Source organism: Talpa europaea (assembly GCF_964194135.1).
Source record: "Talpa europaea genome assembly, chromosome: 3".
In the NCBI taxonomy this organism is placed as follows: domain Eukaryota; kingdom Metazoa; phylum Chordata; class Mammalia; order Eulipotyphla; family Talpidae; genus Talpa; species Talpa europaea.
In genome coordinates, this window is record NC_140069.1 from 82,617,357 (window position 1) to 83,770,789 (window position 1,153,433).

Genomic DNA, 1,153,433 nt, shown 5'->3' on the forward strand with positions numbered 1-1,153,433 from the left:
CGTTGTGCCCCTTTTAGAGACTGTTCCATGGAATAGAAATAGATCTTCTTTTATTGATTGTTATATCTAACTGTCTGATGGAATTGTAGTATCATGTGTAATAGAGATACCCCCTCCCATCACACTGAAGACAGAGTGGTGTAACCTTGTTATAAAGAGTGTCACTGTTCACAGATTACCTGAGAATCCAACCCTGTCTTCTGTCTGCACGATGATTTACAGTGCATGCTCTAATGGGAGATGGTAATACAGCAATCAGAGAACAGAGTTCCCACTTGCATTTCAGAATAGGCCATACATAATTCTGTACACAGGATTACCATCTTTCCTTAGCAGTCTGAATAATGTGGTAGCAGAACAGCAAAAAAAGTAATTTGGAAAATAAAATCATCAACCTATTATTAATTGATGCATAACCCTGATAGCTCCCAAACTAGTCTTTGTTCTCATTGCATTTTTTATGAGAGAAATTAACAACAGTAATGCCTTATGTGTGTAGGCGAGATTGCATGTAAATAATTTTTATGAAATATATTTTAATCCACAGAGTATCTTGATAAAGTAGGAAGGACATAGTTTCATTTAAATTTTATAAAAAGAGATTAGATTTTCAAAAATTGGATTAAATGCTTGCTGAAGATTATATGCCTCATTAATAGCAATTGTCACTCATATTCAGGTCTTTGATTCAGTATTTTGGTTTTTATTTTTCCTCAACAAACATGCCATAACAGTTTATAAAACACTGCAAACATCCTAGATGGCCATTAACTGTACATCAGAAAGTTCTTCCAGTTTGAAATTGGAAAGATTTAGTTTTTCCATGATGGTACAAGAAATTCATACAATCCTGGGAAAAATAAAAAGAAAATAACTACAGTATCACACAGCAATAAACACACCATCCTATCAAAAGACAAGATTCCTGAACTTGTAGTTGAATATGTATTAGTTCATTAGTTAAAGTATCGAAGTTGTAATCATCAGTTATTGTTTAATTATTCCTGTTCTGTAGGTGGTACAAATGTACTCATGTATTTTAAAAGGGAGAGTTGTAGAAGATTTGCACTGAGGCCAAAGTACATTTTTTTGCTTCCCTAGTGATAAAAATCGTCAGCCATAAGGAGAACTCTATCACCTAAGTAGCCAATTCAGCAAAGGAAGGCAGATTTTGCTTTCCATTTCAGTCTTTATTACAGGTTCTATGAAAGCAATCTGGTAGTATCCCACTCATATTTATCTCTGAACTCTGCCCTTTGTTACAGACAGGGGCAAGAGAAGTTGTGTTTCATGCTTATGTAACATAAAGCAGTTCTAACAGTAGGGACAAGGCAGAGGATTGCTTTCAAAATTTGTAAAGAGAAGTTTATGTAGAAAGGGTATGTTATACATCAAGATACAATGTGCTTACTTTCACATTATGTTCACTCACACAGTATTAAGTATAAGTAAGATAGAGATTTGGCAATTATCTAGCTAATGTGATCAATTGTTAATGGACAATCTGGTTAATTTGGCTTTTAAAAGTAGATTTTTAACAACAAGAAGTGAAATACCAAGAGAGCTCTTAAATGAATTTCTTTAATTTTTAAGTTAAATTGCAGTTTCTGACTTTATTTTCCAATTACCAGATGATGTTTCAATAGCACTGTTGCAATAACAACACTTCGTTCTTTAAGAGTCCCTTGCATTCAATTAGTTCGAAGTATGTATTTGGGGTATATGTAGATTATCAATTTTCATCCAGCCTTATGAAAGGAATTTGAATTGCAAAATTTGGTTACTGCTATTTTCACTCTCCTTAGTCTCTTTTTTTATTGCTGGAATACATTGCTTAGTTTTGTCAAAATGTCCATTCCTTTAGTAATTTTTAGACACATTCTGATGCAAAGCACTGAACCAGGTTTTTTGTTGACTCATGAAACTGCCATCATGCAATCATTTTTCACTTATGAAAACTTCAATTTCATAGATTCAGTCTGATATATAAGAGATGTTTTGAGTATTAGGAAGAAAAATGTAAGGTGAAAGATTTTTTTGGAGATTGTCACATTTAGAGTTTAACCTAGCATGATTAGACTTCAAGAGTGATACAGTAAGGAGTCTATTCTAGAACACATATGGAATGTACAAGATTACGGAAGTAGAAAAATATATGATGTGTCAGAGGTTTGTAAGTTGTTGACTCTGCCTGATGTCAATGCAGAATAGAATAAAAGCCTGAAAAGGGTCTAGAGGAAGATCATATAAGGTTTTGTAACAACTGTTTAAGTAGTCTGGGTTTTTCTTGTTGAGAAAAATGAGGTCATGGAAGGTTTCTTAAAAAAGGCCATTCAATAATGAAAATAATAGGTTCCATGGGCAAGGTTGCAGAAAAAGGGGGTCCTGACAAAAGGTAACTATGGCTCAGACAGGCCTTGACTACACTGGAAGGCATTAGCCCTGGAGGAGAACCTCCAGAGACTGGATGAAGAATCAATTGTGGGCCCCCCTGGTGGTGCAGGGGTTAAAGTCTCAGTACTCCCAAGCTATTGCCAGCCACTGCAGCATGAGTTCGACCCCCTGCCAGGGAGCTAACCCACATGGTGCAGCAGACCTCTCCTTTCTTGCCCATGGCCCGCCCACCTCCAGCAGTGCATTTTCGTACATATTCCTGTTCCCCACTCTGTCTCTGGTGAACACACACACACACACACACACACATACACACACACACATACACCCCTGCATCTCTGGCCTACACCCTAGTTCTTGTATGCATAAATAAATAAAAATAAATCTTTTAAAAGAAGAAGAATTAGTTGTGACTTTACATATTGAGAACAATGCCTAGGAAAACAGTGCTGCTTCAAAGATGAATATGACAGGAGGAACCTGTTCATTAGAAAAGATTTAGAAGTTTAGGGGATATAGAACACATGAGGGAGACACCATTTCTGGCTCAAGGGCCAATCAATTTGATGGTAACAATCCCTCACTGAATATCATCTGTCAAAACTTCCCACAGCTAAAATTTCTGGATCAAATAATATTTGAAAAATCTTAAAGACATCAAAGAGCTGATATTTGAAAAATCTTAAAGACATCAAAGAGAGGAATATGAGACTTAGAAAGAAAATGAGGGCCCAGAGATTCAGTGCTATTGCCCTGAGGGCTTTTGCCAATTTCTGCAAACTTTATCTTGATTTTGACAATCAAGCCCCAGGACTTGCTCGAAGGGAAGAGTCACACAAAATCCCTCCCCACTTTAAGCTAAAATTTGAAAGAGCCAAATCGTTGTGTAAGGACACAAGAAGTAAACTCATCCCCATCCCCATCGATAATATCCCCAGATGTCTGTATTATTGTTGGTAGAACAGAGGGGACCTGAAAGTTTCCCTTAGTAGCTAAGCTTGCGACATTTGCAGTCCACAAGCACCTCCTTAAAGTAGTTCAAAAAATTTGAAGCCATGAATTTAGTTGAAGTTCATGTAAATTGGTCTTAGACTATTAATGCCTCTAGCTTCCTGACAGAAATATAAACCAGAATGCTTTCTGGGGGAAAAAAAAAAGGTACCTGCCTGCAAGTCCTCAAAGATTCTCCAAATCCAGTGTTTCAAGGCCAATATGCAGCCAATAGTCTAAAATCACAAAACATGAGAAAACAAGTTTTTCTGAGAGAGAAAAATGTAGGAAAACAGTAAAAACAGGATCATAAGATAATCAGTAAGAATTATCAGAAAGTATTTTACAGTAATTATAGTCCATATGTATAAATAAATGAAGACTATTTTTGAAAGATTCAAGTATAACTTTCAGAATTAGAAATTATAAATAGAACAACTTGTTGCAATTAAATGGACAAATTCTTAAAAATTTGACACAAAACAACACAACGTAATTAAAAAGTGGGCAGATCTGAGCAGAAATCTTATCAAAGAAAATATGCAGGTGGTAAGTAAAGAGTTGAAAAGAGGCTCACCGCTGTATGTTATTTGGGAAATTATTCATACCACACAATCCAGAAGTTGCATTCCTAAGTATTTATCTAAATGAGTTGAAAGCCTATGTTCACACAAACCTGTATAAAAATGTTTACAGCAAATTTATTGGAGGCAAACAAGATGTCCTTCAGTAGACAAACAGAGAGTGTAAACCATCTTAGTGTGGTATGTTTGTTATGATTGATGAGTTAACAAGTATACATTATTATTATTAACTAAAGTCCATAGTTCATATTAGGATAGACTGTGTTTTGAAGTTCTATGAGTTCTGACAAATGACACAATGTCATATATCCACCATTACAACATACAGAATAGTTTCACTGCCCGAACAATCCCTGTACCCCACTTAGTCATCACCCCACTTGTCCCCCCACCAATACCTGAGCTCCTGGCAATCACTGATCTTTTCAGTGCCTCTATCATTTTGCCTTTCCCAAAATACTGGGACTTGCTTTTTTCCCCTTAGCAATATGCATTTAAGATGCCTCCATGTCTTTCTATGACTTGATAGCTCATTTGTTTTTAATGCGGAATAATGTTCCATTGTACACAAGTGCCACAGTTTATCTGCTCACCCACTGAAGGACATTTCGGTTGCTGCATGCTTTAGCTTTTAATGTTATTAATGTCTTGGATTTTAGTCATTCCAATAGCTGTGTAGTATTATCTCATTGTTTTAATTTCCCTAATGATATTTGACCTGAAACCCTTTTTCATATGCTTATTTTTCATCTTTATATCTTCTTTGATGAGGTTTCCGCTCAGGTCTCTGTTCATTTTGTAATCAGTTTGTTTGTTTTCTTAAAATTGAGATTTTAGAGTTTGTATATTACCGATAACAGTCCTTTATCAAATATGTGCTTTGCGAATATTTCCTTTTAGTCTGTGACTTGCCTTTTACTTTCTTGATGGTGTCTTACACAGAACAGAAGCTTTGAATGTTAATAATGGCACTTTTACCAATTCCTGCTGTCATGGTTTATACCTTTGCCATTTTATCTAAAAAGTTATTGCTATACCCAACGTCATCTATGTTTTCCCCTGTGTTACCATGTAGACATTTCTAACATACTTTGTGTTAGAGTTTCATTGAGATGTGAGAGAGAACCAAGTAGAGGCAATGTTTGGGAAAATGGCCAAGAATTTTTAAAACATGAATGTGGGAGGAAAAGGGGAACAGAACCACTGGTTAAACATGTACTATAGATCGCTTCTGTGCAAGAATTGGGGTAGGAAAATGAGGAACTAAGTGCTAGGGACTGTTTATCCTTATTATTCTTTGGGAATGAAGTAGTTTCTATAGCTAATCTGGGACCCATTCACTTGTTTTGAGAGTGTTCTGAGAAACTATTCCTGGGAGCTGAAGGGGAAAAAGACAGGTTAAAACAGTCTAATCTCTTTGTCAGTTGGTAAACCAGGTATGCAGACTAATAATATTTACTAGAAGGAAGAGTTCTTATCTATAGAATGACTCAATAAGAAGTCCAGGCTAACAATTACTTTTTTCATAAACCCAGAATCTGTAAATCTCTGACGCATAGCTTCCTGAAGAATACCACTTAAGTTACATAATTATATGGCAACTAAAATGAAACATTTTTCATAAGTGAAATTCTCCTCCCGTTATTGACATAAACTGGCAAAACCTTATCTGAGACCTCATGTGTTATTCTGGCTCAATGAGTACGTGTCTGACGTGGAGAGAGGACACATAGAACTCTCGCTGCTTTGTCCTTGGGTGTTCACTGCCAATATCCTGAGCTTACTAGTAAATGTTGTTGGAGTAAGCACTCTTCAAGTGGTCTGACTTGACAATATATTATTAGCCCACTTGTATATTAGCCCAGTCATGAAATAAGTAAAAAGGAGCTTTAAAATTAAATGTTTGGTACTATATTTTATTCTATTAAATCATGTGGGTAGACTAAGGTGAATTAAAATAGGCAGCAACTTGTTAGCCTTAAGAAATTATCCTGCTCAATCTGAGATCTGTGAATAGCTGTGTTCAACTCTGCTATAAAATTTACATGTACATATAAAAATATATGACATGAAAACTTAAGAAAATATCTTAGAAAAATGCTGTGAGAACATATGCCAAAATATTAGCAGTAGTTTTCTGTGGGTAGTGACATATGGGATGATACTCACTTTTCTCTTTATCTATTTTCCCAAATTATAAATGCATGCATATTTCCTTTTATAAATCATAAGAGATAAACTTTAAATACCATAATCACTCTTGTGTGATACACATTTATTATGACTATGTTAAAAAGATACCAGCAAGAAGGCATTTAAAGAATTTTTTATTTTTAAATGTTTCTAAAATTTCTGTAGTGAACATGAATTATCTTGTAATGAAAAAAGCTAATTTTTAATGGGAGAGTCTGCACTGTGACATTTGAACGGGGCATTTCTCCCTCTGTCAGCCCCCTTTCAACTTATTGTTATAAGTTAATGTTTAATTGGCATAGAAAAAGTACAGAGTTTATAGATTTAAGCATTAACAATTAATGAACTCAGGCCCTCCCCGGTGGTGCAGGGGTTAAAGTCTCAGCGCTATGAAGCTATCGACAGCCACTGCAGCACAAGTTCAATCCCCAGCCAAGGAGCTATCCACATGGTGCAGCAGACCTTGCCTGTCTCGGCCTCTGATCCCTTCAGCAGTATTTTTCAGTAGATCCACCTGTTCTGGTCTCCACTCTGTCTCTGGTGAATCCTCTCAGCCCCTAATCTTGGCCTATACCCCAGTTCTTGTAGGCATAAATAAATAAAAATAAATCTTAAAAAATATTTTAAAAAAAAAAGAATACCCACAAAGCCACTAGTGCCTTTTGTTTCTTTCAGAGTCTCCAAAAATGCCTATATATCTATATAGTATATATATCCATATAGTATATATATCCATATAGTATATATATCCATATAACCTATATACACTTATTTAAAACTACTTGTGCCTGTTTTAGCTGTTTGCAGTGATGAAGTCCGTAACCAGGGGATTTTAAAAATGTTTTCATTATCATCCTATGAGTACTTTTATACACTTTTTTTAGTCATTATGGTTGGTATTGAAGAAATGTACCTTTTCTGGTTCACAGCTCAAAAAATGTAAGACAGTCTCCCCTCTCTCTTCTTGCATCATGCTGTCAGTACTATGGCAACTTCCTAAGGATAGTTAGTTCTACTGCTTATTTTTTTTCTTAAAAAGCAGTTTTGGGAGAGGGCTCAGAAAACTAAACACCCAGTTTAGTGCCAGAGCTGGGAGCGTAGATATGCCCACGTGATCAAATGGCCTGTGCAGTTCCAAGGGATATATTCATTCTAACCTTAGCTGACATCTGCTTGAACTACATAAATCTATCACTATTCATTTATTCTTTCAAAAATCCCTAGCAACAAATGTGGGATGGGAGGACTCAGGAATGTTTAGTGGTGAGCAAGACCAGCACACTCCATGATGTTACTGAATCTTACATTTTAGTAAAAGAAGGTGACAGAAAGAAATAATCACAAAATTAGGTATATATTTATGACTTCTGATAATGGCTACAAAGAGTCCTGTGGAAAACAACATAGGGGTACTTGATTTAGGTTAGAGATTCAGTAACACCTTTTAGGTACTACACAAAATAAAGACTGGACGTCTGAGTAGGAGCTGAAAGAATGTTCTGGAGGGAGGAATGTGGGAGAAAGCTCTGAGCAAGGAAATGATGTAAAATGTTGAAGGAACTTAGGAGGTTCAAGTTACTGAACCAGAATAAGTGGAAGAGCCTGGAAGGGAGGGAAGTCCAGTGATCAGAACTCATAGACTTTGAAATTTTTTTCAAGGGCAAAGAAAATTCATTCAAATATCTTGAGGAGCGGACTAAGCCTTCCAGAAACATAAATGAAAATGAAGGTTATATTCATGTTCCAAGTAGCCTCAGGCCAGGGTTAATGCATCTCTTTGAGGCTATAACTATATGGGGTCTTGCAAAGATCAGACATGAAGTTTGCATCTATGGAATAAAGTACTTCTTACAGCACAGTGGTTAAAACTTCAGGCTTTGAAATCAGACTGTCCTACATCTGCAACTTCCCTTTAGGGAAGCTTTTAAGTAAGTACAATGGGAACAATAATTTGTTGTGATGAAAACTAGATGAATAATGCGTATGAAAGGTGAACATGGTGTCTGGTCTCTAGCAGATTAAAAAAGAATAGCTATTATTTCCTGACTCACTGCTATAGGAAAAGATTAAATTCATCACACAGTGGGCCTTTATGTTCCTTACATAAGCTAATGCTGGATGCATTTTCAGTCAACTAAATTGTACTCAGTGTTTTCAGAGTAATGAGCCAAATACATTAACTATTCTGGAAACAGATGAAGCCTGACTATTTTGACTAAATATAGAGATAATTAGAGTCTAGACTCTATCTGTTGATAGGGCTTAGGGAAACATAATGAGAATCATCATGCCATAATAGAATAATATGCAGAGCTAAAACAAATCAGAAAATTCACAACACAGATGAAAAACAACTCATTTTATTGATGTCAGAAATACATTATTAGCTGAGTCTTCTTATGATCCTATGATGTTTGTTTCATGTTATAACAGCGACCTAATAGTGTAATCAATTATGCCTTTCTATTTTGTTACTGAAGTCTTTTCTTTTCTCTACCCATAGTTAGGTAAGATTATCAACTCTGAGATAAAGCCCTTTTCTTGTAGTTTTATGATATGCATTAGTAGCACTCATTCTTTGATGTAGTTGGGTATAGAGATGAAAGATCCTCACAGGTGCATTTTATTCAAAACCTGAGAACTTTTTTCTATAGGAAAGGTATTGACTATTTTGCCAGGTAGCAAAGTTCACTACATATTTGTATTGTTCGGGTACCAGGACAACAGTATTATTAAATAATGCAGATGTAATTTAATGTACAATGCCAGGGTGTTACATGAAAAGGGGTAAGGATAGGCTGTAAACTAGTGGACTTGTCCAGCATCAGGACAGAAATATACATGCAAATGTTAGAACTGTAGAGTTTCTGTTACCTCCAGTGGTGGGGGATGAAGTAATAATTCATACTTTTATAGTCAAGGTGTAGTATGGGGTCTGAAACACTACAACACACTGTGGTGCAAATGAGTCAAGTGGTTTAGGTGAGCTTTAATAGGGCTAAGCTTAGAGACTGACAAGTGTATGGAGTACAGTGAGGTTTGCAAATACAACTGATCACCTCTCTCCATACCTGATTTTTCTCTAGCCCTTGGTAAAATGAAAAAGGTTAAAGACAAGAGAGTGAATTCCTCATAGGAAAAATGCTTTAGGAAATTTAATTCCAAATTATGTCCTTTTGTCCTTTGTCACATAGAATAATGGAGGCCAGAAGCTTATTTTTAATTAATGTTCTGTACTAAGCTAGATAAAAATCTGATAAAGTTATGTCAAACTGAAATATTTCAACACTGATCTGTTAATATAGTTAATCCATGAAATTTAAAACTGCAGCACATATGGGTATTGAAAACATGTGTCGATGCTAGTTTGGAAGATCGGGAGTCAAAATGGGCCTTTAAGCCAGAGACTGAAACCCTCATAAAATCAGATTGTTAAAATGCATTCTCTGGGAACACTAAAGGTTGGAACCTGCAGGTTCAGGCTAGAACGGCTAAAAAACACTTAGCTGTATTGCACCATTTACCAAAACAAGGTCTGACTCTAGCATTGGGGTAGGTTTCTGAAACTGTGCCAGGAGTTAATCTTTATTGTGGAAAGATGTGGGTTAGAGGGTGCAGGGAAACTAAAAAGGACTGAGTGACCAGGGCACTGTAGGACACGTAGGAAAGCTACTTCTTAGCGAAAAGTCTTTCCATATTTTAGCAAATGGTGCGGCCTTATAGTTAGCTGAGTATCATCCCTAGGTAGTTAGGATGGAGACAAATCCCTTACACACCAGCCGGGAGAATATCTTAGGACTTTAATAAACTGGCCCTATATTTGGTTTCAGGTCCTTTTCCAGGCTGAGTTTTGTGAATTAATCTTTAATTTCAAGGCTCACCTGTTTCTAAAAGGACATCTGACTTGAGTTTGAACTAATTCCTGTTCTGGGGGATACCATGAATGCCAGTTTGTTCTGTGATTTTTTGCCCTGTTCTTTGAAAGATTAACCTTACTGCAGACTCTGCCCTTTGTAAATTATGAAGAAGGCAAGTTCCGTTTCTCCGTTCCCCACCTTCTTCAGGCACTGAGCACATGAGGTTTCACCTCAGAATTAATAGCAGATAATCTTTTCAACAAATCTTGTTTTCTGAGGGTAAGGGGTGGGTTTGGAGGAAAAACAGAGGGCACTGCAACAGTATTATCTGTCCCAGAGCCATTGGGATTTAGCAATAAAGAAATTCCTGAACCCCCAATTCCCAATGTTTGGACTGCCTACAACCAGGAGTATTTCTATATTTAACTCATTTCTACTTTTCTCAGAACTGTTCACTATGTAGGATGCATCTTTAAAATTAACCTCTATGATTATTTGATTCATGTCCTAAGAAAAATGCCCTTCTTAACACCAATAGTATAACATTCTAGAAATTGTGCTTATAATCTTTTAAAAGTGAGTCAGTAATACTTAATTTAAAATCAAATCTCAAATGGTGTTTTAGTGTTCTGTGGTTGCTGGCTTGGAAACATTCATGATCTCTTCAAGGAATTATAATGTAGTTATAATATACTTTAATATCCTCAGATAAAATTTTTGTATCAATGCATTATAATTAAAATGCATTATTAGAGAATCTCTATTTGCTTTTGCTATATTTAACATTTTTAATTTGCAACATATTGCTATCTCTAATTGCTCTTTCTCAGAATTACTACATGAGATGAATGAAAATTATACTTGTGTACATCATCCTTTTTTAATAGGAAAGGAAGACAAATTCAGAACGTGTGTTTAGATCACACAATTGAGAGATAAAAGAAGAGTGGGAGAGGGGTCTGGTTCTTACAATAGGCTAGCACTAGAAAACTTGAAAAACCCTAAATATGCTGGATAATTGATTCAAAGAAAGCCATTAAAGTCCCTAGTTTCCAGAAATGTAGTCAGAACAGAAGACTCCAGCACTAAGGGTGTGAGCCGGTACAGCAACAGGGTCTGGAGTAAGAATGTGAGTCTTGCTCTTGATAAACTAGAAGACTGACATTTAGGTCCATAAAGGAACAAGAGGCAAAGGGTTGGGGCTCTTATGGACTGAATGTTTGTGTAACTCTAAAATTTATATGTCACAACCCTGACTCCTAACATGATGGTATTTGGAGATGAGGCTTTTGGAGGTATTTCTGGTTAGATGATATCATGAGGTCTTGGTCTGAAGGAATTAGTGCCTTTATAAAGGTACCAGGATACTAGCATGCCCCCCCCCTCTTTCTCCATGGTCCCCCCCTCTCTCCCAGAAGAAGACACAGACACATTGAGAAGTCAGCTATTTACAAGCCATGAAGGGAAAACTCACCAGAACGTGGCCATGCTGGCATCCTTATCTCAGACTTTCAGCCTCCCCAACTGTGAGAAAATGAATTTATGTTGTTAAATCACTCAGTCGATGGTATTTTGTCATGGCAGCCAAGTAAACTAATACAGGACAAGATGGAGAAAGAAAAGTTAGAACTGTTTCTCAGATAAAACTGAAACCCTAAAAAGACAGCATTTTCACTGAAATGGTAGGCTAGGAAATAACGTTTTTCCCTAGAAAAGAGAGATAGTATGTATTTATATGTGTATGCCTGCATTCTGGGTTGAGATATCAAAACAAGAGTTATAACTGATAATTTAATACCACAATCTGTACCTAAATAGATGTAGGATTTGCACATAGCCTTACCCAATTGGGTTAAATCCTTAACTCCAGGTTGAAGAATTAATATAAAAGTTCACGTTAGGCCAAAATTACACTGAACTTCTGCCAACAACAAAGCATTCTGGAGAAAAGAACATACTCTGCAGAACATAAAGAATTCTCAAGGGAAAACATAATCTTACTAAACAAGAGAACTCATGATAAAAATTTACAAACCACAGAAGAAAGGCATTCAGTATGCATGATAGTGCATAAAAACAGAAGAATTATAACATAAAAATAGAATTAAAACATGAAATAATAGAATGACAATCTGAAACAATGTAAAGTATGCTTAAAATATGTAAGACATAAAAGAATTGAATGAAACCCTAGGAAGGAATTAAAAAACTATGGGAAAAGAAATAGGCACATTAGAAAAAAATGGTCTCACTCATAGCAGGAATCTAGAAAACTTAAATAAGGGACCAGGAAAATGAATAACTATAAGAAAGTGAAAATCAAAATCAACAAAAAACTATGAATCAGAGACACTCTATGGTGGGTGGGGGGCGGGCAGGGGAGGGATTGGGGTCAAAATAAGGGGATTGCAATTGTATGGGGAATATAAAAATAAAATTTATTTTAAAAAAAAGAGAATAAAAAGGAAAATATAGTGGAAACTTTTTTAAAAAAATTGATTAATAAACAATAGATTTATTGAATAATTGGTAAAATAGAAACTCTGAGGTATAAACTCTGAGATAAAAAGTAGCACTGAGAAATGAGATGGGAAAAGGAAGCAGATTAAGATTTAAGAAACATGAAAGGTTGAGTTACAAGTTTCCCATGCTTCTAATAGGATTTCTAGAAAAATAGAGGTGTTCTCGAAAGGCAGTGAGAATATTGCAGAAATGATGAAATACATGAATCCAGAGGATCAAAAGCCACATGATTGTCAAGGGGGATAAATAAAAAGAAATTTATATCTAAATGTATCACAGTGCATCTACAGACCCGAACATCTTAAAAGGAACAACAAGCAAAGGACACTTATGCACAACCAGGTACAGACAAAACTTGTCAAAGGCAAAAATAAAAACCAAGAGACAATGAAATATTGCATTCAAAATGTAAACAAAATGTACCAACCTAGATTTGTATACACAGCTAAATTGTTATTTGAGAATCTCTTTCAAGCAAAAACTAGAAACATTTACCTAAGACCCAGACCAAAAAGAACCACTAAATCTTTTGTATCATAAATAAGCAATAGAAAACAGCAATGATGTCAGTCACATTCATAAACACGTTGACATATCTAAACACTAGCAATGACAATTTTGACAAATTTGCACACATGAAAATAAAGCAAGATAAAAACTAGAAAATAGTATAATGTAAAAAGTTTGAACTTGGAGCTAAACATTTTTAAGATCCTTCTACTTTTCAAGAAGAAAGTAAATATTAATTGAGTTTAAATGTTACATCAAGAATTCTTGCTAAAATATTTAAATATATAATGAAATGAAGTGAAATAGAATGTGATGGATAAACTATTAATGAAGTAGAATTCTGAAAAGGAGAAGCAAAGGATATAGTGTATTAAACAGAATGTACAAGGTGTCAGAAATTAATCCATATCCACAATCATAATAAATAGAAATAAACTAAATTCATCAGTTAAAAGATAGGAAGAATTAGAAGGGATTTTTTAAAAAATCTGGTCTACTGCCTTTAGCAGTATACTTAAAACATGACAAAGAAAATATAAAATTAAGCAGATAAAAAAATTATGTCGGGAAAATGCTAACCAAAAGGAAGTTGGTATAGCTATAACATATCTAACAATGTGAAATTTAAAATCAATATATAATAGGAAAAAAGCACACTATGTACAGAAAAGAAATGCAATCACCGAGAAGATATAAAAATTCTAAACTTAAAATAATAAACCTAAAATAATAAAGGCAACTGACAAAATTACAATGAAAAATTGAGAAGTCCCTATTCATAAGACTTTAATACAATTCTTTCTCTAACGCATGAATCAAGAAAATAAAAAAAATTGTGTTTAAAGTATGTTCTGGGAAAATGAAAAAAATTTTTATAATGTAGTTATATAGAATTATTTAACCAACAGTTAATAAACACACATTCTTTTAAAACACATAAATAACTAAACTACTTATGCATCATTTACAAAAACTGACCACATAATGGTTCCAATACAAATCTTTTTTTTACATTTTATCTAAATTTTATTTTTTATATTCCCCATACAATTCAAACCCCCAAAAAACAGTGAAAGTAGATTCTATATCATGCAGGTGACAATTTCAAATCACAATGTAATAAAATGAAAAGATGGATAGTCATCCTCTGTTTAGAACTTAAAAACACACCTCTTAGCAGTATGTGGGACAATGAAGAGATTGTTATATCAAAACTTGTGGGTTGGAACTAACATGTTTGCATTAATTATATATGCTGGGGGAGGAACAATTGAAAATTAAGAATTTGTGTAATTTTTAAAGTTAGGGAAGAGCATACTTATAAGTTAGTAGGCAACAGAGGAAATATGAACTTGCCATAGTTTGTAAATTTGTGGCTGTAACTTAACCATAACTGAAACTACACTGCTTAGTGGGTAAGCACCCAAATCAGACTGCCCTCAAGCTCTGTTTCTGTCAGTTATGAACCCACTGGCCCTGGGCACATTGATTGCTTTCCCTGGGCCTTGGTTTTCTCATCTATAAAGTACATCCAAGTATTTAATATCCAAGCTTTTCTAAGGAAATAAGACTTCTCATAATATGAAAGTATTGACTGATACAAATTGACCTGTACAAATGACCTCCCAACTCAGGCATCTCGGCCCTGCCTATCAATATCTGTTTTGGTCAGATGCTCACTGACCAGGGCATTTTCAGATAATGATAATGACCATTATCTGTCACTATATATGACATATATATAATGCAAATGATCATAAAGTACAAATCGTGCAAATGATGGAAGGTGTCATGAAGTCAATAAAAGTAGAAAGTTATTTGAATTACACACAAAGTCATGGACAAATATTTAAGGGTTAAACAGACATGCTAACATGCAATGAAAAAAATTAGCTAGAACAATGATATGATAGACATTTCAAAGGAGAACAGTTTTGATATCACAGTTCTGATAAAATTCATGAAGAGGTCAGATAATTTTGCAAAATCAGTCCTATTTATAGTCATTATGTTAAAAATATAAAGTGAAAGGGAAGGATATTACATTATACAATCATGTAATTTTCTTCGAAAAAATATGCTCTCCCAACCCAAGAAAAAAATCCCATCTGCATTATACTTTGTTAGTTTTAACAATTTGTCAAAGTTGCAATTAAAATATGTGTGTTAATTGAAGATAAAATATATGTCATAATACTAGGCATTTTTATGGGCCTCCCCGGTGGCGCAGCGGTTGAGCGCTCTGTTGCGAAGCTGCCCGCAGCCTCTGCAGCGCTGATTCGATTCCCGACTGCTCCCTGGCCACCGGAGGAGGGTCCCACATGGTGCGCAGACCTCTCCTGCTGCCCGCTGCTCCCCTCAGCAGTGTACTTCGGTCCTTCTGCCTGCTCTGCAACCCGCTCTGGCTCTGGTGAATTCTCTCACCCTCCTGTGCTTCTGACTGTACCCAGTGCTTGTATAAATAAATAAATAAATCTTTAAAAATAAATAAATAAATAAAAATAAAGATAATATTCTGATTAACCATTGCCTCCCTCCCCAATAATTTACCATGTGATCATGGAGTCCATTTCAAATTGTATCTTTCAAATGCTAAGTCCATTATATTTTGATAAGAAGGATTTGATGACCCTATATCTGGGATGAGTATTGTGTATCTTAGTTGAAATAATTTACGTAAATACAATGTACCTGACCCATAGCAAGCATTCAATAAACATTAGCAGTTAACCATCCTCTGCTAAGTTATAGATATAAAATGCCCAAAAAGATCATGCATGCAAACTCTCAATGTACTTTTCTAACATTGCTGCCCAGTACTGCCCTTCATAAAGTGTAGATCATTTTCCAATCAGGTTCCTCCCCATCTTTTGCACATCTCCAACACAATCTGCTTCATTTTCTTTCTTTGCCCCAAATATATTTTCCTGAGATCTGCACATTGGGTTCTTCAAGGTTTCATTTAAAAAACAACTGATCAAAAGAGGGGAGGGAAGAGCACAAGGGACTATGGTGATGGTGCAGGGGTGAACTGGTGGTGGGAATTTCACAGGGACTACACCTGAGAGGAGAAAGCATGCACTATACAAAAATGAAAAATGATGTAAAATATATATAAAATTTTAAAAATAAAAATGAAAACAACTGCAAAAGTCCTTCTCTAGCATTCCAATTGGAAATAAGCCCTTCTTTTCTAGTTCTCTCTATTCTCAACATGCATCCCCTAACTTTGTTCGGGTATTTACTACATTTTTCAGAGAAATGATTAAGTATATATTATTTTTCTTAGTAGATTGGAATGTCTCTTAAGCGCAGGCCCCATGTTTGAATCATCTTACTATCCTCGTAGCACCTTGTACTGTGACTGGCACATCATGTCCTTTCACCCACCCATTCATTCACTAAATGGAATGCCCAAAATAGTTTTTAATTAGTGTATTCATTGAGAGAATGAAATCAAGTAGAGCAGTTTATTAAGTGAGCATAATAGAAAGTTTTGTTGCTTGTTGCTTGCCTGCAACATCTCTTCCCGATTTTTTTCTAAACTCTAGAACATATAGGATGCCGGGTGTGTGCTGTTGCAGAGATGCGCTTGAGGGAGAAGCATGTGTTATTCATTACATCACATATAACCTTTTCAAGTTTACAATCAATCTTGCTTGGAAGGCTGGTGTCATTTAAAAAGTACAGCAGTGTGCTGGAAGGAGAGAGGATCTGAGCTGACTACAGTCTGTGAATCCAAATACCCTATTTAAAATCCAAACGTGAAGAAGGAGGGTGTACTAAACACATCATTTTCCTTCCAAGTGATTGAAAAGGGATGGTACATTGAAGCTTTGTTGGGTTTCAATGCATTGATTTTCTTGCTACCTATTTTTCTCAGGTTTGTCAGGTACTTAAGAGTCTATTTCAAGTTGCCTGCAGACTCCTTTTCTCATGTTTCTTAAAACTATTTGTGATTAAATCACCCACATTGTCTTCCAGCTCCTAATGATTCTCTTCCTGCTAAAACTGGTGTTTTTTTTTTTTCCTTTGCTTTATTCATTTCTCACATCTTTATTTTCCAATACACTGCTTGCATTTTGTATTCCCATCAATTTTTCTGTTTCCTGATTCTTGGGACATTCTCATATTTGTTCACCTATCTATTTGTTCATTCGGTATACACCTTCCAGTGGCAAACACTGCTGTGGTCAGAGACAGGACCCCTGCACTTAGGGATAATGCAGTTTAAAGTGGGGATGGGTGGCTGGGGGACATAAATAATGTCATGTGTCCTGATAAGCAAGCCAGTATACCCGTGTGTATAAATATCTATCAAAATACTGAAGAAGTACGTTAATTATGGGATAACATTGAAAAGTAAAGATTCTTGGGAGAAGTTAGTATTCCACTGGGAGTTTAAGTCAATAATGGGTGAAAGCAGGAATTCTGCTGTACCAGGTACAACAGCAAAGGCAGCAGATATTAGTTGCCAAGATGCCTGATTGAGGGCAATATTTCTCAGGGCTATCTGTGCCCCAGCTTCATCAGGAGCATCTAGAATATTTTTAAAGTCACAGATATGTGGACTTCACCCCCAAATCTATTGGGCTGAAATTTCTAGAAATGGGTAAAAATCTGTCTTTAACAAGTCCTTCAGATTATTTGTAGACATGGCAAAGACTGAAAATATTACATAGGGATAAGGGAGCATGTGTGGTGGAGGAGAGCAAGAATCTGCCTCCCCCAAACAAGTCTTTTGGGGAGAGATCCTTCCAGAGAGAAGTTTACATACATATCAAAAGCTACTTTCACCCTTGCTATGAAGCAGAGCTCTTGCCCCTCCCTCCCACAAAAGAAACACATTTTAGAGTGTGTTATCTTGACTGAATGAAGATGGGAAGGAAGCAAGTAAAAGGGTAGTTAGGAATGTACCCAAGCATTATTATTACTATTTCACAGCTTACATGATTTCCATTTGAGAATTGAATACTAAAATTTTGGTGGACTAGTAGGTGCCATAGGATCTCTCCATATGAAATCAACTTTATTTCTAAAAATAATTAATCTGTCTTCTTTGTTTCTGCATCAGAGCTACTGAATACTCTTGAGGAAACCTAACAACCATGCAGGTTAGTTGCAGGCACCACTAGTAAGTGGTCTTTGCCCTCATTGAAGCCTTCAATGTTGCCCATTTGTCATTCTTTCCCACAATTGTTACAAACTTTCTCACTTCCCCTCAAACTTCTAATACTACCTATACTAATACTACCTCTGTCCAAACTACCTCTGTCCTAATTTTTTGTAGATAAACTCAAATCCTATTTCGCTGAGAGAAGGACCCCTTAAGCTAATACCCCTCAAATTCTTTCTCTTCTTTCTATTCAGTCTCATTACCCACCCATTCTACTGCTTAGAGTCATCCTTTCAAACAGCTAGGAGAGTAGTAGTAGCAGCAGCAGCATCACCTAAGAAATTATTAGAAATGGAGACCCTATCCAGACTCACTCAGTCAGAATTTGTATTTTAACAAAGTGATTAAAATTTGAGAAAGTTCATCTCATAAAAGGAAGCCATTATTCCAAACTCTTCAGGTGCCTGGCCTCATCAGATTTCCCTCTGTCTTCTTCAACTGCAAACCCTCTGCGTCTCTTGGGCCTTCTTGACAACCCTTAAGCATAGTTTCCTCTCTCCCATTCTAATTCAACAAACATTTAAACCATTGTTAATACTGCAGTGTGGCTTCCTGTCCACAAGTGGTGACTGCCTTGTGTGCTGCTCTGCTGCTAAGTCCCAGATCTTCAGTCTTTCTTATAGTCTCTTTCTATTTTGGTCCTGTTCACATTTCAACCCACTTTTAAAAGTTGCTATTAATTTTCTCCCACACTCCAGTATCTCCATTTTCCATGGTGATAATGCCCCAGTGTTTAGCCGGGTGCTTGACTGTCTAAAGATAATATTTCCCAGTTATCCTTGCAATTCTGTGTGCCCAGGTCTCTAGGTGACTGATGAGGTGCAATAAAAGTCATATGCGTGACTTTGGAGAAATTATCTTAAGTGGAGAGGATGTTCCCTTCTTTTTATCTTCTTCCTTATGGTAGACTGTGGATGAAATGGTTGAAACTCTGGCAGTCAACTTGGACCATGCGGTGAATCTGAGAAAGGAAACTACATATGGCATGGGAATAGATAGAAGGCAACAGGAAATTGAAATAGTGGAATGCTGTTTCAGACTGAACTGTCTCCAGATGCCTTGAACTTGAATGAGAAATAAACTGTGTCTTATTTAAGCTAGTGCTAGTGGAGGTTTCTAGCATCAGAATCCTAACTGATTCTCAGCAACAATCTGCCAGTCTTCCATCTCTCCTCACTGTGCAAGTTCTCAATGACATTCCTTGGTATTCCTCCAGGCATATAGCTCTGAGGATCACGTTTCTTCTTTTGAATCCTCTCTCCTTTTACCTCTCTGACACCTTATCCTGTGGGTTTTTATGCAACTATTCCTCTGTCTCTACTTATTCCTTAAGTCAGTTCTCAACCTTGCCTGTATATTACAATCACCTGGGAAGCATTGAAAAATGCTCGTGCCTGGGGGCCTCCCTGGTGGTGCAAGAGTTGAGACGTAACCTGTGGGGCTGTCAGCAGCCACTGCAGCATAAGTTCGATTCCTGGCCAGCCAAGGAGCAACACACATGGCGCAGCAGACCTCTCCTGACTCACCTGCTGCTCCCCTCAGCAGTGTACTTCAGTCAATCTGCCTGTTCTGTTCCCCACTCTGTCTCTGGTGAACCCTCTCACCATCCCCCCAAATACATTCCTCTGGCCTGTACCCCAGCTCTTGTATGCATGAATGAATGAGTCTTTTTCAAAAGACAAAAAAAAGAAAATGCTCATGCTTGGGCCCGAGCTCCAGAGATGTGGATTTCATCCTGGGGTGGGGTCCTGCCATTATTATTCTTTATTAGCACCCAATGTCTCTATCTTGTAGCCACAGTTTGCAGGTGCAGCAGGAAGGACCGCTGGTCTATGACCATTGTAGGCTCTGGGTTCTTAGTTTCTGCTCTGTATATTCACTCTGACCAGTCCATCTGCTCTGAGTTGCAGTAGCATCTGTATGCTAATAACTCCCAAAGTGGCACCTTAGATCTTTTTCTTTCAAACTTTAGGCCAGTTGGACTGCTCCAAGGACATGCCATTTACTTCTCATGGTTTCCTTGTGCAATTTTTTTTCATTTATCTTCCCACCACCCTTAAAAATTCGTATTCCTTTTCCTACATGTATTATCTTTGTGAAATCACCACTATTCATATAGACATAAGGGCTTTAAGAGCATAAGAGTTTCCTTCCCAATTTCCCTCATTCTCTCATGTCCCTGTCTAATAAATCATTATGCTTAGCTTCTCCATCTTATTATCAATCACATTCATTCCTCTCCATCTTCTTTGCCATTTCCTGCTTGAGGCTACCTTTATATCTTGCCTGTAATGGTTTTTCTACAAGGGCTTACACCCTTTCGATCATTTCTTTGCACAATACCTGGAGTGAACATTTAAAAATAAATGTGCAGCAGACATCTCTTGTCTCACCCACTGCTTCTCTTAGTGGGGATTTCAATAATTCTGCTTTATCTGTTCTCCACTCTGTCTCTGATGAATTCTTTTACCCCTGTTCTTCTGACCCACACCCTCCCTGAAAAAACTTAAGTAAGTAAGTAAATAAATAAAAGCACATCCGATCATAAGTCTTCTCTGTTTAGAACCTTTCCAAGGCTGCCTTTAACTTTGGGATGGAAACCAAATGCCTTTGTGGGACCCACCAGACCCTTCAGGATATACCCTCACCTTGCTTTTCTAAACTCATGACTTACCATTCCTCTTCAGCCTGCACCCACCCCTTGCTATACTAAAATGTTCTGCTTTCTTATACAGATGACTAAACAGTATTTAATCTTTCCTGAGTACAAGAAACTGTGTCTTGACCACCATTTGTACATGCAGAATTTTATACAATGTCTGGGGTATAATCCCCTCTACAATAAGTATCACTGACCACCTACTGTGTTCCAAATGTCATGAAACTTACATTATGGTAGACTCAATATTTATTTAATAAAGACTGTCTTTATTTTATATATGGATTCAGAGAGTCTTAACAACTTTCAAGCATCACAGAAAAAATATGTGACTAGGCTGTGTTTGATTTAGATTTAGTTAGCTCCAGACTCATGTTTTTTTTTACACTTATGTGTACAGTGTTTACACAAAGACACTTTGGGAAGATCTTGACTATAATAAACATGGTATTTAAAGATGACTTCACTAATAATTTCAAAGGTTTTCTAGGTTATCATAGATGTCCTGGCTTTTCTAATTAGTCTGTAGCTTATCAAACAGCAATCTAACTAAGGTTATGTTCATCTAAAAGAAAAACAGTTGGTCAATTAAACTAATTTAGTAAAAAATTAAGTAAACACTTGAATTTCTTGGAGGGACACTGGTTTTCTTGTTAAATAGTTAGTTTGGCATCTTGTGGGTACAGTTTTACACTCCAGAATACTTTTCCTCTTTTTATTTGGAATTAGAATTTGAAATATGTTTTTTTTCCTGTCCTTTATGTCTTCATATTGTACAAAAGATTAATGATAGGTCACAAGGACAGGTTTCTAGAGGAGGCAGATAAGTAAAGCAAATGAGTGGATCTTGTTCTGTACAGTTAATGCAATAGCATTCACATGTTGAGAAATGTATGTTGTGGAAATTTTGAAAAGAAATACAAAACTATGGCTGTGGAAGAAAGAAATAAAGACCAGATTCTGGGGAAGAGAGCACAGGGTATAAAAATTTTTCCAGGGGAGACGCCACTTCTCCTGGGTTCAAGGTAAGGTAAAAACCCACCTGGCTAGCAAGGAGACTCTGGCAACCATCTTGACTGTGGTCTGGGACTGAGTACATTAACACTGTGAGGACCTTCTACAGATTTCTGAGAACATTGGGCAGGAAAACACATTCCTAAGTGGAGGGATTCATGTAAATCTCTCATTCCCACACTTCCATACAAGCCCATTTCCCCAAAGTTGCAATGGTAACCAGCCAACAATTGGGGGGAAAAACAAAAGTCCCAAGACCAGAAGACACTGCTGTCCCTCAGCAGACAGGGTCCCAGGTAGACACAACCTAGATCCTCCCAGACATTTCTTTTACATAGAAACAAGGCTCCAGAAAACTGAGAGATGAATGAAATATCTACCTTGCCTTATATAAAAAAAAAAAAAAGTTTTTTTTCCTTTGGTTTTCTGAGGCTTGCAGTTGAAAAACCTTAGCTTTTTCATTTATCTGAAATTTATAGAGTCAGTCAATCTTATTCAGAACAAGAGAAACAAATTAAAATGGAAAACAATACTACTTTACCTATCAGATTAAAAGTTCTCAGTAACAACACGTTATATTAGACAAGCTGGGAGGAAGTAGGTAGGCACCCTCATACATTGCTGATGAAATAAATTTAGCTGCCATGTTTATGAAGTACAATGTGAGGATATTTATTAAAATAAAAATTGAGTGGGCTTTTACCCTAGCAAATCTACTTCTAGAAATTTATTCTGCAAACATACTTCCACATGTGAAAAATGACATATGTATGAGGTTATTCATTACAGTATTGTTTGTAACATTTGGGGATGTAAATCAACCTAAATGCTCATTAAGAGGTTAAATAAAATATAGTACATCCATAGGGTGGAAACTGGAAAGTTGTTTTTTGAACAATTCCAGGATTTGAATTTTAATATTTAACATTTCTAAGATATGTTGTTATGTGAACTGATTTATTTTATGCTATCACTTGTATTAAAGTAGAAGGACATGCAAGAAACTAAAGTGTCATTACAATTTTGGAAAACAGGCGTGAGAACTTAGCAGATAGGAAGAAGATTGAAAGAGAGTTTTTTCTAACTGAATATTCCCTTTTTTAAATTATGGAGCCATATTAGTGCATTACGTACCCAAAATTTCAATAAATTCATTTTAAATAAAGTAATAGAGCCCTAATGAATTCATTAGAACTAAGCACGTATGTAGAAGCCTGGCACTGAGACCCTGCCAATTTCTTCCACCTTCTAGAATTTCTGGTCTATTGTAGTTCTGAAAGATCAGGACTGCAGGGTTCAAAAGCGATGTTCTGATTAAGGTGGCCCCTTTAGGACAAATTGAGGATTGTCTGCTACATTGTCCTCCCTTTAAAGGCAAGAGTTTGGGCTATATGGTTGGGGATTGTGACTGTAATTTTCCCTTTGCTGTTGCTAGAAATAAAAGCTTTGATGATTACTGATATAACACTGCAAACATAGTGGTTTTTTAGAGAGCAGATTGGAATGGCCATGTATTCAATTCTGACACTGTCCCTGTCACTCATACCTTTTGTGACTTTAGGCAAAGGGACCTAACTTCTTCTTCTTCTTTACCCACTTGTAAAGTGTAGATACTATTATCATCCTTGTAAAAAGTGTTTCTTACAGAACTTTTCTTTTTGAAACTCAGAGGTACAATAGGTCAGTGATTTTTATCCCCTAAAGCAATCCCAGATACCACAAATCACTCCCGCAGGAAGTGAGTTGCTAAAATGCATAGCCTGACAAAAGATCATGTCAAACAAAGAAAAGCTTTCGTATGACCATGTCACATCACTGAGGAACACTAAGGCACGGGAGATATTCTAGTTGCCGCTGTTGTGTTTTCTACATTTCCAGTGTAGTTCTTACTACAGTTATATTGTCCTTTCTCTGTTAGTGAATGTTTTGTGTGTTGATTGGACGATTAATTTTATGATGTACCAAAAATTGCTATAATATTTTCTTTACAGTAAGTATAACATTAGCTAAAATGCTTATGGCGAATATATTTGCTATAAATGACTGTAATATTTTCTTTACAGTAAATATAATATTAGCTAAAATATTTTACTTATGGCAAATATATTTGCTATAAATTGCTATAATTCCTATAATTATTAGGCGCTAAACCAAGAACTGACCGAGAACGCATGTCACCTAGGCTTTCCAGATTTTGAAAACTAGGTTGCATCCCTCCAGAAACGGATGAGTGATTTTTAAATTTTTCTGTAGACATGAGCATTTCTTAAAATGTTTATTTGGAAAAATATTAAGTTAACTGCTAGATACACATTTTGGTACTTAATGAATTTCTTTTATGTTGTTTTCCTCAAAAAAATTTCCTAACCCTCATCCCCAAATCTTTTTTTTTTAAGAATTTATTTATTTATTCATATAAGCACTGGGTGCAGTCAGAAGTGTGGAAGGGTGAGAGAATTCACCAGAGCCAGAGTGGGAAACAGAACAGGCAGACTGACGAAATACACTGCTGAGGGGAGCAGCGGGCAAGGCAGGAGAGGTCTGCATGCCATGTGGAACCCTCGCCGGTGGCCAGGGATCAAACCAGCGCTGCAGAGGCTGCGGGCAGCTTCACAGCTCAGCGCTCAACCGCTGAGCCACCAGAGGAGGCCCTCATCTCCAAATCTTAAACCCAACCTTTAATTCATATTGTGGATTGACTGTACGTCTGACACAGGTAAAAAGGTCTGACTCAGACCTGGCCTATCAGAGCAGGATAATCATTATACCCAATAATATGAGTAAGAGGATGGAGTCCAGAACATTTTGCTAAATTGGAGCTGTGAGATTTTAAGTCTGGAATTTCCAGGGGTCATCATATAAAGAAGTTTGTTACTTTACTTTTTTGCATAGAGGAACTGGGGTATAGGCCAGAGGTGCCAGGGGTGAGAGGGTTCACCAGAGACAGAGTGGGGAGCAGAATAGGCAGATCTACTGAAATGCACTGTTGAGGGGAGCAGCAGGCAAGACAGGAGAGGTCTGCTGCAAAATATGTGGGTTAGCTCCCTGGCAGGGGATCAAACTCAGATCAAAATCAGGTGTTAGAAGTCATAGTGCTGAGATTTAACCCCTAGGCCACTAGGTAGGCCCTAAAGAAGTTTTTTTTTAAGATAGAAGAAAGCTTGAGTATCAGGGAATGGAAGCAGGGAAGGAGGCTCAATCTTGAAATAGAGGATTATTCATATTTGGTGAATAATGAATTTCTACTTTTTGCTTCAGTCACTTCAGTGTTCAAACACTCGTAATTGAAAAAAAAAATCTTAGCTAAAACCACTGGTTCTTCAATTAATTGAAAGTGTTACCTCACTTAAAATAAAACAAAAATGAAACTATGCTGACATACCAATCTTCAGCTATCAATTTGTAAATGTCCACTGTCTTGGTAACTCATAATAGTGTTCAAATTAAGGTGATATAAGAACTAAATCCTTTGCTGGTGGGAATGTTAAGATGATACAATCCGTGTGGTAACTTGATAATATTAACTTGAAAATGTTACCAGATAATTGAAAATGCTACCAGAGTTGCAAATGCATTTTACCTTTTAGCACAACAAGTTCATGCAAGGACTTATTCCCACATTGGTATTTACAGGTAAAATGAAAACACGTTTATTCATCAAAGCATTGTTCTAAATGTCTATCAATACTGATTAAGACAAGCTAATTATAGTGCATCCATATAGGGGAATATGTGAAGCTGTAAAAAAACAATGAGTGTTTTCCTTTTGAGCTAATGTGGGCATATTTTCAAGATATGCTGTTAAGAGAAAAAGGTTAAAGTGCAGATGTTTGTTAAAAATATATGTGTAAAATAGGGGGGAGAAAGGAAATACCTTTTTATATTTGCTTGTATGTATAGGACTGTTTCAGGGAAGACAGAAAAGAAACTGAAGAGTTATTCATGGATGAACTGGTGAAACAGGAATTAGGGAATAAGACTGAGTGGGAGATTTTTCACTATGTACCTTTTATTGTATTTAAATTTTTTTGAAACTACCTAACTCTTGACAAATATTTTAATCTATATATTTTTAAAGAAAGACATAATGACAACAGAGTGGGGTTCTGGAACTCTAAGTTTTATGTAAAGTGTCAACACTGAAATGTCAGATGCATGAATAAATCAGCAGGCTTTCTTCCATCTTCTAGAATTTCAGGTCTGAAGAGCTCTGTGCAGCGCCACAGAAGAGCTATTTCGTGGCAATTGTGACACCTACAGGACACAGTGAGAATACTGTTTCTTTTTTTACTAATTTGTTTCTTTTTCTTTCTTTCTTTCTTTCTTTTTTTTTTTTTTTTTTTGAGAGTTGCACAGGGCATGGATAGGGTGTTGATTGTTTTTCTCTTGAGGTTCCTGAGCAAAAGTATTTTGCAAATAATAGTGGATGTACTGTCAGATAACCTGCATGCAAATATTGTTTCTATTGTTTACTGTCTATGTAGCTTTTAACAAAGGCACTAAATCTTTTAAAAGCCAGTTTCTAAAAAAATAAACAAAAGCCAGAGTTTCTTCACTTGTAAAATAGGGACAATAATATGTACCTCATTATATTGTAGCCTACTGCATTTTGCATAAATTACCTAAGGCATGACAATACCGACTCCCTCAAAATGGTCCTTGATGGCTCCATGCCTAAGACAGCCCAGAACCTTCATCAGTAGGAACTAAATAAATGAGATGCTAAATAAATGCAGCCCACAGAGGAGGCTGCAAGGATGTAGTCCTGGACTTAGCCTCATCAGCAAGTGTTAGAGAGGCATGGAGAGAAAGATATGGTAAGAGAGCAAAGAAAGCAGAACTTGGTAGTATTGTTTAAGTCCTTGTATCCAGGCATACTGGAGCGTCTGTATTTAGCCCTGCCTTTTCAGTTGTAAAGAGAGCAAAGCCCTTTTTCTAAGGTCAGATTGATGAGAGACCTCTAACGTTTTCTAATGTTAGGTGTTAAAAGTTGTTCCACCTCACTCATACTAAAAGTATGAATTTAAAATGCACTAGCATTTCCTATCTATTATATGAATAAAATATAAAATTAAAATTGATCAGGCATTATTTGATGAAAATAAGGGGAAATGTTTGCCTTTGCTGGTTATAGTGTCAGTTTAACAACCCCTAAAAATAGCAAATTACACATATTTTTAAATGGCAAATACATGTATCCTTTGACCTAGCAATTATGCTTTTATGTAATTTCTCTCCTGGATTATATCTGTATTTCCAACTGTGCAAAATGAGGCATGTGTGAGGTTACTCAGTGCAGCCTTGTTTGGAAGAGCAAACAATAAGAATCGACCTAAATAGTCATTACTGGACATAAAGCTGTATAGAAAAAAGAAATAGGAACAGAGGGATGTGGCCAGCTGGCTATCACTGGCATTTTAAAATCTATGTTCATATTTAGTTGTGTATGCATTAAAATATCTGGAAGAGTGGACAAAAAATGAATTACCATGGTAAATGCTACATAGAGAAAATTAGTAGAAGTGGAAGGAGATTTTCAGATTTATTTGTACATTTAAATTTTTGAACCCTATACTGTGTGACTTATTAAAAATGATAGAAATGAAATTTCAGGACAAAAGAGTCCTACATTATATGTAGGAGCTCTGCAATGCTAAACTCCACATTTGGGGGTCTTTAGAATGAATTGCAGGCAGACTGGACTCTAGCTTCTAGAATTTCTGATCCTGGAGCCATCAGGTTGCCGAGTTGGAAATAAATATCCTGTGGTTACAGTGGCACCTACAGGACAAACAGAATATTTCAGTTTGTTTTTTTTTTGTTTTTTGTTTTTTTTGTTTTTTTGTGCGTGTTTGTGTGTGCGCACGCGCACTTTTGGGAGGAGAGAGGTGAGAGGAACCCTCAGAGGAGTTGACCAGGGATTTTTTTCCCCATTGGAATTGCTAGTTATTACAAATATAATTTTTCCTATAAGCATTTGGAAATTTAGACCTTCTAGATAAACACCCCTGGTTGCAAATAATAAATTTATTATTCTGTTACTTTCCAGCTGTGTGGCTTAAGGTAAAGTCACTTAACATTTCTGAACCATCATGTTTACACTTGTAAAATGTACTATCTGTATTGCATGTTAGCTCACCACAGAGTTTTTTTTTCAATTTTTATTTTTATGTATTATTTTTTTAAATTTTTTACATCATTGTTCATTTTTAAACAATATTTGCTTCCCCCCACCCCCTCAGGTGTAGTCCCCATAGAGTTTCCTTCACCAATGCACCCGTGCACCGTCACCTCAGTCCCCTGTGCTCCTCCCTCCCTCCCTCTGATCCCTCTCCCGGTTCCATATAAATTTCATCAGTATTTGTTCTATTTCTTTGAAGAATGTCATTGAGATTTTTATTGGAATAGCGTTGAATCTGTATATTGCTTTTGATAGGATGGCCATTTTAATAATGTTAATTCTTCCAATCCATGAGCAGGAGAGGTCTTTCCATTTCTTTGTGTCTACTTCTATTCCCTTTAACAGTGTTTTATAATTTTCTTTGTATAGGTCTTTCACCTCTTTCATTAGGTTTATTCTCAAATATTTGATTTTTTTGTTTCATTTATAAAAGTGATGGTTTTCTTGATTTCTTCTTCTTTCAATTAATTGTTTGTGTATAGGAAGGCTACTGATTTTTGTGTGTTGATTTTGTGTCCTGCTACTTTATGGAACTGGTTGATTATTTTGAGTAGTTTTTCTGTCATCACAGTGTTTTTAAGTGACTGATTTTGCCAGAGAAACCCCAACTCTGACAAATGACAGATTATAATTATTCAACCCTGAAACCCTAAATTCACTCTAACAGGGAGAAAACTGCTAATGCCATGTGACCCACAGAAGGGTCCTCCTTTATAATTGCCAGTTTATAAGGAAGATACAGGACAAACTCAATCCTTCTAGAGAATAGAACAAAGGTGCCAGCTTAGCTAAGGAGTTCATATCACATCCAGGTCAGAGACAACTTGCTCTTTTTGTCCTGTGTGTTTTGGGAAGTACTATGGACCAAAACCCACTTTATGCTGTTTCTCAATGACCCTCTTGCCAAAGGTAGGTTTTGCTGTAATTATCCTGTTCTCTGTCCCCCCCCACATGTGTGTTATAGTTAAATGGAATCACTGGTTGCTGGACCAGGAGGAAGACAAGAGGTGTGATGGGGGGAGGGTCTAGTTGACATTTAAACATTTGGATTAAGGCCCCTTGAAAATTCTATTTACCTCCAGATTTTGCAGTCATGAAAAATCTGTCTTTTTAGGCCATGGAATTGGGCTTTCTGTTACTTGCAAGGAAAAGGATTCTAAGTCAAATGGCTCTTAAACCAAAAGATGCTCAAATTCATCTATAATAGCAGGTTAAAAAAATAAAAGTGAGGTGCCATTTTTTTTAGAATGGTTGTCAAAAATCCACACACTGTATTGATCAAGCTATGGGAAAATTAACTAATTCATTCGTGACTGGCAGGAGCATAACCTGGTGTAAATCCTGTGCAGGGCAATTTGGAAATGCCCATGAACATTGTGAAGGCTATGCATCCTCAGATACTTTCAGACATATTCATCCACAGACAGAATGAACTATATATAAAGCTACTCATTTCAGCATTGTGCTTATGGCAAGAAATCAACTTATATTTCATCAATAGAGAACTGAGTCCATGAATTTATGTGCATTCTCTTAGTGGGGATACTCTGAAGTTATAAAAAAGAGAGAAAAGTTCCCCTAAATCATATAGAGTATTATAAACCTTAATTAAAAAAAGAGAAATTTTTTTAAAGATTTATTTATTCATTTCACACAAGAACCAGGGTACAGGCCAGATTGAGAAGGGTGAGAGGATTCACCAGAGACAGAGCAGGGAGCAGAACAGGCAGACTGACGAAATACACTGCTGAGGGGAGCAGCAGGCAAGACAGGAGAGGTCTGCCCCGCCATGTGCGACCCTCACGGGCTGGCCAGCCAGGATCGGACCAGCAGTGCAGAGGCTGCAGACAGCTTCACAGCGTGGCGCTCAACTGCCTGCGCCACCAGGGGAGGCCCTGAAAAAGAGTAACTTTTATACAAATGTACAGACATTTTCAAGATATGTGAAGAATAATCAAGATAGAGAAAATATATAAAAAACAAGGTAGTTTTAAAAAAGATTTTCTGATACATGAATAAAACATGTTCAAAGTACAAAAAATAATAGCATTGATAACTTTTGTTGTGGACTTTGTAAGAGGAAAAAATTTTACTATATTCTTTTTGTATTTTTAATTTCTTTTGTATCATATAAATATATTACCTATTTAAAAATTGAATGAATTTTAAAAATTACATTTCCTAACTAGTACCCAGGACCTGTATAACAATAAAAACAGATCATGGATCCTGGCACTGAACTTCATGAATTAGATGAGCCAGCTTCTTCCACATTCTAGAATGCCTGGCTGATTGCAATTGCAGCCCTGAGGGATCCACACTGCCCAGACAGAAATCATTGTTCTATGCTGAGGGTGGCACCTGCAGGACACAGTGAGAATTCTCTATTTTATTTTTCAATTATTTGGTTTCTGTTTCACAGAGAAATTTAGTAGAATATGGATGAGGGACAGTGAGCATGAATTTCCCACTAGAGTTACTAGATGTGAAAGTCTTGCTAATAATAATAGAGCTATTACAATGAGGTTCTTTTTATCCAAGGTACACAAGGAAGCAATGTGGAACAGAGGAATAAAAGTCGACTTCTCTAGATACAGATTTTGGATTTGTCACTCTCAGCTATAGGCCTTTTAGCAAGGCCACTTAACATATTTGAGCTGTTGAATCTACATTTATGACATGAGAGTAATAATGTGTACCTTATAGAGTTGTGGCCTCCTAATGTCTTAAGGGAGAGTCACAGTCAGAGAATCCCTAAACCCAACACAGTAGCCTCCGATTGCTCTATCTCTGAGGTAATTCCAGGCCTCCAACCTACTCTTTTAGGAAATGGGATGCTAAAAAGATGTGGCCCGTGGAAGGGGGCCACAATAGAGGATAGTGAGCAAGAGCTAACCTTTTAGGGCGTCTATACTGTATGACTAATAAGCTCATTTCTCATTAGTGTCCCAGGTCTTGGTAAGTGTTTGAGGTCAGGGACCACTATGGGCTGTCCCTGTTCTCTTCTTTTTTTAAATGGAAGGTTTTGTTTCAGTTGTCATACTCTGTCTCTATAGGTTTATAATGTAAGTTATGGTTTTCATTTAATCTTAGTTTGCTGGGCTATGAGAAGTCACATGGGATCTGACCTAGAAGAATACCTGCTATCTAGAGACTCTGGACTTAAAGCAATAACTGATTTATTTATGAGCTCGGGTTGTTTATTTCATCACCTTCTGGAATGTGGATAAGCATAGTTTTTATTGCAAGTATAGTTGTGCTATATTGATACGAATGCCTTTGAAGATACATGCTTGATTTGATACATGAAGAAATGAATATGTAAATAAACCAATGCTCAGAGAGACTTTGGTTCATTTACTTAAAGTGACAAAGAGAAAATGTTAAGCTAGGTAAGTGGTTGCCAACTATCAATGTTATTTCACCATACTGCACTTCCTACTCAGTGTGACCTATAAATATTTTACGTTTTCATTTATCATTATTAAAACCCTTTGCTTATCTGCTTCACTGGGGATGAATATGCAGTATTGAGACACAGGCCTGGATCAATGAGCAGCACACGTGCCTGCCCCTAGTGATGCTCCAAGGACAGGCAAGGGTACATCTGAAGTCAGTGACAGTCAGAGCTAGGTCTTTGTTCTGGACTGGGAGCTGGTGGACAAAAGCCTCAGGCCACTGTGGAAGGGAGACTGAGAGTAGAGTCAAGCTCAGTGGAAACACAGAGTCAGAGACACAACAGAGATATAGTCAGAGAAAAAAAGAAACAGAGAGAAAGAGATGGGGAGCATGGCCCAGTTTGCTGACATCCCTTAAGGCCTAAGATCAAGGCCTGTTTTCAGATAAATCCATTGACTTTTCTTTTAGGTAAACCATATTTCTCATCTCTTGCTTAAACAAGATTGAGTTGTTTTCTGCTACTTGTAAATGAAGGCATTCTTATGTGAAAAGATGGTATGCCCTCTCAAAAAAAAAAAGAAAAAGAAAAATGAAAAATACAACTGCGGGGAAATAATATTTTTATCTATCATGTTGACAAAAACCGAAATGCTGAAAAGCACACGATTGGATAAACTATAGAGCAGAAGACATTCACATACTGGAAGGAATATAGATTGCCACAATCCCTAAGGGAAAATTTTGTAATTTCTCTAAAAATTGCCAATGTATTACCGTTTTACCCACTTGTATAAATGCAGTGCACATGTATACTTGCACAAGGGACAAAACTACATGCTGCTTATTCTCTATTTGCTTCTCCACCCCATATCCATTCTGAGTCCTTTCCTGCCATGCTTTTTGGTCCATAGGTCTGGTCTCTACCAAGTGTATCACAGAGGCTCCTTTGCACTTCTTAGGTAAATGGAGGGGCAGGCCATCAGCAGGAGACTGGGAGGAGGAGGAAGAATGAGTTCAAAATATTTATTCTAATGACTGCTTCCTAGATAAGATGAATTCTGGGAGATATTTTGTTTTTCTGTCACCAGTTAATGTCATATGGTCCCTTCCATGGCCATAGGCCTCACCAGACTCTTATGACACCACTTCTTTCACATTTCCCTGCAGACCAAATGCCAGTAACAGATTGCTGATTCAACTAATTCCTAGATATTCAGATCCCCAAATACTACTCTTCTATGATGGTTAATCTTATGTGTCAGCTTGACCTGACCAGAGAGTGCCCGGATATTTGGTCAAACATTACACTATTATTATGAGTATTTCTGAGAAGATATTTTTGGATGAGATTAACATTTAATTAGTAGACTGTATAAAGCAAATTGCCCTCCCTAATGTGAATGAGCTTCATCCCACAAGCCAAAGGCCTGAATAGAACAAAAGGCTGACCCTCTATCCCAAATAAGAGAGAGATTTCCCACCAAAAGTCTTCATCCTGGAACATCAGTTCTTCATGGTCATAAAGCAACTTCTGACCTTTGGACTCAAAGTGGAACATTGGGTGTGCAGAGTTTGGATCTGCCAGCTTCTGTAATCATGCAAGCCAATATCTTATATAAATCCCTTGCTATATATATATATAGTAATAGTTCTGTTTCACTGGAGAACCATAATTAAAGCATCATCCCTCTTAAAATATTTCCTCCATTAAATTCCCTTCAGTTAAACCACTTGAGGGTGCCATTTGTTTTTTGTAGGGGTCTTGACTGATAGAATAATTGCTATCAAAAATGACCCCAGGAAGCAGATCCTTAAAATTATATTCTCTTGCCCATAAACTTGATAAGCTCACAGATACCCTGTGCCAGAGGAAAATAGGACACTAGTAATCCATGGAATGTAGCAATATCATAATTATTCAATTTATCTTTGGGGTAGGCTCAGTATAGGGAATGAAAATGTAGGCTCAAATGACTGTGGCTCTTAATTGCTCTGGCACAACAGCAATGAAGTTTGTGGCCTAGCTTTTGTTGAATGACTTGGAGAGCTTATGAAAAGGAACAAATTTAAGCCTAGAGATCTGAAGTTTTGGCTCAAGGAACTAGAAGAGAATCAAAAAGCTTCAATGATGGCCTTTAAAAAAATATTATGTAGAGGGCTGACATAACTGAAAATAGGTCCAAAGACTAATTGTAATTGTGACCAAGAAATAATACTAGTGAAATGTTCAACCTCTCCAGGATTCATATGCTAGTTAAGGCACTCCTTATTAATTCTAAGACTTGGAATAGGAATATGTGGGTAGCTACACATGAGGTGGAGAATTGTGAACACTGAAATGCCCCATAATCTTCCTTGCCTCAGCAAAAAGCCCATCCCTTCTTCCTTTTTTTCTGAAGGGACCTTCACTTCCTCTTCATAAATTCCTTTTGTTGACTTAACTTAGAGCAGTCACTTCACAAAGGAAGCCAGTTCTCCCCCACCCAGTTTCACCATCTCTTATTTGCCTTCAGACCTCTAATGACAGTTAAATACCAGCATAACTCAACAGGAGAGATTTTCTAGGAGTCAAAGGTCTGCCCAATACCTGTGTAAATAACCACTTTATTAGAGTCTCTCCAGTTAAACTCTTTTGAACATAGCCTCTGTCTCCTACAGGATTCTAGCTGGTACAGTGATTCATAGAAAGGATTGTACTTTGCAGCTTCATGTGCACAAGGCATATGCACAAGTGCCCAGGAGCTAAGGTTTGGAGGTAGAGTGTCTGCATTTGAATCCCGGCTCCACCACTCACCAATTTTATGAACTCAGGCAAGTTATTTATCTTTTCTGTGCCTTAGCTGACTCCTCTATAAATTGGAAATACAACTGAATGTAATGGGTCTTAGGATTTTGTTAGCTAATAAAGAATTTAGAAAAATACTATAGGTGCAAGATGGGTGATGGTGTGGAGAGCAGAATATCTAAAAGATAGAGACTGACTGTGATCCAATCATAACAACTTAAAAACAAAAAGCTTTCTCTTGCTGATGGCAGAAAGGAAAGTCAAAAAGTTTCTAAGTGTGAGAAGGACTTGAGGGGGAACCTTCATGCATGGAAGACGAAGGGACTATATGAGAGGAATGAAGCTGCTGCAGGGTCAGAGTGTAGCTCTGGACTGAAAGCCAGAAAGCAAAGAAAGGGGAAACTCAGTCCCACAACTCCTACAACTGAATTCTGACAACAATTCCAATCCAAGTGAGGCTGGAAGCAGAGGATCCATATAAGAGTCCAGTTGGGTTGACTACTTAATAACTTCATCCTTTTTCCATCTAGAGCAGAGAACCCAGTCAAACTCACCTGGACTTCTGATCTTTAAAACTGTGAAATATTGCAGCACTATTTACAACAGGTAAGCTATGGAAACAACCCGAATGCCCCCAAATGGATGACTGGATCAAGAAGATTTGGTACATATACACTGTGGACTATTACTCAGCAATCAAAAAAGATAAACTCATGCCATTTGCAGCAACATGAATGGAGCTGGAAGGGATCACGCTCAATGAAATAAGCCAGAAAGAAAAAGAAAAATATAAGATGGTTTCACTTATAGGAGGAATGTAGAGGATCCAAATAAGGAATCGGGGAAAAAAGTAATAATAAAGTAAAAATCAAAATCAACAGGCAACTATAAATCAGAGACATTCTGCAGGAGGGGAGAAGGGAGTAGGATCAAAACAGAGTGGAAAGAACCCAAGGGACTATGGTGATGGTGCACGGGTGAATGGGTGGTGGGAATTTCACGGGAACTATAACTGAGATGAAAATGCATACATTGTACAAAAATGAAAAGTGATGTAAAAATATATAAATAAAATAATTTTAAAAACTGAAATAATGGGGTTGTTTACACTACTAACTTTGTGGTAGCTTGACATGGCAGCAATTAGAAAACTGATACAGATTGCTATTATTATTATTATTATTATTATTATTATTATTAACAAGTAATAATAAAATGGAAATCAACCTAAATATCCATTAATAAATAATTGTACTTTTGCCAAATAGAATACTATGAAGTCATTAAAAAGGTAACCTCTTTATGCATTTCTACAGAATGCATGTTTACATGAAATAAGCAAATTACAGAATCATTTATATAACATGCTGCCATAGTAAAAGGAATTATGTATTTATATATATACTTTAAACTTTCTGGAATAGTACAGGAAACTAATAACTGTGTTACCTGTTTGAGGTGTCATGAATAAGAAGTGGGCAGACAGGGACAGTAGATATTCTCTATTCAAAAAATTAGAATTGCTTTTTTAAAAAGGAAAAATATAATCCTAACATCCCTATACATTGGCATTGCAGAGCTCTAAACACATGCATCTGTTTACCCATATGAATCATCAGTTCAATTAATTGGCTTTTTCCGTATTGTAGGATTTCTGGCCTATTTAGTCAGAGAGTCAGAACTGAAGCATAAGGAAGACATAGTCTATGGTTATGGTGACATCTGCAGGATAAACTGAGAATTTGTGTTTGTTGATTTAAGTTTTTTCCCAGAAGCATGCATTGGAAGAAGTGAATGTTCACCCTCAGTGAAATAAATTATCAAAAAGTTTTAATAATAATGAATGAAAATGTACCAAAGACATATTTGCGTAGGCCACGCTGAGTAGGAAGTGCAGTGTGGTGATATAGCATAGTTGGCAACCACTTACCTAACATTTTCTCTGTGTCACTTGAAATGAACAGACGCCTCTCTGAGCATTGGTCTCTTTACATACTCTTTTCTTCCCATGAACAGGCTTGCCCCATTTGTAGAATTGGTGTGTTGTAGACACTGATTGCAGTGAGCTGAATTCAGGGCCTGGTTTGCAGTCAGTTTTCAGTTGCCAGTAATCAGTATATTCTCGTACTTTCTGTATCCTTTATTATTGCTGCACTTGCAGACTGATAGCCCTTTGGCTTCATTCTATTTTGTCCTACACTGACCTTGGTGCATATGCTGCTTTTCTCAACTTCCCACAAGTAAACTCATCATACCAACACAATTTCGCTTTCTTGAATATCTTAACAGCCAACCAGCCCAGCTCTCTTCCCCCTCCTCATTGCACTAGTGATTTGGAGCCTTTTTTGAGAAACTCTTGGTGTGTCTTTTTCATTTTTCGGAAAAAAATCGCAAATTACATTTATACATTATTTGACCTAGCTGACACTAACACATGTTTATCCACATAATGACATGACATTTCTCCTCTGGGACCATAATTAAGCTTGAGCTTGACCTTTCTTCACCTTCAGAACATAAAGGTTGTTCTGAGTCTCTGTTGGCCTTATGTATATATGCATATCTTCACATTTTTAGAGTGATATGTTCCTGTCTGCGTGTAAGTTTAAAGCAACAGATTTGAGATCAGGAGATGAAAGAAATTCATTATTGATTTTAAGCCATGAATAAATTTAAAAGGTTTTGTTTTAACTCAGTTAAAGGAATATTCACTCGGTTAACAACTAGACAGGTGGAACTTTTCAAAGTAGCCCAATGAACATAAATGTAGGATTATATTTAAACCTAAGATAGTTGGAAGGTTGATTCCCTGATTCCATGATGTTTAAATCAACTAGAAAAGACTAGACAGTAGAAGGATGTGATGATTATGATTCAAAGTAATGCAGCTTCTAGACAGAAGCAGGGGAAAAGACAGTGGAGAACCCTGGATTTTCAAGCAGATGGTGCTGCATATCATAAATACTATGATGAAGATAATGACCCCAGGGGTTTCTGGGCTAGTCAAGTGACATTTTAATGGGGTATTTCAACAACCCAGATGACAGGCATTATAAAGAGTGACTAGTCATGATTATTAAGGATAAATCTATGCTGTAGTGGACATAAGATAGACTGAACTACCGAATAATGAGTCCACAATATGGCAAATATAATGGCAATATTTAATACTGAAAAGACAAAATATTGTTAAAGAATTCAAACATCAAGTTGAATCATTAGAAACCTCATGGCAGCATATGGATATATGGTTATCACGTTCCTTGATTCTACTAAAGTTAAAAACAAAGAGAAGGTTAAAATTTGGACAACATAATGTCATAGGCCAGAGACAGTCATTATGGAAATGGATATTTGTAGGATGGAAAATTAAATGGTCAACCCCAGACAACAGCTTATCATGGAACAATGACAGAAAAGCAAACAATACTGATGGAAGTAAGAGAGAAAGTGAGAGCATAGTGCATACATACTAGACACTTTTTTGTTCAGACAGCTGTAGATGAAATGAAGATTAGGATATTTATAAGGCATGATCTTCCCAGGAAAGAATTACAATTATGGGAACAGCTAAAAACAGGGGGGATGTAATGATGTCCCAGTTGAGAAAAACACAATTAGGGCACAGTTTGACTACTGAAAGGTAAGGAGACAATTGTATGTCAGAGAGAACTTGAGAGAAATAGAAAAACATATATATCAAGAAATCTATTAGAAAATAAAAGAAAAGGAAAGCCTCCAGTTTATTATGGACATGAAAAGAAATAGGTCATGCCCATCTGAGGGAAGGCAACCTCCAAGAGACAAAAAAATGGACCACATAAGGACCAATGACATTCATGCAGACATCGACTATTCCAGTAAAGAGAGGAAAGGAATGGAATGCCATAATCAAGAAGAACAGGGAAAAGCTCAGACCAGGGATAAAGACAAAACCTCCATCTGCAAACTGAAAATTTGGCATTCTTTTGTCTTCCAGATTAGGTTTCTCTATATTAAAATGTCTATTAAAATGTAATTGAATTTTTAAATGTTAGAGTTACTAGATACAGGACCACAAATGTCATTAGTTTCAGGAAAAATGCCCAAGTATGCATAAAGAAAATGGAGTGGTAAGATTTAAAAGGCTGGGAAGAACCACATCAGCAAGAGTCAGGTAAAATGAGAACAAAGATGAGCTAATTGTCTTTCCAGATACTACCAGGTATCCTTAATACCAAGTTCTGAACAAATACTTGGAACAGAGATAATAAAAAAATTACATATTTGAGAGAGCACAATCAGTTTAGCAGTATATGTTTGTATTAGAGAGGCAAATTTGGCCCCAGTGATATTATTCACATTGGGTTGTGAATCTTTATCCCCTTAAATGAAGTTTATTCTTGGAAGTTTTATAAAATTTATTTGATACTTTGATTGTGGAAAAAATATTTTAACTTTGATTAATTTATTTAGTGTGTATAGATAATTTATTTTTCTTCTCGAATCAGTTGTAGTAGTATTTTCTCGAAATTTTCCCATTTCATTTAGGTTTTCAATTTCATTGCCATAAAATTGTTACTGAGGTGGTTGTAACCATGACAGCTCAGTGGTTTCCCTCTCACAAGATTTGAAATAATTACAGGTCCACAAGAAGTTGCAAAAATAGAACAGAAAGGTCCTGTGTATTCTTCACTCACCTTTCCCCAATACTAACATCTTATATGTATTAATATGAAAACCCAGAAATTTGTATTGGCATAATGCTATTGACTAGCTACATCTCTTACTTGGATTCTACCTGTCTTTTTGTGCACTGACTTTCTTGGGTGTCTATCACTCTGTGAAATTTTGTCACTTGCATAGATGCACGTGGCTGCCATTACAATCAAGATAGGTAACTCTTACGTCGTCACAAAGGTTCTCATTGTACGACACTTTCGTAATCATACCCCGACATCCATGTGCCTTCCTACTCCTGACAACTACGGATCTGCTCTCCATCTCTATAGTTTTGTTATTTCAAAATTATATAAATGGAATCATATGGCACATAAGACTTCCGTATCTGTTTTCTTCAGCCAGCATGGTAAATGTTACTGAAAATCTCTTTTGTGCTTATTTGCAAATCACGTTTGCTTTTAGGTTCTCTTACAGTCATTTGCCCTTTTTCTAAATGGGTTGTTTGTGTTTTTACAGTCACACTGAACGTGTCCTCTGGATCATTTGGATATTGACTTGCTCTCTCAATCTATGGCTTGCCTTTTTAACCTCAATAATTTTCAAGAGCAAAAGTTTTTAATTTTGATGAAGTCCAATTTATCAGTGTTTCTTTCATGGATTGTGTTTCTGTTGTCACATCTAAGAACTCTTTGTTTACCCTTAAGTAAAAAAAAGAATTTTTTTTTCCAATTTTACTCTGAAAGTATTGTATTTTCACATTTGCTTCTATACTTATATTCTATTTTGAGTTAATTTTTGTATTAGGTGTGAAGTTTAGAGCAAAGTTCATTTTTATTACTGTGAATGTCCAGTTGTTCCAGAAACATGTGTTGCAAATACTATCCTCCTTTTATTGAGTGGCTTGTGATCCATTATCAAAAAATATGTTGGTCATGCACGTGGGGGTCTCTTTCTGTGCTCTCTTTTCTGTTCCCTTGATCTCTATGTCAATTACCCCTATAAACCTGTCTTGAATACATAGTAATTCATAAACCAGTCTGATTTCTCCAACTTCATTGTATTCAAAAAGCATTTTCATCTGACTGGTTTATTTGCCATTCCAAATACATTTTATATGGTGTGTGTGTATACGTATGTATATCTATATTTATATACATTATATCTATGTATCTATTATATATCTATAATGTATAACTATGTTTTTATATATTAAATATATATTTATATATATACATAATATCTAAAAGGGTAGGTTTATTATATTAAAAAGGAAAGAAAAGAATGCTTGCACAGACACAAGTGGGCAGAAAGAGCTGCAAAAGGAAAAGGTTTGGGAAAGGAAATGCCAGTGTAGTTAAAGGTGGGCAGGGGAACTGCATTTTTTAAAAAGGAGTAAGAAAGAGACATCCCCATAGACACAGGTGGGCATTCTGAGGAGGAGAGCTGCCTATTCCAAATACATTTTATATTAAATGGATTTTATTTACCAAGAAATATTTAAGAAAAATTGATATTTTTATCCATTTGTGAGCATAGTGGGTCTCTCCATTTTATTGGCGCCTCTTATTTATTTCATCAGTGTTTTGTACTCAGCAACATTCAGTTTACACTTGGTTAGACTTGAGCCTAGTTTTTCACTTGAGAGGTTTAATTGGTTTTACCTTTTTAATTTTTCATCTTTAATTTTTTAATAAGATTGAGTTTTGGTTGTTGACTTTGTATTTTTTGATCCTATTAAATTTACTTATTAGTTCTAAAGGGTGTTTTTTACTTGTTTCTTGTTTGTTTTGATGCATTCGGGACTCTGTAGACTGGAGCTCTGCAAACTTTGAGCTTTGTGACAGATTCAGTTCATTGTTTTTGTAAATAACTTTACAAGAATGCACTAATTTGTTTTGCCTATGGTTGCTTTCATGCCACAATAACAGAGTTAGGAGTCATGACAGAGACCACATTGCCTACAAGCTGAATTTTCACTATGTAGGCCCTAACAGAAAAAAAGTAAAAAATAAAAAGGATTCAAATTTCTGACTTCTGTTGTAGACAATTGTGTCATAGACAAATAAGGACAATTTCATTTTTTCCTTTACTCTCTATACCTTTGATATCTTTTCTTGCCTTATTGCACTGCCTAGAACTTCCAGCACTATGTTGAGTAAGAGTTGTACATTCTCTCCTTGTTCTCAGTTTTAGAGCAGAAATATTTAGTCTTTCACCATTAAATATGTTGTCAGTAGTAAGTTTTTGTAGTTGTTCTCTATGAGATTGAAGAATTTCCCCTTTATTCCTAATTTTGAGTTTTTTCATGAATGGGTGTTGAATAATTTCTAATGCTCTTTTGTGTTGATTCTTATAGTCATGTATTTTTTCCCTTTACCCAGTATTTTTTCCCGTTACCTGTAACCATTGAATTACAATGATTTTCAAATATTTAACTACCTTTTATTTTAGGAAAGAATCTCTCTTGGTTGTGACAACTTAATTCTTATACATAATAGCATCATACATATATGTTATATAAACACCTTATGTATATAACACATAAAATTATTTACGTGTTACTGGATATAATTTGCTAATATTTTAAAAAAATTTTTGTGTTTGTAGTTTTCTTATTTTGTACTATCTAGTATTGGTATGAGGATAATAGTAACTTCATAAGATGAATTGGAAGAGGTTTCTTCCTCTTTTACTATCTGAAAAAAAGATTGTACAGAATTAGTATTAATCGTTGTTTAAACATGTGGTAGAAATGTCCAGTGAAACCATCTTGGCTTGCAGGTTTACTTTTCTGGAGCCCTTTAATTTCTTTTTTTTTTTTTAAAGATTTATTTTATTATTATTTTTTAAAGATTTATTTATTTATTTATACAAGCACTGGGTACAGTCAGAAGCGCAGGAGGGTGAGAGAATTCACCAGAGCGGGGAAAAGTACAGGCAGACTGATGAAATACACTGCTGAGGGGAGCAGCGGGAGAGTCAGGAGAGATCTGCTCGCCCTGTGGGTTGCTCCGAGGCCTGCGGGGATAGAACCGGCACTGCAGAGGCTGCAGACACCTTCACAGCACGGTGCTCTACCACCTGCACCATCAGGGAGGTCCAGGAGCCCTTTAATTTCTAAATGAATTTATTTGGTAATTATGAGGCTATTTATGTTATCTTAACATCTTTGGTAGTTTTAATAGGTTGTGGCTTTCTAGAAATTGATTCATTTCATGTAAATGGTCCGATTTATGTATGTATAGGTGATGGTATTATCCTCTTAAGATTCTTTTGATTTCAGGATTTGCAGTGATAGATATGGGTATTCTCTCTTTTTTTCTGTCAGTTTAGTTAAAATTTTATCAATTCCAATTTTTCCCCCTGAGGAAACAGTTTTTGATCAGATTGATTTTTTTCACTACTATTTTTATGTTTTCATTTCATTGATTTCTATTGTCTTAATTATTTCCTTCCCGATGCTTCATTAATTTTGTTCTTTCTTTCCAGTTTCCTGATGTGGAAGCTAAAATTATTAATTTGAGGGTTTTTGTCTTTTCCAAGATTAGCATTTGTTCCTAAAGATTTCCTTCTAAGGGCCTCCCCGGTGGCGCAGCGGTTGAGCACTGGGTTGCGAAGCTGCCCGCAGCCTCTTCAGCGCCAGTTCGATGCCCGGCTGCTCCCCGGCCACAGGAGGAGGGTCCCACATGGCAAGCAGACCTCTCCTGCCGCCCGCTGCTCCCCTCAGCAGTGTACTTCGGTCCTTCTGCCTCCTCTGCTTCCCACTCTGGCTCTGGTGAATTCTCTCACCCTCCCGTGTTTCTAACTGCACCCAGTGCTTGTATGTATAAATAAATAAATAAATCTTAAAAAAAAAGTTAAAAAAAAAAAGATTTCCTTCTAAGCACTCTTTAGCTGCAATCCACATATTCATTTTGCTATATTTCTTTCACTTTTATTTAGTTCAATGTAAGTTTTTATTTCCCTTGAGAGTTCTTTGATCCATGGTTTACTGAAAAGTATGTAGTTAAATTTACAAGTGCTTAAATATATTTCTGTTTTCTAATAGATTTCTAGTTTTATTCCATTATTGTCAGAAAACACGTTTTATATAATTTCAATTCTTTTTAATTTGTTGAGATTTGTTTGTTGAGGCAATGTATGATTGCAGGAATTTGTATTCTGCTATTGTTGGGTGGAGTTTTCAATAAATATCCATTAGAACTCGTTATGGTTTACTCAGTATTTTGAATATGTAGTTTATTTCTTGCACTAGTCTTGGGAAGTTTTCCCCCAATTTTTCTTTTAAAAGTTGCTGATTTCTCAGCCCAGCATACTTTTCCTTCTTCTTCTGGGATTCTGAAGACATAAGTATAATATATCTTATGTCAGTGACCTATATGTCCCTAAAATTCTGTTTATTTTTCTTTTAATTGCTTTTTCACTTGTGGTTCAGATTGCACAAATCCTATTGCTCTATCTCAAGTTTCCTGAAATTTCTTACATATGTGCTTATAAAAGATATTGATCTGTAGTCTTTCTTTCTTATGATGTTCTTGTCTGGTTTTGGTATACGGAAACATTGGCCTTAAAAATGAATTAAAAAGCATTCCCTCTGCTTTTATCTTCTAAATGAAATTGTAAAGTTAGTGTAATTTCTTCCTTTCATTTTTAACAGCATTAGCCAGTGAATCCACTTTATTTATTGGAAAGCAATCAATTATTGATTCCTATTTTAAAAGTGGAGATAGGCCTATTCAGATTGGCTGTTTTTTCTTGCATGAATTTTGGCAGATTGTAGTTTTCAAATAACTCACCATTTCATCTAAGTTATCATATTTGTGGATATTGAGTTTTTCATAGCTTTCCTTTTTTATCCTTTTAATGTTAGTGCAATCCACAGTGATGTCCCCTCTTTCACTTTCTTATATAAGTTATTTAAGTCCTTTCTTTTTTTCTTCTTAGTAAAGTTCATTAGAGACCCAGATTTTATTGAAAAGAGCAAGCTATTGGATTAATCAGTTTTTCTATTGATTTTATGTTTTAAATTTCACTTATTTCTGCCCTAATTTCAATTATACTTTCAGCTAATTATATAATTTTAATTATATTCAGCAGTTAATTACTATCTGATTTTTTCCCTAAATATGCAGCAAGGCTTAGAGAGCATTCTGTGACATGATCATTTGTTAATCACTTAACTATAATAAAGAATTAAAGAAAAATAATTTAATACTATAATTTTTGGGCATATACTCAGTGCAAAAAGCTGTACCTTATGACATCAAAAACATAAAATGGAAGGGGCAAATAGGTAGATTTTTGTATGCAATCAAAGTTGAGTTGCTATCAGAATAAAATGGACTGTTAATTTATTAGATATTTGTGTGTTATGGTGACCACAAAGCAAAAGTCTGTAGCAAATTCACAAAAGATAAAGGAAAGGAAATCAGAGTGTACCATTACAGAAGTTGACCAGTTCACAAAGGCGGGCAGCAAGGGAGGAAAAAAGGAAAAAAAACTATGAACGACCAGAATACAATTAATAACATGGCATTAGTAAGTCCTCATGAGGCCTCCCTGATGGTGCAAGGGGTTAGCACAGCACTGTGAAGCTATCCGTAGCCTCTGTAGCAAGAGTTCAATCCCCGGCCAGGGAGATACCCATATGGTTCAACAGACATCTCCTGTCTCTCCCACTGCTTCCTTCAGCAGTGTATTTCTGTCAGCCTGCCTGGTCTGTTCCCCGCTGTGTCTCTGGTGAATCCTTTCACCCCCCTGCACCTCTGGCTTATACCCCAGTTCTTGTATGCATAAATAAATCTTTTTTTAAAAAAGTCCTTCTGTATCAAAAATTAAATGTAAATGGATCGAGTTGTCTAATTAAAAGGCACAATATGGTTGGCTAGATTCTAAAACATGATCAACTATATATTTCCTATAAGAGACTCACTTTAGCTTTAAGGATGCAGCTAGGCTCAAAATCAAGGAATGGAAAAAGATAATACATGCAACTGGAAAACAAAAGAAAGTGGCGATGTCTATACTTCTATTAGACAAAATAATGTATAAGTCAAAAGTGGTAAGAAGAGATAAAAGTAATTGTATAATGATAAGGGGGTAAACTCAAGAAAATATAGCAATCATAGAGACACTCAACATCAGATTCTCGAAATATATTAAGCAAATGTGAATAGATCTAAAGGGGAAAATATACAAAAATGCAATAATAATAAAAACAATAAAATTATAAGGGATCGGTACCCCACTTTCAACAATAAATAGGTCATCCAGGCAGAAAATCAATTTAAAAAAAGCTAGACTTGCACTGTAGTTTAGCCCAAATAGACCAACTAAACATATACAGAACATTCCACCCAACAGCAATAGAATATATATTCTTCTTAAGTGCATATTGAAAGATTCTCCAGATAGGTTATATAATAAGTCACAAAACAAGTCTTAGCAAACTTAAGAAAATTGAAATACTAAGTATATTTTCTGTCCACAGTGGTATAAAACAAGAAATCAATAATAGGAGGGAAACAAAAATTAATAAATATGTAAACATTAAACAAGAGCAAGCAATGGGTCAAAGAAAAAATTGAAAAGTAAATAAACTTGAAATAAAATTGAAAAATAAACAAAATGGAAACAAAACATACCAAATACTTGTAGGATATAGTAAAAACAGTAGTAAAAGGGAAGTTTATAGTAATGTATACCTCTTTAAGAAAAAAGAAAAATCTCAACCTAACTGTACACTTCAATGAACTAGAAAAAGAATAGCAAATTAAGACCAAATTAACAAAAGGAAGGAAATAAAAAAGATTCAAAAGAGAAATAAACAACAGATAAACCAGAAAAACAACAGAAAGATCTTCCAAAATAAGAGTTGGCTTTTGAAAGGATAAACCAAATTACTTACATTTTTCTTAAATAATGAAAAAATAGGGAGAGCTCAAATAAATAAAAAAATGGAAGAGGAGGACATTCTAGTTGATACAACAGAAATATGAAGTATCATTTAAAAAAACTACTATGAATAATTATATGCCCACAGATTAAATTATCTAAAGACAGATAACATAAGAAAACTATAGACTAATTTTTTTTAAAGATTTATTTATTTGCTCCAATGCATAGTCTTTGCTCCTTTGTCAAAGATTAGTTGACCATAAATCTGTGGGTTTATTTCTGGATTTTCTATTCGATTCCATTGGTCTGTATGTCTGTTCTTGTTCCAATACCATGCAGTTTTGATGATTATGGCTTTGTAGTATAGTTTGAAGTCTGGGAGTGTGATGCCTCCATTTCCTTCTTTTTTTTTCAGTAGAACTTTGGCTATTTGGGGTTTTTGGTGATTCCATATGAATTTCATCAATAATTGTTCTATTTCTTTGAAGAATGCCATTGAGATTTTGATTGGAATAGCATTGAATCTGTATATTGCTTTTGGTAGGATGGCCATTTTAATAATGTTTATTCTTCCAATCCATGAGCAGGGGATGTCTTTCCATTTCTTTGTGTCTTCTTCTATTTCTTTTACCAGTGTTTTATAGTTTTCTTTGTTTAGGTCCTTTACCTCTTTTGTTAGATTTATTCCCAAATACTTGATTTTTTTTGTTTTGATAATAAAAGGGATGTTTTTTTTCATTTCTTCTTCTTCAGATTTATTGTTTGTGTATAGGAAGGCTACTGACGTTTGCGTGTTGATTTTGTATCCTGCCACTTTACTGAATTGATTGATGACTTGAATTAGTTTTTCTGTGGAGATTTTGGGGTTCTCTATGTATATTATCATATCATCTGCAAATAGTGATAGTTTGACTTCTTCTTTTCCTATTTGGATTCCTTGGATGTCTTTCTCTTGTCTTATTGCTCTGGCTAGGACTTCCACTATTATATTGAAAAGCAGTGGTGAGAGTGGACATCCTTGTCTTGTTCCAGATCTTAATGGAATTTCTTTCAGCTTTTCACCATTGAGAATGATACTGGCTGTTGGCTTGTCATAGATGGCCTTTATGATGTTGAGGAGAAAGTTTGTTCAATAAATGGTGCTGGGAAAACTGGGTCGCTACATGCAAAAGAATGAAGCTTGACCACTACCTCACACCATACACAAAAATCAACTCAAAATGGATTAAAGAACTAGACATAAGACCTGAAACCATAAAATACATAGAAGGAAATATAGGCGAAACACTACGGGATTTGCACATCAAAGACATCTTTACAGACACATCACCCAAAGCAGTGATAGTGAAGACAAAGATAAACAGCTGGGACTACATCAAATTAAAGAGCTTCTCTCTCCTGAAAAAAAAAGAAGGGAATGGAGGCATCAGACTCCCAGACTTCAAACTATACTACAAAGCCATAATCATCAAAACTGCATGGTATTGGAACAAGAACAGACATACAGACCAATGGAATCGAATAGAAAATCCAGAAATAAACCCACAGATTTATGGTCAACTAATCTTTGACAAAGGAGCAAAGACTATGCATTGGAGCAAAGAAAGTTTGTTCAATAAATGGTGCTGGGAAAACTGGGTCGCTACATGCAAAAGAATGAAGCTTGACCACCACCTCACACCATACACAAAAATCAACTCAAAATGGATTAAAGAACTAGACATAAGACCTGAAACCATAAAATATATAGAAGGAAATATAGGCGAAACACTACGTGATTTGCACATCAAAGACATCTTTACAGACACATCACCCAAAGCAGTGATAGTGAAGGCAAAGATAAACAGCTGGGACTATATCAAATTAAAGAGCTTTTGCACAGCAAAAGAGACAATAACAAAAACAAAGAGAAACCCCACCAACTGGGAGAACATTTTTGCACCCAACACTAATGATAAAGGACTGATCACAAAAATCTGCAAAGAGCTGATGAGACTCAACAACAACAAAGAAAATAATCCAGTCAAAAAATGGGCAGAAGAGCTTAAAAGAAACTTCTCTGAAGAGGAAATGCAAATGGCCAACAGGCATACGAAAAAATGTTCAACATCACTTGTCATCAGGGAAATGCAAATCAAAACTACCATGAGATACCATCTTACACCAGTGAGAATGGCACATATTAAAAAAACTAGCAACAACAAATGTTGGCGAGGGTGTGGAGAAAAAGGAACTCTTCTGCACTGTTGGTGGGAGTGCAAACTGGTCCAACCACTGTGGAAAGCTGTGTGGAGATTTCTGGACCTACTAAACATAGAGCTTCCATATGACCCAGCAATTCCACTCCTAGGTATTTACCCAAAGGACACAGAAACATCAATTCCAAAGAACACCTGCACCCCTATGTTTATAGCAGCACTGTTTACAATAGCTAAGCTTTGGAAACAACCCAAATGCCCAAAAATAGATGACTGGATCAAGAAGATGTGGTACATATATACCATGGAATATTACTCAGCATTCAAAAAAGATAAACACATGCAATTTACTGCAACATGGATGGCGCTGGAAGGGATCATGCTCAGCGAAATAAGCCAAAAAGAAAAAGAAAAATACCGGATGGTCTCACTCATAGCAGGAATCTAGAAAACTTAAATAAGGGACCAGGAAAAAGAGTAACTATAAGAAAGTGAAAATCAAAATCAACAAAAAACTATGAACCAGAGACACTTTTAGGGGGGCGGGGGTGGGAGGGGAGGGATTGGGGTCAGAATGGGGGGCTGCAATTGTATGGGGAATATAACAATAAAATTTATTAAAAAAAAATAAAATAAAATAAAATGTAAAACCACAAAAAAAAAAAAATTAAAGAGCTTCTGCACAGCAAAAGAGACAATAACAAAAACAAAGAGAAACCCCACCAACTGGGAGAACATTTTTGCACCCAACACTTATGATAAAGGACTGATCACAAAAATCTGCAAAGAGCTGATGAGACTCAGCAACAACAAAGAAAATAATCCAGTCAAAAAATGGGCAGAAGAGCTAAAAAGAAACTTCTCTGAAGAGGAAATGCAAATGGCCAACAGACATATGAAAAAATGTTCAACATCACTTGTAATCAGGGAAATGCAAATCAAAACTACCATGAGATACCATCTCACACCAGTGAGAATGGCACATATTAAAAAAACTAGCAACAACAAATGTTGGCGAGGGTGTGGAGAAAAAGGAACTCTTCTGCACTGTTGGTGGGAGTGCAAACTGGTCCAACCACTATGGAGAGCTGTGTGGAGATTTCTGGACCTACTAAACATAGAGCTTCCATATGATCCAGCAATTCCACTCCTAGGTATTTAACCAAAGGACACAGAAACATCAACTCCAAAGAGCACCTGCACCCCTATGTTTATAGCAGCACTGTTTACAATAGCTAAGCTTTGGAAACAACCCAAATGCCCAAAAATAGATGACTGGATCAAGAAGATGTGGTACATATATACCATGGAATATTACTCAGCATTCAAAAAAGATAAACACATGCAATTTGCAGCAACATGGATGGCGCTGGAAGGGATCATGCTCAGCGAAATAAGCCAAAAAGAAAAATAAAAATACCGAATGGTCTCACTCATAGCAGGAATCTAGAGAACTTAAATAAGGGACCAGGAAAATGAATATAAGAAAGTGAAAATCAAAATCAACAGAAAACTATGAACCAGAGACACTTTTTGGGGGGTGGGGGGCGGGAGGGGAAGGATTGGGGTCAGAATGGGGCGTTTGCAATTGTATGGGGGAATATAAAAATAAAATGTATTATTTAAAAAAAAAAGATTTATTTATTTATGCATACAAGAACTGGGGTACAGGTCAGAGGTGCAGGGGGGTGAGAGGATTCACCAGAGACAGAGCAGGGAACAGAACAGGCAGAAGGACCGAAGTACACTGCTGAGGGGAGCAGCGGGTGAGACAGGAGAGGTCTGCTGCACCATGTGGGTAGCTCCCTGGCCAGCCAGGGGTGGAACTCGTGCTACAGTGGCTGCAGGTAACTTCATAGTGCTGTGCTTAACCCTTTATGCCACTAGGGAGGCCCTAGATATAAAACATTTTAACAAAATACTAGGAAATTGAATTCAGTAGCACATGGGAAGGACCATACATCATAAACAAATAGAATTTACCCCTGGCTTGCAAAAGTGGTTCAATATACACAATCAGTGAGTGTGATACACTATGTCAATAGAATAAAAAATAAAATAAAATAACCTCATTTCAGTAGATGCAGAAAAAAAGTATCAAAATACAACATTCTTTCATGATAGACATTCTCAACAAACTGGATATATTACCAAAATATACCTCACCATAATGTAGGCCATAAAATGACAAGCTCATAACATCCTACTCAATAGTGAAAGGCAGGAAGCCTTTCCTCTAAGTCTGCAGCCTCTGCAGCAAGGGTTCGATTCCCAGTGGGCCAGGGAGAGAACTACATGACGTGGCAGACCCCTCCTAGTCTCGCCCACTGCTCCCCTCAGCAGTGCTCTCAGTCCAGCTGCCTGTTTTGCTCCCTGCTCTGTCTGGTGAATCCTCTTACCCTCCCGTGCCTCTGGCCTCTACCCCAGCTCTTGTATAAATAAATAAATCTTTAAAAAAAAAAAAAAAAGAACTCTACTAGCTTACCCACTCTCACCATTTTAATTTAATATGGTAGTGGATGTCTTGGCTAGAACAGTTAGGCAAGTGAGTAATATAAAAGACATCCAAACCAGAAAGGAAGAAGTGAAAATGTCATTATTTGCAGATGAAATGATCTTATATAGAGAAAATCCTAAGCACTATACCAAAAGCCAGGACTATGTTCACAAAAAATGAACTCAAAAATTCTTAATACAGAATACCTGAAACTGTGAAACTCTTAGAAAAAAGCATAAGCATAAGGAAAAAACTCCTTGACATTGGTTTTAGCAATGACTTTTTATGGGGAGGATAGGACAACAGAACTATAAGCAACAAGAGCAAAAATCTACAAATGTGAATACATCAAACTAGAAAACTTAACACAGCAAAACAAACAACATGAAAAGGCAACCTAAGGAATAGGTGAAAATATTTGAAAATCATATATCTGATAAGGGGTCAATAGTCAAAAGAATTCATATAATTCGATAACAAAACAAGCACAACAAAGAATCCAATTAAAAGTGGGCAGTGGAATTGAATAGACAATTTCTCTTCAAAGAAAACATCCAAATGACCAACAGGTACATGATAAGATACTCAATATCACTAATCATCAGGAATAGACCCACAGGAAGATCTCCCTTCACACCTATCAGAATGGCTATCATGAAGAAGGCAGAGATAACAAGTGTTGGTAAGGAGGGAGAGAAAAGGGAACCCTTGTGTACTATTGGTGAGACTGCAAGTTGGTTCATCTACTATGGAAAACACTATGAAGTTTCCTCAAAAAGCATGAAAATGGACAACCTTATGATTCAGCAATCCCATTTCATGGCATAAATTGAAACAAAAAGCAATCAGGATCTCAAAGGTATCTGTACTCCAAATCCATTGTAGCATTATTTATAATAGCCAAGATATAAAGCAATTGTGCCAGTCAGCAGGTGAATGAATAAAGCTGTGGTAGATGTATGCCATGAAATATTACTCAATCATGAAAAAGAAGGAAATCTTGCCATTTGTGACAACATGGACATTAAGGGCATTACACTAAGTGAGATAAGTCAGACAAAGACAAATACTGTATGACATTATTCATATATGGAATCTTAGAAAATGCAAACTTAGAGAAACTAGAATGTGGGTACTAGGTCCTATTGGTTGGGGAATTATGAAGATATTGGTCAGATATAGCTTAGAAGATTGGTAAGTTCTAGAAGTCTAACGTACAACATTGTGATTATAGTCAACAATACTGTATTAAATACTTCAAAGTTGCTAAGAAAATAGATCTTAAATCTATCACATCACAAAATGAAATGATAATTATGTAATGTGATGAGATATTAGCTAATGATGATAGTCCTATTGTATTATATAAATGTTTCAAAGCAACACACTATTGCATTCCTTAACCTTAATGTTGATTATATCACAATTTAAAAAACGACATAGAAGAAAAGAAGTACACCCAGGCTTTTATTTTCACTGATGACTTTTGGACAAAAATTCTAAGGCAGTCAATGGAGAAAGCATTATCTTTTCAATATAATATGATGAACCAATTGAACATTATTTACAGAGAGGGAAAAGAAATGGACTCATACCTTAAACCATATGTAAAAAATAAACTCGAAATGGTTTGTAGGTCTAATGTAGAACCTTAAGCTATAAAATATATAGAAAAAAAGATGAACTAAATTCTTTGTATTCTTAAGTTAGGCAGTCTTTTTATATGCTACACTCAAAGCACCATCTTTAAGATGAAAATTTGATTAACTAAAATGAACTTCATCAAAATGTAAAACTTCTGCTGTTTGAAAGAGTTAATGTTATTTTATTTCAAGAATTTTTTAAAAAGGTCCTCCCTGGAGGTGCAGGGTTAAGATGTAACCTATGAAGCTATTTGCAGCCACTGCAGCACGAGTTCAATCCTCAGCCAGGGAGCTACCCACATGGTGCAGCAGACCTCTCCTGTCTCACCTGCTGATCCCCTCAGCAGTGAATTTCAGTCAGTCTGCCTGTTCTGCTCCCCACTCTGTCTTTGGTGAACCCTCGCACCTCCCACACCTCTGGCCTGTACCCCAATTCTTGAATGCATAAATAAATCTTTTTTAAAAAGAATTATTAAAAAGCTGCAGTAATCAATATCACGGTCTGCTTGTGTAAGTGTAGACAGATCAATGGGACAGTATAAAGCAAGAGTTTGTACGCCTTTGTTAAATGTAAGCATACAGTAAATATGTTAAGCTTAGTGACGAAGAAGCAAAATTGAAGCTCTTGTTTAGACATTTACGTAACATTTGAGATGTAGCCATTTAGAAAGGTAAAAGAGTTTAACTAACAGACAATAATTTAGAAGGAGAAAGACACATGCCAAATTTCACTCATGTGGAATACAGAGAAATCAAACAAAGGATCAGATAAAATGAAACCAAAACAAGCCTGAGAAATCTGATCATAGAACTGAGGCTGTTAGAGAGGAAGAGTAGAAGGTGAACAACAAAGGAAGGAAGGGACCCAGTGATTATAGTAGAGGACTGTGAGTTCTTTGGTGGCAAGTGTGGTGTAATAACACCCCTAAAGAGGTATGAATCACAATGTTGTAAACCAACAACAACACAATAAAAAATTGTTTTAACTAAAAATGGAGGTATAATGTGTTTAAAAAAATTGTTGTTGTGATTGTTTTGCCTCAGGCTGGCCCTGGACTTATGTCCATCGTAGATTTAATCCATATGTGGCCTCCCTGGGGGTGCAAGGGGTTAAGCACAGCACTGTGAAGCTATCTGTAGCTTCTGCAGCATGAGTTCAATCCCCAGCCAGCCAGGGAGCTACCCACATGGCACAGCAGACCTCTCCTGTCTCACCCGCTGCTGCTCCCCTCAGCAGTGTATTTCAGTCAGTCTGCCTGTTCTATTCCCCACTGTGTCTCTGGTGAATCCTCTCACCACCCCCTTCCCTAGCACCTCTGGCCTGTACCCCATTTCTTATATGCATTAATAAATAAATCTTTTAAAAAAAGATTTAATCTATACGGGCATTAAATCCATAGATTCAGCATTTTGCTGAAATGTGAATAATTGCTGAACCACAACAAAGCAGAATACCATCTACTAAAATATTCTATTCACAGAATTGTACAGATAGCATGACTAAATGTAGGCATGAATAAATTAGAAAATACTGAAATCTAGATATATATTAATAAATGGAAATATGGAAAGGCAATTACTATTTTTGCCAGTGCCTCTCCGAGTTGCGCATGGCAATGAACTTTTTCAGATTAAACATTAAATAAGCTAATGATGTAGAACATGGAGGCACATAGTTGCTTACTCTTACCTCTCAGGTTCAATGTGCCTCAGGGTTGCTATAATTTCTGGTGCCCTTGGGCCACATCTGGGGATAAAACAGTGAAATAAATGTAGGTGGCATTCAGATTGCCCAGAAATAAACCCACAAATATATGGACAGCTAGTTTATTCTTTTTATTTTTACTGAGAACTAAGGTAATACAGTGAAGATAGGGTAGCCTTTTTATTTTTTAATACTTTTTTTTTATTCAGGTAACATTGGTTTACATTTTTATTTGTATTTTGGAAGTATGGGATACACCTCTCCTCTTTCAGTGTTATTACCATAGTGTTCCCACCACCAAATCACCCAGAGTCCACCACCATGGTACATTGTGCTCTCCTTCCTCGTACCACCACTTTGTGCCAGCCTCTCTCTCTCAGAATATCTCAATTCTATAGTCAGCTTTCAAGGCTACTTTTTTAGTTTAGCTTTTTTTTTTAAAGATTTATTTTATTTATCAAGAGCTGGGATACAGGCCAGAGGTGCGGGAGGGTGAGAGGATTCACCACACACAGAGCAGATAGCAGAACCGGCAGACAGACCAAAAGCACTGCTGAGGGGAGCAGCGGGTGAGGCAGGAGAGGTCTGCCACACCATGTGGGTATCTCCCTGGCTGGCTGGGAATTGAACTGCACTGCAGAGGCTGCGGACAGTTTCACAGTCCTGTGTTCAACTTGCTGTGCCACCAGGGAGGCCCTTTTAGTTTAGTTTTATCTGACTCTTTGCCTGGTTTCCCTATTTTCTACATGGAAGTGATACCATATGGTATTTGTCTTTCCTTCTGACTTATTTTACTTAGCATAATCCTTTTTACCTCTGTTTATGTCACTGTGAATGGCATGAGTTTATCTTTTTAATTGCTGAGTAGTATTCCATTGTGTATGTGTGTGTGTGTATATATATATATATATATATCTCACATCTTCTTGATCCAGTCATTTGTTCATTGCAGCATTATTTACAATAAACTATGGAAAAATTCTATCTGCCCAAAGGATATCTTTTTTAACAAACAATGCTAAAAGAATTGACTATTCATATAAAAAATCATGAACTTGAATCCATCCCTTACACATATACAAAAATTAATTCAAAATAGATCACAGGGCTAAAGCAAAAACTTAAAAGTATAAAGCTATACAAAGAAAACATAGAAGAAAACTTTGCAACCTTGGATCAGGCAAAATTGTTTCAAATAAGATAAGACATCAAAAGCACAATCCATTAAATAATATAGTAATAGGGGCTTCCCTGTGGCAATCTTCAGCCTCTGCAGCATGAGTTGATCCCCGGGCAGCCAGGGAGCAACCCACATGGCAAGGCAGACCTCTCCTGTGTCTACTCTGCTGCTCCCCTCAGCTGTGTGTTTCAGTCAGTCTGCCTGTTCTGTTCCCCAATCTGTCTCTGGTGAATCCTCTTACCCCCTGCTTCTCTGGCCTCTACCCTAGCTCTTGTATGCATAAATAAATAAATATTTTTAAAAAAATAATATAGTAATAAATTGGACTCCATTCAAACCTAAAAACTGCTTGCTAGAAAATAATTATGGCAATGAAAACATAATGTCAGGAGTAAGAGAAAATATTTGTAAAACATGTATCTGATGATGGACTTATATCCAGGACATATAAATAATTCTCAGGACTTGACAATAAGAAAAAATAAACCCAATAGAAATGGGCAAATTATTTTAATACAAACCTCACCAAAAGCAATGCCTGGTAGTACAGAGGTTAAAGTCTCAATGCTATCAGGCTATTGCCACTGTGGCATGAGTTTGATCCCAGCCAGGGAGCTACCCATGTGGCACAGCATAACTCTCCTGTGTTACCTGCTACTCCCTTCAACAGTGTATTTCAGTAGATTGGCCTGTTCTGCTCCCCACTCTATCTCTGGTGAATCCTCTCATCCTGCCCCCAACCTCTGGTCTATACCCCAGTTCTTGTATGCATAAATAAATAAAAAATAAATCTTTTTTAAAAAGTGATATATTGATGGTAAATAATCAGTATCATTAGTCATTGGAAAAATACAAATTAAAATCATAATTAGATGCCACAACACACCTCTTAGAATGACAAAAAAGAAGACTGTCCAAACAAGTGCTATCGATTAAGTGGAGGAACTAAAACTCTCACATGGTGCTGGTGGGAATTTTGAAAAAGAGTTCAACAGTGTCTTAACATCTTAAATATTCAGGACTCATGTGATCTAGCCATTCCACAATTAGTTATTTACCTAATAGAAAATGAAATGTTTATGCAAAGACATATGCAAATGTTGATAGCAGCTTTAATTGTAATAACTAAAACTGGAAACGAAACTTAATGTCCATCAAGAGGTAAATGAACAAATAATGTGTATGATGAGTTACTGCTCAGCAATAAAGTGCACAGAAAAATATGCAACATCATGAGTGGATAGGGAAGTATAGATTAAAAGTACAGTGAGATACCACTACACATACAGAATGGCTGACATTTGAAAAATGATAATACCAAGTGCTGACAAGGAGATAGAGCAACTGAACTTTCATTATTGCTAGTGAGAATGCAAATTGTTGCATTCTCATAATTTTCTATAAGGTTAAATAACCTTATCTCATAGCCCAACAATCCTACCCCCCATGTTTGCATAGAATGTTTATAAAAGTTATCACAGAAACCTGGAAACAACCCAAATACCTTTCAGTTTGTGTCCGGCTAATCAAATGATTATCATCAAATGTAATCATCTATACAATGAGATACTACACAGCAATAAAATGGAACAAACTTCTGATACACAACAATAATGTGGATATATCTTAAAGTCACTAAACTCTTAATCGGACTGTGAAACTGAGGCAACCAGAGGGGAAATGTGGCAGAGTGGGGTAGGGGCAGGGAAGGGGTCCAAGGGATCATGGTGGAGGAATGTTGGGGCACTTGTGGTAGGCGGGGTATGAAAATGTACATTTGTAGAGGTTTGAACTTATAACCCCTGGATCAGATGCAAAGATGTAGACCTACTTTACCTCAATAAACATAACATGGAGAGAACAAAATTAAAAATAAGCACATACACATAGTTCCCATGAGAGGTATTCCTCCCTTCCCCCATTTCAGCATGAAGTTTGAGAAAGATTTTTCTCACTATTCCCATCTATACAAGAGTGATTTTTTAAATTTTCCTTTCAAGGATTAACTCTGTTGGAACCCAGCTTCATGAAGTGGAATCCATGGTTAGACTTTCCACCTTGTGGAGGCTTGAAGGTGTGTTTTCTGTTCTAATGTCTTGTGAGACCACCAGAAAGAAAGTTCTAGGACATCATCATTCTGAGATGCCCTTTGTGCAGTCTGTAGCCTCCAAATTCCTCACCAAACTAAGTTACTCTGTTCACCCCCTCTTTTTTTTAAAGATTTATTTGTTCATGTATACAAGAACTGGGGTACAGGCCAGAGGTGCGGGGAGTGAGAGGATTCACCAGAGACAGAAGAGGGAGACGAACAGGCAGACTAATTGAAATACACTGCTGAGGGGAGCAGCAGGTGAGACAGGAGAGGTCTGCTGTGCCCTGTGGGTTAGCTCCCTGGTTGGGGATCAAGCTAGTGCTGCAGTAGTTGTGGATTGCTTCATAGTGCTGATGCTTAACCCCTTGCACCACCAGGAAGGCCCCTGTTCACCCCTTTCTGTCCTATGAAATTTTTTTGATATTTTCCTGCCTTAACTTAAAAAATTTCTACTTTCAATTTCAGGAAAGTAACTGTCATGAACTTAAAAAGATGTGTTTTTAATTATTTTATCTAGAGTTTTAGAGCTCTTTTTTTTTTTTTAATACAAGAACAGGGGTACAGGCCAGATGCGCGGGAGGGCGAGAAGATTCACCAGAGACAGAGCCGGGAACAGAACAGGCAGGCTGACAAAATACACTGCTGAGGGGAGCAGCAGGTGAGACAGGAGAGGTCTGCTGCAACATGTGGGATTCTCTCTGGCTGGCCGGGATCAAACCCCCGCAGAAGAGGCTGCGGACAGCTTCACAGTGCGGTGCTCAAACGCCTGCGCCACCAGGGAGGCCTTAGAGTTGTTTTTTTAAAATAAGAAATCTTTTTCCTTCTTCCTCCCTAGCTTCCTTCCTTCCTTTCTTTTCTTTCTCTCTCTCTTAACAATTTTGCTATATTGCTACAAATGAGTCCTTCCATATTTTTAAGTAGAATGTCTTTAGTTTCATGCAGTTTAATTGAAAGAGCTGGAGGTTGAAAGCCCTGAGACAGGATGCTGGCATTGCTCTGCTCTTTATTAACTATGTGATCCCAGACAATTTGCTCTCCATTCTCTTCCTCCTTTTTCAAATTTAGAAGTGAAGAGAATGGACTAAATGGCCTCTAAGTCCTCACTTAAGAAATGTGCTACTTTGATACAGTAGTAGATTTGAACAACTGCTAGCCTGGAAATCTGAAATCGTGAAATTCATATTTAACTAGGCTGCTATCTAATTTTCTGCATTTAGTCAATTCTTAGTTTCTTCATCTTCAAAGTGAAAGTGACAATATCTATCTCATAGGATTGTAGTAAAAATTAAATCCTAAAGTTATCATATGAGGTGACTAATAAGCCTTAGGCAGATCCAAGTACAGAATTAATGATCTGTAAGTTCCTTTACCCTTCCGGAGAATCTATGGCAACCAGTTCTTAAAATAAAAAACAAAAAAAGTTTTGCTGCAATTCTAGCATGATCTCACTAGAGGTCACCATTACTAAACAAATCAGCATATGCTTTATTGTCCTGGTTTGGAACTGGAATCATTCAAAGCCTGCATTCTCCAAAGAGAGTTTTTTGGGGAGTTATGGAGGGGGTATCTTCAGAATACATCATTTGCTTTTCTGATCACATTAATATTTTCTTACTCAGTTACTGAAAGTTTCTTCTAATGCTCATTAGATCTTTGTACTGGGAATCGATAAGACACTATAAGCAAATTTTCTTTTTCTCTCTCATTGCCTCTATTAAATAAAACAGTAGCTTCAACTATTACCATCTTTTCCAGAATTAGGCTATCTGTCAAAATAAACACACACACACACACACAAATGGAAGGATGTAAGAGAGAAGAAAACAGAGAAAACATCCCACGGCAGTGTTTTTATTAAGAACTGTAACCCACAGTAAGGTATATATTTCCAGCTGTGTCCACAGCACACACATGTATTTAACAAAAACAAATGTTTCACAAAGCAATAGCTATCCTTACAGAGGGAGAAGTACTTTTAAAGTTTCTATTATATTTGATTCTGTTCCATTCTATCCTGTTTCTTTTAATGGTGCGTTTGACAGGAATTCCACAAACTACTAAGGAATGATTCCAGGGGCTTGAAAAACATTGATTTTAAATGAGATACAAAAATCTGAAGAGAAATAGTTTGGCTTAGAGTGTAGTGTGTACTGACTGGCCTGGAAAGACTTTGTGAAGTAACAAGTAAAGTGGTGAAGCATTATGCAAGCTGTGATTCCAGTTTTACAAATAATGTGGAGATACATGTGTGCTTTTTTATTTAAAGAGGTTAGGTGGGACACATTATTGGATTTATGCCTTCTGCTCCAAGTTAAAGTGGAACTTGTATACTATGTGCAAGCTTTTGCTTACAGAAGCTTACCTTGGTCAGATATGGTGAGGAAAGGCAGGTTCATCGTATCTCTGCTCTTTCTGATCTTTGGTCCTGATGTCTAATAGTAGCCCTGAGCTGACCATGAGGTTCTTGACTGTGGATTCATGGGGAGGAAGTTAGGCAGAGGGCATGGCTCCCAGAGAGACTCCAGGAGAACCGGCTCCAGGAGCCCTGCCTGGTGTTGGGCACACTACAGGACTTGTCTTGCCCACGCCCCTGCTCCCAGCATGCTGATCTCTGACTCCCTGTCCAGCTCTCACTTCTTCACCTCCCATGTGTCTCTATAAGGCCTATTCCCTATAACAAATATCTTCTCTCCATAATTTCCATCATAGTCTGCTTCTTTGACTGGACCCTGAACGATACAGATGAATAGAACTCAGGGGACAGTAGCGACATTCGAAGAAGGGAATAAAAGCAATGGGCTATAGGGGTGCATGTAGACTTTTCTTTGTAGATGTGGAAATCATGTGAAGTTTTACAGTAAGAATGTATTCATGTGTTACTTTACATAGTCACAAGAAAGAAAAAAAAAGGATTCTTTTAAGACACCAAAGCACACTCTGAGGGAGAAAAACAGAAAGTAGAAAATAAAATCACTTCTCAAACTTTGTTGATTGAATGTAAGCAACTTTTGTATTTAGAAGAGTGACTTTAAAAGTGGTAGTGGGGTCTCCCTGGTGGCACAAGGGATTAAACACCGTACTATGAAGCGGTCCGCAGCCTCTGCAGCAAGAGTTCAATCCCCAGCAAGCCAGGGAGCAACCCACATGGCGCAGCAGACCTCTCCTGTCTCACCTGCTGCTCCACTCAGCAGTGTATTTCAGTAGATCTGCCTGTTCTGTTCCCCACTCTGTCTCTGGTGATCCTCTTACCACCACCACCCCCCCCGCATCTCTGGCCTGTACACCAGCTCTTGTATGCATAAATAAATAAATCTTTTAAAAAAAAAAAGGTAGTGAAAAAAATCAGTTCTAGACCTCAAAAAAATTCAGTGTCATGGAGGAAAAATTAGAGGCACGGTGCTGGACAATGCTTCTCAATCCTGAAGGTGTTCGACTCACCTGAGCTTCTGGTTCAAAAATTAAGTCTGACTCTGTGGGTTGGGGGTGTAGTGGGTAAGGGGTGTAAGACCTGATAGTCTGTATTTCAAACTGATTTCCAGGTGATGGTGGAAATTTGATTTCAGAAAAAGGAAACTAAAAATCAGGAAAACTAAAATGCCATAAAATCCAACTGTAGTATATGACTCTAGAGTGGATATTGGTTTTTTTTTTTTTTTAAATTCCTACCATAAGCAACCAAGTATCTTTTGTGCAACTTTACCCAAATTCTTTTTTTTTTTTTAAAGATTTATTTATTTATTTATGCAAGCACTGGGTACAGTCAGAAGCGCGGGAGGGTGAGAGAATTCACCAGAGTGAGAGCTGGGAGCAGAACAGGCAGAAGGACCGAAGTACACTGCTGAGGGGAGCAGCGGGCGGCAGGAGAGGTCTGCGCGCCATGTGGGACCCTCCTTCAGTGGCCGGGGAGCTGCCGGGGATCGAACCGGCGCTGTAGAGGCTTCGGGCAGCTTCGCAACCCAGCGCTCAACCGCTGCGCCACCGTGGAGGCCCGAGTGGATATTGTTTTAAAAGGTGAAGAAAAACAATAATAGCCATTTATAGGACAATTGCGAAAATGAGAATGTGGACTGAGCTATTGAACTAGTATTCCAGGAGTTGAACAAAGAACTTGTGGTACCTTATTTCAAATCCATACAACTTATTCTCCATATTTTACACCTGAAGGAACCATATGGCTGGGGTTTTTTAATGCCTTTACTGAAAGACATAAATTAAAAAATGCTTTCCCTGGATGTCCAATTGAAAAATGCCTGTTTGCAGTGCTTTTGCAAAGTTTTTTTGCCTACAACTTCTCAGTTTGTCCTGCAGGTGCCACCCTTGCCTTGCCATGAGATGGGCATTTTGAACTCTCCCTTCTCAGAATTGCTATTGATCAGAAATTCTCAAAAAATAAAAAAAAAGAAGAAGAAGAAGAGGGAGAGTGAACTAAGCAGCCTAGATTTCAATGTTGTAATGTTCACACATGAATTCAGAGTTCCCTGGTGCCAAAAAAATTAGTTAGGAGTCTTCCTCTCTTTTATATTTTGGTTTTAATGGCATTTCTGTACTTTGGAACAGATAATACATTTACAAGTTTCTTAAACTGGAAAGTATAAAAATATGCAGTGAAATCTCTCTTCCACCACTAGCCCCCATATGCCAAATTTTTAATGCCCCAAATAGAAAAATACTATTTTTAGCCTCTTGTGTATCTTCCCTGAGCGATTTAATGCATTTGAAAGCAAATATCAGTATATATTACTGTGCTATGTTGTTTTATACAGATATTATACAAGCTCTCTATGTTTCTGCATTAATATATATTATGCCCTCGTTTTTAAACAACTGCATGATGTTGAATCTTTTGCCATTTAATCATCATCATCATTTGAGCAAGCACTTACTCTGGGCCTAGCTCTGCTCCTGACACTTTTTTAACCCATTTAAGCCAGTCCCTATATAGTACGTATTTTTTTTTTTTATCACCACTTTAAATTTGAAGAAACAAAAGCAAGGGAAGATCAGTGAAATGACCCGAGAACACTCAGCAAGTAAATGGTGGATCTAGGGTAGTAAATAAGCAAAGACAATGGAGATTGGCGATACTTGGGAGTCAGAGTACAGTGCGACTTCAGAGAGGACACAACTGGGGAGTAGAAGCATTGGGGAGCCTCTCACCACCCTGATACCATAATTTCAGGTCTTCAGGCCTAGTCTCCCAGCCAGGAACGGATTCCAAGCTGCAGGGGCAGCACTGAGTCCAGCCAGTAGACCACTACCGGTTGGTGTCTCACGAAGCCGCAGCAGGAACTTTGCTGATGCTCAGGCCAGCAAGTGAAAAGAGGCAGGTTTGTTTAGAGAAAGAAAAAGTTTGTTGAGGAGGAAAGGAACAGAAATAAAGTGGGACTCGCAGGCCGGTGGAACCAGGCCAGGGAGAGGCAAGAGAGCCCAAGTGAAGCCATGCCTCAGGGAGTATAGACCTTCTTTCCCTGATCATTCTAAAGCTCCACCAGTCTCTGTTGTTGGTTAGTTCCTGGTGGTCTCACTCTGCTACTGTGCTTGGAATCTTTCTGCTTCACAGACCTTATCAGAGAATTCCCCCTTTTTATTGTCTCTGAACAGGAGCATCCACTGTCCCTCATCCTGGGGTGTTTGATTAAACCCCTTTGGAATTTGTTGCCTTTATTTCTGGAGCCTCCCTTATTCCTTTTGTTGCCCTTATTTCAGGAGCTTCTTTAACTCACCGAAAGTCCCTGCCTGCTCTGTCTCTGAAGCTGCCTAATTAGCCCTAACTTGCCCTAGGACTCACCACCACACGGGAGACAGCAACCCACCTTCCAAACATGACGTTCCTATAGGCTGGGGGTTTCCCCTGTCGGCTTCAGTCCATTGTCTGAAGAAAAGGACCAAGTAATAACCTCTCCATAAGGGATGAAAAGTAAATAAAATGAGATAAAATACTTCAGAGACCCCACTTCCAAGTCCTCCATAACTAGATATGGTTGCTGGTAGATCTGTGTGCCAGATCCTGGCAGCTACATCCATGAAGGATGCCACTTTCCTACCATTCTCCTACCTCCCTGCCCTGCTCCAGGGCCTAAAAGGTGACACATTTTGGTTTATTCTTCTTAGCCTTGTCCTGCTTTCAACCTCAATTGCTCTGGTATCTGTTTTGATGACTGCCTTACTCTGTTGGAACTGCTGCAACAAAAATACTATAGTTGGGGTGGTATAAACAACAAAGATTTATTTCTTACAGTTCTGGAGGCTGCGAAGTCCCATATCTGGGTGCCCAAAAAGTGTCTAGTGAGAGCCAGCTGGCCAGCTCACCACCTTCTTTTGCCTCATCCTCACATGGTGGAAGGAGCAGGAGAGCTTTCGGGAGTCTCTTTTCAAGGGCACTAATCCACTCGTGACCCCAATTCACAAAACCATCACATTGGGGGTAGAATTTCAACATGTGAATTTTGGAGGGACTCAAACTTTCAATCATAGCAACCATGTACTCTGGCCTCTTTACTCACTGACCTCCTCACCTCAGCAGGGCTGCTGCCAGCTCATCTGGTGTCTTTATGCAAATTAGAAAAAAATCATACATTATAGATCTGTGCTCCAGAAAAAGATAAGAAAGCTGTTCTGTCTCTCTGCCTTCGTCTTATTTTTATGGAATGACTGCACTCTGACCGCTGATCTGGGCAGCCTGGCAGCACCTTTCTTCCTGTCTTTACCTCACACCTAAATTACTTCTCCTGCCCCAGGGCAAATACATATATATACACACACACACACACACACATACACACACACATACATATATACACACACACATATATATATCTTTATATATTTTTTTTCTTTATATATATATATATAAATTTCTTTTTAACGAAGGCTATATTATGGGAAGGCAGTGGGAAACCACTGGGCACTCATACATGCATCACTCAGGAATGGGAGGCAGTTCTCATCCTGTGGATTAACCTTTACTGATGTGAGCTGGGAGTCTGTGGACAAATGATTCTTTCCCTCAGCCTACAATCCAGAATTGCACTTTCGGCAGCAAACTGTATTCATTTTCTATTGCTGTTACAACAAATTGTCATGAACTAAGTGACTTCCAATGCCACAAATTCATTAAGTTCTATAGGTTTAAAGTTGGCTTGCAGGTTTCTAGCTATGGTTTCACAAGATCAAAAGCAAGGTGTTTGTTGGTTGAGACTTCCCAGGAAGCTCTGGAGGGCGTCTAACTCCAGGTTCATTTAGGTAGTTGGAAGAATATGGTTCATTGACTTAGTGGAACAGAGGTTGCTATTTCCTTGCTGGTTTTCGGCAGGAGGATGCCCTTAATTGTGAAGGGCCCCTCTCCAGTCCTTGATATGGGCCCCTGTATCTCAGAGACAGAGCTGCATTGGACCTTCTCACACTTGGAATCTTTCTGACTTGCCCTTTTTATTGCATCTCTTAATTCTTCTCTCCTCTCTCTAGCCAGGGAAATTTCTCTGCTTCTAAAGGGCACATGTGATTAGTTGAGTTGACCTACATTACCCAGAATAATCTCCTTTGAGATCAACAGATCAGTTACCTTAATTATACCTGCAAAGTCGTTTCTCAGTACCTAGATCTAGTACTTAGATTGAATAACCAGAGGATAAGCGTCTTGGAGAACATCTTTCAAATTCTGACTAAAACATAACTAGTCATCCACAGTGGTAACTTGACGACCCATCTTTGCATTAGTTCTGTATCTTCAGATACTTTGCTCCCATTATCCCCCAACTTTGCTTCCCAAGTCACACTCCCCAATAAAGTACAGCTGGTCTTGAAAAACATCCTTTTGTTCAATGTTTATTGTTGTAATGTTCATAAGGAAAAAAAGTGATTCCTGGCCTGGGCCAGAGTCTGTGGAATCTTCACATTTTCCCCATGTCTGCATGGGTTTCCCCCAGTTTCCTGCCATATTCCAGAGATGTGCATGTGAGATTCATAGGTGTGCCTAAATTGTCCTAATGTGAGAAGGTGTGCGCACCCTAAAATGGAAGTGTCCTGTCCAGGGTTTGTTCTCATCTTGTACCTGGAGCTTCTGGATTAGGCTCTGCCACCCCTGACCCTGAATCAGAATAAGTGGAAAAAATGAAGAGAAATTATTTTCTCTGGAACTGTTTTGAGTCTTTATTTAGAAGCTTGGTTATGGCCTCCCTGTGGCATAGGGGTTAAAGACAGCACTATCAACCTATGGCCAGCCACTGTCTCATTAGCTCAATCCCCAGCTGGCTAGGAAGCTACCCACATGATATAGCAGACCTCTCCTATTCACCTGCTGCTCCCCTCAGCAGTGTGTTTCAGTAGATCTGCCTGTTCTTCTCCCCACTCTGTCTCTGGTGAATCCTCTCACCCCAACCCCTACACCCCACCTCTGGCTTTCATCCCAGTTCTTGTATGCATAAATAAATCTTTTTTAAAAATAGAAGCTTGGTTATATTATTATGACCAGAAATAGGCTAGCAACTTAACTGATGTCATCCATTATTTTGCTTAAAGTCATAGTTTGATCAACTATATTGGCATTTCAGCAGCATCTCAGTGATGGCCCTTGGAAGGAGACCTTCAGTATGGGATTCTGGAACTGGTTTGCTCACAAGTCAGATGGCAATAAGGAACTCACTTCTGGAGTTGTGTGGTATGGTGTTAAGGTTCTATTCATGGTTTAATGGCGAGAGATACACATAGAAAATGCAATTTGTGCTTATACTTTGGTTTTAATGCTTGAAGATAGTGGAATTATGATAATTATGTGACTTATAGAGAAAGATCTCTCTTTTCATTTACTTCATTTGGGCTTTTATATTTTTGAGACCATTGTAGATTGGCTTGAAGTTGTAAGAAATACAGAAGGGGGCCTCCCTGGTGGTGCAAGGGGTTAAGTCTCAGCACTATGAAGCTATCCCAAACCACTACAGTACGAGTTCGATCCCCGGTCAGGCAGCTAACCCACATGGCGCAGCAGACCTCTCCTGTCTTGCCCGCTGCTCCCCTCAGCAGTGTATTTTGGTCAAATAAATCCACCTATTCTGTTCCCCACTCTGTCTCTGGTGAATCCTCTCACCCCCCACACCTCTAACCTACACCCCAGATCTTGCATGCATGCATAAATAAAATAAATCTTTAAAAAAAAAAAGAAATACAGAGTGGTCCCATGCATAGTTTATGTTTACATGGTAGTATATTATAAAATAACCAGAATGTTGGCGTTGATACAGTTAATTACAGCACATTTTCCACACTACAAGACCTCATGTTGTTCTTACGATCACATTCATTTCCTTCCCTCATCAGTCTCCTTTTCTTTTAGCAACTACTAATCTGTTCTTCATTTCTACAATTTTGTCATTTCAAGAATGTCATATAAATGGAAACAAACAGTGTGTAATATTTGGGATTTTTTTTATAGCATAATTTCCAAAGGTTCATCCAAGTTGTCATGTGTAACATAAGTTTGTGTCTTTTCTTTTTTTCTTTTTTTTTTAAACAAGTAGTAATTTTTTTTTAAAGATTTATTTATTTTTATACAAGAACCAGGGTACAAGCCAGAGGCGTGGGAGGGTGAGAGGATTCACCAGAGACAAAGCGGAGAACAGAACAGGCAGACTGACAAAATACACTGCTGAGGGGAGCAGCGGGTGAGACAGGAAAGGTCTGCCGCACCATGTGGGATTCTTGCCGGCTGGCCGGGATCGAACCCATGCTGCAGAGGCTGCGGACAGCTTCACAGTGCAGCGCTCAACTGCCTGCGCCACCATGGAGGCCCAAGTTTGTGCCTTTTCCTTGTTAAGTAGTAGTCCATGGTATGGATAGTAGTTTATTGAACCATTCACACATTGAAGAATATCCAAGGTTTGTCCAATTCTTGTTAATGCTTCTTAATTTAGAACTGTGCTCAAAGAACATGTTCTCTAATGATCTAATATTTCATTTTAATTAAAATAAATTTAATAGGGCCTCCCCTGGTGGCGCAGCGGTTGAGTGGTGGGCTGCGAGGCTGCCCGCAGCCTCTGCAGCGCCGGTTCATTCCCCGGCCGCCAGCGAGGTTCCCACAAATAAATAAAATAAAATAAAATAAAGTTTAAAAAATAATAAAGTAAATTTAATGCATCAGGTGATCCCATGGGATTGACTAACCTGTCACATATATGTAGCCAATTCAACAACGCATCTTTTTTTTCTGTTTTTCCCTGTTTTACTACCATTACCTCTCATTCTTGCCTACTGGGTCACTCCAAAAAGGGTATTATCACAGAAGTCTTTATCTCAGGTTCTGCAAATATAGGTGTTACAGAGCGTAGGGCCTCATCTATAAGCTTGTCGGGATCTTGATGGCAGCAGACAAGAAAACAGGTCATGAATATGTGGGGCTTGGAACGAGTCTGTGTTACAGCAACAAAGAGACGCAGGTAGCAACAGCATTACCTGTCCTGCTGGCCTTGCAGGAACAGCCCTGCCCAGTGGCTCAGGGGGTGGCAGCCCCTTCTTGGCCCCAGTCATGGCAGGCACCATGCCTTGGGCTTTCTTGGCCCCCTGTACTCCCCCTGGGCCCCAACAGTAGCAGCAGCAACAAAGGAAGTATTGGTAGCAGCAGTGGCTACAGCAACAGCAGCAGTAGCAACAGTGGCAGCGTCTAGCGACGGGCAGCCCCCCTGGACTCTGCTCAAAGCAGTGGCCCCAGCCTATCAGTGGGTTGCCCCCTCCAAGGAGTCCTAATAGCTTTTATATGATTTATAGACAAAGTTGGCACAGGACCAAGTTTAAGCTGCATGTGTGAACTATACATCAAGGTTACCTATTTACTGCTCTCAGCACATGCAGACTACATCTCAAGGTTACATGTTATCTACTAGGCCACCTGTGCTGGAAGGTCATAGTGAAAAACAGTCTGTGAAATTCTGAGAAAACTGTTTTTTAATGTGCCCTACACCAAGTGTTACTTAGCTTTTTCTGGTTGTTAGCCTAATCTCAATGTTTTCTATGTTCTAGTGCAGATTGTCCTGTAGGAGGGGAATCTAGAATGGAGATTGCAGAGGCCCTTAGACATGAAATTTAAATGACTTTGTCCTTGGTAATTCTTCAGTATCTGAAGACTACAGGAATTATTAAAGGAAAACCTATAATCTAGGAGAAAATGTACATGAATTTACAGAACAGGGTAAACAATGGGGAATATGTTTTAGAAAACTCATCTTTGGATGATTGATTTAAGTGATCATGTTTTAAAATCTTAAAGACAGAAAATTCATATCTTGGAAGCCTTAGGTGGAGTAAATCATCGTGGTATGCATCCACTCTGGAGAAATTAGCATTTTGTAGGTATTGTAAATTGCACTAAGGTTTACCCAATAAGTTGTACTTTAAATTCAGAATACTATAAAGTAAATAATCTGCAGTTTTGCATCAGAGGCCTCTCCATAAAAGGGGGCGGTATCGTGTCACCCTTCCCCCCCCATTTACATGTAGCCTCCTTGGACTAGCTCCTGGGAACTAGGGGCAGGAGCCGAGCAGCCAGGGGAGGCTCTGTAACCCCGAAGGTAGGTGGGCTCAAAGAGACACACACGGAGAGATCGCTTGCTCCTCGGCATTGGATTTGCACCAGGGACTGGGAGGACTTGTTGGAGACACATGGAGGAGAGACATGTAGAGACACTTGAAAGCAACACAAGGGTGCGAGACACTTGGGGAGGCTGACAATGGCAACCTTTATGTTCATTTGTACTTTGATTTTGCTCTTTTTGAAAATGGCAATTACCAGCGAGTACTTGGTTCCCCCAGACCGCAGAAGGGATGGGGAGCTAGTGGCCGTGTTGAAAGCAGGAGAAAAGACAGTGGAGTATGCACAGCAAAAGTTTATTTGGGGCAAGGCAAAGCAAAATCTTTATTTGAAGTGAAAGCAGCAAAGCAGCACAGCTCCTGTTGCCAGGAGGGACTCGAATGAATTGGCATCGGTGGGATTCAGGAGGCTGTTTTTATCTGTTTGGGTTTTGTGTTAGTCATTGTTCTCTCTTTTGCAGGGGTTGGTTTGTTAGAGGGAAGTTTCACATTTTTGTTTCTTTGCAGATACTGTCCATTGGCCTTGGCCTGTTGCTGCCTGGACATGGGTGCCACCATCTCCCCTCCACCCTGCTTCCCTATCTCCCTACAGCTGTCTCCTGACCTTGGTCATTTCTTGCCTGGCCTCTTTCTCTTGCCTGGCCTCTTTCTCTCCCTTCCTGTAGTTCCCCACCAGCAGTGCCTTAGACTTGTGGCAAGCTCTTGTGCCTCAGTAGCCCTGCTTTCAGCCAGCTGTCTTTGGGCATTTACATTTGAGGAGATGTGTTAACTTTGGGTGTTTGATTGGGTAATTCCTCTCTCAATCTCTCTCTCTCTCTCTCTCTCTCTCTCTCTCTCTCTCTCTCCCCCCTCCCCTCCCCCACTCTAATCCCATTAAAGTTTGTTTTTACTAAGTATGCTTTGTCTTTGTGCACAAGTATGTTTGAACCTCTTTAGAGTGTGCAAGGGGTACTCCTTGGTTGCTCACTAACAGATTTTTATGTGTTGATTGTCAGGTGCACATGAATGCAAAGGATAATGACAGGAGAGGTATCACGTCAGAATTTTTTCAGTCTTAAGAGGAGTCACGGTATTTCCCAGGCCCAGAAACCCTTCAACAGCAGAAAGGGACATGAAATATTTGAAAGTCCTGATGTTCTCAGAAAAAGGCTGGAGGAGCGTGAGTACATAAACTACTGAAGGAGACAGGGTTAGGGCTGACCTTGGAAAAGGTGGCACTGCTGCTGCTTTGTGACCTATGTGTAACACATTGTTGCTCAACAGGGGATGAGCCCTGAGCCAAGAAACACTTCTATCTAATTTAGAGTATGAGGGAATCTGCATCCATCAAAGAGGCTTGAAGAAGCCTGGGAGTAGCTATGCTGAACAATTGTGTTGTATATTATATATTTTTGACCCTAATAGTTAGTACATCATATAAATGCCTACTTGAAGGTTTGAAGTGACCTAACAGGACTACTTGCAAGTAAAGAAATCTTGAGAACGAGCTAGGTTAACTCAGTAATAATTGACAATTAGGTTGACAATTAGTTCTCATAAATTAAATTAAAATTCTTAGAGTGAGGGCGAATATGTTGATTAAATTTTAAGATGTATATGAACTGCAATGTCTCTATTTGTAGATTTATATCAGAACACTGCTAAAAAAGAAAAGCATAAACTGGCAGCACTGGATAGCAGCTCTAAAAACTCTGCTCTTTGCTTTTATGATTGGTCAGGGATGAGAAACAAAAATATAGAAGCTTCATTATATTACCAGGTTCAAATCTCTGATACTGTCTCTATTGAGGGAGTTCTTGCCATTTGGGATGGAAAAGACTTGCATCCTGAAGACCATGCTATCTTTCAGCAGTCATGAATTAAGTAACCTAAAACTTTCACAGTCATCCCAAATAGAGTAGAAGTCTGGCAAACAGCTCAGTGGAAAGATTCAATGTGACAGAAAGTCATCCTTTAATAGGGAAGGCCAGAACCTTCCTCTGGAACTGGCAGAAACTAACGAACCTTAATGTGGATTTCTAGAAAGCAGTATAATGCCTCATAAGTGGGCTGTGGAAAGCCTAGGACATTTTCAGCAGTATCACTTAGAATGCTAAGGAAATGAATGATGATTGTATTTCTGAACACTGGCTAAACTAAACAGAAGAGGAACTCATTATACAACTATTTTGTAGCACACAGATTTGATAAGAAAGTAAAAGATCTTGACTCAAAAAGTGGGCAGTATTCCAAGGGATATGGAAAGCAGGCAGTGTATCTACAGTTGTGCTGCAAGGTCAGTCTGTTAGGATCCCAATGAGCGCCTGGCCATGGACTCACTCCCCCGCTGTGAATTATCTCTAACTTTCTCTACGTCTTTGAATTTCTTCCTTCATACTCAAAATCCCAGGTAAGGAAGGAAATCTCTGGTATTCTTTACTTTTTGTAATGCAATAAAGATCGTCTCTTTGAAAGAATCATGTATTGTAAGGTTTTTAAAAAAAATTCAAATGGGATTTATTTGTGGGGCAGTCAAACATCACTGACAAATATTTATTCTCTTCCATCTTCATTGGTTGCTAAATATTCCTTATGCATTCTTTATCCCACAGTGCACTTTTTGGGAAAAGTTTGTGAAGTCTTAGAATTCCTGATTTTTTTAAAGATTTATTTATTTATTTGTTTGTTTGTTTGTTTATTTATTTATTTATTTATACAAGAACTTGGGTACAGGCCAGATGCGCAGGAGGGTGAGAGGATTCGCCAGAGGCAGAGCAGGGAACAGAACAGGCAGACTGACAAAATACACTGCTGAAGGGAGCAGCGGGCGAGACAGGAGAGGTCTGCTGTGCCATGTGGGACCCTCGCCAGCCGGCCAGGATGGAACCGGTGCTGCAGAGGCTGCAGACAACTTCACAGTGCTGCCCTCAACCACCTGTGCTACCAGAGAAGGCCCGTTCTCAATCTCTTTTTTATTAATGCAATATTGATTTTTAACATTATACAAGTCTCAGGTTAATGGCATTATGATTTAATATCTGTATGCACCACATCACGATCATCACCTAAAGTCTGATTTCTGTCCAGCACCATACACTTGAGTCCCTTTTTCATTTCACCCCCAACACTCTTCCTTTCTGGTGACCACCAGAAAGGAGTTGGTTTTTGGGCCTCCCTGGTGGAGCAGGGGTTAAAGTCTCAGCACTATCAAGGTATAGCCACTATAGCATGAGTTTGATACCCGGCCAGGAAATTAACCCACATGGCGGCACAGCAGACCTCTCCTGTCTCACCCACTTCTCCCGTCAGCAGCGTATTTCAGTAGCTCTGCCTGTTCTGCTCCCTGCTCTGTCTCTGGTGAGTCTACTTTCCCCCACCCCCACCCTGCACCTATGGCCTGTACCCCAGTTATTGTATGCATAAATAAATTAAAAATAAATTTTAAAAAATTGGTTTGGTTTGCTCATTTACTTTGTTTATTTATATCCCATATATGAGTGATATCACACTGTATTTTTTTTTTCCCATCTGACTTGCTCATCCTGCAAGGTTTGAGCAAAATTTCATCTTTTTTAAAATAGTTGAGTAATATTTAATTGTGTGTACATACCTCCTCTTTATTCATTCACTTGTGAATGAGCATTTATATTGTTTCCTATTTTAACCAGTATAAATAGTGTTGCCATGAACATAGGGGGGAGCATATATCTTTCTGATTTGGTGTTTTCACATTCTGTGTATAAATGACCAGAAACAGAATAACTGGTATTTCTATTCTGGTATTTCTATTCATAAGATTTGGGAATCAGGTCTCCCTGGTGGCACAAAGAGTTAAGACGCAACCTGTGAAGCTGTCCACAGCCACTGCAGCACAAGTTCGATCCCTAGCCAGGGAGCTACCGACATGCTGCAGCAGACCTCTCCTAACTCACCCACTGCTCCTCTCAGCAGTGTATTTCAGTCAATCCGCCTGTTCTGCTCCCCACTCTGTCTCTGGTGAATCCTCTCACCACCACCACCACCCCCACACCTCTGGTCTGTAACCCAGCTCTTGTATGCATAAATAAATAAATCTTAAAAAAAAAAAAAGATTTGGGAATCTCCACACTGTTTTCCATAGAGGCAGAGCCAATTTACATTCCCTTTTCTCCCTATCATCACCAGCATTTGTTGATAAGATCATGTAATTTATTTTTGATGAATTACATGGATTGATTTGCATATGTTGAACCATGCTTGCCTCACTGGAATGGATCTCATTTGGTCAGGGTATGAGACACTCTTAATATGTTACTGGATTCTATTTCCCAAGATTTTGTTGAGGATTTTTGCACGTATGTTTACCAGGTATTGGTCTATAGTTTTCTTTTTGTGTGCTATTCTCATCAGGATTTGGGATCAGGAAAATGTTTGCTCTATAAAATATGCTTGGGAATATACCCTGTTTTCAATATTTTTAAAGAGTTTGAGAAAGATAGGTATTAGATCTCTGTAAGTTTGTTTAGAATTCACTAGTAAAGCCATCTTTTCCTGGATTTTTGTTTTTAGGGTGACTTTTGACTGCTATTTTGACTTCTGGGCTTGTGATTTTTCAAGCTATCTATTTTGTCCTGATTCAGTCTTAAAAGGTTTTATGATTCTAAAAATGTGTCCATTTCTTCCAAGTTGTCCAATTTGTTTTGCATATAGATGTTCATAGTATTTTCTTTTATTCCTTTGCATTTTTGAGGTATCGTTGTAACTTTGCCTCTTTTATTTCTGCTTCTTTTTATAAGGATTTTCTCTCTTTTATTCTTTGTAAGCCAAGCAACGGGTTTGTTGATTTTGTTTAGCCATCAAAGAAATAACTCTTGATTTCATTGATCTTTTGTACCATCTTTTTGGTTTCTATTTCATTTATTTCTGCTATAATCTTTATTATTTTCCTTCCTTCTACTGTCATTTGGCTTTGTCCTCCTTTTTCTATTTCCTTCAGATGTAAGGTTAGATTATCTGAGACTTCTTGTTTATTGATGTGGACCTGTATTGGATGAGCTCCCTTCTTAATATAGATTTTACCACATCCCATAGAATCTGATAGCTCATCTCCTCATTTTCATTGGTCTCCAGATAATATTTTATTTCTCTTTTGATTTCTTCATTGACATGAGTTATTCAAAAGCATGTTGTGTAGTCTCGACATGTTTGGGTTTTTTTTTCTTCCAGCTTTCTTTTTGTGATTGATTCTGGCTTCATGTCATTGTGAGGGTTCTACCAGAGACTACATTTTCCAGTTTCTTTTAGCAAGGCATGGTTAGGTGATCGAGTTCTTCCTAGTGAAGCGTATATAGAAACAACATCTGCTGCTTCAGTATCTTGGCCACAAGACAGTGAGTTTATGTGTTTCTTTCCCATTTCCTGCTTCAAGTGAGAACCAGGCTTCTGCCATGCAGGTAAAGACCTGGCTCTGACAAAACAGAGTGGAAGGAACCTGAGTCTCTGAGTGAGTAACTTGAACAGAGCTATCTCTTCCCAACAGCCTGGACCATTCACCTCAGGTATATCATGTAAGAGTATTTTTCTTCCATTGTTTCTAAGCCACAGTATTTTGAAATGTTTGGTTATACTGCCTCAGCCTCTGACCAGCTCATGAAGCAAATTTTAGTAAAACAGTAGAGTGATTTGGCAGGTAGGAATTTTACTATTCTCTGATTTTTCATTTAGTAAATCAATAACCTAATGATTAACTTTATTTTTTCAAAGGCATTATAATTTTTTCATAGTTCAAAACTGAATGCAGTTGCTTAGCACCTCTGTTAACCACGACATCAGTTCTTATAAATCACAGAGCACCTAATTATATAACCCTCAGCTGGAAATGATAAACAGACGTTTAGTGTCTGCCTTCAGTGAGAAAGTGAGCTGACCACAGTCTGAAAAATTTCCTAAAAAATATGTATTACAAGTGTCATTCTCTTCTTACCCACCCCCACCAGTTGCATGCATTTGCAGACACACACACATATACCCCATCATAGGAAGGAAAGGCCCCCAATTTAGGGATCTTAGAAGGAAAGGTCAAAACATTGTATAGAATAAAGGTCAAAGTTCACACTAAGTGAAAAGAATGAAAATTGAAAAAATAAATGTGGACCAAAGTTAAAGGAAGCCATATTTTTTTAAGGACACCATATTCTAAGAGATAATTTTTAATGGGCTTAGTTTCTACTGACAATAGAAAATCAACAAATTCTCCATTGCTTTTGTAATGGCTAATCGGTTATAACCACTCTCATGCAATTTGCTGCTAGAATTGATGTTTTTCTTCCTTACTATCCACTGCTACAAAAGACTCAGTAAAAATTGTAAGGTTGACCACGTTTAGGATTTAGTTAATTCGCCATGATTTTGAACATCACCAATGGAAGGAATAACACCCTTCAGCATTGGTGTTTAATTAAAACCTTAAAGAGCCAGTGTGTTGCTAAGGCTGGAGTTAGAGAGGATGAGGATGGAGGTGGAGGGTTTGGCAGCTGTACAAGGCACAGAAAAGTGGTAGTGGCATTGCAGAAACCACACCCCTGAACATGGCTGCCTCAGAGACAGGAGCAGGTGGCATGGAGGAAGCTGCAGCAATGAGTGCAGGGGAGGCCTCTGATGATGTGATTGTATTATTATATCCTGCTCATTTTACCCTTCGTTTTTATTGTCTTGGCTTTAATGTGCTGGTTTATACCATCAACTCCCCAACTTCTACAGTCATGATTATCAGGACGGGGGTGTGTGCGAGTGTGTGTATGTGTGGCTAGGTTAGCTTTCCTAAACTCTCCGTCTGACATAAATGCTGGTGTTTTTTTTTTCCTTTCTTTAATTTGGTATCTCGTGAAATAATTGTTTTTCCACCGCCTTTTTGTGTGGCTTTTTTCTTTTAACACTAACAGCTGAACAGCTGCTACTATTTTGTCTCACTCCCCATTCTCCAGCATCAGAAGCCGAGAATTAAGCCAATACAAAAATCAAATATCCCTGGTGAACTGAAAATCTATATGAACATAATTCTAAATAATAAATAGTTCACAAGATTTAATAATAGTGCTTGCTATGTATGTGACATTTTTCTAATGCTTCCTATGTGCTAACTCATTTAATTTTCAGGGCAAGCTGGTGAGGTAGGACCTGTTAATATTCTCACATGACAAATGAAGAATCTGAGGCATAGGGAAGTTAAGTATCTTGCCCAGGGTCAAATAAATATTATTTGAGTAGACATTCAGGACTAAATTTTATTTTTTTTTTATTTTTATTTTTTTTTTTTTATAAATTTTATTGTTATATTCCCCATACAATTGCAGCCCCCCATTCTGACCCCAATCCCTCCCCTCCCGCCCCCGCCCCCCTAAAAGTGTCTCTGGTTCATAGTTTTTTGTTGATTTTGATTTTCACTTTCTTATAGTTATTCATTTTCCTGGTCCCTTATTTAAGTTTTCTAGATTCCTGCTATGAGTGAGACCATCCGGTATTTTTCTTTTTCTTTTTGGCTTATTTCGCTGAGCATGATCCCTTCCAGCGCCATCCATGTTGCAGCAAATTGCATGTGTTTATCTTTTTTGAATGCTGAGTAATATTCCATGGTATATATGTACCACATCTTCTTGATCCAGTCATCTATTTTTGGGCATTTGGGTTGTTTCCAAAGCTTAGCTATTGTAAACAGTGCTGCTATAAACATAGGGGTGCAGGTGTTCTTTGGAATTGATGTTTCTGTGTCCTTTGGGTAAATACCTAGGAGTGGAATTGCTGGGTCATATGGAAGCTCTATGTTTAGTAGGTCCAGAAATCTCCACACAGCTTTCCACAGTGGTTGGACCAGTTTGCACTCCCACCAACAGTGCAGAAGAGTTCCTTTTTCTCCACACCCTCGCCAACATTTGTTGTTGCTAGTTTTTTTAATATGTGCCATTCTCACTGGTGTAAGATGGTATCTCATGGTAGTTTTGATTTGCATTTCCCTGATGACAAGTGATGTTGAACATTTTTTCATATGCCTGTTGGCCATTTGCATTTCCTCTTCAGAGAAGTTTCTTTTAAGCTCTTCTGCCCATTTTTTGACTGGATTATTTTCTTTGTTGTTGTTGAGTCTCATCAGCTCTTTGCAGATTTTTGTGATCAGTCCTTTATCATTAGTGTTGGGTGCAAAAATGTTCTCCCAGTTGGTGGGGTTTCTCTTTGTTTTTGTTATTGTCTCTTTCGCTGTGCAAAAGCTCTTTAATTTGATATAGTCCCAGCTGTTTATCTTTGCCTTCACTATCACTGCTTTGGGTGATGTGTCTGTAAAGATGTCTTTGATGTGCAAATCACGTAGTGTTTCGCCTATATTTCCTTCTATATATTTTATGGTTTCAGGTCTTATATCTAGTTCTTTAATCCATTTTGAGTTGATTTTTGTGTATGGTGTGAGGTGGTGGTCAAGCTTCATTCTTTTGCATGTAGCGACCCAGTTTTCCCAGCACCATTTATTGAACAAACTTTCTTTGCTCCAATGCATAGTCTTTGCTCCTTTGTCAAAGATTAGTTGACCATAAATCTGTGGGTTTATTTCTGGATTTTCTATTCGATTCCATTGGTCTGTATGTCTGTTCTTGTTCCAATACCATGCAGTTTTGATGATTATGGCTTTGTAGTATAGTTTGAAGTCTGGGAGTCTGATGCCTCCATTCCCTTCTTTTTTTTTCAGGAGAGCTTTGGCTATTCGGGGTTTTTTGTGATTCCATATGAATTTCATCAATAATTGTTCTAATTCTTTGAAGAATGACATTGAAATTTTGATTGGAATAGCATTGAATCTGTATATTGCTTTTGGTGGGATGGCCATTTTAATAATGTTTATTCTTCCAATCCATGAGCAGGGGATGTCTCTCCATTTCTTTGTGTCTTCTTCTATTTCTTTTAACAGTGTTTTATAGTTTTCTTTGTATAGGTCCTTTACCTCTTTTGTTAGATTTATTCCCAAATATTTGATTTTTTTTGTTTCAATAACAAAAGGGATGGTCTTTTTGATTTCTTCTTCTTCAGATTTATTGTTTGTGTATAGGAAGGCTACTGACTTTTGCGTGTTGATTTTGTATCCTGCCACTTTACTGAACTGATTGATGAGTTGAATTAGCTTTTCTGTGGAGTTTTTGGGGTTCTCTATGTATAATATCATATCGTCTGCAAATAGTGATAGTTTGACTTCTTCTTTTCCTATTTGGATTCCTTGGATGTCTTTCTCTTGTCTTATTGCCCTGGCTAGGACTTCCAGTATTATATTGAAAAGCAATGGTGATAGTGGACATCCTTGTCTTGTTCCAGATCTTAATGGAATTGCTTTCAGCTTTTCACCATTGAGAATGATACTGGCTGTTGGCTTGTCATAGATGGCCTTTATGATGTTGAGGTATGTTCCTTGTATCCCAAGAATTTCAAGGGCTTTTATCATGAATGGGTGTTGCACTTTGTCGAAAGCTTTCTCAGCATCTATTGATATTATCATATGGTTTTTATATTTCTTTTTGTTGATGTGTTGGATAACGTTGATTGATTTTCGGATGTTAAACCATCCTTGTGCCCCTGGAATGAATCCAACTTGGTCGTGGTGAATTATCTTATGGATACATTGTTGGATTCTGATAGCTAAAATTTTATTGAGGACTAAATTTTAATTCAGAGAAGTCCATATGCACAATCCTGTTATAGCAGATCTAACTCGAAAATTCCAAAGTAAAATACATGGTGGGTTTGAGTAAGTGCAGCACTTGGGTTCCTGCATCTAGCACCCCATTTAGGGTCCTGGCTTTGCTCTTTACAAAAGAGCTTGAGGGAGTTACTTATCTCTCAGAGCCTGAGCTTTGCTATAGCACATAGTAGGAAGCTGCATAAGGATGCAATGCATATAACTAGTATGTAATAAGCATAAGAAAAATATTTGTTAAATGTCAGTTTTTATAGTAAATCAGCACCAATTGGCTAGTGTAGCAAACTGTCATACTGAAGCAGGAAGTTGCTAAGTCTGTTGCTTGGAGTCTGCTGCTTGCTGGAGTGGAAAGTTCCTGCAGTGTGAGGCTTGCCCACAGCATAGCTATGGCTACCTTGATCCCCTTCCCAAACAAAAGAAAGTCTATGATGGATGGGGTGACAAGTTCCTGCTTACAAACTGTGTAAAACCTTACCATTCCTGCAATTCAGGGCTCAGACTTCTTGAGCACAAACCCACTGAGCCCTCCGGTATGACAATTAAACCTCTCTCTCCACGTCTCTGAGTGCCTTCTGATTTCTCTGGGAAATTGCTGTAACAATACTCCAAGCCTGATGGCCTTTTTGTTCTTTTGAAACTTTCATTTATCCAACACTTGAGGTATATAACCTGTGGATGGATCATATCCATAAAGTATAAAGAACATTGATAGTGCTTTGATAATGATGTTATAACCAATAACCTTGCTCTTTTCTGTCACCCTGACATGCTCATTTATGGAATGCCCAAAGGTTAAAGAATAGTTGACAATTTATGAATGATGGTTACAATTTTGATTTCCCTAATGTTTTCCTGTCTTAAATAATGCTCATTCATAAATTATGCGTAATAAAATGTTTGTAGAACAAATGACTCAAAACAGATTCTGAGTTTAGGCACTGACAAACTGACTGATTTCACACAGAAATGAGTAACAAAGCAATTGAAATTGCTGTGAAATACTAAGGACCACTGAGGCTGTATATCTAATAAATTCAAGAATGGGGCACTATTGAAATTTGGGTGTCTCAACTCTAAGTTATTCCTTTAGGCATGGATGAAATTACTGGGATTCCTTTGGAAATGCTTCCCAAAGGAGAACAGGACATTTTAAAAGTGTTAATAAGTCAATTAGTATTGGTCAAGATTCAAGATTGTTAGAAATGGGGGGTTGAGTGAGGCGCTGTGAAAATGTCTGCAGCCTCTGCCGTGTGAGTTTGATCCCTGGGCCAGGAGCCACCCACATGGTGCAGCAGACCTTTCCTGACTCACCCACTATTCCCCTCAGCAATGTACTTCAGTCTATCTGCCTGTTTATTCCCTGCTCTGTCTCTGGTGAATCCTCTCACCTCCCACACATCTGGCCTTTACCCCAGTTCTTGTAATCATAAATAAATAAATCTTTTTTAAAAAGATTGTTTGAAATAATAATATACATTTTAATATTAGTAATTAATATTAATGTTATAAATAAAGTAGAGGAGTATTTTATTTGATACTATAGTTAACCTGAGAGTTGGTTTCACTGTTTCAGTTTTTGCTTTTGTTTTCTTAATTTCTGTTTCTTTGGAAATTTTTCCAAATTTGAAACTTTGGATCTCTCTCCCAACCCTCTGCAATCCACCATAGAAATAAGCACTCATGAAATATATTTATTTTTATGTTTGACTTTGTTGAACAAAACTGGAATTTTTTTAATTTGTTAACCTGAAATATTTCAAAAGGGTTTTTAATCAAAATGCATACATTTATTTGTGTTTGTGGTTTCTTTTACTACATAGAAAATGTTTCCAGACTCTCAGTGGTGGTTAATCATCCTATTAAATGTGATTTTGTATGATCTTATTCCTATTTGACAAGTTAGAATGTTGAGAAACGGAACAGTTCAACCGTTTATCTCCATCAACCGGAGGGGAAAAGTTTGACTTAATGACCATGTAAAATAAAAAAATGTCAAAGTAATGAAAGAAACACAATAGTTTTAAGCAGCTTATGGTATTTTATCTTTTATTACTTTTAGTTCAGATGGTAAGAAAACCTTAATACAGAAAAGCATATTAAAAAGACACTGTTGGGGGCCTCCCCAGTGGCGCAGTGGTTGAGCGGTTGAGCGCTGGGTTGCGAAGCTGTCCTCAGCTTCTGCAGCACTGGCTCCATCCCCGGCTGCTCCCTGGCCCCTGGAGGAGAGTCCCACATGGCGCGCAGACCTCTCCTGCCACCCGCTGCTCCCCTCAGCAGTGTACTTCGGTCCTTCTGCCTGCTCTGCTCCCTGCTCTGGCTCTGGTGAATTCTCTCACCCTCCCGCGCTTCTGACTGTACCCAGTGCTTGTATAAATAAATAAATAAATCTTAAAAAAAAAAAAAAAGACACTGTTGGGCCTCACTGGTGGTGCGTGATTAAAGTCTCATCACTATCAAGCTATCTCCAGCCACTAAGGCAGGAGTTTAATCCCTGGCCAGGGAGATAGCCCACATGGCACAGAACACCTCTCCTGTCTTGCCCGCTTCTCCCCTCAGCAATGTATTTCAGTCAGTCTGCCTGTTCTGCTCCCCACTCTGTCTCTGGTGAATCCTCTCACCCCCCTGCACCTCTGGCCTACACCCCAGTTCTTGTATGCATAAATAAAATGAAAATAAATCTTTAATAAATAATAAAATGTATGTTACAACCACCACCAAGAGATAAGTTTAATGTTTGTTTCTTCCAAAGGAAGGAATTTTTGTTTTTAAGTGATTTTATGCTGTTATTGGAATAGTCCTGAAATAACTGGCTTGTTGGAACACCATCATAGAGCAATTAGGAAAAAAAAGAAATACTCAAAGGAAAAAGAATACATGATTTAATCACCCCAAATAGAAACCATTAATATTTTCATGACTTTTTTCTATGCACATCCACATAATTATAACAATATCTAACATTATTTTTGTGTTCGTGCCACTCATTAGATTAAGGTCTTTATAAGCATTATCTCATTTAATCCTTATTATGTGCTCATGAGATGCACTGTTGTGCCCATTTTACAGGTGAAGACAGTGACAATTATAGGGATTAGTGGTTTGCACAGACTTGCACAGCTAGTAAAGCTTAGGGACTAGTTTTAATGTAGGATATGCCTGGACTCACAAGCCTGTGTTCTGACCTCAATGTAATATTTCTGATCTATACATTCCTTTAATACTGGAAATTGGTGATATTTTATAGTTTTATAATTCCTCTTAAAAATAACTTTACAATGAAACACAGAAGGAAGAGAAGTGAGGAGAATGTAATATATAAAATTTGTATTCTAAATATTTAGATTTTACTTCTTAAATAGTCAAACAGTATTAGAATTTAGTACATGAGAAACATAAAATAATGAAGCACCATAAAGAAAAGTGCTCAGTTTCATATGATCCAGCAATTCCACTCCTAGGTATTTATCCAAAGGACACAGAAACATTAATTCCAAAGAGCACCTGCACCCCTATGTTTATAGCAGCACTGTTTACAATAGCTAAGCTTTGGAAACAACCCAAATGCCCAAAAATAGATGACTGGATCAAGAAGATGTGGTACATATACACCATGGAATATTACTCGGCAATCAAAAAAGATAAACACATGCAATTTGCAGCAACATGGATGGCGCTGGAAGGGATCATGCTCAGTGAAATAAGCCAGAAAGAAAAAGAAAAATATCGGATGGTCTCACTCATAGCAGGAATCTAGAAAACCCAAATAAGGGACCAGGAAAATGAATAACTATAAGAAAGAAAAAAATCAAAATCAACAAACAACTATGAACCAGAGTCACACTATGGGGGTGGGCGGCGGGGAAAGGAGAGATTTGGGTCAAAATAAGGGGGTTGCAATTGTATGGGGAATATAAAAATAAAATTAAAAAATAAAAATAAAAATAAATGCTTTAAAGAAACAAAAAAAGAAAAAGAAAAAGTGCTGAGGCTTGGCGATTAAAGGCACACATACAATACCAATGTCTATATGTATGTATCTCATTATTGACAAATAAATGTGATGACTTTTTAAAAGTATTAGAGAGCTGCAGCAGATAGAGTTATTAGGATCAATATTTCCAAGGAGGACTTACAACAACCGTAAGATACGTTTCTAGGAAATAATCTAGAGAATTTACCAAAAGTGTGATTTTCTTTTGGCCAGGTAGATTTATGAGATTCCTAGAAATAGTAGATTTTGAATAATAAGTAATGAGGCAGGACACGAAGGAGGATGTAGGCACTGATTGCACAGCTGATGAAAGTAAATGTTTATATTTAGACAAGGATGGAGAATGAATTTAAAGAAACATAAATAATTTATGTTTAATAATCTTAGATTTCTCCCCACAAATTAAGTGCTTAAAATGATTTTTCAGAGGTCCAAAGATTTTTATTTTTGCTATATAAATATTTACATGGTTGCATTTTATTATTGATTTTGACTACGCACCATCCTTGAAAGAAAGATTAATGGAAGGAAATGTAAAGAGATAAGAGAGATGAAGACACAAGAAGGCAAACATGGAGAGAGTATAACTATCAGTGGTTATAATACAATTATATGATCAATATAGATAATTAGAGGCTAATTGGAGGGAATTTATGAGTTACCCTAAAAGCATTTAGAAATTTTACACAGAGTTGTTCTCAAGCTGCTGCGCCACCGGGGAGGCCATTTAGAAATTTCTAAAGCCATAACACAGACATCTCTGAATTCCTTCTTCTAAAACTAAAGGCAGATTTTACACGTGTGTGTTTTTTTGAATTGACCTATTGCAGATTCTATGTACTTAATATATTAAAACATAGGGCCTCCTCGGTGGCACAGCAGTTGCGCTTTGGGTTACGAGGAAGCTGCCTGCAGCCTCTGCAGTGCCGGTTCGATCCCCGGCTGCTCCCCGGCCACTGGAGGAGGGTCCCACATGGCGTGCAGACCTCTCCTGCCACCCACTGCTCGCCTCAGCAGTGTACTTCGGTCCTTCTGCCTGCTCTGCTCCCTGCTCTGGCTCTGGTGAATTCTCTCACCCTCCCGCACTTCTGACTGTACCCAGTGCTTGTATAAATAAATAAATAAATAAATAAAAATATATACATATATAAACATAGGCAACTCCCTTTAATGAAAGTGTCTAGCAGACAAAAGCAAGAGTTGCTTTAGATATTGCAATCATTGATTTCCCTGTAAGTCACTCTTGGATTGCTAGTAAACCATCAAATACTAATAATATGCCTGTTTCTGGACATCTATTATTGTTTTGATTTGGCACAGACAGATCAACTTCAGCGATATAATACAAAAATAACTAAAATATATCCCATTTGAAATATATCCCACACAATACTTTATATGCCATTAAGCAGTGATTTAAATTAATTTTCTCACAGTTTTTATCCTGAACTTTATATAAAACTCATGACATCCTAACTAGACAATATTTTCTAGCATTTTTGTTAGTAGCTTTGGACATGTTACATTTTCAATAACTGAGTAAGATGGTTCACTCTTCTTGTTTGTGGTTTTAGAATTTTGTACTACTGAAGTAAATTTTCAGTCTTTTTTTTGTTTTTCAACTTTTGTAAGATAGAGCATACTAAAGAATAACATCCAGAGGAAACTCTCAGGCAGATGTGATGGGATCTGATGTATAAAAGTTTTGTGGTTACACAATGGAATACTACTCAACTATAGAAAAGAAAAGAAATCCTGCCATTTGCAACAACATGGAAAGGACATACAAAATATTATGTTAGTGCAACCAGTCACATGGAGAAACACTACATGATTTTTGCCCATGTAGTACATAAACAAATTAGTGAACTAAATAAAACAAAAATAAACTTTTAGGCTGTAAGACCAGATTAGTGGCTATCAAAAGGAAAGGGCAAGAGGGAAGGATCAATCAGGTGAAAGGGGTTAATTGGGTTAATTGTATGGTGAATAGAATTAGGTTTTTTTTAGTTTGTTTGTTTGTTTTGCGTAGAAGAACTGAGGCATAGGCCAGAGGTCGGGGTGGGGGTGTGTGTGAGAGGATTCACCAGAGACAGAGTGGGGAACAGAACATGCAGATCTACTGAAATGCACTGCTGAGGGGAGCATCAGGAGAGACAGGGGAGGTCTGCTGCACTATATATGGTTAGCTTCCTGGCCGAGGGTCAAACTCAGGCTGTAGAGGTGATAGCGCGGAGACTTAACCCTGAGGCCATCAGGGAGGCTCCTAGAATTGGACTTTTAATGGGCAACCTAAGTTATTATATACAGATGTTTATGATGGTGGACACTTGAATCTTATATAATGTTATAATGCACTTTTAAGAAAACTTTATAATAAAATAAAAAAAGAGTTTTGTTGGAACCTGTGTAGTGGGGTTTTAGGAAAGTAAGTCCAACAAGGGAGCTAGCGGTGAAGCCATGATTATCAGGAACCAGCACTGAAGAATACTAGGAGCAGAGAGAAAGAAGAATAGCAGAGTTGACTGCTGTTAGTGACTCCAAGGTCTGATTAGTTCCTGAGTTTGGTGATATCATAGATTCAACCCTGAACTGAGAGAGTACAAAGCTCTACCTTTTGGCCTTTCCACACAGACTGGGTTCATGATAGGGAGCTATAGCTAACAGTTATTAAATGTTTCTAATTATATGCTAGGAGTTTTGTCAAGGGCTTCACAGGAATTTCTCTGAAATATCACAGGAGACAAGTATCATTATTGCATTCTTTTAACTTCTAGGAAACTTGTGTCTCAGAGGAGTCCAGTAACATGTATAAATATACAAAACCAGTAAGTGGTAGACTTAAGTTCACACTCAGATTGTCTGATTCCAGAGTAGGTGAATTTAGCCACATCACTGTTCTCTAGAAGCCTCTGAAGCAGACTCTTAGTGACCAGTGAGTTTGTCTGACATGTCTCATAGGAGCCATTTAACCCCTTCCTGGAGTCCTTCTCCCAGACTTTAGAGCACTAACTAGGTTAACAGGTGGAACAGATACATTTGCAGTGAGCAGTTTACAATTTGCGGGTTGTTCTTAATGTTTCTTTTATTAAAAATCATTGACAATTTTTTGCTTTTTTATTTTAACATCTGGTACTTTCTGTCTATAAGTTAGCCTTGATCTTGAATGATGGTACCTAGCATTTCAGAGTTGGCCTGCTTTCTTGCAGGAGTAAGGGTTTGTTGTTGGACTTGAGAAATGTTATTTCATATGAAAGGCTTCCTCTCTTCTTCATTCCAATGTCCCCATACACTGCATGAAAATGTCCTTTCTAGAGGGGGAAATTTAGTACTTCAAAAATCTAACACAGGGGCCTCCCTGGTGGCACAAGGGGTTAAGACGGAACCTATGAAGCTATTTGCAGCCTCTGCAGCACAAGTTAGATCCCCTGCCAGGGAGCTACCCACATGGTGCAGCAGACCTCTCCTGTCTCGCCTGCTGCTCCCCTCAGCAGTGTATTTTAATCAATCTGCTTTTCTGCTCCCCATTCTGTCTCTGGTGATCCACTCACCCCCCCACACACACACACACACATACCTCTGGCCTGTACCCCAGTTCTTGTGTGCATAAATAAATCCTGAAAAATAATCTAACATAGAAGTTCATGGGTAATATTTAAATAAACAAGGATTTATCACAAAACTAAATTATCAGCATTGTAATTTATATCAGCAAAATGTGATTTGATTTTACTTCTCAGATTGTTAGTATTAACTCACAATACTAGCCCATGACCTCCTTCTTGACATGTGAAAGGTGTGCAATCGTAAACAATGAATTTTGCCACCACCATATCATAACGCCTTTGCGATCTCTCAATTTCTCCATTTTAAAATCAAATAAAATGAAAAATACATGCTTTGGATATGATGACATCCACATTTTAAAAAAGGAATCTAGGGTTAAGCCTTTATGCCATTCACAAATATTTAAATTTTTTTCTTTTTATTTATTTATTTATTTATTTTTAAATAATAAATTTTATTTTTATATTCCCCATACAATTGCAACCCCCCCATTCTGACCCCAATCCCTCACCTCCCATCCTCCACCCCCTAAAAAGTGTCTCTGTTTCAGAGTTTTTTGTTGATTTTGATTTTCACTTTCTTATAGTTATTCATTTTCCTGGTCCCTTATTTAAGTTTTCTAGATTCCTGCTATGAGTGAGACCATCCGGTATTTTTCTTTTTCTTTTTGGCTTATTTCACTGAGCATGATCCCTTCCAGCGCCATCCATGTTGCTGCAAATTGCATGTGTTTATCTTTTTTGAATGCTGAGTAATATTCCATGGTCAAAAAATGGGCAGAAGAGCTAAAAAGAAACTTCTCTGAAGAGGAAATGCAAAGGGCCAACAGGCATATGAAAAAATGTTCAACATCACTTGTAATCAGGGAAATGCAAATCAAAACTACCATGAGATACCATCTTACACCAGTGAGAATGGCACATATTAAAAAAACTAGCAACAACAAATGTTGGCGAGGGTGTGGAGAAAAAGGAACTCTTCTGCACTGTTGGTGGGAGTGCAAACTGGTCCAGCCACTATGGAGAGCTGTGTGGAGATTTCTGGACCTACTAAACATAGAGCTTCCATATGACCCAGCAATTCCACTCCTAGGTATTTACCCAAAGGACACAGAAACATCAATTCCAAATATTTAAATTTTTTTTTCTTTTTTCTTTTTTTTTTTTAATAGAGGCATGTTTTATTTATTTATTTGTTTGTTTGTTTGTTTTGTTTATACATGCACTGGGTACAGTCAGAAGCGCGGGAGGGTGAGAATTCACCAGAGCCAGAGCGGGGAGCAGAGCAGGAGGAAGGACCGAAGTACACTGCTGAGGGGAGCAGCGGGCGGCAGGAGAGGTCTGCGCGCCATGTGGGACCCTCCTCTGGTGGCTGGGGAGCAGCCGGGGATCAAACCGGCGCCGCGGAGGCCGCGGGCAGCTTCACAACCCAGCACTCAACCGCTGTGCCACCGGGGAAGCCCCCAAATATTTAAATTTAATAGACATAAATATGGGCCTCCCTGGTGGTGCAGCGGTTGAGCGCTGGGTTGCAAAGCTGCCGGCGGCCTCTGCAGCCCTGGTTCAATCCCCGGCCACCGGGTGAGGGTCCCACATGGTGCGCAGACCTCTCCTGCCGCCCGCTGCTCCCCTCAGCAGTGTATTTTGTCAGTCTGCCTGTTCTGCTCTCCGCTCTGTCTCTGGTGAATTCTCTTACCCTCCCGTGCTTCTGACTGTACCCAGTGTTTGTATAAATAAATAAATAAATCTTTAAAAAATATATACATAAATTTAAAATGCAGAACTACTAGGAAAAAATAGAAGGTGATTATGGGTTTGGTGATACTTTTTAGACAGAACACCGAACCATGCTCCATGATAGAAAAATTGACTTCTCCTGAGCAAAGGATACTGTTAAAAGATTGAGAAGATAAGCCACAGACTGGCAGGAAATATTTACGAAGCACATAAAAAAAACCAAAAACCAAAACCAAAACAAAACAAAGCAAAAAAGAAGACCCTAAAATATACTGAGAACACTTACAGCTCAAAGAAAAGAAAAACAACCCAATATAAAAATGGACCAAAGAGCTGAACAGATACCTTGCCAGAGAAGATACACATATGGCAAGTAAGCATATGAAAAGATGCTCCACGATATATGTCATGAGAGAATTGCAAATTAAAACAGCAATGAAGGGGCCTCCCTGGTGGTGCAAGGTGTTAAGCCTCAGCACTATGAAGCTATCACCAGACACTGCAGCACCAGTTCCATCCCTAGCCAGGGAGCTACCCACATGGCACAGCAGACCTCTCCTGTCTCACCTGCTGCTCCACTCAGCAGTGTATTTCAGTCAGTCTGCCTGTCCTGTTCCCCACTCTGTCTCTGGTGAATCCCCTCACCACCCCTGTACCTCTGGCCTACATCCCACTCTTGTATGCATAAATAAATCTTTAAAGAAAAAAAACAGCAACAAAATACCACTACACATCCATTAGAATGGCTAAAATCCCAAACACCGAAAATCCCAAATACTGGTGAGAATGTGGAGTAACAGGAACTCTCATTCATTGGTGGGGATATATTATAGCACAGCTCCTTTCAAAGACAATTTGGAAGTTTCTTATAAAGGTGAACATAAAGCTTACCATATGACTGAGTAATTGCACTTCTAGCTATCTACCCAAATGAGTTGAAAACTGAAGTCCACACAAAAACCTGTGCATGAGAATCCTCCCTGGTGGCATAGGGGTTAATCTCAGTGTAGCGTTCTCCTGCTGTCACCACTGTGGCATATGGTGCAGCAGACCTCTCCTGTCCTGCCCGCTGCTCCCTTTACCAGTGTATTTCAGTGGATCCACCTCTTCTGCTCCCCACTCTGTCTCTGCTGAATCCTCTCACCCCACCCCCCGCACCCCTGGCCTATGCCTCAGTTCTTCTATACATACATACATACATACATACATACATACATACATAAATTCAAAAAAACACCTGTGCATGAATTTTTATAAGCAGCTTTATTCATAATGACCCTAAACTAGAAGCATCCAAAATCCCTTTTAATATATTAATGGATAAACAAACTGCTACATTCAAACAATGGAAAATCATTCAGGGCAAAGAAGAAATGAGCTAAGAAGCATAAAAACACAGGGAAGAATCTTAAGTACACATCACTAGGAGAAAGAAAATGGTCTGAAAAATGATACTGTTTAACCACAAGTACATGATATTCTGCAAAAGACAAACACATAGTGACAGTCAAAAGATCAGTGATTGTTCGGGAGCTGGGTATATAGGGAGAGTTATTTTTTTAAAGATATATTTTGGGGCCTCCCTGGTGATAAAGGGGTTAAGCATCAGCACTATGAAGCAATCTGTAGCTGCTAGAGCATTGAGTTCAATCCCTGGTCAGGGAGGTGACCCACATGGTGCAGCAGACCTCTCCTGTCTTGCCTGCTGCTCTCCTCAGCAGTATATTTCAGTAGATCTGCCTGTTCTGCTCCCCACTCTATATCTAGTGAATCCTCTCACCCCCTACACCTCTGGCCTACACCCCAGCTCTTGCATGCATGCATGCATGAATAAATAAATAAATCTAAAAAAAGCAGAAGAAGCAGATCTACTGATAAATACACTGCTGAGGGGAGCAGCGGGCAAGACAGGAGAGGTCTGCTGGGCCATGTGGCCAGGGGATTGAACTAGTGCTTCATAGTGCTGAGAGTTAACCCTTGCACCACCAGGGAGGCTGGGAAGGGAGAGTTATTCATATGGATCACAGAACATTTGTGGGGCAGGGATGTTGCTCTGGGCAACATGATGCATGATGTCATGCATTTGTCAAAACCCATAGAACTGCACAAAACCGAGAGAAGCTTTATGTAAACTACAGAGCTTAGTTAATATTGAGATGTCAATATTGGTTCATCAACTGTAGTAGACATGCCACACAAATGCAAGATATGAATAACAGGGAAAACTGCGAGGGGTGGGAAGAGAGAGATATATGAGAACTCTGTACTCTGTGCAATTTCACTGTAAACCTAGAATGCTCTAAAAACATAAGATCTGTCAGTAAACAAAAGGTCTATGACTCTCCCCACCTGCTCTCTGACCTCATTCTCAAACATATCATTATCCATTGAAATTTGTGTCTAGCTAGATACACACAGAGAACCTCTTCAACAAGGCCTTCCAGATCATAAGGATTCCCAGTCAGAATATATTTCCCCTCTTCTATGTCTCATGGCAAATGTCTTTGATTATTCTACTTTTCTTGGGCAGCGTATTATTAAAGCCAGATGTTTTTTCATTAGATTTTGGGTATATGGGAGATGGAGAACATTCATTTCTTACTCTTTTCTACTCCCATACCCAATATCCATACTATGCCTGCAATTTTGATAATGAAAATAATTATTACTACCTTTTATTAATGGCTTAATTTGGGCCTGCTAAATTATTTAGATGAATAACAACATGACAAATGCAGGCCTTCTTAATCCTGGCTGGAATTTATATACAGAGCTTTGAACTGGTTGGAATTTTTAGCTATTGTTCCAATTTCCTGCCTATAGATACCCCCAGATGTCTTTGCCAAGTGTCATTTCCTGCTCTAAGGTCTGTAATGTGGGGCCTCCCCGGTGGCGCAGCGGTTGCGTGCTGGGTTGCGAAGCTGCCCGCAGCCTCTGCAGCGCCGGTTCGATCCCCAGCTGCCCCCCCCAGCTGCTCCCCGGCCACCCAAGGAGGGTCCCACATGGCGCGCAGACCTCTCCTGCCACCTGCCGCTCCCCTCAGCAGTGTACTTCAGTCCCTCTGCCTGCTCTGCTGCCTGCTCTGGCTCTGGTGAATTCTCTCACCCTCCTGCGCTTCTGACTATACCCAGTGCTTGCATAAATAAATAAATCTTAAAAAAAAAAAGAAGAAGAAGAACAAGGATTCTGTGTCTTCTACAAAACCAAACAAAAAAATTAAAAAAAAAAAAAGTCTGTAATGTGGTACTCCACATTCTGCTTCTCAGCCTCCCCTCAAGCCCTCGTTTGCTCCCCCATGAATCTGTTATATTTCCCCAAGCTGGCCCACTTGCCATTTGCTGAGCATTCTTTTTATTTCTACTATTAAATACCCTCTCTCTCCATTTTCTTTTTTTTTTAAGATTTATTTATTTAAGCATACAAGAACTGGGGTACAGGGCAGAGGTGCGGGGGTGAGAAGATTCACCAGAGACAGAGTGGGGAACAGAACAGGCAGACTGACTGAAATACACTGCTGAGGGGAGCAGCGGGAGAGTCAGGAGAGGTCTGCTGCACCATATGGATATCTCCCTGGAGGGGGATCGAACTTGTGCTGCAGAGGCTGCTGATAGCTTCATAGGTTGTGCCTTAACCCCTTGCACCACTAGGGAGGCCCCTCTCTCCATTTTCAATATTATCCCTATTCATAATTCTAGTTTCTCCCTATTAACCCCCAACCCCAATCAGATGGGCTCTTATTAATGAGTTTTCTTAACATGTTCTGCTTTGACTATTTCCTCATTTTTTGTCTTTAATTATATGTTGTCTACACCCCTCCTTCCACCTTCAATTGGATTTTAACCTCTTTGATTGAAGAAAATTTATTCCCCTCAGTTTTGAACAATTGGGAGCTCCTAGCACAAAACTTTGCAGGTAGGAACACACAACAAGGCCCATTTGGGAAAGACCCTAATAGCAGGTGGTGAGGTCTGAGCTGTGTGTGGGTGGGAATTCAGATCTCACGTTGCTCAGTAGCTGGGGAAGTCAGGCAAAGCTGTGAGACTAAGATTCCTTTTCTGAGGGTATGACATTGTATTTGCTACATAGTATAATTGAAAAAAAATTAAGAAAAATGTATGTAGAGCTTGTCATACTAAGTATCCATTGCATGCAGTGGCTAGTACTTCTTACATCTAAGTTTTCCCCTAGAATGTCTTGAATTCCTTCCAACATTTCACCTCTCTCTTCTAGCCATACTTAGTCACAATAGACCTGCCAGAAAGTTAAAATTAGGACAAGAATGGCCATCTTATAGATGGGTATGATATTGTGTTATACTCAGATCTATATTTATTTTGAAGTTACTGTAGTACTTGTTGATGAACAAATTCATAAATATTTATGGAAACTGTTGGAGGTATTGGGAACACAGGAATGAGTAAGATACAGTCCTCACCCTCTACTAACTTTCTCATTGGTGTGTAAAATGACCCCATAGATATTCAAGGAACATACTGAAAAGCTTATATACAAATTGGTGCCAAACCTGGGATGGTTAGAATCCCAATTTAATGCCCATTTCTGGGGCTTAAAATGTAGTGGTTACGGCCAACTTTGGGGGAGTCCAAGAATGTTTAACCAGATTTTTAAAAGCCAAGACTCTAAAAAGCAATGTTATAGGGAATAGATGAGATCTATAAATCATCAGATATAGCAGATGAATCTGCGTGTTCTGTTCCTATTCAAAGGACCTTAAAGTAAAGGTCAACGTTGGCACGTTCACATAAGCTCCCCAAACACTGAAGCTTTTCTATCTGCAGCAACTTAGGTGTGCGCCCTACCGGCGGCGAAGGGATAGCCGAATTGCCCCAGGGCCCCAGCTGTCCACCGGCCTCTCGGCGCGCGCCACCCCCTCTTTGCGAGCCGGTGCGCTGGAGCGCCGGAGCCTAGGGCCCTCCCGCGGGAGGGGCGCGGGGCGTGGAGGGCGTGGGCCGGGGGCGGGGCGAGTCCCGCAGACTGGGTGCTCCGGGGGAGCTGTCAGTGTCAGGCTCGGGGAGCGGGAGGAAGCGATCGCTCCCGCAGGAGCGCGAGCCGAGGGCCGGCGCAGCGTGAGACAGCACATCCTGCCGGCGCCCGGCCCGCCGCCCCCGGGAGCCCCGCGCGCTCCAGCAGACGAGCTCCGCGGTCGCCCAGCGCATCCAGGTAAACAGGAGGGGGTGTCGCGCTCTCGGGGCTACCGCCTCCGCGCCCCTGCACCACCCTCGGCGCCCGGGTGCCGTCCGAGCCGGGGGCTCCGTAGCAGTGCGGCCGCTGCAGCCGCAGCCGCGCGGGTGCTGCGCCCCCTTCCCCAGGTTCTCGCGTGCTCCGCTGCGCCCTAAGGCAGCCAGAGCCCCACAGCGGCAGCCCCCTGCTGCAGCTGGGCGGGCAGAACCCAGAGGCGAGGGCAGCGGAGGAAGGGTCGCAGTGTCAGCACCTGGTCGCCCACCTCGCGGGCTGGGAGGAGCGTTCTCAGCGCGCCCCGCCCGGGGCTTCCAGGGAGCAGTAGGCGAGGGGCAGTGAAATCCGCACCCCTCTGGGCCACCAGCTGACGGCCCCTGGGGGAGGGTGAACTGCAGAATGAGGGGGAAGGATGCTGTTTGATTACGTTTTCCGGCTGTCTGCAAAGCTCTTAGATGCGGTTGCTCTCCTCCAAGTCGGTGAGAGCGAATGCACTTCCAGCAGGGTATTAATTAAACGCTCAGGAAAGAAGATGCCAGCTTCTCTCTCTGCTGCTGCAAAAAAGTGTGGTTGGGGATGTGTTTCATAAACACCTTCCCGGCCGCGTGGTTCTGCTCCCCCGACTCCCACTCCGGAATTGCTCTGGCCTGTAAATCTGTGCGTCGTCATCATCAGGACAGTGATCCCCGCAGCAGTGTGAAGGACTCTCGTGACCTGTGCCTTGGCTGGTGAGGTCACACCGAAACCCAGGCTCAGGGCAGGAAATTACTTCACAAGTCAGAGACTCAGCCAAATGCAGAAGGTGGAATCTATTCCTTTTGCTGGCCTCTCCCACATGTAGGTGAGGGGCAGGAACTGCTAGCCAGCCATTTTCTTGCCTGGAATGCCTTTCTGATGGGCATGTAGACTTGGTGTAGTTCAAGGTTGGGAAACATTGCTTTGAAATCTTCCAGAAGAGCAGAAATTGTAGCTAACATTATGGCATAGTTAACTGCAGGAGACACCCTATAGGTAATGTTAGTGCAAATATGGGTGACTATGGATATATTTTCACTGTGCAAAGTACCAAGAAAAGATGTTGATCAGTGTTAGTAGATTTGAAATGGGTACTCTCACCAAAAGTTGCATTCTGAGGGAATTAGTGGCACTGTAATATTTCCTCCGATGACCTAAAATGCCAAGTTTTCTTCGAAAGGGTTGGTGTGGAAAAAAGGGCCCAAACTCTGTTCTTCTGACTATTTCTCAATAAAATAAAATCAGCCACTCCTACTACCAAGTCACCAAACAGTCTCTTTATAGGAACCAACTTTCCAGTATTTCTCGAGGCCTGAGGTTCTAGTGATCGAAGAGTTTTTTTTCTCAAAATCTTCCTGTGCCATCATGGAGATGTTTGGACGATATGGAGGAGGCCCAGTGCAGGCTTTTCCCGCCTGTTTAGCTCTGGGCCCAGTGTTTAGCCCAGAGTATCTCCTACATGTCTCTTCTTTTCTTTTCTTTTCTTTTATCACAAGAGGTGCAGCATCCCTCTGCTGTCCAGTGCCCTTTTGGACAAGGGATGGCTCCGTCCTTCCCCATATCCAGCCTTGCCCTCTTTCCTACCGCAAACATGTTCAGAAGCTCTTTGGGCATTAAAATTCTACACCATTAGGTGTAATTGCCACTGGGGATGTGGGCAGAGAAAATAAACTCAGACCATTGGAAAATGGGGCATAGTTATTATAGTGGTGTTCCTTGGTCCCTAGTTTTGATGAACTTCTGCGATGGTAATAGATCACCCAGCTTTGCTGTCATCATGTTTTATGTCTAAGAGGGAGCTCTATGAATTTTCTCCTCTTCCCTTCCCTAAGTACTCTTCTTGAAGCTGTATTTAATGAATGAGTATATCTTTCGACTCCAGTGCTGAGTCAAGTAAAGTAAATCTTACGGATCCAGCCTGGGTGATGTTCTGTCCATACTGGTAACAGTTGTGCAGACCAGTCTTATAAAATAAATGCTAGTTCTTTAAACCCAGCCACATTTCTTAGCTCCGACAGTGCAACAGACTTCCAATTAATCACTTCTGTGTGTAGTGCATTCTCCCCAATCACCTTGCTTGTCACTTAACCTGGCGTCAAATGAAAAGGTCATGCACATTCATTGTAAACATAAATATATTCCTCATCAATTGGTTCTCATTATACTTTGACCCATTTAATAAAACAAAGGTTGAAAATAATTTATTAGTCACTTTACCGGTGCTAAGTACATTTACTAAAGGTATGTATGACATTACCAACACATTCACTAAAATGTATTGAGCACTGGACCAGGCACTACATTTTCTGCAACTTTCCTATATATTCCAATAAACTTAGCTTAGGAGGTAGATATTATTTGTAATCCTGTTTGATACAAGGGGGGAAACTAAGACACAAACATGTCAAGTAACTTTCTGAAAATTGCTCAACTAATAAGTTGTAGAGCTAAGATTTAAACCCAGGTAGTAGATTCTACTCTTCTACACTACAGAAAAATTATAAGTCAAATTCTGCATATTAACTATCAGGCTCTTATATTATCTCATTTTAATTCTTATATCAGTCTTATGAAGTAGGCATTCTTTTCTAAACTTTATACACATGATGGCACTGAGTTAAGTGACATACTCAAGGCCGTATTAATAAATGACGGTCACAGTGGGATGCCAGTCAGGTCTGTGTGAGATCTCTAAAACCAGATCGTGTCCATGTCAGCTAGTGTCCTTTGTGAGAAACAAAAAGGGCTGAGCATGTCTTTTTTTTTTTCAGGTTTGCTACCCAGTTTCTCTGTGAACCTTTGTTACTTCCTTGAAGCTTCAAGAGTGGGCCCACTTTTTTTTTTTAAACATTAAGATGAAATATTTATTTATTTATTTATTTTTTAAAGATTTATTTTATTTATTTATTTATACAAGCACTGGGTACAGTCAGAAGTGCGGGAGGGTGAGAGAATTCACCAGAGCCAGAGCAGGGAGCAGAACAGGCAGAAGGACTGAAGCACACTGCTGAGGGGAGCAGCGGGCGGCAGGAGAGGTCTGCGCGCCATGTGGGACCCTCCTCCAGTGGCTGGGGAGCAGCCGGGGATCAAACCGGCACTGCAGAGGCTGTGGGCAGCTTCGCAACCCAGCGCTCAACCGCTGCGCCACCAGGGAGGCCCATTTATTTATTTTTAAAGATTTATTTATACAAGAACTGGGGTCCAGGCCAGAAGCATGGGAGGGTGAGAGAATTCACCAGAGACAGAGCCGGGAACAGAACAGGCAGACTGACTGACATACACTGCCGAGGGAGCAGTGGGCGAGTCAGGAGGAGGTCTGCTGTGCCATGTGGGTAACCTCACTGGCCAGGGTTCGAACTCGTGCTGCAGTGGCTGTGGATGGCTTCATAGGTTGCGTCTTAACCCCTTGTGCCACCAGGGAGGCCCTAGGGCTGACTTCTTTTGAGTGTTAACTCTAGTTAATTCGTTAATCAAATAAAAATTATTTGATGTTCCAATGGGAAGTTTTCATCAGTATCCTGGACTAGTTTCATGCTTTCCTTTCCATAAGAACCTTGGCCTGTAGAAAGTTAAATTTGCATTATAACAAAGACACTGCAGCCCAGGTGTGAGCTCTAAGAAGCCTGTAAGTTCCTAAAGCATCTCCTGATTCTTTCCTTAGAGATTTCATTAACAGGAGTCTGTAGGTAGACATGTGACAGCTTGGAAATGGTCATTGAACCTGATAAAGCTGATGCAAAATTTAATGCATGTCTGCATAAAATCAATTTTACAGGGGAAATACAAAGTATTTGTAACATAAAAAGAGATTTTGAAGACTCGCTGGTTCATGTGCCCTGTTTAAAAAAGGAGATAGGAACAGAAATCAGTTCTCTGAAATGTCTTGCAACAAGAAAAAACTATTGTTCCACAACCAGCCAAGAAAAAATGTTCTGGCTTTCAGGACATTGCTGGTATTTCACTACCAAGGCATGCTAAGTGTGCCCAGGTGCAGGTACAACATGCATTAATGCATGCTGCTACCAAGTGAAGACTCTAGAAGCAGCAGGCAGCCCCAGCACTATTTGCTATTCATTGGGCACTTACCCTGCTTATATTCAGGGTTCATATTCAGATCTTAGTCAGGATCACATGAGGCCAGTGTAGGGTCAGGAAGACCACAGTGCAGGTTTTCTATGATCCGGCAGCCCGGGTAAAGGAGGAGTCAGAGTCCTCAGTGGTTTTTGCAGGTCTTTTATTGGGATTTACCCGGTACACAGCAGGCAGGGGTGCTGGGGGGCTGGGAGGCTGGCAGTCCTCCCAGCCCCCAGCAAGTCTTCACTCTATCCGGGCTATCTGGCTTTCTCTGCTTCTCTCCTGGCTTCTGTTCATTCTGGGCTTCTGCTGGCGTCCCTGTGACGCTGCCCTTAAAAGCCCAGTCGAATCCCGTCTACCTATGCCCACACCCTACTCCAGGTACCCGCCATCAGGCATGCATTCAGGACCACAGGGATCCATCATCTATCCTGATGACGGGAGGGCAGAAAAGCCTGATACCTTTTACCTACCCTACACCAGTTAGTAGAATGGTTGGATTTCAAATACAGGTTGGCCAGATTCCAAAGTTTTTCTTCTCTTCCCATCACATCTCATTGTTTCTCCATGTGGTGTGCCAAAAAGTACTATTTAGTGTAGCTTTTTATTGTGGCAGGACAGAGAGTCCTTCAAGAATATGCTCACATGCTGACAGGAACAAATATAAGTGTGTTATCAAAAGGGAACCAGAAAAGTATAGGCATCCCACAGCATGGCAGCAGATAAGCAATTCCTGCTTTCACTTGAGGTTGCTGAAACCCCACTCATTTGAGTCTCAAAAATCACTGGGTATCTTGCTGAGTACCGAAGGCATAGCAGTCTGCAGTGAGGACAATCCCGAAGTTGATTTTGCAGGAATAGCTGCAAGTCAGATTTAATTCATTGCAAAGACGAATATACTTCAGAGCTTCTCAGCGTTCTGGGCTTTGCCTGATATAGCTGCTGCGTTGTGATCCAGAAGGCTAACTTGGATTTAAATCCTGGCAACCCCGTTTACCAGATGACTTGTGTGCCCTTTAGTTTTCACTTCATATCAGTCCTGAGGTCCTCGCAAGCAGCTGCTCTTGCTTCCCAAATATTACTTAATTCCTAACATATTTATGCTCACCCATATTCTTATTATAAGCTTATAGGATGATCCAATGTGTCAAGACTAGTCAATGGGTAAAGACTAGTCAGTGTCATCAGTGTGGCTTTAGTGGTAGAATGGGACAGAGCAGGATCTCTATGATCGAGCAGACAGGTGAAGGAGGAGTCCTGGAGCCCTCAGTAGCTTTTTTCAGGGTTTTATTGGGCGTTTACCAGGTACGCAACAGGCAGGGGTGCTGGGAAGCCTCCCAGACAGGCCTCCCAGCCCCCAGCAATTCTTCACTCTTTCTGGGCTGTCTGGCATTCTCTTGTGGCCTCTGTTTCTCTGTTCTCTTCTGGTAGTTCTCTTTCGCTCTATTGTTCCATTCCTCTGCTCTGCTCTGGTTTCTGCTCTGCTGGCATCCCCGAGGCCACCCTTACAATCCCAGGCTTAGCCCAGGTGTACCCACTTACGCATGCCCACACCCTACTCCAGGTGCCCGCCATCAGGCATGCATTCAGGACCGCAGGATCCATCATCGATCCTGATGGCGGGAGGGCAGAAAAGCCTGATACTTTTTTACCTTACCCTATAGTGGCAAATGCACAAAGCAGAAGTTTATACTAGCCTTGCCTCATTCTTTGTAATAAAGGTTAATTGTCCCAGCTGCTGTCGAGGGTGATTGCACTCGGTCAGCAGACCTGCCTGGGAGCAGACACTAGTGTGTTTCTTTATGCTTCACATTTTTCCTGTAACCCCTAAAGGTTTTTTTTTTAATTCTGTGCTCCCTCAGCCCCCCCTCCCCTGCCCACATTTGAAGTTAACGAACAGTTTTCATTGTAAATTTAAAGTCACAGTGAATGTGACTTCCAGAACATTGTAAACACTGACATCATGCTTTGAGCCCAGCTAAATCTAAGTACACCAATGACTATTTTAAAAGTACCTGAAGAAGCTCCTTAACAAAGGGGTATTTTTATAACTTGTGGTCAAGCATCCCTTTTCCTCTTGATTTTTTTTTTTAGAGATTTATTTATTTATACAAGAACTGGGGTACAGGCCTGATGTGCAGGAGGGTGAGAGGATTCACCAGAGACAGAGTGGGGAGCAGAACAGGCAGACCGATGAAATACACTGCTGAGGGGAGCAGCGGGCGAGGCAGGAGAGGTCTGCTCGCCATGTGGGTTGCTCTGAGGCTGGCGGGGATTGAACTGGCGCTGCAGAGGCTGCGGACAGCTTCACAGCGCTGCGTTCAATCGCCTGCACCACCACGGGAGGCCCCCTCTTTATTTTGAGGGGACAGTGAGAAATGGGAAAGAGGGCCTTGCAAACATGGAGGTGGCAAAGGGGGTGCTGAGTGATCTTACACGGATACGACTATCTTTGGCTCTGGAAGCTGATGCCATTAACTCACCCCGTGGCAGCACGCTCTTCAAAAAAGGTTTCATGGATGCCAGGGGCCTGAGATTGCTGACTGAATAGTACATGTTTATTGAACACAGGTGCTGGAGTTTCCATGCGGGTGAGGGTTGTCAGGAAATGATCCCAGGTGGGCGAGGTGGAAGCAACCGTAGAGCCCCTGGGCCTGTCTCCCATCTTCAGATGGTGACTGAGCTATTGATCTTGTATCCTGGGATTTTGCTCAAAGAAAGTGGCCCATGACAGGGTTTTTAGATCAGTGGTTCTCAATTAGGAGTAGGTGTGCCAAAGGGGACACTTGGCAATGTGTGGAGACATTTTTGGTTATCACATTTGAGGAGAGAAGGCAGCTGCAGGCATCAAGCAAGTAGAGGTCAGGGCTGCTCCTGAACATCCCGTGGTCATGGGCCATCTCCCTCCACAAGGACATTTCCAGCCCACAATGTCAGTCATGCCAAGGCTAAGAAATCCTGCTTTTAGATGTTCTGGTTTCCTCATTAAAATCTGTCCTGCTGTAAGTTAAGTCTTTATTTTTCGGTTTGGTGCTTTACAAGGTAATAAGAGTACAACATCTAAGAGGCAGCATAAGACAGCAAATGGAAAGAAGCCAGATACATCTCCTATTGCCCATGTAAGCCTCAGTCTCTTCATCTGTAAAATGGGGATACCAATACCTGGCTAGCACAGTTCTTGTAAAGATTGAAGACAGTCACAGCACCAGGTTGATACAAGACACATACTCACGTGTGGAAGACGCCCGTTTTATCCAACAGCACTTATATCACTCTCTAGCCTCTTTTTTGGGATGTGTATGTTCTTTCCTCCCTTAGATTTGAGGCACATTTAATTTTTTTAAAGATTTATCTATGCATACAAGAACTGGGGTACAAGCCAGAGGTGCTGGGGGCAGGGGTTGAGAGGATTCACCAGAGAGAGAGTGGGGAGGAGAATAGGTGGATCCGCTGAAATACACTGCTGAGGGGAACAGCATGTCGTATAGGAGAGGTCTGCTGCGCCATCTCCCCGGCTGGGGATGGAACTCATATTGCAGAGGCTGCGGATAACTTCATGGTGTTGCTTCTTAACCCCTTGTGCCACCAGGGAGGCCCACACTTAATTTTTTTTTTTATCTTGAACTACCCTTACTGTGTACATGCCTCCCTCCCCTTCTAGACTGTAGGTCTTCTGAGATATTCTTATACCTTCCTACAGAGGGTCTTACACTTGGAAGATATTCAACAAACTTTTGTTGACCTGAAACAGCCAGAATAAATCTCACTTAATTTTCCCTTTATTGTAAGATTTAATCCTTTCCCTTGGATCATTTTAATGAGTTTAGTAAAAACATTTCACTTCCTTATAAACCAGAGACACACTAGGGGTGAGGGAAGGGCAGGAGCGGGGGATGGATTAGAGTCAAAATAGGGGGGGTTGGAATTATATGGGGACTATAACCAAGATTAAAATGCATACATTGTGCAAAAATGAAAAATGATGTAAAAAATATAAAATAAAACATTAAAAAAATTCACTTCCTGAAATGCAGCCTCCATTGCATGCCTAGTTCAATGTGAATGTGGGCTCGATGATTCCTAGAATTCTGGAAGCTGCCTTCCTGAATCAGGATCATGTTGGGCATTTCTGCAGGGGGAGGAAAGTCTTGGGGTGGACAACCTTTCATTCTCAAAATGACAGGGGATGGTTGAAGTCTTGTATTTTCCTTTATGAGCCCCTTGGGCTAATACTTCTGAACTGGCTTTCATTTGACCCTCTCTGCTGAGCACTGGAGTACTTTGGTTCCTCTCTAGTGGGAGGAGAACATTTTTGATTCACTGATCAGGTTTCTACTCTATTTTAATGTCTAGAGTGAAGCCAAGAATAATGTATATATTTCATTTTATTTTTAAAGATTTATTTATTTATCCATACAAGCACTGGGTACAGTCAGAAGTCTGGCTCTCCAGAGCCAGAGCAGGGAGCAGAACAGGCAGACTGACGAAGTATACTGCTGAGGGGAGCAGCGGGTGGCAGGAGAGGTCTGCTCCATGTGGGGCCCTTGCCGGGCGGCCAGGGATGGAACCTGAGCTGCAGAAGCTGCGGGCAGCTTCACAACCCAGCGCTCAACCGCTGCGTCACCGGGGAGGCCCATAATGTATATATTTTAAATAGTGCTGATGAATAAATGATGGCATAACATTTTTTGTCCTTTGCCTTCTGACAATTTCCCTTAGAATGTACATTTGTTTGACGGTCTACCCTGAACTGAAAGAGTACCTATTTCATTGTTTCACAAGCTGAAGATTTTAGTGAGCAAAATAGAATGAAGTTCTCTCCTTTTGAACGTGGTTTAGCACACATGTGAAAGTCTTCCAGAGTTTATCAGGTAGTTGAGGGACCCATGTGTAGGGGAGGAGCAGGGGCTTCTGTCAGAGTCAGCTGTGGTATTTCAGGACTTGGTTTGGAGGCCTGAAGGAGAGCAGTCCTGCAGTGAATGTGTTTTGACTGTGTCCCCTTTTGAACTGAAGGTGTGTCTCCTGTTTCACCATCCACCCCATTAGTGTGGGGTTGTGGGAATTGGTGTGTATTTTGTGGAAGAATAACAAAAACACTACTCTGCCTGTTTCCTTAAAAAGTGTGACTGTTCACTTTCAAAAGGTATAGGTTACTGCTGATTTGGAAAGAGGATCTCTCCTCTTTGAATGCTTTCAGACTAAAGGAAAGTGAGAATCTATTTACATAAGTTAAAATGCCAAACTAAATCTCTCCATGCAAATATGGACCACCCAGGGGCATTGTAAAGGCCAGGTTTGGGGTTTTGAATGCAGATTTTCTTGCTTCCTCTTTTAAGCTTTCTAATATTTTTCAAATGCTGCAGAGAAATAATTGGCATATCAAGCAAGAATGAAATCCAGTCTTATGGCATAGACTTTAAAGAGGGGAACTGTGTGCATTTCCCTAGAGTGCTGCTGTTTCTTAAAAATAAATATGAGTTACTATAAATTCAAGGTCAACAAGTTGTGGATTTTAGCTTAAAGTAGATGGGAAAGTTGGGTTACGAAACAATTGTACGGTCGGAGATACTGGCTTTAAATGTTTCCTTTCCCTGGTACATTCTGCCCAGGGACAGTTCCTCCACGTGTAAAGATGGGTCAGTCAGGGTATTGGAAATTTCACATGGACAGAGTGTTAAAAGATAAGGCATATTAGTTTTTAGTTTTTTGCATGCCAACATGAATTTGAAAGGAAAGGACCAGGTAAAATTTTGGCCTCCTTTCTCAACTGAGCACTAGAAGTAGAGATTTGGGAGAACTGGCTTTGGTAAGAATTCTTACCTTTACTGGCTTCTGCCAGTTTCCCCAGGATGCCATCTGCAGGCTCTGGAAAGAATGGGGTGTCTCAGGAGAACACCAGAAATTGTGGAGGAGCAATAATAATTTTCCCTCTACTCTTTCTGGTGAGTGCTTGCTGAGACCCTTTTTTCTTTTTTTTTTTATGAAAGAAAATGAATCATTTATTGATAATACTGTTATATTATCACATTATATGATATGCATGTATAATCACATTTTTATTATATATAGAATCATGTTATTGCACAAAAAATTACTGAACAACATCCAACATCCATTTCCAGTAATATCCTCAGCAAGGTAGGAATGGAAAGCACCATCCTCATCTTGATAAAGATAACTCATTAAAACCTATAATTACCATATTTAATGTTAGAGTGAATGCTAACTCTAATTTTTGAAAAAGGCAAAAAATATTTACTTTACAACTTACATTTAACAATGCAAAGGAGTTATCATAAAATCAACAAGCAACTATGAACCAGAGACACTCTATGGGAGGTGGGGGATGGAGAAAGGAGAGATTGGGGTCAAAATAAGGGGGTTGTAATTGTATGGGGAATATAAAAATAAAATTGAAATTAAAAAAACAAACAAACTCCTGAGACCCTTTTTTCTCTTAGGCACTTTGTAAATGGGTAAACTTATCCAAGTTGAAAGTTCTGCACTGTGGCTATTGTAATTCAAGATTATCTCTGGTAAGGCTAACCAGCTCGGTCAGCCTGAAAACAAAATTTCATTCACCTGAGGCCTCACTTGCCCCAGCTTAAATAGGACCCAGTCAACCCCTCCACGTAGTCTGATCCCAGAACCAGTGCTGCTCTGATCAGGTCCAGGCCCGGTCCAGACAAAAAGATGCTCAAATACAGTCTGAAAGCAGAACTAGGACCTGAGAGAGGCTCCCCCCACCTTCAGAGACGGTGAGAAGCAGCCAGTTCAAGGAGCTCAACAGGTACTTACCTGGTTGCTCGGTCCTGCTGGGGCCTGTCGGGGGTATCCTTTGGAGTTCTCTTCTGACGCCAGAATGGTTTAAAGATAAACAGAGGCATAATGAAAATGTTGAATGCTTTTGTGCGAAATAATTTGAGTCAATAGCGTCCAACCTGGCAGAGAGAAAGGAGCTCTGAGAAGCTGTGCACAGTGAAAGAGTCAATTGTCACAGAAGGAAGAGCAACGAGGAAGGCAGGTTGGATATTACTGAGTTGCTTTCCTTTAGGGGATGTCTGGGGTCGGTGGGGGCAGATTCCATGACTAGTGCTAATCAGGTGACTCCCGGTCGATTGGTTTAGGATCCGATTTCTGGGAAAATTGAAAGAATAAGTCTCGGTTTGGTGATATCAGGCTGAGCATTTGGGGTCTGTTGTCGCTTTTAACAATTGTTTTCTAAACTGGGGAAATACAGAATGAAATTTGTTTTAATTAGGGCAGTTTTGGTAACTCTGGTTAAGAATCACGCCTTGTATGTTCTGAATATTTAAACCTGATAAAGAATAAGTTATTCATCAGTTAAAGAAACAGTAAAGCCGTCTTTATTCAGGGGCACACCTATCATGATGGGTATAGAGATTCCTACAGTGGGGTTCAGCAGCGGGGAGAGAGTATGTGCAGCACTAAATATAGTTAGGAAAGTGGAAACTTATAGCCAAGGAGCAGGTGGGGGTCATGACTGGAAAATTACCAAGAGGAAACATCAGGGGAGGGGTGTGGGGATTCAGGCTAAATTGACCTGAGAGGATTGTTGCTGAAGGCAGGCCAGGACCATCAGATATCACCTGGGGGTAATGGGGGTGAGGAACCCTATCGGATATTGATTAGATACCAGTGATCTGAGTGTGGGGAATTTTGGCTAAATCAACTGAGCAGGACTCATGCTAAAATTTGCCTCTTGAGGACATGCCCGAAGACAGAGCTCAGAGGAGGCTGACTAGAGTTTGGTCAAGGAGAGAAGCTTTGTCTCACCCTCCTCAGTGGGCACCTCAGAGCTTAGGGTGGGTACTTACAGTAGCCAACAATAAATCAAGAAAAGTGAAGAGTAACCAGAATGCTGGCTCACTGGAGTGGATTTGAGCCACAGGATTGAGCCACACATAATTCAGCTTAGACTGAATTATGATGCAGTAATAAGCAACCATTAGATCTCAGAGGAGAAACATAAGATTTTTCTGCTCATGTTCTATGTCTAGTAGAGGCCAGCCAGGGCCTCTGTTCACCATATATACTCAGAGACCCATGTTGAGAGAAGTTTCTCGATGTATACTGCCTCTAGCCCTCTGTCTCACTGGGCCAATGCACATCACCTGGCCCTCCTGGCCATGAAGGTGTTATTAGCTATGTCCTAGGAAGGGGAACAGCAGTTTTGTGATGAACCCAAATGACTGTGGAAGGGAGGGGCTCACCTGAGCCCTTAGAGCATCACTTTGGCCTGGATTCTGATCTTGAAATTCATTTCTGCCTGTTCCTATTGCTGTCCAGTCTCAGAGGTGTCCCCTGGGAGCAACCTGGGTTACACCAAGTGTTGTGTCAATATCCACCTTCAGTAGCTCCTGAAAGATGACTGTTTATAATATAAAATGCACTATTTTAGCATTATGAGTAATAATCCCAGGATCCTGGAATGAGTGGGTTTAAAAATCCAGGTGGTCGTTATGGTGGGATCTGAAGAGGTCTAAACCTGTTCCCCTAATCATATACAGTATTCCAAAAGTATGATACCTCAATAACGATAAATTTTTAAAAATCTAGATTTTACTAATTCTGAATACAAGAAACAAGTGCAGGAGTAAAAATGATGTTCCTTCAAGTAGTTTTTTGATTCTAACCAAGAACACTTTAGTTCTCATGGAGTGCCAACTCTGAGAAAAGCTGAGTGCTTTGTAGGTATGTGAAGATGAACAAGATACACATCTGAAAGACTGGTATCTAACCAGGGAAAAGTCAAAGTTTAATTTTCAGTACAGATGGTTATGTTACCATATCACAAAATGCGATACCTAGTACAGATAAAGTACCATGGGGGTTCAGAGAAGGAAAATGATTAATAAATAAGTGAATTATCATTTTGTTGAATTTGCAGGGTAACGAGACCTCGTATTAATCAGTCAAAACCATTGTGTTTATGTTTCTCTTCATCTTACACTTGCATTCTTAGGCCTGATTTGATCCTGGGACAAATTATGACAGTGATTGAGAGGTGTTACAAACCTGTTGCAGGGGGAGGATGTTGTAGTGGCAGAAATGGGCACAGTGCAGGTTTTCTATGACTCAAGCAGATGGAGTAAAGGAGTCCTGGAGCTCTCAGTGGCTTTTGCAGGCTTTTATTGGGATTTTACTGGGTACACAGCAGGCAGGGTTGCCAGGGGGCTGGGAGGCTGGCAGGCCTCCCAGCCCCCAGCAAGTCTTCACTCTTTCTGGCTCTCCAGCGTTCTCTGGTGGTCTCTGCTTCTCTTTCGCTCTCATTCTCTGCTTCTTTACTCCTACTGGTGTCTCTGTGATGCCACCCTTATAAGCCCAGTCTTAGCTCACGTGCATCCACTTACGCATGCCCACACCCTACCCCAGGTGCCCGCCATCAGGCATGCATTTCAGACCACAAGGATCCATCATCAGTCCTAATGGCGGGAGGGAAGAAAATCTGGTACTTTTTTACCTTTCCCTACGGATGTCCTGAACAAGGTCCACAAACACAGATTTTATGAACCCCACCCTCACCCCAGACCAAAGAGATCCAAGATACCAAGGACTATAAATCCCATAATGTCATCACCACCGAAGGGAGGACTGCTGGGAATTGAGGGTGGAGTTAAGCAGCCAGACATGTGGACCTTGGGGGTCTTTGGTTTTCTGCCAGCTTTCTGCATGCTGTTGGGGTTCCAGATCAGCAGAACTGGTAGTGTTACAGGGCAGGGAGAGGGGCAGCCCAGACCCCGCAAACCTGCCTGCGCGAAATAGGTTCTGCCATCCGCCACATCAATGCAAAACATATGAGACTTTAATGGGAAGGAACTTTAATACAATTAGGAAACAATACAGGAAAGGCAAAGAATATAGTTTCTAAATCAAGCACCCAAAGTTACCCGTCCCCTTGTGGGTAAAAGTCCACCCAGGCAGGACTGGCCCAGAGAAAGGCCCGAAAGCCTGTCACAAGTCTAAAGTATCTTCCAGTGGACACCCACAGAAAAGCATCAGAAACCACCAGACAAGTCTGGAGGGAAAAGAGCAAAATCAAAATCAAGACAAAAACTGCCTTGGTCACCTCCCCACGAGTCTCTCACCCACATCTGTGTCACCCAGTCCACGAACAAAAGGCAAGTGTGGTTTCTTCACGTGTCTCTCAGCTCCATGTGCCTCCTCCAGGTCTCCTCCTGCCTCTCCATCCTGCTTCCTTCCTTCCTCAGTCTCCTCTACAGCTTCTTCTTGTTCTGCTCAGCTCCACCCTCCTTTTGGGTGGGGCAGGGAACCTGGAACCTCCCCCTTTCCTGGGGACTCAACCTGTTACAGTAGAACACATTCACCAATTTATCCCTCTTTCTCTGAGTTATTTGTTTCATTTCCCCTTTTTGTAAATAAATCCTTTATTAACCTTTTTATACATGCCTGCAGTTGAGTTTCATTTTAAGTCTCTAAGCACAGGTGAGGACCCACACACAGTTGGGCAACCCATTTCACATTGGGGTTGCCCTATAACAAACCAATGTTACCTCAGCAAAAATGAAAAGTATGTGATATTGTCTATTAAGAAAACATTCATTTAGCCTAGTAGAATCTTGTTAAATAGCAATGTTTTGAAGCATTTGAAAAATAACCTGGGAAAAATAGCTATCCGGTGGAATTTTGAATAGCAGTTAAAACGAATATGCTAGATTTATGTATGTCTATAAGGATAGAAATCAGAAATTTTTCATGAAGATATCATGTTTAAGTGTTGCAAATGGTTAACATTTTACTGAATTAAGGAAGACTTTCTCACACACACACACACACACACACACAGACACACACACACACAAAGAGGTAATATGAAAGCATGACCTTTGGAGCTAGGGTTCAAATCCCAGTATCACCACTAGCTATGTGACCTTGACTAATTACTTTTTCTCCCTGTATATCATTTTCTTTGTATAAAAAAGGACGGATAATGATAGTATCCTCTTACTAATGTATAAGGTTTGAAAGGATAAATCCCACTTAATAGTCCATTTCTTACAGGATTAAGTCTTTCCCCTTGGATCATTTTGATGTGTGTAGTACAAACATTGACTTCCTGAAATGTGTCACCTGCTGGGTGTCTGCGCCCAAAAGGAAGTGGGTTTGGTAATTCCTTGGATTCTGGAAGCCTTGCTTTTCTCAGTAAAGATCATGTTGAGTAGTTGTCTGTGCCCAGTAGTGCCTGGCCCAGATAAGTACATTGTAAGGACAAGATGACCACTCAGCATTTTCCCTGCCTTGTGAGGCAGGAGTATCTGGAGACTCCACCACATCATGTTGGCCTTGATTCTGATCTTGGAATTGATGTCTGCGGAGAACACATTGCCTAGCTCCTCTTCAGCACCCAGCACTCCAAACTCCCTTTAAGGTTTAATGTGGCTCGAATCCATTGTGCTAAATCAGGGAGGCATTCTGTTATGTGCTTCCAGAAAGTAAAGGTCCTATCGTACTCATCTTGGCAGATGCACACCCTCTCTCTTCTGTCTTTTGTTGGGTTTTCCTTTTCCCCCACATTCCTTGAATACAAAGTGGATGAACTTTAGGTGATGCTCTAGAAAACTTGTGGCCTGTCAGAAGGTGAAGGGGTGAGCACGAAGGCTCAATCTTTGTCAAATAGGTATGAGGATGAAATCGTTTTTGGAGTGGCTGGGTTCAGAGAGTGGGGTCCTTGAGTTCACTACAGGGAAAGTTCACCACAGCTCCCCTTTTAGCGGCACTGGTGAATTTCCCAGGTGAGTTTCTCCTCGACTTTACTTATAGCCAAAAGGGCGGGTTTACTATAAAAGGGAGAGAATAGGGCCTCCCTAGTGGCACAGGGGTTAAGACGCACGCAACCTATGAGGCAATCTGCAGCCACTGCAGCTCAAGTTCGATTCCCGGCAGGCCAGGGAGATACCCACATGGAGGGACAGGCCTCTTCTGTCTCGTCCACTGCACCCTTCAGCAGTATACTTTGGTCCGTCTGCCTGTTCTGTTCCCTGCTATGTCGCTGGTGAATCCGCTCACCCCCTGCCCCTCTGGCCTGTACCCCAATTCTTGTATAAAAATAAATATTAAAAAAAAAGAGAGAATAAAGGACACTTGCATAGACACAAGCGGGCAGAAAGGGCTGCCCCAAAGAGACAGGTTTGCTGAGAGAGGCCTGCATGGTTGTGGGTGGGTGGCCTTGAGGAGAGCGGCCTCTGCTGAGGGAGGGCAGTGAAGAGAAGCCCTGGCATGGTCACAAGTCACAGCCAGCCGGGAGGCTGCTGCCCTGCCGAGGGAAAAGGTTGACGAAAAGAAGCCCCTGCATAGTTACAGGTGGGCAGAAAGACTGTGCCCCGTGCCAGTGCAGAGATTGCACTGATAGTCTTCTTTATGGGAGGGGCTTGTTCCTTTGTGAAGTGGTTTGTTTGCTGTTGACTTTGAATAATTAGAATTGAAAGGGACCTGAGATTCTACAATGCCCCTCAATCTCCATATCTTTACCTCTGGTTTGTGCCCTGTGACACTAACTGCAACCTGACTCTTTGCTTGGGTCTGTGCCTTTACTTCTAAGGATTTTTAGTTCCTATAGCTGATTTAACAGCTATTTTAATCACTTCAACCCTCACCTCCAGCTCCCAGCATAATGAGCCAGGTTTCTGGTCTTGTGGCGCCTCCTTTCCAATTTTTCTATTCTTGTCCTCCATCAAGGACACGTATCTATTGTGGTCCAAACTTCAAGTATAAAAGATAGTTCATGTAGATTTAATGGAACACATTTATTTGAATCCAGTGGTTCAAAAAATGAACTGCATGCCACCAGCAACAGAGGATTATCTGTGAAGGGATTATTGTACCAGTGGGAAGTTACAGGGCAGAATGAGGGGCACTCCTGGACTCCCAAGCCTGCCATCCCCCATATAAAGATACTCTTAGTGCCTAATTCCTTCAATGGAAAAGAACTTTAATACAATTAATGTGCAACAGAATAGTTAAAATTGTTTCTCAAGAAACAACCCAAGTTACCCATCCCATGGGTAAATGCCCAGCCAAACAGGGTTGGCCCAAAGCAGGGCCACTAAGGCCTGAAGCATGCCACAAGTCTAAGGCACCTTCTGCTGGGGACCCATAGGATAGGGGAAGAAGAGGCCAGGAAAGTCTGGAAGGAAAGAGCAAAACCAAAATAAAAATCAGTTTCCCCCACTGGTCTCTTACCCACATCTCCTTCTCTTTCAAGTGTCTCCTTCCATGTCCCCCAAGTCACTGGTACAATTCAAGGCCGAGAAGCAAGTGCAGCTTCTTCACATGTCTGTTGCATGTGCCTCCTTCCTTCTCTTTTCTTCCCAAGTCCTTTTTCCAGTACTTTGCTAGCTTCCCCTGTTGCTCAGCCTTGTCCTTCCTTAGGCGGGCAGGGGAACTGCAGCCTCCCCTTTATGTGGTAATCACACAGTTACAAGACCAGCATTTGGTAATCTCGGTGTTATTTTTTCTACAAATTTAAGAATCTCTGATTGTGTTTCCTGGGGAAACTTGTATCCCTTTCCCCTCTGGCCACGCTCTGCTTGAGGCCAGCAGGTATGGGTGGCAAAGTGGAAAAATAAATATGACAATCTGTCTACTTTCCCATGTAAATATTCAAGTTGTAACATTTGCTCATTCATTCAACAAATATTCCCTCAGCTCCTGTCAGACAATGGGGATGCTAGAGTGTCAGGCCTACTTGAAAGAAATGCAACAGCTTGTAACTACCATTAAAAACAAACAAACAATGTTTGCCTCTAACTTCACTCCCATCTAGCCACAGCATTTGGTGGCTGAGGGCCCATTCTTACTTGTTCATTTCTTTCAGTGATCCTTTTTTAAAATTTATTTATTTAAAAGATTGTTGGGCCTCCCTGGTGGCACAAAGGGTTAAGACGCAACCTATGAAGCTATTTATAGCCACTGCAGCATGAGTTCAATCCCCAGGCCAGGGAGCTACCCACGTGGCGCAGCAGACCTCTCCTGACTTGCCCGCTGCTCCCCTCAGCAGTGTATTTCAGTCAATCTGCCTGTTCTGCTCCCCACTCTGTCTTTGGTGAGTCCTCTCACATCACCACCCCCACACACCTCTGGCCTGCACCTCAGTTCTTGATTGCATAAATAAATAAATCTTAAATTATTTTATGCATGGAAGAACTGGGATGATTAGGCCAGAGGTGCGGGGACTGAGCACTCACCAGAGACAGAGTGGGGAGCAGACCATGCAGATTTACTGAAATACACTGTTGAGGGGAATAGCGTGCGAGACAGGAGAGGTCTGCTGTGCCATGTGGGTAGCTCCCTGGCTGGGGATTGAACTCAGACAGTAGTGGTGATAATGATACCATAATGTCAGGTTTTCAGGCCTAGTCTCCAGCCAGGAATGGATCCCAGGCTGCAGTGGCAGCGCTGAGTCCCAGCCACTAGACCACCATGGGTTGTGCTTCATGAAGTCACAAAGGGAACTTCGCTGATGCTCAAGCAAGCAAGTGAAAAAGGCACATTTGTTGAGAGAAGAAAAAGTTTACTAGGGAAAAAAGGAACAGAAATAAAGTGGGACTCCCAGGCCAGTGGAACCAGGCCAGGGACGGGCAAGGAAGCCTAAGTAGACTTGTGCTTCAGGGAATAGACACCTTCTTTCCCTAATTATTCTAAACCTCCGCTAGTTTCTTTGTCCTAAAGTCTCTGTGCCCAGAACTAAGTCTCTGTGACCCAGTCCTTATCTCAGAGTCCTTTTTCTTTATCCTCCTTGTCCAAGAATGTCCTGTTGCCCCTAGTTTTGGGGTGTTTGATTAGTCCCCTTTGAAATTTGCTGCCCTAATCTCTGGAGCCTTCCTTATTCCTCTGAGGCTTTTCCTATTTTGTTCTGACCCTAAGGGCTCTCTGCTTGCCCCATGCCTCAGTAGCACTGAGCCCCCACCCCTAGACCACCAGGGAGGCCCTCAGTGATCTCTTAGTGAATCCTAATGTTCAAAGTCTGATCCATCCTGCCAACAGCAGAGGCTAGACAGATGTGTCATGTCAAAGGAGATGCCAGAAACCCCCACCTTCTGTTTTCCTTTATAGTGTGAGGAACAGAAAACTAAAAGTTCTGTTGGGGGATAGAGTTTCTACCTTACGAATGTTTATCTTATGCAAAAGATATATTACAAATGCTAAGGTTCCTATTTTGAGTACTTAATTTCTCACTTTCTTTTTGATATACAGCAAAGGTGTGATATATAAGGCAAGTGTTAATTCTAGTTGTTTGCTTGCTTAACACATTTGAATAGAGTAGACTGATTTAACATGGAATTGCTTAAATTTTACCAGGATTCTGACATGTTTTAAAAATAAATAACTTTATTCTGAAGTGAGGGAGTGTTTTGTGCCAGTCTCGGTCTATTGATAACAAGGGTTACAGCCAGCCCTGCCCTGCAGTTCTTTTTTTTTTTTTTTTTTTTTTTTTTTTAGACATTTATTTTTTTTTATAATAAATTTTATTGTTATATTCCCCATACAATTGCAGCCCCCCATTCTGACCCCAATCCCTCCCCTCCCGCCCCCGCCCCCCTAAAAGTGTCTCTGGTTCATAGTTTTTTGTTGATTTTGATTTTCACTTTCTTATAGTTATTCATTTTCCTGGTCCCTTATTTAAGTTTTCTAGATTCCTGCTATGAGTGAGACCATCCGGTATTTTTCTTTTTCTTTTTGGCTTATTTCGCTGAGCATGATTCCTTCCAGCGCCATCCATGTTGCTGCAAATTGCATGTGTTTATCTTTTTTGAATGCTGAGTAATATTCCATGGTGTATATGTACCACATCTTCTTGATCCAGTCATCTATTTTTGCCTGCCCTGCAGTTCTTACTGTGATTATGAAGTTGGTTTTGGAGGTGCTATGTTCAGAGAGTGGGGTCCTTGCAGTAACTCTGGAAAAAGTTTCATCAGAGCTCCCCTTTCAGTGGCACTGGTGAGTTTCCCAAGTGAGTTTTTCCATGAGGCAGAGGCATTAGTTATATCCAAAAGGGCAGGCTTATTATAAAAGGGAGAGAAGAATAAAGCACACTTGCATAGACACAGAAAGGGCTGCTCCGAAAGGGACAGGTTTGCTAAGAGACAGGATTGCATGGCTGCAGGCTGGCCTTCGGGGGAAGGGCGGCCTCTGCTGCTCTGCAAAAGGAAAAGGTCAGTGAAAAGCAGTGGCATGGATGCAGGTGGGCAGGAGGCTGCTGCCCTGCAAAGGGGGGTATGTTGGTGAAAAGGAGCACCTGTATAGGCACAGGTTGGCAGAAGGGCTGTTGCACCTGGCCTGTGCAGAAATTGCTCTGATACAGTCTTCTTTGCTTTGGGAGGGGCTCATTCCTTTGTGGAGCTAACTTTTGTTAAGTTAATTACTGCTAGGGTGTGACTAGGTTGCTCTGTAAGGACCAGTGATTCTCTACAATGTTGCTCAGTCTCCATAAACCCACCTCTGGCCTGCTCCTGGTGATACTTTTATAGCAGTCAGATACTTGCTATAGCAGTTGGTACCTAAGGATTTTTTTTTCTGTCTCTAGCTGGTTGTGTTATATGGCACAAAGGAAACTTGGACACCAGGGCTCACAAGAAGCAGATTTAATGCACCATTGCTGACTCAGAGGATTCGCATCCAGAGGCTGAACCCTGTTTGTAGGAAGTCAAGGGCTTATATACATTTTCAGTTTCTACAAAGTTCCGGGTGGGTTTGCACTGGCAGCTGTACATGGTCAGATATGACGTGGCTATGTTAGGGGGAAAGGATGTCCTGAGCAAACTCCACACAGGTTTTGTGGACTCCACTCCCACTCCAGACCAAAGCCATCAAGACTCCTGGGAACTACAAATCCCATCATCACTGAAGGGGGTGTTTCTGGGACCTAAGAGTAGAGTTAGGCAGCCTGGTTTAGTATGAAACCAGACATGTGGGCTTTGGGGGCCATCTTGGCTTGTCTCTTGGCTTTTTGCTGGCTTTCAGCATGTCATTGGGATTCCAGATCAGCAGAACTGGTAGGACGCATTCACCAATTTATCTCCCTCTCTTTCTCCCTGAGTTATGCATTTCTTCATTTCCCCTTCTTTTATAAATAAGCCCTTTATTAACCTTTTTGTGTGTGCCTGCAGTTGAGTCTTATATAAGTCCCTTTAGGCACACGGTGAGGACCAACAGTCAGGCAACCCATTTCATATCAGGGTTGCCCTGTAACAGCTACATACCAAGAGGTGAGTTGTACAGTTGCCTAACAAGGAGTGAGTGAAGGGTCAGTAGTCATGGTCCATTCTGCCTCATGGCGGTACATGGTCTAACATGAAGCAAGATTCATACCAGGAACCAAGTTACATACCCGGAACTGTGCAAAAGTTTGTTACTAAGACCTCCAGGCTGCTTATCTCAGGTCACTGTGCTTCTTTGTAAGGACTGTGTTAATCAGTTAACCCCCACATCCATCTTTTGGCCTTGTGTGAGCCAGGTTTCTGATCCTGTGGTGCCTCCTTTCCAAATTTCCTACTCTTACCTTCCGTCACTACTACAAGATGCTCTTCAGCAATTGCCACCAGGAACACATGAGAAAACAGGTTTATTACTTACAAGACTTGCAAATTATACAGCCCTCCTAGGCCACCATGTAGCTGACTGGTAGAGAGAGAATATAGGCCTGGAGTTCTGCTTTTCCTGGGACTGAAAAGGGAATTTCTGAGAGCTCATTCTTTACGGATGAATTTAAAACCTAAAAGCAGGAATGTAAGATCAGGAAGAGAGAGAAAGTAAAGGGAAAAAAATGCATTAAAAAGTGGCCATAAATGGTCATTGAAATTAACTAAGGTCTGTAAAACACAGTCCTCAGTGGGAGAGGTGGCCTGATTCATTATTGAGTCCTGTGACTGAAGTGTTTATTTGGGATTGAAGTGGATGCCTCAGCATCAGAACTTAAGTCAGGCACTTGCATTAGAAAAAGAAAAGCCATGGCCTCCCCTGGTGGTGCAACAGTTGAGCACCAGGCTGCGAGCTGCCCACAGCCTCTTCAGTGCAGGTTCGATCCCCAGCCACCGGGCGAGGGTCCCACATGGGGAAGCAGACCTCTCCTGTCGTGCCCACTGCTCCCCTCAGCAGTGTATTTCGTCTATCTGCCTGTTCTGTTCCCTGCTCTGGTGAATTCTCTCACCCTCCTGAGCTTCTGACTATACCCAGTGCTTGTATAAATAAATAAATAAATCTTTAAAAAATAAAAAAAGAAAAAAGAAAAGCCAAGGACCAGGATTTAAGCTACAGGCAGGACCCAAGACAGAAACAGTGGACCTGAGTCAGTTATGATTTCAGAGCACAGCACCCAATACATACCTGTTCAACTCATCTCCCACTGGGCACCCTTAAGCCCATTTCACTGTATGTTACAGCCCCGCTGGATTGTTTGTCAGTCCCCAAGCCCAAGCCATTGCTGCCTCCCCCTGTCATTTTGTTACAAGCAACTGGAATGTGGAATGGGTTGGCCTGAGTTTGGATCCTCACCTGCGCGTTCAGGACCTCATTCACCCCACCCCCGCCCAACACTTTCACTCCCTCGATTTCACAGAAATGCTGCCCAGCTGGCATTCTACCCACATTTCCTGGTCTGACTTCATCAGGACTCCACCTCATGCTCCAGTTCTGCACACTCCTTGCTTGAACCCTTTATCAGGGACTTATTTCATCTTCCCTTGCAATGGAGCTGGTGTTTTCAGACTGTACCATATTATAAGCTTTTTGAGACGGGCTTTTTTTAGTATCTTTAATTTCTTTATATTTATTTCCTTGTATCATTGTTAATTTTTGGACAGTATTTGATCTTTCCCTTCAGGTGTTGTCCCTGTGTTTCTCCCACCGCCATGGCACCCGTGATCCCTCTTCTGTGTTGACCGCTCTCCCTTCCCTCCACTGCTGTATGCTTCAGATCTTCAGTCAGCTTGCAAGTTGTCTTTTTCTTGACTTTTTGTTCGGTTTCCCTATATTCCACATATAGGTGAATCTGTTACAGGGCAGGGAGAGGGGCACCCCAGAACCCCCAACCCTCACCATTTTAAATAGGTTCTGCCATCTGCTGCATCAAGACAAAACATACTGTAGTGTGTAAGGCCTTCACTGGAAAAGAACTTTAATACAATTAGTGTGCAATAAAGAGAAGAAAAGAGAAAGACAAAGAATATAGTTTCCAAATCAAGCACCCCAAGTTTCCCACCCCCTTATGGGTAAATGCCCAGCCAAATGGGTTTGGCCCAAAGCAGGGCCACTGAGGCCTGAAAGCCTGCCTCAAGTCCAGGACACTTCCTCGTGGGGATCTATAACAAAGGGACCAAAGGGGACATGTCTGGAAGGAAAAGAACAAAATCAAAATGAAGATAAGTGCTGCCATTAATAACCTCCCCACAGGTCTCTCACCCACGTGTGCTTCAAGTGTCCTCTTCTATGTCTCCCAAGTCCCTGGTACAAGTCCAAGACCAAGAAGCAAGCACAGCTTCTTCACATGATCTGCTCCACGTGCCGCTTCCAGGTCTTCTTGCTCTCTACCCTTCTTCTCTCCTTCTCCCAGTCCCCTCCAGCTTCTCCTCCTCCCTGCTCATCTCTGCCTTTCTCTGGGGGAGCAGGGACCCTGGGTTCCTTTCCCTGGGGACCATCCTGTTACAAGTCCTCAAAAATGTTTCTGAAGTTTTTGTCATGGAGTGTTTTGCCTATGTTTTCTTCTATGTACTTTACATAGACCTTAATCATTTGTGTAAACTCTATAGCACTTGGAACAGCACTTAACACGGTGTAGGCTCCGTAGGTGCTCATTCATATAAAGATAGAATTAGCATCATGGGTTCAACAACTTGGGTTCCTGGCTCTTAGCAAATTAGTACAATTTGTTCATTAACGTGCTCTCCCTCCTTTACAAATATATAGGGGACCTTGTTTAGATGCCCAAGATATTCCCATGTGTCATTCATTCCATTAGATGAAACATCCTGCCCTTCTGTTTCCACTCCTACCTGTGAAGGGTCACTGTACAGCGGGGACTGGAGCGGTAGGAGACGCATTCCGATCTATCAAATGAAGTTGGGGTGAGATGACTTCTGTGTGTATGTGTGTGGGTGCATGCCCACAAGTGAGAACATGAGCTGGTATCACTAAAAGGCATCGACATTCTTATCTGTAGTCATGTGTCTTACTACAGATGTGACAGATGTGACCAGGCACAACCAGGCAGTCAGCTGTACAGATAGGCAGAACTGAGGTCCAGATCTTCAGTACTAGATTGTTCTTATGTAGCCAAAATTGTTTAGAAATTTAGTCAAGTCATATAACCCAAGGCAAATATGTTATATATTAGATCACAAAGAATGCCAACTTACTGACATGCCAGGAGAAACCTAACTTCCTATGAGATCACAGTGACCTTTCTTATAAATGAATATTCTTAATTTTTCTGTCAACTTGTGCTCTTAGGCTCATGATCTTAGAGGTCTGAGCTGGACATGGTTGGGACAGTACCAGCCCAAGGGCATTAAAGGTGCTTTGGGATGGTGGCCTAGTGCTGTTGGCCTTTGTGGATGTTGCTACAGATGCACTGGAAAGATGACATGTCAGGGCATCCTTTTCTTTAGACACCCTAGAGAAACACCCCTCCCCTGCCCCACAAACTGATACTCCCCTGTCATTTCCTTTAAGACTCTGTTCTCCTTTAATTGTAATAGTTTTTACAGTTCACAAATCCTGTGGTAGCTTTCCATTACATTTGGTCAATCCTAGATGTGATGTTTTGGTAACATCTGTCATAGTTTTGACTTGGGAGAGATACCCTTTCTTTTCAAACAAGGTCTAGTTTAACATTTAGAAAGTGATTCTGCTATATTACCATAATTTCCAAAATTTTAGAAAACACCTGCTATGGGGCCCTCCCTTGTGGCACAGGGGTTAAAGACAGTGCTACCACACTTTCACCAGCCACTGCAGCATGAGTTCGATCCCTGGCCAGGGAGCTAACCCACATGGTGCAGCAGACCTCTCCTGACTCGCCCGCTGCTCCCCTCAGCAGTGTACTTTGGTCAATCTGCCTGTCCTGTTCCCCATTCTGTCTCTGGTGAATCCTCTCACCCCTGCACCTCTGGCTTACACCCCAGTTCGTGTATGCATAAATAAATCTTTAAAAAAAGAAAATACCTGCTATCATCTCCCACTACTTCTACCTCTGATGCTGTTACTCAAATTGGGGAGATCACTTGTATGTCTCCACTCTGTTCCTTCCCAAGGCTGTGATCCAGTGACAGTGGTAGAATCTCAGAGATGTTGTCATGGAATGGCCAGGAATGGGGGCAGCCTAATAGAGAAAAAAGGAGATAACTATGTTTACATATCTCACTACTGTCTTTGGATAATTTGTTCCTCCTCAACTTGTTCTTGAGGATTGATTTAATTCTTCTTCCACTTTAATTCTTTCTGCCAAAATTGGTTTTCTTCAAAAGCTAATATATACAAGACTACATCCTATTTTCACTCAAAGAGACAGATGGTTGAAACTGACTAGCTAAATTAAAAAAAAAAAAAAGACTTGAATTTAGACATACAAATGAGTTAAAAGGATTTAAGCCTTTCAAAATGGTTGAGAAATCTGTTCTGAACACTGCCTCCTGCCACTGAGTTACCCATTCACGCACAGAAGGCAGTGTGCTGGCCAGCTAGGGACTCTGCAGCCAAGCTTTTTGAATGGGCATTTGCTTTCTAAAAGAAATAGAAAGGTTGTGCTGATGGGACAAATAGCAAATGCCTAAATCCTAGGATGGCACTGAGCATTTGTGCTGATATGGTCTGTAGGAATATGCCACAGCTCTACGTTGCTGGCAGTACTGATTTCCTGCACACTTAGGGGCATGCAGCAGTAACTAGAAAAGGGGCTAATCTTATAAGTACATTCTTGATGCATTTCTGCTGTGGATTGTTCAAGGATTTATTTTGTTGTTGCTGTTTTTTGTTTTGTTTTGTTTGTTTTTTACTTTCATTCTTCTCTGGTTGATTTAAACAGGTAGAGCAGAGCTGACTTTAGTGATTCTGTGCGAGCACTTTCCCATCCTTGCCTTGCAAATGGGTTACAGATGAACCTAATATCATTGTCTTGGTCAGACACCAAGTCAGTCTTCCCTGGCAGGAACAGTGCTCTCTGCACCGCAGGGTCCTGTGCAAGTGCTGATGTTGGTAGGCATCATGTCATAGAAAATGTTAACTGAGAAAGGACAAAGGGAGAGATCAATTAAGAATTGAAACTTTATATATTTACAAATTGAGGTAGCCCAGTGTATCTCAGACTTTTAACTAACAATAAATATGTGTATATAACACACAAATGTGCGTTTGTGTTTGCAAAACAAGGTCCATGAAACAGTAGCTTCCTTTATTCTGTGCAGTGGATTCTCATAACTATAATCTGTTCATCACACACATTGCTGCCTTGACTACAAACTACCCTGATTTTCGTAACTCATGCTTAAAAAGGCTGGTGCCATGTCTATTACATGCTAGTAATAAATGATCTGTTCTGTTCTCTTGAATTCTTCTATTTCCCTGCTGCCCACAGAGAAATTCAACTCCCTTTAAAACATGGCATCAGATTTTGGCTGTGGGGTAACTAACTGGTTCAGGATTGCCTGGGACTTCGCTGTTTTTTGCACTGAGAGTCCTGCATCCAGTGAACCCTCTCAATTCTGCAGATTGGGTGGTGGGTCACTCAGCCCTGGGAATCGATCACTGACTGCATTTCGCATTCAGTGTTCCATTCCTGTTGCTACCGAATGCCGGCCTCAGTTTCCCTCAGCCAAGAAAATGAAACAGAGTTTGAGGAGAAGGAAAGTAGTTTGTTGGCAAACTGAGGAGGGCAGTAGACTCATCTCTGAAAGACCACCATCCTGCTTTTTGGCACCAGGCAGGGTTACTTATATAAAGTAGTAAAACAAAAGAGAGTAGGCGAGGGTCCTTTTGATGCAGGCAAACGGAGATTTCGGGTGGGCGCCACCTTGCTTTGTTCACACCTGATGTTTAATTTCCTTAGACTTTTAACTTCCTTATTACCCTCTTAGGGGTATCCTTCCTTTTTCTTAAACTGCAAGAAGACAACTTGTTAAATGCAACAATAGGAGTGCTTATTGGACGGGGCAGGAAGAGAGGCCTGTCCTGTTTCACTGCACCACCATCAGCGTGTGCTGCACAGACGGGCCGTTCACTTTCCTACCTCCCCGCCTCTGTCCTGGCTTCCTTCTGCCTGGCCTCACCTGCTGCTGCTCTCAGGTCTTCCTTGGTGATGCTGTGTTTAGTCACCTATGCAGGCGACCCTTCTCACTGAAACAAGGCAAGATGAGAAAAGCACAGAACCACAGGCTCCTGCAGTGGTCAGGTGTGGCCTCGCAGGCCGGCAGTGTTGGAAGGGGCACGGGATGAGGGAACGATCACTCAGAGTCCTTGTGGAGCAATGAGAAGCCTTGCGGGGCTACAGAGGAAGTAACGTGCAGCCCCTTGCCAAGGGCAGTCTCATATTTATTAATGTCTAAGTACCAAGGTGGGGCAAGGAAGTAGGGAGTGTGCAGGCATATGGGGAAGCGGTTATTGGGGATGCAAGCCAGGGTGGTGTGACCAGGGGCTCTTGCCTGGGGGGGGCTCCATTGTTCCCATTAGTTAAAGCATATTATCTCTGTTCTAATATCTGCCGGCTGTTTTCAGTAGATACTGGTTTCCCAGTGTGTTTCCTCATGCCAGGACTTTTGCCCTTGGTGCCCCTGTATGACCTTACACCTAGCTGACAAGCAGGACTCTGTGCACCAAGACAACATCCCTGAGAACAAGGAGGGCTGGGGATCCCACAGTTAAGATCATGGGTTCTGGAGACTAGGTTTGAATCTTAGTTTTTCATATGTCACAGTTTGCTTTGGGTGTGAGAGCAGGCAAACCCCTACCATTCTTCTCTGTATGTGTCTCGGTTTATCATAACTTCAGCAGGGCTCAGTGTTCTTGAAAATTAGGTAGATATGTATTAGAGGTATGTATTAATTAGAGATATGTATTTTACAGTTAATTTTGGCAAGCAGTGAATTAAGTGGTTTTACAAGGTAGTGATAACTTAGCATGTTTTTAGAAAAGTAAAGAACTGGACTTTGTAAACATTTATATTGCTGATTTATATTGAGAAAACCTATTTACTTCAGCGTTAAAGCATTAAATTGTTTCCATTTATGTACTTACTGATGACTTGATTTTTATTGCCTTTAGTATGATCGTTTCAATTTGTTTTCATTTGCCAGCATCAAGAACCTCTAGGTGGCTGCCTTTTGCCTGCATCTTTCTATCAGTGTGGAGTGTCAATGTTAGGCCTCCTGACCAGTGCTGCCTGCACTGACTTTACTGCACAGGAAATCGGGCCCTTTATCAGGAGAGCATGCCAAGAACTCAGTCAAAGCTAAAGCTAGTCATATTTGAAGATTTGCTTGTTATAGTCATTTTAAAATCAGCCCCATAGGTTACCTGAGAGTAGTTTATTTTTAGACATGTTCATTTATCATCTTAGCAACTCAGAGACAACAGCTTCAAATGCAATAGACGGCTCTGCTCTCAAGCACAGATATTTCACTTTTAAAGAAAAAGCCCAGCCATCAGCATGATGATTTGTCTTCTAGGTGTCTTGCATAATAGATTCTCCATTGTGGTATTTGTTGGTTGAGAAAAGCAATACAGGCTGTTGATTATAAATTGAAGGGCTTTTGCTAAATAATCCTTTTACAGTCAGAAAACAAAATAAAAATGTGAACTAGGCAGGAAAGAAATTGTACTGATGGGATTGTAATGGAGGTGATTTAGAAAAAGAGAGTTCAAGATAAGGCAATGCTTGGATTGTGTTTTTATTGTGCATTTGTGAATGAGTGAAAAATCAATCCCCACGCCTCCTCCCTTGGGAATAAAAATGCTTAAGAAGGAAGAACTTCTGAGTTTGCTCATTTAAAAATTTAGCACAATGACCCAACTTATTGATGATTCAAAAATTCGCTATAACAAAATTATAGAAGATTTTATATTTCCATTGAACGGTTGCTTGGCAGTTCAAGAAATATTTACTGAAGACTCAGTGCTAGGCTTGGCTCACTATAAAAAGAGATCATGCATGGCTTATTCCCCTGGAGGAGCTTCTGGTGTAACAGGAGGAGAGACTCACAGAAACACAACAGAGCTATGCATTGTGGTATATGTATTAGGACCACTGGGAGGGGTGTTTGGTCCAGGCTTAATGCCCTAAGAGGCCTTTCTGGAATGTGATTGAGCTGAGACAAAATGATGGCTCGGAGTCATCAGAAAATGAGTGGTGAAAAGAGAATTCCTGGGATTTGCGAAGGAAGAAAATGTGTGCCAGTGAAACGTGAAATAGGGGGTGGAGGAATGTAGGGATGGAGACATGGGTAAGAAAAGCATATTAGGTGCCCTGCTAAGGAGTTAAGACACATTTTATGACTAAAAAAGAGCCTCTGATGTATTTTAGGCAGGGGAGTACACTCATCAGATTTGGACAGAAAGATCAATGTGGAGGATCGGTAGGGAAGAAGGTTAGCATGGAGACAGGGAGATCTGTTAGAGGAATTTTGTAACTGTCAGATGAGCAAAAATGAAAATTGGCAGTGACCAATGTGAATGGTCATGGATGGGGATAGGACAGGCTTGGAAATATTAGGTGGTAATGTTAGGATTGGTGAGCATTGGCTGTGCGGGTATGGTGAGTTTGAGATTTCTGCCTCTGATCAAGGAGAAAGCAGGACTGTGAGATGGCAGCATCTCACAACAAGTAAGGCCTGGGGTTTCATGAGGTGGGGAGTCCCTCATAGCAAGAGGGCCTTCCAGAGACAGCAGCCTGGGGCCATCACCCACCAAAGAATGAGAGAGTCAGAGAGGGGGACCACGAGCATTGGTGCTACTGCTCAACAGCAACATGATGGGTCTCAAGGTAAGAGAGCTCTGAGGAGCAGCAGGGATTAAGGTCTCTTACAACCCTTATCTGTGGTTAGCAGTTATTGGATGTAGCTTTGTAGGAAGGATGTAAATGGCTAAAAATATGCTTATCTGAGCTATATTTAAAGCAGACAGATGCGGAAGAATATTTGTTTGGTTTCTGTGGGCTTTGAACTAATGGTCATAACCTGATAGCATCACTTAAACACTTTGGAGCAATACACATCTTCAACCCTTTGAAGGTTAACCCTTTAAAGCTAAAAGGATTAAACACTGTAACCCTTTGTCCTGTTTTTAATGTCAAGCAAGTGTTTGAATGCTTACTGTGCATCCAACATGAAGCTGAGGAACCACTCTGCCAATGACAAGGAAAGTTTACCTTGTGGTCTATGACAGGAACACCCCTTTCCAAGCTATTCCTGAGAGGTCCATTTAGATAGAGAAGTTCCTTTCTGTTTGCTCTGAAGTACTTTAGAACTGCTAGGAGCCCAGTCACATATTATCATGTTATATGAAGTGTTGTGGTGGTAGCTTTCTTTATTTGGCTTCTTGACATGATACCTGGTGAAGACATGATACCATGATACAGCTTTCCCATCTATATGAACCAAGGTTAGCATTTACTACAAAGTTTTTTGTGTAAGGGCTCACTTTTCTTCACCCTAGCTTTGTGTTACTCTCCAGAGGACTTCTATCTCCCTTCTCCTGATTCTATTTTCTGGCTTCTTTTCTGCCCTAATTCTTAGCTTAACCAAGTTCCAAAATACTGCCCTCTAGTTGTCCAAACTGCTCCATCTTTAGTTTCATAGTCTTTCAATGATACTAGAAACAATCATTTCCTAAGGACTCTTGATAGCATCTGAGTGTTTCCTGAGGGAAGCTACTCTAAGATATGAATGATTGATTCTCTTAATTGATGAACAATTCCTTTTCCAAAGAGAAGTTGTCGAGTCTCTAAATTGGTGGAATACACCATAGGGGTCAGAAATAATGCAACAGTTTCCAGAACTTTTTGGCGAAGATCGTAATGGCTTTTGAGTCCTTTAAGTTTTAAGAGCTCTCATCTCTACCCTGTTAAGTAGATGAGAGGGCAGATACCCTATGGATTGATTTTTCTCTCTAGCATAATGGGCCTCTGTATCAAGTGCTTGAGAATATCTCCTGTTCGATGTGCTGATGTGCTGCAATTGCCAATGCTTGAGTTATTGAGTTAACAGCATAGGCAGGACAATTTGGGTAACTCAGAATCATAAAGTGGTGAAGTAGGATTAGAGAAAATGTGCAGATACAATCTTTAGCATGGATCATAAGTCGAAGAACAGATATTGTAAAGGCTTAATTTAGAAATATTGCCTGATTTCCTGGCCAAGAAATTACCTAATATGAATAAAATTGTGAAAAGCCTAGAAACATCAGTGTAGATGTTTAACTGTGAATAGGTATTTTGAGATATTTTTTTCCTCCAACGTAGTAATTCTTGGCATAGTATAGTATGCCAATAGTAGTATTGCCATGATAGATACTTCATTTGTAGATGAAAGTTTTACAGTACTTTGGAGAACCTCTGGTGGTGTGCTTGGGGATTTCAGAGACAAAAACCTTTTCTCCTGGTGTCAGTTCTCTCATGCAATTTATATTTGTGGCCACCAGGCAGTGATAGAGAGTGATCACAAGATTGGAATGGCCGTACATTGATTAGCATCTACATAAAGGCCTTTTTGTTTAGGAGTTTGCTTTTGACTAAAATGAGCAAAATATTGAGTAAGAAAACACTGAAAGGGAGATATTACTTAGTACAATTATTTAATAAGAGATCGAGTGTTTCCAGTTCTAACTCTTATCACTCAATGGTTGTGAACTTGGATAATTGCATCTCATTATTTCTACTTATAGGTAAAATACTGGTACTAGATTGTATAATTATTGAAGTTCTTGTTCTTATAATAAAGAACAAAGGAATAAAAGCTTTTCAAATGTTAGCTTTTTATGACCTATTTTAAAAACATATATATTATACGTTGATATTATACATATTTACAATTTATAAACAGTGGCATTAATTCACTGTGTAGTAAGGCTAAGGCCGATTAGAGTGTGTGTGTGTGTGTGTGTTTCAGGGAGTGGGGGTGAAACATTTGTAAGGTGAAACATTTTCATAACACTAAAATGTGATTTTTTTTTTTTGATTTTACCGTATTAACACTTGCAATGATGGTATAAAAGCCATAGTGGATAAAACTGCATGCACTTTAGCATGAATTAAGACAATAGCACCAGGGCCTCCCCGTTGGTGCAGTGGTTGAGCTCTGGGCTGCGAGGCTGCCCACATCCTCTGCAGCGCCAGTTCGATCCCTGGCCAATGGGTGAGGATCCCGCATGGTGCGCAGACCTCTCCTGCTGCCCGCTGCTCCCCTCAGCAGTGTACTTTGGTCCTTCTGCCTGTTCTGTTCACTGCTCTGGCTCTGGTGGATTCTTTCACCCTCCCTCGCTTCTGACTGTACCCACTGCTTGTATAAATAAATAAATAAATCTTTAAAAAAAAAAAAGACAATAGCACCAAATTATTCTAGTTGTAGCACCAAACATCACTACTATATATTTGTAGTTAAAAGAAAAAAAATCCAAGCTCACTTTCATGTGGTAGAAAAACATGATAATGAAACAATGAAAGTTAACATTATAATTTGGGTTTCCAAACAAAAGTAGAATTTTTGACCATATATCTGCCACTAAGAGCTTGAAAACTTATAATACCTAAAAACATGTGAAGATCCATAGTGATATTACCTATCTTTGATTTTTAGATATTGTGCAATGAATGGATGGCAACATTTGGAAGGTCTGTATAATTCAGTATTTTCCAGATTACCAATGCATGATGTTATAAAATCATGTGGGTAGAAGATTTATTCAAAGTTTAAAATAGACTCCTGGAGTGTTAATATAATCTAATACAAAAATTAATCGTTGGATGTGCTTTCATGTTCACATTGGCACTGACCTTAAGGAAACTATCATTTGTTGACTTGATGGACTATTGAAGACTATCCATAATTAAAGAAGCTATTAGAAAAACCACTTTTTTTGGCTACAAAGCTATGTGAAGTCAGATTTTGTTCACCAGTAAGATAGCTTAACATAGTTGACTACAGAAGCAACTATAAGCAGTAGATTCTATTAAGTCAGATATTAAGGACACATATGAAGATACAAAAGAATCACATTCTTCATACCATTCTTTTTTGTCTTGGAAAGTATGGCTTTTTTTTCTTTTTTGTCCATTGCTCAAAAACTTTTTATTCCAGGGTGATTTTAGTATGGCAATTTATTCATTAAAAAATATGTTAACAAGTAACTTTTAAATTATTAAGTAAATAGTTTTCAACATGATTAATATGAATAGATGCAATCCACATAAACAAAAGCTCTTTGGGGTCCCTGATAATTTTTTTAAAGATTATTTATTTATGCATAAAAGAACTGGGTAACTGGCCAGAGTTGTGGGGGTGAGAGGACTCACCAGAGACAGAGTGGGGAGCAGAATAGGCAGATTGACTGAAATACACTGCTGAGGGGAGCAGCGGGAGAGTCAGGAGAGGTTTGCTGCACCATGTGGGTCACCTCCCTAGCCAGTGATCAAACTCGTGCTGCAGTGGCTGCAGGTAGCTTCATAGTGCTGTCTTAGCCCCTTGCACCACCAGGGAGGCCCCACCTGATACTTTTTTAAGGGACCAAGGGGTGATGAGACGAAAAGTTTTAACATTATCTGCAGTACCCCAGGCCTCAATACTCTTACTATGTGATAGACTTTATTAAAATTTTTGCTTCCATAATGTACTATAAAAGATTTAGCAAATCATCCTACATCTTTCACCAGTCAACTCCCTTCTGAGATTTCTATTGCAGTTTTTATTGATGGTAAGATACCGCTATAAATATGGACTAATGACTGTGGTCTGATTCATCTCTTAGCCTCCCTTCCCTATGGAAAGAGGCAGCTGTATTTTATGAGAAGACAGGCAGGTGAAAAGAGTTTGTGAAAGATCAAATTTCTTACATGTACCCACTGGCAGATGAAAAGTTCAATAGCTGAGAGTGAAGAACTGACAATTTGAACTGACAAGAGCAATTGTTTTCAGGCAGGAAAAAAGGACTTGTTTCTAGGTGTTTTTTTTTTTTTTCTTCAATGAATCTGGCAACAGCTGGGCAATGATTTAAACCACCTAGGATTCTGACTTTAAGCTGAAAAATACATTTGCATATGCCAGCACTAGAAATGGAATCTCAAACTGTTGCCAACATAGACAACCAAAAGGAAATAGAGATCAATATTGTTCAGAAGCTAAGCCACAGGAGATTTTGTTACTCGGCAGCTGTGTAAACAGAACTAAACCCTTTACTTCTCCTCTGTTAGACATTTGGTCCTAACAGGGACCACTGTACTATGACAATATGTGCAGAAATGAAAATGAAAGTGACCCCTCTCAGTGTTGGTGTCAAGAAGAGCTGAAAATTTTCCTTTATGGCTGCGTGTGGATATAAGAACCGGAAGGAGGTATAAGGCTCAGAGGAAAGGCCTAGGGAGGTCAGTCATGACTGCTGTCTTTTATTTCCTTGCTTGTGTAGTTGTGTTGTTTTGGTTTTTAAAGATTTATTTTTATCCATACAAGAACTGGGGTGTGGGGGTGAGAGGATTCACCAGAGACAGAGGAGCAGAACAGGCAGACTGACTGAAATACACTGCTGAGAGGAGCAGCGGGCAAGTCAGGAGAGGACTGCTGGCTGTGTGGGTCACCTCCCTGGCTGGAGATCGAATTCGTGCTGCAGTGGTTGACAATAGCTTAATAGCACTGAGAATTTAAACTCTGTGCTGCTAGGTGGCCTCCTCTGTCATGTTTTTGTCTTTCCTCCAGGGACACTTGGCACTAGGGGCCATTCTGTGAGGGAACAGCAGCAGTGCCCCTTCCTGCAGCTAACTTCTTGACTACAGAAGAAACCCATTCTCCTTGCTCTTCCCTATCTTCTGGGGGAAGTGGGTAAGATGGGGAGATGCCCATATGGGATAGCTTCATGTTTAATTCCTATGTTCCACAGAAAAATAAAGGAGAATTTTACTACTATTAAATGACTACACTTAATTTTTTTGTATTTTTTTTCTTTGAGTTACACCTCTGTGACCATATCCCTTCTAACTTATAATCCATTTAGAGTGAGAACCTCCTGTTATCCATCTGAATTGGACCTCTAGGAGCACAGATTGTGTTTTCTTGCTCTGATTATATTGCTATTTAATCAGTAACATGCTATACGTTTACTGTATTTCTCACTGTAACATTTTTTAAATGTTTGTAGTGAACTTGGCATGGTGACTTTGAATTCATGTGGAATTAGCCATGGAGGAAAGAATTGGCAAGATAAGAAAAATACTAATAATCATAATACAAAAAAGGGGAAGTAGAAGAAGGAAGTAGAAAAGGAGCAGGCAGAGGGGAATCAGCTATTCTTGAGTATTTAATCTGGCATAATTTTAAGCTCTTTACTTACATTCATTCATTTACTTGCATCAAAGAATGGCAATTTACTGGGATTAGAAAAGGACTGAAGCAAAAGTTCTGAGAACTCCTTGACGTTTGGGAAGATGGGTGTGGATGAGTTTTAGTAAAGCAAGTTGTTAATGGGTGAGAGAACAGGTGGAAATCATAGTAGGGAGTTCATACTTGAAAAAGAAAAAAAAGTTGTGGGAATTGGGCATTGGTGTACAGAGTCCAGAAAAGATAGAGTAGCTTATTTGGGTTTTGTCATATCTGTTGTGGACTGGAGGTAATTTGGGAGACAAAAGGAGCAGAAGGGCAAAATGATAGTCACGTTGGTGATAGTAAAGCTGGAGCATTTGTAGAGGAGGACAAGCTAACATTTGAAAGTGAGAGGATGGTGGAAGCATGAATTGGGCAAAAAAAAAAGAGGGTTACAAAAGACTGCGGGCAAGGAGAATGCCAGTAGTGGAAAGCAAGCTCGGAATATTGGAGTCTGCTGTGAGGAGAGCTGATAACCACGCAAATGTGCATCAGCTGACCCTGGAATGGATGGAGCTGGGGTGAGATTCAGAGGTAATTGTTCTTAAGTCAGGGTAGGGTTAAACCTCAGTTGACTAGTGGAAGTAGAGTAGGTTGATGATTGGTCAGGGAGAAGACTAAGCCCAGAGATGGGTCTATCTCCTTGACCCTTTTCTCTTGGTGTAAATGAAAGAGAAGAGCTGTGTGTGTGTGTGTGTGTGTGTGTGTGTGTGTGAAGTGAGGGAGCAATAATCAGCAGCAGGTAACTCTTATTCTTCTTAAACTGAGAGCTTCAGCATTGTCTTTGCAGTGACCTACATTAGTCACAGAAAGTTCTAGAACTCCTATCCCCCATGCTCTGCTCCTCAATCTGCTTAGTTTGATGTGCAAAGAGATTTAGTGGGTCAGACAGGGAAGCCCCCCAGGAAAGCCTGTACAGTTCAGTGCTGACACTGCATTTAATGTCACTATTTAAGCCATTCCACTATGTGTAAAGGCCCCATTCATTTACTCTAATGTGTTCTTTCCAAACCCTTTATGAGGCGTTCTCTTGAGATTTCTTATTTTCCAGGGGTTGATGCAAAGTGTCTATTTTGGAATAGATCCAAAAAATCAAGAAGTGGAAGGGACTCTATAGCTGTCTCTAACACTGTGGCCCTACTACCTTTAACAAGTGAAGTGTTATATGCAACATCACTACTTAATGAAAATTTTTACAAGTTCCCTTGGTGTTTTTGTTGTTTATTTTTAAAATATTGGCTCTGTGACTGGTCACACCAACTTAAATGACCAGCATTGTCAGACGTATTTATCAGTTTCAAGAAGACATTTGCCCTTTGCAGAAATATGTTGAGAATACACCTCACTTCCCACTGGTGAATAAAGTCTTTCACGAGAAAATCACAACATATGTAGGGTGTTCTTACTATATGGTTTGCTCTTTAGTGATTTTTAAAAAAGATTTATTTATTTATGCATACAAGAACTGGGGTGTAGACCAGAGGTACAGGGAGGTGAAAGGATCCACCAGAGACAGAGTGGGGAGCAGAACAGGCAGACTGACTGAAATATACTACTGAGGGGAACAGTAGGCACCACCAGGGAGGCCCCACCTTAGTGATTTTAATATACAGCTGAAGTTTTTCCAGACACTTTTGATGGATTGGGAAAAGGTAGATAAAACTAAGAAATGTGAAGGAGAGAATGAGTTGTCTAAGAAGTTTCTGCTGACTGGTTTTAGAATGATGCAACTATTTTTCTGATCACATGTTTCATTTTTGATGGAGGAAAACATCAAAACTATAAATTAGATTGGCCCCCATTGAAGAAGAGTATATGCAGCTTCTCAGATGACTTCTGGAATTGGCTTCTAATTTTCTTTGCCAAGACTTTTGCCCATTTGTCAGTTCTGTATCTTCTCTTGAAAAAATAAATCAGAAGATCATCTAAGAGCTCAGCTCTATGTTCTTCCATGTCAGCCATCATTTGGAGCTGAGTGGGACTGCCTTCTTTATGCTGAACATCTACTTTCTGGCTGGCCCCCATCCCTGCTGTCTTCCCTCATGTTATGTGCCTGGCTCTGGTAGGACTCTGAATTTGTGACTCAGATTTAAACAGTACTTTGTAGGTGGATTACTCCAAACTCTGTTCCACATGGAGGCCCATTCAGCTTGTCATCTTATCTATAGTATTGGGTCTGTGCATTCTTGTCGCCCCAAGTTCCACTGACATCCAAATTATGACATGCTGAAAGTTTTTCATTTCTTTCTTTGCCTTCTCTTCCCAATTTCATAGCCATCCTGTCTCTTTCAAAGTTGAATTTTATTTCCACAAAAAGCTACTTCTTTCTTCTTGTTTGTGTTCTCTCTCTTTGTTCCTTGCCTTCCCTCTCTACACTCATTCACCAATCTACTGCAGGTGCAGTGATCCCGATATATGCTGTCACAAGCTTCCACGATGCTTGCTTTATTTCTGGCTTTTACTCTGTTTTGCTTATACAAATGCCATTTTTCATTTTGTCACTTTTCCTTTCAGGAAACTGCTATGATTCCCCACTCCACCAAATGAAACTCGCTTTTCTGTTTTCCTAAAGCTTCATCAGTTGTCTCTACATATCCATTCTTGCCCACTAAAGTTTGTATTTCTTGGTTTGGGTTCATCCACATCTCTCGTATTCAACCTGCTCATTCTCTCTTCCACACCTTTGCATGTCTGTTTCTTCCCTTCTTCTGACCTTCCTGACCTTACATGATAAACAGTTCAAACACCACCATTACTCAGAACTCATCCTGGTCCTCTCTGCCAGATCCTGACTATTCTTTTGCTGTGAGGTTTGTCTGCATGTGTCCATTGGGAATCAGAAGAGTATAGTAGCCTTGAATATGAACATGTTTGAATTTAGGTCTTGTTATGCATAAACTATGCAGTCTTAGGACTTGCTGAAATTCCTTTATCTGAATTGCAAAGAATACATTAATAAAAATGCTGGTCTTACTGGATTGTTGTGATGAATGGAAAGTGCCTGAAGCTCAGTCATCTATAAGCCAATATCTCAGAACATCTTCAACCATACCACATGCCCACAGAGTTGTTATGTCTCCTTGGAGAAACTCATTCTGCTCATCTTTATATTCTGATACCTTATAGAATGCCTGGATTAAATATTTAATATTTGTTGAAAAATGAAGAAAATAATCATGAATGGCAGAGATTGATGACTGATTATTGTTGCTATTGGCTTACAAATATTTGCCACAGATATTTATCATGAGCAGGAATGTGTACAGTGGGAACATAGTATACTTTCTGACTGTGTTCATCTGAAAGTGTCTAAGATTGACTGCAAGTTTTTTTTATACCTTTGAGATTTTTTCATTGCTACGAATTCTTTGGTTCTTGTTTTCTTTCACTCTATCCTCTACTTCAGGATATAGTATACATTCATCAGAGTTGCATGCAAATGATATGCAAATGAATACTCATGATGTATAATGATAATTGCTTTTTCCCCCCTTTCATTTAGACATTTGGATTAGATGGGATTCTTTTTTTCCTTCAAATTATTTTTTTAAGATTTATTTATGAATACGAGAGCTGGGGTGTAGGCCAGAGGTGTGTGTGTGGGGGTGGGGTGCAAGGATTCACCAGAGACAGGGTGGGGAACAGAACAGGCAGATTGACTGAAGTACACTGCTGAGGGTATTAGCTGCCCTGTAAAAGGGGAGCAGCGGGTGAGTTAGAAGAGGTCTGCTGCACCATGTGGGCAGTTCCCTGGCCGGCCAGGGACCAAACTTGTGCTGTAGTGGCTGCATATAGCTTCATAGATTGCGTCTTAACCCCTTGCATGACCAGGGAGGCCTAGATGGGATTCCTAATTTCTCAATGTTTGCATTTTTTGCTAGTGTCCAGTTGGGAGTTCAAAAGAGGCAATCATAGTCATTGGTGATCAGTGAGCGTATTCTCCAAATTCATTTTATTTGAAATTATTTCTGACACCATCTCCATGAATGTTACAATTAAATCTCATCAGACAGATTTTCCCAAGAACTTTCAATGGTGTTACCTCCCAATTCATAGGTCCACAACTTTTGCCTTGAAAAGGGAATGTGCCAGGATAAGCAATATTGCATTTAGTATGCAAATGAATGTTTTATAGAAATAGGGTTGTACTAGAGATGAAATTAATTGTGACAGTTCAGGAGGAGTTTTCCAGAGAAAGAATATTAACATGTTACGTCTTCAGTGGCTGTCTTCCCTGATGTATATAATATTAGGCAAATAAAATCTCTGTATCCACCTCAGTGGAGGAATGTTTGTCGAGTCCATTGAAATTTGAACAGAGCATGTCTCTAAGGGTTTGTGACAGCCTGTTTTCTCAGTGTGGGAAGAATCGGTCTATTATTGTCTAAATTGGAAGTCATGATGCTGGTGCTTTTATTTATTTTCATTTGTTAAGACACTTGTACAGAAAATGTGTTGCTTTTTCTGAAGTAAGTTATTATTCTTCAGACCAGAAAAGACTATAATGTTGTTTATCTTCAAATATTTGTGTATACATAAAAGATTTTATATAGAAAGAAACCAGCTCTAACTTAATTTTTTTATTACATAGGTTGAGTAACACTGCCTACTATTGCCAAAAAGCCACATTTTCAAGCTGGATTTCCTTTTGAATGAGTTTTACAATGATAATGGAAAAAGATTATTTTTATATATTCATTTTTTTTTCTTTTTCTCCAAGGAAACCAACATGTCTGACAAAAGTGACTTAAAGGCTGAGCTAGAGCGCAAAAAACAGCGTTTAGCACAGATAAGAGAAGAGAAGAAACGGAAGGAAGAAGAGAGGAAAAAGAAAGAGGTAAATATTAGGCGCTGGGTTGTTGGAGTGGGGGAGGAAAAATCACTTGGTTCTGAGAGACTGGGCAAAAAGAATACTTTCAAGCTTTCATGCTGCTGGAATAAAATGAGTACATACCTGTAAACTAGGTAATAAAGTGAATTCCCTCTGCTGAGTGCTGCCCCGGGACCACCTAATGGGGGAATATAGCATTTGATAGTGAGGACCCCAAACTCTAGATTCACCCTAGATTTGAATAGCACCCTCAGAGTGGCTGTGATTCCTCTTTTGTTAGAAATTCCTTAGCTTTCCTGTCTGTTTCCCATCCTTACTGTGGGAATGGTCATATTTTTATTTTGTGGGGCTCTTAGCGTATCTTGGATACAGTTAGTAAGTGTTAGTTTTAAGGAAAAGTTTTTTAAAAGCTACCACCCAGAGACATTTTATAAGAAAAATAGAAAATAATGTAAATGGATTTCCTAAGTATATGCGTTTTTCAGGGAATAAGAATCAAAGATCTGGTCAAGCTGTATTTCCCTGCACTGGGGTGAAGGTGCGTAGTACAGTAGATTCTACTCCACAGACATAGAAATATGAAATGTTAAAACTAGAATAAATTTTGGAGACCTTCCATTGAGACCCCTCTTTATGCCAGCAAAGCAGCAGATACCCAGAAGTGAAATACAGCTTTTCCATCTGCCAGACTCTTCCCAACTCAGAGCCTTGCTGTCATATCATGTTTTCTTCTACGATCTGAAGCCAACAAATAATTTATTTGTAATTCTCTAATTTGTTTTGGCAGTATAAAAATATCTCATATCTTGTACAAAAACCAGATGCCAAAGATAGTTTTGAATAATCTAGAATGAAAATTTTGTATTGTGTGACACCCTTGTGTGTCTGGAAGCCAGAGCAGCTTCCCTGCTCAGAATTTTTCTTTAAGGAAAAGGAGAAGGTATTTTGATGCCTTGCAAACCAAATAAATGTTGTTTCAGATTATAAGGTTCAGAGTCAAGGTAACACACTTATAACAATTATTTTCCAACAAAGTAAAACATAATTGAAGTTCCATTATAGTCTTGGCATCTCTGGCTCTCTGTATCATTACACTTTGATTGATGCCATAGTTTATTTGTCCTTGACAGTGTGCATAATGCTTTCCTCTTGGAGATCTTTGCTGTTATATATGTAGTCTTTGCTTGAAGTAGAGGTGAGAATTGACAAGAAATGGCCATTCATTTCCATGCAAAGCCAAGAAAAGCATTAAGTTATTATGCTTTCTTTCCTTCAAATGTCAACACTTACTGTAGTTTTAAAGCACCTGTTATCCTTTACTAATAACCCGTTTCCTCTCAAACTGACATTCTAATATCCAACTTGAATGTCATAGAATTACTGCAAAATGTGATGTGATATGGGAAATCTGGTTCCAAATTATGCTGTCTGCTTCATCTTTGTCATTTTACACGTGGGGTGGGGGGCGGAAATTACAGGCAAACAAGACTGGTCAAAATGGCCACCCTTTAAACAAAAAGAAACAGCTATACCAAGCCACTTTGCTGATGGAGGTGTGACTCGTTACGCTGCAGACAGAGCCCCGGGAGATTGGGGATGGCAGGTGGTGGGGAGTGTGTAGCACCTGGACTCTAGTTACTCCAGGACTACTGCCTAGTTCTGCAATTAAAGTCCCACAGTCTTCATTTTCTTATTTCTAAGCTGACCTTGTGGTCTAAACTGTGATATCAAGACCTGCTCCATGGGCTCCTGTGGCAATACAGAGTCCTATTTTTTTTATTTTATATATTTTTACATCCTTTTTCATTTTTGCACAATGTATGCATTTTCATCTTGGTTATAGTCCCCATACAATTCCCACCACCCTTGTTTTGATCCTACTCCCTTGTTCCCCCTGTAGTGTGTCTCTGGTTTGTAGTTGCCTGTTGATTTTGATTTTTACTTTTTTATAATTAGTCTTTTTCCTGATCCCTTATTTGGGTTTTCTAAATTCCTGCTATGAGTGAGACCATTTGGTATTTTTCTTTTTTATTCTGGAGTATTTCACTGAGCATGATCCCTGTCAGCTCCATCCATGTTGCTGCAAATTGCATGAGTTTATCTTTTTTGATTGCTGAGCAATATTCCATTGTGTATATGTACCATATCTTCTATTTTACCTTCTCAAAGTTTCTAATTCAGAAGACCAAATACGGCCTGGTTGGGGGATCCACTGAACTACATCATCTTTATATCCTGACCTTCTGCGAACCCATCTACCCATCTCCCCCATTGGTTCAGTCTCAGCACTATTTGTGGACTGGGATAACTTGATTTGTTCTGAGCAACTGGTGCTGTAAAGCAGAAGACCTTGAACTCAGTGGTTATGTACAAAGGCTTTAGACTTGACTGTCACTGGCAATGACCTTAAGTGAATGTGACGTTTTTGAGCCTGTTTCCCTTCTGTAAAGTGGAACAAAGAGTTGTGCCTTCGCAGGGAGTTCTGTGAGGATCCAGGAGGACACCATGGAAGAGTGAAAAGACATAGAGCTGCTCAGTAAGAAACATGTTGTTCTGCTCCTGAGATGGGCTACCAGAGTAAGAGAATGGGACCCCAGAGATTAACTGCTGAGATTTGTCAGAATCACTGCTGATGAAGCCAATTTCCAAAAATACCCCATTTTCAGAAGGGCCTTATAATTCAAGTTCCATAATTTCCTATTGCATTCTGTTGCTAAAAGCAAGCAAACAAACAAAACCCTGGAAGTAATTTATCCTGATACCTCTTTTTTGAGATGAGGAGGTCCCATACCTCTTTTTTGAGATGAGGCCCCGGGTCTGAGCTTGAGAGCTCCCTCCCTTTATCTCCAGTCTCAAGAAGAGCCCCACTCTGGCAGCCAGTTTTCCAAATTAGAAATCTGGGGTTATTCTTTCACCATCTCCTTCCCCAACTTGCAATGATCACTAGGTCCTGCACAGACATTACAGCTTTCTCTTTTCTCCCCATTTCTTTTCTCCCTAAAATCCACATTCCAGCCTGACTCAGCTACTTACTTTAGTCTTTTTCCTGATCACCTATGGACTACACTCTCTCTTGATAGGGAGTTTGTAAATGTTCTCTTCTTGTTTTTCATCTTTACCTACTTCACCAAATTTCCCTTTACCTATCTGATAACTATGTCTTACAGTTCTCTCAAATGTCACTTCCTCCAAGAAGTCCTCTGTGATATCTTTCTCTTCCTGTGACTAGGTTAGCCTTGTACCCTCTCCTTGACCTTATTGATGCATTTAGCACAGATTATTCTATTTGCTTCTTCACTTGTTTTTCTTTCCTAATAGAGTGTTAGCTTTGAAAGACAGGGCTATATTTTTTTTATCAATGTCTAGCACAGATCACATAGCAGGACTTTAATCCTGGATTATAGAATGAATAAGAGGACATGTGAAATAGTCAGGGAAGGTATGTGATGCTGATCACAGCCTTTCTAGGCCTCTGGAAATCTTTTCTACAAATTCCTTAGAAGCGTCAGATGCTGAGTCTGTGGGATACTGGCCACTGTTATTAATGCCTGAGTTTAAGAATTTTTTCTATCTTTTTTTTTTTTTTTGTAGAAAGTTAGAACTCAGCTTCAATTTATAGGTTTGATTTTTGTTAACTTTATTTAGGCTTAGATTTCAAATAAAACAAATAATTTTAGAATGAAAAAGGAACTAATATTCTAAATGCTGATCTGAGTGACTATTTTTGCCATGACAGAAACTGGTGTGAATTAGGACCACCCAGTTTGATTGTCTCTACAGAATCCAGAAAACTCTGTACGTGTATAAAATTACCACTCTCAGCTCCTTTGGATATAATTGCTTTCTTGGTTGTGGTATTTTGAATGAAACCTAATTTTAAAATAAATATCGTGGCTACCATTTAAGACGCAGACCCGGTTTCATGAAAAATTGGCCTTAATGCAGTGAGTTGTGCTGAATGGAGGCCACCGTGAAGTTTCGTCTGTCCTTGGCCTTCTGCCGAATTGCTGCAAGGTGGGGTAGCCAGGGGTTTCCTGGCCTGTCTTCACCAGTTTCTCTAATAACCATGGAACTGTCTTTGGGAAAGTGACTGACAATTCTCAACTGACAAATTTTATTTTTCTGATTATCCTCTTTGAGTCTCAGATTTGATTACTCTTCAGAAATATCACTTGCTGGGAAAGACACCTAGCATGTTTTTCCTTACTAGTACTGTGAAATTAGTCCTTTTTGAGTCATTAAATTATAATAGAATTCTATAGTATTTACATGGGGAAAGTCAAGTTTCCTGATGGGGCACTTTATATAGCTGTCTTGGGTAAAAGCACTTTGTTCAGTTTAAGGTGTTAATTATAACAGATTATTTAAAAAAATAGGAACTCTCTGTTTCCAATAAGCCTCAGCTATCTCATTTTGCATTTTTCATAGTCAACTTTAAGTGTTTTCCTAAGCTCCCACTACAACTAGGTGGACATTTTCCTTATTGATAGGTGATTATATTGCTTATTTCATTAAGAATCTAGAAGATAGAAGGTAGTTAATGATTTGTAGAGACAACTTGTAGTGTGAGAGTGAAGGCTGGATCTACCACAGGTGCACAGTGCATGGGTATCTCTGTGGACCTGTGATTTACCCTCTAGTATGTTTCTTGAATGTTTAACGATTAAAGTGCGAATAAGTCTGAAGATAAGATTCTGTGCCTTTCTGCACGGGACATATGTGACAAAAAGTTTCTGGGTAATAGGTCCTAAGATTACTTATAAAGAAATGATCAGGAAGATCTTTTTTCTGTTCATTCTTTATATAAGCTCCACTGGAACTCAAGTTTCATTACCACTGCATTTTGTTGTCCTTCAAATTTTTTTGTTGAAAGAGTGAAGGAAGGTAAAGATTTGTTGTTGCTAGAACATAGATATGACTTTATTGTGAGAACTGGGTCACTGGAAATCTAGATGATTCATCCTAACAGTGCTGTTGTAAAAAAACTTTCTGAATGGGGTACAACTGGTAGAAATTGGCATGAATGATGTATAATCCCAAGATTCATATTGAATTCCTAAGATGAACTTTGTTTCTCAAAGTATTTTAATTTGTATTTCAGTAGCTGCTTTGGTGACCCCTTTTTCTTCTATTCCCCTCATTCCCTTCTATCCTGTTTTTTTTTTTTTTTATTGAGGTGATACGGGTTTATGACACTGTACATGATTTAGAGGTATAGGATTGCCCCCTTCAGGTTCTGCTACCACACCACACCCACCCACGTCAGTCCTCCTTTTAACTTTGATAAAAGTGAATATTGACAGAGAAATTCACTCTGCAACATCTCTTTTCTCATCTTAGTTCTGTATTTACTTCTGTTGTATGTATAACTTTGAAACTTGCTCCTATAGTTCAGATGTTAAAACTGGAAAATAGTGTGAAATTTGACATCTTCACTGATAGAGATTGTACTACATTTCAGAACTTGAAGTATGTGAGGCTATCTGAAATCCACAGGCATTCTCAGCAGCCCTTACCAGCCCTGTAATGGCAGTTTTCTCTCTAATAATGTATAGACTTCAAAAATGTGAGTGCATTTCTGGTGAATAACCAGAAGTGTTGAGCTGAGCTTTGTGTGCCAAAATGCATTTAGCTTAAAAAAAACTATCCAATTATCAGTTATTTCAGTGTGTAGGTTGCCATCTGGGGGTAAGTCAAAAGTTGCACAAACTTTTTTTTTTTTAAGATTTATTTATGCATACAAGAGCTGGGGTGTAGGCCAGAGGCACAGGGGGTGAGAGGATGCATCAGAGAGAGAGAGCAGGGAGCAAACAGGCAGATCTACTGAAATATACTGCTGGGGAGCAGCAAGAGAAAGAGGAGAGGTCTGCTGCGCCATGTGGATTAGCTCCCTGGCTGGGGATCAAACTCGTGCTGCAGTGGCTGAGGATAGCTTCATAGTGCTGAGACTTAATGCCTTGTGCCACCAGGGAGGCCCACACAAATTCTGTCTGCAATAGAGTCTATGGTGCCAGTGATGCTTCAGGGCTTTGAATGGCCTCTACAGTCCTTTAAGGGGATGATGCCCTGTTATGCCCCATTATTATTGCCCTGGGGAGGAAGGTGGATCTGATAATTGGATAGTTTTTTTTTGACAAACTGTAAAACAGTTCATTTCCATAAATTTGCAAAGCTTTATTATGAATTAACTGCACATCAGAGGATTTGTCATGTTTCAGATGTGGGCAAATGCCTCAAGTAGTTACTGTGTGGTGAATAAAGAGCCCTGAATGTTCACATTCCACTGAATGACTTTAACCTGTATTGTCATTGGTCACTACCTATAACAACAAATTATAAATGATTTTTTTTAATTGATTAAAAATTATTTCTAACATCATTCATTTTTGTACAATATTTGATTTCTCCCCTGAGATGTAATCACCATAAATCTCCCACCACCACATCACCCATCAACAGTCACCATAGTCTCTTGAAATTGCACATAGATTCTGACTGTCAGAAGCTCAGATACAATTTGTGAAAGGAACTTGTCCTAAATGACTTTTTATTCAGTATGCTTCTACACAATTTTCTCCTTCAAGTCAACATATATAATGGAAGTCTATGAAAATCAGAATCAAGTAATAGGTCTTTCATCATTACTGTTTACATACTTCAATAAACATTTTAGCCTGATATATTTTAAGCCATGGTAAACTTAAGTTTACTGATACAAATAGTGTATGCATTTTACAGTTAGATTTTTATAAATAAATCTCTTTTAGGCAGATGGCAATAATTATTTGCCTAATCCCTACCATGTGACATGCATATTGCAAACATATACTCATCAAAAATTGATAGTATGTCTTCCAGAAGGGACAAGGAGGTAAAAAAAAAATAGACTTGAAACAAATTCATGTCCCAGTCAGAAATACTTCGCCTTGGTGAATTCTTCAAGCACCAGGTGAGAGAAACTTTCAGGTCATGTGATAAAGGCAGTAAAAAGCTAAAGTACTGAAAGAGAAAGTACTGATCGGTCATTATTAAATGGAGCAGTTACAGTATTTTTTCATCCTTATAACATGATTATATTTACTTAGGGCTCATGCCTGGCATTCCCTGCCAGGCATTTACCATTTTCAGCTTGAGCCAGGAAAAGCATATATTTAGTTCTATCGCTGACTTTTCTTACCGACCTCTCCTTTTCTTAGGCTGATATGCAGCAGAAGAAGGAACCTGTTCAGGATGACTCCGATCTGGATCGCAAACGCCGAGAGACGGAGGCCCTGCTGCAAAGCATCGGTATATCGCCGGAGCCCCCTCTAGGTACCTGGCTTGCTCTGCATCATTGCTTGCTTAATTTGACTTGTGTGGGGTGTACCATGTCCAGCGCTTACTATTCTTTCAAGTCCTTTTTTTTTTTTTTTTTGGTTTAAGAAATTCTCTGGCTTACTTATATTTATTTTTGGAGTTGAGGTGGCTGGAAGGGGATGGGAGGACAGGTCATGGAGTTGTTAGCAGGTTGCTGCTTGTTGACTGATTGTATGGTCAGTCTTTCCTGCTGTGTTACTATTAGAGTATTTTATACTTAATTAAATCAGTTGCCATATGGCGAAAATAAGAAATCTTGGAGTTTTTTCTGAAAATGTTCTTCATTTCCATTGCTGAATCCAGCCTCTCTTTGCCAACCTAAATACTGTGAATCTGGTTATGAATTTTATAATCACTACAGGCACAGAGCTCTTCCATAATGAAAATGGAATGTTTGATGAGAAATTGCAAAGAAACTTAAATGGTGATCAGCATTTAGTAAATCTACTTGACTTGTGTATCTTGGTTGTATTATTAATTGGCATTTTCACTGTGACACCCCTCCTCTAACTCATTCATTCCTAGTTAATTGCTCATGAACTCATTTATCCCTAGGGTTTGAATATCGGGCTATTTGTTTTGTTTGTGTTAAAGGTAATTTGTACATAATGTGTTTGTTCAGTCACTTAAAGATATATCTCTCATGTGAAGTTATTTTATTTTTCTTTATCCGTTTGCTGTCCATATACTTCGGAGTAACCCTAGGGTGTCTATAAAACTACGTGATTGCAGAGAGAGAGAGAGAGAGAGAGAGAGAGAGAGAAACTTTTTAAAATAATACATATAAATAGGCACAATATGAGTTCTTCCAAAAATGGTTTGTCTTTCAATTTGAACACTGGATTTTATATTAGAATAAATTTTCCATTATTCTCTACAGCTCCTTAAATTAAGGCTAAAAATAACTTCATGTATGACAAAATGACAAGGGTTTGTAGCAATACAAATAAGAAAAAGAGCAATGTGAGTCTGCAAATTTAATATTGATAAATGTAATTTAACCCAGACACACAAAATTTAAATACTGTGAAAAACATTTTATCCTCAACTTCAATTTATGTAGGTGAAGTCATGTCTAATAATATAATAAACCCTGATAAGATGTTGGTTATTTTATTTCGCTTCTTTATGGTATGGAATATGTAACCTATGGCATCTTTGACTGATGGACCTTCTTTGAGGTGCTGACACACTTTTTTGTACTTAATTGATCTGTGGTATAAATTAGACACTTTGAAATCCATTATAGTTTTGCCTCAAAAAGACCTTTGAAGTTCTGTTGCAATGTGAACACTGGTTAAATGCAACAGTAGTACGTCCTAATCTCCCCTTTCTACATAAAGCCAGCAATTAAACCTTAAGATCAAAATAGTTAAATATCCCTAAACCATAACTAAATTCTAAACCATCCTTGCCAAGGGGCCCTGGCTAAGGTGGACCCCATTTTCAGTTTTCATCCATTTCTCTCACATACCTTCTGACTTATGGCCGAGGTAATCAGTGAATGAATAGTGAGATCACACAGAAAGTCCTAGTTTCTTGACAGATCTGCCATTGTGTTATAGGATTTAGACAAAACAGTTAAACTCTTTACCCTATTAAATAAATAAAGGGAAATTGCACTTGATTGAAACCAAATGGGATTCTACAGTACGCACTGACGTTTCTCTCTGCCCATCTGGCTTCTCTGGCGTGTGTGATACTGAGAACCCGTTGAATTAGTCTGGCCTGGGGCCATGTTGGCCATCTGAAGCAGCTTCTATCTGAAGGACATTTGGCTTGTATCTGCAGGATAGGAAAAAAATACATTTGCATTTCCTTTAGCTTTGTTATTACTCACGTGCCCCAATTTTCAGCTTTCGCTGACCTCAATTTTTGAACTTGTTTCTCCTGTCTTCAGAATGGAATTTACTTACATGCACACAGCAGTGCCTTCCAGTGCTGCTGGAGGCAACAAATAAATAAATAAATAAATCCCAAACACAGTAAATAGTACAATGGGATGAAACTATTAATTAAATGTAAAAATAAAGCAGCCTGGCATTTCCCTTTGTTTGGAAAGAGATTTTTAAATTACCAGGTTCAACATTTACCCTTTCTCTATCTGTCAGAGTCTCTCAGAGCAAATACAGTTTATCCTCCACTGACAATAGCTTTCCCACCAAATGCAGACATACAACAGACTTGATTGACACTCCTTGACCACTTAAAATCACTCAGAATACATTTATTTCAAGATCTTTGAAAGTTTTAAAGACACCTCATCTTTCCTTTCAATAGGTCACATCGATACTAACAAATAAACTGGAGAAACTGGATAATAACAAATTTATCACTCGATAACTAACTACAGGAGAGATATTTGACTTAAATTATTGAATAACAATTTTGATTCTCCATTTTTTTTGTTAAAGTCAACGTGACCTTAGAATTCCCAAATTAATTCTGTCTAACTTCATTTGAAATTTTCATTTCCAAAATATAAAAAATTCACTGGACTTTCTTCCTTTTTCTTTCCTTTTTTTTTTTTTTTTCTTGTATCCCATCTCAATCTCTCCTGGCCACACAACCACTTTAATTTGGGCCCATTTGTTTTGATTTATCTGACACTGCTCTTCCCCAGTGCAGCCGCTGCATTTTTTAACATGGGATACCTGTTATTTTCATTATTTAGTCCCAACCCCTATGTCTCCCTCTTCGAAATCAGTGAGCACTCCCAGTGAAGCTGGAAGCCAAGACTCGGGTGACCTGGGACCATTAACAAGGTAAGAATTGTCCCTTTACAAAGGCAATGCTGGAATGTTAATAATACAAAACCCCCAACTTAATAGACCTACCATTCCATTGTCAAATATGCATGTATCTGCACACAATCATCAGGTTTCAGGTTATGGTGTCTATCTTTTGTGGTATAGCAGTGATTTTTTTTTTTGAAGATTTATTTATGCATAAAAGAGCTGAGGAACAGGCAAGAAGTGCGGAGGGTGACACTAAAATTCATTTATTTTTTAAGATTTCTTTGTACAAGAACCAGGGTACAGGCCAGATGTATGGGAGGGTGAGAGGATTCACCAGAGACAGAGCGGGGAACAGAACAGGCAGACTAACCAGAAATACACTGCTGAGGGGAGCAGCGGGTGAGATAGGAGTGATCTGCCATGCCACATGGGTATCTCCCCAGCCTGCCGGGATCGAACCCACACTGCAGAGACTGTGGACAGCCCCACAGTGCTGCGCTCAACAGCCTGCACCATCAGAGAGGCCAAAATTTAAATGCTAAAAGTAGTGTGGCTAGATTGGGCCTCTGGCTGGCGATTTGTGACTTCTGCCACTGATTTAATTTTTAAAAAAAAAAATTAAAATATTTTAATAAAATTCCAAACCAAGGCTAAGTCATCCACAGTGCTGCCATTCAAACAGTAGCCTTTGGCTTCTCTATGTATCTTTTACTTCTTGTCTCCTTGTTTACCTTTGTACATTTCTTGCCAGCGTATGTTACTGCAGAATAGGTATAGAATTTGCATTTTTCTTTTTTTCACTTATACATTGTCATAAGCATTTTCTACTGAAAGAGCATTGTCTCCATATAGTTGTAGGCAATTTTGATAGCAAAATATATGGAAATAAGAATCATCTAGTATTAGCCCGAGTGTTCTTTTTTTTTGCCTTCTCAAACCAACACGTAAGACTGGAATTATCTCATCCATATCTGCCCGTTGGTCTGTTTCACACTCAAGTATTTTGTTTCCATAGGACCTTTTGAAAACAGTGGACACTGCTTTCAATTTGAGAAAAATGAAAGTAGAGGTTTTTTATCTGCATCAGGCTGTTTTATTTTAGCAAATCACCTTTGTGATTTGGGGCAACACACGTCTGCTCTCATCTTTTGCTTTGAACACTTCAAAAGGTCTTTGAGGGGAGAAGTAATAATAACACAGTTATTGTAAGATCTAAAAGAGCTGGAACCATATACTGGCATTGCTTAGGGGTCCATTGGGCTATCATTAAGATAATATAGTGGTCCATTTCTATACAATAGTGGCGTTGTGTCATTGATGCTTAGCTTCAAGGGTCCAGTTGGCAGCATTAATTCTATTACTGACTTCACAGTTGATGACCCCTTTTGAAGACTTTGTAGAGAAGGCTGCCTGCCCTGCTAGCACTCTGGAGACAGCAGCAATTATTCCTTCTCAAGGAACATCATTCTTCATTTCTTCTCCCTTATGTGATTTTTTCTAAACTTACTGAATCACTCTGGAGGAGGTGCTGTCCACTCCCACCCCACACATCCTTGGTTCTCTATGGGAATGTTCTGGCAAGGAAGTAACAAGAAGTCAATGAGTAAATCCCTTGTTAAGTGCCGATTTCAGAGGAACGAAAGAAAATCGGCGTTGAGGAAATGATTTTCAGGAAAACTGAGGAAATGATTTTCAGGAAAACTGAGCACAAAGTTTGCTTTTGGAAACTTTGAACTTTTGGAATTTTAGCTAGCTTAGTGAATCTTGTCTTCATTTTGAACTTAGAAAAATTCTGTGCAATTCATGTTGCGCTTCAATAAAATGGATACGAGAGTTAAGTTGCAGAGACTGTTGTATATTTAGTTTTCAAAATCCCACTTGAATATCATTTTTGTAGAAGAAACATTTTTAAAAACAATTACTGTTAACCTTGTAAATTCTAAGAATATAACCCTATAGTTATAAATTTTGCCTATTTGTGTAGAATTTATAGTCTTCAAATATGCAAAATCTTTCTGATAATAATTTAAGAATCAAATTAACACATCTCATCATACATTAAATTTTCTCATTCATTTGCCAAAATTTAAACCAAAGCTAACACATCTTTAAAGAGTCACAATAGGCAAACATTTCTTATGTAACTCTTGTAAATTTGCAAATAGATATATTTAATATATCTGATTACAAATTAAATGTTAAACAGTGCTTTTAAAAAATCAAGGATAAGAATTCCTTTTATTGATATTTAGCACAATTGTGTAAACTTTTAAAATGAGTGAATAGAAAGCAGAAATGTATAATCAATTTTCAATTATTCTAGTATGAGCTAACTTTTAAACCTCTTTAAACTTAGAATCCCAGTTTGTTTGCAGTTTCTGCTTTTGTTGTTATAGCCTGTTTCTCATTTACCGTTTACATTCGTGACATTTTTCTCTTTTCTTGATAGTTTCGATAGAACCAATTAATCATTCCTCAGTTAATCATATTAGGCCAAGAACAATCTCCTGTACTCCAAAAACAATCAATCATATTAACAAGTCATTTAAAAGACTAATTTGACTTATACACAGATTGAAAAAATTCTGATTTTTCTCTATGCAATTTGAATCCACACAGTTTAAGAGGATTCTGTTCTGTTCTATGATAATTTGGATTGATCCAGAGACTCAACGATATTTTCAAATAGGAAAATGTGTTAACAATTTAGCATATATAAGAAGGTTAAAAAGGGAAAAGTAATATCTGTAATATATACTTAAGTGGTACTTGACAAATTTAAACATCTATTCCTATTTTAAAACTTAGTAGACTAGAAATAAAAATATTTTTTCTTAATTTTTGAGATTAATCTCAAGCCGATAGCCTTCATCTTTTACATGTGAGTATGTGTGTGAAGCCCCTAGACAAAGAATAGCTTATACAGAGTTGAATACATGTCTTTACTCTTAGGAAGTGGCCAGGTATATGAAGTTGTGTCCCTATAGTAGGTATTTGATAACAGTTGAATGAGTAACTATTTTTTTTTTTTTTACAGATAAGGACACTGAGGAACAGAGTAATTTTTTTAAGTTCACAGAGGACATATCTATAGTGTTAGGTTGTAACCTAGGCAGATTGATTCAAATTTCTGTGACTTATATCTCTACCCCACACTATTTCTAACAACAGTTGATACAAGTGAGACATAAGCTACCCATAAATTTATTGCTGGATTAAACAAATTAATATCTGTAAAGCACCTGGAAAGGAGTCTCACCTATAAGTTCTTTTTTTTTTTTTGTGTGTGTGTGTGTGTGTGTGTGTGTAAGATATTTATCAGATAGGTGAAATTGGCTAGCTGTTAACATTAAGGGTAGGTGTTTGAGCTGTTCTGTTTTCATTCTTTGAACTATTTTTCCAATGGGAAAAGCTCTTTTTATATTTTCATAAAATATGTTGGTATCTTTTTCAAATTTGATAAGCATGACTATAGCTTCATCTAGGTACTTACGTAAAACATGTTGGACATGACACAGCCAAGGACAAATACCCATGTCCATAGAGACTACTTTCTGGGTTGCCTTTTCACTAACCTCCAGATATTCAACCGGAAATTACTCTAAGTGACACTCTTCTCATCTCCCTGGATGGCTCACAAAGGACTCTGTTCTAGGCCTTATCCTATTTTTAGCTGACATTCCTTAGGTTTTCCAGTGACAAAGCTAAATTAGAGACTGTAATAACCTGCAGAAACCTAGGAAATTGTATTGACCTCAGAAAGTTCACCTGGACACAGGCAAAGACTACACCCTGTCCCACACGTGATTTAAGGAAGAAACTTTCAAAATGATTTCAAAGAAAAAGTATGTTCCAGTATGATAACATTTTGTACAATCTCTTGTTATGACAATACCTGTTCTATAACATCCTGAGTAAAATAGTCAGAAGGGGAGATTTCTGATGTTTGTCTGTGGTGAGAAGGGGTGAGGATGGTGGTAGTGTTTTTTACCATCTATGGTCTTAACACAATCATTAAGTTTTATTTTCCTGGGCCTCCCCTGGTGATGCAGGCAGTTGAGCACCTTGCTGTGAAGCTGTCTACAGCCTCTGCAGCACCGGTTCGATCCTGGCTGGCCAGTGAGAATCCCACAGGGTGCGGCAGACACCTCCTGTCACACCCGCTGCTCCCCTCAGCAGTGTATTTTGTCAGTCTGCCTGTTCTGTTCCCTGCTCTCTCTGGTGAATCCTCTCACCCTCCCATGCATCTGGCCTGTACCCCGGTTCTTGTATAAATAAATAAATCTTTAGGGGAAAAAAAGTTTTATTTTCCTATTAAGTAGGACATTCACGCCACCTCCCCCTCCCTTACTTTATTTTTAATACTGTCAGTGAGTTTAGACAATTAGAAAATATAGATAAGCAAATATTAGAAAAGCTCATATTCCTATTATAGAGATTAGCACTTTTTTATGTTTTTTAAAATATTTTATATAATTTTTACAACATTTTTCATTTTTGCACAATGTATGCATTTTCATTGTGGTTATATTCCCCATACAATTGCACCCCCCTTAGAGATTAGCACTCTTAACACCTTAGTGTGTATCCTTTGACATAGTATATATGTTATTAAACATATGACAAATGATGTACAGTACAAACTATTGAACTTGCTTTTCTAACCAAGGATGTCTATTTTCCCATTTTAATACCTTCTCATTATATCTGATATCTACACTATCTTTAATTTCCATAGGTTCCCCAACATATTTCCATTGTATTTAAAATCTGTGCCAAGCCTTTCAGCTAAGAGCAACCAGAACAGGTAACATAGATTTTTCTTTAGGGAAGCGAGCCCCTCCCAAGGGACTTCAGTGCAGCCGAAAGAAGACATGTCTTGGGCAGCTCTTTAACAGAACAGGGGTAGAAAGGGGATGGAATAGAGGTTATCAGGCTTTTGGCTTTATGTCTACTCCAGCTTAAAATTCTGAATGAAGAGTCAGGTGTGTGCGATAACTCTGTTGTTCCGTTTACACACTTGGCTTCCATGTAGTTGATACTAAACTTCAGGTTGATTGAATCCTTTGGTCCAATTTAGATATTTGTTAAACCCAGGCTTTCCTGGATCTTTTGCCTGCTGAACTCTCATAAGAAATGAGAATATTTTATTCGTGATTGACTTGTGCTGTCTATAGCTGGCCACCAGTTTCTTTTCTCAGAGATGTCAGGAAAGGAAAATGTGTTGAGGGCTTAATGTGGGCTGAATGGCCAACAGAAAATCCTCAGGACTTTGATCTTTAGCCACAGTTGGATTCCATAAGATCCAATGGCACTGGGGCCTCCCTGGTGGCACAGCGTGTTGGGCACAGTGCTGTGAAGCTGTCCGCAGCTTCTGCAGCGCGGGTTTGATTCCTAGCCAGCCAGGGAGATTCCCACATGGTGCGGCCAACCGTTCCTGTTATGTCCGCTGCTCCCCTCAGCAGTGCTTTCAGTCTGTCTGCCTGTCTCTGGTGAATCTTCTCACCCTCCAGTGCCTCTGGCCTGTACCCCAGCAATTGTATAAAATAAAAAAATCTTTAAAAAAAAAAAATCCACTGGCACTACATAAATCTCAAAGGATTTTTGACCCTTTTTTGCTAAAAACATTGCCATCTTCTAAGGACCACTGATGAATTAGAAACTGGAAAGAAGACGTTAAGGAGGTTGTGGTAATAAAAGAATGCAAAACCTTGTAGGAAATCTAGTAAGTCTGCTAAAATTTTATATATATGAAATTCTTTATATTATCATTAAGTGAAGAGAGGGAGACCAAAATTATTGATGTAAGAGTGGTTAGAAGTCTCTCTAAAAATGAAAATAAAATATGCACTATAGTGTTTTCGATTCTGTATCACATGAACTGATCAGTTAAAATTTTTTGATATTTTGTCACTCTGTATTCAGACATGTGCCCATATGCTTATAATAACATAATAAGCATCTGTTTCAGTGAGGGGCTGCTGAGCTTTCCTCTACAAACAGCATGGCCTCTGTGTAAGATTTGGGGAGAGCATGCCCTTGCTCCATGATGGGAGGGAGAGCTTACATTTCTATTTGAATCCAGCTCAAATGACCTTCTGGTATGGTTTCATGTGACCTGTACTGTGCTCCACATTTGAGCTTTAATCTTAGCCAACAGAGAGAAGTTTCTCATGCAGTAAATTAAGAAACATTCTTTGTAATAAGCATCCAATATAAACATATGTTACACCATTTCACTTCTATTCCTGATATCAGAAAAAATTTTTATCATCATTGCCAGTCCCAAGTAAGAAAATAGTGGTGACTGGGAAGTAAAGCATTAACTTATTTAAATGCCACCCTTAATTAATTGACATCATGTTAATGACTGTGACAGACTGAGTGAGATGATCGATCTTACAACATCCTTATTATTCAGCATACTACTTTGGAAAATGGCACTTAGAGATATTTGGGGATGACATTGACTGGAGGTTTTCTGCTTGGCACTATGCTCACATTGACCCAAATGGTTTTCTTTATCTGATTAGTGATTCGTTATTTGTTTGACAGAGAAGACATGTGAAACGAGGCCAGAAAAGCTATGGCACTCAGGGGAGCTTGGTATTATGGCCCTGAGCTGTCTCTCCATCTTAGAGAAGGAAGAATATGAACAGTTGAAGTCTAATACCATTGCTTCCAGAACTAGCTAATGTTACTGAATTAACTTGGTAGAAAAGATAGAAACCAGCACTGTGGTCAGTGTGGGGTTTTTTAAAAGACTTTTATTTTTATTTTATGCATACAAGAACTGGAGTGTAGGCCAGAGGTGCGGGGTTGGGGGGGGGGTGAGAGGATTCACCAGAGATAGAGTGGGGAGCAGAACAGACGGATCTACCGAAATACACTGCTGAGGGGAGCAGTGGGCAAGACAGGAGAGGTCTGCTGAGCCAGGTGGGTAGCTCCCTGGCCAGGGATTGAACTCAGGAACTGAGGCCACAGTGGCTGGTGATAGCTTGATAGTGCTGAGACTTTAACCCATGCACCACCAGGGAGGCCCTATGGTCAGCATTTTTAGGTAGGCTTTCCTTCTTCAAAGAGGGAGTGACTCTGCAAACGCTGTGTGATGGCATCGTGCTGCACAGACTGAGTTCTTGTAAGTGCCTTGAGAGATTCAGGGTGTCAGACACACATGCCCTGATTTATTCTTTCATTTTTTTTGGATAAAAGTTAAAAGTATTTCTTTGGAAATCAACTATTCCTGACAATTCACACCCATCTGCAGGTAAAGACCATTCATTGATTCATCTATCCATTCAATAAGTACTTGAGAATTTATTGTGTGTAAGACACAACAATAAATACTGGAACTGCAAGGAATATAAAGATAATTTTTTCTTCTAAAGAGCGTGCTTCTTAGTATTTTGACAGATTTAATCTGAAGCCATCTCAAGAAGTGTTGCTTATGTAGTTAGAGCTCTTAAATATTTGTACACCTGAACAATGTCATAAACCATTATTCTCAAATCATCTGTACTTATAGTGTATTTATGTGAGACCAGTGATTTTGTTTATTACTATGCCACACAGTCTTGACGCAGGTACTTGGTAGATATTTTTTAACTTTGTGTGTTTGTATGTGTATATACACACATATGTACAGCTTGAAAAACCTAGATGGGATGAGAATAGGGTGAATGAGGGTGAAGACACATGTGAAAACAAAAGTTCAAGGTTGCTGAGAAAATTGCCATAAAGTGGACTTTTGTTAAGAAGTCCTTGCAGTGGTTATGTAAGTGAGGTATAGGATTTTAGTTAAGGGATAGGCTCTGTTGGTTATTCCAAGAATAAGGGAAAGTGGAGACTCTGGCAGCAATAATGGGGTTATGTCTGGCTTGCTGAAAGATGAGGACGTGGTGGGGGCAAGAAGGGTGGGTGCAGGGAGGAGCTGCAGTATTTAAACATTTAGCGTCACTTGTTCAAATTCCAAAGTCACTGCTGGTCCTCTGACTTCCCAGAAATGTAGTCTTCAAGGACAGAAGATGTTTTCAGTCTTGTATAACTGCTCTGCCTGACAATTACTGTTCATGAACAATAATAAATTGGTAAATTGGCATCTAAAATACAAAGATCTGTTTTGACCTACTGCCTCCCTCAGCCACCTAAGTCCATTAAGCTAGGCACTGATGAAAATGAATTGTTTATGGCCAAATCTTATCTTACCTTTCAAAAGCCATCCCCTCCTCTGGCTTCTGAAATATAATGGAAGTAGTTTGATGCCTCCTGGCTGACTAGCACAGAATAAATACTCATTGGAAGGAAATGATTATCTTCATTATTAATCTTTCTTATGAAATCTCATTTATTTTTTTCAGATAATTTTTATTGAAATTTTAAACCATGCCAAGTTCTGGGCATATAAAGAAAACTACTTTCTCCCTGTCATGTTATCAGTATAACTTTGGGTATAAATATCCATTTCTTTTACTAAAATGAAACATTCTTAACTATAAGTCCCATGTTCCACAGCACTCCTGGGATGTTGTTCTTTGGAATATTTGATTTTGTACCTTGTTTACTAAACTGTGATATGTTTTATTTCTTCATAAGAACTGTGGGTTTCTTGAAAACTGTTTTTATCCTCTTTTGCCATAATTTTCATATTAAGCTCTTAATAGATGATTATCAAGTAAGTGAATGCTGTTATCAAAAATAATTTCTCTTTTCATGCATTTGATTGGTTGATTCCAGAAAAGACTGAGCCATAGAACTAGTTACTATATAGTAAACAGGTTGACTTCTATATGAAAGTATTTTGTGGTAGTGTATATATGTTCACATATATTTACTTTTACTTCTCACTACTTATTTTTAAAAATAAACTACCTGGCAAAATTTCAAATTGCACAGGAAACGGGGACAGCCATCATTTTATTTTTATGACATAGTGGATAAGATGTTTGAAAAGTAAATTAAAAATGATGTCATTTGGCTAGATTGAAAGTATTCCAATAAGAGAAGAGAAAAGGGAAAGTCAATATCATTATCATTCGATGTTTTAAACATCAGGCAGAAGAGAACCTTGGAGGCCTTCTAAGGCTGCATCCTCAAGTTACTGAGCAGGACTAATGCTGTATGGAGGTGCACCCAGCACCCAGCCTCCTACCCAAGGCTTAGACTTGGCCCTTTACAAGGTGCTGCCATCTGCTAGAAGCTTCCCTGTAATTATACATTTCTAGGCTACCCCTAGAAGTACAAACAACCTTTGCCCACTTAATGCATTAGAGTTAAGTTCCTTTTTGAAGAAAAATTATGTTCCCTGCAATTCACCACCGCACAGATTTTAACGACAAAAAACTGGAACACTTGATTCCACCCTTATCCCACTGCTCCTTATTGATAATAGCTATAATTTCTTTACTGAGTGATACATGTGTGTGTGGGAAGGGGCATTGCCTGGACAGGACTGTTGTGTGGTAGTTAGGAAGACCACCTTTGTTTCTCTGGTTAAGTGCAAACCAGACTGCTTGTCTGTGGACTTCTAGAGTGATTTGGATAGAATCATCATCTTTCTTAAGAGAGCGGTAGTTCAAGTGAGTTTTCAAATAAGGAACAGAGGCAGCCAGACCATCTGGGAGCTGTGGCATTCTTCACCTGCTTTGAGAAGCAAAGGTCAATGGAGGTGTCTCATCTGCAACCTTCAGGCAAATTGAAAGCAAAGTAGAGGATCCCACCCCTTACAAGGAATTGCTTTTTACAGTCAGCGCCTAAGGCTGCTCTTCTGTCTGTGAAAGAAACATCCTTAAAGATAAAAAGTTTGATCCCCAAAGATATGTAAACAGGCAATGTGATGGCTTCCATTAGTTCCACCACTTGAAGCGAAGGAATCAGCACTCAGAACCAGGAGGGGCTACTTTCTTTGAGTAGAGTGAGTGTCCAGCAGTGATTCTTATCCCTGGCTGCACATTAGAATTGCCTGGAAACTTTCCAAAAATATGCCTGTTGGCCCCTCCCTAGGCATTCTGATTTAATTGATCTAAAAGTGGCCCGGACCTCAGGCCAGACTTGAGTTAATCACATGTTTAGACAATTTCAATTTGAGGATTAGTGAGCTTACTACCTGCTGACTAATGCAAGCAATAGTCTTGCCTACTCACTCTGTCATGGTGGTCCCAGAGTAGGCCCTGGGCTTTACCTGGGAACTTGTTAGAATTTAAATTCTCAGGTTCCACACCAGACCTACTGAGTCAAGTTCTGGGCTTGACATTAATATTCCTTCTTTTAATAAACCCACAAGATGATTTTGATCCATGTTAGAGTTTGAAAACCACTGGTCTAAATTAATACCTTGTTCTCCAAGTATGGTCCACAGAACAGCACCATCTGCATCCACTGGAGCCTATTAGAAATGCAGACTCTCAGGCCACTTGAGTCCTACTTAAAAAGAATGAATTTTAACAATATTCCCAGGTATGATGCTATGGTTTGTAAAAAGAAATATATATTTGGTCTTCATCCCTGTTTCTGGCAGAGTTTCTAAAACCCTTGAGGTTTCCTAAGTAATGGGGGTAACAGAAATGTCTTTCGTTATATTAATAAGGTGACATTTTTAATGACCCAAGGATGGGTCCACCTCCTGACCTCCAGGGAGGTGAGAAACGTCAGAGATGGAGTTCAATCACCAATGGCCAGTGAGTTCATCAATGATGCTTATGTAGTAAAGCCCACATAAAAACCCAAAAGGACTGGGGTTAGAGAACATATGTGTTGGTGAACATGTAGGAATTTGGAAGGAATGGTATTCCTGGAGAGGGCCATGCCCTTCCCCTGTGCATCTTTGCCATCTGATTGTTGCTGAGCTATATCCTTTAACTGGTAATTGGGTATTGAAATGTTTCTCTGAGTTCTGTGTGAAGATCTAGCAAACTGATGGAACTCGAGGAGGGGGTCCTGGGAAGTCTGATTTATAGTCAATTAATTGTTCAGAAGTACAGGTAACAACTTAGATGTGCAACTGTCATCTGAAGTACTAGGAGGGGCTGTCTGGGAGCCAAGTTAAATGAAACAAAAACAAAATTAATAACCTGGACTTCTGATTGGTGGCTGAAGTGGGGGAGGAATCGTGGGTATGCAGTCTTATGAGACTGAGCTTTCAATCTGTGGAATCTTTAGATCTCATGTTTCAGAGTGTTCAGGTAAGAGGATAAAGCATAGCTAGATAGAATCAGGGAAGCTATGAATCTGCATTCAGATACCTCTGCAGGAGGAGCTTACATGGGCTTTTTCACTTAGGTAGGTCAGTGATTCAAAATAACATTTATAGTAGCTATAGTAGATGTGGTAGTGGAAAGAACAGCTACTGCTTTTCAAAGACTTTGCGTTTTATAATTGCATAGTCTATAGAAAGCCAGAGACCATCCATCCATCCAATATGTGTGATATAATGTGCGCCACTCATGGCTCCAGACTTCCCCTGTAATTTAGGGATATAGGTGCCCCTGGTATTACAAGGCTTAAGTTTAAAGAGTCAAACAGAAAACAGTAACAAATAAACTGATGTATAATAAAATCATTGGCAAAGGTAAGTGCTATGAAAAGAGTAAAGCAGGATAAGGGGGATAAAGAGAAATAGGAAGTGCCATTTGAGACAGTGGTGAGAAACAAAAGCCTCCCTGAGCAGGTCACATTTAAGCCCAGACACGAGCTTAGCAAAGGCATGAGCCACACACAGCATTTGGAGTGGGGGGAAGCAACTATTGTTTGAAAACGATCAATGAATGTAAAAGATTTTTTAAAAATTAAATTAAAAAAAAAATCCAGAAGGACAAGGAACACAAAGTGAGGAAGGGGACAGAGGCTCGAGATACATTTGGAAAACAGCGGCCGGCCCAGTCATAAATTATCTCCTGAGCTGTGATAAGTTTTCCTAGATAAGAAAATTGAGCATGGCTCTTCGGAGGTTAAGGTGCCCACGAATCACCTAGGGCCTGACTAAATGGTAGTGTGGAGTCATTTTTCGTGGAGTGAAACCCAAGTCCCTGCATTTCCCACAGAGGTGTTGATGCTACCAAGTCTGTGGATGACACTTAGAATATGCAAAAGTGCACTGGGCTTGAGAATGTTAGCAATGTGCCCCACATTGCACAGCTGGTAAGTTGGCAAAGGCAAGCTTAGTGTCTCAGCTGCCCGACTTCCATCAGTTGCCCACCAGGTAGCCCAGACCTGATTTACCTGTAACTACTTGCTCGGGAAATGGAAAGGACCTGGGGAGAAAGGTCGTTGTGCCCACTGTACTGATAAAAGAGCTATTTATCCTCTCTTAATTTGAACATGGGAAATTGAATGCCTTGGTAACTATTGCTACTTTGTGCTGTCTCATGTGAAATATTTAAAAGATGTAAGATATCCCTGGCATCTTAGAGAAAAACCATATTGTTGGTGACCATCCTGGTGTATACATCAAAAACATGAAAATACCGTGAATCTCAAAATCGGCTGCATTGTATTTGCAGTGACTGACCAAGGAAGCCAGTTACTTCTCAGGCCCTGCTGTCAAGCTCCTCCCTGACTTCCACAGAGGGTCTTTCTCTGGCCCACCTGCACCCTCGCTTTGGATTCTCTTCACAGCATGAGAGATGCTTGGTCTTCCAGATGTGCATGGGTTCTGGGATGTCAGAGATACACAGAGCTGTTTTCTTGCTCAAATCAACCAGGATTTAGCACCAAACTGATCAAAAGGATGGGTGAGCTTAGGGAGTTTGACTGTTCACCTCTGGGCTTCCTTCCAGGAAAGCGACCATATCTTGCAATTCCCCATAGCTATTAGGGGAAAAGATGGCGCCTAGCTTTTTTCTTGTTTGATATTCATGGATCTTCCTGGCACCTGGGGTGGAGGGGGTCAAGAGGAGGGGAGATGTTCTGTGTATGTATTGTATATTGCCATTGCCTTGATGAATGACAGAGTTTGGTTTGGTTTGTTTCCCTCCCCTTTTGTTAATTCTCTGTGTTCTTTTTCCTTTGTGCTGCACGATTAGGACCCTGCAGTGGGACACAGACCCCTCAGTGCTCCAGCTGCAGTCAGACTCAGAACTTGGGTATATGTCTGCTCTTTTGTTACTCCTTTTATTTCTTTGCTACACTTGTGTTGAAATGCTGGCGCTGCCGCTCTTGTTTTTTTCCCCCTTTTGTTGGACTTCGAGTTTAATAAGTTATTTCCTTCCAATTTTCCTTACAAAGTTAAGCTTTGAAGAAAGTCTCTTTGTGGAAAACACCACAAAAAGGTGGCTTTTGATCTGCTCTTAATTCCTATTAAGCAAATTTGCATTCCCTCCCTTCCCTGCCAAAAATACACATTTAAGTTCATTCCCTACTTTAAGGTCAGTGTACAAGTTCTGCAGCAGGAGATGTGTTTATCCTAACTATCCTCACCCTTTACTAACAAGTTGCCTTAGGTTAATTTTTGTCTAAAATCAGTATTAAAATGTATTGTCTTGTTTGTTTCCTTTCCTCTTTTCTTTTTTGGGGACTCACAGTAAGCACTTAATTTGAGTTATGTTTGAACATCTGAAGATTTCTGTTAAAGAAAAAGCACATTTGTTGAATTCCTCAATGTTGAAATATTTAAATATTTGATGGCAGATAATGTTTTCTAAATGCTTACGAGCTTTTTCCCCCTCCAATTAGAAGTGTATTGTCACAGGTTTAAAGACCACTTCAGAAGTAAAAATTCATCCAGAAAGAACAGAACAGGAAGACATATCCTAGAAACTTCGTTTACCTCTCTTTTAGGATTAGAGTTGGCTGTAATTACACCCTAGATATTTCCAGTGGCGTGTTTGTACCGGCTAGTGTCCAGGCTTAGGAGAGCTGACTGTGTTTCTCTTCCCATCATTCATTGAAATTGGCCATGGTGGGAATATTTACACCACCAAAACTGGCTAGTGCTTCCAAGCCAGTTTTTAAACATTTACTAACATACCACTGGATCCCTCAGTATTTAAATAACACAACTCATTGCAGTAATTTCTAAGCTATTATTTTTTTTCTTTCTAATTATAACCCAGTGAATTCCAAAGAGGGCATTTTACATTTTGTGTTGAATTCCTGAAATTCCTGGGCATGCATCTCTGGATTTCTATCAATTTCAGTGCCTACTGTAGATATCCAAGTAGATTGCAAGGTTATCTGCGTATAGGTTAAATGCTAGCAACCCATCTCCCTTTGTATATCTAGACTGACAAAATAATGCTAAACCAAGGAAATAGCCTTACACTTCAGGTAACTAACTAATAGGGACTTTTGGGTACTTTTTGCAAAACTAATTTCTCAACTATAGAGTTATATAGTTCATTGCATGTTAGGTTTCAATTTGTACTATTCAAATAACCAAGAAATATGTCTTAAATCATGCAGAGAACAAAGAATGTGTAGTATGTTCTACTGCAGGGGGAATTTCAGAGTGCAGTTCTTCAGCATTTTGTTGTGCTTAAAAAGGAGGATGAAACTCTGCCCTATGCACTTAAATTGACAGATTTTGAGACAGATGGAGACCGGGCTAAATTATACTTGCTGATGTGCAGCAGTTAGGAATGTTCTCATTGATAACTGAATTTTTCCTTGGAAAAAAGATGACTGTGGATTAAAACCTGTGACCTATTCTAGGAACATGGCATTTCTGTGATTTCCACCATGGCCACATTTTACTTCAGTGGGCCAATAAGTCAGGAGATAAAAGATGAGGCTTTCTGTTCACTTAGTGAATTCCCTTGGAGAATTTGGGAGGAACATTTAGAGAATATTTGAAAGAAGAGATTGTCTTAGCTATGTTACTATCTCAAGTACTGCTTTAACAAAAATTTCCCTTGTGTGATAGTCCTTATGTGTAGGGCAGTACTTCTCTCATACATAATTTTATGAAAGTTTCTTCCTGCACAAAGATTTTCCTAGAGGCAACTTTATTTCTTCTTGGTGCTTGGCATGGGATTGATCTTAGCCCATACCTTGCTCTGTCACTTGATTTTTCCTTAAATCACTTTATTGAAGTTCAATTCACATTGAACAAATGCACACATTTAAAATATTCACATTGGTATTTTTAACATGTACACACATTCATGAAAACATCATCACAATGATGAACATATTCTTCACTCTCCCAGCAAAGTTTTTTAGTGCCCCTTTATAATCTCCACTCCTTCTGTCCATCCCTCCCAAGCATCTGATATGCTTTTTGTCACTATACATTTCCTAAAATATCATATAAATGAAAGTATGAAGTGGGTACTCTTTTGACTGACAGAATAAATATTTTGAGTTCTGGTCATGTTAGGTTGTATCAATAGTTCATTCCTTTTTATTGCTGAGTAGTATTCCCTTGTATGGCTATAACATAGTTAAACCAGTTATTTTTTGATGAATGTTTGGGTTGTTTCCAGCTATTGTCCAATAAAAATAAGTCTGTGATGAACAGTCACATACAAATCTTTTTATGGGCATATGCTTTTATTTCTCTTGGGTAAATATCACCAAGTAGCATGACTAAATCATATAGTTGGTGCACATTTAATTGAAATTGTCAAACTTTTACAAGTTGTTTTAACATTATATATTCTCTTCAACAGTAAATGAGACCCTCAGTTCTTCCACATTCTTAACATTTGGTTTGAACTTTAAAAAAAAAAAATCTTCATCATTACTAAAGAAGTATAGGGAAATCTCATTGTGGTTTTAGGTTTTTACCTTGCCTTTCCCCAGTTACTAAAGATGTTAAGTATCTTATATTGTCATTTACCATTTGAATATCTTCTCTGCTAAAATGTGTAGATTATTTTCTCTTATTGTTTTTGAATTGTTTGTTTTCTCATTATTATTGAAGTTTTGAGAGTACTTGATATATTTGAGATACAATCCTGTATCTGATATATAATTGTAAATATTTTTTCCATCTGATTTTTCTTTGTCATTTACTTGTAATTGTTGAGAATGCAAAACCTTTAATAATGTTGATAAATTACTATTTGCAAATACTTTCTTTTATGGACCATGGTTTTGGTGATATGATTTTAATTTTCAATGTTTCCATAATTATTTATAGAATAAAATTCACCCATGAAACCATCTCGAATTTTATGGTGGGGAAGGTTTAAAAATACAAATTTAATAACTTTCATAGTAATGGAACTATTGACGTTATTTTTTCTGAGAGCTTTGACAGTTATCTTTTAAACAGTGTCCTTTTTAATTGTTGCAAATTTATTGGTCTAAAATTTATTTTATAATACCTTTTAAATATCTGCAGATCTGTAGAAGTAATACCTTTCTCATTCTTTACATGGTAAATTTTGTCCTCTTTATTTTCTCCAGTTAAATATAGCTAATATGTTCATCAATTTCATTGTTATTCTCAAAGAACCAACACTTGGTTTTGTTGATATTTTTCTTTATTTTATCCATTTCTACTCTGATTTAATAATTTACTTTGCTTGTTTGCTTTGTGTTTAACCTTTTCTAGTTTCTCAAAGTAGTAACTTGAGAGGTTTTTTGTTTTTTTTTTTTTCCTAGTGTAGGTCTATATTGCTTTACAGTCCCCTGAATTACTACTTAGGGCATTCTAAAAATTTTGATTTTCTTTTTTGACATTTTCATTCAGTTCAAAATAATTTCTAATTTCCCTTTTTATTTGATGAGTTATTTGGAAGTTTGGTAGTTAGTTTCCAAATAATTGGGAATTTTTCAGAGCTCTTTCAGTTACTGATTTTGAATTAAAATATATTGTGGCTGAAGAACATATTTATGTTATTTGAATTTTAAAAAATTTGTTGAAACTTATAATCCATAGTAAATGTCCTATGTGCCCTAAAAAAGGATGATATTTTGCTGTCATTGGGTGAAATGCCCTATATATTCAATTACGTCAAGTTGATTATGTTGTTCAAATAGTCTGTATCTTTTACAACTTTCTTATGGCTCTACCAGTTATTAGGAGAGATGTTGAAGTTTCTTACCAGAATTTTAATTTTTATATTTCTCCTTGCAATACTATCAGTTTTTGTTTCATGCATTTTGAAATTTTGTTAATAGGTACATAAATATTTAGGTTTCTTATGACTCTCTTGATGAACTTATTCCTTTATGATTATGAAATGACTTTCCATATCCATGGTCATGAATTTTGCTCTGCTAAAAGGTCCTGTGGGAGAACAGGATTCTATGAAATTTCTATTTCTAATATTTTCAGGAATCTCCATGTTGCTTTCTGTAACAGACGTACCAATTTACATTACCAGCAGTAGTGGACAAGGGTTGTCTTCCTTTCACATCCTCTCTAATACTTGTTGTTTCCTGTCTTTTATATAATAGCCACTCTCATGTGTGAGGTTATCTATCATCGTTTTGGTTTGTATCTCCCCAGTAATGAGATGATGAACATCTTTTCCTAGGCCTTTGGCTATCTGTATGTCATCTTTGGAGAAGTATCTATTCATATCCTCTGCCCATTTTTCAATCAGGTTATTTTTTAATTTGTTGTAGTTATGTGTACTTTATATATTTTGGATATTAACCAATGGCTGTATATATGATTTGCAAATATCTTTTCCCATTCAATAGGATGTCTTTTTGTTTTGATGATTATTTCTATTGGCTGTGCATAATCTTTTCAGTTAGATAGAGTGCCATTTCAGCTTTTTTTTCCCTTTGTCTTTGTTTCCCTTTTAATTGGAGTGAAGTCCCTGAAAATATCTCTAAGGTAAATGTATCACTTATATTTTCTTCTCTGTACTATATGGTTTTAATACTTGCTTTACAACCAAGTCTTTAATCAATTATGAATAAATTTTTGTGTTTGGTGTGAGATAGTGATCTTATTTCATTCTTTTTCATGTGACTTTCCATTTTTCCCAGCAGAGACTTTCCTTGCTTAATTGTATGTATTTGGCTTCTTTAATGTAAATTAATTGTCCATATATGTGTGAGTTTGTTTCTTGGCTCTCAATTGTGTTCTGTTTAGCTGTGTGTCTGTTTTGATCCCAATACCATGCTTTCTTGTTTACTGTCACATTGTGTCATAGTTTGACGTCGAGGAGTGTAATACCTCCATTTTTTAATTTTTTTTTTCCAGGATCATTTTTAGGATTTAGGGTCTTTTATAGTGACAAATGTCTGTGAAGAATATGATTGGATTTTGAAAAGGTTGTGTTGAATCTGTCTATTACTTTCAGTACTATAAACCATTTGAATGATGTAACTTCTTGCAATCTATGAATACAGAGTATCTTCTTGTTTCTTTGTCTTTTTGTGTCATGAAGGGAACATGAGTGCAAATGCCCCCATGAGATCACCAGTCTCTAGAGCGATGTGCTGAGTCAGCATAAGTGTCTTGGGACTAGGAGGAAGAAGAAGATTCTCAAAGATGGGCAGACATCACTGAGCACTGAAGGACCCTTGAGACACCTTACTCCAAACTGTCAGATCCAATAACATAGGGATGTTAAGTGGTCTCTGACTTCATTGAAGCCTCATAATTAGATTTCCTCCAGACATTAGTATACTAAAGTTTTCACAGGGTTTTTGAAATACTTGAAGCAAAGTGAGGAGGAGGAAAAAACAATCTGTTCACAAAGATGTGGCCGGCCCTTCCCTAAGCAGGAAATTAGAGTTTCTTTCTCTTCTTGGGAGACACTGCTAGTAGTATTGACCTCTTCTTTGCCTTGTCTTCTATTCATTGCTGATGGAAAGTGAGTATCCTAAACTATATAGTGAAATAGATCACACAATCAAAAATAAAAATAAAACCAACTCAAGGACACCAGCTAAGCACATATTCTTCAGGATGGTGGTAGTTGTCCAAGGGAATTTAGCCAGGCAGTTCTAGGATGTTTCATGTTTTGATGTTACTTTTGTCTGCCTAATAGAACAGTAATAACTTCATAACCTTTGATGAAATAGCTGTTGTTTTTTTTTTTTACTTACTCCTCTTGTTGATGTTCCTATGTGTTATGTTTAAATCTCTGATGATCTGAATTTATGATTAAGGTCTCCCGTGTAACAATGCCTGGTATTTTCTTGAGAATGAGGTATATTGTGTTCTTGAGAAAACTGACAATCTGACTCTTCAGTGACACTTAGCCATGCTTTCTACAGAAATTAAAATATGGAATAGCACCTAGTAGTGTGTGTGTGTGTGTGTGTGTGTGTGAGAGAGAGAGAGAGGAGAGAGAGAGAGAGACAGAAAGGCAGAGAGAGACAGAAGGTAGTATTAAAATGCGTTACATATCCCATAAATGAATGCTGACCCATGAAAAATTTGAACAAACAGGATTTAACAGATTCAGTCAAACTTTCGTCAAAAGGAGAAAGTGTTTTGTTCATCTCTTATAATACTCACCTACTCAGTCCCAAACATTTCATGAGATGCTTCTATCTGCTAGTCTTCATTCTTTGCCCTTAAGAACCTTAAGTGACATTATGGGATATTATCTATTTTGTACTAGCAACTGGATTTTCACAATAATATTTCTTTTTGATCTCATTCATGAAAATGAAGATGGTCAGTTGATAAGAAAACATTGGTACTCATTGACTTAAAGTATTCTGTAACTTTATAGGCTTATGTTAAATTCTCTAGAAGGCTGTTCAGAAATATCAAGTCAATAAAAGGCTACTTCTATAGTGTATTTATATCATGAGTTGTATGTAATGTTGGAAAAAATATACTCTGTATCTTCTGCCCTTATTATCTTGTACTTTCAATTTCCTTTGTAAAGGGGGCACTTGAGAGCGACGTCTCCACAAATATTACCCAGCTTTGTTATAACTGACTATTTTGACTCCTTTCTCATCACAGAAATTTGTAAAATTGACTCGTGTTATGAAATTCAAGGCAAACCCTTTGGATGCCCCTGTTGACTGAGCCAGACTTGACATTTGCTTCTGTTAAGAAAAAATACTTTAGCTGCCAAACTAATATCTGTGCACAATAAGAAGCAAATATCATGGGAAGGAAACAAATACTTCCTCAAATGATTATTTTAAATGTGAACACAGAAAATGGAAACTCATCCTTCTTGAGGTACTCAGAAAAGGTCAGCTGTCAAGCTGCTCCTCAGTCCTTGGTGGGAAATGCCAATCTGAACACAGATGATACATGGCGTGAGAGGAGGGGCTGCAGCAACAGGCTCACTTCCTCAGCGCAGTGCCTTGTCCTCTCCTCCACCTGCGTGGCATCTCCATCCTGACTCTAGACTTCCGCTCTTGAGGTGTCATACTTTGACACCTACTTGCACTAGAGGACAGAGTTTGGAAAACAACTGATTTTGTAATTTTTAAAAATCTCTTTCAGGTTACAGGAGCATCTGTAGTCTTGGTGTTCTGTTTTGAAACAAATGCAGCACTTTCTCTTAGGTCTCTCAGTGGGTGGCACGAGGGCCAAATTTCCTCTTTTCTTTTCTAAGCCTTGCTCTTAAAATTGGAAAGTCCCTCATCCAAATGTATCCACTAAGTAAGGTGCACAGTTTTATCCCAAGCTCTGCCTATGTCTTCCAGTTACATTATTCACTCTTTTTCTCATAAGGTGTGAATTGTTGAAATAATCTCTATTCCTTTCCCTTCACCCTCCTTCACCAGTGAACTGCTCCTGTCTACCCTTAATTCTTTTCTAGTCACTGAACAACAGCTTTTCCTTCCCATTCTCAGCACCATTACCACTGAGGTCTTCCAAGCCCCCTGGACCGAGTCTCCATGCTTGTTAGACCGAAGGCTACATGTCTTACTCTGCCTGCCACCTTTGGGTGAAGGCTTTGCCTGGATTCTGTTTGGTTAGTGAGCACCTGCTTTTGCTTGTAGATTGTTTCTCAATTCTCCTTTAGCTCCACACAGTGCTTTGAAAGCCCACTCATAATCTCTAGTTGTTCATTAGTCAAAGGATTTAGACCCTATCCTTCACATAGTTATGCTACACTAATGTGCTTTATTTAAAAAAAAAAAGATTTCTTTATGTATGTATACAAGAACTGGGGTACATGCCAGAGGAATGGAGGGTGAGCAGATTCACCAGAGATAGAGTGGGGAACAGAACAGGCAGATTGACTGAAGTACACTGCCGAGGGGAGCAGCGGGTGCGTCAGGAGAGGTCTCCTGTGCCATGTGGGTGGCTTCCTGGTGGGGGATCGAACTCGTGCTGCAGTGGCTGTGGACAGCTTCATAGGTTGCGTCTTAACCCCTTGCATCACCAGGGAGGCCCACTAATATGCTTTAAATGCCTCTGCAACTGTCAGCTTCTTTTTTTACTTTCAGTAATTCCTCCTGTCTATAGTTTGAAGTCCAAGTTCTTTAGCTTGAGTTTTAAAGTCATCTAATCATCCATTCTCAGTGTACCTCTATATTTATGTCCTATTGTTCCTCTCTGAAAAACTGGTCTCTGCAGCATAAAATGTGAATTTGGTCTCCAGATATTGGCATATAGAACACCTTCCTTGTTCTTTTCTACTTGACTGAGTCCTGCCTGTACTTCCAGACTCGTATCAGGCTTCTATTCTCAGTGAAATTTCCTTCCCTCCCCCAAACACACAGTAATCTGCCCATTAGATGCTCCTGTCTCTCTTGCTATCAGTCACTCATGTTAGTTAGCTCTTCACTACTCTTTCATTCTTAATTGCCATTTAGTGTGTCTGTTTGATATCCTCATGCTCTGTCTATTGTGAGGTTCTGGAATAATGCCACAGAAGTTGCTGTGACTGATAATTATGTTGGCCAAAGTATTTCAGTAGTTCCTTTGCAGGTTGTCTAGGATACTGTACATACCCCTCTGAGACTTTTGGATAAGGAAGAAAATGGCAGTGTTACCACTTCTGCTGTCTTAGAAGCTCTTCTTTGAGAAACCTAAAGGAATTTTAGAAGCAGCACTAAGAAGGATCTGTGGCAGCACCATTAGTGTGTCTTGGGGATGAAATACCACATGTGAGTCAGCAGGAATAAAGCCCTCAGGACTGAGCCTGGCCCGAGGAAGGCATTCTTGTATTCATGGCCCTTGACTTACTTTGGAATCTGGCTAAACAACTCTGGTCTTTGAGAACATCTATTCTTGGGTTTATCTACTCGACCTCCAGCTTCCTTTCTTGCTCCAGAAACTGCACATCATTGTAATCACCCCTTTTTGATTTCCTGGCTTCTGGGTGTCACAAGCTGGCTTTGTCCCAAGATCCTGGCTGGGTCACCTTATCTTCCCCTCATGCTTTCCTGCCATCAGGTCTAACCAACACAGCCCCAGCATATGCTTTCCAGGTACTGAGCTCTCTGAGGCTGCTATGTAAAGACCATTATTAGAGTTCCCGTGGCCGTGCACATGTTTCTCATGCTGTGATGATAAAAACAGAATCCTTTTATTTGGGAGTAAGTCTGTGTGATGCTAACTTCCTTCCGCTCTGGTATATATTATGGACCATACTTAAGTCATTTTGGGCTTCATCTTCTTTGGCTAATGAAACTTTGCAAGTAGCTAGCAAAGCCAGGCTAACTTTATTGTGGGTGGTACACAAAGGCATTTCAGTTGAACCAGAAACAGAAAGGGGACAGAGACAGTGATCCATGTGAGGGGGTACTTTTCTTCTTTGATTCACAAGGATAGTTCCACGGAAACTGGGCAGATTGGACTGTGCTCATTGTGAACTGGCAGTCTTTATTCTCCAAACACCAGCAAATAACCTCTCCTATTGAAATACCTTCCATCTTTTTTCCCCAAGGCCTAATTTTTCTTTGCAGAAGAAACATTTCAACTTGGATGCAAATATGGCTTTGTTCAGCCAACTTGCTCAGTCAAGTTGACAGCAGCAGGTAAAGGGGAAGATTCCAGGACTTTCAGTGGGGAGTCCAGTCGTAGCCCTGGGAAGATGTGGCCCCAATGTCACTTTAGGACCTTGCCAAGTCAGCTTGCGAGGGGTCCGTATGCCCAGTGCCATCATCTCTGACATCCCTTGCCTGATTTTCAGGTTTAGGACGAGGATCAACTTTCCTGTCTCCAATGACAGAAGACACTGAGTCTTTTTTGTCTAACATCCTCTTGCCCTTTCACTCACCTTTGTTTATCTTTGCACCGTGTCCATTTAATAGAACTTTATATGCTCCCTCTGCAATGGGACTAAGGCTTCATCTTCTAGATTTGACTGTGAGATAGGGCACCCAGAGTTAGGCAGTAAAGTCTCTATCTCTGTGTTCTCATATTTCTAAGTAGACCATACTTGGCTTTTAGTAAGCATCAGATCACTGGGAGGCAGTGGAGGACCAGAGGGCCTTACACCCTGGGTTTCTTGTTCCATCAGTTTGGACTGTGGACCATGAATTGGCATTTTTTTTAATATTATGATTTTTTTTATTTTTTTATATGTTTCTTACATCACTTTTCATTTTTGCACAATGTTTGCCATTTCATCTTGGTTACATGGTTACATTACCCATAAAATTGCACCTCCCTTATTTTGATCCCAATCCCTCCTCTCCCCCAAGCCCTCGTAGTGTATCTCTGGTTTATAGTTGCTTGTTGATTTGGATTTTTTCTTTATTGTAGTTATTCTTTTTCCTGGTTCCTTATTTAGGTTTTCTATATTCCTGCTACGAGTGAGACCATCCGGTATTCTTCTTTTTCTTTCTGGCTTATTTCACTGAGCATGATCCCTTCTAGCTCCATCCATGTTGCTGCAAATGGCATGAGTTTATCTTTTTTGATTGCTGAGTAATATTCATGAATTGGCATTTTAACCTGTTCCCATATAGTCCTACTGATGATGAACAGGGACCATTTTTGGGAGCTCTGTTCTGGGACTTATCCCATTTGGGTTTTCTCTTGTAAATGTGGTGATGGTCACAATGAATACAAATATGAGGCCTTATTGTATTTCCTGGGTGATTTTGCACTTTTTTTTAATAGTTAATTAAAACATGATATATGTTTAATTCAGTGTATTTAAAATTTTGTTAAATAAAACATTAGTTTAGAATAGTTGTAGTATGATTCAGTAATAGTGGCATGCCCATCATGGCATAGGTAACTAAAGTCTCAATTTACATTAAAAATTCTTTTATTTTAATTTTGGGGGTTACATATTCTTCCATATGCACACATTCCACTCACCATCCACCAAACCACCTATGCCTGTCCCCATGTAGTTTTTATCTTCCTTTTTTGTTGATCTGCCTCCCTCTGTGATCCACTCACTCCCCACTGTTCCCTCTGGTGACCATTATATTCTTACCTGAGTTCAAGATTTATTGCTGTTATACTTTGTGTGATTTTTGTTTATTTGTATTCCACCAAAGAATAAAACCATCTGGTATCTTTCATGTTTTGATTTATTTCACTTAAAATAATTATAACTTCAAGCTCCTCCATTTTGTTCCAAATGCCACTATTTCATCTTTTTTCAAGGCCATGTAATACTTCAGTGAGTATATAGTCCACAGTTTCTTTACCCATTCATCTATTGAAGGGCACTTGGGTTAGTTCCATGACTTGGCAATTGTGGACAGTGCAGCTATGTCTATAGGTGTAGATCATTTTCTTCATATTAGAGTTTTCATATTATTTGGAAATACCTAATAGAAGGATTGCTAGATCATGCAGCATTTCCTTTATTTTCCTAAGAAATATCAATACCATTTTCCAACTTGCAGTCCCACCAAAAGTGGACAAGACTTCCTTTTTACTGCGGCCTCACCAACATTTGTTGATTTCATTCCTTTTCATATCTGTCATTCTCATGGGGGTGAGGTGGTCTCTCGATGTAGTTTTGATTTGCTTTTCCCTATAATTAGTGATGGTGAACAGGTTTTCACATGTCTGTAGTTAGGCCATCTGAGTATCTTGTTTAAAAAAGTGCCTGTTTAGGTCCTTTGTCCATTTTTTTGATTGCCTTGTGTCTTTGTTGTTGGATTGTATAAGAACTTCATAAATTTTGGTGATTAGTCCTTGGTGAGATGTGGGATGTGAAAATATTTTTTCCCATTCTGTAGGTTTCCTTTTTGTTTTTGTGATGGTTTCTTTTGAGGAAAAAATGCTTTTAAATTTGATGTAGTCCCACTTGTTTATTTCTGCTTTTGTTTCCCTTGCTGTTGGGGTTGAGGCCCCAAACACATCTTTGTGTTAGATGTCCTATAGTGTGTCCTCTGTTTTCTTTCAAGTACTTTATGGTTTCTTATAACTAGATCTTTAATCTATTTTAAATTAATTCTTGTTTATGGAGTTCCATTGTTTCAGCATGTGGCTATCCACACTTCCAATTTTCTCCATTGTGTGTCAATAACTCCTTTATCAAAGATTAACAGCCCATATTTGTGTAGATTTATTTCTGGGTTTTTAATTCTATTCCATTGGCCTCAGTTTCTGTTTTTGTTCCAGTACCATACTGGTACTTTTTGATGACTATTTCTTTGTAGAATAGTTTGAAGCCTGGAAGTGTGATTCCTTCATTTTTCTTCTTTTCTCTCAGAATTTTTTTTAGTTATTTAGGGCATTTTGTGTTTCCATATAAATTTATTAATTTATTTATTAATTTATTTCCTTGAAACAAGTCATTGGTGTTTTGACAGGTATTGAATTGAATCTGTAAATTGCTTTGGGTAATACGGCCATTTTAATGATGTTAATTCTTCTGATACACGAGCATGTGATAACTTTCCATTTCTTTATTTTTTTATTTCCTTTAACAAAGTTTCATAGTTTTCAACATACAGATTCTTTACCTCCTTCCTTAAGTTTACTCCCAGGTATTTCATTCTTTTTGGTGAGATTTTAAATGCAATTGTATTCCTTATTTTCCTTTCTTCTGATTCACTATTTGCATATAGAAATGCCACTGATTTTTATGTACTGATTTATATCCTGCCACTTTACTGTATTCATTTATTATTTCCCTAGAAGTTTTTTGATTTCTAGAGTCATTTGATTTCTCTAGGTATATTAACATGTCACCTGCAAATATTGACAGTTTTGCTGCTTCTTTACCAATACGGTTTCCATTTATCTTTTTCTTGCCTAATTTTGTTGACTAGGACTTCTGACACTCTGTTGAATAATAGTAGTGAAAGTAGACATCCCTGTCTCGTTCTCCATCTTAGCAGCAATGCTCTTCGTGCTTTTTACTATCGAGTATCACATTGGTTGTGGGTTTCTCATATTTGGCTTTCCATATTTAGTTAAGTTCCATTTATCCCCATTTTTGAGTGTTTTTATCATAAATGGATTTTGGATCTTGTTGAATGGTTTTTGGCATCTTGAGATGATCATGCAGTTTTTATCTCCCTTTTTTTGTCGATATGGTGAATGACACTGATTGATTTGCATATGTTGAATCAGCTTTGCATCCCTGGGATGAAGCCTACTTGATGATAATGGACGATTTTCTTGATATATTGCAGTATATTCCATTGTGTTCTGTTTGCTAGGACTTTGTTGAGGATTTCTGCATCTATATTCATTAGAGATACTAGTCTATAATTTTCTTTTTTTTGCTGTCTATTTGGTTTGGGGACCAGGGTTATGATGACCTCATAGAATGTGTTGGAGTTTTCCTCCCTCTGATTTTTTTTTTGAAGAGTTTGACCAGGATAGGTGTTAGATCCTTGAAGGTTTAGTAGAATTCACTAGAGAAGCCATCTGGTCTTAGGCTTTTGTTCTTAGGGAGACTTTATTACTCTTTAAATTCAGCACTGTGATTGGACTGTTTAAATGGTCTATTTCATCCTTGTTTACTCTTGGGAGGTTGTATGAATCTAAAAATTTATCCATTTCTTCTAGGTTTATCCTGTGTATTTGCATGGAAACTTTTGTAATGGATTCTTATGATTCTACATTCATCTGCTGTATCTGTTGTAATTTTGCCTCTTTTATTTCTGATTCTGTTGGGTTATATCTTCTTTCTTCATAAGCTTAACTAATGGCTTGTCAATTGTGTTTACTTTTTCAATGGAGCATCTTTTGGTTTTACTGATCTTTTGTACTATCTTTTTTGTTTTTCTATTTCATGTATTTCTGCTTTAGCTTTTATTCTTTCCTTTTACTGGTTTTCATATGCTTTGGTTCTTCTTTTTCTGGTTCCTTCAGCTGCAGAGTTAGATTGTTAATTTGAGATTTTTTAAATGTGGGGCTGTATTGCTATAAACTTCCACGTAGTACTGCTGTTAGAGCTTCTCATAGGGACTGGTAGCTTGTCTCTCCATTTCCACTAGTTTTAGAGCTCTTCTTGGGTTTCTTCATTGACCCAGGTGTTGTTCAGAGCAGTTTGATTAATTTCCATGTGCTTTTGGTTTGTTTCATGATTCTTTTTTTGGCTAATTTCTAGTTTCATAGCATTGAATCTGTGAAGATGCTTGATATAATTTCAGTTTCCATATATTTTCTGAGACATGTTTTATGTCCTAGAATATGATCTATTTTTGAGAATGCCCCATGTGCAGTGAAGAAAGTATATTCATTTCTTTAGGGATGGAAGGCTCTATAAATGTCCAATAAATCCATCTTTTCTAACCTTCACTTAAGGCCTTATTTCTCTGTTAATTTTCTGTCTGGATGATCTTTCCCTCATGTCAGTGGTATGTTGAGGTCTCGATAATGCTTGTGTTTTTGTTGATATGGTATTATAGATTTGCTAATAGTTGCTTTATGTAACTAGGTGCTCCTATACTAGGTGAATACATATTACTAAGAGTTATATCTTCTTGGTGAATTTTTCCCTTGATCATTAATAAACATAGTGTCCATCTTTGTCCCTAAGTGCCTTTTTTAGTTGAAAGTCTAGTTTATATAAGAATAGAAGTTTTTGCTTTACTATTTGAATTATTTGTATGTACGAATTACTCCAAATTATTATTTTTAGTTTGTTTTTGTCTGTTTAAAGTCTGTTTAAAATGAGTTTCTTGTAAACAAAGTATCAATGTCTGAAACTTCTTCACCCACATTGTTAGCCTATGTCTTTTTATCACACTTAGGGCTATTTATTATCAGTCCTTTTGTTTTTGATTTTTGATTGTTCTTTTTTTCTGTTGTTTTTCCATTTGTTTGTCTCTGCTCTTTTTGGGCAACTTTCCTTAGTGTTTCTGTCAATTTTTTGTTTCTTCATCTATGAGTCTCGATTCTGGATTTTTCGTTAGTGACTACCAAGGGGTAGTGACTACCAAGGGGTAGTGACTACCAAGGGGTAGTGACTACCAAGGGGTAGTGACTACCAAGGGGTAGTGACTACCAAGGGGTAGTGACTACCAAGGGGTAGTCACTATTGCTGTGTCTTTCATCCTTTATTTGCTGGTGTCTGTTCTGATATCTAACTCTACAGATTCTGTCCATTTCTTCCTCCCTCTTAGTGTTTTGTTGGTGACTCATAGTATTCTTGCTCATGCTTCTGATGTTGTGTTGCTATTATCAGTTTACTCAGGAATTTGTGCTTCATTTTTTTTCTTTTCTTGTAGAATGCCTTTCAACATTTTTTTATTGTATTTTTTATTCTATATGGAAATATAACATTTCTTGAAGTATTGGTCTGGTGGTGATAAACTATATTAACTTCTGCTTGTCTGGGAAAACTTTTATTTCCCCTTCATCCTTGAATGATACTTTTGCAAGCTAGAGCATTCCTGGCTGGCAATTCCTGTCTTTTAGAATTGTGAACACTTCTTTCCACCCTCTTCTTGTCTTAGGAGTGTTTAGGCTACAGTTTGGGGAAATGCTAATTTGGGAGACTTTCTAAGTTATTTTTTCCTTCCTTCCTGCAAAGTTTTTTCTTTATTTTTGATTTTTGATACACAATGATGTGTAGCAGTACATTTGACACACAATGATGTGTCTTGGTGTCAGACTTTTTGAATTGAAAATTTGGGGTGTTCTCTCTGCCTCCTAGGTCTCCATATTTAATTCATTCTTTAGGTTTGGGAAATTCTCAGCCATTATGTTTTAAATAGAGTTTCTGCTCCCATTGCCTTCCATTCACCTTCTGGTATCCCAGTTATTCTCATGTTTTCTCTTCTACTTGAGTCTGATATTTCTTGTAAAGCTTCCTCATTTTTCCTTTGTCTTGATTCCCTCTTCTAAATGATGATTTGCTCATTTGAGTCTTCTCCATCTGACATTCTTTCTTCTGCCAGCTTAATTCTATTTAAAGTGTTTTCTAACGTCCTACATTTAAGAGTCTTTTTTATCTTTTAATATATTGATATCTTTGTTCCTGGATCTTCTTTCTAAGATCTGGCACCTCCCTATCTGCCTTTGACTGACCTTCTAGTAGCTCATTTAACATTTTCAATATTGTTGTTTTGAAACCTTTGTCTGATAATTTCTCTATTTCTGTCTCCTTTACATTTGTGCCGAGACTTCTGTTCTTCTGATTTGGATTTTCTATCTTTTGTTCAAACTTCCTTACTTTCTAGGCATGTGTGTTGCCTTATTGCTCTTTGTGTGTGTTGCCTTACTGCTCGCTCGCTCTCTCTCTCTCTCTCTCTCTCTCTCTCTCTCTCTCTCTCTCTCTCTGCTTTCTCAGTTTGCCTTGGCATGAGATGGGGTCAGGAGGGAGTCTGAGTCTTTAATACCATATCTCAGTTTAAGAAGTGAAACTGGTCACCTCCACCTCCTCTTTTGTTCCACAGCAATCCAATGATAGGTACCCCTTACAGATAAGAAACATGAGGCTTAACAGGGGTCTGCTGATTTTCAAGCAGAGCTAGGAACCCAGATTTCTCTGAATGTGTGGCTTAGTCATTATGTATACTGTCTTACCAATTGGCTATGATTTGCTCTGATGCATCATCAAATTAAAGATCAGCCTTCTATTACTCAGGGCCTGCTACTGTCCCTCCACAAGAGAGTCCTATAGCTTTATGTCCCATTAGGCAGGGTGCCCTGGAATCACTGCCTGCAGTTGTAGGTGCCTCTTAATGGGAGTGTGAAGTGCTCTGGGCCTCACACAGATGCCTTTAGAAGTCTATGGTCCAGGTCAGGGGTGCATCCAATTTGAAGCAGTGTGGGTGCATTAGTGGTCCATGTTTCTTTTCCATCTCCTTGGTTGTGATGAAGAGTGACCTCTTGGGGCCTGAAAAAGATATTCTGGACTCTTAAACAGCAAGAGGGCCTTTCCCTCAATTTGTCCAGGGATGTCTGTTTTGGTTTTCTTCTTCATTTGTTTCAAGACACACCCTTTTCAGGAAGGAAAAAATCCTTCTTGTTACTTTGAAAGTAATTTTATCTCTAGTACCTTTTATCTGTTTCCCCCCAATTCTATGTGGAAATCTGGAGGCCCAACCTCACCATCATCTGCATTCTTGTGGTCGAGACTTGGAATGAATAAGGCCTATACGGCCCAGGCCTGGTAGAGCTTGAGCTACAGTTGTGCTTATTGGGACTGCAGAGATAGCCAGCCAAGTTTATCCTCTGAGACACACTGTCTGCATCTTCATTGTGACATCCTAGATTGTTTTAGGTAATTTATAGAAAAGATGATGTTTTTGTTTTCCTAGAATGCTTGGGAAATTGTCCATGAAAATTCCTAGCTATGGTATGCATTTTCCTTCATCTTAGTAGTAATGAGAGAAAAAAATTTAGTGTTATGCCATCTGCTAGTAATAACTAAAAACAGTATGAATAAGATATTTCTATATTGATCCTTGAGAGCTACAGAATGTAGGATCTCGGCTCAGTGGTCATTTCACCTTTTTCTCTCTCTCAGACATACTCCTATACCTGGACAATTTTAAGAAAAATAGGATATGTCCAATGCTGTTATTAAATCTACACACTGGAAATGTTTCAGAAACTTTTATAAGATGTATGCCTTTTAAGTTTATACACATATATGCATCATATATATGTGATATATGCATTATATGTATGTGGTACATATATATTACCCTTAACAGACCTAATGTAAGTACCAGTAATTCTTCATTTAACAGATGAAGGAATTGAAGCACAGAGAGGTTAGGTTATTTATTCAAGTTCACACACAGCTGATAGTGCTGGAGCTTGAGATGGGCTTAACCACTAGACTGCATTTTGCTGCTGTGATTGGGTGGTTCCTGGGTGATTCAAAAGGCACTTCAGATTTTTCTGGTAACTCAGAAATCACCATTAAGAACCTTAGGTAGAGTTTGACTTAGTAGACAAAGCAATGGACCAGGACTCAGGCCTGTGGTGTTTTAGCCTGGATTCTACCATACAGGAACTGTATATTCTTGGGCAGGTTCTCTTCTACTGAATCTTCCTTTGCTCATCTATAGTGGAGATGATGATAACATCTTCACATAAACTTCACAGATGTGTTGTAAAGGTAGGAGACACAACGGAGGCAAAATATATTGGAAAACACTTGAAGTGCTGCAGACATTCAGAAATGATTTCTTTACATGCTTATACTAGGTTCAAGCTGAGAATTCTAAAACTACCATCCTTAGCCCAGTGCTCTCTTCACTCCTCTGTGCTACTCAGTATGTCTCTAAATAAATTTACATGCTGACTGGTTATAGTTCCTTTTCTGGAGAAATGAGAAGGATCATACGCCCCTTGGAATATGGTCTTCTCATTGCCCTCATGTTATACCATTAGATAACATCACTCTTTTCTTCAGATATTGGGAAGCATTACTTTCCTTTAGTCCCTTTTGCGTAAGAGAATAGAATCCTATATTGAAAATGACAATTCCCCATATACATTTTAATCAAGCAAAATCAAAGATGCTCATAGTGGAAAGTGGTCTCATCGGATCTGGACTAAGACCTTGTTTTCCAGATAGGTCCCTCTGTCTGACGTCACCCAGCAAGTTAGGACCAGAGTGAGCCAAGACCCTGAATGCTGACTTCCACCCCAGGGCAGGTTCAAGTCCATGATCCTGACCCTGTACTGAGAAGCTAAGAGTGTTTCATTGGAGTTTGTTTGAATCCTTTGTGTTATTATTGAAACCTCTTCTGTCAACATGTCTTTCCTCTCTAAGCACTTATCCTTTTTTTTATAGACGAAGACTGCACAAACTGGGTGTGTCGAAGGTTACCCAAGTGGATTTCCTGCCCAGGGAAGTAGTGTCCTACTCCAAGGAGACCCAGACTCCTCTGGCCACACATCAGTCTGAAGGTGAACTATTTCTTTTGCTTACATTCCATATTTTCTCTGTAGAAATTACCAGAGAGTTCTTGATTTTGTTTTATCATAACATATATTTGAAAGATGCAAACCTAATGACACACTGAAAGACTAAGACTCCAGCTCTGGTTTTGAACCTCTGGAGAGGAAACCCAGCAGTGCTCTTTCACACTTTGTCCAAATTGTGTGAGGAGGCTGGGGGGTGGGGAGAAGCAAAGGATGGTGTATGGTAGATTCAAGCACATGCAGGAGTCTACAAACTGCAGCCCACCGCATTCCTCAAAACAAAACCACACCTATTCTTGGAGGTGGGTATGACAGCTTTCTTGCTACAGTGGAAGTAGGGTTGACTAGTTGTGACAGAGATTGATGGCTCACATAGCTTCAGATCTTTACAATAATCTGGCATTTCCCTGACCCCTGATTCATTTTCCCAATTGAGATGACAATACCCTACATTTTCTTACCACAATATGAACAGATTTTCTGTGCAAGCTCCTCATGGATGAATGGGAATTGATCAACCTGTCTCCTTTCATGCCTACCAGAAAATAGCAAATGGAAAACTTGCATGCAAATCCTAAAATAAGAGAAGTTGAAGCTGATAAATCAGAATACTTTCCAGAAATCAGGAGAGGGGGATGTACTATACTTGGAGTAAGTGAAGGTTGCATTGTTAGATGATAGCGCTGTTGTATAGCTAAGCAAATTCTCTCTTGACTTTGTTGTTTTACTTTTTGATGTGGTGAACGGGATGTTGGAATTCTGGCTTCATTTTTGTGCAGTAAATACTGAACAGAAGCTGTGAGATTGAAAAAGGACTCACGTTCCTGGCTTGGTGGATGGCAAATGTACAAACCAGTGCAGTTTGGTTTGTGCAAACCAGAGATTTCAATTTTACCTTTAAATACATAATGTCAGAAGCATAGTGAAGTCTGATTTCTTTGACGTAGAGTATTGCCTGTGGGCCTTCAGAAAGCTTTCCTGGGTAAGACGGGCTGATAGGGGATGAGTCTTTGGGTAATTGGATCTCTATTTCTGCAGTCTGATAAACTGAAATGCATTTTAGACGCAAACCCGTAGCACCCTCTGGTGGTGAAATTTTCAACCAACCCTCTAACAAATGAGAACTGTGTTTTAATGTGCAGAAAATGAAAAGTTAGAAAAGCCTTTGGGAGTTTACCTAGGCCTCTAGGCAGATCAGGAAGATCGTTAAAAAACAGCCTTACCACCCAACGAAAACATTTGTTTGAGTTAATTTGCTGCCAGAGGTATTTGCAGAGCTGTAGCCTGAAGTATGTTTATTTAGCCCAAAAGTTGACCCATAACATAAAGTTATACAACTCAAATAGGAGAAGGAGGGAATTACTTTTTTGAAAATGCGTATACTTCAGATACTGGAAACGGTATAGAAATATTTACAAGGGAAGATAAATTAAGGATGAAAAGGCATCAGCCCTAAACTTTTAAACTGGAACACATCAAAAGGAAAAGTCTGTGCTTTCCGTTTTATTGCTGCAAAGAGAGCTTGGGCGCCTCATTATGCTGTGGTCCAAGCAGGAAAGAAGGAATTTATTTCTCAGCATTGGCAGGCTTGCTTTCTGTTTTGTTAACGAGACTCACAGAGCTGTTCAGTGGTGATGGGTGTCTCCATGGTTCACATTCCACAATACAGGTTTGAATTCAAAGCTGACTACTGTAGCTGCAGACATGAAGCTGCCCCAAAGGGTTTAGACAGGAACAGCCTTTATATTTGGGTTCAGTAAATTATACTCTCACCACAGACAGTTTGTGACCTCTGGCTGCCCCAGGTGCCCAGCCGCCTGGCTGTCCAGGGTGCCATTGTTGCTGTCACCTGCAGGGTGGAGGGAGCTGGCAGGTGAGGTGGGTGACAGCAGTGGCCATCCCAGCCAGCCAGAGGCAGCATCCAGCGAATGACTGAATTGTATGCCACAGTAAAGCTCTTGGATGGATACTATTTAAAGCTGTGGTGTAATGTAAAATCCACTAGCTTATTTATTGCTCATGGTGCATGGAAGAACATGGACTGTTTTCTTTTTGCTAGATGGACATGTTTGGTTTCTTTATTGAGGTTACGTTGGTTTACAATGTTGTATGTGTTTTACAAGAATAGGGTCCCCCTTCAGATGAAAGGTACCACGCTGCACCCCCACCCAAACCCCTAACTCCACCACCATAGTCCAATGTGTTCCCTCCCTCCCTCCTCCGTAGCCTCAGTCCTACTGTCAGATTCACTGACCTTCAATTCTTTTTTTTTCCTGTTTTTTTTTTATTTTTAATTTTATTTTCTTGTATCATTTTTCATTTTTTTTTGTACAGTATATGATTTATTCCCTCATGTGTAGTCCCTATAATTTCCCCACCACCACAGCACCCATGAACCATCAGTGTAGTCCCTTGTGCTCTTCCCTCCCTGGCTTGGCCTCTGTCCTGCCCCCCACTCCTGCTGTGTGCCTCAGATCTATGGTCAGTTGCTAGTTTTGTCTTTTTCTGACCTTTTGTTCAGTTTCCCTATATTCCCCTGTAAGGAAACCATCTGATTCTTTTTTCCTTCTGACTTATTTTGCTTAGCATAATCCCTCCCTGCTCCATCAATGTTGCTGCAAATGGCATGAGTTTATCTTTTTTGATTGTTGAGTAGTATATCACTGTGTAGACATACCACATCTTGATCCAGTCATCTGCTTTTAGGCATTTAGGCTGTTTCCATAGCTTGGCTATGTAAAGAGCGCTGCAGTGAACACAGGAGTGCAGGGTTCCTTTCAAATTAGTGTTTTCATGTCCTTTGGGGTAGATTCCTAGGCGTGGAATTGCTGGGTCATATAATAGATCATTTTTAGATTTTTGAGGGTCCTCCACACAGCTTACTGTAGCATTTTTTTTTTTATTTTTTATTTAACTGAGGTGAAGTCACAGGCTTACACCAATGTTTGTATTAAGGGAGTAGAGGGCCCCGCCGCATGTGTTATTACCATAGCGCACCCGCCACCAAAGCAATATCGTCCTCCACCATCGTCTATTGTGCTTCCTCCCTGTTTTTTTCTCAACCCCTCAACCCTCCCCCAACTCTAGATTCCTTAGTCCTAGGGAGATCATTTGCTTGGTGGTTAGTAGAAAGCTTTTGTGAGAATATAACATGCTAGGGAGAGTGATTATTATAAACAGAGTAATTTCCAATGTTTGGAGTATACTTCAGAGCCATCATCCCCAAGACCCAAACCATTTAAAATCAAATGTCAAAAAGACCCTATCACTGGAGTAACTTTCTTAAACTAAGTCACTTGCTTAGTAAACTGAATTTGCCTTAGAAGAGTTAATCCAGGTGAGCAGCATATTCTGCACTACTTTTAAAAAGTGAAGAATATACATTACTTTCAGGATACTACAACAGAATGATTTGACATTTCTATGCAGTGCAAAATGATCATTTTAATGTCTATATCCCATCTATGCTTAGCAGTTTTTCAAATTTGCAATAGAATATTATTGACTATGGACACATGCTGTATACTACATCCCTGTGGACTTATTTTTATTACTGGAAATTTGTACCTCTGAATTCCCTTGATCCATTTAGCTTATTCCCATCCCCCCTCTGGTAACACTAATTTGTTCTCTCAAGGAGTTTTGTTTTGCTTTAGATTCCACGTATGTGAAATAGGGACGTTTTCTCTTTCACTTAGCACAATACACTTAAGATCCACCCATGTTTTCATAAATGGCAAGAGTTCGTTTTCATTTTTACGGCTGCATAGTATTCCATTGTGTATATGTGTTTGTATACCATATCCATGTCTGTGTGCCTGCCTGTATAAGTGGGGCTGTGTGTATGTAAGAGATTCCTCCCATTGTTGGTTGCCATGCCAGGGGTGGGGTTCATGGCAAGACCATGCCTCTGCTCTCCTGCCTGTCTTGATATAGACCCTTAGTATTAGTTGTGAGGATCTCTTGAGCTAGTATGTTTTGGAGGGAATTCTTCTATATGTTGGTGTATATTTGCGGTGTCTATGGGAGGAGGTCAGTCAGGGTCTTTCTGCACTTCCATCTTGCTTCCTGGTTCTCTTCAGTGTTTTCAAAAGTTAAAATTTCCTGGTAATAGTTTCATTGCACTTTTAGCATGAGGAGCAGTGATCTACCAAAGGGAACAATCTTTGAATCATGAAAATGTCCGTGTAATTCCTATTTGGGTCTGGCTCAGGAGGAAGGTGACAGCGACAGAGATCAGTAAAATATAAGGGTTGTAGGTACTTTTGTCTTGGGTGTTTTTCTTTGTACAGAATTTCTGGGCACAAGGATTTTGGGATTGAAGCTGTTAACCAGAGACAGTGAAACAGACCCCCAGGTTCAGAGAATCTGACTCTTGAGAGGTGGCTGAGTTGCTTCTAGAGAAACAGAGGCATTGGAAATCAGGAAGACGTTTATGGTGGACAGAATATAGGATTTACAAGTTTGTGGTAAATCCAGCAGTCTCTGACACGGCTGCCATTAGTAATGGCTGGGACATAGGATGATGGCTTTGTAAGAAAAGGTTTCATGTTTTGAAGTAAGAAGGTGATGGCCTGACACCTTGGGTAGAAGCAGTCTCCAATGATGTCTTCTTCGCCAATGTGATTGGAGGTCTCCCTGGTTGTACTGGCTCAGATGTCAAGTGGAGATTTCTTTTACAGTAAGATGTAAACCTGAGGTTCAAACCTGGGAAATTTGGCTGCTACCTGGGTAGTGTAAAGGACATGGTCTGGTCCCTTCCAAAGAGAATCAGGTTTTGTTCCCAGTTTTTCCAAATCAGAAGGATGACAGGTAATTGAAAACACCAGAGAGCTGTGGCAGATATTTGAGGAAATTAGCAAAATGCAGGGTATCATCTACATGTCTATACTCAAAATAGTTTCTGAATTGTGATCAGATAAAGAGAAAAAGGTAATGTGTCATTATTGTTTACAAAGGCATACTTCAGATTGCTGTAAGTCATAGATAACTAAAGAGATAAGGTTTAAGGAACTAGCCCTAACAAAATTAAAATTCTCCTCAGTTTCCTCCCTCCTATGCAGTTAATAGTTGCTGGGCCAGAATCTTTACATGATTTGTTATCAAGAGACCAACCGAAAGTCCAAGTAGACTGTTTACAATTTAAGAAAACTTGTCTTAATAGCTTGAAATAAGTACACTACAGCAGTTTTATCAGTTTATTTAAAGCAGTATGGGAAAAAAATTATTCTCTTCTTCAACTTGACCTCATATAAGATCCCTTACCACGATTTCATTTTTCCAAACCTTCTGCAACTCTCCAGCCTCCCCAAACATCTTTTTTTTTTTTTTCTGATGAGAATTACCTACTTGATGTTTGCATTTCAAAGAGATAGTCCAGATAAGGGTTCCATAAAGGTGAGTAGAATATTTACATTTTAAGGCTTAGGGAAATAATGCAAATTCCTCCAAGAAATACTTTTGGTTCCTAAATCCAGAAGGTTTTGGAATTGGTTTTAAAGAGAGAGAGAGAGAGCGAGCTGGGCTTGGAACTGTTTCTAGAGTTAGAGTCCCCTTATAAAAAGATTCAAGTTTGTTAGGTAAGGACAGTTTTTAATTCCTCATAGAACTGGGCTGCGACTTGAATGACAACCTAGGTTTTTAATTTGCTTCATTAGATCAGGGAGCTCTTCAACATGGAAATCAATAGATTCTTATGTTCTAGATTTTAGAGTTGTATGTCCTTGGAATGCTTTGCTGTACGTCAGGGTATACAGTTCCTTTATAGCTGAGGGGAGAAGACCTGAAAATGTTTTTGTCAGACTCTGAATAGATTCTGAATATCAGCTTCTGATTAGACCAATTTCTGACCTTAGAGGTTACTTTAAAAAAATTATTTCATATCTTTTCAGGTTTCAGCTGGGACCACAGTAAATATTCCTAGCGGTACTAGGCAACTCCGTGGACCCAAAAGGCTTCCCTAAGTGTTACAGGACAGGGAGAGGGGCACCCCAGACCCCGCAAACCTGCCTGCTCTAAATGGGTTCTGCCATCCGCCGCATCAACACAAAACATATGAGACTTTAATGGGAAGGAACTTTAATAAAACTAGGAAACAATACAGGAAAGGCAAAGAATCTAGTTTCTAAATGAAGCACCCAAAGTTACCCGTCCCCTTGTGGGTAAACGTCCATCCATATGGGATGGCCCAGAGCAAGGCCCCAAAGCCTGCCACAAGTCTAAAGCATCTTCCAGTGGGGACCCTCAGAAAAGGGTCAGAAACAACCAGACAAGCCCGGAAGGAAAAGAGCAAAATCAAAATCAAGATAAAAACTGCCATGGTCACCTCCCCACGGGTCTCACCCACATCTGTGTCACCCAGTCCACGACCAAAAGGCAAGCGCAGTTTCTTCACGCGTCTCTAGGCTCCATGCACCTCCTCCAGGTCTCCTCCTGGCTCTCCATCCTGCTTCCTTCCTTCCTCAGTCTCCTCTGCAGCTTCTTCTCTCCCTGCTCCGCTCTATCCTCCCTTGGGTGGGGCAGGGAACCTCCCCCTTTCCTGGGGACCACCCTGTTACATAAGGACAGTACTAAAACTGTTACCCTCCCAAGATCCAGAGCCACTGCCAAAGATCACCTGAGCAGATTTAGACACTTCCTCTGAGGACTGACATCCGTAGGTGGGACCCCAGCCACCAAGAGGTACAACCCACATTTCTATTTTGGGGGGCCCAGCCTAATGGTTGCCAAACTACATTCTCAGGACCTTACACAAGACAAACTGAAACTCACTAGTGTTCCCTGGGAGAAAAAGGATCAATAACCAATGGGTCTAGATTGGGAAAGGAAGAGAAAATGTGAAATTTTATTTTCCTCTCTTGACTAGGCACTACAGACAGACTCAGGAGCGCTGACTCTGGTAAGAATTCTCACTCTTCTCTGGTTTCTGCCAATTTTTCCAGTACTCTGTCTGCAGGTACTGGAGTGAGTGGGTTTAGACAACATAGCTCCAGTGTCTATCAGCAGTTGGAAAGGCTCTGTACTGGTAGCTTCTGCCTTTGGCATTGTTGTTTTCCTATTTTTAAAAATGATTGTTCTGTAAACCGAGGTTACATTGGCTGTTCCCTTTGAATGCCTATCAGTTATTTTCTTAAATGCCAAAGGATCATTCCACTCCTTAGGGATAATCCTTTTATACCCACAAAATGCTGGGGTCGGGCTGCCTGTCGCTGTTGGAAACCAACTGAACAGACAGGAACTGAGTCTCTAGCACACACTTTATTGTCAGAAAGCCGATGATCTGAGAGAACAGGGTTATTTTACCTCAAAACACCTCTGACATCTTTCACCCTAGCTTTTTTTCCTAGTGAACCAAGCAAAGACAGTTAACCATAAGCGAACCTCCCACCACAGCAGCATATCACAGGTGGCGCCCTGATCTTTGTCATGTCCCCAGAGTGTTAGCACCTCCTTGGTAATCTTGACCCAGGTCTATCCTGTTTTCCTGGGCTGGGAAAAACATCTTTGTTCTCCTGATGGTGTCAATGTCCAATGCCTCTTCGGGCGTCACCAGGCCAGAGCTGTCAGATCAAAACAAGAGTTTCAGTTCAAAGAAAAGAGATTATTAATCACACAGTGTTTGCATGGAGCCCATGCTGTGGGTTCGAGCAGATTCCTACACTAGGGTAAGGTGTCCTTTCCTTCCTCCCTAGCCCTGATCACTTTGGCATTTAAGGGAGTAACTGATAGGAGTTAAAAGGAATCCCTCAAATTCTAGTCAGTCCTCGAAGTAGCATATATGGACTTCTGTTTATAATCTTGATTCTTCAGAGTGGAAAGACAATTCAGAAAGGATTAGTAAAATTGCATATTCAGGAAAAGAATAAATGAAGTCATTGGGAGACATGTCAGTTTTAGAGTCTGTTTTAGTTATCTCTGTCTTTAGTTTTTCATTTGCCTTTGCAATGATGCTTTTAATGAGGTTTTTTGAAATGTGAACACTTTTGGTGGCTTTTATATCTCGTTGGACTTAGGAACCCTTGCTTTCAGTACATTTCTCAAATGAACAATCTTGTGGAATTAGAATGTTCCTGAAAATAGCCATTGTGAGTCCATGCTGTCGTCAATAACATTGGGTGCATTTACTTAAAAATGTGATGAGGAGAATCTGTAACCTTTTAACATAGAACTGGCCAGAGCACTTCAAGGTGGTCTACCCTTAAGAGCAAAGAAAAAAAAAAGCCAGCTAGCTCAAGCATATGCTTAGAGTTGTGACATGAATTTTGTTAATGTGCCTTTCGTGAGCTAGTCCCTTTTCCTGGTCAATGACCAGATACCTGGTTGCACTGAATTTTCTGGCAGGTGGCAAGTGACCTATTGTGAAACTTGTTTAACTGGAACCACTTTATCCTTCCCCTGGAATCTTGTGCTGAGGAGATGGCTGGCTCACAGGGCAGTAAGCCTGCTTACACCTTAGGTGCTGGACCCTTGCCCAGTGATTTCAGTTTTCGTTTTTCTCTCAGAAAAATCTGAGTTTAATTCTTAAGCATATTCTAAATCAGAAGCAAAAGAATACTTACCAGGACAGTCTGTCCTTATCCAAATGCTGAAAAATGTCTGAGAACTCAACCTAAAGGAGCTGAAATCGAAGAGGAGACACACTGCATCAGAAGCAGGAGGTGACTCACGGAGCACAAGAGCTCAGTGCAGGTACCTTACTTGATTCTGATGGCGGTTGTGCCTGCAGGGTTGTCTCCTTCAGATTCCACTTCTGACAACATTTAATCTCAACCTAAACAAAGAGGTAAACCAAGGTAAGCTCGAATTACCCATCACTGTGTTTGTTCTGGAATAACAGGAGTTGCACTTCAGGAAACTCATGCTGTAGCAAGTCACAGGTGAGTCCCTGGAAGGTTTTGGGCATTCTAGTTATGGCCAAGGAGTGCAGGAGGGAATGTTCCATGCAGGGTCCAAGCAATGAGTTCAGTGGCTTGAGCATGGGAGAGAGACCTGGAAGATCGTCATTGTTCAGGAGATAAGTTTCCATGTATGTAGTCAGGTAATTATGCAACTGTCTGTCCCTTACTCCTGACGGCGTGTCATGAGATGTTCCATTTTTGTACCAAAAGTTAACTTTATTTTCTAAAATCACCTACCTAAAGAAACTCCTGTAGATGGTACAGTCAAATCCTAGTGAAACGCATTTATCAAAAATACTCTTTCCAATGCAGAACAAAAGAGTAGTGAATGACAACTAAAAAGAAATATAACAAAAACATTACAGAGCGAGACTTGGTACCAGTGGACACTACTTCCTGCACCTCTATATCTGTGGTTCTAGAAGGGGTGGGGGGTGTTGAAAAGAATGACTGTGGAGTGTTATATGAACTTAAGCCTCAAAATAAGATGCGATCTTGGGAACAGTACTGTACTAGAAAATGAACTGATAGATCTTGGGAAGATAATCTGGGAATTTTCTGTTTGACCATGAGTTAATTAAATAATATATCACATTCTTGAGGTCAGGGGTTAACAATGTGGGTTATAAATTTGTGGAGTATGGACGTAAAAGATTTTGCATGAAATATACATACATATGTAAGTATATACACACTTTGAGTCCACCAAGCATGTGCTTGTACTGGCATTATAGAACATACCAGCCCTTTTCATCCGATTGTTATTTTACTTTATTATTATGAAAAGGTTTTTGATGGTGCGTAACTTTTGTCTGTACATATTCTGTTACTCGATCTGTTTTGAAAGGTGCTCTCATATGTCTTTTCTAAATCTTTTGCCATTTGCATGCTCTAAAATTGTACTCTTCCAGCCAACATACTCAGCATTGCTCATGAACTGTTAGACCTTTTCACCCCTAGTTTATTCTTCCAAATGAAATGGGTAATGAAATAACCTAATCCAAGCTCTTCTTCCAAATGGAATTCTAATGATTTTTCTTCACTGTACTTCAGACCTACATATGATTGTAGGTCTGCAGTCCGCTGCTGGCATGTGCTAACATATCACCTAGAATTTACATATTACTCAGCTATAAATATTTTTTTTCTTTTTTTAACATTTATCAATTTTTTTTTACATTTTTTAGACAATATTTGCTCCCCTCCACCCCCTCAGATTGAGTCCCCATAGAATCTCCTTCCCCAGTGCACCAGCACCACAGTCCCCTGTGCTCCTCCCTCCCTCCCTCTGATTTCTCTCCCTCCTCCTCCTCTGCAGGATGTCTCTGGTTTATAATTGTCTGTTTCTGCTTTGTTGTGTTTTGTACTGTTATTTTTTTTTACACTGATGTCCTACTTGGTTCCCCTATATTCCTGCTATAAGTGAAACCATCTGATATTTTTCTTTTTCCTTCTGGCTTATTTCACTGAGCATAATTCCTTCTAGCTCCATCCACGTTGCTGCAAATGGCATGAGTTTATCTTTTTTTGAGTGCTTATTCAGCCATAAATATTGAGGAGATCCTGTCATTCGCAACAAGATGGTTGGACTTGAAGACATGCTATGTGAAATAAGTTAGACAGGTAAATCGATTATGTGATACAAAAAATACCACCCAAATCACAGTAAATGAGGCCAGATTTTCGGCAGGCAATGGTGGAAGGGGACCTGGGATGAGCAGATGCCGAGTACCACGGCTGATACTGTTATATGGCATAGAGGATGGTCGTTGAGAAGATCCTAGGCATTCTCAGCACAAAAAGATTTTGTTGTTGTTTTCATTATAACGATGAGCTGTGGGATGTTAACTAAACTTCTTGGTGAAAATCATTTCATAACACATGTAAATCAAACCGTCATGCTGGACACCTTCAACTTACACAGTGATGTTTGCCAATTGTCTCTTTAAAATTGGAAAAAGAAAATCAACAAAAACAATCTCCCAGAATCCAGGCTCTGGGAGTTTTTCTAAGAAAACCTCAAAAGTTTTTCTTAGTCACAGAGCATTTCTCATCCAGCTGAGAGAGCAGTGCCTGCAGCAGAGCACGGAGGAGTGTGGACAGAGGGCTCCTGGAGATTGTTTGCCACAGTTCAGTGGACACTCCTGTCCACGCCGACGCGGGGGATCCGCCTGGCTTTCTGGCCAGATTAGAAAACACTCATTCCTAATGCGTGGTTTTTCATCGTCACCGGTGTGTCTCATGGTTAAGATTGAATCTCCTAGAGCCCAGAAGCAAACCAGTACCTCTCGCTCCACAGGGTAGAAACAAAATAAAGCAGCTACACTCTTAAAATTTAAGTACCTTTTCTGTGATTCCCTTTTAGAGCTGTTTGGCGATGATTTCCCACAGGCACTGTGCGTATCCTTGGGTCAGATGAACCATCATTTCTAGGGGTGTGGCCACCTCAGAGTAGAAGTCTTTTGAGTCACGTGGTAAATGAGTTAATAAGTACATGTGATTACTGGGTCTGATCCCTGCGAAAGCATGTTGGCCTACTCGGCATGATGATTTCGTGTTACGGTGTGATTGTGACATACTTTGGAGTGCATGAAACCACTGTACCCAGAGAAACTTGACTCAAGGAGCAGGCCCCCAATCTTCTCAAAGATTTTTCTGCCATTCTCTAGTCTCCATATGTCTTCACAATGTACTGAAGGTGCCAACACAGCTTGCTCTCCAGGGCCTCTGGCGTCACGGGCTGAGTGCAAGGTAAGCTGCTCAGTGTCTCTAGGCAGCCTGAGAGGATGACCGACCCTGACGTAAGGTGATGAAGATGCGAAATGAGGTGTCATCTTTAGCTGCCAAGTAAGGCTTAGTGGAGAATCTGTCACACTCTCGTCTCTGTCACTATTGCCCCCTCTACCCATCTCTGCCTCATCTCTCTCCCTCGCTGGCTGTCTCCCCTCCATCTGAGACTGTGTGGCAGTCTGTCTGAGTCACCGTCTTCCTCCCTTTGTACGTCTCCCTTTCCCAGTCTCTCCCTGTCACACTCCATGTCTGTCTCTCATGCTGTCTTGCTCTGTCTCATGCCATCTCTTTCTCTGTGCCCCTCTGTCGCTTGCCTGTTTCCCTGACTGACTCTAAACCTGTCTTTGTCCCTGTCGCTCACTGGCTCTGTATCTTTCTCCCCTTTGTCTCTCGTGCTGTTTCTCCCTGTCTACCTCCTGCTGTCTCTCTGGTGCCTACTCTGCATCTCTCCCTCACTCTGGCATTGTCTCTCTGTCTCCCTGATTCTTTCCTCGTCTCTGCCTCCATCTCCCTCCCTGTCTCTTGTGCTCTGCCTCACACTCTCCTATGTCTCTTGCTCTGTCTCTCACTGTGTGTGTCTCTCTCTCTCTGTCTCCCTCCCTCTCAGCTTTTCTGTCAGCCTGTCTCTAGCCTTATCTCTGCCTCTCCTTGTCCCTGTCTCATGCTGTTTCTCACACTGTCAGTCACTTTCTCCTGTGCCTCTCTCCACATCTGTCTCTGTCTCCCTCCGTCTCTCCCTTGTCTTTGATTCTCTCTTCTCCTTTGCTTTCCCTCCATCTCTTCCCCTCCCTGTGTCTCTCTCCCCATCTCTGTCTCTCTGTCTTTCACTGTCTCTCCCGGGCTATTTCTCTAGCTCTCTCCTTTCCCTTTCTGTGTCTCTGCCTCATTTCTCCCTGTTTCTTGTGCTCTCTCATGCTTTCTCTGTCTCTCTCTCCCTGTCTGTGCTTCTCCCTCCCTATTTCATGCGTTCTCTGACTGTCTCTGAGCTATTACCATCTCTCCTGTCTGGCTGGCTGTGTCCAGTCTCTCTCACACTGCCTGTCTCTTTCCCTGTGTCTTTCTGTCTCCCTCTGTCTCTCATGCTAATTCAGTCTCTTTCTCCCGTCTCTCCCTATCTCTGTCTCCACCCCATCTCTCCCGTGCTGTCTCTCTCCCACTCTCTCAGCCTTGCTGTGTCTCATGCTCTGTTCCTCTTCCATGTCTGTCTCCTTTCTCTGCCTGTCTGTATGTTTCTCGTTGACTACCTGTCTCTCACATTCTTTATCTGTCTCTGTTCTCGCTCACTGTCTCTTCCTGTTTCTTATCTCTCTCCTCATCTCTCTCTTCTAACAGTCTCTCTTGTCTCTCTCTGTTTTCTATCTCTGTGTGTCTCTTTCTGTCACGTCTCTCTGTATCTCTTCTCTTCCTGTCTCTGTTCTCTTGCTGTGCCTGTTTCTCTCCACCACACTGTCAGTATCACTCATCTCTTGCACTTGCCCTGTCCCTGCCGTCCTGTCTCTCTCATGTTCTCTATACCTATCTCCCTTGGTCATTCATGTACTACCTGTCTCTTTCCCTCACCTGTGCTGTCTCTCCCTGGCTCCTAGGCCCTCTGTCTCGCTCAACTGCTCTAGCTCTCAGGCTGTCTCTGTGCTTCCTCACTATATCTCTTCTCCATCTCTCCATCTGCGTCTCTGTCTCAGGCTGTCTCTACTCTGTCTGGACTCTCCCTGTCTCCCGTCTCTCTTCTCACTAGCACGGTCTCTCCCGCCCTGGCTCACGTGGTCTGTCCCAGTTTCTATGCCTGTCATTCTCTCTCCTCCCTGCTCTGCCTTATGCTGTCTCGCGCTAGCTCTCGAGCTCTCTCTTTCTCTGGATGTCTCTCCTGTTCCATTTCTCTGTGTCTCTGTCTCCTCATGTTGTCTCATGGCTCCCTCTTTGTCCCTCAATGCTGTCCCTGTCGCTATCTCTCAGGCTGTCTCCGTCTCTGCGTCCCCAGCCCAGCTCGCTCCCTCTCTGATCTCATGTTCTCCATCATCTGTGTCTCTCCCGTCACATGTCCCAGTCCCCGCTGTCTCTCATGTTCTCCATCTCTGTGTGTTCCCTTCCTGTCTCTCTCTGCTCTGGCTGTCCCTCCTACTGTGTTTCTGTCCTTCTCTTCATCTGTCTCCATCTCTGTGTCTCTTGTCTCTTCCAGCTGTTGTCTCTGCCTCTCTCCCACCACCCTCTGTCTCCCTGTCCCGCTCCAGCTTGCCTTTGTCTGACACTCTCTTCAGCCCGTCTCTCGATGGTCTCGGCCTCGCTTTCTCCCTGTCTCCGTGTGCCGTCTCATGCTCTGTCTCTCTCCCCATCCTCTGTCTTGCCTTTCTCTTTCCCCCACTGCCTCTCCCTGTCTCTCAATCCCCCACCTCTCCCTGCCTTACCTTGCCTTGCGTTTTCCATCATCTCTGTCTCTCATTGTCTCTCACTGTCCCTGCTCTCTTCCTCTGGCTGTCTCTTCTCTCCCTGTCAGCCTCACACTATGCCTTTGTCCCTCTCTCTCCATCTCTCCCTATCTCTGTCTCACTGTCTCTCTGGGCCACTCCTGTGCTATTTCTCTCTCTCCTCTCTTGCGCTCGCCCTGTCTCTGCCTCTTTTTGATTGTGTCGCTCGCCCTGTCTCTCTCTCGCTGTGTCTTAGGCTGTCTCTTCACCAGTGTCTCTCCCTCCTGCCTGTCTCTCCATGCACCTCTCCCCGCATCGCTTTCTCCCTGTCTGGGCCTCTGGCTCCCTGTTTCCCTTATGCGCTGCCTCTCTCCCTCTCTGGCTCCCTCTCTGCTTTTGCCACATGTCTCTGTCCCGCTCTCACTCCTCTCGTCTCTGGCTCTGCGGGGCTGTTGCTGTCTCTGCACGTCTTCTCTCTGCTGCCTCAGGCTCGGGCCTCCCTGTCTCTGCCCTGATCTCGTTCTCTGTTTCACTGTCTCTCACGCTAACTCTCATCACTCCCTTGTCCCTCAGTGCATCGCTATCTCTGTGCCTCCCTCACTCTCTTGTCTCTCGGTCTCTTTCTGTCTCTGCCTCCCGACCCCGTCCCCCTGGAACCTCCTGCTCCCCATCACGTCGCCTGCCTCAGTCTCCCGCTATCTCTGTGGCTCTGCCTCTCCATCTTTGTCTGATTCTCTCTCCACCCCGTCTCTCTATTGTCTCTGTCTCTCCTGTGCTGTGTCTCGGCCTCACTTTCTCCCGGTCTCTGTGCTGTCTCATGCTCTCTCTCCCCATCCTCCATCTTGCTGCTTTCTCCCACTGTCTCTCCCTTCTCATCTTTCTCCCCATTTCATACTATCTCTCCTGTCTGTATACCTCCATGTCTGCCTCTCACTTCCCTTCTCTTGCTCTGTATCTCTGGCTGTCTCTGTGACTCCTTCCTTCTTCGTCTCTTGTCTCTCACACTCTAGCCGTATCTCTCGTGTTATCTCTGTGTGTGTCTCTGTCCTGTCTCTCTGTATCTTCTCTCCCTGGGTCTGATTCTCTCCATTCGTCTCTCAGCCTCTCACTATCCCTTTGTCTGTCTCTCCCGGCCCCTCCTGTGCTATGCCTGTCTCTTTGTCACGTGCTCTCCCTGTCTCTCTCTCTCCATCTGTCTCAGACTCTCTTCACCAGTGTCTCTCCCTCCTGCCTGTCTCTCCATCGCTTTCTCCCTGCCGTGCTCAGTCTGTTTCCCTGGCTCTCTCAGTCCCGATCTTTCTCCATTTCCCTGTCTCTCACACACTAACTCTCATCACTCCTCTGCCCCTCGGTGTCTCTGTTGCTATCTCTGTGCCTCCGATTCTATGTAAGGCTGTTCCTGTCTCCCTCCCTACCCCATCGTCTCTGTGTCTCTCCCTTTCTGTGTCTCCTTTACCTGTCTCGGTCTCCCCTCAGCGCCCCTCCCTGACGCTCACACTGTCTCTGTCTTTTCCAGATTTTGTGTCTCTGCCTCTCCCCCACACCTTCTCTCCTCGCCACTCTCCAGCTTTCCTTTGTCTGACACTCCCCACCCCATCTCTGCCTCACTTTCTCGCTGTCTCTCTCCCTAGTTCATGCTATCTCTCATCTCTCACGCTCTGTCTCCCTACTCTTTCTCCCATCCCTCCTTGTCTCTCCTATGCCAAGTCTGTCTCTATCTCCCTCCCACTCTCTCCTGGTCTCACTGTCCTGCACTCTCTCTGTCTCCCTCCTTCTCTGCCTGTCTCTCACACTATCTGTATCTCTCGTGTCTTTCATGTTATATTTGTCTCTTCCAGTCTCTGTCCCATGCTCTCACATCTGTCTCTTTTCTCTCCCTGCATCTCACTCTCTCCTGCCTGTCCCAGTCTCTATCTCCCATCTCTTACGCCTGGCCTGTCTCTCTCTCTCTCTCTCCCCATGCCTGTCTATCTTTCACTGTGTCTCAGGCTGTCTCTGACATGGTCTCTGTCCATCTCTCCCTACCATGAAGTCTCGTTCCCCTGTGCTGTCTCTCCCATCTGCCTCAGACTCTCTTCACCAGTGTCTCTGTCTCCCTGTCTCTCCATGCACCTCTCCCCGTCTAGGCCGGTCTCTGCCTCTATTGTCTCCCTGTTTCTCTTGTGCTCGCTCGCTCTCTCCATCTCTGGCTCACTCTCTGCATTTGCCCTGTGTCTCCCTCCCTCTCCCTGCCTGTCCGGCTGTCACTGCTTCTCTTGCTGTCACTCCTCTCCACTCTGGCTCCCTGGGGCTCTCACTCTGTCTCCAGGTCTTCTCCCTGCTGCCTCAGGCTCCGTGACTCCCTCTCTTTCTCTATGTCACTGAGCTCTCATGCTATGTCTCCTGCCCCATCCTCCCTCTCTCTCCCTCCCCTTCTTTCTCACTTGCGCAATGTATCTCTTCCCCTACCTCTCCTGTCTCATGTTATAACTGTCTCTTCCCTGCTTCTCACGCTGTCTCTCCTCCTCCCATCTCTTTGTCTCCTTGTCTCGCTGTCTCTCATTGTCTCTCCTGTGTGATTTCTGTCTCTCCCTCCCTCCCACTCCATGTCTGCCTCTCACTGTCGCTTCTCCATATCTCTGGCTGACTCCTTCTCTGCATCTTTCCTGTCTTTCATGTTATCTATCTCTGTGTGTCTCTGTCCCGTCTCTCGGTATCTTCTCTCCCTAGGTCTGATTCTCTCCAATTGTCTCTCCGTCTCTCACTATCCCTTTGTCTCTCTGTCTCTCCGGCCACTCCTGTGCTATGTCTCTCCCTCACAGTAGCTCTCATCTCTTGCACTTGCCCTGTCCCTGCCACTGTGTCTCTCTCCATCTCTCCCATCTGCCTCAGACTCTCTTCACCAGTGTCTCTCCCTCCTGCCTCTCTCTGCACCTCTCTCCCCATCTCTTTCTCCCTGTCTAGGCCTGTCTCTCTCTTTCCCTGTCTCTCTGCTTTTGCCCTATCTGTCTCGTTCTTTCTCTATTTCACTGTCTCTCACACACTAACTGTCCACTTCTTTCTGTCCCTCAGTGCGATCCGTATCCTGTTGCTATCTCTGTCTCCCTGACTACCAGGCTGGCTCTTGTCTCTCACGGTGTGTCTCTGCCTCCCTACCCCATCTCGCTCCTTGTCTGTGAGCTCATGCTCTCCGTCATCTGCGTCTCCCCGGCTCTCTCTCTCCTGGTCACTCCTGTGCTCTCATGTTCCCTTCCTATCTCTTGCTCTGGCTGGCCCCGTCTCTCCCATTATCTCTTGCTGTGACTCTGTATCTCTCAGTCGCCTCCAGATTTTCTGTCTCTGCCTCTGTCTCATTTCCCTGTCTCCATGTCGCTTTCCATCTTCCCTTTGTCTGACACTCTCTCCACACCCGTGTCCCGGTCGTGGCTGACTCTCCCTGCACTGTGTGTGTCCCTCCCTATTTCCTGCTGGCGCTCTCTCAGGCTGTCTCGCCCATGCTGTCTCTTCCGACCTCATGCTACATCTCTGTGTGCCTCATACCATCTCTCCCTCAGTCCCTGCTCCAGATCCTGGCTGTCTGTGTCTCCTTCCTTCTCCGCCTGTCCCTCTCTCACCCTATCTGCATCTCTCGTGTCTTCCATGGCATCTGTGTCTCTTCCTGTCTCTGTCCCATGCTCTGTCATGTCTCTCCGTATTTCTGTCTGATTCTCCCCATTCCTGTCCCAGCTTCTCACTCTCTTTGTCCCTCTCTCCTGGCCACTCCTGTGCTGTTTCCGTCTCTCCATCACCCTGTCTGTAGCTCTCACCTCTTGCACTTGCCCTGTCTCTGCCTGCCTCTCTAGGCCCTGCAGGTGCTGTCTGGCTCTCCCACCACCTTTCCCTCTGAGTCTCAGGCCGCATCTGATACTGTCTCTTTCCATCTGTCCCTACATTACGTTGTCTCTCCCTCCCGAGCCTGTGCTGTCTCTGCCTCTAGCTCCCTGTTTTTCTTGTGCGCTGTCTCTATTTCTCTGGTGTCCCCATCTCTCTCTCCCCGACTGCCTCCCTCTCTCACACACAAATTTCGGTCCCTCCCTCTTGCCCTCCCTCAGTGCCCTCCGTGTCTCTGTTCCCATCTAGAGCTCTGGCTCTGGGTCCTGTGGCTCCTGGCCTGCTCGCCTGCGCGCTGTCATGCCTCCCACCCCCCGCCTTTCCTGGCCCTCCTGTCCCTTCCTCCTCCTCTCGGGCTCTCCCCTTTCGGTCTCTCACACTGCCTCCATCACTGTCTGTCTCTCTACCCCTGCCCCTCTCTCTCCGTCTCTCTACCGCTCTTTCTTCTCTCACTTTTCTGTCCCCGCCTTGGGCTTGTCCACCTTCCTCACTCTGTGTTGCTCCCTCCCCACCTTTCTCCCTTTTCATGCTGTTTCCTCTTATCGCCATGTCTCTGTCTCCGTGCTGGCCTCTCCAGTGCTGGCCTCTGTGTCTCCCTCACGCTCTCAGGCAGGTTTACTGTCTCCCCTGCTGGTTTTGTCTCTGCCTGGCCCTGTGTCTCCCTTGCTCGCTCTCTATCTTCCTCCTGGTCCGCCATGGCTATGTCACCTCTTTCTGGCTTTGTCTCCCCCACTAGATCAGGGTGGCCGTCTCTCACTGGCCCCTCTCTCTCCTGTGCTCTCTCTCCGGCTGTCTGTCTCCCCATCTCTCACATGCTTCACCTGTGTCTCTTCTCTCCCGCCTGCCTTCCATCTTCACGGTTTCTACTGTGTCTCCCTTTCTGTCTCTCCTGGTCTCTCTCTCTCTCTCTCTGCATCTCTGCTCTCCCTGGGTTTTGGGTTTTTCTCTTCTGTGTCGTCCCCCACCCCTTCCTCCCCTTCTGGGCCTCGCTCTGTCTCTTTCCTCCTAGCTCTTCTGTCTCTGGTCTCTCCCTCTTTCCCTTCCTCTGTCTCCCCATCACTGTCTCTCTCCATTTCTCCCTGATCTGTCACTCTCTCCCTCTGACTCTTCCTTTCACTCTCCTCCTCATGCTGTCTCGCCCTCATGCCTCTCAATGGCGTGTCTCCCCCCCCCGCAGCTGAGTCCACACTGTGCTAGTTCAGTCTGTTTCTCTCTCTCCACCCCCATCTCTCTACTCTCCTTGTCACCCTTGTTGCCCACACCCTGTCGTCTGTCTCTACATCGCTGCCTTGGTCTCCCTCTTCCTTCCTGACTCTCCCTTCTCTGACTCTTTATCACTTTCCATCTCTTGCCCCTTCTCTGACTCTCTCATGCTCTGGGTCCCTCTTGGTCTCTCCCTGTCTCTCCTGCCATCTTGCTGTGCCTCCCTCCGTCTCTTTTTCTCCCCGCTCTGCCTCTTCCTCTCCCCTTCTCTCCTGTGCTATTTGTCTCTCCCACTTCTACTCTCCTGCTGTCTAGATCTCTCTTTTGAGCGTCTTTCTCCTGCTCGGTCTTAACTCTCTCCCTTCCTTCCTTTCTCCTGCTGCCCCTCCCTCTTCTCCCCCCCTCTCTCTCATGGTCCCTGTGTCTGTTTCTGCCTTGCTCCCTCCCTGTCACTTCCCCTCTGGTCTGCCTGCACCCTGAAAGGCCACGCGAGGACACAGTGTGACGGCATCTGCAGGCCCGAGGGAGAGCCCTCATCAGGAGGAACCTTCCCAGTCCCCAGAAAGGAGAAAATAAATGTCTGTTTAAGTTACTCAGTCTCTACTATTTTGCTATGACAGCCTGAGCAGACCCGGGTAACACAGCAAGGGCCTTCCAGTGACCTGTGCAGCCTTGTCAGAAAAACAGACCCCCCGGACACTCATGACTTAAACTCGAGTCACTGCTGCCTTAAAGCCCTCTACCTCTCCCTGCTTTGAACAGTGTGCCCTCTGACATGGAAACAGTACTGCTGAAGCCAACTATCTAGGCCTAGGTTACAAGTCCCTGTTGGGGGGAAGAGGCAGACTAAGTGAGGGGACTCTGGGACCCCCAAGTTTGTACACTCTAAAGGCGTTCTGCCACATGGAGACCACACACACTCCTAGTAAGATCTTTAATAGAATGAGTGTGCAGAGAGAAGACAGGAGAAAGGATAATAGTTTCCCAGTTAAACACCCCAAGTTACCCATCCTCTCGTGGGCAAATGCCCAGCCACACAAGAGTTGGCCCGAAGCAGGGCTGCTGAGGCCAGATAGCTGGCCACGAGTCTAGGGCACCTTCTGGCAGGGAACCACAGGGGCAAAATCAAAGGACAAATCAAGATCAAGGCTGCGTTGTCCACCTCCCCACAGGCCCCTCACCCACACGTCTCCCAGGGTGCCACAGCTGCTCAGCACCCCCCCCTTAAGTGTGGCAGGGAATGCAGGGCTGGTGCCCCCCACCTTTTTTTATAGAGAAGCCTGTGACATCCCACTAGCTGTGAGGGGGCAGGCCCTGGTTCATCCCCGTTGTCTTGGGAAGCCATGACCTGTGCTGGCTCACTCCCCTCCAAAGTGCTTGCATGCTTATGACCAAAATAGATATTTTTACAAATGTCTATTCTAATAAGAATAAAGGAAGGAAACATTTAAGTGTCTGGCATATTCCCATACATTGCAGTTCCTGTAGCATCTGTGCAGGATTTATTCACTTTATAAATCAGAAGTGCACAGAGAATACAACTATTTTGCCCACAGTTGTCTACACAACTCATGGCTGCCGGCGGGGCAGGTAGGGAAATACCCAAAATAAACAAACTTCTTAGTTCCAAATAAACCTCATAAGTCTAATCTCTCATTTTAAACAGTGTCAGCTGGTCTGTTCAGATAAAATGGAAGGGAAATACATTCTCCTAGAAGAACCTCCCTCTCCCTAAGATCCTGGCTGAGTTGGAGAGGGGGCAGTGGCTCCGGGCTGTGCCAGATCCGGCAGTGCGCCCGCTGAAGCAGCCTCTGTCCGCCTGGGCCCTGGCACCCAGCACGACAGCATGCAGCTGGCTGGCTTGGCCTTGTTCCCAGGGGGGTGGGGGCCATTTTCCTCCTGATGACTTGGTCTCCACTCAGATTTCATTGCCTCCAGCCCCAGGTCTAGAGCCCACCCTGCCATGTAGTGACGTGACCGACGGAGCAGACCCCCACAGCAGAAAGGCTCCCAATTCAGTGTCTGTGACTCTTAGGACCTGAGGGGGACTAGGCGCACTCACTCCCACACCTGCCAGTCAGCCCACAGATGACGCTGAGTCACCCGCCGAAAATGACACTTAGCGCGTAATGTTCTCCTAGATTTTCAAACCAAGAGTGTGCATTTCTCTGATTTTACATTCACCCCTCCCAGTGTGTCCTCCCAGGAGGAGGAAATCCAGGTAGTTCTAAAAATGTCTTCTTTCCTCTAAATACTCCCCCCTCCCCCAATCTGGAAACAAACAACTGTGTTTAACTTCTCCTTCTGGAGGGATCGTTATGATTTTTGATACTCCAAATAGTAAAAAATAGGAATTAGGACTGTCCTTCTAACTGTTGAGATTCAAAATCTAGGTTTTTTTGAGACAGACCAGAATCTTACCTTAGACACCTGTTGTCATTCATTTGTAATGAATTCGAAACTGTACTAGTAAACGAATGCCCTGGGCCAAGTAGATTGAAGACCATATTCAGGAAGACAGGCAGATGGGCACATTGGTATTTTCCTAATCCCCACTGCATGGCACAGGAGGAGGATGCTATTTCTGTTCATCACTTGGACCAGTGAGTTTAAATACCAGGACTAATGAACACTACAGGGTGCAACAAACCTTTTGTTCCCTGGACAAGAGTTGATGTGTTGACCAAGGAGTATATACTCCACTTCCAATGTGGCGACACAGAAAGCTATGTAGATGCACTTCCCGATAAAACTAAGAAAAATTATTTCTAAAACCTCATTTTCAGTTTCTGTAGATGCCCCCAAGGGCTTATAGCGAATGAAAAATAACACTCATTCAAGAGAATTTTGGAGGCGGGTTCAAGATGATAACATAGAGGAACCTGTCCTCACCTCCTCCCAGCAAATCTACAATTAGCTATGGATTAATCTACCTAGAAGCAGACCTGATACCAGATGAATAAAGATTCCAGAAGATCAAAGGGGAGTACCCAGACAGACAGGAGATAGAGATTGAGATAGAAGAAGGAAACCCCACCTGGAAGAAGAGTTCTCTGAGGTGCAGAGCCTGGAAAGATGGTGCCCGACCCTTGAATCCAGCATGGTGAAGGGGACCCCCTAGAGCCCCTGAATTGAGGACCCACAGGAAGTAGGCACAGGAACACTGAAGAAAAGCAGAGACTAAGAACTAGCCCCTAAAAGGCCTGTATGTAGATTCACCCTGGGGTCAGTGTGGTATAGGACAGCCCCGATACTTTTCCCCCTAACAAGTGCCGCAACACCAGTCTGAATAGTATCCACTGCATAAGGGAAAGAATCTCAGTGTCTGCTTCTTGGATGAATATTATAAAGACAGTTGGAAAAGATTTTAGGTACTACCCCCAGGTTAGAAACACTGGCACACATTATCATAGTAACTTCTGGAAGCCTAATTCAGCCCTGGTGAACATCATCTTAGAACTTCCCCTTCATATTACTAACCTCTGAAGGCAAAGCCCAGTGAGTTCCACCTATCCCTGTGAAGTAACTGCTTTAACTGAGAACCAAGTGACAGCAAGGGAGAGACTCTACCCCACCAAAGAAGCAGGCCAGCCCCTCCCGGTCCCCACCCATCTGCTAAGTAGACAATTCACCTATGGCCAGCCAGCTAGCCTGTGTGCTCCCAGCTGCCTAGCCTGTGAGCAAGCAGACTGTGCCTCTACAGCTGAGCCAGTCTGTAGCCCAGTAGCCACTGGCAGCCCAGTGGGTCTTATACCCGTCATGGGCTCAGGTAGTCTTCAGCAGCCTACACAACTGGCAAGCCACCTATAGCTTAGCTGTTCCAGTGCATCTCCTGCAGGTGAGCTGGCCTCAGGCCACCACTGGTGCCTCTCCCTTGCTGGCCTGTGTGTCACGCAAAGGCAGCCTAGCCAGCTAGCAACCAGGCCATCCCTCCCAGCCACCAAGCAAGCCCTGCCTGCCTCTAGCAAGCTTAACCCACCCACCAACAATGAGTGTGCCACATGAGCACGTCAGCAGCTCTGCTCACCTGCCACACACCATTACTGGGCCTGGCTGGCAGCCCCATATATCAAACTCACGCAGAGAAGTGCCAAGGCTGTGTCCACAGTACAGTCCACTCAGTCAATCCTAGTTGAGAGCCATAGTCAAGACCTGCCAACATGCCACGGTCTGGCAAAGCAAAAACCCTACTACTGCACTGCCCTCTGCACCAGGCAGGTGGGTACAGCCCCTTGAGTGCCTAACTCAGGAAGCCAGGAGAGCTGTGCTCGGGATCTCCACATGACATCACCTGCATAAAGCCAAACCTTGGACAATAAGTAGTAGTTACATAAAACACAGCAGTATGACCTAAATGAAAGATGACAAAACTTCAGGGGGGAAAAATAAAAACCTAAAGAGATGAAGCTAAGCAAACTACCTGAGGAAGATTTCAAAGTAATGGTAATAAAAATGCTAGTTGATCTTGGAATAATAGGCAAAGTAGAAAATTTAAGGAAAAACTCAAACAGATGTCACTGAGCTAAAGAACAGTTAAAAGTGAACAAGTGAAGGATTTACTAGGAGGCTGGATAGAGCAGAGATGTGAATAAGTGAGTTGGAAGGCAACGCAATAGAACTCACCATGACAGAGCAGCAAAACCGAATTAAAAAAAATGTGGAAACCCTAAGTGACCTCTGGGACAATCCAAGAAGCTTACTATTCCCAGTAGAGGGTCCCAGAAAGAGAGAGGGAGAGAGAGAGAAAAAAAATTATTTGACGGTATAAGCACTAAAAACTGGTTGCATGTTGAAACAAAAACATTGTTAAACATAAAGGGCAGCCTGCTGAATTGGAGAACATATTTACAAGCCATATATCAGACACGGGGTTGATAACCAGACAATTTCACAAGAAACTACAACCTGATCAAAAGATGGGCAGAGGTCGAAACAGGCATTTCACCAGTCGACATACAAAGCATCAACAGACACATTATGGAAATGCAAGTCAAAAACACAATGAGTGAGATTTTACATTCAACAGTGTGGCTAGCATCAAATGTGAAGAAACAGTAAGGGTTGGTGAGGTTATGTAGAAAAAGGACCCTTATGCACTGTTGATGAGAATGTAATTTGGTGCAGCCACTAAAGAAAACAGTGTATGGTTTTGTTACAGGGCAACCCCAATGTGAAATAGTTGGCCTGATGTCCAGGCAAATCAACGTAGTACCGGGGGGGAGGAAGCAGGAGCTAGGTAGGACAGGGGTACGCAAGGAGTAGAGACAAAGCCAGGATCATTGCTAGTCTCGTTTATTCAGGATGTGTACAGTGTTATATAGATACAGAAGAGAGGGTCTCTTGTCATCTCTGATAAGGAGAGACAACCGATACAAAGGAGCCACAACGAGCAGGCAGGGGGCAGGGTTTAATCGTCATAATAGGAAACTTGAAACTTAACTCGGGCTAGCATTCAGTATCTGCTTCAGGCAAGAACCCGGATGTTCAGGTCCGAGCCTCTACAGCCTGACTGTGGGTCCTCACCTGCACGCTTAAAAGGGACTTATAATGGACTCAATTGCAGGCACACACAAAAGGGTTAAAAGGGCTTATTTACAAAAAGGGGAAATGAAAAAAGGAATAACTCAGGGAGTAATAGAGAGAAAAATTGGTGAATGCTTCCTACCAGTTCCACTGATCTGGAACCCCAATAACACACTGAAAGCCTGCGAAAAATCCAAGGACCCCCCCAAGGCCCACATGTCTGGTTATATACCAAGCCTGGCTGCTTAACTCCACCCTCAGTTCCCAGCAGTCTGCCCTTTGGTGGTGATGACATTATGGGATTTGTAGTCCTTGGTGTCTTGGATCTCTTTGGTCTGGGGGGTGGGGGGTGAGGTCCATAAAACCTATTTGTGGATTTTTGTTCAGGACATCCTTCCCTCCAACAATTTCCTCAAAAATTTGCTCATGTAGAATATAAAGAAACAAAGCAAATGAACAAATAAAATGAAAACAACTCTTAGACCCTGACAACAGAAGGTGGTTACCTGTTGGTTGGTGGTGCATGGCAACTAGAATCTGGCTGTGGGCTTGGCATTGCATATGCAGTTGTCAGTGTGTGGAGCTGTACACAGTATTCTAGACCATTATTTTAATTAAAAAAAATTCTACAACTTGGTAGAAACAAGAGTCTGTGACATTTGAACCAGACCCATTCTCAACCCATCCTCTTCCTAGTTCCATTCCACCTCAAGTGGAACCAGCAAAGCACAAAAAGCTACCTCTCTCTGCAGCTTGCGGTCTGAGGACTCTCCTCCTGGGAGGGGCAGTGCCTTAACATTCCCATTTTTTCACCTTGTTATCTGTTGTAAAACCTGCATTCCAAACAAGTTTGACTAAAAGGTAGATACTGTTTTCTTTAGTCCAATCCTGGTTTGAGGAATGGAAGCTTTATTTTGGGTTCAGCATCCTGAAAATACTGGGCCCTCAATCACCCATACTCCAGTCCATGTGTAGAATAGAGGTTACATTCAGGGGGAGACAAGCCAAATAGGCTTGTCAGCAACACCCTCCTCTTCCAAGCACCCATCTCACAGCGGAGGTGTCTCACAGACAGAAGTGTGTCACTGTGCCCTGCCCCACCTCCAGAGCCTTGATTCAAGAGATTCTGACCTGGTGGATGTCAAAACAGTTCAGAATCTCTTTCCAAGGGATTGGCTTCATTTGCATAAGAATGTGGGGATTCTCAAGCCTTTGGGTGTTCTTAAAACAATGGAGATAGTGGTGTAAGGAAATTAAGAGGAGGTTGGATGATGCATTTGTGTTACATACTAAGCCACAGGCTAGCTATTAGTAGTTTACCGCACTGAACCAGGAAAATAGCTAGAAGAAGACATCTAGGATAAGACAAATCTCAAAGACTGAGCTCAAAAATTTTTCATATAAAAAGGAGCTGATTGTAATTGGATCAATCTGCATAGAAATGTGTGCTCCCAGGCATTGTTGAAAACTATAGAGCTATTAACTAGCAATTAGTAGAACTTAACATTTGGGTATGGTTAAAGACACAATTAAAGGGACTACAAAAAATTGTAATCCCAGATTTACTGTATACATTCCCCCAAAGCTATTCCCTCCAAGAAGCAATATCAGACAGAGGCTTTACATAATGGAGGGGAGGAAAAAGAAATGATACACAATAATTCAGTCACTAATCAAACAAGTAAATAACTAACCAATTCCCAGGGAAGAGGGAGGGGGTCAAACAATACCCATCCTCGCTCTATTATTTAAAATAATATATGGTCTAAAATAGCCAGTTTCTAGCAAAAAAATCATGAGGCATACAAAGAAACTGTCAAGTCTGACAGGGAACTAAACAGACAAAAGAAACTGCCTGTGAGAGTAACCAGATGTTGGCTATAAAATATGTGCATACATGTCGAGAGGGGGGATGTAAGTGGGAAAAAAGGAGAGAGACCTATAGATATCCAGATGTAGATTCTTCTCAAAATTAAAGGAAGCAATGCTTTTACAAGTAAATGAAGGCATGACTACAATTTCATCAAAAGAGAGTGTCAATAAAGAGGTAAAAGTTATTAAAGCAAGAAACTATAGACTATGGATTTGAAAAGTACAAAAGCTGAAAAAAATTATTAAAGGCCACAATAGTAAACTGAATTGGCAGAATAGCAAAGCTGAAAATTGAGAGAATATTCAAAAGAATGAGGAAAAATGAAGAGCTCAGAGAAATGCATGCTATCATTAAGTGAATTAGCATACCCGTAATGGAATGCCAGAAAGACAGAACGAAAGGCACAGAAAAAGTTTCAAAGAAATAATGGCTGAAAACTACATCAATTTGGTGAAAAACTTTTAATGTACAAACCCAAGAGGATCAACCAATTTCAAGTAGGATATATGTGAAAAGTTCCACTAAAAGACATCATAGTATAAATGCTGGAATAAGGAGAGAAAGTAAAATTTCACTTCCATAGGAACCTAATCATGTTAAGGAGAGACTTTTTCATCAAAAATAATGGTGATCAGAAGGTAGTGGGCTAAATACTCAAAGAAAAATATGTCAGCCAAGAAATGTCAACTTGGCATAGCTTTCTTTCCCAAATGAAGATGAAATAAAGACATTATTAGATAAACAAATACTAGAGAATGCGTTGCTAACAGACCCACTTGGTGAGAAATCCTAAAGGAAATTCTTCATGTTGGAAGCAAACAACCCCAAACAGTAATCAAATCCTCAGGGAAAAAAGTACAAGTAAATTGTCCGTTTTTGCTTTGTCGTGTTTTGTACTGTTATTACTTTTTTTTTACACTGATGTCTTATTTGGTTACCCTATATTCCTGTTATAAGTGAAACCATCCAATGTTTTTCTTTTTCCTTCTGGCTTATTTCACTGAGCATAATTCCTTCTAGCTCCATCCACATTGCTGAGAATGGCAGGGGACTGAGGTGATGTTGCACGGGGGCCTTGGGGAAGGAAATTCTATGGGGACTCAATTTGAGGGGGTGGGAGGAAGCAAATATTGTTTAAAAAAATTTTGAAAAGAAAAAAAAGATATTTATATGACTATAAAAGACAATGGTACTGGGCAAACTGTATCTGAAGGGTGCTCAGAGACCCCTAACTATTATGGTTAAAAGCCATGTTGCCCATTCTAAGGGTTTGCACCCACTGTGTGCATAAAAGCAAAGTAATCAAATTCTAATGTGTCCAAAGATTTTTTTATTCAGTGAGAGGTTCAAAGGGAAACTGAGAATGAGAGTAGCAGAGCGATTTCAAAATATGTACTCGCGCCCAATCAACCTCCGAAAATCAACCATTCCCTCACAGGCAAACGTTCAGCTAAACAAGCAGGACCTAAAGTGAAAAAGCAGGAGCCCAAAAACAGAGCTGCCTGGAGAACCAATCCAGGGAAACCTCCCAACAGGAAACACAAGCTAGAGGTTGCCCAGGGCCCAAAGGGCAGGGCAAAGAGGGACAACCAAAGCTCAAAATGTACCACCTAGGCTGAGCCCACCAGCAGATTAAGATGGCGGCCACCATAATCTCTCAAGAGAACAGGATACCGCCACCCACCAAAGCACTGAAGCTGGACACAGAGCCACAGGTAGAGGGGCACATATGGGGCCTGAGCAGAAGCAGAGCCCACCCCTTACCCCAGGGTCTGCCCAGCCAAAGCAGGACAGAAGTGGGAGCCCCCTCTCCCACTTCTTGTCCAGGGGCTCTGCCCTGCTTCTTAGTTCCAGCTGTTCCCATTCAAGAAGTCACGGGAAGGAGTGCCCAGACTCAGCTCTCACCACTCTTACAATCCTCCCAGCTGTGTTTATTCAGAAGTCACAGGGGTGAGTTGAAGCCGCTAGACTCTGCTCTCTTACAGTTATAAACTTTTTTTATTCCTTCTAATTGATTTACACAGTAGTTCTATTAAAGTGTATGCATATAATTATATTGCTGGGTCTATAGTATATAGAAATGTGATCTGTTTGCTGGTAACACAAGGTGAGTGGGGCAAAACTGCATTTGGCTTTTCTACAGCAACATTAGCATTTGCTAAAATGTTAAGGGGACAACTCCAAATGGTAATTTGAATTCCCAGGAACAAATGATAACCAAATACAAAAGCTAAATGATAAATGCTGTAAGTATATAATTGTGTTCCTTCTCTCAATTTCCTTTTTTTTTTTTTTAAGATTTATTTATTTAGGGCTTCCCCTATGGTGCAGCGATTGAGCGCTGGGTTGCGAAGCTGCCCGCAGCCTCTGCAGCTCTGGGTTCGATCCCCGGCCGCTGGTGAGGGTCCCACATGGCGCGCAGACCTCTTCTGCCGCCCGCTGCTCCCCTCAGCAGTGTACTTCGTCAGTCTGCCTGCTCTGCTCCCCGCTCTGACTCTGGTGAATTCTCTCACCCTCCCGCACTTCTGACTGTACCCAGTGCTTGTATAAATAAATAAATTCTTTAAAAAAAAAAAAAAGAGTTCACAATCTATTAAAAAAAAAAGATTTATTTATTTATTTATACAAGCACTGGGTACAGTCAGAAGCACGGGAGGGTGAAATAATTCACCAGAGCCAGAGCAGGGAACATAACAGGCAGAGTGATGAAATATACTGCTGAGGGGAGCAGCGGGCACAGCAGGAGAGGTCTGCCACACCATGTGGGACCCTCGCTGGAGGCCGGGATCTAACAGGCGCTGCAGAGGCTGCAGGCAGCTTCGCAGCCCAGCACTGGACTGCTGTGCCACCAGGGGAGGTCCCCTTCTCTCCATTTCTTTAGAATACATAAAATTACATGAATTATAACAAAGCATTGTTGGATTTATAACATATATAGATATGTATATCAACAAGTGTAAAAAAGTGTAAGGGAAATAGTTATATAGGTTTCTGTATTTCATTGGAATTAAGTTAGTATAAATCTGAAGCAGACCCTGTTAAGCTACACATAAGCTATAAAGCAAGCATCAAGGAAGGAAGTCCAAACATTTTTTAAAGTTATTTAAAAATTAAGCTGCTATATTAACTAAAAAGGCCAGAAACAACAAATGTTGGTGAGGATGTGGAGAAAAAGAAACTCATATACTTTTGGTGGGAATGTAGAATATTTCCGTCCCTATGGAAATATTTTGAGGTTTCAAAATATTAAAAATAGATCTACCATATAGTCCAGCAATTCCACTCATAGGTATCTACCTGAAGAATGCAAAAACACTAATGTGGAGGGATCTGTGCACACCTGTGTTCACTGCGGCACTATTTATAATAGCAAAATAAATGCCCAAAGGCAGATGAATGGATTCAGAAGATGTGGTACACACACACACACACACACACACAGGAACACTAGTCAGCTATAAAAAACAAACAGATGAACTCTTGCCATTTGTGACAACATGGATAGAACTTAAGAGGGTGATGTTAAATGAAATGAGGAGAAAGAAATAACAGATGGTTTCACTTACATATAGAATATACAGAAACAAAACAAAGGTTCGGAGAAAACCAAACTAAACAAAATCGAGAATTCTGACCATGGAATTGAAGCTACTGGGGATTGGAGGGGACAAAAAAGCAGATTGGTGGGGGTCCAACAGCCTGTGATGGAGGACTATGGGTGCTTTGTGGCAACATACATCTGAAGAGGTGTGACCCTGTACCCCTAAATCATATACAGTGTTGTAAATCATTACTTCAATACAAAAAATTAAGATGTCATATTAGAAGACATTCACTCATGTTAAATAAAGGAACAGAAGCATAGAACCTAAAAAGACATGAGATAGCAGAACAAAAATAAAATGGCAGCTATAAAATTCCACTGTAGTCTATTCGTCATTGTTGGGATGAGAATGGGAATGGACACCATGATGAGACCAGGCCTGCCAGTGAGGAGTCCATAGGGTCCTACTTGTAGGACACATAAATATTGGGCAAGTGTGTGTGATAGGGGAATATAAGAGCATTACACGCAAACAAGTGGTAACCAAGAAAGATAATGCAGTGACCTACAAAGAGATGTCCAGATGTGGACTGGCATTCGAAAATAAGGTGTTTTGAACAGGAAAAGATGTTGACAAAATCGTGGAAAAAAAAAAAAAGAAACAGGCAATATCCTAAGGTGGCAATATATGACATGTGAAGTTAGCATGATGTCAAAAATCTTATGGTATGTGACAAGTGACAAGTTTTTTTTTAAATGACATGAAGTTATCCAGATAGAAATGTGTTCTATTTTAAGTGTCAATCCTTAGATATTGTAGTGACTATCTACACTGCTATATTGAGGATTCTGAGACTCTGTTCTACCTCATCTCCAAGATGTTGTCCATGGACATAAAATGGGAAGAAAACATAACTTTTTAGAAAGTACAATGTTATTGATTTACCATTGGTTGGCAAAACTAAATTTCTGTATTATAGCTTCACACCTCAATATGTGATATGTCTCTCATCACAATGACCACCAAAGGCCTAGTGTCATTCCCGCATCAAATTGACCCTATTGTCAGGAAAAAGACAAAACTTGCAAGCAGGCCGTAGATCTGAGGCATACAGCAGGGGAGAGAGAAGGGAGAGCACAAGAGACTGTGGTGATGGGTCATGGGTGCTGTGGTAGTGGGAGAACTGTGGAGTCTATGCCTTGGGGGAGGAACTAAATATTGTACAAAAATGAACAATGATGTAAGAAATAAAACTGAATTCAAAGCTAACAACAACAAAAAAGCCAAAAATCAAATTGACCCTATCTAGCCTCTTTTCTCACTTCCCCTTCCCCTCTGTTAGCACTTATTTTTTAGAGTCTAGGAGTTATTTCTGTTGTGTTTTGTTAGTTCGTTTGCTTTGGTTATTTATATTCTATATAAAGCATGACTTTCATTAGCAAACATCGGTTTAAAGTATCTCTCAGTAAAGTCAGGATTTGAGCAATGAGAATCTCAGAGTTGTTATAGCTTACACACACACACACATACACACACACATATATACACACACAGTGGAATAACTTCTGTGTACTTTGTTATTTAAGGAAATTCTCTAAAGTCCATTATTTTTCTTTGCTGATTTTTATAAAGTCTGTAGTACCTAGCAATAAAACCCTCAAATGAAAAGGAGAGAAACTGGGAAGATAATAAGGAAGAACAAGCAATTTTAGGAAAGATGAACTCTACAGCATGGACAGAATAATGGTAACCAAATAGTAGAAAAGGAGGCATCCTTACCTCTTGTAGCATAATAGCAAGAAATGAAATATGTAGTCAAACACATGGAAATGGGGGCAAGAGAGCTGCATGTGGTTGCCACACATTTTAGAAAATCAAGGAGTTTAAATCAACATCCAGTTGAAGGCACTGGAAATTCAACCATTGGACCTGGGCTTCATGAGGCCTGGGGAGTATAGAATGAGACAGAGGTCTACCCTTTTTCCTCTTCTGGGTGAAAGGAAGAAAGATTCCTTTAAAAGTCCTTATTATTATGCCTTTCTTTTATGTTCAGGTAGAATTGTGATAAGGCTGGTGGACAGTAATTATTGGCCATCATTTCTTGATTAGATATACCATAAATTATCACTGGTCCTAAACATGGGCTATTTGGTGTCACCCCCCCAAGCCAGTAGAGGGCGTGATAGCAGTAAGAGTGTTTGCTCTGCCATATGTGAGCTGTCTCAGAGTCCAGAATCTGGGGAAAGGTACAGTGAGGCCAGTTTTGTTTTCAGTTACAATTGCCAACTGCTCCTTTATCAGTAATCATGATCACAGTTTGGCATTTGTTTTATTCCTGACCTTGTTTTTCAATTCAGAGCTTGGATAGAGCAGTGCTATTAATTGAACTCTTCAAAACCCCACTATCTTGGTACATAGCCTCACAATGTAACCCAGGATTCCTGCTGGGGAAGAGCAAGTTCCATCAACTGGATGTAAGTCCTGTCCTCAGATGATGTCTCCTTCAATATCAAACTAAGTATAGTGCTCCTGGTCTCTTTGCACCCCTCTGCTCACACCACCCTACTTCCTAGGCTCCTCCCAAGGATGTATAATGACTTATATGATTAGAAGATTTGAAAAATAAGCTGTCAGTCCCAGGCCAGTTCCACTCTTTACTTGGGAGAGCAAGCACACCTGTAGCACATCATGACCTGCTCCCCTGTGCCATAGTCACACTCGAGCCACACTCACAAGGAGGCCTGTCAAGTCTGGTCTTACCAGTAAGTGGGTTAAAGTTGCCTAATTCAAGAAATCAATGAGTGTGTTCATTGCATTTCCTCAGTAAGTGATATTCTTGTTCAGTATCTCATTCCATTTTTATCATTGTTTTCAGTCTCATTTGGATGCTATGATTTGTTCATCTAAGACTCTCAACAAGCATAAGGAAAATCACAGTGAGGTATCAGTTCTGGAGATACCTGAAAATAATGACTCTAGGAAAATAGCCCAAAAAAGAAAAGGAAAAGAAAAGAAAAAAGGAACTGAGGTTCAAGGGAAAGGTATACATGTTAGGAAATAACTCATTTATAGATGTGAATCTCAAGGTCAGAATGGAACTGGCAATAAACTTAATATTGTACCCTCAACCTCCTTGGTCTCCATAAATGTGTGTCAACACTAGACCTGCATGCAAATGAGACCAATTAGCTGGTCTTGTGGTAGGAAACATGCAAGTTAGAAAGTGGTTTGTGAAGGCAGTGATCCAGGGAATTTGTTATTCTTATGGCTATAAAATTGTCAGCATATGATTACAATTTTGATAATAATCCTAATGATTTTGTTGCAGGAAAACATATCAGATGGGGCAGTTTTCCTTTTTATAAAGTCATTTTTTTCACTGTGAGAGAGTGTTCATCTAACAGTCCAAAACTTGTAGTGTGATGTTTGTTTCCTTATGGCCAACAGCAGACATGAAGCAAGTGGTCATTTTCACTATGAGTGTGGCAGAATGAAGGCTTAGGCTGTTGCTAACATGTCTTTCTGCTACTGGGAATTAAGATTGAGCTTATGGCTCAAAGAAAGTGAGTAATTCCCTCTACTTGATTATTCTCTAGTGTCATTTGACTGGCCCTGGCAAACTATACACATTTCCTGGTTGAGTGAAAAGTTGGAGTCAAGTATATGGTCATGGACTGGTACTCTGGATAATACCACTTCCAAGGCAAGAAGCAAAATATGTAGAAGTTTATATGAATGTGATGAAATACGCATGAGTGCAATGCAGTAACTGTTCACAGAAGATGGGATTTGACTAATCTCATAGTTCTTGGTGGGTCCATACATACTCTGAGAACACCTACATTCATGTTTTCCTAGCTTAGTGCTACCATTTAAAATTTCCTTTCATTCCTATTTTCTCCTCTGGAGCCTCTACTCATAAAACAATTATCCTTCTGATCAACATTTGTTCTGTTTAGATATCATGACAGTCAGATATATATCCTTTGACAAGAGGATCTTGTGAAGATAAAACAAGAAACACACTGGAAAATGCCTTTCTTTCATTTCCTTAATGACGGATTTATTTTGCTACTGAAGACAGAGGAAATATACATGTAATACTAATTTCCTCTAATAAAATGGATCAGGACAGTGTTCTTGTCAGAACTGGGTGTTTCTCAGTCATGAGTTTGGCATGTGTCTACTTTCCCAAGGGCAAGAGGACAGAGAGATCAACACCATATTTCTCATAGTACCTGAATAGAGAGTTTGAGCAGCTGTTTCCTTCTCTCCATAGTTCATGCACACAGGCAACCTCATCAGAGTCACCAAGAAGACAAAAATAGTGTCCCCCTCATCTTGAGTGAACAAGCAGTGAATTTGGAGTGGGCTGGTGGTGGTACATCTCCCAGTAACTGTGACTAAAGTATCAGTCTAGTTAAATCCAATTTCATTTAGTCATTTTATCTTATTTTAAGACAACTCAGATCTTGAGATCCAAATGTTGTGTTGGGCACAGTGAAATTTGAAGAGGAGGGAGAAATTTTTCCTCACCATGCTTTCAGAGACAACACTCTGAGGAAATAGGACTTTCCTCCTCCCTCTCTATTTTGGTAATCCTTGGCGTGGCATATTTGGGTAAGAAAATGAAAGGTTTGCCTACATAGTTGAAATCTCTCGTCACATTATATCATCTGAAGCCTATTTGTACATTGGGCTCATTTTATTTGGTTTTGGTTAAACATTAAAGTGTTCTGCGGTCTCCTCTTTTTTCGAGGCCTCCTGGCTTTTGGAAAATTGAGTGATTTCATCCCTGTCCAGGTTTCCTAGTGAAATCTTGTATTTTTACTCAAATTACTTGATCAATTAATTATGTCAGCTGCCCAAAATGTACCTTTATATTAATAGCACCTTTTATCAACTCATTGGAGTTAGACATTGCAACCATGGTCTGAGGCTGGTAACATCTTGCAATAATTTATTAATATTACTTTACAAAACAGCACAATTGCTGATTCATGAAGTTTTTGGATGTGTCCCTGTGTGAGAACTTACGTTTATACTATTATTAGTTCTGACAAACTGGATTAGGTCTTGGCTATTGTTAAGTGGTTCTATCTGCCCTCAAATCTACTGAGAGACACAGCATTTTTAATGAATTTAATTAAAACTGCATGTGGTTTATAGCATTGCCCCTAGTCAGTATGCCATTCTTCTTGCCTGAATGGAGTTTTGGCTAATATGTAACAATGTTTTAAATGAGAGATGTTCGAAACCCTTGCATAGTAGCCCCAAGGTAATTTCCATGGAATGACATGGTGATGAAATATTAAAAACTTTAAAATCCCTCTCTACTTACGTGAGTCATGTTTACACGAACTAATGTATGCATAAATGTGTTAAATGTTTGCTGAAGCTGTGAGAGACATGGGCTGTATTTCAACACCAGAAATATGTTGGCAGTGAAAGAGTTTTAAGAAATTCAAATCTGGCAACACTTTGGAAGATCTGCTATATGTATTTTTTTAAGCATTAAAAAATAAGCCATTTATGAAATTTCCTCTTAAATTTTAGTTTATTTGATCAAACTAGCTTCAGTGATTCTCCCCTAACAAATAAGAATTATATAGAATGGAAGTTTTCAGCATCAATTTTAATTGATATCTTAGGAGAGAGCATTGAAAGAACTTAATGTCATTTTAGAAATAAACATCTGCATTTTCTTAATGTATTTAAAGAATGAATTGTCTTTATAAAACTTTATGGAGGAGATCAATTAAATGAAACTCAATTCTGATTCTGGAAATTGATCTTTGATGTTCCTAATTACAACAGGGAAGTAACAGCCTTAACTTGACCTAGTTCTCCTTTAGTTAGTCTTTCCATACAGTACTGAGAAAGGCACTCTTTTCTGTCATCTCCATCAAATACATAAAATGCCTAACAATTTTGTAGACCCCAGAACGGCTACAATTCAGGGACTTTGCAAAATTGTAGATGAGGATGCTTGATATGTGGCAAAATGGGGAAGAAGTCCCTGGAAATGGATGGTGACAGATAAGCAATCCAGATAGCAAGAAGGGGAACTATGAACTTTCCTTGGGAAAAGAGTTGAAATAAAGATCTTAGGAATCTAGGACTGTGATTTCGTGAAAAGTCAATGAAATGGAAAACAGGCATGAACAATGAAGTTTACAGGGATAATGGAGGCCAACACAGATTATAGACTGCATACACAGCAATGTTCTCTTCTCTGAATCTCAGTTTTTTCATTTGCATCCAGAGTTGTAGTGAACATCAAATGTAGTCCACATTAAAATAAATCCAAGTAAAATGATTAGTACAATATTCATATATAAAAATTTTATGTGTATTTTAAAATTGCCATTTGCACATACTCTAACATTTCCATAAAATAATCCATGTATTAATTAAAAACCACCAAATATCCTCTCATTTATAAAATCCCTGCTTTTCAGGAAATAACTCAAATAAATAATCTTATCTCTCACCTCAAGGAACTAGAAAGACAAAAACCAAAATCAAAAGCCAGTAGAAGGAAATAAAAATTAGACCAGAAGTAAATAAAACAGAAAACAAAAATACATTCCAAAAGATTAATGAAAACATAATCTGGTTCTTGAAAAAATAAACAAGATAGCAAACCTCTAGTTAGGTTCCCAAAGTAAAAAATGGGAGACAACTCAAAGTAAATAGGATCAGAAACAAAAGAGAAGTTACAATATTACAGAAAGTGACAGGATAATAAGAGTCTTACTAACACTGCCACACTCATAAGTTTAATAACCTGGAAGAGAGAAACAGTTTCTTACAATTATACAACCATCCAGAGTGAATAGGGGAGAAAGAGAAAACCAGAATTGATTAGTCACAAATAAGGAAATTGACACAGTAATTAAAAATCTTCAAAAAAAAAAAAAACAAAAAAACAAAAAACAAACCACAAAATCCCAGGACCAGGCAGCTTCTTCAAAGATGAACTAATGACAATCAAGAAAGGGAATATGTCCAGATGTATTTTATGAGGCCAACATTATGCTAATATGAAAACCAAAGAAAAATGAAAAGAAGAACTACAGACCAATTCCCCTAATGAACAGAGATCAGAAATTCTCAATAAAATCTAAGCAAACCCAATCCAACAATGCATTAAAAGGATTACTCACTATGACCAAGTGGGATTTATACCAGGGACTCAAGGATGGCTCAACATCCAAAAATTAATGTAATCTATCATGTCAATGAAAGGAAAGATAACAACCATATGTTCATGTCAATAGGTCAAGAAAGCATTTGCTAAGATTCAACATCCATTTATGATGAAAACCATCAAAAAACTGAGGATGAATGGAATGTATCTTAACATGATAAAGGCCATATATGGCAAACCCATAGCTAAAATTCTCAGTGGTGAAAAAAGAATGCTTTTCCACTAAGATGGGGTACAAGACAAGGATGTCTACTTTCACCATTACTATTTAACATAGTCTTGGAAGTCCTAGCTAGAGAAATTAGGCAAGAGAAGGACATAAAAGGAATCCAAATTGGGAAAGAAATAATGCCATCATTATTTGCAGACATGATATTATACACAGAAAACCCTGAAGACTCCACTGAAAAATCAAACTGAAACAATAAATCAGTTCAGCAAAGTGTCAACTTACAAAATCAACACACATACACACACAAAATCAGTTGTTTTCCTATGTGCAAACAATGAGCTAGATAGGAAAGAAATTAAAAAAAAACATTTACAATTAGCAAAAACATTTAAATACATAGACATAAACTATAGGAGGTAAGACCTGCACAAAGAAAATTGTGAGACATTGTTAAATAAACTATAAGTGATAAAGAAATGGAAAAATATTCCCTGCTCATGAATTGGAAGAGTTAACATTGTTAAAATGGCCACCCTACCCAAAGCAATGTGCAGATTCAAGTCAATCCCTATAGAACCTTCAATGGCATCTTCAAAGAAATAGAACAAACGATACTGGAATTCATATGGAACCACAAAAGACCCTGAATAGCCAAAGCAATCCTGACAAAAAAAGAGAAAGAAAAGGGGCATCACACTTCTAAACTATAATAAAACAGTGTGGTAGTCCACCCAAAGCATATACACACACCAATGAAAGGGAATTGAGAGCACAGAAATAAACATGCATATATGGACAGTTAATCTATAACAGAGGAGCCAAGAGTTTACACTGGAGCAAGGAAAGTCTTTTCAATAAGTAGTGTTGGGAAAATTGGATAGCCACATGCAAAAAAATGAAACTAGACCACTACCCCACACCTTACACAAAAATCAACTGAAAATGGATAAAAGACTTGGATGTAAGACCAGAAACCATAAAATACATAGAAGAAAGCATAGCCAAAACACTCTATCACACAGGCTTCAGCTAAGTCTTTGTGGATTTATCTCCAATATAGAAGAAAAATAAGAGATTATAATTGGGACTACATCAAAATAAAAAGCTTTTGCACAGTGAAAGAAACCATCACTAAAACAAAAAGACACCCCACTGAAATGGGAGAAAATATTCGCACACCATACACCTGACAGAGGGTAATATCCAAGATCAAAAAGAACTCACACAGCTCAGCAAGAAAACAACCTAATCAAATAATGGGCAGAAAAGCTAAATAAGCATTTCTCCAAAGACATACAGATAGATAGCTAACGGGCACATGAAAAAAATATTCGACATCACCTATAACAGGGAAATGCTAATCAAAACCACAATGAAATACCACCTCACACTGTGAGAATGACACATATGAAAAAGACCAAAAACAACAAGTTCTGGTGAGAATGTGGAGAAAAAGGAACCCTCATACTGTTAGTGAGAATGTGGACTGCTCAGCCCTGTGGAAAAACAGGATGGGGGGGTCCTCAAGATTAAAAATAGATCTGTTATGACCCCAAAATTCCACTCCTAAGAATCTACCCAAAGAATACAAAAACATGAATTCAAAGGGAAACATGCACTCCCATGTGCAACACTATTTACAATAGCCATATATGGAACCAAATAAATTGAGTAGATCAAGAAGTTGTGGTATATATATATGAAATGGAATACCACTCAGCTATCAACAAGATAAACATTTGTGACAACATGAATGGAGCTGTAGGGGATTATGCTAAGGAAAATAAGTCAGGAAGGACAAATACAAGATGATGTCACTTATATGTGGAATATAGAGAAAACAAAGGGTCAGATAAAGCCAAATTAAGAACTAACCCTAGAAAGTTAACTATAAAACTGAGGCTACCAGAGGGGGAGGGCAGAGAGCAGGGTGAGGAGTGGGCACAATGGACTATGAAGGTGGACTATGGGTGTCTTGGTGGTAGGTGTGGTATGGCAACAACACCTGAGGGGGGAGATCCTATGCCTCTGAAACACAATTATGTAAACCAATGTTAGCTCAATTAAAAAATAAAAACACATGATTTTCCCCCAGGTCCAAATGGTATATTACATTAAAATTTTTATTAGCTGATATACTACTGGTCTTACTAGCTTCTTATAACTTAAACGGTTTTCAGTAGCAGCCTCTCTTTCAAAAATGTCACTGAGTAAAAAGGAGACATATAAATTTTTATTCCTTGCATGTCATTTTGCACCTAATGTTGAGAGAAGAAAAAGTAAGCTATCAAAGGATCCTACTTTCAAGACTTGGGTGGTGACAGAACAGATGGCCCTTGGGGGCATTATGCTAACTGAGATGTCAGAGAAAGACTATTACTGGATGAGATCACTTACATGGGAACCCGGGGGAGGGAACTGGGGAGATGTAGCTCAAAGGTTACAGACTTGCAGTTAAAAGATGAATAATTTTTGGAGATTTAATGTATAAGATTATAGTCAACAATACCATATTACATACTTTCAAGTTGCTAAGAGACTGGAGCTGAAGTGTTCTCACCATAAAAAAGGAAATGATAATTACATGATGGAGGTGTTAGCTAACACTAGGATAGTAATCACATTGTACTATGTAAATGTATTAAGTCAGCACATGTACATCTCAAACTTACACAATGTTATGTCAATGATCTGTGCGTAAAAACTTTCAAACTAACAAAGTTTTTAATATAAACATTTCATTAACACTAAGTATAATAGCAGCTACTCTTCATTGAGATACTATTGCTTATCCTCTGTGATATGCTATCCTTATATTTCCTCTATAATACTCTTTCACCAGCCAAAATGCATTATTCTACTAAGATTTACAGACCTCAATTCGCTGAAAGATAGGCAAGGCAAGGCTCACACTCTGTGCTGCAAAATATTCTGTGCCTCAAACTGGATGGCCTCTTTGCTTTACAGCATTTTTTTTTTCAAAGCATTATCAGGGTCTTCTTATTTTGATAGTAGCGAATTGACCATGCTACTTGACTCACCATGCAAACCCTTGCCAAGGAGGCAAAGTGAAAAAACATGGAGAAAATTCCGGAAAATTGAGACACAATAAGCAGAAAGATACCTCAGTTTCATTTGAGGAACATATGAAAGAAAGCGTCAATAATCACAAAGAAGGAGTTGGAAACATGCCCTTCATGAGTGATGTGTATATAGCTACCATGGAAACAGGACACCAAAAGAATCAACGCCCCATTTCTACTTTATCTGTATGTCCAATGTAAATGACAAGGCAACTTTCAACACAAAATACTTTAAAAAGATAACCTGGATCATGTCACTCCCTTGTCTAAGAATTTTCTTGTGACTTCCGGAAGAGTGCAGAATGTCTTTTTTGGAGTACAGGAACCCTGCCAGTGTATGACACTAACCTACTTAGTCTCTTCTCCCACCCTGCACAGCTCTCTATGCTTTGGTCCAGTGGTTCCTAACCTTGGCTGTATATTAGAATTATGTAAGGAGCTCTAAAAACATACAGATGTCTGAGTTTCACCCTCAGGAATTCTGATTTAATTGGTCTGGGGTGGGATATTAAAATCTGTCCAGATAATTAGAATAAACAGCCAGGAGTAAGGAGCACTGCTCTAATCAAAGGAACTTCTGAATCTATTTTCATCTCCTGACTCTGCTTTTTACTGAGAATCTTCCTTTCTCTTGAAATACCTTTTCTTGTTCTTTACCATCCACCTCACCTATCAGCATCTAAATTCTTCCTATGTTGTAAGGCCCTCCTTTAATGCCTTGAAAGTTTCCTTACTATACTCTTCTTCCTTTAGGGTGTTGTCATCTCATTTAAATGCCTACAAAATGTCTTTATGCCACGATCAGAGCATCTATGTTTCCTGTCATAACCTCCTCCCCTTGAGTTTCTTCCTCACAAGCATAACTGGGTTTTAACTGATTTCTTTATAGCCTAAAGTCTCAAAAATTAAATGCACATTTCAAATGCTGCAAAAAATCTTTACATAGATCCTTGGAGAAAAGAGTTAATATCCTCCATTTTGGATGTTGTTTGGATTGATTCCAAGACTGGACTCAAGGGTCCGACCTCCCTGACATTGTGCTTAGAATGGTGGAAAGGCCTGGGTATGTTATTCTCAGGAGAAGTTTTGGGGATTTAATCAGAGTCTCCAAGGTACTTAACTGACTCATTGACTAGTTAAATCCTACAAAATGGAGAATAAATCTTTGTGACTCAGCATGGGAGAATGACAGTGACCCTACTCATTGGTCAGTGATGTTCTATTTAGTTTTAGCACACTCCATTTAGGTTAAGCACCTTCATTAAAATATTGTTAGTCTTAAGACTAATCAAACACAGTATCGATCATTTGGATGATTAAATATCTTTAGATAGAATTTCCAACTTGATGATAAAAGCACAGTGACCCCTGTCAGTGTCCTCCGATAACTTACAAGAAAAATTGCTCATGTGGATGTGTGTGTGACTAGGTGTTTTACTAAAATATAATTTTTCTTAAACAAAAAATTGCCAGAGATCTGGTCATCTGCAAAAAGGATAAAATCCAATTCTGCAGGCCACCTCTGAGTTTCTTATGTTTCATTATTTGCTGCTGAAATATTTAGGAGTAAAAGAACAATAATCAAAACATGACTTAGTAGCTGTTAGATGTAATTTTTCTATTCCTGGGCACAAAATAGTTAGAAAAGCATCTGTCTCCTCAGTTGAACTGATTTGTAATTCTAGAACGTAAGGGGAAAAAACTGGAAGGCCTTCCACTTAAATCTGTAATTTTGGTAATTCTGAAGTAATGTGACGTAAGGAATTTTGATCAGTGTTCACCTCAGCACAGGAGATCGCCTTTCAAGGGCTAAGAAATGCTTGTGAGAAGTGGTTGGCGTGAACTGCTATTGGGGTTTGATCTGAATAAATTGCAACAATATTTAGGAGACAGTAACTAGTGAAACTAGTAGAAATTAACATGCTAAAGCCATGCATCAGTGTGTATATATATATATATATATATATACACACATACACTGTATATATGCATATATACTTCAAAATAATTGCCAAGAATCGACATCACACTTAACCGGGTAAAATACTGATTAGCCTTCCCATGAAAACAGGCTAGAATTAAATTCAGAATCTCCAAAATGCAAAAACTTAAAGGTGGTTCTTCATATTTTAAAAAGGCCTCTTTGCTTTATAACAGAATCTACCTCAGTGCTCTATACAAAATACCTCTCACTGTGTGAAAATTGACATTTGGCTAATTCTAGTGGTTCTCGAACTTTAGCATGCATCAAATTAATGATGGTTATGGCAAAATACAGTTGGTCATCCCCTAACTCCTTCAGGATTTGACACAGACGCTTTGACTTGTATCACCCAAATCTACACTTCTAACAAGTTCTCTAGTGAAGGATGTGCTAGGCACCAGAATTATATAATTGATATAATAGAAGGCACACCTGCAAAGGGTATTTTAGTGTGTGTTACAGGGTGAATTATGTGAATCCCCCGCCCCGGAAAATCTTATGTTGAAGCCCTAACCCCCAGTAGCTCCGAATGCAACTGCATTTAAAGACAGTGCCTTTGAAAAGATAATTAAAATATGGTCATCAGGGTGATCCTAATCCATTGTGACTGGTGTAGTATAAGAGGAAATTTGAACACAGATACATACACAAAGGGAAGACCATGTGAAATAGGGAGGAAAGGTCATTTAAGCCAAGAAAAAAGTTGGAACTTACCAAGCCACATCTTGGATTTCTAGTCTACAGAGCTATGGGGAAATAAATTGCTGTTGTTTAAAACACCCAGTCTGTGGGACTCTGACATGGTAGCTATAGCAAACTAATACAGATCATGGGCTTCCAAAGAAAATAGATATTTAGAAAATTTGCTTTTGGTCTCAGTAAAAGTCAAAACCAGTAGTAAGAGAAGCAAACAGAAATACAGTTTTACCTTTTTTTAGTTTCTTTTTTTTCTTTATTCATAAGTATATATATTTTGGCACAGTGCGTTTTGAAAAGGAGGTTTGAAAAAACAACTTCCTGGTTTTGAATGAAACACAAGCATATTTTGGAACTCTCTCATAGCAGCCCTTCATCCTGAAGGGCTGCGATACTGAGAAGTCCAAGGAAAGTCACCTATTATATGAAAATAATTTGAGAAACATAAATAAGGCAGTGTGTTAATTAGCACTCGCATTCTGGACTTGTGATTCAAGAAGGCCTTGCTCATATATTTCTTGATCTTTTCCCCTGGGTTTTTAGAATCAGAGAAGGGAAAGAAAGGAAAGTGAGGTTTACCTAGCAGAAATATCAGTGATATTATATAAATGGGCCCTTTGGGTGTCGTTCGTTTTGGTTTGTAAATGTCCAGTCCATTTAAGAATTTAAAAATGGCAAATATGAAACATTACTCCCCATAACTCTCTTAAAGTTCAACATAACAAGAAATGTAGCCCGGATTTTATGGTCTCATGTGGACTTTATGGTTAGCTAGAACAAGAGTCTTACTCCTTTTCCTTTCCAGATTCCAACACATTGCTGGCACTCCATGAATGTCAACTACCAAGAATACAAACTTAGGTGTCAAAGATTGCTGATGGTGCAAAATCCAGAAATCTAGGAAACAGCAAAGAATAGCACAGCCAGACTCAAAGGATTAGTTTCTTTTAGCTGCCAAAGCTAGTAATGTCAAGAAAATATAGTTAATATAGACAGATGTCAAACAAAGCCAAGTGGCAAGAACAGGAAACAAAAATATTAAATCAAACAGCAGTGTGCAGACTGGGTTGGGACTTGGAAAACCGAGTTTGGGATCTTTGCAAGCCATCTGCTCCGCAAAGGGTTGAAATACAGATTTTGAGGTAAACTGAACATTTACGTCATCCTTCAGTGAATAGCCATTTTCCAAGTAATACAGAAAGTCTGATGAAGCCTTGGGTTTTGTCCTCTGTTACTGCATATAAAGAAAATGGCTATTTAATATGTTGGAATTATATTACTATCCTGATATTTTAACACCACCCCCTCCTTGGTCTCTCCAAACCCAGCATTCTTGGAGATCCAAAATTATTCATACTACAAACATAGCGTGCTAGGGGTTGGATCTTTGCAACCTAGTAGTTCTTTTCTTCATAGATCCTTTAAGTAACAGTAATCAAAACCTACCTTACGCCAGTTATAACCTGAGGGATTTGTAATGAAAGCAGGGATGGCTGGCTCTGAAGAAGCACCCAGGGTTCAGGTCCTTTCGAGAGGAAAGCTGAAAGCCATTTTCTCCACTTTCCCCCTCCTAGGGTAGTTTTTTGAGAGAAGAGCCAGCAGAAGGCACTAAGCCTCCACAATTTATGAAGTCTTGGCTGCCAGGTTAATTATAGCAGAAGCTGGGCTGCCATAGAGAAGCCAGGCTTGGCAACAGTTTGCTTACTGCAGAGAGCCGCTTTCTCGGGTGATTCCAGACACAGCACATGCGGGCTTTCTATGGGACTAGAACTGCAAGACCATCTGCTAAGACTTGTCCAGTGGAGACCCCTGCACCCCTGCGTACTGTCAGTTTAGCTAAAAGGAAGGTCTTTGTGGAGAAACATACCAAGTTTGAGAGAGTCAGAAACGGCATGGCAAAATGTAAGGCAGAAAGGAAAACTGGAGGGTTATGATTCTTAATACTAAGCATGCTATCACGTCTAAGCACACACTTATGTCAAGTTGTATACTAGGTACTTTAAATTCAATGTTTCATTTAATCCCCTCAGCAACTTGATGAGTTAAATACTATTATTCCCACTTTCAGATGAGATAGCTGAAGAAGAGAATAAGAAATTTGCATAAAGTCACACAGCAACTAAACATTTGGAACTGGTTCACATGCAGCTCAGGGTAAATCAGAATCTCATTCTCTTTCAAGTAAACCATTAAATTCACTAAATCACTAATTTCCACTAAATCCTACAGCCTGAACACAAACACAGGAAAGGCTATGAGAAATCAGAAGGCAAGTTGCTTATTATTTCATTGTGTTGTGGGGGCTACAACGGCTGTAAATTATTATCTCTCCCCTCAGGGGCCTAGAATATCAACCCATGATCTTTCTCATCAATGTTTTATCCTCAATTGCTAAAATTCTATCTACATACAAGCTAAAAAGTAAAATTTACCTTGTTTGTATTCATCTGCAGTGCATATTTATGAATTTCTATAACCCAACATATATCGAATACTAGGAAATATTGATAGACTTTCTATGTTGGCATAACAGACTGAGAATAACGAAAATTACCTACAAATTGAATTTTTAAATACTTGTTCAGTGCTCTTGCCTTTAACTTGTAAGACCAAAATGGACAATTGTCCCCAGTTTATCAATGGAGAATGATAAACCAGGATTTTATCAGTTGAAATGGTAGGAATATGCCAGCGTCCATGGAATTTTAAGAAAAAGGGAAGCCTTTAATTGGGTGAGGAAAAGTAGAATTTGAGTTATAACCACTTCCATGGGCCGTTTATGAGCACACGGTCATTAACATCTATCCCCAGGTTTCTGAGCAGGAAGCAGGAAAGACAACAAACTAGAGAAAGTTCTGAGCCCCTTTGAACTTTATAGAAAGGCACTTTATAAATCTTAGGAAAATGAATTTATGTTATAATTTGTCTAGAATGACTGAGTTAAAACTCTTTTGAAGGTAGGGTCTGCTCAGTACACCCTGTAGAAAATCACCTCTCTCCCTCCCCCTCACAGGGTAAACCATTCATTCTGTGCTGACTGGTTCTCTGTCGCCCATGATTTCTTTTTGACGTCCTTTCTTTTGGACCTAGATTAAAAGTATTATGCAATAGTCTATAAAGGGAAAGAGATGATTCATCAGGAGTCCTAAAGGGCAGGAAAGAAGAATCTAGCCCATTGCCATGAAGTGGAAAGAGTTCTCATCCCCGATTGTTGATTAAATAAGTTTAGTTAGCTGTGGACAGCCAGTACTTAATTGGCAGGCAGATCTGCCTGCTGTGCAGAGGAATATATTTGTATATGTTCACTTTTTTTTTTTAATGCATTCCAAACCCTTACAGTTGATTTTTTTTTTTTTTGTAATAATGATATGCTTTCAGTAGTGTGTCATTTTCTTTACCCTTGTAGAGAGATAACATGCAATTAGGGAGTGATGTCAGCCTATAACATTTTGGTGTAAAATTTTGGTCACACCGAAATACCGGGCTCCTTAACAAAGCTGGCAGACACATCTTTTGGCAGCAGCTGCTCGCCATGTGATTTAAAACTTCCTGTCACTATAATTGATGTGTTTTTATTCTTTCCATTTCCTGAAGCCTGATCAGAATTAAAATTGCTGTTGGAATTTCCTGTCAAAGCAACTCACTTATGTGTTGAGCTCTGCACTGGGATTGGACATTGCCTTCAGCAACAGTCAGGTGGAGATTGCTGGGAATTATCCTCTCCACGCAGGTTTGATAACCACATACACAACATCTGCAAATGTACACAGATTGTCCATCAAGTGGCGCACTGGTCCTAATGAAAACTCAACGTGCAAAATGGTAATGATCTGAATATCAAATCTGACCACCTGCCGGGGGCTCTGGGTCATGTGTTCATTAAGGACGTCCCATAGAGTTTTCAACTGATTGTCTCTGTTGAATCTGGATTCTTGTTCCAAGACTCTGTGTTTCTGATCTGTCCTTGATTGAAATAACATGAGCAAAACTTGGATTTTCCTCGACCCACTTTACCATCTTTTCTCTGCCTCAGATGCAATTTTCATATAACATTTTGGGGTGATTAAGTATGAAGGCTGAGTGGTTAAAACAGACAGCATAAAGATCTACATTCTGCTTTGTTGTTTGTGTTTAATCCATAAAATTGTTGCTTTTTGCAAAGAAATGAATTACCGCCTTTCATGAATCAGATTGTACAGAGATATGGATTTATTTCTAGATTGCAAGTTTGTCATCGTATTAATATTATTATTTTCAGATTAAGGCTAGTAAAGAAGAGAAACACTTTTTGTATTTGGAGAAGAGATTAATGCAATGCCCCAAACAAGGAGAACGGTTTTTGCCAATTCCAGTGATGAGACCCTGGATTTCTTCTTGTAAATGGGAATCTTTTAAAAAAATTTAAAAACCAGAACTGTCCTTTAAAAAATCACAACACAAAGACATTTAAAACAATTATTTATCAAAAAACTTAATCTATTAATATGCACTTTTATCCTCAGTAAAGGTAGGCTTTAAACTTGAGATTCTCTAAGTACTTTAAAATATTCTATCTTCCAAGAATGAAAACTCTGAATTGTTTTGTTCATCGCGTATCTCTATCACCATCCTAGGTGCCTGACAAGTTATGGACAGTTGACATTTCACTGCGTAAATGAACACACTTTAGACTTCTGTATCCATGCTGTGGAGAGAACACATTGTTCCATCTGGAGGCACAAAGTCCCCAAGCACAATGACCTTTCTCTAAATAGTGATTATAACCCTGCCTGTGCATTAGAATCACCAAGGGAACTTTACAAATAAAATGATGCTCAATCCTTCCCTGGAATATTAAGCCAGAATCTTCTGCTGGTTACTGTTAAGCTGAAGTGATGTGAAGGTGAGGGGTCAGCCTCTCCACACACCCGGCACTCTTGAGATTGAATCCCAGGCTCATTCCACTTCAGAATACTAGGCCCGATCTTTGTGTCCCACCAAACCAGAAATCATCTAGGACACATTTACTTTCTTAATGTAAGTCTGTCAATATTTGAAAAGTGGAGAAGGAACAACTATTGATGGAGAGAGCAAAACTGCTCCCCAAGCACACTGAAATTAAACTATGAATCAATTGAAAATCCCAGGTAAGGACATTCCTGCCTGCAGTGGTTTTGAAACCACCACTTTCATTCAAGGTCTTCAGCATGTTAGGATTGTCAGAACTGGGGAGGAAAGGAGGGTGAGGGAGGGTGTTGGGGAGAGAATCACCTCACTAGATTGTTTTCTTTTCTTACAGTAACTTCTGAATATTTTTCTATACAGAAATTTCCCCAGAAATTTCTAACTGCTTACTATTATCTGACCTCTCTTCCACCTCTGTATCTCTCTCACCTTATTATTCCCCAAAGCTCCTGACTTTAGAGCAGCTGGCAGGAGGCACAGGTAAATAATATACTTATTATTATGTAGGGCTTCACCTGCACTATTCACACCAGGATAGGTCTGTTCCTTGGAGCACATGATTTTGCCCTGAGGATAATCTGGAAAGAGTTTGCCTATGTATTTACCTTGCCTTCTCTGACCACAAACTTGGGGAATTCATCTATAGAGGGCGCCCGAGGCTACATGGAGTGGGAGCCCCCTCTTACAGGATGTCTAGGCGTGCTCGGAAGCCTATGTTCATACCCCTGGAAAGAAATCATAGTTTGTGTTTTTCTTCAAATTTCCCTTCCCTTCTAATGCTTGTTTCCTTCTTATGACATTCTGGTATTCTTTGCCACAAACCATTGCAAAACAGCCCATACAAGAATTTTGCCTCCTTCTTGGCTAGGGTAGAAGGCTGCTTGGAAACCACAAAGCCACATCTCCAGAGAACAGTAGCTTTATTAATATAATAATCACCATCATCATGGACGAGTTACAATACACACATTGCTTTAGAAAGCAAAATAAGGACAACCTGGGGTTTGCTGGAGATGCTGCATTTGAGGTTGGATGTATGCAGTTAAATTTGGAGTCAAACTGAGGTCATTGCTAAGGAGATTTGGAATTGGAAATCTGTGTGGAAAATGGCTGCCCTATGGAAGCTATCCACTAACTATGAAAACTCATTTTGAATGGTATCAGAGCAAGAAAATGCAAGGCTTTGATCCCCGAACAGACAAAGTCTTGGTTTATTTGGAAAGGAGGTTCTATGGTATTTAGTCTTTGTCATCCTCCATTTCTTATAATAAAATCTAGGAAAAGTATGAATGAAAAGTTCAATTAGGAAAATAAATACCATGTATATTCCATGGGATTTGCATTGAAAATAACATACAGTGAATGAGCTGTACATTGTTAAAAGAACAAGCAATTTATACTTTGCTCTTGGTCCCTGCAAAGAAGTTGAATGTATTTAGTGAAACATTTTACCTATTTTAAGTGGGCAAAAAAATATAAATATTAAAGCAGTCTTTAATTTCTTCGTTGGTTGTTTCTTGGACATAGAGGAAGAAGAAAACTAAAGTATGACAAACAAACTTGGCATCCTTTCTTTTTTTAAGCAACCACGTCAGCTTGGATGCAAATGACTAGTGACAAAAGAACCAAAGTAAGTAAGCGTGCTGTGCTGGACACTCCAGGAAAGACAGACTGCTGACAGGGCAGCAACTCTCTTTCCAGCTGATTTTAGGGCTAGATAACTATCCCTTTCAGCTTAAATGATGCTCTGCAGTAATTGACCAGTGCCCAGTTGGGTTGGAGTGGAGTTCTTTTGGAAGCTGTTCAGACCAACTTTGACTGCCTATGAGTGCTAGGCCAAGATCAGGCTGGGTTCCTGGAGCCTGAGGTCTAATCCAGGCTGTTGTCAAAGTGACAGAGTTCTCAGTGTTCAATGTATCATTGCATCTGTTTGCTACATTTACCATATTAAGAAATAACAACCAAGGAATGAGAACAATATCATAATCTGAGGCTGAAGCAGGATGTACACTAAAACCTCACTTCTCATAGTCTATAAATTCAATAGCTCATTTGTTTTAGAATTGTTTTACTCCGGCCACCCCACCCCCTCTCCAAGCAGTTGTTCTTGAAATGTTTTCAATATGTTGCCATTTTATGTACCCTAAATCCTCCCTTTAGCATGAAGCTAACTTTAATTGACAAAAGATAGCATTTTCAAGATGTTCAATTCTCTCACCAAGAGAGGCTGTGGGACCAAAGGACATGGAAGAATGCAGCCTCTGCATGCTTAGCTGAGGGCTGTCATCTGCTTACAGGTTGGCCAAACATCTGGGTAATTTGAACTGAAAGACCGGTTAGGTCTTTACTGTGAATTTACACCAGAACTCACTTCTTTATAATGCCCTCAATAGATTACCCATAATCAACAAGAACTGATTTCCCGGTGAGTGTTCTGGAGAGTAGATTAGAGTCCAGCTGAGCCCCAGGCTCTAGTGGACCAAGCATAGAAAATGGCCAGGTTCCCTGAATTGACCCTGTCAGGTGGTTTGTGTGGAATAAACAGCACAACGTTTTGTTTCTTTAGCTGCTGCCTGCAAATATTGATACCTAAAAGTGGCCCTGATGTGACCAAAGAAAGCTGGTGAAATTCAGGTGGCTGCCTTTTACTTTTCTCTTCAAATAATTGTATTAGAATAAGTCTGCAAGATAATTACATGTTGGCTTCTTGTTCCTGAAGCAAAATGGTTAGCATGTAGAAAAGTACATGGAATATTAAACTAAAATATGTCTGTCTAGGGATCCATTTAGTTCCCCCCAAATAACTCTTTTCTTTGTGAATGCCAGTATGTTTATATATATTTAAATGCCCCATTTGCTACACTGGTTTTAGCTTCTTGCTAGCATCACCTCTTATTAGCATGATGTTCTGCAGCACAAGGCAGCTGGAGAAATGAAACATGTGTTGAAGAATTTATGCAGTGTCCTTAGTTTCTTTCATTAAGAGAACCAAAAATAATAGCTGCATATTATAAGTTTAGTGTGTTAAGCAATATGTTATGGCTACGCTTGACAGACATCTTGTTTACGTTCAGTTTATATATTGGGGAAGCCGTAGCACTTTAAGAAACATGGCGTTTTTAAAGTAATATTTATACTGTGCTTCCATGCAAGGAAAACTTAGTCGTCTAAACACATGATATGTTTTAAATCCACTTGTCTCCTCCTGAGGAAATATCCCAAGTGTTTTCTCCCCAAATTGGGGAGTTCAACATGTTCTTTATTCAGGCCATTAAAATTACTGCCAAGGAAAAACCCAGCTGCATGCCCTCTGTTTATTAAAACAATGGACCATCTTTTTTCATTTCGGTTCAATTCACATGTGAAAACCTTACACAGCTCCATGGAGAAGAGTATGAAAACTATCTAGTTGTGTCAATGTTTTTCTTAAGAAAGCACTGGCTGTTTCTAGGCTACCTTGAGGACCCTCATTTATGTCGTGTGCATGGTGGTCTTGTAACTGGGCATGAAGGATCCTGGTAATGCCCCATCTGCAGAGCACAGTATTAAAGTACTCTGCAGACATCACTCGGTAGCAAGAATTTTTTGCTATCTTCATCTCCACTGACCAGAAACTTGAAGTATGGGGTAATGCTATATAGGGTTTTGGTAGAAAATACATTAAATATGGAAAATTTATAGGAGGTAAGCAGGTAAGATTTTTAGGTTATATATCTTTAACTAAAAAATGTCTTTTCAGGGATTTAGGATTTCAAGAAAAGGATTTTCCAAGAATCCAAAAGATCATATTCCATTCTTCTGGGTACAAAAAGTATATTCCCATTTTTCAAGCTAATTTCAAGCTCCACTTCCCCAAAATACTTTGCCCTATTTTACTCAGATGCTTCAAACCTGTACGGAAATGTGTTCATTTTGATGTGTGGCTCCTCATATTTTCTCACAAGCATTCTTATCTCTATCGCCAGCATAGTGGCAAGGTTAGCCAGACCTAGTTCCAGCTGGGTAGTAACCCATGCCAAGAATGCGAATCTAGATGAAGTAAAGGAGAAGAAAAGGTAAAAAACTGCAGTAATGAAAGGTGGAGTCACATACCAGGAGGCACACTAGAAGGGAGACTTAAAATCTGAAGTGTTATACTCTATGGAAAACTGACTTTCAGGTGATTATTCTGTCAGAACAGAAATGCTGTATTATAATTTGATTACCTTTGCAATTCAGTCTGTTGAATTTTATTGAATTTGAATTCTAATTGTTTGACTCCAAAGAAGAGAATGTGCATCATTAGCAAGGTGAGTTTAGTTGGATACCAGGATGCTGGGAATTAGTGGCTGTTCCTGTAAAAGAACTTGACTTATGGCAGAAATCAACTAGCAAAGACAGCCTAGCAACAAGAGTCAGCAGGGCATCAGTAGTGTCCTGAGAATATGTTGACAATTTGGCAACATTGTGGCTAGAACAAAAGATTTCAAATTCACTTTTCTTGCTATAATAGAGGTATAGGTAATATTCAGATGAAAACTGGGCTTAGTTAGTCCTTTATCCTTTAGACGTGCCCCAATAAAGCAGCTACCTTATAGTACAAGGTCATCAGTATCACAAAATCTATGCTATCACTTCCAGAATCCTGTGAACAGGACCTGAATTACTGCCAGACCTCAGGTCCTCAACTCCAATTCCTCTTTCCCTGCCCATCTATGGAAGGTGGAAACAACAGGGTTTCAGAGCAACTGCTAGAATACCCAGTCAGGAGGAAACTATTTCAAGAACACACAATTTAAGAATAAATGATGTGCTTTGCCTGGGGAAATCTTTCAAAATAATAGTGACATCTAATCAGAATTGACAAAGTGGTCAGATTATAATAAAAGTGGCAAGAGACTGAAAAGTAAAAATAGGCATAGAGGTCAATGATAGGCACAGAACTCAGCAAAAAGATCTTTTTTGGGGGGGGATTTACAGGTTGATTAAATCCAACTAGATTTAGATTCAGGAATATACTTTCTGTACACAGAAGAATGGAATATGATCTTTTGAATTCTTGGAAAATCCTTTCTTTGAAATTCTAAATCCCTGAAAAGACATTTTTTAGTTAAAGATATATAACCTAAAAATCTTATCTGCTTACCACTTGATTTTTCCCCTCTCTAATCTATTGAAATAATTCTACACTGATTTTCCAGTCTTTGTCACATCAAGTGTCATATTCAGTAACTTTGAGAACTTTGAAATAATCTATTGCCTAACATCAAAATTTTTTGTCATGGAAAGACTTCACTTGCTAGTTTTTCAACCTACATTTCAAGCTCCATTTCTACAATTTCCACATAGAAGCATTGAGTTTAAATAACTGGGTTATTTTATTGCTTCTGATCTTTGTTTAAAACATTATTTTCACTTATAATGCCCCATTATTTTCTTTACCTAGTGGAATGCCAACTGGAGAATAAAATTGGTGACCAAGAATTATAAGCTGAAGCAGGCAACAAAGAAAATGTAAATTGTGTTGGAAAGTAACAGAGTCATAAATAAGTTAGTATGAGAGTGGTGAAGTAAAGAGGTTCATGTGTTACATGTATGGAAATACCAGGACAGGTCTTTGTCTACTGGGTCAGAGACCATAATGGAATCAGTCAGTACCTTGGATAGCTCCCAGGAATTACAAAAATAAAAAAAAAAATGAATACTGACAAGGCTCTACACTTTTGAGTTGTACACCTACTCAGCTGCCCATGTGCTCTGGGCTCTTTAACAATAGATTCAGAGGTTCATTCTAAGATGGTCCTCCCTGTGGTCTGACTTATGCCTCAATCACGCCCATGGGGTTCCTAGTCATGCTGATGGATTTATCTTCTACTCAATTGCCTGAGTCATTCTGAGTGCCTTGTCTCTCTTGAGAGTAGACACAGGGACTGGGTTCCTAATAACACTCCACTGCATTCAGGCTTCCCCTTCTACCCCCCATAGATGGCACTTCAGTATCCTGCCAATATTATGAGCACGTTAAAATTGTGCCCATCCTCCAGGGCTTGTCACAATTTCACCTTGCTTTGACATCTTCACTGACCAGCCCGATGTAAAGGAACTCTCAATATGAACTAGATCACTTTGTACCACTCAATTCAAAGATATTTATAAGTTGTCTTCTAATTTGCCTGTCTTAATCTGCCTGTATCTAGGCTCTTCTATAAGACGCGAATGCTTTCCTAGGGGTGGTGGCATGCTTTATCAACAGGCTTCTCACTGAGGATATCTTTCAGATTATTAGATAAAATATTTTTTCTAGAAAGAACAGTTTTTTAGTTTTCTAACAGACATGTTCTATCAGAAGTCCTTTTCAATTGTGTTGAAGTTTCTATTATTTCCAGAAGACTCCTCTTTGATGTAGTGCAATGAATACTGCACAGCTGTTGTGAGCCAGAGACATGAGTTTCTTTTTCTTCTACTTAGAACTGTAACCTTGAGCATGTTACTTAAGCTCCACATTTGTAAATCGGGAAATGGTATGTGATAGTCATGACAATTAGATGAGATATAGGTAAAGGGTCTTGGTCACTTGATACGGAGTGAATAGCTCAATTCTACTGGTGACTTTTTTCTTATCACATAGATATAGGTCTCTTTTAATCCAACTTTTCTGACAATTTTTGAAAAACTGCCTTTAAAGTTTTTCCACCATGTGCTCACAATGGGTCTCTGATCATGGTGAAGATTTATCTTCTATTCCCTCTTGTTCCTAAGACGGGCTTCCTCTCCTTAGTACAACATTGAGATTTAGGGTTGCAATATTCAACACATAAGACAAAGACCTTTAAGCTTAATGTTTATATTTTGGGGGGAACAGGTCAATGTTGGTGTGGAAGTCTGGGTAAAGTCAATTTGCTTTTCTTTTCCTTATAGAAAGTCACATCATCCAGCAGCCTGAAAGGAACACAGTCCCCTAAATGTCCAAGAAACTAAAGATGCATGTGCCAAGCACAGCCCTCAACATATACAGTGGGCAGCACAGTCTTTTGCTTGCTAGGGGCTGATTCTCAGAGACTGCTAAGGAGGGTAAAAAGTTTCAGCAGAATAAACCTGAATATTTACGAAAGAAAACCAAAGCATTTTAATTGGGCTTCCATCCCTTTAAACAATACCAGTCACAGAAATGTGGTTTCATAGTCATTTAAAATACAGTTTACAGAGGAATTAAGCTAAATCACTTAAGCTCTCCATGCAGCTGCATTTTCCCAGCTTCCTTGCTGAAGATCAGCTTTCAGAACATCTCCTTTGAAATCTGCAGCCCAGTCAGAGACAGGAGTTGATCTCTGAGCTGCTGCTTGCTTTTTCTTGTTGCATACTTCTCAGGTAATGCGAAAACAGTGGAAATATTTGGGTGTAAGCACATATGCTTGTCCCGTGTTTTAAGGGACATGATTTTCATGAGTTTATGTTGAGAATCTGAAGATGACCTAAGGTCATACACTGCCTGCTTTTGTAAGCCATCCTGTAATTCCCAGAATGACTCTGCATTTTGAAGAGAAATGTCAGGACTTCTTTCTTCCAGGAGACTAAGTTGGCATTCAAAGTTTTCCAGTTTGCCTGCCTAGATTCCTCCCCCCACCCATGAGCCCTAGGCTCCAGCTAGTCTGGCTTCCACTCTTTACTAAAACCAACACACCTCCCTGTCTCTGCGTTCTTGCTCTTCCCTCCTCTACAAATACTGTTCCCCATGCTGTTTCATCATCCCAACCCTTCCTGTTCCTTGCTTCAAAGCCTAAGACCTATCCGTCACAAAGATTCCCTTCCCATTTCCAATCCAAGTTCCTGTTCAATGCTGACTTTCATCATGACTATCCGTTTGGTTCCTGTTCTGTGAAATTTTTTTTTTTAAAGATTTATTTATACAAGCACTGGGTATAGTCAGAAGCACGGAAGGTGAAAGAATTCACCAGAGCAGGGGGCAGAACAGGCAGAAGGATCGAAGTACACTGCTGAGGGGAGCAGTGGGCAGCAGGAGAGGTCTGTGCACCATGTGGGACCCTCGCAGGCAGCCGGGGATCGAACTGGTGCTGCAGAGGCTGTGGGCAGCTTCGCAACCCAGAGATTAACCCAGCACAACCCAACCGCTGTGCCACCAGGGAGTTCTTAACCAGAACTCAATTTACTTGAGTGAAAGAAAATAGGTCTTATTCAACTTTTTGTTGAATGTCCAAAAGTTTCATATAGTCACATTCAGTAAATATTATTTGATACCATTATCAATAGAAAATAAGGAAAGCATAGGAAATGGAGTTCATTTTTTTAAGGTGTAAGAATGAAAGGGAAACATGCAAGAAAAAAATCAATTGTGATAAATGGAAAATTGATAATGGCTGAATTTTGTACTTTTTATAATTTTTACTTCAATAAAAAACCAAAATGGTGTTCAGCATGTGACTATCTTTAAGGGAGAAAACATGAAATGTTCTATTTTACCTTGTTAAAGCAAATGTGCTGATATTTCTGACCTCGCTTCTGAAGTCTGATGTAAGTAGACATACCTATGTGTATTTCATAGAAGCAACTGTTTATGTAACTATGTCTTGGGGAACTATAGTTAAGCAAGTTATTTTTCACATTACCATCTAAAGGCAAGCACTTAGCACCTGAAAGTGATCTATAAATAGATTTAGCTGTTATATCCTTAAATATCTAATATTTTTAAAGCATTGGTAGGCAGTACTGAGAAAATCATTCGTTTTGGGTGAAATAATGCAGCCTTGTATGTCAAAAGTAGTAAAAAATGATATATGCTGTTCCTTCAAAAGGAAGTAGTATATCAAATGGCTGAATAGTACTGGTCGAACAACTCTCCAGCTCTCTGATGTTCCTAGCAATTTGCTACCTAACCTGTAGCGTTTGGCCTATTTCAGAAAACGAAAGGATTTTTTCCAGAACCCAAAAGCAGGAGGTCATCCACAGCCCACTTGAGGGTTCATAAGCAGCTCAGGGGATCTAGGATTCTGGGATATGATTCTTCTTGGCATCTGACTTAGAGAGTTTGCCAGGCTTAAATACACAGTGAGCAGATCTTTCCACAGGGCACTCCCAGTGGGGCAGTACTAGAAAGCTAGCATTCTGCACTATCAAGAGCCCGTAGTAAAAGGTACCTTGTTAAATGTGATCTCAACCTTTAAAGAAACAAAAGACTACTTTTAACCAGACATAAACTGCATTACAAGACAGGGAGTAGAGTTGAGGATAGGTCTGTGGGACTGCAAAGGGAAAAATTAAAGAGTTGGGAACAACTTTCCAGACCGTGTCTGGACCAGGTCTGTCACTGGAACAGAAAGAAAAGGGAGGATGTGAAGAATGATGAAATACCAGAAGGACTTGGGATCAAAACAACCCTAAATGAAAGGGAAAGATCGCAGGACAAAAGTTCATGGGGAGGAAAAAAATGAATTCAGCAATAAACCAACTTAGAGGAGTTCAGCTGAAAACTCTGGAAGGACTTTGGAAAAAATGAAAATACAACTTGAAAGCTTTTAGAGATCTAGTAGGATGAAGTGGATTTCTTCCCATATTCGTGGCTGTAAGGACCTTGTTATTGCAGGTTACAAGTGAGATAAAGGTGTGTCCAGATTCGACATTCCACTTAATCATTTAATAAGTGATTGTTGAGCATATTCTACGTGCCTGCCTTGTGCTGGAGCTGGGTCACAGGGCAGACACCACCAATGCACTCGCACTCCCTGCTTTCCCAGAGTGAAAGGAAATTGAATCTTAAACCATGAACACAGAGTGGGAGGAGAGAGACCAATAACTGGTAAAAGAAGAGGAGACACTGGAATGATTTTTTATAAGCTATAAATCAGATTACTCCTTTGCTTAAAATATTTTCATACTTCTAGCTGTCCCTGAGTTGAAATCTGAACTCACCATGTCCTTCAAGAATTGCATTAGCAGGTCTGAGCCTCGCTGTCCATCCTTATTTCACATCTTACTCACGCTTGCTCACCATTATCCACCTTCTCTTCTATTCCTGCACTTGATCTTAGCCAAAAGGCCGAGAAGCGATACACCTTCTCTTCTATTCCTGAACACACGCATCCCTTCCTGTCTCAGCTTCTGCCCAGCATCACAACAATCAAGGGTCCACTCATTTCCATCCTTAATATGTACCCTCCTTAGTCACGTCTTCTCGACCCAACATTGGAACCACCTGTCTACATCCCCCAACGACCAAACAACTTAGTTACATCACCCTACTTGATTTTTCGTAACATTTATAACCTACAGGGCTGGCACTTGTTTGGTAATTCACCAGTCAGCCCCACGAACGCAGGTCGTCTTTCTTGCAGCACCTGGCACTTTGCTTACCATCCTGCAGGTTTTCAGTTAAGTAGTTGGATAAACAATACATATTTGCCCACACTCTACCTTCTCTCCTTTTCTAGTGAGATAGATTGTGACTTATCCAAAATGGAGGCTGTCTCACAGCCTCTCTGAACCTCTCTGCAGCTTTTTTCTTGGCTCAGCCAATGAAACCCTGGATCCTGGACAGTACTTTAGAAAGTTCCCTTTTCCTGAGGCACCGCAATGGCTCATGTTATGCAAACGCTTATGTTTTCATGCCCTCTTAGCCTTGCCACATCCCTCGGCTTGTGTTAGCCTCATTATCATAATTCTGAAACACAGCTCATTTTCCAGATATATTAATTTATGCATTTGTTAGTTCAGCAATTATCTGAAAACCTCACAGGTAATTCAGGTAGTCGCCTTCACTCCCAGCCAAATGAGAGCCCCTTCACCACTGCAGTTCCTGCTCGGTGCCCACGATGGCTACGCCGAGCCGTCATGGAACAGCTCCTGCTCTCTGGTGCTGGGCCCCCCAGCTGAGCAGCATCAGCCTGGCCTATGCCATGGCGGCCAGGTTTGATTGCTTACCCTGGCACTAGTTAAAAAACAAAAAGAAAAACCTATGGCAGCTTTGGAGACATGAGAATAAGGTTTGAACATAACCTGCGCCAGTCACACAGCAGAGCTGGCCTGGCGCTAGACAGTGCAGGGCAGGTTGGACGCGCCACTGGGGTTTGGGTTTTGAGAATGGACCAGGTCCGCCCTCCGACTGACACCCATTATGTTCAAGCTCCCACAAACTGTGAGCTATCCCCCAAGCTTTGCTGTTTCGATCAGGCTCTGTAGCACGAGGAACACAAGATACGCTGTGAGATGAGCTCCAGGTGCCATCTTCTGCTCCTCCAGGGCTTCTGGTCCTGCGGGACCCTGGAGCCCCTGGAGCCCCGCCCAGCCTGCTTTGTCAATCACCTGCCTTCCAGACGCGCGCCTTGCGTTTCACAGCCAAGGACTACGACTGCGGAACAGATTCTGCCTGGATTTCTTAGTTTCCAGGCCCTTGACTTGTCCAAATCTTGAGTCTCCTTTTACCTGCCGGTCCCTCTGACCACCCCCAGCCAGTCAGCACCCGCATCCCCCACCGTCATGTTCACAAGGGCGCTCTCCCCGCACCCTGACCGGCTCACCTATGACATGCACCTCGGTGGCTTATAATCATGTTTTTATCATGGGTTTATTAGCTTAGTACCTCCCCTCCTTCCCCACCCAGGAGATTACTAGTTCCATGAGGAACTATTATGGTTTTTTATTGCCGCCGTAACAAGTCACCACAAACATATCTCAGAACAGCACAAATGAAGCATCTTACCTTTTGGGAGGGCAGAAACTCAGGAATTCTCATTAGGTCAAATTCAAGGTGTCGGCAGAAACGCATTTCTCTCTGCTGGCTCTAGAAAAATCACTCAGTTTTTGGTCTCCCCAGCCTCTGGACGCCACATCTTTGTAGCTCTTCCATCTTCAAAGTCAGGACCAAACAGTCTTCACACTGTCTCGTCAGTATTTAAACGCTCCCCCCCAGCCCCGCCCCACCTCCTGATCGCATTGAGCCCACCTGGATAATCCAGACTATGCTCTTTATCTTCAATCAGCTACTCCGCAACCTGAATTTCATCTAGAGCCTCATTTCGCCATGTAACGTGACATACTGACCCCAGGGATGAAAACATGGACATCTCTGGAGTGCTGTCCTATCTGCCCCAGGAGCCCTCGTGGTTTTGTTCACCAATGTTCACCCTACACCTGCACAGTACAGAGCTTGGCACAGAGGAATGATACATAAATGATATAGGCAAGAAAGTGTATGTGGGCCAGGGGGAGATTAGTATTACTACATGGTTGTGACGAACAGCATCATATTTTTTCTTTGAAGTAGTTCATAAGTCATATCTAAATGTTGCATCTAACAAATGGAAAGTTGTGGGGTGCCCTGTGTCAAGGGCACTCTAGAAGGGGAACCTAGGTTGGGAGACTGGACACGGGGTGTTTTAACTGTGTTGTTTGGTGTCGGGGCCAGGAACGGCCACTGAGCAGGTTTTCTAGGATCCAGCAGACCAGGGAAAGGAGGAGTCAGAGTCCTCAGTGGTTTTTGCAGGTCTTTTATTGGGATTTACCCGGTACGGAGCAGGCAGGGGTGCTGGGGGCCGGGAGGCTGGCAGGCCTCCCGGCCCCCAGCAAGTATCCACTCTATCTGGGCTCTCTGGCCTTCTCTGCTTCTCTCTCAGCTTCTGCTCATTCTTTCTCGGCTTCTCTTTCAGCTTCTATTGGCATCCCCATGACGCCGCCCTTAAAAGCCCAGTCTCAGCCCAGGTGAATCCCATCTACCTATGCCCACACCCTACTCCAGGTGCCCGCCATCAGACATGCATTCAGGACTGCAAGCATCCATCATCTATCCTGATGGCGGGAGGGCAGAAAAGCCTGACATTTTTCCTTACCCTAGATTTGGTCTTTGGCTGCTTTTCCTTGCCTTGCCCCTACCTTGTGTTCCCAGTAGGGCTGCTGTAAGGATGAAGGTCTTGTTCCTTGCTTTGTGTGGCTTATCAAAAAGGAGAACTAAGAATACTTCTCCCACCTTCCATTTCTATCTGACCCTGAATCCATCCCAAGGCCTATGAATTCTGTCTTTGTATTTTTTGGTTCCTATCTCCTTCTTGTGACTCCCAGAGCTAAAAATCCTACCTCCAGCCATTATGCATCACACTGGTGGTAGTACACGACGCCTTAAATTGACTCCTGAACTCCCACCACACTGTCCCTGCCTCCCACCCAGGTTAACTAGCCTTTAGGACTTGTGTCCAGGTGCAACATATATACACACACAATGTATACATATGGTACCATACAAACGACAGTGCAAACCAACATTATTATTATTAATATTATTGTTGTTGTTGTTTCTATTCTAGGATCTGTCAGTCCTAGCCTTCAGTCATACATGTGATAACCACATAAAGTAGGCCCTTATCTGTGGAAGTGGTAAAACTTGGGCTGGGCTCTAAGGGGTGGATCAAGACTTAGAGAACATCACTCACGGGAAGGGCAGGGCCTTCCAGTCTATTATTAGCAAGGATTTGGAGGCAGGCATGTGGGATAAGTGGAACAGTATGTCTCCATAAAATAGCAGGAAATCAGGTGGTGTTGGGCTTTGTCTGCTTTGTAGAGGCTTCTGGAAGTTTAGCATCAATATTTGGAAAATGGACATTTAGGGGCTAGAAGCCTTCAAGCACTATCTCTACCACTCACCAACCACACTTACATTTCCCAGCTGCAAAACAGAGGTAATAGTAGCACCTTTTCACAGGGTTGTTTTGAAAATGAAAATGACGCATTAACTCTCAAGAGTATACATGGCCAGTATGTTCTGTAGAGTGGCCATCATAATAATGGCCTCACCATCTTCATCATCCCTGTGCTGTGATCGTTTTTTTCCTCTGGCACTGGCAAGTACTAAAGATTTGTGATCTTTTAAAATGGGAGGTGAGCCGGGCTAACGTGATGGAAGTCAGGCTTTGAGGCCGTGTCTCTGAGGAGCTCAGCTTGTAAGAGTTCAGGTGAGGCAATCTCGCCCAAGTTTGTGGGTATAGGAGGGACTCAGCCAAGAGCTAAAATCACAAGTGCCAGACAGTATGAAAAGCAGGTAAACAAGGCCGGATAATCCCACAGTGATCAAATATTAGGGCAAGGCAGGGGTCTGGGAGCCAGGGAAACCTCACAAGTTTGGAGGCTTGAACTTGGCAGTAACCAAGCAAAGGGATGTGAAGCCAGAAGTAAGTCATGATGGCAAGGAGAAACAAGGTCAGGGGGAGGCCAGGGTCTTGGCCTGAAAATAAGGTGGAGGCATGGTGGGGGGTCAGTGCGGGGTCTTCAGAGAGGGGGTGCTGAGGCTCTGCTGTGCAGGCCTAGATGCTTCCTTCAAATATCAAGGCTGGCTGACTGCAAGTGAGAAGAGGGAAAGCAAGCCTGGGAGGAAGAAAACAGCACTGCTCCCCAGAACTGGCTGTCTGAATGGAAATGGCTCGGGAATGGAGAAGAGGTCCAGTTTAGATTCAGAAAACATCATGAAGCAGCAAGGGAAACAGGGAAGAATATGTGGAGCTGAGGTTCTCAAATCTGAGTGGGCATCAGAATCACCAGGAGGCCACGTGAAACCTTTAACATTCCTTTGGTCGGTCGGGTGTGAGGCCTAAGAACTTGCACAGGTAGTAACACTTCCCAGATGGTGCCCATGCTGGGCAAGGGCCTCAGCTTGAGAACCTGTTCCAAAGAGGGCAATAATACTATCATCCAGAGACTGGACCTCTTGGTATATAGACACAATGGAATATTATTCAGCAATCAAAAGAGATAAACTCATGCCATTCGCAGCAACATGGATGGAGCTAGAAGGAATTATGCTCAGTGAAATCAGTCAGAAGGAATAAGAAAAATATCGGATGGCTTCACTTCTAGCAGGAATATAGGGGAACCAAATAAGACATCAGTGTAAAAAAATAATAACAGTATGAAACACAACAAAGCAAAAACAGACAATTATAAATCAGAGACATCCTGGGCCTCCCAGTGGCGCAGCGGTTGAGCGCTGGGTTGCGAAGCTGCCCGCAGCCTCTGCAGCGCCGGTTCCATCCCCGGCTGCTCCCTGGCCACCAGAGGAGGGTCCCACATGGCGCGCAGACCTCTCCTGCTGACCGCTGCTCCCCTCAGCAGTGTACTTCGGTCCTTCTGCCTGCTCTGCTCCCCGCTCTGGCTCTGGTGAATTCTTCACCCTCCCGCTCTTCTGACTGTACCCAGTGCATGTATAAACAAAAAACAAACAAATAAATAAAACATGCCTCTTAAAAAAAAAATGGAGACATCCTGCAGGGGAAGAGGCAGGAGAGGGATCAGAGGGAGGGAGGGAGGGAGGAGCACAGGGGTCTGAGGTGATGGTGCACGGGTGCATTGGTGAAGGAAACTCTATGGGGACAACACCTGAGGGGGTGGGGGAAGCAAATATTGTTTACAAATGAACAATGATGTAAAAAATACTAAAAAAAAATACTACCATCCAGTGACATAAGGAAAAAACCACATCAAATGTTTCCAGGCAACTGCAACTAATTACAAATGACCCGTAAGAAAACTTCAGGGAGTCTAAAAGACACCCCTCTTCTCGGATGAACCCCCAAACTCTCAAGTCCAATCTTTTTCAAAGGCTTTTAATTGAACACTAATCATCTGAAAATCTTGCTGCTGAGAATTTTGGATGGGTCCCTTTCCTCTGATCTTCTCCACAGTGTGAGGACATTTTACCGCCTATGACCCTGAGTCTCTCTCGTTCAGGGTGAGCTGTGCACGTGGCCCAGGTTGGCCAGCTAGTATTGCCTGCCCCTTAATTTGCAATGATGTAAAGAGCACCTGCAGTTAGTGGTGATTAGGGAACTGGAAACTGTGACTTTAAGCAAAAAGACTTAATGAAACCAATTTCCCAACAGGCAGGTGATACAAACAAGAGTTCAGTTCTTACTGCATATTTCAGGGCCTAAAAAACACCAAACTTTAAATAAAGACCCCAAAACACTTCTAATATTAAACATTCATTTTCCAACCCCCTTATTCCAACTCCGGGTGGCAGGTGGTTGGAGCCTGTTCTGGCAGCACAGGGCTCGTGATAGGAAGAGACCCTGGACACCTCATCCTTCCTTTGTAAGCACTCACGTAAACGCCACACTTGTTGGGGCAAATCGGACACAGTGAAAGTAGCAGGTACACCTTTGGGATATGGGGAGAACCTGGGGCTCCCAGAGAGATAACCCACACAGACATGGGGAGAATGTGCAAACCTCACACAGACAATGACCCCACATGGCAACTGATTTTTTTCCTCATCAATATTATAACAAAATGACATTCAACTGAATGATAGTCAACTAAACAACTATGTATGTATATTTACACAATGACCTGCTGTAATAACTAATCAAAGTAATCCTTTTCTGATCATGTGAAGATTATCTGACCGGAAGGATTTCTATGCAGGCAGCTCCTGAGCAGTAGAAAGGGAAGCATCCTGACCAGGCACACAGTCTCTTTGGAGCAATGTGAGGCAAGGTGCCAGCCAGCCTGGGAGAAGGAGCAGGAGAGGCAGCCTGCGTCTGTGCAGAGTCACTTCATTAGCACCAGCCCTGATCGGGGGCTGACATCCCACAGTTGATGTCCTTCCTCTGCCTTTGTATCAGTTTCCAAATGGTGGGAGGATGGCCTAAGGGCAGGAGATCTGTGGGACGCAGGCTAAGGTGGACTTCCTGTGTGTTAGTACTGTGGCGGTGGTCGGTTTCATGCATCCTTGCGAAGAGCTACTCCTTCATGCTCCTGAAATGCGAGGGCGTTTTTTGCAAGCTGAGCAGAAAGAAAACTAATTAAATTCCCTTCTTGTACCCCCATTGGCAGAGAGAGTCTACTGCTATTTATATGTAGACCTTTTCCTTTGGTTTGTATGCTTAAGGCGAGTGAGCATGTCTTTCATGATGTGCCTCTCTATTCCTAAATAGAGGCCTGTTTGTGGCTTTGTCCTGGCTGGGAGAAACAGATGTCAATATGGCTGTGACTTCAGGCTCATAGATATTGTGTGTGAGTTCTGAAATGAAGTTCAACGTTGACCCTTTTCCCATAAATGCCCCCTTTGTCTCCAAGTAAGGGGGTCATGATGTGAAAACTGGAAAGGGAGAGAATTCAACTAAGAAAAAGGGCTTCATGGGGGTGGTAAGCAAGGACAGCACATAGAATTCAGGAAACAATGTTGTCAGCCTGTTGGGTCATGAATGTGAGTTTCCATTAGTTCATTAATATGGCTGTGCTTTATGAGTTCAGTTGTCTAGAGCCACACATCCCGCTAATTTTCTCACATCAAAATCACAATATTGCATGGCACTCTGGGTGGGGAGGAGGTACTCCCGTCCTTCGCGAAGCTGAGACCAGTAGCTCACGACACAGTAGTAACTCATCCGTCCACACCAATCGAGGCGCTCTGATCTCATGCAGAGTCACACATTTGATCCAATTGCCAGCCTTCTAGTTTTGACCGATTTCATGGCTAAAACTACATCAGCCCAGACAGGCATTGGGCTGACAGCTTACGGGAAATGCCCGGCAAGACCTGCATGGAGTAGCTGACCAACGCCTCCTGGGAAACTAGTCACAGCACATTTCATCTTAAGGGCACCCTGAATCCCATTAAGCCTCGAGGAGGTTCTGAGCCCCTTCCAGCAGCAAGAGAGGAGGGGGTGGTTGTGCAAGTCCATGGCTTAATTACTTCCTTTGATCAAAACTGTCCAAGCTATTTATTTTATCCTTTTGGATTTTGGCTCTTTTTATACTTCTTGGAATCCCTTTTGTAGGTTGTGGATTAAGGAGGGAGCAAATAACAGACAAAGAAAATGCAAAACACACGTGCTACTAATATTGGGTCAGCCATGTCATCTTTGTATGCAGACAGAATATTTTCACCATTTAATACACTAGCAACAGAATATGATATTTGTCATAATATGAAATAATGTTCCTTTTAAAATGTGATGATCATCCTGCTTTATTTCCCCATCTGCAAAATGAGAATGGTAATTATCCCGCTGAAAATATCATATGGTCAAATTAGTTGATGTTGGGCAGGCATTTCAAAATGAAGATACCTAATAATTTATTAGTGGCTCCACTGGCATGAAATTTGAGAATGAAGTTTGTCTGTGAGAAATTGGTGTTTGTATTAATTCATGTTCTCCTCACATTTCTTACAGCGCTAGTCTGTGTCCTTTCCTCTGGGTGTCACATGGCTTGTAGCCTTTGCTGACGACAGTCTTGTTGAAGCACTCAGAGTTCGCCATCATGTCCCGAGAGGAAAAATGGCAAATCACATTCTTATGCCCTTTTTAAAAACTGACTCACTTCTTTTCCTTTTGATCAAAATGAGCTTTTTGGCTCCATGTGAAATCTTGTTTTATTTTCTTTTCTATGTCCTTCAGGATACATTGTTTGATCTTGAAATGAATGATGTGTTACATTGAAATAAGACACATGATCGAGCTGTTTTCTGTGCTATCATTTCCTTCCCTGATAGTTATATAGTAAGCTCTTCCTAATTCAGAGAGCGAGAGAGCCAAGAAGGACACACACATAATAATAAATATGGCCATTGTTATCAGTCATTGGACACATACATGCCAGGAACTTAGTATTTGTTATCTCCAACACAGCAACTCTGAAAAGTTTTTACAGATCAGGCATGGAGGATCAGAAAGGTTTAACTAACACACAGCACAAAGTCAGAGTTATCAAGAGACATAAAGCTTGAATTTGAACATAGATCTATTTCCAAAGCTTTCACTTTTCTATTTATTGTATTTTATGATTCCAAATCATTACATGAGTATGTTTTTTTTTTCTTATATATTTCTGTAAAAGTTATTTTTGGAAACAATTTATTGGCCATGAAGTGGAGCCACATCCAGATGGATGGGCTTCTCCTGTTCCCTTTCAACAGTAAAACTACACAAAAGGAGATATGTGAGGAATTTTCAAAATATTCAATGTATTATCCTGAGTGCTTACTGTTTACAGGATTTGTGGCAAATTGTCATCAAATGATCTCTATGAATTCATAGAAGATAGCTCTTCTTTGCCAATGAAATAAAATTAGAAAATTTCACTTTAAAGGGCTATAAATTCATAAAGTACAGCATTAATAAAGTCAGAATAACATGTCTGCTTTTTGGTTATATTGGAATATTTCTTCTGCTTAAGTTAGAATGTGTCAGTGAGAAGGGTTCTCATTCCAATTCACAGGTAGAGAAACTAAAACTGCATCTATCTGTTCATTAGTGTCCAGTTGACAACAACAGAAGAAAATGAACTCACCAAAATGAAAGATTGATTTACCTTAGAATAAATAACCAGTTATCTTGACTCTAGGAATCTGTGGGCTTGTGAAGCTGTAAGAATTGATTCGTGTGTGGGACCACAGGCTCAGTATTCCAACATTGTGTCTGAACCAAGAAAAAACATTTAGAAGTCATACTGGTCCCCTTTCAAAAAATATTTATTTAAAAGAAACTAGTCACAGATGGGAATGTTTCTAGCTAAAAATTATCTTTCTCAAGTATAAAAACATTTCTCAAAATCAAATATTTCCCATATAAAGTCAATTAGCTGCAAGCTTTGAGACTTTATTTTCCACTGCCAATAAAAGCCTTAGATTGGCGAGCTTTTCTTTGCCTTAAATTGGAAACTGAAGTATGTAAGCAGAGCTTGAGGATGAGTGGAAAAACTGGCTTAAATTATGTGAATTTCAGAAGTATCACTGGGTTTATTTGTACAGTTTTCTTTAAAGGGGAAAATTCTGCTAAATATTTGGTTATGTTTATTGATAAAAATGATAGAATAATTAGCAGACATTTGTATTCTGCTAGAAGTATACTACACTCCATTTTCTTTTTGTATTTTTCAATTATAAGGGCATAATATTCAAAGGTCTTATAGTACTTACCTGAACAATGAGAAAGAGCTATGATTTCACAGTTAACCCGGCTATGTCAATGTCAATAATTTTTGGCGACACAAATTTTCCCTTACATGGTTTTTCCTAAAGTCTCTAAAATCCAGCGTCCTGCTTTGCCAGTTTAGATCCTGCAAATAGAGAAAACAGCCAGTAGAGGGCGCTGTTGGCTTACTTTTTTAAGAAAACGACTCATTCCCAGACTTCACCAACTTTAAAAAACATAGATAGAAATTATTTTTATTCAGTCAAATATTTTTCTCATCAGAACGCGAACACCTAAATTTATCAAAATTATTTCTTCCTTTCTTTTGTCATCTCACCTTCTCTATGGTATCGATAAAACTGACCAATTCATTTTGCTTCACACTTCTGCAGAGCCCTTAGCTGACCCACCTAAGGATGAGTTCAGGGCAGCCAGTTGTGATTATCTAATTTTTCCATCAGCTTGAGGTTCTTCTGTGAACGTTCCATTCATGGAGAGCCAAAAGAAGGGGAAAATAAACCTGTTTACACTATCCCTTTCCAACTAAACTTGCCAGTTATCCCCTGACCCGGTACAATGATGAGAAACTGAGCAAACTTGGCCACCTGGGGCAAGCACCGGGAGTGGGGCGGGCGGGGGTACGGACAGTGTCCGAGGCCTTGGTAGGGACAAGTTGGTGGGAGGTGGGCATGATCTATTAGACTCAAAAGCATTCTCTCTTCTCATGCAGGCATTTCCCTTTCACACAGTGGCAATGCTAAGAAGTGATCTGAGGAGGACTTTCCATCTCTACCAGACTTCCATTCTTTGAGATGAACTACTGACAGTCTCAGTATTTTATAAACTGCTATGCAAACACAGTTTCAAGTCAAAATTTCTAGCCAACTCTCTCCCTAGTCTCCTTCCAAAGAAAATGCTCTAGCTAAGCCCTTCCGACAAAGATGTTCTAGAACCTCCACCACTTAGAAGGTATCTTCGACAAAACGCTCCCACCCCTCCTGTCTGTCACCCAGGAACTTTCACAAGTTGTTTTAGATGTTGTGATAAAACAGAAAATCTCAAAATAACATGGGAATTGCATCGGTGATTCACGTTTGTGGGGGTGTCAACAAGTGCCAAAAACATCTCGATAAAGTCCTTGGTGAACCTGAACTTTGCCTAGTGTGGTTTTTCTTTGCCAGGTGGGCACCGGGCACTTGCTGTCCTTCATAGCTGGTAGGTGCCACTTTTGGCTGGTCCTGAAGCTGGCTGCAGTCATCTGTCCTTCCACAAGATGAAAAATGTCTTCCATTAGCTAATGGCTGTGTTCTCTGTGAAACATTCTGCCCCTTGGCCAGGGGCTGCAGGACAGCATCAATCAAGTCTCAGATGAGGCCTCAGAGGACCAGGGGAAATTTGTATAATACTGAACTGTAAACATGGGGACCAGTGGTTGAGGTTTGGATTTGCACAACATTTTTAAATGTCTATTTGAGTATCTAAAGTAAACCTTTATTTTAAAGAGAAGCTGAGGCCCCAGAGGCTCTCTGGGTGGCCTTCAGGAGGTCAACTGACCTTTCTGCCTCTGTTTCCCTTTCTTCAAATTGGAAAAAAGGGAAAAACATCTGACTTTTCTGTTTCACAGAAGAATCAATTTCCTTTGAGTTCTACTGAGAGGTCATCCAACTAATTTAATTTTCACCAGCCAGGTCTCCTGTTTGCCTCCACCTATAGAGCCCATGTGATTGCCTTCTGCCCCTGGGTGTCAGTGAGCACTACTGGTCACTGCCTGGTAGTATTTTTTTGGCTATGGGTTTGTAGTTTTCCTTTTGGTGACTTTCTTTCTCTGTAATGTCTTCTCTCACCTACCAAGCAAGAAAAAATGGCTGAGGACCTCCCCCGTCTTCCAGGTGGTGGCAAAGCAGCTTCTGACTGGTGCTGGGAAATGATGAAGGTGTGGCTAGAGAAAGGCAGGAGCTGGGTGTGTGAATGTGTCTTTAGCAGTTGACTTTTGTCTTGGTTTGTTGCTGTTTGGCTCCCTGAAAAGAAGGCAGGCTGAAGAAATTCCTTAGGAAAGAGAATGAACTAACTTCCTTGAGGCGAATGGAAGGTTGCTGAGACCTTGGGGCATATTTACTTTCTTTATGCTCCTTTGTTTTGCTTATTTTAAATTCTTTATTAAATTTTTTGTTTGTTTGTTTACCACCTCACCATTCTCCCATTTTTTTCTCTAAATAAATATAAATATTTTCATTTGGGGGACAGCCTGGAATTCCTTGAATTCATGCCTTTTTCACTTTAATAGGCAATAGAGCCCACCTGAAATCTTGTGAGAGCCTCTGAAAAAGTACTGTTCAACAGTTTGGGGAACTCTTTTCATTTTCACCTTTAAAGACTAGATGGCAGGGAAAATGGAGAAGCTGTTATTTCACAAGCGTGGGGAATCCAGAAATATTCATGAAATGTAAACTTAATTATACCAGGCTGATATTTTTTTCTCAATAGTAAATATAATTTTGCTATGCATTCTTTCATAGTTATATGACTATGCATTCTTATAAATTAGCCATTAATTCTACTGAAATGTCCAAATAATGTTTTCTACAAGTTATACTATCCCAAAGAACTGAAATAAAATCTAAACATGGTATTTTGTTACAGCCCCATGTCACTAGCTAGAGGTTTATTTGGGGAGGTGAGGGAGGGACTAGTTCTGGCTGGTTCGGTTAGAAATACGCCATGCTAATTTCTGCTCCTATATTATGTGCTCCCTATTCTATTTTCACAAATATAGCTTAATTTCACAAGCGTAGGGTTAATTAGGTTTGATGTCTGGTTTCATATTTGTAAACATTTAAAAATCAGCTCTTTTCACAGCCAACACTTCAGAGGAAAATATGTAAAGCATAGTAAAAGAGAAAAAAATTACAGTCCATCGTCTTTATTCTGAGGAACAGTTGGGCCCCAGACAGAATAGTCTACCAACTAAAGAAAGAACTCGACCCGGGGTCCTCTCTACGTGAATCATCATGTGAAAAATCTAAGAATCTGGGTTTGACATTTAAAACAGTACAAAATCACTTTGACATTTGGCATGTTCTTCTCATACATCAAGGGAAAACAGGAAATATATTATCTTTTTAAAAAAATAATCTTTAGGCACAAACTGAAAGAGCTCCTAATGGCCTAAGCTGGAACATTGTGAGCAATGAAATAACCTAGTATTGGGTAAAGGACATATCCCTGAATTCACGATGATGTCAGTAAGTGATGAAATAATTACATACTTCAGGGAGAAGGGACAAATGCCCCCTACAAAATAATTCGTGATCATTTATATAGATCTGCAAAAGGTGGATCCTAACTCCGCCTTCATTAAGTGTATATGTGTTTATGTGTATAAGTGTATATACTTCCTTCCAAAAAGTATAGAAAGGGAGGGGAGAGTAATTTTATGGTGGAGAAACTGTACAGACACTACACCTGGCCAGGTAATGCGTGTTTACATCCATAGTGATCAATCATGTTGATATGATGGGAAAAGTGTGTTACTTGTGTGGGCTTCCTCTCCAAAACCCAAATGCCCAGTCTAATCATCAGAAATGCATCTGAGAAGTTCCACTAGACGGTCATTATATGAAACAATCGACCAATCCTCAAAACTTTCAAAATGATCAAAAACAAGGAAAGTCTGAGAAACCATCACAGTCTAGTGGAGTATAAAGAGACATGATGACTAAGTGTAATGAGATGCTTTGGATGAGATTTTGGGACTGGAAAAGGACATCAAGTAAAAACCAAGGCTATCAGAATATGGGATGGAATGTAGGTAACAATATTGTATCAAGATTAGTTTACAGGCATGGTTTGTATTGTCTACTAAAGAGGAAACAAACTATTTGGTATTAAAAAAAAAAAGGTTAGTTCATTAGTTGTGGCAAGTAACACAGTCATGGAAGATCTTACTAATCTTTATTATCATCTATTACTCCTACTTCTCAGTGTAATAATTTTTCTAACTGTTGGTCGATCTTTAAGAGATGGCTTAAGTTTCTTCAAGCATTGCTACTTTATATATTATTCTTAAGGGTGCCATTTGCAGAGCTACGACTATCTCGATTGCTTTGCTTAATTGTAAGTCGATTAAATATTCTGTTTTATGGAAAGTGTTTATCAGAGAACCAAAGTATGAGAAGGTTTGCTCCTCAATTTTAGTTCTGCCATGGCCACCACCGAGGAGGAAACCCTGGATAACTTAGTAGTGAGTGGCACTTTAGCACTCAGTCAAGAATGATAATATTCTCCAATTGATGGCTTAGACATAATCATCATCCAAAGGTCTCTCTCCATCTCTGTGCAGATCCTTGCTAATATGAGAGCTATCTTCATGAAAGCAAGCTCATTATATATTTTTTAAAATGACATTGTATTTTCTTGCATTAATAAGTATAGTGTTTTTAAAAGAAAGTAAAACATATTCCCTTTGAGGTCGTGAAGTTTTCATCCAAAAATTACAACTGTTCATAAGAGACATAAAATGTATAGATATTGACAAAGCTGTCAAAATTTTTGATGCTTTATTATTTTTTTAACTCTAAATACTTTGCTATCATGGCTATGAAAGTTAAAAGGAATCATAAATCTCAAAACATGCACATCTAAAGGACAAAGAAACATTTTCTGGAAGGGCCCTTTGGTGTGGTCCAAGGCTCCTATTCACATCCATTATTTCCTCTGAATTCATTTCAGACCAAGCCAATTCCTTTCACTTTTCCCATTTTAGTGTTCAGCTACAATCTGGGAAAGATTTTTCCGCCTGCAGTAAGAAACACATGGTCTGGGCTTCATCATCAAAAATCTTTGTATAACCTGGGGGTCTTTGAGGAGCCAGCGGGTGCCTAGTTGTTTTCTTGTCTGCAGACACCCCATCCTCTCCCCAGATGAAACCCTGCTTGCTGAGTGAGCACCATATTTATGAGTGTGTTGACTGACCAGTGACTCGTGAGATGATCACACAACTGATGATGAATATGTCATTTCCTTCTCGAAAGTGACTTCTGTCACAATATGGTTCTGAGCAGTGTGGTCCTACACTTTGCTTTCCCCTAACCCAGTAAATACTTGCTGTCTCGTTCTTTGAAGGAATATTTTAGTCACTTTGAAAGAACTGAAAGTGAGCAAGTGCTGTGTGCAATTACCACTATTGTATCTAGCCTTGAGATAAAATAATGTCCCAGTAGATTTTACTTCATCTTTTAAACACACACAATAATTTAAATTCTTAACTAGAACACACTTGAATTTTCCCATGTTTAATCATTAAAAAGGCAAAACTTAATTTCATCAAGTGCAATCAAAGAATTTTTCATAGTAGCAATTAAAATACATGAAACTGGAATTTCAATGACATGAAATTGAACAGCTGGTATGTTATATTTTTAATCTTCATTCAAATCAAATTTTTCTTCAGGATTTTTTTTTCTTTTCTTTTGCAATACCAGTAGTGGAAAGGTGGTTTTCAGTAATTCAAAAATCTTCTCAAGCATGCACGGGAGTATTTTGAAATGTATTTTAAATGTTAATCCAAAGCGAGTAACCTTTATATTTCTGTAACAGAAGGCAAAACTCTTTTGAGAGGGCTTGCTAGCTTGCTTTGGCATGAGGGGACTTCCAACAACAGCCAGCGATTTTAACTGAGGAAACCAAAACCTATTTTGCTCGGCTTGAAGTTCTGACTTACTCCATGTGTGGCCTTTACAATAAGAAAAAGTGAAAGCACTCACGAAGTTCAGGTCCCTCTCGTCCCTTCCTATCTGCACGCTGGGGTGAATGGCCATTTTAGTGATTACCAGACTTCCCCGCACTGTCCTGTGTAACACAGCGCCTGGGATGCATGAAGCACAGAGGATATTTAAGGAATGGTATATTTTTCATTCCATGCACAAACATGTTTCTTCTGATTTTCCTCCTTGAAACCAGGAAAAGCAGCACCCAGTGAAAACAGGACTCCAGTTTCTGAAAGATGTTTAAGTATTTTTAAAAGTGGAGCTATCCAGTGAATGATTTTATAACTTCAAAAGCCTTCTTAGTTTCCCCGTGTTTCTTTTTTCTCCTGAAAATGGACATTGAGTGATCTGGTTTTGAACCCTGTCATTTCTCAAGTCTTCTGCTTTGTCATTATTTCTTCTCGTCAAACCAGGCTCCTGAATATTCTCGTAGCAAAGTTTCCTAAAATCTAAAGTCAGTTCTTTTGTCCTGAGAGTTTTAATTTCTTCAGAGACCTTTTAGCATTCATATCTTTTTTCTTGGAGTGTGGTAGGGGGCAGATGAGGGGCAGTAGGGAAGCTGGTTTAGGGGTGTAGGTTTTCCAACAGCAGGCAACACTATAGTAACGTGACTTAAATGTTAACAGTCTTTGGGTCAAGACTTTAGCCCACTGTTTTTGAAAATCAGAATTAACTGAATAGTAAGGGAATACTTTGGCTACTAGAATTTATTCGACCAGCACTGAACAGGACAGGAACTTTTGACATATTCTGTGAAAACCAACTGACCATTGCAACACAGTTTGTCAAGCAACCAGAGAGACTTGTTGATAGTCATTTTTAAAAATTATAAAGATGCCCTAGATAGACTTTGTAAATAGTCAGTGCGCCTGAGGGAAGTATATGCTGGAAGATGGTCAGTGTATTTTGTTTATTTTGCCATCTATGCCTTGTAAAGTTTCTTGTGAATTTAATGAGGCAGTATAGACGACACTTTGTAAACAGGACAGGGCTATCCACATGTAAAGTGTTATTATTATTACTAAATCATTGGTTGTGTTATGTGGAGGAAGACTGTCCTCAAATGATCATTTTTGTGGGATAGCAACATTTTATAGCTTACATGCGAAACTTCTCTACACAGTTCAAATAATGGTATGTCATTATGGGGGAGAATTTAAAATCTCTCATAATATCTGTTTTGGGCAAGATACATTGGGAAATCACTTAACTTCATTGTACAAATGCATTTGAGTAAAGGGGAAGATAACAATAAAGTATTACTAACACATTCTTTAAAATGAGGCCCCATATTATAGTTATTTACAGAAACTCACTGTTGGCGTGATACCACCAGGAACTGGCACAGGAACAATTACACACGTTCTTCACATTGGGCATCTCTTTCTGCTCTGCTGTTTGCCAGGGGAAAACAAGAGGGCCTCATAGCTTTGCAATGGGGGCTATTCCCGAGAATAGTTTTCCTCAATGTTGTGCAATGTCAGCAAGCTTGCCGAAAGCAAAGGTGGACATGAAATGGAACATTTAAAGAGCATCTCCTGGGGTCTCCCTGGTGGTGCAAGGGGTTAAGCACTGCACTATGAAGTGATCCACAGCCTCTGCAGCATGAGTTCAATCCCCGGCCAGCCAGGGGGCAACTCACATGGCGAGGCAGACCTCTCTGGACTCTCCTGCTGCTCCCCTCAGCAGTGTATTTCAGTCAGTCTGCCTGTTCTGTTCCCCACTCTGTCTCTGGTGAATCCTCTCACCCCCCCACCCCCACATCTCTGGCCTGTATCCCAGCTCATGTATGCCTAAATAAATAAATCTTAAAAAAAATTTTTTTGAAAAAAAAAAATAAAGAGCATCTCCCCAAGCTTCCTTGCTTTGCTGGGTTTGTGGAGTATAATGGTCATGAGGCACATACAGTCTTTGTTCTGCAGCTTGAATTATCCTGATATGGCGCTGGTCATCCTGATTCACATTTTAATCTCTAAATGAGTGTTCTGTGCAGGTCTAGGGCCTTTAAGCTACTGAGTCCTTGAAATGGTGCTACGCCATATTGAGGCACACTGTTGAGTATAAAGTCCACATTGGACTTTGAAGACTTAGTGTAAAAACATGAAAACTATTTCAATAATTGTATATCAGTGCTATGTTGAAATTATAATACATTGAATGTACAAAGAGTAAACAGAATTATTCAAATTAATTTCATTATTTAAAAAATAAATGACTGCTAAACTTTTAAAATTGCATATGTGGCTCAAAGTATATTTTCTTCTTTAAATATTTATTTATTTATTTATTTATAGAAGCACTGGGTACAGTCAGAAGTGCAGGAGGGTGAGAGAATTCACCAGAGCCAGAGGGGGGAGCAGAGCAGGCAGAAGGACCGAAGTACACTGCTGAGGGGAGCAGCGGGCGGCAGGAGAGGTCTGCGCGCCATGTGGGACCCTCGCCCAGTGGCCGGGGAGCAGCTGGGGAACGAACCAGCGCTGCAGAGGCTGCGGGCAGCTTCGCAACCCAGCGCTCAACCACTGCGCCACCGGGGAGGCCCTGCTCACAGTGTATTTTCAATGGACAGTGCTGGGCTAGATAGCAGGAAGAACTTTTCTGCCTTTGACGAGAATGAGAAATTAAGAAACACATTCGGTCAAGCATTAGAAAAAATTTCAGTGTTCATTGAATTTTAGCTACTTTGGAAAGGAGGCTTAGATTCTGATTAAGATCTGTTTGTTCACAGAAAAAGCTCAGAGCTAGCTGTAGAAAGCTAGTATGGCACAGTGGTTAAGCTTGCAGTGGCTGGCGCCAGAGTATCTGGCCTGTCCTGACTTGTGGTGGAAGTAACCCTAGATCACAAGGGCAGGGATGGAGCCTAAGTCTTTGACCTTTTTAAAGTGGCTCTCCCACACAGCCCCCCAGTTGCTCTGATGTGGCCTTCGCCGGACCTGTATAACCACTGCAGATCTTATACACTGTCAAAGAACAACCCTCTGATCTCACAACGAAAATGCAATTCAGCATAGATTCTGGCAACTGAAAATCCAAACCTATTCCTTTGGAGACTTAAGGTTTCTGTTGGTATTCACAAAAATGCCCTCTGCTTGTCAAATGCAGATTGCAATATTTTCTTTAGAATCTGCTCTCTCCGAATGTGTTCATTACCATTAGGGTATTCTGGGTGGCTGGTATGTTTCACGTAAGTGGGGACAAGAACTTGCCAATATGTTATCAATGTCGTGAGCTTAAAAATACATGTTTGGATTTTCACCGGCGTGAAAATTTGTGTCTAATCACCCCCTTTCCACCTCCCTTTTGATGAAAATCATCAAAATGTGAGATGAAAGGATCTAATGGGTTGTCTGAATGTTTTTCCCAGCCCTGTTGGAAATGATTGAGGCATTGGCTCTTCAACATTTCCTCTGAGAAAGCAATTCCAAAGGTTGGTGTCAACTTACAGCTTAGTAATGGACTAATACACATTATCCTGTATGCAACTCTAAATTATAGCCTGCCAGCTGTGATTCTGGAAGTTTGGAATAAGTTCCTTCCCAAGATTCTAAGCAGAAATGGCTTTGAATGTTGCGGGCATGAGTCTGTCTAACCCTTCTAAAGGCGGCATGAATGCTGTAACATTTCTATTGATTTTTAACATTCAGCTCTCTAGAAAATAGAAAAGAGCCAAAATTTGACAAGCACTTTACAAAATGATCTGATCCTACATAGATGCAGAGTAAGGGCGATGTTCACAAGTCACATTTGTGCTGCAACTTGGAACAAACCTTCCTTGTTTCCTTTTCTGCCTGTTTTTATGATGTGGAACTACATTTTGCTGGAGTTAAAATAATGCTTTAACTATTATTTCATCTTCTTTCATTTTTCTTGCTATCATTTAAATATGTACGGGACCAAACTCCTAAAAGGGGAACAGAAATTTCCACTAAAGATATGTAATGTGTAACCTGACATATAAGGCAGAGAATTTCACATTTAAACAAGGAGCCTTGCTCCACATACTTAATTATCAGAAATAATGCCCAGTGCTGGCAGAGGTGTGGTGAGGAGGCTCTCGCTGGCGGTGCTGCAGGAGTAAAAGCTGTCACAATATTGCCGACAGGCAGCCTGACAATATGTATCATCATAAGCTTTAAAACAATGCACATGCTGAGCAATTTCATTCTAGGAATTATTCCTGTGGGAAGCAATAAAGAACGAGAGAAAAGATTTAACTAACCTACAAGAATTGTCATCCCAGCCAGCATTGTTCAAAATATTAACAGGAGATGAATCTAGGTAAAGGGCATATGGATGTTCTTTGTACTGTTTTTATTTTTTGCAACTTGTCTTCTCATTGGAAGTCATTTCTCAATAAAAAGTTTAGACGCCAACCCTCAGATAAGAGGCAACAGAGGATAGCTGCCCTTATTTACTGCCTTCTGAAGACCAAAACCAATGCCGGCTGCTTTTTTATTTCCCAAAATGTGGTTCATTCTAGTTATTTGTTGACTTCACCAAACCACCACATAATTTCACACAACCCAGGACGGAGGGCAGCGGCGTCTGTGTTACAGAACCCGAGGCCTGAAATAGCAGGCGGGCTGTGTTGTGGGGTGAGCGGAAGCCCCGCCCTGCCAGCCACACTTGGCTGGCTTTGAGCACTTGGCTATCAGATGCCCCATTGTGGAGTAAACAGCCCGGACAAATAAAATGGAGGGTCTGACATAGAAAGCAAAGCTTTCTGCCTTCCTTGGGCGAGTACACATTTCTCTAAAGACATTTCCCAGACGGCACTCCAGTGACTTCCTTGTTGTCATTTTCAAATGGGAGCTTCCACCAAAGGTTGCCGGGCCTCACTTCCAGACTCCAGACAACCTCCTCTAGGTCCCTGCTCAGTAGAGCTCCGACTGGAGTGGTTTCATGCCTCTCCTTTAGAAACTATCTGGATTCAAGGAACACATTTTCCAGGGTGCTACAAGTTGTAAAGCTCCCTCAGCAGTGTGAGAAAGAGGAGGGTGATGAATACACCTGCATGGGGATCCAGCCCCCTTCTTAACTCGAGGAGACATAGGTGCTGCAACCAGAAAGAGGGGAAGATGCTCCCCATCTTTTGCCCTCTCCAAGCTACCAACTCCAGGAAGCTGAACCAAAGACAATGAAGTTGGTTCTCCCCTTCAGGCTGGAAAGGGTGGAAATAGAGGATGTGGAGGGAGAAATCGTCCACAGCAATCTTAGAATCTCAGGGCTGGTCTCTTGGTCACTGGACACAAGCCACAGGGCTAGAGAGGCCGCAGGGCCAACTTGAGTGAGCTCCTAATGCTCTCGAGCCTGCTCGCCACATGCTGCACGGGAGGACGCACACCCCAGAGCTGCTCGCTCGAGGGTGGCGCCTGGTGTGCTGACACCCCTCCCAGTTAGAGCCACCAGCTTCCAGCAGTGGCTCCCCTGCTTACTGGCCTTACGGTCCAAGCCAGTCAGCAAGCCTTAATTAACCCTCGCTTTTGACATCCACCAAACGGAGGCAATGACCCCTAGATGTGTTGAAGACTGAAAGCATCAGCCAGCGCACATCAGGAAGAAGCATGGGCCTCCCTTGCTGTGTTTCCATGGCCAACATTTGTTGTCTGGCCTCAGTCTTCTCTCCTGCCTTCCTCACACTTATTGCCATGGATAGTTAATTCAACTGTATTTCGAGATTCTTCTCCTTGGAAGATGACAGCCTTACAGTTGGATATGAGTAATACGCTCTTTGAGTACCTGTGAAGTACTCAACAAATAGATACAGAGGAACACATTTTAATTGTCTAGGCCCACCCCCAGGTGGGTGATTTGCGTGTTAAGAATGTACCCTGCTCGGGTCTCCCTGGTGGCACAAGGGGTTAAGACACAACCTCTGAAGCTATTTGCAGCCACTGCAGCACAAGTTCGATCCCCAGCCAGGGAGCAGCAGACCTCTGCATATGGTGCAGCAGACCTCTTCTGCCTCTCCCGCTGCTCCCCTCAGCAGTGTATTTCAGTAGATCTGTCTGTTTTGCTCCCCATTTTCTCTGGTGAATCCTCTCATCCCCCACACCTCTGGCCTGTACCCCAGTTCTCGTATGCATAAATAAATAAATCTTTTTAAAAAATGTACCCTGCTCTTCCCTTCTGCGAGGCCCTGTGCTCACGTGGTGCCTGCACCAAGAGGCCTATCCCTTCACCCCGTTAGGCACTCTGTCACCTTCTGTGGATCCCCCTCACAGTGAAGACAGTAGAAATGGCATCTTTAACTAACTCCCAGGGCGTCTTTACCTAACTCTTCGAAAGCTTATATCATATAAAATAATGTGCTTTTGTTTTTTAAAGGTATCTCCCCTACTAGACTATCAGTTTCTGGTGAATAATTCCATTTTCCTAGTTCCAGCATGGAGTCTGGGACATGTTGCCCAATAATGGTTGTACTGGGTGGTTTGTTGGGTTGTCTTTAAGTTCTTTGAAAGTATAATAATCGTAAAAGTAGTCAAACCAGTAGTATACAGCTTGACATTTTTACAAAGTGAGTATCCATGCACCCAGCCTCCAGATCAAGTATTAGGAGAAACATTAGGAGACTATTAGGAGAAACCCAGAAGTCTAACTTTAGTCTCTCCTTCCTCTGAGGATAACGTCTGTCTTGCTTTCTAACTTCCTAGCTTAATTTTGCCTGTTAGTGAACTTTCTATATATATAAAATCATGCAGTATGGTCTTTTTCATGACAGACATCTTTCACTGAACATTATATTATGTGTAGTTGTAGTTCATTTACATTCATGGTGATATGGTAGCCTCCGGCGTGAATATACTATTTATCCATTCTACAGATTCATCTATTCATTCAGCAGATGCTAAAGGGGAGAATAACTATTTTGTGAACTAAAATTGAACACTAACAACTGGCTCTTAAGAAATACTTCCCAAGGAAAGGGTAACAAGATAGAGGCTAAATTCATGAGTGCTACAAAGGCAGCCCTGATTTTTCACCTTTGAAAAGAGCAGTGACTGGGCCTCCCCTGGTGGTGCATCGGTTGAGCGCTGGGCTGCGAAGCTGCCTGCAGCCTCTGTAGCGCCGGTTCGATCCCCGGCCGCCGGCGAGGGTCCCACATGGCACGACAGACCTCTCCTGCCGTGGCCGCTGCTCCCCTCAGCAGTGTATTTCTTCTTCAGTCTGCCTTATCTGTTCCCTACTCTGGCTCTGATGAATTCTCTCACCCTCTCGCGCTTCTGACTGTACCCAGTGCTTGTATAAATAAATAAATAAATACATCTTTAAAAAAGAAAAAGAAAAGAGCAGTGACTAAGGGCTTTGGATATCCAGTCAATAAAGTCTTTAAGAATCAGGACAACTTGGGTCCCCAGCCCATGAATTCTTTATTCTGCTCCAGCCTGACGGGTTGCTAAATTGGTACAAATCAGATAGAGAGCTTCTGGGTGGTGTTCCTAGTGTTCTGTTTTGCTATTAAATATTGGCACACAAATATATAGCTAAACGTGTTTACTAATGATTGTGGTGGAATTAATTGTAATTACTTGTCAATCTAATTTGCTGCTGGTGTCTTAATTTCCAACATGTCTGAAAAGGTTTTGAAAGGATTTCACTCACAGTCTTGTAAGCCATTTGTCAATAAACGATGAAAAGGTTTGGCTGTTTATATTTCGATGTTATCATTTTAATGGACAACTCTCTGCATGCCACCCACCACAGAAATGCTTGCTCCTCTATTTTTTTTTTTTTTTTGAGAAGGTGTCTAAGGTGTAGGGAGGTCTGGTTGCTATGGATATCTGAAATTTCATGTTTACATTTTAAGAGGTAAGCTGAAACCCTCACTATTTGGTCTCCACCTGAGTGGCATTCACATTTAGAAATTACAAGATTGTTATTGGCTATCTCATGCTGGAGGATGTGGCTGAGTCCTGGCAGTTAATTAAAACTAGTCTGGCTTTCAATATCAGAATTATGCAGCCTGTTTTTGTAGGATGCCCCTGAAGTCTTCACTGCCCTGCAATGTGTTTTTGATGTAAAAAAAAATATTTAAAAAGGAAACATAACACAGGGCAGCTTGTCCTCATTTACTGCAGAGGTGGGTTGCTCCGTGAGCTCTGCAGAGTGGGATTTTGCCCCAGTGATCTTTGTCCTTTAGCTCCGCTGGCTTAGGGCTTCTCTACTGTGATGTGCCCAGGAGAACTGATAGGAAAACGGAAGCCATGGCATTTTCCTGGCAGGAAGATTGCTTCATGCAACGCACAGTAGAAGGATCTTAGAAAGGTTTATCAAATCAGAGTATTGCTGCCTTAAGTGGCAGGCAAAATGTTTTTTTTAAACTATTATTATCATTATCTTAATGTTTTTAGTTTTACAAGTAATTCTGTAATACATTCTCAATGCAAATGCAGACTCCAACAATAGAGAAAAATCCCCTTGACTATTCCTCGTCAGTTCTGGAATCCTCCAGGTAGATGACCCTTCCATCAGGTTACTATGTATTCCAGGATTAGCAAACTAGGCCCAAGACCTCATAGAGTTCCTCACTTGACTTTTGTAAATAGTTTCACTAGAAAAGAGTTGTGCCTGTTTTTTGAACCTATTGTTTCTGACTGCTTTCACATTATCACAGCTGAGTTGTAAAGCTGCAACAAGGACCGTGTGGCTCACAAAGCACAAAAATATTCACTGACTAACCCTTCACAGAAAGTTCGCTAACCTCTGTACCAGATACTTTTTCCAATTTTTCCAATATATTTAATGTGATATGTATATTTGTTTTTATATACACAATTTTATTTTCATATAAATGGTATCATATTGTATCATTCTGTCTATACCTTGCCTTTTTTATTTAATAATATGCCTTCAAGATCTTGTCATTATCAAGATTGGTTGCTCTACTTCATTAAGTTTATTAAGCTGTGACATATTGTCCATAGTAGGACCAAGTTAGACTTTATCTTACTTTATTGGTGAGCACATAGCTTATTTTCTCCTTTTACTGTTAAAAAGAATGCACAACATAAGGTGTCAAAAAACTCTTTCACTCCAGTATTGGAAAACACACACACACACACACACACACACACACACACACAATGGTGACACAGTTCACAGTAGAAAAGCTGCATGATAATCAATATTAAAGAAAGAGGAGCTAATTACATTACTCAGGACAGTCACTGCATGCTTCTGGTTGCTAGGCGCTGCCTACTCTGAGAAAAGACCTGAGTGGAAGTGAAATCTATTTACCTCAAGGACACCAGAGGGAACTAAAAGGACCTTGGATAGGTTAGGTGGTAAGTTTGTCTTCACTTGAACTGAAGCCAGAGAAAATGTCAGGATTACAGTGTATATGTTAGAAACATGAAACCATTCACTGTCAAGCTTCTAGGAACTTCCACAATGATCAAGTTGAGCCCCTTCAATGTTTAGTTGAGGATAGCTGGCCTCACAAAGGTTAAGTGATTTATAAAGATTATATTAGTAGGTTTTGATCATGACAGCCTGTCAACTGACTCCAACTCCAATGGCCAGAATTGGAATACCTGACTTCCATAGCTCAAGAATAATATGTCTCACTATAGTAGCACATCTCTTACAGGTTTTATATGTGTCAGGGTATTTGTATTTGTAGACTTTGAAGATGTGTGATTTAAGTATGAAAATTCATGTTAGAGTAGGTTCATTGCTGTTAAAACATTAGGTGTGTTGGGCCTCCCTAGTGGTAGGCATTAAGTCTCAGGACTATCACCTCTACAACCTGAGATTGATCCCGGCCACATACTGCACAGCAGACCGCTCCTGTTCTGTTCCTCACTCTGTCTCTGGTGAATCCTCTCACCCCCTGTACTCTGGCCTCTGGCCTACACCCCAGTACTTCTATGCAAAAAAATAAATAAAATAAAAAAAAATATGTTAGGTGTCACTCTTTCAGCAACCACAACAAAGAAAGATCCAAAGAGATCAATGACCTGAGTTATTTGGAAGTTCTTGTTCCTGACATGTCAGACTACTTGTTCATGTACATTAAAGGATCATTGGAAAAGAAATCTACAACCTCAGCTGGGCTCATATTATCACACTGACGTGACTCGGAGGGTTAAATATAAAACATTTTTTTCCTAGAATTGTAAGGAAATCATTTTGCTTCCTATGAAGCAAAAATAATATTTTATGTTATTGTGCATTAACATTTTGGCAGCTTAGTGATGGTGCCGATTGGCAAAACCCACAAAGAAATGCCTCTTAAATATGTAACAATCTTTGTCTGTGATAAACACATCATTTGAATCCAAAAGGTGTCTTGCAGAAACAACATGAAACTTTTCTAAAGACAGTGACATGTGTTTTCTAAATTGCACATGAAATCATTTAAACAGCTAATGTTAATGAGATTTTCGCCTGTAAGTTCCTCTTACTCTGGTTTCTATAGCCTTTTTTCCTTCACTGTTCCTAGCTAGATTATTTTGAGCCTGGTGGTGGTAAAAGAAGTAACACAAAATGAAACCAATACTTATAACTTCCTAGTCCTTAATTCAAAAGTTCAGTCTAGGGTCACTATGGTGCCAATGAATGAGTTGCCTAGAGGACAATCCCAGCCCACATTCTTTACAGCAAAACAGAAGATATTTTTACCACTGATATTTGTCTTTATCAAGAGCCAATAATGATTGCCTGGTGGTCTTGGAACAGAGGAAAAGGGGAAAATAACTAGAGCAAACTTTGCTATTCAATTTCTTGGTCTAAAAAGCCATGGAGAGACACAGAAAACAACCAAATATGACAAGTCTAAATGACTGGAAGATATAAAACAATGTTGGAAATTTTGCCAAATTAATAGATGGTCACTTTGTATGTCTAGAGTTTCTGTAAGGTACATTATTAGGTATTAGGGGGTTACATATTAAATTACAGACAAGAGCTTTGTTTCCCAAATTATAGCCCTTACTAGGAAAAGCAAGGCAAACAAACCATAATCAACATCCAAGTACAAATTTCTTCTCTGTAGGTCTAGGAGCAAGACTCCTAAGGCTTCCATTATTTAAAACTGTGGCTGAACATATAAAATCATGAAACAGCTCATTGAAAGCAAATCAGTTATATACCCACAAATAAAATGGTTTGATAAATAGTTCTTTCTTGCTAACACAATTATGTTGTTGTTTTGGCTTCATGTAGACAGAGAATGAAGGCAGCCATTCATAGAATAAAACCAAAGTTATCAAATAAAACACTGAAGTCATAGATTAAAGAACCCCCAGAACTGGAAGGGACTTTAAGGTCACCTAGTCAAATGCCAATATCATCAAAAATATTACCCACCTGGTGGATTTTACTTATAAATTTTTAAAATCCCAGTCTGCCTTTCCCCTGCCTCTCTTGGAATTTTCAAGTTGCCACCTCACACCATCACTTGAGAATGCAACCCCCTTTAATATAAGAAAAATATACAAAATTATATGCATGAAACTGCAATTTAAAAAGCTACACACAGCACTTCAAAGTAAAAAAAATACTGAAGCATCATGTTTGCTTGCTTTAAAAAATAATCTTAATTGAAGTATTCAATAGCACAGGTAATCTATTCCCTCCTTTCCATTAGAAGAGTTAATAAAATGTAAACTGTGACTACATATAGGTCAAATTTGCCAGGTAGTGAAAAAACAAGCAACTATTAAAGTCAAGAATCATTTATGTACAATAAGAATAGTTGTTGCAGGAAAATAGTTATTGAGAAATAAATGAAATATGTGTGATTGCCATATAAATAGGGCACCTAAAAGCATGCAGATATATATAGAGAAGGAAAGAGAAGTGATTAGGGAACCTATTGCTAAAATGTTAAAATGTTAGCTAAGTGGTTAGCAATAAATTATTTCCCTGGACTTTCATCAATGAACATTCACATACTCTGGGTAGTTGACGTTAATTTAACATCCAGATTTAGAAAGACAATTACAGATGGATGGGTTTTCATTTGTAGCTGATTTTTATTTTTTTTAAAGATTTTTTTATTTATTTATACAAGAACTGAGATACAGGTCAGAGGCATGGGAGGGTGAGAGAATTCACCAGATACAGAGTGGGGAGCAGAACAGGTAGACGGACCAAAGACACTGTTGAGGGGAGCAGTGGGCGAGGCAGGAGAGGTTTGCCACGCCGGGTTTCTCCCTGGCGGGCCGGGAATCGAACCCGCGTTGCAGAGGCTGCGAACAGCTTCACAGGGTGGCGCTCAACCTGCTGTGCAACCGGGGAGTCCCTGTAGCTGATTTTTAGGTGAAACAAGGTGCATCTAAAAAGCATATATCCACAGCATAGACAAAAACAAACAGAAAAAAATGTCTGGAGGGAAAAAATAATGTAAAGAATGGGAAAAAATTAACAAAGAATGTTAAAATAAGTATATTTTAGGAAATAAGAGATGATCTTGCACTTATAAAATAAGAACAAAATGGTATGGAAAAAAGTATGAACAAGAAAAAAATCAGAGATTAAAAAAAATTGAGTTCCATGAGGAAATAATCAGACAAAGGAAGAATATGAAACATTCTACAAGAATGTGAATGTTTACTCGATATGTATGTAGTTTAAAAAGTAAAGTGAAGTATGGGAGGGGCAGGGAGAAGCTTGAGGCTAGTGCTCTTATTAGGTTAAGAACCTAAAGAGACAGAACCAAAGTCTGTGTGTGGAACTTTATTGTATCTTGGTTCCCAAAGAAAGTGTCTATAAAAGACACTTGGGGCCTCCCCTGGTGGCGCAGCGGTTGAGCGCTGGGATGTGAAGCTACCTGCAGCCTCTGCAGCATCAGTCCGATGCCCGGCCACCAGCGAGGGTCCCACATGGCGCGACAGACCTCTCCTGCCATGCCCACTGCTCCCCTCAGCAGTGTACTTCATCAGTCTGCCTATTCTGTTCCCTGGTCTGCCTCTGGTGAATTCTCTCACCCTCCTGTGCTTCTGACTGTACCCAGTGCTTGTATAAATAAATAAATAAATCTTTTTAAAAAATTAAAAAAATAAAAGACACTTGAAGGATAACTCAAGAAATGTGCAGTTATTAGACAGTAGTAGGATATTATTACTTTGGTGTGAAAATGGCACTACAGCTAGTAGGAATATGTGTTTGTTTTATGAGGTGCTTGCTGAATTAGGAATAAAACCTTCTAAAACATCCCAAATGGTTCAGCAAAAAAATAGAACAAAAAATATGCATTACATTTTGTTTTTTCTATGATGACTGCACTTGATTTTCAATGTAAAAATAGCCAGAAAATACAGAAAGACAAAAAAGAATGTTTACAAGCAACCATAAATTTAACTCGTCTCAACACTGTTAACACCTTGGTGTTATGTGAATGCATGGGAATAGTATTTATAGTATATGCTAATATGCCATATACTAATATATGATATTCACATACATACATAACATATATAATGCACATTTTCTTTTGATAATATACATATAATATCTTTTCATATTATAAATGTTAATCAAATAATGTCATTTTAATGGGGCAATACCTGGTTGCATTGTATGCATGAACCCTAATTTTTTTTACCCTGTTTTCTCCAGTGAAAGGAGTTTAACTGGTTATTACTCAGACCCAGCTCTTCCTTCTTGTGCCTGAGGCTTTCCTTAACTGTGCAGAACCTGGAATGCTTCTGAATTCCCCCTCAGTGAGACCTTAGTAGTTTGTTATGCTCTCTTATCATCCATTCTGTCAATGACATTTCTCTCTCATTTACATTAGCCCAGCAGGGCAAAGAGCATTTTTATCTAGATGGGTAAATCTTACACATAACAAATTGGATGCATATCTTTGCTCAATGATACTTTATTTAGCAGGCTAATCTGATAAACTACCTATTTCTCGAGTTATAATAACATTCATGGTGGTGGTGAACTTGATAAAGTTTCTGAATCTCTAAAAGACAGAAGCCGACTGCTTGCGGCTACATTGCATTTTAGCTAATGCAATAAAGGATCACTTTTCATAATGAAAAGATAAAAACTAGTGTGAGGGGGATGGTTAGCCTGTTAGGGAAAATGCAGAATAACCATATATTTCAATGTATTGCTTAGGAAGGCAGAATCTTTTTATTGCAATATCTTCATTTTGAGTAAGGCTACTTGGCTTCAAATAGACCCAGCTTCCCACAGCAACTCTCCTATTTTTTAACCATAGCCACTCTACTGTTTCTGTCTGCCCAGTGTTTTCATCTATAAAATGAATTGTGAGGTTTGTATGAAAGTTCATAGATCTGTTACAAGGATCGAATGAGGTCATATACTGAAAGATTTTGTGGATGATAAAGGGCTAGTGGCTGGGGGAATGTGAGTGGTGATGGTAATAGAGGTGGTGGTAGTAAGAATCAGTAGCAACAGCAATAGAAATAGGAAAAAGAGTGGTAAAGGGTAGCCCTAGTTATATTTTAAGATGAGTTTCTTGTGGAAAAAGACTGATCTTAATCAGCTACACTTATGATAATGTCTCCGAAGATCACTGTAAAACAAATAATTTGTATGTATTTGGAAGAAGAAGAAGTATTGCTTGCCCATAAAATTTTATAATGAAAATTAATGGTTATTCTGTATTTCATTATCTCTGGAAAGGGATAATTTTATTGTCAATTATAATAGCAATTCAATAATAAAGTCTTCTAAGTATATCTACTAAATTTGTGTCTTCTATCTCTGCTCAAGAGTCCTAATTTTGCATAAGTATTCCTTCAACTTAAATTCATATTTGTGTCATTCTTGAGTCTTGATTGTAAAGGAGAAATCTACTAATTTATTAAGTGGTGTAAAAGTCATACATAACATTAGTTATCTCATATAATAAATTCACTTCAGAATACCCTCGCTTTTCCTTTATTTTAAACATCACTCTTGGGAAATAGACAAGCTCCTGAAGCAGTAAGTTAGCACCATTCATTTTCTTAACCTTAAACCTCAAGTGTCTTATGACCCAAAACACATATAATACAAAAGAAATGAACACAAGTCTCTTTATAGTGGAGATTAATGGGGTTAGATGCTTGCTTTGTTGTTTTTAGTGGGCGGGGGGGGGGGTAATGGAATAAGTGTTTAAGAAAGCATGAGTGCATCAACATTTAGAATGATATTTTAGGCAAAGAATGATATTCTTTTTCCCAATTTGGATTGTTTCTTAAATTAGAGTGTTTAGAAAAGCACATAAGCATGATGGTATGAGGTGCTGAAATAAACATATAAATAAATATAACTAAGCACTTAAAATCCCACCTCCTTCACAAAATGTCCATTAGCACCCTAGAAAAAGGTGTGATTCTTGTCACTTGCAATCCACTACATATTTAAGCATGTAAGCAATATACACCTAAGCACTATGCTTTATTCATGAAGTATAAGAAAATAAATTGAAATGGAGCAGAGTTGTGACCTATGCCATTACAGTTCATTCAGTCATTCATTCCACAAATATTTAATAAGTGTCTACTTGAGTCAGGTGCTGGTGCTTATTAAGTTCTAAGATCACTACAGTGAATAAGGTAGGTACAGTCCCTTCCCTCATGGGACTTACATCTTGGTTGGGCACTAGGAGGATAAATAAATAAACTGAGTAAGTAGATACAGAGTATGTCAGATATGCTGGTGTGTGCTACAGAAAAGAGTAAAGGAACTAAAAGAAAGTCAGGTGTAGGGAGGCTTTTGTAAGGGATGGACAGGAAACCCTTTTATACAAAAAGGATTGCAAAGCCTCACTGATCTTCTGATGTTATAACAGAGGCAGTAAGAAAGTCACAAAGACAGCCCTGGATTACTGGAAGGAATGATTCCAAGCAGAGGTGATGCAAAGGCCCTGGTGTAGGTAGCAATCTTAATGTCTTTGAATGGACAACCCTCATTAACTAACTTGTCTGAGTTGCAGTTTCCTCTGTGATCAAAACTGAATTAACAGGAGCACAGTTAAGGATAGTTTAAGAGGATGAAATAAAATGTGAGCAAAATGCCTAGCACACAGTGAATGTTCTAAAAATGTTTGCTGCATTACTTCTGTAAATACCTGTTCATGCTGGTATTTGTGCTTGTCTACATAATTATGGTCTCTCTTCTTTGATGGTGATGTGACTTTTAAATACTAAGGCCAAAGTCATTACCAAACAGTGTTACAGAAAATGTTACAGAAACTGACTTTTATAGAGTTTAAAGAAGTCCTTGAACCAAGTCCTTGAAGTTCATGAGAAAAGCCTATCTTTCAGCTCCACTTATCTTTCTCAGATCCTGCCACTGCACGTACCTTACAGTCTCTTGCTGCTGAGGTATTTTATAAATGGCAGGATTTGGGGTGAGATATGCCCAAGATAGCTGCAGACCAACTCCTTAATCCATGCCTGGTAGAGTCATGCCCCATAAAGTAGGTAAGGCAGATTCCCTATTGGCCACTCCTCTGAACCCCAACATTTTCCTACATTTTATTCTTTACCAGCTAAGGCAGGCACAGGAGTTAAGATACCTGAAATGACCTGCTTAAAATAATGGGGGGAAAATAAAAGAGATGCAGATTAAAATTACAATGAGATACCACCTCACATGAGTGAGAATGACATATATTCAAAAAACCCCAACAACAAGTGCTGGAGAGGATGTGGAGAAAAGGAACCCTATTACACTGTTGGTAGGAATGTGCACTGGTGAAACCATTAGAAAAAACAATCTGAATTTATCCTCAAAAATGAAAAATGGAAATATCCTATAATCCAGCAATCCCACTCTTTGGCAAATAGGCACAGAATATGAAACCATCAACACAAAGACCCTGCATATTCCACAATATTCACAGCAGCATTATTCACAATAATAGCTAATGGAAGCAACCTAAATCTCCTTTACCAGACAAATGAATCAGGAAGATGAGGGACATACACATGATGGAATATTCCATTGCCATAAGAAAGGAAGAAATGCAGTCATTTTCAACAAAATGGAGGCAAGTTGAGAGAATTATGTACAGCAAAATAAATCAGAACACTAAAAACAAATATTGGGCATTCACATAGCAGACAATTCAACAACATAAAAACACTTTCAAAACCTACTGGACCTAAATAAAGATTTTGAGGGCTCCTAGGTTAAGAGTGAGAGGGGTGTGGAAGAGACAAGGGAATGCAGTGGATGGGGGTAATGGTGAGGGAAAAAAAGGGCATACTGTAATAAAAAGAAAAAACAGAACAAAAAGAATGGGATAAAATTCAAAGTAGGGTAGGGTCTTCCCCTGAGAGAGGAGAAAAGTACTTCTCAAGCATCATGGCAGAATGGCTGAGAAGTTATTGAGAATATAAAAGACTAATAAGTTATTCTAAGAGGTGGGTATTGCTGCATTGTAAATTCTTCCCATCTCTTCAAATCTTTGATAAAGTCTCCAAAAAACAGGTATTTGTAAGTGAATTTTTTTCAGGTAACAATCCAGGAAAAGGAGTGAGTTCCACATTGGGGTCAACATCAAGGCCGAAATGAACGAAAAGCCTGTGGCCAAGAGTGAGGAAGGCAGAATGCATGAGGCAGGAAGCAGGAGCTGGAAATGACTGTTCCACCCATAGCGGGGGGATTCTCTGAAGTGTCTCAAGAGCATTAGGTGTTTCAAGCCAGCAGTATACTGATCCTCTCAGCGGACGAAGTCAGCTGAAATGAGAATATGCATGACACTTGAGGTAGCTTATGAAGCAAAGACTCTGCACTCTCTAGAATGGTAATATGCAAGTTAGGCTGCAGCTCAAGAGTTGGGAAAGCCTCTGGCTGCCAGGAAATGCATTTAGCAGCCAGGAGACTGACATTTATGAATGTCTTTGAATGGACTTGTGCACCTATCATTCAATGTCTTCTCAGGCTGCACAGTAGGGATCCTAAGACCATATTCAGAAGTGGCATCATGGGAATGGCTCTGGTAACCTCAACAGTTCACTAGTTTGAGTCTGAGTCAACACCTTTGACTCCTTAGGACAGAAATGGAGTAACTTTGGGGTGGCCGTCTTGGATTGCATGTATCCACAACTGTACATAAGGCAGCCACAACACTAAAGCTAACAATTATTGATACCTGGTGTGGGGAAAGCATGTGTCAGGCTTTTATATGCATTTACTCATCTAGTTCTCATAACAACTCTTTGAGATAAGTACTATTATTGTTGTTTTTATTATTGCTAAAGGCGGCATAATTTGGATCAACTATAGGTTTTGGAAAACTGGAGTGTGTAGACTAAGTATGAGTGCTGGGGGAGAATTTTGTGAGACGTTTCAGTGGCAACTGATTCAGCAATTCTTCCAAAACAGATGGGTAGTTAAGTTTACACAGATGCCTGTGTCTTTGCCAGGGTTATAGGATGATAATGTTATTTCATTTACATTTTTCTGATGTTCCCTTTTAGACCATGGAGTCTCTCAAGTCAGATCTGAGGACCTAGGTCCTTCTATGTTCCTGCAAGCCCTCTCTCCATGGGAGGGCAGGTAGCCCTTTGCAGGCAAAGGAAGACGAAGAAGATGATGTTGATGATGAAAGTCAGAAAAAAAAAATGGGCTTTGTGGAGAAATAAACATGGTCTGAGTTTAAGCAAAGATCAAATTGAGGTGAACAAAAAGTATAATGTGATCAAGTAAAAAAGAAAAGTTGTTGTTAAAGGCAGGTGTTTTTGTGCTCAGTCAGAAAATGTAGCTCTGGAGACTCATCTTAGGATCTGGTCTTATAACGTTCATCTGTCTTTCTTGAAACTTGTAATTCACTCATGCATTTGCCCCGATCTTTAGGACATCTAGCTACCCATGGGTGCCCTTGCGCTGCCAGTGAGGGGTAGGGGAGAGGGGTGCACCCACCTTTTGGAAATCCCAACTTTGAGGAAATCTAATCTACTGTACATTTGAATGTTTGCTCATTAACTTAAGCCTAACTCACCAGAGAAGCTGGCTTTAAGAGGAATTGCTTCCCTGCAAGAAAATTCTTAAGATTGTTGGAAAAGAAAAAAGTACGTGGTAGGAGATTGTTAGAACTGGTAGATGAGGCCTGTTCATTAGCCCAGTGGATTTCCTCTAAATGCTAAGATGAAAGTCAATCAGTGTGGAGCTCTCACCAATGAGGATTTAGAAAATTTTTGTTCTTGTTCTATACTACTGCCAGGAACTATAATTAACAGGTAAAAGATGGAGATGTACTTTTTTCAGCTTATTTAAATACCCTCCTTCTTTAAAGACTTACCTCCATCATGACCAAAGTGGACCTAAACAGTGGAAGTAAAATAAGCAGATGTCATCTACAAATCCACAATAGTGTATACATGTTAGTTTTTCTTTTTGGCCTGAGGATTAATAATGGGCCTTGTACTACTTTGCCATTAATCTCTCATTTTTCCTTTTTCAGCCATCTTATCTATAAAATGTTTTAACTGGTATATTAGAAATCTTTGATTTTTACATGTGCTGACTTTCAATTATTTCCTTTTTTCCTACTTGGTCAAAGTTTATCACACTCTTAGGCAACTTGATATTTCTTGCAGAGAGAGAAGTGCCCATAAAGAAAATGGGAAAAATGATTGCTTAGAAAATAGAGACCCCTGTGAGACTTATATATTTCTAAAAGTACTCCTATTGAAAAAACACTAGGGACATTTAATCATAATCACTTGCCAACCCTCTAATGTAAAGATGTCATTACTCACCATTCTTCAGGCACATTTTAAAAGTTTTGTTTTTCTTGTTTTTTTTTTTGGGGGGGTGATTTTGTTTGTTTGCTTACTTGTCTTTTTTTCATGAACACAAATGGGTTTGCATTGACTGATCTACATTTACTTCTTCTTTCCCTTTTGACCCAAAATATACTTCAGTGTGGGAGAATCAATGAAAAAGCTTATTGATGTTTCTGTTCAATATGTGCTGTTAAGTCTTATCCCTTTATAAATGAGTGGCTTATACTGTCAGTAAGGCATGATGAACCATGAGTCTCCTTTATTATTCTTCTGTTTCGCCATCTGTGACTCTCACAGCAGAGAGTCGGCCAAACTGAATTGAGTGGCATGACTAGAGCCTGGATAAGGTCAGGTTCAGTCCAAGAGACAAAGGGAAGGACTGAGGAGCAGTTGAGAAGTTGGGAAAAGTGTGATTACAAACTTAAAACACAGAGGTGAAAGTCAGAAGCCAGATCAGCCTAGAAACCCCAACAAGAGTATACTGATTCGCTATCGGCCATCAAGATCATAAAAATTAACCTCACATAGAACAATCACCACACAATGAAGTCTTAAATCACCTCTAGTGTGGGGTATGTGAGAATTCATGGCCTGTTGCAAAACATCACTGTTTTCTTTACACTTTCTTTCCCTGTGACTAGTCTTATAACTCTTCAAACTGAATTGGTCTGTTGAGCTAAGAATGAACAGGGCTGAATAAAATAGAACAGTGTATTTTGGTGGCAATGATTATACCTTTTAAAGTTTTCATAAATAGCTCTTTACTATTATCATTATTTTCTGCTCAGTAGACAGCACCAGTTCCAGAAGTTTTGTGATATAATTGAAATTGATTTTTTTCCTAAGCAGCATAGTTGCTATTTCTTCAGTGAGTCTCCAGCTCTCCTCCCCATGCCCACCCCCAAATCTGTGGTGAAGAAAACATGACTTCATTCCTTCTTATCCTTAATATAGCCTTTGCCTTCCTCTTCACGAAACCCTTGAGGCTGTTAAGGTCATGTGCAGTATTTACAGGGCTGAGTTGTGCTGAGGGGGAGGCCTTGGTGTTCATGTCTTCACAGTCAATACAATGGCATGGTCCAACAGAGGATCCATTTTAGGTCATCTTCCCTGGGTTTGGCTTTTGAAAGTTTGCTTGGGACTTGAGATGCTTTTTGTTTTTCTTTCCTTCAAGGCCAATACTAGTCTGTTTAACAGTTTTAAACAACACAACCTTTTCATTTGAGGTGAAATCGAAAGTATCTTTTCTTACCACACAATCCTAACTAACCTCAAGCTTTCCCCAGTTTTCAAATGCCTCCCGCTCACAAAATGAGAAAGAAAATCTTTCTGCCACACAACAGTATCACCCTCTTTTTTCAAGTGGGAGGACTGCACGCCTACACAGCAGAGTCCTCTGTGGGGTGGTACTTCTGCGCAAAGAGCTGTGCTTGGGCAGCCGTCTTGTGAGTGCTTCCATGCTGCTCGCCTGGGAGACAGCACCGGACTCTTAGCCAAATAGAGGTCAGGAAGGACCCGCCCTGATGCTGCTTTTCTGGATACGTGTCTCTGTGGTTCCCCACAGCCTTCTGGAATGTATTCCTTCCAAGCTCTCTCAGAATCATTTATGTTTCATTATTTGCACATGGAAGAAAAAAAGCAAACTGACAAACAGGGAAGGATCTTTTTATTTAATAAGACTTTGGTTGTACACTTGATTCTGAAATGTGTGCCCTGGGCTCCAACTGAATGAGTGTGATAATAAAGTCCAAGACACTGTCTTACTTCGTTCCCTGTGTTTCCCCATCGCCCGTTCCCTTTCTTCTTTCCGAATCCTTTTGTCTCCTACCTGTTTTAAGGCCAGTTTCTCCCCAGCTGCCCAATTATGTCCTTTTCCTCAGGGATCTTTTCATCCTTCTGATTCTCAGGTTTGTTCCAAATCACTGTTAATGCATTTACCCCTTCTGACATAAGGTGGTAGATTTTTTTAGCTTATATTTTCCTCCCCTTTGCAACTCCCTTCCTTCACTAATGGCGGAGAATGACAACTAGTGATTACAGGAATCTTGAAAATGCCACTGGGAACTCAGCAACAAGAGATGCCTCATCAAGAAGACGACGACATGCATTCAAGCCTGGGTCCCCAGAAGTCCCCCCACCACTTTTCTCCCCACTTTACTAGCAAAAACTGAAGTAATCCCTTTTTACTTCCTGACCTGGAGTCTCGCTGAAAACCTCAACACGCCTGAGGGTACCACAGCCGCGCTCAGGGCTCTTACGCTCCCCTCCCACACACAGTCTATTTTGAAATGAACGCTATGTTATTTCTGTACCAGGCAGAAAACCTTTTTTTGTGTGTAAATGAAGATACGAGATTTGTAGGTGCTACATAATAAGCTTACAGAAAAAACAAATGGTGCGATGTTTTTCCACACTACGATCCTGTTTCCTTTCACATCCTTCCTCCTTCCTTCTTTTGACTTACCCTTGCCCTTTGTCTCTTCCCTTGTCTGCTGAATTCAGAGTGGAGCTCAGGGAATGACTGATCACATCAGTCCTTCAGGGTGCGGAGCTCAGCTTAAAATAAAGCCAGACCACAAAACTCTGCTGGTCTCCTCCGAACAGTGTGACCCGGCTCATAGCAGCTAATGGCCTTCATTAGCACAGTTATGAATTACAACAGTAGGTCCACATCTTAACAAGTTCTTGCATTCATTCGGCAAATATTTGTTTTGCATTTGCCACGTGTCTGGCTGTTCTAGCTCTGAGGACACTCCAGAGAGCAGAGCAGGCAAGTGTCCTTTCTCACTTACCCTCACACGCTAGGATCTATTTTCATGATCTCATAGGCAACAGCAGTTTTTGCAAGTACTCTCATGTCTTTTAGACATAAAATGCTGAAAGTTTTAATGTCTGTAAACACCTTGTTCGGTTTTATACCTTTTTTAAGAAGCAGTTACTATAAAACTAAAGTGAAATATTTTTGTCTCTTCGAACAGCCTTTGGCAGGACGTGCTTAACTTCTCTTCCCCCACTCCCTTGCCCTTATTAAAAAAAAAAAGAGAGAGAGAAGAAAAAAGAAACATGTTTGGATTTTCACCACCTGGTTATGGTTAGTTCTTTATTTTAAAATCGCTTTCAAAACAGATCAGACATTACACTGTTAAAAACAATTTTCACTGTAGGTATTGAATATCATACTGCGCTTGTAGTAATAACTGATAGATATCTAGAATAATCTTCAATAGGACTGAGACTATAAAGAACTGTCAATCACTGAGTTTAAGTTTAAACACAGATGATTTGAATTCATGTTAGCAGCGTGAGGAAGCCAAGAAGATGGAATAGTGCTGGTTGGAGAAAAGATGATAGGGTTACCTCTGCAGTTTGCCTTTCTTGCTGGTTGTTTGAGTCACTAAATCAAGGCAAAGTTTATGAAAAGCCTGTGACTGGGGTCTCCAACTCTTCATTCCTGCTGAGATTTTCCTATTATAAATCTGCTGTCAGAAATAAGTGCTTTACTTGTGACTTAATTCTATGCAGGCACAAACACCTTGGTTCAACACTTTGGCCAGGCGGCCTTGACTGTCTTGAGAGCTGCACAGATCTCATTAACCTGAGCTATTACAAAGAGCTCTCTGGTCATCATTCACTGCCCTGGCAACAGCCCTGTGGAGGCTGAAAGAAAACATGAACTCCGAGGCAGTAATAGGGCCAGAACACTGAAGGCTGGAGTGTGCCGTAGTTAGGGAGGAGGGAATTGTAGCATTTGTGGGTTCAAAAGTGTTATCCTTCTCCAAAGAGGCGATTCCACTTTAAAAATATTTTCCATGCTGCCTCTTTAAAAAAAAATGATTATTTAAAAACATTTCTGCTGCAGTCATTATTAGCTAGACATGTGCTATCTATCAGGCTATTTAAATTTAAAGTAATTAAAATCAGGTAAGATTTCAAATCCACTTCCTCAGTTTGCACTAATCTTATTTCAAGCGCCCAGTGGCAACGTGTCTTAGGCCTACTCTACAGGACAGTCCTGACAGGACATTTCCATTGTGATAGAAAGTTCCATTGGACAGTACGGTGTAGACTATGTTTCTATACTATCTCTTGGTTTTTGGTTACCTGACATCTTTACAATGACTGGGCATTTAAAAGATAGAGGGAGTAAGAGCTGAATGCTAAAAGTTAAGCATATTTCCATTTTGAATATTCTGACATTGTATTAGTTGTATTTCTGTTAATCACGTGGAAGATCACTTTCTTTGCTACATCTTTTAAATGTCTGAATAGCATAGATGTCAGTGCTATGCGACCTGTCCACAAATTGTTATCAAACTATAATGAAGTAAGTAAAGAAACTAAGAGTAAACATTTAGACATTTTTATAGGGATTTAGCATTGCTGTGACTTCTAGTCATTCAGTGGATTATATTTAACAAAAAGTACAGTCTATGACAAAATAGAACTTTTTTAAAAAGAAAAAAAATTGATCCTTCATCACAGAGTTTTAAGAAGCAAAGATGCATGAAATCTTTCACCTTTGGCAACACATTAATCAGCTCACCTCAAATTTCCAGACAGGACCAAATGATGTGAAAGAAACAAAAGCTTAATTCAGAGTAAAAAATTAGTAAACTTGTAATTATTTGGCATGACCAGTAACATAATATACAGTACTTTCCTCACTCTTCAGTGTATGTTAAGGATGTACCTAGCTCTGTAAATATGTCTAATTTTATATAACAATCTCTATCTCGGGGATCTTTGCCCAATGTAAAGGGACTGGATACCAATTATTGAGAGTAATGTGGTACTTGTTTATTATTCTTGGCCAACTTGGGGAAATTTGTGCCTTCGCTAATAAAAGTAGCTATGATTTCAAAAGCACTTACAGTATTTGAATTGAAAAATGATAGGCATTACTGTATCTCAGCACAAAGGAGATGTTTCCCTGTGATGTCAAGTGATACTTGATAACAGGAGTATCCTTAGCCTTGTTCCAGTTCCTTCCCTGGGTCTTGGCCATATGTCAATGCAAACAAGCACAAGAGCCAGAAACTACATGGAACACGCATGGTGAGTTACTAGATAAATAATATGTACTATTAAGAACTTATTTCTAACTTCTCTGACTAAACTCTGAGTTTCTGAGGGAAGGAGCTGTATCAAGCAACCTGAATCTTCCTGAACGTGCAGAGTGGATGCGCAATTAGACTCCTTCTTTAATAGACTATTGAAACTACAAGATGCCGTTAAAACAAACATATTTAAGGGTCAAGTCAGTCATTCAGTTGTTTCACTACAATACCAAATCACTGTTTTGACATTTGCTTCCTCAGGATGTTCTGTAGTCCTCAGTATGTTGAATCTAAACTCCAGCTACATCAATGACTCGTTTCATAGCCAGACAGTCCTATTCTGAGTTATTGCTAGTCCTTAGTCTAAAATGTTAACAATGGTTTGTGCTAGGCTCAATATAATTTACAAATGATTTGGAAATACTTTAACTATGAATTAGAACATTCACTACATGGAATATTACTACCAGAAATTAGCCAGTATGCATTGGAAATTCTATAAAACTTCTGAGTGTCGACGAAGTTGGGAGTTGTTGCTTATAATTGCTGAATCAGCAGCATCTTTATAAAACCTGGCAACTGAAAGTGAGTATCAGGGCAGTCTGCTTTCCCTGTTCCCCTACCCTTCATTTCTTTGCATCATATAACTGCCCCTAAAGCCAATACTCTCCCTCAAATAAATAATTTGTTCAAGTTGTTTACTGTCTGCTGCTGCTTCCTTGTCAACTCAGTATTATTCGTTCTCCATAAACTCCTATTCTCTGGGCTTTTTCTAGGAGTTCTTGAGATAGGGGTCCTATCTCTTTGAGGAAGAAGGAAGTCAACACCCTGGAGACGTGTGGGTGTTCTCTTGATCCACTATTTCACATGAGATGCAGGTGTCAGGACCAGGGAAGGGCTCCTGCAGCCTAAAGCCTGCATCTGGAGGGAGCATCCAGGGACTAAAGAGGTTTTCTGGAGCAGCAAAATGCTTTGCTGATCATGGGATTTACAGGATACCCACCAGAGTAGGTTCTGAAAGGAGCAAAACTGCCCATTCTCAAGGCCACAGAGCTCATCCATCTGGTACCACATTCTCACTTAGAGGAAACGTTGCTGCTCCTAAGAGCATCCACTGGGAGAAAGACTGTAGCCCTAGCGTTATCTAGTTCATCACAACTGTGTATGTTTATCTTCAGAATGAATGGCTCTGATATAAATAGGGTTACCTTGGCGCTACTGACATTTCAGATTAGTTCAGTCTTTGCTGTGGGGGGGTCTGTCCTGTGCACTGTAAGATCAGTAGCATCAACTCTGGCCTCTATCCACCAGACTTCAGTAGCAACCACCCCCCAGATGTGACAACCCAAAACAACTCCAGACACTGCCAAATGTCCCTGGAAAGGCAGAATCGCCCTCAACTAAGGACCACTACCATATGGAAATGTATATGATTCCAGATGTGCTCTTTTCTCAGAAAGACCCAGTAACTTTCTGCTAGGAATCTTTAGGAAAGTTATCAAAGAATGTAGACTCCATGCCATAGCCATAAAGTAGCATACAAGCATCTACTTGAATGATACACTCAACTCAGTTCTAAATAGAGCAATTAGGGCCTCCCCGATGGTGCAGCAGGTTGAGTGCAGTGCTGTGAAGATCTCCGTAGCCTCTGCAGTGCGGGTTTGATTCCTGGCCAGCCAGGGAGATACCCACATGGCGCGGCAGACCTCTCCTGTCTCGTCCACTGCTCCCCTCAGCAGTGCTTTTATCCATCTGCCTGTTCTGCTCCCTGTTCTGTCTCTGGTGAATTCTGTTACCCTCCCATACCTCCCTCTAGACTGTATCCCCGTTCTTGTATAAATAAATCTTTTAAAAAATCAATAAATAGAGCAATCAAAATTTTTTTCTTTAGACATAATATTTTTAAGCCAATGAAAAGTCAATTCTTGCCATGAAGAGAATCTAAACCTAAATTATACTCAAACTGCAGCAACAGGAATTGATATTATCTCTGCCCTAAAATATACCTTAAAGACATGCAAGAGATATTTACTGAGCACCTACTATGTGCCAAGTATTTGACCAAACATGGAAGTAAGGAACAAATAAAACATGATTGCTGCCCTTTAGAAGTTTAGAGCATAGTGGCGACAATCATCAATTACAAATGATAAACAGCTTATGAGCGTTCCACATGGAAGACTCTGCTAAATGATACAAGGATCAGGAAAAGTGGTGCAGCAGAGATGAGAGTGAAGCTGTTTGAAGGGTGAACAGGCGATTACTAGATGAAGAAGGACGCTTCAGGCAGAGGGAGCAATGTGTATGAAGACTCAGAAGAATGAAGGCACACAACAGTGAGAGCTAGGAGTATGTCTAAATGCCCAGGCATATGGGATCCTATGGAGTGAGGAATTAGAGCCAGATCTTTTTTTTTTTTTTTAGATTTATTCATTTATGCATACAAAAGCTGGGGCACAGGCCAGAGATGCGGGAGTGAGAGGATCCACTAAAGACAGAGTGGGGAGCAGAACAGACAGATTGACTGAAATACACTGCTAAGGGGAGCAACGGGCGAGACAGGAGAAATCTGCCTCACCATGTGGGTCTCTCCCTGGCCAGCGGGGGATCAAACTCATGCTGCAGTGGCCGCAGACTGCCTCATAGTAGGGGGTGTTCAACCTCTTGCGCCACTAGGGAGGCCCTAGAGCCAGATCTTGCAGGGTTTTGGGTGATGAGCCTGAAGAATGGCGGAGACACACTGGCTGAATTTTAGCAGGGCAGGACAAACCTTTTAGCAGCTCCTTCCAGCCACAATGTAGGGGACAGGTGGCAGGGCTCTGACGCGTCATAGGGAGTAATTCACGTAGAAACCTATATGGATCCAACTCGAGGACGTGACAGTGGATGATGGAGAAGCAGGGAACACAAGTCTTTCAGACATGAAGATGATCAAATCTATCAGTGAATTGTTTATGAAGGGCATTTCTGATGGATCCCAGGCTGCTGGTTTAGGTGACTTGGTGGCTCACAATCCCACAGATAAGAAGATCCAGAAAGTAGATCAGTTTGGGAGAGCAAACATGGAGACAACATGACAGAGTGGTTAAAAGTAAATTTGACCTGGGCTTATATTCCTGTTCTGTTATTTACCAACTGCGGGATCTTGCTTTTACTCTCACCAGCTCTTTTTCCCTTGTCATGGAACTCTAAACCTTGGTTTTCTCTCTTGTTAAATGAGATTAATAGTAGTATTTACTTGTTACAATTTATTGTAAGGATTAAATGGATGATCATTAGGAAGAACTCTGCCTAGCACTTAGTATATGCTCAATAAATGTTAGTCACATAGTGAAGAGTGTCTCTCTGGAGTCAGGCAATGCGAGCAGGCCGATTAAATGGGTGGGACATAGATTGCAGTAGGAGGAGTGGTATGACATAAGGATAACAAACTAAAGAAGGGTTAGATTATAGATTTTACATACTAGCCTTGGACATTTGGCCTTTATCTGAGTGAGGAATGAAGAAACATTGGGATTTGTAACAAGTAGAGGACAGATCCCAGTTTTCATTAGAAAACAGTCACTTTGGTGGCAGTGTGGAACGGTTGGACTAACGCCATGAGAAGGTGTGAAATGCCATTGACCTTCCTTTCCCGTGTTTCCTAAGTGTTAAGAAAATTGGTTGCCAAATAGGTTTGCTTGCTTCCAGTGAAAGGGAAAGTAAAACAGTGATAGAAGCTTGAGGTGTTCCAAGTATATCAGCATGAAATATCCCCTCTCTCAGTTGGTCCCTACAGCTGCAGATAATGTGAAGCCAGAAGGTTTCACTTTGCCTCAGAAAGGTCAACAGTCAACTCTGGAAAGCAGGGAGGGAAGTACCTCTGCAGATGGATAGGAACAGCCAAGCCAGGGGGACCACGGTGGGCTCTGATCCAGATACTAAACCCTGTTTAGCATCGTCTAGACCTGTTTGAGTGATTTGGTCCAATTAGCCTGTCCAAAAGAATCTTCAAGTTTTAATGGTGCATAGTTGAACTTGCAAACTTCCCTCTGCCAAGCATGGGCTCTAGAAGTGAGGGTTTGATGGCCTGCAATGGCTTGGCTGGAAGCCATGCGGTGCTTTAATGACGTTGTACAATTTAATGACTTCATTCAGAAAGAAAAAATTGGATTAGAGAAAGGGAATAAATAAATGAGGTCGTACCCATCTTGACAGGTGAAGCTTGCTGAGAGTGTGTCAGGTAATCCTCTGCTGAGACACATTTTCCCTTCATATCTGATTGGCATTGGTGCCTTTCTCTGTCTCTGAGTATGGAGAGAACTTTGGAGACAAAGTCTGGCAGATATGAGTGCCCCTCCAGGTCCTGCTAACTCTGTCTGGATGGACTAGGGGCCGGTCTTCAAATGCATGGAGGATCATAACTCAGCCATTACACAAAAGACTAATAAGGTCGTTAGGAAGCAAGAGAAAGAGGAGGGGGAGAAGGAAGAGGAGGAAAAGAATAACAATTTGTACTTACCTAGTTTTTATTCTAATTTTCTCAGCACCAGGATAAATACTTTAAACACTTCATTATTGAATTCCACAAATCTCTCTGAATCTTTATAATTGTACATTTTGATAATGCACTTAGGTGAAAGTTTCAAAAACAGTATGGAGCAGCAGCAGATGAAGATAAAAACTTCCTACATTGGAGTTGATGTTTTAAAACCTCGAGGCTTCTTCAAAAGTGGGCAGGGTCAGCAGTGGGAACTGGCACATATAGTAGAAAAAAATTTATTTCACTAGAGCACATAGCAAATCATGACTGTTGTGGTCTTGGTTCTTTCTCCTCTGTTGTTGTGGCTGGGCTGAAGCTGTAGCTTATTAAGTGCATGGTGACCAGATAATACTTGCTTCAAATCTACTTGTTCCCTGCTCTCACTGCTTCATCAAAATTCAAGGCCATAAGGCCTCCCTGGTGGCACAAGGGGTTAAGACACAACCTATGAAGCTGTCCACAGCCACTGCAGCATGAGTTCGATCCCCGGGCAGGGAGCTACCCACATGGTGCAGCAGACCTCTCCTGACTCACTTGCTGCTCCCCTCAGCAGTGTATTTCAGTCAGTCTGCCTGTTCTGTTCCCCACTCTGTCTCTGGTGAATCCTCTCACCCCCCACACCTCTGGCCTGTACCCCAGTTCTCGTATGCATAAATAAATAAATCTTAAAAAAAACAAAACTCAGGGCCGTAGTCTAGCTTCCAAGCTATTCAGTACGTCACTTCCTGCCTTACTACGATTCCTGTCCCTTGCTCTCTTTCACAGCTCTTTCTCCCTTGTCATGGAACATGTGTGTGTACTCATTCTCTTCTGACTTCCCATCTTGCTTCATCAGGTACCCATTTTAACTCAACAGAAGTACAGAGTCCCTTTAAGGACCAGGCATCGGGTTGAGAACTGGGGCTACTGAGAGACATCTGTGCTTAATTTAATGTCCCAGGTACATGTGCTTTTCTTTTTTAATATTTTATTTTATATAATTCTTACATCATTTTTCATTTTTGCACAATGTATGCATTTTCATTTGGTTATATTCCTCATACAATTGCACCCCCTTTATTTTGACCCTAATCCTTTCTCTCCCTGGCCCTCCCTGGCCCTGGTTTATAGTTGCTTGTTGATTTTGATTTTTTCTTTATTATAGTTAGTCTTTTTCCTGGTCCCTTATTTAGGTTTTCTAAATTCCTGCTATGAGTGAGACCATCCGGTATTTTTCTTTTTCTTTCTGGCTTATTTTGCTGAGCATGATCCCTTCCAGCTCCATCCATGTTGCTGGTGGGAGTGCAAAATGGTCCAACCACTAAGGACAGCTGTGTGGAGATTCCTCAACCTACTAAAGATAGAGTTTCCACATGATCCAGCAATTCTACTCCTAGGTATTTACCCAGGAACATGTGCTTTTAAAGAGGCAAGTGTGAGAGGTCTGAGGGAATGGGAACATCTCACCTAGGGGCTATAGATGCTAACACTTGTTCTTCTACCCATCATACTCTTACCTGTGCTTTAAAGTCAAGCTCAGGCCTGTAGTAAGCCCTGGCTTTCCCTGAATGCCCATCTAATGACCCATAGTTTACACACGCTGTAGTCCCAACAGGGACTTAAGAGTCTGCCTCCCACGACATGAACTCTTATGTTGTATTCTAGTACAATTTGAACTGTACTAGACAGTTTATACTCCTTGTCCCTAAATGCTACATCAACAGCTGTTTCTATGGAGTTTTCTAATCCTTTGTTTCTATGATGAGTCCTGAGTGGAACACCTCTCCTCTCTTCTATTGCATAACCTTTTCCTACCTTGCACATATTTGTGGTTGGGTGAGCCACTGGACAACAAGAAGCTCTAATTATTATTATTACAATTACAATACCTTAATAACTAATACCTTATAGCCTTTTACCACAGAGCGAGCATCTCTATATCCGTTATCTCATTGTTTTACACAACTTTGTTGTAAGTAGCATAGATATTGGCATTCCTGATTACAAAAATAAATCTTTAAAAAGCTCAAAAATATGCCTTTTACATATCCTATAATAAGGCTCATAAGTAAGACCATGTTTTCCCTGTGTTACCTGTGGTGGAAAAAACTGTAGATCAGTTTTTTCTGATGGGAAAACTGTCAAGACACTGCTAAGTACCTAGGGACTCTAAAAACCCTCCTTTGACATCAGTGCACGCAATGTGCATTTACAAAAATGCCTCTCAACAGTGCTACGTGGATCAAATGACACATGTTGATGGCCCTTTTTACTCTAGCAATTACTCTGATATTTAAGGCCCTCCATTCTTTCCTCTACTGAACAGCCTGAATTAGGCATACCTCTTTCTATTAGGCATTCATACGTGCTCTTCTTAAAATGATCCTCTGCATTTCCATCTCTACAGCTTTGCTGTAGGCCCCACTATTCCTCAATATCCAATTCAAATTAAACTCCATTTTAAAATCTGCTTCCCGGGCCTCCCTGGTAGTGCAGGGGTTAAATACAGTGCTATAAAGCTATCACCAGCCACTGCAACACTGAATTCCATCCTGGCTGGCCAGGGAGAAACCCACATGGTGTAGCAGACCTCTCCTGCCTCTTCCGCTGCTCCCCTCAGCAGTGTATTTCAGTAGATCTGTCTGTTCTGTTCACTTTCTCTGGTGAACCCTCCTACCCCCCACATCTCTGGCTTACACCCCAGCTCTTATATTCATAAATAAATAAATCTTTTTTTAAAAAATCTGCTTCCTTGCTTCGCTCTACCTTTATTCCTTGCCAGAAGTTAACTTCACCCCTACTGAATCCCCATAGCTCAAATTCAAGCATTATCCTGTCTAATGTAGCTATTTTCACGGGGTTGTCATTTTCCTGCCCTGATGCCAAACTCTTTGAGTTCAAGAATATTTCATAGTTCATTTCTGTGGTCCCCACACAAGATGTAGCCTGTGCCGTAAACATAGCAGAGTGTCAAGAGCATGTGTCCAATTACAATCAATGCAAGAATTATTAAAGGGGGCAATTTAGGCTGGGTGAGGACACCCAGCACGAAACTGAAATAGCTGAGAATAGGCAAAAATGTCAAGACTGCATGTTCTAACTACTAGATTATTTCCCCATTCTGAACAGAACAACACTGGTCATTATTTTTGTTGTCACAGTTTCATTCTCACACTGACACTGAGTCTTTGAAGTGAAATCTCTCCTAGCTGTACTGTGGTTGTTCTGTTTGGAGGGATAGTCAACGGAAAGTTATGAAGTCTCTGGTGAAGTGCTGCTTACTTATTTGCTAGAGATTCAGAATTTTTTTGACCAACTTAGTATTTCAATAGTTTGAAAAATGAAGGAAAGAACTATGTCTGTCTAGACTGACCAGAAAGTAAAAACAAGGGGCACTTTGAAATCTGTGAATCTGACCACAACTGAGAGTTGTACTTAGTCCAAGCAACTGGAAAATCAGTTTCTTGGATTAGACAAATGCTCCCCTTAAGACTCTCAAACTGCTAGCTTTCTTCTTTCATAATTAATAGAAAATTATTACAGTGACAGACAAGGGACTCCATATTTAAGCCAATGGAAAAACTTGATGTTGAAACCAGAAGAAATAATTCAGCCCCAAATAGAGCTGCTAATGCCAGGATGAAAAGCAAACAAAAGTGCTAATGATCTTCCCTGAGAATTGGACTGTGATGAATTTTGATGTATTTCCAAAAAGGAAAATATATCTGTTCTCTCAAGGTTGGGGACTGGACACCAAAATGAGAAAATTCCAAGATGGAGGTCAGCAAAAATTATTCATTGCTATTTTCTAGAGAATATGAATGCTAAAGAGTTAGATAATTCCCATTGCAAGGAACTGGATCTGTAGGACTGTAAGCATCCATGACAAATATCTTGATTTTCTTAACAGGGACGCCATCACTCTGTTGGCTGATGATGGTGTGTGGGTGTTGATTTCAAGGTGCAGCACTGCCTTGCTGTTTCATTCTGCATCAGTCATCTGATTATCCAACAAATATATATATATATTATATATATTATATATAAATAAATATATATATATATATATTGCCACCTACTACATACCCCGATATTTTCTAAGTGCTTCAGATGTAGCAAAGGTGAGACAAATCACTGATATTGTAGAATTCCCACCCGAGCAGTTGGAGACAGACAATAAATACATAAACTTATGTGTGAAATCAGATAGTTATCAGTGAGATGAAATAAAAACCAGGTGGTAGAGGGGGATAAATGCAGTGTGTCAGGACAGAATGGGGTGAGCACACTGCTGCATGATACAAGTTGTATAAGCAAGATCTCACAAATCACACGAACATTTAAACAAAGACCATATGAAAGTCATGTGAAAGACACATGAATATTTAGCTAAAGAATGTTCTGGGCAGAAGGAATGGCAAGTGCAAAAGCTATAAGGTGTAAGATTTCTTTCAAGAGAAAGAAAAGGCTAGAACAGTGAAACAAGGTCAGTAAAGCCAAGGCATAAGCCATGCAGTAAGAGATGGAGCAGGACACACACTACAGGTGCCATCTTGTACTAGAGAAGACGAGACTGTCCAAGTTGACTTCTCTCCATAGATGGGAAAAGTTCTGAATCTACACATGGGTCATGAAACAGCCAACTCATGATACTGAAACTCTACTGAAACTTGAATAGGCAAGGAAAGAGAGATGGGATCTTTTTGATAAAATATGGGTGGCCGCTCTGTTTTCCACTGTGATTCAATGTGGCTTTATCATTTCCATGAGCATTCCTCCCCACTAATCATGCTTATTCTTGTATCTGATCCCACTGACACATCACCATCCTTCACTGCCTAGTTCAAGTAAATGGGAGACAGTATGGACATAGTTGAAACAGAATGGGATTTGAAGCTTCCAAAACTTGAGTTCAAAAAACTGCCATTTTGGGGGGAAGTTGACTACTCATTATTTGTGATTAAAAATATGCCTTTATAGTTTAGTAGATGTCTGATTTTCAGCCATTTATTTATCCTCTTGATATGTCAATGTCCCCATCAATAGTACAAGAAACTTCCTTAGGTACATTAAAAAATTAAAGAATCACCATTATCCATGCAGGAGAATTCTGTAATCAATAGCCAAAGGGGTTAAGTAGTTTAAGTTTCTACTAAATGGTTGAACCGAGATTTGAATCTGAGCAGCATGGCAATGGAGTCACACATTTAACTCTATGCTATCTGCAGGATAGTGTGCATACTAGAAAAGATTAATAGAGAAAATACAGTGCCCAAATAGGTACTCAATAATTATTAGTTCTTGACCATGTATACACTTTTGGTTCCAAGTATCTGAGAAACCAACCCAAAATTACTTAAGTTAAAAGAAAGTTTATTGGATGGTAATTACAAATAGGAATCTAGGCCCTATATTCCAGGGCATGCTGGCTTCAGCCACTACTTAATTTTGGTTTCAGACTGCAGCAACTATCCATCTCTTGACCCCGCTTTTATCTATTGATTCCTTTTCAAGCTCCATTTGAAAGCCAGATAGCTTCTGTTCCATGTTAGTGTTAACACCCAATCCAATGGAAAAGAGGAATCTGCTTCACCAATGGTTAGGGAAATCATGTGTCCTGGTTTAGCCAGAACAGTCACCCAATTCAGTACAAAAAAGGAGTTCCTTCCTTATGGTAGAAGGTGACTACACACCCTGATTTGTCCAGACAGTCTTCTTTCACACCTGCCAGCCTCAATTAAATATTAATTACACCTCCATTCCCTCTCAGAAGAATCCCAATTTGGGCAGTAGATTATAAGGTCACTCTACTGACTGACCACAGGAAAATACTTAGATCTGGCCATTACCTCAGATACAAAGTTTTCCCCTAAATATTAAGAAGGATTTACTTAGTTGAGGGTGGGTAGAAATGGGGCCTCCCCAACCCCCCAAGTAGCGCAACTGTTATTCCAAGAAGTGGAACAGCAAATTCTAGATGATCAAAGCCACAAATGTCCACTATAGATTCCTTTTAATATGATTTAACAGTAAAGTGAGGGAGTGTGGGAGCATGGGTTTGAATCTTGCCTCTACTGCTTCTGCTAACTCTGTGACCTTAGAACATCTTCCTTCCTAACTCCCAAGTTCCTTTTATGTGGAGAACTAATTGTGTCTACCTCACAGTGAATAGTTATAAGGATTAAATAGGCTAGAGGACATAACACATTTACCACAAAGTTTTACATGTATGACTCAACAAATACGTAATTATTTTTCCCATGGTTCCTAAAATAGCTGAGCACACATTAGGCAGAGAGCAAGTATCTAGTGACCAGTGACCAGAGGAGGAAACAAAATAAAGGGCCAGGAACCTCCCAGTGGGTGTAAGAAGTATCTGGGTAAGTTTAGACAAGAGCTGCTATCAAGGATGACAAGACTAGTGATCAAAGAAAGTAAACTTAAAATTTGAAATTGATGCAGCCTAAAACATTGGGGAAAGCAATGAGAAAATGTACTTTCTAAAAATCTCAGGGAAACAAAATTATTAACGGTTAAGAAAGTTAGAAATATTTAACATTCAGGGCCTCCCCTGGTGGCGCAGGCAGTTGAGCGCCGCACTGTGAAGCTGTCTGCAGCCTCTGCAGTGCTGGTTCATTCCTGGCCAGCCAGCGAGGGTTCCACATGGCGCCGCAGACCTCTCCTGTCGCGCCCGCTGCTCCCCTCAGCAGTGTATTCTGTCATTCTGCCTGTTCTGTTCCCCACTCTGTCTCTGGTGAGTCCTCTCACCCTCCCACGCATCTGGCCTGTACCCTGGCTCTCGTATAAATAAATAAATAAATAAATAAATAAATAAATAAATAAATAAATCTTTAACCAAAAAAAAAAAAAATTTAACATTCATATTAAGGCAGATTAATGTGAATAATCACATTCTGGATGGGTTGCTTCCAGGAACACAGACAAGAGGGCAGATCTGAGGGGTGGGTCTGCTCTTTTAAATCTGCCTCCCTTGAGGTTTTACAAGAACTGCATTTTGCCATAGAGATGAGTTTATTTGGGTTACCATTCTCGAAACCATCAGATGAATTAGTTCATCCAACTGATCTTTTGCGGCTGAGGGGTCCATGACTTTCTGAGAAAGTATGGAAGAGAGAGGGCTAAAAAATATAAAAGCCCCAAGGGAGGGAGAACTGGGGATAGGGAGAGTCACAGTTGGCCTATTTCATAGACAGCTGAATAGATGGCTGTTCTGCTCTGAGCCATATAGGAAAATTAAAACGGGGTCAAGTGGTGAGAGGCCTTAAATGCTGAGCTAATCTAGGATGTAGGGAGCTGTTAAATGCTTTTAAGAAAGAAAATTTATAGAAATATAGATCAAGCAAGTCTTCCTAGCCCCAAATATCAAATACTAAAGTTACTTCCAGCCTGCTGCCTGGACAGCTCTGAGGAGAGTATTATTCCCTCCTGGTGTCTGTCCTTCCATACAGGCTGACAAAGCCACAGTAACTCAATTCAACACATATAGCAGCCCAGCTACAAGTTCAGAAACAGCTGTTCAAAAGCATACTATTCTCTGGCTTCCTCTCTCATATTGAATATTTTCTTTCATTTCCTCTCATTTGCAATGCCTTGGGTGAGATTCCATCAGGAAGTAAACTTTCCAAGTACTGTCATGTTAGAGCCTTAGGAGAGAACTGATGTGGCCTAGAGTGTTAACAGGAACGCTCTGTACGATGAGAAATGTATGTTTTCTTTACTCTGGCCAGATTTTTCTAGACCAGAAAGTGAAGGTTTTTTAAATATTAGCATGTAGTATATTTAACAAAGTGCTTACTGAAAATCCCACAAAATATGTCTTTCCTGCATATTTTTAAAGCACAGAGGCGCTCACCTTGGTTTGTGTAAGCATTCAGCGGTGCATGTTATACTTTATTTTGGCTGCCGTGATACATATCGGGAGGGTAGCTGTCTTTGCACTCCTAGCAAAGTTGGCAAAGTAGACACAAAGTTGGTCCAAGGACAGGGTGACTTGAGTGAGTTCTGTACAAGAGCCCTCGCCATCTGCTGTACAAACACATGTCTGAATTCACAGTTCAATTCATCAAGCCCACTGGCAAATGAACCATCTCAGGTCAAGCTCTTATCTGCTGCTTAGAACGTGACTATAACTTATCTTCCAGCTATTTCCCTCATTTCAGGCTGTCTCTCTCCCCTCCCATCTCCATACTGCTTCCATTTCCTTAAGCAAAATCAGAACACATCTCTTGTTTTTTCAAAACCCTTTGGTTTCTCTGCAGGGGTGGTAGGCAGCAATAAGTTTAGTCAAGAGTCAGGCGGCCTCTTTGATACATCAACATCTACATAAGGTGCTGGTTGAAAAGGAGAGAAGTGAGGTTTCAAAAGCCATCTTTGGCTGCACCAGAATTTTGACATTTTAAATAATATATATAGACTAAATGAGATTTTTGTTTTTTAGAAAGGGAATACTGATCTCCAGAATTTCAAATTCATCTGTCATTCAAGGTCCCATGTGGTGCGGAAATTATCTTTCCAGAACAATCATCAGTCATGATATTACTGCTCTCAGTACTTGACACTGATTATAGTAACAAGAGTAAGACTTTGAGTGACTTTTCATCTGGCTGCAGAGGTAGATGCATACACCTAATTTAAAGTGGTCAGAGATGAGTTATCATAGAACTACATACAAGGAGTGATGGTCGAACAAGGCACAGAGATCAACAAATCTGTTTGGGAGGGAGTGTTAAAGGTCCTGGAGCTGCTTCTGGAGGGACTAGTAATAATTACCTCCTGCACATTTGCAGGTAAAATGAACAGGCTGAAAAAAGAATGTGCTGCTCCTTGGAGACAGTGGCTCCCGGGCATGGGGTGCCTCTGCATTGTCTAGAATGGAGGGTGACTCAGAAGAGACAAGAAGCAACTATGAATTTTTACACTGAAATTCGCAGGGAGCCATAGGACATTTTTTAGTGGAGAAGGAATACACAAAAGTGATTTTTAAATTAAAAAAAATGAATGAAACGATGAGAAATATAGACAAAAGTGGTAGGGGCAGGAAGGCTCCTAGTAGTCTATTTTAATAATAATCAAAAAGCTATTGTAATACTCCAGATAAGAAATGGTTTTAGTCAGGACTATGGCAGTGGAAGTAAAATCATGGCTGGCTTTGAGATAAATTTTAAAGGAGAAACTGAAAGTACTTAGAGATACCCCGTTCTCCATTATAGCCACAATGGAAATGAGGAATTGAAGGCGGTAGTCCTGTGTGCCACTGTGAACCCAGGTGACTGGTGACACTGTTAGGCAGGAAGGAGCCAGAAGGATACCTAAGCTGAAGACATTAATTTGTATATGATGGTGGAAGATATAGGGAAAATATCATCCAGGGTGGTATCTGAAAGGAGAAAAGATGAGAATTACAAAGAATTACCTTCATTTCCCTGAAATATTTTAAGATCTAAAATAAAATGAAAGCGATTAACTCTGTTTCTTCTGGAAAGTTTCAAAAATGAAGACATTAACCATCTGAAATATCCCCACATTTTATTGTACATTCGTACAAATAAAAGTGGCCAGGCATTTGCTCTTGAGAAGAAAGCATTATATCCAAAACACAAAAACGTTCCTTTGTATCTCGCCAAGTCTATTCAGCAACTGTAGCCCAGTAGTAAACTTGATTTAGAATTCTTGGTGTTCTTGCCATTGCTTTTATATTTTCAAGGCTAGCTTCTATTAATTTCCAGTCATAAATTATTGTATCGATTCCAACATTCACATTCATAAGTTTTCACATTAGACTGATGATGTCTTATAGCTAATTGTCTTTCTTAGTGGTACATCTTACAGTCACTGGCCTGTTTGACCAGATTTCATATGATAATAGCTTTGCTCCCCCCATTTTGGCAGCAGCTAGATACCCTTTGGAGTCAAGAAGGATGGACAGAACTGGCCTGCTCTGCTCCTAGCCGCCCTCCTCCACTTGATCAGACTTAGGGTTTTCTGTGAGCAAGCAGATGGAGGGGCCAGAGCGCCCTCATGAAAAGCCAGGAGCAGAGCAGCAGAGGGTCTGACAAGGCACTTAGACCTTCTTATCCTGGGGTTTTGAAGCCTTGAGAGAGCTGAGAAAAGTGAGAATCCAGTAACCTCATAAAACACAGGCCTTCCCTTCACAGAGGACTGCCCTGTGTCGCTCCGGGCTCTAGTTGTAAGCAGCAGACATCAAGTCCAGTGGGATTTATTGGAAGGAAATCTGGTGCTGACATCACTTCTAGTGGGATTTACTGGAAGGAAATCTGGTGCTCACAGAATCAATGGGAGGCAGAATAAATAGGCTTGTAAAAGGTCAGGAGCCAAGGCAACTCAGACCCTGGATCTCTGGAACAATCTGGTCAGAATGCTGGGCACCACTGCTACTGCAGCATCTTACTCAAAATCAATCATAAGTATATCCTTGGCTTTGCCTCCCATGGCCCAAAGGTAAAATCCTGGTTAGCAGCATCTGGTCTCACTGCCCTGATCCTGCCCATGCCCTGGTCACCAAAAGATGAAAAACAGCAAAACGACTCCCCTTTGGCTTCAGGAGAAGTAGGCTTCAGCACTGTCACCAGTACAGAGAGGATATCTCTCCAGCAGGAAGGGTTTGATATTGTATTGCTAAACAGTGACAAAAGATCCACCACACTCCCTTTTCATTAGCTCCAATTTGTAAGGCCATCAGAGCAAGTCAACAATCAGATGACTCTGGCATATTCAAATTGACTGTCTTGGCTTCATTCTGAACCACAGACTGGTAAAGGAAACTAACCCTTCTGAGCTCATACAAAGGATCAGGCCTGATGCTGAGTGTGTAAGTGTGATTGCTATGAACATGCAATTAAGTATTCATTCTTAGACTGTTAGAAAATCTTACGGAATGAGGACACTGGTTACCAAAGATTTTTTCAACTAAAGGGAATGAAGGTAGGAACTGCAGAAGGTAGAACTGAGGTGTGAAATAAAATAACGTGTTTAAAAGATGCCATTGTTTGAAATTAGCCTTGGACTGACAAGTAATTAACTTCTGCCACTCGTTTAATTTCTTGTGTGGACCTGGTACAGGAAACCATGTATGGGTGGTAATTTTTTTCCCTCTCCAATCTCAGAGGAAATGTAACCGGGTATGAACTGGTGGCACAACTCATATATCAGTAGTCTGTAGTGGGTCTACATAAATCCTTTTCTTTAAAGTTATTTAACTGTTTTGAAAATGGTTTCAACAGAAGAAATTCCATTGCACCATAAAGGAAACCAGAGTCTTAAAGAAAAATACACTGTCTTTGCTGAGCAAGGCAAACATATCAGTATGCAGAGAAACAAACCAGTCTCTTGTGTTTTATTTCTTTAACAAATCCACTGAAACACTTACTTTATGTCTTTGAAAGGCTGATAGACAAAGAATTCTGTGACCAATAAAAATTAATGCCTACACCTGGCTTGTAACCACTTTGAAAGTGAGGGTACACCTTTTTAAATTTGCTCTTCTGTTATTCATGTATCGCATGATGGGACTTTGCACATATTATAAACACAATAAATATTTGCAGAGTTTTCTTTAACTCATCAAAAAGATATTCTCTGAGGAATGACTTTTCTATTTAAAGGATTAGATAACCTATTCTTCCACATACTTCATACATAGACTCTCACACTGCTACCACAAGCTAAGCCCTTTTTATGGGTATGCCATTGTAGAATAATATTTTTCTGATAAGCTCTAAGTGGCACTTTCTGTCACTTACTTTCTGACTGTTCCAGGAATTACTGTTTAAAGTAAAAACCCTTATATCTGCGAAAGGTGAGATACTATTTAAAGCTGACTAATTCAGTCATATGGTGAAACTGACTTCATTTTGAGAACCAAAAGATGTGAATGTACAAACTAGATGCTCTGAGAAAATCACAATTGTTTTCTGAAATCAATGGAACTGATAACTGATAAATTTAGATCTTGGCCCATTCCACCATGGGTCCAGAGAATCAGAGGTAAGAATCTGTTTTTATTAGTCTTCCTTCCCCAAGATCCTTAAAAAGCATGCCCCCTTAACATTTTGAAGTTTTTGCTCAAAATGTCAAGCAGTATGATCTTTCTTGATCACTCTTTCTATTTCAACCTGACAATCCTTGACAGCATGCCCAGTCATTCTTTCTATTTCCCCATAGTTCTTACCTGCACAGTACACACACACACACACACACACACACATATATGTATGTATTTTTACTGTTTTCTCCCCTCACTCAAATGGAAGTTCCATGAGCATGAAGATTTTTGTTTGTTTGCTTCTCTTGTCCCCGTCTCATCCCCAGCACCTAGCACTTAATAAGTGCTCAATAAATACAAGCTAAGGCAAAGTTTGTTTGACAGTTTCTATATATAGGTATTCTCACCTTTCCTACTGACTTTAAAAGCAATTTCACATCAATTATTTTATTTGGTTATTCTTATTGTGTTCTATAATAGGATTGTTATTCCAGTTCAAATGAGAAAATAGAGCCTCAGAAAGTTTCTATGAATTGTATGAAATCAAGGCACTAGCAAATGATAGACTCCACTGTCAAAAATCAGTTCAATTACAGGTTTTCCTAATATTTGAAAGTATTCATACGAAACCTTTCATAAGCCAAAATGGTATAAAGAAGCAATTGCAATTAATTCATATGGAAAATTTTTTAGCATAATCAGATCCAAAAAGTAACCTACTAATTCATACCAAATGACACCTGAAACCTAAAATAACACTAACATGTAGTAAAAAGGAATGACAAGCATACAGTCTGTGTGAAATAGAAATAATGTACATACAGTGCAGTTTCAGTGCAATGAGGTTTTTTGTTGTTGTTTTGTGTTGTTTAAAGATTTATTTATTTATTTATACAAGAACCGGGGTACAAGCCAGATGCACGGGAGGGTGAGAGGAATCACCAGAGACAGAGTGGGGAACAGAACAGGCAGACTGACGAAATACACTGCTGAGGGGAGCAGCGGGCACAACAGGAGAGGTCTGCGCACCATGTGGGACCCTTGCCAGCGGGATCAAACCCACGCTGCAGAGGCTGCAAACGGCTGCACAGCGTGGCGCTCAACTGCCTGCACCACCAGGGGAGGCCCAGTACAGTGCAGTTTTACATACCAGAATTTGAAAAACAATGAGCACACTGGGAAAGTGAAAGGTGGTGATGATGGTGCGTGAGGAGGTAGGGGAGGCAGGAGGTACAGGAGAATGGGGTATAGGAGATAGAGGAAGAGGGTCATGTATTAGCATCTCATTGTGGACTGAATCCAGTAGAGCACACAGTTCCCTGACAGCTCCACCTTCTTCTATGCCTGTCTGTTTCAATGTTGAAGGTCAAGGCTCCTTGTGTGCAATGGCTGATGTGGAAGACTTGAAATATAACAGTAATCTTGATTGCCTAGCCACAGGAATGCATTTGGCTATCATAAAGCGCCTTCATTGATACTCAAAACATCCTACAAATCTATCCCAATCTCTCTGCCTTTCCGAAATTAAAGTCATCCTTTTCTGCGATCATCTCAGCACTGTCAATGGCAATGAAACTCTCATGCAAGGGCTTCGTCTTAAAATCACTGTCATCTAATTATATCCAGTTACTAAGTTTAACACTCTTATGTACTCTTAGGCTTCTCTAATACCTTAGGACATATCTTGATAATGGACACACAAAATTAATTGAGATAAAGCACAGATGCTCATAGACACAGTTCAAAGCTATTGCAGCTTAATGCTAAGATGCTGAGTGTGGTTCCTGGGGAAGGAGTTTGACCATGCCATTCTCTCTGCTTGGGGTAAGCACTCCCTCTCTAATGGCTGCTACAGAATACACACCAATGCTGTTTTTGCTTTTGTTGTAAAAAAGGAAGTAGCGTAAAGCAAATTTCGGAAGTGAGAGGGGTCTATGCTTCCTTGAAGTGCCACTTTCCCTCTAGATGTGAGTCTGTGAATGCGTTCTATTATGCATTTCTGGTAAGGTTTCCGGATAGTGGACTCAAAATGTAAATAATAACAGAATTTGGAGGCAGCATAACCATTCTTGATACGATCCATTAAGTATAGCTCTTGAGGATGTGAAACTCAATACACCTCAGCTGAACCTCACCTGCAGTTCAACCCATAACACAGACCTTATCATCTTTGCTGCATTTGCTTGTATTTATTAAGTGGCAAGGCATGGCTGCTGAATCCATTAGGTTTTTTAAAAATGTCTTTAGAAGGTTCAGAAATGGAGCCACTTCTCAGAAGATTAGAGGCCTCTCGAAAATGGCCCTTCCATCAAACGTTTATCAGAAGAGAAAACATCACTCCAGCTTGTGCCTTATTGGGCTTTTCGTGTCAGGTATTTGGATCAGGAAGATACATCACATCAAGGAGAGTATTGTGTTCAAAATTTCCAAGCAGGTTTTTAATGGGTAGATAATGGTAATATCTTTATAAATGGGTAAGGACATAGATGTGTCATTTATAACTTAACATTTTAAAGGTTCATATGTCTAAAAATCTGGGCAACTTAGTGCTCTTTTTCAAAATTTAAGAGCAGTTTTTATTTCATGTGTTAATATTAATGTGTGAATATGTTAATTTGTTGATAACACATCACAATTCTCCTTTTACATTCTTTCTGATGTGTTTACAGTGTGGTTATACATACATGTAAATAAGTTGTTTTGGTTCCACAATCAATGCATAGGCATATAGAGTAGTGAATTTCAGTGAAAATTCACATTTAAAAATTTTTTATATCTAAGTTGTAATGCTATGCTTACACAACTTTATATTTTAAACATATTCTTCCATAAATCAGTTGCTTAATTTAGTTAAAATTTTTGGAATTGCTTTTCAGTTGGTACTTTTTTTTCTCATTTAAGTGTACATTTATAATGTACAATTTATAATCAAGTAAATTTATAATGCATTCTATAAGAGGTTGGTGCTGAAATTTTGAGTTGATGTGAATCTCGAGATAGTGTGATGAAAATGGGACTATCCATAGAGCTGGAGATCCTATAGAAGGTCTATAAATGTTTGTTGAATGAATGAATATGAATGAAGTATGGAGGAAGGGAGAAGTAAAGTCATTTCATTTAAACTCCATTTGAATCATGAAATCAATAACCAACCATGAATATGATACTTAAGAGCAAAGATAATATATTTATAAACTGTGAAAGCAAGTTTTGATATTTTACATCATTTTATTGCTACACGTGGGGTTTTCTTGTGACACTTTAACTCTTCTCTACATCATCTACATAGTGACTGATGATTTCAAGTGTTCTACAATAAAAGGGGCCTCTAAGAAAGGCAGGTTGAGAGCAGGGTGAGCACGCATTTGCATAGGGCAGGAAGGGCACTCAAACATCTGGCAGTGGAAGCCCACTGGGTCCATTTGTTAGTGAGCTTTAAGTTCACATTAATGCATGGGCTGCTCTGAATGTGTAAATGCCATTTCGGGTTGGTTGTTTTCTCCCAGGCCATGGCAATGACTTTTGGGGCCCTACCCCTGCTTATTTACTTGCCAGTGGCATTTGACCTGGGGTCAGACCTGTATTTAACCCTTTCCTGTGGGTCAAAACCAAATTAATTTGGTGAGAATTAAATTGGAAACGAGTCGTCTGTACAGCAGGTGTCCCCTGTGGAAAATGTGCTCCAGGTGGAAACATTTTAAGATCTGTTCTTGGGCCATCTCTGAAGAAGCTTCAGAGGTCAGAGAGGCAATTCCAAAACGTCCCATGTGCTGAGGGCCTGGAGAAGGATGTAGCAGGTGCTGACTTGGGGCGGTTTTCTCAGCAGTTCAGGGGGGATTTCAAAGAGGTCCCTTTCGGAGATAATTTATTCATATATTCGCGAACATATATCTGGGACATTCACTGTGGACAGATTTACTCAGAAGTTGCCCTAAAAAAACTGGAACTTTACCCTTTGCCCCTACCTCCCACCATCAACCAAAGACTTTGATTTGAAGGAAAGAAAATAACACATTTTTCTCTTACTTTTTTCTAGAGGATGAGGAAGATGATGAAATGGTGGAGCCTAAAGTTGGCCATGATTCAGAACTGGAAAATCAAGACAAAAAACAGGAGTTGAAGGAAGGTATGGTGAGGGAGAGAAGTAAAGTCATCATTTTATTGAGGGGTTTCTTTTTTCTACCAATGTAAGGGACTACAGGGGTAAGTAAAATTTAAATATATACCCTTTCCACGGAAGGTTTTCTATGAATATTCAGTATATTACATTTAGCAATATCTATTGTTATCTCTAAAGTAAGAGTCATTGATTTTTGACTGACAGAAGCAAATAAAAATACAAACCATCACAATTCCAGTCATAAATCCAGCCATGATTCCAGTAAAATTATTACAAAGTAGTGATAAAATATTTGTTACCAACTGTCATTTTATCTACTTCACTCCATCATATATTTCTAATGTAACAGTAAAGGAACAAGTAAAATTATTTTCTCAATAAATTCTGGGTTAGTCATTGATCTAAACATTAGTAGTGATCTTCACTAGTAACTATACTACTAAAAGTTCTCCCACAACTGCCCAACACGTTTCAGCCATAACAATGACTAACATTTATTACAGGTTTATTACATAAATGACTCTCTTCTATGCATTTTTTAGATATTACCTATTCCTCAAAACATCCTTTGAAGCAAATACTATTGTTACTCCTATTTTACAGATAAAGAATAAGGAAAAGAGAGGTTTAAAAATTTATCCAAAAATACATACTAAATGTGTATTAACCAGGATGAGTAGCTGACTCCAAAGCTTGTACATTTTCCTGTGCTGTCCTTTTCCTGTGATAGCACTGAGTCTCAAAAGCAAGACAGAAGGGAGAAAGAAGAAAGGAATTACTACAGATGTATCTCTAGATCTAATATTTTGCTATTTTGAGACTTTTCATCCTTTGAAGACCAAACAAAATGTTATTCTTTTTGACAATATAGCCTATCACTGAAAATGGAGTATAGATTAAGGAGGTCCTTTCATATGTCATACTGTGTCACAAATATAAATCAACATAATTCTAATTAGTCACTCATTTGATTTGTACATTTAAAAGATGCCTGGTATAGTTCATGGAACACCACTGTCACTGGGAACTTCTATAGCACATACTGGTACATACTGGTCACACATATTCACTTAAACCCACTCAGATTATTTACTCTCAAGTTTTGGAGCACAGCTGAGGGCTGGGAGAAAAATATAACAACTTTATTTTTTAATGCTTTTTTTAATTTAAATTTTATTTTTATATTCCCCATACAATTACAACCCCCTTATTTAACAACTTTAACAGTGGCATATGCAGAGGGCAAAAGAGTTACTTTTCCTGAGCAATTCTAGATGGATTTGAAGAGATTTCACACCTAAACTTCTATTATAAATGCTTGTTTACTCTAAAAAGTCAGTGAATAGAATGTCAGTAACACAGGCATAGCAAGGGACAAAATAAATCAGGATTTATTAAAAGGATCTCTTTTTCCATTTGCAAAATATCCTTAAGATATACTGGGTGACAAAGAGCAAGGATATATTTTGTGTGTTTTGGCATGTCTCCCCACCCCCAACCCCAATCACCAAATCATCTTCTCTGGCAAAGCAGTGCAATCTCCTTAAGTTCTAAGCAAACACACCCTTCAGTTTTAACTATTACTCCTGCTTCATGGAATTGATTAAAGTCCTGTTAAAAGTCAAAAAGAAGTTTGAAAGTACATTTCCTATTACTGCAGCACTGTGTGCCTTATTCTCTATTAACGGCTTTTCTGCAAATTAGCACATAATGGGTTAAAGCATGTTTATGTTGGCATCAAACTCTAGCTTTTTTTTTCAAGCAAGACAGTATTTTGCAAACTTTTTCAAGAATCTCTCGTAGATATAATCGTGGCGCCATTCACACGGCTACATAGTAGTTAGGGCTGTGTCAGCACTTCCATTATGAACCCTGAGTTTCAGGGATTTATTACTCAGCCATAAAAATTTGCTCTGGGCTGAAACTTGACATACACAGTTTCAAACCAGGGAACACATTTCTGAGAAATCTGGCTCTTTTATTTTTTTTTTTTGAGTTAAATGTGGGGAGGGGGAAGACTGGGGGGAAAAAAATCAGTGTTCACTAACTTTTGACATTTTTGTCCATGTGACAGCAAAATGCATTAATCAGTAAAGAAATATGGGTTTGATTTATTACTGTTTTCACTCTTTTCCACCACAAAGTAGAAAAAAACAGCAGGTACATTTTAGCTTTTAATCAAAACTTACAAATTTTATATGTATGACTGTGCTAGTATCTTCATGTTTAGAGACTTAAAATAACAGAATTGGAAGTCTGACTCTTGTAGATCCACATTAACTCATAACCTCACAGTAACTTCAAGAATATCCTGACTATAACAGTTTGACTTGGTTTGCTTGCTCTTGTTTATGATTTCACTGTCAAATTCTCCTAAAAGTCACTGTCCCTATTTAACCTGATTTAGTATTTAAGTTATGTGGGTTTACTTATTTATTTTTAGATATATTCTTGAAAAATATTTAAATGATGTCATTTTTATACTGAAATTTAAAACTAGTCATTGAAACAAGGCAAGATGTTTTTGAAGAGGTTATTTTTGAAATAACTTTTAACCTAAACATGAGGTTGTAAAGCACTTGACATAAATTGTGAATTCCATTATGAATTTTATACTTTTACAGATAACATATCCCAAGAAGCTTTAAAGCCCAAAGATAGAGTATATAATAAATTAAAAAGAAACAAAAAAATTATACAGTAAGGTCAATAAGAAAACTCAAGAAAGCACAGCAAATAGGAGAGAACATCATGAAGACACATAAAGTATTTTGAACATTATATTTACAGATAATAAAAAGAGTAAAAAGTAAACCCTACAATGAAATTTCTTCTAGATTTTAATTTTGCAGACCATAAATTCATAAAATTAAGCAGTCTTCTAAACTTTTTCATGACTCTAGTACATTGTTTCTACACTTATTATTGAAGTTAAATATAACTATTCATATCCATGTGTTCTACTTTCCATACAGAATCTTAATTTTTTTTTTAAAAAAGAGGTCACCCTAATCGCATAAGGGGCTGTTAGCGCTTGGCAGAAATAGTTCATGTTTCGTGTTGCAAAAACAAATAGCGAACCTACTTTATATAATTTTCTGCTTAACTTGTTAAGAAAAATCAAATATTTTCAATGCCAATGTCGTGCTCTTGTATGTCTTTGTATTAAATTAATTCTACTTTTTATGTACTAAACATTTTAAAAAGAATTCATTAAGTTCCAGGGAAAGGAAAAAGCTGCAGAGACTTTTCGGGGAGAATTTGGGGTCTATCCTGGAGTAACATAATTCTAATTCTAATGATTTCTGCTTCTATTTTGAATCTTGTGGATTCCATTAATCAATCAATTTTCTTTCATGAAGTATGATGTCTGGGGAGGTTTATCTCTGAATACAGCTTTTGGTTGTGGTTCCTAGATACTTTATTATGTTTTCTTTACATTATAACGACATGTACCAATTTAAAGATTTTAAAATAAGGGAAGTTTTGGTTTTTTATCAAAAATAACTATAGCCCTATTGAACTCCTAAGTTGAATATTGTTTATGACTTTTTTTAAAAAAGTACTTGTCTGCACATGCATCTTATTATTTTGTGCTAACAAATCATGTCATTTGATCCCTGTGAGACATCAAAGCTTAATATAAAATATATCCTTTGTTTTGCTTCAGTAGCAATTTAATTTCAAGCAAAATATTGTATTGTCAAATATAATATCTGGAGAGGCTACTGCTTCCCCTACCTGAACTTGGCCTCTGCAAATACTCTTTGATCAGCCATTTATGTTTCTCTTAGAGAAGAAGTTATATGTCTTGAAAGCTGAGATCAAAGTGACAATAAGCTACAAGGAAGAAAAATTACAGAAAATTACAGATACTATTTTTTATTTAAAGTAATGGACCTGTAGCGAAAGATACAGGTGAAACAGAAGTAGCCCACAGAGATAAACAGAGAATAGAAAATTTTTTATGTCATAAAAAAAAGGAATAAAGGAAAGCTATTCATATTTCTCTGCTTAATTTCAAGTGTGTCTCAAGTTTTCCTTCAATAGTCACCAAGGCAAAATAAGGCTTTTAACATAAAACACTCTTCTTGGCCCTATAGTATCCTTGTTTATTTATATAACATACTAACCAAAACAAATGGAACCTAACATTTTGTAGGTTTTTTTTTTTTCTTTTGCCTAGTTACATTTAGTAGTTGTATTGTTTTCTTGATTTTATATACGTACAAAAAATTTCAAATGCCTCATTTGTGGAAGTTTTAGCAAATAGACTCACCAATAATTACTACATGCTTAACTCTTTGCCCAGTATATTTATCTTTAACCTTTAAAGTAGATTTAGAGTTTACCTGTCATTGCCCCCTATTATAGGTAAAACTGCTTCTGAAAGAGTTTCGACTGATAAAAGAATCAAAACTAACAGACAGAAAAAAATGTTTGATTGCAGGATGGTTTCATGGGGTTCTTGTTACTTACGGTCCACATATTGCCCATCTCACCATTTCTCAAACTAGGGTGTGGGTAACACTGCTCAGCAGAAGTTGAAAGGGATTCTCAGAGAGTTGCAATACACACAGATGTATTTAAGGCTCTGCTAACAGGTGTTTCTAATGATGTTTAGAACTGCTAGAATAATGGGGTGGATGTTTTTGGATAAGGCCTTCACTGTACTGGATGAACTTTTTTTTTTTTTTTTGTCAATAATATCTGGAGAGCATTTCTCAAGATGTGAACCAACTACATCACAGTCATTCTAGGTTTCATGTACAAATACAGATTCTAGGGTCCCTCCACACCTCCTGCATCATGGTCTGTGGCAGGGAAGGAAAATTCAGAAGGGAAAAATATCATGAATATTAAAAGCTTAAGGTTTACTGCCATGACTGCAGAAGGGCTTCTTGGTAGTTCATCTTTCTCAGAACCATGGCTTCATGATACTAATACTCAAATCAGTATCACCTCCATAAAACATTATGCCTTGGTTGACTGTACCTAGACAGCACCTTTGACCAGTTGGCCAGTAGAAATCAGCTCTGGAGAGGAAATGTTTGGGAAAGTCTATGGGTGAGTAACTCCTCCATGGATCCACCCTGTCCTTCATGCACCATCCTCCTCCTGTAGCTTAAACTTTGGGGCAATTTGATCCCCCTGAACGCATAATCAAGCAAGCCTTTATTGAAGACTCTCTGCCAGAGAGTTGAACTGGAATTCCTGAAGAACCACAAAACTTCAGTGACAGTTTCTGCCCTCAAAGTTTTCTCATTCTGGGGGAGTTCCTAATCCTTTCTCTATAGCTTTATGTAAACTCTGCTACTGAAGGAACAGTTTATGTAACCTAATCGTGACTCTGAGGTGATCTGACTTCCAGATACTATGACATACTGCTAGTTATTTCATCTCTCTTTGCCTCATTTTGTATCTTCAAATTTAGTTTGATAAGATTAATCATGCTAGAAAAGTGAGGCATAAAAACAATTGTGAATTTTACAGAAGCATTTATTTGTTCATGTGTTTATTTAAAAACTCAAGATATTTCAGGTGAGAGCAGTTTTAGAAGGGATATGTTTCAGTTTTTGAGTGAAATTGATATAATAATCAGTCAGCCTTACCACCAAACCACTTAAAATAAAATGAATTTACCCAGTAGAAACAGGAAAGGCACTATCTGGATCACGTTATAGTTCTTTTTAAGTATTTAATATATGCAGCTTTATAATAGTATCTAATATTCACAGTTTTATAGATTCCTCTATTATGTACTATTTGAGCTGCTTTTCAATTACAGTTTAAAAAAACTGCTAAAAAACACCAATCTATTTTCATTTGTAATCTTTTCCAACTCTTCAAAACAGTAATTAGGCCAGCTATGAAATCTTTTTGTAAAATTGGCGGTGGAGACATCTGCAAAAGCCTTTGGTGTGAACTTAGGAATAATTTAGAATCAATACTAACAATGGTTCCTCTCACTGTGTCTTATTACTTCTTTGATAAGCAGTCCCTTTCAAAGTTGGGTTTCTGCTGAAATGTTTTAATTCTCCTTTTTTTTTTTTTTCCTTTTCTACCAATCTCTTTTACATAAAATAAAAAGCCCCTCCAAGGGAGCTGACAGAAGAAGAAAAGCAGCAGATCCTTCACTCAGAGGAATTTCTCATCTTTTTTGACCGGACAATACGGGTCATTGAAAGAGCACTGGCAGAAGACTCTGACATCTTCTTTGACTATAGTGGTCGAGAGTTAGAGGAAAAAGATGGGTTAGTTTCTTGTGTGCATTTTTCTAAAACTACCTAAATAAGTTATTTGTTGATTCTGACTTCATTTATGTATTGAGTAGGCAAATCCGAAACCTGACAAATCAGACAAGGATGAAATTCCAGGACTGATCTTGCTCAGCAGCTCTATGGGCTTTGGTTATAACTTGGGGCTTAGTTTCCCTGTAATTACCATGTGCTTCTGTGAAATGCTTTTGAACTTGATATCTGGAGAGCAATCCAGGTGATAGAGAACGGCAGAGTCATGTACACTGTCCTCTGAGAAAACATTCTTATAAGCAGCAAAAGATTTGTGTTATATCCAGTGGATCTATTTTTGATGTCTAAGCAAACAGGAAGCTGAAGAAAACAAACATAAGATGTGAGAGACCATAACTGATGTGGCTGGCAATGATCAGACTGGAAACTTTGGCCTCTTTTGGCTACTGTCAGACTATGTGTATACGTCTTAGGAAATGTGCAGGTATAGATTTACAGATGAAAAAAAACTAATCAATAAAAGCAAGTGGTCCCAAATGACTTCTCTATGAGTGTAACATATACTGGAAAAAGCAGTGGCTGTCAACCATTATCATGGGGATAAGAGGAGATGCTTTGTGAGTTTTGTAAAAAATAGATACAGCTGGTTTTTAGACACATATTTCTTCTGGCAGTGAACAATTTGAGAAGGTGAGATCATCTGCCTTTTTAACCAGATCTGACTTTTTACTATTTCTAAAATTCAGATACATTCTCAAAGGACAGCATATCATCATTGAGGGCTCTCAAAGGACAGTTAACTCTGAAAACAGTTTCAAAAGGGGGTTGTTAAAATGTTCTCAACAGTTGGCAGCATCTTTAGACTACTTTTAGGAGACAAAAATATTTTGAACACACATGTTCTATTTGTTTCTTTTAGAAAACATTCATTCTATGGCCCACTTGACTTTCTGGATTCTATTTTCCTTGGGGTGCCTGGCCCACTGTATTCCTGGGTTCCTGGCAGTCACTTGATTGATTACATGTACCTCTTGTCTGAGTTTGCAATGATGAAACTGAGGAGAATTAGCAGGGGGAAAAAGTCACAGTAAGTCAGCTGAATAGAACCCAAGTAAATAGTCTGAAACCAAGTAACCCAGTCTGAACAAGAGCTACATAAGACAAGGGATGCAGAGTGCTAGCCAATGGAATAAAGTGAATGAGCAGAGAAAAGATGAGTGTGGAGGCATTCCTGAACTGAAGCCCGGGCAATTTAAGCAGCTTTTTGTGCAGACCCAATAGTTATTGGCACAGAAGACACATTACTCAATTTGCACACTGAATCTTGTGGAGCACAGGCATGACCAAATGCCAAGTTCCCGCAAGTGGGTTTGTGGCCAGTTGAAACATCAGCCAAAATGTAATCCTCCTAAACTCAGGTGCAATTTTGGTCTATGTTGAGTGTCTAATGCATTTGGTGACTCCTGCACCATGCTTGTCTCATGGTAGAACTTACCTTAGAACTTGCGATTAAGCAAGGAGGCAACCACTACAGTCAATCAAAAATTTCAGGTAATAGAAACAGGTATAGCATTTCTGATTTAAGGCCAAATAATGTGGTAATGATATCAAAGAACCTCCAATTGTGCTGTGCTCCCTGGACAGTAAACTCTGCCACAAGATAGAAATTATTAGGAGAAGCAGAATGTTTCAGGATAGATCAAGATGGATACTGAAATAAATATATCAGACTTAGAACAACATGTGGAAAACTTATCCGTGCCAGGTTAGAAAGAGCTTTTCATAGACCATCAGCGCTTGGCATCTAAATTGATGCTTTGGCTTCAAAGAGTTTTGTGTGCCATGCTTTTGTCATTTTATTCTTTCATAGGAAAAAGACTAATTATAATAAAGTAAAAAATCAAAATCAACAAGCAACTATAAACCAGAGACACACCACAGGGTGGGGGGAGGGGAGTAGGATCAAAACAAGGGTGGTGGGAATTGTACGGGGACTATAACCAAGATGAAAATGCATACATTGTTTAAAAATTTTAAAAAAATGATGTAAAAAATGCATAAAATAAAAAATAAATAAAAGTACCATTTTGAACATCACCTCTGTCTTTGATGTTTAAACCCTCCTAGGGATGTCCAGGCTGGAGCCAACCTTTCTTTTAATCGTCAGTTCTATGATGAGCATTGGTCCAAGCATCGAGTAGTCACTTGTATGGACTGGTCTCTCCAGGTAAGAATTAATACTGGGGTGGGACAAACTGAACTTATGTTCTCATGACATTTGTATTAAAAAATGAGAGAACTGTTCCACCACTTTGGATATGTTCACTAAGCTACAATTTTCTTCTGTGCCTATTGGTTTTCCTTCTCATTTTACAGAGAATTCAGTTTAATTTTTGCACTCCATTATTCACATTCATTAATTACCTACTATGCACTAGGTAGCAGGCATGGAGCCTGACCATTCTGTCCATGAAACTGCTCTCATTAAGGGTGCCAATGATTTTCTACTTGCTGAATCCTTGTGGATATTTCCATCCTTCATCTGCTGTGCCCTCTGTCATCCTTTTTTTGTGTTCCAGAACTCTACTCTCTTCTACTTCTCCACATTCTCTTGGGCTTTTTGCTCTTTTATACTTGGGGTCCCTCTGGTCATGCCCTCAACCTCTATTCTTCTTCCTGACATGCTCTCCATGGAAGATCTCTTCCAATCATATGGATTTAATCACTGTCTGTTCACAGTGCTTACTCAATCTCCTTCCTGAATTTTACTCTTCACATCAGGCAGATCCACTCAGGTGTCCCTCAGAATCTCAAATGAATCACTAACTCATGATTTCTACATCTCTGAAATTCTTTTTTTTTTTTTGCCTCCTACATTCTCTTCCTGTTAAAGCTGTCACTACATACCCAAGGACCTAAGGCAGAACTTTCACCATTAACATTAGCTACTTCCCACCCACACCCCCCCATGTCTCCCAGAATTTGTTTCTTATATGCCATGCACTGTACCAACTGCTCTGAAGATATTCTCTTATTTCATCCTCATAACAATCATACCAGGCAGTCACTATTATGGTTTCCATTTTAAGTTGAAGAAACTGAGGCTCAGAGAAGACAACTAACTTGTTAAAATAACTCAGCTAGGACATGGGAGTGGAGGGATTTGAACTCGTCTTTTAGCAATTCAAGGCATATGCTGTTTACCACTGTTTCCCACAAAGGGCTTATGAACTTGGAACCAAGAGAGGTTATAAATGCTGAATGATATAGGGCAGACAAGTGCTCTCAAGAGTTCAGTGAGGTTGGAATCTGTGACTGCTCGGAGAGGGCTTGTCAGAATTTAGACAAATGGAGGGGAGAAGAGTGTGTTCAAGTCAGAGCAGTAAAACATGATATGAAGAAACCCATTTAATCCTACTAGAGAACAGGAACACTGAAGAGGAGTGTAATCCCCCACACCCAAACTGTCATCAGCCAAGTGGGTGAGTGTTCTCTCCTCTTGAATCTCCTTTTACATCCAAACAACAGAGCACACAGTGCATGATCCTACAGAGTCTAATACAAGCAGGGTTTGCTCAGCCACTTCCCGCCTGTATGTGGGTGGTCTGTGAGCACACTCGGTGTATGCAGAAATCAGATCCAAGCTTGAGGAAACACTTAGCTCTGCTTGTTCACTTGTTCGGAGTCTGGAAATTACACAGGAACCTTATCTGACACATTCCTCAAAGGCAACTTTTACTGTGTTCCTGGGTCAACTGATAATGTCCCCTGAGAAGACAGCAAGGTTAGCCTGAGCAGAGCTGGTTCCTGTCTGACCTCAGCGTGTGATGGCTATATTGCCCACGGATGGATTTGTTTCCACACAGCATCCCGTGTGATGTTTTGTTGCGGGAAGTGAAATTGTAAAGGGCAGAAATGGAAAGACCACATTTGTTTTTCCCATTTTTGTGTAACCTGCCCATCTACACTGTGGGGAAAAGGTTTGCAATTCTGGAAAAAAAAAACCTATTTTCTATGAAGCGTGAGGAAAAAGAACTAGAATCCTCAGGTCCTACATCACTTTTGTGGGACTCAAAGGTTTTCTTGCTTATGAGATGAAGAAACTTTCTGAATAAATCTAAATTTAATACAATCATATTAAGAAAGAGGAAAAGAATAGACCCACAGCCTGGGAGTACAGTAGTGACATGTATGCCTAAGATGATTACCTGAGTTAAATAGAATGGAACCGAGGGGAGAAAAGGGAAGAAAAAGTATATGGTTTCTGCATAATTTTCCTTTGATCTCCCAGGCTTCTTAATTGAAAACACTACAACTTTGTAATATTTGTAAAATATTCACCAAACATTATTCCCTGGAAAAAATTAGGGCATGTGGGAAATTATGTCAACTTTGTCATTCATTGAACATTGCTTAGCGTACTGGGTCAATAATATTATCCACATCCCGCATGACAGATTTTCCAGAATCTTGATATTACTCCCACAATATAAACTCCTCTCACATATGAAATGCATCTTCTGATCCTTCAGTCTTCCAAGGTACAAACCCAAGTAATTTTGATAGCTCATTTAGTTGCCAAATATAATCAAACTTAAAGTTGCAAAGACTCCAACTTATACCAATTCAAATCTATTAACATGTGAATTTGACACCTATTTTGTCAAGCCCTCTATTTTGCTTATATTAGAAAATATCTTCCCAATGTGTCTCTGCCTCATATCCCCACACTCTTGAGTCATTATAAGTGATTTTTCCAGAATAAAACTGTAAATACTATTTTTATGCTCCCAATATCAGCTTGTGCAAATTACCTGGCTTTTCATCATTCATAAAATGATAATAATACTTAGCTCACAAGTTCATTCTGAGTTTTAAATGAATTAGTGTACTGAAAACACTTTGATTTTAAAAAGTGTCTACCACTTTAAAAGTATTCATTAAATGATACATAGTAGTGAGAGTAGCAGCAGCAATATTAATAGTTGCAGTATACATCTTACTGTACCCAGAGTAAAGAGGTGACATACACCTGAAGAGTGTGATCCTATGCCTCTAAATCATATACACTATTGTAAACCAATGTTACCTGAATTAAAAAATCAATAATAAAGCTTTGATTGAATATTCAGTAGACAAATACAAGCATTAGCCTATACCCAGTGACTTCTGTGGGGATGCTCTAACACATTTCCAGCTCTATCTTCTTTATATCTCTATATATAACCTGCCTCCCATTCAAATGTTACCATCTGATGTCTCTTGGGCATGTTCTTCACAATATTAGTTAAGAAAACTTGGGCCTCCCTGGTGGCCTAGGGGTTAAGACTCAGCACTATCACTGCTAAGGCATGAGTTCAATCCCCAGCCAGGGAGCTAACCCACATGGCACAGCAAACCTCTGCTCCCCACTCTGTCTCTGGTGAATCCTCTCACCCCCCACATCTTTGGCCTACACCCCAGTTCTTGTATGCACAAATAAAAATAAATCTTTTTAAAAAAGAAAAGAAAACTTGACCTCTGACTAGCCTAAGCAAAAGGGGAATTTATTGGTGAGCCACTAGAGTACTTAGAGAATCCATGGAGAAATGAAGAACTGGAACTTGGGAAAAGTAGACATCTGGGTGGCTTGAGGCACCTCACAAATCGGAGGCTATAAAAATGACATGTTTGCCAGGTTCTGTCTTTCAATTCAAGTTTAATAATAGTCAAGTTAGAGGATGTGATTAGCCCAACTCAATCAAATACCCATCCTACAATGAACTACTTATCCCTAAGAATTTAGACACCTGTGTGTTGAGATCATCTCCAAAATTGGGAAAATCACTGTGAACCAGTCAGATAAAGAGAAATCTCCCACAGCCATATTTGTGTCCTTGTCCATAGTCTCCTCTTTCTGTTCTCCTTTTAATGTACCCAACTCTCAAGGCCCAAGTCAAGTTTCATAAGTCCTTTTCAGTTACTCTCCCTCCATACCCCAGCCCAACCCAAATGGTTATTGTCTCTTCTACGCTTGCATAGAACCTGGTTTATACCTCCAGCTTAGCACATATCCTGTTCTGCTTTTATGCTTATTGTACTTATTTATACATGTGTTTTACTTCCCTCTACTTAATGGTGGGTTCCTGTAGAGCAAAGCATATTTTTGTTGACATTCTTGTCCCACATTTCACCTGGCACAGTGCCTTGTATATGCATAGGGGTACTTGACACATGCCAAGTAGACTGGAAGGGATATGACCTTTAAATCTGAATAGATTTCAAACAGGATTTTCACTTCATTATTTATTAACAACATAATTTGGACTAAGTTACTTACTTAGGAACCCTGGCTTTCCTTGTCTAGAGAAATAGGAAAACCACTATCTACTTTAGAGGAATTCAAGGACCAAATTAATCAAATATATCATCCAACTCAGTGTCTGAAACGTAATGGGCACTGAGAACATTGTTTTATTTTTCTCTGATAAATGTCAGATTTTTATTTTTCTATAAAAACAAACAGTTGAGAGCAGGTCTGTTCCTTTCTGGGTAAAGTTCTCTTAGGTTATTACTAGATAATTCAGACCTATGAATAATCACAAAGTTCATAATTAGTCATATTTTCTTTATAGTCATAATTTTAACATTTAAGGTTTATGTGACTATTCAGAAGATTTATTTCTTATTGAGTAAAAAAAAATGATTATAAATGTCCAAACAATAGAAAAATACACACCAGAGGAGATTTAAGATCATTAAAAACTTGCATATTTTAGGACCTATGACCCTAGCTATCTATATTACACCAAAGGCATTTCACTGATATATTACTAAAAGTTTCCTTGTTTTCTAGGCGAGTTTTAAAGTCAAATAACTTAAAATATCTTTTTAATGGAGGAAAAAAAAGCTCCAAGTGGAGCCAACGATGAGACCCAGATGTCAAGATGTGGGAGATTATTCCAGACACATCTGGCTGCTCATGGCCACTATGGTGTTTATAGAGTTGCTTTTTCACATGTGACATAGTTAAACTTCAGATGGACAGTCTGGAGACTTCTGTGTTTATCTGGATGTTAGCTTCTTTGAATGGGCTTTGAATCAAAGGCCTTTCTTTAATAGGCCTTTGATTCATCTGCTGAGGAGTATTTTCTAATAAAGAATGATTACTTCCCCTGGTGACCACATACATGTGTTATCATTGTAGGCTTTTATTTTCTCTGTACCAACCAGCAAGTTGTAACTCTTTGCAGCTTTCTTAAATTGAGGAAGCAGAAAGAATAAAGTCACATAGAAGACTTAGGTGTGATTATTTTTGGTAGAAAAAGAAAAGGCGATGTTCAAGTTTAAAAAGACAACCTTCTGTTACATATATATGTAAAAATAGTGAAAAAGGAAAAAACTAAATTATCTGAGAAAAGAGTGACATGATCTTCTATAATGATACTATTTTTAATGAGGCTGCCTTAGGGGAATTCCAAAGAGGAATAGCATTTTTGTGAAATGTATTCTAACTCATAAATACCTCCCTAAATATTCATTCTTAGTTGCTTAATCACACTGAGCAGAGTTCAAGTAGGGTGACAGGTATTTCAGAGTTTTTGTTATTTTACTGGTTGTATTGCTTCTACCTATGACTCTAATTATTGACATTACTTGACAACAAAGGATTAAATGTAAGATCTTTCCATGGAGTATGGAAGTACTATGGCATGGAGTACTAAACTAAAAAATAGCATTCATAATTGCAACAAATTTTAACATGTGCTTACCACGTGCTAGAAATTAATAGACCCTACATTCAGGGATCATTAAAAAACAGTCCCTAAGTCAAAGAGCTTATAGTCTAGTAAGAGAAGTAGGTGAAAGAAAATCATTATACAATTTGCCAAGCACTTTAATGGGGAACACTAAAAAGGTAAGTGAATAAATAGAAAAGAAGGTAGGATTATGTAGAGGAATTGATATCTGCATTGAATCTTAAAGAACGAATTAATGATGTAAACACATGAGAAAATTCATTCTAAAGAATATATAAGACTCATAGGTATAAAAGGTTGTACCTATGAACCTCAGGACTAGCCCAGTAAGACTAGAGCTTAGAGGAAGGATGTAGGGTAAGATGAAGAAGAGGAAGGTGTATGAGATTAAGCAAGGAAGGTAGAAAGTGACAGATTGTGAAGGATCAAGTATGACCTGGATTTTTGCCTTGAAAGTAATGCTGGATTATTAGAGTATTTTAAGCAAAAGAGTGACTTAGCTAAAAGTATGCTTTGTAAAGTCATATTGACAAAGGATGGAGAGTGCAATAGGTAGGACTTGGCTAACCCAGAAGCAGGAAGTCATTCAGGAAGCTGCTGCCTTCATGAAGTCAAGATATTAGTTTAGTATAATAAAGGATGGAAACTTAATTTTTGGTGACAATGTAATATGTACAGATAGAGATTTATAATGTTGTAGAATTGAAAGCTATATAATGTTATAAACCAATGTTGCCTTAATAAAAAATTTTTAAAAGTAAAAATAAAAATTCAAGCTAGGCAGATCTAAAAAATTAGTGTAGCAGGTTCTAATCTCTTAACATTTGAAAGGTACTGAGGAAGTGGCAAACAGCACACGGGAGTGACAAAGATGGAGTAAAAATGATTGTGAAATGTCTGCACTATTGGACAGCTAGGTGGATGTTAGTGCTAGACACCAAAATAGGGAACAATGGAAGAGCAATGGGTTTTATAGCACATAAGACAACGAACTCATTTTTCTGTGCATTGTATCAGATGTGTCTATGGACAGCTCTGAGATAGATGTGAACATTGTTAGCATATTAATTCTGAATGCTTACTAAAGTCATTGGAGTAGATGAGATCACTTGGGGAGAATGTGTAAAAAGAGACAAAAACAAGAACAGAAAACAGCCCCTTTTTGAAATATGGGTAATAGAAGACCCTGTAGGGACTAAAAACAGTGATCAGAAAGAAAATCAGGAGAGAAAGATGCAATGGAGGTCAATAGAGGAGAAAGGAAAGAGGAGCCCAAATGTCAGCTAAACCTAGCGACCTGGCAAAGAATGCAGTTGGGTAGTTATTAGTGACTATGGCAAGTGCCCATAAAATACAGGAGGCAGAAACCAGATCGCAATAGACTGAAGCAGTAGGTGGGTATTAACTATGCCACAACTTAAAAAGCAATTGCAATTTAAAGTATGTAAAATAGCATGCATCTACAGGAATAAAGAATTTTTCTTTATGTTGACATCTCCGCATAATCCATCCTGTGACCTCTTCCATTCAGTACCCTGAGCTGATGGTCGCGTCTTACAACAACAATGAAGATGCCCCCCATGAACCAGATGGCGTGGCCTTGGTTTGGAACATGAAGTTTAAGAAAACCACACCAGAATACGTCTTCCACTGTCAGGTAGGAGTCATCATAGTAAAAATAACTTACATCTCCTACTAGACCAAATATAGCTCATGCTGCCTTGCATCTGTCTTATGTGGAGAAGAAGAATCAAGTTTAAAAATGGAATTGTTGACAGTTTTGGAAAATTCCCCCACAGTAACCTAATGTTTTAGGAAAGTGGCAACCCTCTCCAAACAGTTAGGAAGCCTAGTTGGGGACTGTGTGTCATTTTCTTTCTATTTAAAACAACCCCCAAGAGGATGAGTTTATAAGACCTCACACTTATGAAGAAATCCTGGTGTACCACTTCCTCTGCTGTGCAGCAACATATGCTTGCCCACCCACGTGGACATCCTCAGAGTACTACCATTTCAACTTCCCTCCTCTCTCTGTAATGCAGTTCAGTGGGATTTGGCCAATTTTAAGATTATAGACACCATCTTGTTCGACACATAATAATACTTTTGCAGCCCGTTTAGGGGAAGACTTACCACCAATCTTTCTTGAATTGTTGAGAAACACAGATGCGCTTTCTAGTTACCAAGCGCAGAGATCACTTCGATAGTTTTGGGGGTCTAAAACTCCTTGTGTCTGTGGACACATATGTCTTCTTTTCCACTCAACACTATACAGGCTGAAATTTTGTTACACTTGCAAACGTTCTGCTTTGCTCTGTTGCCATGACTTTGCGGAAATAATAGGCCTCCGAGTGGCCAATACAGCAACCCTTTTATTAATGCGCCTAACCTGTGATTATGCACAGAAAAAATGCAAAACAAACACTCCAGCTCAAAGTTTCAGTTCCTCAAGTATTACCATTCAGAGGTACTGAAGGGCAGATCAATCTGAAAACAAATACATCAGTTGAAGGGGGTGGCTAACACTGTGGATATTTGGAAACTTAGTGCCATTTTATATCTAAGAGCTGAGTATCTTTTTGAACTAAAATATGTTTAGACTTTAGAACATTATCATATATAATTTGGGCAACAGGAGCTGCTGGAGTAAAAGTCCCAGCTTCAACCTGATTGAGTAACCTCTAACTCTGCCCATGTTTTTCTAATTTACTATCTTAAAAACAACAAGAAGTCTAGATCTACATAGTAAATAACCTTTATTTTTCGAACCTTTGAAATAAGAAGTTTTTTCTTATTTTTTTTTAGATTATCAAATTTGTCAGTCTGATATGCTTTCTCTGTAAACATAGAAGTACAAAATCCTAATTTTGTTCAGTTTTAAGAGGTTTGATGAATTACCAGGAAAATACTAAAAGGATTATGGGATAAGCAGAAGCACATTTCTGGAAAAGAGTGTCATTTAAACTATTTTGATACTACATAAAGCATATATGGGATTCTGAGAAACCTAAGGCTGCATTATATTGGTTTTATCAATTTCTATGAGTTTATCATAATTTAAATTTTTATATTAAACTGATACTAGTTAGCCTGTGGCAATAAAAATTTGAACATGTGCTCATTATTCACAGTATTATATAGTAAACAGGTCAGCAGGAACATAATAACACTGAGTGAAGAAGTAAAATCCAGAGGACTTTGCAATTAAATGGAATATTTAAATAACCTATTTTACCACACAATAGTTAATACCAGTATTGACTGAGGAGAACATCCTTTCTTTCATCTCCTGTTATCTATGGGATAATTTATAATAGATTTCACCCACATATATTTAATTACAATTTTATTTCTCCCATAAATTATATATATTATATTTATATATAAATATATAAATATATGAGTACATAGAGAGAACATATGTCCTATGCTCTGGATTTTTAAAAATAGTTGGAAATATTCTAAACATCCTTCCAAGAGATGTTGATTAAAATATCTCTGTATGAGAGGGGCGGAGCAACATGGCGGCGAGGAGACGCTGTGAGTAAGATCTCCCATTAAAAAAAGCTAATAGGGAGGAAAACCGGCAGGTCCCAGTGAGAACTGGGACATGGAAGATAAACGGACGACTCCAGCAAACTGCCCGAAGAAGAAAGTTGCCATAAAAGAGGACCAGAAGGGAGGAAAGCGCAGAACCCTGCTCCCCTCCCCCGCCACAAAGTCGGCACTCTCCCACCAGCAGAGAGGAGGGAAAAAACAAACCAAAACGGCCAACAAGAACAAAGGACGCAGCAAGCGGGACTGTGAGTGGAAAGGAACTATTTCAGCCACCACACCCCGTGAACAGGAGCGGTGGAGAACCCTGCAGGATCTGCAGCGGAGGTGAGCTCCAGGCGCCATTAAAGAGAGACCCCGCCCCCCAGGAGGAGGCCAGCACCAGCACACAGCCCCGCGCTGGAAAAGCAGACACGGATTGGGATCGGGATTGCGTGGAAAAGCAGTGTGGTTGAAAAGCAAACGCGGATCCGGATCGGATCGCAGCTGCCCAGGTCCCCGCGCCTGCGACCTAGGCTTGCGGGGAGACTGCGGAGGCCCTCCCTGAGTGAGCAGGAACCAGGCACCCAGGCACAGGAGCGGGATTCAAAAGGCGCCATTCCCGCGCCACTGATCTGGGCTACAGCCCGCGTCCTGGAACTGAGGGCTTTGGAACTGAGACCCAGGGCACGAAATTAGGGGTGTGGGTTCCCCACGACGGTGGGGCTAAAGGCAGACACAGCACCCCAAAGCCGTTGAGGTGTACCCTACCATCCCCGCTCTGTTCCCTGTCCCACGGGGTGGAAAATCAGCTCCCCAAGGGCTCTAGGAGAGATCTCTGGCGCCGCCTAGCGACTTGAAGCCAGCAGAGGTTCCTGGAGGAGCCAGTGGCCAGCTGGGGAGTTAGCCCACGCCGGGCCCCTTCCGACCAGTAGTCTGAGCCCACAGGGAGAGCGAGCACCCACAGCCGGGGCAGACCAGGCGCGCAGAAGAGTGTGCCTGAGACCAGACACGCAGGGAGTGTGTCCCACATCACCATTTTAGAACAGGGACATTTCTTCAGTAAAGACTACCTGCAGAAGGCTTCCTCAGGAGCCAGAGGTGAGCGGGGGAAGTTCGCCCACGCCAGACCCCCTCTGGCCTGCAGTCCAAGCCCACAGGGGGAGCAGGAACCCACCGCCGGGTCAGACCAGGCGCACAGGGGAGTGTGTCCCCACATCGGCATTTTAGAACAGGGACCTTTCTCCAGTAAAGACTGCTTGAAACTGACAGATGACTCCTGGAGGAACCAGAGGGGAGCAGAGAAGCCAACCCAAGATGCCGGCCAGTCCCAACAACACAGTGTCCCAACGCATACGGCAAATTAGAAAACATACAGTAGGGAGGAGAAGAACCACATGCAACCTAGCAACTCTCCAGAGAAAAAGCACACCACAAAAAGAAAACCAGCCCCCAGATTGCAACGACAATAACTTGGAAGAACTTCTGAGCCTCCCAGAAAGAGAATTTAAAATTGCCGTGATTAAAAAACTGACAGAAGTCATAAAGGAAAACAATGATAAGGGAAAAATAATCAACGATCAGAAGAATGCAATTGAGTCCCTACAGAGGGAAAACAATGGTCAGAAGAAAGAAATTGAGTCCCTAAAGAGGGAAGTAAAAGGAATGCAGGAGATCAAAGAATTAATGGAAGAACTAAAGAATTCTGGGAAAAGCAATGAAAGCAGAATAGATGAAATGGAAGAATGAATAAGTACTCTTGAAGACACAGAAATAAAAAGAACCAAAACAGAAAAGGAAAGAGAAGTACGAAGGAAAAAGAACGAAGAAAGACTTCGGGAACTATCTGACTCCATGAGGAAAGGAAATATAAGAGTTATAGGAATACCAGAAGGAGAGGAGAGAGATGTAGGAACAGAGAAAATATTCAAAGAGATAATTGAAGAGAACTTCCCAAATGTGAAGGAGGAGCTGAAAACTGATATACAAGAAGCAAGAAGAACACCAAACTTCCACGACGAAAGGAAAAATACAGCAAGACACATAATAGTAAAGCTCCCAAGAATCCAGGACAAGGAAAAAATAATGAAGCTGGCAAGAGTGAAGAAACAGATAACATTCAAAGGAAAGCCAATCAGGCTGACATCAGACTTCTCCGAAGAAACACTACGGGCAAGGAGAGAGTGGAGGGACATAGTCAACAGACTCCAAGAAAACAGATGCCAACCAAGAATACTCTATCCCGCAAAGCTCTCCTTCCTCTTTGAAGAAAGAATATGGACCTTCCCAGACAAACAGAAACTCCGGAATTTCATTACAACTAAACCCCCACTCCAAAAAATACTACAAGGAGTCCTAAAGCCAGAACCTCAGAGGGACGAATAACAATGAAAGAAGGCCAAAAAAAAAAAGTTATTAAAAGAATAAATAAATAAAATCAAAGGAAAAACAATCACAATGGCAAATACAGATGCTAACATATCAATATTAACTCTAAATGTAAATGGACTAAACTCTTCAATAAAAAGACACAGAGTTGCAGCCTGGATTAAGAAACAAAACCCAACCTTTTGCTGTCTCCAGGAAACACATTTAGCTACAAAAGATAAAAATAGGCTCAAAGTTAAAGGATGGAAAACAATCCTACAAGCAAATGGACCAAAAAAGAATGCAGGAACAGCTATACTTATATCAGATAAAACAGATTTCAAACTCAAAAAGATAAAAAGAGACCCCAATGGTCACTACATTATGATCAAGGGGACAATACTTCAAGAAGAAATAACACTCATTAACATATACTCACCAAACGAAGGAGCACCAAAATATATCAGACAACTGTTGTCCTCTCTGAAAACAGACATCAGAGAAAACACATACGTAGTGGGAGATTTCAACACACCACTATCAACAACGGATAGATCAACAAGACAAAAAATAAGTAAAGAAACCAAATCTCTAAATAAGGACCTAGAGCAATTGGGCTTAACAGACATCTATAGAACACTAAACCCCAAAAAAACGGAGTACACATTTTTCTCAAGCGCACACGGATCATTCTCCAGGATCAATCACATACTGGGGCACAAGACAAACATCAACAGATACACCAAGATTGAAATCATATCAACCATCTTTTCTGACCATGAAGGCATCAAACTAGAAATAAACCATAAAAAGAAGGCAAGGAACTTTCCTACCTCATGGAGATTAAAAACCACACTATTGGAAGACCACTGGACTAATGAGGAGATCAAAGAAGAAATTAAAAAATTTTTTGAATTGAATGACATGGAGGACACCAATATCCTAAATGTATGGGATACAGCAAAAGCAATAATAAGAGGAAAATATATAGCAATAGAAGCTCACATCAAGAAACAAGAAAGAACTCAAAGAAACAACCTAATCTCGAAGCTCAAAGATCTAGAAAAAGAACAACAAAAAAACCCCAAAACCAGTAGAAGAAAAGAAATAATAAAAACCAAAGCAGAAATAAATGAAATTGAAACTAAAAAAACAATCCAAAAGATCAATGAAACCAAGAGCTGGTTCTTTGAAAAAATCAATAAAATAGACAAACCCCTAGCCAGGCTCACAAAGGAAAAAAGGGAGAAAGCACAAATAAACAGGATCATCAATGAAAGAGGAGAAATCACAACGGACACAGCAGAAATCAAAAGAATAATCAGTAACTACTATGAACAGTTATATGGAAACAAGTTTAACAATCTAGAGGAGATGGACAAATTCCTACAACTCTACCATCACCCAAAGCTAGATAAAGAAGAAATAGAACACCTAAACAGACCAATTACAATTAGCGAAATTGAAATGGTAATCAAAAACCTCCCCAAAAACAAAAGCCCAGGACCTGATGGATTTACAAATGAATTCTACCAAACATTCAGAGACGAATTAGTGCCTATCCTTCACAAACTCTTCCAAAAAATTGAGAAGGAAGGGACAATACCAAACACATTCTATGAAGCCAACATTACACTAATACCAAAACCGAACAAGGACAACACAAAAAAGGAAAACTACAGGCCAATCTCCCTAATGAACACTGATGCAAAAATCCTCAATAAAATTTTAGCTATCAGAATCCAACAATGTATCCATAAGATAATTCACCACGACCAAGTAGGATTCATTCCAGGGACACAAGGTTGGTTTAACATCCGAAAATCAATCAACGTTATCCAACACATCAACAAAAAGAAATATAAAAACCATATGATAATATCAATAGATGCTGAGAAAGCTTTCGACAAAGTGCAACACCCATTCATGATAAAAGCCCTTGAAATTCTTGGGATACAAGGAACATACCTCAACATCATAAAGGCCATCTATGACAAGCCAACAGCCAGTATCATTCTCAATGGTGAAAAGCTGAAAGCAATTCCATTAAGATCTGGAACAAGACAAGGATGTCCACTCTCACCACTGCTTTTCAATATAATACTGGAAGTCCTAGCCAGGGCAATAAGACAAGAGAAAGACATCCAAGGAATCCAAATAGGAAAAGAAGAAGTCAAACTATCACTATTTGCAGACGATATGATATTATAGATAGAGAACCCCAAAAACTCCACAGAAAAACTAATTCAACTCATCAATCAGTTCAGTAAAGTGGCAGGATACAAAATCAACACGCAAAAGTCAGTAGCCTTCCTATACACAAACAATAAATCTGAAGAAGAAGAAATCAAAAAAACCATCCCTTTTTTTATTGAAACAAAAAAAATCAAATATTTGGGAATAAATCTAACAAAAGAGGTAAAGGACCTATACAAAGAAAACTATAAAACACTGTTAAAAGAAATAGAAGAAGACACAAAGAAATGGAAAAACATCCCCTGCTCATGGATTGGAAGAATAAACATTATTAAAATGGCCATCCTTCCAAAAGCAATATACCGATTCAATGCTATTCCCATCAAAATTTCAATGTCATTCTTCAAAGAAATAGAACAATTATTGATGAAATTCATATGGAATCACAAAAAATCCCGAATAGCCAAAGCTCTCCTGAAAAAAAGAGAAGGGAATGGAGGCATCACACTCCCAGACTTCAAACTCTACTACAAAGCCATAATCATCAAAACTGCATGGTATTGGAACAAGAACAGACATACAGACCAATGGAATCGAATAGAAAATCCAGAAATAAACCCACAGATTTATGGTCAACTAATCTTTGACAAAGGAGCAAAGAATATGCATTGGAGCAAAGAAAGTTTGTTCAATAAATGGTGCTGGGAAAACTGGGTCGCTACATGCAAAAGAATGAAGCTTGACCACTACCTCACACCATACACAAAAATCAACTCAAAATGGATTAAAGAACTAGACATAAGACCTGAAACCATAAAATATATAGAAGGAAATATAGGCGAAACACTACGTGATTTGCACATCAAAGACATCTTTACAGACACATCACCCAAAGCAGTGATAGTGAAGGCAAAGATAAACAGCTGGGACTACATCAAATTAAAGAGCTTCTGCACAGCAAAAGAGACAATAACAAAAACAAAGAGAAACCCCACCGACTGGGAGAACATTTTTGCACCCAACACTAATGATAAAGGACTGATCACAAAAATCTGCAAAGAGCTGATGAGACTCAACAACAACAAAGAAAATAATCCAGTCAAAAAATGGGCAGAAGAGCTAAAAAGAAACTTCTCTGAAGAGGAAATGCAAATGGCCAACAGGCATATGAAAAAATGTTCAACATCACTTATCATCAGGGAAATGCAAATCAAAACTACCATGAGATACCATCTTACACCAGTGAGAATGGCACATATTAAAAAAACTAGCAACAACAAATGTTGGCGAGGGTGTGGAGAAAAAGGAACTCTCCTGCACTGTTGGTGGGAGTTCAAACTGGTCCAACCACTGTGGAGAGCTGTGTGGAGATTTCTGGACCTACTAAACATAGAGCTTCCATATGATCCAGCAATTCCACTCCTAGGTATTTACCCAAAGGACACAGAAACATCAATTCCAAAGAACACCTGCACCCCTATGTTTATAGCAGCACTGTTTACAATAGCTAAGCTTTGGAAACAACCCAAATGCCCAAAAATAGATGACTGGATCAAGAAGATGTGGTACATATATACCATGGAATATTACTCAGCATTCAAAAAAGATAAACACATGCAATTTGCAGCAACATGGATGGCGCTGGAAGGGATCATGCTCAGCGAAATAAGCCAAAAAGAAAAAGAAAAATACCGGATGGTCTCACTTATAGCAGGAATCTAGAAAACTTAAATAAGGGACCAGGAAAATGAATAACTATAAGAAAGTGAAAATCAAAATCAACAAAAAACTATGAACCAGAGACACTTTTGGGGGGTGGGGGCGGGAGGGGAAGGATTGGGGTCAGAATGGGGGGGCTGCAATTTATGGGGAATATAACAATAAAATTTATTATCTAAAAAAATAAAATAAAATAAAAAAAATAAAAAAAAAATAAAAAAAATAAATTATCTCTGTATGCTTCAAATTCCTACTACTCTCTTCACTTCATTTGTTGACCAGAAGCAGATGTGGGTTCTAAACCTGATGTAGTATTTTCACTGAGAAAAGTGAGAATTCTAATACTTTTAAACTTTAGAGTTGATTAAATGTGGAAAAGACCATGAACACTCCAAGACTCTAGGTATCAAATCAAAGCTACTTACTCACACACAAGTGAAAAGATACTAAGAGAAAATCATGATTGGGCGACTCAGAGATAGATGATAAGTAGTTCAGATAGATGACCCTTAAAAATCATAAAGGACACAATTAGAAAATCTAATGAAACCTAAATTGTTGCATATCACTATAGTAACTAACTTCTGTGATTAAGTTAATTCTCTTAAACTGATCTTACTGTAGAATGTATGACCAGTTTTAGGCAGGTGAAAAAGAGAAAGAGCTTTGATGCCTCACAAGATGGGAGGAAGAGGAAGAAGTGGGCACAGCAAAAGTATTATGAAGCTCTTCTAAGGATCCCTGGTTATTTAACCAAGGTTCTTCAGAGAAACAGAACCAATGTTGTATGTGTGTGTGTGTATCTATTTATATATGTATGTGTATATATATGTCTATACAATTATATGCATCTATGTTTATATATAGAATATTAGTCTCATTTGGATGGAAACTGTATATATGTATATATATGTTTATATACATATACACACATAAAGAGGGATGGACTTAGACTTGATAGTATATTGGTATGTATTGATATTGAGAGAGAGAGATTTAGAATTGGTACTTCTTCAGTTGGTAGGCTTTGCTCTTACAGCCTTCAACTGACTGGATGAGGCCTACCCACATTATGGATACTAAATCTACTTTACTAAAAGTCTACTGATTTAAATGTCAATCACCTCTAAAAAATACCTTTCTACCAAATTTGTACTTGACCAAAAAATTAGAATCCACAGTCCAATCAAGTTGACAAATAAAATTAATCATGACTAGATTTCACCTCAAATCAAGCTACTGAACCATTACCTTTCCCAATTCCTGAAGTCCTACCAAGAACAGATCACTGTGGGCTAACAGCTAAATATACAGCTAAATATAAAATGATCAATTTTGAAAGTACTAGACATCAAGTGAATGGGAGCTTTCCTAAAAGATGAGAAAAGAACAGAATTTGAAAACATGTTTAGGTTTCTGTGCCACTGAATCTATCAAGAACAATGATATAAATGTACTACAAATCTACTCTTTATAAGCTTCTGTCATAAGCTTCTACTACCAGTGCCCCCCCCCACCCCATGACTCAGAGAAGTCATGAAAGTAGGGCAGGTGTCCCGGCAAGGCCTGGACTGAAATCAGCTCATTTTTACACCCAAGCCCATCTACTGCCTCATGCTGTGTGAATAGGTGATAGAATGCAGGTGTGTGTCATGGGAAAGGATGAATAGGAAGCAAATGATATAGAATTGCTTTTTCCACCTTAGCGATAGCTGCATTCACCTGGACAAGTTTAAGAACTACCTATCCTGCCATTCCATCCACAGAGATTCCAATTGATTCTGGGATGCAGCTTGGGCATTTTAAGAGCTACCAAAAAGAACATCCTTTTTTAAGGTTTTAAAGTTTTCTATTTGAAAGGATGGTGTCTTATAATACATATAAAAGTATAGACGATCCTTAATCTAAGATGGTATAAGTTACATTGTTTATACTTCATAATGATGAAAAAGCAGTTAGTTTTTTTGCTGTTGTATTTTGTGCTTTTGTAACCTGTCATATCTGTTTTCCATTTTCAGTAAAGTGTTAAATAAACCACATGTTGAAGTGAAAAATAAAACTGGTCTTTTAGTAGTGAAATTAATGTGGTATATACAGATGTTGATTTATAATGATGCACACCTGAAACCTGTATGTACGTTACAATGTAACGTTAGTTCCATAAAATGTTTTTAATAAATTACATAAGATATTCAATACTATTATAAAATAGGTTTTATGTTAGATTATTTTGCCCAACTATATGTGTTCTGAGCATGTTTTAGGTAAGCTAAGCTATGATGTTCAGCAGGTTAGATGTATTATATATATTTTCAAATTATCATTTTCATCTACAATGGTTTATAAACCTTTAAACCAAGTCCAGGAAGACATGTACATTTATCATAAGTCCAGGAAGACAGAAAACATATATGACTTCATATACAAAGCACTGAATCAATAGATTACAAGAAGAATTACACTGTTATGGATTTTAATATACTGAGCATGCATTCACGAGACTTAAAAAATATTAAGAAATGTACTGGGGAAAGAAACAGTGTTAAAAGAAGACAACTCAAATAGTTAAATAAAAATTACAAAGGTCCTGAGCCAACTGATGAATAGTAGCAATGTCATTCAAAAATGCCTTTAGGTTTCCGTGAAATCCACTGCTTATTTCTGCATGCCTAGTCCATGATGAATCTAAAGTTGTGGGATAAATGATGGTCAGAATTTATCATGTCAGGTTTATTTAATATCTCAATAATACAACTTTGCCATACTTAATGGTATCTCATCACTGAATGTACAATGAGCTGCTCCTGGGGGGCGGGGGGAGAATACCAGTCAACTAACAAAGATGGCATGAGATAGGATATGTGATAATCTCACCATTCATAATATTGACTTTCAGTATCCCAGCTGTATTTTGATTCATAATAAAGATGCATTCTGTAGGTCTCTACAGAAGGCAAAATATAAAGAATTTATGTCATCCAACTCTTATGTAATCCTTGAACTAATCCTCCCTGATAACTGCATATTCAAATACACAGTTTGTATCTGAGTGTTACTTGAATATGTTAAAAAAAAATCAGAATATTTAGGAAAGATAAAGAAAGGGGATGATAAGGTGACAAAACTAGTTAGCTTTATTTGGAACTGTGTGACTTTTCTTATCCCATAATCCCCTTTTCTTCTTTGGCCCAAACTGGGATGGCATTTCTTCCTCTATTACTCTGAGGAAATAAAGGTGGATCTCCTACGTGACCCTATTTGAGAAACTTCCTAATCAACTCCTTCCACTTCTCCCCAGCTTTCCCTCTACACATACTCATGCTCTCTAGCTCACTCTGGACTGTGTCCTGCTCTTTTGGTGGGTGGTAGGACAACCCAAGTTGTTTCTCCAGGGATGTGCTCAGGACCACAGTGAACATGACAACATACATTGGAGAGTATCATTTCTTTTGGCACAGTGACAAATCTTGCTACAATTGATATCCATGAAGCTAGTCTAGAAGTCAGGCAAATGTCAAAGGCTGCCAAAAGAAAACAAAAGTACTGTAAGACTGAGTAAGACTAGGCTGATGGGAGGTCAAACCAGGTAAACTTGGGCAGCCAATGAAGTCATAGATGAATGAATGAATGGATGTGGATGGAGGTCAGATGGAAGGGGAAGAAATGATAGTTTGGTTACTGTGGGCTAACTCTAATATACATTTGTCTGTAGTTTACATTTTCCTAGCATTTCTGCCTATGATCTCATTGATCCTTACAACAGGGAAACAGAAAATGTATTATAATCTTGCTTTCCATTTGAGGGATTTTACACCTGAAGGGTCCTCCAGCTGGTGAGCAGTAGAACTCATTCTACCATTTATATCACGCCATCTTCTAGGAATGGGGCAACATGGGCTTGATGAGCAACAACTGTAGCATTCATTCAAGGTGTATTTTTTTTTTCCAGCCTGCCACTTATGAGACATTGATTAGACATGGTCCAAGAGATGGCTATTCTTACCATCTTCTAAATCCAAATGGGAATTTGAAGATCTTACAGAACTAAAATACATATGAGGAAAACCCCCACTCATGGACCTGTCACTCTTCTACATCTTTTCTGATTTTTGGTAAAGCTAATTATTTCTAACTGGTCCTTTCTAGACACCATCTTACTGAAATCAGGTAGTTTGAATGTACTTCCAAGTTCTCCAATAATTTGGAACTTAGACCATTTTCTTAGTAAGGGGAAAGGGAGAAGCACTGGGTATCTTATGATGACTGCACTTTTATCATTTTGGAATAAATGTATTAGATATCCAATTCTTGCTGATCTCTGCTAACTCTACATTTTTCAGTGTATAACTGCAAACAAATCCAATGGCTCAGAAAAGCATCATTTCAGACACTAGAAAGCAAATGCATAAGAAACAGATACCAGGTCAGTATTCCTTTGCAAAGACAGGCTTTCAGCCTAATGAGAAAAAGATTGCAGTATGAAGGCTCATTTCTCTCTATTGAGACTAGCAAGACCAAATACCTTCCACTTCCATCAACAGTTTCTTGTATTTACTAAACTAAATTTTAGTGTGGGCTCTGACCTGCATTTTTAATTTTCATTTCTATAAGAGCTGTCCATACTTGGAAAACATCGGTGAACTGTGCACAGAAATCAGCCATCCAGTCCCACCACACAATCTGGCAGCACTCTGGCTGTCTTCTGTAGTGGCTTCCACACACTGTCATTAGATTATGCGTCTGACCACCCTGCATTGCTTACCCTGGTGTGGTCTTTCTCTTTTAAATGGAATGAGTACAATCAGAAATATATATCTTAGAATTATCTGCATTGAGGTAAATGCAAAAGTTATATTTAGAGGCTTGGCTTGATCAGAGGTTTTTATTTTTACTTATTTTTTCCTGATTTGGTTTCTTTGTTCTTGGCGTTCTCTTTTTAAGAATTATCTGACAGTGACCTGAAACTGACAACGTCCTAAAACCCTCACTATTTTCAGAAAGCAGAATGTGCCATTGGTGATGGCAAACTACCACATTTATGCCAGTGTTTAAAATCCTTCGTTGACTTTTTCCCCATGTATGGCTTTGCTTTTCATTAAGATTCTATAAAAGTCGGGCCTCCCTGGTGGCACAAGGGGTTAAGATGCAGCACTATGTAGCTATCCGCAGTCACTGCAGTACCAGTTTGGTCCCTGGCCAGGGAGGTGACCCACATGGCACAGCAGACCTCTCCTGACTCGCCCGCTGCTCCTCTCAGCAGTGTATTTCAGTCAATATTCCTCTTCTGTTCCCCACTCTGTCTCTGGTGAATCCTCTCACTGCCCACACCTCCGTCCTATACCCTAGGTCTTGCATGCATAAATAAATAAATCTTTTTTAAAAATTCTATAAAAGTTACAGGTAAGATTGCAACTCAAGACCTTAGCCATCCTGCATGAAGTTGCCATTGACTTTGAAGACAACTAGTTCTTCCCTGAGCACTATGGTAACACAGGAGGGAATGTGGGCTGGCGGTTGGGAGCAGATGGAAGGTTAGAATTTGCAGTTCCACTTCTAGCTAACCGCTCTGTTGAGTGACCCTGGGCAGCTGTCAAGATACTGTTGTCCTGTCTTGGGAAAATTTTCTCCATCTCTGGGGAACTGTGAGGTTTGCTGCAATAAACTAGATTTCTTCTCTCATTAATTTTTGACCCTACCCCACTCCAGATTGTTACCCATAATCCAGTTGACAAAAAGCTCTGGGCACGAAGATATTAATTTCATTTTCCAAGATATATTATGACCAAGAGAAGTGTAAGAATTTGCCTTTAAGTCTTTGTTTGTTGTTGTTTTTTAATTAAAAGAAAGGTAACTTTCTTAAGGCCAGGATGAAAGTGTATTTCCTAACTTTTTTCTTTTGGATGTGACAAGTAGTATATACTCAGCAGAGATAAGAAAGAGAAGGGAATGAATGAAAATTCTTTGGACAAAGAAAAATCGTTGGACAACAATGTCTACATATTCTTCGAGGTCCTAGAGTGACAAAATGAAGGCACATAGAGGTGTTTAGTAATTGGAGAACAAAATCCTTAGGTAAGGATATGTTAACTAACACAAGTTAGATCCAGTTTTCAAATGTGATGCTGTATATACTGTAAGAAGGAAAAACCCAGAAGAAACTTCAATCATTGTTGGATAGACTGTGATATCCCTTTCAAAGTACATAATAATTGAAAATTAGAGAATACGTAGAACATAAAAGTAAACTTAATTCTTAGATTAAAAAAAATACAAATTTGATGATCAGACAAGAGGGACAATGGCTCAGCAGTGCTATATTGTGCCTTTAGGAAAAGGCATAAGGGAGTTTAAATGTACATACTGAAATGAAACACAGACATTCGGAAACATTTCTTTTATGCCAATTGAGTATGACTAGTTCGATGATCGAGGCTTGAGTTAGATGCTGATTCTTATTAAATTAAACAGTAGGAACTTCTTTTTCTATTTTGGCCCAGGGAGTGGGAAGCAGAGAAACTGCATTACCAGCTTTCATTCTTTATTTGCCCTCTTTCTGGAATCTTCTTCCAAAAGTAACAAAATAAGAAGCAGAATTGGTCATTAGGACTTATCTAGGGAAGTCAGAATCATCATTGGAATAATAGCAAGCAGACTGAATCACAGACAATTCCTTATCTGAGCACAGCAATGAAGGATCTGAACACCTTACAGGTGATCAGTAAGGATGCAGAGGATGCCATAGAGCACACACTTTTAAACAAGTTGTTTTAAAATTGTTGCCTTTGTCTTACCATGTCACATTGAAAATGATCAAGATACAGTTTAATACTATTACAAAACTATCTAAAGGTACTGGCTTTGGTTCTGCCCCATTAATGTGCATATATATTGGAGGCAGAGAAGCCCTGCACTGAAGCTTTATTCAGTTGCCTGACTGCCTTTCTCTCGTCTTCCAATGCTCTGTGCTGAAATTGTCTGAACTGGGCTTTTCCGGCTACATTTTATCAGGAACTGTACCCAGGAAGTACTGATGGTGAACAATGAGAGCCAGATGGAAACATGAGCTCATTTTCTGGCCTGCCAGTCCCCTAATCCTCACCATCCTCCCACCCAGCATTCACTGAGGTCGGAAAAACCTTGATTTAAGAGAAATGGGTATTCACAGGGGTCTCATGTAAACACTGATGAGGTTCTTCCTATCTCTTAGGATTATTTTGTGGATAAAATACAACTGTATTAGTCTGCTCGGGCTGCTATAATAAAATATCATAGACTTGGTGGCTTAAACAGGAAATAATCCTCATAGTTTGGGAGATTGGTAAGTTCAAGATTGAGGTGCCAGTTGATTTGGTTTCTTGAGAATTCTTCCCCTGGCTTTCAGACAACTGCCCTCTAGAAATGTCCTCATGTAACAAAGGCAGCAAGAAAACTGATGCTTCTACTTAGAAGGGCACTAATCCCATCATGGGGGTCCACCCTTGTGACCCTATCTAAATCTAATTACCTAATTCCCAAATGTTCTATCTCCAAACACCATCACGCTGATGTCTGAGGTTTCAATATCTGAATTGGGAGAGATAAAATTCAGTCCAGGGCCTCCCGGGTGGCGCAGTGGGTTGAGCGAAGTGCTGTGAGGCTGTCCACAGCCTCTGCAGCATGAGTTCGATTCCCAGTCAGCCAGGGAGATACCCATATGGCGCAGCAGGCCTCTCCTGTCTAGCCCGCTGCTCCCCTCAGCAGTGTTTTTGGTCCGTCTGCCTGTTCTGCTCCCTGCTCTGTCTCTGGTGAATCTTCTCACCCTCCCGCACCTCTGGCCTATACCTCAGTTCTTATATACATAAATAAATCTTTAAGAAAAAAAATTCAGTCCATAGCAATAGATTAGCATTCTTTGAAAAGATAAAAGTATTCTCCTCCGGTAATTTCACTATTATTACATAACAGTCACATGGGAGGTGGCTTAAACAATGGCATTCTTATTTTTCTTTTCTTTTCTTTTTTAAAGATTTATGTATTTATACATGCAAGAACTGGGATATAAGCCAGAGGTGGGGGTCGGGGGGTGGTGAGAGGATTCACCAGAGAGAGTGGGGAGCAGAACAGGCAGACTGATTGAAATACACTGCTGAGGGGAGCAGTGGGTGAGACAGGAGAGGTCTGCTGCACCATGTGGGTTGGTCCCTGGCCTTCCGGGGATCGAACTCATGCTGCAGTGGCTGGCAGTAACCTGATAACACTGTCTTTAATCCCTGCTCCACCAGGGAGACCCCCATTCTTATTTTTCTTGATTGACTATACTCGTGAAAAAATTTTGCCTAACTTAGATTCATTCATTGCTCATTTCTTATTCATTTCTTCAACAACCCACCATGGCCAGGTCTTCAGAGCAACACATGGCTGACACTAAGAAGAGGCTTCTTAGCTTTCCACAAGAACTCTTTAGTTTCCTCTCATCCCTTCCATGCCCTGTTTTCCATCACCTGGCCAGCTTTTCTTGCTTTCGTCAGAACCCTGTGTGTTTTCTATACAAATGCTGAGTGAAGAGGGAACTTGGAATGATTCCAAATTTCCCTCATCCAATCATTTAAACATTTGTTTCATAACTGAATAGTCATGCATTATATTCTGAATCCTGGGAGTCAATTAAGCACATAGTGGTTAAGAGTGGGCTATAGGTCATAAAGTCTGGAATTACAATTCAGATTCCATCAATTAGAAGCTCTGTGGCTTTGGGCAAGTCAAACACAAGAGTAAATAAATGAATACAAATAAAGCACTGAGTGTCAGGCACAGAGTAAACAACCCAAAAAATGTTATTGATAACTGTTACCTAACAGAGGAATGAAATTCAAAATATGGAACAATATATATGATGCTGTCCAAACAGCACCCTTAATTGCATCCTTACTGAACGCGGGAGGACATGACTGAGGGGCTTGGGAGGGCAGGAGTAGGATGGCTGGGCAGCAGAGAATTACTGGTGGGATGTGAGAAAAAAGCATCTTCCCAATGTGTACAAAATAATCTCAATATTTTAAAAACTGATAAGATACTGGTGCATACAGCTTGAGTACCATCTCCTGTACTCTGTGTCTGCCATGTGCTAAGTACAGATGCATTTACTTCTGTGCATAGCTCATATGGCTGCACTGAAGTCTATACAGATTAACGGGCCATTTGCAACTCTGAACCCATTCTGTAGATATGGGGCATGTCTGCCAAACCTGGGTTTGACAAATATCCTATTTTTATCTAATACCATGTTAGTATCTCTCTTAAGAACTGTCTCCCTAAAGACAAGTATGATCCAGAGCCATTTGGATTATCAGATTGTGCTTCTCCTTTGTCCTACATTTTATTATTTTTAAAAAGTGTACTATTTTTATTGTGGCAACAATGGTTTATGACATTGTATATGATTTTGGGGAAAGGTTCATACCTCTTCAGATTAGGTTACAGCATTCCACCTACCACCTACCTTTTGACATTGGCAGAAGCAGGTTTAAAATAATACCAGGGAGTCTAAAATAATACCAGGGGGTCTAAAAGGAAAGAAGGGCAACACTCTCCCTAGGGGTGTGAGGATAAAGGACCTCATTCAGGAAAGGACGTATTAAGCAGCAGAGGGTGGGCTGTGGTCTTGCCTCAGGCCATAGCAGCACCCACCGGAGAACGTCCAAGGCTGCTCTCACCTCTGAGAGATGCCCAGGCATTGCTTTGGCATGTTTATCTAGATTTCAAGCCATTTCTGAAAAATAGACCTTTTTATGTCCCCTGAACAAACTTGACCCAAACCTTCTGATTTGTGTATGCCTTTAAGTTGCCTAATATTGTTGGATGAAAGGGACTGTTTATTTTTTTTTTATTATTATTTTTTTTTAATAGAGGCATGCTTTATTTGTTTGCTGGTTTGTTTTGTTTGTTTTGTTTATACATGCACTGGGTACAGTCAGAAGCGCGGGAGGGTGAGAGAATTCACCAGAGCCAGAGCAGGGAGCAGAGCAGGCAGAAGGACCGAAGTACACTGCTGAGGGGAGCAGCGGGCGGCAGGAGAGGTCTGCGCGCCATGTGGGACCCTCCTCCGGTGGCCGGGGAGCAGCCGGGGATGGAACTGGCGCCGCAGAGGCCGCGGGCAGCTTCGCAACCCAGCGCTCAACCGCTGCGCCACCGGGGAGGCCCCGAAAGGGACTGTTTAAACACACCGTGGTGCCACTAAATAGAGAGACTTTCATAGGCACATTATTATTTTAATTCATTTCACTTACTCCGAGTAAAAAGCTATTCTTTCCATTTTGTGATTAATTTCTGAAATTATTTGAAAGCAAAGTGTTGAAGAGAATCTGTAAAAACAAACATTATCTTTACTTCTGGGGAAAGTTCCTTTCACCTTTGTAGGAACAGGTAGTTTACACTTTGTTTTTACCATGTTTGTATTTGATTTCTAGTTTTTAAATGGTATAGTCATTAGCAGGCAAAGGATTAAACAAAATGGTACCTTTCATAGGCAAAAGATTTAGCTGAGTCGATCTTTAATTGTGATATCATAAATGTATCTTTATATCTTACATGTTACAAATCATTGTTGCCGTAATTATTTTATATCTACACTTTTTTGTTATTCTCTAAAGCTGATATGATTTTTTCTTTTGACTTACTTAAAAAGTACTTCCACACCTATTTACAATCTGGTATGTTATTTAACAATGCTTTCTTTGCTTCTCTGATAACTTGGCCTGGCATCATGTTGAGTAGTTGAAAGTAAATTTGTTCTCTACATACAACAAAAGCCTTTATTTAAAAAAAAAAAAAAAGCTTGTTATAAATGTGGTCTTCTGAAAAGAGAAAGGAACAGGAGCAAAAATTGTACATAAGTGCCCACACTCATATAAATGCACACACACACCCAAGACTTTAAAATCCTAGTCAAAAGCTATATTTCATAAAAGAGAATTATAGTAATGTTGATGGCTTGCCAAAACCTCAAGCAGTGACAAAATCCACAGAGTGTCCTGAAAGGGATGCCTTTGCATAACCATGCCTCCCCAGATGGTTTCGATTAGAGATGTTTAAAAACACATGGCAGCATTAGTTTGGTTTAGAATTCATAGTTAATTCAGTAGATAAAATAATGCAAATTTGAAACCCTAGCCGGTGTATCAGAAAAATCATCAAATCTTATGATTGCTCTTAGGGGAGGTTGGTATGTGATGTGTTGATTTTTAAATGATCTAATTGAAATAATAAAATTAAGCAAGAGGGGTACAAAAAGATTGAAAATACAAGTGTATAAGTAAAAACTTTCTTCACTGCAGAGTATTTATTCCTTTAAGCTGTCATATCCAATCAATTTGTATGGGATTCGACAGCCAATTGTCATTTCCTGAGATAAACTATGTAAAGAGGTTGTGTTACAGGACAGCATGAAAAAATGGAAAAAATAATTCTACAGCATGATGCTGAGAGAAGCCAAAATGTCCTCAAAGCCCACAAAGCGCTGCCAGGATCCCCTCACCTTGCTAAGAATATCAGATAAGCAGCTTATACAGAAGTTTTCCCTTTGGCTCATTCAGCTTTTCCCCCTGCACGTCCTTATTCTAAAAGAAAGTGCTCTTGCTCTGCATTTTAGTAAATTATTTTGCTTTCTATGTGGTTTTTAATCTTGGTGGGGGCACTGTGTGAGCGCTGATTTGGCACACTGTGTTCTCTGGCACAAGATGTATAACAGCTACCCCAGGCCCCTGCAAGGCCCCATCACTAAAAGCCCAGCTCCCACTGTCCCCTTCCTTGTGTCTAAAATCAAAAGTATCCCACCCTCCGATCCCACAGCTGGACAGCCAGCAAACAACTCCTGGAAAAGAACTTCTGTATGGGAGCAGTATTAATTTAATGATGTATATTATTGTGTGTGCTACCTGCAGCACAAATAAAAGCATTCAGCTAAGTTAAAATTGCCACTAGAAGAATGTTCATCCAAGGGCTCCAAGCCTTTCAGAAAATATGGGACAAAGCATCTACAAAAATAGAATCAGAAGGTTTCAAACAACAGTTGATGGGCTTTGAAGGGCTTGACTCTCAAAAGTAGCACAGTATTTAGTATTTAGTCCTCCCAGCCCCAAAAGGAACACATTTTGTGCATTTTATAAGTATAAAAACTAGAACTGTAGCTTTTAATGGCTGGAAGCAGCTCCACAATAAAGCAAATGTTCTTCATTAGCAGCAAAGTGCACACACGCGTGCATACACACACACACAGAGACAGAGAGAGGGTAGAGGCAGGAGGGAGGCAAGAAGGGCAGATTCTGCCCAGAATTCATGTGCATGGAGATTTCCATTATAAATTTATTGTATTAACCAATCTCAACTACTGATCCATAGTTCTGCATCCATACCCACTTAATATTTGTAACCAGAGATTATATTTTTATTTTGTTTTCTAGCCCTTTTTTAAATAAATGGATATATATTCCCCAGTTAAGTCAAATTACCATTTTAAGATAGTTTAACCATGTTCTACTATATGAGGAGGAGGAGTGAGGGAGAGAGATTATTTTTTCCTATTTATTTTGTTTTTCATGTGTTTTTCTCATATGAATTAATACTTTTTTCCGAGACCAGTTAACATGTAAAATTGTAGAATCTCAGAATTTGAAGGACCCTTCATGGTTTTTCTGGACCAACTGCCTGAAGTCTCTCAACTGATTTCATCTTCCCCTGCCAAGTCATCATCTTGCCTTGTTTTAACATCACTCATGCTCCTGTCCTAGGGCAAAACTTCCTATATCTAGTCCTAAACAGTTTCCTACTGTATACCAGAATGGCATTCCATCCTACAGGACAGCTCCTCATGGACAGAGTCACCATGGGATGTCAGGGGAGCAAGACCAGGAGCAGGGCAGCTGACTTTGGGTTACTGAGGAGTGGGAACGAGCATATAAATACAACACCACCAGTCCTCCCCGGCATCTTCCTTGCATATCTGACCATCTCTGTCCATACCTGACTTCCATTAACATCACTTCATCAAAGGCATGACAACACTGTGTCAACCTTATTGTCATTAAAGATTGCCAAAAGAGTTTACTTTGTGGTGAGGGGCTCAAGGATAGGAAAAATTCTACCTGTGATCTACCTATCGCTCCTTCCTGCTCCCAAGACACACTTCTGATCATGCCCTGAAAATGCCCTCTGGGATATGTTCTTTAAAAATCTTGGTCAAATTGTGAAGACTTGCTAAATTTCAGAACTGAACTTCCCTGGCTTTTCCCTTCTATATAGTTTATTTTTAAAAAAGATTTATTTATTTATACAAGAGCTAGGGTACAGGTCAGAGGCATGGGAGGTGAGAGGATTCACGGTCCCTCAAAACACTAAAAATGGATCTGCCATATGACCCAGCAATTCCACTCCTGGAATCTACCCAAAGGTCACAAAAACACTATTTCAAAAGGAAACTGCACTCCTATGTTTATTGCAGTATTATTTAAATAGGCAAGATAAGCAAACAACCCAAATGTCCCCAAACAGATGAATGGATAAAGATGTATTATATACACACAATGAAATGGTACTCAATGATAAAGAATGATAATCGCATGACATTTGTAACAACATGGATAGAGCAGGGCAGGATTATACTAATTGAAATAAGTCAGAAGGAGAAAAATAAACATCGGATGATTTCACTTATATGTGGAATATAGAGAGACCAAACAAAGGGTCAGACAAAAACAAACCTTGAAAGGTGACCATAGATCAGAGGCATGCAGGAGGGGAGTGAGGAGAGGAGGAAGAATGGGGTGAGTGAAAAGAGAGGTGAGGGGAAGCACAAGGGACTATGGTGATATACTCTGGGTGCTCCGTTGGTGGGAGAACTATTGTGACCCTAACTGAGGGGAGAAATCCTAGATTGTCAAAAATTAACAAGGATGTTAAAAAAGGGGGGGATTTATTAAAAAATAATACAAATAAATAAATGGGATGGGAACGCTTTGAGCTTCTCAGGCCTATATTATTTCAAAACCAAATTAAAATAATTCCCTCAAAAACTTTATGAATTGTTTGATGTTATCCATATCATAGATACTTATCTTCAGGGATCCAAGACTACTAAATCTTGCCTATCAACTCATAAATATATTACGTTACTGCTCTTAACCCCAAATTGTTCTAAAGCAAGGAAGGCTACAAATGAGCAAATAAATAATATATATAGCTACTTCCCACTAAAAACCTTTAATGAGTATAGCTATGATTCATTCACACCAAAAATAATGGGGTGCACAATTTTGGGATAGCAAAGAACTACAAGAAATGATACGCTGGGAAGAATGAAAGAAATACGTTGGGCATGACTTTTCATTTTCACCTAGAGAAGACCATTAGCTTAACAGTAGTCAGCTGACAGAAAAACCCTCTAAGCTTCCACAGCATGTTTTTAAAAGGGCCAATGGATTTTCACTGCCTAATTCACAAGTATCAAGGCAAAAACGATGATGCCTTGGAAAACCAGCATCATCAGTTAAAACAAAGCATGGTATAAATGCCAAGACCGATATTAGAATTTAAAAATGGCTGAAGCCTGATTACTGGAGTCTGAATTCTATTCTCTCTGGCTCTGAGCCTGAGGGGCATGATCCATTTCACTAGTTCAGCTAGTTCAGCCACCACCTGTGTTCCAACAGTGAAGTAGACCAAGAGGAAAGGAAGCGCGCAGGGCAGCTCAGATCCATATCCACTCAAGGCCTCTATTTATTATTCCATCAGGGAACGCTCTGCCCTTGAAGGCTGATCCGATGAGTGTGGGATCGCAGGCAGCAGGTATGCCATGAACAACAAACCCATATTCTTAACATATGTTTAATTTGAGTAACTCTCCTCCTTTAAAATACCTCTTGATTTTAAATCCACATCCTGATTTGCCCACTCTTGTTACCATTTTCTGCTGCCTGTTCTGAATTAATCCTTTGAGGTGGTCATTCCCCGGAAAGAAAAAAAGGAAAATGAGAAGAGAGATGCAAAGTTGGGAATGTGAATGAAAGAGAATAGGAGAAAGCAGAGAGAAGGGGATCATTAAGTACAGTCTGTTTTCACGAGCTAGGTTTTCTTTGAGCTGTGTAAGACAGGAGAGGTAGAGGAAGAAGAGATCTACAAGGGAAAGGCACTCAAAAGGTTATCCATTAATAGTCCTACTGAAGAATGAAAATCAAATTTTTGCAATGGAGCTCAATTTACAAAGATTATTTTGATTCTCTGTCGTACTTCATCTCAAAAAATTGATATAATCTAAAAAGTGGTTAAAATTATTAAAATAGTTTCCATAGTAGAAAAGTAAATGATTTTACTGTCAAAGTCAGTGTTTAAACTGAGATAATTTGAATTATATTTTATATAGTGATCATGTCACTGGGATGTCTAAACATTCTTTGTAAAAGTAATAATCCCCTTTTCTGATTTTTTTATCAACAGAAAACTGACTAAAGGTTAGAAATATTAGCCACCAATTGCTGTTATTTGTAAAATCTACAGAGAAAGGAGGAATTCTGAATTTAAATACATTCTCTAGCTTGGGAATATTAACCCTTAGAAGACCTTCTACATTTTTCTTAGCTGTATTTCCAGCTCAGAGAATCATGAATTGCATCAAATACTCAATTTGGAATCTATTTTAAAGTGAAATAGCTTTTAATATTTTATGCTGTCAAACAGAAAAAATATTGTGCTGCTTGATGTCATCAACTTCATTTCCCCTACATCACTGACTGGTTTGCAATGAGGGCATTTCAGTGTAAGCTGCATTTCTATAGGTCTCACCACATCTGCAATTTAGGCTTTCTGGGATCTTTAAATTCTTTTTTTCTGGGAACTCTAGAGGAGGTTGTAAGTGTGTTCATAAATACAGTCCAAAGACTGCCTGTGACATTAAAAGTAGCTTACTGAAAACACCAGTGCCCAGACTTCACTGCCTTCCCCGATGCCCAGCCCCCCAAGTACCCCAGACTGGCGACCTCCAGAATGAGCCTCATAACCATGTGCTACTTTCCATTGCTACAGAGCACTGATGCTGATCATGTGGCAGAACCTTAAACAGCCCAGTGACTTCTAGAACTGAAGTCAACCAGGTCAGAGTATAGTCCATAAAGATTACATGAACTTCTCCCCCAAATATGTATTATTTGCCTCAAGGAAGCCGAATAATGCATCTGGTACTTTACTTCTTCCAAAGGTCATTATTCATCAAGTGTTTATAATTTACCAATAGGACCCTACTGTAAATAGAGTTCCGGCGATCTGCTCCACTAGTTTGCTGTTTATGACGATCCAAACTAGGAATACTGCCTAGGGTCAAACCTCACAACCTGTTTAGTTTTACTTGATTTGAACTGTGGTGATCTTTACATCAATACCAGGACAGACTGTATTTTATCTAGAACAATTCAACATCCTTTTACTGTGCCTCGCTAGCTGTACCGTATTAGGTGTCAAGGCAACAATGAAGACTATGGTCTCTGTCTATCAGGAACTTATCCCTTTTCTCCTAGGCCAAGAGTAAAAATGAGTGATCTCAGGTAGATTGCAAGCTATAAAACTGCAACAATTATTGCATATTTTACCCATTTCTGTGTCACCTGATTTAAGAAGTATGAAAAGTTGAAAATGGAGTGGAGCTAGGGATGGTTAGGTTAGTTTGTGGAAAAGGCCATTGGAGGAAATCTGTGCTAGCTGTGCTAGGAGGGAGGCGACCTCACATGAAGAATACCTACCTCCTACCTCAAGACCCTGCAAATGGTTTGGGGATGGTTGGTGAACCACAGGTATTCCTAAAGCTGGTTCCTATTAGGCAGGGAAAACTAGAAGCTTTGCTTTTCCTCATCCTTGCTGTGGAATGAAACCAATAAAGTCAGTTACTATTTAGACAAGTGAGTGAGTGCTGTTCATTTGGGAGAAAATGTTCCTGGGGAGGCACTGACCAATAGAGGCCTCTGACGGGTGTTTTGGGCTGGGGGGAAAGCCCAGCTAGAGGGTCATCAAGTAATGCAAGAATCAATGGCAACTCTGTTAACATCATTAAGTAAAATCCACCTACATGAAAATCATAAGAAAAACCTAAACTTTGCACATAAATATTTTTTGTCATTCTACAAATAACACATGTAGTTCCATGTTTGACACAATGACTATCTACACAAGACTGAATTCTATAGAAGAAAAATACCTAAGAGAAGTTTGTATTGCCAGATGCTTGGCATCATGTAGTAAAAACAGTTTGAATATGTTTTAAAATGGTCTTCCAGATGTGTGACAACTTGTAGCTAGCTACAGTCTTTGCCACAGAGGGGAGGTAAAAAATAAAGATGGTTATTCAAAATTTTATTCCTTTCCTGGTTTGACTGCATTGGGGAAAAAAGTACTTTAATTTTTATTTTGCCTTTTGATTAATTACTTTAACTCTGAATCTGACTCAACAATACAGACAGATAAAAACTTTTCACAGTACCTCCTATTTACCAAAATGAAAAATATTATTACCACCAAGTTCTGACATTTTTTGGCTCAGAAGTATTTATTTATTTATCTATCTATTTATTGTGGGACCCTCGCCGGCAGCCGGGGAACGAACCAGTGCTGCAGAGGCTGCGGGCAGCCTCGCAGCCCAGCGCTCAACTGCTGCGCCACCAGGGGAGGCCCCAGAAGTAATTATTTAGAGATTCAATTTCATCTTATGTTTATTTGCCATGCAATCCTTAATATTAAATATTATTAATTACATATACATCAATTTACCCAGTTTCTTTTCTTTTTAAGGCTCATGTTCAAGAATATGGAATTAAATAAAGAAAAAAATCAGGTAATAGAGATGTTTACCTTCATACTAGATTTTCCCATAGAAATCACATTCTTCACTGAGAGTTATGGGCTGTGTTAAAATCATCTCAGGAGGTTCATCTGTGCAAACAGTAGGTGCTAAATACTTAACAGCCTACTAGAACAGCAGGAAAAATGGCTCATGAAAATTTACATCTTGCGAATCTTGCAAATTACTTCTTCTAGACTCCAGAGAGATATTCTGTCTGAACTTAAAATAATCAGTAACTAAAGCCATGGGCTTTGTTCTTGACATTATAGGGTATTATCGCCAGTTTTAAAAGAAGAAAATATCTAGGGTACCAAATTCTGAAGTGTTGCTGCGTGTCAGTCTAGTTCTCAATACGTATCTCTTTGTGTCAGGATATTTAAGTGCAGTATTCAATTAATTCCCAAGTATTCCCAATTTCTCTTTGACACTAGTTATAGATGCTATATTGACAGAACTGGCATGGATAGAACTGGCACGTCTATTCATAATATCCCTTTCTGAAAGTTACAATTAAAGATAAGCCAGGGTTCTAGTAATTATTTTGACTAAAAACTGGTAGAGCTTTGCCAAAGTGACACAGACTATCAAGCATAATATTTCAATTGTTTCAAAATAATTGAAAAAATTCTAAATGAAAATATGTAATTATCTATTATTAAGGTTCTTGTTTACTGCCTATGAAAACCACACCAAAATATTACCTGCATTGGTGGGAAAAGGGTTGGGGGCAGTTGGAGATAGTTATTGTATTTTTTTAAGTAAATAACAAATTGGATTTAATAATCAGAGTAAATACTGCGAGGGATTATTATACCGTTTTATAATCAAAATACTAAAATTCCAGTAGAAAATGGTCAAGAATACACCCAATTTACAGAAGAAAAAATGGCTAGCAAGCATATTTTAAGTGTTCTGTATTTTTATTGCCATGGAGACAAATTCCAAAGTTTTGACAGAAGGTGTATGGATTTTTGATTGTCATGATGGTTAGTAGTGCCTCCAGAGGGAGCGTGTTTCAGTGATTGTAACTTAGATTCGAAAGATTTGTTTTGGAGGGAGAAGGTATGTGACTCAGAGGTTGTTAATAATGGCAGAATTTGAGTTTTTGCTGGTAGAATTCCAATATGCTCTGTGCATCTTTATTACTACTTGAAGAGTACCACTCCCTCTGTTTTGTTTGTTAATCTGTTTGAAAAATGGTAATTGGAGAAAGGAGAATTAGTATGAAATGGGATGCAAGGGAAGTGGAAAGGAGTCTCTATTCTGGCTAAATCTCTGTCTCTAATTTGGTTAGGAAAATTTATCACAACAGATTATATTCTCTCTACGTGGCCAAAGAGAGTAGACTAAAACCAGAGTGCATTCTTTAAGCCAAAACAGGATCAGATGAATATGACCTAGAATGAATATGAAGGCTGTATGTCTGGGAGGGATCAGGAGTATACATCACATAGACACACAGGACCATGACTTTGTCTAGCGGTAGAACATGGGAATTCGTTAAACTTACAAGTAATTCAATGGGTTTAGCCTCCTGTTTCCTCAAAATATTTACAAGTTGATCAAAAATTTACTGAACACTGTAGACAGAATAATGACCACCCAAAGATGTCTGGTTCCCAATATCAGGACCTTGTGAATATGTCAAATTACATGGGGGGGGGGGAAGGATTTCTCAACTGTGATTAAGGATCTTGAGAAGATTATCCTGGGGGGGTCCTTATATGAGAAAGGGAGAACCACGTAGAAGGAAATGTGACAATGGAAGCAGAATCAGAATGATGTGACATGAGCAAGACTCAACCAGCCACCGCTGCTTTGAAGTTGAAAGGCAGCTATAAGCCAAGAAATGATGCTGGTCTCAGGAAGCTGAAGAGAAGACCAGGAAAAGAGAAAAAAGAAGTACCACTTTTGTCCTTGTGATGTTTACAAGTGCAACATACCCATTTTATTTTGCATGATTTTCACAAAAAAATTAATCAGTCTGGAGCACCATCTTACAGATCTTTATATGACAACATCTAGATTTTATGAAAGGAGTGGGGCGGGATCCCTGCCCCTACTACACAAATGTTGTGTGTTACCCTAGAGACTGCTATCCTCTGACAAGCACAGGAAATCACCTAATACCAACCCAAGAGTCTATAGAATATAGTCCTACTTTTGTACTCTGAAGAGCTGGAGCTACCTAAAGCCATTAAATGAAAGGAAGGTGGCCTTTTCTCTAGGGCAGTGTTTCTTTTATATATATATATATATATATATATATATATATATATATATATATATATATAATTTATTTATTTGTTTGTTTATTTATATTTTCAGCATTGTTCATTTTTGTACAATGTTTGCTTTCTCCTCTCAGGTGTAGTACCCATAGAATTCCCACCACCAATTCACCTGTGCGCTATCATCATAGTCCCTTGTGTTTTTCCCTCCCCTGTTTTGATCCCTCTCCTTCCTCCTCTCCTGCAGAATGTCTCTGATTAACTTGTCTATTATTTTTTTTAATTTATTGTTATTATTTTCTCCTGATTCCATATTTGGTTCCCCTATATTTCTCCTATAAATGAAACCATCTGATATTTTTCTTTTTCCTTCTGACATTTCACTGAGCATAATCTCTTCTAGCTCCATCCATGTTGCTGTGAACGGCATGAGCTTATCTTTTTGACTGCTGAGTAATATTCCACTGTGTATATGTACCACATTTCTTGATCCAGTCATCTTTTTTGGGCATTTGTGTTGTTTCCATATCTTACCTATTATAAATAGTGTTGCAATAAACACAGGGGTGCAGGTATCCTTTTGAATTAATGTTTTTGTGTCCTTTGGGTAGGTAGATTCCTAGGAGTGGAACTGCTGCATCATATGGTAGCTACATTTTTAGTAGTTTCAGGAACCTCCAGATAGCTTTCCATAGTGGCTGTACCAGTGTGCATTCCCACCAGCAGTGCAGAAGAGTTTCTTTTTCTCCACATCCTCACCAACGTTTGTTGTAGCTAGTTTTTTTAATATGTGTCATTCTCATTGGTGTAAGGTGGTGTCTCATCATGGTTTTGATTTGCATTTCCCCGATTACAAGGGATGTTGGAACATTTTTTCATATACCTTCTGACCATTTGCATTTCCTTTTTGGAGAAGTCTTTTTTAAAAAGCACAGCGTTTCGTAATACAAATGCAGAAACTGCATCCTACCAGAGTTATGTCATATGATCGAAGTCACAGAACTACAGTAACAGTCCCCTGCTAAAACTTGAGTTTTCTGACTCCATTTTCATTTTCTATTCATTTTTCCTACAGACACTAGGGTGGTTGAATCCATATGCTTTTTCAGAATCTGAAATAGGAATCATGTTCATTTCACTAACCTACTTCCCAGCACACCAAACCAAGTACATTACAAGAGGAAATGAACACGTAAAGAAACCCTTTGAAAACTACAGGAGCCATGTTAGTTCTCTTGCCCTATTACTTGGCTGGTCTCACTGTTGGTGTCACTTTCAAGTGTGGGGCTTGATTTACTAGGACAGCCAACAACTGTGGATCTAATCAAATGGGTCTTGAAGCACATACCTTTCTGTGTGGGAGAGCTAGCTATAAGAAATATTTTTAAGTTTTGGAATGATCTGACAGGAATAAGGCAAAAATATTCAAAGGGAGTGGAAAAATCAAATGTTGGGTTCTTGTTTTACAGGTCTGTTATAGTCACTTTGTGAGTATTGCAGACAATTCATTATAATTTATCACACTGATACTCTAGATTGGATAAAGCCCAAACACAACTGAGTTAGATGCAGATTAGATTACTTCTTACTTATAAGAGGAGGGTGGTCTCACCAGAGGAGGATGGAGTTCATTAGCAGGCTGAGAAATTTTTCTTAACTCTTCATTATCTGGTTTCATATTGTTCCTGCTGCCCCAGTAACACTGGGTATCTTTCCTTTTTCAACTCTTGGAGAAGTAAGTACAGTGGAGACTCTCGTGAATCTCAATAGCCATCAGTTCCAAAGACAAAATGCTCATCATCAGAAGTCTATAAACAAAACTCAAAATACTGTGAAAACTCTTACTTTTTACATAAAAGCATTTTTCCCCCCTAGGAAAAAGGAGAAATAAATTTTCCTGTGTATTTTTATTTAGATCTACACAAGGAAAAATATTCCATACCTGTGTGATAACTGACACACATGTTGGCTATATATTAACATAGGCGTTTAGGAATTTATGGTCACATTTCTTCTAATCGACCAGCTCATATCATTTAATGAAGGGCGATGTGGTTTAGGACAGGATTCTATAGACAGATGGTTTTTAACATGCCTCCAGATTCTTTATCCAGAACCAGGAGCTTCAAACTTCATGTAAATGGCCTTAAATTTGTGCATGCTAAGTCTAATGAGATAGGGTTTTCCCCTGGGGGACAAAGGGACAGAGCAAAATCACTCAAGTGCTATAAATTTAATCATTTGATCCCAAAGGAATTTTTAGTCTTACATTTTTATTTGTCTCTGAGGTGTTTATTATTTTGTCCTTTTAAAAAGTAACTCAGGTTGAACACTGGAGAATTTGATACCCATTTATCCATTGCTCTTCTAAGTAGACATAAATGTTATGTTAACAGGGGATTTATCTCAGCTTAGAAATGAACCACCACGGTGTATTTCTATCTCTGGTCCCCAGAAAAGGGGGAGGTTCCCTGTTACATTTCCACACTCTGTCTTTGGGTCTCTTGTTAAACATCAAAGAATCTTCAGTGGAAAGAGCAATGGTGTAGGAACTGGGGAATGAGTGGGACTTGGGGTTGGGTGACAATCACAAAAATCAGTTTACCCTTGTCTCTTGCTTCAATCTTGTAGCAAGCACTTAAAACCAATTTCTTCTAGTCTCTTTCAGTACTTCAAAGTAGCAGTTTATCAATAGAACCACCAAGTAGACACAGTCTTCAGAGGTCATCTGGTTCATCTCTGTGCCTTAGGCATTAGCATATCTAAGTAATTCCAGACAGATAAAAAGAGACAAAGATAGTGTGTGCCTTTGGCCCTCATTACTAGTTGCTTTATTGGCTGTAGGACCTCACCTTCCATTTGCTTCACTGAGATCTCTATTCAGCAGTTTTAATGTGAGGGAGGACCCTTGCCGAATTTATTTTCTTGCTAAATGTAGGATAACTCAACTGGTTCCAGGCACTGTCACAGCTGGCAAAACCACCATATAACTAAAAAAGAAAAAAGAAACCAAAAACACACACACACACAAAAACCCCACCATATGAAGAACCTATACATCTACACATAGTGGAACACTTCAGGGTTGTTGTTTTTTTTTTAATGGTCCCCCTATAATTTCTGACCTAACCTAAATGGTTTGGTAATGATCTAATGTGGGATATTATATGATTCTTTGGGTGGATCCTACAAATGTAGATTTTTTTATCAGTAGGAGGTTGTTGAGTGAAAGAGAGAGAATGCATTCCCTTTCACCTTTTTCTACCACCTCAAACACAAAATTGAATCCTACAAATTCAGAAAGAAATTGATCATAAAGCAAGACATAGATTGTTGGTACAATTATTTTTAGTTATTCTTGCTAATACAACAGTTCAGAATTGGATTAGCCTATTTATTATTGTGTTTGCAAAAAAGTGCTTTATAACTAAATTCTTTTACTGGAATCTATATCTGAAAGTCATTATTGTCTTTTTTGCACATAGACTAAGAAAGCTGGCTCTTTCTTTACAAAGCTTACTTCAACAAAGGTGGGGGGCAGGCAAGCAGGGGAAAAGGATTTTATTTGTAAATGCTCTGTCCCCTTTGCAAGGAGTTTTAAAAGTAATTTTTAAAAAATAAATTTAATTTTAAAAGTACTTTAAAAAAATAAATTTAATTTGTGGCTACACTTCAAGTAAGATGGCTTGATGGTAAAAGTGGAGCAATCCCAGTACTGGATTTAGAGAAGTCGTGTGGCTGGATCCTTTAGCATCACTTTCATGTGGTTGTGTGAGCCATTCTCAGAAACCCCAAGCATTTTTGAAGATACAAAACTGGAGACAAACATAATTTTTCCCTCCCTTTTGCTATTAATCCTTCATGTTTTAACAGGCACTAAAGTTAATGCTGCCTACACTCTTTCCTGTTAAATTGGAACTTTTTCTTCTCGCTTGAATAAAGTAATCTGTTCTTTCTAGTTGATACTCCCAGAAATCTAAGGGGAGGATGTCAACACATGCCATATCCAAATATCAACTTCCTTTTTTTGATTAAGCAAGATTTAGACATTTGATTTAAAGAAAGTTGGTGCTTTTTAACATGTAAAACAATCCATATATTTATATATGCATGTATACATACATATGTAGGGAGGGGGATATATATACACATGCTTATATACCTGTGTGTATGCACTCACAGACATGTCAAAATATTTTGTAAAACCTAAAATGATCTTTGTCTAGACCTAATCATCAAGAAAAAATATCTAACTCAAATTGAGGAACATTTCACGAATACCTGTCTAGTACTCTTCAAGACAGTTAAGGGGCATAAGAAACTGTCACAGCCTAGAGAAATCCTAATGAGACATGATGACTGATGGAACATGGTGTCTCAGATGGGATTCTGGAGCAGGAAAAGGACATTGGGTAAAAACTAAGAATCTCTGAAAAGAGTTTGAGTTCAACAATCCTATATCAACACTGGTTCATTAGTTATAACAGATGTACTATACAAATGTAACCTTAGGGAAGCAGTTAGAAATAGGGAAAATAGGGTGTGAAGTGTATGGGAACTGTATTGTCTTTATAACTTTTCTGTAAGTCTAAAACCAGTATTAAAAGTTAATCAAAATTTATCAAAAATAAATTTTCTACCATTTCTTTACAGAACTCTTGCAAGATGTTGATGATTGAAATAGGGGAGCACTTTTCCTTTCATAAGCAGTTTCTAATGGAAACAAACTTTCCTACACAAGGAAAGAGGCTGCTTTGCAATGTAGTAGACAGTTGGTCACATCTTGTCTGACACCAGGCACAAGAAAGGTTTCCAGCAAGCAGAGTGGTTGATGGTCTGTGCAGTTACTTTCGAAGGATGGCTCTGCATTTGTAAGAACTTGCTACCAAGATTCCCCATCTTGCTGATGGGTAGTCGTGTGAAGGGGTCATTTCAAACATATATATACATATATACAGTTTCCATCCAAATGAGACTAATATTCTATATATAAACATAGATGCATATAATTGTATAGACATATATATACACATACATATATAAATAGATACACACACACACATACAACATTGGTTCTGTTTCTCTGAAGAACCTTGGTTAAATAACCAGGGATCCTTAGAAGAGCTTCATAATACTTTTGCTGTGCCCACTTCTTCCTCTTCCTCCCATCTTGTGAGGCATCAAAGCTCTTTCTCTTTTTCACCTGCCTAAAACTGGTCATACATTCTACAGTAAGATCAGTTTAAGAGAATTAACTTAATCACAGAAGTTAGTTACTATAGTGATATGCAACAATTTAGGTTTCATTAGATTTTCTAATTGTGTCCTTTATGATTTTTAAGGGTCATCTATCTGAACTACTTATCATCTATCTCTGAGTCGCCCAATCATGATTTTCTCTTAGTATCTTTTCACTTGTGTGTGAGTAAGTAGCTTTGATTTGATACCTAGAGTCTTGGAGTGTTCATGGTCTTTTCCACATTTAATCAACTCTAAAGATTAAAAGTATTAGAATTCTCACTTTTCTCAGTGAAAATACTACATCAGGTTTAGAACCCACATCTGCTTCTGGTCAACAAATGAAGTGAAGAGAGTAGTAGGAATTTGAAGCATACAGAGATATTTTATTTTTTTGATTTTTTTTTTATTTTTTTTATTTTATTTTATTTTATTTTTTTAGATAATAAATTTTATTGTTATATTCCCCATAAATTGCAGCCCCCCCATTCTGACCCCAATCCCTCCCCTCCCGCCCCCGCCCCCCAAAAGTGTCTATGGTTCATAGTTTTTTGTTGATTTTGATTTTCACTTTCTTATAGTTATTCATTTTCCTGGTCCCTTATTTAAGTTTTCTAGATTCCTGCTATGAGTGAGACCATCCGGTATTTTTCTTTTTCTTTTTGGCTTATTTCGCTGAGCATGATCCCTTCCAGCGCCATCCATGTTGCTGCAAATTGCATGTGTTTATCTTTTTTGAATGCTGAGTAATATTCCATGGTATATATGTACCACATCTTCTTGATCCAGTCATCTATTTTTGGGCATTTGGGTTGTTTCCAAAGCTTAGCTATTGTAAACAGTGCTGCTATAAACATAGGGGTGCAGGTGTTCTTTGGAATTGAAGTTTCTGTGTCCTTTGGGTAAATACCTAGGAGTGGAATTGCTGGATCATATGGAAGCTCTATGTTTAGTAGGTCCAGAAATCTCCACACAGCTCTCCACAGTGGTTGGACCAGTTTGCACTCCCACCAACAGTGCAGGAGAGTTCCTTTTTCTCCACACCCTCGCCAACATTTGTTGTTGCTAGTTTTTTTAATATGTGCCATTCTCACTGGTGTAAGATGGTATCTCATGGTAGTTTTGATTTGCATTTCCCTGATGATAAGTGATGTTGAACATTTTTTCATATGCCTGTTGGCCATTTGCATTTCCTCTTCAGAGAAGTTTCTTTTTAGCTCTTCTGCCCATTTTTTGACTGGATTATTTTCTTTGTTGTTGTTGAGTCTCATCAGCTCTTTGCAGATTTTTGTGATCAGTCCTTTATCATTAGTGTTGGGTGCAAAAATGTTCTCCCAGTTGGTGGGCTTTCTCTTTGTTTTTGTTATTGTCTCTTTTGCTGTGCAGAAGCTCTTTAATTTGATGTAGTCCCAGCTGTTTATCTTTGCCTTCACTATCACTGCTTTGGGTGATGTGTCTGTAAAGATGTCTTTGATGTGCAAATCACGTAGTGTTTCGCCTATATTTCCTTCTATATATTTTATGGTTTCAGATCTTATGTCTAGTTCTTTAATCCATTTTGAGTTGATTTTTGTGTATGGTGTGAGGTAGTGGTCAAGCTTCATTCTTTTGCATGTAGCGACCCAGTTTTCCCAGCACCATTTATTGAACAAACTTTCTTTGCTCCAATGCATAGTCTTTGCTCCTTTGTCAAAGATTAGTTGACCATAAATCTGTGGGTTTATTTCTGGATTTTCTATTCAATTCCATTGGTCTGTATGTCTGTTCTTGTTCCAATACCATGCAGTTTTGATGATTATGGCTTTGTAGTATAGTTTGAAGTCTGGGAGTGTGATGCCTCCATTCCCTTCTTTTTTTTTTTCAGGAGAGCTTTGGCTATTCGGGGTTTTTTGTGATTCCATATGAATTTCATCAATAATTGTTCTATTTCTTTGAAGAATGACATTGAAATTTTGATTGGAATAGCATTGAATCTGTATATTGCTTTTGGAAGGATGGCCATTTTAATAATGTTTATTCTTCCAATCCATGAGCAGGGGATGTCTCTCCATTTCTTTGTGTCTTCTTCTATTTCTTTTAACAGTGTTTTATAGTTTTCTTTGTATAGGTCCTTTACCTCTTTTGTTAGATTTATTCCCAAATATTTGATTTTTTTTGTTTCAATAACAAAAGGAATGGTTTTTTTGATTTCTTCTTCAGATTTATTGTTTGTGTATAGGAAGGCTACTGACTTTTGCGTGTTGATTTTGTATCCTGCCACTTTACTGAACAGATTGATGAGTTGAATTAGCTTTTCTGTGGAGTTTTTGGGGTTCTCTATGTATAATATCATATTGTCTGCAAATAGTGATAGTTTGACTTCTTCTTTTCCTATTTGGATTCCTTGGATGTCTTTCTCTTGTCTTATTGCCCTGGCTAGGACTTCCAGTATTATATTGAAAAGCAGTGGTGAGAGTGGATATCCTTGTCTTGTTCCAGATCTTAATGGAATTGCTTTCAGCTTTTCACCATTGAGAATGATACTGGCTGTTGGCTTGTCATAGATGGCCTTTATGATGTTGAGGTATGTTCCTTGTATCCCAAGAATTTCTAGGGCTTTTATCATGAATGGGTGTTGCACTTTGTCGAAAGCTTTCTCAGCATCTATTGATATTATCATATGGTTTTTATATTTCTTTTTGTTGATGTGTTGGATAACGTTAATTGATTTTCGGATGTTAAACCATTCTTGTGTCCCTGGAATGAATCCTACTTGGTCGTGGTGAATTATCTTATGGATACATTGTTGGATTCTGATAGCTAAAATTTTATTGAGGATTTTTGCATCAGTGTTCATTAAGGAGATTGGCCTGTAGTTTTCCTTTTTTGTGTTGTCCTTGTTCGGTTTTGGTATTAGTGTAATGTTGGCTTCATAAAACGTGTTTGGTATTGTCCCTTCCTTCTCAATTTTTTGGAAGAGTTTGTGAAGGATAGGCACTAATTCGTCTCTGAATGTTTGGTAGAATTCATTTGTAAATCCATCAGGTCCTGGGCTTTTGTTTTTGGGGAGGTTTTTGATTACCATTTCAATTTCGCTAATTGTAATTGGTCTGTTTAGGTGTTCTATTTCTTCTTTATCTAGCTTTGGGTGATTGTAGAGTTGTAGGAATTTGTCCATCTCCTCTAGATTGTTAAACTTGTTTCCATATAACTGTTCATAGTATTTACTGATTATTCTTTTGATTTCTGCTGTGTCCGTTGTGATTTCTCCTCTTTCATTGATGATCCTGTTTATTTGTGCTTTCTCCCTTTTTTCCTTTGTGAGCCTGGCTAGGGGTTTGTCTATTTTATTGATTTTTTCAAAGAACCAGCTCTTGGTTTCATGATCTTTTGGATTGTTTTGTTAGTTTCAATTTCATTTATTTCTGCTTTGGTTTTTATTATTTCTTTTCTTCTACTGGTTTTGGGGTTTTTTTGTTGTTCTTTTTCTAGATCTTTGAGCTTCGAGATTAGGTTGTTTCTTTGCGTTCTTTCTTGTTTCTTGATGTGAGCTTCTATTGCTATATATTTTCCTCTTATTACTGCTTTTGCTGCATCCCATACATTTAGGATATTGGTGTCCTCCTTGTCGTTCAATTCAAAAAATTTTTTAATTTATTCTTTGATCTCCTCATTAGTCCAATGGTCTTCCAGTAGTGTGGTTTTTAATCTCCATGAGGTAGGAAAGTTCCTTGCCTTCTTTTTATGGTTTATTTCTAGTTTGATGCCTTCATGGTCAGAAAAGATGGTTGATCTGATTTCAATCTTGGTGTATCTGTTGATGTTTGTCTTGTGCCCCAGTATGTGATCGATCCTGGAGAATGATCCGTGTGCGCTTGAGAAAAATGTGTACTCTGTTTTTTTGGGGTTTAGTGTTCTATAGATGTCTGTTAAGCCCAATTGCTCTAGGTCCTTATTTAGAGCTTTGGTTTCTTTACTTATTTTTTGTCTTGTTGATCTATCCATTGTTGATAGTGGTGTGTTGAAGTCTCCCACTACGTATGTGTTTTCTCTGATGTCTGTTTTCAGAGAGGACAACAGTTGTCTGATATATTTTGGTGCTCCTTCGTTTGGTGAGTATATGTTAATGAGTTTTATTTGTTCTTGAAGTATTGTCCCCTTGATCATAATGTAGTGACCATTGGGGTCTCTTTTTATCTTTTTGAGTTTGAAATCTGTTTTATCTGATATAAGTATAGCTGTTCCTGCTTTCTTTTTTGGTCCATTTGCTTGTAGGATTGTTTTCCATCCTTTAACTTTGAGCCTATTTTTATCTTTTGTAGCTAAATGTGTTTCCTGGAGACAGCAAAAGGTTGGGTTTTGTTTCTTAATCCAGGCTGCAACTCTGTGTCTTTTTATTGAAGAGTTTAGTCCATGTACATTTAGAGTTAATATTGATATGTTAACATCTGTATTTGCCATTGTGTTTGTCTTTCCTTTGATTTTATTTATTTATTCTTTTAATAACTTTTTTTTTTTTTGGCCTTCTTTCATTGTTATTCGTCCCTCTGAGGTTCTGGCTTTAGGACTCCTTGTAGTATTTTTTGGAGTGGGGGTTTAGTTGCAATGAAATTCCGGAGTTTCTGTTTGTCTGGGAAGGTCCATATTCTTTCTTCAAAGAGGAAGGAGAGCTTTGCGGGATAGAGTATTCTTGGTTGGCATCTGTTTTCTTGGAGTCTGTTGACTATGTCCCTCCACTCTCTCCTTGCCCGTAGTGTTTCTTCGGAGAAGTCTGATGTCAGCCTGATTGGTTTTCCTTTGAATGTTATCTGTTTCTTCCTTCTTGCCAGCTTCATTATTTTTTCCTTGTCCTGGATTCTTGGGAGCTTTACTATTATGTGTCTTGCTGTATTTTTCCTTTCGTCGTGGAAGTTTGGTGTTCTTCTTGCTTCTTGTATATCAATTTTCAGCTCCTTCTTCACATTTGGGAAGTTCTCTTCAATTATCTCTTTGAATATTTTCTCTGTTCCTACATCTCTCTCCTCTCCTTCTGGTATTCCTATAACTCTTATATTTCCTTTCCTCATGGAGTCAGATAGTTCCCGAAGTCTTTCCTCGTTCTTTTTCCTTCGTACTTCTCTTTCCTTTTCTGTTTTGGTTCTTTTTATTTCTGTGTCTTCAAGATTACTTATTCGTTCTTCCATTTCATCTATTCTGCTTTCATTGCTTTTCCCAGAATTCTTTAGTTCTTCCATTAATTCTTTGATCTCCTGCATTTCTTTTACTTCCCTCTTTAGGGACTCAATTTCTTTCTTCTGACCATTGTTTTCCCTCTCTAGGGACTCAATTGCATTCTTCTGATCGTTGATGATTTTTCCTGAAGGGGTCATTTTTACCATAAATTGTTGGTATGTGTCGTGCATTTTAAGGCTCTATAGGCTCTCAGGTAAAAGGTAGGATGGGATGGACCTCAAAATATTCATTTTTGGTTACTTTTGAACTTTTTCCTAAACATAGGCCTTGCTTTTGTTTAACTTCTCAGTGTGACCATACAGCCCAAGATGATGGTATCACCTATGAATCTCCTATTTCTTAAGTATGCATGTTATTTCCTATTTCTTGAACTCTGAAGAATACTCCCCAGGTACTGTGTCTGTGTCGCTAAGTAGGAAGTCTCATTTGTTTGTTAAAGCACACAGGGGCACTCTTGTCTTTTCACAATAATTAACAGCAATTCACATAATTATTGGTGGGAGGGTAAACATTCATTTGAGAAGAATTTGTATTGAAATGACATTATTGGTATGGCTACATAGTGACGAGATGAAAACAGGGCATTTTCTCCCAAAGCAATGACAATAAACACAGAGCTTGTAAGTAGTGACCCAATTGGTTTCCAGCTGCTAACTGCGTGGTAGACTCCCATGAAGTGATTAATTGGTCTCAATCAGTTCTCAGTAGGAAGTTACCTACCTCATTGTAAATATCACCACAATTGTTATTAATTAGCTTGGTTGTCACCAGTAGCAACTGGTAGGCTAGGGGCTGAGTCAGGTGAGTGATCCCTACAACAGAAGTCCACTGGAGAGGGGACAATGCCATGGTCATTGTAGCAGACAGGAAGCTCCAGAGCCTTCTCTGCCATATGGAGATGCATGAGGTTTGCTCCATGATTACCACTCCCATGGCATGAAGTCAAAAGGGTGGTGCTCAGAGAGAGAGATTGTGCATCTCAAAGAGAAAATCTACCTGCATTCCACTGATGCAGGGTTTCAGGATATATTGGTTTAGAAGTTAGCCAGGCCATAGTTTAAATCTGCACTTTGCTACTCACTAGTAATTTGATCTTAAGCCAGTGGCTGTTAGCCTTGGCTTCCTAACCTGAAAAAAATGGAAGCAAAATTATCCAATAATGGGACTGATATAGCAATGTATATGACAGGTTTTGCATTTTGTAGGCACTCAAAACTCTGGAACACCCCTCTGAATGAATAACCATGAGCCCTGGTATGACAGTGATAATGTCATTAGTCCTCTTAATAATAAACAAGAAATCTCTCAGGTGTTCAGCTTCAGCATGGAGACCAATGTTAAAGAGAAGCTGGGACCTAAACCTTCATGACCATTGTCAATTTATTATTTTCTAAGAACCTAGTTATTTAAGAGAGGGGAAACAGGAACAGATGTAAAAACTGGCCAATAAAATTAAAGGAAATTAAGCAAAGGAATCTAGAAGAGGAACATATATTGTATCACGTGTGTCTCGGTTGGTCAGGTTGTGAAAATGGTGTGCAACCCCATGAGGGAAACAACTCAGATATGGCCTACAATGATGCAAAGGGAAACTCATACCACAGTGAATTCAGGCCATCCTCTACTCATTGTTTTAGAACTGGGTTTTCCAGATTTCTCAAATGTAGGGAGTAACTGGTTGCTTGCCAAATACAGACCACCATGCCTCTTCAAATCCTGATTGAGTAGATTCAGGCTAGGACCCAGAAACCTGTGTTTTTAATAAACTTTCCAAGTGCTTCTTATATTCAGGTAAGTTTGAGAACCACTGATTTAAAACAGTGTTTTTCATTTGACTGCACACTGGAATTTCCTGTGGAATTTTTTAACAATATTAATGGCTGGATTCTAACCCCCCCCCAAATTCTGATTTAATTGGTGTGTGATGTGACTTAAGCATCAAGGAACTTTTTAAAAGCTTCTCAGATAGTACTCATGTACAGGCAAATTTGGAGTAACATTGATTTAAAAAATAGCCAGAGAGGTTCAGGCACCAAATAATGATAAGTACTAATTAGATGTGAAGTAACATCACAGACAAGTAGGTGGCAGTTTTGATTCAAAGTGTGAAATAGGGTTTAAAAAAAAAAAAAGAAAAAGAAAGAATTTCACTTCAGAAAACTTCCTGAGATCATTATGCAAATTTTCCAAAAGCCCTAGACTTTTGCTGTATTCTAAAGTACTTCACTGAAAATACTACCAATGATAACTTAGAGTCTGAAGTCACCTAGACTGGCAGTGCTTGCAGTAGTATACATGTGAATAATAACAGGGCATGAATCTAATGTTGGCTTTCACTGCATAATTAGCTCAGATACTAACACTGCACAATTTCCTCTTCTTCCTCTACCTCATTACCCAAAGTCAGTAAGTTCCAGGACTTGGAATTCCCATCAAGAACAGAAACTACAACCAAGCTGCAATTCTGTGAAGCCAGATGTGACAATGTCCCAGATAGGAGGGGAAGGTGGTCAAATCTAAGGACTCAAATGAGTTCTGCTGTGGAAAAGATGCATTAACACTTCAAGGGGAGTTTCTCAATCTACATCATCAAGGCGGGACCAAGTACTACTAGTGGCATTGTTTAGGAAAGATTTGTTGATCAAAATTAGGAGCCTCTGGACCTTCATTGTCTCTGAGATGTTTCTTCAAATCACAAAGTAGTCATTTTTAATTTTATATGGGGGCATACTGTTTATCAGTCTTTAAATGGAATTACTTAATTCAAATCCTCCAATAACTGCAGGGAACAGAGACACCTTTATGCATTGCTAGAATGTAAAAGTCATGCAGTTATAAATAATATGCCACTTGATCAAAAAAATTAAAATAGAATATGATTTAGCAATGCCACTTATGGTATACATCCCAAAGAGTTGAAAACAGGGTGTTGAAGAGATATTTGAACCCTCATACTCATACGCAACTATTCACAATGGACAAAAGGTGGAAGCATCCCCAAGTATCCACTGACAGATGAATGATAAATGATAAGTGGCATATACAAACAATGGATTATTTGGTATTTAAAAAGGAAGAAAATTCTAATATATACTACAACATAGATGAACCTCTTTGACATTGTGCTACGTGAAATAGGTGGGTCACAAAAGGACAAATACTATAATTCCATTTAGATGATATGCCTAGTGTAATCAAATTCAGAGACAGAATGGAAAGTGGTGGATGTCAAGAGCTTACAAAGGATGGTCATAGGGCACTGGTGTTTAAGGACTATGGAATTTCAGTTGCGAAAGATGACAGTATTCTGGAGATGGATGATGGTGATAGCTGAAAATATGAATGTGCTTCATGCCACTGACCTCTATTGAGGTACATCTGACAAGCCAACTTTTATTTTAATTATAGCCACTGTAGTGGGTATGAAGTGGTATCTCATTGTGGTTTGCACACTAACTTTTATAGTCTCCGCAAGCAGCCCAAGACTAGGCAGATGACAGAGTCTCAGTACTGGTGGGCATGAAAATTCCAAGGAATTCTAAGAAAGGTCATCAGAATGAGTAGTTTCTAAGCTTTGGGAAATCAAATTTTAGAATCAGCTGCTTTTAATTTTCAATATAAATTGAGTCAAGTTGCAGGCAAGTGATTCAGTCTTTGCTCATGAACACCCCATTACTAATGGGGTGATTACTTTCAGTACATGGTCACTCCTCTTGGAATTTAGAAGAATGCCATGTGCACTCTGGGACAAGGACTTCCTCAAAGGAAAAAGAGAGATCTGAAGGAAAAAAGACCAGTTCCCTTCATCTCAATTAAAATTAAGTGCCCAACTTATGACTCATGTCTTGGCTTTCCCGCCTTCCCACCTTCCACATTGTCAGCTGCCTAGTGCTACATGATTGCCTATAAGAGGGGTTTTCGACAGCAATGTTCTCCAATTACACTTGTTTCCATTAACAAAAGAAATATATTTGTGGGTTTTTTAGGTACTTGCAGAAATATATACTAGCTCGCTAGTAGCCAGACACATCTGATCTGTCTGCCTTACAGCCCTCTGACAGTTAAGCATTTACTTTTAGGCAAATAAAATGTCAGCCACCATTAAACAGCATATGGCAACAATATGGCCATTCCCTCTGGGGATGAATCTCTTCCCAGAAGAGCTGGTACTTGAAATAGGAGATGCTTTTAAATGCACGACCTGTATCCCTCCCACCCAGGCTGGGAAGTGGGCACAGTGCCACACACAGAAGGACATGGGCAACCAGATCAAATGTGGACATAGGGGGTGAGTTGCCCAGCCAGCAATGACCAAAGGCTGTTGGCCCTAGGCATCTGGGTCTGTGGTTAAGGGGAAGTACCATCCCTAAGCTGGCCTGGATTAGCTCTACAAAATAAAAAACAGTCCCCCACAGCCTCTTACAGAGGGGTTGGGGCCATCCTGAGTGCAGTGGTGTGCAGTTGGCAAAGAGAGACATTCAAAGTGTTGTCTCCACCCCACCAGTCCCTGTGGAATTCCCATGATGAATGAGATAAAATAAATCACCTTGTCTCAAAATGGACAATGAGGGTGAGGGGCCCTGTGTAGTGGGCCAGCTTATGTACAAGTGGATGTGTGGCAGTGCGGCTGTGGAAAGACTACTTTTTCAGAAATGACCAGTAACCAGGCCAGTAGCCAAATTTTCTCAAGAGTTTCTGCACTTTTGAGCCTGTGGAAGACACCAGAAATTGTCAATGATGATGGCCTGATCCTCAAAACACAGTCTCTAAACATTGCTTGTCCTGATTTGGGGATGTTCCTGAATATGGGATGTTCATCCTATTGGAAAAGGTGATTACTCACGGAATGCCTACTGTTACTTGTGTTGAAACATAGCCACACTTACCAGTTTTACATCAAGCCTTTGACATGAGCTTACTACATTTCTAGACCCCTGGATGTTTTTGTTTTTGTTTTTGAATATGGCCATGTCAATGAAATCACTAGCCTTGTTAAAATAAATTTCAACAGCAATATCAAGAAAGCTTACTTTCATTAAAGTTAACATTGTTCAAAAATTCTGGCCAACCTTATTATTTTCCCCACTGTGTAAACTACTTAATTTGAATGGTTGAAGGCCATTTATTAGTTCTCAAAACAATTCTGAGGTGCTTAATGGTTTAAAAAAAAAAATACGTAAAAAGTTAAAGCTACAAAACTATCTATGCAGACATGTATTCTAGAGCCAAGAATAACCAGGTAGGGAAACTTCCTTTTTCCAATTAAGTTTGTCCAAATTGTATTAATCATATAATTTATCAATGATTTATAATGACACTGAATAGCTGAATAAATACAAACCATTAGATGCCTAGAGAAGCGATGATATTTTTAAACATCATTACTATTATTAATAGTATTTTCCATAAAATTTGTCTTCAGAAAATGTACTGTTGAAAATAAGCAACAATGCAAATCATATATTTTAATAGTGTCAATTTTTCAGAATGCTTTTTTACTCTTTACCAAATAAATGTAACTGACAGGATAGTAGATAAAATCCTTTGTTCTTGTTACTAACGGTCAGTAAATCCCATGATAACAGGCAACAACAACTAAATCAGTAGCTGTATGAAGGGCAGGAGCTTGCTGGGGTTTTTCTAAGATTGGGTGCTCTGAGAGGATTGATAAAAATTCCTCAAATTAGAATAGAAACTTTCATTGTCAGGGTTGGAGTTGGGAGACTGTTCCCACATGTCTAACGGTAGCTAAACATTTGGATGAAAATGAATTCAGTCGCTCACCCAAATGTTTGCCACCATTACATCAAACACTACACTACTTAAAAACATCTCAAGAAATGAATAACTTCTAAACTTTGTATCTAGATGATTGAGTTCATTCTGCTTTGGTATTTCCATATGAATGATAGTATGTCAGGTGCTAGTATGTCAGGTAAGGCATACCCTAGAGATATGCTTCAAACCCTTCTATATATTCTATTATACATAGAATAATTACTATAATTAATGTATTGAGCTTCAAAAAGTAAGCAAATCAATGAATCCTATAACTACTTCTCCATTTCTAATCTTCCAAATCTAAGAAAAAAATAAGTATGTCTACTCTTTCTCCTCATGGAAATACTGTAAAGATTGATTTGCAGCAAAACAAAGTAGACTTTGGTGGCAGAAATCTTGTGCTCCAAGATGTTATTCTTTTTTTGCACTAATTTGATGTTTTATCTAATGGAAATAGAATTCTGACTTCAAGATGGGGGCTTTGTGACATTTTAACTTTTTTTTAATGATTTAGTACTTTTTGGCACTGTGTGTTTGATGAATGAAGAGTGAAAAAACATATGAATGAAAAAAATCCACCGTGTAAGGTTGGATTCTAGTTGATTGCCAGATACATGTTTCAGTTTTGTAGAAATAACTCTGTTTATTTTTCTCTAGTAAGAAAAGCTTGGAGTAGTATTTGCTGGGATTTAACAGAAATACGGAAGCAATCAAGTGGTTGCATTCTGGATTTTTCAAAGTTAATGGCATTCCTTTATCCATATTGATTGGAGCTTTGGCTCAATTCAGTTGTCAATACCACCTGGATAATTTTAAGTCTTTCTGAAGCTTAAAAAAAAGTCTTCCAACATAGCTCAAGCAACATAAGAATTTCATCAATTGAAAACTAAGAAATGTTTCTGTGGGATGTGTAAAACAAGAAGCTGACCAGCATTATTTTCTTTTTCCTTAATTCAGTATCATTATTGAAAGTTATTCTTGAACTTTATGAAAACCATATTGGGGCACAAGCATGTTCACCATTGAATCATGTTCAAGGAATTGAAACTGAAAATGATTCCAACTAGGAAAACATGACATTGAAAAACAGTCTACATTCTTTATTCTACCTTAGAGTATATGAGACTGTTTCTGAGTAGACTGACAGTGGATCAGATTTTTTTTTAATAAATGCATGTTTAATTCATTGGGCATAAAGAAGTCATAATTTCTTTTCAATCACTTGTTTACTTTGTTGGATTATCAATGACAACTTTTGATCTCACTTTTTTTTTTTTTGCTCAGAAAGCATTATTTTCTCACCATTACCCACAGGAAAAAATCCAAGGCTCCATTCAAGGCTTTTGCTTTTCTGGCACAGTCTACCTTTTCAGTTACATTTTTAAATCTGTCTCTTCCATGCAAGCTCCTTCTCAGTCAAACCAGACTAGGCTGTTGACCAGCCTGCTTTGCTGCCTCCAAATCTTTCTTCACGTTATCCCATCTCTCAAGATTACCTGTTCCTTTTCCTCTCCACTGCTTTAAGTTTCACACATCCTTCAAGGAGCAATACATCCCTTTGATGAAGTCTTCATCCCACCCTTTCCAGCTGCCTCTTTTCTCCCCTCCCCTGCTTAAAACAAATCTTCCCACCATTCCTGTTGCCCCTCCCCTCTACACACATACACACACACAAATACACACATGCTCCTAGGATTTGGCCATGGCAGATATCACATTCAAGGCTGTCACTTGGGTGTACAATGTGTGCCCTGCCAAGAAGGTCTATCTCAAGGGACAATAGGGACAAACATCCATCTTATTCTCCACTTGCCAAGGCCTGCACCTGCCCACGTGACTGTGATAAAGCCCCTTTTTCTACTTCCTACAAAAGCACTGTACAGACCACCAGCCGTTCTGCTCACATATCCTTTGTATCCATGTGTTCATCCATGTGCATGGATTTTAGTTTCCTTTACCAGAGCACCAGTTTGTTGAGGGCAATGGTTACCTCTGTATACTCACTGTGCCTAATACAATGCCTTGCTTCTACCTAACAGCACTTATTGAATTTCATTGAAGGGAGGAAATGTATTTCTTAAAAACAATTGTTTTGCACATGAAGGTGAACATAGAAAGCACTACAGGAATCAAAATGGAGGTTTTTGTGGATGTAAGACGGCTGAGTTGTCTGATTTTAAGTATTTCATGGTTCTATCTCAGCTAAGCAGTTTCCTATAAAATGTAGTGCCCAGTAGTCTTTTATGGAACTTCAGAAACCACATTCATGATGCTATGACAGACCATGGCAGAGCTGGACTGAAATCCATTTCTGACTGTTTGTTAAAATAGGCAAAGAATAACATTAAGGATTGTCTGAAGTGGGCAGGATCAAGGTCAGTGAGGCAAGGGAATTTGGGGAGGAACCAGTTGGATCGGTCTGAGGTCAGTGCACTTCCTAGAAGTCTCCATTAAGCCAAAAACAAAAACAAAAGAAACACTCCATCTCAAAAGTTCTCAAAGCCTTGCCAACACTATACACATCATAACTTGATGTGGCCATGCCCTCAGAGTGAGGAGCTGCTTTGTAAAGACATCATGGTGAATTCATATAGTTCTGATGCAATTTTATCGATAAATGGAAATGTCCATAAACTAAGCTTTACAGACCACAAAACCATGATGTACATAGATAGGTTTTATGCCTATTTGATGACATATCCAAGACTTCAAATTTCAAATTTCAGGGGGTAACCACCAGCCAACCTCTCAAGGAAAAGTCCTGTATCTGTGCATAAAATTTCCAACTATCTTTGCACTTAACCATCCAGCTTTAAACTGCGTTTTGTTTTTCAGGATGTACTGAGTTTATGTGATGAACTGTTTTCTCTTCAGGGAAAAAACAAGCCTTCTCCAACTATTTCACAATACGTCTCTCTTCCCTTTACCCTCACAGTCCTCTGTGATGTCAGTCTGCTTTGCTCGTTTCCATCCCAACTTGGTGGTTGGTGGGACCTACTCGGGCCAGATCGTCCTGTGGGACAATCGCAGTCATCGAAGGACACCAGTGCAGCGGACACCCTTGTCGGCAGCTGCACACACAGTGAGTCAAGCTTTTGTCCCATCTCTGTTAAGTCACTTGAGCCCTGGAAGAGGGGTTAACTCAACTGAAAAAAGTACAGATGTCAGTAACTCTAGTTAGAAATATCTACTTTATAGTGATTGTTAACTTGACTGTGATTAAAAAAAAACTGGGAGACAAGCAGGTGAAAAAGCACTGAATTTAGAGAAATCTCTTAATAATCTGCAAGTTGTAAGTGCATAGAAAGGATCTTTTTGAATTTCCCAGAGGCCACCTTTGAGGATTGATTAAAACTTAAAAAGCACACAGAGAGATACTCTGGAAAAGGCATCTGTGAAGTTGTTTTTCTAAAGAAATCCTTTACATTTACATTTTAAGGTGGAAACTTCTATTTTCAAATAGACCACAAAGAGCAAGCATTTCATGTCTAAGGCTGGTAGATGGGACTATCGCTAACAGGCATTTTTGATTTGTGATGGGGGTTGCTGCTATGACTTTAAATTCTGGAATGTGTGGTATTAGTCTCAATAGTGAAGTCTGCAGTGACAATATAATCCCTAGGGTTAAAAGTCAACATCTCAAAGCCATTACCCATAATTTAGCAGAAGAGGTTCAGTATAGTCTTCGTAAGACAACTACGCTGTCATTTCCTTTAAGAGAATGACAGGTGTGTTTAGCAATTGTTTCGAGGAATGAGAAGATAGGCATGTCTCCATCAATCCTCGCTACCTTGACATTCAGGATAACTGATGTTCTTTCTCTGAAATGCCCAAATTATGCCCAATGATACAGCTCTACTATTGTTTCAATTTCCTTAATGTGGTTGCCTCATTTATTTCATCTGCTGGCTTCAAAACCATTCTGGCTTGAAAAATGGACTGCTTGGTGCTTTAGCTAAGACCATGAAGAGGAAAATTCTTCTGCTCTCGTAAGATTGACAATGGGAATTGACAAATACCAAGTCAGCCTTAATTCTGATTGACTTGGACCAAAGACATACACAGGTGAAACTAGTTCTTGGGAATCTTGGAAAATTGCTCTTGCTTCACCCCATTTCCCCAAACTAATAACAGAAAATTGTGACCCCAGAAGAAGATGGGCTTGATGCAGGTGTTTGCTCAAGTGGAATGAAACCACTCCTTGGCTCTATGTGAATATCTGGTGTGTTTGTGAGCACACCTTCTGAAATTTCAAAAAATAGTAAGTCCGAAAGGTAGAACAATGCACAATAAGCTTTTGGGGGAGAATCTAAATCCAGGAGCTCTTCTAAGGAGCTAAAGTTTCTTTGTCAAGTAACTTGGATATGACCATGATAACTGAAATACTCTTAAGATCAGACAGAGTAACCTTTTGTTAGAAAATAAAACAAAAAACTTTTTTTTTCATGTTAGGCTGTGTTTAGTTGAATTCATAACTGAAAGTGCGCAGTTATTTTTTGTGACTGTCTTTCAACATTCACTTATGCCCGGCTGATTGGGACCAGGATCAAACAGGAGAAAGAGACCACCACAGATTACTAACTAATTTCCTTTCACACCCACCACACATATGCATTTGAGACAACAGGAAATCCTAATTAAAACAAAATCCTTCTGCCACACAGTAAGTTTATTCCTAAAGTAAATAAAACAATCTGGCATCTATACTGGAAAAATGAGCTCTACCATTTCTTTTTTGTTCCCATTAAGTAGAGGGTGTGTGTGTGTGTGTGTGTGTGTGTGTGGGCATGCCCACATGTCCGCTGCTGTTCTGGTTTCTTCATATCTCTCTCTTTTCAACTGAATTTTATTACTCATGAAAGCGCAGGCCAGTAGTACTCATTAAAGCCAGGGAGGAACTACCACACACAGGTCTTCTGCAGGTGTTTGGCTATATACATTCTTCTAGATGCCTTCTTTCCCTACTTCACTCTAAGGAATCCAATACACTGGGTTAAGGTGGTTTATGCTGATGTTCAGAGGAATCCCAAGGATTCTTGTGGAAAAATACTAAGTAGATTTCAGGTGCATAACAATGTTTAGACCTTGCTTTCCCATTCCTCCATTCTAGAAAATGTGCTGGTTTAGATGATAATTCACCTGTTCTTCCACTTGATTTTAAGGCAGAGTTTGGCCGCTGTGTGATTGCGCATTGCCATAGGTTCCACATACACCAGAGACTTAGAGCATTGTGTATAGTCCTACAACTGGTCGGTACTCTTGATAATCAGAGACCCGGGTAACATTTAGTGTCAGTTCTCTGCGGTAATTGCCACTGACCAGATCCACTAAGACCTATTCATTTGAAAATTTCTGTAGGAACGTGGTGTGAAAACACACAGGGACTGAGTTGACTATCGGTTAGCAAGAGTAAATAGGTGATGCAATTGCCAAAAGAAGGTAATCTTAGGATAAATTAATACAGGCATATTTTTATCACGAGAAGTGACAATTCAGCAGTCTCTGGATCTCTATATTCTGCTCGTTAGAATATAAGGTAGACAGTTGTGTTTCATTCTCAGAACTTCAATGCAAGAGGAATTCAGACAAAATATATTAAAAAAAAAAAAAAGTGACCAGGATGGGGAAGGTACTCAAGAAACAGCTGAAGGAATTGATGATGATAAGTCTGGGTAAGACAAGACTGGGGGGGAGTGTAGGAAAGGTTAATGTAACAATACTCTTTATTCAAAAAGATGAATTTTTTTTTTACTTGATCTATGATCTCAGCGGGCACTGCACTAAAAGTACCTCTGTGAACTTTCTTTTTTCCCATTGGTGGAAGGAGGGAATTAATACTGAAACTGGCTACCCTTTAAGAAAGGTGTTCAAGCGGAGTCTGGATAATCACTGTACAGGCAGATGAGCAGCCGCACTAGATGATTATTATGGTTCCTTCTGGCCAGGAGTTTATATGATAATAATAGTTTGGGAAGCATCCTTTATATAATATCAACATTCCAATATTAAAGATTATTTCATTGTAGTTGTGGCTAGGTATTATGGACAGTAACTCATCAAGAGTAAGACTCAGACTGTCAGCTATTTGCACAGAGAAGCATCAAGTACGCTGTGGTTTGGCCATTGATGGCTAAGCTGCCTTAAATCTAACCCAAATTACTGCTACGTTCTACTTATACTAACCTTCCATTTAGTGTTTAATGTGCAGCTGCAAATGATTTTTAGCCTACCATTTAGGATTCTACAGAGTGGGATAATCTACTAGAGTCATGACAGAACGTTAGAGTATCTTGCTTACAATTCCCAGGATGTAGAAATGACCTTTCTCAAGACCTTGGCCAAACCTAAGCCTCCATACTACCCCAACTGATATTTTGAAAAACAAATCTATCATTATCCTAGATTTTGCAGTAACATAAAAGAACCTAATTTTATCTCACTAGGTGCGCTGTGCCAGTAATTTCTACCACCAATGTCTCTCCCTCAAATTAAAGAAGCTGATGAATATTAGCCACTTTTTTTTATAAAGAACATTAAATGTTTGGCACTGTGACTATAATGCATTAAATTCCAGATTTAGTAACACTCGTTCCTTCCAAAAGTCAATAGTTGTACCCTTTTAAAGACTGTCTTTTTCCATCATTCATGGGGAGCTTAGAAGCCAAGCTATGAAGAATCACTCGAGCAATCCAAAATCACTTCCCTGTGCTGCTCTGGCCCCATCAATCCTCATTTGCTCTCGCTTCCTTCAGCTCTGTTACACTGCCTCTGACTGAGCAAGGTGAAGCTTTGTAAGTATTTCCACTATTATGTGTTGCTGCCAGAGCTTTTAGAAAGAATCAGGTTCAAATCAAAAGTGGCAAATGACCTGAGGCTTGTATTACTGTAGGATTATGTCACTCTTTAATCCTTGTTTTAGAGTAATGTGTTTGACACTCAACTGTAAGCATTTCCTTTTGGATCAAAGTTTGATCCTCCATGTTTATGTTTTTGCAGCATCCCGTGTACTGTGTAAATGTTGTTGGGACCCAAAATGCTCATAACCTCATCACTGTCTCCACGGATGGAAAAATGTGTTCCTGGAGCTTGGACATGCTCTCATCTCCGCAGGTGGGTTTGTTTTCCCCTACACATAGGAGCATCCTGGTTAAAAGAGGTATCTGCCTAATGGAACATAGTTCCTAAAAGCCAAACCCTCACATCCTATAGGAGCTAAAAAGAATGGATGCACTTGAAAGAGTGGGGTCTGCTATCAGTAGTCTCTTGAAGCCAAAACCCATTTCCTTTACCACAGATCATGTAATTATTGTAATACATTAATCCTTAGGTCAGTTTAAAGTGAAAAAGAAATAATCCATTTCAAAGTAATTATGGAAGTTGCCTGTGGTAGGAATTGTATTTACCCTACAGCATAGTTAAACAAATGCAAAATGAGGTTAGAGTTTAGCATAGCAATCCCAGACAGGTACTTGTCTTGGAGAAAAGGTAGCCCAGCCAACAGAAACCCAAGTCCTTGCTTGTATCCATAGCCTAGACAACCACTGATATGTATAAAGAATTTATCAAACCATCTGTTTTCTCCCCTGAAATGTTTGCTAGCACGATTCCTGCCATTCCTTGCTCAATAAATAAATGAGAAGTGGAAAATGAAAAAGTTTCAAAGTTTCTAAACCACTACTGACTACACTATTGGGAACCAAAGGTGCAAACGTGGAACAGAGCTTTGGGAGGAGGCATCTATTGCAGTTTTCAGACCTTATGTATGTAAACATAGATACAAGAGAACACGTACACACACACACATAAACATACACACACACTCTCTCCACAGTGGTTGGTGGGGGAAAAAAAAGTACTTCACTACCCTCCAACTGAAAAACAGAGAAGAGTACACAGCTAAAGCCCTTGACAAAAATGTGAGGGTACATCATAAAAATTATAAAAGATACCTAGTTGATAATTCTCAATTTTAATATTCCCATTCCTTTCCCTGAAATAATCACCTTAGAATGTCTCTCACACAATTCTAGAAGACACTGAAGTTTCAACTTACATAAAATGTGAAAACTGTAGGGCATCCTTTATGGAGATAAATACAGATGTAGAGAATACTATTAAAGACTCAATACATTCTCTGTATGGGGGCGGTAATGGGTGGAGAGAGAGAAAGCGCTAACAAACTCCTTACAATTTAACTTCCTCTATTTTGCTGATCTTTAACATTATATAAGTCAGAAGTTGTGGGTATTTTATGGTTTTCTCTTAAAATTTTCATCAGGGACTTGTTTTCTTTTAAAAGCATGGAGATTACAAACATACATAAGAGCAAACCCGCTATTTGGGAATTTTTAATTGCCCATTTTGCTGATTAAACACGTATTTGTTTAGGTTAAAACCAGTCATATATGGGCTACAAGCCCATTTTATTAGTTTCAGCATGCCTGTAGACTCCTGTCTCTTTACAGAGATTGGAAGTTTCATGGCAGACTTCCCTGGACAGCAAGGATAGAGGGGAACATCCAACAGTTGCCTGGGTTTCTCTCTCTCCCAAGTGGGCAGCCAAGAAACAATACCTTCCCTGATGCTCCATTTTAGCAGTGCAGCAGAACATTCTCTGCATTAAATTGTTATAGCATTGCCTCATGGAGGCTCACGATGTGTGCATATCAGGTACGGTGGTGGGCATATCACATGACCCCATGGTCTGCGTACCCAGACTGTTAGCACGCACTTCCAGTTTATGGACTCCTTGACTGAGATGACCTGCTTTACTTGTTTGCACAAGATGACTGAATTCTCAAGCAACTACAATGACATGATTTTTAAAAATCATTTTGGGGGCCTCCCCTGGTGGCGCAGCGATTGAGCGCTGAGCTGCGAGGCTGCCCGCAGCCTCTGCAGTGCTGGTTCGTTCCCCGGCCGCTGGCGAGGGTCCCTCAAAAAAAAAAAAAATCATTTTGGGTACTGAGTGGCTATTTGATATAGATAGCCAGATTACTCATGAATGTTCGTGATACTTAATTCCTCTTCACTGTCAATAAACTTAATTCAGCAGAATTCTCTTAAAATACCCTTTAATACTGAATTTTAATAACCAGTTCAGATAAAATAAAAACTCTCTTTACTATCTTAATCATTTAAACACCATTCTTTGAGGCTTCTCGCCTACATCCCCAACAGTGGCCCTTCATGGAATCTAGTCCCTGTTGAAATCTGGTTTTGATGACCCGAGTGACAACTTTCTGGTTTTATTCCATGGAGGACACACACTCCTCCTTTGACAAATGTGCTTAGTCCATCTGATATTAATACATGTGTATTGTCACGAACAATTGATTTTGAAAATGTTTGTAAATACAAGGGTATTGTGTGTTTTATTAAAGCCTGGGGCTGACAAGTGTAACCATTACAGTATTATCTTTAGTTTCTGCACCATTAGTTTCAAAATTCTCACCTGTCATCTCTGCCTGACTTAAGAAGCAGCAGCACACGCTGATGAAATCCAGCCGGCCTGAAACCAGAGATACACAGAAGCAGGAATGTCAGGGGCAGTAAAGCGTGGTTTCTGGCACAGCTGGGGTCTTTTGTAACACTGTGAAAAGCAAACAGATGATTTAGCCAAATGATTTTTCCGTGCTATCTTTGGCACGGCAAGGAGTTGACAGAGGGAATGTAACCACTCTGTGTTTTGGTAGGAGAGCATGGAGCTGGTGTACAATAAGTCCAAGCCTGTGGCTGTTACCGGAATGGCTTTCCCGACAGGAGACGTCAATAACTTTGTGGTTGGCAGTGAGGAGGGTACAGTCTACACAGCCTGTCGTCATGGAAGGTGATTTTCCGTTTTCTTACAGATGACGCGTTCCTCATTTCCCAAAGTCTGTTATCACATTCTGGGTTGTAACCACCTTGCATTTATGAGAACAACATTACTGAAAAAATGCCCAAGTATAATCTCAAGTTTTCATTATCTTGTAGCAGCCGTCTGCTGTGGTCATTAGCCTTTTTAAGTCTATTATGGTTTACATTGCCTTGAGGGAAAAAAGTTCAAGCTTCTTAGCATATAGTATGAGTCCTTGACTACCTTCCTCTTCCCAGCCTTAGCATGCTCCAGTTACACGTACATCAGGAATAACAATTCCCAAATACTGCTTATCCCACCAGACCATTAGTCTGTACTTTCAATTTCTTCTGTTGGGTCTGACATTTCTTGCTATTGGCCTGGTTAAGTCCTCTTGATCCTTCAAGAGCCAGCATAGAGGCCATGACATGCAGAAGCCTCTCCTGACTCTACTGCGCAAGGAAGCCATCCTTCCCTTATGAGTCTATGGCATGTTTATTCCTTTGATTTGTTCATTCTTTCACAAGAATTTCCTAAGAAGTCATCATGTGCTAGGCACCATCACATCATAAGGATGCAGTAAGACACAGGCCTGGGGTGCCTATTCTGGCTAAGGGGCAAAGACAATAAGCTAATAAATAATAAATGTTTTAAGAATAATTTCTATGAAGAAAGTCAGAGTAGAGAAGGGAGCTAGGACCACAGGTACAGAATAGGTATGCTATTTTATATGTTTTTATGTATTCTTCTACAATAGCATTGATCACATTTTATTTTAATTACCATTTTGCCATTTTCCCTTACTAAATAATTTCCATTTCATCACTGATTCCTTGTCTGGTGTCAAGCACGCAGGAATTAAATAGCTAAAAATCCACATGAGAAATAAAGAAATGACAATATCTAAATAATATAGAGAAGTGCCTTAGGCCCCTTTCTTCCAGTCAGCAAGAGTAGAACAGTATGACATATACAAGCCACTGTAGAGTTTTCAAGTGATAAGAACTCTGCCTTGATGGACACGACTGGCAAATGCCCCTGGGAAACAGATCCGTCAGGATGAAGTGAAATCCAATAATCTGGACCAGGTGATAAAATCACATGCAAAACTGAGATGAGAGGCCTCATCCCTCTTGAAAGGTTCAATTCTGTTCACTTGTGGTACTTAATTTCTCTTTCACTTTAGTAGTTGTAATTCAACTGATCTTTCATCATTTACATTTATCCCAGGCTCTTTATATTTAATAAGGAACCACAGATTGTGCAAAGTTCAAACTCCTGAGTTTTTGTGATTGGTAGAATTAGCAAGCATCGATGACCCAGCCATGTGATTTTTCCATTCACCCAATACGAGCTATGACGTTCCTATATTCTGCACCGAGAAACAAACAGCACTGGCACCACTCACAAGATTTAAAGATGACTAGAAAGCCATGCCTTATAATTCTATGCCCAGTGTTCCTCTTTCATAAGCATTGGCTAGGGACGTTCATTAAAGTCTTATTAAAGCATAAAAAGATTTGATCAAGTTGTTCATTCATGCAAATAGTTGCCGCACAGATAGATAGGCATCATTTAATCCAGGTTCCTACCTTCAAGAATGGTGGGAATGCAAATGCACAAATATCTGCAATACAACTAGAATGTCATGTGGCAGGAAAGAGACACAGAATGCAGTGGTCCAAACGTGGAGTCGCAACTTTGCCTACACATCTATTGGAATCAACATGTCATAAGTTCAATTGACTCAATTCTCCAACTTAATGATTTATGAAGGATACAGAACATGACTATAGATAACTCAGGTTTTTTTTTTCTCTAATCTGAATAACCTCTTACATGAGTATTTTTGTTCTGTGGTTATTGTCCTTTTCAAGCACAACCAAAATATGGACTGTGGTTCAAAGGAAGAGTCCCCAAGGTACACGACACCGATCTTTTTACAAGCTTGATTCTGCTTTTCACAAAGGTCCATCCATCTGAAATATATAATACAGACCCTAGTAAAGTTGCAAAGTAGCCAGCATTTGGCTGTGTAGCAATAATTTCAAATGGGTCATACTTAGGGACCCAGAGGCAGGGATTTCTATTTTCCACCTAACATAGAGAAGGTGCAAATCCACTTCCATAAATTAAACAAGGTCCTCATTTTGCACCCTATAAACCCTTTCAGGATGCTGTTAAGAGCAAGTGGAGTCTCACCAGGGGCCACTTCAAAGATCAGTTCCACGTGTTCATTAGAACAAATTTAAATGATCACGTGTGTGAAAGGGCTGTTAGCAGTTTCACTGGGCATAATTTTTGAGTGCCTGTTACATGGAACACACACTGCAGCACTTTGCTCATGATGTCAAATTTTGCTCAGCACACTGACATTTATTGGTGCTCCAGAAGTCAAAATGTTTTAATAACTTAACTCATTTTTACTCTGGTGACACAATATTTAGATTCCACAATTCCTATGTATTTGTCATATGTGTAACCTCATGCACATCAGATTTTACAATATTGCACTTTAGTATATTTTCTAGTTGGTTATGATTGCATACAGGCTATTATGTGGTAATGGGGGTGGGGGGAAGTGGCAATAATCCCAGCTTAAGCAAAGTATGTCTGTTGATAACTTCAAAATGTATATCACTATTTCTCAAAAGTTGTTTTGTTGAAAAAAAGGGCATACATTTGTCCCTTTACCTTTGTTATTTCTTTCAACAAATATTTGTCAAGCACTTACTATATACAAAACATTTGGTAACAAGAAAGGCAAAGCACCAGACCTTATGGAATTTATATTTAGTGGACTTGCAAATCTCTCTTCTGCTTTTAGTGAAGAAATCATTTTCTCCATATTACATTTAAATTATGTGTATTATTTTCTGGTGACAAGAGTTTTGATGAATATTACATTTTAGGTATGTCAGCCTAAGAAATTTCCTTGAAAAGATAAATGTAGGTATATGAGGATGTGTGGAATTTTACAGCCACTAGGCTCCCCAAAGGGAGTTAAAAAGGAACGGGTGCCAAATGTCATAACAAGAATACACTTATTAAAAATATGAAAGCTTCTGAGTCTAAGTATGTATGTTTACAATTATAGTAGCTGCATCAACAATGGTAGAATTTGAGGAACACCTATAATAGAATATTTCTATTACAAAAATAGTCTAGCACGTTTGCAAACAATTTCTCTCAAGGTAACTGTGAAAGTGATTTCATCGTTGATGATGCATGGTTCTTCTAAATTATGGTGATGTAATCACACAGACAAAAGTTTTGTTTGTTTTTAAGCATGCACTGGTTTTAAAAGGTCACTGAAATTCTGTTCATGTGTGGTCTTCGTGCAGCAAAGCAGGTATCGGTGAGGTCTTTGAAGGTCACCAAGGGCCAGTGACAGGAATTAACTGCCACATGGCAGTGGGTCCAATCGACTTTTCACACCTGTTTGTCACATCATCATTTGACTGGACTGTCAAACTGTGGACTACAAAGGTAAGAATACCTTGATTGAAATTTCTCAGAATAATACACAGGCAGAGGACAATGTTTTGTTCCCCGTGGGGAGTTATAGAGAATGTGAAGTCTCTTCCATATTACCTGGCACTCTGGGAATTTGGACAACCTGCTGGGGAGCCTGAAATGCCTCAGAGCTAATTAACATTCATTTTCCAGCCCCATTTTATTTATTTTTCAATATTTCATTATCACTTGAAAATATTCTAATTGTAAAATGTTCAAATAGTGATGAAACCTCAACACTAACCCTGCCCACAAATTTCCCTTCATTGTCCTCTCCCTGGAAATAACCTTGGTTACCAGCTTAGTGTTAATCTTACAGAGCTTTGCATCACTCACATGCATACAAATGTTCCTACATAAATATAATGCTTGGATTGGGGAAAGGGTTGTTTTGAGCCTTTGGAGGTTTTTAAGCTAGCAAATGATACCATATTATTTGTATCTGAAAAGATCATTCTGACCATGTAGGAGAGCAAGAAAAGGAAAGCCCACCTAGAAGGAAGGTACAGTAATTTAGGGAAGAAATGACAGTGGTTTAGACCAGTAGTTTGGGATGGAGAGTACCAGAGGAATTGGTGAGCCATTTAAGAGATAAAAGCCACAGAATTGGTGATTGATTTGACACCAAGGTGAGACTAGGATCATCAGAAAAAAATCCCAGGTTTGTGATGGAAGCTACTACTGATTTGTGGGAACTTTCACTGCACTGGAAAATGCCAGAGGAAGGGCATGTCGGAGAAGAACTTTGCACAAATTGAATCTCATGCTCCTGGCAGAGTAAAGTCACAATGTCCACTAGGCAGTTTGATATGGAACACAGAAGCAGAGGAAGAATGCTGGACTGCAAGTATACACTTAGTAGTAGTCAGATTTGCAAGAAGGGATTTTAAAATAAATGCTAAGGCACAATCCAGAGTAAAAGGGATATAAGGAAATAAGCAGGAGAAATGGAACCAGACAAGGAGATTAAAACAGATAAGGTAGCCCAAGAAATAGGAGAAAACTTCAAATTTGTCTGTGTGTGTGTGTGTGTGTGTGTGTGTGTGGCTTCATGGGTATTAATGGAGAAAACTGTGCCAAGATGACAGAGTTAGCTCCTAACTGTATGAAAAACAATGTCACTTATAAGAGAAATTCAAGCTAGAACCAATTTCAGAAACTGACTTTCAACTATCAGATTGCCAAGAACCCAAAATTTTGATAATATACTCTGTAAGGAAATGAAAGAAAACAGTTTTTCCTCACACATTGAAATTGTAAATCCAAAAATGATAAAACACCATGGAGGAGAATTCAGCAACTTCTGAAAATAATATATGCAAATTAGCTCATTGACAGAACAATTCCCACTCTAGGAATTTGTGCGAAAGATGTACTAGCAAAATAAGACAAAAGCTTCTGCAGAGGGATTTCATAATCACAAAATGCTGGAAACAACCCAAAAGTCCATCAATAGATCACTGGATGATCAAAAATATGGTACATCCACATGAAAGAAAACTGTTCAGGTATAGTAAGAAATGAAGACTTTCACATTCTATTCAGGAATGATTTCTGGCGTATATATTTATTTATTTGAAAACAAAATTTATTTTCTCATTTGTAAAATTTCCAGTTTCTCTGATTCTTTTTTTGTTTGTTTGTTTGTTTTTAATTGTATTTTTTTATTCAGATAGCACTGGTTTACAACACTGTATATGATTTAGAGGCATAAGTTCACCATCACTTATCCTCAGAGAAATGCAAATCAAACCACAATGTGATACCACCTCATATCCGAGAGAATAGCCCATAGCAAATGTCAGAAACAAGAAGCATTGGTGAGGATGTGGAGAAGAAAGAACCTCCTACACTGTTGGTGGGAATGTAAACTGGTCCAGCCCCTTTGGAAAACAGTGTAAGGTATATTTTTAAATGAGAAAGCCAAGGTGGTGGAAAGTACAAATAGGATATTGTCATTGTTTAGTGTTATATTTATATATATCATATATTTTTAAATATTGGAAAGATAAACCACATACACACAGATATTATTTATAGAAGGTAGGAAGCTGAAAGAAACTAATAGCCATGCTTCACTGACTATGCCTTATTTGTACATTTGGTTTGGAAGCCATATGAATATTTTGCACAATTACAAGACAAAATAAAATAACGAAGCTGCCCGCAGCCTCTGCAGCGCTGGTTTGATCCCCGGCCACAGGGAAGGGTCCCACATGGCGTGCAGACCTCTCCTATCACGCCCGCTGCTCCCCTCAGCAGTGTATTTCGTCAGTCAGCCTGTTCTGTTCCCCACTCTGGCTCTGGTGAATTCTCTCACCCTCCCACTCTTCTGACTGTACCCAGTGCTTATATAATAAATAAATCCTTTAAAAAAAATTCAACTTTAGTGTGGTTCAAGGTGGAGGGAAAACCTTACAGTAAGGAATGATTGTAAGTGACTTTAAAGTCCTATATTTGTTTTTTTTTTAATTTTATTTTTATATTCCCCATATAATTACAACCCCCTTATTTCGACCCCAATCTCTCCTTTCCCTGCCCCCCACCCCCAAAGAGGGTCTCTGGTTCATAGTTGCTTGTTGATTTTGATATTGTCTTTCTTATAGTTATTTTTTTTCCTATATTTGCACTCTACATTTCTAAAGGAGTATATTTTAAGAATCAAAAGTACCTAAAAATTTTTACTTCCAGTAGTCATATTGTCACTCTTATTCTGACATTGTTGCATTTATATAATGAGATAAATTGAATATGTTGATGTGATTGAGGATTGATCCGCTGGGTTGAAAGGAAATATAAATACAAGAAGTTAAGTAAAAACCCTGTAGTAATCCTGAATTTGAGCTGGACATAGCTATGAAGACTCAAGATGAAAAAAATCTGTAGAGACTCTTTTAAATCTAAAAGAATACATACTCACAGCTCTACCTATCAGACACATCTATTTTGTCATAATGGAAATCAAACACTACAAATGTCTTGTCAAAGGACTTGGAAGTCAAGTTGAATAAGTGCCCATTGGTCAAATAATATCAATAAGGATAACAGATTCATCAGTTCACAATGATACTGAAAAAAGGAGGGAAAAACTCATTGGTTATCTTTGGAGGATACTAAGGGAACCAACACATTATTTTGGAGACTGATGAGTAAAGGAATGAATGAATTATTAATTCAGGAAGAAGCAAACATTTATTCTGTCTTTTCTACATAATTTGTACTTCAGGGTTACTAGGTGTAAGTACTGTAATAAAGGAAAGTTTTTCTTTATAGAGATATTCTGCTAATATTAGGAAGAAGAAATGATAGGATTTGAATATGATCAAATCATGATCTAGGCAGTTACTGTTGTTAATATCATAAAAATAGAAACAATTTTCATTATTTTGGAAGCATACAATACCATCTTTGAAGTAGGTTTGGTCACCAAATCAAATCTGAATCTTATCAATCCACCAGATCTCTGAGTTTCCATGCATTAGGAGATACAGATGCAAAATGTTAAATAATACCAGGTATGCAATCAGCCAAACCCACACTGTGGTGAAATGTATGGATTAACTGATTTCATTGCTCCAAAAAAAGTTTTGAGGGGATAAAATATATACAGAGGTGGAAAGTATGTATCAAAACAAAATAAAACAAAATAGAACAATAGAACCAAAATAGAACCAATCTCAAAATATGGGTCCTATATTGATCTTGATTCAAACAAACCCCATTAAAAAAAATAGAAGGCTATTAGGGAAATATGAGTGTTATCTGATATTTGTTGATATTATTATTGGGTTTGATAATGATGTTGTGATCATTTTAAAAGGTTTCCTTTTAGAGATGTGTACTGAAATATTTAAAGGAGCTCTCTTATGTCAGAAATTTGCTTCAAAATACACAGATGTAGATGAATAAATAGATATCTATGTATGATTTTATATATATAAACATCCTTATGGATATCTAGATGAATATAGATGAATAAGATTTGCCATTTACTGATATTGAAGTTAGATATTATTCCATTTCTGAATGTTTGAAATTTTTATGTCCCCCCAAAAAAGAGAAAGGAGCAACCAATAGTAACAAATATTTCAAAGAAGTAACATCAAAACTGAAATATGTCCTTGTATTTAGCAACTTGGAAACCTCTAGTGCCAATGACAAGTCTAGTCTCAGGGAAGCATGGTTAGGGTGGAACTCAAATGACCTAACGGGCTAAGGAATGAATGGAAAAGCAAGGAAGCACTGAAGAAAAAGTTAAGTTTGGCTGTGAGTAGAGGAAGATAAATGGTAGAAAAGCATTTTTTCCTACTCTTTCCTTTCCTTTCCTTTTTAAGATTATGGGGAGTTTTGAGGATGATGACGTTATTGTAGGAGAGTAAAGAAAAAGATCAGAAAATCTTTAAGGACAAGGCACAGAAAGCATACTGGTCATGCTGGAGTGAATGAGATGCACAGCACAGGCAGTGGCATTTGTTTTGTTGTAGTAACAGGAAGGTATGAGGGCTCTTTCTTTGCCAACCTCCCCAGCACTTGTTGTTTTTGGTATTCTCACAAGCATAAGGTGGTATCTCATTGTGGTTCTGATTTACATTTCCCTAATAATAAACAAAGATAATTTTTTTTTTCTTGTGTATATTGACCATCTGTATGTCTTTTTTGGAGAAGAGTCTGTTAAGATCTTTTGCCCATTTTTGATTGCATTATTGATTTGTTGTTACTGAGTTATATGAGTTCTTTATCCACCTTAGCTACTGACCCCTTGTTGAATGTATGGTGTGCACATATTTTCTCCCATCCATTAGGATATCTTTTGAGTGATAGTTTATTTCATCATGCAGAAGTTTTTAGTTTGGTGTAGTTTTATTTGTTTACTTTTGTTTTGGTTTCCCTTGCCACTGGAGTTGAGTGCCCCGAGACATCTCTGAGGTCATTGTTATAGAGCGCAGCACCTATGTTTTCACCTATGTATTTTATGGTTTCAGATCTTACATCCATGTCTTTAATCCATTTTGAATTACTCTTTGTATAAAGTGTGAGGGTGGTGCAGTTTTACTGGTTTACATGTGGCTGTCCAGTTTACCATACTATTTGTTGAAAAGGCTTTTCTTTTCCAGTGAATGCTCTTGGGTCCTTTGTCATAAATTAACTGTCCAATAAGTGTGGGTTTATTTTCCAGCTCTCAATTCTATCCCATTGAGGTAAGTTGAAATATTCTAAGTGAGGAGTAGAGGTACTGAAGAGAACAGGTTTCAACTGGTTACAGAAGAGAACAAGAAGATCCAGTTAGGGGAACAAAGATAGACTCTGTACAGTGTCGAGAACCCATCTGGGATGGACACCAGACAGTTTCAGTGGCATCAATCTTCAGGACATGCTTCTTCCAATAGAGCTTAGCAGTGCCAATAGGAGCATGGATAAGAGGAATGGTTAGATGGATCCTGGGTTGGCACTTCTTCTTAAGGATACAGCAAGGGAGATGGTAAGCTTATAAGAGAAGTAGGATAACACTGAGACAGGTCAAAGAGGGAGTTTTGCATGAGAAAGATGAAGATGAAGGCAAATGAGTTTAACATGGAATGAGAAATACAGGGTATGGTGGAAACATCTGTAGGGGAGGAGAGCAATGAGGGGTTGGTTCAGATGAAATAAGCACTAATAGATTTTCTAGAAAATTCTATGAGATCACCAAGAATGAGGAGAGGAGAGGCAAAAAGTGGCTTGGAATTCTGAACAGGAGGCTAATTTTTAACTCTCAAATTCTAGCGAGGACAGCATGAAGGAAGAGAGGATTAAAACATTACATTGTCTTCTTTCTGCACCTCTACCTACCATGCCAAGTTTCATCCTTTAAACCACAGTCAGGGAAGGTTTCACACTAAAGCAGAAACTTTATTGGAATAGTTTACCTGGCAAATAGAGGACCAGGCTGCTTTCCAGGCAGCTGAACCAACAATTTAATGAGCAGCCATTTAAACCTAAATCCAGTTAGGGAATGTCATGCCATGAGGCTGGAAAGACTGCTCCATATTTGTGTATGTCTATAATTGCACAGGTTTATTTGTTTTATAAATGATGACAAGTCATGTTAGGAGTGCATCAGAATTTAATTTGGGGGAGTATTCATGGGAACTGAATTCCAGAGATGGGGGATGGGAGATAGGACCAACATTTGCTGAGGCCATACTATGCACCAAACATTGTGCTAAATGTGTTATATACATTAATCCACTAAATCCTTAGAATGCACTTAGGAGTAAATAGTATTATCACATTTTATAGAAGAAAAAACAGGCATAAAAGAGTTTAAATAACTTGCCTGATATGCTCAGTGAAAAAGGGGGAAACTTGATTCAAACTCAGATGTGCATTCTTTTCCACACACACAGTCTAAGCCTAGAGACAGGGACTTTTGTCAGTGGTAGAGGTCTTCAGTTTGTGGGGAAGACAAATCTCAGAGAGAAAATCAACCAGATACAGTGATTGAGAATGGAGTCAATGATGTATCTGATATGCCTGCCTGGTCAAAGAATCGTGGTACCAGTGACTGCGACAGGAAACAAGAGGAGGAAGAGGAGCAAGTTTGGGATGGGAGTAGAAAACTGGCAGTCGGGGACATGCTCCAACAAAGATATCTGGAAATTCCTAAAAAGTATTTGAAGATATTGTGTCCTTTGGGTAGATTCCTAGGAGTGGAATTGCTGGGTCATATGGTAGCTCCATTTTCAGTAGTTTGAGGAACCACAACACAGCTTTCTACAGTGGTTGGATCAGTTTGCATTCCCACCAGCAGTATAAGAGAGTTCCTTTTTCTCCACATCCTCGCCAACATTTGTTGTTGCCTGTTTTTTAATGTGTGTTATTTTCACTGGTGTAATACCACAATGGTGGTATCTCATTGTGGTTCTGATTTGCATTTTCCTGATTATGAGGGATGATGGGGCCTCCCCAGTGGCGCAGCAGGTTGAGCGCAGCATTGTGAAGCAGTTGCCTGTTTTATAATGTGTGTTATTCTCACTGGAGTAATACCACAATGATGGTATCTCATTGTGGTTTTGATTTGCATTTTCCTGATTATAAGGGATGATGTGGCCTTCCTGGTGGCACAGCGGGTTAGGCAGAGTGCTGTGAAGCTGTCCCAGCCTCTGCAGCATGGGTCAATTCCCAGCCGGCCAGGGAAAAACCCACATGGTGCAGCAGACCTCTCCTGTCTTGCCCTTGCTCTCCTCAGCAGTGTATTTCAGTCAGTCTGCCTGTTCTCTTCCCTGCTCTGTCTCTGGTGAATCCTTTCACACACACAGACACACACACACACACACACACACACACACCCATGTGCCTCTGGTCTGTACCCCAGCTCTTGTATAAATAAACAAAATCTTAAAAAAAAAAGTGATGATGAACCTCTTTTCATATACCTGTTGGTCATTTGTATTTCCTCTTTGGAGAAGTGTCCTTTTAGCTCTTCTGCCCATTTTTTGATTGGATTGTTTACTTTGTTTTTGTTGAGTCATGCGAGCTCTTTGTAGATTTTTATGATTAGTTGTATTGTGTGCCAACATTTTCTCCCAGTCAGTAGCATGTCTCTTTGTTTTGGTTAGTGTCTCTTTTGCTATACAGAAGCTTTTTAAGCTTTTTAAGCTTTGATGTAATCCCAGTTGTTTCTTTTCCTTCACTTTCTTTGCTTTGGAGGGTGTGTCTTTAAAGATGTCATTGAGATGTATGTCATGTAGTGTTTTATATATTTTCTTCTATATATTTTATAGTTTCAGGTATTACATTAAGGTCTTTTATCCATTTTGAGTTGTTTTTGTGCATGGTGTGAAGTAGTAGTCTAGCTTCATTCTTTTGCAAGTAGCAGTCCAGTTTCATCAGTACCATTTATTGAACAAACTGCCCTTGTTTCACCGGATATTCTTTGCTCCTTTGTCAAAAATTAGTTGTCCATAAATATGTGGGTTTATTTCTGGGTTTTCCATTCAATATGATTGGTGTGTTTGTCTGTTTTTGTTCCATTACCATACTGTTTTAATTATTATGGCTTTGTGTATAATTTGAAATTAGGGAGTGTGATCCCTCATTCTCCTTCTTTTTAGTCAGGAGAGCTTTGGCTCTTTGAGGTTTTTTGTGGTTCCATATGAATTTCATCAATATTTGTTCTACTCATTCATTTCTTCTTAATCTGAATGTATGCATAAAATTCAAGGGAAATAGCAATACCTTTTAAAATTACTAATCATTTTTACAAGACTATGCCTGAAAATGGTTAAGTTAGTAATATTTATTTTAAACTCATTTGGTAAATGAGTCATTTGATGATTTAAACAAATGTGAGACAAGTAAGAATGGCTATAATCAAAAAGAAAAGATGGCAAGGATGCGGATAAAAGGGAACCCTTATGCACTGCTGGTGGGAATGTAAATTAGTGCAATCATTAGGGAAAACCATATGAAGTTTCCTCAAAATATTAAAAATAACACCATATGATCCAGTAATTCCACTTACAGCATTTATCCAAAGAAAATGAAAACACTAACTCAAAATTAGATATCTGCACCCCAGTTGACTGTAACATTATTTACAATATCTAAGACATGGAAATAACCTAAGTGCCCATTGATAAGTGAGTGGATAAAGAAAATGTGACAGATAGACAGACCAACATAAACAAAAAGATAATCTTGTCATTTGTGACAATATGGATGGTTTTGAGGGCATTATGCTAAAGTGAAGGAAGTCAGAGAAAGACAAAGTATCATATGATCTCATAGGTGGGATCTAAAAAAAAATTATATTAATAGATATAGAAAACAGACTGGTGGTTGCTAGAGCTGGGGTGAGGGTGGGTGAAATTATTCCCATTACCTATATACATAGTTTGATTTAAATTTTCCATGAAGGTGGATGGCACTGGAAGGGATCATGCTCAGCGAAATAAGCCAGAAAGAAAAAGAAAAATACCGGATGGTCTCACTCATAGCAGGATTCTAGAAAACTTAAATAAGGGACCAGAAAAAAAAAATAACTATAAGAAAGTAAAAATCAAAATCAACAAACAACTATGAACCAGAGACACTCTATGGGGGGTGGGAGGCAGGGAGGGGAGGGATTGGGGTCAAAATAAGGGGGTTGCAATTGTATGGGGAATATAAAAATAAAATATATTAAAAAAAAAAAAGAAGGGAGATGACACAATTTCAGATCAAAATAAATAAATAAATAAATAAAAATAAATTTTCCATGAAGGGAGTCTCTCTGGTGGTGCAGGGGTTAAAGTCTCAGTACTATCAAGCTATGCCAGCCACTTCAGCATGAGTCAGATACCAGGCCAGGGAGCTAAACCACATGGCATGGTAGACCTCTCCTGTTTCACCCACTGTTCCCCTCAGCAGTGTATTTCAGTAAATCTGCCTTTTCTGCTCCCCACTCTGTCTCTGGTGAGTCCTCTCACACCCTGTACCTCTGGCCTAGACCCCAGTTCTTGTATGCATAAATAAATAAAATAAATCTTTAAAATAAATAAATAAATATCCCATGAAGATTGGATAGGTCAGAATTTTGAACTGGGAAAGGCTAATGATAACATTGAAAATGAGGGGGAAGAGGGAATTCTAAACAGTCCTCCAAAGAGTAGTTTAGTTCATGAGCACCAAAAACTCACATTGATTAAAGATGGAAAATTAATAGTATTAATAGTATTACAGTATTATTTTTTTTAAATGAGTCTCACTTCATTAGTTTATTTGACTAGTGACAAATTTTTTTGTTAGAAAATTAAGGCAATAAAATCAAGGGCATACTTTTATTTTAAACATAGAGATACAAACATTTTTGATAGTGCAAAGAGAAGAGATTTATTCATTGTCTGAATTCTCAACATTTATTTTTTAACTTCATGCAAGGACAATAACAGAAATAGACTATGTAGTCCTTGCATTAATGGCTAAAAGATAAAAATATAACCATTCATAGAAAATAGTATTGTTAGGTGTGGTTACCATATAGGCAATATGCAGGGGAGTGCAGATGAAGATTAGAGTGAACAATCAGATGGGTAAGGCAATGTGGGGGAGGGCGTGGATGATAGAGTATGTGGGCGTCAACATAGCTACTAATATATGAAGGCTTTTCCTGTAAAAGCACCTCATGTGAATTCCTACATTAGCATCGTTTGTCTCTCTTATCTCTATACATGACTATCCTTTGTTTTGTTTTGCTTTGTTTTATTTTGTTTTGAAAACAAGGTATCAACACCACCCATGACCTTGCGGTCTCTTTTCCATCCTATGTATTTTCTGTTTTTTTTTCTCCCCCAGCAATGTGCAGTTTTACTCTCTACAGTTTTACTCACTACAGTTTATCTTTATTTCTATGATCCCCACTAAATCTGTTCCTTCAAAAATTGCCTCACCAACTTCTTGCCTGTTTCAAGGTCATTTTGTCATTTGCATTTCCTTTCATGACTTTGCTATTTAATAATGTTGATTAGTTCCCTTGGATCATACTTCTTTAAATACATCAATGAAGCTGTTTTAAAGAGAACAATGAAGAGCTGCATATCTAAAAGTCCAAGATGATATAAAAAAATGCACTGCCTGAATAAAGTCATCCATCAAGAAATGCTAGAGTTGATGCTTAGAAATAAAGTATGAACTCTTGGCTAGATTAAAACATTCATTATTCCACTCAGCTTTTCTGTTTGCTGAGGTTTTGGATAACTTTTTTCCTGTACTGTAGTTTAGCTTTGTGGCTAGACAGGTTATGAATCTTTGGATTTTTTATCATTACAACCAGTTTGGAAAGTTTTAGTGGAGTCCAATTAAACATTAGGTTAATATTTATTTTGGTCCTGGTACAGCTTCACAAGATTTTAGGTTCTTGAGACAGCTCATGTATTTGCTAGCTCAGTCCCTTCCTTTAGACATCTAAGGGCCCAAGCTGCTTCTGCTTGTATAGATAATATCTTCTAAATCCTTTCTGTACAAGACTTTAGAACTCTAAAGATACATTCTTTTATGTTGACCTGTCAGGTGTATGGCCTAACTTAACCCATATGCTGGTATTTGATGCAGACCCCAGGTAGCACCCTGGGGTGCCATCATTATGACCCTTTTACCTCATGCATTTGATTGATGGAAATCACTGACTTCCTCAAATGCATCTTGACATTGTATAATCTGTCCTAGCAGCTAATGTATATCTTAGGCCTCTAATTTTTTAACAAAACAGTGACTCTGATAAAAAAAATTTTCTAAGTGACTAAAGGGTGATGACTTTGCACTAACCAGAAAGATAATCTTCAATTTTCAAGTAGAAGCTGTGAAGTCAATAAATAATAAGTATTATCTATTTCAGTTTTACTTCTTCTGTCAGGATTAATATATAAAATGACTTCTTTCCCTTTGAATTACTATCAATAAAAAGGAATAATTTTAATGTTTCATGAATAAATTGGAAGTTTAGTTTCTAAGGAAAAACATTATTACCTTTTACATGTATCATTAAAAACTTATGTATTAAGTGTTAAATATGGTCATATCATAGCTAATTAAATAATTAAAATAGTTTTGTCTTGCCCACTGAATAACATTTGGAATGTATAGAATTTCTACCTGTTTGGGCCTCCCCAGTGGCACAGCAGTTGAGCACTGGGCTGCGAAGCTGCCCACAGCCTCTGCAGCGCCAGTTCGATCCCCGGCCACCGGGCAAGGGTCCCACATGGCACACACACCTCTCCTGCCGCGCCCGCTGCTCCCCTCAGCAGTGTATTTCGTCAGTCAGCCTGTTCTGTTCCCCGCTCTGGCTCTGGTGAATTCTCTCACCCTCCCATGCTTCTGACTGTACCCAGTGCTTGTATAAATAAATAAATAAACAAATCTTTAAAAAAAAAAAAAAAAACTTTAAAAAAAAATTTCTACCTGTTCCCTCCAAGACTTGAGCTCCTTGAGAGCAGGCCATTTTTATTTTGTCTTTATCCCCAGTACCTGGCATAGTGTTTGGCACCTGGTAAGCACTGAATAAAACATTGAATTAATACAGTAATGAATAATCCGGGGGCTTTTTGAAGATGTATGTTTAAAGACATATTGTAGCAAATATTTAGTGAGCAGTGGTTTTGAGCAGTAAAATTCATAGCCATAATTTAGAACTATAATAATTAGAAAACTGAGGTTAACTTTTAAAAAATCCTATTAGGAAATATTTAAGAAACTATAACTGGAGATGGGGGGTGGATTATCGAAGGCAACCATCCAGTAGAGAGGCCTCCTAAATATTTTTCTTAGAAAGTAGATGAATAGAATTCTAATTAGTTTGTGAAAATGATCTGAAGAGCTAGGGAACAAGACTATGTGTCCTTAACCACCAATGCCACCCAAAAGGGTATCAGTCAAAGTGAATGAGGGAAGCAGTTCCCCCAAGGGCCTAAAAATCCCCTTCAGTGCACTGCAGAAATACTCCTTCTAAAGATACCCTTGGGAAAATGTCTTTCATGGGATTCGGTTCCCGCCAGAAGAAAGGGGCTCAATTCTTCTCTGCATCACAGTGTATAACGATAAATTTCCAACTCAAAAGCAATGGAGCAGGTTGAGAGGAAAATGTTCTAAGGAAGCATCTTAAAGTAGGTGACATCCCAGAAGAGGTTTTAAGGAGTTAACTAGGTATAGGAAGAAAGGGGAGAGTATACCATAAAAGGGACAGGGATTTCAAAAACAAACACATGAGCTAGGTGACACTCTAGCTGTGTGACTTTAGGAAAGTTACTTAACCTCTCTGTGCTGCAGTTTATTCAGTTTTTTATACCTATTTCCTAGGGTGCAAGAAGATTAAGAGTTAATATATGTAAAACTCTTAGAAAAGTGTCAATACAGAGCACATACTATGAAAGGAGCAGCCATGCTATAATTACTTTTCAATATTATTATTGGTGCTGTTGCTCTTATTTGAATGCTAAAGTGGTTTGGTTTGGACTGAAGCAGTGGGAACAAAGTGACCAGAAGGGAATAATGAAAGGATTATCTCTGTAGGCAAAAAAGGGACCAGAAAATGACAGTCTGTGATGTTGTTCAATGAGGCAGACTTCCATGTGAAGATGACAGAGGAGATAGCATATCATAAAGTGACCCTCACCACCTCTTACTTAATATCAAGCACAGTGAGACTGGGCACTAATGATACCTCACCTTCCCCTCAGGATTCTGAACCACAATGTTAACATAATGGTCTACAGAGGGTGATATTCCATCAGGTCCCCAAAACTTACCTTCTATATAGCCCTCTCCATTCCCAGGATCCCTCCCATCTCAATATTAGTTGATTGAATTTTAAATGCACACTCTTACAATTCTACCACGTTCCATAGTAGCATCTTGACTGATCAGAATATTTCCTTTTGCAACTCTTCAGGAGACGTCCCTCCTAATTTATTACTATACTTAATTTTCAGATGAAGCCCAGTCATGATGATAAAGGCAATGATAATAGTTGCATAATCATGGAAGCTGCATTCAAGCTTATACTTCCTTTGATTGACACTGCTAATGATGTCACATAATACTAAGTAGATTTTAGTGAATTTATTTTTACAGACCTCATCTTGAATGGATCGTTGCAGAATTGTCTCATTTGACCTGCTAGTTTTATGTTTACTTTAACCTCCTGTATCAACTGGACTTTTCTTTCCACCAACTTTTAATTGTCTTTAAGTTTTTGAGTCAAACAGATATTCTCATCCTTATCCTTCTTAGTTCCAACAAATCCCTGTCAATCTTACTTCTAATCCTCACTCAACACACCACTAGTCATTTCATACCTGTGCCCCCACCTAAGTCCTGACTTCTCAAAAGGATTTACATATAGCAAGATAAGAAGACAGATACTCCCATTTGTCTTAGAGATCTAAGAAAGCACATGTAAGGTTTTTTTTTCCCTCTAATATCAATAACTTTCTAATTTATACATATTTCTTTAACTTGTTTGACTAATGTATTTTTATATACTTTTATTCAGAGTAGGATATTAATTTGTTCATCTTTATCCCTATCTAATACATGTTAGTTTGCCAATATTATCAACAATATAGCATGAGGTAAATTAGACCATTAGGGCAAATTACTACTTTATCAACTTGGAACAACAGAAATTGGGAGATTGTTTTCATTCTTCTAGTACTTTGTAAAGAATAAATAAGAGCTTTATAGAGGAAAAATAAATATAATTAATCTTGGAAAACTCTCATTTTTCCTTCCAAAGTAGAGTAACAGGCCCTCCCATAAATTCTGAGGAAACAGACCTCAGTGTTTACTACTGGATACTCACCAGCTCTGTGGAAGTTTCTGGAGAGGAATGTTGTGGAATTGGCATGAGAGTGAAATAGTTTGCTCTCCTATCCCCTGGTCCATTGGGCTGAAGTAGCCCAAGTCAAAAGTAAGACGAAGTTTCTTATAAATTGTCAGTTTCCTTCTCACTTAGGACTATTCTTAATGATTTAAAACTTAACTTTTACACCAGATTTCCCCTTTACCATCCTGCCAGTCCTGGCTGCATGAAGAGTTGAAACGGGTCACCAATGAGAGGGGTTATGCTGGTGACTCTTGGCTTCTACCCACCCATGAAACTTAATTTATGCCTAATTGGTTTGATTATTCTCTCCCTTAATTGCCTTCCTACAGCAAAGTTTAGTAAATCAGACAAGTTTTGCTATTAAGTTTATTCCCTTAAAATAGCAATCCCTAGACTGTCAAAATGCTGTGTGTGTCTTTAAGTGTATGAGTGTGTGTGATCTTGTTTCTTCTCTTTATAGTATTCCCTGTTAATCTAGATCTGTAATAAATCAGAAGAGTCACACTCTTTTCTAAGAATGCTCTTCTCCATTCTCCAAAAATAGTCAATCCACTGTGAAAAATAGTTCCTTGAAAGTAGTCATCTTAAAAATACAAAAAAAAAAAAAAAAAAGAAAGTAGTCATCTTTATCAAGTTTGTGACAATATTATCACCAATTTTTCTGAGGTTAATTTCTCCTCATGCTTATTCTTCCTACACAGTCCTCTTAGATAATCTTCCTAAACTATACCTTTCACTATGTTATTTTCTTATACAAGAACATATTGCAGTGTTTGTATTCTGTGGAATCTTAACAGGCATTGTTAAAGGTAGAAGCTTCATGACTAGAAAACTACACAGAAAGCTAAACAAAACAAATGTCTTCAGCAAAAAGGCCTTTTAACTTACTCTTCAGAAATGGACTGGATGTCTGACATGCACAGATCCCCAAACTACTCTGGATATGGGACTCACCTCCCCAAGCACACTGAGAGAATAGTATTCTTTGAAACATACCTGTGGAAACTCTGACATGGCTCTCCTTACTTTTCTAATATTTCAAACACCTCAACCTGCACTTAATGACCTTCCACCCTTTTGGGCACACAACTAACCATTAGTCCCACAAGGTCTACATACAATTTTTCTGGTTTGCATTTCCAGTAATGATGTCAAATAAGTAAATGAAAAAGAATCAGTAAGGATAGAGATGATAACAAACCTAAATATATCTAGAGAGGAGAAATAGAGTGAGAGATTGAAAGAAAGGAAGAATTAAATGTCCTGGAATACTACTGATATTTAGAGATGACAAGGCATGTCAGGGCCCTTAAAACTATGGGAGGAGCTTTCCATGAAACAGCTACACCACCAGCACCTCCTGAGATAGTGATTATTTGTTTTATAAGTAGCCTTTATGTCCTTATAGAATCAAAGTTGATGTGTGGGAAACGAGAGAAGGGCAATAAGAAAATCTGACTTAGGTCACAGACACCAGGCCTGAGGAGTACTATTTAATTCCTTAATGATACATAAAAGAAAACCAGTGTGCAGAGAAGAGTGATTTAGATATCCTTTTAGTCCCAGGCTTTTCTTGCCTTGATTATAATTGGGTCAGTTAGAAATCAGTGTGTCAAAAAAGAGTTTAATATACATTGAACTATGTACTTTTGTCATTTAGTAGTAGATACTTGAATAACTTCTTTTATCTGGTTTAATAATGCATCAATTTATAGTCGTAAAATTATTCTAAAATATATTCAAAAACTGAGCCCTTGAATTCAATGTGTATATATCTTTAATGTATTTATTTGTTCATTGTTTTCCACTTTTCCACCGAGGTATGAGCTTCTTGAGATTGGTGGCCATATTTCACATCTATTCAATATTCCCCTTAGCTTTCGGTCAGAGTGGTACATGGTTGCTATATATGTTAATGATCTTACTAACCAGTTATATTCAAACCAAATAAACCCATTAGTAATTATATTGTTGATTAATAATCAGATAAACTCTGAAGTCCTATATTTATTGCAAATTTATTTCAGTCCTCATTCAGGCACCCCAATGACTGAATCACAACTGCACACAACAGATCTGCCAAAACACCTCTGTCTATTCTTTATTGATTTTTCTAACTCCATTCTCGATTCATTGCCTTTTTTCTACTCCACAGACCTGCCCCCTTCTGCCCAACCAATTGTCCACACATAAGAACACATGACTGTTTATACATCAACCTATATGTTATCACTGGAAAACATGCAAGTTTATGTCTATAGTAACAGTGCAATTTTTTTATAATCTCCCAAAGTCCAGAGGTTATATTAAGGCTTACTTTTTATGTTGTGTGGTGTATGGGTTTGGACAAACATACAATGACATATATAATCATTATACCATATAGAGTATTTTCACTGCCCTAAAAATACTCTGTGTTCCGACTACTTATCTTTTCCCTTCTCCAGCCCCTGACAATTACTGATCATTTGCTATTGCCATAGTTTTGACTTTTCCAGAATGTTGCATAGCTGGAATCATACAATACAGAGACTTTTCAAATTGTTTTTTTTTTAACTTAGTATGATAGATGTAAGATTCTTCTATATCATTTCATGGCTTAATAGTTCATTTATTCTTTTATCACTGAACAATATTCCATTGTCTGAATGTACTACAGTTTGCTTATAAATTTACCTAGAGAAAGACATCTCGGTTGCTTCCAAGTTTTGGCAGTTATGAATGAAGCTGTTATAAAGATCCATGTGCAGACTTTTATGTGGACATGATTTTTTTGACTCCTTTGGGTAAAACCACTGAGTATGATTGCTGGATTGTATAGTAAAAGTGTGTTTAGTTTTGTAAGAAACTGCCAAATTGTCTTCCAAAGTGTCTGTACCACTTTGCATTCCCACCAAGAAAGGATGAGAACTGCGAGGATCCCCTTCCCCCCGACTCCTCCGGGATTATTTGAAAAACCTGGCTCTAAAAGAGGATTTTTTTTTTTTTTTAGGGCACTGAAAGTACTGTATTTGACACTACAGTATTGTATGGATACAAATCTTTATGTATTTGTCACAATCCACAGAATATGCAACAGCAAGAGTGAAATGTAATAAAAACAATATAGACTTTAGGTGAGGTAGGTTTATTGATTCTTCAACAAATGTGCCAATCTATAGGAGATGCTGATGATGGGGAGGGATCTAGGTAAGTGGGGCCAGAAGTATATGAAAACTCTCTGTACCTTCCACACAATTTTGTAGTGAACCTATAACTGCTCTAAAAAATAAAGTTTACATACACACACACACACACAAATATAACCTTGTTCTACATGGAAAACTAAACACTTCAGGAATGAAGTAACAGTATGTTTAAGTATAACTGCACAAGATATACTCCAAGTCAGACCCAGGGGAGCACCATAAAAGAATTTAGGAAACAATGGTTGAGGCCTGGGGGAAGGAGACATCCCTGTGTGTGAGTGGGTGTTTGAGAGGGGACTGTGGGGCTAGGAAGGGCTTGATCTGGATCATAGGATTAGATGGTCTGCAAGGAGAGTATGCTCTGCAAGGGTAGAAAGGAGCATGAACAAAGGCCTGAGGGCCAGAAGGCATTCAGTGTGCCGAGGGAATAATGAACACAGCCAACTGGCTGAAGCAGAGGGTTTTGATTAGGCGAGGGGGGGTGGAAACACATTTGGAACGCCTGGTCCTGCTATTTAAGCAGTGATCTGCCCCAGTGGGATCAGATGGTGGTATTCATAGCCTCGGACTGTCTTGTTAGAGCTCTGGCCGTGGGATCTGTGGCATGGAGATACTTTCTCAATGTAGCTATTTGTACTGAGCCTGTCACTAGCTCAGCAGGAGGTAAAAATTACTTGACAGTCTCTCCTGGCTCTCACCCATCCAAAGCGTGAGAGAGAGAGGGAGTGTCAGAGTGGGTGGGCATTGGGGAGAGTGAGTCCTTAAGAACTGAAGCTTTTGGTAAAGGAAAGTGAAGGACATTGAGAGGCTTACCCAAATCGAGATGCCCGTGCCAGACAAGCCCCCACAAAGGAGTCCCTGTATCCTCCCACCATCCTGCCTGTAGTTAGCTTTTAACTCTCAAAGTGTTCGGTTCTGTGTGGAAATCTGTCTCTCTCTCATTCTCCAGCGTGTGCACACACACACAAACACATACTTGTGTTTTTTTATTATCAAAAATCACTTTGGAATTTAAATTCTCAGTTAAGAATCCTTCCCTTAAACAAAAATCTACGTTTTAATAGAGTACCATATGCTGTACTACAATCATTTAAGCTTATTTGACTTCTTAAAGCAAGGGTGATAACATTTTGGATTTCATTTCTGTTTGTCCTATAAGAGTCTTGAGTTTTGGCCAAACACCCAGGCCCTGGATGAATGTGCTTTAGACCTCACTTTTTGTCACAGGGCCAAGTGGACTTGGGAGAGAGAGGGTGGAGCTGTCTGTTCAGACATGATTTTTAGTTTTGCCCTTTGCCTCTGGAGCCAGGGCCCTGGCCCACATCCAGCCGCACGAAGAGAAGATTATGGTATTTTCTAGGTAATTTTAAGGAGCACAAACCCAAAGTAAAGTCAGGTGGTTTCAAGTCTGCACTGAATTTTTCATGTTAAGGATTTGTCATGATTTGGGTTTTCAGCAGTGCTGTATTTTAAATGATGAAGGGGGTTGTATTCTTCTGGAGACAGACATGTTTTGGTTGTTTGCTAATGACCTCTGGTTTTGCTTATGGGGAGTTTTGTTAACAAATGGAAATGTAGCAAAATAAAACACTCTTTCTTTCGTCCTTTCTTTTTTTTTTCTCTTCTTTTTTTTTATTTTTTAACAATGGAAACCCTTGCTATAAACTGTCAAAACCAGGCTAGAGTTATTGGTTATTGTAGCATCATTAATACTGTGTAAAAATAAATTAGTCACTTTGGCACTCAAGCACATTCTTCTCATCTCCTGTCGGTGCTTTTAAACAGAGCCTCCCCTAGCTGTTTGATAGATCCTATTGTTAGGAGAAGCGAACTGTAGAGATGTATTCAAAAATTCTTTGAAATTTTTCCAACCTCAGGAAACCCATTCAGCAGTAATTAGCCTTTAAGGCAGCTGATAAGGAGAGCTTGGCAGAGGCCTGCCTGCTCTTGAGTTTAAAAGTGAACTCAAGCCCGTGGATGAGAGGGTTCAACTCTGGGACCCATGGGTGTGAGGCTCTGTCTTTTCTGCTGGTTTGCCTGCTTCCCCTGCCTCTCACATCCAGCATCTGACCCTCTGACTACCTTTTTCTATAATAAAAGGGAACTCAAGACCAAGCCTGGTGAAGGTGATAAAATTAAACCCAAATAAACTCTAATCTCAAAAGCAGAGACTTCTGTTTCAGTGGAAAACAGCTGTGTCTTCAGGCAAAAGTGAGTGGTTGAATTGAACAGAATTGTAATTCTGGTTCAACTTTAGTTATATCCCCTGGGATGGTTTGATCTATTAGTATTGTATAGCATTGAGGTTCACATAGCTTTCCACTGTCCATCCTCAGTTGTTCTAGCTGTCTTGGTAACATTACATAACTATAAGCATGAGTTAAAGCAGAGTCGAAAATTAAAAAAGAGGCTCTCCTGTCTTCAGAGAGGGACATTTTTACAGTCACTATAGGCCCCTTTCAGTGAAAGACACAGTAAAGCACAAGGTAGAGCCACCATCACTGATTGCAAACAGTGTCTTCAGGCAGGGGAGAAGTAGCTGTTCAGACAAAATTTTTCCTTGCACTCCAGGGGCATTCTGGCAGAATCATAGGGGAGATGCGCATTAGAGACCAAGAAAAAAGAGAACCCTCCTCTTTTCATTTGAGTACTGTATTAGTTTGCTAGGACTGGCATAATAAAGTGACCTAAACAATGGAACTGTATTTCCGCAAAGTGTAGTAGCTAGAAGGCCAAGATCAAGGTCTTGGAAGGGTTAGTTTTATTCTCTTGGCTTATTCTTTAGGCCTCTTGGCTTACAGATGGCAATCTTCTCTGATGTCTTCACATAGTTTTCCTTCAGTATGTGACTATGTCTTTATCTCTTTTTTTTTTTTTATATATAAGCACTGGGTATAGTCAGAAGTGCGGGAGGGTGAGCGAATTCACCAGAGCCAGAGCAGGGAACAGAATAGGGAATAGAACAGGCAGACTGACGAAATACACTGCTGAGGGGAGCAGCAGGTGCGGCAGGAGAGGTCTGTCACACCATGTTCGACTCTCGCTGGCAGCTGGGGATTGAACAGGCACTGCAGAGGCTGCAGGCAGCTTCGCAGCCCAGTGCTCAACCGCTGTGCAACCAGGGGAGGCCCTTTATCTCCTCTTCTTATAAGGATGTTGGTCACACTGGATTAGGGCTCACCCATGTGACTTCAGTTAACCTTAATTGCCTCTTTAAAACCCCCAATCCAAACACAGTCACATTCTGAGGTAGTGGGGGTAGAACTTCAATATATGGTTTTGAAAGTCAAACTCAATTCAGTCCATAATAAAAGCTAAGGATATTTTATTATCACAGTTGACTCTTGGGTGTAGACAAAAAAAAAAAAAAAAAGTCATTAACAATAATGAATTTTCCACAAGGTTCTTTCACACATACCTCCCACACCTAGTGCCTGAAGGACTCCAATCCCTTCCAGGCTGACTCTCAGGGGCAGCAGAACCCCGAAGAACCCACAAATGTTGAGGGAAAGTAGCAAGAACGGTTGATGTAATATGGTTATGTGAGAATCTTTGTTGCTGCTGAATCCAAAGACCCAACTTGTCATTATCAAAAATGGTCAGAATACATTTACCAACTCATACAGGATGCCTTATCACTGTGTGGTGCTGATTTGGATACAGTCTTTCTTAGAATCAGTCTATCATTTTCTTGTTTCCAAGCATCACTGTTCTTCTCCAGAGAAATAAGGCTATGAGAATATTTCCATTCCCAAAATTTGGGTGAGCCTGCCAAACCACCTGATGAGCCAAAATGTACCCACACTGATGACTGCCATAATTTCCCAAATGTTCCCTATCCAATCTCTAATTAGTTTTTTGTCACTACTCTTTCCAGTGATATATGTGAACCCTTAATTTTTTTTTAAAGAGTTATTTATTTATTTATTTATTTATTTATTTATTTATTTATTTATTTATACAAGCACTGGGTACAGTCAGAAGCGCGGGAGGGTGAGAATTCACCAGAGCCAGAGCGGGGAGCAGAGCAGGCAGAAGGACCGAAGTACACTGCTGAGGGGAGCAGCGGGCGGCAGGAGAGGTCTGCGTGCCATGTGGGACCCTCGCTGGCGGCCGGGGATCGAACTGGCACTGCAGAGGCTGCGGGCAGCTTCACAGCCCAGCACTCAACCGGTGCGCCGCCAGGGGTGGCCCACCCTTAATTATTAAATGCAATGACTTCTTTTATTATTCATTGTAGGGTAAAGAAAATATCAGGCTTTTCTGCCCTTCCGCCATCAGGATAGATGATGGATCCTTGTCCTGAATGCATGCCTGATGGCGGGCACCTGGAATAGGGTGTGGGCATAGGTAGATGGGATTCAGCTGAGCTAAGATTGTGCTTTTAAGGGCGGCGTCACGGGGACGCCAGCAGCAGCAGCAGCAGCAGCAATAGAAGCCGAAGCAGAAGCCGAAAGAGAAGCCGAGAAGCAGCAGAATGAACGCTAGAAAGCCCAGATAGAGTGAAGACTTGCTGGGGGCTGGGAGGCCTGCCAGCCCCCCAGCCAGCACCCCTGCCTGCCATATGCCTGGTGAACCCCAAATAAAAAACCTGCAAAACTACTGAGGACTCTGACTCCTCCTTTACCCGGTCTGCATGGGATCAGAGAACCTGCACTGTGGTCAGTCCTGGCCTTTACATTCATCTTATATCACAGTGTCTACCTTTCATGCTTGATCAGCTCTTTCTCCTGGCCCCATTATCTCAAAATTTCTATCACATGTCTTCTTTTTCCTTCCTCTCCACTCTTTTCTTTTCCCTTAGCCTTTCTTGTGAATGATTCCCTGGCATGGAATTCAAGCCAACCCTGGCTTTCAGTTTTACACCTGTATTTCCACAATCAGTCTAACCTCAGTATCATCTACAGAGACTCAAATACACCATGTTTAAAGTACAAATCAAATCTTCCTTCCTTCCTCTTCCTTTTTCTACTCAATTAATGGTAATCATTCAGTTAGCTATCCACATTAGAAAAGCTGAAAAAACTTGTATGAATGTTAGACATCTCTAAACCCATTCAGCATATCGCACAATGCCATGCACAATTATCAATACATGTTTAATAAATTAGAAATTTACTACATAAAAAAAATCGTTTTCTTATAGTCCAGAGGTTTTTTTTTTTTTATTTTTCTTTCACAACTATCATGCCATGAATTCCTAGGGACTGGGTTCCAGCAGCTCAGGCTCCCTTTCATTGCTTCTCACAAAGTGTGCTTCTCTGTGTGGTACTTCAGCTGAACCAAAGTGCTTTTCTCTTTGACTTCCTTTTTTCTGATCATCTTCTTTCACATACTTTAGCAAGCTATCTTGGTTCTTAGAGTGGTGAATGTGCTCAATACAAACATTAATTCTCTTGGCAAGAATCTTGCCCTCTACTTGTTTGTTTACAATTCCAAGTGCATGCTGGGTAACACAGACTTTTCCAGTTTTACCACAGTTACATTTGTAGGGCATTTCTTCTTGAACAGTGCCCATTCCCTTGATGTCTACAATATCAGCTTCCTTGTAGATTTGCATTTATGTGACCAAAGGAAGAACTCCATGTTTTCTAAAAGGCCTAGAGAACACACAACGGGTGCATCTCCTCTTTCCTTTTGTGTTGGTCAGTTTGGTGACATACTGAAAGATGGCAGTTCCAGCCAAAAGGTGCCTCAAAAAACCTTAACTCTAAACTCAAGATAATTCATAAACTGTCCCACCAACCCCCTCCCCACCCAAGCCAAAATTATCTCCTTTATTTCCTAGTACAAATCTTCCTAGTTCACCGAAGGGGGGTGGGAGGGTGGTGTTCCCACTTCTCACCTTCACAACCATCTGGGAATTCCTTACTGATTTACATGGCCAGGTCTTTGCATGTTTTGCTTTCCTCTCTTTTACTGGCTTCCTTATCATCTATCAAAGTCATTCAAGGCAGGCCCCATCACCTGTCCTAGATAATACCTTCCCTGACCACATCAGACCATGGTAATCACCAACATGCCAACCCCAACACCAATCTCTGAATTCCTCTGGCACCTAACATCTGTACCACAGAATTTAGCACCTGGCTACATACTTGTTCTCTTTCTTTGGCATAAACAAGACATAAAGTCAGTCTCTTTTCCCAGGAATTCACAGACATGGTAAACTCCTCCTTGAGTTTTTCCAAGGAATACATCTTTCAGATGGAATTTATATTCTTCTTTCTTCAGATGGTGAAATCTGTATCTCCTTGTGATCTGATGTGCTTTCCCTATTGTCTTAGTAATCAGGAAATTTAGAGTGGTTTTAGTACCAGATTGTAATAATCAGCTTATCTCAGGATCTTGGTAATAGCTATCTATTCTACCTGCCTTCTTAGAACTCTCTGTTGTGTGTTTGTTCTTAATTTTGCAGTATATTTAACTTGTAAGACACCATAAATCCTTTTGGAACAAAGTGAGAAAATAGATCCCAAATAAACAATATATTATTTCATAATTTTCATTTTCCCGCACGGATTATTAGTCCTTGAGAAAAATCATCTTATATTTCTATTGATTTCCCAAAGTAGGATGCATATGGTAAGTTCTTAATAAATCACTGTTGAGGAATTAATACTTTTGGATATATTAAGCTAAATATATGTTTTGTTAAAAAAGGTTAAAGTATTTTAAACTAACATAGAAACATCACCTAAAAACTACATAATTCTAACAAAAGGCCCTAAGATATTTCCAGCATTTTGCTACATGTATAAAATATTGAAGAACACAACAAAAATCAAAAGTTATGTTTTAGCTATTTACAGTATCTAAGTATAATACTTAAAACCGGTAAGAAGATTAACAAACTCAATAGTTAACTGCTAGTAACACGTACCGGATGAAAGTGAATTTTTTCCTACCACCCAAAGCCCTGCTGGCTGCCTTTCTGATAAACATGACATTCAGGTGGTGTCTGACTTATTTTTTTTCTTTCCTTACCCTCATTTTCACCTCCCTCCCTTCCTAACATAAGGTAGCAAACATTAAAATTGGCTTTCAATAAAACTACCTGTACCAGTCATCAAGTCCTTTTCTCTCTTCCCTTTTCTCTTGGTGTAGGAGGGGGAGGGGGACCCTTTTTTAAGCTCACCCAGGGAGAATTCTTTAACTTTGAAAGAAACCACAAGAATGTAATCATCAAGTTACAGCCAGACTTAGCCTGTGTTCATACTTCCTGTCCTTTTACCCCACCTCTACTCTTCTACCCCCAACATTCACCCACCACACAAACCCGTAGCTGCTAAATATTTACACAGGCATGTGTGAATAATCCACATTAATACAAACACTTTTGAGACTTAAAATTCACCTAGTTGACCGGGTCTTACCCTTATGCAAGAAGTAAGAATCCTTTCTTTTGCTCTTTAAACCAGACTGAAACATTTGCCTTTTCATTTCAATGATAGGCTATATGAATTGCCTTTCCAACTTCCTCCTTCTAAGCAACAGTGTTTGAAGAGAGCAAATGAGTATAACAAGACAGGACTGTCTATATAAGTACGAACTTCAGATGTCTTCACCCTACCTTCTTATCTAACCTTCATTTTATGCCAGATATTGAAAAATAAATTAAAATGGAAATTCCCCACAAAGTAGCTATTTGGGGACCAAATCAATGTGGGGACATCTTGGCTCATGTAACCTCTTACTCTTGCAAATAGTTCGGGGTTCATAATCAATACTAGGTTTTTTGTCCCAAGGCCACTTCCAATGTCCCGAACCACTTTGCCTCACATTTAATTTACATTTGCTTTCTGAACAGAAATTAATTTCAATTTGTCTTAGGTGAAACAGAATAAGATAAGCAAATCTGTTGCAAAGTAGCACATATATCAAATATACCCTACATTTGGAAAAAAATATTTTGAACTTCTTTGTGAGATTCCCCATGCTGCTTCTCTTGGCCATCAAAATAAATATTAGCATCAGCTATCCTAACATTAGATGTAAAAGGTACAAATATGGATATTTTGACATAAGAATTCTTAAAATGAAAATGAAATTTGTCAAATGTTATATTTATTCAATGTAGTAAGAGCATGAATGTCAGATTAGTGCTGGGAGCTGGCAAATGTTTACCTGGGCAATTTAGAAATAAATATGAAGGGGACCTCCCCGATGGCACAGCGGTTGAGCGCTGGGTTGCGAAGCTGCCCTCCTGCAGCCTCTGCAGCGCCGGTTCCATCCCCGGCTGCTCCCCGGCCACCAGAGGAGGGTCCCACATGGCGCGCAGACCTCTCCTGCCCGCTGCTCCCCTCAGCAGTGTACTTCTGTCCTTCTGCCTGCTCTGCAACCCTCTCCGGCTCAGTGAATTCTCTCACCCTCCCAAGCTTCTGACTGTACCCAGTGATTGTATAAATAAATAAATAAATCTTTAAAAAAAAGAAAGAAATACAAAGGTGGGATCAAGGTATAACCCATAGATCAAAGTTTATAATTTTGACAACTTCTTAAATTTTTCTTTAAGAAATATATATATATAAAACTGTGTGTATGTATAAATATATATATATATATATGTATTTACTTATATTGGTGGAAGAGTTTGTAAATCAGATGCTAGAATGGAGGCTGACAGTTAAGGACCAGAGTGGAAACATTCTGCCACTTAATCTATCCACTAGTGAAATGAAATTGTACACTTTGACATTATATAAGTAAGAAATAAATAAACAAAACTATAAATACCACTTTACTTGCTCATCCTTTTAACTTTATAAGGCTGCAAGGCACAGATACAACCATACTTCAGGCTTCTTCCAGCTCCATTATCTAGGCCCATTACCATCCTTCTACATCCTCTGATCCTTATATCAACCGCTACCCCTTCCCTCCCACCACCTAGTACCATCTCCAGTTAACCTGGCGATCATGTATTTATTGAGTACTTCTTTCTCTAAAGAATATCATGTTGGACAGGCATATGAAAAAATGTTCAACATCCCTTATCATCAGGGAAATGCAAATCAAAACCACACTGAGATACCACCTTACACCAGTAAGAATGGCACATATCAAAAAAAAAAAAGCAACAACAAATGTTGGTGAGGATGTGGTGAAAAAGGAACTCTCCTACATTGCTGGTGGGAGTGCAAAATGGTCCAACCACTGTGGAAAGCTGTCTGGAGGTTCCTCAATCTACTAAAAATGGAGCTACCATACTATCCAGCAATTCCACTACTAGAGAGCTACCCAAAGGACACAAAAACAGTGATTCTAAAAAGCACCTATACACCTATGTTTATCGCAGCACTAATTACAATAGGTAAAACCTGGAAACAACATAAATGCCCAAAAATAGATGACTTGACCAAGAAGATGTGGCATATATACACAATGGAATATTATTCAGCAATCAAAAAAGATAACTCATGCCATTTGCAGCAACGTGGATGGAGTTAGAAGGAACTACGCTCAGTGAAATAAGCCAGAAGGAAAAAGAAAAATATCGGATGGTTTCACTTATAACAGGAATATAGGGGAACCAAATAGGACATCAGTATAAAATAATAACAGTACAAACCACAACAAAGCAGAAACAGACAATTGTAAACCAGAGACATCCTGCAGGGGAGGAAGAGGGAGAGAGGTGAGAGGGAGGGAGTGAGGAGCACAGGGGACTGTGGTGATGGTGCATGGGTGCCTTGGGGAAGGAAATTCTATGGGGACTCAATCTGAGCGGGTGGGGGGAAGCAAATATTGCCTAAAAAATGTAAAAAAATGATAACTGTTAAAATAAAAAAAAATTTAAAAAAAAGAATATCATGTTGGATAGGAAACTAGTCAGCCATGGTAGAAAAAGAACTGGTACAGCAGCAACCAAAGAGGCAACTAAGTATCAGCTCAGACAGGGAATATCAGCCCAGAGAACAGCCAACTCAGTAGTAGGAATGAGCCAACTCAGAGGTCCTGGTTCTGGTGATAATGTCCTCCCTCTCTGCTTGACCTCAACTCCAACAAACAAGGAGGCAAATCCACCAAAAACCCCTGAGCAGCTGAGATGAATGCAAACAACAGTCAGAAGAGCATCCCTTCCTGTTATTGTTTTCACAATGACTCTGTACAGATGTGTGCTACAAAAGTGCCTGTTTTAAAAATGAACCTTTAGGTGGAGCTGATATTCATAAAAATCATGCCAGTGAGGGAAATGCTTCTTTTATGAATTAGGCAAAGCTTATAGTTTTTTCCATGGCTTTAAAGACTCAAATACTAGTCAAAACCTGTGAATATGTATACATTCTTTTATATGGATAATTATCCTCTTTATTGGTGGCGCCTCCTGGATTAGGAGGATTCTTCCATGCAAATAAGCAGAAGAGGAAGGTAGTGCAACAAAGAACACCTTTTATGTGGCTTCAGTACTTATTTAACAGAACTTCCACATTTTATAAAGAGGCAAACACTAAATTTCTGGATTTCTATAAACTTCTTTCAAATTATTTTAAATTAACTAATTCAAATTAAAATCCTTACATGTTTTTGGTTAATGCGCACAAACTACAGACCCAAATATATCTTCCTTTAAGAATAGCTCACCCAAAGTCTCTGGGTTTAAATTTGAATTTCTGATCGTGGTAGGAATAGGAAAATCTAACATTTAGGTGTCACATATTGTTTTCCTATTAGCCACAGAAAGGAAGACAAATACAGGATACACTGTTCTTTACAAAGATCCCAAATTAAGTTGCAAATAAAATTTCCCAGTGATAGCAGCAAATATGCAGGATCTCATGGGCCACGAGAGCTGGTTTCTTGGTTTGGTGTGTGAGTTTTGGTTTGTTTGTTTGTTTGTTTAAGCACTTTCTTTTTATGGTAGAAGCATCCATTTTTGTGTGTGCCTGAAGTTTTGGGGTCCTTTGGTGGTTTTTTAAAAGTGTTACTGTGGTCTCACATTTTAATGTTTCCTGGAAGAACTGGCTCGCTATTTATTTTAATTACTTCACAGGAACCCACATGATAATTTTTGAAGGACATTTTCTTATTACTCATTGTTTAGTATTTTGGTCATCATTTTTTCCCCAACAGGATATAGTTTTCAAGGTAAGATTATATTTTTTTCCCTTTTATTTCTGAATAAAAGTTTGGGAATTCTGCTATCAGTTTTCTGCCCTCCTCTGCCCCTACCCATGTAAGTACCCTCACCTCACTTTTCCTCCCCTGCAGAAAAAATGTTCATGTTTGGGTAAACCTGTCTACTAAGTCTGCTTTGACAGCTAATCATTTCCATCCACGCAATCTCAAGAACCACAGTGCATGGGGTTGTTAGGTGGCATTTTAACACAAATCTTCCTATTCACCACCCTTCAAAATACCAAAGCCTGTTTACTGGGATGCCTAGAAGTGCCTGATAAGAGCAAAAAATATAGAGGAAAATAAAACAAACATTACATTCTCTAGATGTGACTTTGGTGCATTTCTAACATCAAAAATAGAAACTCATCTCTCATGAAATCATCTTATAGTTAACTGATTGGAAAAACATGCAGCTCTACTCATTGCCAGACATATACTTGTAAAACCGAAGCTTAGATCCAGAGATCCAGTCTTTATTGTAAAATGTTGATGGACGATGACGTAAAGTTTCATTTTTGAACTCTGTACCTGCCTTTCGTAGATAAATTTAATATGCTTTCTCCCGTCCCCAGTAGGTCACATAGAAGATCTACTGTTAACTTTCATAATTTCAAGTTTTTCACTATAAACACTCTGGTACATTTTTATAGGTATAATTTGATAAAATACAAAGAAAAAAGAAATCACTGTAAAATGGATTCCACAGAACATCAAGGAAGATGGCTTTAATTATAATGGTTAGGTCTGAATAACTCTTTGTAAAAACTTTCACATACTTTATTCTATTCAATCCATACTGCAAAATAGAGACACAGAGTCACAAAACCAGCAGAAACCCTGGTAGTCAGCTGTTCCAGCCCTTCATATTATGGATGAGAAACAACCAAAGATGTCAGTTAAATTTCCCAAAAGGTCTAAAATTTTCCTACTTCCTCCTGTTGCCTTTTCTGACCATGCTCCCCGTGTTACCCCACCTTTCAGACAATATAATTTTAGTACCTCACCCAAAGTTGTGTAGACATTCAGTGAACTGGATTCTAGATCTCGGCGTCTTATTAATCCCTTGCATGGCCTGCTATTAATCTCTGCTGGCTAAAAGGCAATCCCCATCTTATTTCCTAATTTTCAGGAGAAAAGATGTTTGTAGTGACACTAGGTGTTAAAGATGCCTGGAATTGTATGGGTAACATCTTCAGGAGTAATGGTAACAGATTCAGGAAAGTAAATAAACATTTGGACTGGGATATTTTTAAACTCTTTTTACAGGATGCACAGTGTGTGCTTAGTAAATACTGCTTGAATTGAATGGGACAGCAAAGAACAGAGGTAACAGAGGTCACTATTTTTTTCTCTTTGAAGACTGGAGACCACTAATATGTTTTATAGAGAATCACATCGTTCCAGCATGCTCAACAGCTAGAAAAACTAGAGAACCGCATCCAACTCCACCGTTCATAACCTGCGTGGCCTTGGGAAAGTTACTAACTTTCCTGAACTGTAATTTTCTGTTCTGTAAATACCGTCTACCTTACAGAGATTTTATGCGGATTAAATTAGACAATGTGTGTATCGAGTTAGGCACACAGCAAACATTAGGCACACAGCAAACACCCAACAATTTACACTTCCCTGCCCTTCATGTCTGCCTGGGAGGTGAGTGGTAGCCTGCTTCTCTGCTCTGTTTGAGAGTCAGGGCATTAAAACCAAGCTGATCTATGTCGGGTTATTCTAGCATTTTTGGCATAGCCCTGGAAACTTGTCTAAAACGCAGGGTGTCACGGCTTTATTTCATTGGCATGTGTCACACGTGCAGCTGGTTGTGTAACAGTGCAGTTTTCCTTTTCTTTCTTCTTTACCGGTTCACTGATCCTAAACATGGCATTAGAAGGGAAACACAAGGGTGAAGGAGTTTTTGTCTAATGAAATCTGATTGTCTTAAAAATGCTTTCTACCATAACGTCCCCTGGAATAATATTTAATTTTCTAAATGGCCTTGAATATTTTGCAGACTAAGTATTTCAAATCACAACACTTCTGTAGCTTGAAGAGTTACAAATAATATCACGGGGTCTTCCTCAAAATCTTTGATCAAATTTATCCCCCAAACTCTCTACTTTCAAAACTTATATTGTAAAATCAATGATAATGCAAGAGCAAGTCATGACAACCTTATGAATCCAAACATTTATGTTTTAAAATTCAAAAACAAAATCTTTAAACCCTGCTGCTTCTGGCTTATTTATAATAATGTTAATTTAATATATATGTATTTACTATAATTTTTTTATATTAAGCTTTTGAGGCAAATTTTTATTCAGATTTTCAGATTATACTTTGAGTCCCAAATAAGACAAAATAAGTTTTCTTTATTGAAAAATGCACAATTAATATTCAAAATAGCACTGCTTACTACTGTAAGCCTATGTCTATAGAATATTGCATGCTATGCTCAGAAACTAGTGGTGCATAGCTGTCAGGTCACTGATAATGGGGTCAATGCTGACGATGACTGTGCCAACCTATGAATTTAAGCTTGAAACAAAATCTTAGAAAATATAAACCCTTTTCCGTTCCCCAAACGAGCACACACTATAGCCTCGAATTACTGACTTTTATAATGGAAGGTTCAGTCTGGGGGGGTGGGGATGATAAGGAAGTTGGAGAAAACCTAGGGAATAATAGTTTTTCAAAACAATGCTATTACACATGAGAAAACTGGTTTGAGGTAGCAAGAACAATAGAAGTTTATTTATAGATGTTTAAACAGCAAAGTCTCCAGGGTATACTTCAATTTTAACTAAGTTTCTCAAAGAAGAATCTACAAAAAGAAACAAGGTTAAAAAAAATACTAGCCATTAATGGGATAATTTATAAAGAGAATTAACATACAAATAATATCAGTTCCTGGAAAAATGTTTAAAGCTGGATGGTCTTCTAAGTGATGAGCACAAGAGATATAGATATGTTATATACCGGATGTCTGTATGTCTATATCTATTTCTAGACATTTATATACTCATAGTTATGCATCACTTGAATTACTGGAAGAGGATGCTGAGCACTGACTTTTTAATGCATGTTTAAGTCTTTCCCATATTTTAAGAACAATGTGTTCTTTAATAAATAGTGACTGGTTAGCTATAAAATCAAGAATTTGCTGTGGGCCTCCCTGGTGGCCTAGGGGTTAAGACTCAGGGCTATCATGCTAGCAGCTACTGCTGTGGCCTGAGTTCAATCCCTGCCAGGGAGCTAATCCACATATGGCGCAGCAGACCTCTCCTGTCTCTCCCACTGCTCCCCTTAGCAGCGTATTTCAGTAAATCCACATGTTTTGCTCCCTGCTCTGTTTCTGGTGAATCCTCTCACCCTCCCCGCCCCCCCCCCCCCCGGCCCACACACACCTCTGGCCTACCCCTCAGTTCTTCTACAAAAATAAAATAAAGAATTTGTTGTGACAATAAACTTTTACTAAGAGTTAGAATTTAATATTCACAAGTGGTCAGTGAAGGGCCAACTACTCCATACTACCTTTTATAATAAGGTAAAAAGGCTATACCATTCCACTTTATCACTAGATATTCTGATTTTTCTGGAGAAGGTATCAATAGTTTGAATAACCTGCTTTAAAATATGAAAGGAAGAATGAAGCTACATTTACATACACTGGCAAATAAATTTTGTTCCAAATCACAGTGCAAACATGATCTATAATAAACAATTTGGCACAAAGGAGTTATTGAATATGATAATGGTAATATCCCTTTAATTGTTTTTCGAGATCTCAAAGTCACATGTTCTTTTTCAAATTAATACACCATAAAATAATTTTATATTTAAAAAAAAGACACATCCCACACATATGCTACCCACCCTCATACATACAATGGCCCATGGAAAATCTTCTGTAATAGTATTACAATTGTGTTCACTTCTAAGCAATGCCAAAGCAATATAATTCTCGGAAAGAGAAATTCCTTGTAGTTACTGCCTTAATAAATTTTTGCATTAGCTTTAGGTTATAGAAGTTGTATTGTCTTCTCACAGGATTTTTCTTACTTTGATTTCAGCAAATGCATTTTACATTCACTTTGGGAGTTTGCTCTAATATTTGGAGCTGATTCCCTACAGATACATTCTTTGAACAGTCTATGAAGAAAGAATTTGATTGTTCATATTGTATGTTATTATTATTATTTTTTTTATCTTAGAATTCTGGCCTGTACAGGCATTCAGTGGAATCTATGAAGAGAGTATAGACAGCTGACTGGATGAAGAAGACATTGGGGAAAAAACTCCCATTGTTTAGATTTCTGTCAGAGGATATAAGAATATTTAATTTCTTTTATCTCTAGGGCTTTCATTATCATTTAAATTTCATTTTACATTAATTGATCAGGGATTAGTAAAGCCATTATGCAGAAATTAGAATAAGACAAGCCAGATGGAATGAATAATTCATGAAGTCCAATTACGTTTTATTTCTGGTGTACTTTCAAACTTGCCTCTGACTTCTGTGCTATTTTGATGTGACAATATTCACTGGAATCAAGAGTGCCATTTTAATTTATTGTATCCCTCCAGAGTGGAAGCATTTGTATGCACTGGGAGTGTGCTAATGCATTTCCCCACAAAACACCAATTTCAAGACTTTTGGAAATACTGGGTGATCCAGAAATGTGGTTCCTCATCTATGAAGGTTAAGGAGTAAATTCACCGAGTGACACCAGTCCACCTGACTTGGGTGAACCAACCCTCGGTAGAGAAGTGAGGGTCTCAGAAGGGGAGATTTTTCACCTCTCAGAAGAGCTACAAATCCCTTTTAAATTGCCCCGTTCCCAGTCTCAGCTGAACCATTAAAGTATGAATTTGACCCAGAGTTACACTGGAAGCAGCAGCAGTCACTGCAGCAGTAGACTAAGACCACGAGGTGGCAGGCGTTGCCTTCGATGCAAAGGGTTCGGGGCTGCAGAGACCGCCAAGGCTACTAGAGCATCCTGGAGGGTCTGATCCCTGCGGTCTACGTTTGGGTTCGGGCTCAGAACGACTCGCAAAGGGGCGAGAATTCCGAGCTAATGGGCAGTCCCGTCCACCTGTCTGGAATGTCTCGTCCAACTGTGTCTGAAACCGCCTTTCTCCGCCCGTCCCAGCCCCCAGCCTCTTGAGCCCCCCACCCCCACCCCCGGTATTTATTTATGCCACTGGACAGTTCTAGTCACATTAAAGCTGCGGTTCACCTTTTCGAGGACTTTCATCTCGGGAAGTTTTATGACACTTTGTGAATGTGCAAAGTTTTTAATTAGGCTCACTAGACAGCCCGAGGCAGCAGCAGCGCCACAAAGTCTTCACGGTCTCTCTACTTTACAGCACAACAAGCCGCTCTACTCCTTTGAAGACAATGCAGACTATGTGTACGATGTCATGTGGTCCCCTGTGCATCCCGCGCTCTTTGCCTGCGTGGACGGGATGGGGCGCTTGGACCTCTGGAACCTCAACAATGACACCGAGGTGAGCGGCAGCGCAGGCGCCAGGACCTGGGAGGGTTGGGGGGGGGGGCACAGTCGGCCTCTCTCCGTCTCCCCCGCTCTCCAAATCGGCCTCTTTTTGGACAGACCCTCCAGTTGCAGCTGAGCTGCTGACCCCTCATTGTTGACTGCTCTGAAGGGAATTGACAGATGCATAGGCCAAAAATCATTTCATCTCACTTCATCCTTAAACAGTGGCAGATCCTGGACAATTGACGACTCTTTTTTTGCAAAAAGCAAAACTGTAGGTGTTCATCCCTTTCCCCACTTGGGCATATTTCAGAGCAGTGTTGAAGTAACTCTTTGGGCAAACACTTGGAAAAGCACGCTTTTGTGGACGCTGACTTTAGATTGGGCTTTTTAAAAGGGCTATTTGTCAGTGTTCGCTATTTGCACGATTTCTATTTTGAATTATAAAAGATGATTCTGTTGACTGTTTATTTCATGTTTAGATCTATCCTCCATTTCATTTTTACAAGGTATTTAATCCTGTCTAAGATAGGGAGCTCACAGGCAGATGTCTACAATAGTTTCTAACTCTGAACATGTATATTAACCTCAGCATTTTTTTAATTTGGAAAATAACATGTCACATTTACAGTATATGAAAAATTCCCCTTTTTTAAAAATAAAAGCAATTGACCATAAGTATTCTTTTTAAAAATTATTCTACATAGATTTAGCTTTTTTAAAATTATGCCATAGGCATTTTTCCTTTCTTCCACTCCCTCAAATTTATTAATTTATTGGCATGCTAATTCAGTTATTCAGGTTTGGGTTTTTTTTTTTTAAAGAAAACATGAACATTCAGTTCTCTATAAATGAGAATGGACAGGTAAGAGGAACAAGTGTTGCAAACTATATGTCAAGTGGAGAACAAGAGAAAGGTCTTTTGAAGTGCTCTGAGCAGGAAACAGCTCAGCCTTTTTAATTAGGAAGCCTACAGCTGGAGGATATGAGGAGGAGCAGAGTCCCCTAGTATATTTTGCAGAAGGGGGCAGGGAAATATCCTTCAGGTGTTATTATTGAGTCATTGTATCTTGCAATATTAAATACACCTATGACCACTGCCAAACATTTTTTTAAATCTTTCAGTGTATGTCTATTTTTCCTGTTGCCTACAAGAACTACATGACAAGGATGAGTTACGTAATGAAGCATCTCTGAAAATAATCAAAAGGCACTGAGTACATGCAATGCCCATCACTTCAGATATTAGAATGTTTATAAAATTATTACTTTAAAAATACTTTTAATAGAGAGATCTTATTACTCTACATTGTAATGATTTCCTAAACTCTTTTATCACTGTTGACTAAAATCGTACTGCTTTTACATGCTAAAAATAAGTTCATACACTTCAAGCAACCAAAAAATACACATCTTCCAGATTGACTTTGGAGAACCCCTATATCAGAAATTATATAGAGAAATCAGAGGTGATGTTGAGGTGATACCCAACTACCATGCAATGATGTGAATGTTCTATAAACTCCTTAATAATTCCCAAATAACTGGGTTTTTTAAATCAGCATTTTAGGTAAAAGAAAATTAACATTGCAATACTACCAAGCATAATTTTCCCCTCCTCTTTCTTTAGCTCTCAGGACACAACTACAAGCTAAACATTTTTAAAAACTTAAAAAATATCACTACTGGGCATGCAAAACATTTAGTTTTGTGGTAAACATAATTCTGCTTTCTCAGTAATAGTAGTTTATATTGAATCTAATTCAAATCTAGTAATGAGCTGAATGCTTTTTAATACCCTCAAATCTTTTTTTTTTCTTTATAACAAGTTGAACAAGATTTTTCAAATATTTGACAGATTAGGAATTAGATTTGTATAAGGAAAAACCCCGAATTCCCAGTGTGTTCTGTTCAAATTACTGTGCTTTCAGACCACCTCATCTTAGTTGTTCCAATGCAAGTGTAGTTCCTCGCCCCAACCTCAGTATTACTGACCTTTGCACAATGTCATAATTTATACTGTATGTTACCTGTCTTTGCAATTAAAATGAATGACCCAAAAAAGTGAAAATGAAGTATAAATAAAAATCAGAAACAGTGTATGAATTATTTTCATTATAAATTCATCAATTTTTGAAAGATCATTATTGGATAAAACAATAAAAATCTATTTTGTTATTTCCACCAATTATTTGATACGTTTTTGGGACCACATATTAAGGCTGTGATAGGTCTTTTTTTTTTTTAGCATTTAGAATATCTAGAAAGCTATTTTTAAATGGTTAAAATATTAATTGTTCGCTTGTTGCATTGTTTTACAAAATTCTTTAAAATGTACTCAATATAATTTGAAATGTATCAAAAAATCAGGGTTTTTTGAGTGATTACATTTTTTCATATTCAGATTAAACATTTTTACTCAGTTTTGAGATCATTCATAAAATCTGATATTGAGAAGAGTATAGAAAGTACAGAGAATGAAGTTGTGTATGGTCCCTCTAAATTATAGAGTTAAAAATTAACCCTGAAAACTCTATAGCTGAATCTCGGATTTGTTTTGTGAGTAGCACACTAATAATAAAGTGTATTGACAGAATTATGGCCCATCTAAATTCACATTGTTTTGGCCTTTGAAAGGTTTAGTTAAAAATTCAGGCTCCAGCCTGCACAGCAGGTACCTTTATTGTAGAAATTGTGTATTTTTTTTTTAAAGTAAATGAGCTGGACTTTTGTTATACATTTTTGCTCACAATTGGCATGCAGTGACTTAAGCAGGTAAAAGAATTTTTATTGATTTCAAGATTAAGTTTAAACATAGATTCTTACATGTGATGGAGTTTTTATTGCTATTTTAAAGATAGGTATTGGGTCAATAATCTCATATAAACAGATGGTTCCAATTCTCAGAATAACAGAATGCCGGGAGTAGTACGGCACAGTACACATCGTGTTTCCATCCTAATATGACATGTTTATTAGATGCAGGTCTTAAACAGTGGCATGAAGTGATCTTGGTGGCCCTCTTTTCACTATATACTTTTTCTGTCTGCTTTAACATTTACCTTTTTATTTTTTAATGATATGTTGAATATTTCCTATTCAACATTCTTGCAGAACTTTGGAGATTGGATCTTTATATGTTATAAACTTCCAACGATGAAGTCAAGAGCTTGACACAACTGGACCCACTACAATTCTTTTTCTAAATGCTAAGGGTCTTGTAATAAATACTCTAGGTTCCATCTCAGCACCTCCAGTTCACCTTACTACTAATTATTATTGTAATTACAAAGGTTTTGGGATTTCAGGTGTTTATTAAGTAGATGTAAGATATTTTCTAGAAAGTAGGTGGCTACATTCTATCAGAATATCACTCTGGGGACAGTTCCAACTTTGAGGATTGCTTCCAGTACCCTGGTACTGCCAGAGGGAGGAGGAAAGAAAGGAGAATCTGACGTTCTAAAGTTTTTCATTTGTACAGTTTCTTTTCTTTTTCTCATCGTCACCTCCCAATGAAGTTTTGAGGGATCAATACCTTTGTTTCCTCTAGCTGTGAGGTCATATTAATATGACTCTTTTTTTTTTTTTTTCACCATACAAGCCCTTTCTGCCTTTTACGGTATCCTTAATCTTGGTAAGTCCTGAAATCTCTCTCTCCATCGATCTATAAGCATAACCTGATCGTAAGTATTACATTTAGCTGCTATGTTTGGATATTGGATGTACACCCTGCATAATCTGAAGAAATATTTATGTCACTCACTGGCCACTGACTGTGGAAAAAGACTCTCCCGCTTTCCCTTTTTTGTTGAAGTGTCTCTTCTGTCTACTCCTTAATTCAGTGGAGCATATGATTTAAGAACAATGAATCCTTTTTACCCCTGCACAAGGGATGTATATTACTTCATGCACATGAAGGCAGCGGTGACTCATCCAGTTAAACATATCATTGAAAATTCGTATATTTAAATTCATATTCAGAGATTCTTTATTTCTGTTGTAACCCCTGTGGCAGGTTCCGACAGCAAGCGTGGCCATTGAGGGGGCGTCTGCCCTAAACCGTGTTCGATGGGCTCAAGCCGGTAAAGAAGTTGCCGTTGGGGACTCAGAAGGCCGTATTTGGATCTATGATGTCGGAGAGGTACATATTTTTTAGTTTGGGGGTTTTGCTTTTTCTATAGACTTGGGTATCTAAAGACCTGGTGAAATTATTGGCAAGACCTTGTGGGCTACAAGCCCTCTCAAGTGTTTTTGCAAATTTCTACTGACTTCAGTGGGAGTTTGGCAAGACTTCCTCAGGGCCTAATTTGGCCTTCTGTCTCACACACAGGACACTTTAATGATCCAGGTTCCTTTCAGAGTGCTGTAGAATTCCCAGCTATGCTGACACGAACCATGGCACCTCCCACTAATGTCACAAGGGTGAAAAATTTGCCAAATTCATCATACTAACACTAAATGTGGTTCACTGTTTACTTTGAAAAGTCAAATTTTAGTTGTATGCTCAACTAAAATGTATACTCTTCCTTTTTAATTACAGGGTAGACAATTAAAAACTAAGGTGAATCATAATTTTGAGCCATTTTCATGGTAGTCAAAGTTATTACATGTGACACATACTTCTCTGATGTAACTTGTTACATGATAAAGTATTCCCCAATATCATAGCACACGAAAAATGAAAGAAAAAAAAAACCCTATATCTTCTTTCAGACAGAGCTCCTTAAACTTTTATACAATCTTTATTTAATATTACATTATCAATCAATATTTTTACTAAATGACAAAATGTTGACTTTTGTTTTTGACGCGATTGAAGGATATTTTTCCTTAAAGACGAGGAAAATATTGCGCTTTCAAGCAAAACAAAATAAGAGTATTGTGTAATGCTATTGGAGAGCAATATGAATCTAACTTTTCCATTTTGGGGTGGAAATAGCCCACATTTATATGCATAATGTCATAGACCTCGAAGTGCCTGATGGATGAGCTGAGCTGATCACACCGAGAAGGATTCTTTATAGCTTCATCAGAAGACATGCTATAAATTGGCAATCCTACATGGTTTGTTTTACAGTTTAGCTTCTGATGCTATATTATGTATACTATAGTGTAAAGATGATTATGTTGAAACAAACTAGACGGGTTTTGTTTGTTTGATTTTTAATTCAGTCAGAGGCAAAAACTGAATGATTTTAGAGAGAAGAGCTTTCTATTTTGGGATGTACACCTCTAAGTAAAACAACTAGAAGGATCTCTCCGTTTCACTGCATGTTATCTATTCCAGTGAGATACCCCCTAATGCCACAAGCTGAGTCACTCTTAGGGCAACAAAGATTCTGTTAATATTTATTCTTTGTAATGCAGATGCAGATGGTCCGGTGAGTTCTAACATAGTTTGGAATCTTTGGGAAAGAGAATACCCTCTGAATCTAAAATATTGCCAGTAAAATATTGCCAATGATTTTACAGCAATATTTTCTTCAGGGAGTATTATTTATAGCCAATGCTTCTTTTTCATGATATTCATCAAAACAAAACCAAACAACCACAAAAGCAAATACTCTTTATTGGTTCTTTTCCTAAACCTTAAAGAAGCTAGCAAAGAAGAATATAAAAGACAAGGTTTCTTTTATTCTCTTTCTCTCCTAATTGTGGGAGAGAAATAAATTTGGGGACAGGCTCAAAAGCATATAAAATTCAGAAACACTTTCTCTACCTCTAGTTTACTCTGTCCTTTAACTGTCTTAAGATTGTATGCAACATTAATTATTTTAACCAAATAGACTAAAAAGTAGAATGGTTCACAATCTGGTTTATTTAAAGAAAAGTCTTATGAAAAGTTTGTATGTTAACTATAAATATTATATATAATGCACACACAATACATCTCTATGCAATAAACAAAGACAACCTAAAATATATACAGAGTTTTAGCAATAAAGTGATTTTATAGCCTGTGGACAGATTTACTTGAATATGACTTGTTTGTGGAGTATATATGATTTTGCAAAAGTTGCTTCTGGCTGATATGTAGCTGCTAAAACTTCTTTTAGGTTACTATCATTTCTAAATTGTAAAGCGTTGTTATACTCATATTTCTACTGTCGTACTGGCAGGTCAGGCTGGTTTTCATTTTTGTATTATTGCCCTTACTTTTCTAAGTGATATTACAGACTACAGAAATGTCTGCAACTATAGGCCAGTCTAGCCTATTGTCTGGAGTCTAGACAGACTATAGAAAAATCTCTGTGACATATAATAGGCCAAACAATTTGTAGGGTTGTTTATCTCTATAAATTCACTACCAGGAAAAAAAAAAAAAACACACACACACTCACGCACATAATCTTCTAGTCCTTCCATGAATGACCAAAAATCAGAATCGGGCTTATACATTTGAAAGGTTCTTTTTGTAGTGTTTGATTATACACAACACAATCTATAGCTCGGAAAATCTCAAACGAAACAAGATAATTCTGTCTTAATTACTTTTTGCCCTAGTTATTTTTGTCAGATATTTACAAAAATACCTTATATTTATTTATAAAGGAAGAAGGATTTCTGTTTCATTTGCTCACCACTATACCCTATTCTAAATTTCTGAAGACCAACTCTGTAGAGGCTCCATGTACTAAAAGGAATGATGACTTGCCTATATCTGAGTTCAACTGAAGTCCATTCTGAGAGTGGTAGATCACTTCATGGGCAAATGCTGGCATTATTGTAATTACTACTGTCTCATTGTCCACAGAGCTGACAGAGCATAACTGTTCTTAGGAGAGAAGAGCACCTCTAAATAGTGCCAGTTCCAAATCACCTAAACTGTAGAAGGCCAGACAGAGTACCTTCACAAACTGGCCCATTTAGAATTTTAGATCAAATCTAAGGCCGGTGCATGCTGATGAGAGGGAAGAGTTTTGAGCAGGAGGTGATTCTAAAAGTTAAAAATATGAAGGAAGAGAAAAAATATGGCACTAAGGATCAAATTGCCAGTAGACTGCTACCATTCTCTTTATTCACAGTTAGTCCTCTGTGTCCATTAAAACTGAACCTCTTGCCAAGGTTATGCTAGACTTTGGATGGAAAGCTTTGCTTTGTGGAACTCTCTAGGAAAGAAGATTAAATACTTTCAAATAAGCCTCATAATATGATCTGTAAAAGAAAGTAAATGGTAGTTTTTAGAGAACATTCTGTTGATCCATTTTCTCCTTGGGACCTTGGTACATGGAGTAGGTGTCAGTCAGAAGAAGTAGGTGTCATGGAGTAGGTGTCATTCTCCATGGTTTGACTGAGACTTCTATAAGGCTGCAGATGATAGAAGGGGCGGCAGGCTATCTTTTGCCAAGGTTCCATTCCAATAGTCAGAGTGGCCTCATGGTTGTGCATCCTATGCAATCTCAGTGTCTTCTATTTAAAAGAGTAGCCTAACTTGGTTTTAAAGCTCTGCAAACATTTTTCAGCCAGGTACCTCACATTTTCATTTTGTACGGGGCCCCCCTGCAAATTTTATAGCCAACCCTATTCACAAGTTCATTGCTCTCAATGCCACTCACAACGCAAATCAGAAATGAAAAATTTGGGCTTAACCTAGGCTATTAGGAAGAACTCTTTAAAAATGTGGTTAAATGTAGTACACATCAAGTGATCTTAGTGTTTCCGAAAACTATTTAAAAATGTTGAATAACATTGACTTTCCATTATAAAGAACATGAGATCCATAAAAATAGAGCCAAAGGCTTACTGGATATTCTGATTCTTCTCCCCACCACCCTGTTTTGATCACACTGTAATTTTAACTGACAGTGTAGCAGAGTTTGGGGCAAGTTACCTATGATGCTTACTACAGTTGGAGTAGAGAGGGACCACCTCTCTGTGCACCCTGTTGTCAAGAACCCTCTGATACGAGACGTCTGTGACTGGCCAATGGAGACATAGCCATTTAAGTCCAGGTAGACCTGGCTTCCTGTGAGACTTAACATTCAACAAGGGGCACTGCAGAAAGGGACTCTGGTGTCACCACTCGTTAACAATCGTCTGCCTCATCTCCTGTCCCAGCTGAGGCTGCAGCTGCTGCAGGGAGTCCCAGCACAGTGCCCCCCTGATCATGCCCTCCTCTATTATGTACAATTATCCTCCATGACTTTTTTAAGATGATGGCAGAGTAGTGGCTTGAATCCAGATTTACTGATGCAATTTATTATGAACTTCTGAAGGGGTAAACAGAGGATTGTGTGTGATCTCACTGAACTGAAATTACCAGATTGAGTTTGTCCATCTCTTTTTGCTCCTTTTTGTTATGTTTACATGGCAAAGACATGAGTAATATCTCAGGACCTATGACTAAAAAGGCAAAATATTAAATAGCAATGTTTTCAGATAGACCACATTATGCTTTGTTTATATAGCACGCATATTTGGTTGTTTGATTTCAATACTGTATCTGGAAAATATACTGTACACATTTATTTTCACAGATAGGGGTCTATTTTCTTTGCCAAGCAGGTGCTTAACTCCCATTAGCATAAATGGAAGTTACGTGAACTCTATGAAAAACAGAGAAGATCCCTTTTATTATTTGGCTATAATTTTTATTCTATTCATGTACCTTAAAAGTTACTTAAATAGATAGCTGCTGTGTGCACAATTTACATTTTCTAAGATCCAAAATTAAAAATGAGCTTAAGTTCATTTTTTCCCTCCAAACCATGGGATGCAATCTATTTGTTTTGTAGCTGTATGATCCCATTCAATTAATTGAAATATGGGCAAGATAACAAGTCATAAATTAACTACAAATATAACCTGAAAATGTTGAGTGTATTTTGCTACTAAATACACTCATAGAGAGTTGTTAATCATTGTTGGATTTTTTTTAAATGATGTGTGAACACATATATTCTAAAGAATTAAAAATAACAATTACTCACTGCTGTGGCTCCTCTGCTAAACAGCAAGCATATTTTATATATATATATATATATATATATATGGAGCTGATTTTAACAGCAGATGGGCCAGTGAGTATAGAATTATTCACGTGTCCTGATGATTGATAGTCAGCCTATCTACCTGTCTTTTTTGCAGATGTGTTTTATAGAAAGCCCGATGCCATTGTTAATGCTTCCGTGCTGTCGCAGATACAGCGATCATAAATATCCCCTAACAACTATGTTTGCTGCTTATCTGAATTAGTTAGAATGCTGTTTGCAGCTCCAGTTTGGAAAGAAGCAGTTTATCTTCCACCTTCTATTATTTCTTTTTCCATTAACCTCTTCCAGGGAAGATTTTGTTTTCAGTTGTGATAAATACACATAAGTTACAAATCCCTGATTATATTTCTACGGTAGTCAAATGATGAAATTCCAAAATCATTTTCAGCTTAAAGTAGAACTGGAAAAATAAAATGGCAACTTAAAAGCTGTAATTTGGGAGATGAATAAGTCTTATGGCCCTAGCTCAAGTAATTCACTAATTACCAAAAGAAAAAAATGCATTAACTTTAAGTTTTAACCCTTAACTTTGGCAACATTTCAAACAGCTTGTTTGATATTATTTAGGGGCCAAAAGGAGTTATTATAAATTTTAATAAATATAATAAATTTTACATTCATTAATATACTAAAAGGGCCTTGAAATATTCTGGACAGAAAAAGTGCAGGTGTCAATGAGAGATCAAATGTAGCTGCTAAAAATGTAAAGCAGATTTTAAATGTTCATTTAGATATATTTTAAAGCTGAAGTGAAAAATCAGAATGAAAAGTTTATTTGGAATCCCAAAAGGGACATGACCTGTGTAATGTACTTTATAATGATGGTCAAGGTGTTACCTATAAGGACTATTAAAAAGCACCTCAAATAGTTTTCATAGCCAGCTAGAATATGAACAAAAGGAAAGTGATTCGATGAGCCATTTCTCTCACACTTTAAATAGCAGTTCAATATAGGAGCATCTGACAAAGTGCAAGTACTGGGAGTTAAAAAGGATTTGAGTGTCACAAAATAAATATGTTTATGGTTTTTAAATGGATTATACTTAGGCAATAATTGTTTGCTTAGTGGAATTACTTTATGTTTTCCAGTCAGACAGGGCCTACATTAATTTTCCACAAGAAGTTTGCACTCAGAATATAAATAACCCCCTTCCACAAGGAAGGGGCAATGCAGAACACAAAATATGAATTTAATCTAAGATTTGGGGTTCCTTAATGAAAAAGAACTGTATTTGAAATCAGTCAATTTAATTATTGTGTTTTATGAAGGCCATTATCCCCTGCTGATGACGAACCTGATAGCATGGTTAAGCCTTGGCAGCCCCTAGAAGAGCTGGGCTCAGCTTACCAAAGTCCAGTTATAATCACCCCAAACACTTGTGTTTCTCATTAAGTGAGTGTGGCAATAGTTGCTAGATTCTTGAAGGTCTCTACAAATACCAGCCTCTTCTTCAATGGATAAACATATTATTTTCTTTAGTTGCTACTAAATACTACTTTTGGTTTTCTCAAAAAAAAAAAAAAAAGACTTAGGCATAAATTTTGCCATGGTGCCAAACATACAAATAAAAATTGAAAATCCAAATACTTGATTTACATATTTAATGACATTAAAAAATTGTTATTTTCATCTGGACTTTTCAGTTTTACCTGATTTTTAATTGTGACAGGCACAGAACTGTACGATTAAGTCCAAAGCAGAAAGGCACATCTGAATGGGCAAATTTGGAGTGCTAATAAATATAATTACCTAAAATAAGCTACTTTGAAATAATATATTAATTAATTTCCTTGTCATAATAAATTATATGTATTTGAAACAAAATAATTTCATTAAAATATATGATTGTAATTTTAGCATTAACTTGATTTCTTCTAGGAAAAATGCTTAATTTTGAAAAAGAAAAAAGAAAGTGCTCTTAATTCCAATTAACGTTATAATTACTCATAGTAAAGTAGTAGCAGTAGCATTCATTTTGATAATTATATATGTAAAAAACCATGATTAAACTAATTATTATATAAATAGTGTACTTGTTCAGGTAGCATTAGTTTATAAAAACGGATTTACTAGATTAATGTCTTTTGAGATCACTTTTTTCTGAATAGATAAGAAAATACTTATGACTTTTATATATTATGTAGTAGTTGACTAAATGAGGAGTAAACCCTGATATCTAATTTTATGAAAACCAAATTAATGTGTGTGTGGTAATTTGCAATATTCAAAGAAATTCATATAGTCCCACTTTGGTAATAAATAGTCTATGAATGTAAACCTTCTGAAACAAGTGCTAGTTTGTATAATTAATCATCTTTATGATTCTTCTGTGGTTTCAAACTGTCATCTTCAATAGCAGTTTGGATACTGAAGCAGTCATTAATTACAGTGTTAATTTTTTAATGGCTGACAAAAATTGTTGAGTTTTAGAATTTCAAAACTGCTAAATTTTATCGTGAAAAATGACTACTTAGAAGTGTCACCTCGAATCACAGCTTAGACTAGCCGAGCATGAAGCTGCTCCAATCATCTGTGAGTCTAGATTAACACTGGCCTGTATAGAAGCAAAGAGTTATTTCCTATGTGTGCTACTAGTGGTATGGCTAAAATATAATATGAGATCAAATATCCGCTTATGTATGTTTATGTATAAATATTTATATGCTACATAGGTTGGACTTGCAAAGTGGGGAAGTGAATGAATCACTATATTCTCCTTTCAAGGAAAGTTTGCATGAATTTGTGAAATGTCAGCTATCAGAAGATCTTTTACATTTTAAAACATGAATTATTTATCATTTAGGGAATATCAAAGCCTGACACTATAGAAAAAATTTTGTTCTCTCTTTAGGTTAGTAGTTAAACTGATCAGTGGTTCATTTGCTAGGGTTTTTCTCCTCGTGGTCAGTCTACTGACTCAATATTTAAGGGAAATCTTACTTGTCATAGCATGAAGGATCTTTAGGTAAAAAGTGAAAACCTTTTAGTATCCTAAAGACTAGCCACCTTTTCAACTTAGAAAAATTTTTTGGCAGTCCTATTTTGGTTAAGCACATTCCTCAGTAGTTTTTCTAAACTTTAGAGTGCCACCAGCACAGAAACATATACAAAGCAGATATTTGTCACTTGTCTATTTGTACAGAATAACCTGGTCTAGCACAACGCCTGACACTAAATATTTGGGTGAATGAATTTTTTGCATGGGAAAGGTTAACTGTGTGAAGCCTCCAAGCTGACTATAGATTGACGGACAGGAAAAAATAATGCATTTAACTATATTTGCATGGAAAAGGACACACTGAAACTATATAGAAAGGAGTGCTTTTTCTTCCACCCCAATCTCTATCCTGGTCCCTCTCCCTTTCTGTGCTTTTAAAAGTAAGAAATTGGCCACTAGTGTAATGAAAGCCTAACAGTTGATTCAAATAGTTGTCAAACCACTGGAAAAAATGCTTCCTTTTCATTGTGCTTTTTTTGGACAGTATAGATATGGTAAATCATGAACTACATTATAAAAATACCTCTTTTATGCCCAAACATTCAGTAGGAGGGAATGACATTTCTTTTATTACTCTGGTAAATGTTTTTAAAGGTGTTTAGCAATAGTAAGCCTTCTTTTTGTCAAAACTGCTTAGATGCAATGGTTGCTAGGAATTTACTAGAAAACCTATAGTTAATAATATCAGGAAGAGAAGGGATATGCATTTATTCAGCTAATATGACAAAGTAGCACATGCTTTTTTGTTTTCCTGTCATTTTCTTGATCTTTTGTGTTACAGAAAGAGTGGCAATTGAAGTTGAAAAGTTTATTTTTGATTACTGCCCATCAGTCAATGTTTTCAGCATTTTTTCCCTTCTTTTAGGCAGAGAAATAGATTGTTACAAATAATAGGAAAAATAATCCTTAACAGATTTCTGAAGAAAGGAGGATGATAGGATTTTAATACAAATGTGAACAAAGTCATCTTTAGGACTTACTGAATTAACTCTTCCATACTTGTCTGATTTAATTTTCCTCCAGAAGCAAAAACTTCAGAATTATTTTGTTCTTCCTCTAATGCTAAATTTTAACATGAAGAATATTTTTAAATATTAGTTTTTAAGAATAGTGTTTTTTCCCAGGACTTGCTCACTTACTAAAATTGATATAAATCCCATATTTGTTACTATTTAGTTTTGACTTTTATGTCCTACCTATATTTCTTTTCCTAATTGGGTGGTAATGGATTTTTTTAAAAGTGTTGTTCTAATAAACATGCTGTAAAAGTCAACCATGCATTTAAAGATGGGAGAACTTCGGCAGAGATATCTCAAGCTTCATGTGTAGACAGGAGTTCTTTCTTAGGTGGGATTTTCAGATAACAGAAATTCTTCCTTAACCAAAAATAGATAGCATGATACTAAATTTCACAGAAATTTTACCCTAGTTGACTGTAGTAGCAGATGCTCAGAATGGAAACTAATGTAACTTCTACTTTTTGGACTTAGCTCCAACACTGCTGTAAATACTAAGTTACTACACAGTATTTCTTGCTGTGGCAACACTGTAGTACATTTATGCCCTCTGTATACTGCATTCTGGCCTGGAATTTCGTCTGTGGTTTCATCCATTGTTACCAGTGATGGTAGACTCTCCAGAGAGTTAAATACAGTGGAGCTGTATTTATGTGAAGCGAGTACGCTTGGTCGTTCCAGCGGCTGTTTCATTGCTTATTACCTCCCACTTTGCTTCCATCTGTGTGTGTGGCAAAGGGAATTGTCCTAAAAAATATAGGCTTCCCCTGAACACAAACGTGTATTTGTATACCAGTAAGTCCACAATCTTCTGAATTGGGGTGCCATTAATAATTGTACTTTTAAAAAAGCTTTTAGAGCTTAGAGGGGTTTAGCAGTCATTCTGTGGAAACCAACATGCACTTCTACGGTTTCTGTAAATGCATTAACAACAACAACAACAAAAAAATCAATGTGTATTTAAGTGAAAAGGTAATTTGTAAGATATCTTTTTAACAGAAAACTTTAATTTTTAAGTTAATACCAGAGATGAATTGTTGTGTATCTGCTCATAATCAATGGTTAATGTAATCGTCCCAGACTTTTTTTTAATGACTCCATTTAATTGAAAGATTACAAAGAAGCTGATGAGCCACACATCCATGGAATATTTATCCTGAAACCTAGAATCCTACTCATTTTAATTTGTTTGCCATGCTTAATGTATCTGAGAAACCAAGCTGAAATTATGGAATACTTTTCTACTCTCTTAATTGTCCAAGATTTTTTTTTTTGAAGTCTTACTTTTATACTAAACAGTGCCTAATACAGATATCTTTACCATTAAAAACTACAGCACTGAACTGGCAAGAGTCACTGCAGATAATGCAGCTATTTAGAATCAGTTGCTAGGTACTATAAACCCTTTAAAATTACTAACAAATGAGGGAGACTTGACTGAGGACTGTTCAACATGGTTAGTCCTGTGCTTATAAAAAGGGACACGTGAATGATATTTGTGTGCTTAACCCTGGTTATAAAAAGTCATTTGATTTTTATAACAGCATGTTCAGCAGTTACAAAGCCTTACGACTTGAGCTAAAAATGTAGACTCTTGCTATAGAAAGAGCCATAACAAAATCGCTAGATACAGCTGTACTGGTCATATTGAACAATAATAAATATGTATGTATATATATCTGTGTATATTTACAAGGAACAATTATACTTTATTTTTTAAATGAACAATGAAAGGCACGCTGAGTTTTTCCTGTGATCTGAAAGAACCCTTTTACCAAACCTAGTTCATGCAAGTTAGCTATTAAAATTGGAGAAATTACTTGTGTGGGTTTTTAAGAAATGAAATATAAAGTATATGTCTTTCAAAGTGTTGCTCTACCTAAGTGAAAGAATAAAATGGAAGAAAGAAAAGGAAGCAACAAAGAAAAATTGGAGGAAGAAGGAATATGCATTAACAGAAGAAAAACAAGGAAAACAACATCATTTATTCAGGGTTTATAATATGACAAGTATTGTGCTACTTATGTATTTTTTTGTCTTATTTGATATCTATAATAGTCCTAGGAGGTGGGTTTCAAAATTCTTTTCTCACAAATGAGGAAGTACAGATCAGAGGTGTTAAAACAAAATTTTTCTATGGACACCCAACAAGTAAGTGGCTAAACTGGGAAAGAAACTATGATCTGGCTAATATCTGAGGTAGAAGAAAGTCAACCCTGGCTCCATTCTCAAAATCTAGTTATTCCATAAAATATGCCTCCCTTTAAGTGCATAAGAAGCCCAGGCAAAACACTCAGTGGTTAGATGATTACTTATTTGGGAGTGTGGTGAGTCAGGGTCCAGAGGCACCCTACAATCTATTCAGGCAGAGGGAGGGGGCAGATCCATGACAGGGTTGCGGGAGTAGTGAGGGTGGGTGGGTGGGGAGTATGACTACAATAACCAATTTTCATGAATTTTCCCACAACTTTTACACTTAAACTTTTTACTTTTGACCTTCTGTCTCCCAATAATCTTAGATGATTAAAAACAATCTTCAGAATCATTTCACAAGTGATTCAAAAACACGTTACCTGCCTGCAATTCTGCCATGATATGCTAGCATTTCTTAAAGGGGTGAGGCTGCTGATTGCCCCGTACTAACTTGTAGAACTTATGTGGTCTTCAGGAAATCATTTAGCTACCTGTAACTTTTGTTTCCTCCCTGTTAAAGGTGGTCAATACTCTTTTCCTAATGCCTTCACAGCTATCATCAGAATGAATTTTTAAAGAAAACAAAATCACAAAAATGCTATAGAATTGATATGTATGCCACTTATGTACTATTTTTAGGAATGTGTTCAATGTAAGTGACGGTTTAAAGGAAAAGAATGCATGACTATTCCATGATGATCTCACAGTACTTTCTTCACTTAGATAACCTTTCTCATCCTTTCCACATCTCTGTTGATAAATGGGAAAGATACCATCATCCCCATTTTACAATTGAGGCAATAAGAGGTTAAGTGCCTGACCACTGCCAGTAACCAAGATGAGAGCAGGACTTAAGTCTCCTGTCCGAATCTGAGGATCATTTCACCTCCTCCTTATGGCCAAATTGCTACCTCAGAAACTACCTTTGGCCTTAGTCCCCTCAGCTGTAAAAATAGGGTCGTATCATATCTAGAAAAGGCGGTCACTCTTACAGCTAAGATTTTATTACCTCAGGAACCAGAGCCCTCTGTGCTTTGGCATAAAAATGCTTTATAGAGTTAGCAAAAAATTACAAAAGTCATCTAACAAGAAGCAAACAGGCTATAGGTGAACTCTATACAGGAAGCAGTAAGACCTAATCATTCCTGATCTAAGATGTAGACTTTGGTGGATAAATCTAATGTTTCCAGATTCACTTTGATTCACTACAATGCTAGGCAAATTACAAGTCCTTCTTTAAGGTGTTCCGTTGGTATAAGTAGGGGCTATCTGCTTCACAGTGCTTCGCATATATTTTAGCTGATTGAAATTACTCATCATTAGAAACTTGCGAATATTTTTCCTATTACAAATGTAAATTGTTTGAAATTTATTCCAAACTTTTATTTTCAGGGGTAGTAAATTCACAGTGGTGCTCTAGATTTAGCATTTAATGCCTTGATAAAAAATTGAAGCAATTGTGAAGCCATGTCATTAACATGACATTTGCCTTGCCACTTGCATGACATACAACACAAACCAGGAAATGTTGCAGTTGTCACCGTAAGAAGGTACATTTTAGACTTTCATTCTTTTAACATAAAGTTAAAAAATCTGTTAGTAATTACACATTTGATCTAAGAAAACATCATTTTCATCTGGCATAGCCATCACATGCCAAAATGATTCACTTGCTGCTATCTTTAATCCCTAACCTTGTGGCTGGTTTACAGTTAGCACTCCGTCCATGCTGAATGAATGAGTATTGAATAAATCTGTATGCTTGTTAGAGAGTAGTCTTACTCTTTAACTAAGAAATGTGAACAAATATTTTTTGCATGATTCTGGTATTACTGGATTAAAAGTCTCAGATACACTGGTGCTCATGAGCCTCCTTTCTAGCCTTTCCTAATCATGAGTACCAGGTGAGAGAAGTCAGGAACTGCCAAGGGGAAGGAGGACAGTTTTGTCCAAACAGATCCTGTTTACAGCCATAGATGTAAAATGAAAAGAGTGGTCTTCTTGTTTGTTAGGACACCTGTTTGGTCTTATCTACAAGTAATTCAAATGCCAAAAATTATTACTTTGGGTGTGGAAACAGCCTGTGAATACACATTCACACATTCAAGCTAAGATTATACTTAAAGTGCTTCCTGATAGTGATATTTAATTCTATAAATGGGGAAGTCTGCAGTTCACCTTCTAAATCTATCATTACAATCATCTTGGGTTATTTTTACAGTCGACTAGATGGAAAAGTGTAATAGGATGAGGAAGCTAAATTTAAGTTTCTAGAAGCAATTGTTTTCATTAAGTTCTACATGAGAATGTTTTCTTTTGAGAACCAAAGTAAACTAACAATTTTTTTGTGAAATTTACGATATCCTAAAAAGGAAAATACTTGACAAGTTTTTTTTTTTAAAACAAACTTCTAATATTTTTCCAACCTAAACGAAACTTTAACATCTAAAAGAGGAAAAGATATGTTGGAATACCATGAAATCTTTTTAAGGATGAATCTTTTTAAAATATTTTATTTTATATAATTCTTACATCATTTTTCATTTTTGCACATGTATGCATTTTCATTTTGATTATATTCCCCGTACAATTGCATCCCCCTTATTTTGACCCTAGTCCTTCCTTTCCCCACCTCTCCTCCTTACCCCCGTAGTGTGTCTCTGGTTTATAGTTGCTTGTTGATTTTGATTTTTACTTTGTACTAATTAATTTTTTCCTGGTCCCTTATTTATGTTTTCTAAATTCCTGCTATGAGTGAGACCAAGGGATGAATCTGTATTTTTAGGCCTAGCATTGGTAGCATAGTACTTTAATTCCCAGCCCCATGAAAAAGTTCAAATATAGTTCCACTGTAGGGTATTTTTGTTTTTCAGAGTATTTAAATCCAGTAAAATTTATTTTTTAAAAACTAGATATACAACTTTATATATCATAAATGATACTCAGTTCTGTCCAAACTGTATCTGGCACACTGCCAAACCTTAATGTCTTACAATCTTTATTAGGGTTTTTTAAAAAAAGATTTATTTTTTATTTATACAATGGCTGTGGTAAAGGCCAGAGGTGCGGGAGGGTGAGAGGATTCATAAGAGACAGAGTGGGGAGCAGAAAAGGCAGACAGACCGAAAGCACTGCTGAGGGGAGCAGCAGGCATGACAGGAGAGGTCTGCTGCGCCATGTGGGAATCTCCCTGGCCAGCTGGGAATCGAACCGGTGCTCCAGAGGCTATGGACAGCTTCAAAGCACTGTGCTCAACCAGCTGTGCCACTGAGGAGGCCTCTATTAGGGTTTTTTTTTTTTTTTAACAAACTTGCCATTACTACTACATGAAACTATCCAGATATTTAATATATTTTCTCGTTTTAGTATATAGTTCCTATATATTGCTATTACATATGATATTCTATATTAACTTCTGTGTCACTGTAACCAATAAAATATAGTTTAGGCAAAGAACCAAACTCCTCGAGTATATTATGAGCAAGTATATGTATTATCAGTAAGACTTGCTTTTTTTCAATATTTAAAGTTATAGAAAGTTATGATGTGATTTAGCTTGATTCTTACATTATATGAGATAAAGTTCTAAATGTCTATGATATCTTGGGATTTTATTTTGTGGTTCTGGTTGGAAATATTTGGAGGTCAGGAACTGGAGGAGAGGAAAGAAATAATGGATCTATTTTTTCACATAAGTATCAAGGCAACCCTTTACTACTTACGATTTTTATTATGCTTTTGTTCATTTGAGACCCTCATTTCCCTGGTTTAGTATTCTCTTTAAGTGAAGAGGAAAATAAAGAATAGTACATAAGAAAAGATCTGAAAGTAGGGAAAGTGGATTGAGCAAAGAAATAACCATGTCATTCAATGATACTGTGATCTTGTATTGTTGCCTAAAAGGAAACATGGATTCAAAAAATTCATTCATATGACATGAGAATTATACTGGCACTACATTTATGACTAAATGACTAAATGAGAATTATACCAGCACTACATTTATCAAAATAAGTAGAACTTACCACCTAGATATCATTTCCAGAATTATAGTCTTGAAATGTTGAACTCTTATAGTAGAACATTAATTTAAGAACATAATTTACAGAATAACAATGCCACTTCCCAATAGTTAGTTGCCTTTGACAAATAGTATCTGAGAATGTTATTCCCTATAATAAAAAAATTTTAAGTTCTAATTGTTTGGCTCTGTATAGTGGGCAATTTTTCAGCTGTAGAAGTGCTCTTGAAGCTTCAACTTACTTCCTATTTTTTTTTGTTTCAAATAATGTGTGCTGACTGGGACCAGTGTGTTATTATTTATAAAATATGTGGATAAAATGTGTAGCACTAATACCTATTGATGAATTACATCATTTTATAGGGTAATTCTCTGAGAAAATGACTGCATAGTCTAAATAAATTTTATTCTATATGAAAACCATTCAGATTTCTACTTAAGTCCGCTTGCTGTCTTCAAATAAGTATCTTTCTATTCCAAACAACTGCATGATATCTATAAGCAATTCATTCTTGGATGCTTTGTAGAGAAATCATTATCCTTTAAATAAGCTAACAAAAATTCATACATACAATTTGTTTTGGGTAGGGTTAATTTTTTCCTACTGAATAGTGCACAGAGATATTTGGGAATTCTTATATATCCTCCTTTTGGGGTCAAATCAGTATAGCATACTGGGTAAGAACATAGATGGCGAAACAAGATGACACTCTCACTAATATCTGATAGCTATGCAAACTTTGTAAAATTATTTAGTCTTCCCATGCCTCGATTTCTTCTCCCACAATAGCCATATTACCCTACATTGGATTGTTGTGAGGACTGAAATAATACATGGAAAGTACCCCACAGAACTCTCAGTAAAATGTTAGCTGCTATTATTATTCAGAGGCATCATCACCTAAGATCCCACTGGAAAAAGTGATGGTGGTGGGGAGGGCATTATTCATAGATTTCTTTGTATATGTAAGTTAACTTTTGTTATGTATACGGACATATTAGCAACACCTTAAAAATAAGAATCAATAGCATTGACTTGGAAAGAAAATACCAGAGATTTTTCAAAATTCTAGTCAATAATGCAGTTTTTATTTGCTGTGCTCACTTTAAGTCAGGTCGTATGATGAATTTTCATTACTGAAAGTACTTTAATGGGCTGCTGTAATTGTAGAGTTTACATAACTTTTTAAAGTTTGATAAATTCCATGAGTGATTTTGCTTTCGAGTGACACTATTCTCTTAAATTGTCAGTTTAAGAGCAACACTTCAGGGCTCTAGCTGATTAAAAGAAGACGACTATCTGGTTTCCTTTACATTCCAAGGGAAATGTCTGCTTTAGAAGGAACAGTCAGCGGGCCTGAGGCTTTCAGATGTGAAAGATATCTTGTTCACCATTTTCCATTAATTTGCTTTGCAGCTTGCAGTTCCCCACAATGATGAATGGACCCGGTTTGCTAGAACCCTTGTGGAGATCCGTGCTAACAGAGCTGATAGTGAAGAAGAAGGCACTGTGGAGTTATCTACCTAATGGAAATGAGTTGTGCCCACCCAGCCCCACCTTCACTGTCTTTCAGCATTTGCAGTCAAGCCACTTGTATTCAGCACCCATTCAGTATCAGTATTGCCATGAGTTTTTAGGTGCCAGCTTTGTTCCAAGTATTCCAAATGTACCCCACCCTGCTCTCTGCTGATCTGAAATTCACCAGAGCATTTCTATCTTTATATTTCTGTCTCAAAAATGTGTGTGGAAGTGGGGGGGGGGGACCTTTACGGATTTAGTTGTTGCCTTTTAACTACTTAGTAGCTGTATTTAATAGCTAGAAACCTCTGGTTAAATTTGTGCTTACATGCACTTCTGGCATAGTCCTATTAAATCCATATGAAGCCAGATATGATTAGGTGCAGATGTGGTGTGCTTCATGATATGGTACAGGGCCAAAGACTTGAGATGTGGTGTTTTACATGGTGACTCACATTATGAATGGATTTACTAGAAGAACATTGCTGCTCCTTATTTATTGTGGTGTGCTGCATGGAACATATTTATTTGAAAGCATTAAAATAAACGATCCTAGAGCATGTGTATAATGAGAGGACTGTATTGTCTCTCTGCTGCTGTTGAGGTTACATTAAGTTCCAAATAACAATTACAGTATGCTCGTACCACTGAGGACATGAAATCTTTAGAGGTTTGCTGCAGTGAACGGAATGAATTTTAATGCCTATTATTTCTAGGTACTTTAATAATATTTCAAACATAGTTGACCATGGATACTTGTCATTCAAGCTAATACAGTCCGACAAAAATCTGTGGTTCCTAAATATGACACCAGTATTGCCAATAAAATGTTCCAAACCAGGTTTGCTAGCAGCGTGGTTAATTCCTTTGCTTGGGAAAGTCTGATTAGAATTCTTATATGACAACGGGATGGGGAAGATACATAGGGTGATGTTAATGATTGATAATTTTATTTTTAAGAGGGAACGTATATGGGTTTTGGAAAGCTCTTCCTTCTCTTCTTCACCAAAGCCACTCTTGCACAAAGACTATCTCATATTTTAGAATAAGGAAAACAGGTTAAGATAACAAATACCAAATGTTCTACACATTTCTTTTTTTATTTACAACAGAAAATTATGTTTATTACTATTGGAATAGGAAATATGTCTATAAACAACTTTAATAGAATTTTTTTTTTTTCAAGAAGTCATTTCAGGCCTAGAGAGAATTAAAATAAACAGTGACTTAGACACACACACACACACACAAAACCATTTAAAGACAGGCTTTCAGCTTTTTAGGAAGAGAATTTCCATCTCCTTCAACTGGGAGATTTATTTTATTTTTTGTAATGGTACACTTTTTCCCTAAGTATTCTATAGCATATAGATATTAAAATTCATTATAAACAGAACTTTAATCTTTAAACATAAAATATGAGTATCTAAAATAGCTTTAAAACCAATTAATAGTAGGGAAAAAGCTTTTCAAGCATGCACTAAAGGACCATGAGTTGCTATTACAGACTAAAATGTAAATGAATCCATGAGCGAAGACTGATAGTTGCCAAGACCAGTGTATAAGCACATGAAGAATTACAAACTTATATGCATACATATCCCACATGGTAGCAGATCTCCAAAACAGTCTCCCATTTTTGTATAGAGTTATGCCAGTTGAATCTGGGCTGACCTTGAGTGATGGAGTCTGAGGGAAGTGATGCTATGTGAGGTCAGGAAGTTATAAGAAGACTTGGAATTTTCCTTCTAGATTGCTTGACACACACAACTTGGTCCCCAAGCTACTGTGTAAGAAGCAAAACTACCCTCAGGCCTGAAGGCTATACAGTGGCCCAAGTTGACCATGGAGGGGCCCTGTAGATAAACAGGTAAATATCCAGTTATCAAGTCATGCTTGCTGATGTGTCAGGTAAAATGACATCTGCCTCAGATCTTCTATTGCAGAGAGCATAACTGGCAGAGTTCTAGCTGCTTTGCTTTGAGATCTATTACCATGTTTAACCAAGTCATGCTTCCCACAGTCTGCTCCAAGCCAAGACTGAGCATGGCAGAGATACTAAAGTGGAGGTAACTGGCTCAAGGACTCCTATAGCATTGTGAAGACTTTCTTAGAACTGCACTATAATCTAAAACTTACTGACCTTCCTTCTTTCCCATCCTCCCTTTTTTCTCTTTCTTCTTTTCTCCTCTTTCCCTCTTTTCACCCAGGGTCAGACGAATATCACTGAGTGACAGTTCTCTGAGAATAACCTAGCTGGGGATATACTGGGCCAAATAAAGGAGTAAAGTATACACCAGAAGAGCTGCAAGAAATACCATGTGCTATTAGGAACTAAGGGAGTAGCACCGGGAATAAATTTGGAGGGGTGGTACGTTTGATATGAGTAATATGTGATATCCTATAGATTGAAAAGGACAGAAATATTATGGACTTATGTGGGGAGGAACAACAACATTAATTTACTGTTTTGCCTCAGGCTATGTTAACTTCATCCTGTCATACTGCAAACAGGTCTAGAATGCCTGAATATCCACAAAGCATTACACTAATCCATCACATTAATGACTCCAGTTGGGGGGGCAAGGAAGAGTTAACTAATACACCAGAAGTCTTAATAAGATACATGTATTCCAGAGGGTAGAACGTAAATGCAAGGACGACTGGGCCTTCTAGTTCACTGGAGATTTTAGTACTCTAAAGGTTAGAAGCATGCTAAGATATATCCTTCAAATAGACAAATTGCTAACCTTGACTCCCAAGACAAAGATGAAAGTACAACACCTGGTAGGCTTCTTTGGATTCTTTTTTTGTTTTTTTTAAAGATTTATTTATTTATTACTTATACAAGCACTGGGTACAGTCAGAAGCGCGGGAGGGTGAGAGAATTCACCAGAGCCAGAGCGGGGAGCAGAGCAGGCAGAAGGACTGAAGTACACTGCTGGGGGGAGCAGCGGGCAGCAGGAGAGGTCTGCGCACCATGTGGGACCCTCCTCCGGTGGCCGGGAGCTGGGGATCCAACTGGCGCTGCAGAGGCTGCGGGCAGCTTCACAACCCAGCGCTCAACCGCTGCGCCACTGGGGAGGCCGGCTTCTTTGGATTCTGAAGGTAACACATTCCATATTCTTTTTTTTTTTTTTAAATAGGCAAGCTTTTTTTTTTTTAAGATTTATTTATTTATTTATTTATAAATACAAGCACTGGGTAGAGTAAGAAGCACGGGAGGGTGAGAGAATTCACCAGAGCCAGAGCAGGGAGCAGAACAGGCAGACTGACGAAGTGCACTGCTGAGGGGAGCAGCGGGCGGCAGGAGAGGTCTGCGCGCCATGTGGGACCCTTGCCTGGCGGCCGGGGATCGAACTGGCGCTGCAGAGCCTGCGGGCAGCTTCGCAACCCAGTGTTCAACCGCTGCGCCACCAGAGAGGCCCACATATACCATATGCTAAGAATACTGTTTTGACCCTTATACTAGATAGAATGCAATGTTTTGGTGGAGGGCAGGGGGAGGGCAGTTTCAAATGGGAAAAAACTTTGCAACAATTCCAAACCACAATGCAAGGAGCTCTACTTCTTGGGCCATGGAACCAGTAGACGTCATGATATTGGAAATGTCAATGGTGGGGAAAGATGCAATATGGGACTTACAGTAAGCCCCCGTAAGAAATTACAACAGTGACTCATGCGACTCTGGAGGAAGGAAAGAATTGTGTGACTTTTGAGAAATAACTCCTGGCGTGTTACTGGGTCCTGAATAAAACAGAGCTCTTACTATGGGATGTAAAGATACCAGATATCCAAACACTCCCCATTATTAGATAAATCTTATCAGCCACACTAAGTCATAAAGTTAACAGACCTAGCAGAAACCCCTTTATAAAACAGAAACTGCATTTAGAAGTTAGCATCTGAGTAGGTCCACAGGGCATGAGTAAGCTGCAAGAGCCCAATGTCACCTAATAGGATTTTACCAACACCCCTTCCCATACTTGCCTGTGTGGAATATGTACAGAGTGTGGTTCTGTACGACCAGCTGAAAAAGGGGACCAGAGGTTAGCGTACATATGGATTGACACAAGCTAGGAGTGAAAATGGAAAATGGATGACAACTACATCATAGCCATATTCAAGGGTGCCCATGAAAGACATTTAAAAGGGAAAATCCAATAGAACTAATAAAAGTTGTACACCAAGTCATCTACTTTGTGTGAAAAGAAAAGTGCCAGAGTAAGTACATAAACATACTACCATCCTCGTCCAAGTCAACATCATCTTTCTCATGAACTCTTTCAATAATTTCCTAGCTGATCTCCCTACATCAACCTTTGACCTTTCAGCATTTTTTCAACATAGCTGTTTGAGCGAAGCGGTTACAACACTGAACTCCTTAGCTCAAAATACACCAATGTCTTTCACAACATTTGGAGTAAAAGTAAAAATTATTACAGTGGCCCACAGGTCCTACACGATTTGATTTTAACTTCCTGTCTGATCTTATATTCTAGTACTGGAATCTTTACTAATTCACTCCATCTACACCAAGCATGTGTAATCACAGGACCTTTCTATTAATTACTTCTTTTGTCCAGAATGCTGACAACATGGAGCTGACAAACCTTCATGCACATATTTTAAAACTTTACTCTTTAATATAATTAACATCATTCCTCTGATTGATTTTTTCTAACATTTCATCTGTGAAAATGACAGGTTCACTTAAGGCACAATGTTAATGACAATATGAAGAAGCCACAGTTAAAAGAGTAACAACAGAAGTGGAGCTTAAAAGCATCTGATGTTCCCCATTAGAAAAGGCACTGAGAATGAGGCATTAGACATTATAAATTAATTAAAATAAGAAAAAGTATATGTTTCTGTATTCTTATTAAGGTATAATTTACATACAATAATACTGTGTTTGATACAGTGTTTGATTCAACTAGTTTTAACAATTATGTACATTCATGTAACAACAGATAAAACAAGACAAAGAACATTTTCAGCACAGAAAATTTTCTAATAGTTCATTCTAGCAATCATTGTTTTGATTTCTACCTACATAGATTTATTTTGCCTGCTCCATGATATCCCAGAGTAGATCTTATTTTCATGTCTGGATTATTTTGGTCAACATAACTTTTAACATTCATCCACCTATTATTTCACTAATATTTTACTTTTTATTGCCAACTAATATACCATCCTATTCTTATGCTGCCAGCAATTCATTTATTCATTCGCCATATGATAAGCAGTAGTGCTATATCAGTTTTAGACCACTGTATAATGTTGCTATGCATAATCTTGTCCATTTCTTTCTGTAGCCATATGTTTTCTTAGATAAATACTATGAGTAGAATTTGGGTTTTATGGTCAAACTTCAATAAGAAATTTATAAAGTGGTTGTACCATTTCAAATTCTTTTTTAAAAAGATTTATTTATGCATACAAGAACTGGGGTACAGGTCAGAAGTGCAGGAAGTGAAAGGATTCACCAGAGATAGAGTGGGGAACAGAACAGGCAGACTGACTGAAATACACTGCTGAGGGGAGCAGTGGGTGAATCAGGAGAGGTCTGCTGCACCATGTGGGACACCCCCCTAGGTGGGCACCGAACTCGTGCTCCAGTGGTTGTGGACTGCTTCATAGTGCTGAGACTTAACACCTTGTGCCACCAGGGAGACCTCCATTTTAAATTTTAACAACACATCACAGTTATAGTAGCTCTACAGCTTGTCCACTATCTGGTACTGTTGGTCTTTTTAATTTTAATAATTTTGGTGAATATGAAACAATATCTAGCTGTGGTTTTAGTTTTGCATATACTTGATGACTAATGATTTTGAGCTGCAGGTGTTTTTGGCCACTCTTGTATGTTTTATTATATCTTCTGTGTAAAAGCTACTCAAATATTTTGACAATTTTAAAAACTTGGACTGCTTTCTTCATTTATGCTCTAGACATTAGTCCTATTTTTCCAGTCTATGGCATGGAACTTCATTCCTTTAACAGAATATTTTGATATCCAGAAATTCAAAATTTTGTTGAAGTCCAATTTACCTATTTTTATCTTTTATGATAGCATTTTATGGTTCTTTCTAACAAATCTTTGCCTGTCACAGGTCACAAAGATACTACATTATGTTTTTTACTGGATATTGTATCGTTTTGAGCTTTTACATTTAGGTCTATACTGTATCTTAAATTAATTTTTATATATGGAAAGAAGAAAAGCTGATTTTTTTAACCTATGGATAGTCAATAGTTCTGTCAGTATTTGCCAAAAAGATTACTTTCTTCTTGACCATTAAAATAAAATTAGCAGGCCTCCCTGTTGGCTCAAGGGGTTAAGTACAGTACTGTGAAGGTATCTGCAGCCTCTGCAGCATGAGTTCGATCTCTGGCCACCCAGGGAGCTACCCACATGGTGCAATAGACGTCTACCACATGGTGCAATAGACGTCTCCTGTCTCACCTGCTGCTCTCCTCAGCAGTGTATTTCAGTCAGTCTGCCTGTTCTGTTCCCTACTCTGTCTCTGGTCAATCCTCTCACCCCCCCACCTCTAGCCTGTACCCCAGTTCTTGTATGCATAAATAAATCTTTAAAAAAATAAAATTAGCAACCTTAGTTTAAAAAAAAGTAAATTGATGATACATACATAAGTATAGTTATGGACCCACTATTTCATTTAATTAAGCAATTTGTTTATTCTTATACAATGACGTATAGTCTTGTTTTCAATCTTTGCCAAGGAGCTCACGCGTGTGTTGAGACACACCTTCAGCACTCAGGCAGCTTACAACTTATCATTAGTCTTCACTTCCTGTTGCTATTTCTTTTCTGAAGAATGTCAAGCAAGGACCTTTTCAGGTCTTTCCTGAGCATGTGTACAGTTTTGAGTAAGTGTGCATTCTTCCAAATTCCAAGGAATCTGGGCTATTAAAAGCCCTTACAGACTACTCATTTCCCAGTCTGTCTCTCCAAGTTTTTGGTTATTCTGTTGTTTTCCCTGTTACTTATGACTTAAGTCAGCAATACAAAGATATTAGTCTCTGAATATTTCCTACAAATGCCCCCTAAGAATCAGCGTTAGCACTGTGCCAGTTCTAAGTGAGGTGAAATAAAGACAAGCATTTTGTGATAGTCTTCCAGGTAGGCATCAGACAGGTCAGAACAAATAATCAGAATTCCTTCTGAGTGAGGTACTTTCTGCTTCCTATAGTACCATAAATGCAAGCTGTTATTTTCAAGGGTTTCTGCTAAACTAGGTAGTAGGGGATGGGACTAAGTTAAAATGCCACAAAGTTCACTATCCTTGCTAAGAATCAGCATTTTTTCTTAGTGAATGCTACTTATTTGCTACAAATCTTTGGTTTCTTTCCAGGGTTCAAGAACAAAAGTTGATTTTGACACTTTTAGCCTGTTTTTTTTTTTTTTGTTGTTGTTGTTGTTGCTTTTATGGAGAGACAGAATTTGGGGTGCCTTACTTTGCCATTTTAGAGATCATTCCCATCCTTTTACTTTTAATCTATCTGTGTTTCTTTACTTAGTGTTTTATAAACAGTTTAAAGTTTGGTCCTTTTAAAATGCAATTTAATAATCTCTGCCTTTAATTAGACAATTTAGTCCATGTATAATTACTGTAATTTTCAGCATAGGTGAATTTTTTTTGTATTGTTATTTGCTTTTTATTGATTCCATTCATTTTTTATTCTTATGTTCTTTCTCCCCAACCATGTTTTTGAAGGATCAAGTAATTTTCAGTATTATATTTCATTTCAACTTCTATTATTTTTAGTGATTTCATGAGAATATTCACGCTTAACTTAGCTCAGACTACCTTCGGATGATGTTATACTCTACACATCCAAAAAAACTAACAAAATAATCCCATTTATCCTTTATCTGTCCGTTGTTCCCTGTTTGTAATGCATCTTCTATATTTCCTATAAATCCCATAATAATTATTTTTGCTTCAATGAAGTCTTTTAAGGATTCAAAGAATTTGTAAAGATATTTTTTAAATAAACTTACCCTAATATTTTCCTTTACTGGTCCTCTTCATTTCTTTCTGAAGCTCTGACCTTTCATCTCTCTTTGGCCTGATGAAATTCTCTTGGCATATCTAGTAATGAAATTCCATAAGAGAATAATTTTTTCAGGTTTTCTATACCTGAATATTCTTTATTTCACCGTCATTTATGAAGCATGTTTTTTGGTGGGATATACATATAATTTCTTACTTGAGATTTTCTACTTCTTTAAGCATGTATTCTAAAATCATGTCTTATCTAATCCAACCAGGCTGTTACCTAATCTAAGGTCGCCAAAGTTTCCTCTTATGTATTCTTATGGAATAGTTATAGTATTAACTTTTAATATGTATACGATCCATTTTTGGGTTAATTTTGTACATTATGGAGTTGTGGACTAACTTTAGCATTTATACATATAAAATATTCCAGCATTATTTATAGGAAAAAATTGTTTTCCTCTTGAAATACCATAAAATCTCTAACAAAAATCACTTGATTACATATATGTAAGCCTATCTCTGGACTTTATTCTGTTCCATTTTGTCATGAATAATAATTTTATATTTTTAATTGAGGCAATACTGGTTTATAATACCTAATATGATTCAAAGTTATAGGTTTACACCTCTTCAGATCTATGTTACAACATAACACCTACCACCAAAGTACCCATAATCTTCCACCATAATCCATTGGGCTCCCTTGTCCTCAGGTAGCCTTAATTTGACAGTCATATTTCTAGCATCTATTATTGGTGTGGTTTTGTCTGACCCTTCATTTTGTCTTTATTCCACATATAAGTGAAACCACAAGGTTTCTGTCTTAATCCTCTGACTTATTTCCCTTAGCATTACCCCTCCAGTTCCATCCCCTATAGAAAACAATATGGAGATTTCTCAAAATATCAAAAATAGATCTACTTATGATGCAGCAGTTCCACTCCTCAGTAACTATCCAAAGAATTCAAAATCATTAATTTGAGGGAATATATGCACTGCCATGTTCACTGCAGCATTCTTCATAACAGCCAAGTTATGGAAATAATTTTATTTTTTAATGTTATTGTAGTGGAAATTATTTAAATTTTATCTTTAGATATTGTTAGTAGTATAAAGAAGTATAGTAGGTTTTTATATAATGACTTTCTAACCTATGGTGTTGCAAAATCCATTCCTTACTTCCAGCAATTATTTTTTAGAATTCTTAGAATTACCTTCTACACAATTAGAAGGTACCTTCTATACCTTTCTTAATAATTACCTTCTATACAATTAGAGACTTTTTTGCTTCTTTTCAACAACCTTTATGCTTTTTTTTTCCCTTCATTTTATTGCATTGGCTATGACATCACGTCTTTCACATAAAGTGGTTTATTAGCTAGAAGACTTTTAATAGATACTCCTTATCACATTAAATTTTATTTCAGGTTTAGAAGACTTTTTTTAAAATGGCTGTTGAATTTTGTCAAATGCCTTTTCTGAATCTAATTTAAAGAATCATGAATTGGTATTGCAACAAGAACAGACACACAGACCAATGGAACTGAATAGAAAATCCAGAAATAAACCACATATTGATGAACAACTAATCTTTGACAAAGAAGCAAAGAATATGCAATGGAGCAAAGAAAGTTTGTTCAATAAATGGTGCTGGGAAAACTGAGTTGCTACATGAAAAAGAACGAAGCTTGACTACTACCTCACACCATGCATAAAATCCAACTCAAAATGGATTAAAGAACTAGACATGAGACCTGAAACCATAAAATATATAGAAGGAAATATAGGTGAAACACTACATGACATACACCTCAGCAACATCTTTAATGACTCATTACCCAAAGCAGTGATAGCGAAGGCAAAGATAAACAGCTGGCACTACATCAAATTTTAAAGAGCTTCTGTATAGCAAAAGAGACAGTAACCAAAACAAAGAGACACCCCACCAACTGGGAGAAAATTTTTCCACACAACACTAATGATAAAGGACTGATCACAAAAATCTACAAAGAGCTGACGAGACTCAACAAAAACAAAGTAAATAATCCAGTCAAAAAATGGGCAGAAGAGCTAAAAAGAAACTTCTCCAAAGAGGAAATGCAAATGGCCAACAGGCATATGAAAAAATGTTCAACATCACTTGTAATCAGGGAAATGCAAATCAAAACTACAATGAGATACCATCTTTCACCAGTGAGAATGGCACATATTAAAAAAACTATTAACAACAAATATTGGCGAGAATGTGGAGAAAACGGAATTCTCCTGCATTGCTGGTGGGAGTGCAAACTGGTCCAACTACTATGGAAAGCTGTGTGGAGATTCCTCAATCTGATAAAGATGGAGCTTCCATATGATCCAACAATTTCACAACTAGGTATTTACCCAGTAGACACAGAATCATTAATTCAAAAGGGTACCTGCACCCCGATATTCATAGCAGCACTATTTACAATAGCTAAGCTATAGAAACAATCCAAATGTCCAAAAATAGATGACTGGATCATGAAGATGTGGTACATATACACCATGGAATATTACTCAGCAATCAAAAAAGATAAACTCATGCAATTTGCAGCAACATGGATGGAGCTGGAAGGGATCATGCTCAGCGAAATAAGCCAGAAAGAAAAAGAAAAATACTGGATGGTCTCACTCATAGCAGGAATTTAGAAAACCTAAATAAGGGACCAGGAAAAAGACTAATTATAATAAAGTAAAAAATCAAAATCAACAAGCAGCTATAAATCAGAGACATACTACACTACGGGTGATGGGGGGAAGGGAAGGAGGAATTAGGATCAAAATAAGGGGGGTGGGAATTGTATGGGGAATATAACCAAGATGAAACTGCACACATTGTGCAAAAATGAAAAATGATGTAAAAAATATATTAAAAAATAAAAAAAGACTCATGATTTTTCTTTTTAACCTTTATACTGCTTTAATCAATTTTTAGTTTAACTTACATTCTTGTAATGAAACACATTTGGTCAGAATAAATTCTCCCTTTAATGTTATTTTCCTTTTATTTTTTTTATTCATTTATAAATTTTCTTACATTGTTAATTTTTGGACAGTATTTGATTTCTCCCCTCAGATGTAGTACACATAGTTCTCCCACCACTACAGCACACATGATCCATCACCAGTTTAATTTTTTGTTTAAAAAAAGGATGTTTGTGCCTTTGTTCACAAAGAAATTTAGACTGTTTTATTATGTTATCTTCAAAAAATGAGTTGAGAAGTGATCCTTCCCCTTTTACGTTTGCTAAGATTTAAAAAAAAAGTCATTTCTTCCTTAACTACCAAAAATATTTAGGAAATGATAGAAATCAACAGAAAATGCATGTAGACTTGGATTTTTCTTTGGAACAAGATTTGTTTTAACTGAGAATTGTATTAGTTACAATTAACTTCAAGTTTTCAAGCTATCTTTTTTTCTTCAGTGAATGTGCTAGTGTCTATCTTTCCAGGAATTCATTTAATTTATAAAGTTTAACTTATCAGTATAAATTTGTTTGTAGCATTCCCCTGTTATCACTATAATGTCTATAGAAAATGTAATGGTGCTTCTGCCTTAAATTTCAGTATCAATGATTGTTTACTCTTTCATTATAATCAGTCCAACTGATGGTCTTCAATTTTATTGATCTTTTTAAAGTACCAGATTTTGGTTTCATTGTTTTTCACTAATATTTTCCTGCTTCTAGTTCACTGATTTCTGCTTTTTTTCCCTATCTTTTGTATATTTGGGTTTTTTTCTTTTTTCCCCTAGTTTAAGATGGATGGCTTCATAATTGATTTGAGATGTTTCATCTTTTCTAACATAAATATTTAACGATATATAGTTATCCTTATAATTTCTTCTTTGACAACTTGGTTGTTTGATATATATTGTTTATTCTTTAACTATACAGAGAATTTCCAAATATCTTTAGTTTTGATTTCTAGTTTGGTTCTGTTGTGGCCAAAGAAAATATGTTTGATTTTGATCCTCTTAAATTTACTGAGACTTATTTTACAGTTAGCCTTTGTAAAATCTATTTCATACTAAAGAATGTATATTTTTTAGTTGTTGAATAGACTTATTTGATTATTTGATTATTTGATCGATTATTTGATCAACTTGTTTGAGTCTTCTATATAACTACTGATTGTCTACCTACCTGTTATATCAAGAGCAATGTGTTGAAATCTAGGAGCATAATTGTGGATTTCTCTTTTTATCCTTCAGTTAGTTTTTGCTTCATACTTGAAAATCTTTTATCAGGCACATACACATTTATGACTTTAAGTCTCTGCTAAATTGACCCCTTTATCATTATGAAATGTTTCTCTTTAACAACAGTTTGCTTTCCAAACTCTACATTGGTTAATATAGTCAACTCCACCTTTTCTAAAATTTGTGACTGAATATCTTTCTCCATCAACATACTTTCCATCTGCGTTTTTATATTTAAGGTGAGTTTCATTAGATAGCAAAAGTTGCACTTTGCTCTTTTAAAAAAGTCTGATCTGACAAGTTCTGCCTTTTATTCAGGTATTTCAGCCATCTGCATTTAATGTGATTATCAACCCATCTACCATCTTGATCTTTACATTTTATTTGCCTCCATCTGTTTGCTTATTTTTTTCCCCTTCTTTCTCTTCTTTTGGAATATTTTTCTTTCTTCAATTTCCACTAATGTTTTATTAGTTAAATCTGCTTTTTATTTTTGCATCTGCTTTATGGGTTTACAACACATATCCTTTATTTATTATACTTTATGTTTGGGTAGTAATATACTATTTCATGTATAGCATAAAAACATTTTGACAATATATTTCCATTTCCCCATTCTTTTGTGCTAGTATTGTTATATATTTTACTGCTACATATGCTATAAATGTTAAAATACATCTACATTGATTTTGCTTTAAAGAGTCAATTATCTTTGAAAGAAATTTTAAAAATAGAAGTTTTTAAAAATGTATCATTTGTTTCTAATTCTTGAACTCTTCATTTCTCTGTATAGATTTAAATTTCCATCTGGCATCGTTTTCCTTTTGCACCTATCTTTAATGTTTCTTTTAGTGCAATTCCAGCAACAACATGAATTCTCTTGTCTGTCTTAATTTGCCTTTGACTATATATATATATTTTTTTAAAGATTTATTTATTTATTTATACAAGCACTGGGTACAGTCAGTAGCGCGGGAGGGTGAGAGAATTCACCAGAGCCAGAGCGGGGAGCAGAACAGACAGACCGATGAAATACACTGCTGTGGGGAGCAGCGGGCGGCAGGAGAGGTCTGCGCACCATGTGGGACCCTTGCCCGGTGGCCGGGGATCTAACCGGTGCTGCACAGGCTGGGGGCAGCTTCACAGCCCAGTGCTCAACCACTGCGCCACCAGGGAGGCCCTGGCTATATATTTTTAATGGGAATATATAGTTCCTGGTTGACAGTGTTTTTTCAACACATAAAAGATGTCACTCTGTTGTTTCCTGCCTTAAATAGTTCCACCTAGAAATTGGCTCATCTTTTTCTGTAGATTATGGGGGCTTTTCCTGTGACTTCTTTTTTTATTTTCTGATTATTACTGGCTTTCATCATTTTCATTATGATACACCTTGGTGTGATTTTCTTTATGTTTGTTTTGCATGGGCTGCAAGGAATTTCATGAATTTGTGAGTATAAAGGTTTTCTTAAACTACATATATTTTCTTAAAATATTGGAACTATTCCAGCTATTATTTCTTTACACACATTTTTTGGCTCTCTTTTCCTGGAACGTCAATACATACTTAATACCGTTCACAATTATTTAAAAATTTCTTTTGTCTTTCTGCCTCACTTCAGAGATTTATCTTTGCTGTGCTTTCAAGATCACAGATATTCACTTCTGCACAATTTAATACGTTTTCAGTTTATTTTTCATTTCAGATACTACAATTTTTTTGTATCTTTCATTTCTCTACATATTGTATATATGTTTCCCCCTACTTTATTGATATTATGGAGTATTTATAATAGCTATCTTAAAAACTTTGTTGCTGGAGCCATCATTTATAATTTCTAGTTCTATTTTTAGTGGATTGATTTCGATTTTTGATTTTTTGATTTTTGAGTTTTCAGTTTAAGATTTAGATTTTCCTTCTTCATATAACTGGCAATTTTTATTAGATTTTTAATGTGTATTTTATGCTGTGGGTTGTGGAATTTTGTTACATTATTTTAAATAATATTGAAATGTGTCCTGACAGTTAACTTACTTGGAATCATCTCCCTATGAGGTCTACTATTAAAGTTTGTTAAGGTCAAAACAAACTACGCTGTAGGACTAATTTTTGCTCTAACATAATTTTTTTTAAAGATTTATTTTATTTATTTATGCATACAAGAACTGGGGACTAGGCCAGAGGTACAAGGGATTCTAGGCCAAAGGTGAGAGGATGCACCAGAGACAGTGTAGGGAGCAGAACAGGAGGATCCACCGAAATATACTGCTGAGGGAGGCAGTGGGCAAGACAGGAGAGGTCTGCTGCATCATGTGGGTCAGCTTCCTGGTCAGGGATCGAACTCATGCCACAGTGGCTGGTTTGGCTGGTTTGATAGCGCTGAGACTTTAACCCCTGTGCCACCAGGGAGGCCCTCAACATAATTCTTTAGATTCTACTGAATGGGGCATCCCCTAGTTGCGCAGGCAGTTAAGCACCACGCTGTGAAGCTGTCCCCAGCCTCAGCCTCTGCAGTGCCGGTTCGATCCCAGCCAGCCAGTGAGGGTCCCACATGGCGCAGCAGACCTCTCCTGTCTTGCCCGCTGCTCCCCTCAGCAGTGTATTTCGTCAGTCTGCCTGTTCTATTCCCCGCTCTGTCTCTGGTGAATCCTCTCACCCTCCCGCGCATTTGGCCTGTACCCTGGTTCTTGTATAAATAAATAAATAAATCTTAAAAAAAAAAAAAGGCTTAAAAAAAAAAAGATTCTACTGAATGTCCTTTGTATAGTGGAGGACTTTGCCTCTAGCGGTTTAGAATACAAACCATTTCTCCAATGTGAGCTCCAGATTTTTTCTTTACACTATTCCAGTGGTTCTTAGTTATAACCACTATTCCAGTGGTTCTTAGATCTATTTGAGATCTAAGTCTTACATAGATCAGTATGCAGCCACCGTCTTAGCAATTCTCTGCAAAACTCCAAAGTTGCCTCTCAGAGCAACTCCCTGTTGTTGGCACTCTGTCTTACAAATTATAGCTACCTTCACATCCCTGATTTCTGATCATCACCTCTTTAATTTGGGGAGACTGCTGGGCCCTGTTTGAGTTCCCCTTCCCCTGAGCCCTTGCTGGAAACTGCCTCTAGGCAGTAAACTGTGCAAGGTAGGGCTAACTTTGTTTCTTTTTTCACAGAGTTCAGAGTTCTACTTTGCCTTCTATTCAATGCTTCATGTCCACTGTGTCATGTATTTTGCCTAGTTTTTTCTTGTTTTCTCTACCATTCCATCACTATCATGTGCAGAAATTGCCCAAGGGTATAATCTTTAACTGGGGCAAAAGTAAACTGAAGTGTCTAGTAAGGCCAAAGCATTTATTTTTTATTTTCGGGATTTGATGAAACATTGTTATGGTTATTTTGATATTTATTTTTAAACAGCTTTGCTAAAAGACATCTAACTTAGGCCAAATGCAATTATGATTCTAATAACAGATATGAGTGATATTAGAAGGCTTAATTAGCTAACCAAATCAAAACACTTTCTAAATTAACTAAAAGAAAGGAATGCCATGCTTAACTTCAGGTATCAAAAAAGAGAACAGATGGTTTCATAACATTCACTCTTATACAGATGAACTATTTCAAAAAAGAAAGAAATCACTTACTTTACAAGTAGTCATCACAGGTAACTTGATGTTCCAGGTCAATGTGAACTGCTTCTCCAATTAGAAAGAAGGAGGAGCACGGTGAGAAAGGACAAAGGCTGCAACTGAAAGTGTGAAGAAATCTCTACTTTCCACAGGAGCAAAATTGCATAAACATCACAATAATTTCACTTCTGTCTGAAGATAAAAAAGAGGCCTGCTTCAATTTTCTTCATTGCCATTTTTCATTTCTCTGATTTTACTATAACAGCATATAAGCGTTCTGTAATAGGAGTTGGCCCAAATAAAAAGGTTACCATAAAAAGTAATCTCTTACATAAAGTGGTTAGTTGTCATAAGATACAAATTCTCAAATTGATAAATTATACCTCTATACTTAGAACTTGTGCAGGTAAATTCTACTTCATGATAGAAACTGACACTATGAAATACATGACTATTGAAAAGGGAATGAGAATATCACACACACACATAAATATTTCCCTTTTGCTCAGGAAGAAAATGCTATAAATTTTTGGTGTTGATCAGCCAGCAATCTGCTTTTATTTATACGAGAATGGGGGAAAGGGTAGCAAAATATAGTGGTAGGTATCCTCTCCTTTAACTTTAGAAGTAGCAGGAAACTTGTCGGTAATAGAGTCAGACTTTTCCACCATTAGTGGTGACGGAGATTTTTATGTCCAAAAGTAATTCCAAACCCCACATTCTGTAAACTGTCTCCATTCCATCCAGACACACTTTGAGACCAAGGACTCATAGATATTTACTTTTAACTTGGTTTTCCATTATTTCCAACTTTTGTTAAAGAATGGCATTTTCTAATTATAGTAGAGATTTTTAAGATGGCCCAATTCAGCTTGCATCATATCATGTTACACTATAGCAGTTTGTAAATCTACCTCTGCTTTTTCCATATTATCTGCCAATTTTTAACCCGTGGGGCAAATGCTTCAAGTTTACCTTAATCCTCTCTTTACCTACATTAATAGGTTGTAAAACAGTTTAAGATGAACCTCAAAAAGCTCATCTGGATCCACCCCATCCTCAGGCTTTACAATTCTATAAGACAGCAAATGTTCTTACTGTGGTTAACAAGCAAAGGTCACCCTTCCTCTCTCGCTATACTGGGAATGACGCATCCGATACTGAGAACTGGGACAATTAGGAATTCTGGGGGGAAACTACCCTAAGAACGTTCTGTATTGAGCTTTGTTAACACATCGTCATAGGGAAAGTACAGGGCTGGGCCGCCATCAGACTCTGGATTCAAATCCCAGTTCCACATTTGCTAACTGAGAGACCAGGAGACCGCTCTAAGACTGGCTTTCCTAATCTGTAGCTCAGGGGAAAGAAAAATACCTGCTTTAAGGGCTGTGGGAGAGATGAAATGAGGTTATGCCTGGCATGTAATACCAAATGTTAAGTGAGTCTGTGGTGGGGGGGAGCGAGGGAGAGAGAGAAAGAGAAATTGGGGGGGGGGGGGGAATGTGTGTGTGTGTTGACATGTCCCTGACTCACTTGACAGCACTCACGAGACAGGGCGAGAGCTGGGCTAAGTGGCAGAGGATGGTGGCAGGGAGTTCTTTAATCAGTCATTATTTTCATTAGGCTGTTTTCCCATCTCGGCCTTGTAGGGCGGACTGTAGTGTGTCTTGCATAAGTCTGCTCTAGGAGCTTGAGAGCTGGAGTCTATTCCACAATTACCTGAGCCCCGTGAAACCGCGGCAGAGCCATGGCCTCCTCCTGGCGCAAAGTGAACTTCCTCAGGGCTGCCGCGGGTGGAGGTAGTCGGGACCTGGGCGTGGCTGGGGGTGCTGAGGCCGACTCCGTGCTACAGGGTGTGGTCAGCGCGGTGACAAGAGTCTTCGTGTGCACGGGAACTTGAAGACTACAGAGGAACGCGCGGGCGCCCACGGCGCCGAAGCAGAACTGGGAACATGGCCGAAGCTCCCAGCATGCACCGCGTCTGTAATTAGGCGCCCGGGGGGCCCCACTTGAGCGCAGTTGAGCCACCAGCATTGGTGAAGCTTTAGAAACGGTGGCTGCTTTGGCCAAAAGGAGTTGAAAGGAAGGGTTTGCTGCTGTCCTGATGGAGGGAAAGGAGCCCGAAGGCATACTTTGCAGAGCTGTGCATTTCCATGGAGAGGGACAGGCACACCGCCTGCCTTTGAGCAGTGTGTCTTACAGAAAGGCATTTCCTCCCTGATGATCATAACTGAAATAGGAGCCAAAAAATAGTCAACATTGTGTACGTTTGATTTGCATTTGTGTTTATTTACATCTCGGTGTACATGCATGAGAGACAGGGCCTCTTCCCTCACATCTCACATGGAATGTGCAAATAAAGCTTGTGCGGTGATCAAACACAAAGAAAGTTACCTTAAAACTGCTCCACTGCAAAATCAGGCCTCCTCCAAAGGGGCGGGAGTCCTGCCCAACAGAATCAAAGCAGCGGTGGGCACTGGGAGCCCCGATGACCAGACCTGTGTGCTGGGGTGGCTATGAGCTGGGAGCAGCAAGCCTCACACAGGCACAATTAGTGTGTCTTCTTAACTTTCCTTCTAAAGTTATTCGAGGGGACTGTGGTTTTGCCCTGAGCAAAACCCCCTTAACAGCAGGGAATCTAAAAACAAACAACATTATTTTATTAGGTTACCCCAGCAGATGAAAGCAGAGTGTTCCATTTGGACTCTTTTTCGAGTAAATTAATGCATTAGCTAAAAACAAACCCCTCTGAAAGAGAGTAACCGTTGTCCTCTGTAGCTTCTAAAGGAAAACTTACACTGTGCTTCTAAGGACACATAAATGTTAAATGGTGAGAAGAACAGAGAAAATGAGTTGTAAGTAATTAATATCCATTGACAAGAAAAACTATTTTAATGATATATTGCAGCTCCAATGCATCACTAATACTAAAAGACATGATTTTTTAAAAAGTATTATTTTTAACATGACCAGGAAATCAAAATATCTCAGTTTATGTGACATTTCCTGACTCAAACTAAGCAACCAATTAAAACCCATTTATATAGTTGCATTAATAAAATATATATTTACTTATGAATTCTCCATACATAAGACTGTGATTGTTTTCAGCTACGGTTTTAACTCCAGAAGTAGAAAAAGCCTGTAAAGTAAGAACCTAATAAATTGCTTATTGGAAAAAAATATGTTCCTCAAAAGTCCATCTGTTCCATCAGTCCGTCCATCCATCCATCCAATCATCTATCTGTCCAATCATCTATCTGCCCATCCGTGTGTCCATCCATCCATCCATCCAAATAATAACCAAAAGCCCACTAAATTCCTTGCATGTGGAACATGATTATACACAGATCTACTCATGTAGCCCAATCTGCTTTCTAACTGAAGATTATCAATATGTTCAAAGAGAAAAGTGTCTTTAGCTGCCTCAGCTGTTAAAATGAAGCAGCAAGCCTCCTGTGATCTTCATGGAAAGTAGAACTCTGGTAAGGTTGAGTTATTCCCCAAAGGTAAAGCACACAGCACACCCCTTTTGTGCACAGTACCATTTGTGGAAAGAACATTTCACTGCTCTTAGCAGGGAACGAGTCTTTTAAAAATCTTTGGAAAAATCCACATTCTGAAAGCATTTGATTACCCAGAATTTAAAATGGGATTTTGCTCAGTGGCAAGGCTACAAATTCATCCCTACAAGTATGGCTTCTGCGGTAAAGGACACATGATGATGACATTTAGAGATGCTTTATCTAGAAAGGTTGATAAATGGGGTCACAACATGGGATTCATCAAATTCCATTTGGAATATTGAAGACTTTCCTCCTTCTACCTGAAGTATTCCAATGTGACTTGCTGAATACCTAGCCAGAGGAGGTTACAGTTTCAGGCACAATTTGTTCCTGTTTTTATTCCCTGCTCACTGAGTTATGTGCTGTTAAACATTTCCAGAAGACTGTCAAAATGTAAGCATCCTGAGGTTTACATAGGCCACACCATTAAATAACATATAAGCACAATATTTTAAACATTGTTTTCCAGCAATGGTAAATATTTTAGCTAAGTAAAAACTGAAGCTTGAAATGCAATAAGCATTTAAATGACTCCTATCTGTGCCAGAATTCTTATTTTCCCCCGTGCAACGCTGGCTGCTGGGATTAAGGCGACCCCAGGGAGCTCAGCAAATGGTTGTGGGTTATGAGGTGTAGCATGAGTTTGGCGACAGCGTGCCACCCAGCCTCAAGAAACCCAGCCACGATTGGAACCCAAGAATCAGTGTGTTCACTTTGTGGTCGGGTTCACATTTTTTTCCCTCCTTGGAAAAAAAAAAAAAAAAAAACCCTGCTACATAAGTCAGGCCTCTCCCCCAACCCCCAAGCAATCACTACATGGACCAAGGGCAGAGCTGAAAGACGCCGGGGCTGGCAGAGCAGGGGGAGGCTGGCCCCTTTGGGTGGGTGGGCATGCATGCAGGAGTTACACGTTTTTCAGTTTCTCAGTACTAGGGAGGCAAACGGCCAACTGCATGAACAGCAGCCACAGCACTGGCAGCCTATTGTGCTGTCACTTCAGGAAGAAGAAAAACCCAGAACAAATTTGACGTGGTTTTGACCACACTGTGATTGCAGCCCTATTCAAGGATGTCACAGTCACACCACCCACTGAGCAGAACTCAGATGAAATGAGGCCTCCTTCAAAGTGTCTCAAGTCTCTGCTTATCCCCTAACAGAATAAGCCAAGGATTTTAAAGAAATACAGCCTTTTGACCATATCTTCCTTGATGTCCTGATACCTATTGCATCTCATTTACTAAAGAGAAATGCCCTCAGCTACAGGTTAAGTCCCACCAAACACCAACAGCGCCTACAGAAGATAGGGTGATGCACCATTATTGAGATTTGGGTCAGTGTTTCTATCATGAAAATTTGATCTTCAATAAAATTTTAAGCAAGCGAAGAGAAGGAAAGCAAGAGGTATACACTCAGGGACTTTTCTCCATATTCAAAGGAATAAAGCTTTAGTGCTTATTGTACCACCAGCCAAATGTCTAAGATACCTTTTGAGTTGTGTGACTGGTCTTTGAGATTAAAATATATTTGTTATTTATCACATTGCACAGGGATTGGGGGTGACAATGGGTAGAGTGAGGGGTTTTCTCTTTGGCTTTGTCATACCAAAACTGTAAAGGGAGCCAAGTGTACATTTTCCCTTTCTCTGGTGAGGATATAACAGAGCTTCTGTTTACTTAAAAAAAAAAAAATAATTCAGACATGGATGGTGCTGACATTCTGATTTTGAACAGTAACTTCTGAATGTCAACCTGCTGACCTACAGCAAGATAGAGACTGAAAAATGGTTCTCTTACAGAGGGAAATTTTGGAGACTCAGAATGTGTAAAATGACTACTGAAAGATTACAACCAGTAGCCTGTTGGAGAGCATGCTTACACGAGAACCCTAAATTTTGTTCAAGACTTAGCTCTTTTCCCAAATCATTATGGTGTGGCCAAATACTACCAAATGTGAGATACAGTGGCAGGTTTTGGGAATGATAGACAAGATTAAAAAATACAATTGCCACTATTTTATATCAATTCTGATGCCCAACTATTAGTAAAATAATTCTCAAGAGGCTGACAAAGGCACTGAGATGACTAGCACGAAATGTCAGCTTGCCAGGTTCCTTGTCTTCCTCTATTGAATGCAATTTCTCTCATTCTGAACATGGCACACTTGGAAGCAAGGAATGCACTACCTTGAAAGAACAGGAGGATATAGCCATGTCAACAGGTGCAAAATTTCCCTCAAAGTAAAACACAGAGTCCAAGAATGACAATTATCATAGTCATCAACCACATGACATACACAAGCACAAACAATTCCATAGCTTTAAAAATAGTTTATTTTCTTCCTCACAAACACACAAGCCTTCTGGCCATTATACAAGGTACCACAAATTAAAAGCTATTAAAGTGTGTTTGTCTTACATGATTCAAGATAAAATGGATTTTAAAAGTAAATGGGCGCCAATAACAGGGGGTGGTGTGGGGATACAGGTAGGTCCCAGTCACAGGGGCATGCATTTTTCTACATTGTTTATTGATATAGAAGAATCACCATTTGTGCATGATATGAGCAGTTACCACACTAGCACTTCCAGGAGAGAAGGGGCATCTCATAGTTTCTCTATTAATATAATAAAATGCCAAGAGCACTTCCATAAAGTACAAAGACTTCTCCCAAGTAGTCTTGGCACCAGTAACAGAATATGATTATTAAACATCTTCAATGTGGTTTTCGTTACAAAAAAAACATGTTTCACATAAGAGCTTCATAATATAATACAGAGACAGAATTAGTGCATATTTAAAATCTGAAACCAGGCTGGCTATTTCTGACAATATTTTCATTGCTTCCAGTGTTTTTTATTGCTATAAATATGCACCTAGTTTCCTACCAAGTCAAACACATGCATGAAACACTTTGCTCTGAGCACCATGATTGCCTTTTAGTAACATTCTTGGGACTGAAATCCTAGTCTAAGGAGAACAGCTCTCATTTCTATTCAGCTTCAGTTCTCCTAAATCATGTTAGTGCTGACCAAATCCCAGCCAATGTGAGATGCAAACAAAGGTTTGTGAGCAGAGGCCCAAATAATAATTACAAATAATTTCACAATGATCTGGTTATGAGAATACAAAGAAAACGAATGATTTCACTTCATAAAAAGCCTCAAATTGAATTGTAACTAGAGATGGAGATGAAAGGAATGAAATATTGCTTCATTCTGAGATGTGCATTCTTTAGCAACAGCTACAGCAATCTCCCAGCGCCAGCCCTGCTATGGGCCTCCACTGGGCACTTTTGAGGTAGATGTTGATGGCTTGAAGAGAGGTAGGTAAAGTCCAAATTTGTTTTCAATCCCTGCAAATGTTGCGACTGCCAGTTTATAGCCTCCAACATGATCAGGATTGGGAGCAGGCAGTGTGAGCCTGGATTTAGAAACCGGCTCTGATCTCACGGCTTTTCTGTAAGAAGAGAAAATAGAGTGTGAATCTGAGTTTTGTTTTATTATTTCTTTTCACATGGTAAAGACAACATTCAAAACCTTGAAATCTACATCGTAGAGGAGATGAGGAATTCTAGCAGGTCATATGCTCTCCTTTGACATGAGTTTGTAACATATTTAAGTGTTTTTCTACATTTTCTATTTTTCCACATTTTTATTTCCACTAGACTGATGCACCTTCCTCAATGGCGATTGAGTATGAGAAGCAACTGACATTTAGCTGCAGAGTTAGCAGGATACTTACACTCCTCCAAAATCAATGTTGAACCATCGCTGTAGCAATTCATATGTCAGCAAAGTGACACCAAACTGGGGTGAGGATCGAAACACACGAGCTTTGACAAAAATGGAGAAATAACAGACATAATTAGATTTTTTAAAAATTTACCTGATACCAAGGGTTTAGTTAAGAACAAATTATTTCCATACCACCAGCTCCTTTCCACAAAGCCTTTGGGCCTTCTTGCCGCAGTATCTTCCTGAAGCAGTCTATCACTCCATTGTAAGTGGTTTGGCCAGCCCGGGCAGCCACCTGTAATCGAGTCTTGATAACATCAGCAGGGGTCACTAAAGATGCCGCAGGCATACCTGCAGGAAAGACAACACAGCGGAGGCCAGTCACATTCTCACTATATAAAAATAACTGCTATGAAATGCCGGCCATGGAAAGAAAGTAAAGAAGCTGATGAAATCAAATGCCTATTTCACTATCCTCTCTGAGAAGCACAGTGGTTGACTATCTTGTCAGCGTGATGGAGACCCCTCGACACCTACAGACACCCCTCATTTTCCCTGCCCCAAAGCACCCATTCCTTACCTTTCTAGTCTTACATAATTTTAAGGAATGATTTTGCAGTAGCACCGCTCCAACTAGTTGAGAGCAAGTGGAAAGTTGTTTTCCTTTTCTTTTTTCTTTGCCTTTCTATTGAAATCTGATCAGAAACTAGCAAAGTTATTAAGTCCGATTTTTCAGAGGTGAAGCTTGTTTGCGTTTCCTTCTCATGCTTTTCTGTGGCTGCCAGCAGTCCTGGGAGGTGCTTCTCCACACATGCAGCCACCAGCTAGCCTCCAAACCCTAAGCTCTCCAGTTACACCAGAAAAAAACTTTACTGATAGCTACATACTGTTTGTGTGTGGGGAGGGGGTGAAAGGGGAGGTAGGGGGGGTGATCATAGATAGCACGTTAGGATTTCTTTTTCCTAACAGTGACATCTCTAGAAAAAATATTTGACAGAAAGCTTAAAATTTATACTGGCTGTTAATCAATGAAAAAGAAACAACAACAACAACAACAAACCCTCCCCAAATTACCAATGGGAAATTTTTCTACAGTCATTTTATCCAAAATGGGGCAGTCCATGTTTAGATTTTTAAAAGCGAGACTGTACTCAGAAGACACTGTCTCTTATGGTTTTATTACTTTTCCATTATGAACCTATTCCAAACCAAATTGGTCAAATGCAGATGCATAAATCTCCTTTGCTTTTTTTAAGGCTTAATAATTCTGTAAGAATTTCTGTCCAAACCAACGTGGTCTGGCTTACAACTACATCTCATCCTTCTAACAGACAGCTTTAAAGTTACAGTGTGTGCATGTGTGTCTGGGGAAATCTGCATGCTACACGTTTGCATTTATATGACTATATCTCTTCCTCGTCCATCTTTACTCGGTTGCCCAAACATTCATCTGAAGTAAGAGTTTTCATAAAATGCATCACGTTTTTGCATGTGAAAAAGCTCATTTTATATTCAGTGTTTTGCTGGATAAGTCAAACTGAATTTCCTATTAGCTTGGAGGAATTATTTTAACTTTGAGCCAAGAATTTATCCTCCAACATAATGGAAGGAAACAGAAAAATGCTTAGAAACCCACTGTGTTCACACCACTGATTTTGTTTTACTTCCTGGTTTAGAAAGAGTTTAGCAAGGCTGTCTTGCTTTAGAAAATGCAATAAAACCCTCCTTACAACAGTGAGCAGGCATGTCAGAATGTGAAAGACATACAAGCAATAAAATGGGTAAAAAATGCCATTCAGGTAGGATAGTTTTTATAATAGTTTCATGGTATAAAAGAGAGAAGTGTAGGGATAGGGGTGGGGTGAGAAAGAAAGATAATGATGAGTGGAATTAAAAATGTCCAAAAACCCCCCCCATTAAAATACTTAGTAAATTGTCTGGCAAAACTGACTGGTGTCGTGAGGGTGCTAAAAACAGACAGCCTGCACAGAACCCTTTCTGGCTCCCATCTCTCCAGGGCAGAGAGCTGCGAAGACCAAGGTGGGGACTTGTGGCCTGTGGACAGGGGATTTCTGGTGTGGAGATTTGCTAAATTAACCTGGGGAACAGCACCAAGCTGTTGATATTTAGGGCTGGGGTTGACAAAGATTACAAGTTAATTTGCTTGGTGTTCCAAAGGCTAAGACAATGTTGATCATGTTTTCAAGTTTTCTCTATTTCTATAGAAGGGGGAGCAAGAAGAGGATAGGACACAGGGAGGCTTTTTGGGTGTCTCAACACAGAGGAGACCAGTAGCCTGTTGACTCTTCAGTGGTGAGACAAATGTAGAGCCCATAGGGCCACCCACTACCTGAGTGACAGGAATATTCTGGGATGTAAGAAAATTTTAACTCTTTAAGTTTTCTCAGACTTCAAATGATTAGATTTTTTTTAAAGAGACCTCTTCTAAAAGTGTGTTTTTACCAGGATCGTTGATTTCATTCACATTTATTATAGATTTTGTCTGCTAGCCCAGGTTTTTATTTTCTCTGCTTCTAGTTTTTTTCTTTTGATCTCTACCCTTTCCTGCTTAAACATATATATTGAGATACTATATTCATTTATTACCTAGGTGTAATATTCACAATGTGTGCAATTAATTAGCATTTACTTCTTCTAGGTGAGGTGAGGATGAGGTGAGGACTTCAGTGCACTTTTACTTTTGTTCTTCCTTCCCTATAATTCTGCCTCCGAAACAACCACTCTTGTATTAATCCTTACATCGAAGTTAGCAACTCTTTAGAATGATTCTCAGGTCTGACTTTTATTTGCTGTGTATCATATAGACCACATTTTACTCTTTCTTAAACTCTCCATTTTGCTTCTGAGAAGATCTGTTGGAGGAGTATTTGAGTTTGTATGTGGAAGAAAGTGACTTGAGGTTTTGCCCTCCCTCCTAAATGCTAGTATGCCTGGGAATGTAATCGAGGTTCAAAACATTATCTTCTTGGCATTTTTAAGGTATTCAGGATTGTGGATGAGAAGTCAATCTTCCATTATTGATATGTTTTCTATCTCCCTTTCCTTATTTCTTTTGCAAAGGGAACTTCTGTTAAATAGATATTAGTTCCCCTGCCATTATTCCTACATGTCTCTCAATTTTTTTTCTGATCTTTCATCTCAATACTTCTATTCCATATTCTAGAGGTTCTTTTAATCCATGACTTTATTTTCCAGATGCTTAATTTGGTCTTTGGGCATATCTACACTATTATCCAGGCTACCCATGGATTTTAAATTTTGGTAATCTTATTATTAATTTTCAAGAAAGCTTTCTTATTGATTGCTTCTTTCAGATGCCTCAAAAGGCCCTAATTACAGTTCTTAAAAGTTTTCTTCTGTTCCAAGAATTGCCTGTTTTCTCTGTAATTTCCCCTATTTACTTAGCTTGATACTCCTTTTTGTCTGAGGACCTCTGGCTGTTTATTGATCTTCAAGTTCAAAGGACAGGTTGGTTAGTGTTGAGGATGGTTCCTACCACACCCTCATCAATCTCACCCCCAGGAGCTTCCCTGAATGGACAGGTGCAATGGCTCCATGAGGGGGAGAGACCTGTTAATTGGGCACAGAAGCTAAGGTAGGCTGCCAGGATGGGGACTTGCCAAATCACTGAAATGTAGGGAGCTTCACTTTGGAAGCAAAAGGAATTATTTTCTCCCCCTCTTAGGAAGAGTGGACATCAGTTTATTATTTTCTCTGTGGTCAAGGCTGAGAATTACTGGAAGACTTGCCCTGTTTTCTCTTCAGTTCCTTTCATGTGTCCTCTTGCTTAAGAATACAGTACTGGGATTTTAACCAGGCTTCAAGGCAGCCTGAAGCTCCAGATAAAAAGGAGAGGATACGGAAAAAAAAAAAGAAGAAGAAGAAGAAGAAGAAGAAGTGGATAGGACCAAGCTAACCTCACTACAGTGAATGCGTTCTTCAACTCTTGTTAATGATTTGCCCTAAAACCTCCACCCCTCACTCCAGGCATTCTATTGTTCATTTAGAGGCTAACATTCTCTGCTTCTGCGTTTATATTAAGAGTAGTTTTTCCTGCTCAGATTTTGGGTTGTGGCATATTTCAGTCCAACTTTAGAGTCGATATGGTTCTGTCTCCTGTCTTCTGAGGGCTGGTGCTAACCTTTTTATGCCAATAAGAAGTTTTGAAAAAATGTATTTTCTAACATTTTAAGGTATTTGGGAATAGAGAAGTGGTGGATGAATATGCTCAGTCTGTTACCTTCCTCTAAACTCTCTATTACTCTTTTTAAGGATCTAAGAATTTCTTTTAAATTATTTTGAGCTTCAGGGGCCTCCCTGGTGGCACAAGGAGTTAAATTGCAGCACTATGAAGCTATCCACAGCCACTGCAGCATGAGTTCCTTCCCTGGCCAGGGAGGTGACCCACATGGCACAGCAGACCTCTCCTGACTCACCTCCTGTTCCCCTCAGCAGTATATTTCAGTCAATCCGCATGTTCTGTTCCCCACTCTGTCTGTGGTGATTCCTCTTACCCCCCACACCTCTGGCCTGTACCCTAGTTCTTGTATGAATAAATAAATCTTTAAAAAAATAAATTATCTTAAGCTTCATATTCATATAATCAACACATTTGTGCCAACAGTATTTCTCTCTTAATACACATTTGTGATAGCATCATGATCAGTCACACATACACAAGACTTCATCTCAGCATATTCCATTACTTTTAAAGATATTCCTGAATTACAACTGAAGTCTAAGCAAGTAATTCAAAGAAAAGGTCATTGCTACAGTTCGACTTGTTCCTGTATCTCATCACTCTCACAATTAAAATCATGGAGTAGATCACTCCCCTCTATAAAGTTTGAGGAGTATTAGATAACCTTTATTTGATATTTTACATAAAACAAATTCACTGCCCTTCATTAATCCAAAAACAAGTTGACTGGAGGAAATTGGAATTTGGTTTTTTAATTTCAGGTTCCTGCTTCAATCCTCACCTTCTGACATAGTGAGACACTTTGGCCATTGAACATAAGTTCAAATATTGGTTATCCTGTGAAATAATGGTGTAGATGTTACCAATATTTAATGATTCCCAGCTTATAACTAGATAGTAAATCTAAAAAAAATTCTCTCGGTTTTGACATACCAACAACTACCTCTGTTATATAATCTGTTAACTCTCTGCGTAGTTACACAAAATCAACAACCTAATTTCAAGTGAATCCAATGTTTGAAAAAAGATCATACATGAGTAACAGAAATTACTATCAGAATACACAAAGTACAATGTTATTCATTTTATACCAGTTCCATCTTATTTATAACAGGTTCAACCAAAAAATGTATATATCTATGTAAGAGATAAACTCAAAAATAAAATACAAAATTTCTTCTTTCCTTTTACTCTCACTGGCATCCATAAAGAATGTGGGAATCTGATAAAACCTCCACTCAACAGTCCCTACAAGCATGGTGCATTTTTGTACTTGTTGCTACTTCTGAACTAATGTCTTCTTGCCTTTCTGCATGGAGAATTCAGCAATCCAGCTGAGCATGCCAGCAGGTCCTATACTTGGCAGCTGGTTGCCCAGCTCTCTCCCATGATATCAGTTAACTGCTTATCACTGGATATAGATTTCCACGTTCATTATAATAAAATCCAATACTAATTTTTCTTATTCCTTGTAATACATCATTAGGCATTTTAATGTGGATTTCAGGTACACAACCATTTGCAAATGAGGACAGCTTCATTTTTTTTTTCCTAATATAATGCCTCTACTTCTTTTTCTTATTTTACCACATTGACTGGGACCTCCAAAATATGATTGAAAACTGAAATGATAGTACAGCTTTGCCTTATCCCTAACTTTTACAAGAATGGCAATTATAACATTTGACATTGGTTTCTGATATCTGTTATTAACAAAGTAGGTTAGTTCTCTTAGTTTTACATAGATTTGTGAAATATGCAACCATATACTTTGTAGTTGATCTGTTTTTTGGGAAAAAAAAAAAAAAAACCACCGATGGGACAAATTGTCTTATATTTTTCCTATCTTATAGGGAAGGGAAGATGAGGGGAAGATGGACAATAAAATGTAAATAAATGTATAGTAAGTATGCAGCTAGCTCTGTAAATAGCCTGCAATGATCTTTATATTCTGGTATTTGCACCTCTGCCTCTGTGTCCTCTCTATGCATAACCAACAGGACCTTGTGGAAATGAAGGAGTGTGACTTTTAAGGTTAGGCCATAAAAGACATTACAGCTTCTGTTTTGCTGTCTCTCTCTCCATCCTTCTTCCCTCTTCTGCTTCCCCACCCTGACTCTGATCTTGCTCTGACCCAGCTGCCCTATGGTGAGGACATCCAAAGTAACCTATGGAGTTCCATGTGGCAAGTAACTGAGGCCTCTTGCCAATGGCCATGTGATTCAGCTGTCTGGAAAGTGAGTCCTCCCATTCAGAGAACGTGACTGTCGTCTCAGGTCAGACCTTGAGCCCGAGGCACCAGGATAAGCTCCTGAGCCACAAAAACTATGAAATGATAGTTTGTTGTTTTAACCTGGTAAGTTTTGTGGTAATTTGTAATGCCACAATAGATAACTAATTCAAATGGTATCTGGAAAAGAACTCTGAAAGACAAAAGGACTCAGATAATAGCAGCATGAGGATCTTAAATATTTCAAACCTTCAAGAATAATGTGGCAGTGCCTTGAATGCAATCATATTTTTTTCCCCAGCAAACTGATTTTAGAGAATATATTTCTCTAAAGAAAATGATCCAAAATAGTGAAAATGCCTTTCAGCATAAAGATTTTTAAAAGTAACACCACACATTTAAACTTTTCTGAGAAAAATTTAAGTATCTAAAATGGTATGCAGAATTTAAAGGCCATGTTTACAAAGTTTTAAATGACATATAACATTAATATTATTATTGAATATTTAAAAATATTTACTATTAGCCGAAAAACAAGCAGAGAGGGATTAAATAATTTGTGTAGGTAACACGGTTCTTTTTTTTAAATTTTTTAAACAATATTTGCTTCCCCTCACACCCTCTGATTGAGTCCCCACAGAATTTCATTCCCCAAGGCACCCATGCACCATCACCACAGTCCTCTGTGCTCCTCCCTCCCTCCTTCCCTCCCTCTGATTCCTCTCCCTCCTCCTCCCCTACAGTAATATAGGGAACCAAATAAGACATCAGTGTAAAAAAAAATAATAATAGTACAAAACACAACAAAGCAAAAACAGACAATTAGGTAACATAGTTATAAGTGGGAAACTGGGATTTGAACCTGGATAATCCGATGAGCAGCACCTGCCACTAAACACTTTTGCTGTGATGGTTAACAATGCTTCAGACATAATATTAAGTGAAAACCATGTATACATAGTGTGATCACAACTCTGCTAAAAACCATTCATTCAAAGGGAGGGTAATTGGCAAATTTTCTTAGAGTCATGGAGTAATAAAATTTTATTTAGCCCTTCTGATATTTTCTAAACACTCAACAATGAGCAATATTATTTTCAGAATCATTTAAAAAAAGAAAGAATAAATAAGAAAAGAGAAAAAAATTAAAAGAGAAATAAATTCTACTAGTAGTTTCTACTGCTCTGGTAGCATGCATCATGCAGGTATTTCCTACCTAGAGCTGAAATCGCTTTTGGGTAGAAGTGAAAGGCAGTATTTTTGTGTTGTGAAGAAAATAATGCTTGTAGAGGGTTCTAGACTCTGACCTGAGCATTTACTATCTGCTGGGACCTGTGCTAGGTCCTTCACGTGGGTGTCTCACTTGAGCCTCACAACCACACTCTGAAGACAAAACAATGATCATCTCCATTTACAGCCAAGGAAACGAGGACTTAGAAGAGGTTAAGTAACTTGTACACAATCACATATTATTAATCATTATGTTAGTTTTCCCCATTTGGTCTTTCCTAATTTCAACTAAATAATGTGAGACAAAATGTATTACTATAAACTTTTGGTTCAAAAGCTATCATTTATGCAATGTCGAAATGGCATATAAAGGACACAGTGAATCAATGGACAGGCTGGGGATCAAAATTGAGAATTTTATATTCTAGTCTTCAAATCATGATATCTTCATGTAAGAATGGTCTCACAGCTATTTAATACAAGTAGAGTCTCTGAGCATCCAGAAAAGGACAGCCCTACTTTATATACGAATATCACTGCTTTTGAAAAAAAGAGATCAAGTATGAATTAAAGAACTGCCTCCAGGGGTTCCCAGGGCTACAGGCAGGATAGAGGTCCATACAGAGCAAACAACTTCTCAAAGCAGGGGGTTCTCAAGAGACTCAGCCTACAAATCTATGAAAACAACACCTGTATCAAAACTGTTTGGCCAAGCATCCCATGACTGCCTTAGGGTCTGTTTACTCATTAAATGTTTGTCACCACCTGGAGAGTTAATCCAGATTGCTCCAGTCTTTCTAGTCTCTGGACAAGGAAAGGCATAAAAGAGCGAACAGATTCCTGCTGTGGGAACAATCAAAATTTCTCTAGGGATTTACATTAGGATGTAGAAGCCAGCTTCAGTATCTATTTTTTCCTATTGATATTTTCACTGTATCACTGAATAAAAGACAGTTCTCTCTATATTCAATTAACAAACACACCCTATCCCTATAACCTTACACATATAAGAAGACTCAGAATGGAACAGGCCTAAGTCAGTTCTGATTCTACCACATTTATTTAAATGATAACCACTGCTTAAATTTAGGACAAGCTTTTATACTACCCTATTTTTCTTAGACACCTTTAAGGAACAAGATTTTTAATTTTAAAAAATTTTCAACTGAACTATGCTATAAAATGCAACTATAAAATGATCTGGAACTTGATTTGAAATCCAGTAATACCACAAAATGCACCAATTTTCCATGAGTCTTTTTCGGAGTAAGAGTTGCTTGAAAATCTAATCTGCCATAAGTAAGATTAATTTCTTTTTTTTCAGTAGCCATTCAAAGCAATCTATTGCCATCTCATAAGTACCCCGTCAAGACTACAAGCAAGGGGCCTCCCCGGTGGCGCAGCGGTTGAGCGCTGGGTTGCGAAGCTGCGCGCGGCGTCTGCGGCGCCAGTTCGATCCCCCGGCTGCTCCCCGGCCACCAGAGGAGGGTCCCACATGGCGTGCAGACCTCTCCTGCCGCCCGCTGCTCCCCTCAGCAGTGTACTTCGGTCCTTCTGCCTGCTCTGCTCCCTGCTCTGGCTCTGGTGAATTCTCTCACCCTCCCGCGCTTCTGACTGTACCCAGTGCATGTATAAACCAACCAACCAAATAAATAAATAAATAAGACATGCCTCTAGAAAATTAAAATAAATAAATAAATAAATAAATAAAGACTACAAGCAAGTATTCCAGCACAGGAGGAGGGCAGGTAGTACAGACCTCTGGAAGAGACACTCACCAGCTATGGCACCAGCCAGGAGCAGGCTTCCAGGGCTGACTTGCCCTTCTTCATTCGCGAAGGAAGCCTTCACATGAGCATAGCATGGGAAGTAGATGGCCGAGAAAGGAATGTCCCGCAGAAAGCATGCTTTGGCACCCTTCAAGTTTGAAAAGGAAGAAAAACCACATGAAACACATATCCCATTGAGGAGATCAGCTTCTTTGGAACTTACCTCAGAACAAAATATTCCTGGAGAAGACCAAATTTGAATTCCCAAGTTGAAAGGGAACAGAAAAAAAACAACAACACCCAAGTTATGCAAGTAATAAATCTAACTTTTGTTTTTAAAAATCAATTATTTTACCAAGTTTGCATGAGCTAGACGGATAGCTTAATTTTTCTAATGGTAACGTTTGGATGAAAATATTTTTGGAGCTGCCTGTGACATCCTTTTATGTTCTTACTGATGGCATTTCAAGGAGGATCTGTTCTGGGATGATGGGCAGTAAACAAATATGTTAGCTGTCGAGAGACGTGGTTTTGTTTTTCATACTATATGAGAATCTGGTGACAGTACTGGACAGTACTGGACACTGGACACTCAAAAATCACACATATATAAAAAACTATATACCTTTTCATGAGGTTCAGGGATCTAATTTATTCACAGGCACACCCCTAACCCCCCCCGGGCTTATAAAACATTGACACAAGTTTATTCTAAAGTCTTAAATATTTGCAATAATTCCTCCACATTTAAGAGCTGTGAGTACAACAATCAACAACTATAGCAAATTTTTCACCAAATTATTTCTGGTGCCAAAGTAATGCCACATAGAAGCCTTGAGAATTGATGCATGTCCAAAAACAAACATTGTTAAAAAAAAATAGACATACATTGTGCTTAAAGTATATTAAATGGGAAGGAAGTAACCCCTTTTCAACACTTAATAATTTAATACTATTTCTTTCAGTTATCTAATACCTAAAAATTTCCACCAAATTTAGAGATTCTTCAGAGAAAGTAATGACTCCATCTAGACACAACAGCTCCAGCCAAGCCCTGTGACATTTACTGAGGTTTAGGGATGTTAGATCTTACAATCTGTCAAAGTTCCTTTTCCACTCACTACATATCTGTTACTTTAGTCTTTGCTTTTCTGACACCAGTATTATACTCTTGATTCAAACTGAGCTTGTGGGTAATAAATCCCTTAGTCTTTTTCATATGAACCACTACTAACCTGGGTCTACTGTAACTTATTAGTTGCTTTAAACAAGTAACATAAGCAGGACTTTATGTTTAATCCTATTAAACTTCATCCTATTTTGGCCCATCCTTCCAACCAGAACAAATGCTTGGAATCTGGATTCTGTCATGTTGGCTATTCCTCAGTCAACTCACCCACGGATGTGTTAAGATGCCTCTGTTCACTCTGAATGCAGTAAATGACCCACATCATTTACTACGGCCAATGAGCCCACACTTCTGTATCTTGTCTACTCCCAGACTGTTAGATGCCTAAATGAAATAAGAACCACAGTCCACCACACCCAAATCCTCATTTTACACATATGCAAATGGTTGCCTAGCACAGTTAATCAATTGCATGGGTAAGCGCCATGATGTTGGCTTTCAGGGGGCAAACTTGGAGGTAGTGGCAAAGATGGTTCCAAAACTCAGAACTCCTGAGTTTTCCCACCTCCCCCAGTTTTTTCAAGGGAGAGAGTACAGGATATCACCAATATGCAAATATAGTATACACTCCTATCTTATGATTATATTAAGTTATACAAACAAGGTAGTTACTATGTAAGGGCAACATTAGCACCCATTTGTCTATTTTCTCTTCCTCGCCTATATCCTGCCTCCAAACCTTCCTGTACAGACAATTCTGTTAGCTATTTGCAGGCCTGATTCAGGAGATATTTCATATTAGACACCAAATAACCAACTCAGATCAAGTTCAGTTAATCCGTCCACTCTCTCAATATAATAAAAATCATTGCCATATTACTGACTTTCTAAGCAAATCACTTTGGAGTAATTTTTCTGGCATAACTCCTCCTCCCACAAATTCTGCTTTTTAACTAAATCCATTAGTTTCCACTTTTAACCACATCTCCAAAATCTTTGCATCTTAGAGTTGAACTAACTTCTAAATGTTTAAAAAAAAAAATCAGGACTATTTGCCCCGATTATAAAATACTGAATGGTTATTATAAACAATATAGATGAGTATAATATTTTAAATGGCTCTTAATTTGCTCCAGCCTGAGATAATTGCTGCAGCTATTATACATGTTCTGGAGCACTTTTTTCAATAGTAATACCAACAACTATTTCCATAGTTGGAATCATGCTCATGGTGGTTCTGAGTTCTATCTTTTCTTTTCCTTAAATTCACTGTGTATTTTTGGAGGTGGGGGGAGGAGTATCGTTCAATATCTCCTTCATTCCTCAGCCATGATGTTAAATTTCCTTTTCCTTTCTATTTTTGTTCCAGAAACTACTGCCATCTTTTTCTTGGCTGTCCTATGGCACAGGTCTTCTCGAAGCTTTGTAATGATTTCACTTCCTATTTTCCTCTCCTTAGTCAACATGATTCCACTCAGGTAAAGCTACTCAATGCTCCATTCATCTGGCACATCAAGGTATACCCATCACTCTGCATCTTCTTTGATGATGCCTAAGCTGGGAACATCAGCCTTTTAAGCACCACCCCTTCATTCATTTAAAGCCCAAATACTACCCCTTCCACTGAGGATCTTTTAACTAGGAGATAGGGAGTGGCTTCCTCATGGCTCCACATTGTCTACACTGTCTCACTGCTATTCTGAGTTCTCTTCATGTTCTTCTATCTACGTCAACATAGATTCTTTCACAGTGTAAGCAAACAAGAGTCAGGAACTACAGTCTGATTAAATTTAGAAAACACTTAACAAAATCTTCAGCTGTCCGTTAAAGCCTAAGGCTTCCTGGTGATAGAGACTTGGTTTTGCAAATTCCCGTAAACATAAATCACAACTAAAAAGAGAAATGATAGGCTTTGGGATATGTTGTCAATTTTCTATAAGGAAAACTCACTGATTTCTTGAAAAAGTATATTAGAAACCCAAACCAAACTTTTAGTTTTTCAAGCAAGGATATGTTATTTGTTGTCAGTATAACAGAGGTTAAAGACAAAGTAATTGGTAAATCTGCAGTGGAATATTAAAGATAGAAAAAAAGAAGAGACAGAGATTAGCTCCTCTTATGCTATGTGGCTTCCACATGCCCAGAAGGCCATGGGAAGACATGATCTGAAATTACAGACATCCTTGCAAGAAAGAACTCTCCTTCCTTTTCTGAAATCATAACAAATCATGTACCATCGTGAGGACTGCTTAGCAAGGGGTGTCATGTGCTTTAAGAGGTCTGAAAACAGCTCCAGATGACTAAGAAAGATGAAGTGATCAAAACAAACAAACAAACAAGGGCAAATCTAAAAGAACGTGGAGTACACTGAGAGCGATAAAAGAAAAATGGTTAGGAGTATGTTTTATTTTTCTTACCCGGGATCGGACCACTGTGGTCGAAGAAATGCAAACTAGGGTAAATATCAGACAGGTCTAGGGTTTCTGATTATTTGAGAAAAGGGAAGAAAAGGAAGTCAAGAAAGAAAAAGTTGCGGAAGAGCCACCACTCCCATTCCACAGAGGCAGGCCAGCTTTGCCAGAAAGTTAAAACATTTAAAAACTTACATGTCACAGAACGAGGTGTGAAGAACAGCTGGGACAGCAACTGTATAGCCACGTGATGAGCTGGGGAGAACTTGGTTCTGATCCCTCCTCCCACATTAAAAATACCTTTTTTGACCACTCGCATCAGGGGTTTAGATCGTCAGGAGTTTGGGCATGAATGAGGTAAAATCTGTGTAAGCCCTGTGTGAAGTTGCAACTGCAGTACAAACAGAAGGGGCAGTGCAGAGGAGGTCCTTGCCTCCCAGCCTCCCTGGCACCTGCCTGGTCCCACAGCCCGGCACCTGCCCAGGCTCTCCCCACAGCAAATCACTCTCACACCTTGGCATCAAAGCCCAATTCCCAAAGAGAGCTAACTTTGCAAAGGGTTAGAAAAAAAGGCAGAGACTTATTAAATTCCCCTAGCCTCCTTTCCCCACCACTCCCTCAGGTCTAAGGCACAAAGGCAGGTGCCAATTTGTAAGGCTGCCTCAGGCAATACCTGACCTGTGGCTCCAGTGCAATGAAAAGAGAGGCAGGATGTGAAAAAGGCTTTTAAAGTTCCAAAGGTGAAAATGCTTCTCTCCCAGATTCCTTGATAAATCCTTCACTTTGTGGTGAACACCCATTCTCCAGTCCTACATCAAAACATAAACCTGTTTGACTTGAATGCTACTTGCCCCTGCTTACAATTTTGACTAAGTGAATAGCCATTCCTCACAGCAACTTTATAATAAAGGGAAACATTCTGTGCTGCCCAAAAGCTTACGTCAGCAACACAAAAATAATTACTTTGGTTATTAAAAAATTAATAAATTATTAAGTGTGTGCCACCTTAAATAAATCTGTAAATGTTCTTAACCCATAAGAAAATCCACACATTTTCCAGCCTTCAGTCTTTTCTCTAAGCAGTGCTGCCTCCAGAAATCTCTAGCTGGCCCTAAATTTTCTTTGTAAACAGAGTAAGATCACCTGGGAAAATTAATAAATAGAAAATGCAATCACCAAATCTCTTGCTATTCATGCAAGCACTCCCTCTCTAAAGTGGGGAAAGTGGGGTTTCTTTGTTTAATAAAAGGCCTACTAATAACAGATAACTACAATAAAAGGCACATCAGGGAAGATCTGTATGTAAAAAAACTTGGAATCCAAACTGAGATGTAGTTTAATTATGGACTCTGGCTTGATTCCAATTCTGTATCATTTGGAAGTCTCTCCATCATCCTACTATATAAGGTCTGGGATAGGTTCTCTGAGGGTAGACCTCACTTAATTTCAAATCAGTAGTCCACAGCAGACACAGGCCAATTAGACAGGCTTAGAAGAGCTGGCCACAGTGTCACCACAGCAAAGGAATTATTTAGTTTGCCTTTTTGATGTGGACATTGTGTTGAAAGCCCAAGGAAACTTTAATCAAGTCTCAAGTTGCTGGAATCATTCATTCAAATTTACTCTGGCAACTCTGTCTGGCAGGAACTTGTCAAAAGGTATAACAGGATTTGTATTTTACACACACACACACACACACACACTCTCACACACACACTCCACTGCTATGTCTTTTTTTCTTCTTTTAAAGCTCTTCATCTCGGATGGTATCACACCTGCCCAATCATCCTTCAAAACATAGTTCTGAAGGATGGTTGCTGATAAAGAAGTCAGGGACAGGGCAGGTCTTTTCGCATGCTAATTCCTGCTTATCCTAGCTGTACCTGCAAATACAGCTCTAAACAGACTACTTCTAATACAGGGAAAGGTAATTACATTCACAAAGGCACCTCTGTGTCGGGCCAGGCACCAGGAGCCAGCAGGTCTGGGAGACGGAGGCTTAACAGAGACTCCTGCAGTGAATGCACATTGTCTGGCATGGGGGAAAATGCCAGACTGGGGGACCCTGCAGCATTCAAGACAACAGTGGTGCACCTTGTCTGAGAAGGTTATTTAATGCTGCTGGCACCTGTAGTCAGAGCCACCCCTCTTTTCCTACCTTACAGGTTTAGAATTTATTTGGCATGTATAATTGTATATTTTGATCCTGGAGCTACAAACAATGGGCAGCATGTCATGTCTTGATCCCTTAACATTCCTCTTGGTTTTTCCCAAGCGAGTTAACCCTTGTATACACAGCCTGGCAGCACCTCTCCTGCCCAGTTAAGGGATAGTTAGGCCCCACGTGCCTGGGATTTGAACAGGGTGAGTTTCAATTTCTTGCTGAGAAATATTACGGGTGCCAAGACCTGTTATGTGATTGTGTCATTGGTGTTAAAACCAAATAAACCAGCCAACAATGGAAGAATCAATTTCAGTGGAATTGAAATGACTTCAACTTGAATATAAAATATCAATGCCTATTATTTGGTTTCTTTTGCCCAGGGATGTTTAGGATATTGGTTTTTCTCCTTACTTTTATTGCAATTCTAACAAAACTTGCCAACTCAAGATTCTTTTGAAGGAAATGCTACTCTTATGTCGGTGCTAGTTCCCCATCATTTTCCTATTGTACACTGCTTTATCATCAATGATGTTTAGCTGGGTTGGAAATGCAGTTAATGGTCCAGACACTTATTGTATGGAAATTCAGTCTCTAAGCATGCAGTCATGTCACCTTCACAAACCTAATCTGTAAAACACGTACCATCTTTTGAATTTTTCTTCCATTTCTTGCCTTCTTTCCCCTATCTCTCCTCTGTTTGGAAGTGGTGCAGTCTATTTCTAGTCTAAGAGTTTAACCTAGAAATTTTAATATGCACACTTAATCTACAGTTTTTGCTATCTTTACTTTGCTCCTTTACATTGCATGCAATTTAGACTACTTTAAATTATAATTAACCCCACCTTATCATTGTTATATATTAAAAAACCAGCATTATAATTGTCATTATTATTCAGGCAGTGCTATTTAAACTAAGCATTTACCATTTCCTTTGTTCTTCATTCCTCATTGCATCTCAAACCTACCATCTGTGGTCACTTTCCTTATACCCGAAGTACTATTGAGAATTTCTTCTAGTAAGGGTCTACTACTGTCTCAGTTAGTATAAAATTTCTTTATTTTACCCTTGTTTCTGGAAGATATTTTAAAGGTTATAGAGTTCTAGATTGAAAGGCTTTTTCCTTCACACACCGAAGACAACATTCAAATGTCTTCTGCCATCTACTATTCTTGTTTGTAATTTAGCTGTGATTTCTCCTTTTTTTTAAAGATTTATTTATGCATACAAGAACTGGGGTACAGGCCAGAGGTGTGTTGGGGGGGGTGAGAGGATTCACCAGAGACAGAGTGGGGAACAGAACAGGCAGACTGACTGAAATACACTGCTGAGGGAAGCAGCGGGAGAGTCAGGAGAGGTCTGTTGCTCCATGTGGGGAGCTCCCTGGCTAGGGATCAAACTCGCACTGCAGTGCCTGCGGATAGCTTCATAGTGCTGTGTCTTAACCCCTTATGTCACCCGGGAGGCCCTTAGCTGTGATTTCAATGGTACTCTATTGAAGGAACTCTACTTTTCTCTCTGACCACTTAAGAGCTTCTCTTAGTTTTGGTGTTCAGCAGCTTCACACTAATGTGTCTGGTATGGGTTATTATTATTTATTCTGTTGGGATTTGTTGTATTCCATGAATCTGTGAGTTGACAGTTCTGGAGAGATTTTAGCCATCCACTCTTCTTTCTTCCTGCTCTTCATTTTACTATTAGACTAACACATTTTATCCTCTGTCTCAATCTCTCTATTTTGAGCAATTCTCCTATCTTCCAGCTCACCAATTCTCTCTTCAGTTGTGTTTAATCTGCTATTCAATTGATAATTTTAATATTATAGATATATCCACCCTTAATTTTACAAAGCAAAGGCATTCATTTTATATTTCTAATAATTTTACAATTTTAAATCTTTGTAGGTTTAAAACACTGCCTAATGTTTTTGTTACCTCTCTTCAAAGTGTCTTGTTTCTTTCTGTAGGTTCAGCTTTTTATTGTGAATTGCTCATTTCCCTTGGAACATTATTTATGAAAAGTCTTTTGAATCTGGGTTTAAGGTAGTTTCCTTTTTTTTTAAAAGATTTATTTATTTATTTATACAAGAACTGGGGTACAGTCAGAGGTGTGGGAGGGTGAGAGGATTCACCAAAGACAGAGTGGGGAGCAGAACAGGCAGACAGACCAAAAACACTGCTGAGGGGAGCAGCGGGTGAGGCAGGAGAGGTCTGCTGCGCCATGTGGGTTTCTCCCTGGCCGGCCAGGAATCGAAACCGGCATTGCAGAAATTGCAGACAGCTTCATAGCATGGCACCACTGGGGAGGCCCAGGGTAGTCTCCTCTTGAGAGGATTTGTTTTACTTTTGTTAGTACTGGGTACACTACCAATTTAAAACTATTTAGGTTTCTTCCCTTTAATCCAACCTTTAAGTAGAATCATTGCATGATTTTTAATATTATTCAAAATTTCACACCATTAAATTAGATACCAACCCTTTGAGGCACATGCTAACTCTCCTTAATTTCTAAAATTCTGCTTTATAGTAAGTAAAATAAGATAAAATGACTGAAATATTAATTTTATGCCAAGATATACTTTTATGGCAAGTTATCAAGAACACACAAAATGATTTTTCAATGCACACAAATAGAAACCACGTAGAACAACAACATGGCTCCAGCTGTCACATGACTCTCTGTTTACCAGATGTGATTTGTACTGTTACTCTGGTTAATGAAACAGTTAAGAAAATAAAAGGGCCCTCTTGCCTCACAATGGATAAAATAATTTTAATTTCTATAAAGAGTTGATATAAGATCTAAGGTAACATGTTTGTATTCTAAAAGACAGAATGGCAAAAAACTAAGTTCTCCTGTAATCCCTGACATTTGAAAAATAGCATTGGGTACTAAAATCAATTAAAAAAAAACAATCTTATAACTTGGTCAAAGCTATCATGTGTTTGATGATGCTTAATTGCCCTTTAAATTCTTTTTATTTCCATTTCCCTTGCACATTTACTGTCAACAAGGACACAAAACCTGCCAACCCTTCAATATCTATATTTAGCAGGTAGCCTTGATTCTGAACTTCCCTCAGTCGTCAGGCATATATTCATTCCTATCTTGTCCAGCAAATCTTTATGTCACAGTTCAAATTTTAAAAAGAGATTAGTTTGATTTTGAAACCCAGTGCCCTACTTACAAGATACCGAAACCAACCAAGGTTTCCTACACTCTGTTTGAACTTAGAGTTTAAAAAAAAAATCAATCAATCAATAAAGTATCTTCCTCACAGGCTGCAGTAAAGATAAAGTGATATAAAGCATATATAACTTTAAACATAGGTGTGCACAGAGTAAGCACTCAATAAACATTAGCTCTAATGAGATCACACATACTTTTAGGCTTGGATCCTAGCTCTATTTTCTGTGTCCCTTCTGTCCCATATTCAACCTTTCTTCTTCAGAGGCTTCAAAGCCTTCCACCTTGGTGATTCCTCTCTGTGAGCAGACAGGAATGGTTCTCCCAAACAAAATTAAAACGAATCTCTCAACCTCCTCTTCTTACCTCTTCTTTTTAATCTTTCTTCCAGTTGCTGTATTCTTTCCCCTTAGAACCTTTATGCTTGGTGGTTTGTAAGGTTTCCCCATCCCTCTTCAGGGGTCAAGTCCTACACTCAACATGGGAACCTATGAAAAACCTGAAGAGGTAATCAGGAGACAATCTCAGTAGGGGCTATTAAGTCACCTCACCAAGTCTTGTAAGATTTCTGGGCTTCTATTCCTCAATTAGAAAGGTAACATCAGAACAAGGTATTTTTAGGTTTCGGCTGGTTCTCAAATACTATAAAATTCTAAAACTTACAGTATCACCATCCATCTAAGTCTCAAGTCAGAATACTAGGAATCTCCTTTTAATCTTTACTTTTTTCTTTTCATCACATTCTAAGACTTTGTGAGATCACATCTGAATATTCTCCAAGTATATATCCTTTCTGTCTCCACCCTCATGGCACTACAGTTGAGGTGAACATCATTCCTCCTCTCAGCCAACCAGTTATTCCTCTTCAAAACTGGTTGTCCGAGCATTGGTCTTACTCTCCCACATGGCATTCTCCACTCTGAAGTTGAATTACACTTTCTTAAACAGAAACTTGATCATGCCATTTATCTTACTTCTATCTAGTTAACTACAACTCATCTTCTGGGACCACATCTCCTCAGAAAGCCTTCTGGGACTTTTTGCTATGAGTCAGTTCCACCTCCCCTACAACCTTGTGCACACCCCTCTGATAGCCCTTCTCCACTGTACAAATGTGGTATTCCAAGGACCTGTTTATTTTTCTGATGGCCTCACAAGATGGTTAAACTCCTTGTAAAATCATGCCTTATTGATTTATTTTCATAACCCCAGTACATAGGGCAGAACTTGCTGGGTAAATGAATGGATGCCTCTAAAACTGAGAAAGCAATCTCTCATATAATTAGCTACTTTCTTTACATTCAACTTCCCCAGTATCATGTTCTTTTTTGGTCATTACTTTCTAATTCACTCATGTTCTGTGCTCTAGTATCCTTGTTTAAACTTAGAAACACCTGCCTTTTTTTTTTTTTTTTAATGAAACATGTATTGAACAAATATTTATCAAATGTCTGCTATGTGCCAACAAATGTTACAAGATAGGTGTCTGGTATCAAAGTACACTCTAGATAAAGGAGACACACACACATGCTAAAAATGTCAGATGGTGATGGGTGCTACACAGAATCCTAGAATGGGGGACAGGATAGGAAATGACCTGGTTGTCTTTTTGAGAAGGTATCTATCTGTTGGGTTAAAATATGAGATTCTAGGAAGACTAAAAAGCAAATGCGAATGAGCTTGCAGAATCAGAAAGCATCTTATCTGAGAGGCCTTCCCTGACTACCCTATTTAAAACATTGCCCTTCTGGATTATGCTCAGCAAAATAAGCCAGAAAGAAAAAGAAAAATACCGGATGGTCTCACTCATAGCAGGAATCTAGGAAACTTAAATAAGGGACCAGGAAAAAGAATAACTATAAGAAAGTGAAAATCAAAATCAACAAACAACTATGAACCAGAGACACTGTATGGGAGGTGGGGGGTGGGGAGGGGAGGGATTGGGGTCAAAATAAGGGGGTTGCAATTGTATGGGGAATATAAAAATAAAAAAAATTATATTAAAAAAAACAAAAAGCATTGCCCTTCTGATGGAGTAACACAGCATATGTCACTCTCTGTCCCACCAGACAAGCTCTCTCATTTTCTTCTTTTCCCTCTAGGCTTAATAAACCCTACTTTTTTTACATTCTGTGGGAGAACAGCTTTGCTACAAAGATAACATCAGAGTTGCTGATCACCAGATGATGGCAAAAGCAAGCTGGCATCAAACAGAATCACCAAAGGCTTCTGTTTGAAAGATGGACATGCTGACCCTTGCCCACTCCCACTTCTACTCCCTTGTAACTCTGGATAACTGCCCTGCCCTCTGCCAAAGGGCAGGGCAGTGGTTGTGGTACTTCAGACACAAGTCTGCTGCCCTCCTCAATTTGTCAACAAATTATAAGAAACTACTTTCCTTCACCTTATACAATGTTTCCTTTTATTGGCCCAGGAAACTGAGACCTGCCAGCATTTGGGAATTACCTACTCCCAATTCCATCATGCCTTTGCCCTCATCCAGCCTCTCACCCTGCCTTCTTTCAGGTTCTTAGCACCGACTGATGTCATACATTTTTCCTTTTTTTTTTAAATTTACTTTTTTATTTTAACATTTATCATTTTTAAAATTTTTTAGACAATATTTGCTTCCCCCCACCCCCTCAGATTGAGTCCCCATAAAATTTCCTTCCCCAAGGCACCCATGCACCATCACCACAGTCCCCTGTGCTCCTCCCTCCCTCCCTCTGATCCCTCTCCCTCCTCCTCCCCTGCAGTATATCTCTGGTTCATACTTGTCTGTTTTTGCTTTGCTGTGTTTTGTACTGTTATTAAAGAATGGCACATATCAAAAAAACAAGCAGCAACAAATGTTGGCGAGGATGCACTGAAAAAGGAACCTGCAGCACTATTTACAATAGGTAAAACCTGGAAACAACCCAAATGCCCAAAAATAGATGACTGGATCAAGAAGATGTGGTGTATATACACAGTGGAATATTATTCAGCAATCAAAAAAGATAAACTCATGCCATTCGCAGCAATGTGAATGGAGCTAGAAGGAATTATGCTCAGTGAAATAAGCCAGAAGGAAAAAGGAAAATATTGGAGGGTTTCACTTATAACAGGAATATTGGGGAACCAAATAAGACATCTGTTTTTGTTTTCTTAATGGCAGACTTTTTCCACCAAACTTTTCCACCACCAAACTGTGACAGCAACTTGGTTTTTCAGAGTAACATCCTAAATGTTTAGAATAGTGCTCAGCACAGAGATAGTCTCACCAGGAGTATGTTGAGTGAATAAATTCATCTGATTTACATTTTTAATGGCTCACTCTGGCTGTGGTGGGGACAATGGATTTGGGGCAATCTACAATCAAGAAACAGAAACCCATGAGGAGGTTTTCACTGAAAGACTTTTCACTGAAGTCCAGATGAAAGGGTGACAATGGCAGCTATGGTGGTAATAAAATCATGGAAGTTTCCGTGATGTTAGAAAATTAGCATGGCATTTTGTCTTCAAAATAATGAGTAAGCATTACTTTCACTGTTTACCTTGTGTGGGTAAACATAAGCTCTCAGAAAGAGATATATTTAAAAGCTGCTAAAAAATTACTCTTATGTACTTGTATATTACCAAGATAAAATTGATAAACTGAGGCAATTGGACAAAATCTCCGTCACTAAAAATTGCGTACATTCCTTGATCTAACAATTTCATTGCTAGGAATGTATCATTTGTATGTACTTACAAAAATATCTCAAAATATATGTAGGGATATTAACCCTGTCACTGCTTGTAATATCCACAAACTGAAAAACCAAAAAACAAAAAAAACACAAACCATCAATAGGATACCACTTTAAAAAACTTTAAAAAATTATACAGCTATTAAATAAGATGTGGAAAGAGTTTTAAGACATATTGTGTTTGGAAAGATTCTATTGTATTAAAACACACACAACACATTGATATTTTCAAGGGTTTAATTTGTGATGTACAGAAGGCTTTTTATTCTTAAGTATATCAAATAAATAAAAGCAGTGGTTATTCTTTGAAGAGCATGGTTATTCTTTGAATAAACCTTTTAAGGTTTATTTATTTATGCATACAAGAAATGGGCTACAGGCCAGAGTTGTTAGGGTGAGAGGACTCACCAGAGACAGAGTGGGGAATAGAACAGGCAGATTGGCTGAAACATATTGCTGAGAGGAGCAGCGGGTGAGGCAGGAGAGGTCTGCTGCGCCATGTGGGCAGCTCCCTGGCCGGGGATCGAACTCGTGCTACAGTGGCTTAGGACAGCTTCGTAGGCTGCGTCTTAACCCCTTGTGCCACCAGGGAGGCCTGAGAATTTTACTTTCTTTCACATACCTGAGTTACTTGATTTTTTGGAAACACAAACTTGTATTTTATTTCTAAAAAACAAACAACATCCCTTTGAGAAAACTAACAAAATAAACAAGAATGAATGAAATATCATTACTTGCTTTCTGATTTTATGGACAGTAGCTCTAACCATTCAGTTACATACACACTATGAATGAATACATATACAGGACATGTAGGTATGTGGACAAAAGATTGTATTTGAATACTCTGTCAACTACAGTGAGGCAAAACACACGGCTTTGATTGGAACACAGTAGAGACAGTAGAGATAATCCTAAGTATCTCTCCATGGAGAGCCAGTGCTTAATTTGTCATGTTATAATCTGGCACCGGTGTTCAACAATGCTTGATAGACCCTCCTTGTCACTGCTTCACTGATCAGATTCTGCCCTCAAAGAGACACACAATACTCTATTGCTTCTTAATGAAGCATCTTTTAGTTACATTAGCTGTACTTCCACTTAATGTTAACTGATAAGTTTATTCTATCCCTAAGGTTATAAGCCATCCTTTCATTAAAGCTCTGTTGGTTCCTACGGAAAAAAGTAGATATTTCTCTTACAGAATTTATTTTACTTATGTTCCACAGGCTTATGCAAGGAAACTAAAGTTACTTAGTCAAAGGGAAATAAATTTTCATACATTCTTAAGAAAAGTAGTACAAACTGCAGATGAAAACAACAACATCCAAAGAGTTCTTTCAAAGACAATTAATTATCCTGCCTTTACTTCAATAACCTATTTACTCTGAGCTATAACTAAATCTCTCTAAATGTTACCAAAAGAGAAGGGCTTTGTTTACATAGTCCACTGTATCTGCTCCATACTATTTCTAACCCCAGGAATGTGAAATGTTTACACCATCCACTTTTTTTTTTTCAGTTGTAAATGTATTTCTAAAGAAAAAATTCTAATTGCCATTTACTGGGAAATCACAGCATAGTAGGATATTTTGCAAGTCAATTCAGGGGAAAAATAGAGAGCCCAGTTAGCCCAATTTAGGTAAGGTTAAGCACCGCAGGCCTAAACACACATACAGAGCCAACCACTCACACCTCCTGGGGCCTGCATTGTAATGTTAACAACAGCAAACAGAGGGCCCCAGTAGAGGAGAATGAAGATTACCTGTCTGTCGTAACTAACTCTAAGACAGAAGTTCTCCTTTTTAAAGACCTACAGCTTTTGAAGTATTAGGTCACTCCAGGTCATCTGCCTTTGCCTACCCAACTAAGACTAGAAACAGAACAGCCTGACTACTAAAGAGCCCTCCTGAAGCAAAAACACATCAAACTGCAGCAATACTAAAGCCAAGATGCTCCTACAAGGATGGCTCTTGAATTGCTGAAGTGATTGCTGACCTGGAAGGGTAAGGCAGGCGAGCCTGGAGAAGAAAGGTCCACAAGAAACAAAGCCTGAGGCTGGAGGCTGGGATACCATAAACGATAACCAGAGGTGGTAATGCCAGAGCCGATCTGACTGAATTGAGAGGTGAACGCAGATGAATGAGGTCCAGGCTGACAGGTCTCAGTGAATGTAACTGATGATACCAATGGCTAGCAGAAAGGAGACTGCCAGGTCAAGCTCTCACAATGAAATCAAGTTTCCAGCAGCTCAAAGTGTAAGGACTTCACTTGGTAATTACCAATACACCAAAAGCAGCATTTTGTAAGGAAGCACCAAGCCCTGTGGAATGCCTCTGAACTAGATTAAACCACCAGACTAGTAATTAAACTAACTTTATATGGGAGAGGTCTCTTGCTCAAACTTGAGCAATCCTGCTCATTTCAGGAAAGCAATTTTAGCACAAAAGTGGAAACAAGAAACTTCTGAGCCTTAATTTCAGCTCAGATACCATCGTTGGCAGCCTCTGTTCTCCTAACTACAAAATCAGGAGACCAGCTACTTCCAAGAGGTGTTAAAAAGGATTAAGATTATGAAATACTGTGAAGATGAAAAGGACTAAGTCTCAGTCTTGTATCATTTGCAGGTAGTTTAACAGTCTCTGTTTCTGTGTCAGCAAACAAGTTTTTACCATTTTATCCATCCAGACATTTCGATAGCAGTCACTGCCACAGAACCTAAGTGCTTTTTACCAGACAGCCCGTTGAAAGACTGCTTGGCATCTTGTCAAAATGACATGCTGCTACATCGTGTTATAGTCTGCAAGAGTCTAAAAATTTAGAAAAGGAGATAATTTTTCCTCAAATTGATCAATGCTATGCCTCACGACAAAGCTGTTTATTTCTTGCTGCTGGATAATGATTTGGTACGTGAAGTAAGTGTATTACTGTGTTCTGCCACACAATCAGATTGTGCATTTTACTGCCACTTAAAAAGAAATCAGCATGTTTATTCCTAGACATTACATATACATAATATATAAAGCAAGCCCCCCCCCCAAAAAAAAAACACTAACCCCAGAAAAGAAAGCATCATACTCTATTTGAGCCTTACAAAGGCCCAGCAGCATGTTCTTCTAATCGCTTGACCTGAGAGGTACGACGAACTGGTTGGGAAAGGAAAATTTGCCTGAAACAACCTCAGTTATTGTTAACAGTGGATGTTTGCCAAGGTTACCTACAAAACTTGAGTTGAAAAGAAAAGGGTAGGGTCTCCCTGGTGGCACAAGGTGTTAAGCACCACATTATGAAGCAATCCGCAGCCTTTGCAGCACAAGTTTGATTCCTGGCCGGCCAGGGAACAACCCACATGGTGCAGCAGACCTCTCCTGTCTCGCCCGCTGCTCCCCTCAGCAGTGTATTTCAGTCAGTCTGCCTGTTCTGCTCCCCACTCTGTCTCTGGTGAATCCTCTCACCCCCCGCAACTCTGACCTGTACCCCAGCTCTTGTATGCATAAATAAATAAATCTTAAAAAAAAAAAAGAAAAGGTAAAAAAGTATTCCTGGGGATAGGAACTCGAAAATGCTGTGCTGAATGTTAAGGTTCACTTTAAAAAATTAGCAGTGTGGTAAGCTGGGGCCAGTTCTATTCATGCGGGATGAAGTGGGAATAGAAAAAAAGAAAACAACTGTCCCAATGTTATGTGACAAAGTTTCCAGGGACAATATACTGCGCATGAAAAATGCTGTCTTGGGATAAAAAAGATGATGTACTCTGCAAGACTGTGCAAGCAACTGATGAAAAAAGTGGATTAGGAGGTGATCCATGCACTGATTTAAAATTCATCTGAAGAGTTTCAATAAACTATTTCTTGATATATGTGCTGAAAAGCAGTATTAATTTTATATAGCAGGATTTTATCTATTTATGTGTAAATAAATTAAAAACTATTTTAAGTAGACATTTGACTCCCCCGTCCCTCCCCATCCCTAAAGGCTTACTTAATGAAGCTGGCTCTGAAAAATTATTTTTGAATCTTGTCAGTGAAAAATGGTGAACACAGTATGTTTGACAGAGGCTTAGAGCCATGCAAAGATGAGGCTCATTCTAGTATATCCCATGACTGTTTTGGTACGAAGTATGAATGATGAATTTCACGAATTTTCTTAAAGTTATGTTTTGCAATTATTCTGAAACACTATTTTCTAAATGATATATGGTTAAGATTCAAGATAACTACAACAAGGCACACATATTGATAATGGCTGTAATGTACAGAATTAGAAAATAAATCTACCATCTGGGATGGCCATCTCTTGAAACTGAGCTCACCAAATCTTCTGAAAAAAGATGTCCCTGGGATCCTTGTCTCTGTTATTCATGAGAAGCATTAAGAATTAGGTTTCCTTATCAACAGCAAATCCAAATAAAGCTCCTGCCAGTGTTGCTGCAAAGAGCTGTGTAGTGAAACATTCAGTGGGCATGATTCACATCATAGTCATCCTTGATTTGCCTATTTCTTAATTTTTTGGCAGATGCCAGGAAGAGCACCTCCTTCTAACTGGCAGGAAGGTGTCCAATGGGTTCCAGGAGAACAGCTTCTCTAGGCATAGAAATATGAGGAACCTATTTCACGTTGATGAGCAGTTTCCAGTTTAGGAGATGAGCACATCAGCACAAAGCAACTAAAAGGAAAATTACCTTGTAGATTCCAAAGAACCCCAGGTCCTTTAAGACAGACAGGGCACTGACTCGGGGACCAGTAGTTATTTCTCCAGCCACTTGCAAACGAATCTTGACTATTTCCAAAGGATTTGTGAAAATCACCTGGGAACCTCCTGCCTAAAAAAAGAGAAAAAGAAAACATTAGGATCAAAGTAGGGTTAATGGTAAAGCAGATCAGGAAGAAATGAAAGATTATACTAAACTGTGCTCAGAATATTCTGTCTTCAAGAGACTGTAGTTTCAGTCCTTGTCCCATCAATTAAAACATAGCGATTATGCATTTGAATCAAAACAGTTACTGCTTAGGAGGTCTTGAGTAAAAAAACTCCTTTTCCCTTCAGCAGAGGTTGAAAGAAGGCAAAAACCAGTTCTTCTACTGGCCTCACCAAAGTCCTTACACTAAAATGACAGATTCCTTCATATACAAACAACCGTCTCCACTGGGTTCAGAGTCAAGGGCACAAAGCCAGCAATAAAATGACATAGTATCCGATATGGTACCCAAATAAAGAGACACAGATCTGCCTAACAAAACAGGAGAGGGCAGGGTAGGCAAAGATTCTCCCATGATGGACTTTATAATTCTGGCAGTGAATAAAAAATTGCCAGAGAACATATAAACATAGATGAGAGCTGATTTTTCTTCTAGAAACTCAGGTCAATCATCAAACACCTTTTCATGGAGTTACAAATTCTTACAATTTTACTTGTATGTTACCTGTACCTAGAATTGTTCTTTTCATAATAGATAAACATTAAAGTAGTAAAAATATGCATTAAATCAATTATGGTCCAGACTTTGAACAATGTGTGTTATTTCATTCCAGCAGTGGCTGGGTGCCACACCTCCGAGATCATCAGTGGAAATCTTTAAAGAGCACTATAAGGGAAATTTTAAGCTGGTTATTTTGAAGCTAAGCCTATATTTATTATAAGCAATTATATTCTTTCCTGCTGTACTCCAACTTGTTATTCCTTGTCACAAATACATTAAATTTTTATGTCATCCAAAGTAAACATACAGTATAATTCAGAATCTTTATTATACAGTGATGTCACCAAACCAAATTGCAGATATGATACTGACATTTTACAGCTTAGTAGATACTATCTGGGGAACAGGCACAATTTGGGTCAATATCATACAAAACTATTTCTTGCTAGATTCTCTGATTCTCTTAACCAATATAGGCATCCTCACAAAACAACCTGTTAACTAATCAAACAATTTCAAGGATGATCTTTGAAGGACTGCTTATAATACATGGAAATAAAAATAATAAACAGTATAAACAGCCAGAGATAAGGGATAGATTAAATGAATTTGAGTTGGACTGTCCAATGAGATAGTGTGCTGCCAATAAAATTAATGTGGAAAATCTTCTACATCTACTGTCAGATTAAAGCTCTCATACATTTACATGATGTACACCTTTCCCCCTTACCAGCCCTCACCATCAAGTAGAAAACACCAATATGATACTTGGGAGGTGTTGCATTTTTAATTTCTTCTACATAAAACATGGGTTACAGCTATAAAGAAAAAGTAATACTTCTGCATAATTTAGCTAATAAAAATAGCAACATTAACCAAAAAAAAAGAAAGAAAGAAAATTGTTCATCCATTAACTTGCTAAATCAAATTGTTTCCCATTTTTACCCACCTGATACATTTTTCAAGACACACTTTTCTTAAAACAGATGAAGACTTTCCCTCCCTCCACATGTTAGAACTGTGCAGAGGGCAGACATGTTCTCCCCTACACAGGCTGCCACACAGAGGCCTCTCCTAGCTCTACTATGTGTTATCCAACACCTTCTGGTCTCCTATGTGACCTAAAGACTGGCCCCAGAATGTTTTAAGAAAGATCCTTCTAAAGTGGAAGTAGAGTATGAGGTGACCCCTGCAGCCGCTGGAGTGTTCTGTCCACATGAGGACATTGTGCTCCCACTGTTCCTCAGAACAGCTAGCTATGTTCTGCTCCTGTGCTGTTGTGACCTGCAGGTAGAGACAGAGAGACCCAACACCGTCCCCCACTCCCAGCCCCACCCCATGTGCAGTCCTTGAGTGTCTTGTGGGTTTGCACCTGTGTCTTTCCAAAGACACTGAAGGAGATGTTCAGGGTTGGCAGAATGAAGAGATGAATGGACGTGGCCTATTAACAGTGCTAAAGGGCACTGTAAGGGTTATGTCTGTACTTCTGGACCAGAGCTAAGTTGCAAAAATGAAGGAAAATTAAAAATTAAAAAATTGTTTGATGGGGACAGAATTGCTGAGAAAGATTTGCTGAGTTGAAATTAGCCTGAAGGCCATTATTCAGAAGTTCACAAGTGGGTAAGACCACCTCTTCCAAGGGTAGGATGTCAAGCAGAGAGCACAGGAACAGAACAGAAACACAACGTATACACACCATGCACTGCCAATGGTGGGTAAGGAGGCAGCTGAGTGTCACACACGAAGACCGAGGCTCAGTCAGTTTGTAGAAGTATGGAACTTACTATGTGCAGACCAGAGACAGTGCGTGCACTGCAGCCAGTTCAGTACTCAGACACAGCAGTTACTCCAACATATTGCTTTCTTTTCCTCTATCCCCTACATTGATGATTCCCTTTCCTGACTGCATGTTACAATCACTTAATAAGCTTTTAAAAAGTAATGACTTTAGACCCCACTCACTGAATGAGTGTATCTGCCCCTAAAGCAAAACAAACAAACAAACAAAAAGCCTTTCCTATGTGACTAAAATATGAGATGAAAGTTGACGATCACTTTATTTCAGTTAGATCCTTTTCAATTCTGAGCGGCTGCTCATACACTTATTTAAACTGAGATCTCTAGTGCCAGTTTCCACATTGTCTCAGAAAGTAGATTTAATGTTTTACATCTGATCCCTTGAAAATGTATACATGTCCAAGTGGTACCATTATTAAAGGGTATGATTTTTAGGTACAGAATTTCTGTCTTATTATCTTAAATTGTTACTAACACCTGTAAGAGCTGTTAATGTCATATACAATCAAAGAAGAACTTATCCTCAATTCCCTGACCCCCAAACCAATCATTGGATACCAATATTTTTTAGCCTAATAAAGTGAATTCTAATTAACAAGCGTGGTGCAAAAGTCAAATCCACTCCAGCAAAGTGCAGGAAACTAAAGCAACAAGAAGAAAGAGTGTAGTGATACCAGGAAAAAATAATGACACATCCATTATTTGTGGTGGACGCAGAAAGAAAGAACCTATAGATTCAAAATGGCACATTGTAGAGGTGCCAGAGATGAATCGGTCCTTTGGAGTCAAGCTGGAAGGAAATGACAGACTCCAAGGCACCATGAGAAGATGCTTATCATCAGATGCACAGTCTGGGCATCACCACGCCTGGATCACTGAGCAGCACACTGCCTGTGGCTCTTCTGATTCCTGGACTATTGTCCATTCACAGTACCTTGCCCGTGTCTTGCCTTCGCAGAGATCAAAGACAGCCGAAACGCAGACAGGGGACAGGGACACCTATTGTGCCAGTGTCTTTGTGTCCCTCATCGCTTGAGAGCTCTGGCTGTGTGAAGATTCTGGTTTTTTGTGTGTGCAATTTTGTCACAAATCATTTTCTATGACTTTCTGAAATCTGTAGCTGGGAGGACAGAGGAAGATTTTCCATACTAGAACTGACTCCAGGTAGCATACCATACTTACAACAGAGACACTAATTTCTCCACTGGTTTCTTGGATAGTTTTTGTTACAAACACCTCAGATATTCCCCAATATCTGGATCCATCTGAAGAGAAACACATACACCCTACCGCAGACTCACATCTGTTAGTTGATCATTCATTCACATTATTTCACCAAATATATGTAAGTAATTGTGTTTAAAGTTTGTCCTCGGAACTGTACACAATATGAGAAAACACTCCTGTTCTCAAGGAGCTGAAAATAGGAGAAGAGGTAAAAGTCATTAAGCATTCATTAGATACTATTAATGTATTGCTTTGCATCTATTACTTGTCTTGGTCCATACAAGGAGAATTTATTTCCAATTTTATGTAAGAAGAAATACTGAGGCATAAAAAAAAAAAAATCCAAGGAACAGTTCTGTGTTGAACTGTATTCCACCAAATAGCATACGTTAAATTTTAATCCTCAGTACTTTAGAATGTGACTGTATTTGGTGATGGGGCCTTTAAAGAGGTAATTAAGGAAAAATAAGGTCATATGGGTAGGTCCTAATTCAATGTGATTGTTGTCCTTATAAGAAATGAGATACAGACGCATGTTTGTACAAAGAAAAGATCATGTGAGGACTCAGCGAGAAGGTGGCTATCTGTAATTGGAGTGAGGTCTCAGAAGAAATCAACTATGCCAAAACCCAACCTCTACAAAGGCGAGAAAATAAACTTCTGTTGTTTAAGTCATGTAGTCTATGGTATTTTTTATGGCAACACTAGCAAACTACCATAGCCACTTACCTAGGACTTCACAGTCAGCAAGCATAAGATTCTCTACTGAGTTTGATAAACATATCTTACAAAGAGAAAATGTGGCACACAAAAAAATATAATTTTAAAACATAGTAAGAGTTAAGTTCCAGACAACTGGCCATGGCATTTCAAAGGAGGGCAAGGTTTCTGCTGGATGGGATAATCTGGGGGAGGTGGCAAGGCCTATAAAAAGCACATCAGCTGGTAACTGAAGTTATAATGAGCATTTAGGTAATCCAGGCAAATACAGGCACAAAGGCACAGTGATTTATATTTGCCACATTTATAGGGTAACAGACCCAGCACCATATCTGTCCTGTGAAATTTTAATAAGAATAATTATGAGATCAAGCTTATCATTCACTAGCATTTACTGAGTGCTTATGTACCAGGCATTGTGCTAAGAGCTTTTAAGAATTTTCTCTTTTGTCCTCATAGCACTGTAAAGTAGGTAACAATATCATCCCAGCTTTATAAGTGAGCAAATCTACCCTAAAAAGGGTTATGTAACTAGCTTGAGGTCACACAGCTAGAATGGAGGAAAGTGGATTCAAAGGTGGACCTGCTGGGCACCAGACCTGAGCACTTGCGCTGCTTACTGTGACAGCAGGGAAAAATGAACTGTTCACTAAAGAAGTCATGGGTGGAGTATGAGCAAGGAGAGCTGAAAGTAAGACTACTATTGCCAAACTACGGAAGGCAGAGAATGTCACTGTGAAGAATAGGGTTGCATACTGGAGATGGGGTGTGTGTGTGCATGTGTGTGCGTGTGTGTGTGTGTAGGGGGCAGTTGGAGGGGAGCTGGTAAATAAAGTTTAGATATTGGAGAGTGTGTTGCTTAGTACCTATGCCCCGGGGAGATGACAGGGCTGAGGAAGAGGAAGAATTTATTAGGGAGAGAGACCTGAGGTGTGAATAACAATTAGGGTTTTAGGAGATGAGTTGAGAGATAGAAAAAGCCAGAATTAGAACAATTACATCAGTAATGAGGTGGGGGTAGGTGGGTGAGTAATGGATGCACTAGAAATCAGCGGGGCTTGGTTGCAGGATAAGGTACAGAAAGAGTGGGTAGGGTCAAAGAAGAATCCAGGTTTTGCATTTGTGTAGGGGGAACAAAAGGACATAAAGAGAAATATGACACATCCAGCAGGCAATGAAAGGGACTGACACAGAGAAGAGGGTGTCATCCCAATACATGCTAACTCAAAGCAGGAGCTTATATGGGGTGGAAGGAAGCTGAGAAACTAAGAGCAGCAACCTAAGAGGTGATGAGACACTTCAGCTCTACTCTGCAGTGTGTAGCAACCTAGGCAGAAAGTCAGGAAAGGGGCTTCTGAAAGGAAGAGGGGCAACAATGAAATAGTTAGTCCAGGGAAGCAACTCCAGCACATGGGGTGGGATGTGATGGGGCTCCCTGGGAAATGCATAGCAAGGAATAAGAGAGAGCTTGTGTGATTTATACTTTCAAGGGAAGAGAAAAAGGATAGAATGATAGTCATTTATGGAGGCCAACAAAAGAGAATGCAATCTATTTAGGGTAATAAAGAAGAAAAGAGCTAGGGAGAGTGAAAAGATAAAACAGAGCTGGGACAATTATGTTATGCTTGAGCAAAACAGCACAAGTTTTGAGTAGAGGAGGAGGAGAGGAAGGCAGAGCAGGAATGTGCTCTAATGACACACACTGAGTTGTGGGATAATTTTTTTTCGGAACAGAAACTGACGATTGTCCTTGCTATTTATGCTTCAATGATTCAGTAAAATAGAATCAAATGGATGCGACTTTGGCACAAGGACACATCACTGAAGTTCTGAAGTATAAAATCCCATTCAACTACAATGACAAAAGACCCTTCAGAATCAGCAGGAAAATAATATTGTGGATCTCCAGAAGGATTATGGTGATCTGCCATGCAGACGAGAAGACGGAGGGGCTAATGTCCTCAAAAGATGAATCAGTACTACTGCTCATGCATTCTATCCCTGTTATATGAAACGAACAGACTGGAAGACACCACCACGGGTGAGGGTTTGTTTAAACACCAGGACTGTAGATCTGCACCTGACCCAAGGGGTCCAGAGTCAAAGCAAATTTTCTACAAACTGCCTACCACGTGCACAGAACATAGGCAAGGGATGATTGTTCACACTATCATTGTTCACACATGATTGTTCACACTATCAGACTCTACCAGTCTGTGAGAATGTCTTATTGCCACAGCCCTAGTATTGCAAATCAGCATCACTGTACCTTCAACTTTCATTGGGGCTTTTTTTTTTTTTTTAAAGGAACTTAAACATTACATCTTCTAAAGAGAAATATGGAACTGTTCAGCAAAAACATCTTACACACAACTTGTTTTATTTTTACCAGTGGGGTTAACAGGAATTTCCTAACAAGAAATCTATAGAACTAAAATGAAGGAAAATGAAAAATTTTTTAAGGGACATAAAGGGCTTGTTCTGAGCCCTTACACTTACAAAGTATTGTTCTCAGACTGGGAGACTCGATGTTATAAAGATGTCAATTTGTCTACAGTGATTTGTCTTGATTGTCTGTAATCAATTTGTTTAAAGTGGTTTAAGATGCAAATGTAGAAAATGTCAATTTTCCTATAAATGAATATGAGTCCCAAATATTTTAAATGTGGCAATTTCCCCCCATAATTTTAAAATTCAAAGCAATCCTTCTAAATAAAATTTCAACAAATTGCTCTGAGGAAGCTTGAAGACAGGAATATGCTGGACAAACAAAATATCAAAGGGAGAATTGTGTGTCAATACACATGAATACATATTTCATGGTAATTTTTACAGTTTAGTTCAGGAATAAATAAACAAAAAGACCCAGATATGCAGTCACTGGGAGCCTTGGAAAGGAACAGAAGTGCTGTGTAGTGGCACAATCAGTGGTAAACAGACCCTCTTCTATCTGTAACTCCTGCTACCTCTTTGCCAAATCACTTATCTGCCATTGTGGTTCCTAATCATTTTTTCTTTAAAAGATGATGAAGGATGCTTTTGATCTACTTTCATATTCACCGCATCAACTGTGAAGTGGACATCAGTCTTTCTGGGAGAGTGTCTATTGGTCTCAGTTTCCCAGAGTTCTTGTCTTTTTATTTTTTGTTGAGTATGTAATTTACTAAGAGGTCTCATAGGCTAGAAGAACTTGAGACTGAAGTAGACGACTACAGGGATGTCAGGATCTTGTAGTGTAACATTCAATGGCTGGTATGAGAATTCTCTCTGACCAGTTTTGTACATTTTTTTTAGTCTTTATTTTGAAGCCATTGTTCACAATCTATCCTAGTATTGGACTCCATTGTTTCTTTCCACTTGGGTGCTTCCCCCCAGCTTTCCTTTCTCATATCTTTGCATCCTATTCTTCTGACCTTTATGGGATGTCCAATCTGGATACAGCCTTTTCCTCTTGTCTGTGGCTCTCACCTATGGGTACCATTTCCACAGAGCTCTCCAATATTGCATTTAACATACATCTATCTTCCAGATTCTTTTCTGGAAGGATGTGGTTTCCCAAGTACTGGATGGGGGTAGTCATCTTGAGAGTCACTTCTCAAGAAATGACTGCCCCATGAGTATGACCAGAAAGAAGATACAGTTCTTTGAGCGACTAAAGCCCTGCAAATCCTTTCTCCTCTTATCCTGGGGAAATGAGAGCCATTTATTGAGTACCTCTGAGAGAGTAGGCACTGTGCTAAACCATTCACAAACATTATCTCCTTCATGCTGATACAGGTTATAGATCTCATTCTGCACAGAATTCTTTCCAAGAGAGAGGCAGATTTTGAGCCAGGCTGGTCTGATTCTGAACCCATCTTCAGACTATTACTTTCATTTGCCAATTGCTAAAAGGCGGTGCTTAAAAAAATACAAGATTCATTTTCAGTTTTTCTTATTTAAATAGAGTATCTGCCTGTGTTTTTGGCTAGATTTTAGAGAACCTCTGTCTAGAAGAAATAAAGGATTCAGAAACACTAAAGTACATCAAAAAATATAGCAGAGAGTTATTTTTCCAAGAATCATATAATCGATATTCATCAGATGCATCAAAATTTTCTTTGTAGATTTGTCAATAAATCATAAGAAAACCAGCACTAAAATCCCTGATTAATGCTAAAACTATATCCATAAGGAATACTTTAGTCTCAGAAATATCTAACCAGTAAACTATTTTTGATTTTATTCAAATAGACTTATCAAGTAATTATATTGGTAGAGGTTTTACCTAAATATAGCAGAGTAGTTCAGGATAGTAGTAACTGAATCAGATAGATATGTATTTTAATTCAGGCTTTATCCTTTCCTTATATGTCCTTTCCTTATATGCCCAGTTCTTCAAACTATCCGGCTTAGATTTCTCACTCATAACTTAAAGATGACATCACTTCACAGACTCACAGAAAGGACTAAATAAGTGTCTAATTGGGTAAATTGGGGGGCACTGCTGGGCATCAGTATAGCACTCTGGGTGACAGTCTAAGCATTAGCAAACTTCTTAGTCTAGTCACTCCATACTTTTTCCATCTATAAAACGGGCATATTGAAGGTAATGCTCTGCATGATTTCAACACGTATCCACTGTGTGCCAACTCTACAGCAGGATTCCCACCCTCCCAGGACTAAGGGAAAATGTGTACGTGAAGCAGCTATCCCAGTGCCCAGCACACCCCAGTGCTCAATCAATGGGAATGACTACCTAACAAATAGATGACAGAACTCAGCTTAGGTGAATTCAGTCTACCAAATTCCTTCAAAGTCAGTACAAACAAATTCTCAAATTTTTCTTTCCCTAGAAACCTTTAAATCAAACTTTCTTATTGAGGAAAGCACAGTTATACTAAGGACTGACAGGAAGTAGTTGCATCAGCTAAAAAATAAAAAAATGAAAAGGACTCACCTCAGTGAGTGATGGGTGAGATAGCAGAGCTCAAGAGAACTAGATGGTTTTAATGTAAACTCATTTGATTTTACTTAAATTCAAGCTGACATTCAGTGAAATGTATTTTTAATTTGGAGAACCTTTTGTTATAGAGAAATGGTGTCCTACTGTAAGAGCTGGTACAGATGACAGTGGCCAGATAATGACTATAGAGCTTAGTTCACTGTGCTCAGGCACGGTCTCTGGTGTTCCATTCAGGTCAAACTGCCTCCGACACTGGCAAATCTCTGTGGAAATGCGCAGCACTGGTCACAGAAGGACTGAGAGGGAGATCGGCTGGGTTGTAGCTGATCTCCTGCTGCTAAAAATGAAGCACAGTCCATAGTCCATGTCCTCCTGACTAGGTAAGAAGACTGGGGAGTGAAAGGCAACACAAATGTCCTTAATGTTTAAGATAAACATCTGATGTTTTGGACCTTTAAAACAGTCCCAAGTGAACGCTGGATGCCTCATGTTGCTACCAATAAAAATGAAAATTCGCATTGCTGTATGAGTTTTAGCTGTTGTGATGGCTGTCTAAAGCCCATGATCTTCATAAACCCACCTTTGCATCCAGGAGGGCTGGGACTAATAGCAAGGGAAATGGTCCTGTGGAAGCTGAAGTATGTCAGAATGCAGCCCAAGCACCAAGTTTCTCAAAGAACAGGGTTCTAGAAATACAGAGCATCATTATTTCCAAATGCTCTAATTTTTCACACAACACAGTCCTTATGGCTCAAAGGAAAATAAAGGTTTTTTTCCCTTCTAATAGCCTCTCTCTCTGAAATGGGCTACGTCTGAAATGTGGAACCTGAAATGTGTCTGTGTCACAACTTTTGCTCACTGCCCAGAAGCTATTCTGTGCTTGCTTTTCTTTCGCACAAATTACCACTGAAATTATAATGAATGATTTCCTTCATTATTAACACTTCTGATTCTGCATAGGTAACTTTAATGGAGGAAGTGATATATCTGTTTCTTTTTTAAATCAGAATTTCATGAAATCAAGTATTTAGAAAGGCAACATAATCCAGACTCAGACTGTACTACCTAATTTCTCTAAGCACTACAAATAAAATGACACTCGCTAAAATGACTTTAACATACTTTAGGTCTAATAATCACGAACAAGTAGGTTTTAAAGTTCCATGTGCCTTAAAAGTGACCTGCCAAGGCTGTTGGGTCATTGCTGTAACTATAGGAACTATCAGCACCTAAATACATTTATCTACAGGACCAACTCGGGAGCTCCAGTTCATATTTCCCCATAATCATTTTCTTTCTCCTATTGTAAACTAAACTAACCTTTCTCCAATATTTCTCTACTAACCAAGATAATATCCCTGAACATACTTTTTTCAGGATCTGGGGAAGCAAGTCAAAAGATTTCAAAAGAAGAGAAAGCAACTGTCTGGGCAACAGTTTTGAGAATAGTCAGAAAATATTAACAGTCTTGCATTAAAAAAAAAATTAGTTCTGTCATCAATCTGTTGTCCAAACGAAAACAGCAGTGTATTTTTTTTTTAACATAGTGTAATTCCTGCTATATTTTATACTGAAAGCATTAAATATAACTGTAATTTAACCATCTCCTTTTAATTTGAATTCACATGGTAGATACTTATAGCTACTTAAAAAATTAAGTGGCAAAATGTATATGAAGAATATGTGTCTTGATATTTTAATTATGCTCAATTGAATGTATTCAGATTTAAAGTGCTTTTCACAAATGACATGTGCTAAGAATATCTAATTGCACACTGACATTCTAAAATGTGTGCTTACATGTCAAAAATAGATTAATGTGAAGTTATGGAATATGACTTTTTTAAACTAAACCCAAATATATTATTTTGATTATTCGGCTACAAATAAAATTGTAACCTAAAAACTGTCTACACTAGTAAATGTCTACAGATTTACGTTACATATAACTTGAATATTCAACTGATAATCATATTTGATTTTTGAATGAATTGGAAAATAAAGATTTCTTAGGAAATCTAGCATCAACTATGGTCCATTCACTTTCTTACTAACTCAATGCTAAATGGAGAAACGAAAATAATCCAACACACATAAAGTATTATCAACATTAACATAAAGATCATAGGTACAAAAGCAGTAATTAGCAAAGATTTAGAAATTCAACAAACTCTCAGAGAATCCGGCTAACATTAGACCAGGAGGCCACTCATTTTTGAAGAGAAAATGTCAGATCCATTGCTGCAATAAGGAAACTGAGTGTTTACTCCAAATTAAGAAAAGAACTTTTATCTTAACCTTTAGCATTAAGGGCTGAATTGTGTCCCTCCAAAATCCATATGGTATACTCCTAATCCTGTACTTCAAGACGTGAGCGATTTTGGAGACAGTGCCTTGCAAGACGTAATTAAGGTAAAATGAGGTTATCTGGCTGTGCCTTCATATGACTGAGTCCTCCTCCATAAGAGGAGGAAATCAGGAAACAGACAACACATAGACTATGGGGCAACCATATGAGGATGAAGCAAGAAGACAGCCATCTGCAAGCAAGAGAGAGAGGTTTTAGATGAACACCAAACCTGCTGACCTCTTGATTTTGGACTTCAAGCATCCAAAATTGTAAAAAAATAAATTTCTGTTGTTCAAGCCATGTGGTCTGTAATATTTTGTTATGGCAACCCTGGCAAAATAATATACTTAATTAAACTGACTAAATGCACAGCTTTAAACATGAAGCAATATAGGACTTTCCACCTTTGAGTTCATGTATAAATTAAGCTCTTAAATGAAAGAAAAAAATCTGTAACAAGATTATTAAGAACTTGGAAAAGAAAACAGATTTTACCATTTAATTATTTTGGAGTATATATTGAAATTCCCTATTTTTAATTTCTTTTTTTTTTTCATATTTATGCATACAAGAACTGAGGTACAGGCTCGAGGTATGGGTGGTGAGAGGATTCACCAGAGACAGTGTGGGGAACAGAACAGGCAGACTGACTGAAACACACTGCTGAGGGGAGCAGCGGGCAAGACAGGAGAGGTCTGCTGTGCCATGTGGGCTGCAGAGGCTGTGGATAGCTTCACAGTGCTGTGCTTAACCCTTGCACCACCAGGAAGGCCCTATTCTGAATTTCTTAACTACATGGTAAGACAGAAAAGGCTACTCTGCTTACATATTTTACAAATATTATTTTATATCTTCAACTTCAGAGATCTTAAATAGGCCTACAAAACTCTGGCCAAGAAACCAAGGCAGAATCTGTTTGACTGACATTAAAAAGCAATTAAGTTACAGACCTGTCAAATATGTTCACATTTGGGTTCTGCCTGTTATACATGTCTATTTTGACTACTATGACCAAAATCATTTAATGATTTACAGACTTTCAATGTCTAATGTACCTTAACTATATGAAAGCTGTGACCCAATCTTTCTTCATATTTCATATCATAACAAACCCCTCCCTTATTTATTAGAAAACCAGAAGGATGGCCCAACATTTGGACTATGTTGAGTCCAAACAACTCTGAGACATTTCTGAAAAAGGAAAAGAGAAGAACAGAGAAAAGAAACATATGGCTGGCTCAGTGTCTATTGTGACTCAGACTTTCCCTAATAAGATGACATTTCTGAGCCTCCAAAGGCAGTCCTCAGCCAGGTAGAGCATCAGACATATGAACCCGTAGTGCCATGAAATATTTCTTTCATTTTGTACCCAAATTCAAGCAGAAGTTTGGAGAAAGAACTTTCCATAGAATCAGGCATGTCGCAAGATTCCCATTGCAGTCCAGGACCTTAGTCCCATTCCCTAGAAGACTTGCTGTGCAAGCAGTGATGGAGCATCTCAGAAACCTCCAAAATTAGATACTGCAAGTTGACACTTTTTGCTCTTGTTAGGCTCTTTTTCTTTTTTCACTTTATTTTTTTAGAGTAGTTTTAGATTCATAAGAAAATTGAGAGAGAAGTACAGAGATTTCCCATAAATCTCCTGTTCCACACATGTATAAATTCCCCCTTAATCGACAACTTCCCCCACACAGGACACAAATGATGAACAGATTCATCACAATTGATGAATCTATGGGATGTAGGATGAACCTAAATCATCATCATCCAAAGTTCACAGTTTACAGTAGGATTCAGCATCAGTGTTGCACATTCCATGAGTTTGAATAAATACATAGATATGTATCTACCATGATAATACCATGCCAAGTTGTCTCACTACTGTAAAGAGTCTCTGTGCTCTACCTATCCATCCCTCCCTCACCATAAACCATGAAAATCTTTTATTGTTTCCATCACTTTACCTTTTCTAGAATGGCCCATTGTTGGAATCAAAGTTTGTAGCCTTTTCAGATTGGCTTCTTTCACTATGTACTATACATTTTAAGTTCTTTCTAAGTCTCCATAAGGCTTGATAGCTTATTTTTTTAAGGACTGAGTAATAGTCCATTATCCAGATGTACCACAGGTGATATGTCTAATTACTGAAGGACACTTTATTTGCTTCCAACTTTTGGCAATTACAAATAAAGCTGGTTTAAACATCCTGATACCGCTTTTGGTTAAAACTGTGTGTTTTTTAACTTTTGGGGCAAATATCAAGAAGTGCAATTACTGGATCATATGGTAAGAGCATGTTCAGTTTTTAAAAAACTTCCAATATCTTCTGAGGTTGCTCTACCATACTGTATTCTTCACCAGTAATATAAGGGAGTTCTTACTGTACCGCATCATCAACAGCATTTGCTGTTTTCAGTGTCTCAAATTTTAGTTATTCTAATAGGTATGTAACAGTATCTCATTGCTACTTGCTCCTTTTTGCTAAGTCTTTCTTTTGTATCTCTTCATGATTCTCACATAATTTCATATCAATCATTCAATATCTTTTCTACTAAAATTATAAGCAATAATAAATAAACCATAACAAAAGCTCAAGTTTTTTTTTACCTTTACCCTGTTCTTAAGGTTCTGAATATATTTGGTGGTTGTTGCCGTTCTTAGAAACAAAGAAAAATAAAATAGTAGCTTCCTAAAGGCTGGTTCTACTACTGAGAGATCATGGAAGATTTTTCTTGTGAACTGTTTTCAATATGTAGCTATATAGGCAAGCTTAACGCTACTCCATCAATTCATTCACCTACCTCTATTTTTTTTTAAAGATTTATTTACTTATGCATATAATAACTGGGGTACAGGCCAGAGGTGTGGGAGTGAGAGGATTCATCAGAGACAGAGTAGGGAGCAGAACAGGCAGATTGACTGAAATATACTGCTGAGACGAGGAGTGGGTGAGTCAGGCGAGGTCTGTTACGCCATGTGGGTCACGAGTGAGGCATCTTGGACATTCACTGCAATGCACTGCAATCAAACCTTCAGATGACTCCAGTCCCAGTCACTATCTGCCTAAAACCATATGGAGACCCAAATGAGAAATGCCTCGCTGAGCCCAGTCAACCCACAGAACCATGAGAGATACAACAAGAAATTGCTGTTTGAAGCCATTATATTTTAGGAGGACTTACTGTACAGCAATTGGTAATAGTAACACCCTTCTTCCTCAATGGAGAAGCACTAAAACTGTTTCCATAGGTAGGAGGGGACAAGGCTGAAGTACAGCAGACGGGAACCATGTGTGTTAGCAGTGAGGAGGGTTACCGTTTTAGATTTGCTCTGTTTTGGAATGAGTTTAAATTATGACTGAAAAAAATGATTATAGTTTAGGGAAGAAATCCCAAGTTACCAAAATCATGGTTTAATACACTATTCCAAAATATCTATATAAAATCCTTTAAATCCACAAATCCAAACATGCTCACTCATACCACATTACAACATCTGAAAATAGTACTCCCATTTACTATTCTTTTCTGACAAACAAAGCACTAAGTTTTACTAATAGGAAAAAGCAAAGGCATCAATCTGGAAATTACACAGGTTGTTTCTACTCTATTGGGTGAGAATGAGGCATCCAATAGCAAACACTGCTATTGCTAAGGATACACTCAGATGCAATAAAAAGGATGAAAACAAGCACCAGTAGGGTTATCTCCTGTGAGGCAAGGGCAGGAAAGCAAGGATAGGTACTCAAGATTTAAGTTTGACATCTTAAGCTAATTGGTAGGCACATGGTTGCCATTATCTTTTTGATTTTTAGAATAATACATATTAACTACAATGAACATGACGTTAAAAAAAAGTTACCTCTAATAAAAAGTTACTGGATACACAGGTGAACAAACAGGCATAAAAATATCACACATATGGGAATCACCATAATAATTCAGGGTCACACTTACTTGCAAGGAAGAGCAATTAAAGATTGCTCTTGATTCCATGATTTTCCCAATGGTGATATTCTCACCAATCCCTTTTAGAATCAGTGACTTGAGCATATCAATTATTTTTCCCATTTAAAATAAATATAAACTCCCAAAGCATTAGCTGTATTTACACATGCACACACACAAATGTAGGCATGTATGTATTTGTGTGTGCATCTCAATGACAAAATATTGAGGGCTCATTATCAAAGGACTATTGTTCAAAAGCATATTCACTTGTCAAAACTCCTACAACTACTAGCTTCATTTAGAAAGTAAAAGAGCAACTTTTGGAGAAAATACAAACCCCACAAAGAACTTTTCAAACTCAGGTTTTGTAAACTGCAGTCTCGCAATCTAGCTTGGTTTTAGACTGCACTGAACATAACATTATTATTGTGTGAACCAATAAAAATGCTCAGAAAACTAAACTCAAAATTTTAACAGTTTTCTAAACTAAAATTAATCTCAGTGCCAAAAACAAGTTTGAAAATAAAGCTGAATCATCCTTTTATATACAGCAATGAAACAAAATATTTTTGTAATCTCTTCAGTTACAGATATTATTATATCAACAATAAATTAAGAATGGGGTTAATATTACTTTTTCAGCGCTAATTATTTTTTTCTCCAAGTTTATTATCACTTCTGTTGTTTTCCTGTAATAATATATAATAAAAACAGACTATTAAGTTGAGCTAGTTGCTATGAAGGTAATGAGACAAAGACTTCACTGCGTATTTTTCCTTTTTGCAGAAAACATAAAAAGTCTTCTTCAAAGAAATGAGCAGCTTTGGTTACAAGTGCAAAAGTCAGCCATGTGTATTAATTCTCAGCAATAATGAATAAGGTGAGCTCCCCAGGGACTTAAAAGTCAATGCCTCGCAATGCTTGGGTGAGCTAAGACATGGAACGCTCACGTGACACACAACCATTCAAAACTCTTTGTATTTCCAATCAGATGGACAAGGCTGTGGAACTCACAGTGACTTTCCTAGGTGTGCAAATGGATCCAAAGTCTACAAACAGAAATGCTGCTACTACTTAAAAAATCCACATTTCAAAAAAGCATTCAACCCTCTACTCACAGACGGAAAGGAGCCTGGATTGATTGCTGCCTACAGAATTGCCTACCTGAAAAATAAATTCTTACTTCTTATAGGAATGACTGGAAAAAAAAAGGGGGGGGGCACAAAACAGGAGACCTGAAACACTGAGGACCACTGTCTACCCACCTTGGAGATGAAGGATGGCAAACCTCATTTCACAGATATTTTAAGTAGCTGTAAAGCCAAGTGGCTCCAATTTTAAGCCTGTGTTTAGATCAGGTTTGAAAAAGGACTACATCTCTTTACAATAACTTCTGATGCCAATCTGTGCTTTGTGTTTGAAATGGGCGACCACATGTGAGAAAACAAGACCACCTACGGCAGACAATACACGCCACAACCCATCTCCTTGGCACCCAGATCCGTGTGCAGGCAAAATGCTTTCATTAAAAAGAAAGTAAATCTCAAGACTATTGCCAAAATCTTGAGTAGTATCACACAATTAATTTCACACTTCAAATTCTTCTTACAGAGATATATAATCATGTCTTTTCAGCAGGTCTAAAACCTAACTTGAAAAAAAAACAAAAAACACAAATCCATCTGACCTACTGAAATGCCCAGCTATTTCAGACCCCCTCACCAGTCTGAAAGACTGTCTGGACAGAGCCTATGGTGTGCCTACTTAAAATCTAGCTACTCAAAAAGAAATTATAATTGCTTTAAATAAAGAGTATGTACTAGCAAGAGCAGTTTCTGCTAATATTCTTTTTGACAATTATTGTGTGCCCTTTTTATTTAGGACATTAAAGGCTCCCTTTTTTCGCCCTGAATGCTCCTAAAGTTACAGAACAAGGGGACTCTACCTGGCCTTCTCTGACAGGTCAGTGATCAAACAGAAAGGGAGTCAGGCAAGAGCCCAATTCCTCCCATCTCCTAAGAATTACCAGGAGCTGGATCTTCCTACCGCCGGCTACATTCAAGGAACAGTGATTCAGAGTTAGGCAGGACAATAAACCCTTTCCAAACAAGTGTTTCATATTCTCGAGTGTATCCCCAACTTCTAAGCTCAGTGATTTTCAAGAAAAAAATATCTTATGAGTATCATTTCCAGCACAGAGGAGGCTAATTTTTAAAAGATATGGTCATCTTACTTATAAGAAACCAAGTTTAGATAAAAAATATACCAATACTATATACAAATACCATATTGTCCTAGTGATCAAAGCCCATTTATTTAACTAACCTTATCTTTAAATAGCACCAGTCTTTGTATACATGTTTAATTTACTTAAAGTATTTACATTCACACGAATAAACCTGTATGAGAAAGAAAACAAGGCATAATGTTTTGCTCAGCTTAAGAACAAGATGCAGATTGTCCATTCATGTAAAGACATATTCATTCCAAGCACTTTTGACAATGCAAAGCACACTCAGCCAGTTATTCCCCAAAGGCCTTTTTCCAGAAGCACTGGGAAGCTTGAAGAGCTGCCGGCACTTGAAAAATAAAGCAAAGCAGAGAGCTATGGCTGCTGACTTCGAACTACACATTTTAGTGCCTGACCCAGCAGAGGGTGCCATGAGGAAAGAATGTATAAAAATTAACTTTAGAAAAGGTTAGCAAAGATTTTTCAAAGGCCAAACACTTCTGCTGCCAGTGACTTCCATTGCATTACCAACCGCAAGCAATGACGAGTCCAACAGGCATGACTTATCAGGCAATTAGATCAGGAACATTTACCCTTCCACCTCAGGAACGGTTCGCCTGTCTAGGAAAGCCGAGTTGCCCTAGTAGACGCTGCCCTTGTACAGGATCTGTGGTTAAACAGAAGCCTTAGTCCACACTTGTTTATCACGGTTGTGATCCGCATGTGAAACAAGTCTCTTTGATGGGGAGATGTGCAAATGGTACTTACACAGCCTCCAGCCAGAATTTCTGCTGCAAGTGGAAGTGAACCATCTTTGTTCGTACATTTATCCCTCACAAAATCATTCACCTTGAAGAAAAATATTTATAGAAGCTGATGAAAAATATAAAGAAAGCCATTAAACAAATATAAATATATATGAAAATGTTATTTTTGTCAGTCTATTGGAGTAGTCACAAACTGAATAAATTAACAGATTTTAAATGTTGAGAAATGGCTCTTAATGGCATAGGTGCAATTTTTAAAAGGTCGATGCATATATTCCCAATATTTCAGGAGAAAAATAAAAAGATAGAAGGCTTATAAGGCAAAAATTCAAATATGTCCTTCAATTACAATTGCATGAGATATGTAACAAGAGACAAAATAAAACCACATGTTTATAGTTCAAAAACTACTTTGTAAGGTTTGATTAAAAGTCACTTCAAGTTTTCTAATAAGATTTAATCTAAAATAGCACTTATCATTGAGATAAATTTAAGGTTTTTCAGCTTAGTAGAAATTTCATATCTAAAAAACTCTCAAGGGTTCTCAAAGAACATCAATAGCATTAATTAATTAAGTATAACATTCTCAAATGGTACACACTACAAGCAATTTTAAAAATCAATCATGTTTTTGGAAGACACAAGCCAGAGAGGCTCAGCTGTCCTAAAGTCACATAACATGAAGATAGAAGAATGTCAGGCAGCAAGGCTACACAGCCCAATCTAAGACTTGTGTTTAACTGTCTGGGGCTTCATGACCATGGTGGCATAAATGCAGTATCTACCCACTCTATACACACTGATTTACCACCTACCATCTCTCAGCTGAGACCAGGCACTGGAGGAACAAACTTCTGGAGGATGAACTTCAACTAGAGTTCACATCACTCAACATGTGGTTTAGCAAATACTTTGAGAATATATTCTAAGCATGAATTCTATAAACAACATGTGTAAGTGAATGAACACACGCTTTAGAGTCAGAAAAATCTGATTTTGAATTCTGTTTTTCCACTCACGAATCGTGTGAACACAGGTAAATACTTAAACCATTTGGACTTTCCATATTTGTAAACTATGGGTCATACTTTGCTGGAGATTCAAAAGTAGACTTGAATATTCATAAACAGTAGGGAGTGAAGGAAATTTAGGTGCTACTGCTGCCACTATGAAAATGTTGATGGTGGTGGTGAAGGTAACCATCAAAAATTTTCTTTAAATATATCATCATATTTTTGGATGTTCAGTGTTAAATGGGAAGTAATAAAAAGCTGTGTGCTGAGTTCCCTATATTCAAGTTAGCTGGCACCTCTGAGAAACACAAGTCTGATGTTTCACGTAAGACTATCTGACAGATTCTTAAGTGCAAACCCCTTTAATAAGAAGTATCAACTCAAAAGACTTACTGTAAGTTTTATGGCCTTCTCTGGGGCTACACCCAGTAACTGTGGCAACAGACCTAAAAACAACAAAAAGTAGAAGTATATTAAATAAATTAGCATTAACTAAATAAATCAGCAGCTCTAAAGAGGGGATCACCATCTAAACACTGGGGCAATCTTTGCTGCAATTTTCTGCTATTACCTTTAATGAGAATACTTGAAATGGAATGTGTAAGTACTAATGTCTAACAGCCACATCAGGACCAAATAAATTCCCTTCCACATTCTGGATCATTTGCACTTTTGGTGAATCAACAGTATTAGTGATATAGGAAATCTCATTATTGCACAACTTTGCTCTATTCCTTCCAGCCTCATAAATAAATGGATTTTAGTGAACATACATTTTTTTCCTCTAATACTCTTCTCATTCCCTCACCTCTATATCCCCACATTTTATTCATTCATTCATTTAGCAACTCTGACTTTGTGATAAGCACCACACAACCAAGGTACTTGCTCTGAATGGTCCTGGGTACAGGAAGAGGTGAGGCCTTTCTGAAGGGGCAGCTTGGTAAAAATACTGATTAGGAACAAGTCTGGCATGTTAAAAAATGAAGCAGGCACAGAAGACGGAGGAGAAGCTATAGCCACATGATAGGCCAACATGAGCTTGATTTATTCTATGTTAGATGAGAATTAGAGACTTTTAATCAGGAGGAGAGTGATGTGCCAATTCATATTTTTAAAAATTGCTGTGTAGAAAACATTCTGATCATAAAAGGGTCACTTTCTAGAAAGACGGTTGTAACAGTAATGGAGCTACAGATCTGAACCAAAAAGTGCTGTTATTTTCATTTGCTGTTTTCAAGAAAATAAAATCAAAGACAAATGACTTTCCTTGGAGATTCACACTAAGTTAATCCCAAGGATCAGGATGTGTCCTTCCCCGTGTCATATCACTCTCCTTGAAAAGGGTCTCATGGTATTATCCATCATCAGTTAGCACAATTTTCTAGTTCATATATTCTAGAAGGTCTACTTGCAGCCTCTTCTGAGTGAACAGTCCTGCACGGTGTCTTCTTCAAGATGCAGCCTACAGCCAAAGTCATTCAGTTGACTAATCAAGGTTGTAAGTCTCCAGACTGTGGGTGTGTTTTACTGAGTAGCAGAGTTTCAAACACAATTTGAGTTTATTGTAAAGACAAACAGATCAACTGAGCAATCTGACAGCCTGGGCTTCTTTCTGACATCACAGCAAATTGCTCCAATAGGGTGCACCTCACCCTCTGGGCAGGATCCATGTGCATCAGTTCACCTCTGTTCCCACCAGCCCTTACTGACATGCAACAAGGACATAGTCCTGGGGCCACTCATTTTTCTTGCTCTGTTGATATCCTCCCCAAGAGAGAAATGTTTCTCTGTGCCCAGAATTCTATGAACAGGTAGAAACTAAATGATCAAGAAAGTTCCATGTGTTAGGAAAAATGGGATAAATCTCATTTCATTGTGAAACTGCATGATGAATAGGATCTGATACAAATAAAATTTTTCTTACAAACAAAACAAAACAACCGAATCTGGTGACCTAAGGGTTAAGTCTGCACTATCATCCCTGTGGCCTGATGTGATTTCTGGCTAGAGAGCTAATCTACATATGGCACAGGAGACCTCTCCAGTCTCAGCCTCTGTTCCCCTCAGCAGTGTATTTCAGTAAATCTCCCTGTTCTGTTCCCCACTCTGTCTCCGGTGAATCCTCTCACCCACTGCACCTCTGGCCTGTACCCCAGTTCTTGTATGCATAAATAATAAATCTTAAAAAAAAAAAAAACCACTCTCTCCTCCTAAACTATACTGACTTATATTATCTATGCCATGAGATAATACATATAATATTAGAAGAATAGCTTTATTATTACTTTATTAAACTATAATTTCTATAAATAAAATGCTGGGATAAGCCGTTTAAACTACACCTTAACATTTATAATTTTCATTTTACTCTCTGCATTCAGGTCAAGTACCAAAATGTTTAGTTAAATATTTACTTGCTAGATGTTATTTTTCTCATCATTAAATTGTAGACCAAAACCATGGATCGGCTGAAAGCACTGTGATTTAAATGATGATCTCTTGTCTCTATAACTACCCTGTGACACTCTTTTTAAATGACTAATAAAAAACAGCTCACAGAGCCAAATGACTACAGTGTTAGATATGATCACTGCAGTCTGCCTTTTAAGCTATCGAGATTTGTCTTTCTCGTTATAAATTTGGTAATGCACTGTGAACAGAAAAAAAAAAAAAAGAAAAAAGAAAACCCTGTATTTAAGGCTAACTAGAGGGAAACAAATATTTATTTGTTCAGCAAACATTTACCAAATGCCTTCTGTGTGCTTGGTACTGAAAGCAATTGGAATAAATAAGCAAATCTCTGGAGAAATTCTGTTTAGAGAAAAAAAGGAACTCTAGGTGTCTGTGAGTGCCAGAAAGGGGACAAACCATCTACCAAACAGAGTGGTGAGCAAAGTACTATGGGAACACAGTGAAGAAAACTAGTTATTCTGCCTGCAGGGAGGAGAAAAGCATCAAAAGAGGAGCTACTTGACCTGAGTCTTTAAGGATAAGCAGAAGTTCACTGGAAAAAAGAAGCATGAGCAGAAGAGAAAGCAAGGTGGTACAGCCAGAGGGAAGAGTATGTGCAAAGGCACCAAAACTTCAAGATCATGGCATATTCAGGATTGAGGTAAGATCACAGACCTTGTAACAAATAAAGGTAATGATAATGACAACAACCAATATTTAGGGGCTATTACTACATGCTAGGTACTATTCTATGTGCTTTATATAAATTAACACATTTAATCCATACAAAAGTAAGTCAATAATAACTCAGTGCATGTTATTTTCATCCCCACTAACAGGTGAAGAAACTGAGGCAGACTTTGTGGGTGGGCTTAAGTCCTCTCAGCTATTAAGTGCGTGAGTGAGATTCAATCGAGGCAGTCTGGCTCTGGGTGCTACCTGGTACACTGCACTGCTGCTCTGCAGCCACACTAAGGAGCTTGGTCCAAATTCTGTAGCTGCTCAGGGTTCTAGAGGTGCAGGCCAAAAGGCAAAGGCAGAGATCGGAGACAAAGGACAGTATTTAAAGTAACATAACCAGAAGGCCTGAGTTTCACTGAATATAGTTTAAATGAAAAACTTCAAGTCAGAATAAATCCCAAGTACAAATCTTATGACTGGGCCAGAAAGTACAACTCTTGTGGTGAGTACCTTGGCTAAATAGGGAAACAATGGTGGCTGTGTATGACAATCTGAGAGCCACTACAGACTACAGACGTTGGCCTTGGCACCATTGTCCTGGGGAAACGTCCTTCAGGAGGGATTATGATCTGTGGGGCACTGAAAAGTCACACATCTGGGAATTTCAATAAGCTTCCTAGTACCTTGATCTCAGAGGAAGAAGGGAAGGGGATATGGGGTTTGGTAATGTCGAAAACAGTCAGTCTTGTGAAGGCACTTCAATATGATCGCGCTGAAGTTTAAAGTACATATATGTTTGACATCTGGATAACTCAGCAGAAAAATTAGGTTTCTAACATAAGATGTTTCTGTTGGATTCTGGAAATTCATTTTAACCATTAAAAACAGAGAATGGATGTGTGTGTTGTTTTTAACTTGTCAAAACAGCAGTCTATTTTCCAACAGCCCCAAATGAAATTTATTAGTGTGGTTAGTTTTCTAATCTTCTCTTTTTAGTTCAGCTCCATCAGCACATATGGCAATGCTTCCTTGGCAAACTTTACCAGAAGGCTGCTAATGCGAGAAAAGATTTACAAGGTACAACATTAATGTTGTATTTTGTCTTCAAATTTCATGGGATTGAGATATAAATCACACTATCCCCTCTGATTCCAGTCCCCTGTGCAATTCAGTGAGAACTGGGGCTAGAGGTGTGGGAACTGAGCATCAGGAACTTCCAACTTAAACCAACTTCAGCTTTATACCATACCCCTACAGGCAGTTCCCATGGGGAATGCACAGCTACTCTGTACTTATGAACTTTTTAGAAATGAAATTCTGAGATCTCAGAGTTGGAAGGGACTTTGAAAGAAACTCATGAATAATTAAAGCTATTTATTTCCAAAGGCTTGGCCAAAAAATGAATGGCCTGGAGCATGGGCTTTGGAGGTAGAAAGACTTGGAAGGTTGGTATCCTAGATCTGCATCTCTCCCATGCTGAGCGATCTCAGGGTCATTATTCTTTGAACTCTAGGTCTGACATTGGTACAACGTGGATGCTAATTGTGATCATTGGTTTATTATGGTAATTATGAGTGAATATGTACAAAGATGCCATTCACAACCCTCATTTTGTATTCCAAAACTGTGTTGTTACTTGCTACCTACCTGTTCAAGGGATATTTTCTTTTAAAAGATTTTATTTATTTTTGCATAGAAGAACTGGGGTGCAGGCCAGAGGTGCGAGGAGGTGAGAAGATTCACCAGAGACAAAGCGGGGAGCAGAACAGGCAGGTACACTAAAATACACTGCTAAGGGGAGCCACAGGCCAGACAAGAGAGGTCTGCTGTGCCATGTGCGTCCCTGGCAAGGGATTGAACTCAGGCCTTCACATTTGCAGCGCTGAGACTTAACCCCTAGGCCAGCAGGGAATCACTTTCCAGGGTACCTTTGATTCCCTTCTTCAATACAAAAGGAAATTCAACCTATATAGGCTTCCTAGTCCAGCATCAGGTAAGGACTATAATGCTGTCCCCATGGTATCATGCTCAGCTTAGAACTGTCCCTAAGCAGTGAGGATAGATCTGGTCTGATAGTATCTAGTGGCCCTGCTAACTTATTAAGGCAAAGTAAAACAGACATAACAACACACCTTCAACTACATTTTTAAGTGAAAGTAAAATATTTTAGCTAAGAACTTATACATCTTTATCCTCTAATGATATGCAACTTTTTATAATGTGATTTCTCTTGAGTGGCAGAAGGGCCAGGTGATTAAAAGCATGGCGTCTGGAGTCAGGCTGCTGGATGCAAATTCTGAGTCTGCTTTTTATTAGCTGTGTAACTGTGGGCATGTTTCCCAATCTCCTTGGGCCTCAGCTTCCACATCTGTGAAATGGAGATAAACATGGTTCCATCTTTACAGGGCAGTTCTGAAGAGGAAATGAGTTAATATATACAACGTCTCAGAACAATACCACGCACATAGTATATAAATACTACAGAAGAGGTGTTTTTAGTTGTGTTTTCTGTTTATGAAGCTCAATATCACCATCATCATCATCACTATCCTCCTCCCTCTCAATGGAATCTAGAGGCTAACACCCTGTCCCAAGTCACTACTCAGTGACTATGCAGTGGCATCAGAGCTAAATTCAGGCCTACCCTACTCTCAAACAGAGCTCTCCATGCCTATTGTTCGGCTCTCCTCTGCTCTGTGGAGTGGACTTAGTGCTCCAGCTTTCTTCTCAGCTCTAGAAAGGCATTCCTTCCAGCCAGACTGTTCTGCAACTATTCCCTGGACCCTGGTTCATGCTGAGCCAATATCCTGAACTGACTGTTCCTTTCACATGAATGGTGGTACACTTCCTCCTCTTTGCAGATCTTGCATATTAGGCTTTTTAAGGCACTGAATACCAAATCCGAGATGATGGACCAAATCCGAGTTGATGGGGGAACAAGTGAGTCAGGGGGCAGAGCAGGAAGAGGGTGAGGGAAAGCAGTGGGGTGGGTCCGAGTGGCTGGTCCATAGACAAAGCAGCAGGAGTCCCAGAAGACCATGCTGGACAAGTCGAGTAGGAGCACAGATAGAGATGGGCCACAACAGAAGAAACTTGATAACCAAGATAGCATTTCTGTCTTAAGTCAGACTCACATGTTCAAGAGTGGTCAGTCAGCTCTGAGAACCATAACTTACAACACATAAAGTTGGGTAGAAAGCACTGAGGGTAGACACAAGCAATAGAGTTTGGGAGGGGGAGTTAACACACGAGACACACCTATTCTGTAGCAAGAGCCACATTCAGCACTTTTTTGTGTTATCTAGTTTCAACCCGGAGGCAAGCCCTCTGACGTTTAAATTCTTACCCTCCTGACCTCATCATTGAGGCCACAACACGGGGCCCCCTCTTCCCAGAGAGCCCTTCTGCTTTCAACATCAGATTAACCTTCATTCGGGAGCTATCAGCACTCTGAAGGCCCTCCCTCACAGCTTTTATTCCTGCTCCTATTTCCATGGCCTTTTCTCTTCACTTGGTCAAGCATTCTTTCCTCCCTGCTCCTCCTCCCATTTGTCTGTACGCTTTTGACTCAAATTGCCCTTAGGCATGAGGCCGCTCTACCTGCCCGACTACACTATCCCCTTTCACAACCTCATGATCCAGTTCTCCACCCTAAGGGAACTGTACAGAGAAGCTGGGGAAGTGGGGGGTAGGAGGCAAAGGCATAACTTAGCATCTAACTGCTTATTTATCTGGGTTAAATGTTTTATTCAAAATATCAAGAACCATCAATTACCTCAGCTATGGCTCAGGATGCCTTTGGGAGACTGAGTGGGAAAGCATAAATGAATGATACTGATTATGATCTAGAAAAAAAAATAGTTCCTTTGACCCCTCCTCTATTTGGGGGCTCTCCAGAAGTAAAGATCACTGGGAAGAAGGAGCATATCCTCACATTCAGTTTCTCATCTAAACATCTCAAGCCTCTGACAACACCCCTACACACCTTAGTTTGACTTTGCTGCCTGAGTCTCGTTATTATAATGGCCTTCACTCATTGGAGAGTTCTGAAGATTTGATTATCTAGCTCATGAACTTTCTGAGTCTTTTGTTCATTTTTGCTGGGTTTCCTATTACCAAATATCTGCATTTTGACCAAAAACTGCACCTTAATATCCTAAAGAAAATGTGCAGAAGTTGGTTGAGAAAACAAGATTCAGACCATTTCACTTTGGTCTCCTTAAAAGCTCTGGTGGACAAGATGAACACCCACGACTCAGTGCAGTTCACAGATAACTGTGGCTTGTTCCAGGACACATGTGTTCAATCATTTTGAAACTTCATTTTATTTTGATGTATGAATATTTACCTTTGATTTTATCTGCAGGAATTATGCAAGTAGAAGCTGACTGCAGGTTCATAGAGTTTGAACACTCCCTTCTACAGAACCTTAACTACAAGAAGAGACCTAAAGCTTAACCCAGCTATCTGACAAAAAAGTCCCTTCTAGAATGCAAAGGTATCAATAACTTCCTGAGATATCACTGTTATATCCTCTAGATGTCACCTTGAGAACATTCCAGGATGCAAAAGGACTGTTTTTGAACCACACAGACAACTTAAAATTGACACTTTTAAAACTTTGCATGTCTGGATCAATGGGCTGATTAAAAAAATTTTTTTTTGCCAATTATCTTAAAGATTAAGTAGTGTTCCTTATTAAGTTTAATTCATAAAATGATCTAATTTCTCTTTGACAGGTTTTCTTTAGGGCTTCTCCCACCAAGAGAAACACAAAAACCCTCTCTTAAGAAGTAGTTCCTATGGACCTAATTTCTCTTGAATACAACATTCTTCCCTGAAGAGCCTCCTGAAAACATTTTCCAGTTTCTAAAGCTGTTCATCTTCATTACCTGAAGCATTTGAGGGAGGAGAGTGTAGAAAAGTTTCAAGGTAGAAATTAGTTATTCCTGGAACCTTAAGAGCTTTTAATTATGGATGGTTGCCCAATCAATTGTTTCTCTTTAATATGCCAAGACTATAACAGGCCAATAACCCACTCATTTGGTCATTCAGTTCATTCAATCCGAATGAGCTGTCAGGTAATTCATTAAGGATTTTAAGCAGCTGAGTGCATTAAATCAATCTGGAGACTGGGGAGGATAGAGAAAAACTTTTACAAGTGATTTAAGGGAAACTTGGAATTCCGGGTGTTATTTCTCTTAATAAAAGATTTAGTTTGGGGTCTGATTTTCAAAATTTTCAGAAAAACCTGGGGCAATCATTTTCTTGTTAAGAAAGTGTTCTGCAATACAGAAAAAGTTTGCAGAGCCAGACTGATAGGATGCCCGAGACAATCTTTTTTAACAACTTAACCTTACTTTCTAAAAATAGGAGACTCCTAGAGACAAAGAACAGACAGGAAGCCCATGAAGGAACCAACTCACAAAAGTGCAATTACTGTGGCTCCCTGAGGCATGGCACTAGGTGCTAAGAAGACAAGCTCTACCTATCCCCACAACTGTGTGAGAGGTCTCTTCTGTCCTATGGGGCAGTGACTCAAACGTGCTCCCTGATCACCCCTGGATCACTTCCAGGACTGTGCGCAGATCCTGGCAAGCGCCGGAGAAAGGAAAAAGAAAGACAACTTTTGGTGAAATGTGGAAGAAGAACCTTCACTTAAGCAGTTCCACAAGGAACTACTTCTAAATACAAAAACAGTTTCCTATTAGAGATGTGTATCTTATTATAAGAAGGGAAAAAAGAGAGATGCTTAGTAACCTTACAATAAGGACACGTACTGGAAGCATCTTCTTTCAGGGTCAATTGCCACTATTTCTCCAAAATAAAGATACGGGTAATTTTAGAATGGGAGAGAGGCCTGATATGTGACCTTTATGTAAACTTTCCAAATTATACTATTCAGGAAATATTAGCAATTATATATCACTTGATGCAGAAAAATTACATGTTAAACAAAACTCCGTAACTGGGAAATAAGCTCAGTATTTCGAAACGTGTTTATAAATCAGAGCTGTACTCTGACTCAGATGTTGCCAGGTGAAGTATTATCAGTAGCAATTGTAAATTCTCAAAATTAACGGCCTTCTTCTGGACTAATAAAATTTTAAAGCAATACAATTCATTTAATGAGAAATGTGCAAAGAACCACACATCAAGCATTTTATATTTTGACTTTGTGCTTAAGAGTTAGAACACTGATTCCCAGAAATAGTTCAGTGAATTGGGCTGCAATCAATTCAGAGTAGGAATAAATCATTTAGGAAGCAAGACTGTAAATCATTTTTTAAAACCTGATCTGTTGATCGTCTTTTTGCTCTCAAGACCCAGACTAGAGAATAGAACTAAACTAAGTTTTTACAAAACAGTGTTTTATGGGAAATCTTTTGTTTTAAAATCATCTACTGGAAAAGATAAGAAATCAAGGAGAAATGAAAGTAGGTGATTCTCAGAACTCTACTCATCATCCTCTAACAGAGGAACCCTTAGGTTCAGGCACCCTAAGATATAGTGTCAGAAAAAAGGTGAGACGCTGTCTCTGGTGTTCAAACGAGACTTGGTATCTATCCCACTCTTTACCTGAAGAGTCAAAACCAGTAACTTGCACCTCGCAAATGTCTCTTGAAACACTAGGAGGTTTATGGGATGACTTATATTAATTCAACATTCAGTACTCAGTACTTTTTAAGCTTTCTGTCTACAGGGTCAACAGGACAGGTTGAATAGGGAAAGCCAGATGAAACCAAGAATCAAGAATCAAGGTCCAAGAAGAAAGAGAAGGGACTCAGCATTAAAAGCAAAACAGTTGAACACAAGCATATAAGAGAAGACACCAGCAGGACAAAGAGCATTTCTCACAATTCCGAAGGCACCCTCGACACCTAAACCGACACCAAGGAAAGCCCATAAAAGCAGTTTGTAGAGCAATGCCAACACTTTGCTTGTCCAACTGAGGTCGGGGCTCTCGCTGCAGAAAGCAACTCCTGGTGAATGGGTAAGGTGGTCACTTCTGCCCAAATCACTGCAAAGCAGGAACAGTGACATTAACCTTGTGCTACTTGGGAGACGTTTCAATTGTGAGGTTTGTTGTCACCAGGAGGGAAAAGTATTTCAACTGGAAGGCAGTGACCCTGTAAGGGTCATCATCAATCACCTAGGGTCAAAGACCTTCCCAATTGTAAGAAGAGGCAGGGGGTAAGGGGAAGAGGGCAGAGAGAAGATCAAAAGCCCTTTGATGGGGTTATCTACCTACACAATAGAACCTGAAAAATGGAACTCTCTGGAGTTTGAAACCTCCCAGATTCTAAGGTGAGAGATTTCAAGAGGGATTTAAAAAAAAAAAACAAAAACAAACTTGGATTCTTAAGATGAAGACTGAAGTCAGCAGATGGCAGAAGAGGCCTAGAGGCACAGGTGTTAATATGGCTGCCAGTTTCAAGGTTTGTAACAGCAGAGAACCTAATATTATTTTCTTCTTCTACAGTATTAGTGGTATAAAGGAAGAAACCCTGCTACCTTTGTAGTTGCCAAATGGCAAAGTAGCCCCACTTGAACTGCCAGTGGTACTAGATTTTAGCTGCTGCAAATACACTTATTTGTCTTCTCTTTGTACAATGCAATCACAAAGAGGGAGGCTGGGAAGTAGTCTTCGCTCTTCAGTACAACCACTGGAAAAGCAGTCAGGGTCTGCAGGACCCTTTCTATTAGTGATGACACATTCTTTGCTACTGTTATGTTGCTTGATGAACCTTAGAAGATTAAAGGCAATGCTGGATACAGAGGACTCTCCTGGTTAGAGGGGTGTGGATCAACTTCATTGGGTATAGACTCAGAGGAAGAAAAGGGGCAAATTTAACTCAGAAAGAAGCTCCACTGAATTCCTGGTTACTCACTTGATGCACTTTTTTGTAGTATTTTCAAAAAGAATCATTAATACCGAGTAGAACCTATTCTATCCCCGGGATGCCTTTCCCTATTAGCTGGTGAGTGGAGTTATTTCAGGAACACAAACAATACGAGCCTTTTAAAAACTCACTGAAGATGTTTATAAAAATAATTATTTTAAGAAGTAAAACATACTACAGAGCAATATAAATGGCTTTCAGATTATGAGCTGTTTTGATTAGCCATGCCCTAGATGCCTGCAGCCTACTCCCATTAGCATGGATAATTGAGAATCTGCTGTATTTCCATTTTAACGCAGTCTCTCTAATACATTTCAGGCATTCAGATGGAAAACCAAACCTCTGATTATTATTTCACCTTACATGAATTTAGCACAAGGCACTAACCTCTATATAGTCCAAAGAAGCCTTCATAGCGTAGCACTTTCTTAAAACAGTCAAAGCTGTTTTTATACATTAGTTCTCCCACAAAAGAGCCAGTTGATCTTTGGTTCTGCATTCGAGTTTTTACAAGATCAATAGGATACACAGCAGTGGCTCCAACAGCTAAAATCAAATGATATCAATATTTCAGAAGGATTAAGGTTAATCAGGAGGAAAGAGGGAGGTGGTTTAAAGTCAAAGAGAAGACCAATAAAAGAATGAAATTTTGCATGTACAGATTATAAATCTTTACTAACTTTTGATACCTTAATTAACAATTGTGGATTTTCAAGTGTCTCCTAATAAAAGGATGTCACAGACAGTTAAAAAGCCCATCACTAGAGCCTAACCCCATTATTAACCTGACTTTAGAAAGCCTATCTACAGATACACAAGAGCAAAAGTCACTCCCATGACCCTGATCATGCACAGGCATGGGAAAAATGTGCCTTTTGCTCTTGTCCCATCTCATGAACACAGACTGGTAACTGGTTTGGGGAAAGACTAGACACATCTTGTCTTTTAACATTTCAAGGTAAAAATAAGAAAAAGAATAGAAGAATGAAAATAAAACATTTTTCACTTATTCATGACTAACCTCCAGCAATAGAACCCAGACCAAACCTATAGGCCGACTCTGCAACTTGTAGAAGAACTGGTCGAGATGAATCGACTGAGGACTTCTTTGCATGCACAGGAATTGGAGAACAGCAATGCAGGGGACAGAAAAGAGGACAGAGCAAAATTGAGCACATGTTATTTGAAAAATCACCCAATGGGCTCTAAATTCATGATGTAACTTAAAATGTCAAAGAGGAAAGTAGGGTTAGATACTCTAAGTGCTTATTAATGAAAGGTTATTACTGCTATTACTATTTAAAATCTAATCGAACATAATGAAAGCCATTATGTACCCCTCAAAAAACACTATAAACCTATCTTCAAATGCTTGGTTCTCAGTAGTGAGCAAGGAGATACAAATTTAAAAACATTAATGAGACATCATTCTTAATCAAAGTGGTAGAATTTTGCATATTATATATATATATATATATATATATACATATACAGCAATTCCCAACTTGGCAAGAGTTGATAAAAATGGTGCTTCTCAAACCTGCTATTTAATCAAATATAAAATAAAGGGGAACTTGGTAATAACGGTCAAACTCTTAAATGTATATAATCTCTGATCCTGCAATTCTACTAAGACAAGGAGACAAAGTTAGATAAAAAATAAATCATGTATGAAAAACCAGGATCAAGCAATGTGAAAAGCAGTACTGTTTTAAGAGCAAAAACTCTGAGAATAACCTAATTGTCCAATAATTGAGGATTATTGCAAATAGCATAGCCTTTAAATTAAATAATATGTCATTAAATATGACATTGATAAATAATACATGATGAGAAGTAAAATACTCATCCGGTATTATAAGTGAAAACAGATTAAAAAAAGAATATGGCAGATAGATAAGGAATTCATGACATGATTCTCTTTACCTTTCAATATTTGAAATATTTCTTGATCATCTTTAACAAATGTTAAGGACTATGTGCAACATGTTCTGTTTTTTTAAAATTAGCTATTGGTGTAAATTGATAAAATACATGATACAAACACATATATACAACTAACATTATGGCTATTCCACCATCCAGAGGTATTTAGAATATTTGCAGTGGCTACAACAAGAGGGGGTTGTATTATAGGAGATTGTGACTATCTCATTTAGTCCATCTTTTCTAAATTCATACTTTTGGTTAGTCTGTTATTTTGTTGTTTTTTAATCTATTATCTTTACAGTATCTTTTATGACAGCAATTTCTCTGTCTACATAAATAAAGTAGTAATTTTATTATGTCACACAGAATTATCAAATGAGGGTGGCATACAGTTAGTGCTTAATAAATTAACTGCTGAGTGAATAAATACATTCAATAACATTTGTTTTTCCAAAAGTCATGATAATTAAAATTGGTGAACAATGAAAATAATTGCCATCCCCAGCTATCAACCCACTGAATTTTAGTGGCTGTCAATGTAACACAATTCTTATATGAGATCATTTGGAATTTCCTTCAAAGTCATTTAACTGAAAATAATCTTACACAGAAAAACGCATTTTTAAGAATGTAAAAGACTTCCACAAATTCCATGGGGTGTTTCCAACTCTACCCTAGCACAGAAAGAAGCAATAGTAACTCCATGTTGACAGATACACCCATAAGAATGACCCTGTTTTATTTACATGAATATAAATATGCAGTACTAGGGAAGTTCTGGCATCAAAAGATAAGTGAAAATACTTTGGAAATAATAAGGCGGGGGGTGGGGAAGTGGAAGGGAGAAACCACTTTGACAAATTCCTTATTTCAAAGATAAAGTAAATGACATCCCAGAAGTTTAAAAACTTTTTTGGAGCTAGAAACACAGTCTGCTCATGAGATGAGACCAGAGAGGCTACAATTCCTTTGCTCCGGTATGGAGCCAGGGTGTCAGGCAGCCTACAGGGCGATGACCTCCCTCGCTGGGGCCTGTCAGTGTTGCCCAGTCCCTGGGGATTGCAGGGTAAAGCATATTCCAGATAAATACGCTGTGAATCACTCTAAACTTCTAAGCAGCAGCCAATCACTTCCTGTTTTAAATCTCATCAATCCATTCTAACCCTTTCATCGCTGTATCAATGAGCACCCATCAGAAACTCTCAAAAGCTGCAGACGGTGGAAGGGAAAAAACATGGGCTATCACTGCCAGCTAGAAAATAAGCAGAATCTAAGAAAAACAAAAATGAAGGAAAAAAACCTGTCTGCTTTTTCTTAATTCCCAAATTTCTACTGCAGTTAATAGCACAGAGCCAGAGACTCTCTAGCAAGCAGTGTTTAAAAATCAAAGGGAAGGGAGAGCAAGGTTGCCTCCACCTCTGCCTGGGACTATACAGTTCTCTCCCCGGCTGGCTTCCTCTTTTAACAACAGCTGCTGGTTTTCCAGAGGTGCCTAGTTTGGATTTACTGAGTACACACCCACTACTTTGAGTTATACACTGCACACAAAATTCAGCCACTGCATTCGGGTGGGAAAGAACTGGAAGGAGGGGGTCCTGGCTCAAGGCCTGCCAGTCCTAAAAATGTAGCCCGCATCAACCCATTGTGGTCACACTGGCGTCTCCGTGCAGACCCAGAGCTCTGAGCCAAAAACTGCTAAGTCTCTCGGGATTCAGAGATGGCTTCGCCTTAAAGGAGGTATTTTTCTAAAACGACGACGCTCGTCTGTGAGTGGATTTATTTTACAAACATCATGTAAGCACAACACACACTCTGAAGGCTTTTATTCTCTAATCCTGATCTATAGAAAGTCAGGCAAGAGTTAAATGAGGAGGTCCCATGTCTTAAGTTTCTGACTCCCACAACTTCAAGAGATCGGTTTCTGTTAACCATAAAATAAAATTTAGCATTCCTCAAATTGTTTCCACATAACTTATGAATCCTTTCACAGAGAAAATAGGTCTAAAAGCCTTCAAACTATGACTCCAGACTAAACAAAATTATCTCATTTTGATATTCAGAGAAACGGAAGGCATGGCAGTTAGACAATGTGCGGACCGAGTGCCTTTCTGCCGAGCAGATGCAGCTTTCATTTAGGAGTGCGCCGCAGGGCCGGGGACAGCGACAACAAAACAGGACTATGCTCCTCTCAAGAACAGATTTAGGGAAAATGAAAAGATCTGCCTATTTTTGGAGTGTTAGACTTCCAATGCAGTTGGGAAATCAGCCCATCTCTGAAAGAAACAAGCAAATGCCAATTATCTGTTAATCAGAACATTCCCAGGTAATTTCTCTTTTCAGCCTTTTGTGATTGTCTTGATTTTTGGGTGCAAAATGGAAAGACAGCAGGTCAGCTACCAATGCCAAAAAGGTAATCACAAATGAGAAGTGTTGGTGTATTCTACTAAGAGCCACGGAAAATATGGTTTTTTCCTTCTTGCCCACCTGCCTCTGGGTCTCAGCCAAGTTGAAAGGTAGAGTTCCCTCTTCCAGAGGAGCAATTCGTTCAATGTCTGCTAAGGTCATACGTCTGGAGGGGAAAAACAAACAAAAGAGCAACAAAATACCAATTTATTAAAATTCACAATATGGAATTTTAAAACATTCCCTTTTTTATTTCAGAGTTGTCTTATTTTCTCAAAGATTGCTGAACTCCCCTGCTAACCTTCTTTTATTAAGCTAATTAAAAAAAGAAAAGAAAAAAAAATGAGAGGCCAACTTACCCCCGTGGTTCATATAAATCTGCTAACTGAAACAAGATGTCAACTTCCATGGGTGTAACCTGACCAAATTTCTGAGCTGCCAGAACAAACTCCTCTGTATGGAAAAAGAGTTAAAAGGGAAAGATTCAAGAAGGAATAGCCACTAAGTCTTGCACTAACTCAAGGCACTGGAATGAGTGACTATCACAGAACTTTATTATAATTATCGGTCCTAGAATTCTACTCCATCCAATTAGGGCAACATTTTTGCGGTGCTTTTATTCATTAGAAAGAGTATGCATCATGTGTTCGCTGATGTTGGCTTTGAAATACTAGTGTCATCAGAAGCCTTAACTAAATGACACAGGAGAAGGTCATTCAAACTTCAGGTCAGGGAAAAAAATGAGAAAGCAGAAATGAAATTTTGTTTGTATGGCTCTCAAAAGGTTAATGAAGCTGTGGAATTCCTAAGGGAATTCTCTATTTTAAAAATTCCCATTGAAATGCTGATAATAACTTGCTCCAAGATTGTAGGTCAACTCATATCGTCACCAACACAAGTTTATGGAATTCTTCATGTGTTTCTGAAGGCCACTTTTGAGGTTGTCAATTTAGCTCAGATTTTAGTAGAATTTGAAAATATTTAAGAAATTCCACATGGTTCCCTAATTCAATGGCTGTCTTCAATTTATTTAAAACTGACTAAAGACTGTTTTGTTTGCTTTGGTTTGAGCAAGGGATGGAGAACACATATGTACCATATAGTTAATATATGTCAATGGGATAGAAAATCTCTCCATAAAATCTTGGTTGTCTTCTTCCCCTAATAATAATACACCAAGATATTTGTAGGCAAGAATTCAGATTTATTCTCACTCACCCTTAGTCACCTCTACATCTTTCCTGCTGCCAGCCAGAGTACTGTAGATCTTTCTAATGAGTTCCATGTTGTTAAGGAGCGAGTTAAATCCATTAAAATAGGAGAAACTAACTTGATGGGACGTGGTACCACCAGCAGCCTTGAGTAAGTTAAAAATAAGACAGGAGAAGAAAAATAAACAAAGGGATTTATAGGATGAAGAAGATTCAGAAGTACATATATCAAATGTTACTTTTGGAAGTAATCAAGAACACTTGGATAAGAAGAAATGGCCATAAGTATTTTTCTTTCACATTAAAAAAAAAGCTATAAATGATTTTTAGAAGTAACTGCAACTAATCATGACCAGAACTTGTCCTCTACACACACAACTCCTAGAAAACTAAATAAATACATGTGTAGGATTATAACAGGACCAGTAGTAATTTACAGAGTTCAAATTTCAATAGAAAATGTTTTATAAGCTTGCTTATTTCATCTAATGAGCAATTCTTAAAGGCTCATATATGCAAAATTATACACATGTACACATGTGGGTGCTTAGATATACAGAAGTATATTATACCAACACAAATATACTATACAAAGTGAACAATCTAACATTAATATCACAACTTGTCATGTTATTATAACTAGTAATAAATAATCATTTAAGTGCAGACTTTACATTAGTAGGATTTCCAGCAAACAAGCGCATTATGGTGAAATTATGAGATGTCATATGCTTTGATGGGGGTTAAGACTGAATTCTGATAATCAGAATTTGCAAGAAACCGTATTTCCTCACAAGGAACAAGGGAGGCAGACAGCATGTCCATTCTGAATGGAACTTCAGTTTGGGGTTTCAAATTCAATCCTTCCCTAACAAGGCAAAATAGTTTTATTAGGAAAGCACTTCTTTATAAGGTAACTACATAAATCTTCACTTAGTAATCATTTAAAATAGCTGACATGAGCGTTTAGAATGGAGTTAAGGGAGGGGGGCCAAGAAAAGGAACTAGATTAACAACACAGTGCCAGAATGGAAAAGGCCTTGTGAGAATGCCATGTCTCCAGAAAGTGGCACCAGGAAAAAAGGAAAAATGAAAAGCTATCCTGAATTCCTGCCTAAGGTGAGCATTGTAAAAAACTCAGATATGATGAAAACACTGAAAAAGAAATCTGAATGACCTGCAGGATCATCTAGGAAACTTTAGAAATTAGATTTTAGGACCTCACCATCCACACTTAGTAATTGAGCAGGCTTGGAAAAGATCACAGGATGTGCATTTTTAATAGTTTTCCCAGTGATTCTTATGCACTTTGACCAAGGTTTGGGAACCACCACCATAGAATGCTCCAGGACACCCTGTATCCATGGTTAGGACAGTGGCTGGAAATCCACTAGGACAGATGCTCCCGGACACAGGACAGCAAGGGTCCTACCTCTCACATGTGCCACTATCATCTCAACATGTGCATGTTGAATGAAAAAAAAAAAAAAGCATAGGCTTTAGTGTTTCTGTTCTACTGATGACTCAAACAGACCTACCTGTACGCTTTCATTTTTTTTTAAATTTATTTTTATTTTTATATAAGAACCGGGGTACAGGCCAGATGCGCGGGAGGGTGAGGGGATTCACCAGAGATAGAGCAGGGAACAGAACAGGCAGACTGAAGAAATACTGAGGGGAGCAGTGGGCAAAACAGGAGAGGTCTGCTGCTCCATGTGGGATTCTCGCAGGCTGGTGGGGATCGAACCCGCACTGCAGAGGCTGCAGACAGCTTCACAGTGCAGTGCCCAACAGCCTGCACCACCAGGGAGGCCCCTACTTTTTAAATTTTTTGCCTTGCAGAATAGATGAAAGCGAAGACTAGCATTTAACATACCTCAAAATATATAGCAAAGCTAAAATGAGGCCATACATTTGTTTTTCCTTTTTTTAAAATCAGTTTGGTTTCTTTAATATAGTCCATATTATCCAGATAACAAATTACCCTGCTCACTAAAATTAGCCAAAACATACTCTTTGTAGACTTGGGAAATGTATATGACCACAATGTTAGTGTTTTAAACAGTAAAAAAACCCGCTACTTTATTTATAGGAATTGTTCTATAATTCCTTATGAAGGCAGGTAGAATAAACTACTTTATCAGGGCAAGGTACAACTTACAGCTACGAGGCATTCTTCCACAAAGGGTGTCAGCACATGGGGGCGGATGGTGACCATGATGTCTCGAAAGTCAATGGCTGTGACTCTTCCCGTCTTGGCACTGTCCCTTTGCACAAAGGCCTGCTTTGCATGCTCCAGTTGTATTTCCTGCAAATAAAGATGAAATCCTTAACTTATAGTTCTCACTTAATTACTATAAATGACAGCTCCATTTCAAGCCAGGGTGAAGAAATCTAGTTGACATCTTGATTTAACAAGCCCCAGCCCTGTCTCCAAACTACTGTCTCCTTCCAAAGAGAGAACTTGGTTCAGATCAGTGAACATGTCTTGAGGAGGTGCACTCCACCTTAAATCTCTTACCCAAGGAAGCCAAATCATTTCCATGCTCTGCTAGAGTCCAAGCACACAAAGAAAATAAAGACTGGAATGAAGTTTGGTAGGCTCAACAATCTGGCCAAATCCAGCTTAAGTGATGCAGGTGATCAAATTTAAAAAAAAAAAAAAAAAAAAACACCTACAAGGACATTAACTTCTGTCCAAAGAAGAGAGAAAAAAATCTTAAAGGTATAATAACCTGGTACACAAAAGGTGATATAACACAAGGATGAAAAGGGCAGTTCTCTAGAAATTCTGTTCCTCTCACACCACCTTAATTCTACCAATATTTGGGTCAGGTGAAACCTGGGGGTGCTGTCTGGTCCCCACCCTCTCTCATCCTATTTGATGAGGGTGGCCCCTTCTACCCAAGGCCATGACAATCAAAAATATCTCCAGACAGAGCCATATGTCCCTACTGAAGACCACTGCTCTAGAATTAGGAGTTGGCCGGTATGCGGGTCAGAAGGGACACAATTGGGGCAGTACTATTGGATGAGTGTTTTCATCCATATGATCTCAAGACAGAAGGCCCAATCTTAGGTTTCAAGTATTAATCCCAGGGGTATCCACAAAATAAAACAGCCTTGCATCAAAACCTATCCTCCATGGAGAGGCATCCCTTTTGCAAAAGAGCATCTATCATTTTCCTCATGACACACTGCCCTATTCCCAAATATGCGAGTGTGAGAGCAAATCTCTGCAGTTAAAATACATCACTGATGTGGCTCTCACAAACTTCAAATTATTTAAATGAAAAGAAGTTTTATTAGATTATATGATATTGAAGAATTAATTGTTTAAACTTTGGTGAAATAATGATATAGCTGTATAAAAACTAATTGCCCTTGTGAAGTAGACCAAAATTAAGTATGAGAGACTTACATGAGTCTGAGAATGTTTCTAACTCCCTTTTCTTCCCTGAAAAAGGTGGGGAGATGAAGGAAAACAGATTACTCATAATAATTGAAACTGGATAATGGGAACATGCTGGGTCAGTGTACTTTTCTCTATATTTTTGTGTACTGCAAAAGTGTCTATGATAAAAACTTAAAAAAGACAATATAAAGTTAAGAAGCAGAGTTCTTAATCTATTCACAAGCCTCATCTCAGTTAAAGCATTTGCCAGTTTGGGGCTAGCTTGCCACTACTAAAACTCTCTTTGAGACCCTAATCTTTCAGTGCCTCCTCCACTCACTCCTTACCTGAGAAGCAAGTATCAGCCCTCCTCACTGTACCTTCCCAGGTAAAGGCCTCCCTTCCCAATAGCTTAAAGATTTCTTGCAAGGCTGGACTCCCAGGTCCCATCCCTCACTCTCATCTGCTAGACTGAACACATTCAGGTAGGTGTCTTATAAAGGCAACAAAACTCCATGCCACTAAATCCACTATTAAATGCTGTTCCACCTGCCCTCAAGTCTGGTCCCTTTCCTATGTTCAAAGCTTAATTACTGCCATGTTGTTTTTCTGATCATTTACCCAAGAAATACGTCATCTTCAGTTTTTCAAAATCCCTTTCCCCAGGGTAAAAAAGCAGTTACCTAAGTTAACCAACTAAGTCACTTGGACTTTGAAAGTTCACTCAAACGATCTCTAACTTCTCACCCCTGATGTCACTGGTTCCGGCCATCCACAGACCTCCCCTGAAGTACCACCATGGGCTCAACTGTCAGAGTGGCACTTCTCTGACTTCTGCAGGCCACTTTGTACACATCAATAGCTGCCTTTTAGAATCTCAGCTCTGACCTCAACCCTCCTCCACAGAAGCCTTCAACCGTCTTTCATCATAAAGATTCATCCCAGAAGCATAGCACTCAAGATCTAGAGGGAGCAACTCTCAGCCTCATCTCCAGTACCTCAGGTCAGCCCTGCCAGACCCTCCCCACAGCTGGGTCTTTGTACACACTCCTCCGTCTACCTGGCACAGCCGTGCCTCTTCCTCCAGCTCCTCCAGGTTTAGCTCAAATGTCAGCACATATGTAAATATAACTAGGCTTCTGAACTGAAAATAACTGATCAGAGTTCACGTGACACCCCCCCCAACCCTAAACCTTAATTGTAAGACTTGTCTTATTTCATCTTACATGAAAACCAGTTGTTTACATTCCTAACTCTTTCCTACCTTGCCAGGGGAGAGACTACGTTGTGTTCACCCCAGGTATGGCGTGAATGCTTTAGATCTAGTAGACACTCAATAAACAGAAGACATACTCATCAGTGTCAGGAACTCTATCCAACAAACCGAATGAACAAATCATGACCTATTGAACAAAAAGGGGTTCTCTTTACAAGTGCCTCCAATTTAAGAGGAAGGAAAAAATGGATTGCTAAACATCCTGTAGTGAAAAATGACCACAGTATGTTTTCAACTGAAAGTAAATGAACAGTCTCCTTCGAATTGCCAGACCCACTGCTAAAGCCATCATGAGTGACGATTACTCTCAACAATGGTGGAAGGTATGTTCAGTTGAGAGTAGAAGGTATGTTTAGTTATTTACCATTTCCCCTAGTTTAAAACTCAAATTGGGTCTTGGGGCCCCTCAAAATGTCATTAAAAAAACAACATCATTTTCACTGTCCACCCCATCTCCACAGAAAGGAGGAAGCTGGAACATATCTGAAACACCAAATTGGAAAATGAACACCAAAGTGGGGCCCATGCTTACTCCGCAAACCAGGAGTTGTGTCTGTAATGGTGTCAGCACACATTCCTGTCCCTGCACTTCCACAATGAAACCTTCCCTAGCAGGGATCCCTCGATCATGAAACAAGAAATACTCCCAACCTCAAAGATGAACAACTGGACACCATCTTTTCAACAGTGCTTCAAGATTAGGCACATTGTGGATCTATATAGTTCTCTAAATAGTAGGATATATGAAAACATTTAGTTAGGTATTTCCCCAACTTTAGAAGCAGCTGGCTGTAGTTCACCTACTAAGAAGTACCTGTTTATGTCATTTCTTCTTCTGAGTGAAGAAATGAAACTATTAACCATCACAACTGCCACAACAGTGACATCTAGTGAGCATGGATTAGGAGCCAGACACCACTCTGATGTACATCATAAGGATCACCCACCTAATGCTCACAGCAACACTGTGCGCTGGTCCTATTGTTAACCTCCTGGCAGCAGCTGAAGAAACTGAGGTCTCACAGACAGAGAGCAGCAAAGCAGGAATTCAGACCCAGACAGTGCCACCCCACTTATATGCCGCTAACACTTCACTGTACTGCATGGGGGTGCCTGAGTAATTTCTACTACTGCCAGGAATTTGATTACAAAATAGATTTGACACTTAAGAATCTTAATAGCTATGAAAAGAGAAAAATTCAATTTGCTTTTAAATTATTCTTAGTGCTCTAGATTTTTCTGTCATCTATTTTCATGAGAAAACAATTCCTAAAAGTTTCTCATAAAGGCAGCCGTCTTCTGTGCCCTCAGCACACCAAGAAAGTTCTAGCAACAATAGAGAGACCATGGAGGAGAGAGAACAAATCTAAAAGGCAGCCTTCTGCCCTTACTATATGTCTTCTTCTGACTCTGAGAGACCAAGAAGACAGGTAAAGAAGAATACTTAATTCAAAAATGAATGACCTTTGAAATTAACTACCAGGTTTACTATTTAAAAAATCAAAGTTCTGGGCCTCCCTGGTGGTGCAGCAGTTGAGTGCTGGGTTGCAAAGCTGCCCGTGGCCTCTGCAGCACCGGTTCGATCCCCGGCTGCTCCCCGGCCTCTGGAGGAGGGTCCCACATGGCGCGCAGACCTCTCCTGCCGCCCGCTGCTCCCCTCAGCAGTGTACTTCGGTCCTTCTGCCTGCTCTGCTCCCCGCTCTGGCTCTGGTGAATCCTCTCACCCTCCTGCGCTTCTGACTGTACCGAGCGCTTGTATGTATGTATGTATAAATCAATCAATCAATCAATAAATTTAATAAATAAATAAATAAAAAATCAAAGTTCTGTACTGGTACCTGTAAAGCTATTTAAGGAAAATTGAGGGTTACTGAGACAGGAATGGTTCCTACATCTGAACTCAGAAGGACAAAACTGGGGCAGAGCGTTTCAGAATGCATGAAATATGGTGTATATAACATTATGATCATTACAGTCCAAAATGAAAATCATTACATACATGCAAGAGAGGGAGCAGTGGGAGAAGCAACAAGTACAAATTGCATTTAAACTTAATGTATAATTGCAACAGGTTAAAAAAGAAAAGACTGGTGCTCTGAAGTTCTTTAAAAAAAACAATCAGTGGAGAGAAAACAGAGGGATCAGATCTTAGCATAAAACACAGAAGAATTTCACCTCAGAGCCACACAGCAGTGAAATGGGCTACCTTGCAAAGTAACAGATTTCCTGTTACTGAAAATATTTGTTCAACTCCAGGCTGAGAACATATGTGAAGTAGTTTGTTTTATTTATTTCAATAGAAGGTGTTATGAAAGCAGTATGTTGCACAATTTGACAAAAATCTGAGTATTAGAACAGGATTGGGCAGAGCCCAAATAATCAGTCATGACACTGTCAGCCGGGTAGGTTTAGGGGGAATGTGCGTGCATCTGAGAGCATTACATTCTCTCCTCCACAAACAAGGCCCAGAAACACCTACTGTGTTGGGTTGTAAAAACTAATCTTTGACAAAGGAGCAAAGACTATGCATTGGAGCAAAGAAAGTTTGTTCAATAAATGGTGCTGGGAAAACTGGGTCGCTACATGCAAAAGAATGAAGCTTGACCACTACCTCACACCATACACAAAAATCAACTCAAAATGGATTAAAGAACTAGACATAAGACCTGAAACCATAAAATATATAGAAGGAAACATAGGCGAAACACTACGTGATTTGCACATCAAAGACATCTTTACAGACACATCACCCAAAGCAGTGATAGTGAAGGCAAAGATAAACAGCTGGGACTACATCAAATTAAAGAGCTTCTGCACAGCAAAAGAGACAATAACAAAAACAAAGAGAAACCCCACCAACTGGGAGAACATTTTTGCACACAACACTAATGATAAAGGACTGATCACAAAAATCTGCAAAGAGCTGATGAAACTCAGCAACAACAAAGAAAATAACCCAGTCAAAAAATGGGCAGAGGAGCTAAAAAGAAACTTCTCTGAAGAGGAAATGCAAATGGCCAATAGACATATGAAAAAATGTTCAACATCACTTATCATCAGGGAAATGCAAATCAAAACTACCATGAAATACCATCTTACACCAGTGAGAATGGCACATATTAAAAAAACTAGCAACAACAAATGTTGGCGAGGGTGTGGAGAAAAAGGAACTCTTCTGCACTGCTGGTGGGAGTGCAAACTGGTCCAACCACTATGGAGAGCTGTGTGGAGATTTCTGGACCTACTAAACATAGAGCTTCCATATGATCCAGCAATTCCACTCCTAGGTATTTACCCAAAGGACACAGAAACATCCATTCCAAAGAACACCTGCACCCCTATGTTTATAGCAGCACTATTTACAATAGCTAAGCTTTGGAAACAGCCCAAATGCCCAAAAATAGATGACTGGATCAAGAAGATGTGGTACATATATACCATGGAATATTACTCAGCATTCAAAAAAGATAAACACATGCAATTTGCAGCAACATGGATGGCGCTGGAAGGGATCATGCTCAGCGAAATAAGCCAAAAAGAAAAAGAAAAATACCGGATGGTCTCACTCATAGCAGGAATCTAGAAAACTTAAATAAGGGACCAGGAAAATGAATAACTATAAGAAAGTAAAAATCAAAATCAACAAAAAACTATGAACCAGAGACACTTTTTGGGGGGTGAGGGGCGGGAGGAGAGGGATTGGGTCAGAATGGGGGGGGCTGCAATTGTATGGGGAATATAAAAATAAAATTTATTATTTAAAAAAATAAAAAATAAAATGATTCTAATGACAAAAAAATAAATAAATAAAATATGAAAAAAAAAAAAACATTTAACAGTAAAGAAATGAGGTGGCCAACCAAAATGAGAAGTGTGGAGTGAGAAGAGTTTAAGTTATAAATCTTATATATAAATCTTATAGATAACAGGTAGAAGTACAAATGTAGGAAATGTTGGTAATAGGATGTTAGGGAGAAACCCAAAGGCTAAGTGTTATTAGGTGCGTGCCATCCTCCAGAGACTGCTGTGTTTTGAATTCATGGATTTGAATCATCCCAATAACTGTATCAGGTAGGGCTGATCATCACCTCCATCTTACAGATGAAAAAGTGATGTAAAGAGTAGATGAGGGTCACATGACATTAAGGATGAAACTGGGTATGCACCGGGTCGCAATCTGAACCTACAAGGACTGCCTGTTCTTTTAGAGGGAGGCATACCCCAAACCACAAGAAAATAACAGTTGTGAAAATAGATTAAATCAGCCCGCAGAACATACAATGAGCAAGCAGACAACAGAAATAGAACTGATACCTAAGTGTAGACAGAACATAAAATTGAGGATCTGAGTGAGGCCTTGTCAAAATCCCAAAAGATGGCACACCTCTGAGCATGCCCAAATGAAAAGGCCTGTTAACTGCTGCAGTGTCGGAGACCAAAGAGAAAGGGCCCCTCCTTCACCTGAGGCCAGAAGGTCCCGGAGCATGGAGCTGTGCAGCCCTCTCGGGCAGTTCTGCGCAAACACATGAAAGGAGGCCCAATTTCTCTTTAATATTTGCCAGTGAACTGTTTTCTGTTCCCTCTATTCTGGTGCATGATGATTAATGGAATAGGCTTTTATTGCAGCAGTTTCCAACGACTTCAACACACCTATTCAGATTGCTGTCGGGGGAAAAAAAAGCCAAACTCTTCAAAATTGCTAGCTGTACAGAAATAAACGTATATAGGGGTTAGACCACTTTAGGCCCAATGTTCATGCTTCTAATAGCTGCAGGCCTATCATTTCCTTAATAATCTCCAATTGTCAAGTGGGTATTTTTGAATGCAAAAATTCTCTCCACCTTTATTCAGACATGTAAGTTTGTGCTTCAGCCTGAGAACAATTTATCAGGAACCAAAAGAAGAAAAAAAAAAATAGACCAATAGACCCTCATAACAAGCAGCAGATCCAGATGATTTGTATTATAAACACCAAAAGGGACCCCTGGGTAGTTTGCATTTTTGTGCTTTGTACCATTTTGAAATTTTAAAAATTGAAAACTTCAATAAAAGCATGGAGCCACCAGTAAGGAAATGATACAAAAGAACTTCCATTTAGGAATGACGGTAAAAAATATTCTAGGGAAAATGCAGGTAACTTACGAAAACTAGGAACAAAATATAATACTTTCTTTAAGAAAATATGCTATCACATGTAGTCCAATTTCAAATATACTCTGTATTACTTCAAGTATCAGTACTCATATGGCTTATTTGATATGTGTATTTTATAATCTTATGCTAATTTAGAGGGAAAATTATAATTAAAATAAAGAACGACGTATTTTTCAACAGAGAAAATATGGAAATTAGCAATGAAATAATAAGTAGAGAGATGAGTAGTTTCCATTCTAAACATTTTTTGTGCTACACATTTCAGTCCATGTAGTCAGATGCTCAGGGTTCAGGGTGAGATTTCATTGCCAGCTCACTGGGTGACGCTTTAATTCAAAGCGTCTTTAGAAGCGGCATGTGGGACAGCATGCACAGCAACACCTTGACAGAAACCGAGTACAGAGCTTTTCCATTTCAGTTTCCCCGTTCTTGTGATTTAACAGTAAACTTCACAGTGGTTACCAGCCAGGGAAATATGGAGTGTTCATTTTTACCAGGATATTACTACAAGAGCCTGCACAACAGGCTGCTGAACTAAACAGCAAGCCAGCTAACAGCACGGACACAACAGCAAGCATGCATTCTGATTCCTTGCCCAGAGCAGTGCAAATAAAACACGTCCTGCATCGAAAGCTTCAATGACCAGTATATTACCACACTTCTGGTCACCCGTTGTCAAACTCGCAATGACTTCCGTTTGGACACAAAACACAATCAAATCTATTGGAGGAGCTGACAGTAATCCAGATTAGCCATTTTTATTAATTATTTCACTTTGGAATATCAAGTGGTGCTGTGCATTATGAAGTAGTAGCAAAGCTGTACTGCAGACCGCATCTGGTCCAACTTAAAATCAACATAAAAAGCACTCACATGTTAAAAATGCAAATATAATCATGGTCTCTGGCTACTAAAGATCCATGGTCTAGATACTTTTAACTAATACAGATGGCAAGTTGGGGGACAAAGGGGAGGCACAAATGGCTCAGGTTACTCAAGGCTAAGCAGGAAACTTGTTAGCTGTTCACTATTATATTTTAGGAAGTTTTATAGCAAATAACTTTTTTGACTAACACCTAAAATGTTTTTTATCAGTTCTAAACCTTATAAATTTTATGTTGCCCTGTTTTCTTTTGTTTGGTGATGGTTGGTGATAGGGAACAATTTCTTTTTTTTAACACATAGAGCATTTTATGTTGAAATTTTTGCCTTGTATCAGGATGCCACAAAAAAATATAGTAGCAAGTCTTTTTTTTTTTTTTTTAAAGATTTATTTATTTATTTATACAAGCATTGGGTACAGTCAGAAGTGCGGGAGGGTGAGAGAATTCACCAGAGCCAGAGCGGGGAATAGAACAGGCAGACTGATGAAATACACTGCTGAGGGGAGCAGCAGGTCTGCGTGCCATGTGGGACCCTCGCCAGTGGCCAGGGATCGAACCGGCACTGCAGAGGCTACAGGCAGCTTCGTAGCTCAGCACTCAACCACTGCGCCACCAGGGGAGGCCCAGTAGCAAGTCTTAAGTGATGGTGACTTACAGAGTAGAGCTAACTGGAAGCTTGAACCTCTGGCTCTAGGGGGATGGCAACCCTGCATCAGAGGACAGAGGTTGCCAGAGTCTTACCTTCTAGGGCTCAGATCCTGAATAACTAACATGTCTGTTTTATACAGACAAGAGGTGAACTTGTACTTGAGGCAAACCATAAGTCAAAATTAAAAACAAAACAGGTCAATTTGATTTAACACAAAGAACCAAAATCAGTCAGTTGCATTACTATATGCTTTGGCATTCAACAAGGTTGTCATGGGGTTCACGTGCCTCACCAATATGCACCGCCAGCCCACTAGACACAGCCCTGGTTCCCAGGCTCTAGTCCCAGCTCTGTCAACTATGATTCACCTTTCTGAATTTCATCATCTTTTTCTGACAAAGGGAGTACCTGAATAAAGTATGGTAAAACACTCACACTTTGTAATTAGGGATCTCTTACGGTAAAACAATAAATCTTACTTTGTGATTATGGTCCAGTTACTTCATTCTTAAACTCTATTTGATGAGACGACACTAGAGAGGATTTTTTACCTCCACTAGCTTCCAAGTCAGCTATCCTTTCCTTGGCTAACTAATGGAACTCCAACTTGAAACTCTGGCCTCTCCACCAATTTTTTTAATGTATTTATTTTTTTAAAAGTACCCTTTTTAAAAGATTTATTTATTTATGCATAGAATAACTGGGGGGTAGGCCAGTGTTGCAGGGTGGGGGATAGGCTGGGGGGTGAAAGGATTCACCAGAGACAGAGTGGGGAACAGAATAGGCAGATCTACTGAAATACTCTGCTACAGGGAGCAGTGGGCAACACAGGAGAGGTCTGCTGTGCCATGTGGGTTAGCTCCCTGGCCGAGGATCAAACTCAGGTGGTAGTGGTGATAGCACTGAGACAACCCCTCCACCACCAGGGAGGCCTCTCTCCACCAATTTAGAGTGTTACTCACTTCTGGGTAATTCCTCCTCTGAGAGCAGTATGAGGAAGGCCTTCAGAAACAGAAGAAATGGACTGCCTTCATTAAATGGGGAAGAGAATTCCTCGGAAATGCCCTATGGGCCAGAATTCTGGGAGGTTCCAGTAGTATCATATTAATTCTAAGGAACTAAAAAAGGAAGAAATAACCCAACAACACATATGTGAACAGTGACATGTCAAGTACCACTCTGTAGCCGCTAATAAAAACTCTCTTTCCCTGTGCTCCTCATTTGAGTAAAACAACACTATTCTCCCCATTTGCAAAAGCCTAAAACCCAGGAGTCAGTCATGAATCCTGCACCTCCCTAACTGTCTCCATGATAGTCGATCACCAAGTCTTTTCAGAACTGTCCCTTTAACTTCTCTTGAACCATCTACTTATGCTCATTACCATGGCCCTACAACCCTGGCATTGTTTCTCTCTTAGAGAGTAACCAATTAGACTCTCTCCCCTCAGCCTTTTCTCACATACCAGGCAGACAGCTCCTTTTAAAACACAAATCTGCTCAAGTTTGTCTCTCCAAGCTTCCTATCATTCTTACAGTGAAGACCTGAAGACTGGATTCCACGCTTTTAACAGTCAGGGTCATGCGGTCCACATTTCCCAGTGTGTGGTCCCTAACCCATCCGGAGTATCACAATTCAGGATGCTTGTTGGAAAGAGCATTTCTTAGGCCCTATCCAGAACGACTGAATCATACTCCTAGGGAGAAGGAGGCCCAGGACTCTAAACGTCTAAGTAATCATCTCAGAAAAATTTTACACTAAAATTTGAAAAAATAAACTGCTTGAGATCTAGGAAAATTAAAATCAATTTCAATTCCACTTTTCTGATGTTGAACAAATCCATAAAATTTCTCCAAGCTTCTGTGTGTTCATCTTTCATAGAGAACTGATAGCAATTACTTAACACATAGGGTGATTAGAAGGATAAACACAAGTAAAAGCACCTTCTAAGATGGAAAATGCTACATGTGGAGGAGTTAATAGCAACTGTTCTCTAGTTAACAAGCATATTGCTCTTGAGAACAAGCCTAGACTTTTCAATGCTGTGATTGGGGCATTTGAAAATGCATATGTATAGATTATTTTAAAAGTGTAACCATAAGCTGTGAAATATATACCCATAATTATAAAATATTATCAAAAAGTAATTGGAAATGACACTAACATGCACACCTACTAAGGGCTTTCTTATTATCATATCTGGCAATTAGTGGACTTAGAGACAATGCAACATAGAGATAATAGCATCATATTTTTCAATCCCTCACACATCTGTGATCCCATGGAAGAAGCTTAGTTCTAGAGCAGTGCTCTCTATTCTTCTGAGAACCGAATAAAAGTATTTTCCCTGGAAAATTGCCTTTAAGTGCAAATTCTTACCTTAAAGTCTGCTTATTTTTTTGCAAATAGCAGAGGAAAATGATAATTATTTCTCAGGGTATTAAGGGGACACTATTATCGAAATATTTAAAAGCACTTTGTAAATTATAAAGATTACTTGCTTCTATTATTATTTCTTTTTTTGAGAGTGACTCTTAGTGTTGACTTTACAGAATAATTTGGCTCAAAAGTTGAAGAGGCCTTTCACAGTTGCTTAAAATGCCAACCCAGTAAGAAATGGGTAATGCATCTGAAAAGACTTTTCTCCAAAGAAGATACACAAGAGGCCAACAAGCACATGAAAAGATGCTTGACATCATTAGTCATTAAGGAAACACAAATCAAAACCATAAATGAGATACCACTACGGGCCACTGAAGTGAAAGGCCTCGTGTAAAATAGGACAGTTAAATAGTCAACCTTATGCTGATAACTGCCTATTTACATTTATATTTTGGATGACTTCTCTAACCAATCTTTGAATGCTGTTTTCAGCTTACATCTGCCACAAGGATTTATGCTCCAGATTTATTTAAGGGAGGGTTTTTGCTACAAAAGAGTAACCTCGCAGGGCAAACATTTTATACCTGCTTGCAGTTGTTCTTTTGAGCTATCAAGCAAATAAATACAAGAACCCTTAGACTTGTACACTCTAAATGTCTCAAAATTGCTATCTCTGTACCTCTTGGCCCTTTGCACAAGGTCTTTCTATAAACCCTGCACACTGAGCAAACACTGCTCAGTTGGGTGGTTTGCCCCACTGGAGTAATAATCACAGCATACACATACACACAAAACTTGCAAATAGGGTACAGAGTTTTATTTTAATGTCATTTATGAACAGATCCATCACCTATAATATGGGAAAATTTCTCCAAATTGTTTTCTAAGTCATTCAGCATATTAAAATCCTTTTTTCAACTAGCAACCATAAAAATCAGAGCTTTGCTCTAGGAACTGTGAGACGTTATATGGAAAGGTTCATAGACTATTACAAAACATACATATCCACATACCGATCCATATATAAACTGCTATCACATTCATACACATATGTTATCATGCACAAAGTTCAGTGAGGCATGAGGACTGTGGCACCACTTCCTTCTGAAATCCTTCCCCAAGTAGGAAGAAGTCTTTGTAATATTGCTACTTGCTTCAACACTATCATTTGGACACAGAAAACAAAGAAAGAGAGTTAGCTCAAAGACTATCCAATGGATTCACTACTTTATGACTTTTATTTTTTATTTTATTTATTTTTTTAAAATATTTATTTATTTATACAAGAACCAGGGTATAGGCCAGATGTGTAGGAGGGTGAGAGGATTCACCAGAGACAGAGCAAGGAACATAACAGGTCGATGAGCCGAAGTACACTGCTGAGGGGAGCAGCGGGCGAGACAGGAGAGGTCTGCCGCGCCATGTGGGTATCTCCCTGGGCAGCCGGGAATCAAACCTGCGCTGCTGAGGATGTGAACAGCTTCACAGTGCAGCGCTCAACCATCTGCACCACCAGGGAGGCCCACTACTTTATGATTTTTATAACCAAAGCACAAAAATGGCAAACTAGCATTCCAACTGTCTCTATGACCAGCACCACCTCAGGCAGTGGGCAGCCCATCCAGCCCACACACCAACGAACATGTGAACACACAAACCATAGTCACATATGACTTATAAACAAACTCACACTTAAATAGAGAAGACACAACACCTATAAATGAAGAAAAAAGAAATATGATCTTGCAGAGAATGGCACTGCCCACCAATCACAAATACATCTACATTCCTTAAACATGGGTTTGACACACAAGTGTGAGGCTGCCACTGGCTGGGACCAACCTGAACTACCTTCTAGGATCATCACTGGGACAAGCACTGTTTTCTCAATTTTGTTTTTAATCTCGGCAACACTGGTTTACAATATTGTAAGTATAGGAAGTGTAGGGTCCCTCTCTTTAGGCATACCCACCACAGTGCACCCACCACCAAATCACCCATAGTCTCTTGACACCACACAGGCCCCCTGAAACTACAAGCTCCTCTTCTCAGTTGTCCCCACAGCTGCTCCTCTTCCTCAGGGGACAGGCAGCAGCATGCACAATGCCAGACCTTTCAGGTCTCAAGCAGCCACACATCTGCTTTCACAATCTTGGCGCCAGCCTGGGAGCTGGTGCCTGTTTCTGAGCCCTGCCCTAGAGCAGAAAGGCGGGCACATGCTTGACAAAGCAAGGGCCTGAAATGTAGGAGATTAAGTTCTCTTATATCTTTAGGAAGTTCCCTGTATCCAGAAAAGAGCCCAAAGGAAGCAAACAAAGCATTTGAAGTAGAGGTCTGAAGCTCTACCTGCATTAAGAGTTCAAAGGCAGCAAAGGAGATATTTGAATGTAGAGGGGGGCTAGGGGTTAGAGAGAGAAGCAAGGATAGACAGACATCAAGACTGACATTTCATTGGCATTCATATAAAGTCTATCGTGTTACAACCATTCATTCCTTTACATCTGGGCCTGGAGTGAGACACAAAAGCAAGGCCCTAATCTAGATAATTATCTACCATACCCATTTTAATCTAGTAAACGTTTAGCACTTGCATTCTGGCTACAAAGTCAAAATCATCCCATGGAGGACACTGTGGAATTAAAGAATGGAGTCAAATACAAGTGAATGCCCTACAAGTTGCAGCTGGAAACAAACAGCAGTCCCTGAGTCATCTAATCTTTGACTCTGGCTTCTCCACATCTCTAGAAAGGCCTAGAAGCCGCTGTGAGTGGTTTACAGACTACTCAATTCAGCATAATTGATACTTGCTTAAAGGGAAATGCGATCATCCTTACTATCGCTAACATCCCATTAAGACTAAAAGTTAATTAGGCTGTGTTCCATAAAGTCAATTTGAAGCATTTGTCTCAATAGCATTATTGTAATTATTCCTCATCAAAATGACTATCACCTCCTACTGCGTGCCAGTGTCTTATGTAAACAACAGCAAAAATCCAACAACTCACATTCCATTCTCCACCTGAGTTATTTAAGTTATTTAAGTTTATGTTTACATAGAATTGAAAATAGGGAATCACAGACATTAACATGCATTAAAAAATGCAAAGGCAAGTTGAGGACATCTTGTTTTAAGTTTCCCAAGACCAAGAAAATATGAGCAAGCTAAATAACCTGGCTACACTTCTGTATTATAACAATTCCAGTAAAAGTCCAAAAGAAAAGCACCTACTAAAGTCAACCTATTACATAAAAGTGGGCCTCACAAGATGCTGACAGAGGAGCAAGGGACACAGTGCACATGACTGCACCCTGGGACCTTCCACTACTACCCGTAACAATTTCCAACCACTCCGTAGAAGGTTCTGGATAGGGGTTGGGGACATGAAAGCAGCAGAGCCACCAGGAAATGCACTGACAAATGCCCTGGCAACTTTTCCCACAGATCCAGAATTTAAACATAATAAACCAATGTCCTTAAATGAGTCTTTTAAAACATTACATTTAATAACAAAATTTAAATTTATTTTGTTAGGAAACAAAATAAATTCATAAATCCAGAAGAAGTGAGTCGTTTGTCCTATAAAACTACAAATCGTAGAGTTATTGACCTCTCATGACTTAATACTAACACTGGAATTAAAACATTAAAAAAGTATGCTTCATAATGAAGAGGGAACAGTAATCATATTTTGTTACTACTTCCATCAGCATCATTGGTGGCCCAATTATATGATTATAATTAGGGAGGGAAAGAAAGGTAGGAGGGACTGGGCCAGAGAAAATGCACCCAGGAATTAGATACTCCCACAGTTCAACCCTGGATATAGACAGCAAGCGCCTCTCAAACATGGCTGCAGAGCAGAAGCACCTGGGAAGCTTTAAACATCCCACAGCGCAGGAGTCTAACCTCTCTACCCCCTCCATCAAATAAAATCTCTAAAAAGGAGACTTAAGCAACAATAGTTTTTAATTTACCTCCCCAGGTAATTCCAGACCCTGTGCCTTGTCTGTTAAAGAACTCAGGTGAAATGATTCTATGCTTCGATGCTGATGGTGAGCTCTCCATTTCTCAGGGGAAAACAAAATATTGGTCAGCAGTAGTGGAACCAAATATAAGAGTTCCCCTTCTAATTCTGGCCTTCCTGACTTCTGAGCAAATCACTTGATTTCCTGGGACCTCAATTTGCATTTCTGTTAAACTCAAAGGGTTTCTAAGTCACAGAGTTCACTTAATCCTATGGTTTCTACATTCTAATAAAGAAATATTTTCAAATGGGATAGTTTGGGCAGGGTTAGCAAGTCTGAGTTAAGTCAGGATCCCAATTTTACTAATTTACTCTATATAATTTTAAATATTAGACCCACCAGTAAAAACTGAGTGAATTCCGCATATGTCAGGTGTCTTTTTCTTTCTTTTCCAAAATGTAGTTGCACAAATTCTGAATCCCAGTTAAATGGAATATGCTGGTGAATTGTGGTCTGTCCAAAAACTTGCTTAACATCCTCTGGAAAGAGAAAAGAAAGGTTGATTAAAACAAAACAAGCTGGTTGCCTCCTTATAAAATCTATTATTTTTATTTTTTTTTTAGAGGCATGTTTTATTTATTTGTTTGTTTGTACATGCACTGGGTATAGTCAGAAGCAGCGCGGGAGGGTGAGAGAATTCACCAGAGCCAGAGCTGGGAGCAGAGCAGGCAGAAGGACCGAAATACACTGCTGAGGGGAGCAGCGGGCGGCAGGAGAGGTCTGCGCGCCATGTGGGACCCTCCTCAGGTGGCCGGGGAGCAGCCGGGGATGGAACCAGCACCGCAGAGGCCAGCGGGTAGCTTCGCAACCCAGCGCTCAACGGCTGGGCCAGCCACCGGGGAGGCCCATAAAATCTATTATTAAAGGAACATTGCTACCTTATTAGGAAATGCAACTCAACTTGAAAAACCCACACAGATTATAAGATCGTGATAGAAATAAAATTCAGAATCCTCATGGAATCAGTCAAGAAATAAAAATTGCTAATTCCACCAAACAAAATAAAGAGGTGCAAAAAGGCCTTAAAGTAGGAAAACAAACCAAAGCAATAAGCTAAATCCAGTATCACCAACTCATTTGTTTTGTTTCAACATACATTCTTTTCTAGGCATAGGGGATATAACTGAATCTTCAGTGGCAGGAAAGACACAAAGAAACACATATAGCACATTACAGCTCTTAAATATAGTCCTTTATCACGTTAGCAGAAAGTTTTTAAGGATTTTGCAATCAGATTACTAAAACCTGAAGCGCATATTCAACATCACTAAGACTCTGAGCTTTAAACAATCCTGTTGTTAATCAAATCACACTTGCAAATGAAGGTGAAGGTTCCTGTATTCCTCCTTCCTCACTTTGGAAGACATTGTAGTATCACCTCAGGTCAATAACCTTCTCTGCTTAGGAGGCACAAGTAGTTTTCTCACTTAACATCTGATTGGTTAGGATTTCTCCATGCCTGTAAGTCACTGAGAGGTATGACCACCCCTCCCGCTATATAGCTGGAAAATCAGAAAATAAAAGCCAATTTTCAAATTCTGCTCTGTACTTTGGCTCCCATGGGAAATTCCTTGAGTTTTACTACAAGGCTCCAGAAGTTAACCATAAGGTTGCCATAGCACTAAACCCTTGCCATTCCGTCATCTTTCTAAACCGAACATGTAGTCCTGGAGAGGAAAAAGGAGACACAAAAAGTTCTAGCCTTTTGGTTACTTACTTGGTTCATTTAACTATACACACACACACAGACACACATACATACATACATATATGTGTGTCTGTGTGTGTGTATATATATTATATATATATATATATATAACTGAAATAACTGATTAGCTGAGGGTTTCCAGTCAAGCACCATTTGACAGTTTTATCATTAACTTAAAAAGAGTTCAAAGGTATCTCCTAGTCTAAAACACAAGGTCTTAAAATCTCAGCACTAGGTGGTCATCTGGACACAGACATAAAATAGGCTAGCACTAAAATATGAAAAAAAAGCACTAGATACGCATTTGGGGTATTTAAAGTCTATTTTTCTTACTTTAGCCTTTCTTCTTGGAATTGAAAACAAATTGAAATGCTTATCTTTTAAAGTAAAGTGTAAGTATTGCTATTTCAGTCTGTGCCAAACAATCTATGTTTGGAAGGTCAATCAAATAATGGTGAATTATTTTAGCAAGACTTGACCAAATAAGCACAAGAATCCTTTCTGTGTGGGACTTTGCCTTCTCCGCAAAACGTTTCCAGTCTAAAAGCCTGCTGTCTTTTTTTTTTTTTTTAAATCATTACAGATTAACAATTACAAAATGACAATTGTTTCTTTGTTAAAGAAAAGCTCAAAAAGCCAGCATATTTCTCCTAAAGTTAATAAACTTTCCAGCTTATGGAACATGACTGTAGAGGAAAAGGTTGGGATTTTTAGGAAACGGGGGACAAAGAACATGATCTTGTGTAGACAAAGTAGCATGTCCTCGAACAACAGAATATTATTCATCAATAAAAGGGACTATAGCTGTTACATGCTACAATGTAGATGAACCCTGAAAATTATGCTAAGAAGTCGGTATATTATATGATTCCATTTACATGAAATGTCCAGAACAGGCAAACAACATCAGACAGCAGATTAGTGATCGCCTAGATCTGATGGGATTGCTAGGAAATGTTCAAAAATTGAATGTGGCAATGACTACACAAATCTTAATATAATAAAAATTACAGAATTATCTACTTGAAATGAGTGACATACAGTTCAGTCAAGCTTGTTTTTTCAAACCTGGTACTGTCAGATCAGTCTCTTCCCAATGGGTGTCATTAGCCAAATTACCTACCCTGACTCAACTCTCTCAATCTGTAAGATGGGAATAAAACATCATCCTAAAGGCTCTGGATCTAAGTGTGCCTACTGCAATGTTCTAAACAAAGTACGTGACCATTAAAATGGCAAAGCTCCAAAATCAAAAGCTTTAGTTATAATGAAAATTGCTATCTGGGTACCAAATATTTACAAATGATACAAAGAAAAATCAGGCACAGTGTGATTTGGAAATATCATATTTATACATTTCTCAAAAAGCAATAATTTTCCTCAAATATTTAAAATCCATCCTTCTCTTAGCTCATAGACCAAAATTTTGAATGAAAAGTGATCAAAAACTAAGTAATTTTCCATTATGTTTCTGAAAGTATGAAATTAAGAAAGATTAAGAACCTCCACTCTTTACTTTGAAGATCTTTCAGATACTAGAAATATTTAATTGGCAAATTACTTGCACATGCCATTAAGTGGTTAGACTGAATTTGTTTTTACAAATTCTATGGGCTCTTATTCCTTAACCTCCACTGCACTATAATCTGAAATCATCAAGGTCTTCACTTATGCAAATTTTAACTTTCTAGGTTTTTGTTTCCATACAGAATAACTAAATTAATGCACTTTAATTTCTAAAAGATTCACTTTTTGAAGCTGCAAATCAAAGAAAACAAGTTTCCCATTAAAATAAAAAAGGTTCATCAAGCTGTATTATTTCAAACACTGAACCATAATATCTCTCACGGATCTTAAAAATTTCATTAATACAATAAACACAAAAAGGATGTTTCTGTTAAACCCAAAAGTATATCCCTCTTGGATGCAAAAAGACACTCAGTATATAGCTGCACTTATTTCTGACCAGCTTCACTGGGGTGCTTCTTTCCGATATGTGCTAAATCCTCATAGAAAGTTGCGGTTTTGCTCTGAGGGAAAAAATATTCTATCCTGCTGATATGGCTAACAACAGCTTATATGGCCATCGTCTTTTAAGCAGGGAGCAAAAGACAAATTGTTGAATTCGTAAGTTAAATAACATAATAGACTAAGTGGATGCAGACCTATCTCTACTGCCACAAGCTCCAACATCAAGGTTGCCATTTCAAACCCTTTTGACAAGTGCCTTTTTATATTAATCACAGTTAAGGGTCTGAAGAGGAAAGAAGTATTCTGGCTACAATTCAGATTCGCTCAAGGAAGTTCTAGGAGGAAAATGGATGCCATTAAAACACAGTAAGTACAGAGCAAGTACTTCACACATGAAGCCCTTCTCATTAAAACTGAGTTCTTTATAAGTGCCTGTAAACTTGTTTGTATTACTATTCTGAACATGTAGGTACAGTGGTGTTAAGTATCTTTCAAAAAAATAAAGCATACATAGCCATGCGTGCACTGGGCAAGTAGAGCTGAATATTATTTTAAAATCATATATGCTATTGGCTATGTAAAATTAAGACTTTGGGGTGGAACTACTGTGATATGAGTTCATGTGGCATCCTAGAAATAAACACTGTCCTTCCAGAAGCACCAGAAAACACGGTGGTGGTTCCTATGAAACCCAGCACCTCCCTTCTCTGGACCTCCTTCTACATCTGCCAAAGAAAGCAATAAATTACACTAGGCATTGTTCAACTGCACTGCCAACCATATTCACTTGCTCAAAATATTCCCAAGCCCCACACCCAAAGATTTTGATTCAGCAGGTTTGAGATGGAGCTAGAGTCCACAGTTGTAATGAACAACTCCCCCGTCCCCCAATCAGAAACCATCATCTGCCTTATTCATAAGAATTGTTCCTATTTTAAAATCTGATGGCTCTATAAGTTCTCAAGATTAACACACTACTTAAGTCATCAAGGTAAATGTTGGTTAACTACAACAAAAAGGTTAAAGGCCAGCAGACATTTAGCCCTAGATATTAATCTTCTATCATATGCATTAGCTAAACCAACAGCAAGAGAGGCCACTGAGGTGTTTTCAATCTATCTCCTAGAAAAATTTATTTGCAATTGAATAGAATAAATCATTAGCAGCCTTTCATACTTGTGAAAAGTAAGTCAGCTAAAATGGTGAGTGGAGTCATACCCCAGACTGTGGTCACTTTCCAGATGTATAAGCTTGCTTTAATCATCTGGTCTGTTAATTATTGTTAACTTTCATCACTACTAGAAAAGAACACAATCAAAAAACTCCAACTCTTTGAAATTCTAAAAGCAGTAGAAAGAACCCTAATTCATTCTTTAAATGCAAGTGTAACATCTATATTGTTTAAAAAACCAATTTCCTAAGCTAGTTTCCTTAGACGGATGTTATCAAAAATAATTTTCTTGCAAAAGCATTAACATACATTTAACCCTACTTAAATGCTTCAAGAGCAGATGTACTACAAATGCACACCCACAGTGATCCCATATTAGTATAAAACTGTTTTATTTCAATTAAAATGTCTAACTATCCACCCCCAACATATACCTAAACTGTAATTTTCTCTGAGAACTTCCAATATGTTCTTGATTTTGTTTCCTTTATCAACCTATCAGAGCAAAAACTGCCTTGCAACTGTTGGAAGAAATCAGTCATTAGCAGCAAGATTACAGCAAATTTTCCAATTTAGAAAAACTGTATTTTTATCTCTCTCTCATACTGAAAGAATAATGGTATAATTTTACTATTTTTAAATGAGCAGTACAGTTTAAAATAGTCAAATTTTCTCAGTGCTCCAAGTTTTTGGATTTACTGTTAGCTTTCTGTTCTCTGCACCTCCTTTCTATTCACAAGTTCTCTTTATCTTAAGTGCACTCATGTACACACACACACACACACACACACACCCCACCCCCAGGGGCAGAAGCTCCCAATTGGGCCTCTCTACACCCTGATAGTCTTCTAAAGAGCAGTTAACCTTCAGGCAGTAGTTAACTAAGGAGTGACTTCACATGGTTATTGTGATTTACTCTTCAATTGACATTCTTCCACCTTCTCAACAGGCCTGCTCCCCCTGCAGCCCACCCCCCCCCATTTTTAAAATGGAGCGATGAAGTAGCAAAAAGTACAATATTTTAGCCATTTGAGCATGGACGATTCTCAAATTATCCCACCAACTGGAAGTGCTCTCTGATACTACTATCTTTCAAAATTGAAGCCATTATGGTCAATCGTGCAAATCTGTATTTAGCTTTTCGTAAATAGTGGATTTTTGACCCAATGAACTGGAACAGCTCTGAGCAGTCCCTAGGACCACAGACAAGCCATTCAACACACAGCCATGCCTCAAATCTTAACAATGTTGATGTTCTTTACTTTCAAAGAGCAAAAAAGAACACACCTTTCTTATTCAGAATCCTTATTCTCTATTCGAATATGTACGGGCGTAAGAAAATATATTCAGTTTCCAAAATAAAATGCAATAAAATCTCACTCTAGGGCTGTAAGTTTCTTTCACCATTTTTATGAAATGCCCAAATAGGAATCAATATTAACAAAGAACATTTCCTTAAATAATGTTCCTCTGACTCTTAATCATTTTCCTCCCTCTGTCATCTTCCTGAATATTTCATTTTCTAAATGTCTTTACAAAGATAACAAAAAAATAAACATCTTTCCAGTACACTTAAAAAATCATGGCTAAAATTTTTGGCATCTTCTAGTATAATATTGACATTGCTTATATTTAACATATTATTATTTATTGCTTATATGTTGTTTATATTTAACATTAAATTTGGGTGCTTACCTGCAAAACTACTCTACTCATTTCCAAACTTTTTAGCTCTCATCATTTCCTGCAACCTGAATCAAAAGACTGAAGTGGATTGTTCCCATTTATTTCCTCACCCCAGAGCAAAGCAACTTCATTTTCATCACAGCAGGTGTTCCTGGACAAATACCTAAGTGACCCCAGAAAAATGCCCTCCAAACACCAACATGTCAGAGAATTAACTAGAGAAGGACATTAGAAATCGCCTCATTGGTTCTGTGGATTTCGTTTGGGTGTTATGTACAAAAGAAAGGTCCTGTTCTAGTAAGTCCGACAAAGTTAAATAGATTTATTTTTTTTTTGCAGGACACTCAGAGTCTTAATAAACTAGAAATTTTAGGCTTTATGATCGTCTAATGGGAGAACCCAGTTTCATACAACACTTACTAACAAAAACAGGAAAAACCACTTTAAAGTACCCAAGCTGACAGTATCGTACAACAGTGAAGATTAAAGGATAAGAGGCCACTGTAGTTTCCAATAAAAGAGCAAGATCAGGCTAGTTTCTTCTGGACTCCAGGTCAACCACCAGAACAGCAAGCCAGCTGAAGCCTCCCGGTGTGACACAAGGCACGGTTTGCCTTACAATATGAAGTTTCTAACAGTCGTACTGGAAAGCCTTAAAGAAGATGTATATGTCCACTCATTCACATGCCCCACTATAAAAAGCAGTCCTTATCTTTTTGACAAATCACTGGACCCTTTGAGATTTCCACAAAGTAAATGCTCATTTATACATACTACTATCATCAATTGTGGCCAAATTATGGGCTGACACTTATTCAGAACCCCAGAGTTGGGAACCCCTTTCTTAAAAGTCCTATTAACAACTGCAGTCCTACACACATCACCACCACTGCTGCTGCCACCACCACCTTGGTAATTAAATTGGGTGATTATATTCATACAGGAAGAATGGTAACTTTTAAATTGCATATAAAACATAGCTCATAAAATTTTGTTACTGAACTGAAAAAGATAAAGTCTAAGAGAAGAAAAAACATTCAATTGCATTATGCAAATATAAATTTATATTTTAACTTAAGGAAGTGCTATAACATAGGACATACTGTGAATTTTCAGGAGGACGATTCTGACTTTCACTAGACAAAATAAGATTCAGGTCCCCCTCTACTGTTGAAAGAGGCTGTTAGAGTCACCTATTGCAAAAGCAACAGCTGAAAAAATGTGAAAAAATAGGAATAGTTAATGTTAAATCAGTGTCATGAAAACACTACTCACTGGTGGATGAACAGTAGTTTTAAAAGTTTTTATTATTTTTTTTCCCTTGTATCATTGTTCATTTTGGTACACTCTTTGATTTCTCTCCTCAGGTGGACTCCCCATAATTCTCCCACCATCGTGGCACCCGTGACCATCACCATAGTACCTTGTGCTTTTCCCTTCCATGTTTAGACCCTTCTTTCTCCCATTCCCATCCTGTATGCCTTACATCTATGGTTTGCCTGCCAGTTTCGTCTTTTGAACTAAGTATTTGAGATAAACAGTTTCATTAAACTCATACGTAAAAACTCAAAATGAAAATGCTCTTCAAGCATCATTTAATGGAAAACACCGGAAAATGAAAGTGTCTGGGAAACTACCACTCACAAGGTGTCTGTACGAACCTGCCAGAGGCCAGGAAAGTCCTTTGACTTTCCAGGAACCTGACTTGGGGTTCCTCCACTCACAAAATAGGAGTGATCACCAGCTGCTGCACAGAAGTGCTGGGAAGCAGGGAGGCCGCTGTTTTGCCCCATTCCTATCAACCCAACAAAACTCATCTTTTCTAAGTATTACTTGATCCTATGCCCATCCTCCAAAGAATGCTGCAGGACTCCCAATGGTCTCTATCACATAACACCTCCTGCTCAGTGGTGTGTGTGTGTGTGTGTCTCGGGGGTGGGGAGAGGGGGGAGATATGGTGGGGGTGCTCCATCACAGGGACCCTCTCTGCCAGTGCCCATGTCTCTAGCTGTATAGCTCAGTCCTGGGCTTTCTCCACTATGCTCAGCCTGTACCAAGACCACCTTCCCACACCTTCCACCACTTTGATTCTCCCCTCCACTCAGAATTCCATTCATATCAAAAGAAGCTTTCCTGTGTAAAGCCCACATCAAGTCATTTCAAAACTACCTGTATATCTTCAATTCTTGGAGGCAACTTTCTATGTACACTGAGAACTCCAATCCTGGACCACTCCTCTAATTCCCACTATGGTCATAAAGTAACAGCTTAATTAATCTAATTGCTAACTGTTCTTTACTTCTTCATGAAAAACGATTAAACACCAGATGCCCCTAACACCAGATGCAGATGAAACCACAGTGAGCGGAGTGATCCTCTCTTGGGCCCAGGGCACAGAGCACGAAACTGCCAGAGGGAGGCAGTACCGCACAGCGAGAACACTTGCCATCACCAGGTTGCCACCTGGGCTTCACCATGGACATGAGTGGCCTAGTTACTTAACTTCCCCCAGGTCATTTCCTCATCAGAAAAACAAGAATTACAAAAGTACTGACCTCCCAGGTAGTGAGGATTAAGTAATAAATTACATACAAAGCATTTAGCCCAGGAGCAGGTATGCAGTAGTGATGAACAAACTTAAACTTCTTTCTCTCTAAAGACCATGCAAACCACAAGCCTCTGCAGCAGAACAAGCTCAAAAGCCATGACCCGGTTGGTCCTTCTTTCTTACGTTGATGTTGATCCCCCTTTAACCCCACAGCCAATCAAGTCAAGTTATGTAGACTCTTTCTCAGAATGGCCCTAGGGGCTTCCAGAGATGAATCCAGTCCAGGCCTCCATTACTTTCCCCTAGACTGTCACAGCACCCCCAAGTGACTGTCACCTCTAAGTCTTCCTGCAGCACAACCCATATCTCATAGCATGGCATACTGGTGTTGATCTAATTTCAGATACTTTTAAATCTACTCCATTTCTCCTATCCTCACCTGTTATACATTATAGATAGTAAATCTTGATGTCATACATAAGTGTATATGTATGTATATATATATTTGCACTTATTTTATATGTTTAGATATACAGCATATTTTACTGTCTTTTTCCATAAAATGTATAGTTTCTGAAGAGAGGAATATTTCAGTCTTGTCACTGCAGTATCTTCACTCTTACACATGGTAATCAATCAAAAAATAGCCTTATCTTTACTTATTATCTCAACCAGTGAAATGGCTTCTTACAATTACTGAATTTCTACCTCTCAAATTGCATATTTACATTCCTATTTGACATTCTCGGTTATACAAGCAGGATCAAACACATATACAAAAGTGACACCCTACTTTCTGCCCCCCTCCACCCTAACATGCCCACAAGCCTCCCATTCTTGGTTGATAAATCCACCCTCCCAGTGGTCTAGTCAAAGATTTTGGAGTCATTTTTGCCTCCTCTCTCCTTTCACATTCCAGATCCAATGCAAAAGTAAAGTCAATTGATTCTCTCCAAAATATATCCAGAAATTAACTCCTTCTTCCCAACTCCACTGCTACCCATATTCACATTCTGGTCCAAGCCACTATGATCTCTCACCTGGATAACTACCAACAGTGTTTTATTCTCTTTTCACTCTGATCCTTCAGAGGTCTATTCTCAACACAACAGTCAGAGTGATACTGTTAAAACATAAACTAGATCAACCTGAGGTGGGAGGTCCTATACTTCTAATACACAAACAAGATGTAAACCAATGTTACCTCAATAAAAATAAATATATAAACCAGATCATATCACTCCTCTGGTTTAAAAAAACCCTAATGGCTTTGGGGCCCAAGTCCTAACTTTAACCTACAGGGTCCCACCTGAACAAATCTGAGCTCCCCTCCTACTTGTTTCTCCCCAGCCTACTCAGTTCACATGTCTCCCTCCTTATTGTTCTTCAAATGTGCCAAAAACACTCCAGTCTTCAAACATGGGCTATAGTCATTCCTTTGTTCTGAGACATTCTTTCCCCTTCTGTATCCCCATAACTATAACACCTTTCCTTCAACTCTTTCAAATCTATTCACCTAAAGTCACTTTCTACATGATGACAAGTCTGAATATACTACTTAAGATAGAGGTCCACTGCCCAGATCTATTCCAGAATTCCTGATCCCTCTTATCATACTCTATTTTCTCCATTATCATCTAACAAACTGTGTAACTTCTTTATTATGTGTGTTTATTTTGTTCCCCCTGCTAGATTGACAGCTTCAAGAGAGGAAATATTTGTTTTATTTATCATGTATCTCAAGTGATTAGAACAGATGTGGTACATAACAGTTGCTCAATAAATGTCTGCTGAATTAATCTGTGGGATAAATACATGCATCTGTGGAATGAAAAAAATTAAGTAATCTCTTTCTCAGATATTTAAGGTCATCTTTATCAGGATTTTAATTTACCTACATGTTGTACTCTTCCCTGAGTTCCAGTCACAAGACCGCCCCGTGAGGCCCATCCCCCACCACAGTCCCTCCACTGTGCTCACATGGTCTCCCCATCTCAAACCTGCCTATCTCCATCCACTTCCAGGTCTATTTTTGAACATCGACAAATTTTGTCTGCAAGAGTCTTGAAAATTTTTATGAACTTCCTTTTTAAGCCATGAGGAGGCTCACCACCTTAAAAGATGGACCTGGGTCTGTCTTACTTTTGAAAGCAAGCAATACTTAGCAAAGTATTTTACACTAAACGAATGCTAGGTACAGTTGCAAAACCTCCTTTGACAGATGGGGAAAGAGCCCATCTGCTGGTAAGGATGGGATGGTCAGGTTTTCACTGACCCAGTGAATCCTGGCTCTCAATCCAGTTCTCTTTAAATAACACCACCCTGTTTGCCAGAACCTTTACTCACACTCCAGCCCTGTATCCTATCACAGGAGAGAGTCCTAGAACATACCAAATTCCTAATTGCAAACAGCTGTGAACATATGCAGTAGGATTTGGGAGAAAAAGTGCCACATCTATCTCACACCATCATACTGCCACCTGCACCCAGGCTTAATCATTTTGAAAGGTTGAAGGCAGTTAAGGGTTCACTGGAGACAATCAGGCTTAACTGGACTTTTTGGAACACAGACCACCTACATCTTAAAGAATAAAGAGGAGCACTTACCAGATATCAAGGCTTACTATAAAGCTGTAGTAGTGCAGACAGTATAGCACTAGTAGTTCTAGGTGAAAAAGATATCCATGGGGAGGCTGGGGAGAGTTTGACCCCCACTAAATGCATAACAAAAAAGTTCTAGGAACACTAAAATCTAAATCTGAAAGGAAAACAAAAACCCAAAAAGAATATAGGAGAATATTTTCATGATTTGAGGGTAAACAAAGATCTCTAAACAGGACATAAAAAGCACTACCCATAAAAGAAAATGCTGATAATTTGTACAAACACTGATAATTTGTAAAATTAAGAACTGATATTTCTCAAGACTCCAATAACAGAACATATAAGTCACAGAGTAAAGATATCTGTGAAGTAGATAACCCACACAGGCCTTTTATCTAGAAAACAGGCATACCACCACAGGAGACATTCAAATTGACAAGAAGTGTATTTTTAAAAGTTATATACCCCATTAATAATCATGAAAATAAAAATTAAAGTCACACAGTGAGATATCGCTAAAATAAAAGTAGTTGGTGGACCTCCCCTGGTGGTGCAGCAGTTGAGCACTGGGTTGCGAGGCTGCCCACAGCCTCTGCAGCGCCAGTTCGATCCCTGGCCACTGGTGAGGGTCCCACCAAAAAAAAAAAAAAAAAAGAAAGTAGTTGGTCAAGTGTTGTCATAGACCTGGAATAATTGGAACTCTCTGAAAATGAACTGGTCTGATCACTTTGGAAACTGACTGATAAAAACATTTCCTATGACCCAAAATTCAAAAATTCCTAGAAATTCCTACAAATACACACACACATACACACATACAAAAATGTAAAATACAACATTTGCAACAGCTAAAGCTGGAAATATGCAAATGTCTATCAACAGAACGAGAAGATAAATTAGGATGGGATCAAAGAGATTATATAGCAAAGAAAGAGACTAAACATCCTATAAAGGTGCTAGCTTTTAATTACACAAATCTAGGCAGTATAGTCTACGACACATCTAGGCTATATGATATAATATTGGGACTATCATCACATATGAAGTTTGCCATTAAGCAGAATGTCATCAAGTGACATGTAATAGAAAAAAAAAGATAAAAACAATTACTATTATATAAAATAGTTACACATGTAAAATTCAGAACAATTTTTTCCTCTACATATACAGAATCACAAATTAATAATTAGAATTCTCACTTTATAATGCTTTCCTGTTATATACCTGTTGGTATCTCAAAATACAAAAATCAGGCATCAAAATAAGAAAACATGATGAGAACAAGAGTATTGGAGATACATTTTCCCTCAAAGGAAACAGGAGAATATAATGAGCTAGATATCAAAGAGATAAAATTGGCCTAATCAAGATCTTTTCATTGTAGCAAACATAGGGAGTGATCTAGACAGGAAAACATGGTAAATATAAACAAAGCCTCAGAGAACACAGGGCAAGGTCTTACTGAAGTGAGACACTCGATTATATGCCCCTTACTCCATCTGATTTTTGTTTAGCGTGCAGTAGAATCAGCCTTAGTGGAACTTGAACACCGCCAGCTTATTGACAAACACTGGTGCTGACGGAGTGTAGTCATCGAAGCCCTGCTTCAAACAGGCTCCGATGTGGAAACCCAATATACAAACGGATAAAGAGTGTAACCGCTCCCCTCCTCCCCACTGAATGAAAGGCAGCCTGGCTGACCCCGGGAATCTGAGTCCATCCCTGCAGCCCACAACATGAACCTGTCTTGGTGCAAACACAAGGCTCTCGATACCACATCTGACTGAGACAATTGGAAAGGCGAGACAGCCCATCCTCTCTCACCACCTGCACTTACCTTTCCCAAAGATGCATACTCAGGTAGACAGCCTTCTGAAACGCAAAAAGGTTATTCTTGGGAAGGATTTACAGGGACTGAAGGCAGCACCCATGGTCAGAGTGCAAGTACATTCACCTCAAAAAGACTCACAAAAACAGCCAGTCAAGTCACACATAGACTGGCATGATCTAAAACTGTGGCTTTATGAGAGCAGAATTGACGGGATAAGTCCTTTTTTTGGTCCAACTCATTTTTATTTATTTATTTTTTTATCTTTTCAACGCCATATGAGTTCCTGGAAAACACAGTTTTTCTACAAAGATACCTACTGTCACAACACTCATTAGGCAGCCTACCCCACCCTCCCATACGCTTTTAAGTTACTTGGGCAAAGACTGTTCTGATAGCACCTACATTTGATGACTCTACCCCACCCTATGAGAAATAGTAAAGGAGAGTTATTATTTTGCAATTTGATGGCCATTGGGGTAACTTCTTTATATTATGACTATCTCTTTCAGATTAATCCTAAATAGGGATTAATGGCTCACTTGTTTATGTTTTGTGAGACAAACAAAACTGCCAATGGAAGAAGGGTCCTGGAAGGAAGCAATGCATTCTTCTGTAACAGCTATATGCAAATGATGATGCAACCAGAATTTCAACTCTTTGGAAGCTGCAATTTTTCATTTCCCTCTCTTATTCCTTCAGAGACAAACCAATGTTCAAATAACAAAGATGACAAGCAAACCACTGGCTAACTGGTCAGTAGTTAAGTTGCAAGTTAAAAATAAAGGGTTTCCCAAAAAAACAAAAGAAGGAAAGAAGAAAAAAATTCTCTTTTGTTCTCTCAAGCTGCTTTTTTTTTTAAAATATTATTTTTATAAAGGCCTTTATTTCCCACCTTTTTAGGTGGTAGATCTATTAATCCTCATATAGTTCTGTAAGACAGCCATTACATCCCTGATTTCACAGGAAAGGAAACTAAGGTTTAGAAAATTGAAATGCCTTCTTCATCAACCAACTCCTAATAAGAAGTAGAAACAGGACTCTTACACCATCACCTGCTTCTACACCTCAAAGATGACTCATTTCCTGCCTATGCTTTTTCACCTGTTTTATTCTTCTAATCACAGTAACAAGCATGTACCTCTCTGGACCCCTGAAATGTCTTCCTTCCTCCACCAGGGCTGGTGGTATGGCTGGAGCCACCAACTTCCCTGCCACACGCTGGCAGGACTTCATTCCCAGGAAGGGAAGACTGGCTAGAATGAAGGAAAACACCTGCAGTACATTTCCCAGCCCACCATCTCTCTCCCAGCTTTGTCCCATTCCTCTATCCCCACTTGCTGTGGAAGAAGATGTGAAAGAAAACACCAGAGCTGAACTCACTCAAACTTACTGGATTGTCTTTGCTCATCTCAAGGAAATGCTACCATAACATTTTCATCAAACTGGATTCCACCGGGTACTTCAATACCACCAGGAGCTAGAGGCTCATTTATAATGAAGATTTCAATGGCAGGCATTTTTTACTGGTGCTCCATTGAAAAGTTATGATTACAGTGATGCTAACAGGAATTAAGTGATGGACAAGGAAATAAATGAATCATTCTAGGCATTTTAAAATGTTAAATAATCCCCAGAAAGCATTAGTGAGAAGCAGCTGGGCTTCTAGATTATATGAAACAAAACCTATTTTGCTGCTGCCCTCCCTGATATAGCCTAAAAGACTTGGCCATGTCAAAAGATCACAGAGAAATGGGTGAAGGAGAGGAGGGCTGTTAGAGTAAATCTATTATACTGCTTTACCTATACTTGATGTGGTTATTATCTTCATTTCTGATAAGGAAAATGAGAACCTGAGAGGATAATTAACTTGGCTCAGAGACAAAAGTGGCAGAGCTGGAAAGTAGCTAAGAGTCTCTAAGAACTATTTCCAGAATACATGGTGCTGTATTTCCCCTGCCCCATCTGTACATTTCCCACAAACCATCAAATTAGACAAGCCCAAAGGTCTGAGTGAATCAGAAACTAGGAACAAAAACATTTAAAATGGGCACATTAGCCATCTCCTCTGGAAGGGCAACCTGTATGCACAAAAGGGCTCCCAAATTCTCCACAGACAATAGTCTCTATAAGACGCATATGACATATTCAGGACACGAGATGGTCCAAGGGAAATGTTACATTTTGCCAAATCTTTGTTTGGAGGCCAATTTATTTTTTATAAAGTACCTGCCATTGCCCCCTACTTCCTGGTCTTCCCTTTCTTCTAAAACTTAAAATATTGCAAGGCTTTCTGTAGCTCTGCTGCTAATCTTGGTGAAGATGATTTGGTCTTTTAAATTAAAGAAGGCAGCAGCTCTGCAAGCAGTGCCAACACAGCCGTGGTGGAACAGTGTTCAGAGGAACACTGAACAGGCTCTTCATTTATCACCCTCAACTAACACCTCAGGCAGAGCCTGTGGTCTCAGCTATTCCATGAGGACCAGGTAAGGACAACAAGTACAGCAAATTACATGAGTAGCTTCCATTCATGGAAAACTTATTAACTTCTTCATTCTGGCAGTAGACAGCCCTATCGATTATGAAGGGGATGGACAGAAGTCTGTCTACTTCTCAAATTCCACAACCCTGTGAAAAGATCATGCCACATCCTCCCTTATCTTAAAACCAAGCCAGATGTCTTATTTGGTTCCCCTATATTCCTGCTATAAGTAAAACCATCCTATATTTTTCTTTTTCCTTCTGGCTTATTTCACTGAGCATAATTCCTTCTAGCTCCATCCACGTTGCTGCGAATGGCATGAGTTTATCTTTTTTGATTGCGGAGTAATATTCCATTGTATATATATGCCACATCTTCTTGATCCAGTCATCTATTTTTGGGCATTTGGGTTTAAGACATCAGTGTAAAAAGATAATAACAATACAAAACACAACAAAACAAAAACAGACAATTATAAATCAGAGACATCCTGTAAGGGAGGAGGCGGGACAGGGATCAGAGGGAGGGAGAGAGGAGCACAGGGGACTGTGGTGATGGTGCATGGGTGCCTTGGTGAAGGAAATTCAATGGGGACTACACCTGGAGGGGCGGGGAAGGGGGTGGGAAGCAAATATTATTTAAAAATGAACAATTATGTAAACAAAAATAAATAAATAAATTTAAAAAACCAAGCTAGAGAATCAAAACTACTTAGCCAGAAATGAATCCTTTTTAAATAGGAAGGCATTTGAACTAAAGCACAAAATTAATGAGTTATCTTTGTTAGGAAGAATATACGAACAATCATTTCCATACACTATACGGATGTGTGTGTGGGGGATGTTCACACATACCAGCACTTATGTAAGTGCACACACACTCACCACGTCCCTTACCAAAAGTAACTTCTCCTTTGCCAGCTTTGTCAAACAGCTGAAAGGCCACCATAAACAAAGCATCCGGGGCACACAGGACAGATTCAAATGCTACAAATTCTTGAAATGATATTAATCTGCAACACAAAACAAGCACAAAACAGAAACTCAGTAATTTGTGGAAAACAAAAGCACACACAAATATATACTAATGGAAAAAAAAAAAACAACAGAATATTATTGTCAAATATAAAATTAAAAATTAAAAATACTTTCAAACACTTAGCATTTCTGTTTACATATAGTGGACTGAAATGATGATATATAGAATCTAAAGGGCTATGATAATAAGTCAAACATAACCATTTGACCCAAAATACCATTTTTGTTTCAGATTCAGACTTGGCTTTAGGCGTGCTGTTGTATTCTAAAAATAATACTTACAAACATTAGATTAAGATGTGATTGTGGAAAAGCAAAGTAAAGCAGATTTGTCATTCATTAATACTTCCACGCAATATTTTAAAAATGATTCATGAGATTCATCCATTACTGCTATCTAAAAGTCTGAATGATGGTGATATGGAGGATACAGGAAGAATACAGATAAATCAGACGTAAAATTGACCCCCAAGGGACTTTCAGTCTGGTAAGGCAGAAATAGCAGCACACAGGAAGGACAAATCACACGACAGGAACAATACGATGCTAAGAGAATTCTGGTAAGAAATCAAAGACAACTACCACACAAATGGGAATGTAAGGTGGGCCTTCAAGAAAGAGTGAAACTCATATGTTTCGTGATGGACAAGGTACAGAGGGTACTTTAAACAAAGGAAACACTGGAGAGAGCCAGGTTCACGAGAGCTTAGAAGCATACAAGGAAAATGGTGAGGACACGACTTTGGATAGTAGAGGGCACGAAAGATAACGCTGTGAAAAAATACTGGAAACACAGGACCAGAGGTGACTTTGAGGTCAAGGGGGCCTGGTCAATCTTCTCTAGGAAGCAGGGAGTGATTCAAGCGTCTGAGCAAGGTCAGGACATGATCACATGTGTCCTTCAGGAAGAGCACAACAGGCCGCAGATGCTTTGACTTCTAAGAAGTAAACAGATCCATAAAAGCTTTTCCAGGAATGGTCTTTGCCACTATTTTGTGTTTTTAAATGTCCACACATCCAATGATACATTGAGATAGTTCACGTTTCTGGAAGATAGTTATACAGGTAAGAAAGAAAATGTTTCTTTCTGCATGCTCTGCATATTTCACAGAACATTTCATTACTTCTGAACAGCTAAGAAAGCACATTTTTATACAAAGTAAGTTAACTAAGCCCTTTTCTAGTATGTCACCTGATTATACTAATGTCATAAAGGAGAAACTGCATGGTGGTTCAATATGCTATATTGTATCATTCACAATCCAAAACACCTCCTTATACATAGGAACATCTAGAAACAGCATTTGTTACAGGACAGTACCTATCCAGAACAGTTGTCCTATTTCACTGGGAAACCTAGGTTTAAGCAACACTGGCAAAGGGGAAGGCAGACAAATTTGAGTCACACATTCTTGGCTGGCCTCAAGGAGATTACGAACTGTCAGGGGAAGAAGAAGAATTATATGCATATATATCAACTAGAATGCAAGGGCTGAAAGTCAAAACTAGAAGAAATCAAGCACTATGGTGCACAAAAGGAAAAGTGGTTCAATTTGCCTAGAACTGAGGAATGTTTCATGCAGGTGTGGCATTTAAAGGACAGATTTTAAAGTTGGAAAGATCTTAGACATCAACTTCCTTATTTTACCTTTGAGAAAATTAGGTTATGACTGTAAGGTGAGTTTCTGGCATTTTGGGCCATAAACCAGGTGTCCTAATTTCCATTTAGCTGAGATAGAATTCTAGCTGGCTTGCAAAGATGAAAAGAAGAAAGAAAGGAGGAGAGAGGGCATTCCCCAATGGGGAAAGGCTGAGCAAAGTTCACAGGTGAAGACTTATGGGGACCCACTCTGTGTCTACAAGATCACCAGGAGAGGCAATGCAGTAGGACCAGGAATGCCAGCCACCCACAGAAAACCTGTAAGACCAAGTTACACAATCTTGACTTTCATGCCGAGAGTGAGAAGTCACTGAAGGCTTTGGGGTTAATAAATATTAGATTCAGATCTTTGTTTCTGATAAGGAACTGAAGTGAAAGAAAAATCTAGCAGAGGGAAAACAAGTTGTGGGCTGTTTAGCCTGGCAGTAGGAGCCTAATCCAGAGCTAGAGCACTGAGAATGAGAAAAGGGAAAAGGTTCGAGAAATACAGTGACAGCAGGAATGACAAAACTTGGTCCCAAAACTTCTAAGTTGTATAACTGAGTGGGAGGATGATAATATCACCAAAATTAAAGAATAAAAAAGAGAAAGAGAAAGAGGACTTGTGACAGGGTAAGACCAAGTCTGACTCTTAAATGTGAGGTACCAGGGACAATGAAGCATTGTGTCCAACAGGAAACCAAATGGACCAGTATGGAACCCAGGAAAGAAAAGAGGCTAACATGGATAGAATAGTGCTCCTACCCTGCCCCACCTAAAATAGTTCTCATTGCAGTCATTTCCACTTCAGAATGTCATCTTATTTGGAAATAGGGTTGTTGTTGCAAGTGTAATTAGTTAAGGTGGTCTTTGACAGAATCAGGCAAGCACCTATTTCAATATGACTTATTAAAAAGGGAAGTTTGGACACAGACATGCACACAGGGAGAAGCCCAGTGAAAAGGAAGCCAGAGGTGAGAGGGAGGCTTATAAAAACCAAGGAAGACCAGAGATTGCCAGCAAAACACCAGAAGCTGGGGGAGAGGTGCACCACAGGTTCTCCCCGACAGCTCCTAAAGGTACCATGCTGCTGCTGACATCCTGATTGCAGGCTTCAGAGATGACACATATCTGTTGTTTTTTTAAGCCACCTAGTTTGCAGTACTTTGTTAGGACAGCCTGCACAAACTAACAAGGAGGCCAATATCGGAAACACAGATTTGGGAGTTTTCAAAGAAAGGCTACTTAAAGCTGTGGAAGAACCTGCCCAGAAGCATTTCCATTAGGGGTGATGCTCCCCACACTCACCATCACAGCAGCATGGACGGGAAATGTGTTTCTATTTCTGATTGTTTACTTTCTTCTCGCCACCAGCCCTCACATCCACTACCCCTACTGAGGGGGCATCACCAAACACACAGCAACACTGCCCAGCAGCTTAAGTTGCTGGCAGTTTGTCCAGGCAGAAAACAATTATATTTGCTAAGTTATCCCTGCACAGACATTAGGTTTAAAGCAAACCACACAGTGCTACCTACAAAAAGCACATTAAAAAAATTAATCACACGAATAAAGAACAGCTTAAATACAATGAAAAGAACATCTAACCTCTCTCAAAATAGTATAAGAAACCTGAAGATTATCTATATGCATGAACAAATCCTCCTCTGGCAATGTCATTGTGGTTTCATAACCATAACTGGCCAATGAATGCACTGGTATTTTAGGCACGTTACAGATACCAAAAAGGTATGTAATTTGGTAATCCTGTTAGATACAAGTATACATCTATGTAGGAGGCACGCAGGTAAACCATGAAATCATAACGTCTTACTGTTCATCAAGATCATTTCGGGTTTTCAAGGTAATCTGACTAGAACACTATCAGAATAATTACATGGTACTATATTCATTTACAGCAGGCTATCTAAAAACATTTATAAACATATATAGTTTTTTTATATAAACAGTTCTTTAGTCTTGCTTTACAGATTTAATGGGTATTAGCAGAAGTTACAACAAAGAATACAAGCTTAATCAAGTTCAGACCTGGCTGGTGAGCTCACTCAGTTCCTTTTCCACCCTTACCTTCCAATGCTTCTTTGACAATTAGACGCCCTTTAAAACAAATCACATAACTCTGATGAGCTCTGACTAGTACCTAAGGAACAGTACTTGACACTCCAGTATGAGCCACCACTAGTGGCTCACCTGCAGCCACTAATAGTAGAACTTGGGTCAGCGACACACAAGCAGAGGAGTGACCTGCTCATAGGCCTATGGCACTCAGATCTAGGGAGAGCGGTTTCTAAGGACCCCATTCCATGACTCTGAGGCTACCAGAGATTTTTTTTTTTAAGCAAGTCATGTTTGTTTTCCAAATCACTGGAGTTACTGTTCTTTCTGAAAGCCATTTATTACAGCAGCAACTTTACAGCTCCTTTAAAGTTCAGATAAAACACTGCACTCTACTATCAAATACTGAGCCAAAGAGTAAAGGGATTAAAAGTGGATTACAAATCTGTACACTATGCTTGGGGCAATGTAAGATCATATATCTCCTGAACACACAGACACTAAAAGGATACATGCCAAAATGATGACCTAAAGTAGTATAACCCAGTTCTCCCCACCCCAACTCAACTTTACAAGGGACAGCTCTGAGCTTGGAGATACTCAGAACAGAGTATGTGGACAAAAAAATATATCCTGCAAAAAGTCTTTAAGGGATACAAAAGAACTTGAGATAAGTTACTCAAAGAATTCTGAAAAGATCGCTACATCTCCCCTCCTACGAGAAAGGAGGAGGCAGAGAAAGTCAGTGAAATTCGGAACAGGACATCAGAGGGAAGCCAGGACAAATGGAAAAGAATGTCTGCCCGGCAGGAGAGGTCAAATGTGATCAAGGAGAGCTGGAGGCAGGAAGGGAGGGCCAACCAACAGGGTGGGGTCTCAGCGTCTCCTCAGGCTGGACATGGGCCAGTGCTAAGAACACACAGAAGTGCAATCTCTGCTTCCTATGAAACGGTTGTCTAGGGGGACAGAGAGCCAGGAAGCCAAAAGGAACCCTGGAGACGAAGAGCCACAAGCAGTGCGGACCCAAGCAGAGGGCGGTGTGTGCTCACATCAGGACAGGAGACAAAGATTTGAAATTTTTAGTGACATGAATTTGTACTTCAGAGTGTTTAACCAGGATGTTCAGTGAATTGAAGGGAAAGGAGTTGGGGAGATGTGTTGGCTGAACCCAGGAAAAGCCGTGAGGACCTGAGGAATAAAGAAGAGCTCCTCATGGCAACGAGACGGATGTGTGTGGTGCTGGGCTATCGGAGGACAATTTGACAACACAGCAGGAGCCTAAAGTTGCCTACACCCCTTAACATCAGAATCCCACTTGTAGGAACATATCCAAAAGAAATTATTGAGTGTGTACAAACTTCTATCAACAGGGATGCTCATACAGCATCAATAACAACAGTAAAAAAAGGTAAACCACCTCCATAGATGACTGACTAAAGGAACATTCATACCTAGGACTACTCGCCAAGTATTAAAATTTTATAAACATAAAAGTTCATGTTATCAAGTAAAAATTCAGTTAAACAAATGTATATAAACAACCCCATATTGTTAAAAGTAGACAAAAATAAAATTTTATACAACACAGCACAATGAGGTATTGGCAGTGGTTATTTCCAAGTAGTTAAATTATTATAAGTTTAAGCTTTTGCTCTTTCCTGCTCATATTTTCTAATCTTCTCCATCATACACATAATGTATTATATTTGTAATGTGAAGAAAATAAAACTTTACATGAAACAAAACAGCAAAGGACCTGAAACTTGAGTAGTAGTGGAAGGAGACTAAGAAGTTGAGGGGGAAGGGAGGAAGTGGGTTAAAAAAAAATGAAGGCAAGAGTCACAGAACTCTGGCTACCCAAGGTGGATAACATCCAGTTCTCTTCCTCCCTGCTGTTGCTTATTCTTGCTCAGCAGTGGCTTATACCCCATGTGGTCCCTTTCATCTCCTGCTTGGCTCCTATCTCCAGGCCAACTCTGCGGCTATGAAAGTTTAAGCAACTGCACATAAGGATCTGATCTGTTCATACTTCAGGAAGTCTGGTCGTAGACAATGCACCATATCAAAATTCAATTACCACTTTTACTTAAGGTTCCTAACCGCAAGAGTGATTTGCAAAAATAACTTCTTCTTATAACCTTCTTCCGTGTGTTACAACAGAAGCCAAACAATTGTTCAGGATTAATGGCGGAGATAAAAGTAAAATCTAACTCCAAAAACAGAGTTCCAACCACCAGACCACCCAGGTACAAGTAACTATGAATGCTAAGGGGGAAAAAAAAAAAAAAAACCCAGAACTGGGTTCTCCTATGATCACCAATTTATCAAAGAGCTTTAGCCTCCATGATTTTAACATCTTTATTAGCTTTTGGGGCTTTCTAGCTCTTTTATCTTCCTCCCAAATACCCTGCAAATCTATACAGTTCAGGCCACCAAGCACATGTGTACGCTGCACCTATTATATGCCAGGCAACGCCCTAGGCATTAAGGAGACCATAAACTTAAGGAAGGCTGACAAAATCCATGTCTTCAAGGAATTACATCCTAATGGACAAGGCAGGCAGTAAGCACAAACACATGGACAGAAAGAAGATGACTACTATACTGCTATAGACAGGATAACATCTAGGGATGCTTTAAAGCCTTGCTTCTCACTCCCCGTGGACCTACCGAATTAACTTGAGGAGACCTAAGCAGCCATTTGTTTTTGTAAACTTCTCAAGTGATTCCACCTTGCAGCCAGGCTTAAGAATGATAGGGCTGAGAGAGAGGAAGCTGCTTTACCTAAAGTGGTCTGGAACTACTTCTTAGGAGGAGGTGGCGTCAAGATGTGAATGATGAAAAGAAAGAAGCACTGGGAGGGCCTGAAGGGGGTTTTGGACAGAAGTAACCTCAGCACCAGGGCCAATACCAAGATGAACCCGTCTTGGCAGGGTCCATGGGGCAGGGAGACACCAGAGGAGTTGTCTGGCAGGAAAGCAGAGGAAGGGGAAAGTGCGGAAGGAGGTAGGATGAAGGAACATGCAGGGGTGGTGTGACCTCACTGAGGGAACACCAGGGACAAGGTGGAGCCTGGTGTTCAGGGTGCAGCAGTCAGTTCCCTCAGAAGTAGCTGCAGTGGCTTGGGGCTGGGTTGTAGCAGGAGCAATATAAATGAGAAGTGGTAAAATTCAGGTTACATTTCTCTTGACTGGGGTAGTGTTGGTGGGGGTTGGGGTGGGGAATGGGGAAGGCTTGTCCTAGAAGTCATAGCAGTTTCTAAAGCTCAGAGGCAAGTCAGGGGCCTACTGGGGTGGCCTAGGGCAGCGGGGGTTATAGCAGCCAGAAGCAGAGTGGAGGCCCTGAAGGAGGAAACCATGAATAAATACTTTATTTAATATGCTATTAGATGGTCAGTGAGCAAACAAATTAAGCCTCACAGTCCAATTACCTAACTGTGCCACAGTTGTTCTTATTAACATGCTCTAGAAAGAAAGAGACAATGGCCTATTACCGAATCTTATACTCTAAATCTTATACTCTTATACTCATATACTCCAATATGTGGAAAGAGATCCAAGTGTTAGTTTTCCTCTGCCCAATGGCTGAACAACCTTGCTGGGTGAGCTGGAGCAGACCTCCTTTCCTGACCTATAAAAAGGTGTTCTCTCTGATGCTTTCCACTCTATAATCCCATGTCTCCCATTTCAGGTAATAGTGAGCCATCCCGTGCCCATCTGGCTCTTCCACCCGCCTGGCATTCCCTGAGTGCATCTGTTCTGAGGCCAGCTGGGCTGCTCGGCACAGGCATGCACTGGGGTTCAAGTCTCACTGCAGCTTTTGCCAAGGGCCTATTTAAATTCACTGGCTCCAATGAAATCTGGCAGATTGAATATTGTTCAAACAAGCAGGCTACTGCCTGGCTTTAAAAACCTATTAAAGATTTTATTAGCAATTTTACTGTATTGTTATCATGAATTTCAGCTATAAATACCACCTCTGCAAATATCGCTGGTTCCATATTGCCAAAAGATGATAAATGTTTAGGTTCTCCTAACTGCTAGCTTAACTTGGCAGGTGACAGACCATACTTCCAGATCGACCTGTCTGGGCTGCCTCACAGTTCACACCAAACAGCACTCAAGCCACCCAAGGTCAAGGGTGCCAACTAGTGTTTTATAGGGGGCATGCCTGTGCCTCCAACATTTTCTTTCTTATCAAAGGGATCAACACATTTAACAGGTGTAATTCATCCCTATCCCACATTTATTCTGATAAGTTATTTAATTACACTACAAAATTCCTTTCACCTGTGCATCCACTTACACCTCATTCCTCTTCCTCTCTTGTTAAACAACCACTATGTGTTACCTCAGGAGAACCTATCCTCATGACTTATCATCTCCCTCTAGCCCCATCTTTTAACCTTTGAGTTCTAAGAAAGCTTGTGGCCATCCCCCATAAGAAGTGGTACAATACTAAAGAAAAGAGCGCTCCATGCTTTTTAAAACGAGAGACAAATCATATTTTTGATCTTTGCAAGTCTCTATATGAATGTCCTGTTATTTCCTAAATACTAATAGATGTCAAAAATAAATAAAAAGCTATCTTATTATACTGTTGTTGCTTTGTGTAGTTACCAATATTAACCGCAGAATTTAATAACATTCATCACAAATATACTATATTTAACAATATTATGCATCATTTTGAGAAGTACACAAAGATTCAAAGTTTTTTAAAAGGAAACATATACTAAGTGAAAAACATGAACAACTCATTTTAACTTGGGGATTGCCTTTGGGGGATGACAAAACCTTGCGGGAGGGGCAGGAGGCAAGCAGTGGTAAACCATTTTTGGGAAATCAGCTTAGGTGAGGCAAACATAAATCTCGGCTTCCTGTATTTCCCTTTGTTCTTTTAATTAAGGTTGAATAAGAAGACTTCAACTTTATTAAAATGGTAATTAACAGAAGCATTAAGCTATACAGATGCTATTTTATCATAATGCACACCTGAAACTTATTAAATGTTATAATGCAATGTTGCATGCATTAAAAAGTGCTTAAGTAAATAAAAATAAAAAAGCAAAAGAAAATGGTAAATGAAGGATCGTGGGAGAATAACCTGCAGACAACAAACTAGTAAGTGAAAATCCAGCAAGGACACAAATTGTCAGCTAACATTTTTTCAGTGCCCGTGGTGTGCTGGTTGGTCACTGCATGATGTAGCAGGTCGCCTGTTAGATTGCACTGCGCAGCAGCTCCTTTCAATGTTTCTTGTGGAGCGCACTCTGCCAAATCCTTTGTGTATGTGACTTCAGTCTCCAGTCTGATCGCTCCCTTGGTTTACAGCTAAAATGCATATAAAGAAACTTTCCACTTGAGATTCTGACCTAAACAGAAGACAGCTTGAGGAACAGAACTGTCCCTTGTAGACTTCCAGCAGCAGCCCACATCACCTACGGATGTTCTTTGCTCAAAACATTATTTTAAAATACCAAAAATTGATTGAGTTGAATGATCTTTTACTAGGAACACAATGTCTTTCCCAATGTGTTTTTCTAACTCTCTTAAGCAAGGTAATGCTGATTAAAATGGTATTCGAAAACAAGTAAAAGGCATCTAAGAACAGACACACAAAAGTGACAGGAATGAATGTGCTACATTTTTGTGTCTGTCAATGCCAGATCCCTAGTTAGTCACTCTGTTTAAAAAAAAAAAATCAAAATTAATAAGTAATCTAAATTTAAAAAAAATACATGAAGTCAAGTTTCACTGATTCCTCTTCAAGAAACACATAAACATTTATTTTCCATTCAGTTATAAATCGTACATTTTGGATACACACCAAAAACCTTTTTTGATGTGATCATAACATAAGGCCCTGACAAAGCAAAAGTTAAATGACTGAAATAGCCTTTATTTTTAAAAATAAAATTATTCATGGTGTAGGCAAGAAGAAATAAAAAGTGCAGAGGCTTGAGCCAATATATCACATACACACACCAAAAAAAAAAGCCAACATTAATATCTGCTGTGCCAGCTGAATTCAAATTAACCCAATTTTACATGTTAATTAAACCAGTTATTTTCTTCTTATTGTATTTTTGCTTCTTAAATAGTAGAGTCTACAAGTGATTCCCAACAGACTCGTTCCAACAACAATGACGTATTCATTTACTTCTATTATGACCATACAATACAGTAACTGAGCAGTAATTTTTCACAGTCAATTACATGTGTGGTTCTTTATGCTTAAAGATGCTGAAATAATGTGTACTATAGAGCCATATGCCTGAATCTCGAGTCTGCCTGAGGCAGTTGCCTGGGTAACACATTTTCTCTCCGGTTTAGCATAACCCTTCATTGAATATCATTAGATGTCATTAAATAGCAAACATTAACATGAACTTCAATACACTGCTTAGGTAGAGTCATTTTATCCATGTAAACAAGTGCTCCATCATTTATAAGAAGCTTAAAATGGATTATGATTTTCTGTATTTAAGACCATGAAAAAGAAAAAAGTATCCACATGTTGATTCCAAATTGAATTTGCAGAAATTTCCAATAACATAAGAGAACTCAGAAATTCAGAAGTAACACTTCTCATCAATAGGGTTACACTAGTCAATGTAAGCAATTTTTGATTAGGTTTTTAAAATTTGCTCAAAGTTGAAAATTAATTCCATCAGCTGCCATCTCAGACCATCAGTTTTATCCTCTTCTAACAAGCAGGAGAGAAAGTACTTGAGTTCAGTAAAGAACTTGATTTTAAAGAATAAATTGCTTAAAAAGGCATATAGTAGTAAATAGAAAGTATAGACTGTATCATGCATTATTTAGGATGCTTTAAATATTAAAAACTTAATGAAATGTTATCTAGTTTTAGAAATGGCAATCTGTGGTTTATACAGGATGTTCTAGAGTAATGCCTACATTAGGAGTCAATCATTCCCAGTAATCTCCATCAGTCTTCCACCCATGCCACCCCAAACAAATAGCCAACTCTGCTTGTGCTATAAACACATTCTCCAGTTCAGGTTCCCCTCTTCCACCTTCCCAACCAGACTGGCACTCATAAACCATGGAATTATGAATTTTCTAAGATACATCATCGTGCCATTTAAACCTAAACTCAGCCTATAAATAATTACAATTTGTTCTCTATCATTTGCATGAGAAAGGGTCTCCAAGTTTTCAATGTTGATCTTATAAGAAAAGAAAATGAATCATCAACTGTCACTGCCACCTGCAACATGCTTTTTCACCTTTCCCATTATAGCAGGCATCCAAAAACTGTATGTCAGGGCAGAAGAATTCATTGAGGTTTGGAAGGCAGCCCCCAAACTGTCCACAGTCAACCTAAGAGTAACTAAAGAGAAAGCACTAACAGGAATACATGAGTTCTTCCTTCTTCACACCCCTATTTGCTAATCTAAAATAAGATACAAATAGCCACACAAAATGAAGAGATTTAACCTGGGGAGGCCATGCCTCTTCTTCCCACTGGTCCACAAATATTTATGTAGCTATTTACAAAATTCAATAAAGCCTTAATCACCATGCTCAGTCAGTCAAGGGGCTGAGATGTAGTTGACAAAGAAAAAATTATGATATTAAGTGTATACTTCATTTTAGTTTCAGCAGTCTGCTCTAAAATGAGGTGAATCATGAGAAACAAACTGATAGCAAGGCTGGATCATTAAGCAAAACATTTCAAGACAGACTGGGATCACTGCAGACTCAATAACATCTTCGATGCTTCCATAAAAATTTGTGTTCTGAACAATTATCTAAGATACTCTAGGGGTTCAAATAAAAATTAAAACTAAATTATATATAACTGGGAAAAGGAGCCTAAGACTTGAAGAAAGATTGTTAATTGAAATTGAATTAAAAAGTAATTTCTGCTTAAAATATTTATGTAAGTAGTGTTTCTAGGTTTTACCCAGCATCCAAAACAAACTAAACACTATTTCCATCCCTATCCTCAACACAGTAAATTAACATTTACTACATGAATATAATTTGCTTAAGAACTGGTACAAAATCTGGTAAAGAAAAAACATATTTCTTGGTTTAATTATGTTTGGTATTCAAATAATCATGAACAAAATACAATGAATTTCACCTATTAACAGGCCACCCAAGAAATGTAGATTATTATTAAAATACCAAAAGCAGGGCCTCCCCGGTGGCGCAGTGGTTGAACTCTGGGTTGCGAAGCTAACCTCAGCCTCTGCAGCACCAGTTCGATCCCCGGCCACCGGGCAAGGGTCCCACATGGCGCGCAGCCCTCTCCTGCCTCCTGCTGCTCCCCTCAGCAGTGTACTTCCTTGTTCTGTTCCCCGCTCTGGTTCTGGTGAAATCTCTCACCCTCCTGCGCTTCTGACTGTACCCAGTGCTTGCATAAATAAATAAATTAATTTAAAAAAATAAAAATAAAAAATAAAATAACCAAAAGCATTTATTATAACTGGGTCAAGTCTACCTAGGTATATATTTAATTTTTTTATCTAGAAGAATCTATACAAATGTTGAAAAATAGGTATGAACAGAAAAATGATCTGTTCAACATGTTTCCACATCCCAATCCACACTATCTCTGCATTCATTAGCAAGTCCTATTTCTAAAAGTTTCATAACAATACTAAGCTTTTTTTAAAGCAGGCAATTACAACACAGAGCAGCAATTGTAAAGAATAATCAAAATTAGAAACTGTTGGGAGTACTTTATATTTTTGCAAAAGCAAATTAAGCTACAAGACTTTTGAGACTCTCTTGCTTTTTCTAGGTACAATTATTGCTAATTGTGGAAAAGCAAAATCAGCGTTTTTAATTTTCAGTAAGTTGGTTACAATTTTACTTCCTGACTTAAAAAAAAAAACAAAAAATAGAAAAAAAAATCCCTAAAAACTCTAGAAACACCCATCAGGAAACCTAAAGCCATAGAAACAGATTCAATATGAACTACATGTTCAGCCAAGCCTCAGTTCTTTCAAAGCTTTTCCACAGATAGAAAGGCAATGCCATTAGTGAATTTTAAAAAATTATATTCTAAATTAATAACTGGAAAAAAGAAGATATATGGTTGCACTTATTAAGCCTGCTGTAGAAAAGTGTAACTTACCAGACCATCAGCAGAGATGGTATGAATAGACACTAAGGGGGATGGGAGTCAGCACCCAGTGGTATCTGTTTAAAGTCTTGGCACCTGCTTCTAATACCCAGACTTCACAGGGTGCTGAAAGAGAAGGGCAGGAGTCTCAAAAAGGATCAAGAGCCTAATCCTATGGTAGTTTCCATGATACAAAGAATTCCTCAGAGTAATTTCACAAAATTAGAATGACCCCAAACTACTATGGTACCAGCCTATTTGAAGGGGATAAAAGTGAAAACAGGAGAAGAAAATAGGTTTGCTAAAAGTTTCAGCAACTGTTACCTAGACAGACTGCATAAATTGTTACAGTGCTCTTGGGAGAAAAATGACAACCAGGGATTTTAACATGTTGAATTTTAATACTGAAACAGAAAGAGACCCTGAGAATCTTGTCTCCTTGTCATCTTAATAATACCTCACATACTCATGGCATTTTATGTGTCCAATCCATTCAAATTCATTTAAAAGGTATTGATGGAGTGCTATTATGTGCCAACTACACTGCTAAGGTCTGCAGATTCAGCAGTGGGAAAAAAGAGACAAAATCCCTGTCTTCAAGGAGCTTACAGGCAAGTGTGTATGAGAAGGTGGAGGGAGAGACAATAAAGTAATGAATAAAAGTCTTACATTCCATGATAACCATTATGAGAAACACCACAGAAATACCCAAGTAAAAGGGGAAAAGGAGTGTTACAGGTATAATCTAACATAATAAGTCCAAAATATAATTAAAATAAAATAGCAAGCTAAAGGACAGCTCCCCTAAGAAGCTGAGTAAATGTCCTGGGGGAAGAGGAAGGGCTAAGGACTGCAGGTGAGACTAAGAATGGTTCGTTCAAGATGCAGTAAGAAGACTAATGGGAATGGAACGGAAGAACATCAAGAGATGAAGTAGGAGTAAAGGAAGGGGGGAGTTGGCACTGTTAAGGGCTTGATGGCTTGGGCAACGCAGTGAGGACTATTGCTTTTACACTGAGTGAAACAGGGAACCAAAAAGTATGGTAAGCCAGACAGAGATCCAAGGTAGATTTTATATCAGGACCACTGGCTGAATAGAGTGAAGGGAAGCAAAAGCAGAGGCAGGGAGACCAATCAGGAGGCTATTACACTAATCAGAGTGATAGTCATGACTTGCACAATGGCAGCAGCAGCAGCAGAGGTGGTAAGATGTGGTCACATTCGGGATATAGGGTAACATCCCTCCATAATGATAGACATAGGATCAAAAGTACTAAATCACAGAAAATGCCGGGTTCTACTGTTGGCAGTTCAAGTATTTTCCAGGAGTGAATATGAAAGAGAAGCCAACTGGGGGCACACACCAATGCCCAGTTGTACTGCATCTGAGTGTGCAATGCTATAGAGTAAATTAATGAGATTTTTAGTATTTTTTCTCCCTTTTTGGGGGGGTCATTTAATAGTTTTACTAAAAATGTACATTTAGATGAATCTGAAGGGAAAATAAAAGTGAAGGAGAACTACAGTGGTATGTACATGTGTTACCCTGTTGTCCCTTTTAAGCATCTTTACCAGCAGCTGATGCATCGCCACCTTTTCTGGTGTGGGCTGAGCAAGGGCTCTACGTTATAAATCAACATGGTAAGTCTTTTTCTAAGCAACGCCTAAAGGCATGCCCTGGTCAGAGAGGCTCCAACAGTCAGTTTTTCAGAGAAAAACTGTCAGTTTTTTAAGTTTATGAACTTAAAATTAGATATTTCTTTATAGTTTGTCCTGTGCACCCTTCAGAAACAAGACCAAGTAATTGAGCTTGTCTAAGAGTTGCCACTGGAACTTTTCTTATATTGGAGGCTTGGGTCCTTCACCTCTGGGACCCAAGACTATTTCCAGGTAGAGAGGGTCAGAATCAAGTTAAATTGTAGGACACCCTAATTGTAGGACATCTTAGTGCCACAGGATTGCTTGATGTGGAAAAATATACAGACATGTTTGGTGACATGAAATGTTCTTTGTGAGTAAGGAGAGACACGCAGGAGGAAGTGAATTTTTCTTGCTTGGGATCTTACCAAGAGCAGACTCAGTAGAGCAGTGGCAGAAAACCTAGGGAGAGTGGAATCCAGCACGAATGGGCAGAGAGGAACTGTAGAGGGGCTAGAAGAGACAACACGCTAGATGAACTTTGAAGACAGAAGTTGGGCAGAAACCTGGGCTGGGGGAGGGGGAGGGAGAGGTAGCAGAATCTTGAGAAGTTTTTCTTAATATGGGAGGCATATTATGCCTAATGATATGGAAGGTTCATGAGCTGCCAGGAAAGATCCCGGTCATGGGAAATAAGAGGGTGAGAATGCAGGAGAGAGAGAAGGATTGCTGGAAGTAAAGTGAGAAGGAAAAGCATACAGATGTTATTTCATTGGGTAACAAAACACAAGTGTTCACAGAGCAAGAAATAACCCTGTTTAATCGGATGAGAAAGTTGACTCAGAGAGGTTTGGTCACTTCTTTAAGGTCCCAGAGCTTTGAAGAGACTTAGTAAGATATTAAATGTGGTTTTTTCATTCACTATCAGTATATCTTCCATCGCATGATGCTTTTCCCATTTAAACAATCTGCTCTGAGGGCAGCAGCTACCAGAGAAAGGAGAAGGTGGATGAGACATGTAACAATGAAGCACTACTCCTATGTGAGTGGACAAGGGAGACATCTAGCCTTGGAGGTGTTTGGTACAAGAAAGAAGGGAAACAATAGGAAATAAAATATCCTGAATGAAAGTTGATCTAGTTCATGATGGTGTATCCAGTTTTCTTGACAAGAACCCTAGTAATAGATGGTCTTGAGAAATATTCTTATGATTCAAGTAATGTAAGCATTAAAAGCAACAGTACCCAAACTTTACTGGGAAAATGATTCAAAATGTATATTCTCATACTATGCAGCCATTAAAATGAATGAAAATTTCTTTACATATTTATACAGAATCATTAGTATAGTTAAGTAACAAAGCAAGCATGTATGTGCATGCATGTGTGTCTCCTGTAGACCAATATTACACTCATATTGTGATGGTTAGTTTTATGTATCAACTTGGCTGGGACCCAGGATTAACCATGTCCAGATTAAACATTACTTCTGGGTGTGTCTGAAGGAGTAGATGCAGACATGATTGGCATTTAAATTAGTGGACTGAGTAAAACAGCTTGCCCGTGCCAACTCGGATGGGCATCATGCAGTCCCTTGGGGAACTGAACAGAATAAAAAGGCAGAGGAAAGAATTTACTCTCTCTGCCTGGCTGAGCTGGGATAGTCATCGTATTGCTCTCAAACTGGAACTTACACTTATGGCTTTTCAGGTTCTTAGATTTTCAGATTCAGACTGAACTACATCACTGACTTCCCTGGATCTTCAGCTTGCAGACAGCAGACAGTAGGGCTTCTTAGCTTCCCCAATCACATAAACCAATTTCCCTACTAAATCTCTTCCACACTCTCCTCCCCCTATCTCTCTCTCAATCTCTCTCTCTCTCTCTAATCTCCTATTGGCTCTGCTTCTCTGAAGAGCCCTGAAAAACACACATGTCCATGTGCATATTATATATATGAACACACACATCTATAGCTTATGCACATGTATTTAAAGGAGTACATACATCTATATATATATATATATATATGTTTACAAAGCTGCCTTTTGGAAATAAGTGAGGAGAGAAATATGATTATGAATATATATACATACCAATATACTTATAATGGGGGAAGAAATATCCTGTGGAGGAAAACTCCAAAACTAAAGGAAAATGGAGTAACCTAAAAAGTGGGAGTGGGCCTCCCTGGTGGCACAAGTGGTTAAAACGCATCCTATGAAGCTGTCCGCAGCCTCTGCAGCATGAGTTTGATTCCCGGCAGCCAGGGAGCAACCCACATGGCGCAGCAGACCTCTCCTGTCTCACCCGCTGCTCCCCTCAGCAGTGTGCTTCGGTCAGTCTGCCTGTTCTGTTCTCCACTCTGTCTCTGGTGAATCCTCTCACACCCCCCACCCAACACCTCTGGCCTGTACCCCAGCTCTTGTATGCATAAATAAATAAATCTTAAAAAAACATAAAATAAAAAGTAGGAGTAAGGAAACAGGGTGAAGGGGACAGGCATATCAGGTCAAACTTCTCTGGGTATACCAAGCTCCTGTTATATAGATTTGACTTGGGAAACATATGTTTTACATATTCAGAAATTAAATTAAGTCTAAAAGAAAAAAAGCAATCCCTAAAAATTAAAAACAAACTGAAACGAATGAACCTAACCATATATCAAGTTGGTGGCAAAACCACACAGAGAAATGAATTATTTCAAATAACCTTAGAACACAGTATTTTAACTGTATATATTTAGTGGGATATAATCTAAGCACAAATAGAGCTGAAAAGAAATCTTAAACTTCATTCGGTATCTAATTATTAGCAGTAACACTGGTGTTATTATTTTGAATATATCCCATGTATAGCAAATATGTAATTCAATGAATGTTGCTGGTAACCAAGATTTCGATGAAAGAGTAGAGATAAATACAGAAATAAAAAAATTCTTTGAACTTAATTTTGTCAATTTAGTTTAAGTTTGAATTCGAAATACCAGTATGAACTGAAGTTTCCTCAACTTCTCCACCCCTACTAGCCATTGAAAATGTTTTAAAGCAATGGCAACTCAAAAATAAGAAACACATCTCAAACCCATATCGTGGCCTCTAAATATAACTGCCCATGGAAAAGAATAAGGACTCCATGGAAAAGTAGTTGATTCCCAGTCTGGAATAAGAATACATTAAATAACATCTTGTTTTGTCAGAAAGCAAGGAAGCTATCAAACATTAATTGAAACTATCAAAAAAGGACAAAGGAAAACATATAAAAAGTTTCCCACTGGCCAAAGATAAATATAACTGAGTAAAACATGTCAAATGTATTTTTTTAAAAAACTATGAACTCATAATACTCAGTGTTAAAAAAAAAAAAAGGTCTCCATTCCCACACACACACACACACACACACACACAAAAAAAAAAAAAAAAAACCCTAATTCATTGAATCCTTGGAAGTTATTACAGTAGCAACTCTTTATGATGAAAATTGGCTCAGATCAAGGAAGTAATCTGGTCAACTCCTGTTCCTAACCCAACACCCCCCAACCTCCAGAAATCCAGACCCACACATCTAACAACCTAACTTCTCCAATTGCATGTTGAATAGGCACCTCAGTATAAACAAGTCCTAAAGAATTCTTAGTTTTGCTTCCAAATCTACTCCTTCTCCTAGAATTCCCTCCATTGCTTAAACTGCTCTCTTCCATAACTCATGTTCAATTTATCAAGGAAACCCCAACCCCAACCACTTCTTACCATCGCCACAACAAGCCTGCTAGTCTTCTTCCTTTCTTCCACTGTTGCTACTTCATTCTCTTCTCTACAAATCAGTCAGGAAGATCCTTTCAAAATTTAATTCAGATCAGGTTCATCCTATACTCAAAACTCTCCAAAGTCTTCTACTACAACTTAGAATAAAATTCTACAAGATTTATATACTCTGGCCCTTGGACACCATTATGACGGCTCTACTTCCCTGCTCACCACTGCTCTCTCACCAAAATGGTTTCCGTGTTGATTCTCAAACACGCAAACACCCTCCAGCTTCAGGTTCTCGGCATCTGTTATTCTCTCTACCTAGAAAGCTGAACTCAGATTCTCACATGGCTCACTTGCTAATGAGATCCCTTTTCAGAGGTCATTTTTTAAGAGATCCTACCTGCCCACCCTACAAACCACAGTATTCCGGAGTCCACAGTCACTCACCAACTCCTCTGGCTTTAACAGATACCCGCCTCTATAGTACATGTCTATGACTCACATTGTCTATTTGCTATATGAGAGCAAAGGCTTATTGCTTGTTTAGAACAGTGCCTGGCATATATGGGCCTCCCTGGTGGCCTAGGGGTCAAGTCTCAGCTCTATCATAGCTACTGCCTGAGTTCGATCCCTGGCCAGGGAGCTGACCCACATATGGCTCAGCAGACCTCACCTGTCTCGCCCGCTGCTCCCCTCAGCAGTGTATTTCAGCAAATCCGAATCTGCCTGTTTCTGCTCCCCACTTTATCACTGGTGAATCCTCTCATCCCCTGCACCTCTGGCCCACACCCACACTTCTATGCAAAAAAAAAACAAAAAAAAAAAAACAAAAACAAAAACAGTGCCTGGCACATAGATTGATATTTGTTAAATAAATTAACTGAAATTAACCTGGATTTTCTTGCATTAAGGTTCTTGCAGATTTGTAAAACAGACCATTTTACCTTACCATACATCCTTTATTACAAAGACTAAGTTGCTTTATAATTTCTATAAAAATTAAACAGTGGTCTTATCCCTTCTTACTTTTTCAGACTGAAGATCCCAAAATCTTTACATTAGATTGAGAGAAGCCTCACCGTCAAAAACCTTCATTAAAGTCTGAGAATCTCACCTATTTACTAGGAAGTGACTCATTGACAAGTACGCCACAATCAATGGGAATATTAATAGGTACTAAATCCCCTCACGTTTTCCTTCAGGAATTCCTCACAGCTTAGTGCAAAGACTGTTTTAATTTAAGCAACTGCCACATCCTGTGCCTATGACACTGACATTGGTACAGAAATAGATGTGCACATAGCCAGGAAATAGCTGACATTTGATTTTCTTTCTTTTAAAATTTTAGATTTGAGTTTAAAATGCCTATGGTGCAGAAAAAGTAAGACCAGACAACCAAACAAAGGAAAAGGAATAGAGTTTGCTCTTTCAAATATTTTCTGAGCACCTTGACATGCTAGAATGTGGAAAAATGGTTGGTATTGTAAGTGGCCTAATAAAGATAAGACTTCTGAGAATATGGTTTGCAATGGCACCCCAAGGTTGTCTAAGAATAGTAGAGGGGAAACCTGTTTCAAAAACTTTCGCTGGTTTAAAAAAAAAAGTGAGAAACTTGAGGATGACAGTTGGGGTAACTCTCACAGAGGTTTTTGGTCCACCTTAAGTTGGACAAATAATTAGTCCCAGGTGTAAAGAATCTTGCAAAGGACCTCAGCACTTCTAAGCAAAGACACATGCAAAGTACTTATGCACAGCTCCATTTTTAATATTTTTATCTATATGAAGGAAGTTTCTCAGTAGAATAGACTGGGCACAAGTCAAAAGGAACTAGGTTCAAATCCTAGTTCTACTACTCACTAGCTATATGACTGAGTAAATTATCTAAATTTTGATACTGTACCTCCCTTTGTAGGTACATGGTGAGAGTACCTAATTTGAGGGTTTTTTTTTTAAAGATTTATTTATTTATGCATACAAGAGCTGGGGTACAGGCCAGAGGTGTGGGGGTGGGGGTGAGAGGTTTCACCAGAGACAGAGAGGGGAACAGAACAGGCAACTGAAGTACACTGCTAAGGGGAGCAGTGGGTGAGTCAAGAGAGGTCTGCTGCACTATGTGGGTAACTCCCTGGCCGGGGATCGAACTCATGCTGCAGTGGTTGCAGATAGCTTCATAGGCTGCGTCTTAACCCCTTGCACCACCAGGGAGGCTCTAATTTGTGGGCTTATAAAATAAGGATTAAATAAAATGGGTGCAAATTGCTAGCATCAGATCTGAAACGCTGTACATGCTCAGAAGCTATCTGTTTCCTTTATCCACTGACTTAGCCCTCTAGTGAGAAACATCAGCTGAACTCTAGTCCCACAGAATATTTTTGCTTTAAAAGTTATTCCAGTGATAATAATATTGTCCCTTCCCAGAACGCCCCCCTCTCAGCAAAGATTCCTCTCTCCCAGAAATCATAATCTAGAGTTCACCAAAACTAATTCAGTCACTGCTCACCCTTTATTACCCACAGGTAATCCCTACAGGGTTCTACACGCCCTCTGTTCTTTCACCACCTCCCAGAAACCTTTCCACAGTGCCCTCTGGAATTCACAGTGCATGGTGAGCAAAATCTCACACTCAACCTCCTCTCCAAAGGGATTCCTTCCAGAGGAATGATACGTAAATATCCCTTCACATTCTTGCTGTAACCAATATCCGGCTCTTCTGAGGTTAACGCTTGCTTCTGCGGTCCCTCTTAAGCAGTGATGGACTTTCCTCTGCAGTCCAGGAGTGCACCAGGTTTAAATGTAGGGTAGGTATATTCCTCCTTCCTCACAGCCTCTTCCAAGCTTCCATCCTTCTGAAGCTCCCATTTAAATACTCACATCATCGGACTCACTACACCACCCAGCAGCCCTCCTTGTTTCGTCACCTTATAATTCCGAATTTGCGTTCCCCTCCCCCTGACCATGCTTAGCTCCTGGTTCAGAGACTGTTCTCCAACCCTGCTCCTGACTTAATTCTCAATATTTTCAGTGTGCTGATCATTCAAACACTGAGGCCTCCCATTACTTGAAAGATCTTCCAATATGCCCGTCTCCACCCTTTTTCAGTCACTCACTCCAAGGCTCAGACTCCAGACTTCTGCCATTTCCAGTAACTGCAATACCTCCTTACACTTTACTTCATGATTCTCACTGTCCTCAGTGACTTCACAGTCCTCAACCACAACAAAATCTACACAATTCCTTAAGTTTACCATCTTTCTCACTGTCTCCTACCCCGAGGTCCTCTCTTTGCTCTTCCAGTTTCAATCTCTGGCTGATCAGTACCATGCTCTCTTTCATGCCCTCACCTCCTTGGCACCGCTTCTACTCTGGATTAGTCCATCACCAAAGCCCTCAAACCTGGCTATATGGAACACTTCCCACTCCATGACAAGAGCTAAGCAGCTGACTTCATCTGAAAACTCACAGCCACATTCACTGGTCTCTGAATTTCATGACCACAAACCCTTAGGTGGGCCCTGCCTAGTAGTCATGCTAGGTGCCCTTGTCCGTTCACCCTCGCAGTCTAGATGATGACTATTTAGTACATTCTCATCTGTCAAATTGCCAAAACCTTACTTGCATATTTCTTCTCATCAATATCCTAGACAAAACCCAAGGAAACAAGAAAACTGTCCCCAGGCCCTTGTACCACATCTCTAACCGCTGTTATTTTTCTAGCTGTGTTTCTCAAACTTTTGGATCTCGGAACTCCTTTACATGTTTATGAATTATTAAGGACTTACAAGGAGCTTTTCTTAATGTGGATTATTCTTATATTTTCTATGTTAGAAATTAAAAAGGATACATTTTTAAAATATTAATTCATTAAAAAATGAATAAACCTAGTCCATGGTGATATAAATATATCCGTATGAAAAATAATTATATATTCTAAGGCAAAAATATATTGTGAGTAAAAAAGCGATTTTATGTCTTTGTAAATATCTTAAAAGTCTAACTTAATGGAAGACAACTGCATTCAATCTGTGAAAATTTCATTGAAGGAAAGAAGGATTTCAGCCTCATATAAATTCACAGTTAGAAATGGAAGAATTATTTTAATAGCCTTTTTAGATAATTGTGAATATTCTTCTATGACACAACAAATCTCAACCACTGATAGCTTCCTTTTTAAAAAAAATTAATAGGGGCACCGACTTATTTTTCCAAAACTTGGTAAATAAAAGGAAAGTATAGAGCATTCAAGTGATAGTTTTTTAAAGATTAGAAACTGAAATTGTATCAGAGAACTTTTCTCACTGTTATATTAAAATCCAGAATCTATCTTGCACTTTGTATAGATCTTTTATCCACACAGGATTCTGTAACACCCTGTACTGACCAAATGGAAAACATGTGTCCCTAACTTACTCAGATCTTCCAAATGTTGGCACATTTACACTATATGAAAATATAATCACATTCATTAATATCACCACTATTTATATCAGGAAAGTCTAAGTATCAGGAAACAGTCATATGAAAATTTCAGTTTGTTCATATAAAAATGATGTTCCATGAAAAATATAGCAAATTCAGGAAGCAACTCAAAACTACTGCTCAAGCTTCCTCAGACCACCTGGCAGAAAGCAGGGGCTGTGCTCATGCACAATTCCCATTTAGTGAGTCCCAATTTTTAAATGCCATGTACTCAAGGGTGAAATTTAATAAAAATTCAATAACTTTTACTGCTTCTTCAAGGACATTCTGAAGTGGAATTGGATTTATAATTTTTATTCTTATTCTTGTTACTGTGAATGCCCGGTAGTGAAGAGCATGATGACCACTCACCCTGCTTGGCCCGGTGTCACCGCTCAGCTGGCGTGAGCACATCAGCAGCTCTACCCACTGCTGCTTTCAGATCCAGCCATTCAAATACAACACATGGAAAATGCTCAAGTCTCAGGATTATTGTGAAAATAAATGTGACTGTAGGCATTCCTGACAAATTCTCAGACTCCCAGGGATCCAGTGACCACACTGTAAGAGCAGCTGTTCTGGATGAACTCTCCATGCTCCGGCAAGAGGTCACCTCCTTCTCAGACAATGCATCAGGTATTTCTTCCTTTTCTCTCCTACATCGTCAACTTTCTCCACTCTCTATGGAGTCTTTGCCACTAGCATACATTATGCTGTTATCTATCCATCTTCAAAAAGCCACCCTCCTCCTCCCCATCCAGTCATGGCCCCATTTCTTGCCTTTCCTTTACAGAAAAACTCTCCAGAAGAGGGCCTGGCATGGTATGCAGGAGTAGAGGCAAGGGGAGGAGGGCTCTCCGTACATATGAATGAGAAGTGAAATCAGCACCTAGTCATTAATCAACTCGTTCTGGAATTAAAAAGAAAAATAAACCCAGGCACCTGACATTCCTAAAGGTTTTCTAATATACCAGCAACATAATACAAACCTGTTTAAGAATTCTTTTTAATTTACTCCTTGCAGACAGTGTCTAGCCACCACATTGCACACACCCCCCTATGATTTCAGACATCAAATATTAACACAAAGTGAGTAATGCAAAAAGAAAGGGGGTTAATCAGACATCTTGAGAGAAAGAAAAAAATAACACTGATTCAATGAGAGCTGCTAATGAGGCTTTTTGTTTTGGTAGATTAATTTGGGAGTCTGATGACTAAGAAGAAAATGTAAGCGTCTCAGGTGACTGCTGTTGATTATTATCAAGTTTTTTTTTTTTAATTAAAGAGATACCTTTGCTTAATTCTATAGTTTATGAATTTCAGATATTTGTCTGAACTCTGTGTCCACCCTAGTAGTATGGAAAACTTTCCTCATTAGCAAATTGAAAGACCTCTTCTTATTGATTCTGGATTAAATTTGACAGATGATGAGCATTTGAGACTGTGAACTGCTGATGTTTAAATACATTACCCTAATACTCTTTAAGCATTGCCAATTGTAAACCTCATTAACTCCCAGCATGTGGCCAAGGCCTGGATTTCTTCGCTACAGCCTCACAAAGTGAAAACAGGTATATAAAAATGATTTTATCATCAACAACATTATTATATCCTCCTTCACCTTGTGAAGTATTTTAAAGGCCATATTTTTTTCCCTAGACAGATAAAAAGCAAACACAAGAAAGGGAGAACACACTATTTACAGAGTCACACATTTTAAAACCCTAGATTTCACTTTTTCTCTTTTTGATATCCTTACTCCTCATGCCTGAAAGTGAGTATCATTCCAGGCCTGATTCTCTGTATTCTGAAGAGAAAGTAGGGATGCTGATTACAGGGCTATCATTTCAACTCAACAGAACTGAAGGGCAAGGGAGTAAGTTAGATGTATCAGCTGGGCACTAAGAAATCAGGATTTCAGAACTTTCCTTTTCCAAAAGAAGAGCCAACTGTTGTCCTCACATAGGGTGCAAAGAGATTCCATACCTGAGAGGGAGAATATGTATGTGGTTAATTCATACATGATTCCAGGAAACTGATTAGATGCCAGAGTCACCCAGTGCCCCGACCGGACAGGCTGGGCATGGACCTAGAAACGGTAGAAGCATCCTGAGCTCAAGGCTGGCCACCCATCTCTTAGCTTATGCCAGAGAGGAAGTTCAGGTATCAGGGGAAATAGCCTTTAACCTAGCCCTCTCAGTTAATAACTGAGACATAGGTTAATAACAAAAGCAAACCACAAATAGAAACACAGACCCAAAGCTCAAAGGACACACACAAAACTTTTTTACATTGTAAAGAGTCATGTGCACAATGTATAAAACTACACTCAGGTGACATAAAAAAAAAAGCTTCATTTCCTCTTTAAACAAAAATATAATGATGATAATCAAATCTAAAAGATACATCAAAAAAATCAAACAAGTCAAACAGTATCAGGCAACTCGCACTGTTTAGCTAAGGTAAGAAGTCTAGGCCCTGAGCCTCCCAGGTGGCGCAGCGGTTGAGTGCTGGGTTGCGAAGCTGCCCGCGGCCTCTGCGACGCCAGTTCGATCCCCGGCTGCTCCCCGGCCACCGGAGGAGGGTCCCACATGGTGCGCAGACCTCTCCTGCCGCCCGCTGCTCCCCTCAGCAGTGTACTTCGGTCCTTCTGCCTGTTCTGCTCCCTGCTCTGGCTCTGGTGAATTCTCTCACCCTCCCGGCTTCTGACTGTACCCAGTGCATGTATAAACCAAACAAACAAACAAATAGATAAATAAATAAGACATGCCTCTAGAAAATTAAAAAAAAAAAAAAAAGAAGTCTAGGCCCTGAGACCTACTTGCTTCTCCACAGAGGTGGTGGTGACAAGTTCTCCCAGCCCGCGAGGCCATCAAAAAAAAAAGCTTCCAAGTCCTGAGCAGTCTCTTTTCATCTCCCTCAAGAAACCATAAATTGATGAAGCCCACTACTAACTTGATTAAAACAATGAAATGGGGAAATCTCAACATAACAATCAAAGGGAAATGTGGAACAGTCAAATTAACCATGATCAATAGTGGAATGTTGTTGCATAGTCAACTCATGCCAGTCCAGTCCCCTGATTCGCATCACCCATGATAGCTCTCCCTGGATGGTAAAATGAAGACCCCAATCCTTAATATGAAATCTAAGTTCCTACACAGTCTGACCTCCGCCTCTGTCTTCCACCATCATGCCCTGAACTTTCCATGCTCTAGGCATACTGGTCTCTGCATTTCAGAATGTGACTAGGGCCTTTGCAACCACTGTTGCCTGTCTACAATGCTGTCTGCTCTCTCCCACCCTCTTTTACTACCACCCCTTGCCCACACACACACTCCTAGAGCTCAAATCTCATAGGGGAGTCCTTCTTGACCTTCCAGAACTCATGAAACCCCTTCATTATCTCTCATACCATGCCCTTCCTTCATTGTACTTTACACATCAGCTCACATATATTTGTGGTGCTCTGATTAAATTTAGAAGCTCCAAGAGGGCAAGCACTATGTGATTTCCACCCACCATGTGACCTTCAATCAGGCACAGACAGTAGATTCTGTGCTGAATGACTGACTGGACAGCACGGGAGGCTAATCAAGTCACAATCTCATGAATTACTACATTAGAATCAAGGGAGCTCCAGGAAAAAATTAGCCTTTTGCCCCGAGTCCATGCAGCACACATCTATTTAACTTCCATGCCTGGAGTTGAGCTCAACTCTACCCAGAGCTGAAATTGCTGGGCAGGGCAGTAACCTCATGGAGGAGCAGGGGTCTCTAATGACTGGATCTAGTCAAAGGTTCCCAGTGGAAAACAGCTGTTTTCAGACTGATTTACCTGTCTCCCCCAAATTCTTTGTAACTAGAGGCTTTTTAATTCCCCAGAGAAAATAACTACGTGGTGACAGGCTACTAAGGTTGTATAACAAATTGAATGGCTTAACACAACAGAAGTTCATTCTATCTCAATCCTGGAGAACAGAGATTCAAAATCAAGCTGTCAGCAGAGCTGTACTCCCTCAAAAGGGAGGTTCTTTAGGGGACAGTCTTTCCTTGTCTCTTCCAGCTTCTTCTTCCACATATCCCCTGGATAATGGTCATATCACTCCTCTATGCCCTCACCGCCTCCTGCTCTTGTCAATATCTGTTAAATCTCTCTCTGCCTCTGCTACCTATGATAGCATTTAAGGCACAGATAACCAGGGTAATTTCTTCATCTCAAGATCCTTAATTTGACCACATCAGCAAAGACACATTTTCCAAATAAGATCACATTTCCAACTTACAAGGATTATGACTTACTATCTTTCAGTAGCCATTATTTAGCCTACTATAGTGAATAACCAGAATTTGAAGTACAGTGCCCATCCCCAAATACTCTTGGGCTTTCATAACATAAAAGGATAACAATCCTTCTTAGAAGAATTATTCTAGTTAAATTAACATGAAACAAAGACCAGATATTGGACTGGACACTGGAGATACTCAAATATACAGAAATGGTCCTTGCACTCAAGAAAGCATAGCTAGCAGACCAAAACCTATCAAAAAACTAGAACTTGCCAATTCACTGTGACAACTGGGTCAGCAGTGTTACCATATTTTCAAACCCTAAGGCTGTCAATCTGCAAATAGTTTTTCAAATTTTAATGAAGTTATGGACTCAAATCCCTTCAGTCAGGCAGGGTAGGAGATGACAACGCAGAAGAGCCTGGTCAGATGAATGGAGGCCACACCAGCGCTTTCCCATTGTTTGCTGTGTCTGTGGAACTTCCATTGGCCAACATGTGGCTTCTGTCCTGAAAAGTTTTCAAGGAACAGTAGTTGATTTGGGAGGATGATGTGTGACTTGTTAACTTGACAAATGTTTCCAAAGAAAGGGAAAGGAAGGGGAAATGAAAGCATTTGCAGTTTTACATTGAGACAGATGTATGGTTATACCTATTTTGAAGTACTGAGGAGCTGTGCACCAGGGTTAGGCTTAGAGAAAATGGCAAGTGAACTTCTGAAGGGGCCAAGTATGAGCCCAAACACTGGCCTATGCTACCAGCACAACAAGGGTAAAGGCCTCGGATGTGTTCTTCAACTTGCTTGCTCTTTTTGAAAAGAAATATCCAATATGTATAGTAAAACATAAAATATTTCTACTTTTAGTCCCAGGAATCCTTCTCTAAGTTCTTCTAAGGAAGTATTTAAACAGAAAGGGAAAATACCAAATGGATAAAGATATTCAGATCAATATTATCCAGTGTAAAAAACTAAAAATTTAAATAACTTTATAAGGGAATGATTTCATAGTTAGATTAATTTGATAGAAAGTGACAAAGCTATCTAACATTGTTAATATGAACAGCAGAAGGAAACATTAAAATTGATTGATATGCTCTAAAAATGATTACAATGATCTCAAATTCTTAAAACTACTGATGCAAGTTAACTAGTCATGGAAGATAACAAAAAAAATTCAAAATATTTGTGTGATGGTGAGATAATAAATGGTATTTTCCCTTCTGGAATGAGGCATTTATTGTTAATACTGTATTTGCAACTGAAAAAATGAGTTAGTCATAAGGCAAAGAATTGGGCCATCTAAGGTTTTCTCTGTCACAGTATAACCTGAAATTTAAGATAATACAAATTCTGAAAGAAAATGTCAAGTTAAAATAGGATTGTGAGATTATGAGGGAAAAGGCAGGTCAGAACAATAAAAAGATCAAGGTTGTTGGAATCAGAAAAGCCTGGTCACCTTCTGGCAGCAAACTGCTTGATTACTGAATGCCTCAATTATCTCACATGCGAAACTGGGAAAACAAAGCCAATACTTCAGATTTGTTATAAACTTTGGAAAAAATATACTTATATTGTATAGTTTAATTCATGTCATATCATATAATATCAAAAGTTACTAATAAAATGTCTTACTTTCTTGGCATCTAATGCATTTAAGGTTGAAAATTCATAGGTTGTATGTGAAAATGCATGTGTTCATGGCAGTAAAGATAGAAAAAACAGCAAAGTATACTAGAAGGTATTATCAATTACATAAAATTAATGCCCATAACTATATTAATGTCATTAGAAATAAAAATGGTTCACCAAGACGACAAAAACAAATTAAAAAATCCTTCTATTCTAAATTTAAATAGAAAATGTGATTTGAACTTTTGATTTTTTAAAAGTATATTTCCCCATTCTTCACTGAAGTCAAAATAATAGTAATAGGTCAGTACCCACTTCTTTATATCTAAGTACCATTTCTAATTAGAAGGAACCAGGGATTATGAAATAAAATTGGTTTCCATACAATGGGAATATATGGCAGACACCACCTTCACCAGTGGTTCACCAAGCAGCATCAAGGCAAAAACAACATGCCTCCAAAGGAGATATGATTGGAAGTGCAGAATCTCTCCTAACTTATGTACCCAAACAATTAACATGAACTGTCATTGGGAAGCAAGTAGACAACTCCACAACATGGGACCTTCAAGAAAATAAGTGGTCTGGATTTTAAAGGTCAGTGTTAAGAACAAACAATAAAAGGGTATGTTCTAGATCTAAAGAGTTATAACAACTAGATGTAACACAACAAACTTGACTGGATTCTGGATTAAAAACAAAAAACAAAATGCCACTTAAAGTGGGGAGTGTGTTGAGAGATCTGGTATACTTGAGTGTGGACTGGATATTAGATGATGTTTGACAAGACTAGTAACTCTTCTTAATATGATTATGACACATGGTGTGGTGGTTATGAAAGAGGATGTGCTTATTTTTAGAAGATAAATTCTAAAGTGTTGCAATGTCCACAATTTAGCCAAAAAAGGAAATTACCTGCATATGCTTGTATATAGAAAGTATATGGATAAAAGAAAGCTCACAGGTGGCAAAATGTTAACAGTCAATTGAAGTGAAGTTACATTTTGGACATTCATTGTACTCTTTCCATTCTTGTAGTTCAAAAAAATTTAACCTATCAAGAAAATAATTCATCTCACACTGAGTCAAATAATCTGAGTTGCATGCAGCCTGGTCACATTTCTTAGCATCATAAGCACAGGGGTGTTGCTCAGAAAAATATCTGCCAGAATTTCTGTGTTCTAGCTAGATTTTCTTCCATGGACTATAGTGAATTATATCTCAGTCTCTCCACCTGCTAAGACTTTACATTTTCCTATCCAGCAAAGAATTCCACCTTGGATGGAGGTTCTTGCCAATTATACTTGGCTACTAGAGCACAGTGGTGTTCACATCAGCCAGAGTCTGGGCACAAAATTCCACACTAATGGTAAAAACCAAGTGTAATCTTAAAAAGATTAGGTAATTCTCCCTTTAAAAATGTAAACAGAGAAGACTGATGGGTTGGGGGAGGTCTGGAGGGAGAATCCAAAGGTATTTTGCAAAGTGTCCTCTTGAATTTTGGATGGTTCAGTCTTTCTCTTCCAGCTTCGGCAGAACACCTTTCTTAGAGATTTGCAATCATCATATTATTCTGGCATAGCATTTAATCACATGAGATTTAAAAGTTTTTTTTGAGCAGAAAGAAAATGAAACAGTTAATATTCATAGATAAATTTTATATTTACTCAAAAGTTTTACAGTTGCCTTGAAAAGAACTTACAAACGTGCACATATCTTCACATTCATCAACTACAATAGTTGTGAAACTACAAATAGTTCTTTAAGCTATGTAAAAAAAAAAAATTGCACATATCAAATCCCCAGTTGTAATGAGAACACTGAAATGTTAAGGATGTATATCTAAAATAATATATTTGTTACAATGGGTCAAGAAAATGCTGAGAGATGGAAGGTATACAATGATTTCCAGATCATGAAAATAACAGAAAGCTGTTTCAAACAAAAAAATTAAATAATTAAAAATAAACATACCCATCTTTAGTCTGATCCACCACACCACTTAAAAGTTCCACAGTTTTTGGATTAGGCTGGCTTTCTCCAAAAATGTTCAAATATCGAGTGACGAAGTCATTGGGAGACATGAAAAATTCACCATTTTTTTCAATGCTTGCATACTGTGTTAAAAAAGAGAGAGAAACATATTTTATCCTCAAAACTATATAATCATGAGATCTTCGCGTGAAAAAACTGAAAGTAGTTAAAGGATGAAATATCAGGTATTATAATAAACTCCTTACAAGGACAGTTATTTCCCATCATGTCAAAAAAATAACAAAAGTCTGCCAAGTTTTGTTTATCTACCCACGGCTCTCAATGGGGGGCAACCTGATCTGTTTGTCCAGCTTACAAACACCAATGTTCCCTAGCAGCCAAGTACAACCTCTGAGAAGTAGCCTTTGTCTATATGCTCCCTGCCTCTCTCAGAAGAATCTTCTGGGGTTACAATTCCTCTGTTTGGAGGGCATTAGGTGGTGTCTGAGGATAATTTGATTGTCATAACTTGGGAGAAGGAGGTGAGTTACCGGCATCTACTTGGTAGAGGCCAGGGACGCTAATAACAGTCCCACAGTGAACAAGACAGTTCTTACAACCGAGTGATCCAACTCACAATATCTATAATGCTGATGCTGAGAGACTCTGGTTGATAGATATTTGGAAATACAGTCTAAGCCTTGTCCTTCAACAAGGGCATATTGGTTTTTGGTTTTATGTTTTTGGTTGTTTTTGTTTTGTTTTGTTTTTTTAAGTAGAATTAATTATGAAGTCATAGATGAAAACAAGCTAATTCTTTGGCCCCATTTCTGCTCCAAGGGCATCAACGATACAAGAAAGATTGATAAACAGGTAAAGTTGGAAAACAAACTATATTAACTGTGTGGTTTCTTCTGGAATTTTGTGGATGCAGATATGAAATGTTGCTGCAGTTAGTATCTTCTCCATCCTAGAGCAGCAATGGCCAGTGAAAATTAAATGCATGCCATCACGGTTCCCCCATGTGAGTGCGGGTGTGATTCATTCCGGCTCACACATTCCTATTCTGTGGATGCCCATGATCTTAGGAAATATTGAGAAATATTTGGGGATCATGTGGTATCCTTATTGAGCAGGAAAGGACCTCAGAATCTGGGAATGGAACAGTGATTTAGGGCTGTGGAGGTGGGGACAGGGAGCTACAAGAAGGGCTAATGGGGTGACAGGAACCAATCTGATGGCCCCAGTGATGGCGGAGCACAGGAGAGTAACTTGCATAATGATGGCCTCTCAGTTCCCTCTGTAAACCCAGAGTTGAGTCCTACTGAAACTATTTTTTTAAAGTCACTTTTTATTCCTACATTTTAATTCCAAAGCAGGAGAAGCTCTTGTTTAATTACTCATCTTTGGAATCCCTTCAGGCCTGGGTTATCTCTGCTTCTTCCCACCTGTTTGACCTCAAGTAAGCAGCTAGAGCTTTCTGGGCCTCTGGCTCCCCTGTAAAATGGGCATAAGATTGATGCCAGAAATAACTGAATAATCATGTGATATACTCAGCAAAATATCCTGTACACAAGAAGCTCTTAAAAGTTTTGCATTATTGTTTTTTTTTAAACATTTTCTTAGTATGGTACAAAATAAAAACTCAAAGATTGCCCAATAACCTTGCTATTCTTCAGTCAGAATTGAACTAAACTTTTGGAAAGCATTTAAGAATCAATCACATTTTGATTTTCCTAACTGAGGCAAGACGAGTGTGAAGAAAATGTTACTGTTAATTACATCAATCTTATAATTTAGAGATATACCTATAGTTGCTCGTAGTAGTGAATAATTTATTTAAAAACAAAATTTAGCTTTTTTCCCACCAACAGACATTTACATTTTTTAATAAAGCCTTTCTGGGGTATTTTTAAATAAAACTAATGTAACCAGTTTTATATATAGCATTTGTCTCAATTCCTGGCAACTTGCAAAGGCTAGACTCCTGGAAGAAAAATTTGTTGAGTCAAAGGAGAAGGAACTTTCAGACTCTTCATACTTATTATCACACTGCTCTCCAGAAAAGACTGTACCAATTTACACTCCCACCAGCAGTGAGTGTACATGCCCTTTCCCCCCTTTGTCCATCATGTTTGTTGCAAATACTTTTCCGGTTTGATATTTTTATATAATTGAGCCTGTAGATTTTTTTCTCCTTTACAGTTTCTTCCATTACCTTTAAGTATAGAAAATAATCCTTTCTTATCTCAAAATTAAATATTCACCCAGATTTTCTCTTAGTTTTCTTTTTAAGTACATTTTTATTTCACATCTATATATAACTTTAAATGGTACTTTATTTTTAATGGGGTTTGAAGGAAGAAATCTACAGTTTTGTTTCCCACGAGTGAGTGCCAGGATGGACAGACCATTCTTGTCATCACTACAGTAGGAAATGCTTCAGGACTTTGCTTGTCAATTAACCTGCTGACTCTTGCAAGATCATGTGCACCTTAACTGCTGTAAGTAGAGAGCACACTTGTGGTGAGGAATTTTTCCTGTCTTTCTTAGTGTTCAAGTTCCTGGGTTGATGCCTGCCTGGCAGGCAGTGAATTATGTTCAGCAAATACTTGTCAAATGAATGAAAGATAAAATATTGTATTACTTCCTTCTTGTAAGTTCACTTGGTCATGTTCACTCTCTGTCCCCAAAAGACCTTTGGAATCATTGTCAGGTTGCTATATAACATAAAAAAAAATTCCAGAGGAAATGCAAAATAAAGCTATAATGCAACACCACTCCTCATGCACAAGATAATCAAAAGAAATAATAAGTGCTGGCAAAAATGGGGAGTAAATCTGACACTGGTGGTAGGAGAGTCAACTTGTGAACCACTTTAGAAAACTGCTTGGAAATATCTTCTATATAACTCAGCAATTTCAATCATAAGTACATCTACAATACACACATGCAGAGGTATATAGAGATATACATCCACTCACCAAAAAATATGCTTTAGCAATTTAATGACCACAACAGCATTGTTGAGGGGGAAAAAACGGAAAATAACTCAAAAGTCAACCAACAGCAATAAAAAGAAAAAAACTAACACTAACTACACATGAAAATAACAATGAATCTTACAACTAAAGCAACAGTAAAATAAATTAGACAGATGAATATATGTGTATGATTCTATCTATATTGGACTAAAAGCCAAGTAAAGCTAATGAATATTGACAGATGACATCTGGTCACCCTTGGGAGGGTGAGTGCTGACTAACAGGTTATCAGAGGGCTTTTGGGGTGCTGGTTACAGTAGTTTGATCCCTTTGTGTACCCTTACGATTTATGCACTTGATTTATAGCTCAATAAATAGTGAGCATTGAAAAAAATCACTGAGCGATTTTATCTGCTTCATTTTTTTAGATGTGAGAAGTCATCTCTTAAATATAACATGTTAACATTGGCACAGAAAACACAATTTTCTTTTCAAAACCAGTTCATCACTAAAGCTAGAATTGTCTGCTTGTGATCGCAGTAAATATATCATCCTTAGATGTTGGAATGATGTAAATCATAAAAATACATTGACAAAGGTAGCTCTGGAGTCTTGCAGCAGTGAAGAGAGGGTCCCATATCTTTAAAATCTAATTTAATCCTTCCTTGGGAATAAATTTTACAAGTAACCTGAAGTCTCTCTCCTTTACAATTTTTTGCAGGTTTTAATATGAGTAAACAAATACAAAAATTACACAATGGGAAGACAATTGAGAATTCCTAGCACAATCCAAAAAAACAGTTATTTTCATGGTTAATTTTATTTGTCAATTTGATTGGCCATAGGGTGACCAAATTAAACATTTCCAGCTGTGTCTGTGAGGGTGCTTTAGGGTAAGATTTGAGACCAAGGACTCGGTAAAACAGATTACTCTCCCCAAAGTAAACATGCATCATCTAATACACACTGAGGGTCTGAATAGAACACAAGGATGAGGAATTAGGAAGTGAACCCCCTTTCTCTTGCCTATTGGGACAATGAGCTCTTGCTTGAGCTGAGACATCTCATCTCTTCTTCGACCCAGATTTACACATCTGTTGTTAGGCTTCTGACTCAAACTGAATTATACTGTAGCTTACTCATGTCTCCAGCTTGCAGATCCTGAGACTGCTCAGTCTCTCCAATTGATCGAATGAGCCAATTCCCCATAATAAATCTCATTAAATAAATAAATAGGTATGTAGAAATGGACCATGAAAGTTGACATCTGTGGAGTCATTTTAAAAATAGAGTTGATCAATTGTTACCAAGAAAGTACACTACTTCTCTCACTTGAACTGGGTCAAAGAATCTTTGGACTGGGCCAAAATGCAATTGTTTTAAGAAACAATCAACCAAACAATTGCTTGAAAAATCATCCAGAGCTTGAGGACTTTTTGCCAGAAAATAGAATAAGTAATCAATTATGTGTAGCCACCTGCTTTTCAGCTCTTTAAACACCAATTAACTCTTCCTTTTCACTAAACCACTTAGCTCATCCTCCACTCTTCTTTGCTTAAAAATCTCCAACTTTGTCCCTTGTCAGCATGTAAAATGAGTACCTCAAACTGCAATTCATTGAACCTAAATAAATGTACTTGTGCCTTCTAATGGCCTCCTGAATTAGAGTAAGCTAACAAGACAGATATAGATATATAGAGATATAAATATATAGACCTCTACTGGTTTTGTTTCTCTGGAGAACTCTAATAAGCTAATTGTCATCACCAAGAAACATCACCTCACCCAATGAATATAATAGCAAAAAGAGTCAGAAAAGGAATCTATCACTATATGCTCAGAAGGTAGGGGTCCTATCTGACCTGCTCACCAACAGTCATTTCATAAACACCCATAATCATCAGTTGTCCAATTTTTGCCACAAATCATTCACTTCTTAGGGCTGAAGGGCAAATTCTCCTTGACTATTTTCCAGTCACTAAAAAACATTTTACATACCAGATTCACTGGATCTGACCATTCTTTACCCCATTTGGAATAAAATAATTAAAAATTTGAGTACAAATTGGGTATCTTATATTAAGTAATTACTGTTCATTTTATTAGGTTCACAATGGTATCATGGCCATTAAGGAAATTATCTTATGACTTGAAACTGTATGCTTAATGTGTTTAGGGTGAATTATGATGATATCTAATGTATGCTGAAATATATTAGTAAATACATACATGTGAAACTAATGTATGTGCTAGCATGATATTTATTTATATTAGGTGGCTGGCTATGTGGGTGCTTACTGTACTATTATTTTATGTGCTTTTCTAAATTATTAATTTGTAAATAGCAAAATGTTGAAATTGGAATTAAGGAAAAAACAAAAATGTAATTAAGAATCAGAAACGGTCAATTAATAAATATGTTGTTGATCAAAGAAATGAAAATTTAAAAGAAGATGTAACTTCAAGAAAACAGGTGTAAAGGTTTTTGTTTCTGCTTCTGTAGTTTTAAAATAATAACCTGAATCAATCACATAAAGTGTCATAATATCCCGTAATGTGGAGAAATGCAAACTTCCATTCTACTATACAAAACATGTAATGATAAAACTTGCATGCATGGCGGGCTGCTAAGAGGCACTGTAAGGGAGCAAAATCTGAATCCTGAAAATCTGTCCTTTTTTTAAGAGATATTCATGTATATAAAGAAAAATAACCCTGTCTTCTTCTGTGTCCAGAGAAAACCTAATCTCCTTAACTTTTATCAATGGAGGAAGGAGGACCCTAACTCTGCACAACTGTGCTGTCCTTTTTGGGGTTACTTTCAACAGCCAACCACCCCACCACATGTCTTTTATCTCTAGCTGAAGATATTTAAGGAGGTGACTGAAGCCATTTTGTGGAATCACTCACTTTCACTGGGTACCTCCCACGTATATAGGAGGTATACATGTTACACTAAACTTTGTTCATTCCTTTTCCTCTTGTCAATTTATCTGTTGTTTATTTGTTTATCTGTTGTTTATCTGTTTATTTGCCAGTGTAGAAGAACTCAGGGGTATACACAAAGATTTCTCTTCTATCCCTGCAGCATCAAAAGTCTTTAAATGTTCTAAACTCAATCTTTAATCCAAGGATGCCTCTAAAATGAATTTATCTGAAAAAAAAAAATGCTAGCTTCATTCAAAAATATAAGTACAAAGGTATTCATTACAATGATGTTATGATATCAGAGCAAAGCAGATGACTAAATTGCAATCGTTTGAAGTTGTTAGATTAATTATACATAAACAACCATATGCAGGCATATAAAGTAGCAATAAAAATACTGTAGAAATTCCCTCAATTATAGGAAAAAGTATTCATAGCATTATTAGATAAAGAAAAACAATGATCCTAAACAGTATTTTACCCCTCCTGTTAGGGAGAAAACCCTACAGATTCAGAGAAAAGGAGATGGATGGATGGATGGATGGATGGATGGATGGATGGATGGATGGATGGATGGATGGATGGATAGACAGATGGATGGGTAGTTGGGTGGGTAGGTGGATGGATGGCTAGTCAGTTAAAAGTCACAAGTTACTTTTCTTCACATACACCTACTTTTTAAATTTTCATCAATTGAGTAAGAACTGGTTCATCCTAAGAAAGTTTTTCAAAATAGGACTTAACTCTTGTCCTGATTTAGCTTTTAACCCACATGGTGCAGCAGACCTCTCCTGACTCGCCCACTGCTCCCCTCAGCAGTGTATTGCAATCTGTCTGTCTGTTCCCCACTCTGTCTCTGGTGAATCCTCTCACCCTCCGCACCTCTGGCCTGTACCCCAGTTCTTGTATGCATAAATAAATAAATCGTTTAAATCTATATATATTTTACTTTTGTTAATAATGAATAATTACAAAAATCCAAGATCAATTCATTACATATTACCATTATAATTTGTAATATAACCAACCTACTTTCCTTTTTACTCAGTTTCCCCTCTTCCACTAAAGATACTCAGTTACTTCTGGCTCTACATTTCTAAACAGTACACATCAACTCCTTTGCTCTCTCGTGAGCTATTGGTTTCCTCAATATCCCCATTCTTGTTACTGACACCTGTTTTCTCTTGTCCATAATACGAGATTAGTCATTTTCATCAACTTCCCTTTCTCTAACTTCCCTTTCTCAATTCCCACTCCCACCACAATCCTAATAATCAAGTTCTTAGGGTTTCACCCAAGTATTATACCCAAGTTTGCCCAACTCATGGCCTTGTTATACCAATCAAATCTCAAGCTCACATCCCCATGTCACTAGATTACTCAAAAAACCTTCTCTGGCTTCCTAATGGTTAGCGGAAATGCTAAGTCCCAAGTTAACCTTCTAATTTTTTCATCCACACCAAGGTAGAGTCTTTGGCACAGAGCTGAAGTTCAATAAACATTTGAAGAATGAGTAAGAATTCTTCAACAGGAGAGGACGTTTGCTTCCAAAACCATCTCCAGATCTTCTCTGGAATGCTGTATTCTTCCCTGGATGCCAGTCCAGTCTCCTGTTCCCCACACATCTCCAGCTTCCACTATGTTTAAAGACTCCTCTAGTTACTTCTCCAAAGAACCTTCTCGGATCACCTCACCCCACCACCAAGAGGATCGATCCCTCTTTTCCATTTCTTGTTTGTATTAGCCACACATGCAGATCCTGGGATTAGGTTGATTTTCTTTTTCACCTGTGCATGTAAACCTAGTCTCCTATATAAAATCTGAGCTCCTTTAAGACAAGGTCATTTCTTGTATTTCTCTTGCACATCCTACTCATCATAGAGTATTAAGATATTTTATTTAAACTGCAAGCTCTCAAAAGACACCTTTTAAATGAATATGAAGCAACGCCAAAAGCATTATGCAGACACACAAAAAACATACCAATTTAGGTCATAAACGAAACTGACTACCAAAGACTTTAACTTCCACATCCAGGATAAACATTACCCTCCAATTATTATAAGAACGGCTTGCATAATGAAATTCAAGTATCCTTGGCTGGAAACAGGAATGTTTTACACCACGTCTCACCCTACCTACCATTCCAGTACCATCACCTGTGATTCCAGGTTCCAGGATGCCCCTATGACCAGCTAGTCCCTCCACACACCTGGTACTTTGTCAGTTCATTGCTTCACCTATACAGTTTTCTTGGCCTGGGATCATCTTCCTTTCACCCAAAACCTTCCCCTAACTTCTCCATCTGATAAATACCTATTCATTTTCAAGTCCAGCTTAACATTACCACTTCTCTGTAACTTTAACGACCCTCTCCAGGAAGATGAAATTAGTCCCACATCATCTTCCTGCCAAGCTATATAACGCTTACCAACCAAACTATGTTTTGTTGTTGTTGTTGTTGTTTGTTTTACAATGACTTACAAATGAATTAAGATACTTAAGGGCAATAACCATGATTTAAGCATCTTTATACCTCCTATACTGAACACTGTACAAAACACACTATAACAACTTTGAAAATAGTGGGAATGGGGGAGAGAGGAATTGGCTTTAACTCTTCTCAAAAGCATCAATTTAAAAAAGCCAGAATAAGAACCATTTTATCCCTCCAGGACCCTTCTTCCCTTATCTGTCATGGATGCTCAGTTTCTCTTTCCTGCTCCCAGGACATGGGTGCAAAGGGCATAATGATGCTGCTCTGCAATGCCCCCAAACTACAAAGAACCCTTGCTAACTACTTTAGCACAGATCAAGTTAGGATATTTATTAGGGAGAAAAATCAAGTCAGAAAGAAGTCACAGAGAATCAGCAAAGTAGTCAGGTTTACAGAGCGCTTACTGCTGATCCATACTTAACTAAAAAGCCCAGCCACCGCAGAGACGTGCCTGGCACAGCCCCCACGGCGCCTCCTTCCCTATTCTTCACCCACCACAACACCGTCTGCGGTAGATGGTAAACAAGAGATCCTCAGCAAGCGGAGCCAAGGTGGATTTGTGTGGGCACCAAACTATTCATGCCTGATGAGATCACCAGAACCTTTGCCAGATCCACAATCCCTTCTAGAAACTGCTGATCACTATTTTCTTTGGGGACGTTTTCCCATACACCATCCCCTGGAACTCTAAGTCACATGGGACTCTCACTCAGAAGCCAAATAGTTGTAGCCACACCAAGCAAAGACAGCACTTCTGTATCTGGTCCCGAAGGTTTCCTCTCAGGATTCAGGCCCACATACACAGGAACTCTGCGGCTGGCTCTCCAGAACTCCGCATGGAACTCTTTCTCTCCCTAGGTATACCTGACCAATCCAGTTCACCCTAGTATAGATATGCCTGAGACAGAGAGTGGATGTAGCTTCTGGAAAAGACACATTATTCCAACAGTCTTAACTTCTTCTCTCCAGCCATATGGGCTTCAAAAGGTGGACACAGCTTTTACCAGGCACCTTTCTAATAGATCACCACAAAAGACCAGTAAGTATCCAAGATGTACATCTATTGAGAACTCTAAGGTGTTTCCATTTCTTGTCAGAGGGATGCCTGCAAGTATTGTTCGCCTAGAAAAGCAGGAGATAACAGACAGGTCCTAGGTTCCAGGAGTGATTTAATATTTTGTTAGCTCATGTTAAGAACTCTACATATGTTCTAGGTTCTTTGACCACCCACTCAGGTGCTCTTCTGCTGGTGTCTTACGATATAGAGCTTAAATATATGTACTAAAAATTTCTTTGGTTCCTTCATCCACACCTCATCCCAATCACAGTGGCCCCTCATGCACAGAAGACACTAGTCTAGGTAAGAAACAAATGTTTCTCTATTTTCTGGATTTTCATCATCCTGTTGCTTTTCCACCTGTGAATCACTAGTCTGCACTGTCCTTTCTGGGCTAAAAATAAATTAAAAAAACAAAAAAAACAAAAAAAAACCAAAAACTGCTTTCTTATATAGAAGCCAAACTTCTTTACTATTTTATCCTTTTTTCCTCCACCCAAAGTTATTCATGTTTTTAATCATTTCCTTTTGAAGTCTGTCTCTCTTGGATTTGAACTATTAAATTTCAAGCATTTGCTCAATCATTATCTAATGCATATCAGGTCCTGGACACTTTCATGTACGTTTTCTCATTGAATCTTTCCAAGCTTTTGTAATTTCTTTTTTTTTTTTAGATTTATTTATTTATTTATTTGTTTGTTTGTTTGTTTGTTTATTTATTTATTTATTTGTTCATTCAAGCAGTGGGTACAGTCAGAAGCGCGGGAGGGTGAGAGAATTCACCAGAGCCAGAGCGGAGAACAGAACAGGCAGACTGACGAAGTACACTGCTGAGGGGAGCAGTGGGCGGCAGACGGCAGAGAGGTCTGCGCACCATGTGGGACCTTCACCGGCGGCCGGGGATCGAACCAGCGCTGCAGAGGCTTCAGGCAGCTTCGCAACCCAGCGCTCAACCGCTGCGCCACCGGGGAGGCCCCTTTTGCAATTTCTTATTATGAAAATGTTCAAACATGTAGAAAGTAGAGAGGACAGTATATAATAAGCCCAATATTCCATTTCCCAACAATGATTAAAAAATATGAATACCTCTGGGTGGAGGAAGAAAAGGATAAATTAGTAAAGAAGTTTGGATTCTATAGAAGAAAGCAGGGTTTTTTTTATAAATTTATTTTTAGCCCAGAAAGGATAGCACAAGAATTATCATCCAGCTGCCCACTCATTTCTCCCACTCCAAAAAAACTGGATTATTTAAAAGCAAATTTCAGACATCATAATTTCATCTGTAAATACTTCAATGTCTACCTCTAAGAGAAAAAGTCTATATTTTTCATAATCAGAATGCCATTAGCTGGTCTAAAAATCAACTGATAACAATTCCTTGATAAACCTGTCAGTGTTCAAATGCCCTGATTTCTCCAGATCTTTTTAATAGTAACACATTTTGATTAGGAATGTGATACTCACAGAATTAATCATTTCCTAGGCCACATACTTGGTACATCACAGGAGAACATCAGGTTTCTCACTTGAAGTCTTGGTTTTCTTTACTTACAGCACAGCTGTCTATTTATAATATTCAGAAGGGAGCAGATATAAATCTTTCTAAATTATCTTTACAAAAGAGGCCTTCTTGTTTTTTGAATAATTTAATTCCAGTTGAATAACTCTGAAAGTGGTTCAGTGTTTGAGATCTGAGGTGGTTTTACTGCAGTATTAATCATGCACGGCCCAATATCACAAAGTAGGTGAAGGGATAAGAAGCTAAGGAAGTAAACATTGTACAGTGTCTATTATGATCTAGCATCTACAATAACTGATACTGAGGTCTCTTCAGAAGTCACCACTGTTGGAATAAAACGATGATGATGATGATGATGATGATGATATGACAACAACAATGGGCTTCAACCAAGGAGAGACAAAATGCGTCCTCGCTGGATAAATGAAGGATGATAAAGATGTTTACAAAAAGTTTTATAAGTTTTAGGAGAAAAAGCATATCATCAAACTGCACAGGTCAATCCTGAAAAGGTAAATGGGTTATGAGACTAAATCCCTAAGGAACTCCATTTCAATACCCGATACCTTATGAGATAAAATAAATTAAAATTTAAACTATGTTACCATCACAAACAATGGTCTATACATTTCCAGAATGTTTTAAAAAACAGATATAATTGTAAAGGATCTCTTTCTAAAATCTTAAGTAAAGATACTTTGGGGGATTTTAAAAAAACATAACAATGAAATAGGGAGCTGCTTGAAAATAATCTTTAAAAGTTACAGAACACAAATCAAAAAAGAAACAAAATAGATTCCTTTATACTGACCTTTAAAAATATTGTTCTAAGCTCAGCTGGATCTGCTCTCTTGGTTAAAGCCACCTATAAATAAACATAAAAATGTTTATATTATTAGAACAAAGCTGAAAAATCAAGCTAGCAGACTGAAAGAAAATAAACTCCAGGTTAGAAATTAGTGGATTTCATTTTTGTACCTAACGCACCAAATTTCCCCAGTGCATAACCTACTCCCTGGATTTTAAATTAGACTCCTTATGTGGCTTCTGGAATGATAACATTCAATGCATGAAACCAGTAAAGCTCCTAATATCTGGCTTAATATATATCTTTTTTTTTTTTTTCAAAAAACAGAAAAAGAAGTAGAAAAAGAAAGAAAAGTTGAAACAGATTTGTAACCACCTGGCACTTTTTCACTATACTCTAGGGTGACCCATACCCTTTCACAGGGGAATATTGAATATTAAGTACAATTTGCTTGTTAACTGTATAAGAGAACACAATTCTTAAAGGAGTTAAGTGAACAAGGCAAGTCATATTAACAAACAGAAGGGAATTACTTCCAACAGCTCCACCATGAAGAGGTATGAATGCTTAATTATCCGGGCATGCCCAGTGCAGTGTCCACTTCTTCCTGACTTATAATTTAAGAAATTAGAAGTCTCCAAAGGTATGACTATTATTCCCCCCATTCTAGAAATACAAGGGACTGTGGTTACCTTCCAAGAGCAAAATTTGACAGATTAGCTCAGAATAGGTGTTATGCTTAATTCTCCAGCCCACAAAGTCCAAAAACATCACTGGGGAAAAAGCAAGGCAAACTTGAACATGGCTGCCCCAGGCCAACACAAAAGAGTCCTTATGTGGAACCAAACAGTGGGCTTATTCACCATCTCATCACCCAATCCTGCTGGCAAAAACCGTCATGAGACTGAATTCTCACCAAGCACAGCGTCACCCCCGATACAGCCAAGAAGGGGTTCCTGGAACCACCCCAACACTGGAGCCATGTCCCTATCCATGGGGAGATTTATGCAAATTGTTCTAAATCCCTCCGTGTTTGCAAAGGCTCTTCTGAGATCTTTGGACAATGTGTTCTCTGTGTCTATATATGGAACTGCCTGAGCTCCTTGGCTTGCCACTGTCAGGAATAATTTTATTAACTTGTCACTGCAATGGGGTATCCTTTCTGAGACCAGTTGGTGGTCACCTTGTTCCCAAAACAGGACTGATAACTCTTCTAATCATAGCTGAGTGCTTATAACTACCAATGCTATTTATAGCCATGAAAAATTTTTAATCTTTTTAAAAACCTGAATTAGTGTTCTTTGCTGTTCAATTAAACAGGAAAAAACAGACTGCCATCTGACCTAAGACTGATGATAGTGATGGCCTAAAGTTTTCAGGAGATGATTCCCTCCTTACAGGTCTATATTCTGAGAAAAGTGGGGTGAACACTACTGGGGAACACAAGCCAGCATAAAAATGCCACCATCCTCTTCCACCCAAGTTCCATACCTCAAGACGCTACATAAGTAACTTCTTTTTTAAGGCATATATGGTGACCCCAGATTATTAGCTGGTTTTCCTTTTAAAAGCGAAGGAATGTTTCCACAAAGTAAACTATTCTTATTCTATCTGAATACCACATCCTTTAAAATCTAATTAATTCACTATGCCATGCATTTCATAAAGCCTTCCTGAGCAAGTTCACTATTTCAGAGTGAACTTTCCCTGCCCTACTTCCCACAGCATTCTTCTACTACTATTTTACTGTGGCTAAAATGCACATTCAATGCTCACCACCGGGACGATACTCAGAGAGAAACAAAGCTTTCACTTTGTTAACTCACCCAGGGTCCAGGGCACAGAAGAAAAAAATCCATACAGTGAACTGACACATATAACTCATATCACCTAATATGTATAAAACACTTTACATTTTTCAAAGCATGTCTATTACCTCACTGGATCCTCACTGCAAATCTGAGTCACATCTAGAAATGAGTGTTGCCCCTAATTTACAGGAGGGGAAACTAAGGCTCAGAGGGATCAACTATTTCCCTAGAAGTGCTTACATTTCTATGGGTTTGAGAGCAGATCCCATATCTTCCATCTTCTACCCTGTTACCTTTTCTTTTTTTCTTTTTTAAAAGATTTTATTTATTTATTTATACAAGCACTGGGTACAGTCAGAAGCACGGGAGGATGAGAGAATTCACCAGAGCCAGAGCGGGGAGCAGAACAGGCAGAGTGACGAAATATGCTGCTGAGGGGAGCAGTGGGCAGCAGGAGAGGTCTGCGTGCCATGTGGGACCCTCGCCGGGGGCTGGGGATCTAACCAGCACTGCAGAGGCTGCAGGCAGCTTCGCAGCCCAGCGCTCAACCGCTGCACCACCAGGGGAGGCCCTACCCTGTTACCTTTTCACTGAGTCATATTATTGGCAGCTTCAAAGTGGCCATAATTAATATAATATAGGTTATGTCTAGAAATCAAGAAGATCCCAATTTCTTCTAACAAAACCAGTTTATTATGTCCATGCAGTGCTGTGTTTAAGAACACAGCTTTACTATCACAGACTGCCCTCAACTGGGAAGCGGGCCTAACCTCCAAACTCACTGGCTGTGCAACCCTGAGTTGGTCCCAGACCTCTCAAACTTATTTTCCTTATCTATAAAATGGGAAGTCCTGGATGGTTGCAACATGCCAGGGATAATCATACAAAGTGCTTAGCACCAAAGAGAGACACAGTTAAAGCTCTCAAACAATGTTATTTGTTACATATATTATTTATTGAAAGGTCTATCTTTTTAATTCCTAAAAAATTCTAAATGAAGAGTAACCTGGCTTATAAACTTAAAGGACAAATTAGCAGGAGAAAAGGGATAGGAACTCATGGCTCTTCAAAAACATTCACCAAACCATTACACAAACACTGAGGTCTTCCTAAATCAGTACCTTTTCTGCCATCCTAGCCCTATTTAGTACTATTTCTTGAAAACAGACCCAAAGGTCCTGGTACTGGAAATGGTTAGACATAAAGGAGTTTTCCTGGAGTTTACTGAGATCTGTATTAGGTCCTGGGTACATTCTATATAAGCACATATAACTATGGTTCAATAGGGAATAGATTCAGAAAAAGTGCTACCAGCCTCCTGGGTTTCACCCCTACACTAATTCTATTTTCCCCCAATGCTGGTGTGGCTAATCAGAAATTCCATTTCTACTTCCACCTACTATTCTTTCATATTTTGGTATCATTTGCAATGCAAGAAGAACACTTACATAGATAGCGTTATTGAAGACAACATAACGATATAGTCAGAGGTACCAGTATGCTGAAGGTGTACTGGTAGCAAAATCAATGCCCAAGTTCTCTGAACTGGAAAAAGGGGCCACAGAACCGTAGCCTCCCTGCATAAACCCATTCAGGTCAGCTGTGCAGCATGTGCATTCTGCATCAAACAAACCTTCGTTCATTCTTGGACTTTAGAAGACATGTCAAACTTTAAATCATTTCCAGAAGGCTAATTTATTTTGTTATCTATGTATTTTTTTCTCATATACTAGTAATATGTAAATATTTACCATAAGATGGTAAATCTTACCATCTTATCATTATTTACCTGAATTTGCATTTATATGAACAGGTTCCACCCAAAAGCAAAATTTTTATATCAACAGTTTTACATAAAGTAGCTGGTTTCCAAGCATAACTGGGTACTATATCACCAAGAAGGAAAAGGTTTCTTTGCAGATGATTATGAAATATTCCTATTTGCAATTTAATCAACACAACAATTTTACAATCAGATAACATTTACTCCAAGCTAAGCTTAACAGAAATAGACGGGAAGTGGGGTTAGAATTGGAAAAACTACACATTATATACTTTGTCCATACAGTGGAAACATCTACCTTTATTTAACTTTAGTATGGAATTTTCAGGCCAATTCCATAAATCTATGCTCCAAATGGCAACATCTAAGGATCTATGAATATGTAAAATTTTTGACAAGGCAAACATTAGATATAATAGCTTAAATAAGTTATCAGTAGTATTTACAAAACATATATACTAACGAGGTAGAGGCAATAAATAAAAACAACAACAAAACTTCAATGAATGGTTTTAAAAGAGAGTTAGGGAGATGAGTGGCAAGGAGAACAGAAAATTATCTTTTGGAACAAATAAATTCACTCTCATTTAATGCACTAGTGCAGCCAAAGATAGGAGGGCCCCAGAAAAGATATTCAACATGTAGGTTTATTTTAAAAACAGTTTTCTTACATAGGAAACAAGCTGAAGCTATAAGTTCAATAATTTAATTGCAGTTTTACAGAACTATATAATCAAAGTACTTGCTAGTCTACCAAGGGCAGTGGGGACATACATACACAAGAAAACCTATATTAAACCTATATAAAATATAAAATAAATAAGGATACTAACTTGAGGAAGAAAATACAAAGAAAAGCTTTCACTCTGGGAAGCTCTGGAGAGGCAAGACCATGATATCCTTGAAGATATCTGAGTCTTCTATATTCCCAGCTCCGGCAAAGATCGGAAATGCTCCCAAAATGTTAATTAAAGAAGAAGGTCTTCCAAGTAAACAAAAATCAGATCTTCACAATGAAAATAAGTAGCTTCCTTTAAACCAGTAGTTTTCAGTGTGTGGTTACTGCATCATCAGCATCATCTGGGCACTTCTAGAAATGCAAATTATCACATCCACATATTGAATCGGAAACAGCAATCTAGAGCTAACAAGTTCTCCAGGTGATCCTGATACTATTAAAATTTAAGAACCACAGTGCTAGCTAATGTCCACATATATCTGATTATGACTGAGGTTCTCAGCTCCAGTCGCACACTAGAGTCACCTGAGAAGTCCTGAAGTTTTATCAATACCAAGATCAGTCATATTAGAATGCAAAGGCCAAGTGAATTAGAATCTCTGGAACAGCTTTCTTTAAAGGTCCATCATGAAGTTATAATGTTTGGCTGGTTTGAGAACTACTGGGTTAGAGCCCAAGGTCCCAACCTCAGCAGACACTTGACCAACTGTACAACACAGACTTCACTCAGTAGTATTTCCCCATCACCCTTCCAAACCTGAATGGTTTGAAAGCCAAGACAAGCACTGGCTTACACTGAAAAATTTTACTGTCATGATATAATTACTAATATTAGTTATGAAAGAAAAACCAGAAGTAGCAGCTCATGAAAAGCAGATATGATGTGTGGGTGTGGGTGCGCATGTGTGTGCATGTGTGTATGTGTGTGTACATGCAGAGACAGCAAACACAGGAAGGAGAAGGAGAAATGTTCCTGTATGGCCCTTGCACCTGAGAAAGTATAGTAGGTGGACCTGAAGTTCAGTGGAAAGCGCTACGCAATAAAACCTAACAACTTAGATACCAAGGCAAACCTCTCTTCCTAGTTATTGTCCTATACTACAGAGACCATAAAGTCAAACCTACATTTCCCAGACTCCCTTGCAGCTATGTGGCCTGGATGCTATCAATTAAGTGAGGTTGTGTGAGATTTGGAAAGCAAAATTTTGGTAGGAAAGATTTGGAAGCTGAGAACTGAGTTTCTGCTGTTTCTGCCAGCAAGCATTATCATTGGAAGTGTCCGATTTTCCTGTGGCAACCCCCTGCCTGTGTCATTTGGCAGGAAGATTCATGACTCTATAAGAGACAACTGCTCCCTTGGTGGCCTGTTCTGCTGTGAGGTTCTGGAAATCATTCCTGAGAGCCCAAACTAAAGTCTGTTTCTTCACTTTCCCAACAAATTCTGAAAGCCATTTAATACCCTGTAATAAATCTCCCTCTGCTTAAACCAGCTAGAAGGGATTCTGTTCTCTGCAAGTGAACCTTGACTGATACAATCAGTAATTGCAAAAGAAAGTTTGGAATTCCCCAAAACCACAGTTACTATTAGCTCAAAAGGAAGAAAGCAAGAGGTATATCATCGAATTTGAGAAAAATAATTTTTTATTAAAATCATGGAGTCACTTATTCCTCATAACAGTTTCCCTAATTCTAATAAATGAAGAGCAGTACTTATGAAAATCTACTGAGATATAAATTAGTGTACAAACAAATGCCATGTTAAGCAATCTTCAAACCACAACATTTTTGTGTAATCAACCCTCAAAAGTCCATATCACTCAACAGCTGACTTACAAAGCATTAGACACCACAAATGTTAACCTGCCAGGTAATTACATAGGTAGGTCATTTCAGGGTGCTGGAAATGTTTATCAGAAGGATTCAGTAAATTGTGAAGTGTGTTGGATTTAACTCTCCATTGTTGTGGATAAACATTAAACAACTATAAAGCCAGCACCGTTAAATTCTGACATTAAGAAGTAGACTATAACAGTTAAGAAATGAATAGTAGTGTTTTAGCTGTAGGCTGTTTTATGCCAAAATAGCTTTAAACCCACTAATTTTAGATTTCATTATTTTTGTTATTAAGCTAAGGCAAACATTCCAGTACAGATTCCCAAGGGTAAAACCTGACAAGAGATAGTAAGAGTCTTTTCTGAAACAAATATTTTTCTGTTCATATTTGCAACTCTCCAGAGAAACAGACGATGCTTTGTCACCCCAACATAGTCAGACATCACCAGCTTTATAGAGCAAAGATTTGGACCGCAGTATGCTGCAAACTTTGTAACCTTGAAAAACTCAGTTAACATATCCAAGTTTTATTTTCCTATCTATAAAATAGCAAAATGACAATATCTACCTATTTCATAAACTTACCTTGAGGACCAATTAGAATGAAGAAAAAGTGTTCTGTGAATCCTGAAATGATAACAGTCACTATTAGCTACTCTTAAAAATATATAAACTAGGAAAAAAGCTATGTGATATTTCTAATCCCAAATATAATAGGAGGCAAAGAGGTCCAACATGAATTCAACTTAGAAAGCAACAACAAAAGATGACATATTAGGAAAAAGTTTATTACATTCTACTGGGTAATTACAGTCCTGTTAAGAAGACTGGATAACCAGTTTGAGGCCAAGGCTCTACCAATGATGCCCCAAAATTATTTCAGAATCAATAGGTGAGAAATCTTCCCAGGATCCCACACCACAAGCAGATTGCTTCAGCTGTCTGTTGGGTGAGCTGATATGGAAATGTCACACACAAGCACTTCTTCATGTTGCCCTGACAAATCAAAGGCTCAGCAGTGAGCATCTAATGGGCAGAGCTAGATTGTGAGCCTATAACCCAGCCACAGGGGAAAATGGGGATTGAATTCTTACTCCTACATTCAGAGAGGTAGGTTGTGTATTTTTTGCTAATATAAAAAGGTTAGCAAAAGTTGACAGGAAGACTTCTGGTCTCCAGCCTAGCATGTAAAAAGCTTGGAAGAAGCCACTCCTTCCTAACAAGTATACAGAAGAAAAACTCAGGAATCAATATCTTTTCTGAGATCTTAGAGAATTAAGGTCATAAGGAAAATCACTGACCTCAAAAAAGGAGAGACAGAATGGCAGAAGCAGAAAATCACAACTTACCACAGCAGACATCCATGAGCTAAAACAAACACCTAAGGGAATCAGTGTCAGAGTAGGAAAACCTATACCATACATGCCAAATTGCTAGAGTCTCACTGTGGACAAGACCAAGAGTTTAGAACTCTGCAGCCTAGACATCAGGCTTCCCTACTTTTGTGAATTTTACTTCCTGGAAGTCAGTCCAGTTCTCACTGTGAGTATTAGAGAAAACTTGCCTTGCACTTCCAGCTGGAGGAGAGGTGAAGGAGCCACTGTGAAATACACTAGCACAGTCTATTCTTTATAACAAGGCATGCCCTAAGGAAAAATGATGTATTAGTTAGTCTAACCTGCCAGAGCATTATTATCAGAACTAAAGTAACGTGAACGAAGGGAAATATCCAACTCCAGCCATCTCTAACCATCCTCTCCCACCTAAGAAGAAAAATCCAACAAAAGACATTTGGTGAAGTGTACACTGACCAGGAACACAGGCTCTCTCTAAAAGACTAAGATCTCATCAGAGGGCTATAGGACATACCTTGCATTTTTCAAAGTCTACTTAAAATAGTTCCTTTTACCCAGTACATCATGATGTACCCAGTAGATCATCTCTAGCTTATCATGAAAAAAAAAATTATAAGGCATACAAACAGCAATAAAGACAATTTGAAGAGACAGAATCATCATCAAACCAGACTCAGACAATGGCAGCTATGTTGAAATGATAAGGCCAGGAATTTAAAATTGATTAATATATTGAGAGCTCTAACAGATAAAGTAGACAGCATGCAAGGAGAGATAGACAATGTAAGACACAGATGAAAATTCTAACAAAAAACCAAGGGACCTGCCTGGTGGCCTAAGGGTTGAGTTTCAGTGCTATCAACACTATGTCCTGAGTTGGATCCCTGGCCAGAGAGCTAACCCATGTGGCACAGCAGACCTCTCCTGTGTTGTCCACTGCTTCCCTCAGCAGTGTATTTCAGTAAATTCGCCTGTTCTACTCCTTACTCTGTCTCTGGTGTACCCTCTCCCCGCCCCTGGCCTAAATCCCAGTTCTTTTATGCAAAAATAAATAAATAAATCTTATAAAATATGCTACATCAAAAATACTGCAATGGTAAGGAAAAATGCCTTTGATGGGCTTATTAACTGATTGGACATAACTGATGAGAGTATCTCTTAGTTTGAGGATATTTTAATGAGAAGCCTCAAAAGCTAAAATGCAAAGAGGAAAAATTTGTTTAAATCAGAAAAGAATATCCAGTAACTGTGAGACAACTACAAAAGTTATAACATGCATGCAGTAAGTAGAGAAAGTAGCAGGAGGAGTATCTGAAGCAATAATGATTGAAAAATTTTCCAAATCAATGTCAGACACCAAACTACAAATCCAGAAAGATCAGAGAACACCAAGTAAGATAAACAATAATCTCTTTAAATGTCAATGGTCTAAACATATCAATTAATTAAAAGACAGAAAATGTAGAATATCTCTCTCTCTCATACACACACACACACACACGCACATACACGCATACACACAAACACATGCCCAACTGCATACTATCTATAGGAAACCCACTTAAAATATAAAGACACAGGGCCTCCCTGGTGGCGCAGGCAGTTGAGCGCTGCACTGTGAAGCTGTCCATAGCCTCTACAGCGCGCGTTTGATCCCGGCCGGCTGGCGACAATCCCACATGGCAAAGCAGACCTCTCCTGTCTCGCCCGCTGCTCCCCTTAGCAGTGTATTTCATCAGTCTGCCTGGTCTGTTCCCAGCTCTGTCTCTGGTGAATCCTCTTACCCTCCCATGCATCTGGCCTGTACCCAGGTTCTTGTATAAAAATAAATAAATCTTAAAATATATATATATATATAGACACAAAAATAAATGAATGGACAAAGATGTATCGTATACATCCTAATTAAAATAATGTAGAAATAGTGATCTTAATTTCCAGAGCTCTTTTTAAAGCAAGGAAGGTTAACAAGGATAAAGAGGGGATAATAATAACAAAAGAGTCAATTCTCCAAGAAGATATATCAATCATCTAAAAATAGACCTGCACAAATATAGTCAACTGATCACTGTTTGACAAAGGAGCAAAGATAGTCTTTTCAACTAAAGGTGCTGAAACAACTGGGTGCCCACATGCAAAAAGGGATGATTCCAAACATAGACATTACACCCTTCACAAAAATGAACTCAAAACAGATTACAGAACGTTGTGTAAAGTTCCTAAAAGATAGCATAGGAGAAAACCTAGATGCCCTTGAGTTTGGCAATGACCTTTTAGATATAATACCCAAGGTGTGCTCTATGAAAAAAATAATTGATATTCTGGGATTCTTTAAAATAGAAATGTGTTCTTTGCAAAAGATACTGACTAAAGAATGAACAGATAAGCCAAAGACTGAGATAAGTATTTGTGAAATATGTAAGTCGGTTATAAAGAACTGTTATCTAAAATATACAAGGAACTCTTAAAATACAATTAGAAAATAAACATTAAGTCCATTAAAAATGTGCAAGGACCTTAACAGATACCTCCTCCCAAAAGATAAATAGCAAATAAACTTATGAAAAAATGCTCCCCATCCAAGGTATCCGGGAAATGCAAATTAAAACAACAAGATACCATTACATAGCTATTAGAATGGTCAAAATGCTGAACAATGACAGCACCAAACTCTGGTAAGGATGTGAAGTAACAGGAACTATCATTCATTGCTGGTGGGAATACAAAATGGTACAGCTGCTTTGAAAGACAGATCAACAGTTTCTTTAAAACTAAGCTTTGGGCATCCCCGGTGGTGCAGTGGTTGAGTGCTGCCTTGCAAAGCTGTCTGCAGCCTCTGCAATGCTGTTCCATCCCCGGCCACCTGGCAAGGGTCCCACATGGCACGCAGACCTCTCCTGCCGCCCACTGTTCCCCTCAGCAGTGTACTTCGTCAGTCTGCCTGCTCTGCTCTGCTCTCCGCTCTGGCTCTAGTGAATTCTCTCACCCTCCGGTGCTTCTGACTGTACCCAGTGCTTGTATAAATAATAAAATTAAAAATATATAAAAAATGAGATAATATATTAAAAAAAAAAACCTAAGCATGCTTTTACCATATAACCTAGCATTTATACGCCTTCGTATTTACTCAAAGGAAATGAAAACATCTATCTATACAAAAACCTGCACATGGGTGTTTACAGTGGATTTATTCATTGTCAAATTTGGAAGCAAACAAGATGTTTTTCCAGTCAGTAAATAGACTGTGTGCCATAAACTGTGATATCTAGATAGTGGAATATTATTTAGCACCAAAAAAGAGCTATAAGCCATAAGAAAACCTGGAGAAACCCGAAATACTTATTACTAACTTCTGAAAGAAGTCAAACTGAAAAGACCACATACAGTATGATTCCAACTGTGTGACATTCTGAAAAAGCTAACTAGAGAGTCAGGAATAAAGACCAGTGGTTGCCAAGTATAAGGAGGTAGGGAAGAAGAACAGGCAGAGCACAGGGGAACTATAGCACAGTGAAAGTACTCTTCATGATATTAAATGGTGAAAACAAATCATTATAAAATTGGTCCCAAACAATAGAATGCACAACTCTAAGAGTGTACTCTAAATTTACCATGGAATTTACATGATAATTATGTGTCAATGCAGGTTCAGCAACTGCAACAATTGTGCCCCTCTAGTGGGATAATAATGAAGGAGGCCAGTCACATGTGGGGCAGAGGAATAGAGGAAATCTCTATACCTTCCTCTCTATTTTTGCTGTGAGCCTAAAATTGTTCAAAAAAAAAAAAAAGTCTATTTGGGAAAAAAAACCAAAAGGATCAGGGATAGCCAGGACCAATAAAACGAACATGGTTAGGTGGAGTCACCAAGTGCTCACCTGCCTGTGAGCACAATCTTCCTTTCTTTTCAGCGAATCCTTGAAACAGGTTGAATTCTGTCCCTTTCCAGTTGAGTAAACTGCAGGTCAAACAGGCTGATCTGCTCCAAGCCCATATCTTTTCCACATGGCTATAAGGTTGTCTTGGACCTGAGTTTTTCAAACTTGACCCTGGGTTTCTCAACTTGGCCCCAGGAATGTTCTGAGTTAGATCATTCTTTGTTGCAGAAGGCTATCTAATGCACTGTATGATGTTTAACAAACACACTTGGCCTCTAACTACTAGATGTGTTACAGGGCAACCCCGATATAAAACGGGTTGCCTGACTGTGGGTCCTCACCAGCATGCTTAAAGGGGACTTAAACTGCAGGCACACACAAAAAGGTTAACAAAAGGTTTATTTACAAGGGAAAGGGAAATGAGGAAATGAACAATTCAGGGAGAGAGAGGGAGAGAGAGAGAGAGAGAGAGAGAGAGAGAGATAAATTCTTAAATGTGTCCTACCTGTTCTGCTGACCTGGAATCCCAAATGACCCACCGAGACCAAACCTGCCTGGCCAAGAGCACAAGTCAAGAGAGAGTAAGACCCCACTAACATGGCTGGTTATATTCATAAACAGAGAAAATGGCTGCTTAATTCCACCCGTAGGTCCTCACAACCTCCCTTTGGGGATCATGGGATTTTTAGTTCCCGGTGTCTTTATGGAGTGAGGTGGCATCCACAAAGCCTATATGCAGTTTGCTCAGGACATCCTCTTCCCCTAACAGATGCAGTGGCATTCTCTCTCTTCCCAAATATAACAACCAAAAATGTCTCCCAGGGGGACAAAACTCCCCTACCTCCAATTGAGAATCAAAGCTCTAGAGGATGTTATTCCATTTGCTCATTCATGCGACACATTCACCTATGGGGAGCCTACCATTTACCAGTCATGCATTAGGAGACAATGTCAAATAAACCAGAGACCCTGTCCCACCTGGGGAATGACAGACTTAGCAATGAGTGGTAGGCACAAAGTGCATGGCAATACATGCTATCACAAGGTAGCGTGGTGACCAAACTAAGACCATAATGATGCTGAAGTTGGGGGCCACTGAGGTAAAGTCTTTGAAGGTGGATCGTTTGTTACTGACTATAGCAATCACAACAAAGAAATTTTATTGGGCCCTAATACTATGCTAGGCATGGTGCAAAAGGCTTTACATCTGATCTCATTTAAACATCAATAAAGGTATTTAAGGTAACGAGCCATTAATATCTACACTTCTCAGATGAAGAAATTGAAGGATTTAAAACACTCTTCTTAAATGATCAGTAGTAAATCAGAGCCAAATATGACCCTAACCCCAGGTTGTCTTGACAGTCATTCTTTTTTTTTTTAAGATTTATATATTTATTTATGCATACAAGAATTGAGGTACAGGCCAGAGGTGTGGGGGTGGGGTGAGATGATTCACCAGAGACAGAGTGGGGAACAGAACAGGCAGACTGACTGAAATACACTGCTGAGGGGAGCAGCAGGCAAGACAGGAGAGGTCTGCTGCGCCATGTGGGTAGCTCCCTGGGGCCAGAGATGGAACTCATGCTGCAGAGGCTGCGGATAGCTTCACAGTGCTGTGCTTAACCCCTTGAGCCATCAGGAAGGCCCTGTCTTGACATTCATTCTAATAACTTCAGGAAGTGCTAGGAGTTTGGTAGGCAAAGAGATATCTTTATAAGTCATGCCACTGGACAACAGTTCAGCTGAAAGCAACTTAAATGTGTTTTTGATAGACATTCTAATACATAAATGCCCATAGTTCAGCAGAAGGCAGACCTGCCTAATGCAGAATATTATCTCCAATATTATATGCTGAACTCAGTCTCAAATTTTTTAAAACATCAAGGTTACAGCATAATTAGGAACCAGCTGCAATTGTAATTACTGCTCCCAATATAATTTATTACATATTAGCAAGTGTCAAATTACTACTGCTCCTTAAATGAATAAAAACTGATTGTGCTGTTCTGAAGACTGGGATGTATGTTCCTGATAGGGAACAAAGGAAGAGAAAAAGTATATGACATATTTATAAAGTGCTGAAAGGTTCTACTTAGAAGATCACAAGTTGCTGGAGCCCAGATAATGCCCCAGGAAGTTAAAATGGCTTCTGAGAGAGAATAGCTAACTTAATAAATGCAGAGAAAGAGAAAGGAGCAAATCAAAGGACAATAGAAAAGTTGCTTCCACAAAATAACACCCTACCTGTTCAAAATTTTGCTGCACATCAACTTCATATGCCTGAAGTATAGACAAGAAGCCGGCGGGAGACAAAAGGAAAAGAGAGGAGACCTCACACATCCAGGATCCTCATCACAAATTCACTCTCCTCTGCCCTTTCACTTTAAGTCAAAATAACTGCAGATGGGCCAAATTTAATCTGAGAGAGACAGACTGATAGAGTACCAGAAACGCATGAGTGGTTTCTTAAGTAACTTAAGTGGCAAAGCTTTGTTAAAACCTGACAAACCAGAATTCATATAACACAGAAGCCATAAGGGAAAAGATGAAGAAATATGTAACATACACATATTTTAAAGAATCAAAAATAAGTATGAACTACCAAAATATCAAACAAGTAAAAAAAAAGGGGGGGGGGGGCAACAGACAGGACAAAGGGCCAAGTTTCCTAACTCAAAAGTGCTTTTGGAACAAATGAATGTGAAAAGGCAAATAACCCAGCAGAAAATTGGGCAAAGGTCAAGGCCAGGCTTTTCTCAATTTGCTGGTGGTCAAAATGGGCAAACAGAAATGCCAAGAACCACCATAAAAAAGAGAACCTGGGCTGAAATTTTACTTCTCAAACTGAGATGGGACATGATGGAAAGAAGGTGGGGTCCTCAAATGCAGAGTCAACATGAACCTGCAATAAAAGAAGGGTGTGAAGGCTCAGAAGAACTCAAAGGCCTTGCCAGCAGGCCTGGCAGAATCAGATTAAAAGACCAGCCTTTCCTTTCCTTGCCTGGGACTAGACAAACTGGCTGGGACTGCTGGGAATGTTTCCCTATAATGCTCTTGGCCTTTCTTAGTCCACAGGGAGCACATTTCTCCAGGCATCTCCTGTTGCAATGGCCTCTCCGGAGTCATGGAGATTCATCTACCTTGGGACAGGCCCATCCCTGCCAAGGCTTGTTCTGCAACTATGATTCTCCATCGTGTACTCTTGGAAATTACCCACACACAGTTCCTCAAGTACTTGCATGTTATTATTATTTATTTTGGTGGGATATGGAGGGACTGAGAAAATGGTTTATTAGAAAAAGAGAAAAGTGTCCAACAAGCCACTCACTGAGCAGAAAATCTCCCTTTCACTTTTCCAAGGCATGCCTTATAAATGAACAATTCAACCGAGTGTCTGAATTTTTTGTAATAGGTTCTTTGAGGGCCAACTGTTATCTGCAGAAGGTTCCCGTACTCAGCAGTTTAAAATCTAACAGGAAAACAAAATAGATATTTAAAAAAAGGACAATTCTCCTTCAGAATCGCCACATGATTATCTCACCTAAGGCAATTTTAAAATGATGCCACATCTGCTATGAACTGAACTATGTATCCCCAAAATTTATGTGTCAAAATCCTAACCCCCAGTACTTCAGAATGTGCCTACCTATAGAGACAGGACCTTTAAAGAGGTAATTCGAGTAAAATGAACACAGTAAGGTAGACCCTAATCCATTAGTATTGGTATCCTCACAAGAAAAGGAAGCAGGACACAGAAACACAGAGGGAAGATCATGTAAAGACAGGGAGAGGGTTATCTACAAGCCAAAGAGAAAGGCTTTCAGAAGTCAACCCACCCAAGACCTTGACTTTGGACTTAGTTTGCAAGAAAAGAAATTTGTGAGAAATTAAATTTGTGAGAAAATAAATTTCTGTTGTTAAGTCCCTCAGCCTATGGTACTTTGCTATAGAAGTCATAACATATGAATCCAGTGTCATTTAGTGTACAATAAGCTGCTCCCATTGGGTCATTCTTTAATTTATTAATGTTGGAGCCTGGTCCAAGCATTGCATTTGGTCATCACGTCTCTTTGGGAGTCTCCTTTAATCTAGCCTTTTCATTCATAACACTGACATTTTGGAGTCATACCAGAGGTCTTATAAAATGTCAGGGTTTGTCTGATTGTTTCTTCATGATTAGTTTCAGATTTAATGTTTTTTTGGCAAGAATTCTCCAAAGGCAATGTTGTATGCCTCCCATTGCATCACATCAGTAGGGACAATGCTAGCTTATCCTATTTCCTGATGAGGACTATAGATTGAGGCAGAATTCTCCATTGTAAAGGTGCTTTTTTTCCTCCTTATTATTAGTAAGTAATTTACAGAGAGATACTTTGAGACAATGGGAATTCCAACAATCTTTTACCAAAAGGTTTTAACATCCATTGAGAATCCTTGCCTGAGTCAATTATTACTTTGCAGGTTGCGAAAGGATTTTGTTTCCTAATTCTATCATACTTTCTATATTTAACATTCTTTGGTAAATAAGACCTTTACCTCTCCACTTCATTTCATTACCTCTCCACTTTGACTCTGCAGCAGGAATAATAATAATAATCACTTATTAAGGAATCATGGATTTTTAAAAATTCAATGTCATTTTGCAATTCATCTGTTTTTATTGTGCTGAAACACACCTAAAATTTAATACTTTAACCATTTTAAATGTTCAATTCAGTCCCATTACATACATTCACAATGCTGCAAAATCATCACTACTATTCATTTCTCATCATACCAAACAGTATCTCTACACACAGTAATTGCTATCTAATTGACTTTAATAGCCATTTTTTGTGATACCTGTGATATAACTCATTTATATGTGTGTGTACTATGTACATATACATTTATATATGTATTCAGTAGCCCCCCCACACACACACACATTATCCACAGAATACATACCAAGATCACCAGCAGATGCCTGAAACTTTAAATACTACCAAATCCTATGTATACTGTTTTTCTCGTACATACTTATATGGTAAAGTTTAATTTATAAATTAGACACAGCAAAAGATTAAAAACAATAGCTAATAAAATAGAACAATTGTAACTTACTACAATAAAAATGATGTGAATGTGGTCTCTCTTTTTCAAAATATTTGAATGTGCGTAATATTTTCAGATTGTATGTAATATTTGACTATGGGGAACTGGAACCATATTAAACAAAATGACAGATAACAAGGGACTACTGTTTATACACCTATATGTATAATGTGTGTATCCACACACACTCACAAGTGTGTGTACTTAAAGACCGAAAATCACATTTAACTCAATGTACCAGAAAGAACAACTGTTAACATTAAAACTTAGCCAACTAAAATAAACCAGTATGCAAAAAGCTGATGGACAGAAAGGCAACATCCAAACCCACTGTTAAAATCAAACCTCACAGGAAATGGGTAGGACCATGTGCCGCCTGATGTGAATACTCAGTTCAAGTCCCTGTCACTTGAGAGAGGCACCCAGCACCGCCTAGGATGAATTTTAGCCAAAGACAAAAAATGAAAATAAAAAAGACCCCCTAACTTAATTAAGCCTCTAGATCTAGGTATCACTTGTCGGGAAAAATTGGAGCCAGAGGAACACTAGGGGGATGCAATCCAAAGTACGGAAATGACCAGAAAGATGACCCAGTTCTCTCATCAAATAAACTGCAAAGAAACAACAAAAGAGGAACACGACAATCTGTAAAGTAACACAATTTAAAAGACAAAGCAGGGGGCCTCCCTGGTGGTACAAGGAGTTAAGACACAGCACTGTGAGGTTGCCGCAGCCACTGCAGCATGAGTTTGATCCCAGGCCAGGGAGGTGACCCACATGGAGAGGCAGACCTCTCCTGACTCTCCTGCTGCAAGTGTATTTCAGTGTATTTCAGTCAGTCTGCCTATTCTGTTCCTCACTCTGTCTCTGGTAAGCCCTCTCACCCCCCACATCTCTGGCCTGTACCCCAGTTCTTGTATGCATAAATAGATAAATCTTTAAAAAAATAAAAAATAAAAGACAAAACAACCACATGCCTTGAGTGGACTGAAAGTTGATTAGAACAAACCAACAGTAAAAACTGCAAACTTAGGACATGCGTTTTAACATCCTTAAAGGTGCTTCTTCTGTTCTTAAAATTAAAGGGACAAAAACCAACAAAATCTGCCAACTGATATACAGGCCACTAAGTGTTCTTGTCTCTCAGGAACCCCAAGGTAAGCAAACAAATAAACAGGCGCCTTTCTTTCTTATTACACTGTTGCCAAAGCATTAGGGCTAGGAATGTCAGCAGCAGCTGGCTGTGTTCCAGTCACAAACCACTGTGAAGGATATGAGAAGGGAATGAGTGTGAGGTAATACTGGAAAAGTCAGGTAACAGCCAAGACTAAGGAGGCCTTAGTTGGCTGAAGAGTTTAAATTTCATTCTGCAGGCAACATGAAGCCACAGTGTGGAGCAAGGTAAATTATAGAGGACAATGTTATACAGTGCTTATGTGCAAGGGCTCTCGAGCCAAAATGCCTATGTCCACATCTTAGCTCTGCTACCTACAAGCTGTGTGACCTTGGACAAGTCACTTCACCTCTCTGTGCCTCAGGAGATTTAACCTCTCTGTAATGAGTTTCCCATTTGTATAATGCAGACAACAGCTCTTGCATGTCATAGGATTATTGTGAAAAATTAAATTACTTCATATAGTTGATGCTCGGATAAGTGCCTGGCTTTTATTAAGTGTTATAAAAGCATTAACTGCTGTTATTGCTCTTTGATAATCTTTCTGAGCCTAAAATTTCTTATCTACCAAATGAGGTTATCATCTGTTCCCTTGTTGATGATTATAAAGGCCAAATGATAAAGTCTGAATCTTCCTATTATCTGGTTATTTTAATCCTGATACATTGTGAGTTCTTGAAAACAAGCCCAAAGGCTGACTCACTTGGGGAAGCCCAGAATTTAGAATAGGAGCTGGCAAATAGATGCTATCAATAACACTTCACTATATTTACTCTAACTGTTAAGAGCTGTATTCATGAACATAGTACTTGTATTAATATGGCCATAAGAGCCAATCTTAGGAGATTCCTTTGACAGTCACTGACAGAATGAAGAGGGAAATACAGGGAAGAAACCAAAGGCAAGAACAGCTTGTAAATTTCAGCAACTTTGTAGCTAAATGTAATGAGAAGCTCCACTTTAAAAAAGGAGGCAGGACACAACTGCTCCAGGGACTTGAAAGGTACTAAAGGACCCAGCTTTATTCCTGCCCACATCTAAATTCCTGCCCATGCTGTCTCTACTGGCTACCTACAACAGCAGAACTGAACTAACTGGAAACTGAAGTAGGAAACTTCAGTGGTAAGAGAAATATGAGGAATGACCAAGAAGATAAATTTAGTTGTAGGTAAACAGAGTTTGATATATCTTTGATATAGACAAGTTGAGATTTCCAATGAGCAGCTGAAAACAAAAGGCTGGCACTGGAGAGAGTTGCCTGGGCTGCAGATTAAAGGAAGTTTTCACCTTCAGAAGGAAGAGGATACCAGGCAAGGATCTGGGGGAGCAGAAAAGAAGCCCACAAAGGAGAAAAAAGGAGTGAAATGAGCACTCAGAGGCCAACCATGAGACGTCATGAAGACTGATGGAAGGTATTCCAGAAAGAAAGGGGAGGTACACTTGGTCCCATAGACCGGAAATAAGAACAGCCAACAGATTTAGAAAAGAGGTCACTGGTGACCCTTAGGAGAATGTGGGAGGAAAAAAAAAAAAAAAAGAACAGGTATTAAGCTCATTTTCAGGAAAATTCAGAAATTTTACCCAAATTTCAGTATAGGTAGGTAGTAAAGAAATGGAGAAAAGAATACCCCTGTATAATAATCACATATTCCCTTACATAATAATTCAGAGATGTGTTCTAAAATGATACCCTGGACCCAATGTGGAATCAAAATTAGCTTTTAGATCCTTGAAATTATACTGTATTTTATCACTATGTATTTAATTCTGCAAAAAGTTTGACTAAGTCAAAAGGTGTTACTCTTTTAGTTTAGTAAAGCAGCTACATTTAATGATGCAATAATGTGTGTTCCAGACCAATATTCTTCAAATTGTAATGTGCACACAGTCCTCCAGGGATCTAGTTTAAATGCAGATTCTGATGCAACTGGCCTGGGAAAAGGGCCAAAGATGCTGTCTTTCTAGCAAGTTTTCAAGTAAAACCAATGATGTTGGATCTTGGGCCAAAAACTTCTAATAGCAAGGCTCCAGAAAGACGACTCAGATAACGTGGCTCTGGAAGCTGCCTCACTGGCTAACTATTTTGATAACTATTTAGTGGATTTCGAGCTTTAAAAGAGGACATCATCCCCTAATATTACTTCAGTTGAAAATAAATAAATGAAATTAAAAAATAAAATAAAGCACATGATATTTTGCACAGGAAGATCAAATAATGGCTATGTCCCCTAGTTTTCAGTTAGGTGAGTCTCCAAAAGACATCTCTTGACATTCCTATGGCACGTCTTAATTCCCAAGTGCTTTCATTCTTTATATGTCATCGATTCATCACAGATGTCACAGATGGTCCTTGTTGTCTGTTCCTAGGGTGATACCAAGCACCCCTATGGTCAATGGGTGCTCCACATTCTCACCACAAATGGAAGCAACATGCCTATTTATAGCCCAGATTCTCGTGCCTTCTAGTCCATGGTTCTTTCACTAAACCATTACTGATTTCTTTTTTAATTCTGGCACCTCTTCTATAGGAGAAAGAGTGGTGCTGGGCTGACAGCAGGAGAGTCCTCTGCAGCTCAGCCTACAACAGTGACCAGAATCAGACAGATGCAAATCACATCATGTCCAACTCAGAAAAACTGTTAAACACCTGGGGCTACAGACATGTTCAAATCAGGCTTACAATGGGGCTCAGAACACTCTACCCCAAAATATGGCACCGTGACATACTGAATACCTTAAGCTGAAGAAATATCAGGTACAGGAAGGTCACTCTGACACCTCTCGCCCCCCACACACACACCCTTCTGCATTGAAACAGGTCATGAAATTTCCACAGGAAGGTACTTTCCCTGTAGTGGTGGAAGGAGACATTCTTATCACCACACCCAACCAGGTGTGGGTGATCTGGGGTCAAGAAAACTTGACACAGGAACCTTGTCCAACTACCCTTATCTTCCTACTTACTTCTTGACTTTTTACACCCTCTAGCCCAAATCCCCTGTCTGGTCAATTCTGCACAAATTTACTATTTCCCTATCTAACAGATATAAAAACTTCCTGCTCTGGTTGCTTCTTTGGGTTTTTAGGCCCTTGTGAAAGCTCCCATGTACTTGTATAAAAATTCACTAAAATTTGTATACTTTTCTCCTGTTGATTTGTCTTTGTCAGGTTAATTTTCAGACCCAGTGAGGGACCCTAAGAGGGTCTAAGGAAAACCTTTGCCTCCCCCACACTTATTTTTCCAATTATCTTACAAACTGTATTGTAAACATCTTATGCAAAAGACAGCTTACCATAAATCAGTAAGTCTATCTTGAAATATCTGACTCTCATATCAAGTCAACAGTTTTCATGGATAACATGTGGAAACTGTGACTACATATGGAAATCAAGGCAAAGTTACCACGCTAATAACAATCATTAAACAGTGGTTTATTTAGGTTGAATTGCTAAGAATTTCAACATTGCCAACTGGGCTATGTTGTCAGTACCTTAAGTCAAAGGGACCCATCCGGGCCTATTTTCATTCATGCAAACTGCAGAGCAAATTTCCAAAGGAAATAGTTGAGTGCACATACTCGATCTTTTAAACATTTTCAATCAACAAACCAGACCACCATTGTACAAAGCAGTCACTGGGAATGATTCTGACTAGCAGACCAGAGCCATCAGTTAACCAGGTCAGCATGACCCAACGCAAAGATCCGATTAAACAGGTCATGGAATAAAAAGGTTTCTTATATAGTTGTTAAATACTTTACTAATGCAATTCTATCACTGCAACAAAACTCATTCTCCTTACACCCCCCACCCCTCCCCAGCAGAACCTCTGTGCCCACACCCACTCAAAGGCATCCAAGGATAATATGGTGGGAAGGACAGGTGTTTATGAAGCAGCAGTGGCTGAGCAAGAACAGTTGGCATTCAGCAGGCCTAAACCTCATAAATGGTAAGAACAGGAGAAGGAATGATTCAACTTAAGAATCTAATAAAAGGCCACAGGACAAAAGGTGAAAGAGGTGGAAGAAGTAAGAGTTCCTCTGGCAATTTTGTAAAAGAACTCAATATTCAGAAAGACCCACCCTCTGAGTTTCTCATAATACACAATGAATGGCTTTTAAATTTCCACACACCTGCTTATCTGTCCTCCCCCTGACTCCTCACCCCAGTTCTCTATCTGCTGACCAACACTGAGAAGTCATGTGACCTAACTGGGAAACACTGACAGCACATCGGTACTGGATGAGGTCAGTAAAAACCTAACTAACTAGCAGGAAGAGGTTGCAAGACCAGGTTAGTCTTTGCAACCTTTCACTCTCAGGTATCTACGGTGGCACAGCAAACCAAGGAGACTTCACAGGCGCATGCATCAATTTGATGACAAAACCTATAATCTAGAACAATTACAAACTGTATAAACTTGATGTCTATGTCTAAGGCAGCCGAGTTCAGTTGAAAAAGGAATCATCAAGAAAGAAAAAATCTTGTAGGAACTCCTACATGTCCTTCAACTGAACTGACACGCTAGGGATTTTCTTTTATCTCACTGCATTCCTTCTTTATCCCAAGGAGCCTCCAGGGAATCACCTGAGGCAAAGAGAACAAAAACAGACTACAGCAGTGGCTGTAAACCTCAGATGCACATTCCACTCACCTGGGGAGCTTTTAAAGACTTTGAGGCTCAAGATTTGGGCCCAAATGCAATTAAATCAGAACCTCTGGCATGAGATCCAGGCATCAGCATTTTTATACTTGTCCACATGACTATGTGCTGAGAACCCTCACTTACAACAGGGTCATGAGCAAAGGTATTTCAAGGAAATGTGATACAATTACGAATTTTCCTAGAGTCCATGTCTTCGCCTGGTAAGGGGACAAGCTACTAAGATGAGGATCATCTTGTCATAGAAATCCCAAGATCCATCTAGTGCCATCAAATTAAGAAAATTCAAACATAAGTGGATCCACAAAAATTTTCCATGATCATGGCAGCACAAAGGGAAATGTTTTCTTCTTCATGCCTAGCACAAAAACTGGTCTGCTTTGTTGATATTCTGATACCACCAAATACCCAGTAGTTTTTTTTCCATCACTGAGAGAAGAGGCTCAATTTGAAGAATATCTTTAACAAATTCAATCACATTTTACCCTCAATAACAAACATCTCGAGAGTGTATTATCACAGATGAGAAACATGAAAAGGAAGTGTTATAGGGCGAAAGAGATTAAGTGTATTGCCTAAGTCCTAAGCCATGAACACGGGGTGAAAATTTTTATAAAGGTATATGACTGTGATACTTGCACAACTCTGTAAAAATACTAGAAACTCTCTAAGCATACCATTGAACTGTTCACTTTAAGTGGGTAAACTGTATGGTATATGAAACACAGTTCAATGAAACTTTTAAAAGAAAAGGTATATGCAACTCCTGGTCTGTGCATCTGGTTCAAATGTCACTTAACGAATAAACTCTGCAACAAAGCCATAAACTGAGTGTTAACGCATTTTACAGATACAAATGCTGGACTGGGATGACAGGGAAATTTACAAGTCCATAACTGATGGTGAGTGAATACTCACGTGTACCTTTGCAAGTAGAGCTCTTTTTTTTAGGCCTGGGAGGGTAGGGTAAATGTTAAGAGCAGAGATTTTAAACACAGGCTAATAGGGCTCAAATCCAGGCTATTATCACTTACAGGGCAACCCAGAGAAATTATCTAACTTTTGAGGACCTCAGGTTTCTCACCTGTAAAATGGAGAGAGAAATAGAGAGCGCCTACTTCTTTGTTGTTATCATTGAGTTATTAGTTGTAAAACACTTGGAAAAGTGCCTGGCACATAAGTATAGTAGTGGTTCTTAAATGAAAGTCTGGTTTACGCTGATGCATTTTAATTTTTCCTCCTAAGCTATCTCCCCACCATTCCCATATACTCTGGTTCTCCACATGTTCAACTACCAGGCAGTCCAAGGGTAGAGAGGGTAAGAATACAGACTCTGGAGCCAGACACCTGGACATGAATCCCAGCTCCTTCACTTCCTAATTATTAGTCCTTAGGCCTCTGATATCACCTCTTGGTATCTCAGAGTCCTCATCTGTAAAATAGAGATGAGAGTATGCAACTCATGGGACTGTGAGAAGGATTAAGTGAATTAATCATGAAATGCATTTAGAAAGTGCAACTAAGGATAGAGTGCTTACTAGATGTGTAAGCTGCTATTTCACTGCTTTTATTACCTGCTATTCCCTAAATGTAGCATGCGCTCTCACCTCTCGCCACTCACACTTTTCCTATAACTGGAAGAGGTCTTTCTTCTTTCCCCAACCATTCCTTTTGAAATACAACCACCTTTGGGCCTCCCCTGGTGGCACAGCAGTTGAGTGCTGGGTTGCAAAGCTGCCCCGCATCCTCTGCAGTACCGGTTCGATCCCCGCCTACCAGCAAGGACATGGCACGCAGACCAGACCTCTCCTGCTGCCTGCTGCTCCCCTCAGCAGTGTATTTCCTTGTCAGTCTGCCTGTTCTGTTCCCCGCTCTGGCTCTGGTGAGTTCTCTCGCCCTCCCGCGCTTCTGATTGTACCCAGTGCTTGTATAAATAAATAAATAAATCTTTAAAAAAAAAAAAAAGAAATACAACCTCCTTTAAGGAATTTCCTTTTCTCACATCCACAGAAATAGATACTTTACCTGAATTATTATGACACTTATTATGACCCTTATATTATGACACTAGTCCTAATGAGGGGACTCATTAGGAACGAACCCACGATATGGTTCTGGATTTCCTGGAAGCCACAATGAAGCCCAATTCAATTTTGCATCCTCAGTTTGGTCCCATTTGGAATATTACAAAGAATTCGACATGCAGTGAAGTCAGTCGATAATTATAGCAACAGTTCATCCAAGACTACGAAGTGTACTTGTCCAACAAACCAAATTTTCTTATATGAATGCTTTAATTTGTCCCCAAATTTCTTTCTTTTAGTTCTAGGCTAATTTCATTCAAAGACCAAAGAAACTAAGAATAAAAGGTTCAAGTGATCAAGAAACTGCTAGATGTAGCTAAGTTGATCCAGAAAATACCAAGACTGTTTAAATACTCACACAATTCAGCACAGTGATGCTGGAGTTCACCTACAGTTGTGAGCCCCAGATTCTTGGCCCAGTTTCTTAGATGGTCCTTTGGGTGGGCTTCTTTTCTAGTAAGACTCCTCCAGTTTTAAAAACGGATATCAATTCTACCGCCAGATGAAATCTTTAAGCTATGGCTCCATGTTCAACACAGCAATATGGAATAGCTATGATCCAGGAAAAAAGCAAACATGGCTTTTAACTGGATTGCTTAGCCCTAACTAGTAGCTGAGGAAAACAACTAAACAAGGGGCATCTTTAGACTAAGGTACAGCTCATTTAAAAATTTTTTTAAAAGATTTATTTATTTATACATATAAGAGCTGGGGTACAGGCCAGAGGTGTGTGTGGAGTGGGGAAGGGTTGACAGGATTCACCAGAGACAGAGTGGGGAACAGAACAGGCAGATTGACTGAAATACACTGCTAAGGGGAGCAGCAGGCAAGTCAGGAGAGGTCTGCTGTGCCATGTGGGTAGTTCCCTGGCTGGGGATCGAACTCATGCTGCAGTGGCTGTAGACAGCTTCATAGGTTGTGTCTCAACCCCTTGCGCCACCAGGGAGGCCCTCATTTAAAAATCTTAAGACTACACTTACTGCACTGCCCTTGACCTATAACAAGGGACATTAAGAAATGGTGTTATGATGGCAGTTTGCTCACATCTCAAAGGACATGGAGAAACTGTCCTCAGCAGTACAAGGAGATATCTCCCCAAGTAAATGACACCCTTGGTCATCTCTCCACTTTGGTTCCTAGATAATGCAGTCACCTCTAGCAAGTACATCCTTATTTCCTGCTAACTTTAGTCCTGCCTTCATAATCTTACTTTTCCTTTATCCTGTTTTTCTCATCTACTCTGACTTGATTTTTGCTATGTCCTGTGGTACTGTATATATCTCTTCAGGATTTCTGATGGATCAGGTGATATACATACTTGCCTGAAAAGACATGAGTTTAAATGAATAAACCAAAACATGAGTTCCCAAAGAGTAAAAATGAAATGTTTCATTTCCTCTGACTCTCACTACTTGGCGAAAATTAAACTGTCCTAATTGATATGTGACAATTTAATAAAAATACAACCAAAAAACTAAACCTGCTTCCATGTCACTTATTTTACTTCATACTAGTTAATCAGTATTATCTTATACTCCAATTATATGCATATTCATCAATTTAAGTTCCACAATTACTTTATCTCCAAATTAAGTAAAATTATTTAATTCTCCAGCAGATATGAAAATGACAGTCAAGTATGGGTATCAGCTCCCACCCACTCTCTTGGAAGAAGTCACCTAGAGGGAATGAATTCATAACAAAGCTTATACTTCCTCAATATGCAAATTTAACATGAAGAAAAGGTCAAGGGTGATAGGGTTTGAAAGGGTTAATGTATCAACAGACTCTACCTACATGTTCTCTCTCTCTCTCTCACACTCACACACACACACACACACACACACACACGCCAGAGCACACTCTTGACATGGAACTCAAGAGTAATTACAGAAAAGAAAGGCTACTTAGGCCACATAGTCTTAGAACATTAAGAAGCTTGCGGATTTGGGGAGCTGGAGAACTTAAGTCATAGAACAGCATTTAAATATATTTGTCTGCTTACAATTTCCATTGCAAATGTGATTAGTTTGCGTGAATAAATAGGAATATGATGTGTTGGCCATGTTTTCCTCTTGAGGGTTATCACAGAGTTTTGATTAAGGACAAATGTCTGAAATGTTGGGTATATTTAAGTTCACTGCACTTAAAATGAGCTAAGAAGTTGTATAGGCTTGATTAAAGGGTTGACTTCGTGAACTTAAAATTAAAAGCAATAAATTCCAATGATTCAAGTGATTGGGACTTGAATGTATGTATTCTGCCAGAAAAGTTGAAGTGGAGTCCAAAGAGGCTGAAATGGTGTCCAGGTTTCCAGAATCGGTGAAAGAGGAAAGGTCAGGTTGTCAGAGCTGCCTTTCCTCTGGGTTAGTGAATGAGTCACATTACACAGAATTCCTTTTAAGTAGAACTTCACAGGAGTTACAGGCTCCCAGGACAATCTATTTTGTCATTTCTAAAAACGAAGCCTCTCAAACGCTCAGAGGCCGGTATGTAAGTGTTGTCAGATGGGGAGATGGGGAAGGAGGATGAGGGGGAGGGACAGAAGGTGGGGTTCCTCTGTAGTTTGCGAGCACTCAGGCGGGCTAACTCTCCCTAGCCTTTCCAAAACGGAAGTCAAGGTGACTTCCCCACCCGCGGGAGGGCGGAGTCTTTGAAACCTAATAGGCTCAGGCTTCAGCCTGGGCTGTGTCCCCTAGAAGCAGGCCGAGTAAACAACCCGGGTCAAGAGCAAAAAGTGCGTTGGGGTGGCTGCAAGGGCCGGCCCACCCCGAGCCCTCCTCCGCCCGGCGCGCTGGGCCCCAGTCCCGCCAGCTCCTCCTCGCCGGCCTTGGCTCGGTCCCCGGGTGCCGTGGCGGCACCGGCTCCTTCCCGGGCCAAGTGGGAGGATCCAGCCGGCAAAGTTTCTGCTACAAGGTCTGGCCTCGGTCCCCGCAGGGGCCGCAAGTACCTCCCGGGAGAGCAGGTCGCCTCCCTCCCGCGGCTGCAAGGTGGATCTGCTGCCCGCCCGCCCGCCCCCTGTGCTGCTGGCTCCCGGGTGCCCCGGCCGGGCACGTGAGAGCCGAGTCTCCAGCCGAGGGCCGGGTCCCGCCGGGGCGCTGCCCGGGGCCGCGGGCACTTACCTTGGCGGCCGCCATGCTTCGCCCCGGGTGCGGGCGGCTGCGGGGCCGCTGCAACTCGCTCGCTCTGCGGGCCCGCGCGGCTCACTTCCCGTCCCGGCGGCGGCTGGGACGGCGATACAGCCCGGCAGCGTGCGCGCCCGGCCTGCCTCCCCACGCCCTCCCGCCGGCGCGGGTCATGCGGGCGCCGCCAGCCCATTGGCTGGGCCGGGGCTGGGCCGCCCGGGCGCGCGTGATCCGACCGGCCTCTGCCCGGAGGCCCAGGCGGGCCCAGGTCCGGGGGCGGTGGACAGCGAGGCGGCCTGTGACCCCGGCTGCACTCTCCAGCAGCGGCGACCTCTGGGGCGAGGGCCGCGGGGTGGTGACCGGAGACAAGATGGTATCCTGGGCGCAGGTGGCCTCGCCTGGGAAGCCTCCAGCTTCTGCTGGACCCTGAGGCTATTCCTGGGCCCTCGAGACCCACGGGAGGGCACACAGCCTGGCTAAATTGAGAAGTCCACTCGTTGGCACATGTTTAGCCAGGTTTTCCTTGTTGGTTCCTTATCAAAGGACTTCCACTACATGGTGCAGAAAGCCTTTGATGCAAAAACATTGATCAGATAGCAAAGTAATGTCACTGACACGCCTACCTATTATAGGTCAAATCTAGTCAATGTTCAGTACCAAACAGAAGTGTAGAGTGTAGGATCTACCCGTGTTTGTGGGGCTACTTGATTTCTGTCTTGCTTATTAGGAAGGTAGAAGTCTAAAGATCCCCCATTCCGACCCCTAGGAGTGGGTAGATTGGTAGAAGGGGTCAACTGTAATGTAGGATGAAGAATAAAATTAGATTTTTGCTGGTGGATTTAAAGTAGTATATGTCGATATTGATTTATAATGATGCACCCCTGAAACTTACATGATGTACTGCAATGTTACTTCAATTAAAAAAAAAAATTCAAAAATAAAAAAGTTTAAAGATTCCCCCCAGATAGGCCCCACTAAAATAAATAGGTCAAATTTTAAATTGAAAAAAAAAAAAATAAATATATCATCTCCAGGGTTCTTATTTCTCTTCATCAAAATTTCATTCATTTCTCTCTGTCATCAAAATAATGGTGGTCAGGGGGAAGGGCTTTAAATGTTTTGTGGATTATGGATATAATCTACCAGCAAAGGTGTTTATGACTAATTATTTTAATTAATCAACACTGGTTGAATTCCTACTATATGCTGGGCACTATGAAAAGTGCTGGGAACACCACAAGGACTTAAGAAATAATCCCAGCCCTTAAAGAGTTTAAAGGCCAGTGGCAAGACAGGCACATAAATAAATCATTTGTATATAACTTGTTAAGTCAACACCAGTTTCCAGGGTACTGTGGGAACACTGAGAACTGGGGAAGCCTCTTAGAAAAGACGATGCCTAAGCTGAATGCAGGAAAGTGGTGGTGTACTAGTCCAGTGAGGTGTAGGAGAAGGGTATGCCAGCCAGAGAAAATAAAGAGGCAGGAGGCCCCAAATTAATGGGGAGCTAGAGCAAGGTATGAAGGAGGTTGGTCATGAATGGTTACTGGATCTGTCGACAGGTTGGAAGAAGAATCTGGATGGCTAGGAAGGAAGCATGTCACGGGATTGTGTCGGGTGCCATGCTGAAGGGTGTGTGCCTTCACTGCAGGGCTTTAAGGCAGAAAGTGTCATGGCTAGGTTCACATATTGAAGGATAGCTCTGCTTGAAGTGGGGAAGATGGAGCATGAAACTATTGTAATATCCAGACAAGACAAGCTAAGGACCTGAAACCAGAGATGGGATAGGACTAGCAAATACCAAGGGGGTAAAATTAGTCAGTAGTGATGAGTTGATTATATGTGGGGGTGGGAGAGAGAAAGGGATTGGCATTCTGGCTTGCACGCTCCTAACATGAATGTTGCAAAGACAAGGGGAGTGCTTCAAGGTGTGTGTATCTATTAGGAAAGTGTATATGTGCAATAGACAAATTATACTGAAGAGGCCAAAGAAAGAATCTTTTCGAAACAGAGGAATTGATTAACACTGAGATCTAACAAAGCCCTGAAAGATTTGAATATGTAGCTAAGCAGAGGACAAAAACAAAGCAAAGAGTGAAAGAGTAAAGACAAAAGCAAACACAGTAGAATTTATAGAGAAAAGATGACAGGAGAGGAGTCTAAAACTCACATGGAGAAGTGGTCCCATCTGCTATAAAGGGATTTAAGAGGGGCAGAAAAAAATACAACTGCATATAATCAAAGTCATATCATATGCTGAAACTTATACCTGTTAACTACTCATATCCTCCCTTACCCATGTCCCTGGCAGCCACCATTCTATTTCCTGTCTCTAGAAATTCTTGATTACTCTGGATACCTCATAGCCTACAGGATTTGTCTTTTTGTGACTGGCTTATTATTCACTTAGCATAATAATGTCCTAAGGGCTCATCCATTTTAGTGCATGTATCAGAATTTCTTTGTGCTTTAGAATTGAGTAATATCCCATTCATTTAAAAAAAGAAGAAGACGAATCAAGAATGTTAGATTTCTTAGCGAAATCTTGGAAAAATTTTGGGAATCATAGTAATGTCCCCAAAACACTCATAATCTATGGCCTGCATTAGTCACCATTAACATTTTACTGTATTTTATTCAAGTCTTGAGGTTTTGTGTGTCTGGGTAGAGCAAGAGTCATACTTTTAACTGGAAATGCAAGGACTCAAATTCTGTGTCTAAGTTTCCTATGGCTTCTCGAACAAAGCCACCACATATCTGGTGACTTATAACAACAGAATTTTATTCTCTTAGAATTCTGGAGATCAGAATTCTGAAATGAGTCTTATGGAGCCAAAATCAAGGTGTCATTCACATTGTGCTCTCTCCAGAGACTTTAGGGGAGGATATGTTTCATTCTCTTTTCCAGGGGGCTCATGGCCCCTTCTTCTAGCTTCACAGCAACATATATAGCACTTTCTCTCTGGGCCTCTGCTTCCCTCACACGACCTCATCTGTCTATGAGCTCCCTTTCTCTCCTTCTTATAAGGACACTTGTGATGGCATTCAGGGTCTACCCAGATAATCCAGAATAATTTCTTCACCTCCAGGTCCCTACTGTACTCACATCTGCAAAGTCTCTGACATATATAGCGATGTGGGAACTCTGGTATGAGGATGTGGATACCTTTAAGGGGGCCTTTAGCCAACCTACCAATCCTGCCACACTATGGGCACAGTGTATTCCACATGGATAAAGTATATTTTCATACATATTTGGAGTGAGTCTCAATTACATTTCCCTCTTCATTCTAGAATTTCCCCAAATATGAAGTTTGCAAAAACATAAACCATCACAAGCCTCAAAATTAATAACTCAAAGTTGCTCCTTGGCTTCTACTTGCCCTGCAAACAGTAGTGTGTGATGTGAAACATCATCTGAAGACAAAATATAAATTGGCGGGGCACCTGCCATTCTGCCACCCACCTCTGTCCTCTGCTCCCTACTTCCATATTATTTAAAAGTAGCTGACTACTGTTAATTTCACTGAATTTTCACTACAGAGCCCCTATGATGGGTTGAGTTATATCCCCCAAAGTTCCAATCTACATTGCATCACAAGTGACTTATCTGTAAATGAGTATGCAATTAGTTAAGGTGCGATGAGATCATACTGGAGCAGGGTATATTCTAAATCCACTGTGACTGGTATCCTTGTAAGACACAGACACACGGGGAGGATGCCATGTGATGAAAAGGCAGAGATCAGAGAGGTGCAGCTGCAAGCCAAGGAACTCCAAGGATCCACACCACCACCAGATGTGGACAAGAGCAGAAATGAGTGTCTCATAGGGAGCATGGCCCTGCTGCCACCTTGACTTGTGACTTCTAGCCTTCAGAAATCTGAGAGAATAAATATCGGTTGTTTGAAGCCACCCGTTCATGGTACTTTGTGCAGAAAATCTGAGAAAGCTAATAGAGGCCCTAAAGTCACCTGTATCAGATGCTAACCTGGCCTGCTGGGAAAGCAGCCAAGCCAAATCATGGGGGAAGCACATGAGCTAACAACACATGAGCTAACAACACAGCCTGAGCACAGACCCAAGCCCCAGGAGTTCAGAAGCATGAGCAGCTCGTCCTTCTCTGAGCTTTCACCTTTCCCGGAGAAGCTAGGCCTTGTAAATGCCCTTTGGCCATGCTCTTAAACTGCCTTTACTTCAGCTCCATTAAAAACAAACAAGCAAACAAAAGATATAGCTACCACTACCAGCAAGCTCCCCAGATTAGACTGGGGGAAAGGGCAACCAGCATTAAAAGGCTTGCAAAGCACCTCATCTACAAGAAATTCTATGTATCTAACAATGAATCACAATAATGATCCTTTGTAGAAATTGTATTTTGCAAATATGCCAGGCCTGATAAAGGAGCTATGTGATAATGCAAAAGGAGCACCGTGTAAATGAAGAGCTCCAAGTTTTGACCTTGCAGCTGAGTCAGCAAGTCAAGGACATAGCCCCTCTGTGGCAGTCATTTATTTCTGGAATCCTGCCCAGTATCAGATCAAGCATGATAATGCTTTCTTGAGAGTGACAAGAGGCAGGTCAAAAATGAATGTGAGCTAACTTCTTAGTTAATGCAAATGAGAAAGCTCTGTGAACATTTTTAGAGTTAAAAAGGAATGCAAAAGAGGAGAGAAAAAAAAGTCAGAACAAGAAAATGAAGTTTTTGTTCAATCATAAGTGTAATTGAAAGCAAATCCCCAAACTTTGAGATAGAGTACTCTGAGAGCAAGGCCTTGGACAGCAAGTTTCTGAGAACAGAGCACGTATTCACAAGCACCTCTCCCATTTCAGAACACTGGTGGACCCTTAGTTTCACCAAATATAAAACATGAGCATGAGTTACCCCCAAATTTAAGTGGAGCCATAATAGCAACTATTGAGGATCTGCTGGGGAAAAGGAATCACAATTACTCACTTCATAATATAATTCCTCATAGTGTCTTGATCAATAGCCAAATACCCCAATTCAGTGATAAGTGATTAAATTAACAAGCACTAGAATTAGATAGAATTTTGCAGGAGGCAAAGAAAAGCTCTAAAATCTGATCTAGCCACTACAAATTTGGGGATGAATACATATTTCCAATTTCAAATCAAGTCCTCAGCCCTCAACCTTCAATGTATACTGGTAAGAATACCTTAAATTGGTATTGTGGTGACAGATGACATACAGTGCCTCCAAGGGCTCTCAGGTGAAAGTATTGTGTGATTGGCTTATAAGAATATGTTATAAATAATAATCCTGGTGCAAGAGGGCCGAGCAGCTGTCCAACTCTAATATCCCATGGTTTGCAGATTATCCTTCTTGCACAGATAAATACCATCCATGCCTAGGCTCACTACCTCAGTGTCTTTCAAAGGCAGGAAAATGGTGTTGGGGGAGGGAGGGAGGGAGGGAAGGAGGTAGATAAATTTAGAAGAATTGGAAAATCTACTTTTGAAGATGGAAATTACCACTCAGTAAGGTAGAGGACTTGAAAGTGCTTGAATATTTAACAACCTATTACTCTTAGCTCTCTGTTTCAAATTAGAAGACACTGGACCAGACCGTTCATGACTGAACTTGTCAGTTGGACACAATTACAATTGCAGCCTCGGGGCCACCAGCTTTTGTGGCACTTAATCTTCCTGCTGCTACTATCTCAGCCCATTGGAGTCCACTGTTGGAAGTAGAGCACATTCACCATCCAAGGATTTGCAGGTGACAGAGCTGATTCCCTTTGTTGTAAAGCAGCAAAAAAAAGTGTTTAAACATCAAATTCGTATGTTAAAGTAAAACTCACCAGCTTCAAGAGTGGCAGGAGAATTCCTCTATTAGGACGTCTAAGCTTTGCTCTCTGAGGATCCACATGATGTAGCCCCTTCAACCCCTCTCTCAGCTCCTTCCATACCTTACTTCCTGGCTGCCTTCAGTTCCTCAAAGGTCAAGTGTTCCTTGAACCAAGGTCTTTGTACTTGCTGTTCCCTCCATCTGGAATACTGGCCAGCACCTCTCCTAGTGAGATACTCAGGGGCCTTCCCTGACCCACCTGTCTAAAGAGGGGATCTCCTTGTTCTGCATCCTTTTTTTGTTCTTTTTCACACTTATCACAGTAATTACTTTTGTTTATTTTTTTTACCTTTGGTATAAAGAGATGATTTAGGAAACGGAGATTAGAGTTAGATGGGAAAAGGGAAAGACCTGTAGTTTTGGGATAGATTCTGGGGAATAACTTGATTCGTGAATTCTATCAACATCGTGAAAAATAAGTGACTTGAGATTTGATGTAAGAGAGAGAGGGTCGGGGACCTAGATTCTAGTTCTAATACCATTCTGCCAGTTAGCAACTAAATTGCCGTGGTCAAATCACTTTCCCTCTCTAGGACTTAGTTTTCTTCACCAATAAAATAAATGCAATTGATTTTGCAGAAGCTCAATCAAACCTGGACATTCTATGTTTTTCTCCCAATTCACTTCAACAGTCATACAGTGAGTCAACCTGAGACATGAAGTGGGACAGGAAGTCATTACCTTTGACAAGGGTGGTTTGGGGGGTGGAAATGTATTAAGGACAGTGATGACTCCTGTACTTAAGTTGCAAGTGGTCCTTTTTTTTTTTTTTAAGATTTATTTTATCTATACAAGAGCCAGGGTACAGGCCAGATGAGCAAGAGGGTGAGAGGATTCACCAGAGACAGAGCCGGGAACAGAACAGGCAGACTGACAAAACACACTGTTGAGGGGAGCGGCAGGCAAGACAGGAGAGGTCTGCTTGCCATGTGGGTTGCTCTGAGGCCGACGGGGATCCAACCGGCACTGCAGAAGCTGCGGACAGCTTCACAGCGCTGCACTCAACCACCTGGACCACCAGGAAGGCCCCGCAAGTGGTCCTTTATTAAGGAAGCAAAACTCCACTTGATCTAGTCATGTACCCTCGCAAGATTCATAGGTCCGACAGGTGACTACCTTCTCCATGTAGCAAAGCAAAATGTATATGTTCTCCTTCAATGGGTGTGTCACAATCTTTGATGGATAATGTGACTAAACCCCCTGGTTAAATGTAGATAGTTAAGGGGCCTCCCTGGTGGCACAAGGGGTTATGCAGCACTATGAAGCTATCTGCAGCCTCTGCAGCACGAGTTCAATCCCCAGCCAGGGAGCTACCCACATGGCACAGCAGACCTCTCCTGCATCACCCGCTGCTCCCCTCAGCAGTGTATTTCAGTCAGTCTGCCTGTTCTGCTCCCCACTCTGTCTCTGGTGAATCCTCTCACCCCCTGCATCTCTGGCCTGCACCCCAGTTCTTGAATGCATAAATAAATAAATAAATAAATCTTTCCAAATAAATAAATAAATAAATAAATGTAGATAGTTAGCCACCACCGGATATTTACATTTTTAGAAGACCAGTCTAATGGGACATGGAACAGAAGTTGTGGGGGAAAATGTCTCTCCAGACTTTTGCTGTCCAATGTCATAACCAGGAGTCACATGGGGCTATTGACACCAGAGATATGTTTAGTGTGAACTGAGATGTTCTAAAAATATAAAATACACATTGGATTGTGAAGGTTTTAGAATGGAAAAGCAGCTGCAAAATATCTTGTTAAACAAGTTTTATATTTTTAACATGTTGAAAAAGCAATAATCTGGACATATTGGGCTAAATAAAATATTTTCTTAAAATTAACTTCATGTTTTACTAACATTTTAAATGTGGCTAGTAGGTAATTTTAAATACCTAGTGGCTTAAATTATATTGCTATTAAATAGTGCTGGTTTACAGCTAGAGTTACATGTGTGTGTGTTTGTGTGTGAAGACAGAGAGAAAGAGAGTCAAGAAGCCAATTAGCCTAATGTGTCTTTAATTTGGACTCAGTTGAAACATTAGGTAGCAAGCTAAGAAAAGTTCCACAATGACAAGACACTAGCTGGAGTTAAAATCTAGTGAGATAAAAATCTAGAATTTTTTTTTTTAACACATGACTTAACATAAAGATAGGGCATGATGAATTGGGTAGGAGGGCCAGGGCAGTGTAGGAGTCCAAGGACTTAGGTAATATTCTATTACCTGACCCCTCAAAATTGCATTGCCTATTGTAGTTTCTCACTGCTGAAGAGAGTTATAAATGCAGGAGAAATGATAAAATGAGCCCCATAGTGTATTAAATGAAGATTGAATCTTAGTATAAATTATTTATGTAGTTATAGGACTTTCATTGTATTAGATAAGGAAGTTTTTAAAGTTTGATTATATTATGAGTAGTTGTAATGATGCAGAGAAAACAGAGAAGAAAAATAAAATTCCTCTATATTCCCCTAACCCAACAATAACTATTTTAAAGTAATTTTTCCAGTGTTTTTCTTTATGCATATGGGTTATGTGTTATAAAGATGTGTTATGCTATAGGGATAACACAATTCTTATATCTTATTGTCTCATCATGTTAGCATGTCATTAACTATTCTTGAAAAACATACCTATGATTGTCTACCAAATATGGCATCATAATTTGCCAACACTTTAACCACTTCTGATGACCTAAGTCATTTATCATTTTTATCAATACAAGTTATATGTGATGGATATGTTTGTACATCAAATTTTTTCTGTATTTCTGAGGAAATTGAAAGAAGTTTATAAAAGTCATTATGGAGAATGCAAAAGTCATTAAGAGTTAGTCTAAGATGCATTTTGTTGTTGTTATTGGAAGGAGTCAATTGAATCAATTGATTTTTAAGTTTTCTTCCCACCCTGAAGTTTTAGGTCCTACTCTCAGAAAAACTTATTTTTCATTCTTTGATATTATGTCATGAAAATATAGACAGGTGTTTTTAGTTTCTTGTACTATAGATGACTTAGGACAATTTGAACTTTCCATAGCACTTCCTGAAATAGCTTCCCTTTGCACTGACTATACATCAATTTGCTCTATCTCAAATTTCATGTTAAAATGACTGTATCTACTAAGGCAAATATTTAAGGTGCATTAAAATTTAAAATAACAATAAATATGAAATACACTGAAATCAACTGTTATGTAGTGTAATGGTCTGAGGTTTTAACCTACTTGCAAGTTAACACGACTCATGGATGTTGGCAGAAGACATGAGACTTCTGGGTCAGAGACAAAACACAGTTTACTGCTTAGAGTAATAGCAACAGTCAGAATGTCATCTTGGTTTCCCCAAGCTCCAGCTCTCACAGAATGACACAAAGTGGGCCAGATGATACCTGTGCATGCAATCGATTGCATTTCATGATAGAAGCCCTGAATTAGGGAATCTGAATCTTTTAAAAAGACATTAAGCATGCACTTCAATGCCTAGGAGCGTCCGAATTTGTTAAACAAATGTCCTAATAAAAAAAGTCATCAAACCCTCTGTTCACAAAACTGTTCAATAATGCGAGAGACCCGTGGAGAATTATCTTTCATGTGAGTATGTAGTATTAGGAACGAATTAGAATCTATCTGTACTTTTTATTCATGGAGTTGTTGTTTTCTATAGGACCAACCTGAGACCTTTTTTTGTCCAACATAATGTAATCTTTTTCCATCTTTTATAGCACTAGAAGTTAATGACTACATCAATAAGCTTCCAAGCAACCCATCAGACTGTATCAGTAAAGTTGTCTGGTCCCCTCTAGATATCAGACACCTTTGGTTCACTTCCATAGTTAGAGAAAGGGAAAACCATCACTGCTCTGCCAACAAGATTGCGAGTGTTTCTGAAACAGATAAAGGGATCCACTCTCTCTCTTCTGGGGCATAAAATGGAGTAATACCCCAGAACTCCATTAAGCTCTTTACATTGACATCTATTGAAATTGGCTGAAATGCCATCTATTGAAATTGGCTGATCACCAGGAATAATCTAAAAAGAGGTCTCGCCAAAAAGGGGATTTTGCTCCCTAAGGGAAAAGTCTTCATAACATTGGCATGAATAAGTTATGAAAAGCCTTCACAACTGAAAGAGACATAATCATCATTCATGTATAACAGATTTGTTTATTCTGTAAAGATTCATTTCAGTTGATTAATTATCAGTATCTGCTGATGGTGGGGGTAACAAGTCTGCTCTGATGAGAGAATTATTGAAGTACATGCTTAGAATATTTATCACTGAGCACGTATTGTATAAACTTAGCATATTTATCATGTTCTTTCTGTATGGGCCCTTGCCTCCTCAAAATAGATTATAAACAGTATTGCCCATGTGATAGATACTTTCCCTTCCTGACATGACACTCTACTCTTTATAGAGACATGTATTGTTTTATATATACTACAATCGCCCCTAGTATAAATGTATGAATTTGTAAGCAGTTCTTGCATTTTTTTTTGAGCCTTAGGCTGAGTTACTCTGAAATAGAAAGCAAAATGTCATCTCTCGTCACATAAAGTTTGATCTTTTACCAACAAAGCCCCGGTAGTACAACCACTATATAAAAGAAAAATGAAAATTTTTGTAAATTAAAATCTAGCATTTTAAGTGAAAGTGACAATTTATATTAATGTTAAAATCAATATTCTTCAGCATCTAGATGTAATAATCTTCAAAGAAACTTTTCCTTCCTATTTATTAAACATGATAGTAAGAACTACTATTTATTGATTCCCTGTTATATGTTAGACACTGAGATAGATGCTTTAAATGCGCTTTGTCATTTAATCTCCTCCACCATTGAGGCTGAGATTATTATCTCCTCACTATATCTAGGTAAGGAAGGCATTAAAGAGACTGTGTCACTTGCCTAATACACTTGTTTTTTTATGTGACCAAGTTGGGATTCAAACTGCTCTCTGCTTCCTGAGTTGGAACTCTCACTAAAACTGGGCTGCTCTCTATCTGGCACTTAGGCAACACTACTTTATCAGGAGTCAAAAGATCGGGATTGTGATCCCCGCCTCAATAATATTTGGATAGTTTCACTTTCTCCTGAATTCCAGTTTCCCCATATTCTCATCTCATTTCATCCACTCATATATCTTCAGTGTCTGACTCTCAAATTATTACCTCTTGCCTTGTCTCTCTTTAGCTTCAGTTTCAAGGTAATTATTTATTTTCCTCCTTGTCTTCAATAATTGAATATGTCCAAAATGGACATTTCAACCAGCTCAATACATATTGATCTCCAATAGTCAATGAAGAGCACTATCAGGCATCTTGTAGCCCAAACCAGAAACATAGGAGTCATCCTTAACACCTCTCTTACCCTCGGCCCCTGCATCCATTCGATTATTGTACAATCAAGAGTGCAAGATTCCACCATGGAAATAACTTCTCTCCACCTATACCACTGTGGTAGTATGATCACCTCTCCTAAGGATTTCTGGTAATCTCTAAATTGATCTCCCTGCCTCCAGCTTCATTTTTCTCAACACCATTCTCCAACCTGTACCCAAAGTGAGCTTGCAAAAATCCAGAACTTGTCAGACCACTCTTTTACTCAGAATGTTTTAATAGCTCTCCATTGACCTTGGATAAATTCTCAAAACCTTGCCATCTCTTACTGGCTCCTATCTACCACTTCAGCCTCATCTCTTGCTACCTGCTTTGGGCAATCTGCTTTAATCAAGTTGAACTAATTTTAGTTTCTTCAATGCTCCTCTCACTCTGTTGCCTTTGTTCTTCTCAAATTTTGTTCATTCTAACATGGGGAAGATGTTTCTCTATTCTAACTGCTCTCTCATTTTTCTTCTAAAATGATTGCTTTCTAAATGCCACATGGAAAGAAGATAGCAGAGTTTCAGAATTTGGTCCCATTTAGGAACACCCTAGGCTTTCTGTTTTCTATCATTATTCCTATCCTATCATTTCTTCAATTTGTAGGTAGCATTGATACCTGCTCTACTCAAAGGAATCAAGTCCTTTTGTTTCCCTCTTGAACCTCTCAAATATTTGAAAATATAATTGGATCATAACAAACAGAAAATAGCTATGAACTTTTTAAATAAGCAGTTTTCCCACAGTAAAGTTGATCTCTACTTGATTAAGATGACTGATGATTTATGTTGGGGTGTAGTTGGCTCAGCAGTTGCCATCAGGCCTAAGCTGCACAGGACTCATGATATCAAGTGTTACCATATTCCTGACACTCACGGACAGATGAAATCAAAGGCTACTATTTTCTTTATTGCTATTAAGCCTTAGCATTTTTCATGCTCCTAAAACTTGTCAGAAACTCTCAGACATCTTGAAGCTTGATGTAGCCACATGGAGCTATATGAAGCCCCATTGTTTATGGATCACTTTCTCTTCCATTTTCTCCCTCTTGTGACTTTTTCCATCATTTTTCAGCTACAGAAAAATGCATTCAAAAGATTATAAACAGCAGTTGGTAATCAGTGCATAACAGCTTTCTGTGTATAATACAATCATTAGGTGTACATTAGACATTTGGCATAATAAGAACACTGTCACTGTAATAGAACTCTGTCAAAGTACCAATGCCTCCTGCTTTGAAAATACACAGATCAATTTGGTATCCCCTATGGATGGGAAGCAGTACAACTGCATGGTATTACTCTGTGACAAAGTTCAATTGATTTTGCTTATCAAATTCTGAAGAAAGACAATAGTGCAAAGGTGCTAAAATACCAATTTCTCTTATATGCTATTTAACATCCTTTGATCTCCTTCTTTTTGAAGCTTTATTCTGGATGCTTTCAAGATAATTTGAGCATGATTTTAAATCAGGCCCATAGCTTATACTAGAGAATTAGTGAGAAATTTTGTGTTGTTGAGTATTGAACATGTCTCAATTAAAACTAATGATGCATTACTTATATGAAATATCCAGGAAAGACAATTCTATAGAGAAAAAAATTAATTAGTGGTTACCTAGGACTGAAGATAGGAATATAGATTGAATGCAAATAGGAATAAGGGATCTTTAGTGGGTAATGGGATTGTTTTAAGAGTGAAATTTAGTAATCCTTACAAAACAGTGAATTTATTAAAAACCATTGCCTTGCATATTTAAAATGAGTTAATTTTGCAGTATGTAGGTCATAACTTAATAGTGATGCTTAAAAAATAAATAACCAACTGACTATCCTGTTACTTATGATTTACTTATGATACTTTACTTTTGTGATCCTGTTTACATATGTCCATAAAACAAATTCTGCCAGTATGATTGATGCACCAAAGGGATGTTTATTTAAATTTTTCATAGACTCCACTAAGTTTCTTTCAAAATTTATTCTACATTTTATTCTTTTACCTATGACTCTATCCATTTCTCCATGATAGGTAATGGAGACCTTTGATATTATTAATCTTACATGTCTTCAATACTGTGGGAAAATGTGATATTTTTATTACTGGACTATTCAAATCATCTTCCTTTATTTTTTTCTTTATTGAGGTAACATGTTTTAACCATTTTAAATATCTTTTTGGTCATTTGTATTTCTTTGTGAATAACTTATATCCTTTATTCATTTTAAAAACTGGATAGCTTGTCACTTCCTTATTGTCTTGTACAATCTTATATATTTATTCATGTTAATTTTTTCTGTTATATACACAGTGAATGTTTTTTGCTAGTCCAGTAGTGAACAAACTATAGCTCATGAGCCAAACCCACCCTCTGTTTGTTTTTCACTTTTGAACTTAATATTTTATACTTTGAATAATTATAAATTCACATAAAATTACAAAGATAGTACAAGAAGATACCATGTATGCTTCCCCCAGTTTCCCCTAGTGGATACATTTTATATAATTACAGTATAACATCAAAGACAGGAAATTCATATTGACACTGTGCGTGCGTGCGTGCGTGTGGGTGCACACGCATACAAAAGCCCATGTGTGTTCTATGCCCTTTCATTAAATGTTCAGATTCGCTGACCTGCCACCTCAATCAAGACACAGAAATGTCATATTATCACAAAGATCTCCCTCATGCTACACATTTGTACTCTCAAGCCATGCCTCTATTTCCAGCCATCCCAAACCCTTAACCACTAATCTGTTCCCTCTCTCTGCAATTTTGTCATTTTGAGAATGTTATATAAATGGAATCATCCAAGATATGTCCTCTGAGAATGACTTTCTTCACTCAGCATAATACTCTTGAGAACCATCTAAGTTGTTGTATATATCAAGAGTTTGTTTTTATTGCTGAGTAGAGTCGTCCATGTTATGGATGAGTCCATCACCTGTTTTTAAATGACCTGTGCACTAAAAATGATTTCTACATTTTTACATGGTTGAAAAAAATCAAAAGATAAATAATATTTTATGAGGGGCCTCCTCTGGTGGTGCAGCGGTTGAGCGCTGGGCTGCAAAGCTGCCCACAGCCTCTGTAGCGCCGTTTCTATCCTGGCCACTGGCGAGGGTCCCACGTAGCGCTCAGACCTCTCCTGCCGCCCACTGCTCCCCTCAGCAGTGTATTTCGTCAGTCTGCCTGTTCTGTTCCCCGCTCTGGCTCTGGTGAATTCTCTCACCCTCCCGCGCTTCTGACTGTACCCAGTGCTAGTATAAATATTTAAAAAAAAAAATTTTATGAGACTTGAAATCATCACATGAAAATCAAATTTCAGTGCCCTTAAATATTTTTCAGAAAGCAGCCACTCTTACTTGCTTGTGTGTTGTCTAATCTTCAATGAGAAGAGAACAAATTTCCCTCTCATTTAAGGACCAGTGATTGACTCTCCATTACCTGAGGCTGGAACTTTAATCTAAAACACAAGTCTCTCAGGGCTGTTGTGAGAAATATTTAAGAAACAATAGATACATAGAAGGGACTCTATAACTATGACATGCCTTTCTTCCTGACTTCATCCCTTAAACTGGTATTTATAACATACAGCTGTATAGCTATATACAGAAGCATTCAATAAATAATTATGAATTCAACTGCATCCAGTAGTCCTAGAGACACAGATTCCACTCTCATATATACTTACATACTTAGCAAAATATATGCTGGGGTTTATATTTCTAACTGAGGGAGGCTGACATTCATCCACAGGCCTTCACTGATGGATCCCCACTGTTAAACAGTCTGAATTATTTTCCAAGGTTTTGAAGTTGGCTTCAGTTGCCTTGTGAGAACCCAGGAATTACATCCCCCCTACTGTGCCTACTGAGGTTCCATGAGGGTCTCAGCAGGCAAGCTGGTAAGTCAGACTTATATCCCAGGGCAGGCTGTGCTGCAGTTAACATTAGCCTCTAGCCATTACTCATCAGAAATCATAAGCACTCTCCAGGGGTCTATCCTTCCAAACATGACTCCACAGACTATTCTTGAATTTCTCACCTCTCCAAAAGGAAAATGGCCCTATCATAGATTCCTGGGTAGCTGGGGAGAGAAACATGGGGAGAGATGCCATATTTGTGACCTTTAGCTCTGGGTGGCGGGGGGAGGGGGTTTGGATTTTCTGAAAGATTGCATCATATGAGGGAATTACAGACGATAACTCCCCACCCTCCCCACCCCCAGTTCTGGCTTCAGGATTGGGACTGCTACATAATTTCTTTATATTTGAGAAGCAGAGGAAAAGAGACATATCTGTTCCTACATTGTAATAACTCACCATTTATATCTGCAAAGAATCAAGGGACTTGATTCTTCTTAATTATTGCCCAGCCCAACTGGGGAAAATTCAGAATGAGACTGATTGTTTTTGTGTATTGAGTTAGATGGAAGAGACACAAGACACAGCACTTTTAGATGTTAGAAAGAAAATCTGGCATATTGTTTAACTTCATAATCTGATATTTGGCAGGTCAAATCTGTCTTTCCAATCAGCTTCAATGTAAGGTGCTGGAAAGAAGAGGTGGAAAAATATGAGGTTTGGAGCTTATGTCAAGAAAGGTAGAGGAAAAAATGAACAATGAAAAATTTTATACTGATGCATAGTGTTAAAAATTTTTTAAAAAATGTAGTGTGCCCATCTTGATCACAGAGTCATTGTTTCCCTTTACTTCTGCCCTTTTACAGTACCTCCCCCAGACCATATTTAGTTAGTTAGGAGAAACTCCTAACTAAGCTCCGAAAACCTTTTTTTTTTTTTTTTTTCTGGCTGGGGTCCATTCCCTTGAAGAAAAATGGGCAAAGGGAAACCCTAAGTGACAGAATCTGGTTTGGCAAATCATTTCAGCACTGAGCAGAAACTGGGAAAGGACTCAGTAGATGTGGAAAGCAAAGCTCTTCAAAATAAGATAACTTAACTCCAGTGACTCCTGATGAGGAAAGTTCCGGAAACCATCTGGTTTCGTAAAAATTGCCTTGAATAGTGAAAAGCATCAGACCCTAAGTTATCATTTTGAGACATTATATTGAGTGGTTTATTTTGTGTACACTAGAGGACCTTGTATGCTTTTTTTCATTTAATTATCACAACCCATAGCATAGATCTCATTGTCCCCATTTTATTTATGAGAAAATAACTTTAGAGAAATTAAATAATAATGCCCTGAATTTAAAGCTGCTGCTCTTCACCATTGTTCCCATGATGACTTTTTTCAAAAAGACTTCTATTTGCGGGCCTCCTTAGTGGCGCAGGAGGTTGAGCGCCTCATGGTGAAGCTGTTCACAGCCTCTGCAGCACTGGTTCCATCCCAGCTGGCCAGCAAGGGTCCCACACTGCGGGGCAGCGGGGCAGACCTCTCCTGCCTCGCTCGCTGCTCCCCTGAGCAGTGTATTTCGTCAGTCTGCCTGTTCTGTCCCCTGCTTTGTCTCTGGTGAATCCTCTCACCCTCCCGCTCATCTGGCCTGTACCCCAGCACTTGTATAAATAAAAAATAAATCTTTAAATAAAAAAAGACTTCTATTTGCAGTTTAATTACTCAAAAACAGGAGGGATTAGTGTCAAAATAAGGGGTGGGGGGTGGGAATTGTATGGGGAATATAAACAAGATGAAAATGCATACATTGGGCAAAAATGAAAAATGATGTAAAAAATATATAAAATAAAATAATAAATATATTCCATAGCTTGCTAACAAAAATATTCAATAAATCACGATACCCTCCAAACAATTACTCAAAAACGATCTTATGATCATTATTCACTATTACTCCATGTGATTGGACTGAGATCTCGGTGTCAGGAGCTGCATTTTCACTTGTCTCCATCCCAAGGCTTTGCATGTACCTGGCACATAGCAGATTCCTAAGAACATATCAGGATGTATACTGTGTTCCTGGTTTCTGCTATCATCAATTAAAGTCAAATAATTTCAAAAATATTATTAGTAATTTCTTCACTAAGTGGGGCTCAACTTGAGACACACCTATATTTCTGAGGCATTGTTGAGGAAGGAACTACCACATATTTCAATTCAATAACACTTTCAACTAGAAAGAAGTATGAGAAGAAAACATTGCAAGTTGGTGGGAATGTAGAATGGCACAACCCCTATGGCAAGCAGTATGGAGTTTTCCAAAAAGACTAAAGATGGATCTGCCATATGATCTAGCAATTCCACTCCTAGGTATCTACCTAAAGAACACAAAAAAACATGAATTTGAAAGGAAACTTGCACTCTTGTAAACAGCACTGTTTACAATAGCCAAGCTATGGAAACAACCTAAATGCCACACAACAGATGAGTGGATAAAGATGTGGTGTATGTCTATCCTGGAATATTTCTCAGAAGTCAAAAAGGATAAACTCATGCCATTTGCAGCAGCATGGATGGATTTAGAAGAGGTAATGGTAAGTCAAATAAGTCAGAAGGAGAAAGATAAATATTGGATGGTGTTACCAGTATATGGAATGTAGAGAGTCAAACTGAGAAACAGAGAAAACAACTTTAAAAAAGCTAACTCTAAAAACTGACTATAGAACTGAAGCATTCAAAGGGGGAGGGAGAAGGAAGAGTGGGAACAAAGAGGAATGGAAATACAAAAGACTACTGTGGTGGACTACAGGTGATTTGGTGCCAGGTAATTTATGGTGGCAAAACCTGATGGGGAGACTCTGTTACCACAATTAAAGGAATAAATTATTTTAAAAATGAATTAAATGGGAAAAAATCTTTTGTTATCTTTTCAGATATTAGCCAAGCATAAGTGGTGTGTGTGGTGTTTCTTTAACCAAAGAACCAAAGTTCAAAGTTCTATAACTTCTTATTTCATTTAACCTAAATTTTCATATAAATATAGTTATATGAACATTCTTCATTATTTTGTTGTTGTGAAGTCTGAATATATAAAAAAGAATATATAAAGTGTATATTAATGAAAAATTGTCTCAAATTCTGTCTGGAAAAGAACCTTTTGCATGAAGTAATTAACAGTATATTCCAGGATATATTTTTTAACTTCCTATTTTGAAAACATTTCAAATATACAAAAAACCTGCAAGAGTAATACAGAGATACTACATATGTCCATTACCTAGATTAACCAATGTTTAACATTTTGTAACTTTTGTTTTCATTTGTTTCTCTCTTCTAGTGTTATATAATTATTTGTAATTATTAGTCACTTTGTAAGGATTCCGTGCTTATTTCCTAAATCAAGAATATCCCTTAGACATCACTGCAGTTATAAAATTTAGGGCATTTAACATTATTAACATAGCAGCAATATATATTCTAATTTATAGTCCCAATTACAGTTTTGTCATTGGTTCTTATTATGTCCTATAATAACCCTTCCTCCTCCAACAGTTCAGGATCCAATCCAGGATCATGTATGGTTTTTATTTGTAATGTCTTTATTCTACCTTAATCTGGAATAGTTCCTAAATCTTTCTTTGCTTTCATGACACTAGGACTGTGGAGCCAGTTACATTAAAATTTTTCCTCATTTTGGGGTTTGTGAAGCTGGGTTAAAACTTTGTCAAGGGATACATATTTGGCACCTGAGAAATAAAGAGGGGGAAGTGGAAAACTGGATTACCATGGACCAATTTCACAGAATTCAAAATATATTATAGGTCTGCCCCTATATCTATCTATTACACTGACCCCAATAACAGCACCATTTAATAACAGAGGAAACTAACAATTGTTGAGTGCCTGTTGTTTGCTAGGAGTAATCATAGGGATTTTATTTCCACTTTTTCCTCATAATAACAGAATGAGACTACTAGTATTGCTTCTATTTTATAGATGTGGGAACCTGGAGCAGAAATGGTTAAATAAATTACTTTCCCAGAACACACAGAGAATAAATGATGCTCAACTCCATATTTCCAAACTTTTACTTTCAATTATAGCATGGTCTCTAAAATGCCTTTCTTTTGGTATCATTGTTATAGGTTTTTAATTCCTATAATAAACATCACTCAAAATTTTCTAAGAAATATTTTCTCAAGCACAATCATTGTTCACTTGACTTACCACCAGCTAGTACTATCCTCACTCTTGAAACTAGTTATTCACATGACTTTTGAGATACGCTGTCTCTTGTTTCTTCTCATTTCTTTGCTTTTATATGAGACCCAGGGCTCACTCTGGATCCTGTTCTTGTCCAGTCACACTTGTTTCTTGTTGCTCCCAGCTGGCTTCTTGCATTTGCATGTTATCTCCATGCTCACATTATATCTCCAGCTTAAACCACTCCCTTGAACTCCCAATGAGAATATCCAGGTGTCAAATCAACATTTCTATTGTAATAGAGGATAGACATCTCAAACTTAGCACAAAGTTGAACTTCTGATTCTGTCCACCAAAATCTGCCTTTTCTGTAGTCTTCCTTCTTTTAGAAAATGAAGACTCCAATTTTGTAGTTGCTCAATTGGAAACGTTTGAGTTATTATTTATTGTTGACTCTCTTAGAACCCTCATTCAGCCCATAAGGAAATCTAATTCCACTGGCCTCACTTTCAAAATATATCCAGAAGTGTCTACTTCTCATTACCTCTCTTCTTATCCTCCTGGTTCAAGATATGACTACTCACCGAGGTATTGCAGTAAACCCCCCGTCTGGTGTCCCTGCTTCTCCTATTGCTTGCTTTGCTCTATCTTTAACACAGCAGCCAAAGTGATGCGGAAACATAAGTCTGATGACATTCCTTTTCTGAAGATGGCCTCTCTTACTCTTTATCCTGTTGTTCATGGGCTCCCAGACACTCTGGTCACCTTGCAGTTTCTAGAACATGCTAAGGACACTTCTGTGCCATGACTTTGCACTTGCTGCTCTTTCTACCTGGACTTCTCTTCCTCCAGAAACCTATCTGGCTCACTTCCTCACCTTTCAGGTCACCTCTTTAGAGGTTTATCCTAAATACCCTATTCTAAATTCCCCCACACCAAGTGCTCCGTTCTTCTTACCTGTTTTAGTTTTCTTCTAATTCTTTAGCATTATTTAACATTTCCTATTATACTCTTCTTAATTTTTGTGTCTATCGTTCTTTAAGCTGGAGGGTCCATGAAGGTATGAATTCATAGGTTTTGTTCAGTGCTATATTTTCAGTGCCTATATATCCATATCTCTGGCATAGTATCGGTACTCAACAAGTGTTTATTATAAGAATGAAAGGCTACCTGAATAAATTCTCTAGCTTATTCACAGATTGATTTTTTTTTTTTTTAAAGAGGATGCCCATTTGTCTGGGGAAGTTCTAAATATCTGTCTATTCAAGTATCTGGCTTAAGGAAGTTTGAATTTCTTTCTTTTTTGAAGAGGCTGGGAAGTACATATAGCTACAGATAAATGATATGATTTCTGATTTAAAAAGTAACGTAATTATTGTAGGAAATATGGAAAATGCACAAAAAAAATTAACTTGCAATCCAACTACCCAGAGACTGGTAACATTTTGGTAAACTTCTTTCCAGACACATTTCATTTTAGCAACATTTTATTTTCAAGTTTCTTTATCCCCATGACAAGGATGAAACAAACAAACTGAGGAACTCAAAGCTGATTGTGGTTTCATGCTTATAGCAAAATGCTTTCCTCACAGTTCCCTAACAGCCACAAGCACATCCATGGAATTTTTGGGCGCTACTATTTTCCTTTTCCAAGAAAGCATGCTATAATTTGGATATTTACATTACCAAATCTTCCACTGAAGAATCTCCCTTCTAAAGTGACCTCAGAATTCCCAGGAAACTAAATATTTGGAATTTGTAAAATTTAGATTGATTAATATTATGACCTACTCATTGGACTAAAGCCAGAAGCAAGGGGTTCTAGTCCCAGTTCAACAACTGGCTGGCTGTCATATTCTTTTAACGATGGGTTCCATACTTAGAAATTGGAGATAATAGCATCTGCCTCACAATTTACTGTGAGGATCAGATACACTAATAGAGACATGTTTTTAATCCTACTGTAAAGGTCAATACAAGTTTAAGGGATTAGAATTGCAATTAAAGTGTGGTAGATTTTAGAATGGCGACAACATAATGGAACAGACGTGCCACAACTCCTAACAAACCCAGAGAGAAAGGCTAACAAGAACTAGCAGGGTTTCCCATTTTAGTCCTAGAGCATTTTCTAATCATGGGCATACACTTTTCCCACCAGAACATGGACTTCTAAATGAGATAACCTTCTCCCTATTCATGATGTATCCCTATTACTTATCACAGTGATTCTCAAAATAAACTATTTTTCATATTTGACTCAAAAATAAAATACCAAGTCAATGAAAATTAACAAGAAACTATAAACCAGAGATATACTACTGGGGGTGGGAGGAGGAAGGGAGCAGGATCAAAACAAGGGTGGTGGGAATTGTATGGGGACCATAACCAAGATAAAAATGCATACATTGTGCAAAAATTTAAAAGGATGTAAAAATATATAAAATTAAAAAAATTAAAAAATAACATACCACAGTAAACTTATTAGTGATGTGAATGGTTTTACATATATTAATACAAATACAGCAAAAGATAGTAGAACATGACCTAGATTGAGAACTGTGTTCTAGTTCAGCCTATAGGTAACCAAATATACAGTGATCAAGTCAGTTTCTTCATCTGTTGGTGGATGGATGATATCTAAGGTCCCTCTTAGCCTCAAAACTTTGTGAACTTTGCCTCTTGCAATGATAGACGCAATCTTGGGTAAAACTATTTTTTGAAAAAAGGGATTGAGTAAATCATTAGCTTAATCTATACTTGCCTTAAAAAAACAAGCTTCAGTTCTCTGTACTGTGGGATCATATTTGGAATTTGTTAAATCATTAACAGTTGGTTGTTTACTATTTAGAATGTAACAATACTCTTGATGTTCCTTAATTATCATGTGCGTTTTAAAAATGAGTTCTGAACCTCTTCTCTGCCTAATTAAAGCTCATTGAAAATTTGTTGAATTTTAAAGAAACATTTGATTGGCAAAAATAAGTCATACTCCAGTAACCTTCAGAATTTCACAAAGGACCCATAAGACATTAAAAAAGACCTATAAGGTGATGTGAATGAAAGCTGAGTCTTGAACAAAATATGGAGAAAATTTGGAAAACATCTTTTTCAAACTACTCTTTTTTTCTCACAAATTCCCATTGATGGTATTTATTTTGCTATGTGTACAGACATTTATTGTCCTATTTAAAAGTCTATGAAATTTCTGTAAACCCCCCAAATTAATTGAATCACTTTGCAAATCATGAATAAATCAATCTGTGGTAATGTCAACTGGTTGAACTCACCAGAAAAAGCAGTGAAAGAAAAATAGAGATTTATTTTCTCACAAAGATAGGGTTTGTTCAACATTTATCTCTTCCTACTAATCAGTTAAATGCTCTTAGAGTTATTCATTCTTGAATATATCGCCTTTGTAATGGGTAGGTCTGATTCATATATTGTTGATTTGTGAATTAATGAAAACACATTTCTCTTCTAGGAATGTCTCCTACAAATATACTTATTTAAGTGAGCAAAAATAGATGCTCATTACAACATTGTTTATACTAATAAAAGACTGGAAGAAAGTTCAATACATCTAAATAGGGGTTGAACAGGTTAAATTAAGGTCTATTTCTACAAAAAAAAATAGGATGCAGATGTTAAAAAGAGATATTTTTTGATGGAAAATTATCTCTAAAATATTTTACCAAGTGAAAAAAGAAAGGTGCAAAACACCGTGTGTAGTATGCTGCTCCTACTTGTAAACAAGTGTGCATACCCGTTTGCATACATTATCTCTGTAAGGACACATAAAAAAATTGGTAGTGATAATTGCCTCATTTTTCTTAACCTTGTATATGGATTGTTATTTCAACTAAATTTATTAATTAAAGTTTTTGATTATTCTTCATTATATCATATTATTAACAAGCACTTCCCCTGTACTTTAGTATACTAGATATTGTGGTTTTGACACTTCACTTGATTTTACCTTTTATTTTTTTGGTCTCATAGAGCTTATAATCTGATTTGGAAGTGATCAATTTCTTCCAGCTGTTTGTTAGATTCTAATATGAATTCATTGCCCTAAAATACCAAAAAATCCTTTGAATTAGTTTTTATTCAATGAGACTATGTCTCTAATGAAAAGATATTTTATATCTAAATACCCATACTGCACTTTGGAAAATAGAAACATTTTTAACTAATTGAAATTTAAAATTTTAAATAATTTTTACTAATATTAAAATTCAATTCAAATCTAAGATCATTAACTTTTGAAAACCCCACAATATCATCACATCATCTTCCATTTATTACACATAAGTAAATTGAGCAGGAGCAGTAGCTGACAAGGAGATAACATACACTGTAATTGATTGATGTCCAGACAAGAATAAATATTTCAGCTAAGTAAAACAAAAGATCCAAACTTAGCTGAGCTGTCAGTCAGAAAGCATAGGAACTTGGTGAAATTGGTATTTACTGCCTTTCTTAGGCAATAAACAAATATGTGTTTGTCAATATACAAATATACTCAGATCATTCCTTACCCTGGATTATTATTTTATGTATTTTCACCTTTTCTCTGATTCTACTGAAAACATGGAAGTTGTTATTTTTTGTAAATAAAAAGGTACAAGAAAAGATACATATCAATATGGAACCTATCACCAAGGAAACCAAAAATTTTTAAATTCAGAATTAGAGGAAAATTAAGGACTTAGGAATGGTAAAAACAGATTGTCTTGTGTTTATCAATATAATTCTATAGCCTATTTGTCATAACTATTTAAAAACAATGATTCCTAAATATGTATACATACTAATAGAAAGATTTACTATTAACAGAAGTCATTATGGTTGACACTCTAGTATTCATTTCATCCCAGTTCATTCATTTATGCCAATTATGAAAATTCCACATGTTTTGCTGTCAGTTGCTCCTGAAATGAGCCTGTGACACATTTCTAGTCAATGGGGTAAAAAGGGCCTTCTGCTGGAATATTAAGGGAGTTTCCCTAGTCAAAAGAGAAAACTGGAGAAAGGATGCTTTTTTCTTGCATTTATTATTTCATGTCTTCTATATAACAATCCCCAACTCTCAGAAACTTAACAAGGATATAGTTCTTGCTCATACTGCATGTCCATCATAGGTTAGCAGGGGCAAGTTCTCTATGTTTTTTTCACAGAGAGATGCAAAATAAAAGAGTGTCCTTTTTTGAATGTTTCCTTTTAGGTATTTTGATAAGTGAAGGGGAACATGGTAAATAATGCACCTGCAATAAATGGCTTTATCTGGAAATGATGCATGCTGGTTTGCTCACATGTCATTATACAGAGCAATCCACATAGCCAAAGCTAACCTGAGGGAGGTACCAGGTGGTCATTATGGACATATTTGTCATGAACATGAAAGGGAAGAGGCAGTTAATGACAGGTCAGATGGATGAAAAAGATGTATGTAAGTATAGAAAGAACTGAAAAAATAGTTAACAAGGTGTGTCTGTTATATATGCACATATTTGGCAAACCTGACTCTGAAAATAGAAATATTTTTAATTGATTTTTAAATATATACCATAAATTGACTATTTGTTATATTATATAATAAAACAAAAAATTCAATAAACTCCAAAATGTAGAAACAATATAGCCAATGCTATATGCAACAATCATAAAAAATTATAAACTAACTCATGAAAAATTTTTTCTTCTAACTAGAATTTAAAACATTTTCTTTCAAACAACTTCTGGGTCAACAAAGTATCCAAACTATTCAATAAACAACAAAGTTTCTATAAAAGAACAATAATGAGAATACTAGCTATGCCTACATTTGGGATAGAAGTAAAGCAGCCTATCTCAAAAACCTACTACTCAATAGCTCTAAGTAATTTGACTAGAAAAATTCAAAGAGTAAATAACTAATAAAGTTTTAGCACCTGGCTAAAGAAGTGAAAAGTGAAATACAGTAAGTGGAAGGGATTGATAGTAAAATAATTAGTGATTTAAAACACAGAAAATAAAGAAATACAAAAAAGTGCTTTAAAACATGAGGAAAGTTCACCAAAAGAGAACACAAAACAAACAAAAGGAGAAATAATCCAGAATAAGGGCAATTAAGATAATCATAAGAGAACACTTCATTCAGTTCTGTGAATATATATTTGAAAATGTGGATGGACAGAATAATTTTTTTTTTCGGAGGAAAATACAGTATATCAAAACTGACATCAGAAGACATGGAAAAATCTAAGTAAAATAATTTTCTGAAGAAATAGAAAAGTAATAAAGAAAAGCTCCAGGTTCATGGAAAATTAAACCAAAACTTTAAAGGATAATGATATTGATGCTATTTCAAGAGCCCACAGTATTTTTTAAAAAGTACTATTCCAAATTATTTTTATGAAGTAAATGCTATTGAGTCTAAAATCTGACTTTTTGTAAAAAAAAAAAAAGTCCTCTCAACCAATTTCACTTGCAAATATTGATACTAAACTAGTAACATATTTTAAGAGTTAAGGTATCATTAGCAAGGGGAGTCCATTCCATAAATCAATGACACTTCTATGTTAAACAAATGACTAAGTTGGGAGAACTACATGCGTTGCTTAACCACATTTTGGTTAATGGCAAGCCCCATATTCAGCAGTGATCCCAAAAAGCTAAACATATAGCTTATACACCATATAGCTTAGGTGTGCAGTTGGGTAATAGTCTACCTAGCTTTGTGCAATTACACTCTGATATTTGTGCCGTGACTAAATGACCTAACAATACATTTCTCAGAGCAATCTCTCCATTGTTAATTTATACACGACTGTAACTAGAAGAATCACATGATCATCTCCATAAAGGCTAAACAGGAACCTGACAAAATTCAGCAATTATTTTTCACACACACAAAAAAACATTTAATTAAATAAGAATAGATAGATATTTTCTTCACATAATATAAATATATGTTTTAGCCCAAAGCCAGCATCTGTATGAATGGGAAACACTGGAGTCATTCCAAGAAGATCATAAATAGCTCACGTTCTAGGGTCATTTCAAAAAAACTTTGTAAAAGAGGTAACAGTGCAATTAAATAAGATTTAAACTTTGGAAAGGAAGAGTTAAAACATTCATGAATACAAGAGCTGACAAATATTGTATTATCTACACAAATGAATATGATACAACAAGGAAAATGTGTGCATAATATGGCTGAATTTTAAAACATGTGCAACAATAACAGGAATGCATATGGCATGATTCTATTTACAAAAATATCAAATCAGACAAAACTGTATAATAGTTTATAGTCAGCAAAGGAATAAATAGCACAAAATTCTGCATAATGGTTAAGGAGGGCAGTGAGGGGCACATTGCGATCTTCTAGGAGTACAAGTAATGTCCAATTTCTTAAACCATGTGGTCAATGCATAGGTTTTAATTTATTGCTCCTTCATCTAGACATTCATTATGTCCTCTCCCTATATGTTTTCACAATACAACAAAGTTTTGATATCTTTGCTTGTAATAAAGTAGAACTTATATTGAGTGTGTTTCAAAATGTCAAAATAATGAGGACATCGATATATCATACATTGGATTTAGAAAATACTAATATTAGCTGACACATACAAGTAACTGTGATGGCATTTCAGACTTCTAAAAGCTGAGTCATCAGCAAACGAAAGGTGGATTTTAAAAAGCTGGACAAGAATATTTAAGATGGAATAAGAGAGGATAAAAATATTCTTGCTGGAACATAAAATTAGTGAATTGATCAAGAATTACAGATTTGCTGTCTTTAGTTTTTACTTTTCCCCACTTAACTTTTCTCCTCTGTAAATAGTTCCTATTTTAAAAAAAACTACCAACATATCTAAGAAATGAACAATTTATCTAATCAATGGTCATGTTTAATTGTCTCATAATGTAACAAATGATTTAAAAGCAGTTAAATAAGAATCCAAGTAAAATGTTACATACTGCAATGGGTTGGTACATCTTTTAAATCTCTTTTAACCCAGGGGTTTCACTTTTGTTTTTATTTAAATTGCAACTTAGTTATTAAGAGTTTTCCCTTTACTTACCTACAGTCTGGTTTTATTCATAGCATCCCACTGGTATTAGTTGACATGTTCCTCTGTCATTTGTAGTTTCTGTAAATTAGAATGTTGATTTAGAGAAGTTGTTTTCAAAGGGTGATCCAGAACCATAGCTTACAGCGTTGGGGAACTTGTTGGAAATGCAAATTATTGAGTCTTACCCACAGGCATATGGGATCAGAAACTGTGGGCTTGCGGTCCACCAATCTGTGGTTTAACGAGCTTCCATGTGATTCTGATTCTGCTGATGTTTGCAAACAGCCTACCTGGGGGGCTTAGTAACTATCAGATTTGATGCTTTTTGTTCAGACTACTTTATAACGGTGGTGTGTACTTTCAAAAGACATATAATATCTGATTGTCTTTCTTTTTTGGCCATTTGTGTATAAATCCATGAGTATGCTAAAGATTGGAAGACAAAGGTATTAATTCTTTCATTCCTTCTTCACTGATATAGCCTTCATCTTCTGTTTAATAACTGTCACCCTCAATTTCAACTTCACCAAAAGTAGAAAGAATTGCATTATAATCTTTCCATGGAGTCATCAGTTTTTAACATTTTGAAACATTGCTTTTACTCTTCTGCACTCTCTCTCTACACACACATAGACACACACACACACACACACACCCTATACATGTATTTGAAAAAAAAAATACAGGTTCAGACATGACCTTTCCCCCCCAAATAGTTCAGCATGTATTTCTTAAGAATGAAGATAGTCTCCTATAAAACCATCCAGGAAATTTGATTTTGATTTAATAATATCTAATACTGAGTTCATGTTCAAATTTTCCAGTTGTCCCAAAAATATTCTCATTGCAGTTATTTCTGATTCAGAATTCAATAAAAAATTATACACTACCTATGGTTATCATGTCTATTTTATTTCCTTTAATCAGGAATAGTGCCTCTCCTCTTTGTTTTTCAAAGAGTAAGAGACAATCACTTTGAGAATGTTTCATAATTGGACTTGTTTGGTTGTTTTCTTGTGATTATATTCAGGTCAAATATTTTAGTGAGAATGCTGTATTTCCACAGCATCATGCCAACAGTCATATTTGGACTTTGTGTCCAATAACTGGGGATGCTATATTTGATCACTTGGTTAAGGCAGTAACCACCAGATTTTCTGTTGTGAAAGGACAATTCATTTTATGATTTTTTTTTAACTGGTTCTATTTAATGTAACAGCATATAATGATAATATTTAACGAGACTTGCCATTATCATAAAACGGATTTAAAATCTAGCCTATTACACTGGTGAATGGATGGTGGGAATTTCACGGGGACTATAACCGAGATGAAATGCATACATTGTACAAAAATGAAAAATGACGTAAACATATATATAAAATTAAAAAAAAAAATCCAGCCTATAACTCTCCAAACATCTACATGGAACACAGCCTACTCTCTTTATCCAAGCCATCATGAAATTCACTCAGGAGTCAAGAGATCTTTTCTTAGCAAAAATACCTCTGTTGAAATTTTTGGTTTTATTCTGTTTTTAAATAGATGTATTTATTTATGCATACACGAACTGGGGTACAGGGCAGAGGTATGGGGGGGTGAGAGGATTCACCAGAGACAGAGTGGGTAGGTAACAGAACAGCAAACTGACTGAAACACACTGCTGAGGGGAGCAGCAGGCAAGACAGGACAGGTCTGCTGTGCCAAGTGGGCAGCTCCCTGGCCAGCCCGGAATAGAATTCATGTTGCAGAGGCTGCGGATAGCTTCACAGTGCTGTGCTTAACCCCTTGTGCCACCAGGGAGACCCTTGTTCTTATTCTTTTATCTCCATCAAAATGTTAATCATATGAATGTTTATACTCCATTTTCTAAAAACTTTGCAAGATTTAATTATTTCAGGCTTATAAGGTAAAGGAGAACAATTTTTGTATAAAATCACAGTATGTATATATATTCTGTAATATATATTGTGTAATATATATGTTTTGTTATATATATATGTATAAAGTCTGGGTAGAGTTTTAGTCTCTGGAGGAAACACCGTCTCTCTTCTTAAATTCTCAATATTCAATACCAAAATTCTTTCCTTCACTCTGTATATGTTTTAAGTAATACTTGTTATGACTAGAAACTGTGTATATTGTGGTAGTTCATACTGTGAAATGATTCCCTTACTCTACATGGAGCTTTGGAAAACGACCCTCATTGCTTTGATGTTTGAGGCCCATTCCTCGCCTACTTTATTAATCACATCATTTCAGATGTAAGTTTGTTTTGATTTCCAGTTCTGCCCCACTGTTTCCTTAGTTGTTTTTCCTCACTCATCTTTTCTTCTCAGTCCTTCCTTGAGTGTTTGTTGTGCGTGCACACAAGTAAATCGCATGCTAGAGAAGAGGATGAATCTTTTCCAATTGAATTACCTGCCAAGAATATTTTGCATTAATAACATATTCATATATTTGGATAATCTGGGCTTGCAACTATTTCTGTTAATAACAAATCTGCTACAAGATACGAGACTATCTTTAGAAAAACGAGCTAAAAATTGTAGTTTGGTATAATCTTAATCTTACAGACTTAATATAAGCAGGGCGTATATGTATAACTAACCTCACCTCAGGTTTTGTGTCATAGACAGACCTTGACTAGAGCTGAATGCCATCAAGGCCCAATATCAGAGTTGCATGTTCTAGTTAGGGACCTTTTCCCAGGCCTCTTATGTTAGCTCTTTTTTCTGTTCTCTATCACACTGTAGTCTATACCACCCCATCCTGCGGTCTTTTGGGTTTCTTGCAAGTTTGTAGCCTGGCATTGGAAATTACAAGCAAAATTATTTTTTATTTAAGGACACCAGACCAGTCTTTTTAAATAGAGTGTATTATTTGGCTTGCAATACTATTTTTCATGCCCCATCACACTTTTCTACATGGCAGTGGAGAAAGGAAATGTAGCAGGAAATGATGTGGGCCAAAACTACTGTGGGATAGCCGTGGGAGGGCTGACAGGCAGTTTACTGGGGCTTAGCACCGAGTGCCCTTGGCTGGCTGACAGGGTCAGGTTGGAGACCCCATACTTAACCTGATGGGGTAGAACTAGGGCAGGCATGGTGAAAATGGTCTGGGAGTCTGGAGTTCTCCATAGAGTCCACAACAGACTTCTGAAACATTCCTATGACCAACTCTTTCTCAGAAGTCACTCCCTCAGATTCCACAGGGTGGCTGCCTTCCCCTCCTCCAGCAGTGCATGAGGTGGTCTTAGGCTTCTCCCGTGTGTTTGTTCAGCTGCTGTGGGTCTACTATCCTAAGAGAGCAGGCCCAACAGAGAAATCATGTGATCATTGTGTCCAATAGAATATCTTGGCTGTGCATGACAGTAAACAACCTTGCAATACCTGAATGTAAATAACATAACTTCTTTATTATCTGGGTTTCGGTAAATATGCTCTTTTATAAGCTGACTATGTTTTTTGACTCTATTTACCCCTCCAGAGATGAATACTGATCATCCTTCAGGTCATTTTTTAAAAAGGAGACTGAGACCTTTCAACACACTTTATTCTTAACAGCCGCTCAAACTTTTTTGGTTAAATGTCTTTTACAATGTACTATAAAAATAAAAACAGTCACCACTGTCTCCTGGCACATGCCAACACATTACTGTCTTTTTATTTTTCTTCTTTGGTCAATTTAGAGTCACTACTTTTGAGAAAAAGAAAAGACTTTATATTTGTTCAGAACAAAAGTCCAGTGTCAACAAAATGCAACACAAAGGAATTCAGTTAGTTTATATTTTGAAGTTTAGTTCCCTCTACAGAAAAGACAGCCTGGCATTGGCATATGATCTGACTGAATGTGAGACATCAGACCATAGACCTTTATTATCAATCCTTTCCTGTTTTTATTTACTATCAAACTCTTAGATAGAGGCCTCTCTGGTGGCACAAGGGGTTAAATCGCAGCACTATGAAGCTATCTGCAGCCACTGCAGCACTAATTAGATCCCCAGCCAGGGAGGTGACCCGCATGGTGCAGCAGACCTCTCCTGTCTCACCTGCTGATCCCTTCAGCAGTGTATTTCAGTCAATCTACCTGTTCTGTTCCCCACTCTGTCTCTGGTGAATCCTTTCCCCCCCGTACCTCTGGCCAATACCCCAGTTCGTGTATGCATAAATAAATAAATATTTTTAAAAAAAACCTTATAGATAGAAGAAACAAGCCTTCAGTATTGTTTATTTGGCCTTCAATACATCTAAAGTATGAGAATTTTATATGTTTGGTAAATGATTTGCCTACTACATAACAGTTCCCATGCCATAATTTCTTTTTTAAAAGGCACATTTCTGGGGTGAAGAGATAAGTTAATTTATGGGTCATGTTTTAAACTTCCAAATTTACCAGTTTGTGGTCTATTTTTTAACGAATGTAATTTACATTATCACCGGGAGGCAGATGTTGAAGACAACTCAGCCACTTTTACTCTGGGTTCCTGAATGTTCCTCATGCAGCAGATTTAGCGACTGGAAATGTTCACCTCAGACTGATATATGATGGAGAAATTGATTGACTTGCTTCTTTAAGGCACTACAATTTTTGGGGGGTGGTGGTGACATGAGGTTTCTTTGATGCAACCATTTTTTACCCTCATGGACAGAAATGTATGTATGTGCCTACACCATACAGGATACAAAGTGCTTGGATAACAGCCTTCTGAACTCATCTTGGAAGTGACACATTTAATGTTATAAAATAGGAAGTATCACATGTTACTTCTCAATGATGAACACCTGAATTTTGTATCATGTTATAATGCAATGCTATTTCAATAAAATAAAAATGGGATCTATTGTAGTATCCATGCTCTATTTGTAAAGCAAAGGAATCTCATGTAGCAAGTAATTGCTCCATAACAAATGTGAATTTGGACCTTGATTTCCCCCTGATGACATAGCGAGGATGATGATCCTCATAAGGCTAAAATCTCAGCTCAGGTTAGCATATAACTATGTGAATAGTAATAAGCGGCTAGGAGAATCTTTCTAAGGTGCTCAAAATACAGAAAATAAAAATACACTGTGAAGTTTATACTTTCTAGTTCAGTAAAATATATATAACTCTCTTGGTAGAATGTGAGTTTGGTCATTCTTCAAAGATAATTTTATTGTCTTCATAACTGTATATTGGCTCCTAAATTAATCTATTTTCCTTAGGATTCTGATGTCAAATGAGGGTAAGAGAAACAGCAGAATCTATCAGGAATTTCTATTTTACTTTCATACAAAATGCACAGCAGACAACCACAGAATCATTGCTCTTCAAGGCGCAGAGGACTAAATTATCTGAAGCACTACCCTACTTTCTTCAGTTTTATAGATGAAGACGTAAAGGCAGAGACTGCTCAAGTCTCTCTGTGCAACAGGGTGGAGCAGAGGCAAAATAATCCTTGGAAACATTACTCAGGCTTATATACTGATAAATAACTGCTGATATGGTATGATATGAAATGATCTTGAAAAGCCAATATTCTCCCACTATTTTGCCAAGCTGACTGAAATATCTGTGCCTAACAAAGAACACCTGTCCCACCCAAAAAAGCTATCACACTAGCAATAGCCTGCTGACGACACACCCACATACATGTATCTTTTCAGGTTAGCACACAGGAAGGATGAATGTTGATTGTGGGGAGGCAATGCTATAAGACATTCAGTGTATGGAGTAAGGATGGAAATATCTTTAAAACTGATCATGTCAACAAGGAATCCAGATAGGGAAAGAAGAAATAAAACTATCACTATGTGCAGATGATATGATAATATACATAGAGAATCCTAAAAATTCCATAGAAAAACTACTCAAAATAATCAACCAGTCCAGTAAAGTAGCAGGATACAAAATCAACACTCAAAAGTCAGCAGCCTTCCTATACACAATCAATCTGATAAAGAAAGAAGAAATCAAGAAAACCATCCCTTTTATAATAGAAACAAAAAAATTAAATACTTGGGAATAAACCTAACAAAAGAGGTGAAAGACCTATACAAAGAAAATTATAAAACACTGTTAAAAGAAATAGAAGAAGACACAGAGAAATGGAAAGACATCCTCTGCTCATGGATTGGAATAATTAACATCATTAAAATGTCCATCCTCCCAAAAGCAATATACAGATTCAATGCTATTCCAATAAAAATCTCAATGACATTCTTCAAAGAAATAGAAAAAATACTGATGAAATTCATATGGAACCACAAGAAACCACACATAGCCAAAGTCCTACTGATGAAAACAAAGGAGAAAGGAGGCATCACACTTCCAAACTTCAAGCTATACTACAAAGCCATAACAATTAAAACAGTTCAGTATTGGAACAAAAACACACACACAGACCAATGGAACCAAATAGAGAGCCAGAAATAAAACCACACTTACATAGACAACTGATCTTTGACAAAGGAGCAAAGAATATGCAATGGAATATGGACAGTTTGTTCAATAAATGGTGCTGGGAAAACTGGACCACCACATGCAAAAAAATGAAACTAGACCACTACCTTTCACTGTGCACAAAAATCAACTCAAAATGGATAAAGGAACTGGACATAACACCTGAAACCATAAAATACATAGAAGAAAATATAGGTAAAACACTACAAGACATATATCGCAATAACATCTTTAAAGACCCATCACCCAAAGCAAAGAAAGTCAAGGAAAAGAAAAGCACCTGGGATTACATCAAACTGAAAAGCTTCTGCACAGCAAAAGAGGCATTAACCAAAACAGAGAGACACCCCACTGATTTGGAAAACATCTTTGCACTCCAGTCAACTGATAAGGGACTGATCACAAAACTATACAAAGAACTCACAGGACTACTCAGCAAAAACAAAATAAACAATCCAGTCAAGAAATGGGCAGAAGAACTCAGAAGACATTTCTCCAAAGAGGAAATGCAAATGGCCAACAGGCATATGAAAAAATATTCAACATCACTTACAATCAGGGAAATGCAAATTAAAACCACATTGAGAGGGCCTCCCCGGTGGTGCAGCGATTGAGCGCTGGGTTGCGAAGCTGCCCGCAGCCTCTGCAGCGCCGATTCGATCCCTGGCTGCTCCCCGGCCACCACCGGAGGAGGGTCCTGCATGGCGCGCAGACCTCTCCTGCCGCCCGCTGCTCCCCTCAGCAGTGTACTTTGTCACTCTGCCTGTCCTAGCTCTGGTGAATTCTTTCACCCTCCCACGCTTCTGACTGTACCCAGTGCTTGTATAAACAAACAAACAAATAAATAAATAAATCTTTATAAATAAATAAATAAATAAACCCACATTGAGATACCACCTTACACCAGTAAGAATGGCACATATAAAAAAAAACAAGCAACAACAAATGTTGGGGAGGATGTGGTGGAAAAGGAACTCTCCTACATTGCTGGTGAGAGTGCAAACAGGTCCATCCACTGTGGAAAGCTGTCTGGAGTTTCCTCAGTCTACTAAAAATGGAGCTACCATGTGACCCAGCAATTCTACTACTAGGGATCTACCCAAAGGACACTAAAACATTGATTCAAAAGAACACCGTACCCCTATGTTTATTGCAGCACTATTTACAATAGGTAAAACCTGGAAATAACCCAAATGCCCAAAAATAGATGACTGGATCAAGAACATGTGGCATATGTACACAGTGGACTATTACTCAGCAATCAAAAAATATAAACTCATGCCAATCATAGCAACATGGCTGGAACTAGAAGAAATTATGCTCAGTGAAATAAGCCAGGAGGAAAAAGAAAATTATTGTATGGTTTCACTGATAGCAGGAACATAGGGGAACTAAATAAGACATCTGTGTAAAAAAAATAGCAGTACAAAACACAACAAAGCAAAAACGGACAATTATAAATCAGAGATATACTGCAAGGGAGGGTGAGGGAGAGAGATCAGAGGGAGGGAGGCCACGTGGCAACTGAGGTGATGGTGCACGGTGCATTGGTGAAGGAAACTCTATGGGAACTACACCTGGGAGGGTGGGGGGAAGCAAATATTATTTAAAAATGAACAATGATGTAAAAAATTTTATAAATAAATAAATAAATAAAATAATTTTTTAAAAATAAAAAAGTGGGACAAAATATATAAATTTAATCATGTCAAATATATAAGATTTTTAAGGGCCCTGGACTCCTGGAAGTTGGGCCCCTAAAACAGAGTAGCACTGATAATAAAAGAAAAAAAAAAGACTGCCAATAAAAAAGTCCATGTCAACTGCATATTTTTGCTTAGAAACAAGTCTTTATATAATAAAAAAAACTATTAGAATGGGTATAAGTGTGTTTTCTGCACTTCTAGTTGTATAACATGAAGGGAGGATATGAGGTTAACTATAGTTTATGACACTAGTGAAACCAATTCCCTTTTATAGGACCTAGTAAATTATGAATATTTTACATATTGTATCTCAAATAATCATTTCAATAACATTTGTAGTAAGCATTGTAATTATACTTAACTTGTGTTGCACTGATACATTTATTTATTAAACTACCTACTATTTTTTGAACACCTTACATGTACCAGGCTAAAGACAGAACAATGAATGAAGCATCTCTGCTTTTGAGGACTATAGACAGATAAGGAGGCCTTCTGGTTTATAACCTTGAGAGTATTCAGCTACCTGGGACTCCAAAAAAATCTGAATATTTTAAAACAGTTTGCTAGGAATGACTTTGCTTTAGAGGACTATCTGAAGGCTAGTTGGAAGTATGTATCATTTAAGAATATCTGAAAAGTTTCATATTTAGAGGAAGTGGATGTGGGAAATGCCAGTGAGGCTGAGGTCTTGAATTCAATTCTGTCCAAACTAAGATTATTACCCTTGAAACAGATTTGTTGCAATATGGTTTAATTCAAATGCCAGTACTAATAATCTCTGATAGCTCCCCATTTCTGTTTTATTATTATTACCAAACTTATGTTACCATTCAGAAGCTAGTATTACACCATAGGATCATTCGCAAAGCCAAACTGAAGGTCTTCAGACACACGAGACCTAGGAATGTGAAAAGCCAACCCCAGTCTCCTGGAACTAAATAAACCCACAACTGAGCTCAGATTTGCAAAACCCAGCAAGCAGAGCAGACAGCCCAGAATGGGAGCAGGCCAAATACATTTCCCAGACCTGCGAAGTAACCAGCCATTATTCACCAGTAAAGAAGTTTTGGTTAACTGGGAAGGCAAGCAAACAATCAGAGCTCCTTGGCCCAGCAAGACCAAAACAAAAAAACTTTATCTCTAGCTATACTGCTGAAGTTCCAGTGTGACCTATTTACTGAACAAAATGCAGTTCTGAGCGCTGTCCACTTTAATAACAGAGATTAACAAAAGTGGACTTCAGTTTTCTGCAAGACTCAGTCACCCCTGATAGTTGAAATTAGACTTAACTGCAGTACTTGAGAGATCTGAAGGAGTTAATGTCACTGCCTCAGTTATAGTTCGGGACTGACAACTGCCACATGGCCATGTACTAACACTGAATCAAAGAGGAAATCAAGATGTAAAATTGTGTTGGTTTTGGTGTAGTCTTTGCTCACCTTTCTCCTCTTTTCCCCTCACTTGGTTCTCTCTCTCTCTCTCTTTGTGTGTGTGTGTGTGTGTCTGTGTGAGCACACACATGCCTGCTCTGTGCATGCCATGGATCTTCTTGTGGTTCATGCATGCATATGGAATGCTTGTCAGAATAATCTTTGTAAATTCATAAAATGAAACAGCATTACAAATGAAACAAGTGTGATAAAATAGTTATCAAAATATTAAAATAAGATCAAATTCATGATATATTTATATGTGTTTCTTTATTAATATATTAAAAACATGTAGGTTATATCTACAAATTGCCATCTTTCAAAGTAGTGATGAGCACAGAGGATCTTTTGAGATGCTGTAACACACCATATTGTGATATTAAAAAAAATTACGATTTCTGTGGGTGATAGTCACAGGCACTCTTAATACTGTTGTGGCCTGTTGCTGATATTCATAAATAAGTAGATGCTAAATTTTTATTAGACATTTACATTTGTAAAAGTAAAGCATATATTTTTATCATCTAATAAAGAGATATGCAATATATATGTGCATATACATGTATAAATAAAAATTATGTTATGTAAATTAAGAAATATTTCCCCCTCCTTTCAGGTTCAAAGATCCCCAAATTACACTCTGGACTCCATGTTAAGATCTGCTGGTCAATCAGTCAAGTCTATTCTTCATCTTACACTAGACACTGCAAACTAGTAACCTATTTATCAAGTGTGGTTCACAGACGTATTCCATGGGAGTTGCCAATGTAAAAACTTTTGATATATTATATGTAAATATCCAAATCTATGGCTTCCTTGGGAACACTAGAATTTATGGCAATATTGGTCTAAATACAACATGACAGAAATTGGTTGGGACACAGTAGAAACTATTCCATGTGCACAGGACATAGGCCCTCCTCCTGCTGTAGGGTCCAACTGGCTCAATTCACACTTGTTTAGCCATCACAGGCATAGGCTTGTAGCCACTGCTTAGCCTGACTTACACAGTGGTGGATACACTCTCATTTACCCCTATATCCTAGGACCAGTTCAGTGCCTGACAGTGGTTAGGTATGTAATTGTTGTTTTACAATAAATGCATTCAAAGTTGCTCATAATAGTAATAATAATAATAGTAATGTTCCCTACATTTATTACTCTAAAACAACTTGCTAAAGAAAACAAAAGCAAAAAAAAAAAAACCCAATAACCTATTCTAAATACATTATTTTTTTAATTGGCAATAATTTTTTGAATTAGAAATTGTTTTTATCCCACTGTGTAGATGAGGAAACAGCCTCCTGCCCTTGTTTAAGTTCTCCATAATTATGAGTTTCTGTGTAATTTGCGGTCAAAATCCTTAAAAGGGATGCTTTTGTCTGATAAGGTGGATTGCTTCTGTTTCTTAATTTACAGTTTTGCTTCTTTTATCTTTGCCCTCTTAAAGGGGCAGCACCTCTTCATGTTATGACGAATGTTGCTTGGCATAGTAGGCAGAGTACTGGACTAAGGGTTAGGAGAACTAGGCTCTGAAACAAGTGATTTAGCCTTCCTGAATTTTAATTTTTTATTTGCAGATCGGGGTATATGGTGTTAATGTTTACTCCATTCTTTCCTCTATTGACTTTTTATTCAACCACAGTTAATTTTCTAAGAATCTTTCCTTGGGAGGCCAGGTTGCACTAAGGGTAGCAGTCCTTAATTTTGAGTTTCCCTACAAGCATTCCTGCCATAGAATTCATGCATTCATTCAGTCAATGAATATTTATTGAGTGCTATGATAGGCAGAAAGATGTTGCCCAAATATATTTATGTCCTAATCCCTAAAACCTGGGAATATGTTAGGTTACATGGGATGTTACGGTCTGAATTATGTTCCCCCCAAAATTCATATTTGAATTCCTAACCTCAGTGTGACTCAATGTGTATTCAGATATGATGCCTTTAAGGAGGCAATTAAGTTTAAATGAGGCCCTAATAGGAAGCCATAATCTGATAGGATATATATCCTTTTATGAAGAGGAACTAACACTGTGGGTATAGAGAGGGAAAGGTTTGTGAGCACACAGCAAAAAGGTAGTTGTCCATAAGCCAGGAAGAGAGGTCAAACTAATGCAGCCACTACCTTGATCTTCGACTTTGGCTTCCAGAACCAAGAAAAAATAAATTTGTGTTGTTTAAGTCACCCAGCATGTTTTTGGAAGCCCTAGCTGACTAATACAATGGCAGGGCAGATTTGAGTTTGCAGATGATATTAAGGTTTCTATTCAGATAACCTTATAATTGGGAGATGACTCTAGATTTTCTAGATGGACCCAACATAATCACAAAGGGCCTTAAGAGGGAGGCAGAAAATAGAGAACCAGATAGATGATATTGTGAGAATGACTATGCCTGATATTGCTGACTTTTAAATTTAGAGGAACAGGCCACAAACCAAGGAATATGGGTAGCCTCTAGAAGCTGGAGAAGGTAAGAAAACATCCTTCTTGAGAGTCTCTAAGAGTACCAGTCCGCTGACAACTTCATTTTAGTTTAGTGAGATCCAATTCAGCCTTCTGATCACCAGAACTATGAGATAATATAATTGTGATGTTCTAAGTTACTAACTTTTGGTAATTTATTACAGTAGCAATTGGAAACTAATACAAGTACCTGCTAGGTGCAGGGATGGTGTAGGAAACTTACTAAATTTGTGTATTTAGGAGAATGTCACCAAGAGGGCGACAGAAGAGTTTTCTTGCTTCACTCCTGAGAGGAACATCTAACAGTTAACCAGAGGACACTACACGAGAGAATTTCTTAGATTGGGATGAAAATGAAGTGTTCCTTGGACATCAGAGACTAGCATACTGCATGGTGGAGACCTGGAGGAGATTCACAGAATGGGAGGCAGGTGGAAAAAGACATGCAAACGGTGGTCCAGTGCAGGAGATGGGATGGTAGGGCAGCCAGCTCAGTCAGGGGCACTGGGGAGAGAAAGAACTGGAATAGTGCAGAGATATGTACTTTTGGAGAGGGAAATACAAATGGAGGAATGCAGTACCTCATGCAGGCAGATATATGCTAAGGAAAAGAACAGAAAATTCTAGACTACACTCCTCCTACATTCATTACTTGAAACAGATATTGACTCATGAAATGTACTATCAATGCAGAGACTTCCAAGATCTAGAACTTCAGGAGAAGAGGGCTATCAGAGGCACCATAAACATGAGCCAGCCACTGCCCACCCCCACATTACCACCAGTGACTGGACCCCTGCAGTCTATTTCACCCACTACTGAATCAGCAACTGCAAAAACATATCTCAGTAGCTTCAGAATCTGCAAAGGCCAAAAAAGTTAAATCAATTCAAATTAAACCACAACACCACTTGTGAGAAAAATAAAAGTTGCTCAACTCTCTAAGTTACTGCTATAGATATATTAAATTTTACTTAATATAGTAAATTTTATTTAAAGTAGTAAAATGGGTAGATAAAAAAATATAACACATGGCAACTCAAGATCTCAAGGAAATATGATATAGTAAAGAGAGCACAATTCTCCAGAATTTAACCAAAAAGACATGGAAGATTTCATCTATCAGATAGAGTTCAAAATTGGTATAATAAACACAAAGCAAAATAAGAAAAATCAGAAAGGCAAGTCAAAGTGACATAAGAGAGATAAGAAAAGCTAATCAAGGAAATATAAGGAAATTAAGAAAAGCAAATGAATTAGCTCAGAGGAAAATTTAATTAACAAAAGGTAAAAATTGCCATTTTAAATAAATAAATAACAGACTCAGAATGTAATAGTTTCAATAAATGAGATCAAGAACTTGGGATAAAGATATGGAAGCAGAATAGACCAAATTGAGGACTGAAGCAGAGCCCACAAAGATAATAAAACACAAAAAAAACAAAGGGGAAGAAGAGGGGAAAATATGATTTTAAGAAATGTAGAAAGCACATCAAAAATTATCCAACTCCATTAGGAAAGGCAACATAAAGATAATGGGTATTCCAGAAGGAAAAGGGCAGGGGGAACAATACAAAACTTATTCAAAGAAATAATGGAGGAAAACTTCCAATATCTGGGGAAGGAACTAAATATGCTAATCCATGAAACTAGAAGAATATCTGGTTACATAAATGCAATGAGACTGACATCAGACACGTAGTACAGAAACTACCAAGATTTCCATACAAAGAAAATATTGAAGGGGGAAATGCAGGTAAGTTATAAAGATACTCCCAGCAAGCTTTCATCAGACTTTTCAGCACTCTATAGGCAAGAACAGTATCCTGCAACTCTTGGATTTGAGGGAGAAATAAATGCCTTCCCATACAAACAAAAAATGAAATAGTGTGGCAACATTACAAGAAATGTTGAAATTTAAGAGAAGAAAATCTATCTAAATTTAAGAGAAGAAAATCCATGAAAACTGAACAAGGAATAAATAGATAGAATGTACCAAGACAAAATGGCAGCAGCATATATCAACAATCACTCTAATGTAAATGGATTAAATTTACTAATCAAAAAACATGGAACGACTGGTTAGATCAGTAAACAAAACACAACAGCCTGCTATCTCTAAAAGACCTAACTGAGCTCCAAAGATAAACATAGACTCAAAGTAAAAAGTTGGAAAATGATCCTACAAGCAAATGACATCTGAAAATGAAGGGACAGTCATACACGATAAAATAGACTTCTAGCTAAAAAAGGTAATAAGAGACAGGGATGGACATTATATAACAATTAAGGGAACAGTACATCAGGAAGACACAATACACACCAATATATTTGCACCACACAAGGAGAAACAAAATATATAAAACAGTCATTAAGAAACCTAAAAACAGACATTGAGAGTAACAGAATAATAGTAGGGGACTTCAACACCCCACTTACAGGATTGACAGAACAACCAGACAGAAAAAATCAACAAGAAAACAACAGTCTTAAACAAAGAATTAGAGCAAGTGGTCTTGAGAGTCACTTAGAGGGCATTGCACCCCTCCCCCCAAAATGAGTTCACATTTATCTCAAGTGTATGTGAAACATAATCTTAAGACTAGACTGCATGTTGGGTCACGAAACAGGCATCAATACATTCATGAAGAATGAAATAAAATCAAGTATCTTCTCTGATCACAATGGTAACAAACTAGAAATCCATACAAAAAGTAAGGGGGCTGGCAAGGTGAGACCCTCATAGTGAAGATAGACCTTTCTGGACTCCAGCCCCATTTTCACACCACTGACATCGCAGACTCCTTGTATTACAACCCTTGCATGCCATGAACCACACATCCTGAAAGGTGCTTCCGGAAAGGAGGAAGGAATAGCACAGCCATTGTGGAAGCGGGAGAAGAAACAGAAGACAGGAGGGCAGGTTTCTCCTGGTCTTCGGTCTTTGTAGCTATAGCACTTTGAACCCGGCTCTCTTTAGAGACAATGACCGTCATCATCTTGGCCCTCTGGTGGATTGAGCTTGTACATAGCACATTTGGAACTGTGCTCTCCTCTCCCTTTGGGCCCTGCCTGGCATTCTTACCAGTATGAGCCTTGGAGTTGCTCTCTTGACAGTTCTTTTTTGTGAGCTGTGACTGCTTAACTGTGGACCATGGCTATGAGGCTGAACTGGTTCCCATGAAGGCATGGGTAATTTTAGAGTTTGATCAGGAGTTTGTGTTTTGAAACATTTCTTCTTTCTCTCTCTCAGTACCCTTTGAATTTTTCACGAGTTAAAAGTCTTTAAGCACACTAGAGATTAGTCACTTTGCCTTGATGCATGCAGTTGGCACACCTTAGAACAGGCAACAGGAGTTTTCTGCCTTAACGGTTTGGGGTCTGTAGGCATCCTTGGTATCAGTCTTGGTTCCCTGACTGAGTTCCAGTCTTCTGATAACATGGTTAATCTTTACCACAAAAATAGAAGCTTCTAGTTGGCAAGTGCTATGTCTTATTCATTCATAAAGTCAGCACCTACAAATGCCTAGTACAAAAGAAGCAGCAAAACAGGGGAAGGAAGAGCAGAAGGGACAGGGGAGATGAACCATGGTGCTACTGTGTTAGAACTATGGGGACAACACCTGAGGGGAGAAATAAAATAATCTCCAAAAATTAACAATGATGTAAGAAAATAAATTAATTAATTAAACAAAAGAAGCAATAAAAAACCGATGGAATTCTTCAATCCCTGTATCACACTGGTCTGCATGATGATCAAGTGGTTAGTAGTTGTTTTAACACTATCTGTTTTCTGCTTTCAGACCTTTTTGCTTTCAGACCATGATCACAACTCAAGAGTATTAGAGATGTCAGGGACTTCAAAGTGTGGAGTACTTTTTAAAAAGCCAACAAACTATTTTAAATAATAATTTTCAGTAATAGTTTGGAGTACTCACTATTTCATTTTTTCACCATTTACTATAAAAGTAAAGGATTATTTCTTATCTAGAGTAAAAATTTTCTTTTTTTCTCACTTCTTTCAATGTCCTCTTTAAGTTAAATTAAATTCAGCTTAGTTAAGCCTCAAGAATAATTTGAATCTTGGTTGTATGTGATAATTTTTCAATTTGTGAAGGTAATTCCTTACACCTACCTAAATTTTTTTTATAATCTTTTTTTATAATCTGGACAAATAATCCACATGTAATTACATCTTTCTCATAGGAGCTCCTTGCCATTATGCCTATTCTAGTCTGGATACAATCTCTTTATTAATGATTCTTTTCAAATGCAGTGCCTAGTTTGAAATATAGTTTCCAGATGTTGTCTGACCAGCTCAATGGTAAACAGGCTATTATCTCCCTTGATCTGTATATGATCCCATGTAGCCTGCATCAGTTTTGTAGGAAGAGGAAAGCAACCTATTCATTCATATTCATTTTGTAGTCAAGCAAATCCTGCTTTTTTTCCTCACCTGTTAAATTGAGCTTTCTCAGTTCTATACATGAACCATTGATTATTTGATCTCAAGAGCACAAAATTCGCCTAACCCTTTTCAGAATTATGGTACTCATATACTTTCCTTCAGCCTAATGAATTAATTTAGAATTATGATTCTATCATGTTCAGTATTAATAGTTTCTCCTCAATTAAATGCAACAAACATTTATTGGAAAAATCAATAAGTGTCTAGAATTCACTTAATGCATTGGATCATCTCCAAAATCAACAGTGTACGTTGCTATCCAAGTGATTATGTATTTGATCACAAGATAGATCATGACTTGAGTCTTTCCTAGAAAATGTTACTGCTTCATTAATCAACACTCTTTCGGTATTTTCAGACTGAATCATGACAACCACGTAGCCTTATCTAGTCTCCATTTCTTCCCCTTGGTCCTTTTCCTTATTCTGAAACTTTGCCAAATACCTTTTTGAAATCCAAGAACATATATTGCTACATGGTGGCATAATTCTTAAAAAGGAAATGTATTTAGAATTGGTACTTTGATGCTCAATAGCACCAATTCCCGAGTGACTTGTATTAGAACAGATTCGTCCTCTCTCCCTCCCTTTCCACTCCTTTCTTAGATAGGTTTCAAATAAATAAAATAATAGTAAGTCAGGTCTGAAAATGAAAGAAAATAAAATCTAATCTAACTGAAAAACCCTTTTTTCAGAGAAAAGAGAGTTTGGGGCTGGAGAAACTGATAACAGAAATAAACTGATCGATGGAAAAGGAAATCTAAGTCGAATTTCTAAGAAAGAAAAGTGAAGTAGTACCATTTCTAGTTCTTAGTTTGTAATTTTCCAAGCAGTCACAAAGGGTCTATCCAGAGAGCTCAGCACAGGGCATCACAGCAAGGAGGGCCTTGTATGGAGTTGTCTTAGCAACAGCTCATTTAGTGCCTCACTTAGCTAGGCAGGAAAGTGAGAGCAGCTTCGAGGAATGTGCTGAACTTTGCAAGAGATTGGTTTCCCATTTTCAGGAAAGTTAAAGTAAAATTTCCTCAATGTATATGATATTCTTATTTCTAAGCTTTTTCGTTCAAAAAGAATTGGCTTGAGCAATGTTCTGAAAAATAGTGGTGAAAAGCCTTAATGACATAACCAGACAGTTCAAAGTTCTGTTCTATTAAACAAAGTTCAGTTACTATGTTATGATACGGACCTGCTGTGCACTGGCTGCCCAACTGGAATGCAATGTTGACTGGTCTCTGCCTTCCATCTACTTACCTAACACTCATCTCTTTCATCCAGCTGCTAAAGTCATTTTTCTAAAGTGAAATTCTGCTCCAAGGCTTTGTTTAAAATGTTTTGATGATTCCTATTGTCTTTGGGCTAAGAGCTAAACATCTTAACATACCTTACCTATGGGCATTCTCTTCCTCCAACCCTCCTCTACTTTCAGTCCTCCATATCTACTGACATTTCTTGATTCCATCAAATTCCCTCTTGCTTCCTTCACCTGCTCCTCTCTATGCTTGGGATACCCTCCCTATATCTCCATCTAATCTCTTAGATCTCAAAGTCATCATCCACTTCCCCCAGGAGACTTCCCCAAATTCTCTCCCCCCTTCCATTGTGTGCATAGTACTCATAGATAGTATTATTTTGTAAAAAGAATGTTTTCAGAATATAAAAGTCTATAGGGTTGCACAGGATTCCTAAAACTTCTACCCATTATAGTGATTTATGCTAATGAGAAGCTCATTTAATGACCATGGTTAACTGGCAGGTTCAGAATACTTTTACAGCGTATGTCTATGAAGGACAAGAGATTACAGAAGCACCAGCGTCTCTGAGAGCTCTGTGCATTTCCTCTGTGAGTATTACAACTAGAACTAGCAGCTCGATCTTTGCAGTCATCTTCCCCAGCCTGTGCCCTGTTATTCATGCTTAAAGGTACAGTTTTTATAGAGCCTTCTGAGTTCCTTTCAGTCAAAACTAATTCTCTCATCATTACTACTTACCTTACCCAAATTTTATTTAGGAAAACACAGCAAGTTTTCATTCCTCTTCATTCATTTATTAAAAAGAGGCGCCCTTAAGGAAAAAGGTTATCTCAGCACTTTGTAATGGTTTAAAGCACTTAAGCCACGTTATACTGGATTAAAAAAAATCACTTAGTTTCACTCAGGAACCCTCTACTAGTAATAAAAAAGCTTTTGTAACAGTTTTCATTGGCTATTAGAGTTCTAATCTACAAGTATAGTGCACATAGTCTGACTTCTCCTGTGCTTATTGGTTTCTACTCAGACTCCACTTTACAAACCTTTAGTTCTACACCTTCATGTAGTTTACTATCTTGGATGTTCTTCCTTCCCTATCTCAGTCAAATTCCTACCTGTCTTCAAGGATCATCTTAAATGCCATGTTCTGTGAAGCCATCCTGGTTTGCTGATCAGGGTGTGATCTCCCTCCTTTGACTTCCCATCTTTGTCCCCAATGTCATTTGATTAGATAGTTATAGGGCACATGGCTTTTTCTTTTAATAGTGCTGTTAAAAAACAAAGCTTTGAATAAATTTAGAAATCTAATTGGTTTCATTAAACAATTTATGAATGGAACAGTATCCCATGTAGCAAATAGAAGAGCTCTGTAAGGGCCTGCATGGGATGGAAAGTTTTTAGAGTAGGAAAGAGGATGTGGCAAGGTTATTAGCAAAAGAAAAGGAAGATTATTTCAAGTAAGGTGCAGGCAAGGGGTGCTGTCATACAGATTACCTCACAAATTCTGTCCAAGAAACTCCAGATTGATTGGTTTAAAATTCCACGTTTAGGAGAGGCTAAAACCTAACTGTAATTAGTTTAGGTTTTAAGTCTTGGAGGACTTCATTTGGGCTCCCCACCCCCAACAGTCTTCATTATTTCTGTATAACTTTCCTTCCAACTAAATGAGTTTCCTTCAAAACAGGGTCTCATCTTATTTTTTGTATTTACTATGGCTCCTAAAATAGAGTCTGGTGCAGATGATTACTAAATATTAGTTGAATGATAAAAAAAAAGGTAGGTACTCAATAAGCATCTGTTGAACTAATCACAAAAATTTCCAGTCACTGAATGACTTAGGTATTTTTTGGGACTTTATGGAACCCATACCAGAACTGCAAGTTGTGATCAACTTCTTGAGATCTTTCCCTTCTTGAAAGTACCCACTGAGATAGTCAGCTCCCAATAAGAATGAATGATAATAGCTTGAGAGCTACAGGCAGAGCATCAGACTGGGAAGGCAGAGTATTTTTTTACCATCCTCTCTCAGATCCTGAGGTGTAGGGGGGCTCATCTACTTTCACTTGATGGCCCAAGAAGAGATTCCTTTCTATAGATATCTCTTATGGAGAAAGAACAGTCATTTACTTTTAAGCTTCCAAATTCCTCCCCTCTCTCAATTCAGAGTGCAGCTTGGCTGGGACCCTTGCATAATAATGCATCTTTAGATTTCTAGGAGAGGGTTTGTTTCAGAAAACTTTCTGCCAATATGGTTTGGCCAGAAAACCCATGAACTGATATTATAAAGGAGCAAGAAGAGTGAGGAAAATGATCATATGAGCAAGAAGGAAGAATTAGGAATTGTGTCAGCAATTTCACAGTGAACGAGATCCTTGTAGAAATAGAAGATGTCATGCTTATCTCATTAAACAAAACTCTTCTTTGCCTTAGTAGAATGGCTGTTCTTATAGAGTGAATGTCTGTGTTAATTACAAACACACTTCCATTTTCTCTTTATTCTTTTACTTCACTAAATTACCATATCAGCAACATACACACCATGTATGTATGCTAATGCAGTAAAGACAGCATTTCCAAGGGTTGGCCTCTTGCTTCATCTGTGAGGGTCATACATGTGTGTTGACATTGTGATACTTCATCATTCTGTATGCTTAGGACTTATACACTTTTCTGTCTGATGTTATGTTTCAATAATGTAATTTATTAGACAGACAAATTCAATGGAGGCCTGACATTCAGCAAAAACAAAGGTAGGCAACCAAATTGTGAGCTAGAAAATGAGGCCACATATCCTTACAGAACTGAGCACAGAAGCAAATATTGTTTAAAAACGAATAGTGATGTAAAAAATTTTAAAAAATAATTAAAAAAATAAAAAGGAAGTGTTTATGAAAAAAAAAAAAAAAGAACAGCACAAGCGATACATGCTTGAACAGAAGTTAAGAGACTTGGATAAGAGATCTGCAAGTTTGCTTACTGACACATGGTTCCCCAGGGGGGATCAGAAGGAATCAGAGATAATAAAGGAGATCCTCATGTAAGGGACAGAATTAACACTTGAAGGAGGAAATAAGCTCTCAGATGGAAAGGAAAGCACCATGTGCCAAACATGATGAAGCAGCCCCCAAATTATCTCCTTTTGATACATTATAGATAAAATAAATTACAAAAGCTACTACAGAATATCAAAATAGATAACTCACTGACTTCTTACCTGAAATAACAATTGAGAGAAGACAATGAAGCAAAATCTTTAGAATACTGAATGAAGATGTAGTCATGGTAGGGGAGGGTCCCTAACTGAAGCATGGGGTTGTCAAGAATTTAAAAAGTGCTAAACAGGTTTGAGATGATGTGTTCAGGGAGAAAGAGAGGAACTGTTTTAGAAGATGAAAGGAAGAATCAGAGAAGGAGGCAAGCAAGATGAGCATTGAGTCTGTGTGGGATTTTAGGATAGGAAGATGCTGAAGAATGTTCCAGGCTTAAGGACCAATATGAAAGGAAACGAAAGCTGGGGGCTCAGCAAGTGGTGACCAGGTGGTAATTGCTCTTCTGAGAAAGTCCAAGTCCTTAATGTTCTTCTGCCTACAGTATGCCTCGGAAATTGAGTGGAAAATATTTTCACACATTTGTACCAAAACATAGGCCATACATGTCTTTTAGTGTGGCAACTTTGATATTTTTGGATCCAGAAAAAAAAAAATAACAGTGGTGGAAAGGGTCAAGGGAAGGGTGCCTTTAACCATGTTAAGGGCAGAGGCACTGCTGGAGATTGGATGAGAGGCTAGGAAATGAGTGGTTTTCTGACTACACTGACAAATAAAGCAAAAAGCTTTTTAAAGGGCTTGCTACATCTCCAAGCAGTGTAGAAAGGGTACCAATGAAAGAGTTCACTGAGAATGTTTTTATTTTAGTGGGGTTAATGAAGTAATGCTTGAAAAACCTCCTGAATTAAAAGGAAAAAAAAGACAAAACCCAAATGAACAAACCGAAAACCCTGTTATTGTAGCATTTTTACTCCTTATTTGGCAAATCAATAAATCTCTCTGTTCCTCAGTGACCTCAGTGATGAGATGTCACCACCCTGATCTATTTTGTGGGATTATTTTGAGAATCTGAGCAGATAACATAAGTGATGGGGAATGGAGAAAAAATTTAGACTCTACAGAGACACAGAAGGAAACCGTTCTTTTAGAACACATTTTTAAAATGTGACAAGATTGGTCCCTCAGAAGAGGTGACCCAGGGCACTAAGATGTCAGAGAGTACAAAGCTCAGTTTCCAGGGTGATTTCGATACAAAATGCAGGCTGCGAGCAAATTTAGTTCAGGCAAACTATGAGAGCAGTGTGGGCACGGAACCAGTTTTGGAGGTACGATTGGAGACACATATGGAAAGGAATTATTTGATTTTTAAAAATAGTGTGGGAACTGCACCAAGACTTTCTACTTTGGTCTGGAGATGGTGATTATGGGTGAACTTAGAAGGGAAGAACGAAATGGGGAAAAGAACCTAAATGAACCCTTTTCTGGAACTGTCATGGCATAATTTGCATGTTCAAACCCTGGGGTTCCACCACGCTACAGTGAACTTGTTCAATTACTTTCCTATGTTTGTGAACCTTGACACAGATGTGTTGGATGAAGTGCCCAAAGGGAAAGGATCAGGCCCAAGGTGTGTGCAAGGACATGTGAGAATCACTCATAAAACTACAACTTTGTAGGAGCCTTCCCTCTTGACATAACTCTGTCCAGAACCCATTCTGGAAATAGGCATGTAAACATCCTTGGGAATTCTTACATGCACTTTGAATTATCTGCTGGTTTCTCAGCTCCAAGAAGTCTAGACCAGTTGCACTTCCCCTTAAGGGTCATTAAGAAAAAACAGTTTGTTTTTTGATTGTCACACTGGTTGGGGGCCATTATTAACATTTACTGGGCAGATGTTAAGACTATCAACTTTATGCAAGTTTGGGACAGTCATTCTGCACAATGAAAAATTGTTCTGTACCCCATGTTTTCAATATCCAACTGAAGAGTCGTTAATTTGGACAAGCCTATGTCCAAGCATTCAAACTAACAACCTAACTCCATTTTACATACAAGCCCAATGTATTTATTACATGGTGCCAATACACCTAAATTTTCTCAGAATGAAATTTTATGCCTGTTCAGAACTTTTTTTAAGGAGTTGATTTGAAATTTTGCATAAGTGTTGGAAAACTGAAACATTGCTCATAACATTTAATGGTCTATGTAACACGTTTGTCTTGGTTTGTATCTGTAGTTGAATTTAAAGGTGATTCTCCAACCAAATAACAGTTTCTGACTCCTTCATTATATCTTCCAATGTAGTTATTCCCAAGTAAATGGGAATACACATGATTTTATTAAAAATCATTCTTTTTATTTCTAATTTATGTAATGGTTAAGACATTCCCTTGACTTAAAAAAATATTGAATGTATAAACATAGGTTGCTTTGCTAATGATTTCATTTTAGGATAGTGAAGGGAACTTAACAAAATAGTTATTGCAAAAAGGTTGCATTAGACCCACTGGGATGGAAAAACAATAGACCAAAAGGTGTCAGAAAAGGGAGGAGTGTGAATGTGGGTTGTGTTAAATGCCCACTGCCTACTCATTCTCTCCCTCCCCAGTTTGACTGAAGGAAAGTTACAACACTTAAGTCAAGGATGGCCAAAATAGTGCCTTTAGTGGACCGGAGTGCCTCATTGTACCTTTGACCTTTGTTTTTAAGACAGGAGTCTGTCAGTTCACAATGCCAGGAAATCTAAATGAAATACAAAACCAAAACCCAGAACCTCTTTGGGTTCCCAGACAGCAAAGGAATGTCTTCCAAGTGCTCAGGACGCTGTATAGGAAGAAAAACCAGGTAAGATCAGAGACCTTCAAAAAAAAAAATCAGAAAACGAAGGTTGCAAATAAGGAAGTAGATAAAAATTTTGATTGTTAACAGGTAAATGTTTGTCTTTTTTTAGGAATGAAATTTGGATACATGCATGGACCTTGAAAACATTATGCTCATAATAATTCCAACACTGAAGAACAAATATTGCATGATTCCAGCTCACATAATATATCTAGACTAGGCAAATTCACATAAGAAGGAAGAAAGGGTTTGGGAGGGGTGGGAATGGGGAGTCATTATTTAATGGGTAGAGATTTATTTTATCGGAGATGATAAAAACTGTTTTGGGTTTAAGTGGTGCTAATCACACAACATGGCGAGTGCATTTAATGCCACCGAATTGTACATTTAAAGTGGCTAGAATGATGAATACTTTTTCAGATATTTTTTCACCACAATAAAAATTAATTCAAAAACAAAAACTTTTAATTTAAAAAGGAAAAAAATGCCTTTCTTCTTAAGTTCAACCTTCTAGTATAGTTCTATTCCTGGAGTCTGTGGATTTTTGAATCTTTAAGCCTTCCTACTTATATCCTTTTCTTTCTAACTCTGATATTAAGCCAAAAACACCATTTAATCATGGTGAGAATTAAAAAAGAACAAGAAAGCCCTTCAAAGGAAACTTTCAGATCATTGTTTACTCTCACATCTCCAAATGCCGCTTTTAAAATAAAGCAGAAAAGAAGACTGTTTGACATATATGGAAGATTTATCATTCTCCAAATAAATTTTAATGAATGCAAACAGCCTTAAACTCCTTTTCTTGGGCTAACTTGCCTGATACTCCCTCTGAAAGCAGTTTAATTTCTTTGAGCAATCAGAGGCTGCGTGCTTGCTGACACAATCACACACATGACCATTTCCTTTTGGCAGGAAAAAAGGTCATAAAAAAATAAGTTGAACTACTCCAATATCTAATTTGGGGGTTTGGTTTGGTTTTCTAGCTAATTTTTTCTTAACTAAAACCAGTTTTCTAAAAATTATCGTTTTTCCAGATACTTGTCCTTATAATCTTTCATCTGAAGAGCAGATTTCCACTCTGTGGATAGAGAATCAGGGAAACACAAAGTGTAAACAGAGCTCGGGGCACTTGTGGTTCTGCAGGGGGACAGCCAGGCTGAGTGTCCTCCCAGCTTCCCCTGCTGGCTCTTCAGTCTCTCTGAGCCCATGATAGATATCTCATTCCAAACACAGTGTGGTCTGTGGAAGTCCAACTGGACCACACTGTGTTTGGAACGAGATATCTATCTTCATAGCTTTGTTACCCTGTGAATGAAAAATGTATATCTAGATAACATTAGCCTGAGATGTAACACCTCTTTGTTCCACTAGTCAAAGTGGACCATTAAATATACTCGGAGGGGCAGACAGGCATGTGCTGAGCACTGCATGGAACTGCTGACCTGGGCGTTTCCACCACAGGTCAGAGGCCAGCAGAGGTGGTATCAGCCTCTAGATCACCTGGGCAGTGCAATAGAAACTTCAAAAAAACCCTGCCTTCTCAGGGACATCAAAGTTATTTTTTTCTTTTTTAATTTTATGGGTAAAGCAAATAATAGAGTCTTTGTGTTTTATCGGAAAAGTTAATGAAGTTTACTTCTTCAGAACTTGGAGTGAATAGTAAACAAAATTATGTTGTCACTCTCGCTGGAGTACAGCCAGTGCTGTCACATTAAACAAACTTTATTTCTTCTCATGGGAATACAGCGCTTGGTGGCTCGTGCAGAAAGCGCTGAAAACTACAATAATATGATGTGTTTGGAGCCATGTGTGATGGGAAAGACTGCAGCATTTTAAGTGTTTGCCATATTAAGACCTGTAGGGAAACTGATTTGGAGCCAACCCGTTTGTCAATGGGGACTTTGCTGGAAATGCAGTGGGACCGGCTCAGCACTCAAGTCTCTCGCAGCCAGAGAACAGGCATCGGAGCAGCACGGAGGGGCCTGGCACTTCCCTGAGGGGCAGAACTAGATTCTGAGGAGGCTTTGCAGATCTCACCTAGTCACAGCATACTTGGCCTGGGCTGAACAAAGCACACAGGAAGGAGATAGAGGACCCTGGGCCGCCCGCAAATCCTTCTCCTTCCCGGAGTGCTTTTCTCTGCTGCTCCCTGCCTCTGCTGACAGGGAGTGAAGTCACCGCAGAGCATGATGACTAAGTGCCAACAGAGGAGAGAGCATGGAACTGGCTGGTGGAAAACCCTAACCCAGTGTTTGGAAAGTTGTCCTCAAAGTGGCAACAGGTCTTTGGGAGTAAACAATTGAGCTCATTTTAAGAAAGAAATATTTTTGATCAAACATGACAGGTATAAAAATCTGGGAGAAACAAATTTATGGGCTGTGAGAGAAAGAGAGGGACAGTTTACCCATGGGCTCGTTTCACCGCTCAGGGTATTAAAAATTATCCTACCCCCCTTGTGGTCATTGGCAGGAGATAGCACTCACTGGCAGCAGACCTGGTTGTATTGCTTTTCCCTTGCCCCTAGTAAAGTCGCCCTGGACTCTGGCTGGCGCCCCATTAGCTCATCACCACTGACTACATTTCAAGTGGCATGTGGGGTATAGCTGGCGGGAGAACTGGGTTCTCTTGTGGTCAAGGAACATTCAAAAAAGCAGGAGAAGGAATAGCCACGTCAAGGCCTGGCTTGTCCATGAGATGTGTCTTTGCCAGGAACCACAGGTTCCGACCCCAGCACAGGGAAGGCCACATGGAAAAGCTGGCAAAGGAACCGGCTATCGGCCATCCGTGGAACAAAGGAAGGAGCTTCTGTGGGTTTTTGAAGCAGCCACATGGCCAGTGTTACACAATGTGAAAGAATGGGGGGGTGGGGTGGGAGGGGGAGTATAGGGTGTTTTTCCTTACTCTGACAAATTAAGATAGCAATTCTTTGCAAAATTAATAAAAAAATAAATTCATGGAGTGAAGAATGATCTGGAGTGATTTGCTCATTAGCTGATGAAATAAATGGCATTTGAATGTTTGAAAGGGAAGTGGATAAATTGCAGTTTCACTCAGCTCTGTCTGAATGCTGAGACAGACAAGCTTGTTTCATCCTGGTCAGGAGTATGTGGTTTGATGGTCAGAGGACAGGCGAGGGAGTCAGAAAGTCTGGGTTGCATTCCCAGCTTTGCTTGCTGACTCACTGGGTGACCTTGACCAATGGATGCACCCTCTGTGTCCTCATCCAGAAAACAGGGCTTTAATGACAGCCCCCAGAAAGGCTTGTTTGAGAATGGGGCAAGATATTTTGAGGTCCCATGCAAGCAAATATGGCAAGAATTCCAAATTTAATTTTCTTGCCCAGGGAAGCATGGTTGAGAGCTTTTAAAAACAATTAGGGTAGAGAACACGATAAATCCCCACAACGATCAGAGGTATCCTTTGATATATGTCTTTAAAAACTCTCAAATCGCTAAATCTTTGTCACCTTCCAAAGTTTCATGCCACTGGACATGTGAATTTATTTGAAAATAATTTAAAATTAAATTCCATGGCACTGAGTCATCTCCTGCCAGCCACTAAATACTAAGATGAAAATCTTTTGTGACATTTAACACAATGGCTGTTCAGAGGTTTTGTATCAGGCAATTCAAAGACATTTATATTTTGTTTTACTGCCTTTCATAAGAACCCCAATAATTTGAAACATTGCTAACTACTTTTCAGCCCGAAAACAAACATTTCAGATTTGAAGGAAGGACACTACTTGTTCATTGGGTCTGAGTTGTTACTTCACCCTACAAGAATTTGTTCTTGTGAGGAGCATCGGTGGTGCTATGAAAACAGTAACTCACAGGATAAGTGTCAAAAGGACTTATTCTGGTTCTGGCAATTCCATCCTGGTGAATAAGTTACTTAATCTCTTTCCATAGGTTTCCCTATTTGTAAAATGAATATGTGTCTCATAGCTTTATTCCCCCTACCATAAAACCCTTCTTTCACAAGAAACTTTAGGTATCACTCCAATATTAAAAAGGTAAAAAAGAGGAATCTCAGCCCTTCCCTCCTTTGCTGACAAGCCCAGGCCACCCACTTTGTGAAACTCACTGGTTAGAGTCCTTCAAATCATTTTGGTATATGAGAGTGAGAACTGGTGGAAGAACACTGGGGGGTGAGAATTGGGGGGGGGGGCCCTCCGGTGGTGTAGCGGTTGAGCGCTGGGTTGCGAAGCTGCCCGCAGCCTCAGCGCCAGTTCGATCCCCTCTGCAGGGTCAGGGTCCCACATGGCGTGCAGACCTCTCCTGCCGCCCGCTGCTCCCCTTAGGAGTGTATTTCGTCAGTCTGCCTGCTCTACTCTCCCCTCTGGCTCTGGTGAATTCTCTTACTCTCCCACGCTTCTGACTGTACCCAGTGTTTGTATAAATAAATAAATCTTAAAAAAAAAAAAAAGAATTGGGGGGAGGACCTGGGTAGGTTTACAGTTAGGCAATGCGACTGAAACATGACTGCTGGATTGAGAAATGCCCACTTTGGGTTTTGGTCCAGTCACTCGAAATAGAAGTTCTTACAAGCATGGATGAAAGCCACTTGGTAGTGTTCCTTTTGACATGCACTTGGCCTATATCCATGTAGAGTTCATATAGTTACTCTCAGTTAACATTGATGCCCCATTCCTTAATCACTCCTGCTGAATAAAATTGACTGTGTTTTGTACATAGAAAGTTTTCCTCACATGAATGTTTTCCTTTAAGGAAAAAAAAAACTCTGATCAAATATAATCTGTGCTGTTAAGAATTACTTTTCCCCAAAGTAAAAATAGCTTTAGAAACTATCAAAGATGAATGAAAACAACAACAACAACATATAAAGCAGAAAACGCACAAATTCACTTGTGATCCCAGGTACAAAAGCTGGTTCCCTAGGTATAGAAATGATCCCTTTCCCTTGTTGATTAGGAATAATTCCCTTCCTCCCTTCTTTTCGTTTTTAAAATATTCACATAGCCCACATTTTAAAATGATGATTAGATACACACAAACGTAGGGTAACAAACAATAGGTTTAAGAATGACTTGCCCATGAAGGATGAAATGAAATTGCTTGAGACCACCACTTTTATTTACTCTATCAGTTAGGGAAGAAGTACTATTGGTTTTGTACTATGACTGGATGTACTGCACTGCACAATGCTGGCCTGTCACTCATGATGACAATGCAGATAAGGAACCCACTTTGATCTCTAGAGAGTTAAAGCTGCAGGCAGAAATCAGTATGGAAAATTAGTATTTCTGACTCTGGGACACAAAAAACTTAGGAAAGGAAGAAAATCTATCTCATGACAAATGGAAGAGTTACCTGCAACAGAAACTACTCTTCTACATAAAAAGCACTGAGACATGGGGGAGACAAGAGAACCATTTCTATAAACACTGCTGTCATCACAACAAAATTCCACAGGCTTCACAGAAATTAGAAATATAACCCAAAGCCTTCTAGTTTAATTCAAAACTTGTGACTTTTTTTCTTTTAATATATATTTTTTACATCATTCTTCGTTTTTGTATAGTGTATGCTTTCTCATCTTGGTTATAGTCTCTGGAATTTCCACCACCAATTCACCCGTGCACAATCACCATAGTCCCTTGTGCTCTTCCCACCCCTGTGAAACTCATGACTCTTAATGAGAGAAGTTAGTAAAAGGATTAATTTATACGTTTCCACAAATATTCAAATCACCCTTCATTATCTCCTGAATAAACAGAAAGGACAAGAGATAAAGCCTCAAAAGGCACTTTGTGACTGTCATTTGCCATATCACTGTGAGTTATTAATACATTTAAAGAAAACTTGAAAAGACCATGGTTCATTTGAACCAATTCATCATTCTGGAATTGTTTATGAAAAAAAGATATTTTTTTTAACAGGAATTAGACTTAGTCCTCAAGAATACAGGTCACTATTATAGGGTGAGGTTGATTCACTTAAATACCTAGGCTATGGTACTCTGTAAGGCAGCCTGAACAGGCTAATACAATCAATAGAGTTCTTAGACAAACAAAAAACAAATAAGGAAGAGACTAATTGGTGCATTGCATTCCTATTTCATCTCTTTTTCATTCTCTTTACCTCCAGAATACAGGTTAAACTAGACATTAGACCTTTAAAGTTGACATTAGAAGTTTTATTTTTTATTTTTATGATGCATTTTAGCTACTGCAATGGGGCTATGAAACAACATATAAAATAAAACATAAAAAATTAATTTCCCTAGAAAGTTTTTAATGAGGTTGAAATAATTGGTCTGGATTGGTTTGCCTTTTAAAAGAAGGATGAATGAAATTTTTTTTTGCTCAAGTCTGTGACCATACTTTGAACTTTGCCTCACCTGAGTGTTAAAAAAACTCTGGGCAATTTACCCTTTATCATTGTGAAAATAATCTTTATTGAGGAGAAAGTTTATCTAATAATGAGAAGATATGACTAAGGTATTTGTTTTCCTCTATTTTCTGAACATCTATAGAGAAGTATTCAACCTTATCATTAATATTATTTATTTTCTCTTCCTGACGATAATCATTGTGTTCTACTTTATTTTAAAGACTTGGATACAGGATGCATTTTCATACACACATTCATTAATAATGTAAAATAAAAAATATAAAGCCATACAAAGTAATTGTGTGTAAGGTGATTAAAGTTTTGTGTTCTAACTATTGGCCAGAGCTGGTCATTTACATGAATTAAAAAGTCAGCCACTGAGGATATTGATGGGTTAAGGGACATCGATCTGACACCTCAGTCCCTCTATCCTCTGTGTATCTGTTAAATTGCCTAATGATCTGACCATTAGGATCATTCTTGAATAGCTTTCTTAACACTCAAGAGTTTGAATTTACGTGGGAGAATAAACATGTTACTGAGTTAACATATCAACCTGGATAATTTATGTCATTACCCTAATATCCTACTTATCTCTTAGCACAGAACAGGGCTCAGAGGGGAACGGAAGTAAATGACAAGAATTGAGAGGAAGTTGATAGAGGAAGTATGAAAATAGAGGTTCCCTGCGCAGGCCCAGTCTTAGAAGCCCACAGAAAGGCTCAAAGACAGTGGGTCTTACTTATCCGTGCTGCTTGGCACAGGGTCTGGTGCTGAATGAATGAATAAAGGAGTGATTATGTGAGTGTCAAGGTGAGAGGATGTTTAATAAGTTCTGATAGAGAAGAGCGCCTCAGATAGATGGGGGCCTTGTGAATGTATAGGGAATAAATGCATTTAATTTAGCAAGGACAACTCTCAAGGCCTGGTGTGTTTTGGCAACAGTCTGCCTATAGCAGTTGCCTCTCATGGGATCTGCTAAGTATAGAAAGGGCTGAGCACTCTTTCAAGGTTTATCCCTCTATACACTAGCCTAACAGTGTCAGTCTTATTTTCCTTATGGCCATTATACAGGACATCACCAATAAACTCCATCCTCTGTCCAGTAGACGGTGCTGTTGTTCTCCCACCTTGTGGATGGGGGGGGCTCAATCGTCCTCAGAGTGGTTCACTTCAGACATTCATAATCAGATTCTCAGATATTTAGGTAATGGCTTTTCCCTGAACCGGATACAAAAGTCTACCGTTCATGTCTTTTGAAAACAGTACAGGGGGGAAAAGACTTAGAACATATTCACATTTCCCCATAACAATCTGCAACCTCTCTGGGATGGTGGTTAAGTCACACCCAATATTTCAACTACCATCCTGTGTTGGTTGAGAGCCCCAAGTCATACACTTGGTGGGAGGCTCGGGCTCAAAAGGACACATCTTCCTCCCGGGGAACCAGAGAGAACACAAGGCCACTGTGAAGTAAGGTGTAGGGGGTGCTGTTGAAGACTGGGGCAGTAGCTGTCCCCAAATGCCCACTGCTAGTGAGTCCACAGGGTGGCATTGGCTGAGACCTCAAAGGTACCGATGAAGCTGCCACCCTGGCCTGGGGTCAAAGTGAATGTGGTGACAGCAAAAGGAATGTGGACTTTGGCCGAGAGGAGAGGAAATAAGACCCACCTGGGTTTGTTAAAGATGTAGCAATAGGCAGGAGGGCATTTCTTTTCCTTAAAGACATGTTTTGAGAAGTCCCTATCTGTGAGCTTCTTTGAAAAATCTCACTTTCTATGGAATACCCAATCGCTAAATAAAATAATTCAGTGGGGCAAAGAACTAATTGTTGGGTCCATTCCATGAAAGGTGAAGAAAGAAGTCATCTTAGGAGGCACACAGGTTTCTCCTTGACTTGAACTATAATACAATTCACAACTGGGAATTACAGAAAACCCTCATAAGGGGAAATTTTATTTAGTGAAAGTCTTTATTATAGCTGTGAAGGGTAGAAAGCAGGTTGGGTTAGGGACAGGACAATCTAGGTTTGAGCCCAGGGTTTTATTTCTATTGCTGACAGATTTGAATAATTCACAAAATCTGAGTTTCCGTTTCACTCTGATAAAACAAGGATAATCATTCCTGTTTTATTCTGATAAAACAAGGATAATCATTCCTGTTTTATCTGTGTAGCTGGCTTGTTTGAGGGCAATGTGTGGAAAATAGTCTTTCAGTTCTGAAGTTCCATAAAAGTGGAAAGATTTGTATTTACTGGAGACAGCGAATTTTCCTCTCATTTCCAAAACACCTCCCTGCCACTGCACAGAATACAGAAGTTTCACACATAGTAAATACTAAAACAAACAGACAAAACAAACTAACAAAATCATGCACTTATTGAGCAAATGTCATGACTGGTATGATCTCATGATGCAATGAATAACGGAACGTTTTCAGTCCTATATTGTTGGTGTTCCAAGCCCAGCTAGTTGCAAGCTATTGCAAAGCCCTGTATTCAGAAATCTTTAATATGAAGCTTCTTCATAATTTATCCATTGTTTCTTAGCTGATTAGCATAGATATAAACCAGAAAAGACTTTTCTGTGGCCTCAGAAGATTAAACAAATAATGCTCCATGCAGGTTATAAATACACAAGAGATATACCAAAGACAAATATGAAACCATTTGTAATAAACCCTGACCACTAATAAGAAATTGTTCATATCAAACTGATTTTGATAGAGAGTAAAATAAATAGGAATTACAACATTACATATAACTGCAAAATAAGGTAAGATGGAAAAAATTCAACTTTATAACTGATGGAAATGTATTAGAAATGGAAAAAAAATTGCAGTTAAAGACTAAGTCCCTCTGAAAATATCTAAAGTAAGTTGTCATTATCCTCTTTTACAAAAAGACAGGAAGTAAACAGGGTATCCCTGGTGGCGCAAGGGGTTAAGCACAACAATGGGAAGCTATCCACAGCCTCTGCAACATGAGTTGGATCCCCAACCAGACAGGGAGCTACTCACATGGTGCAGCAGACCTCTCCTGTCTTGCCCGCTGCTGCCCTCAGCAGTGTATTTCAGTCAGTCTGCCTGTTCTGTTTCCCATTCTGTCTCTGGTGAATCCTCTCACCCCCTACACCTCTCACCCCTGTATCCCAGTTCTCGTATGCATAAATAAATAAATCTTTTTTTTTTTTAAAGATAGGATATAAACAAAAGAACCAGCAAATTCTGTCTGGGTAACTAGAGACAAACATTAAAACAAATTTTTTTTTGTTTGTTATGTGTCATTCCTGGACTATCTCCATTTTCCCATCATAGCAGTTTTAAGGATTCAATGATCTCCACCTCTTTATTTTACAAGTCCTTATCATGCTCTATATAACTGAATGGCCACTGGGTCTGGGAACGCAAGAGTTTTCATTCTGACATGAAAACTATAGGAGCTATTTAAAAACTTCTTAATCACTGAATTAATTGAACTTCCAAGTAAATGTCTAGGGTTAGGGGAAGAGTTAATTAAATTTAGACTCAGCAGCAGATGATGGATTGTGCAGTCATTTAAATAAATGGAAAATGTTTAAGATATAAGGGAAAGTTAGTAAAATTAACAGTACAGTTGCACGTCATCTGTAATCCATGTACAAAGGGAAAGAAAAATGTAATAAGAAAATGTGTGGATTGTGGCCATGAGCTTGCTGATAACATTAAATTTTTTTTTTAATAATTTCTTTTTTTTTAAAGATTTATTTATTTATTTATTTATACAAGCACTGGGTACAGTCAGAAGCGCGGGAAGGTGAGAGAATTTACCAGAGCCAGATCAGGGAGCAGAGCAGGCAGAAGGACCGAAGTACACTGCTGAGGGGAGCAGCGGGCGGCAGGAGAGGTCTGCGCGCCATGTGGGACCCTCCTCTGGTGGCCGGGGAGCAGCTGGGGATCGAACCAGCGCTGCAGAGGCTGCGGGCAGCTTCGCAACCCAGCGCTCAACTGCTGCGCCACCGGGGAGGCCCTGATAACATTAATTGTAATGTTATTTTGGAAAGGCATTTAGAAATGTGAATGATGGGTTTGTTTGTTTTTTTTTTTTCAGTTTTAGAAAATGGTTGTTCAGACTTCCATTTTGATCTCCATGAAAAGGAAAAAAAAATCTCCCACCTCTGTAATATTGAATTGAATGCAGATTTTTTTTTTATTTCCTAGTACACTTTGGAAGATTTTGTATTCATATTATTTAATGTTCTTCCCTGGATGACATCCCAAGTTCAGCTGCTACCCTCCTAAATGCAATGCTGCCTAAATTAACAATTATTTTTTTTAAATAATAAATTTTATTTTTATATTCCCCATACAATTGCAGCCCCCCCCCCCCATTCTGACCCCAATCCCTCTCCTCCCGCCCCCGCCCCCCTAAAATAGTCTCTGGTTCCTAGTTTTTTGTTGATTTTGATTTTCACTTTCTTATAGTTATTCATTTTCCTGGTCCCTTATTTAAGTTTTCTAGATTCCTGCTATGAGTGAGACCATCCGGTATTTTTCTTTTTCTTTCTGGCTTATTTCGCTGAGCATGATCCCTTCCAGCGCCATCCATGTTGCTGCAAATTGCATGTGTTTATCTTTTTTGAATGCTGAGTAATATTCCATGATATATATGTACCACATCTTCTTGATCCAGTCATCTATTTTTGGACATTTGGGTTGTTTCCAAAGCTTAACTATTGTAAATGGTGCTGCTATAAACATAGGGGTGCAGGTGTTCTTTGGAATTGATGTTTCTGTGTCCTTTGGGTAAATACCTAGGAGTGGAATTGCTGGATCATATGGAAGCTCTATGTTTAGTAGGTCCAGAAATCTCCACACAGCTCTCCACAGTGGTTGGACCAGTTTGCACTCCCACCAACAGTGCAGAAGAGTTCCTTTTTCTCCACACCCTCGCCAACATTTGTTGTTGCTAGTTTTTTTAATATGTGCCATTCTCACTGGTGTAAGAATGGTAGTTTTGATTTGCATTTCCCTGATTACAAGTGATGTTGAACATTTTTTCATATGCCTGTGGGCCATTTGCATTTCCTCTTCAGAGAAGTTTCTTTTTAGCTCTTCTGCCCATTTTTTGACTGGATTATTTTCTTTGTTGTTGTTGAGTCTCATCAGCTCTTTGCAGATTTTTGTGATCAGTCCTTTATCATTAGTGTTGGGTGCAAAAATGTTCTCTCAGTTGGTGGGGTTTCTCTTTGTTTTTGTTATTGTCTCTTTTGCTGTGCAGAAGCTCTTTAATTTGATGTAGTCCCAGCTGTTTATCTTTGCCTTCACTATCACTGCTTTGGGTGATGTGTCTGTAAAGATGTCTTTGATGTGCAAATCACGTAGTGTTTCGCCTATATTTCCTTCTATATATTTTATGGTTTCAGGTCTTATGTCTAGTTCTTTAATCCATTTTGAGTTGATTTTTGTGTATGGTGTGAGGTAGTGGTCAAGCTTCATTCTTTTGCATGTAGCGACCCAGTTTTCCCAGCACCATTTATTGAACAAACTTTCTTTGCTCCAATGCATAGTCTTTGCTCCTTTGTCAAAGATTAGTTGACCATAAATCTGTGGGTTTATTTCTGGATTTTCTATTCGATTCCATTGGTCTGTATGTCTGTTCTTATTCTAATACCATGCAGTTTTGATGATTATGGCTTTGAATCTACCTCTTGAATATTTTTCTTTACTGAGTTCCTAAGTACACTTGCAAAAAAGTAGTTTAGTGATGTGTACTATTATATCTTTCCACTTCATTTAAATTTTATTTATTAAAATTAATTTGGCATCTTTTACTGTGAAAAGGTACTGATGGCATAAGGACAGAGAGACCACAGCAATGGTGAAAGAACTGATAAACACAGCTGCTCTTACATTCCTAAAAATCCTTCATTTTCAGATTCACTAAACAGGTAGGAAGAGTCTATGTACCATAACAGGCATTGCAGCAAATCCACTTAGTGACTTCTCATTCAATCTTCCCCAGATTCCACATCATAGCACTATTAATGTCTATTGTACAGGGTACACAATGAAGCCCAGGGGCATGTAGACAATGGCAAAAGTCATAGAGCTAGACTTGAACTCTAACCTTCTAATTTGAGATCTAGGGCTCTTTCCATAGCAGCTTGAATTTGATAAAAAATATTTTTAAATTGTTTAAATTCAAGTAATATCCCATAAAATAATATCTCAAGCCAAATAAATGTGAGAATAACTATGAGAAAAGCAAAATATTTAAACAGTGGAAGATAGGACTAGAAATGAGGTAGCTAAGATGGCAATACAATCACAAGTTCTCCATGAAAATGATTTGATTCTAAACAAATCAAACTGCTAGAGTTAAGTGTAATAGAACCTGACCCACAGGCCATAGATTAGTTTCTACCTGACCAACATAAGTCTGGGCATGATCTCCTAACTCCGCTAGTTAGTGAAGGACACAAACCTGACAGCTTTAAGGATCCACTGTCAAAGTAGGAAAAACAGCACTGGCCCGTGGGATGAAAAGAGGCCTTTTCCTTGATGGTGGCCTCCTGGAGCTATGGATACTGAGGCTCAGAGTGGCCCAATACTTGGGATAGGTAGGAGAACAGGAAGACTCAAGGAATCAAACCAATTCAATAAAAACAGGAACCAAAGTATCAGTAGGACTGATTTCTTTAAGGAGGCAGGATGGGGTAGGGGAGAAAAAAATTACCTCAAAGGACTAGGAGGCAGGACACCTGTGTTGAAGTCCTGGGCTTTTCATTAAGGAGCTGGGTGAATTTGGGAAAATTACATCACTATTTGGGGCTTCCATTTTTTATATGTAAAATAAAGGGAATGAATCACATGATCTACTCTCTCCCAGCGCCTATCTTTTTTATTGAAAAGTGTTTTGCCAGGAGTTCCTAAATTGCCAATAGATCCAAAGACCAGGAATGAGGTAAAAATCTACAATGTTTGCTTACTGGGGTATTTTAAGGCTCAGAGGAAAAGTGCTTCTATCTCAAATACTGATCAACAGTTTTTCCTCCTCCATGATGACCCTGGTTTGGCTAGATCATGAATAATATTTTTGAGAAAATAGAAAATGCTATGAACTTTCCCTCAAGATAGGTTTAAGAAATGCTTACAATAGACAAGTATGAAACTGGAAAAATTAGAAGAAAAAGACAACTGGTAAATAGGTGCATTCTATAGATAAGACTGGACTAAAATTAATCACAAGTCATTAGAAGAAGATACAGGGGTGAGTGGAAATCAGAGGAAGATTCACTTATTCAACAAACCAGGATTCTTATCAAATTCAAAACTTTGTACTGGTAAGTTAAGAGATAATATGCGATTACAGATAATATGTGATTACAGATAGTGTCTTCCAGAGCTTTCAAGTTCAGAATGACAAAAAGATATACATAAAAGCTGATAATACAGGCTAAAGACCCTGTATTATGAAACATTAGAGAGGTAGAGATAAAAGTGATACCGATGGCAATGATGAAAAATATCTGATGCTCAAATATATCTGATGATCAAAATATCTAGAAACGGCATTTCGATCAAAAGTGCAATAATGCTCACTGAAAGGAAACCATGTGAAGAAGGTGAAAGACAAGTCCGAGTGTACTCCGTAGACAGTAATGTATTAATTCTGGGTCACTTGTAACTTTTTAGGATCCAACCAGGAGCATAATCAGAATTTAAGGACACGTTGATCTTTCTAGGTACCTCAAATCTAGTCTGTCATCCTCTGGTCCTGAATTGTACTGTGGGTAGAAACAGAGCTTCTATTTTGAGATCATCTGGTTATTTTTTGTTATACAGTCATATCATGGAGTTATGAAATAGTTAAATAATGTTCACAACGGCACATTGAAGTGATTAAAAGTTTTGAGTTGTTAGTCAGATACTAATTTACCTGAGGATTAGGTTTGAGGGAAATATATATGTATGTAGGGATGCATGTATATGTGTGCATGTGTTTATTTATTTTTCAGTTATATGAAAATGGAGCCAGATGCAGAAGGATGTATCAATAAGAGCCCAGGACTTGGGGCCTCCCTGATGGTGCAAGAGGTTGGGCACAGCCTCTGCAGCATGAGTTCGATTCCTGGCCAGCCAGGGAGGTGACCCACATGGTATAGCAGACCTCTCCTGCCTCTCCCGCTGCTCCCCTCAGCAGCGTATTTCAGTCAGTCTACCTGTTCTGCTCCCCACTCTGTCTCTGGTGAATCCTCTCACCCCCTGCACCTCTGGCCTGTGCCCCAGTTCTTAAGGAAAAAGAAAAAAAGAGCCCAGGACTTGGAGTCAAGGCCCAGGCCCACATGTCACTCATGTTAAGAGTTCAGCATATCACTTATGACTCTGAACCTTAACTTTCTTTTTTTTTTTTTTAAAGATTTATTTATTTATTTATACAAGCACTGGGTATAGTCAGAGGCGTGGGAGGGTGAGAGAATTCATCAGAGCCAGAGAGTGATGAGTAGAACAGGCAGAGTGATGAAGTACACTGCTGAGGGGAGCAGTGGGCGGCAGGAGAGGTCTGCACGCCATGTGGGACCCTCGCCCTGTGGCCGGGGATCGAACTGGCACTGCAGAGGCTGCGGGCAGCTTCGCAGCCCAGCACTCAACCGCTGCGCCACCGGGGAGGCCCTGAACCTTAACTTTCTTAATCTGTAAAAGCTGCTCTATCTATCTCTGAGGAATAGAAAAGTGCCTCTTCCTCAAAAATAGATCAATAATTTTTGTTCATCCATAATGATCCTAGTTTGACTAGATGAGAACCAAATTAAATGGTCATATTTAAGTTAGCACTTTACTTTTCCTTAATAATATGAATATGTCATGTATATCTTTGTCTTTTTAACCCCTAACCTATAACATTGCATGTGTCAGACACTTGATAAATTATGTTCCATTGTATTGTCCTTAAATAAGTCTTGCTGGACACTTGCTCTACCCTTATTTGTGAGTCTAGATTTGACTGCATCAGTGGTTATTTATTTATCCCCTTGGCCCACTCACCTGATCAAGGTGAGCTTCTCTGACATAATACAATGTAGCCTTCCTTAGCTCTGACTCTTGATGTTTCCATTCTATCATGCCATTTTCCTGTGGTCCCCACTCAACAACACACACATGCGCACGCACACACACACACATAGAGAGTCATTTGTTATATAAAAATGTTTGCTATTCAAGAGCCTAGGATCTGTTCTGTGTTAGCTAACAACTGTCCACCATGGAACGACTTAGAACACCACTCAACAGGAAATCATGTTGTTGTAAATGATTTGTTTTATTTTAGTCATGTCATCCTGTGGAGCTCTGCATTGCTTTATCTGGGCTATGGAAATAGCTTTGCATGTAGTGGTCAGAATCAAGCAGTGTTCTTTTACTTCATCAAATCTGGCACATTTTCTCTCTAGACAAATTCAATGGATATTTTGCAGACCTGCTAATCTCAGGAAGACTGAAGTTTTTAGAAGGCTGCTCTTCATACTTAGGGGTAAGTGGCAAAGGGGGAAAATGGCTGCTACTGTTTAGATTGTGTTTTCTTAGCTTGGCGAAGAATTATGACTTAATGGGATTGATTAATGACTCACACATGGGAGACACACTCTAGCATTGTAGACTGAATGAGGCTGAGTGCCTGTTATGTTTTTCATTCTCCCAAGATCTAACAATTGCAAATAATCTACTTCCCCAGTTTACTCTTAGAAGTAGATTATATCTAGAAGAAATGTACTTTGAGTAGAACTCAATGTACTTTCTCTGCAGTCCTCTGGGAAATGTCAAGCAAAAGGAATTATACCTCTGATTTTGTAGAGATAGTGGGGGTCAGCATTTAAACTCTCTTGAAATGGCTTTCTGAAATGACATCATTTGATTTTATGAAATTTGGTTTTAAATCAGACTGACTTGATGAAGTCAGCAATTAACAGGAAGCTAAGACTCAGAGTGTGATTGCCCAGAGGTTGGGCACCACTCATTCAACCTTGGCACACTCTATCATGGTGGTTAGGTATGTTTCTGTTGATCTTTCCAGAGCCCCTTTCTAGCTAAAAAAAGGAACTAGACCTTATCCTTATTTTTGTTTCTCTGTAGAGAATTGTTCAATGTGCTAACTGCTACTACCAATGAGTTTTTTACTCAATACATTTGCACAGCAAACAATTGACAGTGTCCTAGGCAATAAAGCTATAGGTATGAGCCAGTCCAGGTCCTGGGTTTATGGAGCTTCCTTTATGGTGTAGAAAGCACTATATAAACAGTCAAATTAATATTTAATACTGTATCAGAATGCTATGGGGAAAAATGAGGCCAATGAAAGACAGAGGGAAGCACAGGAGTACCATTTTAGGCAGACAGCCAGGGAAGGTCTTTCAGAGGAAATGACATTTGAGCAGGCGATTAAATGAGTAGAGGAAGGAAGTCTTGCCCATAGGTCTTGCCCATAGGTGCATTCCAAATGGACAGACAGAGCACATAAAAAGGCAATTCAGGGTTATGGTTAAGAAATTGATCTCTGGAACCTGGTTGGTTAGTTCAAATCCTGGTTCTGTCAATTGTATCTCTGCATGAAATAATGGTGATCACAGCCATTGGAATTCATTAAGTACTGTGAGTGAATTATAATGCTAACATTTTACATGGGTTCTCTCATTTAATTCTCACACCAACCCTACAAAATCAGTGCTATTTTGAATCCCATGCTACCAACAAGTAAATGAGGCAAAAAAAAAAAAAAAAAAAAAAAAAGGTTAGTGAATAATGGTGCCAGGACCCAAACCCAGAGCCAGTAATTTTAATATTGATGAGCACAGTCACACAGTCAGATGTGGGAAAGTTGGAATATTTGTCCTTTGTAACTTCTTTATCTTTTGCTAGAGATCGATTTTTCCTTCTACCCTGCCTAGGGCCGTCTAAGGTAGTTTGTGAGAGGTGTACATGCATTGCCACCTCTTGTTCTGGACTTTTCCCTATAGAAATCAACCCTGGTTATCAACCCGTGGGGAACAGCCATCGTGGTATAAGTAAGCTGTCATAAGTTCAGCAAAAGTCCCAGTGGGAATGGTGATTTTGTAGAAGTGTCAGGAAATGCTAAGTCCTGATTCTGCATGGAGCCATCTGTGTGACCTAGGTCTATTCACTGGGTAGCTGAGCCTCAGCATCCTCCTAAATAAAGTGAACTGATACTATTTCTACTGCCTACCTCACCTAATTAAATAATTAACATCAGAAGTTAATAGTTAAAATTAAAATAAATTTAATACTAATATTAAATTTAATTAAATATTATTTCTCCTGTGCAAATCCAAAGAGGCCATGCATGGTAAAATGAAATATAGAGCAAAAGTTATATTTGAGGATAATATTCTTAGAAATATGAAAACATTTATAATGTTTAATTTCTTGATTATTAGACTATATTACTATGAGAAACTTCTGGCCCTGTTTCATATTTCTGTTCCTGATGTCATACCCTCCACTCCTTCCAATTCTTCAAATTTTATTTCTCAGAACAATGAAAATGTTACTTGGACTTTCACCAAGAGTTTACTCTAAAATGTTTGCTTCTTTAGAAACTAGATAAATTAGAGCAGATTTTACTTTTTAGAATTGAAGCTTTTTGACTCTTATTTCAACTGTGCATATTTATTTTACTGTACAGAAAAATGTCACTTAACCAGAATGCTAGGAAGAACAAGAGGTTTTAAGTAACTAATTCTTAATTGGCTATAAAAAAAAGCCAAAATGCATTAGAAATCTCTTTATCTTTGAATATTGTAGAGAATATTTTAAAAATACATCAGTTATTCCTGTAACCTAGGAAGTAGGGTTCAAGTATGGTAACCAAACCTCTGTGTGTGTGTGTGTGTGTGTGTGTGTGTGTGTGTGAGAGAGAGAGAGAGAGAGAGAGAGAGAGAGAGAGAGAGAGAGAGAGAGAGAGAGAGAGAGAGAGAGAGAGAGAGAGAGAGAGAGAGAGAGAGAGAGAGAGAGAGAGAGAGAGAGAGAGAGAGAATCATAGAGAACAGAATTTGAACATCTCTGTTCAGGACACAACACTGTATCTGCAGTCATGGCAACATAGGAGGGTGAGTGAAATAACCTTAGAATACCACCTGGAATAGTGAAGACTCATTACACATTAAAAGGATGTTAATAATAAAAACTACATAGTAGTTAAGTGTCAGGCTCAAAGCCAGTTCTCTCAGGTTGGAATCCTGGTTTGGTTACTTAGTAGCTTTGTGACCCCATTAAGTTACTTAACTTCTCTGAGTCTCTCATTTCCTTAGCTGTAAATTGAGGATAATAATAACACACACTTCATAGAGTTATTCAAGTAAAGGCAGTGCCTGATGTATTGTAAATGCCCTATAAAGGTTAGAATTATTGCTGGTTTGGTGGTGATGAGCACTTACTATGTCTTTAACATATTAATCTACAACAACTCTGTGCAGTAGGTACTATTATTATCCTTATTTTACAGATGAGAAAATTGAAGAACAGACACAGTGAATGACTTGCCTGAGGCCTCTAGTGCCAGTGTGGCTAAGAATCCACTCCACATCAACCTGACTCCAAACCCATGGTTCTAACCACTATCCTCAACTGCCTTGGTCATGTATTTCCTGACCTCAGTCCTCCTTATCTTCTACCCTATTTTTAAAATTATTATTTATCTTTGTTCTTAAGGTTAGAATAATCACTAAGAATTTGTAGACTAGAATGGTACTGAACAATCAAAATCAAGATCTGATTGCTTGTTTTCATTTAATGAAGATAAATATTTTTTTAGTATTATTTGTTAGTGAATATTGACTTTTAAATAAATCATATATTGGGAGTGGCCTTCAACACATTATTTACAAATGACTATTTCTTTTGCATCAAACCTACCCAAGTCATCACAAAATGTAAGTAGAGAGATTGTACTCTGTTTGGCTTTGGAATGATGGAAGAGTTTTTTCTTCAGTTAATATTCTATCTTAGAATGTATTCTTCCAGAGGTCCAGGATAAACTTTCAGTTGTGTCTATACAGTCCACACTCACCTGGGTGCCTAATGACATTCTTTGTTGTGGGTGATGAATTGCTTGACAGATGCAGTTTGTGAAGATGGGAGGGTGAGTGGAGAAAAGTATGCATCATCAAATGTATCTTTTCCAGTAACACTTATGGGTCATGGCTGCATTTTAAAGAAAAGGGGGAAATTACTTTTCCAACCCAACGTATAAAACTATGACTCATATTGGAACTGGTCCAGAATGTAGGTAAAATAATCCAGATTGACAACCAAAGCTGAAAGATCTTAGGAAGACAAGGCAGAGAGTTGAAATACAGGGATAGACATATGGGAAGCTTAGATTCAATGGATAAACATAAACTAGTTAGAGAAATAAGATTAAGAAAAGCAGAGTGTATAGCATTTTTTTTTAACTCAAAGAAATGCCTTTTAAATGACTTTCCTGATCTCCTTAGATAATCCTAGTAACGCCAAACTCTCTACCTGGCAAATCAGTGGGTTCTCCAAAGAAAACCAGCCCCTCCTTGTAAATAAAGTGGAAATTTCCTTCTTTCCAACAGGGCCGCAGTCCCAGCCATAGAGGAAACAGGAGAAGAAAACACATTTCTGCCTGAAATGACCTCCTATTTTAAGAAAAAACAACAGCCTCAAGAGAAGGAAAGGCAAAACAAAGTTCCACCCAGAGGAAATTGTATGTAAACAGTCCAGAGGGACATCAAGACAGAGTGGGTTGGAATACTGAAATAAGCTACAAGCAAAGGACCTCTGACATTAGTCTCTGACAATGTCAGAATCTGAGTTTTGAGACAATTGTTTTGTGATTGAGAAAAAGGTTTGGGGTGGGGGAGGAGCCGAACAAAGGCAAGCTGGTTGAAGGGTCCCTCTGTAGCCTTGGAAACTTTGATCTTTGAAGTTTGCCTATTTTTTCTAGGACTTTGCTAGTGTGTAACCCAGTGGAGATCAGAAACCACAAAACATTGGCTATAATTTTCTGCAATTTGTCTCATGCCCTCTTCAAACCCTAGTGAGATGATTTTCTTTTGTTCTTAAGCTGTGGATGGTAGCAAGGTACTTCAAGCAAGATAAGAGCAAACCAGAATCTTTCTTTGATTCTTTCCAGTATACATTGGACCTGCTGGTGTACTTTTATTTTACTTTTTCCATACATATGTATTTGGTTTGGTCCACATGGCCTCATTTTTCTCTCTTTTTCTTAAATTCAATGTTGAAAAATCAAGAGAGCCCATGTAAAAATTGGATATTTACTCTTGAAAAAATCTGGTGACATGGTTCCCGCTTCTTGGAAGGATAATGTCTGAGGTGGAGTATATGCTGTTAAGATGTTCAGCTCAGGAATGCACTTGACATTCTGCAAGTCCCCATCCTGCCCATTCCACCGGATTCTGTCACCTGTTTGCCCTACCCATGGGAGTCGCGCTGACATCTAAACTTCCCCATATACATCTTTGGAAATAACCCCTGTCTAATTCAGCATGCACCAGCATGCTGAGAAGGATTTTGAGATTGTGTCTAAACTTGGCATAGGGGTTGTGATGAGTCTCTTGGGGCACAGAAGGAATACCTGGTCATTGATATATCTTTGCTTTTTCTTACTAGTTACATGTTTGGTTTAAACCTGTATCCTGACTTTAACTAGGATCCACCCTGCTTGTTCTTAGTGCACTTTCTTTACAAATATTCTCAAAACCCAGTAGTATTCATTTCATCTCAATACCTCTCAAAACAACTTCATATGTTGTCTTTAGAAACACATAGAAATTTCACCAATCATCTATAAATTTCATTATGCACACTATTTTATGAACCTCAACCACTTTACAAGGAGCTCCTGATACAGTTCAAACAAGAGCCAGAAATAAGTGAAAGGGAAGGTGTTGATAACCTGTAGCACATGTTTTAAGACAGCAAGTGAGGCATTAGCTGCTGCTGTGATATCGGTTTATCCATCCGTCCATCCGTCCATCCATCCATCCATCCATCTATCCACTCATGCCTGCCTTGATTCCTGCCATAGGAGTCAGGCCTGTAGGTATTTTTTCTTCTCTAAGACTTTTTACTTCCTTACCATGGTTCTCTACCTACTGTCTCTTGGCTGACCCCTACAATTAATGGAGGCCAGTATGTAACCAACCCTTTCACACAAAATTACCTGCCAGAAGTCCAGGGGGTAGGAAATGTGGTGAGATGCTTTTCAAAGACCTCCAACCCTTAAATGAAACCTATTTGGTGCTTTTATGGATTCTGTTCTTGGAATCACAAGAACCCTTAAGGAAAAATGCCTGGAGGCAATTGGTCCCTGCCGTCAGTGAAACCCAAAGGGAGGAGCTCTGCAGGCGAGGAACTGCTCCTCGATGTCTTGAAGTTGCTTGTATTTCAAAAGAATTCAGCTTACCACCACTGTGGCTTTTAGCCTCTTTAATAAAGCAGTTTTTAAAAAACTAAAAACGTAATCTGCCTTTTAAATCTGCTCTTCCTGCTGAGTCTAAATGGGGCTGCAGCAAAATGCCTGGCCAGTATTAGAGTTCTCTGAAGCCAATCAGTTAAAATGGGGTTGCTTGGGGGTTTGAAATATATTGGAAAACACTCCAGGGGTGGCACAAAATAACTGAACAAAGGCGAATTACTTGAAAGGAAGAGGCAGGTGGAGGTTTATAAAGCTAAAGAATCACTTGTATATTTTGGAAACATCAGAAACTGAGACAGAGATGGTGACATTAGAAGTTCATCTATCCAGTCATAAAACTGCTTTTCAAAAGAAAAAGATTGTGCTAGTGAGCATGGCTTCACATATGCAGCCTGAAACAGCCATGGCTGTATAGAATTGTTGAAGAAATAAGGTACCTAAGAGCTCAAAGACCTGAGACTAAAACATGTCATAGCCCAAGACAGGCATTGCTGTGAAGTTTCCTTAACATCTTTGAGTAGGGCAGCACCATCAGTTTTCTTCATTCTATTGAAAAGATGAGGAAAATAACTTTTTGGTAATACAAACTCTAGTTTTCTATTGTATATCATAGAAAAAGAAAGTCAATATAAGAATCACCATGGACAAAATGTATGATAAACTGAAGCTTTTTAAAATGAAGACAACCTTAAGATTATGGTATGCCCTAAGTGCAGAGGAAGTAGGGAAGGCAATCCTGCTGAGTACAGAGGGGAAGAGTAGCTAGGTACCTGTGAAAAGTTTTAATGTGAATAATAATTATAATTTCCTGAAAGAAAACATATCTATCAAAGTTATTTAAAATATAGTACTTTAGGGCCTCCCTGGTGGTACAAGGGTTAGTCTCAGTGCTATCAAGCTATAGGCAGCTACTGAAGCCTAGTTTGATCCCCGGCCAGGGAGATGGACCCACATGGTGCTGCAGACCTCTCCTGCCTCGTGTGCTGCTCCCCTCAGCAGTGTATCTCGGTTGATCTGCCTGTTCTGTTTCCCACTCTGTCTCTGGTGAATCCTCTCACCCCCCACACCTCTGGCCTACACCCCTGTTCTTATATGCATAAATAAATAAAAAATAAATTGTTAAAATATAGTGCTTTAATCAAGCATAGAAATGAAGCAAACAGCAAGGAAGGGGGCGGGGGGAACACAAAACAGGGGAGGGATGAGCACAAAGGAATAAGGAATAGGTGATATGGTGGTGGGAGAACTATGGTGACTATGACTATGTAAGAAAAAAATAATAAAATAAATTTGCAGATGGCACCAATTAAAAAAAAAAAACCATGGGATTTGATAAATACAAATTGTTGTTTATCCAACAAAAATGGAACTTTTCTGGTAGGGTAAATTTGGATAATCCCATGGGACAGTGACTAATATCCAAAAGCCACACACGCACACGCACAAAACCCAACTCAAGCAACTCAATAAAAAGAAAATAAAGAATCCAATAAAAAAAGTGTGTAGAACTACTAAATAGACACTTCTCCAAAGAAGATATGCAGATGGCCAAGAGGCACAGGAAAAACTGCTCATAATGACTTATCATCAGGGAACTGCAAATTAAAACCACAATGAGATATGACTTCAAACTTGTGAGAATGCCCCATATCAAAAAGACCAGAAACATGTATTGGCAAGGATGTGGCAAAAAAAGAACTCTCATTCACTGTTGGTGGTAATGTAGATTGGTCCAGTCCCTATGGAAAACAATATGGATCTTCCTCAAAATATTTAATAAAGATCTACCAGATGATCCAGCAATTCCACTCCCATGTATCTACCCAAAGAATACAAATACACTAATTCAAAGGGATATATGTACTCCTATGTTTGTTACAACACTATTTACAATAACCAAGTTTTGAAAACAATCTCAATGCCCAAGGACAGAAGAGTGGATCGGATAAATGCAATACACACACACACACTCACACACACACACACACACACACACACACTGGGATATTACTCAATATACAAAAAGATGAATTATTGACATTTGAGACACCATGAATGGAACCGGAGAGGATAATGCTAAGTGAAATAAGTCAGAAAGCGAAAGACAAATACTGGATGTTTTGCTTATATGTGGAGTACAGAGAAACAAAACAAAGGGTCAGACAAAACATATATTAACAAATCCTGGAAACATGACTGTGGAATTGAGGCTATAAGACAGGGGCGGGGGGACAAAGCCTGGAGGGGACCCAACGTATTATGGTGGAGGGATGTGGGTGCCTTGGTGGTGGGTGTGGTGTGATGACATGCATCCGATGAGGTGTGATCTTATTCTCTGACTCACATAGAGTGTTGTAAACCAATGTTACCTCAGTTAATAATGTTTGGGATGTCTTTTGAGAATTTGTACTTGAAATCTACCTCTGTCATTTAATAGCTATGTGACCTTGTAAAAAGTAACTAACTGATTTCAGGCTAAAAACCTCTATGTAAAATATTTAAAGTTATAAAAAAATAAAAAGCAGAAAGGAGGAAGGAAGGAAGGAAGGAAGGAAGGAAGGAGGGAAGGAAGGAAGGAAGGAAGGAAGGAAGGAAGGAATAAAATGAGTCTTCCAGTAATTTTGCTGGTTGAATTATATGAGCTGCCTTAAAATTTTACCTGGCCAAAGTGATTTCTGTACTTAAGAGGGAGGATAATTTAGCAGTGTGAAATATACTACAAAATAATAACTCTCTATGTGAGAAGATCTTTGACATTGCCTTTCCTATGTTTTCGTACAGTGTCGCTCTGTGTGGAGTATAGAGAGACTGGGCAAAGCTGCCAAAGTGCTTGTTCTCTTTGTTGGATAGTAGGGAGGTATAAACTTAAAAATACAGTTTTTGCCAGCTTACTATTGCTTGTTACTCTTTGAAGGTCAATGTTTGTGCTGAAAGAAATGCCTCAGAACACTTGAGAAGGTGGATGCATATAAGTAAATTGCAAGGGATTGAAGCATTGGTTTGGATAAGAAAGAAGGAATTCAGATGCTTAGCCCAGGGAGTTACAAACGACTTTGATCTGGATATCTCAGGAGAATGAACTTGTGCCGCTCCAGCATTTTCTGGTTTTGGCTAGGCACAACATCTAGTAAAGAAATAAATACAAAATAAAACCCAAAGTTTTTAATGGGTTTTCAGAACTTCCACTTCTGGCTGCAAATAGAGTACAAAAGGCAAATAGATATTGTTTAAAAATTGCTAAGTCAGACTTTCTCTAACCTCAAGAAAACACTGGGATTTGATTAGGTTCAGACTTGGGGCAAGTTTCAGGAGAGTGTTTGTTCTAGCAACTTCCTCCCCATCTCTGTGGAAAGTGTTGGAGTCTGTTGTGGTTCTGGAAGCCACGCTCTTAAGGCTCTAGCTCAGGGCGTCATGAGACAGGCTCCAGTCTGTCATTTGTGCTTCTGCCCACGCTTCCTTCAGTGTGTTCCTTGGACTGGGCCTCTCCTGACTGCATGGCCTTTATATGACTAAGCAGAGCCCCAAACTATTCTTATCTCAACTTTTAATGGTAGAGAATTTATGTTTACCTGCCATTGCCAAGTATCTCGTGTGTACCAGTTCCTGGCTCCTTTAGGTGAGCTTTTGTTCCATTCCTATCTTCACTTGAGCTTTATTCCACTTCTGTGGATTTGGGGTTATTTCTTAGGTACAATCAGCAAGTTCCTTTGGTTGCATCATTCTCAGTTCTGAAACCCACTACTCTCTGGAATATATTTTCTAGAAGGAAAAATCATTTGTCTCCTGGGAAACAAAAGAAGGACAAAGAGGAAATGAATATTTTGTGAGAATCTAATGTGCTCCAGGCACTTTACTAGAAGATTCATCTAGGATCTCATTTAGACTTGGTATCAATATAATAGACTATACTTGTATTGTTCAAAAATCAAAATATATAGATCACATTCAGCACAAGGCATGGTACATACTAAGGATTCAATAAATGTAAGTTATTATTTCCTAGATTGTTTCCTAGGAAGAAAGGAATTCATTCATCAATTCTGACCTTTTAGTAAGAGATTACTACAATGTCTTGATATTTATAAGGCTCCATAAATGCTAGTTAAGGGACTAAGAGAATGGACTCTTGCCAGAAGTATATTACCATTATTGCTGATTTTCTAGTTAACAAGATATAATTTGACAGATTAATTTATGTCCCTTTATAAAACCATATTTTTAAAGACTTTGATATCAAAATGGTTCACATAAGGCAAAAATTTTCCCCTTATTTAATCTTTGTTTCTTTTCTTCATCTTACATTATTAGCCCTGAATTCTAATGAACTATATGCTTCTTATGCTTGGATGAAATAAAAATATATGACTTTGATATCACTGCAATGTTTTGTAAACTAATAGACTAGGTTGAAAAGAAGTCGTGGGAACATAAAAGCGAGCATGTAAGAAAACAGAAAGTTGACTGAAAAAATTATAATTGAGGAAGCTATATAGGCAAATGTTTCAGGATCAGCAAAGATTTGGAGTGTAATTCTTAACCTTAAGTAGAACAACATGTAGTAGTGGCAAAATAAGAATCTCCATTATTTCACCTCTCTGGATCTCAGTTTCTCAGTTGTGAAATGTAGAAGTCCTATAGATAAATTCCAGAATCTTCTAGCCCTAATCTTGTGTGACTTTATTTAATAATAATAATGGACTTGCACTTATATAACATTTTCAACCTTTCAAAGCTCTTTTACATTGCCATGTTAAATATAGGGTTGCTACACTGGTAGATGTACACAGAATACTTGGCAAAGAAGAAAGACAAAAGCTTAAATCTACATATTACTAAAAAATGTGGCTTACCTACATCTGTTGAATAACTCGATAATCACAGATATCAAAAATAAATTTAACATGTTACTTAGCTTCCCAGAATGTTAGAATGAAGACCCTCAGAACCATGTAATCACCTTTTTTCATCTTGGATAATAAAAGATGAGAGAACATACCTAGGGCCCCAAGATTTGTGTTGAAATCAGTAGGCTACTTTTCATATCAATGTCACTGAACTAAATGGTTGGTTGGTTATATTAACAATCCCAAGCAACCTAGACAATCTCCTGAGCAAAACTGAGAGATATAAGTAGTGATGAAAGAAAAGTCAGAGAAAGAAATTTTGCTAGAGAAATGTCTGGGAAAAATTCTTCCATAATACCATTTTTTTTTACCACAAAGATTTTGGTTCATTTGTTACCCACAGTCAATGGAAAAAAATCTGGTCTATGGGTTTCTTTCTCACTTCTTTTTTCCTCTAAATCTACTATGGGAATGTTAAGTGTTTACATCTTTATATTCAGAACTTTATAAAAATGTTTATTTCTATTTATATACTGAATTCTATTTGTCTCAGAAATTAAATATTAAATATGTAAGTTTAATGCTAAACTAGTTCTGAATGTATCCTCAAGAGAGGCAGTGCCAGAGATCAGAACTTTGTAATCTTTAATTTATTTTTGAACTAGAAAACTAACATAGTTTTATGTACTGACATTTAAAGTTTGAATGGTACATTAGTGTAATTTTCAAGATTTCAACATGAACATCTATTTTATATATTTTTTAAAAGACTGTAAAATTACTTCTCTTTTCAGGTATGATAAATTCTTGTTGCAGCATGGAGTTTCTGTTAAAAAAATCTTCTGTAGAATTCAAATGCTAAATATCAAAGTAGGTAAGTGTCAAACTTGGTAGAAATATAAAGAAATTAGTGTTTTCAATGTTATTAGCATATAGAAGCAGGAATCCTGTGGCACACATTTGAATACTAAAAAATTTTACAGTGGCGTTAAGCAAGAAACATTCATCCAATCTCTAGAATATACAAATCATCAGGCTGAGTGCTGTGAGATATTTCTTCCCCTTAGACAATTATACAGTACATGAAAAATCATCACTTTTCTTCAAAGGGTCGATGGTAAATATTTTTCACTTTACAGTCCATACAGTGTTCATTGCAACTACTCAATTTTTCTATTGTTGAAGGAAAGCAGCCATAGAGAATACATAAAAGGATGAGAGACACCATAGTCTAATCAAATTTACGAATGGACACTGTTATTTGAATTTCACTTGATTTTCATGTGTTAAAAATATTTTTTGTTTTGATATTTTTCAAACATTAAAAAATGTAAAATCCATTCTTAGCTGTAGGTCACACAAAAAACAGGCAGTGGGTCAAATTTGACCATGGACCATAGTTTACTGACCCCTGTGTTAAATGTATATGGAACAAGAGAAAATGCATGGAGTAGTATGCTATGATGGACGAAACAAATGCTCTGGGAGTCCAAAATAAGAGAGATTAATTAAAAACAGCTGGAATGGAATAGAAATATCCTTATGGAAATAATTTTGTTTTCATATTTGCAAAAAATGAAACATACATAAAACTAGCTAAGAATTAACACTAGCAATGAGAACACTCACAATGTTTTACAACTGTCACTTTTGTCAATTTAAAACATTTTTTTTACCTCATAATGAAATTCCATACCCACAAAGCAGTTATTCCCCATCCCCCTCTCCTTCCAAGCCCTGGCAACCATCAGTCTCCTTTCTGTCTATAGATTTACCTGTTCTGGGTGTTTCATAAGCCTGAAATCATTAATATGCAATCTTCTATCTGCCTTATTTTATTTAGCAGCTTTTTAGGTTCATCCATATTGTAATGTGTGACTACTTCATATTTTATGGCTTATTATTCAACTGCATGTATATACTGCAATTTGTTTATCTAGTCATTAACTGATAGATATTTAGGCTATTCCCTCCTTTTGGTTATTGTGACTGGTGATATTGTGAATGTGAATGTATGTGTATTTGCTTGAATACCTGTTTTCAGTTCTTTTGGGTATCTAGCTAGGAGTGGAATTGCTGGATCATATGGTAATTCTATACACAACTTTATGAGTCATCACCAACTTGTTTTCCACAAAGGATGAACCGTTTTTTTTTTAATTTTAATTTTATATATTTTTTTACATCATTTTTCATTTTTGAACAGCTGGGACTACATCAAATTAAAGAGCTTCTGTACAGCAAAAGAGACAGTAACTAAAACAGAGAGACCCCACTGATTGGGAGAGAATTTTTGCACACAATGCTAATGATAAAGGACTGATCACAAAAATCTACAAAGAGATGACAAGACTCAACAAAAACAAAGTAAATAACCCAGTCAAAAATTGGGCAGAAGAGCTAAAAAGACATTTCTTCAAAGAGGAAATGCAAATGGCCAACAGGCATATGAAAAAATGTTCAACATCACTGGTAATCAGGGAAATGCAAATCAAAACTACAATGAGATACCATCTTACATCAGTGAGAATGGCACATATTAAAAAGCTAGCAACAACAAATGTTGGCGAGCATGTGGAGAAAAAGGAACTCTCCTGCTGGTGGGAGTGCAAACTGGTCCAACCACAATGGAAAGCTGAGTGGAGATTCCTCAGTCTACTAAAAATGGATGAACCGTTTTTACATTCTCATGAGTAGGTACAAGTTTTCTAATTGCATCACATCCTTGTAAGCACTAACGATTTTTGCTTTTAAAATTAATGCCATCCTAGTGAGTGTTAAGATCATCCTAGTGTTCTCACTGGTTTTTAATATGCATTTTTAATGACTAACGGTATTGAACATCTCATGTGCTTGTTGGCCATTTGTATATTTCTTAGGAGGAATGTCTAGTCAAGTCCTAGGTCCATTTAAAAAATCAGGCTGTCCTTTTGTTGTTGAGTTGTAAAAGTTCTTTATATATCTGAATATTAGACCCTTATCAGATGTATGTGCTGCAAACATTTTCTCTTATTCTGCTGACAGACTTTCACTTTTTTTGCATGCTTTTAAAGTATTTTTTTAAAGTTAACATACACACAAAAGTAAACTGAAAATCCCAATAAAAAAGAACAAGAAGTTCACAGGTCCTGTGTGTCTATCTACACAACTCAGCATTTGTTTTTATGTAATTAAGATCAAATAGTTCTCTATCATGCTTTTTCACACGCTATGAATTTTTACCACTTCGAAGTCCCAAAGCTATATGTGTATTTTGATAACTAAGAATATACGACTCCAACTTAATCTGGAAGAAAAATGCATTCCTGCCTTTTTTGGCAACAAACACTTCATGAAACACAAAAAATGGAAACAGGCCTCTAGATAAAGACATTGGCAGAGTGACAATTAAAATACTGTGTTCCTTTAATGTTCAATTAAAAACGAGACATAAAGCAATAGAGTATACAAAATATTGCTTCTAATTCATTATCCTGTCTCTACTTCTAAAGTATTAGTAAGAAGGTATGTTTTCACTAAATCACTTAACAGCATATTCTTATAGCACAGCCAAAAGAGACACACATACATCAGTGGTTAGCAGCAAATGTAAATAAGAAGGTATCAGCATTCATCCGCTCCCTCTATACGCCTGCTCCTCAGTTGTCAACCTAATGAGTAAGTTCCGATATACACTGCTCAGAGATGGTCTAACAATTTCATGTTCACGATGCTTCTTTTCTATCAATTATAACAAAAAGATATTTACAAATTGGTTAATTCACTAGCTCTACTTTTTATCATGTACTGTCAATTGCAGGATATCTAAAAAACTTAGATGTTGCAGAATAATGAATGAACTTTGTCTAAAATAAACTTAGGTATTTTACAAAAATGCATGTATGGTTATAATCTAAAGCTCTCTTCCAGATATAGAGATAGTTCCATTTCTCCCTCCACCATTTCCATGACAAAGTACAGGACTACATCTAGCTCTAAGAGGCAGATGAACAAACATTTCCTTGAAGACAGTCCTTTCTAAAAACTAACAAAAACACTTGTAAGTGGGTTTCTTTTTATTACACCTACGTTTTAATAGACTTTGGGCATTGGGACTTTTTTATCCTTTAATACTGCCATATTAGGTAAAATACACATATAGAACAATGGTTAGATAATCTGAACTTGCCTAAAGACTCATGGAATAGAAACTTTCTCATGGCATTTCCTTCCCTGCTCCCCTCCTCCGATGAATAGTCAGTATACTCTCCATCTTAACAAACTCATTTCCAAAATACAATCATTTCCATGATTAACTGAAAAAAATACTTGAAGAGTGTTAGTTAATTTCTTCTTTTAACATATGTTGCATGCTTTTATTTTATTTATTTATTTTTTTAAAAAGATTTATTTATTTATTTATACAAGCACTGGGTACAGTCAGAAGCGCGGGAGGGTGAGAGAATTCACCAGAGCCAGAGCGGGGAGCAGAGCAGGCAGAAGGACCGAAGTACACTGCTGAGGGGAGCAGCGGGTGGCAGGAGAGGTCTGCTGCACCATGTGGGACCCTCGCCAGCAGCCAGGGATTGAACCGGCGCTCCAGAGGCTGCGGGCAACTTCGCTGCCCAGCGCTCAACTGCTGCTCCACCAGGGGAGGCCCTGTTGTGTGCTTTTAAACATCCAGAATGCCTTTGATATGCAAAGGACATTAATTTTGAAGAACTTCAACTTTTTATCTTTCAAATTTAAGTACATCCTACTGTTCAAAACTCTGCTTTTTATAGGTCATATTATTAACAAAGAAGATGAAAATTAAATTACTAAATTTATATCCTTCTCTGGCTAGGACCTAAGAGAACTTCACTGGCATTTTAATAGCTGATACTTGTTGAACGTTTGCTGTATACCAGGTTCTGTGCTAAGCACTCAATATACATTACACTGGTTAATTCTCATAATATCAATCAGTAGGCCCAGAGAAGTAAAGTGCCCTGTGTGAGGTCACACAGCTATTGGAAGAGGCAGCATTAAACCCAGGATGTCTGTCTCTACCACCTCATAACTTTTATGATATGGTTGTCAAGGTAGACTAGACTTTCTCCGATGCTTTCCTAGCTTTTTTTCCTAAATCTCTTCTGTAGGCAATTATCTTTCCCACCTGTCTATCTATTTTTCAGTGATTCATTGAAATACCAATTAATCCTTCATGTTTCCTGATCCTCCAATGGCATTCTCTTATGATTTTGAGCCTTCACACCATGTTTAACCTTCAGATTACTATTACTAACTTTATTTGTATGATCAGATGTGATTTTTTTTTCTTTTTTACTGCACCAAATTCTCCTTAAAGATAGAATCTTTTTTTTTTTTTAATAGAGGCATGTTTTTATTTATTTGTTTGTTTGTTTTGTTTATAATGCACTGGGTACAGTCAGAAGCGCGGGAGGGTGAGAGAATTCACCAGAGCCAGAGCAGGGAGCAGAACAGGCAGAAGGACTGAAGTACACTGCTGAGGGGAGCAGTGGGCGGCAGGAGAGGTCTGCGCGCCATGTGGGACCCTCCTCCGGTGGCCGGGGAGCAGCCGGGTTTGAACCGGCGCCGCAGAGGCCGCGGGCAGCTTCGCAACCCAGCGCTCTACCGCTGCGCCACCGGGGAGGCCCTAGAATCTTATTTTAACACTATTTATGCCTTCATAACATCTGGCCCAGTATCTTGCTTTTAATTTTCTCTAGAAATAAGAAACAATCTCATCAACTGTTGAGCCAAGCCCCAGCTTAAACACTGTTCATATTAGTAAGAGATGTCATCAGTGCAGTTTATGAGAATAATTGTTGTAACTGGACAAAGTATGCTTTGAAAAACTATTTATCCATTCATTCACTCACTCAACAACTACTTATTGAATATTAATAAAACAGAAAATTCCTACTTCATGGAATTTATAATCATGTGTGTATGAGAAAGAGGAAGACACTATAAAAATATATATAAATATAAAATATATAATATATATAAATATATAAAAATATATAAAAATATATATATTTATATATATTTTATATATATGTTTTATATATATATATATATATATATATATATATATATATATATATATCGGGCCTCCCTGGTGGTGCAAGAGTTAAGACGCAACCTATGAAACAATCTGCAGCCACTGCAGCACGAGTTCAATTCCCGGCCAGCCAAGGAGCAATCCACATGGTACAGCAGACCTATCCTGACTCGCCCACTGCTCCCCTCAGCAGTGTACTTTGGTTAATCTGCCTGTTCTGTACCCCCCACTCTGTCTCTGGTGAATCCTCTCACCTCCCACACCTCTGGCCTGTACCCCAGCTCTTGTATGCATAAATAAATAAATCTTTAAAAAATACATATATATCTGTTAATAGTAAATGCTTGAAGAAAAAAGAAACCCAGGTGCAGAGGTTAGAAAATGGGAAATAAGTGGTGGATAGGAAAGAAGTTTCTTGATAAGTATATATATTGAGTTAGCATTGTATCTAACATGTATATGTTTCAGATGTGCATCATTAAAAATCAGTTTGTGTATATTCTACTATATACATTAAGTTCACCACTGAAAGTCCAATTGTCCTTTTTTTTGGTAACTGTTTTAACCAAATTTACCCATTCCTCCTTCATTCTGGAAACCAGTAAAATTTGTCTTACAGTAAAAAAAAAAAAAAAAAAGAATGCATTTGAGCAGGGATCTAAAGGAAGGAAGAGATTGAGCTATGGATATCTGAGGAAGAACATTGCAGGCAGAAAAGGAGAAGTCTCAGCTGTGCATTTTAGTCAATCCTCCTGTTCTGTTCCCCACTCTGTCTCTGGTGAATCCTCTTACCCCCACACCTCCAGCCTGTACCCCAGTTCTTATATGCATAAATAAATAAGTCTTTAAAAATTAATTTAAAAAAAGAAAAGAAGTTCAAGTTCTTTTTTTTCTTAAGACTTACTTATTTATGCATACAAGAGCCGGGGTACAGGCCAGAGGTGTGGGGGGTGAGAGGATTCACCAGAGAGAGAGAGGGGAACAGAACAGGTAGATTGACTGAAATACACTGCTGAGGGGAGCAGCGGGCAAGTCAGGATAGGTCTGCGGTGCCATGTGGGTTGCTCCGTGGCTGGCCAAGTTCATGAGGCAGACACCTAGTTGTATTGGTGTGGTAGAAGATGAGGTCACAAAGGTAAGAGAGCACTGCTGTAAGGGTCTTGAAGGTCATAGTCTTAGAGGTATGACATAGTAAGTCATACCATAGTCTGGGTATTTCCATGGGTGAGAAGGTAAACCAGTGAGGGGTTGAAACAAAAGAGTGACTTAATTTACCTGATGTTAAATGATCATATAGACTGCTGGTCTGCTCCTTTCTTTTTTTAAAAAAGATTTATTTATTTATACAAGAACTGGGGTACAGGCCAGAGGCGTGGGAGGGAGAGAGAATTCAACAGAGACAGGAGGGAACAGAACAGGCAGATGGACTGAAAGCACTGAGAGAGACAGGAGAGGTCATCCACACCATGTGGATATCTCCCTGGCCAGCTGGGAATTGAACCCACGCTGCAGAGGCTGTGGACAGCTTCACAGCACTGTGCTCAACCTGCTGTGCCACCAGGGAGGCCCCTGACTCCTTCTTCTTTTTACTCTATTTCCTCAGTGTAAAGAACAAAGCTTACTTACCTTTCTGTTCTCCAGTCACTGGTACAGTCAGACTCCTATGTGATAGTCACTACCTAAGTGCATGTTGGATAAATGTTTACCTGAATACTGACTGTTGGAAGGGCTATAAAAATAACTTAAAAATAGAAAACTTTCCTGAATAATCACAGTTCCAATAATAAAATTTACTTCCTAGCTTATTTTAAGGCTTTTTGGATTTATTTAGTTAGTGGAGAATTATTTTGCTGCTTTTCAACATCAATCCCCAAACCAAGGTTTTTGGTACAATAGCTGAGAAAGTCACAACTTTATTTCATAAGAATCTTGTACAATTTTAACACCACACAAGTTTTGTGTGTGTGCCAAGGGAAAAAATAATTATCTTGGCTCTATAATTCATGAGTTGTATGACCTCCAAATGTGAAATAGTCATGCATCCATTTCTTTGTAGACGTGATTGTGTTGAACACCCACTCACTGTGCCTGAATTCAAGACTGTCACAGTCTGAAAAAGACAGACATATAAACAAAGATAAAGAATACGTGGGCAGCAGTTGGGTTGTGGTGGAGGTCTCTACGGAGTGCTTTGTTAGTAAGCATCAATCCTGAGTTCACTGGGCAGCTAAGAAAGAAGGAAATCCAAGGCACGGTCATATGCAAAACTGTGGTCATATAGAAGGTATGGTGTGTACAGGGAATTGTAAAATTTTTGAAAGGGGAGTAGTGTAACATAGAGAAGAAGTCATATTGTTTTTATGTTTGCTAGCATTTTTCCCTTGTGGAAACCATGCCTCACCCAATTCATGTGGTCCTGTGGGTTACATGTTGCTGAGTCTGGTCATTTAGGATGATCATTCATTGTGACTTAAACTATTAGACCCAGGCTAACTGACTCAGATAATAGAGTCTTGTGAAATTCAGTTATAGACATTGGGGGAAGAAAATATCTCTTCCCAAGCTTGGAGTGAAAGTTTGTGCTCCTGGGAACCCAATATTCAGGACCCATCTACACTTTGATCCAGGACCTCCTGGGGTCACAAGAGGAGGAGGGTAGCCAAAGGGAAGCTGGAGATCAACATGGTAGTGAAGAGACGCTAGGATCAAGTTATCCCATAAAAACAACTGTTAGGGAAAAATAACGGTGAGTTCCTTGGAGGACCCAGACACATTAGACAAACTGGGCAACACCAGTGATTCACCCAGACATAGAAGAAAATTGGGACGAGAGGGGAAGGGAAGAGAGAAAATCATCAGATCCCTTCTCCCCTCCCCAACCCACAAACCCAGCCCATGTCATGTGGCAGAAACCGAAATAAAGCTTGGAGATCAAATACCTGGAGAATCTTGAGACATCTGAGAGCTCTGGACAGAGACAGCCAGGGAAGATGATCCCTGCGGCACTCTCCAGCAGACCAGACTAAAACAGCAACGATTAGCTCACTGGGAGCCATCAGAGACCTGAGAAGCAATTCTCCCCACATCTGTGTGTGTATTTGCGTGTTTACTGGTCACTTGGTTGGTTGTTGTTCCTTTCCAGCTTTCCTATTTCTGTTTTCTGATTCTTCTGTTTTTCTTCTTTCTCCCCTTTAACATTACCATCTGTACTTTTTCTTTTCTTTCTGTTACATTCCCTCCTCTTCTTCCTCCTCTTTCCTCTTCCCCCTATCTAGCCCTTTCCTTCTCTCACCTTTGTTTCTTTTACATTTCCTGCTCATCTTCCTCTTTCTTCTTATCCCTCCTGTCACTCCTTATTCTCTTTTGATCCCAGTATTCTTCTGAGACATGCTTAGAGGGACCTAGCAGTTCAATAGAGAAATTCATATCATCCAGCCTGCAGGCCCTTCCCAGTGGACTTGGGCTCAGCATGTGTCTGGAGGGGCAGTACTTCATATGACACTCTTGACTACCACAGGTTGAGACATTGGACCCCATTCTATGTGGTGAGGGGAAGAAAAGCAGGGGCTGCTGGAGCAAATCACAGCTCAGAACAACTTCTAACATAGTAGAAGAGTGTCTAGACATGTACCAAGTCACAGCAGCTCAGACACTAGGCAGACACATCCACGCCTCAGCAAGAAAAGTCAGTAGTCATGCCCACCAGCACTAGCGGTACAGAGACACAATGAACAGAGCAAAGCTGAAGGCTAATAATGGGAAGAAAGGAAAATACAAATGATCAATCAGGCCCTTCTGGGAACAAAACACCACAGAAAAAAGTCAACCTCCATTATGGACATGGAAGAATACCTCTACCTAATAGGTTTAGTGTTCAAAAAGGCCAATTAAAGAGCTAAGAGAAAATGCAGAAAGAGACAAAAATATAATCAATGAATTGAGGAAGAAAGTGAAGGAACTGGAGGATATTAGTGGAGATTAGTGGAGGAACTCAAGAATTCTGGGAAAAGCCATGAAAATAGAATAGAAGAAATGCAGGAACAAATTAGTACTCTCAAAGACACAGACATAAAAAGAACCAAAAAAGAAATGGAAAGAGAAGTACAGAGTGAAAAGAATGAAGAAACACTTCAAGAACTATCTGCCACCAGGAGGAAAGGAAAAATAAAAGTCATAGGAATCCTAGAAGATGAGGAGAGAGACCAAGGAAATGAGAAATTATTCAAGGAAATAACTGAAGAGGACTTCCCAAACACGAAGAAGGAAATGAAAATAGGCATACAGGAAGCTAGAAGAACACCAGATTACCACAATAAAAGGAAAGCTACAGCAAGACACATAATAGTGAAGTTTCCAAAGATCCAAGACAAGGAAAAAATAAACAGATAACCTATAAAGGAAAATCAATCAGGGTGACATCAGACTTCTCCAAAAAAACACTATGGGCTAGAAGAGAATGGAGTAACATATTTAACAAACTACAAGTCAACAGATGCTAACCAAGAAAACTCTACCCCACAAAGCTCTCCTTCCTCCATGAAGGAAAAATAAAAACCTCAAACAAAATCTCCAGAAATTCATTACTATTAAACCCCCACTCCAAAAAATATTACAAGAAATCCTAAAACCAAAACCAACAAAGGAATGAATAGAAAGAACAGAATATGTTAAGGAATAGAATTACAAAAAAGGCAAACAAAATGGCAAACATGGATGCCAGTGTATCAATATTAACTCTAAATGTAAATGGACTAAACTCACCAATAAAATGACACAGAGTAGCAGGTTGGATTGAAAAACAGAAACCAACCTTTTGCTGTCTACAGGAAACATTTAACTACAAAAGATAAATGTAGATTGAAAGTAAAAGGATGGAAAACAATCCTACAAGCAAATGGACCAAAAAAGAAGTCAGGAACAGCTATACTTTTATCAGATAAAATAGACTTAAAACTAAAAAAGGTGAAAAGAGATGTAGACAGTCACTACATTATGATTAAGAGGACAATACATCAAGAAGACAACACTCATCAACATATACTCACCAAATGAAGGAGCACCAAAATGTATAAGACAATTATTATCATCTCTGAAAACATACATTAGAGAAAATACACACTCTAAATACATTAGAGACTTCAACATACCACACTCCCCAATGGATACATCAATAGGAAAAAAAATAAGCAAGATGCTAGAGCTCTAAATAAGGAACTAGAGCTCATGGGCTTAACAGACATCTATGGGATACAGCAGTCAAAAAAATCTGAGTACACACATTTTTCTCAAGTGCACAAGAATCATTCTCTAGGATTGATCACATACTGGGACACAAGACTAATATCAACAGATACACTAAAATCAAAATCATACCAACTATCCTCTCTGACCAAAAGGCATCAAACAAGAAATAAATCATGAAAAGAAAGCAAGAGACCCTCCTACCTCATGGAGATAGAAACACACACTACTGGAAGACCATTGCATAGATGAGGAGATCAATGAAGAAATTAAAAAATAACTTGAGATAAATGACACAACTTTCTGTAACATGTGGGACACAGCAAAATAGTTGCTATAACAGGAAAATATATAGCAATAAAGGCTCACATCAAGAAACAAGGAAGAACTCAAAGAGACAACCTAATCTCCCACCTTAAAGAACTGGAAAATGAAAAACAAAAAAACCCAAAAGCCAGTAGAAGAAAGGAAATCATAAAAATCAGTGAAGAAATAAATAGGAAGTAAAAAAAAATCCAAAAGATCAATGAAACCAAAGTTGGTTCTTCAAAAAAATAAACAAAATAGACAAACCTCTAGTTAGGCTCACAAAGAAAAAATAGGAGAAAGCACAAATAAATGGGATAATAAACAAAAGAGGAGAAATTACAACAGACATAGCAGAAATGGAAAGAATAATTAGAGATTACTATGAACAGTTATATGCAAACAAGTTCAACAATCTAGAAGATATTGACAAATTCCTAGAACTGTACAATCATCCAAAGCTAGATAAAGAAGAAATAGAACATCTAAACAGACCAATTACAGTGAAACTGAAAGAATAATCAAAACCTCCCCCAAAACAAAAGTCCTGGACCAGGTGTCTTCACAAATGAATTCTACCACATGTTCAGATACAAACTAGTGCCTATCCCACACAAACTATTTCAAAAAATTAAGAAGGAAGGGATACTACCAAATATGTTCTATGAAGTCGACATTACACTAATACCAAAGCCGAACAAGGATAACACATAAAAAGGAAACTATAGGCCATTCTCTCTAATGAACACTGATGCAAAAATCCTCAATAAAATCCTAGCCTACAGAATCCAACAATGCATCAAAAAGATAATTCACTATGACCAAGTGGGGTTTATTCCAGAGGCAAAAAGATGGTTCAACATCTGAAAATCAATTAATATAATCCAAAGCATCAACAAAAAGAAAAATAAAAACCATATGATCATATCAATAGATGCTGAGAAAGCATTTGACAAAGTTCAACATCCATGAAGGCCCTCGAAATTCTCAGGATAGAAGGAACATACCTTAACACAATAAAGGCCATATAATGACAAACTCATAGCCAATATTATCCTCAATGGTGAAAAGCTGAAAGCCTTTCCCTTAAGATCTACAACAAGGCAAGGATGTCCACTCTCACCACTGCTTTTCAATATAATACTGGAAGTCCTAGCCAGAGCAATAAAAAGATATACAAGGAATCCAAACACAAAAAGAAGAAGTAAAACTATCACTACTTGGAGACAACACGATAATATACATAGAGAACCTTAAAAACTCCACAAAAAAACTAATCAAAACAATCATTTTAGTAAAGTAGCAGGTTATAAAATCAACACACCAAAATCAGTAGCCTTTCTATATGCAAACAATCAATCTGAAGAAGAAATCAAGAAAACCATCCTGGGTCTCCGTGGAGGCACAGGAGTTAAAGGCAGCGCTATCAACCTATTGCCAGCCATGGCAGCATGAGTTTGATCTCTAGCCGGTTAGGGAGCAATCCACATGGTGTAGCAGACCTCTCCTGCCTCTCCCGCTGCTCCTGCAGCAGTGTATTTCAGTAGCTCCTCCTGTTCTCCTCCCTACTCTATCTGGTGAATCCTCTCACCCCCCACACCTCTGGCTTACATCCCAGTTCTTGTATGCATAAATAAATAAATTTTTTTTTAAAAAAGAAAACCATCCCTTTTATAATTGAAACAAAAAAATCAAATACTTGGGAATAAACCTAACAAGAGGTGAACGACCTATACTAAGAGAATTATAAAACATTGTTAAAAGAAATAGAAGAAAGAAATGGAAAGACATCCCCTGCTCATGGATTAAAACAATTAGCATTATCAAAATGGCCATCCTACCAAAAGCAATTTACAGATTCAACACTATTCCAATAAAAATTTCAGTGGTGTGGCATTATTCAAAGAAAGAGAACAAATTTTGATGAAATTCACATGGCACCACAAAAAACCTCAAATAGTCAAAGCTCTCCTGACTGAAAAGAAGGACAATTGTGGTATCACATTCCCAGACTTCAAACCACACTGCAAAGCCACAATAAGTAAAACTGTATGGTACTGGAACAAAAAGCAGAAACATAGTTCAATGGAATCAAATAGAAAACCCAGAAATAAACCCACATATTGATGAACAACTAATCTTTGAAAAAGGAGCAAAGAATATGCACTGGAACAAGGACAGTCTGTTCAATAAACAGTGCTGGGAAAATTGGACTGCTACATGCAAAATAATGAAGCTAGGCTACTACCTCACACTATGCACAAAAACTAACTCAAAATGGATAAAAGAATTGGACATAAGACCTGAAACCATAAAATATATAGAAAAAAATAGAGGCAAAACACTACATGACATTTACCTCAGTAACATCTTTAAAGACACATCACCCAAAGCAAAGAAAGTGAAGGAAAAGATAAACAGCTGGGACTACATCAAACTGAAAAGCTTCTGTGCAGCAAGAGAGACATTAACCAAAACAAAAGGAGACCTTACTGACCGGGAGAAAAATTATGCACACAATACTACTCATAAGGGAGTAGATCACAAAGAGCTGCAGAGAGCTGATGCACTCAACTAAAACAAAGTAAATAATCCAGTCACAAAATGAGCAGAAGAGCTAAAAAGATACTTCTCCAAGGAGGAAATGCAAATGGCCAACAGGTATATAAAAATATGTTCAACATCACTTGTAATCAGGGAAATGCAAATCAAAACCACAATGAGATACCACATTACACCAGTGAGAATGGCACATATTAAAAAAAAAACAACAGGAAACAACAAGTGTTGGTGAGGATGTGGAGAAAAAGGAACACTCTTACACTGCTGGTGGGAGTGCAAACTGGTCCAATCACTAAGGAAGGCTGTGTGGAGTTTCCTCAAACTACTAAAAATGGAGCTTCCACATGATCCAGCAATTCCACTCCCAGGAATCTACACAAAAGCATTAATTCAAAAGGATACCTGCAACCCTATGTTTACTGCAGCACTATTTACAATAGCTAAGCTATGGAAACAACCCAAATGCCCAAAAATAGATGACTAGATTAAGAAGATGTGGTATATATGCACAATGGAATATTACTCAGCAATCAAAAAAGATAAACTCATGCCATTCACAGCAACATGGATGGAGCTGGAAGAGATCATGCTCAGTGAAATAAGGCAGAAAGGAAAAAGAAAAATATCAGATGGCTTCACTCATAGGAGGAATGGGGGGGAAACAAATAAGGGATAAGGAAAAAAATAATTGTAATAAATTAAAAAACAAAATTAACAGGCAACTATAAATCAGAGACATTCTGCAGGGGAGGGGGAGGGAGAGGGATCAAAACAGGGAAGAGAAGAGCACAAGGGACAATGGTGATGGTGCACGGGTGAATGGGTGGTGGGAATTTTATGGGGACTATACCTGAGAGGAAAGGGCACACATTGTACAAGAAGGAAGAATGATGTAAAATATAGATAAAACTTAAAAAAATAAAGAAAAGAAAAGAAAATCTCTCTTCCCTCTGAATCAACAATTGTCTGAATACAGATTGGGATATGACTACAGCCAGGATTTCTTTCAAGAAGCGAGAACTTGCCTAAGAATGAATTTATTCTCAGCAATACAAAGGCACTGAAGGAAGCAAGTTTAATAAACAGGAAATATATATATACACGTACACATCTGTCATCTATCTATCTATCTATCTATCTATCTATCTATCTATCTATCTATCTATCTATTATCTATCCATCATGAATAGAAATAGAGCAGGCAGAAGGAGAGAGAGAGCTAGAATGAGAATGTAATTTGAGCTACTAGGTCCAGCCATTTCTAAATCAGTCAAGTCCCTGACTTTCTAGTTTCATGAGTCAATATATATCCCTTTTTTTCTTCAAGCTAGTTTGAATGATATTATGATATATCTGTTATTTCTTTTTTTTTTAATAGAGGCATGTTTTATTTATTTATTTGTTTGTTTGTTTTGTTTATACATGCACTGGGTACAGTCAGAAGCACTGGAGGGTGAGAGAATTCACCGAGCCACAGTGGGGAGCAGAGCAGGCTGAAGGACCAAAGTACACTGCTGAGGGGAGCAGCAGGAGGCAGGAGAGGTCTGCGCGCCATGTGGGACCCTCCTCCGGTGGCCGGGGAGCAGCCGGGGATCGAACCGGCGCCTCAGGGGCCGCGGGCAGCTTCGCAACCCAGCGCTCAACTGCTGCGCCACCGGGGAGGCCCTATATCTGTTATTGCTAGTTAAAAGCATCTTGATGAAAACCACAGCATTAGAAGACAAGACTACAATTACCTTAAGCTTTCTAATTTAAAAAACTTGGGTCTTTGGTTGGCATCAGGCGAAAAGAGTTTGTTAGGACATTTCTGTCTTAAGTTTAACAGTGGGACATTGTTCCCACTGAAGGTAGTTCTAGGACCTATGTTCGTTCTTTCTCAAATTTTGGTTTACTTTTGCAACCCATTTTCTGTATCCTTTCTCCTTTACTTATGCATACTTTTTATTTCCTTCCCTTGTGCATAATCCCTTAGGTTGCCTCCACCTCCACTCTATCAGGCAACTTTAATATGCCCAGTTGACTTTCTCCTTATTCTTCATTTAAATGAAAATCAATTGCACAGCTATTATGTGTTCAGGTACTGTGCTATGTGCTTTGTGTAATACAGTGACAATTTTGACAAGGTCCATGCCCTTATAAAACTTCATTTTGACATGGGGAAAGGTTAATAAATAAGCAAAGACATTAACAAATAAAAATAAGAGATTATAATATGCTCTATGATAGGAATAAATAGAAGCTTCACAGAATATAACTGGAGTGTAGAATCACTTCAGAGACGGTGATCATTAAAGTCCCGCTCATAGAAGCACCATTTAAACTAGTCATCCCCAAAATTTCATAAAAACTGTAAAGAATCAGTGGAAGAACAGTCCAGGTAAAGGGACTAGAAATACAAAGGCCCTGAGGTAGAGATAGATGGATGGGCTCCATGTACTCTTAATAGGCCAAAGTGGCTGAAGGAATCAATATGAATTAGGTTGGAGAGTGATACAAATTCTAGATTTGTGCAAGACCTTAGCAGTCAGGGTAATGAGTTCTTGAACTATAGAGAATCTCTAATTAAGTATAACTGACATGGTTTGATTTACATTTTATAAAGCTCATAAGAACTGTGGTATGAAGAATAAAATAAAGGCAAGAATGGAAAGCAGAGAAAACAGCTTTGAGGATATTGTAATGTTAGAGAAGAGATGATTATAGCTTGGACCAGAGGGTGGGCAGTAGCAATGAAAAGAAGCAGAGAGACTGAAGATATCAACAGAACTGGCAGCGCTGCTGCTGCATTGGAGGGTGGGAAAAGCACTCAAGGATGACTTACAGGGTTTTGGCTGAGCAAGTAAGTGGATGGAAGTGCCTTTTACTAAGACAGAGAAGACAATTTGGGGAAAATGTCTCAATAGCTCTACCTTAGAAATGTTTTGACTCAGAATGAGCTTTCTGCAGAGATCTATGCTGGAAAAATTATATTACCTCTGCTGAGAGAGATATCCAATTGGCCCAGTTCATCTTTTAGAGTTTGGTCACACTAGGTCACTCATTGTCTAACCTATGGTCTGAATTCCTTCGCATTAAGTGCTTCCACCTTTCCAATTAGCCGAGGCTATAGAAGGATGTAGGTTCATGCAATCCAATTTAGAGGCCTGGTAAATACATCCATATATAGGGATGCCTATTATACCTCACAGGCTTATTATGTGAGTTAAACAGTGATTCTGTAGGTGAAAGCACTTTGAAAACTCTAAAGTGGTCACAAATGTAGAGTGTTTAATGGACTTTGAGAGCTGTTTAATTTACCAAACCTACATATTTATGCCAATTTTATTAAATCACTCAAAAATTAGAATAAACTTTTATTTAATTGGACTGGTTATTGCCAGACACCCACAAAAACGCAGCAAAAACTCACATAATTTTGGGCTTAGTGGAATGTGATTTAGCACAAGGGATAAACTGGGTCCATAAATCTCTGAATAACAACTGAAGAATTACTTTGTATTAATTGAAGAGTAAATTACCCCTAATACTCTTGCCAGCAACAGCCTGCAGCCTGGTGCTCTATTGATACAAGGTCCATTTGCTGCCGGCACTTACACCTCCTGGCAAAAGTGAGAGCAATTGCTTAAAACAAGAGTAACGGTTTGTTCTACCTGTTTCTTTCAGTTCACTATCCCTGCTGCTAATCTATAACCTTAGTTCCAACCTTCTGCAGGACATGTAATCTGTGCCATTGCAGACTCTGTGTTCAAAAGAGCCCACATATGCTGTATTGTTCTGATGTGTCTGCTTTGGAAGTCCTAATGATTTTATCTTTGAACTTGTGCGTCAAAGCCGGTGGGAAAATATAGCATGCAGAGGTGGTATATTCTATGAAACCCCTACTCACCCTACTGTCCTATTTGCAGATAGCACCCCCATGTCCCATAAGCACAGAATTCGGATAGGCCCACAATGCATGGGGCTTCAGCAAAACTCAAAGCAAGTACAAGTGTGCTATATTTAGGATTGAGTAGCACAGGTGGGGATAGGATGTTAAAAGTTCTCCAAAACCACATTTTCTGTTCAAAGCATAATTTGTTTCTAACCCAGAAGGAGGGCAACAGTATTCTAAGAAGCACAAAGGACCAGGGAACTCTATCATATCTTCTCTTACTCATATTTTTCCCTTTTATGCTGGAAATGACAGACATAAAGAGGAAAATGGGGTAACCCATAGTTCCTTTTCCTCTCAGTCTCTCTTTATTCATCAGTAAGTTGAAGGTAGAGCATGCTGGCAGAATATACACATTATCAAGAAGTAAAATAAAAACTAGGTCATGTTTTAAAAAACATTCCCGCTGTTTTAGTAAGAACAAATTTCATATATACATACCAGCTACTTCAATAGCAAAAACAGTATTTTGTAGTTAGCATGAGCTTTTTAAAATTTGGATGAATATGATGAAATGTCTCAAAAATTGTTAGGACACTATTAATTTGCTTTATAGATTTGTTTATTGATAAAGCAAAAGTTGTTAACCATCTGCATTTTTACATTAACGAAGTGCAGGTAAAATTTTAGTGTACTCTTAGTTACTTAGCGAATCACCAAAATGCAGCCATGTGGGAAGCCCATGTCTGTAATATCTATCAGTTCTTCCCTGCTTCAGTGGACGGAGTCCTACTTGGAAAACACACCTGTATTTTTGCCCCAACTTTACTGCTCCCTTCGTCTGATTTCTGAGTTTGGAAAGAGAAGCTGGAAATGTAGAGTCAAACATTACTCTCCAGCATGCAGCTGCCAGCAGGAGCACATCTTCCACTCAGCTCCCTGGTTCACACAAATACCTCGCCATGTGATATGGTCTGGAGGTCCAGACACTGGGTGGTAAGTCTTTCTAATCCTGGAGTCTAGTGCTATTAGGAAGCTTGTTTATCTGTGATAGAAACCACATTCTGCTATCAACCACAATGTCTAGTATGATGTGAAAAACAATATAACATTTTATTGTTCCCTTTAAAATATTGAGGTAATTTCCCTTGAGAATATGGTAAAAATCCAAACTGAATTCCATCAATTTAAAATAATGGTGATATGGACTCTTTTTACCCTTGCTCTTTTGTTTTATTTCTTATTTGGTTCAGAAATCAGGAGGGAAGAAGGAGCACTATCCATTGGGCCTCTTGAATTCCAACATTATTATCTCTAATACTGGGGACAACTTTAGCAAACTGCATGGTGAGATGGGATTAATTGCTTCCTTTTTTGTTTCTACTTTCATATTCCTTTTATATTCTTTGTAGTTATATAATGGCTTAAGCTTTGAGGAGTTTTTCATAGTACTCCCAAGAAGAGGAAGAAAGGTGACATAAGTGACGCGCTAAAATGTGCAGCAGAATAGACAAACCATAGTCTCTGAAGAATTTTCTAAGATGCAGAACTTAAACTTCTCTGGCTCAGCCTTTTGTAGGAATGCGCAAACAGGAAATAGTAAATTGGTTCAGCAAAATACCTCCATCTCCTCAGATTGACCCATAGTCCAGACGTGGCGGGGAGTATTCCGCACAGAATTTACACTGAAAATGGGGGTGGGGGGTGCCCAAGATTAGAATAATCATATCATCCTTGTTTAAATGATTACTTGTTGACTAAGTCAAGTTTGTCAAGTTGTGGTAAGGTATTTTAAAGAATTACGATATCTAACCTCCACTCCAGCCTAATTCACCATTCTCTTCCCCCACACACAAGAGAGCAAATGAATTACCTAATTCCATTAATTTTTAAGACAGTTTCCGTTAGTAAAAATGTAAACATGAAAATATATTTCAGAATCATCCTTCCTCCTCCCTGTAAGTCAAATACTCAAACAAAATTGGTTGGGCTCATAACAGTCTTCTAACTTAAAAAATTCACAACTGACTTTTCTTTGGCAGAGAAAGCTCTGTGAAGACTAATGAGCTCCAGATAGCTTTGGGGGTGGTCAGTGGGCCTTCCATGGATTTTGTAAAGTTCCACCTTGGGTTTCCTCTTTAAATGATGTCCAAAATAGACCCATTCATCTATTTTTAAACTTTCTAAAATTAGCAAGAGAAAAACAGCAGCAAGCTGAAGCCATAGGCTACTTCATTACCTATTATTAGCCTGACAAAATAAGTGACTTTCCATTAAACAGCAGTGACAGAAAAGGAGGAAGGTTTAGAGGTCAATAGCTGCTGTGATACTATCCCTAAATGTAGCATTTCTCCAGGGTCTGTTGGAATTAACTGCTGACAAGCTAATTACTCTTATTCCCTAATTAACCAAACTTGCTTCATTAGTAGTTTGTGGTAATTGGACAACATTTTCAAGGATCTAAAGATCTACCTAATAATAATTTGTAAACAACTGAAATGAAACCACCCTCCTCTTGTTGACAAGATTAATTGAATAATTATTGTTTCATTGAGAATAAAGAGAGAAAGGAAATGTAGCTAGAGAATCTGTACCAGGCTTTCCTTGGATGGAATTTTCCCCGAAACACCGGAACGCTCTCTATAAAGAAAGAGCTGCTGAATATGACCTATTGAAACAATCCCAACATGGAATGTAATATTGAAATTGTTATGATTTATTAGGTCTTAACTCTTTTCAATAAAGTATACCTTTTTCATATATATATATATATATACATATAACATACACAACATCTGTATATGTCATTTAACGCACTAACCATATGGATATATTTTCAACAGGCATCTAGTAATTCTCTGCTCAAATGTAACTTTGCAAAAACTAATTGACTCAACAAAGCAAATTGTAGGCTGAAACAACTTTTGGCAAATATCTCAGAACAATGTGTTTGGGTTAGTTTGACTTAATAGCTGTGATTTTTGAAATTGTTCTACTGGATTTTGAGCACTGAGTGCAAAAAACAAAAATTTACATCAAACTTCATGGAAATTACTTTTTGTGTGGAATAATTAACCACTCGTGTGGATTTTGAAGTTTGAAAATTGGTCACTGTGGACGATCCGTTATTTCGTTGTGCTTGAGCCTGTTTTTTTCTTGTCAAAAATGATTTCAACCACACAGCTCAAACTGTCAGTAAAAAAAGGATCCTGGCTGCCTCAGACATGATAGTCCTCTAGAGACTTGATAGACTGTTAGCAAAAACCCATTTTAAAAGGTCTGAAAATTTGCCGACCCCTTTATCAGTGGGAAATAAGCTCTCTCAGATGACTACAGGGATGTCCACTCATCTTATTACAAGAAAGAGAGGGGAGTCTACCACTCTCTTTCAAAATGGGCTGACATTACTGGGCAAGTTTGAAAGCCAACGGAAAGGCTGATTAGGGTATCTAGAAGTAAGACGTTCAACCATCTCCATGCGACAACTTATGTTTGTGAAACTTACTCAGGGGAATTTACTTTATGCCAAGCAACGATTTGAAACGAGGAAATGGTGATGCTGATAATCACAACAGTGGTAGCTGTTATTTATTAAGTCACTGGGAGTGCTAAGTACTCTCCAGGCTGATTGTACTGAGGCTTTACAAGGATACTGCAGGGAAAGTTATCTTTTCTTCCCAGCTTGTAAGTGAGGAAACTGAGGCTCAGAAAATCCAGTGTCCTTTAGAGAGTCACATAAGGGATGAAAGGAGCAGTCAGGAATCAAATCTCTCTGGCTCCAAAGGCCTTGCTGTTACCATAATACCATACAATTTGCTGAGGACAGCAGTCTAGAAATAATCTACTGGAATCAAAGTTATATAAAATATAGATAACCCAGAATCAGTTGGTATGATTTGGGGAAAAGAAAAAAATAACTTCATCTAGGCAAGGGAATTGAAAACTACATATCACTGAAGCTGCAGGGGTCATGGGGCCAGGAGTTAACTATGTGATTATAAAACTAAACAAGTCCTGGGGAGGTCTTTCTTTGTTATACTAATCTCCATTCTTAGCTGGAAGAGCCTACATGATTCCCACATAAGCAGCTATAATGGCACTGGTACCATCAGGCAGCCTCATAGAGTAAGGGAAACTGAATTTCAGCGGTGAAGCTCAAAAGGGGTGACAGAGGGAACAAACTGGAGTTAGTAAGAAAGACCATGTGCTGGGAAGGAAAGAGCAACAGAGTGGGAATCAGGAAGCCTGGGTCATCGTGGCCCTTCCCTCAGGTTGGCCTTGGGCAAGTCACTCCAGAGCCAAGAGATTCTCAGCCCAGGTAGAACCAGACTCTCCCTCAGTAACTGCTTTTGATCAGCACAAGCAGGGGAGGGCTCCTCAGGCTGCAAAGACAAGTCACCACTGCAGGGTGAGTGATTATCAGGCTTTTCTGCTCTCCCGCCATTAAGATTGATGATGGATCCCTGCGGTTCTGAATGTATGCCTGATGGTGGGCACCTGAAGTGGGGTGTGAGCATGCGTAGGTGGGCACACCTGGGCTGAGACTGGCTTTCAAGGTTGGCGTCATGGGGACGCCAGTTGAGTGGGAGAAGAAAACAAGTGAGAGAGCGGAACAGAACCAACAGAAGAGAACGAGACCACGAGAGAACACTAGAGAGCCCAGGAAGAGTGAAGACTCACCAGGGGCTGGGAGGCCTCCCAGCCTCCCTGGCCCCTCTGCCCTCCCCGGGCACCCCTGCCTGCCATGTACCTGATAAAAGATCAACAAATGCCACCGAGGGCTCCAGGACTATCCTTTATCCATCTGCATAGAATCATAGAAAACCTGCGCTGTGCTCTTCCTGCCACTACAACCACCATGCAGGGGTCATTTCTACATAGTTAAGATCCCTTGTGCCCCCAAATGTCAGTAGTACCCCCCACTGAGAAATTCTGAGTGCAACTTTTTTTAAAATATATTTATTTTTATATAAGAACTGGGGTTAGGCCAGATGTGTGGGAGGGTGAGAGGATTCACCAGAGACAGAATTGGGAACAGAACAGGCCGACCAACAGAAATACACTGCTGAGGGGAGCAGCAGGCAAGATAGGAGAGGTCTGCCCCACCATGTGGATATCTCTGTGGCAGTGGAGATCGAACTGGCACTGCAGAGGCTGCGGACAGCTTCACAGCGCTGCGCTCAACTGCCTGAAGCACCAGGGAGGCCCATGAGTGCAACTTTTAATTTCTTCAATTGTTCATAGAAGGAATAAAGTTTCCATCTTGAAGTACTTACTGAGAGGGGCAGGTCAGTTAGCAGGTGGGTAGCCAACCAGGCTCCCCTCCATGACAACACATCCAGGTGGTTCTGTTTCACATCTTGGGTCTTTATTTGAGGAATGTTTTAATTAATTGAGGAAAGAAAAATACAGATTTGAGGAAAATCAAGTTTGAGAGTCAGTAGACTAGAAGACCTTTAAGTTCCCTCCTGTTCTGGATATTTGTTGGTAGAGGAAAATTAAGGCTGAAAGTGAGAGAGTTCTAGCAGGGAAAGTTAGTCGAACCTGCTAATCTCTGAGAAGACAAATGACCAGGCCAGTTTCACACTGAGTTTTTTTCTGGCTCAAAACCCATGGGGTCACAGCTATAGAAAGGCATCATCCTTTCAAATGCGGATATAATCTCACTGGATTAGGGACCAGGACTGGAAGATTCCCCTGAGAGCTCTTCCTCTTAATTAGTAGACAATGTCATTCCTAAATTTGTTTTTTCTTATTGCTGTTCACAAAGCTTTTCAGTGTAGGATTGGCATTTCAAAAAAGACCTTTGAAATGCCTATCTGTAGCAGGTTATGGAGTCTGTGTGGGTCAATTCCAAATTCTAGTACAGGTGAAATTCTTATTATGGTTGCATCTCTTCCAAGTTTTGTAAACTCTAAGGGATAAAACTGATTGAGGGGCAGGAAACTTTAGGGAAAATCCCTGGTAGGAGGCACTGGCAGGTGCCATCTTGACAGCCTCCAGCACACTTGCTATACCAGCACTGATGGGCATCATTTTGTTATTCTTTGGTAAGCCCATTAGAATCTGTGGGTGAGTCCTGCTCTGTACTACACTCCCAAATATATGAGCATATTGCAGCCACATGTCAGAGAAGTCTGTCACAATTCTGTATGAGATTTCCCAACTGGGCACCTAGCTGCCCCACTCCAGGTTCCAGGCACCAGGGGCCAGGCTCTCATCTGCTAGGTACTGGGCTCTCCATCACACCTGCAGACACCATGAATGCTGCTTCACAAGTCACATAGCCATGATGGACTGGCAGTTCCATCCACCCCCAAGTAGTGGTAGCAGGTGAAGGGGGATTGGGCTTATACACTGAGAACTTAGCACACCACAGATCTTGAGTGAGCCTCACCATCTCAATAGCTGAATGGGACAATAGCCCCATACACTGTGCCACCCCAACATAGCAGGTGAGCAGGTACAACACAAAGAGAATGCACTTTAAGTGCCTAGGTTGGGTGGCCATGTGGGACTACACACCTGAATTCCACGAGTATCACCTGCAGAAAACTATTCCTTCAAGATCAGAGGAGATAGTAGAACTGCCTAATATAGAGAGGGAAATATAGAGAATCAGGTAGAATCAGGAAGCATAGAAATAAGCCTATGTGAGGGAGGAAGGAAGAGCTCCAGGAACTGACTAAAGAAATGAAGATATGCAAAGTATACAATGAAGATTTCAAAGTGATGGTTATAAAGACACTCACTGAACTTGGGAGAAGAATAAATGAACTAGAAAGTTTTTTAAAGATCCAACTATAATTTAAAGTGCTGAAGGATGCAATGATAGAACTGAAAAAACACAATAGAGGCATCCGTAGTAGACTGAACAAAGCAGAGAAGCAGATGAGTGGCCTGGAAGACAAAGCAATGTAATTCACACAGACAAGAATAAAGTGAAAAAAGAATTTAAGAGCATAACTACATTAAGGCAACTCTGGGAAAACATCAAGTGGAATAATATTCACATTATAGGGGTACAAAGTGAAAGAGAATGAGAGAAGAGTGAGAGAAAGGGCTAGAAAAATTATTTGAGGAAATAATTGTCAGAAACTCTCCCAATATAGGAAAGGAAACAGATTCCTGGTACAGGAAACCCAGGGTTCCAAAATAAGATGAACCCAAAGAGATAAACACCAAGACACAGAACAACTAAAATGGCAAAATGTAAAGAGAGGATCTTAAAAGCAGTAAGTCAAAAGCATGTATAAGAGACGATCCACTGGCTATTAGCAGACTTTTCAAAAGAAATTTGTGAGCCTTTAGTGGGCTCTGAGACCTGGGACGCTGATTGCAAAGGACCCACCAGATGGGCGACTGTTGTCAGCTACAAGCAGTGATTCTTTATTTCTCTCAGCATAGTTATATAGGAATTGTGAGCAAGGACATCTATGTTTATCATAAGTCAGAGAAAAGAGAATGACCTTGCCTCGCCATGTACATGAACCCAAACATGCCATGTATGTGAGCCCTTGGGCTTATCCGGACATGCCTGTCCTTGTGGACACCTGCTGCGCTAAGTTACGACCGAGGAGACTTCCAAGGATGGTACAAGTACAACGCATCCTTCCCAGGCAGTTTGCCATGCTGGCACATGCGAGTCTGCTCAGTGTTTCTGTCAGCCCTTTTCCTTGCTGTCCTTAGGTCACCTCTCAATCATCCTTATGCAACAAAATTTTAGAAACCCGAATGGAGTGGGAAGACACACTTAAATTACTGGAAGGAAAAACTTCCAACCAAGAATTCTATGCCTGGCAAGGTTAACATTCAGCATTGAGGGAGAAATTAGGAGTTTCCCAGAAGCAAAAGCTAAAATTCATCACCGCTAAACTGCCTTCACAAGAAATAATAACGGGACTTCGCTAAACTAAAAGGAAATAGTAACAACTGTGTAAGGAAACAATATATGCAAGGGAAAATAGTCGCACTGGAAAAAAATACATATATAGTAAAAGTAATGAATCAATCACTTGTAAAGGAAGCATGAAGATTGAAAGACAAAAATGATAAAATTAACTAAAGCCACGAGTATTAAAAATGCATATGAGATAAAGATGTAAAATGAGACATCAAAAATATGAAACGGGGGTTTGAGGAGCAAAAATGTAAAGTTTTTCAATGTGTTCAAATTTTAGCAGCTGTTAACCTGAAGCAGAATGCTATAGACATAGGATTATATCTGAACCTCACATTAACCACAAAATGAAAACTTACAAGGAACAAAACAAATAAACCAACAAAATAAAGCAAACAAACCCTTAACATTCTGACAATGGAATGGTTATTATGAGAGAGAAAGTATACTGTATAGTGATGGATAGAAATTTGACTTTGAGTGGTGATTATAATGCACTACATACATATATTGAAATATAAAGTTGTATACCTTATAGCATATACAGATGTTGAATTAGAATACTCTATACATGAAACTTATCTAATGTTATTAACCAATGTTACTTCAATAAAAATTAAAAAAAGAATATGGGTACTTGAGTCTTCTTTATTCTAGCCATTTTAAGGGGAGAAATATGAGGTCATCTTACATGTTGTCAAATGCCATAGGCATCTTCTCATTTTTTTACTTTTAAAAATCAGAATAATTTATATGGCATTAAATACATTTGACCCTGAGAGCGTCACTAAAATTGTCTTTAATATTTTTTGATGTGGTGATTTTATGGAAGAAAGGCATACTCTTGGCCCTTTTTTAAGTTTTCTTCTAGTTATTAATTTGCTAATCATTTCATTTCTTTTTAACTTTCTCTCTCTCTTTTTCTTTTGGGGTATATTTCACAAACAGTAAAGTGCAAGAATCTCAGGCATAAGACTTCATGGCTTTACATAGGTATACATATGTATTCACCACATAGAAGAAGAAACACATTCCAACACCTGGTAATCTTCCTCATTCCTCTCCCAAAAGTAATCATTATTCTAACCACTATGACATTTATCAGTTTATTTGTTCTTGAATCTCTATGGTTAGAATCACTCAGAGTGTAATCATTTGTGCCTGGCTTCTTTCACTCCTTTGATTGTTGAGATTCATCTTTTAGGGTATAAAAAGTTGTTTGCAAATACACAAAGAATTATTGAAAATATTATCTTTCTATAAAATCTGAGGAAAATAGTGAATAGAGAATATAAACAAAACGAATTACTCATAACAGAGATGTCAAGATTAGGACAGATGAAGAAAGAGGACATAGAAAGGCACACAGGAGTATGCACTATCTTCCCAACTAGCTGTATAAACCCACTTCATTATCTGGGAGTTATGTAATGCCAGGGCTGAGACAATGATCCAGAATAGAGGACATGTACTGCAATTCAGTGATGCTGGTCTGGGACAAAACGAAGTAGCAAGTCTCTACTGCATATATTACAGGAGGAAAGAGAGAAATAAAAGCCTGGGAGAGTCTCATTTGGAGTGCAGAAAAGAATTTCAAAAAGTCAATGAGTTCTAAAGAGCTCTTATTACTTGGGAAAGAGAGTATAGAAATAAAACACTATTGCCTTACTAGAGAGAAAATGGTATCTATTTTCATGTAAAAGTTCAATAAGAGATGCTTATTTTGACCCCCAGGAAAGAAAAAAGTAAATATTTATGAATTGGAAAATTACAGTAGCCTTCCTAAATAACAGTAGATGTGAGAAGGAATAACTAACCAATAGAAATAAAACAAAGAAATAAGTACAATAATAAAGTAAAAGGGCCCCCCCGGTGGCGCAGCGATTGAGCGCTGGGTTACGAAGCTGCCTGCAGCCTCTGCAGTGCTGGTTCGATCCCTGTCCACTGGGTGAGGGTCCCACATGGCACACAGACCTCTCCTGCTGTGCCTGCTGCTCCCCTCAGCAGTGTACTTTGTCAGTCGGCCTGCTCTGCTCTCACCTCTGGCTCTGGTGAATTCTCTCACCCTCCAGCACTTCTGACTGTACCCAGTGCTTGTATAAATAAATAAATCAATCTTTAAAAAAAAAAAGTCAAAAAATAAACAAAATCAGGAATATGAATTTTATGTAAGTGAATGGAATTCTGTTAAAAAATAAACTGTTAGATTGGATATGCCATACACAAAATACACACACACAAATGATAGGCTTTTGGTAGTAGTCACGCTGGAGTCAGCCTATCACAGTCTATCTCTTCCACTGATTACAACTAGAAATCTGGGTAGACTACAAAATTGAAAAAAATAGCTATCTAAAGAACCCAAGAAGTAAACAATAGCATATTGGAAAATGAATAAAGACCAGAAAGACCACATACATGGAGGGAAGTAAGGAAGAAAGACCAATAAGGGTGAGACCAATGCCCCACTGCCAACAAATATAACAAAATCAAATGAGATTTGTATTAGAAATGAGAATCTGGTTCAGCATTTCACAGCAAATCATTGTAATTCACAATATTAACAGACTAATGAAGAGAAACTACATCATCTCTCTCATAGATTCTGAAAAAAATCTGACAAAATCAAACATCCATTCATGATAAAACTCTCAGAAAATGGAAATATAAGGAAATGTCCTAACCTCTTAAAGGGTAAGATACAAGTTTAATAAAATTCATTCAAAGAGAAATGGAAAATTTTAATGTAACAATTACCATAGAAGAAATTGAAAAGGTGACTACAGTGAGAAGATAATGGCTGAATTGTACTTAGAGCTTCTGAGTTTATCTAAAGGATTCTAGGATAGTATTTCTCAGTACTAGAAACTTATTAGAATTACCTATGGAGTTTAATTTTTTTTAAATTAATTTAAAAAATACTCTTTTCTAGTGAGCACTAGAATAAGAATCTCTAAGCATCAGGCCTGAACATTAGTATTTCCCTAAAGCTCCCCCGGTAATTCTAATGAGCAAACTAGATTTTCCAACCACTGTGTTAGTCTACTGAGACAGAAGGAAAGCTCCCCAAATTATTTTATAAAACCGGCTATATTTTAATACCACAAACCAATAAGGAAAATTAGAGTCTAATTGCTTATGGATATAGAAGAAAAAATTAAACAAAATATTAGGAAGTAGGATCCAATAAAATATATTAATATAGATTTACTTTGTTGGTATAATAAATTAAATTAATCAAATTAAAGCAGGAAAACTACATTACCAAATAGAAAAGGAATTTAATCAAAGCAGTGAAAAACTTAATAAAAAAATCCTAAGATAGTAAGAGAAGGCAACTATTTTTGTGTTAAAAAATTTATTACCGGGCCTCCCCCGTGGCGCAGCGGTTGAGCGTTGGGTTGCGAAGCTGCCCGCATCCTCTGCGGCGCCGGTTCGATCCCCGGCTGCTCCCCGGCCACCGGAGGAGGGTCCCACATGGCGCGCAGACCTCTCCTGCCGCCCGCTGCTCCCCTCAGCAGTGTACTTCGGTCCTTCTGCCTGCTCTGCTCCCTGCTCTGGCTCTGGTGAATTCTCTCACCCACCTGCGCTTCTGACTGTACCCAGTGCATGTATAAACAAAAAACAAACAAACAAACAAACAAACAAATAAATAAATAAAAACATGCCTCTATAAAAAAAATTATTACCGAAATCACTTAAATAGTGAAACAGACCCCAAGTCAATTAAAATTAGGGAGAGCCATCGAATTTCAGTAAGGTGAGGAAGTATCAAAGTGTTCTGAGAAGAAATGAGGATAGAAGGCAGTTTGTTTACTCTAGACTAATGTTCTTGGGGTTTTGCAGTGGGATGATTTGGAAGGAGGGGAGGAATAGACATTGGGTCAGAAGAATGAAAACACAGAGCACAAGCACACATACACTGAGATGACCCAAGGTGCTTATAATTTGGAGTGGAAACCAGGGCTAGCAGGAATGAAACACTCTGAAAAGTGTTGACCCCTACATATCCACAAGTCTGCCTTACATTTGCATTACACACAGCTGCTTTTCAAGATTTGATTTTTTTTTTTTCCCAGACAGTTATTTGCTTTACAGATCTTAAATATTTGCCTGGTATTTTCTTTAAATTATTAAAAAAAAAAAAAACAACTTCCTTAAAGCCTGCCAGTTGACAGATATTTAAATAAGGACTCACATTCTGAATGTGAGGTATGGGAGTTTATAAAGTGGTAAGTCAGCAGAGGATCTAACTTCATGGAGCCCACAAACTCTTGATTGTGGTAGAGAATCTGTCATTAAACAAATTGTTGAGTCATATGAAGGGACTCTCCACGTTATCAGAATGTATCCCTCGGTTCTTAGCCTGTTTGGGTGGGAAATGCTTTGCTTCTTGTTTACATAAATTAAGTGGTATACAGAAGTGAGAAGAATATATTTTTAGACAGACTGCCCTGTGGTCCAATTTGTTATTTCAACATTACGGCTATGTGAATCTGGGTTAGATTTATTAAACTCTGAGTCAGTCTTTTCATTTCTAAATTAACCATAGTTTATATCTTGTTGGATAGTAGTGAGTGCTAAGCAAGTTAATGTTAATATAGCATTAGGTATACTATTATAGTTATCACTGACAGAACTAATCAAAAGGTTAATTCTTTCTTTCCTTGGAGTGCTTCCTATAGGGACTTCATAAAATACTACTGAAGTATAAATGAAAGAATATATTCCATCATTATGCAAGTCACTTCTTTGATGTAATTAGATTTAGATTAGGAAAATTATCTTCCCCACTTAGGTGACTGAATTTTTAGACTAAATTAAGTGTGTGGTGGAACATTATCTGATGAGATTGGACTTATAAATTAAAAGAATTGTACAACTGATACTCTGTTTTTCTTTTATAAGCTAGAAATTTGAAAAATCTTTGTTCCAGATTACCATGGAAGTTGCTTCTATTTTTCATTTAAACACTTGATTTTCCCCTAAATACATATGTATCTCATTAGTCACCACATATCAGTGTTAAGATGACCCAACCTTTAGTGATCTGCCTTATAGTTCCAGTTGAAAGCTTTTCAGTGTTTTGCAAGGGACAGTCAGTCAATTGTTTTAATTTAGTTCCCACTGTAAGTAGAGACATCAAAGCAACAGAAAACAAAGTTATTTCCTTCAGTAATTCACAATCTTAAGCCTTAAACTAAAGAGAAATCCTATTTTAAACAGTGCATCAATTCTTGTTCTTTGGTATGAAAGTAGTAATAGTTGTTCTAGAAGAAGCCACTATTCAAAACAGCAAATAGAAACAACGCTGAGACTATGGCAGAATTCCTTATTCAGAAACACTATAAAGGAGTATAAGATAGTGTCTAATAACTCTCCAGTCTGTATTAATGGGTTCCCTAAGATCTTGAGGAGAGGGAATACATGAATTGGTCCATCGGAGATTTTTTATACAGGATTTCAGCTGCAGCCAGAAAGTGGGCCTTCTGCATACAACATGCCGCCTGGGTATCTTCCTAATAAAACCATATTTTGACAATTCATCCTTTGACCTTCACCTTTAGAAAAAGGTACTGGTTCATCCAATCAATGTTTGACAACTCTCTGATGACTAAGGAAGGGGTAAATATGGCCTTAGTTGGCTCAAGCAGGCTGTGGCTATATTCCATGCTATATTCCAAGAGGTTTTCTATCTGTTCTAGATTTAAACAATGGAGCATATGGCATAGATGCGAAAAAGTATCCAGTGTGTGTGAGGTAAAGCAATGTAAAGATGAATTAAGTGCTGAGGATTGCAAAGCTCAGAGCAGCAAAGAAAATAAGTCCTTGATGAACCACTGTTTATACTATGCTGGGGCCAGACCCACGTCTAAACTTCCAGTTATGAGACGTCGTTAGCTAGGTTGAGTGGAGATCAAATATGTGTTGAACAGATAGAGAAAGTATTAGTTAATACACTGAGTCAATACCCATGACAGCTTTGCACACATTTGCTGGAGAGGAAGGTTGAGAGTGTAGGCATATACAGTCATTGCAATTTCATGGGACAACTAGAGGACTTGATACCTGGAAGATCTGAGTTTCAATGTTAATGCCTCTGTTTACTAGTGGCAAGGTATTCAAGAGGCAGTTCTCAATATCTCTGCCTCAGTTGACTCATATACCAACATAAAATTTTAATATCTATCTGATTAAAGTGTCAGAGATATATTATTACATAGTAAGTTGGCAAAAATTGGTAACTAGTAGTTGTCTACTAAAAGATATTCTTGATCTGTGCCTATTTTCTTTGCTCTTTCCTGCAAAACTTTGCAGAAAGTTTGCCTAAAATTGTTGTCCACAATCTTCAGACTCAAGTTTATTTCAAACATGCTATAATCAGGTTTGAGTCTCCTTATCAAGGCTATCAAATTCATTGAGTTCTCCCAGTACCCACCTTCTTCTTCATTTCAACCGTACTTTAATCATTAACACTCCATCCTTTCTTCTCTTGGTGGCCTAAACACCACATTTTGCTGAATTTCCCCAAGCCTCCTTAGTGTCCCATTGCTGGCCTGTCCTCTTTTGTTTTCATCAACAATGACAGGATATTCTAAAGCTGGGTCTTGCCCCTCTTTTTTCCCCTCTATAATATCCTGATGTGACAATTCAGCTCCCAAGGCTTTATTGGCCACTGGTTTGCTTATGACCCTCACATTCACATTTATAATAACCCAAATTATTTCCCCAGGACTCAATCATATAATACAGCTTACTACTTGACATCTCCACTGGAATGCCTGGTTTTTCTCTACCTCCGTGTAACCACTCTAGTGCAGCTATCATTCATCTCAACTCAGCATTTTTTTTTTATACAATGTTTTTTTTTTTTTAAGATTTATTTTTATTTAATTATACAAGCACTGGGTACAGTCAGAAGCGCAGGAGGGTGAGAGAATTCACCAGAGCCAGAGCAGGGAGCAGAGCAGGCAGAAGGACCGAGGTACACTGCTGAGGGGAACAGTGGGCGGCAAGAGAGGTCTGCGCGCCATGTGGGACCCTCGCCCGTGGCCGGGGATCGAACTGGCGCTGCAGAGGCTGCGGGCAGCTTTGCAACCCAGCGCTCAACCGCTGCGCCACTGGGAAGGCCCTCAACTCAGCTTTTAAGAGTCTTTTTATTAGTGTCTTCAGGACAATTGTGGCCACTCCTTAACTCATCCCTCATTAATTTTCCACATAGAATGAGAGTGATATTTTTTAATGCAGTTCAGAACACATCCCCTTCCTGAATAAAACCTTCCAATCTCATCCCACCACTCTTGGTATGATATGCAAACTCTGCAAGGCACTTACTGAGCAACTGTTTTTTTCCTCAAGCCTCACCTTCTACCACTCTCTCACCTCACAGCTCTCCAATCATGGTGGTCTTCTCTTGCCCTCAAACAGGCCTCTCTTGGAATCACTGTGTTTGTTTTTTCCTCTTTCTGGAATGTTCTTCCAATGGCTAGCTTCCAATAATTCATTTGGTCTCCAATTCGAATGTTACTTTTCAAAAGGGCTTTTCCAAATGAACTCCACAGCCATTGTCTATCACTTTATCATGCTTCCTATTTTTCACAGCAGTTATTACTCTCAAATCATCTTATTACCTATTCCCCTCATCAGAATGTAAACTGCCTAGAGCAGAAATCATGTTTTTCTTATTCACCACTCCTGGATAGTGCTTGGTTCCTAGTAGGTGCTCAAAAGCTTTTATTTAATGAATAAAGGAAAGAATGAATAACAACAGTATTTAACATTATTTAGCATTTACTTTTATGTGGTGTCCTTTCATTTTCATTACCCAATGTCAAGCCCATGATACCCCATAAGGTATCTACAGATGAACTAAGTCATTGTATTCCCCTTTACCTCCACATCCAAAAGGGAAGAGGATTGTATTTTTTAAAACCCACAGAAGCAGAGAATCAAGGAATTTTAGTAAAATTATTTAATAGGCTGAGTTAACCAGCTGTGAACTTTTGCTTTTTTCTTAACCAAATGTTAGAAGTTGAGCTACATGTGTTTCCACCCTGAACACTACAAACCATTGAAAGAAAATGCTCCCTATTATTCTTTAGTCCAGATGCAAGAGGTCCATGGTAGTCAGTGCTCCATAATTAAATGAGATTTCAGGCTGAGCTTCTAATCCTCTGAGACCCAGAATGTGCAGCTGTACTAATAACTCAGCCTATTATATGGAAAGCCAGCAGGGCCCTTATTTCTTTATGTACATGCACACACACTCGCACATATACATTCACATTTATATTTTTTAAAGCCAACAACAATCTAAACACAAGGTTCTCATTCTGTTTTAAATATGGGAAATAATATTAGATTAAGTTAATGTAATAGCTAACATCATGTTCTGTAAATTGAAAACTAATGTAGCTTTGTTCCCCAAACCCCACACTTCCCAAGAAATCAGAATTTCCAGAATACCCAGACCCACACTTTTTGATGATAAAATATATATGTACCCCACTAGGAGGAAGGTGCATAATTTAATATTTTATTGTATTTGATTTATAGGCTTCCTTAGTCCTTGTTAAATTTAAGTTTTCACAACTGAGGAAGGATCTCAAAGAAAACATATTTTGTGGGTGAAGATGTATCCCACATGTGCTGGGCTGGCAATTTAAAGGGCCTGATAACTCCTCTCCAAGCCCTCACAGTGCTGCTGAAAGTTCTGATTGCAGTGTTCAGGTTAGCAGGGCTGAAATGGAAAGGGTCAGTGTTCAGGTTCCAGAAGAGCAATGATTATTTCTTTGAGGTCTGATGTTACATAAAAATCTACTCCAGGACAAAATCTGGTATTCAAAGTCTTGAAAAATTATATAAGAAATGGGCTTTTGTCTTTATTTTTAAAGAAATTTTAAGGGCATAGGAGGAATGATTTGTATCTGACAATTTTGGCAAGACTTTCATTAAATACACTTTCAGAGCTGCTATTCCCTAGCTTCCAAAGACCTGAACATGACCTCAAATATCTGTAGTTTGAGAAACTGATGTGGAGCCACAAATGATTTCAGGCAGGAATTCCAGGTCTTGATGAACGGATGGAGGTACTTCTGGATTTTCAACTGTCAGTGCCTTTTCCTGAAAACCTTGCCTGATCTGAAAGGCTTTGGGTACTGACAAGAATCAAAACTATAGGATTGCCATCCTGAAGAAGGGAGATAGCCTAACAGTCCCTGCTAATCTTTTTTTATTTTATTTTATTTTTTTATTTTTTAAAGATTTATTTATTTATTTATAAAAGCACTGGGTACAGTCAGAAGTGCAGGAGGGTAAGAGAATTCACCAGAGCGGGGAACAGAACAGGCAGACTGATGAAATACACTGCTGAGGGGAGCAGCGGGCACGGCAGCAGAGTTCTGTGCACCATGTGGGACCCTCACCAGCGGCCAGGGATCGAACTGGTGCTGCAGAGAGTGCGGGCAGCTTTGCAGTCCAGCGCTCAACCACTGCGCAATAGGGGAGGCACATTCCCTGCTAATCTTAATCCAACTCCACTGCATCCTAACCTTTAACATATTTTCAAGGCCTTTTTCTCTAAGGAATTATTTATTTATACTTCGTTTGCATCTTTGCATTTCTATTATGTCAGTGATCATACTCTGTCTGTTCCAAACAACAGGAAACAGATGGCTTTACTTTCTACTTTGGGTCCTCTATGTCATTTCAAAGCCATCTTTGATTTCTTCTTTTTCTGTATTCGTTATATATTATTACCTCATTGATCTCTCTTCTCAGATCTCCTGAAACCATTCAGTTCTTCATATTTGCACTGCTGAGTCTATGCCACCTTCAGGTCTTGCTTTTATCATCATCACAATCTAATTATTTTTCCTGACTTGAGTATTGCTGCTAGTCTGCATCCTTTCGCCATTCTTTCATTCATTGTTCTAAAGCATGTTTTTCCCCCCAAATTTAACTGATCATTTAATTCATTCGCTCAAAACTTTTTGAATCTATTACTTTTTGTATAAAATCCAAACTTCTTACCATGGTTTACAAGGTTCTATCAGCATCTCTTCTTTCTATTCTCTCTTGCATTATATGCTGTAGGGGCAGGAAGGGACATGGAGCAGGATTCTATGATCCCATGCAGACTGGGTAAAGGTGGAGAGAGTCCTGGAGACCTCGGTGGGTTTTCAGGATTTTATTGGGATTTACCAGGCATATGGCAGGCAGGGGTGCTGGGGGGCTGGGAGGCCTGCCAGCCCCCAGCAAATCCTCACTCTCTCTGGGCTCTCTCTGGCGTTCTCTCCTTCTCTCGGCTTCTGTTCGATCTTGGCTTCTTCTCGGCTTCTGCTGGCGTCCCCGTGACGCCGCCCTTAAAAAGCCCAGTTTCAGCCCAGGTGAATCCCATCTACCTATGCTCACACCCTACTCCAGGTGCCCGTCATCAGGCATGCATTCAGGACCGCAGGGTTCCCTCATCTATCCTGATGGCAGGAGGGCAGAAAAGCCTGATAATTTTTCCTTACCCTACATATGCTTTAGAGGTATTTAACTCCTATTATCAACTGTTTCTCCACTAAAGCCTGTTGGGCCTTTCCTTACTTCTAGACCTTTGTTTCTGCTAAGGCCTGGTACTCTCCCTATCCCTTCATTTGGCTAATTCCTACTTATGTTTTTGTTCTTAGCTACAACTTCCACCGGGACATCTCCTTATCTTGATATTCTCTCATATGGCATTTTGTCTTCTGCTGGCACTGCACTAAGAATTTATTGTAATTGTGGTTCATTCTCTTTTTTAACTCTAGACTAGAAACTTCCAAGGACAGAAAATGTATGTAGTTTGCTTTCTTTTATTTCTTTATCACTTAACTCAGGTCCTGGCACATGGCAAGTCATCTAATAACCACTAAATGACTAATCAAATTTGAATCCTTCCACACAGCTGGACTCAGTGCCTTGTGTATAATTGATGTTGTAGGGTAGGTAAAAGGTAAAAAGGCTTTTCTGCCCTCCCGCCATTAGGATAGATGAGGGAACCCTGTGGTCCTGAATGCATGCCTGATGGCGGGCACCTGAAGTGGGTGCACCTGGGCTGAGAGACTGGCCTTTTAAGGGCAGTGTCATGGAAATGCTTGCAGGAGCGGGGGCGTGGGGGGGGGGGGAGAGAGAGAGAGCCCAGATAGAATGAAGACTTGCTGGGGGCTGGGAGGCCTGCCAGCCTCCCGGCCCCCCAGTACCCCTGCCTGCTGTGTACCTGGTAAACCCCGATAAAAGCCTGCAAAAAGCCACTGAGGACTCTGACTCCTCCTTTACCCCGTCTGCTGGATCCTAGAAAACCTGCTCAGTGGTCCTTCCTGATCCTACAGATGTACAACAATTTGATGAATCAGATCAAATTGACACATTCCTCAAATTTCCTGACAGAAAATGAAGGTCTGCATTGAGACACAGAATAATACAACGAGGTGGCTTAGGAATATGTACTGTGGTGGAGGATTATGGGTGCTTTGGTGGTGAGCATGGTGTGGCAATATTTATTTGAAGACAGATATGAAACTATACCCTTCCAAACCAACATTACCACAATAAAATTTTAAAAAAGGTTATTTGCTGAAAAATGAATTTGACTCTGTTGATCAATTACCTACGACCACTCAGATGACCAGATAATCCAGTCCACAATATGGTTACCGTAATGATTTTTACTGTCTGTGGCAACTCCATTTATTGTCTGGAAATTGACTGCTATAGGGGTTGGTTGGAATTAAAATGATGATAACACTGATATTAATAATAATAACAACTACTAATAGGCATTTATGTTCATTAGAATAAGCATAAATACATTTAATCCTCACAATAATCCTGTGAAGTAGATACTGTTAAAATTCTACTTTATAGATGAGAAAGCTGAGACCAAGGGCGGTTCAATAAATCGGTTAAAGTAATGCAGCTGGTAGAGAGGGAATGTGATTCTCAGAAGTCTAACTTTGAATCCCATGCTTTTCAATATTATGCTGTATTGGTATTACTCCTTGCTGCAATAACTAACTAGGGACATGGCATTGAGGATGTATGAATTTATGGGCTATGCAAAAGCCTTAGGAGGCTTTTGTGTTGGTAGCAATGCATAATGTTTAGGAAACAAGGTCAGCCTCTTGTCATACCTGCTGGACTTGATTTTAATAAAGCTTTGCAAGCAAGTCATAAGAGAAATGGGAGCAATTTGGAAATAAATTACTTCCATTATGCTGCAGGATCTCTTATATACTGTGGCATTTAGGAATTATTCACAGATGTATGTTTACAGTTAAAAAATCAACTATACTGTGCTCAATTATATGGAGGGAAACTCTAGTAAACAGTTTTTAATTGGATTGAAATTAAGATAAATTTAGGATAATGAAGGAAAATGTCTTAACAGCAAGATTTATAGACTGTGTGCAAAACTCCCATTGGAAGTAAAAGAAACCCAGTATTTTGAAATGCAAAATTTACATGTACATGAGGAAAAAAGATTATGTGTACAATCTATTTCCATGTAGTCATGAAATTCTTTTGAAATAACTGAGGGTATATGTGGGTTATTTAATAGACTGATATGAGCATTCACTATGTACAAAGTGCTATGTTAGGCGGTGTAGGAAAAAGAAAATTCTCTGAAATCTAGTTATGGATTGTCAGTAATTTATAGTCTACCTAGTTTTAAGACTTCTCTGTTCAAGGGGCTATATGGTATAGGCATAAAATGTTCATAAAATGGATAACTAATTTATTAAACGTTCTTTTGGTAGGGATGCCCCATTTGGTAAAAGAAGAAATGAGTTCCCAGAAGCATATGAATGCTGAAAGAAAAGAAAGGCATGGGATTTATTTTTCTGCTTCTCTAATTCTAGGATTTAAATGCAATAAACTGTATATGGAACATCCTATAGGAAGCTTTAAAAAAATAGATTCTTTGAAAATATTAGTAATGTGGGGTGGATATTAAAGGATAACATAAACATTTATCTTTACAATCATATAAATGACTGGGACAAACCACGTTATAGTCTAAACCCTTGTTATTTAAAGTGTGGTCTGTGGATCAGCAGGATCAGCATCACTTGAGAACTTGTTAGAAATACAAAATCTCAAGCCCACCCAGACCTACTGAATCAGAAACTAATTTTAACAAGACCCCAGGTGAATTTGCACGCACATTAACTTTTAGAAATACTGGCTTAAAAAATCTGTCACACAGGAGATTTTGCATCTTAACTCTTTTTGCAATAATCACATGCTACGGCCTCTACTGTCTTCCTCTCTGACATCTTTTTTCTCTATTTCCTTTTCTACATGACCTAGTTTTGCTCATTATCTCCTAATAGAAGCTTAAGATTTTCTGATTTCATTGCCAAGAGCTGTTCTTTTTCTTTATTTTTTTTGTGTAGAAGAACTGGGGTGTAGGCCAGAGGTAGGTGTGTAGGGAGGGGGGCAGTGAGAGGATTTACCAGAGACAGAGTGGGGAGCAGAACAGACAGATTTACTGAAATACACTGCTGAGGGGAGCAGAGGGTCTGCTGTGCCATATGTGGGTTAACTCCCTGGCGCGTTATTGAATTCAGCCTTTAGCAGTGATAGTGCTGAGACTTAACCCCTCGGCCACCCCAAGGCCCACAAGAGCTGTTCTTAACTGAATGTTTTTCATTTTCTTTTCTGCCTAAGGCATATAGAACTATTTTGCATTTCTAGAATATGCTGTCCTGTTTCATGCCTTCTGTTCAAATTTCCCATTCTCATTTCACCTACGTGACCTTTAGAACTCTGTAAAGACTTCTGTGTCCCCTTCTTACTCTACTCTACTTCTTTGTTTATTCTCTTCGCACTTGATATATTCCTATATTATCGTTTCTAATCACATTGCAATGTAACTGTTCATATATTTTCTTTCAGTGAATATATGTATTATGTATTATATATATTAGCCATTTTGTACCCCGTTTATAAAATGGTAGTTGGCATGGATCAGAAGGCTCAATGTGGTCAAAATGGCCATTTTACATAAAGCAATGTAGAGATTCAATGCAATCCCTGTTAAGGCCACAATAGCATTCTTCACAGAAGTAGAACAAAACAAATCCTAAAATTTGTATTGAACCACAAAAGATATCAAATAGCCAAAACATCCTGGGAACAAAGAACAAAAATGGAAGTATTGTTTTCCCTAACTTCAAATTATATATAAAACTACAGAAGTCAAAATAGTGGCACTGGAATAAAAATTGGCACATAGATCAATGGAATAGAACTGAGAGTCCAGAAATAAAACCACACATATATGGACAACTAAATTATGACAAAGGAAGCAAGAGCATACAACAAAAAAAGGAAAGTCTCTTCAATAAATGGTGTTGCATAGCTACATGAAAGAGAACGAAATTAGGAAGGAGTGAGGGAGGAGCACAAGGGACTTTGGTGATCGTACACGGGTACATTGGTGAAGGAAATTCTATGGGGACTACACTGGGGGGGGGACGCAAATATTGTTTAAAAATAAACAATGATATAAAAATTAATAATAATAATTTAAAAATAAAAAACCAAAATTCTTGACATTTGACTGCAAAAGGGAGACAATCACAAAGGGGGGATGGTGAGCTGGGTGTAGGGAATGCTGGGGGTCCAAGTGAATATGGTAGACGATTTTGTGGGCAAGGTGTGAAATATACATTTGTAGAGTATTTTTCAACCTATAACACCCAAAGCAGATGCAATGATGTAAACCATCTTACCTCAATAAACATAATTGCAAAAAAAAAAAAAAGAAAGAATGGAATTAGGCAACAATCTAAGACCACCCCAAAAAATTCAAAATGGATTAAAGATGTGCATGTAAGATCTGAAATCATAAAATTCATAAAACAGGTAATTTCTTTGACACTGGTCTTAATGATATATTTTGGCATCATCTCCAAAAGAAACAAACAAGTAAGCACATGGTACTACATCAAACTAAAAAGCTTCTGCATAGCAAAAGAAACTGTTGTTAGAATGAAAAGGCAGGCTACTGAACAGGAGAAGATATTTACAACCCATGTATCCATTTGCAACTATATGGGTGGACACTGAGGAGATCAGGCTAAGTGAAATAAGTCAGAAGAAAATCAAAACAATGTGATTTCGCTCGTTTGTAAAATATTAAGAACAAGAAGGACAAATGAACAAACAAAACTAAAACAAAAATGAGCTCATAGCAAAAAATGGGCAGAAGAGCTAAAGAGAAACTTCTCTGAAGAGGAAATGCAAATGGCCAACAGGCATATGAAAAAATGTTTGTGTATAGGAAGGCTACTGACTTTTGCATGTTGATTTTGTATCCTGCCACTTTACTGAACTGATTGATGAGTTGAATTAGTTTTTCTGTGAAGTTTTTGGGGTTCTCTATGTATATTATCATATCATCTGCAAATAGTGATAGTTTGACTTCTTCTTTTCCTGTTTGGATTCTTGTATGTTTTTTCTTGTCTTATTGGTCTGGCTAGGACTTCCAGTATAATATTGGAAGAATATGAGAATTAGAGTGGTGAGAGTGGACATTCTTGTCTTGTTCCAGATCTTAATGGAAATGCTTTCAGCTTTTCACCATTGAGAATGATACTGGCTGTTGGCTTGTCATAGATGGCCTTTATCATGTTGAGGTATGTTCCTTGTATCCCAAGAATTTCAAGGGCTTTTATCATGAATGGGTGTTGCACTTTGTTGAAAGCTTTCTTGGCATCTATTGATATTATCATATGGTTTTTATATTTCTTTTTGTTGATGTGTTGGATAACGTTGATTGATTTTCGGATGTTGAACCATCCTTGTGTCCCTGGCATGAATCCCACTTGGTCGTGGTGAATTATCTTATGGATACATTGTTGGATTCTGATAGCTAAAATTTTATTGAGGATTTTTGCATCAGTGTTCATTAGGGAGATTGGCCTGTAGTTTTCTTTTTTTGTGTTGTCCTTGTTCGGTTTTGGTATTAGTGTAATGTTGGCTTCATAGAACGTGTTTGGTATTATCCCTTCCTTCTCAATTTTTTGGAAGAGTTTGTGAAGGATAGGCACTAATTCATTTCTGAATGTTTGGTAGAATTCATTTGTAAATCCATCAGGTCCTGGGCTTTTGTTTTTGGGAAGGTTTTTGATTACCATTTCAATTTCACTGCTTGTAATTGGTCTGTTTAGGTGTTCTATTTCTTCTTTATCTAGCTTTGGGTGACTGTAGAGTTGTAGGAATCTGTCCATCTCCTCTAGATTGTTGAACTTGTCTACATATAACTGTTCATAGTCGTTTCTGATTATTCTTTTGATTTCTGCTGTGTCCATTGTGATTTCTCCTCTTTCATTTGTGATCCTGTTTATTTGTGCTTTCTCCCTTTTTTCCTTTGTGAGCCTGGCTAGGGGTTTGTCTATTTTATTTATTTTTTCGAAGAACTAGCTCTTGGTTTCATTGACCTTTTGGATTTTTTTTTTTTAGTTTCAATTTCATTTATTTCTGCTTTGGTTTTTATTATCTCTTTTCTTCTACTGGTTTTGGGTTTTTTTTGTTATTCTTTTTCTAGTTCTTTGAGCTTTGAGATTAGGTTGTTTCTTTGAGTTCTTTCTTGTTTCTTGATGTGAGCCTCTACTGCTATATATTTTCCTCTTATTACTGCTTTTGCTGCATCCCATACATTTCGGAAATTGGTGTCCTCCTTGTCATTCAATTCAAAGAATTTTTTAATTTCTTCTTTGATCTCCTCATTAGTCCAGTGGTCTTCCAGTAGTGTGGGTTTCAATCTCCATGAGGGAGGAGAGTTCCTTGCCTTCTTTTTATGGTTTATTTCTAGTTTGATGCCTTTATGGTCAGAAAAGATGCTTGGTATGATTTCAATCTTGGTGTATCTGTTGATGTTTGTCTTGTGCCCCAGTATGTGATCGATCCTGGAGAATGATCCGTGTGCGCTTGAGAAAAATGTGTACTCAGATATTTTGGGGTTTAGTGTTCTATAGATGTCTGTTAAGCCCAAGCACTCTAGATCCTCATTTAGAGCTTTAGTATCTTTACTTATTTTTTGTCTCATTGATCTATCCATTGTTGACGGTGGTGTGTTGAAGTCTCCTACTACATATGTGTTTTCTCTGATGTCTGTTTTCAAAGATGACAATAGTTGTCTGATATATTTTGGTGCTCCTTAGTTTGCTGAGTATATGCTAATGAGTGTTATTTCTTCTTGAAGTATTGTCCCCTTGATCATAATGTAGTGAACGTTGGGGTCTCTTTTTACCTTTTTGAATTTGAAATCTGTTTTATCTGATATAAGTATAGCTGTTCCTGCTTTCTTTTTTGGTCCATTTGCTTGTAAGATTGTTTTCCATCCTTTAACTTTGAGTCTATTTTTATCTTTTGTAGCTAAATGTGTTTCCTGGAGACAGCAAAAGGTTGGGTTTTGTTTCTTAATCCAGCCTGTGACTCTGTGTCTTTCATTGAAGAGTTTAGTCCATTTACATTTAGAGTTAATATTGATATGTTAGCATCTCTATTTGCCATTGTGTTTGTCTTTCCTTTGATTTTATTTATTTATTCTTTTAATAACTTTTTTTTGGACCTTCTTTTGTTGTTATTTATCCCTCTAAGGTTCTGGATTTAGGACTCCTTGTAGTATTTTTTGGCGGGGGGGGGGTTAGTCATAATGAAATTCCAGAGTTTCTGTTTGTCTGGGAAGGTCCTTATACTTTCTTCATAGAGGAAGGAAAGCTTTGCAGGATAGAGTATTCTTGGTTGACATCTGCTGTCTTGAAGTCTGTTGACTATGTCCCTCCACTCTCTCCTTGTCTGTAGTGTTTCTTCAGAGAAGTCTGATGTCAGTCTGATTGGTTTTCCTTTGTATGCCATCTGTTTCTTCTCTCTTGTCAGCTTCATTATTTTTTCCTTTTCTTGGATTCTTGGGAGCTTTACTATTATGTGTCTTGCTGTCTTTTTCCTTTCATCATGGAAGTTTGGTGTTCTTCTTGCTTCTTGTATATCAATTTTCAGCTCCTTCTTCATGTTTGGGAAGTTCTCTTTAATTATTTCCTTGAATATTTTCTCTGTTCCTAGGTTTCTCTCCTCTCCTTCTGGGATTCCTATAACTCTTATATTTCCTTTCCTCATGGAGTCAGATAGTTTCCAAAGTCTTTCTTCAGTCTTTTTCATTCGTACTTCTCTTTCCTTTTCTGTTTTGGCTCTTTTTATTTCTCTGTCTTCGAGAGTGCTTATTCGTTCTTCCATTTCCTCTATTCTATTATCACTGCTTTTCCCAGCATTCTTTAGCTCTTCTGTTAATCCTTTGATCTCCTGCATTTCCTTTATTTCCCTCTTTAGGGACTCAATTTCATTCTTCTGAGCGCTGTTTTCCTTAATGACTTTCATCAGTTTTTTTCATCACGGCAATTTTAAATTCTTTTTCTGGAAGGCTCAGAAGTTCTTCCAAGTCACTGTAGTTGCATCCACTTGTGGGTGGTTATTTTTTTGTGTGGTGTGTCTTTTTTCTGAGGTGTTGCTACTTTGCTCGTAGTTTTTCTATTCCCTGCTGCCTGTCTTCTAATTTACCTTGTGCATTGGGACACTGTGCCTCTGGTACCCGCTGGCATCTTTTTGGTGTGTTCTTTCGGGAGTTTTAGAAACTGGCAATCCATATGAGTCAAAAACTATTATGCCAGAAGTCTAGTGAGGCAGTGGTACTTTGAGTATGTTAATGGTCACTGTCACAGAATCTCTCCTCCTTCTGTGTTTAGTTACAAAGGTGCATCCTGAAGTCCCACAGACTTCCCTGGAGGTGGGGCAGCTGGATTCACTCTGGGTTCCAAATCTCTGGATCCTCCTCTGGGCTCCAACTTCCTGCCAATTGGGACGGGGCTTGTGGGGGCCTTCAGCTCACCTCTGACTGCACAGATAACCTTCTCCCAGGAGCCTTCTGCCAGTTTCAAGCAGTCTTTGTTGAAGAAAGGTCCCTGTTCTAAAAAGGTGATGCGGGTATGCACTCCCCTGTGCACCCAGTCTGCCCCGGCCTTGGGTGCCCGCTCCCCCTCTGGGTTCAGACTGCTGGCCTGAAGGGGCCTGGCATGGGCGATCTTCCCAGCTCACCTCTGGCTCCTCTGGGAGCCTTCTGCAGGTTTCAAGCAGTCTTTACTGAAGAAAGGTCCCTATTCTATGGGGTGCTGGTGATGTTTTTTCTGGGTGCTAGGCGGTGCCAGAGATCTCTCCTAGTGTCCTTGGGGAGCTGTATTTTTTACCCCATGGGACAGGGGAACTAGTGGGAGTGGTAGGGAAAGCCTCGACGGCTTTGGGGTGCTGTGTCTGCCTTGTACCCCACCGTCGTGGGGATCCCACGCCCTGAATTTCATGCCCCGGGTCTCAGTTCCAAAGCCCTCAGGTCCAAGACACGGGCTGTAGCCCAGTTCAGTGTCCGCAGAAATGGCACCTTTTGCACACCGCTCCCACGTCCAGGCTCTTGGTTTCTGATTACTCAGGGAGGGACATTCACCTCAGTGAGGGCCCCCGTGTGTCTCCCCACAAGCCTAGGTCGCAGGCACAGGGACCTGGGCATCTGCGATCCGTGTATCTTTTTCAAGCTGCTTTTTTGCACAAGCTTACTGGTGGCCTGGGGCTGTGCGTAGGTCTCTGGGAGTCTTTGTTTTTCTCTAATGGCGTCTGGAGCCGTTCGCTCACCTCCACGGAGAATCCTGAAAGTTTCTCCACAGCTCCAGTTCACGGGGTGTGGTGGCTGAAATAATTCCTTTCCACTCACAGTCCTGCTTGATGCATAGTTTGTTCTTGTCGGTTATTTTAGTTTTTTTTGTTTTTTCCTCCTTTCTGTTGGTCGGAGAGTGCTGACTTTGTGGGTGGGAGAGGGTAGCAGGGTTCTGAGCTTTCCTCCCTTCTAGTCCTCTTTTATGGCAACTTTCTTCTTCAGGTAGTTTGCTGGAGTTGCCCGTTTATCTTCCGTGTCCCAGTTCTCACTGGGATCTGCCGCTTTTCCTTCCTATTAACTTTTTTTTAATGGGAGATCTTATTCGCAGTGTTTGCTTGCCACCATGTTGATCTGCTCTCTGATCTTACAATTCTTATGAACATGATCTTATAAAAATATTTGAGGAAATGAACCACTATTAGATTAGCAGAAAGAACAAAGAATATAGATATTAAAATCACTGAATAGATATGTAAAATAGCTGTGTAAAATATGTTGAAATAAATTGAAGGAACTATTAAAAGTATGATCAAAAAATAAGGAGACTATAAAAAGTAACAAGCCAATTTAAAAAAGAACCAAATAAAAAATCTAGAAACTAAAAATACAATAATTAAATTAGATACAGTGGAATAAATTATTAGGAAAAAACGAGAGGAAATTATTAAACAGACACTCCAAAACCTATCATTACACATCTATCATTACATATCTTAGAGATTAAAAATGTAAAATATACTAGGGATTGAGCAGTAAGATCTGACATATGTCTCATGGATAGAGAAAAGGGAGTCAACAATTCTAGAATTATGGAATAACAAGTCACATAAAATGCAGTTTACGTATATCCCAAATAGAACAGTAAAAATTTATGCTTTTAGACACATTTTAAGAAAACAGTAGAAAACTAAAAGTAAAGAGAAGATCATAAATACAGAAGATATAAGTCATAAAGGCAGCACAGTGTGATAGTTGAATGTAGACTCTGAAGTACAATTGCTCATGTTAAAATCTAGGCTCTATAGCTAGTCACCTCAGTTTCCCCATCTATGAAATGCTAGAACCTACTTTATAATATAAACAAAAGAATTATATGACTATACACACAAATATAGTTGAAAATCATCCTTGACATTATAACATTATAATCTTTAGCTATTATTTTTAATCCTTATCATTATTGCTCACACAGAAAGGACTTTTAAAGAACAACACCGAGGACAGAGGAGAATAGATTGTTATCTATAAATTTATGAAAGAAAATAATGCATATCCAGTAAAATTAACTTTCAAAAAGAAAGCAAAATTACCTTTCAAGGAAAAAGTCAGAACTATCTTTCAAGAAGAAGATAACTGCATAACCAACAAAATCATGTTTCAAGAACAGGGTTGAATTAAAGTCATTTTGAAACCAAAGGGAAAAAAATTGCTACTAGCATCTAACTGAAGAAACTTTTAGAAGAGCTACACAAAAAGAAGAGATATGATCCTACTGAAATGTTGAAATGTAAAAAGAAATGGTGAGGGAAAAAAGTTCAAATATGAAATAAATTTAAATATCAACTGCACACAATAAAATGTTAAATATGTAGATCTAAAGAAATAAGACAACAAAGAGTAATAACATCTCATTCATCTGTGGATGGTGGTAACCAGGAATAGAAGTATTATAAGAATAGTGCAAGGGACTATGGCGATGGTGCATGGGGTCGGGGGGGGGGGGTGAATTGGTGAGAATTCTATGGGGACTACACCTGAGAGGGACTACACCTGTACAAAAATGAACAATGACATAAAATACATATAAATAAATAAATTATATTAAAAAAGAATAGTGTAATCTGGAAGATATTAGTTGACTTTGAAGTTAAATATTCATGCTATTATTTACAGGAAATCAATTAATAGAATAGGAATAAAATGTATACTCCTCATGCAAATGGAAAAAAAAATCAGGCAGGAAAGACAAAAACATCAGAAAAAAGACAAACACTGATGATAAGACGGAACAAATGAAGACAGTCTAAATATATTGCAATTAAACAATATGTGTAAATTTGTTAGACTTTCCAGTGAAAGAGAATGATTTTTTTTAAAGATTTATTTATTTATTTATTTATTTGTTTGTTTGTTTATTTATTTATTTATTTATACAAGCACTGGGTACAGTCAGAAGCGTAGGAGGGTGAGAGATTTCACCAGAGCCAGAGCAAAACAAGAGCGGGGAGCAAAACAAGCAGACTGACAAAGTGCACTGCTGAGGGGAGCAGCGGGCAAGTCAGGAGAGGTCAGCCATGCCATTTGGGACCCTCAATGGTGGCTGGGGATGGAACCGGCGGTGCAGAGGCTGTGGGAGGCTTCGCAGCTCAGTGCTCAACTGCTGCACCACCGGGGAGGCCCCAAAAGAGAATAATTTTTGTACTTAAAAATGAAATCTGTTTCAGTAATGCTTTCCCAATGGGCATACCCAAAACCTGGAGACATTTCATTAGAAATGTTGAAAGTTAAAGGATATGGCCTCCCTAGTGGCGCAGCGGTTCAGTGCTGGGCTGTGGAAGCTGCCCGCAGCCTCTGCACTGCCGGTTCCACCCCCGGCCACCATTGAGGGTCCCACATGGTGCACAGACCTCTCCTGCCACCCGCTGCTCCCCTCAGCAGTATACTTCGGTCCTTCTGCCTGTTCTGCTCCTTGCCCTGGCTCTGGTGAATTCTCTCACCCTCTCGCACCTCCGACTGTACCCAGTACTTGTATAAATAAATAAATAAATAAATAAATAAATAAATAAATAAATCTTAAAAAAAAAGTTAAAGGATATATCAGACAAATACAATTTAAAAGAAAGCTGGTATAATCATATAAATATCTGACACAAAAGAATTTATGGTAAAAAGTATTGCTAGAGGTAGTCACTACATAACAATTAGTGACATGATTCACGAGGATGCTCTACCCATTCTACAGAATGTGTGCGTGTGTATGTATATATTTAAGTATATATTCATATCATTGAAAGAAAATTTTGACAAAACTGAAAAAAGAAATTGTTGCATTCACCACTATAGTGAAAGATGTGATACATCAACCTATTTCAGCAAGTAATAGATCAAAAAACAAAATCAATCAGAAAATATATGGAAGAAACAAGCTTTCGAAAGAATGAACTTATATAGAACATTATACTCTTCAAGTCAACACTCGCTCTTTCCAAGTACACAGAAATTTATGAATAGTGATCACATGCAAGAACATGGCAGAATGGTATCAGGTTAAAATGAATACGTTAAAAATGAATTGGGTTAAAAATGAATAACAAAAAGATAATGCATATTTGTAACTTAACATACACTTTAAATAATTTAGGTACCCTAGAATTAATACAACAAAAACTAAGAGATACAGGCACTGGATAATTAAAAATACTAAATATCAAAATTTGTAGAAAAGCTATTATCTAGAAGGAAATGTATTCCCCAAGTGCTCATGTTGACAAAAGCTAAAGATTAATAAACTAATCATTAAACTTGAGAAATAAAAAATATCAGTGGAATAAACCTGAAGAATATAACGATAGAGTAAAAATTAATAAAATAGAAAACAGAAAATCAACAATGTTGAATTCGTTCTCTAAAGAAACTTTGAGATTGGACAAAACTGTGACTGGTTTTTATCAAGAAACAAAATAGGAGACAGATCAATAACATGAGGAACAAAAGGGCCATAAATGATGTGGTAAGGATGCTATGTGGAGGCCACACAGTGTTTTTGACTCAGAACATTGTGGGTAAAGGTGATTTGGCTTTGAATCTGGATTCAAGGATTCGAAGATTATTATCTTAGGCCACTCTCCTGACCTCAAGTACTCATTGGAAAAATAAGATTGTGAAGATAAATGAAATAGAAATGAAAACACTTGGCACATAAAAGCTCAGTGATAAATAGCTGTAACTGTCATTGCTATTTTTCAATCAGCATAATAAAGCAGTACCTGTAGGGAGCTTTATTAGGTTTGGGTGTTTAAACAGGGGATCCAGAACAAGAAATGGGACTGCATGGGGATCAGAGAACATTTCATAGGGGAGGCAGGATGAATGTGTAAGCAAAGGCATAGGAAGGGATACACAGGGACAGCACAAGACCTGTATATGGCAGTCACATTTTGGAATGTACTTTATGGCATCAAAAACTCAGGATACTCAGAGAAATAGTTGTACTTCTTGGTAAAACTGCCCGAAAAAATACACTAGCACTTTGGAATTGATGTTTCTGTGTCCTTTGGGTAAATACCTAGGAGTGGAATTGCTGGATCATATGGAAGCTCTATGTTTAGTAGGTCCAGAAATCTCCACACAGCTCTCCACAGTGGTTGGACCAGTTTGCACTCCCACCAACAGTGCAGAAGAGTTCCTTTTTCTCCACACCCTCGCCAACATTTGTTGTTGCTAGTTTTTTTAATATGTGCCATTCTCACTGATGTGAGATGGTATCTCATGGTAGTTTTGATTTGCATTTCCCTGATTACAAGCTAAGCTTTGGAAACAACCCAAATGCCCAAAAATAGATGACTGGATCAAGAAGATGTGGTACATATATACCATGGAATATTACTCAGCATTCAAAAAAGATAAACACATGCAATTTGCAGCAACATGGATGGCGCTGGAAGGGATCATGCTCAGCGAAATAAGCCAAAAAGAAAAAGAAAAATACCGGATGGTCTCACTCATAGCAGGAATCTAGAAAACTTAAATAAGGGACCAGGAAAATGAATATAAGAAAGTGAAAATCAAAATCAACAAAAAACTATGAACCAGAGACACTTTTTGGGGGGTGGGGGGCGGGAGGGGAAGGATTGGGGTCAGAATGGGGCGTTTGCAATTGTATGGGGGAATATAAAAATAAATAAAGACCATATGCTTCCAAAAAAAAAAAAAATACACTAGCAAAAATGGGCTTGCTACACCTTGCCTCTACAACTTGCCACTTTTTTTCCCCTTCACAAACCCTAAATACACTCACTGGTGTAAACTGGTGCTGAGGACTCCAGAAAATTATATTAAAGCAATAAGAAATGAAAAAGGATACTGCCAGACCACACTTCCATATTAAAATTTAGAATACTGAATTTATAGACTCAATGGGCTGAGGCATAGAGAGGTTGTTTAAGCCCTTCCTCCTGCTTCAAGCTGAATTGCATTTTAAACTAGTCCATCTAGATGAAGACCACACTTCTAAAGAAGTCTAAGGGTTCAACAACATTGGACATATTCACATTTCTGTGTTTTAATCCTCTGGAATATAGCTGACTCTAAAGAATATTTAAGTAAATGCAAGGATGAATCATTTTAACATTGTGGTACCAGAATGCATTATTTTAAGAATCTATGTAGATGGCACACCAGAAAGAGTATGTCGGCCTTTCTCGAGTACAAGGTATGTGCAGTCTTTAGTCCAGTGCTTCTGTCCTCTTAATTAATGCCAATCTCCCATGGGAAATTCTGTCTGGGCAGACACACTAGATTTAGGCTAAAATCCCTTCAGGGTGCTCTGCTACCTGTACACACAATCTGGACTCCCCGGAAATCCAGAGAATCAATCATTTCTCTCAAGGGAGTTATATCCCAGCACCACGGTCCCAGAAGAAGAGACAAATCCACAGGCCCAGACTTTGCTTCAGGCGTGAGCCTGCTGCCCAACTAAGCTCCCAGAAAGAAGGGTTAAAAAGTGGGAGAAAGTCAGCTGGCTTCATCATGGGTCTTCCCTGCTTAATAGCTTTTGCCACAGACCACACAGAACATTCCACAAGTCACTTCTCCCTCTGAGTATCAGGGTGGGAGATTCCCCCAAACAAACACATCCCAACCGTGGGTTGCTCAGGCCTCTATCATTATGTAGTCCAGGGAGTGCTTAGACAGCTGGAGCCTGGTGTTTTGAGGGATGGCTGGGAGCTTTGCTCCCGCTGGTCCTGGCAGCCTTTATGGCTGGAGATTGCAGTGCAATGCAAAGGGAGCCATTTGACAGTGTTTGCACCTTATCATTTCCAAAGAATCTCTGCTCTTGAGACAATCGGTGCTCTCAGCTGTCTGTCAAGTTCAAGAACTTTTTATCTTAAACACAACCTGGGTATTGGGGCTGAGGAAACAACTCAATGAGGCTCACCACAAGAGACATTGTTTGTGGAGCTTGATATCTGCTAGGCCCTTATCTTTCTCACCATGTTAGTTTAGGAACATAATTGGTCATCTCCCTGTCAATCTGGCTCCTAATGCACTTTGTTTATTCTTGACTGGAGCTGCTGAGCAGTCTCTGTTTTGGTGAAACCACAGTTTTAGGGTAAATCAGCCACTTCTACCAGGTGGGATACTCCCATCTGGGGATAATTCACCATGACTTTCATCTATATTTTGTCTGGCACAAGCGAGTGGATGATAAGTCCTTGACAAAATACACACAAGGGGATTGCTGAACCTGGCACTTCAGATGGGATTTTGGCCTTTTATTGTAAAAGTGGTAAATAGAATTGATCTTATCCTCCTATCTTAACAAATACACCCTGTCAATGACAAAAACCAAAGGATATGAAACTCTAGTTTCTATATACGTTTAGTCTGATAAAATATCAGTCTGCTAAATTTAATTACTATTGCACATATCTGGCTCTTCTGTTAAAACCCTGGTGACAGATGAATGAGTGATAGAATCATAATTTATGGATTATTTGCTTCCAAAAAATTAATTTTTCTTGTCTTTATTTTAGCAAAGCCACTAATTTTGTTATATTCAGCATGTTTGCATAATTTGTTTTCAACTCATAATAATGGTCTAAAGTGTTTCAAAGTTGTAAGTGTATTCAAAGTATATAAAAATTAATCATATTTAATGAGGATAAATAACGATATAGGCAAAGGGAGGGAGGGTTCAATGAAGTATGGTGGAAGATTATGGGTGCTTGGGTGGTGGGTATAGTAACATATGGCTAAAGAGGAGTGACCCTGTATCTGCTAAATCATATGCAGTGTTGTAAAATAATGTTATTTCAATTAAAAAAAAAACCCACACTTTTAAAAAATAAAAAATTCACTTCCATTTTCCATTCAACTACAAAAGAGGTAAAAATAAATTTTGTTTCCAAGTTTTTTAAATATTAAAAAATATTAACTTTAAAAGGTAAAATACAAATTATAATTAACAGATGCCAAAATATATTTAGTGTATTAACATTAAATTAAGTCTTATTTATTATATTGCTAAAGATAAAACTACCCACATTTTAAGCATTCTATGGCTGTCTAGTTGCCAGTATAAAGAATTAGAACCAAGAGAAGAGGGAATATGACTTTAAAAGTATAATTTGTCTACTTAATGATTTTGCCAGTGCTGGTATAAGGCTGAGGTTAGGTTAACTCTTTAATCAGGGCAGTTGCTACCTAGGGATGAAATGAGTGGCAGTTATAGGAAAATTAGCATTTTTTAAAAAAAGATTTATTTATTTATTTATACAAGCAATGGGTACAGCCAGAACCATGGGAGGGTGAGAGAATTCACCAGAGCCAGAGCTGGGAACAGAACAGACAAACTGACGAAATACAATGCTGAGGGGAGCAGCGGACAGGGCAGGATAGGTCTGTGCCCCATGTGGGACCCTCATCAGCGGCCGGGGATCGGGGATCGCCGATCGCCAGGGATCGAACCGGCGCTGCAGAGGCTGCGGGCAGCTCCTCAGCCCAGCGCTCAACTGCTGCGCCACCAGGGGAGGCCTAAAATTAGCATTTTTTAACTTAGTGCTTGTGGAAGCAGTAACTTAAGCTGCAAAAGCATTACCAGGTCAAAAAGCATATGAAAAAAGTTAAGCTGAATATGGGATTACAATGAACACAGCTTCAGAAAATCTTATCGGCATTGTTAGGAAAGTCTTTCTGCTTGAGGTCAGAAGCATGAAAATGAAGCAAACAAAAACAACAGCCAATATTTTCTTTTCTATCAAATGCTAGCTATGTAGATTTCACCAAATCTTTTCATCTAGGCACACATCCCTGTTACCCCGACCTTAGTGTATTACTATAGACTTATGTAATTTAATGACAGTGAAGAGCAGAATTCATGCAAAACCAAACTTAGTGACCTGTTTATTCTTTAAGCTGAGGGTAAAGGAAGTGGCAAAGGGAGCTGCTTATCTAATAATTGAAATTTTTAAAAAATTAACCTCAATGAAGTTTTTGATCTCACGTGTTCAGATTGCTCTAGTTCTCTGCCTTTTGTTGATGAGTACAGACACAACATTTTTGTTTTTGTTTTTAGTCTTTCCCAGCTTTATTGGGATGTAACTGACATATATTGTGTAAGTTTAGGTGTACAATGTAATGGTTTGACACACATATATATTGTGATATGTTTACCACAATGAGATTAGTTAACACATTCCCTCATCTCATATAACTACCACTTTCTTGCTGTTGTTGGGGTAGCTTATTAGTTTCATGTCCAAATATCTCCCCCACTTTTGGAAGTTCTCAGATATTGTTTCTTTAAACAATCTTTCTGCCCCTTTCTCTCTCTCTTTTCTTTCTGGGACCCCAAAGATCTATAGGTTATTTCTTAATGGTATCCCAGAAGTTCCATAGTCTTTCTTCATTTCTTCTCATTTTTTTTTTCTCTTTGCTCCTCTGACTGGATAATTTCAAATGATCCTGAAATTTCAAGTTCTGCAATTCTTTATTCAGCTTGGTTCAGTCTGCTTGTAAACTCTATTGAATACTTCAGTTAGTAATTATCTTTAAGGTTTGCCAATTGCTAGGTAGAGCAAAACCAAAGCAGAGCCTTCTTGCAGAGCTCCAAAAGACTGTGAACTTGGTTGCTTGCCTTTCTCTTCCCTGGTGAGAGGAACACTATGTGTGTGTGAATTTTAAAAAATTATTTATTTTCTTACATCATTGCTAATTTTTGGACAGTATTGGATTTTCCCCCTCAGGTGTAGTTCTCATGGTTCTCCCACCACCATAGCATTCACAATCCATTACCATAGTCCCTTGTGCTCATCCCTCCTCTTTTTGACCCCTCTCCTTCTCATTTCTCTGCTGTATGCCTCAGGTCTATGGGTAGCTTGCAAGTTTTATCTTTTTCCTGATCCTTTGTTTGGCTTCTCTATAGTTCCCATGTAAGTGACACCATCCAATATTTACCATTTTCCTTTTGATTTATATCAACTAGCATAATCCCTTCCAGCACCATCTATCTTGCCACAAATGGCATGAGTTTCTTTTTTGATTGCCGAGTAGTATTCCTTTGTGTATATATACCACATCTTCTTGATCCATTCATCTGTTTTGGAGCGTTTAGTTTGTTTCCATATCTTGAACATTATAAACAGTGCTGCAGTAAACATAGAAACGCAGTTTTCATTCAAATTAGTGTTTTTGTGTCCTTTGGGTATATTCCTAGGAGTGGAATTGCTGGGTCATACTATAGATCCATTTTTAGTGCTTTGAAAATCTCCTCACAGCTTTCCATAGTGGCTGTACCACTTTTTCTCCACATCCTTGCAGAGAATTTGTTGTTTCTGCTTTTATTATTATTATGGGCCATTCTCACAGTTGTGAGATGGTATCTCATAGTGGTTTTGATTTGCATTTCCCTGATAATAAGAAACGTTGAACATTTTTTCATATGCCTGTTGGCCATTTGCAATCTTTCTTTGGAGAATATCTTTTTCATTCTTCTGCCCATTTTTTCTTTGGGTTGTTTGCTTTGTTCTGTTGACTTGTGAAAGATTTTTGTAGATTCTTAATATCAGTCCCTCATTAGAAGTATGCTAATTAGGGATTTCCCTTTCTGTGCTGAGCCGTGCCTACATGGGGGGTGGGATGATGCAGGCAAAATTAAGCTGCTCTTCCTTCCCTTTTTGTGCAGTTACTCTCAGATTTTTCATTCAATATTGTTCCTGAAGTTTCTTCAGTGGTCTGCTTAATGCTTAACTAATACTGTTTTAATTGGAGGATGACTGTCTAATTATTGATCTTTGTGGGTGACATAATCTGGGTCCCTTACCCTATAACTTTTGTCCAGATGCAATCTGAATATAGAGTCTGGGTGGCAGGTCTCATGACCTAATAGTGACATTATAAGGATAGCCCCATATCCCTAACAAACTGGAGAAGAATTTGCTTCAAAAATTACACTGGGGGTCCTCACTGGTGGTTGAGCACCACACTGTGAAGCTGTTTGCAACCTCTGCAGCGCGGGTTCGATCCCGGCCGGCCGGCAAGAATCCCACATGGCATGACAGACCTCTCCTGTCTTGCCCGCTACTCCCCTCAGAAGTGTGTTTCATCAGTCTGCCTATTCTGTTCCCCACTCTGTCTCTGGTGAATCCTCTCGCCTTCCCGTACATCTGGCCTGTACCCCAGCACTTGTATAAATAAAATAAATCTTTAGAAAAAAGAAAGATTACACTGGGAAGGAGATTTTTGGCAATATCTTTCCTCTAAGCAATGATTTTTCAGGTTCGCAGATGCACTACCCTAGTGTGACACAAGACAACATGCAAATATTCTTCCTTTGTAAGAGGGCCAAGAAGCTCAGTGCTGCCCCCAAGACTTCCTGAATAAAGACAGCCAGGGGAATAAAAAAAAAAAAATTAGCAGATCTAGCTGGTCCACCCTATGACTTCTTGAAGGGGACAGTTGAAACTGAGGGGAGGAGCCTGAGAATTTGCATTTCTATCAAGTTCCCAGTTGATATTACTGCTGCTGTCCTGGAGAACTCTGAAAGACTCCAGATTCAATAAAGTGATAATTCTCAAACATGAAATCACCAGGGGAACTTTCATGAAAATACTGATGTCCAAGTGCAGCCCAGACCAATTAAATCAGGCTCTTTGAAGATAGGGGGCTGTATTTGTTACCCAGGTCTTCACAGCCGGTGGTGTTAGGGGAGGTGTAGCACAGTGAAGAAGCGCCATTTTCCCCACTCCCAATTACAAGCAGTCACTTTGGATTATGAGTCCCAGGGCGCCATGAACCAGATTTCCTGAGCAGGAGACCTGGGGGTGGAGTCAAGCAACCATGCTTGATCTATAACTCAATGCATGTGGACTCAGAAGATCTTGCTCCTGCAGCCCAACTCGCAGCCTGTTACTGCCTGGAAGGAGTCATGGCAGGAAACACGTGAAGGAGGGACATGTAGGGACACTTGGAAGAAATACATAGAAGACAGACACAGGGATGCTGCTCTCCTGGGCTTTGGCAGAGACAATGGCAGTCACTGTTCTGATTTCATGGTAGATTACTTGGTATATTCTGAATTCTAAATCTTTCCTTTTGTCCAAACTCTCAATGAAATACCTTACCTCCTTCTTGTGGTTCCCTGCCAGAGGTGCCTTAGACTTTCAGCAAACTTTTGGGCCTCAGGGGCTGTGCTTCAGGCCAACCCTATTCGAGTGGGTATTTTCCCACAAAGGGATTGGTAATTTGGGGTGTTTTGTTATGAAACTATTATTAGTAATATCCATTCTTTTCTTTCTATGTATACTAATTCTATTAAAGATCTATGAACACTAAGAGTCTTCTTCCTTTGTCTTTATGTGACAGACTACAAGATCACATTTTAGAGCATGTACCCCTTAAGTTTGGGGTCCCTGGATACCCCTTTCACATGCTAACACTGTGACTAACAAATGGTTACAAACTGGATGGCTTAAAACAATAGAAGTTTATTCTGTCATAGTTCTGGAAAATAGAAGTCCCAAATAAGTTGTTGGGAAGGTCATGATCACTCAAAGGGTCTAGAAGGGAGCTCTACCTTACTTTTGGTTGTTGCCACCAATCCTTGGCATTGTTGCCTTAAAGAGGCATCACTCCAACCACTACCTTCACATTCACATGGTATTCTCCCCTATGTGTGTATCTGTCTTCTCCTTAGGTGGACACCAATGGTTAGATTTAGAACCCACATTAATCTAGTATGATCTCATTTTATCTTACATCTTAACTATATCTGCAAAGACTCAATTTCAAGTAAAGTCACATTTTGAGGTTCTGGGTATACACGGACTTGGAATAAAGAGACACTATTCAACCCAGTACAGAGCTCTCATTTAATTGGAAGATCCCGAGATCAACATCCATGTGCTATTCAAATTCCATGAAGCATCTACCCAGAATGCAATGCCAAAATAAAAATTTAAAAATCTTGAATGGATGAGACTGTGTTTTTTTTCTCTTCTAATTCACAGTCATCACAACATAACAGATACAACACACTCCTAATTTATCTTAAAAGCTTGTTAAAAGTAACTGCAGATTCCAAGGACTTTAAAGTGTTTATCTGTATGACTAATTCATCTCTAAATTAAAGACCTTTTTCTTCCAGCAAAGGAAGATATTGGAGGTATTTCTTTGTAGAAAGATAGGTATGTTGTTCCTCAGGGCATTTTATAGGGAACATACCTATAAAGAGCTCAGAATACACACTTCTGAAAGCTTTTAATGATAAGAAACAATGTTTTTGAACTTCCCATTACGAACCAGAAATAATATTTTCACATGAAACAAAAATGCTAAATTACTAAACTACCTCCCTAGGGTTTTGAATTTCATCGAGTGGAAATGATTGTTTTCCATGAATTAAGGCCACAGGAGTGTCTTTTTAAAATGCATGTGATGCAAAGCAGGAGACAAGATACCTGTAGTCTGAACTTCAGCACGAGTGAGGCTATTGTTCTCAGTGTTAGGAGCGGGGATCAGCTAACAACCATATGACAAGGCAGAGCAGACTGTGGTCATATGTGAGGGGTACAATGTGGATTCTAAGTGCTCCCAGATGTCAGAGAGTGACAAAGGTTTGTTTTGGAAGTGGTGGCATCTGAGGATCACAATCAGAATTGAGAACTGGCTTCGCACTCGATTATGCTAACATAAAGTCTGGGGCTTGATGGAGTTCTGTGTACCTTGCCCTGTGAACCTTGCAAAAGTGTATATAAGGGGACATGCATCTGAGAATTGGAGTCCTGGATTCTAGTCTCAGCTTTATTATAAAAAACCTCTGAGTCTTTTAAAAAATGTTGATGTAAGGGGATGTAGTATAATTAATTACAAATCTGAGCTCATACATCCTGTTTTGCATTGCTCTGTCTGTATCATGCAGGCATCTATGAAAAAGCTGATCTATTTGGCCACTTATTTAGATTTTTGAAAGTATTTTTTTTCCATTAGTGTATTTCTGGTTTTGACAACCTTTATGACAGAAAATTCCTTCTTATATAAACCAGGAATATGACAATGTTTAGAAGTTATGAGAATATCTAAGTGCTTTTGTAACATTTATGATGGATGTTAAAAAAGATCTTTGCAACCACACAGTCAATAGTTACAATAATTCCCAAGTTTCTGTTTAAACCAGCAACAGTGACAGCTCTCCAACACCACATTGTCTTTCTTCTCCCTTGAATCACTTTCTCTGCTAATGAACTCCACTGAGAGAGACTGAATTATCTGCCCATTTGAAGTCGGTTCTCTAGCTTTCGGAGAACTTGAAAATTCTACCTTAGTTCTCACATCTTGAGATTTTATAGTTATAAATATTCTTTCAAGTGAAAATCAAGCACAATCATGTTTATTGGATGGATGTTCCTAGGATTTGGGCAGGACATGCAGAGCAGGGGTAGTTCCCAGCTGATGGCTCATGATTCTGGTGCATTTGTGTATCTTCTATCTTTGCACCACAAAGGGGGCTTCTTTGCTGCCTAAGCTTGGCATTTCTTTGCTGCCTGACAGCACATTATTTCATCTGTGAAGCTATTCTGTGTTTCACAAGAAAGATGCACATTAATATATCTGAAATCTAATTAATATATCTGAAATTTATTAATATATCTGAAATCTAATAAATCTGAAATCTAATTTTGTTGAGGGAAAACTTTAAACTTTAGGGTGAATTTTTTTAAAACTGAAAGGAAACTAAAGTTTATGGACAATGTACAAGATGCTGAAGAATGTAACGTACATTATTTCCTTTAATCTTCATTATTGTCCCCATTTTATAGACAAGAAAAAAGAAGCACACGGCTAGTATGTAATGGAGTCTGTTGTAACCCGGGCAAACAGATTCTATATGTCTCCTGGAAACACTTCTTTTGTTCACTCTCAGTGCTTGTATATTCTTTATTGAGGATGGCAGTTTTTATTGTGGTAACCTATCCATATAAAATTTACCAATTCAACCACTTTAAGTATACAGTTTGGTTGTTTTGAACGTAGTTGCATTGTTGTACAACAATACCGTTATCCATCTCCAGAACTTTTGTATCATCCCAAATTGAAATTCAATACCTATTAAATAACTCTCCATTCCCCTCACTTCCCTGTCTCCTGGTAACCTCTATATTAAATTTTGTATCTATGTTCTATTGATAGGTACCTCATATAAGTGGAATCAAATACTATTTGTCCTTTTTTGTCTGGTTAATTTCACTTTCACTCACTGATTATTAATACCTTCATTATATATGAACCTATAAGGTTCATCCTTGCTGCAGCATGCATCCAAATTTCTTTGCTTTTTAAGGCTGAATAATATTCCATTTATATGCATGTGCCATATTTTGTTTATTCAAAATTAACAAACATTTAGGTTATTTCTACCTTTTGGTGATTAAATGTTGCTATGAACATAAGTGCACAAAAATCTGTTCAAGTCCTTATTTTTAATTCTTTTAGGTGTATACCCAGAATCGGAATTGCTATATTATTTGAGTATTTTTAAACATATATGAGGTTAACTAAGACTTCCTCACTCTGAAATACGTGGTACTGTTACAAAATGTATTTCCTATAAAAGTTCTATACTCATTTCTCTTAATGATGTCACCATTCTTGCAGTTTCCCAAGATTGAGATCTTGGGAAGAGTAACCGTGGACTCTTCATCACTGACCTCCTCTTATATTTAGTTTGTCATCTACCATTGTTCATTTCTTCCAAGTGTCCACAGATTAGGTTCCTCTCCTTAATTCTGCCATGACCTCTGTCCAGGTCTGACCACTGTGGATCACTCCAACAGTTTCCTGAAACAGCCCCATGCTTCCAGACCATTCCACCAACCCTCCAACATCAATGTCAGAGTGATGTTCCTAAAGCACTAATTTCATCATGTCACTCCCTGCTTAAAAGTCTACAGTGGCATTAATTTCAGGCTTCTTTGTCTTTAAAGACAGTAAATTGCCTGATTCCCTCTCATCTATGCAGCATTGTTTTATGCTTCTTCCCTGCATTTTTATCTGCTCCAAGCACACTCTTCAATGTTAGCTTTACAAGGCAAGCTCTTTCCCTGATCAGTACCATTGCTTTCCATTCACCTAATCTTCTTGAGAAATCATTTCCTATTACACTTCAAAACATATATGGTCTCCATTTATTTCCAACATTTATTAGCCTTTGCTTCCCTAACCACATGCTAAGTTTCTTGAGTACAAGATCTTTGTCCTGTAATCTTGTGAGAATCCTATGATTTGGAGCAGACAAGTGCTTGCTGGTTTATGAAATAAAACAAAGTAACAGAAACATACAAATTGCAAAATGTGGAGACAGATTTTTATTTTAGGAATACAATGCTTTGCACCCAGGAAGAAATATCTCATAGAAGTTGTCAAATACCACAATAACAAGAGTGTAGCTATTTAAATAGTTCCTTATGAATCTTTTGCAGTATGGTTTGCAAACTCAGGCCAGTGAATTTTCAAGGCAAAATACTACCTAGGTGAGTCTGTTTCTCATTTTTGATAACTCTTAAAATATGTGAAATACTCAGTAAGTGTTGCCTTCTTCTGCTAGGGGTCCTGATGATATACAAATCCTAGATATACACCAGTCTAGGAGATGTGAAATGTTCGTACATGGGGAGCTATTTTCAAAAAGGGCTTTTAAGTCCAGTTAACAAACAGAAATTTTCCTCTTAAGGAAGGTTTGGGAGAGACAATTTCACACCTTATAATAGTTTCATAAATGTATAAATTGACACTAAGTTGTGAATGCAAATCATACTGTTGGAAGCAGATGTGACATCCAGAAGGTTAACCCTACTGTCCGATATGACCTCCTCTTGCATTTGGACTTGGGTGTTAGAATTGCAACAATGATCAATGCATGTTTAAAAACTGAATATGTCAAAGTAAGTTAGAGAGCATGAACTAAACAGAGAGAGAAATATAAATTGGAAGAAGACTGCAATGATATCGTAGGCCATAGAAATTTTGAGAAATTTTATTAGTACATCAATTAAGGCAGCCAGGATTTTTTGGGTTATGAATAATGAGCAAATAAAATCATACAGTAAAATTAGCTCATTACCTTCTCCTATTTATAGATATTGTATTTAGATAGGTTTTTCACAAATGAGTAGCAAATTTGGAGCTCATATGGCCAAGTGAATCACTACTTACGCTTCTCTCCCATTTTACTGTCCTTAGGTGAGCTAAACAGACATGTAGGGAGTTGAAGTTGATATTCCTCTAATTCCTGCTAAGGGAATCTGTAAGAGAGGCATGTTTGGAGGACTTCTGATAGTAAATGCTATTCTTTCCACCACTGCAATTATGGAAGGTAAAACTTAAACATATTCGCAATTGCACCAACATTTAATTAACAATGCTATATCACTGTCTGCTCCAGAAGACCCTGAATAAACTACTGTTGTGGCTTGGCTGATAGACAGCTTGTCAGAAAATGATTGGTATTGGCCATGATTTGGGGCTAATTTCATGGATGTTTTCCAGTTTCCATGATCTTCCTTTCCCCTTTCCCAAACAAAAGTGCTTCTGAAAATTTCTGTTTAACATCTTTCACTTTGAATAAAGAAAACACAAAACATTCCCCCTGCAGCTGGTATTTGTGAAATTACTTCTCTGGAGAGACCAGCAGAGGAGGGGTCTTGTTTGAGAAGCACCAGGCTGAAGGTTGCTTTCTGTATCAGAGCCCACACTCAGACCTGCAACCTGAGATCAGTCCTTTGCCCTCTTTTCTACCTACACGTAACACACACACACACACACACACACACACAGAGCATCTAAATGAACACAGATGGCTGGCACCCAGAGTAGGCATGTAGGCATCTAGGAAAACAGCCTCAGGCCTCTGGTTGCTGTCATTTCATCCTACAAATAAAGAACCTTCAAGATGCCTGTGTTATTTCTTAATCTGAGATCACTCCCATTTGGGTCTTTAGCCACTTCCTGTTGGGAAATGTAGCAGAAGCATCATAAAGATACCCAGAGATTTATTTGACTAAAATCAAACATTTCTTTAAACTCACTGGTTATATAGTATTATATTTTATTATAAAATCTGTTGTCGGTTCCTATCAGGAAATATTGTTTTCCCTCTAGAGCTGCATAGCATCACCTGATATATTTGTTTCTCTGTGTGAAATAAATTAATTTTCGATTGTAATATAAAATGGGCTAAAACAAACTTCACTAATGCTGAAAAACAATCCTAACTTTCATACTTTCTCAAATCAAATGAAACATGTTTTCTCCATTTATTTCTGTATAAAGTATGCAAACAATTACCTGGATTTGGAGGGCATAATTATGAAGGGGTAGATATCTAAAGGCTTATTATTGATTTATAGAGTTGTCTAGTTTAATCGAAGACAGATTTAGGTATAAGAAAAAAATATCGTGTTTTTCAGGAGTAATAAAATCCTCAAAAGGGAAATGTAAGATTTAAGAGTAATTTTTATATGACATATATATTACAGTTTGTGGATCTGGGAGGTGTTTCTCATTTGAGTGACTTCTGTGTAATGAACATTCTGTAGAGCCATCTGACTTATTGTAGTAGATTTTACATGCCTCAATATGCAACGATTAATTCCTAACATAATTTTGTTAAGTTTGAATTCTTTCTCTTCCATTATGGATCTTTAATCCTCAGCTGCAGATTAAATGCCATATTAACAAATATAAAATATTTACTTAAACAAGAAATTTCATTTAATTCACTGTCTGTCATCTGCGCATGTTTTCTCTCTGGGTCTCTTGTACACACACACACAAACTCAACTTGCGTTGAACAATGTGATATTGCTTAATATTAACATGAGGCTGTATAATAAAAATTAAACCTTGCACAGGGAAAATTCCCATACATTAATTAGCTTGATGTGTTTATTAAATTATTTTTGTAATGTACTTAAATAAGAGCAGTCCAGTTTTCCATATTCAGAGGACTGTATGGTGTCAATATTTAGAGTAAAACAAAAATATTTTAAATCAAATTTTCTTTTTTTACAAAAAATTTTAATTTACTGAGTTAACCACAAAAACCTTATTCATATCTTAAACAGGATTTGAAATTATATAAAAACTTACTAATTTGGGACTTGACCAATGTCAGTAATCCAAAAGCAGCTATTAAAAAAATTAAAAGAAAAACAAAATTTCTGGGCCTAGATTGGTGCATGTATTTAATAATATCCTATAGCCACATACATAAACTTGTATAGTCTTTTCTTTCTGGTAACTTGTATCTAACTTGTATCTTAGGACTGCTTTAATCCTAAAACTGGCATTCCCAAAGATAATAATAGCCAAGGACTTCATTTCTGGCCAAGATGGAATAACAAGACTGGATTTACCTCCCACCTTGAGCAAACTGGAAATTGGCCAAAGTATGTGAAACAATTTTCAGATGTTGGACAACAGGCAACATAGGACAGTTATCTATGAGAGAAGGAAGCAAAGAAGGTAAGTTCTAGGATTGTTCCAACTGAATGACTAACATCAGATTTAGATTGAAGCACAGAGAGGAGCAAACCAGAGTTTGGTGATCTGAGTTCAAGGAGATAGATTTGGTTTGCAGAGAGGTCAAGATATCTGTAGTTTCTTGTACACCATATTGGAGGTAGGGAATGATGCAGGTAAAGAGAGAGAAGAGATGAGAGGAAAGATGGGGAGGGAGCTGAGGAGGAGACAAAGAGAAGAGAAGGGACAGAGCTATAGAGATAGGCAGAGAGGTGCCTGGCTAATTGATTTTTACATGCAGAAGTGTAAACTATCTGACACTGAAGAAAAGAAACTTTGGAAAGGTGTGGGGAGATCAACCAGGAATGGGAATAATTGTGTCCCCACCAACCAAGTAGAAAAAGCTCACAACACAGGAGATAGAATTCTTAGGAAGATATGCCTCAGTAGGAGGCTAAACTAGCTGTAGACGAAAGGTTCATTGAACTTAACCTAACAAAGTTTTAAAGCAAGCTTTGAAAGGACCCAAATTATTCTAAGCAACTTAGGTGCATGCCAGATTGAAATCCCACACTAATTAAGGAATAGAACAAAATCTACCAATCAAAGACAAAATTTACAATGCCCAGCATGTAATAAAATTTACCAGGTGTGCAATAAAGCAGGAAAATATGGACCATGACTAGGAAAAAAATTAATTAGTAGAAACAGATGTAAAAATGACAAATGATAAAATTAGTAGACAAGAATTTTTAAACAAATAAAATATTATTTATATGCCCAGATACTAAAGAATTTATAAGAAAACATAAGCATGACAAGGACAGAAATAGAAAAAATATATATATATGCATATGTATGTGTGTGTGTATATATGTGTGTATATATATCTCCCAAATAGAATTTCTAGTATGAAAAACTCAGCATCTATACTGAAAAATAATACTAGCTAAAGCTTAATGAGCACTTAGTAGATGCCAGGCACTGCTTTATAAGTAGTACCTCATTTAACTTGAGCCTCACTCCTGTAAAGTAGGTGTTACAGAGGAGGAAACTGAAGATTAGAAAGGATAAATAATTTTATGTGGTCTTAGAGCTAAAACTTTTAAATGAGGCCAATTCTGAGTTTCATGCTTTTAAGTATTTTGATAGCACTATTTGCAATAAAATATAATTTACTTTAAAGGATGAAACTGACCTGAAGAAATTTGCTAAAACTCTTAAAGGAGCTCATTAAAAATGACATTTTGTTCTGTGTGTGTGTGTGTGTGTGTATTCATGCACATGGGCACACATGTGTGCCTGTGTTATCTGGGTGTATATGTGTTGGACATCAGATATCTTTTTCTGAGAGTGATGTAAAATTTGAGATGGAAAATGTTTGAACTTATTTATATACTAACTTTTTCTTAAAAAGACATCATAGACATGAATTAAAAGGAACTTGCAACTTAACGATAGAAGAAAAAGATGTAGGATTGTTCATTTACTAGCTTTTAAATTATTCTACATTGGTACTTCAAGTAAAGTGTGGCAATAATAAGAAGAATGTAATGATATTAGGTGCAGTTTATCAAATGATTTTCATGTGTCACACTCCATGTGACACCTATTTTGTAACATTTGATCCTTACATAACCTTTGAGGTAGACTTCATTCTGGCTTAAAGTTGAAAAGCAGTTTATTTGACTTGCCCAGGGTTACATGGACAAAGGTGATGCAAAGAATTTCTTAAATGAAATAATCTTTGTAAAGGAGTTTAATAATAGCTTCTATTTACTTTTGTATGTTTAGATTAATACCATGCCTATAATAATGATTTTATGTATGGGCCTCCCTGGTGGCGCAGGTGATTGAGCGCAGCACTGAGAAGGTGTCTGCAGCCTCTGCAGTGCGGGTTTGATCCTGGTCAGCCAGCAAGAATCCCAGATAGCACGGCAGACCTCTCTTGTCTCACCCGCTGCTCCCCTCAGCAGTGTGTTTCGTCAGTCTGCCTGTTCTGTTCCCTGCTCTGTCTCTGGTGAATCCTCTCACCCTCCCGCACATCTGCTCCTGTGCCCTGGTTCTTGTATAAATAAATAAATCTTTAAAAAAATAATGATGTTATGTAAGTACTATTTAATAAACAGAGATTTAAACAAAAAACAGTATCACTCTGATATTAATACCATCAATAATCACTAATATTCTAAAGTATTAACTTAAGTACATGTGCCTATCTATCATAATATAAAAATCTTTTGGCTTCACAATTCCTGAAGTACATAGTTAAGTCAAGGAATTATTTTATATCCTGAATAATGCCCACATATTCAATTAACCCTCATTTTAATACTAGTAGACAACGAGGGTAAATTGACACTTTTTGACTAACTGTGTCAATCACAGAATGTCAGTAATAAAATCAGAAGTCATATTTTCATAAATACATTCTTGCTCTGAAACCTCACCCCTTTTTAAAAGCCACTTTCCACTCACAGGAGGTGATAGCCCTCTGCTGGGTGACCATCACCTGGGCAATACGCACAGTGGTCAGGAAGGAACAGAGTGAAGGTTTTTACATCTTGTGTAATTCAACTTAATTCTATTTCTGCAAGCATTTACTGAGCAACTACAAAGTTCCAGAAGCTATTCTAGTTGTCAAAGTCAGATATCTATTGAATAAACAAATCAGTCTACTGTGCCTATTGTAGTTCCAACTGTTCTCTGGAAAATTAGTCAAATGAGTAAATCATACAAGGTATAGAAAAGAAAAAACAAAACAAAAACAGCCTCTTAATCAGATTGCAGCATTCACTTGTAAGCTAGATGCATTGCTATTCAATCTGAAGTCATTCTTACAACTTGGGTTTTATGGTCTAGAAGTTGTGTTGTTTTCCTTAAATGAACTAACATATAAAGTAAAAATAAAACCCCAAATACAAACTATCATCAGCTATCACCATCAACAGAGCACTTTGCTTAGCATCAAATAAGTAGTAAAGATATTACCTTTCATCGATGTAAGAATAGAGGGTAGTTATTTAAATGAAAAATTTAGCTTTGTGAAAGAAAATTCATCATACATATTTACTCTGTTGTGCTCATAGAGGGAAACACTTGTTAGACTGGCATCCCTTTGCAGCCAGGAGTTTAAGAACCATTTTTCTAAATACAATTTAGCAATGGTGTTATAAACAACATTGGGCTAAGCAAAATGAGAAGCAAAGAAGTTAATGGTTACCAGAGGGAAGGGAGAGAAAGGTGAGTAAATCAGGTAAAAGAGGTTAACTGTATGGCGAAGGATAGAACTGAACTTTAACGGTGAACTTAATATAGTATATACAAACATGGATTTATAATGATGCACAACTGAAACTTATATAATGTTATGATGCAACATTATTTCAGTGAAAATTTTCTCAAATTCCAGAATATATAACAATTAGAATATATAACAATTAGAACTGTTGTGCACTGTTGGTGTGAATTTAACAAAGTACAGCTGCTATAGAAAACAGTATGACTATTCACATACAAGAAGCAAGAAGAACACCAAACTTCCATGATGAAAGGAAAATACAGCAAAACACATAATAGTAAAGAATTACTTGGATTCAGAATCCAAGACAAGGAAAAAATAATGAAGCTGACAAGAGGGAAGAAACAGATAACATACAAAGGAAAACCAATCAGGCTGACATCAGACTTCTCCAAAGAAACACTACAGCAAGGAGAGAGTGGAGGGAAATAGCCAACAGACTCTATGACAACAAATGCCAACCAAGAATACTCTATCCCGCAAGCTTTCCTTTCTCTGTAAAGAAAGAATAAGGACCTTCCCAGACAAACAGAAACTCCAGAATTTCATCACGACTAAACCCCCACTCCAAAAAAATACTACAAGAAATCCTAAAGCCAGAACCAACAGAGGGATGAATAAAAACAAAACAAGACCAAAAAAAAAATTATTAAAAAAAAAAATAAAGCCAGAGAAAAGACAAACAAAATGGCAAATACAGACACTAGCATATCAATATTAACTCTAAATGTAAATGGACTGAACTCTTCAATAAAAAGACACAGAGTTGCAGGCTGGAATAAAAAAAAAAAAAACAACCTTTGCTGTCTCCAGGAAACTCACTTAACTACAAAAGATAAAAATAGACTGCAAGTAAAAGGATGGAAAACAATCCTACAAGCAAATGGACCAAAAAAGAAGGCAGGAACAGCTATACTTATATCAGATAAAACAGATTTCACACTCAAAAAGGTAAAAAGAGACCAGACGGTTACTACATTATGATCAAGGGGACAATACTTCAAGAAGAAATAACACTCATTAACATATATTCACCAAATGAAGAAGCACCAAAATATTTCAGACAACTATTATGATCTCTGAAAGCAGACATCAGAGAAAACACATATGTAGTAGGAGACTTCAACACACCACTATCAACAATGGATAGATCAATGAGACAAAAAATAAGTAAGAACACTAAAGCGCTAAATAAGGATCTAGAAAGGAGAAAGGAGGTATCACACTTCCAAACTTCAAGCTATACTACAAAGCTGTAATAATTAAAACAGTTTGGTATTGGAACAAAAACAGACAAACAGACCAATGGAATTGAATAGAGAGCCCAGAAATAAAGCCACACTTATACGAACAACTAATCTTTGACAAAGGAGCAAAGAATGACCTCCACATGCAAAAAAATGAAACTAGACCACTACCTCAACGTGCACAAAAATCAACTCAAAATGGATAATAGATCTGGACATAAGACCTGAAACCATAAAATATATAGAAGAAAATATAGGCAAAACACTACAAGACATACATCTCAGAAACATCTTTAAAGACTCATCACACAAAGCAGTGATAGTGAAGGCAAAGATAAACACCTGGGATTACATCAAACTGAAAAGCTTCTGCACAGCAAAAGAGACATTAACTAGAACAGAGAGACACCCTACTGATTGGGAAAAAAATCTTTGCACTCCATCCAACTGATAAGGGACTGATCACAATGATATACAAAGAACTCACATGACTCAACAAAAACAAAATAAACAATCCAGTCAAGAAATGAGCAGAAGAACTTAAAAGACATTTCTCCAAAGAGGAAATGCAAATGCCCAACAGGCATATGAAAAAATGTTCAACATCCCTGATAATCAGGGAAATGCAAATCAAAACCACACTGAGATACCACCTTACACCAGTAAGAATGGCACATATCAAAAAAACAAGCAACAAAAAATGTTGGCGAGGATGTGGTGAAAAAGGAACTCTCCTACATTGCTGGTGAGAGTGCAAACAGGTCCATCCATTGTGGAAAGCTGTCTGGAGGTTCCTCAATCTACTAAAAATGGAGCTACCATATGATCTGGCAATTCCACTTCTAGGGATCTACCCAAAGGACACAAAAACAGTGATTCAAAATAGCACCTGTACACCTATGTTTATTGAGCACTATTTACAATAGCTAAAACTTGGAAACAACCCAAATGCCCAAAAATAGATGACTGGATCAAGAAGATGTGGCACATACACACAATGGAATATTATTCAGCAATCAAAAAAGATAAACTCATGCCATTCACATCAACGTGGATGGAGCTAGACGGAATTATGCTCAGTGAAATAAGCCAGAAGGAAAAAGAAAAATATCAGATGGTTTCATTTATAACAGGAATATAGGGGAACCAAATAAGACATCAGTGTAAAAAAAAATTAGTAATAACAGTACAAAATGCAACAAAGCAAAAACAATTATAAACCAGAGACATACTACTGGGGAGGAGGAGGGAGAGAGGTGAGAGGGAGGGATGGAGGAGCACAGTGGACTGTGGTGATGGTGCATGGGTGCCTTGAGGAAGGAAATTCTATGGGGACTCAATCTGAGGGGGTGGGGGGAAGTAAATATTGTCTAAAAAATGTAAAAAGTGATAAATACTAAAATTAAAAAAATCTAAAAAAAAAAGGATCTAGAGCTCATGGGCTTAACAGACATCTATAGAACACTAAACCCAAAAAAATCTGAGTACACATTTTTCTCAAGCGCATACGGATCATTCTCCAGGATCAATCACATACCAGGACACAAGACAAACATCAACAGATACATCAAGATTGAAATCATACCAACCATCTTCTCTGACCATGAAGGCATCAAACTAGAAATAAACCATAAAAAGAAGGCAAGGAACTCTCCTACCTCATGGAGATTGAAACCCACACTACTGGAAGACCACTGGACTAATGAGGAGATCAAAGAAGAAATTAAAAAATACTTTGAGTTGAGGGCCTCCCCTGGTGGCGCAGTGGTTGAGTGCTGGGCTGCAAAGCTGCCCACAGCCTCTGCAGCGCCGATGCAATCCCCGGCCGCCGGCAAGGGTCCCATATGGCTTGCAGACCTCTCCTGCCTCGCCCGCTGCTTCCCTCAGCAGTGTATTTCATCACTCTGCCTATTCTGTTCCCCACTCTGGCTCTGGTGAATTCTCTCATTTTCCTGCGCTTCTGACTGTACCCAGTGCTTGGATAAAAAAAATAAATAAATCTTTAAAAAAAAATACTTTGAGTTGAATGACAAGGAGGACAACAATTTCCTGGGTGTCAGCAAAGGCAGTATGGGAGGTAGCAAAAGCAGTAATAAGAGTAAAATATATAGCAATACAGGCCCACATCAAGAAACAAGAAAGAGGGCCTCCCTGGTGGTGCATCGGGTTCAGCACAGCACTGTGGAGCTGTCCACAGCCTCTGCAGCGTGGGTTCGATTCTCGGCCAGCCAGGGAGATACCACATGGCATGGCAGACCTCTACTGTCTCGACCACTGCTCCCCTCAGCAGTATACTTCCGTCGTCTGCCTGTTCTGCTCCCTACTCTGTCTCTGGAGAATCCTCTTACCCTCCCTCACCTCTGTCCTGTACCCCAGCTCTTGAATAAAAATAAATAAATCTTTAAAAAAATTGGAGTGAATAAATAGATTATATATTCACATAGAGTGTTATAATAGCAGTTCCAATGAATAAACTACAACCACATGAATCAAATATATTTAAAAAAACAAAACAAGAACTCAAAGAAACAACCTAATCTCACAGCTCAAAGAACTAGAAAAAGAACAACAAAACCCTAAAACCAGTATAAAAAAAGAAACAATAAAAATTAAAGCAGAAATAAATGAAATCAAAGCTAAAAATACAATCCAAAAAAAAATCAATGAAACCAAAAGTTGGTTCTTTGAAAAAATAAATAAAATAGGCAAACCCCTACCTAGGCTCACAAAGGAAAAATGGGAGAAAGCACAAATAAATAGGATCACAAATGAAAGAGGAGAAATCATAACAGACACAGAAGAAATCAAAGAATAATCAGAAACTACTATGAGCAGTTATATGCAAACAAGCTCAACAATCTAGAAGAGATGGACAAATTCCTACAACTCTACAAATACCCAAAGCTAGATAAAGAATAAATAGAACACCTAAACAGACCAATTACAAGCAGTGAAATTGAAATGGTAATCAAAACCCTCCCCCAAAACAAAAGCCCAGGACCAGATGGATTTACAAATGAATTCTACCAAACATTCAGAAACAAGTTTGTGCCTATCCTTCACAAACTCTTTCAAAAAATAGAGAAGGAAGGGATAATACCAAACACATTCTATGAAGCCAACATTACACTAATACCAAAACCAAACAAGGACAACACAAAAAAGGAAAACGACAGGCCAATCTCTCCAATGAACACTGATGCAAAAATCCTTAATAAAATTTTAGCTATCAGAATCCAACAATGTATCCATAAGATAACTCACCACGACCAAGTAGGATTTATTCCAGGGACACAAGGATGGTTCAACATCTGAAAATCAACCAATGTAATCCAACACATCAACAAAAAGAAATATAAAATCCATTTGATAATATCAATAGATGCTGAGAAAGCTTTCGACAAAGTACAACACCCATTTATGATAAAGGCCCTTGAAATTCTCGGAATACAAGGAACATACCTCAACATCATAAAGGCTATATATGACAAGCCCATAGCCAGTATCATTCTTTTTTTTCCCCCAAAGATTTATTTATTTATTTATTTATACAAGCACTGGTTATAGTCAGAAGTGTGGGAGGGTGAGAGAATTCACCAGAGCCAGAACGGGGAACAGAACAGGCAGACTGATGAAATACATTGCTGATGGGAGGAGCGGGCATAGCAGGAGAGGTCTGCCACTCCATGTGGGACCCTCGCAGGTGGCCGGGGATCAAACTGGCACTGCAGAGGCTGTGGGCAGCTTTGCAGCCCAGCGCTCAACCACTGCACCACCAGGGAAGGCCCCACCAGTATCATTCTTAATGGTGAAAAGCAAAAACATTTCCATTAAGATCTGGAACAAGGCAAGGATGTCCACTCTCACCACTGCTTTTCAATATTATACAAGAAGTCCTAGCCAGACCAATAAGACAAGAGAAAGACATACAAGGAATCCAAATAGGCAGGAAGAAGTCAAACTATCACTATTCATGGATGATAATATACAGAGGGAACCCCAAAAACTCCACAGAAAAACTAAACTAATCAATCAGTTTAGTAAAGTGGCAGGATACAAAATCAACACACAAAAATCAGTAGCCTTCCTATACACAAACAATAAATCTGAAGAAGAAATCAAGAAAACCATCCCTTTTATTATTGAAACAAAAAAAAATCAAATACTTGGGAATCAACCTAATAGAAGAGGTAAAGGACCTATACAAAGAAAACTATAAAAACACTGTTAAAAGAAATAGAAGAAGACACAAAGAAATGGAAAGACATCCCCTGCTCATGGATTGGAAGAATAAACATTATCAAAATGGCCATCCTGTCAAAAGCAATTTACAGATTCAATGCTCTTCCAATAAAAATCTCAATGACATTCTTCAAAGAAATAGAACAAATATTGATGAAATTCATGCAGAGTAACAAAAACCCTGAATAGCCAAAGCTCTTCTGAAAAAAAAAAAAATAAAGAAGGGAATGGAGGCATCACACTCCCAGACTTCAAACTATACTACAAAGCCATAATCATCAAAACTGAATGGTATTGGAACAAGAACAGACACACAGACCAATGGAACCAAATAGAAAATCCAGAAATAAACCCACAGATTTACAGTCAACTGATCTTTGACAAAGGAGCAAAGAATATGCAATGGAGCAAAGAAAGTTTGTTCAATAAATGGTGCTGGGAAAACTGGGTTGCTACATGCAAAAGCACGAAGCTTGACTATTACCTCTCACAATGCACAAAAACCCAATCAAAATGGATTAAGGAACTATACATAAGACCTGAAACCATAAAATATATAGAAGAAAATAGAGGCAAAACACTACATGACATGCACCTCAAAAATTCTTTACAGACACATCACCCAAAGCAGTGATATTGAAGGCAAAGATAAACAGCTGGGACTACATCAAATTAAAGAGCTTCTGCACAGCAAAAGAGACAATAACCAAAACAAGGAGAAACTCCACTGACCGGGAGAACATTTTTTCACACAACACTCATGATAAAGGACTGATCACAAAAATCTACAAAGAGCTGATGAGACTCAAGAAAAACAAGGAAAATAATCCAGTCAAAAAATGGGCAGAAGATCTAAAAAGAAATTTTCCAAAGAGGAAACGCAAATGGGGAATAGGCATATGAATAAATGTTCAATATCACTTGTAATCAGGGGAATGCAAATCAAAACTATAATGAGATACCATCTTACACCAGTGAGAATGGCACATATTAAAAAAACTAGCAATAACAAATGTTGGCGAGGATGTGGAGAAAAAGGAAGTGTCCTGCACTGCTGGTGGGAGTGCAAAATGGTCCAGCCACTATGGAAAGCTGTATGGATATTCCTCAACCTACTAAAGATTGAGCTTCCATATGATCCAGCAATTTCAGTCCTAGTTATTTACCCAAAGGACACAGAAACATTAATTCAAAAGGGCACCTGCACCCCTATGTTTATAGCAGCACTATTTACAATAGCTAACCTATGGAAACAACTCAAATGCCCAAAAATAGATGACTGGATCAAGAAGATATGGTACATATACACAATGGAATATTACTCAGCAATCAAAATAGATAAACTCACGCCATTTGCAGCAACATGGAAGGAGCTGGAAGGGATTATGCTCATCGAAATAATCCAGAAAGAAAAAGAAAAATACCAGATGGTCTCACTCATAGGAAGAATTTAGAAAACCTAAATAAGGGACCAGGAAAAAGACTAATTATAATAAAGAAAAAATCAAAATCAACAAGCAACTATAAACCACAGACACACTACAGGGGTGGGGAGAAGTGGAGGGATTAGGGTCAAAATAAGCAGGGGTGGAACTGTATGGGGACTATATCCAAACTGAAAATGCATACATTGTGCAAAAAATGAAAAATGATGTAAGAATTATATAAAATAAAATATATTAATTTAAAAAAGAAAACAGTATGACTATTACTCAAAAAATAAAAAATAGAATTATTGTGTGATCCAGGAGTTCCCCTTCTGGGTTTATACCCAAAATGTGAAAGCAAGATCTCAGAGGTATTTGTTTACCCACATTAATAACAGTATTACTTATAATAGCAATTACGTGGAAATAACCCATGCACCAACAGAGGAATGGATAAGCAAAATGTTATTTATACATATAATTGAACATCACTTAGGAAAGAAAGGAAAGAATAAAGGAAAGAAATTCTGACAAATGCTACAACATGGATTAAACTTGAGGACATCATGCTAAGTGAATGAAGCCAATAATAAAAGGACTGTATGTTCCTACTTATATGAGAGAGGTTAGTCAAAGTCAAAGAGAAAGAAAATTGAATAGTGATTGCTAGATGCTGAGATTGAGGGGGGAATTATTGTTTAATGGGTATAGAATTTCAGTTTTATAAGATAGAAAGAACTGTAAAGATGGTGGTGACATTATGAATGTATTTAATATTGTGATACAGTACACTTAAAATAGTTAAGATGTTAAAGTTTATGTTATATATGTTTCACTACAATAAAAATTATAAGTTTTAATAATATACATAAAGAAAAAAAACAAAAATGAGAAACAGTCACACACTTGGGGGCAGTTTGAAGGAATTACACTATTGCATCTTATTGAAAGCAGGTGGCTCTCACTGCCAGTGTGTCCTCTCTGGACATAAAGATTAGCAATATGGAGAAGTGCTGAGGCTTCATTTTTCACTACCTGTGTTACTCTTGAAGTTAAAAAAGGGGTAAATATTGGGTATATGGTTGCTTCTTTACTATAACTATCAATTTATGAAGTCTGTAAGTTCTTCACTGACCTGTGTTAGTAAATCTTTTTTGAATCATGAACTACTTTGAGAATCAGATGAAAGATAGACTTTTCTTCCATAAAACTTCACGTCTGCAGACACCTACAAATATTGTGCAGATATTCCAGGGAGAACCTTGAAGCTGATAAATGGATCCCAATTTAGAGATCTTAGCTCGAATGTATGAAGTATTCAAAATATTCACCACTATTATTTCAAATTATCTATACTTTCCTGTACTATTTTACTTTCCATAGGATTCCTAGAAAGTGCTTTATCACTGTCTTTGCTGCAGCATTCATTTATATTCCTGGGCTGGAAGATAGATTTTTATCTTAACAACCACTGTTCATTTTTTAAGGTGCACAGAGAGAAAATTCTGAAAAATAGAATCAGAAATTAAAGAGAAATTACAACAAATACCTCAGAAACACAAAGGTTCATAAGACACTACTATGAACAATTATATGCCAATGAATTCAATAATCTAGAAGAAATAGATACATTTTTAGAACTAGTAGCTTACCAAGATTGAATTAGGAAAAAATGGAAAATTTAGACAGACTGATCACTAATATGGAAATTGAATCATAATCAAAAAGCTTCCCATCCCTCCAAAAAAATAAAAGTCTAGGGCCTCCCCTGGTGGCACAGTGGTTGAGTGCTGGGCTGCAGGCTGCCCGCAGCCTCTGCAGCACCAGTTCTATTCCTGGCTGCCGGCGAGGGTCCCACATGGCACACAGACCTCTCCTTTCGCGCCTGCTGCTCCTCTCAGCAGTGTATTTTGTCAGTCTGCCTGTTCTGTTCCCCGCTCTGACTCTGGTGAATTCTCTCACCCTCCTGCGCTTTTGATTGTACCCAGTGCTTATATAAATAAATAAATAAATCTTTAAAAAATAAATAAATAAAAGTCTAGAAACGGATGAACTAGTGAACCCTACTAAACCTTCAAAGAAGTAATACTCACTCTTCTCAAACTCTTCCAAAATATTGAAGAAGAGGAAATACTTCCCAATACATTTTATTTTATTTTTTTTTTATAATTTTTTTTTTTTATAGAGGCATGCTTTATTTATTTGTTTGCTGGTTTGTTTGTTTGTTTTGTTTATACATGCACTGGGCACAGTCAGAAGCGCGGGAGGGTGAGAGAATTCACCAGAGCCAGAGCGGGGAGCAGAGCAGGCAGAGGGACCGAAGTACACTGCTGAGGGGAGCAGCGGGCGGCAGGAGAGGTCTGCGCGCCATGTGGGACCCTCCTCTGGTGGCTGGGGAGCAGCCGGGGATCGAACCGGCGCCGCAGAGGCCGCGCGCAGTTTCGCAACCCAGCGCTCAACCGCTGCGCCACCGGGGAGGCCCCCCCAATACATTTTATAAAGCCAACATTACCTTGATACCAGACCAAACAAGGACACACCCACAAAAGAAAATTACATATCAAAATCTCTGAAGAACACAAGTGCAGTGGATAACTACGGGTATCTTGGTGGTGGGGGTAAAGGGTGATCCTATAGCTCTAAATCATATAAAATGCTGTAAAACAATGGTACCTCAATATAACAATAATAAGTTTTTTAAAAAAAGAAAGAAAAAAAAATCAAGAGCCTAGAAACAACCCCACATATACAATGACAGTTAATCTATGACGAAGGAGAGAGACCTGACTGCACAAATGAGAAAGGGAAATCTCTTCAAAAAATAGTGTGGGGAAAATTACATATTATTAAGAAAATGAAATCAAACCATAATCTGATATCACTTCACACCTGTGAGAATGTTTTGCATCAAAAAGTGATCTCTTCTTTGATGTTCTTTCTTTCTTTATGTAGACCTGAGTTTCTAACTTTTATCATTTTCCTTCTCTATAAAGAACTTTTTAAAAAATATTTCTTGCTAGTTAGGCAGGTCAATTTACAACGAATTTCAGGCCTCCCCTGGTGGTGCAGGTGGTTGAGCACCGCACTGTGAGGCTGTCTGCAGCCTCTGCAGCACGGGTTCGATCCCGGCCGGCCAGGGAAAATCCTTCATGGCGCAGCAGACCTCTCCACTCTCACCCACTGCTCCCCTCAGCAGTGTATTTCGTCAGTCTGCCTGTTCTGCTCCCCACTCTGTCTCTGGTGAATCCTCTCACCCTCCCGGGCATCTGGCCTGTACCCGGGTTCTTATATAAATAAATAAATATTTTTTAAAAATTTAAAAATTTGAAACAAATTTCCTCAACTTTCGCCTGTGTGAGCTTTCTCCTTCAGCTGAAGGGTAATTTCACAGGGTAAAGAATTTTAACATATTGGTATTTCTTTTTCTCTCAACCCTCTACAAATTTTACTCTACTCTTTTCTTACTTGCATGCTTTCTAAGGAGAAGTTGGATATAATTCTTATCTTTGCTGCTCTCTAAGTAATGTGTTTTTTCCCTCCAGCTTCTTTCAGCACTTTTTTCTTTAAGATTTACTGTAATTTGAGACAAAAATATGGAGGAATAGTGTTTTGTTTTGTTTTGGTGATTTACCCTGTAGGGAATTCTCTGAGCTTCTTGGATCTGTAGTTTGGTGTCTGATATTAGAGGGAAATTCTCAGTCAGTATTGCTTCAAATATTCACTCATTTCCTTCTCTTCTCTTTTCCTTCTAGTGTTCCTATTACATGTATGTTTTGGTTTTTCCATAGTTCTTGGATATTGTATTCTGCCTTTTTTTCCACCTTTTTCTCTTTGCTGTTCAGTTTTGGAGTTTCCTGTTGAGATAGTCCCAAACGCTGAGATTCCTCATCTACATCCATTCTGCTAATAAGCACATCAAAGACATTCTTCCTATATGAATACAATGTGTTTTAACTCTACCATACCTTTTTGGTTCTTAGAATATTCATCTCTCTGTTTACATTGTGATCTACTTTATTCATAGAGTCCTTAGCGTATTAATTATAGTTGTTTTATATTTATTTATTCATTTATTCATTTATTCATTTATTCATTTATTTATTTATTTATGCAAGCACTGGGTACAGTCAGAAGTGCAGGAGGGTGAGAGAATTCACCAGAGCCAGAGCAGAGAACAGAACAGGCAGATTGATGAAATAAACTGCTGAGGGGAGCATGGCAGGAGGGGTCTGTGCGCCATGTGGGACACTCGCTGGCGGGGGATGGAACTGGTACTGCAGAGGCTGCAGGCAGCTTCGCAGCCCAGCGCTCAACTGCTGCGCCACGGAGCGGGGGGAGGGGGGGGTGTCGCTAATTATAGTTGTTTTAAATTCCTGGTTCCATAATTTCAACATTCCTTCCATACCTGAATCTTGTTTTGAAGCTTCCTATGTCTCATCAAACTGTATTTTTTGTCTTTTTATATATTGCAGTTTTTTCCTTAATAGCCCAATATGATATACGTAGTAAAAAGAATTGCTGTAAACAAGCCTTTCCTTATAAAATGTGGGAGGAAGGGAAGTGTTCTACGATCCTGTAATTAGGTCTCAGTCTTTTAATGAGCCTGTATTTTTGAATTATGACTCTTACGTATGCTTTTCAGTCCTCTTCCCCTTCTCAGAGTATGGCTACAGTTGGCTGGAGTTGAATATTTCTCTTAACCCAGGTAGGAGAATCTCTGATAAAACTCCATTAGGGTGGGCTCTGGTGAAAGAAGTTGGTGGGAAGACCTTCCTTAGAAAAAAGAGATTTTAAACTGGTTCCTTTCCCCTCCCCATGCTGGATTTTTCTCCAAAATATACTGAGAACCTTGGAGAGCTTCTGGGAGAAAAACCCACAAAAGCACAGAGTCTTTATGACTGGAGCTACATGGAGTTTAACTTTTAGAGCTGTCTATCCAGGGACTACAGTATCAATCAATTTAGAGTTCAGAGTTCCACACCTAGGCCCTGGTTCCCATGGAGGTTGCTACTTGTGGGATTCTACTCTAGTCAGTAGAGATTGCCTGTTGGTCTCTGCAATTTTGGGGATTGCAGTTTTTCCTGTGACCTTACTTCTTTGATGGATCTAAGTAGAGTTGTTGACTTTTCAGTTTATTTAACTTTTTTACTTATTGTTAGGGCAGAGTGGCAACTTCTAAGTTTCTTACATGCCAGACCAGAAATGGAAAGTCCACCATAGTGTATCTTAGATGAGAATTTTATAATGGTGTAGTTACATAAAAGAGGGAAGGGTAGTAATGGAGCAAATCTCTGCAATTAGAAAATGAATGAAATAAAAGTAGGAACGTGAGAAGATTACAAACGAGATAGGAAAGATTCTTGGAAGGACAATATTAAGAGAAAATCAACATTATCAGTGAAATTTAAAAAATAATAAAATGTATTTATGTGTTACTTATAAATACAAATGTAATATAACATAGAAATAATTAGGGAAGGTGAGGAAAGAGAAAAGCAGAATGAAAAAGAAGAGAGGCAACTGTATCACAACTGAACATAGTTAAACACATTTGGTGGTAGGCGCAGGGTAGGAAACAGTTTGGGGTCAACAAGAACACTGCAATTACAAAATACTCAACTCATGTATACATGGGCCTAAGTGATGAAGTCTTGAATAAAACCCAGATTTCCCAATTCCTGGCCCTGGGCCTTATGTATTAAATCATGTTGCCTCTGCTGTCAGATAATCATCTTGCATCTGGAACATAAATACAGCCAATTCAAATATGCATCTTGATCTTATCATGTGGTTAGCAATCCATGCTGTTATTATTGTCAATACAACTGCATCCCATTAATTCCACATTCACTTTTTGGCAACGAATCTAGTAGTATTAGGTAGATAAATACAATATAGAATGTGGTCAGAGAAAATCACCCTCATTCCAAATACCATAACACATGAGGGGAAGCTCCCAGGTAGTGTTGTTGTGGAGACTCTTCAGGAAGTCAAAGGGGAGAACCAGGCAATTTTATTTTAAATTAAGATGTGTTAAGCCTTGGTACCTATATCCGGTGGAATTTCCTATGAGTGTAATGATTTGATTAAAAACCTATTTTTAAATTAACTGCCAATATTTACTATCATTGATGTTCATGTGGAATGGCCACAATCTCCATTTCTTATATTTCTTTTTGACATTAATGGATGTTCTATGCGACATAGACTGAAGCATTGATGATCACTATTTGCTATTTGATGCATGAGCGATCAGCATCAGTGTAAGATTTGACACTGAATCAAGGGAATTATAAACTCTACAACTTTTGTTTCCCTTTCAAACATATTGACTATATGTTCAAAATGCTAGATTGTCTTAAAAACCTAAACAACAATTTGTACATTCATGTTTACAAAAGTACTATTCACAATACCCAAAGGTGGAAACAACCAACATGTCAATAGTCAGGAGAATGGCTAAACAAAATGTATTATTTACATGCAATGGAACATCGTTCAGCCTTAACAAATGTGAAAATTATGACACATGCTACCTGAATTAACCTTGAATACATTATGCTCACTGAAAGAAGCCAGTCACACAGGGATGAATATTGCATGATCCCACTTATGTTAGGTGCCTAGAGAAATCAAATTTATAGAAACTGAAAGTTCAATGGTGATTTTTTTTTTTCAGGGCTATGAGAGAGGGGAATTGGTTCTTAGTGTTTTATGAGCATAGAGTTTCAGCTATGAAAGATGAAAAATTTCTGAGATGGATGGTGATGATTATAGCAAGAGTGTGAATGCACATAATATCACTGAACTAGACACTCAAAAAGTTAAAATGGAAAATTTTATGTTATATATAGCTTACCACAATTAAAAAAAACCTAACTATAGTTTATCAATAATTTTTATTTAAATATGTAAAAATTTGAGGTTTCCATAGGAATTTTATTTAGCTTTATATGACAGTGACACTCACATTACAAATACACAGCTTTTGAAGTTTTTTGCTTAAGCAAATGAAACCAACACTCGTAAATCTCAAAAGAGAAGCTGGGAGTTGGTTCAGAATTCAGTGATATATCAGAGAAGGTAAAATTAATGTAATGCAATTTTATAAAATAAGATCTGTTTCTGAGGTCCTTTCCAGGAAATGCAATTTTTAAAGTCCAAATGAGAAATTCTGGAAGTGGTCATCACAAATAGTTTGAGCAGTTCATCCTTAGCTCTGGCTACAAACATGTTGTCTTCTTCCCATAAATGCTTCTTTAATTCTTTGTCTTAATTCAGAATAAGATTAGATGAATGGAATTTCACCCTGAGAGTTGATAGGCACATAATGACCAGGGCTTTCACTACACAGGTCATGCAAAGATTTCTTCTGCTTACAAGCTCTTGCTGTCCTTCAGTCATTGGAGCTGCCCTCAGTTTGGGCTTTGTATAAGCTGAGGGAGATTGACATTATCTTGTAGTTTGTTGTAAGCATGCTTCCTGAGAGTATCATGTGAATAGGAACTGAATATCAACAGCTCAGGAATTAAAAAACAAGTAGAATTAGTTCTTAGAATTTAACTGGTTTTCCAGGAATAATCTGTTGAGGTCATGACTTCATAGATTCATTTACTGATCCTTACTATGTATCAGGAACTGGGCTAGTTCAGTAGAGTGGGGAGAAATGGATTATAATGAAGCCCAGTATAACCAGTTTAATTCCCAATACCAGTTTAAGAGAGGTATGAAATTGTACAAGGGTTCAAAAAGAGATTATTTTGATTGGAGAAGTATGCGAAATCTTCAAGGAAAGGGACATTGCAATTAGTAGAGAGTATGAGACAGCTATGCCAATGCATCCAATAAGGTAGACTAGTTTTTGTCCAAGCTGACCTGGGGAATACACTTATGGGGCTGAAGTATACAGTACCAATTGGAAAATGCAACACAAGTAGAAAGTTAGCTTGGAGACATAATACAGAATGTCAGATTAAAATTTTTGAGGAGAATGCACAGAGTTTGTAAAAAGAGGAGTGATGCTAGAAGCAAAGCCAAATTTTTATGTCAGGGAGCAAACCTCGAAGAGAGGCTGTAAATGATGGTGGTCTGGAGAGTAAGTTCTGGGACAACATTCAAGATGCTGCATTTCTGGAAAGCTCCTGGACGCTGCTACTAAGGGTCCTGGTTGGCCATATTTAGTGGCCAGTCTTGCTAGTCCATGATTAGAGACTTAAATTCTCAATAGCCATTTCAGCTACATACTCGTTTATAAATTGTTGAAGAGACGACTTTCAGAGATTATGCCGATGGGGCACAGAAGCATTCCTCCTGCTTCCACACTTCTCTCTCCACTCCCAGGCCAGGATCATCACTGATTAGTGTTCTGTGTCAGAAAAATGAGTTGGGCTTTGGGGAGTGGATTAGCACTTGGAAGGCCTGACAGTAGGGGCTACTGTCTAGGTGAGACATGATGAAAATCTCTTGATGAGGGATTGCAGGGACAATCTACTTGGAATAGTGAGATTCACCTGACTTGTAGTATGATCTATCTGAGATTTAAAACAATTTCAAAAATCAAATTAGTTAGTGCACATGAACTCCTAAGCTAATGAGCCCTCACCACCTGCCTCATTCCACCTCAGGCTGCAGGTAGCCTGCAAGCAGGCTTGGATCAATTAGTCAATGTAATTGAAGTCAAATGTAATTAATTAAATAATTTGGGACTGTTCAAGTTTAATTTTACTAAATCACATTATGAAACTGGGGCATTATGAAGGATTAGTAAGGAAAGAGAAACAGGCTTGAGTAAAGTTTTCCCAGGAACTACAATACATGTATTATTTCTTGACCTGATATGCAAAGAAGTGTGGATGCTGGGCCTCCGCTGGTGGCACAGCAGTTGAGCGCTGGGCTGCGAGGCTGCCCGCAGCCTCTGAAGTGCTGGTTCATTCCCCAGCCGCCGGCAAGGGTCCCACAAAAAAAAAAGTGTGGATGCTTTAAATGCCATTGTTTTTAATAAAATTCCCTGTGTTCTCTGCACACATGTGTTTGCGACCAATAGAGTGAAAAAGAAAAAATGGGCTGTGACATCTGATGGGATGGGTAGTGGGGGAAGAGAAAGGGCAGGAAAAAGTCAGACTCACAAAGGAACCACTAGCAGAAATACAGAAGACAGGTGAGGAATTAAGCATGGGAGGGAAGAGCACAAACTGGATTTTCCTTTTTTTTTTTAAACGATTTATTTATTCATGCATACAAGAACTGGGGTATAGGCCAAAGGTGTGGGGGGTGAGAGGATTCACCAGAGACAGAGTGGGGAACAGAACAGGCAGATCCACAGAAATACACTGCTGAGGGGAGCAGTGGGTGAGTCAGGAGAGGTCTGCTGCGCCATGTGGGTTGCTCCCTGGCTGGGGATTGAACTTGTGCTGCAGTGGCTGCAGATAGCTTCATAGGTTGCGTCTTAACCCCTTGAGCCACAAGGGAGGACCCACAAACTGGATCTTCTTAATTGATTTCACTACATAATTTTTGTAATGCATTGAATTGTGACCCCCCAACCCCCCAAAAGATGACAATGTTCTAATACCCAATACCTGTGAATGTGACCTTATTTGGAAATAGGGTCTTTGCAGATGGTCAAATTAAGATGAGAGCATTAGGTCGGTCTGTAATCCAATATGACTGTGTCCTTATAAAAGGGGAAGATTTGCAAACAGAGAAGCAGGGCAATACAATGTTATGAAGACATGGGGAGTACACGGTCTATAAACCAAGAAACACTGGAGGAAAACCAGGAGCAAAGAGGCATGAACAGATTCTCCCATATAGCTGTCAGAAGGAACCAATCCTAAAACCTCTTGATTTCAAAGTTCTAGCCTCCAGAACTGAGAGACAATACCTTTCTGTTGTTTAATCCACCCAATTTGTAGAACTTTGTTAAAGGAGCCCTAGAACATCATGTGGCAACTACACAAAAACTCCCACACTAGAGATGTATAGAAAGATGAAAGGAAACTCTTATTAGATAGTTGAAAAGGCTTGGTGTGTTTCTTTCTTTCTTTCATTTTAAAATTTATTTATTTATTTATACAAGCACTGGGTACAATCAGAAGCATGGGAGGGTGAGAGAATTTACCAGAGCCAGAATGGGGAACAGAACAGGCAGACTGACGAAATACGCTGCTGAGGGGAGCAGCGGGCGCAGCAGCAGAGATCTGTTGCACCATGTGGAACCCTCGCCGGTGGCCGGGGATGGAACTGGTGCTACAGAGGCTGCAGACAGTTTTGCAGCCCAGTGCTCAACTGCTGCACCACCAGGGAGGCCCTTGGTGTGTTTCTATCAGGACTTTCCCCCATGCAGTAAATACGTTATGGATATTCTTCCACATCAGTCCATATGTATCTGCTCTTTCATTTTAATAGCGACATGGATTTCATTTTATGGATGCATCATAATTTATGATATCCATTTGGGGAAGGAGAATCTGTTATTACAAACAACACTGCAAGAAATATATATATTCAAATATCTCTGTTTTCTTCTGAGAATACTGTTCTAAGATAGATAATATAAGTGAAATTGCCAAATTAAAACTTCTTGTGCTTAAGATCTTGATAAGAATTGCCAAATTGCTCTTTAAAAATGTTTCATTACATGCCAGACATCAGTCTGAGATTTCCTCTTTCTCCAGACTCTTTTCAGTATTTATGTTATCTATCTCTTTAAGTTGTTGCCAACCTAAATTTAATTATTTTTCATACCATATGTCCATGGTTACATTTAAGATTGAAAAACTTTTCATATTTCTGGAATATTTGAAGTTTTTGTTTTGAGAATTGCCTATTCATGTCTTTTGCTCTTCTCTGATTCCTTTTTCCCAATTGATTAAATAAGTACATATATGTTTGAGTTCATAATAGTCACGATGAATATTTCTTCTTGCATCTATTTAGTCTGTTAAATATGTGCAGCTATTTTCTCCTATCATATTTTATGTTTTGTTAGTTTTTACTATGCTATAGTTTTGCCTTTGCATATTTGACAGTAGTCAATATGTCAACATTTTATTTGTGACATTTACATTTATTTTCATACTTAGTCTCTGAACAAATATAGAAGTAAATGCATACTTGCACACATTTTAAACTTGTGAGCACTTGTGCAATATTTAAGGAATGGAAGATAAGGTGGCATAGGGTTTATTATCATGTAGGATAGTGTTAGAAATTATAGAAATATAGTACAGGCTAATGTTAGAATGGTAAATTCTGGGGTTGAGTCTATCACAATTTGCCTGATTTGTATAGATTGCAATAGTAATCTAGTCCCTGATCTCGTTTGGAATCATAATTGAAGGTATATGTGCGTAAAGGGGAAGTTGCTCCATATTCTTCTTACTTACATGGGGGTCTGGAAAGGAAGGGGCTGCCCACTGTCACCAACTGCCCATTGTCAGCAACAAGCATAAACTGTAACAACATATATAGTAAACTTTGAGTTTGTAAACTGAAATATGTACGTAAGATCCACATACATATTAAAATGAGAAGAGTGATAGAGACTACAAAGAGTGTAATGCTATCACTAAGCCAAGAACAAAAGAGTCAAGGCTGGCAGCTAATGCCACTATATCTGTGGAAGTTTTGGTTACAACTAAGTGGCCACCAGTGTGAATGTCTGGTCCACTGTCTGTATCTCTACTTACTGGAGTTGGTATATCACTGGTGCCATTCAGACTCTACCATGTTCCCTTGTTCTGCATTTATATTCTTCAAGGAAACTTGAACTGGGAACTTAGTTTCCCAAGTAGATTGCACTATTGAGAGGTCAATGATCAAATTAATGTATCAATATTCAGATTAACTTGGCAAATAGTGTCTCTGTGAACTATTCAGTCTTTTAGTAAAAGTGATGTTTTGCAATATTTTTAAAAAGGTGTATTTATTTATTCATACAAGAACTGGGGTGCAGACCAGAGGTGTGGTGGGTAAGAGGATTCACCAGACACAGATTGGGGAACAGAACAGACAGACTGACTAAATTACACTGCTGATGGGAGCAGCAGGTGAGACAGGAGAGGTCTGCTGCACCACGTGGGTTAACCTGGCTGGCGGGGATCGAACTCGTGCTGCACAGGCTGTGGACAGCTTCACAGTCCTGTGCTTAACCCCTTGTGCCACCAGGGAGGCCCTCATCCTGTTTTTTTTTTTCCTCCACAAATTGTTCACACAGTGACTGGTCCTTGTAGTAAGGAAAAGTTTACATTATTCTGTCCTTACACTAACAAACATTGAATGACTTTTCTTTTTCTAGCTTTCACCCCAGGATATCTGCAAAATTCCATGTAACATACATGTGCTGGTGATGATCACGAAAGCAAGCAGAGAAGAGGGAGAAGGATGGAGGATCATAAAAGATGGGGAAGTGAGGCACTTCATTGTTTATCAAGAGTTGCAAACTGCCACCCAGTTTTTTTATGCAGTTGGCCAAAAAAGGCAAAGATATGTACAAGTGTACACTTATCCACTCAAGTAATCAACTATTATTCCTAGAGTTTTCAGTAATTTTTGCAGATATTAAATAGGGCAAGATTATTTGTTGACTGGTAGTGAAAAGAATCATTTGACAGTTGTATACCCACAAGGAACAGAGACTGATGGGGATGAAAGGATTTCCTAATGGACTTAATTTACAACTTAACTTCTTTCTCTTTGAAAGTAAAACTTACTCAAGTCCAAGATAGTATTCTAAGAAGTTACTAGTAAGTAGAAAGGATTTTGATAGATTGCTGGGATCGAGGCTTGAGACAGCTAGAAGGAAGATTATAATCACTTCATTGAGGTGGCCAAGGCTGAAGCAAAGGTCACAGATGAATGCATGATGCCAGAGGATGCCATGGAACACTCCTCACCATGTGCTTTTGAGTTAAGACTTTGTCAGGAGACTGCTGGAATGATAAGACTCCCCCACCCCCAGACCATGATTGCTCTTTCTATGTACTTCTGTGATTTCTGGCTAGTTACAGAATATGCCAGGGGCTTAGTTTCTTCATCTGTAGATCTGGGAAATAACATCTACTGACCTGTTCCTTAGGACTTTTGTGAGACTCAAATACACTAACAAGGAAACCCATCCTGTAAAAAATCAAATGTTATCTGAACAGTCCAAGACAGTATCCTGAAGGCTTTCATTCTTATCAAATATGGATTTTCAGGACACAAGTAACCTCAGTTCTGCTATTTTATGACCCACTACCCCAAGCAAATTCTGAAAAGGCCAAAGGGTAGGCAGAAGGCTCAGAAAACAGTTGAGCACCATGATATAGGTTAGGAGGTTGCAGAGAAAGAAAACCCATGCTCTACCTCTTTTTCTTCTAGAAAGGGTTTCATGTCTATGTTTGGGGAAAAATTTCTAGCATGTGCTCCCAGATTTATTTATTTGTTTGTTTATATATTTATTTAGTGGCTCAGCAAAAGACAGAGGCCTGTAGGCTGGGCTCACCCTTGCCCTGGTTCTTCGCTTCTGGGTTCTTATCAGATGTGAGTTTGACCAAGTGATCATGGCCACAGGCTTGCTTTTTCTCCTCCACAGCTGGTTTTCCTGAAAGCCCCATAGTTCTTAAGGTCAGACCTTCCCATGCAGTGTTGAACTAACAAACCAAATCTCTCGAGCGAACAGGTTATTTTGCTGCAAAACCTCACAAAGAAAGGGGAGGAACATTTCTCTTGGCTTGAAATTTTCAGTTACTTTGAGTCCAAGCTCACAGTGTGTCTCTATGATTTTCTTTGAGGGGGCCTAAGGGCAAAAAAAAAGGAGAATATTCTGTCTTTTATTGAATACCCCCATTTCTAGCCTCAGACTACTCAGAAAGCACTTCCTTCAGCTTTTATCAGCTTCAACCTGGCCCAGATATGGGATGTGTGAAAGAAAGGATGTAGGTTGTTATTCAGTGCCTCTGGCATATCATATTAAGATGAAAAACATAAGTTTGCTACTTAAAGGGGAACTGTTAGTCCAAGGTCATCATTCCCCAGCAGGCCACAGTATGAGCCATACCGCAAATAATGTTCTGGGTGTGGGACAAGCGTCTGGTTAGTGTCTCCATTTGGGAGATGCAAAGAGAACAGCATTTCCTCCAAGTACCAGATCAATCATTTAAAAGCAATTCATCTTCTACTAAAGTGATCTCAAGTTCACAACTAATAAGACCACAGCTGCCTTTTTATGGTTGAGTTAGCCACACACAACTCGGCACTGTATTCTAGGTCAGGTCACAACTGCGTAATAGGCCTCAAACTTGGCAGTTTCATGTTCTTCTGTCTTTTCCTTGCCCAACCCACACTGAATTACACACTGACCAAAGCTCCCCAGGAGTCACATGGAATGAGGATTTGACTCCAAAAATCAAAATTTGCAGCCCAAAATGGAGGCCTCTCTGGGCCAAGCAAGTTTTTCCATTTTGCTTCCAGAGCCCTATGCAGAATTTACCAGGCTGCACTTTCCTGTTGATGATCTGGGTTTTGCAAACATAGGTAGGGAATTACAGATGGCCCTTAAATACAAAGTTACCCAATATTCAAGAACAAAATGAGGCTTAGTTGTTTACAGAAGGTACTTGAATTGTGAGGAGTACAGGAGGAAACAGATCTTAGGGAGAGAAAAGGAAAAAAGTAAATAAAATATTGTCTTTGTTTTCCCTCTTTTCAAAATCAGTTTCACCAAATTGTTAATTATCCTTGAAAGGATGTGAAGCGCAGTAAGGAGGAAGTCAATGTAGTATTTTGGTTATCCTGGTATATGTCACGGGCAGCCTCTGGGACATCGAAGATGGCATAGACTGACACATTGCTCCAAGCACATGCTCTGTATTACCTATATTAGTGTAACTGATTCATTCCCTGTATGTAAAGCTCTGACCTCTGGAGACTAAGGGATTAAATATCAGTCATGGTCATAGGGTTCAAACTATTGCCCTTATGCAGATGGAAGCTAACGTCTCCTATTTGGCCCCAGACCTTTAGTTTACTCTAACAAAATAACATAAATATCAACTAGTGAGCACTAGTCTGAGAAACAAGACACTCATGTTCAATGCTCTCCTGCCCACCCATTTTTTATCTCCTATTTCTACATTGTACCATTAATTCTCTACCCTGGGTCTATTGTCAGATCTATGTACACATGCAGAGCCAAGCATCTAAAAGATGCTAAGCAAATGATGCTGAGATGCTTACACCATTTTTCTTGGATGGCATCTTGCCATATTTATCATGAATAAATCCTGTAAGTTGCTACTAAATTTCTTCAGCTTAAATAAATCTGTCTCTGCTTTGTGTTATTTGCCTGAGGTTGTCTAAATTCAAATCATTGACCAAAAGATTTGAACTATGTGATATTTCATAGCCTGGAGTGTTTGGATAGCCTATTAAACAATGTACTTGCTTCCCTTGATATGCTGCCATTATATCTCTGTAACCTTTTTTAAAGATTTATTTATTCATACATACAAGAACTGGGGTTCAGGCCAGATGTGTGGGAAGGTGAGAGGATTCACCAGAGACAGGGCGGGGCAGTCTGACTGAAATACACTGCTGAGGGGAGCAGTGGGTGAGACAGGAGAGGTCTGCCACGCCATGTGGGTATCTCCGTGGCTGGCTGGGAATGAACCCACACTGCAGAGGCTGTGGACAGCATCACAACGCTGTGCTCAACCGCCTGCACCACCAGGGAGGCCCCTATATCTCTGTAAACTTCAATTGCCAGACTTCATAAGTAGTGATAAGGGTTTCTTAACTATATTTCCAATGCTTTTATTAATCTCTTGAAGACTCCCTGAAAGCATTTTCTAATTCTCCTGTCTCATACCTTTAGTCCTCTCTTCAAAGTTCCCAACATCACCCTTAGGAAAGGACCACTCCTCTCAATTCATTGAAAACATATAGACCAAAACTATTTAATAGAATTTCCTATGATGTTGCACATGTTCTGTACCTTACTGTCCAATATGATGGCCACTGAGCATGTACTGCTATTGAACACTTCATATACGGCTAGTAAAACTGTGGTACTGAATTTCAAAATTCATTTAATATTAATTAATTAAATTTAAATAGCAGCATGTGACTAGTGGCAATTCTATTGGACATCATATAAACCAGTGATGTCCAATCAAAATATAACATCCTCATATGTAATTTCAGTTTTCTAGTAGCTATGCTTTATATTCACTGTTGTTTCAAAATATCAAAAACAGTAAAATACTTAGGAATAAATTTAACCAAAGAAGTGAAAGATCTGCACAATGAAAACTATAAGACTTTTTTGAAAAAAATCAAAGGAGTCTCAAACTAATGGCAAGACATCTTATATTTGTGAATTACAAGAATTAAGATTATTTAAAGTTTATTAAGATTATTAAGATTATATAAAGTTTATTAAGATTATATAAAGTTTATTAAGATTATTTAAAGATTATTTAAAGCCATCTCCAATTCAAGGCACAAAACACAAAAGACATTCTTCATAGAAATAGGGGAGACAATCTTATAATTTGTGTGGAAACACAAAAGACCCAGGATAGCCAAAGGAATCCTAAGAAGAAAGAACAAAGGTAGAGGTCCAGTGCTTCCTGATTTCAAACTATACACAAAGTCATAATAATAAAAATATTATGGTTCTGGCACACATATAAACACATACACCAAGGGACAGAATATAAAGGTCAAAATTAAATTCCAGCATATAGAATCAACTGATAATCTATAAGGGAAGCCAAGAATACCCATTGGGGAAAGGGTAGTTTCTTTAATAAATGGTACTAGGAAAACTGAAGAAACACGCAGAACAATAAAATTGGCCTCCTAATTCATACCACTCACAATAGTAATATAGTAGCTCAAAATGGATAAAATACATAAACATACAATGATACTATAAAATTCCTAGAATAAAGCATAGGAAAGGAACTTCTCCACATTGGTCTTCATAATAATTTTTTTTGAAAGGATGTCAAAAGCACAAACAACAAAAGCAATACACAAAACAAAACAAAAATCCAAACCCCAAATCAAATAGGACTACATCAAACTCAAAAGCTTTGGTACAGATAAAAAACAACATAATGAAAAAAAAACCTACAGATTGGAAGCATATATTTGTAAACCATATATATTGAGTAATGGGTTAATCTCCAAATTATATAAAGAACTCCAACAGCTTAGTAACAACAACAACAAAAAAAAAACCCCAACAGTATGGCTAAAAATGAGCAGAAGAATTAAATAGATGTTTTTCCAAAGAGGACATTAAAATGACCAACAGGCACAATAAGACACTCAACATTATTAATCATCAGGGAAATGCATATCAAAACCACAATAAGCCATCATCTCACACCCGTTAAAATGGCCATCATCAAGACTAGAGAAAATGGAATACTCACAAACTGTTGGAGGGAGTGTAAACTGATCCAACTGCTATGGAAAACAATATAGAGGTTCCTCAAAAAATTAAAAATAGAACTACCTTATGATCTAGCCAGCTCCGTTTTGGGTATAAAAATGGTATTTTGAAGAAATATATGCACTCCATGCTTATTGCAGCATTATTCACAATAGCCAGGATATGGAAACAACATAAATATCCATCAACAGAAAAATGAATTTATTTAAAAGCTGTGTTATATATACACAATGGAATATTATTCAGTCATGAGAAAGGAGGTTATTCTGTCATTAGCAAAAACATGAATGGAACTTGAGCACATTATGCTAAGTGAGATAAGTTATATAAAGACATAGACATCCAATGCACATAATAATTAAATACAGACAATATATACTTACTTATGCCATGTGATAGAGCTATTAAACACTACTACCATGGAAATCATATTATAAAATGTCAAATTAACATATATACTATACCTTTGCCCAGTCAGATGCAGATATATTCAACCAAAAATTGAAAAAACAGAAATTAATTTTACATAATTAACATCACTTTCGTGCCATTAATATATTTTATTTAACACAATATATCAAAACATCATTTCAATATGTGATCAATACAAAAATATTGCCATATTTTATTCTTTTTATGCTGTTTTCAATATAGTCATGTACCACACAACACTATTGGTTAGAGACTGCAGTACTAAAGATGGTTCCTAGATATAGTCTGTCTGTGTAGAGGTTAGTTTTTGTAAGTATACTCTAGCTTAATGACACATGCCTCAGAATGTATTTCTGTTGATTAAGCAACACAAGACATATATTTTATGCTTGTGGCATATCTCATTCAGACACTAGATCTATATTGGAAATATTTGATCTGTATTTACATCTCGTATTTACAGTTGAAAACATAGATTCACACACCAAATTGTTTCAAAGATACTTAAGATTTTTCTATTGACTGAATCAAATATCAGTTTTTCATTTTCATTTTCAGTTTCAATTCATTGAAATTAAATAAAACTAAGAATTTATTTCATCACTCACTCAGGTCACATTTCAAGTGTTCGGTAGTCACATATGGTTAGTGGATGCCACACTGGAAGTTTTGGATGGATGGTTTGATGTTCCCACCAACCTCAACTCTCTCAATATCTTGAGTTTTGTTTTTTCACCAGGTGATCTGAAGAAGATACATCTTCCTTAACTATCCTCATCCCCACCGCAGCTCTAAATCACCCCTGTCTAAATCACCCTCAGGACCTTGTTTAGTAATCCTCTTGGCCCCTTCTTATTTCCATCACTGGTTTCTGCTTGCCCTGATTACTTACCCTTTTTGTAATGGTTGATGTAACAGGTCAGCAGTATCAGCATAACTGAAAACATGTTAGAAATGTAATTCTCATCCTCACCCCAGAGTGAATCAATCAGAACTTCTAGAAGTGGGGCCCAACTGTCTATATTTACCAGCCTTGCAATTGATCCAGTGTGTATGGTTTGAGAATCTCTGGTTTATAAAAAAGTGCACTTGAATGATACACAAACACTAATAAAAGTAGTTACTCTGTGTAGACTGAGGGCAGGGGACAAGATGGATGGAGAGAAAGCTAGAGGTGAGACTTTTTATGATGCTATGAGCTTGAAATTATTTCAAGGTTCAATTCAAATTTTTGAAAAGATTTACAATGTACTATCCCCATTTTGTTTTATTTGGACTTGGACTTTGGTAAATATTAAAAACTTTCCAGATGATCATATAATGTACACAACTCAGTATTTTTTAATATTTTCACAGAGTTGTGCAACCATCACCTCAGTAAATTTTATAACCATCTGCCACTCCAAAAAGAAACCCATACCTGCTAGCAGTCACTCCTGCTGCCATTCAACCTCCTCCCCAGACTTTTATTATACTTCAGATAGACATTTTGCTGCTAGCAACTCAAGAAATAATACCATTAACCATGATATATTTAGCTGAAATATACTTTTAGATATTTATACTGATTTTGGCAATGATGAAGTATTTCTCTGGGTCATAGATATTTCCCTAAGCCTAAATATCTATTTTTTATCTTTTCAAAATACGGAGAAGGCAAAGTTACTGCAAGCAAAATTCAAAGGTCCCTTTGCCCTGGAGGTGAACTGGACAAATGTAAAGAGAAAAGAATCTCTTCTTCCTAACTACCAGCAAAATGTCCAAATTTACACTGGGGAGCAGGAGACATGGAAGCAAGTCAGGGAATGCTGAATGAAGGGCTCCACCCAAACCAAACCAAACAGGAAAAAAAAAAATGGAGTCCAGAAGCTTCCCTTGACTCAAAATACTCTAAGCATACTAGGAAAAAGCAGAGGAAAGCCACTAGGACAAACAAAAGACTGGAATATTTAACTCAGCCTTAAAGGGAACTTTCCAAACAGCGCCTTCCTTGATCTCCTCTTGCCAGAGGATGATAAAATGGTTTGTGGGCTCTGGCTGGTGCCACAGGGATGAGAGGACGTGCATGACCCCCTACCCGTCCCCACTCATCTCTGAGGATGGCTTTGTTCTTCCCAGCCCTCAGGGCTTGTGTTTCAAGGGAGGCTAGGACAGTATTTGTTATCGACTAGACATATCAATTTCAATGACAATCATCTGCCTAAACACACACACACACACACACACACACACACTCTCAGGATTTCCTGACTTGCTCTGAAATTGTAAGTTTTAAAAGGAAAGGAAGAAGATGTAGTGAAAGGAGAAAAAGACTATCTCAAGAAGCAAGTGAAATGATGACCCCCTACAGCCATTTCTCAACCAGTATCATGGAGTTTGCTTCCCAAACTAGATGCACATAGACAACTGCATTTCCTTGCAGCGTGCACCAGAAAAGCTAACACAGGTTGCTGCACAAAGAATCTTCAGACGAAAGATATAATAGTTATCCTGGGAGGGAAGGAAAATACCACATGCAATGAAATGAAATGAGAAAGGAGGGTGGTGGAGGGCATAGGAAAAAAAAATCCCTAGCTAATAATATGTTCTTCCCTTCTTTCCTAACACAATGACACACGTGACTTAATGAAGCCAGTGAGTTCTTAGTCTGATGTAAAAGTTCCAAAAAAAATACTCCTCAGCAAAGGCCCCTGGGTAAATGGTGTCATTTCTAATTTCTCCAGTTCTCGTGATTTAGAGCAGACCCAGGATCTGAAATTCACACCAGCTCTTTGTGCACCAGGGTCTGGGGCAACAAGGGCCCAGACCCAGGGAGCAGGAACGCAGACTTCCTATGTGATTTCACCACCGTGGTCCTGTTTTGTCTCACATTTAAAATAATTTGCCAGGTAAAAATAAACTTCTCAGAATCACAGAGTGAAAAATGTACTTAACAATTCAATCCCTGTAAGTTTGGGATTGACAGAGAAAGTGCAGCCGAGGCTAATTAAATTACCCAACATGTATTTGAATGGTGGTTTCACTGGTGAGTTTATTAATTCACATCGTTATCATTGTTATTATTACCACAACTCTGTAAATTAAGCTTTTCATGAGATAGCAAAATGTGTGGCAGTTAACTCTCAGCCATACCCTGCTTTTCTGTTGGTTTCTCTCCTGAGTACTATTCTTAGAAAGCAAACCTCATTTGTCCTAAATCCCATGTCTCCAAATGACATGTTCAAAAGAGTTTTGTTTATTACTCTTTGGAAATAATTAGAATCTATGAGAAATTTTTTATTTCCTTTTCCTTTTGTCAGAAATCCTCATAATAGGAATAATTTCAGTTTATGACTTCAGCTCCTTACAGAGTAGTTTCCCTGCATTTTATCTGATTTGTAAAACTCAGACTCAAGGTTCAAATTCAGTGAAATCAGGAACAATTTATGGGACATGTACAAGAGTTTTGTGAGTCAGAATGGCCACCCATTATTAAAGAATAATTGCCAAATGTATATATGCTCATTGCCCCCAGTAATTTGGGGAAATTTGAGAAAACTATTGAAATGATCGAAATGTAGCTGCTAAATATATTAGGCAAGCATGTTATCTTCTTGACTGAAGAAGAGCCTAGCAAATTTGTATAATTCTGAGATAAAACAATTTTGACTTTGAGGCCTTATTACTCAAAGTGGGGTGCAGGAAGTCTTAGCACTACCTGGGAGCTTGTTAGAAATGCAGAACCTCAAATCTATCTCAGACCCACTGAATCAGAATCTGAATTTCATCAATATCCCCAGGTGATTTGTATGCACATTAACATTTGAGGGATACTCCAATAATATGGAGGAAAAGGACATATTGTCACATTCCACGCCCACCAGCAGCATTCTCTCATCATGAATTCCTCCATCAAACATTGAGATATACTATGTTGACAAACTTAGAAATCATTTTCTATGTGTGTGTATGTGTATATATATATATATATATGTATTTCTCTATCGAAGACATTTAATACAGCTTAGCCAATATTTATCTCAAAATAAATAACACAAATGAAACATCTATTGCCAAGATGGTCTATACTGCAATTCATGCTGATTTGGAGGAAACACAATTGACCTCACACCCCTAGGATGCAATTACCTTTTTGCACTATGCCCCAGAGATTATGAGTATGATACTGAAACAGCAGGATACAGTGACCTGTAAAGATCCCTTCCACCCCCCCCCACAAAAGTTTTTAGGAAAAAATGGATAAGATTGCATAAAATAAATATTTTAATTAAAAATATTAACTCATAAAGCAAAATGCCACTTTTGAATTCCATTTCTTTCCTACCATGAAGGTCTCCTTGATTTTCTTTTTTTCAAGATTTATTTATTTATACAAGAATCAGGGTACAGGCCAGATGTGTGGGAGGGTGAGAGGATTCACCAGAGACAGAGCGGGGCAGACTGACCAAAATACACTGCTGAGGGGAGCAGCGGGTGAGACAGGAAAGGTCTGCCATGCCATGTGGTTATCTCTGTGGCTGGCAAGGATCAAACCAGCACTGCAGAGGCTGTGGACAGCTTCACAGCGCTGCGCTCAACTTCCTGAGCCACCAGGGAGGCCCTCCTTGATTTTCTTATACCACACCAAAAGTACCTTATTACTAAAGCTACTCTACTGATAAAGCCATTATATATTTGGGATCACAGTTACAAAGTACTTTTGCATATGCTAACGACATTTCTCTTTTAGTTCTCATCTCACATGAAGTCAAATCAATTTTCTCTTCCTTGCTCAAATAATTTGGCACTTCAATAATCATAAGTATGATAAAATTCTTTGCATCGCAAAAAAAAAAAAACGCTATTGCAGTTTTTAGCAAAAAAAAAAAAAAGAAAGAAAATACAGTTCTTGAAGAAGTGTTCTCACTTAGAATTATTTTGTGCACAGAAAAGTCCCTCTAAAAGGGACCACCACTTTACAGAAATAGTTTTTTCAGGTGGTTTACACTAGCTTCAACCATTTTGGGGGAGACACAAATAAAATGTTTTTCATGTATAGTAAATGTGACCCTCTTCTAAAAACAAATACATGCTTTAAGTTTAATAATCCCCCAGTGATATGTATAGGAAGAGCTTTCACTGCAGTACTAATGCATTCTGAATTGCTGTGGAGGAGCTCTGGGAGTCCCTAGCTCCTAGCATAAAAACAGTTCTTCTGCTCCTTCCTGAAACACTTTGCAGAACACAGTACTTTGCTAAAGCAAAACCTCTCAACTACCATTCATGGATATGTCACAATTTGATTTGTTTTAGAGTTGGTTCTAGAGCAGTAGCTCTTCAAGGCTTTAGCTGATGTTGCACACCCAGTATGCAATGAGGAAAGACTGAGATAATGGTGAGGTTAGTGTCTCTTGCTGAAGGAGAACAGAACAGTGCTGAGGAAAGGCTGTGCAAGACCATTGCTTATCCGAACTAAGAGAAACAGCCTGGAGAGGAGAGAGGAAGGAGTCAGGATAACAATTGGTGGGTATTGGCAGAAGGAAGGCAGCAGGGAGGGCTTTAGCAAGAACTTAAAATACGGGGAATATATTACTGCTGTGTCTGGGGTCAGGGTAGACTACAGTATAAAATGGTGCCCAGGAGATACCAGTGCTTGTCCACATCTACCATAGGTGAAGGCACCATGGAGGTCTCATCTAGGGAACTGGAAACTGAAACCAGGCCCAGGACTGATGGATGAAGGTGGAATGCAGGCCATTATCCCAGGTGATGGTTCTGAGAAGTCTTTCAGAGAAGAAAATGGTAGGGAGACAGGAACAAGCCTCTAGGCGGGGACTGGTTGGAACAAAAAAGATGACAAACACCAGAATTTTGCTCTGGAGTCATAAGAGGAGTGAAGACACACATTTTCAGTAACAGAGTACTTACTAATGAGGGACAAAAAAAATCCATGATCCCTCTTCCCCAGTGATCCCTTTTCTCCAGTGCCCAAAAGCCAGAAAATAATTCAGGGTAGCATTCCTATGCAGGTTTCACTCTCCTAAATTCCAACAGAATGACTGATGGAACAGGAGAACTATTGGTCCATTACAAAGCCTAAGAGTAGATTGGACAGAGGCTGGGCAAAAACAGATGCAAACAGGTGAATGCAAAATTGAGGGAACAATCCATGTGAGGTAGAGTGGAGCAGAAAGAGCCCTAGTTCTGCTAAGATGAGCATAAGAGTAAGGGGGAAAGAAATATTTATTCAGTAAATTGTTCTTAGGTACCATGCCCACAATAATAAAAATGTTGCTATATTCTCGATTCTATCACAAAATTTAGCTATGAAAGTAGAGAGAAAGCCTTATCATCTGGAGATTGGAGCTAAAAGTCAGGTTGGAGATAGTATCATGAACAAAGTAGAAGAGATGGATTACCAAGTAATATAACATGAAAGGACTTTGAAATTTTTAAGTATGGGATACATATATGAATATTTATCCTGTGACTATTAGTGAGGATTCTTTGTGTGAGATCAGTTTAATGGTTTTGCGTTGTGATGCACAATAATTGTTCATATGTCTATCAATCTTTTTATTTTTTTTTTATTTTTTTTTTTAATAGAGGCATGTTTTTATTTATTTATTTATTTGCTTGCTTGTTTTGTTTATACATGCACTGGGTACAGTCAGAAGCGCGGGAGGGTGAGAGAATTCACCAGAGCCAGAGCGGGGAGCAGAACAGGCAGAAGGACCGAAGTACACTGCTGAGGGGAGCAGCGGGCGGCAGGAGAGGTCTGCGCGCCATGTGGGACCCTCCTCCGGTGGCCGGGGAGCAGCCGGGGATCGAACCGGCGCCGCCGAGGCCGCGGGCAGCTTCGCAACCCAGCGCTCAACCGCTGCGCCACCGGGGAGGCCCATATGTCTATCAATCTTTTTAAAGAAAACTTCCTGAGAGTTGAATTAAGAGTACATGACAAGGATCAGAACATGGATATACTCAGTATTAAAGAAATTTTAACATTTTCCCTATTATTACTGATAGTTAATATGGCAAGAATCTAGGCATTGTAACATCTCTATGTGGATTTTTAGAAAATATTATGAACGGACTCCTCCATACACACCATCTGAATCTGTAAGAATCAAGGTTCTGGTTAATTCCAAATTATCACCTGGATTTTTCTTCCTATTAAGTGTTTTTACAGATCCAATTGAAATGCCATCATCTCTTCCGTGAAAATTTCCTCAATTCTTTTGGAAAGTCAATCTCCCTTTTCTCTGGAACCCACAGACTTTACTCAGCCCTCTCTTGGAACATGGTAAATTATTTACTTACCTATCAGCTTTGCCTATTTGGTTTTGAACTTCTTCATTGTAAGGACTATGCTAACGTATCCTTAATGCCTGGCAGTATTTGCACACAATATGTGATCAACAAGTATTTGTTAAATGGATGAATAAAAAATGCGAGTTGTGAATTTGAGATATGTGTGCTGAGACATGTTTATATTCAACTGAGACAACTGTTTATATTCAATTCCTGAACCAAATGTAAAATTTCAAATACTATTAGGTTGGGCAATATATTTTCAGGGATAAATCCTTCCTCCTTCAGATGTGGTTTTATGTCATCAACTCACCATCTTGACCATCCCCACTACAAATGACCCCCCTCACCCCAGCCCAGAACTCATTCATATTGCCTTGTTCTATTTTTCTGACAGTGTTTGTTATGTTTGCTCATAGTTTGTTTTCATCAATAGAAAATAAACTTTTTTTTTCTAATTTGTTCAGTTCTATATCCTGAGTGCCTAAAATAGGAACAGACACACAGTAAAGGCTCAGTACTTATTTGTTGAACAAATGTATGCATGAAGGATCTGGTTTTATTTAAAAAAAGCATTTGTTTTTTGTTTTGTTTTGTTTCTATTTTGTTGACTAGGGAAAAGAGATTCAAAGACTTTAATAAATTTATATAGTTTCACATTAGAGGGCTACAAAAAGAGATAGGTAGGATTGCCTTACAACCTCAAGGGGGTATGAAGTGTGAGACTATAAGATGTATCCTCCATTACACATTACAAGTGTAATGCAGTGTTTTGATTAAAATGTTTCACAGGACACAGACAGTTTTAATAAAGCTTTTCAAAAAACAATAATAGTTATTTCTGATGAAAGATTTTTAGGCTGAAACCCCAGGGAGCCATATTTTCTCTTGTTAAGTGTGTTCTTCTACCAACCATTTTAGTGGAAAGCTTTTACATAAGTACAACATATCATTATCCATTATTTGATGTTTTATAGCCACTACTGGGGGCTAAATCTGTTGAGACAAAGAAATATGACCTGATTTAGATTGCCTAACCTGTTGTGAAATTTTGATTTAAAAAGTCCACTCTGTCCATCATTGTGATGTTTGTCAGTGAGCCAGTCCTACAGATACGCACATCTATGCTCTTCTCTTACTCATTATCACACAAGCCTGTGAGCTCCCCTGCGAGCAGGGTGCTAGTCAATATGAATGCTGAGAGATGGAAGCTATGGTCTCTGCTCCATCCTGTGAGGGAGATAGGATGTGTCCATAAATTGCATCGGGGAAGCAGATTGGGAGTGTTGAAGTAGTACAGATAAAATGAGCATAGTATTTTAGAGGAGAAAGTAAGAATGAGAGTTGTTGGAGAAGTTGATTTCAACTTTAAGAGGATTTGGCAAAAGGAAGGTGAAGAGATTTTCTTCTAGGATAGTTCTCCTATCTGGTCTCCTAGTTTATTATGAAGAAAAGTTTCAGTCTCTTAATATTTCTTATTTTTTTCTGCAAAATACCTGTGAGGGTGCTCTACCTTTTAGGGTATATTTTCTAATTTGTTTTACATGTGCAAAGACACACTTTTCTAATTTAGGAAAGCTAGACTATTCTCATGTTAACCAAGTGTGCTGATATTGTTTTTTGCTTTTTGTTTTACAGTACATTAGCATCCATAATAATTATAGTATCTTGATATCAGTTCATATTTATAATATTTATAATATTTTTGACAGCATTTCGATCAGAAATAGAATGTAAGGTGAAACTAGTCATTTGTTTTCAATGACTTCCATGGGACTATCCAAATGTGAGTGGATTTGGTTTCCCCAAATTCAAACAGGATAAAATATATTTAAAAGAATAACTCACTAGTATTTTAAAAATATATTCTGGGATGAGTCCAAGGTCTTATTTTTATTAATTCTTTCAAGAACATTTGATTTTTTTATATTATAAATGTAGTATGAGTAATATACAAAAATACAAACTGTTTGAAAAAAACCTCTGACCCCACTTAACAGTCACTGCCAATGTTTTGATAGGAGTTACCAGCATTCAATTGCCAAATGTTTGCTCAGACCCAAAAGAACATTTGACTTTGACTTCATGGGAGCATTACAAAGTAAACACAAATGTTTACTTTGAGAATTTGTGTGTTGCTCCTAAGCTTTTCTTCTGAATCCTGTAGATAAAATATTTCTTACTTTGAATATATATAAATACAGATATATATATAGATATACGGACTGACAGATATAGATATTTCTTAATATTTACTGGGAAACATTTAAAAATGGTGTATGTTCTTTGTTGCCAACATTCTCAACTGGTAAATTGATAAATGGATCCTCCTGTTGTATTCCTTGCACCTGCATAAGGCTGTCTTCTCTAACGTACTTAGCCAGAGTGTAGTAGATGCATCTGCTTTACAAGTTAACCGACTGGATTTGTTTATAAATCCACTGAAGAGCTAAATGAAGCAAACTGCATTATCGTGCTGGCTAATTACATTTCGTTTCAGCTGAAAGCTTATTACAGCTACAGCCTGAAAACCTGACTTTTTAATTTTGTTTATATCCATTTCTGTTTTTACTTCAGTTCCAGAATTTTTTTCCCCCATAACGCTGAGCAGGAGGATTAAAGTGGTTGACTGGAGAGCCTGTAGTGTTGGTTAATATTCCCGCAACCATGTATGTTCATAAGAAAGGGTTTTTGCTCAGGGTAGCAATTAGTATCCTTATTTGTTGAGTGGACTCCTCAAATATCCAGAATACATGGATGTCTTTTACTTGTGTTGAATGCACCACTTCCTGAGTGGAGGTTATGTTTCTTTTGTGTGTGTGTGTGTGTGTTTTTTAAAGATTTATTTATTATTTATGCATACAAGAACTGGGTTACAGACCAGAGGTGTGGGAAGTGAGAGGACTCACCAGAGACAGAGTGGGGAACAGAACAGGCAGACTGATGGAAATACACTGCCAGGGGAGCAGCGGTTGAGTCTGGAGAGGTCTGCTGGACCATGTGGGTATCTCCCCAACAGGGACTGAAGTCCAGCTGCAGAGGCTGCAGACAGCTTCACAACGCTGCACTTAACCCTTTGCGCCACCAGGGAGGCCCGGAGATTATGTTTCTTACAGACACAGCATCGTGACTCTAAGCACAAAACAAGCTAATATCCACAACCACATGCATCTGAACAAGACACATTCTTAACACAGTCATGTCAACTCAGGTGTGCTGTCCTCTTTCTCCTCAAAATGAAATTGTGCTCAACATTTCATGAACCGTTAGCTTCACATGTATTCAGAAATGGCAGGACCAGTGCTGGTCTCAGGTCAATTGCTAACTGATCTTTCCCACATTTCCCCTAAATTAAAACTGTTTTCTTCCCACCTGCCATTTCCATCACTTTACAACAGGCAAGGATTATAATTACCAGTTACTGTCTTCTGAAACAGTCACCTGCAAAATCATCACAATGTACAGAGACCCTTTATCTCTAGACTGGTTTACTACACTCACAACTGTCTCACAAAAAATAGAATTTTCCACATTCACATATTATGGTTACTTTTCCTTCTCCATTCTACTATACCTATAGATACTAGGTCAGAAAAGTCATATTTTTATCTTAGTGGCAAATAGCGGAGACACTGAGTTATCTGGACATGAATGACAGAGACCTTTTCATTTCCTTAATATATCTCCCTACACAGAAAATTTCGAAGTACTTGGGATCCCCTGGGAATTCCCAAAGCCCTTCAAGGCATTTGTGACTTCAAAACTGAAACTGGAAGGCCCCCCACTCCACCCTGCCTCTGCTCTTGTGCTGAGGCCCAAAGATTGCTTGTGGGCAGTACAAAGGCAGTGGGTGACTGGCAACTTATTGTCTGCCACCAGTGGCCCCACTGGAGCTCAGACTATAGGCAGAGGCTAGCAGTGATGGTGGATGTCATTGGTTCCCCTAACACGCCACCTCAGGGCATGCAGCCCCTGGGACTCCATGGAGAGGCCCATGGATTTGGTGCCTGGATCGTGGAATGGACCAATCATGTGCTAGCCATGAGCTGATTGGTAAATGGTCCAATCAGCCACAGGATTGAAACCAGTCCAATTAGACCAGTAATTGGGGGACCTGGAGAGAGAAAAAAGCAGGATAGAAGCCTACTTGGGGGGCCTGCTCTCCAACTGCACTCCTGGACTCCTGCATGGCTGCACTCCCACTCTCTGAGACTTCCTTGCTGGCCCACTGGACTTTCTCAGACTCAGACTCTGGCACTCAGGCTCTTGGGCTTCTGGATTCCTGAACTCTCTGAAATTTGCCTAGATTCACTCATTTAGACTGGACACTTGCTCGCTCAGACCGGATGCTCTCAGAAGCATCCAGCAGCCGCTCCCCAAAGGAAGAGAGAAGCCGAAAACTCAGAATTCAAAGTCAAAGAGCTTTTACAGAGTCCAGGGCTGCTACCTGCCTCTAGCCAGCTTCTGACATCACCCGAAAGGAGCCTTGGGCCTGATGCCTCAACATGCTGTCCGTTATGGGTGTGGGCCAACAATTTACAAAGAGCTGTAATGCTAGTGACCAGTGCAGCTGGCTATCGCTGTCCAGTGCTGTTGAAGGGTAACAGGCACTCTCTGTCCTCTCTGTCCAGGCCACCTCGATAGCTGTTAATCACCTGGGGACATTACCTCCTGTGGTGCTGCTGCCTCCTGTATTGTCTAGCTCAGTGTCCAGTGCTATCTATCCTGCCCTTCAGACTGTTGCTACAGGCTGCTGTGGCATCATCTCGGTGGCCCCACCTGTGAGCACCTCCAACCGCAGTTGGACCCTGGCCCATAGCTTGCCAGCCATGAGCTCCAGGCCCTCATAGGTGGTACAATTCCATGTAGGATGAGCGGCTTTTTGTTTAGGACTTTTGGACCCTCTGGACACTAACTGGCCACTTGTGACCTTGAGAACTCTTTGTTTTCCACATTTTTTAATAAACCCCATTGTTGTTCCCTGAGCCTGAGCAATCTTGCAATTGTGCACTGAGGTGAAGAACCCACAGATAGTGATCTGTCCTTTATTGGGCCTTGTCCTTTGGAATGTATAGCACTGGCTACAGCACAGTTTCAAAACTACTTTCATACAAATACCAAGGCATTATCTGCCTTTTGTATTGTGTTGAACTCACAGTGCAAAAGCAAGTGTGGGTAAAATTACCAGTGTCTTAGTCCACACAATGGTAGTGGTCCCAAACTGCTAGCAGTCATACTTTTCACTACCATGAACTTACGGAATAAAAAAAATAAAACCCTCAACAGTGTCAGTTAAAAATGTCTTTGATGAAGCAATAAAAATTACCAATACTATTAGATCTCCACCCTTGAATAAACTTCTTTTCAGCGTGACGAAAGGAAAGTATTAATAAAGCATCCTGCTGCTTTACAGAGTAGGATATGCGCCTGTGCAGACATTTGAGTTCAGAGCTAAACTAGCTATTTTTTTTTTTCCATAGGATGCCATTTTATTTGAAAGAATGACTGACAAACTATGGTTATTCAACCTTGGGTATTTGGCAGACATTTTGTCAAAAATGAACAAAGTGAGCTTGTCACTTCAAGGAAAACAACTGACAGTATTTGTTGCCGACAATAAAATTTGAGCTATCAAGCAAAAAAATAGAATTTTGGAAAATTTCTATCTGCCACTGTGAGCTTGACAGCTCCCCTTAAAGTCTTTTCTGATAAGAATTGTATGGTATTAATGAATGTGATTTGTTGATACTATTGTAAAATGTACCAACATTTAGAAAATCTGTATAACTCAATGAAGTAATGTTTTCCAGTGACCAATAGGTGACGTTGCAAAAATCAGACAAGTAAAACATGCATTCAAAGTGTGAAACAAACCAATTGATTTTAATATATTGGTATAGTATGGAGAACAGAGAAAGTTCATTGATATAGTTCCAGCTGCCATATTGCAAATATTGTTTAAGAAACTGACAATTGTTGAGTTTTGGAGCAGTATTGTAGAATAATCACAATTATCCAAAAGGACTATTAAAATTTTCCTCCCTTTTCCGACTGTGTATCTTTCTGAGGCTGAATTTTCTTCATACAATATACCAGAACAAATTGAATGCAGAAACAGGTTTAAGACTAGTTTTCTTGTACTAAGTCAGGTATTGAAAAGATTTGCAAAAATAAAAGCATATTTATACTTTTCTTACTAAATGTTTCTGTTTTTGAAAATACAGTTTCATGGCATTATGGGTTTAATATTAATTATTATTTTAAAAATATTTATTATCTAATATGGTAGACATCAATAAATAAACTATATAAGTTACTTTGACTTCAAAAGTCAAGACACTACCCATTGTTGATAGTTTGGACCAATTTCTAACATTCTTTAAAATGTATCACTTTTGTAATAAATCCTAAGTCTTTAAATATGAACTGAATTTTGTGCTTGTTTTCTAGCAATGTGAATGTAAAGGGCAGGACAGGCCACAGTGCAGGTTTTCTGATCCCATGCAGACCGGGTAAAGGAGGAGTCAGAGTCCTCAGTGGTTTTTTGCAGGTCTTTTATTGGGGTTCACCAGGCATATGGCAGGCAGGGGTGCTGGTTGGGGGGCTGGCAGGCCTGCCAAGTCTTTACTCTATCTGGGCTCTCTGGCGTTGGTTCTGCTGCTTCTCGGCTTCTCTTTTCGGCTTCTGCTTCGTCTTCTACTGCTGCTGCTGGCGTCCCCGTGACGCCGCCCTTAAAAAGCACAGTCTTAGCTCAGCTGAATCCCATCTACCTATGCCCACACCCTATTCCAGGTGCCCGCCATCAGGCATGCATTCAGGACAAGGATCCATCATCTCTCCTGATGGCGGAAGGGCAGAAAAGCCTGACATTTTCTTTACCCTACAGTGAATTTGAAGTTTTTCTTAAGTTTAATTTTTGCTACTCTTATTGAAATATAGTAGCATAAACTATTACTTGAAATGAGACTGTCTTTATGTTTTTAAAGGCCTCCAGGAAACACAATGCCACAACCACCTTTACTAGCCTGTCACTTCATTTCATAATTTCTTGTAGTATAATATTTCCATATTTAACAAAAAACCCTCAACTCCCAACAAATGCAATTGTTTTTGTGGTTTACATTATCTTCACCAATAACAGAAAATTATAATACATTTAGTTAGTATCAAATACCTACTATACTTCTGGCTCTGCAAAATTTGTTTAGCTCTTCCCTCTTTTTTTCATAGAAATTTAAGAATCTGATGAGTATAATATAAAGTGCTATAGAGAAACAAGTCATTGTTTAAAGCATTTGTTTCACACTATATTTGCTTGATAGGTTCTTTTGAAATTGTATTGAGTGTTCTTTAATTTAGCAAACTATCTTTAATCTTGTTTGTGAATGTTAATATGTTTGTGAATGTTAATCATATTTTAAAGGCTCATCATGCACGATCCTTTACTTTTTTTGGGTATCGCAAAAGCAGCTTTATTCATAATTGCCAACACTTGGAAGTAACTAAAATGTCCATCAATGGGTAAATAGATAAATGTGTTCCATCCAAACAGTGGAATCTTATTCAGCAAAAAGGGAAATGAGTTATCAAACCATGGCAATCATTTACTCTTAACCATTTCTACATAAAGTCTCAACCTGACCAAAGGGTTTTTCAAGACCTAAATTTCTCAGATGAGACAGAACTCTCTTTTAATTTTATTAGTGATATGGACTACCTGCCTGATAAAGGGGGAAGAAATGTCCTTTTTATCATTCTGGAGTCTGCATATTCAAAATCTTAGTATTTCATCTCTCAGCATTTCCTACCAACTAGATGCTTGATAAATTTGCTGAAATATCACACGTATATTATAGTTTATGCTGGTTGTCTCCATGGATAGCAAACATTCACACTCAATATGAAATATTTTGCTTTCTTTTCTCTTTTTATGCTCTGTTCTCTCCCTTCCCTTGTTCTGTGCAACTTCACTCCATCTGTCTTTCTTAACTGTTACTCATGCTTTATATCTATTTGAAAGTAAACTCAATTTGGGAAAATTTGATTTCTTTATTATTTTCTCAGATTTCTTTATAATTTACTTTAAATAATAAAATTAAAATAAATGCATAAAATAAAGACTAAAAACACAAAGGTAAAACAAGGGCCAACTAATGAAGACAACTGGCAGATGAATAACAGAATGAAGAAATAAAGATGGTTCAGTTAAACAATAAAATCTTGGAGAAATGAAGTCAATGTAATTATCAGATAATTTAGTTGAGTTTCTAGGCAACTGAATTAAAAAACATCTAAGAGTAAGACAGTTGGCATTGGCTAACAAAGGAAGCATGTATGCTTTATTTTCTAATGTGAGGTTGACCCAGAAGTCTATCGTTTGGAATTATTCCTCTAGATGGTTGATTGCCATGGAATTACTCTAGAACTTTATTATTTTATTTAAATGCACTGAGCAGTCACTTTGTGTCAGGTGCTATGGCAGTTTTGGTAACTATAAGAAAGAATGAAGGGAAAAAAAATGCATTTAGGACCCCCTAGGAACTTATTCTAGAAAAGGAAGACCAACAAATAATAGCTATAAGAGAGGAGGAGAAGGAAAGGAGTGTGGGGGAGGAGGAGAAAATGCAATGTCAGAGAAGCTTTTATCAGATAGAGAATTATACAGACATGAAGTTTAATTTCAATAGTCAATGAAAGAAGAAGGGTAGAAGACTAGGAATGGGGTGTGTATCAGTGAGAACTCCCTGAATAAAAGGATTCCTAAGGAAATCCATGACGACTTGAAATGCATGACAAATCTGTGTAGTTGTGACCTGTACTGCTAAAGCATAAAGAACCTGGACATTGGGGAAAAGGGGAGATTGGTGCAGTAGTGCACTGCACTCAGGAGCTTGGAAATTTCCTTTTGTTCAAAAAGACCCATGAAGGAGTTTCAAACCAAGAAGAGAAATGGTCAGTCTTACTTTTAGAAAGTTGGTTTTGGTGACACTGTAGAGGACAGAGGTAGGAAAATGGGATAGGAGGATCTCAAAACTTATTTAAGACAGTGATGGCAGGAACGGAATGGATAGGATAGATTTCAGAAACCCTTCTGAGCAGGCTGTGCAGTTAGCTTCACCCTCATGTCCATGGCAAGTCCAATGTTAGCTTTAGAATCTTTTGCATCTGTTACACATAATTTACCATGAAATAATTCATGGTAAATGAGTTTTTTGGGTCTTTTCTGGTTCTACTGGAATCTCTGGGATGGGGGAGTCATGGAAGTGGATGAATTCTTTCTAGTCCCTTCCACTCATGGCATTTGAAGCCTTAATGGATGATCTAAAATTAACATGCCTCCCAGGTCCTGGATTTTGCAAAGGTGCTGTTCTGTTATTGAATTGGTATTTCAAAAATTTAGTCCAAAGTTTTCCAATTTTCTTCCTCATCTTATTAATAGAGGTAGCATTTCATATTTTTGAGGGGACACAAAGCTTAAAGTGAAGAAAATTACAAGCTTCTTAAGTCTCCTGAAGCTTTAGAAGTAGTAGTTCCTAAAGCTGAAGGAGTAAAACTCAACAGGTTGTTAAAATATTACCATATGAGAGGAAAAAAATTAAGACCAAAGAATTAGTGTGCTAGGGACATAAAAGCTTGTTGTTAGCACTTGGTGGGTACCAAGTTTTATGTTATTGCAACATGAAATTGATATCATGATTTCTGAAACATTTTCAGGGCTTGGCAAATATATTTATGCCTTAGTGTTTTATACTTCAATACAAAAGATTTCCAGACAATCCAGGCTTCTGAACCATATATCTTAAGCTATTTTGGAAACATGCTCTAAATTTCCATGTCTTGAACTTTCATATTTAATATTTAACCCATTTCCAAGGCTATCCACATTTGACCCATACAGATAATGGGTGAACAATACAGATAATGTGTTGCTATTCTCTACTCAACATTTTGACTTTGCAACAACTGCCATAACTAGAGAGATATTTGGGGTCTTGATTTACCTTCCAATTATGGGTTTTGCAGGGTTATTAGTCTACAAGCTACTTTAGCCTAACAGATCTTCTTCTTGCTTCCTTCAAAAATGACCCCTAAAAAAAGGGAGACCTGAGAATCTAATGAGCACATTTGTGCCTCATCCTCTGAATCAGCTCGCAGGATGAACAGCTACTTTGCAGACTTTCTCTGTTGCTCTGAGGAGAAGCAGCTTCCTTTGGCTGCTTAAACAAGAAGTCTCTCATTAGTCAAACCTGTTACTGGTATTGAGTCATGGGGTGACTAGTGAGGCGAATTCTGAGGACCCTACCAAAACCAGGATGATAGGACCTACTGTTTAAATGATGGGTATTCAAAGATAAATAATATGGGAAATAAAATGATTAAGATGGTTGTAGGGTAAAGAAAATATCAGGCTTTTCTGCCCTTCCGCCATCAGGATAGATGATGGATCCTTGTCCTGAATGCATGCCTGATGGCGGGCACCTGGAATAGGGTGTGGGCATAGGTAGATGGGATTCAGCTGAGCTAAGACTGTGCTTTTTAAGGGTGGCGTCACGGGGACACCAGCAGCAGCAGTAGAAGCCGAAGCAGAAGCCGAAAAGAGAAGCCGAGAAGCAGCAGAACGAACGCTAGAGCGCCCGGATAGAGTGAAGACTTGCTGGGGGCTGGGAGGCCTGCCAGCCCCCCAACCAGCACCCCTGCCTGCCATATGCCTGGTGAACCCCAATAAAAAACCTGCAAAACTACTAAGGACTCTGACTCCTCCTTTACCCGGTCTGCATGGGATCAGAAAACCTGCACTGTGGCCAGTCCGGCTTTTACAATTGGCGTAAGTCGGCAAGATCCATGTAGACGGGTATTGGAGCCCTCCGAAGACCTGGAGGGACTAAGGAGAACAGACTGTTTGCCTGTGATGACGCTGGAGGCGCCATGGTGGCACAGAAGGTGGACAACGTCCACGAGCTACAGGACAAGACCTGGCGTGAAGGAGACGCCCGAGAGAACCAGACAACGACACCCGAAAGGACTGACCAACGACCCCTGAGGCAGCAGAATCGTCGGGGAGGAGAGGACCACGATTCAGCGCTCACCGGTGCTGATGCAGGGAGAGGCCAATGGACTTCAACTGATGGACATGGACTGATAAACTTGGACTGGCAATCCCGCCAGAAGGCGGAGGACCTTGCAGGTTGATATGTTTTGGGACCCTGGGGGTGGAACAGTTTTGTTTGTAAACCCCAGGAGATGGGAATCTGGGGGTGGCCGGTGGGCCTAGATGGCCAAAAGCAGCCTGTTATGCCCAGCAGCCAGGTGAAGGAGAAAAGCCAACTAAGAAGGCAAAAGCTGGTACTGATGCTAAGTTGAGAAGCCCTAAGCAGCTGTTAAGCAGCCTGAGTATGCAGAAGCCCTGTGAGTCTCGTAAAATCACCTGTGGGTGATGCCCTGCTCATTCTCGAGTGAGGGTGAGGAGCTGAGGAACCTGTCCTTGGTGGACGGGTGGGGAACGTGGCTTGGGGTGGAGCCCAAGCCAAATGTAGAGTTTTGATCCCCGACCCATGTGCTTGTGCAGTGGGTTGGCTTGAGTGCAGGGGTCTGCGAGTCGCATGGGTGGCTGTGAAGGCCGAGTGTTGGAGCGACTGCAGACAGAAACCCTGAGGGTTGGCGATTACCCCCAACAGAATAAAATTGCCAATCCCAGAGCTAGCGCATCCTGGGGATGGATGCTGTGTGTGGCTTGTAGCCGAGACTACAGCCAGAGAAGGCCAGGAAGCCTGACGGCTCCTGGCATGCTGCAATAGATGTCGTGAGTGATTCCCCTCCCTCGTATGAGCAGTGCCTTCGGCAGCAGATTTGGTGGCTCATCTGCTGGTACCAATAATTGTCTTTTGCACTAGGTTGGTGCCCTGCCTGGACTTATTTGTGTTCTGTTGTATTTTATTATATTGTATTTTGTTATATTTGATGTATTTGCTTTTGTGGGCCATGGCTGCATTGTTTGCTTAGAAAATTGTATATATATGTATAGACTGTATGGCAGAAAACCCTGAGGGGGTGGACTGTAGGGTAAAGAAAATATCAGGCTTTTCTGCCCTTCCGCCATCAGGATAGATGATGGATCCTTGTCCTGAATGCATGCCTGCCTGATGGCGGGCACCTGGAATAGGGTGTGGGCATAGGTAGATGGGATTCAGCTGAGCTAAGACTGTGCTTTTTAAGGGCGGCGTCACGGGGATGCCAGCAGCAGCAGAAGCCGAAGCAGAAGCCGAAAAGAGAAGCCGAGAAGCAGCAGAACGAACGCTAGAGCTCCCGGATAGAGTGAAGACTTGCTGGGAGGCCTGCCAGCCTCCCAGCCCTCCAGCCAGCACCCCTGCCTGCCATATGCCTGGTGAACCCCAATAAAAAACCTGCAAAACTACTGAGGACTCTGACTCCTCCTTTACCCGGTCTGCATGGGATCAGAAAACTTGCACTGTGGCCCGTCCGGCCTTTACAATGGTGAAATGGGAAGGTGGTTCAAAAGGTACAAACATAGATGTGAGATAAATTGCCTTAGGGATGTAATGTATAGCATAGTGACTGCAACAATACAGTGTTGTATGTTTTAAAGTTGCTGAGAAAGTAGATCTTAGAAGTTCTCATCACCCAAAAAAAAAAAAATTGTAACCATATGTGGTGATGGATGTTAACTATACTTATTGTGGTAATCATTTCACAATATATGCGTTATCAATTCATTATGCTGCACAACTAAAACTAATACAATATTATATGTCAGTTATACCTCAAGTTAAAACAGGAAGACTGAATGTAGCAATGGAAATATTTTACAGGTCAGAAAGCATCAGTGGAGGGGGTTATCAATTGTAGGTTTCTTAAGAGCACAATTCTTGCTTATTTCACTTGCTTATATTTCCCTTATAGGATTAAGTCCATTGGCTTGCATAGATTAAAGAAAAAAATATGAATTAGATGGTTCCTGTCTTCAAGGAACTCACTATTTGAGGGGGAAAAAATAAGCAAACAATTGCAATACCAGTTATAAAGGCTACACAGTTTCCTCATCTAGAAATGAATACACATTCCTCACTATCAAACCAACTATCACATTGCCCCTTTTAAATACACACGCATCTCTAGAATTTGTGCAATAATACAAACTTTGGAAAATATATAATTCTCTTTTATCACTTGCAGGGGAAAAAACTATCTTTTTTGTAGCTGTTATACACCAACAAAACTCAGCAGAGTACTCTCAAGTGTTTCTGGATTTATGTTCAGGTTTGACTAATTGAGCAGGAGAAAGAAGGATTAGTCGCTATATAGTTTTACAACTCATCAGCCACTCCAGGGCTCACATTAATAAAAGCTGGACCATTCTACAGACAGACTCCTCACAAGGACATTGAACAGATTTTGCTCTGTGATTTGTTTCAGAATGAAATTTTACGCACCCTTCTTTGGTGGTGTTTTCATTTCTAAATAATTTGAGTACTTACAAATATCACATAACGATGGGAGCTAGCGTCTAAAGATAAACTGCCATGTCCTAGCCCAAAATACCTTTTGTCCGTGGTCAGTGCCCTCCTCTTTCCTGGCGTAGGATAAACAAAGATTGCTCAGGCTTTTGCAATGATGGCCTATATCTCCTGCGGCCTTGAATGCAGGAGGCACTTGGGAGGATGAGCTCAGGGCAACGCATGCCTGATGGTAGACACCTGGAGCATGGTGCGGGCATGGGTAAATGGGCACACCTGAGCCAAGAGACTGAGCCTATAAGGGCAGTGGCAGCAGAGGAAGGTGGCGGCTGAAGACAGGCAGAGAGCAGTAGAAACCAGCGCAGAGACCATGAAAGTGGTCTCAGAGGCCAGAGAGCCCAGAATGTGAACATTCCCCAGGGGATCCCTGCCTGCCCTGCACAAGGTTGCCTCACTAGAGTGTAGAAAGTTCATTAAAAGCCTGAAAAGGCCACTGAGGACTCCAGGACTCCCCCTTTACCCCTATGCCTGCACCATAGAAAACCTGCTCTGTGCCCTCCTGGCGCTATATTTGGGCAGAAGCAAAGGGATTATTTGCTGTCACTATAACCACCTACTCGCCATGCGGGGGCATCCTTTATAAAGCTGAGCCTGCCATGGAACATATATGTACTGTATGGGGAACCTGCAAATTTCAAAGCTGATTGCAGCAGAGGAGGCAAAAATGTGAGTTTAATCTGCAGGAACAGATGAAGTCTTCTCGGAACATGTGTTTTTTATTTAGATAGCAATTGCTATTTAGCTGTAGGGAAGCTAGCAAGGACACCCCAACTCAGTGAAGCCTGCATATTTAAGCTGAGCCATACATTCATATACATTTTGGAATTGATATTTCTTTTTTTTTGTTTTAAAAGATTTATTTATTTATTTATTTATTTATACAAGCACTGGGTACAGTCAGAAGCATGGAAGGGTGAGAGAATTCACCAGAGCCAGAGCAGAGAGCAGAGCAGGCGAAAGGACCGAAGTACACTGCTGAGGGGAGCAGCGGGTGGCAGGAGAGGTCTGTGCGCCATGTGGGACCCTCCTCCGGTGTCCAGGGAGCAGCCGGTGATCGAACCGGCGCTGCAGAGGCTGCGGGCAGCTTCGCAACCCAACGCTCAACCGCTGCACCACCAAGGAGGCCCTAGAATTGATATTTCTTATAACTCTGTGTTACTATTTCCTTGACTGACAGTCAAGAAGTCATCTAGGAATCCGGTAGGCAAAAAAGATCCCTTAGAACTGCCTAAGCTAAAGATAGTCATTTATGTATGAATCAGGGCTCATAACTTCTGGTTATGCTTTAGTTCATTTGTGAGGCCTCCTGAGGATGAATAAGTATTGTGGTCAGTTTAGTTCTATGCCATTCACGGTCCCGAGGAAAAAACATAGCATTGTCACATTTGAAAAGTGGCATATGTTTTCCTAGTAATTACATCTTATATGTTTACTATTCACAAAATGCAGGTGTGAGTTTTTGAACAGTGGCCAATGACGATGTGCCTGACTGGCAGCAGTTCCTAAGTGAGTCATGTTTCACTGTCTGTCGGTTTTTATAACTGTTTTCACTACTAATTTAGTTCCGTGATGCAGTGTGCAATTAGTTCTATTATAGAAGCAGCTGTCTTCAGTTTTACTCTGCAGCTTTCCCCCTTGGGCTTGCACAGAACTTGTTGTGGTCCTGCTGATGTGATGGTGGGAGTTGTAACGTGGTGCTTAGATGAGCCACATTGGACTCGGATCCTCCACACACATAAGATACTTGCTCACTCCTGCGCAATCACTGCTAAAATCTGGTGCTGTTTTTCACAGCTCAATTAAAAGTGGGGTCACATAGGATGTTGTTCCTGGCAATACACGTCCTGTGGAGATTGGTAATAGTTCACTTGCACCCCTATAATTCTGTTTATAAAAATTCCTTCTGTAAGTGATATATTAGGTTGAAGTTGAAGTGGGGAAGTACAGTTAGTGGAACAAAGGGGTTGTATTTTGCTCACTTTGTGACACTGAGCTATAGTTTTAAAGAACCAAATCTGAGGGCCTCCCCTGGTGGCGCAGCGGTTGAGCGCTGGGCTGCCAGGCTGCCCGCAGCCTCTGCAGCCCCGGTTCGTCACCTGGCCGCTGGCGAGGGTCCCACAAAAAAAAAAAAAAAAAAAAAAAACCAACTCTGAATGCAGCAAATGCCAGCACATGCACAATATAAGAATTAGATTCTTGTTTACAGCGAGATGTGGAGTGATAATATGCTGCTGCTTCTACTGGTCCTTGAAAAACATCCTATCCTCTGAGGAGTTTCCGTGTTTTTCATTTTCAACCCCAAGTCCCTTCAGACACCAAGTATTCTCTAGGAAACTTTAAGCAATGCCCATTCTGAGCCTATCTGAATTAAGTAGGACCAACAGTTAAAACATTCTCCCCCAAGAATATGAAGCCCTGTCATGTTTTTAGAAACAAACGTGTTGCTCAAAGTACGGTTCCCGGAACGTAAGTATCAGCATCACCTGGAAGGCTGTTAGAAACATGGGCTCTCTCACCTCACTCCAGACCTACTGAATCAGAATCTGCACTTTTAACAAGATCCCCAGACAATTCGTATGCACATTAAAGTTTGAAAAGCTCTACTTTAGAATTTTACTATTTGACTGCTACTTACTCATGGTTGCTAATGAGTATGACTGTGTTTTATTGAATTCAGAGAACTTACAATTAATTGAAATATCTGTTGTTTTTACTTGGTTCTATGTTTTATTGACCACTTCTCCATCGCTAAAATAGAAACTCTTGGGCCACAGGTACTTTCTCTGTTTTGTCATTACAGCAGCAAGTGTAATTACATCTGCAGCAAGTGAAATAGTGCTGCCACACGTTTAGCACTCAATGTATATTTGTTAAATTAAGTAAATGGTTATTCACAGATAAAATGGTTGTGAAATAACAGACCTGAAAGATCAAGTTCCATAATCCCATGGGGTTACCTAAAATCCATAATATCAGTGCTTGGGACAGGAAGGTAAGAAATTGAGACAGGTAGTTTAAGAGTTCAGAGATGATACCACATTGATAGCCCCAGAGAAAACCTCTTAAAAAGGAGTAGTGATTCAGACTTCCCACTCCTGATTTCTGGAGAATAGTAATCTGTCTTTTTGCAAAATGTAATCTATTCCATTTGAACCAAAATATTTCTTTAAGAATATTATCTCATCTTGGATGTTGAAAAAGCAACTAGTGGGGCGTGGGAGCCTGAAACTTGGTAGCTTTACCTAAGACTGATCTGGTTTTAGAATTGAAAGTCCCAGTTCTTTGGAAATCCCTCAGAGCCAAGAATTATCTGGATGTACTGCCCGTGGTCCTGCCCCTGGACCTACCCCCGGACCTTGTGATAAATGCTTTCACACATTAAAGTTATATGCCATTTTCCTAAATTAAATTCATCTCCAGATATAATTTTTATGACTGTACTTTTAGGTGTGTTTTTTCCTCCTATAAACATACAAAAAAGATGGGTTGGATGGGGTGCAGTTGGATTGTGGTATTATAAATGCAGAACCACTTTACATTTCATTGTAAAGTGCTTAAGTTCAATTGGAAAGTCTTTACATATACAAAATAGTATTCCAGCAATTAACTAAATGATATTACTTAATAATTTATAAATGGTCTAAACTTCACATTTTTGTCATGAAGCCATTGCCATGGTGGCCAGTGGTTATTATTCAAAAACATAGAACTATTCAAAGCTCGACTTGAATTCAAAAATAGGTTTTTATCAATGAAAAACATATAGGGTTTAATTTTTCTTTAAATAAGTCCAGCAAGATATTATAGAAAGTTTGGGAAATAGGGGGAAATTATTTAATAAAACAACTGCTATATTATAACTGCTGTAATATAATGGTTGTATCATGTACTCAGAAACTCTACTTTAAAATACTACTGTCTCATGTATTTGATAGAAGAAACACTAAACATGATACATGGTTCTATAATTGAAAAAGGCTAAATAAAGCTATTCCCCAGATTCATGTTTAATTGTTTAACATACCTGAGTGACTTTAGAATAGCTAAGTACTGTATTACAGAGCACTTGATAATGACAAATGCAATTACCAACTGAAGTGCATTAATATTTTCTGAACTGCATTTATTACTTTGATTGCAAATGGTTTATGAATCCTTTCACAAAGCGTGATTTTATTCTTGCTCACTCACTCATCTTTTGGACACTTATAGACTTTTCTTGTGATTACAGCAATATTCTTAACTGTCATGTTGCAATATATTGGCAAGTCAGGATCAATTATGAAATGTGTTGAAAGAAGATATAATTAATAATAGGATAGGGTTCCAAAGTGTAAAAATAATTTACTTTTCAAAATAAATTAGAGTAACACTAAATTTTCCAAGTCATTTTATTATGTTGTGCTTTCTTCAGAGAGAGAAGAGGAATGGTGTTTTAGGTAACCGGACTGGACTAGAGATAACCTCTCCTCCACGATTTTATGCAGCAGTCTGAAGAGAGTGACAGATAGGAAGGCAGTCTGCCCTGGGTAGAAAAACAGCTAAGAACAACTAATCTACATTTTCACAAGGAAAGAATGATGAAGCAATCCATTTAGGATGTTATATGTAAATAACAATTTACTCCTGGACTGCAGTGTAATGGAAGGAAGAAACTCTTGCATGGTAATGTATGGCAGTCTGGCTCTGTGAGATGCACTCACCGAGACTGGACAGATAAGCATGAGATTTATTGGGGTAAACACTTATGAAGAACCAAAGGAAAGATATAGACAGGGAAAACCTTGAGAAAATGCAGGAGTCACACACGTGAAAGAAATGGAGGAAGGGTTCAGGAGGAAGATCTTTGACTATTGTAACTCTGAATAAGTTCTAGCTAAGTCATTTGGGAGTCCCTGAGTGAAGTGAGTTGACTAGTGTCCTCTTCCTGCACTAGAAAATATGGCTATTTGGAATCTGTGAATGTGACCCTATTTGGAAAGGGGTCTTTGAAGATATAATTAAGGATCTTAAGATGAGATAATTTTCAATGGTCTCACTGAGACCCCAGAGCCCCAGGTCAGATGACAAGGTTCTAATAAGAGAAAGCACAGACACACAGAGGAAAAGTCATGTAAAGACAGAGGCAGATAATGGAGTTATGTAGCTAGAAACCAAGGAATACTAAGGATTGCTGGCAGTCCCCAGAAACTTGGAGGGAAGAATGAAATGGATTCGTCCTCAGAGCCCCTGGAAGGAACCAACCCTACCAAGATCTTGACTTCACACTTCTGTCCCCCAATCTGAGAGAATATATTTCTTTTGTTGCAAGTCACTGGCAGTAATTTGTTCACACGGTCACAGGAAAGCAGTACACAGAATCAACGTTGCTCATTAGAGGAACACTATCCCTCAGGAGTAGACAAGCACTAGCACTCTAGTCTGTTATTAACTGGGAGCAGCTCAGAGGAAGCATAGCTTCACTGTGCATGCACGAGGAGGCCCAAGGGATGGCTACTGGGGCTGTCATTTAACTATTTTTCCCACAAGTTCCTCTTGAAGGAGATGCAGGTGATGCATCTCCATAATCACCATCCTATGAAATATCAAAGTAGGGAATAATCCTTGCCTCCCAGAAGCACTGGTTAACCAATGGATGCTGTACAGATGGGAATACAAGCATATATGTGATAAAGCAGGATTACTTTATATGAGGTCAGCCTAGAATGATCTGAATCTGGGAAGTTCCCTTAGATAAAGAAAGTGGTGCATTCATATCATTGAAGAGGAAGCATGACAAATGGAATGGGTATAGCACAGAGCTGAGGGCCAGCAGGAAGGTTAAAGGAGAGAGGAAAGAGTTTAGCTTAGTTGTTTCTTTAAAAGCTGTCTACAAAGAGATAGGTCAAGGAGGAAAAGATTTCATAAGGTGACAGGGTGAGTTGAAGGGAAAAGTGGTCACAAACATAATGAGGCAAGAGGTATTCCTAAATCTCACATTTGTTTATTTAAAAAAGCATATCTATTAAGTAACCCCAGACCCAGACCAACATTCACATGCCAAGTATCTAGGAAGCCCTAGTCTGCTGGAATGAAAAAGATTTAATCAGGATCCAAAATAAATGTATTAAAAATCCATTTATCAAAAAATAAATTGGGATCATGGTATTTGGAGCTAGTAAAGCCTTGTAAAGCCCTACTTATGAAATAATATCGGGCAAGTCCCTTATATTCTGAGGTAGATTTTCATGTGCTAAACAGAGGTAATAAAATCTTTGTCAGAGCTATTGAGAAGATTAAATAAGCCAGACTATGTCTGTGCACAGTGTAAACTAACATGGTCCATAATATCAGCTGCTATGCTTCATGTAGAACCACACCACCATCTAAATTTGAGTTCAACAGACTTAGGTATCCATAATTCTATTTCTCAATACCAATGACTGTTAACTGTTTAGTATATAAATAGATCCATATTTTTCCAATTTATATGTGCATATATTGTCATATTTTTCCTGTCTATGTTGCCATGTACTGGCACTCCCTACACAAATGAATTATCCAAAATGATCCCCTCTCCACCATATAATGTATTATGGACATTCTTTTGTGTTAGTAAATAAACATCGGTAGCATCTTTAACAACTAAATATGGTAGTGATTACTAGAGTTCGCTCATATCCTATTTTCATCTTCCTGGCACTTAGGAAGAATATACATCCCAGCTTCCTTGAAGGTAGGCTGAACCACGTGATTAGTTTGTCCAATTAGCTCTAAGTGGAAATGATGTGTGTACTTGCAGGCTGAGGCAATGAAGAGACCTTACATTACCCTCTAGTTTTTCCACAGAGGCATTACATAGACATGATGGAGCAATAGACTGGAAACAGCCTTTTTGCAAAAGGAGCTGCCCTAATGAGATGACCAGATTCTCAATGGACTTTGTGCGAGCAAGGAAAAACTGTTTCAACCATAAAACCTCTGTGATGATTTCAGTATTTGCTTGTCATGCCAACGTAGTTTAGCTCATTCTGACTAACACAAAGGTATATTACTCCATATAAGGACATGTAAATTGTTATTGTTTAAAATTTCTCATTATTATCATTAATTTCCCAATAAAACACTCTATATCTGTGCAAGAAAGGAGATTTCCTTGGAATAAATTCCTAGAAGTAGAACTGGGTCAAAAAGTAGTCACACTTTTCTTTTGACAGATATTGATTCATTGTTCCCTTTGAGATGTTGCATCTAAATTGTAAAGCCACCCCAAGTATATTAATGTACCTTTTATTAAACATGTTTTTCAAAGCTGTACACTGTCAACCACAATTAAAAAAATAAATGTCTATGATGCTAATGAACTTGAATTTTTTCATATATTCATCAGTCATTAAAATTTCTTTAGTAAAGTACAATTAATATCTGACAATTTGTTTTATAGTACAAATAGTACTTAGCATGTCAAGAATATTAATCCTTTGTCTACCTATATGTTCCCAATATGTTCCTTGTTTACTGATTGTCTTTCAGTCTTTTAATGTTTTGCCATGTAGGCATCTTTACTTTTTACTTAGTTAAAACTATTGAATTTCCTTTATATTTTCTGACTTTGGAGCCTAATTAGCTTCCTAAATTCTTTCTCGCTCAAGTTAAAAAGTATGCACCTAAAAAAAAAAAGTATGCACCTATACTTTATCCAAGTATTTATAAGATATTATTTTTGTAATAAATTATTAACAACTGAAAGTTATAGGATACCTACATTGTAATTTTCCATTTGATTTGAAAAAGCATACTATCATATGATAAATTCCTATATATTTTTAGTATGATTGTGTATTTATTTAGTTGATCCAGCTGTTTTTCCTAAAATGGCATATGACATTTTATTTATATAGGTTTAGAATTTACTATACTATACAAATACTATTCCCTATTACTCATTTAAAAAAAGAATGGGACTTCCACAGCTTTATTTTTACATTAATTCAGGAAAACTAGTATAAATTTGTAAAGTGCCATATAAGGAAATATTTATTTTTCAAATTAAATAATCTGCAGAACTGCTCAGGCTAAGCAATAGAGATGGAGGTGGGGGACTTAAACCCATCTACTTGCCTAGGCTTTAGATGCCTGCTGCAAATTCTGAGAAACAATTTGAGAAACCACTGCTGTGGTATCCCTCCTATTTTAACAGGGCACCATGTCCCATTTGCAAGTGTCCTGGGACAACCATAAACAAAAGAAGGTCATGATCTTTTTCATACACTTAGGGCCTTGGTCTCCTCACAAATTAGCAGCAACTTTGAATGCACGTCACCTTCTGCTTCTTTTCACTGTAGTTGCTTTGGATGCAGGTGCTCATCCATCATGAGTTGATCTCCCTTCCTCTTTTATCTGCTTTTTAGCTGCCCTAAAGAATAACTTTATTACCCCAATACTTGAACATCTGGTCCACATTCAAGTATTTTCACTTAACAGTAGCTTTGGGATCATTTAAGTAACTATTTCCGTATTCAGCTGAAGAAAATATAAAATATGAAACATTGAAAATTGCTGTAGATGGAGAGGTGACAAGTTTGTGGAAACTCACTTTCTCTGAGTGAAAGGAGAAAAGTAAAGAATTGACCCTTCTAACTATGTCTAGTGCATTTGTGATATTATTATTCACTTAAAAGAATAGAACATTCACCACTGGTTTCTTTTTATTTCTATAGCACATAGTAAGGTACGCATGGTTATTTGCTGTTTGGTGAATGCATACACATTAGTGGACAAACTAGTTCTGGTAATGATCACATATATATTCAAGTCATTCCATTAATTACAATTCCTATGGATCACAATTATTCCTTTAGTCAAACTAAAGTTAGGGAGAGATTAATGGAAAATCATCTTTCTCTTGGAATGAATTTAAAATACACACAGTACAAAACGGGTGTGAAAAGCACAAGGGGCTATGGTGATGGTGAAATGGTGGTGGGGATTTCATGGGGAATATACCAGAGATGAGAAAGCATACATTGTATAAAAATGAAGAATGATGTAAAACATACATAAAATAATAAAAAAAATTAAATTAAAATCACATTAGTTGTGTCTCTTTATATCTTAATAAGAAGGTTGACTTATCTTCACTGGAAATTGTTAGAAATTAGAAGGCTTTCCATGATTTCTTTCATCATTTATTCCTTCATATTTATCAACTGTCTACTATAAAGTACTAGTCAACGTGCTAAGATATAGTTTGAGGGGTAGTTAGCAGGGGTGAGGGTTCATGCTATAGAGGAGCTAAAAGTTTAGTGGGGAGAGAATAAAATGTATAAATAAGCATAAATAACAAAAATATCATATGCTGGGTGATAAGTTCTATACTATGAATGAAAAAATGTATTATGGTGGACACTGCCTGCTTCGGACTGGATGGTCATAGAAATGTCTCTGTGAACATGACTTTAAGCAAAATATGAATGGAAAGAGGGCAACACCCATATAATTATCAAGAGAAGGATCTTACAAGCATATAAAACTGAAACAAAGAGAAAAGGTAGGGAGAAGTTTGTGAGTTTTGTAAGACCACTGTAACTGGAATATAGTGAAAAAGGGGATCATCGTACATGATGTGTATCGATAGATAGTTAGGGGCTAGATTACAGAGGCCTTTGCAAACTGGGTTAGAGTTTGAATTATATCCCAAGTATGAAGGAAAGCCACTGGAGGATTATAAGCAGATGAATGAAGCTGATCTACATTTATAGGACTCCAGCTGCTAAACAGAGAATTAAGAGAGGCAAGATTGAAAGGATGAAGTAGTAGAGAGAGAACATGATCATGCTGGGGAGAGGAAAATTTTTTGGAGTGATGGTCCTGGGAGGATAAGAGATTATGTGTAAAAGATGGCCTTAGAACACATATCATCTATGGCAGGAAGAAAAACAGACTAGTCTAGACTCGAGTGGGTAAGTAGAGTGGCATTAGAAGAATTTGGAATGTATAATCTGATTGCTTCTCTTTTCTCAGTGAAATGGAAGCAAGGTCAGCACTCAGAGTAAAGATGAGAAAGGATATGCTAGAAGTTTGAGAAAAGGGTAGAAAACACAAGGAGTAATATAGGAGAATGTGAATGTAAATGATCATGGGAATTACAGTACGATATCCAGGTAGCACAAAAATCCTCTTAATGATAATGATCATAGATTTAAAGTGAGTACAGTCAACAGGAATGTGTTTTCTCCTGCCAAATTCAATTATATAGGGGTATATGGAGAATACTGAAAAATTGGAATTCACCAAGACTGACATTTGTCCAAGCCAGGGAGGACAAATGAGTTTAGTATTTATGTAAGAGGGTTACTTTAACACTGGTCTATAAAAAGTAAATTGGGTAAGCATAGGAGTGAGAAAACTAACATAGCTGGATGGGTAGGAGAGATGGTGAAAAGATTGTATGACCAAGAGTTTGTAAATAGCAGAGAAATAGAAGAAATATTAGCATTAAAATACTAGAAAGAGTGGAATAGAAAGATAGGTGCTGGACAGAGCAGAAATGTTAAAATTTAGAATATGGAGAAATTTCAATTATTGGTAATGACAAGGACTAAGATATATCAGTAACTATGGGAGTGACTGGCCTGACTTAGAGAGGGAGAGGAGAAGAGAGGAGGGAAATGAGTGCATAGGACACTAAAAGTTTGTTTTACTTGAACTACTAAAATTGCCAAGAATTATAATAGAAATAATGGGACAAGCATAAGCAATTCTAATAAGGAAAAATGAAAGGGAAATGAAAACTAATGAAGGGAAAATGAAAACTAATGAAGATAGGGAAAAAAAGTGACAGATAAGGAGACAGAAAATGGAGACTTGGCATAAAAATTTAACAAAAATTAGGTGAAAAGAGATTTTGGCTGCTAACATTATCAAACATAGAATGTAAATAATTATGTTTAATATTTTCAAAGAGAATTTTAAAAGTATCTTGAAACATGAGTAGGGTATATAACCTTAAAAAGTAATCAAAAAAAGGTGAACAGACGTTAAATAGAACTCCTAGAAATGAAAAATAGTATACCTAATTAAAAATTAAATGAGAGCATTATACAATTGAGAGGAGAATCAATAATCTGGAAGTCAGTTTCACAGAAAACAGGATATAATCCAGAGATATATATGAAAAAGTAGATCATGAGGAATAGAGAGTTAACTGTGAGGGTGCAACATACATTGAATTGCAGTATCAGTGAGCAAGAAGGAGAGACTGTTTTATGAGTTAATGGCTGTGGATTTTTTAATACTGTGAAAAGACATCACTTCTTAGGTCCAAGATATCCAACAAATCCAAAACTTTATAAATAAAATTATACCCACAAGTACACGCATCATAGATAAACGTCAAAATACAACAACAAAGAAAAAAGAAAGAAACATGTAAGATATGAAAACAACCTGGCAGAAAAAATAGCTTACTTATAAAATAGCACTTAGACTGAGATTTGATTTCTCAACAATAGTGAAAGCAGAACATAGTAGAATAATATATCAAGTAAGTTTAAAAAAAAAAAACTGTCAGCCTAAAATTGTAAAACTAACAAAACTGATTTTTAAAAAGATAAATAAAATTTTTAAAAATTCACCTAGTACCTGAAATAAATATACCACTTCCAAACTGCAATAAAGGAAAATCTAGAGAATATACTTAAAGCAGAAAGAAAATTATTCTAACTGGAAGGTCTGAGGTGTTAATATAATAAAGAATAATTATTAAATATGCTTATAAAACTAAATAATGAATAGAGTAAATAACTGAATCTAATTTATGGAAGAAAAACTAAAATTATTGTTAACTATCATTTTAACACTGTAATGAGTGACCATAGATAAAGCTTCCTGATTTTCGTACTGTTAGGAAAGAGAAAAACTATATTACCATTAGATTTTGTTAAGCTTCTATGTTAAATCAGCGACTATAACCATTAAATGACTAGATATACACTATTTAACTTCCAGAATAGTAGAGGGGAAAAAATGGAATGAGAGAAAAATCCAAACCTGGATTTGTCATCTCCTGATTTTGTACATTAGAGTGAATATGATAAACTCATAAATTTACCTCCCAGGTTAGGAGTAGTAGCAGGATATGCACACTTTAAAAGAAGTAGTGGGATTTAGTAATAAGGAAACCTATTACTATTACAGCCATCCAAAAAACAATATTGTACTACCCAAGCCATCTTTTAAAGAGATGTATAGTCATATGACTGCAGTCTGGGCATTACCCAGCAAAACGTAAGTGACATATTTAGCTTTAGAAATTCTCATTAAAAGGAAAAGCTATGTTCTTTTCTTAACCTCTTGCTTAAACTGATGGGCTAGAATGTGAATGTGGTGGCTGGACTTTCTTCCTTCATTAAAGAATCCTGGGGACAAAGCCATGCATAGAGAAACCATAAGGTACAAGGGGACAATTCTCTGAGGAATTTATGGAACAAAGAGGCTATCCAGTTATGGACTCTATGTCTGGAATTTAATATGACAGAGAAAAACCTTACATTCTTTTTGTGCTGGTGCTATTGGTAACCTTAAAATTACTTGCTGATTAATGTCATCTTAATGCAGGTGTATACATACATAGGCTACATAGAAAATACTGATAGAAGCAGCAAAATTTATATGGTGATTCTATTTTTCATCCTTGCTCCTGTTGTATTTTCCAAGATTTTGAATCAATGTTGCATTTAAGCTGTAAACATAATTAATGTTTATTTATATAAACATTAAAAATATAAACAGGAAAAGATCACTGATAATCACACTATTTAGATAATTACTTCAAATTCTGATGTATATTTTCACAAAGAAAGATATAAACAAAACAAAACCCAGCCCTCTCTGCCTACAGATTCAGTTTGCAAACAATCCAGGAATCCTGATCAGAGCAGTAGGTTTTACTCAGAGGCCTTTAGGGTTTCAGTTAAACCCATTAAACTAGGATATTATGATCTTTAAGAAACCCCCTTTTTAAATCGAAGGTAAGTTTGATTTTTAAGAATGTCATTTCAAACACTAAAAGTCCCAAAGCAGTCTAATGGTTTTGGCTTTTGGTGGGAAAAGTGAATTTACAAGTGAAGAGTTAGGTACTTCGTGCTCTAAAACTTTGTAACCTTTACTTGTGGGTTGGAACATTGGAAGGCATTTGTCCTATAAATTGTAATAGCCCCAAGGAAGCCATTACAGCCTAAAGGTCAGTGCCTGTGAAGCACAATTTTAGTAAGTGGGTAGTGTGAGGGAGAAAGGCAAGAAGGAGGGAGGGAAAGAGGGAGGAAGGGAGAGAGGAAATTCTCCATTTCATTTCACACAGGGATACTCCTGCAATGGTCCAGAGATAAATTACTTCAGAGTCCCTTAGCTCACTCCAGCCAAATAGGGCACCAAGATAAATTTTTACTCTCAGTCTAGTTTTTGCAATTAAATAGTCTAAAACTTGAGTAATGATTATACACATGTATACACACACACACACGAAGAGCACTAATTTTAGGCTTTAAAAATACTTTAAAAAACAGATCTATTAGAGATGCTAGTTAAAAATGAAAATTCATAGTTATTTCCTATCTCTAGTAAGTGAAATTTTAAAATAAAACAATATAAAGAGTTAAGATATCAACCTCCCAACAAGTGTTCACATTGTTCTTCCTCAAAAGAGAGCCCATTATCCTTGTCATGTTGGGTTGGTTGGGAAAATGTTTTATTTTGTTTTATTTGAAAATGGGTTATTTTCAACCATTCTAAGACACTTTGATTTAGAAGCATCTCTTACATTTAATATACAGTGGATTTTTATTTGCAATTTAATCTGAAAATCTTTTCGTAGGTGAGTTTGTAACATTTGCCTTTTCTGTGCATTGTTTAATTCTGCCATTGTATTTTAATTCCTATATTTGATTTCCTTTTGTCTTTATTATTTTATTACATTGTCTAGGTTTTTTGCTTTGCTTTTATGCATTTATTTTCTAAAATTTATTTCTCCTTTTATAGTCTACTCAGTGGTCTGTGGTTGTTTTACTTTGCTTTTATACTATAGTTTTCTTTGAATTTTGAAAGGTTTTTCATCTTTATTTTCAATTTTCAGAGCTTACCTTTATAAATATAATCTTAAATAGTATGTTTAATTTTATGTTTAGACACTTCATGGCCTTGCTCTATGAATGAAAACAAATTAAATGTTTCCAGTTCCTTCTGCTTTCTTCCCCCAATTCCACCATTTGATTCATTTGGCTATATTATCATCCTTAGATCTTTTAATGGTTTTTCTCTATACCTGTAAGTGATAGTCTTAAATTCTGTTTTAGGTACGTCGGCAAACAAATTATTATAACAAAATTCCTAGTACAGAACAACTATAACTGCCAGACAATAATCTTTAAATGAATGATGGAACTGGCAGAAATTGAGCACCTAACTATAAGAAAATATAGCCTCAGAAGAGAAAAACAGTACTACCATTGGCAGCTGCTCTGGAAGCATCCAGTATTTGCTAGTGGATCTGATCTTAAAGGACCACATCTATTTAGGTAAGACCAACAGCTAAGGAAGAAGTCTTAGATCAAAAACTCTTGTGTGAATCTAGAACCTCCAAAATCAACCATTTTGGTGAGTGAGTAAAGGCATTTTATATTATATCAGATTACAAATTATAATTTTTAATTAACAATGAGTTAATTAATTGACACAATAAATCAAAACATCCATCAGAGAGAACGAGGAAAGAGTTTTTTAGCTATCTTAGACTTGGTCGCAGATAGAAGGGTTTGGGAAACTGTTTGTCTGAGAATTCAAAACCACAAGCAAGTCTAATTATGAGGGCTTGGGAATGGATTTCAAAGAATTCAGTGACCTGAAAAACCCAGAGGTAAGAATTTGATTTGACCTGGTCCTGGAGAGGTAATGCCCCAGGTGATTGTCAGAGCAAAAAATAAATCATATTTAAAGGAAAACATTTGAAATTTGAGATTCCAAAAATTCAGCCAAAATTTCAAGGAATATGATTTCTGAATGAAAAAATATTATATTAATCGAGGAAATAAACCACCACGAGTCAATACAACAAAAGAGTCAATACAACAAAAACAAAAACAACCAACCAAAAAGTCCTTTTTATATTAGATCCATTAAGACTATAGCACTAGCTATTATTATTGTATTTACAAGATGTGAAATAAACATGTTTGATATGCTTACTGAAATATGACTCTTTAAGTAAAACTACAAAAGACTGAAAAGTGATCAGGCCAAAAAAAAAAAATGTACCAATGAGCTTTTAGAAATACAATTAGTGCACTAGACAGTACAGGGAGGATAGAGTAGGGAAGTCTAACATATGTCTAATCAGATTTCCTGAGGGAGATAACAGAATTAAGGAAAGGCAATGGTCAAAATGACATTGACTGAGAATGATGAAAACACAAACCCTTATATTCACAATTTCAATGAAACTCAAATAAGATAAAGGACAAAGAATAAGACACTTAAATATACAATGAATCTGAAAATTACCAAAACCAAAAAAGAAGTTCTTAAAGGGAGCTCGAGAGTAAAAACAGATCGCTTGAAAAGAATGACAGTTTGATTGGGACCATCAGAAAAGGGGATCACATCTTCAAAATACTAAGATAAAATAACTGTCAGTGCAGAATCAGAGAACTGAAATTCCAATTTGAAATCTTCCAGTGTGAAATTAATACATTTCTCATAAACTAAAAGATCTCTGTTCTAAAGACATTTCTAGGAAGAACTTCAAGGCAAGAAAAATGACCCTGCAGGAAAGGTTGAAATGCAAGAAGGAATGCTCTGAAAAGACACTGGTCCTCCCTCATTAGCGCCAGAGAAGGTGCCAGAGCTAGTGTCTTAGATGGCGTGGAGAGTGATTACAAGTGGGTATCCATCCTCTCTATTTTAACAAACCTTTCCTCTACTTGTGAAACACCCATTTTATGGATAATGTTATTGGTTATAATAGTATTCACCAACTTAGAGATCTAATAACAACTTGTTGAACTATGTATGTCATGAGATGCTTTTAATAAGTTGGGAGCAGTAGCCAATGAAAACTATGAGAATCACTCTCTAAAATTTTGACACACTTGTATTAAAAACCAAAAAAGATGACAAAGAATTACTGTATAACTTCTAGTATTTTACTTCCTTAATCACCATGATGTGATTCCAAGATTCCCTTTGTTTTTTTGTTTTTGTTTTATTTAAATAAGTCATTATGTTGCCATCATGTCTAACCCAGCTATTACTACCACTTGAAATTTAGTAAAGTCTTTCAACTGTAGCTTAGTAATGATATTAATCTGAATTTTCTTGAAAAAGCAATTTATTTATGTTACCACTTATTATTGTAAGCTTGTTGATGGCTTTTTGAATGAGATCTGTTTCACCATTTGGTTCTTCAGTGCATTTTGCTTTTTGTAAAACACATACATTTCTGTCAATACAATCATAAGTGATGACAGAACTGAATTAGATTGTAAGTTACTTCCTCAGGTATTACATATGATGACCAGATTTACAAAGAGGAAAGGGTAAACACATTGCAACCCCAGAAGAAACGTTCAAGATCCTATAAAAATCCTGAATTGTGATATAAAGTCCTCAAATTACTATTTTTTTCTCATGCCTACCTCCAATTGTGAAAGTTAAACTATAATTATTAAAGTTAATTTATGCTCATAGTTGTTTGAGCCATTCTCTTGAAAGGGGAAAAGCAGGTTAAAAAAAATCTTTAATTCTGTATCTTGATGTTGGTGTACCTACACAGGTGATAAAATGACATAGAACTGTATGTGAGCATATTTCTATGTCAACTTCATTTCCATTTGACATTGTACTATAACACCTAAGATGTAACCAATGTGGAAAACTGTGAAAGTTATATACGATCTCTGTATAATCTGCAACTTCCTGTGTGCTTATAATTATATGTAAAGAAAACATTTTTAAAATTCTGTTTTGTCACATCTCAGTTTTACAGAAAAAGACAGATGTTCTCTGAGAAAAATGCAGTGCAGACTTGGCCTTCTGATCTCCATTCTAAGTGTTCACCATTTCTCTCAGATGGTCTCATCTTTTTTCCTTCACTATGTCAACTGGCAGTAGTGAAATGTATTCTTCCCACTCAATCACAAATACCAGAGCCTGCATGTCTCTGGTATGCAGAGACTTGTAATGGAACAACTTAAGGGGCTAAGTAACTCAATTCATTTAATTTATCAATACAGTGTCTTTCAGTTTATCCCTCTGATGATTAAGTAGCCATACCTGCTACTACACATCAAGTCACTGAGCCTTTATTTACATAATCTCATTGATTCCTCTCAATTCACCACAGGTCTGGTAAAAACATACTTACTTACATCGCACCATAGGTTCACAACATGTTACCCTGTTGAGAGATTTGACATTCATAATTTTCAAAAAGCATGTGAGGAACCATATAAAAACTTTATTTAGAGAACTTATAGAAGGGGAAATTCGATGTGACAAAGTTTTAATATTAAGATTTTTGTTTCTCATGTGCAGGTCTTTAAATTATGTGTTCTACAAAGAATATCTCATCTGATATCCTCCAACAATCTATAAATTAAGAAATGTCATAATTCTTTTCCTCTTTGACAGAAGATGAAACAGGTTTAAAGAAGTCAGGGACCTTGCTGAAGCAAGGTCTCAGCAACCTAAGTTTTGAACCCAAGTATTCCCAATTCATAGTTCTACTTTGAAGGACTTTGCTATCTGGTCATCACCAAGAACATCAAGACACAGTGAAGCAATATCTTCAGATACTATCAAGGTATAAATATCCATATCTAGATTTCCAAATAACTAATAATCTTAGAACACTGCAGTTCATTACTTCATCTACTCATACAATAGAGAAGGCTAACTAGATGATGTGAAAAAAGTTTTTAGTCAAATAAGTTTTATTAATATTAGATATTAGTATTTTAGTTAATACCTATCAATATTAGTGTACATACATTCACTAACAAGATGTAAACATTTTGGATGATAGGACCTCTTGAAAATTATAACATTCAATTTTGTATTATAAATCACCAAGATGGGAGTATGTACATTTCTCAGGCATATTTGACCATAGAATCTTCTTCCCTCCCTATGGCACACTTCTCACGATTTTGGACACTAATTTTCACAGAATTCAGTTAGAGAAATATCATTCTCCCTTTCTTCTAGGTGATGTTTTTGTTCTCTTCCCTGAAAAAAGCCTTAGTTTTGTGTCATTGCTATATCGGATCAGTTACTACTCTTACATTCCACTATCTTCTTTGAGTTTTTCTTTCATTTTATTTCTTGCCCCTTCTTTCTCCCTTTATGGAATTCCATCACTCTGATTCTCAGCTTTAGCAAGAGTGGGTCTGATGCCACACTCTCAGTACTGAGTATGCACTTTGCTTCCAGCTGGTCCAGACAATTGATCTGTTTTCACATTTTTAATATTTTTTTCTAACACTTCAGGACCAAAACCTTTATTTTTTTGGTTTTATCATTTTTTGCATATTTTTGCAGAAACATATGTCTACATTCATTTTTTAATACATTTAATTAATTTGAGTTCATAATTCTTCTAAAGCAATGGGCTTGTTATTTTATGGTATTAATAACATTAAAGAGGTAGATAGTTAATGGTAAATTAACCTTTGCTTAGATTGTATATTATATCATATATGTACTTATATTAGAATGTGGCACAAAAAAAAATTGGTACTTTCCTATAGGTAGTGAATAAATATTGAGCACACAATATTGAACATTGTAAAAAGTTAGATAAAATAATAGTTGAGAAGCTTTTTTTCAGTAGATCCAATGCCTATAATTCATCATGTTAACTACAAAGTACTGCATGTTATAAACCCATTGTTTGCCCCTTCAAGCACCTGAAAAACAATTTGTCATTGCTTTATATTTCACCAAGCAATGAAAAAGAAAGTTGTTTCATTTGGGAACTTCAGATTATAAAAACAACATTAGGTTTAACAGGATAGGTACATTACTTGACTATAAAAGCCCATTCCTTATAATAATAGGAGTACCCATATTTCTCTTTTCTTTCCACTTTGCATTCTATTTATTTTAAAAGTAAAGGAGAAAAAAAGACAATGGGAATCACTAATAGAGGACAGAAGCTAGAAATAATATAAAGAAAAAATAAATTTAATATGAGATTGGAAAAGTATTTCAGTGTATATGTAAAAGATAAATATTAGCAAACAATAGAAAACTCAAAACTTGAAAAGTACTCATATCAATTAAAATATCTGTGGTACATTTCATAATTTTATTATAAATATTTAAAAAATGGCTTATATTATAAAATTTATGGTGAAAGAAATGATGGGAAAATTGACGGTTGATTTTGTGAATATATTGTTAATAATAATAAGCCATGAAAGTAAAATTTATAACATTCTGCTACTGAAATTATGATTTTGAAAAGCAAATTGACTTAAATACATTTTTTTTGCAATCTATAGTATTTTTTTACTAATATTTTGATTGTAACAATCCAGTTTAAAGCAGAGTTCCTTCTTCCTTGAGCTGAGCTAATTTTAATCAGACTTCTATTTCTCCATGTGCTATTCTCATAGACTTCCCCAGTTTTGAGTGACTGCAGATGACTTGAGTAATGGAAAACATTTTAAAGGGTCATGCACAAAAATAACAAATGCTAATTCAGGCAGAAAACAATGGAGTTTCATATTTATAAAACAGAGAAAAATTATATTTTATTAGAATGTGTAAAATGGCATAAAACCCCACGCAGGTTAATATTTCTTGCTAATATTTTATTTTTTGTCTATTATTTAAATCGAGTGCATATTTCCCCAATACCAAAATTGAAATATAATTCATACCTTTGCTTCCCTAGAAGCTGTCACTCACAGAAAACACATAGATATAAACCAATTTTGGCTTTATTCAATGCTAAGGTTTCTAGATAAAACATAGGGCACTTGTTTAAATTTGACTTTCAGATAAACAAGTAATTTTTTTCATGTGGTTATATAAGAACTATTGCATGAGACATACACTAACAAATAATTCAATGTTTATCTGAAATTCAAATTCAACAAAGCATATTGCTTTTTTAACTGATACATCTGGCCCTTAGACTTAAAATCCATAAAGTAGTATCATTTTTGTAACATAAAAATCCAGATATAGTAAAACTAGTTTCTTACACACTAGCTAACAATGATATATAAGTCCTGGGGTCCAAAATAGCAGGATTCTTAGCTATTTATAATTGGGACAGGAAAGATTCTGGAAAACAAAAAGACATTGCTTCAAACAATCAGGTTGTAGTAATTAATAAAAGTTTAGCACCTTCATTCTAATTTAAATTAGAGTACCTGAAAAAACAAGCACATAATTTGGCAAGATCTAAGGCAATTACTTAAAAAGAGGGGCAGGTGTAATTGAGCATGCAGTCTTGTCATCTTGTCATTCCAAGATTCTGCTATTGAGAAAGTGTGACAATGCCAAAAGCATTTGTTGAATCCCTATTTTGTGTGTGCTCTGGGGGTGGAGGAGATTATCAGAGGGAGGGTCTGAGTTGCAAACATAGGAATGTGGCCCCTTAGGTGAATTAATATTAGGAAGTATCTTGGCCAAGGCTGAACAGTAACATTTTGCTTGATGAAACAAACCAAATTAAACAACTCAGAACCAGGAGTTTAAATATAGAAGACTTAGTACTTGTTTAGAGAGGTGATCAAGATTTTTAAAAAATACAGTAAATGGCAATACTTGGCAATTTAATTATAATTACTTGTCAGGTGTTCTTGTTAAGTCTACCATTTCCTCCTTTTGTTTTTCATGGCTTTTTATCTTTATTTTCTTTAACTACACAAGATTTACAAAATTAAGCTATTTGATAGGACGAGAGCTTTTCTTTTGCTTGATTTCTCTTTTGATCATTTCCTAACATGAACAGCATATATCTTTATACCACCTGAAAAGATTTCCTTGCACGTCACAGTAAGACTTTTAATTAACTTCTGAAGTTTTAAAGTAATAAACTTGTCAACAACCAGAACATCAGAACTCTGAACTTCAAGCAAACTAAAGATCAACTTATTACATCTGCCTGCATGTAAGTGAATTCAAATCACTTTCCTGGAATTAATATGTATATTATAGATTTTCAAGGAGAATCAAATGACAGGTTTACAAAGATGTCTTTAACCGGAGTTCTTTCAAAAGTTATTTAGCAATGTAGTAACAAGAGTTATTGAGCAAAATTATTTAAAATGTAGCCCTAAACATGGAACCCATACAAAAGTATATCATTGGATGGGCTGTTCTCCAAAATGCTGGCGATAGGGTCAGTTTTGTTGAGCACTTGGTTTGCCTTAAATTAGCTGAATCCTTAAACAATTTCTACCTCCTTACATAGGGTTTTTCTTGGCATTTCTCCGGGACATGAATGGCTATCACTTGGTCTAATTCAAATCTTCCTTTCACTGAAATAGCATGAAAGGAACCTCCGGGACATGGTCAAGATTTTTTCCTCCTTTCAAGACAACAGGCATTTGCTAAGTTTCGGGGAAGCACCTGTATTAATTGTGTTTCCTGCTCATGTGTTGCTTTTGTTTGCAATAAAAGAATTCATCTCAGGTGAGTTAACCTTGCTTTTTAGAGAGGGCACCTGCAGTTATCTTGGTAGGGATTGTAAATCAAAACATGTTGAGCCTTTAAAGAGGGAAATAAAGAGGTGCTGACAAGGGGGGATGCCAGTAGGATTAGGTGACTTTCTCACCACTTGTATTATCAGGGTAGAGAACAACTGAGTCACATTAAATTACAGGGGGGAGAAAGAGTCCCAGAAATTCCACAGAGGGGAAGTTGACTGGCATCTTCAGTAAGCCTGAGAAGAGGAGGGGTCTGTGAGGTCTGAAAAGACAACTCCCTCTTTAGCCTCAGGCTTCTATAATTGACCAAGATTTTTCAGCTTGTGATTTGATCCAGCCATACCCTGTTAGAAGCACATGCCCCCAACTGAGACCAAGGCTGGAGTGAATAAGAATTAGGTGACTCACTGGTATGTACAATACGTGCATTCACATCTATTAGGATAAATGACACGTCGCTCACTTTAAGCACAGGCAGCTGGAGATTGTCATATTCTGAAAATGACAACTGTTATTTATTTATTGAGAATATTTATACAGGTTCTTCCTGGGCACAGAGAATGCATTTTTCAGCAGCATGGTGACACTGCACTATCACGTGTCCAGAACAGAACGTAGAAGACCATTAGCACCAGCGGAGACAAAGCACATGTCGTCCAGGCAGCAATCTGCAGGAGCTTAGATTTAGAAGGTTGAAGGTTTTAAGTGAGGCCTAAGTCATTATCTTAACAGGGTTTCAAGCTACTCTGAGGGAAAAAAGGATTGTGTTTTTTGCACCACCGTATGGTTTCCTTAACTGCTATGAGGCCAGTTTTTGAAGCATTGATTAATTTGGTCAAAGGGTTCACATTATACAACCCAGGAAGTGCCTAGGTCAGCTGGCAAAGGAGCGATGTCTGCAGTTAGGACCAGAGGTAGAGCAGGCTTTTCTTCACTCTTTGTTATAATTTGCATTCAAAGAGGTACACTTTCTTAAAATGGCCCTTTCCAAGTGTGGGACCTAGTTGTTAACAACCATTTCTGCGTCCCACCCCAGATCTATTGATTCATAATCTCTGAAAGTGGGCCCTGGAATCTGCATCTTACCAAGGTTCCTCAGGTGTTTCTTATGCACACAAAGGATTGAGAACCATTATCTTGGACACATAGAGTAAGGTTATATAAACAAACATGTTCTGAATGATGTCCTAGATTCTCAGTGCTTACATTACATTCACCACAATAAATATAACTTGATGTCAACAGAAATTAATGCACTTTATCTACATATACCCCAAATTTCTAAATGAGTACTGTCCTTTCCTAATTATACATCTAAGTGTGAAAGGGTTCATGTAATCTTTTTTCAGAGAGTATTTTTCATATAATATGTACATAAATATGTGCACAATATAAATATATATTATATAAAATGTATAGAAATACATTATAGAAAAATTCATAAATTCATCAAAGAAATTTTTATAGTAACTGGAATTACTTTTTCCATATGTTGGTCTATTCCACACAATTACAGGTATGGAATTTACAGATTTTACTGTGCCAAAAGGGAGACTAACCTATCTCCTTTTGCTATAATAAGGCCTGGCAAATAATCCTTAGATATAAATTAATGCCTCTTAAGAATGTAATTTTAGGAGCCTCCCCTGGTGGCACAGCGGTGAGCGCTGGGCTGCAAAGCTGCCAGTTTGATCCCCGGCTGCCAGCGAGGGTCCCACATAGCACGCAGACCTCTCCTGCTGTGCCCACCGCTCCCCTTAGCAGTGTATTTCATCAGTCTGCCTGTTCTGTTCCCCGCTCTGGCTCTGGTGAATTCTCTCACCCTCCTGCGCTTCTGACTGTACCTAATGCTTGTATAAATAAATAAATAAATCTTTTAAAAAAAATGTAATTTTAACTTGAATACTGGACTGTATATATAAATATAAATTTCAGGCCATTTTATTGGCAAATAGTAAAGAAATTCAAAGTTGTAGTGATATATTCTTTCTTTCCGTATTATTTCCTTATTAACAAAATAAAAGATGATCATTATGAAAAAGTTTAATGCTATAAATAAGTACATTTTTTAAAAGATTCAACTCTATAATTAAACCTGTCAAAGGATAACTGCTATCAACACCTTGGTACATACTTGTCTGTATCTCTATATGTAGAGAGAGATTTGTTTAAAAAAGCAAAACTATCATTTTACCATTCATTTTGCTTTCTAACCTATTTGTTTCATGCAAAAAATTTGTTTTTAAGCAACTTTCAAACCAGTGAGTATGCTGTTATGGAACATTTTTTATTGTGTGGATATACAATGATGTATTTAAGCAACACCTTAAATATTTAACTTATTTCCAATTTTGCTATTATAATAAGTGAGATATTGTCAGACAAAAAGAAAATGTTGAATAGTCTTTATATTGTTTAAAGAGGATTCACATAACTGCAACAACAAATTGCCTACTATTAGTAGAGTGTAAATAAGTTGTAGATCCTGACACTAGGCTGAAAGAGGGACATGTCCCAAAAGCCATTCCTTCTCACTTTCCAATTTCCCAGCCAAGATCTTACTCTACTCCATGCCCTATTTCTTAACCTCCGAGGATTTAGGAGATCTGAAATAGTTACCACTCCCTACCCCCATTAACTTAGATCTCTGTCTCTTCATTTAAAATTAAAAGTAATAACCATATAGTCACATACTGCAATGAGCCAAGATTCACAGAGGAGTGAGGTAGCACCTATTTTCAACAGTACATTCAGTCACCTCAATTGGGTCATCTCTCAGAGACCCAAAGGAAGAGTCTTCATGACTCTAATGATGCTAAAGCTTCATGACCTCTTATTTATATGGCCACCTTTCAAATATTTTGTTTTCTAAATTTGAAAATCTAACATGATGAAACAAATTTGGAAAGCCACTGCAGCTTGAGTTCAAGTTTGATCCCTGGACAGTGAGCTGACCCACAGGGCACAGCAGACCTCTCCTGTCTCGTCCACTGCTCCCCTCAGCAGTGTATTTCAGTACATCTGCCTGTTCTCCTCCCCACTCTGTCTCTGTGTGAGTCCTCTCACCTCCCACACCTCTGACCTATACCCCAGTTCTTGTATGCATAAATAAATAAATCTTTAAACAAAATAAAAGGAAACTCAGAAAAAATTAATTGGACGTGAAATTAAAAGCAATAAATATTAAGTGATGAAATCTATAGAAATTACTCTGATACAGAGAAGTAATATAAACAAGCAAAAGCCTTCCATATTAAAACAAAAGCAGTAACTGATTAAGAGATATATTTCAATGATGTCATCTAGGACAAGGTGACTAGTGAGTATATTTCAGTTCAAAGTATATTTAAGATTAGTCATTGCAAAATAAAACTTGAAATACTGAAATATTATTGCTCATAATTGGAAAAGTTTAATAAACATTTTCCTAAACTTAGCAAGATTTGTGAAAATTTTTATGACTATCATTAATAAGATGTCAAACTGAAAGAAACTTTTCTTAAACTAATAAATTTTTTTGATTAATATAGCTAGGGAGAGGGAAGACTGACTTTCTTTTTATAAAATATTATAAAACCATTGTCAAATGAAGAGGCAATAAGAAACTTGGCTACCTATCGTCCCTCCCACCCCCAAAGTATTATTGCATAAATACATATAAAATAAATAGATACAAAACAGTATTATTGCAGAATCTAGGGGTTAATTTTTATCAGTTTTTTTTAAACCTTGTAAATTTGTTTCTCATCCAAACATTCATTTTTGTATTTACATTCATAAATGTTCTATTCTTTTTGTTAAGAAGGACCTCTCCCATTTGTATAAGCTTCAGATCATACATAACCTGGATTCAATCCTAAAGTTATCCAAACCCAAACTCAGTTGCATCAACATCTATTTACAACAAGGAGTTTGTGACCAACAAAGAGTTGTGTAGTCCTGCTGAAGATGAAAGAATAGAGAAAGCTTTGCAGCTCTTGGAGGGATGGAGGTGAGATGGGGTAAGTGTTGGGAAGGAGTCATGCAGAATACATAGGCAAGGTACAGTGGACTTGAGAAACTCTTTGTCAACAGGTAAAGTAACTTTCCTAAGAAGCATGTTAGTCCCTAAGTGGTGCTTAAACATATCACAAAGGTAACAGATGAAGGATCAGATTGTTAAGGAACAACTTGCTTGTAAAACCCAAAGAGCAGTGGTTGATCTGATAACTCGAGGATTCTTAATAGCTCAACACAAATAAACCACTTGTAAATGCCCCAGGGCTGGCCTACATCACAACCCTTTTCACATGGCAATAATATATGGCCGGTAATTACCATAATGAGCCACCAGAAGGCATCTATTTGTTAGCCCTGGAAGAGCTTGCATCTGGCTTTTAGGTGTGAAGCTGGGAGAGGCAAATGACAAGGAGTATTTGAATATACATTTCCTCGGGCAGCTACTTATTTGAACAGCTGCTGAGGAGGCACACAGCAACACAGAGAGTCAGTCCAATTCAGGAGGCTGTGTGCATCTTGATTTCTATTTTTTTTCTTTGAAGTACAGGACCAGCCTATTTTCTCCCCGGGTAATAATTTCTCCAAATTAAAAGTGGTTACCCGACTTAAAACCTGTGACAAGTCTATTGTGTTGACCTCTACAGCTGGGAGAGGGTGGAGGTTGCCAGGGAAATGGCACACAAATGGGCTGTAGACATGAAACATGGAACATGCTCAGAAGTCACGTGCCAAATTGTTTGGCTTTAGATTAAGTTTCATAGGAAAAATGATCCAGAGCTTTTTTTCTCTCCTTTTTTGTCTTTGTCAAAACAAAGAATGTATAACAAAGGCAACATTTTTAGCCATCTGCTGAAAACACAAAAATATTTTCATCAAAATAACAAATTGGTGGTTTGTTGTGTCAGCTTGTACATTTAATAATTTCAGTGATAAGCATCCTTAGATATCAGACAGAAACAAATTTGCCATCTGAAGAAAAGACTCTAGGTATATAAGAAATGAGCTTTAAAATCACACTGGAGCTGGCATGGAAAATATTTTGGGGGGAAAGTAATATAGAAATGACATGAAGAGAAAATCTGTGAATCTTTGTAATTGTATGGCCAGGGAGCAAACAAACCAATGCTCTCCCAAGCACACCATTACTGTCGGACTGTTGTTGCTTTCCGAAAGACTGTTGTTGCTTTCTAAAAGATATTTAAAATGCTGTATATTTCTTGAGCTATTAGGAGAATATATGAAATAATGCCTCTAAAACACTCACAGACAATGCAGAGGTCCCAGTTACTTCTTATTGACCCAAAGTTTATGTTAGATCAAGAGATTTACATGGAACCTGGAAAGGGCATATCAGAGTTTTGCCTTGACATTCATGGATCACTGAGCAGTTCCAAATGCTTCTAAGAAGATTATCAGGTAGTTGTGTTTTCTGAAGTTTCCTGATCTCTCCTTTTACCTAGGGTCAAACTGTAAGTGTTTGATAGCTTATCCTTGAGATATTAGCAGACACAAGATGACTGAGTAAGTAAATAAAATACAGGTGATATAGATTCCCCCTATAGATTCATCAGCTTAGACTGCTGTTATTTTATCTTATCTCTTGGTATAGTAAAGAAATTTAAAAGTATATGCTTATATAAATATATTTATGGTTCAAATATCTAGCAATATAAAAACTATCCATAGTACAAAATCCTTCTTACCTCTAAGCCTAATTACCTGGTTCCTCCTGTCTACTCTTTCTGCCCTAAGTAACCACTGTTAATAGTTTTTGTGTGCTCTCCCTATGTTTCTATTTTATATCCAAGTAAACATACACATATATTGTTCTTATCCATTTTTATGCTAAACTCAATACATTCTGCACCCTGTTTATCTTACATTTTTCACCTAATAAGATCCATATATCTCAGAGATTTTCAAAATCTCAGTACATAATCTCATCCATTTTATAGCCCCATTATATCTCATTGTTTGAATGGATTATAATTTATTTAATCCAAACCACAGAATTTTAAAGTTCTGATTAGTTTTAGAAACACTTAAAAAATATAAGGCAAGCTACACATACTTTCATTTGTATTAAACAATGAATTGTATTTTTAGTTGCCTGTAGCCTGAATTTTTAGGACTTCACAAAATATATTGGACATGTGGAGTATGGTATTATATCAAAGAATAACTTAATTTATGAGTTTGCATTAGATAAAATGCATGGAATTAGAACACCAGCTCAAGTAAAAGCAGTTATAATTAGTGCTCAGTAGGCTTTTGTCTTGGGTTGCTTATATTCTATAGGGTGTTTGTCATGTCTACCTTATTTTCCTCAAATATTAAATAAACATCCAGATTTACTTTGATTTTTTTTCAAACATGGGAACAGCTGCCCTGAAGGGCTTTGTGTCTCAGACCACATAACTAGTGTTTCTTTAAGGTTTTTCTACCTCTCTGATCCTACTTTTACATTTAATTAAGGTAATCCTTCAATCTACATCCTCTTCCAGACCCCATTCTCCTTTCTTTCTAAGTTGTTATCCATGTTCCACCTGAAGCAGGAGATCATATTGCAGTTTTGGTCCTAAGCTCATTAAAGAAGAATGCATCTGGCATTTCTCTGGGAGGAAAATGGGCTTTCAAGTTCTAATTGGAAAGATCTGAAGGGTGTAGAACTACGATGTCTTTTTGACCGTGGGCCCCAGATCACTGAGTTTATATGCACACTATCTGGAAATCACAGAGTCTATGATCTTGGTTGCAGTTGTAGATTGCCTGTTAAAGAAAATTAGAGGTGTATTTTTTTAACCCTCTATCCTAATGTAAGCAAATTTGTGTAGGCATGTGAGATCTCTTAATTGAGATTAATACAAATTGTTTCTCCTTAAAGAAATTGCATGAGATTTGTAGATAACCTGGAATATTGAAAAAGTTTCAAACAAAATGAAATACAACCAAGAGTGAAGATGTGTCATTAGAAGAATGAAAACAAAAAATGAAGGAAGGAAGGGAAAGAGAGGGACCCCTCTTGTAATAGGGGTTGCTACCTTTGTCTTTGCTTGCTATCAAGATGGGAGATTTATGGCTTATCGGGGTCAAGAGCTAAAATATAAGCACTTGTTTTTGCCTCAAGGAAAAAGCTAATGAATAATGTCGTCTTAAAATACACACACACACACACACACACACACAAGTATTGGTGGCTCAAAGTCCTACAGAAATTGAAAGAACAGAGAACTAGCAAAAATCAAAAATACAAACCCAGACTGATAATACTTTCTTACCCATATATTTACTTTAATTTATGCAGCTAGCTCTTCCAGCACTCCCTTATATATACATATGCTTGTCTGCTGCTTTGTCACTCTCTAGAATATGTAATAAAGATTGGCTGTTTGCTGATGTTACTGATAATAGGTGATAATATTTCCCCACTTGGTTCTACACAAGACATGATAACATCATTCTTGTGTTATAAGTATTAAGTTATTTTCTTGCAATGCTTCCTTTCCCAGATCCTGTTTAAAAAATGACATGTATTTTGCTCTTACAAGACTTTAAAAGAGGACCAGTAGATTCCCTTCCTGCCCTTCTGACCCACACCCATCCTGAGGTCAACCCCCTGGCCTGTTTTTATATAGTCACCAGAAAATAGGTGCCAGATCCCCTTCTCTTGGCTAAACCCTGGCTCTGCATGTACTTATTTTCACCTGTTGAGAATGCAGTTCAGCTAAACGATTGAACCAAACATACAGATCTCTTCTAAAATAATCATAAAAGGATTTATTTCCCTAAGAACTTGTTAGCTTATCTAAACATCTGCTACTCAAAAGTGATTACTTGGGAATTTCCAGGTCACACAGGAACATGCAAGTCTGTTGCTACTGAATTCACTTAGACAAAAACCAGTAACCAAACATTTTGAAGTGAGGCAAAGAATGTTTTAAAATTAGTTTGTGTTTAAAGAACTCAAAAAATGTAAATTTACATACTTTTAAATGATCTCTGCTTTTGCTTTATTTTAAATAATTCATATAATTGGCTTTTCTGTTGAAGTCTTGGGTTGCATATATATATAAAACCATAAAAATCCTTGAAAGTACAGACCAAATTATTGACTCTCATGTATCAATAGCTACATATTTTTTTAAGTGAAGCAAAAAAAATCAAAAATAAAAATGTTTGGCCAGAAGTATTTTAGGACAGACTTCAAAATCTAGGGGAAACTTATTGTATGGACAATAAATTAAGGTAAAATCATTTTTTTTGAAAAGAATATATTCAAAAATATGTAGGGGTAATGATGAAAGAGGCTTAAGAGAAGGAGAGAAGCCACATTCCCTAGAATGGTTTCAGTAGACATTGGCTGGGAGAAAGAAGTGTTCAATCATCAATTGAACACTTACTATATATCAAGCATTTGGCATCCATTATCCCATTTAATCCTCTAACAAATATGAAGACTCCAATTTATTTATTTATTTTTTTACATATATTTTATTTTTTTTATTTTTTTTTAATAAATTTTATTGTTATATTCCCCATACAATTGCAGCCCCCCCATTCTGACCCCAATCCCTCCACTCCCACCCCTGCCCCCCTAAAAGTGTCTCTGGTTCATAGTTTTTTGTTGATTTTGATTTTCACTTTCTTATAGTTATTCATTTTCCTGGTCCCTTATTTAAGTTTTCTAGATTCCTGCTATGAGTGAGACCATCCGGTATTTTTCTTTTTCTTTTTGGCTTATTTCGCTGAGCATGATCCCTTCCAGCGCCATCCATGTTGCTGCAAATTGCATGTGTTTATCTTTTTTGAATGCTGAGTAATATTCCATGGTATATATGTACCACATCTTCTTGATCCAGTCATCTATTTTTGGGCATTTGGGTTGTTTCCAAAGCTTAGCTATTGTAAACAGTGCTGCTATAAACATAGGGGTGCAGGTGTTCTTTGGAATTGATGTTTCTGTGTCCTTTGGGTAAATACCTAGGAGTGGAATTGCTGGATCATATGGAAGCTCTATGTTTAGTAGGTCCAGAAATCTCCATACAGCTTTCCACAGTGGTTGGACCAGTTTGCACTCCCACCAACAGTGCAGAAGAGTTCCTTTTTCTCCACACCCTCGCCAACATTTGTTGTTGCTAGTTTTTTTAATATGTGCCATTCTCACTGGTGTAAGATGGTATCTCATGGTAGTTTTGATTTGCATTTCCCTGATGACAAGTGATGTTGAACATTTTTTCATATGCCTGTTGGCCATTTGCATTTCCTCTTCAGAGAAGTTTCTTTTAAGCTCTTCTGCCCATTTTTTGACTGGATTATTTTCTTTGTTGTTGTTGAGTCTCATCAGCTCTTTGCAGATATTTGTGATCAGTCCTTTATCATTAGTGTTGGGTGCAAAAATGTTCTCCCAGTTGGTGGGGTTTCTCTTTGTTTTTGTTATTGTCTCTTTTGCTGTGCAAAAGCTCTTTAATTTGATGTAGTCCCAGCTGTTTATCTTTGCCTTCACTATCACTGCTTTGGGTGATGTGTCTGTAAAGATGTCTTTGATGTGCAAATCACGTAGTATTTCGCCTATATTTCCTTCTATATATTTTATGGTTTCAGGTCTTATGTCTAGTTCTTTAATCCATTTTGAGTTGATTTTTGTGTATGGTGTGAGGTGGTGGTCAAGCTTCATTCTTTTGCATGTAGCGACCCAGTTTTCCCAGCACCATTTATTGAACAAACTTTCTTTGCTCCAATGCATATTCTTTGCTCCTTTGTCAAAAATTAGTTGACCATAAATCTGTGGGTTTATTTCTGGATTTTCTATTCGATTCCATTGGTCTGTATGTCTGTTCTTGTTCCAATACCATGCAGTTTTGATGATTATGGCTTTGTAGTATAGTTTGAAGTCTGGGAGTCTGATGCCTCCATTCCCTTCTTTTTTTTTCAGGAGAGCTTTGGCTATTCGGGGTTTTTGGTGATTCCATATGAATTTCATCAATAATTGTTCTATTTCTTTGAAGAATGACATTGAAATTTTGATTGGAATAGCATTGAATCTGTATATTGCTTTTGGTAGGATGGCCATTTTAATAATGTTTATTCTTCCAATCCATGAGCAGGGGATGTCTCTTCATTTCTTTGTGTCTTCTTCTATTTCTTTTAACAGTGTTTTATAGTTTTCTTTGTATAGGTCCTTTACCTCTTTTGTTAGATTTATTCCCAAATATTTGATTTTTTTTTGTTTCAATAACAAAAGGGATGGTCTTTTTGATTTCTTCTTCTTCAGATTTATTGTTTGTGTATAGGAAGGCTACTGACTTTTGCGTGTTGATTTTGTATCCTGCCACTTTACTGAACTGATTGATGAGTTGAATTAGCTTTTCTGTGGAGTTTTTGGGGTTCTCTATGTATAATATCATATCGTCTGCAAATAGTGATAGTTTGACTTCTTCTTTTCCTATTTGGATTCCTTGGATGTCTTTCTCTTGTCTTATTGCCCTGGCTAGGACTTCCAGTATTATATTGAAAAGCAATGGTGAGAGTGGACATCCTTGTCTTGTTCCAGATCTTAATGGAATTGCTTTCAGCTTTTCACCATTGAGAATGATACTGGCTGTTGGCTTGTCATAGATGGCCTTTATGATGTTGAGGTATGTTCCTTGTATCCCCAGAATTTCAAGGGCTTTTATCATGAATGGGTGTTGCACTTTGTCGAAAGCTTTCTCAGCATCTATTGATATTATCATATGGTTTTTATATTTCTTTTTGTTGATGTGTTGGATAACGTTGATTGATTTTCGGATGTTAAACCATCCTTGTGCCCCTGGAATGAATCCAACTTGGTCGTGGTGAATTATCTTATGGATACATTGTTGGATTCTGATAGCTAAAATTTTATTGAGGATTTTTGCATCAGTGTTCATTAGGGAGATTGGCCTGTAGTTTTCCTTTTTTGTGTTGTCCTTGTTCGGTTTTGGTATTAGTGTAATGTTGGCTTCATAGAACGTGTTTGGTATTGTCCCTTCCTTCTCAATTTTTTGGAAGAGTTTGTGAAGGATAGGCACTAATTCGTCTCTGAATGTTTGGTAGAATTCATTTGTAAATCCATCAGGTCCTGGGCTTTTGTTTTTGGGGAGGTTTTTTATTACCATTTCAATTTCGCTAATTGTAATTGGTCTGTTTAGGTGTTCTATTTCTTCTTTATCTAGCTTTGGGTGATTGTAGAGTTGTAGGAATTTGTCCATCTCCTCTAGATTGTTAAACTTGTTTCCATATAACTGTTCATAGTAGTTACTGATTATTCTTTTGATTTCTGCTGTGTCCGTTGTGATTTCTCCTCTTTCATTGATGATCCTGTTTATTTGTGCTTTCTCCCTTTTTTCCTTTGTGAGCCTGGCTAGGGGTTTGTCTATTTTATTGATTTTTTCAAAAAACCAGCTCTTGGTTTCATTGATCTTTTGGATTGTTTTTTTAGTTTCAATTTCATTTATTTCTGCTTTGGTTTTTATTATTTCTTTTCTTCTACTGGTTTTGGGGTTTTTTTGTTGTTCTTTTTCTAGATCTTTGAGCTTCAAGATGAGGTTGTTTCTTTGCGTTCTTTCTTGTTTCTTGATGTGAGCTTCTATTGCTATATATTTTCCTCTTATTACTGCTTTTGCTGCATCCCATACATTTAGGATATTAGTGTCCTCCTTGTCATTCAATTCAAAAAATTTTTTAATTTCTTCTTTGATCTCCTCATTAGTCCAATGGTCTTCCAGTAGTGTGGTTTTTAATCTCCATGAGGTAGGAAAGTTCCTTGCCTTCTTTTTATGGTTTATTTCTAGTTTGATGCCTTCATGGTCAGAAAAGATGGTTGATATGATTTCAATCTTGGTGTATCTGTTGATGTTTGTCTTGTGCCCCAGTATGTGATCGATCCTGGAGAATGATCCGTGTGCGCTTGAGAAAAATGTGTACTCCGTTTTTTTGGGGTTTAGTGTTCTATAGATGAAAGACTCCAATTTAATGGACAAGGAAACTACAACTCAGTGCGACTGAGTAAGATACCAAAGGAAGTAGCAGAGGCAGGATTTCAACTCAGTCTGTCTTCTCAGGAGCTCAGCATTCTACGCAATCTCGGAATCATGTTATTGTAAAACATGACTGAAAGCCACAGTGATGTCCCCTTGTCATGTGAGTGCTCTGGCTCCTGATGTTTAGTTCCAGCCTAATTATTTAAGGAAGTAGGTTAGCAAGTATAACAGTGCATATATGTCATTCCTCCAGAATTTCTCCATACATCCTTTATCAACAGTTGGAATCTGCCAGGCTGTCCTATGGATGGAGCAAGTTTGGAGAGAGCAATGAATTAAATAAGCGGTAGACAGGAAACCAGAGCTATGTCTAGAAACAGCACTCTCCATCCAAGAAGTTTTGTGTACTCTTTTGCTTTTGACAAATTGGAATAGAAGAGTTACTTTTACAGACTGGCTAGACCAATGACACTGGGGAAAGAGGGACATAAGACTATATTGTTATTTAGCCATGGGTTTGGCCTGTGGTTGCTTTATTTGACCCACGAGAGTGTTTGTTTGAATAGTTACCAATATTTAAAGATTCGTGACAAATATCCACTGGGCATATGCCCGACACTGTTTCAGGAGTGTAGAATTTATCAAGGAACCAAATGGACAAAGCTAACCTCATGGGACTTACTTTCTAAGCAGAGAGAGACAAAAAATAATGGAGACTATGATGATGAATATAGTATCTAAGAAGTGAGAGCTAAGATATAAAAGTAAATTAGGGTAATGGGGGTTTAGAAGAAAGATGGGATGAACTGTTGAAGGCTTCAGTGAGAACGTGGAATTTGAACGAACAATTACACAAGGTGATAGAGTTACCATGTGCATATGGAGTTCAAGGAATCTTCCAGAATGAGGAATAAGTCCGGCAAAGTATATTAGGTGGGATCATGTGTGCTTGTTTAAGGAATAACAAGAAAGCCAGTGGGCCTGGAGTAATATGAGCAAGTGAAAAGATAGTAAGAAACAAAGTAAGGCGGGGCCATCCCTGGTGGCTCAGGCAGTTGAGCACAGCTCTGTGAAGCTGTCCACAGCCTCTGCAGCACCAGTTCCATCCTTCCCACCTGGTGCGGCAGACCTCTCCTGCCTTGCCCACTGCTCTCCTCAGCAGTGTGTTTCATCAGTCTGCGTCAGTCTGCCCATTCTGTTCCCCACTCTGTCTCTGGTGAATCCTCTCACCCTCCCGCACATCTGGCCTGTGCCCTTGTTCTTGTATGCATGAACAAAAAATAAGGCAATTGATGAAGGTCCGAATGATGTAGGAATTTACAAGCTTTTGTAATGACTGACTTTTACTCTATGGAAATGGGAAGCCATGAATAGGTTTGAGTAGAGGAACAATGTGATTTAACATCTATTTAAAAGTAATTACTCTGATTTCTGTGTTGAGAATAAACTAGAGAAGAGTTAAGGCCAGACTCAGAAAGATCAGTTAGGAATATTTTTAAGTACTCCAGATGAGAAATAATGTTGGTTAGGGAGATACCAGTAAGGTATGAAAAATCATGAGTTTGAAAACATTTTGAAAGTCAAAGCAACAAAACTTTCATTTGATTGGATGTGGAGAGAGGTAAAAAATTACAGCAAGGTATCAAGTATTGGTGAGGATGGGGAAAAACTGGAACATCCATGTACTATTATTGATGGGAATGTAAAATGGTACGGCCTCTGTGGAATATAAACAGTATGGCGTTTCCTCAAGACATTATAAACAGAATTATTATACGCTCCAACAATTCCACTTAGAACTTAGAAGTAAATATCTAAAATAATTGATGGAGTCTTAAAGAGATTTTTGTACACCCATGGTTACAGCAGTATTATTCAAAATAGCCAGAGATTTTGTTTATCTCTCAATGAATGACTGGATAAACAAAATGCATACACTTACAATGGAATATCATTCAGCCGTTAAATGACACATGCTACAATATGATGAACTTTGAAGATGTTATGCTAAGTGAAATAAGTATCACAAAAAGATAAATACTACAGGACTCCACTTATATAAGTTACCTATAGTAGCAAACTCACAGAGACAAAAGTAGTAGAATGGTGGTTTTCAGGAGCTGGGAGAAGAATGAGGAGTTATTATTTAATAGGTATAGAGTTTGTTTGCAAATAAACAGTTCTGAAGATGGAACAACAGTATGAATGAACTTAACACTACTGAAATTTACACTTAAAAATGGTTAAAATCGTAAATTTTATGTTACTTGTACTTTACCAAAAACATTTTTTTAATTAACTGAGCCTTTTAAAAAAGATGTCATAGTAATAGAAGAAAATTTTACAATAAAGTATATATATTCTTGAAGAATGAATTATACGTAGGAATGAAAAATATATTTCACTACAAAAAAACAATGAGTGAAAGTTTTCTGGCTGTAGAGGCAGGATGGCACAATGAAGGTTTCTATGATTCCACAGACCGGTGGGTAAAGGAGAGTCCTGGAGCCCTTGGCGGCTTTCTCAGGCTTTTATTGAGCTTTCCATGTGGTGTGGCAAACAGGTACACAGCAGGCAGGGGTGCTGGGGGCCCTGGAGGCCTACCCCTCAGCAGGCCTCCAGGCCCCCAGCAAGTCTTCACTCTGGGCTTCTCTGGCTTCTTTTCTCCCCTTCTCTCTCCTGCCTCTCTTCTGCTTCTGCTTCTCTTGGTGACTATCTTAGCACCCCTCCCATGGCCCACAGAAGTAATAAGGCAGCTTGCAACAATGTAACAACTGCAGGCATCCCATCAGGCAGGGCAATCCTGAAGTGGGAGGGCAGAAAAGCCTGAAAACTATTTACCCTACACTGGCCTAAGAATGATTGCCATTTGTGATATGGAGGAAACTGGGCAGAGTTGAATTTGTAGGAGAGATCAGGAGTCCAGTTTGTACACATTGTATTAGTGATATATATATATATATATATATATATATATATATATATATATATCAGACATCCCAATGGAGATATCAAAGAGACAGGTGAATATGCAAGTCAGAATTCAAAGAAATGATTTGAGTGGAAGACATCAATTTGGAAACTATTGACAAAAGATGGTACTGAAATGCATAAGCCTGAATGAAACTTTTAAAGTGGAGAAATACTTAAAAGTTAAAGGAAAAAGGTGTCTGCAATCCCTTGAAAGAGGGGCGAATGTGACTCTTCTGAATCCACATTGCTGCATGTCATCAATCTGCCAGTTTTATTCATTCATATTACCTGCCTTGACTCTGAGGACATTTGATTTGCCAATCCTAGTATTTCTGCCTTTCACCTAAGGGAAACAATCCTCATCTTGAACCAGTCTACATTTTCCTCTAATCATGTTTGGGAAATCCAGCCAGGATATTCATGAAAAGATATGTGGCCCATGGGTAAAATCTGAGTCTGACATTCCTTCCTTGAGAAATAACAAAATACATGACACCAAGAATTACAAAGAAAGAATGAATTAGTACATCCTTTCTTTTCATTCTGGAACTCAAAGTACTACCAGTCTTGGTGAGCTTTGAAACAGCAACAGCTTCTAGAAATGATATATACAGTTCCTATACAGGTAGAGAAAAGCCAAAGAAATCAAAGCTAGAACAATGAATTTAGGAATAATCAGAATGAGGTGTCCAGTAAATCTGAAAAGTTGAGACCCTAGGTGTCAATTATGATTATTTTACCTTGTAGCAGCATAAAAGTTTGTATTAATTGGAAAATTTTAAGTATTAGTTCAGTTTTTAACTGACAATTCACTTGGAATGTGACTCCATGTGTTGAGTGAATAGGAAATTGTAAATGAGCCATAGCTTCAAAGAAATGTGCTTGGCTGTCAGGCTTCCAGCAAGAAATTCTTTTCTCCTTTGAGATTTCAAATACCTCTGCACTGAGATTCTATATTCATTGGTCTTAAAGGCAGTGCTAAGAAACTCTTAAGCAGGGAAATGTTTGGCCAGTCAACAACATACTGAATGCCTACTAAGCTCTGAAGACTGGTTGAAAAAAAAAGAGAAATTGCAACTAAGGTTTATGATCATTGTCAAGATTTATCCACGGAGAGGTAGTGCGCATTGAAAGAGAATATGGCATATTAAAAAAATTAGCAACAACAAATGTTGGCGAGGTTGTGGAGAAAAAGGAACTCTCCTGCACTGTTGGTGGGAATGCAAACTGGTCCAACCACTATGGAGAGCTGTGTGGAGATTTCTGGACCTACTAAACATAGAGCTTCCATATGATCCAGCAATTCCACTCCTAGGTATTTACCCAAAGGACACAGAAACATCAATTCCAAAGAACACCTGCACCCCTATGTTTATAGCAGCACTGTTTACAATAGCTAAGCTTTGGAAACAGCCCAAATGCCCAAAAATAGATGACTGGATCAAGAAGATGTGGTACATATACACCATGGAATATTACTCAGCATTCAAAAAAGATAAACACATGCAATTTGCAGCAACATGGATGGCGCTGGAAGGGATCATGCTCAGCGAAATAAGCCAAAAAGAAAAAGAAAAATACCGGATGGTCTCACTCATAGCAGGAATCTAGAAAACTTAAATAAGGGATCAGGAAAAAGAATAACTATAAGAAAGTGAAAATCAAAATCAACAAAAACTATGAACCAGAGACACTTTTTGGGGGGTGGGGGCCAGGAGGGGAGGGATTGGGGTCAGAATGGGGCATGTGCAGTTGTATGGGGGAATATAAAAATAAAATTTATTATTTAATAAAAAAAAAAAGAAAAAGAATATGGCAGACAGTCAGGGTTTTCCAATTGTCTAAATATTACTATCTGAACCTTGAAATAGAAATAACCACTGCACTTTGGCCATAACCCCACCCTACCTTCTCTCCCTAAGATAATACCAACTTCTTGGGCCTCCTCTGGTGATGCAGGCGGTTGAGCACAGCGCTATGAAGCTGTCTGCAGCCTCGCAGTGCGGCTTCCATTGCGGCCAGCAAGAATCCCAGATGGCACGGCAGACCTCTCCTGTCTTGCCCGCTGCTCCCCACTCTGTGTCTGGTGAATCCTCTCACCCTCCCGTGCATCTGGCTTGCACCTCGGTTCTTGTATGCACGAATAAATAAATCTTAATAAAAAAAATACCATCTTCTTAAATGCATGTATATAGGGCCTCCCCGGTGGTGCAGTGATTGAGCGCTGGGTTGGGAAGCTGCCCGCAGCCTCTGCAGCGCCGGTTCGATCCCTGGCCACCGGGTGAGGGTCCCACATGGCGCGCAGACCTCTCCTGCCGACCGCTGCTCCCCTCAGCAGTGTACTTTGTCAGTCTGCCTGCTCTGCTCTCCCCTCCGGCTCGGGTGAATTCTCTCACCCTCCCGTGCTTCTGACTGTACCCAGTGCTTGTATAAATAAATAAATAAATAAATAAATAAATCTTTTTAAAAAAATGCATGTATACAGAAAGGTACATAATATTTTCTAGTGCCAAATCCACTTGTTTTCTCCATTTGTTGGTTTTATTTTGTTTGCTACTCCTGTCTTGCTTGGTAACTGATATCTTGAGCAAGTGCTAAATGGTTCCTATAGCAACAGTCACTGAATGAACACTCTCCAAACAGCTCTCCTCCTTCCCTCCAGCTCCTCCCCAGTGTGTGTGTGTTTAATGTTTTCAATGTCTGGCATCAACATGTTTGGGTGAGTAGAGAGATTTTAAAGCTTATTCACTAAACTGTCCTTTCTCATTTAATGGATGTTGATATTACAGGACAACTTTTTTAATACAGAGGGGCCTCAGGCCCACTTAAGTACCATCAGTTTCGTATTGTAAGATCATCACACTCAACAACAAAATGAAAATGTATTAAAGAAAATTCTTTTATATACATTTTACTATTTTAATTTTCATTATGATGTATTTAATAGCTTACAAATAGATTTAAAAAACCAACACATGAGCAACTACTCATTTCACTCAACAAGGAGGTAAAGCAGTGGGGGGGTATCCAGCATGATACACAAATGTGAAAATAACCAGGACCAAGTAAACTGACTGCTGGACACCTTCCATCACCAGCAATGAGGGAGATAAGCTGCTGGAGGACCCTTAAAGAGCATTAAAATATTCTTTCTGTATCTATAATGATATACAATAGGAGCATGAGACATTTTTTGCACTAGATTATACTTGGCTTGCACAGTTTCTGTTCTATCTAAAATAGGATCTCTTTTGCAGAGTTTGGGAAGACATTATGTTTGTTCCCAGTTCATCAGCATCTATAAGTTGGTACCATCTAATGTCCCCAGTGTCTTTTTATATGGATTTAATATTCATAAATTTAGCATTCATATGCTACATCTTGGTTTAAAGAGTTCTGTAAGTTTTATAAGTATTAAAGAGTTGAGTTTAGTTCAGTGTACACCAGAGGTCACCTAGTGTGGCAGTTAAGGTGCCAAACTGACTAAAATCAAATAGCAGCCCTGTTACCTTGAGACCTTAGTCAAATTAGTTTATGTCCTATATGTGAAATATGAATAATACTTTTCTTATAGTATGGTTATGAGGATTAAATAAATTAATATATGTAAATTACATATCATTCATTAATTTGTTTTAACAATAACCCATTTCAATATTTGCCTCTCCGTTTTATAATCCTAATTTAAAATAAAATTAACCTAATCAGAAGACCATCTATTCTTCCTGTTTGCTTCTCCATCTTCAGTTCAATATTGTAATTCATGTGGCACACAGACCAGAACAAAATGAAAATTAACTATGGTGTATTGGTTTTTTTCCAAAATAAATATTTACCAGGAAATCTGTGATAGTTAATTTTATGTGTCTCTGAGACTGGGCCAAGGAATACCTGGACAGCAGGTTAAACATTATAACTGGTGTATCTGTGAGGGTGTTTCTAGAAGAGATTAACATTTAAATGAATAATGTGGACAGGCCCATCCAAACTGTTAAGGCCCTAAATAGAATAGAGAATATAAAGGTAGAGAAGGTTAAAATTGCTCTTTGTCTGGGCTTCTCTGGTGGTGCAGGCAGTTGAGCGCCTCACTGTGAAGCTGTCCACAGCCTCTGCAGGGCAGATTCGATCCTGGCCGGCCAGTGAGAATCCCACATGGCGAGACAGACCTCTCCTGTCTCACCTGCTGCTCCCCTCAGCAGTGTATTTCTCCAGTCTGCCTGTACTGTTCCCTGCTCTGTCTCTGGTGAATCCTCTCACCCTCCCATGCATTGGCCTGTACCCCAGTTCTTATATAAAAAATAAATAATCTTTAAAAAAAAATTGCTCTTTGTCTGACTGCTAAATTGGGACATAAATCTCCTGCCCTCTGCACTCCTGGTTCTCAGGCTTTCAGATATGGACTAGCATCTACAACATCAGCTCTCTGGCTCCCAGGCCCTCAAATTACAGCCCTACTTTTAATGTATCTCCTGCTTGCAGATGGTAGATTGTGGGACTTCTCAGCCACCATAATTGTATGCGCCAATACCACATAATAAAAGCTTTGGTAGAAAGATATGTAGATAGATAGATCGATCCTACTTGTTCCGACTAATACAAAAACCAAACATGAACAGCAACAATAAAATCATATAAAGACCTACATTTGCAGATGCAATCTGTTGACACACACAATAACTCTTCTTTCCACACTGGGGATTTGATAGCAGTGCTAGAGATGCCAGCCAGGAGTTCCCCTCCAGCATTACAGGTCATAGTTGAACAGCAGATATTGTGTTGTGAGTTGGGACTGCTTCCAACCTGGGTAAACTATTTAGTTCTTTCCAGAATCTGCTTCCAAGGCTCTTCACCAGTTGAATTGATTAGTAATGAGTTTTATGAAGGATGGGATAAGGGATTTTTTTTCTTTCTTTCTTGAAATACATTTCTTACTGACACCTAGAGTTTCTTTGAATGCAATAAATAGAAACTTACTCAAGCCAACATCAATTATACTAATATATGGGACACAAAGGGAAAAAATATATAGTGTGTATCTATATGTATGTGTGTGTGTGTGTGTGTGTGTGTGTGTGTGTATATATGTGTGTGTGTATATATATACATTCTGTCTATATAGAGAGGAGAGAAAGAGAGAGACAGTAAATACTGCTCAGATTCTAGGTAGCTGTAGCCAGAGAATAGTGGGTCTATCTTATTCACAAGATTTGAGTCGACCATAGCAAAACCTGTGGAGGCCTTCCTGCAGAGAAGGCATCCTAACCTGTCACCTGAACTGAGGTTATGCTGACCTTTTTGGCAAGAAGAGACTAGTCTATAACTATATACAGCAGGCTAGAACGGCAGACATAGAGAGTGGAGAGAGAACTGTGATACAACCATTGAGAGAGATTTATTTATTTTCCACAGACATTTTCCATCTCAGTCCAGAGATGCATAATTAAATGAATGTGATTTTTTTTTCACTGCATTGAAATTGAAGAGTATCCCCTGGGTATAAAGTAGGTTGCATTCAACAACCCTTTGGATTTTCTCCTGGTTCAGATCTGATAGTTAGAAACCATTATCTTATAGGCACATTTGTACCATTTTCCCATAATGTGTTATCATCTTACATCAGTCTACATGGAGCTTATTTTCCATTTTTCTGCCCACTCATATGACCAAGTTATTTCCTTTGACAGTTTATTCATATTGCTCTATGTTACTATACAGAGAGTTTTGCAGAAAATCTTATTCTAGCAAGTACTTTCAGATCACTTATGACGATGTTAATTAAGATCAATCTAGTACTAATTCCTAGGGTTTACAGGTCTTATACATAAGTCTTCTCTCAGTTTTTCCCTTACTCTTCCATCTCCTTCTTAGAGCAAATATTTCTTAAGTACCAACTATGTGTAAAAAAATATTCAAAGTTCTCAGGATATTTCACTGAACCAAATAGATTTAAAAAAAAAATTGGCTCTCAGAGTGTGGAAAGAGAGCCAATAACAAATAAACAAATGTATAATATGTCACATTGTTACAATGACAGGCATTGCTTTCCCCTTCATTTATTTTCACAATTTGAGTGAGTTCTTCAATGATACAGTATTTTTCCTTAAATCCACTGTATCCATCTCAGATTGGAAGAGAATAACTTTCTCACATTTTATGTTTCATTTTGAAAGAGAATAATGAATCAGCAAAAAGGAAATAGAATGTTCCCATTTTTTTCAGGAGAAAATCTTTAGAGTAAAATTAATTCATTGAACAAAACTTGTGGAGTATCTACAGAACACATAAAAGAAGAAATTATAGCCCCTCCCTGAAATATTTTATAATTAAATTGAATAAAATTACTAACACCCAGGTAGTAGTAAAAGCAGATAGTGCCCACCTCATATATTTTAACTGTGTCATCATCAGCTCCAACCTCCAGCAGAATCATTGTGTGTGTGGAGGAGGAGGGATTCCTCCTTATTTCCTGAGTCATCCTTGTCTACTCCCTAGCAGCCATTGCATTGACAGTGGACTTTACACATTGCTCTCAATAGAATCTTGACTTGGGCGTTGTATTTGAGTCCCTGATTTAAGTCTCTAGTGTTTTAGCCTACTTTTGGGGCATTGGTCCTTTTTTTTAAGATTTTTATTTATTTATTTATACAAGAACCGGGATACAGGCCAGATTTGCGGGAGGGTGAGAGGATTCACCAGAGACAGAGCAGGGAACAGAATAGGCAGACGACGAAATACACTGCTGAGTGGAGCAGCGGGTGAGACAGGAGAGGTCTGCAGCGCCATGCCAGATCCTCGCCAGCCGGCCGGGATCGAACCAGCACCGCAGAGGCAGTGGACAGCTTCCCAGCGTTGCGCTCAACCACCTGTGCCACCAGGGGAGATCCTCATTTGTTCTTTTATACATTAAGCAAACTTTATTTAGCATCTGCTTGTATCAGTTACCATGTCAGGTTCTGTGGATATTAAAGTAACAATGAAATTGCCTTTGCCCTTGAGGGGTTCAGAGTCTAATGAGGAAATGTACTCATAAATATCATATATGAGCAAGATCAATGCTCTAATGTATATGATGGAGTGCTTTGGGAATGGAAGACTAAGAAATCACTGCCATTGTCTGAAAGAACAGAGGTCACAGAGAAGAATTCACAAAGTGTTCTCATCCTGGCTGTTCTCAAAGAAAGAGTAAGAATTCTCTAAGTGCACAAGGAGGGAAGAATATGTCCAACCAAGGGAAACACAAAAGCAAAGGAATGGAGGTTTGTGAAAGAGCTCTTGAGCCAGCTTCTCAACAGAGAAATTAAAGGTTCTAATTTTGAATCTGAGTATGTTTTTTAAGACTTTTTTTTGTTGTTTTTAAAGATTTTTTATTTATTTAACAAGAGCTGGTACAGGCCAGAGGCACGAGAGGGTGAGAGGATTCACCAGAAACAGAGTGGGGGAACAGAACAGGCAGACTGACTGAAAAACTCTGCTGAGAGGATTAGTGGGCAAGACAGGAGAGGTCTGCCGCACCATGTGGGTATCTCCTTGAGTGTTACCACTCTCTCTGTTAGCACAAGGCACTAGTTCTACTTTGTTTCTCCTTTAAAAGATGCTGATTCTCTTGTATTTTTAAAATGATTTTATTGAGATAATCTTCATGCCAAAGAATTCACTCATTTAAAGTGTACAGTTCAAAGGTTTTTAAGAATATTTACAGTCAGTGGTGATGGTGCACAGGTGTCATGGGGAAGGAAATTCTATGGGGACTCAATCTGAGGGGGTGGGGGGAAGCAAATATTGTTTAAAAAATATAAAAAAAGAATATTTACAGTCATATAATCATTACCATAATCTAATTGCAGAACATATTCATCATCCCTCCCCAGATTCTTGTACCCACTGATAGCCATTCCTTATCTCCCTCCAACATACTCCTAGGCAACCACAGATTTAATTTCTCTCTCTAAAGATTTGATTGGGCCTCCCCTGGCGGCTCAGGCAGTTGAGCACCGTGCTGTGAGGCTGTCCGCAGCCTCTGCAGCGCCGGTTTGATCCCGGCCGGTGGGCGAGGGTCCCACGTAGAGCAGCAGGCCTCTCCTGTCTCGCCCGCTGCTCCCCTCAGTGGTGTATTTCATCTGACTGGGGCTGCCTCTCTCCTACACAGAGGTTTCAATACTTGTGCTTTAGCCTAACTTATAGCTCTAAGTTTCTGTTCCATTTCTGTTACAAAGAAATATTAATCTTGCCTTTTATAGACATATGTAGCACACATACATGTACACACATACACAACTGCTTTGTTTGGAAAGTAGGAGAGCTTAAAGCATAAGCTCAGAATTTTGAGAGTTCCTTCTTAGGAACCTATAGGTCTGGCATCCAAATCAAGGATCAGACAACTGTAGCCCATATACTAAATCTGGCCTGCTGGCTATTTCCATAAATAAAGCTTTATTGGAACATAGCCACATCCATTTCTTTCCATATTGCATGTGGCTGTTTTCACTACCAAAGCAGATTTGGGAAATTGAGACAAAGACTGCATAGCCTGCAAAATCTAAAATTTTCAGTTTGGCCTTTCACAGAAAAAGATTATTGGCTCCTGCTCCAAACAACAGAGAACCTCTTCCTTTTTTTTAAAGTTTTATTTATTTATTTATTTATTTATACAAGAACCGGGGTACAGGCCAGAGGTGGGGGAGGTGAGAGGATTCACCAGAGACAGAGTGGGGAACAGAAAAGGCAAACTGACTGAAATACACAGCTGAAGGGAGCAGCAGGCGAGACAGGAGAAGTCTGCGATGCCATATCGATATCTCCCTGGCTAGCCAGGAATTAAACTTGTGCTGCAGAGGCTGCGGACAGCTTCACAGGGCTGTGCTCAACTGCCTGCACCACCGGGGAGGCCCTGAACCTCTTCTTTGTGTATCTTCTTCACATAGCTTAAACACCAGGTATATAATGACAACTCCCTGAATTTAGCCTTGGTTAGCTGTGTATATAAGTTTGGATATATATTAGATGCCTTAAACTTAACATGCCCAAAATTAAATCCTTGATATTTCCCCCAATTATCCCTCCAATTCTACATGAAAGGTTTTTGTCCATTAGTCTATTGTATGTCAGCAAATGGAAATCCTATCCTTCCCCTTGCTCAAGTCAAGAATCTTAAGGACAAAAAAAGCTTGCTCATCAAGAAATTTTTTTGAAGATATGTTTGTCTTTCTTTTTTTTCCCTATCACACTTTTCCATAAAAACCCTGAAAAATGTATACAGAATTTAGGAGGTAACAACAGAATAAGACCAGTTTCCCCATTGGGGGATTATTTGTGTCAGCTGTGAACCAAGTATCAGGAGAAGCAAGCCAGCAAACATTGACCTTAATCTCATTGGGGAGTTTGGCTTTGGAGTACTTTCATAACTCAGATTCAGAGAGTCTGCTATCTTTGCTGTGCCTGTTAATATTTTCTTATCTTTATGAGAAAAGGAAATATGCTACCCTTTCAGTAAAGGCATTTGGATTAAATGCTCAGAAGAAAACTGGCCTCACCTAGTAAACTCACCAGAACATAAAAGGATATGGAAGCAGATAATAAAACTAATGTACTAATCAGTTGAATACTCAAAGTAGACCTTAAATCAAATAAAAGACAGGAAAGGATGTCTTATTTCAGAACTTTGAGACATACAGTGATGAGAAAACATTTTCTGAGCTTTGAATTGCTGAGGAGAAAACAGTGGTGAGAAATAACCCAAGCGTAAAGAAATACCAGTGGCTCTTTCTAAACAGGAAATGTCATTTTTCTTCTTTCACAGTTGATGGAAGTTCTCAGATGGCAAGGGGCTAGGTATCTTTGACTTCCTCACTCACTAGTTGCATGCTCAATGTGAAGCCTGCCTTTTGGGTGTTGGCAATTCACCCCCTTAAGTCCTCCAATTGTGGGTATTCAGGCATAGGCAAAACTAGTAAGTAGATAAAGGTTTTCTCTGTCAAACATCCATCAACCTCAAATCCCCCTTGACCCTATGATCGGTGGGAAAGTCATGTACATCAATATGAAATCAGCTCATACTACTGTGTGTTAGCAATGTAATGCATTTTCATGTCTAGGGATGAAGCATTTTCAAAGAGAGCGGGCAACATTTACATAATTATAAACATCACAGAAGGTGGATTCCTGTCTCAGTGTTCCTGAATGGTATACAAGTGCTTTGGGTTCAATGCCAATTTTGACATCCCTGAAAATGAAATAGCCTGCTTCACCAGGGGGCCACAAATCAAGTCCAGTTTAGTGGGGGAAGAGTCCCTGTTGCACCTTTTAACTAGGAAGAACATCAAACTCTAATATCTTTCTATGTTAAAAAAAAAAAAAAAGGCGAGATGTGAGCCTAATGAAAATGTCCCAGGAAGACACAGGGAATAGAGACTATCTCCCCACTCTGTCATTGCCTCCCACCAGCTCTGCCTACAGGCAAGTGCTGAAAGCAGAGTAGAAATCGAGGATGCTCAGAGAAAACTGTGGCCCAGCAAAATTGTTAAACTGCAAAAGTTCCTCATTCTAGTAATGAGACAAATCAAGAAAGTGAGTCATTCTATAGGCTCTATATAGTGATGCTTTGAAAATGGGGCAAAGTTAAAAGAGCACTTTTCAAAATAAGGAACAATAACCAAATTTATTGTGTTGGACCACATTGAACAAACTAGCCCTAAAATATCACTGAAAAATGATTAGAAAAATTGGACTATAATGTCTATATCAGATGATGAAGGAATTAGTATTATTTTTGTTAGATGTGATCATTGTATTGGGAGCTATATAGGAGAAAATTCTTGTTTTGTTGATGTGTGTAAAGCATTAAGGGGTTGTACTAGTTTCCTAAGACTCCCATAACAAATATCCACAAACTTGGTAATATAAAACAACAGAAATGTATTTTCTCATGGTACTAGAGCCTAAAAGTCAGAAGTCGAGGTGTTGCCAGGACTGTTTTCTCTCCAGTGGCTTTAGGAGAGAGTTCTTCCTTGCTTCTTCTAGTCTGGTAACTCGATATTCTTTGGCTTGTGGATGTGTAAATCTTTCATTCCTGCCTCTCGTGTTCCCCCTTATCTAAGTGTGCCTTCTTTTCTACTGCCTCAGTAAAATCTCCCTCTGCTTTTCATTTATAAATACACTTGTCATAGGATGTAGGAACCGCTGGTATAATTCAGGATAATCTCCTCATCCCAAGATCATTAATTACATCTGCAAAGAGTCTTTTTCCAAATAAGATAACATTCATTTTACCACACATGGTAATGTTCACAGGTTCTTGGGATTGGGCTGTGGTTGTAACTTTTTGGGGTCAACACTCAACCCACTAATGGGGTGAAGTATCATTATTGAAAATTTACATTGAAATGACTCACTATCTGAGAAACTTCCTTAAAGAGGATATACATATGGCCAACAGGCAGATGAAAAAAATGTCCACTCTCATTTATCATTAAGGAAATGCAAATCAAAACACAAATAGATACCCCCCTGTGAAAATGACCTATATCAATCATACCAGAAGCAACAAGTGTTGGTGAGGGTATGGAGAAGAAGGAACACTTGCACACTGCTGTTGGGAAGGTAAATTTGTGCAACACTGTGGAAAACAGAATGGAGATTCCTCAAAAAATTGAAAACGCATCTACTATATGCTTCAGCAACTCCACTTCAAGGTATCAGAATTCAAAAGCACTAAGTCAAAATGACATGTGCACCTCTTTGTTCATTGCAGCACTATTTACAAAGTCAAGATATGAAAACAACCTAAGTGCCCACTGATGGATGATTGCATAAAGAAGATGCAGTATATATACACACTACTCAACTATTTAAAAAGTTGAAATTGCATTTGCATCAAGAGAAATAGTCAGATCGAGAAAGACAAATACCTGATGATTTCACTCAGAAATGAAATATAAAGAAATGGAGCAAACAGTCAAAACAAAAACAATAAAACCCCTTGAGTTCTGACAGAACTGAGGGGAGTTTATACCCTAATATATTATCCACTACAGAAAAGATTCTTTGCAGGTTTAGAAGGTTCACTGTTAGCTAAGAGAAACACTTTAGGAAGGAGACACAGGGGGCCTACAGAGTGTGTGTGTGTGTGCATGTGTGTGTGCATGTGCGTGTGCATGTGCGTGTGCGCAAGTCTCAGAGTAAGAAGCAGAAAGAAAATAAGGTAGTTGCACAGAAGCAGAGGACAAAACTAGGCGAAAGAGTGAGACAGTGACTGCGGAGACAGGAAGATTTAAAAACAAGGCAGTTCTTGTATGCATAAATAAATAAAAAATAAAAGGTTGACAAGTCTATAGACTTGTCAATCCACTAACAGCCATTGCTCAGCCCCTGATTCTTTGCCATCCACTGAAGAAGTTAGGCGAATTCCCAAAGTACCTATTATATCTAGGAAGGTAATTCAATGCTAAGTGACTATGACTCAACCTAAATGGAAATGTGATTTCTTAGGACTCTATCCATGCTAAAACATTTATTTAAGAGCAACTCTCTCTGCCTCATGAGAAGATTGCTACTTGTGGAGTGTTGGAGGAGGCTCAGGTGTGATCATGCAATTAGGGAACCCCATTGTTCCAGGCGGGAGTGGAGCTAGCCCCACTCCGGTGCAGTGCTGCGGCTACCGCCTTCTCCTCCCACATCCCAGGGTGTCAGTGCATCTCTAGGCAATTCACACTTCATATTTAGGGTGTTATTTCTTTTTTAGTTCAAGAGCATAAAGACTTTTACCTCCCTCACTTCTCACTTAGCATCATACTTTGTCTCAACCTCTTGCAGTCACCAAACATGTGCAAGACCAGAAACAAAAGAAATAAAGAATTAAACTGAACAAACTAAACTTAACAAATCTTAAATATAAAACCAGCAAGAGAAAAGGGGCTGAAATGTCATGGAGATCTGCAGCAACCTAAAAACATCCAGATACCTTTTGAAACAGATTATGTGGAACCCCTCTGTCATATTATTACTCTCTACTTCCTCACTAAGTGAATTAACATGGTAAACAAAACAAGTCTCAAAGTTCGGTCCTAAGCTGCAAGGCTGAAACCCTTTGTACAAATAGTGCCACTACAACTATAGTGTGACAAAAAATCATCGGCAATATGCCCAACATTTCTAACAAACTTCCAGGTGATGCCAATGCTATTGGACCACAAGTCACATTTTAATTATACAAATCTTGGTTGTCAAGTTTGGTGATACACTGTATTTAACTGAAGAGTGTAAAATAAGATTGATGGCCAGAGATTCTTAATTGTTCTTGAGTATAACCTAACATCAGAATTTTTAGAAGTTCCCTGGTGCTTCTAACCTTCAGTAAAGTTAGAGAATCCATAGTATTGAGACTGTTGATTTTATTGAGGACCAAATGCTTACTTAACTGCTTCATCTAATACTGAGTAACTACTGGCTAATGTCAGAATTTTCTGGTGAACTTTTAAATAACAACACTGGACCACCCTTACAAGTCCAGATTTAATAGGTTTAAGGAAGGGCCCAGATATTGGAATATTTCAGATCTCAGTTGCTGCTTTTGTAATTCCACATTAAGAACCACTATTGAGGCCTCCCCTGGTGGCGCAGCGGATGAGCGCTGGGTTGCGAGGCTGCCCACAGCCTCTGCAGTGCCAGTTCGAATCCCGGCCACCAGCGAGGGTCCCACAAAAAAAAAAAAAAAAAAAAAGAACCACTATTGCAGATATTGCAAGAAGAAGTAGAGAACATCTTTAGTTGTCAAAAGAGGAACTAATAACTAATATAGATTAAAGGGAGAAAAATATGATGGCTATGAAAAAACATATATCATACAGAAACTATTTGCTTTGATATGTTGTAACAATAAATCTAGTTTTTCAGTAGACAATAGTAGGGATTACAGTGAAGAATGGGGTTGGGTCAGCACATTCATCTATAAACCCTCCTTTATTCTGCTTGTTTGCAGAGTTTAAAACAGCACAACGTTGGGCACCCCTAGTGGCCCAAGGGGTTCAGTGTCAGCACTATGAAGCTGTCCACAGCCACTGCAGCATGAGCTCGATCCCCGGCTGACCAGGGAGCTAACCGACATGGCGCATCAGACCTCTCCTGTCTCACCTGCTGCTCCCCTCAGCAGTGTATTTCAGTCAATTCACCTGTTCTGTTCCCCACTCTGTCTCTGGTGAATCCTCTCACTCCCCTACCCCCATGCCTCTGGCCTGCACCCTAGCTCTTGTATGCATAAATAAATACATCTTGGGCCTCTCTGGTGGCGCAGCGGTTGAGCGCTGGGTTGCGAAGCTGCCCTCAGCCTCTTCAGCGCCGGTTCAATCCCTGGCTGCTCCCCAGCCACCAGAGTAGGGTCCCACATGGCGCGCAGACCTCTCCTGCCGCCCACTGCTCCCCTCAGCAGTGTACTTCAGTCTGCTGCTCTGCTCCCTGCTCTGGCTCTGGTGAATTCTCTCACCCTCCCGCACTTCTGACTGTACCCAGTGCTTATATAAATAAATAAATAAATAATAAATCTTTTAAAAAAAAGCAGACAGTCCTTTAAAAAAATAAAAAATAAATAAATACATCTTTAAAAATAAATAAATAAATCAGCACAATGTTATGAACATTATAGGTGTAAGGTCATATTTAATGGCCAATCAGATAAGTAAGAATCCATGGAGCATCTTCTCTGTTTCTCCAATAAGAAGTTCTTTTGTGCTCCTAGGAGGAGAATTTGTGGCACCACAGAATGACAAAGTGCAGGGGTTGCTCAAGGAATAAAGATTAGTACCAAGTATGAACTTTTGGCCTTGGTCATCTCGGAAAGGTGCTAAGAAAAGTCTTGATCAAAATCATCTTCAAACAGGTCGACTGAGGTGGGAATGCAAACTGGTCCAACCACTATGGAAAGCTGTCTGGAGGTTCCTCAGTCTACTAAAAATGGAGAGGGAGGAAGGAAGTAGCACAGGGGACTGATGATGGTGCACAGGTGTACTGGTGAAGGAAATTTTATGGGGACTACATTGGCGGGGGCGGTGGGAAGAAAGGCAAACATTGTTTAAAAATGAAATGAACAATGATGTAAAAAACATTAAAAATAAAATGAGATAGATTGGAGGGCTATGGCTAAGTAGGGCTCATTTAAAACTCAGTTTGAAAATAATACCTCATGAGGATAATTAAAATTAACAAATTATGATGTGGTGGCCAACCCTAGCCTCAAATGCAGTGACTGCTAACTTGCTGTTCATTAGTGATGGTTAGCTGTGGTCTCTGTGATTGGGTTGCTAGAGGAGAAGTTTGGAAGCTCTGGGAGTATGATAATAGATCAAGAAGAGGAAGGTTGTTGAGTTGGGGAAGAGTTGAACAAATATAGCAAATAGAGACAACCCAGGGTGCACATCTGGAATCAGAGTAAGGATTAGCCAGAGTGATGAGATGGAAGAAATGATAAAGAAAGGAGGAGAGTGTTTGGCTCTAGCAGGAATCACTAGCCCATGGCACATTCACAGTCGAACAACTAGACTGAGGGTAGCCATAGGAGAGACATCTCTTTCATCTAAAGCAGAAGTACCTTATCCAGCACTTAAACTGGGAGTGAACAGGGCTCCTCATTATGAGTTACTAAGAGCTCAGCATCTTGAAATTAAATTGAAAATATCAAGCACATGATCTATTAGCATGAAAACAAAGTTAAATAAAGGGAAATATAAGCAGAAAAACAGCACTTGCAAGGAGTGAGAAACATCTCAAAGAAAAACAATTTATACAATGAAAGTTCTAAATGAACATATTAAAAGCAACCAGATGACACCTTGCTTATGTTGCCTTCAGGTTGCGAAATGAAGATTATGAAAACTTGAGATATACCATTTAATAGCTTGAGAGCTAAATTGAGAAGAGCATTCTATTTCTGATCAGGGATAAGGGAAACGTGTGTCAATCAGCATATGAGGATAAAGAATACACTGAAACAGCCAGAAAAGACATGTGAGTAATGCCACTGACATTTAAAAACCTTCCTTTTCTATGTCTTCGTACACCCTGGTGACCTCATGGTTTTCTGACACAAGTAGTAGTCAGTCCCGCTCCACATCAGATCATTTCCTCTGCAGCACTCGCCTAGGGACTGTGGAGAGTAAGGGAAAGTAGCTAACTATAGCCTTATACTTTGCTTCTGAGTCACAATCAGAATTTTGAATCATCTGTTACTTGCGTATTTTTTGTTTTCTTTTTACTCCTCCATCCCACTCAGAGAGTACCTGTGTCAGTTGCAAGTAGGCACGCATCCTCTGCTGAGTCAGATGAAGAAATAAAGATCCTTCTCATCTTTGTAACATGTAGTACATTCTAGGTGGACATTAACTTGAGCAATGGACCAGTCGAGGAAATCTCTAAAACCCACAGCAACCAGTCACAGAGTAAAACACAGAGGAGTGAGGCCTCCACCCACCTCCAGTTCTGAAATCTCCATTTTGTGGCCTCTTTCACTAACCACATTTCTTCAAACTTAATCAGAGCTAACCCTTCTTTAATTAGACTGGAAAAAACTGCTTGAGCACCGGAAACAAGACCCAGAAATAATCCAGGGAGGTTGTGAACAGCTGATTCTGATCTCCTGTGGTAATGGAGACATACATATGCTAACACACATATACACAGAGATGCTAAACATCATAGGTTATACATGCTACTTGCTTAATCTGTTTAATTGATGAGCAAACATTCCTGAGAGAACAGGAAGGATTTCTTCCCCATTACTAACTGCACTGACAAGGTCTTGGGGTAACCACCAATCAGTCACCATATCTTGTGGTTTTCTCCCATGGAGCTATCCAACATGGTGCAAATTCTGGCTGCGCACGCCACTAATGTTACTCACAATGAATCCATTGCCATGATCTTTCCTGTGCCAAGTCTTTTCATTTTCAGAGTTTTACATGATCATCAGTAATCAGGAGTTATAAGCTCTAATTTTAACTTTTCATAGGTACTGTTGTCTAGCTTAGGACACTCACCTTGTGTTATAACTCTTCAAGTTCAGACTTTTCTAGATGGTAGGTTCATGATACAATGCCAACAGTCTGTTGAAATGAGTCTATCTAATTTGATTTTTGAAACTAGTATTTAGAAATAGTTGATTTTTATGAAAAGACACTAATTCTTTTGAATGAAAAAGACTTAGGGAAAAATTAAAATTATAAATGTGTAACTACAAAGGAAAACACCCGTTATACCACTACTTAGAGAGAAGGCTTATTATCCTTTTGAAGTTTACTTTTTTTCTAGAATACTGCAATCAAATTATTTACTTTTTTTCCAATATAAGTGAGAAATCAGTCTAATGTCATTTATGAAATATTCCTTGTTCCTCTGACTGATTTGAACTGTCACTTTCAGCAAATCAGAGGAACTTTTTATCATATTAAAATGGTTGAAATGTCACTTTAATTATATAGAAAAGGTTGTAAGAAGGAACAATTTCCACTCCCTCACCTCTCATTCTAATTGAAATCCCATACTCAACAACCTCACCAAGATTGCTATTTTCCAGCTAGGCAATGACCTCTATTTGTTATCTTATTTGAGCTCTTAGCAGCATTTATCACAGTTGACTATCCTCCTTGAAATGTTTGCTCCTTTTGGTTTCAATGCCTGACTGTTTTTCCTGCAGACCCCCTCAATACCTCTTTCCTTGCTGTCACTCTTCTGACTACCCTTCAAATATCAGAGTATCTAGTTTACGTTTCTGGACTCCTTTGCTTCTCTAACTCTCACGTGTGCAGCGGCTTGAAATATCATCGGTATACGGTATTGCCCAGATGGACCGCCCAGTCTGGAGTCAAACTTCTCATCGGGACACCAGGTTTCTATGTTCCATTGCCTACTTGTTATCTCCTCACAAAGTCCAGCAGTTGTCTAAAACTTGATAGATTTGAAACTTGATTCCATATACTAAGCCCATCTTAGGGATACATTCAGCCTTCCCAATATCCTTTATCCAGTTCCTTTAGCACATAATTAGGAATTACTCTCGATTCCTTTTTCTTCCGTGTCCCAATTCAGTGCAACTGACTTTTCTGCCAGAGCATACTCTAATCATTCAGTTCTTTTCAGCGTCACTACTGCCACCTAATCAGCCACCTTCATCTCTCTTCCATTATCTCTACAGGTTATTTAATGGGTTACCTGCTTCAACGCTGGCATCTTTGCAAACCATTTTACAAATAGAAACCAGAATTATCTTTATAAATTACAAGTCAGACTCTCACTCCTCCTCTGAAAAATCTCCCAATATTTTCTTATACTTAAAATTCACAGCGAAATAAGCCAGAAAGAAAAAGAAAAATACCGGATGGTCTCACTCATAGCAGGAATTTAGAAAACCTAAATAAGGGACCAGGAAAAAGACTAATTATAATAAAGTAAAAATCAAAATCAACAAACAACTATAAACCAGAGACACACGGAGGCGGGGGAGGAGGAAAGGAGAGATTAGGGTCAAAATTGTATGGGGAATATAACCAAGATGAAAATGCATACATTGTGCAAAAATGAAAAATGATGTAAAATATATAAAATAAAATAAAACATAAAATTCAAACTACTTATCTTGGGTGGCGCACATACTGTAAGATCTAGCTCCTGGCAAACTCACACTGTACTATTGACTCCTTGTTGACTCTGCTCCGTGCACATTGGCCTGTTTTCTGCTTCCAAACATACCAAGTCAGATAGCTTTGAGGGGCATATTCCCTTATTGTGAAAGGTTCTTTTCCTCAAATTACACAAGGCTCACTCCTTCTAGCCATTCATTTATCAGTTTAAATATCTCCTCCTCAAGTCACTATTATAGCACTCTACTTGAATTATAATTTTTTCTTCTTTAGTTCTGGTGTATTTGTTTGTATATTGCTTATTGCTCACACCAGACTATGAAAAGAAATATAACCTTGTCTACCATATTCACTGTTGTATCCTCAGTGACTAGTGGTTAGGACATTGTTTTTGAATTTTTAAATGTACCACAGAACAGAATTTTATCTATACTTCTGTACATTTCTGGATTTTCTTTTCTAATGTAATAACCTATCTCTTCTTTTACCAAACAAGCAGACCAGAAATGAAACACAATTTAAATAACTATAGTTGTCATATACTTTGTAATATATAGGGAGAGTGAAAGTTTTCCCTTCTTATTCTCATTACTCTATACTTGCATGGATGGTCTCACCTTTTTATTCTACAAATGATCTGGTAACATAATTTACATTAATTTATTCATTTTTCAGCACAAAGATTCTGTATCTCTCATTAAGTTTTAGCTACTTTATATTTATCTTGCTATTGTGAATGCTTATTTCTTACACCAGAAGTCGTCATACATTTAAGTTACAACCCGGTCTTTAAAAGTATTTGAGTTTGTACTTTTGATAAAGAAAGCAAATACTTTTTTCTGTATTTATTTTCTCTATATTATTTGTACTGAACTCTATTATTACTTTAGCAGATATTTAATTCCCTCTTTAGTATTCTGGGTAGAATATAATATTCTCTGCAAATAATAATTTGTTTTTCTGTTTTCTGACTCAAACTCTTTATTCCCTTTCCCTTCCCCCCATCTGGCTGCATTTAGTAAAACTACCATAACAGTGTTAGTATCCTTGCCTCATACATGTGTGAATGCCTCAAGTCTCCCTATTGATCATGTTGTTAAAAGCTAATTTCAGAGAGAACAATATCATAACTTTCTCTCTTAGTTTTAAATGTTTTAAAAGCAGGTATGGGTTCTGAATGTTATCACATGCCCTTTCCACACTGAGATGTGTGCATCAGTTTCTTCCAATAATCTATTGGCATAAAAGGCAAAATAGGTGGTGATAAGGGTGTGACTCTGAAGCCAGGTTATCTGAATTTGAGCCTGGGCCTTCCCTTACTCATTGTGTGACTTAGCGCAAGTTACTTATTATTCCAGTACTTTAATTCCCTCACTGGTAAAAGGAATAAAGTAGGGGACCCACCTAATTTATCATTGTGAGAATTGAGTAAATATTTAAGCAGATATTAGAATATAACAAGTGCCATAGGTTTGTACTTGCTTTTCAATCCTATCTTGTCATGCCTTCTTAATACACTGCTGAGATTTCTCGTGTATTTTTATAACTAGTAATGATCTCCATTTTCTTTTGTGTGTGTGTTATTTGATTTTTTGTCAGTTTTGGTTTCAAAACTATATGGTCTTTTGAAAGTGAATTTATTAATAAGTTTTTCCATTTCCCCTTATGTTCTGAAACAATTAAAAAGAACAGGAGGTAATGTCTTCTTCAGAAGTTTAAAAAACTTGTTCTAAACTTCCAATCAGCTTTTCTTAAAAACAAATTTTTTTAAACTTCAATTTTTTTCTATAGTTATCAAACTCTACTTCTTAAAATAATTTTGATAATGTATGCTTTCCTGAAAAAAATATTTTTATGTAGTATTCTCTCCTTTAAAAATATCTGTGTTGACCAATGGAACCGAACAGAGAGCCCAGAAATAAAGCCGCACTTATCTGAGCAAATAATCTTTGACAAAGGAGCAAAGAATATGCAATGGAACACGGACAGTTTGTTCAATAAATGGTGCTGGGAAAACTGGACCTCCACATGCAAAAAAATGAAACTAGACCACTACCTCTCACCGTGCACAAAAATCAACTCAAAATGGATAAAAGAACTGGACATAAGACCTGAAAACCATAAAATATATAGAAGAAAATATAGGTAAAACACTACAAGACATACATCTCAGAAACATCTTTAAAGATTCATCACCCAATGATAGTGCAGTGATAGTGAAGGCCAAGGTAAACACCTGGGATTACTTCAAACTGAAAAGCTTCTGCACAGCAAAAGAGACATTAACCAAAACAGAGAGACACCCCACTGATTGGGAAAAAAATCTTTGCACTCCATCCAACTGATAAGGGACTGATCACATTGATATACAAGGAACTCACATGGCTCAACAAAAACAAAATAAACAATCCAGTCAAGAAATGGGCAGAAGGGGCCTCCCCTGTGGCGCAGCGGTTGAGCGCTGGGTTGCGAAGCTGCCTGCAACCTCTGCAGTGCCGGTTCGATCCTCCGGCTGCTCCCCAGCCACTGGAGGAGGGTCCCACATGGCGCACAGACCTCTCCTGCGGCCCGCTGCTCCCTTCAGCAGTGTACTTTGGTCCTTCTGCCTGCTGGTGAATTCTCTCACCCTCCCTCGCTTCTGGCTATACCCAGTGCTTGTATAAATAAATAAATAAATAAATCTTTAAAAAAAAAAAAAAAAGAAATGGGCAGAAGAACTCAAAAGACATTTCTCCAAAGACGAAATGCAAATGGCCAACAGGCATATGAAAAAATGTTCAATATCCCTGATAATCAGGGAAATGCAAATCAAAACCACACTAAGATACCACTTACACCAGTAAGAATGGCACATATCAAAAAAACAAGCAACAACAAATGTTGGCTAGGATGTGGTGAAAAAGGAACTCTCTTACATTGCTGGTGGGAGTGCAAACTGATCCAACCACTGTGGAAAGCATCTGGAGATTCCTCAGTCTACTAAAAATGGAGCTACCATACGATCCGGCACTTCCACTACAAGGGATCTACCCAAAGGACACAAAAACACTGATTCTAAAGAGTATCTGTATGCCTATGTTTAATTGCAGCACTATTTACAATAGGTAAAACCTGGAAACAACCCAAAGGCTCAAAAATAGATGACTGGATCAAGAAGATGTGGTATATATACACAATGGAATATTACTCAGCAATCAAAAAAGATAAACTCATGCCATTCTCAGCAACGTGGATGGAGCTAGAAGGAATTATGCTCAGTGAAATAAGCTAGAAGGAAAAAGTAAAATATTGGATGGTTTCATTTGTAGCAGGAATATAGGGGAACCAAATAAGACATAAGTGTAAAAAAAGTAATAACAGTACAAAACACAACAAAGCAAAAACAGACATTTATAAACCAGAGACATCCTGCAGGGGATTAGGAGGGAGAGGGGTGAGAGGGAGGGAGGGAGGAGCACAGGGGACTGTGGTCATGGTGCATGGGTGCCTTGGAGAAGGAAATTCTATGGGACTCAATCTGAGGGGGTGGGGGAAGCAAATATTGTCTAAAAAATGTAAAAACTGATAAACGTTAAAATAAAAAAAATCTAAAAAATAATAATAAATATCTGTGTTACAGTCACCATAATATTGATATTTCCATTCTCATGCATCATTTTGGCTGTTTTTATTCTCTTTTTCTCTTTGATTAAATTAGTTGGAGATCACCCCACTCCAAACAACCAAATCTCAGTTCTAGGTTCACCCTACCATCTTTCTATTCTCTGATCCTTTTAAATCTTTGTTTTTTTAATATTGAAAGTACTGAATTCTATGGACTTTTCTCTGAATATAGGATACATTTCTTTATTGTTATCTTTTCCAGCTCTTTATAAAAGATACATTGCTTTAGATCCAATATGTGCATATACAAAAATATTCTATATCTTTCCTAATTAAGAAGAAAATTTCTTCTTTGGAAAAAAATTAGCATGTCTTTACACCTATTTCCTATTCACTTCCTATTTTATACAGACTGTTGACTTAAATGTTCAGGCTTTATATTATATACTTTCTATTTTAAGTGACCATCACCAGGCCTTTTATAATAAAACTTCCCTGTTCTTGAGCTCTTAATTTTTCTTCATTTTTATTAAGGTTTGAATAGCTCTCAAGACTTTTTTTTCAAAATTCATGGGTGGTATATTTTCTAAGATCCTGAATATGAAAAAGCTCTTTCCATTTCCTTCATATAAGAAAGACAGTCATGATAAGAATAAAAATCTAAGTCAAAATATCTTAACTTCAGGACTCTGAATTTGCACCAGTAAGTGCCGAACACATGGACCTATTAACATTTAAACCAATTGAAATTAAAATTTAGCTACGAGTCACATTTCAAGGCTCGATAGTTATATGCAGTTAGTGGCTACCATGTAGTATAACCCGGATAAAGAATATTTCCATCATCACTTCTGTTGGACAGCACTAAGCCTAAGTACTGATCTACTGTCTTCTAGAGTTCAGAGGCCAAGTACACTTGTCATTTATTTCTTTGTAGAATAATTTTTTTAACCTAGGGTTGATGGGAATTAAAATGTTTAGATAATTATGTATATTTCATCTTATAATATCAATTTACATATGGAAAATATTCTTAGTGCAGAAATATGTTCTTCAACTATGTCTTTAAAATTCCTTTTTCTGCCAGCTATTCTGGTTCCTTTCTTTGTTTGGTTTTCTGTTTTTTGTCTTCTTTTCTCATCGCATTTTCACCTACTTTTCATTTTATCTTCCCAGGAAATGTTCTTGAGTGTATCTTTCATATCACACACACACACACACACACATAACACACCAGTTAATTTCCTGTTTGCCAACTTATATATTTTTCTGAATACTGTGTTTTTAGTTCTTACAACTCTTTCTCATTATATTCATCTGCTGTTCATCTTATTCTGCTGCCTCTTTCTCTTAATCTTTTTTCTCTTAATTACTTTTATCTACTGTTTTGTAAAGGTCATTTTGTTTACTTGTCTTTTACTAGTCATTCCAAACAATTTCTTAAAATTGTTTCTAAGATCCTACAGTTGATCTTCTTCAGTGATAAGCAGTCTGTTTTCCCAAGTCCTCAGCATTATGTTTTCTTTCCTGTGGTTTGTCCTACCTTCTCATGAAATCTAATCTTTCCCCCTTCCTTATCCTTAAATAAGGCAAGGATAACAATGTGCTTGTATTTGGCAATAAAGGATTGCCTTTTGCTCATATCCAGCAGGAAGTCTGAGTGATAACATCCACTGCCCAGAGTCCCATCTTTACCCCTGACCTCTGTGTTGTGATATCACCTCCTAGGATACAATAAGCCACTTGCCACCACCTCTTACTGGTTCACTCCTTTATATGATATAGAAAGGTATAAGGTAGCTGGGACAATGCTCAGAAAGACTCCAGAAGCATCAAATATGTGGTGAAAATACAGTTCTACAACTCCTGGTTGAAACAAACTCTGCTTTTCTAGGTTATGATCTGCTCTCATGAGGCAAAGTTTGGAATCACATTGGCCAGAAAAGGTTAGTTATATTGACCAAGTTCTATCAGCCTTGTAGATTTCAGAGCCTAAGCTAAATTCTGGTATAGTTTCTGAGACTTGGTTTTCAGTGTTGCTATTTTTGTTTTTCTGTGTCTTCATAGGCATTCAAGGGGGAAGTAGGAAGAGGTTACCTCAAGACAGCTGGATACCAGTATTTTTTACATATACACTTAGATTTTATTATGTTTGTATATAATTATTTTAATAACATTGAAGTATAATTATATTAAAAGAAAAAATATAATCATTCATTATCCCACCCCACAGAGATAACTATTAAGGCTCTGTGTCACATATTCTGGTTTTTCTTAATGTTATCGTTATGCTTTTATCACACAAGTGTTAGAATATAAAAGAACAATCCTCTGTTCAAAAAATAGACAACTGGGGCCTCCCCTGGTGGCGCAGGTGGTTGAGCGCCGCGCTGTGAAGCTGTCTGCAGCTTCTGCACCGCCAGTTCGATCCCAGCCAGCCGGCGAGGATACCACATGGCGTGGCAGACCTCTCTTGTCTCTCCCACTGCTCCCCTCAGCAGTGCATTTCGTCAGTCTGCTTGTTTGGCTCCCCGCTCTGTCTCTGGTGAATACTCTCACCCTCCCGCGTCCCTGGCCTGTACCCTGGTTCTTGTATAAAATAAATAAATGAATCTTAAAAAAAATTGACAACTGGTTATAGACATAAATTCATTCAATAATCAATCCATTAATTAACCTTTAAGCACCTATTATTACTCAAACTTTGGCAGTACCATGTCAGATGTAGAGGATGCAGAGATTGAAAATCTGAGGGGTTTGTCTCTCAGAATGTTTAAGGTCTGGGAGGGAAAACTAGCAGGTCTGGCAGGAAAGACAGTAAATACCGTATGATGAGATATGTGTAATACTTTAAAGGAAAACAGGAAAGAGGACACAGCTCCCAGGCACAATAGGTTGGGGAGGTAAAACTTGGACTATGTCTTTAAAAATGAATAATTGGTCCTCAAATGGACAAGTCAGGAATTGGGGATAGGATGAAAAGGAAGTACATTCCAAGCAAAGAGAATAGCTTGTAGAAAGCAAAAAAGAGAGACCAGAGCAAGCATAAGGAACTGCAAATAATTTAACATGACTAGAGTACAGAGTACAAGCCCCATGTTAAAGATTAAGCTTACATGCCATGTACAGAAGTTCAATTTTCAATCTTTAAGCCACATGGAGACACTGAATGAACTTAAACGGAATAACCTCCTCAGATGTGCATTTTTTAAAAAGATTTATTTATTTATTTATTTATACAAGCACTGAGTACAGTCAGAAGCGTGGAAGGGTGAGAGAATTCACCAGAGCCAGAGCAGGGAACAGAACAGGCAGATTGACGAAGTACACTGCTGAGGGGAGCAGCGGGCGGCAAGAGAGGTCTGCGCGCCATGTGGGACCCTCACCCGGTGGCCGGAGACCGAACCCACGCTGCAGAGGCTGTGGGCAGCTTCCCAACCCAGCGCTCAACAGCTGTGCCACCAGGGAGGCCCAGATGTGCATTTTTAAAGGACCACTCCAGATGGATTAAAGGTAGGTAGGAATGAGTGACTAAGAAGGGGACTAAAGAACTGCTTTAGTAGTTCAAATGCAAGATGATGAAGGTCTGAATAAGGAAAATGAAGGTAGCATCTTCTCAGTTTAGTGGAATGCATCTTTCATGGATAGAGATGATGCTACATCTACCTTCCACAAGAAGAAAACAGATTCTGCGAATATTCCACCATGTATAGGTTCTTTCACATATTAGAATGTTTCACTGATACATAATCTCCTGGTCATTCTTTACTGTCCCAAGGATATATCCCTCTCTATACATTTGATGGTCCCCCACCTCTACGATGTCCTTCTTTATTGTCTACATAGGAACCATCAAACTACAGATCTTTTTTTTTTTTTAGATTTATTTATTCATGCATACAAGAACTGGGGTACAGGCCAGATGCGCAGGAGGGTGAGAGGATTCACCAGAGACAGAGTTGGGAACAGAATAGGCAGAGTGAAGAAATGCACTGCTGAGGGGAGCAGCGGGTGAGTCAGGAAAGGTCTGCTGCGCCATGTGGGATTCTTGCTGGCGGGCCGGTATCAAACCTGTGCTGCAGAGGCCACGGACAGCTTCACAGCACTGTGTTCAAACACCTGTGCCACCAGGGGAGGTTCAAACTACAGATCTTAAGTCAAATCTGGCCTAAGTCTCCTTTTGTAAAATTTTGTCAGAACACAACCCAGACCATTCATTTACCTATTTGTCTTTGGATGCCTTTGTACTACGATGGCAGAGTTGAGTAGTTGCAACAGAAAGCATATGTGGCCCGCAAAGCCTAAAAGATTTACTCTCTGACCCTTTATGGGAAAAGTTTGCTGAACTCTCTATTCTAGACTTATTCAAGCTGTGATTATCCCTAAAAACCCAGTTCTGAGTTTCTCTTCATTCCCTAGACCACAATAACTTGTCTCCTTCCTCTGATTATTGCCTGGGCCACAATTATTTTAGTTTCTTGTATTACATATTGTCTTAAGTTTCTTCTCTTCCTGTTAACATAGATTTTTTTTTGTAGCACCAATTACACATGTAAACTTTTATTAAATCACTGATTACATATGCCAAAAAGCACTTGCTGGCTGCCTACAATATTCAAGGCACAGATCTAAGTACATGGGGAATAACTCTGGATTCCTCATTGCTGTTGTTTACCCACTCCCACCTCCACCTCCACTCCTATCCACTCCCCAGGTAATATGGGAAATACTACTTTGGGATATTTGCATACAGTGGTGGTATATACTTTGGAGACAGCTGTGTAGATGAAAGACATCATTGGAACTCCATCTAAGAAGCCCATGATTTATCTCTTCTTTTATTCACTGCGTCTAAGAAGGTAAATTAGCAGATATCTGTAAAGGGCTAAAGCTCACTCACACATCATTAATCTTTAAAATAGTAATCTCTTAGGCTAACTCTTTAAACTTAGGCATTGAAAGTAGTTTTGATAGCTGGATATTGTTAGCAACCTCATATTCAGCATTGAGAAAAGCTTCAAAAGTGTGCAGATAGTCTAAGTACATGTATTTTATGGTGTAAATACGGAGACATTTTCCCAAAAGCTATATATTTGAATGTCTCATGTGATCTCCAGAACTCCCCCCTCAACCTCTTTCCCACCCAAGTCTTCATTCCCAAGCTGTCTCAGTCAAGTTTGCTTATGGACTGGATGTGAACTCCATTAAGGCTTTAAAGACACTATCACTACATGCTCTCTTCGTTTGTGAGACAATATTGCATTGTAGTAAAGAATGCACGATCTGGAGTCAAACCAAGTTCTAAAACTAAGGCTCATCTTCTCGATAACTTGCCCAGGTCCTTAATGTCTGTCATTTTTCCTCATCTGTAAATGGGAATAAAAATGGGACCATCTCAGAGGGTGAATGTGAGGAGTTCATGAAATGGTACAAGTTAGGTTTTTAGAACAGTGCTTGAAAAGAGTATAAGTTATCAATAAGTACTAGTTATTGTTGTTATTATTATGTTATGGGACAAGTACTTTCTTTCTAAATATATTCATTGAATGTTTAGTCATATATGATTTCTTTCAGACACAGATTTGATGACTACTTGAAATAATGTTAGTGATCTGGGTTAATAAATTTCTCAGCAGTGAGACCATGACACTTTCTTTTTTGTGGGGTGGGGGGTAGGTAATGCTCTAGAAAATAGGAATAAGAGCTCTTACCTTGAAATCAGTTGAATACAACAGCCTCTCATAGGGACTGGAACACTATTTGGTTATAAATAATAAAAAAGATTAAAGACAAGGAAAAATAACCTTCCAATACTGACATCACATCCCTTGAATACGGTGCAATTGTTTTTCTTTTCTTTTGAATAAAATAACAAGCATTATGTTAATATATCCAAAGACAACCTGGAATGTGCAATCCGTGCGGGAACGGAATTGCAAATGTTTGATCAGGATAGCAGGAAGCACATATTCTGCCACTCCACTCCCAAAATAGAAAGCCTATTTAGCACTTTGTAAAACACGCTAAATGAAGTTTGCTCTCTCCTGCAGATAGAGATTTTACTTCATTTTGTGCCAGTGAAATTTTTGAAAATTGCATGAGGAGAGAGCAATTTTTGGCACTTTGGCTAGGAGTACAAAATGTTAGCAAATGGTGCTGAAAGGATCTTAAGTGTAATGTTGGAATAATATTCACACAACAGTGGCTGCATCTTCATTTTTAACCTATTTACATATTCACAGGAAAAAAAATGCTTAGCAGTTATTTGTCTAAAGGGGCCTATTTAGGGGAAAAATGGCATTCACATTTTTTGAATGCATTAGTTAAGAAGGTTGCTGTGAATAACAATTCATAAAGAAAAATGTCACAAAGAATGTGGAAAGACAGAGGTGGGAGAATTCTGGACATCACTGTTAACTATGGACACAGAAGGAAAAAAAAGAAGGCAAGGGAGAACCATATCCTGAAATTTTTCATAGAGTAAAAGGACATTATATAGAGTAAAAGAACACTGAAAACAACTGAACGACACTGAGTCAAAATTTCCAGTGTTCTAATGTGGCTGTCTCAATTTGTGGCCACTTCCTTAGTACAGACTCTCTCTACAATGGAAGTAGCTAATCTACCTACATAAAAAATATTTAATTCATAGCATATATAACAAATATCGTCTATGTCCATGGCACAGCAGCAGAAACCGACATATTCGTAGACATCTCTATTTCTTGTTCACAAAGAACTTACAATAAAAGTACAGATTGTGATGTTAATGAAACATTGAATTGACATCTAGAAGGCATAGAGATATACCAGCCTCTGGCACTAATTGGCTTCTCCAAAGGCAGATGATGAAATTTTGGGAATCTACACGTGAAAGGAAGGTGAAGGAAGAAGGATTGAACAGAAGTCAAATTGTAATTTTTTTCTTTTTTTTTTTTTTGCAGGTCAATTTTTTTGTGGACAATTGCAGGTTCAACTACAATTCAGGACTGACAAATCTTGGTCCACCGAGCAGGGGACACTGAAGGTTAGATTAGCCCTTAGAGCTCTGTCATGTTGATCCAAAATGGTGAGTCTTTATACTCCTGCCTGGATCAGTCACCGGATGTGGACCATGCAGGAAGGGTGTGTCCTCTAGCAAGATGGCTGTCTGCCACTGAGGTGCACCCTTCAGGAGCTAAGAACTGAAGACTCTGCTGATGACCCTCCTTGCTGTTAGAAAGCACTCATTCTAGAAGGCAGCTGTGAATAGTGCAGCTTCTTGTCTACCTAATTTATTTGTAAAGATCTTTGGGAGCTTCTGATTAAAACACCCACTAATGAAGGTAAATGGAAATTTAGCAAAGACATACAGCATTAAACTCCTGAGGAGCTAATTTTATTCAGCTAAAGTACTATATGTATTTGGATAGTTTAGTGGAAAGAGAGCTCACAAATGAATGTGGTTTTATTTAACTAGAGCATAGAAAACTAAGATTTTTTTTGAAAGTATAAAATATCCAGACAAGAATATAGTGGTGGACTAGCATCACTTCCAATATACAAACAACAATATAAACAACGTTTCAAAGAGAAAAAAAAGAAAAAACAAAACAAAAAATCCAGACAAAAATATTCCCTAGATCTATGAACAGGTCACAAAACCATCAATAAAACATCTAGTCAAAGGTAATTGCTTGGTTGTAAAAGGAAAAAATACCACAAACCAAAGCTAAAAGATCTGATTTTTTTTTTCCTGAGGAAAAAGGCCACCTAATCTTTACAATCTGTCATTTTGCTGACTTTTACTAAAAAATACAATTGGTTCAGTATTTTGTGATTTTGTGTGAATTTGGCAGCAGGGCACTTAGTCTGATCCTTAGTGCCTTTAAGATGGCCAGTCTCAACAAACCCTGAAGATCACCAACTTGGGGCCAGAGAAATGCATGTATCCTTTTCAACTACTTCTAATCAATATTCAACTACATCTAATCTAATCAATGCACTATTCTTCCTAACCCTTCATGAAGATGTCACCACTGGGCACACACATTGTGTAAGCCAGCAGCAGGCATTCTGCAGATCACTCTGTGCCATTTCGGCCCAGCAAAGCAAAAGCATTTGTCAGTCAAAGTTGTATCAAGGACTGGTCCTCAGTTCTTTCATACACTGCCTCCTTTCATGCCACAGCCGACCTTTTAGTAAATAGTATTATTTCTAATTTTCACTTTAGGAAACTGAGAGTTAGAGCAATCCAGAGATCTAAATTAAAGATTGTTGGTTTGGGGGGGTATTTTTTGTTTTTTGGTTTTTTTTTTTTACAAAGAACACATTTAATTTTTTTTTAAAATAATAAATTTTATTTTTATATTCCCCATACAATTGCAACCCCCTCATTCTGACCCCAATCCCTCCCCTCCCGCCACCCACCCCCCCAAAAGTGTCTCTGGTTCATAGTTTTTTGTTGATTTTGATTTTCACTTTCTTATAGTTATTCATTTTCCTGGTCCCTTATTTAAGTTTTCTAGATTCCTGCTATGAGTGAGACCATCCGGTATTTTTCTTTTTCTTTCTGGCTTATTTCGTTGAGCATGATCCTTTCTAGCTCCATCCATGTTGCTGCAAATTGCATGTGTTTATCTTTTTTGAATGCTGAGTAATATTCCATGGTATATATGTACCACATCTTCTTGATCCAGTCATCTATTTTTGGGCATTTGGGCTGTTTCCAAAGCTTAGCTATTGTAAACAGTGCTGCTATAAACATAGGGGTGCAGGTGCTCTTTGGAATTGATGTTTCTGAGAACACATTTAATTTTAACATAGGTCTGTGACTCCATATTCATTGTTCTTCCCATTACATATCTGACCCACCTTCCTAACCCTTTCTACCCGTGCAGCTCATGTGTTCTCTGTAGCCTACTCTAGTTCCATGAAATATTAATGTTTCCCCCAAAAAAAATGGTTCTGTGGTCAAGCAAATTTAGAAATCATGAAGTTAAACCAAGTTAAAAAGTTATTTTTTTTTTACAAAAAATAAAACCACAGGAAGTCTCAGAATATGTTCATGCTAATGTGCATTGTGAATCTATAAACAGTTCAAAGGCAGAGATTACCATAACTGACTTTACCACAAAAATCTTTATTTCCTGTGGGCATCTTGCAAAACTGAGGATCTGCAGAAAAAATGATGGGAAATTCTGCTGCACAAGGCTCACTACTATCCTCCCTCAGTCAGATGTCAGAAAGTCTTCTTTGGCCTGGGTTACACAATTGTGATGTTGATGAGGAGGCAGGGTTTCATCCTACAGGGATGACCTCTGGGCAGATAGGCAGATGAGGTAGGGGAGAGTAGACACCACACCTATTAGTCCTTTATCTGACCTACCAAGGCAATGCCACAAGGCACAGTTATTTAGGGAAACTGAATTCATGGCTTTTTCTGCATTCTTTAATATTAAATATTTTCTCCTGAGGAGAGAGGTCACCTAATCTCCACAGTTGTCTTGCTGACCTTTATAAAAAAAAAAACTCAGTTGGTCCAGTATTACGCAGGGCACTTAGTCTGATCCTTTGTGACTTCAAGATAGCCAATCTTAATAAATTCTGAGAAGATTGCCAATTTGGACAAGAAAGTCTAAAGAAAAAGAGATTTATTTATGAATAAATATAGGATTGTTCCATCCCTGAAAGCCATTAAGAATCCCAAGAAGAAGCACTAACTTCTAAGTGGAAAAAAAGTTTTAAAAAAGTGCGTGCGCGCATGCACATACACAAACACACACACACTCACCATGTAAAAAAAGTGGACTAATGACCACAAAAATTTCAAAATACATAAAAATGTGTCTTTTCTTCTACTTTTTTAGTCAGTGACCTCTTGTTTTTTGTTTTTTTCTCCATATAAATCAGTCTCATCCACGCAGTTTGATGGCAATTGCTTCTCAGAGTTTGTCTGGTGTGGGTGAGTTTGTCTATGGTGTGTTCAGGTGTGAGGACCTGGGATTTGATTTATGTTTCCATTTGACTGTTGCAGTTGGACTTCTGTGCCTCTGAATCACTGAGACTGAGAGTAAAGCAGTTACTCATGGAGAAAATGAGGGTGGGTGGGCTGAATAACAACAAAGTCAGGAATCTAAGATGCCACAGTTTCCAGATCCTCCAGAAGAACAGCTTTAAACAGCACATGGGTGGCAAGTCAAGGATTGGTTTTTATTAGTACAGCCATAAATTTCCTAAACCTCGTAGGAAATGTCACCTCTTATGGCCAAAGTGGAAATAAATTAAGAATCAAGAGAACTTAAAATTCCACACTGGAAAAGATGTTAGGCTCTTCCTTTAAGATTTCTATTAAAAATTCTTTTTTTAAACATCATTTCTCATGTTATTAAAATTGCAAGTGATGTTTTTCAAAGATTAAAATATTATTAAAATAAGCATATCTTAGTAACTAGTGAGGTCTTTCTGGAATACCTAAATGTAATTCAAGTTAGGTGAACTTGAGAAAGAGAACTATAGTCATAGTTAAGAACAAGGTCAGAGCTGAAGCCAGGTTCTCAGTTCATGGGTAATGGCACACTTGTGACCATTAAGATTGAAAAAGAAGCAAAAATCTGCCAGGCTGATGAACAACATCACAAAGGATTTTAAAACATAAAAAAGATAGGGCAAATGTTTTACCAAACTCAAAGTCTGGGCAGAGACTGAAAATTACTTTATCCATGGATTTCAGAGCAGAGCAGATGGGTCTCAGTTTTGAATATTTAATATATTTCCACCTTTTAATTTTAGTTAATACCTTTCCCACCTCTTTTTATTTCAATTATTTCATGTGTTTTGGATTAGATTCAAATTAGATTTAAAAAATTAGATTAAAATTAGATTAAAAATTAGAATTTAAAAAATTGTCTGAAAAGACAAGATGTCTCTTAACCTGCTAGTTTGGATTAAAGGCAATTAATTATGAAGACTTTTATGGTAAGGTGAGATAAATAAGAGGCATGCCTGAATCAAGTAAATTTTTACACTAAAATAATATTTATTGATTTATAGCTTACTGGTCATTTATATTTCTTAAGGGGCAAATTGCCTGTTCCTATATGTTACTCATTTGTTATATGAGCATTTGTATTTTTCTTATTAATTTTTATGAGCTAATTCTATATTAAAAATAAAAATCTTTTGGGCCTCCCCTGGTGGCGCAGCGTTTGAGCGCTGGGCTGCAAAGCTGCCCACAGCCTCTGCAGCGCAGGTTCATCTCCGGCCCACGGCGCAGGTCCCACATGGCTACAGACCTCTCCTGCCGCCCGCTGCTCCCCTGAGCAGTGTATTTTGTCAGTCTGCCTGTTCTGTTCCCTGCTCTGGCTCTGGTGAATTCTCTCATTCTCCCGCGCTTCTGACTGTACCCAGTGCTTATAGAAACAAATAAATAAATCTTTTTAAAAAGTAAAAATAACATCCCCTGCTCATGGATTGGAAGAATAAACATTATTAAAATGGCCATCCTTCCAAAAGCAATATACAGATTCAATGCTATTCCAATCAAAATTTCAATGTCATTCTTCAAAGAAATAGAACAATTATTGATGAAATTCATATGGAATCACAAAAAACCCCAAATAGCCAAAGCTCTCCTGAAAAAAAAAGAAGGGAATGGAGGCATCAGACTCCCAGACCTCAAACTATACTACAAAGCCATAATCATCAAAACTGCATGGTATTGGAACAAGAACAGACATACAGACCAATGGAATCGAATAGAAAATCCAGAAATAAACCCACAGATTTATGGTCAACTAATCTTTGACAAAGGAGCAAAGACTATGCATTGGAGCAAAGAAAGTTTGTTCAATAAATGGTGCTGGGAAAACTGGGTCGCTACATGCAAAAGAATGAAGCTTGACCACTACCTCACACCATACACAAAAATCAACTCAGAATGGATTAAAGAACTAGACATAAGACCTGAAACCATAAAATATATAGAAGGAAATATAGGCAAAACACTACGTGATTTGCACATCAAAGACATCTTTACAGACACATCACCCAAAGCAGTGATAGTGAAGGCAAAGATAAACAGCTGGGACTACATCAAATTAAAGAGCTTTTGCACAGCAAAAGAGACAATAACAAAAACAAAGAGAAACCCCACCAACTGGGAGAACATTTTTGCACCCAACACTAATGATAAAGGACTGATCACAAAAATCTGCAAAGAGCTGATGAGACTCAACAACAACAAAGAAAATAATCCAGTCAAAAAATGGGCAGAAGAGCTAAAAAGAAACTTCTCTGAAGAAGAAATGCAAATGGCCAACAGGCATATGAAAAAATGTTCAACATCACTTGTCATCAGGGAAATGCAAATCAAAACTACCATGAGATACCATCTTACACCAGTGAGAATGGCACATATTAAAAAAACTAGCAACAACAAATGTTGGCGAGGGTGTGGAGAAAAAGGAACTCTTCTGCACTGTTGGTGGGAGTGCAAACTGGTCCAACCACTGTGGAAAGCTGTGTGGAGATTTCTGGACCTACTAAACATAGAGCTTCCATATGATCCAGCAATTCCACTCCTAGGTATTTACCCAAAGGACACAGAAACATCAATTCCAAAGAACACCTGCACCCCTATGTTTATAGCAGCACTGTTTACAATAGCTAAGCTTTGGAAACAACCCAAATGCCCAAAAATAGATGACTGGATCAAGAAGATGTGGTACATATATACCATGGAATATTACTCAGCATTCAAAAAAGATAAACACATGCAATTTGCAGCAACATGGATGGCGCTGGAAGGGATCATGCTCAGCGAAATAAGCCAAAAAGAAAAAGAAAAATACCGGATGGTCTCACTCATAGCAGGAATCTAGAAAACTTAAATAAGGGACCAGGAAAATGAATATAAGAAAGTGAAAATCAAAATCAACAAAAAACTATGAACCAGAGACACTTTTAGGGGGGCGGGGGCGGGAGGGGAGGGACTGGGGTCAGAATGGGGGGGCTGCAATTGTATGGGGAATATAACAATAAAATTTATAAAAAAAAAAATAAAGATGTCTTTGACGTGTAAAAAAAAATAAATAAAAATAAAAAGTAAAAATAAAAAATAAAAATCCTTTGTATTCCTTTTTTTTAAATCCTTTGTATTCTATAGATGGTGCATATACTAGGGAATATAATGAAATGCCTTCTTTTGTTTTGCCTAAAATAGAGGAATACGACAGAAAAATAGTCAACAACAGAAAATGAAGAAGAAAAATTTATATTTAACTGATTTTTTTTAAAGATTTATTTATTTATTTATACAAGCACTGGGTACAGTCAGAAACGCAGGAGGGTAAAATTCACCAGAGCCAGAGCGGGGAGCAGAGCAGGCAGAAGGACCAAAGCACACTGCTGAAGGGAGCAGGGGGCGGCAGGAGAAATCTGTGCGCCATGTGGGACCCTTGCTGGTGGCCAGGAATCTAACTGGCGCTGCAGAGGCTGCGGGCAGCTTCGCAACCCAGCGCTCAACCACTGCGCCACCAGGGAGGCCCTTAACTGATATTTTCAATGCTATATAATTAATCTAATCCATTGTTTGGATTATCTTAATTTTTACTGTGACCAAATATCAAATTTTAAAACCTTGAGAGCATAATAGATTTTATGTATAATGCTATTTAAAATCCCAAGAAAATTTAAGCTACCTTAAAAAAACTTTCTTTTGTATCTTTGGTTGTGTTTTCCAAAAGGAAGTCTAGTTTTTTCCTTACAAACTCAGACTGTTTGAGAAGTGAAATGAAAAGCTAATTGTATAAATTACACTTAAACACATGTACTAATAGTCATTTAAGCAGACATTGAGAAGTCAGTTTATGAACAGTAGGCTAAAGTCAGACCAAAAATGTTTTCCCCTTTCTCTTTATCCACTTTCCATAGCTATGATAGCACTATTAGTGTTGATATACAGGCACAATGTGGGTAGATTTTCTAGCAATTATAGTACTTTTTGGAAATTCCTCAATTCTAATAACAAGTAATAATAAAAATGAGTAACATGCCATGTAAGGAGCTAATGATTTCTGCACGTTATCTAATTTAATACAATACTATGGTGATAGGGACTGCAGCTAGCCTAATTTTACATATGAACAAATGGAGTCACTAGAAGCTTAAATAGTCATCTGTCCAAGGTCACCCAGGTAGTAAATGGCAGGGACCAGAATTCCCACCTGGCATCTCTGATTACAGTCCTATGTACTGACCAATGAAACCAAGAAGTGGTTTTATAAGAATAAAAGAAAAAAATTCAAAAACTTTTAGCTATGATCACTGAGAAAAAAAGAGAGAAAACCCAAATTAAAATAATATAAATATAAATGTAAAATTACAACAGATACTGCAGAAATGCAAAGGATCATAAGAGACTGCTTATATGAATATCTATATGCAAACAAATTGGACAAACTAAAATGGACAAATTTTTAGAATAATACAACATTCCAAGACTGAATAAGAGACAACTTAAACAGACTAATTAAATAATAGAAATTTAAAGAGTAATGAAAAGTCTCTCTAAGAACAAAAGCTTAGGACTAGAGGACTAGATGCCTTCACTAGTGAATTCTAATTCTACCTACCTTTCAAAAAAGATCGAATACTGATCCTTCACAGACACTTCAAAAAAAAGTGGAAAAGTTCCACATGCATTTTATTGTGCTAACATTACCTTGAATCTCAAAACCAGACAAGGATAGCACAACAAGATGAAAACTATAGGTTGAGACTACAGCAATATATTTAGAGAGTCATGCATCATGATTCATCCTGGGGCTACAAGAATGGTTCAACATTCACACTTCAACCATTGTCATTCACAACATCAACAAAAAGAGATAAAAATCATATGACCATGTTGATAGATGCTGAAAAGCATTTGACAAGATCCAACATTAATTTATAACATTTTTCAATAGGTTGGGGAAAAAAATGAACATATCTCAACATAACAAAGGTCAAATATAACAAACCCACAGCTAATATTATATACTCAATGGTGAAAAACTGAAAGCACTTCCCCTAATATCAGGAACAACACATGGATGTCCACTTTCACCAGTACAACTCAACACAGTATTCAAACTTCTAGCCAGAACAAGCAAGAAAAACACATAAAAGGAATCTAGACTGAAAAATAAGTGAAACTATCACTATTTGCAGATGACACAATTATGCTTAGAAAGTCCAAAAGATGCCACCAAAAAACTGCCAGAGATAACACATGAATGCAGAAAAGTGGCAGCACACAAAATCAATACACAAAAATTTATGCATTTCTATGTGCAAACAATGAATTACAGGAAAGAGAATTAAATTAAGAAAACAATCCCATTTATAATTGCACCAAAGAGGATAAAAACCTGGAGTAAATTTAACAAAGGAGCAAAAGAACTGATACATTGGTAACTATAAAACACTGTCAAAAGAATTAAGATACAAAGAAATGAAAAGATACCTATGTTCATGCACTGGAAGACTGGAAGAAAAATCAGCCTTAAAACAGCCATATTACCTAAAGCAATTTACAGATTCAACACAATACCCATCAAAATCCCAATGAAATTTTCAAGGAAATAGAACAATTGTAAAATTTGTAAAGAACCTTAAAAGACCCTAAATAGCCAAAGTAATCATGATATAAAAGAAGAAAAATAAAGGTATTATGGTCCTGACTTTGAACTGTACTAAAAAGTGACAGTCATCAAAACAGTATGGTACTGGAACAAAAAAACAAAAATACAAACCATTAAAATAGAATAAAGAAGCAGGGAAAGGAAGGACTAGAGTCAAAATAAGGGGGGGTGCAATTGTATGGGGATTATAACCAAAATGAAAATGCATACATTGTGCAAAGATGAAAAAAGGTGTAAGAATTATATAAAATAAAATATTTAAATTTAAAAAAGTGTAAAATAGAACAAAGAACCCAGAAATAAAAACAAAAAAAAAAAAGAATGCAGAGTTAATTTATGACAAAGGAACCAAGACCATACAGTTAAGAAAGGAAGGCTTCTTCAACAAATGGTGTTGGGAAACATGGACATCCACAAGACTGAAAAAAAAAAAAGAAGAAAGAAACTAGATCATTATTTAATGCCATACACAAAAACTAATTAAAAATGATCAAAGACTCAGATGTGAGACCTGAAGCCATAAACACACTAATCTCAGATATGTATTTGGGGACCCAACTCCAACAGCTAAAAGGAAACAAAAGCAAAAATAAATGAGATCTATCAAAAAAAAAAAAAAACCTTTCATACAGCAAAAAAAAAACACCACAAAGACAAAAAGGCAACACACCATCTAGAACAGATTTGTGTATCATACATCCAACAAGGGGTTAATTTCCAAATATATAAAGAATCATACAACACAACATCAACAACAAAAAAATCAAACAACTCAATCAAAATAACGGGCAAAAGATACAGACACTTTTCCAAAGAAGTTATACAGATGGCCTATAGACAAATGAAAATGTTCAACATCACTTATTATAAGGGAAATGTAAATCAAAACCAAAATGAGATGTCATCTCACCCCTGTAACAATGACCTGTATCAAAAGACTGAAAACAACACGTGTCGGCAAGGGTGTGGGAAAAAAGTAATACTCATCCACTGTAAATGGGAATGTAAATTGGTACAGCATGGAGAAGCCTCCAAAAACTAAAAATGAAAATACCACTGGTCCAGCAATACCACGTCTAGGTATTTAGCAAAAAACTCTGAGAACACTAATACAAAAAGATTTATGCATTTCTATGTTCATAGAAAAAAAGGGAAGAAATCTTACTGTTTCTGAAATCTGATTCATTTAACAAATTATCTAAGTATCAAGGTCTGCAGGGATGATTATCTCACTGTTAAGTACAGATTCTAACAGAAGGAACAGAGGAAAGCAAATAACTGTTTTTACCAATGGGAACACAAATGTCTATAGGAAGTTACATGCAGTTAGTTTTAGAAAGGTGTTGTCACAGTGTTGATAACAGCCTCTGTGAATTAAGTACATGTTATGGGTCAGGTACTGCATCAAGCATTCACTTTATTTTTTCCTCCTCATAACTTATGAAACCTATACCATCACTACCTCTGTATTATAGATGAGGACACTGAGATAGGCTATATTACTTTTCCAAGGCTGCTGTGTCAGACAAGACAGGAATCTAGCCATTCTGCTTCTAATCATTACACAACATTGTCTGTGGGGAAGAAATTATACTTAATAGTGTCCATTTTTATATGGAGCTGAAAGGTGGGCCATTTATCCAATATGATGGAGTATGATTGGTGGGAGACTTAGAATTATAAACATTCTCATCTAGCTATGGAGCTAACTAGAAGAGTAAGTGGTTGCAAAGCAACCAGGAGAGCATAGTTGAAAAACGAAGCTCTATATTTGTAATAGAACTCATCATCACAGTCATTCAATGTTGTACAAACAATAATTGCAATGAAGTACTCATACAAGTATTCCCTGGGGAAAATTCATGGAAATAGGAGAAAAGATTCCCATCTGTCATGTAATTCTCCAGCATAATAAAGAGACCCATAGTCAGTCCAGGTTTCAGATTCAAGGAGAGGGATCTAAACTTAAGGCTGTGGAGTTTTTAAGCTTTCCACTCGAAAGCATCCTCTCTCTCCTGGCAAAATCAGGGGCTAGGATATAAAAGCTATGCCTTGTAATGAAACCGTGGCATATGGTTCATGGGTGGAGGACATTGGTTTTTTCCCTGTTATGATCTGTGATTGAAGTCCACACTCCCAGGTACAATTGTATGGTGTAGCAAGTAATTAGCAGCTTCATGTCCTCCCCTGGCTGGACAGGAAGAATCTAGGTTCCATGGCTGGGTGTTGACCAGTAGGGGTAATTAATTGCTCTAAGAATTAGAGTCTAGTCTTTTTACAATGGAACTTTGCAGGAGGTCAACACCTTTTCAGAGAAGCATGTCAGCAAAAGGTCTTTATCTTATTCAAGTTTCTCCCTCAGTCTTGTTGACTGGAAGAATAAAGAGGTGTCTAGTATTTGAAACTGTCATGTGGTTTTACAAACATTGCAGCTTATATCCACTTACATTTATCAGCTGTTAGTACTTACTGTGGTACCATCCAATTAAAAAAAAAATGAACAGCTTTATTCACTTTTTGTTCATTTTTATTTGCTTTAAACAATGTTATTGAAGTATATTTGACACACAATCAACGTCAAATATTTCTATTGTACAATCTGAGAAGTTTGGACATATATCTACCCCTGTGAAAGTAACACAGTATAATGAACAACTCCATCACCCCCTAAAGTGTCATCATGGCCCTTTGTAAGCCAATCCAGTCTCCATTCTTCATCACGACAAATGTTGGGTGTTGCTTTTTTCTTTTTTTAGAATTTAGGTGGCTGTGGCTTTGAACAAATTACTAAGTTTCCATTTTGTCATCTCCATAATAAATATAAAACTACCTTCAAAATTAGAATATGTTAAGGATCAGTGCTTATAAAACAAAAGACTGGAAATATAATTGTTATTATAATTATGGAAAGTAAAAATGGAATTGGTTCCATATTAATTAGTCATTAATCTTGATGATAGAAACTTTTGGCCGGATTCCCATAACAGATTCCATACAGAATCATTCACTTAGGAAACTTGCTAAGTAGGCAATTATCAGTCCTCTTTTTTTATGGTTCCCATCTCTAGTCCCCATGGTTCCATAGGCCCCTAAGAGTCTGCTCTCAGAAACAGGCTCTTTCCCCTAGGCAGAAAGATAGATTCATTCCACCCAAATTTAAACTCAGGACTCCCTGGTGGCATAAGGGGTTAAGACGCCACCTATGAAGCTTGCGGCAGTCACTGCAGCAGGAGTTCGATCCCCGGCCAGCCAGGGAGCAACCCACATGGCGAAGCAGACCTCTCCTGCCTCGCCCACTGCTCCCCTCAGCAGTGTATTTGAGTCAATCTTCCTGTTCTGTTCCCCACTCTGTCTCTGGTGAATCCTCTCATCCCCCACAACTCTGGCCTGTACGCCGATTCTTGTATGTATAAATAAATAAATCTTAAAAAAAAAAAAAAAACATTTTCTAAGCTCAAAACCAAACTCATTTGTTACTGCTGGTGCTATTGTCTGCTACACAGAAAAGATGTTACCTAGCTTCTCTGGTCTCAAGTGCTGGGCTCTGACAGGCTAAATTCACTAGTGCATAGTGTCTTAGCCAGAGTCCCCCCATTCCTACAGCCTGAGCATTCTCTCCCAGCTTGGTTCATCAACCAGAGCTTAATTTCTTTGTATGATCACAGATGCTAAGCTAAATTCCATTATGCAGTCTCTGATATAAGAATACATCGACCCATCCTAGCCTTCCCAGCCTGCCAGGTCTGTCACCAACCATCCTAATTCCAGCATGACAGTTTAATCCCCATGTCCATCCTCCCCTGGTTTAATTAATTTTGTGGTTAAGTAACTTCCATGATAAATTGCATTTTAAAACAAATCTCTAGTCTACAAGGATCAGTTTAGGACCCACTAAAATAAAAGCAAAATTATTTCATCTAAATGCAAGTTAGTGTTTAGAACTTTATCTTTGTAGATAAAAACATCTTTATTTGTTTAAGTGATGCAAAATGGGAAAAATAACCTGTGAATCCCATGAATGGAGTGAACAAAAATGCCACGCTTTAGCACTTTTAACATGCATATTCTTTAACCTTGGTTGTACCAGTACAACTATGAGTGCTGATGTAGCCCAGCTGAAAAATGCACATTAAAAATATATAACATATAAAATAAATTTAAATATATATGTAATATATATATATAAGTTGCATTTATTTATAAGTTGGACCAACTTATACATTGGGCTATAGTTGTGACTATAAAAATATGCAGTCTGTAGTATAAAACTGTGATTATATAGCCTAAAGAAATATTGCCTTTAAGCCCTGAAAAATATAAAACATCTGTTATTCATCTCTACAGAGACAAGAAATTCAAATGGCAGTAAGAAAATTTAAGCTGGACACATGGAAAAACTTTGGAAGCACATGGAAGGATAATGAGAGTGGGCCAACCAAGGAGCAGGTTAGGGAAGCCCTTCTATCTCAGCAATGGCACAGATATAGTTTCTTAAATGACTTAGAAATGCCATTTATAGTCTTGAGGCTGTCCCTGATTTACGGAGATGCTTCTACACTAGGGGTGGCTTATACTTGCAGGGAGTGTATTTCAAGTAGAATACAGGTTTCAAGTAGAATACAGGTTTTTACAGTGATGAATGGATGCCACAAAAGTAAAATCTCAGCCATCTATCAATTTGTCACCCTAAACTTCAGCATCTTTATCAGGATTTGATGTCTCTCTTTCAGATTTTGGTTCAGGTTATTTCCACCCTAAGTAGAAGAGGGATTAAAATTTAGGGAAAGGAGAACCACCTCTTGCGACTCCAAATGTATTCTGAGCAGAGTGGCTGCTCCCAGTTTCAACTCTCACTGGTAAAATCAAACAGAAGGAATTGCAAATTCTTTAGAGCCACCTCTAGTGGGTTTTCTCAGTTGGCTGGAAAACCTCAAAGGTAAGGATTTAATTAGGAAATTAACATTGGTTTCGAAAAAGAAGTCACAATATCTAGGTATTTCACACAGGGGAGAAGTCAAGCCACTCACAAAAGAGTTTCCTGCTGAAAATTCTTTAGTGGCAAGGAGTGTGTCTCACTAATTGGAGTGATGACCACGAGGACGCCAGTGGCCAGTAGTTTGCCCAGGGTGGCTGCCTCCATTAGGAATGGCAATATGCCCTTTTTTGTACACTCTGAAAGGCACCCAGTGGGGAGGCTTGAGGAGCTACTGGCCGCCTTTGTGGAGAGGGCAGGCCTGGGCAGGTCTTGGGACAGCAGGGTTGAGCAGCCACCTGCTGACAGGGCCTTTCTTCTTCATGAACGAGTTCAGGGGATTCCTTTAGAGAAAGTGCTGCTTCAAGCAAGCTGTGGTCACCTTTAATGATTTCCAAGGAAGGAAATGAGTCTCCCAAATCAATTATGGTTATTTAGGCTGATGAATCTCAAGTGAAATCAGAGGATGGGATGTGTGATTCAATGGCCTGCAATTCTGCTGGCTTCAGGGTCACCCAGGGCCTGCCACCTCAGTATTTTGCTAATATTCCCTTTGAATCTTTGTAGTGTAATGCATGGTGTTAGCCCACTACTGGGCACAAAGTAGGTGCCAAGAGAAAACTGGTTAAATATGAATCTCAATGCCTCTATTTTTTCAGGGCTTAGTCGGTATCCAGACATTCACTTGGGTGATCAGGAATGCTCGGTATATATGCATTTTATGTAATGAAAACAATGTTGATCAGTAATACACAATCTTTTTATTTCTTCACTGATTCAAATGGCTAAATGACAATCTTGGTTTTCAAGAGTATAAATGTCCAAATAATTTGTTTTTATATGAACCATGCCCATTGCAAAGAGTACCCATGAAAAGAAATAAAGGTTAAGTCCAAACACAGAAGCTACATATTTCCTAGGAAAGACACTCCTTCACTTGTCTCTGCTAGAAGGTAATACACTAACAGGAGCAGTCTCTGGGTGCAAGTATTGATGAGACCAGCCTATCACCAGGTGGTCTTTCCCTAAGGCACAGTGTGAAGATTTCCTGCCATTCTGTAGCCATTCTAGGCTCTGCCCCCAAACCTCTGATCCTGACACTACACCAAGTGTCCCATACCACCCACAGGTCTTAATATTTCAGGGGCTCTACAAATAGTTGTGCAGCTCATAGCCAAAAAGGTCCAGCTAAGGGGACAGTAGGGGTTACAACCGACTCTAGCACTGTTCCCCAAGCCATGTTCCTGCTCACTAAATAAAATGCCTCATATCCATCTACAGAGGTGCTTTTGTTCTAATTTGCACAAAGGCACTAAATGATCTAGCAGAGACCTTGCAGTTTTGCTTAGTGCATTATTTTGACAGGGTCTGAACCCGTGACAGCAACTTTATTGAAAGTGCTTGAGAGATGTCCATACTTGTAAAGCTGCACTGCAGCAAACTGCAGGAAGATAAAAGAGAACATGGAGAAAGTCAACATCCAACTTAAAGACTCAAAATTTTCCAGAATTGAGGAAACCTGAGTTCACAGAGACAGGAAGCTTAACATATGCCAAATAAAGAAATAAAAAGAAGTCCTCATCTGTATACATTTTACTGAAACTGTAGAATACCAAAAACAAAGGGAAAAATATTAAAGTAACAGGAAAAAAAATGATACATAAATTACAGGGAGACTTTCCATTACAATAAGGGAAGTCATAAAACAGTAAAATAAAATTTTCAAAGTACTGACAGAAAATAACTGACAACTTATATACTTAGCACTATGGCTTTTCAGGTACAAAAGCAAAATATGGATGTTTTTGGAAAACAAAAATTGAGATTGTAGCTAGATCCTTCCAAAGAACAGTTTTCAGGCAGAGGAAAAATGATACCAAAAAGCAAAATTTGAGAGACACAAAAAACATGAGCAAAGAAATGTTAAAACTCAGAGGTAAATCTAAATAAGACTGTATAAAGCGGTAGTGATTTTAATTTGATGGCTTAAAAAAGAAAAATTCAAGATGTGAGAGAGAGGGTGATTATAATTAAAATATATTGAGGATGGTATATTCTTCCACTGAGATATTAAGTCATTGCTTACTTACTGGCCTTGTTGAACTTACCTGCAACATTTCAAGTCTTATCACTAAAACAACAGCAGTGAAATGAATTAACTTTCAAACCAATAGAGGGATGAAAATGGAATAAAAAAATAAACAAGGGCCTCCCCAGTGGCGCAGCGGTTGAGCGCTGGGTTGCGAAGCTGCCCGCGGCCTCTGCGGCGCTGGTTCGGTCCCCGGCTGCTCCCCGGCCACCGGACGAGGGTCCCACATGGCGCGCAGACCTCTCCTGCCGCCCGCTGCTCCCCTCAGCAGTGTGCTTCGCTCCTCTGCCTGCTCTGCTCCCAGCTCTGGCTCTGGTGAATTCTCTCACCCTCCCGCGCTTCTGACTGTACCCAGTGCATGTATAAACAAAAACAAACAAGCAAATAAATAAAACATGCCCCTATAAAAAAAAAAATAAAAAAAAAATAAAAAAAATATTCCATAAACCCTCAAAGGGAAGGAAGATAAGAGGAAGAAGAATTGAAAATGTGAATCAAATAGACGGGACAAAGTAAGATGATAAGAAAGAAATATACAGAAAAGGCCAAATATATCAGTAATCACAGTAAATGTAACTGTATTAAACTTGCCAGTTAAAAATAAAAGTATTATGCCAGATGAAAAATAAAATCTATAAGTAGTATACTAAGAACATACTGAAGTATATGCAAGCAACATGAAAAATAAAAGGCCAGGGCCTCCCCGGTGGCGCAGTGGTTGAGCGCTGAGTTGTGAAGCAGCTTCCGCAGCGCTGGTTCGATTCCAGACCGCTGAGCGAGGGTCCCACATGGCACGCAGACCTCTCCTGCCGCCACTGCTTACCCCCTCAGCAGTATGCTCCTCAGTCTGCCTGTTCTGTTCCCCGCTCTGGCTCTGGTGAATTCTCTCACCCTCCTGCACTTCTGACTGTACCCAGTGCTTGTATAAATAAATAAATAAATCTTAAAAAAAAAAAAAAGAAAGAAAAAGAAAAGGCCAAGCAAAGCTAACCATGCAAATAACTAGTCAGAATAGAGTTAGAATAGTGAAAAAAAATTGAACCTCTACTTTGTATCCTACACAAAAATCAATTTCATGTGATTCAAAGGTTAAATGAATAAACCAAATAGGTGAAGAATTTAGGAGAACATTCTACTAACAATATGGTAGCACATAATTTCTTGAGAATGTATGGAAAGTGTAAATTTAAAAAAAAGGATACTCCAACTACATTAAAAGATAACATTTCTGTTTAACCATAAAAATGTAAATACATATTCAGTGTTTGATAACATTAAATTATTGATTGTGTTATAATGATGACGATACTGTGTGTGTTTTTTTTTTTAAGGGAGCCTTATTTGTTAGAGAGACATAGTGAAGTATTTCTGAGTGAAATACTCTAATGTGTGGAAATTGCTTTAAAATATTCCAAGAAAAAATGTGGAAGGGAACACATAAAAGAAGATTGGGGAACATGTTGATAATCACTGAAGTTATGGGCACATGGAAGTTATTTTACAATTGTATTTACTTTTGTTTATGTTTGAAATATTCCATAATAAAAAAAGAAGAGAAAAGGGAAAGAGGAGGAAGAGAAAACAGAGAAGAATTCCATTCATCAAAAAACACTATGTTTGAACTCCCTAGGTGGTACATGTCAAAATGGAAATAGAAGCCTAAAAAATTTGATGGGAAAACACTTGTGAGGAACAAAAGTAGCAGGAATAGGTGGGGAGAGCCTGGGATTATGATGCAGACCTGGCAACTGTGAAGGAAAGAAGGAAAAGAGAATTGGATAGAAAGAGCCCCAGGCTGTGAGGACCACATTGAAGAGTCCGAATGGAGCACCCCAAAGCAAAGACTGACATTAGACAAGTCTCACATGGGGCTGGAATGGCCATTGGCTGTTTGGGCAATGGCTGATGGCAGGTGATCCCAAAGGTGTGTTAACTGGAAGTTGTCAGACATGACAGACGTGAAAAAGGAAGCAAAAAGAAAACCATAAATTTGAAGGAGACATTCTCAATGGCTATAGAGAATTCTTAAAATAACAAACAAAATAAGAAAAATACAGTAAGATGAAAAGATAAAAAAATGGACAAAAGACAAACAGGAAAATCACAGAAAATGAGGTACATATAACCCACAAATATATGAAGGTCCTCAATAGTAATTAGAAAAACCAGTAAGATAACCTGTCATACTTGTACAATTGGTAAAAATAAATTGAATATACCAAATTTAGCAAAGTCATGAAATAAGAAAAATGTTTGATCCATGGTTCGTGGGAGCATAAGTTGATTTTGGATATCAGTTTATCATTAATAAATCTGTTCTAGCTAGTACAGCTGCCTGCCTCTCCTGTGCTGAGCTAAAGTGGAAGCTGGATAGGAACACATAGAAGGAGCATAAAAAAGACTTAGAAGTGTTCACCAATTTTATATATACATATATATATTCACCGATTTTATATGTGTATATATGTTCACCGATTTTATGTATATATGTATGTATCAACCAGATCAATAAGGCATTTCTTTGCTTCTGCTGACCCTTTGACTTTTCTCAATATGTATTAATCAAAGTTAAGTGCAGGGTTAGATCTATGAATTAATAAAATATGCATCAGATTTACCTGTATCTACACTAAAAATAGATCTAATGTAGCAAATATTTTATTTGTGCTAAGAGTTAATTAAGCATGGTTTTAGAAATGTAGACTATTAGAAGAGGATGGAATGTGGAAAATTCTTGGATAGTTCAGCAAAACCCTTTGAGCTCTGAATTATATGGATAATTTCAAGGAAGCTTAGGTTTTACAGACATAATTTTCTTAATTTTTGCTTTCACCTTGCTGGGCAGATACTAGCTATAAACAGCTTTCAACTTGTGGAGCAATCACTCTACTTCAAAGCATCAAATGATTTTGATGAGCAGTATTTATCCTTTATCCTTATGGGTGATCAGACACTCATTTCTGCAATTCTAACCATGTTTATTGATATAGTTAGTGTGACCAGTCCCAATCTAGAGAAATATGAAATTTCAAGACTTATACATGGGGATCATATAAGTTTTTGGTCAAACCAGCACACCTTTAAGAATAAGAGAGAGTTGGGCCTCCCTGGTGGCACAAGGGGTTAAGACGCAACCTATGAAGCTATCTGTAGCCACTGCAGCACAAGTTTGATCCCCGGCCAGGGAGCAACCCACATGGCGCAGCAGACCTCTCCTGACTCGCCCGCTGCTCCCCTCAGCAGTGTGTTTTAGTCAGTCTGCCTGTTCTGTTCCCTACTCTGTCTCTGGTGAATCCTCTCACCTCCCACACCTCTGGCCTGTACCCCAGTTCTTGTATGTATAAATAAATAAATCTCTAAAAAAAAGAATAAGAGGAAGTCCTATTTATAATTTAATTATACCTGTCAAACCATGATGGATGGTCACCCTACATTCACTCCATTCACTCCACCCTACATTCACTCCAATCAACTGCTCTTTCAATGATCAGTGTGTTCTATTAGCCAACTATTCTAGGCCATCTGATACTTTATAAAAATTATTGGTTATAGAGTAATTTGGGGGTCATGACATATGTGTTTTTATAACAAGCACACTTGACTATTAAGTCAACCCAACCCCCACATACTCCGTACCCTCTTTACTTGTTTTCAACTTGATCCCAATCAACCCAGTTTCCCTTCAATTCTCCCTCATTTACAATCCTACAGCTGACCAGTTGACTCAACATCGCTTCTGAGCTCTCAGTTCTAAACTCTCAGCATCCACACAGATACTGGCCTCCAAACTTCCCACAGAATATCCCCACAATCCTCTTCCCAAGAAAAGCAGCTTGAAAGTGACTTTGCCCTGGGATCCAGCTGCTAACCCAGGCCTTAGGTTGGATTGCTCCTGATTCAGACACAATTCAGTAACAGACCGCCTTCTTTGCTATACTAGGAGTTCACAAGGGAGGAAATATTGTGATTTGGGGGTTTCTGGGCAGTAAAGAAGATAAAATCTGTTTTGGAAGTTTATATCCATCCTTAAAAATCATTCCCTTTGCTTCTCATTCTGTTCACTGTTTGAATTAACAACTAAACTGGAAATCTAATAAAGTAAAGGAATTATGGTAACTTAAACATGAGAGAGTAAATATGAAAAATTAGTTCTCTGTAAGTAGGAAGACGCTCCACTTATGGCTAAGATTTGGCCATCATTATATTCATTGAATGCTAGACATTCTGATTTAAGTAATTGGGAATGTGCCTGGGCATTGATGGCTCACGATGGCTCAGTGATTCTAATGTACAGTAAAGGCTGAGGACTGCTAACAACCTGCCACAAGTTAAGCATGTATATAGAAGACTCCACTCACTCTATAAAAATCTTATGTGATGCCAGCCCTGCAGATGAAAAATAAGTGACTCAGAGAGGGTAAGTAATAAAGTATAGTTAAGTATCTGATAAAAGATTTGAAATAAAATCTGTATGGCTTTAATGTCTATTAACCACTATTAAGTGAGGAAAACTGTTATGGAAAAGGACAATCAACTATGGATAAATAACCTGCTTAGAACCTCAACTGCCTACATTAGAATCATTCTGTTCTTACTTGAAGACACAACCAAGGACTAATCTCTAGGATTAACCATGCTCTTAAAAGAAATAGGAAGAGTTTGCCCTCTGTATCTATCCTCCCTGCCAGGGTCCAGTAGGGATGTGCATAAAGCTTTGGCAGTGGAATAGGAGTTCTGGGTTCAAATTCCTTCTCCCTCCCATGTAGTGTTGCAATATGATGCAAGTCAGTTAACCCCTCTGAGTCTCAATTTCTACATAATAAAATGTGAAAAATAAATTTAAAAATACCTTGCAGGATTATAGTGAGGAATGAACAAGATAACAAAGGTAATGAGCTAGCATAAAACTTAGTCCCAGAATAGGTGCTCAATAAAGAGTAGATATGCTGCAGTTATTATTGATATTAATATGATTGTTATTACTTGGCACCCTTGTTTCAGTGCTCTTTCAGAAATACCTTGAGCTGCTCTATTCTTTGAGCCTCAGCCCCAAAGAAGCAAAACCCAGCCTCCACAATGCATGAGGTTTGTCTGCCAGAACTTCAAGCCAATCCTTAGAGTCATCAACCACTTCTACTATACTCTGCCTCCTAGAGACACTGGAAGCTTTCTTGTTCAAAGACTATGCCCTTCCATATCCCTGTAATCACCCACATCAGGGTCTTTCCAGATACCGGTGGCCCCAAGAAGTCTGTTCTCTTTGTCTCCGAGTCTCCAGCCCACTCCTCTCTGGCCCATTTTGCTATGTCCATGGCTACCCATGTTATGACTTCTGGCAAATAAAAAGCATAATGCTAAAACATTGATTTGTGCATCATAAACTCAATACAACTGATTTAAAAATTTGGGCTCAAGGTTAAGACAAACCTTCCCAGTTTCCTAAGAGGAACCCCAGCCTGTCCCAGTACCACAAAAGTGTTGGGGAAAGAACTCTCATTCAAATTGTTGCATAATCAACACAGATAAAGAGGCATAATTCCCTTGAGAGAGTTTCAAGGTCGTCTTAAAGTGTGTTTCCCTCACTATTGTGGTTCTAAACTATGGCCATAACCTCAGGACCAAATTACAGCCTTTGGTGGCTGGTTTCAGTCTGGTGGTTACAGCAATGAATCTGGAGTCAGGAATCCTGGAGTCTCAGCCAACTATTCCTTGGGTAACCACAAGCAAGTTAGCTGTCCTTGTCTCAGTTTTTCTATCAGTCAAATGGGGTAATTTTTCCTTTCTCCTAGTTACCTCAAAAGCATATGTTATGACAATTAATTACCCATGGTCACAGTAAACTTGGAACTTTCCATGCAGTAACAAAGCTATTGTCAGCTTTTTCCTTCAAAATATAACCATTTAATCTTAGGTTATTTTAGATTTTGGATGTCTGAATGTTACTGCTGGAAGTTCATCCAGGGGTATTTTTCTTTAGGGTTACTGAGCCAATACCCAATTGCCTTGTGCTGGCTGATGGAGGGAGAAGCATCTTCCAAAACATTAAACCAAAAGGCCTGGATTCAGGTCAAGAGAACAGCATTGCTAAATCATGCTGGTGTCTTTCTTCAATACCAAAAGCCCAGACTACACCACAATATAAGCATCTGATACCATCTGAAAATATTCTAAAGAATGCAGTATGATAGTCACATGTAAACAAGACCTGGTGAAAATTTCCCTACTCACCTCCATTTACCAGGTTTCTATTACTTTTAGTTCTAAAAGAATACTTTTCACATTCCATATTTTAATGATATTTTAATCATGAGACATTCTATTAACTCCTTTCATACAACTACTAATGGACGTAAAAGGTAAGAATCCACCTGAAAATACTACTTTTAGAGTAGATTTGAGAAAGATGCTTGAGTTCTTTCAGTTAATAAAAGTGATAGCCAATGGGAAAAGAAAAAAATATTGTATAGATAGCAGATATATTATTTTTCAAAGGACTTAAAGAACTTATTATTTATATTGTTGCTTTTTCCTCTTTAATATTGTTTTGTATTCATGTCACTTCTGACTACAATGAAAACTTAACAGAATATTAAAGTGTCATTGCACATAAATACATTCCATTCTGTTTTATAGAATGGTTAGCTGCCAACGAAAATAGAAAATAAAACTCATCACACTCATTGTCTCCTAGTATAAACAAATAAAAATTATAGAACTGGGATGTTATCCAATTACATTACACAACTTTAAACAATGTGTTTCATTTGTAATGCTTAAATATATACTTTTAATATATATTTATATATTTTATATATAGTTATATCCTAAAAAGACTACGTTAAGATATTGGCGATTAATTCACTTTGAATCCATTTGGTGTGGTGGAAAGATTAGTCACCAGTTAGAGATTCAGTCTCCAGGTTCTGATTCAAGTCCTATGACTATAAAGTTTTATCCTGATTCTAACACTAGCTTTTTTTTATGACTTTAGTTGAATCCAGTTTCCTGATAGTCGTGGACTGAACTTTCTCCTTGTCCTCACCAAAGTAAAGATATGTTGAAATCCTAAACCCTCAGTAGCTCAGAATGTGATTGTGATTTGAAATTAAGGCTGTTTTAACAATGCAACTATATAAAATGGGTTCACATTAGAGTAGGGTGGATATCTGATCCAAATGACTGGTGTCCTTTTAAGAAGACAGTCACTGAGGACAGAGATACACAGAATAACAAGTGACAATGAAGACTGAGATTGGATTTATGTAGTTTTAAATCAAAGAATGCCAAAGATTGCCAGCAAACCAGTAGAAACTAGGAAGAGGCAAGGAAGAATTCTCATACAGGTTTCAGACCTATGACCCTGGCTATTTCTCAATTTGAGATTTCTAGCCTCCAGGAATGTGACACAGTAAATTTCTCTTGTTTCAAGTCACCAGTTTATGATATTTTGGTATAGCAGCCCTAGGAAAATAAAACATGATCTTTAAATTGAGAGGGCTATATTCTGAAATCCTCCACCATAAATATATTCTTGTTATTTAAAATCAGGGGTCAGTACACTTTTTGTAAAGAGCTAGAAAGAATATTTTAGGTCTTATAGGTCATGTAGCCACTATCACAAATATTTAATTTTGCCAATCAAAATCTGTCAGAGATAATACATAAATATGATTATGTTCCAATAAAACTTTATTTATGGACACTGAAATTTGAATTTTATTATAATTTCCCCATGTCACAAAGTGTTATTCATTTTAAAAGCAATTTTCCTTACATTTAAAATTGTACAAACCATTCTTAGCTCCCAGGCCACATAAAAACAAGCAAGGGTCTGGATTTGGGCCACTAATTACAGTTTGCTCAAGCTAGTCCTAAGTTGTTGACATAAGTTCAACCAACTTAGTAGAAAGTATGATAAAAAATATTATTGCAGACTTTTACTTGAGACACCTGAACAGGGCAATCTGGCTTCTTATAGAGGATCATTATATTCATGGAGTTATAACTCTCTATAGTAAAAATAATTTTATAAAACCACTTGACAATCACATTTTCAAAGGCATAATAGTTTTCTTTTTTTTTTTTTTTAATTCCATCCCATTACTTTATCTCTTTACTTTAGTGGTCAAAGTTAGTTTATTAGTTGAACAAATATTAATTACAAAAATGATCATCACTTACTGAGCACTTACAGAGTGACAGGCACTCTGCTAAATGCAACATCATTCTCTCATTAACCCCAGAAGTTACAAAGTCCTATATCCTCCTTACATATGGGACTTGGAAAGGTTAAATAACATGCCTGAGGCCACTGAACTAGAACATAACCTGGCCAGGAATAAATCAGGTGATTCTGATTCCAAGATTCATAAGTTATGCCACTTTATATGCTGCTGTTAATTTCTTGTTAAGGTTAATCTCAAATTCCCAAACAAATATTATTTTTTGAATAAGCCCCACATGAATACATAATAACGAATCACTAAATCTTCAATTCACAATAAAGACAAAAAAATAAGAAAAATGTACTCCACCCTAATTAATAATTTGATCAAATATAACATTTCTTTGCTTCAAATACTGTAATTACATGAGCAAATGGTCCAAATTTAGTCTTAAACTACTTAGCTCTGGGGAAAACAATGTAAAACTAGTTACTATTTTATAATATACTTTTTATAAACCACCCAATGAAAGAGAAGGTGGGGGAGAAAAAACAAACTAAACTGTTGATAGCATATGTGATTAAGTTTCTCATTCAGGTGTATTGACAGATGGCAGAAAAGAGAAGAAAGGATAGAGGTGCCCAGGAAATGGAGAATGGTGTAATCAAATACAAAACCATCTGGATCATGTCCCTCAGTGACCCAGTGTTTGTGTTTAAGTTAAACCTTTTGTATCATCACCTGACAGATCACAGACCAAATTTTTAACCTGAAGCATTCTTTCAGCAAGCACAGAGTAGCAAAGTACTCCTTGAGGAAATTATATACTTTATCTATCTAAAGGTTAAGTCAATGAAATTATTAAAATGGTAGAATAGGATTTGAGGGCTTAACCTCCAAGGATGCCATCATGCCTGGCACACAGGGCGCATGCAATATGCCCAATATAAAATGTCCAGAGTGCAAACCCAGCAATCTGCTTTGTGTTACTTTCTAATAAATGTCAACGAGGAAAATGTGTTTATAACAAGAAATACAAGGGAGAAATCCAGTAGCTTGCCACATGGAAATACATCCTCCTTGCCACTTCCAGGAAAATGTCAAAGCAGTACAATTGCTCTAAGACTCTTGGTCTTCACTTCTGCATCAATTAAGCTGCTTGAGCTATGGTTTTGGCATAACAAGCTGTACTTATGGTGGGCTGACATCCACCCATGGTGGGCTCAATAAGTGTAACAGGCCCCTGAGATTTCATGAAAGCAATATAGATAACTACTTTGCAGTTGTATAACTAAAGATACTTCAAATTAACAACTTGCTTTGAGAATAAACAAACAACTTGTTTCAGGTCTTCTATTTATCTGGGATGGATAGATTATAAAAATTAATTTTGGGTCCATTGTTTGAATTATGAAGTAAGAAATAGTTCTTACTTCCAAAGCTACCATAGAATTATGGAACTCTCAGTTCATCTAATTGGAAATCAGCTTTCACCTATTTAATTTAGGTCAAGTGACATTTATTTATTTATTTATTTATTTAAGATTTATTTATTTATTTATACAAGCACTGGGTACAGTCAGAAGCACGGGAGTGTGAGAGAATTCACCAGAGCCAGAGCAGGGAGCAGAGTAGGCAGAAGGACCGAAGTACACTGCTGAGGGGAGCAGCGGGCGGCAGGAGAGGTCTGCGCGCCATGAGGGACCCTCCTCCGGTGGCCAGGGAGCAGCCGGGAATCGAACCGGCGCTGCAGAGGCTGCGGGCAGCTTCGCAACCCAGCGCTCAACCGCTGCGCCACCGGGGTGGCCCTCAAGTGCCATTTATTAAGACTTTACTAAAGGGAGTAGAGAAAAGGCTGAATGAACAGACCCCATCCATCAGGATTTTAGATTTTAATGTAGAAGGAGAAAATACTCAAAGCAGATAATTTCTATAAAGGAAAGTTAAAAGATAAAATAAAGGCGCTGAACATGATGGGAAAGTGAATGAGGTGCTCTGAACCCAAACTGGGAGTCCAAAAAATGACTTCCAGAAGAGATTGATGCTGAAAATGAATCTGGACGGTAATGGGAATTTCATCAGTAGAAGAATGGAGGAAAGGGTTTCCCAGCGCAGGGATACTTCATGAGCAAAGTGGAGAGGGAGAATACATTGCAGAATAAGCTAGGAAAGCACTCTCTGAGAGAGAGCAAAACTAATAACCAGAATACTACAACCATGGCCATTCTCAAACAGAAAAATTTGTCTGGACAAGATTATTAACATTAGTAACATGATGTCTCCCACTACCCTCTGGATGGCGCATCCGTGACTTGGGCACTAGAGTGATACGGGTTCTCTAACACTTCATAAAATAACAAGACGGGAAGGGCAATCTCAAGGTAAGCTAATGAATATTGTGTTGCCAAATAAAATTCAATTCTTAGGATAACCATTAAAATGCGATACACCTCCTTCAGCATGCTACACACATTCCCTTATTCTGTCCTCTGATTTGCCCCTGTAAGATGCAATAATACATTCTCTTTCACAGGGTGGGGCACCTGTTGCCAGGACTCTTATTGACCAAGACCAAGAAAGCATGTTCTAGCTGCATTAGAGTGTAGTGGTTCCATAGTCCCTGAGTCAGATTGTGTGGTTTCAATATCATCTCTATTACCTACCATCTGTGTGATCACAACTGAATCACACAACACCTTTGTGTGTTTCCTCATTTGTGGAATGAGAATAATTAGTACTTAGAATTAAAGGAGAAAATGCATATACTATATTTACCACATAAAGTATATGATTAATAATTTTTAGTGGTTATCTGCCTCCCATTCCTTTTGGAAGTAGTATTTCTGTATAAAAGACATGGCTTTCCACTAAATTCTGGTCACTTAAATAATAGCATCTTTCAAGAGGGCACCTACCTGTAAGAGGTAGAATGTCCTTTTACAATGCAATGGTACTGCGTGTACTAACCATAATCCTACCTTGTCCTTCCAGGCTGTTCTGCCTAAAATGCTTTGGCTCCCATGCTCTCAGGTGGACATGGTTTGTGCTCAATACTATGTAGCCTCCACCCTTTCTTGAACTTTCACATTCTGCTGTAAGCGAGGGCCATGAACTCACTCCACTGTTAACACTGGGGAAAGGCAGTGGGGAAGCGCAGCTGTTGAGCGCTGGGTTGCAAGGCTGCCCGCAGCCTCTGCAGCGCCAGTTCTATCCCTGGCAGCTGGGCGAGTGTCCCACATGGCGTGCAGACCTCCTCTTCGACCCACTGCTGCCCTCAGAAGTGTATTTCATCAGTCTGCCTGTTCTGTTCTCTGCTCTGGTGAATTCTCTCACCCTCCCACGCTTCTGACTGTACCCAGTGCTTGAATAAATAAATCTTAAAAAAAAAAAAAAAACTTTCTCTTTTGTTCTTTCCTTTTGGTGGAGCATATGGTGGCCATGTGTGGAGATGGTAGTCCAGGTGAAGGACCAAAGTACCCAAAAGAGTATAGTTGTCAGAGAACAGACTTTGAGAAGTCAGAAATAACCTAAATGTTAAGTCACTTTATTTGGGGGCTGTATGTCACCAGTTATAGCCTGGTTCACCCTGAATAATATATAGACATATACTCCACTGTCATCCCATCCTTATCTCCCTCTTCCCTGGCCCTCAAACTCCCATCTGTTTTACCAACAGGTTTCATGTCAGTCTTCATATCATGACTTTCCTATTATTCCTCAGAGAAGCCTAAAGGTGAACCTTTTTTGAATAGGCCCCACTCTATTTGCTATTATTGAGCACTGCTTTTTCTTTTAAATTATTTCCTTCACAATTTGTGCTTAATATTTGTGCATCTGTTCCCTTGTTTTTTTCTGTCTTGATTGCTACTATGTAAAATCCATGAATCTATAAGATCATCTAGGTTTCACTTTTCAATAAAATAAGCTAGGACTTAGAACATCACTGGGCCTTAGAATAACGTTATTTTTTTAATGACTGATCATCAATCCATCACAAAAAGTATCCCACCTATTTTATCTACCTACCTACCTACCTATCTACCTCCCTCCCTCCCTCCCTACTTACCTATCATCTGTCATAGCAGAAAGTTTGCTTTTTCAAAACAGAAAATGAAAGGCAAATTCTACTGGACTACATGCTAGCTGAGAAATTTTGCAATACTTCACTACAACAATGTTTTGTACACAAAAGAAACTCAAGGGCATGGGAAAAATTACATCTATGAGGAAAATCAGCAGTGTCTTAGGCAAAAACCAACAACCAAAATTGTTATGTTCCCTTCCATTCTGGGCACGAACAGTCTACACACAGGCACTAGAGTCCTTCACAGCAGGAAGGAGCAGGGTGTTGTGGAAGGCTCTGAGATCTTATAGGAGCCTATAGACACTGCGCCTCGCCCCTAGCCCAGTAGTTTACATTGTTGATTGTTAGAGTGGCCTCTTTGATATATAGGTATGACCATTAAAAAAGTAAAAAGCAAAGGTATAAAATAAACAATGTTATCTATTAAGAGATAATAAATTTGGGGAATTCTCTTCTTTCTCTGGAGAAAACTACCTCCTGCACTCAGTATGGGGCAGACTACAATGAACCAAGAAGAAAAATTAATTCATAACATTACTTTTGAATATTTCACAATGAGTTGAGTTTCTTCCTTTCCTGAGTTACTAATTTCTGCCACCACCTTTATGCATAGAGAAAAGACGATGGACTACAACACTAGGTCATGAAAACTACACCTAATTGCCTTTGCTTCTAGTATTTGTCACTGTCTTCACAGCAGTTTTGCACAGGAACTAAGACTAGATACTACCTTACTATATAGGTGATAACAGATATTAGTACCTAGGTTGCATGCCACACACTTACCATATTATAGTTATCCAGCACCCAACTCTCTCACACATGCACACCATCCTTACAGCACACCAATCTCCCCTTGGGAATGATTCAAGTGGTGTGTAGTCTTAGTGAGTAGGAAGTAACTGCCACCTCTCACTGCTATTTCCCACTTTGGAAGAAGGGAGTCTGCTACTTCCTCCACCAGTTTCTTGGTACACTAAGTGTCAGGTAAGCAAATATTACTCCTTACACTACAAGTCCTAAGTGAGGGATAAAAAAGAGGGACACAGGCATAGGTTAAATCCATTGCAGTAGCACTTGGGAGCCATGGATCAGGCAACTTTGGCCTAAAATCTTGGTTAACTAAGGTCCTAATACCAGAGATGTCTTAGTTCTTGTCATTTCCTCGGCTTCCTGAACCTCTCAATACTCTGCTCATAAATTTTCCTTTGACAAAATATTTAGGTTTGGTCTCTGAAGGCAGCCAGGGATACACTATATAGTGATGCCCTTTGTACAATAGAACTCAGTAAAGAAACTGGGGGCTGAAATCTGGCCTGGACAACACTAGCCAGGCTAACAGGGCTACATTCTCCTGGAGGACGAATGACTTTTTCTAATTTACGTACAGGCATTGCAGAGATAGACAGTGGTCTTGCCCCTGACTGATACATTTCTATTTTTCAGTTACAAAGCAGAGGCCTAGAAAATAAGCCATTGATTGACATGTCATCTATGATTGCAGTAATGCAATGCCGTTGATTATTGTGCTGCCTTTCTACCAATAGGTCAAACCAGCCATTTTTATTCCTGGAAGGACAATGTGGAGAAGGAATGTTCCTGCAACAGTTCATTTCTCTATTACGGGCTCTACAACAGTCCCCCAATTACCTACAAAATGCCTTAAGTATTAAAAGGATCAGAATTTTAATTTAAAATATATTTATAAATATCTACAATTTTGTTGTGCTACAGTGTTAACACTTTACATTCATCACCAATGGCAGAAACACAACTTATTTCCTGAGTATCTTTGATTTCTTACAAGGTTGACTTTCCCCAATTTTATGGACATAGCGTGGAAAGACCTCAAATAATGCTGTATAACACTTTAATTTTCTCATGATTGCTTTACATTTCCTGCGTCTTTTTCTCCCTATTTAGAGAATATGATTTCTGGATCTATGAACTAGTATATATACCATGGCTAGAACGTGGGTGGCATTTATTGTTAAAAAGGAAATCAGAGCATCACTACTCCTTCCATCAGGAATCTAACCGTTATGCTTTTCTTTACAAAGTTTCTTTTTACCATAATAAAGTCTCCGGTTTTCCTTTCATGCTACTTTAAGATACTGATCAAAATCTTTTCCCTCCTCATAAAAAATTTGTTTTCAGGCTTTAATCCTGCTAAGATAAAGTGAGCCAGCTGTTTTCATTACTGTCTAGTTGCTCTAACAATCACTGAAGGGAATCACTAAAAGCAATCAGCCAACAAGGTCAACAGCACTCAGTGGAGGGCTAGTGCAATGGTACTTTAGTAGATCAAAATAAAGATTGAGAAAAGGATGACAGTGCTTCACAGTCTTAAGAGGCACAGTATGACTTCTAAGGGAGTCATCTCTAAATGGGAAGGGAGAAAATTAAGAAGAGAATCATCTTTATGGCACATTAGGTGTCCTCATACCAAGCTTTGTTAACTAAGTTTCATTTGTGGGTTAGGGTTCTCATTTCTCAGTACAGTGACACAGGTTTTTGGGTTTGAGAGTCCAAACTTTACACTTTAATATCCTTTGTTCTGTAGCAGTTTGGGTTGCCACAGCCAATAAGTAATTGCAGAGTCTTTCACAAAAAGACATAAATATCAATTAGGATTTGACCTGAGGAAGTAGGGCTGAGGTAAACAACCCAGTTGAATAATGGGCAGAGGAGCTAAAAAGACCCGTCTCCAAAGAGAAAATGCAATTGGCCAACAGACATATGGAAAAATCTTCAAAATCACTCATAATCAGGAAAATGCAAATCAAAACCACAATGAGATAGATACCATCTCACCCCAGTGAGAATGGCACATATTAAAAAAAAAAAAACAACAAAAAAAAAACTAGCAACAATTTTTAGCAAGGATGTGGAGTAAAGGAACTCTCCCGCACTGCTGGTGGGAATGCAAACTGGTCCAACCACTACGGAAAGCTGTGACGAGGTTCCTCAAACTGCTAAAAATGCACCTTCCATATGAGCGACCAATTCCATTCCTAGGTATTTAATTCAAAAGGTCACTTGTACCCCTATATTTATGCAGCACTATTTACAATAGGTAAACTATGGAAACAATTCAAATGCCCAAAAATAGATGACTGGATCAAGAAGACATGGTATACATACACAATGGAGTATTACTCAGCAATCAAATAAGATAAACTCATGCCATTCACAGCAACATGGATGGAGCTGGAAGGGATCATGCTCAGTGAAATAAGCCAGAAAGAAAAAGAAAAATACCAGATGGTCTCACTTTTAGGAGGAATGTAGAGGATCCAAATAAGGGATCAGGAAAAAAAATAATATCAACAAGTAACTATAAACCAGACATTCTATGGGGGGGGGGGAGAGTGGAGTAAGATCAAAACAGGGTGGGAAGAGCACAAGGGACTATGGTGATGGTACATGGGTGAACTGGTGGTGGGAATTTCATGGGGACTATAACCAAGATGAGAAAGCATATGTTGTACAAAAATGAATGATGCAAAAGAAAAGGCTGAGGTGAAAGGGAGGATGGGACAGGGGACATAGTGGAAGTGAGAGTTATAAAGAATTAAAGATGAGACTTAAGTGCCAGATTAAAAAAGAAGAGGATCCAAGAAGATATGGTTGAGTCTCAGAAGCAGGGACTATCCAGTGGTTCAAACTGAATAGAATCTGACAGTTTTCCCCAACTTTGTATCTCTCTGGTGGAAATAAAAGTCCCAGGAAATTCTAGGCCAAATAATTGGCCCCATGCCTTCACCTGTTTGGTTAAACATAGACAGGGACTCTGCCCCATGAAGACTGCAGAAAAATGAAGGTGTATATGGAATAAGAATGTGGTGTCGTTAATTAATCATGGCAAAGTCTGGGTCTTGCTATCCATACAAGAAGTATTTATTGTGGATGGTGAAGATGAAAAGCTTTAAGGTTTAATTACATTAACAAACTACATAAAATGCATGTAGAATTTCCCATGGAAACACCCATAGGAATGTAACAGTACCTGATGCATGGTAGCTACATAATAAGTATCTTTTAATGAATTTCTCTTGCAAAACTATTTGTTTTCAACCTTTCCTCTATATGATTTTTATGTCCAAATATTAAGTATTCCTTTTAAAATAATGAAATATTTCAAAGTTCAATGCAGTGGAAAGACTGGAGAAAATCTTTTTTGCTCTGTCCAGTGTGACCTAGGGGGCAGGCAGGTCACAACCACTTTGGGTTTATTACTTCATCTTTAAAATGAAGTGGTAAAGGTAGATGTTTTTTAAGGAACATGTCCAATTGTGTATGTCTAACATCATGATCACAAATATATAGATGACACAGACTCAGCAAACTTAGAAAAAAATGCTTATAATTTTCACAGTATGAAGTGACTCTACCCCGAGTCTGGAAAGAAAGTAAAATCTAACTTACCTGGTAGTATTTAGGAGAAATTGCCAATATTGTAGAAAATCTAGATCACTGTTATCAAACTTTACAAGAAAGGCAGTAGAATCAATTTTTCAAATGAAATCTTACACTGGATTTGATGTTTAAAACAAATAAAGGTCAAAATACTATAACTGAAAACGAGAGAGGGATGGAGTGCCATCTTCACACCTCCTGGGAACACCACATATCACCACATATCATTTATCTGATTCCTGACTATCTCTAGACTTTTCTGTAACTTGTGGTTGTTCTAAAATGAGATTACCAATTTCACTTAGACAAGAAAAATAAAGAAAAAAACTTTTCTGTGGAAAAGTATATAAAACCCCTTTCAAAAGAACTAAATACTAAAAAGATAATTAGCCTATCAATAATTTTAATTTGAAAAAGAAAATCTAATACTAATGAACCACTGATAAATAGTAATATATAGGCTAAGACAAACAGTGAAAATTTAGGTTTTAAGATGCTTAGATTCATTTATCAAGCTAACTTGTAAACTACAAAGAGCCTCTCAAATATATGTCAACAGCATTTAAGTTTTTGCTTTTGATTTTGATAAATTTTAGCAAGACAGTTTTCTTATACAATTTTTCCTTCACAGTACACTTTATTTTTTTTTTAATAGAGGCATGTTTTATTTATTTATTTATTTGTTTGTTTGTTTATACATGCACTGGGTACAGTCAGAAGCGCGGGAGGGTGAGAGAATTCACCAGAGCCAGAGCAGGGAGCAGAGCAGGCAGAAGGACCAAAGTACACTGCTGAGGGGAGCAGCGGGCGGCAGGAGAGGTCTGCGCCATGTGGGACCCTCCTCCGGTGGCCGGGGAGCAGCCGGGGATCAAACCGGTGCGGCAGAGGCCGCGGGCAGCTTCGCAACCCAGCGCTCAATCGCTGTGCCACCGGGGAAGCCCCACAGTACACTTTAAAAGATACATATAAATCTCCAAAGCAAAAAGTTTAGCGTATCCCCATTTTAAAATCACCAAATAGGAAGTTACTGGAAAATATTAAATGATATAATTCCAACATTTGTGGCTAATGCTAATAACCTTCTTATTCTTGGCTGTCACAATGAGAAGTGATTGTTAGTCTCATAAAATCAGTCTTCTGTACAATCCTCTACTAAAAATACCATCATCAAAATCATTAACACATTCTATTAGAAGAAGAAAAGATAAAGGAACAGAGATGACAGATCTTATTCAAGTAAGAGGAAAATTTCCCAAACCTGGTAAAGGAACAAAATATTGAAGTCCATGAAGGTAAAAAAATACCCAGTTATCTAAATGTAATAAGACCCACACCAAGACAGTCATGAAACTTCCAGTAGTCAAAGACAAAGAAAAAATATTGAAGGTGGATAAGGAAAAAAAGCTGATAACTTCAAAAGGTACTCCCATCAGGCTTACATCATGCTTCTCGGGAACCACCATACAAACAAGGAGAAAGTGAAATGATACATTCAAAATATTTAAAAATAAAAACTGTCAGTCAAGAATATTATACCCCCAAAAAAGAAGGGAATGGACGCATCACACTCCCAAGATTTCAAACTATACTACAAAGCCATAATCATCAAAACTGCATGGTACCGGAACAAGAACACAAACGGGCCAATGGAACTGAATAGAAAACCCAGAAATAAACCTACAGATTTACGGTCAACTAATCTTTGACAAAGGAGCAAAGAATATGCAATGGAGCAAAGAAAGCCTCTTCAATAAATGGTGCTGGGAAAACTGGGTCGCTACATGCAAAAGAATGAAACTTGACTACTACCTCACACCATGCACAAAAACCAACTCAAAATGATTAAAGAACTAGACAAAAGACCTGAAACCATAAAATATATAGAAGGAAATAATAGGCAAAACACTACATGACATGCACCTCAAAGACATCTTTACAGACACATCACCCAAAGCAGTGATAGTGAAGGCAAAGATAAACAGCTGGGACTACATTTAATAAATTAAAGAGCTTCTGCACAGCAAAAGTGACAATAACCAAAACAGAGAAACCCCACTGACTGGGAGAAATTTTTTGCACACAACACTAATGATAAAGGACTGATCACAAAAATCTACAAAGAGCTGATGAGACTCAACAAAAACAAAGAAAATAATCCAGTCAAAAAATGGGCAGAAGAGCTAAAAAGAAACTTCTCCAAAGAGGAAATGCAAATGGCCAACAGGCATATGAAAAAATGTTCAACATCACTTGTAATCAGGGAAATGCAAATCAAAACTACAATGAGATACCATCTTTCACCAGTGAGAATGGCACATATTTAAAAAACTAGCAACAAATGTTGGCAAGGATGTGGAGAAAAAGGAACTCTCTGCACTGTTGGTGGGAGTGCAAACTGGTCCAACCACTATGGAGAGCTGTGTGGAGATTCCTCAACCTACTAAAGATAGAGATTCCATAGACCCAGCAATTCCACTCCCAGGTATTTACCCAAATGACACAGAATCATTAATTCAAAAGGGCATCTGCATCCCCATGTTTATAGCAGCACTATTTACAATAGCTAAGCTTTGGAAACAGCCCAAATGCCCAAAAATAGATGCCTGGATCAAGAAGATATGGTATACATACACAATTTGCAGCAACATGGATGGACCTGGAAGGGATCATGCTCAGCGAAATAAGCCAGAAAGAAAAAGAAAAATACCAGATGGTCTCACTCATAGGAGGAATTTAGAAAACCTAAATATGGGGCCAGGAAAAAGAACAACTATAATAAAGAAAACATCAAAATCAACAAGCAACTATAAACCAGAGACACACTACGGGAGTGGAGGGGGGCAGGGAGAGAAGGGATTGGGGTCAAAATAAGGGGGGTGCAATTGTATGGGGAATATAATCAAGATGAAAGTGCATACATTGTGCAAAAATGAAACATGATGTAAGAAATATATAAAATAAAAATATATTATACCCTAGGACTCCCTGATGGCGCAAGGGGTTAAGCACCACACTATGAAGCAATCCGCAGCCTCTGCAGCACAAGTTCAATTCCAGGCCAGCCAGGGAGCAACCCAAATGGCGCAGCAGACCTCTCTTGTCTCACCCGCTGCTCCCCTCAGCAGAGTATTTCAGTCAGTCTGCCTGTTCTGTTCCCCACTCTGACTCTGGTGATCCTCTCACCACCAGCATCTCTGACCTGTACCCCAGCTCTCATAAGCATGAATCTTGAAAAAAAAAAAATATTATACCCTGAGCTTAACAGAAATTTGTAGAGCACTGCATGCCCCCAAAAGCTGAGTACACATTCTTCTCAAGTGCACAATGAACATTCTCCAGAATATAGCTCAAGTTGGTTCACCAAACAAGTGTCAATAAATTAATGAAAACTGAAATTATATCAAGCATCTTCTCTGACCAAAATGGTATCAAACTAGAAATCAATTGCACAAAAGCAGGAACTCTAATATGTGGACTCAGCACCAAAAAAAAAAAAAAAAAAAAGATAGGCTCTTCTTACCCACTTCACAGGGTCATTATTAAAATCAAGTTAAAGAAATTAAGGGCTGTAAAATCCCAGAAAGATAACTAGTCTTACTTCTTGCCATAAATGTGCTTAATTATCCTGAGCTCAAATACCAATTTTCAGACATTTAATCTTTAACCAAGTAAACCACCAAAAATTCAAAATCCCATTAAGGAGAAAACACTGGATAGAGATAACTCATTAAAACAGCCTCCCAGGGCCTCCCCTGGTGGCGCAGCAGTTAAGCGCTGGGTTGCGAGGCTGCCCACAGCCTCTGCAGCGCAGGTTCAATCCCTGGTCACTGCAAGGGTCCCACCAAAAAAAAAAAAAAAAACACACACACACACAAAAAAAACCACAAAAAACCAGCTTCCCAATTCCTGAAGTTTCAAAATCATACCTCACCAATTGAAACTCAAGTCTCATGAGGTGGTTATCGCTTTGAGTACTAATTTGATACTGTTGAGGTACCATTAATATAGGGCCTAATAAAGACATTGTAACCACTGACCATATCGGAGAAAATATACATTAAACTATTTCTTCATGTGCATTAACATTAGCACGAGTGCCTGTGCTTCACTATGACTGCAAAAATATCACACATATAAATTACTTTTACAATTTCCAAATTTCTTATCCCTTATTTTATCTAATCATCTAGTTTTATCAGATAAGTAAATTTGTTTGTTTTGGGAGGAGAAAACATTAATTTTAATCATTTCAAGGCCAACTTTTATTTCAGATGCCCCACTTCTACTTTGGTGTCCACACTACATCGTGTTACATAAATTTTACAACTTTAATTACTCCAGCAGGGTGACTCTACTTCTAAATGAGTAACATATTCAAGCTTGAAACAAAGTTTGTACTATAAAATAAAGTTCTGTATAACAAAAAACTAAGTATTAGTCTTATCAGGAAGAATTATCAACCAAATTAAATCTCCCATTTATAAAAGCAGATGTGGCAACAGCAATCACTTTGCAGAAATTAAATTGATGAAGCTGTTACGCAGTACCCCCAGAATGCACATTAACAAATGTATTTGAGTCCACTACCTCATTTTAACATAAGACCTATTCTCAGAATTGTATCAAACAACTCTGGATTTTAAGTAGTAATACTACTACTCTTATCAACCAGTGGCTCAGAAATTAATTATAGCAATTTAAAATGATCAACATTTTTAAAACACAGGTTTTGAAGTGTTTAATGTTTAATGTGTTTAATGTTTTTTAAGCTCAAATTAAGCTGAATATGATTTATAAAGAAGTATCTTCTAAACACAACATTTAATCAATATAAGAAAAGTACTAAAATGGGAATCAGAGGTCTAGCCTCAAATTAACCTCTATGAGCCTTAGTTCACATTAAAAAAGAAAATCATAATAGAAAGTTTCACTGTCTCTATATAATAAAGTTCTAGAAAATCATGAAGAGTATGAGAAAAGATTAAAGGTAAAAAGAGCAAGACTTCTGAACTAAACAAAGATTAGACCAAAACATTTATTTTTTGTGTTACAAAAACAAAAATAAGTTCAAACAGGTAATGAAATAAACATGTAATTTTTTAAAGTGTTCCATCCTGGGTCCTCTGTCCTGGAATTTAGTAAACAGGTCAAGTTTAGGTTGCTTCAACACTTCTGGATGCTATGAGGTCTCCATCTTATAACCATGTTTCTCTAGTTCAGCTCTGTAATGAAACAGAAAAGAACATCACTAAATATTCTTTATAAAGAAACAAATGATTTTTAGAAATAGCATAATAAAGGAATCAAGCTTAAGCAACATTTAAAATACTACCAAATAGCCCTATTTCAGTCCCTAAAAAGAAATATAATGGCGAGCAGACCTCTCCTGTCTCCCCTGCTGCTTCCCTCAGCAGTGTATTTCAGTTAATCTGCCTGTTCTGTTCCCCACTGTCTCTGGTGAATACTCACTGCCCCCCTCACCAATCTCTCTGGCCTGTAGCCAAGCTCTTATATGCATAAATAAATAAATCTTTAAAAATTTTTTTAAAAAAAGAAATATATATAAATGAAATCAGATGTAATCAATATAAATCTAATAGTTTGCTTCCCCATTAGTAAATCTGTTATCTTCCTTAATTTTCTGATAAATCTATTTGTGGGAAAGTGAGGCATTTACTCTATCCCCATATATCTCCAAATATCATATAGATATTCTATTTATATTTCAATATAAATATTAAGAATCATTAACCATATGGCTAAGAACACAAGACAATGATATTCAACTTTCATATCCTTAAACATACCTATATAGAAATTTTACAATCAAAATGGAATTACTGTTATTTACACATAAAGATAAACATTGCCTTTCTAATCAAAATATATGTATTGCTATAACCAAGCAAAAATTATTAATCAAATTTAAGGGTATGTGAGACATAATGTGCATTAACCACATGTAGGCAAAATAAATGAGTTGCAAAATATTAAAAAAGATTTTACTTTCCTAACTTAAAATGTGGATAAAAATCTCAAAAATTCATAGTGATAGAAATACATACACAAGACACTTTTCAATGATTTTAATCTACTCAACCTGGAGTTTCAGTCATACTTAAGAATGCCACTGAAATCACTTTATCTTCTATACTGTATCTTAAATAATGTCACAAAATTATTTAAGGGCCAATTCATAATATATTTTATAAATGTAAAAGTAAAACACATATGCTCTATATATCACTACATCTAGTAAAATAAAAAGATTTGTTTGCAAGCATAATTTGGCTTAGATACTATCCAATGTAAACACACTACAAAAACACATTGTAGAAATGATGTATATTTATTATTCATTCCCCCAAACTCCTTTACTTCCCTAATACTTTAACAGTTATTTATGATACAAACTGACCTAATGTCCATGAATAATATTGCCAGATATTATTCAAATGAGGGATCTTTGTCTTCTGCTCAAGTGTGGAGGAGTATGTACTGTTGGTAAAACGCTTCATCAGGAGTCAAGAGATCAGTACAAATTTCTGACTACCCCTTCCTTTGCTGAATTTTAACTAGAATGCTTACTTTGTCACCCACCCTTATAGGAATTTGATAATACCCACAATTCATGTCATTTTCTTAAAATGGAAGCACATTTAAAAACTTTTTTTTTTAATGTATTTATTTTTATACAAGATCTGGGGTACAGGTGAGATGTGAGGGAGGGAGAGGATTCACCAGAGACAGAGCGGGGAACAGAAAAGGCAGAATGATGAAATACACTGCTGAGGGGAGCAGCGGGCAAGACAGGAGAGGTAATGTGGGACCGTCGCCGGTAGGCCGGCATCGAACCCTCACTGTAGAGGCTGCGGACAGCTTCACAGCACTGCGTGCAACCACCTGCGCCACCACGGCGGCCCTAAAAACTCTTTTTTTTAATTATAAGTGTTTTTTTTTTAATTTATTTATTTATACAAGCGTGTGAGGGTGAGAGAGCCAGAGCAGGGAACAGGCAGACTGACGAAATACACTCCTGAGGGGAGCAGTGGGCGCGGCAGGAGCGGTCTGTCACGCCATGTGGGACCCTCGCGGGCAGCCAGGGATCGAACCGGTGCTACAGAGGCTGCGTGCAGCTTCACAGCCCAGCACTCAACCTCTGTCACTGGGGAGGCCCCTAAAAACTTTCTTACGTATAGTTTTCGGTTGTCTTTAACAAAGTCAATACACATTTTTATTTTCTTATTTTAACTACAACAAAAGAAATAGCCCCAAAGTTCAACTTAAGATGTAGGCTAACAAGTACACAAAATTTATCCAGGTTTGTGTCTTATCCTTTTTCAAGGAAAATGGGTACCATTTATAAATGATAAACACGAAGGAAATGGTAAGCTTTTCTATCAGCTAAATTCTCAAAGTTCTTTGCTAGAATTTAGGGCTATAAAGAAACCAAAAAGAAAATAAATCAAGGCCACTAAGTACAAAACAAACAAGCAAACAAACAAAGATAAAACCACAATAAAAAGAAATACTAATATCATGAGTCTGTTGAAAGGAAAAATTCAAAGTGAAGAGAAAAGAAACCCAACACAATTGGAATGTTATCACAGAACACATATAGAATGTACATTGTTTGAAACAAAAATAGCATTCCTTATACAACAAAATCAAGAATAAGATACAGTAGATCTGAGAACTAGACTTACTATCTCAGGAATTTGTATTGTAGTATCTTTATTTGATATAGCAGTCAGAACCATATTAGTTTCTTGGAGGTTTTATGTAAGATATGATACAGGAAAATCTCATAATCTATTTCTATTGCTATAAAGAGAAACAATAACAGAAGTAGCAAAAACAGTATGACTTTTAGCTACCTAAGACACACTGACACTTCACTTTGTACTTTTACTTGTTAAAGGTATTTACACTGAGAAAGACAACAGAAAAAGAAGAAAGCCAAGTCCTAGCTAAAAACTTGTTCAGTACTGGTGACATATCAACAATGTTGTGGACAAAAAATCATAACTCAAATAGGGAAATTAAAACAATTATATTCACTAATGGAAGTATCAAGATTTATGCACTTACGGAAATCTACAAACCTGAGGCAGAAACACAATAGAGTATACAATAGCACTGTGGAGGTGTATTAGATAAACATGACACAAAGAATATGAATATGGACCAAAATATGGATAATGCTCTACTTCCAAACCAGTAAAAAGGCAAGATGAGTAGTGACAAGAAATACAATTATCAATACACTTACTGCTGTAGCTCTCAATAAAAGTATAGTATTCAATAACGTCTTGATTTAATTTTTAAGACAAAAGTGCTATTTTCTTACTAATGAAAGACAAATACTGGAAAATTTTGACTCATCTGAACAGCAAGAGTTAATTAAGTTTAACCTCAACTTAGAAAACTTTAAGCTAACAGAAAAGTGATATATCATTAAAACTATAGAAAAGTCATTAATAGAGTTGGGAAGCCTGGAAAAGAATCTTCTAATAGCATAACATAATTCTATTAAAAAAAGGGGAGAAGCATTTTGAAAAATGCTATCAGGGTATTCTCCGATGTAGCTCAATTTTAAAAGGATAAAAACCAAAAATAAGGATGTGGCAAAAACCTGAACACACAGAATTTAATACTAGAATGGGCTGAGATCTGTAAAAAGAACAAAAAACGCTTTTTAGAGTTACGCATGGATAAAGAAGAATAAGAAGAGATCCATCCAATGCTTGGAATAGGTGGTGTAATATTAACAGATTTTAGAGGAAAAAAAAAAAGCAGGATTATTGTCAAAAGCTATGGTTCCCATCTTGTCCATAAACTCTAAAAGGAAAAACAACATCATTAAGACAAAATTGAAAACTAAGACAGGTGAGATAACTCCAAACTGCATTAAAGCAGTTTTAAAGTCTCAAGGCTCTGAATAATTGCATCTCATGGTACTGAAAGAACAAAGATATAGTCAAAAATCAGTCTTTGAGAAATCATGGAGAAAAGTACCAGAATAGCAATGAAAGGTAAATTGTACTATTTCCAAAAAGAGAAGAAAGGAGATGGGTAAAAATGTTATTAGTCTCCAGGAAAATATAAAGAATTTAGAATACAGGGGTTTTTTAGGTCCATTAAAAAAAATGCAGGGCTTCCCCCGGTGGCACAGGTAGTTGAGCGCCGCCCTGTGAAGCTGTCTGCAGCCCCTGCAGCGTGGATTCGATCCCGGCCGGCTGGTGAGAATCTCACATGGAGCAGCACACCTCTCCTGTCTCGCCTGCTACTCCCTCAGCAGTGTATTTCGTCAGTCTGCCTGTTCTGTTCCCCACTGTCTCTGGTGAATCCTCTTACCCTCCCACGCATCCGGCCTGTACCCCAGTTCTTGTATAAATAAATCAATCTTAAAAAAAAAAAAAAAATATGCAGGGCCTCCCCGGTGGTGCATCAGGTTGAACACAGCACTGTGAAGCTATCTGCAGCCTCTGCGGTGCGGGTTCAATTCCTGGCTGGCCAGGGAGATACCCACATGGCATGGCAGACCTCGCCTGTCTTGCCCATTGCTCCCCTCAGCAGTGCTTTTGGTCCTTCTGCCTGTTCTGCTCCCTGCTCTGTCTCTGGTGAATTCTCTCACCCTGCCACGCCTCTGGCCTGTACCCCAGTTCTTGTATAAATAATCTTTAAAAAAAAATAAAAATAAAATAAAATGCACTGTAGAACAAAAACTACTGTATTATTAGTAAAAATAAAATTTTAAATAAATTATCTCATTTTTTTGAGTAAGGGTACTGAACCAGAAAATTACAAGATGAAAATAGAAGTTCTGAATCTTGATTTGAACAAAGTATATGACAATCTACCTGAGATATCTTTGTGGCCAAGATAGATACATATGGATTAAACCAAGAAAAAATTAGGTAGGAAAGAATTCTTTCTATAACAAAAGGTGCAGGTACAACTAGATATCCACAAACGAAAGAATGAAGATGGTTGTTGGTATTATATCATATAAAAAAATTAACTCAAAATGGATCAAACAACTAAATGTAAGAGCTAAACAGGAATACCCATTACTTTGAATTTAGTACTGAATCCTTCAAAAGTACATAAAATGGACTTCATTAGTTAAAACTTTAAAACTATTGTGCACAGAAAACTATGAAAAAGTAAAAAAAGACACTCTAACAGAAAGGGACAAAATATTTGTAAATAATGTATCTGATAAAGGTCTAGAACCCAGAATATATAAAAGAACTCTTACAATTCAACCACAAAAAGACAACCTAATTTAAAAATGGGCAAAGGATTGAATATGTATTTCTCCAAAGAAGCTATACAAATGACCAAAACTATACGAAGTGACTCAATACCAGTGATTATGGAACTAAAAATAAAAATCAAAATGAATTACTAGTTCACACGTGCTACGACAGCTCTAACTTTAAAAAAAAGTAAAATAAGTTTTGGTAAGAATTTAGATATTAGAACCTTCATTGATTGCTGGTAGTGATGTAAAATTGTCAACTACTATGTAAAAGTCTGACAGTCCTTTAAAAAGTTAAACACAGAATTATAATACAACCTAGAAATTCTACTCCTAGGATTATATTCCAGGAACTATGAACTGAACACAGAGATTCAAACAGAACTTCTACATGAATGTTCAAAGCAGCACTGTTCACAATAGCCAAAAGCTGGAAATCCAAACGTTCAACTAATGAACAGATAATTATAGCATATCCATACCTTTGGAATATTACTTAGTCGTAAAAAGGAATGAAGTACTGATACATACTGCAATATGGATTAACCTGAAGAGATTATGCTACGTAAAAGAAGTTAGACACACAAAATAACTTTTTGTATGATTCCATTTATATGAAATATTTAGGTAAAGTCCATAGAGACAGACAATAGATTAGTGTTTGTTAGGGACTGAAGGTATGGAGGAATGCAGAATGATTGTTTAATGGGTATGTTGTTTCCTTTTGGGGTGCTGAGGTTGTTTGAGAACTAGAGATGATGGCTGCATAACACTATAAATAAACAAAATGCCACTAAATTGTACACTCTGAGATGGTTAATTTTATGTTACATCAATCACCAATTATAATACTTAGATTTGTATGTGACTATGAAAAGTACACTCCTATCACCACTCTATGATTCTAATTTCTGAGTTATTCAATATTAGTAGAAAATTAACAAAAGTTGAACCTACAAGGCTAAAAAAATAGCAAATATGCTTCTATTAAACTACCTTTGGTAAAGACACTAGAAGGAAATAAAATTCTAAGCAATTACACAAAGTACTTACGCTTAGAAACACAGGAGACAAAGGTGGTCATTATCTTGTTTTTCATAATTCGAAAACATATTTCAAAGATTAATTATCCTTTAAGAGGTCAATTATTGGCCTCCCTGGTGATGCAAGGGGTTAAGACGCAACCTAGGAAGCTATCCACAACCTTTGAAGCTGTCCGCAACCTCAGCACGAGTTCTATCCCCAGCCGGCCACGGAGCAACCCACATAGCGCAGCAGACTTCTGACTTGCCCGCTGCTCCCCTCAGCAGTGTACTTCGGTCAATCTGCCTGTTCTGTATTCTGCTCTGTCTCTGGTGAATCCTCTCACCCCCCACACATCTGGCCTGTACCCCAGCTCTTGCATGCATAAATAAATAAATCTTAAAAAAGGTCAATTATCATAGGCAAATTATATATTCCATGCTTACAATTGATACTAAGCTATATAAAAAATATGACTTAAAACTTACCGTAATTGATTGGAAAAGTCATCTTCTACATTGTCATCATCCCAATTATCCTCCCAGACATGTGCATCTTCATCTTCATCCAAACCAGCCCAATCTAAAATCAGAAACAGACAATGTCTGAATAGTTCCCATATTATTTTCATAAAAACAGAAACTTCAAAAAGTTTGCACTAAAGACTCTCACAATTCAAAACATCTAATATCTTATCTAGGAGAAATGGGAATCTTCCTTTTATTTAAACCTCAATTTGTACCCTTAGTTCTTGAATTTGTGGATAATCTAAAACAGAAGTATATAAAGACTTTCTACTTATAATTTTTGGAGGATATTTACTTTACTGATTGTTCCTTTAGCTAATTTTTATAAGGTTGGTTTCACAATCTTTCAAAACACCCTGCCAACAACACTAAAGCAAATTGAGCTAAACATACAAAAAAAAAAAAAAAAAAGCTCTGTACAGATAATAAAAAGTAGACCAAACTATAAGGCCTCACTAACATTTGCCTACTATGATCAATATTAAATTTTTATTTTTAAAAGGAAGGAAAAATATAAATACACACAAAGATCAATGCTATACTTTTTAATTTTTGGAACTGTTGTCCTTCCTTTGTGGTGATGGGAGTTAGATTTTAGCTTTTATTTAAAAATCAAAAAACATATATGTGAGCTAACATTTTCATGCAGGTCAGTCTCCAAATAAGGAATAAGTACTGATAGTGTAATAAGAGCACAAAATTATAAACAACTATTATACAAGTAGAAAAGATCAAGATGGCTTTCCTACAACCAAATTTCTCTATCAGAAAACAAGGGGAATATAGTGAAATATAAGCTGCTTCCCCCACACATCTCTTTTATGCTCTTAAATATATTCAGTGAGAGAAGACCTGAATTAGGAAGAGTCCATTCCTGGCTCATGCCCGTCCTCTAGCACCTCCCTGAGAGACATACTCTAACAATATGTTGTCAATTGCCTAATCCTTCTCTACCACAGACTTCTTCAATTTTAGAATCCTACATAAATATCTAATGGAACAAGCTCAACATGACCAAAACTTAACTTATGGCTTCAGCTTCCTCACCCCAAACTTATGTTTTCCTGGCCTGAGGAAAAATACAAATGCAGCCGGTTGGTCATACCAGGGGGATGGGTATGTTGTCCTAAATTTTCTTCTCTTTCCATGACCAAGTCCTGCTCATTTTGCTTCCTCTATCATCATGAAATCTATCCTTATCTCTCCTTTCCTATCACCTCTACTCTAATCAGACATTCACATGATCACTTCTTACCTGTACAATGGCAATATTTTCCTAAAAGGTTTATCCTTGCTTCTCTCTTGATCCTGATATAAATCTAGTCTTCAAGGTGATAATGTCACTATGTGCTCTTAAAAAAAAAAATAACAAAAAAAAAAAAAACCCCAGCAGCAAACCATCCCAGAAGAAAGTTTACCCATACTCTACTCAAGTTGGTTGGCCAACCTGACCTTGACATAGTTTTATGTATTATTTTTTAAATTATACTATATGAGGTACCTATTTTAAAATAAAGGTATTTTATAAGATTAAAATTCACTGGGATGACACTGTCATGTTAGTCATGGGCTTGAAGTACTCTCATACACATTCCCCAAGCTAAAAACCGTAACAATGAATAATGATCCACCAGTTCTTCACTTTTATTCATTTCAAACTTTGTACTTCATGTTTTGAAATTGCTCAAAATTTTCTATTCATCAAACATTTCTTGCCATTTCATATCTGTTTTTGTGCCTCTTTTGACCCCCTGCCCGCCCCTTGGCATGACTTCTACTTATCCTGAATTAGCTCAAATACTGTTCTCCATTAAAAGGAATAATGGTCCCTTGAAAAAAAATGGTTTATTTCAGATCTGGAACATGGAAATTCTAGGCAAGTCTGAGATTTCTATTTAATGCCTGAAAGTATGCCAAAGGAAACAAAAACTGGCTTAAAGGTGTTTCCACTGTTCAAATCTGGAAGAATCTGAGAATCAAAAAGAGTGACACGATAAATCAAACAAAAAAAAAAATAAAAGTCCAAAGCAATATTGGGGAGAGGAATAGAGATGAGAATACTCTTTTCTTTATTGGTCCCAGATGTATATCTTTATATATGTAGAAAGAATGACAAAATTAGAAAAATCACCATTTTGCAACACCACTGCAATTTAGGGAAGAATCAACAATGGATACTGAAGTTGTTGGGTGAAAAATAATTGGAAAACAAGATACTTCACTGACTAATTATAAAGAGAAAATGGAGAGACCTGGTCACCACCTTTTCTTGGATCCTAGTTTTGAGAAATAACTGACTTAACACATAGTATAAGTTTAAGGACTGCAGTATAATGGTTTGATTTACAGATTTGTGAAATGATTACATAGGTTCAGCTAACATGCATCTTTCTAATATAGGTACAATAAAGGAAAAAAAATTCTCCTTGTGATGATAACTTTTATTAACTTTCCTCTATATTATACAGCAGTGTTAGCTATAGTCAACATTTTTATGTCACATTCCTAGTATAAGCTTATATTGTAACTAGAATTTTTGGCCACCTTCACCACAAGTTTGGTCTCTTCTTTTTTCTTTTTTAGACTCTACATCAGTAAAATCCTGCAGTATTTGTAGTTATCTCATTTATTTCACTTAACATAATGCCTTTAAGGTGTTACACGTTGCCCCAAATGGTAGGATTTCCTTGTTTCTTCATAGCTGAATAATATCCAATTGTATGTGTATGTCTATGTGTTTGTTTGTTTGTTTCTTTCTACCTACCTACCTACCTACCTACCTACCTACCTACCTATCTGGATATAGATATTCATTCATCCACTGATTTACACAGGTTGTTTCCATGTTTGGCTATTGTAAATAATGCTGTTATGAACATGGGGTGCAGATATCATTCTGAGTTTGTGTTTTTCTTTGTATGCATTCCCAGAATTGCTTGATCAAATGTTCAATTAAACACTGTGGCTTAAAATTTAAGCCATCTATCTATCATCCATACTGTTTTCCATTGTGGATGCACCAATGTACTATCCCACCAACAATGCACAAGAATTCCCCTTTCTTCACATCCATGCCATCATTTGTTACCTTTATGCATGTTATGGCCGTTCTAACAGGCAGGCAGCAATATTCTCATTGCAGTTCTAATGTGCATTTCCTTAATGATTAATAATGTAAATATCTGTTCATGTACTTGTTAATCTTTCACATATCTTCTTCAGAGAAACCCTATCCAGCTCCTTTGTCCATTTTTTTTTAACTGAACTACATACTTTTTGTTTTGTAATTAACCCCTTATCAGATATATGATTTGCAAATATATTTTCTATAGTTTTTCACTTTCTTTTGCCTTGCAGAAGCTGTTCAGTTTGATGGCATCCTACTTATTTATCTTTTCATTTTGTTTGTGCTTTTTGTGTATATGTATTTGTTTGTGCTTTCTGTGTTTGTGCTTTTCATGTATATGTATCCTTGCATACACCATCTTAAGTGATCACATGTAACATCACCAATAAACTGGGGCAACTTTACATGTGTTTCTTGATGTGATGCAGTAAGAAATACATCTGTGTAGTACTCTTGCTAAAATGCTGACACCGAATCTAATAACAAGGAAACTCACAGGCAAACCCAGATGGTAGGACTTTCTATAGATGCATCCATTCTCCTCCAATAAATTCATGTCATGAAAAACAAAATAAGGGGAGGAATAGTTCCAGATGTAAGACTAAATTGACTTAACAGTGAAGTATAAAACATAAGAAAAGTAACAGTACACCGGACTGGGGAAAAAAACCACTGAGGTATTTTTTAGAAGAGTTGTTACAATCTAAACAATGTGTATTTGGCTATTTTAATGATAGAATTAATATGAGAAAATCTTAACTGGTGTTTGTTTGTTGCCCTGGTTTTTATACTTTTCTATAGAGTTGAAAGCTTCAAAATTAAAATGTAAGAATAGTTTTGAAATTATGGGTTTGGAAATCACCGTTTGAAGGCTTCCCAATTCCTTTCACCTCTCCTCCATGCACTGAGATTACTAATTCACTACTTCTTGGTATATCTGTAACAGCACTTATATATGTACAATTGTAATTCAACTCTGTTTTATTTATCTTTGTATTCTTCAACTACAAACAGTACCATAAAGCACAACAAATGACTGTGAGATGTAACAGAACTCTAAAAGAGACCTTGTATATTTTTATTTGATCTTCTCCCTTATTAACATCATCTTAGTAGTTACTTACTGGAAACATGGTTAAGAACATTTAACCTGAAAAGAAAAATAACTAAATAACAAAAGATAAGATTTAGGCTTTCCTTATAATGCACTTACAGTTTTAATTAAAGCAATTCAACAATGGCTCATACTGTGGGTGTTTTATTCGTAGCTACCAAAAATTTCAAAATGCAGCATGTCATCAACTAATTTGAAAAAAGTACCTCCATTTACCTGATCTCCTGAAACAGAAACTTGGGAGGCATCTTGGCTATTCCTTCTCTTTCAACTAACATTCATTATGTCTTTTCCATTTCAACCAACTCCCAAGTATCTCCCGAATTAGTCTCCCTTTCTATTCTTACTGCCACTATGTTAATTTAAAATGGAGTAATCCATTCATGAACTATTACAGTGGTCTTCCTTGTATCACACCCTCTCCAATCTTAAAGTTACTATCCATCGTGCACACTGACAACTACCTCCATTCCTGTTGTTCCTAAACTTTCAGCTGGGAACCAGATTTTATTAAATTCACAACTCTTAATTCCTATAGCTGAGTGCTGGACATATAGCAGATACTAAATAAAACGCTGGGCAAATGGAACATATTTCTGGAGTTTCCTCCCTTTGAGTAGTCAACTCAAGTAAACAGAGGCCAGTATGTGGTTTCAGTGATGCCAAGAGTATATATTGCATGCCAGAAGAGCTCAAAATCTTACATTATGAATATAAGTTGTAAAATTAAAAATTCTGAAATTGTGTTTATTCTAACCATGCTTTTGAGGACAGGAATTATCATTGAATGCTCCTCCCTAAGAGAGATCTTGTGGGAAATCTGCTTAAAATGTCAGTGCCTGGTGCCTCCCTCATGGCACAGGGGCTATCAAGCTATTGCCAGCCACTGCAGCCTGAGTTCCATCCCTGGCCAGGGAACTAACTTACATGGCACAGCAGACCTTTCCCGTTTCGCCCACGGGGCTCCCCCACCCCTCAGCAGTGTTTTTCAGTAGATCTGCCTGTTCTGCTCCCCACTCTGTCTCTGGTCAATCCTGTCACACACACCCCTCTCCCCGTACCTCTGGCCTATACCCCAGTTCTTGTATGCATAAGTAAATAAAAATAAATCTTAAAAAAAAAATTAAAAGTCAGTGTCTGAAAAGATGACAAGTTTCTCTTAGACAATTTACTTTAAGTTACCAGGAAGATCAATCAAATGTACATTCATTAATAAATTCTCAAGAACCAAAACCACTGAATTTTATCTACGTAAATTTTCTATCTTTTTGTTATATTAATAACAAAGGAATATTACAATTACATAAATTCGAATGCTATACTATTCCCTGAGGTTATTAACAATTGTTAATATTTACCAATAATATTAATTACATCTCAAAAATAAATTGACAGGGCTAAAGATACTTTCATTTTTTCTTAGAGAAGTATCTTAAAGCTCAAAATGAAAAATTTTACTGTTTGTACAACGATGTCTTACAATGAGCATGGATTAAGAAGTTAAAGGAAATCACTTTCAGAATTTCCCTCAGTCTATGGATAATGAAAGCAAAAGCAAACTAACTTTTCAATAGTTTTACCTACTCCCAAAGCTAAAAATACACTGAAAGAACATATTTGTACTTTTATAGACTAGAAAAGTGACTAAGGAAAAAGTATATCATGATAAAAAAGCAAAAAGGTAGTTACTCCACATTGCCATTGTAGTCAATAATAAACAGCTTACTATAATACATCATAATATTATACATAACATTTGTCAGAAAGGAGTTATTTTTAAGGCAAAAATAAAGTGGACATGAACTGAAGTATCTTAAATATCCAAGAGAGGAACATTAAGTAAAGGTATTATGTGGTGTAGCCCTTGAAAGAAGTTTCATTTCAAACAAAAAATGTATTTGACTTTCAAAAATCAACTGATTTTAAAAATTAAAATTGAGTAAAGCAGGCCTCCCTGCTGGCGCAGTGGGTTGAGCGCAGCACAGCGCTGTGAGGCTGCGATTTCCCAGCCAGCCAGGGAGCTACCCACATGGCGCAACAGACCTCTCCTGTTGTGCCCATTGCTCCCCTCAGCAGCATACTTCGGTTGTCTGCCTGTTCTGCTCCCGGCTCTGTCTCTGGTGAATCCTCTCACCTTCCCGTGCCCCGGGCCTATACCCCAGCTCTTGTATAAAAATAAATAAATCTTAAAAAAAAAAAAAAAAAAGAGTAAAAGCACTTCAAATAATCTAATTTTTCTTTTATAGAATTTTACAGTCTTACAAGTTGAACCACCAATGAAATAAAATCAATGATCCCTTTTATAGCAACTGAACATTGACTAAACTATTCCTTCACATTCCCTTCAGTCTTACTATAACCTATAGCGCTGCAGCTCTCTAATATAAATTCATTGTACAAAGTACCTCTCTTTGTTTGAAAACCATCAAGGTTACTACCACCAAAAAAACTGATAGACTATGTTACAAAAAAAATTATAATTTTTTATTATTTCCCAACTTCAAATCTAGACTTCAAATAGGATATTTGGGTTGAGTCTAGAAAAATGAATTGTCAAGTTATTTGTTTCACTGGTTATTTTAAGGTGTCTTTACAAAGACATCTAAGGAACTTCAATTGTTTCACAAAATAATTTGAACATAATTTGAAATAGACTAGATAATATGTTCCTGAGTAAAAGGAATAGCATATAACCCAAGTTTCAACTGAACTTTTTTTTCAAGTTTCCAAGACATCAACTCTCTTATCAGCATTAATACTACTAATTAACCAGCTTTTCAACTTCTTAACTGGGTAGTTTCCATCTGCAATGGTCCCCAAAATGGAAATAATGATTCAATTTTGAAATATAACATTTATTTCATATTTCTCTGCTAACCTTGCAAGCCTGTGCTTAACGGAACAAAAATGGACCTCCCCCAAACATTTATCCTGACTATGACTTAACTCAAACTGTTGAAATGTCTTCAAACCAATTTTTAACTTTTTTTTTTATTTTTTAAATTATTATTTTTTTTAAGATCTTCATTTATTTATTTATACAAGCACTGGGTACGGTCAGAAGCGCGGGAGGGTGAGAGAAACATACTAGATTCAATAGTTTGTTGAGCAAGCATTCTAATCCTTAATTCTAAAAAGGCTAGAAAAAGTTAACATTCTTAACATATTTGAGAAATACTAGTTTAAACAGTATCTTTTAACTAATAGTACCATTTTTAGCTTATCAAGTTGAATTCCAATGATGATTTAACCTAAAACACCCCTCCCTGTTTTACCAACCATCCCATGCTATTTTAATAGCAAGGAAAGGGGGAAAAGTAGAAGTAAAGTCCCATGGAAAAGAAACTGGCTCATGTAAGTGGGAAAACATATTTGGTGAGCAAGAATTTAGGTATGATATACACAAAATAAGATTCATGACAAAAGGTCTGTATTTCTTTGGTATTCTGTAGCATTTCATAATTATGACACTACTAAGTAATGGAAAAACTGGATAAATTCTTCATTAAGCAGGGGCCTCCCTGGTGGCGCAGGGGTTAGAGACAATGCTATTAAGCTATCGCCAGCCACTGCAGCATGAGTTTGATCCCCAGTCTGCCAGGGAGAAACCCACATGACGCAGACCTCTCCTACCTCTCCCGCTGCTCCCCTCAGCAGTGTACTTCAGTCGATCTGTCTGTTCTGCTCCCCACTCTTTCTGCTGAATCCTCTCACCACCACCCCCACCCCCGAACCTCTGGCTTATACCCCAGTTTTTATACGCATAAATAAATCTTTAAAAAATATTCTTCATTAAGCATAACTTTCAATATATTTTTTAACCTTAATGCTTTATCCAAGGAATAAGAGGCACTAAAGTTGCTATACCATCTATCTCACCCATTCAATTAAGACATGAAAAATCCGAAACACTAACTTTTTTTTTAAAGATTTATTTATTTATGCATACAAAACCTGGGGTGCAGGCCAGAGATGCGGGGGGTGAATCACCAGAGAGAGGGGAACAGAACAGGCAGACTGACTGAAATACACTGCTGAGGCGAGCAGCGGGTGAGACAGGAGAGGTCTGCTGCGCCATGTGGGTTGCTCCCTGGCTGGTCGGGAATTGAACTCGTGCTGCAGAGGCTGCGGATTGCTTCATAGTGTGGTGCTTAACCCCTTGCGCCACCAGGGAGGCCCTAAATAAACTTTTGATTACAACTTATTAAACACTTTATAAACTATTGAATAAGAATATCCTTAAGAAACTTAGTGCTCACACTGATAAACCAGAATCTATAGTCTTTTTCAGTTCCAAACTTCAAAGATTTTATTAACTAGAAATATTCCAAACTATATTATGTATGTTTAATTGATAGGGTATAATCATCCCAATTATTATTTTTCAGCACTTATAAATCCTCCATTCTGTACAAATACTACAATACATGTAAATTATACTATCTGTAAACCCTACCAAGTGAATATGCAACATTAAAAAAAGCTGTGACTACAGTTATCTCTGGGATTTGGTTAACATCTCTTAAAATTTACCTATGAACTATGTTTCAATTTTCAATTATAACATTACACTAATAAACTATATAATTTTTACCATTCATTTAAAGCCCTAAACCCAGAAATAGTTTTTCTTAAGGGGCAAAATAATAAAATTAAAAAATCAAACAATGATGCCTGATTGATGTCTGATGCCTTCTGTCAATATGTAGATGACCTTACAAGTATACATTTTATCTTCAGCACTAAATGCACTGCCAAAACTGTGATTAATAGTTCAAATAATCACAGCTGTACTTACACTTCAGTATGTGCAAGCCTCCAGATGTGTATTGGTTAAAAAAAATTAAAAAGTCAGAATAAGAAAGAAGCTCTAACAGATGCCCAATACTTAAGATTCTAGCAATTCTAAATTATTTAAGACTTTGCCCCCCAAACTTGGTTTCGTTCATACATGCCATTGAAAACTGTATCTATATGTGTTATTAAAGACCCCACATCATCAAAAAATCACTTTGACATTTTAAGTGTAAACTCAGAAAATATTTCTAAAACTACTTTCTCCCCCCACATACATTCTGAAATTTCTTAAAGTATGAAGTATGCTACTATGGAGAAAAGTAAAGGAAAAAATTCCATTTATACCAAATAGAGCTGCAAATGTTCTATTCTATACCATTTTTCAGGAGCATCAATTTCTCTCATTCCTTAACAGTCAAGGCACTGTGAATATAAACAAACTAATCTCCAAGAAAGATTCTTCGAATAAAAAATGTGCATGTATACACAGAACATTACATGAAATACCAAAGAAACAGATGAAACTTCAAAAAAGTTCTAAATTGTACACTCATAGGTTAAGTGTAAAAGAGAACAGTAATACCTGCAAATAGCATCATTATGCTCATAAGTATGATAATGAAGCCACACCAAATCTAGTCATTCTGAAGTTACTTACATTCCTGCTTAAGTTGTATAAAACAGATTCAAATTCCTTATAAAATTTCATTTCTGTAAGTAATCACATACACACATGTGTATACCCTAGACATCTAATATTTATTCAGAGGCTATGAAACTTGTAGCTGGCATAGTACTATTGAATTACTATATTTTCCCCAATAGGGACTAAAAATACCAGTGGGGAACTTAACTTTGCAGCAAACAACCAAGACCAAATCATAAATGATGTTTCTACCGGCCTGTTGCTGAGTTTTCAGTTACTTGTGGCCAGCAGTCTGAAACAAAGACTCAATGGCGCAGCGAGTTGAGCGCCGCACTGTGAAGCTGTCCGCAGCCTCTGCAGTGCCGGTTTGATTCCCGGCCGGCCAGGGAGATTCCCACATGGCGCAGCAGACCTCTTCTGTTGCGCCCACTACTCGGCCTGTTCTGCTCCTGGCTCTGTCTCTGGTGAATCCTCTCACCCTCCCGCACCTCTGACCTGTACCCCAGCTCTTGTATAAAAATAAATAAATCTTTAAAAAAAAAAAAAAATTTACATAACCATTTACATTTTTTAAAAGCTCCAACACAATTCTTTTAATCAATAATTTAAATAGATATCTAACTGAATAGTTCCACTACAAAGTGATGATTTTGGTTCTCTTTGTTGCTTAGTGCTTTTATTTTGCTTTTTAATTATATAAATTCCTAAAAGTCACCACTCTCATCTTTTCCAAGACATCATGCCTTACACTCATCTCTACTCCCTCAGTCTGATCTTCCTTATTACTGAGTCAAGGGTATTCAATGTGAACTCCACCACCCACTTCCATTAGACATGCAAGTGAGAAATCCCAACCCCCATTTTTATTCCCCGATTCTTATTCTTACTGCATCACTCTCTTCTCAGAACCTTGGTCCTCACCTAAATTTCAAATCTGCTAACTGGCTAGCCTGTCTTTTTTTTTTTTTTTAAAGATTTTATTTTCATGAATTTATACAAGCACTGGAGACAGTCAGAAGCGCGGGAGAGTGAGAGAATTCACCAGAGCCAGAGCGGGGAGAAGAGCAGGTAGAAGGACCAACCTACACTGCTGAGGGGAGCAGCGGGACCCTCCTCCGGGTGGCCAGGGAGCAGCTGGGGATTGAACCTGCGCTGCAGAGGCTGCGGGCAGGTTCGCAACCCAGCGCTCAACCGCTGTGCCACCGGGGAGGCCATAGCCTGCCTTTTTCTATCTTTTCAAGTTAATTCTGTTGAATTAATTTTTCCTAAACTGCCTACTGCCTAAAGAAATCTCTTAATGGAAAAAAAACCCTCACCCAAAACACCACTTTTCAGCTACCTAAGGAGAAAGTCCAAACTACCTTTTGGCTTAAAGTTGCTTATGATTAGGTCTCAAAATACGCGCATTTTCAGCCACTATTCCACAACCAAATAAAACACATATACACATTGATTTTTCTCCTCCAAACAATTCCTTTTTCCTTCTTCTAGAAATCCCTTTCTACATTTTCTATTGAAACCTCTGTTCAAATAAAGCAATCTCAAATTGTATTCAACTGGAAATAACTTCCCCTTCTTTACAATTGCACTTTACTATCAGTTATTAACCCCCCACCCCCACCCCCTAAGCATCCATAAAAGGAAACCAAGTGAAATCTTACCCAAAGTCCAACAGATAGTCATAAGGAATATTGCTCTAGTTTAATTCTGCCTGGGAAGGGAAGGCTGGATGGAGTCCTATCTCCCAGGATAGGCACCTCCTAAAGACTAAACCTTATCAAACTTGGTATGAAAATCATTCATCCTTATCTCCCCTGACATCAAATCTTTAAGTTCAAAGATAGTGATCTACCTAAGGAGTCAAAAATGTCTCAGTGCATCCTCTTATTATCTGTGACCTAGGTAAATTATTTAATTTAGCCAAGTACCAAGTATACAACTATTGTAAGCTACGAGGATTAAAAGTATCTAAAACACTTACTGACAATGGCAGCTGGTATCATTTTCTCTCCACACCCTTTAGTGCAGATTTGTAGTGAGAGCTCAACAAATACATAACAACAAATAGTGCTAATCACTATGAGGAAACTGAGGAAGTAAGGGATTTAAGAGAAACATATTCCAGAATAAAGACAACAAAATCATCCCTACCAAGCATTACATGTACAACAGAACACAAAACTGGAAAGATTTCTAAATAATTCAGAAAAATAGTATAGTTTTTGAAACTTATTTTCCCCTCAATGTTTTCACAATTCATCACCTTTCAGTGAGAAATATCCAATAACCAAGTAGTAAAACCAGACACTATTTAAATAGCAACTACTTACTGCCTTGCTCATTCCAATGCATCACATTATCTGAAATTGCTAATCAAATAGTTTTTCAGAGTAGCTTTACTATTTAATATACAGTCATACCCACTCAAGCACCCGTATCTTGATTTAGGGGTTTTTCATTCCATTGTGCTTCTAACTCTTGCACATCTGTATGTATCCTGAAATAAGAGTCGCTATTGTTTGGTGTATCTTATATTTTATATAAATAACCACACTTTTTAAAAAAGAACTTCTCAAATAATATTTTTGGCAATACTAATTTACTCCTAATTTAACTTGTAAGTTTTTCAATACTACAAAATCAATTATCAAATAACCTACAAGTCAACAAGCTTAATTTTGGATATACCTAAAATTATGAATAATATGTCAGAAGCAGTTAAAATTCTAAATAAAACAAAAATCTAAATCTCAAAGAACAGGAGAAAAGAAAGGGGACTACTATTTGTTGAAAACTGCAAAACTCTTTAACTATGCACTTCACATAAAACATTGTTATAAATTCAATGTTTGTTGGCCCTCACTTTGAAATGTTTATGATGAAGTTCTAATCATCCATGTGATGGTATTTGGAGATTGGAGCTTTAGGAGGTAATCAGAGTTGTATGGAATTCAAAAGAATTGAGTCCTCATGACCCAATTAGTGACCTTATAGAAGACACCAAAAAGCTCATATTCATTCATTCTCTCGCTCTCTCTACTATATGAAAACATAGTGAGAAGGTAGCAGTCAGCAAGCCAGAAAGAGAGCTCACCTGAGAAAGAGAACCTGTCAATACCTTGATCTTGAACTTTCCAGCCTCTATGATTGATTTTTAAAATTTCTGTTAACTCACTTAGTCTGTGTATATTGTTATGGCAGTTTGGGCAGAATAATAAATCATGCAATTCTTACATGGCTCTAATTATTATCCACAAATCACAGATCAAGAAACTGAAGAATAAGAAACAGTTAAAGGAAAAATATAAAGGTCAGTATCGCTCAAAGACATCAATCCAAATAAAAATTGTATGATTCCATTTTTCATTCATCATGTCTGCAATGACTAAAATGTATGATACAAAGTGTAGGCAAGTTTATAAGGAGAAAGGCTAACTGGATGGGAATGCTAATTGGTTTAACCCTTACTGCTGGCAATCTGAGAATATATGTCAAAATTAAAAATGCACCTGAATCCAGGATGATGTATCAGAACACGGGGGGGGGGGGGGGGATTCTTGCAGAGGGGAAGCATAGTGTTTTTGGGTCAGAGACTAGTCAGACTGAAGAAGTCATCCAAATGCTGGAGTGATAAGAGGAGAGGGATGGCAGGGCATAGAATGCAGAAGCCTAAGTGGAGTAAGAAGGACCTCTCTCCCTGGGTGGAGGAACAAAAGACTGGTTAGTAACTGCATAATCCTACCTGTAAGTGAACATGACATCTAAAAATACTCCCCTGGTTAAGAACCACTATAAGATATCCTCAATTATTCCAGAATGCTGGCAGTATTAGGGAAGCGCCCATCTGTTGTTTGCCTCAACACATAGACTTCCATTAATAACAATAATGCCTCACCTAGGAATTTTCTAAGCGGGAGTGGGGAGGAGGACTGCAAAGCACTCTTGATTTCTTCACTTCACAGAACAGGTCTACTGGCTTAGAAAAATTACAGAATACTTAGCATAAAAATATTCTTTTGAAAATACCATTCCTCCTAGAGGCATACTCTATTTCATTTTAAATATTCTAAAAAGGTTTCTCCTCAAATAAACCCAAAAAACTCACAAACAAACAAACAAAACCAACTTCTGGGTTCTGGGACAGGAAGTAGAGAATAAAAGTATCAAAAGGCCTACTTTACTCTTCCCACTTTGACCCCTCTCCCATTTCTAAGTGTCACAGAAAGCAGATTAATGAAAATATTTAATACTCTTTCAATATATGTGTGATATGAAGTTATTTTAAGTTTCAAATAAATTATAGAGTTTTTCAGTTTTAGAGCCCACTCTACTACTACCAACTTAGCTGTATGGTCTTCACAAGTTCTATTTTCTCTAGACATTAAGTACCTTTCCAGTTCAAAAATTCTCACCATGCCAATTTCCAAACATATAATTATTTATGTCCAGAATGCTAAACATCTACCTAATAAAGCCTATTCTCAGTTGAAATAATCAAGAAGTTGGAAAATGCACTTCATAAATATCCTAAAAATGATTTTAACAGTTCCTGTATGCTGATCAGATTACACTCCCACCAATTAGAATAATTGTGAGGAACTGTCAATTCAACAAAGCCACAGACTAAATAATGGGAGGGGACTTTTTTTTTTTTTTGTACCTACAGAGAATCATCCCATATACTCTATCATTGAAAAAGAGCTATTTAGAAGAGTAAGATGTCTATGAAAACCACAGTATCTAAGTTCCCTTTTTAAATAGAAATTCCCTTCCCTTAAAATGAACTGACATCCTAGCAAACAAGTTCTTATGAGGGATGAAATGTAGCAAATATACTCTTAAAAGATGAACAATCCATTAGTCAAGGAGGGATACATAATTTCAATAGTGGTTTTTTCAGCAGGCTCTTCGTTAGAAGCTACCATAGACAAAGGATATCATCTACCTTTTGTAACTTAGAGATCCAACAAGGCCTTTGAAAGTAAGACCACATATAGACCAGTAAGATTTTTATAGTCAATTTATTCTATTTGTTAATAAGTTTGTCAATAGTATATCATAAAGACAATACTAAGAAAAAAATTTTAAAGAAGACAAAAAAGTTAGAAAGTTATTCAGGACATTAATAATTGAACTGAGGGCCTCCCCTGGTGGCGCAGGTGGTTGAGCGCTGGGCTGTGAAGCTGTCAGCAGCCTCTGCAGTGTGGGTTTGATCCCGGCTGGCCAGCGAGGGTCCCACATGGTGCGGCAGACCTCTCCTGTTGCCCACTGCTCCCCTCAGCAGTGTATTTCATCAGTCTGGCTATTCTGCTCCCCGCTCTGTCTCTGGTGAATCCTCTCACCCTCCCGCGCATCTGGCCTGTACCCTGGTTCTTGTATAAAATAAATAAATCTTTAAAAAAAAATTGAATTGAAATCTAAAATACTGAAAACTACACATGCCTCTGTTTTAAAGTGTTGTGTCTCCAACTTTAATGTGCACATTAACTTCTGAGAAGGTGGGAAAGTCCAAACTGATTGAGTGGTTTAGGTTGAAGGTACTCTTTCCAACAAGCTCCCAGGTAATCCAAGACTGCTGGTCTATGGAAACTAAACCATAAGTAGGCCAAAAATGAATAAATAAATAAGTGCAGTTCAAAAGAGAAAGGATACTTAGGTGATATCTTCCCAAGTTTTTTTTTCTTTGAATTTTGCTATTTATCAGCGGTATTTCTTTAGTAACAATTGGTTGGTTTTCCCCTGTTTGGCTCATTTTATACCCAGGAATATCTCACTAATTCAAATTAACATCACAGGAAAACCCATTAAAATTCTAAGCCAAAGAAACATAGAAACCCGACCAAAATGAAGTGATTTCAAATGTTACTTTTTAGTCCTCTAAATAACAAATTTCCTAAATGAAAAGCTCTACATATTCAAACTTGGAAGAGGACAAAGTCTGTAAAGTGACTGGTAACAGGTGAGATACTAAATACTAATAAACCAAACTGTTAGAGGCCTCTTGTCTTCAGAAGATATGTTTTGCGTTTTTCTTATAACTTTAATGAGATTTTCCTACTATGTACTACCAACATTTTGAATAAATTGCTGCTCACCACATAAACTTACAACAAGAGCAAACTACATATTCTGCAAAAGCTGAGGAAAGTTGCTGAGAAAAAAATTAAATGTATCATCACATACAGTCATCTCTATATTATTTTTAAGCAATTCTCAACTACTTTTATAATACAGATTCATTCACTTAACCACCTACTATGTGCCAGGCACTTTACTAAATGTTAAAGATAAAAATTGGAGAGTTAGACCTTTCAGATTCTAGCTTGGCCATTTAATGTCAATCTTGTTTCATCGGAGCCTGTTTTTTTCAGGGTTGTGGTAATTGGACTACATACTAACTAAAGTCCGAACATACCTCAGTGTATGATAAACAATGAATAAATTCTAACTATTTGAAATACCAAGTTTGAGTAAGAAGTGGATCCTGCCCTCACTACACCAGTTTTCTACTAGATAGTTCAACACTGGAGGATTATGAAGCAACTTGAAAAGTGGGGTAAAGAAAACATATTTGGACAGCAAATCCACTGGCAAAACAAAAATAAACAATCCCCACAATATATAATGAATCCCAGAATTAAAAAGAAATGTGCTTTGGGTTAGTTCTTGAGTTTGGGTAGTATACAGAGTAATGTCTTCTCCCACTAACAATAGAGTACACTATAAATAAAAAGAACAAATGTTCCAGCTGTGTGGTTTTATGCACAATAAGATCATGATGGGGTAGAGCTTAGGACAATTTTAGTTAAAAGGAAATTGCTTCATATAACAGATTTATACACCATTAACCACAATTCTCTTCCTACCACCTTTGGTAAAGTTATCCAATAGTAACCTCCTTTTATTACAAGTTATTTACCCTACACGTAACAATAAACCTAATTAGGGACAATGATCTAAACAAACAGCACAGTTCAAGAGTTTCAGACTTTTGGCTTCAATTGGGGTCAGGGGTTATGTGACACGGTGCAAGCTTTCTAACAGTTCCAAGCTCTAGGCTTTTTATCTTAAAAAAAATGGTAATAAATTAAAACAAGGAAAGCACTTCGACACGCAACCACCCAATAAATGTCAGCTATGTGCTGTTCCAACGAGAAAATTGAAATTCTTTTAGTAACCAGAAAGTTAATAAAAATGTAAAGGTTTGGGGTGTTATAAATCCTTGAACTTAAGTTAGTTCGAAACTAAGTGGCCCAAAACAGTGAGAAACAAGAGTAAACTAATTAAACGTATTAACAACACCTGACCCGCCCCTCCTCCTTAATAAGATCCATTTATAAAGTCCTAAACGTGAGCAGCTTTAAACAGGAGCAACTGGATTCTGGAATATTTAACGGCAAAGAATAGCTGCTGAACATTGTAAAATAAATAAAGGAAAAATGGGTTTTCCGCTGTGAACGAGGTGGCGGGTACCCGACTGACTGAAAAGTGAACGGCCCAGCCCTCCCGGACACCCGGCCAGGAGCCCGGAATCAACACGGCTCCTCCCAATGAGGAAGCAGAAGACACTGTGTCCCCGGCGAGTCCCGGCCTCGACAGGCCGAAGCCAGGCAAGACGGAATAAGCAGAAACGAGAGTCCGCCGCGGGGTCCAGACTTCGCGCCCGCCCCCCGCCCCCCAGCTCGGCCCCGTCGCCCGCGCCGCTTCCCCCGGACGCCTGAGTCACCCTCCACGCGGCCCAGAGGCCGGGCCCTCCCGGTTACCTTCCGCAGGGAACTCCTCGAATTCGTCGTCCTCCTCCAGGAGACCCAGGTCTACCGGCTGTTTTTTCTCTGACATGGCGACCCTATGCGCCCTAAACCTCCAGGCCCGTCAGAAACTCGGCGCTCGCACTCTTCCTCACCGCCGCCGCCGCCTCGGAGGCCGGCTCTACCATAGAGACGCGGGGGCAGAGCGACGGGAGCGGCGCGAGGGATGCTGGGACTGTGGAGGTCCGCCCAGCGCTTCCTGCGGGTTTAACCATCTGTCAGCGTTAGAAAAGTGTATTGTTTTGTTCCTCTCCCGTCTTATCTGGACTTTCTGAATTGACAAGCGTGAGATGTGGGTACGTTTCCCTGGGTGTGGAAGACTCATAATGTGTTGAAAAATTAAGTGCCTTTACTTAGTCAATGGGTGAGCAATGAAGTGTTGGCCAAGATTCCTGAGAGACCCCCTGAATACCAGGCCTGTAACGCAGACTGGCTCTTTTCTTAAACCGGTTCCCTAAGCATGGTATTAAATATCTCTACATCACAGGAAATTCAGGTTCGGAAAGAAGCAACCAAGGTCACTCAAATAGTCACACACAATTAAAATGCAGGCTGCCTGACTTAAATCTCCAGACTTTTCCTTTATTCAATGTTTCTCTGACTTACAATCACGCTGTGGTAAATACCCTATTAAATAGTTCACTTAGGTGTTGTGTAATAGCTAGTTTATAAGTGCTAATAAAATAATACTGTGTAAAGTGCAACAAGTTATATATATTTTGAATTTTTCAAATATTGCATATCATTTCGAATATAGTTGTGAGCTATATGAAATTCTATATTGTATGTATATGTGTAATATTATATATGAATGTTATATTATATCTTAAATGTATAAATAATTGGGTATTACTGTAAATTTTGATACAAGTGTTTTGTTTATATACTTAAATGCCCCTCTTTCATTCAACAATATATTAGTGCATACCATGTACCTGGCACTGCGCTAGAAATCATACAAGTAAAGACAAAGTCCTTTCTCTTAGGGAGCTCATATTCTACTCAGAAACATATAAATAGATAGACTTGAATCTGTATTTTAAAATAAAACTATCAAAGAAATAAACTGTGTGGACATGAACTGACTAAAACAGAACACGAATTTGGACCAGAGTTTGGGAACTGAAAATTAGGTGAATTTTTAAAAATATAAGAAGGCCCTTACAATACTGTATTTATACTGATTACTGAAAACTTTAGCAGTCTTCAATTTATATTCAAAGTATATGTAATTTGGCATATTATGTAAATAAATACCAAATTAATGAAAAAGCCTTGAAGAAAATCTAAAATAGGAGGTAAGTATAGACAGAAGTGTAAGTATGTAGTATATTTCTTTGTATAAAAGTACATCTGTATGACAGCATTGTGACTAACTGCTAATAGTTTCTGTGTGGGGTGATAAAATCTTCTGAAATGAATGATGACAGTTATGAAACACAGTAATATACTAAAACTCACTGAAGTGCACATTTCAAAATGGTGAATTTTATGTGAAATATATCTTAATTTTAAAAATGCTGTAAAAAATTTATCAAGGAGCCAGGAATCCCAAATTCTAATTCTTGGACCCTTAGTTTATCTGATATATCAGGACACTGGTGTCAATTTTTAGCAAATGAAAAGGAATCAATGTCAATGTGGTTATTTTTCCCATAAAGTATTTTAAATTATTTCTATAATTAAATAAAATATAAATGAATATGTTTAATATATTAAGGAATAATTAAAAAGAACAATAATCTTATGTTAAATATTCAATTTTTTAAAAATTTGCTGGTTCTCTAAATCCAGAATGCTGAAACCACCAAAAAAACTTCTCTTTTTAATCATCATGCCACAAGGCACAATGAGTAATTTCTCATTTCACATGGGAAAATGTTATTAAAGTGTAAGAGGTATTATTGCTTAGTTAATTTAAGTACATAGAATGCATATTTGATGAAGGAGGATATAAATCCAAGTTTAGGCAAATTTAATTTCTCTGAAGTGTATTTTATTTGCTTGCAGAGTTATAGTGACAATTAAATGAGACTTTGTACCTGGCATGTAATAATGGCTCAATACATCTTAACTACATTAAATAAGGAACTTAAATTTATTTATTTTTTTAAATATTTATTTATTTGTGCATACAAGATCTGGGGTATAGGCCAGAGGTGTGGGCAGTGAGAGGATTCACCAGAGGCAGAGTGGGGAACAGAACAGGCAGATTGACTTAAATATACTGCTGAGGGGAGCAGCGGGCAAGTCAGGAGAGGTCTGCTATGCCATGTGGGTAGCTCCCTGGCTGGGGATCGAACTCATGCTGCAGTGGCTGTGGATAGCTTCATAGGTTGTGTCTTAACCCCTTGCGCCACTAGGGAGGCCCAGGAACTTAAATTTAAAACTATCTCAGATTTTCCAAACCTATACCAGTCCTAAAATTCTCTGTGTATGAGTTTTGTTTCTTAGATGACATTTTGGCAATACTTTTCAATGAAATCAGTTCCTCCTCAAGCTAGTGATGATAATAAAGACATATTGTTAATAATTACTGAATAATAATTAAAAAGATATTAAGGTTTATTATTAGTGATTATTCTATTGTTATAGCTAGTGTGTAGTTTTTACTGTATCAGGCACTGTGCTATGTACTTACTTATTGAATCCTCTTAACAATAGCCCTATTCAGTGAGCACAATTTAAATCCATTTTATACTTGAAGGAACTAAGGCACAGGGAATTTTAATGTGACCACAGTCACAGTGCTAAAAAAGCATTGGAGTGATTACATTCTAAGAATTCTCTTAAAGGCCAGGAAACATGCAAGGACCGCCCCCCCAGAATTATTTTTTTTAACACTACTAAACCTATAACTAAACTAAACTAAACCTATAACTAACTGAAGTACTGAGTGCAAAGAAGTAGGCTGAAGAAGAAAAAGGAATGCTAGGATCAACTTAGCTCTCCATGGCTAGGGAAACTCTACAACTCTAAAGAGATGAATTAAGTCAAAACTATGCCTTTATCTATATATTTTGTATCTTTAATTGGTTGATTATGTTTAACTTCACAGTTGGGAAATCATTTTATAGTAGATGATTCCATTTGTCCCAAGCAAATCTTTTTTTTTTTTTTCCCTTAAAGTTCCATTTGGGATCTGTATAATATTAGTTACATCATAAACATTGACTCCTTAAGTTTGCTATGGAGTGACTATTCAATAACTAGACAGAATGAATCATACAGGATTGACCCTTCTGCATCTGTTCCTATACAGAAAGACAAGGCAAAGGGCTGTTAAAGAACTGGTATTTGGAGGAACGATCTTTTCTTAAAGCACCTTCATTTTGATTCAGGAGGGCCAGCCAGCCATGAAGACACAGACCTACACTTCAATTCTCCATGATGTCTTTTCAAGGTATGTAAAATGCTTTGGCTCCATTCACCTTACCTGAGTTCAAATTCAGGTTCTGCTGCTTACCTGCTGAGGAACCCTAGAAAATTACTTTCCATCTTGGTCCTTAGTTTACACATCTTTGAAGTAGGAGTAATGAATTACCTTTCTCAAGGTGGTTGTGTGGATTAAATGGGCTGTTTCATGTAAAACATTCAAAAAGTCGTCTTATACATGTTAAATATACAACCATTGGTATTCTAGTAGTTTGAAATAAGAAAGGAGGGTGATCATGCATATTCCAATCCTTTAACAATGCATGAAACTCAAGGTTAGAAGAATAGTTTACTATTTCCAGCAGTCTCAATGCTTGTCAATAGGAAATACTTAACTTCTGCTGTGCTGTACCTATCTTTATCTCCTTTTTCTGGCCTCCAGAACACAGCCATTTGTCACAGCTTCTCTCTGAGGATGTCAAGGGCAAATATTAAATGAGATTAAATCCATAAAGTTAGTTTGCAATACACCTTCAGTACCCTCGTCTCTTTACCAGGTCATAACATTTAGGTAGCTACCAACCATCAAAATTCCACATATATTTTGATTAATGCAAATGTAACTGTAAGATGGAAATTTGAAAGGGAGGGACAAACCAAACCTTGTGCAGTAAGGAAATAAAACACAGAAAGTGTAGAAGAATGAGCTCTTAAGGAAAGTAGAGATTGGGATATCTTTTATAGAACATCTTTTATTTCTTATAAACCCATAGCTTCCTGTTCAACTTTTCATTCTTTCTCGACCTTTAAAATTTACCCACTTTCACCTAAAATTTATCTTGGTGGTGTGTTCTGTGATCTATTGTTTTGCTGTCTTTTGCTTTTTGGTGTTAAGAAGGTTTAACATGAAATATCCACTTTCTTAAAACATTTTTAAAATATACAGTACAGTATTAACTATAAGCACAATGTTGTACTAAAGATCTCCAGAATGTACTTATTTTGTGTAAATGAAACTTTATACCTTTTGAATAGTAACTCTGCCATCCTCCAGTCCCTGGTAACCACCATTCTATTCTTTGTTTTTATGAATTTGCTATTTTAAATACCTCACATAAGTGGAATCATACAGTATGTATCCTTCTGTGACTGACTTATTTCACTTAGCAAATATCCTACAGATGCGTGCTTGTTGTTGCTTTCGGCAGAAATTTTTAAAGGTTGAGTAATATTCCATTGTGTGTATGCATAACATTTTCTTTATCCATCCTTCTGTGAGTGGACCTTTAGGTTGTTTCCCTATCTTGACTGTTGTGAATAATGCTATCATGAATATGGAAGTGCACATATCTCTCCAAAACCCTGACCTCAGTTAATTTGGATGAATTCCCAGATGTTGAATTGCTGAATCATATTGTAATTCTATTTAAATATTTTTAAGAACTTCCAAAATGTTTTCCTTAGTGGCTGCCCTGTTATGTATTACCAGCAGTAATATCTAAGGGTTTCAATTTTACTGCATCCTTGGAAATATGTCATTTTTTGTTTTTTTTTTTAATAATAAACTTCCTGATAGATGTGAGGACTATCTCATTGTGATTTAGATTTGCATTATATATAGATGATTAGTGACACTGAGCTATTTTTTTTAAAATATCACAGTGAACGTAGAAGGAAGAGATTTTATTTTATTTTATTTTTAAGATTTATCTATCTATTCATACAAGCACTGGGTACAGTCAGAAGTGCAGGAGGGTGAGAGAACTCACTAGAGTCAGAGTGGGGAGCAGAGCAGGCAGAAGGACCTGGGGGGAGCAGCGGGCGGCAGGAGAGGTCTGTGCGCCGTGTGGGACCCTCCTCCAGTGGCCGCGGAGCAGCCGGGGATTGACCCGGCGCTGCAGAGGCTGCGGGCAGCTTCACAACCCAGCGCTCATCTGCTGTGCCACCGGGGAGGCCCCCTGAACTATTTTTTTATATTGGCTATTTATGGGGTTTTTTTTGAAGAAATGTCTATTAAAGTCCTTTGTCCATTTTTAGTTGGGTTATTTATTTCTTTTCTATGGAGTTGTAGGAGTTCCTTATATATCTTGGTTATATAAACTTCTAATCAGATATATTGTTTGTGCATATTTTCTTATACGCTGTAGGTTGCCTTTCCACTCTGTTGATTGTTTCTTTTGTTGTATAGTATTTTTTAATTGATGCAGCCCCACTTGTTGATTTTCCCTTTTGTTTGTGCTTTTGGTGTTATAGTCTAGAAATCATTGGCTAGGACTAATGTCAAGAAGCTCTTCCCTTTGTTTTCATCTAAGATTTTCACAGCTTTGGGTCTAACATTGAAATTTTTAATTCATTTTGAGTTGATTTTTATGTGTGGTATATGTTTAATGGTTTGGGGTATGTAAATTAAAATACAAGAATAAAATAAAGTTATTTTAAAATAGCATGGGTTAACTATGGAGAGCTGTGTGGAGATTTCTTGACCTCCTAAACATAGTTTCCATATGATCCAGCAATTCCACTCCTAGGTATTTACCCAAAGGGCACAGAAACATTAATTCCAAAGGGCACCTGCACCCCTATGTTTATAGCAGCACTATTTACAATAGCTAAGCTATGGAAACAACCCAAATGCCCAAAAATAGATGACTGGATCAAGAAGATGTGGTACATATACACAATGGAATATTACTCAGCAATCAAAAAAGATAAACACATGCAGTTTGCAACAACATGGATGGAGCTACAAGGGATCATGCTCAGTGAAATAAGTCAGAAAGAAAAAGAAAAATACCGGATGGTCTCACTCATAGCAGGAATTTAGAAAACCTAAATAAGGGACCAGGAAAAAGACTAATTAATACAAAGTAAAAATCAAAATCAACAAACAACTGTAAACCAGAGACACGCTGGAGGTGGGAAGAAAGACTAGGGTCAAATTAAGGAGGGGTGCAATTGTATGGGGAATATAACCAAAATGAAAATGCATACATTGTGCAAAAATAATGTTAAGAATTATATAAAATAAAATTTAAAAAAAGAAAATTAAAGCATTCAGTTCTCTTGAAATAGCACTGCAATATAATAAAGTACCCTTTAGACAAAAAAAAATAAAATAAAATAGCATGGGTTAGATGAAATGGAAGAGAAAATGCCTTGAGTTTTTGAAAATTTATCTATCTAACAATACTGCATAACTTGTCTAATTTGTTGTGGCTCTTTAATAGTATAAGACTTTCCCTTTATTCTTCTAGGGTCAATAGCTGGCTTATAAAATAAACTGACAACAGGCAAATTAACAGAAGAGGAGTTATACAAATGTATTAATTGCTAATATTACATTCATGAGATGTTGCAGGAATAATAAATGAATATCAAAAAAAGTATTGACTTGAGAGTTTATATAGACAGTCACCAACTTAATTTAGTTTGACTTATCATTTTTCTACCACAATAGTGTGAGAAACCATATTTGCATTTAAGTTGCGATCTTTTCCCAGGATAGCATATGAGGCCCCATGCTATCTCATGGTGGTAGGCAGCCCCAGGGAGCTGCAGCTCCCAATCAGCTATTTGGTCACAAGGGTAAACAACTTACTCTTACTCTACAGTGTCTTCTACCAGCTAGTCTTGAGCCTCATCAGAAGAGAGTGATTGATGACTCTATAGCTGTAGTATCCCTATCACATAGCAGTTGTAGTTCAATGCCTAAAACATTTTTCAGGCTCCTTGTGTATTCGACTTATATGTTAATGGTGAGAACCCAAATAACTATTGTTTTTCACCTTCAGTACAGTGTTCAATAAATTATGTAATATATTCAGTACATATAGAATAGGCTTTGTGTAAACTAAAATTTTTCCACAAAATATTTGGAAGCTTATTCCAGATGGCAAAAGGAAGCCAACAGAAACCACTAATGTAAGTGTTCTGAGCAGATTTAAGGTATGCTAGGTTAAGCTATGGTGTTCACTAGGCTAGGTGTATAAAATTAACTTTCGACTTACCAAATTTTCAACTTACAGTTGGTGTATTGGGAAGTAACCACATTGTAAGTCAAGGAAGGTCTGCATACCATGTGAATAGGGGACGAGGAAGGAGAATATAGGCAATTTAGGGAAGGGCAAATGATTTTTTTGGAAAGATGAAAGGGCCCTTAGGAAGGATGGATGGTAGATATGATAGTTTGTGACAGTTTGTCTGGGTGTGGTATTGTCTTCTAGTTTCCTCCACAGTGGTAAGAGTCATTCCAGGGGAAGACATTTATGACAATTGATTTTCTTTTGGAGGATCCGTTTTTAGGTAGGTGTGTGGGAGTTGAGAGAAAACCTCTGCCTGCATTTGTCATCTTTAAAGTGCCTTCAACTGAAAATAATCAATATACTAAAGCAGCATGTTTTGGCCTGGCATATCCGGAACTCTTTCAACAGCCATACTATTGATAAATATAAAGGTTTGCTTCTCATTATCGGAACTTTTCCTCTGGAATGGTCTTGCTCCGTAAACATTAGGAGACTTAGCTTTTAATAGAGGGATATATATATATATATACTATATGTGTATATATAGTATATATATATACTATATGTGTATATATAGTATATATATATGAATAACTTAAATTTTCATTAATTTTATGAGCGTTCTATAATGAATGATTCTGGACTTTGATTACAGTCTTAATCAATGAAGATTTCTTAGCTCTTTTATCATGACAAAATGCTTGGACAAGTAAAAATATATGAGAAATAATAATTGTAAAATAACTTTCTAAAATAACTAGATTGCATTGAAGAGGAGTTAATAATGAATAAAGAAATGGTAGCATAAAATCCAAATGCTAATAATAAATACTTAATCTACCACAAAGTAAAAGCCCAGCCAAAAAGACTCCTTTTTGCAACCAAAATACATGTTCAAAAATCGATATTTGCATGCCCAAGACTTGTTTGAAAAAGCGATTATGGTCTCACAAGTAAATCATAAGAATTTTTAAAATTTTGTAAATGCTGTATTTATATGACAGACAAGAACCACTCTGAAGGAATCATTATGGTTTGAGAAATGATATGCAATTTCAAAATCATCTAAATCATTTCAATTGCCTGTATTTACATTTATATAATGGGTATTTATAATGGTGATTATTTTAGAACTTACCTTGTTTTCCAGGATCTCACATTGGTTTCTATGGGAACAAGAATGGTTTTGAAGAGGAGCATTTTAAGAACTCTTTTCACATTCAGTGACTGCTAAGTGAACTGCAAATTCTGTTTGTCTGTTAACGGTTTTTAACTCTTAAATTTGAACACAGAAATAAAAGTTGTCCATTGTAGCTTCATAAATCATTTTAAATAATAAAAACTACTTTTATGAAACATCTGGCACATTGAAACATTTGAAAACAAAATAACTAGTTTTAGGAGCTAATAATCTGTTCACTTTATTAAATTCATTAGTGATTAATCCACACTGGCCATGTGCTTGCTCTTGGAAAATTGTGTAAAGAAAACTTCATCTGATATTTTGTTTCAGTATATTTTCTCTGATAACATGTGTATATATGTCATATGTGTGTGTATGTGTGTGTATATATATATGTTTATATATATATACACACACACACACATTTTTTACTTTTATAAAAATCTCTTTAAAAAGCAATGTAAAATGAGTTGCATTTAAAGTTTCCCTCTGCCAATGCCTCACCCATCCTGTGCTATTATTTACTCTGGTAATATGTTGTACCTTTACCATGTTCTCACACCAGCTGGAACTTATTTTTACTATTTTTTAAAACAAGCTCATAAGTATTCGAATTTCAATATTTTCTTTTTCTTGGAGTAGATTTTTAGATCATAAAAAGCCCAACATGTAACCAATATATTACATTTATGCAGCTTACTGTAGTTAATATTTCCCCACATTTCATGTTTTCCCATAAACTTTACTTTTTTAATTCCATGGAGAAATGATATTTCAGTACATTTGTATGTAATTCCCTCTCAAAGTAATTAAAATCCACTAAAAATAAGAGAAGTCCATTTCAGAAAAGAGTGCTAAAACTAAATTTTTGTTATACCCAAACTGTAAAAGATGCCGGTTGAAAGCACATGGCAGCCCATAACAAGCTTATGTAATAGCTACTCCTGTTATTGCTGACATATAATCTGTGTCTTAAATCCAGAAAGTACAGGTTGATGGCAAAGTGCCAGGCAGAGTGAAATAAATGCTGGATTTTTTTCTTTTTACCTTTCTTCTAATTGGTAGATTTTTGTCCACTGTCAGCGTGGCTCAGGCCTTAGTCAGGATTGCTAGAGATAATTTTGGAAGCGAAGCTGCAGGTATAGTGTGACCAAGAGACCATCCTGTAACTCACTGATCTGCCATAAATTCTAGGAATTTGGTCTTTTTTTCCTTAAAAGTATTTTCATTCAGACTTGATTTTATGAAATAAATTTGAAATTACTGCATTTGAAAAAATCAAGATAAATAAATGAGAAACACGTAACCAAATGTTTTGGGAAAGTGCTTGATTCTTCTATTTTCTAAAAGTTGGTTTTGAAGTGAAAGCAAGTATTATGTTAATCTTCAGAAGAGAAAGATTTAACAAGTATATGAATCTGAAGGTGGGGAATATGATTTCCAGGGCTGTTCAAATTGGGGGCCATTCGATGGTGCAGAAGTGAATTGGTGCTGGGAATTCTGTGGGGACTACCCCTGAGAGGAGAAAGCAAACATTGTACAAAACATTGTATATAAGTGAATAAATTATGTTTAAAAAAATGACAATGAAGTGGGGGACCATGAACCATTCAGTGCCCTATGAAACAAGATAAAAACAAAAAGTGAGCATAAGCATTTAGAAACTTCAGAGTGGTTCAACATTGTCATTTCATCCATCCCTCTGAGTTTGTATTTTACAAAAATCAGCCCATGGCATTTGGAAATTTAAAAATTTATCCTTTGTTACAAATAGTCACAGATGTATTGTCCTGGTATAATTACTGTAGCCAGAAAAAAAAAGCAGTGCTATTTGAACTTCATTGTATTGAAAATAGATTATCTTGTATATTTCTGTCTGGAAGCTGCAAAGTGAAGGCTATTTTTTGTTTTAATCTCTAAAACCTCTCTTTTTACTCCTAGCATAACATTTTTTATTTTTATAAGATTACTGTGAAGGAGGCTAAAAGATATATTCTCTTATTTTGCAGGTGTAAAAACAAAAGTGCAAAAGGCTTAAGTAAGATTTCTAACATTACACAATTACCGTCAAAATTTTAAAGTCAAGAGCATTTAATAGAACTTGTTTAATATTCTGATGACTAAAATAAAAATATCCTATGTTGATTATGGCATCCAATTGGATATATTTGCAATTTCATATGGCAGATGGCAGTGCTTTATATTAAGGTTTCAGAAGGAAAAGCATTGTGTTACAGTTGTTCAATGGATGACTAGTAAAACTACACCTACTTATTAAATAACCAAAATCAAAATTAAACAAAGAGAATGAAGAAAGTTGAAAGTAGGAATACATGTATAATTTGACTAAAGAATTGATAAAGGAGAAATAGAATGTCTACTTTCTCTGGAAGGTTTAAAAATCCCAAAAGAGAAAGGGTTTGCTACCTTGTACTACAAATAGAAGAAATAAAATGAAAATATGAAAGGGAAAGTTTAGACAAACATTGGGAATTTTTGTTCATTGTTAAGAGTATTATGTTAGTTGAGTGGGCGCCCAAAGGAATCTCTCAGGATATTTAAAACCTCATTGAACAAAGCCGTAGACATTGTATTATGGAGAGCAAGACTTCAATGGCAAGGGGGATGGACTGGATCAACCGTGAGGTCTTTTCCAGCTCTAATTTCTACTATTCCATAGCTCTGTGAAGAATACTTGCTAAATTGCTTGATCAACCCAGACAAATAAAACTCAACACAAGAATAAAACTCCAGACAAAACAATAAAGTCAGCCAAAATTGAAACACGCCCCTCAAAAAAAAAAAAAAACCTAAATCTTGCATCATACCCCAAAGATTTCAAATTCGGGTTCTGGCAACCTGCCCAGAGGAGTAAATTCCAGAGACAGGACCCTTCAGTGGGCAAGCCCAACTAACAGGTTGGGAGAGTTTAACTTCTCAGACATGCTTCAAAACCTTCCAGCTGATCTTAATACTAGAGCAGGCTTAAAAAGTGAAAGGGAAAATATTCTATTAATAAGCCCGATCTCTGAATAAACGAATTCATTTGTTCATTCTAAAGATTTGTGGGATGGCTGCTATAGCCAGCCACAACCATAGGTTTAGTACACCAATAAACAAAACATACATTATCTCTTGTGGCGCTTGTATTCCAGTGGTGATATACCTGTGGTAAGTGAAGATGGTAAGTGAAGATGAGGAGGAGTGGCATTGGGGTAGCTGACTATATTTAATAGTGTAATCAGAGTAGGACTCCTGGTGAGCACAGACATTTCAGCAAGACTTGAAAGACTTGAAGAAAGTGAACGAAATTAGCCTAAGTGTATATTGGGGTGGGTGAGGCGGCAACTAGACCTGGTGGGGTGGGGGGAAGCATTCAAGGCTGAGAGAATCATGGAGCACAGCAGGAAGTTTGGAACAAACCTGGTATATCTGAGCAACAAGAGGGAGGCTAGTGTCACTGCAGGGGAAGGAATGTGGGAAAGACCACTGGAGTGATGTCAGGGAGATCTTGTGGCCTGTTGTTAGGACCTCATCTTCTGAGCATAAGTAAACTATCCACATCTCCTAGAATCCTAGGAACTCAGTGAAGAAACTAATTCATACCAGTTGCTAACCTCCCTGGGCACTCCACACACACATCTGCAGTGTTTTCTCTGCTCCTTTAGACTGTTCAGGTATTAAGTTTTGAAAATATCTGCATCATCCAGTATTGTAGGCCTTTAATTATTAAATATGGCCTATAGTTACTGCTACTGAGCATGAGAAAGACTCATTAATACTGAAATTCTGAAAATTTGTTTCCACTCATTCTTAGATCAACGATAATAAAAAATCCAAATAATTTTATATTTGTGATGTTTGGTTTTCTGTTTTGTTTTTGTATTGAAACATCCTTGTTTATTTTTTCATGATATTGGATTTCTCCCCTCATTTGTGGTCACTATAGTTTTCCCAGCACCAAAGCACCCACAGTCCTCCACACACTCCACCATACTCTGTTCCCCACCCTGTTTCCTACTACCCCCCTCTCCCTCCCCTTCCCCGTTTCTTCTTGTGTGTCTCAGATCTATGGTTTGCTTTCAAGGGTCAGTCTTACAGTTTGTCTTTGCCTGATCCTTGGTTTCGTTTTTCCAGATTCCACATATAAGTGAAATCATCTGATATTTATCTTCCTCCTGGCTCATTTTGCTTATAATAATCCCTTCCAGTTCTATCCATGTTGCTGCAAATGGAAGAAGTTTATCTTTATTGATCACTGAGTAATATTCCATTGTGTATATGTAATACATCTTCTTGATCCACTCATATGTTCGGGTATATTTAGGTTGTTTCCATACTTAAGCTATGGTTAGTAGAGCTGCTATAAATATAGGAGTGAAAGTTTTCTATTGAATTAGTATTTTTGTGCTGTTCAGATAGATATCTAGGAGTGAAATAGCTTGGTCGTATAGTAAATCCATTTTTAGTGTTTTAAGCAATCTCCGTACTTCTTTCCATAGGGGCTGGGCTAGTCTACATTCCCACCAACAGTTTAATAGGGTTCCTTCTTCTCCATCCCTGCCCAGCACTTACTGTGTGTGGTTTTTTTTTTTTTTTATATGGGCCATTCTCACAGGTAGGAGGTGGTATCTCACTGTGGTGCTACATAATGCTGGCATTTCTGTGATGATAAGTGATGACAAACATTTTTTCATATGTCTGTTGGCCATCTACATGTCTTCTTTGGACAAGTGCTTATTCACCTCTTCTGCCCGTCTTTAGATCAGATTATTGGTTTTCTTTTTGTTGAGTTATATAAGTGCTTTGTAGATCTTTCATATCAATCCTTTATCAGATATTTGATGGGCAAATATTTTCTCCCATTCATTAGGGTATCTCTTTAATTTGGTCACTGTCTCTCTTGCTGTGCAGAACTTTTTAGTTTGATACAGTCCCAGTTGTTGATTTTACCTTTTATTTTCTTTGCTGTTGGGGAGATGAGTCACAAATCTATTTCTGAGGTTTATGTCATGGTGTGTTTTGCCTATGCCTTTTTTTTTTTTTTAGGATTTATTGTATGTACTTATTCATATAAGAGCTGAGGTATAGGCCAGAGGTATGGGGAGCTGAGAGGATTCACCAGAGACATAGAGGGGAGTAGAACAGTGGCTTGACTGAAATACACTGCTGAGGAGAGCAGTGGGAGAAACAGGAGAGGTCTGCTGCACCATGTAGGTTAGCTTCCTGGCTGGGAATCGAACTCGTGCTGCAGTGGCTGCCAATAACCTCATAATGCTGAGACTTAACCCCTTGTGCCACCAGGGAGACCCTGTTTATGTTTTCTTCTGTGTATTTTATGGTTTCAGGTCTCACATGGAAGTCTTTTATACATTTTGAGTTCATTTTCATGTATGGTGTGAGAAATGGTCTAGCTTCATTCTTTTCCATGTGACAGTCCAATTTTCCCAGCACCATTTATTAAAGAAGTTTCCTTTTTCCAGTATATACACTTTGCTCCTTTGTCAAATATTGTTTGTCCATGTGTGGTTTTATTTCCAGACTCTCAATTCTGTTCCATTGGTCTATGTTGTTCCAGTACCATGTTCTTTTAATTATTATGACTTTATAGTATAATTTGAAGTCCAGAAGTGTGATACTTCCATTTTCCCCTTTTTAGTCAGAAGAGCTTTGGCTAGTCATAGTTTTTTGTGGTTCCATATGAATTTCAGTAATCTTTGTTCTACTTCTTTGAAGAATGTCATTGGCATTTTTATTGGGATAACATGTAATCTATAAATTGATTTAGGTATGATGGATATTTTTATAATGTTGATTCTTCTATTCCGTGAGCACGGTATATCTTTCCATTTCTTTGTATTAGCTTATATTTCTTTTAACAACATTTTATGGTTTTCCCTGTAAAGGAAACCAAAGACCTCCTTTGTTAGGTTTATTCCCAAGTATTTAATTTTTGTGTGTGTGAGATTGTAAATGGGATGGCTTTCTCAATTTCTTCTTCTTCTAGTTCATTATTTGTATTATAGGAAGGCAACTGAATTTTTTGTGTGTTGATTTTGTATCCTGTGACTTTGCTCAACTGGTTTATTATTTCAATTAATCTTTGGGGTTCTCTAAGTATATTTATATTTATGATCTTTGTATGATATTTGCATATATATGATATATGTAGTCTGTGAAATCTAAATATCAGCAATTCTATTTGGGCTCATGTTCTATGAAATCTAATCATTTCCAGGGACTTGATAAATATTTAAAAGTAAGGAGGAGCTTAAAAATCAAATTAGAAGACAAAAACAGATTGCTTGTGATAAGTAAAGGCAGTGATAAAATAATTATTAGATATTTTCAGAACTTTGAAAACTGGTTATAAAATCAACATTTAAGTTAGAGGACTGTTAATGTCCATTCATAAATTTAAAAAAATGTACTTGTACCTGAAATGTGCCGGGCAAGTTTTCTAGACCCTCTGGATACCACAGACAAGTGCCTGCAATCTAATGATACGCCATTAAAATTCTCCTCAGGCTCTTTTACCAGATTATTCTTGTGTAGCAATATGTAGTTGAGGATGTGGTTGTTGAGGAAGCTCATCTGGGACCCAGCATCTTCTATAAAAGTGGGACATTGTCAAGACAGGTGCTTCATGACCTATCCCAATGTGGTCATCCACTCTTTGAAAATCCTTAGGCAGATATTTCATGCTGAAGGCTCAGGAACAGTTAGAGAGGGAAACAAGCACAGTATTTAAGTGAGAGCTGAATTGATCAAATAGATAGCTTCTAGCCACTTGTAGCTACTGAAAAATTGAATGTGGCTAGTCCAAATGAGATGTGCTCTAAGTATGCAAAATACACTGGATTTTGATGATTCAGAAAATCTACCTCAAGAATTTTCATATTGATTTGCATGCTAAAATGCTAGTACTTTTTTAAAAATTGGGCTAAATAAAATATGCAATTAACATTAATTTATCTTGTTTCTATTTACTATTTTCAAAATGTTGCTGCTAGAAAATTTAAACAGATGTGTGACTCAAAGTCCACAGTTTGGGGATCTATATTTGATTCCCAGTTCAGCTCAGTACTGTTGAATTATGTTAGCTGACTCTTAGTATATATTCAACACATTAAGCCACAAGCTCTCTTCCAAGCGTGTTACTAGTATTTAAACATTTAATCTTTATAATAGTCCTGTGAGAAACCATTTTTCCTGATGAATAATTTAAGGCACAGAAAGGTCAGGAAGTTTCCAAAAGCTGCAAATCTAGTGAGTAGAAGAGCAGTGAAGTTTTAAATTCATTTCACATTCCTTTCAGCAATGGATGCGGGTACCAGTTTCTACATACCTGCACCAATACTTGTCATTGTCTTTTAAAAATTATTATTATAGCTGTCCTGGTGAATGCAAGTGGTGTCACATGATTTTGATTGGTATTTCTGTAATGACTAATGATACTGTTCATGTTTTCAAGTGTTTATTGGCAATTTGCTATCATATTTGAGAAATGTTTATTCAAATTTTCTGTCCATTTTAGAATTTAGATTACAGGTCTTTTTATTGTTGAGTTATAAATGTTCTTTATATGTTCTGGAACAAATTCCTTATCAGATCTATATGATTTGCAAATTATTTCTGACATTCTGTATGGTGTCACTGCACTTTCTTAATAGCTTTCAATCTTTTTATTTACATTTTTAATAAAAACTATAAGGTGTACAATATGAATATTGGTATACATTGTGAATTGATTACTACAGTTAATCTCATTAACACATTTTTCCCACATATTTAATATTCAAAAGTTTTTTACTTTGATGAAATCCAATTTATTTTTCTTTTTATCAATTGTGCTTTTGTGTCACATCTAGAAACCAAGGTCTTAACTAAGGCCTATGTTTTCTACCTATGTTTTCTCCTATGAAAACATGATTATTATATTTAGGTCTGTGATCCATTTTGAGTTAATTTTTGTGTAAAGCAGTGAAAAGGTCCAAATCTCTTATTTTTCATGCGGCTATCCAGTTGTCGCAGCACCACTTACTGATTACAAGATCTTTTTAAAACATATGTAAAAATTCTTCGGTGGCTATGCTAATCACAGTATATTTATTAATATTAATTACCATACAGTTTGTCTTCTTTTGCTATTCTATCAAAGCATTGTAAGCACTTCATTTAGAAAAAGATAATTTAGGGCCTCCCCAGTGGCGCAGCGGTTGAGCGCTGGGCTGTGAAGCTGCCCGCAGCCTCTGCAGCACTGGCTCTATCCACCGGAGAGGGTCCCACATGGCATGCAGACCTCTCCTGCCATGCCCACTGCTCCCCTCAGCAGTGTATTTCGTCGGTCTGCCTGTTCTGTTCCCCGCTATGACTCTGGTGAATTCTCTCACTCTCCCGTGCTTCTGACTGTACCCAGTGCTTGTATAAATGAATAAATAAACCTTTAAAAGAAAAAAGAAAAAGATAATTTAAAACTTCAGGTCAGTAGTGACTGACCACATGATAGGCTTTTTCAATTGTACTCATTAGCTGTTTTATATTAAAGCACCAAGATCCCTGTGATTATGTCATCCCATATTAATTCCCCCATTCACAAATATAGGTTGGGGAACAAAGGAATGTCTCTCCTACATGATGCTTCTTTTGTAATTTTTTTAAATACCATTTTGCTCTTTCTTGTACTTATGGAGCCCTTTCAATTGGCTCCGTAAGTTGTTGATTCCCAAATTCTATTGTAGTAATTGGATATACTTAATAGACCAAAGTAAGATGAATGCTAGAAAATACGCAAAAAGGAAAAGAAAAAGGCAAGTCATACCATAAAACTGAGAGTAATATACATGGATACTCCCTCTACAAGTCAGTAAATGGAATGTGAAAAACATTGCCCAGGTGTTGTAAGAGGGTTGCAGTGGGGTTGAAATGTAGACTTCAAAAGATGTGGGTGCATATGGCATTTAGAAAAATGAGAATTGTATAGTAGTAATTTTTGGTATGTCCATTAACTGAGGGTGTCCAGGACTAGTGACAAGAATATTTAGGCTTGTGGATAGATATAATTCTGTGCTGCCTTATTTGTAAAAGAAAGCATCATCAAGCTTAAAAATTTTATCTCTGCTTTGTCCCCTGACTCCATAGTGATTCCATGGTTCATTTTGAAGATTGGTATCTAGGGGGGGAGGGATATGTTTAACTTTCTTTGTATAATTGCTTTGCATAATAAATAATGAACTTTTCTGGTGACTTTATGGGACATAGCCAAAACTCTGTAGGTTAAGTTTTGAATCTGAGGATTAACTGAAGAAAGAAATACTAGATTCATTTTGAGTCCAAGCAACATTGCTGAGTAGAGAGATGTTAATGAAATTAAAAATCAAGCTACAGAGCCTTGTGCATTTTTTTCAGAATCACCTTTATACTCAATACATTTCTGATCAGTTATTCTAACAAGTTAAGTGTAGAAATAAAATTTGCCGTCAAATTCTCCTTTTCTTTAGTGTATTGACTGAATAATTCCTAGGCATTCGAGAAATTCTGGGTAGTAATATAAGAATCCCAATAATGTGTTCATGGGGGATGATTCTGTGTTGTGAAAATGCCCATGGAATTTATTAATACATTTTTGAATGTTCCTGAAAAATAAATATTGCCCATAAATCGGAACATAGTCCACATTTTTCATTCTTACTTCTGAATTTCACTCTTACTAATAAGAATTGAAAGCCAAAGGGTGTCATCCCACAGCTTCAGACTAGGAACTATGTCTGGAAGAATTTTATATAGTTTATTAGCTTTTACAACTTCCCCCAAGCTTATTATGTTCTTCTCTGGTGTCAGCATTCCTGTAGTACTTAGTCTAAGCTTCTAAAGCAGAAAAGGTGCACATATTGACACAGTTAACAAGAAAGTACTAGGGAGTACATGATCCAGTCATAATTTTGGAGGAAGAAAAATGAATCTCTAGGGATTGAAGCAGTAAGTACAGTATTAAAGGGAAAAGGAAAGAAAGCTACTGAATTATGTCTTACAACTTTCAAGTCACATAGCAGTAGAAGTCAGTCTGGTAAATTTATGTTTATAAAATTCTTGTCAATAACTACTGTGAATCATAAGAAGTACTTGGAAATTACCGTGGGCCTTGGACTCGACCCGGCAGGTTTCACAGAATAATTGCCTACCCGTTTACTGTTGGTCTCATCAGGACCCACCTTGAATTGGCCCTGATAGTACCAGCCATAGGAACAACAGACACCACACAAAGGATGACCGGACCCCATCCTGACTGCCTAGTTTCTGGCATAGACCTAATCAGGTCTCTTTCAGAACCGGCAGGCACCTCTGCTGTCTTGTAACTTCTGATTATACGTGGGGTTGTTGAAGCACACATAACCTGTCACTGAATTGAACAGCTGATTGCCTCAATCTCCCTCACATTACCTGAGGAATCAAGTAAGGGCACAGGGATGGGGACAGAGGCAAACCAAACACAAATAGGAGAAACTGCACCTAGGGTCTTATGGAATGCATGCACTTTTAAGAGAATATTAGAAAAGCATGCCTTAGTTTAGCTTAATTCTGAATTCTGGGACTGATTCCAAACAAAGTAAAATTCCTCATGTTCTGGGCAGAGCAAGTCTGAACATGTGGTGGCATTGATGTCTTCTCCCTAGGCAATCACTTCTCTTAGCTTAGAACAGGATGGCCAGGTTGCCAAGGACCTTCCCTGTGCATGGAGGGACTGATTCACGAAACAGTATTTGCTGGGTTACACTGTGTCCTGGATTTTAAAAACTGAGCAAGAATCAGGGTGTGGACTGTCTATACAATTCTTCCACTGACTTGTGTCAGCATGTACTGGTATTTAAGCAAAGTTTAAGTACATGCTCATTTGTGTGAAGAAAATCCAACAAAGGAATAAAATCATTATAGTCCTCTTCATTGACAGCAAAGTCAAGTCTTCTGGCCAGCAGTTGAAATAGATGAAAATTGATTATTTTAAGAAGCTCTGATATTAGAACATAAGCCCTAAAGTAATTATTTTTATGCAATAGCTATTTATTTCATTTCATTAAACTTTATAAAACTCCCATGAGGTAGAACTTTATTTTACAAATGGAAAAATGACTTTTTAAAGATCAACAATAAAGTTAAAAATAGCCGTGAGTTTCTTAATATCCATTCATGAAGGTAGGATGGGACAAGGCTATTTTATTATACTTCCCTGATAAATACATTTCTGGTGAATTTTTCTAATGTTGTCTTGCTCTCTCCTTGAGAATCTTAGAAAAACTTTTTTACTGGAGAAGGAGAATACATGTGTTAAGGAATTTATTTCCAGCTAAAGGTTGTTTACATGTTATGGTTGTTTTTTAAATAAACTATCTTTTCAAACAGTTTTAGACTTATAGAAAAATGGTAAAGCTAGAATGAGATTCCTATATACTGCACACCCAGTTCTTCCTATTTTTAAAAATCTTACTTTACTTATTATGGTATATTTGTCACAACACATGAGCTAATATCAATACAGTATCGTTAAAGTCCATAGTTTATTTATCTATTCTTAGTTTTTATGTAATATCCTTTTTCTGTTCCAGAATTTCATCCGGGAGACTACATTATATTTAGTCTTGTCTCTTGCTTCTCTTGACAGTGACAATTTCTGAAACTTTCTTGGTTTTTGTTAACCTTTACAGTCTTGAAGTGTGTTTTGGTTTTAGATGTGTCTATATCTGGTATTTTGTAGAATGTCTCTCTGTTGAAATCTTTGTAATATTTTTCTAAACACTATACTGGGGTTGTGATTTTTTTTTGCAGCAAAACCATGATATCGAGGGTGCTATCCATGTTATCAGTGGTGCTATCATTATAACTTATCACTGGTAATGTTGACTTTGATCATTTGGCTGAAGTAGTGTTTGTCAGGTCTCATGCTCTTTTAAAATTTAATTATGCACTATGATATCTTCATTAAAAATTATTAATTAATTTTGAACATCATTTATCCGGGTAGCAATAGAATTAGAAGTAGCAATCAGTAGTGTTGCACAGGCTATAATACATATACATATTATAATACACAGGTTATGATACACATAACACAGGTTATAATACATATAATACATATAATTCATTGTATTATAGTGCATGCTTTCCATTGCACTTTCAGATCAGTGAAGGAGAAATTGCACAACAGAAAAGCTAGTTCAGTGAGTCTTAAAGTTCATTATATGTGTAATTCCTATGGAGCAGGTGAATACTACCAGTTCTTCACTAGCATATTTGACTTGCAAGACATACTGCAATCTCTCTTTGTTATTTTCTCCGCACTTCCCTATGAGGAAGCAAAACAGCACTTTCTTCATTCACTTTCAACATATAAAGGAATTTGGAGTCAGATTTTGAGCTTAGCCACTTTCTACTATGTCATCTTTGGAAAAACTTTTTGGATCACCTTGTGTAGAAAAGGGGGCATGGCCATAAGTACAGGAATGCTAAAAATAGTAATGTGACGTTATGACACAACGGAAAATATCAAGCAGATGTTTTGTTAAGACCTCATGGTATGGTGGGAAGACTCAACCACTAAGGAATCATTTTATCATCTTGCAGTCAGGTGAATGACATTTCAAGAGCCTAGAAGACCTGGACCTATACCCTGAGTCTGTCACTTTCTACCCTGTGGTCTTGGGTGCATTATTTAACATCTCATGGTGTTGATGTAGTTGCCTATAAAATATGTATCATGTGGGTTTAAATAAAAATATCTAAGACATCAGTGTGTATTCATTGCATCTGAATTTTAATCAGTTTTGGAGATGTTAAGCTCAACTTACTTCTAGAATAATTAGCAGAAAGCTACAGAGCATTCTTAGCTGCATTGTCAGTGGAGGGATTGGGCTCATAATGTCCTAGAAAACCATTATTTTGACATTTTGTTTAAGGCTAGTTCCTAATTTGACTCAGTTATTTTAGGCAAGAATGTTTTCAAAAGACCCAAGTGATGTTATTAACAAATGGGTTACATCTTCTCTTCACAAAGTTAAGCCTCTAATTATACCTTGAGCTGATTTATTACTACTACAGGCTTAAACATTTCCTAACTATTAAGATTGAGCAGAGACTCAGTATAACTGTCCACATGCAAGGTATATGAATGGAGAAAACACTGCAAAGGAAGAGGTGATATGTGGTGGATGAGTCACAAGGGAAGGCTCAGAGAAAGGTATTAATTAGTGTAATAGGAAATTATAACAAGTAAAATATGGGTTAAGTATCAGTAAATTTCCCTTAAGGACATACTTCCTATGATAGGAGGGAAGAGTCTTCTAAAGGAGGTGATTAAAACTCGAGTTTAAGACCTTAAAACTAGACTGAACAAAGTCTTTATGAACATACCAGAGAGAAGAATCCTGCCTGGTGGAGCAGTGGGGGTAGTGCTTAATGATCTAATAGCCTTTTGCACTATTAAGGGCTTTGAATCTACCCAGTAACTGGGTACACTGCAAACCCTTAAGTATGCAGTTCCCTTCCTTGCCAGTGTAGTTGCCATTTCTGTGGGAACTGTTTCCTTTAGGGGCGACCTTCCAATATCAATGGTATTAACAAGAACCTGCTAGTGCCAGAAGGCACCTGGCAGGCTCATTATTGATTTGAGCAGATGGATAAAGGAGAGCCCCAGAGCCCTTGGTGGATTTTCCAGGCTTTAATGCTCTCTCAGGGAACCAGGTACACGGGCACACCAGGCAAGGAGGAAGGCATGGGCCTGGGGGGGGGGTGGGCTGGGAGGCAGGTAGACAACTGAGCCTCCCAGCCCCCCACGAATCTTAACACTCCTCTGGCGTTCTCTGGTGGTCTCACCTCTTCTGTAGTCACTCCCCTTATGGCCGTACTCCTACTGCTGTCTCTGAATGCTACCCTTATATCACTGACCTCTAGACTCAGGTGTGCACATTATGCAGCCCACACCCATACTTCATTTGTCCGCAATGAAGGCCATATGTGATAGCCACAGAGGCTAGTGATACAAAAAGCCTGATTAATTCACTTACCCTACATACTCTTTGTCTGCCTTTGTTTTTAAAATCCAATATATATTTTACTTGTTCATTCAGCAGAAGAAAATTTTATTTCTCAAGATATGAAGAATAAATATTAATTTCAAATTTCTCAAAAGCAATACAGACTTTTTAAAATGCAAAACTGACTTTAACTTTGTAGGACTTAATTCTTTCATTTCTTGGTTAGTCGAGCACTATTAATTTGGTAATATTAAGTGAGGAGAGGTGAGTTGCATCTTTCAGGAACCCCACCAATGGATATGTGCTTAAGGAATGAGGAATCGTTACAGATACCATTATTCTAAATTTAATAAGGTGTTAAAACACAGAGACCATAGTCTCAGTTTCAGCAACTTTGTACCTACCTGTGCTAACCTCAGCTGGACTGTTCTGAACCTCCTAGGCTCATTCCGTTTTAATCTCACCTGACTCATGAGTAGGCTAGGTAGCCACCTATGTGGAGTGATTTCGGGGTGCTGGGAAGGTCCTCTTTACTTCACTGCTGGTGATATCTGCAATAAGCATCATTTCTTAATTAGCATCAAGTTATGACAACCTCCCCTCACCTCCTTTCATCAACTACCATTTCAACCTACTCCTGCCCTCCTTTTCTCCCTGTCTCCTCTTCTCCCTGTTAGACTTTCCACACTAGCAGCGTTGCTATTTACTTTGCATTCTTAACTTCATTTAATAGCCAAGTCTGGTTAAGCTCACTTTCAAATATCTCTGAAATTATCTACTTCTCTCTGCTACCTTAGTTTGATCTGAGTCATCTCACTCCTGGGTGATTACAACAACCTCCTAAACTGGTCTCCTTGATTCTTTCCTTGTCTTCCTTCAATCTATGGCCCATAGAGCAGCCAAAGTGATCTTTTAAAACCAGTCTGATTAAGTCATGTCCCTGCTTAGTTACACTATTGTTTCCTTGTTGATCTCAGTGTGGGTTTCAGATTCCTTATGTTCAGCTTTTCTCTCTTGCCTTATTATCTTCCTCCTCTATCTGTCTCACATTCAGGACTCCAGCCGCAGTGAATTATGAGCAGCACTCCAACTATGCTGGCTCTTTCTTTCTTACCTTAGTTCCTTCTACCTTGAATGCTTTCTACTAATCCCTTTCATCTGAATAACTCTCACTCATCACACTCTTAACCATAGACAACTTTCTCTTTCTCCAAATATCTTTCCGTAGTCCCCTAACATGGGATTAAATGTCCTTCCTGTGTACACCTGTCCTTCCTATGTTCATCCTCTGTCACACCCTAGTGTTCCCCAAGAGGTTGTCATCCAGCATGTTGGACAGGAGCTAGTATTTTTCATTGTACTATCTCCAACATTTATTTTAAAGCTTATAAGTTTAGTGAATATGAAGTAAAACTGTCTTGAATCATAATTTACCAATAGATCTTCCCCTGGGGAAAGTAATACATTGATTTAATAACATAAAAAGGAGACAAGTTAGGAGAAATTACCCAGGGAACTGCGTGGAAGTTATATCTCAAGTTCTAAGACAGGGGATAGAAGATGTCATTTGGATTGAGCGGAATTGTATGAACAAAAGTATGTAGGTGAGAATAAGTAAGGGACATTCATGAAATATTGCAGGATCTGGCTTCATTGAAATTGAGGATTATGTTGAGGAAATGGAGAGTGGTCAAATTATGAAGGGTTTTTTTTTAAAGACAGGAAGACTTCAAATGAAGTGTTGTTGGAAATTGTGACCCGTTCATGATTTAGAGCAGATGAATGACGAGATAAAAGTGGTATTTAAGGACAATGAATCTGGAAATGTATACAGGAAATGGACAAGGATGATTCTATAGTCATCAAAAGCAGCTAAGAGGTTGATGGGCCATAATATATGAATAAGGGGATGTGGGAGAATAGGTTACTGTTCCAAAATTCACTCCTTCCTTCTCCCACCTCTTGGTTCTGGATTGGAACATGTGAATTGTTTTGGCTGATAAATGTTAGTGGAACTTGGGAAGCACTTGTGTGAAGGGTTTCGCTTCTGCCATCACCAAGAGAAGAGCATGTCCTGACTGCTGATGGAGAGTGAGCTGTGGAGCTGTTGAGCCCCCAGTCAGCTCACAAATGCATAATAAACACTAAATAATTGTTTTAAGCCATTTATTTTGGGGTATTTTGTTATACAGCAATAGTAAGTGATATAGGAGATAAGGATGACATAATGGTATAGAAAGAAAGGAGGGAATGATTATGACACTTACTTTGAAGGGTAAGTTAATAGGTTTAGTAAATTCTGACCATAAATAAATTTCAATGTTAAGAAATACAAAAGAATAGCTTAAAAAAAAAACATTTTTCTTTACTGAATAAATTTAGGATATCTGAACAAGAAAAATCTGCAGTAGATGAATAACATTATTATTCCTAAGAAGCAATTACTTAGGTATATTCTTTCACTTTGGGGGGTAGATTTATTTTTCTATTCAGTGAGTGTATGCTTTGTGCATTTGCATTCGCAAAGGCCCTTATTTGGTGAAATCCTTCTTTTGGAAAGTGTACCAGTCAGTTAATTATCTACTTACAAAGAAAGGAGAATGATGTCATTGGAAACCATTTATTCTTGTGGATTTACATAAATGTAGAATGCAAATAAAATAACACTTTCTGAATAGTCTCCTGCATATTTTCACTTAGGGAGAAAATAAAAATTGACTAGATTTCTAGTAATTTTTTTTCTTTTGTAAACTGTACGTAATTTGGAGTGACTAATCCGGCTGTCTTTACTCAATTATCTGACTTACTTCTAACAAGAAGCATGTTAATGACAGAAATCAAAGGGGACATTACAGTTAGACAAGCAAGGAGGAAATATAGAATGTTTTGCTTATAAGAGTCACCTATTGTTGTTAAAAATTGCAATGCAACATTTTAATTTTGAAGATAAATAAGTTCTCCTTTTCTAGACATAATCCTCTGACCACAGAGGAAATTGTTTCTCTTTGCCCTTCCACCAAACATCCTGCTGCTTTCACCCTGCCCCACTGTGTGTATTCACATTGCTGTGGGCAAGCGACTGCTGATTATTTTACGTGCAGAGAGGAAGAGAAGAAGAGGAGGGAAGGGGAGAGGAGGAGAAGAAGAAAGAAGGAAAGAGAAAGGGAAAAGAATGAAAAATTCTCTATTTCCTGCAGGGTTCTGAAAGCCAATAAATATGGCTGGCTTCTTTACTTGTCAAGGTCTATGATTTTCTAAGAAATAGAATCTTTAGCGTAAACTGCCACCTAAAGTCTACGTAATACCCTCTTCCATCATTGTAAAGCTAAACATTTAGCTTTGACATATTTCTAGTCAGACCTGGTTTCTTAGACACATTGTATAAGTCAGAACTGGGACATGGTTAGGAGCATCCACAGAGTACTTGACTGGTACTGTCAAGAGAGTGAATACTTCCTGGTGTTGGCTTTCCCCTAACCCACTCCTGAGGATGTCAAAGGAGAAAAAAAGGTTGAGGAATCCTAGAACCTGACATGAAAATGTACAAAGCTCCTAGGTGGCAGAACAAAGTCAGGCCCATATGTGAGGACTTGGTAAAGTCTGCAGGGGAGGAGCTCTTTGCCTTGGGTGGAAAGTTATAAAGTTATGTGTGGGAGGAGATCCCCTGAGCTTTCATCTCTCTTAGCTTCTCCTTTCAAAACTTCACAGATAGGTGATTGCAATTCAGAGACACAGTATTTGACATAGGATAGTGTCATAGGCCAAAGCATAGGAAGATTTCAAAGCTTTATTAATGGTGGGAACAAGCAGGGCAAAGGATAGAAAGCGAATTATATAATTATATAAAGAGATACTCTTCTTCCAGGAACATCTCTTCCTCAACGCCAAATACGCTTTGAAGAATATTAGACAGGGCTGAGTCTTTTGCTGCTTCAGCTTGAAAATACTACCAACCAAAGTAGCAATTTTTTTGAGGTACAAGCACTATTAAAAAAGGACAAACTTGAACAACCTGTTCTAGAAGAAGCACAATTAATATACCAGATAGAAGTAAAAATTTAAAAGCATAATAAGTCCTCAGAGAAAGAATTATTGAGAACACAAAACAGACACAAGCCATTATAAGAATGAATCAGTGAAAGAAACTGGGCATCAAAATATGAGAGTTGGAATAAAGAATTCAATATACCTGAAAATGAATAATTGAACTAGAACAATAGCTGTCCAGAAGATATAAGAGGAAAGGTAAGAGATACCAAGGTTAGAAGTAAAAAAAAGAAATTGAGATCAATGTATAGAGGAATCTTGGGAACATGGAACAAATAAATATAGGGAAGAAACCCTAACATTTGCAAACAACATGAATGGACCTTTGCGGCATTAAGTTAAGTGAAATAAGTCAGACGGAGAAGCCAAATGCCATATGGTCTTAATTATATGTGGATTCTAAAAAACCCAACCTCAGGAAAGGAGAATGGAATGGTGGTTACCAGGGGCAAGGATAGGAATGGAGGAAATGGAGAGAGATTGTTCAAAGAGTACAGACTTTCAGGTATAAATGAGTAAGTTCTGTTGGTAACGTGTGGTGACTATAGTTATCACTGATGTGTTGCACACTTGAAAGTTGTTAAAAGTAGATCTTAAATGTTCTTACCACACACATAAAATGATAATAATATGAGGTGATGGATGTGTTAACTAACTTTAATTTGGCAAATATTTTGCAGTATATTTGTATCAGATCATCACATTGTACACCTTAGACTTATACAATGTTAATGTCAATTATATCTCAATGAAGCTGAGAAAAAAAAATCCTCAAAAACAAAGTCAAAGACAAATGGATGGAGAAAAAGAAATATTTGAGGAGATAATAAATAAAATATTTTCAAACTAAAGCAATACGTAATATCTCAGATTAAAAAAAAAAAATCCCCATTGGCACAAGTAGAATAGAAAGAAATTGCATCTAGATACAATATACTAACATATAAGATCATCAATCAAATAAGATAAATTCTACAAATTTTCAAAATGAGGTTGGGGGTGGGGACAAAGAATTATATCTACAAAAGAAATGAATGAGATTGCTATCATTGGAAAGATAGTTGGGGAGCGGGGAGAACACTTAGAATACTCCCTTGCACATAGCTATTATTATTAATGTTCTCAACAGCAACGTCTTCTGCTTGGGCAGATTTCTTTGGACAGTCAACCCCCCACCCCGACACAGGCGAACACACATAGTTACTCCCCACAGCTTTAGCAAACCATTAATATTACATGCTGAAAAGTAACTGGCAAAACTAAGATATAATTCATATTAATTTAGTCAAAAGTATCTACCCCATGTACTGAACTTTTTTTTTTTTAAGATTCATTTATTTATGCATACAAGAGCTGGGGTACAGGCCAGAGATGTGGGGGGTGGGAGGATTCACCAGAGACAGTGGGGAGCAGAACAGGTGGATTGACTGAAATATACTGCTGAGGGGAGCAGTGGGTGAGACAGGAGAGGTCTGCTGTGCCATGTGCGTTAGCTCCCTGGCCAGGGATCAAACTTGTGCTGCAGTGGCAGCCAGTAGCTTGATGGCACTGTGTCTTTAACCCCTGCACCACCAGGGAGACCCCAAGAGCTAAATTTTTTAAAGAAAAAAGGTGGCATGTGGGTAATGAATAGAAAGTCATTTAAGTTAAAAGAGTAACTTATGGGCCTCCCTGGTGACTCAAGGGGTTAAGACGCAACCTATGATACTATCCGCAGCCACTGCACACAAGTTCGATTCCCTGGCCGGGGAGCGGCCCACATGGCACAGTGGACCTCTCCTGGCTCGCCTGCTGCTCTCCTCAGCAGTGAATTTTGGTCAGTCTGCCTGTTCTGTTCCCCACTCTGTCTCTGGTGAATCCTCTCACTGCCTGCACTTCTGGCCTATACTCCCATTCTTGTATGCATAAAAAAATAAATCTTTGAAAAAAACTTGTGTGTTAAAAAGCATGCTAAACTAGGAAACAAGAGACCTAACCTTGACCCCTTATAGCTTTCCTAAAATTGAGCAATTGTTTTATCTCTATTGAGTCTCTCCTTTGTCATCTATAAAATGACAGCATTGGGCAGATGATTTCTAATGTAGTCCTGGTAAACTGAATATGCAATTAAAAACATTATGGAGTAAGACTGATTAAAGACACATTCGGGATACAATATTTGAAGCCTACCTGTGTATCAGCACAGAAAATATTTTCGAAGGGTCATGAACAGTAATAGAACAATGAGAAAGTAAAAGGCAGAAGCTCGTAGGTATTAAAACAAATACTTGTGGTTCTTAAATTTGGATACAATGAATCAGAACCTTCCCTGGAAAGAGGGGCACATGTGCTAATTTTTAACTGGTGTTTTAATTGTGGTTTTTAACCTTTCTTGAGTAATTGACTTCTTTAGGAACCTGATGCAATCTAGGCCTTCTATTCAGAAAAATTACAAATATGAACATATATCATTTTACATGGAATTTTAGAAGTATAGGTACTATGCATTCAGCCTAGTATTAGCAGCCCTAGGATAGCAATTGTCCCCATGTCATCCAGAGGGTTACTTGACTATTTTTTTTGCAGTTTTAACCTGACTCATTTATTTAGTAACTCTTTCAACAAGTACTTATGAATCACCAAGTAGGTACTGGAAATCCAAAATTGAAACACATAATGTCTGTCTTTGGGGACTTTCAGGAGATAAGGTAGGAGGCACAAATTAGGGGTGGTATACACCCCTAAACCTTAGGGTAAGGTTTCTTAGCCTCAGTACTATTGACAATTTGTGCTAAATGATTCTTTGCATTGTAGGATATTTAACAATATCTCTGGCCTCTATTCATTAAATGCTTGTAGCTCTCCTCTCCATTTTGGGGAAACACCAAGAAATGTCTCCTGGTTGAGAACCACTGATTAGGGAAAAGAACCTCTAAATCTCCCAGCAAAAATTAGGAAATGATACACACAGGGATAAGCATCAAGTGATGTCTGAAGAATGTTAAGCATGACTGCCTCTCTCTCTCTTCTGATGTCCTTGTCCTGCTCTTTCCCTTACTCTGTCTCAGTGAAAATAAGGTGTCTGGCCTAATTGCAAAGTTTGCAAAAGACATTGAATTTATCAGGTTTAGTTTCTCTCTTCTTCCTCTTGGGATCTGCTACCAGGAGGGCGCTAAAACGATATTGCTTCTCTGGGATCATACTTGGCCACTGGAGCAGGGGTCCCCTTGGTCACTAAGGATGACCTAGTCTTACCTAGTGCTGCAGCACTGGGCTGGGAGCTGCCCAACTCTGGGGTTCTTTATGAATATCCCCATGGGATTCATAGACCTAAAGTCATGATTGCAATCTGGGCTCCAGCATAATCAGAGTGGCTAGTTTGATCACCCAAATGCCTTCATCCCTAATTTTACTTTTTAGTTAAATCAGAACTGAAGTAGAGAAGAGGGTTTTTCTATATTGAGTCCCTTCAAAGACAGCCTCCTACCCTCCAGGGAATGGGAGGAGATTGCCTAAGCAACAGAAATATAAAGAAACAAGGAGCCATGAAGTTGTGGTATACTCAGAAAGCTCTGGTCAGTTCAATGAGCAGAATCTAAAATACAAGTCCTGAGGATATGGTGATGAGTTAGGCCAGACAGAGAGCGGTGGCCACATCAGGAAAGACCTGTCCCACCCTGAAGAATCTATATATTGTTCCTAAGTAATTGTGGTCAGTGTGGAGGAGAACTTGGGGTTGTGATGAGATAAGGAGACTATTAGGTGGCTGCTGCAGAAGAGGTCAGAAGAGGCTGGCAATATACATAGATGAAACTGTTTTATCATATTTATACATGTGCATGAATTTAAAATTTTCTTTCTAATTGATGTAAAGCAAATTCCACTCATTGCGCTAATTTTGAGGCCAGTTTGTGATAGCAAATAAGGAGGGTATACTTTTCTTCATTTGTCTCATGTAAGTGGTCTTTGAATTATCAGTGCTTATGACTAAGAAACTCTTCTTTAAAAAGGTGGTGATCTTGGGCATGACTGACAAAAGAACCATAGAGTTGCTGACTAAAGAATTGCAGAGCCAATCTTTGAGGAAAAGTTAGGGGAACGAGAATGATTTTATTTGGAGAAGAAAATAATTCACAAAAAAGCCATTTCTATTCATTTTCATTGATAACAGGAAAAAAAAAGGGAGATCGTTCTAAACAAAAGCCTATAGGGCTTAGATAGTATCTATGTTCATTCAAGCTGCTTTAACAAACTACAGCAGACTGCTTGGCTTATAAATAACAGAAATTTATTTTTCACAGCCTCCTTTATGTCTGAAGGCTGGAAGTCTTACATGAGGGTGCCAGCATGCTCTTTTCCAGGTTACTGGCTTGTGTCCTCACGCGATGAAGGGTGGCAAGGGAGTCTGTGGAGTCTTTTATATAAGAAGACAAATCCCATTCATGAGGACTCCATCCTTATGACCTAATCACCTCTTAAGAGTCCATCTCTTAATATTGTCACACTGGGAATGAGAATTTGAACACATGAATTTTGATGGAACACAATCAAGCTGTTACAGATGGAATGGAATAAAAAGGTTTTGATGATGAAAATTACCTATTGGAGTTACTGAAAGAATTATGAAATCTCCTATAAAGACTTTTAAAAGTAGAAATTCTAAGTATAGAAAGTGGGTTAAGTGAGGTCCTTTAAAAGATATATGCATAAATTAAGATGCTACGCCTATAAATTTTAGAAAGGGTTGGTCTTAATTTTGTTTAAAATAAAAAAAAATAGATGGTTTGGAACTTGCAGTATAGAAACAAAAAAAGGTAAGATACATTCCACTCTGGAATTTTGACAAAAGTTTCTTAGATTTATCCACTCAACAATTATTTTTTGAGTGCTGACTATGTGCTAAAAACTATCCTATCTGCTGGGGATACAGAACTGAACAAAATAGAAATTTATGCTTGCATGGAGCTTACGATCTTATTCATTAGTAAATGAGATAAATAAGTAAAATGTACAGAATTTTAGATAGAAAGCAGTGCTAAGGAGAAAAACTAAAAGAGAAATGAGGACAGGATATATCTGTCTTGGTGTAAAAGTAAAAGGAAAGAAGATCCATGACAAAATGAGGGCAGATCATCATGTCTTGAATGGCAGTGGTTTCAGTTTTTACGTAGAGGTGGTAAGACAATACATTTTAGTTACTTGAACAACTGAAAGAATGGGGTCGATATTGACTAAAATAGAATATTTTGGAAGAAAAGGTAGTTTGGTCTGTACAGGAGCTCAGTTTGGAGAGGTGAAGTTTGCTATACAGCTCAGTGTGGGTACTTCTACAACACTTCAAAATATTAAGAGAATAATCGATTATCTAACTCTCTTCCCTTCCTGTACCACCCACTTTATATGACCTTCCATTGACTTATTGCTGTAAAACAAAACAGAAAACCTCTTATTCTAAGATTTAAAATTCACATGATGAATTTGCATTGCTTTAATTTTTCTCTTTAGTTTTACTTTGTCTAATAAAGTGAAACATGCATTAAAATGCCTGGCACACTGTAGGCGTTGAATAAATATTTGTTGAATGAATGAATGGTAGTGAGGAAGCCACAGGGCAATTATCCTTTCCTGAGAAGACCACACAGGCATGGAAGGGAGAGCATGGCAATGTTGTTAGAATCTAAGTAAGAATCACTATATGTCTCAGGCATTTTCAGAAAACCAATGAGAGATGAGAAATCCAGAGATCCTTTACTTCTGTAGACCCCAGAGACTTGGACAAAAGCCTTCAAACAACATATTCCATTAAAGAAAGAACTTTTGAAGAGAAAAATACTATGTTTTTTTCCCCTTTCTTAATCTCAGCCTTACAATTCAAACCAAGCATAAAGAATTGGCAGTACTTTTTTTTTTTTTAACAAAAAGCCTTCCTACGATGAGGGATTGAAAACTCAACAGTGTTCCCAGCCAACGAGAGAGTGGTTTGCAGCATAATAGGCAGAGATATTAATTTGAGAGCTCTGCAGCTGTAAATTGACTCATGGGTAAAATAAAATGTAGTCTGGAAGAGCGCTAAGGATCCATGTGCAAGACAAACCCATTGGATGAGCTTTGTATTCACGCATACAAAAACTTCAGAGCTTCTTCTAGAAAAAGAGGCAGAATTTCTTACAGGAATCCACAGAACTGAGGTAGTATGTGCTAGAATAGGTCTGAATGCTTAAAAGGGGGAGGATTTTTACTTTCAGTAGAAAAAAAGGCCACTTCTTGAGTGAGAGAGGCATGTTAAAATTTGGTGGGCACGACAACAAGAGTAACCAAAGCAAAAATTGCATTTTCTTCTAACATAGTATGAAGATATCAGTTATGTCCTCTGAGAAGCAGATGTGGAGATGGAGTGCAATTCTAGTGGTTTACAGGTGAACAAGGGAGTGGAGGAGGAAAACTTGTGAAAGGTAAAGCAGGAGGAAACAAATTTGAGCAAGGAAGGCATAGATTGAGGTGCTGTTCTGACACTTAAGGAAGGAGCCCAGAGAAGCCAAATTCTATCTTGTTGATAGAAATCAACAAGGTCCTGGGCCTCCCCGGTGGTGCAGCGGTTGGACACTGGGTTGCGAAGCTGCCCACAGCCTTTGCAGCACTGGTTCGATCCCCTGCCAACGGCGAGGGTCCCACATGGCACTCAGACCTCTCCTGCCGCTCTCCCCTCTGACTCTGGTGAATTTTCTCACCCTCCCGCCCTTCTGACTGTACCCAGTGCTTCTATAAATAAATAAAATAAATCTTTAAAAAAATATATCCAACAAGATCTTGGCCAACCCAAGCACAGGAAACTAAGTAGAGGAGTCCCTACTGAGCAGAGTGACCAGGTCCTAAGTACCACTGCCAAGCCCAGTCACTAACTGAGAACTTCACATGAAGTCATGGCCTCAGCTGAAGAGAATACTAAAGGCTCTGCAATTAGAACTTGTTCACCATCTGCATTTCCTATAGTGTATGGGAAGAAAACTATTTCTTGAAGGGATGTATGAAGTGGGAACCTCCTTGGGCACCACACAAAATGTTGTGGTCTTAGTAAGGGTACCTCACAATCACTGTGGTAGCAATGTTCTGTTAGTAAATGTGCTGGAAACCTAGAAAATACAATAATGTGTAAGTTTGTTGGAAGAGATCTTATAGATGAAACCAAGTTTCTTCATCTGTTTTGAAAAGGTGCTGCTATAACTATTTAAAGCATTTTTTCCTTTCCTATCAGTAGTTCTTTACAACTTTGTAAGTTGAAAACAAACAAATAACAGCAACAAGCAATTGGAAAATAAAAAATGTAGTACCTTTTAAAGTAGAACCATAAAATACCAAATATCTAGCAATAAATCTAACAAAGACATGGAAAACATCTACTCTAAAAATCACAAGATTAGCTGAGAATAATTAAAGAACTAAATGAAAGAGAAACCATGACCATAGATAAAAAGACTCAGGATCTCAATTTTTTAAATAATCACTCTTTCCAAATAGCAGATACAATGCAGTCACTGCAGACATTTTTTATTTTTATTTATTTATTTTTTAAAGATTTATTTATTTATCCAAGCACTGGGGTACAGGCCAGAGGCGCAGGAGGGTGAACGAATCCACCAGAGACAGAGCGGGGAACAGAGCAGGCAGAAGGACTGAAATACACTGCTGAGGGGAGCAGCAGGCGAGTCAGGAGAGGTCTGCTGGGTCATGTGGGAATCTCCCTGGGCGGGAATCAAACTGGAGCCGCAGAGGTTGCTGACAGCTTAACAGTGCTGCGTTCAACCCGTTGCACCACTGGGGAGGACCAGCAGACATTTTTTAGAATCAACTTTATTAAAGCAAAATTAACATGCATTAAAATGCATGCTTTTTAAGGGTACATTTCAATAAATTTTGAAAAAAGTTATTGTAATGCATCCACTACTACAATCAAGATACAAAACACCTATTCCCAGATGTTCTCTTGTACCCCTTTTGTAATTAGTCACTACCCCAGTTCCAGGAAACTACTGATCTCCTCTCTGTTTTGTCTTTTGAAAACACGCATATAAATGGACTCAAATAGGAATGTTCTTTCATGTCCTGCTTTTGTCATTGCAAAATGTTTTTGAAATTGATCTGCGTTGTTACATGTTTCTGTAGCTTGCTTTTTCATATTGCTGATTACAATTCCATTGAATGAATATAGCACAATTTGTTTATCCAGTCTGCTGTTGGATATTTGGGATTTTTCATTTAAGGTTACTATGAACAAGACTAATTTGAACCTTTTTTACAGGTTTTTATGTAGACCTTGGTTTGTCAATATCAATGATACTGATTTTTTAGGGTGAAAAGTCTGTATTGATGGGAATTGCCTGTGTATTATAGGGTTTTTAGCAGCACTTCTGATTTCTACCTACTAGATGCTAATAGTACTTACTTCCCAGCTTATACACTAAAAAATGCCTCCAAACATTACTAAGTGTTCCTTGATGAAGGCACTTGGGGAGAGGATTGGGGGGCAAGATTCATTCTCAGGTACGAACCATGAATACAAATGTCTACAGCTCTGGTGGTAAGTGTGGTGTGGTGATGTACATCTAAGGAGGTGTGAACCTATTTCTCTGAAACATATACAGGCCATCAACCCGATGTTACTTCAATATTAAGCAAACATGTGAATTCCACTACTGGCCCCGATAATGTAATAGGAACTAGATTTGCCTTTTCATTTAAAACACAAATATTATTTTTTACATTCTGGAAAACAGAGAGCACAGCAACTTTGCTGTTCTGCAGAGATAAAGATGACAGTTCAGAGGATCTGAGGTAGCTGGCATTTTAAAGCAAGAATTCCATAGAGGAGGCAGCTAAATATATATTAAAAAAAAAAACTTTTACACAGAAATCACCCTTGGGCTCCCCTTGGGATTTGCTTTACCCTAAAACCTGCATATATAGAGTAAAACTCTCTGAGTTCAGGTTTAGAGCAACAAAGCCATGAGCTAAACTGCTAAGAGTTTACACCAGACTTGGAATTATTGTTGTTTTTAAGTTCCCACCAAGAAATTGGAGATTTCTCATTGGTTAATCATATTATTCAATAGACATTCCAGAGGGTCATATCTTTCCTAGTAGGGCTAAACAATTGCTACAGTAACAGCTAATCTTGACCCATATTAAAATTTCTTTTAAATTGGTCTTATAAGGATCAGATTGAAATGCAAGTAGCTTTAATAGTCTATCATAACACACCCAACAATCTTTTAAAAAAGGTAACAATCTAACACTAAACAATGTATTTGCAATAACTAATAAACAACAATTTTAGACATGCCAATATCAGGAGATAGTATATTTTATTGTATGTATGTTAGAACTCAATAAGAATGTAAAAAGAAGAAAGATAAATATTTTGGTAAAAATAATATTATTGGAGTAAGCATAGGATGATGCAGTGGATGTCAAATATTCCAAATTACCTGGAAGGCTTGTATTGTTAAAACACAGATTACTGGATCAACTCCTAGAAATCCTGATTGCTTATTCATTTATGAAACCTAAGTTTGTGAATTTCTAGCACATTGCATCTGCTACTGCTGCTACTGCTTTAGGCACCACACAAGAACCACTGGATAGTGGATAGGATTAGAAAGTCTAGAGTTAGTTAGACCTACTCAGTTATATGTTAACTTTGACATCTTGGTTGCATTTCTGTAAAATGGAATAATAATGGTACTTACCTCATATGATCGAGGTGAGGATTAAATGAGATAATATACCCAGTATTGGCACATAGTGTGCAATAACAGTTGGCTACTTTGTTATTATGTATAGATATTATTATTATTATTATTATTGTTATTATCCTCATTATCAGTAAGAGCAAACTAATGTCCTCTGTATTTATGCTGTGGTCCTAAATTAGCTTTTGTAGTTATATGTTTCTAATCTAAGACCTTTTTTCTTTTGTTTATACAACTGTCTTCCAAAATATTCCTTTGGGGCTAAAATTTTCCATGCTTGGTTTAAACCAAAAGATTCATTTTTTCCAAGGAAAATGAATAAAATCATTTAAGGCTGGTTGAGTTATGGGGAAAAAAGAATACTTTTCATTGCGTTAGAAAAAGAACCTCACAGGGCCTCCCCAGTGGTGCAGGTGGTTGAGCACCTCACTGTGAGGCTGTCCACAGCCTCTGCAGCACAGGTTCGATCCTGGCCGGCCAGCGAGAATCCCACATGGCAAAGCAGATCTCTCCTGTCTTGCCTGCTGCTCCCCTCAGCAGTGCATTTCCATCAATCTGCCTGTTCTGTTCCCTGCTCTGTCTCTGGTGAGTCCTCTCACTCTCCCACGCATCTGGCCTGTACCCCAGTTCTTGTATAAATAAATAAATCTTTAAAAAAAAAAAGAAAAAGAACCTCACAGAAGCATCTAAAAAAATAGTGTAAATAAAATAGGTTCAGTTTGAACATAACAATGACTCTCAAGGAGAAAATTTTAGCTAGTGACTTTGGAAAAATAACTTTTTTAGTCTAGGGTTCTGTTGACTCCAAATTAATTAAAGTTAAGCTTCTTAAGGGAAAAAAATGAAATGTTAGAATAATGTAGATTGAAAATAGAAAATCTTCTCATACAGCAACATTGTCAAATAATTAAGATACTAGTGGGAAAACAACTGTCCAAGAAGAAATTCTTCCATGTATGGAACCAGTAAAATTGCACTTAATTTGTTTAACCTCTAAAGGAGATTTTTGGTATGTTTTAAAATATAAATTAGCAAGATTGGTCAGATTTTAACTCTGATATAACTGGGTTATATACATGTAATGTGGTCATTGTCCAAATATCTCCTCTCTATGAAGTTTGATTTCAAACTTAGCCAGGTGACTGACTTTGGCCAAGAAAATATAGATGAAAATGCTATGTGTCATATTTGAGCAAAAGCTTCCAAGAACCATCGTGTGGGTTTGTCCTCTTTTTTTTTTTCCTTGGCACAAGACCATGTAATCTTTCAAATGGGCAACTGTTCCTTCAGTTGGGGTCCCAGAATGAAGAAAATACCATGCAAACTGTTGGGTGCCCAATGACCAATGAATATGAATATTATAGGTTAAAAAGCAAATTTTTTTTTTCTGGCTAAGTCACTGGGATTTTAAGATTTCTTGTTATTGTTGCATAACCTAAGCTAGGACAGTATACTTACATACATAGATACAGACATTGATATATATATAGTGTTGCTCTCTGCAAAATGGGGCTCATGTTGATCACCCCTAGAATACATGTCTCAGATATTTTCAAAAAGATTTATTTATTTATGCATACAACAACTGGAATACAGGCCAGAGGTGTGGGGCATGAGAAGATTCACCAGAGACAGAGTGGGGAACAGAACAGGCAGATCAACTGAGATACACTGCTGAGGGGTGCAGCGGGTCAGGCAGGAGTGGTCTGCTGCGCCATGTGGGTATCTCCCTGGCCGGGGATCGAACCCGTGCTGCAGTGGCTGCGGATGGCTTTATAGGTTGCGTCTTAACCCCTTGCGCCACTAGGGAGGCCCTATGTCTCAGATTTTGAAAAAAGACTTCTATTATCCTCAGTGATACCCTCAACTAGAAGGGTGAGAGGTATGGAAAGATAAAAGAGAGAATACTGTTAGTAAGTGAAAAATACCAGTATTCTAAGTCCACTTCCATATTTACTTATTGCAATTTTTGAGAAACTGGTAAATTCAAATTCTGTCTAGTAAACCCTGTGGTGAGTTGAATGACTGTACCTATCTTTCCAACACCAATAGGCCTCCCTCAACACTGAAGATAGTACATAGTTAATTTTGCCTAGACAAATGAATGCCTGATACGCTACTGACTGGCCATAGATAACAAAGGCATTTTTTTTTTCTCCTGGAGTTGTGATGAATCCAGGAAGTTAACACCATGCATATTTTCCTAGAGAAAATATTCTAAATGATTCTTTGGTTTTCAGGGAAAACCAGGTTTGGATAGAAAGTGGTGGGAAAGGATTTAAAAATGGATAGTATCAGTCAAGCAATTTGGATTAATTAAATGTTTGCTTTGAAGAAAAATTACTGACAGCAACAAAACAGAACATCTCACAGCTCCTTACAAACAGTTCCACAGAGTGTCAAGATTGTCTGCAAACACAATAATAATGCATATTGTCATGCTTCAAAGAAGCTAACAATGATCTGTGGCTCACACAAACTCAAGTCTGAAGGTATTACTCCATATGTAGTTTTCTTGGATTACAATTTCAAACGATGCTATAAGTCTGTTGAATCCATTAAGTGAAATATATGAACTCTCTTAAAGTCAAACTGTTTATTAATATTTTATAGAAATTCAGAATTTGAGTATTTTGTGATTCCCATTTTTTAAAAATCATTTTTAAATAACCATGGGTTTAGGCTTTATCAAGCAGCTTAAACTATTTTTGTAAAGTTTTGTGTTTAATAAAACTCAAGCTGCTTTTTTGCCAAGCACCTTTTCCTCTCATTTTGAAAACCATATGTATTTTAAGGGAACTATAACCCATGTGTTTTTGATTCATTTAAACTTAAATAATCAAAAAGGTCTTTTTTGCAAACTAGTTGATATGAAAGAAACTTTTTGAGCCTTTTAAAGAATCTTTTATTCTAAAAACAAGAATCAATGATTTGCCAAGTGTAAATACATTTCAACACCAAGAGGCTTGTATTCATTTGTAACTGCATACCCCTGATTCCGAGTCTCTCCTGTATCTGGCAGAGGTAGATCATTCTTGTTCTATAACATATTCAAGCCTGACCTCCTCCAAGTAGGCTGACTTTTGTGATGTAATAAATGCTCAAAGCTGTAAAAGTAAGAAAAATGGTGATGATTATTAAAAAGTTTCATGAAATCATAGGTGCTGCAAGCTGCTATATAGCCAAATGAAAAATGTTCTCTGTCATCTGTTAGATTTTCATTTCTGGCACTGGGTGATGGAAAAGATGCTAAGATGAACAGAGCATAATTCTTTATCCTAAAATTAAGATTAACATGAAAAGCTTACTTTCCTCATTTAATAAAACGAGGAGAGTCCTAGAAAGTAATTGAATGGTATTTTGGTAGGAGGTTGGGTTTTGGAATTTTCAGAGATTAGAGTACAGTCCTGAGAGAAATAGATTAAGAATAAGAGTGGATAGAGTGCATCAGACAGAAGGTATTTTTTTTTCTCCCTCTCCCACCTCTGCCTCTCCTCAGAGTAAAGAAGTCATATTGATGACTGACCAAATCACATTTCCTTAATGAAGCTTAGCAGCCACTTATTTTACATCTTCAGCTTTTTTTAAAAAAAACTTGGATTTGACCTAAATGTCAGATGACTATGTTCTTACTCTGTTTCCACTTTGGTTCTCAGTAGCTTCTTTTCCAGACCTACAAGTAGGCATAACATCAAACATATGAGTCTTTCGCTCTCTGGAAATTTGCTCTCAACAGAGAATTGTCTCATTCTACTACCTTCCTCCTCTCAGAAGAAGGAGAGGACTCAGAGTTGAAGGAAAGAGATAGGAGCTTTGCTCCAGAGGTTGACTTAAACCAAGGTACAGACAAAACTCCTGAAAAAAGACAAAATTCCAATTTCATGGCTTCTACCATGACTTTATGAACCTCAGTGTATACCTAGAGTAAGATAATTCTTAGGTAGGTGCTGCTTAATAAGACATTATCGTAGACCTTCGTTTACTTAGTCATACATAGAACTTTAAATACTGTCCAAAGAAAGGGACACTTTATTGGCTTATGTAAGCAGGGTTGTCATGTATGATTGTGCAGACTCTGCAGTACACACCCTGTGCAGTTGGATGGTGACTTTATGTAAAATGAAATGTCCAGGGAGTGGTTTCAGCAAGGTTTGTATTTTTAAAAACAGAGTCCAACATGAATGATTCCAAGTCAGACCAACAATATACAGTGTATTCTCATCCTTGATATATAATCGATATAATATAATCAATGCAATAAAATGCAAATCAATGTAATAAAATGCAATGTAATAAAATGCAAAATAAAATGTAATAAAATTTAAAAATAATTTGGAAAGATAAAATAAAGAACCCTCATTTTTTCCCCTGTGATGTGATTAAAGAATAAATGCTGACTTGGAGACCACTCCTGCAAGTTCTTTTAGTACTCTGGGATATAAAGCACTATATCCCAGCACTTTCTAAAAAGTGGAGCTGTGCTATATTCTATTACCTACTGCTTTTGTTAATACTCTAGACCAATGGTCCTCAAACTTTAGTATCATCAGAATCATCTGAAGAGCCTTTCATAACACAGGTTGCTGGGCCTCACCCCCCAAAGTTTCTGCTTCTTGGGTTTGAGATGGGACATGAAAATTTTCATTTCTAACAATTTTCCAAGTGATGATGATGCAGCTGATACAGAGGCCACAATTTGAGAAGCACTGCTCTAGAACAAATCTCTGATTTTGTTTGAAAATCACTTTTTTTTGCTAAAAAAGATAAGAGAATAATTAAAAATAAAATCATCTGCCTCCCTATAGTGTACTATTACATTATCTTGTCTAAATAGTAGAACTCTCTCTGAATCCATTCATTCATTTAGCAAATGCTCATTAACCTGCTATATGCCAAACACTACTAAGCATGAAGGACACAAAGATAAAATAAATCCCTAATGTATAGAGAAGCTCCGATGCAGCATGACTAAATAGTAAGCAAACAATCTTTCTGCCGTGATGAGCTCTACTGAAACTGCAACCCCCACTTAGTGGCCAGTAGCAACAGCGATAGTCTCTCACTCCTCTGCCCCCCCCCCGCCCCCACAGGCCTGCTCTGGCTATGGCTCCTGAGAGCCCAGCGACCTCCCTTTATATTACTGCCAGGATCATAGAATGCACCAATCAGGCATAAGCTATGAGCTGATTGGTCCAGTCAGCCATAGGATTGAAAAATGGTCCAATCAGACTTGTAAGGGAGCACCCTAAAAGAGGATATAAGGCAGGGCCAGAGGGAGCTGAGGAACATCATTCCAGCCTCTGAAGGAAGAAGGGGAAGACTCCATTCCTAGCCTCTGAAGAAAAAAGAAACAAGAAAGACCAGCAGCTGACCTTGAAAGAAGAAAGAAGAAGCATCCAGCAGCTGACCTTCAAGGAAGGAAGAGAAGCCAAAGACCTTTGTCAGAAACTGGGCTCCAGTCCTGTCTCTGACATCACCTGAAAGGAACACTGAAGGCCCCATGCCTAGTATCTCAAATTGCTGCTTGTTGGCGTAGTCCAACAACTCACAAAGAGCTGCTAACACTTGGTGTCTTTGACACTGCCTCTGGGTGACCAGTAGTGACCATCACTCTGGCCAATGCTGTCTAGCTCTGTTGACAGGTAACCACTTCTCTGCTTATATCTCTTCTTCTGGTAGACACTATCTGGGGTGAGATAGCTGGCCACTGTGGCTAGAGTAAGCACTTTGTTTCCCACTTATAAAATAAACCCCATTGTTGTTCCAGAGCCTGAGTTACCTTGCAATTGTACGCGAGGGTGAGAACCCATGGACAGTGACCTGTCCCCTATCAGGCACTGTCCTATGATCGGCTGTAGCCCCCTATTGTATAGGTTTTGCTATAGCCTTTGATTGGCTTTTTGGCTTTTAGCCTATTGACTGCTCTCTAGAGCCTGGAGGGAGGTGGGGAACAGCCATCTTCCCCACCCCATTTTACTACCAAGGTCATATGAGGGACCAGAACAGTCCCTGACTGTGTTATTCATGAGTCTTTTATAGGATAGGGCAGGTCCCCCAAAGGAAAAGGCAGGATTTTTCTGTTATCAAGAGAAGAGATCCTAGCAGACAAAATCCACACTCCGTTTTGGGATTTGGGGAAGATTTCACAAAAGAGATGACATACTATTAATTACTCTTGTAAGTCCTGTCCCATTGCATTAACTTTTATTATAGTAGCTTTTTGCTTATATGACTTTTTCTTTTACATTTGAAACTATTGATGATCTTGCAAGTAATTATAAGAAAATGAAATTTAAAAATAGTTTGAGCATCCTTTCCTCAGAATTAGAGAGAAAAGGCTCACAGTCCTACACTACCTTGGGTAAATGGCAGGGCCCTGGAATGTGTTGCACAGCATCACACCTGTGCCACAGGGTGACGTTGTATTTGGATCTAGGAAGCGAAGATATGGGAGAGGATGGGGAGTCACAGCAATTATACTGGGACCCTCTGTCTGATGTTCTCGAAATCCAGTCAGAAACCAAGAAGAGCTAGGCAATGTCAGAAATTAAGGTTCTAGATAGCATCAAATAATTTTTCCAGAAAACCCCTGTTTATCTTCTAGGTGATCTATGTTGGGCTTCCAAGCTACTAGATCACAGCACAGTAAAGAGGGAAGTCAGCCTTTGACACAGTGTCAAGTACCATCTTTATTTTTTTTTTTTAAAGATTGATTTATTGATGTATACAAGAACTGGGATACAGGCCAGAGGTGGGGGGGGGGGCGGTGAGAGGATTCACCAGAGACAGAGTGGGGAACAGAACAGGCAGATTGACTGATATACACTGCTGAGGGGAGCAGTGGGCAAGGCAGGAGAGGTCTGTTGTGCCGTGTGGGTTGCTCCCTGGCCGGGGATCGAACTTATGCTGCAGTGGCTGTGGATAACTTCATAGGTTGTGTCTTAACACCTTGCACCACCGGGGAGGCCTACCATCTTCTTTATTGAGAGTGAACAGGCCCATAGGATGTTTGCTGTGTAGCTTCTCACTGTGACCTCACTCTTTGCAGGGGAATTTCCTAGACAACATTCTTCTCCCTCTCAATAGTAGCACAATAGCCTATCAAGGAAAAAAATTCCCATAGTTTTTGTCCTATACATAATATCATTTTTTCAATATTTATTTTCTTACACTGTTGTTAATTTGGGGGCATTATTTGATTTCTGCCCTCAGGTGTCATCCCCGTAGTTGTCCCACCACCATTGCACCATCCCTTGTGCTCTTCCCTCCCCTGTTTTGACCCATCTCTCTCCCTCTCCCCTGTTCTATGCCTCAGATCTATGGTCAACTTAGAGTTTTGTCTTTTTCCTGATCTTTTGTTTGGTTACTCCATACTCCTCATATAAGTAACACCATCTGGTTTTTGTTTTTCTCTTTCTGGCTTATTTCCTTTAGCATAATCTCTTCCAGCTTCAAAAATGTTGCTGCAAATGACATGAGTTTATCTTTTTTGATTGCTGAGTAGTGTTCCATTGTGTCTTGTACACATTATCTTTAGTTCTAGAAGAGATTTAAAAAAAAATCTCAAGTCAGCAACTTTGTGGTCTACTTGATCTCTCTGTTCTTTCTTTCCCATACCTACATATAGACAAATATATTTATCAGCAATAACTGCATTTACCTCTGGATCAGGAAAAGTATTGAGCCTTATCACTCAATTGCAAGTATTTACTGAGTATCTACTATGTGCCATTATGTGCCAGGTCCCATCAAAATGCTTAGGATATACCAATCATTAAATTAGACAATAAACTCTCCAACCTTGTAAAGTTTACATTCTAGTGGAGTTTCTCTTTACATCCCATATGAAAGAAAAGATTCTTTTCTCAAATAATATTTACCTGGGAGGAGGATAAAGTGAGAGCACCACAAGGAACAGGATGTGGACAAATGACTTCCCAGGAGTCAAGCAGGAGAGTAGGTAGAAAGGGAGTAAGTGACAGAAACAAATTCACTTATGTCACAGTTTTGTTTGGAGTAAGGCCACCTATCTATTTAATAAAAATGGAAAAAGTATATTTAAAAAACTGGGAAACATAAAATTGGGAAAATTTAATAAATAATCAAGTTTCTTTTACCTCCCAACGAATCTTTTTTTTCCTTTTCAGGTTTTAATATAACCCACCTATTGGTCTGTCAGTCAGCACCTCATGTTCATAGTTTTACAGTATGGCAAGAATCCATTCTTTTTTTCTCACATGGTTTCAAGTGCTGTCTGGCAGTCAGGCTGGCTGTTGAATTGAATTTGAGGATTTTTTCAGATTAATGCCATGAAACAGGCAATTCATCGTATCTCCACAAGGCACATTACTGTCGCCCAGTGAATGATATCTGACAGAGACAGTAAAGAGAGACTTATGTCACATCTAACAAGCATTACTTTCCCCAGGACGGCAGAGAAAGTGATCCTGAGGGGATGCATGGCATGTAAGTCTTAGCATCAGCAAGCCATCACAAGGAATACTGTCCAGGCCAAACATTGTGGCTGGATAAACCTGTACTATGGCATCTGCCCTTGAGGGACTCAGACGAGTGAAATTACATTTCAAGTAAAATAGGAAAAAAAGTCCACTCCTCTGGAAATTCCAAATAGAGTTTTCTCTAGATCGACTCATGAGAACGGAGAAGTGGCCTCTGAAACTACACGTGAGGAGAGTAGATTTCTGTGGACTTTGTTGCTGAGTCTTACAGGATCACAGAGCCATTCACCATGGGGAAATGCTTTCAATATTTCCCTTCAATCATGGGTGTGATTTGTCCAGAGATGCCTATAAAAGTGCTATATCAGAAAGATCTTGCATAGGGACATTTAGCTTGTTCATCCACAGCACTGCTGCCTGCTATTTTCTGCTGGAATCAGATTGACACCTTAGTGTCAGTAAATAATCTCAACCTGAAGTAGAGGAAGCCTTTTCTAATCCTCACAGCATCCAATGGAACTTGTTTTAGAGTTTCATGGAGTCATAAGGTGTGTCTCACTGGGAATCAGTTCCAGATTTCCACAAGATTCTGTATTGTGAAAATTACTACATCAATGAACAATCAATTGATTCTTAGCTACTTTGGGGAGGATGGGTGGGAAATGTCATCACAATGGTTGTTTCCCGATTTACAAACCGGTTGGAATTTTCTCTTAGAAAATTGGACACATATGTAGCTGTAACTAGTCTGATGTTTAGTTTTTCATTTTCAAAAAACTATGAGTAAATGTCTACTAGATACAATGCTTTGTGTGCTAGCATCAGGGGAGAATGGATTCGGTCAGGGTTAACATCATTTTATAAAATGTTTATTAAAAATTCTTATAGGGTGGAAAAATTCAAAACAAATATTTTTCCTGAAGTTGTAGAGCCAACCTATAATTAAATCCACAGTTATTTCACTGTGGCTAGAGGTGATAACCAAAAATTAAGTGCATTTGCATCACTGGGGGTCCCCAGTTACCACCCAAGAATCTCTAATGTCTGGATTTGAGGCCTATTCCTGTAATGTAACTCATTTGTTTCTTTCACACTTTCCCCCCTTCAACCCCAATAGATTCCTGTGGCTTTTGTGTTCTATTTCCATCATTCTGATCAAATAATTATTCCCATCCCATCTTGCTCATGCTTCTTTGCATCATTTCTTTTGTTGTGGATTTAAACTTGCATGCACTCTCTCTTATCTCCTCCCTTCTAATCCCGCCCAGGAATCATTCTACGGGTGAATAGAAGGTGTTGACTGTTCAATATGTTTTCTGTGTATTGTCAGCTGCTTTATTACTGCCTCTCTCTGGTTCCTTGCTGCTAAGAAGCATGGAGATGTTCATTTAAATAGCTAGGCTTCTTTCATGTCACAATGGAATGGATGCCTGGCATCGGGTAGGTGCTTTGAGAGTAATACTGAAGACTGTGTCTAACTTGTGTCAGCAGCAAAGTGGCACAGAATGCAGAAATATCATCCTCCGAGGATAGAGAAAAAGCCTCCTCAGAGTGGAACCATTTTCTCAAAAATACCAGGCTTACTAATTTCTAGTGTCCAGGGACTTATAATCATGGTGAATGAGCATGAAAAGATTCTATAGTTGTTATCCAAAGAAATATTGGAAACCCAAGATATAATCTCAAAATGCAAACACAGACTGAGTTCATCTCGGAAATCTTTCCAATACGCTCTATTCTGCTAGATGTCTGTTAGTATCATTTCTTTCTTTCTGAGGCTGTCTCCGTTTTTGTCCTATGAAACATCGTTGAAATATGTAGCCATTAAAAAGAGATTTTAAAATTATGACAAGGAAGGTTGTTCCTGCTATCTTGTGGGATGTAAATACAGTGTGCATTTCATTTTTGTTCCACACAAGCTAGACACACATGCATATAACCTAGGGAACAAAAAATGAATTTATATATACCAGAATATTATCTGGGCATATCCCCAAGTGCCAGGATTACAGAGGATTCTTATATTTTTCTTTATGGTCATCTTTACTTTTACAATGAAGGAAAACAATCACTATTATGTAAGTTAAACAACAAGCAATAACTTCATTTATAGAGAGACCCCAGGGGGATGGGACTTATATTAAAACAAACAGAACAAAAAGTCCATGCTATATAGTTCAGTGATTTCAAAACTAGTAACCTAAAGATTTTCAAAATCATTTACTGGTTCTGAAAGTGAAAGTTCTGATAGATTTTAAATTAGTTTTTGTTGAGACTTTCAATGAAAGGCAATGTAATAATGTGTGTTTTGCTTTTATGTCTGGCACTATTTCCCTCTTGTTTAGGAGGAAAAACATAAAGATTTGTTAAGGCAGTGTCATCCCGCTTTATTCTCATATTTGGGAACAAACAGTCTTTTATTGTGTCCCACTTTTGTACATACCTATTTGCCTTCCTTTTGATATATTTAAAGAATATTTTTCTACTTCCTCTTATGCTTTTTTGCAAATTGGATCTTTTATTTTTTTCTAGTTAGTATTTTTTGATCTCCCTCCAAAAGCTTTATGACAGCTGAGTTTAAGTGGTTGCTTCAGGCTACAGAAGTCAAAGATGAAATTGAATTATGCTTCCAGGCTTGGCATACAAAATCAAGAAAAATTTCATTCATTATGATTAATTAATCCAGAAGCACAGTGGTAGTATTATGATTATACTGTATCTGGAACTTGGCATGTTTTCAACTGACATTTACATAGTAAAGGAGAAAAGGGAATGGTAACTCTGTGCCTGGCAAAATGCTCCATAATAGACAGGCTGGAGGATAATAATAAAAAAAAAAAGACAGAAAAGAACAAACAAGAGATCAAGAGGAAGACAAGATGGTATATATTACATGTGGGGATTAGAATTTTTTTAGTTTCCTCTATTCATTAATCACTATTGATTATCTCCCATAATATTGACTGATGAGTGGCTTGTAAGTCAGTGTTTGCCTCAACACCATTTTTCACTATATGCCTTGATTTTGTAATGCATGGTGTTATAGTGAAAAATCACTGGCAATGATAGTAACATACATTAGTGGTTGATGAAAATGTTTCAGAAATGCCTATTAGAGAAGAGGCATTTCTAACAAGAATTGTCTACTCAAATCCTTTTATATGGACTCCTTTCCTTTGTTGTGATAAACTTCAAATGTAGATTACCTGAGAGTTATAATACTATCTACCAAGTAGTTGATATTCTTAAGGGAGCAGCACCAACTGGGAGGGAGGCTTCACAAGGATGAGGCAGATGGAGAAAGTCAGGGAATAAGGAATGTTTTGTTAGCCAGTGCTACAATAACACTGAATAATAATCGTGACATTTCAGTGACATTCAGCAAAAAGCACATGTTTATTAGGAATTGTGGGACAACTCTGCAGATTCCTGCTAGACTTGGTTATACCTCTGCAAAGCAGGGGGAAGTAAGTTGTGCTAGACTGGCTGGGGACTATCTGGCTTCTTGGCTTCTAGATGCACATTAATTAGGAGGTTTAACTTCCTCTGATCAGCCGGCTAGCTGAAGCATGTTCTTCTCATGGCATAGGCAAAGACCCAAGAGAGAGCAAACTCTACCATACAAACATATGTCAAACCTGTGTGCCTGTGATATTTGTAAATATCCCCTTGGTCAAAAAAAAAAAGTCACATGCCCTGAGAGTCTGTGGGAGTTTATGAAACTGTTAAATGAGAGAACCGGGAGAGAGAATGAAGTAACTCCATCACAGGGGTCGGAAGGAGAAGAGGGAAAGAGTGAGAGAGACATGGAAGTAAAGAGTTTCCTTCAGATCTTTCCTGACCCATCACCAAGCAAATGAGAAATACGTGCGCATAAAGGTTTTCACCCTTCAATGTGTTGCGAGCTTCATTAGAATTTGTTCTGAAGGATTCTTGCTAATATTGTGGTGAATTTGTGTAACACGTTCTATTGTGGGTCTCACAATCCTGTGAGCGGCAGCTTTCTTACCAATATATTGGCATGAAGTTTTTTTCTGAGCAGTGTAGGAGAAAGTTTCTTTTCTGGGGGCCTGTGAATTTCCATTTGTCATTAATTTTGAATCACATTGTCATTGTGACAGCTCAGGGGCCTTACAGATGCAAACATCAGATAAAACAGGTAGGTGTAAGTCAGGTTGATCTCTGAAATGTACTGTGCATAAGTGCTATATATGGATGAGGATCCAAAATATACTTCCTATATAAGAAAGCCAATGAAAGACAAAGAGCACATTACTTAATGAAGGTTCACATAGAAACATTTCCAGAAAACTAGCCTCTATATCTGGTTCTATATCCATTTATGTGACATTATACAAAGTTTATGCTCCTTGAGGAAAATCATTCTCTATACCTGCAAAATGAGACATTTAAATCATACCACAGGATTTTCCTATGTAAGTGAAGGCTTTATCCTGAAATATTTAAATCTATAATTTTGATAAAACTAAATGTGTTCTACTTTCAGAGCTTTGCAGAAGCTTTATGGCATAAGCATCTATTTTAACAGGTATGTGAATTCCAGACAATGTCAGATCAGCCCAGCACACTGGTACACACTGGTATTTCTTGTCTGCGAAGCACTTTTTCCTCAGGACAATTATTGCTTTTCTATTGTAGGAGATTCTGGGGTAATAGTCAGTCGGAGGGTCCCCACCCTCCTACTACTACCACCATGAACAGAGAGACCATTTGACCCACCCTAACTGAGGCGATGAGTCTTTCTCTCCTGGAAGTTTGTATCTCAAGGAGTGAGACTCAAGGTGGAATCCTATGAACAAACATAAAGCAGATGGAGCTGAGCTATGTATGGCAAGGCACTAAAGAGAAAGAACATTCTTGAGGTCTGTTACATAGCTCCTTAGCGCTGCCTTGGTTTCCACCTTTTCCAAGACTTTCTTGTTACTTCTTTGACTGTGTAACCAGTCTCTCTTTCCAGTAAGTTGGTTTTCTGTTTATAGTAACCGGAGTTAATTTTTGCTGCTTGCAACCAAAGAAACCATGCTTGGTAGTGTGAATGGAATCACGGTTTCCATTCCTCTCTCATTCTAGTTGGAGATATTGAAAGCCAATACCCTCATTTTTCAGGCTTCCTTAAAGCTTGGGCTCTGGATGTAATTAAGTTCCACCGATTTAATGGATTAGTGTCTAAATAGATTTAGAAGTCTGAAGTGAGACAGAGGCTATTTTCCTATTCCTTTGTGGTTGTCTGCTGAAAAACATGGTTGTGGAAATCTAAGACTTCTCTGCAACAGTGTCCTGCTGTCCACTCTTCAGCTTCCTTGTGCATGAAAAGAAGTGGTGGTGGTGGCACCAGCAGCAGCAATGGCTAGTTGCTCTGATCTAATCCCTGTAGTACAGCTTCTTGGATACTCGGTAGTGGTAGCAGCATTGGCAGCAGAGTGATAGCAGGTTCTTGACTGAGGCATGAATAATGCAGCCTCAGTATAGCAGCTGGTGGGTCATTTCTTTATCATTCTGCAATCACTTCTAGGGACCTAGATGTAATAGGTACACAGAGTTAATGACTAACAGAAGATGTTGTGTAGATGTTGTGTAGGTCTGTCATAATGGACAGCCAGATGAGTGCCACATAAGGAAGACATGCTACCATTCCAAAAAGAAGGTAGGAGAGGTGAGAGAGTTAACATTCAAAACACACTCTCACCATATCAGATTTCATTGTAGAATACGTTGACTTTTTCATTTGCTTTCAAATCATCCAACCAGATAGGACTTAATTATTAATTTCTGTATGTTCTGTTCAGTGAAAACCCCTGTAGAACATCTCTAATACCCATAAATGGAAGGCATTTAAAACACTAAGTTAACTGTTGATTTTTTTAAAATCACTGTGTGTCTAATTGTATTTTGGTACAACATAAGATGTCTTAAAATTTAATATACTTAGCAAAAGGCTCTATTGATATTTTAAGGGCATAGAGAAGCAGCTACTGAAAAAATCCATTTTTCATAGGCAAAATGGAGAGGAGAGTCATAAATTAAGACATAAAGTTGTAGAAATAAAAATGGGTGCACTCTCAGTTAGAACTTATCGACCAAGAACAGCAAAATCAAGTATATGAAATGGAAAACAATTCCTCACTTTTTATACTATAACAAAAACTCTACTAAAGGAAATGATACCATTTTAATTAAATGGAGGTCTGTTATCATAGCTACGTAGAGACAGAATAACTGATAGAACAAGCTTGTGTTATTTAAAAATGTGTTTCTTAAGATATTACATACAAAACCTCCCATAGACTAATACCCTTGAACAAAGTTAGGTATTTTGCTTTATATTTTAACATTTTAACAAAGTTGGGAAACAACTTCCTCAAAGATTTCTTGACATATTAGATAAAAATGCAAATAAAGGGGAATAATCTCTTAAAGGAGATATCTAATAACTTTAGTCCCATCATATCAAAACATTACATCTCCAAATTAGTAGACCTGAGTTCCAATAATTATTGCTGAGAACTTTCTTACATTTTTATTTATTTTTGCCTGTAAATTGAGGGTATTGTACAAAAAATGCTATTTAAGACAGAACTAAAAATCCAGACAAACAGAAAGGCAGTTATTCAGCACCAGGAAATAATATAGATCCTGAGTATAACAAGCCAGACAAAGGAAGTTAACACGAACATAACTCTCTTACTCTTTAAGAGAGGCTAACCAACTAGTAAACTAAAAAGACACATGGCATCCAAGATAGGAAAACATTAAAGTTAGCAGAGGCTGAAGGAGACAGAGACTGAATCTCCTGGACAAGCTAAGCCTCCAGATTGCAGACCTTGGCCCTACTACTGAGGTTGCTTTGGCTGAAAGAATACACCTATTACTGAGTGTGGAGTCGATGCTTTTTAAAGCATTCCTGTATGAAGTCCAGTATTAGTGTTTGGGATTAGGAGAGCATGGCCTAAGAGATGGGACATGGGACTCAGTAGGAAGTTGACAACAGCAGCTGAGGAACCAGGAACCCAAATAGTGCTGTGATTTTCAAGATATTAAGTCTGTCGCTGAAAAAAACCAACAGAAGAATAAAGATTTCATTTGCACTTTTATGGAACCAGAAAATATAGACCTAGACAGACTGTATGGCTCTCAGCCCAGAAACTTCACTGTAAATCATTTGGAAAATTGTTTGTCAACAGAAAATTAAAATGCCTTTAATGGTAGTTGCTTAAATGTCGTCTCTCGTTTTCACCACAGCCTCCTTTCCTAGGGAGAAAATTTCAAATTTGTCATTATTATCCTCTCTTAGAAGTGGCTCGGGGCAGTTGTTGTATGAAACATAAACCAAAACACAACAATCAACTTCCAAGTGGGATGCCTGTGTTGTCTATGGGAGCAGCATGTAAACCACAAAGGGAGGGGTGTGGCAGCAAATTTGTCAGGTCGCCAATAAAAGACAATGTCTGAATTCCCATAACTAGATCTGCCTTTAGAATATTTTATGTTTTCCAAATCAGACTCAGGTTTCCTGGAATGGTGAACACTAACACCCTAAGCAGCAAAGTCTTAATCAGTATGACTTTGAAATTTGTAACTGAAAAACAATCAGGTTGCCCTGTTGAGGTTAAGAACATGATTATGTGATAACATTGCTCATTTCACACAGGGAAAATCCCAGGGCAGTTAGGGGTCTTATTAAGTCATTTCTATTTTTAAATTGTTTATTTAGATTCCATTTTTTCTGAACTTGGATTATGTGTTGTCGCTGTCTAAGTCAGTTAATCTGTGTGTCTCTCTGCCAGGCTTTCAACACAATGTAGTGTCATGGAAAGAACATTAATTATGTCTCATTTTTACTGTTTACTTGCAGAGAGCAACTGAGTCAGGCATTTAAATTTGGGGGGGCAGCTCTTTCTGACCACTTACGTCTATACAGGTGTCCTTTATTCTCATATCCCTTTTCCTAATAAGACTGCTCCTTAAATATAAAAAAATCAGTCAATCAATCAATCAATTTTGTGAGGTTGTGTCCAATCTGTAAGGATAATCATATCCTCTTCACTGTCTCGTCATGAGGTCTAATACAAGAGCATCTCTAACAAGGCCTGACACTCCCCAAATGTTAGTCTCTATTCTTGATCTATGACTAGCCCCAATCTGCCTACTAACCACAATTCCTAGTCACTTAAACCTGCACTTTCACTCTACAATGGCAAATCTCTATAATGTTCCTGCTTTGCTAATTCATATTCTGGCCATGGGTTATGTTATTGTGGCCCCATCCTCTACCTAATTTCTACTCTGCTTTCAGGTTTAAAAGGCAGGCAATGCCTACACTTAAGCATGAACAAAATGGAAATGAATCATACTATTTTATTTTACTCAGACTTCTAATATATTTTCTTGGTTATGCATTTGCGTAGACATTTGTTCCTTAACTATGGGTATCATGTAGAATGTATAAAATAGACTTACTGAAGTTCATCTATGTAACATTTACTTTCAATTCCTTTTTTTTTTTTTTTTTTTTTTGTGGGACCCTCTCCGACGGCTGGGGAACGAACTGGTGCTGCAGAGGCAGCCTCGCAGCCCAGCACTCAATCGCTGCGCCACCAGGGGAGGCCCACATTTACTTTCAATTCTACAAAAATTTATTGCTTGCCTCCTATGCAGAGGATATAGGGTTGAGAAAATTCACTAGAAAATTCACTAGTGAATTATTCCCTTAGGAAGAAATTTGAGTGATTCTGCATTATTGTATTAAGGTTGTTTTAATGAAATATCTTGTATCTTTTTATCTTGTAAAATTCATGCCATAATCAGATTTTTGTCTATATTTTCTGAATAGTAAAATGAGACTTTGTAGTCAATGCTTTGAATGCTATGACATTTGTGACTTTTAAACAAGATGCTGTAATTTTCTATATAGGCTATTTGAAATTTATACTGAGTCAAAAATGGAAGTTTGTTTTTTGATTTTCCAACGGACTATGACCCAGCAATTATTTCATTAGAAGTTAAACAAAGGGCTTAGTGGTAGCATGATGTAGTCAGTACACATTCTCAAGAGGTGAGTTGCATTATGAGTCAAATGAAAAATGTGTTTAAGTGCTAGATATACAAGTTAATCCATGTGATTTTTTTTGCCTTCAGTCAGTGGATAGTAAATTTGCTTAACTTTGAGTGTATTTTGTCAGTTTGTTCTCATAGTACATATTTGAACTCAAAGCTACTGGAGACATACCCTTTCCTCTCCTAAAAATTCTCCTTGTGTACCATTAATATGTCTGTCTGATAGACTAAGCCTTATTTCTTATGTTCACTAAGAAGATCTTATTTTAAGAATATAAAAAGAAGGAATGACATAGTTCCTGGCAATGTTTAATGTGGTAGAGAATTTTTATTGATTTCTTCTGGGTATTAGAGGCACATTTTCTCCTTGTATTAGAGAAACTTACTTTGGAGTGATGGTCTTCTATCCTTCAAGTTGCCCATCTATCTGAGAACCTGCTGAGATTGATTACAAATCACGAGTTTAACTTGGGTTTTCCCAAGCTGGCAGCGGAGACAACTTGTCTAGGCTCCCAGTGAACAGCCACAGGCCACAGAGAATATGTGTTTATCCAAACCTTTTCCATGGTTTACTTCTGAAAATTGGTTCAACCACATGGGAATCTAGTTAGACCCTTGGAATTATAATCTTTGACTGGCACATAACCCAAAGATTTTTCATAGGATTTGGAAATCAGATTGGAGCTTAAAAATGTAGGACGAATGCAGAGTTCAAATTTGAACCTCTTTTAGGTACACCTGAAATCCACCTTTTAAAGCATGGGTTCCCATCCTAAACCGTCAATTTTTACAACATGTAACAGCAGGAAGAATTTTAGTGAGACACAGTGAAAGATAAATTTCACTGCTCACATGGAATGTGAAGTTATGTGAATATTTCCCTCATGCAAGATCCCTTATTATACTAGATATAGTCCACCTAGCTACTTAGGAAGATAGATTTTTGTAACCTAAGGTTGATTTTATAATATTCACCCAGGTGTATTATTTTATCCAGGAATCAAGATCAGGACTGTGGTTGGTAAATTGAAATACAAAAACTTTATGTTCATCAATAAACTCTCTTTAGGAATCTTCAAGCTATACATCTGATTTCTGAGTGCAAGGAGGGAATAATTAAGATTGATGCTTTATTTGAAAATGTATTGTTTTCTTGTTAAGAATAAACCACAGTTACTAATAGAAAGAAAAAGCCTACCCATAGTGGAAAGCTAGGGGAAAAAAAAAGAAACTTGCTATGCAATGAAGAACTTGCCTTTTCTAGTTCTAACATTCAGTAGCTGAAAGCAGATCATTGCCATAAAGAAGTATTTACCAATTTTAAAAGGTCTTGGCCCATCATAGCTAGTGTTAGATTTGGAATATAGCTTTTGTTGCCAAGGTGACAAACACTTATAAATATAACACATCTTCTAATGTGCTTTTAACTTGGTATTTTTATGGCTTTTAAATCAGATACCATTAGCAAATATATTAGGTAATTTAGCTGAAAGACCATTTTCCTTTAACACTTTTTGTTACATTTCCCCAGGTATTTCAGTAAATGTCTGTTGTGACATTCTACTCCTGCTAGGCTTCCAACGTAAAGGGATACATAAAGTACATCTGGTAAAGATTAACATATATTACCTTGCCTTTTTTGTATTGATCATTGGAAAATGTATAAAAGAGAGTTAAATTTGTAGTCTCCTTGAACAGCAATCATTGTTCCTATTGTTATTTGGGGGGTCTGCCCCTCCTCCACTCAAATAACAATCTGACTTTAAGATTCAATACACAGAGGAAAGGGCTTGGGGACAGCATAATAACTATATTAACACTCTTCCCAAATCTTCACACCTAAATGCTTTCTCTTAAATATAAAAAAAAAAAAGGCTACAGGGAAAATAATTATTACAGGCCATCTGAAGTCTTAGTATTTCTGTGAGACTAAGTTTATCATTCCAAACAATAAACCCTATAGCCCAAGCAGAAAAGGAATTAGTTCTAAATGATTCACTGAATTTTTAAAAGAAAGCTGGTGAAGTGGACATATTTGTCACAGCAAACATGCAATCAAATGAGACATATTTAGTTTAAGTCCAAATTTGCATTGATTGTTACCTTGTCAGAAATCCCTCTTTGACAGTTGTTCATTCATTCATTCAATTTTCTTTCATTCATTCAAGCAACAGACTTTTAAGAAGCATCAACCATGTTCCAAGCATTGGAGGTAGAGACAAGCAAGTTCCAGCCCTCAAGAAGAATTTACCAGGGAAATGGAGGTAAATACATGCAGTACTAGGTACTAAGGTAGAGAACTCACACAAAGGGGTCAGCCCAGAGAGGAAAGACTCTTTTGCAAATTACTTTTTAGAGAATCAAAATGGAAAAGAAGAATACATATTTTATTTAAACAGCAAAACTCTTGACAGTTTAAGTTTTATATAGGAAATCCAGAATTGCTATTTTCTTACTCTGTGATACCAAATGCTTCTGTGCCTCAGTTACTCCTGTGTAATGTAGATAATTATCCTTGCCACCCGCATAGCTCACAGAAGACTGTTGATAGGAATAATGGAATACGGGTGGTGAAGCTATCTGAATTCTTTGGAAAGGAAAGATGCTGTGTAAACACCAGCATCCTTATTATTCCAAGCGGTAGCATTTTGGATAATTACCGTATAATGCTGCACCTTTGTGTATGTGTATGTGGTTTGTTTCTTTATAGAAAGGTAAGTGCTAATGTTGAGTTTCTCTAATAACTTTGGAAACAATTTTAATCCAGCAGACAAAATATAATAATCTTTAGAGTAAGTTAAATCCCTTTGTATTTGAGTAGATTTTGTTATTTACCAAGGTCTTAGGCAATTTTACCACAATTATGAAAAGCAGTGCCCAGCAGGCCAAACTCTCTGAGAGAACCTGAAAGGCACTATTGCAGACAGTCCAGAGCTTTTTTGCAACAGACACAGCCTTGAGTGTGTGTGTGTATGCGTGCGTGCGTGTGTGTGTGTGTGTGTAATGTGTGTGCCTGAGCCTGGGGCTTGCCAGAAAGAGCTGGGAACGAGCTGAGACTGGCTAGCATACCTGAAGCAGCTGTTACACCTTGGCGCCTGGATTCTTCTCTCAGACTCCAGGCTGACTCCCCTCCTCCTCCTCCTGCTCTTTGTCCTCCACCACCACATCCTCCGCTTCTCTAATTTTGTCTCTTTCTTCCTTTTCTTTGTGACTTGGTGGGAGATTCCCACGGCCTGAGACCGTGCCCTAGTCCTACTCCTAGGCATGCTGGGACTGTCTGGCTGGGGGAAGAACCCACAGTGCCCGGGGCATGAAGACTCAGAGGAAAACGACCCACAGTACTCATATCTGTTTCATCTTTCCTTTCACCCATTCTGTGAACTCCTCGGCAACCAGGGAAAGTGACAGTTCAAGGCAGATCTGCTCTTGGGTACTGAAACTTGCTTCAGGCTGTCTCAACAAGACATTGTCTATCAACTTCACCTGGGATTTGCCAAGGCAGTCTAGCCATTCATTAATAAAAGAGGCAGTCTTTATTAAGGGGCCTCTATTAATCCCTCCTATCCCCTAAGAAGTAATGCTGCTCAGAAACTTCCCTCAGGAGATGCTAACGTGAAGTGAGGTTTCACAATAAATAGCTGAATAGCTGAAAGGACTTAAGAAATTTATAAGAAACCTTACTTCTCAGTCTAATCTGGCCTTTCATGGTTTGAGACAGTTTTTTATAGACTTCAACTGGAGTCAAATAGAACCAACATAGCCAACCAAAGTGAATTTTCCTAGGGAAAAAACTGCCATACTAGTAAACCAGTATGGGAAAGGCAAAGAACCCTAACCCCCTAGAGCCCCCTCAAAGCCCTTGACAAGGGTGAAAGGTATATATCACCAATGGAAAGGCCAACAATATTAATCCTAAGAGATGGTCTCTAGTTACATTTCATGGGCTTAGGACCCACTGACAGAAAAGAGAAATTACTTATCGTCATATTTGTTAAAAATTTGACAAAGATCCCAATCATAGTGGATTAGGTACATTTAATATCTCAATTAATAAGCCTTCTACAATAGTAACATGTCAACTTTGGTTCAAGAAATCCACTCCAGTTGATAGTCATCCAGGAAATGTCTTTCATGCCCACATATTAAATTTAATCTGCCACCCCTGTTTTATAAGACTTTGTATTCATCTGCTGAAGAAAGGATGCTTATTTTATCATTCCAACTTAACAGCTTGCTTAGCAAAGTTGATAGGTAGGAGTTTAGAAGATATTCATTGAATGCCTATTTTATATATTTACAAAAGAAGTAGACTTAAGGGAGTTACCCAAAAGCAATATGTTTTTTGTCCCACCGTTATCCTATTGGTCTTCCTTTCATGCAGCAGATTTATCTGTCATGAAGAATTTAAGTTTCATATTTTCCTCTGTCAGTTGTGAAAAGGCCTGTCAGCTGAGGCTTACACTACAGTTTGCCAAAAGGCCTATAGCACACAATGACAATACAATCTTATATTTGTGCTCCCAGTCTTCAGATAATCCCCCACTTTCCTTCTCTGTAGCCCAGTTATGATCAGGCTTAAGTTGCATATTCTGTTTTTAGCCAGATTTTGCTGATAAATGCTATCAGCAAGACTGAAATGAAATACAGCAGGTTTAGCTCTTATTACCAGTGTAGAACATGCCTTGGAAGTTTTGTATATGATACTGAGACTGTAGCTGTATGAAGACCATTTAATTTGCAGAAACTAAATAAAGGAATGTTAATGGTATTGGCTTTTATCTGTTGCATATTTCCAAAGTCTTTATTCATAAACCTGAAGATACAGACCTTTGATTAGCATTCTAGATGTGCCAAAGATACAGAGCCATTCCCCACATTGTTTCCGGTGGGGATGTAATTTTGAGAGAAAACTGTGCAGTCTTAACATTATTTGTTGATACCATCAAACACAAGGCACTTTGTTTGGGCCATTTTTCTTCTGCGTTCACAAATACCCCTAATCTAAGAAAGATTTATATTTCCCACATCAGTACAGAGACTACCACATTCTCGTTAAGTGGTAAATCATGTAAATAGTTGGAGAGTTGCAAGCCATTCTTTTTATAAGCTGCTGGGTCTCCAGCAAAATGCATAAGATTGGGCCATTAGAAAAATACTTCACTGTCTCAGCCAAGGAGAGGGAAGGGTTAATCATCATTCCTAGAACTCTGCCATGGAACAAAAGCTTGCAGCCTGACACCAAAATAACATCACAATGAGAAGTGAAATTGCTTCTAAGGCTAAATTGCTTCATTTGAAAATTGTAGTGATACTGAGAACAATTATGTCACTTAAACTTTCACAATTTTGTTTTTATAAATCAGTTATAAAACTATCATGTGGTTTAAACGCAATTATTTAATAAGGGCATTTGTAATTGTCCAACATAATCAATTATGCTTCAATCAGATTTTTCCCTGGCTGTATTTTTATTAGTGACTGAGTCATTCTTATGGTAATACATACTTTTTGGAAAAGCCAAATAAAATAATTGTTTTCCAGAAAAGTTAGTTCCTCCTTTCTGATTGCAAAGCATTTCCCCAAAGTGCTCCTGCCACTGCAAAATGAGTCTCAGAATTCCTATTCATTCCCCTGTGTTAGACTAAATGTCTCCTCAAAGCAGAAGGAAAACACACTGCCTGCCTCTTCTTGAACTCTGTACCCACTGGCTTGTCCTGAAGGCCACTCGTGGAAGCTGGGCTCTCATCCTCACTCTCTTTCCCTCATCCTTTTTCTCTTCAGTGGTCAGTCTCCCCATTACATGAATTCCTCTTTTACACTTTTTATTTCTCTAAAAATTCTCACCACTTCATGGAATATACCCAATTTCCTTCTCTCTCTGCTGTGCACCCTACCTAAGAGCAGATGCAGCTACTTGCAAGATTTTCTTCATTTAAGATCTCTCTTCCAGAGAATGACTGAATCCTGCCAGTGCCAACAAGTTGTCTAGCTTTGGTCACAGGGATCGATCATAGCAAAGGCTTCACCATACTACAGTCAGTGAATTTGTTGTTTGCAAAGCCAAATCTGACAGTGTCACGTTCAGGCTTAAAACCATGGTGTTGTTCCCTTAGGGTAAAAGCCAGAAAGTTCTGTGTGTTCTGGCACACCTAATTATTGAATTTTTCTCCCACCTTCTTTGTTCCAGTTACACAGGCTTTCTCTTTATATTGATCACTTTCTCTTCCAGTCCAAGGCTTGTAGTGCTGCTGTTCCCTCGGATTATGTTTTCCTACCCCCACCTCAACCCTAAGTTCATATTCTTGACCAGGCTTTTCTTACTCATTCCTTTTTGCTTCTCTCAGAACAAGCATCACTACTTCAGGAATACCAACATAGATACCCTGAACCAAACAGGTTACCCCGTTTTATACTTACAGGATGATGAACTTTCATCAAATTATTTATTATACTTGTAATATTATATGAATTTGCACTGTTGATTATTATCTCATTCTATTGACTGACCCCCTCCTTGAGACCAGGGACTCTGTTTTTGCTTTTCCTGTCATATCTGTACTCAGTAGTCACTCAGTTTATCTCCGCTGAATAAGAGAACTCTTGGGGTTCAAAGAAATTCTGTACCAAAAAGTAAAGGGGGGCCTCCCCTGTGGCGCAGCGGGTTGAACGCAGAGCTGTGAAACTGTCAGCAGCCTCTGCAGCGTGGGCTTCATTCCTGGATGGCCAGGGAGATACCCACATGGCGCAGGAGACCTCTCCTGTCTGGCCCACTGCTCCCCTCAGCAGTGTTTTCAGTGCATCTGCCTGTTCTGCTCCCTGCTCTGTCTATGGTGAATCCTCTCACCCTCCGGTGCCTCTGGCCTGTACCCCAGCTCTTGTATAAATAAAAATAAAAATCTTTTAAAAAAAAAAGTAAAGGAAGCAAATTTCCTAAACCTGGGGCAAGCAGCAAGGTTATAAGAGTACCCTCACATGTGTCCACAGAGAAATACCCGCACGCATACACACACACACACACACACACACACACTGACAAATTGAAAACAGCCTAAACATCAGTGAAAGAATGGATAAATAAATTGTATTGTATTCATAAAACATAATACTTTGCAGCAATTAAAATTAATGAATTAGGGCCATATGTGTCCTTCTGGCTATGTCCGCAAAACACATGCATAAAGAAAATGTCATAATGTAAAATACATGTTTGTTAATTTGTCTAAAGTACACAAAAGAATATTCAAAAACAACAGCAGTCATAATACAAGTTACACACCAAGACTGTAGATGTGAGTTAGGCAGAATGGGAAGATGAGGTCTTCAAAGCTCTTTCCTTCTTTTCCATGCCATTCCCCAGCCATATTATATTAAGAACAATATAACCAATCCCTGCCATATCACTACTGTGTAGTGTCTGAGATAGTCCATCATCGTCACTTGCAGATGGAAAAAGTAAATTAACTAGAGTATAATAATGTTATAGGAAAAAAAATGATAGTATGCAAAGAATATCAAACTTTAATTCTCTTTTGAAATATTCTCTGGGACTAAGTTTTTAAAAATAAGATATAGAAGATCTCAAACATCTACTAGAAGTCAAAACTCAAGTGAAATAAGTAAGAATTCTCAGAGATTCAACCCTCAACAGCAGATGGAAGATATTAGCCACTAAAATATCTAATGCATTCTGTTCTTGCCTGTTTATAGTATGAGATGCCTCTTTTATATTTCCCCTCCTTGCTTTGCTACAATGCCTTCAAATCCACTTTCCCACTTTCCCTATTAACTTTGAGGCAATGGGCTAAAGAACGCTCTTGAACTCAAAGGATTTTAGAGTGAAAGAAAGACCTTTTTTTTTTTTTAACATTAGATGAAGATACTAATGCTCAGGGAATTAAGTTAACTCTTCAAAGTACCTACCTGTCATACAGAATACTGGAAATCAGATCCCATGAGTCCTCATTCCTGGACCATTATTATTTCTAGCATACCACATTGCAGTATTGTATTTGGGAATTATCATATTAAAACTGTATCAGTTATTGTTAATGTATGGTTTGTTTTTGTTTGGCTATGCAGTCACCTAGCCAGCACCTGAAGGGAAAAAGCAAAGGTAAAATCAGATGAGAAATGGTGTATACATGTAATGAAATATTCAGTCTTTAAAATGAGTAAAATACTGACACATGATATAGTATGGATGAAACTTAAAGGCAGTATGCTAAGTGGGAAAGTTAACTATGAAAGGACAATATTGTATTATTCCTCTTATAGGAGGTACCTAGAGTAATCAGATTCATAAAGATAGAAAGTACAATGGTGTTTGGTAGGGCCTGGGGAATGGGAGATATGTATAGTTATTGTTCAGTAATTATAGACTTTCTGTTCAGAAGAAAAATATGTTGTGGAGATGGGTGGTGGTGACAGTTGCACAGCAATGCAGATATACTTAATGCCACTGAACTGTATATGTGAAAATTGTTAAATGGTAAACTTATGTATGGTGTTTTACCATAATTTTGTATTACTTTATTTGACTTAAAATAACAACTATTTAATATATTTCGTTTTTCTCTGGATAGAATGAGTTCACATAGGCAGTTGTCATATACGTTTTCTCATCCTGTTGCCATCAGATGTTGGTAAGAGTTGTAGTTTTCTGAAAAGTAACCTGGGTTCCATTTAGCATCTAAGATAATGAAAAAAATCAGATGGGGAATCATGAGTTATGAATTCCAGCCTAGGAAGACATGCTTAATGGGAACCTAGGCCTCCAGAAGGTATTATGAAAGTACTAATTGCTTGAGGAGGGTAGGGTGGGATAGAGGGGTCAGAGAGGAAAAGAGAAAGACCTGTTTTCTAGACCAGTGCTGTGCAATAAACTTTCTGACATGGTGGATAGGTTCGATAATTGTATTGTCCAGTGTGGTAGTTATTTAGCCAGATGTGGCAACTGAGTGCTTGAAATGTGACTATTGCAACTGAGGGACTAATTTTTAATTTAATTTGATGTTAATTAATTTACATTTGAATAGTACAAGTCTACATATTCTTCTGTTGATGATTTTACTTTAAAATAGTTGTATTTCTTCTGCTTCTAGTTCACTTTCTATAAATTCAAGTACCATTTACTTTTCCATTCAATCATTATTAGCATATATAGTGCATTCTCCTGTGTGCTAGACTCTTACTAGGTAATAGGGATAAAAGGGAGCAACTGGAATAATCTGCCCTGCTGCAAGGAACATAAATACGACCACTGTAACCACTATGTGGCCATATGTTCTGCCATGAAATATGTTCATAGCCTGTGACCCAGTACTTGTATACCCTAGACAAATCTTTATATGTGCTCAAGGAGACACAGACATTAAACATAAAAGGTGTAAAGAACAATAAAAGGACAGGTAAATTGAACTATGTTCATAAATATTACTATGTAATAATTAAAATTAAGAAAAGAGTGCCTTATCAATTCATGTGGTTAAATCCACAAAATATAATAGTGAGCAGAAAGAAAAATTCAATGGTAGAAGGTCATACACAGGATGTCATTTTTAAAATTCTCTTAAAAACTTGCAAAATAACTGCTTATGGATACGTAATGTATAGCTAACATAAAAATATGTGTGGGCATGATCAAGAGCACATCAAAGGTAGTGGGTACTTCTAGCATGAGAATGGGATGAAAGAAGGTATACAGAGGTCTTTAACCTAACTGCAATATTCTGTTCATCAAAAAAAAAAAACAAAAAAATGAAGCATATATGATAAAGCCAGGAAGTGGGCCCATTGGTGTTTGTTATATTATTAACTATACTTTTGTGAATACTTACAATATTTCATAATAAAATGGATGCTTAAGAAATTACCCTAGTGTTAAGATGCACTGAGATTAAAGACCCATGATAAGTACTAACAACAAAATTTCATAGTGCATTAAAAGTAATAATAGGGCATCTATGAAGACAAACACAGAGGAAGGTAGAACTAACTCTTTCTCAAGGAGTCAAGGAAGAACTCCTTAGTTGATTGCATTTGAGTTCATTCTCAGAAAGTGTTTAGATGCTTACTTAAGAGAAAAATGCAGAAGGATATTTATTTGAAGCTGAGAAGTTAGTATGTGCAAAAGTCAAGGTGCAGAAGAGTTTGGTGCCTTCAATGAATAGCAAGAAAATTTGGCATTGCTAGAAATTGAAACTGTCAGAGTTGAGGTAGGATGGTAAGACAAGTGATTGAGATTGACCCACGTCAATCTCTGCAATCCAAGCCAGAGCAGCAGAGTTGGGGAGTGGAGTCAAGGGATATGAGATGGAATAGGAAGGGACTAGAACTAAGGAGACCCATTACGAAGTTTTATAATTATCCAGGTGATGGGGGTGAGAACATGAAGCACAATATTATCAGTGAGCACTAGGAAGAGGACAGTTGGAAGGATGTCACAGGTAGAATTAAACAGAGCCTAGAACCAAACTTGAGGTCTTTATTTAGGGCAACCTTGGCTGATGGTTGCATTGACCTAGAAGGTAATGTAGGAAAAGGAGAAGAAGGATTTCCCAGCCTTGGAAGTAAAAAAGAAGAGAGGTGTGAGAAAATAGTTTGATTTGGAATGTGCTGAATTTGAAAAATCTGTAGGTTGAGATGTCTAAAAGGAAGATATGGAAATGAGCGGCATGGAGATAATAACTGGAATAGATGACACAGACAAGGGACATCCTGTAAAATGAGAAAAGAAGATTGCACCATAAAACTGAGAAGTTGGATCATCATGCTTTAGGCACATTAAACTATTCCTTCCAGAGACCGTTCATGTATTGGCAGGAGAATCTGAAGACCTGTAATTCAACAGCAATAAAAGAAATAAACAACAGGATCATGCTTCAGGGCTTGGCATGTAGCCTTAGCAAACTAGTGTATAATGAAGTCACCAGTTTTGTATTTAAACAGACCTACATTCAGTGTAGTCATTGAACTTAAATTTCATTCCCAACTTAGTAGGTGAAAGTTGGGTAAGTTCCCAAATATCTATGAGCCTCAATTTCCTCATCTAGAAATGGAACTGATAATATCAGCCCTAGAGAATTGTGGTGAGAATAAAATATGATGATAATGTTGGTTGGTAAAGGTAAATATAGACATATATATAGAACACTGGATTACTGTAATGATGATGGACAAATGACTTTTAGTTGTAAAGTCAAAAGAAAAACATTTCAGATATAACTAAAAATATGTTAAAAGATGCACAATATAAATAGATGCAAATTGTGAAAACAGCAACAAAAAGTGAGCGAGTTAAAGTGTAGCATTTTTGTGTGCATTTGAACTAAAGATGTTATTAACTTAAACTATTATAACTGTAAGATGTTGTATGTAAGCACAAAAATAACCATAAAAAAGTCCTATAGAAACTAGATAAAAGGAAAAGAGAAATTAATCAAAGCATATCAATTAGAAAAATCAACAAAACAAGAGGGAAGACAGCAAGAGTAGAAAAGACACAAATGTACTACAAGATTAGCGGATACCTAACAAAATGGCAATAGCAAATCCTTCTCTATCACTAATTACTTTAAATGTAAATAGAGTAAACTTCCAAATGGAAAGAAATAGAGTAACTGAATGGGTGGAAAAACAATATTCAACTCTACGTTGTCTGCAAGAAACTTAATTTATGTTAAAAATATAGGGATAGGAAAAAGACACTCCAGTGGAATGGTAACAAAGAGAGCAGATATCTCTCTCCTTAAAATCAGACAATATAAACTTTAAGTTACAAATTGCCATGGGAGACAAAGAAGGACATTTTGTAATGATAAAAGGATCAATCTGCCAGGAAAATATAACAGTTATAAATGATTTTATAAATCCAACATCAGAGCACCTAAATATATAAGGAAAATAGAACTGAAGGGAGAAATAGATGGCAATATAATAATAGTAGGAGATGTCAATATCCCACTTTCAATAATGGATTGAGCATCTAGACAGAAGATCAATAAGGAAACAGAGAACTTGAGCAACATTATTGACCAAAGGACCTCATAGACATATACAGAACATTCTACCCAAAGGTAGCAGAATACACATTCTTCTTAAGCACACACAGAATACTCTAGGATAGATGGTATGTTAGAACACAAAACAAGACTTAATAAATTAAAAAAAATAAAATTATACCAGCTATGTTTTCTGACTACAATGGGATGGAACTATAAATCAGTAACTGAAGAAATACTAGAAAAATTTAAAATATGTGGAAATTAGGCTAGCCATTCTTGTACAACTTTTGGGTCAAAGAACAAATTGAAAAGTAGGAAATACCAAGATAAACAAAAGCAAAAATACAACATGTCAAAAGTTATAGGATGCTGCAAATAGCAGTACAGAGATAAGTTTATTCCAACAAATACCTCCATTAAAAAAAGAATTAGGGGCCTCCCTGGTGGTACAAGGGGTTAAGACACAACCTATGAAGCTACCTGTAGCCACTGCAGCACCAGTTCAATCCCCAGCCAGGGAGCTACCCACAAGGTGCAGCAGACTTCTCCTGACTCGCCTGCTGCTCCCCTCAGCTGTATATTTCAGTCAGTCTGCCTGCTCTGCTCCCTACTATGTCCCTGGTGAATCCTCTCACCACCACCACCCCCACACCTCTGGCCTATACCCCAGTACTAGTATGCATAAATAAATTTTTTTTTAAAATAATTATTTCAAATAAGCAACCTAACTTTACAATTCAAGGGGCTAGAAAAAGAAAAAAATTAAACCAAAGTAGGCAGAAAGAAGAAAATGACAAATTTTTAGAAATGAAGTAGTAAATAGAAAAAAATCAGTGAAAATAAGAGTTTTTTTTAAGATGTTAAACAAAATTGACACGCACTTAGCTAGACTCTGAAAAAGATAGAAAAACCCAAATATACATTATCAAGAAATGAAAGAGAAGACATTATAAATGATGCTGCCAAAATAAGCAGGATCATAAAAGAGTACTGAGTGATTGTGCACTAACCAACGAGATAAACTAGAATAAACAGATAAATCCCCAGTAACATGTAACCTACCAAGACTGAATCATGAATAAATAGAATGTGCGAACAGACCTATAATTAGGATGGAAATCAAGTTGGTAATCAAAAAACTTCCCAACAAAGAAAAGCCTGGGACCAGGTGGCTTCACTGATGAATTCTGTGAAACATTTAAAGAATTAATGCTAATCCTTTTCACATTATTCCCCAAAACTGCAGATGAGGAATACTTCTAAACTCAATTTATGAGATCAGCATTATCCTGATATCAAAGTGAAACATGTCATACGAAAAGTAAACTATACATCAATATCCCTTGAATATAGATGATAAAATTCTCAAAAAATACAGCAAAAAAAAAAAATTCATACCCATTAAAAGGACTGCACATCACAACCAAGTGAGATTTATCCCTGGGATGAAAGGATGATTCAACATTTGGAAATGAAGTAATATAATGTATTATATTAACAGAATAAATGATAAAAATCACATAATCATCTCAATAGATAGCAGAAAAAGCATTTGACAAAATTTAATATCCTTTTATAATTAAAACAACAAGCTAGGAATGAGGAAAGTATCTTAACATAGTATTATGTGTGTATACACACATATAAGCACACATATGTATAAAACTCACAGTTAACATTATACTCAATGTTGGAAAAATACTGACAATTTTCCCTCAATACCAAGTGCTGGAGGGGATGTGGAAAAAAAAGGAACCCCTAATACATTGCACTGTTGGGAATCTAAACTGGTATAGTTGTTTTGGGAAGCAATTTGTATTTACCTTAAAAAACTAAAATTGGAAATACTATATGGCCCAGCAATATCGGTTGGGTGTCTACCTGAAGAACATGAAACCATCAACTCAAAAAGGTCTGTGCTCTACAATGTTTATTGCAATATTATTTACAATAATGAGGACATGGAGCCAACCTAAGTGTTCACTGATAGAGAAATAGATCGAGAGGATGTGGTATAGACACAATGAAACACTATCCAACTATAAGGAAAGATAAAAAGTTGGCATTTACAGCAAAATAGGAGTTCAAGGGAATTATGTGTAATGAAGCAAGTCAGAATTACAAAGACAAATATTGGATATTTATGCAGCAGAGATTAAATAAAGCAAAATAGTTATAAAAATCAGTAGACACCAATAAATGAAGTGAGACTTCTGAGATTAAAAGGGAAGTGGAGGGAGAAAGGGTTAAAGGGTATAAGAGATGGTGTTGGGGAAAATAAATAAATAAAAAGGAAAATAAGCTAACGCTATTCTGTAAAAGACTTCCAACCCTAATTCACCTGTGAGCATTGCATTTCCTCTAGGATTTTAAGAAGTTTAGAAATATCCTAAATTTTGGATTAAATAGCTGATATTTTGGCAATTTCTAGGCATATCAGAATATTAAATTGATTCCTTTTTCAATGTCCATTAAATTTATTATTTCTGATAAGGCAAAGTTTGTAGTTCCTCAGCAATCTTAACTAAACATGTAAATAAAATAAAGGCTGAGTAATATTCCATTGGATGCATATTTTTAAAAAATGCCATGACCAAGAAATAAATTTTATCATGATACATCAAAAAAAAAAAAAGAAAACATCCAACTCTGAAAACTTTTCCTCCGTTTAGGGACAAGGCATGGATGCTCACACTCAACACTTCTGTTTGAAATCATTTTGGAGGCCTTAGTCAGGGCAGTTAAATAGGTAAAATAAATAAAAGGCATCCGAAGTGTAAAGGAAGAAGTAAGATTGTGCCCATTTGCAAATGACATGATCTTATATATAGAAAATACCAAAGATTCCCTTTAAAAACACTGTTAAACACCATGAACAAAAACCAACTCAAAAATAGATAAAAGATTTGAATATAAGACCTGAAACCATAAAATATATAGAAAACATAGGATAAATGCTCCATGACGTACATCTCAGAAGCTTCTTTAAAGATTCAGCCCTGGGGCCTCCCCCGGTGGCACAGCAGTTGAGCGCTGGTTCGATCCCCGGCTGCTCCCTGGCCACCGGAGGAGGGTCCCACATGGCGCGCAGACCTCTCCTGCCGCCCACTGCTCCCCTCAGCAGTGTACTTAGGTCCTTCTGCCTGCTCTGCTTCCCGCTCTGGCTCTGGTGAATTCTCTCACCCTCCCGCGCTTCTGACTGTACCCAGTGCGTGTATAAACGAAATAAACAAACAAACAAACAAATAAATAAATAACATGCCTCTATAAAAAAAAAAATTTAAAAAAATAAAAAAATAAAATAAAGATTCAGCCCTGAAGCAAAGAAAGTAAAGGAAAAGATAAATAACTGGTATTACATCAAACTAAAAAGCTTCTGTATAACTAAAACAAAGAGGAACCATAAGGATTGGGAGAAAATATTTACACTCTGTACAACTGATGAGGGACTGGTTAAAAAGATTTACAAATCAGAGAGGGGCGGAGCAACATGGCAGCGAGGACACGCTGCGAGTAAGATCTCCCATTAAAAAAAGTTAATAGGGAGGAAAAGCGGCAGGTGCCAGTGAGAACTGGGACACGGAAGATAAACGGACGACTCCAGCAAACTGCCCGAAGAAGAAAGTGGCCATAAAAGAGGACCAGAAGGGAGGGAAGCGCAGAACCCTGCTCCCCTCCCCCGCCCACAGAGGCGGCACTCTCCAACCGGCAGAGAGGAGGGAAACAACAAACCAAAACGGCCAACAAGAAAAACGGACGCAGCAAGTGGGACTGTGAGTGGAAAGGAACTATTGCAGCCACCACACCCCGTGAACGGGAGCTGAGGCGAACCCTGCAGGATTCGCCGCGGTGGCGAGCGAATGGCTCCGGGCGCCATTAGAGAAGAACAAAGACCCCGGGAGACGCGCACACAGCCCGGGCTGCCTGTAAGCTTGCGCGGAAAGTGGCGCGCTCCGCGCGCTTGAAAAGCAAGTGCAGACCAGGATCACGGCTGCCCAGGTCCCCGCGCCTGCGACCTAGGCTTGGGAGACGACCTAGGCTTGCGGGGAGACGCGCGGAGGTCCTCACTGAGGTGAAGGTCCCTCCCTGAGTAAGCAGGAACCAGGCGCCCAGGCACGGGAGCGGTGCAAAAGGCGCCATTCCCGCGCCACTGAACTGGGCTACAGCCCGCGTCCTGGAACTGAGGGCTTTGGAACTGATTCCTGGGGCACGAAATTAGGGGCGTGGGTTCCCCACGACGGTGGGGCACAAGGCAGACACAGCACCCCAAAGCCGTTGAGGTGTACCCTACCATCCCTGCTCTGCTCCCTGTCCCACGGGGTGGAAAATCAGCTCCCCAAGGGCTCTAGGAGAGATCTCTGGCGCCACCTAGCGACTTGAAGCCAGCACAGGCTCCTGAAGGAGCTAGTGGCCAGCTGGGGAGTTAGCCCACACCCGGCCCCTTCCGAACAAGTAGTCTGAGCCCACAGGGAGAGCGAGCACCCACAGCCGGGGCAGACCAGGCACGCAGAAGAGTGTGCCTGACACCGGACGCGCAGGGAGTGTGTCCCACATCACCATTTTAGAACAGGGACATTTCTTCAGTAAAGACTACCTGCAGAAGGCTTCCTCAGGAGCCAGAGGTGAGCGGGGGAAGTTTGCCCACGCCAGACCCCCTCTGGCCTGCAGTCCAAGCCCAGAGGGGGAGCAGGAACCCACCGCCGGGGCAGACCAGGTGCACAGGGGAGTGTGTCCCCACATCGACATTTTAGGACAGGGACCTTTCTCCAATAAAGACTGCTTGAAACTGACAGATGACTCCTGGAGGAACCAGAGGGGAGCAGAGAAGCTCACCCAAGATGCCGGCCAGTCCCAACTACACAGTGTCCCAACGCATACGGCAAATTAGAAAACAGACAGTAGGGAGGAGAAGAACCACACGCAACCTAGCAACTCTCCAGAGAAAAAGCACACCACAAAAAGAAAACCAGCCCTCAGATTGCAACGACAGTAACTTGGAAGAACTTCTGAGCCTTCCAGAAAGAGAATTTAAAATTGCCGTGATTAAAAAACTGACAGAAGTCATAAAGGAAAACAATGATAAGGGAAAAATAATCAACGATCAGAAGAATGAAATTGAGTCGCTAAAGAGGGAAGTAAAAGAAATGCAGGAGATCAAAGAATTAGTGGAAGAACTAAAGAATTCTGGGAAAAGCAATGAAAGCAGAATTGATGAAATGGAAGAATGAATAAATGCTCTTGAAGACACAGAAATAAAAAGAACCAAAACAGAAAAGGAAAGAGAAGTACGAAGGAAAAAGAACGAAGAAAGACTTCGGGAACTATCTGACTCCATGAGGAAAGGAAATATAAGAGTTATAGGAATACCAGAAGGAGAGGAGAGAGAAGTAGGAACAGAGAAAATATTCAAAGAGATAATTGAAGAGAACTTCCCAAATGTGAAGAAGGAGCTGAAAATTGATATACAAGAAGCAAGAAGAACACCAAACTTCCACGACGAAAGGAAAAATACAGCAAGACACATAATAGTAAAGCTCCCAAGAATCCAGGACAAGGAAAAAATAATGAAGCTGGCAAGAGGGAAGAAACAGATAACATTCAAAGGAAAGCCAATCAGGCTGACATCAGACTTCTCCGAAGAAACACTACGGGCAAGGAGAGAGTGGAGGGACATAGTCAACAGACTCCAAGAAAACAGATGCCAACCAAGAATACTCTATCCCGCAAAGCTCTCCTTCCTCTTTGAAGAAAGAATATGGACCTTCCCAGACAAACAGAAACTCCGGAATTTCATTGCAACTAAACCCCCACTCCAAAAAATACTACAAGGAGTCCTAAAGCCAGAACCTCAGAGGGACGAATAACAATGAAAGAAGGACAAAAAAAAAAAAAGTTATTAAAAGAATAAATAAATAAAATCAAAGGAAAGACAAACACAATGGCAAATACAGATGTTAACATATCAATATTAACTCTAAATGTAAATGGACTAAACTCTTCAATAAAAAGACACAGAGTTGCAGCCTGGATTAAGAAACAAAACCCAACCTTTTGCTGTCTCCAGGAAACACATTTAGCTACAAAAGATAAAAATAGGCTCAAAGTTAAAGGATGGAAAACAATCCTACAAGCAAATGGACCAAAAAAGAAAGCAGGAACAGCTATACTTATATCAGATAAAACAGATTTCAAACTCAAAAAGATAAAAAGAGACCCCAATGGTCACTACATTATGATCAAGGGGACAATACTTCAAGAAGAAATAACACTCATTAACATATACGCACCAAACGAAGGAGCACCAAAATATATCAGACAACTGTTGTCCTCTCTGAAAACAGACATCAGAGAAAACACATACGTAGTGGGAGACTTCAACACACCACTATCAACAATGGATAGATCAACAAGACAAAAAATAAGTAAAGAAACCAAAGCTCTAAATAAGGACCTAGAGCAATTGGGCTTAACAGACATCTATAGAACACTAAACCCCAAAAAAACGGAGTACACATTTTTCTCAAGCGCACACGGATCATTCTCCAGGATCGATCACATACTGGGGCACAAGACAAACATCAACAGATACACCAAGATTGAAATCATATCAACCATCTTTTCTGACCATGAAGGCATCAAACTAGAAATAAACCATAAAAAGAAGGCAAGGAACTTTCCTACCTCATGGAGATTAAAAACCACACTACTGGAAGACCACTGGACTAATGAGGAGATCAAAGAGGAAATTTAAAAATTTTTTGAATTGAACGACAAGGAGGACACCAATATCCTAAATGTATGGGATGCAGCAAAAGCAGTAATAAGAGGAAAATATATAGCAATAGAAGCTCACATCAAGAAACAAGAAAGAACTCAAAGAAACAACCTAATCTCGAAGATCAAAGATCTAGAAAAAGAACAACAAAAAAACCCCAAAACCAGTAGAAGAAAAGAAATAATAAAAACCAAAGCAGAAATAAATGAAATTGAAACTAAAAAAACAATCCAAAAGATCAATGAAACCAAGAGCTGGTTCTTTGAAAAAATCAATAAAATAGACAAACCCCTAGCCAGGCTCACAAAGGAAAAAACGGAGAAAGCACAAATAAACAGGATCATCAATGAAAGAGGAGAAATCACAACGGACACAGCAGAAATCAAAAGAATAATCAGTAACTACTATGAACAGTTATATGGAAACAAGTTTAACAATCTAGAGGAGATGGACAAATTCCTACAACTCTACAATCACCCAAAGCTAGATAAAGAAGAAATAGAACACCTAAACAGACCAATTACAATTAGCGAAATTGAAATGGTAATCAAAAACCTCCCCAAAAACAAAAGCCCAGGACCTGATGGATTTACAAATGAATTCTACCAAACATTCAGAGACGAATTAGTGCCTATCCTTCACAAACTCTTCCAAAAAATTGAGAAGGAAGGGACAATACCAAACACGTTCTATGAAGCCAACATTACACTAATACCAAAACCGAACAAGGACAACACAAAAAAGGAAAACTACAGGCCAATCTCCCTAATGAACACTGATGCAAAAATCCTCAATAAAATTTTAGCCATCAGAATCCAACAATTTATCCATAAGATAATTCACCACGACCAAGTAGGATTCATTCCAGGGGCACAAGGATGGTTTAACATCCGAAAATCAATCAACGTTACCCAACACATCAACAAAAAGAAATATAAAAACCATATGATAATATCAATAGATGCTGAGAAAGCTTTCGACAAAGTGCAACACCCATTCATGATAAAAGCCCTTGAAATTCTTGGGCTACAAGGAACATACCTCAACATCATAAAGGCCATCTATGACAAGCCAACAGCCAGTATCATTCTCAATGGTGAAAAGCTGAAAGCAATTCCATTAAGATCTGGAACAAGACAAGGATGTCCACTCTCACCACTGCTTTTCAATATAATACTGGAAGTCCTAGCCAGGGCAATAAGACAAGAGAAAGACATCCAAGGAATCCAAATAGGAAAAGAAGAAGTCAAACTATCACTATTTGCAGACGATATGATATTATACATAGAGAACCCCAAAAACTCCACAGAAAAGCTAATTCAACTCATCAATCAGTTCAGTAAAGTGGCAGGATACAAAACCAACACGCAAAAGTCAGTAGCCTTCCTATACACAAACAATAAATCTGAAGAAGAAGAAATCAAAAAAACCATCCCTTTTGTTATTGAAACAAAAAAAATCAAATATTTGGGAATAAATCTAACAAAAGAGGTAAAGGACCTATACAAAGAAAACTATAGAACACTGTTAAAAGAAATAGAAGAAGACACAAAGAAATGGAGAGACATCCCCTGCTCGTGGATTGGAAGAATAAACATTATTAAAATGGCCATCCTTCCAAAAGCAATATACAGATTCAATGCGATTCCAATCAAAATTTCAATGTCATTCTTCAAAGAAATAGAACAATTATTGATGAAATTCATATGGAATCACAAAAAACCCCGAATAGCCAAAGCTCTCCTGAAAAAAAAAGAAGGGAATGGAGGCATTACACTCCCAGACTTCAAACTATACTACAAAGCCATAATCATCAAAACTGCATGGTATTGGAACAAGAACAGACATACAGACCAATGGAATCGAATAGAAAATCCACAAATAAACCCACAGATTTATGGTCAACTAATCTTTGACAAAGGAGCAAAGAATATGCATTGGAGCAAAGAAAGTTTGTTCAATAAATGGTGCTGGGAAAACTGGGTCGCTACATGCAAAAGAATGAAGCTTGACCACTACCTCACACCATATACAAAAATCAACTCAAAATGGATTAAAGAACTAGACATAAGACCTGAAACCATAAAATATATAGAAGGAAATATAGGCGAAACACTACGTGATTTGCACATCAAAGACATCTTTACAAACACATCACCCAAAGCAGTGATAGTGAAGGCAAAGATAAACAGCTGGGACTACATCAAATTAAAGAGCTTCTGCACAGCAAAAGAGACAATAACAAAAACAAAGAGAAACCCCACCAACTGGGAGAACATTTTTGCACCCAACACTAATGATAAAGGACTGATCACAAAAATCTGCAAAGAGCTGATGAGACTCAACAACAACAAAGAAAATAATCCAGTCAAAAAATGGGCAGAAGAGCTAAAAAGAAACTTCTCTGAAGAGGAAATGCAAATGGCCAACAGGCATATGAAAAAATGTTCAACATCACTTGCCATCAGGGAAATGCAAATCAAAACTACCATGAGATACCATCTTACACCAGTGAGAATGGCACATATTAAAAAAACTAGCAACAACAAATGCTGGCGAGGGTGTGGAGAAAAAGGAACTCTTCTACACTGTTGGTGGGAGTGCAAACTGGTCCAACCACTGTGGAAAGCTGTGTGGAGATTTCTGGACCTACTAAACATAGAGCTTCCATATGATCCAGCATTTCCACTCCTAGGTATTTACCCAAAGGACACAGAAACATCAATTCCAAAGAACACCTGCACCCCTATGTTTATAGCAGCACTGTTTACAATAGCTAAGCTTTGGAAACAACCCAAATGCCCAAAAATAGATGACTGGATCAAAAAGATGTGGTACATATATTCCATGGAATATTACTCAGCATTCAAAAAAGATAAACACATGCAATTTGCAGCAACATGGATGGCGCTGGAAGGGATCATGCTCAGCGAAATAAGCCAAAAAGAAAAAGAAAAATACCGGATGGTCTCACTCATAGCAGGTATCTAGAAAACTTAAATAAGGGACCAGGAAAATGAATAACTATAAGAAAGTGAAAATCAAAATCAACAAAAAACTATGAACCAGAGACACTTTTAGGGGGGCGGGGGCGGGAGGGGAGGGATTGGGGTCAGAATGGGGGGGCTGCAATTGTATGGGGAATATAACAATAAAATTTATTATTAAAAAAAAAAAAAAGATTTACAAATCAGGGCCCCCCTGGTGGCGCAGTGGTTGAGCGCTGGGTTGTGAAGCTGCCCGCAGCCTCTGCAGCGCTGGTTCGATCCCCAGCCGCCAGCGAGGGTCCCACATGGTACGCAGACCTATCCTGCTGCCGGCTGCTCCCCTCAGCAGTGTACTTCGGTCCTTCTGCCTGCTCTGTCCCCCACTCTGGCTCTGGTGAATTCTCTCACCCTCCCGTGCTTCTGACTGTACCCAGTGCTTGAATAAATAAATCTAAAAAAAAAAAAAAAGATTTACAAATCTTTTTAATTTGTAGGACTCCACAAAAACTAAGCAAACAATCCAGTTAAAAAATGGGCAGAAGAGGGCCTTCCTGTTGGCACAAGGGGTTAAGCACAGCACTATGAAGCAATCAGCAGCCTCTGCAGCATGAGTTCGATCCCCGGCCGGCCAGATAGCAACCCACGTGGTGAGGCAGACCTCTCCTGTCTCACCCACTACTCCCCTCAGCAGTGTGTTTCAGTCAGTCTGCCTATTCTGTTCCCCACTCTGTCTCTGGTGAATCCTATCACCCCCCACGCCTCTGGCCTATACCACAGTTCTCATGTGCATACATAAATAAATCTTAAAAAAAAAAAAAAGGTAAATGAAAAGATGTTCAACATCCCTTATAATCACAGAAATGCAAATCAAAATCACAATGAAATAACCACCTCACACCTGTGAGAATGGCACATATTAAGAAAAAACTAGCAACAGCAAATGCTGGTGAGGATGTAGAGAAAAAGGAACTCTCCTACATTACTGGTGCGAATGCAAACTGGTCCAGCCACTATGGAAAGCTGTGTGGAGGTTCCTCAAACTACTAAAAATGGATCTACCATATGACCCAACAATTCCATTCCCAGGAATCTACCCAAAGGTCACAAAAACATTAATCTAAAGGAAACTTGCCTTCTTATGATTATTGTGGGACTATTTGCAATAGCTAAGATATGGAAACAACCTAAGTGTCCCAAAACAGGTGACTGGATCAAAACAATGTGGTATATATATATACATGATGGAATACTATTCATCAATCAGAAAAGATAAACTCATGTTATTCCCAGCAACATGGATGGAGCTGGAAGGGATTATGCTCAGGGAAATAAGTCAGAAGGAAAAAGAAAAATATCAGATAGTTTCACTTATAGGAGGAACATAGGGAAACCAAACAAGGGATCAGGGGGGAAAAAAATTAAAAAAATACAACCTAGCAGGCAAACTCTAAGTTGGAGATGTTCAGCTGGGGAGCAGGAGGGAGAGGGCTCAAAACAGGGGAGGGAAGAGCACAAGAGATCACAGTGACAGTTAACGGGTATCTTGGTGGTGGTAAATTTATGGGGATAGGGCCTCCCCGGTGGCGCAGCGGTTGAGCGCTGGGTTGCGAAGCTGCCCGCAGCCTCCGTGGCACCGGTTCGATCCCCGGCTGCTCCCCGGCCACCGGAGGAGGGTCCCACATGGTGCGCAGACCTCTCCTGCCGCCCGCTGCTCCCCTCAGCAGTGTACTTCGGTCCTTCTGCCTGCTCTGCTACCTGCTCTGGCTCTGGTGAATTCTCTCACCCTCCTGCGCTTCTGACTGTACCCAGTGCTTGTATAAACAAAAACAAACAAACAAACAAATAAATAAATGAATAAAAACATGCCTCTATAAAAAAAAAAAAATTATGGGGATTACGCCTGAGAGGAAAATGAGCAACAATGTAAAAAATATATAAATTAAAATATAAAATTTTTAAAAAGTAAAAAACTGTTAGAGCTAATAAATTCAGTATAAAGTTTAAGGATATAAAATCAACATATAAATATAAGTTGCATTTCTATAGAATAACAATTAACTGTTTGAAATGGAAATTAGGAAAACAGATTGATTTACAATATTGCCAAGAACAAAATATTTAGTAATAAATTTACTAAGGAGGTAAAATACTTGTATACTGAACACTACAAAACATTGGAAAGAAAGAAATTAAATAAAACACAAATGGAAAGATATGCTTTGTTCATTGATTGTAAGACTTATTATTGTTAAAATGCCCATACTACCCAAGTTATCTATACATTCAATGCAATTCCCATCAAAATTCCAATGGCATTTTTTTTTACCAATAGGAAAAGCAACCTAAAATCCATATGGAACCCCAAAGACCCTGAATAAACAAAGTAATCTTGAAAAAGAAAAAGAAAATTGGAGACATTATGCTCCTGAGTTCAAAAGTATTACAAAACTATAGTAATCAAAACAGTATGGTACTGGTTTCAAGACATAAATATAGACTAATGGAACAGAATAGGTCTAGAAAGAAACCCATGCATTTATGATCATTGATTTTCAACAAGAGAGCCAGAATACACAATGAGAAAGGGATACTCTTTTCAATAATTGGTGTTGGGAAAATTGGATAGACACAAGCAAGAGAATGATTTGCAACCTTATCCTAAACTTTAAACACACATACATACACACACACACACACACACACACAACTTGACATGAGTTAAAGATTTAAATGTAAGACCAAAACCAGTAACACTCCTAGAAGAAAACTTAGCAGAAAATTTTCATGAGATTAGTCTTGGTAATTATTTCATGGATATGATACCAAAATCACCAGCAACAACAACAAAACTATACAAGTGAGACTGAATCAAACAAAGAAGCTTCTGCACAGCAAAGGAAACTGAAAAGGCAATCTACGGAATGGAAGAAATTATTTGAAAAGCATTTATTTGATAGAGGGTTAATGTCCAAAATATGGAAGGAAATCTTACACCTCAATAGCAAAAAAAAAATTATAACCCAATTAAAAAATGGGCTTGGAACTTAAACTGACATTTCTCTAAAAAAGGCATGCAAATGGTCAACGGGTATTTGGAAATTGTTCAACATCAATAATGATCAGGGAAATACAAATCAAAAACACAATGACAGATACTTATTACCCCCCACACACCCCCAACAAAGGAAAGTGTTGGTAAGGATGTGGAAAAATTGGAATTCTTGCACACTGTTGTTAGGAATGTAAGATGGTATAGCTGCTATGGAAAACAGTAAGTACAGAGATTAATCAAATAATTAAAAATGAAACTACCACCAAATCTTCTGGGTATATATATAAAAGAATTGAAACCAGGATCTTTTTTTTAATACTTTATTTTTTTTATTTTAACATTTATCATTTTTAAAATTTCTTTAGACATTTGCTTCCCCCATCCCCTCAGATTGAGTCCCCATAGAATTTCCTTCCCCAAGGCACCCGTGCACCTCACTCCCTCTCTCTGATCCCTCTCACTCCTCTTTCCCTGCAGGATGTCTCTGATTTACAATTGTCTGTTTTTGCTTTGTTGTGTTTTGTACTGTTATTTGTTTTTTACACTGATGTCTTATTTGGTTCCCCTATATTCCTGCTATAAATGAAACCATCCCATATTTTTCTTTTTCCTTCTGGCTTACTTCACTGAGCATAATTCCTTCTAGTTCTATCCACGTTGCTGCAAGTGGCATGAGTTTATCTTTTTGATTGTTGAATAATATTCCATTGTGTATATGTACCACATCTTCTTGATCCAATCATCTGTTTTGGGGCATTTGGGTTGTTTCCAGGTTTTACCCATTGTAAATAGTGCTGCAATAACATAGGTGTACAGGTGCTCTTTTGAATCATTGTTTTTGTGTCCTTTGGGTAGATTCCTAGTAGTGGAAATGCCGAATTCTATGGTAGCTCCATTTTTAGTAAACAGAGGAACCTCCAGACAGCTTTCCACAGTGGTTGGACCAGTTTGCACTCCCACCAGCAATGTAGGAGAGTTTCTTTTTCACCGAATCCTCGCCAGCATTTGTTGTTGCTTGTTTTTTTGATATGTGCCATTCTTACTGGTGTAAGGTGGTATCTCAATGTAGTTTTAATTTGCATTTCCCTGATTATGAGGGATGTTGAACATTTTTTATATGCCTGTTGGCCTGAAACTAGGATCTTGAAGAGATATCTGCACTCCTGCATCCATTGCAGCACTATTCCTAATAGTCAAGATACAAAAACAACTTATTTTTTTTTAAGATTTATATATTTTTATACAAGAGCTGGGGTACAGGCCAGAAGTGCAGAGGGTGAGAGGATTCACCAGAAACAGAGCGGGAAGCAGAACAGGCAAATGACTGAAATACATTGCTGAGGGAAGCAGCGGGTGCGACAGGAGAGATCTGCCACGCCATGTGGGAATCTCCCTGGCCAGCCGGGAATTGAACCGCGCTGCAGAGACTGCAGACACCCCACAGCGCTACACTCAACCTGCTGCACCACTGGGGAGGCCCAACTTAAATATCCATCAGCAATTGAATGGATAAACAAAATGTGGTATATACACATGCATATAACATTACTCAGTCTTTGAAAGAACATAATTCTCCAATATATGACAAGATGGATCAACTTTGAGGACATTATTTTAAGTGAAATCAATGTCACAGAAAGACATATACTGGATGATTCCTCTTGTATGAGGTACCTAAAATTACCAAATTCATAGAATCAAAGAATGGAATGGGGCTGCCAGGACCTGGGGGGAAAGAAACATGGGAGCAAAGTTTCAGATAAGCAAAATAATTAAGTTCTAGAGGTTTGCTGTACAACGTTATACTTACAGTCAACTGTACTATTAACTAAAAGTTAGTCAAACTTTGACACTTAATATTCATGTTAAATGTTCTTAGCACAATAAAATAATTGGTATTTAACTGTTTTATTTATATAAAATAGTGTTGGTTAAAATATTTAATATGCAGCAAACATTTAATAAATACTATTTTTTTTTGTCATTTCTTTAGCTTTCACCCTTGCCAATGACTAGACTTGCCTGAAAACATTTTATTTAAATAAATTGCTTTTTCCTCAAAATAAGCAGTCCTGCTAACCACAGAAGGTCCAGATTCCTTCGAAGCACAAATCATATCTTATACTTTGCTAATCAAGTATATACTGGACATTGACTGTTTACCTAACAAGCTATATGTTGCCAACACCATGTACCACATTGCTAGTACATAGTAGGTATCCAACAAATAAATAATGCCCCCCGAATTAAAATGTACTGAAGAACAACCAGTAAAAATAAGCCTAAATGCTTTATAATTTAGGTTGGTATATAATCACTTGGTAACAACCTTGTTAAGCCTAACAGCATCCACAGGCAATAAGCATATCATTTTATAAGGAAAGGGAAATAGTTATAACAGTTATTTGTTCAAGTTCACAGAAAGAAAAGGTCTCTTCTGTGCCAGAAATGGACAGCAGTTAATCTAACTGTCAGTAAATATGGGGAAAGCTCCCAGTGGTATTTTAGTTATGGGTCCAGTGAGGCGTGAAAAGACCATCCCTTAGGATTTATAATGCAAAAGAACAAACATAAAAATAGAAGTCTCTCTTTCATGTAGTTTGTCCCTAGTTCACCAATCGTTTTCTAAGCAACAACCAGAGTATAGTGCCTCTGGCCAAGGAGGAAGAGGATTTCACTTGGAGGGCGTCTGTCTGGGTTCAAGAGAATAAACCAAATAAATTATGCAGTGGATCCATATCTTTAGGATCCTTTGTTAGGACTGTGTTGATAAATAAGCTGATAAAATATCACAAAATAGGAAGGGGGATTTGGTTTAATTTTTACTGTTGGGGACTTTCTGCTTAGAATGATTGTGAAAAATCAGACTATAAGCCAGAATCTAAATTGGGTCAAGACTTCCTGCCTGAGAGATTTGTAAACATTGCCAGTATGTACACAGCAGTGAGACTGATGGGTTAGTAAAAAGTTCTAGTGTCATACTGGAAAAATGTGATGTGAGGGAGAGAATAATTGTGATATGAAAGAAAAGGTGGCTAACTGGGGCAGAGTTTGATACAGAGATATCTGTAACATGTTTGGGTCAGAAGTTAAAACAAGAGTAAGGTTAGAGACTCCTTTCGGGAGTACATTGACTAGGCAGGGTAGAGCCCCACTCCTGTCTATTGGTCCTGTTATGCAAAAAGCTTATGTTGTAAATACATATATACAAATGGCATCCCCTGTAAAATTATTCCTACTTCAAAAAAGCTGTTGCTCTGAAATATGGAAGTGCCAGTCGACGGACAGCAGAAAAGGCAGTTATATAGACAGTAAGCAGAAGCCAGAATCTGAAAGTCAAGAGGTTAGTTAGATATAGCAGTGGAATTTCTCCTAGGTAACAGCTTTCACAGGTAATCCTTGTTATGGAAGATATGTCTAAGTACTAGCTCTTAGTCCCTGTTGATGTGGGAATAGGGGTTTTGCAGAAGTAATCAAGTTAAGAGAATGTTTAATGGATAAATTGGCTCCTTATGACTGGTACCCCTTTTTAAAAATATTTTTATTTTGTTAAGGCAAGTATTTTTGTTTAGTTTACATAGAAGAACTGGGGTGTAGGACAGAGGTACAGGGAGTGAGAGGATTCACCACAGAGAGAGTGGGGAGCAGAACAGGTGGATTTACTGAAATACATTTCTAAGGAGAGCAGAGGGTGAGACAGGAGAGGTCTGCTGCACTGTATGTGGGTTTACTCCCTGGCTGGGGATTGAACTGAGATGGTTGCAATGACAGTGCTTAGACTTTAACCCCTAGGCATTCAGGAAGACCCATGATTGGTATCCTTTTAAGATGGGAACCTCGACACATAGCTATACATAGGGGAGAAAGAAATAAGATGTACACAGAGATTGAAATTTTGAAGCCAAAGGTGAAGAAACATCAGGGAATGCTAGCAACCACCAGAAAGGAAAAGTCAAAGGAAGATTCTTTCATAGAATCTTCAGAGAAACCATGGAATTTCCAAAACTTTAATTTTGGACTTCTAGACTTCAAAACTGTGAAAGAATACATTTCAGGAAATGTTACAGTATTCCTAGGAAAGTAATGTACCTTGCTATCTGAAGATGACTTTCATCTTCGTAGTTACAGTTTTACGAGTCAACTGAAAAAGCTGGCCTTCATATTCCATGTACTTGTTTGAAACCCTGGATTACATTCCCCTCAATCTCCATACCATCACCTCATAAGGCTCAGAATCCCTTGGTGGAGCAAAGTTTGGGAGCACTCATAATGGGAAACCTCTAATATGACTAGAGAGTTAGAACTTGACCTTTCCTGAACCACATCTTTTCTGGGTTCTGAGAGCCAAGATTTTTCTCCTTCAGAGTTAAGACCACACAAATATCTGTACTTCAAATTCTGCTGTATCTTACTTGTTAGTGTAAAATGTAGTTAGGTTGTTTGGCCAAGTAGAAAAGTGAGCACTGAAATAAGGAGTAGACCTTTTGAGTTTAGGGACAACCACTCTCTATTTTAGAGTCACTGATATTTTCGTTTTTTTTAAGCTATGGTTCTTTATTTTCATTTAGACAATTTAAAGGAAATCATCAGTAATTTTTCTTTAAAGTTTTTGTTTTGAAACCATTCTGAGATTTTAATAGGTACCAATCTTTACATCCTCCCTGCAGGTTAGACTGGGTTACGGCCCCAGTATTAGTATTTTTTTAAATCTCTCCAGTATTCAGTCAAATTGAAAATGTGTACTAGGTGATAACCTGGGGGTTAAGAAACTGTAATCTAGAAAACCTAATTAAGGGACCAGGAAAGAGAATAACTATAAGAAAGAAAAATCAAAATCAACAAACAACTATGAACCAGAGACATACAATGCGGGGGGTGCGGGGAAAGGAGGGGTTGGGGTCAAAATAAGGGGGTTGCAATTTTATGGGGAATATAAAAATAAAATTAAAAAAATGTAAAGTTATTAAATGAATAATTACACCTATTTCCTGACTTTCAGAGAGTTCAGAATTACTCTTTGTGATTTTTGCCAGTTACTAAGCTTTGTCCCTAACTCCTGCATCTTCATTCCCCATACCCAAAGAGTTATTAGGTCTTCTCAGTTCTATCTTTTAATGTTTCTCAAATGCATCCTCTCCTCTCTGTTCCTTTAATCACTGCCTTAGATCAGTCTCCCACCACTTCCTGCCTGGGTTTCTAAATAGTAGCATAACTCAGTCTCCTACCAGTAGCCTTCCTCACTTTTAATTTTCCACTTACCACCAAAATGATCCTTGAAAACACAAATGTCAATGTGTTACACTCCTGCCTAAGCCCCTTTAATGGCTCTCTTTCGCCTACAGAGTTGCTTCTGGGCTGATTACATAATAAGCAGGACTCTTTACAGTCTGGCCCTTGTATCCTTCTCTCTATTGTCTTCTGCTGCCACTTTTCCCTTGTACTTTATTCTTCATTCACATTTCACTGTGCTGTTTCAGGCCTTAATCTTTTCATATAAACTATTGTTGCTTTTGCCCAGAAGTTCTCTCCCAAACACACCGTTTGGTTGCCTGGAATACTTATATTCCTTCACCTTCTTCTGGAAATCTTCCTGACGCCAACTCCCACTTGCTTCTTCTGTTGTATCACCTCTATGTCTCATACATATTTTTGTTATTGCTCCTGTTACACTGATTAATATAATTTTTGAAAAGTCTAGTTTCGTCTTCTAGATGGGGAAATGAGATAAGTTGTGAGTCTTACTTCTGAAACGTTTGCCCCTGAAACGATACCAGATATATATGATGAGCGCTCAAAACCTGTTGAGTGAATAAATGAAAGAAGACATAAATGAATTAATACATTTGTCTGTTGGAAGGATAACTGTAAATCAACCCATGAACTTGATCTCCATATGTAAAATTACAGTGAGATATGTGGGAATGGGAAAACATTCAAAAACATTTTTCTTGGAGCAAAGGAAGATATTAACTAAGCAAAACTGGGTTGGGGAGAGTAAAATTAGTTAAACTGTTGTCAAGAAATGAAATAATAATGGGTATTGGTCTAGAAGATACTTGATTGATATATTTGCTCTGGCAGAAATCAGTTGTTTTATTTTTCCCAGATGGGTCTATAAGCTGGGACTCACCCCATTCAATCAGAATATTTGCTTGGACATTTATGTTATGCCAAGGTCTGATCATCTTCATGGAAATAGAAGGTATTCTTATACATATCCAAGGAAATACAGCCACCTGAGATAATACCTATCATGGAAGGAGATAAACTATTTAGTGACTATATTAAAACCTGTCCAAAACCCCAGTCAGATACCTAATAAGAGGTATCACTGAGCTATACAGGTAGGAAAAAAGGGTACTTTGATTACAAAATCAAATGTTGATCGTGGTCTACTGTCACCAGATATTTGATAGAGAATGAAGAAGGTCTGAGTTCATAGACTCACATACTTTTTATTTGAAATGTTTACGACAATTTTGAATTTATGTTTATAAGTTGTATTTGACTAATATGTTGTATCAGATCTGCGGCATATTAGGTTCGGGATTTGTATCTGGTTTGTTCATTCATTCATCAATAGTATTTAAAATAGTACCCTGTTATACCTGAGGGGATAAATCAAATGTTGTACCAAAAAATATGAACAATGATAAGAAAATAAATTTAAAAATAATAATAATAATAATATAGTACCCTGTATATGGTAAATATTCCATAACTGTCAAATGAATGTATTGGATGAATAGTCCAGTCTTTTCAATACTACCTCTGGATTGATTACATAATGAACCTTTTGGTGTAAAAGATATTATAGAATCTAAAAGATATTATAGGATCTTTTAGACCAAAAGTTGATCTAGGAAGCCCTTAGAATCTTTTCTGCACTCTCTGCTTAGTCCTTATTTACAATGTCCTAGCTAATCATGTTTATGAAAGATTATAGAACCATTCATTCTGAAAAGATGAAATCTTGGTGTAAAAGATCTTAAAGTGAAATCAGGCAAAATAGAGTGCACAACCAAGTCAATACCCACTAAATAAACTATCATGGTGTTTGGTGATCTTAGGCATACAATGGTTCATGTTGGACTTCTAATATAATCTCAAATACCAAGAATATATTTTTCCAGTTCATTGTTCTATTCTTCAAGGATGAAAAGATGGCAAAAGAATTCATTTAAAAAATGAAAGTGAATTGTATTCAGAGTTAAGATGGCTCATGTCATAATGTCAAACTTTAGACTTTTGTATATCATGGTGAAGAAGAAATGGTTGCTCAGGTTAGCTTTTACCTATATAGTTGGGTCACTCATTAAAAGTCCAGGAAAAACACGTAATGTTAGTAAAAATGTGTAGACATAAAAGTCAGTTCTCAGTAATGCCATGCCCTGGAATTCAAATTACCAATTACCAAGTACAAGGAAATCTGGGAAGAACGGGCGCAATTGATACAATTCCATTGGTTGGTTCCTGGTGATCATCATTGGATTCAGATCTTAAAATGACAGCCGATGAAGAGGATGAGTTTTATAAGAAATCAGCAATGATTGAATTAAGGCGTAATCTGGGTCAATATAGTCAAAATTTAGTCTTCAGATCCTGCATCAGAGTTTCCCCATTTCAGCTCTCTCAAGTAAAAATGTCTGAGAATATCTTGTGGAAATGTGAATAGGATAATAGACATTATAGAGGCGTGTACCTTCCTATTAATTCCTGTTATTAATTCCTTTTATTAAAAGGATTCAGTCAGCCTCTTGTTAATTTAAGGTGGGGTGGGAATAGACCAAGTGTCCATTTTTGAAGCTAGTCTATAGTTATGGATACTGTGCTTGTGGAAATACTCATTATTTGTTTATTTTGTGAAGTCTACTTTGTCCACACAGTCACTTACTTTTTGAAGAGATTGACTGCCATTGCATTTTCTCCTCATTTACTCAGTTTATGCAGTGAATAATTAATGAATGGGGCAAATAAAGGAAGCTGATAAGAGGTAGCTAAAAGAGGGAAACTGGGTCAGTGAAATTGTTAAGCTTATTAAATGTCAAAGATTTTTAAAGGTTACAAGTCACTATAAATCTCTTTTAGAGATACCAAATTCAGAAAGAATACTAAGGAGCAAATATGTAGGTAGCATGTATTTGAAAGATGCTTGCATTTACCTAATGACTGAAGTTCTGTTTCTCTTATGCTCACATTATAGCAGGAACTGCTTCAGGAATTTTGAACAGACTATAATTTGTTTTAGTGGCTCTCTATTCATTGTTTCTTTAGAATTGTTTAGAACCCTGGCTGAAAGAAGTCGTTCTGTTTCTTAGGCATTATCAAGAATATCAGAAATGATACTCTATGTATAGACTCATGTCTATTCAGAAACAATAAGTATATTTCAGAACTATATATTCATCTAAAATTCATTATAACCTCCTTTTTGTACGTCACATTTTAAAAATTGTTGACTTAAAAACTTTCAGTATCTTTCACTGATGATATTATATATAACAAACTATTTTCTACTTCTGTGGTTGGGATTATAGAGCACTGGTTCTCAAACTATTTTCTCAAACTGGAAAATGCTGAGCTAATATTTTCTTCTGTTAAAATCGAGTAGCAGAGACCTTTTCACTCTGAATGAAAAAATTACTCAAATTTTTCCTCATTATTAATACTATGTGTGTGCTCATGACTGCCAATAGTCAAGGAATAAATTAATACATAACAGATGACTGGATAAAGAAAAAGTGAGATCATATCACCTATATAAAATGTCATTTTTTTAAGATTTATTTTATTTATGCATACAAGAACTGGGGTGTAAGCCAGAGTTTTGAGGGGTGAGAGGATTCACCAGAAACAGCATGGGGAGCAGAACAAGCATATATACTGAAATACACTGCTGCGGGGAGCAGTAGGTGAGACAGGAGAGGTCTGCTACGCCATGTGGGTAGCTCCCTGGCCAGGACAGAACTCATGCTGCAGTGGCTGGCGGTATGCTTGATAGCCCTGAGCTTTAACCCCTGCACCACCAGGGAGACCCTAAACTGTCATATCTTTTGATAAGAAAGTGTTTATATAGTAGAATCATCTTTAGCAATACCTAAGAAGCTTCCTCAAAGAGCACAGGCACCTAGAGAAATACCACCCATACAAAAGGTTAAAAAAACTTTGGATTTTGCTATGTATATGCCCTCTGACTCAGCTTTTCCACCTTTATATATGACTCATAGCTACTGCATGCTTAAGTACATGCTTACATGGTACTTATTATAGCATTGATTGTAATATTTAAAAGTTAGAAATACAAAATCGAAGAGGGTTTGGATAAATTTTAGAGCATCTATAGAGTAGTTTTACAAAACAAAATATGATACTTTATATTGATATGAATGATTTTCAAGATAAAAGTTAGTGAAAGAATAATCCATATATATGATCCCATATTAACCATGGAGGGAGGAAGACAGAGAGTCTTAGAAAAAAATGGATAGGAGGTTGGCTCCAGGTGGGAAAGTGAGGTTGAAAAAGTGAAGGAAATTTTGAACTTTGTGATCTGTATACTTCTGTATGGTTTAAATATACTAATGAATCATTTGTGTACCTAAAAAATAGTTTTCCAAGGAGAAATTCTGTGCTGAAAGAAAAGCCCATGCAAAGGAAATTTTTTTCCTTTATAAGTTAGTGACAGAAAAACTTGGTCTTCAAAAAGGAATTTGTTTTTATGTGTCTTCATTTCTAAAGATAATAATTCATGATGCTTGCCTTTGAATACTGCCTTTCAGGAAACTCAGAATCAAAATCGATAGTCAGAATAGCAGTACTAGCCTGTGAGGTTAGTCTATTTTCTGTTGCCTCTTTCCACGAATTTCTAATTCGTGGGTTTATTTTATTCACGTTAGCTTATATGTGATCTTAGTTATAAGCCACTTCATATGCTGTAAGAAAGAAATGAGGAATACATGAATAAACAAATAACCTAATAATTATTTTCAATGAATTTGTAAGTCATTTCATGTTTCAGACTTTCTGCTAGTGATGGTTTACTTGTACCTAAATGTAACTCAATTTTAGAAGTTCTTATTCAATAGTATGTAACTCACACTGTAAAAAAATAATCAAAGGGGTTCAGAACTTGCAGAAAAATATATAGTGTTTCGCTTTTTCCCCTTGTACTGTCTGAGGTAGTTGTTTAGATCTAGTGAGCCATCCAAGTTAATTATACCCAAAGGAAGTTCATAGACCTCAGGGATTTGATGGCAATGTATCTATTTATTGAAATCCTCTGTGTGTGGAGTAAAATAGTCTTCAAAAAAATATTCAGAGTCAAATAGTCTTCAAAAAATTATTCAGTGGAAAGACCCCAGCACAAATTTATATAAGCAAATGAATGTATAGTCTACTCCAACTAGTAAGGCTTTGAATTTATACATTATTTAGAATCATGATCATCACAAATACAAGTGCACCTTCCCCCACCCATCATCATAAAGTATCACATGCTGTATATAGTACCCTGTTTTATACGTCCCAAAGTTGGATCTATCCCTGCTTTTTTTTTATTTTTAAGTAGATCATTTTGAGTACTCTTTTTATGTTTTCTTTATTTTGAGTGTCTTCTGAAACACATCCTGCTGTGTTTCGGAAATAAACTACAGCTCCCTCTCTTGCCTTGTTGAAACTGTTCACTCTTCAGTTCATCATCCAAACAAAGCTATGAGAAAAGTGTTTTAGACAAGGCTTTTCCCAACCAACAGCTTGAATGTACTCTGGGAATGCTAACATGATTTTTTAATTAACATTAATTTTGCTTTACTTCAACTATGAAAGAAATGGGGTTTCTTCAAACACCAATTAACAAAGCAAACCCCAATAAAGGGAAAATACTCTCTCCCCACCTCCAGCCCCCAACAGGAAATTCCCCCCTGTTGAGTTTTCCCCAAGGTCTCTATAAAGTTTTTCTGATGAACTTGCTAGAGCCTTAATGAGAATGAATCAGCACAGATTTTCCATCATATAAACAAATATTTAATTTCATGAAAGGGGACAGCATGCTTGACTCTGTCCAGCCCACCACATAATATCTTCAGTTTTTCTTCCTTCCTGGCAATTTATTTCTCATAGTATTTTCATTACAGTAATTCCTCAGGGTTCCCCAATCCTTAGGACCATACCTAAACATCATAATTGAAACAAAAAGACAAGCCTTTACTTCACTGTTGATTCCATTTTCTTGAAGCAGAGAGAAACATTTGCCTTCTCTGTGTTTGCTCAGAGTAAATTTTTGTGCATGGGTCACTCCCAGGACCCAGAGGGATAATCATACTTTCAGACATGCCCAGGGGGCAAAGTAACATATCCAAAAGGCCTGTGTGGACAACAGTTCTCACACCATGTTCAGAAAAAAAAAATCTACTACATATTTTGCACTACTCCAAAATATGCATTCAAATAAATTTGGGAAATGCTACAAACTGTGTTCTTTTGGGGATTTACAAAATATGCTAGCACATTAAAGGCTCTTAAAAGCCTTTTAATTAAAAAGAAAACTTAGGTACTTTTCTTACTCCTATTTATTTTTGCAACTAATTTGACCACAACACCTCTCTTCACAGATTGCCAGTAATCTACAAATGACAGTATTTTACAAATGAAAAATGTAGAAAGAAAATGAACACTTACTATGCACCAACATGTACATTGATTGCTTGAATTAACCTTTTAATAATCCTATAAAAATCATTATACCCATTTTACAGGTACAAATATACTTTGAGTTTCAAAATATTTTAAAAGCCTGTTGTTTTACATATACATAGTATATGTAATATACTATTATATTTTGTAATATACTATTGCTATTAATTATAGTATATAATATACTATAATTACATATATAATATATAATGAAGAAATATATAACAAGTTATAGAGCTAGCATTCAGAACCAGGCCGTCTGAATTTAAGATTTGTCTTCTCAGAGTAGCAGTTTGTATCAGAAAACTAAACTCAAGTTTCCACTGTAGATGCATCTGAGCTTTGGAGATAAATACAGACTGAAAGTAAAAGTTTGGGAAACAATCTTACAATCAGTGGGCTTCCCCACCACCACTACCACCATGCAAAAAAAGGCAGAGACAGCCAAACTTATATCAGATAAAATAACCTTACAAACAAAGATAATGAGACAGAAATGGACATTATATGATGGACATGCATCTGAGGAGGTGTCATCCTGTACCTCTGAATTACATACAATGTTAAAAACCAATATTATCTCAATTAAGAAAAAAAGACTTGTGTTCTTTCTACCCTATTATATTTATTATTTAATCTCCAAACTATCTTTGTGGTGACCAATTTTTTTTTTTAAAGATTTCTTTATTTGTTTATACAAGCACTGGGTACAGTCAGAAGTGCGGGAGGGTGAGAGAATTCACCAGAGCCAGAGCGGGGAACAGAACAGGCAGACTGACAAAATACACTGCTGAGGGGAGCAGCGGGTGTGGCAGGAGAGGTCTGTCGCGCCATGTGGGACCCTCTCCGGGGCCGGGGATTGAACTGGCACTGCAGAGGCCGCGGGCAGCTTTGCAACCCAGCGCTCAACTGCTGCGCCACCAGGGGAGGCCCTGTGGTGACCAAATTTGACTTACCTCTTGCCCTGAATTAACAGATTGGTCATAGCTAAGTGGCAGCTTCCATAAAGAGAGAAACTGTGTCTGTTTTATTTATCTGTGTCTCTCTAATGCACAGTACAGTGTCTATCATATAGAAGACTCTCAACAGCTTTAAATAAAAGAATGAACGTGGTATCAAGGATTAATAACCCATACTATACTGCTTTAACATCACTTGGAGAATTTTCCAGGGACAATAACCTGAATGGATGAGGAGATTACATGGGAGGAATGCAACAATTTTAATTAATCTGCTTGGAGGACTCTCTAGGGTGGGTGGCATGAAATGAAAATACCTTTGAGTTTTTGAAAGATAAGACTGGCATGTGAAAATTGGATTGTTCAAGTCTCTAGTTAGGGTGAATCTATAGCCTTCAAAATTCTATTGAGGTCTTGAATTCCCTGAGCTTTGGGCCATTATACGGAAGAATACGGAAGTTAATGTTACACTGAATAGTGTAGTTCACAACCACTAGTGGTCAATTATCTCTCTAGAGGGTTACCTCTGCAATAGTATATCTTGGAATTCCTCTATGAGTCATGCTTCTCCAGAGAAACAGAGCCAAAAGGATGTATAGATATATATATAAGAGGAAATTTATGTAATAGAAAATTATGACTGACATGATTGTGGAGGATAATATATGCCAAGATATCTGCAAACTACAGAAAGGAAAAGCTGGTGGTGGAATTCATTTCAATTTTGAAGGCCTGAGAACCAGGGTAGATGACAGCATATCTTCGAGTCCAAGGCATAAGAAATAAGAACTGTGGTGAAATGGGTGTGTGTGTGTGTGTGAGTGTGTGTGTGTGTGTGTGATGTAAGTTCCAGAGTCCAAAAGCCCAGGGGTGCCAGTGTCCAATGATAGCAGAAGATGGATATCCCAGCTCAAGAAGACAGAGAGAGGGCAGAGTACAAGGAGGGAGGAAGAATTTGCCCTTCCTTTGCTTTTTTGTTCTATTCATATATCCTCAACAGTTTAAATGATGCCTGCCTACCTTGATGAAGGTGAATCGTCTCAAATCTGTATAGTAACTCAAATGCTAATCTCTTCTAGAAACTTATAGACATACTCAGAAATAATGTTTAACCAGCTATTTGGGCACCCCTTAGTTAGTCAAGTTGACACATAAAATTAGCCATTATGATTCTAGAGGTTGTCCTTACAACTGACAAATGCAGCTGAGGAAAGTAGTTTCAAAGTCACCCACACAACAATGTTCCAATAATAGAAAAAGAATCGCAGTGGTCTTATGATGGAAGAAGCAAAACTTTACCACATAATAATTTGTAATCAAATGAAATTTGGCATGGCATGGTAGGTAACAACATCTTTATTGGAACCTGTCCAATGACCTTTATTTGTTAGAAGTGCTTGAAAGAACCTTATGGTATGTTTCTCTCAAATCATCATTGATAGTCCTAGTCTACAAAAAGGGGTATGTCAAAGAATGAATTAGGCATAAGGAGGTAAAATTTCAGACTGATACATCTGGGAAAACTTCTTATATGTTAATCAATTCTTTGCAATATTTATAGAAAACATTCCCAAAGTATTTGATTTCGGTGGGGAGGAAGAAAAAAGAGAGGTAAATATATAGAGATAAAGTCAGAGATAGATTCTGATCTAGAAGAGAATAGGAAAATATGAAGCAATCATTTTTTTAAAATTACATCTTTGTGTATGTATAACACTAGTAATATCTTAGTAAAGAATTTGGGAAAACCTCAAACCATAAGAAAAGTAGCTCTGTATACTGTGCATACCTGCTTGATTTCTCTAAAGAACCAGCATGGAAATGTAAAAGTATTAACAAAATCAGCTCCAGGACTTAGGTTTCTCTATAATCTTATGAAAACTGTCCTCCACTCTTGTGTCAAAGCTAATGTCTTTATTCACCTCCTTTTCACTCCCACCTCTCCTAATCAAATTAATTAGGACTAGAAATAATAAGCATATTTTAATATATTTGGTAGTGAAATTGTTGGAAATTGAGCGCATGTAAAACTATTTGCATGTGTTCATTCTTTTTATTTTTTTTATTTTTTTAAATAATAAATTTTATTTTTATATTCCCCATACAATTGCAACCCCCCCATTCTGATCCCAATTCCTCCTTTCCCGCCCCCCACCCCCCCAAAAGTGTCTCTGTTTCATAGTTTTTTGTTGATTCTGATTTTCACTTTCTTATAGTTATTCATTTTCCTGGTCCCTTATTTAAGTTTTCTAGATTCCTGCTATGAGTGAGACCATCCGGTATTTTTCTTTTTCTTTTTGGCTTATTTCACTGAGCATGATCCCTTCCAGCGCCATCCATGTTGCTGCAAATTGCATGTGTTTATCTTTTTTGAATGCTGAGTAATATTCCATGGTGTATATGTACCACATCTTCTTGATCCAGTCATCTATTTTTTAGGCATTTGGGTTGTTTCCAAAGCTTAGCTATTGTAAACAGTGCTGCTATAAACATAGGGGTGCAGGTGTTCTTTGGAATTGATGTTTCTGTGTCCTTTGGGTAAATACCTAGGAGTGGAATTGCTGGATCATATGGAAGCTCTATGTTTAGTAGGTCCAGAAATCTCGACACAGCTCTCCATAGTGGTTGGACCAGTTTGCACTCCCACCAACAGTGCAGAAGAGTTCCTTTTTCTCCACACCCTCGCCAACATTTATTGTTGCTAGTTTTTTTAATATGTGCCATTCTCACTGGTGTCAGATGGTATCTCATGGTAGTTTTGATTTGCATTTCCCTGATTACAAGTGATGTTGAACATTTTTTCATATGCCTGTTGGCCATTTGCATTTCCTCTTCAGAGAAGTTTCTTTTTAGCTCTTCTGCCCATTTTTTGACTGGATTGTTTTCTTTGTTGTTGTTGAGTCTCATCAGCTCTTTGCAGATTTTTGTGATCAGTCCTTTATAATTAGTGTTGGGTGCAAAAATATTCTCCCAGTTGGTGTGGTTTCTCTTTGTTTTTGTTATTGTCTCTTTTGCTTTGCAGAAGCTCTTTAATTTGATGTAGTCCCAGCTGTTTATCTTTGCCTTCACTATCACTGCTTTGGGTGATGTGTCTGTAAAGATGTCTTTGATGTGCAAATCACGTAGTGTTTCACCTATATTTCCTTCTATATATTTTATGGTTTCAGGTCTTATGTCTAGTGCTTTAATCCATTTTGAGTTGATTTTTGTGTATGGTGTGAGGTAGTGGTCAAGCTTCATTCTTTTGCATGTAGCGACCCAGTTTTCCCAGCACCATTTATTGAACAAACTTTCTTTGCTCCAATGCATACTCTTTGCTCCTTTGTCAAAGATTAGTTGACCATAAATCTGTGGGTTTATTTCTGGATTTTCTATTCAATTCCATTGGTCTGTATGTCTGTTCTTATTCCAATACCATGCAGTTTTGATGATTATGGCTTTGTAGTATAGTTTGAAGTCTGGGAGTGTGATGCCTCCATTCCCTTCTTTTTTTATCAGGAAAGCTTTGGCTATTCGGGGTTTTTTGTGATTCCATATGAATTTCATCAATAATTGTTCTATTTCTTTGAAGAATGACATTGAAATTTTGATTGGAATAGCATTGAATCTGTATATTGCTTTTGGTAGGATGGCCATTTTAATAATGTTTATTCTTCCAATCCATGAGCAGGGGATGTCTTTCCATTTCTTTGTGTCTTCTTCTCTTTCTTTTAACAGTGTTTTATAGTTTTCTTTGTATAGGTCCTTTACCTCTTTTGTTAGATTTATTCCCAAATATTTGATTTTTTTGTTTCAATAATAAAAGGGATGGTTTTTTTTATTTCTTCTTCTTCAGATTTATTGTTTGTGTATAGGAAGGCTACTGACTTTTGCGTGTTGGTTTTGTATCCTGCCACTTTACTGAACTGATTGATGAGTTGAGTTAGCTTTTCTGTGGAGTTTTTGGGGTTCTCTATGTATAATATCATATCGTCTGCAAATAGTGATAGTTTGACTTCTTCTTTTCCTATTTGGAATCCTTGAATGTCTTTCTCTTGTCTTTTTGCTCTGGCTAGGACTTCCAGTATTATATTGAAAAGCAGTGGTGAGAGTGTACATCCTTGTCTTGTTCCAGATCTTAATGGAATTGCTTTCAGCTTTTCACCATTGAGAATGATACTGGCTGTTGGCTTGTCATAGATGGCCTTTATGATGTTGAGGTATGTTCCTTGTAGCCCAAGAATTTCAAGGGCTTTTATCATGAATGGGTGTTGCACTTTGTCGAAAGCTTTCTCAACATCTATTGATATTATCATATGCTTTTAATATTTCTTTTTATTGATGTGTTGGATAACGTTGATTGATTTTCAGATGTTAAACCATCCTTGTGTCCCTGGAATGAATCCTACTTGGTCGTGGTGAATTATCTTATGGATACATTGTTGGATTCTGATAGCTAAAATTTTATTGAGGATTTTTGCATCAGTGTTCATTAGGGAGATTGGCCTGTAGTTTTCCTTTTTTGTGTTGTCCTTATTCAGTTTTGGTATTAGTGTAATGTTGGCGTCATAGAACGTGTTTGGTTTTGTCCCTTCCTTCTCAATTTTTTGGAAGAGTTTGTGAAGGACAGGCACTAATTCATCTCTGAATGTTTGGTAGAATTCATTTGTAAATCCATCAGGTCCTGGGCTTTTGTTTTTGGGGAGGTTTTTGATTACCATTTCAATTTCGCTGCTTGTAATTGGTCTGTTTAGGTGTTCTATTTCTTCTTTATCTAGCTTTGGGTGATTGTAGAGTTGTAGGAATTTGTCCATCTCCTCTAGATTGTTGAACTTGTTTGCATATAACTCTTCATAGTAGTTACTGATTATTCTTTTGATTTCTGCTGTGTCCATTGTGATTTCTCCTCTTTCATTTGTGATCCTGTTTATTTGTGCTTTCTCCCTTTTTTCCTTTGTGAGCCTGGCTAGGGGGTTGTCTATTTTATTGATTTTTTTCAAAGAACCAGCTCTTGGTTTCATTGATCTTATGGATTGTATTTTCAGTTTCAATTTCATTTATTTCTGCTTTGGTTTTTATTATTTCTTCTACTGGTTTTGGGGTTTTTTTGTTATTCTTTTTCTAGATCTTTGAGCTTCGAGATTAGGTTGTTTCTTTGAGTTCTTTCTTGTTTCTTGATGTGAGCTTCTATTGCTATATGTTTTCCTCTTATTACTGCTTTTGCTGCATCCCATACATTTAGGATATTGGTGTCCTTCTTGTCATTCAATTCAAAGAATTTTTTAATTTCTTCTTTTATCTCCTCATTAGTCCAGTGGTCTTCCAGTAGTGTGGTTTTTAATCTCCATGAGGTAGGAAAGTTCCTTGCCTTCCTTTTATGGTTTATTTCTACTTTGATGCCTTCATGGTCAGAAAAGATGGTTGTTATGATTTCAATCTTTGTGTATCTGTTGATGTTTGTCTTGTGCCCCAGTATGTGATCGATCCTGGAGAATGACCCGTGTGCACTTGAGAAAAATGTGTACTCCGTTTTTTTTGGGTTTAGTGTTCTATAGATGTCTGTTAAGCCCAAATGCTCTAGGTCCTTATTTAGAGCTTTAGTTTCTTTACTTATTTTTTGTCTTGTTGATCTATCCATTGTTGATAGTGGTGTGTTGAAGTCTCCCACTACGTATGTGTTTTCTCTGATGTCTGTTTTCAGAGAGGACAACAGTTGTCTGATATATTTTTGTGCTCCTTCGTTTGGTGAGTATATGTTAATGAGTTATTTCTTCTTGAAGTATTGTCCCCTTGATCATAAGGTAATGACCATTGGGGTCTCTTTTTATTTTTTTGAGTTTGAAGTCTGTTTTATCTGATATAAGTATAGCTGTTCCTGCTTTCTTTTTTGGTCCATTTGCTTGCAGGATTGTTTTCCATCCTTTAACTTTGAGCCTATTTTTATCTTTTGTAGCTAAATGTGTTTCCTGGAGACAGCAAAAGGTTGGGTTTTGTTTCTTAATCCAGGCTGCAACTCTGTGTCTTTTTATTGAAGAGTTTAGTCCATTTACATTTAGAGTTAATATTGATATGTTAGCATCTGTATTTGCCATTGTGTTTGTCTTTCCTTTGATTTTATTTATTTATTCTTTTAATAACTTTTTTTTTTTTGACCTTCTTTCGTTGCTATTCGTCCCTCTGAGGTTCTGGCTTTAGGATTCCTTGTAGTATTTTTTGGAGTGGGGGTTTAGTCGCAATGAAATTCCAGAGTTTCTGTTTGTCTGGGAAGGTCCTTATTCTTTCTTCGTAGAGGAAGGAGAGCTTTGCGGGATAGAGTATTCTTGGTTGGCATCTGTTTTCTTGGAGTCTGCGACTATGTCCCTCCACTCTCTCCTTGCCCGTAGTGTTTCTTCAGAGAAGTCCGATGTCAGCCTGATTGGTTTTCCTTTGAATGTTATCTGTTTCTTCCCTCTTGTTAGCTTCATTATTTTTTCCTTGTCCTGGATTCTTGGGAGCTTTACTATTATGTGTCTTGCTGTATTTTTCCTTTCGTCATGGAAGTTTGGTGTTCTTCTTGCTTCTTGTATATCAATTTTCAGCTCCTTCTTCACATTTGGGAAGTTCTCTTCAATTATCTCCTGGAATATTTTCTCTGTTCCTACATCTCTGTCCTCTCCTTCTGGAATTCCTATAACTCTTATATTTCCTTTCCTCATGGAGTCAGATAGTTCCCGAAGTCTTTCTTCATTCTTTTTCCTTCATACTTCTCTTTCCTTTTCTGTTTTGGTTCTTTTTATTTCTGTGTCTTCAAGAGTACTTATTCGTTCTTCCATTTCATCTATTCTGCTTTCATTGCTTTTCCCAGAGTTCTTTAGTTCCTCCATTAATTCTTTGATCTCCTGCATTTCTTTTGCTTCCCTCTTTACGGACTCAATTTCATTCTTCTGATCGTTGATTATTTTTCTCTTATCATTGTTTTCCTTTATGACTTCTGTCAGTTTTTTAATCACAGCAATTTTAAATTCTCTTTCTGGAAGTCTCAGAAGTTCTTCCAAGTTACTGTCATTGTAATCTGGAGGGTGGTTTTCTTTTTTGTGGTGTGCTTTTTTCCTGAGGAGTTGTTAGGTTGTATGTGGTTCTTCTACTCCCTATTGTCTGTTTCCTAATTTATCGTATGCATTGGGACACTGTGTTGCTCGGACTGGCCGGCATCTTGGGTGAACTTCTCCGCTCCCCTAGGCTCCTCCAGGAGCCATCTCTGGCTTCTGAGGGAGCTTTCTGCTGGTTTCAGGCAGTCTTTACTGAAGAAATGTCCCTGTTCTAAAATGGCGACGCGGGACTCAGTCCCTTCGCTTCCGGTCTCAGGCACACTCTTCTGTGCGCCTGGTCTGCCCCGGCCGTGGGTGCCTGTTCCCTCTGTGGGCTCAGACTGCTGGTCGGAAGGGCCCTGGCGTGGGCTAACTTCCCAACTGACCACTGTCTCCTCCGGGAAACTTCTGCCCTTTTCAAGCAGTCTTAAGAAATTTCCCTGTTCTATGGGGTGTTAGTGACTTTTTTTTCCTGGTCGCTAGGTGGCGCCAGAGATCTCTCCTATTGTCCTTGGGGGGGGCTGTTTTTCGCCTCCCCCTACCCCATGGGACAGGGAACAGAGCGGGAATGGTAGGGTAAACCTCAACGGCTTTGGGTGCTGTGTCTGCCTTGTGCCCCACCGTCGTGGAGAACCCACGCCCTGAATTTCGTGCCCCGGGTCTCAGTTCCAAAGCCCTCAGGTCCAGGACGCGGGCTGTAGCTCAGTTCAGTGGCGCGGGAATGGCGCCTTTTTCACCCCACTCCCGTGCCTGGGCGCCTTACTCAGTGAGGGACTTTCACCCCAGTGAGGGCCTCCGCGCGTCTCCCCGCACACCTAGGTCGCAGGCGCGGGGACCTGGGCAGCCGCGATCCCGATCCGCATTTGCTTTTCAAGCGCGCCAAGCGCGCAGCTTTTCCGCGCAAGCTTACCGGCCGGCCCGGGGCTGTGTGCGCGTCTCCAGAGTCTCTTTGTTCTTCTCTAATGGCGCCCTGAGCCGTTCGCTCACCGCTGCGGCGAATCCTGCAGGGTTCTCCACAGCTCCCGTTCACGGGGTGTGGTGGCTGCAATAGTTCCTTTCCACTCACAGTCCCGCTTGCTGCGTAGTTTGTTCTTGTTGGTCGTTTTGGTTTGTTGTTTTCCTCCTCTCTGCCGGTCGGAGAGTGCCGACTCTGTGGGTGGGGGAGGGGAGCAGGGTTCTGCGCTTCCCTCCCTTCTAGTCCTCTTTTATGGCAACTTTCTTCTTCGGGTAGTTTGATGGAGTCATCCGTTTATCTTCCCTGTCCCAGTTCTCACTGGGACCTGCCGCTTTTCCTCCCTATTAACTTTTTTTAATGGGAGATCTTACTCGCAGCGCCTCCTCGCCGCCATGTTGCTCCGCCCTCTCATGTGTTCATTCTTTTTAAAGCAAAACGGATTATGCCTTAGATCACTTGGAAGTCATTTATTTAGTAAAGGTGTACTGAGAGGCAATCCCGAGCAGGGCACTTGGGGGGCTCAGTAGAGAGTAAAACACAGGTCTTTCTAGATGAGCTCACACTCCAGAAAAGAAGAGAAAACATTTGGCAGAACAAGAATGCAATGTGGAAAGTGGCACTGCAAGAAAAAGAGATGAAGTGCCCTGGATTTCATAAGAGGAGGGTGTTTATTTACCAGCATGGTACATGTGTCAGATCTAGATCAATATCCTATCATGGCTTCACTTTCCATGGCATTCTACCCAATGCAAAAAAAATCTGATCCATTGTGCAGATATCCATAAAGTGTAGAAACATAGATTTTTTTTTTTATGTATTAAAGATATCCTTGATTTGTCTGTTCTCACATTGTATGGACACTATAGATGTGAAAACAAAGCAAGTTTGTGTGAAATATATTCAAAAACTATATGGAATAAGTGAGTGTCTTGAAATCCAGGTTTCAAAATGTGAATATTCTTTTAATTTCTTTGCTAATAATTAATAAGAATGAATTGTAGAGTGATAATGGAAGACAAAAGATGCCCTAAAATCTTAATAGTATGTAATGAGCAGGCATAAATAAAAGACCCTATTTTTATTTCTAATACTAAATTCTATATGGTTTTCTAAATATGTTCATAAGAAGAAACTGGAGATAAATTGCTTTAAAATGGATAGCATGCATGCTGTTTAATTACCAGGAACTAATAAGCATTTTGAATCAAGTGAGACTGAAGGTTCTTAACTCTCTAGCTTAAACTTGTTATATACTGTGAATTAAAAACAAAAATTTTCTTTAAAGACTAAGTTCATGCTCAGAATTGCTAAAAGCCTGTAGCATAGACTATCTCTCCCTTTTCCTATCATCATCTTTTCATTCTTTTTCTCCCTAAGGCATAAAGTGACATATCCAAGAACTTGTCCTTCAGCAAATGTTTCTATGAGCAACAGAGCAGAAGCTCTAATATCTATTCATTCGTAATGTGCCATTCTGAATGTATTAAGGACAATTGACTTCACATGTCATAGGTAATTAGAAAATTCACCTTCTGCTCCAGGTCTTTATAATACAACACCACATACTTTCAATGGGTACACATATTGATGTCTTTCAACACATCTGAATATCTTTTCATCTCCCACATTCATTGTGGGTAAATTCTCTCTGTGGCCATTTTTTTTAAAGATTTATTTATTAATTGATTGATTGATACATACATACATACATACAAGCACTGGGTACAGTCAGAAGCGCAGGAGGGTGAGAGAATTCACCAGAGCCAGAGCAGGGAGCAGAGCAGGCAGAAGGACCGAAGTACACTGCTGAGGGGAGCAGCGGGCGGCAGGAGAGATCTGTTCGCCATGTGGGACCCTCCTCTGGTGGCCGGGGAGCAGCCGGGGATCGAACCGGCAGTGCAGAGGCTGCAGGCAGCTTCGCAACCCGTTGCTCAACCGCTGCGTCTGTGGCCATTTTTTATTTAAAAAACTCATCAACATATACTTCCTCTTATTTGATTCTCTTAGCTGGGATTATGCAATAAAATTTTACCACTTTTTTCTTTGTACTTGTAAGCAAGAAAATGTCTTTCTGTCCTGAGATTCAGTGACCCAGAATGTTTCTGTTCCTAGAAGTCATTTTTAGAGTTTCACCTGAGAAAACAAGAGAGTTGAGTAGGGTGTAGGTGAGCAATGGAGAAGAGGGAGTATTAGATTCGGAGAAGCGTGCCTTTTAGGAAGGGTGCAGTCAGTTCAGGTGTGAATGGCCAAATTGGTTCTCCAGACATATTAACAGTACTCCATAGGACCCACCTGCCTATGAATTCTGGTGGATGGAGCAAAATCACCCAGAATTTCAGGCCTACAGACATGTGTGAATGAAACTTTGGGACCGAATCCTTTTGTTGTTCACGGGCATGGCTGGAGATCTTCCAAACTTTTACAGATTTGACTCTTTCATTAGCGGAAGATAAACATTCAGGGCAGCATTCACTTTCTAGGTGATGAATCCTCAACCCAGGACATCTTTCTAATACTTTTCTTGTGGAATCATAGATTCAGACTTTTTGACCAACCAATCATTAAGAACCTGTTAAATTTCAGAACCCCTCCGACTAGCCCTGCCAACAATGTGAATATGACCATGGCTTGTTTCTTGAAACATTCTTTTCTCTCTCCTTCCTTGATGCCACATTGTCCTGGTTTTCCTTGGACTTTTGGCCTCTCCTCTGAGACTCCTTTACAGGTGCATCTTTCTCTAAGCAGTTTTTAGAAATAACACCACGGATATGTGGTCAATTACAAATGATAGACTGAGAATAAAACATATAATACACCTTCATTCATGTGTGCTACATACTAAAAGCCTCCAAACATATTATAACTCACATATAATTATAATATAATAATATTATTTCTTGCTCACCTAATTATAGGTGAGTTCATGTAGGGGTTCCTGATTGGCAGGCAGCTACCCCAAATTATAAATCAGGGGCCCAGTCTACTTCTGTCTTACGGCCCACCTTACCTATTGTCATCTGCACCCACCAAGAAGAGAATTAAAAAGTATATCAGAAGTATAACACTGACATTTCTCTTCATAATCCACTGTCTAGAACTTACTCACATTGTCAGATCACACTTAACTGCAAAATCACACTGTACCTTGGCAAAGAAGTAGAGAACAGATTTTCAGATACAGTCAGAAGACTACCACCACACAGCACAATGAATTAATATCATTTGTATTTAGAACTTCCACAAATCATGTTGAAATGAAAATCAGAAAAATGAATAAAAGTCAATCACATACATGCACAAAAATATCACCAAAGAGGAAATGCATATCACTAAAGAGTAATTATGAGGGAGATGCCACTTAAAATATTGATCTGTCATTTTCAAAAAAAATGAAAAAGCAGTAATACCAGCTACTAGTGAATATTCAGGGAAATAGATATTCTCATACATTGTTGATAAAAATGTAAATTACAGTAACTTTTAAGGAAATAATCTGCCAATATATATATAAAACATATAAACTCGTGCCCTCTTTTGGGGAACTGCAGTGGATTCTGTGGTGCATAACTTAGGGTCCTTAGGACCCTGCCCAGACCTAAAACTTTAATTCACATGGCTGCCAACACTGCTGCCTGCTGCTGCCTCTTCCCCTGGGCCATGTCCCCCTCCTGGGGACAGCCCATCTGTGGTGGCCAGTCAGTGCAGAGGATATGAAGGCTGGTCTTTTTACCTCGGTAGGGATAACTCTCGAGGCCTTGGCTCAGTGAATTAAAAAACGTGACTTCTATAGGGGTGGGAAGAGCACAAGGGACTATGATAATGGTACATGGGTGAATGGGTGGTGGGAATTCTACGGGGATTATACCTGAGATGATAAAGCACACATTGTATAAAAATGAAGAATGATGTAAAATATATGTATATAAAATAATAATAATAAAAACACGTGATTTCTCACATGGCTATCTATTGAATACATGGGTCATTATATATCAGAAATGCAAAAGTAAAAGGTAAAGTGGTTTTATTAGAGAATCTATAACTCACAGAAAATAAGTTTTAGCATTTATCTATTTGGGAGACTAATAGTACACAAGAAATCCAGTTGGGGGGAATTTACTTATTGGTTTATTTATCGCAAGATACAAGGTTTTCCTCTCTGTAACTATGTAATGTATGGTCAAGACATATATTCTAGTTTAGCAGAGTAATATATCAGTTTTGCTTTTTCAGTAGTTTTCATCTATTACTAAGGTAAAACTGGGCACAAACAACTTGTTTGTGTTTCATTCTGGTTACTTTAAACATTGGTGTTTTACTTTCATGTGTATAAAGTTTGTGATGGTTAATTTTAGGTCAAATTGATGTGCCCTAGAGTGTTAAGATTAAACATTATTTCAGAGGAGTTCTATGAGGGTGTTTGTAGATGAGATTAACATTTGAATCCGTGGACTCAGTAAATGAAATTGCCCTTCCTAATCTACTTTAGGTGTGGGTGTCATCAGCCAGTGTCAGTGGGCATTATTCAATCCACTAGGGACATGAAGAGAATGAAAATCAGAGGAAGGAATTTGTTACCTTTTTTCCTCACTTCCTGCTTGAACTGAGACATTGGTCTCCTACCCTTATATAGGGATCTACACCATCTGCTCCCCTGAGTCTCAGGTCTTTGGGTTAGGACTAAAATTACAACACTGGCGTTCATGGGTCTCCAGCTTATAGGTGACTTTATCATGGGACTTCTCACCGTTCGTAATCACCTCAACCAATGCCTCATTATATCATGGCAACTTTGGGAAGTAGCCAAATAGTTATAGATGTGCCCATTTTAAGACAATGAAAGAGTTTAAGAAAGCTTCATTCACTGTTCATTTTTAGATCTGGAATTATTTTTAAATTTATTTTATTTTATATATGCTTTATATCATTCTTCCTTTTAGTACAATGTATGCTTTCTCTTCTCAGGTGTAGTCCCCTAAAATTCCCACCACCAGTTCACCCGTGCACTATCACCATAGTCCCTTGTGCTCTTCCCTCTCCTTCCCCCTTCCCTGCAGAATGTGTCTGATTTATAGTTGCCTGTTAATTTTGTTTTTTTGAATTCATTATAATTATTTTTTCTTGTTCCCTTATTTGGTTCCCCTACATTCCTCCTATAATTGAAACCATATATTTTTCTTTTTCTTTCTGACTTATTTCACTGAGCATGATCCCTTCCAGCTCCATCCATGTTGCTCTGAATGGCATGAGTTTATCTTTTTTAATTGCTAAATAATATTCTAATGTGCATATACATATACCAAATCTTCTTGATCTAGTCATCTATTTGTGGGCATTTGGGTTGTTTCCATAGCTTACCTATTGTAAATAGTGTTGCAATAAAGGGATGCAGGTATCCTTTTAAATTAATGTCTTTTTGTCCTTTGGGTAGATTCCTAGGAGTGGAATTGCTGGGTCATATGGTAGCTCCATTTTCAGTAGTTCGAAGGACCTCCACAGAGCTTTCCATAGTGTTTGGACCAGTTTGCATTCCCACCAGCAGTGTAGGAGAGTTCCTTTTTCTCCATATCCTTGCTAACTTCTGTTGTTTCCTGTGTTTTAAAGTGTGTCTGTTGGCCATTTACATTTCCTCTTTGGAGCAGTGTCTTTTTAGCTCTTCTGCCCATTTATTGACTGGATTATTTACTTTGTTCTTGTTAAGTGTGTCAGCTTTTTCTAAGTATTTGAGATCAGTCCCTTATCAATAGTATTATGCGCAAAAACTTTCTCCTAGTCAGTAGGGTGTCCCTTTGTGTTAGTTAATGTCTCTTTTGCTGTTCAGAAGCTTTTTAGTTTGATGTAGTCCCAGCTATTCATCTTTTCCTTTACTTTCTTTCTCTCTCTTTTTTTTTAATAGAGGCATGTTTTATTTATTTATTTGTTTGTTTGTTTTGTTTTGTTTATACATGCACTGGGTACAGTCAGAAGCGCAGGAGGGTGAGAGAATTCACCAGAGCCAGAGCAGGGAGCAGAGCAGGCAGAAGGACCGAAGTACACTGCTGAGGGGAGCAGCGGGCAGCAGGAGAGGTCTGCACGCCATGTGGGACCCTCCTCTGGTGGCTGGGGAGCAGCCGGGGATCGAACCGGCGCTGCAGAGGCTGCAGGCAGCTTCACAACCCAGCGCTCAACCTCTGCGCCACCGGGGAGGCCCTCCTTTACTTTCTTTGCTTTGGGGGATGTGGCTTTAAAGATGTTACTAAAGATGTTTGTCATGTAGTGTTATGCCTTTATTTTCTTCTATATATTTTATGGTTTCAGGTCTTATGTCCAATTCTTTTATCCATTAGAACTGGAATTTAAATGGAAGTTTCTTATTGTCTAGAGTAGTTGTGTTTGCTTTAGTCACTTTGTTTTATGAAGATCCATGTAAAAAACTTAAACTTACTTCTCTTATGTAGTATTTTTTCCATTTCCTCGAAATCAGTAGTTACTCGAAGCAGGGACTTGCATCCAAGTCATACCACTCTAAGGGCCTTTGAATGTACTTTTTTCCATCAGGGAATAAGAACAGATGTTTCTTAAGCAGGTTCTACATTGTCTTACAAGTTCTGTAAAAGTTTTAGAACATTTTGGCCATGTCTACTTGATAAAAATAAAATGCTTCCTCCTCTCAAGGCAATTAGAATGTATATGTGTGAGTGTCCAAAAATGGCTTAAACTCTTGACCTGCCTTTTCATTTCTGAATCTGAAAAGCTTTTGCTCACAACTCTGAGGGTCTGTAGGCTGTGGAGCCCATAGCCATGCTGTGGAGCATTAGGTCTGTATGAGATGTGCTGTCCCAGAACACCAGCCCCTGCAGAATCCATGCAAACTATAATATGAGTATCCTTCCTCCTCATAAACGTGCATCTGACAATGATCTTTCATTGTAATAATTGCTGAGGAAGTAATCAAGGTGTGGCTTTAGAACAATCAGTTCTTTTTAGAATTGTAAAACTACTATAAGGCCTTAATTTTGGTCCCTAGAATTAATTTTTTTTTTTTAAAAAGGCCTGCTATTTCAAAAAGGTCTTTGTTCTGAACACATTCTGCACCTCTTCTCTCCGTCAGCCTGCCAGCAAGTGTGTCTAGACCCCTGAGTAGGTATCCCCATACAATTGGTGATACTTTGCTTTTCACAACCACAATCATAAAATCCTACCCCTGACCATTTGATGTTGCATTTTATTTTGTTTAGGGTATATATGATGTCTGTTAGCACAGATCTAACTTCCAATTATTAAATTTCCTGCCAGCAGAGGCAAATGAAAAAAAATCATCTTAAATCTTTGATTTTGATTCTAGACTGAGATATATCTATACCTGTGTCAATCTCCTCAAACGTGTAGAGGTGCATTTTCAGAGAGAAAATATTTCAACTACCCAATCTCAAGTGTACAGGGGATGCAGAATATAATGTAAAACTTCCCATCTGTATACCATTTGATTCATACCAAGTTAACCTCAGACAGGTTCCCAGATACCCCATCTTCCTGGACTCTTTCTCCTTTCCCCTTCATGTCCCTCTGTCTTGCTCTGTGAATAGTGCATCCTCCCCAACTGTGTATGCAGCTGCCTCACATGCTGAAAATCATGGAGGTCAGTGTTTTTGATTCCTTCCTAGAGGGGGATGATCTTACCACATAGTGATGAGGGCAGTGGTCCTAGACTTCAAATTACTCAGAGTGAAGGATTCACATGCTGAACCATTCTTCTAACACTTATGGGCTCTTATAAAGGATCACATTCGTATATTATGTTACTAAGTAACTCTGCACAGAGGTGAGGATGGGAATGGGTAAAAGATATAAAGAGGCATATGCTCTGTCTCTCCCCCCACCCCCTACCGTCACCCCCGTCTCATAGCACTAACTTTCTGAAAATCCTTGATCTTTCAATTAAACTTTCAACCCCTAACCCAAGAGATGGAGCAGGGAAGTAGACTGAGAACAGAATATAAACTGAGAATAAAACCTGATGCCTGAGAAATAGCAAATCAGGTGAACTTCAGGAGTTGACCAATTTTTACAGTTTGTTCAGCAGTTTTCCAACACTAAGTTTATTGTTTTTACAAGAAGCAATAGAGAAAAAAGAGAGTGTTCATCAAATAGGTTGAAATTTTGTGTAAATTGCAAGCAGAGGAATATGAGTAAAAGAATCCTCTTGGGTCCTGATCCAAATGCTCCCCAAACTGGGCCTCCTTCCCCTTCTTCCTGATGCCAGCAGAGAGCTCAGCTGACCCTGCTTCTTCTCAGTCAAAACACATCTGCCTTCAAAGAGCCATATGTTTGACAAGAAGAGTTCGTCCCACACTATACCCAGAGAAAGATCCGTACTCTTTCTCTTCAAACAGGTTATGTAAGGAGGGACAATCCCCAAATATCCACATGGAAGGATACACAAGAATCTGTCACAACTGTTGGTCAGAGACTGCTGCCCTTGCAAGTTAATACTCACAAACATTCAAATCAACTGGGATTTTTCCCAACTATCATACGCCACCTTTTAACAACCATTTTTAATAATTTTAGTTTATTTAGATGGCTGGATCCTGAATAACATTTGACACAGTAGTAAAATTGGCCGTAGAGATCCAAGATATTTTAGGAAATTTATCTTCATCTTTCTGGAATCAACATAAACATGTTGTCTGTTAAAAAAAGACAGGCCAAAATTGAAAAACAAAATGTGCCTTAAAACAAAACAAAATGAAATAACTATCTCATTTTTTAGGCAGAAAGAAGAAAAATCCTTCACTTTTCCCAGAGATTACAAAGCAAAACTAAAGCATTACAAATGTTGAGTGGCTGCTTTACAAATTAGTCCTTTAATGTTTTAAAAGCAAATATATCAAAAAAAGCAAGGACAACAGATAAGCTTCATAGCAATTTTTTTCCTCTTAGGGACCAATGAAGATCTCTGTGGTCCATGATATTTTTAATTCAGCTCTGGACTTTCTCCAGGAAATCACTAATAATTACTAATTGTATTTTTGTAAGTTAATGATAGGATGCAGTCTTTTTTCAATGCCTCCTTTCACTTGTGTAATTAATGATGTTGCTCTTTTACATGATGGAGTAAAGCTACAATACAGAGACATGAATTAACTGAAAAGCCTCTTTGTGCAGTCTTATAGAAATTAAGTGTAAATTCTAGCCATGCCATTGTCCTAAGGGGAACTGTTTCTTCATCTTTCTCTCCCCATTTTTGCTGCTTAGATTTATAATAAACACTAGCAGAAAAGAGAACCGTCGATTGAAGTTGTTCTGTTGTTTTCCACTGACATTGTGGACAATCATAATTGCCAAAATATATTAATGGGATTTCCTTGAAAAGTATTTTCACAGTGTTGAATTTAACTGAATGTCAGTAAAACATCCAGAGTATACTTACAGATACTGCCAAGACTTCCAAACTGCAACTTCAGTTAACTCCTTAAATTTGTGAAGTCAGGTTTATTCAATAAATCTCCAGTTATTTTGTTATACTGTATGGAAATTTATGATTTGGTGAAGAATGTACTAGGAATAACAAGTAAGAAGATTAATGCCCTGCATCAGAAGGTGTTGGTATCCTCCTCAGACCCTTCTGATAACTAGGAGCGCATCATCATGGAAACACGTGAAGCCTCACTTGCAAATGGTGTGTTTCTGGGCATCTTTTTTTTTTAATATTTTATTTTATAGAATTCTTACATCATTTTTCATCTTTGCACAATGTATGCATTTTCATTATGGTTATATTCCCCATACAATTGCACTCCCCCCTTATTTTGACTCTAGTCTTTCCTCTCCCCACCCCTCAACCCTGCCCCAACCCCCGTAGTGTGTCTCTGGTTTATAGTTAATTTTGATTTTTACTTTGTATTGATTAGTCTTTTTCCTGGTCTCTTATTTAAGTTTTCTAAATTCCTGCTATGAGTGAGACCATCCGGTATTTTTCTTTTTCTTTCTGACTTATTTCGCAGAGCATGATCCATAGAGCTTCCATATGATCCAGCAATTCCACTCCTAGCTATTTACCCAAATGACACAGAAACATTAATTCCAAAGGGCACCTGCACCCCTATGTTTATAGCAGCACTATTCACAATAGCTAAGCTATGGAAACAACCCAAATGCCCAAAAATAGATGACGGAATCAAGAAGATGTGGTACATATACACCATGGAATATTACTCAGCAATCAAAAAAAGATAAACACATGTAGTTTGCAGCAACGTGGATGGAGCTAGAAGGGATCATCCTCAGTTTCTGGGCATCATAAAGATTGTTACAGAAACTTGACGACTCACTTTTCCCTTGGGAGCTCCCTGCTATGTTGTCCTAGAGCCTCTCACTCTCCCTCCCTCTCCTGCCACCCTCTCTTTCTCTCTCTCTTTCTCCTTTCTCTTTCTTCCTTTTCTTATTTTTGCTTTATTTTTCACAGAGGGAAAATAGTCAATATTGCAGATAGTTTAAAGGCAATATTGAAAACAGTTTTTTTGTTTGTTTGTTTTGTTGTTTTTTTTTTTTTTTGTGGGACCCTCGCCGGTGGCCAGGGATCGAAATGGTGCAGCAGCGGCTGCGGGCAGCCTTGCAACCCAGCGCTCAACTGCTGCGCCACCAGGGGAGGCCCCCAATATTGAAGGCAGTTTAAAGACAGATGTTTATTCACAGTTTAGGCATGGAGAAGGGATTCATTACCAGACATTTCAAATTCAGCCACAGTTTCAGTCTGTGATAGGAATGTTTGTGTTGTGGGCTGATAGTAAGGGCATTGGGTGCAAAGTAACTCCAAAGCCCCAAAATTTCTAAGGCAGTATCAAGAGTTACTGTTGGGGGGCCTCCCTGGTGGCGCAAGGGGTTAAGCACCGCATTAAGCACCGCATTAAGCAATCCGCAGCCTCTCAGCACCAGTTCGATCCCGGCCAGTCAGGGAGCAACCTACACGTTGCAGCAGATCTCTCCTGACTCACCCGCTGCTCCCTTCAGCAGTGTATTTCAGTCAGTCTGCCTGTTCTGTTCCCTGCTCTGTCTCCGGTGAATCCTCTCACCCACCCCCCATCTCTGGCCTGTACCCCAGCTCTAGTAAGCATAAATAAATAAACCTTTAAAAAAAAAAAGAGTTACTGTCAATTAAGTATAACATAGTTGGAACTAGTCAGATTTCAGTAGATAGTAATGATCAGGTGCAAAGCATCGTACTACTAATAATACTAGCAGACACTTGAATAACACATACTATGTGCCAGGCACTGAGTATACATATTTTCATTCCTTACAATAAACCCAATTATTATGCTAATTTTAAAGATTAGCACATGGAGGGGATATATGATTTGATCAAATTACACATTAGTATTAAGTTTAAACCCAGACTTGGGCCCCAAACACCAGTCATTCATGTATGTAGGTATGGTAAGCAACGCTGGACATTTCTAAGTGAGAAGAAATACTCTTTACTTGTGTGACTAAAAAAACACTCATTGCTCTTTGCTTATAGAGGTATTGAATTTAACTTTTTTTTATTCAAAACTTTTATTCTATTTTCAAGAATTCAACTATACTTTTGAGGCCTCGTCTGAAAAGGCGCAATGCCCTTACTTTCAGTACTGTTTTACACAAAACACAAATGCACAGACCCACATACAAGCACACACATACACATGCACATAATATTGGGACAAATACCTCTGAGGCTTGAACCTCTTGCCAAGAAATATAAACAGCAGAATGGATGAAAAAACACGAGGTGAAGGCTGTGCGTGACTCCCCCCAACCCACAGCCAATACTAATGCACTTATGTTTGATATACACTTCAGTTAAGGCAGTAAACAAACTTCACAGCCCAAGAATAATTTTGGATTATTTATTTCGACAAGCACATTCCCACTGGATTCCTACTGATTGTGAATTAATTTCACTCAGGTATTTCTCAAGGGGAATGTTTTATGAAATTATCATATGCAAATAGTTGTGGCATATTTTTCCCTCTTATTTATTTTTTATCCACACCAGTTATTTTATGAAGTGCTTCTCCAGCAGTACATCAAAACTTGCTTTTCAGTCATCAGACACAAAATAAGGATTTCTACACTTGGAGTTTGTTCACAAGTCTTGGAACTAAAGACCTAATTTTTTTTATTTCAGAATCTGAGAACCCAGAAGTATGAAGGCCTGTTCTTTGCATATTCATTTATGCCTGGTGACTCAGACAGGTAGGGGGGGGCGGGCAGAAATCATCACGTGGAATAAATTGCAGTATTGTTAGTCTCAACATGCAAAGTTATTCTATGATACCTAATTTCAATCTGTTATGCCTAATTAAAGCGGTGATAAAATGAGAAATAGGAAATCTGAATTTTAAATACACTTAAAAATATATGAGGATTTTAAAAGAACTTAGTGTTGGAAAACCTCCAGGTAAAATAAGCCATCGTGCTTAAAATAATCTTTAAAGTCTTTCCATTTTGTGTGTTTGATGGACCACCTTTCAGAATGTTCTGGCTGGACAGTCTTTCACCATGGACCATGAAATTGGTCTGTTTTAAAGGTAACTCTTATAAAAGTATCAGATAGGACTAGTGCCCATGACTTCTGTTTGTATTTCATTCAAACTTGTGAGTGGCCAGGCTATGTCAATTCTCATGAGCACCTACTGAGAAAGGTATTCCTTGGGAATAATCAGAGTCCAAGGTAGTAACACTATCTTTTGCCAACACACTTTCAGAAATAAAAATTTAAATACAGAAGAATGCTATTCATCAAGGTGCTAATCTTCTTTCATTAGTAAATGAACACATTCATGTAAAACAGTGAGTCTGGTTTCTACCTATAGCCTAAGGAAACCCAGAATCACAGGATAAATGATCAATATTTGTCTTAGAGCCACACATTTTATCCCAGGGAATCCCCATCTATTCTTGATAGTGCCTTGACCTAAACCAGTTTTCCTAAACCTTGTCCTCAAGTTACACAGCAACTTAATTTGCCTTTATATGCTCATGAACTAAAAGATCTAACAGAAAAGGAAGTGTGGCGGGGAAAGAGTGCCAACCTACTATTCCTCTAATATATGGAGTATCTTAGAGCTGAGCTCAGCCCAAGTTTACTGAAGTTTTGTGTTTGTTCAGTAGCTAGCCTGTGAATTCTAGCCTGAGCTGAAGCCCTTTGTTTTGTGGGGGTTTTGTAAAACTTTTTAGTTTTCTCTAAATCAAATAGATGTGGCTCAGAACCAGATGCCCAAGACTGCTGCCAATTTTCTTTCCAATAACCGCCCCCACCTCCCCACCCCCCGGTTTGGAAGCCACAAAGTGGAGGTGAGGAAATGCATTTTTCAAGAAATTAGAAAGATTCTCCTAATAGGGAAGGTGCAGGCACTTTGGATCCTCAGAAGTGGGAGAACCCGAGACCAGATGAAGTCTTAGCTGGAATAATTAAAGTAAACAGCTAATTAGAGGCTTTTGAAGCCTGAGTGGATGGAGGAAAGGAGAAATAAAGGTGGAGCAAGCCAAAATGGCAAGCATTCTTGACAAATTGCTGCCTGAAGCCAAGAGGCATGAAGTTCTGCCAAAGAGAGCAGAGACTGAAAGGTTTCAGACACTAAGAAGGGATTCAGAATTACAGCTTTCAGTCTTGAGGAAAACTCAAAGTCTAGTGATAGAATATATTTAACCCATCTTTAAATGCTTAAAATTTTAAAATATTGTTCTTCAATATGCACACCTCTTCATCCACTGGACTATGAAAATAAATTATTCTAGGTATTTATTTCTGTAACCAAAAGACTATATTTACTGGATCACAGTAAAACAAATTGGGCTCTTCTTGGGAAAGTCTCACTAGTTGCTTCATGCAGCAGTATTTAAGGCATCATTATTCACTGGGCAGGGGCCTCTTGAAAATGAACATCAAAATCAGAAAGAGTTGCCCAGCCTTTCTTAGGGTATTCCTACACCTCCTCCATAGTAAAGTTCATACATGCATGTCCATCCCAGAGAGAATCTTCAGTGTCACTTTGAGTTGGCGCTGGCTGTCCTCTGGGTACACAGAGGACACTGAGTCATGCCCCAGCTCAAAGCTTTGTCTTCCGCACTCAAAGCACAGAGAGTTTTTGCATTGAATTCAAGCTTAAACTTTCCTCTGGCCTACTGCATACTCCCTGGCCACAGACAAGGCTGACTGCATGGTTCTAACAGTTAAAGCTCTTTCTTTGTGCTCTATGAAAGAAACAGGAAATCATATCTAACTCTGGTTACATTAGCATTGAAGATAAAGCATCTTAGCCTATTTTTACCTGTATGATTCAGATAGGAAAAGACAGTCTTAGCCATAAATTCCAAAAAATAAAGTGGAATCGGGAGATTAAGAAATGTGGCAATTAGAAATCTGTCACAAATATATATGTACAAGTGTTTACTGCAGTATTTTTGTAATAGTAAAAAGTTGGAAATATCGTGAGTATCTATCAATAAGAAGAGGCTACATAAATTATATAGCATTCATACTATGAAGTTACATGAATTTCACACTAAATTATATAAGACAAAGTTGTGTGGTAGATATGGAAAATTCTCTATTACACATTGCTAACTGGATAAACAAATCACAAAGCAATACTTACTGTGTAATTACATTTACTTCATAAATCAAATTTAACTACATATAGGGCCTCCCTGGTGGTGCAAGGGGGTAAGCACAGCACTATGAAGTTGTCTGCAGCCTCTACAGCATGAGTTCGATCCCCAACTGGCCAGAGAGCAGCCCACATTGTGTAGCAGACCTCTCCTGTCTCGCCCGCTGCTCCCCTCAGCAGTGTATTTTCAATCAATCTGCCTGTTCTGCACCCCACTGGTGAATCCTCTCACACATATACCCACCCCTCGCACTTCTGGCCTGTAACCCAGCTCTTATATCATAAATAAATAAATCTTTCAAATTTAACCACATATAGAAATATTATACATGTTCATTTAAATGCATTTTTAAAATGGTCTGAGAGAATATACCAATCAGTGGTTACCTCTGAGGTGGGAAATGAGATGGAGAATGAAGGGGAAAAGAAAACCTAGATTTTTTTATTCCACTGATTTAGACCTTGGAAAAATGTTTTTAAAATGAACATGTATTATTCATTTGCTACTTGTTTATAAAAATAATGGTGAGGCACGACAGCTTAACAGTTCCTTACCTATAGTATTCTCATTTTTTTCCTTTTTGCCTCACCCCATTTTCTCGCTCAATCTCCTATTCTTGTATTGTAAGAATTCCTGCTCACAGTTTTCAGGCCCCACCAAATGGGCACTTGTGTATAGATCTTCATTTTTGTCATACTTGGTTGAATAATGTTGTTATACCTCTCAGACTAGCAGATGACTAATGTATCAGAGTCATACTGGGTATATTAGTTTGCTAGGGCAGACATAACAAAATGCCAATGATTATGTGACTGAAACAACAGAAATTTATTTCCTCACACTTTTGGAGGCTAGAAGTCCAAGATTAAGGTGTCTGTAAGTTTGGTTTCTTCTGACATCGTCATCCTTGGCTTGTACATAACCATCTTCTTGTTTTGTTCTTACATGGTTTATCCCTTGTGCAAGCCTATTGCTGGCATCCATTTGTATTTCCAAATCTCCTCTTCATATAAAGACACAAGTCAGATGGGATTAGAGCCAACTTATTAATGGCCTCAGTTTAGCATAACCACCTATTTAAAGACGCCTTCTCTAAATACAGTCCCATTCTTAAGGGATTCAACATATGGATTTGGGAAGGACACAGTTCAGTCACAACAGTGGGCCTGGAGCTCAGCATTTTTCTTTTATAGCTCCCACTTTTCTAAAAGAAACCATAAATACCTAGCAGCCCTTTAAGTATAGGTCTGTGTTCTTAGAGAAGGCTCCTGGTCACCTCCAGGTCACTTCCTAGAGAAGCACAGGGAATCAGTACCTTGAGGCCCCTCTCTTTAACCTGTTTGTATCTCAAAGCAGGTGGTGTGGTGCAGAGAATTGTCTTACCAGCCCTTCTTTAGACTCCAGGTTCCCATCTATAACAGGAGGGCAGTAATATCTATCGGAGGGTCAAGATCAGCTACATAATTTTCAGCTCCAGTGCACAATGGACATGGAGTCCTGGCCTTGGGGAGAATATTAATGCCCAAGAGATGGTTAGGTCTGTGCCGGATCATGTGCAGTTCCTGAATTAGGCATGGGGAAAAGCCACCAGCCAGATATCCCAGTTGGCACTAAGGTACTGCCAGCTACCACCTTGCCCTGTGAAGGGGGTGGACATTGCAAGGTGTACAAGCCTGCTCCTGACTCTCCCCACACTGAGGGCTAAGATCCTGTGCAGAGAGGTGTGCTGGTAATGAGATAGGAGACAGTCTGCGAGCCAAAGGTTTAGGCTCCAGGGTTTCCAGCACATGTTCCATTGTCTTATTAGACTTCAGCTACAAATTCAAAGATGAAATTATTAAAAATTTTAAGATGACAACTGCATTAAGCCCCAAGTTCAAGGCCATTCTGAACAGTGTTCTGTGTGAGTGTACAGACCATGAAACCACCATGCTCACTGATAAACAGCCTAAGAAAGCCTTACTTGATAGAGCCTGATACACTGTATGAATTTAGGAAAAGAATTTGTTCTCCATTCCCATTCATTACAGGAAGCTTAAAATCACTCTGGCATTATTCCCTTAATTAATTTAATAGCTCCCTTAATTAATTATTAATAATTCCCACAATTCCCTCAGAGAACTTAGTCATGTATCAAGGATGTGTGTCACAGAACTGAAATAAGATAAAACAAAAACAAAACAGAAAAAGACTGGGAGAGATACCTGTTTATTTTTTTATTTTTTTTAAAGATTTATTTATTTATTTATACAAGCACTGGGTACAGTCAGAAGCGCCAGAGGGTGAGAGAATTCACCAGAGTCAGAGTGGAGAGCAGAGCAAGCAGACTGACGAAGTACACTGCTGAGGGGAGCAGCAGGCGACAGGAGAGATCTGCGCGCCATGTGGGACCCTCCTCCGGTGGCCGGGGAGCAGCCGGGGATCGAAACGGTGCTGCTGAGGCTGCGGGCAGCTTTGCAACCCAGCGCTCAACCGCTGCGCCACCGGGGAGGCCCAAGAGATACCTGTTTAAAAAAAAAAAAAATCATGCCGGGCCTCCCCTGATGGCGCAGTGGTTGAGCACTGGGCTGCGAAGTTGCCCGCAACCTCTGCAGCGTCGTTTAGATCCCAAGCTACCGGCAAGGGTCCCACATGTCGCGACAGACCTCTCCTGCTGTACCCAGTGCTCCCCTCAGCAGTGTATTTCGTCAGTCTGCCTGTTCTGCTCCCCGATATGGCTCTGGTGAATTCTCTCACCCTCCTGTGCTTCTGACTGTACCCAGTGCTTGTATAAATAAATAAATAAATCTTAAAAAAAAAAAAATGCATCTCCCCTTATTTGAAAAAAAAAAATCATGCCCTCCCATCTTTCCCAGCCCAATTTAATTCTACTTACTTTATGATGCATTTGCTGTCTTAAAGACGCAATAGCCTATCTCTTTGGGTAGAAGTTCTCCAGGAACTTTGCTTATTCTTGCATTAAACTCTGACTTAAGTCTAACCCAGGCATGTGTCTATACAATACATCAGAAAGCCCTGGGAGACAAATCTCATGTGACTGTGTGTCCTTTATAATACCTAGTACGTAGAAAATAAGTTGGAGGTCAAATTAAGTTCAATGAAATTGAAATGGATTCAATTTATTCTAAGTAATCACTTTCCTATTTTCTGAGTTTCTCTTCCCCAAATTTAGTTGTACATTTTTAAGTAACATCAAATGATATAAAGTAAATAAAGGAATAAACCAAATTATAGCTCCTATTTGAGGTCTTAGGGAGAAATTTCTAGTCCACAAAAGAAAAAAAATCTTATCAAATCGTAATTAGCTAGATTAATAAATATATAAATAAAACCGCATAAATCCAAGACATTGACTGATATTTAAATGCAAAAGATAAGGCTTCCATTAAGCTACTCCCTAGGAAAGAAATATTTATTCTAGCATACATGTAATATTCTAAAAGAAAAATGCATGCACACAGACTTGAAGAGAACCCAGAAATATGAAAATGGGTTGATTTGCCAGGATAACGGGTTTGTGGAGAAATTATCCCTATTGTTTTCTCTAAAGCAAAGTGCTTCCACTCCTACTGCTACTTACTATAGTCCTTAGGTAGTTTTTTTTTTTTTTTTTAAGAACACTGGCCCCAAGGGAAAGATTAGGCTTTCACTAATCAAAATTATTGGCATTTGAAAAATAAACAGAAAAATAACACAAAAATAGAATTTCTCTAGTAACAGAACTCATAATACTAATTAAAACTAACTTATAAGTTAAAACTTATTAACTTACAAGATTAGAAGAGCTTCTTGTTACTTTCTTAAGAGGTATGGTGGACATTTGTACCTTTTTAAAAATACACCTTTGGCATTTTGAATCCCATTTATTACCCCCATGTAACAGGAGTTGGATTTTCATGGATTGAGCTCAAGTTTATCTCCTGCCAAAAGAGTATAAACTGCCAATTGTGATGTTCTTTAAATATGAGATTGGACATCATATCAGGAACACTTCTTTTAAAGTTGTTTTGGAAGATTTTGTTTAGGCAAAGGCCAGGCGTTTGTAAATATCCTTGAAATAATTTATCACACATAAGCTTACTTTATTTTTTCAGTCACTGTGCTTAGTAGAAGTAGGATTTCTTATAAGCCAAAATGTTCCTTATAGTTTGAGACTCCTTTGGCTTGTATTAGCTTGTGGTCTCTTCTCCCATGAAGTTTTGGCAACCCTCACTTAAAAAAAAAAATCTCACAAGAAACCCACATCTGGATTCAATTGATTGGACTTTAACCAACCTTCATAGCAATATGCAAATAGTCGTCCTTATGGGTATACTTCATGCTGATAAAACTGAGGTGTCTTATTCTCAGAGCCCCAAACTTCTATCTTATTTCCTTCCTCTGATAACACAATCTTTCAAATAGACAGATGTCTTCATCCAGGATGCATCTCAAATGCCTGCCAATATTGCCAAAACACATTAATGCTGTACTGCATAACATAAACCAAGTAGATATGAAATTCCATCAACAAATTCACTTCATTGTGAGATAAACTGACTTGCTCCAACCGCTTCCATTCACAGATGAAAAGCAAATTGAGAACACGAACACAACTCTCTCCATTTATCTATTTTCCTCACTTAATTTCTCTCACTTTTATATATCTCTCTACCTTCCATTCTCCCACCTGTCCAGAACATCAAAAAGTTTGCTTGTTTTTTATATCTAGAGGTTTTTAATTTCTTCCCTTCTTTTTAACTCTTCGTTGCTTTCTGTATTTTGCTTTAAAGACTTCCTTATTTTTCATGATCGCTTTTAAGATGTCTAAACCATAGAGATTGTTTTAAGACTTGGAAACTGATTCAAGATACCCAAAAAAGGTAAAATAAAAATTTTGGCATGCTAAACTTTCCAGAATACCTAGTAGTCTGAGTTTCTTAAAATCTGGAGTCAGATGCTTGTAATTGTAAACTTGAGAACTTGAGGACAGCTGGTCAGCATGATTGTATATCCTTAATTTCAGTTCTAAATATGAAATAATATGCCTACAAAAATATTCCTGTTGCTGGTCTCTGCTCATCCGTTTGAAAATTCAAACTCAGATATATCATTCCATTAGTTTTGCTGACATCCCCACCCCCACACCCCCAATTCCAGTTCCATATGAATTTAACACAGGTGCAGATTTGGACTTAACATAAGGGAGCAATTTTCTGATTCATTTGTGTAAGACCCTGAGGGAAAGAGAGAACAAGATGTACCAAGGTAATATTGCATTGTTAAAAAATTAACTTAACTTGTTTTTTTACTGAGGCAAGAATACCCATATGCAAAAGCTTAGATACATAAACCAGGCCTCGCATATTATACAATTCTCATCTTAGTCACGATTTGATAGCATTTTTAAAAACACATTCTTAAGAAAATGATTTTAAAGGCATGTAGGTATTCAGATGACTATTTTTTATTTTGTTGGGCTGGGAGAGGATCAGTTCACATTGTTTCAGTTCTATTGGGGGCAGGGATGCAACAGTAAAAATAGAGTGATCATTCCCCCCAGGCACATTGCTCTGCAAAATCCTCTCTTGTTCTAAGAGGAAATGGCATGTTGGAACACATTTTTTATTATTATTTATAAAAATTCTTGGGTTTTATTAGCTCAGGGTTTGGTGAGTCTTCTAACTGAAATGTACAGTTATTCAGTGCCTAGCAGCGGAATGGAGAGAGAGACTAATTAGCATAGTTCTTACATCACCACTGGAAATTCTTTATCTGTCCTCAGGATCCACATTGCTGTGTCTGTTCCACACTGTTAAATATGACAAGGTCAGTAACCCTGTTTTCGTAACAATGAATGCTAACAAACTGGAGCCTCGCACACATTGTCATTGTTTAGCAGGGTCAGCTGAGTTAACTGAGCGCATTAAGCATATACAGTACAGAGAAGACCCCATCAACAGTCAAATATACAATGTTATATATTAGCATAAGTAATGGAGCAACAGATGGCTCAGCTGTGAGCAAGTCAAATTCACCCAAAGATTCTGCATTGGCAATTGAGTGGTAAGAATTTATACCATGGATTCTAATTTCACCTCCGTTTCTTCCTCTCTAAAGTCTCAGTGTCCACAATAATAGAATGAGAAGTCAGACTAGATGACATGGAAAGTGCATTTATGCCCACAAGTCTATGGTACTAAGGCAGACCACAGGATACATATGTTGCCAGTATCATATATGTCCAGATAAAAACTTGTATATGTTTATAGCAACATTATTCACGGTAGTCCAAAAATGGAAACACCCCAAACTGATGGACAAAATGTAACATAACCATACAATGGAATATTACTCAGCCTTAAAAAGAAATAAAGTACCAGGACATGCAACTATATGAGTGAACCCTGAAATTAGTATACCACGCAAAAGGAGTCCATTGCAGAAGACCACATGATATGATAGTATTCATGTGAAATGTACAGGACAGTTATATCTATGGAGATAAAAAGAAGAATGGGGACCTCCCTGGTGGTGCAAGGGGTTAAGCACCACACTATAAAGCAATCTGCAGCCTCTGCAGCATGAGTTCAATTCCCGGCCAGCCAGGTAGCTACCCACATGGTGAGGCAGACCCCTCCTATCTCACCCGCTGCTCTCCAAGGCAGTGTATTTTGCTCAGTCTGCCTGTTCTGTTCCCCACTCTGTCTCTGGTGAATCCTCTCACCCCCTGCATCTCTGACCTTTACCCCTGCTCTTGCATGCATAAATAAATCTTAAAAAAAAAAAAAGAAGAAGAATGGTTGCCTAGGTCTAGAATGGTGATGGGAAGTCCTGGAGGGCAAGTGGGAATGGCTGTTGATGACCATGGGATTTCTTTTTGGAATAATGAAAATTTTAAATGCTTGTGTTGATGGCTATACAATTTTGTGAGTATACATTAAAACCACTGTTTTGTAAACTAAATGGGTGAATTGTATTGTATATGAATTCTAGCTAAATAAAACTATTACATTTTTTTTTCATCATTGTTCATTTTTTAATTTTTTTATGTTTTTATAATTTTTACATCATTTTTCATTTTTGCACAATGTATGCATTTTAATCTTGGTTATAGACCCTATACAATTCCCACCCCACCTTGTTTTGATCCTACTCCCTCCTCCTCACCCTGTAGTGGGTCCCTGGTTTATAGTTGCTTGTTGATTTTGATTTTTTTCTTTATTATAATTAGTCTTTTTCCTGGTCCCTTATTTAGGTTTTTTAAATTCCTGCTATGAGTGAGACCATCTGGTATTTTTCTTTTTCTTCTAGCTTATTTCACTGAGCATGATCTCTTCCAGCTCCATCCATGTTGTTGCAAATTGCATGAGTTTATCTTTTTTGATTGCTGAGTAGTACTCCATTGTGTATATGTACCACATCTTCTTGATCCAGTCATCTATTTTTGGGCATTTGGGTTGGTTCCATAGCATAGCTCTTGTAAATAGTGCTGCTATAAACATAGGGGTGCAGGTGCCCTTTTGAATTAATGATTCTGTGTCCTTCGGATAAATACCTAGGAGTGGAATTGCTGGATCGTGTGGAAGGCCTTGTAACATCAACTTTAGCAGGTTGAGGAATCTACACAGTGGTCCATAGTGATTGGACCAGTTTGCACTCCTGATGAGACTCAAGAAAAACAAAGAAAATAATCCAGTCAAAAAATGGGCAGAAGAGCTAAAAAGAAACTTCTCCAAAGAAGAAATGCAAATGGCCAACAGGCATATGAAAAAATGTACAACATCACTTGTAATCAGGGAAATGCAAATCAAAACTACCATGAGATACCATCTTACACCAGTGAGAATGGCACATATTAAAAACTAGCAACAACAAATATTGGCGAGGATGTGAAGAAAAAACTATTACATTTTAAATGCACATTTTAAAATGTACGTTTTAAAAAATGTGCTTCCAGTATAGTTTCATACGGTATGAATACAATGGAAATTTAATACAGTACATTTTGTACTGAGTTTCTATTTGTATTCCTTTGGCATTTGGCAGACAGGTAAATAAAACTGAATTCCAGTAGGTCTGGTTACCTCAGATGGCATGTGGAGGGGAAATCTGTGCAAGTTGGATAAAGTTATGAGTGACGTGTTCCTTAGGCCTTATAACATCAGGAACACTATAATATATCTACTTATCACTTTTCTGAGAAACTCTGTTTAGATTTCCAACAGGAGCTTATGACTCTTTATAATTCCAGTGCAATAAATATTATTTAGTTTATTTTTCCAGTTTGAGAAATGGTGTCATTTCCAATTAAGTCAATGTTAAGATTATTTAAACCTTGACCATCAATAACTTTTTCATTTATGTTAAAATTTACTTTTTTTGTCAACAGACACACAAAAAACAATTCATAAATATCAAATAAATACTAATGCAGGGTGAAACTATGACAATTGCCTAGAAAGAAGAAAACCCAATATTCTATAAACATGAAACAAGTTTCTTTTGGTGGAAGGAGGGGAAACAAGGATAAAAGAAAAAAGTGTCTAATGGAAAAGTACTATAAAGTATTGAAGATTGGCATATAAATAAGGCAAAAAGTATGAAGGAAGAAGTGTTGCTTTTAAATCCATTTTAGTATAAATACACATCTTAGAAAACAATTTATTTTTAATGCAAATTGTTCTAATGTTATAGTACAAATTTCCTTTACATATCATATTGGTTAAACTACATCTTTCAACCTTAATTTTTTATATTAAATTGTAATGTTTGTAATGGGTTTTTTAAATGCTTGATGCAGTGTTATTATTCTGCAGCAAAACATTTCTCAGACGTGCAACGTTATTTTAAAATAAATCCCTCAAGATGAACATAGTTGTTCGAGTCCCTTGAAATTTATGTCATTTAAGAATAGACTTGTGTTTTTTTAGCGCAGGAGCTCTTCAAGGGAATTTTTGGCTGCTGATGCAAACGTTAGTAAGCAATGCACTTGTTTGGTTAAGACTTTTAGCCTTGACCTCTGGCTTGAAACCCTTGTCCTTTATTAATCACGTGTTTCCTGAATCAAAGAGAATATTTTTGGAGGGGGAAAATTGTTCTGGGACTGACGGAGTGTTATATACCAAACAGACATGCCCAGATGACAAATAACCCCTGCATGATAGCCAGGGTTCATCCAGCTGGTCGGCCCCATATTTTGTGATTGATGGTGTTGATGTTCTAAATAGGCCTAAGATGTGCCAAGTATAAGAGCCATAACAAAGTCCTTCAGATTTATACTGTAGATAGAAGGAGGAAGCGAGAAGGCATGTTCCCAGCACATGGCAATTCTAAGAATGGTGTCATGATTACAAGTAACCTTGTAGGATTTGTCTGGTTTCTTTCGAAGTTAAACAAAAACTATTTTCTGGTCAGGAATGAATAGGGTCACACAGGGTCTGTCTGAACCTTACGATTACTGAAATGTTTCTCTGTAACTGGACACCTTCTGAAGCTAGAATAACATTGGAATCCATCGTAGGAATCAATACACTGATTTTCCCTTTGCGTTTTGAGGCTTCTAAGAAAGTAAGAATGGTTCTTTGCTTTAGAAAAGAAAATGACATCATGACATATATTAAAGCTATTACATGTTCCAAGTTAAAAAAAAAAAAAAACCTTAAAGATTATTTAAACTAACCCTACTACCCTACTCTCTGCATTTTAGAAAGTGGCATGGTTTTTTAATAAAGGAGAGTCACAAGAACTTGTATATGAGCTTTTAAAGAAGAGTGATAATGATAGCTCTTATAATTTTCAAGAGGATATGAAATATAACTCATAGACATAGGAAGCTGTTACTCTTAGTTTGTGAGACTTTTGTTAGTTCATATTCTTATGTTTATGTAGCAATTATTTTTGTGAACTTTTCACAGCACAGGAAGCAAACTCTGGTAAACTAACCCTCATCCCTCATCTCCTCTATAAAATTGCATTTACTAAATTGATTCCATTGGGTGCTTTAAGGTACAATACTAGGAAAGTTTATGTAAACATATTGTTCAGGATAATTTCTATATAGATATTTTGAGAAACCTCTTCCTTATCTTAATATGGAAATAGTTGTCTTTCTCTGAGACAGTATATTTACATTTATCATAAGGACTCTGAGGTATGCATGACTAAGGACATTTCCTTATTTGCATTGACCATTAGAAAGTGTTGGACCTCATTTGAAGCTCACCTTTAATAGTAAAATAAAGCTTCACAGTGTATGTTTTCATTTCTAGTTCACTCCTGGATCCATTAGTTACTATAATATCTTTTCTTTTCACTGTGGGTTTCTCACTTAATTGTTTATCTTGCTGTATCTATCTTTGTGAGTCTCAAGTTTTCTGGAAACAAAAGAAAATGATTAATTAACAGTGTTTTAGTTCCTATAAAAACACATCACCTTTAACAAAATTTAGAAGACTTTATAAGTAGAAATACTAACAAAATACAAAGTTTGTTGAATAGACATAAATAACACAATGGCTAAATATGACAGAATATTTAAGGTCAGTATTGTAATCAGATACCCCTTATGTTGTCATCATCAATGTGAAATTCTACCTCCTACTAGACTGTGGCTTTACCAACCAGGGAAGCCAGTTAGATTCTGGCTAATCTTTATAATAGTAAAGATATTATAAATATGTATGACTATCTAGAAACTAAAAGTTGATAGTGTACACAAATGAAGGAAATCAAATCATGAGGTTATTACTTTTTAAATTTTTCATGTAGAAGAACTAGTGTGTAGGCTAGAGGTACGGGGGGTGAGATGATTCACCAGAGACAGAGTGGGGAGCAGAACAGGCAGATCTACTGAAATACACAGCAGGCAAAACAGGAGAAGTCTGCTGTCCATGTGGGTTAGCTTCCTGGCTGGGGATGGAACTCAGGCCCTAGTGGTGATAGCGATGAAACTTAACCCCTAGGCCACCAAGGAGGCCCCCATTTATTATATTTTTGTGAATCTATATTAATAATGCTTATAATAATAGTAGCAAAAATGTTACAGAAAGCTTTTTTAGTGAAGCTAAAAAATTGTCCAGCTCTGAAAACAATACTCAGAAGATACATGTATAATTACCTAATTTGCCAAGATCCGACTTGCTAATAGAATAATTTAAAAACTCTTTAAACACACAAGTTATGGGACAGCCTCTCATGGAAAACATCCAGAGTTTTAACAATAATATACTCCTTATGGCTTAAAGAAACAAAAGTGAAATCTTCCTCTCTATTGTAGTTTAGGAAAAAATATAATGTTACAACATTCTCTTTGGTTTTGTTTTCCACTTTTGGCACATCACTGTTTCTGTCATTATTCTGGTTGTTATGTTGAAAAGTGCTTTATATTTGCCCATTAGACTACAGTGAGGCTTTTCATGTGTGGGAAATTTTTAGTTGCCTGTATCTAGTTTACAAATACATAAACTAAGGCACACATTTAAATAGTGACTATGGCACATTGAATAGTGTGACTATGGCACCCATTAAATAGTGACTATGGCACATAGCCAAGAATAAAGTGTGAGATCACCTGACTCAGGATGATTCACTGTGACCACAGCCCATGTCTCCTGAAAGGTGTGGCCAGTGATGGTCAATTAGACCTAGCCACGTAAATACATAAAGATGTGACCATCATGAAGAATTCTGCTGCAATGCAACTGGAGACATTTTAAATCTCTACATTATCTTCAGATGAATGTTGATACAGCAAAAAGTGAAAATAAAGACCCAACGAAGACCACGCTGTCCTCCCATTGGCAAAAGTATGAGTTTAGTCACAGTTTGTTGCTGTATAGTGCAGAGCTTTTTCTACCTCTACATATTAGAATTTTGACAGCTATAATCAGAGTGTTAGTTCAGATATTTATTTTCAGCAAAGATAATTCATTATGACAATCAATGTGCCTGTTTTAAGGAATGAGAAGTATACAGTAGTAAGTGCATATACATGTTACTATGGATATTATTTGCAAATGCCTTTACTTCCAACAAGATTCTGATTATCCCAGTTTACCTCTCCACTGAGGAAGTGATAAAACTCTTAGCTAAGTTGTGGCTAAGGAGATGCTCTGAGATCTGAATTCTCTTTTCCTCTGAGTTCTGCTCATCTCTTAAGTCAGAATGTTTGTGATGGTTGCTGGATTTACTCAGTCACTGATGTTGCAGTTGCTCTAAGTTCCCTTGTAACAGGGATTAGCTATTAATAGCATTCTTAAGGAAGTTTGCCCTTTTTTCCCCAACTTCCTCAGAGTAATTCTGTCCTGGTTACATAACAGGCTGGGAATGCCTGCTTTCTCTATTTGTTGCCCTACGTTTGCTCTAAACACTGTTATAATCATTCCTCTGTGTTCTCCCTCTGAAAAATAGAAGAGCTTCTATTTTGTACCTAGTAAAGGGACAAGTGGATTCTAGAACAAAATTAAACTCCAAAAATACATGTCATGATTCTACCCTGCTATCATTTTAAATAAACACAACATTGTGATATATCATCTTTAACCATATTGCATATGTAGGGACCAGCTATTAGAGGACTCATCACGTTCCAGATTAGATTCTATTTTGCCTCATGGTGAGTCTTTCATTCAACTTACTTTCCATGTTGCTGTTTCCTTTGCACTAAACCTCCGCCCACTTACTGTTTCATCAAGGCACCTATGAAGTCGCAGTCCTTTTCTTCTTACCATTCCCTGGGTCCTTACCATTCCCTTAGTCCTTCCTCTTTAGACTTTTATTTGTTTTCACTTCCAATTACAGTGATTGTGCAGTTTCCCTAAGCACTTTACTCAAAGGCTCTCTACGACTATTCCAAAGGGCCTAAACTTCTGTCTGTCAAAAATGGTTAATACATGAGTATTAACGTCCCTTTTTTTATATAGTAATTGAGAGGTTGCCTGCTGTGCACAAGACTCTGTTCTGCTAGCCTGGAACCAGACTGGACACAGCATTTGCCAACCGCCTGCCGGGAGCGATAGCACACTGAGACAGAAGGTGAACTCCGTCACCCAACAGACATTTGCCAGGGTCTGATTTCTGTGATTCAGGCATGTACCTTTTAAAGGCTCTTCATCCAACTGCAAATCTTCCCTTCACTCATCCACTTGTTTGGACTCAGAAGATAGCACTTGGCACAAAGAGACACATTCCCTAATAACGTTTTATTCTTTTCTGTCAACCACCCTCTCTTTAATTCCCTGCATGTGGTGAGCTTCCTCCAAGTCCCCTGACTACATACCCTGAGCCCATATCCTTGAATCTTTGTGTCCCTTTTCACCATTACCACTCCAGAGAGATTTTCTTTGTAATCTTGGTCAGCTGTACAGATTCATCCTTTGTAATGGTCTGTATTAATATCCTTTCCTTTCTATAGCTTCCTGTAGGGTTTTCAAAACCTTTTGATTTTTAGCTTTTCTTTCGTGATTTTCTTATGGCTCCATTTTGCACTTGTTTAGATACTTCCAATCTGATTGACACATCTGTCAAGATCAATTTTTTGATGCACTTTCTGCTCAGTTTCTGGGATTCATTTTAGCACTTTCACTGTGCTGTATTCATCTTCCCTGACTTTCTCAACAATCAAGGGATGGCAATTGATCAGTGCCGCTGGTTGGTATGGTTTTCCCAGCCATCATAGGACTTGAGAACTCTTGCAAAAGTCTAAGAGTTTTACATTTGACACTTAATAGCTTTAATGAATTTTCCAGGGTTTCTCTTCTCTACAGTGAATAAACTACTCAGGTTCTTTAAAGGAAAAACTCAATATCATATCAGTTTCCATGATGTTTTTTTTTTTAAGATACATTTATTTATTTATACAAGCACTGGGTACAGTCAGAAGTGCGGGAGGGTGAGAGAATTCACCAGAGCCAGAGCGGAGAACAGAACAGGCAGATTGATGAAATACACTGCTGAGGGGAGCAGCGGGCACGGCAGGAGAGGTCTGCGCGCCATGTGGGACCCTCCCTGGTGGCCGGGGATCAAACCGGCGCTGAGGAGGCTGCGGGCAGCTTGGCAGCCCAGCGCTCAACTGCTGGTCCACCATGGGAGGCCCCATGATGGTTTTTAGCCTTTTTTTTTTTATATTGGTTTGTATTTATGTGTCAATACTCTTAGCTCCAGTTTTAAGTAGCCTACTCTCTGTGCCTCTTTCTAAGATAGTAAATCAGTCACATTGATGTTCAGTTTGAATTTCTCCTTCCTCCAAACTATAGTTTTTTGTCAGCATAATTCATTTCAATAGGTAATTTAGGCCTGAGTCAAAAACCTAGTGTCCTTCATCTCGTATGTGCTCAAAAATCCAATACTAAATGTGTAGTTTCTAATTTTGCTAATTCAGTTAGAAAACTGCTTTTTTTTTTTAGTCTCTAGAAGATAATTGTTTTGAAATATCTCATGTTTTGTGACTTTCCTAAAATTTAAGCCCAGTTCTAACTAATGAGGGTAATTGGAATATCTATTTAACATTCTTGTATGTGTTTTATAGACTGTCATTATGTCTCATTTCAGGGTTTTTTTTTCCCTCTCAAGTGAATATGCTCGTCATTCTGCACCTTTTTTCCAGAGACTTACCTAAACAATACAAACCCTTTATCACATTTCTATGTTTTTCTGAATTCTCTCCAATTTACTTGCATTTAAAAAACTCTGCCTGCATGTTCTGCCACATTTCCTGTAGTTCCAGAGGAAAATGTCGGAGGGATTTTCTATTCACTTGACCCCTCTTACTCAATCCACAGTTTGTGAGTTGATAAAAGCTAGCTGAAGCCCCTCAGAAACCCTCACTTATAAGAGCTCCTGGCAGTCCTGACTTCCTAAGGGCCCCCTCTGACACACTGGTGCCCTTGAACAATGATCCCCTCCAACACTACACTGCTTTGCAGGGAGTGGACATCAGAATATGCAGCCCTTCCTGCCTTTTGGTACTACAGAAGCCACACTGCTTGCCATAACCAGAAGATAGTTGAATTGCTGATGTATTGAGATGGGAACTGAAAATAGGAGTTTTTAGCAAAATATTTCTTAATCCATTAGATGGCGACATGTGTTGACTCATATCAGGTAAATTTGGAAACATCCCTTCTCTGTCAAGGGATGTTCAGTCAGTTCAATCACTCTGCCTCCATCAATAGGTTCTCAAAGAAATGGTTTGGATAATTTTGTTAAAATCGTTTCTTTATATGCACAGGAAACAGATAAAATTGAGTGAAAATATGGGGGACACAAATATAGGGAAGACTGTACAAGAGAGATAGCTAAATCCAGAAGGAGGAAGGGGTAAGAGAGGAGTAATAACAAAGAGAAGTAAGCACAATGGACTATGGTGATGGACAATGTGTGATTTGATGGCAGGTACCCTGTGATGGTGATACCTGATGGGGAAGATCCTAAATGTACTTCAATTAAAAGAATAAATTAATAATTTTAAAAATACCTAAAAGTAGATTCTAGCTAATGACAGAGAGAAGTTGGAGAATTAAGTAAAATGCATATTCTCTTCTCCAAACTTCCTTATCTATAATAGCCTTATATAAAACATCAGATTTTTTTCATGTAACCAAAAAGATAAAGTGTTCTTTTCCTAGCAAGAGAAGATGGCTAAAAGAAGTTATAAAAATTCTTCACAAACAATATAATTATAACATAGTTATAATGATATTAAAATCAATTTGCTTTATGAAACAAACACTGATCTTTCATTTTCACCCAGAAATGGCCATATTCCATGTAAACTTGTAGACTGTAACTGCATGTTTCTACCTTATCTTATTCTGCAATATTGAGAATGTATTGCCTATATCATTTTTATTATTATATCCACTTATAGTGACATTAAAATTTAAAGTCCCAGTGATGTTGCAGAGATTGTACACCAGAATTCCCATTGGAATTAATGAAGGTGTTGGCATTGATCTGAGTAAATGTAATTAACTCCACACTAAGATGTCACTATACACTTGTCAGAATGGCCAAAATAAAAAATAACAAAGCACCAGATGCTAACAATGATGTGCAGAGACTAGATCTCTCCTGTACTGTTGGTGAAAATGTAGAAGTGGTGAAATGTTCATAGGTACATCCACCCTGGAAAAGCAATTTAGAGGCTTCTTATAGAACTAAATACAAGCTGCCATGCCACCCATCATTTGCACTCTTGGGCAATTACTTATCTCAGAGAAATGAAAACTTGCCACATTCAAAACTTATACAGGAACATTCATAGCAACATTGTTCAAAATATCTAAAAAGTGAAAACAGCCGAGATGTCCTACAGTGGGTGAATGACTAAACAAATACATGGTACGTACAATTCATGAAATAGTACTCAGCCATAGAAAGTAAGAAACCACTGATACAAACAACTTCGATGAATCTTCAAGAATTATATTGAATGAAAAAAAAGTAAATCCTAGAAGTTACGTATGATTCCATTTATATAACACTCTTGAAAAAACAAAATCATGGAAATAGAAAAAATATTAGTATCTGCCAAGGTTAACAAAGAAGTAAAAATGGGAGGGAAATGGGTGGAGCACCAAAAGGACAGATTCTTGTGGTGATAGAATGACTGTCCTGTTTCAAAGTCAGCATTCTATCATATATTCTATAATTATTATGTAAGCTGTTTTCATGAAAGACACTAAATAAAGGGTATATGGCATCCCTTTTTATTGTTTCTTAAAACATATATATATATGTATCTGTAATTATGTCAAAATTAAAATTTCAATTTTAAATAACTCTGCCCTGTGAAAGTTGAGAGAATGAACAGACTGGAGACTGGGGAAAAAATATTCACAAAACATAGCTGACAAACTTGTGTCCAAAAGATGTAACAAATTCTGAAAATTCAACAGTGGTAAGATGAGGAACTCAGATTTATTTTAATGGGCAAAATGCTTGAATAGTTACATCACCAGAGGAGATATACAAATAACTTTTTTTTTATATTTATTTATTTATTTATTTATTTATTTATTTATTTATTTATACAAGCACTAGGTACATTCAGAAGTGCGGAAGGGTGAGAGAATTCACCAGAGCCAGAGCGGGGAGCAGAACAGGCAGACTAACGAAGTACACTGCTGAGGGGAGCAGTGGGCGGCAGGAGAGGTCTGCGCGCCATGTGAAACCCTCGCAGGTGGCCGGGGATTGAACTGGCACTGCAGAGGCTTCGGGCAGCTTCGCAGCCCAGCGCTCAACCGCTGTGCCACCAGGGGAGGCCCTACAAATAACATTTAAACAAGTGAAAAGATGTACAACATCATTACCCATTTCATAGGTACACAAGGAACTGCAATTTAGGAAATGAGGAAGATTCAAACATAAACCTGAATGAAAAAAACAATTATGCACCTATTACAATGAATAAAATAAAAAATACTGACAACAGTAGGTATTAACATAGATACAAAGCCACTGAAAGTTTCATTCATTGGTAGTTGGAATATAACATAGTATAGCCCCTCTGGAAGATAGCCTGGCAGTTTCTTATGAAATTAAACAGGTAGTTACTGGAAGAACCAGTTTGTTTATTTTTGTTTTGTTCTGTTTATTTTACATCCTGTTAATTTTTTCACAATATGGGATTTCTCCCCTCAGGTGTGGTCACCATAATTCTCTTACCACCAAAGCACCCACAGTCCTCCACCCATTGTCCTTTGTTCTCTCCTCTACCCTGCTTTACCCCATGCCTCTTCTTCTCGATGCCTCAGATATAGTCATCTTTCAAGGGTCGGTTTTATTTTTTTCTCCCTTTTTTTTTACTTATATGTGTATTTTTTTTAAGATTTATTTATTTTTATTCATTTATTTATACAAGCACTGGGTAGAGTCAGAAGCGCGGGAGGGTGAGAGAATTCACCAGAGCCAGAGGGGAGAGCAGAGCAGGCAGAAGGACCAAAGTACTCTGCTGAGGGGAGCAGCGGGCGGCAGGAGAGGTCTGAGCGCCATGTGGGACCCTCCTCCGGTGGCCAGGGAGCAGCCGGGGATCGAACCGGCGTTGCAGAGGCTGCAGGCATCTTCACAACCCAGCGCTCAACCGCTGCGCCACCGGGGAGGCCCTATATGTGTATTTTTTTAAATCATTGTTCCTCTCAAGTGTAATCCCCATAGAATTCCCACCACCAAGTCACCCATGAACCATCACCATAGTCTCTTGTGCTCTTCCTTCCCCTGTTCTGATCCCTCTCCCTCCCTTGCTGAATGTCTCCAAATTATCTTTTGCCTGGTAGTTTTGTTTTTGTTTTGTTTTTTCATGATCTCAAGGTTCGGTTTTTAGAGTTTGTCTTTGTCTGACCCTTTGTTTGGTTTCTCTATATTCAGCATAGTGAAACCAGCTGGCATTTATCTTTCCCCTTCTGGCTTATTTCACATAGCATAATCCCTTCCAGTTATAACCATGTTGCCACAAATAGCATGACCTTGTCATTTTTGATCACTAAGTAATATTCCATTGTGTATATGTACCATATCTTCTTGAACCACTCATCTGTTCTGGACCATTTAGATTGTTTCCATACCTTAGCTATTGTAAATAGTGCTGCTGTAAATATAGGAGTGCAGGTTTCCTTTCATTGTTTGTGTTTTTGTATCCTTTGGGTAGATTCCTAGGAATGGAATCATTGGGTCACATGGAAGATCCACTTTTAGTGTTTTAAGGAAACTACACACTTCTTTTGATAGGGACTGGACTAGTCTACCTTCCTACCAACCATGTAAGACAGTTCCTTTTTCTTCACACCCTCAAGGAGTCATCATTTGTATGATTTGAGCACTTATCTCATAGAAATAAAAGTGTATATACACTTAAAAAATCTGTACACTAATGTTATAGTAGATTCATAACCACCCCAAACTGGAAGCAACTCTTTGTCCTTTATTAGGTGAATGGCTCTCCTTGAACATACCAGTCCTTTGCACTGGCTATCCCCCCTGCCAATAACCAATAACCAGATGGGTCCCAATAACCAAATGGCTTCCTCCACCTCACTCAACTCTTCATTGTAATGTCATCTCCTGTGTGCAATCCATACATTCTATTTAAAACATCTTTACCTCCATTCCTCTTTTCTACTTACAGTTTAGTATTTCCTCAGGGAACTTACCATCTTTTAACATAGTGTGTTATTTATTATGTTTACATGCAATTTCTGTCCCCCCCAACGCACACACACACACATACACGCATGTAAGGACTTTTGCTAGTTTTGATCATTAATGCATCTCCAGTGACTCACACATAGAATGTTATCATGAAATATATGTGGAATAAAAAAAAAGTGAAGGAGGAGGGAAAGGGGTGAAAGGAGAGAAAAAACTGGAAGAGAACAAATCTAAGAACAAATTCTGCAAAGACCAGTGGAATAGAGCTGTTGTTCAGGGACTCAGAGCACAGGGTAAATGTATAGTGCTGAGGAACAAAGCAGGAAGTGGGAGTCAGCTTAATGCCATGCTCTTCTTCAAAGTGTTTAAATGACTGAAAAACATGATCATGTTTGTGATCACTTAGCCCCAAAATGGAGAATAAATTTGTTGAGTGCAGTAAGCTAGTAGGGAGATTAATTATGATGTGGTAACTAGTTATTAAAGCAGAATTAATGATCACATGAAATAAGGCTAGCAATATTAACAAAACAGGGGGGCACATTTTGGAAACACCCAGCAGAATACATAGGATTTCTATTATATGTGAGAAAGGTAAGAAAATGTGGATGACCCTCCCATCCCACCTACTCTCTAGAGTCTTGTGCCTCTGGGAAGGAGAGTGTAGTTGAATAGCTTTAATGGAAAAGGATGACTCTGATAGCAGAGTACCTGTAATGTTGTGAACACTCCACTCTTTTGTGTGTCAGTGTCACCAGAATATCTTTCTTATCCATTTTGCTAATTCCCACTTCTATAAGTTTCAGCCCGCAGATCCTGACTCAGCTTATAAGTGTTATGAATACTACACTCAAAGATCTTGGTAACTTATCTGAAAAGGCAAGAAATAGGAACTGATAATGCAATTATTGGATAGTTTATGGAGATGTGGATTGATCCTACTTAAAAAACAGGCATTTTCCATATCAGCAGGAGATTTCTGTCCCAGAAATATGTTATTGTAATATAAGTGGCCCACAAAGCTCATACTGTTATAATGAGTTTACACAGGACTCACCAGGGTTATAAAAATAAAAATATTAGCTTTGCACTGTCAATGCCAAATGTAATACAGTGATTCTATGTGTTCCCTTGATATTTGACCTTGAGAAAGTTTTTCAAACCACTTTTTCTTCTGTCTTCTCATCAAATAGGAAAAAATGATTTCTCAGGTCCAAAATTTTCCCTTTCTTTCTCCATAAAGTAGTTAGTGCTGGCATTGTGCATATTTCACAGATGGAGAACAGACAGAAGGTTTCCTTTTGGACAGTCTTGAACAAGAGCCCATTTCTCCCCACCCTAACACCTGTAACCATTAACCACCTACCATCTAACTATTGCAATATTAAAAGCAATCATGATTTTAAAATGAGAAGGATAACTTGATTTTAATGAATTTTTGAATTTTACCAGCACAAAAATGGCTTTTTTTTTTTGTTTTTTGGGTTTTTTTTTTGTTTTTTTTGCTGTTTCGCAATTGAGGTAAATGTGTCAAGTTCCAGTCTGGAGGAATTTATGTTTTTGTTACAAAACATTACAGAGTGTGTTGTGTAATAGAAATGCTGACTCAATTTAACTACTGTGAGAATTTGGACTCTTTTTAAGAAATAAGAAAGCAAATTATATGTTTATGTCGATATTTGTGTTAAGGAAATCATTCAAAAGTATGAGGAAGGGCATCCCGGTGGCGCAGCGGTTGAGCGCTGGGTTGCGAAGCTGCCTGCAGCCTCTGCAGCGCTGGTTCGATCCCTGGCTGCTGGGCAAGGGTCCCACATGGCGCGCAGACATCTCCTTCCGCCCGCTGCTCCCCTCAGCAGTTCATTTTGTCAGTCTTCCTGCTCTGCTTTCCCCTCTGGCTCTGGTGAATTCTCTCACCCTCCCGCACTTCTGACTGTACCCAGTGCTTGTATAAATAAATAAATAAATCTTTAAAATAAATAAAGGCAATCACTTTCTAAAAAAAAAAAAGTATGAGGAAGAATGCTAAATATAATATATTGACATTATATATAGAGTATTGTTGGGTTAGAAAGTGCCATAATTATTTTAAAATTTATGACTTGTACATATTATGTTTTTTACTTAAATCAGATATGAAATTTCATAATAAAAAACAAAATAATGACAGAAATCAGACTATATAGATCCAGGAAGCTCAGAGAACACTATATAAGCAAACACTTAAAACTCTATAAATAAGACATAGCATATTCAAACTGCAGAAAATCAAAGACAGAGAAAATCTTGAAATAATCCAGAAGGGATGAAATAGATAGGATAAGAGTTATATCATACTTTCCTCAAAACCCATGCAAGCATGAAAGAACAAAACCACCAACCTAGAATTCTGTATCCAGTGACTTTGTTCCTCAAAAATAAAGGAGAAATGTATTCCCACAGACAACAAAAATTTTTTACCATCCAAACTTCCTGGCAAGAAATACTAAAAGGTACTCTAAAAGGGAAGGAAAATGGATATAGGTCAAAATCTCAGATCTCCATAAAAGAAGAAAGAGTATTAAAGAAGCAATAAACAAAGAAATTTCTTGCTTTCCTTTACTAAGGTACTGTCACCATGTCCTGCATCCAGATCCCCTAACCATGTTGAATAATATGGTTATAAGTACAATATATCACTGGCTTTTTTTAAAAAAGGAAGCAAATTGCTTTCGCCACCTAAGCCTGTATTCTTTGTATTTTAAGATACAGAAATGGACAGAATGAGCTCTCTGGCTCATGAAAGGTAGAAATCTACTACAATGAAACTGGATAAAATGAAAATATAATGAAAGCTATCTTCTTTTCAAATCTTTAGATGTTAATAAGTACTTTATTATGTCTCATACAATGCAACATTTTCATATAGTGTCAGGGTGCCAGTTAAATTGTGGTACCATTTTTAGGCCAGTCGTTCACAGTTTAAAGAAAAAGGAACTCATTATTCTTAAAAGCCAAACATTACCATAATTGATCAAGCTGGAAATAGAAAGACCACTGAAGCATCCTATGCACATTAATTTCTAATAAAATAAATATTACTATAACCCACATAAAAAAGATCTTTGGTATCACCCTTTTTTAGGATAAAGGGTCCTTGAACCAAAAAGTGAGAAAACCACTCTGTTTTATTCCTAGATGTTATAATTCATTTCCTCAGAAGGAGCAATTTTTATAGAATTCCAAGAACTAAGTCCTAAGCTATACTTAGTTTTTGGTACTCCCAGCTCAAGAAGCTTACATTTGATGAACTGAAGGATTTTGACTACAATTAGCTTTTTTCCTCTTTGTTTGCCTATTTCATTTGTTTGTTTGTTTGTTTGTTTGAAGATAACATTGGTTTACAGACTGTATATGGTTCCGAGAAATACAGTCACACCTCCTCAGATGTCCATCATTACACCCCACCCACCACCATAGCATATCCCTGTACCATATACCATTGGACCCCCCTCTACTAGCCTCAATTCTATAGTCATATTTCTAGGCTTTGTTTAACTAGAAAAGAAAATAAAGAAGAAATCAAAGGGAAAAAAGGAGTAGGTTTAGATATGTCAAAACAGAGGAACTGATGAAACTAAACCTACACTTTATTCTCATTTTTCTTTATTTTCCTTTGTATTTAAACCACTTTTTGAGATTTGAATGACATAAAAATAGCTGTACATATTTAATGTATATAACTTGATGCGTTTGGTAATAAGTAAATACCCCTGGGGAAAAATGATAAATGGAGGCTAATTCATTACATCTAAGTATGGTTCATTGCAGAGCTAATAATGTGATAGAATCAAGATACATTTTCCACAGAGTCAAATGTCATGACTGCTGTGCTCCTACAATTCACTTGGAATGGAATCCTGTTTTGTGCACTTCTAATTGCTTTATTCCCAAGATCGCAATCATGTTTCTGTTGTATTGATTCTTATTTCTTGGCACTCTCCTCCCAGAGCCATTAATCCTCATATTCCAAACTGGATCAGATGCTTTTAGATCTGCTGCACAGCTACTATTCTAGAATAGGATTGATTGTTCCTGAAGCCTTCTTAATTAGTCAGTGCTATGAACTGTCCTATAACCATAATGCTGCATAACAGGTACCCCCAAGATCTCTGTGGCAGCAACACAAATATTACTCTCACACCACTTCAGACTGTGGGTTGAATTAAAAAATGTTCCATATAGGGCCTCCCTGGTGGCGCAAGGGGTTAAGCACCATACTATGAAGCAATTCACAGCCTCTGCAGCTTTAAGTTCGATCCCCAGCCGGCCAGAGAGGAACCCACATGGCGCAGCCGACCTCTCCTGTCTCACCCACTGCTCCCCTCAGCAGTGTATTTCAGTGGATCTCCCTGTTCTGCTCCCCACTCTGTCTCTGGTGAATCCTCTCACCCCCCACATCTCCGGCCTGTACCCCAGCTCTTATATGCATAAATAAATAAATCTTAAAAAATAAATTCCATGTGTCTTTCATGTGATTCTAGCAGCTTATCAAAGACATATTTTTCTCATGGAAGATGGCAAAAGATAGAGACCAAGACAAGCCAAATAAGCATATTTAGAGTCTCTGTTAATGTTGCATCCATTAACATTCCATTAACCAATCTAATCACATGACCAACCCTAACATTAAAAGAGTAGGGAAATGTATTTCACCTACTCTAGTGGGAGACAATGCAAAGTATGTCAATACAGGGGAGAGGTAAACAATAGGAACAGTAATCCAATCTGTAAGATCTTCTACCTTTTTCACTTCTCCCTTGTGTTGGTGGAGAATATCCTCTAGTAACTTTCTAAGAAAGGGTATGTGGGAGATAAACTTTGTGAATGAAACATGTCTGAAAAATGTCCTCATACTGCCCTAATAACTGTTACATAACCTCAAGTGCCTTGCTCCATGATTTTCTACTTCCAGTGTTGCTGGTGAGAAGCTTCTTGCTAGACCACTTCTTGTTCTTTTGTGCTCCTTTTTATCGCTCTTCACATTCTCTATCCCTAATGTTCTAAAATGCCTCAAGAAGTCAGATATAGGTAAAAATTTGTTCTTTATTGTGCCAAATTTTAGGCACTCCCCAAGTAATAGACTTAATAAATCTCTCCATTTTGTTGTATTAACTCATATTTGACTTCTGTTGTATCTAAAGGTTCTAACCATGGATATTGGAGACTTATTGCCCTTGAGGTATAAAATAGTATAGGCTACCACTTTTTCCAATTTGCTTCCTCATTTTTCTATATTCCACAAATTTCTTAAATTCTCTTCTCCACTGATGACCCTAATTCCACTCTCGTCATGTTATAGAGTTAGAGCTCCTAAAATATTTTTTGAACTATGCTTTCATTGGTGTCTCATGAGGGAGAGGTAGTAAAATGATGTACTTGAATCATCGTGTTAATTCATTAGTCTCAATATTTTCTTTTGCTGAACATATTTTACTTTTAATTATAGATTAGTTCAAATATTTGTGAAATGGTTTGCTGTACAAAGAATATAACATTTTAAGAGTGTTTAAATAACCTGGCTATGTTAGCATATAGATTTTCAAAGTAATTCATTTGAATATGATGATTTATTTCACAGAAGAATTTGAAACATTAACAAAATAACCACCTTTTCTAAGTCCAGTGGAATTTTTTGCAATGATGAAAATGCTGTCTATACATTCCAATATAGCAATCACCAACCTCATGTGGCAATTGAATACTTATAACACATTAATATCACTAACTACTGAGGAAAGAAATTTTTTAATTTAATTTTTTAATTTTCATTGATTTAAATTCAAGCAACCACATGTGGCTAGTGGCTACTATATTGGGCAGTGCAGCATAGATACAGAATTTGATTAAACTGCCCAAATTAAAAATACCTTTTTAGGCATATGTAAGAAAACTGTGCCTGAAAGGGATGGGTATGAGAAACGTAATAAGATGTGTGGGCAGTATAAGTTATGTTTATGGGTTATACCAAGGAATGTACTTGTTCACTCAATAAATATTTCAAGGGCATGTGCCATGTGTGAAGCACAATGCAGATACTAAGGTAACAAAAATGCAAACACACACACACAATACTTGCCCTCAAGGACCTTTCAGTCCACTGAGGAACCAACCCATAAATACAGTCAAAGATTGTCTCACCTGCTTATGCTGAGGAGTAAGAGGAGAGTGCTTGATTATCCAGGGCTCTGAGGAAAGCCCTTAAACAGGAAGAAGCATTTGAGTCCAGACTCAAAGTTGAGTAAGACTTTCCCAGGAAATGAGTGGGAAGGATACTTCAGGCAGAGAAAGTATAGCAAGACTACAGGCATGGAGACTGGTTCCAGAAAAGAGTCCTTTGATAATGCTAGAACCTGGAATACGTTTGTGGGAATATCAGGAAAAAAGACTGACCAGTTAGGCAGGAGTGACAGATTACTGCAATATGAGAACTATTCCCAGTGAGGGGAGATAAAGTGTAATTCTGATAGAGAATAATTCTATAATAAAGTATAATTCTTGTTGGGTTGGAAGAATAGTGAATTTACTAAACATTCTGACCCAACCCTCTTCATTCACTCAATCAACAAATATTTTTTGTTGGTCTCCTAAATCTTTCTTATAGCAAACTCTAAGTAGCTGGTGAGAAAGTAAATTTTGACCCAGCATCAACTAAAAGGAGGACAAATTTCTAATTGGAGAATTCACACTCAATAAACATATTTACAGAATTATAGATATCATACAAGGGACAATAATAGCTCCAGAAAACATAGAATTTAACTTCAGTGTGCAACTGTAGAATAACTGTAGAAATCATTGCAATTGCCCTTACATTTTCCAATAAATCATGTATGTGCTTATGCAAAATTACTATGGACAGGCACATTTTGTCGTCTAATCTGCTTTTTAAGTTAAATCGTCATTTATTTACATCAAAACTGTTTGAGAGTGGAGAAGAAAGAACCCTTGGAAAAGTAGCTCCTCTAAACAGCTATTTCTCCCAGAGAATTTGAGACCATGCCGGGCTCAGGCTAATCCTACTAAGAAATAGCAATTTTTGCAATTAGTGTTCTAGGAAGAAGCAGGGAATTGAGATGAGAACTGGCCCAAGATTTCTATATGCTTTAAATTTCCCTGAACCATGACATAATAAAGCACAAAGTACTACTCCTAGTCCTTTAAAATGACAAAGAGAATATCACTAAAATACTCTCAATTAGAGTCAGTGAAAATAACACAGTAAGTTTTAAAAAATAATAAAAAATACTTACCAAGGTGTCATGACCCCATCTTATTGTTGAGTTCAGCTTTTCCATTCTAAATCCCTATTTTCTGTTTATAACTTACTACAAAATGTTCCTTTTGACCTTCGAGTCTGATATTTCTCTTGCCTCTTCTCAATCCAAAGGCGAATTTATTTGCAATTTGAACTAAATCTCTTCAGTTATTTCAGTTACTTGAGTTTGAAGAAAATACCTGCGTTGTGCTTTCAGAAATTGTTCAGATTTTTTTCCATGTTCAAATAGTTTAAAAATGGCTTTGTTTTGAAGCTGTAGGATTGGCATGACTGTACTGAAGATTTGATTCAAAAGGAGTTGGTTAAGAAATTTGGATTAAAGAACCAAAAATGATGAGGGACCACAAGATGTGATTACATGGAGGTAAGTGCACCCCCCCATTCCAGCTCTCTTGCATATGCAAGTGACAAATCACAAGGTGAGTGTGAATAACTCAAAGATTAAGGTCAAATCCTACCAAAAAAGTTAATATAAAATGCATTTATACCTGCCTCTCCCAGAAAAACTACTGCCTTCTCTAGGTTCTAAATTACAGAAATTTTCACATTTTTCAAATAATCATGCATCTTGCATTCAACAGAACATTTACTTTAAGATTTCTGCTTGTACAAGGCTATGTTATTAAATTGATAGTGGCTCGCATGCTGCTTCATTAATTCAACAAATATTTTTGAGCACTTTTTGGCACTTTTTTGTGTGTCAGGCTATTTACTGGGTTCTTGGGCTATATCTCACTGGCTTTGGTAATGTGTATCTGATCACAGTGTCATCACAGAATTTATCAAAAACTCAGCAATTCAAAGCTGTTGGAGAATGTTCACCCTGAGTCCCGATTCAGAATCTTTACATTTCTTGATTTGTATTTTTTATATGCATATTAAAGTGACTTTTAAAAGCTTATAGTAATGTCATTCTAATGAAGTAAGGTTTTGGAACTGAGGCACAATGAGCACGTTACAGTGTGTGCTGTGGTGGTGTGGAGTGGCAATTCACACACATGGTATTGATTTTCATTTCCTGTGAAGCTGAATCAACATGTTGTGGCTAATGTCTATGTAATTTAATGTATTGAATAAAATGTACCATTACTCTCTATTGGGGGATAAAAGGTCCTACTTGACTGTGGTGTCCTTGTGCTCTAAAACCACAACAGACATATTTAACAATCCTTAGTTACTCAAAATCAACCTAAGAAAATGTTTCCTGTTTCTTAAAAGACCAAGTTGTGTGTTTCTTTGATGGACTCAGTTGTGTGTTTTATATCATAGTAAAAGAAAGGCTAGTATTAAAGGAATTTTCTCTTTTAAACTAATAAGTGCTGTAGATAGAGTCCTACTATGTGCTGAGAAAATAGCTGGAAGGATAGATGGAAGGAGCAGCAAGCTATGGCACCAGTACCAAGTGAGATGATCTCCACCCTATGACCCATGGCAGGGTAGGCTAAAACAAGCCCTCCATTCCTGTGCCTCTCTGCCACCTCTTAACTGGTCCTCCTAGGTCATCGGGGCTCTGATATGGCTCCCTGTTGAATCTCTCATTGTAGTACCTCAGATGATACCAGTCTCTTCTGGTTCATGATCCTCATTTATTAACATTTATCAGTGATGTTCATCCTAACAACCTACAGAGATTTTTGTGGGGTATCAAATTAGATAATTTATGTGAAAACACTAGAAGCTGTAAAAGGCAGTACCAATGAATATCATGCTTTTATCATTATTACTCAGCAGTTAGAGTGTCCTTTCGCGCATCCTATTCCAAAATTATTTATCCCCACAACAATCTAAATTTCCATTCATTTGAATTTGATTGGTCAGTGATTTAATTAGCTGACTGCAGAACCTTACAGTAATGTGTGAATGAAAACCTTTCAAAAGGGCATCAAAACTGATAAAATAGAATGGTGGTAAGTAATTTTTGTGTATTAGTGTGGTGGCCATTTTATCACTATCAAACAGTGGTTAACAACCACTAAGACAATTTTGACTTTGCCCTCTTCACTTCTCCCCCAGATTGCCCCAGAGAAGTATCTTCCCTTGGGATTTTGTGATTTGGAGGTAGGAGATGAGGGAGAGATGATGGAAAGGAATTCCTTAATTTTGAAATTTGTAGTCAAAGAATAATACACAGAATGATATCATGTATAAACTGTGAACAAAATTACCAGATACATAACGGATTTATATATACTCTACTAGCTTTATATCAATTCCATTGTCTTTGGATTCTTAATAGTATCTAGTATACTGGCTTACCTACATAGGTGATTATTAAATTAAAAGATGAAACAGTTAATTAATGATAATACATTTATTTCTTTACTAGACATGTGATTCTTAGGTAACCACTAATACTTCCTTGTAAGGGACTACTAAATTCTTCTGTCTTCCTGTGACTAGGCTCAAGTTTTCAGTGTGAAACTGAGCCTCTGTTCTATCATTCTTGGTTTCCACAGGTGCTCTTACATAATAAAACATTATTTGTTAATAGTATATTAACAAACACCCTCTAAATCTGGAAGTCCATTTTCAATTTTTTAAGGCTTTCTATCTTAAATGCATTAATCCCCCCACATACACTTTATTTTTTGCCTATTGTGCTATTGAGTTTGGACTCCCATGCATACCTTACTAATTTGGACTTACTAGCTTTATGTGTAAAAGATGAGGATGCATGTTTTGTGAGCACTGATGTAAATCCCTTCTATTGAATGTCTGTGTAACCTAAGATAGTTAAACAATAGTTTTCTCATCTGTATAATGGGAATAATAGTACATATTCATCTTTTCATACCCTAACACACCTTCACTCATTTGCTGTGGATTATGCTCCATGATACTAAAACTTTTCCTGCGTAAAAATTCACAGTATAAGAATCTTGTTCTATCACTATAACTGTCATATTAAACATCCCTTTAATTGGAACACTCAGGAGCCCTGCTAAATTTAAAATACTGCATGGTGAATTACTATTATCCAGGCTTTCCTCTATTATTGTCATGCAATTTGTTGATTTCAAATTAGTTTTGAGGAACAGAGACAGCATGGGCATAACATGTATGCAGTTACATTTTCACCAAAGTAGGATGAAGTGGGAGGAGAAAGATAAAAGTATAGAGCCTAGTCATTGCAGGAAGGGCAGTACCAGGAGTTAGATCTCACTGAAGGACCCCAGCGAGCCTACAAGAGAGGCACAAAAAATAGATAGATGACTCCATGTAACAGAAGAAGATGATGTCCAACTGACCATCTCCTACTAATTGTATCTAAGGCTAGTCCTGATGTGGGTGACAATAACAGCAACAGTAATAATAACAGCAATAGCTAACATTTATTGAGCAATTACTATATGCCTGACAAGTATATATAATGTAGATTGTATATATTATATGTAGATTTTATATAATGTACTGTTTTAAATACATTATTTTATTTTTGATTGAATATATTCATTTATCACCATAAACTCTTTGATGTATTATCATTTTGTAAATGAAGATATTGACAGTAGGGAGATAAACAACTTGCTCAGATCACCTGCTAATAAATAGTGTGACCTAGGGATTTGAACTGAAGTGAATTTAAAGTCAGAACTGGAAAATTAGTTACTTTTTCTATGAGAGCTAGAACTTCAAGATTATATCCTTTTGTCCATAAATACATAGTTATATTTATCAGATCATATATCCAAAATTAATATTCTAACCTATAGTCATCATAATGTTTTTGTTAAATCAAGGCTATGAGCTCCTTATGTTGTTACAAGTAGATTTCACAAGCAAGATATACCAACATCCTACACCTAGGGACCAAAGCACATGAAGGCCTAGACTATAATAAAAAAAAAAAAAAGCCAACTTTGTTCCATCTCCCCAAGTGAGAGGCTAAATGTCCATAGAAAAATCTTCCAGAACAGCACAATTTGATATACCGAATAAAACACTTAAAAATTTAAAATTTATAGAAAAACGTGTAAGAAGAGATTCCTTGAGAGGTTAGAAACAAGAAAACAAGAACCCACAGGGTAAACAAGCACTGGAGGCAATTTTTGTCCTAAGAGTACTTGCTGAGGCTTGCTGACCCAGAACTGAGCTGAGCTTGCCAAACAACATTTAGATCCTCTTAGTCCTTGGGGTGATCAGCTGGACCTGGGGCAATTGAAGATTCTACCAGACTAATCAGCTCCATGCAGGCACAGCCTCTTCTGGCTTTTGGAAAAGATCATCAGTGGTCCCACAGTCTTTGCACAGAAAGAGCTTAATAATGTCATCCTGACTTACTTAGTATAGCTCAATAGTAGCTCTTCAACCAGAATATTCACTTCCTCTCAGTGTGGAGCTATTGAAGGAGGTCAGGATCCTGGTGCCCAAGCAGCATGACATAAAAACCAAAATGCAGCTGCTTGAATGGAATAAACTATCATCAAAAGAAAAGGCATCTTAGAGAATAGGACTAGATATTTTCAAATCATATATCCAATAAGGGGTTAATCACCAAAATATATAAGGAACTCATAAAACTCAACAATAGAAAAATAAATGATGGCCAAAAAATGAGCAGAGACTGTAAATAGACACATCTCTACAACAGACATACAGATGACCAACTGACATATGAAAAGATAGTCATCATCTCTTTTTTGTTAGGAAAATTTAAATCAAAGCAACAATGAGATATCACTCTGTGAGAATGGCTATTATCTAAAAGATAAAAAGTAGAGAATGTTGGTAAGGATGTAGAGAGAAGGGAACCCTGTACACTGTTGGAGAGAATATAAATTTATGAAGTTATTATGGAAAATATTGTGGAGATTCCTCAAAAAATTAAAAATGAAGACTCCATATGATTCATTTATTCCACTTCTGAAGAATGTGAAAGCACTAACATGTTCATTGCAGAATTATTCATAATACCCAATAATTCACAATAACCTAATGTTCATCAAGAGTTGATTGGATAGGGCCTCCCCAGTGCTGCAGTGGGTTGAACACAGCATTGTGAAACTGTCCACAGCTTCTCCACCATGGGCTCGATTCCCAGCTGGCCGGGGAGATACCCACATGGCGCGGCAGACCTCTCCTGCCTCACCTGCTGCTCCCATCTGCCTGTTCTGCTCCCTGCTCTGTCTCTGGTGAATTATCTCACCCTCCTGTGTATCTGGCCTGTATCCCAGTTCTTGTATAAATAAATAAATCTTTTTTAAAAAAAGAGTTGATTGAATAAAGAAGATGTGGTATAGATATGTAGTACAACTTCTTAGCTATTCAAAAAAAGGATAAAATTCTGCATTTGTAACACCATGGATGGACCTAAAGAGTATCATGCTTAGTGAAATAAGTCAGATGGAGAAGGACAAACACTACATGATATTAAAAGGTGGGAGGGTGGTGGACTGTAGTCCAGAGTTCATAGATGGGCTTTGATAGAGAATCATTAGTCCATTGGTGGTGGATGGGTTGTAGTAATATAACATTTGAAGAGGAATGAACCTAAACCCCTAAAGCATATACAATATTGTAAACAAATATTACCTCAGTAAAATAAATCATTAAGAAAAAACAAGATATAGTTGCTTGATATGGAAGTCAGGAAACCAGGCATGGCCTTCTGAAAGACAAACTCTATGAAGCCCATCTTACCTTCACTCATAGAGGATGTTTCACTTTCTCAGGAATTCTATAATGGATTATTACAAACCAAGTGACTTAGAACAGCAGAAATGCATTCCCTCACAGTTCTGTAAGCTAGAAGTCTGGAATTAGATGTTGGCAGGACCATTGCTCCCTCTGAGTCCTCTAGGGAAGAGTCCTTCCTTGCTTCTTCCTAGCTTCTGGTGGCTCCAGCAATTCTTAGCACACTTGAACTGTAGCTGTATCACTCAGTTTCTGCCTCCACAGTTATAGTCTGTGTGTGTCTGTACATCTCTCTGATCCCTTCTTATAAGAATACCAATCATTGGATTGATTGCTAATCTGGTATGACCTCACCCTAATTAATTACATCTTCAAAAACTCTATTTCAACCAAGTTTATATAATGAGTTCCTGGTGGGTATGTTTTTAGAGAGACACTATAGGGTATGTTGTTCTATAGAGGACATTTTTGTCTGTCACTGATGTCCCCTTTTAGTGGCACATCAAAGTGACTATATATAATAATGATTGAGCAGTATATTGATTAGAAAAAAGTTCAGTTGAGTTATCAATCCCTTGTACTGCCTCTGAAAAAGGAAAACTTTGATGTTACATTTATCAGTGAAAGAAAATAACAACTATTATATTCTTAAAATAATAATATTGTTGTAAAAAATAGTTCAAAATTTTATCACCAAATTTGTGAGTTGATGATAATCATTAAAAATTTTATCACTTAAAAGTCTTAAATAGAAATTACATATAGCTGTTTCAGGAAAACAGGAAATCTAATTCAATAATTTGAAATCAAATGTTTGTCATCAAATGGATTGCTTTACTATTCATTTGCAAATCTATATGATTTTGAGAGGACAGTTTCACATCTTGAAATGTGTAAATGCTGCTCTCAGTCACCGCCAAAGTCCTAGTGCCACCACACTCAAGTTAACCTCCTGGTCCCTTCCAATCTGGTAACCACCATACTTTTCAAAGTCTGTGAGTTATTTTTGTATAAATAATTTGAAAATATAGTATTTCAGAATTTTAATTGAATATTTTAATGTAATGTTAACATACAATTTATTTTAATTTACCAAAAGAAAAGTGGATTTAAAAATCAAGGGCCAAAGATTAAGCTATTATACAAAAATAAACAAACTCAGATACCCACAATGTGAATATACTTCAGAAACAATTGTTGTTTTAACTCAAAATTATTTGAGTTAAAAAAGACAAATCACAGAAACATATATTTCGATATGATTCAATTTATATAAAGCTCAAAATTAAGTGATTTATTATGTAAGGAGACACACATATATCTTACATCATAAAGAAAAACAAGGAAATTAATAGCACAATATTCAGGATAGCAGTTACCTCTAGAAGGTGAGAGTTGATGGGATTGAGAAAGACAGGGAAATCCCAATGCATTCTTATGTTCTGTTTTTTAAGCAAGGTGGCAGATACAATATTGTTTGTTTTATATTATGACATTTACATTGAATGCACTCTTCCATATTTATTTCAGAATTTAAAAGTCACCCTAAGAAAGGGAGTTGTGCATCCAATGGGAGCTTTGTGTCTTTTATTTTCATGTCCTTTTTAGCTGATTCAACATATTGTGTTGATGCTATTTATGAATTGTATCCTAAGATTGAGCATAAAAGATAACTATAAGTTGAAATATAGTCATGAAAGTTTAATCATTATGACTCTAGGATTTAGGAAAGTCCCATTAAATCCAGTTACTTATTGTCTATTTGAAAAGCTGAGCAATGGCTGCCAAACAGATATAGGTCAAGGAAATTAATGGGATTGGCAAGGGGGGGGGGGAACTTCAGAGGGATTAGCCAAAGGTATCTTGCACCATTTCCTGTTATTCCACAGTCCAAAACTTCTTTAGCTTTGCCCTATCAATTGCCTAAGTTGGTCTATTATTGCAAGAGGTGGAGCAGAACAGCCAAAGGCAGAGAAAGACCAGTTTGAAAGGAAACAATCCTTTTTTAAAAAGCACCTTTAAAAATAACTGGTGAAACTAGCATAGAGAGTCAAAATCAAAACAATTCTTGCCCCAGAGAAGTGTTCCATCTATTGCTTCTTCTCTTGGTCTCAGACTACCTTAGAGGATGTGGAAAGCAATTGTGGGCATTTTATTTTTAAATGCAGGTATGTCACAAATTCATTTCATGTTGTCTAACAAAGCAATGAAGATAAATTGAAAACATCCATCTCCCTGCCAAGAATGCTATTACCACAAACTCACTCCACCAACCAATCTCTATAGCTCTATTATGCACGTTTATTAATTTCATACAACTGGTAGCAATTCATGATAGTGAGATGAAAAAAAATCTGGTACCAGTGTGGAAACATGTGCTTTCAAACCTTATTTAAAATCAGACTCCCTCATAGCTTGGTTTCTATTCAGTTCGACTTAATTTCTTTCAGGACCTGGGCCAGCAATCACACCAATTTGCATGACCACCACTGTTTAGACAGGCTCCTTACATCTCAATGAATGACCTTCTATATACTATCAGACTTTTGATGCATAAATCAACTGCCCTTATTCTGGTAGGCCTGGGGCAGGAGTCGAGAGGATTGACTGTAGCTACAAAGCTGCCAAACTGAAAGAGAAAAGAATTGAAAACAATTCTCCTAAAATGAAAGCAAAATTAGTGAAATGAAGCATTGAGTAAACCCTATTCAAAGTCGAAGAATGTGTATATAGCTCTTTGAGTTACTCTATGTTGGCAACAATATTTTTGTCTGTAGTTGGACCACCACCATTTCCAGCCTGATACCATTGTCTTAAAGGTCAGTAACCTTTTATTGACCTTTATTTATGTTGACTGAAAAGGAATGGTGAAAGGGAAGTGGGTATCTTTGCTTAAGCAGCTTACAGTCTAAGAGGGAAAAAATATGAGACAACCAAAAGCCAATGTGAGAGCCTTCCAAGTAGTAACAGCCTGGGCAACATGGAACATTTTGTATTTTTAAACCATGACCATTCATACATTATTTCATCACCATGAACAGAGAACTAAAAACCACTGCTTATTTCTTTAATTGTATTTTTTAAATTAAGGTAACTCTCTGGTGTTGTATACCAACACCAGAGATGATTCATCAGTACAGGTTCACATCTTTTAAGATCTGTGTCACTGCACCACCACCAGGCACCCATAGTCTTCCATCATAGTCCATTGGGAAAACCATTGTTTATTTAAGATATTTAGAGAATTTGCAGGGGAGAAAACTAGATCCTCTTATACTTACAGAAGCCTAGATCTAGCTTTATGAGTCATAAACACAGCTGTAACAAAGAAATGCTACCCATCTCTCTGTTGTGTCCATGAGCTGGGGGAGAGGGGGAGGCATATATCTTTCTCTCTTAGCCTGATTGCATTCCTCACCTAAAAGTACAGCCTAGAAGAACAAGGCTTTGGAGAGAGGCATACCTAAGTTCCTGGGTCTGGCTCTACTACTTAATAGGCCTGTAACCTTCAGGAAATTCCTTGACATATATATACCAAGTTTCTCATGTCTAAAATGGAGATATTAAGAGCAAATTTTAAGCCATATAAAATTGTTGATGTCAACCATTTTTTGACTTATAGAAATGACAGTTTCAGATGACTTTGCTCAACAATACCTGCCCCATGAAGCTATTATGAGGATCATGCGAGATTATAGCATTATTTGAATTTTCTCTCAGCAACAAGATTTTCTTCACTCATTTGACTGTTAATTGATAAGAATTTGGAATCCACATCTGTGGAAAGCAATATTTCTGAATAAATAGAGCATGCCAAATATTTTACCATTCTCCTGTCAAATTTCCTAATTGGATTTCGTTTAATCACCACCACTAAGAGAGATTCTTCTTATTGAGAATCAAGCAATTTGGTGGAGAGTTGCCCTATCAACTACTAAGGAGTGGAGATAATCAGACCCTGTGTTGGCAGATCAAAGCAGATATTATATTTCCTCCATAAAGCTGAGTGAAGTTATTAAATCAGCAATTTTCTTTGGGTTCTGAAGATCCAGGTCTCTACAAAGCATGTTCTTTTAAAGCAAACACTATAGTCATATAAGATATTTCAATTAAAACAGTCTCTATTTGCTCCAACACTAATTTGACTCTACAATAAGAAATGCGATCAGAAACAAACCAAAAGCGAGACGCAAAACAACAATAAAATCTAAGACAAAGAGATCCAAGAGCTTGGATGTGTTTAATGGGTTTGGCCATGACTCCACAATATCCCTTCCAAGCAGTAAATGGTACTTACATCAGCCTTGCTTTCAAAAATAATTGGGGGAGAGGGTAAAGATAATGAAAGGTTTGAGTTTATTTAGTGTTGGTCACTTCTGAAGTGCTATATGTTTTGCTATATAGCCTCTCAAATTGTAAGGCCACTTTCAATTCCAAATAGCTCTTGCTCTAGATTCAGAAAAGTAGTCTTGCTACTTCCATAGTATGTCACTGAGCCCTGAGAAGATTGACAATCACCATAAAACATTACTAAAAATATTTTATATTTGGCAAATGCAATCACATTTTTGCCTTCCAAATGGTTTCTCTGAATTTTAATTTTGAGGACATTTCAAAGAAAATCTAATGTTCTCTTCTCCGATTAATTTGTACTTCATTTTTCATAATATTTTCTAAGAGCTACTTTATAGCTAGAAAAGAAATGAACCTTTTAATATGTTGAATCTGTGAATGAATAAGCCATCTTTTTTCACAAAATGAGTGGACTAAAATTAATTAAGTGGTGATATATTGCCAAGCTCAAAACTCTTATAGAATTCATACCTAGCAAACTCTTTTTATTCATCCAAAGGTTTATAGATCATCTATAATGTGCAAAGGCTTATGGTATATATAAAGTTGGTGTAGTAAATTAATTAAAAATATTGTCCCTACCTTCACAGAGCTTATCATCTACTGGGAAAGACCAATAGTACAAAACTAAAGCAAAGTATGATAAATATGAAGGAAATGGGATTTTAAAGGTCCCATGGGGGTGGAGAAGTATGAAATGTTCATCACAATTGGAAGTACCAGGAAAAGTTTCTTTTTTTTTTTTAAAGATTTATTTAATTATTTATACAAGCACTGGGTACAGTCAGAAGCATGGGAGGATGAGAGAATTCACCAGAGCCAGAGCAGGGAACAGAACAGGCAGACTGACAAAGTACACTGCTGAGGGGAGCAGCAGGCGGCAGAGAGGTCTGCGTGCCTTGTGGGATCGAACCACAAGGCGGCCAGGGATCGAACCGGCGCTGCAGAGGCCATGGGCAGCTTCACAGCCCAGCGCTCAACCGCTGCAACACCAGGGGACGCCCAGGAAAAGTTTCTTGTAGAAAATAAAAACTTTATTTGGGATTCAAAGAATGTGTAGAATTTTGAATTGCTTTTTTTTTTTTTTTTGGTGGGACTCTCACCAGTGGCCGGGATCAAACTGGTGCTGCAGAGGCAGCGGGCAACCTCGCAACCCAGCACTCAACTGCTCCGCCACCAGGGGAGGCCCCCAAATGTGTAGAGTTTTAACAATAGAAAAGGGAGTGAAAGACATTGCAGAAAGAGAATAACAGGAATAAAAACACAAAGGTGTGAAACTATGTTTTGTATTAGATGTGTAAATATATTAGTGTGACAGGAGTAAAAGGTACTTGGCAAGAGGGCAGTGTTATAGTAAAAATGTTGAACTGGTAGGTTAGCCTTTATGCCTTGCTAAAAAATTACAATTTATTTTTTGGTGTGGGTGTGGTGAGAAAATGTACTCCTGGAACCTATACAGTCTTGTAAACTAATGTTACCTCAATAAAAATAAAGACCAGAAATAGCTTCACTCCGAAGCTAGTATTAAAAACTAATTATCTCTGGAAATACTAAAATATGAAAAGGAATTATAATTATTTAATTTAGAGAACAGCATCAAAAAGGACTTGAATCACTTAACCAGTCATGATTTAGAAGATATCGAAACAGAATGTAGTTAGATTGGGAGGTAGAGAGAGTGGACTTGGGGACACCAATTAGCAATATTTAGGAAAACACAGACAACAAATAATGAAGACCTGACCCAGCACAGTGGTAAGGGACAAGAAACCTTCTAGTATTAAAATAATCAGAATGAACTAAGTCTTTTGATATTTATTCAGTGGGATGAACAGGGGTGATGCCTTGTTCTCTCCATGGTTATTATATAAAGTAGAGACCACCAGAGATTAGGAAAACATCGTGACTCACATTTGGTGCATTTGAGCTTAGGAAAATCCCAGTCTATGGAAACTGGGAAAAATACAGTTCATGAGCAGGTCTAACTAACACTCAGGAAAAAAAGAAAAAATTAGAGTCATAGGCTTGGGCAAGGCAAGATTAAGGCATATGGGACATGAAAACCAGGCTAAAATTTGGTGTCCCCCTTTATATCAATATTCTTTCAATATCTAGTAGTATTAGTTTGCTAGGGTCGCCATAACAAAGTACCACAAACTCAGTGGTGTGAGCAATACAAATGTATTTTCTCACAGTTCTGGAGGCTAGAAGTCCAAGATGAAGGTGTCAGCAGGGTTGGGTTCTCCAGAGGCCTTTCTCCTTAATTGGAGATGACTGTCTTCTCTCTGAATTTTTTCCTCTGTATATGTCTGTGTCCAAATTTCCTCCCCTTGTAAGAACACCAGCAATATTAGAATAGGACCTACCCCAATAACCTCATTTTAACTTAATTACTTCTTTTATTTATTTTTTTAATTTTATTTTTTATTTTTTATATTTTTTTTATTTTTTACACCATTGTTCATTTTTAAACAATATTTGCTTCCCCCCACCCCACTCAGGTGTAGTCCCCATAGAATTTCCTTCACCAATGCACCCGTGCACCATCCCCTCAGACCCCTGTGCTCCTCCCTCCCTCCCTCTCTCTGATCCCTCTCCCTCCTCCTCCCCTGCAGGATGTCTCTGATTTATAATTGTCTGGTTTTGCTTTGTTGTGTTTTGTACTGTTATTGTTTTTTTACACTGATGTCTTATTTGGTTCCCCTATATTCCTGCTATAAGTGAAACCATCCGATATTTTTCTTTTTCCTCCTGGCTTATTTCACTAAGCATAATTCCTTCTAGCTCCATCCACATTACTGCCATTTATGATGAAGGCCCTTGAAATTCTTGGGATAGAAGGAACATACCTTAACATGATAAAAGCCATATACGACAAACCCACCACCAGTATTATTCCTTTAAGATCAGGAGCAAGACAAGGATGTCCTGTCTCACCACTGCTCTTCAATGTAATACTGGAAGTCCTAGCCAGGGCAATAAGACAAGAGAAAGACATACAAAGATTCCAGATAGGAAAAGAAGAAGTAAAACTATCACTATTTGCAGACGATATAATAATATACATAGAGAACCCTAACAACTCCACAGAAAAACTACTCAAAATAATCAACCAGTTTAGTAAAGTAGCAGGATACAAAATCAACACAAAAATCAGTAGCCTTCCTATATACCAACAATCAATCTGAAGAAAAAGAAATCAAGAAAACCATCCCTTTTATAATTGAAACAAAAAAAAATACTTGGAAATAAACCTAACAAAAGAGGTGAAAGACCTATACAAAGAAAATTATAAAACACTACTAAAGAAATAGAAGAAGACACAAAGAAATGGAAAGCATCCCGTGCTCATGGATTGGAAGAATTAACATTATTAAAATGTCCATCCTCCCAAAAGCAATATACAGATTCAACGCTATTCCAATAATTACTTCTCTTAAAGGCCATATTACAAATATAACACATTTGGAGGCATTAGAGACTTCAATCTATGAGTTGGAGCAGGAGGAGGACACAATTCAGTCCATAAAACTGGTGAATATTTGTGGAGAGGAGAAACAGAGCAGCGTGGTAATAGATGGAGGAGGAAAATCTTAAGTGAGAAATAAGTGTTCAACTTGTCTTTGACTTGTACACCTTGCTCAGCAAAACAGAAATCCTGAAGATAACCACACTCACCTCCCTGCATGGGAGTTTAAAATCACCTATTGGTAATTAAGCATGCTGGGTTGTTTGAGGGACTTATTAAATTGAATCTAACATGTCTATGGATGAATATGAGGTGCAAAAGTCGCCTACCAGATATTCACGCATACAATGGAGCTTGGAAATAGACATATAGGAATTTGCAGATGTGATGAATGGCATCACAAATCAGTGGGGGCAGTAATGGGTCTTTAGAAAGATTGATGGCAAACTGGTTTATTCTATAGAAGAAAGTAAATCTGTATGAAATGCAGAGGTGAATTTTAGGGGATTATAAAACTTACCCATGGAAGGTAATACTATGTAGTTAGTAGAAGAAAACAATCAGCTCTTTACAACCAGCACAGATTGATGGGCATCTCTCAAGACAACTAGATTAACCCTGTTTTAAACTATTGTTAGACTTCATGAGGACACAGTGATTGTTGCTAAGACTCTGACTGAGACAGTAATTGGTGCCAGGCATGGGGTATGACAAATAGATCCTCAACATGAGATTCTGAGATTGAATTTCAAGAGTGCACAGCATGCCCAAAGGGATAGCAAGCACTGGTAGTCCATGGCATACAGTGGCACCATGGCCTCAGGTTATCACCAGTGGTGGCACTGAGTGAAGGTAGAGATCAAGGCACTGGCAGATGAAGAAGATGTGGTGACAATGGTGATTACTAAGGTGCAAAGTAGAATGGCTGTTGTAACTGCTTGGGAAAGTATATAGTTAAAAAAAGATAAGCATAAAGGCTTACATTTCCAATCCAAGCCACTGGTGGAGAACCAGAAAGCCTTTATGGTCCCTCACAGATTTTCTTGTCTGTAGCTGCAGGGTACATGGGGCTAAGAATCATGCCATGGCTTGATGGTAAGAGTTGGAATTGTATTTCATTTAAATAAATGAGGCCACCAGATCCCTTTGCTAAGATGGGAGAACTGCTAGGAAAGAGTAAGCCTCTGACAATTGATATGGGCAAGGCTGATAGCTGTAAATTCCCAAATATCTCTGAATCATTCTGTCAGGGACTTTGATTGAATTGCTACCCAATAGGTTCATTATCTGGTGGCATTATACCAGTTGGATCTGATTAATGGGAAAAATAAGCACCTGCAATGTCTTAATAAGACATGTGTGTGAGAAAGGGGGAAATAAGCCTATGAAAGTTTAGGAGTCTTCCCCATGGGGAAGTTTCTATGAGCATTATATTCTGGAGTATATTGGGACATTCTTTTTAAAGAGATACACTGTTACACCTTGATCCTCCCGTCATAAAGAAATACTCAAAACCAGGTGCATATTATTAGATTTTGAAAGCAACATATGTTTGAGTGGGCTGCTCTGACATTTCACTGACACAATAGGTCTTACAGGAAAGAAAAATAAAAGAGCATAAACATTACAAAGTGAAGATGAACAGAATGTCTTCAACCCATTTGTAGGTTGGTAATTACCACAATGATTTCTACAGTCTGTACTGACTGGGCAATTGTTATACAACTGTGTGTAGTCTAAGGATCAATTGAAACTATGTGTACGTGTGTGCGTGCGTGCACACATGAAAGAGACAATACATTTCAAGTGAATGATTCAAAATACTGAAACTTATTGTTCTGAGACTTTACTATTTAAAGCGACCCACAGGGATCAACATCACTTAAGAGCTTTAAATGAAGAAACTTGGGCCCACCAAACCTATTGAGTCAGAATCTGCCTTTTAACAAAACCTCCAAAAGGAAAGTTTTAAAACATCATTCTAAATTGTGTGTTTATCTTAGACTACATACAAAATATTGGGGAGGCTTGGTATGCAACCTCACTAACTTCAAGTGTACTGCTATAATCTCATAAGTTCCCACTTGTCACTCCAAGAGAAGTCTCAGGCCTTCATTGTGTGCTTTTCCCTGAAATCTTTGGATTAAAAAGAGGAAAACCAAAGGAGAACCATAGATAACTACAACAGATACTATTCATAAGTTTATCATCTCTGCATTTTGTCTCCAAAGATTTAGTTCTAGAAAAAAATTTGCATCTTTTTTTGTGTGTCAAAACACACAAACACACGTATATAGCTGAAAAGTCACTCCAAAAAGATTTGCAGACCAAATGCCACTGGGTCATCACATGCACTATTGTCCCCCTAAAACTCTTTCCATCGACCTCTCTGCCCTTTCACAGGCTAACTCCTCTTCAACCTCTGGTGCCATTCTTAACATTTTCTGGGGTACATTCCCTGACCTCACCCGACTCCTTGCTCAGCAATTGGTTAGCGGTCCCACTGGAGACCCCAGAGTCATACTGTATTTCTATTCTAGATTGGAGAAAACTAAAGCAAAATTTCTTGAAAGCTCTCTGAGGGTAGAATGTCAATCTCTGTGCAACTACAGCACATGTGCAGAGCCTGTCTCTTCCTTAATGCCCTTATTTACTCACTGAGTGAAGGAATCAATAAATACAAGAAACTTAGCCAAAGACCCTATATTTAGGGTTGAAACTGAGCTAACTGTGCCCTTCAAACCCATGGACTCACCTCTATCCCAGGATGCCTCTAGGCCACCTACCAAGTAACCCAGTGTAAAATATTACAAAAAGGCCATGGCATATAAATGTCAAGTTAATTTTATGTAGGAAAATGCATCTTTTTACTTATATAATCATTACCTCGCAGCATTTCAGTGTCTTCAGGTGAAGAGTAGGGATTGTGTCATTAAAAGAAAAGCTGTTGTTAGAAAAAAAATGCTTGGAAGGACATGGTTATCAGACACAATAATTGCCCAGAGAGAAAATTCAAATATATATCATAGTCTTTGTTCTAAAAAAATAAATTTACTCTAATTTCCACTTTCCTCTACTACTTAAATTCTTAGTCTTGTCTTTAGAAAAGAGTAGGTGACAGTTCTACTTGATTCCTTTTGGTACAGGTAAATATTTCTTCCATTTTAAGTTTAAACTTTTGAAATTGCGGTAGCCTGAAGACTGAAGAACATAATAATTATTTTCTCAATGTGACACACCTTCCTTTGTTTTTTTTTTGGTTTTTTTTTTTTTTAAGTATAAATGAAACTCTAGCCCAGTTAGTTCTTCTTGGTCTGATTGCCAGACTTTGCAGTAATCACATTTGAGTTTTTACAACATGTGGGCAATTTTCATTATTTCAGTTCAGCAGTGACCTTTGAAATTCCGGAATCATTTTCCTTCCCTTTACTGGTGCTCCCATGAGACTCAGACGAACAAACATCTGAGAGACCTCTGGGCATCTTCACATCTGTTGGCATAGAAGAAGATGAAGGTCAATGCATAGTAGATTTTTGACAACAGGTGTTGAACTTCGGGAAGTGTTTGTTGGTTTTTAAAGAATGGACAGAATCAGTATGAAATACTTAGTTTCCAGGCTTTTTGGAAATATTTAGAAAACAAACCTGTTTATATAAAACTCACATTGAGAAACCACAATAAGTAGCTGCTAAGTAAAAGTCAGACAAGTTATTGTTTCCAAAGTCCTACATTTCATATCAGTTTTCTATCCAGAACAACTCAGTCTTTCAGTCTGGGGTTGTGGCTCCTTGATGCATCTTGATCCATGAAATAATATTTATTCAAAAGGGGGCTTACCTGTTCTTATATCCAGTTTTCAACAGTGTACAAAGTTGAAATTCTTTGCAAGAGTAATTAGCGCAGTTGAAGTTTTTCACTAGGAACAATGCAAGAGCATGCAAAACCATCTGTAGTATCTACCTTATAAAATTCTCTGAATTTGTTGCTTTTTTTTCCTCCTTGGTAGTAAAGACTCTAAATTACGAGAAACAATAGAAGCACTGTGTTTAACCCAAAATATCACTGAAATTCCATTTTAGGAAAATCTGTTTCTTTCAAATTTTCTCAGAGAAGTACAAAGTGTTGCTTGGTGTGCAGTTATCTGCCAGTATAAATGGTATAAATGGATGATTACTTAAATACGGCTTCTTTTAGAAGAGAGTTAGAGGACTTTACAAAAGCATCAAGCTGTGCTTGTCATACAGGTGAGCCTCTTGCAAGTAAATAATTTGACTTAAAGGACTGTTAGAAACTTTTCTTATCTCCTTATCCAGGCAATAATTGCTATATTTCTAATCTGCTTTTTAAAGATCAGTTGGGGCTTGATTGCTTCCCAGTGTCTTAAAAGTCCAGAATTATCTAATGGGCCTGGAAAGGTAGGTGATAATGTCAAAGATAAACGCCAAGAACTATTCAGTACTTGTCTCATGGAGCTGAACACAACCACAACCTGCCTCTGAGGCCTTGCAATAAATTTGCCATAAATGTCCCATATATTTGGAATTTTGGATTGATGTTCATGTCAGAAGACCAAATTCAGAAGGGCTTCCATTTTTTTGTTAGCCCTAATGATCTTAAAGAGATGACTCCAACTACGTACTGTGAAATGATTAAGCTGGCCCTTTCACTGGATGCCACCAAATCCTTTTGTAGAGGATGAGCTTTTCTCTGACTCCTAAGTAGTGAGACAACCTTAGTCCTTTTGGGTAACCCCTTTAAAACAAGCTTCTGGTGCCTGTGGATTAGAAATTCTGCATATACTACCAACTTTCACTTTGCTTTCAAATATGCAAGTTTGAAATTCTCCTGTTTATGTCAAACTTCAGTGAGCACTGCTTAGGAGATTTTGCAGACCTTTGTGATCAGACTTGTTTTTCTCACTTGGTTAAAATTTTCTGTTAATAGAGTGTCAAAAAGTCCAGTATATTATATTCCTCTTAGTAGGAGTTTTGCTAACCCTGCCAGGCATCAAACAAGGACATTTCACTCTTGGAGAGGAATACCAGGTAGGAATGTAAATGGCTTAGCAAAAATCCATTCCCACTAGAGAAAAAACCATTCTAAGCCAGTCTCTGAATGATAGGTTTATGGTCTCACCTTCTGAAGATAAAGGCAAGGCAGTAGATATGTGAGCAAGCCAATCCCAGTATCAAAATTGCTTCTCTCAGTTATCATTCAGACAGAACAATGTATTTGAAAATTGCTTCCCAAATATTTTTGTTAGTTTTACTTCACCATTTTTCTATAAGTCAGGAGTGCTCCTTTCTATTTCCCAGAAGGAGAAAGTGACACCAAGGAAAATGACTAGATTGGCATAAGATAGCCCGTCCATCTATCAATTCAATGTTGGCATCAGTTCTCTCCTCTTTCCTCACTTAACTGAGCCCAATGGCCTCCACTTTTCCATTACTCCCACTGTTGCTGAATCTTTTAATAAAAGTCAATCTGTTTCAACTAAAAGTGTAATTCCAGACCTGGCAGAAATAACAAAGAACTACTAATGATGTGAGAAATGATTAGAATTTCCATAGAATGGAGATACCACTGACAAATAATATATCTTGCCTCAAGGAGTCAAGACTACTAGATTTCCTTTGTTTTTGTATTTTAACATAATCATTCAACCTTAGTTGTCTACTAATAAAGGGTATATTTATTTATTTTTTTAATTTTTTAAATTTTTTTAATTTTTAATTTTTTTTACATCATTGTTCATTTTTAAACAATATTTGCTTCCCCTCACCCCCTCAGGTGTCATCCCCATAGAGTTTCCTTCACCAAGGCACCCGTGCACCATCACCTTAGTCCCCTGTGCTCCTCCCTCCCTCCCTCTAAACCCTCTCCCTCCTCCTCCCTTTCAGGATGTCTCTGATTTATAATTGTCTGGTTTTGCTTTGCTGTGTTTTGTACTGATAATATTTTTTCACACTGATGTCTTGTTTGGTGCCCCTATATTCCTACTATAAGTGAAACCATCTGATATTTTTCTTTTTCCTTCTGGCTTATTTCACTGAGCATAATTCCTTCTAGCTCCATCCATGTTGCTGTGAATGGCATGAATTTATCTTTTTTGCTTGCTGAATAATATTCCATTGTGTATGTATTTCACATCTTCTTGATCCAGTCATATATTTTTGGGCATTTGGGTTGTTTCCAGGTTTTACCTATTGTAAATAGTGCTGCAATAAACAGAGGGGTACAGGTGTTCTTTTGAATCCAGGTTTTTTTGTCCTTTGGGTAGATCCCTAGGAGTGGAATTGCCGGGTCATATGGTTAGCTCCATTTTTAGTAGACTAAGGAACCTCCAGACAGCTTTCAACAGTGGTTGGACCAGTTTGCACTCCCACCAGCAATGTAGGAGAGTTCCTTTTTCACTGCATCCTCGCCAACATTTGTTGTTGCTTGTTTTTTTGACATGTGCCATTCTTACTGGTGTAAGGTGGTATCTTAATGTGGTTTTGATTTGCATTTCCCTGGTTATAAGGGATGTTGAACATTTTTTCATATGCCTGTTGGTCATTTGCATTTCCTCTTTGGAGAAATGTCTTTTAAGTTCTTCTGCCCATTTCTTGACTGGATTGTTTATTTTGTTTTTGTTGAGTCATGTGAGTTTTTTGTATATCTTTGTGATCAGTCCTTTATCAGTTGAATGGAGTGTAAAGATTTTTTCCTAATCAGTGGGGTGTCTCTCTGTTTTGGTTAATGCCTCTTTTACTGTACAGAAGCTTTTCAATTTGATGTAATCCCAGGTGTTTTATCTTTTACTTGACTTTCTTTGCTTTGGGTGGTGAGTCTTTAAAGATATTTCTGAAACGTATGTCTTGTAGTGTTTTACCTATATTTTCCTTTATATATTTCATGGTTTCAGGTCTTATGTCCAGTTCTCTTATCCATTTTGAGTTGCTTTTTGTGCATTGCAAGAGGTAGTGGTCTAGTTTTATTTTTTGCATGTGGTGGTCCAGTTTTCCCAGCACCATTTATTGAACAAACTCTCTGTGTTCCATTGCATGTTCTTTGCTCCTTTGTCAAAGATCAGTTGTCCATATAAGTGTGGTTTTATTTCTGGGCTCTCTATTCTGTTCCATTGTCTGTGTGTCTGTTTTTGTTCCAATACCAAACTGTTTTAATTATTATGGCTTTGTAGTATAGCTTGAAGTTTGGAAGTGTGATACCTCCTAATAAATGGTATATTTATTTTTACTCAAAATATCACATCACCCATTTAGCAAAAATAACTATTTCAGAATAAAAGATGCTGAGGAAATATTTTCCAAAGATATTCACCCCAATATCTCTGGTCCCACAAAATCTTCTAAATATTAAGAAGTAGAATCTCATTATCTCTTTCCTTGTAATCAGTGAACACAGTAGAACTCTATGTGACTATGGAGCGTAGATCAGAAAATTATATTTTCTACCTTACTTGAAGGGACACTCATACTGAGTACTGGCCACCATATAAACAGTCAGATTCCTTGAGATCACCATACTCTGAGAAAACCCAAACTAACTCATAGGGGAGTCCACACAGAGAAGCTCTGACACCACAAAGATAGGAGAGATACACAGGAGGGTGGGAGCTGATCAACCCCCAACTGCTCCAGACCACTGTTGCAGTCACAGCTACTAATTGTCTATATCCATGTGAAAGGCCCAAGTCAGATCCATCTAACTGAGCCCATTTTAAATCTGACACTTACATAAACAATGAGATAATATGATTGTTGTTGTTTTAAGGCACTCTCAGAGTGATTTGTTATGACCAAAATAGACAATGTTCTCTATAGCATAGAAGAAACAGCCTGTGAATTTATTTCTCTGAGAATTCTGTAATTACTGGCAAGTTAGAAAATTTAAGGAATAATAGGCTGACCACAATAATACTTCCTTTTGCTCCTTTAAGTTGGATTCATTTCATAGAAAAACTGGGAAACAATACAACTTTAATAATGACCTACACACACATCTTGCAACACCCGATTTTGCCAGTTTTTATTCATTTGACAGTATTGTATTCAAGGTGACAATGCCTTTTGATATTGGGTTTAAAACTAACTTAAATTATATTTTGTATACTTCCTCCTTCCCTGGAAATACTGCCACTTTCTATATGCAAAAACAAATAGGTACATCATCTCTTCATTAGCTAGCAGTAAGCTTTGCAAAATTATTTTCTTATTGCCTTTGCCTTATTTTGAATTTTTATTTTATTGATTTATTTATTGCTAAACTGAATACTGACACATGCTGTACCTTTCCCTTAAAAAAGTGCATGTGCTCACTTGTAATCAGGGAAATGCAAGTCAAAACTACCATGAGATACCATCTTACACCAGTGAGAATGGCACATATTAAAAAACTAGCAACAACAAATGTTGGCGAGGGTGTGGAGAAAAAGGAACTCTTCTGCACTGTTGGTGGGAGTGCAAACTGGTCCAACCACTATGGAGAGCTGTGTCGAGATTTCTGGACCTACTAAACATAGAGCTTCCATATGATCCAGCAATTCCACTCCTAGGTATTTACCCAAAGGACACAAAAACATCAATTCCAAAGAACACCTGCACCTCTATGTTTATAGCAGCACTATTTACAATAGCTAAGCTTTGGAAACAGCCCAAATGCCCAAAAATAGATGACTGGATCAAGAAGATGTGGTACATATATACCATGGAATATTACTCAACATTCAAAAAAGATAAACACATGCAATTTGCAGCAACATGCATGGCGCTGGAAGGGATCATGCTCAGCGAAAAAAGCCAAAAAGAAAAAGAAAAATACCAGATGGTCTCACTCATAGCAGGAATCTAGAAAACTTAAATAAGGGACCAGGAAAATGAATAACTACAAGAAAGTGAAAATCAAAATCAACAAAAAACTATGATCCAGAGACACTTTTGGGGGGGTGGGGGGCGGGAGGGGAGGGATTGGGGTCAGAATGGGGGGGTTGCAATTGTATGGGGAATATAAAAATAAAATTTATTATTTTTAAAAAATCACCATTATATAAAAAAAAGAAAGAAAGAAAGAAGAGTTTTAAAAAAAAAAAAAGTGCATGTGCTTGACATGGCAGCTCTGTGCCTAGAGCTGATGTGGCCTACTTGTGCAAAATAGATCATCTCTACAATTCACAGACCCTGCCTTTGCCTTCTCACTAATTTGGCAAAGTAGGTGTTTGGGATTGCTTGCCTTTTTTGTTTTCCTTTTGACTCCTTGCAGAGTATCAGTGGAAGGTGCAGGGGGCAGGGGAGGGGGAGTGTGGGGGAGAGAGGGAGAGAAAGAGGAGAGGGAGGGAGGGGGTGGGGAAAGAGGGAGGGGGGAGAGGGAAGGGGAGAGAGAATACTAAGTTGATTTTGAGAAAAAAAAACAGCAAAGAATTCTGCAAAGAAACTGCTGATAGATATTCTACTGTGTAGGGGTGATTGTGCTCATTAAATGTTATCTATTGGAGACATCCAGGTTTGTAGCAACTAAAATCAGAGTCATTAGCTTTCACTATTGCATTTTTCATTACACATTGAGAAATTGCTCTAGCACATTAACAATCAGTCTTGTCCTTATAAAGGGTGGATGAGAGTAAGTTTTATCTATTTGAATGTAACATTTATTTTAAAAATCAAGTTGGCAACTTCAAGGTTAAGATGTTTAATGCTGTTCTGAATCTTAAAAATGAAAGACTGACTGTGGTCTACTTCCTTGTAACCAACCATTCAAAGAGCTGAGGAGGGAGGGAGACACTTTATTTTGTAGGAAATCGGAGTTCTAAACCGCTTACCTCCTTTAGAACATGACAACGTGATGATTTTTTTTGGCTACTTGGTCACTTGTATGGACTTTGATAGATGATTACTATTGTCATCATTATTGTTGTTACTCATGGTTCTTAAATAAAAATGCTTATGTGGTTATTGAGCCATTTCCCATTTACATTGAGTGGATTTTGTACTCTCAAAAAAGCTCAGTGATTTCTGTGTACTTAATATTATTTCTCAGGTAATGAATGCATAGCTTCTATACCGAGCAGGGCCTTATTCATTTCCTCTTTTGATAACACTGTCAGTAAAAACTACCCACATTCAATCTGCCTACGATTTTGGCAGAACTTGAAAACGTTATGACTCCAAGATATACCGTTAGCTTAATAACTGATCTCATTAAGCCGTGTTGCTTTCTAAGCATAATGTAAACAAAGTAGAATTATTAACAACTTCCCTGAGTCATACGGTGTAATTTATTTTTATAGCAGCTAGCTGTTAAATGAGGATCTCTGTCTTTACATAACACTTGTATTTCATTGTGTCCTATGCCTTCCATGTTCATGGAAAAAAAAAAAATTCTGCTTTCAAGGACACAAAAGAAATGAAAAAACAAACTAAAGTTTTAAAAAAAAAAAACCTCATTTTTACTCTTACATTTTCAATGTGTGAACATATTTTTAAAAAAATCCATAAGGCTGTATTCCATTTTATTTTATTTTTTGAAGATTGATTTATTTATTTATACAAGCACTGGGTACAGTCAGAAGTGCTGGAGGGTGAGAGAATTCACCAGAGCCAGAGCGGGGAACAGAACAGGCAGACTGACGAAATACACTGCTGAGGGGAGCAGCAGGCGGCAGGAGAGGTCTGCGCACCATGTGGGACCCTCGCTGGTGGCTGGGGATCAAACCCTGCGGGGCGGAGGCTGCGGGCAGCTTCATCACCCAGCGCTCAACCGCTGTGCCACCGGGGAGGCCCCAAGGCTGTATTTTAGAAACATGCTGTCTATTAATTGGCTGTGTTTCTTCTGCTGTTCCTAAAATTGGCTGAACTATAAAAATTATATCTATATAATATATAACTACACGTGTATTTATTACAAATTTCTATCTGGGTAATTCATACTTTTGTAATATCAATATTAATTAACATTTGAGTTTCAGATTTGAACTACAAAATGTTTTTCTTTTCTAAACTAAGCAAGCAAAGGGCCTCCCCGGTGGCGCAGCGGTTGAGCGCTGGGTTGCGAAACTGCGCGCGGCCTCTGTGGCGCCGGTTCGATCCCCGGCTGCTCCCCGGCCACCAGAGGAGGGTCCCACATGGCGCGCAGACCTCTCCTGCCGCCCGCTGCTCCCCTCAGCAGTGTACTTCGGTCCTTCTGCCTGCTCTGCTCCCCGCTCTGGCTCTGGTGAATTCTCTCACCCTCCCGTGCTTCTGACTGTACCCAGTGCATGTATAAACAAAACAAACAAACAAACCAGCAAACAAATAAATAAAGCATGCCTCTATAAAAAAAAAAAAAAAAAATTAAAAAAAAAAATAAACTAAGCAAGCAAAAACACCAACTATTTCTTGATATAACCAATTTTGACTTGTATTTTTGATAGCAAACTACTCCTAAGTTTGCCTTTTTGTGCCACCCTACTTTCATCAATAGAACTTAAACTGGCGGGAGCAGTTCTATGCTATGCAAAACAAAACAAGGCCCTAATGAGTTTTCTATGAATAGAAAAATGTACCTACCCCTGTTTAGTTTTATTACTTTCACAGAAAGAGTGACTAAAAGTAAACAGAAACTATTTTAAAATGCAACATTAAAATGCTTTCCATTTGGACATTATGCTTTGTTGGTGACTTGTATAAGAAAGACCTTAAAAAAAAAAGTATTTATAGAATTTGACCAGATTTATATAACCTTGATACAGAATCTAAAATTTTCTTTAGACTAGTTTCAGATTACACATGGACTACCAGAAATTAATGAATTTCATTCCCCTAGGAAGCTTTGCTGGCAGAAGTAGGCACTCTATTAGTGCATAAAAACAAACAAAATTGAATGGCATGAGACTGTAGGGCATTCAGTAAGGGACATTTGGCTTGTCTCATATACTGTAATAAAAAAGAAATTAAATATTCACAAAATGAACGATTCCCAGGAATGGCTAAAAACATGCTCCCTACATCGTTTATAACATTACTAATAGAACGAATTGGATATTGCCATCCAAATAAAGACATTTTGGCAGTGATTACATTATGAATATTTAAACAGAGCCATTTTCAGCAACTAATTTCATTTCTTAAAGCAGTATGAGTTGCCACCTACACAGCACAAAACCCAATAAATACTTTCTCCACTTACAAACAGGAAGTCACAATCCTTAACCATCTGAACTTACTTTGTTATAAAGCACCTGCCTGTGCTTTTGTACCTGATATTACAACAAATGAAGTGCACCACTTCTCTAACAAGATGAAAATCTTGAGGTGAACAGTTTATTTCCCACATTTCTCCACATTTTCATAAACATGTAACTAGTTTTGCTATCTTCCTAAAACGGAATAGTTAACAGAAATTTTATGCACAATTCTTTGAAAAATTGGTCCAACTCACAAGAGGTTGCTGTCTTCTGTCCATTTTAAATGCTAAGTTTGGCAATGAAAACATTTAAGAAAATGACAGAAAAATGAGCGTCATCAGCAACTTCAAAGTAAGACCATACAATTCAGAATTTACTGTGTCTTTCAGATCCAAATCACACGTGGAGGTATTTTCCCCCTCAATTCTCAAAGCAAAAAAAGCTGTGTTGAAGATTACCCCAGTTTATTAATTTTGCAATTGATTATACTGATTGCATGAAGATTTCCATTGCAAAAAACGATTTTTAAGGACTTAAAAATATGACAATTATGCGGGTTACTCATTTAAGTGAATAAGTAACTACAGGTTTTTAAAGTAGCACACACTTAAAATGCAGGAATCATTTTATCCCTTTCCTTCACCTGTCTAAATTTTCTATTCACATTTTTAAAAGGGGCAATAGATGGGAGGAGGCAGTGCATGTTAAATGACAGCAATCAAGACCCTTTGATGCAATAGTTCACAAACCTAAAATGAACTGTAGTAGCTTTGCGGATAATTAAAATACAACTTTGTCTTAATAAAGTAGCTCCATATAATCAAATAGAGCCTGGTCTTCACAAGGGGGGATTCAAAAAATACTCTCAAGGGACTGAGGGGCCCTCATATGGTGGTGCTGACCTCAGGCAGAGCCTCCTCCCTCTAGCACTTTCCTACTTCAGTCCCTCCAGGGCTCTTCAACATGAAAGTGGACCTGGACATTTTTAGTTGTCCCAATGAGGATGATGGGGTACTTTTAGTGCACTTAGTGCCAGGAACCAGGGGTGCCAACCAAGTCCAAAAAATTACCCCACTCAACAGACCAGACTCCTTCTCAAAAGAGGACCTATATTTGCTTTCATCTGCTCAGGGTGCTCTTACCTCTGACAACAACTCAGGGTGAAGGAATGAATGAAACCTTTCTAGATGCTAAAACACAATAACCAGAACCCATTATCATTATGGTGTAAGATAGCCTGATGTCCCATTAAACTCATAAGCTCCATGAGGACAGGGATTCTTAACCTGTTTTGTTTGCTGATGGAGCCCTATCCCCTGGGACATGTCTGACATATATTACATACTTGATAAATACATAAATGAATGGGTCAGAGGATCCGATGAGGTGCTAGAAAAACACAGATATTTGGGCTCAGACCTGCTGAAGGAGAAACTCTAGGGATTAAGACATTTATTTCCAAATGGATATAGGACAATGTCTTGCTCTGCCCCTTAACTGAGTGTGACCTTAAGCAAGACACTTCAACCCTGTGTCTTATTCATTCATTTCACAAATGGTTTAGATGCCTGCTTGGTTTCAGCATTGTGCTATTGCTGAAAATAATATGGATGAGCAACACAATTGTCCTTAATTTCATGGAGCGCATTGGTCCTTATCTTTAAAATGGTAATAAATAATATCAGTGCCTCGGGTTGATGTGCAAATCAATCAGGTAAAAAATGTAAGTTCAAAATTCAACAAGAAAACTCCATGTGGAATTTATTTCTTTACTGACATCTTCCCATTTAAGTGGCAACAAAGGAGAATTTTTCAGAAAACTACCTTTAATATCTTTCTCACCTAAGATACCACCCAGCTCTCCTGTCAGTCAAAAAATCAGACCAGTGAAATAGTTGCTTTATTAAACCTTTTTACTTTTTCCTTATTGAAGTTTCTATCACTCAAGGCTCCACATTTCAACTGAAGTGTGAAGTTAGTAATTATCATTATCAATACTAATCATGGTGCTTATTTGTAGAGAGCATTCTCATGCATCTCATCAGATATTAACAACTTACTTTAGATGGGTGGAGTGGTATTATTATTCCATTTTATAGATGTTCAGAGATTTGAAGCTCCTTTGCCCAGGGCATTATGCTGGAAAGGAAGGCCCTAGATTCCTGCAGGTCTTTCTTCTGTTAGGCTCTTAAGTAGAGTCACTAAGAGTAGGTCAAAGTTTTCTAAGACCTTTCTTAGAAATGTGATTCATGGACCAACAGGATCAGTACCACCTGGGAGTTTGTCACCAACACAGAATCTCAGGCCCCATCTCATCCAACAGAATCAGATTTTGCATTTTAATGAACACCCCCCCACACACCAGGTAATTTGTATGCATATTAAAATTCAAAAAGCATCATTCTAGGTGAACTAGCGGGTTGAACCATTAAACAACCCACAGATTTCTTGAAGTGCTAAAGTAAACTTGTGACTAATATTTTATATAATACCATCTACTAAATAATTATTTTTCACGAGTAGCTTGTGAATGGATGAGTAAATGAATGAGTGCATAAATACCCCAATGAATTTTATAGTGTCTTCATTTTTTCTTGCAGAAGTTCCAATAAAACATGAGGATGAATATTCATTTTCCTTCAGTCAGACATCTATTCGCTCTTAAATCCTCCAAGATGGTCCACTAGTTGAAAAGTTTAAAAATACAGAATTTCATTTGCACAACGTGCTTTTGAATACCCAATTATTTCCTTAAAACCCTGCATGTAGGATCTACTGCCTTCTCAAAGCCACTAGTAAGACTTAAGAGCCAAAGGCCGAAGGAACACTGGGACACAAGAATCATTTAGTTAGCACATGTTTTTTGTACCTCCTCAAGGCACTGAGTAGTCCCAGAGAAGATTTGGCAAGTTATAGCTGCTTCCTTTGTAGCACCATGTGGGAATCAACAATGAAAAAATTATTAATATTAAGAGACTGACATTCTAAAATTTGTTTAGTTGTGATATAAGCAATAATGGAATAAATTCCATCACCCCCCCACCCCGCAAAAAAAAAAAAAAAATCAAGTGCTCTAGTCATTTAGAGAGAGGAGCGTTTCTCTGTACTTTGTGGTCAGGAGTCAGAAGAGCAGATAGGCTGTAGCCACCAATATGTTCCTGCGCAGTGGACTGGCAAGTAGAGATGGAATTTGGATGAGCCCCTGGGCCTAGCGGAATAATAGCTAAGTTGCCAAGGAAAAGATTTAAAGTCCACAGTATGTGTTTGTTTGGGGGACAAGGTATTTCAGGGATTTTGATTCATAAGCCTTCAGTCTGACCATTGCTAAAGTCCCACTTAAGAGCTTCATACACAGAAGGTGTTCACACTCTCAGGTGATAATGGCATAGTGTCAAGGAATGGGCCCTCTTTTACGCCTCCTCTGCCCAGGAAATTTAAATATGTGTGCCTCCAGAATTGAGAGACTTTCCTTTTGTGTTACAGACCATCACTTAAGACTGGATGCAGGATTCTCAGACTAGATACTCCTTACTCTTCTGGAAGCTGGGATGGATGTAGGAAAGATTTAGAAAAAACTGCACCCAATTCCTATGGGTTTCCCATATATTTTATTTTTAGTTTGTCCATTAGGGTGTAGGGTTTATGGTTTTTTGTTTTGTTTTATTGTTTTAATGTAAGCATATTGTGACAACTTGTTTCCTATCTTAGTCACACACAATAGGAAAATAATGGATTCTGCTTGTGTGTATTGTTACGGATTTCTCTGCTAGTCTCATCTGTCACTATTTCTATCCAAATGACTATTTAATTACCCTCAGGAAGGATCAGGACAACATACCTAATAATTTCCCTGCCCTTCCTTACCCTTCCACCCAATTCCATACTGAGCAGCCTCTTTTATATCAGAAAACTGTATACATTTGCCAAGGAAATCAGTGCAAACGGGAACATTTTTAATCTTGTTCTTCTCAAGTCTGCTTTCTTGAAAGAGAAAATAGAGAAAAGTTAACATTAAAGACTTGAGTGACCGAGATTTCCAGAACAAATTTAGGTATGCTTTCCTGTTCCTCCCAGGCAAGATTTGTCCTCTGGTGTGCACTGGCTGTTTTCCCCAGTAGCTTCATCTGAGCACTACTATTTTTGTGACACATGTGTCCACAGAGAAGGACAGGAAGATGTCACCTGAACTATGTTCATCCCTCTACCTACTTAGATGAGAAATTATTGTGTTTTCCTGCAGTAAACATGAAAAAAAAATAGAAAGTGCAACTCTAAAGTAGGCTTTCTAAGCTATGGCATTTGCACATCTTTCATTCAAATCAGAGACCTTCTCACGACCCATAGCCAGACTAAAAAAGATTCTGAATATTTCAACCGTATGTTTAAAATCCATCTCAAATGGCATGACATGCCCTGCTGTGAAAGTGACATACTCCCAGCAGAATCCTTAAAATCTCTCAACACCTCGGTATAATCCTAATTGCCCTTAGTTCTGCGGCCACTGTTTCTTCACACAGTTGATATTTGAGCCATTTTACTCTAAATTGCCTGAGTTGTGGCAAAGGTATAAGAAATCAGGAATTACTCATATTAGTTTTCATTTGAATATCCTATTATCCACAAATTGTTATCTGTGATTCAGTGCTTTACACCGGGAGAGGAGACCAAGCCAGACATTTCTGTGATGCTTTGGTAAACACTTTCTCTATGAGTGACTCAAAACCTTTCCGATAATATTTATTTATAATATTCTACAGGAGACTATAATCTGTATCTGTTTTATGAAAATGTCCATCAGTGTCATAATTACCCTGATAAATCATTAAAAATGATTGCAGTTACCATGTGTGTTAACTCCTAACCCAATACTAGTGCTAAAATGTAGCTATCTCAGCTTCAAAATTTATAATGCCAAAAAAAATCAATGCATATCTCCTATAAAAATAAGAGCAATTAATGGCAATTAAAGTGACTGTCGTTTGTTCCTATAATTTTCTTAAATACATTACATAAAGACATTAGGTACCTTAAGAAAATTGAGACTTAGGTGGATTTTTTTCGCTTTCACAAAAATGGAAATTATCCTGGCCCTAGTATGACAATGCTCTGGATTTCTCGTATATCTTAAGTTTCAGTGAGTCCTGGTTTATTTTTGGCTGTTCTGTTGTACAAAAATACAGTTTAAAATGAAATTACACTTCTCCATTGCAGTCATAGAAATCTATACCCAAAATGCCACTGACAATAGCATACCTTCCGTTCAAGTTCCACCCATCTGGATGGAGAGATGAACAGATCAGAACTGTGCTTAAACTGAATACTTAAGCCTCACCACACAGATAATTAACCTCAAGTAGTACAAGATCTTTCGTGTTTCTCTCCTTGATTTTGCCTCAGGTATTAACCACCCAAAAAGTAACAAGCTGCCTTTAAACATCTCTGGCAAACAGCTAGGTAGCATTTCACATGACATAACAAGAACCTCACGAGTATGACTTCCAAAAAATTAAAAGCTAGTTTGGATTGCTGTTGTCACTGTGTGCTTGGGGCCATTTGGAGGAGGAGAATTCCGCAGCTAATTAGAAATGCACACAATGAGGAAACAGAGCCTGGCATGGTTTCCCTTCTAGGCTTGATTAGGCTGGAGCTAGTTCTAAAGAGAGTCTGTGTCACAGTTTACAAACCAAGTTGGACCCCCTGGTTTGAACTGGACTATCTTAGCCTCAACAAAGAGTATTCTAATTGTCATTAATTTTAGACACAACCTGGCAGAAATAAGACTTTCTCGGTCTGTCTTTAAAATGATACAAATATGCAAATCATAACCCTCACCTCAGTCCTGGATATGCCAGACTAATAAAGGTTGAGGTTATTAATAATATTATTAAGTATTAATAATAATAGATTGGTATTTTAATATTCTCAGAATGATGTATCTTGTAATAAAAGGGTTCGTGTATTATTTTTCCCTTTGTGAGTACCCTTAACTGACAGCTAGCTATCTGAAAGGACTCCACTCAGTAAGAAAATGGTAATTAATTTTTTCAGTTAATCACTTTAGCTCCCTTCTGAATTTTAAAACATCCAGGGAGAACTAGCAGTCAGGAGTGAAGAGCAAGACATAAATACACAGAGAAACTCGGAGACACCGTGGGAAATTGGAGGCAGCAGTTCATTTTTAAAGCTCCTGCAAAAACTCATATTGAATGAGCTCTTAATGTGTGCCAGGTCTTGGTTAAACACTTTACATATATCATTTTATTTAATTCTTATCACCTTATGAGAAAGGTTCTATCATTGTCTCTATTTTTATAGGAAGATACTGAGATTTAGAGAGGATAGTGGTCAGAACCCAAACCAAGATCTGCCTGATTGCAAAGCCTGTGTTGGGCTGGCAAAGAACACAGTCAGAAAGTGACATACATCTGAAGAGTTGTGATACTATACCTTTGAATCACATAAAGTATTGTAAACCAATGTTATCTCAATTTTTTAAAAGCCTCCAGGAATAGCCCTAAGCATCATTTTCTCCTGGTCTTGGAGAAATAAAGTAGTATTTTCTGGAACAACAACAACAAAACAGCCTTCTCTGAATTAGTGTTTATTCTATCTATCAAGGAATTGAGAAGAATACTGTTAAATGAAGGGGAACAATTCTTCGTTAATGGAATTCATATTTGACTTTCAGGACATCAGGGTGGAAAAATGAATAAATATTATCTGTGGCGCTTCTCCAACATGCTGAAAAGCACTAATTATGTCTTTCTTCCTTCAATATTACCATTGTCCAACCAGTGTGATTTCTAACACTCAATCATTATGAAGTGACTTGTTGAGACAATAAGTACTAAGACAAAGGTACAAGAAGTCCATGGGCCACTTTTCTTACTGGCCCTCGGACAAGTAGATGCTGGGATTCCTAGAAAACATGACTGGTTCAAGGAGAAAAATGGGCAGGAGGTAGTGGATTCCTCATTGTTCCTGACATCCCCTTTATGATGATTTAATTCCTTGTGTCATGGCAGGTGGTAAATTCAGAGTTGATAGCAAACTTGTCCCAGAAGTTTCTAGAGCTTGTATTACTCTTCCTGGACATCTACATTGTTAACTTCATGAAAATCTCTTTCTTGACCTCAAATATCACTCTGTGTGTGTGTGTGTGTGTGTGTACATTCTCTATCAAGTGTGTGTCCAGCCGAGTGGAAAATGTCACAAAACGCCCCAGGTTATAGTTCTGTTCCCTACTCAGGTTGTCATTGTTGCCACCAGCATGATGGGAGGGGTCTTTCTGCTTCTTTATCAATATGACAAGAGGAAAATTTGCTTGTATTGGTATCTTTACTTTGAAGTGAAGTGAAACCCCACCGCTTTTATTTTGTTGGTAAAAATCCTTAAGAACCCTCCTATCTTTGACCCCATATGGAGTCCTATAATCTAGTCTCACTTGGGGCACCAGAACCTTTTAGGCCATCACTGCTGAAATTGGTACTGGAAAGGAAAATAATATCTCTCGGAAAAGTCAGAGAGACTAACAGGAAATTGTGTGAGGAGAATATTAGAAAGAAAAAAAAGGATGAGAAGGATTTTTGTGCTTTATTTTTACTCACGCTTTTAAAGTTAACTCTTTGCTGTTTACATTGCTCTTGTTTACTTTGCTTGACTCACATGTTTTTGTAAATCAGCTTTAGGAACTAAAACATTGTAGACTATTGAGAAAATAATTTTTTTAAGAGTTCCTTGGAGCTCTTATTTCATATATTTCAAGAAATTTGGCATCAATATTTAGGAAACAAGTGATGGGAGCTCATGTTAGATTTTTACATAAAGAGCAGCACTGAGGCAATAGTAGCGCCTCATACAAATTTGGGAAGAAATTGTTTCATTTTTATTTCCGTGGTATACAAACATCTTTCATTCTTATTTCTAAGTACATTCCAAGGATGCATGTCCTAATTTATACAACAGAGATAAAAGGTCAGAAATTAAGAGGAAAAAGGATAAAAATAATGTTGCAAAGAAAAGTGCTACAATTAAATTATAATTTGACTTTGAGCTTTTGAGAATCAGAGCAAAATAAGGGAAAGAAAATGGGTTACATCATTCTTATTTTCAAGATTGCCAAGAGAAACCTTTTTTTTCTGACAATAAATGTTAGTAGAAATTGATGACTTTTATTCTTACATAAGGGTTATTTGTCTTTTCTGTTTTTTATCTGAAGTAACCTTGGTTTACAACACTGTATGTGATTTAAAGGTATAGAATCACCCCCTTCAGATGTATGTTACCACACCACACCCACCACCAAGGCACCCACAGAATAAGGGTTATTTGAATGACCGTTATGTAACATTCAATGACTTCAGTTGAAATTATATTATAGAAATGGAACTTAAGATATCCAGAGAAAGGAAGAGTTAACGTATCTTTCTCAGAGATGTGTTTTGTAAATTGATTTTTAATAGGTGCTGGAGAACATGCATTCAAGATTTTAACTCCCCAACCTGATGTGGCAAAACTGACATTTTGCTCTGAAAACCAGAGGTGTCTGTGTATACAGTCAATAGTCTTCTTGTTACCATCTGGAGTCAGTGCAGGAATCAAAAACTACTTTGGCTTTTTCCAGCAAAAAGGGATTTAATATGGGAGACTATTGATTATACAATCACTGGAAAGGTTTAAAAAAGCACAAGTTGGGATTACCACATGTCTTTTGGTTTCAAGGTCAGCTATGCACCAGATTTTAGTATATTAGAGCACTGCTGATACATTGGCTGCCACGAAGAGGCCTGTTCCCACTCATGAAACTAATGACTATTCAGAGAAAGGTGGAGACCAGAGATTGTCAGCTGCACAAGAAGACAATCTCCAACTTCCTCCTACTTTCTAAATCTCTTCCAAGTGCATATCACAGTAGGTCCAGAATCTAGCTGCAAGGGAATGCAAGAAATGCAAATTTTATCCTTCCAGCCCTTCAGAGTAGGGGAGGAGAACAGAGAGCAAGATATAAATAGATGCCAAATGCCCCAAGGCAGTACATTACATACTTTTCCAAAGAGGTTTTATTCTACCCACGTCTTTGAACAAGTCTTTAACTGAGACCCTCAGGTTCTGTGCCATAGAACTTGGACAATATTATTTTGTCCAGAAAATGCTAAGTGTTATGTGCTACCTTTCTTCAGTTCCTGAATCATCCTGACTGTAGTAGATTCCATCCTCTAATCCAGTCCTCTTCATCTGTTCTAAGCCAGTCTTCTTTATCTTCCTTCTCAACTGATTATGAGAAAAATGGCTCAGGATATCTGAACGGACCCAGTTCCAGCCTCTCTTATCAACCCTGTTTCGTTGCAAGTGAGTTAACCATACTTTGGGGATGAATCTTGCTACACAGAATCAATTATTAGAATGAATACATTTATTTACTTGTATAATGAATAATATTTGCCAAAAAATCAATGTATTTTGAACAGACACTAAACCATTATTTTCTAGCATAAAGGGAAAATAGGTACGGTGACTTCTTGAAGATATTACCGACAGTATAGATACATGTTTTATGTTTGCTGTGGTAGATATGAGTCAACTCTTATTATCTGAATAAAGTTTTATTGAGATTTGTTTAAAGAATTGACTTATACATCTGGCTTTCTTTCCTGCCATTAATAGTTGATACATAATTAGTTAGAAAATCAACCTTGTCTCTTCTGGTTCTAACAGTAGAATTAACAGAAGGTTTTGAAAATCATTAACAATTTAAATAGCTTAGACTCCATAACTGTCTCAGTCTATAATAGAGTAGAATGTGAATCTATTCAATATGATTTAAAGTCTCAAATGCAAACATTCACATCAGATATACGACTGATAACACAGGGCAAACTCAGTGTTTGCGAAAAATGCCAAAATTAAATAGCTAGTAAGCAGCCATAGGTGTCTCAAGGTCATTGTCTTTTATCCCAAATAAAGTCTTTCTTCTTACTTGTCTCATCTTATTATAGATAGCACCATTTTTTCAGTCTCCTAAACTCTCAATCTTTGTTTTACAAATTCTCCCCATTACCCACATCTACTAGTAATAATATCCTGTGAAGTTTTCATTTGAAATGTCCCTTGCTTCCAACCATTCCTTTCCATTTTAGAGGCTGACATATCCCACTTTAGACCTGTACTGCTCCATGGTAGTCAACAAGGTAAAATGAACTCCCTAAGAGCTCTCTGCTGTGAGATAAGAGAGGGAAAACCTGATCTAGAGGAAGACCTGGATCAACATTTTGAGGTTAAATATAGGTGAAAAATCGTGTTCCGTCCAGTGATGTAACCTACAATCAACCACTTCAACTGACCATTCAAGTGACCATTAGGACGCTTCAGCTCCAAATAGCAGGATACCAGAAAAAATTCATAAATGGAAAATCCAAAGTAATGTGGGTTTGTAAGAAGCGAGGCACAGTATTGATGAACAAAGATTGGCTAGGTGAATTGGTGTGCATAGCTTTTGTCAGGAAGGAGGGTTTCTGAAGGTTAGAAGCTCTGCCCTGACTACAAAAGACATCCTTTGAGATAAACAGCTGGGACTACATCAAATTAAAGGGCTTCTGCACAGCAAAAGAGACAATAACAAAAACAAAGAGAAACCCCACCAACTGGGAGAACATTTTTGCACCCAACACTAATGATAAAGGACTGATCACAAAAATCTGCAAAGAGCTGATGAGACTCAACAACAACAAAGAAAATAATCCAGTCAAAAAATGGGCAGAAGAGCTAAAAAGAAACTTCTCTGAAGAGGAAATGCAAATGGCCAACAGGCATATGAAAAAATGTTCAACATCACTTGTTATCAGGGAAATGCAAATCAAAACTACCATGAGATACCATCTTACACCAGTGAGAATGGCACATATTAAAAAAACTAGCAACAACAAATGTTGGCGAGGGTGTGGAGAAAAAGGAACTCTTCTGCACTGTTGGTGGGAGTGCAAACTGGTCCAACCACTATGGAGAGCTGTGTCGAGATTTCTGGACCTACTAAACATAGAGCTTCCATATGATCCAGCAATTCCACTCCTAGGTATTTACCCAAAGGACACAGAAACATCAATTCCAAAGAGCACCTGCACCCCTATGTTTATAGCAGCACTGTTTACAATAGCTAAGCTTTGGAAACAGCCCAAATGCCCAAAAATAGATGACTGGATCAAGAAGATGTGGTACATATACACCATGGAATATTACTCAACATTCAAAAAAGATAAACACATGCAATTTGCAGCAACATGCATGGCACTGGAAGGGATCATGCTCAGCGAAATAAGCCAAAAAGAAAAAGAAAAATACCGGATGGTCTCACTCATAGCAGGAATCTAGAAAACTTAAATAAGGGACCAGGAAAATGAATAACTATAAGAAAGTGAAAATCAAAATCAACAAAAAACTATGAACCAGAGACACTTTTTGGGGGGTGGGGGGCGGGAGGGGAGGGATTGGGGTCAGAAAGGGGGGGTTGCAATTGTATGGGGAATATAAAAATAAAATTTATTATTTAAAAAAAAAGGACATCCTTTGAAAGGAATGCACATCTGCCTTTTGTTTTTTAATTTCTAATTATCATCCAGAATGACTCTTTCCCCCACCCCCCACCCTCTCTTTGGTTCTTTCCCCAAGAAATAGGGTTATCTTTCATTCTTTCTTTTTTTAAAAAAGATTGATTGATTGATTGATACAAGAAGTGGGGTATAGGCCAGAGGCAGGGGAGGGCGAGAGAATTCACCAGAGACAGAGCAGGGAGCAGAACAAGCAGACCAAAAACACTGCTGAGGAGAGCAGCGGGTAAGACAGGAGAGGTCTGCTACGCCATGTGGGAATCTCCCTGACCAGCCAGGAATCGAACCCGCGCTGCAGAGGCTGTGCTCAACCCGCTGCACCACCGAGGAGGCCCTCTTTCATTCATTCTTGATTCTTGAAACATACAACTCCCCACCAACTAAACTAGTTTTAAAAAAATACCTCTTTTCCAAAATGCTATTGCTTTCATTCTTCTAAAATTTATATCACCTGGGCCTCCCCGGTGGCGCAGCGGTTGAGCGCTGGGTTGCAAAGCTGCGCGCAGCCTCTGCAGCGCTGGTTCGATCCCGGCTGCTCCCGCCACCGGAGGAGGGTCCCACATGGCACGCAGACCTCTCCTGCAGCCCTTTGCTCCCCTCAGCAGTGTACTTTGGTCCTTCTGCCTGTTCTGCTCCCCACTCTGGCTCTGGTGAATTCTCTCACAAAATTTATTTTATTTATTTATTGATTTTTTAAAAGATTTATTTGTTTATTTATACAAGCACTGGGTACAGTCAGAAGTGCGGGAGGGTGAGAGAATATCACCTTTAAAAGTTAGTTTCAGCATAAACTATAAAAAGTAATCAGGGGGCCTCCCCGGTGGCGCCGCGGTTGAGCGCTGGGTTGCGAAGCTGCCCGCAGCCTCTGCAGCACCGGTTCGATCCCCGGCTGCTCCCCCGCCACCGGAGGCGGGTCCCACATGGCACGCAGACCTCTCCTGCCACCTGCTGCTCCCCTCAGCAGTGTGCTTCGGTCCTTCTGCCTGCTCTGCTCCCCGCTCTGGCTCTGGTGAATTCTCTCACCCTCCCGCGCTTCTGACTGTACCCAGTGCATGTATAAACAAAACAAACAAACAAATAAATAAATAATAAAACACGCCTCTATTTAAAAAAAAAGTAATCAGGAAATATTACTAATGTGATTATTATCATGTATTCTTTTGTGTAATTGGATAATTCGATTATCCTGGGCTTATTGTTTTAGTTGATTTGAGCAGATTTTGATAAAATCTGAAGGGACTGGTTTCAAGAAAGACTAGTAAGTGTCAATGACCTGTAAAGAATCAGCCAATAAACCACAGTCAATATGTGGTATCTCTTCTAAAAATGTTATACAAAAGTATAAACCTATGGAAAAAATTTATTATGCAAATATTTCCTGTTTGGTGCCTGTTAAAAAATCTCTCAAGAGTGAAATCAGTTGTTGTGTTTTATTCCCAAGAACTGTTGACTATGACAGAACATGGAATTCTCTTACCCAAGAATAAGTTCTTGGAGGTCAGTGTATATGTCCTTCATGTACTTGAATCAGTACAGTCAATATACTTCCATGACAATGGGCTATTCAAAAATAAGCTATTTGAGACTTACTAGTCCTGTTGTCTTCAACAAATTACTTATTCTCTCAAAACCTCAGTTTCTTCATTAGTAAAATTGAGATAATAACCTCTACCCTATGAAGTTGTTGAGAAGATTGACTAAAATTTGGTATGCAATATATCTATATCAACATTTGGCCAGCAGTAAATATGATTTGGGTTCATTCTCTATATCAATCTCTGTGCATGGTGGTGAGGAGTCAGTTAGAAAGTAGACAGCTATGCAGTCTGTGCACTCAGAAAACATGTGGTCTGTTAGGATTCATGCTTTGAAGAGCAACAGACAGCTATTGCAAAAATACCCAGGCAGTTCCTGTAGAGCACCTGAGGGCTCCAGGCAGCCTTCAGAGACTGGAAGGAAAAGAAAGAAGGGCCAGATAAAGGGTGTGTGTGTGTGTGTGTGTGTGTGTGTGTGTGTGTGTGAAATTGAGACTGTCCCAGGAACTTTCACTTCCTCTGCATTTGGTAGGTGTTCTATATCAATTTAAACATTTAAATGTGGTATAACTAGATAGCTCTTTCCCAAAATATTTTCCTAATCTAGCTCCTTCTACTCTATTCAGGGCTCCCCTTACTCAAAACAAGTTAACTTGACAAACCTAGAATTAGCAAATTGTTCTAATTATATTAAAGAACAGTAGCTGGTGTGGAGATTTCTGGACCTACTAAACATAGAGCTTCCATATGATCCAGCAATTCCACTCCTAGGTATTTACCCAAAGGACACAGAAACATCCATTCTAAAGAGCACCTGCACCCCTATGTTTATAGCAGCACTGTTTACAATAGCTAAGCTTTGGAAACAACCCAAATGCCCAAAAATAGATGACTGGCATCAGGGAAATGCAAATCAAAACTACCATGAGATACCATCTTACACCAGTGAGAATGGCACATATTAAAAAAACTAGCAACAACAAATGTTGGCGAGGGTGTGGAGAAAAAGGAACTCTTCTGCACTGTTGGTGGGAGTGCAAACTGGTCCAACCACTGTGGAAAGCTGTGTGGAAATTTCTGGACCTACTAAACATAGAGCTTCCATATGATCCAGCAATTGCACTCCTAGGTATTTACCCAAAGGACACAGAAACATCAATTCCAAAGAACACCTGCACCCCTATGTTTATAGCAGCACTGTTTACAATAGCTAAGCTTTGGAAACAACCCAAATGCCCAAAAATAGATGACTGGATCAAGAAGATGTGATACATATATACCATGGAATATTACTCAGCATTCAAAAAAGATAAACACATGCAATTTGCAGCAACATGGATGGCGCTGGAAGGGATCATGCTCAGCGAAATAAGCCAAAAAGAAAAAGAAAGGGGCCTCCCCGGTGGCGCAGCGGTTGAGCGCTGGGTTGCGAAGCTACCTGCGGCCTCTGCGGCGCCAGTTCGATCCCCGGCTGCTCCCCGGCCACCGGAGGAGGGTCCCACATGGCGCGCAGACCTCTCCTGTGGCCCGCTGCTCCCCTCAGCAGTGTACTTCGGTCCTTCTGCCTGCTCTGCTCCCCGCTCTGGCTCTGGTGAATTCTCTCACCCTCCCGCGCTTCTGACTGTACCCAGTGCATGTATAAACCAAACAAACAAACAAATAATAAATAAATAAATAAGACATGCCTCTAGAAAATTAAAAAAAAAAAAAAAAAAAAGAAAAAGAAAAATACCGGATGGTCTCACTCATAGCAGGAATCTAGAAAACTTAAATAAGGGACCAGGAAAATGAATATAAGAAAGTGAAAATCAAAATCAACATAAAAAATATGAACCAGAGACACTTTTAGGGGGGCGGGGGTGGGAGGGGAGGGATTGGGGTCAGAATGGGGGGGCTGCAATTGTATGGGGAATATAACAATAAAATTTATAAAAATAAAAAAAAATAGATGACTGGATCAAGAAGATGTGGTACATATACACCATGGAATATTATTCAGCATTCAAAAAAGATAAACACATGCAATTTGCAGCAACATGGATGGCGCTGGAAGGGATCATGCTCAGCGAAATAAGCCAAAAAGAAAAAGAAAAATACCGGATGGTCTCACTCATAGCAGGAATCTAGAAAACTTAAATAAGGGACCAGGAAAATGAATAACTGTAAGAAAGTGAAAATCAGAATCAACAAAAAACTATGAAACAGAGACACTTTTTGGGGGGTGGGGGGCGGGAGGGGAGGGATTGGGATCAGAAAGGGGGGGTTGCAATTGTATGGGGAATATAAAAATAAAATTTATTATTAAAAAAAAAGAACAGTAGCTGATCCCAGAAGCAAAGAACTTGTTTATTTTTAATTTTCACTGAAACATCCTTATCTCCAACACCTTTACCTTTGTAAGGAAGTACGTATCGATCCCGTACATCACAAAAACATTGAAATGATTATAACTCTTGCTGACTATAGGCTGTGAATTTAGCACCAGTGATAGAGATTTTTATCATTATTATATACTAACCAGTAAAGTTTCTTTCTGGTTTGAAGCCCTTTAAGTAGAAAAGTTTTTTAGGCATATTGCTCCTTGGAGTCCATATCTAGATCTTCAGCTTGATCAATCACTCTTCCTGCTCTCAATTTATACATCTTGAAAGGAATAAGCAATAAAAGGCCTTCAAGGGGGGAAAGATCAACATTAAGAGCAAGATTATGAATTACTCTATATTTTATTAACAGAAAGTTAATATCTTAAGAATGGCTTTACTACCTAGTGTGGTTAATATCTTTAACATATGAGATTTTACAAATCAATAAGAAAAAAATAACTCCACTTTTAAAGATGGGGGAAGTATACAGGCAAGTCATGAACAAGTGCAAATATACAACAAACACTTAGACAAGTTCAACACAACTAATAAGTCAATAAGAGCTAAAACTATCATTCTTAGAATGTCAATTTAACATAACTTTTTAATAAATTTCAGAAAGTTTTAAAGAATGATAATACTCCATATTCATAGAGATATGGTAAAAACAGACACTCTAAGATGTTTCTGAGAAGAAATTAGCCAAATACATCATCTTTAAAAATTGCATTCCTTTTTTGCTAGAACAAGAAGACAAAGATGTATCTACAGGATATTCCTTGCAGCCTTGTTTGTAACAACACAACTTTAGAAACAGCCTAAATAACAAATAATAATGAACCACTTAGGTAAATCAAGCTAGTACATACAATAGAATGGCATTGAGGGACATATATAAATAGTACACTAAGTATTAACAGTATAAAAAGGGCCTTTGGGAACTTTTCTGTAAATAAAAGTGTGTGGCTATGAGTATATAGTAGCAACAGAAATCTCTGGGAAAAAACTTTTTTTTTTTAAGATTTTATTTCTACATACAAGAACAGGGGTACAGGCAAGAGTTGTGGGGGGTGAGAGGGTTCACCAGAGACAGAGTGGGGAACAGAACAGGCAGATCGACTGAAATACACTGCTGAGGGGAGCAGCAGGCAAGTCAGAAGAGGTCTCCTGCACCATGTGGGTTGTTCCCTGGCCGGGGATCAAACTCATGCTGCAGTGGCTGTGGCGAGCTTCATAGGTTGCGTCTTAACCCCTTGCGCCACCAGGGAGGCCATGGAAATAAAACTTTTATACAAAGAAATATTTGTTGAATGACTGAGAGCTTATCTCTACGTATCACTCTTAAGAATGGTTGTATGTATCTTGCTGATTTACATTTTTAAATTTCCTACAAATTACATAGATTCATTTTTTTTAATTTTAAGGTAATGTTTTTTAAAATGAAAAGACTGAGAGAAGCTAGATAAATTCAGAATTCTGGTTTTCTTCTATTATACATAAAAGAATGCAGAGAGATAAATGTGCCTGAAGTCTTAAAAAAAAAAAAAACTGATGATTGATCTAATAATTGGATTAAAGAGTCTATTCACATAAAAATTCCTGCCTTTGAAGTTAAGGTCATTCAGAACTCTAGATCCTGAATATTTGCAGGTTATGTAAGTAAAACCAGCCCGAAGGCAGCTTTGGTCAACACACCCAATTTTAAGAAACATTATTTTGTATTAAGGACAACAGTTTGCTCTTTTGATCCCATCCCTCCTTTTCTTCAACCTCCACTAGCTTTCTCAGTCTTAGCTGAACCTCTCTCCCTTCACCTCCATGCCAAAATGCCAAAATCTTGAGTCTATTCAAAAGAAAGATATTAACAAATTGGAGGACAACTTTTCTCAAAGCAATTTAGAGCCCTCACATTGTATGAAAGCAATATAAACCCCCAAATCCAGAGCACTTAGTAATGTGTTGGAAATCACATCTCATCATTAACAAATAGTATTATTAACTTGAATCTAGAAAACTGAAAGTTTTTTTCCTTATGGTTAGAGCAAAGTTAACTCCAGACACACTAGTGTGTAGAACTGTACAGATCACTGAGGATACAGAAATGAACAAGACAACCTCCTAACTCAAGAAAGTTACAGTTCTGTGTGGCAACTAAAGATACCAGTGTTAGCCTTAATTTAAATAGTCCCCTTAGGAACAATCAATTTTGCCTTGGGACAGAAGAAAGGTAGGGAAGATCCTCCAAATGGAATTTAGAAAGTGAATGTGGGGACTCCCTAGGGGTTAAATCTCAGCGCTATCACTGCTATGACCTCAGTTCAATTCCCGGCCTGGGAGCTGACCCACATATGGCACAGCAGACCTCTCCTGTCTCTCCCACTGCTCCCCTCAGCAGTGTATTTCAGTAGATCCGCCTGTTATGCTCCCCACTCTGTCTCTGGTGAATCTTCTCACCCCCTGCACCTCTTTTCTACACCCAGTTCTACACGAAAATAAATAAAATCTTTTTTAAAAAAATAGCCCATTTGGCCTGAACAATAAATTAACAGTTATGCAGATAGTTCGGTTTATATGTGACTGAGTTTCACACACCTGAAGACCTCTTTATATGTAAGTGATTAGTTAGTATCTTAAACCAGATATTTTTTCAGTTGTATGGTAATTGCCTTTATTCTAAAATGAATTTTTTTCCTTGCTGAGAAAGGCATTGTTTCACTTTTGCTTCTCTTCGCCTTTGTTTCTTTCCATTCATGTTTTGCAGACAAATGGACACACCTTTTAAGCAGGGTTTCAGTGAAAAAACCTAGGCGATCCAGTTATAACATCGTCACGGATGATGTTAATATGGAGCCATTTGCCTTCTTGTTGCTCAATAGATGAGACTTTGAAAAAAGCATGGGCATGTGCCCAGAGCCAGCGTGTCTGGCTTCAGCCACCTCCTTCTCTTATATTGCCAAAGACACAGAAGTAAAGAACCATCTCCTTATTGTTCTCTTGCATAAATGGGCCAACTGCCCACAGGGGGAGGGTGGCAACTAGGCATTTACATGACCTACTACGGAAGGGTGGGGTTACTGTCTCAAAATCTCTGCTCTTAAAAACTAGGGAAAGGAGGCCCTTCCAAGTGACTAGAGTGAAAGAAAAAGAGTTGACCGGCAAGCTGCTGGCTTGTGCTAATAGGAAAGAATGCTAGAACACCGCTGCTAACAAAGACAGCTGAAGAAATGGCAATCCAGGCCACCGCAGGAAAGGTGGAAGTTGTCAACTCTTCCCCAGGTTGACCAGCATTAAAGGGCCACCTCAGTTTTTGGTTTTTTGACTAGAACATAATCGAGTTCTTTGAATCTGGCATCATAGATGTTGAGACATATTTTTGCAGAGCATTTTATGATGACATTTATGAGCTATGCCTCACAGTAATCTCTCAGGGTGAGTGAAGGCAATCCAACAGATGGGGAACTAAAGTGTCCAGCGCAGGCACCAGCAAGTCCAAGCCCCAAAACTGGAGTGACAAACCAACAGACTGTTCAAACCAATAAATTTAACTCCTAATGGGACTGTATTTGTTTTTGAATGGGAGGGAAAACATGCACATAGATAAATTGGATAAAGATGAAAGTGGGGGGGAATATGGAGACAAATACATTTCCAATTTGTCTTTAATATGCAGCCAACTCAAAGCACAGAAAAAAATGGATTTGAGGAATATTACAACTCTCCTGATGTAAGGTAGAATCATATTCCACTAATAATAAAGAAGTTACTTCCATCAAAACCAAGACAGAAGCTATGGGAACAACCTAAGTGCCCAAAGACAGATGAGTAGACCAGGAAGACATGGTGTTTATACACAATGGAATACGACTCAGCTATTAAAAAAAAAATGAACTCTTCCCTTTTATGATAACGTGGATGGAACTGGAGGGGATTATGCAAAGCTGAATAAATCACAAGGAGAAAGACAAATACCAGATGTTGTCACTAGCAGAATATAGAGAAACCAAACAAAAAGTCAGATAAAAACAAATCAATAACAAACCATAGAAAGTTGACTATATAATTGAGGCTACGAGAAGGGGAGGGAGAGGAGGAAGAGAAAGGAGGTGGGGGGAGACAATAGACTATGGTGGAAGACTTTCAGTGCCTTGGCAAAGGGTAAGGTGTGGCAACATACAGCTGGAGGGTGTGACCCTGTTCCTCTAAATCACAGATAATGTTGTGAGCAATGGTACTTTGATTAAAAAAAAAAAAAAATTTAAGGGCCTCCCCGGTGGCGCAGCGGTTGAGCGCTGGGTTGTGAGGCTGCGCGCGGCCTCTGCGGCGCCGGTTCGATCCCCGGCTGCTCCCCGGCCACCAGAGGAGGGTCCCACATGGCGCGCAGACCTCTCCTGCCGCCTGCTGCTCCCCTCAGCAGTGTACTTCGGTCCTTCTGCCTGCTCTGCTCCCCGCTCTGGCTCTGGTGAATTCTCTCACCCTCCCTCCCGCGCTTCTGACTGTACCCAATGCATGTATGGACAAACCAGACAAACAAACCAGCAAACAAATAAATAAAAGCATGCCTCTATAAAAAAAAAAAAAAAAATTTAAAAACAGAAGGCAAAAGGAATTTCAAAGATATTTCAAAGAATTTAGACACAGACTAAATTCCAGTCAGAAACAACAGAAGTTCAAGTTCAGACCACATCATGAAACAACCAGATGTGGATCTTGCGGCTACAGGGATGACCAGTGTATTGCCCTGGTATGTTTGAATGGTGGCATCTTTGTGGCCTGACATCATGAGGACTTTGACACAACCCTTTAACTCAGAGCCTAGACGCTCAATGTAATTGTCTCTTTGAGTGTCATGTTACATTACTACCAGTAAAGATCTATTTTTCCATCAAAAACTTTTAAATTTTTATTAAACTCCTCCAGGAAAATAACTGTTTTCAAACAAATTAACTTTGGGGGTGATATAAACAAATCCTGTGAGATGAAGGTTAAAATGTGTCATTTCACTCTTTTTTTAATAAGGACATTTTTAACAGCAATTTTTTTCCTCTTTAAAATCTTGATTCAATCCTATTTGCCATCAGTGAGGTATAAAAAGGCTGTACAGCATAGGAAAGAGACCACTGACAACCTTGTCAAAAAGGAGGTCATATCTCACCATGCATACTGCAGTCAAGAATAAATTTCAGGAACTGGGATTCTGCTTTTCAGATCTTAGCTCATATTGCTTCTATTGTGAATGCAGGCTTCTCAAAGCCTGATGCCTCCTTTTTTTTTTTTAAGCCATATTAAGTTTTGCATCTGCCTGAGACTTTGGAAACCGGGTTTCAAAACTCAGGCTAGCCGGAATTTGGATCCCAGTTCCCAACTTAGAAGCCGGGGACCTTGAACTTTCTACCATCTTTCTGTTAGATCTCTCTGAGTTTTCTATCCCCATCTAATAAGAAATGACAGAAGATTATAATGAAGGCAAAGAGCTATGTTAAAGCTAATCGTGAATGATACTGGTATCCATCTACCTGCCAGAGAAAAAGTTTGGACACCATTCTTGACTTCTGCCGGAACTGCTGTGAAGTTTAATATTCCTTCTCTATATCAAGGATATAACTGCTTACTTTCCATCCCTTTCCCTCCCATCTCTCTAAGCGTACACACATACAGACCTCACATCCCACAGAGGTGTCTCTAGCAACTCAGAGAGATCCTTTAACCAATGGAACCTCTAGACACTTGACTTTCCATGAACCTCTAGAGCTTGGGCCCTTGGGTTCCCAAGTGTTCGTTGGAAAGCTTGTTGAAATACAGATACCTGTGCCCCACCCTCCTAGTAAGTCTGGGGTGGAACCCAATGATTATAGTCTTCAAAAGCTCTACCCAGAGTAATCCTGAAAACCTGCCTGAGTTAGGAACTACTGCCCACAGGTCAAACTTACATTTTCAAAGTTGAAAAGGAAACACCACTCAGCTTGTGTGTCCTTTCCTAGAGACATTCAGCAGCAAGCCAGGCATGTTGCTGCTGGCCAAAGAGGAAACAGAAGGAGTATTTTTTTATTTAAATTTTATTTTTATATTCCCCATACAATTACAATCCCCTTATTTTGATCGTAAGCCCTCCCTTCCCTGCCCTCCCCATCCCCCATAGAGTGTCTCTGGTTCATAGTTTGTTGATTTTGATATTTTCTTTCTTACAGTTATTCTTTTTCCTGGTCCCTTATTTAAGTTTTCTAGATTCCTGCTATGAGTGAGACCATCTGGTATTTTTCTTTTTCTTTCTGGCTTATTTCACTGAGCATTATCCCTTCCAGCTCCATCCATGTTGCTGTAAATTGCGTGTGTTTATCTTTTTTGAATGCTGAGTAATATTCCACCGTGTATATGTACCACATCTTCTTGATCCAGTCATTTATTTTTGGGCATTTGGGCTGTTTCCAAAGCTTAGCTATTGTAAAAAGTGCTGCTATAAACATAGGGGTGCAGGTGCTCTTTGGAATTAATGTTTCTGTGTCCTTTGGGTAGATACCTAGGAATGGAATTGCTGGATCATATGGAAGCTCTATGTTTAGTAGGTCCAGAAATCTCCACACAGCTCTCCATAGTGGTTGGACCAGTTTACACTCCCACCAACAGTGCAGGAGAGTTCCTTTCTCTCCACATCCTCGCCAACATTTGTTGTTGCTAGTTTTTTTAATATGTGCCATTCTCACTGGTGTGAGATGGTATCTCATTGTAGTTTTGATTTGCATTTCCCTGATTACAAGTGATGTTGAACATTTTTTCATATGCCTGTTGGCCATTTGCATTTCCTCTTCAAAAAAGTTTCTTTTTAGCTCTTTTGCCCATTTTTTGACTGGATTATTTTCTTTGTTTTTGTTGAGTCTCATCAGTTCTTTGTAGATTTTTGTGATCAGTCCTTTATCATTGGTGTTGTGTGCAAAAATGTTCTCCCAGTTTGTGGGGTTTCTCTTTGTTTTTGTTATTGTCTCTTTCAGTGCAGAAGCTCTTTAATTTGATGTAGTCCCAGCTGTTGATCTTTGCCTTCACTATCACTGCTTTGGGTGATGTGTCTGTAAAGATGTCTTTGATGTGCATATCATGTAGTGTTTCGCCTATATTTCAGAAGGAGTATATTTTTATTTAGGTGTTTATTTATACCTTGTGTTGGACTAAAACAATTCAGGGTGCCCTGTGACAAAAGCATTCTCAGTCAACAAGTGGAAAAATATGGAGCCTCTCAAAGTCCATATCCATAAGAGGATCTGACCTTCTGCATGTAAAGAATTTGCTTCCAATGACTGAACAATATCCTTCTGTAATATCACATCTCCTTATCCTGACACTCTTCAAGAAGTTGTATAACTTTAGGACCATGGGGCTTCTGAGGGAACTGAGCAATTACTTGTGCTGTCACTTTGCATTTCTCTGACATCACTTACACTGATACAATACTACTCTGGCAAAAGTACTGTGGCAGAAAGACAGAAAGGTACTGAAACTGATAGGAACTAGCAGGTTGTTTTTGTTTTAATGTCCATTACATTGGTACCTGGCTCTCTTTTTTAAATTATAGCAGTGCAAAGTAAACTGGTAACTTTTTTAAAAAAATAAAACATTTGGGGTTTCTTGTACCCTGTGTTCTAGAAATCATGCCTGAATTACTGCATGAGGTCTCAAAAAAAAGTTATCTTTTTAACATTATTCTAGTTCTCGTTTTATTTCCCTTTGGGGTCCTTCCTCAAGGAAGTACAGTTTTAGTTCAATTGCATGATTTTGAGAAAATCTCAAATGATTTCTCCTGCTGCCTATTTAATTTTCTCTAGAGGGAACCAAAATGCCAAAGTCCTCATAAGAGGATTGCTTTCTGTTATTTTCAGGAAGTCTTGAAAAGAAAAAGTGGAGAACTCCCAGAAAAATGGGCTTATTAGTTTTTCTCTTCCTTTTGGTGCTTACCAATTTCATTTTGCAAATGTCATTTCCACATTTAGTAGGAAAATTACCAGATCACCCTGAACCCAGAGCTGATGAAAAGTGATCAGGATATCTGCTAGGATAAGCATGACCCTGGGTCCTGCCCCTGACTTCCCTCCCCAAATACGTAAGTCCATGGAGATACTGGATTATTTTCCTTGCAGAGTGACATGGAGTACGAGCCATATACTCAGTGCAAGAGCCCATTTCCTCCACTGGGTATTAATAGAAAAAGAGGGGCTGCATGATAAGACCTTCCTTGGCTGCAAAATCTTCTATTGTACGTGGGCCAGGATGCTTTTATTTTTTTCCCCATCTGACAGAGACCACCAGCAATAACTGTAACCAAATAGGGATTTCCTCCAGCCACACCAGTCTTACTAAAGCAATGCTTCAGCAGCAGAAGAAATATACCAGTTATTGTGTCTTCCCCCACTGTTGTTAGGTAGCTGGAGAACTGTTCCTTCTAGATCACTCCATTTCTAGCAGTCCTCCTGACTCAGCAACATGACCCCATGGGAAAATCACTGAGCAGTTGCACAAATCTCCTGCAGTCCTCCTTGAGACCCAGATACCAGAAGCCATGTATGAAATGCATGGAGCAACGTCTCTGCCATTCTCCTAAGAGACCATTTTTCCTTGACATGCCAATAGTTTCCAAACTGAAGTGGGTGTGTAGGGAAATATCCACCCCCCACAGCCATCACACCCTGCTATTAGGCCACAAAACAGAGCTGCCTTGTGACTTAGCTTTTTATTAGTCCCATTATTTTACCAGCCTCATCTCCTTAGGACTCTGGCCCTGGTACAAAGGGGGAAGAATCAGAGTCCATGAGGTGCCAACTTCCTTTGATGTCCATGTTTTATAAAGTTTTCCCCAGGATGAGTTGCTTCCTCATTTAGTCCATGTAGCAGCCTTGAGGGTGTTCCTTAGCTCCCAGGGATCTAAGGCCAGGAGGCTGAGGACCAGCGAGGTAGCTCTATTCAGCTGTTTCTCTTCCCCATGAAAGAATCTTTAGTCTTTAAGAATACGACTCAGGGAAGTTATGTCTGAATTGGTAGTAGGCCTATAGCTTAAGTTCTTATCCTGAGGCTTCTTTCATTCCACTCCCTACCTCACCATGTTACAACAAAAACCACAGTTCATTCATTCACTCAACAAATATTCATTGAAAAGCCATATTCATTTCTAGGTGTGTGGGCTATGTCAGTGAGAAAAATAGGTTAAAAATCTTTATACTCAGTGAGCTTCATCCTAGTAAAAGAAACAATAAACAAGTAGTATGCAAACATAAATTACATAATAGATTAGACTGTGTGCTGTAGAAGGCTCAGGCCCGGGTAAGGCCAGGAGTGGAGTAGATGAGGTTGAGATACTAGATGCAATTTAAATACAGTAGTCAGGGTACTACTCACTGAGAGTGACATTTGAGCAAGGCCGGAACTCCCAGGTAAGGGAGTTGGCATTTTGGCAACTGGGAGAAGAGCTTTCCAGGCAAAGAAAATAGGTAGTGAAAAATACCTGAAGAGGCCTGTTCTAGAAGTAGCTGTGACAAGAATATGAATGGAGAAGAGTGAGAAGGAATGGGAAGCAGATCACACAGGGTCTTGAAAGCCATTGCCAAGTGTAAGCAAAATACCTTCTCATCATTTAATATTCTCCACCTTGTAAAAAATAAGTTCTATAGTAGAAATAATAAAGATTCATAGGTAATTCAAAATTATTTTAGCCAATAGTGTCAATGTCTTCCAATGAAAATAACATAAAAAAAAACAGTGTATAAATAATGCTGCTAAATAAAATTTGATTTTCTTTTCTTTTCCCTTCCCACCCTTCCTTCAGGACCTGAATATTCCATCAGTAGAATGTCCACCCATAGAGCTTCAGTGCAGAACTACAGTTCTGGAGAACTTGTTTCAATTCTGAGGCCACGCAGAGATGAAATTTCATGAGAGAGAATTTGATGGTTTAAAATCAAATTTTACATGTGTAGCTTTTAGTTTGCTACAGAAAAATAATGCCTCCAGGGAAAGAAGAGCCCCAAGCTCAGAGCAGTCATTAACAACACTTGACTTGTAGAAATCAGGGAAACTATAAAGCCGGAGTCCACAGCCAATTCTTCAGCAAGTGCTGCCAACATTTGTCTCAGCTGTATCCCCAGTGTAACAGCTTTGGCCCACCCAACACTACCAGGCAAGCCTTCAACTCTCACCTCTATTCCAACAGTTCCAAACTTCCTCCTGGAAAGGTGGAAGCTAGCTGAGCTCCATGCTAGAGAAGACAGACAGGGCCTTAGACGATCTTGAATGGCCCTGGTTTGGGGAATAGATTGCTATGATTAATATTTACAAAAAACAAAAACAAAAACCACTCTTGTTGCTGCTTAAAGAGTTAAATAGTGAGAACTGAACTAGGGAGCCCAGCCAGGAGCCTACTATGGCAGAAGATGCAAGCTAAGACCTTGACACTTTTTTCACTGACGTCCTTCCTCCCTCACGACCTCTGCTTTCTGTTCTTGAACAATTCCCCCAGATGATCAGATGCTTCACTTCTCCCATTTTTCTCCTGTCTTCACATAAATATCACCTCCTCAGAAGTTTCCCTTCATCACTGCACTGTATCAAAACAACTTCCACCTCTGCCAGCCTTTCTCTGTCCTCTCAACTTTTATCTCGCCCATTATTTATTATTACCTGACATTTCACAACGTATATCTCTTGTGTGGTTGTTTAGTCTATCTCTTCTGCAAGAGTTAACATTCTAGAGCAGCAGAGCCTGCGGATGTTTTCTTCAGGCCTGCAGCTCTAAGGCCTGGAACTGTGCCTGGCACAGAACAAACATAACTGGGACTTAATAAATATCTGCTGCATGCACGAAGGATTTGAATGAAGATGTTTATCTGTTGATAGTATAGCCTAAAACAAACTAAATGGGACCAAATTCTACTTCTTAAAAAGGCAATTATATTTCCAAAAACAGAAGATAATATATAAGGAGCCAAAAGATACTTGCTGAATAATAACCATTTTTCTTGAGGGTGTACTATATCCTAGGAATTACTAGGAATTTTACTTTATCTGCTTTAATCCTTCAGCTGTGCCAAGAACTAGATATCACTGTCTTGATTTTACAGACAAGGAAACTGAAACTTGAATACCAACCCACTATGGACTCAGGAATGCTTGTAAGTTCATTGCCTTCCAACTCTGAGAAGCCCTTGAAAAGGTAGCTTTAGCCTTGAAAAAGAAAAGTTGCTGATAGGCTTGTTTAAAAGCCGAGAAGTTGTTATAGTTTTAAAGCCTAAATTGGACCTGGTGTCAGCTGATCCGTTGACCTTCCCTTTTTTTATCCCGGGTAATCCGGTAATCTCCCAGTGATGACCAGAAGTCCATTAATACTGGATGCAGTTAGACGACGCTGTCTGCAGCTTCAGGTGCCCAGCAGGAAGCCATAATTGACAATACAAATCTGAATGGGGCAGCACGGTCAGAGGCCTGTCACCTTTCCCTTGCATCCCTAGCTGTGCTAATTCACTGCTCACCTCATCATTGACCGGTGGCTAATGGTCTGGACTGGATGTTCCTAGACCAATTCTGTCCCTCACCCAGATGATGCTCAGGTGGATCATAAACACCTCACTGAATCTCACCAGAAAAGTTAAATAGAATGCCCTCTCTCTTCTTCACTGGATGTGCAAATAGCTCCAAATATGTGCCGTTTCTCATAGAAAGGACGTGTATATAGTCAAAGTAATACTGTGAGCCTCATATGGAGAAACAAAAAAAATTAAAAATTTGCAGATGTGCTGCATTCTTAACAATATAATCATATTATCAATTTAATTTTCATCAAAAAATAATGTCTTACGTTTCTAAAAATAGAACAAGAAAGATTCCGTATTTGAAAATATTGGCTGTATGATTTTAGCTACATTTTTACGTTGTATGTAATTGGAATTTGGCATTTACATTTATCCCTTTGGATATGAATGAGAATGTTTATATTTGCACTGAGTATTCTAATAACATTAGTATGTCCCCTTCCCCCCTTATACGAACTTGAGAGCCTAGGTAAGCTATATTTTCCCGTCTTTAGAGCTTATTTTCTAAAGATTTTGTCATGGAGTTACCTTTTATAAAGATTTGGCCTGCTTTTTTTTTTCCACTTCTCTTTCATTAGGAAAATAGCAATGAATTCTTTTCTGAGACACACATTGATTTGTAGGAAGGCAGTCTGAGAAGCAATTTGTTCAAGAGCAAAGATTGTGGTCTGGGCAGAAAAATGCACCAAGATCTCTTTCCAGGGAAAGTTTTGCACAATATGTGGGTCTAATCCTGCACATCTAATAGGTACAAGGCTTCCTTTTACTTCATGGCCTGAGGCTGTTTACAAATAAATACAGACTAAGGTGATATTCTGCCCAGGATAGCTCTGAGGGGAACTACAGAGTCTTTTGGTTAATGACCTATTTGAAATAATACACCACCCCTGATTCAGGGACAGAATTTCCGCTGATGCAATGCCGAATTGGGTGGGCCAATACTGAGCACTATGATGAAAGCCTTTCACAATGGTTTCCAAAAAATGGGGGCCAGAACACTAAAACAAAGTCATACTTTCACAGACTTGCAAGAGAAAGGACTTCCAGCGATGTACCCCCATGGAAAAAGACTGGCCTGGCTCCATGGCCCTAAGCACAGCCCTGGGAACCATTAGAGAGGGGCTCTGGCAGATCTCAACTGACACATGAGTGAATGGCAGGAGGCAAGAGAAGGAAGCTGGGGCCCACTCCAAGCCTTCAGAGATGCAAGACTGTTACACATATATGTGCGTGCACACAAACACACACAAAATTAGCGTCTTTAGGAAGGCACATTTCACATTTTAGTGATGAGCAAATATTGTAACAGTAATTTGTGTCTTATCATAGAAATGGGAAATAAGAGAGCTCTTTAGTCGTAACAAAAAGGGGCCTCCCCGGTGGCGCAGCGGATTGAACGCAGCACTGTGAAGCTGTCCACAGCCTCTGCAGCCCGGGTTCCCACATGAAGCAGCAGACCTCTCCTGTCACACCCGCTGCTCCCCTCAGCACTGTCTTCTGTCCATCTGCCTGTTCTGCTCCCTGCTCTGTCTCTGGAGAATTCTCTCACCCTCCTGCGCCTCTGCCCTGTACCCCAGCTATTGTATAAATAAAAAATAAATCTTAAAAATAAAAAAATAAATAAATTGCAGGATTTAAAAAAAAAAAGAAGTAACAAAAAGGAGTAGAGATCTGGACTCACAAATCTAAATGCGCTCTGTGAACAACCAGTTGATGGACACCGTCAGCTTTCCGTTTCATGTATTTGCTGTGCTTCAAGGAGCTCTGAGCATCACTCAGTGCACTTCTGTAGGGTGGTATGTCAGTAAGGGACTAGGTGGAGGAAGATTGACAATTCTAAGTTAGTTCATTTTTCCTTAAACTCAATATCAGTAGTTCTGGGTCCTCTCTCACAACTCCCTGTCAGCCTTGGTCATCCTCAGCTTCATCACCCTCACCCTCCACTGAACATTCTTGTGGCCGGATAGCTCCTATCATCCAGAGGGAACTAAAATAGCACCTCCTCAGAGATCCTCTCTGATTATGCAGTCTAAAGTACCACATCTCTTTTTCATTTAGTGAATTCCGTTTCCTCCTTCATTGTCCTTTTCTAACATATAGTCCCTTTTTGGTGCTTAATGCCTCTCCCTCTTCTCCCCTCCGAACATAAGCTCTTTTAGACTAGGGACTTTTATCTTCTTTGTCACCATCCTTCACTCAGCTCAGTGACTGAATGTAGAAGTTTGTTGAATGAATGAAAAGACCTAAGTCAAGTCCCACTTTTTCCCACTTGATCTTTTCTTCTTCTGGCTCAATAAAAACTTGAAATGAGTTCTGCATTCACATCGTACAGCTTGCCATTACATAGCCTTGATGGTCATCGTACCTCACAAATAGGCTGCTGGGATTAGGATTCAAATTTTTCTACGCTTCTTTTTTTTTTCCAACCCCCAGAACAGACCTGGATTCACTTAGCCTGAAGCTAATGGAACAGAAATGGTAGCTCTGGGGAGAACAGTCTTTTCCCCCAGAGTGGTCTGCTCCCCATAAGCCACTAGAGAGTTGTTGACCTAATACCCACACATTGCTTACAAACTTGACATGAAACCCCGGCCCTTAGTTTCTGAGTGTCAGGAGCAACGCTGTCACCTTCTGGAGACAGGTTTTGCTTGTAGAAATCTTGATCTCTGTATAAACATTGCTCATTTCAAGCATGCTGTGCAAAAGCTAAACAGCCCTAAATTAAGAGCTGATTGTAAGTTATTGCAGATTTCCTCCTGTTGCTTCCAGATTATTTGTTTAAAAGGATCTGGTAAATACCAGATCTTTGTTATGATGACTAATGTCCTGCCAAAAGAAGGGGAAAAAAAACTTTCAAAATGATTCTGCATGGAAATGCAGGTGGCTCTGCCTACTGGTATACTTCCCATGCCCTCTCTCTGCCCCCTCCTCCACCCCTGCTCATGGCAGCCTGTCACTTCTAAGCCTTGGAAAGAGCTCTTTTAAGATTGGAGCTTACTTTCAAGATTGTTTTGACTAAGAAGTCAAAGCCTGTCATCTCACTAACACTTGCTCTGTGTTGTCAATCTTTGGTGGTCAGCAAAATGACCCCTAAATGACAAAATCTAAATGAATAATTCAGACATTGATCTTTAGAATATGTACTTGTTTCTTTAAGAGTGGGAGTCCTGGGCCTCCCTGGTGGCGCAGGCAGTTGAGCACAATGCCGTGAAGCTGTCCTCAGCCTCTGCAGCGTGGGTTCAATCCCGGCCGGCTGACGAGATACCCACATGGCACGGTAGACCTCTCCTGTCTCGCCTGCTGCTCCCCTCAGCAGTGTATTTCCTCAGTCTGCCTGTTCTGTTTCCCACTCTGTCTCTGGTGAATCCTCTCACCCTGCCGCCCATCTGGCCTGTACTCCAGTCTTGTATAAATAAATAAATAAATCTTAAAAAAAAAAAAAGATTGGGAGTCCTGCCACCTCTCAAATGCTTGGAATGGGATGAGGCAGGAAGGAGATAGCAAAGTACAAAATGTAAAATAAAGCAAAAACTATTTCACTGAACATCGACTATAGATTTTTAATTTAGGCAAAATAATTAATTACAGAAAAAATGGTGAAAGGAAACAAAAAAGAAGAATGTGTTTCCCATCAGAGACTTAATCATGCAATATGTCCTAAAATTCTCAACTCTAGTGAACCAGTATTTTCAAGACTTTATTTGTAGTATATTGTCTGAATAATCTCTCTGTCTCTCTATCTCTGTCTCTGTCTCTGTCTCTCTCTCTCACACACACACACACACAAACACACACAAACACACACATTTCTACTCTGGAGATCAAATTAATATCTCAGTCTACCAACAATTCTGATCAATTCCTAAGCTGCTTTTGCTCTGGAGAGTCCCTCAAGGAATCTGAGTTAAGCTTAACTTTGAAAAATATTTACAAGGTCTCCTATCCACATAAAATAAAGCCGTGTACTGTGTATCTATAGTAAAAATGGAGTAGCAAAGCAACATAGCACTTGTACTATTTTTGAACCCTGTTATGGACTGGATTGTATCCTCTCAAAATTCAAATATGGGGCCTCCCTGGTGGCTCAGGCAGTTGAGCACTGCACTGTGAAGCTGTCTGCAGCCTCTGCAGTGCAGGTTCAATCCCCGCCGGCCAGCGAGAATCCCACATGGCACGGCAGACCTCTCCTGTCTCGCCCGCTGCTCCCCTCAGCAGTGTATTTCAGTCAGTCTGCCTGTTCTGCTCCCTGCTCTGTCTCTGGTGAATCCTCTCAGACTCTCCCGCGCATCTGGCCTGTACCCCAGTACTTGTATAAATGAATAAATCTTTAAAAAAAATTCATATATTGAAGCCCTAACCCTAATATGACTGCATTTAGAGCAGGGCCCTATAGGTGAGGCCTTGGGCCTCCCTGGTGGTGCAGTGGTTGAGCACTGGGTTGCAAAGCTGCATGCAGCCTCTGCAGCGCCGGTTCAATCCCCATCCACCGGGTGAGGGTCCCACATGGCGTGCAGACCTCTCTTGCTGCTCCCCTCAGCAGTGTATTTCGTCAGCCTGTCTGTTCTGCTCCCTGCTTTGGCTCTGGTGAATTCTCTCACCCTCCCATGCTTCTGACTGTACCCAGTGCTTGTATAAATAAATAAATCTTTAAAAAAAAATAGTGTTTTAAAAAATAAATAAATAAATAAATAATAAAGGTGAAGCCTTAATCCAACAAGGGTATGTCTATAGTCCAGTAAGACCAGTGTCTTTACAAGAAGAAACACCAGAGAGCTTTCTTCTCCCCTGTGCACAGAAGAAAGGACATGTGAGAACTGAGCAAGAGGGTAGTCATCTGCAAGCCAGGAAGAGAGGTATCACCAGAAACCAACCCTGACAGCACCTTGATTTTGGACTTCTAGTCTCCAGAACTGTGAGAAAATAACTTCTGTTATTTAAATCAGTGTGTGGTCCAGTGTTAAGCAGCCCGACCAGACTTAGACAAGCACTAACTATTGCTTGGTATTCAGTGAGTGCTTCAAATGCATTATTTCATCTAATCTTCCCAATAATCCCGCAGGTTAGGTACTATTATTGTCCACACTTTAAGCACAGAAAGGTTGTGTAACTTGCCCAAAGTCACACAGAATGTCAGATCTCTCTGACTCCAGAAGAACGTTAGAATGAGTAAATGAAAATAAATACCTTAAAATATAGCAAGGCTTAAATTTTTATTATGATTAGTATGTGTCATTTATTCCTCCCATTCATATTTCTGGATTTTTGTCAATAGTACCAAACTGAACTGAACTTGAGTTAATAATCCCAATCTAAATTAGCCAACATAATGAGTTCAAAATGCTCACATTTAATCAATACACACCAGGGAACAGTTACATTATCATTTTTCTTACACTATTTTGCCTTTAAAGGATGGTGTAATCTGTTCTTGAGTATAAAGTAGTAGGTGGATTTAAATCTTTTTATTAAGCAATGCTGTCAAGTACTGCAGTTATAGCTGCAAATCTTGACTCATCTGGTAAAATGTGCTCTGGATTCTACGAAGCATGTTCCTTCCTTAGCACATATAATTTAATGGGAGGAACAAGACAATCAAGAAAAATGTATTGAAAAAAATCTAGTTTTATTTAGTGTACCATTTATTTGCCAAGATACTAATGAGATATATAGATTTTATTATGGAGGACCTGTGAAAAATAGCAACTTTCAGGATATAATCATTGGCAGGACACCAAAATAGTGATAAAGCCAGAATTGGAGCGACAGAAATATTGATTCCATTGGTACAAAGGACAAGTTTGCTGGTGAAACCTATAGAAGTTGCTAAACTCCTCTCTACCTCAGTTTCATCATGCGTAAAAATGCTAATCATGTATCAGCCTCCAAAAGTGATTATGAGAATTAAATGGAATGATATTTATAGAACGCTCAGCATTCTGCTAGTTTTACAATAATGTTAGCCATACTTCCTGACATCGGAATCAGAAGCAGTCTTTTCTTCCACAGTGTATTTATCTAGCCATCCAGCATCTTGGCAAAACTCCTTCTTGGTTTATGAATATAGTCAAAACAGACCCTGTAGGCACTTTCAAGCTATCTTCAGGCCCTTGCAAGATATAGCAAAAGAGGGAAAACAAAGAGTGAGCAATATGAAAAAACATTTTTCAAAATTAAGAATTGTTATTTTTCAGTTCCCAAGAGACTTGCCAACAACAAACAGTAAAAAGTAAGAGATGATTACTCCTTACATAAGAGACAGCTATTTATAAAAGAGTTTAAATGATTCACAACAAGCACCATTGAATCCGCCAGCATAGCACAGACAGGATGAAAGCCAGTCTGGGGTTGGTGGAATGTCTTAAGAACTACTACAGAAAGTCACCAGAGTAGGGCCTCCCTGGTGGCACAAGGGGTTAAGCACCACACTATGAAGCAATCCACAGCCTCTGCCAGCATGAGTTCAATCCCCGGCTGGCCAAGGAGCTACACACATGGCGCAGCAAACCTCTCCTGTCTCGCCCGCTGCTCCCCTCAACAGTGTATTTCAGTCAGTCTGTCTGTTCTGTTCCCCACTCTGTCTCTGGTGAATCCTCTCATCCCCTGCACCTCTGGCCTGTACCCTAGCTCTTGTATGCATAAATAAATAAATCTTAAAAAAAAAAGTCACCAGAGTGAACTTGAACCCCAGCTACATAGATGCAGCTGTTAAATTAGTACCAGCTAATGACCTGTGCAAACCCACACTTCCATAACAGAAATAGGTTAAGTAACAAACCATGACCCTCAGTGTGGCTGCTTCTGCTCATCAGAGCCAAGGTCACCCTGACATCAACTTACCAGCTCCGTGACCCCAGTGAGAGAGAACAGAACCAATGGAATCTTTAAAGGTAGGGTCAGAAAACCCTGCCTCTGATTTAGCTTATGTGGCAGTGACTGTTAGCTCTTTCTTTTTATGTGCATTTCCCCTTCCTGGCTATAGAGTTATGGCAAAATAGGAATTCCTGCCCAGCCAGGAATATGGTTTCTAACCCCTTTTTTGCACCTTGACAATGTTTGCTGAAGTTCTAACCAATGGGCCCTGAGTAGAGGGGTAGATCTCTAGCAGGCCCTGCTCGTAAAACCTCCCACATTTGCCCCACAGCATTGTTCTCCTCCAGCCACCAGAGAGACAAAACCACCACAGTGAACTTAGATGCTAAGTGCTGAAGTTTGCAGAGTCCCCATAAGCTTGAGCGCCTGAATGATTGGAACACCCGCTCCCCTCACACCATTTGCCTTAAACAACTAGAACATTTTACAGGCATGAAATAAACTTCTGTTGCGTGTGGGTCCTTATTCATACTTTCACCTGCTTCTTATAATAGATGCCATTATCCAAACTAATACAAATTATAAATGTCTGGCACATGAGTATTGCTAGAGAGAGATGACACAGGGATGGAAACACTTTTTCTGTTCAGTTTTCTTTTTCTATCTAATAAGCACTGGTCATATATCAGGAATGGTTATTGAATGTTAAATGAATGATTGCCTATTTTAATTGGTGGCAAATAATTATATTTCCCTTGCTTTAATTCCATAATTAGCATCAGAATATTCATCCCTTTATTGAAATGTAATAAGGATAAATAGATACCTAATACACCATTCTTAGTTCCTTGGGATAAAAAATGTATTAAATACAAAATAAATATAACAGGGCCTCCCTGGTGGCACAAGGTGTTAAGACACAGCCTGTGAAGCTGTCCACAGCCTCTGCAGTATGAGTTTGATCCCCGGCCGGCTAGGGAGCTACCCACATGGCGCAGCAGACCTCTCCTGTCTCCCCCGCTGCTCCCCTCAGGAGTGTATTTCAGTCAGTCTGCCTATTCTGTTCCCTGCTATGTCTCTGGTGAATTCTCACCCCCCATACCTCTGGCCTGTACCCCAGCTCTTGTATACATAAATAAATAAATCTTTATAAAAAATAAATAAATAAATATAACAAATTTTAATGTACCTGTTAAACACAAACCAAGCAAAAGTCAGATTATATAAAACTTGAACTTATCTAGTAACCAGGAACCCCAATCCGCTATAATAGTGCACATAAGGGAGTGTGAGTAGCATTATCTGGGATATTAAACAGTTAAAATAGCTTTACTTCTCGATAAGAGATGTCTTAATAACTAAGAAGACTCAGTAACTATGAGTAATAATTTCTTTCATAGAAGCAAACCCCTGGCTTTGGTATTTGCTGGTCATGTGTAAAACTATCTAATCTTTCTGTCCAAGGTAGTAGCACTTAACAGTGCTTCTGTGGATGTTAGTCTGAGATGGACAGGAAATTCAGTCCCACGAAATATTTGACTCACCTAAAAGAAGGTATGTCTTATGGGGTCTCTAGCCTTTTATGCTAATTTTAAAAACTAATAAAACTGTGTTTTTGGACGTATTTTTAACAAATCTGACATTGTATTAATGTTTGACCTTATATTATACATGATGCAGTCTCCATTAAGAAAGACAAACACATGATAGCTTAAAGTTGAGCTATTTGACAAAATTAACAGATGAGTTATGTTTCAGCTGATAAGCTGAACTTATAGGGAAATCCCCAATCCTAGAATTTTTACCACACTTCACATACATTGCTATATATCCCTTTATACCAACAGTCTCTTTACTGTTTCATTCATTCACAAAATACTGAGCATCTGAACTAGAAGCTGGAATTCCAAAAATGTTTAAGAGAATATTTATTCTCACAGAGCAACAGTCTAATATGTGACTGTTAGACACAAGAGTGTACCCAATATAACTGTACAACATCTAAATGCATCCCACATTCCACATCATCCTGTAGTATTGTGCCCCATATAGCTATGGGGAAATGCTCTTGTGTTTTGCATCTCTGCTGCAAATTTCACCTAATGGTTTAAGTTTTAATGAGTTCACCTCAACTTCCCATTGTTTTATTTCAACCTGGCCAGCCAGCATAACACTGTGGGCCTTTCTTATTATTTGAGAATATTAGATGTTCAAATTAAGAGGCTGCCATCTTGAATTCATCAAAACTCATGTCATTCTCATACATGAAAAGTCTTACATGATACCTTCTTTGATCCACCTATTCTTTCTACCACCATGTTAAAATCCCAATGTCCCCTTCTGTCTTCCTTTTGTATATTCCTACTTGAGACAGAAAAAAAAAAATAGCAGAATATAAAGACATTGAAGTAAGTGGTAGCCACCTCGCCAGACAAACTTCTGAAAACACATTCCTGTAGAAGATAGGTCCTTCTTAGAATGATACCTGTGCCCCAGAGATATAGACATTCTATTATAAGCAGGGGGAATAGTTGTCATCCTGTCACATGAGAGTAATTGTTAGCAGGCCAGTGATCATGTAATACACAGCAGTTGTGGATTTTAAGGGCAAGATTCCAGACCATGATATAAACCAAGTTGTCTGTCCAAGGTTAATAGGGAAATGTCCTTGCTTACTCCAGCTCTAAGCTAAATTAACTACATAAACTGAGTATAGCTTCTGTCTTTTGTCTATAACATTTCAAATACTGAAGGGACCAGAGCATTTAATGTTTACTTGAGTGCTTGTTTGTCTTTTCAACAGATTACATATTCCTGCTGAAGGAGACCCAGAGAAGTAAGAGTCTTTGTTGATAGTCTTTTTTATTTTGTTGAGAGAAATCTGTCAGGTATTGGGCTATGAGAATACCTGGCCTGCCTGAAGCCCTGCTTTACCCAGGACTACTGCAGCAAGATTTAACTCATGAAGCCAGTAATGCTCCACAGTATTTGTCACCGAGGCACATTCCATAAGCCACTAAAATGGCTGCCAGTTTTATAAGAAAGCTATTCAAATGAGTTTGTTCCTAAGAGGTGGGGGTAAGAGGAAACCATCCTGTATCAAGGCAGTGAACAGACTAACTGCGTTTTTACTTGCCAGTCATCTGTTTTGGCAGGAGAGGGTCAGAGTCCCTGTCCCTAGTTGAATGCTGTTGTCATCAAAGTGCAGAATGCCAGTTTCAGTGACTGCACTGCCTATTCAACATCATGGTTGCTTGGAGCAAAATGATAGTGGTCTGGGAGTAGCAACTCCCAATATTCAACTATCACTTTTGTCTGATGTTTATATATATCTCTTACTCTGTATAGATCCTGATGTCAGTGAGGTTCCAGGATAAGTTTTTGACAGAAGCAGTTCAGAGAGACAGGTGCATGGACAGATTTTCCACTACCCAGGGGTTGAGAAATGGCCCTGTTCACGTTCTCAAGTCACTACCTTCCTGTTTACTGATAAAAGCGTTTGATTTACCATAGTTCAAAGATGCTAAGTCATCATCCCAGTGTTTGGGGAAGTTTCTACCTATTTTAACTCATGAAAAATACTTCCAGCATGGGGCATGTTTGCACTAAAGAAAGGGAAAGCAGTGATTAAAAAGCCTGAGGAAGCAGGAACAGACATGCTGGACCATCCTGTCTCAAACAGGAAATTGCCACTGGTGCCAGACCTACCACCCACAAACATGACATCCCCAGATATTGATAATCTAAAGAAATGCATCGAAATAAAATCTTATGCCAGATTCTTGCCCCCAGTGGCTCGGCAAGGACACAGCCATGTATGTAGATAACTTCACCACTCTATGAGAAAGGTTAGTAATGCAGCCTGGAAAAGGTGAAATTGTTTGAGAACTGTACATCCTTGAGGTTTTGTCCAAACAGCCTAAAATTCAGGATCAATAATTGGTAAATTCACTATAAAATTGGATTGTGGTAATGGTTACATAACGCTGTAAGTTTACTTTAAAAATATGTACTAAAACATTTCCATGGAGAGTTTTATGTAAAATATGCCCCAATAAACATTAATAATTAAGTTTATAATAAATATTGTTAAACAAACACTAAATAAATAGCCAATCTGATATTTTCAGATCTTTTGACAGCTAGTTGGAATTAACTTCATATCCAGCCTAATTGACCATGAAGAAATATGCCATTAATGTGGCTGCTAAATGACCCAATTTGTCTTAAGAAATGATTTGTCAAAATCAGACCTGGTTTGTGTACAATTAGCCATTTTTAAATCAAGATGAACATTTATTTGCACATATCTCCAACTTAATGCAAAACATTTTTTTAAAAATCAAAGTATATTTTCAATCTAGAAAGCACAAATAAGGACAAGTATTTCAGCTATGGGGAAAAAATGAAAATGATAATAAATGATCATAGAAAGCAAGCTGTAACCATTGCCTTGGTATAATTGTCAGATATTCTGATAAAATTATATATATGTATTTCTCCCATAGGAAGATAGCACTTAATTTTTTAAGGATTAAAATCTCCACATGCTCGATGGCCTCTTTTCCTGTGACTAGATGCCTTACATAGAGAAAGAAAAAAGTGTTCATCCATTTCAGGATAATGACTAAACTTTTTTTTTCCAAAAGAGAAATATCCTTCTTTCTTTAATGTAACTTCCATTTTCACTGGTTTGAAATAATGACCGTAAAATTTTAAACAGTAGGAGACCTTACAAAAGCCAATTATCATTCATTCAAACTCTGTGATCCTTGCCAGTTTATCTAAAACTAGTTCAGACCCAAAAGTAACTTCTCATAAAAAACTGCTGCTTTTCTTGTGGTCTAGGAAATCAATCAACTCTTAAATACTGTTTAATCTGTAATGTAAGGAAACCACTCTACCTCTAGGGAATTCATGGGAGGCAAATGGTGAGCATCTAGAACCCTCCATTTGCATCTAATTATTCTTATTATAATAAAAGTTTGAGATAAATGCTTTCAGATACTTGAGATTACAAAATCATTTCTTCCTACTACTTGCTATTGTTCACTCATAGGGAATTAATTTCATGCAAAATGGTCTCAAAATTTATTCTAAAGGGGAGGGAATTAATTTCTAGTTATTTGATCCTTACAATAATCCTTTATGCAGGTAACATTATTATACTCTCTCAAAAGATGGAGAAACTGAGGCTTAACAAGATAACATAGCTTAGCCAACAAGGTATTATATTAATTAGTAATAGTCCAGACTCCTAACCCAGACTAATCTGAGAGCTGGATGTGACTCTTCTCCAATGCATAATAAAAGTTGAAAAGCACAGATTTCCCCTGAGCCTCTGTACTGGGGAAATTTTTCCAAAGGACAAGATCAGACCAATACCCAGTTCTTTTGACTCCTGAGAACAGACTTACTCTTTAGTCTATATGTACATGTTTTGCCAGAGGATATTGGCTGGAAAAAAAAGAGAAAACACTTTCCCCCAAAGACTGACTGAAAGGAGGACTCTCCAGGGACATGAGGTGGGACGGGTTGTGGATTTCAACCCAAAATGGAGGAACCCATCCTGGACAGAACCTGCTTAGAGCTAACATTTGTGACCTGTCACTTATGGAAAATTATAAATTGACCACAGCTTCCAACAGCTTTGGCTGGGTTATTTTAATAAGAACATTATGCTCACAGACTGTCAGTTCCCTGACTGATAAACCCAAGTGCAAATAGTGCCTCATGCTATTTGGAAGGAGCAAAGACCAAACCGAACAGTACATTTTGACTGGGAACTCCCTAAACATTTTCTAGGCACTCTTTCTTACTGCTGGCAGAAGAAAACAAATCTACTTGGTTATTATGTTTCTTTTTCTTCTTTTTACCCTCCAAAGAAAAATATGCTTTCCTGAAAAATCTGAAATTATAACGTGCTCTTTTAGATATTGCCACATAATTTACACTTCTGGCAAAGATTCTCCCAGCAGCCACTGGGATACATTTTCATTCAGCACATTGGTGCTCTTATGTAATTTTGATAAAGGTCTTATTCACTAGGATAACCATGGTAACCCACTATCCTTTGGTGGGTTACCCAACTGAACTGTTAGTTGAGTGACTTGGATTACTGAGCGACCGAATAACTGTATTACTCACGAAGCACATGAGGGAGATGGGAACACACTGACGATTATACTTAAGGCCTCATTATGCTCTGGCAAGGCAGGAGCAAGGTAGTTCTCTTTGCATTGGCCAGGACCTCCAAAGCTTTCTGTTTCTCCATGTTGAAACTTGGCCAATCTTGTCAGGCCAGTGACAATGGGGGAAAAAAATGAAACTCTGTTAATAGGATTATACGATTTGGGGAGTAGAATGTTGTTACAGATGATTTATTTTGAAAGCTGATTTCGTTTTAGTGAAAACAAGCTCAACCCATTACACCAGAGGCAGTGGTGCCAAACACAATCATTTCTAGTTTGAAAGATGTGATTGCTTTTTAATGTGGAAATTTCACAAGGTTACGAAGAGGAAAAAAAATTAAACCCCTTTCATATAACAAAGTCACTTTGGGATATGGGTTACAATGCTCTGACAGTGTCCAGATACACTGACCACATCACAAGTCAGAAGGTGGATCACTGTGATTTACACCATTTCTCAATTGGGTTTTTCTTATGCCTTTGAAATAGTCTAACAGTTTATTTTTTTACCAAAATAAATACAGAGTAAGATGTCTAAATATTGGAGGTTTGCAGGGTCAGGCAAGGACAGGAGAGATAAAGGACACAAATACAGGTAGAAATATTTAGGCTGCAGACGTGTGTGTGTGTGTGTGTGTGTGTGTGTGTTCTCCTTCACCAAAACAATCTGATTTGCTTACTCCAATTGCCTGAACCAATAAATTATTTAGTTTGTTTCTATTTAAATCATGCTTTGTTTTCACCAGGCTTGATACCACCTTTTTTTCCCCCCACACCTTTCGGAGATTTTGAAGAAAATACTTATCAAATCAACTGTTTTATGACTTCATAGAATATGGCTGAGATTATTAAATAATGATGATTAGGTTTGATTCTGTCATAATTTATCAGATTTTACAATTCCTTGCTAATAATCCAGAGTGAAATACTTCAAGAACAGTTGGTGGGAAAAGGAAAAAGTGTTTCTACTAGTAAAAATCACCAAAAATGTAACCTACTTTGAAGAGAATTGCGTGTTTGTTTGGTGCAATGCATGTGCTTATTCTCAAGCTAGGCTTTCATTCTAGCTGGGGAGGATAGTGCCTTAGAGGGGAATAGAGCAATGACAATATTGCATTTCTAAATATTGTTTAGAACCCTAATAGAAATAACACATACACCATGAAACCTTTCTGTCCTTCTAGTAATTAGTTGTTATTTTTTTGCCTATGTATTTTGATGGTATGTCATCCTGTTCTTTTTGTAACCGGCAGAGGGAAAATAGATGAGGGAGCCAGATGATTTAGGGCCCCTTGCAGAAATTTGGCAGATAAAATTACCTCATCTGCTGGAGCCCGCTCAGGAGGACACAAGTCTAGGCATGGACGGGCTGGGACACTGGAAGGGAAAGGTGTTTGCCTTTCGTTGGAGTGAAATTTTGGAAGAATGAGTTGGGAGTCAGGAAAACAAGCAAAGCAAGATAGAATGTCCAGTTTTAAGTTTAAACAAATCCTCCTGGCAGTTACATTTACTATACCATTCACCGAGTATGCAGGCCAACTCAGAGCCCCCAGATCAGCTAATTCCATGTGATCAGTGTAAATTTCCTTCCATTTTCCTTTTTCACACCTTTTTCTGTTCATCGTCATTTCAGTTCTCATGTTAAAATATCGACATAGGTTATTGTACTTCTTAGCATCAGTTCGTGTAAGAAGGAGTTTGGGGTACATTAAGATTAAACTTAGGATCATTATTGTGATGCTCACAAAAAGGGTTACATTTATGAGGCTATGCCATGTGCCAACTATTTCCTATTCTTTTTAAAGAGCACAAAACCTCGATAGGTACTAATTATTACCCCAATTTGCAGAAAGGCAAATTGAGATGCTGGGATATTAAGGAATCAGACTCATCTACTTTGAAGCCTGAGTTCATCCCATTAGGCCATTGTGCTACAGACTTCACTTTAGGCAAAAGCCTAATGATTCTCCTGACTGAGAACTGGACTCACTCAATGCTATTTGTCTAGTTATTTCTCTTTTAAGACCCCAGAGTCCTTGGTTATGGTACCTTAGGGAAAACGTTTGGGGATCTTCGGAAAAAAGTAAAATATATTTATTTGCTGAATAAATAAATGTATAAACATGTCATGTATGTCATGTATGTCAAATAGGACAGTGCTGTTGCCTATGTAGGTTTTTCAACAAATAAGGCTCTGAAGCCAATAGTAAGAAAAATAACATCTTACATTTATATTATATACAAATTCTTTGTGCCTCCTCATATATGTTCACATTTAGTCCTTTTAACAACCCTATCACTAAGCAAGACAGAATATTATCCTATTTCATTGGAGGAAGCTGTGATTCAAGACCTTGACCAGTTTGTGTGTGATTACACCAATAAGGATAAGCTAGAAATAGGAATCTGAAACAGAGATAGACCTTTCTGGTTTTTTTCTTCAGTTTTATTGACTTCCATTGTTTTTATTTCTCTTATCTAATTGAAAAGAAGTGATAGAGTATCATATTTAATTTTGTTTTTTTATAAATACAGATATAAAATGGAGTTATTCTGTCCTGGTACATAGATATGATTTGAGTATTTATAGACCTTTCTGTTAAACAGGTTCTCATTCCTCCATGGCCAGATTCATATCCCACTTAGCACTGGTGCCTTAAGGAAATTGCCATCTCTAAGCATCCCTCTGGGATTCTACTTATCACAGTCTGTTTAAATTTTGGGGTCACTCATCTCTGTGAGATCTTTGAAACAGGCACTGGCTCTTTTTCTTTATTTCCTCTTTTGATTAATTTTTTTAAGATTTATTTATTTATGTATACAAGAAATGGGGTACAGGCCAGAGGTGTGGAGGGTGAGAGGATTCACTAAAGACGGAGTGGGGAACTGAACAGGCAGGCTGACGAAATACACTGCTCAGCAGGCGAGTCAGGAGAGGTCTGCTGTGCCATGTGGGTAGCTCCCTGGCTGGGGATCGGACTCATGCTGCAGTGACTGCGGACAGTTTCATAGGTTGCGTCTTAACCCCTTGTGCCATCAGGGAGGCCCTTTATTTCTTTTTTTGAAAATAAAACATCTCATTTAATTTTCTAAACTGAACAGTGTGCAAAGTGTTAAATCCCACCACTCAGAATTGAGAATTGTCAACATTTTGATATGTTTGCTCTCTCTTTGATCTCCTGGTACCTAGCATAATGTCTGGCACAAATTGGGTGTCCAGTAAATATTGGTTGAATTTAATTGTGAGAGCCATCATTATGGGACTGAATCAGGAAATTTGTTAACCAGCATAGAGATACTATTTCAGATTTATCTCCTTATTCCTAAAGTTGCCGTGTCTGAGGTGTTTCTAAAACATTTGCCCATGTTTTCCTGGCAATGGTGACACAAGAAGGCTTTGCACAACACCATCTCTCTAGTATTCTTTTTTTAAAATGAACCATATATGCCCCTCAACAATATCCTCACAATGAATGAGTCTTATGGAATATTGATTAATGGTTTCTTTGGTTTAAAAAAAAAAAATAAAGGTTCCCTCTTGGATTTCAGTGGTTACTAAGACTGTGCAGACTACACAGGAATAAAAAACTGCACGAAACCAGACTCCAGGCTCAGAGGGCAAGCAAGCACACTGCAATTCCAATCCAAATGTACTAAATCCCTCTGTAATGTGTGGTCAAGGAGTTAAGTTCTAAAGGAAAATGCAAACAGTCTAAAGTGGAAACCATATAGGTCTGTCTCCTGCCGTCTCTGCACCTCCAACAGAACCCTGCAGAGGAAGGTGTGTCAATACTTCACTCAGGAATGACAGCCTCACCAAGTGCTTCGAGGAGGCTATATAGCAAGGGCCAAAGTTTGGGTTTGGAAAAGAGGGAAAGCAAACTGACTTTGTGGTTTGTTATGAGATCCTGGGAGGAGCTTGGAGTGTCACAAAGAGTCTCTCCTCTCCCAGCCCTGTCAGCTTTCTCTTCTGCACTTCACTCCTTTGTGGGTTTCATTCTTTTCACAGAGGCTTGGCAGCAGGCAGGGTGAGAAAGGGTAGCTGGAGAAAAGGACCCCTCAGCTCAGGTCTCCCTTGACATGACCTGTGACAATAGTAGATTGTGAGACAAGAAGCTCTCTTTTCATTGAGTCTGTCTTAGTGAGAGGAAAAACTGCTTTGTGTGATGACTTTATGGCAAATGCTGGCAAAAGCTTTGCCCTGCATACTGAAAGAGAGACATTTCTGACCGCAGCTCATGAACCACACTTATTTACTCTGGCACATGCCCACTATTTGTTCATAGGCTTTCTGTCTCTACTAAATGCGTTCCAATTTTGGAGGCTAAATTATTGCCAGTAGTTTCCAGGACATTCCGCTAGGCTAAGCAAAATTGCCCTAAGCGGTAGTCAGAAACCACTGGAGTAAGATTGTAAATACAGACTATTTGCAGAAAATGAAAGATACTGAACATCTTATCTTTTTTGTGCTGCAGAGTTCCATGGGTCCTATCTTGCAGAAAATCATGCAAGGCACTAACAAGAAACAAGAGCAGGGTACAAGGGCTTTCATCCGCACTAGAACTCAGAAATTGTGCTTGAAACCACTTTGAAAGTTGGTCACAGCCTAACACAGCTCTAAGTGCATACTGAGGCCATGTTTGGGAGGCATGCTAGAAATTAGAGGCCGCCTAACCCGGAGCAGCCTTTTGCCAGGAATGGATTTTAAAATGAAGATCTGAAAACAGTGGAGCAACGCTATGAAGAAAATGGTAGTCCCGATGGCTTCTTAATAACCATTCCTGCAATCAGTGATAGCCATCCCATCCCCGTTGGAGTCATCACCTTGGGTCTAATGAGGGTTTAATGGGTCTCATTGAACCATGGTGATTCGAAGATCTGTGATAACAGGGAAATTCTCCATTTGTAATGAAACCCCCCAGTGCTATCATGCTGCCACCCTTTATATCCTGCCCCAGACAGACACTGAAGAGAAGACACTTGATACTGCTTCTCTGTCCATATCTCTTTGGCCTATTTTATGTTAGATTTATGTATAACCAGAACAGATTTAACTTATACAGATGCATTAATAATGAAAAAGTGAGTATTATACATTCAGCAACTCTTGATACTGATTCGTCAACAGGACTGTGTTTGGAAAGAGGAAGGAAGCTCCCTCCAAAAACAAATGCTCAGTATCTTCCCAAAATCCTGATTTTCTTTTGAGGTGGCTAAGTAGATTCTTGCAAGTACATATATGTTTTCCAATACCTCTTGAGACTTATTGAAACAAGTCTCTTTCATCCTAAGGGTGAAGCAAAATTAAGTTGAAATAAGCCACAATTAAAACTCCATGTGTTGGGTTAGGAGGCAGGGGGAACGGGATACACATATCTCCATCCATGTGTGTTCTGTTAACATTTCAGACATTTTAACTTCGGGTAGTGGACAGCATGAAGGGGACTAGGTAGGAACAGGGCCACCACATCAAACTGATAGTGGGGTGGAAGGAACATTTGACACCTCCCTCCTTCTCTGCCCCCTGTCTGTTTTTAATTTTGCTAAATCATTCCCGTCTGGAGAATGTATATTTTAAGTTGCCTCTCCAAGCAACACAGAGGTACAGTGTCAGGGAGTCTGATCTCAGAGTCAGGCAAAGAGATGCAAAAGCTGTAAAAGCCCCAAGCCACAAGAAAGACAGAAAAGGAACAGAGTGGGGTGTTGGCTAAAATGACATTCGCCTTTAGGGCACGTGCAGCGACTGAGAAGATGCCACTGGGAGACTAAAAGTTCTCTACTGGCAAGGGTAAGACTCTGAGTATGTATGTTTTTAAAAGTAAATATCCATTTGAAAGATCTAAAGGTGACTTCCTGGGTATATGAACTCCCATGAAAACTTACTGAAAAAGGAGGCCCACCCAACAGACTTCAAAGTGAGAAGATTTGTCCATTAGAAATCCAAAAGTAATACAAAAGGGAAAAAAAACTGGTGACAAAAAGTAAAATGTGTGTTCCATGTGTTTACATGCATAGAAACATCATGATGCTGTGAAGCACAGCAGTTGTAAGGTTAAGAAAAAATTACCCTCCCTGCATAGCCTAACACTATTCCCACATAAGTCACATAGATCTGCTTGGGGGAGGTGGGAGGAATTTAAATTCATATATTCTAGGTATTGACTTTTACATGTGCATGTACATGTAATTCTAAATACATACACAGGGCCTATCTGATAATGCTGGGGGTTAAGTCTCAGCATCAACCTGCTGTTGACAGCCACTGCAGCACGAGTCTAATCCCCAGCCAGGGAGCTAACCCACATGGCGCAGCAGACCTCTCCTGACTCACCCACTGCTCCCCTTAGCAGTGTATTTCGGTAGATCCTCCTGTTCTGCTCCCACTCTGTCTCTGGTGAATCCTCTCACCCCTGCACCTCTGGCCTGCACCCCCATTCTTAAATGCATAAATAAATGAAAAATAAAAGACATACACACCTTTAAGATGGACATGACAATAGTTTCATCTATATAGAGAGAAATTATGAAGCTGAAGTGAAAATAAAGCAGATAACATATTAAGTGTGATGCCTGGGACAGAGCCAGGACTCACATGTTGCCTGCTATTATTATTTGGAGACTGATGAAACACATGAATTATTTTTTAATGTGGTGCAAGAAGCCATAACCAATGGCTTCCTCTCTAGAAGGAAATAACCTTAAACCTGATCTAAAATTGTTTCACTCTTTTTGTTTATTTTTCATATATGTTTTCCCCTGCTCAGGTTTATTATTAGAAAACTCTGAATTTGGCATCACTGCAGTCTTGTGCTCCACAGTAATAATCTCTTGACACTGATAATATTGTGGTTTTAGCAAAAAGAAACAGCAAGAATGGTGTGGGCTTGCACACCCAGATCTGCATTGTATTTGGAAAAAAAATTCTGAATGGCATTTCTTCATGTTTTTGTCACTGTCCTTAAGGCCAATGGTAAAACTACCTATTTAGACTTTTGCTAATAAAGCAGACACTATTTATGATAGCTCTTTAATATAGTTATCTCTTTCTTTCTTAGGAAAAAAATCTCTGTTTGGTTATGTTTGTCTAACTGCAGTGTCATTCTTCCTTAAATGAACAATTATGACTTCAGGTTGCTTTGCGTAAGCATCTTTCTGTATGTGTTATTATTTAATATTTATAGGAGCACTGGCAAACTTATCCGAAATGAGAGAACAATTAGTAAATGAAGACCAGAGATTCATGGTATGTTTGCGTGTGTTTGCGCGCATGTGCACACAAGTGTGAATTCACGCACACACATACATACTTGAGCCAGTACTAGACACCCTATGTGTGTTTATGTGTACAAAAAACATGCATTTGCATACAGAAATCACATAATTATTAAGACCCAACAATGGTGCTCTTGATTCTCCCTGGAAATGACGGAAAGTCACATGGGAAATTTTCTAAAAGTTTAAATCAGAACCCTGCCCACTCCACAACTCAGTGAATGTGTCCTGACTAGGCTAGGAAGATATTCTGAAAGTCTTGGACTAGTAAAACAAAAATGAAATATAAAGTGTCAAATCCAAAACTGCTGTGGGCATTTTTTTTTAACTTACTTGGTTTAAGTTGTTATATAATCAGAACTAAAGCATTGCTGCTTTTTTCAAAGGACAGTTAGACAGCAGAGTGAAGATTTGATCAAGGCATATAAGCACTTAAGAGAAAACAGGCACGGATTGTGAGATTACACATTCTTAGTAGGAATCAACTGCAGGCACTTCTGAGTCATTTGTCTTTCTGATCTTTTAGGAATCAGCCTGTAGGCAAACCACCACGGGGTGAGGCTAGGAGTGCCTGGGTGAGGGTGCATTTGCATGTGGGAGGAGTGCCAAGCACCTTCTCTCTGTGCCAAACCTCCCCACACACACCACCACCACCACCAGGCGAAAGGTATGTACAGTCCTTGGTCTTTCTGTTGACGGAGCAGTTAGGCACGTTCTCCCGCTGTCTCACTCCCTTCCCGTACCTCCTCCCTCCGCAGAGAGCCCTGGCTATGCAAAGCAGACTCTCTGGCTCTCCCAGGCTCAAGGGCTGGGCCTTCCTTCCTCAGAGGAGGTATGTCTGTATGAGTGATTTTAAGGGTGCTAAAAAATAGATGTGTCTTTAACCCCAAAATGTTACTCCCACTCATTTGAAACAGAGCTCCTAAAAACTCCCCCTGAAAAGTCAGAGTTAAAATACTGCTGCTCACTCAGGAACTCGTAAACCCCTACCTTCTACCCCCATCGCCAGAGGGACAGTGTATTCGACTGCTTTTGCCCTTTCTACTTTCTTTCTAATTAGATTACTAGATAACTTCCTGCTCCCTTGGAAGGCAGAAATAAATATCCAATGGCAATGGGACACAGTGCAGGCAGAATTTAATAAGAAATTTGGTCAGCATGAGACATAGACAAGGTGCAGAGCGTATCAGCCCAGGTGAGGACTACAATGAGTGTACCTTGGGTAACCAGAGTGTGAAATTATACCTCTGAGCAGAGGAAGTAGGAGAAAGGAAGAACAGTTCCAAAATAGGTAAAAGTTGTCAAAGAACCACTTACCATATCCTAAGACTGACCCTGAGAGTACAGACCTTCGAAAAAGTATATTGTGAAAACTGTCATTTCTTCACCATAAACACACCTCCACCCCTCACTCTGTCCCTCTGCCCCAGTGTCTCACTTGGGAAATTTGCAGTTTCTATGACATCCTCTAAGTTTTTGAGAACCACTCACAGAACAAGAATATTCAAGGAAATGAGAGTTCTTCAACCTAATGATCTTGTCTCAGATTTCTCAATTCTGACACCGAGTCCTCTCGACACGGCAGTAAACTTTGTCATAGTGCTGGCCTAAAGGCAGTGAGTAAATCTCTCAAGATTTGCAGATATATGCACGCTACTCAATGTAGCCTCGTGGAAAGAAGATACAGGATTTTCTGGGTAGTTCTTGTCCACAGTTAGGAATAGGTCATCACCTTTAATCAGAATAAACATGTCTTTTTCTATCTTATCTACTCTTAGTTTCTTTTCCAGATCTTTGTTCCTTAAGAGAACTGTAAATATTTTTTGTACATAAAATATAATATGACCTCTTAAGATTATCCCAAAAGGACCTGGTTTCCTGGAATATCAGAAGCCAACCCCACTCCCTCCTACCACCTGATGCCACCACTTTCGATCTTTCATTACCCAGTGAGGACTGCAGGACTCTTGGGACAATTGCCCAGGCCATGTTTCACAAACAGGCCTTGGAACTCCTGGGACATACAAGGCATCTTGACACACAAAGAAGGAGGATCTCCAGGTCATGTTATAGGTTTTCAGTGAGGGAGGGGGTTGGGAGTTGGGGGTGGAGGAAGTAAGGTGAAGGAGGTGGATTTAATGCATGAAATAGAAAAGGAATAAATCTAGGAGAATTTTGCTTTAGCTGTTCAACTCCTTGGATTAAGAAGGAAGTTAAGAACTCCATTTTTGATACCTTCTTCATTTTAATAAACGCATGGGTTTTCTAAGAAGCCAATAACAGAGACATGTTATTGATATTTCAGGTTTCATCATTCTTAAAGCTATGTTGGTAATATTTTTAAAAGATTTACTTTCACTTTAAATAAAGAAAAAAGAGGAGAGGGTGACAGCCACTTCATCTCATTCAATTTAATTTTTCATGCAAACTACCAACAAGAGGGATAAAGTCACTCAACATCTGTTATCCTAAAGCTCATAATGTTTTACTAAGTATGTAATTTACTCTCACAGCAATACATCAGGAAAACAAAAACCAGCAGAATTATCCATAATTTACAGGCAGGTTAAGAAAGTCAAACAGTTAGGCGAAATCAATTTAGTTCCTTCATTTATTTTCTCTTTATGGTCTGACATTTTTTAAAAGTGTATTTTTAATTTTTTTAATTTTTTAAAGATGATTTATTTATGCATACAAGAACTGGGGTATAGGCCAGAGGTACGGGGGTGAAAGGATTCACCAGAGACAGAGTGGGGAGCAGAAAAGGCAGATTGACTGAAATACATTGCTGAGGGGAGCAGCGGGCGAGTCAGGAGAGGTCTGATGTGCCATGTGGGTCACCTCCCTGGCCAGAGATCAAACTTCTACTGCAGTAGTTGGGGATAGCTTCATAGTGTGCTGATGTTTAACCCCTTGCACCACCAGGGGGGCCCAAAATTGACCTTTTTAAGCCATTGAATTGATTGGATGCCTGGATACTGTGAGGGGATAGCCATAGATGGAAAAAAAAAAAAAAACGAATTTTCCCAAATTAAATAATGAATCAGTGGTGGTGGTGCTACTAGAATCAACCAAGAATATAGTTGTAGAAACATGTAATCCCTGATATATCACTCCATTTAACAATTCAAGAAACACTTTCCTAGTGAACCATAGAGATTAAATAATTTTAAAGGAGATTATATCTAAAAAGACCACCCAATTCACCTTTCAATTAAATAGCTTACTCTCTTGTGGCTACTCCAGAGACATCATAGATCTCAGTCCAGAAAGATATGTTACTTTGAAATCAAGTACATTGGGTTTTCCATTCTCTGGGCTAAAATTAGTAGTCAATCACAGACTCTTTCTACCAGATAGTGTTACCAAGGAAAAACGTCTCTTTATGATTCTTGTGGATTAGATAATCAGACCAAATTTTCCCTGTGCAAGGCTGTGCCTCTGAACAATTATGATGCTGACCTAGCAAAAGCCATGTCTCCATTTGGTCTTTGGAATCTAAGGAGGAAAACTAAAACAAGTGGTCATTACTGAAGGGGGTTTCAGTAATTGCTTTAATGGGACAGAGTGATTTTATGTGAAGGTCTTTGTGACAACTCAGGAAGAAACAATCAAAAGGAAAACTGTTTTTACAGCTTGTGACAAGGTAATACCAATAAATAGGAACGGCGCCTTGATCGTTTATCCCGGAGACCCTAATACTTAGGTTGACCATATAATTTATCGTCCAAACCAAGATTCTTTAGAGAGTAAAAGGGGATGAAAATTAACAATTTTGCTGGAACAACAGGTGTGAACTAGACATTTCAGGTGAACAGGGCATATGACCCCCTGTAATATTGGAAAGGAGATTGAGTATGGGAGAAGAACACTGACCTCAAGCAGGTTTATAATTGATAGTTAATTTGAAAGGGGCTTTTTAAAGGCATTTAATACATGCTCATTTTAACCGTAGATGTTTGAGATGTCCCATGTCCTCTTTTCACTGATTATTAAACCAGTAGTAGGTTATTGAATATATTTGATGCACATTCAAGGGGAAATTCATATTTTTAACCCTGGAAACCAATTGTTAGAGCAAAATAATGCCCAGACTTTTGAGTATAAATGCCTGTCCCGTGGAGAATAACCAACTTACCTGGAAGACGGGATTTTTAATCTATCTTTCAGTACTTATAATGTCTTAAAAATAATATCTTGGAGGGTAAAAGACCATTGTTAGCACAGAGCTTTGGTATATAAACAATTAATTGTTATTAAATAAATGACAAGTACTCAGAAAAAAAATAATTTCTTTTAAAAACAAATAGACACAGAAAATTTTATATTTGTTTTTATCCAACTCTTCCTAAAAGGTTGCTTACAGGAGATAAGGATATACACTAAAGTCAACAAATTATCATTTTGCCTAACTGTAGAAATCACAGGAAACTGGATGCTCCAGGAAACCTGCAGAAGAGATTGTATCTCTCCAGAGAATCTGCAAGCTTAAGAAATGAAAGTTTTTCTCTTCTTTTTAATTATTTGTTAGTATTAAAAATAAGATAAAACCTATTTTATCCTAGTTAATTGAAGTTTTCTATCCCTCTTTTGAGTAGGTCACTTATCTTGGAAAAGGAATTTGATGTTGGAGTTGAAGAAAGCTCCTCATGACTTTGCTATGTAATAAAAGATGGAAGAGTTCTGAAAGGTTTATAGAAGAGTAGAATGATTTATAGACGCTTGAGTAAAGGAAATAATTTTTTTAAAGGTAAGAAAGGGTAGCTATGTTACCATTGTTACTTTTGGTGATTGCTAACTAAAGGGTACATAGAAACTTTCTATACTATATTTAGAAATATTTGTGACTCAGCAATTATTTTAAAATAAAAAACAAAAACAATTTTTTAAGGAGAAAAGAAGATGAGCTGAGAGATAGAAGGTGAGTACAGGAAGCACTATAATCCTTGAAGAGCATGTGATATGAGACTTTGGATTTTATGCTGAGTGAATTAGGAGCTGTTGGATGGCTTTGAGCAGAGCAATGACATAATCTAATTTTTAAAGCTTTTGTTATTAAAGCCTTATTTTTTTAGAACAGTTTTAGTTTCACAAAAAAAAATTGAGGGAAAAGTACAGAGATTTCCTATAAGCCTGTAGACCCCCTGACAACACACATATTAACCTCCCCTATTATTAACCTCTGCATTATTAACATCCCAACCAGAATAGTGCATTTGTTACAATTAATCAGTCTGCACTGACACATTGTAGTCATCCAAATCACTATTACACTAGTCCAGGGGAGTGATACTGAAGTGTGGACTAGGGTGTCAGTGGTAGAGATCGTGAAAGTAATAAGATTCAGGACACATTTTGAAAGTAGAGACATTTTAACAATAGGGAAAGGATGGTGGAGGAAAGTGGGTCTATCTGTTTTGGATGTGTTATGTTTGAGATATCTGATGATAAGTTAAATAGTGGTGTGGCAAAGACAAGAAGTCTGTAGTTTAGGATCAGGTTGGAATTGGAACTTAAAACTTAGGAGCCATCAACATGATTATAGTGTTCAAAGCCAAGGGGCTAGATGAGCTGCCAAGGAATGAGTTTAAGTAGAGAATGTAGACAAGACCTGAGGCTGGTCCTGACATTTCAAGGTGAAGAGGATGAAAAAGAAATTAATAAGGAACACAATAAGCTGTGGAAGGAGATCCAAGAAGACCAAGAGAAAAAAAAAAAAAGTTTCAAGGAGAAAGTGATTGACTATGACCAATGAGTTGAGAGAGAAAAATAACTGAAAATTGACCACTGAATTTGGCAAGTCAATATCCTAAGCGATCTTGACAAGACAGTTTGGGGAGAATGGTAGGGCTGAAAATCCAAGAGGAATATCTTTAAGAATGAATGTGTCTGGGGCCTCCCCTGGTGGCGCAGTGGTTGAGCACTGGGCTGCGAAGCTGTCCGCAGCCTCTGCAGCGCCGGTTCAAGCCCTGGCCACTGGCGAGGGTCCCACATGGTGCGGGTCCCACTTGGCGCGCCGACCTCTCCTGCCACCCCATATGCTCCCCTCAGCAGTGTATTTCGTCAGTCTGCCTGTTCTGCTCCCCGCTCTGGCTCTGGTGAATTCTCTCACCCTCCCACGCTTCTGACTGTACCCCCAGTACCTGTATAAATAAATAAAGATTTAAAAAAAAAAGAATGAATGAATGGGTCTGCCTGTTCTGTTCCCCACTCTGTCTCTGGTGAATCATCTCTGTCTCACACACCCCCACCCCACACCTCTGGCCTGTACCCCAGTTCCTGTATGTATAAATAAATAAATCAAAAAAAAAAAAAGAATGAATGGGAGAGGAGAAAGTGTCTCATATGTAAAGGCACTTTTTCAAGGAAAATTGCTGTAAAGGAATACAGAGAAATGGGGCAATATTTGGCGGGTTGTGGAGTTGAGAGATGTTGACTAGTGGTGTCAATGCTAAAATCAAACAAACAAAACCAAAGGTTTTGTCATTGCTTGAGATTAGAGATTTCACATATTAGTATGCTGATAGGAATGATCTAGAATGCTGGGAAATTTTCTTGAAATAGATATATTTAGATACTAGTCTCTAAAGTAAGAATGTGGATTTTAGCTGCATCATTCTGGATTCATTTAATGGGAAAGAAGTTGAGAGAGGAACTATCTGTAGTTTTATGATAATTTCTTAGTCATGACTTTACACCCAATTAACAAAAGTGTATGTGGGAGAACAAAGATAAGGAAACAGAAAGTCAAGAAAAGTTCCAGAGAAAAGATCAAGGAAGAGTGAACAAAAGGGATCTAGCAAATAAGTAAAATATGACTGACCAGAAAGACTTATCAGAGAAATTTTATTTATATTTGTGTAGAAGTCAAGTACAATCCTTTGATTGGGTTTGGGTTTATGAATTATTTGTGGTGGATTAGTATGTGGCTTTGTGTAAAAAAAAAAATTCTGACAATACGAAATACATTTTCTCATATTCTACCCTAGGAGGAAACACTGATAACAATTTGGTGCATAGCCTCACAGATAGGTATGTATATGTATATTGTGTACGTATATACGTGCACACATACACACAAACACACATATACATCTTATAGCTGCATATACACATACATATATGTATGTAAAATAGTCATACACTATTCATGCCATTCTTCAACTTTCTTTTTATACCTAACAATGTATCTTGTGTTTTCTACACCAATAAATATAGCTCTACCTTCTTTATAAAAAAAATATGAATAGGTAATACATGAATATGATACACTACATAAAAGGGACAACAAGGTATATATATATAGATTCTCCCTCCAATCCCCCAGCAGCCAGTTTCTCCCC

At 38.4% G+C, this 1,153,433-nt stretch overlaps 3 protein-coding genes across 3 annotated transcripts; 1 reads left to right on the forward strand and 2 right to left on the reverse strand.

Annotated features, from left to right (window-relative positions):
- Positions 1 to 92,815: 92,815 nt before the first annotated feature.
- DYNC1I1 (dynein cytoplasmic 1 intermediate chain 1) lies at positions 92,816 to 423,172 on the forward strand (the record flags this gene model as incomplete). The annotated part of the gene is made up of 17 exons (XM_084230581.1): positions 92,816 to 92,879; positions 133,287 to 133,403; positions 140,594 to 140,708; positions 143,461 to 143,518; positions 156,508 to 156,567; positions 175,450 to 175,565; positions 294,725 to 294,814; positions 300,900 to 301,062; positions 303,187 to 303,286; positions 310,330 to 310,455; positions 357,865 to 358,011; positions 361,926 to 362,039; positions 364,625 to 364,758; positions 368,112 to 368,256; positions 402,295 to 402,435; positions 406,438 to 406,563; positions 423,062 to 423,172. The coding sequence occupies exons 2-17, from the start codon at positions 133,296 to 133,298 to the stop codon at positions 423,170 to 423,172; spliced, it is 1,854 nt and encodes a 617-aa protein (XP_084086707.1). The 5' UTR covers positions 92,816 to 92,879; positions 133,287 to 133,295.
- Positions 423,173 to 445,878: 22,706 nt separating this feature from the next.
- SLC25A13 (solute carrier family 25 member 13) lies at positions 445,879 to 614,293 on the reverse strand (the record flags this gene model as incomplete). Its single annotated transcript, XM_084229817.1, is given in 19 exon segments — positions 445,879 to 446,065; positions 446,351 to 446,441; positions 446,536 to 446,694; positions 455,804 to 455,942; positions 473,095 to 473,235; positions 491,821 to 491,901; positions 493,226 to 493,278; positions 504,259 to 504,417; positions 504,893 to 504,977; positions 508,285 to 508,369; positions 508,563 to 508,656; positions 509,422 to 509,560; positions 511,576 to 511,722; positions 527,517 to 527,656; positions 544,072 to 544,187; positions 574,766 to 574,908; positions 586,562 to 586,615; positions 614,098 to 614,139; positions 614,141 to 614,293. Coding segments are annotated over 19 exon segments (2,208 nt in total).
- A 294,217-nt stretch (positions 614,294 to 908,510) lies between these two features.
- SEM1 (SEM1 26S proteasome subunit) lies at positions 908,511 to 932,727 on the reverse strand. The gene is made up of 3 exons (XM_084229379.1): positions 932,644 to 932,727; positions 915,158 to 915,251; positions 908,511 to 908,601 (listed from the first exon to the last, which is right to left on the reverse strand). Exons 1-3 carry the CDS (start codon positions 932,717 to 932,719, stop codon positions 908,559 to 908,561), a joined length of 213 nt encoding a protein of 70 aa, XP_084085505.1. The 5' UTR covers positions 932,720 to 932,727; the 3' UTR covers positions 908,511 to 908,558.
- Positions 932,728 to 1,153,433: the final 220,706 nt, after the last annotated feature.

Excerpts from the sequence above, each read along its gene's own strand:
- SEM1 (XM_084229379.1), bottom strand. The coding sequence starts at position 932,719 with ATGTCAGAGAAAAAACAGCCGGTAGACCTGGGTCTCCTGGAGGAGGAC. Across the intron at positions 915,252-932,643 it reads CGAGGAGTTCCCTGCGGAAG|ATTGGGCTGGTTTGGATGAA; the intron begins GTAACCGGGAGG and ends TTCTGATTTTAG. Across the intron at positions 908,602-915,157 it reads GACTTTTCCAATCAATTACG|AGCTGAACTAGAGAAACATG; the intron begins GTAAGTTTTAAG and ends GTTTCATTACAG.